At 42.9% G+C, this 959,992-nt stretch overlaps 1 protein-coding gene across 1 annotated transcript; it reads left to right on the top strand.

The window, feature by feature from the left end:
* The first annotated feature begins 167,520 nt into the window (after positions 1-167,520).
* TENM4 (teneurin transmembrane protein 4) lies at positions 167,521-939,265 on the top strand. The gene is made up of 33 exons (XM_037840847.1): positions 167,521-167,756; positions 325,740-325,795; positions 407,777-407,885; positions 537,239-537,526; positions 542,181-542,450; positions 630,489-630,698; positions 686,513-686,771; positions 707,139-707,237; positions 708,362-708,597; positions 731,737-731,907; positions 738,873-739,087; positions 740,769-740,979; positions 785,206-785,307; positions 787,201-787,395; positions 792,998-793,198; positions 810,756-810,941; positions 825,658-825,804; positions 841,727-841,943; positions 860,038-860,157; positions 866,034-866,295; positions 868,958-869,225; positions 871,562-871,705; positions 874,429-874,678; positions 876,915-876,935; positions 883,967-884,199; positions 888,024-888,178; positions 893,801-894,678; positions 909,888-910,060; positions 918,668-918,903; positions 922,590-922,886; positions 924,309-925,923; positions 931,735-931,877; positions 934,626-939,265. The coding sequence occupies exons 3-33, from the start codon at positions 407,843-407,845 to the stop codon at positions 935,382-935,384; spliced, it is 8,604 nt and encodes a 2,867-aa protein (XP_037696775.1). The 5' UTR covers positions 167,521-167,756; positions 325,740-325,795; positions 407,777-407,842; the 3' UTR covers positions 935,385-939,265.
* The last annotated feature ends 20,727 nt before the right edge of the window (positions 939,266-959,992 follow it).

Raw genomic sequence — 959,992 nt, 5'->3', positions numbered from 1 at the left:
GTGAAGGAATCTCAAGGCAATGTCAAGGAATACTTTCATTTTAAATTCCAGGTAGGAAATGGAGGGAGATCATGGCAAAACTCAGGTCACATCTTAGGATAAGGATAGACTTGCCCTCACTTAACTGATTGAGGTTAAAACAAACAAGAAAGATCCAGGATAAAAAATTGGTTCGTGGATATCAGATAATCATGTCTTACACCAACTCATTTTCATGTCCTTTGAACATGGCAGACATTATTAATGGATCATGGCTAATTTTCCTGCTGAGAGCAAATGTGACCTCAGAATCTGTCCCAATTCAGGGCTCCAGTAGTCATTGTGAATTGACCGAATTTGGTATAAGACATGAAATTGATTTGTCGCCCACAAATTCAGCCATTCACTGGAGCAAAGCAAGCATTTTGCTGAGGCTATGTCAAAATGGGAAAATCCTGTGCTACCAAATATGCAGAGAAATCCCTGCTCGCCATCCCAGAATACGTGCACACCCTTCATCACAGATTTGTTTATCAGCCCAAATGAAAATTTCCCAGTGTCAAAGCATCTATGTCAGGGTAGTTACCACCTGAACGCCTCCAGAAAGGGGCAGTCACCAAGCCCCACTGAGGCCCTGTGTCCCTGAGTCACAACCTCAGCTGATGCTGCTGTGGAGTAGATGAGTTGGGCAGCAAAACTCTGTGGTCTCTTGGTTACAAATGCAGGCTCTGGAACCAGATGCCTGGATTCGTTTGTATTCACTCTGGCATTTAATAGTTGTGCAATGGTGTTATTCAACCTTTCTGGGCCTCAGTTTTCTCATCTATAGAATAGGTATAACAATTATGCCTGACTCATAGGTCTACTAAAAGAATTGAATCAGCTAACACATGTCAAGTGTTTAAAACCATGCCCAGTCCACAGCAAGGGTTCAGTAAACATGAGAGTATGTAACCAGATTAAGACAAAGGGGAATTCAGAGGCAGCTGTGTCTCAGAAAGCTAGGCAGAAAGTTTGCCTTCAGGCAGTAGAACTTCCTGACCTGTGGCGGATCAACGAGGAAGAGCAAGTCTGGGCCCAGGCCAGGTGGGATGGAGTTACTGTGGGGCATGGAATGAAATGTACAGAATTGAACTGTGCCTTGGTTCAGCTGCTTCCCAGCTGAGTGTCCATGAGCAAGTCACCTGCCCTCCACGAGGCTTAATTTCCTCATTTGTGACATAAGAGCTGATATTAATTCCTGACTCACAGATTTGATGTGAGGCTCAAACATACGCATTGTGCCAACTTCACAGGAAACTCAGGAAATGTTAGTGCCTGGCAATGGAGTTCCTCAGGACCAGGGAGGGAGGGGTATAGCAGGAGTGGGTTGTGCTGCTTTGATGGAGACTCCAGGAGAAGGCTAAGAGTCAGGAAGGTGGACACTAGGAGTCAGTTGCTGAGGGAAGTCCCAATATCAAAGCGTGACAAAGTCAGAGCCAGACTGGAGCCAGGACACACACTGCTGAGTCCCACTCCGTCAGGTTGGCTCCTTAACCTCTCATGACCAAGGGCTGAAAGGGCCCTCAAAGTGGGGAAAAGTACCACATGCACAGGATACAGGGCCATGGAGAGAGAAGGAAGGGAGGGGCTGTGGGCTAGCAGGACCTTCCAGCACAGATCTGCTCACATGTGACAAAGCAGAAAGATAGTTTGAAGCTGTGATTTTCAACCTGTTATCTCAGGAATTGAGGGGCAGGTCAGGAGGGGAGAGCCCTGGGCATTAACAAGAGAGCTTTAAAAATGAAAGTCCTTCTGAGAGACCATCCCTATCACCTAGTAGAGAGGAAGGGCTCAGTACATTTTTCATGAGTATGAAGAAAAGAAGGCTGAATAGATAATGGATGGATGCATGAATGGATGGACAGATGGACGGATGGACAGACGGATGGATGGATGGATGGATGGATGTTTAGTCCCTTACAGAATAACAGTTTAGCTTTTTCATTTTATTAAAGAGTAATCTGAAGCCTAAATAAATTGTTATGTGAGTTGCCAAAGGATGCTTACTAGCAGGGCCAGAATTAGCATCTAGTTTTCCTATTGCCCATATGCTGTGAGCTTAGAACCTGAGAAAGGAACCTGGGGAGTATGCTTTGCTAAGGATCCTGGAAAGTGTGATTCACATGAATCAGGCCCCTGTAATATGGAGCAGGGGAAGGGTGGGGAGTGGTTCTGAAGGCACACAGGCAAATGAGCGCACAGTCACTAAAGCCAACTGTGCGTACTTCACCGTGTCCTAGTCACTCCCACAAACTCTTATTGGGTATGTACTGTGTGAACAAAGCTCTGTGCCAGGCTCTGAGGAGTCAAGATGATCAAGTCTCTTTCTTAAGGACTGTACATTCATGACTAGGTGTAATCCAAGGCAGGTTGTGCTCTGTGCTAGTCTGGAAGTATAAGCGAAGTCCTATGAGAAAGCAGAGGAGAGAGTGATTTGTGACAATGTCATGGAAAAGCAGATATGTGAGTTAAGCTTTCAGAAGTTGAAGAAATTTTGTGAGCAGAGGCAAAATGTCCTACAAAAAGGGGAGGAGTGTAGAGGTAGCAGAGTGCATGACTGCCTTCCTCCTCTCTAAAGCTGGGAATGTTTGTCACACAAAAGCTGCCGAGAAGCTCTCCCTTCTGGCTCCAAGTGTACCAGAGTGTCTAAATTCCCTAGAACCTTGTCATTCCATAGAGTGGTGATTTGGACATGAGATTTTCTAAGAGCAGACAGAGTAAAATGGTGACAAAACCAATAGTCCCAATCCCTCTGCCTCGCTACTGTGTAACCTCAGAGAAACCCCTTGGGTTATCTGAGCTTCAATCCCTCATCTTCAAAATAGGAATTATAATACCTATCTCAACAGGGTTATTATAAGGATTAAATCCAGCCCAAAGCAAGCAATCAATAAATGGGCAATCCTTTCCCTTCCCCTCCTTCAGGACAGAAACCCATTCTTGCCTGACTATTTCTCCAGTGCTTACCACTGAGTAAGGACTTAAATGTTTTGTGGATGAGTAGATAAAACTTGGCCTAGTGTCTGTGACCTTTTGTACCAATAACTCAAAGTCTCTCGACTCACCTGTCTCTCAAAGTGCACCTTTCTTTTTTCAGAACATGAGATGGGACTTTAATAACAGATCCATGATTCACAATTCAGAAAGACTAGAATACTGCATGCAGGTTGTTTTCAGTGGTGTAGCTGCAAGGAAAAATAGTCAGTACAGAGTTAAAAAGAAAGCAGTTCTATGTTTTCTCACATATAGTTAATACAGAAGTCAAAGAGCTCTGGAACCATTTGTCAGCACTGGATAAAGTAGTCTGAGAACTTTCACTGGAGCTTACACAGCCTGGGGAAAATGAGTCATAGAAGGGCTGAATTAAGAGCTACTAGGAATGTTCAAGATTGCCATCATGACAATGACTTATAAAGCAAGTTAAAAGTCACAAACCAAATATATATATAAATGAAAACGTGTAAATTTTATCCCATCATGTTCCAAAAATAAATGTTTATGATGGTATATACAAAATGCTGGCATTGATTAGAGGATAACTTTATACCAGACACTGCTAAGTGGCTTATATGTAGCATCTCATTTAATCCTCATAAACCCCTATGACATTAGCACTAATTAGATCAGTACTTATTATACATGTGCTTCTATTTGTTGGCTTGCAACACCCAAACAGAAGCTTAGAGTCATTATAGCCCTGTAATAAAAAGCTCTGGAGTCAGAAGACCTGTATTTGCACTTCGGCTCTGCTGGGTTCTAGCTCTTTGACCTTGAGCATCACCTTAGCTTCCCAGAACTCCATTCCCTTGTATGTAAAATGGAGATAATGGTATCACCCTCTTCACTAGATTATGAAGACCCATTGAGATAATCCAAATACAAATTTAGAATAGTTCATGGCATGTGGTAAGTGCACAATAATTTTTTATCATTAAGTAACTTACCCAAGACCACATAGCTAATAATGAGTAGAAATTGAATGCCTGAACCCAAAGCCTAAATTCTCACTGCTTCTTTATTGCCTCTCCTTTTCATCCTCACAGCCTCATGTTATGTTCATTCTATCAAGTTAGACGTCTGAGATGCAGAGAGATTTAAGAACAAGTTTAAGGCCACGGTCTCCTGACCCCAAGAAAAAGTGCTTGCTCTTTATGATGCCACCTGCCTCCACAAACCTTGGGCAACTCCAGTCTGTATGTTCAGGAAAACTGGGATTCAGAGAGGTTAAGCAACTTGCCCAGTGATGTCCTATTACTGACTGACAGAGCTGTGGCTGGAAGCCATATCCTAGCCTTTCTCACTCGTTCTCAAATATTCTTTCCTATATAGTGCATTTCACTGTCTCTAAGAAACACTGAGTAAAAAAAGTAAAACAGAGAGGGAAAGACAGACAGACAAAAAGAGATAGACAGAAATAGAGATGAGCAGGAATGGAGAGATAAATATTTTGAAAGAACTGGAGAGAAAAATTGAGAAAAGTCCGAGTCCCATAAACTAAGAATATCTTTTAATCTTTCTTTTTTCTTCCAAGAGAGCCTTAAAATAATGAACAGTTGGTCATTTTTAAGAAAAGGAGAGTGAAAAATAATACAGTACCAACTATTTCTACAGTTCTTTGTCAGGTCTGAATAAATCAGGAGCGGCAGTGGAATTACTGAACACCGAGAGGAAAATCATGGCTCTGACAAGCTTAAAATTGTTTCAGTCAAATGCTTACCCTCTCCACCCTGCCTCCTGCTCCTGATCTGAATAAAAAGCTAGTGCTGATATGAGGATTATCTAGGTGCCCTTCTGCAGTTGAAGATGTGAGAATCAACTAATTAAACACTCAGAGAGCGGAGACAAGCATTTTGCAAGTGCAGATTCCCATCACTTCTCAGGGTTTCCCATGATCTCACCTGTATCTCTTGAACATCAAAAGTGTCCTAAACAGGACAGAAAGGGGATTTTGATACATTTGCCTACAATTGTGCAGAGCTCACTAGAGGGGAAAGAAGAAGCGTTGATCTGGGTCATCCAGGCCACCAAAACAGCTCATGGCAAAAGGCAGCTTGAGGGCTTGAACTATTTCTCACCTGAACTTGCTTGTTGATCTTACAACCAGAGCAGTTAATAAGGCTTTTTGACATGTCTTCAACTGGTACTTAAAAATGATCTATTAAGTGGAACTGCTTTTCTGCATGCAGACATTCTTTCTCACCTCTTTGTGCTTATTCTCACTCCTCACCTGACATGCCCTTTGTGCTCATTCCCATCTCCAATATCCAAATCCCACCAGCAGGGCTCAGGTAAAATGCACTTTCGTCAGAGAGCTTCTCTATTCCAGTAGCTGGAATCAACTTCTCCCTTCTCTGAATGTGCATAACATCTGGAACTTTCTTGAGGAATTTTCTTGTAACTTTATTTTCCAAGGAACATCTTAAAGAATATAAAAACACTTTTTGGCAGTCCACAGCAAGGAAAGAAAATGATACATGGTTTATTATACACGCACTACAACAAGTGTGGGCTTGCCATGACCTGGGACCCCTTCTAGCTGAACCCATCCTGCCCACTGCCCCCAGTTCTTTGCAAGATGTGGCCTGGCTGGACCAGGGCAAGTATCTGATCCATGAATGACTTACTCATTTGCTGACTAGAGACCCGTTCATTCATTTAACAAATATTAATTGAGCAGGTATTATATATCAGACTCTGTTCTAGACACCAGAATATGACTACAAACAAAACAACATCCCTGCCTTCTTGGAGTTTACAGTCTCGGGTAGACAGCAATAAATAAAATAATAATAATAAATATATAATCTGTCAGATTATTAACAAGTACATTGGAGAAAGAGAAAGCAGGTTTAGTGCTTTCAGAGGATCAGAGGAAGGGAGAGGGATACCATTACTTGTATTTGGCCAGAGAAAGCCTCTCTTATAAAGCAACTTGAGCAGAAACCTAAAGGAGGAAAAGGAGGGAGCCATGCAGCTGACAGGAGGGAGAGGGCCAGGCAGAGGGGAGAGCTAGAGCAAAGGTCTCAAGGCAGGAGTCTGGCTGGCCTGGCTGAGGAAAAGCTAGAGCAGCATGAGTGAGGGGGAGTGCAGCAGGGGCAAGGGTCAGAGAATGTGGTGGTTTGGAGCTATGTACCCCAGAAAAACATGTTCTTAAACTTAATCCACATTCTGCGGGTGTGAACCCATTGTAAGTAGGGCTTTTGACGAGGCTACTTCAGTTAATGTGTGGTCCACCTCAGTCAGGATGAGTCTTAATCCTATTACTGGATCCTTTATGAGAGAATGAAATTCAGACAGACAGAGAAAAAGCAACAGAGGGAGCAGTCAGAAGCTGAAGGGCAATGGAACCCAGAAGAGAAGGGAAAGACCAGGAGATACCTCCATGTGCATTTGCCATGTGATAAGCTATGGATCAAGGATCACTGCCAGCCAGCCCCAGAGTGCCACAGTCTTCAGGGAGAGAGCATCACCTTGATGATGCCTTGGTGTGGACTTTTTCCCTGGCCTCAAAACCATAAGCAAATAAATTCCTATTTTTCTCCCAGCCCTCTGCATGTTATTTGTTTGAGCCACCTAGAGAAATAGAGAGGAAAGGAGGGTACAAATATATAGGACTTTGAAGCCTTAGAAAGACTGGTTTTCACTATGCTTGAGATGCAGAAGTCATTGGAAAATTTGGAGCAGAGGAGTGACATGATCTGACGAATTTTGAAAGGATCATTTTGCTGAGGTAAAAGCAAGGAGACCATTTAAGAGGCTATTAGGCTGATTAAGATGGTTGAGTGAGACATTTCAGGGCTGTATCCTCCCACAGAAGCTTTGAACAACCAGCAAGAGCTGGCAGAAACATCTTTTCAAAACTCCAGAAAACAGTTAAAGGACTGCAGTAATAGGTTGTGCACCAAATCAAGAAAAAGGCTACTTAAAAGCTGAAGGATCTCATGGTGCCATGACTGGCCCCTCCTCCACTCCTCACCGGCTCAGAAGCTGCCAGTGTGGATCCCTGGTCCTGGTTCCCGAGGGAGCAGAGTAACCTTCATACACAAACTGGGAGCATGTATGTCTGGCCCCATCTGCCTGGTGGTAGTCTGAGGGATTTGCCATACCAAAACTTGCCCTGTGTGTAAAAGGCAGTTCACAGAACTCTCCTACAGAGTGGTGTGGGAAAGCAGTCAAGTAGTGCTGCCTGGGGACAGGGATTGCTGCCTATGGGACATACAGCACAGTTCCTGGGACCAAGAGGAAACCGTTTCCTAGGGAAGAGAGACATTTGCAACCATGCAAATGGGAATTCTTAGGGCCACATGCACGTGCTCCAGACAAGAAATATGCAATAAGAGCATCAGGGAGGCCCCTAGGCTTTGGCCTGGAGCTATTCTCTAGGCTCATCATATGGTAAACTCGGAAGGAGAGCATTTGCCCAGGTCAATCTGCAAAGACTGGGAAAGTTGTTTTCTTTCTTCTCTTTTTTTTTTTTTTTAACTTCTTTTTGTTGTCGCTGTTAGCTCTTGACATTCAAGAAAGCTCTGTCACAATACTAACTGAATGCAGATGCCTCGAAGTCTAAATTCCATGATAACATGCTAAAATATCATAATTCCAGGTTTCAATGAAAGCTTACAAAACATACAAAGTAGCACAAAATGATTGCCCAGGCAAAGGAGAAGTTTAATGCATTAGAAACCATCCATGCAGAGGACCAGACCTAGGATATACAAGACAAAGACTTTAAAAACTGGTCTGACACATACCAAAGTAATTTGGGCAGAGAATAAAAATATATATGCAGGGCCCCCCCGAAGAGCTGGGGGAAAATGTGGAAGTGTTGAACTTCCTCACCTGGATTGTTGCTGATGTTCTCACAAACATTGAGGACTGGCGGTTTGGTATGCCGAGCCGTCTGTCTTGGAGCTTGTCCCTATGAAGCTCCTTACTGCAAAGGAGAGGCTAAACCTGCTTATAATTGTGCTAAGAGTCTCCCCGTGAGTGCCTCTTTGTTGCTCAGATGTGGCCCTCTCTCTCTAGCTAAGCCACCTTGTCAGGTGAAATCACTGCCCTCCCCCCTACGTGGGACCTGACTCCCAGGTGTGTAAATCTCCCTGGCAACGCAGGATATGACTCCCAAGGATGAATCTGGAGTCATGGGATTGAGAACATCTTCTTGACCAAAAGAGGGATGTGAAATGAAACACAATAAAGTTTCAGTGGCTGAGAGATTTCAAATGGAGTCGAGAGGTCACGCTGGTGGACATTCTTATGCATTATACAGATAACCTTTTTAGGTTTTAATGTACTGGAATAGCTAGAAGTAAATACCTGGAACTATCATACTGCAACCAGTAGCTTTGACTCTCGAAGATGATTGTATAACAAGGTAGCTTACAAGGGATGACAGTGTGATTGTGAAAGCCTTGTGGATCACACTCCCTTTATCCAGTATATGGATGGATGAGTAGAAAAATGGGGACAAAAACTAAATGAAAAATAGGGTGGGAGAGGGGATTATTTGGGCGTTCTTTTCTACTTTTATTTGTTATTCTTATTTTTATTGTTTCTGGTTAAAGGAAAATGTTCAAAAAATAGATTGGGATGATGAATGCACAACTATATGATGGTACTGTGAACAGTTGATTGTACGCCATGAATGATTGTATGATATGTGACTATATCTCAATAAAACTGAATTTAAAAAAACTGGTCCGAAATATGCTCAAAGAGCTAAAGGAAAACTTGGAGAAAGAACTAAGGGAAATCAGTAAAACAATAGGTGAACCCAAAGAGAATATCAATAAAATGATGGAAATTGTGAAAAGGAACCAAACAGGGCTGAAGACCATAGTAACAAAAATTAAAAATTCTATAGCAGATTGGGCTGACAGAATAAAGAATCAGTGTACCTGAAGATAACACAATTGAAATCATCCAGTCATAGGAGCAGAAAGAAGAAAGAATGAAGAAAAGTAAACAGAGCCTGAAGAACCTGTGGAACACCATCAAGCACATCAATATATACATTGTGAAAGTCCCAGGAGGAAAAGAAAGGGCAAGGGGCACAGCGAGAATATTCAAAGACATAAAAGCTGAAAACTTCCCAAATTTAATGGAAGACATGAATATACATATCCATGACACTAAGTGAACTCCAAACAGGATAAACCTAACACCTGTCAAATGCCAAAAATAAAGAGAGAATTCTGAAATCTGCAAGAGAAAAGCTGCATGTCACAGTAAAAGGGAGCCTCAATAGGATTAAGTGCCAATTTCTCATTGGAAACTGTGGAGGCAAGACAGCAGTGGAAAGACATATTTAAACTGGTGAAAGCATAAAATTGCCAACCAAGAATTCTATAACTGGCAAAATGTTCTTTCAAAAATGAGGGAAAGATTAAGACCTTCTCAGATAAACAAAAGCTGAAGTTGTTCATCACCACTAGATTGACCCTATAAGAAATGCTAAGGAGAGTTCTGCAGGTTGAAAGTAAAGGGCAATAGAAAATAGATCAAAGCCGCATGAAGAAATAAAGATCTCTGGTGAGGATAACAACATGGGTAAATATAAATGCCAGTACTATTGTATTTTGGTTTGTAACTCCCCTTTTTACTTCCCACAGGATCTAAAAGGCAAATGCATAAAATGCAATGATAAATCAGTGGTTTTCGACTCATAATGTATAAACATGTAATTTGTGACAAGTACTACATAAAAGTGGGGGGATGCAGGGATAGAGGAACATAGTATGTGTATACTATTGAAGCTAATCTGATATCAACGCAAACAAGATTATTATAGCCTTAGATTTAGGATGTTAAATTTAAGCCCCATAGTAATTACAAAGAAAATAATAGAGAATATGCAAGCTCACAGAGAGTATAGGTTCCCAGGGGCAGGCGCACAATGGATGTAGAATTTCTGTTTGGGGAGATGGGACAGTTTAGTAATGGAAGGTGATGAGAGTACCACAATAATGAGAATGTAATTAATCCCATTGAATGGTAAGCTTGGGTATAGTTGTGATGGTAAAGTTTATGTTGTATATATGTTACCACAATTTAAGAAAGAAAGGAAGAGAGAGAGGGAGAGAGGAAGGGAAGGGAAGGGAAGGGAGGAAGGAAGGAAGGAAGGAAGGAGCAACTAAAGAGACAGTGACAATTAAATGCAATATGTAATCCTGGATGGTATCTAGCAAGGGAGGAGAAAAGGCTCAAAGGGGCATTCTTTGGGATGTATGAAAAAAATGGAATATAGACTGTAAGCTTTATTTCAATGTTAAATTTCTTGAACTTAACTCCACTTAAAGCAGTTACATAAGCGAGTACAATTGTTCTTAGGAAATGTACATGGCAGTATTAAGTATTCAAGCAGCAAGATGTATAGAACCTTCACTTAAGTGTTCAGAAAATGGATTAATAGACAGATAGACGAATAGATAGGATGATGTGGAAAAAAGTAAAATTGGGGAACCTGAGGGGCATAGCGGTAGCTTGGAGTTCTCTGTATAGGTTTTGTATTACTTTTGTAACTGTCTGTAAGTTTGTAAATATTTCAAAATAAAATATTAAAAAATAAAAAGAAGCTGGAACTGTGATCCAGGAGAGAGTGGGTGGTGCTCGAACCAGAGTGGTCATGGTGGAGGGGGTGAAGAGTTGATGAATTCTAGATAGAGCCTGAAACCAAAAGTATCTGTAGATGGTTGGCTGTGGAATGGGATCAGGGCTAACTCCAAGGGTTTGGGCCTGGGCATCTGAAGAACAGGGTTGCCATTCGCTGAGGTGGTGAGGGCTGCAAGAAGAGTAGGCATGAAGAGGGGTCAGGGGTTCGGTTTGGGAGACCATTGGACTTGCAAGTAGAGATGTCGAATAGGAAGTGGGATTTATGAGTGTGAGGATGTGAGGAGAGGTCCAGGCTGGAGGTGTAAATTTAGGAATCATCAGCATATATGGCATTTAAATCATAGAGCTGGATGAGCTCACCAAGGCAATCACCAAGGTAGAGGGTGAGAGAGAGAAGAGAAGAGGGCCAAGGACTGAGTCCAGGGGCCCTGTAGCATGGAGATCAGTGTTTTTCAGCATTTTTTCTAATGCGGTAGAAAGGAATAGAAAATATCAGAATACTGTGAATGTAGTATTGGTTCCTGAAACATTTTTTCAGTTATATATGTTTCTAAAACAAATATATGTGTCTTTATATGTGTGTATATGTTGTATGCATGTGAATTCATATCTTTATCTCAAGATATGAATAATATAAAAAGATAAATCTATGTATGTGTGTTTTGTATCATCATGTAAAATGTATTTGTTTACAACGGACCATAAAACATTTTTTTTTTCAAATATGAAAGTCACTGTTTTCAAAACCCAGTGAGGTGTCCTAGCAGCTGAGCTCTGCCCAATGGGGAAATGGGGCTCACCAAGCCAACCCTACTGGCCCTCATGGTGTGCACCAAAGAAGGTGGGACAAGCTGACCAGTGAGCATAGACAAGATTAGAGCAGAGTTGCAGAGAGAGCAGAGGTCTCTAGGAAAGTGAAATAAAGACAGAGGCGGAATTCGACTTCCTGCAGCCACATTTCTTTCTGCTAGCTTGTGGCTCCATTTCAGGTCCACACACAGGTTTTTCACAAAGACCTATTTTTGATATCTGCTCCTTACAGCAAAACAGCCGACCCCAGTAGAGTTGTAACCCCAGGAACTAACTTCACTTCTTGACCTCTCTCTTTCTGTATCTGTAAAATGATGCTAACACTCTTGGGGATGTTATGAGGATTAAAAAGGTATTTGGTCTCCCCCAGGTGCTCAGTAAATACTTCCTGGAAGAGGTTCCAGCTGAATGCTTTTGCACCCTGCAGATTCCCTCTGTGTCTGGGCATGAAACCCATTGGTTGCACATTGGGGGAAGGCAAGTCCTCCTCTACCCCTTACAAAGGAGGAGCACCGAAGGGCTCATGCAGGGACACACAATCAGGTCTCTTGAAAGAAGGTGCAACTTTAAAGGAAAGGGGTAATAAAGGGCGCTGGACAGAAGTTACAACTGTCTCCCCCTGCTCTGCCTCTTCCTTCTGATTGCCTAATCACTGTTCCCTGCAGTCTGCAGGGGAAGACGTACCAAGAACGAGTACAGAAAAGAAGGGACAGGAACCACAGACTGGGTGGATTAAGTGACTGAACTAGGTCTTGGAGAAAAAGGATTGGGTCACCTTCCCCACTCACTTTCCATACCATACCATGATAGAGTTTTAGGGTCAGGAGGGACACAAATGTGACACAGGTTAGAGGAACGGAGTCTAGAAACAGCCTTCTATGCCTCCCTCTAGTCCAGACCTTAATCCAAAGGAGTATTTGAAATGTGGTTCTTGCCAGCATTACCAGGTCGGCAGAACCTGGATGCAAGCCTTCTGAGTGTCTATCTTTGATGTTTCCACTCCATGGCACTGTTTCAGCTGGCTCTAGCACTGTCATTTTAGAGAGGAAGAGCTTCCATGAATGTGTATTTTTACCAGGGTACGTCCAGAGGGCTTCTGTCCTCTCTGCATGGTGTTTTACACAGAGAGGGTTCTCAGAACCTCCTCAGGGCCCCTGGCCCCACTGACCAAGCATGGGGAGCCCATCACAGTCACAGCGGTGGATTCCTGTTGAGAGCCCTTTCCCTAATCAGAGAGCATGCTAGCCCCCGCCTGCTGTCCTCAGTGAATGCAACCAGCTCTCCCAGCATGAGGCCAGGGGCCACACCACTCTTGTTCTTGTTCCTCTCAGTGGGGCATCTGCTCCTGGAGGAGGCAAGTTGCCTTGCCTGGTTCCCGGGGGAACGAGTGCCTCACCAACTTGCAGGCACTTGCAAAATCAGGTTCCATCAGAAAAAGATTGAGTTCAGAATGAACTCTTATTTTTGTTTATTTTTGTATTCTTTGATGTCCAGGCTCTAAAACTCAGCAAAACAGGTTTCAAAAGGCAAGCCCTGATAGGATTTTCATCATGTTGCTGGATCAGCCTGGAACCATCTGGGCCAGCTCCATAGAATCTCTGACTGTCAGCTGCCCTAAGCGTTCTACACTCCTAAATCTGGATTCATTTATTTATTATGAATAAATATTGCAGATTTTAACTTTCATCATTGGCATGATCATGATCAAAGGAACTTCTACTTGTGTAAATCAAATCGTACTCAAAAACCTCAAAGGATTAGACCAAACCCTGCCTTGATTATCCCAGGTGCACTAATTTTTGCCTCCTCTAAATTGTTAGTGGATTGCGTCTAAGTATTTACTTACTGCCTCACTGTTTAGTGCCTATTGATTATGTATGTGTTTGCTATTTCCCTCCTCTGGGCTTCCGTAGCCCTCTATATACACTTCTGTGAATCCATTTATGGCACTTAGTTTTAGTTATTTATATATGTCTCTGTCATTTCACAAACTAACCATAAGCTCCTGGAGGGCAGGATCTGGACACTACTCATATCTTTCTGTCTCCCTAGCACCCCATACATAGTAGGTGCTCAAAAAATGTTTCTTAGTTGAATGAATTTATGAGTTCAGTCCAAAATGCATTTACTGAGCATGTACTACATACTTATCACACGTTAGGTGCTGAGGCTACAATTATTTCCCTGTGTTTAAGTATCTCACAGTCTAGAAAGGGAAACAAACATTTTACAAAGAAATACAGTGTTGAGTATAAAAAACTGAAGTGTGTTCTAGATAAGGATTTAGCCCAATTAGAATGATACATTTTTTAGGAATTTTAGGGAAATTTCTTGGAGGAGGGGTTTTGAGCTGGATTTTGGATGAGTAGGATTTCAACAGGCATATGACGTACAGTGGTGGGTGAAAGCATAAAACACAAATAGACAAATGAAAGATATTAACAATCAATGAATGAATTTCCCCGATTAAATCATGTGCATCATAAGGTCAGGGATGTTTCCACAATGCTGTGAGCATGGTGCTAAGCATTTGGTGCATTCTTGGTGACTGTTGGCTGATGGTGATGAAAATTACTTAAACTTTCTACTCAGAACAAGACACAGAACACACGTAAACGTATTGGAAGCTGTCAGTGATAAATTAAGGCAATAAGGTGGGATTGGGAGCTTGTTGGCACAAGAACAGTTGATATTCATTTTCTTCATTTTTTTTTTTAATTATTCTTTCTAAGGACAGTTGAATCTAATTTAACATCTTAAGCATTTTGTTCAAATGAGCCAGACTGCCTTCCTGTGCTGAGGGAAACTCCAGAGGCACATTATACAGAAATGTGAATGTAGAGCAATCCATTTGATCAAAAATGAATTAGCTGGAGAATGCCAAGAGTTATGTGATCAGAAAAGGTGCTTCACGGGAAGATGAGGTAATTAAAGATTGAGTCTCAGGAAAGGCAGGCAGAGAGAATGTAAGCTTTTCTTTAGGTCCCGTCATACAAACACGGAGGCATTCATGGAGGTTTATCTACTGTGTTCCAGGCCCTGTGGAGATTATTGAGATGAATAAGGCAAGGCCTGTTCCTTTAAAATGCTCATAAATGAAAGAAATAAATAAGATTTAAGGAAAATAAGCATTTTTGATTACCGCTATATGTTAGTGAGTATGCCCATGTCTATCATATTTTACCGACTATTCAACACTGATACATAGTTAACCGTCCCTTTGCAGATGGGAAACTGATAGATGGTTATGAAGAAATGCCGGGTGATTGTAAAGGAAGTCATTCCTAACTCCATAAGGGGCAGTCTAGAAGGGCTCACAGAAGTTCTATCTCACTCGCCCAGGAGTTATTCAGAAGATAGTTAATGAGCAACTACCAGACACCATGGTAGATGCTGGGAAAATAATGGTGAACAATGAAAGATATGACCCCTGCTATCATGGACCCATGGTAGGGGCAAGAGGTGGCTTTAATAAAATAAACATGTAACTCCAAATTAAAAGTGTTCTGAAGGAGAGGGGCATGGTTCTCAGAGAGCACAAGAAAAGGACGTGGTTGCCTGAAGGAGGAGGGAGGGCAGCAAAGGCTCCCTGAGGAAGTGATGTTGAGTGGAGAAGAATGGGGTGGAAGAGGAAATTTTAGGGGTTCTGCATGGGAGCATTAAGAGCCGTGGCATATCCAAACGAGACCTATAGAAGGAGAGGGCATGACAGTCAAGGAACCAAAAGTGGGGCCACAGAACACAAAGCCAGGGGAAAGGGGATCCTGGAACAGGGTAGGGGTGAGGGGTCAGGTGCTTCAGGACATACAAGCCATGCAGGTGGTTTTGATCTTCTTTTAAAAGAAATGGGAAGCCATTGGAGGGTAAGAAGCAGATTGGTGACATGAACACATCGGCATTTTGAAAAGATAACCCTGGCTATTGGGGTGGAATGTGCTGGAAGGGAGCACACAGAGAGGCCAGGATAGGAAGCAACTGCAGAATTCAGGCCACTTGTGATGGAAACTTGGCTTAGGGCAGTGGAGATGGATGGAAGTGGACCAACTCCGGAGATACTGAGAAGTAAAATTGACAGTGCTTGGTGACATTTTGGAGGATAATGGGGGAATGAGCAAGAAGCGGATGTCAAGACAAGGTTTCAACCCAATGCAAGCTTCTCTGTGGTGGGGAACAGGGAAAGAGTGCTATGTCCTAAAATATGGGAGGGCAATTGAAACAACAACCTTGTATTTACTAATGCCTAAGCTGAGAAGACTTCAGTGCAGGCCCCGCCTCAAGGGGTCAACATTGCCCAAGGAGAAGGACTGATATGGCAGATGTGCCCCAGCTGTAGAAGAAATACTTTCCTTTTTAATCACGTATTTTTCTTTGTGACTACTTATTTTGCCAAATGACTTTCTGGAGAGTTGCTGCTTATCCGAATGACACTTTGGAAACGGGTTCTCAGTATTCCCGAAACATCTGCCATCCCCTCTTCTCAGCACATGGCTGACCACAATTAAAAATGCACTTCTTAAAGGAAAAGAGAGGGCTACTTCCTAGAAAATAGTAAGGTCTGCAGTGTCCCTGGAACTGCCACACTTCCCTGCAAGCTGAGACAAAGCTCTGCCAGTGTTGAATGTCCACGTGTGTCATAATACAGAAAATGAGGGAATGCGAAATAAACTGCCTTCTCTTACCAGTTCCCATGGACAAAGATCTAGACCGATCATTGCCTTCAGCAGTCCAGCAATGGACACTGCACCCGTCTGGAAGTCAGGAGATCTGGGTTTCCAGCCACTAACTAATTGTGGGCGCTTAACTCAGTCTCTTGGCTTCATACTCCTCATTATACAATGACATGGAAGACTCATTCCTTCGAGAGTGAAGATTTTTCCATCAGAAGACACACATTTGTCACATGTGACAGAAATTAACTTATATTTGGGGTTACCTAAGTGTATGTTTCTCATTCCTCTGTCCACAAGACCAAGATAATAAAACATCTCCCTTGAGGAGAATGCAAGAGGAGATAGGTGTAAGGAAAGGAGATTCTGGGACAAAGAAAAGATACTGAAAAGATGGAACAAGTCTTCCAGGAGATGGTGACCTCACAAAAGGCCCCAGTGAATGCCATCACTAGTCAGCAGAATCACAAAAGCAGTCAAGCTCCATGATGAGGAGGAGTTGGGGGTGAGGGGGCAGTAAAACAAGCAGCAATTGTTTATTCTGATTATAAAAATATCTAGAGTCTCTCTGAAAATTCTGTGAAGTTCAGAGAGATATTAACATACAGGGAGAGAAAGAATCACTTATGATTCCACTACCCAAAGATGTCCACTCTTGTGATTGTGAAAACCTTGTGGATCACACTCCCTTTATCTAGTGTATGGATGGATGAGTAGAAAAATGGGGACAAAAGCTAAATGAAAAATAGGGTGGGATGGGGTGGGATGGTTTGGGTCTTCTTTTTTTACTTTTATTTTTTATTCTTATTCTGATGCTCTCTGATATAAGGAAAATGTTCAGAAATAGATTGTGGTGATGAATGCATAACTATATGATCATACTGTGAACAGTTGATTGTATACCATGGATGATTGTATGGTATGTGAATATATCGCAATAAAACTGAATTTAAAAAAAAAAGATGTCCACTCTTAATTTTCTTCAGCCCTTTTTCCTATAGATTATTTACCTTATTGAAATTATACTGTATATACTCTTTTGCATCCAGTTTTTTTTGCCACATAATATTATATCCAGAGCTTTTCTGGAGCTGATTCACAAAAGACAATTGTGCACAAATCTTTCCAACTCCACATTCAATGACATCACATTGGTAGCTTGAAATCAGCCATGGTGGGAACATTTATACTACAGAAGTTGGCAGATACTACAAACCAGGGCTTTTTTCTTTTCAGACAGCTGGTTGTTAAACATGTATCATAAACATTTCCCAGGTCTTGGAAAATCCCTTTTAATCAAAATGTTAATGGCCACATAATAATCTATTAAAAGTCCTCATTTTTCACTGTTATAAATAATGCTATAATGAACATGATAGCGTATAAATATTTTACATTGCTTGTTATTTTCTTAGCATAAATTCCTAGACAGGGACTATCAAGTCAAAGGATATGAACATGTTTCAGGCTCTTGATATCTGCTGGCACATTGGTTTTCCTGCACAGTCACACCAAATTATAATCCCATCAAAAAAGCTTGACAGTGCCCATTTAACTCAGGAGTATTAAAACTGCTCTAACACAAAAATAGCAATTCAATGGAACAGAACACCCAGCCTAGAACAAATAGAAGGAATATATAAAAATGAAATGCTTCCCTAAATGCCATAAATAAAATTGAAACAAAAAATAAACTGATTAAAAATATAATATATGTGACATGTGGCAGTTTTATCTCTGTCTTACTTTTGCTAGGCTACAATCACAAATACCACACAATCAGTTGGGTTAACAACAGGAATTAATTGGCTCAGTTTCAGAGGCTAGAAGGCTGGCTTCCTCCTGGGGTTGGTAGTGTTCTGGCTGGCCTGCAATCCTGCGGTTCCTTGATTTTCCCAAGATGGGGACATCCTTTCCTTTCTCATCCATGTTCCTCTGACTTCTGGCTTCTAGATCCAGTCTGTGCCTTTCTCTTTATATGGTCTCCAATAATAGGATGAAGACTACTCTTTAATCAGTTGGCCACTCCTTGACTAAAAATATATCTTCAAAAGGTCCTATTTATAATGAGGTCATACCCATAGGTATGGGATAAAGATTAAGAATATGTTTTCTTCTGGGCTATAAAACTCAATCTCCCATAGTCTCTAATTTAGATAGGGGTTATACAAATCAATTTCAAAAATCACACAGATCATAATACACAGCTAAGGATTTAAATGCATTGATATGTGAATCCATATTCACATCCCAATTTGAGGAACTTCCAGTGTTAAGCTCAGAGAACAGGAGCAGAGTGGGTCTTAGAATACCGGGGCTTTCTAGCCGAAACCCTGACCTAGCTAGTTACTTGAGCAACGCCCGTGAATGGGATTGGAACTTACTAGCATTTACTATATTCCAAATAAAACTAAATTCCCTCTCCCACTGAAAAAGCCATGCTTACAACAACACAGCAATCATGATATAAAAAGGTCATATATTTTGCCACCCAAAAAGAAAGAAAGAGAGCAATTAAGAGGACAAAACAACAAATAGTCTGAGAGCAATTCCAGCAGAACAGATGGCTCTTCTTTTGGTGAAATAGAAGCTCTGTTGATATTGCCCACCTCCAAGGTTCCTGAAGTGGAGTTCTCACTTCCTTGAAGATTTTAGCTGTTTTCTACAAAGTTCTGGCTCAGAGACTGCTCAGAAACTGAAGAGAAAAAAAGCACCATTGTTTGTGGATGCCAGACTGCTGTCAAGAGTCTGAGCTATGTGTAAGTTTGAGAGAATTAGTCTTCCTGAAAGTAGAAATCAGAGTCAGGGAGAAAGATATTCTGGCTTGCTGTAAATTTCATTATGTAAATTGCACAATACCGTTTATGCAAGGATGTATTCAGTCACCAAGTGTGTGCTCAGGAGCGTTCAGCGTCATTCTAGGTACATCGGTAACTACAGAAGTAAGGCCATGTGTATTGTCCTTAAAATCTCTGAATATTTGGGAGACAGTTTTGTGGAATTAGAATCAAAAGTAGAGTAACAGACTAGCTTCTACAGAGCAGGCACAAGTACAATTGGAGTTCAGAGGCAGGAAGGACAAGAGCAATGAGAGCACGTTGTAGCAATTCCAGAAGGCTTCATGGAAGGAAGGAAGCTGAACCAGGCTTTCAAGTAAGGATAAGACCAGAGGGGGCTACTGTCTGTCAGTATGATTGGCACATATCTACTTGCCGAAATAAATTATAAACAGTGTTCTGAACATGCTAAATTATTTGACAGGAGCAAAATGTTCCCAGTCAATGCATGGGCCGACCCAGCATAGTCCCTCCACTGGAATACTGAAAATGAAGAAAAGATATTATTCTAGCTTTAACCTATTAAACATTGATAAACAACCAGCTTCCATTTTCCCTGTTTTTGATTTCTAAGGTGACTTCCACTCAGGGTCCCGGCAAGAAACAGTTGGCACACTTAGATTGGATAGTTGAGGTAAGTTTAGGGAAGGGAGAATTTACAAAGATTTGGGCAGTATTCAGGAAAACTACAAAAGAGGCTGTAAACCATATGACTAGCAATGGTGGGCAGTTGTTACCATTCCTGGACCTAAAGGGACAGTTACCAGAACTCAGAAAAAGTAGCCACATGGAGAGACGCCCTGACAGGAGGTGTGGTCTTTGGTAAAGGGCTGCAGCCAACCACAGTGACCCAGTGGGAAGGAGTAAGGGGAGTAGACACTCTGCCCCCCACCCTCCTCCCACCCTTCCACCTCCTGCTAGTGCCTCCCATCCACTGGACCCAATAAGAAGCCAGAGGTCAAGGGGGCCCATTGATGCAGTCCAAAGAGGGACAGCCTCTGGGGGTACAAAGCAGGGTGGAGAAGAAAGGAGAGTGGTTCTGGAAGGCAATGGAAAATACCCAGCATAGCAGCCCCCTTTGACCTATCCTTGGCATGTGATTAATGTGATTGGGTCAGAGATTGAATGTGCAGTAAAGCGGGAAGAAGGGAGAAGCAAAGGAGGCGTTTTAGAATGTATCAGAGAATAGCAATAAGGATCTCATTATTGATCAGAAAAAAATAAATGCCCCAGGTAGGGTCAATAGATATGTCTAGTATCTATGCAATGACTACACAGCCCACATAGCAACTATGGCATTTTCATAGACTACCAAGAGCTGAAAGACGTCTAATCTCGTCTACTTTGATCATTTCGTATATAAAGACTCTGAGATGCAGAGGAGAGTGTCTCTATATCCCACACTTGTCTCAAAACTCCCACCTACTTGAAAATGTTTAGATTGGTGATTGTCCCTAACTTCCTGCCAATCCTCAGTTTACAGAAAGTGTGACTTTGAAACCCACCCATCACTTTGATCAGCATCATCCCCAAAATCTAGAAGGTCACATCCTTTCTCAGCTTTAGACTATGTATATAGCTGGGGAAGTATTTGTGAACTATGAAGCTCCATTTGAATGTAAGTGGTTGTTAAAATTATCATTCAATGTTAAGAAAAATGGGGCACTCTCGCAGACAATACAATAGATGAGGCAATAATGATAAGTCCAATTAGCTTTGGAAAGTATGAGGGAATTTTGGGAATCCTAAAAGAATCCATCAGTCTGTGTCCAGGTGCCAGGCACAGATCTAAGTATTGTAGGGTACAAGGAAGTATGGGAGGTGGCCCCTTCCTCAATGCAGGAACCTCCAGTTGGAAAAATAATCACACAGATGAACAGGAAATTCACATCAACAAGCAGGAATGTGAGTGCCCAAGGAAGGGTAGAACCTGTAGGTGCCAGAGGAAAGAGAAGAAGCCTCCAAACTTTGGGCCTTGGGAGTTCACAGAAGGTTTCCTGGAGGAGGAGGAACAGGATTTGGAGAGAAGGCATTCCAGGTTAGCAGTAAGTATGGGAACCATGCACTCATTTATTTCCTTCTTTGCAGAGCAAATATATATTATGGCACTGTTTGCTCCTCTGGGTTCTCAATGTCTCTGTTAAAGAACAGTCAGTTGCTTTTTCCTCCTCTCTATCAAGCTTCGGGTTGAAATGGAAAAGCCACAGGGTCCCTGTAGCTACCTGGCCTTTTAGACAGAGGCTGGAACCAGCCCTCAGAATTCCTGGCTTTTGTCCCACCCCTGCCATTACTCACTTGGGAAGATGACTTCCCTTCTCTGGGCCTCAGTTTCCCTTTTGGTAAAATAAAGTAGTTAGACTAAAGAATCTCTAAAGATCCTTTCATCTCCATAATTTTATAATCCATCCTTCTGAAAACTAATATACTGATGCTATTGCTTTGCCCACCACTTCTTCATAATTACCTACTCATATTTTCTTCTCTGAGTGAATGGTCAAGCTTTATGTTCCAGCGGTCCCCAGCTTCTTACAGATCTCCTAACAGGCCATGCTCTCTCTCAGACTCTTGCACATCCCATTTCCTCTGCCTGGAATGTTCCCAACCCACCTCCATCTGGCTAGAAAGCCTTCCTTGACTCCCCATAGCAGATATAGATGCTCATTCCCACTATTTCTGATCCACTTCACATTTCTCCATTTTACCTCCCACTACTGAGCTTTACACATTTGTTGCTTTTCACATGTCGCTCCCCCCATAGGACCGTGAGTTCCTTAAGATCAAGGACCTTACCCCAATCATTCATGCACCCCCAGTGTTTAGCCCAGGGCTTAGTTTCAACCTGTTTAATGAGGAAATGCATAAACAGGGCTTTCGTGTTTCAAGGAACATCCACCCCTGAAAGTTACCTGCAGTCGTGGAAATTAGAACTAGAGTGCAAATGGAAACCCAGAGCGCTCTATGGTCTCATCGTAATGCTTGCCTTCTCTGCACATCTGTTCCCTTCTTCCCTTCCCACTGACCCCACCCACATCTCTCCATACCAAGGCTTCCTCTGATTCACTGTCCTGCTCTCTCCTAACTTTAGTTTGCTTGTGGCCCATCAATACCCTTCAGGTCTCTCCTTCCCTCTGACCTTTCAGGGTCAGCTCTCACCACCTCCACTAGCCTCATTTCCTTTGGGTTTCTTAGTGCACATGCCCAAGAAAGCAAGTGCAATTGGCCACACTCATCTTTTTACACCAGATTATATTGTGAGTCACTGACAAGCCCATGGGTTGGCTACTCTTGATAGTTCAGCCAGTGGTGCCCAGAGGGCAGGATCATACGTATAACATAGAGCTATAGAGGCTCAACCTCCTAAGCTGGGGCTCTAAGAAAAGGAGGCTTGGCCTCTAGAACAGATCCATATTTACCAGTCATGACTCACATCCACCTCCAATCACAGGCTAACTTACCACAGAGTGCTGGATCATGAGCCAGCCTGTAATTCCCAACTCTGAGGAATAGGATATTGTGATTCCAAAAAAAGAGATGCTCCCAGATGTGGCTGCCAGAGACATCATTTGATATTCAGAGGCATCAGCCATGGAAACTAGCTTTCCATAAAAAAAAACACATTAACCAGAATCATTCATTGCCCAGCGCCATGTGTATCACCCAGATGTCAGGCATGGGGGTTGCAGCCTCAGGAAATGCCAGCAGTTGCATTGGTCTGTTTTGAAGGGAATCAGATGTTCTAATCTCCAATTTCCCAATATTGTTCCGAGAAATGAATATCAGGTATCTTTTTCAAGCACGGGTGAGAGTATGGCCAAATGTGGCTGGAAAGCAGAGGTGGCAGCAGTGTGGACAAGACAGAGCCTGCAAACTGCCTCTGCTCCCAGACCTCTGGAACAGATTCGAAGATTGATTTAGAGAGGGCCCTTTGTAATAAATTGTTCCTTTCCTCACTCATAGCAGGGGGCCAGCTGCTGCTGGCTCTCTCAGCATGGAGGGCACAACTGTGGATTTAGACCACGAGGAGAGCAGATGGGCAGCCTCTCAGCATCTTGAGGATGGCTGCCAATTTGGGTTTGTGCTGCCATTTGATCTATTTTTTTTCCTCTCCTGATGCTCATATTGTGCTATCCAGGGAACATGGTGTTTGGGAAAGAGCACTGGATGGCAGGGCCGGACTGGGATGCTGGTGCATTCCTAGTAGTCATCCTTTACACGCATTAGAGCTCCACTCTGTAGCATATCCCATGTTAGGCTGGTCCTTCCCTTGGAAAACTGCTCATCCATTGGAGCATTGGACCAGTAAGCAATCACTGTACCATGTTGCAAATGCTACGCTAAGTATAGGGTACCCTAAGTGCATAGAGAGAGGGAGACCTACCCCAGAGCAGGGAAGTGCTTTCCATAGAAGTCTTCCAAGAGGAGGAGATGCCTCCACAGAGTACTGAGGCATCATATGACATTTACCAGGTCAGTCAATACAGGGGTAGAGCTACATGCTGTTCCGTGTTACTAGAGAATAAACAATGAGGTGGAGAGTAGCAGGGGAATATCCTAGAGGGGTAGGCAAGGGCCAGGGCCTGCAGGGCATAGAATATCATCCTTAATTAAGAGTTTACACAGGTTGGGGATCATCAGTTAGATCCTCAGGCAAGTCTAAGCTTCATTTTTCTTTACTGGATAATGGGCAATAATAAAATATGCCATGCTTACTTTACAGGGTTGTCAATGGGATCCTTTGCCCCTTCATCAATAAACATTTATTGAGGGTGTGTGTGTGCCAGGTATTGTAGGAAAGCTGGGGACTCAGAGATGAAATAGGATATTATCACTACTCTTAATGTGTCCACTGTCTAGGGTGGAGAAAGATCTAATTAATAAATCAATGCATTAAAAGCAGAGGGAGCCAGATGAAGAAAGGGTGGGGAAAGGGGGCTAGCATTTATTGCATAGACAGGCATTGTACTAGACACTTTTGCAGATGCTACGCTATTTAGTCTTCCCAGACACCCTGTGTGGTAAAATGGAAAGCACAGCTACTAGAACGTCCCATCTCATTGGAGTCATAAATTTCATGGGAGATGGAAGCACTGGCCCAGGACTCTGGGTCAGGCTTCCCTGCTTAACCAGCCAAAGCTAGAAAAATGCGTCCTTAAAAATATCCAACCTGACTCTTCCTGTTTGTTCCAAGCAGTTGCTTTTTTCATTCTTTAAGAGAAAATAATCATTGTTTCCCCTGGCTCTGTGATGAGAACTTAATTTACAGGACTCATGAAGAACTGCTTGAATATGCTTTTGAGGCTGGGTATTTGGGGGGTAGAGGCAGTCTCATGCTGAGATACCTGTTGGCAAATAATTCATGCAATGAACAGAAATGAACTTTTTTTAAAATTAGGATTCTTTTTCATGGAATATTCATAACATTTGAGGCTATGTTTTCCATTATTTCCTTGTCTCCTGCAGACCTACTGTGAAGCAGGGCATTGGAATTCTAACGATCCACCATATTAAGCAAGATTCATTAATTAGCAGCTTCATTAATGGTGATGACAAATGAAATAGTCTTTTTCATTCATCAGTTTGATCATTCATGCAATCATTCAAACAAGTGTTTACTGAGCACCTGGCATGCATTAGCCACCATGCTCAGATTTGGGCATATTGTAGTAAGCAAATCCGACCCGGCCCCTTTCCCAGAAGGATCATAGTCTCCAGAAAGGAGACAGACAGTAAACAATAAATGAATGAAGAAAACATATAGTTATATGACTGCAACTGGGATGTGCTGTGCTATGATTGATATGATGTGATAGAGAAGTGCAATATACTTTGAGAACATACTGCTAGGAGACCTAACCAAATCAGAATACTGGGAAAAGTTTCCTTGAAGAAGCTGCCTATAGGCCAAGCTCTGAAGACTGAGTGAGTGTGAGGGAGGGATGTGAGGGATGTGAGGGATGTGAAGGGCAGTCCAGCCGGAGTTAGCAGGACTCTCTGCTTCCACTGCTGTGAAAGTCAGCCAGTATGGCTGTTGAGTAATCAAGAACATGATCTGTGCCCAGTGAGCAAGGTGGACCAGGATAAGTGAAAGAGGGGGGTGCAGAATGGAGGAGAGCAAAGTATTCTAGGCAAGCCTGTAGAGCCTATTGCCCCTTGGGCCGACAAGTCGGCAAGTAGATCTAATGTCTCATGCTCAAATTCTACCCATCCTTCAAGGCACAGTCTCAGTATTACTCTGGGAATGATAATTTCCCAATACTTTGGGAAATAGTGCATTATACTATATCTCCTCCTTGGAGACTCAGAATGCACATTAGCATATCAACATCTCTGAGAAATCCTGTCCCAAAATACCTTATTGCAGCATTTCCCAGACATATTAGACTACAGAAATATAGGAGACATTGGCATAACTGGTCTAACTGGCCAGCTAATTGTCCAGATTGAGACTGAATTCTGACTGATATTTAATAGCTGGGTATCAATGGACAAATTATTCCACTGCTCTGAGTTCCAAAGTTCTTACCTCTAAGATGGAGACACCCTTGGCTCTGTAGTGCCCAATATCCACAAAGTCATAAGGACTGAAGTGTGATATAACTATGCCAGTGGTATGGAAGGGCAGCGAAGGAAGAGAGAGCTAGTCCTCATCCACCATGCATGGAAGTTAATATCTAAAACTGATAGAACAAGAAATAGCAATGTAGACAAACATATTTAGCAATTTGGAGATCAATACCAGAAGCAACAGTTGGAAGAGATGGAACAAGCTCAGGGTATGTTTTCTAAGGTCTGTGTTTATACTATTTGACTTTTAAAAACAAGTATGTGTTACTTCGATTGAAACTAAAATTAATCTTAAAAGAATGACAAACTGTAGCCATGCTATAATTACAATTACAATTATGTAAAAATTATGTGTACGTATGGGCAAGGCCTGGAAGACAACATAGCAAATGAAAGCAGTTTGACTTGTTCGGATAACAATATGTGAAGATACTAAGAGCATAATTGTTTAAGTCGGACTAACCTAACAGAAGCCATTGACTGGCTGTGACATCATCTCTCTGAGGCTTGCTTCCCTCATCTGTAGGATGAGGATGAAAAAGAACCCGTCTCATAGGAGTGTTATGGGGATGACCTAAGAAATTGCATATAAAGGGCTTAGCACAGGTTTTAGCCCTTTGTGATCACGGAGAAGCAATGTTTTTTTAAGGGAGGGAGGGAAATTTTGTGCAACCTAAATCATGGGAGAATGTGCCATCTACCATAGCCTCCCAAGCCACATGTCTTCTGGGCAGGCTCTCCTCTTAGTGACCATCTACTTAATGGGACTTTGTCAAAGTTGACAGGCTCAATTTAATGTACATTAAAAAGAACTTAGCTTGTTTCCTCTGCCCTGAAAAGGCTGTCAGTGCCTGTGAGAGGGGCAGCCTTACTGCAAGGTTAAAAGACTTGCTCAAGGAAAACACTCCCATGGTCCAGTGCCTCCTAATCATTCCATTTTGTTTTTACAGCATCCACATTCACACGTAGAAAATGTTCTTTGCAACACATTCACATCATTGAAGGGCCAGACCCCACCAGGTGAATGTTATTCTCCGAGCATAATTAGGTTCTTCCAGGCAGTGTTGGGACTTCCTTCCCATAAAGGCCAAGCTGTCAGGCTGCCATCTGTGTTTGCAGAGTGACTAATAGGAATCAAGCATTCAATCACCAAGCCCCAGTTCTCCCTTTCTGAATTCTTTTGTAGTTACTTGCACAAAGCAGACCACAGGACAGGCCAAGGCAGTTTGGTATAGTGGAAAAGCAGAGGGAGTGGAAATACATAGCTAATAGATTGTGAAGCCAAGTTTCGGGACCAGGTCTGGCTGACTCCAAGTCCTGTGCTCATCTCCACATATTGCTCTATATAGCCTTCAAACAGGGTACCAAGCAACACGGGCAAATGGAAAGAATTTTGGGGATTGATCCCAGCTTTTCCGCTTCCTTGATCTGTAACCTTGAACAAGATCCTTGATCCTTCAAACTCTCGATTTTGTCATTTAAAAAATGGGGTAATCGTATAATTGGTATTTGTCTTGATAACTTCATGGTCGGACTCACCATAGTGGATATGAAATGTACAAAAGCTAACAGGAAGAATAGTGGTACTAGTCAAAGAGAGATAACAGGAACCTTCCTCTTTCTGGGCCTTTTAATGCCTCAGGCCTACCCATATACCCCATGCCCAGCACAGCCCAGCACATCAGAACTAGTTACTGGCAGCAAGCCCTGGCTCACCTGCAACACCCTCCTGATGACTTGCTCTGACATGCTGTCTCCCTGGCTCTTCCATTCCCTGGACCCATGCCCTGGATCCCTGTGGCTGCTCCCCTCCTTGTTTATGAAGCCAACTCAGACTCTCTTCTCTCACCATCTGATGCCAACTCTGCACAGCCACTGGACTTGGGCAACACCCACCCCTCTGAGTTAAACACACTTCTGTGGCCCCTCAGGATCCCCTTTGATGAGATGAAGCCTAGGCCAGAGCACTGGAGAATGGTTCCAGGCCCCAGGTGTGGGCCAATGGCACCTTCATTCTTTGGTTTCTCATCGCTGCCCTTCAGAATTTCATAGCTCAACCTTCGTGGCTCCTGCCAACCTTGCAGCTAACAATTGCAGTCGATCCTCACTATTTGATGATTTAAATTTATGAATTTGCCTACTGGTTAAAATTTATGTGTAACCCCAAAATCAATACTCAACAGCATTTTCGCAGTCGTTCATGGACATGCACAGAGCAGTGAAAAAATTTGAATTGCCCAACGTGCACATCATTCCCAGCTAAGGTTGAGCAAGGCAACAGTCTGCCCTCTTGTTTCAGTTCTCATGCTGTAAGCAAGGGTCCTTTTCACGGTGTATTTGGTGCCACTTTTTCTCATTTTTGTATTTTGGGTTGGTGATTTAACTGTTTAAAATGGCTCCCAAGCTGTCTGGTATTTCAAAGCACAAGAAGGCTGGGATGTGCCTTATGGAGAAAATACATGTGTTAGATTAGTTTCATTCAGGCATGAGTTATAGTGCTGTTGGCCATGAGTTTGATTTCAATGAATCAGCAATATATATTAAGTAAGGTGTCTTTAAACAGAGACACACATTAAACAAGGTTATATGTTGATTGGTTGATGAAAATATTGTGACCAGAGATTCAAAAGAAACTAACCCTATAGTTTCTCTAAGAGCAAATGTTCAGTATTCAGTAATTCTGTATTTGTTGAGACTTTATTGTGCATAACCACCAGGAATAACAAGAATCAATTGTTATGTCAGAAGAAAGTTTAATTTCCTGGGTCCCCTTTTTTGTTTTCAGAGTGGCTACCATATTATTTGTTCTTGATCAAAGATTGTGAGAATGGGGAGAGAGGGAAAAAAATGGAGAATGAGTTCAGGAGAAAGAAAGAGGACAAGAAAGAAAGAGAAAGGAAAATAAAGAAAGAGGAATATGGAAAGTGAAGGAATACTGGCAAGTGAGACAAGCGAGAAGGCAGGGAAGGGAGGAGAAGGGAAAGGGAAGATGCAAGTGTGTTTGCCTAGCCTGGAAGTCTCTGTGCCTCAGATTCTGGGGTTCTGGAGTGACAGTGAGACATAACGAAATCATTCGTGGCTTCCATTTAGGCCTGAGACCTCATGCTGTGCTGTGCTGTGCTGTCCTCATCTGTAAACAGGAATAATACCACCCCCCATGCAGGACTGTTTTGAAGAGTGAAGTTAGGAATGAAAAGCACAGGCACAGTATCCAACATAGAGAAATAGTGCTCAGTACATGAGGATTATTAGCTCTGAAGGCCGGGCTGCCCTACCGGTTAGAGGACACCCCTGTGTGTGGTCTGCACAGACCCCACGATGCTGGATTCACTGTACTAAGGAGCAGTGTGATTTCAGTTCTCTTGCTCATTGTTTCCCCTTTGATGGCAATACTCTGCCCTCCAACTTTTCTCCTTTGTTTACCTCTTCATTAGTTTTGTTGCAGGTGCTCAGGGGGAGAAACATTTTTTTTTTAAATCATGCTGGTTTCAGAATTAGCACTTTAAAGCAGTTATAGATCCATGAGCCAAACCGTCAGAGGACGTGCCACCATCTCAGAGGACTCAATCAGCAGCATCTGCATTTCATCGTTGTGCACACATAAATCTGTGTTTGGGAGGGAGTGTGGATGCCCGCCAACTCTTGTGCAAACCCACAGGTGGATTTGGCATCCATATTTCCAAGTTTCCACTTCGCTCACACCCATCCTCAGAGGCATGCTTCAAATCCCCAGCTCCTGTGTGCAATTAAGTACATTAGATCTGCTGCTGTAATTGAGTTCAGTTCAATTTCTCACTTCAGACTTGGAAAATTATGTGTAAAGAAAGATTCACATGCCTTTCTAATCAGCCAGAGTTGACAGGAGAAAAAAGGAAAAAAAAAAAAAAGAAAACTTCTGATCACTCAACCATTAAACAAATGCTGGCGACAGTGCCAATCTAATTACTACGTTACTGTGTTTCTTGTATTTTTAAAAATAAGCACCCTAAGTTGTTAGGTCTCCATACTCCAGAAATCAATGACTTCTCCCCTTTGTCGGCTGTGCTTCTTGGGAGCTAGTCTGAGAAGGGCTTGGCTCCTGCATGGGCTGTGTGCCTTGACATAAGATGCAAAGCTTCAACCAGCGATCCGTGAGCCCCCACCACAGTGCCCTTTACCATCAGCCCCTTTACTCTTGGGACCTCTCCTGGTGGTAGGCATTAACATACAGAGGAAGCAACTAAAGCTCAGTTCAAACACTGAGTCTACTGGATGCAAATGGTTAATGTAAAGGGGAAATTTACTGGCTTATGTGAACCAGGGATAGGACTGGATTCTGGACCTGTGCCAGATCTTTTCCCTTTGCCCTTCCAGATTCACTTGCTACCATTCTTCTCCCTGACCTCTACTCCAGGAGCTTATGCTGTAGGGACCCCAACAACAGGGTTCCTGCAATCTCTGACTTCCAGTTGGGTTTGGCCAATGAGAAACATCAACAGCAGTTTGGGGAGAAGGAGGGAGAAATGGGAGGCAGGGTATTTATTTCCCTGACTTTCTCCTTATGGGGTCACCTCAGGATGGCTCTGTCCCTCAATCCAAGGTCACTTCTTTCAAGGTGGCCCTCTCTCCATGACCCTCTCCTGTTAGGGTCTGGTAACTACTCCTTCCAACATCCCTTTGGATCTGGAGGTGGTAACACTCCACTGTTACTGGTTCTGGGCCACTGCAGTATTATTGTACTATGCAGTTTGATACCCTACACCTTTGGGTGTAGTTTAGTTCCAAGATCCATGGAAAAAAACTGAGATTCTCACTACTCCTAAAGTATTATCAAAATTCCCATTTCCTCTCATTGACTCTGTGTATGCCAAGTGCCCCTCCCTGAGTCCATTACTGCGGCCAGAGGAAGGCTCTGTGCTCACCGACCTGGCTCATGTTCTCCACTCTGGATGAACAGTGCAGGAGAGAGCAGTTCCCTGGGGAAACTCAAGGTACTGTTACTAAAAAGAGGATAAATGGAAGCCACTTGGCAAAACACATGGCGGCACGGCAGTCACTTCCCTAAGTTCTTATAGCTGATAGGGTATCATACCAAGTTTGTTTGACTGCAAGCCCCAACTCTTCCCAGTATTCTACTCTTTCCTTGGCCACTTTTCCCAGGTGAGCTTTCTGCCATGCTCAGGACACAGGTTCATGTCAGTATTAGAAAAGGAGTGAGAACTATATCAGAAAGGAGAGGGATAGCCCATAGTAACTGAGAAGGAGGAAGGCATGAAAGAAGCAAAAACCCCCAGGTTGTCCAAGCTTGAACAGCAAGATCATTGTTCATATCCCAGGATATGGCCTAGCATGACCCAGGCACCTGCCACAGAAGAGGGGCAAACTGGGACAAACTGGATCAAGGATCTGTCCAGAAAGGGGAAAATGTGGGAATAAGCCAGAACAACAGATGGCTTTCAGGGCACAGCATGGAGGGAACCAGGGATAAGCATGCCTCAGAATTATAGGTAACCCAGCAGGACATGAGTCAGCCCTCAGGAAAGCAATTGGCCTGGAAAGCCAAGCTTAAAAATCCTCCCAGAATAGTTGCAATGTTTACTTTATTGGCACTAACCAGGAAGTCAGAAGCATTTCAGAAAATATTACTGAGCACCTTCCTCTGGGGTAGGCATTAAGTACACAATAGCAGACAAAATAGAGTTCTGCATTAAAAGAACACCTTCTAAGGAGAGAGGCAGACAAGTTATTGACAATGCTAGCACAGTGCACCAGGTGCCACGATGCAGTGAGCACAGGGGCCTATGAGAGCACTGAGAAGGACTATTTGACCATCTGCAGTTGGGGAAAAGACAGAGGGAAGGAGTTCTCAAGGCTTCCCAGATGAGGGAATACCTAGCAGTATCCCAGACTGCTATATCATGGAAAGCTAAGAGTTCTAAGATGTTGATTCTAATCTCAGCCTTGTCAACAAAGCACTTTGAACCCTTATCAAGACATATAATGCACTGACCCCCACAGTCAAACAGGGGACCCCTTCAGCAATCATTTATTGACCACTACCACCCCTGAACTGTGTGGTGCATCACTCCTTGAGCTTGCATAACCTCCTACGTGACCCCCATCTATCTGTTAAATAAATATTCAATGGGTACCATCTGTGTGCCAGGGCTGTGAAATAAATCTTCACACACTGTTACAATTACCTGTTTCCTTCTCTGAGCTGGCCTGCCCCAGCCCTGCCTATTGGACTGTGAGAGGCTCTGGAGTAAAGACCCTGTCCTATGAATCCCAATACCTAACACAGAGCTAAAGAAACATTATTTAGAATGAATGAGTGAAAATGTGAATGAAAGAATGAGCAACTGAACTAAATGATCTCTAAGATCCCTCCCATCCCTCAAATGCCACAAAATCCTTTAAAAGGTAAAGCATCAATGGTCCATGTGAGGGACCAGGAACAGGAAGAAGGAGCCTGACTTGAGCCAGGAAAGGTTTCTTTGAGAATATGATTCTGTAGTTTTCAGAACATCACCTCCAGGCACCATCTTTACCTGGCCTTCAAGCACAGGGCACTTCTGGTTTGGTTGTTGACTGAGCTGAAAGCCTGCTGCCTTTGGGCCAACCTTATATGCCCATGGACTCCACAGAGGTCCAGGGCATTATTTATGATTTCAAGGGAGAAAATAACTCTTTAGTCCTCTTGAATTTTTACCCACCCCTTTCTTAATTATAAAAGAATTACATGCTCAATATTAAAAATTGGCAAATTCAAGCACTCTTAACATGTAAGCATATTTCTTCCCAACATATTTCTTAAGCATTTTTTAACTTTGCATAATATTACTGATTTTTTTTCCTAAAATTTGTTCTGCTTGATTTTGCTTAACGTTACATCATAAGTATTTACCCATGCCATGAAAAGCCTTCACAAATAACATTTAAAATTGCTACAGAATGGTCCATTCTATATAGATGACTCATAATTTATATCATCAATCCCAGATCAAACATTTAGATTATTTCCAATATTCACTATCATAAGCAACAGCCCTGTAATAAACATGCTTGTGCATAAAACTTTATGTGCATTTCTGATATATTGTAGAAGAGGAGTTACTGGGTCAAATGGCATGAACAGTTTCCAGGCTCTTCCTGTTCGAGGCCAAGTTATCTTCTCAGCGAGGCGAGACTCAGAGCGTGGACTCTACCAACCGAGCCTGGGGAAACTGTCTCTGCATTGATCACTTTGTCTTTATTTTCTCTCCCTACCTCTTACCTTTACCCATTTACTCTGTTATCTCTTTGTCTTCCTCTAAACCTCGAAGGGATGGAGGGAATTCCAGTGGACCTGTGGAAGGGAAGGAAGGGAGGCAGGATTGAGCTTAGACCCCTCTCCTCCTACCCAGCTGGGAAAGCAAAGCCACCTCAGGCCCTAGCATTTTAATTAACCTCCCAGCAGCAGGAATCTAATCCCTGAGCTCAGTGCCAGGCCCCCACTAGAAAAAAGAGAGAGGGAGAGACTGTACAGGTGATTTATAGTAGCTGGATTTGATTGTGCATATGAGAAATGGTTCTGGGACAATAAGGAGTGGTGATGACCTTCTGCACAGACAGGTCACGTGACTTCCCGTTGGCTCAGAAGCAGAGGATAAAAGAACCCATTGGACCTATAGAAAATTAGTTTACTGGCATTCTGGGGGCCTGTGTCAGGGACAGGTACCCCCACAACTCATGACTGAGTTCAGGTCCAGGCACAAACCAACATAGCCTATGAGAGGCCAGCTTCTATTTAGCTCAGACAAGCACCTTTGATCAAAGGGACTGGAGTCTGGAAATCACGGCTGTTAGAGCAGACATCTTGGTTGCAAATGAAGAAAAGGCTGTGGGAAGGAATGTGGCCAGCCCAAGGATACTAGTATTCAATGGTAGAAGCCAAGTTCGATGCCAGGGTCTCCGACTCCCATCTGGTGCTCTTTCTGCTTTGACCTTCTGCCTATATTTTCTTCAGAGAAAGTTAGTTGATTGGGTTTTTGCAGAAATGTAGCTGTAACAAATCCCAAGTTGTCTGGGCAGAACAGTTTCCAAGGGAAGCCATATTCCTGAATGTACTAGTCCCTCCCCTTCCCCCTCTAAGCTATTTTGTCCAGCAGCTCTTGAAAGGATTTTTGCATGTATAGGGTTATGTTTCTGAAATGCAGTGCCCCCTGAACCCTAAAATCTTCTGACCCTCTTCCTCCAGGGCCTCCATCCCCAAAGCAGGCATACCCTTCTGAAAGAAGTGCACTCCCCACCCAGGCCAGGCAAAATTACTGGTTGTGTTTATTCTGAAGAACTTTATTGCAAAGTGAAATCTGCTTAGTGAAAAATCAACACAAAGATTAGCAGATGCTTAGAGAACTTGCACAACTATCAGAGAGAGATGGACATGGGCATCTGAGCCCAGGCTCTGCTGCTTTGCAGCTATTCATAGTCTCGAGTCTCAATTTCCTCATCTCTGAACTGGAGAGGACACCATTTCTTCAGTGTATTTGTTAGGCGGCATTGTGTGGATCAGCTGAAATGATGTGTGTGAAAGCTCTTTGTAAACTGCAAACACTCCCTGAACATAAGCCAGGCTTGTAATGTGAGTTAGAAGGAGGGATGGAGGGGGTAGAAGGGGCAAGAGCAGTCAGTGTAAGCAACAGCTGCTGGCACCCACCTACTTGCTCTGAGAGCTGGGGGTCTTCCTGAGCCACCTTGTGGCAGCTGTTCTTTTAGACCACTGGTTTCCAACTTTTTTTTTTTAAGCACAGAATTCTTTTTTATTAAAAAAAAAAAATCATGAAACCCCTATATGACATTGACAATAGTAACATTGCTTTGGTTGGACCGGGGCTAGATGGTAGGGAGGGAAAACAAAGCCCTGTTTTTATTTTTCATCTCTTAGTTCCAACTCACAGAATGAAATATTTGTCCACTTATTCAGATGACATTTCCTGACACTCCTAAATATTTAAGTTCTGGCTGGTCTAAGTTTGCCTCCCACCCCTGAGGAATGTGGAAAGGGTCTCTGCCGATTCTGGGCACTTCTACTTAAAATACCGTAACACTCTCCTTTGCTAGCCTGTGAGGTCTTCTTTTATACTTTCAATGTATTAATGCTGCATCACTCATTCATTCAGTCATCTACTCAATCAAGGGCAAGAGATAAAAAGGACTCTTTAAGAGCAGCCAAGATTATCACCAATAGCACAAGGTGAGTTGGTGTAGAAGAAAGAGCTTGGTGTTGATTGAAGTTAGACTAACATGGTTCCAGACTTGTCTCTACTCCTTATTTATTGTCTGGTTCATTTTGGGATAGTGTCTTAATTGCTCTAGGCTTCTGTTTTCTCAAGTGTAAAATGTTGCTCATTATGCCGACCTCCGGGTTGCATCTTATGAAAGACAGTGTATCCCTATACAGTCCAGTCACATCTCAAGGATCATTCTCAAAAGGTGTCTCAGATAATTATATTTGCTTTGTTGCTGTCTCTCTTACCAACTAAACTGTATGAGGGCAGGGATAGACTTGGTTTCTTCATCATTGTATCCCTAGAACCCAGCATAGCCCCGGCACATAATACACTCCATAAATATTGAAGGAATGAATAAAGTGCTTAGAATGATCTGGGTACCATGCTGCTTTGCATGCATCAGTGGATTAAATCTTTTCACATCTCTATCATAGATGTTATTCTTTAAGAAAAGGAAACCAAAACTCACTGAGGTTAGATAAATTGTCCTAGTTCATAGGAGCTAGTAACAGCCTGTCTTAGTTTTCCAGGCTTCTATGACAAATACCATTCAATAAGTTGACTTAAACCACAAACATGTATTAGCTCATGGTTTCATGGACTAGAAGTCCAAAATCAAGGCATAAGCAAGACTGTACGTTCTCCCCAAAGTCTAGTGTCTGGTGCTGACTTGCCACAATCTTTGTGGTTCATGGGCTTGCATCTCTGTCCTCTCACATGGTGATCTCGATCTCTGTCTCTCTGTCTCTCTGCCTCCCTCTTCTCTCTGTCTTTCTTTGTCTCTCTCTGTCTCTCTCTCACTGTCTCTCCTCTTGCTCTTCTTTCTCTCTCTCTATCTGTCTCTCTCTCTCTCTGTCTCTCTTCTCTCTTCTCTCTCTCTCCTTCTCCTTGTGTCTGCTCTTCTGGTTTCTGCTGGTGTATGGCTTCTGGCTCCTCTGTGGCCCTCTCCAACTTCATACTGCTTTATAAGGCCTATAGTAAAATGAATTAAGACCCATACTGATTTAGTTAGCCAAATCTTAACTAAAAAGAACACCTTCAAAAGGTCCTAGTTACACATGAGTTCACATGCACAGGAACGCAGATTGAGATTAAGAACATTGGAATACATAATTCAACCTCCCACATAGTTGAACCCGAATTTAAGAACCCAGATCTATCTGACTCTTAAGGTGCTGCTTTAGCCATCACACAAACTGCCTGGATCTGGGAGACTGGAGTAGACTACTTGGATGAGGGGCAATGCTTAAACTATATTTATCCAGTACTTGCAGGAAAACGGAGAAGAACCATCAGGTATCCAGACAAAGGGAATCACTTGAAAAGAAGCAGGGGTATTCAGAGACTATCAAGTGGCCCAGGGTCTCTGTGGATAATGTGGACTGAGGGTATGGAATTTGTCTAAGGGCATTAAGGAGCCCTTGAAGGGATTTGATCAGGGTGATGACACAGCCAGACTTGGTAAGAGCCCTCTGGCGGTGGCGTGGAGGATGGATTGGAAATGGAGAGAATGGGCGTGGGGAAATACTTAGGTTAAGGGAAGGCTTTCAAGTCAAGACTCAGCTTTGCTACCTACTAGATGTGTGAGCCTGGATAAGTCATTTCTCTCCTCTGAGTCTCAGTTTTCTTGTTTGCTTAGGAAGGATAATGTAGTACCTTCCTCATGGGGCTGCTATGAGGGGTGAATGGTGTGAGGCATGTTCAATACCTGGGACTCCTTGGGTTGTTTTTATTATAGAAATAGAGATGGAGTGAGCTGGTTTATAGTGGACACATTTCAGAAGTAGAATTACAAAATTTGGTTAGAGATATAAAAGAAAGAGAAATAATCAAAAGATCCTGGGTGTTAGCAGAAACGAAGATTCTACAGCAAGGATGTAGAATTAGACACACTGCTCTTCCAGAAACCTGAGCCAAATTCCTCTAGTGTCATAAAGCATCTCCCTTACCCTGTTACCCCATGTCCTGGGTATTTTGAAAGTCTGTTTAATTCTGTCTCACTTCAGATCAGGAATTATACTTTGGATGTCTAGTATAATATTGAGGGAAATAAGGGAAACCCTTATGTTATTTCTCTATTCCTATTTGTAATGATTATAATTCATAACTAATATTTGTGCAGTACTTTCCAGTTTACATAACATCTTCATCCATATTGTTGTATCAGGATAAAAGAAAATACATCACCTATAACTGGCTTATTGAAAAGTCTGAACCCAGTGGAACACAAACATAAACTGGTTTTATATTTTCTCCACCACCTTCAACCACGTTGTCAAGTCTCCTTTCCCACCCCTTAATAAAACCTTAGGCAGATTCCATATTTTCTGGTTACTTTTGGGTCTAAAAATGCCCAGCCTGGTTTGAAACTTCAATCTCAAATCCTATGTAATCCTATGTAATGCTCACCTCACCCTCTAACAGCCTAAGGGACTTGTCATCTTGTCTTGGAGGTAGGGAGAAGGTGAGCATGCCCATAAATTAAAGCAGGGAAATGGAAGATGGGAAAAACAAGTGTCTCTTCTTTATCTGGCCGCTGCTGCTTCTGAACCTAAGCACATGTCCTCTGGGTGGCAGGTGTCCAAATGTTGGCTCTCTTGTGGTCATATGTTAGGGGACTGGTCAGTTCTCTGATGAGGAAAGGAGCTCACACTTTGGGTCAACCTCTTCCAGACCTGCTCTCCTCCCCAGCTCCCATCCGAGGTGGTCAACCCCATACCCTTCACTCTAGCAGCTGGTTTTCTGGGGTAAGGTAAATAAGATAGCTCTAGATCAGCTATTCTCCATAATGGACACTTGACTCTCAGAAAACTCACCCCTCCTTGCCTTTCCACACAATGAGAGTGCAGGCTGCCCAAACGCAAGGCCTCTCTCTTCTGCCATCTCTCTCTCCACCGTCTTCACTCACTATTCTGATAGGCATGAAGTAGATCAGAAGGAGAAACCTGTCTCTCTTCTTGCTCACCTTTCCCCCCTTCCCCCAGTCTTTATGGGTAATTCATTCACTCAGAACCCTGCTCACTGGCTAGGCTAATGACTCACACGGTGAAGGATTCCCTTTCACTCCCTAATCTGCTTAAACAGCTTGAACAGTAGATTGGGGCGAGTTCGTGGCCTCTGAGCATTTTCCTTCGAATATGGTATTCTTCACCCCCTTTGTTCCCAGCTTTGGATTCTGGAAGTCAATTCCCCACTCCCCATCAGTTAGTTAGGTTGTAAGTATTTGTGAGCTTTCCCTTATCCTCCTTTCCCCTCTCCTGTCCAAGGCAGAAAGATTCTAGTTTGCAGTATCAACTCCAGGGAAGGCCAGAAAGGAAGGAAAAGGAGACCAGAACGCTGGTTTTTATGCATGAATCTGGGAGCAGTTGGTATCCAGGAGAAGAAAGTCTTTGGGGAAACAGATGCGTGAAATATGTTGAGAAATAGAGTCGAAGGGGGAAGCAATCTTCTAATAAATTTTGATTGTGCTATGAATATAATCTATCTTAATGTTTTTGAGAGAATATATGGATTTAAATTGCTTGTCAATTTTTTTGGATGCCATTTGAGAATGTGACACTGAAATGGGGTGGGTTTCAGGCAAGTTGTATTTCCTTTCACATATCAAAACCCTGTGAAGTTGGTGTTATCATTCCCATTTCTCATATGTGAAAACTGAGGCATAAAGAGGTTAAGAGAATTTCTAAGAAACACATGTTAATAAGGAGTAGACCCCAGACTCACACCCAGCATTAGTCTAACTTTAAATACCAAAATCTTTCTGCTATATAATGCTGCTACTGTATAATATTGAAGATAACACTGCAACTGTTATAAATTCTATAGAGATCAGAATCATGTAAGGAAATCACCTCCAAAAGTGGTAAGAATTTCTATAGGCTGAGGTCAAGGTCCTCCAGAATCCACTTCTATAGCCTGAGCTCAGGAAACCTCTGAATCACATGTATGGTCTTAAGGAAGCAAGCACTCTGTACCCCTCTTAGGAAGCCATCTCTTTTCCCACCCCACAGCCAGTCATAATCAAAGAGCCTAGTTATCATCATCAGGCCCAGGCCTCTGCCTCTGGCAGGACCATCAAAATAAGCCCTATAGAGAGATAAGGAGTCATTTCTATATAAAAGTGAAATCTCAGATTTCATCACCAAATATAGACCCCTGGAGATGGGGGTACATGCTAGCCTTGAATTCCACACCAGCCACAAAGCGAACAAGCAGAGATAGTACTGTAGCTTTCCGAGAAAATAAAACAATTAAAAATTTAACAAAATGGCTTAGCCATGAGGAATCTTTGGAAGCTGAAGCCCTGACCCAAAATACATGACCCATTATTGGAGGCTGTGTTGAGTTTCCTTAGGCTACAAAGCCCACCTCTGTGCCTTTGTAGAGGTTATGACTCTGAATGCTTCTATAGCATGGTCTGAACAAGGTGGTGCTCTGTGCTGCAGAACATTCTAATGTGTCATTTGCGTCCTGTCTCAGTGTCAAGGAAACATCCAAGTTCATACAGATTCACACTGGTTCATCCAGTGCTGCTTATTTCTTTGATTTTCTTTTCTTTTTTTTTATTCAAACAAGAATTATAAAACCTGGCTTTGTAATACATGTACACATAGTTTAAATGTATATATCAATATTTAAATATGTATGACCTATCAAAAACTTACGGCTTTCTGTACTTTTCATTTGTCCATTTGTTTGTTTTGTTTTATGGTTTATTGAGCCCACTATATGCCAGGCACTTTATACATATTATTCTTATTTGATCCTTATATAACCTTGGGTGTCAAGAATTTTATCCCCAGTTTACTGATGGAGGAACTAGGACCCAAAGTACATTTGTGATCTTTCTCAAACAAAATAAGATAGGTATAGATTATCACAATTGGAAGGGAGTTTATGCACTGATTTGCCTCATTATATAATAACAGGAGATTAATGCTGTAATGCAGATGTGAGATGTGGATATGGCCCTTTACCATGTATGCAGCACAGGCATCTCCAGCTCTAGCTGCACATCAGGGTCAAGCAGAGGCCAGAACAAGCAAGGACCAGAACATTTTTGGTCCTACAAAAGGGGTTGAGGATTGCACAACTAAGTGATGATACTTTGAGATATTGATTGTATACTTTGGATGGAATATATGATACATGAATATATCTCAATAAAATCTGCAAAAAAAGGAGGGATGAGGCAGCAGGGCAATGTTATGAGTTGTTTGAGTGCAGTCAAGGCAAAAAAAAAAAAAAAACCTATGGAAGAGGAGCAGAGATTTCAATAGAAGAAATATTCTCAACCCTTTGCCACACGCTTTACTTTCATCAGGACTGGGGAATAATAGCAATAAAACAGCAGCCCTTTAACTGGGTAGGGCATCTTCAGGTTGGCACAAGAGAAAAGCAAGGTGCAATTATTAGCTCCATTTTATGTGGGTGTCTTAAGAGACTTGAAATGACTTACCCAAGATCACACAGTGAATGGGAGATCCAGGAGTGTGGGTTCTGGCTCTCCTGGTTGTCATTATTGTTCCTGTTGTGATAAGCAAATCTGATCACATGATTCTCCAGCTGAAAATTGTCCATTATTTGAGGAAAATCTCTATTTCCTCCATGATCCCTGCCTACATCTCATGTTCTGCCACTCACCTCAACCCCCGGCTAATCGAAGTTCCAGCAGTTGTGAACAGTGTGTGGCTCCCCGTGTATGTCACACTGGTTCATGCCACAGTGTCTTTGCATCTGCTATTCCTCTACCTGGAATGTCCCCTGTTGGCCCCTGTCTGTTGAGAATACCCTCTTCCTTTCAAAACCCAGCTCACTCATCTCCTCTCCTGGGCAGGCTTTTCCCTTCCCTTCAGCTGGGCTCACTGTGAGAAGTTTTTTTCCCACTTTTGAACTGCAAAGTATCTCCTTGTAGTTTTCACTCATCAGTCCCTTGAGAAACATCTATACCCTCTTCCCCCAACACTTTTCAGGGCCTGAAGACCCAATCTTGTCTCCTCCAAGTTTCTCTTATTCAGATTAGACATTTTCTGTTCCTTCAACTAGACCCAGGACATGGTTGCTCTAAACACTCAAACTATTATGGCATTTGTGCAGAAGGTAAGAGAAGATTGCAAGTGTGAGCTGACCAGCACACAATTTTGGGATAGGAATGGAGCCAATATGTACTGAACTGTGTCTAGCATTCTGCTAGCTGCTTTATCCAGCTATCGTATTTGAATCCTTATTGCAAGATTGTAATGGTATTATTACCTCCCATTTACCAATAAGGAAATTGAAGCTCCAGAAAGGTTAAGTGACTTTCCCAAGGACACACAGCTGGTAAGTAGAATTACAGAGTAGGAATCCAAACCCTGATCTTAAAAATGCCAAACCCATGCTCATTCTACTACATTATCTGGATCACCCGCTTCCCTTCCTCTAGATACTGTGCTTCAAATAATTCAGTCCAAGAATGCACAGGGAATCAAACATAAAAGCCATGGCCTATTTTTTTCCATGCTGCAAAGTGGCCCATGATCATCTTGAATATCCTAGAATCCAGATAATTATCTGCTCTGGGAAGGTCAAAACGGTGATCTCAGTTCTCCTTTTAAGAAAATTAAAATAATTGTTGCCCTCCAAGTCATCTGCTCTTCTGCATCTCTGCTATTGTGCCAGTTGCTGAACAAACATACCAGCTAAAATAGTCACATCTTCAGCAGTCTCCACCTGCTTTATTGGTTTCTTTTAATAAAATAATATTGTGGTGAATAATACCATCTAATCGTAAATGTGCACATCACAGCTCAGATACTGCTGCTTCAAGTGGCTTCCCAGTATGCCCCTAATGGGGACTCAGACCTCAGTGACACTCAAAAGTGCCAATGAAAAGTCAGTGTTACAGGGACCACAGTCCACCTCTCAGCCGTGCTAAACAATGTCCTCCACTCTATTATAGTCAACACCAACTGAGGACTCAACTAATAGTGTTTGGATGTGACTACATCCAGAGAGTTTCCACAGCCACCCAATTTAAGATGAATGGGTGGGTTAAGTAATTAATTGATATAGATATGAATGGATGAGTGGACAATTAGATGGTTAGGTAGATAAATGGATGGGAAGACAGGATGAGTGATAGTTGAAAGAAGAAAGAGAGGGAGGGAGAGAGAAAGGAAAGAAGGAGGAAGGGAAATTCAAACCAAAGCCATTGCATCAATGAGAACTTACAGCATAGAAAGTAAAAGGGCACTTGATAATAGTAACAATACCTGAAGACTTTGAGAACTTACTATGCCCCAGAGAATGTGTCAAGCACCTTACAAAATTATCTCATTTACTCTTCACAAGTAGAATTATTATCCATGTACAAATATAGAAGAAAAAAAAGCTGATAAAGTAGGCTTGAATATGTTTCCCTCCCCATACTCACTCTGATCCAGTTCTGTCATCTAAGGTCATACACATCATATGTGCCCCCTCTTCCCATGACAATAGTCCAGTCTTTAAATTAACAAACATTTATCAAGTTCCCATATTATTCCAGGAATTATGTTTGATGGTGGGGATTTAGAGGTGAATGAGATGTAGTCCCATCCCTCCGGGAATTCATGGTGAGCCAAGAGACAGATAAGTAAGCAAATTCATAGATTACAACGTGATCTTTAAACAGCAACACACCAAATATGTTTAGGGTTTCAGAGAAGAGGTGAGAGTTGACCCAAGAGGAGGCAGTAATCATACATACACTCCTAGGACTTTCTTATTTAGGAGGAACTTCCCCTCTCCTTCTTTCATACAATTTTCCACACCCCACCAACCTGCCCATCATCCTCTGGGTGGCTGCAGTTTTATCTGTTTTTTCTTTCTCAGAATGTGCTACCTGGGAGAAGCTGACTATAGTGGAGAAAGGAAGGTAGAGAGAAACATTCCCCACCCCACCCCTAACCCTACTGCTGGAACAAAATGATTAACCAAAGAAGACAGGTGAGGAGGGGCACACATGTGCTATAGACCTCAAGAACAAGCTGCCTCCACTCTGCATTGGTAGAAAACAGTAAAAGCAAATAATATCATACAGCCTATCTTTGCCCATTCATTTTATCCATTCCTATTTTAGATAAGATCTCCTTTTTTGATTTCTAACCCAAATATGACTTAATGAAGTGCATTCCAGTCAAATCAATACCAAGTGAATTCACTGTTCCCTCTAATAATGAATTTCTAACAATGATGCATTATTAGAAAATGGAAAGATTGACCATTCATTCCCAATTAGCTGATGATGACTGAAGTCTACATCTGCACTTCTCATTACTCATTACTCATTACTGAATAAAATTAAATTAAAATCACAATTTTCTCAAAGCATATGTTATCAGATGTCATATTTTTCCCAGACTTGATTTATGGGGTCATTTATTCATAAAAGGGTATAGTGAGTCATCTCTTGATATGAGATCTTTTAAAAGTGTAATGCACCACACCCCCCACCTGTCTGTGTTCCTTGCAAATCCTTCAAGGCCCTGCCCAATCCTGCTAGTCCAGTGTTCTCAAAGAGTGGTCCCTGGGCCAGCAGCATCAGCAACTTGTTAGAAATGCAAATTCTCCAGTTCTGCTGAAACTCTGCTGTTAGGAATCAATAATCTATGTTTTAACAACCCTCCATGTGGTGCTTATTTATGCTGAATGAGAGAAATACTGTCCCAGAGTGACAGGCCTCTGTGAAGTATTCATTTCAGTAACCACAAACATTTATAGAGAGCCTAAAATGAAGCAAGACCTGAATTAGGCACTAGAACATAGAGATGAATAAGACACAGGGCATGCCTTTAAAGAACTGACAGTCCAGTAGAAATTACAAATATATATAACTAAGCAAAAGAGGCAGAATGGCATAGTAGTGTGCAGCACAATCAGAATTGGGCAATAGAACTATCTCTGGAGATAGTTCTGGAGTCAAAATGGATGTCAGGAATCTTGTGCTGCTGGAGTACAACTGGGTGGTTAAAAACACAGGTCTGGAGTCAGACTGCCCTGGGTGCAAATCCAGACTCTGCCGTTTGCTGGCTAGGCAATCTTGGGCACATTGGCCACTCCTGCCCACAAGAGGGTATGATGTACTGATTACAAGCATGGACTCTGAAGTCTGACAGCCTGGGTTTGAATCCCAGCTCCACCACATACTAGTTGTGTGACGTTGGGCAAGTTATTTAAATTCTCCATGCCTCAGTCTTCCTATCTGGAAGATGGAGCTGCTTTATGAAATTCTCATAAGAATTAAGTCAACTAATGTGTATAAAGCATTTGGAGCAGTACCTAGAACATGGTACAAGTTATAGAGATAGGGTTTGTGATTAGGAGGCAAGGAAGAGGAGGATGGTGATGAGTTTAAATGGAAAATAAAATAACAGCACTTAGTTTACAGGTTTTTTGTTGGACTATTAAATGAAAAAATACAAATGTAAGGAATATTTTACCTAGAACATGCTTACTGCAGTTCCATCTTAGGGTTTACTTTGTGTTGCTTTTCCTCCTTTGAACGTATGTCTCCCCCTGTAAATTTATTATGAGGGAAAAGGGCTGGTCAATCGGGGTTCAGGTATCCCCCATCTCCTGACTTAATAGCATCACAGTAACATCTTAATATCCCCACTAATACTACTCAGCCTCCCCATGACTTTTGACTATGCTCTGTACACTGCCTCTCCTGAGCCTTGATAATTCAATTGCAAACAGCAGATTCTGCTTCAATAGGTCCAGGGTGATTATGAGAGTGCACATTTCTGATGAGCTCCTGGGTTGTTGGTGCATGGTCCACACACTGAATAGCAAAGTTGTAGATACTTCCTACCAGGTCTTAATGTTTTCTACACCAAGTTCCTTAATGTTTTCAAAACTTCCTTAGGTTGGAATCCAAATGTCATCAGACTCTTCTTTTGAGGTTAGTTTAGGTTTGGTTCCAAGGTCCCAAGACCAGAATGGAACCCTGGAAGAAGCACTGGGGACCTAGTTTAAAGTTCTGCCTCTACTTACAAGTTGTGTGACCTTGCAAAAATCACAACCTGTCTGAATGTTTCTTAGATTTCCCAATTATATCCCTGTTCTGGTTTGCTAATGCTGCCATTATGCAAAATACCAGAAATGGATTGGCATTTATAAAGGTGGTTTATTTGGTTACAAAGTTACAGTCTTAAGGCCATAAAGTGTCCAAGATAAGGCATCAACAATAGAGTACCTTTGCTGAAGGAGGGCCAATGGCATCCGGAAATCCTCTGTTAAGCTGGGAAGGCGCATGGCTGGCATCTGCTGATTCTGGGTTGTGTTCCAGCTCCTATCTCAGCTCCTGTGCATTCTTCAAAATGTTGCTCTTGGAGCATTCTGTCCTCTCTTAGCTTCTCTGGAGCAAACTCTGAGCTAGCATAAGTCTGCTTTCAATGGCTGTCTCCAAAATGTCTCTCAGGTGCTCTCCAAGATGTCACTCACAGCTGCTCTGTGTGGCTGTGTGGCTATGTTTAGTACTCCAGTGATCCAACAAAGACCCACCCTGAATAGGTGGGGCAACACCTCCATGGAAATAATTCAATGAAAGGTCTCACCCACAGTTGATTGAGTCACATCTCCATGGAAACACTGAACCAATAGGTTTCAACCTAATCAACACTGATAAGCCTGCCCCCACAAGATTGCATCAAAGATAACGGTGTTTGGGGGGACATAGTACATCCAAACTGGCACAACCCCCTTTACATCCCTCCCAGGGTGTTGTGAAAGTCAAATAGATACTGTATGTGAAAGCACTTTGTAAAATATAAAGATATATATATATATATGGAGAGAGAGAGAGAGAGATTACTGTCAAGCTTAAAACTCACTAAGGTTACTTATGTTCTACTACCTCATTAGCCCCTGAACCAAGAACCCTGGACACAAATCCCTCCCCTCATTTCTCACATTCTGTACATTCTCAGATGTGGACAACTCTGAGAATCAGGATTCATTGGGGAAAAGGAGAATTCACTCTAGCCAGTTTAAGCAGAAAGGGATGTATTATAGATATGGAATGCCTGAATAGGGTTCAGCAAACTATGGCCCATGAACCAAATCCAGCTCACTGCCTGTTTTTGTAAATAAAGTTTTATTGGAACACAGCAATGCCCATTCATTAATGTATTGCCTAAGGCCACTTTCATGCTACCAAGGCAGAGTTGAATAGTCGCAAAGTTGCAACAGAGAACGTATTGCCCACAAAGCCTAAAATATTTACTATGTGGTTCCTTACAGAAAAACATTTCTGACCCTGGCTTACAGGACTGTGAGAAAGATAAAGAAATGACTATAGCTTATTCTTCCAGGAGTAACTCCCAAAGCCACACAGCAGAACTGAGCTGCCAAGAGAGCTATTGTCCCTGCTATAATTAGGAAGCTATAAAAACAGGAAGTTACCTGACAGTTTGGGAAGCCACCGCTATAAGTGCTGACTCCAAAGCACTGCCATCTCTGTTATGATCCAAATGGATGTCCCACGAGGGGCCTCTGCTATAGCCACCACAGTAAAACCGAATGCCTTCATGACTCTCCTTCCCAGCAAAAATAGTAGAAGCCCAGCTGTGCAACGCTTCACCCTTGCATGGATGTGTCTTAATGGGGAAACCTAAATCATATGAGACCCCAGCCAAAAAGCAGTCCAGGTAGTATAGTGTTTAGCTTTCCATGCTTTACATTGTAAGAAGGCATGATGAAAAGAGATTGAAATGGATGTTGAACAAACCAGTATCTACTCAGTCCTCAATTAGAGTAGGTCTTGTTTGGGCTCCATTCCATAAGATATCTGGTTTTCTAGGTTTTTTGGTTTGCTAAAGCTGCCAACATGCAATACACCAAAAATGGATTTGCTTTCACAATGGGGGTTTATTAGTTCACAAATTTACCATTCTAAGGCCATGAAAATGTCCAAATTAAGGCATCAACAGGATGATACCTTCTCTGAGGAAAAGCTGATAGCATTCGGTGTTCCTGTGTCACAGGGGAAGGCACATGGCTGGCTCTGCTGACCCTTCTCTCTGGGTTTAGCTTCTGGTTTCCTTGACTTTCTCCAATATGTCTCTGGGCTTCTGTCTCAGCTCCTGTGGGTGCTTGCTTGCTTCTCCTGGGAGCAAGCTGTGGATTACATCTTAGCTTGTCCCAGGGGCAAACTCTGGATTGCATTTCTTAGTTTAGCATCTCCAAACTTCTTTCTGTCTGCATCTCCAAGTTTCTAGGTCTGTGTCTGCTCTGGGCTCTCTCTTCCTGAGGTCTCTTAAGGGCTCCATTATGCTAATTAAGCGGGCAGGGTCACCTCTCCATGGAAATAATCTAATCAAAAGGTCCCACCCACAATTGGGTGAGTCACATCTCCTTGGAAACAACCTAATCAAATGATCCCACCCACAATAGGTCTGCCCCCATGAGTGGAGTAAAAGAACATAGTCTTTTATGGGGTGCATAACAGATTCAAGTCAGCACACTAGGCTTCCCAATTGGGATTCTAGGATAATGATTCCAAAATTGTTTGGGTCCCTCTTCCTAATAACACCTGAAGGGTTTCTATAAATTCAAGGCTTTATGAGCTCTAGAAAGTATTTATTACTGAAACCACACTAAAGAAGGAGCTACCTAGAGCACACCAACAGATCATTTAAGCACTAATATATCAATGCAATTATAAATAGGTCAAGTATTTACAAATCCACTGTTCTGGAATCCCTTAGACCAGAAGCTATGTTAATAACCTAACATTTTATCATTATCCTATTGAGCAACTTGGGAAAGCCTCTCTTCTTCCCTTAACCTTGGCTCTGTCATCTTGATAAGGAAGAATCTGAGCTGGGTGTTTTCTGAGGTCGCTTCCCACTCTAAAACACTATGATTCTCAGAACAGGTTGGTTCCCCAAAAGTGATGGGATAGAGAACACATTGAACTGAAGCAGGTATTGTAAAAATCCAGGATTTCATTACTCAAGGCAGAGGAACAGGAGACCTGGGCTTCAGCATAATACGAGAGCCAGACTTTGTGTCCCAGATGAGTGTACAAGGACTGTCTCCTAGAGATTATCTACTTAATTCCTGTGTCTGGAGCAAATGTTTCTGAGGAAGCCCTGACCTGTCACCCTCGCCTGGGGATTTAGCCACCACTGCCCAATACCTGCCTTCCCCTCTGTCTTCCCTCAGTCTCATTCTGACAGCTGAAGAGATGGCAGTGACAAGATGGGCACAGCCCAGGAAGATAAAAACAGTGTGAAATACAGAGATTGGGAGCTTATCAGGCAAACAAGGCATGGAACATAAAAAGTAATCAACCTAAAGCTCTTATCAAAATCTCTCCCAGGGAAAGGTTTTAAAATTCTGTCATTGCTGAAGGCAAAATTATCAGATTATTATAAAGGAATTTCATTCACTTTTTAGGCATCATATTCTTTAAATTAAGGCATAATGATATACACCTACAAACTTAGCCCACTGCCATCAGAATAATTATAATATTATAATACCCCCAATAATGGTCAACATTGTACTAGATATGTTATACATGTTGTTTCACTCAAGCTCCTCAACAATTCTATGCTTACAGATGTTACCATTTCCATTTTACAGGTTAGGAGACCGAGACACAGAGCAGGTGCCCAAAGTCACACATCTCCCTCCAGTGCCTACCCTGCAGCTGTGTAAACCAGACCCTCAGTGGCTCCCCTAAGCCACCCTAGTCATAGAGGAGTACAGAATAAAAGAGACTTTTACTGACTCTTCAATTCTGCTAGAGTAAGAGGAAGCGGCCTAGGGTGAACCCCAGAACCACAGAGGAGGGAAAGGGCCAGATAGGGGATGGGAAGAGAACTGGCAGCTGTAGACTCTCCTAAAGGAGGCTGATTTCCCATATGTCACCCCTCTTACCTCCTCTGTCTTCAAAATATTGTTAAATAGGGACTTGGATTGAAATATAGTATCGAATTTATACATTCAGCTGTTTGCCCCCGTGGGGCAATCTGTCTTCTTGAATTGCTCAAGTATGCCTGATACAATCAGTGTGTTTAAAATATGCTGTGTTTAAGGAAATCTAGTTTGGAAATTTTTTAACTACCTGTCAGCAAACCTACCTGAGCATTTTAGTACAAAGAGTAGCAATAGAGCAGCATCCTGGAAATGGAAGAGAACTTGAAGGGCATTCAGACCAGCCCTCTGACGTAAAAATGAAGAAACAGTGAAACCAGATCAGCTTAACCCAGCAAGTCAACAGCAGAGGTAGACCAAACCCTGGGTTCCTGATCCTATTCCAAGGGCTCCTTCCATCATGCCATGGCTCATAAATTGCTTGCTGCCCACAGATAAGCTTTGCTCAGGTAACCTTGAGACCCAGTGAAGGGAAAGGAAGATGATAATTGAGCACTTTTAATGACATTGAAAATGGACGAAAAGTAAATCTCAAAATTGTATAAAGAAACAGAACTCAATTATGCTTAAAAAAATTAGCAAAACAACTTAAAGGAAATATGCCAATGTGTTCATAGCGATTATTTCAGAGAGATGAGATCACAGATGATTTTTTTTCCTGTTTACTAATACTTCAGTATACTTTCCAGATATTCTACAATTAATATATATTAAGGTAACAGCCAGAAAAAATATAGCTCCCTTCCCCAAAAAATAAATAGAGATGAAACCTGTCAGAAAGGATAATTTCTTGTGAGATCCAAGCCTCCCACAGGCAACACCACAAATGGTGGAGAGACCCTGCCTTCAGCGTGACAAGCAGAGTTTAATTCTGACCAGAAACAACACTGTGTGGACCTTGGGCAAGCCACCACCTTCTCTGGGCCACTTTCCTCCTAATCCACAAAATGAGTAGGCTGAACTCTCTGGGCTGAGATCCCTCTTCATGCTGGCATCCTGTGGGCCTATGGACAAGGAGTGCAATTTCAAGGAGGGATGGTTCCTAGAAAGAGGGAGCCACAGTCAGTCTCCAGGTGTTTGGCGTTGGTGATTAGGGGGGCTTCTCAAATTCATTTTCAGTGGTTTGGATGCCACCCGCCAGCCAGGAAACAGAACCATGGAGGGTGGCAGAAGGAGGGGCCCTCATCCTGAGGGTCAGGAGGTCAAGGCCGTTGTTTTAGCTCAATGGGCTATAGAGTGGGAAAGCTCAGGAAAGATTATGGAATCTCACTCTAAGAGGGCAACATTCCAGAATCCTTGCCTGGCTGAACCTGAAGTACCCTGAGATCATCCAGCACACCCGCTAATTTATGCATGGGGAGGCTCCATTCCAGTGGGCCTGTCTCAGTTTGCCAGATGCCATGACAAATACCACACAATGAGTTGTCTTAAAGAACAGGAATCTCTAGGCTCACCATTTGGAAGCTAGAAGTCCAAAATCAAGATATCGGCAAGGCCATGCTTTTTCCCAGAGTTGGTAGAGTCTAGTGATGGCAGCCCTCAATCACACTCTTCTCCTCTCTCTGGCTTCTCCTCACTTCTGGCTTCTGCTGACTGCGTTGGAATTTACTCTCTTTATAAAGTCTCCAGTCATGCAGATTAAGACCTACTCTGATTCAATTTGGCCACACCTTAACTAACAATAACATCTTCAAAAGTTACTATTTACAAATGGGTTCACAACTCCCCACAGGAATGTGGATTGAAGTTTAAACACTTTGCTTGTTAGGGACATAATTCAATCCCCAAAAGGGCTCAAGACCTCAATTTCATCTCTGAGGATAAAAGGAATTATCAAATAAATAAAATGTTTCTCATAGCTCAGGCATCAACCTCCTAGATAGAAAGCTCAGGCCTTCACCTCCCTTAAGGAAGCCTTCCCAGTCCTCACGCAGTCACCCCCAGGTTAGGCCACATGCTTTTCCTCTGTATCCCTCAATTTCTTGAGCTTCTCATTCTCAGAAAACTAACCATCCTGTGTAAAATTGTTTTATTGTGTCTCCCCCATCAGACCATGTACTCTTTCGCAGCTGGGGCTGGGCTCCATGCACCCAGCACACTGCCTTGTCAGTATAGATCAGGGGCTGGCAAACTATGGCCCATGGGCCATATCTGGTCATTGCTTCTTTTTGTGAATAAAGTGTTAATAACACACAGTTACACCAATTTTTTTTACAGGTGTCTATGGCTGTGTTGCTTTTGTACTATGCAGGAGAAGTGGATTGTTGCAATAGTGACCATATGACCTGCAAAGGCTAAAATATTTACCATCTAACCCTTGAAGAAAAAGTTTGCCAACCCTTGATTTAGATCCTCAATAAAGATGAGCTGATTGCTTTCACCCAGCACAGTGCTAGGCACATGGTTTGTGCATTTCCCTCCCCTTTGCCTCAACAGTAGTCCAAACAGCTTCTTTCAAGTTACTCATGAGGGTAATTTCCACAGAAATGGAAATTAAACATCTGTTTATTTTAGCATCTTTCCAACATTCATTCACTTGTTTCTGGAAAAGTCTTTCATACCCTCGGAGGTGTTATTTTATAGGTTGGGAGTTTCTGTGTTATACATTCCCCAATTTCAAAAAAAAAAAAAACCTCTACTAACATTTTCAATACTGACAACAGCAATTTGGAAGCTGAAAAGAAAAGGCATGAAGCCATGAGGAAAATGCTTCCACAAGGGAACCGTGCCCAGGCACCAACATCAAGAGCTCAATGTGATTTTCACGTCTTAATTGTGAGATGCCAAACTCCCCAAGGAAAGTCAACTGTCACTCTTCTACCTATACATTCCAGAGCTCAGCCACAAAATCCACATTTCCAGAGCTTGTCCCAGAAATTAGGCAAGTGGGCAAGGATGGGTTGCCTCAGTGAGCCCCCAGCAAAGGGGTGCTCAGGCAGAGATGGCAAGACCAGTACTCAGCATCAATCTTGACAGGGAGCATTTAACGCCAGCATGTCTCTGACTTGCTCGCCAAGAGGCAGCGAGGTCTGGAGGGTGCTTGACATGGATTCAGATCCTGACATCACTTCTCATTAGGAAGTGACCTCAGCCACATTATTTTACCTAACAGTGCCCACCTCGCTTGGCTCCTTGTAAGGATTGAGGGCAATGCATGTGAAGCTTTCAGCACAGTGCTAGCTTGTGGGAGACCCTCCATGGATTCGCTTCCTGTAGAGCTGCCCCTGCTGCCATCTCAGGGCTCACCCCTACACACAAACACCTTCATACTCTGAGCCACACCTAACTCTGCTATTCCCCAAACATGCCATGGACTTTCCCACCTCCACACCTTTGCATTGGCTATTTCTTTTCCTTGGAATGCCCCTCACACCATAACAAAGTGCCTTTTATCCTTCAAAGTCCAAATTGACTGTCAGCTCTGTGAAACATTTCTTGACCCTCCCCATCCCCCCAAGTAGAACCAGCCCCTCTTTACTCTGTGCTTTCATAGTCTGTGTATCCCCAAGGCTTAGAACATTATGATTAAATGTCTCTGGAATGAATGATTCCATAACACCTTGGGCATGCCTTTGTTATATCAAGAAGAATTTTTATATACCATAGATGTCAGTCCTTTGTGCTATAATGAATTCAACAAGGAAGGAAGCTAGGGTTTTTCTATCCAAAGTACTGGCTTGATAAATGGTGAAATTTTTTCCCATATCTAACCTTCTGTGATTCTATAGTAGAATCAAAGAGTAAATGTTAGAGACATGGGTGCTGATACAGGCATTTAGAATGTTTTACTTGAAAGGTAGAGCTGGGCGTGAAAATAATAATAATTTTATTAAATACCTACCATCAGGCACAGTGATTCACACTTTCGTAAATGTACTACTGTTTAATCCTCCCAATAAACCCATAGATTTGGTACCATGATCTCCTTATGGGAAGCTACAAAGCCAAGACTTTAGGAGCCTGGGTTTGGGATCAAACAATTTGGGCTCCACTGTTTAAGTAGCTGAGTTTTACGTCCCTCAGACAGTTGCCCTCTGCTTTGGTTTCTTTATCTGTAAAAAGGGTATAAAAATAGTACCTAACTTAAAGGATTGCTGAGAGGAATAATTGAGATAATATAAGCTAAAATGCATAGAAAAGGCTTAGTACAGAGTAAGAGCTCAATAAAGATAGCTGCTGTTACTGTTGTTGTTATTATTATCCACTGCTTAAGCATCCAAAATAGATTTGAGCCCAGTCTGCCTGATTCCAGTGGCTCATCTGAGTCTCTTGCAGTACGGTATATCCAACCCACCTCTTTTAGAGAAGGCAGAAAAGGAGACAAGGAGGGATACCCAACTTTCCTAAAAGAACATGAGAAGACATGACTCCTATCCACTCCATTGGAAAGCATGGATTTCTTTCCAATGATCCGTAAAGGAAATTTCCTGCAATGCCAAATTATTTCTTCAAAGTCACCATGTCTGAGAGAATTAAGATTCCAAGAGGAGACTTAGTTTGATTCTCTGCTTCAAATCAGTCTATACTCAAGAGGCAAGGAAGTAGTGTGGTTAATAATTGGAGTGACCATAAGACTAATTGGCCCAGGACAGTCTTAGTTGGTCCAGTGTATTGATTAACAGCCCTCCCTTTCAATGTCAAAAGTGTCCCAATTTAGACAATAAATTACATTGTCCCCTATTTTAATGGAATAAACAAGTGTTTTGAGTCACACAGAGCTAGGTTCAAATCCTGACTCCACCACTTACTAGCTATACGTCTAGAGTAATTCAGTCAACCTCTCTGATCTTCACAGTCTCCTGTAAAATGAGGACAATACTACATATTTTCTAGGGCATTGTGAAGACTCTGAAAATCAGCTAAATATGTAAAGCAACTGGTACAGAGTGGGTGTTCCATAAAGGCGAATCCTCTTTTCCTTATGACCCCCTTTCCATGTTCACCAACCCTATCTAAGTTAGAAGCCTGTGGATCCTTATTTTGTAGTTTCCCAAAATAATATACACATTTAATAATTCAATTCAACACACATGGATAAAGAAGAATATTCCATATCCTACAGGTGATGTAAACATTTTCAAATAGTTCAATTATAAGGCAGCTTATAAAAGCCCTAGAGAGGAAATACCAGATGCTACAGGGTTCAGAGCAGAGAGGATCACCTTTGGTTGGGTAACCAGGCTTCCTCAACAAAGTAGCATCTGGAGGAGTTTCTCAAATGGTGGGTATGACTGCAACAGGTAAAGTACATTCCAGGCCATGGAAATGGCCAGAAGATGGGAAAGTATTGGGTGCATTCAAGGAACAGTAACAGCGTGATTTCATTTAAATTTTGGGTAAATTTGGAGCAGATTGTGGAAAGCCTTGAAAGCTGAAATCAGCAGTGGAGACCCACTGAAGGTCTGTGAGGGGGAAGGGTAGTGTTACCACCGCTAACCTTCAGGAATAATTCTCTGGCTGCTGGTAAGTGGCACTGATGGCAGATAACACAAAGAGGCAGAAGGTGGGAGGCCCAGCTAAGAGGCTATTGAAAGAGCATTGTTTAGTCAGCTTGATGACAAAGAGTTCAGTTCAACATTGCCTCCTGCCCTTGCAGATCTAAAGAAATCACATCTCTATAAACAGATTATATACACCAATTTACCCCTTTCTAACCATCCATCTTAAGAGGAAATAAAATTGCTTTTGTCCAATTTCTCTTCACAAAGCCAAGTTGACTGCTAGACAACTGATCACAGAGAGAAGCTTTGAAGTGCTCACTTGTCTTTTAATTCCATGATCAGGTATTTTATATGATACATGACATTACCTCTTGTCTCTTAAAGGAATTTCCTTTGTTTTTTTCCTATCTCTTTCTGTTTTAAATCTTCTAACCTCTATAATGCCTTCATCTCTAAGGGACTGGCCCAAAATATTGACCTGCAATGCTTCAGACTTGCTCCCTGGGAGGTCTTCCATTTTATTGGGTGTCTTAGCCTGAGTCCTCCCCATAACAGAGCCCAAGACCATGGTTTGTATGCAGGTAATTTATGGTAATGTGATACCAGGGAGCAAAAATGTAAGAAAGGAAAGAAAAAAAGAAAGTCAACAGAAGGATGTAACATTGAGTTGGTCATTGCTCACACACTGGTTTTCAACCCCACTAGGATCTTCCCAGAAGCCTCGTGAAAATGTGACTCGGAACTGTCTGCCTGGGGGGCATAGAGGAAAGCATGTATCCCCCAGGTCCTCTCCCCCGTTATTCAATGGGAGCCCCACAGATGCTATCTCCCCTGAACATCCTAGCTGTGTATGTGTTAATAGAGTAGGTTCCCATAAGGTACCGCACACTTTTTGTCTGAGAAGTGCCAGGGAAGGAATGAAAGGTACATGGCATGGGTCCAAAGGTGAGGTGCCATCCAGTCATACCTACACAAAGCCATCAAAGCCTGTGTGAAACTGGTCATCAAGCAGTGACAGGAGTAAGAGGCTGGACCAAGAGGATGTTGGGATAAGGCACAAGGCTTCCAACTCTAACCAAATAGGATCTGTCTAGGAAGAAGCAACTCTACCCCATGAAGATTGCACTCTACCCATAGGTGCAGAAGAAGCTACTCTATCAGCAATGGCTCGTGTGAAACCCAGAAATCCCAAAAAGTGAAACTCTTGTTAGGTCCCTGGGAAAAATAAGGATTGTGAGTTTCTGGATGATGGCATAATAGGAAAGTGAGATATGTTGCCTCAAGTTTTAAACTTCTTTGTACATTAATACCAATCTCTTTCACGACTTAGTAAGTATATTGACAAATCATTGCATCATCCCTGTGTATTTTCAGAGTACTGCTGTTATCCTAGATACCCAGGCTCATGGCTTCTTCCTCTCTTTTCTTATCAACCTCTTGTTAATATCAACTAATTCTATCTTCCCAATTTCATTCAGGCATCATGCTTTTCACTTTCCCTGTGAGCACACAAGTGAAGGCTCTTATTAACTGCCCTAGAAATTTTTGAGAAGTCTCCTTTATTCCATTTTCTTATCCCCTCTAGTTCAGTTTCTTCAGCTGTAAAATAGGAATAATAATAACCACCACTTTATGGGACTTTTATAAGGCTAAAGTGAAAGATAGGACATAATGCATATGAAACACTTAGCTTGGTGCTTAGTGTACTGGAGTGGCATATGTAAGATTAAATTTGGCTACAAGTAATAGAAAACCTGAAAATAACAGTGGCTTAAACAAGCTACCAGTAGACTCTTTTTTCTCTTGCTTGTAAACATGAGTATAATTCCACTTCCAACTCTGATGTAATAACTGGTACTAGACTAACAACAATTGGAAAACTAAACAAACGATATGTAACCACTGGTTTCAGACATTAGACAAAAGGTAGTGCCTTAAGGAAGGGAAACAAAGAATGTGAGACTGATGGTTAACACAGCTCTCTGCCTGGAGGCTTTCTCCCTGGGTGGGGAGGTGGACCAAAGCTGAGTAAAAAGGTATTGCAAAGCTGAGGAGACAGAGATCAGAGTTCAGGGAGGCTGAGGAAGCTTAAATTGGCAGAGCGTTGTGCCAAAGAAGAAGTAGTTGTGCAAAGACCAGGGATTCCCTTAACTTTTTGTCTTAATGAGAAGCTATGTATGTGTAGGATAAGACTCCACAAGGGCATTGAAAGAACTACTACCAGAAAGAGAATAACTGTAGGAAAGCTGAAAACTGAACAACTCCCAGAGCTTGAACCTCATTGGACACTACTAGGCACTCAGTAGACATTCAGTAGAAACCCCAAAAAGATAACCTTTTAGGAACAAGGCTAAATTACCCTTAGAATGAAGGCCACTCTTGACCTGCTCTAACAAAACTTTGTAATTAACCTCAAGAGGACCAACCTGATATATAAGTAAATTAACTTCTTGCCAAAATAATACTCAATACAAAAATCCAGACACCCAACACCATAGCATTCATAATGTATACCATCCATACAGCAGAAAAATGTAACCCATAGTCAGGAGAAAAATCAATCAATAGAAAGAAACTCAGAAATTACAAATATTTTGGAATTAGCAGAGAAGGACTTTTTAAAAGCTATTATAGATATATTCAGGATTTCAAGGAAAACATGAACATAATGAAGAAAGAAATGGAAACTATTTTTAAAAGACAAAGTAGAGTTTTTAGAGCTGAAAACTATAATATCTGACATGAAAATTTACTAGATATGCTCACCTGCAGATTAGATTCAGCAGAAAAAATAAGCAACAAACTTGAATACAAGACAATAGAAACTATCCAAACTAAATCACAGAAAGAAGACTAGAGAAATAATACAGAGCCTTAGTGACCTGTATGACAATAAATAGCAATCTAACATGCACGTAATTGAAGTCTCAAAAACAGGGAGTGGGGAGGGGAAGCAGGGAAGGACAGAGGGGACAGAAAAACTATTTGAGTTCATGATGGCTGAAAACTTTCCAAATCTGACAAAAAATATAAAGACACAGACCCAAAAAGTTCAACATACCCAAGGTAGGAAATACACAAAGAAAACTATACCAATGTACATCATAACCAAATTCCTAAATATCAATGATAAAGAGAAAACCTTAAAAACAGTGAAATAAAATGATGCACTATATAGAGAGGAACAAAGATAAAAATGACTTCTAATCTGAAGACAATGGACTGATGTCCTAAAAGTGATGAAATAAAACAAGTCTGGAGGTGGTTCAGTCCAGTTCTCCATAGCATCAGTGACCCTGTCTCCTTCTGTCTTATTGATTCACCATTCTTATCATAATGCCACCATGGTACAAAATGGTTGCTCAAGCTTCAGCCATCACAACCACATTCCAACCTGCATGAAAGAGAAAGGGAGGAAGAATGATGCATTTCCTTTCTTTCAGGACACATCCTCTAGGTGGCACACAGCCATTGAGTGGAACTTGGTTACATTGCCATCCCCAAAGGCAAAGGAGGCTGGGGATATAGTATTACTTCCAGTGGCCATGTATCCAGATAAGTACCAGGGGTTCCATTACTAAGAAAGATAAGGAGAATGGACATTATGGGACAATTAGAACCTCTGCCATGGTAGATATTCAATATATGTTAGTGCTTTCTTTGCCTGATGATACTATTACCAAGCTGCACAGCCTTAGGTAAACGGGTTTCCATTTCTGCTTTGGTAAAATGAAGAAATTGGAAAAGATGCTCTATAAGAATTCTCCTAGTTTTTATCATCTCTGTTTCTACCTTGTTGCTGGCATAAGCTGACACATAGTAAGTATTCTTTCATTTGCCCAGGAGTCAACAAACTATGGTCTGTGGGCCAAATCTGGCTTACCGCCTGTATTTGGAAATAAAGTGTTTTGGAATACAGTATTGCTAGGGCTGCTTTCATGTTGCAATGGTAGTGTTGAGAAGTTGTGACAGATATTGTATGGACACAAAGCCTAAAATATTTACTATCTGGCTCTTTACAAACAAAATTTGATAACTCTTGCGTTAGACAAATAAATGAATTCATGTGACCAAGCAGTTTAAAAAACTGCTTTCAGTAACATTTGTCTTTCTTCTCTTCTATTCACTCTTTCTTTGGCTTATTTTCTGTAATTTGAAAATGAATACAGTATGGTCTTAATTTCTGAGGATCTCAGGAGAAACAAATGCAGATACTCTGCCAAAGGAGTGTTTTCTTAATTCTAAAAAAAAAAAAAAAAAACATGCTTTAATTTGTCCTTGAAGTATCAGGTTTTAAACACAGTAATTGTCTTCTCCAAGAACTATACAATGCAAACAAAAAATTTTGGGCTATATCCCCCAAAAAGTGAGCACATAGGGGATAAAATCCTGGCAAAAGTGCTGAAAATAATTCTGCATTTATAGGATTTGTTCTCACATCAAGGAAAAGGATCATAAGCCATGGGTCCTCAGCCTTAAGGACAAAGAAGAGAAAATCAGGCAAGTCTGGCTGGGACTCGCTTGTTCTCTGAAGTCAGATAGACGTGGGTTCAAATACCAGTTCACCACTCTGAAGACGTGAGGTCTAGGGCAATGTATTTGTCATCTCTGAGCCTCCGTCTCCTCATTTACAGATTAGGAATGTTAGCTGTCCTGAAAGATTGATGTAACTATAGTACAGTAAGTGTTTCATAAACAACAAGTGCTGCTATCATCATCACAACCATCGTCATCATTGTCATAATCATCATCAGCATCATCATCATTGTCATAAATATTTTGGCAGTCAAAATACTGGGTTTAAAGTTTATTTCCCCATTTGTGGATTCTTGACTAGGACTAACTTGGGAGGTAAAAATTCTGAGCTGAAAGGGTGAAGATATCAGTATCTACAGGCAAGCAGGACTGAAAAAGACAGAGCCCAAGGAATAAAAAGATCTCTGTGGATTCTGATCTCTTTAGAAAGCCATTGGCCCTGCCCTGGAAAAGCAGTGTTCATAGAAGATTGGCCAACAAATGCAAGCATCGTATATTAGGGAAAACAGTTGGCATTCCACCATGCCAAGTCAGTTTCCATTGGCAGAGGACGAAAATGCAATCACCTCCATTATTCTCATCTTTAAATGTACAGGCATGGTGTTGCAGGCTCCATAGTAACTCCCTAACCTCATCTCCTACTACCCTCTCCCTCCCTTACTCTGTTCCAGCCACCACTACCCTCGTGGCTCTTCTTGAACTCACCAAACCTGCTCCCACCTCATGGCCTTTGCTGCATCCTCAGACACGATGGCTCTTTTCTTTAAGATGTCGCCATGTCTTGCCCTCTCAATTTATTCATGTCTCTGTTCAAATCCCATTTTTCCAGAGGCCATCTGTAGCCTAAAATGGGACTCCTCCAAACTTTCATCCTCTGTCCCCTTACCCTGTTTTATTTTTTCTCCATAGCTCTCATCATTTCCCAATGAATTTACATTTACTTGTTTATTGTCTACCCCACCTTACTAGAATATAAACTCCATGAGGCCAGGGATTTTGTTTTGTTGCCTAATTTCTCAGCACCCAGATATGTACCCAAAACATACTAGACATGCAATAAGTATGTGTTAAATTAAATGTTCATTGAATGAATACTCCCCATCTGCCTCCAGAAAAAAAATGAAATTATTTTGTTTATAACAAGAAAGCCAATATACATATAGTAAAGAAACAAATATCATTAAATAAAGAATTAAAGTAGCAATAAGGAGAGAATGGAAATAATTATTCCAGAAAACGTATCCTATAGATGCTATTGCAGTTGAATATATATTATAGTTCTGATCCTCTTGGCAGCCAAGGCAAAAAGGGAAAAGGAAAACAATAAAAGTCAAGGAAGACTGCTTTTTCAGAAAAAAATTCGTGTTAAGTCACTGATTTTCTAATATTTTAGAAGTAGAAACCATTTCTCACCCCCAATGAAATCTTATCTAGAGCCTCAATAAGAAAATCACATAAAAGCCTGTTTAGTCTCAATTCATTTTTTAAGTTCAAAATGTAACATTGACTTATAAAATCAATGAGAGCAATGAGGTTGTTCAGTTACTCTTAAATCGGCCTCAGCATTCATTTTACTTTTCTAGTTGTATAGAATTGCTGGTCTCAAGAATGTCCTTATTTGCACATTTAAGTAGCTGTGAATGACACATTTTTTAATACCTTTCCTTGCAATCTCGGGACACTCCTCAAATGAATTGATCCTTCTCAAAGAGGAGCAGAAGGAAATTTTCTTTTCAAAGCTGAATTGCTAAAGACTTCCAACAACACCTGGTATTTTTTTTTTTTTTAGCACAAGTATAGAAGACAGAAAAGGATTACACCAAATTAACAATGAACTACAAACGTATTCCTAATTCAATATTACCACAAAACAGAACATTTGAAATTTGGTTGATATTTTTCATTCCACTGTCCATTTTGATGCAATAGGAAAGGGTTAAGAATAGAGGTACCTGAGCCTTGCCGGGAATTAATCACACAACTCTCTTCAAATTTACATGAGAAGCATATACAAGAGTGACTTAGAAGCTTAAAAGTGAAAAGGACAACGTATATACAAGAACTTCAAAATACACACTGAAAAACTGCATAAACTAAGGAAATTAACCCTTAATCTAACATACGTGCTGTGTGTGTATGTGCATATCCTCACACTTATCTCCTAACATTAATTTTTAAGGTATAAATCTTTGACAAATCTGGAATTTATATTCATGTAAGGAATGAGGGAGGGTTTCAGCTTTATGTTTTTGCCCTTATGGCTAGCCATTTGCCCCAACAATACTTATTGAAGAATTTATCTATTTTTTTTAGCCTCTAATTTGAAATGACACCTTTAATCATTTACTAAATTCCCATACATTTTGGTTCTATCTCCAGATTGATTTTTTTTCTGTTCCATTGGGGCAGGCGGGGCGGAGGGGACCAAGAAAACTTTTAAAACCAAAATTTGAATCCAACGTTTATAGAATCTTGGAGCACTTCTGTGGAGTCCTGAGGTTATGTTAGTCTTACATGAGTGCAATTAATTGAGAATCAGACTGAGCTATAACAGAGACCACTTACTCAACAATCAAACACACTGCAGGGTCTGAGTGTCTTCTGGTCGCTCTCCTCACCCTGAGTCCCACCAAGAGGCCCAGTCAGACTCTGCCAGCACACTTCCAAGACAGGAAAACTCACCACCTAGCACTACCGACTGTTTTGTTGTTGGGTAGAGTTGGGGGTTAGAAAGTTCTTCCTTTCATCTGCTCCCTTGAATTTCTACCAATTGATCTAATTCTTTCGTCTACAACCACAAAGAACAGACCTGATTCCTCTCCCATATGACTATCTGGCTGAAAACAGAGACCAGCTCTCCCCTTGGTCTTCTCTGATAAATGCTCTCAATCTCTAGTTTGTTCGAAGGACTCTAGGAAATCTCAGAGGACTGGGACAGAACTTGTAAAATTAAGTGTTTGTAGTGGAAAGAGTTCTAAAGTTAGGGTCAGAACAGCTGAGTTTAAGTCCCAGCTGTGTGACCTTAAATGAATCATTCCAGTTCCCTGAGCCTCAGTTTCCTTACCCATGAAGTGAGGGTGATCATCTTGGCATGAAGGAGATGCGATACCAACTACAGCAACATCGCAAGACTTTTCCTAGAGGACTCGTAAGGGGTAAGAATAGTTCTTCCCCTCACCTGCCTCATCCCTACCACCTCCACACCCTTAGGCTCTGACTTGATGCCCAAGGAACATTTTAGCTCCAGTAGCTGAGAGAAGAAAACAATGCACAATGCTCACAGTGGAAGAGAATGCATTTCTCCTTTTCACCGCTGTCAGGCTAAGCCCTTTTCCCATCTCACATCCTAGAGCTGATGCCAAAATTTAGTCACAATTATCAAGGCTATAAAGGAGGCAGTCTCATCCTGTCAGAGTTTTTGTGGTTTAACACTGGGGAAGGGAAAAGGCTGAGAGAAGAAACCGAGACAAAATGTGCATGTTTTCCTGCTAATTTCTTCAAAAGAAAGCATGATTTTGCTCACATGTGTAATGAAACAGACACAGGTTGCTTTTGTTGGGTTTACTACCTTGTTTGCAAACAAGACAATTCATAAACTTAGAGAGGATCATTAGGGTTTCCAAGGAGGAGGCTGCATCATGAAGTTTCCCTGGTTCTGACAGTGATTCCCGTGCACATCATATTTTGAGAAACTCAGTCAGGCTTGAATGGTGCAGTAGGTGTTTCCCAGTATTCCGGAGCTTATGAATATTTAAAGGTAATAAATGTCAGATTAAGTGTTTGACGATCTTGTTTACATGTAAAAGTCCTTGAGAAGGGTCTGTTAAAGATGAGGCTGATACCAATTTCAAAATGTCTTTATTCCTCTTTTTCTTTGGGGACAAGAAGATGTTCTCTAATAAAATGAGGATTATATGGATGCTGAGTCCTAAATTTTAAAAGTGGTATAAGTTGGTGTTTGAATTTGCTCTTTATAGTTTTAGGGGTTTTCAAAAAGACATTCTTTCCACTAATAAATAGAGAAAAGTTTAGAAGAATACTTCCCCCTACTTGATAACTTGACAGTTTTCTGGAAATAATCTAAGTACAGAAGAGGAATCCACTCAAATCTGCTGATTTGTGTTGAAGAAATCTTGGGCTTTAGTATTAGATAGAGCTAGGGTTTATAACCTGTCTCTGTGGCTTATTAGCTGAATAACCTTGGGCAAGTCCTTCAGCCTCTCCAAACCTCAGTCTTCTTTATCTTTGTCTGTAACCTACCTCATTGGGCAACTGTGAGGTTTCAGTTTTTTTATTTTTTTATTTTTTTAATTTCACATAGCATGTATTCTGTCCAAGGTAAACAATCAGTATCTCACATTATCTTCACTTAGTTGTATAATTATCATCACTCTCAATTTTAAACAATTTTAAACTGTGAGTTTTAAATGACACAAATTGAGTGAGATAATAGGCATACAAATACTCAGTAAATGCTTGTTACAAAATATAGTCACTGTGCAACCTTTTTTTTTGCACAAAGACTAAAACTCCAGCAAATGAGGAAGCCTTCAGACACCCAGTAAAATATGTTCTTGTAGCTACAGCAACAAGTTAACTGGTCAGTTAGCTGCCATACAACAAAGCTCACATCTACCCTGAATTAAGAAGTCACTGTTTTAGAGGGAAAAGTATTGGATTTGGAATCAGATAACCTGATTTAAATTTTCTTGAATTATCTGGGTGAACTTAAACAGGATACTGGTCCTCTCTGAGCTTCGGTTTCCCCATCTTTGCACTGAAGGGCGGAGAACACTTAGCTGTTAGGGTTGATACATGAATCAAATGGGGAGCCTATATAAGCCACAAAATATTACTGTTTCTCTGCAAGGCTCAATAAAGGGAAGGGGATTATGCAAGTGGTGAAGATCAGGAAGCAAAACTCTTTGGGAGCCATTTTGGAAGCTGCCTACCATAGTCTCCCAAATCTGAAGGGTTATGCTTCATGTTGCATTGTAAGAATATCTGTTTTCCTCCATGAAATATTTGGCCATTTCTTTTCCACCCCTGCCTGAACTCATGTTGTCCTGTTAGCCTGAATGACCCAATTCAACTCTTTTTTTATACTTCACCTTGGTCCACAAGGAGACTCTCAATAAGAATATATTTTAGACAATGAAAGAATTGTGCCTGATAAAATATTAAAAAGGAACTTGTAAAATATAAAGGCTAAAAGCTAAAAATTAGGGTTGGAAGAAGAAAAATAAAAATGCTAAATAAATCTGTAAAGATCCCTCTGATCTAGCTTTGAGCTTCTTAGCAGACAAAAACACAAGGGAGATGCAGTTCATTATATAGCCTTAACCGTCAGAGGAAAAATAGAGCCATTTCTCAAGAGTGAGAAAGTAGATAAATATTTCCTTGTAGATAATACTTTAAGAAAAACATTCCTTTTGAGGTGCACCAAGTGATGTAGTGAAGCACTTTAACAACTTCCCTACAGAAATGCAGGAAGCAGTTTCATACGGCAGCTTTTGTTTCCTTTCTCAACAAAAGCCTTAGAAAACAGCTGCAAACTGCAAAGAAAATATGGTATAAATGCAAGGTCTCTAATGGTTTGGCTTGGTCCAGGAATAGGATCTAGAAAGCCTGTAATGTCAAATAGGTATTACCTTGAATATCAAACCCCAAAATTGGTAGTGACTCCCCCAGAGCTGTAGTAATGATAGTGAGTCCTTATCTGAAAGCCCAGAAAAGAGTGCTGAGGTTAGTTAGCCACCTCTGATGGGGACACAGGTGTGAGGAGGGAAGACAGACTGTGTACCGAACCTGGGCTGGGGCCCGAGTCCCCGAACTTCTGTGTAAAGATCACTAATGTAAGTTAAAAGATGCTGTAGCCCAATTTTCTTACTTCTGTCCTCTTCTGGATGAAAAAGGACCTGGTGATAACAAAGAATTAAGAGGGCAAAAATAACAGCCAAAATAGAACAAAGCATTAAGTAGATAACAAAACAATCATTAGAAATAAAATTTAATAGTGATTCCATATCCCATATTTCATCAAGTCTAAAATTACCAATTGTAAGACTCACCACTATTCTTTGTACATTAATAAAGGAAAAAACTCCACCAATTAATCGCTGGCATAATGCTTCCTTAATATCTGTGCTTCCTAGAAATAAGATATGTTTGAATGAATAGGAGAATATCAGCTACTAAAAATTATATCCAACTCAAGATGACATGCATATGCTTTGTTAACAAAATAATACTGTGTTTTTGAAACATCACTGTATCTCCTGCTATCTGTGCGTGCACAGGCCACGTGCTCAGTGCTGCGGGGGGCAAGGACAAGGCTCCTCCCATAAGTATATCAATATCTTGCTTCATTTATTCTCCCACTTAATCATTCGATTAATACCTACTATGGGCTTGATATACTTCTAGGTAGCATATCAAGGGAATGCTAGGGAGCTAGAGAGTGAACCCAGAAAATGTTTTATTTGAAAAGCCAACTAAATCTTCTCCCAAGTTTGGTTACTTTTATAAAACTTTCTAAGTTGGTTTTTAAAGGCAAAGAACTTCTATATATATAATTGCCTCAAAAATTATTTTTTACTTAATAACAGTTAAAAGCTCACTACACCCCACCTCCATGGTTGCTAACATGACCACAGACATAGGGGACTGGTGGTTTGATGGGTTGAGCCCTCTACCATAAGTTTTACCCTTGGGAAGACGGTTGCTGCAAAGGAGAGGCTAGGCCTCCCCGTATTTGTGCCTAAGAGTCTCCTCCTGAATGCCTCTTTGTTGCTCAGATGTGGCCCTCTCTCTCTGGCTAAGCCAACTTGAAAGGTGAAATCACTGCCCTCCCCCCTACGTGGGATCAGACACCCAGGGAAGTGAATCTCCCTGGCAACGTGGAATATGACTCCCAGGGAGGAATGTAGACCTGGCACCGTGGGACGGAGAACATCTTCTTGACCAAAAGGGGGATGTGAAAGGAAATGAAATAAGCTTCAGTGGCAGAGAGATTCCAAAAGGAGCCGAGAGGTCACTCTGGTGGGCACTCTTATGCACACTTTAGACAACCCTTTTTAGGTTCTAAAGAATTGGGGTAGCTGGTGGTGGATACCTGAAACTATCAAACTACAACCCAGAACCCATGAATCTCGAAGACAGTTGTATAAAAATGTAGCTTATGAGGGGTGACAATGGGATTGGGAAAGCCATAAGGACCAAACACCACTTTGTCTAGTTTATGGATGGATGTGTAGAAAAGTAGGGGAGGGAAACAGACAGACAAAGGTACCCAGTGTTCTTTTTTACTTCAATTGCTCTTTTTCACTCTAATTATTATTCTTGTTATTTTTGTGTGTGTGCTAATGAAGGTGTCAGGGATTGATTTAGGTGATGAATGTACAACTATGTAATGGTACTGTAAACAATCGAAAGTACAATTTGTTTTGTATGACTGCGTGGTATGTGAATATATCTCAATAAAATGATGATTTAAAAAAAAAAAAAAAAAATACTATGATTAGCTTTGTCCACAGATGTAAGTTATCAAAAGTTACTCAAGGTAATTGTGATGTTGAATGCAGTTTTGAATAATAAAAAATTGTATTAAAAAAAAAAAAAAAAAAAAAAAAAAAAAAGCTCACTACAGATGCCCAATACAGAGCAGGTGCTAAATGAGTGAAGGTGTTACTTTTTCAGTCTCTGATTTCGCTGCAAGTTGTGATTAATCAAAGGGATGTCTTCCACTGAGCAATGTTAACTAGTTGGACACGGCATGGAGACCTCCCAGCATGGGAGCTGCCTGCCCTGTGCCCCATGTGCCAGACTGAGTTCACAGGTGATGAGTTCTCCCACACCGTGAAGAATCCCCACTGATCCAAATAAGGCGCCCTGATCAAGCCGTGGTGCTTCCAACAAAGGAGCCAGGACGCAGGGCCTGCAAATGCAGAGATAAGACAAGCCAGCCGTGATAATCCTAGGAGTGCTCCCTAAAATACTCCCCATTTAACACTCTCCCAAATAGATACATTCTTCTTCCTGCTACTTAAAGTCCAAACTAAGAAATTACATTCTCCGAACATGACCTCCCCAAAAAATGTCCACCTCCACCAGCTCTCTCTGTGCCCTTACACTATGCAGGCACCACGGTGGGCCCTCAAAGAGACCTAGGGATGGTGTCCCCAGATCCCTTTCCCAAGGATGCACATGGTCTACCGGAGGAGTCAGACAAGTGACCAAAAGGAGGGAAAAAATAAATCACTGCAATTTACATAAAATAACAGTAGCCACTTTTGCCTCCTAAGTGGGGAAGGGGGAATAATTTAATTTATTTCAGAATCACTCATCCCTACTCTGCCTCCTCACCCTTGTAAGAGAGACACAAACCCAAATTCCACAGGCTCTGACAGTTGTTATTTCTGCTAAATGATTGGCCTGAAGTAAATGGCCCACTGGTTAGCCCAGCATATGATTGAGTCTTTGGACAGGGAAGGGTGATCCTTTCAGAATGTAGGGAGGGAGGAAGTAGAGGAAAGCTGGAAAACCATAACAGCCTGAGGGGAAGGCAGCTAAACCACCTGGTAGTATAAACCCCTTCATTGCTTCAAATCTGCAGTGCTGGCTGCACTCACAAATGTCTTGTGAGCAATGGTTTAAGGAAAAATGAAGGGAAGGGATTCTGTTCCTCATCTGGGGTACTATAGAACAGAGACAGAACAAAGGAATGAGGAGGTGATCCATTAACTGAACTTATTAAGCTGAAACAGGAACCTGGAGTCAGAAGGGATTAAGAAAACACATATTCCCTCTCTCTCTCTCTCTCTCTCTCTCTCTCTCTCTCTCTCTCTCTCTCTCTCTCTCTCATTCTCTCACTTGCTTTCTCTTTCTCTCTAAATCATCAGAGAGATGGGGAGGGGTTTGAGGCTCCTAATACCCATGGATGGAGATCCAGCTAACTAAACTTGAATGTCAAAGGACTGAGAACGTCACCTGGGATATGGATTATGTATAAACCAGCTAGAATGCAGTCAAGGATGAGGTTGGATGCTAAAGAAGGCAGACAACATGCTTTTAACTTGGAAAAACAAGTGTTTTGAACTTGATAGAAGTTGTTCTGTCATCCTGGATAATTTATGTGTGGGTGGGGCTAATTAATCAAGACTTTAAACAAGAACCTAGTTGCCCAGTTTTTGGCAATTCTCTCTCCTCAGAAAAGTAGAGAGGATTCACCAGGTACACTATCATGGTTAAAGAGTTCAGGCTCCAAAATCAAAGACAGAGTGCCTTGGGGAAAATTGCTTGGATTTTCTGGATCACAGTCTCCTCCACTGTAAGATACAGATAATTGTGGTTCTGAGCGTTAAGTGAGATGATGTAATGTGCTTCACAGGGTATGTGGCAGAGAGTAAGTCATCCCTAAGGGTTGGTTTTTCTGCAGTACCAGCTGCCCTCCCCATGTTTATGCTGAAGAATCATTAACCACAGTTAAATAAGTACCTTCCTGCTGCTGCTCACCCTGAAGGCAGGTCCGTAGAGTTGTCCTGGTAAGGAGGTGCTCCTTCGCAAATCAGAGCCTGCAGCTACAGCATCTGCTCTTGAGGGTTTCTATTTGACCCTCATATTATAACCACTGTTTGTCTTGTCTGTCCAAGTTCTTCAGATGTATGACACCTCTTCCAAGCAGAAGTCACAGAGTTTTCCTGGAGGATGGCTAACTATCACTTTGGGGAACCCTCAAGTACACAGTCATATTTTAAGCCAGACCATCCCAAACAAACTGGTCAAAACTCTTGTAAGAATTTTACAGTAATGCAGTAACTTTCCCACAAAAAGAAAACCAATTCCATTTGCATTCATTTTAACTAGAATTATTATTATTATCATTATCAAAATCATTGTCACCACTCAAGGTAATGACTACTTTGGAAGTTCTCAATTCACAGCAAACATTGGAGATGGTAGTGATGTGGAAGCCACAAATCTTTTTGTGATTTTATGACCCATGATAATTACCTCTTTGTCTGACTCCCTGTCACTTTTAAAAATGAAGAAAACCAAGTGTTAAAGTCACACTAGGAATAAATCACATAACTAGGCCTAGGACTTAGGATCTTGATCACTAGTTGAATGCATTTTCTTATACATGTGCTGCATCTCATAGTATTAGAATATGCACTGTCATTTATGTTTCAATATGTGAATTCTCTCTTCTCAGTTAGGTTAGATACTCTTACTTATATATGGTAATAGGCTTGGCATGAGAATTAAATGAAAAACTACACATGAAGTATAGTACCTAAAACATAGTAAATGCTCAGTTAATGTTAGCCAATATAATAATTGTGCCTTTTGCATCTTCAGTTTCTACCAGAGATCATAGCTCAGGGCAGGATACACGATCAATGATCAATAAAATGATAGCATAGGATAACAGATTATATTACAAATATCACAATATTTGATGCTGGACCCCATTCAATTCATTTCTATCCACCAGCCATTTATGGATGGTTCCTATGCATCAGGCACTGGCCTAAGCATTGCAGACTGGTACAAAGTGTTACAAAGTGGGATTAGATACAGTTCATACCATCATAGAACTCACAATCTTCTTGCAGATTAATAGTGAACTGCCTTTCAAAATATGATATAACATATGCTATGGAAGGAGGCAAAATATGGTGCTTTGACAAAACAGACAAGATGATAGATACTGCCTGGGGTACAGAAAACAGTTTTTACAGAGGTGCTATTAAAATCCAGCCTTTAAGAGAAGTAGGAATTTGCAGGATGGAAATAACATCCCAGGTAGAGAAAATAGCAATGGCAAAGGCCCCGTGATAGGAAATTCCGTGGTGAATTTGAGTAGCAGTATTAGGTATTCTGATAAAAACAGACAAAATGTTATGTATTAGGAAGAGATGAGGAAAGCCGTGGGAGTTGAAAAGACTAAGCTGAGGCTCTTTGTAAAATCACCTGCATGCTGGTCCCACCTGGATGTCACTTCCAGTTCAGCTTTTACTAGTGAAGTACATCAAACAATTACCTTAACCTCTTTGAGTCTTAATATCCTCACCTATAAAATGGGGATAATAATGTCTTCCACATAGGGTTGCTGTAAAGATAGCAAAGGCAAAGCCCAGGACAAGAAACAGTAACCACTAGGATTTTTAAAAATTTGAACTGTCATTCTTTTAACAAATACTTGATTAGTTGCCCACTATATAAGTCGCTGATTTTTTTTTTCACCAGGCAGTGGGAAGTCATTGGAGGTTTCAAGAGATTGACAAGTCAGGGCTGGTGATGGAATGATTCTTCTGAAGGCAGCTGGAGGCTGAATAGAGAGGTGGATGATGCTGGGCTGAACTAGAACACTAGCCAGGAGGAGAGGGAAGCTGGATGGCTAGACTAGATAATGAACAAGTAGAACTGAGAAGACATGGTTCCTGATTGGATAAGAGCTATGGAACTAGACTGGCTTCCATATTTCTGAATGGGGAGACTGTCATTAATGAAGGCATATAATTCAAAAGGAAAAGAGGGTTCTGGAAGAGAAGATGACCCTTTAGCATCTTGATGTTAAAGGGTCTAAGGGTGCCCTGGATGAAGATGCCCAGGAGGATATTGGAATCACCACCCTATGGGAAGCAGTGCAGGCCTTAGCGGAGGAGGTGCCCGCCATCACAAGTGTGCAGAGAGAGAAACAGGCAGAGGACTCAGCCTGGGGAGTCTCAACATTTAGGAGGTGAGAAAAAAAAAGAACTAGCAGCGGAAAATACAATGGGAGAGTCTACTTGTCTCTCATCGTATTTTAGAGCAAAAAAAGAACTTTAGAAGTCTTGTCAATCTCTTCATTTGGAGATCGGTAAAAAGATAGGAAACCTGACTTACCCATGATAGCACAGCAAGACAGAGCTAGTGGCAGGGCTAGAATCCATGTCACGTGACTCCCAGTCCAGGGCTCCCTCCACCATCCTGGCTGCTGTTCTTGCCAAATATGGCCCGCGTGGAGTTCTCTCGGGCCTAGGTTGCTGCTTAGCTGGCTGATACTCTTCCCTACCTTAAAGCAACCTCATTTCTCTCAGTTTGGAGGAATGACCTAGTGACAGCTTCCAGTCAGCTAATGAAGCAGCTGCAGTTGTCTGCCGCAATTTCTTAATTTCCCCCAAATGTGAGTTCCCAACACGTGGCCACAGCTTCAGGCAAAACATATTGTGCTCCCAGTGAGATGCCCAGAAACCAGGGGGAGAATGATGAGGACTCCTGGTGTGCAATCTGTGATTCTGTACTTGAGTTGAGTCTGGGGTTTATGATTAGAAACCAGAATAAACAGGATAATCAGTAAAGTCAGGACTGTTGGAGAACCCTGCCCCTCTCGACCTCTGAGGGCTCCGGGCAGCAGTCAGGTGGCAAGGGAGAACCTGGCAGAGTTCACAGGAACCTCTCTGCTCCGGTCTCTGCATTCTCAACACTGAGGTTGGCAGGAAAACATGATTTGGGCACGTAACAGCACTCAATGCAAGCCAGTGTACTAACAAAGCAGCAAAAGATTAAAAAGTGATTAAACAAAATCTCTGCTCAAAGTGCACATAGCAGGTGTTTCATGAATGCTGGCGAATCCAGTGCCTCTAGCACTGACCTTTCTCCTGACTCATATAGCCAATGGCATAACATCTCCATTGACATGTCCAAAAAGCATTTTTAAATGAACATCTCCAGAAGTGAACTTATCATTTCTTACCCACTGTCCATAAACCTACTTTTCCCAGTGTTTCCATCATCTCACTGAATGCAGTCTCAGTCCAGGGGCTCAGGATAAAAAATGTTACATTCATCCTTGATTCCTCTTTTTCTCTCCCTAACCTCCAACAGCACATCCAGATGGTCTTCAAAATATATCCTGAATCTGACCACCTCTCACCTCCTCCATGACTACTGACCACCTACCCAGTCTGAGCCACTATCAGCTCTCTCCTGTATCAGGCCAAGAATTCCCTAGCTTCCTGGGTCCCTCCTCTCTTGACCCCTCCCACACTCTGTTTTCCATAAAGCAGCCAGATGGGCCTTCTACAACCTAAGCAGGTAATGACACCTTACCCTGCTCTCCATCCTCCAAAGGCTCTCCACTGTTGTTCCTTTGCACGGAGTGGTCTTCATATATTGAGGTGGTTTACTTTCTTGATTCATCTGGTCTCTGCTCTTGGCACCTCCTCAAAGAGGCTTTCCCTGACCACCCCATCTAAAATAGCACCCTCCAAACACTCTCTTACTCCACTTGAATTTTCCCCTGAGCATTTACCTCTACCTGATATGATATCTGTTTGTCATCCCCACCAAAATGGAAACTCCCTGAGGACTTTTTCTGTCTTGTGCACCACTGTATCTCCATCACCTGAAAGATGCATGTCACACATTGAGCACTCAGTAAATATCTGTTGGAGGAAAGGAGGCAGAGAGGGAGGCAGGGAGATGAATAGTATACTCATGAGGTCCTTTAACTCGCACAAGAGCCCCAGGAAGAAATCAGGGCAAGTTTTCTTACCACTATGCATTCCGCCACACAACCTAGCAGAGTTAGGCAAGGCATACACAGTAGGTATTTTATAACTAACTTTTGATTGATTGAGCCATATATAATCACTCATTTTTACTCTGCCAATCACCTTTCGTTTTTAGAAGGCTTTACAGAGCCAGACTAAATTCATAATTTTCTAGAGGATTAATACTGCGTACCCCTCTTTTAAGCAATATTATGATTACTGTTAATCACTATGCCTTACTTTCTTACCTATAACCGTTTACAGTTCCCAAACATACTTTCACATCATTATATTTTGACATTCACAATAACCCTAGGAGAAAAAGGTTCAGAAAGGTTGTTTGGTGAAAAGTCCCAGAGCAAGTCAACAGTGAAACCTGAATTGGAGTCCAATTCTCCCCCACCCAGCATCAGGGTTCCGTTGTGCCAGAAAGAACTGAGTTACACCAGAAAGCAGCAAGAGGTCCCCTACAAAGTTCTGTCTGCTGCCTCCAAATGCCTTCCTGGGATGGTTTACTGGGGAAGGAGACTAAGCCAAACTTGAGTTGCCATTGGTGGATTGCAGGAAACAGGTATCTCTAACAACGATATGGCCAGCTGATAGAAACCCACGTGTCAATTTACAAGGACTGATATTTTTTTTATCGGTGACAGGAGTCATTGCCTCCTATTAGTAAAATGAAACCTGAAATTATTGAAAACCCTTATTAATCATGGAATGAAGAGAACCTCCCCACCCCCCACTAGTCCGCCTTCCAGAAATGAGAGCAGTCTACTCCTCTGAATTAATAACATGCACTTCCAACTGCACCCTCGCCACAAAGACAATAAGAAGAAATTAATTAAAATAATGAAATGTCCTGTAATTAATTGGGACTGTTGTTATTTCTATGGGAGACATTCCTCTCTTCTGAATATCCGAAGATTATTTAGCAGTAGCATTCATGCTAGAATCTTGAACAATGCATTTTAGGATTTTAATTGTCAGGAAGATTATCACAGTCATGCTTGGACTTACAGAGCATTTTGTTTTTCAAAAACAGGACAATACAGAAGTGTCTTAAAATTTTAAAAAAACAGATGAATATACCATTGATTTAGAGAAAGGATAATGCTGTATAGATCTTGCCCCACACCCTCAATTTCTTTTTTTCTACCAGAGGAATTAAATTCTTGCTTTCTTAGTGTCAGAAATTTTGAGGTGAAAGGACCCTTAGAGACCATCTGTTTCAAACGCCAGGTGTGGAGTTTCCAGATGTGAAAGAAGAGCTTCAGAGTGGTTATGTTTTGCCTTGGTTTCCTCTTTTATAAAAGGTAGACTTGCTTCCTACCTGCCATTTCAACTCCCCAGCAATGTGGTGGGGCTCCCACAACACTAGAGGAAAGAAAGGATACAGAAGGAAGCATTTGGACGCTTTTGAAGCAATAGTCATAAGCTCTAATGATCCATAGCCTCATGCAGACAATAACCTTGTCTTCATCACTCTGGCATTTCAAGGCAGTTTGGCAGAGATGAGGACAAGAGGGACAAAAACACAGAGACGGACAAATCTCCCAAGAAGAGAGAATGATGAAATATTGATACGATACAAAATACAACATTAAGGCAAGAATAAGAGAAAAGACTGACAGCCAATGATTACATCACATTTACTAAAAATGCACCAGGCCGTTTTCTAAGAACTTTACATATGTTAATGAGCTAACATTCATTAAGGTGAGTATGGTTATCATCTCCATTTTATAGATGAGAAAACTGAGGTTAAGAGAGAGAGACTCCCTTGCCCAAGGACACAAAGGTAGGGAGTAACAATGCTGGGATTTGAACACACAGATTTGCACTGGAGATGGTGTTCTTAACCATTATCTTAACATCTCTTACTTGTTGGTCATACATTAGTCCCTCTCATTCCATGGGAGGAACCACTATCTCTAGGAGAAGGAGAACAACTCTGACATAGAGAAACGCCAAATGCCCCTCACCTCTTCTTGCCTTCAAATTTCCTAAGACCTGATTCCATTTACCCAGGACTTTTTCGGAACAGACCTTTGCAGTAGGCAACTTCTCCAGGAGCTCCTAGGGGCCTCAGAACTAAATGTGGAATAGGGTAAAGATATCTAGAGAAAAGGGGGACACAGCCCTATGCTTACTGAGCTTCTTGTGTGTGTTGGTGTCCCCCATATCTTCACAGCTCCCTCCTCCAACAGGTAAGGAGCATTGAGGCTCAGGGAAATGAAGTGCTTCACCAGGGTCCCATGGCTAGCAAGCAGCTAGGCATCATTTGTTCCAGCATCTGCCTGACTCCACAGAGTCTCTCTCTTAACCACTATGCTATACTGCCTCTTTTGTCTTGCTTTCATGCTGAGTTTATTTGCCAAGTAGGTGTTGAGTGTCTGTTATATCTATAGGGCACTGTGCAGGGCACAAGAGCAACTGTAGAACCAGGCTTAAAGAAGCCATACTGGGCTAGCTATAGGCCAGCTGGAATTCCAAAAAAGAGATTTGGCTCTCTTGGGCTGCCCATGACACCAGCCATCACCAGGGGTAGTTTCTGCTGCATCAAGTTTCTCCTTGTACAAGGAGGTACAAGTCAAGTCTTGTGTGAGGTCTGCACTCTGCTCAGTAGACCATTCTTCTTATGCAACTCTCCCCACCCTGTCCCCTCACCCTGATGGAGAAAATTACAATCATTAATCTCAATGAAGAGAAACATCAGACTTTGATTTCCTTACCATGGGTTTCCATTATTCATACTTTAAGTATTTGGTAGAGTTAAGATGACAGGTGTAGAAATAAGTCACCAAGGAAGGGAAGGACCAGGATTGATGGAAACTTTTTCCTGGCCAGGAGGCCCCATTTGAAATATTTACCTACCTGTTGCTTTGCTGATTCAAGATAGAATGCAGACCTGACACTGTCACTTCCCAAAAAGAGAGTTGATTCCTTGCCATGGACCTTTGTGGCACCTTGCCTTTGCCCACACATCCTTCCACCAAAACCATCCTTCCCCGCTTTCTCTTCCTAGTGAATTGTCGGAGGTCCAGCTCCAAATCCAATTTCTGCCCCTCTAGCCAGAGAGACATATCAAATGTATGTCCTGGGGAATTCTACACAGCTCTTTTGGAGGCCTGGTTTACATGACCACCTCATTCACCAGTCCAGGACCTCCTTGAGAGTAAGAACCAGCTCTTCCTGTCTATGCTGTGGGTTCTGACCCAGGTGCTCAGTCCTGGGTGGTACAGATGGTGCCCTCATGACCAGAGACATTTAAGGTACAACTCACAGGATAAGAAAACCAAGGGACAACAAAGTGAGATCAAAGAGATTCCTTTTAGGTTGAAGACCTAGTTCCACATAGATTAATCACGATATCTTACGTTTTTGGTCAAGGGACTTTTGAGAAACACAGTGCAACAGAAAGGTTTACACAGTTATTTCACCAGACTGTAGACTGTGCAAATAGAGTGAAAGTAATCCAAGTTGACTTGAAACAGGACCAACAATGGCTGTAAGTTCCTGAGTGATCCAAGGAATTCCAAAAGAGCCAAAATAACCATGCTTCTCTATTCAGAGGGCACTTATTTCAGGGGCTACCAGGTCACAATCTTTCTCTGAGCCTCAGTTTTGTCTTCTTAAAATGGAAATGACAATCACACACATACACACACACACACACACACAAAGTTGATGTAGAACTTTGACATGATAATATATAGAAAAGTCTCTTTCACGGGTGGTAAAATTGAGGCTTCAAGAAGCTAAAACTAGTATTCCACAGGCATTCTCTCTGAGGCAGGCATTGTCTAAGTGTTTCCACTTGTAACATCCCATTCAATTTCACAACAGATCTATGAAGTGGTTTTTTTCCCTTCCCATCTTCTGTACATGGAAACCAAGGCTCACTTTTAAAGTAGTAAAGCCATGTTTTTAGTTTAGATCATCTGTCTCCATGGAACTTTTTCCCATGACACTGTGATGCTTCCGATGGAAGTGTTTCCATTTCAGAGAAACGTTTCTTGGAAGGTTGGAGGGGTGAGGGTACTTTAAGCCAAGCCCCTGCCGTCCAAGAAACAACAATCCAGAGAGAGAACTAGACACACACCTTGAGAGGCAGCACAGCGTGATGGTGAAGCCTACAGCCTCAGGCATCATAGCTACCCATGACCAGCTGGGGATTGTCTGAATAAGGCATTTAGCAAGGGTAAAGTATCCTCATCTGTAAATGATGATAAGTCTCCACCTCCAAGAATTGGGGAGGATTTAAATGAGTCAGTCCATTCAGTCTATTCAGTTCAGCACTTGGCACATCATGAAAACTAATGTTAACTGTCATTTAGCATCACTTGCTCAGAATACAAACAGTCCATGAAAAAGGAATTGAGAGCTACAGTGTGAAATGGGAGACAACAGAAGAGAAAGCCACCTAAAGCCTGCCTATCTATATGATTTGAAGGAGAAAGGAGCAAAGACTGAATAAATCCCTCACATGAATTACAGTCTAGATTAGTCAGAGTCCATCCACTTCATTTGGTGTTCTGCTTGGGTTCGGTTTATGGAATTTCATTTTCAGGAGACTTCTGTTTGCCATCTGAAATTATTTATTTAAACAGAGTTGCTGATGGGAAGAACCATGATGTAGGAGTTAGAAGGAGGCACCAAAAAAGGAGCAATAATAAAAAAAAATAACCTTAGGAAATGCTTTAACATTTATTTCGCACATTTCTAGCCCGTAGCTCATTTGACCCTCGCAGCTATGCATGGAGCTAGGCAGGACACACAGTATACAGACAGGGAAACTGGGACTCTGAGGGATAAGAAAAGAAGAGAAGGAAACTGGCAATTGTTGAGTGACTACTAGGTAGCATAATTTATTTAATACATAGTGTGTTAAGTGGCAATCCAAGGTAGGCAGGAGAGATACAGAGCTACCTAAGCTACATTTCCCACCCTCAAGAAACCCAGTCTGCCAGAGAATCACAGATTAAAGACCAATCATTTCAATGCAAGGTAGTGGTATTTTTAAAGGGATACATAATACAAATCACAGCAATCAAGGGGGCTCCACAGAGAAGGCCACAGATACTCATAGTAAAACTTGAGTAAGAGTTAGCCAGGTGAAGAGCAAAGGGGAGGGTAGAGACTTTGCAGGCCTAGGGGAGAAGGGCAGTTACCAAGCAGCATGTGGACGATTAGAACTAGCACTGGGTCCCTGGAGTGTGACGTGAGAGGCAAGGCGGGAGAGTTGGGGCATGACCTGGAAAGTTGGAGGGATTCAAATTCGGGTCACAAAAGGCCCTGCAGGTCATCCTAAAGAGCTAGGACTGCTTCCTGTAGGGTTTAAGCAGAACAGTGACACATTAGATTTGTGGTTTTAAAAGATCATTCTGGCAGCTGTTTAGAGATGGGAAGGGAGCAAGGAAACATTTGAAAGGCTGGAGGCAGAGACACCAATGTGGAGGATGTAGCCTTGAACTAGGGCAGGGGCAGTAGAGATGGAAAGAAAGGAACGAGTCCAAGAAGGTGAAATCAGCAGGACTTGTTGACTGCCGAGACCTAGAGAGGGACTCCAGGACCCTCAGCCATCTCTAGCTAACACTGTGACTTCCTGAAAATGTCACCTTGAAAAGGAGCAATTAAGTGAATGGCTGAAAATATAATGGGCATAGATTTCACACAAAATCCCTGAGGATTCAGGAGAAAAGATACGAGATACCATGTGCTGCTTATTTTTCAGATTTTCGTGTTGAAAAGATTGCTGTTGTATGGCTTAAAGTTCCACGTAAAAATATAGAAAAACTCAGATACTGATGTGCAGCATCCATAAATTCCTAGTCAATTTCTTTAGACTTGGGACACATCTTTCTTAAAATATGAGGAAGAAAAAACAAGTGAGGAGAGAACGACATTTTATGCCAATCATTTTATAAACAACCTGACTTTGCTGTTCGAAAAACAGACCTTGAAAAAGTGCAATTCATCAATACAGCAGAGGTCAGACTCCAGTAAATAAAAGAAAATTGCTATAATTGCTGATAAAATGTAGCTTTTGTCAGTTCATTTATGCATTTCAATTGCAATTAGATTAACAAGGATTTCAAGGGGGAGAGATTTCCATTGCAAACTATGTTTCAGATTAAACAAGCAAGGGGTTTCAGAAATAGCTCAGAATCCAAAGCATGGGCCCAGAGGGATAACGGGGACCAGGTCTTCTACCTCCATAATCCTCAAGTCCCGTATCTCCGGTGAGGTGGCTCTATGTGCAGCCCTGATTCCAGTGGCTGGGGGACTGACGGTAGCAGTCCAATTTGGATGTAAGCTACATGGGGTGCATCACCTGTAAGAAATTTTACAGCAGTGATAAAACCAAAAGTCAGGCTACTTTTTATTATCCCATGTTCTGGAAATTCTAAACAAATCACTGATAAAATATTTGTCCTGTAGCCCTGTGCTCCCACCACATTCTGCCTCTGGTAAACCACTGTCTACATCAATGGATTTTTAGGTCAACTATGGGGCCAACCATGAGGCTCCAGCATTTGGTCGTGGACACCATTCACTCACTTATCCGCTCATCGATTCAGCAAGCATTTATGTGTCCCACTTAATCCTCCTGATTATCCCATGAAGGAGATATTATGCTTCCTGTTTTACAGTAAAATCCTAAGGCTTAGAGAAGTTAAGAAACTTGCCAAAGAAACCCAAATCATAGGTGAAAAATTGGAATTTGAATCTCTGGCTGTCTCAGCTCCGAAGCCTATGGTCTTTCCACCCAAGCATATCTCTGACAATAGTCGGCCTCAAGTCCCACCTGGCCTTTTGCTAGAGGTGGAACCCAGCCTCTCAGTGAACAGGTTTTACCGTGGCTCCCCCAGGTTTCCTTCAAGGGAAGTTAATCTTGGGGTAGGTAGAGGTAAGGCCGGGAGGGCTTTTATTTAAGGTCCCAAATATAAGTGACTTTTTAAAAAACTATTTATTTTGAAATAATTTCAAACTTATAAGGCAGTGGCAAAAATAATACAAAACCCATACAGAGAATCCTATACCCCACCCCACTCAAATACCCAGATCACCAACTTTTAACATTTTAACACATTTGTTGTATTATTCTATCTATCCATCCACCTATCTATATATCTATCTCTTTTCTAAACATTTGAGAGTGGGTTGTATGCATCATGCTCTATGAACCCATAAGACTCCCTTGTATACTTCCTAAGAACAAGGATGTTCACTTTATATTTAACTACCATAAGTACAGTTATCAAGTTCAAGAAATTCAATGTTGACATAAAGCTTTCAGTCTATATTCCAATTTTTTCATATATCCCAATAATGTCCTATTGGTCATTTCCGCCTCCATTATTAAATACAGCCCAGGATCATGTATTTCATTTAATTGTCATTTTCTCTTGAGTTGCCATTTTTTTTAAACTGTGTAAACATATACACAAATTTCCCATCTCAACTACCCCCAAGCATACAATTCAGTGGCATTAATCACATTCAGAATGTTGTGGTACCCTCACTACCATTCATCACCAGAACTTTCCCATCACCCCAAACAGAAACCGTGCACTCATTATATATCAACTTACCATTCTCCCTCCCCACCCACACCGATAGTAACCTATACTCTACTTCTGTCTCTATGAATTTGCATATTCTAGTAGAATTATACAGTATCTGTGCCTTATGTCTGACTTCTTTCACTCAAAATGATATCATCCATTTTGTAGCATGTATCAGAACCTCATTCCTTTTTATGTGTGAAAAATATCCCATTGTATGTATTTACCATATTTTGTTGACCCATTATCTGTTGTTGGATATTTGCATTGCCTCCACCCTGTGGCTATTGTGAATAATGTTGCTTTGAACATCGGTGTACAAATATCTGTATCCCTGCTTTCAATTCTCTTGGGTATGTACTAGAAGAAGGATTGCTAGGTCATAGGGTAGGTCTATGTTTAACTTTGAGGAACCACAAAACTGTTTTCCACAGCAGATACACCATTTTACGTTCCCACCCACAATATACTAAGGTTCCTATTCCTCTGCATCTCCGCCAGCACTTGCTATTTTTTCATTTTTAAAATAATTGTGATTTTGATTTTTATTTCCCTGATGACAAACCATTTTGAGAATCTTTTCATTGTTTATTGGCTATTTGTATATCTTTTTTGGAGAAATGTCTATTCAAATTATTTGCCCATTTTTAATTGGGCTGTTTGTCTTTTTGTTGTTGAGTTGTAGGAATTCTTTATATATTCTGGATCTAAAAATCCTTATCAGATACATGGTTTCCAAATATTTTCACCCATTCTTAGGTTGTCTTTTCACATTCTTGATAATGTCCTTTAATGCATAATTTTGATAAAATTAAATTTATCCATTTTTTTGTTTCTGATGTTTTTGGTGAAAAATTTTAAAATCCATTGCTTTATACAAGGTCCTGAAGATATTTCCCTATGTTTTCTTCTAAGGGTTTTATAATTTTAGCTCCTACATTAAGGTCACTGATCCATTTTAAGTTTAATTTTTGTATATGGTGTGAGGAGGTGTCCACTTTCATTCTTTTGCATGTGGCTATCCAGTTTTCCCAGCACCATGTAAGAGACTACTCTTTCCACATTGAGTGGACTTGACACCTTTGTCAAATATCACTTGACTATTATTTCTGTGCTCTGTATTCTATGCCATTGGTCTATATGCCTGTCATTGTACCAGTACCACACTGTTTTAATTACTGTAGCTTTGTTATAAGTTTTAAAATTGGGAAATGTGAATCTTCCAAGTTTGTTCTTCTTTTTCAGGATGGTTTTAGCTATTTGAGGTCCCAGCCCTTCCATATAAATTTGATGATTAGATTTTCCATTTCTGTGAACAAGGCTATTGGATTTTGATTGGGATTGCATTCAATCTGTAAATCACATTGGGTAATATGGACATCTTAATGATATCAAGTCTTCCAATCTATGAGCACGAATATCTTTCTGTTTCTTTAGGTCTTTTATTTCTCTCACAAATGATTTGTGCGTTTCCACATATAAGTTCTTTACATCCTTGGTTGAATTTATTCCTAGATATTTTATTCTTTTAGTTGCTTTGTAAATAGAATTGTTTTCCTGTTTTCCTTTTCAGTTCATTCCTAAGTGACTGTTTTGACTTTATTTTTAACCTGACCTGTAATCCCCTCGAATTAATATTTCTATGTCAACATTTATTATGGGAATGAGACATTTCTGGGCCAATGGGGATTAGACAGGTGAAGGGAGAGGGGAGGAATAGGAAAGTCATTTTCTAATGTCTTAAGATACAGAGACTTAGACTTGCTAAAAGTCTAAGACAAAGGTCAGACAGAAAAGAGCTGTTCATGGACAAGTGATTGAATTCAACTCTGCAACATTTCAGGGCATACACTCTGTGCCTAGGATGTCAGAGTGCTGGGAACACACGAAGTTGGGATCCTGCTTACAGAACTCAAGTTCCTGTGAAGGGCTTCTCATGCCTCCTCCACCATAAGAGATAATGTTCACATATGTAAAACCCTCACCTCCCCAAAAGAACCAAATTTTTGTAAGACTACCAAAAAATGATGACAAAGAAAATTCTTTTTTTTTTTAAATTAACTACAAAAATCATGCCTCAAAAGCACTACAATAATGCATAATTTTTATAGCCGTTAACAGAGCATCCGTGACTACACTTCATGGACAAGACATAGATAAGATAGCTTATGGGCAATTACTGGCTCACCAGTTATTCTGCAAAAAGAAGCCTATGGATGCAGGTGAGTGAGAATGCGTGGGAAAACACGAAGCCCTGGGCAAAGAGCAACAGGAGCCCAAAGGCTAACGGGATTGCATCTGGTTGAAGGGCTAAGACAGGCCTTCCATAGCTTGTCAACTTTTATATTTTTTTTTTAACTTTACTGTGGTAGCATATATATAACATAAAATTTCCCATTTTAGCCACTTTTTAGTGTATAATTCAGTGGCATTAATTGCATTAACAACATTGTGCTATCTTCACCACCATCCATTACCAAAACTTTTCATCACCACAAACAGGAATTCTGTAACTACTAAGTAATAACTCCCCTTCCATCTCTTCCATACCCCCAGCCTCTAGAAATCTTTAATCTACCTTCTGTCTCTGTAAAATTGCTTATGATACATACTTCATATAGGTGGAATCTTACAATATTTGTCCTTTTGATTCTGGCTGATGTTTTTAAGGTTCATCCATGTTGCAGCATGTATCATTCCATTTTATTGCTGAATAATATTCCATTGTATATTATTTAGCCATAAAATGTGTATATGCTATGTTTTATTTGTCTGTGCATCTGTTGATTGTCACTTGGGATGTTTCCACCTTTTGGCTATGGTGGATAATACTGCTATGGACATTGGTGTACAAGTATCCACTTAAGTCCCTGCTTTCAATTCTTTGGGGTATATACAGAAGAGAGGAATTGTTGGGTCATATGGTAATTTTATGTTTAATTTTTTGAGAAATAGCCTGTTTTCCACAGCAGCTGTACCATTTTACATTCTTATTAGCACTACAAAAGGGCTCCTATTTTTTCACATCTTCACCAGTACATGGTATTTTCCATTTTTTTATTAATAGCTAACATAGTGAGTGTGAAGTAGTATCTCATTATGGACTTGATTTGCATTTTCCTGATGACTAACCATGTTGAACATCTTTTCATGTGCTTATTGGCCATTTGTATATCTTTTTTTTGAGAAATGTCTATTCAAATTCGTTACCTATTTTTTAATTGGGTTGTTTGTTTTTTTGTTGTTGAGTTATAGGAATTTTTTTATGTATTCTGGATATTAAACCCTTACCAAATATATGGTTTCCAAATATTTCCTTTCATTCTTTTTGTTGTCATTTCATTTTCTTGATACTGTCCTTTGGTGCACAAAAGTTTTTAATTTTGACAAAGTTCAATTTATCATTTTTTCTATTATTGCTAGTACTTTTGGTATCATAACTAAGAATCCACTGCCAAATCCAAGGTTTTGAAAATTTATCACTATATTTTCTTCTAAGAGTTTTATGGTTTAGCTCTTATATTTAGGTCCTTGATCCATATTGAGTATTTATAGGATTTTGACCAATATAACTGGGAGAAGTAGAAAAGGGTTTCGGGTAGAAGAATAGCTTGACTAAAGACATAATAGTGAGGAAAAGAGAGACAACATTTGAGGCCAAAAAAGTAGATCCATGAAACCAGATGATATAGGATAGAGATAGGAGTGTGGTAGATAAAAGTCTGGGTCTTTGGATGCCAACACAGTGCCTGGGGTATAATAGGCACCCAAGTTATATGCTTCTTCTTAAGCCAGAGCCAACTGGCATGTCCATATCTATTAAGCCGTACCCATTGTGGGGAGATTTATCCCTGAAAGTCAGCTGTTATTAAGTCTACTTTGCAGATAGTGAAATGGGGCTTCAAAGCAGTCAAGCTACAACAACTGGGAAATGGGGACACTATAATGAACATTCAGGTTAATCATATTCAGAAACCTGTGGCTCTTGCATTGAGCTGTATTGCCTCAAGGGCTCCCCCCAACCAGTCTGCTCTCTGGTCCTCACAGCTACTTTTGTTGGCAGTGGTGGGAATCCTGGCCTCCAAGTTGGGTGCCATCCCTCTCTGCCCAGAATCTGAGGCACCAAGGCAATTGAACTCAGGCTATCCAACTGTGACTTTCTCAGGCCCTCCTCTCCCAGGCATCAATGACAGCCTGCCATACATTTTGCACTTAAAAGATTTAAATATAAAATGAAGATAGTAATGCTTAGCCTATAAGGTTGTCATTAGGTTTAAATAAGATAGTATATGAATGCACCTACCACAGCTTCTTATACATAGTATGTGCTCAATAAATAGTTGCACTTATTTATTCATTTAATAAACTCAGTAAGAATAAAAAGAATCATAAAAAGATGCTACCCTCAAGGAACAGCCAGTACATTGAAAAAGATAATGCATGCCAAAAAAATTAATGACTCCATATCAATGAGAGAAATGAAAGGAAATAAAAATACCTGACTAAAAAGTGAAAAACTTATGGGTATTTTAAAACATCAAGAACAAACTTAAAAAGCAAAGCATAAACTAAGAGAATATCAGCAACAGACAGGACAAATGGTTGTGTGAGTGGGTGTTCTGGTTTGCTAAAGCTGCCATTATGCAAAATACCAGAAATGGGTTGGCTTTTATAAAGAGGGTTTATTGGGTTACAAATTTACAGTTCTAAGGCCATAAAAGTGTCCAAACTAAGGCATTGTCAAAAGGATACATTAACTTTAAAAAGGCCAATGGTGTCTGGAACACCCCTGTCAGCTGGGAAGGCACAGGGCTGGCATCTACTTGTCCTTTGCTCCTGGGTTCTGGGTTCAAATTGCCTTTCTCCAAAATGTCTCTGGGATTCTGTCTCTCTTAGCTTCTCTGTCTCAGCTCCTGTGCATCCTCTTTTGTTCTCCCAGGATGTTTCTCTCTAAGCATCTGGGAGTCCTCTCTTAGCTTCTCCAGGGCAAACTCTGGGCTTCATCTCTTAGCTTAGCATTTCCAGACATCTTCCTGTCTGCATCTCCAAGCATCTGGGTCTGTTTTGGCTTTTAGCTCCCCCTGGGGGAAAACTCTGGATTACATTTCTTAGCTTCTCTCCAAAATATCTCTCTCAGCTTCTCTGAGCTCCTTCTCTCCATGAGCTCTCTTAAAGGACTCCAGTAAACTAATCAAGACTCACCCTGAATGGGAGGATTCACACCTCCATGGAAATAATTTAATCAAAGGTCTCACCCACGGTTGGGTGGACCACATCTCCATGGAAACATTCAATCAAAAGGTTCTACCCAACAAGATTGGATTAAAATATCGTGGCTCTTCTGGGGTCCATAGCAGTTTCAAATTGGCACAGTACGGGTAGGGGGGTGGGTGTGTGTATGTGTGTGTATGATATGTTTATAAATAAAAAATACACATGGAAAAGGTAGAAAAACATGAACAGAACCAGAAATACAAGCAGCTCGTGGATGTGTGGGAAATGGTCAACCTCTCCAGTAATTAACAAAATGCAAAATAAAATGGGATTCCCTTTTTATAATATAATTTTGCTATTTTAATAATAATAGTAGTAATAATACTCAATGCAGCCATGGTGTAATAAGACAGCCATCATAACCCACACCTGCTTGTAGGATTATAAACTTTTATAACCCAGAAAACAATTCAACCACAGGTTTCAAAAGCCTAAAAAATATTCAAATCCCTTCTCAGATTCCATGGTTTAAAAAAAAATAGATATGTGGGCATGGACTTAGAAACTAGGATTCTTCATTACAATATTATTATTTTTTAATACAGTATCAATACTCATTGAAAAACATTTCAAACAATTCAGGTAAAAAAGAGAGAACAAAACAGTCAATCAAAATCTTACCACCCAGTAATAAACAACATTAAAATAAGGTAACATCATCCTGGATACTTTTCTGTACCTGTATACAGAAAGACCAGTGAGTGAAGTTGTTTAGTAAATATTTGGATAGTTAGAAATAATTTTATAAAACAACCTCATACTATAATGCTGTTTTTCAGGGAAACAAACTATCCTACTTATTTTAATTAATTTAACAGGAAAAATTTAAATTGCAGTAAAACTGGAGGATGATTAAACGTCAGACAAACACCTCCTTACCACAAGAGATTTCATTTCTAAAACAATCCCTTTAAAATATGTAAATGAAATAAGACATCTCCTCTAAGAAAAACTACTCTAAGAAAATCTTAGGACATTTGAGTCACTGTGTTTTTTAACTACATGGTCTAATTGTAAACAGCATTGATTGACCCTTTGCTATGAAAGATGAGGAAATTAGGACTTTTATGTTCCTCCCACCTCCCCTGAGCCATTTCCCAATTTTTCAGGTGTATTTGTAATTATACTTTGTCAACATTTATAGTATTTAAATTCTGTTAGGTAACCACAATTCCTATATTTATTTAGTCTTTGTTTTATTTTTCTTGACTAAAATTGATTTAATGCTAACCTATAGTCCTTTTACCAAAGCCCATCTGCATTTTAGAATTCAGTGTGTTGGTTCATCTCACGGTAGCTTAATTTCATCATCAAGCAGTTTATTTTTGTGTTGTTGGTTGTGTGTGTGTGTGTTTGTGTGTGTGTGTGTGTGTGTGTGCGTGCATGTAGCAACAGGCTTATAGTTAATCCCTGAGTTCCTAAAAGCTTGAGAATTTAGTACTCTTCTGCTGTGTTTTTGTGTAATGGACAATTTGGCTGCTTGTAGCAACCTTGGGCCATACTCCATCCCCTCCCTCTTCTGGATCTTCAAGACACTGCTCCACCATCTTCCAGCACTGCGTGAGGCACTCGTCCTTTTGCTGTGTCTTCTCCGTTCGTGCCTTGGATATCTGGATTTCCTACTAGGCAGTTTTCTCTGGAACGGTTCATGAATGCTGAGTCCCTATATTTCATCTTTGGAAGCATCTATCTTTTGCCTTTACACTTCCATAATCATTTGGTCTAGTATCGTAATGTCTATTCCCATTATCATTTTGTCAGGACATTTTGGGTATTGCTGTCTTACCCTCTGGCATTGAACAACTTTGTGGAGAAGTTGGAGGTCAGCCTGATTTCCCTCCTTGTAGGTGATGCATTGTTCTCTTGTTTAAATGCCAGAAAACTTCTTTCTTCATTATTCAAGTTTGATAAAAACAAATTGCTATTTCTTGTTTATCATTCCGAATCTACTTTTTTCTCCCGGAATATGGTGCACTCTTTCAATCCTTAGATAATGGAATAAAATGTATTTTCTATTTCATTGTTGGCTTTTCTTCTTATTTTTTAATCAATTTTGTCCTTTCCATGTATTAAGTTCTTTCTAACTGCCTTAATCTCTGTCCTTCCTTACAGCTTTCACCATTATTCCTTACAGCTTTCACCATTATTCCAGCAAGCCTTCTCTCTATGTCAGAAATGTAATTTTCAGCTGCCTGATTTAGTTCTTTTTGTTTATAATTTATTATTTCTGTAATATTGTCGTTTGGGTCCTCAACTTCCTTAGCATTGTGAACTCTTTTAATCTCATTGTTTTGTTTTGTCCTCTCCTTTTTGTTTCATTGAATTCAGGTTCTTATTAATACCTTTTTTAGTGCAAAATTCACATGGGAAGTATTCTTTTTTCTTGGAATATGTTTGCTTTCAGGTTGGCTTTTTAATTTGTCTTTTTAAGCAACAGTCTCTCTTTTATCTATCTTTTTTTTTTCAGGAGGAGTAGAAAAGGGAGACTGTATCATGTTTGCTTGATTTGCACATGGTTTCTTTTCATTTTTCTCAAGTTTAACATGAGCAGTTAAGGCTAGACTTTCTATTTACTCTAATGCAAGATGGTAAAAATTCCCTTATTCCTTTCCCATTATATCTGATATCTGTTCTTCCTCTCCCAGTTCTAATTAATAGCTGTGGTGTTGAAGAATAGGCACTTTCTGGTGGTCTCAGGCAGTGCTTCTGAACATGTTTCACAGCATGGTATCATTTGGACTAAAAGAACGGAAAAACAGAGGAGACTCCTTGCACCCAGAGGAACCAGCCCAAGAGCTCCAACTCCCCAAGGCCCTGCCCAGCTATGCTAAGGACTGAGTTGATCAGTTTCTCCCTAAACCTGCCACCCATCCTTATGCACAAGACAAGGACTGGAAGAAAGTCTGCTAAATCAGTGTGTAGCCTGTGCAGAGACTGGGGCTCTGCTCTCCTGAGATTTTGTTAAATGTCCTATACCAAAGTTCCTGCCACCAAATTGGAGGCAAGGTATACCCTATAAGGATGCCCTTGGACTTTGGATAACTCCCTCAATTCAAAGTGAGGTCTTAGATAAAAAATGGCGAGTGAGGACTGGTTCTCTGGCTCATTTAGATCTTAAGATCCTAGTAAGTGGTACCTGTCTGAATCCTTTTTCTGCTTCTCTCCAGATTTGGGTTATTAATAAAAGCCTCAGCACTTTGCTCAGTCATCTCTTCTCCCCCAAGTGGCTTCTAAAACTGTGGATCAGGCTAAGAACCAGACCAGCAAGTTTGGAATCTTTCCTTGAAATTAGTGGCATGAGTTGTAATCTTTCCTTATTTGGTACTACTGGTAATTCTGGGGGGGCGGGGAGTAGGCAGGTTTTTTTTTTTTTTTAATTGAATGTACTGAGATATAGTTACATACCATACAGTCATCCAAAGTGTACAATCAATTGTTCATAGTACCATCATATAGTTGTGCATTCATCACCCCAATCTATTTTTTGAACATTTTCCTTGTGCCAGAAAAAGTGAAAATAAGAATAAAAAACAAAGTAAAAAAGCACACCCAAATCACCCCCCCACCCTATTTTTCATTTAGTTTTTTGTCCCCATTTTTCTACTCATCCATCCATACACTGGATAAAGGGAGTGTGAGCCACATGGTTTTCACAATCCCAGTATCACCCCTTGTAAGCTATATTGCTATACAATCGTCTTCACAAGTCAAGGCTACTGGGTTGCAGTTTCATAGTTTCAAGTATTTACTTCTAGCTATTCCAATGCATTAAAACCTAAAAATTGCTATCTATATAGTGCATAAGAATGCCCAGCAGAGTGACCTCTCGGCTCCATTTGGAATCTCTCAGCCAGTGAAACTTTATTTCATTTCATTTGGCATCAAGGTGTTCTGAATCCCATGATGTTGGATCCAGATTCATCCCCGAGAGTCATATCTCATGTTGCCAGGGAGATTTACACCCCTGGGTGTCAGATCCCATGTAGTGGGGAGGGCACCGAGTTCACCTGCCGAGTTAGATTAGCTAGAGAGAGAGAGGGCCACATCTGAGCAACAAAGAGGTACTCAGGGGAGACTCTTAGGCACAATTATAAGCAGGTTTAGCCTCTCCATTGCAGTAACGAGTTTCATAAGGGAAAGTCCCGTGATAGAGGGCTCAGCACATCAAACCGACAGTCCTGAATGTTTGTGAGAACATCAGCAACAATCTAGGTGAAGTCCAACACCTCTGCATTTTCCCCCAGCTTCTTAGGGGGGCCCTGCATATATATTTTTATTTTCTATCCAAATTACTTTGGAATGTGTCTCTATTTCACACTAACCTACGCAAACCTACCAGGTCTCACTTTCTATTAAAAGTTCCATGTAATTATGGTATTTGAACAAATTGTACAAGTTAAATTGTTTAGGAAATATAGATCTTAATGTGCAGTTTTTTTAATAATCTGTTAGAGAGAATCTAAGTATCCAATTTAAAAAAAAAAGAATATAAGTACCCAATAACAAGATTTTTTAAATAAATTAAAGTAGATCCATATAACTGCATATTAAGGTTGTTAAATATATTTTTGAAATTGAGAAAATAACATCTTATGATGTAGTAAACAGTAGATCCAACCATATGTATCATATGGCCATTTATGTTTTGATTATAGATATATATATATATATATATATATATCCATACATATATATTTATATGAATAATCCAGATAGAAAAAAATTAGTAACACAATGTTTAAACCTGGAAGAAAATAAAAGGAAGTGTTGATGGTTGTCATTCTGGGTGATTACTTAGCTTCTGCAGCTTCAGTTTCAACCAGAGAAACAGAAACTAGTTGAATATTTGAAACAGAGGGAACTGATTGTAAAGAATTGGTTATACAGGTGAGGCATTGCTGAGAAGCCAAACCTGGAAGAATAAGGCAATTCAAAAATTAACAGCAGCAAGAAGCCATCACCACCTCTGAAGTGGAAAGGCAAGGGCAGTCGGTGATGTGTCCACAGCCCAGGGGCTGGGGTCTCCCTGTGGAAGCTGGAGCCATGGAAGAACTGTCTTGTGTGAAATGGTGCTACCGAGTAAGGCAGTCCAAGGCAGGAGGGCGGCAACACCCTAGCTTCCTTCTCCCAGATTCTGCCCTCCCAGCTTCTGCCCATGCTTCCCACTGGTTGAACCTAACTGGAATTACAATAAAGAAATTATTCTTTATTGTAGCATCACCCTCTGCTAAACAGAAGACAGGAGAGAAAGTTTCAAGCAATGGATCTTAGGGCAAACAGGGCCAGGAGCACAGTTTCCTCTTCCATAACAGGATGGAAACCTGTCTCAGTCGTTGGGAAGATAGTGGTTATATAGCAAGTATCAGGACAGAGGCTCTCGCAGGTCAGCCCCCTTCCTCAGGAATGGAAGGGTGTCTGGGTGCCATGGGCACCTGGAGGGAGTGGCAAACTGAGTCAGGGCATGTGGGAGGAATGTTGACAACTCAAGAGCACTGTCAAGCAAGAGACAAGGTGAACAGGCGTCAAGAGCTGAGGCAGAAGCTGCAGGTTACGCAGACTGTGGGAGGGGTGTAGTTCTCAAAGACTTCATTGGGAGCAGGCCTGCCCAGTGCAGGGTGGACACTCCAGCTCCATCTTCACGCTTCTCACAGGCTCCCGGCCAGGAGTCCACCCCCAGGGGGTGGAACCGGCATTGGGATCTGCCTCCATTCACATCCCAGAAGCATCACGAGCGGGGCTGGGAGAACCGTCCTGTGAGTACCAAGCATCTGCTGCAGCCCCACCTCCACCCCAAATCACCACGCCCCTTGGTGTCCAACTTCTCAGTTAGTGGCCTCTTCCTTTTTTTCCCTCTATTTCTTTACAACTGTGGAACGAAGTGTGTGATCATAGCTGCCAAACAGCCTCCTTATTAGCATCAGAACTATAGTCAAAACACACTATGCTTGGCTAATACACTTATTTTTTATGTAATGGAAATGCCATCAAAGCATAGTTAATTGGAATTGAATTAAATCATAATTGGAGTTCTTGTGCCCAAGGAAGAGAAATTATTCTTTATTGTTGCAGGCTGAAAATGCACCAATTGTAATTTACTTTTTTAAGTAAATGCCTATTGTTGGCCAGAGGAGTGTGTCCTGACCTTGCTCCCCAGTGATCAGTGCCAGGATACCTTCAGTCCACAGGTCCAGTGATGGACAAAACACACTGATTCAGAGTGAGATACTGCCTAGCTGGGCAAGCTCTCTAAGGCTTTTTCCTACTTTCTGAGATGAGGATACCGATGCATGCCACACAGCGGGGCTCAAAGAAGCAAATGAGATGATACAGTCAGAGTAGCTGGTCCAGAGGCTGACAAAGCCCCGTGGTCTCCACTTTGTCCATGTTAGAGGTGAGCTCAAACCCAGGAATGATTTCTACAGCAGTCACTGTAGCAGTGATTCCAAGCCTGGCTGTCCAAGAGGAGTAATGGAAAACCTTTAAAAAATACAGATGCAGGGTCCCATCTCAAGCCCTTCTGTATCAGACTCCCTAGTAATGGAGTCTGCAGGGCTTTCTGTAAGCTGCCTAGGTGATTCTGATGCACAACCAGGTGTGCTATAATAGCCCTTAGTACACCTATGAGTTACTAAAGCCACCACACCTGTGTGTGTCTCCAACTGCTCCTGGTTAAATCATAGCAAGCCTATTGCTCACTGAGAAACCTAAAAAAATTTCATGTAAATACAACAGCTCAAACCAAGACCAAACAAACATGTGCACACATGCACACACCAAACACCCAGAATGACTTCCACCACATGTCTTTATTCACTATCTCAATGTCTACAGAACACTGTTGGCATCCACCTCTGGTAGCTCCTCCTCCCAAGCAATGGTTTGGGGATATTTTTCTTCTCCTCCTCCATAGAACAGGTAGGGCAAATGAGAATCTTTGTCAGTACCCTTTAATGAGGGTGAGAATCATGTAGCAGGTAATGGGTCTAATGAAACCAATCATTCCCACCCTTGGCAATGATTCATGGCCCAGAATGTCCCCACATAGATGCTCCCTCAGTACTACCCTCTCATGACCTCCAGGCCCAAGATTGCATGCAGCAGGAGAAGGGACAGGAGCTCACTCAGATCATCCCAGATGTTTGAGGGACTTTGAGCTCTCCCAATATTCCTCCCAAGAAAAATGACCTCCAGGAATGGGGAGGGATACAATAGCTTAGATACCACCTATTAAGCACTACTAAATTAGACATTCCATATGTTAAAATTTTACCCTCACACATGGACAGTCTTTTGCTTTAAGAGATGAGAAAAATGAGGCTCAGAGAAGCTAAGGAACTTGACTGGTACCACAATGTGTAGAGTTGCGGCAGGAATTGACCCCACATGCAAGTGCTCTCTCCATTCTGCTGTGCCGCCCTCCCCCAAAGCATGTGCACCTGATTCAGAAGAGCAGGAAGCACAGCAGAGAGGAGAGGAGGAGAAAATCTAAGAAAGGCGCAATTTGACCCATGCCCCGAGTTACAGACTCCTACCATGGGACTTAGCAAAGGCAGGACTGGTTGAATGAGAACGTCTCCTGGGAGGAAAGGATAAGGATTCAGGAAAGAACATGGGTTTACAGGTACATGTTCCGGGGTTCATTCTTATCCCAGTCCCCACATTGTCCTTATCCTTGTCCTTGCCCATCTGTAAAAATGGAAATAACGATAATTGCTTCGAGGGTTATATAAGGGTTAGACAACATGCATGTGAGTACTCAGCATAGCATCCAGTGCACAGCAGAGATTCAACAAACAATAGTATAACACCTCAAGTACAGCTGGCACGTAGTAGGTGTTCGTTAAATGTGATTGCAAGCTCCCCAGGTCTGAAGTCTGAAGACCAGAATTCCAGAACTACCTGTGCCTCTTACTGGCTCTGTGACCTTAGGGTGGTCACGTTACCTCTCTGCACTCCAGTTTTCCCCTCTCTAAACTGAATGGGTTGAGCTACGGTCTTGGATGCTGAAGTCCCCTCAGCACATGATAGATTGTCAGTCCGGGTACACCCAATCGCTTGGAGGGGGAATCCATCACCCATTTCATTGTCTCCAAAACCCAAACAGGCAGGAATTGTTCTCTGCAGATGCTAGGGTCAACAAGACTGGCAGGACTGCCCCTGTAGCAATAATGTCAGGCCCCTAATTTACCACCCGTGGTCTCTAACCACTGAGGAAGAGAGGTGACCGGAAAGTGAACCAGGTCACAATGAATTATGATTCCATTGGGCAGGGGGAGGGGCAACCTTGAGACACTAAGGTTGGGAGGGAGGCAGGGAGACATTCCATCCAAAAAAAAAGAAAAAACAACAAGCAAAAGAGGGTGAGAGCTTTTAAATGCCCCGCCCCTTTTAAACATATATATTAAAAGCATTTAAAGCCTGCAAATGGATTTTTTTAAGTCCAAAGTGATTTTTGATGTTTGGTGGTGGAGGTTTAATTCCCCAGGCTCTGTTTTCAGTGGCCTTGTTTTAAGCACAACTTTCCAGTAGTACAATTAAAAAAAAAAAAAAGAAAAAATCCAGCGCAGGCAAAAAGCCCTGTTTTCTCAACCCACTTAAAAATAGTAACACTAGCTCCTCAGTCAGCCTCAGCACTGCCGCCCCACCTGACCACTCTCTTCCCTGATTAACCCATCCCTTCCCATCCCTCAGCCCTCACCGCCACCCCGCCCCAGCAACCCCGGTGTTACCTTTGTTCTCTGAATCCCCTAGTGGGAAGCTACCATTCACAATTCCTAATCCTAATTGCTCTGTGCCGTCTCTGGTATAGCAACAAAATTGGCGCTGACATTGAAGTGGGCCTTTAAAATGCCTTTTCCCTTACTGAAACTACTAGTTTCTTTCGCTTTGTGGTTTTGCCAGGATTATTTATCAGTGGGATAAAGGATGAGGAGTCAAGGCAGAAGGTGGGAGGGTTACAGAGGGGAGTTTGAGCAAGAAGCAAGGGCTGTGCAATGGCCAGCAAGAACTGACAAACCGAAGGAGGGTCAGGGGAGGGAGACAGAGTAGCACGATGCAGAGAAGAAACAATATGGCCCACTTAGAATTTTAATCGGGCTGGCCTCAAGGGCACTATGCAATTTCTTGAATTGATTTATATGCTGCCTCACTCCAAAAAAGGATTTGAGGAAACTTAGGAAAAAAGGCATTCCCAATAAACAATAAAAATAATAAGGAAAAGCAGAGGGGAAGAGGGAAAAAAACAGTTAAAGGAAAGGGGGAAAACAAATATGTACAAATCTGGCACCAGGGTTCCCAGGCTGCCAGGGCAAAAGGAATAATTTGTTAGTTTACAGAGGTCTCCTTGTGGCCTCTGGAGAGAAAATTGACCATTCTTTGGGAAAGGCGATGCATTTCCTATATAAAAGTCTAAGAGAAAATCCTGACGTGGGGCACTGTGTACAAATTAGGGAGTGATGTACAAGTACAAGAAGATAACCCGTGAGGGTGCTCTCCTGGGAGCTCTGGTAAAAGCCAAAGCTTTGATCCTGCAGAGATACCCAGGGAAGGTGGCCCAGGGGTGCCGGGGCAGCCCGGGCAGGGAGGTTGCTTTGGGTGGTTGCTTTGATTGTACCCATGTGCCAAACCACCCTTGCACTCATGCATATAAAATGTTTCTAATTTGGGGTTTTTGTTGGGGGAGAGGGGCCTTGAGACTGGTAGCATGGAAAGAAAGCATCTCCTGTTGTTGCTTATGCATAAGCCACAAAAGCTCAAAATTCAAAAGTTTAGTTTCTCTACATTTACAAGAAAACCGTGCCACCTTTATTATGTGACTTCATTCACCTCCTGCCACACCACTGAAAATCCCCATCAGATGGAGAGGAACAGAACAAAAGGTTTGAGTGTCTATCTCTAAGCCTACTTCTGTCTTCTACATTCTGGGACTCAAGAGTTTGGAAAATTACTTGGGTCCAGAGAGTGTGGAGCAGAGTTAGATGTGCACTAAGCAGGCATGTGGAATCCTCACCACAACCCAATCAATTTAGCCCTCTATCTCCATTTTACAAATGGGACAACTGAGTTTGAGAAAAGTCATTTGCTTGGGAAGCAAGATGGTGCCAGTAGGTAGATTTGTAATCAAACAGCATGTCATGCAGCTCTGGTCACCAGGCCAGAGTGACAAAGAAATGGATTACATTTAAGAAAGTGTTTTTAAAGGGTACATAATCCCAAGCCATCAGTGTTCAATCTACAGCTTAACCATGAAGTTGAAAACAAAAATTTTCTCCAGAAATACACAACTAGTTGTGATACTGCAACCACAAAGGTTTCCCAAGGATACTCCGAATTATAATAGACATGAAAGTGATTGGAAAACTATAAATGCTATGAAATTCACTTTATTATTATTTATTAGGTAATGTTAGTAAGTGCCACCGATAAACCCCAAAATCTCAGTGGCTCACCATAATGAAAGTTCACTTTTCACATCATAGGTCAATCTGAGTTGATGAGGAACTCAGCCCCAGGAGTCATTCAGGCATCCAGGCTCCTTCCATCTTGTGGCACATCCTCCTTTATGTCCTTTAGGAGTAGGACAGCAAGAGGTAAGACAGAGGGAGGTTTCTATGGGCCAAACCTGGATGTGGTACATACACACTTTCTCCATCCACATCCCGTCAGCCAGATTCAGTCACACGGGCACACTTAACTTCAAGGAAGGCTGGGAAATGGGTATAGCTGTGACACTGGTGAACACTGGCAGTTCCTTGCAATGGGTTCCTCCTTGGCCCCAGCTCTCCCTTTTCTCTTCCACCAATCCTATGGGTCTCTGTGGCCTTTGTATTCTTTCACTCATCTACTCTGCAGCCTGCAATGCAGGGTTTTCTGAGAGGATCAGACGTGACAGTGGTGTGAAAGCCTGATGCCAAGCCCTGCACGGTCGAGGGTTCCCGTGCCCTTCAGCTCTACGTGGCCTGTAGAATTGTTCCCAAGAGTACTTGCACTTTGCATTCTCACGGATCCCGGTGCAGTGCGCTCTGATCACTTTACTATCATTAATAATACAGGCACACCCCCAGGAGGCAGGCGCATGTTAACGAGGAGGAAACGGAGGTGCAGACAGAGGTTAAGTGTCCTCCCAAGGCAGCCCTGTAAAAGCCGTAAGCCAAGGAGTGACTTTTCCAACTTTAAAGCTATTAATTCTCATTCTTGCTGGAGGAGAATGCTGGCTGGAACACTGAAGGAGGAAATAAGGCAGAAGGCTTCTTGAACAGGAATCTAATAAGTGGCAGGCACCATTCCCTTGTATGTACACAGCGCTACCTGAGTTAAAACTGAGCTCTCACATTTGCTAGCTCAGCCACCTTTGGGCAAGTTATGTAGTTTCTCTGAGCTTTCTAGTATGTTTCAGTTTTCTCATCTCTAAATTGGGGAAAATAATCCCTATGTCATAGAGATGTTTGAAATTAAATGTGTCTAGCACCTTTATGTCTGGAATGTATCAACTGTCCAAAAAATATTGAATGACGATGATGACAATGACGGTGATAATGATTGTTAGCAGTCCAAGTACCTCACCCACTTCAAATGCTTCTGTCTCAATATAGCTTTGAGGAGAAAAAAGGTACCTTTGATGTTCTTGTAAATCCACAGCACCAAACAATTTCTGGGACAATCACAGAGATCCTGTAAATACTTGGTGATCTACTAAAGTTGCACAGAAAACATGATGATGCTTTAAAGAACACACAGCAATTAGTATGAGCTGGATCATGAATCTGGCTTTAATTTATTCCTCTCTGCTTGCTCTTCAGACACACATCTCCTTTCAGCCATACCATATTTCCATATTCAGTCCTGAACAGCCTACTGTGCACTTGGCTATGGGACCTTGCAAAAATTACTTCCCTCTCTGCACTTCAGTTTTCTCATCTACAAGAGGGGGTGATAAGCATACTTGCCTATAGGGTTGTTGTGAGGATTAAACAAAACAATGCATGTCACATGCCTGGCATTGTCCATGGAATATCTAGAATGTTAGCTATTTATAGCTAACAACAACAGCAACTCTCCCTGCTATTGGCACCAATGCTTCCGAGTAACCAGACCCTGGGTGAAGCTAAGGGTGTAGGTTTGGAGTATCATGACCCTAACTGGGCGGAAAAGGCAGGGACCACACAGAGGGCAGAGTCAACAGCCAAGGCAATTCTGTATCCTCCACAACATGCAGCACAGATGCTTGCCATTCTTTCATGGATTAACTGGTTGGATGACGTGACCTAGGTGTGGTAACTGACTGATAATAACAAGACAACCAGTGTTAAATGAAAGTACGTTCCAGGCACCGGGCTCAGCACTCTGTAAACATTATCTCACTTATTTTTACCCTCATACCCTGCAACAAAGCTATTATCTCCATTTTATAGATGAGGAAACTGGAGGTCAGGGAACTTAAACCACCTACCAAGCTTGGCACATTCCTAAGTGGTGGTGCCTGGAGCCAAACCCACATCTGTGTGTCTACAAAGCTCAGACGCTTCCCCCACCATGCTGCACTGCCCACCAAGGCAAATTGGCTTCCATTCCTAGCTGCTGCCCAAGGGACATGACCCTTTGAGTCTGCAATTGTTCAAAATAACCGAGGACTGATGAATCCAATCCCTGCTCAAAACCTTGTTTTCCTTACAGCCTCGGGCCAATAGTTTAATCACCTCATGTTTCAGTTTCTTCATCTATAAGCAAAAACTTATACTTACCTAAATGCAAGGGTGTGGGAAGATTAATCGTATGCTCCAGAAGTGCTTTTAAGATGAAAAATGTGGATTATTTGCATTATGATTTTAATAGCTTTGGACTTTGATATCCCCAGTTTATACAGAGGTGGAGCTTAGAAGAGGGATATTGGTGAGATTCTTTTTCTCCAGTCTGTCCTCTCAGCCAGGCAGGAAAAACACAGACTCCTCTTGACCTGAGGTTTAGGATGGGTCATTCCAGGCCCTACCTGGATAGTCGCCCACAGCCCTGTGAGAATCTGACATCCTGAGAACCATTGAACAGTTCCTATCCTAGTAACCAGAATGTGAGCCCACCGAGGACAGGGACCTCTCTGTCTTTATCACCATGACCCCAGCACCCAGAATGGTGCCTCATACCTAGTGCTGTGTGGTAGACATATATTGAATGAGTGAATGAATGAACCAATGAACTACAAAATGAACCAGGGAATGTCAGGGTAGAGAGAACTCTTAGACAGTAAGTGAGTCAACTTCCTCAATATGTATGTTCTGGGGCCTGGAGAGAAGTAATTTGCTCAAGGCCACACCAGAAGTAAATGGCAAAATAAGAAACTAATTCTGAGATGGCAAACGAGTCTTATCCTGACCCCCATCACTGATGGAGTGGCAGTAAGTACCTGGAGCTCTGAATTGAGAAACTTTGTGAATTTTCATCTGGGCTGCAAAAGAAAGAATGCTATGATTGATTGGCAGTCTGTCTTGATTATGGAAGCAAGCAGTGGTGGTACACGTGCCCTGTCAGTATAAAATTAAATAATGATGAATGACTAGAGCCCAGAATGATGTTCTGAAACCTAAACTAGGAGGCGTTGTCCATTTGGGCAAATCACTTAGCTTCTCTAAGTATCCACTTCCTCATTTTGAAGGAGTTGAAAACTAGATACGGTGTGCTGCTTTACTTGTCTTTATAGTTCTTATTATCTGTTATCCTGAGTAGAATGTTCACTACTCTTCCCCCAGTACCTGGCACATTGTAGAATTATAAGCATTTGAATTTGAATTTGAATTTGAACACTGGAAATGAGAGTACTTTATAAATTGTAAAATGTAAGAAAGGTTCATTCTCCTACTGAGCCCAACCTCTGAGCAGGGAACCCCATCCCCATGGGGACACATGCATCTTAACCACTGCACCCCATGGCCAGAAAGATTTTCTTTGCAAGAAAGTAGACTCCAGAATCATGATGGTTTTCCAATAACCATCCAGTTCACAAGCACTCACTAGGTGCCAAGCACCATGCCAGGTACCAGGATAGAAACAAAATTCAACAGCCCCTCCATACCCCCAAGGAGCTCACAGTCTAAAAGGAAGAGCTTCAAGTTCACCGGCAGTTATGGTGCAGTGAGTGTGGGCCATGGCAGAGAGCTACAGAGAGTCACGTGAGCAGTTAATTTCATCTGGAATTTCAGGGAAGGCAGAAAAGGTAGCAGTGTTTTAGCTGAACTGCTATGGGAGAACAGCGTCTCCAAGGGGATGAAGCAAGGAAGTCTCTTGCCATAGAATAGAAGCATCATGAGGACAGGGATTTTTGTGTATTTTGTTCACCAAGGCATTCCCAGCCCTACAATCATACCAGGCACATAGTAGGGCCCTGGGAGTGTGTGCTATGTTTGTGTACAGTATGTGAATAACAGACAGGCTGGCTAGCAGAAGCAAAATTATGAACTTGCAGGGATGGTCAAGAATTACCTTGTGTTATTGGAAGACCAAAATGTGTTGTTTGCTGAGGAGAGAGAAGGTAGTAACAAGAGATGGGCTGGTAGAAATGGGGCTCATTTGGAAGGGCCTTGAATACCACACTCACATTCAGGAATTTGGAATGTTTCCTGTCATTCCTGCCCTTGCATATTTCAATTTAATCTTTCAAGCAAAATTTTTTCTCCTAAGGCTTGCCTCTGCCAGGCCTGAGGCCACACTCATAAAATATAGGATCTGTTTAAATAATTAAACCTGTGGCCAAGAGCAGTGGTCAGGGTAGAGGATGCTGGCCTGTGACACCGTAAATCACTGCCATTCCTGGCACTTGGCAAAGCCCAGAAACGTGTGGGAAAGTGTGTGAACAGCCGGCCAGGGCCTGCGGCGGGAAGTGCAGAGTCAGCGCTCCACTCCGGGCTTAAGGATGAATTATGGAGAGGAGGTGGGGACACTCTGGAGCCACTTTGCTGACAGAGCCAGGCTCTGAGGGCCCCTCTGCTCCACTCCCCCGTCTAGCACCAAGTCAGCCTCCTCTAACCCTGGCACAAGGACAGGGCGTGGGGAAGGGGGCACTGGCATATGAGGGGCCCCACTCAGAGAAATACCCCACTAGTTCTGGCTGGACCCAGGCAGGCACCATCCTGACCTTGATGAGTGCAAAGCCCCATGTCGGTGGAAACTGAGTCTGAGTCAGGGAGAACTTAGGAGAGGAAGGGAATGGCAGGGTGTCGCCTCTACTGAGAGGCTACCAGGGGTGGGGCCCTGTGCTCCCTGCTCTACCCAGGAGCCCCCATCCACACACTGATTTGGAATTGAGCACCTACTATAGGCCAGGGTCTTCATATATGTTATTTCAGAGAGGTTACAAGTAGAGACTCGGGTCTTAGACAAACAGCTTCAACAACCAACTGTATCACTCATTGTGAGCTGGGTGAACTCAGGAAAGTAATTTACCCTCTCTGTGCCTCGATTTCCTCATCTTTAAAATGGGATAAATAACAGGACTATTGTGAGGATCAAATGAGGATTAAATAAGTGTCAAGCACGTAACGTATTTAGTAATTAAAGTTAGTAATTAAATATATGTGGCACTTAGTAAATGCTACATGTGTTAGCTTTGAAGAAAATACTCACTGTAGCTGCCATGTTCCAAGCTTCAGGATACCCTCTTTATACTTTACCTCATTCATTCATTCATTCAATTAACAAAAATGAATGAGCACCTGCCACATGCCAGCCACTGTGCAAGTTACCTCCTTTTTTATCTCAGTGATTCATTTTAAAAGCATTTATTGAATGTTTACTCTGGGCCAATCTTGAGCCAGGCATTTACGGATATTATTTCAGTAATACACCTCAACAAAATTCTGCTCTTCTTAGGACTCTGCTAAGCACCCTACCTAAACTGTCTCACCCATTTAACAAACATTTTGTGAGAGCCTGCTGCTCCAGTGGTAACTACACCAGTGTAATCTCATGCATCTACTCCTCGAACAAATGTTTCTTCCTTGGATGTTTCTGACTCTGTTATAGACACCTCACAGCAACACACCCTACAAGTGCACATTTTGCAGCAAAGGAGCCCAGGTCTCAGAAATTCAAGTCTTGTCCTCCCAAGGTGCCTGCAACCTCCATATTCAGGCATCTTTGCTTCTTCCTGGTGGTCCTGGTGATCCTGGTGTCCTGGGTCAAGGCAAAACCACCCTTCCCCATCCTAGGCATCCACGAGTTGCAGTTATTATGCCACTTTTATACCAGAGCAGCTGGAACAGCCAATAAAAAAATCCACTGCCCAAGAATGCACAACAAACCTATTAGTTATTAGGAGGAACTAAAAATAGGCTCACACTGACTAGCTGAGGGGGGTGTTTGGTGGCACAGCCAGTCTCCAGCACACAAAAGAAGTGGGGAATTGCTGGCTCTGGCAGAGCCTTGGTTAGAATAAAGGCAGTTGAGGAAAGAACAGAAAAGTTCATCCTTAATGAGAAATGACCTTCATAACTCCATGGGTCTCCCTTGAGTTTCCTTGGTAGAATATTACATTTTTCCATATCTAATTCCAATCCATCTGTCTTATCATGGTGTGGAAATATTAATAAAGATAGTTTTGTTCAGGCTCCTTATTTATTTTTTAAGCTATAAAATGATTTTCTGCTTCTTTTGCTCCAATTCTATTCTTTTCTGTTCTCTCCTTTGTATGTGGTGTCTTGGTATTTATTTTAATATCTTTACTTTCCCAACAGTTAAGGCAGACAACTTTGGACCTCTGCTACCCATAGATGTCCCGTCAGGGGCTGGGCATGGCCCTCTCAGCCCGCCAAGACTTGTGGCCCAGCTAGCCCTGGGCAGTGACTTTCCACATCACCCTGTCCTGAGCTGGGCTGAAGCTTTGGTCTATACCTCTGATTCCCTAGGTGTGACCTGTGGTTTATTTCTCTCCTTCCCATTATCTTTTTTACCTTTTAGGCACACTTGTTTCTGGCAAGCAGCAACTGTAAGGGCTGGGAATTTTTGTTTAGTTCCATGTTGCCTTTGGCTCTCTCTGTAAGCTTAGGTTTGGCCTGGGCCTTGCCCCTATTTGCAGCTGTGGAATCAGCACACCTTTTACCCATTTTGGAATTTGAATATTGAGTCCTCCTCTCACCACCTCTGTGCCCTTGGGGAGGTGAATTAGCCCCCCTGAGTCACAGTTTCCTCAACCATAAAATAGAACTGGAAGAACCCAGTTGTAGCATCAGTTACAGTTAACAGGAGGATGTAATCTGAAGCTCAGACATGGCAGATTTGAACACTACCGTGTGATGATAGGATATCTATTAAAACTAGCCTTTATCTAACTTGAACTCTACATTTCACAAAGTCACATCCATTTTGTCTTTGTCTGATTTTACACAGTGACCTAAAGAAGGACTGGGGCAGGTATTGTTGGCCCCCATTTCACAGAAAAGGAGGCTCCTGAAATGGTATGGAGCCAGAACTGAAAGGGATCTGAGACATCCCCTGGCCCCTTATACAGGTGACAAAACAGCAGCCAAGATGGGAGTGGATTGCCCACGGTCAAAGGCAAAGCAGGCCCTGAACTCCCCATCCCGGGTTTTCATTGCTTCTCAGATTGCTAGATGCTGGTTAGTTATTCAGTGATCAAACATATTTTGGTTCATAATTAAAGTTCTTCTGAAAATGCTAGTGAAAATTTGGGCGATCACACCATTGGGAAAGTCTTAAACTTTCCTTTAAGCTATTGCAATTAACAATCCTTTCTCAAACATCTCCTCTCAACAACACCCTATTTAAAATACAACCCCTTCCCACCCCACTCCCGCCCTCTCTATCCCTCTTTACTGCCTAAAATTCTACATATAGTTTCTTCATTGTGTTAATTATCTCTTTTCTCCCATAGAATGTAAATTCCATTAGGGCTTACATTTATGTCTGTTTGGTTCACTGCTGTCTCTCTAGGCCCTAAAACAATGTCTGACACTTAGTTGTTGCTCAATTAATATATGTTGAGAGAGTAAATGAAAGAATGCATGAGAGAGGGAGTGAATGAATGGAAGAATCTATACCATACCAGACCATCAAGCACAATTTTTTCATAGTGTGTGTTCCAGTTTGCTAATGCTGCCCTTTTGCAAAACACCAGAAATGGATTGGCTTTATAAACAGGGTTTATTTGGTTACAAAGTTACAGTCTTATGTCCATAAAGTGTCCATGGTAAGGCATCAACAAAGGATACCTTCACTGGAGAAAGGCCAATGGCGTCCAAAAAATGTCTGCTAGCTGGGTAGGCACTGGCTGGCGTCTGCTGATCCAAGGTTGTGTTCCAGCTCCTCTCTCGGCTCCTGTGTGTTCTTCAAGGTGCCCCTCTTGGCTGTAGCTACAGTGAGCTCCTTCTGTCTGAGCTTTTATAGGGCTCCAGTGAACTAATCAAGGCCCATGCTGAATGGGCAGGGCCACACCTCCATGTAAATCATCCAATCAGAGTTATCACCTACAGTTGGGTGGGTCACATTTCCATGGAAACAGCCTAATCCAAAGGCTTCAATTTAATCAACACTAATGTATCTGCCCCCACAAGATTGCATTAAAGAATATGGCTTTTTCTGGGGGACAATATATATACAAACTGGTACAGTGTGCAATGGTAACACAGATGGGGAGCAGCTGCCTGTATGGGAAAAGTCTGGAAAAACTGAAGAGATGTGACAGCTCTACCTTAACCCCAAGAGAACTAAACAGGGAAAAGGCAGAGGGAACAGCACAAAGTCTTGGTGTCTGGAAACTGGATGATATAATTTGGTGAAAGTGAATATTTCCAGATAGCCAGACAAGCATTTCCAGTGTCCATTTTACAGAGTCCAAACCCTGTGAGATGCCCCTTGATAAAAGAATTCTTTGTTCAGAGCAACACCAGCTCAGAGACCCATGCCCTAAAAATCTGCAATTCAAGGAAAGATGTGGGTTCAAGACCCACCTCAGGAAACTCTTGGCTCAATATGTGCTCTATTCATTTATTTCCTTAACAAAGATGAAGATGACAGTTGTAAGGTTGTTGTGAGGATTAAATGAAATAATGCATATAAGGTATTTATCTTAATGTCAGCTGCATAGCAAGTTCTCAAAGGAAGGGTCTAGTAGTGTGGCTCCAAGTGCTTATTTTAGCACCAGAATGCTTGGCATAGAAGCTCACCTCTACTGCTACCTGCCTGGTTGACTGTAAGCAAGTCACTTAACTCTCTGTATCTCAGTTTTCTAGTCTGTAAAATGGGGATAATAGCACCTTGGGAATTAAATGAGTTAACATGACTAAAGCACCCAAAATGGTGTCTGGCAAGTAGTAAGTGCTATGTTGGTGTCAGCTGTTATCAAAAGTAGGAGTTAGTACAGTTTTCAAGGAAACCTTGCCTAGTGATTAACTGGAGGGCTTTTGTGTCCAAAATTAACATAATAGAGGCTCTGAAAAGTCCCACAGCAAATAAACTCACAGAAACTCACTCAGTATTTTTCCCATATTAATTTCCTCATGTAATGCTGGCCCCCTCTTTAACAATCCAAATGCCTGTTTTCTGCAGACCCATCTTTGGGAGGGGAACAAAAGATGGGGCTGAGGCAAGAGTTAGATGCTCAACATCAATCTTCCTGACCATGGAAAGCTATTGAAGGAATGTAAGGGGGGAAGTTACCCCATGAGGCCTGAGGAGGACACTCTTTCACACAGCCCCTGAGAATTGGGGTGGGGCCCAGACCTGTGCCAGAGAAACCAATTAGAAGGCCAAGACAAGGACCCCTGCAGAGGGAAGCAGGTTTAAATTGGGGTAGTGGCAGTGGACTAGTGAGGAGAGGGTGCGAACAAGGGCTGTTTAGAAGACAGAGTGATCGGAGCCAAAGCAAACAGGGTGGGGCTGCGGGAGACGTACCCCAGCACCAGGCCAGGAAGGCATCACTCCAGCAGTCTGAGTGCTGAAGGGGGAGCCCCTGGCTCCACATCCCCTCACATGCCCCCTGAGCTTCAGCATGATTGGAGAGTGATTCCACGTGGTCCAGGAGGAAGTCACCATGGATGATTCTGAGGCTCCTTCTGTCAAGATTTGTCTCAAGACACCGTGGAAGCCCCTGAGAAGAAGGGGGAGTGAGATGTTTGCTAAACTGAGTGCTAAGTCACAACTGTCTTTTCCTCTTCCTCCCCACCAACATTTCTAACATGTAACATACAAAACACACACACGCACACACACTTTGTCACCGTCTTGAGACCTGTCCTCTCTCTCAAGTTTCCAAGGAGCACTCAGCACACAGGAGGCTCCTCCCCACATGGGAGAAAGATCGTGGATCTGGGAGGGCACGGCCCTGAGTTCAAGGTCCACCCACTATCTGTCCTGGCTGTGCACACTTAAGAATTTGATTCCTCTCTCTGGTTCTCAGTTCCTCCATCTGTGAAATGGGACTTATAATGCCTTGCAGAGTGTTTGTGAGGACTATCTAGGATGCATGTGAAGTGCCAGCAGATGACCTGGCACCAGAAGTAACACCTAACATTTATTCAGGACTTGCCACCTGTCAGGCACAGATATGAGAGCTTTACATGCTTTATCGCGTATAATTCTCAACAACCCTATACAATGGGGAATGTGAAAGGCTGGGAATCAAATCCAGGGACTCTGGTTCCACTGTAACTGCTCCACCAGTCTGCTGAATAAATGCTCCTCAAAGGAAGCAGTGACAAAGACAGCTGCAATGAGAATTTGCTAAATGAATGACCTTAAGGAAATCTTTGCATGTCTCTGAGGCCAGTTTCCTTGCCTGTAAAATGGGAATGATAGAATGCTGAGGGCCCCAGTGCTAAGAATTGCCAGTGAGTTAAACACCCAGCTTAGATACCCAGCACAGGCATCAGTTACTGTTGACTCTTGCAGCCAGCTTTGGCTTCCAGCAGAGGGATGGCTGCCACCAATCTGTCAATGTCTCACCATTGAGGGAGAGGAGCCACAAAGGGTGGGGATTGAGAGTCGTGGGCAGCCCCTCAGAGCCCAGGCCTCAGGCGGCCTTCATGCTGGGCATGTTCTCCTTGCACCTCTGGCCAGACACTAAAAATAGCCTGTGATGGCTCTGCACCCAGCCCAGCTCCCCACTGAGAATTTGAGCCCTTTATGGGCAGGGATCATCTGCTTCCTTCTGACTGCTGTTGGCAATTAAAGCACTTGATTATTTAGGCAAAGGCTGCTCAACCTGCCGGTGTGTTTCAGAATTCAGACTGGGCTTTGGAGACCGAAGAGTGTTCATTCCACCTCCCAGTCGAGTGGTCTCCAAGCCAGCTAGAAAGATGGGGGTGGATCGGGATCCTGAAAGGGGTGTGTGTGCTCATGGAGGTGGGGAGGGTAGAGAAACCCAGTTCCAAGAAAGAGGGCAGCTGGAGCCAGGAGAGAGAGAATTGAGTGCGGCCTAGGTGCCTTCTTGCAAACCTCAAACAGTCTTGGGCCAGTACAATGGGTACAAGTTAGAGGCAGAAGAATACCAGTTAGCACAATCATAACAGCTGCCATCATTGGCAGGCTGCATCCTACAGAAGTACAGGTTGTGCACTGCACAAAGGCCCCCCAGGCCAGGGTGGTGAGCAAGGCTAAAACCTCAGTTCTCAAAATGTACCAAATGGATTACCCTTGGCTCTGAATATGCTCAGCAGAGTATTGGGCATGTTTCATTCTCTCATTTTACCCCCACCACAGCCCTACCAGATAGATGTTATGTCCTCATTTTACTGATAGCCAGAGAAGTTCATCACATGCCCAGATTTACAGAGCTAATAAGTAGCGGAACTTTATTTTGAATCCTGTTCCAATCAGGTATAAAGCTTATGCTGTTTGCACTATGCCATTGGAATTAAATCACAACAATTTATTGATTGATTATTATGTCAGAAATTATGCTAAACATTTTATATACATTCACTTCTCACCTTGCAAGACAGGGAAGGTCATTTTCATGTTATAGATGAAGACGGCATAGGCAGGATAATTAAATTTTTCAAGGTCACCCAATAAATGGCCAAACCAGAATTCAAACCCAAGTTTCCTTAACTTGAGAGCCCTTGCACCCAACAGCTGTAATCAGAAGCATCTGGGGCTCCCTGGTGCATTAAGAATTATGTAAAAATGGACCTGACTATTTATGAAGTTTTGAGGTATGGCAACTTGTTCTAGAACAAATCCCCAATGTGCTGTGGACTTATTGCTCCTAATTGAAATGCATATTGTGAAATTATTATTAGTGGTTGTTCAGAGCATTTTAAAATAGCATTTTTAAATGAAAAAATAAGATTAAAAATTAAAATAAATGGACCTGAATTCCTCTCAAAAACATGTGCACAAATGTTTATAGCAGCATTATTCATAACAGCCAAAGGAGGAAATAACTCAAATGTCCATCAACTGATGAATGGATGAACAAAACATGGCATATCCATACAATGAAATAGTGTTTGGACATAAAAAGGAATGAAGTACTCCCCAAATAGCCAAAACAATCTTGAAAAAGAAGAACAAAGTTGAAGGACTCACACTTCCCGATTTCAAAGCTTATGACAAAGCTACAGTAATCAAAACAGTAGCATAAGGACAGATAAATAGACCAATAGAATAGAATCGAGAGTCCAGAAATAAACCCGTATATCTCTGGCCAATTGATTTTCAACAAGAGTGCTGTTTTAATTTCCTGGCTACTAAAACAAATACCATACAATGTGTTGGCTTAACAACAGGAATTTATTGGCTCACAGTTTTGAGGCTAGAAGACGTCTAAAATTGAGGCATAAGCAAGGTGATGCTTTCTCCCCAAACACTGTGGAATTCTGGGGCTGGCTGCCAGTGATCCTTAGGGTTCCTTGGCTTTTCCTTCATTCCATCACATGGTGATGTCCTCTCCTTTCTCTTCTGAGTTCCATTGACTTCCAGCTTCTAGCTTCTCTCTCTGGCCTCCTCTATGAGCATCAGTAATAGGATTAAGACTTACCCTGATTTAACTGTCCACACCTTAAGTAAAAATAACATCTTCAAAGACTCCTTTTTACAAAGAGTTCACACACACAGAAATGGATTCAGATCAAGAACATGTTTTTTTCTGGGGTACATGATTCAACCTACTGCATGTGCTAAGTCCATTCAGTGAGGAAAGAATGGTCTCTTCAAAAAATGATGCTGGGACAACTGGATTTCCACATGCAAAAGAACAAAGTTCACACCATATACAAAAATTAACTCAAAATGGATCAATGACCTAAATGTAAAAATAAAAACTAAAACCATAAAAGTCTTAGAAGAAAACATAGGGGTAAATCTTCATTACCTTAGCTTTGGCAGTGGATTCTAAGGTATAACACCAAAAGCATGAGCAAGAAAAGAAAAACATGGTTAAATTGGATTTAATAAAAATTAAAAACTATTGTGCATCAAAGAACATTATCAAGAAAGTAAAAGACAACCTACAAAATGGGAGAAAATATTTGCAAATCATACATCTGATAAAGGTTTAATGTCCAGAACATATAAAGAACTCCCACAACTCAACAACTGAAAGATAAACAACCCAATTTAAAATGAGCAGAGGACTTGCATAATCATTTCTCCAAAGATGATATACAAATGGCCAGTAAACACATGAAAAGTTGCGCAACATCATTAGTCATTAGGGAATGCAAATCAAAACCACAATAAGATACCGTTTCACACCCACTAGGATTGATGTTATAAAAATGAAAAATAGCAAGTGTTGTTGACAACGTGGAAAATTTAGAATTCTTGCATATTACTGGTAGGAATGTAGAATGGTAGAGCTGCTGTGTCAGTTCTTCAAAAACTTCAAAAAAATTACCAAAAGACCCAGCAATTCCATTCCTAGGTACATATCCAAGGGAACTGAAAGCTGGGACTCAAATGGATACTTGTACACCAATATTCTTAATGGCATTATTCAATAGCTGCAAGGTGGAAACAATCCAAGTCTCCATCAGCAGATGAATGTATAAATAAAATGTGGTATGTATGTACAATGGGATATTATTCAGCTGTAAAAAGGTATGAGGTCCTGATACAACTTGGGTGAGCCTTGAAAACATTATGCTGAGTGAAAATAAGCCAAACACAAAAGAGCAAATATTGTTTGGTCCCACTCATATGAAATATCTGGAATAAGCAAATTTACAGAGACAGAAAGTATATTAGCAGTTACAAGGGACTGGGGGAGGAGGAATGGGGAGTTATTGCTTAATGGGTACACAGTTTCTGTTTGGCAGAACAGTGTGAATTTAATTAATGTAATGCAGTTAATGCCACTGAATTGCACACTTAAAAAACGTTAAAATGCAAATATTATGACCACAATTTTAAAAAGGGCTGAAATACTGATATATGCTATAACATGGATGAAATTTGAAAGAAGCCAGTCACAAAAGCCCACATATTATATTATTCCATGTATATAAAATGTCCAGAATAGGCAATTCCATAGACACAAAAAGTAGACTAGTGGTTGTTTAAGGTTGGGGAAGCTGTGGATATAGGGAGGTGACAGTTAACTGGTACAGAAGTTTCTTCTTGAGGTGATAAAAATGTTCTAAAATCAACGGTGGTAACAATAGTTGCACATATCTGTGAATATGCTATAAAAATCACTGAATTTTACACTGTAAATGCGTGAATTGTATGGTGTGTGAATTATATCTGAATAAAGCACATAAAAAGAAAAGAACCTAAATGCCCTTAATCTTAGACCTGAGCCCTCCCCAGATTTCTGCAAATACCCCAGAACTTAGGTCTTCACAACCACAGCTGGCTCTGATATCCTCCCCTCCCAACAATGGCTCTGGCTCCCCTCAGCTGGCTGAGCAAGGCAGCTGTGGATTGACCATCATTTGTTGGGTGCCCTGGGGGACTTTCCTACCCAGGTGTGTTCCATTCCAACCCTGTCTGGGCAGGACCCTTCAGCTGTGCCACAGACATCATGGAGGCCTGGGTGCTGGGAAAGGTTTACATCACAGCAAAGCAAACAACACAGAAGGGAGCACTAGCCTCCCTTGAGAACCTGTGTCTGTCCCACCCCCAGAAGTCAGTGGCCACCATTCCCCATGGGCACCAGGGCTCTGCCACATTGCACTCCTCTCTCTTTTTGATCCTCCTCTCCTCTGCCCCAACCCACAATTTCCTATTAAAATCATATGCAAAACAGTATAGCTTGGTCCTTTCAGATTGTCCCTCATCTTCCTCTGCACCCCTGAAGAGGCCTTTCAAAGTATTTTTTTAAACAAATGTAATTCTCTTCCTACAAGGAACTCTACTGCCAGCAACTAAAATGTATTTTTTTTTTCACATCACTTCACCCCTTTGTTATAAAGGGTGATCAAGCTGCTTCATTAGGTAGTGTGCTCCCCACCATGAGAGGTAATCAAGCAGAGGAGCAGCAGCTATTTGAGAGTGCAGGCTCTGGCGTCAGGCTGTGTGGTTGCAAGTGCTGCAAGTGCTGGCTCTACCACTTACTGCTAAGCCTCAATATCCTCATCTGCAAAAGGGGAAGAATAATAAGACCTACCTCAGCAGGTTATTGAAAAGATTGCATTAAATGATGTATTTAAATGCTGCACATTGTGCCTGGTACATGGTAAGTCTCCACTGAGGATTAGCTTTCATTATTCTCATTTTTTGTTTACATTAATAATATTATTTTCTCCCAACCATAAGCCTTCCTAAGACTCTCAACTTGTTCTCAGCTGTATCACCAGGGCCTATCACTTAGTAGGCATTTGATACATATTTTTAGAATAAATAAATTGAAGGAAGGTTGGATGGAAGGATAGATAAAAAAATGAATAAATAAATAATAAGAGATTGTCCTGTACACCAGAAGAACACCATGAATCATTCTTAGTGCTTATTGGTCTGATTTCAATTTCTTGCAAATTACTGTGTATGTTCTCTTGTTTGCCTGGTGTTGCAGACAGAAGAAAGTACAGTCAGTACTGCTATCACGCCACATATGTGTTCCTAATCACTGCACTGTGCAAAACCACACAATGAAAACAACAGGGTTTATGGAGAAGATTGAATTAGGGGCACAACATTCAAAATCTTCATCACGGACACATTTTTTTAAAGAAAGGAAACCATGCTAAATTGTTAGAGACATAAACACTACAATCAATAAGACCCTTTATCTTGAAAAAGACCTGAAGTTTGCTTGTGGAAGTGGGTGCAGAAGGGCCATGAGTTACTGTGAAGAATTGGAAGGACGGTTCTCTGAAATGGGACAGAAAGTTGAAACTGCACATGTGGATGGCTCATAACATGTGGCCAAGTGACGTAGCTGGTAGATGTCCAAGGTGTGTGCATTTTGTGCTTACTCTACACAACTCCACTCAGCTGGCTGCAGTTTTCTGAGTTCACCCAGTGTTTTCCATGTGGAAAAGTTGCATGTGCTCTCATTGTACCTCAGTATAAATAGTGTTAGACTATAGGTTGTTTTGATTTTTGTATTTTACTTCTTCTTAGTCTTCTTCATGTTGCTACTTCCTACAGAAACAGGGCTAAATTATCAGTTCCCCTTTCCTCCAATCATCCAGGCTTTCAACAAGTGCATACAGGGCAGCTACTACATGCAGGCACTGGGAACCCCGGGGATAATCGTACAGATGGCCCCTAACTTCACAGACCTTACAGTCCAAAGACAGAGGCAAATAATAAACAAAATATTTATACAATTGTGATAGTGCTTCAAGTAGTAAGTTCCACCCCTGAGCAGGGACATCCTCAAGTTCAGTAATGCTGAGTTTCCCATCACATCATAGGTCAGCTCCTACTGTAATAAATCGCAACTAAGGTTTTAGCATTATCTTCTGCCCATAGTTTACATCAGGGGCACCTGCCCCTCTATGGAATTAGGGTACAGAAAGAAAACCTCATGCTTCCCAGTGAAGGCTGGACCTGGTCTAAGAACCTGGTAGAACAGAGAAGGGCTAATTTGAAAGGTGTATTGGCCTTGACTGGGTATAAGTTTTTTCCCCCCAAAGAAGGTTCTTGGGTATGGTAGGAGTTCTGGGTTCATGGAATGGCAAATTTTCTCTTTCCCTGTTTAAAATCTTGCAAGAGCTTCTCCTTTCTTTTGGTAAAGTATCCAAACTCCTAGACAAGGCCTAAAAGGGCCTGTACAGTCTTACTCAGGCCTAAATCTCCCCTGTTTCACTGAAGCCTGGCCACATGCCCTGTCTTTGTTCCTTGCCACATTGCCTCCACTGGGCCTGTGCACTTTGGAGGACCCAAATGTTGGCAGGGAGAGGCAGAGAAGGTTTAAGATCGTTACCAAGAATCAAATCCAGATAAATCCCCAAGAGCAGCGGAGGCAGAAAAGGGAGACACTAGAGGACCCATTTGCAATGACCATCTGGCTTGTTAAAATTGATTAAAGGTAAAAAGAGAAATAGAGATCCATGTCTGCGGCATTAAATTACTTCTTAGACAAGCAGGTCTGTGAATTGCAGACTTCTCTTGCTGCAGTCTCTGAAATATCCAAAGACATTATTTCAATTTATAAAGAAAATTCATTTTAAAACTCCACTAAAAGCAGACTTCATTGAGAAATGTTCAATGTTGCTCAATTACTTTATTAAATCCTTTTCTTTATTATGTTATGGAGGGCAGTATGGTGTTCTGCAAAAGTAAAATAGGTTTTGTTTTCGTTTCCTAACTGGGGAATGGGCACAAGGGTGTGCACTGTATTCATCTTAATCCTTTTTAAATTTTTAAATATTTCATAATAAATTTAGAAGATGAAATATATAAATAGGCTTTAGAGTGAGACACCTGTGAGCACAGGTGCCGGTCCCATGCTTTTGAGCTGTGTGACCTTTAGCAAATTATTTGAAGTCCTGAGCCTCAGTTCCTCTTTTGTAAAATGGCAATGATCATAACCACCTCAAAGGGTGGTTGTGAAATAAGAAGTAACGCAGGTAAGATTCCCTGCTCATGTTACAGAACCTGCCACATAGCAAGTAGTCAAAAAATATTGGTTCTTTAATGTACAAAAGACAATAAAATCTTTCAAAGAAGCAGGTCCCAGTGGAATTTCAGGTCCTCTTGTGACATAGTATCATACAGAATTCATTCTCTTCTCTGAGTCTGTTTCCTTTTCTAGAAAACATGAGTTTTCATCTACAACTTGGGATTAACCGAATATGCCCTCTTGCCTGCCAGCCACAATCAATAGGGTATAGGATTGGCAGCACACATACTTCATATTTGCTCTCTGGAGTTTCTGACCTCTGAAAGACAGTGACAACATTGCTTCATCACACAGCTCCCTCTTCCAAAAGTTACACACATGTGCATGCCCATGCATGCACGCACACACACACACACACACACATATACACACACCCCACCAGCTCTTCAAGAAAAATCGATAGCTAGCTCTTTTGTATTTTCAGAGCTATCAGTAAATGTCTCCATTGTCCCACAGTTATCTTGATTTGTAGATAGGTGTTTATGTGACTTTCTGTTCCATTGGGCCCTGATCTCCTTGAGGGCAAGGGCCAAGCCTTAATCATTTCTATAAAACCAAAGAGGAGGCAACACGTTATAATGCAATGAGCTTTTGGTTCATATTCTGGCTCCAGCACTCCAAGAGCTCTCTGACCTTAGAACAAGTCATTTCACTTTTGGGACGTCAGTTTCCTCATCTGTAAAAGTCAAACATAGCTTTTCATGGAGTAGATGTGGGGAGCCAAAGTGGAGTTGGAATGGAGAAACGAATGGAAGGCCACCCCAGCATTTAGAAATGAGAGAAAATGGCCTAGAGAAGAGCAAGAACAGGCAGTGCACCACGTCAGGAACCAGAAGAACCAGGTCAGGTTCAGGATGAGGCTGGATGAGTTACTGCAGCCCCAGAGGCTGAGGCCAAGAGGGCAATATAAGGCAAACTGCTGTGCTGAATGCACTTCCCCCTCTTTCCTGTCCCTTTGTAAACATCTCAAGAGTCATGGGTCCGATCCGGCTTTGAGCACTGTTGAGAACTCTGGTTCAGGATGGAACAAACTTACTAACAACTGGTTTTAGTAACAAACCAGCTGGCCAGCAGGCAATGGGATGTCTGTAGCCCTAACAGAGGCAGTGGTCTCAGCAGCCTGCAAGGATGGAGAAATCTACAAGGTCTGGGAAGCCACAGTTTCCTGAGTGAATGATGCATTTCTTCCCTGCTTGCAGGACCTCCTGGAGGGTGAGCATGGCGGGCCTGGCTGTGGCCCACCACAAGGGGGAGCCCAGGCTGACTGAAGCTGAGAGGCCCCGGAGCAGAAGCCCGGTCAGGGGTGAGAGGGGCAAATGCAGGAGAAGGATCCACTCTGGGTCCTGGGTCAGGATGGGTCTCATGCTCAAAAGAAGTTGCTTTCTCTGAGGACCCAAAACTGGTGCTAGGCTTACATCTGGAGCAAATCCAAGGGAAACCCCAGTGGGCAGGTGCAGCTAAGAGAGAGGGCCCCAGAAAGCAGCTTCGCCAGGCCTATTAAAGCTAACACTGTTTTTTCTCTGTCAGCCTCATTTACAAGTGGGTCAGTCAGGCTTAAAAGAGCAGGGTGGAGCAAAAACAGGGGGATGGACAAAGGCCCCTCAAACAGTAATATTTATTTCCCACATGTAAGCCTTAAATTCAGTGCACAAGGGAGAAAAGAGATTCTGTTCCACTTAGAGCTTATTCTTCTTAATACTGATGAGTTGTAAAATGAGCATTAGTGGGACATAAAAATTATGATCATGATAACAACAATAATAAAAAGCTTTTAAATTTGTACAGCACTTTATACTTTATGAAATGCTTTCTCATTCATTATCTCATGTGAGCCTCATAATTGCCCCATAAGGAAGACAAGATGACTGTCATTTTCTCATTTCTGGAACAGGCTCAGAAAGGTAAAGTGGCTTGTCCCAGATCACACAGCTTGTGGGGCCAGAACTCATTTCTCAAGGTCCGAGGCACTTTCTGTAGCCTTCAGAGGGACCTCATCATCTTTGGATCTCTGCCTTATTCTCTGCCCCACAACTGCCCTCCAAAGGACAACATGGAAGACATCGCCACAGCTTCCAGAAGAGCCCAAGTGGGTTGTAGGCACCACAGCCTGGCTTCCACTCTCCCCTCTGCCGACAGGGAAGATTTGGCCCAGTAGATGTGAAATGCTGCCGGGCACAATCCTCACCATGACTGCTCAAAATGTAAGCAAAGCCAGCTGCAGAAGTTCCAGAATACCAGCCTCCCTCTGTAAGCACGTGAGGCCCCCACCCCGTCAGCTTCAAAGACAGCTGGCATTTCACTCTTCGGCAGCAAAGTGTGGAAAAGGGACAGATATCAAAGCTGGGAGGAGCAATGCAAAGAGAAAAAACAAGAGGCACAAATAGAGAGACAGAGAAGGGTTGGGAGGGAACAGCTAGGATAGGACTGGGAGGAGAATGGGAAAGAGAGTGAACAATAGAGAGGAGGTAAAAGAGGAAGAGAGAAGGAGGAAAGGAGAGAAAATTGAGTTTGAGAGGAAAAGGAGTAGAAGGGAGAGAGGCACAGAGAGAGCTCGAGAGAGAGCCTGACTTTGAAAGCAGCAGGATGGAAAGCATTTATTTTTAAGAGAGCAGCTTATTCTCCAGTCCCAAAATGTAAAATGTCCTTTTCCTCAGGAGTTAATCAAGCTTAACCCAATTCTAAGACCTGAAGGGCTTGGCTTAATGGCAACAAAGAATGTGTCAAATGAAGCTGACCTCTATCCAGTCAATATGTAAAAGCAACAGAGGACAGGAGATTAAAGTGCCAGCCCTCGCCCGAGCAAGGCTGGTCTGTCTTACACAAAAGCAGCTTGAGTCCCTGCTTCCTCTGTGGCAATACAGAAAGCTGCATCCAAACAAGGAGGTGGAGCCCTCTAACCGTCTGGCAGTATGTGACTCAGGAGAAAGACGGCTGCTCAGCCATGAAACACAGGCCACCCAAGCCACATCTGGCACCCCCTCCCCTCCTCTGTCCAAACCATCACTGCGAGCGTTTGGAGACGGCTGCTTCCAGGCTGAATTCTCATTGAGTGAGGGATCCAGTGGGGCAGACGCCTGCGGTGAGGAGTTCTCACAGCAGCTGAGGAGCATGGCAGGGCCACTAAGATAGACATGCCCCCATGAGTTAGCTCTAATAATAAATACTATTACTTCCCCTTATCTAGTAATTAGTATGTACAAAGGGTTCTGTAGGTCAGGAATTTGAAAGGGGCACAACAGGAGCAGATTGTCTCTGCTCCGCAATGTCTGGGGAGCCTCAGCTGGGAAGACTCAGAGGCTGGAGGTTGGAATCATCTGGAAGCATCTTCACTCCCGTATCTGTGCAGTTGTTGCTGGATGTTGGCTGGGATCTCAGCTGGGGTCATTGTCAGGCAGCCTCCTTGTGGCCTTTTCATGTGGCCTGGACTTCCTCATCCCCTGGTGAACTTAGAGAGTCAGGCTTCTTATATGGCAACTCAGGGCTTCAAAGGCAAGTGGCCACTTACAACAAGGCTGTAGCTCCATGCTCTTTTAGGGCCTGACCTTAGAAGTCACTCAGCATCTTGTCTGCTGAATTCCGTTGACTACAAGTGACTCATAAGCCCACCCAGATTCAGGGAGAGGAAATTAGACTCTAAATCTTGAAGAGATGGGGGGTGGAGGTGGGGTTCTAGAAGAAGACGTGGCTCTCTTTGGTAAATAAAATTGGCCACAATTCTTGAAATACATTTTTTTTTCTTTTTAATCTTTAAATTATTACAGCAACTCTAGGAGGTAGCATTATCCCCATTTTAGGGATGATAAATCTGATCTTAGATTCAATGATTTGCTGAAGACACCTAAGCTAGCAATTACCAGAGCAGGGATTTGAACTCAAAACCGATGCCAAAGCCCTTGCTTTTATAACTACATTTCAAGGCTTTCCTAAAACAAGAGTAAAAATAGCAGCTTGCACATACCCATAAGCCAGACATCATTAAGCTTTTTTTTATTCTTTGCCTCATTGAAAAATATAATTGCTACTATTTATTCTGAATACTGTGTGCAAAGTATTATGTTAAGTAATAAAGATGGAATATCTCCAGTCCTGGAAACACCATAAGAGGCACATATTATGCCTGTTTTATAAAAGATGAAATTGAAAAAAGAGATAATGTAACTGCTCGAGATCACAAAGAGAGGAAGTGCCATCTCCAGGAATCCACCCCACATTATCTGGCTGGCAGGCAGGAAACAGTAGGTAAGAACCATTGGTTCTGCACAAAGACTAGGAGAGTAGAGAGGGGGTCAAAGGCTTTCTTCAGGATGCAAGCTCTGCTGTCAGGAATGGCCCAGGAGCTAGAGAAGCCTGTGCAAAATTGGACATAGCCACTTACATCTGACTTCTAAGTAATTTCAGACTTGTGATAAGGTAACCACAGGACTTTCTCTGAGCTAGAAAGTATGTGGGGTTAGAAGGTAAGTCAAAAGTATCCCCTGCCCTCCAAGGTCTCCCAGTCCAGAGGGAAATATATAGAATGTAAGATGAACACACAGACCACTAAACATACAGAAGATATGAGAAGTGCTGGCTAGAACATGAAGCAGGAATAAGGGAGCAATCTCTCTAGAGAGATCAGGGCAAGCTTCTTGGAAGAAATGGCATTTGAGTAGGATCTTGATAGATAAATAGGATTTCATGGCACAGAGCATTTTCTTCCTCCACTGTCCACCTCCACCCCTTTGCAGAGTCTTAGCCTCAATCTCTTTAGACAGGCCCTAGATATAATCTACAAGTGATTGACTGATTGCTTTATGAGACACTTTCACCGGGGAACTTACAGCATGCCACCAGGAACCTTATTTGTATGAAGGGCATAAGCTCTCCTGAGAAAATTTTGAAAGAGACCTTATAACCAATAATCGAATTTCCAAAATGCTGACATTTAGACACTGCCCCACCCTTACCCCAAAGAGTAAGGTTAAATAAGGTAGGACCTTACTCTTCCAGGACAGAAAGAGCCAGGGACACATGGCTCATCTTGGGAGAGCAATTGGTGGTCTGAAAGGAAAGTGCTACTGGATTATGTCCCTCAAATATCACCTCACCCAATTCTGCAGTTTTGGCCAGCTTTTTTCAAGCCAACTTGCTGTGTAACCTCAGTTTGCCCAGCTGTAAATTAGGAAAAACCTAGAATTAAATATTACATTTTTGTGACACCTCCAGGATCCCAAGCTTTGTACTAGCAGGCATTACTTGAGAAGTCCATCAAAGACATCACATACTATTTATGGATATATAAAAAGATAAAAAGCAAACTTGTTAAGGAGCAACATATAAGCAACCACTTACCAACATCTGGTTTTATCTACCATCTCTTAAGTGAGTTCTACTGGAGCACGGGTTTATAAGAAACCCTAGGAATTCATGAAAATTTAAATACCTGAGAGATTAATATAGATTATTTTAATTTAGTTGATCAAAATTCTTCTAATTTGAATAGAAAAACAGAAACTTTCTTGGGAAATACCCAAAAAGTTGATGGAAAAAATAAAGTGTAAGAAATAAAACATAAGTAGCAAAAAAGAAAAGGAAACCTTTTCATTGATATTTTAAAAGCACATCAAGGATCCATCTTATCTGGGAATCATTATAGGGAAAATGATATAAAACAAATTGAGAAACCATAAAATCGGCTGACGTAACAATCAAACTTGGTAGTCAGGTTATGCCAATGACCTAACATTTATGAGACTTGGGACAGATGACCGAAAGTTGGTCTGAGGTATGAATATATCCTCAACCACATTCTGTTGACAGTAACCCCTATTTTCACAGAGCTACAGAAGAAGCCCAAGAATGGAGGGAGTGAGAGTGGAGCTGTTAGTGTTTCCGTTTCTGATCCTGTTATGATGCTAATGCTGTTGATTGTGCTAGTTCTGAGGAAAGGGAGATGGCCATTGTATTATCCTCCTCATTTTTCAGACAAAACATGTGATGATTCCCTAAGAGTGGAGTGCAGGGAGAAACAGTACATTGGTTTCAAAGTCAGGAGATCAGGTTTATAATTTCCAGCTCTGGCATTTTCTAACCTAAGTGACCTGGGCAAGTCACATAACCTCAGGGATCCTCAGTCTTTTCATATGTAAAATGAAGACGTTGGGAGGGTTAAACGATGTGATTTTGTGAAAGCTCTTCTGTACATAGTCCTTGCTACACAAGTTTAGATCCCTCAGATTTTTTCTGTGGAATAAGCAATGGTTTAAGTCAATCCATAAATAATACATTTACAAATTTTTGAATGACTCCAGGAGGGGACACAAGGTTAAACTGCTCAGGAGGCAGGATTGGGAAAGTGCCGGGAAACTGGGCATGGGCCAATAGATGGTCCTCCTCCAGGAGACTGTGAAATCCATTTTGCCTAAGGATTTTGGAGCAAGGGTTAGATTGTTCTCCCCCGCACGGCTTGGGCAGTGTACTAGCTGGGAGGGGGGGGATCCCCGGTGGCTGCTGGGAGCTTCATAAAACACCAGGCCTCCCAACCTCCCCTCCCTTGTATGCAACTGAAGAGCTGCTTCCCACACTCCCCCTGCAGGGAATCCTCAACCCCAGCCCTGGGATTCTCAACCAGTCACAAATAATAATTAAAGTCCCAGTGTTCAGGACCAATGTCCAAATAACTAAGGATTAGAGTAAATGCAGGGTTTTCTGGGTAATCAAGTCCGTCTCTCACTTGCTTTGCAATAATAGAGCTTGAGTGGGAGACAAAGGGGCGGAATAGCCCTCAGGAAACCAGCTTAGAAATTTCAAAATGTTGGCAGTAACATGTCAAAATCATGATATATCATATTAAAATATCCAAATTCTTGGCTTTTGTTAAAAAAAAATGAGAAGATTTGGCACCTCTGAATCTGCACCCTCCCCACCCGCCCCCACCCAGGGCAAAATTAGCTGAAGCTGACTGGCAGTCACCTGATTTGAATGGGACACAAGGTCTCCAGTTCACCACAGCCGTACCTGCCTGAGGCATCTTCTAAATTACCTGCCTAGCCCTTGTGTACAAGTAAATTCGAAATCCCTGGGACTGAGTTTATAAACTCTGAAAACAATGAATCTACGTTTCAATCCTGTCTCTACTGTGTGTTGGCTTTGGGACTTTGAAGAAATTTCTTAACTTCTTCAGTTTCCTCATCTTTAAAACAGATATAAATTAGTTCCTACCCAGTGGGTCATCATGAGGGTTAAGTAAGATAGTGCATTTAGTATGGTGTGTAGCACACAGTAGTCACTCAATAATGTTAGCTATCACCATTATTATTACAACCAACACTACTTCTATTACTCCTATCTTCATTTTCCCATGCATGTCATTGAAAAAGGCTGAGCACTGCTGGACCACTGGTTGTCCACAGTCAACCTGGGCACCAGGCGTGGTGCCTCATCTCTACGAGTGTGAGAGCACTTGGCAGGAAAATGGGAGAGGGAGCTCCTGTGTGCAGGGGAGAGGTGGACCTTCCCACATGAAGGCTGGGGTATCCAGTGGCATAACCAGCATTTTTAAAATTCAATTTTATTGAGATATATTCACATATCATACAGTCATCCAAAGTGTACAATCAATTGTTCGCAGTACCATCATATAGTTGTGCATTCATCACCCCAATCTATTTTTTAAATATTTTTCTTACACCAGAAAAAAGTGAAAATAAGAATAAAAAATAAAAGTAAAGAACACCCAAAACACCCCCCACCCAATTTTTCGTTTAGTTTTTTGTCCCCATTTTTCTACTCATCCATCCGTACAGTGGATGAAGGGAGTGTAATCCACAGGGCTTTCACAATCACACTGTCACCCCTTGTGAGCTACATTGCTATACAATCGTCTTCAAGAGTCAAGGTTGGAGTTTTAGGTATTTACTTCTAGCTCTTCCAGTGCATTAAACCTAAAAAGGGTTATCTGTATAGTGCGTAAGAATGCCCACCAGAGTGACCTCTAGACTCCATTTGGAATCTCTCAGCCACTGAAACTTTATTTTGTTTCATTTCACATCCCCCTTTGATAACTAGCATTTTTGACATGTCATTTTATCAAATCCTCACATTGATCTTATAAAATAGACTTCATTATCAGCTCCATTGCACAAATTTAAAAAAAAAAAAAAAAAAAAAATGGAGACTTAGAAAGGTCAAGTAACATGTCAGAGGTCCCAGAAGGGTGATGTTGGAACTGCAAGCCAGGACCTCTTTCTGTCTCTTCTTGAAAAAGATGTTTCTCAGTGATTGAGGAAACTTCTAAAAGTAGAGTCTCCCCAAATGACATTAAAACATGGCTATATGCAATTGAGGCCAATTGTAGGATAAGCAAACTATATGTTCCCAAACGGATAAAGTCCTGTTCCTGGGCACAAGGGCATGGACCTGAGACCCAGGCTGAGCTAGGTGGGACTGCACTGGACTGGATTATTTTCTAGATACAGAGCATTAATATTTGTATCCCTAGTGGCTATCTCAGAACCTAACACAGAACTCTGAGCCTCAGTTCCCTCATCTGTAGAAGGGAGATGGCTGTACCTGCCTCCTTCAGTTGTTAAAGGATTAAATGAGTTTCTACATGTAAAGCTCTTGTAACAGTGCCTGGCATAAAGTAACTGCTATGTATGTGTTGACTGTTGCTATTATTATTTGAGTATATTATCACTGAACATGAAGTCCTCACTCTTTCCACTGTTCTATCCTGCCTTCTGTATTGGATTACCAGTTGTTAAAAATAAAGCCTAATGCAAATGTAAAGGAAGAAAGGAAGCAGAGGAGAGAGAGAGAGAGAGAAAGAAAATAAAGAAAGCAATCTGACCACATAGTAGTTGTTGACATTATGGTTGGGGCACCCATTTAGACGTCTACTGCTAGAAGACAATCCAAACAGACTGGATCAGAGGGGCTGGAGTGGGGAAGCAGTTAGTTTTAAAATCCACTCACCGTGTGGAGCTAGAGCTACTCCCACCTCCCCTGAGGAGGGATGGGGCTTCAACCTAGCACAACGGAGTGGCAAGAGCACTGTCCTGAGAGTCAGCAGACCTGGTTCCTAGACCCTGCCAATCACTCACTGCATAATCTTGGGAAAAGCACTTGTCTCTCTGGACCTCGGTTTACTTGCTCGGTTTACTTCAGAGGATTGGTTTCATTGTTCTGGAAGTTCCCTTCCAATCCTGCAACAGGAGGGAACAGGGTATGATGGAAAGGCTGCAGACTGCAGCCAGACAGGCTTGGATTTAAATACTTACTCTGCTTTTTACTAGCCATGCAATCTTGACCTAGTCATAACCTCTCTGGACCTTGTTAATTACAAGTATTGGAATCAACACCTTCAGAGTCTTCCCTTGTTTCTCATACATTGTGATACTGCCCTGACTTCTCCAACCTAAGACGCATCTGCCACTGTGCCTCAAGAAGAGACCTTATCCCTGGAGAAGGCAGTGGGCATCACTTTATTTTTTTCAAGTGTTTAGGCCCTTTTCTCTTCTGCTTATTTGAAAAGGCGCTCAGACTGGTTCCCAGACACAGCAGTTTTGAAAGTTCATGAATGACGAATGCTTTCAAGGCATCCATCCCCAAAGTCACCAGCCAAGGAAACTTCATTCCCCTGCATGAATACGCCCCTGACACTCCTCCCAGTTAGCTGAGATGCTTGCAACTTTGGTGCCCGTTTAGATGAAGTGAAAGCAAAGACAATGAGACCAAAACCTGGAAAGAGCAGATCTTACACTGTAGACATTGCTAGGTGGAAGAGTATGAAAACCCTGAGCCACTGAGCCAGGATGGGGGTGCTGGAGAGGGGCAGTATGGAGCCTGCCATGAACTTGAAGAAGAAGACTCCTCTTTGAGACTCAAAATTCACAGCCATAACCACTGTATTGTCTGAACAAGATGCGTGGAGTATAATCCAAAAACAACTTATTCAACCTGCTCTATGGGACTAGATCTTCCCTGTCCTTTCAAGTAAAACCTAAGGCAAGCCCTGCGACTTTCCTGGTCATCATTGGGTAGCAAAAAGTCCTCTAATCATTTCCATCACCAAAAAAAGGCCCAGTTCAGTAATAATATAAGGAGGCCCCATGTAATCCTCATAATGGTCAACTTCACTTAAAGAGAAAGTTTCTTCTATCCCCTATCTTCAAGGTAGGCCCCTGCAGTGGAAAGGGGTGTTGAGGTGGGAGCAGAAGAAGTGGAGCGAGTAAAGGGGCAGAATAGTTCTTGGCTGATGTCACAGAGTCCAAAGTTGCATCCTGGCCTTGACCATCCGTCTCTTCAAGGGCCCATTCTTGGCTGCTTCTGAGACCTAAGTATGGGGGGAGAGGGGGTGGTTGGGGGCTGGAAGTCACCTGCAATCTCTTAACCCAGGTACAGGCCCCTTTTCTGGCTTATTGCTTATGACCCCTTTTCCAGTCCCCAAGTATCATCCCCAGTTTCCTTGCCCCTCACCATATGGAACCACTCTGAGCCTACTATCTCTCAGGTGGCCCACATCTGGTGCTGACAAATTCTGGGAAGGCAAGCCATCCTCAATCCAGCCCCCATCTTTGTTCCCCAGTCTGTACAGCAGTCAGCCACCATCTCTTGCCCTTTTGATTTTTCAGTTGTGAATTGGACATCAGGACAAAGTGCCCCCCATCCCCCAACAAGCACCAGAGAGACATATCACATTCTCTGAATGGTCTTATGGAAGCCCTGTCACCAGACACAAGGGAGGGAAAGCCGTCCTGGGGGGAAAGGTGGAGCTCAAAGCTCACTGAAATCCTCTCGAAATTTCCCAAGGCCACTATGATGCTTTTAAAGGCTGGGGACAGTGGACACCAGTTCTGACCATTCTCTGCTCTACTGTTCTCATACCTCACCTTGGAACTGGGAGTATTAGGTGCCTTTTCTCACAGCATTTCAGCAGAAATGAGGCAGGAAAAGCCCCTTTTTAACCCTTGTTACACAACAACCCATAACTGAGCAAAGCAGAGTCAAATGGCTCATAGGTCAGGAAGATTAGTCTACAATCACACAAGAAGTACTGAGTTTTCTAAAGAAAGAATGTGTGTATAAGTCAAAATGCTAACAATAGTCAATGTCATGGTGATGAGTAAATAGGCGCTTGCATATTATTCTCTGTAGTTTCAAGATTTCTTGAAGTAAAGAAAAGAAAGTTCCTATCAGACAAAAGAGAAGAAAAGCAGGGAAAAAAAGAGCACCAGGGAGACCATCACTGAAAGTTTACCATTCTGTTCATTTGTCCATTTATTTATGCAGTGAACATTTATTGATCACCAACTATAAACCCTGCTTTGTGAACTAGGGATCCATCGATGAAGTGTCCTGAGTTCCTGTGTTCAAGGAGCACGTGGGGTCTTTTACATGGCACATACTTTTAAGAGCATGGCATTAAGCAGAATTATGGTTCCCCACATCATAATCACTGGAAACTTTTCCTGGAAAATGTTTCCTTACGTGACAAAAGGTACTTTGCAGATATGATTCAGTTAAGGATCTTGAGATGAGGAGATTATCCTGGATTATTCAAGTAGGCCCAAGGTAATAGCAAGGGTCCCTATGAGAGGGAGGCAGGAGAGTCAGAGTCAGGCAACAGAAGCAGAGGACAGAGCAGTATGATTGCTGGAGTTGAAGACAGAAGGGGACCACAAGCCAAGGAATGTGGACAGCTTCTAGAAGCAAGAAAAGGCAAGGAAGTAGATTCTTCCCTAAAGCTTCCAGAAGGAATACAACCCTGCTGCCACCATTGATTCTAGTCCAGTGAGACCCATTTTAGACTTCTGACCTCCAAAACTGTGGGAAAATAAATTTGTGTTGTTTCAGCCATTAAGTTTGTGGTTAATTTGTTCCAGCAGCAATAGGTAACTAATATAAGCAGATTCAATTAAAGTACAGGAGGATGGAAAAAGAGGAGAAAGTAGAAAAGAAAAATAACATATAAAGATTTAAAATAGGGCATCAATTTTGCCCACCTTTCTGCCAACGAGGAATACCCCCAAAGCAGGCCTGAGGTGGGATACATGATGTTTTTTCTATATTTGGTCTCAGTTGGAGTTTAATCATCTTGCCATGCATATGGCTTTAGGGGAGTCTCAAGGGCGATAACAACTTGATACAACTTTCGACATATTCCCTGCTTTAGAGCCCTACACAAGCAACATTATTCTATTGGGGCTGAGAGGCTGTCAAGGCTGGGAGTCAAGGACTTGGACTGTGGGGTCAGACAGACATGGTTGTGTTCCTCCTCTGACCCTTAGTAGCTGTGTGACCTTAAACAAGCTACTGAAGCTCCTTGAGCCTCAGTTTCCTTATCTATGAAATGGAGAAATGATGGCACTCTCCTCCTAGCTTGTTCAGGTTTAAATGAGAAAATGCAGGTAGAGTGGCTGGCACATAGTAAGCTCCTAATAAGTGATTGTGCTTAGTACAATTATAATTTATTTGGATAATCTGTTTTGGGGAGAATTGCCCTCCAAAGGCTAATTTGCCTCCCAAATAATTTGCCTGCCTCCGGTACCTCTCGCACAGGCTCATTATTAATAAGCTTCTCTATCCTGTTTATTTAGTAGGCAAAGTCTCAAGGATCATGAGGGTCCTGTTGGAAAAATAATGAAGCAGGGGTCTTTGGTGGTAAAAAGGATGGGTAACAAGGACCTCATTATTTTACAAAGATGCTTCAACTGACATACAAAAAGGGGAACTCATATACCCAAAGGCAAGACTACAGCAGGGCAGACAAAGAACTAGAACTTGGGCCTCCCAATCCCTTCCAGTTTCCTTAAAACATGTCACATACATAAAAATCATGTCTAATTACAAGTCTTCTTCAAAATTACAAAATCAGATTATTAAGATCACAGGTGTCTCTGTTTCAAATGAGGGTAAACATGCTCCATCCTCTAGTGAGGTGAATATCTCCTCTCTCCCAAATCTGACTCCTGAAATGCATGTGTTGAAAATATCAAAAAGGATGTGTCTCTTCCATATGTCCAACCTTCCAGCATCCTTCACTGCCATTACTTTTTCCCCTGCAGAAATTATTGTAGGAACAAACAAACAAAAGAAAACAAACAAAGATTAGCTTGCTTTTCCATGGTGGAAAAAAGTTTTAAGTCAAAGGGACACACACACACACCCTTTTAGCCTTTCATAAATAGAGCTCCCCTTCTGGAAAGTTCTCCCTTCTGCCCGCTCCTCAAGTTGTGAATGAAACAACATTCCCTCTAGGCTCCTCAGTGGGGACACGTCTTTGGCCTTTTCAAGTGGCATTTGGAAATAATCATGAGTCATTTTGGACCCAGTCCGGTGATTGTAGCAAGTGGCCAAGTGGGAGACAGTGAGGTAGTGACTGAGGTACAGGAGAGGACCCAAGGTTCCTGTGAGAGGCCCAGAAATGAGACCCTGAAGCTATCGTCAAAGAGGAACGCCCCCCATCCCCAAAATTTTGAACAATTGTAAAAGTTTGGGAACTTGTTTACAGCTTGGAGAAGAGCTACAAAAATAATATCCACATTTATTGACATTTAAAGCATGATGGCATTCTGCTGATCATTTTACATAAATATATAATCTTCATAACTATCTTCTTGAGCAGATCCTATTATTATTCTCATTTTTTAGATGAAGAAACTGAAATTCAGAGATTAAAAAAAAACTTATTCAAGGTCATACAACTAGAAAAAGGGGGAGCCAGGACTTGATCCCCTGATCTTATGTGGTCCAAAGTCTAAGCTCTTAACCCCATGCTGCCCTGCATGTGAAACTTCAAATCATAGACAGCAGGACACACTGATTTGAAAAGAGAGGGAGGCAAAAATATTGAAGATTCATGGTTATTTTTTATTGTCTGTAGTTATCTGCTGCAGTCATTTATTCAAAAAATAAATTTGAATACCTACTTTGTATGAAACATGGTGATAAGCACAAAGTATTAAGGGGAGAGGAAAACAACCCAGTCCCTGCCCTCCTGGAACTAAGAGTCTAGTCAGGGAAATGAGTAGACATTTAAGCATTTTAAGAAGAGCAACATAATCTACCATTCAATCTCTGCCTACAACAGGAATTAGATGTGATTTGAATCAAGCACCAGGTTCAAATGAGTTAATAAGAAAAAAAAACAAAAAACAAAAAACTTGTGTATCTAAGAAACTCAAATTATTCTAAAACTGTCAACTCTTCTTTCTCAAGATGTCCCAAAAGTTTGTTCTTACACATTTTTTTTTATGTCAAACCAAGTTGTTTTGCTTTCACTTGGAGGTCTGTCTTCACTAGTAGAGTGTAAGCACCTTGAGGCCAGAGTTGGCCTTCTCCAATTTTGTGTCCCCAGCATCAAGCTCATTTCCTAGCATACAGTAGGTTCCCCCCAACTTGTTTTTTTAAGTAATGGTGTTTAAGGGAGAGTGTTCAGAGGCCAGCCCATCACGATGTCCAATGTCCATGAGAGAGACAAAGAATTCTGGGACTAGCCCCTCCGTCCTCACAGGTTCCCTCAGAGGATCAGCACAAAGGAGTGCCAGTCCTCTCCCTTCTCTTCTCTCTCTTTTTGGAGCACAGTAAAGATGCAAAATGCACTGACCCTGAGGGACTCTGCTTCTGGTCTCCTTCAGAGTAGACAGGGCCCTGTGCTAGAGCAGAATTTCAGGGAGAGAGAAGAAGCTCTGCTATGTCTCTCTCTCTCTCCCTTTCTCTTTATCTCACTCGGTCTGTCTTCCTCTCACTGAGTGTCTGCTGTACCAGGAAGCAATGACTTTTCTGCATGGTGGTTATCAGTGCATGTTTGTCTCAATGGCCATACTCTCTTCTGTCCTCTCCCATACCACTGCTTTAGTTTTCCATGATCCCATTTAGGGAAAAATTACCGTATATTCTCTCCCAGCATTTCTTTCTCATGTGTTCTAGTCTCTCTTGTTTTGTGGCACTGAACTAGTCTCTCTTAAATTTAATTTTCTTTTACCATTCAGGAGCCCAAAAGAATTCCATCCTTCCAAACTTTTGTTAAATGCGTGTCTCCTCAGTGCCCATAAAGTTGAATTATATTGATTACCATTTAACAGATGGAAAAATCTAGTCCAGAAAAGTTTTTACAGGGAGAAAAGAAAATACAAATGATTCTTTATTTACATTCTCTAACAAGAGTACAGAGCATGATCATTTTTAGCCTCCAAGCCTCAGTGAAATATTGCTATTTATTGTTTGCTTACATGGTCACTAATGTCAATCAGATGAAAAGGCCCATTAGTGACCAGCAGTGTAGGAGACGAGTCTGTGAAAATCCTGCTATTGGCCATTTCATGTTTAGGCATTTAATTAATGGAAGCTGGCTTTTCTTTAGCTTACTGAGTAAAAATGATATCGTTTAAGTTTGAAATGGAGAACTGTGTTTGTGTTTATTGTTTTACTTGCAAGGCTAATTCTTAGTATTTCTTTCCGTTTGAAACAAATGTATCAAGTCATAGTGAGAAAGTATAAATTAATCAAAAATATTGTAAGAACTGAAATGTCAGTACAGACATGAGCTTCTCATTCACTTATTATTGATCTTAATTTAATACACTATATGTTTATATTTTTTAATTACATAGATATTTTAATCTATTCCCTGCCCAGTTTACCATTCCAGTTTTTACACTGGGAATGTCCTATTCTTTTATTCATCACATCGGGAGGCAGCCTGGTCCCAGAACTTTGCAGTAGGCATTTCCTGCCCACCAGGCCAATCTCCTGCACCTTCCCTCATTCATTCATTCATCCATTCACTTATCCAGTGCCCACTGTCCAAGCCCTTCTTCTTTGCCAGGTGCTAATTTAGCTCTGGGGACACTGAGCTGAGTAAGTTACAGACCTGCCCTCAAGAAGCTCATGGTCTGCTGAAGAGACCAGGCGAACCCTACTCATGTTTTAGTGTCAAAATGTAGAATACTTCTCCTATGAGAAAATTCACATTGGAAAACCTTTATTCATGCCTGGTAGATTCCAAGTGCCAATGACATTCAGTTAGCACCACCATATCTCCCCCTTTATAAAGGCACTGTCAAAAAAAAAAAAAAAATTGCCAGGAAAGTTCTAATCCCATCCTACTTTCTGGGATGTGGTGAGGATGAAATTGGATAATGGATATGAAATGCTTTGAAACCTGTAAAGTGCTATTCCAAGAAGAATGATTTTAGCAGCAATATGTCTGAGGAACTTTAGAGTATAGGCAGGGTTATAAGCTCCTTTACCTCATAGAGCAGGCTGAGCTGGAAAACGTCATCTCCACTTTACAGGTGTAAAAAGGAGGGGTGACTGCAGGACAGGCCCATGATGCTCAATTTATTGCTGGCTATAATTCATAATAATAATTTCAGTTGTTACCATCTTCCTGACTTAATCAGATGGTGTATTTTAAAGCCTGCAGCTCAACATCTGGTGCATAGCAGGTATGCAGTGAATATTCGTTTTGAAACTCATTTTTACTAACAGCTTTGAATCTCATTCAACAACCGCCACCCTGTCTCCCAGTGATGGGCGTCTTTCTGGGAACACCATAGAACAGGGGAGGAGGGGTATGTGGTGCCCTTCCAATAAACTAGTGATTTTCCACCATTTACACTGGTACCTCACAACTGGTAGTGAAGTGTATATAAGTAATTTTTACCAGAAATAACACCTGATTGTACCTTGCCACCTAGTGAAAGAGTGGGTCTCTCACTGCTTTGGAATGTCTCCTCTGACCAGTGAACACTCATCCTCTCCAGAAACTAAAGCCTCTGCCAGAGGGGGATTGTAAAGGAAAGTAATGTATAGAAGAAATGCCAGAGATGTGGAGAGAAGGAGGGATTCTAGGGATCTGACCGCTCCCCTCTCTCCAGTTCCAGAAGCAACTGGAGCAGCCAATTCCTGAGTCATTTGCATGTTTGCATGTTCCACAGGAAACCAACCAGCTTTCCCACCACTAACTCAGGATCCAGCTTCTCCATCTACTGTCACCTGTTTTCCATAGTTCAAATGCTATTGTTATCCTTTCTCCCTTTACCCTGTCTTCATCAGTTTATCTAAAAAAAAAAAAAAAACAACAAAAGAAAATCCCTCTCCAAAAGTTTCATTGGGTGTTCAAGACACATGTACTCAGTCTGCCATCTTTTCCAGGCAGCCTTCCTGTCCTAATTCCTTCTCATGTGAAATCTGAATCCTCAGGGGATCCAGTGGGAGCCAAACCTCATACCTCACCCATCCATCTAGTACAAGAGTGGGTCTCTGCCTGCTTTGGAATGTCTCCTCTGACCAATAACCAGGCTTCCCCAGGTAGGACCCCTTCTCATTTATGTCACACATGGTCAAGGCTGATTCAGGGCTATGCACCAGCACAGTTGTACTGGTTGTTGAAATACTGAAGTATTATTACTCTAGTGGTTGGTGGTTGGTGGCTGTTCCTAACCCCCTCACAAGTGCCCCACAGCCACCCACAGACCCTCCCCGGCCCAGGGTTCTGACTGCCCTGGGTCCCTGCCATGCCTGTGGTCACCCATCTGGAATAGCAGCCCCAAACCTGCCACATTCTAATTCCTCCTTTCAGTCCTGGGCAACAACACCAGTCCTGCCAAAACACTGCAGACCTGGGCCCCCTACCTTGGAGCATAATGAGAAACCTCAAAGCCATTTGTGTTTGGTGTCATATTTTTACATTCCCACTGCTAAAAATATTTTAAAAGAAAAAGGAAAACACGGTATAGTGTACACATGTTTTGTATATAACTCTAAAATAAAAATTCTCATTTATTCCCTTGAAGGTTTGCCCTACTTCTTTGCACACTTCAGCTTTCAGTTAAAGATAGAGAGAAATCTTTGGACAATAGCTGTTCATACACCAATTTCATGGGACTTAAAAATTTGAGATGTCCACTGAGGATTGAAAACCTTCATGAGAGGGCATATTAAGAAGAGGTTTTGGAACTAGACAGGCCTGCATTTAAATTCTTCTTCTACCACTTCTTTGGGCAAATTGCTGAACCTCTTAGTTTCTAAATTCATAATATCTGGCTCATGAGGCCACTGTAAGAACAAGTGAGGTAGTGTGCATCCAGTGTCTATATGAGATCTAGACAATAGAGAGGGTTGCTCAAGAAATGAGCACCCCCTTTTCCTACCCCCACCCCCACCCCCTCCTTGGCACCCAGACCTAGAGAGATGCATGCATCACCCTACCTCTGAGCTCAGACTGCCACCAGATTGCTCTCTGTTCTCAATAAAATCCTTCATTCCTTTTCACCCAGTGGAGAGGGTTTGTGCAAATCCTATGTTAATAGATTTCTTTGGCCAATTCACTTGGCAGGTTTTACATTTGAAAGAGTGTTTGACAGTTTTCACCGAGCTTTTCTCAAGGGTGCTTAGGAGGGTCTAGAAAACTCAGAGATTAATTTCTAGCTCTTTCAGCCCCTTAGACCAACAACTTGTGCCCCCTAATGCTGGTTTTGAAGTTTCACCTCATCCTCCCCACCCTCCCTGCTCCCACAGAAGTTGAAGGTAAACTTGCTGACCAGAGTATGGAAAGAAATCTAGAGGGGAAGGAAGAAGAAAATAAACAGTTACTGAACAATATTTTTTGTTAAATCTGTGATACATTTGACATCAATTACCTCATTCAGTCTTAACAACTCTGTAAGGCAGATATTACTCCCCATTTTACGGATAAGGAAATAGAGTCAGAAAGTTTTATCAACTAGTGCAAAGCTACAGTAAGTGGCAGAACCAGATTCAAGGCCAAGTCTGTGAAAACGAATGCAAGTCCAGTGTTCCAAGCAGCGCCAACCCCCGCCCCCCAGGGCCCTCTCTCTCCTTGCCATTCCCCAAGCAACTTTCCTGCCCCTTTCTTATGGCACCCATTTTGTACTGTGTTATGGTGTCTTGTGGCCAAGTCTTCTGTCCTCAACTAGACTGAGACTCTTTAAGGCTAGAAGGGGTATCCAATTCATTCCTTTTTTTTTTCTTCATATCCCACACAGTACCAAGCACGTAGTAGGCACTTGGGTTGTGTGTTGAATGGATGAAGAGTTAAATTAATGAGCTCATAAATTAATGAATTCATGAATAAATATATGTATAAATAAATGAATTTGGAAAAGACTGGATGAAATGATGGATGGCTAGAGGAACAAATGCATATAAGAAAAAGTGAATGCTGCATATATGAAAAATATTATACAGTACATGGACTGCATGAGTGAATTATGGGTGAATGAATGAATATGTCAATGAATGATGGTATAAATGAATGCATGAATTAATGAGTCAGCAGTGTATACATGAGTGAATATTAAATAGACAAAATGAGTGAGCAAATTAATAAATTAATACATAAGTGAATTACTGCAAGGAAGACAGAATGAATGAATACATGAATGAACAGAGGAATGCGTGCATGCAGAAATGAATAAGTGAATGAGAATGAGACAACAAATGAGTGAATGAATGCTTTCCTTAGTCCTCCCATGACTGACCCCCCTAACTCAGAGTATGCCCAGTGATCAGAAAGCAAAAGATTAAGAGGACCAGTGGGATTCCAGGAGGCAGCATTCAATTAAGTACTAAAGGTTTGGAGTTGGGATTAAGAGTTAGGGCCCAACTGTGCATAGAAGATATATTTCCTGGGAGTCCCTTGTAGCACCTGCCACATCTCCTAAGAATGGGACTCCAAGGTGGTCATCAAGATCCCCTTCATTCCTGTAAGTAAGAATTGTGTGTGGTTCACTGCTCCAGGGAGCTTCAAGGCAAGGCCAGTCCCCTTCTGCACAGTGTTCCCTTTGCCACACCCCCATACTCCCACCCGGCACCCCACTCTACCCCTAGCCCAGAACACAAGCTGACATCCATAGACAGGAGGAAATTAATTCTTAGCATCCAAGAACAGCCTCCTATAATGAAGAGGCTGCTGCAATATCTTTGCAACAAGCAGCAACCCACATGTTCGATTACAACAGGTTGAGCCATTCCACACTCCCCAGTGCCAGGGCTCAGGGAAAGGAAGGAAGGAAAAAAATCACCTACCTAAACACTGAGGAAGAATACATACTTCCTACATAAAACAGCCTGGAGGTCCTGGCTCCATTCAGGTTTGAAGAGTTGTAGCGTTCGTTGCTGAAGAGCCCAGCATCTCAACTCCTCTGTCTGCCCATCGCTGAGTGATGCTTTTCTTTGCTTCTTTTATTTCCTGTTCAGAATGTGAGCCACAGCGGTTTTGAGTGACTGACACCTTCTCCCTGCTTGGCCCTGGGAGCTGATTTGTTCAGGATTGTGTCAAACCGGTATTTCAGGGCTCCCTGGCAACCCCCCAGTACCCCATCTCTTGAGGATTGCACTGCTAAAGGACCCTGAGGAGACCAGACTTCTGGGTGAGAATCAACACCTTCCTCTTTGTTTCTTTGCTGCGAGAGTCAGCCAGGGTCGCTGTTTCAGAGGAGAGGTTGGTTGGGTGGAAAGGCTGTCCTGGAAGTTAGGAATGGCACATAAAGAGAAACGCCATGTTCCTGGTACTGGGGGAGGAGGCACAACTTAAAGATTCCTAGGAATGACGACTTCCCACTTTCAGTTTTCATTCTTGTCGTTGCTTGTCTTATGATGCAACATCAGGGTAATACCTGCCACTGGAGGTTGGGGTGCCCGTTGTCCTCCGACATTTGCCAGTCATTGAGTTAGTCAGCTGTGTACATGCACAGGGAGGTTTCGTCCTGGCTCACAGCGTGTCTGGGGGTGGGGTGGGGGGTGGGGAGGGATCTGTGCAGAGCCTCAGAGTCGAAGAGACAGCACAGCATTTAGTGTGCCACTGTTCATCTCTGCCCCTGGTTTCCTCTTTCCATGAAGGATTGCTTGGAAATTATGCATTTTTCCACCAAGGGCTTTGAACACAGAATCAGGATGGTCTACATAGCTAGTTTCCCCCTGGCACAACTTTGTGGTTTATTTGGGGAGCAGGTGGGGGGGGGGGTGGAGGCATCAAGAGAAAAAGACCTTGGACTTTTGGTGACTAACTCCACACAGAAGCCCTTGATGAAGATAGTGATGTGCAAATTACTGATTTTATTGGACACTTTGGGGAATATAATTGTTTGTCAGGAAATGAAAGAGAATGTTTGTGCTTATAAAATTATGTGGAAAATCAATGTGGTGTTAAGTATATTTTTCAGTTATTTGAGTCAAGGACTGTTCTCCAGTCAATTCCAGCAAGCTCTAAGGGAGACAGAGCCATCTCTAAGCACAGCCAGGGGGTTGAGCAGAAAGGTCAAGCTGCCATTTGTAGCTGCACTTCTTTACTTGGGGAAATGCCCAAGTGGGCACAGAGAGTTGCGGGACTTGCAAAGTTCCAAATTGGGTTGTTAGGTCTCCATCATTAATAAGCAACACTAGGGAATTCTCTAGATAGAGCACTCAGAGGTGTGGGCCTGTTTATAAGATTCCTTTTCTTGTGTTCCAACCTTGGGATTCTGAAGGACTGAGTTCCCATCACAGATGGGGCAGGCCCTGGGAGAAATGGAAGGTCATAAACACATGTTGCGGGGAAAGAAACAAGGGTTGTCAGAAATGTGAGAGAGAGGAGGAGCTCCGCTTTTTCTCAGTGGTCCAAGACCTGTTTACCATCAGCAAAAGTAGGGTGCTCGTGCTCCTAAATGACATCTGTGTGTCTGTCCGGCTCTGGGCTGGTTGTTTGTCATGGGCAGGGCTACAAAGAAGGGCTCAGAAAAGCCAGGGCATCTGCATCTTTGCAAAGCATCTGCCATTGCAATAGCACTTAAGATCTTTAACATGAAGGAGTGAAAAAGAACAAGAAGTCAAACAAACGAGACAGAACTCTTAGAAAATAAGACATTGATAGGCAAGAAGTTCCCAACAAAACTCCCACCTGTGAGTATAAATCCTTTACTAGATGATAATATCATTATTTTTAAGATTCCTAACTGGGAACCAGAAGGCCTTCTCTGCCACTCCTTCTCTGTGTGATCCGGAGCAAGTTACTGGCCTCTCTGGGCTTCTCTTCCCTTATCTGAGGATTAAATATTTTGTTATAAGTGTCTTCTTAAGATGTCTCCCTGCTCGAAAATTCTGTGATTCTCTGACAAGGAGATCTTGAAGATGGAGCCAGGGCTGATGGGGATGCACATCTTGTTTATGTCGCTTAACTAGCTGTGTGTCTTAGGTAGGTCACTTAACCTTCCTTTGCCTCAGTTTCTTAATTTGAAAAATACGTTTGTTGGTTTTTTCATCAATAGAGTTGTAGTGGAGACTAAATGAGATAAATCATGCCAACTACTGAGGGCAGCGTTTGCCACAGCTGATACATATTAGCTATTAACATTACAAAAGTGTTAAAGAATAAAACATTTCAACAAATGTCCTATTGCTCAAGGTACTCACAGGGATGGTTGTAAAAATAAATAATAAATCTCAGCTGATTCTTATCAGCTCCACTGTTGGTGCAATTGAAGGAAATGATTGCATGAAAAAGATATCCCTTGCAAAAAAAACACAAACAAACAAAAAAACCCACTAGATTCAAATCCTGTCTTTTCCAGTGCCTCAGTTTCATCCTCTGTGAAACGGGCCTAAGAACTGCGGGCCGAAGGAGACTGAACTGTTGTAGTATCTACTAGGAGCTTTCACTCAGCGCTTGAGGCACTCAATATACGGTAACCATTATTAGCTTAGCATTTATTATTTAAAATCCATAATTAAAAAATAAAGAACAAGGAACAAACAAAACTTAATCTGTTTTGGACATTGTTTCCCTGATATTTGGGCCCTGTTTTCATCGTAAAAAAAATTCCTCAGCACCCATCCTCTTTGGGCCCAAATCATTCACTCTTTTTTTTTTTAAGTGATGCATGGAGGTAACTGAAAATATTTTCTGGGTTTTAGTCGAGTATTAGAAATTCCTCGAGGTTTTAAACTGTTGCAAACACCATCCTCAACTGCTTATTTCAGCAACAGAATCTCCTTGCCAAGAGAGCAGTGAAATTTGGGGGTGAAACGTCTTTGGCTGACATGGCATTGATGGCAGTGCTTGTGAGGTATGGGAATTATAGACCCAAGGATGTGTTACAAAGTAGTTGATGGTATGAATGAGAACACAAATCTCTTAAAAATACATTCCTTGGTTGGCCTCCCTCTCATTTTTACTGCTTTAGAAATGGATACAATATAATGCCTTCAGATCCACAAACTAGCTAGTTGGATTCCCAGTATTATTGCAGGGTCTGAGGATATAAATTCACGAAAGTACCGATTAAGCCTCAGTTGCCAGAAGGAGAGTAATAATAGTTTCCCAAAGCCTTTTCAAATACACTGACCAAAGTTAGGTGATGAAAATACCTCGACTGCGTATTTTCATACTTGTTTGCAATGCTATTTGCTTGCCAATTCTGTCCTGTGGATTTCTCTGTGAAGCCCTCATAAGGACCTCTTCTATCACAGACAGGGACATTTTGTTGCACACTCACGCACACATACACACGTATGCGGTCAATTACAATTCTCTTAAATTATGGTGTCTTTTCCTCGGATGCAAAAGAGAAGGGAGCCATAAGTTAATTTAAAAGTTCTTTCTTTAGGAAATAATATATCCTATGAACTCAGTTATGAGGGAAAAAGCAAAAGAATAAAAACAAACCAATAAAAATAAAAATACCATTTTAAGGGTAGAAATAGAACAAAATATGAATTGTAGTTGTCCCTTTGATGGTAGAACTATAACTTTCTTTCTTCTCTCTATTTTTCTGTATTTTCTAAACTTTCCATAATATAAATGTATTATTTTTAAGAGAAAAATTATATTTTTTAAAAGGATTATTATATTAAGTAGCCGTGCTTTCTTCAGAACAGCACATTTCTACTCATGGAGTCACATAGTAATTAATAGCATTTCACCTTTGTGGTTGCAAACATCTCTTACCTTTAAGCAACTTAGCAAAATGCATTTTGCGGTCTACTATGTCCATGGTGTGCTGACGACAAATAGACATGCTCTGACTGGCTTGTTTTAACCTGAGCTCTGGGCTCAGGCTTAATGCTAAGAGGTTCATACCCTTTTCCCCTAGTGTTGCAGTGACTCTCAACCTCCAGGGTCTGACTCAGCAAGTACACGACGGACTCCTGGTGTTGGGCTGTTGGGGGCTGGAGTTTATATTCAGACTCTCTTGGTAGGGCCTCCAACACAGACTGCCTACAAGTTTTCCTTTCTGTTTTTTAAATTAACATTTATTGATTTTTTTTTCTGATGATAATAGCAACACATGTTCATAGAAACTGTTCAAGTTAAATGTAAAAAAGAAAATAAAAATCACCCTCAATACCATATTTCCTCTACCCAGCAATAATCACTGTTAAACACTTGTGAATTTCTTTCATATTTGTGTGTGTAAGTGTATAGGATATATTTTAAGTAGTTGGGATTATACTGTCTGTGTGTATGTGTTTAGATATGTATGCATATGTACATCATGAGCATTTTCTGATGTCAGTACCATATCTAATGTTTTTAACTTTTTTTGTGCTAGCATAGTAATACACGCACCATAATTTATTTAACCATCTTCCATTCACAGGAATTTAAAGTTTTTATCCTCAAACTTTTGGTAATGTAAATAATTATGTGATAAACATACATAACTTTTGTTCTCATCTTTATTTCCTTAGCATAGATTGCTAGAATTGGAATTACTGAGTCAAAGAATATTGACATTTAATGTTTTTATGTTCAAAGAAATGCAAAATGAAGAACATTCAGAGATGTTTGTATGTATCAAGTTGAGAAAAGTAAAAACATTTCCCACATGCATACAATTAGGAATTATTTTTCTTTTTCACGTTTGACATATTGATATACAAAAACTAGTCCCTTAATATTGTTTTAATTTCCATTTCTTTGATTATTAGTGAGATGAGATGCTTTTTCATGTTTATTAGATGTTTATCTTTACTCTTCTGTGAATTATTTTTTCATGTCCTTTGCCTATTTTTCTATTGACTTTTTTCTCATCAATTCATAAGAGATTCATCTCCATTAAAGATGTTAAGCCTGTAGCACATCTATTAAAACTATTTCCTCAGTGTTATTTGCCTTTTATTTTTTAATGAATTTTTTGACAGTCAGAAATTTAAGTCTCATGTAGTTAATCTACTCATATCTTTCATTGTGACTTCTTCCATTTATTGTCCTTAGAAGTACTTCCTCATTTAGAGATCAGCTATCCATTTACAGCATTTTTCAGTTTCTTTGTTTTTTAATATAAAAATATTGTGTGAGCACTGGCAAAGGATGGGTCCCATGGATTTTATCAGGTAGCTAGGGTTTCAAGAAGTTCTTTCTACCTCTTGCATCATTAGAACAAATTGAGCATTTGCTTTTGAGACATGCCCAGTGTTTCTGAGGAGGTAGCACAGGGCAGAATAATAAGCCGGGATCTACTAAAAATCGGGGATCAGGAATTTTGAGTAAGTAGATGTCGTGTCTCTACTGCTATGTACCAAATGTGATTTTGTATGTTAGTAACTGGAAAGTCTTTCGGCAGCAGGCCTCCATAAATGCTGGTCCTAAAGTAAGTCTGAGGGAACTGGTGTGTGCATGTGGAGCTGCAGGAATGTGGTACGGTCTCAGGTGGTGGAAAATATGAAACTAAATGACTCTGGATTAGATCTTTGCTTTGGGTCACATCTGACCAGCTGTATTTTACTCTGTCATCTTGAGGCAATCGTTTTTTGCTTGGAGCTCCTTACAGCAGGGAATTCTGCATAGAGGAAGAGATCTGAGTTCCTGGAGTGGCAGGTTGGTGGTGATGGTGAAAGGACACAGGGTTTGGAAACTCAACAGACCAGAGTCTGAATCTTTGCTCTGCCAGTTCCCAACAGTGTGGCTTTGGGCCTTAGCGTCATCGCCTATAAAATGTGAATAACAAGTGCCGTGTTGCATGGTTATTGCAAAGCGTACAGTGCCTTCCGCATAGCAGATATTTGTTACCTGGGAGCAGTGAAAATGAATTGATTTGCAGAATGTCTTTTGGGTTCCAGATCAGAAAAGCAGAGGGCTGTGTGTGTGACATTTCACCCAACATACTTCTCATGTGCCACTGAACAGCAGATTGCATAATTTTTTCAAACCAAAATCAGGAGACATGGCATGAGAAAGGATTTGCTGTTTTCAAACTGATGAATATATGTATATGGAAAATCTAGTAATGGCATTAAGTTGGTATCACATTCTGTTGTACATTTAATGATTTGCCTTCTCTGAAGAAATTAAAATTTCAGGAAATCAGAATATCCTCATTCTGGAAATTCAGGCATGTCCTCATACAATATCCAGTGCCCAGTGCCCTACACACTGGCAATTCTTCCCAGGTGGTGGCCCTGTTTTTAATTGATCTGCATATTCTCTGAGTATAGCTTGTACATGTGATAATACTGATTTAATATGTTACTATAAAGAGTTACTTTACCTATTATGGGAGGCATTCATTACTAGTTCTTTAGATTGATGTTTAAAAAAGCCTTTGTGACTTTATGCCTTAGGGAGAAGTAAATCATTAAATCAGAAGGTAATAATAGCAGAAATCAAAACCCCAGCTCTTTCTTGGGTACCTACTAGGCTACCAGGCACCAGTCCGTATATTAGTCCCCGAGGTGGAGAAAAGAAGTTGTGGGGATGGTAGCAAGAAAAAAGGACAATTTGGCTGGATCCATCAACTTTGCCAGTAAGGAGTTTAAATTGTATTGGGGTATAAAATATAAATGTGAAAATTTTAATGGGGATGTCAGATGTAAGTAAAAATCCAATCTCTCCCTGCCTCTTGAAAGCTTTAAAAGAGGGTTATAATCCTTAAGCATTTATGAATTTGATTTAGATGATGCACTTGAAAGATAGTAAGTAAAAATTTTAAAAGCAAAATGAAAGGCCTTTTGTGCCTAGATATGTAAAGTTCTCATAAGTACAGGACCTGGAGGGTTTTGAAGAAGGGGGTGGGGAGCCCTTAAGGACGGCACCAGGTCAGCCCCCTTGCTCTGTAAATGCAGACACTGGAATTCCCAGGAGGTCTCAGACCTCCTCAGCCAGTTCTGAGCAGAGCTCTGTCCCTTGACTTTCGGTCCAGCAATTCTCCCTCCGAACCCTGGGAAGACAGCCCTCAGATATCAAGCAGCCTCCAGCGAGCCATCGAAAAGTCAACTCTCTCTTCCATCTCAGTAACCTGCTGCCTGGCCGTGCCGTGACACAAACCACCCACTGACTCTTCTTTCTCCTCCTCTCTTTTTTCAGCAGGCACAACTTTTTAAAGCTGGTTTGAAGGAAATCACTTGTGCTTTAGAGTCTGACAGAACCTAATTCAAATTACTCCCTCCTTGAGGGAATAACTTCCCTAAGAGAAGTTATCAAATCTCTCTGATCCTCTGTTTTCTCATCTGTGAAATAGGGATAATAACAACCCCTGATGGCGTATCACAAATATAGTTACTCTTAAGGCACTTTTAATATGACAGCACATAGAAAATAGAGTTCTTAGTGTATGCCAAAGTTCAATATACAGATTTAGACTCAAACCTCTGGTTTAGAATTATCCGTTAATCCTTCCAAGCAATGCAGACGTCTCTGGTTTCTTTATATTTATATAAGTTTCTAAATAGGAAATCGGGCCAAAAAGTACATGTGCCATTGAGGATTCTTTACCTGATGCAGTAGACCAGTGTCATAAAAAGTTCGAGTCCAAATGAAAGGAAAATTGTTGTATGAAGGAGAAAAATGGATATTAGTTAGAATGTTAAAAATGTGTGTCATATTGTTTGTAGTGACCTTTACAGTTCTAGAAGCCCTTTGTTAGTTGGAGACTAGAAAAATGAAGTATGTCTAGTTTACCTCATAAAATTATCACGTTGAGCACATTAAATTTAAAGGTATCTTGTATTCAGATAGCACTTACACATTTAGTAATTTAGTTTACTTAAGAGAAGTTTTTAACATGGTCACAAATGGAGCTGCTAAACTCGAACGAAGTGCTCAGCTCCTTGATTGTGCCCATTTATGAGCAGTGGGCAGTCACCTGAGCCCACCAGAAAGCATCAGCATGATTTAAAAAAAAAAAAAAAGTCTGGATTTTCTGGGGTCTGTGTCCTCACTAGCACTAAGCAGTTTCAGAAAGCACTTATTTTCACAAATGGTGAAGAGGAGGTAAAGTGGAAGGATGTGATAAATATGAACTATGGCCACGTGACCAGTTACAGAAACGAGGACTATGATGACATGAATATTTCCTCCTCATTTTATTATGATCATGTTTGTATTTGTCTGTAAAGCAAATAGCTTTGCTTCTTCTCTGTCTTATCCCCTTATCATATGGCATAAGCTGTAATGTTCATTTTGAAGGTATGGTTTTAGGTGATGTGTATAACTGCCAAGTTGACAAGGGGTGGACTGTGATGGTTAGGTTCATGTGTCAACTTGGCCAGGTGACCCAGCTGTATGGTCAAGAAAACACTGGCCTAACAATTGCTGTGAGAACGTTTGAGGCAGGTTAATAAACCAACAGGCTGGTTTATTGGATCATCAGTCAATTGACTGCACCTGTGACTGACGTCAATCAAAGGGCATGCCTTCCACAATGAGAGAATGCAATTGGCTGGATTTGATCCAATTAATCAGTTGAAGACTTATAAGCAAGGCAGATAGAGGACCTTCACTTCTTCTTTGGCTGCCCAGTGAAGCATTTCCTGAGGAGTTCCTTGAAGCTACCAGTTCGTTTCCTGAGGAGTTCATCAAGCACGTTCATCGAAGATCCCAGTTCATTGCCTGAGGAGTTCATCGAAGTTGCGGGTTCGTTTCCCTGAGGAGATCATCGGACATCTTCCTTGGAGTTGACAGTTTGTTGACGGCTCTACAGAATTTGGACTCATGCATACCCACAGTTGCGTGAGTCACTTTTATAATTTGATAAGCAGAGACACCTCTCATTGATTCTGTTTCCTAGGGAACCCTAACTAATACAACTCTTTTCTGGAGACAAGTTTTCCCATGTGAAACCTGGTCCAATCAGCCTCACTCAGAAATATGTATTTTTTCTGACATATATTTGTAAATCAAGCTTCCATCATCCCACCCCACCATCATCAGAAAATATAGCAGTGTAGAAATGCTTCCAAGTGCTAGAAACTGGTTCTTTCATTTTTGCTGAGGGGGAAAAAAGAAAACTGTAGTTGAGTAGCCAGCTTGCATATACAAATAAACATTTTGCTGCAGCACATATAGATTGAGTAATAGCAGTCCTTGGAGTTAACCATAAATAACTTTCCAGGCTTGCAGGCTTCGGCTCACTTATTGAGATTTTGCCACAAAATGGCCTATTAGCAGGAATTTAGTTATAATTTATGTAGGTTATGGAAATAATTTAAGACAGTGAAAATATGGTTTAAGGATTCTGAATTTGGAAATATTTAACTGAGAGCATGTGGTAGACAGAGATTGGCATCAGAAGTCCTGGAATCTGGTCATGACTCTGCCACTTACTAACTGGCTGGGTGATCTTGGGCAGGCTACCTCACTTCTCTAAGATAATAATAAAAATGCCTACATTACAAAACTTTTGTAGGGCAAATGAAATCAAATAAGCAAAAGTGCTTTGACCACTGTCCAGCATAAGCAGATGTCCATGTTATGTTGCTGAAACAGGAAAAGGGAGGTCACAGGTACAGTGCAAAGAGCGCTGGCTGTAAAGCCAGACTTTCTCAGTTTGACCCTTGACTCCACCTCCTTGAGTCAAACTCAGATTTTATGACTTTTGGCTTCAATTTCTTCATCTGTAGTGTGGGGCCATTAACAACACCTATTTCACATCACTGAAACAATGTATAAGAAAGAATCTGGAACACTGTTAACCTTTCCAAAGGGACCATGTGTGCATCTTCTATCCATGGTTTCCTCAGTGCTTAGCACAGTGGCTGGTACATTATAAACACACTGTAAATATTTGTGGAATGAATAAAAGGAATGATTCTCATGTTTCGTATTGTCTCAGAGCTTAGGGCAGGGCTAGGCAACGTGTTGTTTCCAACTATAAATCTCTTTCCAATTCCAGGGTTAAGCAAAGTAAAACTTGTTTTGTTTTATATCGAGGGGGACACGTGGCTGTTCCTGCCATTTCTGTTTCACTCTCAGATTTGGAAATGTATTCAGAGGAAATGCTGCTCCATGCCAAGGTCATGATTTGTGCAAGGTCACATGGCTAGGATGTAGTAGAACCACAGTGAAACTCAGGTCAGGCTAACCCAAAGCTCTCCTCATTTCTTCCTACAAGCATATCCTTATCAACTTGAAAATCGATTGTTATCAAGAGGAAACCCACTCACAGAGTAGGCACCAGAACCTTCTGTCTCCAGTTTGGAAGGTAGCACCCTCTGGAGGCAGAGACAGGCCCTGCTCTTGGATTTCAGCACTCCTCTGCTTGCACTAGATGTGTGGGAATCATGTGCTATTCTGGTTGTAGGTAGAAAGGTTCCTGTGACCTAATCTTGAGAAATTATTTCAGGGAAAAGTCAAACACCCACTCTTAAATACCTTAATCATACTTCTACAGTAATTCCCTAATTAAAAACTTTTATTGGCCGAAAAAAATCTCAAGTCATAGATTCATAGAGACTTTAGACAAACAGAATTGATGAAAAGATTTCCCCTTCAACTCACCCAACTCATGTCTTGCCCCTGTGCTTTCAGTATCTGTAATAGTTGGAGTGACCTGCCAGGCAGATGCTATTCTCATTTTGATACTTGCAAAGACATCTTAAAAGGAAATCATTAGATCTCCAAACCTCTTCTAGCCCTTGACAAACAGATCCCATCTTTCCCCTCTGACCCCTAGCCTTAGAAATTTTTGCTGATATGGCTAGCAAGTCAAAACATTTCTTTTCTTTAGATGGTCCTGTCAACTTCCTTAAGAAAGCCTGACTGTTTGGGGAGGCTTCTACATTGGTTATTGGCATGGTTTTCTTCTGTGGGAGAAAAAAAAATCATTTCTTGCCACATATGGGTTCACACTTAAAAATGTGTTGCATGCAACTGTACCATTTCATTTCACCCAATTAATGGCTGTCATGGGCAAAGCACAGCATTATTCTTAGAATTCTCTGCACAGAATAATTGCTCCAGATATTATGTACAGAATATTACTGATACATGTAGTAATGGGAGTTTTGACAATACTGTGCTTTTAAAGTCTTTTGAGAATACCATGGTCATATCTAAAAAAGAGCTGTGTGAAAGCAGAATTTTAAAATGCTAATATGAGTATAAAAATGAAGCTGAGCATTACCTTGTCCATAGTGGCTAATATCTGCTTAATACTCATCCTACTCTTCAATCTTGACTGGATTTGTTCATTCATCTCATTCGTCTCACCATATTTTTATTAAGCAAGTGCTGGGTATTAGGCATATGGTAAAGACTGGCACCTGCCCTCTTCAAGCTTCCAGAACTTCAGGAAGACCAATATTGAATGAAAAACTACTGACAATGAGGCAATGATGAGAGTTAGGAGGGGAGAACCTAAGATGGCGGCTAGGAGAGATAGGACAAAAAAACACCTCCATGAAAAATACTAGATATAGGCCAGAAAGTGACCCAGAACACCAGTTCCAGCGATGCACCAGCTGGACAAGGCCTGCTAAATCCACAGGGACTGTGCACTTGGTGAAACCGGGAGTCTGCATTCTGAAACAAGTGAGTGAGCTGGCTGAAAGTTCGGCGGCCATGCTGCAGTGTGGAGAAACTGTGGGTTGGTATGTGGAGGTGGACTAGTTCTTTTTTAAAAAAACCCAAAAGCGGCTGCAGATACAGCAGCGAAAACCACACAGTGAAGCACGGCAGGAACAGGCTGTGTGAATGCCTCGATATCTGGCATGGAAGATAGCCTTTTGTGTACCCGCTGCTAATTGTCTCAGAGCAAGGCAGGCAGAGGAGAGCCAAAAGGGGGGAAAATCCACGCCCCTTGCAGCCATCTTCCCGGCGGGCTGGGAACGCTCCTGCTTGGCGCCGGGGCCTCAGCCCAGAGCCGCGCCAAGGGACCCAGTTAGATGGGAAGTGTTTTTGGCAACACCATGCACATGCCACAATATCGGGCATGGACGGTAGCCTTTCGTGCACCCACAGCTAACTGTCCCAGAGCTGGGAAGGCAGAGCTGTGCGAGGAGGGGGAAATTAACATGCCCCTTTCAGCCATCTTTACAGCAGGCTGGGAAAGGCCCTGCACGGCCCAGTGGCCCAGGGCTTCCTTTGAGGGATGGTGTGCACTTGCAACATAGCACAGCCTTCCCCCGGCAGAGGCCCTAGGAGGGCACGGCTGGGAAGAGGAACCCACCCAGAAATCCCAGGGACCCTACTCCAATACCAAGGACTTGTGGGTCAGCAGCAGAGACAATCTGTGGTGAGACTGAAATGAAGGTTTAGACTCTTGCAACAGCCTTAAATCTCCAGGAACACCTGGGAGGTTTGATTATTAAAGCTGCCCTGCCTCCCTAACTGCTCAGACACACACCTCACATTCAGGGCGGACAGCACCAACAACACACCCAAACTTGGTGCACCAGTGGGACCTCACAAGAACCAGACCCCCACATACCACAAAGACAAAGTTGGGGAGAACTGACTTGAGGGGAATAGGTGACTCACGGATGCCATCTGCTGGTTAGTTAGAGAGAGTGTATGCCACCAAGCTGTAGATCTGACAAATCAGAGATTGGGGTCTGAATAATCCTTCACATCCTAAAAGAACCCTATCAAGTAAAGCAAATGCCAAGAGCCCAAAAACAATAGAAAATTTTAAAGCATATGAAAAAACCAGACGATATGGATAACCCAAACCCAAACACCCAAATCAAAGGATCAGAAGAGACACAGTACTTGGAGTAATTAATCAAAGAACTAAAGACAAACAATGAGAACATGGCACAGGATATAAAGGACATGAAGAAGAGCATGGTGCAGGATATAAAGGACATGAAGAAGACCCTAGAAGAGCACAAAGAAGAAATTGAAAGAGTAAATAAAAAAAATAGATGATCTTATGGAAATAAAAGAAACTGTTGACCAAATTAAAAAGATTCTGGATACTCACAGTACAAGACTAGAGGAAGCTGAACAAAGAGGCAGTGACCTTGAGAACCACAGAACGGAAAATGAAAGAACAAAAGAAAGAATGGGGAAAAAAATTGAAAAAATCAAAATGGATCTCAGGGATATGATAGATAAAATAAAACATCCAAATTTAAGATTCATTGGTTTCCCAGGAGGGGAAGAGAAGGGTAAAGGTCTAGAAAGAGTATTCAAAGAAATTGTTGGGGAAAACTTCCTGAACCTTCTACACAATATAAATATACAAAGCATAAATGCCCAGTGTACTCCAAATAGAATAAATCCAGATAAACCCACTCCAAGACATATTCTGATCAGACTCTCAAATACTGAAGAGAAGGAGCAAGTCCTGAAAGCAGCATGAGAAAAGCAATTCACCACATACAAAGGAAACAACATAAGACTAAGTAGTGACTACTCAGTGGCCACCATGGAGGCAAGAGGGCAGTGGCATGACATATTTAAAATTCTGAGCGAGAAAAATTTCCAACCAAGAATACTTTATCCAGCAAAACTCCTTCAAATTTGAGGGAGAGCTTAAATTTTTCACAGACAAACAAATGCTGAGAGATTTTGCTAATAAAAAACCTGCCCTACTTCAGATACTAAAGAGAGCCCTACTGACAGAAAAACAAAGAAAGGAGAGAGAGATAGAGAGAAATTTAACAGTCATATATAGAACATTACATCCCAAAATCACCAGGACACACATTCTTCTCTAGTGATCATGGAACTTTCTCCAGAATAGACCATAGGCTGGGACATAAAACAAGCCTCAAGAAATTTAAAAATATTGAAATTATTCAAAGCACATTCTCTGACCACAATGGAATACAAATAGAAGTCAATAATCATCAGAGACTCAGAAAACTGACAAACACCTGAAGGTTAAAAATGAGGGGGAGATGAAAACATTCTGAGATATTCAAAAGCTGAGGGACTTCATCACCAGTAGATCAGTCCTATAAGAAATGCTAAAGGGAATTGTACAGGTTGAAAGGAAGGGACACTAAACAATTATCTGAAACCACATGAAGAAATAAAGATTTCCAGTAAAGATCACATGGTAAATATAAATACCAATACTACTGTATTTTTGATTTGTAACGCCACTATTTACTTCCTACAGGATCTAAAATACATAAACTGTAATGATAAATCAGTGGTTTTGGACTCAATGTAAAATATCTAATTTTTGACAAGAACTACATAAAGGTGGGGGAATGGAGGAGTATAGAAACATAGTTTATGTGTCCTATTGAAGTTAAGTTGGTATCAAAGAAAACAAGATTGTTGCAGACTTAAGATGTTAAATTTAAGCCCCATATTAAACACAAAGAAAGTATCAGAGAATACGATCACAGATGAAAAGTAGAGAATGGGTTACGAGAAGTGGGGGAAGGGGAAATGGGGAGTTAATAAGAAATGAGTATAGGGTTTCTGTTTGGGGTGAAGGGAAATTTCTAGTAATGGATGGTGGGAAGGGGATGGCATTGCAACATTGTGAATGTGATTAATCTCACTAAATGGAATGCTTGGGAGGGGTTGGAATGGGAAGATTTATGCTGTATGTATGTTTCCACAACTAAAAAAAAAAAGACAATCTAAAGAGATAATGACAATTAAATGCCATAGATGATCCTGGATGAGATCTAAGAATAGAGGAGAAAAGGCTCAAAAGGACACAATTGGGACATAAGAAAAAAAATGAAATATAGAATGTAAGCTTTATATTAATGTTAAATTTCTTGAACTTCTTAACTACATTTAATGTGATTACATAAATGAATATTCTTGTTCATAGGAAATGTATATGTGAATTATATTATTTGTTCAAGGATGTGTGCAACTTGCTCTCATATGTTCAGAAGACAGAGCAATAGATGATGGATGATAGGGAGGGAGGGAGGGAAAGAAAGAAATAGTAAAGTGACAGAATATTAAAGTTGATAGATCAGGGTATTGGTGGAGGGGGGTTGGGGTATGCTGGAGTTCTGTGTATGGGGTTTGTATTATTTTTCCAACTGTTACTATAAGTTTGAATTTATTTCAAAATAAAAATTTAAAAAAAAAATTAAAAAAAAAGAAAGAAGGAGGGAGGGAGAGAGGGATGTGTTCTTTCTCTGCCTACTGTCCTGCCCAGCTTCCCTGTGAAGGGAATCTTTAAGACATGTGTCATGTTATCTTATGATTTCTTTCACCCCTAAAGGCAGAATTGGGGGCTTTTTTGTATTGTGCTCCCAGAACTTGGTTCAAGCCTTTTTTATTGAAAGGATATTTAGTGCATTTCAAGGGCTTTAGCCCTGAAGTGGTTCCTTGAGTTTGAATCAGCTCTACCACTTACTAGCTACATGGCCTTAAATAACTATCCTCTGTGCCTCAGTTTTCTCAGCTATAAAATGGGAATTCATAACAGCATATAATCCTTAGGATTCTTGGGAGGATTAAATGAATTAATCATATAAAAATGCACTTAAAACAATGCCTGGCATATAGTAAGTGCTCAATAAGTCTTGGCTCTTGCTGTAAGCATATTAATTCTTTATATTGGGATTATGTGTTTAACATATCTGTCTTCCTCAAATTCTTGGATTTTAGGGCCTTGATTCATTCCTCTCTTCCTAACACTTAGAACAGAGTTTAGCACACAGTAAGTGCTCGATCAGTGTTTGTTTAATAATAGTGTACATAATAGTATAAATAATAGTGTACAAAGGAGTATAAGTTCCCCAAAACAAGAAGCACAGGGCCCAGATCAAGGAAACTTAAGTCAAAGTCCTTCTAGGAACTTGGCTTATGTCCCACATATGATTTTCTTCCATTTCTTGGTTTAGAACCAATAAAAGAAAAAATGGGAATTTATCTTTTGGACAATCCCTTGATGAGTCCCTTGGCTCTTTTATTTAAACTCATGCTCTCTTTGGGTTCCTTGGGTACCGTAGAAAATAACTGACATTTCTTTAGATTCAGCCTTCACATTCTTTGAATGAGAAAAAAATTTCATGCCTTTCTTATTTTAATTATGCCAAGCTGCATGCAGGAGAGTCATACCACACAATGCAATTTTATTTTCTCAAGTGCCTTTTGTCACACGCTGCATCCCTGGCATTCAAGTTAAATAATAAATAATACAGCACAAGGTGTTTGGGGGAGTGGGGAAAGGGGGATTAAAAGACCCAAACAAAGGAGGAAAGCTATGAGAACAAAGAACCTATAATCAGGTTTTAAAGACCTCCACCTCTTCGTCCAGCTGTGATTGTTCGGTAAAGTTTCAGACAGAGTAACTGGAATGGGGATGTGGTTTAGTAAATAGCTTAAACAATGGCTTTGATTTCATGGTGATGACACAGTTGCACTGTATTTGCCGTGCCGCTTTGGAGCTCGTAATACACCATGCAGGGCTTTCTGTTTAGAAAGATGTGTCTCAACAGATAAAATGTTGTCCCTCTCTGTGTTGTCAGGAGAGAATTGAAATGGAAATGGGAGTTCTGATGGGCACTGTGAAGTCCACCCAAGTCCACCCATGTAAGAGCATGGGAGGCCTGAAATTGCAATAATGAGAATGAACATTTACTGAGTACTCATGTTGGCATTGTAATAAGTGCTTTATATTCTCTATCTCAGCAGTTGGCAAACTGTAGTCCATGGGCCAAATCCACCTGGGGCCTGTTTTAGCACAGCCCAAGAGCTGAGAACGGGTTTCACATTTTCAAAAGGTTGTTTAAAAAAAAAAAAAAAAATGAAGAAAATAAATACGAGAAGAATATGCAACATTGTTCTTATGTGGCTTGCAAAGCCTAAAATATTCTTTCTCTGGCTCTTTAAAGAAAAGTCCCCTGATCCCTATTCTCTGTCATTAATACAGTCAATGCAATAAGGTGAGCGTTTATTATCCCCATTCTATAATTGGGACATAGAGTGTTAGAAATGATAAGTACTTGCTTGAAATCATTCAGTGGTCAGTGTGACTACTACCCAGGGATCACAAACTCAGATGCTTACAGGACCTGGGCAGGGTATATAAATGAGTAATTTGGCCGTTAGAGGCTATGACAAAGCAGAAGCACATGCCCCTTTAAAGGGACAGTGGCCACACATTTCAGGCCCATGGTGGCTCTGCAGGAATGGGTGGCCCATGTTGGGAGATCTTTTTACATTTCAAGAAAAGCCAGGAAAGCAGATGTTTATGTAAAATCTCCTAATTTTTAAATATTGGCAATTGAATCAAAGTTTTTAAAATGCTATATAGATCAAAGTAAACTTGCTTGTGGGCTGAATTCAGTCCAAGAACCTACAGTTTGAAATATCTTCATTATATTACTGCAAGTTCGTTTGGAAAGTTGACTTGACTAAGATCACACAGCATTAAGGAACAAAATTCAAGTCATTTGACTTGACATTTTGAACTCTTTCTACAGAGCACTGCTCTGATTCCTAATTGGTAGAATAGATTGCTGGTGAGTAGGAATAATTTCTTATAGACTTCTCTAGACCATCAGGTGCTACTGGTGTATCACAGAACATCAGACAGAACTGGAAGGTATACCTTATAGATAGATCACCCGGAGCCTCTTGCCCTAATTTAATAGCTTTGGGAATAATCAGAGAGAGTTGCTGAAATGCCTAAGGTCATATAGCTAAGTAGGGGCAGAAGTGGGGCTCCAAATTAGACTTTAGACTCATTCCAGTGCTTTCTCTTACCCCAAGATGCACTCTGAATCTTTAAGGTGCCACTTAAAATCTCCTTTACTATGCCTTGGGTTATACATGGAGCATGGTTCTAGCAGAGCCTAAGCTGAAATTCATGCATAGCTGGGTATGTCCAGTGAATTAATGGACTATCTCCTCTTCCACTCAAGTTGGAAGTTGGTCTAAGTTTCCTTGCTTTCAGGGTGGACAATTCTAGGAGAGTTGGTAGCAGAGGCTAATGAGAGAGGAAGGGACACAGGAGGACAGAAGTTACAGTTTTTCCCAGATCAGGAAGAAGCTATGAGGTCTAGGACATGAGTGGTGCTGCTCTGGGGTTTAGGTAACCCTGAGTGGGAGACGGGATTCTCCATATTTCTGCAAGGAGCACAGCTCAGCTCTGCTGAGGGCTAGTGGGAAGGGACTCAGTGCCGTTCCACACCTTGAGGGGTTTTGCATGTTTCAGAGGATCTAGATTTAAAACTCCAAGCATGGCTTGGCAGGTGAAGTCGCTGCCCTCCCCACTACATGGGATCAGACACCCAGGGGAGTGAATCTCCCTGGCAATGTGGAATATTACTCCTGGAGAGGAATGTAGACCTGGCATCGTGGGATAGAGAACATCTTCTTGACCAAAAGGGGGAAATGAAAGGAAAGGAAATAAGCTTCAGTGGCAGAGAGATTCCAAAGGGAGCCGAGAGGTCACTCTGGTGGGCACTCTTACGCACAATATAGACAACCCTTTTTAGGTTCTGATGAATTGGGTAGCTGGCGGTAGATACCTGAAACTATCAAACTACAACCCAGAACCCATGAATCTTGAAGACGATTGTATAAAAATGTAGCTCATGAGGCATGACAATGGGATTGGCAAAGCCATAAGGACCACGCTTCCCTTTGTCTAGTTTATGGATGGTTGAGTAGAAAAATGGGGGAAGGAAACAAACAAACAAACAAAGGCACCCAGTGTTCTTTTTTACTTTAATTGCTCTTTTTCACTTTAATTGCTCTTTTTCACTTTAATTATTATTATTGTTATTTTTGTGTGTGTGGTAATGAAGGTGTCAGGGATTGATTTTGGTGATGACTACACAACTATGTAATGGTACTGTGAACAATCGAATGTATGATTTGTTTTGTATGACTGCATGGTATGTGAATATATCTCAATAAAATGAATTAAAAAAAAAAAAACTCCAAGCATGGCATGATCAAAGAAAGCACTAGAGGCAATGGTAACAGGGAAGGGCTACCATCAAGTGATTTCAAAGGTGATGGAAAGTCGTGTCTTGGAGCCAAAGCACTAACGAGAACTGTTTGTGAGCTCATATGAGAGATACCGGGAATCCTGGGGAGCAGGTGTGATAGGAGAAATGAGTTTCTGGTGGTCCTGCTCATACACTTCGGGAAGGAACACAGTGAGATTGCACCCTTACTGTTCACATGGTTTCATATGTGCCCAGGGAAAATTAGATTCCATGTGATATGGCTGTCAGAGACGCCATCCAATCTGGGGACTTGCTCCTCAGAGTGCAGTCCCTGGTCCAGCAGCGGCACATCACCTGGTATCTTGTTAAAAATGCAGAATCTCAGCCCCATGCCAGACCCCCAAAACAGAATCCACACTGTAACAAGACCCCTAGATGATTTGTGAGCATGTTAAAGTTTGAGAAGCACTGGTCTCTGTATTAAGCTCGAAGACAAACTGTGGTTTTAAGCTGGATGTGCCACATCTTTGTTCTGTGATATTGACCAGGTGATTTAACATCTCCACATCTCAACTTCCTCATTTGTAAATGAAGATAATAATCCTACCTATTTATAGGGTAGAGTAGTCACGATGCTTAATTGGGATAGCACATAAAGTACATCACACAGGGATTGACACATAATAAACACTTAAAAAATATTAGCTATCATCATCATTACTATTACTTTTTATAATCCAGGACCTGTCAGCAAAGCATTTGCAAAAGGGGTTTCTCTAATTCCCTAATGTTGCATTACCATCTCCCTCAATAATCCAATGAGCTCTTTTCCCTGCAACACAGCCTGCCAGTAATTATAATAATAAAAATTATAACTTGTATTTATTAATATTCTTCAAAGGACTAGGAACTAAAAATACAGAACAGACATCATTCAAGATATCCTCACCACAACTGGAAAGGCAGGCATTATTATCTGCATTTTAAAGACGAGGCAACTCAAGCTCCTGAATTCATCTACAGCCCTGGGGGCAGTAAGAAATAAAGCCCCAGGGCTTCTCAGAGAAGGAGCTCAAGACCATCCACTGTTACCTAGATGTGACAGAATAACTTCTTAAAGCACTGGCCTTGATGAAGGGTTTTGATTTCTGTTACACATGGAGGGTAACACTTTTACCTCTGTTCCCACCCTAATTACTAAAATGACAGCGAAATGATAAAAAGCCCCAAAAGGAAAAAGAACTGGAGAGGAGACAATAGCATTCTGGAAGCTATAAAGCAGATGGCCAAGAAATAATTGACTTAGGCAGACCTAAAAAAGTGAAACCTAAGCTAACAGTGGAAAAAGCCCAGAAGCTATCTGATTTTCACTGCAGGACCCCAGAAAAGCTTGGAAACTGGGAGTTCCAGTTACTTCTGAAAGTAAGGGTGTGGGCGGGTGGAAAATAGGAAGATTGGTTGAATGTCTGTATAAGAAATAGTCCTCAAGATTTCTTCCTCCACCTGCTCAGCTGGGTGCTTGCCCCTTCCCACACTGAGAGAAGACTTGAGATTTTCTGTCTAGAGTGAATGAATGTGAGAAACTTTGGACTCATGGAAAACAGTAAAGCTAACAGTAGAGATGGTGAACTGAAAACAGGAACAGGAGGATTGAATGAAATCTATACATGAATGACAAGACTACCTCCCGTTGCCTTCCTCAACCAGGTTTCTACAAAACATTGGCAGCCAGCCTTGTACACCCCAGGAAGGGACTGGAATATTCCTTTCTGGCAAAACTGAGTGGCCCCTGAAAAGATTTACAGATACTATTAAGAAATCACAAGTGAAATGACCCAGCCAGATCATCCCACAGAGAAGTCCACTAGTCTTGCTTGTACACGCTGGAATTTTTCAATCAGTTTTTAGTTAAATGTGCATAGACAGCCATGAGTCATCATTATCTGGGGGAAGCCCTTAATATGAAAGATAAATGAGAAAACAAAATAACAATTGAGAGAAATTAAAGAAAAAAAACTTAAAAGACATAGAGACAACGCAGGAAACAGTAGAAAATTTCACAAAACATGCCATTAATAGTCTTAAAGAAATAAAGATATTGTACACATGAAACAAGAACAGGAAGCTATTTAAAGATAAATATTCAAATAACTAAAACAGGCTTCTAGAATGAAAAATATGACAGAAAAAATTAAATGTCAACAGATGGGCTGATAGGCAAAGTTGAAAAAATCTTCCAAAAAGTAGAACAAAAAGACAAAAATATGGGATATAGGAAAGAGAAGATTAAAAAATTAGAAACACAGTCTTAGAGATCCTATATCTGAATAAGAGAAGTTTTGGAAATAGAGAACAAGGTAATCATCAATGAAATAATTCAAATAAAACTATCAGTTGTTCTAGAGCGAAAGAACCCAGCAACAACACAATGTATTGGATGAAAGAAGACCCACACCATGACATAGCATCATACAGTTCCTTAACAGGGAGGAAAAGTAGAAGTTCCTAAAAGCTGTTGGAGAGAGGGGGAGAAAAAACAGAAACAGGTAGCATAAACAAGATAAAGAGTCAAAATGGCATCAGACTTCTCACTAGTAACACTGGAAGCAAGAGGACAGTGGAGCCACCACTGTAATTAAAATTACAAGGGAATTAATTCCCAACCTGGAATTCTATATCCAGGCAAATCAAGTTACTTCTCATACACTCAATCTCAGTATGAAGAATAAATAAAGAGAGAGGAAGACATGGGATCCTGAAAGAAACGGTACAGATATAGGAGTCAGATCCAATAAAATTCCCAGGAATACAGTGGAGGAAGAGGCTAGTACAATAGCTGTGCAAGTCTGCCTAGCACATTTTGGAGCAGTTTAGACAAAAGGAAATGGCATTTCAATGAGAAAGGCAAGGAAAGTAAAGGAAGCAAAGTAAGCATGAGGAAAGCAAAGAAATTGACAAATTACTTGATAGATTTGATGTGTTGAGAGAAAATTTATAATTTGGTAGAAGTTTGGGGATGAAATAGTGATGGGTACCTAAAACACAGAGCAAATATGAAATGCAAAAACACAAATTAGTACAAGAGAGTAAATCATAATACAATACGTGGTTTATAATGATGTAAACACTAACTATAAATTTAATGAAAAATTACAATGTAAGTATACTGACAGGATGGGGAAAGGGGAATTGTCTGTGGAAAGAGAAAAAAAGACAGTTAAATTAACATTTTCCATAATAGTCTATTGCTAATATCTAAGAATTTAAAACTCAAGAAATAGCAATAGATGTAGGTTATTTAGAAAGTTGGAAATAAAAAATCAGAGGGAACAGCTAAAATTGTTGAAAGTGGTTGCCTCTAGGGATAAGGAAAATTAGGAGGAGCTGGATGGGGAATTGTGGGGCCAGGGACAGCTGTTTATCATTAAAATCCTTATAGAATACTCAATTTTAGAAATTATGTAATGAAGCACTTTGATAAAAATAAAAGTTAAATTGAAAAAAGTATTAACATTTTCATGAGTCTCCAAATCTCATGCTCAAGAAAGAGAGTTCTAAGAATAGCATTCTAAGCAGCAGGTAGGATATGTTTTTCTAAATGGTGGGGCCTTCCTGTCTTCCTGTGAAGCAATAGCATAGTAACAATCATCTAGAGATGGATATTATGCAGGGGAGAGGATATTGGCCAAGAAATCGGGAGCCCTGTTTTCTAGCCTTGATTCCATCATATGTGATCTTTTTAAACTGCAATTTTCTTATCTATAAAACAATATTCCTGTCATTTTACACAACAGTGCTATTGTGATGATCATGGAAGATAATGGATGTAAAATGCTTTGTAAATTGTAAAGCACTCCACAGATGTAATAGATTATCATTATTCTACTCACGTATAAGATTGGCAGACAGTTTACTATATTATAATTTATACCATCTGGTTTATTTTTTGTTTTTCACAAATTTTTTCTCATAGCAAAAATAAAATGGGTTCATTATGGAAATATTGTAAATAATGAAAAGCAGGGGAAAAAAAGAAACTAAAAAGTATCTTTAATTTCATCATCAAGAAATTAGCACAGCTAACCTTGCTTATCTTTGGTATATGTACACATGATTGTTTATTTTTCCACTAAAATAGATATTATGAATATTTGTCTTAAAATCATTAAACATTTTTCCATAGTATTTATTATTTGTAATGGAAGAAGTGAGATACAGATGAAAGACTGATGAGGCTAAGAAATATTGAATTAGAAATAGAGATGTAGACCCATAATGAACTTTCTTTTTAAAAAAATTACATATTTCCTGGTACTGTCATTGAAAAAAGGTAGAAACAGTACCAACCTAGTAGCGATGAGCAATTCCCAGTAACCAGATTGTGATTTCTACATACCATTTCTCACTAAAAAAGATCCAGGGTTCCTTCAAGAAATGAATGACTTCAGATCTTGCTTAGAATAAGTTCAAGATGAGTCTAGAACATCTTGTTATTCCAGGAAGCAAGAAGGCTATTAAAGACATGGGAGTCAATGTGAAGATGCTCCCACTGGCCAAAGATGGGATCATTTGAACATCATACCTGAAATGGATGAAATACTTCAAATATATTTTAATGCATGAGGTCATAATGATTCTTGAAAAGAAAATAAATAACACCTCATTGTTCACCTTGGATGATAGAAAACCAACTCATTCTTTTGAAACCTGGTAAAATAAAGGAAAGAATCAAACATTTATCCTACCGTTTCAGGTAACCAAATAGTTCATGAAAGGAAGTTTTTCTTTATATAACTATTTCATTAAAAATGAAGAAGGAAAGATAGAATTAGAATATCACCAGTGTACAACCCCTAGTGAAATACCGAATCTAGTCAATGAGTGTGAAAGGCTGATAATATCACAAAGACAGGTGGAAGTACACAATACCATCTGTAAAGAAATCTTGCCAAAAAACAAACAAAAAATCAATTCTGTATCACATAAAGCCTTTAGAACTACCAGTTTGTAGGAAATATAAGACATAGAATAATATGTTAAACCACACCAGAAGGGAACAATCAGTAAAATACAGATTGTGGAAAACACTACAAGACAAATGACTGTCTCTTTCACAATGTACAAGTGGGTGAAAAAAAAAAAAAATAGGAAGAGGTACTAGGGAAATCTGTGAATCAAAAAAGACTTAAAAGATCAACCAATTGCAATGTATGGACTTTATTTGGATCCTGATGCAATCAAACAAATTGTAAAAAAAGACTGATAAAATCATCAGGGAAATTTGAACATTGACAGGAGAGTTGATGACATGAAAGCATAGTAATATAACACGTGCTTTTAAAAATAGTCCATATCTTTTGTCTTTTAGAGATATCTATTGAAATATTCATGGACAAAATAAAATGGTGCCTAGGATTTCCTTCAAAATAATTGGGGAAGGGTAAGTGGGGAAGTACATAGATAAAACAAGATTGGCCATAAGTTGATAATTTTTGAATTAGGTGATGGGTATAGCCTATTTGCCAAACTATATTTGTTTGGAATTTTCCTTAATAGGTTAAAGAAAGATCACAAAATATTTATTGTGAATCCTTTTCAAATTTATTAAACATAATCCTACACCAGGATTTATAGTGGATGTATAATAGTCCAACATACTATGGTGTACCATAATAAATTTGATTATTAACTGATTGACTGACATTTAAATTGTTTCCAGTTTGCCTCTATTATTACTTTCATTGTGAATTTAAAAAAAAAAAAAAAAAAAAAAAACCTTATATAATTCTTTTGGTCCACTCATGATTATTTTTTAATTAAATATCTAGATATGGATTCCTGGGTTGAAGGCTATATATAATTGTAGGTTTTCAGTAAATATTACTAAATTCTCTTTCAGAAAGGCTGTACTGATATATATTCATTGGCAGTATATAGAGAGTAACTATTTTCTGGTTATTTTTTTCTCTCTCAGAGTTTTCTCATTTGATAAGCAAAAAGTCTCAATCTTATTGTAGCTTGCATTTCTTAGAGTTGCTAGTAAGTCAAATATATATTATACATTTAGCTTTGTACTTTGTACTTTTTTTTGTAAACTAGCTTTTTATGTTCTTTACTTGCTTTTCTATTGAGATGTTGTTTTCTTATACCTTTCTTACATGCTTGTTATATATTAAAGATAGTAGCGCTTTGTCATGTGTGCCTCAAATATTTCCTTAACACTTTGCTGTTCTTTTGATTTTGCCTGCTTCTTAAAAATATACAGACATTTTGAAATTTTTATGTCATCAAAACTATTGATGTTTTCCTTTATGATTTCTTCCTTTCCACATCACACTTAAAAAAAGGAATTATTCCTTCACTTCCAAAGTCATGCAAATTGTCACCTATGTTTGTTTTAATTATATTGTGGTTATATATATATTTTTTGTTCCCATTTTAACCATTTTTAAGTGTACAATTCAGTGGTTTCCATTACATTCACAATGTTGTGCTAACATCACCACTATCTATTACCAAAACTTGTCCATCATCCCAAAAAGAAACTCTGTATATTTTTAGCAATAACTCCCACATTTCTCCCACCCCTCACTCCCTAGTAACCTTCAGTACACTTTCTGTCTCTATGAATTTGCTTATCTAGATATTTCATATAAGTGGAATCATGCACTATTTGTCCTTTTGTGTCTGGCTTATTTTCACTCAACATGTCTTTAAGGTTCATCCATGTTTTTGCATGTATCAGAACGTCATTCCTATTTATGGCTGAATAACATTCCATTGTGTGTATCTGCCACATTTTGTTTATTCTTTCATCTGCTGATGGATGCTTAGGTTAGTCCCACTTCTTGGCTATTGAGAATAATGCTGCTATGAACACTGGTTTACAAATGTCTGTTTGAGTCCCTGCTTTCAGTTCTTTGGGGCATATACGTAAAAGTGGAATTGCCAGGTCATATAGTAATTCTATGTTTAACTTTTAAGGACCTGCCAAACTGTTATCCACAGTGGCTACATCATTTTCCATTTCCACCAATAACGTACAAGCATTCCATTTTTTGAGCATCCTTGTGAACATTTATTTTCTTTTTCTTTTTTAATAATAGCCATCATAGTTGGTATGAAGTGGTATTTCATTGTGGTTTTCATCTATGTTTTGTTCTAGAATTTTTATGTTTTTAGTTTTTACGTTCACTGTTGAAAATTTTAAAGGGATGCCATAAGGAACAGGGATTTTTTCCACCAAATAGTTTGTTACCTCAGCACTGTTAATTAAAATGTCCATCCTTTCACAACTGATTTGAAATTTCACCTTCCTCTGAGTTGCCTCTTTTTTAAGAATCAACAGACTTGATAGAGTTAAGAAAATTTAATTAACTTATTCAACATTTTGGGCATCTACTATGTGCCTGACCCTATGCTCATTACTTGAGATTTATTTAACTAAATATATCTAAATCCTTGTGGTTAAATTCATACGGTGCATCCATACAATCGAATAGTATGCAAGTATAAAACAGAATGAAGAGGCAGTTTATGTATTAAAAAAAGAAAGAGGCAGGATACATATATAGATATATAGAGATATGTCTATATATGGAGAGATTTATCTCAAGCCATCTCAATACGTATATATATTTATATATAACAATTTACAAGATATATTGTTAAATGAAAAAAGTAACATGCAGAACACAACAGTGTATATATATTTAGGAATTCATGAAAATGTTACTGCCTTTGTCCACAGACTGATGAGACCTAAAAATATTGTATTATAATCTGATTTCTGGTTTGGAAGGATCATTTTGCAACTTTTAATTGACTCACAGCTAAGAGAAAATTACACAGGGGCCCCAGAATCTGTCTCAGTTCAGGTTGTGACAAGAAAAGTGAGCAGGCAAGGGTTGCGAAGGTTGTTTATATAGTTACTGATTGTACTGATCGTGGACCTTTCCTGCATCTGTGACTTTAGGCTAGTTGTAATTTCCAGAGAAATCAGGGAAAATTTCAGAAACAAGTCTGATTTCTAATTTGTGCCAAGCTCTGACTATTCTGAGGTTGGAAGAGACTTGGGAAAATCTATTGTTTTTTTTGTTTGTTTGTTTGGTTGGTTTTTTTGCCCATCCCTTTTTCTCCCTTGAGTTCTTCATTCCTTTGGAGCTCGACCACAAGCCAAATGGCAGTGATGCTCACAGACAGGATAAGGTACTTTACCTGGGAGGCAGGGATGCCTCAGAATTTTTCTCAAAAGATGCTCTATAAGGGAAGTCATGTGGCAGGATCATGAGAATGTGATGTTATCCTAGACAAAGTTTCTGGATATCTGGAATATCTGCATCTGTCTTCCTAGCCACACCTGCCATCAGATTGCTACCACCTTGGTGGGTTGCGAAGTCTCTCCTATTTTCCAGGAAAACTCTTTAGAGAGAGTGAGGCATGGGAAAAAGCATGTTGAAGATGGGAGAGGAATTCAGGAACCATTCCATTCAACTTCTGATCATCAATAATCAAGGTGGGACACCTTGGGGTAAAGATGGCCTTCCAAGAAGTTTGGTCTCATTATTGGGAAAACAACCCACAGCCATGTTTTGACTGTTCAGTTAGAAATCATAACTTACTGACCATCAGAGAAACACTGGAACATATTTGTGAGAAAAATTTAGTTAAGGATTTGGCCTCCACCATCTGTGCAAAAGCAAGTCAGATGCCATTAGAGGAGTATAGCATAGTGGTTAAGTGATAGCAACTCTGGAGTCAGTGTGTCTGGGTTTGAATCCTGGTCCTATCGTTTGCTAGAGAGCTACTTAGTCTCTCTGTGCCTTGATTTTCTTATTTGTAAAATGGAAGTAATAATTGAATTGATCTTATAGGTCTGTTTTAAGGATTAAATGCTTGAATGTGTGTAAAGAATTAGGTCAATGTGTAGCAAATAGTTTACATCACCATAATTAGCATTGCCAAACAGAGGGATGGGGTCATGGTCCTGGAGGCCTTTTTTGTTGCTTTTGTTTGTTTTATTTGTTTCATTCTTGATTACATCAAGAATATAGCCCTCTGGCCCACTATGCAATTCTAGCGAAGGCTGCAGACTTCCTTACTAGGAAATGGAACTGATTTAACTTTGCAGAAGATCCGCACCTGCCACCTGACCTACCCGGTGTGAAAAAGGCAAATCCACATGAGTATCAGAGAAGTCTGTTAGGAAAATGATGAGAAAAGAGATAAGACCAAAATTGGCCGAGTTGTATCATTTTTGGAGAGTATCAGATGGCATTAAGAATGCAGAAGAGCTTTAAGAGAACTCTTTAGAGCAGACCATTGAGGCCAGCCCTTGGAAGGAAAACATTATGCAGGCAATGTCAGCTGACACAGCGCCTCTCTGCCCTGAAAGTGGGGGCTGACCTAATCAGAGAGGATGCTTTCACCATGGAACTTTTGCCAGCTCGTCACCTTCGACCACAGCAGATGCTGCTATTTTCTGATCAGTGTTTCCCCTATCATCTGGGAGCAAATGTCAGTGGAGGAACACAGTCTGACATCAGAACCATTATGTGCTTATCCGAATTTCAGGCCCACTGTATGAACCACATGCTCTCAAAGGCAGAAAGTACAGCACTGATGTGGAAATGGAGTAAATTTGTGTAAAAGACACACTCAGAGGTGCTCCACTGCTTAAGAGGGATGAGAGCCCATATAAATTCATTCACATATACTTATTTGTGCCAGGTGCTAGGGATCACAATAGTGAACAAAGCTCATCTGGTCCCTCTGCTCTTGAAACTTAAATTGCAGCTAGAGAGAAGTTTTTTTTTTTAAAGACAAATGCATAAACAAGTAATTGCAGTTCATGAAACATGATGAAAGAAACAGGTTATGGTAATGGTATGACCTACTCTAGTCAGGATTAATCATAAAATAAAGTGCACTGTAGTTTCATGCAGAACTCATTTCACTGCTAGTATCGTTAATTCCATCCATCCATCCATCCATCCATCCACCCAATACAGTATGGTAACTCAAAACAACCTAAATTGGAATTTGTTTTGTCATTTATAAGTCATGTGACCTTTGACAAATTTCTTCTCTAAGTCTCAGTTTTGTCACATACAAAGTAGGGATAATAATCATATCTACCACATGGTGTTGCTCTAAAAATTAAATGAAGCAATGCCTTAGCTCAGTCCCAGGCACAATACTCAATAAATGCTAGCTGATGTTGTCATTAGCATTCATTCTTTCACTCAGTAAATAGTTTACTGAGCACCTCTATGTGCCAGATATTCTGCTAAACATTGGACTAGGAGAGAAAAAAGAGAAAAAACAAGATCCGATCACTTCCCTAAAAGACGAAATTTATGTTGAATCCAAGAACAGGCTTTCCTTTTATTTTCTAGCAGACACATTCAAATACCACCTTCAAATTCCCTCAAAGCATAAAGACAGCTCACAGGTTAGACAAACAGCACAGAAAGACAATTCAGATTAAACTGAGTCACCAGCCCTTCAAAATGACTTGTCCTGGAAAAGGCACTGACCACGGAATTTTGGAGAGCTGAGTTCTGATTTGGATTCAGTTGCACCACAACCACACAAGCCTAAGTTTGCTCCTGAAAATAGGACTTGTGGAATCCCCACTTATCTAGTTATCGTGAGGATGAGATGAGATAATACACAGTGCAACCTCCAGGACCACATGGAAGGCTGTCCAGGAACATCTCCTTGTTCCTTCTTTAGTTCTAGCCCCTCTCTGCCTCTTTGTTTTAACCTCTCTGAGTCCCTGTTTTGTTCTCCCTTTTGCAATCTGCAAACTGAAACTAATATCCCAGCCAGGGTGAGTGTGAGGATTGAGTGAATCACCGGATATAGAGGCCCTTTGAAAAGGTGAAAGGGCTCTGTTTTTGTCAAGTGTTATTATTATTAGGTTGGGGAACCTCACCACATGGCAAACATTTCTGTGAGAGGAAAAATCCCAGATGCAGAGGGAACCTTACAGGGGAGCTAGTCACAGCAACCTTTCCAAAGAATAAGCACATCCTCTGGCGGACACTTTCCTCACCCTCTTATTGTGACAACTTTGATGGCATTTATCAGTAGGCGTCCAAATCCTATAACCAGTTTGCATATTTGATGTAGTATCAGACAACATTGCCCCTTGCCCCCTACATGTCTCCTTGCTCAAAATACCTGTTTCCTTATAACAATTTTACAGTAATTGCTGGACTCTGAAGAGAAGTATTTTTGCAAATAAATACATTTCCTAATTAAAACTTGCCCTTTAAAGACTCACATTTTCTTGGCCCCACTATAGGTTTTCTTTTCCTTCTAACACATCACAGAATCAATAAGGGCAATGCAAACATCTTTAATATATACAGTTTCAACAGCTCTAATAACATATCTGCCTGCATAAGAACGCCCTCTCCCCATCTCCAGCCCAGCTGATAATTTCCCCTGACTTGTTAAATGCCCTCTTATTTCGCTCAAAGATAAAGCTCAAAAGGCAGTTACTCTTCAGGAGAGTAGGAGAGGTGGACTGAAAAGGGATGAAGTGGAAGAGGAAGTCCCAGTTATGTATTTGTTCTTTTAATGACAGCTTTTTTTTTCCTTATAAAAGTAATGAATGTTCATTGTGAGAAAGTTAGAAAATGACAAAAAGTATAAAGAAGAAAATACATATTGCTCATAATCCCATCACCCAGCAGCAACCATTGTTAATATTTGGCATATTTTTCCCCACAAGGATTTTTATAGAGTTAACAATTGTGAATTCTGTTTTTAAGAAGTTTACATGATAACATTGATGTTTTTTCATTGCATGAAAAGCTCTGCATAAGACTTCAACAAAGGCTGTCTCCTTACATTTACTTATCCTACTTGACCTCTCAGGCTGTTTTGTTTTTTTCCCATTATAAATAATGTACTGCTACCATATGTAATGTGCTGTTTTTCTGGGTGATGCATGGGACTGGCCGTTTTGAGGATCTCAGGCAGAATTTTACAGTGAGTTTTTTCTGTGGCACAGAGCAGCCACACAGTAGAACTCAGGTTAGATAGCAACATGGTAACAACTGGACCTTACTTTCCCTCTAAAACCTCCACTTCCTCCTGAATTCTCTTGACATCACAGCAAATGGGAGTTCCTCTGGATGTTTCCTTACCCACCCCTGCCCAGTACCAAAATCTGTGCCTTTTACAACCTCAGGCTCTCAAAAATCTCTCTACCCTTCTTCGTCCTGTCCTCACTGCAACTGACTTAATTGACTGAATGACCCACCTATTCTTGTCTCTCATTCTTTCTAACCACTCCCTCTAATCCATTTAACCACACTGCTGCCAGATGGTCTTTTGAAAATAAACCCAAATCATATCCCTCCTCTACTAAAAAGCCTTCAATAACTCTCCACTGCCCCCTTCAACCTGAGTTTTCAGGATGTTTGAGATTCTTAGCTTTCTTCAAGCCCCTTTAGGATCCAACCCCACCTACTGCTCTTGACTACACCCCAGTCACTGCCCCTCTCCCCCGAACTCTGCTGCCATAAGGAGAGCCTCATCCTTTTTTCCATGTCTTTGTACCATTAACTCTATTTAGAGAGCACCTCCCCTCCTTTCATGGAAGAGCTAACTTCCTTGCTTTTAAAACTCAGCTTGAATGCCCCCTCCTACAGGAAGTCTTCCTTTACCCCTAAGGATTTTGTTGGGCATCCTTCTGTGCTCACATTTTGCCTGTTCCTTAGTAGAAGTCTCACTACACCATGCCTCTCCTTGAAGGCAGGGATTGCCTTGTTCATTTATTTTTTAACCTCTAAATACTTCAGTTGTGTATCTCCTAAAAACATGGATAGTCTCCTAAAAAAACACAGTAAGTATCAAAATCAGGAAATTAACATTGATATATGCCATACTAGTATCTAATATACAGACCTTATTTAAATTTTGCCAATTGGCCCTCTAAAGTCCTAATCCAGGATCACATGTTACATTAATTGTCATGATGACTAAACTCTTCCTTTAATCTGGTGTCCTTGAGTCTTTGCCTTTGGTAATTTTGATAGTTTTGAAGAGTACATGTCTGTCATTTTGTAGAATAGCCCTCAGTTTGGGTTGGTCTGATGTTTCCTCATGATTAGATTCAGGTTATTCATTTTTGGCAGGAATGCCATGGCGGTGACATTACGCCTTCACAGTGCCTCACATCAGGAGGCACATGTTGTTTATTTGTCACATTCCTGGTGATGTTAACTTTAATCACTTGATTGGCGTGGAGTCAGTCAGGTTTTTCCACTGCAAGGTTACTATTTTCACCCTTGGAAATTAATCAAGAAATTGTGGTGTGATACTTGGAGATGATGTAAAACTCTTGTTTCTACCATACTTTCACCAACTACTTTTGGCATCTCTGCCTCAGTTTTCTCATCTGTCAGATGAGGTGCATTGACTGACCAGTGGGTTCCAGAATTTTCACTCTTGAGAATCCGTTTATTATGTACCCTGCCATGGACCTCATGTTTAAAAGATTTTGTCCACTAAACAAATGACATTTCTCCAGGTATATGTGACTTATTTCCTATTACATCTTCATTAGACATGTCACAGCATCTAGGGCAGGGCCTGTCTGCTTCCACCATTAAATGCCCAGAGCCTGTCATAGCACCCACCACAGAGTAGGTGGTCAACAAATATTTGTTGAAGGAACTGAATCTGACTGCCCATCACAGCTCATGCCCAGTATTTGATCTCTGCAGTGAGGACAGGAAGTTGATAAATTTTATCCAAAGGAAGTTAGTTGACCTTTTGGTTAGTCTCACAGGCTTTGTCACTGGTCAGTGTTCAACTATCAAAAATAGATTGGAAAGCTGCATGAAGCCTCCCATCTCCCAACCTCATCCCTGCCTTTCTGGTAGTCTTAGATGTTGAAGGGGCACTCCAGCATCCCAAGTTTATAATCTCTTTGATGCCTCTGTAATCTGCACATGACAACTGGCTAGGCAGTCTCCTGCCCATGCAATAGTTTTCAAAATATCCTACACCTTGTTTCACTTTGATATGATATGAGCATTCCTTCATTAAGTACTTTGGATCATGCAGATACAATGTAACAGCAGATCTCAAGGAAGGAGTTTTTAAAAGGGATGGGAGGGGAGAAAACTAACATTAATTGAGTACCTCCTATATGTCCAGTGCTTTATTTCCAAAGTTCTCTCTTTTAATCCTTTCCATAACTGGTGAGGTAGGTGTAATTATTCCCAACTTATAGATAATGAAATTGAGGTTGGGTGAGCGGCAGTGGCCTAGCCTTAGTTCATACAGCTACCATGCAGCAGGGCTGGGGCAGGAATTCCTCCATCTCTCTACAAAGTCCTTGCAATTTGCCAGCCACCAATCTGCCTCTCCCATCCTGTGAAAATGCCCTTCACTTGGTAATGTGCTGGCGATCACGATCCAGACATAGGAAGGACAGAAATCTCTTGGACCACGTTCACTGCTGTTATTTTTTTAAGTGATTGTTATCACGACTCAGTAGCTGTTACCATGGTTTTGGGGAGGTTGTCCGAGGAAGGGGGCCTTCCTTTGGGCTTCTCGCGTGCCCGAAGAAGGAACTCCAGTTCTCAACTCTCAATTACTTCTGGCTGTACTGCAGCACCATCGCGAGAGAGATCGTCACTGGTAAAGGGTTGGGAGCCTGTAACAATTGTCGAAGGAACCGGCAGGGAGGGAGGCCACTCGCCCTAGAGAGACCAGGGAGACGCAAAAGGGAGAGGCGACCAGACGACACTGCGGAGAGACGGGGGAGAAAGAGGAGGGGGAGTGAGGACAAAAAGCAAGAGGAGAGGAAGTAGAGAAAAGTCCGGGACAAGAAAGGAGAAAGTTTGAGAAAGAAAGCAAGGACGGTAAAAGAAAAGAGGAGACCGAGAGAGATACTGAACTGAGAGAGCTCAGAGAATTCGAGAAATAAAGGGAGAGAAAAAGGAGAGAAGACGGAGAAAGAAGAGAGAAAGGAGGGAAGGACAGAGTGGAAGACACTGAAGAGAGCAGCGACTGGGGTGAGCTGAGAGGCAGTGGGAGGGGGAGGCGGGGAGAGACGCGCATCACCTGAGTGGCGCCCCCCGGCGCGGTGGTGCTGCCCTGCGCCTACCGCCCGTGCGTCTATAGGATTGGATCCCGCCTCCCATTCATGTAACCTGCGTGTGCGTGTGAGTGTGTGTGCGCATCTCTCTCGCTCGCCCTCTCTGTCTGTGTGTAAGAGAGCGAGGTGGGGAACGGAGGCAGGCAGGCGAGCAGACAGGGAGGGGAAGAAGAGGAGGGAAGCTATTAAACACACACACACACACGCGCGCGCGCGCACACACCCCCGCCCCAACCCCCCAGAAGCCTCGGGATTGCAGCTGTTTCATGTGGGGCAGCAGTGCTGGCAGGGACACCGGCCGGGAGCGGCCGGGAACGGGAGTCGGGCGTGCGCGCGCTGCTGAAGGCTCGCTGGGGCTCTGTTCCCCGCGGGAGCTATTGTTGGTCTCGCTGGAGCTGAGCACAGAGCCAGGACCTGCTCCTTCCTGGGCGTCCCGCTCGGGATTGCGGAGCCCAAGAGCCGCGCCGCCGAGAGCTAGAGGAGCCACCCGCGCAGCGCCTTGCCTCCCTGCAGCCCTCCTTCCCGCTTTCCCGGAGGTGGCAGCCTGCAGCCACGGTAAGGCGGCGTGATCTGCTCTTCGAAAAAGAGCCTCAGGGACCGCGGCAGCGCCTAGCTGTTTCCTTCGCCCCTCTGTGCTCGCTGGCCCGGGCAGGGTCGGGGCAGTTCGTGCGGACGCCGAGGGCTCTGGGAGACGCTCGCCGTCATGACCCCTTGGCAACGGGGAAGGAAGGAAGGACGGAAGCAAGGCTGGGCGCGGGTTGCCAGCGAATCGAACCAACCCGCAGCCCCGAGCCTCAGCCGCCGTAGCCCCCGGAGCCTAGGAGTAGGGGCTGGGGAGGGGAGGGAGGTGGGCGCCGGGCCTGGGACTCGGGACGGCTAGTGGGAGGGAGGCGGCGTGCCCTAGGTTCGTCTGTCTCGCCGAGCTTCCCTTCCCAGTCCCCGCGCCCGCAGCCCCTCTGCAGACCCACCCGCCCGCCTCAGGGCTCTGGCGGGCGCTGGAGGTGCCCACGAGGCGGCGCCGGGCTCCGGCGGCTGCAGCTTGCCCTGCCTGGGGAATTGCCGGCTCCCAAGGCCGCGCGCGTGCCAGGGCTGGAGCCTAGAACCCGGAGACACGATCCCAGCTCCGCGCGGTCCGCAGCCGACGCGGCGCTTGCCTCTCGTCGGCCTCACTGCCGCGGTGTTGATGTTTGCCTCCGAGCGAGTTGAGGCTCCAACCTCCGTGCGGACTCTCGGAGGGCTCCGAGTTGTGAGTGTGTGACTACTCGCATCCCCCAGTCTTGGGAAATGTGGTCTGGGTCGAAATATGATCACCGAGCTCCATAGTCATTTTCCTCAAAATTTAAAAATGCAGTCTTTACATTGGAGGAGCAGACGGGAGGTGGTGACGCGACACCGTGTGTGAGTGTGAGTGTGTGTGTATACGCAACCGGAGAATACACCACCAACTACTTGGGATAGATGGGTGGGGGGTAGGGAAGGCGGGATTCAACTAGTGAGTTCTCCTTGGAGGGGCAGTAAGATGGGTGGGCTTTGCTGGCTTTCTGCCGCTTCTCTTACCCTGCCCCTGCCCCTGCCTCAGCGAGGTTGGAAAGTACCGGAAATTCAACTGCGTGGTCTCTAACTTTGAAAATTGGCTCCCCTTTCAGGGCGAGACCTTAAGGAGATTGTGCATCCAAGTCCATGTGGACGAGGGTATTACTGCTCAGTTGGGTGCGGAGCCCCCATCAGAACCGCGTCTATCCCCTATTACGTTCCTAACCCCCTTCCCCCAATCCCCAGCCTAGGCTAGAAGGTTTGTAGAGATGCAGTTATCCGGGAGCCACCAGTGCAGCAAAAGGGGAGCAGACAGGCACCGGATCCTGCGCGCCCACTTGGTGTTTGACTACCCCACGAGATCGCCCTGCTGCTTTGGAGAAGGCGGCAGTGGGACACGCTCGGGATCTGGAGCGCCAGGGCGAGAGGTCCACGTGCTGAGCTGTGCGGCCCGACACCTAGCGAGATTTGCTGCACGGCATCGCGGACAATTATATAAGCTGCCTCGGTGCTTACCCGGAACGCGACGCGGGCACCCGGTTCGGGGGGAAGGAAAAAAAAAAACAAAACCCAACGTGAAAGTTTGAGTGTTTGTGGAATGTAAGTACCAGGGGCTCCCACCCCGGGGCCGGAGAGCGGGGGGATGCCTCGCACTACGGCGCCCACTTCTGCGATGGGCGTTGGATGCTGATGTTGCTGTCCCCAAAGAACCAGTTCCCTAGACAGGGACTGGGTGGGGAATCCGGGTTTTTTCCGGAAAGGAGGAGCCGGTCAGAACTCAGGGCTTACTGGGTCTTCAGAGCCCCAAGACTTCCGGGGAATGCCGTTTTAAAAAACTGACTTTGTGTCCTGGAGACACTCAAAGCCCCTCCTCTGCCTCTCCAGCGCCTTCACCCACGCCCACCCACCCATCCCACACACCATCCAGGCCTACCCTGGGTTGGGGTTAGGACGGAGAATGCTGGCCTCTGCCTAGGTGGCCACCGTTAGTCACCTATTCCTGGTTCCGAGAGCTAGCCGTGCTAATGGGGATGGAATGCGGATGGGTGCCAGGCATGGTTTCCGTTTCGTCGCCTCTTCCCTCCGCGGACAGCAGTTTGCTTCTGTTGCGTTTATTCTCCTCGTCTCGCTGTCTCCTTTAGCCGCCGCAGCCTGTAGCACGCTGATGGGCTTTGATAGAGCAACCACAGTAGTAGTGTTTTTAAATCTTATTTTTCGCCTGTAGAGGGATAAACCACCCCAGACCTGTCGGTGCCCTGCGGAAGGCTGAAATCTGGGGTACAGTGGCCCTGACCGCTCCCCACTCCCGCATTCAGTGGGCTGCGGGCATACAAGTGGGGAGTGTTTTGTTTTTGCCATATTCCAGAGTCCTGAAACCCCAAATCCCCTCCCCCCTGAACTCCCGGTTCTGTCTAAGTGTGTTCCGCGCTGTAAAATAAATCCTCCCTCGCGGAGACCTGTGGGGCCGTTCGGATTTCCTGCCGCTGCCATGATCCTTAACAATGCGATTGCAAAGCCAGTGCTCCGCTGGGAAAAATCCCCAGGTGCCGGCCGGCTCCGCCTCGACCTTGCTGAAGGCGCCTTTAACCCGGCTTACCCGGGGCTCGAGCTCCGCCGCAGGGGTCGGGGAAGGAGGCAGATGCCGGGGAGCGGGGAGGCGGGCGCCCGCTGTGGGGGAGGAGGGGCGGGTTCGAGCCCGGGGCAGGGCCGGAATCGGGTCGTGGCTGGGCTGCAGGCGCGGGGGTGGAGGGAACTGGGCGGCGCTGCAACCTGTTTCCCCGCTCAGAGGGCCGCGCATCTCCGCTTCCCTGGCCCGGCGCTGTCTTACTCCCCGCCAGCCTCTCGCCCGCTCTCGGGGTCTTCGGGCCGGCCTCGCAGTCCCGGCCACCTTCCACGTGGGCCGCGGCCCTCTCGCGCTCTTCGCCGACGCCTGCGGAACGTCTCGGCTTTAAACTCCAACTCTAGCCGCAGCCGCGGTGCGCGCGGAGCTGGGCAACCGGGCGGGCGGGGCCTCGGGCGGGAAACCGGAGCGAGACGGCCACGTTCCCGGCCCCGTTCCAGCCCCGAGAGCCGAGCGGCGAGGAGTCCCGGCCGGCGCCTTCCCTCCCCGCCGCCCCGCCGGGCTCGGCCATCCCTGGTGCCTCTGGCGCGTTCCCGACGCCCTGCCGCCTAGCTTTGACCCCAGGCGCCCTCCTGGCCAGTTTAGGGAGGTGTTTTCACAGGTGGTGGCGGTGGTGGGAGCAAGTTTCATGCCTGTGTGTGTGTGTGTTTTGGGGAGGGGAAGTTTACATTGTGGCCCGACGTCGGGCAAAAACGGGATTCCCCTCTATCTAGGAGTTATAAGGGAATGATGAGAAAGAATCCGTTTTCTCTCGTGAGGATAATGACGGAAAGATCTTCGGCGTGGAAACGGACCCATAGAAGCTGATTTCCTAGGGGTGGACGGGTGTCCCCTCCCACGGGGTGGGGGGGGCTTGCGTGCATTAGGTCCTTGTGAATGTTTGGGAAATTTGCATGTCCCAAGCTTCTTGGGTAGGACTCAGATGTTGGCCTGGTTTTAGGGAGCTAAGTCAGGAAAGGTTTTATTCCCGGCATCTGTTGTCTTCAAGGGTGGGGGGAGGAGGAGTCACCATCTTCTTAGGTGGGGAAATGTCAGGGATGGAGAGGTTCCATTTGCTAGAAAGGTTTCTGTGACTCTTTGTGCTTGCCTCACATTCCCATCGAGGCCTCTCTTTGAGGGTGAAGATACAATGGAGCAATAAGCCAGTAAAACCACTCTAATGGGCCATGGGGGCAGAAGGGTCAGACTGTTTCACTGTGGCCCAGGGGACAGGACCAGTGCTCACCATGACGAAGAACTGTAGGGAACAGTTCTACAGTGAGTGGAATCTTCTGGAATATGAGGCAGAGAATTCCTCACTGAGCACATGTTCCAGCAGAAGACTGGGTCTTGTAGTAGTGGGCAGTTGAGTTCCTGAGGATTCTTTCTCCAGTAGAATTTGATGGTATGTTGGTATAATTTCACCCTTCCCAGTTTTGTGACAGTAAATTGACAGGATTTGGCTGTAACCCTTTAATTTGTTGGGTTGGAATCATGGCCATGTGGTCTGAGGCGAATTACCTTTGGAGCCCCAGTTTCCTCACCTGTAAAATGGGGATGGCATTGCCTAGTTCACAACATCTTAAGGATTAATGTTCATAAAACCTCTGGCACATTGTGGGCTCTTTAGAGATGATTTTTCCCTTCTGCCTCCTTCATCCGGTTCCACCTGTGCATTTGTTAGGTGGGGGTTGGGCAGGGAAATCAAGAGCCCAAAATGAACCAGCAACATTGCATCCAAAGTCTATTTAAAACCAGCTGAAATGCTTGAAACAAAAATATCTCTCTTTTCTTAGAAAAGTTATTTCCAGTTTTGTTAGAATTTCTGCTTCATTGGGTCCCTCTTTCTGACAGAATTACATCCTCATGCAGATTGGCATGTTATATAACCTGGTATTTCCAGATCTGAAGTTACAAATATGGCAAGGAAGGGGATTAGGAATTTAGGATGGAGATTGATGGACAATACAAGCAAGGGGCTTAATTTAAGATGCCGGTTCACACTCTTTAACTGTGATAGGTGTTGAAGGAAAATGATTCCATAACCACAGAGCAATGCAAATCCTTACTTGGGTAATCAGCCGCCTGTCCGTTCTAACAGCTACTGTGTCCCGGTCCTAAACTTTCTGTAGTTCCTGTCCCAATACATTGTCCCACATCCATAAATCTAAAAAGTGAAACAGTGGAACAATGAGATTTAAATCACTACTTTGCGGACTTGATTCCAGGAGCCTAGCAGGGTAAATCAATGTCAATTGCAGATCTAAGGGGCTGATTTTTACCTGCCTTCTTACATGGTCTATCAGCCTGGCTTATTGTAACTGAAAGCTGATTTGCTCCATCTTTGCTTTGCCCTGACAGACTGCTCTGGAAGCCACTTTGAAAATAACTCAGGCCGCATTTCCCAGGGAACCGAGCAAACATGGATCTCTGAGCTTACAGTTTTCCATAAGGAAACTTCTAATTAAAGGTCTTATATATATATACTTATGCATATGTGTGCTCTGTGGGTTATGTATTTATATTTTTAACAGATTTTTCTAACTTATTGTCTTTATTCTCGTTAGCAAAGTAATATATGTTCACTGTGGCACATTTAGACAATAAAGAGAAAAGCAAAAAGAAAATAAGTCACATTTTGTGTTGAACCTTGTACTTTTGTTTATGAATGTACATAAATGAGATCATATAGTTATATTTTGAACGCTCTTCTTTATTTAATGATAAAGCATGTGAGTCTTGCCGTATTATTACTTGCCCCCCTCACTATGGCAACATTTTTAATGGCTACATAGAATCCTGTTTTGATATGGTAGCCTTTAACTGAGTCCCAGTTTTTTTTTTTAACTTTTTGTTTATTTTAGTCGTTGTCATCATCATCATCATCATCATCATCATCATAACAACAAAGCTGTATTGACCATCCTTAAACATAAAATGCAATTTTAATATTTCCTTAAGATAGATTCCTAGAAAGTAGGATTGCAGGAATATATCATGCTAAGACTTCTGTCACGTATTAAAAGCAATAGGTAAATTGTGATTTCTACTTCATCTTTTTAACCAGAATATGACTTGACTTTGCAATAACTTATAGGATTGGGAGCCGGGTAGTAGAGAGGTAGGGGTGACAGTCAAACTTCAAGCCTGTGATTTGCATAACTTTGAGCTGTTCTGTTGAACTGATAGGCAAATCCTTTTTCCAAGAACATTTTTCTTCCTTAGCTGTCTTGGAGTCATCACTTTCTGTAGTGCTTCAGCCAGCAGTGGAGTTGAAATATGTAAATATGTTCCTCAGTTTTGTAGGTGGGGTTGGCTTCATGGGGAATGACAAACAGTTCCTGAGAGAAGTGCCTATGTCTTCAGCTGGTTGCTGAGGTGGTGGATTTCCCCCTCTTTTTCCTTTTTCTTTTGATTCACTGGCCAAGGAAACCTCACAAAGGAAAGAGCTGACACTTTACCATGCAGAAAGCTTATCCCCACCTGCTGCATGACATTTTACTGGAAAAATCAACCCACTGAGTCTCTTCAGGGTCCCCAGGCACAGTAAGTAAATAAATCACATGCCTCCTTGCTGTTTCAAAAGTGGAAGTAGTTGACCATCTTGCTCCATCCTTGCATGGTCCAGTTCAATCAGAGAGTGTATTTGTCAGTCTCGCTCCTCCACCATTTTCGATGACCCTGAAAAGATTTGCTCCCTGTGGTTAGATGACTTGTCTAATTCTGACAAACAATTCAGTGGAAATAGTAGGAGAAATCCAGACACAAACATACACATACACACACACATCCTCTTTCCAAGGTATCCTCATACTCCGCAGGAGAAATCGGGATGTCCTTTAGATCAGATGGAGAGGTCATCTCAGGGTTGTCCAACTGTGTGGTCGTCATAGGAAGAGATTGGCTCTGCTGGTCACAGATTCTGATTTCAAACACGTGTTTTGATGCTGCTTTTGATGCTTACACAACTCCAGTTTCACTAGGGAGGGTGGGGGGATGTTTTTGTCCCTTGTCATGTTCTGAACATCAAATCAGGGCTTTTCTTTCATTTGGAAAACAAAAAGGACAACAGACATAAATGAAGCAGGATCTCAAAGGCAGTTGTGCAGGGCCCCTGCTCTCTTTCTCCTTGAATCCTGCTTTTGCTTTGTGGGGTTAGTAGTGCTGGAGCCTCAGCCTACAGTGGGAAAGGGCATTAGATACCATTGACTAATGGTTAAAATCCTCAAGAACAATAGTTTTAAGAGTATTTTTCTCTTAAATAGTCATTTTTCTTGCTGTGGAGTTACTTGTGATTTCTAAAAGATGAGTCTTAAACCCCTTGAAAGTCCAGAAAAAGGGTTGCAGCTAATATATTTATGGCTTTGGGTAAAATATTTGTTCAATCATGGAATCAGTTTCCCTCTCTGTAATAGAGGAATTGGGGAGGAGAGTGTATTTGATATTATGTAAGCTAGTACTTCTCAAACTTTAACATGCACACAGATCGCCTGAGGATCTTGCTGAAATGCAGATTCTGATTCAGCGGGTCTGGGCTAGAGCCTAAGATTCTGCCCTTCTAATCAGCTCCCAGGTATTGTCATGCTGCTGGATCATGGGGCATACTGGGAGTAGCAAGGTTTCAAGCTACCTCCTGCTGTGATGTTATTTCCGAAAGTAATAATGACGACAGGACATCAACAGGAGCTGTCTTACATTTGTAGAATGGCAGGATGAAAAGCAGAGACTTCAGGGGGTGTGTCCATTCTTTCCCTTTCGAGTCTGAGAATTGGCATCTTCATTTCTGCAGACAGACTGGGGTGGTTGAGGGGATGGAAAAATAGGCCAAGAACAGAACAGACAGTACCGAGTGCCTTCGTCAGACCCTGCATTTGTTTGGGGTAGTATTGTTGGTGTTTTTTTGGTTTTTTGTTGACTCACCCTGATCTGGATCCTGTCACTGCAGGCCTCATCAACGCAAACTCCTTTCGTTTGGAAGGTTCCACCAATCAGGCTATTGTTCTTCCTGTGCTATAGATGAGGGACCTGAGGCTCAGTAAGGCAAAGTCATTTGCCCAGTGTCACTCAGCGAGGGCTGGCATTTGACCATCGACCTCTCTAGTTCCCAAGCCTTTGCTCTTACCAGAATTAACAACTTTGTAACTTTCTAGAATGCCAGATAATTAAAACCAAGTGTTTAGCAAGGTGTTTTCCTTTAGAGGTCCTTTTACTGGGCCTACTTTGAGAGTGGATCAAGACATTTAAAAATTTGCATCATTATCATGCAAGCAATTAAAGTGCTTAAGAGCTTAAAAGCAATTTGTTCAAGTTGGTTAAATACCCGCCCTCCCCAGTCTTGTTTATATTATTAATTTACTCATCAAACTGTGACATCAAAACCATTGCGAAGGTAAATTTCAGTATCGTCTGATTGGTGGAAACTTCCAAACGAAAGGAGTTTGCGTTGATGAGGCCCACAGTGACAGGATCCAGATCAGGGTGAGTCAGAGAAACCAGCTTTTTACAAAATAAACCAGAGACTGGCTTCTGGATGAGAATTGGTCTTTTTAACGTTTTATTAACATGCAATTATTCTGAGAACCAGCCAGCAATGCAGCTCTTTGCAAACATTAATTAGGATGATCCTCATATCACCCCCACATGGCAGATAAATAGCATTAACCATGCATTTCAGAGAACAAATGGACACACCAGGATGAGGGAGGAAGAGGCAAACAAAGCATGGTAAGGTAGGTAGAATTAGGAGATTACTTGAGTTTGTCATTTAACAAACATTTATCGGGTGATGTGCTAGATATTATAAAGCTTTACTGCAATACATAGCCACTAGTCACACTGTAAATTAAATTTAATTTAAATTAAATAAAATTAATAATTCAATTCTTCAGCTGCACTCAGAGAAACATTTCAAGAGCTCAGTAGCTACATGTGGATGGTGACTACTGTACTGGACAACTCAGATATAGAACATTTCCATGAGCACATATTGTTTTATTAAGGGGATGTTCTAGAAGCTTGGGATAATCAGAGAATAATACAAAGACCCCTTCTCTCATGGAGCTCTCATGTAAAAGCCCCTAAATCAGTGACTGGCACATGGCAACCACTATATAACCCAAGCTGGGCAAAGTGCTCTGGTGCGTGATTACACAATTAGCTGGACTATTACAACTCCTAGAACTAAGCGACTTGAGTTCAAATCCCAATTCTGCCACGTTCTGGTTGCATGACTTGATGCGGGTTATTTAAACACTCTGCAGATTCATGCTGTTTTTCACTTCTCTTATTAGCCAAGATTATCTTAAAGACAATATTGGATTCTGAAGAGGCTTGTTGGGAGACAGGTATTCTCCTTAACTGTTGGTGGAAATGCAAATTAATACACCCTTCCAGGAGAGCAATTTGGCAGTGACTGTCAGTAGTCCTAAAAACACTTATTCTCTTTAGTCCAGTCTTCCAATTCTAGGAATCCAGCCAAAGAAAATAATCAGAAATGGGCAAAAAAGATTTGAGAACAAAAATGTTCATTGCAGTGTTATTTTTAATAGTGAAAAAAAGACAAACAATTGTATTGAATAAGTAAGGTAAGGCATAGCCAAACAGTGCAATATTAGATAGATATTAAATGTTTTTGAAAATGTGTTTTTGTACAATGGGAAAATGACACAATAGAAAGTATGTTTAAAAAAGCATATATTAAACGCTATACTATTAAATACCAAATATATGTTTCAAACCTTATTAAAGCAGGACAAACAGGAAATAAAGTATTAAGAGTAATGTCCTGTGAATTAACGGTATTTTTGATAATTTATGGAGGATTGTTTTGGCCTTTGCTTTATTGAGTTTTGTGTTTTATTTTGGTTTACCTTTTTTTTAAACTAAATCAACCTAAAACAGTTGGCACCTGTATGTCCCGCCAGAGCCGGTGCTCTTTCTGCTACGTTGTGTGATCAGAGATTCACAGCTGCTCTGAATCTGCCTTTCCTAGGGAGTTTGGAATTTCCGGGTTATTCATTCTCGCGTTTGCCTTCAGGGAGTACTTCCTAGTGTCAAACCTTAATTCCTCCTGCGGGCCATTTATGTGCATTTTCTACCTGTACTCTGAGCAGCGTGGGGTTTGGGGAAGAGCATCAGCTTGGGAGCCCAAAAGAATAGAGTTTGGGTCCTGCCCCATCACTTCCTTGCTATATGATTTCGGTTAACTCTTTTGTGCCTCAACGTCCTCACCTATGAAATTGGGACTACAATAGAAGCTGTTTTGTACCATCTGGCTGTGAGGATTGAGTGTTCACTTCAGTAGAACATCTGGCACATACAAGTGAATGAAGATGCAAATAACTCCAGTACCTGGTGTGCGATGCCATCTAGAATGTCCTCTCCATTTAATCCCTGTGAAACTCTCCTGAGATACCTCACCTTCCAGACAAGAAAGTGGAGGCTCCACATGGGTAAGTGCCATGACCCTGGCCCTAGGCTTGTCAGTGGCAGAGCTGGGACTAGAACTGATGTCTGCCTGACTCCACGCCTTGGGTGTTCTCTGGTTTAGGTGTGGATGCTCAATTATCCCCTGGGCCATTTTATTTTGTTTGTGGCTTCTCTGGTATACACTTCACTGTACTGCTGGGTAAATCCACTCTATAGTTCCCAGGCTTGCTGCTTGTCCCTCCCAAGGAATAAGTAAAGTGGGCATTCCTTGTTTGCAGGTTGAAATGACTGAAACAAAAGCTTCCTTAAGGAAGGCAGCAGCGGTGAGGCCCAGCCCAGAGCCGTGTTCTGGAAAGTATCCAGGACCACTTTTTGTCATCTTGAAAGGTCTTTCCCAACGTCCGCCTCTTGGCAGCTTCAAAGAGGTCCTGGATTTGAGTTGGCCAGAATTCCCAGTTCTAACATTTTCCATCTGTGGAACTTGGACAAATTATTAATGTCTCCAGGCTTAGCTTCCTTATCCATAAAATGGGGATAATAATGAGTATTTGGCAAGGTTGTTGGTAGGATTATCATGAAATAATGTTTCTGATTGTTTTGTGTGAATTTGTTGTTGTTGAATCACCATCATTATTTCCAGAACCTGAAAAGTAATTTATTGAGGTTCAGGTAAATCATGGGTTCCTTTTTCTCTTCTACTGCTGGTTCTGTTTCTCCCATAAATATACTTCAGTTAGTAAACTACTCTCTAAGGCCATGTCAAAAGCAGTGGAAAAATGCCAGCAGGTTTTGGGTTGAATTCTCTGCTTTGCCACTCAGTAGCTATATGAATTCAACAAGTTACTTCGCTTTTCTGAGCCTCCAAAATTTCCTCATTTACAAAATGGAAAATAGAAGTCTCCACCTCAAAGGATTGTGGTAGAATTCATGAAGTGGCTTGTACAGTGCCTAATGCAGTCTCCTGCATGTAAAGGGTAGCCCTTGGCATTGCTATTTTTCCTGTTACCGCCATGGCTATTGAGTTCCTGATCCTCTGATTCTTGCTTCCGTAGTCCTGTCAATGCAGTTCATTAGTGGACATGTGAGTGTGTGTGCGTATGTGTATAAAGGGGTTCTGAAGGAGTCTACTCCAGGTTTTTGCAGGTTAGACTCTGAGAAGACTCCTGGAATCCCTGCCTTCTGATCATGGAGGTGTCTGCAGAAGTGGAAAAACCAAAGGACTCTGGATTTAGACCAGCAGATCTTGTTTCAGGTTTTAGTTGCATCTCTTCTTTGCCTCCCTGCACCAGCTTGTTCATCTAACAAACAAGAATAATAATTTTCTACTAGCCTGTCTTCAGTGCTGTTGAGTACTAGATTTAAAATTTCAGCACGGTGGATCTCAATTCTGGCTATGCATTGGAATCAGCTTTTGCTAAAGACCAGAGCCCTGGCCCTACCCTAGAGTGTGCTACAACTTCTCTGGGGTAGTACCCAGGCATCAGAACCTTGTAAAGCTCCCCAGGTGATTCTAAGGTACAGCCAGGGTTGAGAAATGGTGCGTAAAGTAGAGCCTCATTTAATGTGAGTTCACTCCCTTCTTCAAAGAAGCATAAAGAGATCATATGTTGATTTATTTATGTATGAGATGAGTGACCCAATTTATTTGAGCCATGTGATTGTTTATGGTACTCAAGTCTTCTCCACCCCATCCTCCACCTTCCCATTCTGACAATATGGAGCATCTCTATCAAAAAAGTGCCTTCTCATGCATCCTGTCTTTCACTTGTTCCAACACAGCTGTACTCACAATGCTGGAAAAGGCCTGTTCCTTGCTTGGTGATGTAGTAATATGCCTTTGACCTACTTTTGCTCCTTTTCTGCTCACTTCTGGGCTGAGCACCATTAGCCATTTATGCATACCCAGCCAGTGAGGCCTCAGGATTCCCCAGGTAGAAGAGGGAATGACTGATTTTTGTCAGCATCCCATGAAATGCTCATCAGTTAGTATAGTTTTCTAGGGTCTGTGCCAGAGATTGACAGTACTCAAGGGCCTGGAGGCTCTACACATGTGGATGTGTAGAGAATCTTTAGAGAATTAATATTTGGTTGAAAAATTCTTCTACTTGGCCCTTTTTTTTTTCCTGAGATGACCTTAAACCCATCTCTGGAGCAGGCAGGGCTTTCCAAATTTAAAGTGCATAGGCACAGTCCTGGAGAGTTATTAAAATGCAGGCTCTGATTCATTCGGTGGAGGGTGGGCCTGAGATTCTGCATTTATAACAAGCTGCCAGGAGATGTCGATGATGCAGTGTTCCAAAGTCTACACTGTGCTTATTTAGCAAGGCTCTGAAGCCTTGACCCTCCCTCCAGCTTCTGCTTTCTTCTCCTCCTTTCCCCAAGTTCAGAAGTGGCAGATGCAGACTGTCATGTAGCGAATGCAATCTGTTGATTATGTGCTTCTGTTTGTCAGTATTGTGGTAGCCTCCATGGTGGCAGTAGACATGTAAATAGTGGCTATTTTCATAATGGCATAGAAAGATTCCAATTTCAGGTATTGTGTTGTACTCTCCAGGCTTCTTTCAGATCCTCAGACTCCATGGCCCCATGGCACATTATAGAATAAATTGTGATTTTTATTACAAGGAAAACTAATACTTTGAGACTTTTATAACATTTATATTTTTATTTAATGTGTTTTTTTCTGATTGCAATAAAACATGTAAACAACAGAAAATTTGGAATATATGTGATTACCCAGAGAATAAATGAAAATAACTTGTAATCCTCCATGCAGAAGTAGCCCCTCTTAACATTTTAGTTTTCTCTCCAGAATTGTTTCTAAAGCTGTATCCACACACACACACACACACACACACACACACACACACAAACACACAGAGTTTGAAGCAGACTGTAACCTTAAAATATCATGATCATTTCCCAATGCCATTAAATTTTCTCTCCAATGTGACTTTTAGTAGTTCTGTAGCATTCCATTGTAAGGATATACCATTATTTATTTAACCAGTTTCTTATTATTGTTTCCAATTTTTCACCACTGTAAATAATGCTGAGATCAACATTGTCTTTCAGCACAATTTCTTCACTTGAAATTGCCAGGTTAAAGATTATGCAGCTTTTTTGAGTTTTTGAGATGTGTTGCTAAATGGTCATCTGGAAGCATTGAACCAATTTTTTAATGCAATTTTACTGAGATATATTTGCATACCAGATAATCATCCAAAGTATACAATCAGTGGTTCACAGTATCATTATATAGTTGTGCATTCATCACCACAGTCAAATTGTTAACATTTTCATTACCCCCCAAAATAAAAATAAGAATAAAAATAAAAAATAAAAGTAAAAAAAGAACACCCAAAACATCTCATACCCCCCTATTGTTCATTTACTTTTGTCCGCATTTTTCTACTCATCTGTCCACACACTGGATAAAGGAAGTGTGAGGTACAAGGTTTTCACAATCACACAGTCACACCAAGTAAGCTACACAGTTATACAATCATCTTCAAGAATCAAGGTTACTTGATTATAGTTCAACACTTTCAGGTATTTCCTTCTAGCTATTCCAATACACTAAAAACTACAAAGGGGTATCTATATAATGCATAAGAATAACCTCCAGAATGATCTCTCAACTCTATTTGAAATCTATCAGCCATTGAAGCTTTATTTTGTTTCATTTCACTTCCCCCTTTTGGTCAAGAAGGCTTTCTCAATCCCATGATGCTGGGTCCAGGCTCATCCCCAGGAGTCATGTCCTGTGTTGCCAGGAAGATTTATACTCCTGGGAGTCATGTCCCACGTAGAGGGGAGGGCAGTGAGTTTACCTGCAGAGTTGGCTTAGAGACAGAGGCCACATCTGAGCAACAAATGAGGGATTGAACCAATTATAATGTTTCCTCTAGTCTAGTAGGAGATAGATCAGGGAAGTTATCATCATTCCCATTTTATATGGAGAGTTGTAGAGACTGACATCAGGAGTACCCAGGGTATCACTGGGGAAATCCACAGCAGATATTGCCCATCTGCACCTCAACTCCTGGCCAGTGTGTGTTGAACTGTATCATATTGGGTCAGGTGGTCATTACATCCATAGGACTGAACTTGATCCCTTTTGCTTCCTGGATCTGTGAAGTCACATGCACTTTTAATGGGGAAAAGAAGAGGGGAAAAAGGCACTAACACAGGGTTGCCAAAACTTGACTCATGTATCCAACTGTCTGCTTGATATTTCTACTTGAATAATCCAATAGTCCTCTCAAACTTAACATATCCAAACTGATCTTCCCTATAAAACCTGCTCCACCTGCAGTGCTCCCCATCTCAGCTAATGACAACTCCAACCTTCTGGTTGATAGGTCCCCAACCTTGTTTTTTATTCTCATACTTTATAGCTGTGGCCCTCAGGAAATCCTGTTGGCTCTGCCTTCAAAGTAGAACCAGAACCAGGCCACTTACCACCATCTTCACTGCCTCCTCCGTGGTGTAAGCCCCCACCTGCCCTCACTGAGATGATTAGTTGCCTCCTAATTGGGCTTTCCGCTTCTGCCCTTACCCCCTTCAGTTTATTCTCACAACTGAAGCAGAATATTCCTGTTAAGACACAAATCAGGTCTAAGAGTCCTCTGCTCAAAATGGTTCCCCATTTGCCCCAACATAGAGGCTGAAGTCCTGGCGTGGCCTTCAGGGCCCTTCTCCACCCCTGGGTCTCCCCTTTACGTCTTGGACTTCACCTCCTGCCCATCATCCGTCTCCCACTCCACTCCAGCCACACCAGCCTCGGTGCTTTCCTGGAGCATGCCAGGCACACTCCTGCTCCCTCTGCCTAGAACTGCCCATCTCTAGTGTTTGCTCCAATGTCGCTACCCTGACAATCCTATTGAAGTTGTCCACCCACCCCCTTACCCCTGGCATTCCTGACCTCCTTACCCTATTGTACATTTTCTTCTTTCCATGTTGCTAAGTACTGTGTTTTATTATTTTAATAAGATCACTCTGGCTGCTGTCTTGAGAATAAACTGATGGGGGGTTTGGGTGAAGTGTAGAACACACTATATAATTTACTTATTTACTATGCTTATTGACTAATGTGCCTAGAGCAGTGGTTGGCAGTAGGGGGCTCTCAAACCGTGATTGAATTGTGTGAGGCATTTGGCATACATTATCTCATTTAGTCCCCACAACAAGCTGAGTGAGATTAGGTCTTGTTATTCCCATTTTCCAGAGGTACAAAGAGGACTAGGAAAGGTTGGACATCTTGCCCAACATTACCAGAGTTGGGGAGCTGGGGTTCTTACACTAATCCACCTGACTATAAAGCAAATGTTCCTCCCCAGGAGCTGTTTATGGCTAGTTCATGGCAACGGAAAGGTGGGGAACTTTCCAGGTCTACTTTGTGGCAGGTGCAAGGTATGCACCATCTTTGGATGTCTCTGGATTTTCAGCCAAAACTTTTCTAAAGACATGTTTAGCCTCCCTCAACACCTGCCTGCACTGATGAATGAAGCCTTGTATCAAGAATTAGTTTGGGTTCCTAGAAGGAGAAATTCCTTTCATAACCTTTCCCTGATGGTGGGGAGTAATGTGGGAAATTCATTTTAGACCAGAGTTTGGATGATTGGTCTCCAGGCATCAGAGCATGTTTCTAAGACCCCACATTCAGCTGTATGGTATGCACACATATAATTTAACTTTTCAAGTTAAAATGTTGCCATGGTAACTCTTCTGGTTGTCATCTCTTGATTTGTTGCTGTCACCATCTCAGTTTCCCATCCCCTTGATAATCATGAAATTAAATTTTCTTGTTCAGAAGTGGACTTCAGAGACAGGTAGGCAGAGGCCAAAAGGAGTGTAATGTGGGGAAGTCACAGAGCTCCTGCCAGTGTGGTGGGAGCCAGGTCCATAACCCTGCCAGCTAGGATAGTTAGACCATTTGAGCCTCTACTGTGTGCTGAACATAGCAGCCCAGCCAGGCAGGACTTGTTATGCTCCATCACTGAGTGGACAAGTGATGAAGCCAGCATTTAATTCTGGATCAGTCTAGCTACAAGTCTGTGTTCTTCTACCACACCACCCCAGGACTCAGGAGAACATCATGAGGACTTTAGGGCTTGCCTCTGAGGAGCTAACCAGAAGTCCTTCCCCAAGGGCTCAAGAAGCCGAGGTGAGCTTATGTTCAGCTTCAGGAAGAACATACCACCAAACATTGGACTGCCTAGGGAGGGAGTGAGCTCCCCATCATGGGAAGAGTACAAGCAGGGACTGTTAGGTATTGAGGAGAAATTTCCTGCAGTGGGTAGAAAATTGGACCCAATGTCCTCCCTAAAGATTCAGTTACATAATGGCTGGATCCCTTTGCTGGGTTTCCTCATCTTGATCTTCAGCACCCTTATTAGAGGGTACTGATTAATCAGTCAACAAAAACTTGCTGAGTGAGCTGGACCCTGGACCAGCTGCCATGCAGGATGGAAGAGGAGATTCCCTTCAGACCTCTAGGTACTTATGAGATAGTTGAGATTGCTAAAAAAAAAAATAATGAGTTTTAAGAGTAACACTGAGCTCAGTTTAAATCCTAGCTCAGGGTTTCTTACACTTGTATCACTGACATTTGGACTAGATAATTCTTGATTGTGGGACGCAGTCCTGTACATTGTAGGATGTTTAGTAGCATCCCGAGCCTCAATCCACTAGACGCCAGTGCCTCTCCCTGCCTAAGTCGTGACAACCAAAAATGTTTCCAGACTTTGCCAAATGTCCCTGGAAAGAAGGGACAGAGTCATTCCCTGTTGGGACCATTGTTGTAGCTGTATGACCTTCTGCAGGTGACTTAACCTCTTTAGTCTTAGTTCTGTCTTCTTTAATATGGGGATAACAATACCTGCTTTCAGGATGAAATGTGCTAACATTACTCAAGCTTTTAGCACAGAGCCTGTCACACAGTAGACACATTTGTAAAAGAACTTCTCTTACTGGAGTTGACGAGGGGAGGCAGGGAAGGCTTCAAAAGAAAGAAGCATTTGAGGTCAGACTTGAGAGATGAGAACATGTTTTCCAAAAGGACAAGAATATTATCACCATTTTGCCTTCTCCCCACCCAGGCTTTCTCTCACTTGCTGGTCATTCCACTTCTCTCCCTGCCAAAGAGTCTCCCCCGAGATCCTCAGCTCCTGGAAGGAGTGGGTTTGATTGTGGCCTTACATTTGACCCTCCCTGTGCCTACTGCGTAGGTGTGTGCATGGACCTGCACCAACACCAGGAGCAGGCCAGGAGCAGGCCTCTTTCTCTGTCTTAAGTATGGATTGGAAATGCGTTTCCATGCAGCTCCCTTGCAAGAAGGAAAAATGCACTGAGTAAGCATTCAGCTATGGCTTGGACGAGACAGGAGCTACAAATGTGGCTGAATATTTCATGAGGACCTTTTCCTACCACATGCTCTGCTCTTACGGAACGTGGGGGTGGGGGTTGGGGGGTGGGAAGAGGACGGGCTTAGGAGTCAGACCACCTTTAGTCTGAAGCCTGACTTGTTGCTGGAAACTTAAGGGAAGTCCCTTAACTCCCCTGAGCAAGTTTGGGGTTTGTTTCGAGGGATAAAGGAAGTCATAAAAGTGAAGTACCTGGCAGAGTATCTGGCATGTAGTAGGTGCTGAGTAAATAGGTCTCCAATTGGATTCTTCCTGTTCTCTTCCCAAAATTTGTGCTTTCAGGGCAGCACAGTCCTTCTGCGTGACGTAGACCAATGGCATGGGCAGGCCACCAGCCTTCTCCTTTGAGCCTGTCGGGCCCAGCATCCTTGGAGAGCTCCCCAGTTGGCCCCTTCAGAAGGCAAGAAGGAGAGAATTTCCTCTGCTCCCATGGCCCATCTGAGCATAGTGTCAATTTAAAATAAGCCAGCCAATTGCAAGGCTGGTTTAAAATACAGAGGTGAGAAGCAAATGCCTGCCTTGCCTTTGTACAAAGATGAGTCATGAGAAGAGCCAAAATAGAATTCTGGCAAGGCTCCTGTGCCCCATTCCCCACCCCAGACCCAGGCCCAGCCTCAAGCCAGGCCCTTGTTCCTCTCCCCCACCCCCTCCCATTCCTACCAGGAAGCCAAGGTTGCTGTAATGAAAACAAGAAGAGTGTGGTGTTTTGTAACTATTTTTATACCTACATCAGACTTGATGTTAGTGCTTATGAATTATTTAACATTTTTCTTTCTCAGCTGGCCTCTCCGGCGAGTTTCTCTCTTGGGGTGGAGGAAGGGAGTTGTTATATGGAAAACAATGGAGGCAGATGAGCATTGACTGCAGGGCTCCTGCTTTCCTATGGGGTACTGATGTTACTGAGTGCCTATTATGAACCAGGGGCCTCATATTATATTTAGGTGGCAGGTATTATTGTCTGTTTTACAGATGGAAAATGGAGGCTCAGAGAGTTTAAGTGACTTGCCTAAGACCACACAGCAAGAAGGGATGGAGCCAGAATTCAAACATGGCTCTTTCTGACTCCTACACTGTCCTTTACCTCATGTGTGTGCATATAGGTACCTCCAGTTAGCTTATGGGGCGCTATATCAAATCATCCCCAAACAGTGTGGAGCTAAATGGGGCTGGGGCAAGGGACCTCAGAAGGCTGAGGAATGAGAAGCAGGGTTCAACCACTGCACATAGGTGAGGGAAAAACTGTTGCAGCTTTTAGCAAGAGGTCCACTCAGAGCACTTTGCAGGCTCCCCGAGGTATTTTAACACCAAGTCTGTCAGTACCACTGTAGGGTAAGGGCCCCTCCCTCACATCCAGCCATCCTCTTTAAAGTGGTATCTGCACCTTGGGCCTCTTTGAAGGGGGCAATGATTGGCAGCTCTTAAACACCCCGAACAATGGGAGGGAATGAACTGGGCTGTTATCTTCCGCCTCTCATAATTAAAGTCCATCATAGACTTTTAATGGTTATTTTGAAATAGACATCCAGGCTTGAAAGGAGTCTACTGTAGATTGAGATCAAGTCTCCCTGCAGAGGCACCGTCTCACTAATATCTGTTTTAATTTCAGAGCCAGGGAAGATTACACATTTTCCTTATTCTGTTCTTTTAGCTCATATTTAATTATTGGTGACCTCGAGATGACTCTCTCCAGCATTTTAAGCTCCTCATTCTACCTTGTGTGAAAACCCTGGTGGAAATATTGTATGAATTCTCTGTGGAAGATAGGCCTCTGAAAATTAGCTGGGGACACTTATTTCAAAAGTGCCCATCATTATGGTTTCAATAAAATTCACTGGGATAAAGCAATTGTTAGTAATGTTAATAACAGGTGTATTTTGATAGGAATGTACTTTATGGCTGTATCAAGTGATATCACATTCCATTAAATAAAGTAATCTTTGACACGGGCAAATTCCTCGATATTAAATTTTAGATAGCTGTTTGAAATGCTAGGTTTCCCGTCACATATATATTAATGCAGCCCTACCGTTTTTTTTTTTTTTTCCTGGATGACTTAATTTATGAAAACTTGCAGGCTAGGTAATGGAATGACATTCCAAGATGGCTTCTTATGTGAAATAATTTGATTTAAAGTTTTATGAGCATTTAAAAAAAATTGACCTGCATGTTTTCAAATATCTCCATTTGTGATTTTGCAAAGAGGAGAGAAGAGGGATAGTCACATTTTAAAATTATCTACCATGTGCCAGATGCTTTCCTGTGCCTCATTTAATGCACACACAAGCCATGTAGAAGTCAGCGTTATCATTTCTGTTTTTATTTACAACAAAGCTGAGGCTCTGGAAGGTTAGGTAACATCTGGAAGGCTCCACTGCTGGTGGAATTAGAATTGAATCTGGGTTTATCTGACTCTGGCATGCGTACTTTTACCTCTGACCCATAGTGGTTCCTGGGACTGAGTTTCAAGCATTTTTTCCATATTGTGTGAATGTGTATGTTGTGTGTGTATGAGACGGGGGTAATAGGTTTTTTTTTTCCCACAGTGGAGGAGAACCCCACAAAAAATTGGTTTGTGTCCAAATAAGTTTGAGAAGTGCCAAATTAGGTTAAACATATTATTTCTCTCCAGGAATCCTCAGAGCCTCTATCATGCCAGTGTGAAAATTTGAGATAAATAGCATGTACGAGTTTCCAAGCTTTCAACATGAGTATTTTAAAAAATGTTTGCAGAGCATCTCAGAAGAGTAGGATACCTTCAAAATGTCTTTGGGAAACTCTGACTTCAGTGGATTAATGGATATACAAGGTTGTGTGTACCGTTCCTGTCTTAGAGATGTGGTCAAAGCCGAGCCGCCCCGCGTGCAGCCTGTGGCTGTCCTCCTTGAGAGGCTGCAAGCCCGGGTTCTCTTGCAGACATGTTGGTCACTCAGGTAAATGGAGTCCTGTTCTTTTCCAATCCTTTCCAACGTACTTTGTCAGAAATGTCAAAGAATTTAAATGCAACGAATAAGGATTTAACTTTTTTTTTGTATGTTAATTCATCAGGAGTGAAAACCTTTACCTTGTATTGTAGGAAGGATTTGCATTGTTGAAAGAGCTAAAAGACAAAGATAAGCTTCTAAAATGTATGTAGAACAAAGAGAACACAGTGGGTTGGAATCAAAATATTTAAATGTCTTATTCCATTAAGGAGACCCTGAAGAAAAGGGTTCTCATTCTCTCTCTTACACACACACACACACACACACACACACACACACACGCTATATATATATCTCACATAGGAAGTCTCACACTCAAAACTGCCATTCCTGGAATCTGGAAGGGAACTGAGGGATAATGTGGGTCACCTTGCACTAGGCAGGTGGGGAAACTGAGGCCCAGAGAAGGGAAGGGAAGGGCCTTGCCTTAGCCCATGAAGCCAGTTCATGGGCTCTCAGGACAAGGGGTGGAGAGACGGATTGTGTCTAACATGTTTTGAACTCCTTTTCCTTGTAAGGACCTTTTCTTGTCTCTTCACCTCCTCACAACCAGCCCAAAAGGTGGGTGGTGTTACTTTCTATAGCTGAGGAAATGAGTCTGGGACATGTTAAGCAACTTGACTCATAGTTAGTAACTGGGGGATTCGAACCCATGGAGAAGTCTGTAACACATGGTGTTGTCAGGAATGCGAGTTTCTTTCTGCCAATCTAATTTCACCATCATGCCCACTCCCCACTCCTGGCTCATGGGGAAGAACGAGGGCTAGACCCAGTTGCCTTCTAATGAGTTGGGAGGGATAATACCCGTCTCTGTGCTGCGGTTGCTGTGGGTTCCACTGAGAACATGGAAGGCCCTCATCCTTGCCGGGAGCAGCTCAGCTTCCTAGTTCCCACCTGCTCAGGTGGTTTATAAGCAGTGGGGTGAGTCACAGAGCAGACGAAGGCCACTGACTCAGCACAGGGGGAGGTGCCCTCAGTTTTTAATTCAACTTTGCCATGGCTTGCCGGGGGTGGTTTTGGATTCTTTCCTACGTACTTTTTAAAAGTCAGGGAGCTTTTTATCTCCTTGACTACTTTAGATGTGAGTTTGTCTTGGAGTCAGGGGAATGGCTCAGCTGCTGTCAAGGGCTTCTTCTGTCTTATGCTTCAAACATTTATAAGCTAAGACTGTTACAAATATGGCCTAGAATGTGAACAATCCAGTGAGTTTGGCTTCCTTCAGAGGTGGGACCTGGCGGCCATACGTTTATTCAAGTGATGCTACCAATGCTAAACATAAGATTGAACATCTCTTTGGGAATTTGGGAGTTCAGTCATTCAGTCTTTCAACTAATATTTGTCAAGGGTGTCCAATTTGCCAGGCACTGTGGTAGGCAAAGTCAGGGAAAGGCAACCTCTACCTCAAGGAGATTACAGTCTGTTGGAAGAAACAAATGTGTAGAGAAGTGGTTGGAGAGGAGCTATGCATGTACAGGGGAACATACAAGAGGGTCAGCCAGCACTGCATAAAGGGTCTCACAGAGCAGCTAGAGCTCAAACTGCTTATTGAAGGGTGACCAGTCAGCCATGGTGACAAGAGAGGACATTCTGAGTGGAGAGAACAGCATATTCAAATATGCAGAAAGATCGGAAATGAGTTATTTCAGTTGACTCAGGATGTTTTTGTTGGGTGATGGAATGGTACAGAGATACCATGAGAGAATAGATTGTCGAAGTTCATAAGGGCCAGAATTGGCCTTCAGAGCCAGCTTCTAAGCCATAGAGTTGTCGGAAAAGCTCATCAGATAGAAGTCAGATCTTGTTACCAGTAGTATCAGTGTTCCTGCAGGCCCTGTATGTTTGCACTGTTTAGGGAAACCAATTGCACCTTAAAGAAGCAAATTGAGAACACTTCCCCAAAGAGATATTCTAGACGAGAGCTTTTCAGTAAAACTTTCTGCAGCAATTAAAATATCCCATATCTGCGTTCTCTAGTACGGTAGCCATTAGTCACATGTGGCTATTGAGCCCTTGAAATGTGTTCAAACAAAATTTTGTTTTATTGTATTATTTATATTATTTATTATGTGTATATTATTTATTACACATAATTTTTTTTATATTATATTTCTGTTGATAGTGTGGGTCTAGTGGAAGGAGGCAGACAAGCCCAGGGCTGCTGCAAACACCATGTGAAATATACCATGTATCGAGGGTCTTCCTGGATGTCAAAACCCCAGTGCCTTCAAGGGGTGACCTGATCTGCCTGGGGCCAGCAGAAGGCTTCAGAGGAGAGACTCTCTTCTTAATAAGCCCTGAGAGTTCAGGAGATCTTCAAAAATGTGGAAGGACCCTCCAGGCAGAGGAAAGAGCATGAGAAAAGGCATGCAGGCTCTGGAGAAACCCATCCATGGGGGGCACAGTGTAGGATGAGGTGACCTCAGGAAGAAGGAAGACCACTACGGAGCTTGGACTTTGCTCTGATGGTGGAAGTAAACTACAGATCATGTCACATTGTTACCATCAAGAGAGTCAAGAACATCTTCCAGGATTGCAGAAGACTTGAATACTCTTCTTCAAAGGGCCATGTAATTCTGTAGACATGGAACATAAACATCACCGCTCAAAGACAAGGTTTTAAAGCCAAAATGGAAGGTTGAAATTTCTTCTACTTATCATGCGGTCGGTATTAGTACCGCTTTTGTGTTTGGTGTTTTCTGCAAATTGTTAAATACACAAAGCCAGCATCCCAGCAATGGAAGGGTTAATAGGGAGCACTCCCAGATGAGCCTCTGATGGCCAAGAGAAAGAAACTGAAGTCCAGAAGGCTGGTTGGCCTGCTCAGAGCTGCTCAGCTTTGCCTTGTACCACACTGCCTTGCTCCTGATGCTAGAACTTAGTCTCTGGGCTGAAGAAAACTCTGGATACATTTCCAACCCTTATGTAAGAGTCAGCAACTTGAAATGCACCTGCGTTTTAAAGAGCAAAAGTAAAGTTATTTTTAAGTGATTTCTTCAGCACAACATAAATGTGGATATATTGATGTTCTTATGCCAGTCCTTAGATTTGAGGATCTCAATTAACTACTTTCCAGATATCTGTTTTGCCTTTAATGTTATACAGTATTGATATATTGATCAGGCCTCAGCCACAGTGTACCTTGGCTAAAGTGTCCTATGTTCTTAGCAAATAGGGAATGTTTGTGTGAATGGCAAGCAAGTGTAAATGTTACGTTTGTCTGTACTGTCTGTTTCTTTTGCCATTGACTGCTTATGTTCCAAAGTCCTGACTGTGCCTGACATGTAAGATGCAAATCTCTCACAAGAGCAGTGTTAGCAGCAGGCACAGCTCTTTAGGGTTTAGAGCACAGGTTTGGAATGGAACCCTGGCTCTGCCACTTACTGTGTGACATTGGGCAAATTTTCTACCTTCTCTGAGACTCAGTTTCCCCATCTATAAAACTGGATCTTAATACCATCTCATTAGGTTGTTAGGATGAAATCACGTGATGTATGTAAAACTCTTATCATAGTATCTAGCACAAGTAGGACAACAGTTCAATAAATTGTAAAAAATAATGCTATTTTGTCAGAATTTCACGATAGCTAAAGTGTTTTTTTTTTTTTTTAAAATAAGCACATTGAAGGATATTCAACATCATTAGTCATTAGGGAAATGAAAATTAAAACCACAATGAGATACCATTTCTTACCTACTAAAATGCCTAAAATCAGGAAGACTGATCATGCCAAGTACTGGAGAGAATGTGGAGCAACAGGAATACAAAATGGTACTACTACTTTAGAAAATGGTTTGGCAGCTTCTAAAAAGTTAAATATACACCTACCATAGGACCCAGCCATTCCACTCCTAGGAATTTTACCAAGAAGGAATTATTACAAAGTTGATGGTTTTGTCATGTACATTATAGAAGAGTCAGTAGGACTCATTGAGCCCATGTTGAAGGGTCATTAAGAGTTTTTAAAGCTCATTTGACTACTCCAGAACATGAGACACTTCTGCTTTTGTATTATGCTTTACATAGATATTCATTTTAACAAAACTAATAGATTCCATTTGCTTAAAGTTTTAAGCAAATGGAATCTATTATATTCTATTTTTACATTTTAACACTGTGAGAAGCAGCTATAATGTAGTAGAAAAAGCTGGCATATTTTAAGTTAGAAAATCTGGGTTCAAATCTTGCCCCTGCCAGAGACTAGCCACGAAAGTTGGATTTATCAGTTAAACCAACTTCAGCATCATAATCATTGTTGCGGTAACTTAATAATATGCTTGGTCCAGTTTCCAGAACATAATAGATGCTCAAAAAATTAGTTTCCTTATGAAAACATTTAAAATAACATGAGACTTCCAGACTATGCAATGTAATGTAACATGAGACTTCTGGACCCTAAATAATCTGACTCAGAAAAAAAAAAAAAAATCTGATTTATGGCTGACCATTGACTTAATTGAAACTTAAAAGTTTTTAAGTGGCATCATAGTCTAAGAATGTGGAACCATCTTCTTTTATCTTTTAGCCATCTTCTGATGTGAAACCATCTCCTCAACAAGGAGTAACTCTGCTTAGATTTGTTATGTCGTTACTATGAACTTAACCGTGAGGTTAATCAGTCATGGGGTCCTCTAGGTCTGATATCACCTGAGTTAGTGGCCAGATTAGCCAACACTTGAATTTACTCTCAGCAACAGAAAGTCTTGAAGCTGCAGCTGGAAAGGTAATGGGCAGGATAATTGCAACCCCAGAATACTGCGACCCTAACAGGCTCCTGGATATTCCTTCTGTCATTGTCTGTGAATATTTATAGCTAGCAACAGGCTGGCTTCAAATAGCACTCCCCATTTGCAGGCTTTTGCCTTCAGCCTGCTTGAATATGTAGTCATTTCCTCATTTTCCAAAGTGAATGTAGAAGACCTGATACTCTCCTGGAAGGGAAATGAGCAAGTGAGTGAATGGGTCATCTCTGAGAAGATGGGCAATGGCTTGTGAACTAGAGTGTGAGGAAAGAACACTCTGGAAGTTCTAAAAGAGTATCTCTGAAACTAATACAATTCCACAGACATTTTTCTGACCCTGTGCTGGGAATTCAGAAATAAGAACCCTGTACCTTCACTTACGGAGCTATATTCTGCAGAGGAGAGATGCAGGGAGAGTTGCCCCTTCCAAGCCCACTAGAGTAAGTCTCCCAGTGGGTCTCTGGGAACCCAGAGAAGGAAGGCATAATTAATTTTTTTTAGATGCTGAGCTTCACTGAGCTTTAGTTTTCTCATCTTTACAATGGGGTGATAATGACTATTGTGGCAGGATGGTTGGGGGGTGGGCAGAGACTTGTGACAGTATCAGGCAGACCTGGGTTGGAATTCCCCTGGTCCCTTTTATTGACTTTATAGGCTTAAGACAAACTATTTAACCTTTTTTAGCCTCAGTTTTGTGATCTGTTTAATGGGGTTTATCACAAACCTACCTCAGGGAGTTGTTAGAAGGATGGGGGAAATAATATACATGAAGAACCTAGTACATACAGTTCCTGATATGTTATCAGTGTTGGCATCATCTGAAAGTAGCTAGCATAGTGCTTAGTGCTTAGCATGCAGATACTTGGTAGCCCTTAGTTACAATTTTAGTTTCTTTATTAGTATTTTTGTGTTGTCATAGAACTTTCCTCATTTTCTTCTCCTGAGTTCCTAACAGTGAGTGCATAAATGCCTCCCTAGGAATTTTCTTTCGCAGTTCAATCTCCTCTGCTTTCTAAAGGACAATTCCAGTAGAGGCTCCACAGGTTTTTGTTGAATAACTGAAAGAAGGAAGAACTGATTGGAAACTCCATAGCTGCCATCTTTCTTCAGGAAGCCATCAGTAAAGGAACCAGATGGTTCTGCAAGGCCAAAATGATGTCAGGGTGCTTCTACATGTTTATCCCCTAATGTCCCTTAGTACAAATATCCAATACCTTTAAAAAAAAATTTGTCTAAAGAGTATTCAGCAGCAAATACCACTTGCTTAGATGACCTGAGAAAGGATGGAAGAGACCCATCAGAACTGATGAACATCCATTTTAACAAAGATTGTGAGGTAGTGAGAAATCACAGGGAATAGAGTTGATCCTAGTTCCCTCCACTCACTGCGTCACCTTCTACAAGTTACTTAACCTCTCTGAATGGCAGTTCTCCCATAGGAATTTGGAGATGCTAAACTTATATCACACCATTGCCATGGTCTTTGAAGGAGGTGAACTACAGAAAGCACAGATTCCAGCACATAATGGTACCCCAAATTGTTGTCTATAATGATATTATGTATTCCTTTCAGATATGTACTTAGATACCCCAAACCACATGCAAACAGATAAAAATTCCTGGGAATTAACCTGAGTGAACACTAAAGCACTTTGTATTTCACTGGGGCATAGAAATGAGTGCTTCAAAAATACTCTAAAACAATTTGTTCCCTTTGGTTGATTAAGCATGCTTTAATCCCACAGCAAACATTCTTTGGAGGTTGGGAGGGCCTCCCAAAGAAGTGACTAATCATAGAATCTTAGAATTGGATGAGACAGGAACCGCCTTTAATCCAACACTCATTTTACAGAGCTGAAAATTGAGGCTCAGGGAAGGAAGGTGCCGTGTCCAAGGTTACCAAAGAGTGGTGTCAGGCGTGAACCCAGGTCCCTGTGGCCACCCAGTTAATACACTTGCTCATGCACCACCTTGCCTCCCTCTCTAAGCCAGGCTGCTTTTCCCAGATAGAACAGTGGCAAAGTCATCTGAGGCCATGTCCAAATTATTGAATTAATGGATTCTGAATGAATGAGGTTTTCTGCACAAGTTTTAGATGCAGGGAGCTAAGGAGGCACAAAGCCAAGGTTTTGGCATTTTTTTCCTATGACCCAGGGCTGCTTGGTTGGGTTCTCTCTCTCTCCTAAGCCCTTCTGTCTCGGCCGTGTGTTTCAGATCCATATATATAAGATAGCTTTGGGAATGCCTGTTTAAAACAAGTAATTGAAAAGCAAGTTGTGTTTTTATTGCTTTAGCCAAAGCATGTAGAGCTAAAGGAGTTACATCTGTTTCCAGTAGTGAGCAGCTCAAAACAATAAATTCTTTGAGACCCAATCCCAGAAGATTGATGCAGAAGATATTTAGACAGAGGATGACTAACCCTCCGTGCGTTCGATTCTGGGGATCTCTTGTTAACACAGGCAGTAACAGCAGACCTCCAGAAGGCATCTTTACATCCATTCCTTCTTCTGGTCCTTGGACTAACCCTGTGGAATGGGGAGTTATGGATTATTAACTCCTGCTTGATGGTGAGGAAAGTCAGGCTCAGATGAGTTCAGTGGCTTCTCAAGGTTTCCAGCTACAGGACGTTAAGTCCAAGTCTTCCAGTGCTGAATCCTAAATTCTCTTTACTATTCTAGGCCAGCTATTCTGGGATATCTCTTAGGGCCTTGAGCTTAAAGGAAGTATCTTCTAGTGTGTTGGGGGGGAAGGTGGGGAAGGAGAGGGGCCACGAGTATAGTGCAGGGCAGGGCCAAGGGAATTTTTCCCTTTGAGGCAAAGCCATGTTAAATTTTGAAATAGGGAGATAAATTATTTGCATCTTGTGTTTCTGTATCTTTTTTGTTCCCCAGTTCTTTGTATGGGGTGCATGAATAAGCTTTATGCAGAGCCACAAGGAATTACTCATTCTTTTTCTTAAAATACTTACCATATATGCTTTATCTAGGTATGTGCGCATGTGTGTGTGTGTATTCTCCATTTTTTGCAGACATCATGATACTTTTTCCATACATACTTTAATATGCCTCATATAAAAATAAGGACATTCTTCTACATAACCTTTATGTGATATTTACACTCATAAATAATAATAATTCATGAATATCCTCTAATTTCTAGTCCATATGCAGGTTCCCTAATTGTCCAAAAATGTCTTCATGATGGATTTTTTTTAGTTTTGTTTTGGTGGTGGTGGTTTTTTTTTCTCTAAACTAGGATCCAGACAAGTTACATATTGCATTTTGTTGATATGCTGAACCAACATTCTTAATAAACAGTCTTCATGAGTTAGAATCATCTCCAAATTAGAAAGAAAAAGCCCTCTCCAGCTGAGACAGCTGTTAGGGGCTGCCCACAGAGGTCTCCTGGGAACATTGTGTGTCTTGCTTCTGATGCCTACCGGCCAATTGGTAGGAGGAGTTGAAATCACTGTCAGGATGGAGAGTTTCAGTGAGGTGGGGAAAAAAGTCAGAGGGATCTAGCTTCTTGCCTGGAAGGCTGTGGATTCCAAGGCAGCTGACACCTGCCTTGATATGCCCTGAAGCCCTTGGCCAGTCATTCAGGAACCTGGGGGCTGCCCGAGGAGTCGTGGGCAGCCTGGAGCGTGAGCCCACGTCAGCCTTGGAACCAGGGACAAATGCCAGGGGGTTTGGGACCCCTACATGAAAAAGGAGCAGATTTGGAACACAAGGGGTATGGGACCTGTGCTTTTACTCTGGCTTCTTTTTCTGCCTCTCATTTCTATTTTTCAGCTATAGCCCTTTGAGAATGAACTTGCCCTTGTGGACATGTAGAGATACTTTTTATTTGCTGTAGACTGATTGGATGGCTCTTAGTTGTTATGACATAACTAAGACCCAGTTTAAGTCACACATCACTGAAGTACCCACCGCTGGTGCCTCTAACACTCTGCCTTTGTCTTTGTTATGTGGTGACCCTTACCTGTGCCTTCTTTCCTTTCTGGACCAAGTATTGTTTAGAGTTGTGTCCTTAGTGTGCTAGCACAGGTCCTGGCTGTGGTGTAGAGGATGTTCATGGAATGGACCATGAAAATCCAGAGTTATAAGTCCTGTGACTGGGCAGAATGTTAAAAGACCACCAGGAGAAGACTAAATGGATAAATAGATGCATGAATACATAATAAATAGGTTATTTTCCAAGCAGTTGGTACTGGGAAGTCACTGTGAGATGTGATGTGTATTTATTTATTTGATAAACACTCATAAAGTGCTTATTATGCACCAGCACTGTTGTAAGCACTTTATAAATATTAATCCATTTTATTTTCCTACAACCCTAGGAGGTATGGACTGTTATGATTCCTACCTTACATTAAGGAAATTGAGGCATAAAAAGGTTAGGTGACTTGTCCAAGGTCACATGGGTAGTAAGTAGTGAAGCCAGGATTTGAGCCCAGATAATCTTGCTCCATAGTCCTCTCTCAGCCACCTCAGTGCATGTTGAATGATGGTTGAGGGTTGCAGGATCAGGGAGGTCACTCGGAATCCAGGACCCATAGGTCCTTGCCAGGACCTTTGGACTAAAGCTGTCCTGGGTCCTGGGTGGACAGACAGCAGAGGGCCTGCCACCCAGCTTGGCCATCCTGAGGGAGACAGCCATCTCTGCTATTCCTGAGGTCTGACCTCTCTCATCCTGTTGTCTACACTTGTGTGGCAGGGTTTTGGTGAATATGGATACCTCTTGTGATTGCTGTTGGACTTTACCAACTGCTCAGTTGCTGTTAGAGCTGGGAAAGCTGTGTTCCCTGGGGTGGCCAGGAGGGGTCCTGAGCTGTCATGGTGGCCACAACCAGTTTCCTCCTAATCCGGCCTGGTCACCAGAACCTTGTCCCCTAGCAGGAAGGCTGAGTCAATGGAGGTCTGTAGTTTCATGACTGAGTCAGTGTGTATGTTTGCTGGGCTACCCTGAGAAGTTGAGGTCCTGGGAACATTGGCCTCCACTGACATGGAAATCCCACTTGAAGGGGAACATTTGTTGTTTAGTAATTTTCAGTGGTTTGAATGTCTTTTTAAGTTGACAGAACTGAAATAGGACCATCAATGGAGTAGCCTGCTAGGGTACCGAGGGGGCTTACACATCTACCAACCCTTCTCTGGGGCTTTGATAAGTTCAATCGAAAAAAATCTTCCCTGAACTTAGAACTGTGCCTGGCTAAGTATTAGGCATGGGAGAGATGCAGAGTTGAATGAGAGAGAGAGAGAGAGAGAGAGAGAGAGAGAGAGAGAGAGAGAGAGAGAGAAAGGAAGGGGGGAGGGAGGGAGGGAGGGGGGAGGGGGATGCACTTCTTTCCAGTTATTGGTGAAAATTAAAACTCGGAGGGAGAGGGGCTGCTACAGGAAAGCACCTGGAAAACAACAAGAGACAACAAGGGTGATGAGAGGAAAACTATAAGAAGCAGATCCAGAAAATACAGGGTTATCTACAGATAGTTTAGTCTCTGGAGACAGACAAACCTAGATTTGATGATTCCACTGCTAATTCGCTCTGTGATGGAGAGCAAATAGCTTAACTTCTCTGACTCTCAGTTTTCTCAACTGTAAAGTGGGCTAATAACACATTTTTCAAAGGGTTTACCTAGGACAATGCCTGGGGCATTGCATTGATTATCATTAAATAAAAGTAAGACAAGGGCCATTTGTTACTTGGGTATATATTGCTCCATCACAGCCACAGCTGTCTCTGATTTTCAGTAGTTGCCTGATGAAGGTAGTGTGGCTGGAGGAAGATCCCAGGGCCCAGGAGCCACGCAGGCTCTGCGCCCTAGTAGCTGTGAGGTCACTTTCTGTATCTATGAAATGGCTGAATGGCTTCTATGGAAGGGTCAAGACCTGCTTACAAGTGCTGACTATGTGGAGAAGCAGGAAGTAGAAGTCAGTACAGAATATGGGTGCTGGTTTTGTATTGCAGTGACTCTGCCAACTCTTTAGCACCTCCCCATTAGTGTGCTGGATTCTGACCTGTCAAATTAGACAAGTCTCCTGCCCCTTTGTGTGTGTGTTGCATATGTGTGTGTATAAAGGGAGATAGCAGTAATTAGCAAGGGGGTGTGGTACTCTAAGACTCCTGTCTCCCTGTAAAGTATAGTACATACTATTGAGTTTGAGAAGGTAAGAGAAAAAGACTTTTTAATAAGAAGGGAACTCACATTTATTAAATGCCTACTGTGTACGAGGCACTTGACATCTCTAAACTCATAGCCTTCGCTGTAAACCTATTAAGCAAGCAATACTACTCCTAATTTTGAGATGGCTTCAGGATGCTCAAGGAAGTCAGTCTTCCTGAAGACACACAACTTTGGGAATTCCAATACTCTTTCCATTAAACCTGTCTACCTGTTCAGAAGTATGTGTTAGAGTAGGATTAAATTTTGGGAAATAGAGAGGGGATAGATAACAAGAGATGAGATTTTTCTGTTTGTATAAATGGTCCTGGGAGGAAGCCATTTCCAATTGGTATACCTTTATCCATTAAGTCAATAAAGATTTGATGAGAACTGACTAGACACAGTACTAGGTGGTGGGGATAGTGCAACGCGAGGTCGTGCCCTTGTGGAGAAGGAAGAAGAGTAAACAGATAAGTTCAGAGAGTATCAGAAAGGAAATAAAGCAGGATGGTGTGACAGAGAAGGACTGGAGGGGTGGAGTGGGGCCTTGGATAATAATGTCTTAGGTCTCTCCCAAAAGCAGACGCTGAGAAAAGGATTTAGGGGTAAGTAGTTGATTTGGGAGAGGATTCCAGCAAGTATGATGAGAGAGAAGGGAAGAGAGGGAGGGAAGCGACTATGGGGAGACCTAGTGATTGGGTCATCACTGCTGGGACCCTCTGAGAAACTCTGAAGCACTCACTTGACAATTGTTCCATCAGGGTGGAAGGACATTTGGACATTTATCCACCATCTTATGCCCCTTGGTGGTAGAGGATTTCTCCCGGGGTGCTAACTTCCAGCCTCTTCTACCCTGTCCCATGCATGGGCTTCCGCTGTCAGAGGAATGCAGGTGTCTGACTTGAGGGGGGAGGCTTTATGGTGTGGAAACTGTGCCTGGTGGCTGCAGGTGGGTTGAGGGGAACCATGGTATTTGCTCTAGATGGGGCGGTCGGGAGGGGGAGGATTTGCACTGAGACCTGAATGATGAGGGGCAGCTTTGGAGGAGCCACCACTGAAGCCAGAATGGTTTCTGGGGAGCCATTCTTCTCTCTTCTTTGGGAACCCGAAACTCCAAAAGTGAAAGCTCGTCAGCCAAGGCCCAGCAGGTGCAAATCACTAGCCACACTGTATCTCTGCCATCTTCCATCCCTTCTGGATCCCTCTTCTCTGGGTCACGCAAATACGCCTCACTCTTCTTTGTCCAAAAACCTTATAAAGAGCGTTAGAAATAGCATCCCTCATCAGCTGATTTAAGTCCTGCTCCATCACACCAGGATCCACCTTTAAATGCTTCAGATACTGTTAAACAGCTTTAAAATGTGCCCAAGTACTCCCACCACTCTACCACATGGCTATATTTAGCCCCAGTGCCAATTTCCAGCCCTTAATATATTCTGCTTTTTCTGGAAGACACACTCACAACAAGGTTTGCCTCTGTGGCTTATTTTTAAATCAACAACAATCCAAAGGAAAAAAAATTCCCCCATAGACAGCACTTTATAAATCAGGCAAAGGGAAGACAAAATGGACTATTTAAGACTTCCCATTTATTCCATTCAACAGCAAAGTGCTTTACAAAGCCCATGAAATTATATTGTTATTTTATAATTATTAATTCTGCAGTCAGCTCCAAATAAGCCCAGATCCTGTCAAGCACCTGCATTTTTGCCTACACATCCAAGGGCTCTCCTCTGTACCAGGATGCGGACCCTCAGCTGGGGAAGAGCAGCCTTTAACCTGTGGGCATTTGGCTTTGATGAGTTTCCCACAAGGCACATAACTTCCTTTTTCAGTGTCCACTATTTTCTGACATTTTCATGCATGGAAGATGATTATTTGGGATGAAAATATCACTATTCCTTTGCTATTTCCAGTAGGGTATTTAGTGAAAAAGTTAGTGTGCATTCTCTCTGGTGGATCGTTTAGCAATAATAATAGAGCTAATTCACTGAATACCTAGTATATGCCAGGTGTGTGGCAAATATTATACATAATCTCAATCCATGTAATCTTCACAGTGACCCTATCCAATAGTGATATTGTCCTCTATTACAGATGAGGGACTCGGTTCTGTGACTTGCCCAAGGTCATATAAAGCAAGTGCAAACTCTAGATTCTGACTAGTCTAATTCTAAAATTCATGAGCCCATAACCCAATGGCTTTCAAATTGTGATCTCCAGACAAGCAACATCAGCATCACCTGGTGAAGTGTAATTTCTAAGACTCCACCCCAGACTTAGTGAAGGGGAAATGCTGGGGGTGGGACCCAGCAATCTGTGTCTTAACTTCCAGCTCAGTTGCTGATGTACTCCAAAGTTTGGGAAACACTTCTGTCACCCATTTGTTAGCTAATAATAAATAGCTAAACTAGTGGTTAAACCAGTTAGGGGAGATTTGAAATGTCCCCTCCTCTTTGTGAGTATAATTAAAGGGAAAAAATTAACATACATTTCTTTTTCCCCAGTACCTATGCCATTGGGACGAAATTTTGAAAGGCTTAAAACTTTCAGTCAGCTGTTCTGGATTTATATCTAGGTTTCACTACATATTAGCTGTGTGATCTTGGAAAAGTTACTTAACCCCTATAAGCCTCGGTTTCTATACCTGTATATTGCAGATCATAATTACAGGATTCTTCTGAGGATTAAATGAGTCAGTGTCTGCAAAAGTGCTTAGCATAGTGGCAAAGTGTATCATAAGTATCCAAAAATATTAGCTAATTATTAATAATTATATGATTTGATGCTTATAAATTTTAGCCATTGTTTGTACCGGTATTTAAACTCCGTAATCTTTTAAAATTGTGTCCTTAAAAGTTCAGCATCGGTATTATAAAGCAGTTGCCTATAATTGGTCTGAGTGATATTTTTAAATCCTGGCATTCTTACATTCGGATCTTAGCAGTAGGTATAGTTACTAGAGTAACTGTCTAGAAGAGAACACTAATGCTCCATAAAGAAGCATTTATGGAAAGTTTGACCCTCTCAAGGAAAACAATAAATTACTCTCCATTTATGCTCATGTAGGAGGCAGTGCCCGATGCTTAGTAGGTGCTCAGTATGTTTGTGGAGTAATTGATTAGATGAACGCTCAGTCCACAGATGCTGCTTGTGGCCAGAGATAAGGGGGAGGGTGGGGAGCCAGAGGCCATCTCTCTTGTTCTCCAATATATGCCCAGCACTTAGCATATGGTCTGGCATGGAGGCTATTGGCCAGTAATTTCTTGCTGATTGAATGTTTTGTTTTGTTGTAAATAAATGTGTATTTCTTGGTAACATTCTCTTTTTCTAACTGTGGATGTTGTGGTCATCTCCTCTATCACAACATGCATCGAGATTGTGTAAGCAAAGATCAAAATAAAAGTGTATTTCTCTCCCTATATTGCCCAATATATTTTTTTCTAATGTTGTTTTCAGAGTGATCAAATAACGCTTGGGAGCCAGGAGACCTGGATTCTCCGTTCTGCTTTGCTGCACAGCTTGGGTGTGACAAAGGCTTGTCAGTTAATGCTGGGCCTCTTTATTCATGTGTAAATGGGAAGGCTGGACCAGGTCAGTGTTTCCCCCTGGGGGACTGGTACCAAATGGTTGCAGGTCTGTTACCTAAGCAGGGTGTTAAATAACATTGAATCACCTGGTGAGAAAGTCCTGTTTCAATTCTTTTTCATGTGATTTAATCCAGGAGAGAGTCTGACTTTGGCGCTAGTTGGTATTTGATACCTTGGTAACACTAGCTAATCTCCCTAACACAGGGAGAGCAGGCCTTGGTCTGGATGTTTTGAAGCCCAGGCATCAGTATTTATGTTGCTTTGTTTTTACTGTATTCATTTTATTTAAAACTTTTTCTTCTCTCCATGAAGAGAGATGGTGTTTTTTAATTTACCATAACAAGGTACATTTTCCTTTTTGAATAAATTGATTCCAGGAACAAAAAGTGAGTGGATTTAAAGAATACATATTAAGTTAATAATTTTGCAGCTGTGGATATGCCAGAAATCATGAAGTTGGAGCAGAAGCGTGGAAGCTAGATGATTGCAAAAGGCCTTCAGGCTCTCCCCACCCAGAGTTAGTGTAGTGAGGAGGGAAAACTCTTTTCTTTCGCTCCTCTCTGCAGCCAGGCCAGGAAAGGGCATCAGAGTCCTGGAATAGTAGGTAAGTCCAGGGCAACAAACAGTGTCATTCCCACAGGCCCTGTGCTTCTGGATTGGGATTCTAGCTCTGGGGTAGCGCCAGGTGCATTTACTTTTAGAAACTTCCCCACAGATGATGCTCTTGCCTGGTTGGAGGGTGTGGTGGGAGGTAGGGGGCTGATGATGTCCTAAGTCTAGACTCTAAAGTCTTTAGGAAATAACCAGAAATTCAGAGAAAATAGATGGAAAAAATTATTCAACCCAGCATTATTTATAAGTGCAAATGGCTGGAAAGCACCCTCCTGCTCAACATTAAGGTAAGAGCTAGTTATGGCAACCCTGTGAGGGAATATTATGTAGCTATTCAAAGTTAATATATGTGGAGAATTGTGGAGATGTGGGAAAATATTTCTACTATATAAAAGATATAAAAACAATTAGAAGTAAATATGTTAGAGGATTTAATAATAGTTATTTTTGGCTAATGTAATTATGTGGCTTTTAAAAGTATTTTTCTATATTTTAAGAGTTTTCCACAATTCAGAATTGAATATGCCCCACCCCACCCCACCCCCACTTCAAAATCACAGGCATCACCCGGATGGGTCTGATTAAAATCCTGGCTCTGTCATTTATAATGTGTGACCTTGGACAAGTACTTACTTTGTGATCCTCCGTTTGCTCATCTGGAAAATGGAGAGAGTTCCTTTCTCATGGGTTGTTGTGCGCATGAATGAGACGATACACATGAGACACTCGTGGTGTCTGGTTCAGAGCAGTCTCTCAGTAGATAGTGCCTACCACCATTTAATAATGGCCATATCATAATAATGTTGTCATTGTTCTGATAATTATTATTACTGCTAGTAAATTTGGAAGGTGTAATGATTTACAAAACCGATGACTCAAGCTGTAAAAATATAATTCGGAAGGGTCTCCCCTCTGCCCTTTGCATATACATGTGCACACAACACAAATGCTTGTATAAGTGAGCAAATACACACTTGCAGACAGCTGCTGGTGCTGAACATGCCCTGTACTAAGCAAGTTTCCGTATCCACAGGTTTGGCAAATGCCAGGACTAGCTTCAGCTCACAAACACTTACTGGCATCCTCTAGCTGCAGACTCTGCTGAGCACATGCAAATTTCCTCTTGTTTCCCCTTTCTGTTATTTTTAAATTGATATGAAAAAATTCACATAACAAAAATTAACCATTAACTATTTTAAAGTGTATGATTCAGTGGCATTTAGTATATTCACAGTGTGGTGCATCCATCACCTCCATCTAGTTCCTAGACACTTCCATCACCCCAAAAGCAAACCCCATACCCATTAAGCAGTCACTCCCCTGGCAACTGCTAATCTGCTTTCTGTCCTGCAGCTTGACTTTTAGTTCTCACTGGAACCACGTGTGAAATTTGAACCTTGTTTTCTCTTGGTGCTCCTTGGTCTTTAACCTCCACCAGTTGGCTAAAAATCCCCTGTGCAAAGAATGAACAGACCCGACCCCCACTTCCTTGGTTGGAAGTTCTCTGGAATTAAAGCCAAAGGGCCACAGTGAATTCATTTAAAATGTAGATTTCTTCTTCCTCACAAAGGATGTTGGAGTTTTTTGGGTTAATCATAATGTTAGCATCAGAAGATCCAACTTTGGTCCACAGGAGGGCTGCTTGCTGGAGGTTTTGCCCTGAGTAGGCACTTCCACCCTTCTGACCCCGGCTGGTGCTTAGCTGGAGGTGGAGCACACCTGTTTCTCTGTGCTGGTGAGGAGCTTTGGTGGTGGTGGGGGGGGGGGTCTACCCTGCTGTCCAGGACCTGAACCTCAGTTCCAACCCAACTCTATCACTCACTAGGCATGTGACCTTGGCCAAGCTAATGCTCTATTTGATTCCCAGTTTCTGCAGTTCTAAAAGGGTGATCATTGAGATTTTTTTTCTTTTTTTTTTTTTTTTTTGCAGAGCATTAAATGACATAAGGGCTGTGAGAGGCCCCTGGGGATCTATTACAATCATACCTTTGCTTTGCTTCTCAGAAGAGTATATTAGAAAGATATACTCAAACAACTCAGGCTTAAATTTTAGTCTTGCTCCTTACCAATTGTGGACCTATGGGAAACAATGGAAAAGAAACCAGGTTCTTCCCGTTAAAGTCATGTGAGCTGGGCAATTAGTTAACCTCTTATAACCTCCTCATGGGCAAGAAGGTAGTCATAGAGCCTACCTCACCAGGTTGTTGTGAGGATAAAATGAGATCATGCATGTGAAGTGCAGACTGCAGTTTCTGGTGCATGTAATACTGAACATGTATTAATTACCTTTCACCTGGGTCTGGGACCCAAAGGTACTCATGCGTCAGGCTGGTAAAGTAACTTGTGGAGTGGATGGGGGAGGAAAGTTGGAGGTAAGGGTTGGGGGCTGCAATTGCATGGCCAATAGAACAGCATTGTTTTGTTTATTTGTAACTCAGCTGGAAGCAGAATGTTTGGGGGTGGGGTGAGGTTCAAATTTAACTAGGGGGCTGCTGCTTTTTGGCCACTTCCTTAGGACAGCCTCAGTTTCTTCATCTGCAAAATGGAAATACCAGTGCCTTTTCTGACCACCTCACAGAGTTGCTGTGATGAATAAATGAAATAAAAATGTACATGAAAGCATTTTGTGAACTGTGAAGTGTTTCGCAAATGTAACTGGTTAATATTAAATTTTAAAGACATTGTTATGTTGTTATCTCATCAAAAACAGTGCTAGCCCTCCCATTTAGTCAAGGTGATAACCTTTTGCGTCATGAGAATGCAGAAAGGGAATCATTGATTGGTAGGTCTTTTGCTTTATACAAGTGGTCTATGAGCTGGAAAAGATGGAGAATTCCTTCACTAAAGGGCCATATCTTTTGAGTCTATTGACAGCATGTCATGTGGAACTCAAAATTGCCTTCGTGAATGCAGATAGATTGCACCTATTAGTTCCCTCTTGTCATCATGACCTGTCAAAAGGGAAAATTAAATGTGCCTACAAATATTTCAATATTTATGCTGTGTGCAAGGTTTAATATTCATCTAGAGCAGTGAGTGGAGGGAGAAAAAAAATCTACATATTTTACTTTGGCCTAGGAAATTGCTCAGTTCAGCAAGAATTCATTGAGCACCTACTATGAGCTAGTCAACCAAAAAAGAAACCAAATTCTGATACTAACAACTTCACTTTTGCACACTCTTTCAGCAGCCATGGAGAGTTCAAAGTCAGTATTAACTCATTCCTGTGGGGAATAATTGGTGAAAACTCTGCCCAGATGTTGGGAAGAGGCAAGTAGATAAAATGGATGGCAGAGAGGAGGAGAGGTGTTCACAGTGAAGAGGAAAACAGAGGAGAGTGGGAGGGGATCATTAGGAGTTCAGAAATGCATTTTTGCTTGATGGGAGGGAGAGATGGAGGGTGTGTGCTGCAGGTGGGAGCAAGATGCAGAAGCCAGTAGCCTGGAGTCATAAAAACCAAAAAAAAAAAAAAAAAAAAAAAAGCAAAATGCATTGACCATTTGGATGAAAAACAGATACAGAAAAAATGACTCTTAGCAAGTATATTTTTTCCAGCCATGCAAAAATGAATTTACGAGCATATTGTTAAAATTGTGACTCTCTAAAGGGGTGAATGGTAAATGAAACTTTGTTGTAAAGTACGTGTTATTAATTTCTGTTAATTGGTATTCAATTTTTTGAACATGCTGTCATCATTTTTCTTCATAGCAATGTGAAAATATGATGATTTCCTAAGTTCATTTGTGACTTCATTCCCCTAACCCTATTTTTTCCCCCAATAAGGTCCTAAGTTCCTCAAGCCTGACTTCTCCTGCCCCAGGGGCTTTCAGAAACCTAACCCCCCTGGTTGGCGAGGGACCGCTGTGTGTGAAATGGTAACTGCCCTCAAGGAGCTTACAATCTAGCTGGGGGTAAAAGGCTTGCACAGGAACTCAACTAGACTGTGAGCTTCTAGAGGGCAGGGACCTTACCCTGGTCATCTCTCTTCTCACCCTGCACACCCTCCCTGAGGGATCTCATCCATCCCACCACCTGTGTGCTGAGGAGCCTCTAGGCCCGGAAGTCTCCTGAGTGCCACGCCTGATCTCCGACGTCTCCAGGGCTCCTCCGTGGGTGGGATGCTCCCCAGGAGCAGCCGGCTCAACCTGCTTCCCAAAACCCAGCTCCCGGGCTCCTGGTCTCAGACCCCCAAATCACAGATCCAGAGGTCATTCTTCTGACTGAGTTTGATGGAAAAATGCGTATATTTCAATGTTCAGTAAAAACAGGAGCCTATCAAAATGTATAGTCATAATGAGCTCATTTATATTAAATACATGGATTAAAAGATAGAGAAATGCTCCAGAATGCATTAATGGTTGCCTCTTGTGGTGAGATAGGGGTTTTTTCTTTTGCTGACACCTTTTTGGTTTCAAAATATCCTATAATAAATTTACATTATTTTTATAACTGGTAAAAATGTCTAAAAAATGATTACAGGAGAAAGGTCTTAAGTTGAGTATCACCTTAGCCCTTGTGTCCCACACAGAGTCCAAGGCTCTAGCATCAGACATCCTCAGCCCTTGTACTCACCCTGTTGGGGGACTGTCACACTGTGTTCGTCTGCTCCCCCCGTTAGACTGTGAGCTCCTTGAGGGCAGAAACCCTGACTTATTTGTCTTGTGTTCCCAGTGCCTAGCACAAGGCTGACACAGGTAACCACTCAGTACATGTTTGTTCTTTAAAAGGAAGAAAGGGATAGAAATAAAAAGGGGAAGGACACTAAGGTTCTCAAATTATTTGCTTCCATGCATCTCTTTTATCTATTTCCCTTCCTCCAAGAACTTTTGTTTTAAGCTTTTTCAATCTACTGAACAAATGCATTTGAAAATCAGTCATTCACATTTTCTCCATTTTTGGTAATCAGACTTGTTGAAATGCCAATCAGAGCTCCTAAAGGGCAGGACCTGTCTGGCAACCTTAGCAGCGAGCTGTTTGTAGTCTGACTTGTGCAGAGCGCCCCCTGCCTGCCACCTTGGGCATGATGCTCAGGACTGTCCCAGTCCTCATCAGGAGATGAGTGAATGTTCTGGAGCATTCTTTTAAGGAGACCAATGACAAACTGTGGTGTCCACAGGAGGAGGAGGGCAAGTATACGATCGAATAAGAGGAAAAATAACAATAGCAAACTTCTATTGTGTGTTTACTCTGTGTCAGGCACTGTGTCAGTTATCTCCATGCATTATTCCTTTTAACCCTCACAACAGCCCTATGAGGTAGGCACTGTTATGATCCCTGTTCTGCAGATGAGAAAGCTGAGGCTTAAAGATGTACTACATGGGGAAACAGGAATTTGAACCGTGTTCTGTCGATTGTGGACCTTGAGTTTGGCTCTACTTTCCTTTTCCTTCCTTTTTCTCAAGTTAAAAGAGGAGTACTAGATGGAGAGGGTAAGAGGGATGCTTGGTGAAGGAGAGGAGCACTGTCTGCAGTTTCAAAGGCTTGTTTTTGAGGTTCCAGAGTAGGAATGCATGCACAAATTGTAGGCAATTTATTCCATGGATGTGCAGTTTTCTGAGAAGTTCTCGAAAGGAGTCTGTGTGGCTAAAAAAGAAAATCACTAAGCCAGTGGACCATGCATTGGAGAACATTTGTAGGGAGTAGAGTTTGGCTCCACATTTGGAAGGGTTTAACAATTAAATATCTCTAAGTGGAGAGGAGTGCAGTCTTGTTGATAAAACCTCTTCCTCACTAGGAGGACTTGGAGAAATACTTTGGAGAGGTCCCACACCTCTGTGTGTATGTTTCCCTAGGTATTTAGAATCAACTGATTACCAAACCCATCAAAAAATATTTATTCAAGACCTGATAACTCTCTAGTTCCTCAGCATTGTTTAATGAAGGGTTTCTGCCTTGGGTGGGAGTTGGGGCTAACAAGATAATAATAATTACTATTTACTGCCAGCTGTATGCCAGGTACTTCTGCTCTGAACTTTATATGCATTATTCCTCTTAATCCTCACAACAACCCCAAAAAGGAAGGTTTTGTTATCCACTCCTTAGAAAGGAGGAAACTCAGAGAGTTTGGATGTCTTGCCTAGGGTCATAGTAGCTCAGTGTAAGCAGAGGAGCCAAATTTGACTTGATTTCCCCAAATCTGTATTTTGTCTCTATGTTTTCTTCTTTTTTCTTGATCTCAGAATGTATGTGTGCAATATGCATGTTTCCACCAGATGTAAGCTTCACCAAATTATGAAATTAGTAAAAATTATTCAAGCAAAGCCTTGGTGCCAGGTAGTCGGTCAGGTGGTTTTAGAAGGGAGTCTTGCCTTGGGTGGAACATTGGACTAGATTATCTCCAAGATTCCTTCCTGCTTTATGGCCTCCTCTGTAATTTCAAAGAAGCAAAGTCTTTAATTGTTCCCACAAAACAGAAAATATCCACCACCACTCCCCAGGTCCTTCCTCTTAGGCTAGGCTATGGTGGCAGGGATCACAATTTTTCTCTGCCTTCCTAACAGATCAGTCCTTGTCCATAAGTTGCTTAAAGCGAGAAGGGAGTTACCATGCACATGTGGGAAACAACTACTCATTTCAGTTCATTCTCCTTCCCAGAGAAGAATATGGAGCCGATAGATTTCTGCTCACAAGAACAGTTGGAACTCATATTACGTGCCTGGTGGATTGGTTTAACTTCAGGAAATTGATAGCAAATCAGAGTAAGAAATGGCAAAAGAAATAAATGCTGGGAATCATTTGGGTCAGTGAGATTTGGGGCTGATTTCATGCATCTGGCTGTGGAAAGTCAGGAAGGGCAGTTGCAGTCAAGCCCCACTGATGAAGAAATCCTGCTCCTTCCTGATGAAGGCAGGGGGCCGGGCTTTCTGGGCCCATGGGGCCCCTGTGTGCTTCATACCTCCCTACTGAGCTGCCACACTGCCGTGTGCACGCCATCCTGCTCACATCTCTGCACCTTTGCCACGCTGTTCCCTCTGCTCGGAAGGCCATCTCTCTCTGTCCACTCAGTCAAATCCTGCTTACTCTTCAAGAGTCAGTTCCAGCATCCCCTTGTCAGCTGTCCTTTTCCTCTCTGTCCTTGTTGACTTTACCAGCTTCTACTGTGGACCCATCTCAATTCTAGAACCTAACATACCATGACCCTCATTTTTTTTTTCAGTGTCTGTCTTAATATTCTCCATCACAGGGCCAGGCACCCACAATATGTTTATTCAATGCACTTGAATAACTTCTGCACTCAGCCTTGAACATGTTCTAGTTAAGGTTAGGTTGTTTGGGGTCCATATTTATTGAGTGTCATAACCTGGGTAGGAATAAGAATAAGCCGTGATGTTTGTTTATGGTTTATAGGATGCATTTACATCCCTCTCCCCCCTCACTCCTCTTAATAGCCCAAGCAGTATTAATATTCCCATGATACGCATGAAAAAACGGAAGTATTTGGAGGTTAAATGATCTATCCAGGGTCATGCATGTTGTAAATAGCAGTGGCAGCTTCAAATCCAGGTCTCTCTTAGGGCCCTGAGTGGTAGAGCCTGATGAAAATTGCTGACTTTCAAAAGCATTTGAACCAACTCTCAACCCAGATATGACTGCCTGCTCTCCCCCTCCCCCCCGCCCACTGAAAATATGCAGGCAAATCGAATCTTTGCATATTGAATGCTATTTTGACCACCATGGCGGTGGGGGGATGCCCTAGGTTAAAGGACGTATGTGGTGAGCTTCTGCAAAGCATGGGAAAGACAGAGAAGCACAAACCTGGGAGCACCCTGAGGTCACATTCCAGCTTTTCTGTTTTCTCTCTGCACTGGACTCAATAATTTTTCTTGTACAAGTTGGGCTAAATGTACCTAAACATATGTAGGCAAATTCACTGATTAAAAAAATAGTCTCTCTGAGTCTTATTTTTCTTCAGTGGGAATGATAATAATAATACCTTCTGTGCAGAGTTATGTGGATTTAATGACATAATGGCATAGAGTTGGCATTTTTAAATGCTAGACTGCTTTCCTTCTAACTCTCCACCACACAACCTCCTTTTGACAGGGAACGAGCTGCCTATGAAATCTAATTACTGGGATGTCCTTCTTTGTTGGCCATGAGAGGCAGGCTACCTCTAGCCTGGAAAGGAACTATCCAGATACCAAAGGGTTGGCTCAAGATGCAGCATCTAGAGAAGCAACAGGATGGGGATATCTGTGCTTTCACAAGTAATCAAGTAGCACATGGCTGAGAGAGCAGGCTCTGGGGTCCTTCAGACCTGGGTTAGAATCCTGATTCTGCCACTTACTGGCTTTTTGACCCTGTTCAGGTTGCTTGCCTCCCTGGGCTTTGGTTTCTTCATTTGAAAAATGGAGATGTTAATAACAATAATTCCTATTTCCCGGGGCTGTTTTGAGAACTAAATAAAATCCTGTATACAAATAGTAAACACATTGCCTGGTGAATGTTAGGCTACCAGGAATTTTGTGCCCCTAGCCACAAGTAGCTGGGATGGCCTTCCCTTCTTGGCTCCTGCTTATCCTTGAATCTTACCCCTTTGAGGATTCTCTCCTAATACTTCAAGCTAAAGTCTGTGACTTCTCTCTATGTGCTCCAGAGGTCCTGCCATCTGAAATATAAAGTCCCTGCTTAAACCTCTGTGTCCTTGTGTAGGCTGTGAAGCCCCTCAACATCAGGGCAATGAACCTCCCCGGAGCCTGACACACAACAGGTGTGCTCAGGAACAACTCATTCAAAGGAGGAATGAACATCTGAGAAGGGTCCCCTTCATCAATGATAGTGGCCCAGACTTCCTCAATCATCCCCCCGACAGACCCAGAGAACAGTTTTCCTTTGTGTCTGTCTGTCTTGGCTTTGGCAACTCATACAGTTACTTAAGCTGCTCTCGCTCCTCTGCCCATCAGAGATTAAATGGCCCTATGGAGTGTGAACCAGAGAGGAGAGAGCCCTTGTGAAACTCAGCAGCCACCATGCTGAAGGTCAGAGGGACGCAACCCTGTGAGTAATGGGCTGGGAAGCAGACAAAAGGAGGGGTGGCAGATGCTTCAGCTTGGTGACCCAGGGGCTATTGTGTCCTTAGCCATTCCCCTGCCTGCCTCCCAATTAGAGCTGCAATTTGGCAGCCATTTCCATGCCCCTGGGCGGAAGGGGACCCTGCAAAAGTGCAAACAGCTGGGCTGCTTTGGGAGCCAGGACGGCAGAAGTGACAAGGCCATTCAGGTTTGAGGATCAGAGGGCGGCTATTGAGGACAGCTCTCTTGTCTCAGAACTTTTAGGGAGGGCTGGCTCCTGAGTGGCCCAGTTTTGTATGACTTTTTTTTTCTCCCTTCTTCTGGGGTTTGCAACCCATCAAGCAATCTGATCACACACTATATATAGAGCATGATACAAGAATTCTGGAAACCAAGGAACTCAGATGGAGTGAAGGTACAAACACGGGAGAAGACACTTACTTGGACCATATGATTGGGAAGAATCTTGAGACTCATACAGTTTGAGATGTTAGATTCCAAGGAGTGGTTAGGCTGGTCAAGACAGATCAGGCTTTCATTTGGGTCTTCAAAATGGGTTAGCCATGGGGAAACAGAGTTGAGAGGAAAGGACATGGTAGGCAGCGGGAGGTCTAAGTAAAGTCACAGAGTCAGAAGAAATTCATGAGGATCTGATGTTTGATGCTAGACACTTGTTGCACATGTAATTCTCATACTAACTCTAGGTAGGATTAATCTTATTGCCTCCATTTCACAGATGAGCAAACTGAAGTCCAAGGATCTCTAACTAGCCTTCTAGCTTCTTGCAAGCAGGGAGAAACATATTGTATTCCACATCATAAGAGACCTTCAGATAAATATTCACTTGATATTGAAGAGCGTACAGCATACGCAAGGGCACACAGCAGAGCCGAGATTCTAATGCAGGTTTCCCCAAAGCCTGTTTTGCCTGCCACTTTGCTTGAGTAGAGGATGCATGTTAAAGAAGAGTTGGGACTTGATGCTATAGCCGCTGGGAGTCCTAGAAAGTTTCTGAGCAGAGGAGGGATTTGATGACATTGACCTTTTAGAAGTTGTGTGAATTTGACAATATGGAGCTGCTAATAAATTTAGTGGGTCTGAATACCGCGGATGCCAATTTGCCTTCAGAAATGTTTCCCACTTGCAATTTCTTGTTCAATGAGTCTCCCCTCTAGACTGTGAACTCTGCATTCAGGAATGGAGTCTGTGTGGTTCACCTCTGTATCTTCAATGCCTGAGTGGAATATAGTAGGTGCTCAGCTATTATTTGATGTATCAATTTTAGAAAATGGTGGTCAGAACCAGTTAGGCTCATTTCAAGAGATTTCTTGCTGACAACAAGTCAGAATTGATTTAGCATGGAATTGGAAGGCAAATGGCTGATGTGAAAGAGATGGCAACAGAAGTGAGAATACAGGAAGGAATTGCTTCTTCCTCTAGGTTGTTCTACATGGTGACATGGTTGGTTATCACACACAGTGGTAAGCAGGACAATACATCTATATGGTGCTTTTTTTAAAATTTATTTTTTTTATTGAGATTGTTCACAAACCATGCAACCATCCAGAGATCCAAGTGTACAATCAACTGCCCATGGCACCACCCTACAGCTGTGCCTACATCACCACAATCAACCTTTTTTTTTTCCCCAACTTTGAGAACATTTTCATTACTCCAGAAAATAAATAAAGACAAAAAAATGAAACTCAAATCCTCCCATACCCCTAACCACCCCCCCCCATTATTGAGTCATAGTTTCGGTATAGTAAGTACATTTGTTAACTGTTGATGAAAAGGTGTTAAAATACTGCTAACTGAAGTATATAGTTTGCAATAGGCATATACTTTTTCCTATATGCCCCTATTATTAACTTCTAATATAGTGTCATAAATTTGCTCTAGTTCATGAGAGAGATTTCTAATACGTACAGTTAATCATGGACATTGTCCACCACAAAGTTCACTGTTTTATATATTCCCATCTTTTAACCTCCAACTTTCCTTCTGGTGACATATGTGACTCTGAGCTTACCCTTTCCACCACATTCACGCACCATTCAGCACTGTTAGTTATCTTCACAACATGCCACCATCACCTCTGTCCATTTCCAAACATTTAAGTTCACCTTAGTTGAACATTCTGCTCATAATAAGCAACCACTCCCCATTCTTTAGCCTCGTTCTATATCTGGTAACTTATATTTCATGTCTATGAGTTATTATAATTATTTCCTGTCAGTGAGACCCTGTAATATTTGTCCTTATGTGTCTCTCTGATTTCACTCAATGTAGTGCCCTCAAGGTTTCTTCATCAACCCATTTTTTTTAAAGATGGTTTTGTTCACACAACATGCATTCCATCCTAAGTAAACAATCACTGGTTCCCTATATAGTCACATATTTATGTATTCAGCACCATCACCACTATCTATATAAGGACATCTCCATTTCTTCCACAAAGAAGGAGGAAGAGTCATAGAAGGTAGAGGGAAAAAAGAAAAAGAAAAAAGAGAGAGAGAAAAAAACCATGACAGCTAGAAAGCAACAAAAGGAAAGATAGCATTAAACTAAAGTAGAATATAAGAGTCAGACAACATCACCTATGCCAGGAGTCCCATACTCTTCTCCTATGCCGCACCCCTCCATATGCATTTAGCTTTGGTATATTGCCTTTGTTATATTAAAGGAAGCATAATAGAATGTTTCTGTCAACTATAGTCTCTAGTTTTCATTGATTGTGTTTTCCCCCCACTCCCACCCTATTTTTAACACCTTACACTTTCATTTGTTCTACCTCATGTAAAAACATATTCATACTTTTTATTACAATCGTTGAGCATCCTAGGATTCACTGAGTTATACAGTCCCAGTCTTTATCTTTCCTCTTTCATTCTGGTGTCCCACATGGTCCTAACCTTCCTCTTTCAACCATGTTCACAGTCATCTTTGTTCAGTGTACTTACATTGCTGTGCTACTATCTACCAAAATTGTTTTCCAAACCTCTCACTCTTGTCTTTTCCTTTCTGTCTGCAGTGCTTCCTTTAGTGTTTCCTGTAGAGCAGGTATCTTGTTCACAAACTCTCTCATTGTCTGTCAGAGAGTATTTTAAACTCTCCCTCATATTTGAAGGATATTTTTGCCAGATATAGGATTCTTGGTTGGTGGTTTTTCTCTTTCAGTATCTGAAATATATCACTCACTTCCTTCTCACCTCCATGGTTTCTATTGAGAAATCTGCATATAGTCTTATCAAGTTTCCTTTGTATGTGATGGATCACTTTTCTCTTGCTGCTTTCAGGATTCTCTCTTTGTCTTTGACGTTTGATAATCTGATTATTAAGTGTCTTGGCGTAGGCTTATTCAGATCTATTCTGTTTGGGGTACGCTGCGCTTCTTAGATCCGTAATTTTATGTCTTTCATAAGAGATGGGAAATTTTCTTTGATTATTTCCTCTATTATTGCTTCTGCCCCTTTTCCCTTCTCTTCTCCTTCTGGGGCACCAATGACATGTACATTCCTGCATTTCATTTTGTCCTTAAGTTCCCGGAGACATTGCTCATATTTTTCCATTCTTTTCTCTATCTGTTCTTTTGTGTGTAGGCTTTCAGGTGCCTTGTTCTCCAGTTTCTGAATGTTTTATTCTGCCTCTTGAGATCTGCTGTTGTATGTTTCCATTGTGTCTTTCATCTCTTGTGTTGTGCCTTTCATTTCCATAGATTCTGCCAGTTGTTTTTTCTAATTTTCAATTTCTACCTTATGTACGACCAGTGTTTTCATTATACGCTTCATCTCTTTTGCCATATCTTCCCTAAACATTTTGAATTGATTTAGTATTAGTTGTTTAAACTCCTGTATCTCAGTTGAAGTGTAAGTTTGTTCCTTTGGGCCATAACTTTGTTTTTCTTAGTATAGGTTGTAGTTTTCTGTTGTCCAGGCATCTGGTTTCCTTGGTTATCCCAATCAAGTTTTCCCAGACCAGAATGGGCCCAGGTCTTGGAAGGAGGGAATAGTATCTGGTTTCCCTGAGGGTGTCTTAGAAGATTGGTACATACTGTGAGGCCTCAAGTCACTGTGCTTTTCACCCAGCAGATGGCACCTGTCAGCCTGTAGCTCCAGACTGGTGTAAGGAGGTGTGGCCCATGGCTGTTTTCCCCCAGGCTCTGGGGTCTGGTTCTGAATGGAAGGCGGGTAGTAGAGCTTGGCACCACCTTCTTCCTCTTAGGAAAGATACACCCCCTAGGGAGAGGTCATTAGCATTTGAATAGTCTCTCTGCCTGTGCTGTCTCAACCCTTGTCTGGGTCAGAGCAATGGGAACTGAAAATGGCTGAGGCTTTCTCCACTCAGCTGAAAAAGGGACAGAAAGCCCTCTTCAGGGCGAGTCTGTGGCCACCCTCCAGCTCTCCAAGGTCAGTCGTCACCAAAAGCCTCCGTCTGCTTGTTGAGGATTCATAGCTTGTTTTGAGCACTCCACATTTGTTAATTAAAACCCCATTTGGAGCTCAGCGGAGCTATATTTGCTTGCTTGGAGAGTGCTGCTCTCTAGCATAGCCAGGCTTTGCAGTTTGCTGTGGAGGAGGGGGCTCCCAGCTGGGATCCACAGTTTTTACTTAAAGATTTTATGCTGCAATTTTGGGCATTCCTCCCAATTCAGATTGGTGTATGATGAGTGGACAGTCATGTTTGTCCCCCTGCAGTTATTCCAGATTATTTGCTAGTTCTTCCTGGTTGTTTATTAGTTGTTCCAGAGGGATAAACTAGCTTCCACTCCTCTCTATGCCACCGTCTTCTTCTGTCTCTCTATATGGTTTATTATAGCTCATGAAACAATGATTATCTCATTGAATTCTCACAATGATCCTAAGAATAGGTGGCATAATCAGCCATATTACAGATGCTGAAACCAAGGTTACAAAAGCAACTTGCTTGGCAGGAAGTGGCAGAGGAGAAGGACCTGAAGCCAGGACTTCCCACCCAGACCTTCCCTTTTCCCACTGTGTGTCTGCCCTGGGGAAGCTCCTGGAATGCAGACAGCCAGGCATTCTGTACATGCCTGTGACTCAGTTTGCATTCAGGAACTCACTGTTGCTCTGGAGAGAACCTTCAAGGGTGGCCAACATTGTTCCTGAACCTGTCAGAAAGTATATGCCAAATCTGGGAACAATTAGGGTGATTTTATGGGCATTTCCTGGGTGAGGTGCTGAATTTACTCTATCTCACTCAAGGTTGGAGGAAAGAGCCAGGGTTGCAATTCCTCTCAAAGAACAAACCCGAGGCCTGTGCCAAAGTTTAGGCCTCAGCAGCTTTTTCCCCTCTAGTCTGGGTTCCCTCCCTTCAGTCTCACCCCTCTCTTCAGACTGCCCTTCCCCGGACCCAACCTCCATACTTGGCTGCCAGAGCAGGAGAGACATCTGCGCTTCAGTCCACAGCCTGTCCTAAGCCCCGTGAGGCTCCCCATGGCCCAGGGCAGAGCCTAGACTCCTCCTGCTGGCCATCCAAGTGCCCTTCCCCTGGCTCCAACCACCTTTTTGAATACCCCTCATGCCTTTTCTCTAGCAGCTAGAAGCAGCTCTTCTCCTGTTCCCAGGTACAGTTTGGAGTTCCCACCTCAGCTCCTTTGAGCAAGTTCTGCTCAAGTTCCCATGTCCTCAGCCTGTCTTTCTTGCATTTTCTACCTTGTGGCCCTCGGTAGGCACTCAGTTGGCCCTAGCTGATTTTAGAGAGGAAAGGGGGAGAACCATGAGAAAGAGTATGGCTAAGGAGAGAAGAGGTCAGGGTACTGCTGGAGGGTGTGTGAGAGGGCGGGGGGAGTTGTCAGGGTGCTGTGCAGAGAGTCCTGATTCTGCAGGACATCTGGTGTCCAAGACAGGGAATGATGGAGCCCAAAGGATTGGGCCGCCTCCCCCCCAACCTTGTATGTACCACGCTGCCCCTTCTCAGTGTTAAAGTGCTGGGAATTTCATATTTCTTTTTGCGTGGGGGAGAGGAAAGGGAGAAAGAAAGGGCAGGATCAGAGATGCAAGCAGCTCAAGAACCAAAACTTGTATGGTTAGAAAGGAGTTTAGAGGTCAGCTTCCCTGCCTCATGCTTTATCAGTATGGAAATTGATACTGAGAGGGTTCTGTGACTCGCTGCGAGTTGCCCAGCAAGTAAAGGCAGAGATCAGGGCCCTGCTCCAGGTGCCAGCTTAGTACCATTTCACTCTGTCATGCCATCATGCTGGGGGAAGGGACGGATGATGCCCGGACTTCGGGAGACAGGGACCCACAGCTGATTTTCTCCTTCATTGTTTTCTTACCCCCAAACGTTTGTGATCTGGAACACCGTTAAGGGTGTATTTCTTCCCTGAAACCCTCCTTCACCAGGGGTACATTCCCTAGCAAGCAACCCAGCCATCCCAGCTGCTGATTTGGCCTGTCACTTCAGTGTCCTGAGGCTATTAGCAGTTTTTAAAGTGGGGATCTCCTAATTAGCCTGTGAAGTGATGGTGCCATTTGCCTTACTCCTTCTGCCCCGGTGTTCACAATCCGCCTCCCTCCTGCCCAGCTTCAGCACCTGCCTTTTGTGGCTGCCCTGAATTTCGTGTGAGCAAACCTCATAAAGAAAGGGTTAGCTTGGTTTGTGAGTCAGAGGATTAAGGCTTCAGCTCTGAGAGACCCAGCTGCATTGCCACACCTGTACTGCAGTCTTCTCAGGGTTAATCCATAAGAGACATTTGCCATCCTTGACCCCAGAGCCACATCTTTCTGTCTGAGAACAGTCAGATGGAGTCTGTGTTGGTTATAAGGTGTTTGTGTTTGTGTGTGTGTGTGTGTGTAATATTGACAGTATAAATATATATATTTAATATCAACAGCCTAACAAGAGGAAAGCTGATTTTATTTCTTAGATCTTTTTTGAAAACACCCCAACCGTATATTTTGATTTTTTTCCAAAGAGAAATAAAAAGTCATCTGGTTATGGGCAAACACCAGTTTTCTGTATCTTTCGGTTGAGGGGAATGTTAAGAGTGATTATAGCTGTCCCATGGATATAATAAATGCATGTCCACACTCCATCATCCAAAGCCCTTGGGATCAGACGTGCTTTGGAATTTCATGTGTTTTTAGATTTTTGAAAGGAACTAGGATATATATAGTTTATTATGTAATACCCCTTGTGGAGTCTGGGACAGCACTCTGTAATCTAATCCATTAATTTTTTCTGTAGTGAAACGCCTGACTGTTCACATCAAGTGGGAGAAATAAAGACAATAAATAGCTTCTCATCACTTCTGGTCAAGTTTTGTCACCAAATAGTTATTAAAAAAAAAAACAACAGAATTTAGAATTTTTTGAATGTCAGGATTGATAAGGGCCTGTGGTCCTATGTGATCAATATTTACTGCTTCGCTATATAAACCTGTACAGAGATAATGATCTCCGGTGTGAGGCTATAGAAATCAATTTCCAGTAGTTCACAAAATGTGAGGACCTCAGGTACATTGGGGGAGCCTCCTTCAAGTTGGCATCCTGAAGGCTAGTGCAGCCAGGTACCAACTGGGGTCTCGGAAAATGCCGGGTAAGTAACTGCACCATCAGGCTTGCTTTTGGTACAGGGTCTGTTGGATCCCAGAAACTGGCCTGGTCTTAAAACTGTCATGGAAAATAATGTCTACAAAGCAATACCAATAGCTCATACTTAGATAGCACTTACTACTGCCAAGTGCTGTTCCAAATGCTTTACTCATTTTAACTCAGTTATTCTCATTACGCTATCAGGTAGCAATCATTTGTATGTGTCAAGTGACTCACCCAAGGCCACACAGATGTAAGGGGCAGAGCCGGGTTTGGGACCACAGCGTTTTGACTTCGGAGTTTACACTTTAACTACATTGCTTCTCTGTATGTGTCCACTCAAGCTGGGCTCAAGCAAATAGGAATAAAGACTTCCAAGAGTGAACCACCCTAGAAAAATAATATCCATCATTGAGCACATACTCTGCACCAAGTACTGTACTAAGCACTTTGGGTTATCTTATTTAAGCCTGTTAACGACCCTATAAAGTAGAGTTTCAACCCCATTTCCTAGGTGAAGGAGCTGAGACTCAGGATTGAAGGAATCCTGGAAGGGCTGAGATTCAAACCCAGGCACCTGGCATTGGAGCCCAGAAGCTCCCTGCCCTCCCTGCTTCTCAAGGAGTGAGATTCCCTGTGCTGGCCTCCTCCTTACAGGGAGGGCTGGGGACATTTGTAACTCACAGTCAAGGAGAACATTTTGAAAACCTTTAGGAGCTAGTGACAGTTAGGGTCTTGGATGCACATCAGTATATTGTGGGTAAGGAAAAGATTCCGAGTCAGCTTCTCCTTCCTGACTGCACATCCTCAGCTCCTCTCTAGGCCCAGCATCCTGTTTGGAAAATGGGAACAGTTATATCTGCCCTGCCTGTCATACTGGGTGGGATTTGAGATTCAAGGAGCCAAAGGATATTAAAGCACGGTTTGGTTCTTTGTGGGTCTTTGTACTTTTTTGTCTGTGCAGAGAGGTAGCAGGAAAGGGACTATCTCCAAGGGCTGTAAAGAGCAAATGAGATCTTTTGGAAGAAAAGAGGAAGGGAAAAGGGATTCTATTTGCCTCCCACTAAGCGTGCTGGGGCAGGCCTCTGAGTATTCCTCTCCTAAGATGGGGAAGTGATAGTTCTGGAAGCTCTATATGGTCCTTGGCAGTCCCAAGGGGGTCTTCCGGACCCCTCTCTTGTCCTCCCCTCATGCATCACTCAGCTGCCAAGCCCTGCACAGTTTGCCTCCTCCTCCAAGGCCTGGGTTTGCCTCCCTCACCTCCATTCCACTGCCCTATGCCTCATTTCCTTGGGCCAAGACCAAACAATGGCCTTGACCCTGGCCTCCTCCTTCTGAGCCTCTCTTCCTTAAATCTGTCCCCAACAGCTGCAAACCCACCATGTTGTGCTGTTCTCAAGCTCAGAACTGCCCAGTGGCTTCCCATCAACTATAGCAGAGTGAGCAAATATTTTCTGGAAAGGGCCTGATAATAAACATTTTAGGCTTTGCAGGCCAGGAGGCAAATTGAGCATATTAATGCAGGTACGTTTATAAGAGAGAACACAAGTTTTCACAAGTTTTATTCATGAAATTCAAAATATAATAATAGCTGGGTGCAATGTTTTATAATACAGGTCTAATAAAGAGAAGAATGGGATTCTTTTTTTTGGGGGGGTGATAACAGTTTGCTTAATTGAGGTTCAAAATTGGTGTTTCCTAACATCAAATTGATTGCAAATGTTCATCTGTAAAAGCCATTCTGAGCTCCCTGGCCATACAAAAACAGATTTGACCCCATAGGCCATAGTTTGCAGATCCCCGAACTATAGCTATGCTTCTCAACTCAAGCTGTGTGTTAGAATCACCTGGGGCATCTGTAAGAAACATAGATGATGGGCCCCAAGCCTAGCCCCGTTAGATAGGCATCGCTGGGCAGGAAGCCTGGGCGTCAGTATGGTTTGAGAGTTGCTCAGGGATTCTAGTGTGCAGTGAGGGTTGAGAACGGCAGGCCTACAGGACAGAGGCCACAGAAGGTCTTGCCTTGATCTGGTGCGGCCAACCTCTCTTGCCTCTTCCCCTGACACTCTGTCTCCAGCAACACCAAAGAGCTCTTTCTTACTTCTGGGCTTTGGCTCACACTGTCCCTCTGCTTGGAAATGCCCACATCTAACTCTACATCCTCTAAGCTTTAGCTCAGATTTTCCCTTCTCTAGGAAGTTATCCTCTCCTCTCTAGTTCGCAGAGCGCCTTGCATTTCTCTGTTTAGCACACAGCACCCTGCATTGTAATTGCTTGTTTCCCTCTTAGAGTCTTCTGAACTATAAGCTCCACTAGGGCAGGGTCCATGTCTTACTCTTCTCTGGATGCCTTGCACCCAGCCGACACAGGGCCTGGCACACCATTGGTGCTCAGTAAAGATTTGCGGGGTGAATGAGTGAATTACTGAATAAACTAATCTGCCCTGGTGGGGGACCCACTCACATGCATGCCAGAGCCCCTCTTCCAAAGAGCAAGGTCTGGATGAGGGTGTGGCGGTGTTTGATTTCCAATTCCTGGTAATCACAAGTTTATTTTCTGGGAAACTCATGTTTTCTGTAACTTACACTTTCTCACATTGTAACTTGGCACTTCCTTTAGGGAAACAGTGGTTTTCCCTTGATTTTTTTTATTTGTGAAGAATTTTGCTGCTGGAAAACTCATCCCACGTGTGGTTAAAGGAAAAGAAAGTGTGGCCACCATACTGGCATGCAGTGACCTGCTGCATTCTTTCTGTAATCTTAGTGCTGTCCCCACTGTCACTGTTTCTGGATTCCACCCCCATCTGGCCTCCTTTCTGAGGTTCCACTCCCCTCCCTGTTGCTGTGTCCCATGCCCAGTTCTCACCCGGGTGGAGGTGGGGAGGGCCTTCTTCCTTCCAAGTAAGGACTCTACAAACCTTTCAAGACTCTCCCTGAAGGTCCCTGTGCAGCTGTTAGCATACTCAAAACATCTTCTGTTTTTGTTTTGTTTTGCTTGTTTTGTCTTTTTGGTTGTTTATTTTTAAATTTACGAAAGGGAAAAGAAACCTTTAAGGCCCTTAAGACTTTAAGGTTCATTTAAATCCCTAGGTTATAAGAATATATTATAGAGTTAACCGGGAAGGGAGGGGACGTGGTCACTAATAGAGCGCATCTCTGTGTACATGATGCTGTGTGTGTGTGTGTGTGTGTGTGTGTGTGTGTGTATGTACTTTTCTTGTTTTATCCTTGCAACAGCCCCTCAGGATAGGTGGTATTATAATTCCAGTTTTTACAGAAGGGGAAACTTAATACCAGAGTGATTAAGTGCCTTGCACAAGATTACACAGTTAAAATATAGAGCAGCCAAGTATTTTTTGTGTGTGTGAATAAACTTTTTATTGGCATATAATACACATAAAGAAAAGTACACAACTTTTCAACTATAAGTGTATAATTCAGTGAATTTTCATAACGTGAACATAGCCATGTAAGCAGAATTTTAATCATGAATTGGAACATTATCACCTCCCCAACAGGAACCCCTTCTGTCCCCTCCCAGTCTCTGTATTTCCCCATATTTCCTGCAAGGTTAACTGCTACCCTGACTTCTAATACTATAGATAAGTTTTGCATGTTTTATAATTTAACATAAATGGAATCACAGAATATATACTCTTGTGTCTGCTTCTTTTACTCAACATCATGCTTGTGACATTTATCCCTGTTGTTCCATGTAGTTGTGGCTTATTCAGTTTCATTCCTATATGGTATGCCCTTGTGTGAGTAGAAACACCATAATTATTTATCCATTCTGTTGGTGGGCATTTGGTTGCTTTCTAGTTTGGGGCTATTACAAATAGCCTTCGGTGCTTCAGTGAATATTCTTGTACATGTCTTTTAGCACTGATTTTTGTGGATATAGTCCTAGGATTGGAATTGCTGATTCATAGGATATATGTATGTTCAGATTTACTAGATATTGCCATTAAGTTTTCCGAAGTGATTGCACCAACTTTTATTATCTCCAGCAGTATATGAGTATTCTGATTGCTCCAACAACTGCTATTGTCTTTTTCATTTTAGCCATTCTAATAGGTGTATAGTTGTATCTCATTGTGGTTTAATTTGCATTTCCTTACTCTATACTGTGCCTATTTATTTGCATAGTGGGCATTTGGATAACCTCTTTTGTGAAGTGCCTATTCAAGTCCTTTTTTTTTTTTTTAAATCAGATTGTCTGCTTTTTTTTCCTTATTTATTTGTGGGAATTCTTCATGTATTCTGGCACAGGTCTTTTGCTAGATATATGTATTGTCAATATCTTCTCCCACTCTTTGGCTTGTTATTTCACTCCCTTAGCGGTATCTTTTGACGAACAGAAGTGTTTAATTCTGATGTAGTTCAGTTTATCAAAATTTTCCCTTATGGTTAGCACATTTTATGTTTTGTTTAAGAAAACTTTGCCTACTCCAAGGACGTGAAGATGTTCTCCTGTGTTTTCTTGTAAAAGTTTTATTGTTTTGTCTTTCGTGTTTAAATCCACAGTCCATCCAGAATTGATTTTGTGTATGGTATGAAATAGAGGCCAAGGTTCATACATCTTTTTTTAATATGGATATCTTATTGACCTAGCAAGCTATTGAAAAGACCTCCTTTCCCCCACTGCACTGCAGTGTCATCTTTGCCATAGCTCGGATGACTGTATATTGTGAGTCTGCTTCCAGACATCTAGAGTCAGATTTTTAGGCCAGCACTTTGTAATTACAAAGTGTATCTTTTTTTTTTAAATACTCCTTAATGGAAAGAATTTTAGTAGTTTTGTAATAAGCCACAGAAGAAAGGACAGAATATGCTGTCTTTTGCGTGGGGTTGTTTAATGGAGACACAACAGGGACTTCAAGTCCTAAATAGTAAACAGGGGTTGGTGGAGTGTGGGTGAGAGGTAGCCTGGAGAGGGGGTGGGGCAGTAAGAGCCTGAACACAGATGAAGAGGGAGGTGTTAGGGGAAGTGCTGGCAAAAGGCTGAAACCCCTGAACCAGGACCTTTGAGAAGCTCTAGGGGATGGGAAGATAATCCCAAATGATGAGGAAAAAGATGTTTTTCTACAGCTATAAAGTAAAGCAAATGGCTAGACAAGGAGTTATTTTTTAATAAGTGGAGTTTGTAACAGATATTAATGAGAGTACATAATTTGTACTTAGGGATTATTAGCTCTTCAAACTCTTGTTCTGAGCTGTTAATTACATTTTTTTATTATAGAAGTTAATCCATATATGTTCTCTTCTTAATAAGGGATTATATTTTTGTAGATGAGGCACAAGTGAATAGTGTTTTATAACCAAGCTTCTTCCATTTATCTTTGATTGGAAAACCCCTTACACTCCAGATATAAAATACATGTTCTAAATGGACATTATTGACTGTTTGGTGGAGATTAACCAAAATTTGGACAGAGATTGGTGGGTCTCAACCTTGGCTTTAAAAAAAGACTGAATCCTGGGTCCCAGCCCCAGAGATTTTGACCTGATTAGTCTTGGAAGCAGCCTGGGCCTCAGGGTTTTAAAGACTCCCCAGATGATTGTAATGTGCAGCCAAGGTGAAAATCAGTGGTCTCATTAGAATTAATTCACACTCATGGGTCTAGCCTTGCATTCACTCCAATACCATTACTGGGCTGCAAACATTTCTTGTGTCTGTAGGCAGCTCTCATTTACTACCCGTTATTGCAGTGAGCAGTGAGCTTTACAGTGATTTTCCCCTAAGAGTTTCTTCCTGACCATCCATTCAAACTCATCGTACAGGTGGGAAATCCCAGGACCAGAAAGAAGGAGAGATTTATCTGTGTTCATATAACAGGTGAGTCAGTGATGTGCCGAGTCTGAAATCCAGGTCTCCAGAGTCATAGACTAGAAGCTCAGGCCTCTGGAGCACAGGATCGGGCAGGGTTAGCCGGGGGCGAGGATGACGAGCAGCACAGGGAGGTGGATGCCCCTCACCGGAGGTAAGGGCACCACGTGGGGAAGCTCTCCAGCCCAAAGACTAAGCTCAAGGTGGGCACAGACCGGGTGCTCCATGGCTGTCGTTGAATGAATATATGAAACATGCCTGCAAATCATTACGTCATTATTATTATTTTATTATTATTCATGTCGCCAGAGAAATACAGATCAAGTTCTACTGAGAAAAAGGAATTCTCTGGGCTTGGGCTCTTTACTCTGTGCAGATCCTAGTCATCACCATGTAGCCTGGGTCTAGAACGTGTCATTCAGATTAGCATTGCTGTGGCATAGCGTAGGAATTCCTGATCATCAGACACAGGGTGTGTGTGTCCGTCTGTGTGTCTGTGTGTCTGTGCCCTCACAGTGGGGAGGGAGAGATGAGGGGCCAGCAGATTATTTTTATTCTAGTACAGAAAGTTTTCTTGGCCATTCAATAGAAATATGAGGCTCAATGCTCTGGCAGTGTTCACGGTAGGGAACAGGCCACAGCCATTCATTTCAGTACCATAGTTTCCGGTACAGAGCTTGACACATGGAGGTTTTCAGGGCAGGTTTGGTGAGTGAAGAACTAAAAAAATCTCTTATCCCTTCTAATAATTTGTTGATCAGGGATGTGGATAATGTGATGTTTTGTTTTAGGATACAGTAAAAGATAGAAAGGGAGAGAGGGAAGGAAAGGAGGGGAGGGGAGGGGAGGGGAGGGGAGGGGAGGGGAGAGTAGATAAGCTGAGAGGAGAAGAAGAGAAAAGAAACAAGAACAGGTGCCCATTCCTTGCCCAGTATCCCAGGAGGCACAGAATGCCAGGACATGCTAGTGAGGTGGTGATTGAGGCACATTATTCCCTACTAAATTTGTGACCATGGCCCCCAAATATTACAATTCTCTTCCTGATTTGCTTATTGCCGGATTCCTGTCAGAAAATAGAATTCATCCCAGATGGTTCAAATAAAGAGGCAGTAATGATGAAACTATTTAGCAGAAGTGGCGGCAGGATTAAAGGAACAACAAGACATGGTGAGGCCACCTAGTGGGGTAGGGCCAGCTCCCCTACCCTGCCCCCCCCCCATCTTGTCTAAGAGGCTATGGGCAGGAGCTGTAGAGGGGTGCAGCACCAAAGGAATACACTGGCCTCTTCTCCTGCTCTCCTTCTAAGGTTTTCCATTGGCCAAACCCAACTAGGAACTGCCCGTGAGGAGACCCAGGTGGCACATTTGTGGGGCCAGTCTCCCTTGGACAAAATGGGGCAGAGAATGGTGGAGAAGGGACAGTGGGTTGGGGGCTGGCAAACAGAGTCAGCAGCATCTCCTGAAGGGAAGAATCTGTAGGGGCTGAGGGAGACCAAGAAGACGAAGAAGCAGATCTGCCGGCTCTATTGGAGGAGGCGTGCTCCTGCTCAGTCCCTGGGGAGTGTCAGCTTCAGGGAAGTAATTAATACCATATCCAGGAATCTCATCCCTGGACCCATTATTACATGTACAGGAATTTTTTAAAGGGTTGATAGTGGTGGTTTTAAAGTCTCATAAATGTTCTTCCAAGGATTCTTTCCACAAGAAATGGGCAGTTTTGGAGCCAGCCCCAGAGTCACAGGCAGGAGAGAAAATCTCGTGGTAGCACCCTTCACCCCCATCCCTGTCCTGGCTCCCCTAAAGTCTCAGGCCCATGGGCTCCATCCCTGCAGGATGTTCTGGGCTGTGGACCTTCTATTCTCTTGGATTCTGCCTTGTCAGAAATTTCCTTCAGGAAGTCGTCTGGGGGAGCTGGCAGTGAAGTTACAAGGGCTGATCTCCGCAGGGCATGGGGAAATGTGGGTGCTGGTAAAAGCTTTCTTGGGGACTCCATGTGTGCTCATTTTGACTAAATTCTATAGTGAAAGGGGCATGTGCATAAGTATGAGGCTTTTCTTCAACCCAAAACAAAGCCTGCACAAAGCAGAGGAAAGAAATCCAAGGCAGAAGAAACAAAAGAGCAAGTGTTTTTTGATGTTCCCTCATTAAGGAAGCACATTCGCAGAGACCATCTCCTCTAATTGTCAGAGAATTCCCTGGCCTGGCACTGCCTGTTGGGCTGAATTAGCTCAGCCTTTCTGGGAGCAAGTACTGGAGTAGCCTACTGAAGGGTGCCAAGGCATATGACTTAAATTTGATACTCATTCCTTCCCTAATGAGCTGTGTGGCTTTGAGCAACTCCCTATACCTCTCTGAGGCTTTCTTTTCTCCCTTGTACAATGGCATCATAATTGTCCCTGAGTATTGAGATAATTCATGCAAAAATCTTTTACCATGGTACCTGGCACATGCCAAATGCTCAATAAATTTGAGCTGAATTTGAAGTTACAGTTTGGAATGGACCAAAGCCTTGTCCCATTCCCATTCTCATAGTACTTTGTTCGTGGCTGTATCTCAGTGCTTACCATCTCACCTGTCTACCTTCCTTTCTAGGCTGGCAGCTCCCTTAGGCTCTTTTGCCAGCTCCAAGCTTGGTCCAGAGAAGGGGTTCCATCAAGATGTGTGGAGTGAATGAATGAGTGATAAGCAAATATTAGGGACTCTTAAAATATGGAGCTAAGTCTTGTATATTTGAGCCACTGAAGATGCCCCAGTTGCAGTGGAAAAGGAGCCTTGGAGGATTGCAGAAACCTGATGCATTTAGAAAGCTGTGTAAACTGCCTCTTTCCTTTGGAGTGGTTTTTTGTTTTTTCTTTTTTTTAGGCCATTTAAGCTATGGGGCATGATTGCATCACTGGCCACAATTACTGCATGCCCAAGGGGGACTTGTTTTGAAGTTTCGAGTTGGACTCTCTGCCCCTTACTGCCCACTTGAGAAGCCTGATAATGGCAGGGAATCCAGCCATCTGGGAAGGGCTGTTGCTAAGGAAAGGTGGGGTTGCCAGGGAGTCAGAAGGGCTGAGCCACATAGAACATGCACTGAAGAGTGAGGGTTGCAAGGAGCCTGCCAGAGGTCTGGGAGCACCTATGGAGGCCTGCTGTGTGCTGGCCTTCTGTAGTTAGCTCTTGATGTAAATTATCTCTATTAATCCTCAGAGAACTCTTCTCACCAGACAGCTGAGAAATCGAGGTTCAGGATGGTTCACGACCCTGCTCCTGTTTGGCCCTAAAGCCTTACCACCCAGCCTCTGATATTCCATACTCCCTATGGAGCTTCTGGCTTGGCTTTCTCACCAACACACTCAGGAACCCTCAACATTCAATTTTGAGTAATGGGTCTATTGCCGTTCCCTTAAGAATTTAAGAAATTAGATGAAAATATCCCAAAATCTGTTCCCTGGAACACTTGTGCCTTGAGATGCTTGGCTACAAAAGCATTCTGGGATCAAATACATTTGGGAAATTCTTCTTGGAGAATCACAGTGCACAATCCCTTGTACAAGGTTCTGAGAAGTCCTACATTAAAGGGCCTTATTAAGGCAGCTTTCCACAGGCCTATTTGACCAACAACCTTTGTTTTCTGAATGCTTATTAACATCTTACACAGCTAAGTGACTCTTTGGTAAACACTGAAACAACATCAGTCTTGTTCCCAAGACTTGATACAAGAAGTGGCTCTCAGAGGATGGGAATATGCCCTTAATACCACCCCAGTCCCTGAAATAGCTCTGGATTCCTGCATTTGGGATTCAGGAATGCAGTACAGCCATATTCTGGCCCTCTTTATCATTTTTTATCATACTGCTTTGATGTGAAAATGCCTGTGTGTGCCACTCCTAAAAACTACTGGTAACTTATGAGAAAACTTGAAGAAAAAAAAAAAACTTGTTTGGGCAATCTTGCTTTCCTTTTCTCATCAAACATTTACTGTGTTTCTCCACCTATCTGCCATCCCACCTCCTTTTACAAAAGATCACTGGGAGGCTCATGCCTGCATATAGTGGGGGATGGAGGTTCATATAGACAGAAAACAATTTTCCTGCTTCCCTCTTCCACACCAGCCCTACCCCCACACTGTCCTCCATCATGTGCTGCTTTGTGGGGGACAGAAAAGGGACAAGGAGCAGATGAAGGTGGCTCACGTCCAGAGTAGGGCTTTGGATCCCCCTGTCTGATCCCACCCCTGCCAAGCCAGTCTCTCTCTCCATTCATCCCCATCTGCAAACAGCACCCCTCCCCATCCACCAAGTTACTGAAGCCTAAACCCTAGAAGCCATCTCAGATTTCCTTTCCCTCACCACCCATAGCCCATCCACCATTAGGTCTGTTGGAGGCGGCACAGGAGAGCAGCTTGGTGTGTGGTCTCTTAAACCAGATGGCCTCACCTGTCTACCTTCCTCTATCACTTACAAACTGTATGGTCTTGGGGAAGATACCTAACCTCTCTGGTCCTCAGTTTTCTCATCTGGAGGCGATAAGAGTGCTAACCTCATAGGGCTGTTAAGAGGATTGCGTGAGATAGTGTCTATTCAGTGTTTTTTTTAAAGTGCTTGACAGCCCTCAAATATCTGATGTTATTCATACTCCTCTTGAATCCATCCATTCCTCTCCATCTTGGCTGGTGTCACCCTAGCCCAATCTATTGTCATCTCTTCCCTAAACCTTTCCAGCTGCATCCAAATAGGGTCTCTCATTGTCACTCTTTTCCCATACAGTCTGCACATATAGCTGGAGTGATCTTTTGACAACAAAGATATGATAACCTCACTTTCCTGCATCGAAGCCTTCAGATATAGGTTTATCATACAGGGACAATGAAATTTACACAACTCATGGTGTGAGCTGGCCTGTGAGGTAGCTCTTTGACCTCTGTTGTGCTGTCCAGGCACTCGGGCCTCTGCTCTGCTCCACGGACCTGCCCAGCACTTTCCCACATGGCAGCCTTCACATTTGCTGCCCACTCCTAGAATGTCTGGCTCACTGTTTTCTAATGCCCCCTGTTCAGGTGGTGCCATGTGTGCCCTCTCTTATAAAGAGCTTCCCCTTTGACTATCTTTCTCATCAAAATGCGTATTTACTCACAGCTGTAATTCTCATGTTTGTTTTCCCATTCATTGTCAGGCATCCCTAACAGCAATGTGACGTCGAATGAATGTAGAAAGGGGAATAAAGAAGAAATACGTTACGGCCTCATTGAGCCATACTTTCTTCATCTTTCTTTTGTTAGACCCATGTTATAGATGAGGATACTGAGGCATGGGAAGGTTAAGCTACTCTCCCAAGGTTACCCAGTTAATAAGTTGGGGAACTAGGATTCAAACCCAGCAGCCTAGGGCCAGAGCCCACCCTTTTAACCACTAAGCTCTTCTGCCTCCTTGGTTAGGTGGAAGCTGAATCAGAACAGAAGGTGAGGGAGGAGTAAGCGGTTCTGACCAAGGTGTGCCCCAAGTGACAGTCTGGATGGGACATCCAGAAGAAAGACTGAGCTGACTCCTTCCACACTGGACTCTTAGCTGGGCAGTTATGGAACGCCCCTTCTCAACGAGTTTGACTTGTCCATCCTCTTTTCCCTGGACTTCCCTGGTTGCCCTGGGGATCCCCCCATCCAGACTGTGAGGCCTTAGCACAGAGACGAGGAGCAGGAACCAGACAGGGGCCTCCTGGCCAGCGCTCAGCCTCAGCCTGCAGTTACTTACCCCCAAAGGCCCGGGGTGGACCTGGGGCTGTGACACGTCTTCTCCGTGTCTCTAGGAGCCAGGGCCTCGGTGAGAGTCCCCACAGGGAACAAAAGCATTAGTGCTTAGCAGGGAGACACAGTCATCCTTTTACCACCCAAATTTGCATGAGATACCAGAAGTTTTCTATTTTTACTTTTTTTTTTTTTCATTTTTAACCAGTGGGTCTAGAAAAGTCAAATCTCAAGGAAGGCATAGGGAGTAGAGATGACAAAATGAAAAGGGGTTTGGCTGTGTTTACTGTTGATTCTGACCTCTGAGCCAGGTTAAATATCCTGGGCAGGTTACAAAAAAACGGGAAAAGTGACTCTGGTATTGTAAAAGAATTCTCTATGTTTTGACTGGATTGTATTGTTGTGCCTTATGTTTCTTCCTGGGACATTGTAGCTTTTCCGTATATCATATTCAGCCTCCCTACTTGCTAGGGAATGCAAAACATCTGTCTTATAGGGGCATGTTTAACCTCCTTCAGCACGGTGCCTGGCACACAGTGAGCCCTCAGTCAGTGCTGTCTTCTGTTTCTGTGATAATGAAGGGAGACCAGAAGTGTCTTACCTGGAGTGACTGCTCTGTGCCTGGCCTTGTGCTGGGGTTGTATGTACATGTCTCACCTAATCTTCTCAGTAACTTTGCCAGGCAGGTAACTGTTCCTCTTCCCATCTTATTGTCTAGGATACTAAAGGTCAAAGAGGGAGAGGGTCTTGCCCTGGCTTAGCTGTGAATCAAGGCAAAGCCTGGATGAGAATCCCATTTCCAAAAGTGAGTTGCCGAGTGAGTTTCACAGGTGGGATGACATGCCAGATATCCTGACCCCCAGAACCACCCACTTTGGAGCTGTATTAGTTTCCTCGGGCTGCTCTAACAAATTCACACACACTTGGTGACAGTACAACAGCAATTTATTGTCTCAGAGTTCTAGAGGCCAGAAGTCTGAAATTATTATCACTGGGTAGAAATCCAGGTTTTCCAGCTGGGCTGGGCTCCCTCTGGAGGCTCTAGGAGAAAATCTGTTCCTTGCCTCTGCCAGCTTCTGGTGGCTGCCGACATTCCTGGGCTTGTGGCTACATCACTCCAATCTCTGCCTCCATCTTCACATCACCTTCTTCTCTTCTGTGCCATGCCTCATCTCCCATTTCCTCTCTCCCAAAAAGATATCGTGATGATATTTGGGGTCCACTGAAATAATCCAGGACAATTTCCCCATCTCAAGATCCTTAATTTAATAACATCTGCAAAAACTCTTTTTCAAGATAAAGTAACATATGCAGGTTCCAGGGATTAGGACCTGGTATTTTCGATGGTAACTATTCCACCTACTACACCAGTACTAGGGACTGCATAGGGAATAAGCCCAAATCATTTTTGGGGAGCAAATACCGATGGGCACGAGGCAGGGCTAAATGTGAGGGATTAGGAGGGGCACACCTATCTGGCAAAGGCAGGACAAGGAATTGGGGGTGGGAGGGCTCTGGTGTCCTGGGGGAGGGAGGTACATGTTGATCAGCTTTATGTGTTGGGACCACAGCTCATTCATTCATTCATCAAAAAGTAATTGAGCAGGTGTTCTATGCCCAGCTCACACTACAGGCAAGAAAACAGGTACCTTAAGAGACTACTATATGCACTGTGGGAAGGGCTGGGAGAGAGAAAGGAATGTGCCATTGTCAAGAGATTTCAACCTTGGCAGGGAATGCTTCCAGGAGGAGGCAATACTTAACTGCAATGGCCAGGTAAGTAGGAGTTAGCCAGGTGGACCCAAGACAGGGAAGGACGTTTTAGCAGAACAGCAATTACAAAGCGATGGTGACCAAGTCGGAACCCACCTTCTCCCTGCCAAGGTTGCCCAATGGTCATCTTAGGATTGAGACAAATCTTGGACGAGGACACCTAGAGCCAGATGTTAGATCTCATTATTTTAGGTGCCTCTGGTATCTTTCCCCTTCATGGCCCTCCCTTGAGGTGAGACCCCCTAAAGGGGAAAGGATAGCTGCTGCAAGTCTTTGCTGGGTGGTGGGCTTGTCTTCTCTTGGCTCCCTACCCTGCAAGTGGAAAGAGCAGACTGGCCAGCCGGGAAATCTGCATGCAAACGGGCTGCTAATTAGGGGCTCCTCAGGTCTAGGAATCTAGTCCCATGGTGTTCTCAGGGTTAACACACCTTTTCTTTAAAAATTTAAAAGGACACCCCATATTTTTTAGCGTGAATGGCTCTTCAATGCACTTAGTATAGGGTGGTCCACAGAGTGCTTTCCTCCCCCTCCCCCGTGCCTGAGCAAGGTCCCGAGTGTCCTCCGTCAGTCAGCTGCACCGTCCTGCCTGCCCCACCATCTTTGCACAAGCAGTTCCCTCCGCTGGGACACTCTTACTCCCATTCTGACTTCATCATCCGCTGTCCTTCAGGTTTCAGCTTAAGTGTCCATTCTTATTGCATTCACACAGTTTTAATTAAATTGCTTAATATTTTTCTTCCTGAGGGCAGGGGATCAAGGCTGTTTTGTTGACCCAGTCCATACCACACAGCTGGCATATAATAAATATATGTTGAGTGAATGAAGGAATAATAGCAAAAAACAGAAAATTTCATTAAATGGTTAAAGGTAGGACAATGATTTAGCATCCATGATACAGTCACGATAGTTTGGGAAGAATTCTTTTATTAGAAAAGTTTATAATGTTGAATGGAAAAATCGGGATAAAAATCTATGTTTGGTCTATTAATTTTATAAAATCTTTTGTATATTTGCTTGGAAAAACTATCAGAATATTGTCTCTGGATTGTGAAACTGTAAGATTATCATTGTTTTCATTTTTCTTTTCTCTTTTCTATCCCAAACTTTTCTTTAATGAGAATGTAGTACTTTCATAATAATAATAATAAAACAATTCAACAATCGGTGGGGCTTCTTTGAGCCATCTGGTATCCTGGTCTTTCCTGTCTGAAGTCCTAATCTTTTTTACACACATTAGGGGCTCACTGGGAATGAATTGGAGGCCCCCACTAGAATGATTTAGCCAATTAACTTATTCATTAACTGCCATGGTATCGTATATTTTCTGGACAAAAGATTTAGAATAATCCTTATTATGGGCTACACAAAGGGAATATTTGAAATCCCCCTTTCATTTCTTTCCAGCCTTTCCCATGGAATTCTCACCAGGACTAATGCCCAGAAAAGGGACAGAGTGGTATTAGAGACTTTGAAAGCAGAATGAGTTCAAGGCATGCCCATTGTCACAGCCAGAGCAGAATTCCCATGAAGTGGGCATGTGTTTACTAATTATCAGAGGCTTTCAACTGCATTTACCTTCATTATAAAGCATTCTTGAAGTTTGTTAAAACTTTATTATAGTGCTAACCTTTCAATATACTATGCATGTTTTAGAAATTAACCTGTCACCATTTTTCCTATTAAACTAGCAAAAGAAAATTTTAGTAATAATTTGTATCAGTGAGTCTGGGTTGTAACTAGCATCCTCATAAATAATAAATTATCCCAACCCTTTTGGAAAACATTTTGACAAAGCTTATATGTACCCTTGACTCAGCGATGCCATTTTTAAGTCTTACCTTAAGCATATGATCCAAGGTAAAGAAAAAAAAATAGATTTTATAGCTAACAGTAAGTATTACAATGTCAACTATAATAGAAAAAAGTTGGAAACATTGTGAAATAAATATCAGACAGCAAGGGAATGGGTTCTCCAATAATCATGTTCACTCAATGGGCTATATTGCAACCACTTGAAAAGATGGCTTTTAAAAAACAGGAGGCAGTGTATAAAAAGTTTATCACCTTTGCTTCAGTTTCTATATTTGTGTGTGTGTAAATTTATGTGTAAAGATTTATGTAACAAGTGACTTTGTCACATAAGGACATAGAAGTCTTCTCCACACCTTCCTCAATCCCTGCAGCAGTACACAGAGGGCTGTCTGCTTGTATCACTACTATATTAATAATACGTAATTAACCACATCTGTTGGAGATGATTTGAAATGGGGTCAGTGTTGGCACAGAGTGGAAAGATTAATCTTTGAAGATTTTAGTCCTCAAGGCATGCCCTTCATTTCCCTGAATTCCATATTGGTAAAACATCAGAGGACTCTTCACTCTGGCTTGAACTCATGGAAATGGTAATCTCTCACCTCTTGAGTTTGATGGATGGAGCCCCCGTGCTCCGGCCTTGGACAGCCCTCCACCCTGCATGTCCTGGAACACTGACTTTTCTTTGCCTGAGAAATGCGTGGAATTGAAAGTAATCACTAGTAATCAGGTCCTTGAGCTTTGGAATAAATATCTTTGCCTTTAACTTAATGTTTTCCTGGAAATTACTTTTTAATTCCATGGTGAGTCAGACTTCTATATAAAATAACTCATAGGAATCAGCCACCTCACTATTTTTCACCTCTTATATTAACAAAAAGGTTTTTATTTTTTTTAAATAGTGATTCATATTGCTGGAGAGGGTGCAGGAATTTGGTAATCTTATGAACTCTTTACCGCCTGCTTTCCTTTATTGCATCCATCTGTTGATTTCCTCCTCCCCACCCCACCCCTGTGTTTTGAATTCTCCCTGACCATCCATCCATCCAATGGATATTTATTGAGCTTCAACTGTGTTCTAAACACTGCAGATACAGAAGTGAACAAAACAGGAAAAAAAACCCTTCCCTTATATATATTTTATGTCCATTTTGGTATATGTATATTTTTCATAGTTAAACAAGGCTGCTCTAATGAGCAACAGAAGCAAACATCTTCCTGTCCTAAGCGTTCAGTTTTCTCTCCTCTATACTTTGACATCCCTCCATTAAGCTTTATTGGGTCCATGGCTGACTCTTCACCAGGCTGTGGAAGCAGGACCCTTAACAGAGCCAAGGCTCCACATCTATCTCCCTTACACGTAATTCTGTAAGTGATTCTGTCAAAAGGAAGAGAATTGTGGAACCTGGCATTTATTGAGAACCTACTGCATGCCAAGCCCCAACTTATGAGTTTGTATATCCTTTCAAACAAGCATTTTGTTTCCATTTTACAGCAGAGTAAATGAGGCTTAGAGAAGTCAAATGACTCGTCCAAGTTCTCAGAGCTGGGAGATCCGTACCCATTTCTGCTTGAGTCTATTACACTCCTTTCAGCTTGCACTGTTGGCTCTGAGAAAAGGATGGATTTCTGGTGTCACAGATTGATAATCAGCCCTGAGGAATAAGCACACTTCTCCCCACCTCCCCCATCCCCCATCCTTGCAATTTACTGTAGGAGGCTAAAGAGGGAGAGTCTTGGTTCAACCAAAGGAGCAGAGCCTCATGCGGTTTTGACCTAGCAAAGCCGTTCACTACCCCAACATACAATTTTAACCTCCCCTTCTTGCAGATTCTCTTATTACATTTTACTGCAAAAGAAAATGGCCCTGCCATCCAAATGCCATCATATGGGTCCTGAATGTATTACAAACCCTAGAATGTCGATCTAGTAAGTATTGGATTGACCTTTTGAGACTGAGATTGGAAAAAATAAAAATAAAATCACCACTCAAAACATATTTCACAAGCTGGGGGTAATGATAGAAAAGTCAATGTGTATATGCCAAACTTTCTGTGACCCTTGTAAAAAAAAAAGTCCACAAAGCCCATCTGTGCATAAGGGGACTGAGGCAGGGCGCACACCCTGTTAGTTGGGTGCAGAAAGAATTCATTGCCATTTCGTAATCCAAATTCTAGCCCTGACATCTTGGGATTCTTTCTCAGCTAATGGCAGCTGCCAGTCACAGCCCACCCCTCATCCCCTCACACTTCCCTAATGGTGTTTGGGGACATTTGCCCCAATCATCAAATCTGAGCTCTGGAGGTAAAACAAAGTCTCTTTTCTTCAGAAGGTGGGGGGAGGGTGGGGGAGGGTGGAAATGCAGGTGATCATATTTGCTCTGTGCATTCTCGGAGAGGGTGAGTTTCCTTACATTCACTAGTAATGATCAGAATCATATTAACCACAGCTCATTTTCCTTTTGTGGCTTTTCTCAAGGGACTCAGCAAATTTGGGAACCGCGGTTCCCTAGCTTGTCTCAAATCATAGTTCAGTGTGAGGTGCTGCTGAGAGAGGAGAAGCAAAGAGATCTGGGCTGTTGTGAAGGGCAACTTCTTCATGCAACTGTTTCTTCCCTTCTAGAACCTCCAGTAAAAAAACCCATGGGTGGATGTCAGTGTGTCCTAGGAGAACCAAGAGCCAACTGTGAACATGGCATTTAAGGGATCCTTATGTCTTGCCTTGGTGGTGAGGCCCCTGTGCCAACCTGGTGGCTCTCCCAGCCCTGTGACCACAAGCAAGCCTGACCCTTCTCTATGCCTCAGTTTCTTGGAATGTTCAGTTAGCATGGTGCCATAAAAGCACCAGGAAACGATAAGGTGGCCCTGCAATGTGTGATTATTTATACAAAGGGCCAGCAAACCAACCCTTATTTTATTTACCAGCAACCGAGGTGGCATGGTCTGGTAGAACAGGCCCAGGAGCAGGGATCTTGGGATTGGGGTTTAAATTCTGCCTCCGTTGCTTAGTTGCTGGGTGATCTTGCAAGTCATTTCCCTTCTCTGTGCTCTGTCTCTGCACCTTTTAAGATGGAGACCATTTCTGACTATTGTGGTTTGTGTTTAGACCAGATGATAAGATGGGAGTGGATGTACTTTGCAAATTGTAGAGCTTTGTCTGCACACTCTTGAGATGAAGGAGCAGAATGCTATTAGGGTCATTTTTACTGTCCCCTGAAAGACTTACTTAAATTATATCAACTAATGGTTGAGAAATCTAGTCATAGCCCTTCTCATCCCTGCCTTCCCTGCCCTTGTTGTCTTTACCTCATCAGGGTTCAGTCCTAACTTTTAAAATTTAAAATACTACTCATCCTTACCCTCCTTTGTCTCTCTATCCCTAATTCTATTTTATTTTCCTTCATAGCAGTTATCGCTCCCTGATATTATATTATAGTTTAATCTATTCATTGTCTTCCCCCATTAGATCATAATTTCCATGAGGCTACATCTCCAGTACCTGGAACTGCATCTAGTATACACTAGGTGCTCAATAAATAGTTGTGGAATGAAAGAATTACTACAATGTTGTTCTGCCTTCAGTCTGAAGCTCCCCTTTGAGAGGTAAAATGGTGTACTACAAACGGGGCAGTTACTTGGCTTAGAGAAGCTTACTCTGGAAAATTTACTGACCTCCAGAGCTTCCGACATGTATGGCACTGGCTAGAATATTTCATCCTGGGAAAGCTTCTTCTCATGCTCAGCCTCATTACTGAGTGAGTGAATTTACTAAAGAGATTAACTGAGTCTAAACTCTGTATAAATCTGAGTTACTTCCCTACTCTAAGCCTGTTTCCTTATCTACAGAGTGGAGATGAGAATAGCTACTTTAAAATGTCTTTATACCACTTGGTCCAGTGACTAAATGTTTGCTAGGGGTGGGGAATGGGGTGGAGAACCTGAGCCAATGGACACCTTAGAGGTGATAAAAGACAAACTACCATTTATTGAGCACCTACTATGTATCAGGTGCATCATATGTTTTCCAGTTTAAGATTCACAATTACTCAATGGGGTGGGGGATCAGTAACTCCATCTCACAAATACTCAGTGTGAGATGGAAACTGAGGCTTAGAGAAAAGTTCAGTAGTTTGGTCAAGTCACACTGCTACCAGATGGAAGACAGAGAATTTGATGCCGGGTCCATTTGACTTCAAGTCCATCCAAGCCCAGAGCTCCCCTGGGTCCCAGGGGCTTCCTTGGAATATCCTTTGGGCATGGGGCAGAGGGCGGATGTGGTGGCAATTGGCTTCCGGGAACCAGACGATACTGCTTTTTCATGATGCTCGTGACTCTGGTGAATGAAAAGGACAGAGCACCAACCACCATCGATGAGGCATGTCATTGTTATTTTTGGTTTTAGACTTCAGTTACTCATACTCCTCATATTATGGAACATTATCATCCTTGAGCCTTGCATTGGGTGATTCCCTTCCATCCCCATTCCCCACTCCCTTTCTCCTCCCCCTTAGCAACTGTTCTAATATATTTGAAGTGAGGTCTTTTGTTTATGTGTGTTCTTGTAAAACATGTATTGTTTCATGTTCAGATATTTTAAATTTCCATTGTTGATATTGTGCTATAGGCCTCATTCTGTCCCCTACTTTTTTCTTTTAGCAATTTGTTGCTAAGATCCAGCCTTGTTGCTGTGTATGTTGTTTAGCCCATTGTCTCTAATGGCCTCAAAATAGTCCCTGTGTACAGTCACCGCATTTCACATATGCACTCCCCCAGAGAGGGATGCCAGGATGCTTTCCAGTGGACGTCTTCCATTACGCCCCCTAATGGACCTGTGTAAGAATTGTTCTAGGCTGTAGACCCAGGAGGAGAGTGCTGGGATAAGGAGCACATGTGTACTGTACTTAGTAGTGCTGACTGCTTTCCGAGAAGAGGGCTCCAATCTTCACTCCCACCAGAAAGAAGCCTCCTGTCCCCCCTCATAACTTCTGACACTTTAAAGAATTTTCTATCTTTGCCAATCTGACGGGTGCAGTGATGGCATATTGGTTGTTTAGCGTTGCCTTGACTACGAATAAGTATAAACATCTCTGCATAAGCATGTTGCTCTTTTGGGTTTCTCTTCTTTGAATTACAACTTGTCCATATCCTTCATCCATTTGTCAGTTAGGCTTCCTGTCATTTTCTTGTTCACTGGAAGATTTCCTCATGTATTCTAAATATTAAACTCTTGTTACTTTTAGACAAGTATCCATATCCATCTAGTATTTTGTTAAGCAAAAATCTTTGATTTGGTGATTATCAAATTCATCACTTTTTCACCTCATAATTTGCACATTTGAGGGTTTTAAGAAGTTCTTCCTCACCTCCAAGCCACGAAGACATTCTTTTACATTTTCTTTTGATAACTTAGTGAAGCAGAAGGAACATTAAGCCCATGTTCTTCCTAGCAGAAAACCCAAGCTCTATGGATCCTGGGTTGACATGGAGGATAAAGAGTTTTGTTTTCTTTCCTTCAAAGTACCCCATAAGCAACAGTAAGGCAATTAGGCAGAGAGGCTTTAATTACATTTTCCATTAAAATTTTTTTTGAGCTTCCGGGGTGCTCATATTGCATCATGGAGGCAATAGTTAACAAGCGGCGGTGTCCCCCAGGATCTCTGCCACTGAAACATCTTGATTCTGGCAGGCATGAGGAAAGGGAGATCTCGTTCCTTAACTCTCAGTCCTTTGAGTGTTTCACTGAAAGCCTAGTGCCTGTTCTTTTGAAGTGCTCACCTCTGTCTCTCTTCACTTCCTTGAACCCTGTATCCCTGGTCCTCAGGAAGGGAAAATGCAAAAGAAGAAAAAAAAAAAAAAAAAAAAGACAAAGCAGGGTTACTCATGCAGAAATGTAACACTCCTCTCTGAACCTCGGAAGATAACAAATTATACATGCTGATTTCATCCACTACTTAACTCGGGGGTGACAGGCTGCAGTTGAAGAGGCTTCGGTGGGTTAAGTGCTACAAACCCTTGCCCAGATTCTTAAGCCTTTCTCCGAAACCTCTGAGACTGGTTGGTAATTCGGTGGTGTCGTTTTGAGTGACTTTCCGTCTCTACCAGCTGCATGGACAGTTTCTAGTTTAAAAAAAGAAAAAGAAAAAGAAAAAGATTTCATTCCCAGCCAGGATGTGTGGTCTGCTCTTTTGTTGTCTGGGGACTTGAGGATGTTAAGAGAGAAGGTGGGGAAGAGATTCTGCAAAATCATAAAAGCAAGCAAGAATGGCTTTGTTTGCATTGGAAATGCTGGAGCCCCCTCCACATGGAATAGGAAAGGGAATGGGGAAGGAAACTAACATTTATTTGGTGCTTACCATATACCAGGTACTTGTCATTCCTGAATTAATTGATATCTCATATCTGTGAGATAAATGTTCCCATTTTTCAGGTGGGGAAATTAGGATTAACTTGCCCAAAACAGTGATGATGCCAAGGATGGTGATGATGGCAACTAATATTTTGTGGCAGACATTTTAAGCTCTTTACATTTATTAACTTATTTAATCCTCACCATAACCCTGTAGGATATGTGCTGTTACTATGAACATTTTTCAGATGAAGAAGTTAAGGCTCAAAAAGGTTAAGTAACTTGCCCTTAGCTAGAAAACGGCAGAACTGGGATTCAAACACAGGCAGATTGGCTACACAGCCTGTGTTTTTTAACTGCTAGGATGGAGATAGGAAAGCAATTCTGACTGACTCTAAGAGTCCATGCCCTTCCAACCACAGCCTGCTGCCCTGCCCCTCATCAGGTTATTACTGTTATAAATAATATCAGAGACGGCCATTTATTGAGTGCTGGCCAAGAGCCGGGCTCTGTGCTGACATCGTGTCCTTATTTCTCATGGTCTCCCATCGAGGTAGACGGAAACTGAAGCTCAGACAGGTCAAGCGATTTCCCCAAGATTGCACTTTCCAAGTGAGATGTTTTCAGTTGCAGGCTTATTTCATTAAATTTATAAAATCATTCCTGGAGATTTGATCTGTCAAACGGACAGTGGTTCAATATAGAGTAATTGGCTGCTGTTCCTGTTCTGAGTTCCGACCCAGTTCTGCCTTGGAAGCTGGCCTTGTCTTGTGGAGGGGCTCTGGCCTCAGTGCCTTTCTTCTGCTCCCCTCCACAGGCCACAGCAAGATGGAAATGCCAGGATTTTGCCTCTTTCAACACCCTGCTGGCTCTCTTGACTACAGAAACAGCCGTCTCCACCTGCTTTAGTCAGATCTAGTTACAGAAAGAGACTATCTCTATTATTATTGCTACTAATCTGACACATAGGAGGGTTGAAATGCTTGATCCTGAGAAATAAAAGACCCCCCCAAGAGATCAATAACCATCCAAATTGTTGCTTTTTGAAGGCTTCAAGGGAAAAGTTTTGGGTTTTTTTTTGGTCAAAGCAGGCCATTTGAATGTCACATTTGTTCTCTCTCTTTCCTTTTTCATTTCTTCCAATAATTTGGATCAAAATGATGACAAAATTGCTCCATTTTTTGACAGTTTCAGTGGGCTGTTGACACATTGGATTAGCATGAATAAGTTATTTCCAAAAGCCCAATTCATATAGCCAAGAAAACTATAAGCAAATAAATAATTATATGTATTTTTATATATATATATAATTTCACAAGTAACTATTGACAAAATGATTCAATATGGAAAATGCAGTTCTTCCATTGTACTTAATCAATAACAGATGTACGTCAGAGAAGGTGTGATATGTTTTAACTCCTAGCAGGAGTAATAGGTGTTTAAAAGAAACCACTTTCTTAGACTTTGCCTCATATTGAGAAAGAGAGAGGAAAGAAGAGAGGGAGAAGGAGAGAAAGAACGGGGAGGGGGAGCTAGAGACACAGAAAGAAAGAGAAAGAGAGAGGGCCTAAATTATTCTTGCACTACACTGTGCACATGTCATACATATCAGTCGAGGGCATCCCCTCGATCGGGGGCATGTGCACCTACTGCCAGGGCTGGCGGGTCCCTTGCTCTGTCAGAGCCTCTCCCTGCCAGTCCCTGTGAGTTGCATAGTTGAAGATGCATAAAAAACATGCCCCTGTGATGCACCTCCCCGTTTTGGTGTGGCACATGCCATGGAGTTATGCCCCGGGGCTGTGGGAGCCCTGACCAGCCTGGATGTTCCACAGGCAGGTGTCCTGGAGAGAGCAGCTACTGAAATGGGAGGCCTTGAGGAGAGACAGGAAGCTTTGTGCTTCCATTAATGCAACCCGGAATCGCCTGTGGAGACGCTTCCTTAATGTCGGAGCTGGGGGCGGAGCAGTGGAAAGGGAGCAGTCTGTAAAATGGGCACCTGACTGCCTGTTGTGTAAGGTTACTTTTGTTGCTGCTGTTTGAATATGCATCTTTACTGATAGTATGTAACTCAAAACCTAAAACTTCAGGAACCAAAGAAGTAGTTTGAATCAGACTAGTTCTGTGTTGACAAGGTGGAGAAAAACTTAAGAACATACCAGGGAGAGCAAAAAATGTTTAGAATAAAAATATTTTATTTTTTGCAAATTAGTTCATTAATGAAAAGTTTAGGGAATTATTTTTAAATAGCAGGGTATATAAAGAGCTAAGGATGATATATTATTGCTGCATCTTGCTTCAAATTTAATTTGATAAGTTGTAGGGTATTTTCCCTACATGGAGCAATAATTTCTGGAATACTTTGTCCCTATTTTGAAGCATACAACTTTGTTCCACACTTATCCTCCAAATTCACCAGCACACAGATTTTCAGGTTGTTTTTGAGTTCTGTTTTAACACCTCTGGGATGAAAAAATTAAATACAAGGTAATTTTAGACTTTTATTTTGGATGGGTTTGTACTTAGAATTATCTCTTTTCTGTGTAGGTTGTTTAAACAAGATAAGGATATAAATGAGATAGTAATTTAGGAAGCCTAGACCAGTCCTCTCTAATACAGTAAGCACTAGCCTTCTGTGGCATTGAGCACTTAAAGTGTGGCCACCCCAAACTGAGATGTCCTGTAAGTGTAAAATACACACCAATTGCAAACACTTAAGACCAATAACAGAAGATGTATCACATCTCATTAATAATTTTTTCATATTTATTGCATACTGAAAAAATATTTTGCATAGATTGGATTAAATAAAATCTCTTATTGAAAAATTAATTCCACCCATCTCTTTTCCTTTTTTTTCTGTTTGTTTGTTTGAAATGTGGCTACTAGATAATTTACGATTACATTTGTGGCTCACACTGTATTTATATTGCACCTTGCTGGTCTAGACTAGGTGGCCAAATCCAGCCACCATCATCTGGCCCGCATTCTAAGAATGGTTTCTACATTTTAAATGGTTGGAAAAAAAAATTGAAAGAAGAATGATATTTTGTGACATGTAAAAATTATATGAAATTAAAATTTTAGTGTCCATAAATAAAGTTCCATTGGAACACAGCCATGCTCATTCGTTTACATGTTGTCTGTGGCTGTTTCCCTGCTACGGCAATAAAGTTGAGTAGTTGTGACAGTGACTATATGCTTCTGCGAAAGAGCTCTCCCTCGTGCTCTCTGGGAGCCCTGTGTTTTCCCACCTCCTTCCCCTCTGCCTGCAGTGCCTCCTCTTGCATCTCCCATGTCCCAACTCTCCCATCCTTTGAGGCTGAGCTCAATGCCACCTTCCTCTGGAAATGGTATCTTCTTCCCCTGTACTCCCAATGCCAATAGGTGCTTGAGCAAGTTAGTCTACTTTTTTCAGCCTCAATTCTTCCATCTCTACAACAGGAGTGATGATACCTACTTCACTGAGTAATAGTAAGGATTAGATAACGTATAGTGCCTCTTACAAAGTGAGCACGCAGGAGGTATTGCTGCTGCTGCCACTGCTGTTTTTACTGTTATTGCTTGAATGGAACTTGGTCCTTCCTGAAACTCAGTACATTCTTTCGTGAACTAGAATAAATTTACCACAGCTTCTTCCTCCTCAAAGACATGTGGGAGAGATAGATACACACTCACCTCCTTTTCTCCATTCCCACTGCTACCATCCTCTTCTACCTGGATTACTGTTCCTAGATGGTTCCCACCATCTTTGTTCCCTCCAACCAGTGGCTCACTGGTGAATACCTAACAACCACTCTCTGAGTGGCAAAAAAATCTTGTGTTTATTGTGTTTGCCAATGTCTGTGGCGTGAATTCTCCCACCATGGCTGATTTCCAGCCACCAACATGGCATCACTGAACGTGGAGGCAGGAAGAGATGCACACATTGGCTCTCCTAAGCTGTGCAAGCCACCAGCTCCAGCACACTACTGCCTCCAACTCAGTGCCCATGTCCCTGCTATGGAGATCTTTCACAATGGGACTCCCCTGCTAGGAGCCCATCATGACTTCCCACTGACCTCAAAATAACAGATTTTCAAACTTGATGTGACTCAGCTTCTGCTGCCTCACCAGCCTCACCCCCTCTGCAGGCATCCCCTCCACACCTGCCTCCACCCACACTGGACATCCTTATGTTCCTCAAACATGCCATGGTTCTTCAATTTCACTTCCTCCGTAGACCTTCCCAAGCCGCTCAGGACCCCCAAGATCTGGCCAGCTGCCTTTGTTTTATGCTCTCTTAGGCCCTGATACTTCCCTCTGCTCTTGTTGCTACTTTAGTGAATTACTCACCTGGTAATTGGTGGTGAGTGCCTGTCCCCCACTGGAGTAGCAGCAGCCATGGCTCTCATGTCCATCACTGTGTCCCAGCACCTGGCACAGGGTTTGGCAAAATGTTTCCAGAATGGATGTTGGAATTTAGAAAAGCCTGGTTAGAAGGCAGCAGGGGTCAGCCTCACGTGGACATTTGTCTTCTGTCTCTGGCATGGTGTAAGCCCAGGCTTGCTTTAAAAATCTCCTGATTTCGAAACCCTCCCAAATAAAAAGAATCTGCAAGTCATTCATAAGATAATTGCAGCTCGGAGCTCTGAGGCTGGTTGACTCTTTAGGGGCTGGCATGGGCCTCACCACCCCTCCTAAGAAAGAGGAGGAAGGGTCCATGGACTGGCTTGGTGCTTCATCAAAGGCCACACAACACCTTATCCCAACTCTTTGGGAAGAAAGTTGTCACAGCAGAGAGGCACTTACCTATGTCTGATGAGTATTTGGGGGCAGATATACTGCTTAACATCCCAGCCCAAAGCCTCTTGAGGCTGCAGTTATCTGTGCAAGTAGTTGAAAAACAATTTCTTATACATACTTTGCAAAATTTTTGTAATAACGTGTATTTTCCCAAAAGTCTGAGTGGCAATTTCATATTTATCCTGCAATCAAAGCCATTGTGGATTATCAGGTAAATACCTCATTAGGAAGGTGTTAAAGCATATCTCCCAATGGTTTTTGTTTTGCTCTTAAAAACAACTCAATTTTTAAAGAAAAAGCGATGTATCTTTTGTATTATCAATATCTCTAGCTGAGTAATTTTGAGTATTCATATTAAATCCACTTGAAAAAAAGAGAAAAAAGGAGATTTACTAGGCAGTAAATTACAGAGACTGATGTTTAAAGCAAATCCAACTAGAGTAGTAGATAACACACTGTCATGGGATATAGACTCACCTAGGTTGAAACGCTCTCTCTGGCATTTATAGCTATGGGACTTTGGGCCTCAGTAGGATCTGAGCCTCAGTTTCTTCATCTGTAAAATTAGAATAATAATACTTCAAGGAGTTATTGATGGATTAAATGAGATAGTGCAGGACCTGCCAAGTAACAGATACTTAATAAGTGTTCACAATTTTGGTTGTCACTGTAATTAATATTATCATGTAGTAATTCACCATGCACTTGTAAATTTTCCTCATTCACATTTTCACTGTACCTTTTCTGTACCTCTGAGGATTTCAGTTAGATATATGTGACTCTTGAAGGCTTGAGCAGGGGAAGGGATGGGTTGATGAGGAAGCAACTCCTCATCCTCTTCAGGCCCCACCAGGCAGCTAGAGGGTGCTGAGACAGAGGGGAGGCTGACAGGGGTTCTGATGTGCCTGGGCAATTATATGCCATTACCTGTTCTCTGACGGTCTGTGGGCAGGGGAACCATCTCTGTTCTGTTCACTGTTTTATCCCCAGTGCTGAGCAAGTTCAGGGTTTGTCTGGCACATAGAGGTGTGCTACATGTATTTGTTTAATGAATAGTTCCCATGGCCAGAACTAAGATATACATTTTTCTTTTTTGTGGGTGGAGTTTGAAGAACATCTCCTTGGCTGTATTACCTAAGTAAAATAAGGATCTTCCAGAGGACTTTTCAATCTCAATCCGCAAAGTAACTTTTCATCTCTGGGAAGGTGGAAGCCAACAGATCCAGGTGATAAAATCAGAAAGTCATTGAACATTAGGATGAAGGACCAGACCCAGAAAAAAAAATTTCTTTTGTTTACTTATTGCTTGCATCTAAGCAAACAAATTCCCAGATGTCTCACTGTAACAATGAGAGGGAGAACCTGAAGGGTTTCTAGCTACCAAGGCTGGTATATGAAAATGAAATGTATAGGACATATTACGTTAAAAATAAGATGTGTAAAATAGCTTTTCATTGTACATGCAATCTATTATTTTTAGGTTAGTGAAACAACATGAAGGATTTCATAAGTTTATTTAAAACCTCTGTTCCAGCTCTATGCTTTTCCAAAATAATTATCACAATAATTTTATCTTACTGAAGGTCTGCTATGTGCCAGGTACTGTGCTAAACATTTTATACCCACTGTCTAATTTAACCCTTGTGCCAAATCTGGGGGATAAATGTTTGATCCTATTTTGCAGTTGAGGAAACATGGTTTCAGAGTTAAGTTCAGAGGCAACTGAGTTTCAGAAACAAATGAACTGTACCAAGGCCACACAGCTGGTAAGTGACAGAGACAAGAAGTCAAATTCAGGTCTGTCAAATTCCAAAATCCACACTCATTACATCACAACAAGTTGTCTTCTAATATAGTGTTACATTTCCCAAATACACACTTTTCTACCTTCAGATTGAGGAAAGAAAGCCTCACATCAGGATGAGTCCCAAACTCAAATGCCTATAGGGATCAGGCAGGTAGGGCAAGTGGGCTGAGTGGGGACTGTGGCAATGGAGAATCCATGGTGGCCCCTCTGAAGGGGGCAGCTGCTACTCATGTCCTGCTCATTGTGGCCAAAAGGCATGCAGCTCCTTTGTCACTCTATCTTATGTTGTTCCAAGAGAGTTGGAAATCTGAATTTTTTACATGAAATGTTATGAGTTTTAAATATTGTCAATTAATTTGATTAAAAGAATAAAACAAACAAACCTGTGCAAGCACCAGCAAAGCATGTTGGGTGGAATGAGGTCTGCTCTCTTCCTGTTTGTGACCATGGTTCAACTTCACATGCTCTGCTCTTTATTCTTGTCAGAATAATCACTAGAGAGGCACTGCGCCCTTGCCAGCAGGGCTGCCATTGCTAGCATTTTGGGGACTCTCCCCTGGGAATGTTCTTTGGAACAAGAGGATGGGCCACACAAGGAAATCAGTGTAATAATAATAAAGTCCATTGACTGCTAAGTATGTGCAGCACTTTACCTACATTCTTTCACTTGAACCTCCAGCACTCTTAAGGAAATTATTATCTTTCTCTTACTGATGAGAAAATAAGTTCACAGAGGTTTAGAAACTTATCCAGAGTCTCAGAGTTATATAATAGCAGAGCAGGACTCCAACCCAGGTCTCCTTGGCTTCTAAATCTGGGCTCTCCACCTCTGCACTGTCCTGTCTCCCACAGACTCTATTAGTATTGAAAGAGCTACCTCAAACATGTCTTTATTTGGTGCCCATTGTTCTCCAGATTGGATGTCAAAGAGTGTGGGAACTTGTTCTAGAAATGAGCACCTTTACTCAGTCTTCCGAGTAAAGTGCTTTGAGCATGGTAAAACCTTCAATTTAGCTCCATTATATTTTGGGACCATGAGGGATAGATTGCAGTTCATGCCTTCCTTCTGATTAGAGCATCCTATTTATGTGTACACGGCACCTATTAGATGGTATGCTTTGCAGAATTAGCTTCCTGATGTACAGGTATTATTTGCCCTGCTGCTAACATGCAGCAGCTGTCTGTACTCATTGTGCTCAAGCCTCTGCACCTGGAACTGGGGTGTCAGGGGAAATGGTGCAAAACGCAGCAGTTACATGTCTTGCATTTCGAGCTCAAAGATGTGTGAGACCAGGCCCTACTGATTAGCAGGGACCAGGTCCCTTTGCTACTGATTAGGTGAATTTGGACTAACCATTTAATCAGATCAGGCCTTGGTTCCTTCATTTGTTAAATTGGAGTGGCCCTCTTTCTTAACTGGATGCAAGGATATGTTCCAGAAGAATCTCTTGAGGTATACCTGTTTTTGCTCCAACTTCTGTGTTTCTTTGAGTCTCTGTATAGGTGGTAAGTGTTGAGGAACCCAGGGCCTAGTGGTTAGACTTGACTGATAAGTCCAGTGCGTATGTACAGGTTTTGTTTTTCTGTGTGGCTAGCCAGTTGTCCTGACACCATTTATTGAATAGTCTTTTTTCTCATTGTTTGAACTTCCACTTTCAGCATATATCAAAACTCATATATGCAAAGCTTCTGTGTCCTCTTCCTTTGATATATCTGTTCATCTCTCCATCTAAACCACACTGTTTAAGTCACATAGCTTGATATCTGGAAGAACAATGGCTCCATTTTAGTCGTCTTTTTCAAAGTTCTCTATTTGTGTCAATTACAATATCAGCAGGAAATAGATGACACACTCAAAAGGGGTGACTGAAGAGAGTTAAATGAGTAGACTATTTACAGAAGTGTGGTCAGAATCAGAGGAACCAATAGGCGATAGTGAAGCAACAGTGGAGAGCAGTTATCACCACAGGCCTAAGAGGGAAGGGGAGGACACAGCACTGAACCACTGAAGCAGCTCAATGGATGGGATCTATTGGAAGGTTTGATGCTTCACATTTTGGTTCATACTTAAGAAATGTAACTCTGACATTATGATGGGGCTATGAACTAGTCCACCAGAGAACTGGGTTTGAAGCATGGTGAAAATGAGCACTCTAAACTCAAATCTGATACAAGTTGCATTTTACTGCGATAAACACAGAGGATCCATTGTCAGCTATGAACACCAGAGCCTGGGAGATGTTGAGTTCAACCTCCCAAGCTTCCCAAAGTCTTCACAGTGGTGGCACTGATAGCGTGCCTGTGGGATCCTGTTCTATCACCCACATCACTCTGAAAGTCCAGCGTAATTGCCTTAAACTTCATCTGGTTGTGACTTCTGGGTTCTGGGATCAGTGCCACCAGCACCATCTTACTACATTGCGTAAGTCACATGATCATTGCCAGGCATCCTACACACACAGTCTCTGTAATGTGACCAGGCTGTGGGAATGCACACAGTTTGTTGTACTGAGTCACAGGCCCTGGGAGGTCCTGGCAGGGCTCCTATAAGCCCCACCTTGATGAAGAGGGTCAGCCACCCAGTAGAGGAATTGAGTGTTAGCAATTTTGTTTATATGATTCCAATCATTTTCTTTTCTTTATAAACAGCTTTATTGAGATATAACTTGGGACATAATTTGAGATATAATTTAGTTCATTTGGGACATGTTGGGTTTGAGATCCCTACAACGTATTCTGGATTGTAGGCATGAGAGGGTTAAATGTAAGACTTTCCCCTTCTTGTGTTTAGATGGTATCTCAGTGGATTATGAGAAGTTCTCATTTATGCTCGTTCATAAAACTTACCCTTCAATAAAAGTATTAAGAGAATTGAGTCCTTGCATGGCTTAAGACCTGACCATCCACCCAGCCACTCAAATGCAAGCAGTCATTCAATTTGGGATCTGCTTCTGTAGTTGTGGTTTCTTGTGGCATGGATGTTAACTCGACAGTCTCATTTCCTTGATTTTAGGGAAGGTGTGTGGGTGTCGCAGCACAGTCTTAGAAACTCCTGTGTAGTGCCATTTGACTACAAACTTGGCCAAAGACAAATTCCTCCTCCAGCTGAGAAGGGAGAGACTCACCATGTGGGCAGGATCAACATGCTGATTCTATGTGGAAAGAAATGCCAATCAGTCTTTAGATTTCATTTACGTATTCATTCTGACTTGTGACATAAATTATTAGGGTTTGGGGAAAAACATTTTAAAACTTTCAAACTGCACAAGGATTTTTGCTTTCAAATCAGTTAAACAAAGCATCCCCTACATGCCCAGCCCAGTGTCACAAATTGAGATTCAGAAATGGGAAGATGAAGCTCCTGCCTCACGGAGTTAACAGAGACGCCAGATGACCCGTGATATAGAGGAATAAGTGTTATCAGATTGTACAAAGAGCTAGGGGACCCACCAGGGAAGATGCTGTAGCTCTGTACGGGGGAACTGGAATAGAGGAGGGGTGTTCTTTGTGTTTGAAGAGACTTTGGTGGTGGTGGTGGTGGTGGTGGTGGTAATTTTTATCTAAGTGAGGAAGTAGAGGGAGGTAAAAAACAACCTGATGTGCAGTCTTCCCTTCCTCTAACCAGGTACTTGCCCTACCCCCCCCCCCAGGAACCCCCATCCGCAAGACCTCAACACTTATTAGCAGACTTGTCCCATTTTTCATTTTGCGTTGTTTTGCTTTTATTATGAAAAAATTTTTAACTTAATGCAAAAATAGAACATAATATAACAAACCCCCATGTACTCATTGCAGGGCTTCAACAGTGATCATCACATGGCTATTAGATTATTTTGAGTCATATTCCCAGACATCCTATTATTTCATCTGTAAATACTTCAGCATTTATCTCTAAAAGATTAAAATTTCCCCACCTGAATAAAAACATAACCACGCAATTATGACCACGTGTAACTAATTAGCAGACTTAATGTCATCAGCTATCCTGTTTTCCTGATGGTGCCATAGATTTTTACAGCCAGTTATTTTTAATAATATACTTATTTTTTATGACAAAAAGGAAAATATGGCTTTTTAGTAATGTCAAAAAAAGAACAGCTTGCAAAAAATACACAAAAGTACAATGAAAAATTAAAGTGTTTGTGGTTTTTACTACAGAATGCTTGTTACTAGTGTAGTGTCTGGCTCATGTCGATGCTTGGTCAGTATTTATTAAATGAAGGGAGTGAAGGACAGAGAGAGAAAGTTAGGAAGGAGGGAAGCATGGGGGCAGGGGGGTTGGGGAGGAAGAATGAGCCCCTAGCCTTACCTCCCCATTCAGTTTTTGAATGTGGCGTCTTACATGTATGTAACATGGTGCTTCTGTGATCCACTGTGTGGACAGCTATGTAGCCTGCTCTGCCCACGTGGTGACACGAGCACTCTTCATCAGGCCTGTCTGATTGGCAGGGCCCCCTGCCTCTGCCGTGGGTCCTGAGAATAGGCTGGCCTGATATTGTCTCTGGCCTGTCTCGCCTCCAGGGTTCTTTGTGGGGAGACCTTCACCTCACAGGCTGCCCGGTCATCGTGGCTTTCCAGGCCTCTGAGCAACTCAGTGGAATACTGGCATTTACACAGCTGGCACTGTGCTGAAGGTCATTTTTAAAACATTTATCGTTTAATTACCTGAAATTGTCAGTCCAGAGTCAGGGTTGGGGGTAGTTTGCCAAGTGGATGAAAGCTAATAATTCTGAGGTGCTTTGGGGGAATCTTCACATAGCAGGATGGCTGCGGTTACAGCCCTGCTGGAGCCACAGCCCAGAAGCCTGTAGGATGGGAGGGCTGTACGGGAGTGATATTTCACAGGGGTAGCCCCAGATCCCCAGAAAGCAGGCTCTCCGCATGGTAATTACCGTGTTAACATTCAAAGTGGAAACTCTGCGTTCCATTTAGTCTATTTCCATCTCTCAGTTAACCTAATGCATAGTGATACCCGTGTGCTATTTTGATATTCCAGGAATGGAGTGTTCTTATTGCATGTCTTATGGTCCTTATTTATCTGTAGACACACCCCACCCTTGGAAACATTAACTCCAGCAGTTATTGGTAGAAGTGGGTAAGATAATTTAGGTTTTATCAACCTAAGGCATAAAATTGACCCCGGCGAAAGTGTCATCAGTTACATTTATTTTCTTCCTCCTTTCTGTTTTGGAGGGATGGGAGAACTTGGAGCATGGTGATTGTTTCTGGAACCATTTAGTCCCTCCTGTACCATAGGCAGCACTTTGCCATTGTGCGCTACCAATAGTGATTTGGCTGTTTGAAACCTCCCCTCCTACTTGCTTTAGGGATTGCCAAGTCAGTGCGTTTTGGTCTGGGCTAGTTGTCACCATGTTCAAGAACAAGAAAAATGGACTCACCAGAGTCTTGAGCAAGATACCTATGCATAACCCCAGGACCCTCCTGGCTTAGACAAGGTAGGATGCTGGTTGGGAGTGGAAGACATCTCTTGGTGGGATTTAGAATGGCCCCAAATAGTTCCCTGGGATCCGGCTAGGAAATATCCCCAGGATAGGTTGCTGTGCATCTTTATACACACAGACATCTCTGAAGTTAGGCAGAACAGAAGGAGAAATACCCTAACCAAATCTGCAAACATGTGCATCTTTGGGGACACGTAAACATGTGTATGGCACTTAAGAGCATGGCATTTCTTTGGAAACTTCCATTCAGTAGACTGCACTCCTCAGCCAAGGCATGTATGATTAATGCCTCATTTCAATGGAACGTTTTAAAGGAGGGCTGCTCACACTCAATAAAGTGTCTCCCACCAAGTGGAGCCAGGACCTGATCTGCTCTTTCCTGGACTGGGAACAGTGCTGGGGGGATCTCTGCCTATGGCAGCTTTTTCTTGTCCATGTAATAGGTACACCGGCTCCCTTCCCTCCAATAGCATTCTGATGTCACATGAGAGTTTCTTCTTGGCATGCAGTAGACATAAAAAGAAAAAAAAAAAAAAAGAAGAAGAAGAAGAAGAAGAAAAGATAGCTCTCATTATATTATAATATCTGTTATGGATTTATGGATAATAAGCCCTGTAATGTGTATCTAATGGGGTCATTATAAGGACTGGGTAAGATAACAGATAGGAAAGGGCCTTCTAAATGGCAAAGTGGTGCTCACAAACAAGTCAAGGTCATTACCATCATCACTATCATTAATTCTGAACAATGGAAGTGTTATTGTATGAATAAGGAAATAATCCATGGAGCCATTCCTATTCATTTTTGTATCTCATAAAATAAACTTCTTTTCTTCTTTGTTTCATCATCTGGTGCTTGCTCTCAGCAACCATTTCCCCAGTATATATCCATAAAATCACATCTATGGACATTTTTCATAGCCTACCAGTGCTCTGCACATGTTGAATAGCATTTTCTTCTTATCTGCATATCTTTTTAGTACAGAGCTAAAACTTGTGGACTTCTAATGTAGTCACTGGTATTGACTTTAGTCTTTTGTTTGTTTGTTTGTTTATATGTTTCACGTGGGGAATTAGCATGTCTCCTTGAAAGATGATTTTGTTTGTTTTCTTCAGGAGCAAGTAATCAGAAAAGGGATAGACGGATGGTCATGGCATTGACCTCTGAAGCTTAGGTAAATCAGATCCCTCTTGTACATGGAAACATTCAAGTATTTGGAGGCAGGCTAGTCCGTGACCATTAATTCTTTCTTTTTCTAAGTAAAACAACATAATCTCTTTCAACCACATTTTAAGGTAGCAAGAAATAAAATATATGGACTCACACTTTGAAGAAGACACACCTGGGCTTGCATTCCTTGGCTTTGTATACCTTTGTGTTACCTTTCTGAGCCTCAACATCCTCTGTTGTTAGGAGAATCAAAGAGATGAGATAATGCAAACCTGTCATATAGTTCAGTCACTGAATGTTCATTCCCCTCATCTTCCTTCAAGATTCCCTGAGAGTCATTTATCACACTGGGTACAGTCCTTCAACCAACTCTTATCTTCTTGGAACTTCCCTGTCTCCTGGAAACAGTATCTGCTAAAATAATGAGACTAGATATTCTCAGTGAGTGCTTACTATGTGCCAGACATATTGTAAAGTATTTTTATTGAACTTTCATTTTTTAAAGTAACTTTCACAACAGCCTGGGTGATAAACCCATTTTATAAGTGCAAAAACCAAGGTGACACAGAAAATAAACAGGCCCTGACTCAGCCTCTGTGGACAAAAAGTTGTAAGTCTATTCTGTGTTCTCAGGTTTGGCAAGTTTCTATAAAGGACCAGATAGTAAATATTTTAGGTTTTGCAGATCATACGGTTTCTGTCACAACTATTCAACAGAAAGTAGCCATGGACACTACGTAAACAAATAGGCATGGCTGTGTGCCAATAAATCTTTTTTTTGTATTTTTGTTGTGAAATATAACATATATACATAGAAGTGATAACGTTCCAGGTGAAATTTAACAAGTAGTTAGCAAATTTTAAAGAATATTATGGGTTATACTTCCACAGTTCAGTTATTTCCTTATTGTAAAATATAACATATAACAAGTAGCTATAGAACAAATTTCAAAGTATGCCATGGGTTACAGTTCCACCATTTCAGTTCTTTCCTTCTAGCTATTTTAATAACCTAGCAACTAAGAAAAAGAAAATTATATAGAGATTCAGTGTTTATAATCCTTTGATAAATTCCACCTTGTCTGTTGCCAGTCAATCTTTATTTACAAAAACAGATTGGCCATTTTTGGTCCATGGGCCAGAGTTTGCTAACCCTGCTGTAAACCACTGCACTACCTGTCCTTTCTTTTTCCCCTCTTTTTCTCTTTTTCTTCTGTTTTATTTGCACATCTCTGGCTGTTTGATCCTGAGTATTTCCTTTGTACCTTTTCTTGGCACTAGGTACATAAGCTATAAGCTATTTTTACAGCTTTTCTGATTTACCTGATTGATTATAAGTGTTTTTAATGTACCAGGCAGCACATCAGACTCATTTATAAACCATGATGCATTAGCAACCATCAGAACTCCAGGATGGCACAGTTGTGGAGTGACATATGAGACTTAGGAAGTCTAAGCAACTCACAGAGCCTGGTTTGTCAAGTTGAAGGCAAAGTCTATTTTTTTCCTGAAAACCATATTAAAAGTCAGTCCAGAATCAAGATTGCTTAGGTCAGAAAACTTTTCTGGACTCAACCATCAGAATAAAGACTTTCTCCCCCTACAAGTCATTAACCAGAAACTGGGCCTTCCTGGTAAGATCTGTTTTATCTGATAGAGTTAAAGGGAAGGAAAAATCCCCAAACAGAACAGATTGGAACAGTGAGGGCAGATGTGTGGGTTTCCTCTGTTACCCCCCTCCCTGCCTCAGCAGTCCCTGCTCAGCAGTGCCTTCGTGCCCAGCCAGGGGGTCCTCAGAGTCCTTCTCAACCCAGTGCTCAAGGCTGCTGATCAGTCAGAGCTGGCACACCTGTTGAAAACTATGTGCCATCTCCTTTTTTTAAAAATGGAGAGACTGAGGTCCAGAGAGGACAGCTGGCTTGCTCAAGGTCACTAAGAACAGAGAGATTTAAGCACAAGCACAAATCCAGATGTCTGTCTCCTAGCCCAGAGCACACACCATGCCATTGCAACAGCTGTCCGAGAACCCATGCAGCACCCATGTGCCACTCGTGCCAGCCTTGCAGGGGGTAAGGGAACAGGAGGTGAAGTTCTCATCTCTTAGGAACACACAGTCCAAAGGACAGAGAGGGAGGAACAAGGCAATGGCCACATAGGGCCAACTCAATTGCTTTAAACATGGAAGTGGCAGGGGGACGATGTCCAGTGCATGGCCCTGGCCCAGCTCTCCCCATGAGGCATCGTCGCCGCCCCTCCTCTCCACCTTCTCACCCTCCTCGGCACTGCTCACAGCAGACAACATCTCTCCGTGTCACCCACAGCTACGAGTGCTGTGGAGCTGGGGCAGCCTGCGTCCATTCCATCTCCAGTCCAGAACTCAGCACAGGCCCTAGTAGAGTAGGTATCTGGTAAATAGCTAAATCTTGTTTTCCTCTCCCATATCTTAAAAGTGTTTAGGGCTCCAAAGAGCTCCGTGTCCTTTCCCCTCACTAGCCTCTTCATTTGGAGACAGGTTTACCCCAGGATTTGGGAGCTGACCTTGTCCTTAATCACCAGTCTGCCTGGGACCCTCCGTCGTTTTCTGTCCCCACACCTTTCTCTGGTCCACTTTCTTCACCTCACATGGACTTTGTCTTTTCTACTTCTTCAGAGAATTTGGGCCTGGTTCTTAGCCTCAATAAACCTTAAGCTTTTGTGTGTCTGTCTCCACGTCTGTCTGCCTGTTTCTCTCTTGCTACCTCCCTTCTCCCTCTATTCCTCCTTCCCTTTATTCTCTCCTTTTCTTCCCCTCCGAATAAGCGCACAGAAGCCAGACTGGGAGGCTGCTGTGGGTCTCCTCCGCTGGCTGGCCGAGAGAGCAGGGGCAGCTCCCCAGCCCTGCCTGCTCAGAATGCTCCAAAACTCCTGATCTTCCGTGGGGCTGTACACATCCTTCTGTCAACAACATGTACGAATCAATTAGCTGCAGGCAGCCATGCTCTGTGACTCTCTGTTCCCACAGATGTCAGCTGGGCAGCAGATTGAGGGGCCCGTTCGGAGAGAGGAGTCCTGTTGTCGAGGGCTGGACGTGATTGGGGCAGAAGAGACAGGAGGGAGGAGGTCGTCTCTTGATTCCACAGGATCCCAGGGCTTCTGTGGCCCCAGAAAGTTGTGGTCGTACCCCTTGTGCATGCACCTGCTGATCATGCTTGAGTCAGGGCTTCCGCTAAAACCACCTGCCAGTGGCAGGCAGGGGTACTCCCACAGGCAAGCTGGCCATGGACCTCTGTTTCCTGCCCATCAGTGCTTTCCACTCCTCAAAGCACTGCTCTTTCCAGCCTCCTGATTCATCCCGGCAGCAGCAGGTAAGGGAAAGAGGGGAAGAAATAAATGCATTTTGGAGATATTCAGGAGCAGGGCTCTCAAGAATTCAGAGCCAGCTTTTATTTTTCACTAGGCATCTACTATGAGGTAGTCGCTTTTCCTGGGCCCTTTGTACATGTCATATCATTTATTATATGCTCTAGGCATCATTTTCATTTTACAGATTAGCAAACTGAGGCTTATTTGGATTTGAGGGGTGGGGGAAAAAGGGAACTAAAAGTGACTCTAAGATTTCAGTTTGTCCCCATGGCACCCAAAGACAGGGCCAGGTGCCACCTCCACTCCATCAAGGCTTGTTGAGCTACAGCACTGAGCTATGGATGATTAGATAGACGATATTTAGCAGGAAAAAAACAATACCAGAGGAGAAACAGGTTTGGAGTGGAGAAGATGATTTGCCTGGGTATTCTATTTATTCAACATATATTTATTGAGCACCTTCTATATGCCTGACATTGTCCTAGGCTGTTAGGATATACAATAAACAGATCAGGCAAAAATCCTGTCCTAATGGAGCTTGCATTCTAGTGGGGGAAGATAGGCAGTAAACAAGTGCATAAATTATGCTGTATATTAAATGACATGTGATGAATGTGTAAATTACAGTGTATTGATACATGATACAGAGAAAGAGTAAGGAATAAAGAATGCCAGGATGGTGTGGCAGCTGAAAATTAAAATAGGAAAGGACTGATTAAGAAGGTAATATTTGAGCAAAGGTTAAAGGAGATAAGGAGTGAGCCTTGTATGTACCTGCAGGAAATAGCATGTACAATAGCCATGAGGTAGTGTATGGGAAGAAGAACAAGGAGGTTGAGTGTGGCTGAGAAGCATAGGCCAGAAGGAGAGTGGAAGGAAGGAACTGAGATCCCAGAGGTAAGTGGCAGGAGGCAGATCAGGTAGAGACTTTCAGGCCAATGTAAGGATTTAGCTTTTACTCTGAGTGAGTTGGAGGCCGTAATAGCATGTTGAGCAGAAGAGAGCCATGACTCGTCAATGTTTTAATGGGATCATGTTGGCTGCTGGGTTGAGAACATACTGAAAGGACATGAGGGGTGGTGGGCAAGGGCAGAAGCAGAAGTTGGGAGGCTGTTGCAGTTTTCTGGTCAAGGGATGATGGTGGCGTAAGCTCTGGTGTCAGCAGTAGAGGAGGCTGGATGTTGGCCTTGAGGTGCCTCAGTGATGAAGACATTCACAGGTGATCCCTGCTAGTAGTCAGCTTGAAGTCAGCATCTCATTCATGTTTGATGATTAAAGAAGAAAATACAAGAGATTGGAGAGCTTTCTCTTAGTGTGTGCTAGAGAGGCAGCCCCATTCTGAAAGGCCTGTGGTAAGCATGTGCTTTGTAAGGTGAAGCACAGTTACACGTGAATGTCTTTTATATGCCTCACGAGCCCGGAAGCTCTCTGAGGGCAGGGACCCTGGCTGCTTCATCTGTATAGCCCAGCCCAGAGCCCTGCACACAGTAAGGGACAGACAGGGATGTGAATGAATTGATTCAATGCAGATGTGGGACTTGGCGTCCCCCTCATAGGCCCAGCTGGAGACAGAGTGAGTTCTACTCCTGGGTTCCACCACTTACCTGCTGTGGGAGCCGGGCTTTGTTTCCGTATCTGTAAAATGAGGGTTCAGTCATTCACTTAGCAGCGTTAATAATCCCTGCCTGGATCTCAAAGAAAACCTTCTTGACCTCTCAGAGGCTTTTCTCCAACTCTCTCTTCCCTTCTCCATTCTCTTCCTAACACCACTGTTTGAAAACGCTTATTTGTTTATTCATATATTGTCAGTCTCCCAGACTAGATCATAAACCCCATGAAAGAAGAGATTTTTGTCTAATTCACGACCGAACCCTGGGCTCCTGGAATGGTACCTGGCATGTAGCAGGTGCTAAATATTTATTTACAGATGAATGAATGAATGAATGAGTGAAGGGACTCATGTCAGCAAACTGTGTGAATGTGCTTTGCAAACCATAATGGGCAATGCAAATGAAAGGTGTTTGGCTAGTATTATAAATCTGCTTCACATGATAGCAGAGTTCTGACTCCTCCCACAGCACTTTTCAAGGCAAACATGCATGAGAAATTTCTTCTTTTTCCATTTGGGTTTTCTGCAAACAGCAGAATTCAGACAACCTAAATTAGGAGAAGTTCCAGGTGTGGAATTCAGTGATGGATCCTCATCTCCTAGCAACCTCACACAGCAGCCGTTCACCATGTGAGAGAGGTGACAATTTCAAGTGGGTGGGCTAAGTGTCAGGGATGAGCACAAAGCTGAGACGGGAGATGAGGAGGGAGAATGAGACTTCCACCAGGCGGTGGACAGGAACAGACCTGGAGCAGGAGTCAGGAAACCCAAGTTCAGATGCTCAATCACCCTGTGATCCTGGGCAAGCCATGCCTCTCTGAGCCTCATTTCCTCTATGCAAGTAGGGTGTGTTAGTTCCCTCTGGCTGCTATAACAAATGAGCACAGACTGAATGACTTACAACACCACAAATTTATTATACAGATCTGGAGGTTAGAAGTCTGAAAAGGATCTCACTGTACTAAAATCAAGGTGTTCAGTAGGGTTGCATTCCTTTCTGGAAGCTCCAGGAAGAAGTCCTTCCCTTGTCTTTTCCAGCTTCTAGGGGCTGCCTGCATTCCTTGGCTCATGGCCCCGTTCTCCATCTTTAAAGCATGTTAATGCAACCTCTGCTTCTGTTGTCATATCCCCTTTCCCTCATTCTGATCCTCTGGCTGCCCTCTTGTAAGGATACTTGTCATTATATTGGACCCACTTTGATAATCCATATTATAGTCTTCATACCTCAAGATCCTTAAGCTACTCTTCTCTGTAGAGTCCCTTTTACCATGTAAGGTAACATGTTCACACGTTCTGGGGATTAGGACACGACATCTTTGGGGGCCATTATTCAGTCTACTGCAAGGGATTGACAAGATCCTTTCCAGCTCTATCATCCTGTGATTGACATTTCTAAATGTAAATGGGAACTTGGGAGATGATAACTACCATTTACTGAGAACTTACTATATGTAAGATCTTGTGATAAGCATTTTATATATGCTATTTCATTTAATACTCACTTCAACTCTGTGAGGTGGAGATAGCAATTATAGCTGTTTTCCAGGTGAGGAGATGAAGTATATAGAAGATAACTAAAGTCACATAACTAGGAAATGATTAGTCTAGAATCCAACTTCTGATTGGTCTCCTATTAAAAACTGCATTAGCTGGTCCCCCATTCTGATTTAAAGGCTTCTTGCATGATCCCTCTGTTTTGATAGCAGATCCCAATTAAAGGGATCCTGCCCTGGCTGGATCTTCTGGAGACAGATGTTGTTTGCTGTTAGATTACAGCCTCCATGGCAATATTGCTCACTACTGTAACCTCAGCAGGTAGCTTGGTTTAGGTACATGTCAGATACCTAATAAATACTTATTACAGGAATGGCTGGCCTCTGGGAAAGACTCTACTAAAGGCTGATGACTGTGATTGGGCACAAAAGCACACAGAATGGTTTTGTCCAGGTGCTTGGGAAGATGGAGCCCCTCAAGGGAAGTGAAGGGAATAGCATTAAGCATTGAGATGTGCTGCAGTCTGGCACTGCTTTTCATATATTTTACCTCATTTAAACCTCACAACCACCCTGGGACTTCAGTGATATGTTCCATTCCTCTTTTTACAGACAGAGAAATGAGGCTGAGAGGAGCAGAGGGCCCCAGGAGCTGAGGAACAGAGATGTTAAGCAGCTTACAGAAGGTGGCACTAAGGTCTGGGAAGTGTGGCTGTCTCCAGGCCCCACTGTGAACAGTGCAGGACCAAAGTGTCATGAGAGTGAGGTCCTCCATGGGGGAGGTGTTGGGCCCAGATCCCCGCAACATGGGGACAAGAACCCTGGCCCTAAAGCCAGTCAGTTAGATCAGTCTCCTTCAATATTTTTTAGTTCACCATAGGGAAGAGATGAGTCACAGTCAGCCTTATGTCCTTGTCCTCAGGCCTTGGCATGTTAGTGCCATGCTTAAACCACATTTGAATTGTTCAGAAAATGAATAGGGAGCTATGAGGGTGTGGTATGGGGTGGCTCTAGAATCTCTGTGGAGGAGAAGCTGAGAGGCACCATTCGGGTGGGTAGGGTGGGGTGGGGTAGGACCAGCCCAGAAGCTCTATTTGCATAGCAGGCACACTTTTGACTTAGAGGTCATGTCTATTTGGGGGCCTGGGGTGGGGGCTGGACTAATGGAGTTTATGTTGAGGCTAAAGCCCCCTCCCCTTTATCCCTTGATAATGCCACCACTGATTCTGCAGGACAAGGGGCAGTTTCTAAGTAAGATTTGCTCCCAGTGATGAACGCATTGGTCTGAAAGGGGAGAGAGTGAAATGGAGAAGGAACTTGCAGGAGACCTGTGTGGCAATGGAGCAGTCAATGAAGGCAGGCAATTTGGTGGGAAAGGATAAGAAAGAAAAGAATCTGAGAAGCAATTGAAGGGAGTACCCATAAAGTTAGGGTTTGGGGCTAAGGAGGACAGAGGGATCACAAAAATCTTTTACATTTGTTCAAGCAGCAGTATATGGTTTGCAAATCACTTCCAGATGTTTTATTTTGTGATATCATCTCTGCAGCCCTGAGGCAGTCTGGGGAAGTTGTATTATGCCCATTTACAGATGAGGAAAGTGAGATTGTCAGTGGTTAAATGGCTTTCCCAACGGAGCAAGATGCAGGAAGAGAAGTAGAATCTTTGGATTTCAATTCCAATTCTCCTTCACTTCCCCTGACATATGGGAGGGGACTGACTCCAAGGATTTGGGACATGGTCGCTTCTTTGGCAGAAGTGGCAACAACAGCAGCAGCCATTCTGCACTGCCCCCTCTCCCCCTATTACTGTGGCTATTACTGCCAGAGCTATAATTGAGTGCCTACTGTGTGCCAGGCACCACGCTAAGCACTTGGCATCTGTCTGCTTTAATTCTCAAACTACCCTGGAGGTAGGTATTGTTATCCTCATTTTAAAGATGAGATAACCTAGGTGGAAAGGAGAAGAAACATACATCTTGGGGACAGCTGTCAGAAGAACATCATAAACCATGTGTTCCAGACCTTTATCCCCCTGAATCAACAAATGACATTGTTTTCATCATGCTTAATGATCATCACTATTAGGAGGAGGGGGGAGATGTTCTCTTGGAAGTTACAGCTGCTTGCATAATGGAATAAGCCAGAATGGATTTGGGGGTTTTATTTGGGTATGTCTCCTCTTGGTGTCTCATGTCCTTCAGACTAAAACCAGGTAGTCAGGAAACTTGGAGTTATGCTCAAATCCATGGAGTTAGGCTCAAATCCATGGAGTTATGCTTTGACTAGACTTTGTTGGAATAAGAGTCCACCTAAATCCTGCTGTGGTGGAAAGGGGTCCAGACTGCATTTCCAGAAAAGAGACCCCCCACCAAGTCTCTGTTAGCTTACTAAATAGCTCTGTGCCTCGGTCAAGTCACTTTAGCTTTTGTCTATCAGATGGGAGAGCAGGATGTTCTACTCAAACTTGAAAGTTTACAGCTGGTTAGGTTAGTTGTTTATCTTATTCCTTTGTTTGGTTATGGTTTGTTAATTTTCTTGGATTATAGTAGGAAGCAATGTAGTTATTTTAGCTTACTTGTTTTTTTTATTCCTTTGTTTTGGTTTTGTTTGAAATTTTTTTATTGTTTTTTTTTAATAAAGTTAAAAAAATTAAAAAAAAGAAAGTGTACAGCTGAGAATATTATTATAATGCAAATTCTCACTTGTTAGGTCTAGAGAAGGGCTGAGAGTCTGCAATTCCCACCAGTTCCCAGATGATGCTGGTGATGCTGTTCTGTAGACCACACTTTGAGTAGTAGGGGTCTCATCTCTACACTGCCTTCCAGCTCAATCAGTCCATTAGAGGTCCTAGATAGACCCCATTAAAATAATTCACCCCTGTGCTGTGATCTCAAGGGCTGGTGTATAATTGGATTTATTGATAAGGTAAAATAATAACTGATATGACTTATGAAGCACCTACTACGTGCAAGGAACTTCCCAGCATTATGAAGTAGGCATTAGTTTTGTCCTTTTACAGCTGAGGAAACTGAAGTTCAGAGAGTTAAGTTCAACTAAATTCATATAGCTAGTAAGAGGTGAAACTAGAATTTGAACCATACTCTTCCCTATTCTGAAGTGTGTGGTTTTAACATAGATCAGCATTATGAATATAAAACTACCTAGTAACTGAGAGATGTCGACCTCTTTGTACAGAGCCACTATTTCTCTTCTTATTATAAAGATAACATGGGAGAAATGTATCTAGGACTTTGTTGATGTTAAATTTTACTATTAATAAATAATAATATAAAATTTTGTGACACTAATAACATGGAAAAATCTGAGAGTATGCAGGTAAAACAGTATTCGAGCAAAACGTAACATTTGTAATAATGCCATGTAAATGCAGGAGTGGGAAAACCCAAGAACAATGAGTATCCACTGAGAAAAAAGCCCATGGCACTTGAGAAGAATGAAACAGAGAATAAACACCCGTGCTACTTGACTTTCCTCCCTCCCCTTTGGTTTTAGAAAATAAAATTGAGACAACACCAAAAGGGTGGGTAAATAGTTTGAACCATGAATACACATTACTAGCATCAGCTGGGTATCTTGTTAACGTTAACCTGATGTATTGCAAGCGAGCTGCAGTTAGAACAGTAATTACAGTAAATAGAATCCATTTGGAATCCTCAAGCAAATATGAGCAGGGAAGAAAGATGGGCCAAAAAAAATCCATTACCTTTGGAAGTTATGGAGGCTTCGGATGGCAGCGATTTCTACTGTGAATTGCATCTGACTAAGAAACAGCAACTTGAATAAATCTATCTCAGCTCTCAAGTGCGTTTAGATGGTAAATAAAATGAATTACCCAACCATTGCAGCCAAGTGCAGTTTCCCGAAATATTTGTCTTGGTAATTTAGGTAGAAAATTTAGGTAGAATTGGAAGGGTTGCCTGGCTACTCTGCTTCCTGCCTTGGGCTGTTTTTCTTAGAAAATGAAATATTGCTATTCTATGAGGGTAAAAAGAAAGGACCAGAATGACATGGGAGAAGGTAGAGAAGGATTCTCAGCCTCTCAACAAGTAGTCTGCCCTTCTGAGCGTTGGTCAAAGAGAAGTTTCATTTTCACAGACTCCGGTGCCAGCCCACTGCCACAGGTCCTTGCAGGCACTCTCTGTGGGTGTCTAACTCTGCCCTCCCATATGCCTTGTTCCTGAAAGCTCCTAGTTCCACCTAGCTCATTGCCAGGGCACAGAGCAGAGCACAGGTAGGAGACCTTCTCAAAGGACCTTTCTTATCCCCCGGCCCGCCCTAGGCCTCTCCCTTTCCATCCCTGTACCAAGTATATGTCCAGGTCAGACTCCCTTCTCTAGCTTCCTGTCCTCCCTCCCCCAGCCCCCAGGGAAGAGACATTTCTTCCTTCAGCCTCAGACTCCCTGAAGCCTCACAGGCTGAGAAGCCCCCAAAGCCACCCATGAGAATAAAGGTTGAAATACTCAGGAGTACTTAGCCTGGAAATTGGGAGACATGAAAAGTTTCCCACATATTCATTCATTCATTCAACAACTATTTATTCAGTGCCTACTACGTGCCAGGCACTCCCCTGAGTACTGGGAATATTTGAAATGCATTTCCTCATTGCGGAATCTGGGATGCTCCCGTTGATAGGAGGAAAACATTGACAACACAAAAAGTTGAATTTTAAAAGCAGCGTCTCTGCTAATGCTTCTGGAATGTGTCTGAGTGCCCGTGTGTTCTTTCTGCTGTCCAAGGGGAGGCACAGGTCTGAGGAAGCAGCCTTGGCTCACCTCTCTGCTGGAAGGGACCCCAGACAGCTGACCTGAGACAGGTTTTTGTTGACTGGGTGCCAGGACAAGAGCTAATTAGCATTGGTAACGAGCTCATTAGTCCTTCAGAGAGCAGGGAAAAGAAATAAAGTGGAGATGGGAAAAAAGAATACACTGGTCACAATCCCTATTTTTTTTTTTCTTTCAAACTTAGCTACACAATTCCTTCTTCAAACCACATAAGCATTAGTAGAAGTCCTTTTCTTGTAAAAAAAAAAAAAAAAGGTTACTTGGGCCCCATTTTTATCAAGCATCAGTTGAATTCTAAAAACCTTATTAGCTTTTTTACATCAGTTAGCTTGCTACCTTTTTTGTCCTCCCCTTTCATAGGTGAGAAATTGAGACCCCGAGAGTTAAAACTGGGGCTCTAAAATCAGCAGACCAGGGTTTGAGACCCAGTGCTAACATTTCCCATCGGTAAAACCTTAGACTGAGTCAGTTCACCTCCCCAAGTCTCAGTGTTCTCATTTTAAAAATAGGTTGATTTCAAATATTTGCTTTATCAGGTATAAGTTTAAATGAAATAGTGGGCATACAAAGCACCCTGTCCAGTGCTGTGCACAGAGCAAGTGATAAGTAAATACTATTTGCTTTCCCAGGAGCCAGTAGGAAAAGCCTCCCATTCCTATCCCCTTGTCCCCAAGCCATTCACGCCAGGCGTCTGCCACAGAGACGTGAAGCTCGTGGATTGCTGGGAGAGCTGAGGCTCCAGGAGCCCTTCTGCCCCCAGCCCCCATGAAGTGCTGGGTGCTTCAAGGCAGGGCTGCCAAAACTTTGAAACTCAGTCTGGCTGGCACAGGGAAATGAGGCAGTTGGAACCTTATCCTCAAGCAACTGAACGACCCCCACCCCCTTTCCCAAAGGCCCAGTTCAGGCGAAGGACAGGAAATGAAGTATCATGTTCAGGCAAAAGCCACAAGACTCGAGGGGCATGGGCCGGGGAAAGGAAAGTATTTGAACAACAGTGGGAACAGCCAAAGGTAATTAACAAATTGGAGTTCATATGATTCCTGTTTGGCATCCTGGCCTGTGACCCAAGGCCTAGCAGTTCCCAGCCTGGCTGGTACAGTGGAATCACCTGGGGAGCTTTGCCATCTACTAGTACCTGGGGATTTTGCTTCAATTGGTCTGTAGCCTGGGCATCACAGATTTTAAAAGCAATCAAGGAGAGAATATTTGGTAACCATGTATCTGATAAGGGTTTCATATCCAGTATATATAAAGAAATCCTACAACTCAACAATAAAAGAACAAACAATCCAATTATAAAATGGGCAAAAGATATGAATAGACATTTTTCTATTCTAAGAGGAAATACAAATGGCTATTTTCTAAGAGGAAGTACAAATGGCTAAAAAGCACAGGAAAAGATGTTCATTTTCATTAGCTATCAAGGAAATGCAAATCAAAAACCACAATAAGATATCATCTCACACCTATAAGAATGGCCACTATTAAACAGGAAACTACAAATGTTGGAGATGATGTAGAGAAATAATAACACTTATTCACTGCTGGTGGGACTGTAAAATGGTACAGCAGTTGTGGAAGACAGTTTGCCGTTTCCTCAGAAAACTAAATATTGAGTTGCCCTACAACCCGGCAATTCCACTACTTGGTATATACCCAGAAGATCTAAAAGCAGGAACACATACAGATGTTTGCACACTGATGTTCATAGTGACATTATTCACAGTTGCCAAAAGATGGAAACAATCCAAGAGTCCATCAACAGATGAGTAAACAAAATGTGACACACACACACACACACACACACATATATATAATGATGGAATATTATGCAGCAGTAAAAAGGAATGAGGTCCAGAAGCAAAATGGATGAACCATGAGGACTTAATGCTGAGTAAAATAAGCCAGATTCAAAAGGGCAGATATTGTATGATTTCATTAATATGAACTAACTAGAACATGTAAACTCAGAGTCTTAAAATGTAGAATATAGGTTACCTAGAGAAAGAAGCTAGAGAAGGGGGAACGGTTACCCAATCTATACAGAATTGTCAAAGAGGTTGATTGTAAATGTTTGGGAATGGATAGAGGTGATGGTAGCTTGTTACTGGGATTGTAGGTAATAGTGCCGTATTGTAGGTGAATTTGATTGAAAATGGCTGTTTAGAGTCATGGACGTAAATAAGTTCTTGCATGAACTACTACAAATGTAAAATAAATAGGGGTATATGGGGAAAACATAGCTACTGCAAATTATGGACTATAGTTAATAGTAATATTTTAATATTCTTTCATCAACAGTAATAAATTTACTACACCAATACTATGGTCATCAATAGGGGAGGATAAAGGGTATAGGAGAATTGAGTTTTATTTTTTATTCTTATTTCTGTTCTGGAGTAATGAAATGTGCTAAAATTGATCTTGGGGATGTATGCACAATATGATGATACTGTGAGCCAGTGATCATATACTTCAGATGGTTTGTGTGGTGTGTGAATACATCTCAATAAAATTGAAAAGAAAAAAATAAAAAGCTCCCCAGGTGATTCTACTCTGCAGCCAGGTTGAGAACCACTGGTCAGATGGCAGGCTGGGAGCCACTTAAACTTTCACTCCAACACAAGAGATTAATAGAAATAGCCCAGGCAGCTCCTTATCAGTGGCTCCATAGTTCTCCTGGGCATCCACACTGCTCCATCCTTCCTCTCCACTTCCTGCTGCCTGTGCAAATCTAGGTCCCAGCTCTTGGTGACCACCTTGTGCCCATTACCACAGAGCCCAGGCTCCTGGTTGTCAGAGCTCCCTCTGGTGGGAGGGAAACTCGCACCATGGGGCTCTGTCTCCTTGTGTCTTTGCTCAGCCCCCATTCATAGCCTTGATACCCTCCTCTTACCATGCTCCATCAAAGCACACCAGTTTTTCCAGTTTGCTAATGCTGCCTGTTATGCAAAATACCAGAAATGAATCAGCTTTTATAAAAGGGGTTTATTTGGTTACACAGTTACAGTCTTAAGGTCATAAAGTGTCCAAGGTAACACATCAGCAATCGGGTACTTTCACTGGAGGATGGCCAATGGTGTCTGGAAAACCTCTGTTAGCTGGGAAGGCACGTGGCTGGGGACTGCTCCAGAGTTCTGGTTTCAAAATGGCTTTCTCCCAGGATGTTCCTCTCTAGGCTGCAGCTTCTCTCCAAAATGTCACTCTCAGTTGCTCTTGGGGCGTTTGTCCTCTCTTAGCTTCTCTGGAGCAAAAGTCTGCTTTCAAAGGCCGTCTCCAAAATGTCTCTGTAAACTAAAGTTCCTCTCTTGGCTCCTATGCATTCTTCAAAGTGTCCCTCTTGGCTGTGGCAAGTTCGCTCCTTCTGTCTGAGCTTTTGTAGAGCTCCAATGAGCTAATCAAGGCCCATGCTGAATGGGCGGGGCCACACCTCCATGGAAATTATCTAATCAGAGTCATCACCTACAATTGGGTGTGTCTCATCTCCATGGAAACAATCAAAGAATTACCATCTAATGTGCCCACACAAGATTGCATCAAAGATAATGGCGTTTTTGGGGAGACAATACATTCAAACTGGCACACCCGTCTTTGACAGCCTTAGGCTGTCTTCTCTGGGATGCTGTCCCTTCATCCCAGCCCCAAATAACCTATCACATCTGCATTGGGTGGCATCTAGCTGGACAGTCCCCATAGTACTTGGGTTAGACAGCCATATGCTTTATAATGGGGTGGTAGTATCAGCCTGTGGGGCCTCCATTTCCTCATTTTTGATTGGGGAGTAAGACCACCTGCCCAGTGGACTGCACAGCTTTGCTGAGAGGCTCAGGGAAGATCCAGCAATGATTTGCGTGCACCCAGTGCTTGTGTATGCACATTCTCACTTATCCTCATGTGGTGCTTGTCTGGTAGTAGAATTATTGTGTCCACTTTATGAACAAAGAAATTGAGGTTTGGGGAATTATGCCTGTGGGAACTCACCTAGAGGTTTCTGGACTCTAAATCCTGGACTCTTTCCACTTTACCACACCACTCATAAGGAAGGCTCATTGAAAAGGGTACAATAAAGCACTTAGGTGTGCTAGATGTTATTGTTCCAAATAATTTAATTTGGTTTGAGATTTTAGGTTCCTCAAGGGCAGACACTCTGTTTTCTACATCCTTCACAACACAGGGTTCACTGACCAAAAATAGCTCCAGGGAAGGCTCAGGAAGGTCCCAATTCAGACGTTTCTCCTCCCACAATTGTTAGAGGCTCAGTGAAGCTGGGCGTGGACCAGGTGCTGAGGACCCAGAATCAATCCAACATCTACGCTATAATCCCACTTTCTGGTGGAAGAAACCAACACTGAAACATACAGTTACCGCACAGTGTGCCCTGGGTTCAAGTTCTAGCTTTGTCACACACTATGTGTGTGACTTTCAGCAAGTTGCCTAATCTCTCTGTGCTTTAGTTTCCTCAGCTGTAAAATGGTGGTGATAATAGTCCTGCCCAGCCAGGTTGTTGTAAGATGAAATGAATCACTACACGTGTGGCATTCAGAATGGTCCTGGCACATAGAAAGTATTCAACAAATATCAGTGAGGGAAAGTACACACCATAGTGAGGAGCTACAGAGTAGAGATACATGGAGTTCCGCGGGAAGCACAGAAGGAGGATGAAACCTGTCCAGGTGTATTCATTTCTATGGCTGCTATAACAAATTACCATTAAAACAATATACATTTATTATCTTACAGTTCTGGGGGTCAGAAGTCCAAAATCAATTTCTCTGGGCTAAAGCCAAGGTATTCAATAGGGCTGGTTCCTTTGGGAGGCTCTGAGGAGAGTATCCACCTCCTTGCCTTTTTCAGTTCCTAGAGGCCACCCACACTCCTTGGCTCATGACCCCTTCCTTGCATCCCTCCAGCCTCTTGCTTCAGCCCCTCCTACTAACTCTGACTCTCCTGCCTCCCTCTTATGAGGACCCTTGTGATGACAGTGGGCCCACCTGGGCAGTCCCATGTAACCTCCCCAACTTGAGAGCCTTAAGTTCATCACACTTGCAACATCCCTTTAACTGGGTAAAGTAGCATATTCCCAGGTTCTAGGGACTAGGATGCAGATGGCTTCAGGGACATTACTCAGCCTGCCACTCCAGGGGAGGGAGAAGGAGTCCTGTCTGGAGGAGGGAGGTCAGGGACAACTTCCAAGGAGGCACATTTCAGCCGGTCTTTGAAGGAGGAGTAGGAGTTTACCAGGATGCCATGCAGGAAAAGGCATTCCAAACAAAGGGGAGCTCTAGAACGAAGGCATCAAGGCAGGTAAGGAAAGCCTTCCAAGTTTAGGGAGAGGTGAGAAGTTCATGGCTACAGGACTGTGGGTGTGAGAGAAGGGACGATGGGCGGGGAGGCCTTTTATGCTGTGACCCCAGAAGCAGATTTGTGTGGTGTGGCAGCAGCTGCTGGTGTCCTCTCTCTGCAGTATGATGTCCTGTCTGAGAGAATCCTAACATTCCACCGTGGCCCTGTCTAGCCAGCCTCAGGGGTATCGGGTTTTAGCCAGATGGTGTATGTGTCTGGCCATCAGGAGCTGGTGGTCCCTGGGGCTGTCACATTTGTCTCCACTTTATTGCTTTCCCTTCAGCCCAAAGACCCTAACAGAAGATCCCCCAAACTTGCCCTGACCCCACCTCCCCTGCCTCCAAGCCACAGAGCAGTGATGGAGGACAAGACCCGTGCTCCTTTATCGGAAGCCATTTTCCTTCTCAAAAAATCTTCAGGGGAGGGGGACCAGCAAAATGACATTCCCACAGAAATAATTTTTCAATTTCTTATAATAGGACATAAAAGTCGGCCCAGGGAAATTGATTCCATTCAGAGCTCCCTTTGTAGCGCACTTTATCTTCCATTGCAGCCTCTGTATTTCAGCAATTTCTAAAGCCTAAAGAAGTCTCGTTTAATATTTTTTCGCCACCCTGGCAGAAGGCTTTTGTAGCTCAGCTGAATGTCTCTGCTGACCTGTCACTTCCTCATGCTGCTGACAGTGGCCCCTCCTCATGCCCAGGACCCACACCCCATACCCCCCACACCCTCCCGCACCCCATACCCACCCTCACTTCATACCCACCCCACACCTGACACCTACCCACACCCCATACCCACCCCACACCTACCCACACCCCACACCTACCCATACCCCATACCCACCCAGCAACCCCTACCCTCTCCCTTCATCTACCCTGTACCCCACACCTTCCTGTACCCCATACCCCATACCCTTCCTATACCCCACACCCTCCCTGCATCCCATCCAACCACAGGGAGGAATTTGTCAGCTTCCCTGAGGCTGTTCGCTCTGCACCCCCAACACAAAGAAAGTTGCTCTCATTCTCTTCTCTTTCTCCTCATCCCTCTTCCTGTCTTTCCCCTCTTCCTTTTCTCTTCTAGCCTTACTTCTCTTGTTATATTAGTTTCCTCTCATCCCCTGGCTGCTCTTGCTCTTTCATTTCTCTTCCTTCTTTCCCACAAAGCTAGAAGTCCCTGGGGTTATATGTATCACTGAATTACCCAGTTTTTCTGGCTCTCAGTTTCCTCATTGTAAAATGGGAGTAATATGTGTCTCAAAGGTCGTGAGGAGTATTCCATAATAAATCCCAGGAAAAGAGGAATATGCAGAAGGAAAGGCAGCATGAGTGCTGGGCCTGCAGCTCTGCCCAGGAACTCCTAAACTTGATCCAGGCTCAACTAGGGGAGGAGGCTGCAGTGCTGCTTCCAAACTATGCAAAATTATAATACTTTTCGAAGGCCATCACTTTTTCAGTATACAAAGGCTTTTCTGGCCTATTATGATTGCTCTCCATGACTATGCTTTTATGTAATAGAGCAGGTTCCTCTAGCCTGGTATATAGATGAGGAAACTGAGGTTCAGAGAACTTGAGTGATCTGTCCAGTGTTCCCCACTGGTTAAGTGGGCACTTAAATCATGTTCCCATTGAGTCCAGGGCTCTTTTCTCTGCTAGATCGTGGAATGGGATGTCGGAGGGCAGCCCTGTCCAGTTCTCCCCATGCTTGGCCTCATGCTTCTCTCCTGGCCCTGGAGATATAGTCTAGGGGAACACAAGTTATGCTGTATCTTCCCAATGCTCAGAGCCCCAGTTCTGTTACTATATTGTATGTGAGATTTGAGAAGGGGTTGCAAGCTGGGTTTCACCATCTCAGACTTCTAGCTTCAGTTTGGGGCCTGTGGTTTCAAAGTGAACTGATTCCAACACCAGAGTAAACCTGACATCCACACTGGCCTGCATTAGGCAGCCTTTTGAATGCTCTCTGCATTGTATTAGAGCTCTATGTTCTATGTATTATTCTCCTCCTGTATTTGAGGAAACTGAGGCTCAGCTAAACTTTCTTGCCCAAGGTTCAGCTGGGACTCAATCCCAGGTTCTGACAAAAACTTTCATGCCTGCTCATCTCAGGGATGTCAGGTGACTCCTAGGTCACCCAGCAAACTTGTAGCCACAGTACAGCTGGAATTCATGTCTCCCTAGACCTCATTCCAGAACATTTTCATTCTGAACTCTTAGTTTAGACTGAGGCCTAGAACCAGCACCAAGGGGGAAGACGTAACAGTTAGTTTAACGTAAGCTTACCATGGTTAGGGCTGCCCAGCAATGGAAAGGGCAGCCTCAGGAGATCGTTTGCTCCCCAACATGGGTGATTTGGGCAGGGGCAGAGGTCACCCATTGGAGATGCTGTGGAGGGGGTTCCTGCATCTGCTGTCTGGGTGGCTGTTAGGGACCATCCCATCCCGTCCTGAGGATTAGATGGTTCTCTGCTGTTTCTTACTTCCCAGAGCTGACCGGGCGTTGAACCCAAGCTGACAGCAGCTGCTTCTCACAAACAACTCCCAAGGGAGAAAGACTTGGAAGTTTGCCCCAGAAGAATCTGGAGTCCCAAATGAGACAGCACTTATTGCTGTCTGTGGGTGAGGATATGCAAATCTCCCTGGTTCTTATCATGTTTGAAATGTCTGGAACTGACTGGTTGATTGATTCGCTCATTCAACAAGTATTTTTAAGCATCTACACAAAGTAACCCTTCTTCTAGGCTCTGGAGACACAGCAGTAAACAAGATAACACTGTCCATGCCCTCTAGGCACTCATTCTGGTGGAAGACACAGATGCAAACAGATAATCACAAATATTTGTCTATCCGGTGCCATCTCTTCTTTACTCTGAGGCTCAGTAGATAGTTACACAGCTTCTCAGCCTGAAAAGAAGTGGGGTACAGTGGAAAGAGATCAGAGTTTGTGCTCCCAATATCTGGGCTTGAGTCTGGACAGACTGTGTCCTCACTGCGCGATGCCAGCACCCCTCAGTACCTTTTTGTGTCCTGGGTTCTTTGTCTGCAAAGTGAGGACAGCAGTACCTGCTTTGTTACTATCATGGTTGGGATTGTTGATTGCAAGGAACAGAGACCCAATCAAGCTAACCCAGGGAAAGGGTGCTTTGTTATAAGATAGCAGGGATATGTTGAGAGTCTGAAGGCAAGAACCCCCAAGTATTAGGGCCTCACAGAAACCCAAAGGGGGAAGCTGCCAGAGCTAAACACCTGTGTGGGCTCTCTCTTAGTGGTTCTGTTTCTCTCTGCATTTCTACCCTGTCTTCCTCTCTGCTCACCCACTTCCTTCGCCTTCTCCCAGATTGAAGTGCCACAAGGCTTTGACTTACACAAGGCCCGTATGACCACCCTGGCCTTCTCAATCATCTGGCAAATCTTAGAAATGCCTTTTGGCATCTCGCCCCCCTGCTAACTACCCCAGTCTCTGTTTCCCAATTCCAAATCCCAAGAGAGGAATCAAATTGAGACAAACCGCAGGTTACTGGCCAGCCAGTGGTTGGGACCAATCGGCTGGGACCACAGTGGACACGGTCACATGATACAAAATATGTCCGGGCTGCGGATGGAACAGTTTCTCTTAGAAGGTGATGGTGGGGGGCGTGCACCAGGAAACATCTGGTACACACCAGCTCCTCCCAGGCTGCCCTTGACCAATTAAATGAGGTTAAAAAAAAGTGCCTACCAGATGATTCTCTGTACTCTGCATGGATTTATTGGATGAATACTGTTTGCAGAAGGCCTGGGTATATTGTAAAGTGCTGTACAGATGTGAGGTGTGAGAATCGCTGGAGGGTACTGAGAAAACTTAAACTGCGAAAACGGGCTTGGCTGGCTGGAGGCCAGTTGCTTTAATCAGGGAACGATTAGCTTGGTAACCTCCTTGTTCCCTCAGCTATAGCATGTCCCTGGGGCCTGGGGAGACTGTGCCTTGAATGTGGATTTCTCAAAGTGGCTTCACGCTGTGTCCCTGAGTGGGGCTAGGGCTCAGCCTTGGAAATTACAGTTTGTCTCATCCTGCTGGGCCCGATTGAGTAAGTGCTGTCGTGCACACTGGCCAATCCCAGCAACTGGGGGCCTCCTGGGCAGCTGGCCAGCTGGAGTGACAGGCAGCTAGCAGGCTGTCTCTGCCTTCCAATGGTTCTAGAAAGAAGGTGGAAGAATGAAGAGAACTTCAAATACGTTGCATCCCTGTTGGGCCTAGATCTTTACATACCTTAACTTACTGCATCTTCATAGCAGTATTAGCAAGGAGACATTATAATCCCCATTTTACAGATGGGAGTAATGAAGCTTAGAGAGATTAAGTAATTTGCATAAAGTGGTAGAAACCAAATGGGAACTCATTCCTGGCTCTCAGGTTCCTTGTTGCATAATAACAGCTTACAAGCACTCAACCAGCCAATTCTTTCTGAGCACATACTGTGCACCAAGCATTGCATAGCGTGATTTCCTTTTTGACGCTTTTTTCCCCATTCATCGTCTAATATCCAGGGAAGTAAGTATGCTGGATGGCTCTTTATCCCCATTTAACAGATCGGAAGCTAGAAGCCCAGAGGATAGGGATTTACTCAAGGCAAAGCTTTTTAATGGCAGAGCAGATCTGGAACTAGATCCCTTGACTACAAGTGTGGGGCTCTGTGCACCCAACTATGCCTCTTTTCCAGACCTTAAGATCCTCTTCCAGATAGGAGAAAAAAAAAATCCAAAGATGAAACTTGCATTTGTTTGCTTCCTGTTTAGTTCAGGCCTAGCTGACATCATAGTGTTCATATTCTTGTGTCAGACTTAGCTTCAAATCGTGACCTGCTAATTATTCAGTGTTATCTCTCTGAGCCTCAGGTTTCTCAGCTGTAATAATCCCCACAAAAGCACTTAGCTCATTACTCTGGGAGTTTAGAGAAGGACTCAGCAAAGAGGGCTTCTTGTAGGAAGTGGTTCCCAAGATGGCCCACTTGAAAGGGACCCAGCAATCTGCTTCCATGTAAGACTACCTCTCTTAATAGTCTGGTATTTCCTTCTTACACTTCTAAACCCTAGGAAGCCCTTCCAGCTCTTCTCCTTGGTGTCTATAATTCAGAGCAGTCAGAGGAGGGGGCAGCAGACAACTAGAGCCCCCTCCCTCTCTCTGCACATTAGTCTTCATGGACTGTTTCTCCTCCAGGCTCCTCCTAGGCCACGATGCACAAAGACCCCACGTGAAGGATGGGGGAGAGGGTCAGATCTCATGGACCAAGTATGTCCCTTTGTGGCCTCAGTGCTCAGAGTAACTCCACACTTCAGAAGTGTCCTGGGCTTCAATCCTGACTTCAAACTTCACCTTTCCACCTAAGCAGAATAAGAAATTGATGCAAATGTGCTGATGGCTGGTTTGGGCAGGGTGAGAAGATACAGCCATTTCTTAGTTTGTTTCTTCTCTGCAATGCTAATCAACCTGCCTTGTATCAAACCAGCTGTTTCCTAGCAACGCCAAGTGATGTAGCAGGATGGCATCTATTTTGAATCTTCCTGAAGTGACCCACTGACTCCTTTAGCCCTGACAGCTATTGCCTTGTGATCATGTTGCCTTCCCAAAGGGAGGGGGCATGCCTCAGTCACAGCTGCAGGCTCCCTGACAGGTTTCTGCCACTGGGCCAGGCTGAACCAAATCCCCGTCGTGAATAATGGGCTCGTTCGCTTTCTCATTCATTCATGCACTCATATATCCCATCACATGATGACTGTGGACCACTGGTTCCGGGAGCTATGTCAGACACTGGTGTTTCTAGAGAAGAAATCAGGTCTTATTCCTGTACTCAGGGAGCCACTCTCTAGCAGGAAAGACAGGCTTGTGGTAAGTGATAAGTGCGATCAACAAGGCAAGAACAAAATCATGTCTGGTGTTTAGAGGAATATTTTTCATAGTTGTGAGTTGATCCAGACTTTGAAATCTGAGTGAGAGCTTTGCAAGTGGAGAAACAATAATACAGCATTTGTATTATGTGCTACATTTTGAAGTACCCTAAAGGTATAAAAGAAACAGTGGGAATTTGGTGACGACAGCAACTAATCACAAAATCTGTTCCTTGGGATGTTAATGGGTGTTTTTCAGGCAAGATTTTCTGTCACCAAATAAGAAATTCGGGCTTAAAGTTAAACATGTCTTTGTGATAGGAGCTTCTCAGCTATATGCAATATGCTAAGGTTCATTGTGATTCTTCAAGATCATAAAATAGTCTGCAGCATTTTCTAGACTTACTGACTTCCCAAGATGCTATTTTCTTAGACCATCTTTCAGGAGTAAGATTCTTTGGAGCCTACTTAGGAAAATGCTAAGCTAGCCCAACAGGGTAGGGTTGGTTGCTGGGGATGGTTGGAGATAAGGATGGATAGATAGGCAGGAGGCAGCACCTGAGGAACCTCTGACAGCGTAGAAGGAGGCTGTGTTTTACCCTGAAAGTAATGCAGTCATAGAAAGGTTTAAAGCAGGTTCTGTGTTAGAAAGTACTCAGGGCACTGAGGGAAGGAAGGTCATAGAATTGAGACTGGAGGCTAGAATTCAGGTTCGAGGCTGTTGTAATAGTTACTCTTAAGTGTGTCTCACTGTGGCTGTGTGGTTGAACCCTGGCACCTGGCATAGGTCAGGGGGCTCAGCCCCAGTCTAGGGCAATCACATTCAAAGACATTGTCACAGACCTCCAGACAGCCCACCTTGGGGTCCACCTGAGTCCTGCTGGAGTGTATGTGACTATGTAAGGCAATCAGTGCCCTGCTTAGTAGCAGTTCCTTACTTGGAAAGAGGCTGGATCTTGTTTGGTGCTTGCTTTTGTTAGGGCTGGTCTTCTGTTTATTTTCAGCCACAAGCCCAGTTAGTCAGTCAGTGACTTTGCTATGCTCAGTATTGATGTGCTCGGGGAATTACAGATGACTTAGGATGACCATTCTTTGTGCTAGGAAAAGTGGAAAGAGTTGCCAGGATATTGGATCAAAGACAGTAGTCCAAAGCAATAGTCCTTTTCAGAGGAGAGAAAATTTAACAGGTGTTAAGTGTGAGACCTATTGTGAATGGAAGGAATATAAGCTCTGGAGCCATCCAACCATAGGCTCATATCCCAGCTCTATGACTTACTGGCTGGAAGATTGCAGCCATATTGTTGACCCTCTCTGAATCTCACTTTTCTTGCTGGAAAATGAAAATAGTAATATAAAATTTCAAAATGTTTATTAAGAGTTCACATGAAAGGTCAGGTGTTTTCAACTTATTTTGAGAAAAGCTTGGAAGATATGGTGCCTGGGCCCTCCTTTTCACGTGGCACCATGGAGCTGAGATACAGTTGCCCTTTTCATTTCTCCATACTCCTGACCATGTCCTCTTGTCTCCTTGTAACTGAGGCCAGGCCTGCTTTCTAGCTGCTGAAGCTATTTGATTTGTGACCTTAGCCCCCTGTAGTAAATCTGGGATTGTGGTCTTGAAGTCTAGCCTATAATTTCTGAATAGCACACACATGCAACAGAGGAGCTGGAAAGAGAGCCTGGAGCAATGGGCAAGAACTTGGGCTTCTGGCATTGGTCTAGCTTGGATCACATCCCAGCTCTGCTATCTACTCATTGTGCTGATCCTGGTGAGTTATTTAACCTCCCTGGTGTCGTTTCCTCAGCTATAAAATGGTGATAATAATCAAACCTATTTCAAGGGTGTGTGAGCATCATATTCGTGCAAGGCGCTTGGTAAGCACTTAGCAAATGTCATATATTATTATTAAAGTGAAGCTTCCTCTTGTAAGGCTGATTTGATTTTTGCTGTGGCACACCTGAGCATCAAAACCCTGACAGGTTTTGACAACAATGATTTCAGAACAAGCGTCCTCTCCACAGGAGCAGCAGAGAGGCTGCTAGAACTGGGGCCATTATGTAGCAAAGCTGCGGCTGTGCCTGGAGCCCCCACCTGCGGCCGGTTTGTTGGTAAGAACAGGGAGGGTTGGCTTGGCCCTGCCCGTGTGCAGGGTGGGCAGGCTGAGCTCCTCAGCCCCAAGAGACTTGCTTGCCGCCTGCCCCGTGGATGCAGGAAGTGCTGTGATTTACCAGAACCATTAGGCTCCATTCAGCATCTGACAATTTATAGCCTTCCTGGGGTGAGAGGGAACTAATGTGTCACATTTGTATAATATTTAGAAGTGAATTGATGGGATTTTTTTCATACCATTCTTCCCGCCTTCCCCCCACCTTCTCAGCCCATTTACACTGTGAGGTTGATATTGGGGAACAAGGGAATGTCTCTAATATGGTGAAAAGATGCGGTCACTGTGGTATGCCAGCCCATGGTTTGCATCCCAGCTTTCCTCCTAATACATCTGGGAGCCCTCTCTGTCCTCACAATGGCCCTCTGCAGTCTGCTTCTCCCCCATTTTACAGATGAGAAAGTGGAGGTGCAGGGTGTTTACATAAGCCACTTGCTGAAGATCGTACAACTCATGAGTGGCAAAAGCCGAGTCTGTTCCCAGGAGTCTCTAGCTCCACGGCCTGGGCTCTTAAATCTCCATGAGCCTGGGAAAAAATGTTGACCATGCAAAGGGGTAAAGGAAAAAAAAAGAAAGGAAAAAAAAAAGAATTCCACTTATCAGCTGGGGCCAGGTCGGCCTGTCTCCACCAGGAGGACAACACTTGCCATTTTGCTGAGCACAATTTTGGCTTTTCCGACAAAGCAACCATTCCTTTATCCCTAAATGTCCTCTAACTCTGAATCTTTTCTCCTACATAGACAATCAAATCCTCTCTGCTTCCAGTGGGCTTCTCTTTTACTCCTTCCTGGCCAGGAGAGGGAAAGATCTGGTTCCCAAGTCTCGCGTGAGTTTCATTTTATTCGTGTTGTTTTGCCCGTAGAGCTTGGCAAGGCAGGGGTTGCTGACGCATCTCTGTGACCCCATGTGGCATCTGCTGCTCCCAGTGGCCCCAGCAGCTGAGAATGTCAGTCAAACAGCCTAGGGTTGTCTGAGTCCCGGCTCTGCCAGGTATTAGCTGAATGGGTTTGGACACGTGACTTAATCACTCTGAGAGTCATTTCTTCATCTGTCAAGTGGGTTAGTAAAACCTCACAGAGGTGATGTGAGGATTATGAGGAAATGCCTGTGGGACCCGTAGCACTCGACCCTGGCAGCTGTTATATTATTTCCCATTTGATTCTCGCAGTTACCCCTTGCCATTCCATTTTGTAGTTGAGGACATTGAGGTCATTCATTCATTCATTCTTGCTTTTGTCCTTTATTGAGTTCCTTCTGTATACCAGGCCATGTGCTGGGTGCTGAAGAAACAAGGAGGACTAAGGCCTGGGGTCAGCTCTCAGGGAGCCTAGAGCCTGGCAGGGGCACTCTTTTCTCATAGCTCCCTGCCTTACATTCCTCCGTTTTCCTCCCCATGGCCCCCATGGTCAGTCCATTAGTGGGCCCCGTCAGGTCTCGCCCTGAGCCTGGTGGTGTGCTGGAGCTGCTCGCACTGACTCAGGAAGCTGATGGTGTGCAGCTCTCCCTAGTTCTATGTTCAGTGATGTCACACTGATAGCTTGAAATCTGCCATGATGGGAGAATTTACACCTTGGAAATGGGCAAACAGGTATTTCTTCCCTCCCAAAGTGGGCATTAAACATTTAGCAGCACACCATCACCTGAACTTCTCCACTTCCCTTTATTTGCATCTCTACCATTTTAGTCCAAGCCACTTTCATCTCTTACTCAGCAGGTCCTACTCAGCTCCCCTGCTTGTCCTGCTTGTCTCTATACTATCTGTTCCCAGCAAGGCAGCTAGAGAGATCTTTAAAGCATGTAAATCAGCTGCTGCCACTCTTTTGTTTAAAATTTACCCTGGCTTCTGAGAACACTCAGAATAAAAGCCAAACTACTCATATAGGCCTATTCTACCTGGACCTGCTGACTCTGATCTCATCTCACCTTCTCCCCTGCTTAGCCTGGCCTTCAACACACCGCCTTCTTTTATGTACTTGAAAAAGCCAGCACCTTCCCACCTCAAGACTTTGCACTTTTCCTTCTGCTGGAAGTGCTGTGCCTCCAGTATTCCCATGGCTGACTTTTTTCTAGTCATTCAGATGCCACCTCCTTAGGGAGGCCTTCCTTGACCACCCTCCTGCACTATATAGATGGGCCCTCCTGTCACTAACTCTTGTCCTTGCCCAAAGTCACTTTCTATCACAGCTCCCCATGTTTTGTTTTTTTATGCAATTTTATTGAGATATATTTGCATACCATACAAACATCCAAAGTGTACAATCAGTTGTTCACAGTATCTACATATAGTTGTGAATTTATCACCACAATCAATTTTTGAACATTTTCATTACTCCAAAAAAAAAGAATAAGAATAAAAATAAAAGTGAAAAAGAACACCCAAAACATCCCATATCCCCCCATACTCTATTATTCGTTTACTCTTTGTCCCCATTTTTCTACTCATCTGTCCATACACTGGATAAAGGGAGTGTGAGCCACAAAGTTTTCACAATCACACAGTCACACTGTATAAGCTATATAGTTATACAATTGTCTTCAAGAATCAAGGCTACTGGGTTGCTGTTCAACAGTTTCAGGTATTTCCTTCCAGCTATTCTAAGACACTAAAAACTAAAAAGGGATATCTATATAATGCATAAGAATAACCTCCAGAATGACCTCTCAACTCCATTTGAAAACTCTCAGCCACTGAAACATTTTGTTTCATTTCTCTTCCCTCTTTTGGTCCAAGAAGCTTTTCTCAATCCCACGATGCAGGGTCCAGGCATATCCCCAGGAGTCATGTCCCACATTGCCAGGGAGATTTACATCCCTGGGAGTCATGCCCCACGTAGGGGGAAGGGCAGTGAGTTTACCTGCCTGGTGGGTTTAGAGAGAGAGAAGCCACATCTGAGTGACACAGAGGTTCTCTGGGGGTGACTCTTAGGCACAATTGTAAGTAGGCTTAGCCTCTCCTTTGCAGTAACAGGCTTCATAAGGACAAACCCCAAGATCGAGGGCTCAGCCTCCTAAACTGGTAGTTCCCAATGCTTGTGAGAATATCAGGAATTCCCCGGGAGGGAAAGTTTAATATTTCCACATTTTTCCCCAGTCACTCAAGGGAACTTTGCAAATACTTTTTTATTCTCTGCCCCAATTGCTCTGGGATGCATTGGGGCTTCACACTAACCTGTGCAAGCCAACAATATCTCACTCCCATTCAGGTTTCCATGTAATCATGGTGTTTGAATAAACTGACCATACAAGTTAAATTATATAGTGTGTTAGAGAAAATATAGATTTTGCACCAAATAAACATTTCTTCCTTTTGTCTCACAAAGAAGTTAAAGTTTTAAAACACAGTCAATATCATCCTTTACCCTTTAGTCTGATTTACCTTAGTTAGTCCTAACCAAGTCCGTTTCATTCATATCTCTAATTGAAGTCTGATTTCTTTTTCAGCATCTTTAACAGTTCCTGTATGGGGTAATGCTAACATTCATAGCTGCTGAACTCTGGCTCTGAGTCTTAGGTGTCACACAGATACCCCAAGTTCCAGGGACTGACCAAATTATGCACAAAGAGCTCACCACCTCAGAATTTAGAAATAACCATTACAACTCATGAATAGATGTGACTGCTGTAAGAGCTTACAATCAAGGAATCTTTATAATAAGCCTTCCCCTGATAACCTGTGCTCTCAGATTCAATTCTCAAGAGTTTGCACATTATAGTTAGTCCATATTAGTGAGGCATTATAATGTCCTCAAAGTCTATATACCTAATTGCATGCCTCACAACTTCATTCCTTCTGGCAGCCACTCACAATTCCATTGTATGCATTCACCTCAGTTCACCATTCTGTTCATCAGTCGATGTACCCTTAGGCCACCTCCATCCATTGCAAATAGTGAATACTGCTGCCATAAATACCAGTGTGCAAATGTCCATTTGTGCCCCTGCTCTCAGTTCTTCCAAGTACAGATATACCCAATAATGGGGTTGCAGGACCTTATGGCACCCACATACTTAGCTTCCTGTGGAACCACCACACTGCCCTCCAGCTGGGCTGCACCATTCTACTTCTCCACCAACAGTGAATAGGTACATCCCTTTCTTCACATTTTCTCCAGCACTTGTATCCCTCTGTTTATTTTTTTCAGCAGTTTTATTCCAATACCATATGAGCCATCCTAAATAAACAATCAGTGGTTCCCAGTATATTACATATTTATGCATTTACCACCACAATCTATATGAGGACATTTCCATTTCTTCTGCAAAGAAAGAGGAAGAGCAGAAAAAATAGATGAAGAATAAAAATATTAAAACAGAAAATAAAATAAAATAAAATAAAATAAAATGGTCAGACAACAATGACAGCACCGAGAATCCTGTACTCCTCCCTTATATCCCCCTCTTATTGACATTTAGCTTTGATATACTGCCTTTGTTACAATTAATGGAAGCATATTACAATGTTACTGTTAACTGTAGACTCTAGTTTGCACTGAGTGTATTTTTCCCTTATACCATCCCATTTTCAACACCTTGCAATGTTGACATTCATTTGTTCTCACTCATGTAAAAACATTCTTATATTTGTACATTTAATTACCATCATTAACCACTCTAGGTTTCACTAAATTATACAGTCCCAATCTTTCTCTTCTTTCCTTCTGGAGTCATACATACCCCTAGTCTTCCTCTTTCAACTGTACTCACATTCATCTTTGTTCAGTGTACTTACAATATCATGCTACCATCACATAGTATTGTGCTGTCCATTTCTATACAATCAATCCTGGTGAAAATTCTGTAGTCCTTCAGCATCAAATGCCTGATATCTACTCTCTTTCTATCTCCTGATAACCTGTGTTCTCAACTTTAACTCTCAAAGTTCGCTCATTAATGTTAGTTCTTATTAGTGAGACCATACAGTATTTGTCCTTTTGTTTCTGGCTAATTTCACTCAACATAATGTCCTCAAGTTTTATCCATGTTGACACAGGCTTCATGACTTCATTCTGTTTTACCGCTGCATAATATCCCATTGTACACTGCCGCCAAAAACACCAAAATGTCCATTTGTGCCCCTGTGATATGTATATACCACAGTTTGTTTATTCACTCATCCACAGATGAACATTTGGACTGTTTCCGTCTTTTGGCATTGTGAATAATGCCACTATAAACATTGGTGTGCAAATGTCCATTCATGTCCCAGCTTTCGTTTCCTCTGAGTATATACCTAGTAAAGGGATTGTTGGATCCTATGGCAATTCTATGCTTAACTTCCTGAGGAACTGCCAAACTGCCTTCCAGAGTGCTTGCACCATTCTACATTCCCACCAATAGTGAATAAGTATGCCTCTTTCTCTACATCCTCTCCAGCATTTGTAACTTTCTGTTGTTGTTTTTTTGTTGTTGTTGTTTTGTTTTTTAACTAATACCATTCTGATAGGTGTGAGATGATAATCTCACTGTGGTTTTGATTTGCATTTTCCTAATAGCTAGAGAAGTTGAGCATCCTTTCATATATTTTTCAGCCATGTGATTTGTATTTCCTCTTCAGAAAAGTGTCTGTCAGTGTATTTTTCCCATTTTTTAATTAGGTTGTCTTTTGTTGTTGAGTTGTAGGATGTCTTTATATGTTCTGGATATTAAACCCTTATCTGATACGTGGTTTCCAGATATTGTCTCCCATTACATAGGCTGCCTTTTTACTTTTCTGACAAAGTTTTTGATGCACGAAAGTGTTCAATTTTGAGGATATCTCATTTATCTATTTCTTCTTTCATTGCTTGCACTTTGGGTATAAGGTCTAGGAAACCACATCCTATCTTAAGATATTTCCCTACATTTTCTTCTAAAAGTTTTATGTTCTTAACTCTGATGTTTAGGTCTTTGATCCATTGTGAATTAATTTTTGTATAAGCTGTGAAATAGGAGTTCTCTTTCATTCTTTTGGTTATGGATATCCAGTTCTCCAAACACCACTTATTGAAGAGGCTCCCCATGGTTTTTGATTACTACTTCATTGGACAGCTCCTCTGCTGGAAGACATCAGAGGTGCTTAGCATATATTTGCTGAATGAATGGAAGTCTCACCTTTCCAAGACCAGGTGCTCCCGGAGAAGATCTCTGCTTTCACTGCTGGGTTGGGAGCACTGCCTCAGTCCCCTTGAATCCTTGGAGTGCCCAGCCATGTATGAGGAAATTCTCCTATTTCTACCCATGTGCCACCCATGAGGGTGGTTTCAGATCAGGGGAAAGTGGACAAGAAATCCACATGATGAGAGAGAAGAGGAGAGATCAGTTGTGGGGAAAATAAAAGTGCTTATCTGGCTAGGGCTGCCACCTACTCAGATTTCTCTGTGGCTTTTGAACAGCTCGGTAAATGTTATTTTCTTCTCTTCCTTGATTCTCCAATTGTGAATCATATACCCACCCTCTAAAAGATGATCCTCTCCTTTATTTCATTGCTGTTTGATGGACCCTTTCCCACACTCTCTCTGTGCCCTTTATCTCTGGACAGGCATTCTGAACTTGATGCTATAGCTGGTACAGGGACAGAGTCTCACCCTGGAGGGTTTGTTGTTGCAGGAATGAGAAGCTACTTGGCACCAGGAGAGAGGGGCTTCCCTGGAGTCAGCTGGGTGGTTTGCAAAACCTATGAGACAGACTCTGTCCTCAAATCTGGTGTGATTTTCTGAAAACTGTGTGGGTTTCAAAGACAAAACACTTTCTCCCCAGCCTGGGGGAGGAATGACAAGAGGCTTAGAGACCAAAAAACTTGGGCTGGAGCTCAGGACCTACCACTTTCTACTTGGTCACTGGATAAGTCACTTGAGCTTTCTGAACCTCGGTTTCCTTTTGGGTGGATGAGAATGATCGTATCTACCTTGTAGGATTTTGGAAAGATAAGGAGATCATGCATGGAAAACGCCTCGTAGAAGTGTCTATTCTCTTCCTTCCTTGGGTTACTGATTGAAGTGGAAGTTCTAACTATATGTTGAATGGGTCTGAAAGAGAAATGCTTTGGTTTCCAGAAAACAAGGGAAAGAGACATCTTGCTAAACAATCTTTTCAAATAATCTCTTGATGCTTATGTTCCCTTAGGCCCCTTGGGATGACACGGGGGCTTGGACAGGTCGCTGGGCTGTCATGAAGTGCACTGAAGCAGACAGTCACTAAATTGTGCCCTGGAAGCTTTTCCTTTCACAGTTCACGGACAGAGCCTAAAAACCTTTAGCTCCCGGCAACTTCCCCATTTTAGTGGCATTTAAAAGACAGTGGTGGTCACAATTGCATGGAACTTTGAATAGGAAGTGAGATATGGTAGGTTAGTATAGGCTGGAGTGAAATAGTGACACATCCCAAAGTAATTTGGGCAGATAATAAAAAATATATTTACAGCCTCCCCCTCCCCAGCCCCAAGGATCTGGGGGAAGGTGCAGATGTGTTGGACATCCTCACCTGGACTGGTATTGATGTTGTCACAAACATTGGGACTGGCGGTTTGATGTGCTGAGCCCTCGATCATGGGACTTGCCCTTATGAAGCTCGTTACTGCAAAGGAGAGTCTAAACTTGCATGTAATTGTGCCTAAGAGTCTCCCCCTGAGTACCTCTTTGTTGCTCAGATGTGGCCCTCTCTCTCTCTAACTGAGCCATCTCGACAGGTGAACTCGCTGCCCTCCCCCCTACATGGGACCCGACTCCCAGGGTTGCAAATCTCCCTGGCAATGTAGAATGTGACTCCCGGGGATGAATGTGGACCCGGCATCGTGGGACTGAGAGTATCTTCTTGACCAAAAGGGGGATGCAAAATGAGATGAAATAGTTTCAGTGGCTGAGAGATTTCAAATGGAGTCGAGAGGTCACTCTGGTGGACATTCTTATGCACTATATAGATAACACCTCTTAGGTTTTAATGTATTGGAATAGCTAGAAGTAAATACCTGAAACTACCCAACTCCAACCCAGCAGTCTGGACTCCTGAAGACAATTATACAATAATGTAGATTACAAGGGGTGACAGTGTGATTGTGAAGACCTTGTGGATCACACCCCCTTTATCTAGTGTACGGATGAGTAGAAAAATGGGGATAAAAACTAAAGGACAAATGCGGTGGGATGGGGGGATGATTCGGGTGTTCTTTTTTCACTTTTATTTTTTATTCTTGTTGTGGTTCTTTCTGATGTAAGGAAAATGTTCAGAGATAGATTGTGGTGATGAAAGCATAACTATGTTATCATACTGTGGACAGTGGATTGTATACCATGGATGATTGTATGGTGTGTGAATGTATTTCAATAAAACTGAATTTAATAAAAAAAAAAAAAAAAAAAAAGAAAGTGGTGGAATTGCTTCTTTGGAGATCGACACAGAGACCTCAGAGGTATCTGGATTCAGATCACTGGGCTTAGATTTCTTTCCCCAAGCTGTCTTTTGCCGCTACACCTTCTTCTATTGGTTCCTGAAGTAGGTCTGGTTTTGTGCAAAGGCCGCAGGATTTGGGGGTCAAAAAAGTATCTCCTTTCAAATTCTGCCTCTGTCCCAACCAGGTGTCTGAGTTACCTTGGGCAAGAGGTACAAGTTTGCTCATGCTCAGTTTTCTCAGCTGTAAAATGGGAATGATAATGTGACAACTCACTGGGTTGCTGGTAAACTTAAGATTGAGACTGACTTAAATTCAATGAGCTAATAAATAAGGAAATATTTTATATAGAATTTTCATGGTGGTGGTGGTAAGGTATGAGTTGATAAATTGTAAATGATCCTTCCCAGTGCGCTTTTGCTATTGGCTCCAAACTTTCATATGCTGCAAGGGAATGAAATGACAGGCAATTGACTTGTAGACCTTCCTTATTGATTCAAATTAAACTTCACTGTCATCCAGTAGTAAAATCCTTGGCCTCTATCTCAATCATAGTATTTTATTTCTGTAGAAATACTGTATCCATTAAAATTATCTATTTCTATGGCACTTGAAATCGTCAACATAGTCTTTTTGCTTCACCTTCTGGCTGACTTATGTAACCTCACTGTGCTAAGACTGGGGGGAAAATGTCTGAGGGTTTGTGAAGATTAATATTATGCTTTAAGTATCAAGACCTGAATATAGTTAGGTTCAGGTGACCCCATGTGTTTTACTGAGTATCTGGTGTAGCCAGGGCATCACGGGGAAGAGAGGAAAATAAGTAAGAAGCAATTACTGTCCTAAAGGAGCTCATGATCCAGATTTTTTTCATTTTTACTAATTTGTCTGTTTGTTTCATAATTACTTTGATGGTTAATAGATGTTTACAAAGACTTACTATATGACTGGCTCTGGATTGGGGGACAAAAATGAATAAGGCCCCATCCTTTCCCCAAAGGAGCTTTCTTCCTGACTCGGAGACAGCCACGAATAGTACAAGCTCCAGTGAACGGGAGCAAGAGACAGAGTTGAATGGGAGCTGAGCATGGAATTCCAGGCTTCCAAGTTGGAATGTTGGGGTGCTGGTGGGAAGGGGGCTGCTTATAAATCCCATCTCCAGTGCATGATTGCCATTGGAGAATCCTACCTGAATCTGGAATTGAGCAGGACAGTTAGAAGGGATGAGAATTAGACAAAAAAGTGACAATTTGTCATATAATAGAGTAAGTGCCCAGAAAGATAAATAGACCATGAGCTGTGGGACTTCAGGTGAAGGGAGGTTCCTTTGGGCTGGAGAGTCCAGACTGGCTTGGAGGAAAAGGAGGCCTTTGAGGAGGGCCTTGAGGAGTGGACAGGAACTTGATGGGCAAAGATATGGGATGGAAAGGCATCCAGGCAGTGGTGACAACAGCAAAGGTACGGATGTGGGCGAGGTCGTTGGGGTAACTTTGGATGGTCTGGTTGGCTGGGTTATGTGTAACGGGAGAAGTGGAAGCCAGGCTGGAACGGAGAGTTGGGGGAGTTGGTGATAAAGGCCTCCCCTGTCCGTCTAGGAGCTGGTACTGTACTCTGCAGGTCATGGGGAGCCAAAGGTGGTTTTTGAACCAGGTTCTACTTCAGAGAGGTGGGATTAAAAAAAAAACCACAAAACTTGTTGATTGCACTATATTAGGAAGCCTCTCCCCCCACAATATGTTTCTGGGATAAGGCTCACGTTTCCTCTTGAAGGTGGTAGTTAATAATAGTCATGCGACCCAAAGCTGGAACAGGAGAGACACGCAGAGATGCGAGCAGGCACACGTTTAATGAGTTCACACAGTGATTTTGTTTCCTAATTTTCACATTACTCCCCAGCCCCCACCCTGGTGCGAACACTCCCTGATGGAGCTGATGTCTTGTGCTCCCTCGAGGGTGGCAGGAGCTGCAGAGTGTGATGGTGCAAGTTCTAATGCCGGAGCCATTAGGGCACGTTATCATAGAGATTCAATGATGATAGCAATTCAGTGTCTTATCCTTACCTTTGACCTAGTGAATTTTAAAATAATGGCAATATCCTCTGTACCTTGAGTGCCTACCAAGTACTAGGCACCATGTTCTCAATATTTCAAACAATCCTGAGAGACACGTATTTGGCAGAGGAGCCTGCTGTTCAGAGAGGGCTTGTTAGTTGTCCATGATCACACAGCCAATAACTGGTGGAGCCAACATTATATCAATGGGGTATTCTTTTTAGGGTGCAACATGGTGAACAGAGGACTAAGCAGAGGGAAGTTTGTATAGCCTTTTAAATCAAATGGCTCTGAGTTCCAAATCCATCTTGGCCACTTCACTTTTCTGAGTTTCCTCATTTGTAAACTGGGTGTAATCATTCCTCCTTCATACTATCTTTCAGAGGATCAAATTAGCCTAGGTATGGCCCATGTCAGACATCCCATAGAGGTTCGCTGCTCATGGGGAGTCATTCAGGGTTTCGAGGCTGGGGACCCCTTCCCCCAGCAGAGGATGTGCTCACTTTTCAGGAACTGGGCAGACCCAGCTTCTCCCTGTAGCACCCTTCCCCTCTCCTTCCCTTCCCTGCCAACTTGGGGTATCTCAGCAATGTATTCGTACACTGGTAGATGGGGTGAGGGCCACCAGAACAGATCAGTGTCCAAAAGCCATTACTGGCTGTGTGACAGTTTGCATTTGCCAGGCCCTTCTTTAGAGGGAATGAAGGCACAGAGCAGCTGGGAGTGGTTTCTGCTGACTTCCATTTCACCCGACCCCTAAGGCCAAGCAGCTAATTCATCACACTCATTTTGGTTCTGGAAACTCCCTTTCTCTTCCTCTGTGCCCCCTTTAGTAGTCCCCTGAGGGAGATTGCCCCCAGAGGAGAGCAGCCTGCCCCCTACTTAGAATAATCAAGAGCCTTAGTTCCTGGGAACTAAGATAGGGCAAGGCTCCTATCTCGGGAAGCCCAAGGGCTGAATGCCCAGACCCAGCAAATTAATCCCCACATAGGCGGCTGGAGAGAGAGGTGTCTGAGCAAGAGTTCAGTCCTCAGAGTACTAGAATGGAAAGAGCACCAGATGGAGTGTTAGAAGTTCTGTTCACTTATTCATTTCCATCCATACAGCTGTCCATCCAGCGGCCGTCCACTTTTACTACACACTGGTTATATGCTGAGCACTGGGTTGGGCCCCCTGGGATCAGAGATGAGAAAGAAAAGGCCTCTGCCTTCAGGAGTTGGGCCCATACACAAATAATGCCAGATCAATAAGACTTGTGTAGAACGGTGCTTTGTAGCAGTGCCATAAGCCTGTACTGCGAGTTGTTATGAGAAGTCATCTGCTGTGAGATGCCGGTCATTCCAGCACTTTCTGTGAATCCAAATCCTCTGTGAGTCTGGGCCCATTTGAGATTCCAGCATGAGCCATGGGGCCTTCCCCACACATACAGAATGCTGTGGACTGTTTCTGGAGGTGCAGATACGAAGTTAAAGCCCCTCTGGGTTACTTGGTTGTTTTTATGAAGAGTCTCAGGAGAAACTTCATCTCTTCTCAGTGTTAAGAATAAATGTGCTTCTCCAGAGAAGTGGGTTTGTTTCTGTCTTCTAAACATGAACTTGTGTGACGAAGGATGTCTCATTTTCCCATTAGCCTACTAGGGAGTATAGGCTAAAAATCTGAGATCTGTTAGTTAAGAGAATTCTATAATCTGCATTTTTACATTAGCCTGCTGCCTGCCTTGATTTGGGGTACCTACCTTTCTTTGTCTTTTTTTCTTTCTCATCTTCTATCAGTTTATGCCAAATTCCTGTTTGTTGCTGTTGTGGTTTGCATCCTTTTTAACTGTTAAAATTCTTTTTTGTGGGGGTGGGGGTCAACAAGGCAGGGTGGAAAGTTACCCACAAACAATAAAAAACAATGCTGGGTCCTACAGGAGAACGTACAAGGTGCTGCGAGACCACAGAGGGGAAAGCAATAGATTTAGCCTCCAGGGGTGGGAACAGGTCTGGCCATATAATTTGTGGAGCACAGTACAAAATGCAAACACAGAGCCCCTTATTCGAAAGTGATTAAGAGTTTGAAGACGGGGACATCAGAACCTTAAACCAAGCGCAAGGCCCTTCTCAGCTCTGCACAGGTCTCATGCCCAAGAAACCAGCCCTGGTTGGGGAAAGGAGACTTCCTAGGTCAGGAAAGGGTGGGACTTTGCCAGCAGAGCACAGGAAGGTGGCTGTCCCAGCAGGAGCAGATGCAGGGAGGTCAGCAGGGCTTTATAAATTGCCTGGCCTGTTACCTCTTAATTTACATCAATCCCAGTCCCAGACGGTCCGCATGAAACTGATCTCATTGAATTCCAGCTCCCCTCTACTCACATTTTGCTCAAGACCCAGTACGTCCTCATCTGTCTTGTTGCAGCTGCCCTTTGTCCTTCCTACTATGCTGCCTGATACTCCCACAGTGCACTACGGCAGGTCAAACAGTCGTGGTTGATGTGGGATCATACACAGGCCCCTTATTAACCCCTCAAGCTCCAGCTGCCCCGAACTAGCTACTAAGATGGGGAAGCCCCGAGGCCCCTACCTCTGTGGGTGACTGAGACATCAACAGACCCCAGGAATTTCTGTCAGTTCCTTCAGCACCTCCCAGATTGTCCATTTTCTGCCATTCCCCGTCTGTACAGAAAGTCATCAAAGGAGACTCTATGACGAGTTGTTTGATCTCAGATAGATCGCCTACTTCCTCCCGGCGATGTCTGCATCTGTGGTTCCCAGCAAGAACTGGGTAGTGAACCCCTTTCCTCCTCCCTGCGTCTTCTTGCAGCTCTTTTACATCACCGTCTCTGATAAATCATTTGGGACACCGCATGATCAACAGCGTTGCCATCAACCCTTCCTACAGATCCATAAACAAGATCACGCTCTGAAGGGAAGCATTAGGCAGTGATTTGGGAAGCATTTGACACTGTTTATTTGCCTGAAAATGTAAAAGCCGAGTCATGAGGGCACATGTGTGTGTGGAGTCTCAGAGCAGCTCATTTCTTCCCCTTCCCTCAGCAGAGAGCTAAACATCTCACACGAGCTCATTCTGGCACCTGAGAGGCCCTGGTGTGTTCAGTCTGGAAGGGACTATAGAGGGCCCCTAGTTAAAGCCCCTCACTTTACTCATGAGTAAACTGAGGCCCAGAGAGGCCATGGAACTCGTCTAAGGTTGTACAGCGAGTAAATGGCTGAGCTAAACCCGAGACAGTCCCCTTGTCTACTCCTGAAATGTAATAATTGCTAGGATAAATTCTTCAAACTTCTTAGCTGTGTGTCTCTGAGCAAGTCTCTTAACATCTCCAAGCCTCACCTTACTCATCTATAAATGGGGGATGCTACCACCTTTTCTCAAGATTGGTAAGAGGAGGCTAAGAGAAGGATTTATAAAGAGGCACCTGGCATAGTCCATAGCCGTATGCCCTTGGGCAGGTGGTGACCTCTCTGAGCTTCAGTTTCCTCATCTATTAAATGAAGGCAGTTGGGGGGATTAAAAATCCTGAATTTAAGTGCCTGGAGTGCTGTTAGAACTTAAGCAGAATACCATACTGTAAGTACTATATAAATGTGAGCTATTTTCCTTAGTATCATTTTCCTCTTCATCATCATTATTGGCACAGAGTAAGCCATTAATAATTACTTTTTCCCCTTTTGTGTAGGCAGAGGTGTGAAGTAGCTAGAACAAGGGCTCTGGATATTGAAAAAACATAAGTTTAAAGCCAAGCTCTGCCATTTCCAGGCTGTGTGATGCTGGAGAGCTCAAGTTTTCCAAACCCTGGTTTCCTCTTCCAAGAAGCGGGATGGTAATACTTACCTTCAAGAGCTGCTTAGAAGGACTGGAAATAACTCTCCTGTCACATCCTTTATGCACAAGCATATATGGTGATCATTCTTTCTTTTTTTTTTTTTGATTGATTTCAAAGTAAAATTCCTCCAGGCTAGGAGCTAAGCTGCCCTCCCCACACCCCGTGTCTGTTGCTACGAGAGCCATTGCCTGCGATTTAGGTAGTTTGCATCATGCAGCCCTATCTCAGTAATTCCGTGCTATGGAGGCATGATGAAAAAGCAGCCAACATACACAGCCCAGGGATCTTGACTAAGTGGGCGACCACAGCCTTTGCAGTTAAAAACTGAGCGCATAGTCTTGCATTCAGTTGCAAGCCTGGGAATGTTATCAGGGGTGGCAGACTGCAGAAGAAGGAAGGAAGAGGAGCCAGTGGGCTGTGCCCTATCCCAGTGAGATCTGGGCTCTGCCTGCCTCACCCAGAGCTGCACTTTTCCTGCCCTTCTGGGACCCTCCATCGCCGTAGAGGATAGGTGGGCCCATCATTCACGAGTGGAGTCTCTCTCAGGTACGAACATCCCATCAGCCAAATGAAAGCCCAATCTGGGTAGACACCTAGTATGGCCTTGGGTTCTAGGGACGGAGCTTTAGGATGGGACAGGCTGGCTCAGCATAGGGTCTTGCACTGTTTTACTACATAGTAGAGAAACAGGGGTGGTCGGGCCAGGGCAAGACTTCTGTAATCACCTGCATCTTTGTGATGCAGAGGTTTGTCGCCTGCTTTCATTAGGTATCAGGTTTGATCGCATTGCTCACTCCTTTCCTAAATTTTTGGATAAAGGAAAAAGAGTTTGTTATCCATTAGTATGGATGCACGGGATTTCAGATCAGGCTGTATGTTGTCAGTCCCTTCAGCATGATCAAAATGGTCCATTAGGTGAAAACAAAATAAAGTTGCCTGTCTTTGTGATAATATGACTTTTTTTTTTGCTTATGAAGATGGTGATTTTATAAGCATCTGCTTACCTTAAGATTTTAGTTTTTGTTTGTTTATTTCTAAATGAAGAAAAGAACATACTGTTCTTAAACACTACCTTTAGTGCTACAGATTCAATTTAGGGATCTGGATTTAGAAGGGTAAAACAACTCTTCTGAAATCTGTAACTGAGAACAGCCATCTCTTCCTTTTCTGATACTTTAAAAATAGTTAGTTTGTCCTGAAAGATAATGGAGGTTTGTGAACCAGTAGATACAGTAAATTCCTTATAATATCAGTGTAATGTCCTGGTTGAAATAAAAGGGACTTCAAGTCAAGCATTTCAACACTGCCCCTTGCTAGGCGAGTTACTTCATCTTGCGGTGACTGTAGGTGAGTTACTTCATCTTTCTGAACCTCGGTTTCCTCATCAATAAAGTGAGGGTGACCTTAGTCCCACTCTATGCCATTGGGTTTTAATCAAGATAAATGAGATAACACAGGCCAAGCTCTCAGTCCTGTCACTGGCAGAAAAGGTGTTGTTGCCTCCGCACCTGTGTTGGACGGACTTAAAGATGTAGGTAACCAAGTCCGTGACAAATGGCCATCCAGCCTTGATGGCTCACCCCTCTCTAACGTGCTAAAGATCCAGTGGAGTTCAGGAGCTGCCTCATATTGGCTCAACAAAAAAATTTTTTTTCAGGAATTTTGTGAGCTAGTTGTTAAACATATCCATTATTAAAAATTAAATTATATAAACTTATATTTAAATAAATTATATTAAAAACAAAGGAATAAATGCATGAAACTCACCACTTCCTGATTATTTTACTACATTATACTGTGTTCTTGAGGTTATTTACATCTTTTATCTGTGTGGTGGAAAAACTATAGGGTGGTTGCTACCGTGCATTCCTTCCCAATTTCACTTTCAGCAACTTGCCTTTGGGATCTTGAAATCTGCCATGATAGGAATATTTACACCACAGAAATCAACAAGCAGTACAAATGAGCACTTTTTTTTCTTTTTCTGGAGAACCAGTTGTTAAATATTTACCAGCACACCTTTGGGTGAAGCTCACTAACTAATAAGATTGGGCAAGTCCTGATGGTCAGAAAATTCTTCATTATGTTGAGATGAAATGTGTTCCTTCTAGCTTCTACCTGTTAGAATTTTCAGTGAAATTTTTAAAAACTGGCAAGCAAATACCCTGGTCTAAGGTGATATCGGGGTACCTTTTTGTATCCCCCCTATTCCCAGCACAGTGTGTAGAGCATAGTTGGTCCCTGAGAAATTACTGTTGTATTAAATTGACCGTCTATATTCAGATCAGGATTTTTAAATGTCGTTTCTCAGATTTTTCCCTCTAAGCATTAACCAGTTTTAGAAATGCTTGAACTGTGATGTTGAGGAAATCCAGTCTCAAAGCTGATTTTTACTTAATTCTTCTGACTATGAATATACATTGTTTGACTCTTTTCTAAAATCATTGACTAAATAGAAGGGAAACATCTTGTTTTGGGTCACTGTAGAAAACCAGTCCCCTTTCAGAAACTCCTCTCTGTAAGTAACCAGCCACCCAGGTAGAACAATTCCTTCAGTGCCAGACAGAACCATGGGGAAACGTCAGCCTGCTCAGATGCCAGACCCAGAGAGATGAAAGTGGCAAATCAGGAAAATAACCATAAGCCCATGAAACACTAGGGCTTTTGACACTGAGGCAGCAAGGCACTAAAGAAGTTGGCTCCTGGCCAGCATGGTTGGGGCCTTAGGGTCAGACATGCTAGAGTTCCGATTCTGGTTGTGGAACTCTTTCAAGCTGTGTGATCTTTGGCAGATCACTTAAACTCTCTGAGCTTCCATTTCACCATCTGTGAAAGTGGGGATTGTAATGTTCACCTCATTTTTTGTCAAGAGAAGTAAATGAGATAAAGATATGAAGACCCAGGATCATGGTAGGTGCCAGTAAGTGTTAGCCACTTCACATCTAATATCAAGAGCCATGCCAACCAACTTAGGGTTTTGAAGGATTTAAAATGCCCCTAAAATTTAGGCTCCCTTTCTGCATCAAACACAATTTGTCTTCATAGGTTGCAGATATATATTACTTTGTCATTTCCTTATTTTAAAAAATGAAGTAAAACTGTCCCATTTGACTTTACCATTGCTTATTACTAAAGAGACAGTGGTTTTGTTTCTGCCATTTAGTAGGACAAACACAAGTTTGGGTACATAGGGATATATCGTCTTTGAAGTTGAGATGCTATGTGGGTGTTAACAATGTTTTTGTCCCATACCACTCGCTCCTTGCAAAGCTTCCCAAAGTGAGAATATTGAGCTCTGTGTTTTATAAACTCCACTAGCCTGGGAGGAAATTATTTGAAAAGTCATTTTTTGTCATCTTCCATTAGATGCCAATTTTCTAGGCAAAATCAAATGTAGGACACTGTTGTATAAATGAAATAACAAACGTGTGGCAAGAGGTTAATAACTCCCATTGCTCCGTTCTGAAAGGAAGAAAAATCACGTTGTCAGTTCTACTCTTGACATTTTGTGCTATGTCACCCCTTGAAGCAAACAGAGTGCCTTGTGCATTTTAAAAAGGCCTCCATTTCTTTTTTTCCAAAGGTCTCTAAAGTTGTGCCTCTAACTTTTTTAGTTGATGGTGAGCAGTGGGAAACTTTAGAAACCTGGCTGCAGCGGGGGAGGAAAACTCCCCCTATATAAGGCCCCCTTATAAGGCCTAGCACTCCCCACCCTTTGCCTCCACCAACTTCCCTGGGGCTGGTGGTAGCAAACCTGCAGAAACAGGAGGGAGTTCTTAAGTACTTGCAATTGCTGCTTATTCGGGGAAACAAAGGCACTGCAATATTTGTTCTAAGGACAGTGTAAAAATTTACAAAACTTAATCAAAATAAAAAGGAAAACTAAAAGTACATTAAAGTAATCCCACAGACAACACTCCAGTCAGGACCCCCTCCTCTGCTAGGTTCTGCCTCCTCACCCACGCAGGCTTGTTTATCCATGGGGACATTTGCACAGCTTCACGTCTTACTGCTTCTGTCATTTGATGCTTCAGCCACAGTTGGTTGTTATTTCTTTTTTGGTAACTGGTAAATGCTATCCAAACCAGCCTTGATTTTGTTTTTTCTCCCTGGTGATCTCTCAGCATACACCTTTCCAGGAGGCTCAGTCTTGCTCTCTTATTTTCTCTTTCTCTGCCGAGCTATATCCCTCTTTAATCCCACTGCCCCTTTCCTCACCTGGCTCAGAATCTTGGGAGATATTGGATAAGAATCACTAGGGTCCCAGAAGTAGGAAAAACAAGCTGTGGCTCTCAGACATTTTAAAAAGCATAACTCATAACATATACATTTAAAAAATACTTTTTAGACCCTACTCAGAAACCCATATATGTATATAACAGAATTTCTAACTATATATGATGCATTCTGACATTGTTTTGTTCTTTTCTGTTTTATTCCATTCCATTCCTTTCTTTTTAAAAATGCTGTTTTTGATACACTAAAATTTATGACTCATGAATGGGATCCAACCTACAGTTTAAAAAATACTGGCCTAGAGCAGTGCGTCTCAAGCTTTAATGTACATAAAAAACACCTGAGGACATTTTCAAATTGCAAATTCTGGTTCTGTAGGTCTGGGGTGGGGCCCAAGACGCTGCATTTTTAACAGGCTCCCAGGTGACACTAATATGGCTTGTCTATGAGCAGCCTGGTCCTCCAGCTCAGGGATGTTCAGCACCATGGACAGGAGGCAAACGTGTGCCTGCCCCCACCCCCAACCAACCAACTGACCTCTGGTGTTTGGCCCCACAGTGAGGCAAGTGGCCCCAGCTCTGCCCATTGTGCTGAGCACTCTCCCTTTTTTTGCGTTCTGAGAGTGCCAAAGCCCTCAGTGCAGAGCCCTGGGAAAGGGACTGGAGTGCAGTGGGTAGAGCTGGGATCCCCAGAGGACTCAGCTCATGGGTATCAGTGCAGCTCTTCTTGCTTCCCTCTTGATTGCCCTGGTTTGCTCCATTTCCTGCCTGTGACTCGCCGTGGCTCAGTCTTAATTTGGAGTCTTACAGAAACGATTCAGAATGCCCATCTTTCAGATTCTCTTTCTGGTGACTCTATTGGAGCCCTAAGCATGTTTTATTAAAAGCATCTATGTGTTCATGTCTTTGCAAAGAAACCCAGTCATTCTTAGCTCTGGTCACATTAGAATCACCTGGGCAACTTTGCAAAATACTGATGCCCAGGCCTCACCTCAGACCAATTAAATCAGAATCTCTAGGGTCCTGGGCATCAATATTTTTAAAATTGCCTAAGTGACTGCAAAATGCAGCCAGGGCTGAGAATGACTGTGTTAGACTGTGCGCTCCATGAAGAAAGGGATCATGCCTTATTCACACTCCCTACTTTTTATTTTTATTTTTTACTTTTTTTTTGTAACTCTTTAAACACCTACCACAATGTCCTGGACTCCCATTAAGTGTTTGATAAAGGTGTAAATAATGTTAATATCACCTAAAATTATTTATCACTTACTATATGACAAGAACTAAAGGCTAGCCTTTTATCTGCATTACCTCATTTAATACTCACAAAAGTACTGTGAGGTAGATATTATTTATCTTAGTTTGCAGAGGAAGAAACTGAGGCTTAGAAAAGTTAAAGCCACAAGATCATAGAGTCAGTGGCAGAGCCAGGATCTGAGCTGGATCCAGTGGTGTGTTGGAGCCAGTTAGGTTAGAACTGGCTCTTGAGAATTGATTGTGTGCATATTTTCCCGACTATTCTGTGTTCGAAGTCATCAGACAGCAGCTTGAAATTGATCATGATGGGAGTATTTACATAACAGAAATTTTTTAAAATGCCAAAGAATCAGGGATTTGTCCTTCTTGGAGAGCCTGTTATTAAAGATATGCTAGCACACCACTGCCCAGAACTTCTGACTTAAGCCCTCTCCTCAGGGATGTTACTCATCTCCTTGAAGAACTAAAAGAGCCTTGGTGGCTGATTCAGGGAACTGGAAATCTTCCTACAGCAGAGATAGGCAAATAAAGCAACCTGCACATGCCAACAAGCCCATCTCCTGGGCTATGGACCCTCAGAGATTATTGAGCAAGGGCAGCTTAAGGGCAAACAGACCTTCTGGCCTCAACCCAGAGTGGACAGAAAGATGATCACTCAAAATGCCCAGCATTTGCTCATTGCTGTCAAGCTTCATTAAAGTGAAAAAATGGTTTGGTTTAATAGCCAAGGAGTGCAAAAGACTCTTCTCCTTTGCAAGCATATGGATCTTACTCCCTTCTTTTTCTAAAAATCTTGTAGCTACAGAATTGAGCATGTTCAGATTCAACCACTCTTTATTGAATACCTACTGTGTGTTGGGCTTTGTGGCCTAGGAACACAATTTACATAATCTTACTTAATCTTTGCAACAATCTGTCACTTTGATGTGACTCTTCCCATTTTACAAATGAAAAGTAGACTGGGCTGGGGTGTCAGAGGCTATACTGACCCAGGGGCACATGGAGCTGGGGTTGGAATTTTGCTGTCTGATTTTCAGTCTGAGGACTTGCCCTCCCACCCCACCCCCAACAAACACACAGCCTTATTGGAAATTGTGAAAGCCCAGTTTAAATTTCTTTGGATTAAAGTAGCATGACAACTGGAATGCATACTGTGGGGACAGAACTGAGTGGACCTTACTGGCGGCGTGCATCTCTTGTGTTACTTTCTAGAGTAACTTAGAAAGTTTCCAGATCCAGGTGACTTGCCTTGGAGGCACCCACAGGCTTCCATTTGGAGCTGACCAAAAGCTGCTGAGCATTCACCATCCAGTCAGTTCCCACCTCCTGGCTTTCAAAGCTGGGCTCACTCCCCACCATAGCCCTGCTGGGCCTCAAGATCAGCAGCCCTCCCTCCTTTGTTCCAGGAGAGGGAGCTTGAAACTGCCCCTCCTTGTCCACACCTCCACCCTCAGCCACAGGCCAAACCAGGCAAGGACTTAACCACTGCTTTCACTGGAAGAGAAGAAAATCAAGCAGCTTCTAACACCTCTTATAGGTAGAACTCATATTTTATGGATTGAACTGTGTACTCCAAAAAGACATGCTCAAGTCCTAACCCCTGGTCCTGTGAAATGTGATCTTGTTAGTTTGAAGATGTCATTACTTAAGATGAGGCCAAACCAGATTAGGGTAAGCACTAATCCGATTTGACTGGTGCCCTTGTAAGAAGACATAAATTTGGACACAGGGACACACAGACATAGAGGAAAACACCATGTGGCAATGGAAGCAAAGATTGAAGTGCTACAATTGCAAGCCACACAACACCAAGCGTTGCCAGCAAACCACCAGAAGCTGGGAAGAGGCAAGGAAGGATTCTCCCCTACAGGTTTCAGAAGGAGCATGGCCCTGCCAACATCTTGATTTTGGATGTCTAGCCCCCAGAATGTGAAACAATATATTTATATTATTTTAAGCCATTTAGTTTGTGGTACTTGTCACAGCAGCCCTAGGAAACTAAGACACCATCTTAGAATCTTTAAGAAGGGGAAGACTAACTTAAGGTATATCTTGCTAATGTGGCTTTAGAGATATCCTCATGACCATTGAATTGTATTTTTCTTGGGTGTTCCAGTTTGCCAATCCTGCCATTATGCAAAATACCAGAAATGGATTGGCTTTTATAAAGGGGATTTATTTGGTTACACAGTTACAGTCTTAAGGCCATAAAGTGTCCACCAAGGTAAGTCATCAACAACAATCGGGTACCTTCAATGACATCCGGAAAACTCTGTTAGCTGGGAAGGCCTGTGGCTGGTGTCTACTCTGGAGTTCTGGTTTCAAAATGGCTTTCTCCCAGAATGTTCCTCTCTAGGCTGCAGCTGCTCTTCAAAATGTCACTCTCAGTTGCTCTTGGGGCATTTGTCCTCTCTTAGCTTCTCCAGAGCAAAAGTTTACTTTCAACGGCCATCTTCAAACTGTCTCTCATCTGCAGGTAGCAATGAGCTCCTTCTGTCTGAGCTTTTATAGGACTCCAATGAACTAATAAAGGCCCAGGCTGAATGGGCAGGGCCACACCTCCATAGAGTCATCAACTACAGTTGGGTAGGTCACATCTCCATGGAAACAACCTAATCAGAAGGTCCCAATCTAATCGACACTAATACACCTGCCCCCACAAGATTGCATCAAAGATAATGGCATTTTGGGGGACATAATACATCCAAACTGGCACATTGTGGGTGGAGGGAACACTCCCTGTTTCTCTCCATTGACTATATACTGTTGACTGCCATAGAGTCCCTTGTTAATTCATCTCAGAGAGTCAACTTTTCTGAAACATCTTCCCAGATATGTCCTGTGAGGCCTGAAGACAGGGACCTCTAGCATCTAGCATGGGTCTGGGGCTCTGCCAGACTTCTCAGACTTGAGCTCCTTTTGCCAAGGAGCTCACCAATTTGACCACCGATTTCTTTAGAATTAGGGGAAACATGGTATTCTTATTAATATTATTTTATTATTATTTTTTAAAATAAGGATACCCCTTATTAAGGGCTTTCTGTTTGCCAGGCACTGTACTTAGTAATTTATATCCATTACCTTCATTATTCATTTGAGCGTCATGGTAACACCATGAGGCAAGAATTATTATTCCAACTTTGCAGATGAGAAAATTGAGACTTAGAGGGTTTTGTGGCTTTGCCAAGGTCTCACAGTCTGAAAGTGGTCAAATCAGGTTTGAACTGAAGCCTTTCTGACTCCAAAGCCATTGCTCTTAACCACTCTGCCCACTTTACATTTGCAAAACCCTGTGAGCACGATTATCTCATTAGCTTCTCAGAGCTTAACCGCGAGATGGATGACATGATTGGAAGGAAGGCTCGGGCTGCAGAGTGCAGGATGGATTTGCTGTGGTGATTGGTCACCTGGGAGAAGAGAACATAAATGGGGTCTCCACAGACCAGAAGGGCTTCATGTCGAAAGTGGAAATAGGTCAGCCTTTACCGCCTCCCCAGAACTCTCAGCTTCTTGCTCTCCCTCCCAAGACATGGGGGAGGCAAGTCTGAGGTAGGGCCCTGGCTCTGCCTGCGTGAGAAGGGAAACACAAGAGCCTCTGTTGTTGCCACTGGAGCTCTGCGATGATAGATGGGGGGCCATTTGTCGAGACTGAAGTCATCATTCATGAAGGACAATGGCCTGCTGGGATCCAGCACATTTGGAGAAGAGCATGAAGCAGACAGAAGTGGGATTATGTGAAACAAAGTCAAAGGAAATTTGTTAGGAGTCTGATTTCCAAAGCCTTGAAATCAGCAGGAATGAAGCTTTTTTCCATGAAAGAGTTATTAGCCAGTGTCTTTAGAGCTGAGCAAGTTCCTAGCTTCCTGGTGTCCATTACCAGCAAACATTGGAAACAATTGTATAGGATTTAGCAAGGATTATCTGTTTGGAAAGCATTATGTGGGATATATTTGGGGAGGGAGGGGGTATCTGATGTATGTAATTCACTGTGCTTTGTAGTGGAAAGCTTGGGGGGAGGGGGACGAGGGTCAGCATCTTCAGAACCATTAGTCAAGGTTTTTTTTGTCTTCCTAGAGCCCCATTTCCTTTGCACAAGGTCTGGGAATAAATCAAAGGATTAATTTCACTTGGCTTTGGGATCACATACTAAAACATTAGAAAACTCCCTGACTTGTAATCTGAGGAAAAGTTAATGTTGCATTTATGAATATGGGGCTTGGGGTTATAAAAACAACTGGAGTCAGAAAAGCATGATGTAGGATCTACTTCCTTGCCTTCTGGTTTTGGGTCAGTGAGCATCACCAGTCACATAAACTGATTATTTCTGACAATGGCTAAGGATGGAGTCTTCTAGAAGATAAATCGAGTGTAAGGAAGCCTTAGTGGATATAGAAATAGGTGGGTAGCCAGTTGTGATGGTAAGAAAGCACACAGCCTGCATGTCTAGACTCACTACCATAGCATGCTTTTGCTTGCCCTGGCAGAGAAGGCTCCGTGGGGTGGGAGTTCGTGCATCTCATTAAGAGAAGGGAATCAGTGCACTTCAGAATGTGCTTGTGGCAGGCTTGGCAGGGGTTGCATCCACTCTGCCAGGTGCTCATTCCATCTTGCAACTCACCATGCCTGGTGGCGGCCGTCCAGTAAAAGGGTATTGGGAACACATGCTAATTAAGCCCTTGCTGACTGCCTGGTTCTTTGCTTGGCACTGGGGATACAAAGATGAATTCAGAGATGGCTGGTCCAATGGTTAAGAACATGGTTGCTGGAGCCACATGGTCTGGGTTCATTTAGAAACTCTGCCTCTTGCTTGATCTGCGACCTTGAACATATTACTCATCCCTTCTGTGACTCGGTTTCTTCATATGAAATACAAAAGTAATCATAGGATGGACCTCAGAGGGAAGCTGTGGGCATTAAATAAGTTAATATATATAAAACATTTACAGGAATGCCTGATACATGGTGTTTTATAGGTGTCTGCTGCTGTTGTAACAATAATTGTTGTTATTGCTAGATTAGATCTTTACTAAAACCCCACTCTATGTCAAGTGCTGTGCTGGGTGTTGGGGAAATGACAGTGAACAGGACCTGCTCCTGCCCTTATGTGCCCACAGTCACATAAATGACTTAATGGCAGTAAGCGACGCATCCTCTGAGAAGGATGCAGGTGGACTTCAGTGGAGAAGAGTAGACGGACAAGGTCATGACCGGCTTCACAGATTGAGTAAAGCTTGTAGGAGGGAGCTCTTGCTGTGGGCTTTGAAGGCTGTGAAGGAATTTCTCACGTGAAGACAGCAGGATGAGGGTCTGCACGGGCCCTGCCTTGGAGGATGCCTTGTTCTCATGAGAGTATGGGGGACCCTGAAACTCACCCAGGGCCCTGCAGCAAATGAGAAGATCCAGGAAAGAAGGGAGTAAAATGGGGACTCTTTCTCCGAGCATAATGGGTTCAGAGGAGGGAAAGGCAGTTGCTAGGAAAAGCTTCTCTCCAGGGGCAAGGGGCTGGAACTGGAAGGGTCTGAATTGTGGAGAGGTTTCCCCAGAAAAGGAACAGCAGCGAACGAGCAGAGGCAGGGATGGGCAGCACCTGCCTGGAGAAGGGTGAGCAGACCGGAAGGGAGGCTACCAAGTGCATGCTGGGAAAGAAGGCTGGCCCGTTTGATGACAGACAGCCCTGGAGGGTGAGCTCGAGTGATGGGCTTTAATCCTGAAGGCTCTGAGTAACTGCTGAATTTGATTTTACTCAGATATTTATGGGCTAGTAAAACCTATGTATTGTGGCCTTATAAATATTGGCCCAATCCACAAAGTAGGATTAAGAAGGTACAATGGAGATGAAGTCCAAGGAAATAAATAGCCTGTCCACTCTCTTTGTTGCCCTCTGTGCCTCAGCTGCCTCCATTGCTGAGACCCTAAGAGTGAAAGGGAGCAGAGGAGAAGCAGTGTTTAATGTGCCGGACCCTGGACACTGTGCTGGCTACTTGGGCTGCATCACCTCACCCAATCGTCATCAAAACCCTGTCAGAGACAGGCATGGAATCGAGAATCAGAGAGGTTATATGGGTTTGAGATTTGATTCTCCTTGACTCGAGGCCTTTGGCTCACTTGTTTATGATCTGAGGGAAGTAATTGTGCACATCATTTTCAGATACAGTGTTTTGTCCAATTAGAAGCCGGAACTGCCCACTGTATACACAGAGCTTATTGATGTGGTTTCCATTAATTTATCCATGACATTCACAAACACCCTTTTGTGTCCTTTCTGCTGCTTCAGTTATTAATATTAGGCCAACGAAGAAATGTATTAACCTGTGGACTTCTGTCTCCAAGCAAGTGCTCTCTTAAACCAAAGTTTTCTCAGGGTAGGGCATACAAAGGTAAATAATATTTTAAAAATAATGTAGAAAAAAAGTGGAACAAAACCTTCTCTCTCCTTCCTAGTCCATGCCTGCGGTGAGTGGGGGAATCTGAGCTTTCTCTCTGCCTTCCTCATTGTTACACCTCTTCCTGGAAAGTACCAGAGACCCTGCAATGCCCTTCTCTTCCCAAGCCCCCCAGCTTGTTTCAGTCTTGGTCTGGGGTGTTGGGATCTGGCTGGGGGAGGGAGTACGAGATCATTTAGTCAGAGCCACCCCCTGCCGCTCCCATGTCTGTGATAGGAGTGGTCTATGTCTGGCGGGATGAATGAAGTCCATTGTTGAATAAACTGTGATGTTGATAGAATGGAAAGAACCATGGGATTGTGTGGATTGGCTTGAGTCCTGCCTTCTCTCCTTTCTGCCAGGATGTGTTATTTCACCTTTGGGCCTCACTTTCCTCATTCCACACCTGTAAAATAGGCACATCATACCTACTTCAAAAATTTGTGTTGGCCATTAAATGAGGCAGTGTGTGAAAATACCTAGTGGGATGTCTGGTGCATATCTGATCCTTAATAGCTCCTTAGTTTGCCTGCCTCTTTTGCTCACAAGAGGGTATTAGCAAAGAGCAATGTGCTTTCCTCACCTGAGTTTTCACTGGACTTTGATGCTAGGGACCAGTGTGACTAATTATTTTACCTTAGGCTTGGGACTTTTTGGCATATTATCTTGAAATTGAGATACTATTGGTGAACTCACCTGCAACTTCCTAATGCCACTGCTAGAGGAACTCCTAGCATGCACTGTGCATTGTTGCATTCTACATAGTTTGTTGAGCACCCACCCTGTGCAGGCCCTGTGCTGGGTTCTGAGTAGACAGAGATGGATAAGGCAGGGCCCCACCTTCTAAGAGCTCCCAGCTTAGCTGGAGGGACAGACACATATCCCAACATTGACACGTCTCAGTGGCGTGTGCTGTGGTAGATGGAGGTTCAGAGGGCTGTGGGTCCTGAGCAGAGTCATGCCCACTCCTGCCTGAAGGAGTCAGGGAAGCTTTCCAAAGGCAGACTCAACTGAGTCTTAAAGGTCAAGTTGGAGACGACCAAATAAAAGAGGGCAGGACTTGGGGGGCAGCACTGGGTCAAAAAGAATATGACATATTCAGGGAACTGTGAGTGGCCTCTTAGAGTTTTCAGATGAGGACCCTGACATGATGAAGTAGTCAAATGATGACTATGATCCTGGACAAGTCTGTTTCCTTCTCTGGGCCAGTTTCCCATCTTCCCAATGAGGGTTCTTTCCAGCCCAAATGGTCCATGATTCTTCAAGACTATGGCTCAGAGTCTGCAAATCAGTGTGAAGCAGTCTTGGATCCCTATTTATCTTATTTTCCTATTTATATTTGGAAGCTGGTTCCTTCATCTGTTAGAATTGCCTGCATAACATGCCCTGGAAATGTCTCTGTTTACCTTGATGTGCTGTGAGCACGATCTGGGGTTATTAATAAAACAAGGCAGCCTTCCAGCAGCAAGGAGCTGTGAGCACAACTTTAAAACCAGCTTTCTCTGTTCAGGAGGCCTCTGTGGCCCCAGCAAGAATGCCCAGCCTGCACAGGTCTGCTGTGGGAAACACTGATGTATTTCATTCCTTTCCCAAGTTGTAGAACTCCCCTAACTATATACCCCAGAGGCTGCAAACTGACAGACTTCAGGCATGTTTTAGGGCTTATACACTATTTAAAATATCAAGAAATTTAATATAAAAACCATGACATTTTGCCAAAAATACGGATCTCCACCATCTCTTAGAAGGTAAGATTTCCTGGGTGGCATCCTCCACTGGTACTGACTGCTAACTGCCCCGTTCAGAAGGGCATGCATTCTTCAGTTCACATGGTCCTCACTCCTCCTTATTGTCTTAGCCCTATGGACAATTGTATTTGTCACCTTGGACCTACCCCTTCACTGAAACCCAAAATTCCTACCTTCTGGTTTCCCATGAGATAACATATATTAATTATGTACATGTTATTCATATCTACAGATAGAGTACAGAGCACTATCCAGGTAACAAGGCCCTTTCCTGCTCATTTTCTCATCCTGTCTTCACAGCAGCCTGCAGAGGAGGGTGCAGTTGTTCCCATTTTTACAGAAGAGAAACTGAGATTCAAGGAAGTTAGATGATTTGTCCTCTGCAGTGGGTTTGGAGAGTTTTGCACTTGGGAGGTAGCTCTAAAGAGTGGGCAAAGCATGGCCTGGGAAGCAGCAAGAGGCCTGTACTTTAGCTGGTTCTAATTCTAACTTTCTGGGCTGCCCTTGCAAGTCCTTTCCCCTTTTGGGGCTCCACTTTCCTCCTCTATAAACTGAGGTTATTGCCCTAGATCAGAGGTTCTTTTTTTTTCTCTCCTAATTTTTGTATTAGAGCAGTTGTAGGTTTACTGAAAAAACACAAAGAAAGTAGAAAGTTCCCATAAACCATCCCCCACCCTCCAAACACACACATACAGTTTTCTCCATTATTAACATCTTGCATTGTTATGGTACCCTTGTTACAATTGATGAAACAATATTATTATGATTATACTATTAACTATAGTCCATAGTTTATATTAGGGTTCCTCTTTATGTTGTACAGTTCTATGGGCTTTTTTAAACGAAATTATTCTAATAACATAAATACAACCTAAAACTTCCTATTTTATCCACTTTCAATTACAAAATTCAGTGGTGTTAATTACATTCACAATGTTGTGCACCATCAGCACCATCTATTACCAAAACTTTTCCATCATCCCAAATGGAAACACCACACTAATTAAGCATTAACTCCCCATTCCATATCCCCACCCCAACCCCTGGTTACCTACACTCTAGTTTCTGAGTTTATAAATTTGTCTTTGCTGATTATTTCATATCTGTAAGATCATAAATATCTGTCCTTTGGTGTTTGGCTTATTTCACTCAACATGATATCTTCAAAGTTTATCTGTGTTGTTGCACGTATCAGAACTTCATTCCTTTCGATGGCTGAGTAATGTTCCATTGTACACCTATACCACATTTTGTTTATCCATTCATCTGTTGATGGACACTTGAGTTGCTTCCACCCATTGGCTGTTGTGAACAATGCTGCTTTGAACACTGGTGTGCAAATATCTGTTTGAGTCTCTGCTTTCAATTCTTTGGGGGCAGATCAGAGATTCTTAATGTGAGCAACATATGGGGAAAGATAACTGAAAGTATTTTCTCATAGGCAACAAACCACAGTAGCATTAACAGTCCGTGGGACTTTGTCACCATAAGAAAGCAGGTATTTTTGTATCCCATTATAATTGTTGCCGATACCTCAAAATATCATTTGCACTCATCACTACTTCAAGGTAATGGTAGTTATTAGACCTGACACTAGATCTTGTTCTGACTTTTAAAAAAAGTGAAAGTAATAACTACAATATAAATTTCTCATTTTATTTCAATAACTGTTTCAATATAATTGGTTATCTTTATAATCCTATGGATTTTATTTTATGCATTTTGAAACGTTATTTTGAGAAGGCGTCAAAACTTTCAGGGGTCTGTCAGAGGAGTCCATGGTACATAAAAAGGCTAAGACCCTTGCCCCAGATTGCCAGCAACTCAGACACCTGGGGTTCCAGGTTCCGTGAGTTTCTGGCCCATGGGTACTCAATCCGCAGCCCACCCCGCCCCTGCCCGTCACCCAGCCCTCTGCTTCCACACTGCAGCAGCTCGAGGCAATTCCCTGAGCTCCGCGCGGGTGGTTGACATTCAGTTACATCAGACCGACATCTCCCGGTTTGTTGGTGGCTGAAGATGTTAGAGAAGCCTGGGATGAGGCAGAGGAAGAGGGGAGGGAAGCTGCTGTCCCTCCCACGGGCCTTGGCTGCCCGCTGAGGCCTCCAGTGTTGGAGGACTCTGCTGTGCTGGGATCTCTGGGATCCATGCCCTCCCCTTTCAGCCTTCCCCTGCCCAGGATCTTTGCTGCAGACCCTGTGGGGGAGTCCAGGTCTGGAGGGCCTAACCATAACCTGCTTTGCAGGGAAGGAAGGTGAGCCGCAGAGAGGACAAATGCCTGGTTTTGGGTCACACGGCTTGTCAGGGTCACAGAAGGGACTGGAACCCACCCAGGCCAGCGCAGTGCGTGTTTTCCGGAATAGTCTCACTGAGTCCTCAGCTTACAATGGGGCTGTCTTTTCCTTTGAAGATGAATCTTCAGTTAGTCTTTTCCTGAACATTCCTAGTCAGGATTTTTCTCTGAGAGTTTCTCTTCTACTTTTCCCCTTCCTTCCTCCCTCCCTCCCTCCCTCCTTCCCTCCCTCTCTTCCTCCCTCTCTTCCTTCCTTCCTTCCTTCCTTTTGTTTCTCTTTTGTTTTATTTTATATTTCAATTTCTCCCCTAAGAGCTCAGTCTGGTCCCTGAGGAAGCTGTACTGCTGCGATTTTCATATCTCTTCCACACATCAGAAGGAAGGAAGGTAAAATGATTGGCTGATTTCTGAAATCTCCATAATACCCCACTGGAATTGGCATTTCTGCTTTGACCCTAGAGATAGAAGAGAAAGGTCCAAGACTGCAACCTCATCATATGATTATTCTTTTATTCAATATTGATTGATCCTTTATTCTGGCATTGGCACTGGACTGAGCAGTGGGGGTAGGCCTAGCGATGTACAAGATGGCATAGTCCCTGCTCACATGGGGCTTCTGTTCTAGACAGACACTAAGCAGCTAGTTCAGGTTGTGCTTTGTGTAACAAAAGGAGGAGGAGCTGACCTAGCTGGGTTAGTCGGGGAAGGCCTCTCTAAGTACATGCCTTTTAAGATAAAACCCACAAGACAAATGGAAATGAACTGGAAAAGACTGTTCCAGAAAGTGGGACAGCAGTGCAAGGGACCTGAGGCAGGAAGAAGTATGTTGAGGAAATAAATAGAAGAGAGCATGGAGGAGAGAAGCATATGGTGACAAAAGATGCAGATGGTGAAAGAAGCCAGAGATAAAGGGTCTTGTAAACCATGGTGAGGCTTTTGACTGTATCTTGAGCACAGTGAGAAGCCAGTGAAGAGCTTTTAACAGAAGAAAGACAAGCTCAGATGCACTTTTTAAGACCATGCTTACTGTGGAGAATGAATCTAAGGGAGGGAGAGGTGGAGCAGGGAAATAGCAACCATGAGACAAGACTGTCTTTTGGAATAAGGTGTTAGCTGAGGGAGGAAGAGCTGAAGCTGGATTTAAGAGCTCTTTAGAAGGTGGATAAAGGGACTAGAGGGCAGAAAAATGTCAAGCCCAGAACGCCTCCTCCCTCCTACCATTTCCTGGGTGTCTGTAGGTAGCAGAGGCAGTGACCTCACCCCGGCAGGACAGGTAGCCCCTCCTCAGTGCCTTCCTTTTGTTGATGCTTGGTTGCATCAGCCCAGCTTCTTCTTTGGTCGGAAAAATTGATGCATCCAAAAAAGTGGAGGAAGTAGCATTCTCCCATCACAGAAATTAATTCATTACTTTACTCAGGTCATCTTTATGGAGGCTTGACATAGTAAGCCCAACTTTTGTGATCCCTGCCTTCCTGGAGTTCATGAGTCAAACAGTCACCCAAACAAATAAGTACACCCACATAAATAAGTGATAAGTGTAAGACCATGAGCAAGTGCAACATACGAAATATTTAACAAGTACTGCACATGCACAGGCCTATTGGGATGGACCCGTCCCGTAATGTCCGATTGGGAGCCTGGGGGCCTTCTGCTTGTTCTGCACTCTCTGGATTGTGGGGAGACCTGGAGGGTCCCTTGGAGAGTGGGAAGTGGGATGTATAAAGGTGTTTCCATTGTTTAACCACAATTTAACCATGATAGGGTTTAATCTTCTGCTAAGGGCAATGGGGAGCCGTGGAACATCATGGCACATTTCAAAAGCTCATCCCCTGCGAGGACGTGAGGGGATACAGAGAGGCCCATTGTGGAAGTTCACTTGAGAGATGATTTTGGCTTGGACTAGGTAGTGGAGGCAGAGATGGAGAGAAGTGGACAGAAGTGAGAGAGACTGAGGAGTTAGAACCGGCAGGACCTGACAATGGATTAGATATGGAGGGTAAAGTGAAGGTCCAAGGGGTGTCAAGGAGTACCTGGCTTTCTGGCTTGTGCTGCTAGTGGAAAGTGGTGGCATTCACTGAGATGGGGATCAGAAGAGGAGAGCATAAGGATTGAGTTGTGGACATGCTGAGTTTGAAGTTGATATATGGTTCCAAGTTCCAGGAATGCTGCTTCTAGTTCCAGCTCTGCTGCTCCTCATAATTTGGGCAAATCACATCACCCCTCTGAGCCTCCATGTCCTCAACTATTAAATTGGGGGTGGAGGGGTAAGGGGAGTAAAACCTATGTCATAGGGTTGTTGTGAATGTTATTAAGAACATGAAATGTAAGTACCCAGCCCATAGTTAGCAGGCAGTGACCTTAATTAAACATATACCCTCAGGAATCTTATACGATTCTGTTGTAAAGAGACACTGAGGTACATTTTCTCCCTTGTGAAATAGAATTTGGAGCTGATGGCAGTGATGATGAGGATGATGAAGACATTGGTGATGACAATAACTCTCGTTTTTTTTTTTTTTTTGGCTGTCTGAAGCATAGCAAGCATTGGCTCATTGTTTAGGGAGATAGTATTGTATAGCAGGAGGATTGCTGGGTTCTGATTCAGAAATTTGGTTTCTACTCCTCGGTAGCCTTGGGTAGGTCTGTAATTTCTCTGAGCCCTAGTTTCTTCAACTCTGAAACAGGGATTGTGAAATACCTACCTGCCAGGATGGTTTTAAAAGTCAAATTAAATGAGTTAATTTAAACTCACTGTAATGCACGTTGTCGGGTACATAGTAGGTGCTTAATGAAATTTACTCCTTTGCCATTCCTTATGTGATGATTGCTCCTATGTCTTAGAGAAGAAAATAGAAAATGACATCAGGCCCCTTCCAGCATGACATCATCCCACTTCTCTTTCCTTTACCTCATGTCTTGTCCTCTTCACTTCCTGCAATCCAGCCAGAGCAGACAACACCACTTTCTCCACACATGCCTTCCCTCAGCCTAGAATGCCTTCTTCTCTATTCTCTGCCTGTCAAATGTCTTCTTAGTCTCCAAAGTCCAGGCAAGTGCCACCTCTTCCATGAAGCTTTTCTGATTCCATCAGGGAGAATTCATGGCTCTGTCTCTCTTGTCCTCACAGTCCTGTCACTTAGCCCTCTCTTGAACACACTTCAGCATTCAGCTTTGTGCTACAACACAGATATATCTCCTTGGCCATAAAGCACTTGGGCCTGCAACCTTGTCTGTTACAATCTTTTACTACCCTCAAGACAGCATAGGGTCAACACATAAAAATATTGTTTAACTGAGTGGGATTGAATTAACATGACTAATGAAGATGGGGGCAGTGGCTTCAGTCACACATCCAGTGGCTCTAAGCAGGAGCTCTGAAAAGGCATGAGGATTGAAGGCCTGTAGCAAAGGATGTCTTGCACCAGCCAAGTCATACAGGAACAGGTGGATAGTTTTGCAGGGGATGCCTGGAAGGAACCTCTTCAGAGCAACTGTGATGCCCACAGCCTTTGATAACTGGGCAGCAACAGTCAAGCTGCTGTGAGGAGCATGGCAAGGGATGACCAGGGCCTCATGAATGAAGTTAGGGTCTTTCTCTCTGGCCTGGATAAGTCTCAGCTTTATAGCTCTCTCTGTCTCCAGCCTCACTCCCAGCCTCTAGTCCATCCTCACTGGGGCCAGAGTTACTGGTCTCAAGGACAAATCTGGCCATTATTGCTCTACTTAAAATCCCCCAATGGATGATCCCATTGCTAGAACCTGGCCAGTAAGGCCTCCCATCCTTGTCCCCACCACCCTCTCAGAGGTCCTATCTAGCCTTGTACTGCTTGCATGTCTTAGAATGGGTCCACATTTCATACCTCCATGCTGGGACCTTTTCCTTTTGCAAAGACTGTGCTTATGGGTCTTGCCCATTCCCAACCTGATAGAATTGACCCCTTCCTTCCTGGATCCCACTTCAGAGCACAGATTCCCCTCATCTTAACTACTCTTTGTGCCCCCAGTGCAAGGAACATGTCTTACTGACCATCATTAGTAGAAGAAATTATAACAGCAGTGAGCACTGTTGAACTCTGGCTTGAAGGCCCAGGCTAGGTGTTTGGGAGAAACTATCCCATATAATTCTCACAGCAGCCCTGGAAAGCTGGAATAAGGACCTTCATTTCATAGACGAGGAAGTTAAGCCTCAAAGAGTTTAGGTAACTTCCCTAGTGACACATAACCCATTAAAGTCAGAGCCAGAATTTGAGCATAGGTCAGGCCCATGCTCCTCCCGCTCCTCCCGCTGCCCCTTCAGTTGGGTCTGACAGTCAGTAATTGAAACACAAAGATGCCGACTGGAAAAATTGATCTTTGGAGAAGAGGCCTTAAAATTTAAAGTGTAAGTTTAAAAAAAATTTCATTTTAAAAATTAAAAACATTCTTTCACAAGGTTTTTGTGGGCCTGTTTGAAAAAAATGACATCATCGTGTAACAACTTGGAACATTATTGGGTGTTCCATATTTTTAGGCAAATAATAAAAACCATCATTATCTCTGCTGTACAGCACAGAAAACTATTTCACTCTGAAAATAACTTGATGTAGAGTGTCCCTGGCTGGGGAGCACTTGCAGATGTTCAGCTGTAATGAGGTTGCTAGAGGAGGGCATGGCTAGCCTTTGGAAGGCCTGTTAGCATATTGGGATTTTGCTCTTGGCCATACCCAGCCACAGGAGATTTTTGGGTTGTTGGGGCTGAGGCCTGTGGTCAGAGCACAATTTTCTCATCCTGAGTTGTTTCACACCATCCTGACCACATACAAAAAATGAAATCAAGCCAAGTAGGAATGAGAAAAGACAAAATCTTTGACTCTGAAATCCCCAGAAGAAAGCTAAAGTCAGCATGTTTTTGGTAGTAATCAGCAGCAGGAGAAGTCCAGAAAAAAAAAAAAAATTGATCACCAATAATGATGAAGCTGGAAACGACAGGCCGTGGTCCCCAGGGGAGAACTGTTTGTTACTCAGACATCTGGTGGCAATATGACTGGCTTGGCTTCGATCAACAGAGTTTCCTGAAATCTGCTTCCACATTAGAAGAGGAGATTTGCAAAGCTAAAGCAGCAGTTCTGAGCCCCAGAGTCCTTGGGACCTCATGAGCAAGGGATGCAGGGTCTCTCAGGAAGGAGGCATTAGCCCACGCCTTTTCCAGCCCTGCTTTGCTGAGTCACTGGGGCCCTTCCCTGGCAGTGGGGAACCCAGCGGAAGCCTCAACTGGAAGTTGGGGCCCAGGTGCTCTGGTGCCTCCTTTCGGGTCCACAGGATGCCCAAGGCTGACCATGGACACCCCACTCCCCACTCCCTTTATCGCTTACCCCCACCACATTGGCCCAGCATAGCGTATTGAACTTTGCCTCGGTTTCCTGTTCATCTCCTTGGTTCCCAGTGGACTGGAAGACCATCTTGAACCTCTATGAATTTGGCCAGCTCCCTGACACCCCACCAACCCAAATCCCATCCCAGCCACCCTAGCTGCCTGGAGGCTTATCTGGCCAGCCACCCATCATTAATAATAATGAATATTAATTATTAATAACCGAAAATTGTGATAAATAATTAAACATATAGTGGTTTAAAACATGTTTGTCTGGGGTTCAAATTTCTGGCTCCACCCATTTATTGTGTGACCTTGGGCAATTTTGTTAACCTTTCAGTGCCTCGGTTTCCATCTGTAATAATGATACCTACCTTATAGAAATGTTTTTGAGGATTAAATGAGCTAGTATTTGTAAAGGACACTTTTAGGACAGTGTCTGGCACACAGTAAGTACTTACTGTTCAGGTTAGCTAAAGCTGCCATTAATGCAATATACCAGAAATGGATCAGCTTTTACAATAGGGGTTTATTAGTTCACAAATTTATAGTCCTAAGGCCATGAAAATGTCCAAATTAAGGCATCAAGAGGTAGATACCTTCAATGAAGAAAGGCCAATAGCATCCAGAACACCTCCGTCAGCTGAGAAGGCATGTGGCTGGCGTCTGCTGGTCCTTCTCTCCCGGCTTTCTCCAAAATATCTCTGGGCTTCTGTATCTCTTACCTTCTCTCTCTCAGCTCCTGTGTGTCCTTGCTTATTTCTCCCAGCATTTCTCTCTAAGCATCCTCTCTTAGCTTCTCAGGGGCAAACTCTGGATTTCATCTCTTAGCTTCTCTCCTGATTCTGGTTTCAATGGCTGTCTCCAAAATGTTTATGGGTGTCTTCTCTCTAAGCATCTCTGAGCTCTCTTCAAAATGTCTCTCTCAGCTTCTCCAAGCATCTGGGTCTGTGTGGGCTCTGAGCTCTCTAAGGACTCCAGTAAACTAATTAACACCCATCCTGAATGGGCGGGGTCACACCTCCATGGAAATAATCTAATTGAAAGGTCCCACCCACAATAGGTCTGCCCCCACAAGATGGGATCAAAAGATCATGACTTTTCTGAGGTACACAATAGATTCAAACCAGCACACTTACTAAATAAAATTATAATAGCATAATAACAATGTTAGCAATTATTGAGCCTTTGCTAAGTGACTGGCACATAATCACTGCAGCAACCTGAGAAGTAGGTGCTTTTACTATCCCCACATTTCAGATGAAAACCCAAAGGTTTAGGGAGCTTAAGTATGTCTCCAAGGTCACCCAGCTAAAGGGTAACAGAGAGAAGGTTCAAACCAGGACATTTTTACTTCACAGCCCTTTCTTCTTCCTTTTTTTTTAAATGCAATTTTATTGAAATATATTCACATACCATACAATCAGCCAAAGTTACAACAGTTTTTCACAGTATCATCATAGTTGTGTATTCATCACTACAATCAATTTTTGAACATTTTCATTACTCCAAACAATAAAAATAAAAATAAAAGTGAAAAAGAACACCCAAAACATCCCATACCCCTCCTTCCCCCATTATTCATTTATTTTTGTCCCCATTTTTTTATTCATTTGTCCATAAAAATGTGGGAGTACAAGCCATAAGGTTTTCACAATCACACAGTCACACCATGTAAGATACATAGTTATGCAATCGTCTTCAAGAATCAAGGCTACTGGGTTGCAGTTCAACAATTTCAGGTGTTTCCTTGTAGCTATTCCAATACACTAAAAACTAACTATATAGCACCTAAGAATACCCTCCAGAGTGACCTCTTGACTCCATTTGAAATCTCTCAGCCACTGAAGCTTTATTTTGTTTCATTTCACTTCAATTCCGATGAATTTCTCAAGAAGGTTTTCTCAGTCCCACAATGCCGGGTCCAGGCTCCTCCTCAGGAGTCATATCCCTTGTTGCCAGGGAGATTTACACCCCTGGGAGTCAGGTCCCATGTAGGGGGGAGGGCAGTGAGTTCACCTGCTGAGTTGGCTTAGAGAGAGGCCACATCTGAAAAGCCCATGCTTCTTAACAACATTTAACGAGTTATTGAGCCCCACTAGGTATATTGGTCACTCTTCCTTGGATTTTTAGATAGGGAAGGGCATTTAGGTAGAAGGTATGCCATGTTCAAAGAAAAGGAATCTTGAAGCAGCAACTAGAGGAATGGCTGGGGATGAGGCTGCAGATGTAGGCAGGACCCAGACTGTTCACACATGTTAGTCTTATCTTCCCAACTGAAATCCAATCTCCTTCAGGGCAGGAAGAAAGCTTTTATTTTTCTCTGTGCCTTCCTTAGCATAGATAATAGGGCCCAGCAAATCCCTGAGCTGCTGATCTCCTTCCACTCCATGCCCCAGTCCTTCACCAAAGTGAGTCCATCAACACTTCACATACAACTAATCATTATGCTCCAGGCATATTGTTCAGTGAGCAAAATTAAATCAAGGAGGATTTTCGAGTAATGCCTGATCTCATCAGTCTAGCAGGAGAGATGGGATAACTTGTCCAAGACTCTAGCGCCGCTAGGACTTTGCCAAAAAATCACTAAAAGATCGCCAAAAATTACTCCCAGCACTGGACAGCTGGTGGATCTTCACTAGGGCTGGTGCAGATGGTTTTGACCTTTAGGGGAGAGCCAATTCTGGAAAACAACCTAACTTCTTTGACTGAATACATACATAATGTGCCAGGAACATAATAGGTGATAAAGGTTTAATAACAATAAAATAAAAACCATAATAAAGCAGCCCACTACTTAACCTAGCAATTCTTACCTTAATATTTAACCCCAGAGCCTGGCGGAAAACAGCCAAAACAGAAACTAAGGAGGCCACACCCCCTTACACCAGTCAGGAGCTACAGGCTGACAGGCGCCACCTACTGGGCAGGTTAGGAAAAGCACAGCAACTGGAAACCTCAAAGGAAAGTCTGTCATTCTTCTAAAATACACCCTAAATATAACCCCATTCTGGGACCTGAACCCATTCTGGTCTGGGAAAATCTGACTGGGGTAACCAAGGAAACCAGATGCCTAAACAACAGAAAACTACAATCTATACTAGGAAAAATGAAGATATGGCCCAAAGGAACAAACTTACATCTCAATCAAGATACAGTTGAGATATTGTTTCACTTTAATGAAACAATCTATTAAAAATTTTCAAAAAGATATACTATATCAAATCAAAAACCAAATCAATTAGTTCAGGGAAAATATAACGGAAGAGACGAAGGCTATAAAGAAAATACTGGGCGAACATAAGGTAGAAATTGAAAGTTTGAAAAAACAACTGGCAGAATCTATGGAAATGAAACGCACACCACAAGAGATGAAAGACACAATGGAGACATACAACAGCAGATCTCAAGAGGCAGAAGAAACACTCAGGAACTGGATAACAAGACACCTGAAATCCTATAAACAAAAGAACAGATAGGGAAAAGAATGGAAAAATATGAGCAGTGTCTCAGAGAATTGAATGACATGTGAAACGCATGAATATACATGTCGTGGGTGTTCCAGAAGGAGAAGAGAAGTGAAAAGGGACAGAAGTAATAATAGAGGAAATAATCAATGAAAATTTCCCATCTCTTATGAAAGACATAAAATTACAGATCCAAGAAGCGCAGCATACTCCAAACAGAATACACCTGAATAGACTTATGCCAAGATACTTAATAATCAGATTATCAAACATCAAAGACAAAGAATCCTGAAAGCAACAAGAGAAAAGTGATCCATCACATTCAAAGGAAGCTTGATAAAACTATGTGGGGATTTCTCAGTAGAAACCATGGAGACAAGAAGGAAGTAGTGTTATATATTTAAGATACTGAAAGAGAAAAACCATCAACCAAGAATCCTACATCTGGCAAAACTGTCCTTCTTATATGAGGGAGAGTTTAAAATATTCTCTGACAAACAGACAATGACAGAGTTTGTGAACAAGATACCTGCTCTACAGGAAAATACGAAAGGGAGTGCTACAGACAGAAAAGAAAAGACAGGAGTGAGAGGTTTAGAACACAATTTTGGGTGATGGTAGCATAGCAATGTAAGTACACTGAACAAAGATGACTATGAGCATGGTTGAAAGAGGAAGGTTAGGAGCATGTGAGACAGCAGAAGGAAAGAGAAAAGATAAAGGCTGGGACTATGTAACTCAGTGAAACCTAGAGTGCTCAACAATTGTGATAAAATGTACAAATATGTTTTACATGAGGGAGAACAAATGAATGTCAACCTTGCAAGGTGTTAAAAATAGGGTAGTATTGGGGAAAAAATGCAATCAATGCAAACTGAAAAAAAAATTACATCTTACTAGCTTAAGATTATTGAAACTGAACTCTTAACATGTCATTTCTGCTGTGGGTTTTTTTCCTTTGACATGAAATGTTATCTACTTTATGAAGATACCCTTTGAAAGATGTACTACAAGGAACAAAATGCTGTTTGTAAATTCTGCTATTTTACCAAGGTAAAGACCAAATTTTATGAATTTACTTTTTGTTTAGAAAAGGAAATAAACTTCATAAATTTAAAAAAATATTAAATTAAGGAAATGGTGGCTCCACAGATGGGCCCATCTCCAACTTCCATCCCAATGACCCTATAGACAGGGTGTCTGTGTGTGCAATTTAACCAAATTCCATGGACTAAAAACTCAATTGAAGGCAAAGTAGATTCAGGGAGCAGGGCAGAGATGTAGCCACAGAAGAGCTGAGCCTCTCTAACCTACAATTAATTTTTTTTTATAAATTCAAGAAAAGAACCTAAGAGGAAATATTCATAAATAAAGGAAAGCCATCACGTCCATAATGCTAGCTAATGCAAATTTATTTTAAAACATTAGACAGTAGGGAAGATGGTGAATCAGATAGAATCATATACTTTGACTTAAAATCAAGCCCATTTAAGAGATATTCATTGAATGTGGGCAAAACACAGGGAAGAGGGGAGAGGAGAGAGCTGCAGAGATACCTAAGACATGGGCAAACCCTTCAGACACTTCCATTCTAGTGATCTTATGGTTGCCAAGGCCAAGGCTTTGACTCTTGTGCATGGAAAGAGAGATGACATTCCTTCATGATTCTGCTTAGATCAGAGCCTCAGCATTTGAAAGCAGGCCTGGTTTTTACTTTATCTGCTTTCTATAGAAAGACCCAACATTAGTTTATTAATAAAACCTAGAGTTGATTGCTTGGTCCTTGGAATGGATAGATTTTTAAAATCTCCAAAACATTTATGAAAGAAATTTAAATATTTGTTGAGTGTCTAGTGTATGCTAGGTGCCAAGCTAAGTTTTGAATAGACATTGGTGGACAAGAGAATCCCAGTTCCTGCCCTTCTTGACCTTACAGTCTGGTACTCATTAAACTAACCACAGAAAACAGTTCTTAATTATAGTTGTGAGAGGAGCCTGAAAGGAAAACCCCAATACATGGCTAGAGGAGCTCACTTAGCTTGGGAGTTCAGGGAGGGTTTCTCTGAGGAGGCAGCATTTAGGCTGAGAGCCCTGAAGGATGTGCCTGGATTTCCCAGGAGTGTTGGTTTCCTGGGGCTGCCATATCAAATCACCACCAACTGGGTGCTTGCACCAAGAGAAGTGTATTCTTTCACAATTCTGGAGGCCAGAAGGCCAAAATCAAGTTTGTAGGGGCACCCTCTCTCTGAAAGATCTAGGGAAGGTTCTTTCCCAGCCTCTTCCTGGCTTTTGGAGGCTCCCAGCAACCCTTGGAGTTCCTCGGCTTGTAAATACATCGCCCTGATCTCTGCCTTCTTCCCTGTGTGTGTCTCTCTGTGTCCTTTTCTTATCTTATCGGGACACCAGTCATTGGATTTAGTATGACATCATCTTAACTGATTACGTCTGCAAAGACTGTTTCCAATTTTTAAGGTCACATTCTGGGGGCCTAGGTGGACATGAATTGGGTGCAGGGGAGCACTATTCAACCCACTATTGCAGGTGAAAAGAAGAGAACAACCTTCCAGGAAGAGGGAACAATTGTTCAGGGCCCCAAATTGGGAAAAAGTAGGACCCATTCAGGAACCTGAAAGGAAGCCCACGTGGCTCAAGTGTAGGGACTGAGGGGAAGGAGGATGCAACAGGAGACCCGAGCAATGCAGAAGCCAGGCCCTGGAAGCAGCCTTGTGGGGCACATGGACACATCAATACTTTGACTTTTCTCTTCAATGGAATAGAAAGTTGTAAAAGGGTTTTAGGCAGGGGAACTGCATGACCCAATTTGCATTTAAAAAAAAATCCATCTGGATTCTGGTTGGTGAGAGAGTTGGAGTAGAGGATGTGGGGAGACTAGCTAGGAGGCTACTGCAAAAGTCCAGGTGAGAGACAATGATGGCTTGGACTACGGTTGTGTCACTGGAAAGTAAGAAAAATGAACTGATTCAGGGTATCCTTAGGAGGTAGGACTAATAGGGCTTGGTGATTGATGGGCTGTTGTTCTACTTTGCTAATGCTGCTGGGATGCAAAATACCAGGAATGGATTGGTTTTTTAAAGGGGGTTTATTTGGTTACACAGTTATAGTCTTAAGGCTGTAAAGTATCCAAGGTAACGCATCAATTGGGTACCTTCACTGGAGGATGGCCAGTGGTGTCTGGAAAACCTTTGTTAGCTGGGAAGGCATGTGGCTGGCGTCTGCTCTGGAGTTCTGGTTTCAAAATGGCTTTTTCCCAGGCATTCCTCCCTAGGCTTCAGCTCCTCAAAAATGTCACTCTTAGTTGCTCTTGAGGCATTTGTCCTCTCGTAGATTCTATGGAGCAAAAGTCTGCTTTCAAAGGCCATCTCCAAAATGTCTCTGTAAGCTGAAGCTCCTCTCTCAGCTCCTGTGCATTCTTCAAAGTGTCCTTCTTGGTTATAGCAAGCTCGCTCCTTCCGTCTGAGCTTATATAGTGCTTTAGTAAACCAATCAAGGCCCACGCTGAATGGACGGGACCACACCTCCATGGAAACTATCCAATCAGAGTTATCACCTAAAGTTGGGTGGGTCGCATCTCCATGGAAACACTCAAAGAATTACAATCTAATCAACACCAATACATCTGCCCACACAAGATTGCCTCAAAGATAATGGCATTTTGGGGGACATAATACATTCAAACTGGCACCGCTGTGGACATTGATGTGCAGATATCAAGCCAGGCCCCCAGTTTCTGGTGGCACCATTTACTGTGACTGAGCATGCTGGAAGAAAGCCAGAAGAACAATCCAAGTATAAGACAAATGGCAAACTCTTACATACTTGATAAAAAAGAGACTAACACCTTACAGAGAAATGGTTAAGGCCAGTAACCATTGTGATTCCCGAAAGAAGAAATACCAAATGGCCAAGAAACATTGAAAAGATGATCAACTGTTATTCAAAAGATGCAGATGAAAATAACTAGACACTTCTCATATTGACAAAGATCAGAACACATCCTAACACACAAGGAATTGGCATGCCCATATACGGCTGGTAGAAATTAAAAGTGATACAGTCTTTTGTTGGGGAGGTGAGTTATAAATTTAAAAAAATTATGCCAATAGTCTAAGTACGTAATCAATCAACCAGACAAAGAAATATGTACAAAAGTATTGGAGTATTTACACTAGTGAAAAATCGGAAGCAACCTATGTGTCCGTAAGTAGGGAATTAATTACACATCTATGTAACTATCTAAAAGCATGCTGTTTTACTAAGTTAAAAAAATTGATCAACATTGGTGTGTATAGTATGATCCCATTTCATAAAACATCTGAATGTCAGTGTGTGAATGTGTATGTGAATGGGTGGTAATCATACAAAAAGGTTTAAAAGGACATATATCTAAAATGTTGGTGCTGTATATTGCTAATGGTAGATGATTTCTTACTGTTCCTAATTATATTTTTGTATGTTTTGATAAATAGAAAAAATATATACTAGAGACTGCAGTAAGTGTTGGTGTTACCATAAGGGGTCCTGAAAGGGAGTGGCTAATTTTGATTTGGGTTCGTTGGCCATGACTCCAGGGAAGAGGCCTCATTGGATTAGCAGTGAATAATCAGGGCTTGTAGGTTTGGTTCCCTGTTTCTGCACAGCTTTGTAACTCATTTTCAGTGCCAAAATGGGACACTTCACAGAGAAACAGCATGAGCCAGTACTGCAGGCCTTTCAGGGTGTTTGCTCTCTGGTCGAAAAATATTCATGCCAATTAATTTTAAACCAGATGACAGGAAGTGGAAGCTCAGGGCTCCCAGAAAGATGCTCCACAGCAGCTCTGATCAGTTTCCAACACAGTGTCTTTGCCACTTTCTTCCACTTCCCCTGACTCAGGTGGGAATGCAACAGCATTCCTGGATATAACTGATTCTATTTCCTTGGTTACTATCTTGGATCTTTGAATAAAGAATCACTTTCAGTTCACTTTTCCTAAACTTGGTTTTAGAAATTATGCCGCGTCTTACCAAAGTGCCCTTTGTGGAATTGAAATACGCACCGATACGATCTGGTCACTTTATGGCAAAGCTGGCCACGGAACAGAACAGACGACCCTGCCTTGATTTAGAAACAGAACCTAGTTAGCGGCCAGATGCCAAGGAATTGCAGGTTTGGTGCCTGAAGAGGGGCAGAAGGGATGGAACACACTCAGCGTGCAAAGGGTTAGAAGTGGGCAGCCTGGGACCCAAGTCCCAGTTCCCTCTGTTACCAGCTGTGTGACCTCAGGCAACTTTCTTGACATACATGTTAGATGTTTTCTGTTGTTTCAACTTTGAAATAGGACAGCCAGGTTCTGAACCCACCTCGGCCTGACTGGCTGCAGCATAGTAAGAGAACTTAGACCAGCCTTCCCAGACGATAGTATAGTCACAATTAAAAATAAAGTTAAGTATAACATGTGAATTGATTTGGAAACAGTTGTAAGTGATGTAGAGGTGAGACATGCATATGGCAAAAATGTGAAGGTGGTGCAAAAATTACTGCAGTGCACCTTAGGGATGAATTGCTGAGCCTCACAGAAGTTGCAATTTTCTCACCTATAAAATTTCCCAGGGTGGTTATGAGGAACGTGAGAAAATATCCCTAGATATTATCAACTTAATAGCTGTCACGTAATAGGGATTTAGAAATAAGCATTTCCTTCCCTTTTCTTTAACCTAGACTTTTTAGTGAATGGGATCACTGAGATTGGCTGGTCTAGTCCCCTTGTTTTCTAGATGAGGTCACTGAGCCCAAATTGGGGAAAAAACAGCCTAAAGTTTCCTGAAGTCACGTGCTCCTCACTCCACGGAGCAGCCTGCACCTCACCTCAAGTGTGTACTGTCCCCACCAAAGACCTGACCACAAGCAAGAAAAGTGCTCGGCAAGACTGGCAAAAGGGGTGGCGATGAAAATGAGCTACTAGCAAGGGAAATGGTCATGGTTCATCTGTGGGGTGGGTGGGTTAATTATCTACACAGTATTTCCAGTCGAATACATCTTTATAGGCCCTGCCCTGAGCAAAACTTACACTCTGTGTAAAGAAGGGAAAAAAATTAGTAAAATACTCCAAAATGCTGTAAGTAAATGTGTTGAGGTAGTGGTGCTTTTCTTTGCGCTATTTCTCCTGGTATTTTTAATGGCCTTTTTAATTTTGATATAAATGAAAAATAAAAATTGGTGCCAAAATGGTTGGAAGGATGAGCATTCTGTACCAAGAGTTGGGCACCACTGGCGCCCTGTTTGGCACATAATCATGGATTATCATGCTTAATTTTTGATCATCACACTTTATCTTTGAGACAGTTCCCTTCCTGCCCTGAACCATTAGCCATTTCCCTGGTTACATGGTGTTCCAGTTTGCTAATGCTGCTGTTATGCAAAACATCAGAAATGGACTGGCTTTTATAAAGGGGGGTTAATTTGGTTACACAGTTACAGTGTTAAGGTCATAAAGTTTCCAAGGTAACACATCAGCAATCAGGTACCTTCACTGGAGGATGGCCAGTGGTGTCTGGAAAACCTCTGTTAGCTGGGAAGGCACGTGGCTGGCATCTGCTCCAAGTTCTGGTTTCAAAATGGCTTTCTCCCAGGATGTTCCTCTCTAGGCTGCAGCAGCTTCCAACGGCTGTCTTCAAAATGTCTATCTCAGCTGTAGCAAACTCACTCCTTCTGTCTGAGCTTCTTATGTAGGACTCTAGTAAATTAATCAAGGCCCACGCTGAATGGAAATTATCTTATCAGAGTTATCACCTACAGTTGGGTGGGGCACATCTCCATGGAAACAGCCTAATCCAAAGGTTCCAACTTAATCAACACTAATATGTCTGCCCCCACAGATTGCATAAAAGAACATGGCTTTTTCTGGGGGACATAAAATATACAAACTGGTACACATGGTATCATGAGTGGTTGGTATTAGGTCATTCAGGAATCCACACAACACAGCGAGTCATGGTTTAAGTATAAAGTTTAAGGTTTAAGAGAGGAAGAAAGCAGGTGGGAGCCATCAGAAAAGAAAAAGGAAGAAAATGTCTCCAGCCCTCTGAGAGCAGCGTTTTTTAAAGGAAAAACCCATGTTGGGTGTTGGGGGGGAAGGGTCCTGCTGAGTGTATCCTGTGCTTTGAGTGGGTGAGGGCTTATCAATTTCTGAGCTGACTGGTTACTAGGGTTCTAACACACTACTCTTCTTTGATGTGCACTGTATTATCTATGTGGAGGAAGCAGGCCTTTTGGCTTGTTTGTGGTAGTTCATATTACGGGCTTATCTGATCTTGCCTTGTCCACCCCCTGGGGTCTAGGTGCCACTATGACTGGGATTTCTAAAACAGCCTTCAACCCTTAGTTTATGGGCACCTGGTATCTATGAGATAAGCAGCAGGGCCCCTGGATCAGACATTCCTTCTATATGTTAGACTCTTTTTCTGGGGTTCGACAGTTGGTAACCTATATTAGATATAAAACCTATAATGCATTTAGTCGAGAAAGCTCAAGGGAATCATTGTGATTATCTTCTTGTTTTACAGATGGAAAAACTGAGATTCAGAGAGGGCCAGTGAACTCTCAGACCCTTGGTCAGTAGGTAAGTGGACCTGAAACAAGATATACTTCCAGTTTCCATGAACAAATGCCTGCAGGCCCATCATCCCAGTCTTGTGACTTTTGTGATTTGTGCAATTCAGGTCAGGAATAAGAGGAGCCAGTTTGAGGCATTTGGGTATTATTTGCACTTATGGTTTATGTTTGTTCCCACCATTCAGAAGAATGTTTGACAGGTGGGTTTGTGTAGGCCCATGTTGGATCTTTCCCTGGGAACACTGCGGCTTATTAAACCCAACTCCTGCTGTGGCTGATGTGAGACTCACTGACCCTTCAGTGGACCACACTGTCGGGTGCATCTGGAACAGAAACCCTTGGACTAAGTGGCAGGAGGTCTGGGTTCAAGTCCCACACTACTCTGTGAACTTGGGTAAGCCGCTTATCTCATGGATTTGCTTATTTTTCTTTCCAACATTTTCCCCGGACTACTGTCTGCCAACCTCTGTAGCAGGCACTGGGGATAAACCAATCAATATGACATAAGGTTTGCCCTTGAGGAGCTCACAGCCCAGTTTATGAGCTCCTCCATTTCCTCATTATCATCTCATCATGAGGATTTCTAACATCTGCTTCAGAGTTTACAGTTTGTAGTGTGATTTGTGATCTTCCCCCAGACTTGTAATATGGAAAGAGGTTAACTCCATTTTGCAGAGAAGAAAGCTGGCTCAGAGAGGGGCCACATAGCCAGTAAGCATCAGAGTTGTCACTGAAACCTGGATCTGCTCACTCCAAAGCATTTTCTTAAATAACAGCACTCAGTTTTAGCATTTGAGCCTGCATTTTTGTACCCCACTCCTTAGCAGTAAGTGTAATGATGGTAAATCAGTACCAGGATAGGTAGTGGAGGGATACTTTTCAGTAAGGGTTTCTTCCCTCATGACATGATTGTTCCAGAAGTAATGCCTTCTCTGGTATGAGTGAAGTAAGCCTTGGGCTAAGGGTAAGCTGATAACAGGAAAACAAGCCAGGGGCCAGGGCTGCCTCCTCCCTGTGGCTAGGATTTAGCATATCAAACAGAATCCATGGAGGCCAGCAGGGCTCAGCCCCCTTTGGTGTGTAGTGACCCTGCTGAAGACTGTTACTTTCCACCAAATCTTAACAGTCCCAGACTATAAAGACTAGCAAGGTAGCTTCTGCTTTTGCGAGTTGCCTTTGCCTTGGGCAAGACATGGGGAACGATAAGGATTAGAGGCCTTGCTGTTTGTTTGGTGCGGATGACAACTTCTTGAGCTTGAAGCTCTTGGGCTCCCTCGAAGTGTGGAATTTCAAAGGTGCATGAATAACATCAGGAACTGACCTGGTTTTTCTGTTTTAAGGTATTTGTGTATGTTGTGAAATGTGTCATCCTTGAGACAGATGTACTTACACTTGCATGTGATATGTGGGGTTGGTGAGCAAGGATGTGTGTGGAGGGGTGCAGCGTTTGTGGGGAGTATACATGTGCATGTGTGTTTAATCCCTAGCAGGGAATTCTTAGGAAAAAAAACAAGACAACACTTAAGGGTGTAGTTTTTCAACAAGATCCAGAAATGGGCTTTTAATAAGCATCATTAAACTCTTTGATTACAAGGGGAGGCCAGCCATTCTTTCATGCTGGCTTGGATCATACAGCTCTCCCTTGCCCTCTTCTTTGGGGGCAGATAAAAACGCAAGCTCTTCATATTGATCTCTCCAAAGTCCTTTCTCCCCCTTCCTGCCCCCTCCCCCCAGTGCTTGTCTGATCTCCCCGCTTGGACCTCGAGGCAGACAGAGCTGGTGTCAGGACTGACAGATGATAGCTTCAGGTGCGCCTGGAATCTGAGCACTCTGTGTCTAGCGTTGTTCCAGCAGGAAACTTTAGGGTCTTTGTTTAGGGGGCTCCAAGCTGAGAGATCAGGGTCTCCTTCCTTTCCCTGAGGGTCACTTACTGCTAAAGACACCCAGCAGGACTCTGTGTGTGTAAACCCTTTCCTTTAGGGATCAGGTTTCTCCTTGTTTGACATGGGGATGAGGTGAAGTTCTATTGAAAGGTGGGTTTTGCTCTAGCATTCTGCCAGGTCTCCTAAGGAGGGCCGGTTCCCAGAGATTATCTTTCCCGCGCCGAGACGCTCTGTGACGGGAAGCCAGGCAGCCTTAGCAACAGACTTACCAGGCAGTGCTACAAGAATGTACATTCACATAAATGGGTCTAGGTTTGGGCATTTTTGTTCCTCTCTGTGCATCGACCCAGTTCTGGGGCTGGTGTGTTTTGATTTGCCTGGCTCTTTCTTGAAGGTATTGGGCTCCCTGAGGTTTGGGGTTTTGCCTGTATCACCCATGTTCACCCCACCATGCCCTGCACTGGGCTGAGTGTGCAAGAGGGGGCAGCCAGTCCTGTGGTCTCAGTAGAAGCCTCTGGCTCCAGGCAGCAGATTGCCCCACGGGCACTCATGCCTTATCTAATGTAACAGGCCAGCATTTGAGTCCGAGTTCTGCCTTTGCACAGACCAACTCAAGGTCTCTGAGTGAGCCGCCTCAAACTGGTATTGAGGGTGAATGCTGCAAAAGTCTGCCTAGTCAAGGGGTGAATGGGAGCTAAAAACCAGTCCACATTCTACTTGCCACGCCATGTGTTCCAGTGGGGCTGCACCTGCTTTGTGGTCAAAATCACACAAAGGCAATAAAGGAGCAAGTGGTGGCTCTGACTCTTTCAACCTCGATTTCTTCATCTTTGAGCTAGTAGGATGTGGGGAGCATTAGTGGTAGTCCTTAAGCTGTACCTGACATAGAGCAAGAGATTGAGAAGTAGTTGCTTTAGTCCTTGTCATGGTAGTAGTAGTAGTTATGATGTCAGTTATGATAAACCCTTATTTTTGTGGTACTTTATATTTTTCAAGATTCATTCACATTTGAATCTCTCAGCAACCCTGTGTTAAAGGCAGGCTAGGATTACTCTTCCAATTAGACAGATAAGGGAATTGGGACACAGAGGAGGATGACGTGAATTGCCTACTGTCAGTTCTTGAAAGCCTGGCCTTGAGCCAGGGTGAGCCATCCTGGCCCTGACATGGGGTTGGGAGTTGGGGATACAAAATCGGGGATGCATGGGAGAGCCCAGAGCCCCCAGCTGCTCCTGGAGCATGATCCTCCTTCTGCCCACCCCCACCCCCCATCCTCTTTGGTCCTGGAGGGCCTATCCTATTTGGAATATTCTGCCTGATTCTTGCCAGCAACTCCATTGGAGTGGCCAACCTCTCTTCACTGTGGCTCAAGTCATTGACTCAGACCTGGCTCAAAATCAGATAAGCCACCAGGTCTTGCACTCCTGCTGTACCTCCCAGGTGGGAGGGCTGCCTCATCCTTGAGACCTACCTAGGTAGACCCTCCAGATGTGGGGAAAGACAGCCATCCAATGTCAGTTCCCCACACACCCTTAGAAATGCTCGACCCTTCTGGCCAATAGAGATTCATTAAATGTCTACTATGTGCAAGGCACATTATGTACACTGTGGTGACAAATCATGTTCACTTTTTTCTAATTTTTATATCCATTTTCCAGATGAAATGGAAGTTAACACACCCAAGATTACATAGTTATTCAGTGATAATGCTGGGATGTAACGGGAAAACTTATGCTCTTACCTTATATAAAGCAAGTAACACACAATGGCTAGGAAAAAAAATGTTGTCACCTATTTCTGAGAGTTCTTTTTATAGTAATCATTAATAAAGCATTTAGCACACTGCATACTAATTGTTGGTTCTTCTGTGGTCTTCTCCCATTGGATTGCAAGGTTCTTAAAGGCAGAAACTGGAACCCCCAGCCCCTAGTAGGACACTGGGTTTATAGCAAGTGTTTATAAATGTTTGAATGAATAACAGTATTAAAATTTGCTGATTTTAATGATCATTGACCATGTGCCAGGAGGCAGAGTGCTAAGTGCTTTATATCCATTATTTTATTTAATCCTTAAAACAACCCTATGAGATACTATTATACCCATTTGACACTAAAGGAAACAGAGGCTTGAAGAGTTTTAAGTACCTTTTGCAGAGTAACATAGCTGGTAAGTGGCAGACCCGGAAAGCAGACCCAGGCTGACTGACAGGAGAGCTTGGTGCTTAACCATAATGTCCTGCCTCCCCAAGGTGTGCTGGCCTTCCCCAGATATCCCAGCATACCTCACAGCCTCATCTGAAGCTCATGGTGCCTTCTGTGAATTCCTGTGACACTGTAACTCAAATCCAGCTCCTGCTAATCCAAGGCTGTGGGAGGTTTCCATCTAGAAGAGATGAAGCTGGTAAAGGCTGGGAGGCATAGCATATACAAAAGACAGTACAAAGAGCCACTAATGGAAGTAACAAGAAAGCATATCCTTCTAGAAAGTAGACTCCATTTGTAGACCACAAGTGGGAGCAAAGTAGTAAAACATCATGAGGTATACTTTTTTGATCTCCATGGAGAACAGTGGTAAAGCATTTCAGTGGTATTTTCTTGGGCTTGGCAAGTGTGCTCCAGATTGGTGAGTGAGGCGGGGTAAGAGGGTGCAGTCTGGTGCATTGCTGAGAAGAGAAGGCATTCCCTTCTAGTGTCTTCCCACAAGACCTCATGGACCAATGACTTGTTTCATCATGTGGTGCATCATCGTATACAAGCCAGTGAAATGGTACCCTGGCTTCCTTGCCTCAGGATAATTGAGATCTTGTGACTTTGTCCAAAGGGTAGTGAATGCATGTGCTTTTAGTGAAAGTCAAGCAGCAGGGAGAAAGATTTGAGCTGGGAAAGACAGGGGCTTGGAGTGGCTCTGGGGACTGTCTGGGAGGGACTAGGATTTGGGCTACCATCTCCCAACAGGGTCAGTCAGGACTCACTTTGCATTGATCCAGGCTAGATTCTTAGTCCCAGGGACTGCAAATGAGGAGGGCTAATGGCCTCATCTGTAAGTGAGCACTCCTCAACAAGGCGAAAGCTAAGCAGAGTAACAACATGATGACATATCGAATTAGAGCCTTTATGGATGCATCTTCGGGAAGATTTAGGGCTTTGCTCTCTAAGAGGTTGGTGGTGTACACACCAAATGTTGAACCTTCGAGAGGGATCTCGAAGGCACTGCTCTTTTCCCCACAGCAATGATTTTTAAGCATTCCCACCAGAGCCCTGAGGGATTGCGGAATTTTCTTTGGTACTTCCTTTGGGGATAGGTAGACAATTCTCTATCGGCTCCTGGGCTCCTACCCTGCTGTTCATCTCCCTGTTTGCACATTGGACTTCCTTGTTGCCAGGGCTGATGTTTGCTTGGGATGTATCAGTTTGGCTAGGCTGTTTGTTTACAGCCAAAATCCTTTCTCATTGGTCAGTGTATCTGTTCTGATTAGTCACTGCCTGTGCCAAATCAGTTGTTAAATGTTTGGAATTTCATTCCTGCTTAAAACCCTTCCTTTGTGCAGAGCCAGAAGGCACTGCTCCAAACCAGCTGCATCCTAATGCATACACATCGTGGTGGTGACCAGCCTTTGAACTAGTGCTGCACGGTACTAAAATGGTTCTGTTGTCTTTGAGAAATTCTTGCCATGCTTTCCCATCCACCCAAGGGCTGCAGAGTCACCTGAATGTCACCAGCCCAGGTGGCCCTGTGGTGTGACAATTCGTCTACTCTCCCCTCATCCTCCAAAGCAAAAGCCCTGATTTTGTTCAAGTGGCAGACCTGGGAGCTGGAGTTTGTCTTTCTGACCCAGCCCCAGGCATGTCTCTTCAGGAGGCAGGTAGTCAGCTTTATTGCCTACCCGTGAACATGACTCCCAGATTCAGTCAGCCTTACCTTTATGAACAAACTGTTCTCTCATGTGAACAGGACTTGCCAGCATTTCTGGCAGAAATTCTTTACGATTGTTTGTTCTTCCTCCTCCCTTTTCTTTAGAAAAAAAGTAAAAAGAAACACAGAAGCATTGTTATATAAAGGTAAGAGCATGCACTTTGGACTCAGAGCAGGATTTATATCTATACTTTACTCCTCATTAGCTATTAGATCTTAGCTCAATCTTCTGGTGTCAGTTTCCTTGTCTGTAAAATGGGAATGAAGGTAAAAATAACAACTAACATTTACCATTTGCCTGGCAGAGTTCTAAGAACTTTACATGACAACCCTATAAAGTAGGTGATGTTATTCTTTCCACATCTCACAGATGAGGAAACATATACAGACCTGAAGGCACAGAGCAGTTGAGTGACTTTTCCAAGGCCAGACAGTTCAGTGACAGAACCAGGACTCAAATACAGCTCCGACACTGTCAACCTCTGTACTCTTCTGACTCTGTCTCAGGGCTCTGTAAGATTGAATGATTTCCAAGTGATGTGCCTCATTCAGTGGCTATTGCTGAGGGTACTTTCCCTACAAGTTAATGCTGTCCTCTTCTTGTTCTATCCCTAACAGAAATAGAAGAAACAGAGCAAAATTTCTACTCACTGACTACCTACTATGCACTAGATTCTTCATTATGTGCTTTGCATTCATTACATTGTTTAAATGTCATAACTCTTTTTTTTGCATGTTATTCCCATTGTACAGATGAGGGAACAAAGGAATGAGCAGCCTCATGAGGTAGTGAGCTCCTCATTAATGGAATGGTCCAAATAGGAACAAGAAGACCACTTGACAGGACTGCAGTAAGGATTCTGTACTGGACTGTTAGATCATCTCCTAGATTCCATGATGCTTTTCAGTGCTTGGTCCAAGCAGCAGCCACTGAACACTACAAAGATTCTAGGGTCCTGCAAAATTGGAAAGGAGGAGGTTGGGAGGAGATCCTCTGAGCGAATTCTAGTGTTTCTTCATTCTCTAGAAATCATGCGCTGGCTCTGAGAGGGCAACTGAGACCAACTAAGTGGTTTTGGTTTTTTTTGTTGTTGTTGGTGGTGGTGGTGGTTTTTTGTTTGTTTGTTTTTTGTTCTTATTTTTGCCTGTGGCTGGGATATATATAGAATTTGGAGTGAAGAAACCCAGATTGTAGCCCAGGTTCTGCAATTAGCGTGTGTGATATGGGAAATCATTGAACCTCTGTACCTTTTGTTCAAAATAAATAATAATAACCTTAGAGTGCTACTGTCTATAAAATGATACATACACATAAGCTGAGAGCGTCATGCCAAGGAGAGTTGTTAGCATCTTTTTCTTCCTCCTAGGTACAATTCCATCTATAAGGATTCCAAAATGTTCCAAAATGTGAGTCAGGGACAAATGTTATCTCTTCTAGGGTCAAAAGCTGGGAGGAAGAGTGACTGGGGATGAGAGGAACAGTGTTGCCCCATTGTTTTTAGATTAAAGAGCCTCCAAGCCTAAAACAGAAAATTACCTCTGATTTGTCTCTAATGATATAGGCAGAGGAGAGCAAAGAATGGAGAACTTATTTTTGAGTTTCTTTGCAACCAAGAGAAAAAGAGAAAGTTGATAGGTTTCATGTTGTTCTCATCGGCTAGCATTGAGTGTTGTTAAGGAATAAGTAAACACAAATGACCAGCTATTAGCTAAGCATAGGGAGGTGAAACTTGTGCAGGAATGGCAAATACTTGATGTACCAGGCTGGGTTTCCAGAAGTAGACTCTAGGACAGAGATTTCCATGTAGGAAGTTTACTGGAGCATGTCCCCAGGATCAATACCTGTCAGGGAGAACGGGAGGAAGGTTTGGATAGAGGGAGGAGTTGACCTGCACTGCAGTCACAACAGAGAAATTAACTGATCCCACAGGGAACTCTGGAGCTGGGATGGCCATTCAGATATCCCATCTTGAGGCTCACCGACCCCTACAGTGATAGCTCTGGGCTGCCGCGCAGTGAGGCAGCTTTCTTTGGCTGAGGGCCATTCCTGGAGAGGGACTCAACTGAGAGCCATCAGTCGCCAAGAGCAACAGTCCCCAGCAGCTGGAGCAGTGAGTGTGCCAATTCCTAAGGGGGTGCCTGGGCGGCACACCATGGCCTCCACTACACAGGGTATGCAGGCTGCCATCCTTTCCTTGCATCCCCCTGCAGACAGCACTAATTGGAACAACTCTCCTTACCACTGCATTTAGATGAGGTCTCAGAAGTTTTTCAAATACAGTGCTCTAGATAACGTTATCAATCAGTTGGAACTGGCTCATGAGAAGGAACCCATTTACTACTTTTGGCCTCTACATCTGTAGGAGATATTTGTTAATGCTGTAATAATAAGCCTCCATTGTTATGACTGCTCTTTCAAGATTGAACAGTTGCCAAACCTTAGACGATTTTCCTGCTGTGTCTACTGGAAAGTGTGAGTTTCTTATCTTTTTCTTCATTATCCCCTCTGACCACATTCCATGTGAGTTCTGACTCGTTTTTCTCTTACCCTATTGTTATGGGTTGAATGTGTCCCCCAAAAAGATATGTTCAAGTCCTAATCCCTGGTCCCATGAATGTGACTGGGGGATAGGATCTTTGAAGATGTGATTAGTTAAGATGAGGCCAAACTGTTTTAGGGGTGGGCCCTAATCCACTGAGAGAAATTCAGACAGACAACATGACAATGGAGGTAGGGATTAGAGTGCTATAGCTGCAAACCAAGGAACACCAAGGATTGCTGGCAAACCACCGTAAGCTAGGAAGAGGTAAGGAAGGATCCTCCCCTATAGCTCTCAGAGGGAACTGGCCCTGAAGACACCTTCCTTACAGACTCGTAGTCTCCCCAACTGTAAAATGATAAATTTCAATTATCCTAAGCCACCTAGTTTATGGGACTTTGTTATGGCAGCCTTAGGAACTAAGGCACCTACTAAATTCAGTTTTCCTCACAATTAATGTCCTTGTTCCTTCTTCCTTTTTCACTACATACTCTCTCGTCATCTCCTCCACTGTTTTGTGTCCACCACCACCCGACCTCAGACATCCCTTCTTTGCCCCAGTTTTGTAACACTAATCACCTGTGGAACTTGTCCATCTGATTAAACTCGTTAGTCTTCACAACAACAACTAATTACATCCATGTTTAACAAATGAAGAAACTGAAGCTTAGAGAGGTTAAGATGTTTCCTGAAGATGAGACATCTTGCAACATATGGGGCTGGATTTCTTTCAGGTCTGTTGGACCCAAAGCCTGTTTTCTTTCTTCTACACTTTTGAGATCTTTGTTGGAGTGATCTTCTGATGACTCCAGATTCTTCTTCTTGAGACTCACCTGGCAGAGAATGCTACAAACTTCAGGTCACCTTGAATCACTTCAAAGAGGGCTGGGATTCATTCCAACCCTTCTGAACAGGGTAGTTATAGAGTGCTGGGTGCAGCCCAACTCTTAAACCTACCAATTATTCATTGCTTTTAATTCCAAAGATGCTAGGATGGTGAGGAGCCTTTGGGATCACACACTCACCATCAGGCCAATGGGCTGGGCCTAACACTGAAGCCAAGTGTTCTGGTTTGCTAATGCTGCCATCACGCAAAATACCAGAAATGGATTGGGTTTTATAAAAGGGAGTTTATTTGGCTACAAATTTACAGTTCTATGGCCATAAAAGTGTCCAAATTAAGGCATCAACAAGAGAATACCTTCACTAAAGAACAGTCAATGGCATCCGGAACACCTCTGTCAGCTGGGAAGGCACATGGCTGGCATCTGCTGGCCCTTTGCTCCCAGGTTGTGTTTCAAAATGGCTCTCTCCAAAATGTCTCTGGACTCGTCTCTCTTGGCTTCTCTGGAGCGTCTCCAAAGCGTCAGCAGGCATCTGGGCCTGGAGCTCTCTTTTAAAGGACTCCAGTAAACCAATCAAGACCTATGCTGAATGGGCGGGGCCACATACATATTCAATCAAGAGGTCACACCCTAATCAGAAAGATTAATAAATCTGCCCCCACGAGATTGCATTAAGAATATGGCTTTTGGGGGGACAGAATATATCCAAAGTGGCACAACAAGTGATGGACTTATCATGGCTCCTGATAAGACTGCAGTCTATCCAGCTGTCCAGCTGCTGAAAGCCTGGCAGCATCACAGGGTCCCCACCTAGGTCTCTGTAGTGAATGCCTTCGCTCTCATCTGTCCTCCTCCTCCTTCAAAGAAGATGCATTTGGTAAAGAGAGGACTTTTGCTTTTAGGGAGGGCTGATTCTATCAAAATCAAGGATCAATAAGGCTGTTGTTAACAAGAATCTGTTGAGGCCTCTACTAACTGCCAGGTGGGGGTTAGGCCCTTGGGGATACAAAACTAAAACCAGTGCCCCCCCCCCACCTTTGAGGTTTGGGCTGGTGTATTAATGTTGTGTAAATAGCAGACATGAGCCCCACAGACACCCAACTGTGTGTAATTCCTGAGCTCTAACAGTCAGTTTGTTGATTCTGCACTCTGCCCTTGACTTCTTTGGACAGGGTGCAATTCAGAATCCTCACGGTGAGTGGAAAGAGAGGCTGGATTTGAGTCCTCCCTCCTCTTTACTACAGATTTTCTGTGTGACCCTGGCCAGATCACTTGACCTCTCCGGCCCTCTGTGTAACCTCAGTTTCAATGTCTAAAGTGGCCATTGTAGTGTCTCAAGTGCTATTCTGTTGGGGAAACATCTTGTCTAATGCCCTGGGCATTAGTAAGCATTCTATAAATGATACCATCTTTTCCCCCAACCCTCAACTCATTACCTAGTGAGACTGATGGGGAAGTAGTTATTAGACATTGATGACCTAAAGAACATGATTATTTCCTCAAGGAATGCATTTTGAGTCTTTATTAGATGATCGAGGCTGAAAGGGTTCTGGGGTCTCCATCAGGCATGCTTTCTCACTGGACACCAAAGGGGCACAGATTACGTACTCAATACCTTCTATCAGGCATGACTTGAAGAAAACTCCTGAATTCCGTTGATCTTCTGGTGCTTCACCCCCACCCCCGTCTTCTTTCCTAGTGGGATATAGCTGAGATTCCTCAGAAGCAGCAGCTATGGCAAAGTGGAAGGGGTCTTGTCCCATGTGCTGGCTTTATGAAAACAGAAAACTCTCTTAACTTCTGCAAGACCTAGTCTTCTCATTTATAAAGTAAGGTAATAATATTTTCCTTGCTGGCATTCTCAAGGATTGCCTGTGATAACATATGTGAGAGCACACTATAGAATGAACATGTGCCAATGTAAGGATTTGTGGTTATTGATTTTGTCTTTCTTCTGTGAGTTTTCACTTCTTGGTCTGGCTCCTTCATCAAAATCTCCCAACCCAAGTTTTTACCCATTTTTGTTCTATGCAGATAACTTGTCCAGCAAGCAATTTGTGGATATGTGTTATGACCCTTCCCAAAGAACTTCTATTAGTTATTTATGTGTCTTTCTTCCTCTCTAAACACCAAGATATTCAATAACAATATCCAATCTTAATTCACCCCCCTATCCCCAGCATGTAGTGGATACTCTGTAATTGTTTCAGTAAATAAATGAAAATGAAAGAAAATAAGCTCTTTGGGTAATAGGAACCTTGCTCTGGGTATATAAGGCCTCCTGTGATCTTCACAGCAGCCCTATGAAGTTATTTCCACTTCTGAGAAAAGGAAATTAAGGCCCAGAGAGGTGAAACCACCTACCCAAGAGTACATAATCCATAAGTAGCAGAGCAAAGGATGACAACCTCAGGTCCCTGGACTCCAAAGCCAGTGCTCATCTCCTACATTGGGTGCGTGCTCATACTCTTTCTCTTTCATATTTTTATTGCACAGACAATATTGGAACAATAATAACAGGAAAGAGAAATATCACTTTCCATCCCACCACTTCTATCAAGTCAGCTGTTTCCATTTTTCCACATTCCCCACAGTCTCTTTCTTGCATACGTTCTTTTTTAATAGCAGCATTATTGAGATATAATTCACATACCATAAAATTCACCCTTTTAAAGTATGCAGTTTACTGTTCTAGTTTATTCACAGAGTTATGCAATTGCACCACTGTCTAATTTTAGAACATTTCATCACCCCCCCCAAAAAAACCTGATACTCATTAGCAGTCACTCTCCATTTTTGCCCTCCCTCAGACCCTGGAAACCACTAATCTACTTTCTGGCTCGGTGAATTTGCCTATTCTGGGCATTTTGTATAAATGGAATCGCACACTGTGTGGCCTTTTTTGCCTGGCTTCTTTCATTTAGCATCTCTTCAAGATTCATTCACGCTGGAGCATGTATCCGTACTTCATTCCTTTTTCTGGTTGAATAATATTCCAGTTTATCCATGTGAATATACCACGTTTTGTTTATCTGTTCATCAGTTGATGGATGTTTGGATTGTTTCCACTATTTGACTATTATGGATAATGTTGCTTTGGGTGTTTGCGTACAAGTTTTCAGTTCTCTTGGATATATACCTAGGAATGGAATTGCTGAGTCATATGGTAATTTTGTGTAACATTTTCAGGAACTGACAAGCGGTTTTCAAAGAACCGCACGGTTCTTGCCTTTTTTTTTTTTTTTTTTTTTTTTTTTTAACCATTTTAAACACTTCGGTACAAATGCTTGGATGGATACGCCATTGAAGCGAAAACTTTCTCCTCCATAGTAGATAACAGATTGGCCTCCCAACCACATGCTGAACAAGAGCGACGCTTACACCATTATCTCCCCTGGAATCCATCCTTGTCCTCCTGGAAAATCAAAATATCCACAAGTATTAATAGCTCAGCAACCGGGTTAACAAAAGGGTTGAATATTTGTTTTTGTTGCTCTTTAACATGTACAAATGAGGAAAGAATATTCCTGACCGAAATTGCATAGAACAAAGAAACAAGAGATTAATCTCACACTTTGAGATGCAGCAATTTGACTACAATATAAAACAGATATGATGATCTTTAATCCAGAGCATTTCTGAAGGAAGGAGGCTTGGGATCGTGGTCATTTACTCCTTCATTCAGTTACTCTACTTACTCAGCACTCATACATTAAGCTTCTCCCCTGTGCTGATGGTCAGCACACAGATCGGAACTCATCTGGGTCCCTGCAGAGGAGCAAGCACCCAGCCTGGCAGGGGATTGTTGGACTTCAAACAGGTAAAACCAAATGTGATCACAGCTATCACATGAGGGAAGCAGAACTATAGAGAGAGGAGAGTTCAGGGGCGGACAGTGTCCAAGGAAATGTGGGCCAGATAGAATCTTGAAGGATGCATGAGAATTTGCCCAGTGGACCTGTGGGACAGGGTCATCCAGGCCCAAGCAGAACTAGGACGTAAGCATAGGGAGAGTCTATTTGCACATTCTGAGATGTTCACAATGGCAGGCAGGAAACACTTGGAAAGATGATATTAGAGAGAGATCAAGAGCCAGCTCATAAAGGGCCTTGCATGCTTTGGGAAAGCACATTAACTTTATCCTGGGACCTTAAACATTTCTATGACTTGGGACCTTTTTCTAAACAGGAGCCCAAGGGAACCAGAGAGGCAGAACTGAGACAAGATTTGGTAGCAAAGGCCAGATCTAGACCTTGGCGAGTTGGCCTTGGGTGGAATGCAGGCCTCCTGGTGGCCTTGTCATGGAACATGCCCCAGCCCCTTCCACTAGACCAGAGCCAATAATATTGGATCCTTGTGCTGGCTCTTATTTCCAAGCCACAGAATCTCTCGAGCTCACTTTTCTCCTTAGTAAAATAGGGACATTCCCAGGGTTGTTGTGAGGATTAAAGGAGATAAGGGTTCTACAAAAATCTCCACTGCAAGGTGGACTAAAGATGTGTCCAGCCTGTTATGGAAGAAAGACTGTTGATGTTGGAAACTACATAGACGTGGGTTAAAATCCCAACTCACCCACTGGCTTCTGGGCCCAGGACAAATCATTTAACAATCTGAGCCTCAGTTTCCTCATCTATAAAATAGACATAATCATAATACCTCCTTTTCAGGGTTGCTGTAAGAAGTAAGTGTGACAATCCCTTTGACATCCCCAGGCATACCACGGTGCTGAATAATTGCCTTTTGCATCTACATGTGGACAAGGAAGCTCTGTTCTTCCACTAGTGTGGGGGTCTCCTGGAGGGCTGCCTTGCATCTCCCTCATCTCTCTATGCTCAGAGTCTAACAAAATGTTTGACATTTAGAAGATACTCAGATATTTTTAGAGTTGAATTGTATTTCCAGTCTCAACCCTTTACTAGTTCCAGGTTTCTGTCCAGCTGAAAGAATTGACTGTGACCTTAGAAATCAAATAAATCAACAAAGAAAAAAATTTTAAATCATCTAATTTTATATGTTTTTTTTGCTGAGTGGGCCAGTCAGTTAGGAATCAATTGGGGGTTTCCCTAAGGGAGTATGCAGGGCCCACCAGCCCCTGCTTCTGCTAACCCAGCATGGCTGCTCCAGTTTCTCCAGCCAAAAGGCTGTTGTCTCTTGTGCATCAGGGAATTAGAAAGTTTAACCTGGGAGAGATGTGTCCTTAATGATGTTTTATACCCAGGGGCCACCCACAAAGAGAGCTCCAGGAAGGATAAGTGGGACGGAAAGCAGCAGATGCCACATGCCAAGGGGCCAGGATGTGGAGAGACTGGGAATTACACCCTCCAGTGTGTCCCGGGGGATGGCACACAGGCTGGTTCAGCCCTACAAGCAGGTTGAGTACCATCTGTGGCTCAAACTTGCTTCTTGACCCAGTTTGGTTCCCACACTTGGCACTCACCGTGTCTTCTGTTCTTACCCAAATGGGGGGTGGGACAAGCTAAGGAACTTACTGAGTTCAGAACCAGGCCCTGGAGTGATGCTTGGTCCTCTCGGCATTATGCACTGAATGCCAGGCTCTGGGGTGAGTGAGACCTAGCTCCCTCCCTGCCCGTTCCCCTGCCCCCTCCTGGAGCTGCTCATGGTCTAGTGGGGAGAGAGCTGCCAGAGGATGAAGAGAGCCCCAGAAGTGAAGTCTGGGGGTAGAGATAAAAGGAGGAATGAGGGGAAGAGCTGAGCAAATGATAAAAGAGGAGAAAATATATGATATGCATTTTGAAGGATGAGAAGTTTACTGGACAGAGAAGAAGCCAAAGGTATTCCTGGCAGAGGGAAAATCTGCACAAAGGCTCTGAGAACTGGAAATACCTAGAGTTCTGGAGAAATAGAGAGACGTTCAATGTAACAGGAGCAATGAGTGAGAGCACAGTCCTTGCAGAGTTGGGACTGGATGTGAGGGTGGCAAGACAAGTTCTGGGCTGGTTAGGAAGGACCCTGTAGGTCTGGCTATAAGGAGTGTGGACTTGATACTCTGGCAGTGGGGAAGCAAGATAGAGAGACAGAGTAAGCTCTATCTGACTGTTAGCTCTTAGTTCATTCATTGAGTTATCATTTATGAAGCACTAACTAGGTGCTGGCACCTCACTGGGCTCTGGGGATCCAAAAGTAAAGAAGACAAAGTCTTGACCCTCAGAAAGCTTATCCTTCATCTCTTTGCCTGCCTGCCTTTCTCTCCTTAACGCCATCCTAACTGATGTCCCTCTCATAAGATTTTAATTCCCTGAGGACTGTATTACTTGTCTTCTTTCTGGAGCACTTGGTCTAAGGGCACAAAGTGATTAGAAATGAACCCAGTTGACATTTTGGGGAGTCCTCTGAGATCATCAGATGGGAAATCCTTTGGAGCTGGTGCCTTGCAAGGGGACCCCTTACATGGTCAACTTTCAGCATGGAGATACCACCCTCCTGGCCCTAATGCCAAAGACTAATGACACTTAGAGGTCTGAGCCACAGATTCATGTCTGTTTGTCTGTGGACTCTGTGGCTATGCAAGTATCTGCACGTGTAGACCCATGCAAACACATCTGCTCTGTGGCATGTGCATCTGACCTCGTATGTACACATTGGGTATATGTCCCTGTGGCTCAGTGCATGCTTGTCTGTGGGTGCATGAGCTGGCACGCCTGTGCAGTTTCCCTTCAGGCTCTGTTTGTTTCTGTACAGATGCAGAGCCCTGGTTTCACCTCGAAAACAATCCTGTTGTTTGTGATTTCCTGATGGTGACAGTGTCACCACACTCTCCTGTCACTTGTGCACATGTACACCCATACCCAGCTCCTCTCGGTGGCTGCCGGCTCTGAGAATTCCTGAGAGACTGCCACGGGCCTCTTGAGTGGCTCACTAATGGGCTTGCTTCCTTCCTCTGAGCAATATTCTAGGAAATGTTTCTGGAAATGAAATTTCATTTTCAGTTTAACTTCAGTAAAACACAGCAGAGATGAAGTGGCAAAGATTTGGATGCTTGCTCTGACTCTGCTTTGGTGGAAAGCTTATCCAGTGTCTGGAATTTGGGAAGAGAATCTTTCCATGAGGTTCTCTGAAGCTCCCACCAGCTTCCTGGTTTCAAGCAGGCCCTGGTCTTTGGTCCTGAACTTTTAATCCAACCGCTCAGACAGTGAGGTGGTCTGTCCTGAAGGGTGCATTTTTGCAGGTTCCAGAGCAAAATGACTGGCACAGGAATCAGTCACTTTGACGGGCCAGTCTCATATTCCCAGATGGAGACCAATGTTTATAGCTTTGTTTCTAGATGTGAGCAGACTCTATTCCATGTCTTGGGGAATGCCATTGCCGTCCTCTTATGCCTCATCACCAGTTCCTAAATCCTTCTGCCTTAACTCCTTTTTGAAACAAGGCAGGAAAATAAACAGTTGAACAAAATAAATGCCTACCGCTCCCTCAGTGCATTACTGAGTGAACGCTCCACTCTCTCAAACCTGCTTTCTTCTTTTCTCTTCTCCCAGTGAATTCAAGAAACCGGGAGGACTTCATTTGCACTCTGATGCCTCAGGCAGAATTAACTTTCTTTGTTCCTTTCACTTTATATAGTAAGACAAGACAGTGAGTGAAATCCAGGCAGGAAGGCAGCTTTTGCAGGCCTCCTAGTTAGTAACATGTTCAGTTTGCTCTCCATCCCTTCATGCCCCCATGCTCCTTGCAGGCTGCATTTCTGAGCTAGAGTGGTAAGAACTGGTCATCAAAATAAAGAAGAACTGCAGAAATGCAACCCAGATCCCAAGAGCCAGGGCTAGAATTGTTTTGGTGTTCCTTTACCTGCACCTCTATTTTCCAGGTGGAAAACCAAGACTCAGAGAGGCTTAATCATTTACTCCAAGTTGGGTAAGAGGGGCAGACTAGAACTCAAGTCCCCTGACTCTGAAGTCACTGATTTGACCCCTGATTCTATAGATCATACTGAACCATTTTAAAAAGATTTTATGCTGATGTTAAAGAAAACAGAACTGAGAGCATGATAAAAAGCCAATGCTTTGGAGTTACAAAGACCTGGGTTCAAATTCCATCCTTGCGCTGACTAGCTATTTGTCTAAGGGCAAGTCACTTTTGTTTCTTTGAGCCTCAGTGAACCTCATCTGTAGAATAGGGATAACCATCCTACCCATCTCATAGGGCCATTGTACAGATTCAGTGAAATCATGCATTTAAAATCCGTAGCAGTATCCCTGGATCACAGTAAATTATCAACAAATGTCAGTGCCCCTTCCATCTGGAAGCTGACAAATTCAATTAACCAGAACCATGCCTCACCCCCCACCCCTACCCCCCCCCCATTTCCCAAGTCTCCCAGTTCACAGAATCATAAATCTTGCTTCTGAAAAGGAGCTCCATAAATCATCTGGCCCAGCCCCTGGTTAGCAGAGCTCTGCCTGTGTTTGGCTCAGTGTGTTCCCCGGTCTTTTGCTGGCTCAGCCCATCTTACTGCAAGCAGAAGAATTCCCACCAGTACCACCAAAAAAAGGGAATAATGTTGTCATTGGATTCCACAAAAGGGCTAATACTAGCTGGGCAGGAGGATAGGGGATGTACCTATATTTAGAATTTGTGTCTTCAGCCCTTTCCTGAAATAGCAGAAGTTGGAGGTGGTGGGAGGAGTGGGTAGTTGCAGCCAAAGGACCCAAGGGGCACGCAGAGCAGCTGGGCTGGTTCTCTGTTCCCCACTGTTACTTGGCTTCCTCCCTCCCCAGGAAGCAGGATAGGAGGGAGAGAAGGTGGATGGGGAGGGAGAGGGGCTGCAGAGAGTGCCCAAAGAGCAGCAAGGATGCACAGCAGCAGGGGTTCCCAGGGCTCTCATCAGGGCACTGATGTGACTAGAACAAGGCTGTGGGCATAACCTCCTCCCCTAAGCCGGCATTGCACGTGGTGTCAAGAGGGGGATTTCCCTGTGTTTAGCTTCCTGTAGAGACCTTGGAGACCAAGGTGTCACGGAGCACTGGGCCTAAGCCAAGAGAGAGACAGATGAACTGCTAACTCTGATACACACTTAACAGCAGCCCTTTGCACTTACTCCTCCCTCTCACAGAATGTCTGCCCTCCCTCTCTCTGCCTGATAAACTCATCTTGGGGACTCTCTGTAATGTTCCGCCCATCAGTCCTCCTGCTCCTGGGAACCCCTGCTAGACCTTGCAGCACCTGGGTGCAAATTAGAAAAGGATGCTCCCTCCTCCAGGTGGATGCAGCCCTGTGCCAGGGCCCAAGCCTGAATGCACAGAGTATGAACAAGGTTTCAGGACCCATTCACTCCTTGTGCAGGGCACAACCTGAACGACCACACATGGAGGCCCTGGCACTCCTCCTGCACACAGATACTGTGTACCCACCTGAGCTAGTAAGCCCTCCTGCTCTTACCACAGGCAGCTGAGACCGACTGAAGGGCACAGCATGAGACCTAGGCCTTGGGGGCTTGATGAAATGACCAGTGGCTTGTGGTCCAGTCTAGGTTCTACTTTGATAGCTGGGCGATTCCTAAGAAGGAGCTTTCCACACCAGGTCTCAATTTCCCCAGCCTTAAAATGAGACTAGTGAACTAGATGATCCCCAAGGCCTCTTTCAGCTTTCAAGTCTATTTATCTGCTCAATTTTAGCTGGCATAATGAAGATATAATCAGAAAAGCATGTGCACTCTATCCTCCCCCCAAATAAAACCCACATGATCCAAAGAGAAACAGAAATTAGTTTTGATTTATTCATGGTCTAGCTTTCCTCTTATTTTCTGCCCCCTGCTTGAGTCTTAAGCTGGACCTGAATGTTTATCTGTACAAGATGCCAAGGATTACCGTTTGCCAGGGAGAACCAGAATCAAATAAGGGCCCTCAGGCTGGGTCTAAAGCTCTGGTGCTAGGATGGGCCTGGGTTTAAAGGTTTCACCCAGTGAGAGTTGGGAAACTTCTAAGTCTGCAGCTGCTTCTATATAGATTTTCTAGCTCCACATCCCTGTCATGAAATGGTTACTGGCTGCATTTTCTATCTACGTTTCTCTATCTTGGAGAGATGGGCAAGAATCAGGAAAGGCCTGGGGGATGGAGACTTGGACCAGCAGGAGAGCTAGAGTGCTGAGGGTGTAAGCGTCTGCCTTGCTGAGCTGTTTCTCTCGGTCAGTTGACTTGTTTGCAAGCTGCAGGCCAGCAATGTCTTCCTCACCTGCAGAGTGCACTAGGCACAGAAGCATGCTTGCCCCACTTCGCCTGCAGGCACTTTATGCACATAAATAACTTGAGAGCAGCCCAGCTTTCCAGGTGAAACGTTTGCATGTGGTTTCTGTCTGACAAGCAGAAGCATCAAAAAAGATGTTGATGGATTAAACACATACTCACACAAACACCCCACTCACACATACCAAGAACCTTGGGACTTCTTTGGGTATTGTTTGTTACAGTGAATAGATAGTTACTTGGTGATTTTTAGAATCAGAGAATGTCAGAGCTGGAAGGAATGTATAAGATTATTCAGTCTGGTGGATCTCAAACATTTTTGGCCAAAAGAGCCTGCCTTCAGAAGAAATTTTACAAGGACCCATAAGGTACAAAATGGAGAAAAACAGGGCTATTCTGGATAAAGTGGGAAAGAGAGAAGAGGGGGGAGCTTAGGTCTTGAGCCCTGTGTGATGCACTGAACTCTTCCAACTCCCTTAAGGAAACTAAGGCCCAGAGAAGAGTATCCTGGTCAAGGTCACACAGCCAGTGAACGACAGGGCCTAGCCTGGAACCCAAGGTCAAACCAAAGGAAAAGTCATTCACAGCTGAACTAAGAGGAAAATACTGCTTTCCTCAGTGACCCCAAACCAGCCATTTTTCTACCACACCAGGCTGCCACTGTTACATGCTTAGGCATCCCCACTCACCCCCCAACTTATAGCCGAATCATAGAATGCCACAGCTGGAAGTGCCAGCCTAGTGGTTCTTAATCTGTCTTCTGCCCAGTGCTAGAGTTTCACCAGCAGATGAGGTGGCCTGGTGAGTCTTTCTTCTGGGAAAATATAAAGAAGGAGTTACTTTAAATAAAGAAAAAACTTGAGAAACTCCTGTTAAGTACAAACTTTCCCAAATGAAGAAATCGGGGCCCTGATTTCATTGGCTCTGTGGAAAGAGGGTGAACTTTCTAAGCAACCAGAATTAAGGTGCAAACCCACTGTGTCTTATATCACTGTAGGACCAGCATTTGTTGCTGAGGCAAATCTGAGGGAGCAAAAGGCTTGATGTCTCCTGCAAAGAGAGAATTCCCAAGGAATTCTGAGCAAATTTGGTTCCCTGTGGCTACCCAGGATACCTTTTGCCTTTGTCTTTAGCCACAGCCTCCCTTCTAGGTGTTTACATTTGTCTTTTAAGTTATAGGCACTTATCATAGAAGGTGACTTCCCCCTGCACTGCGGCCTCCCTCCTAACACTGCCCCCCCTCCCCTCGCCCTTCATGGAGGGGCCAGTGCTCCCCTCAGGCTCTTCTTGGGCATTGCCACAACTGGGTGCTCTTGAGTAATGTGGAAGTTGGCTAAGCCGAGGAGGAGGCCGGCTTGCTTTCTTCCCTTCAGTGGTTATCTGAGCAAGCAATGCTATGCAAATCAAATCCCTCACTCTGCCAGGCTGCTGCCCCTGGAGAACGAGGCTCCTCTTCTCTGTCAGATCTTTGCAGGGGTCTCCTTAACCTGTTGTCTTCAAGGTTTGTTCCTAGCATTAAATCTAATAAGCTCAAGCCTGACGGTTTGATCCTGAGCTTGTTTGAGGAGTTTAGGGCCTTTGGGGTGCATTAACAGGAGGCTGCTGACAAGGCTTCTGGTGCTTCAACCAGCCTCAGGAGTGGAGGGCTGATAGGGAATAGGGAGTTTAGGTTTGAAATGTCCAGATTCCTGTTGGGAACAATGGAAATGTTTTGGTAATGGATGGAGGTGATGGTAGCACAACATTATGAACACAATTAACAGCTCTGAAATATGTCTGAATGTGGTTAAAGGGGAAATTTTAGATTGTATATAAGGTAATAGAATAAACATTATTTTTTAAAATCCATGTAACTGCACTTCACAGTAAACCCTAAGTTAAACCATGGGCTATAGTTAATAGTACAATTATAAAAATGTGCTTTCATCAATCATAACAAATGTTCCACACCAATGCAATGTGTTAATAATAGGGTTGTATATGGGAATCCTGTATGTTACATATGATTGTTCTGTAAACCTACAAGTTCTCTAATAAAAAGGGGGTGGGGAGACAAGCAGAGGCCTTTAGAAACTGCTTGGCCTGGGGGAGACAGCCAGGGCTGTGCATTCCACAGGCCCTGGTTCCAGTCTGGCCTTAGCATACGCTAGCTGTGTAACTTAACCTCTCTGAGCAGTCATTTCTTCATTTTACAAATGAAGATTATACCCAGAAAAAAAATGAGTATACATGAGGTCATTTTGAGCAATGAGTAAAATAATGTAAGGAAAGTAGTGAACACACAGTGGGACTCAGTAAATATTTGCTCATTTCCTTCTGGTTTCCAGAGCACCTAGTGAAGCCCCCTCTCATGACTCCATGTAATTTGATAGACCAGAGCTCAGAATCCTTTACCCAAGAGTCCTGGCCAATGACTCTCCAAGGGCAATGAGGGGGTCTGTTGCCTTATGTCATCTATTCTAAGACACATAATTTAACATTTTAAATGGGATGTGTTTTATAATGGAAGGGATGTCACAATTTAACTCCTATTGTTTTTGTTGCTGTTTTTCCCTTTTTCAGTGGCACATAAAATGGTAATATATCTTATGATCGATGCAATTGTAATTGATATCATCTTAGAGTTGACAAAATTGGGTATTTAGTGCTTATTTTGTGCCATGTACTAGTTTTGATCACTTTATGTCAGTTGTTTAACCTATGCAACAACTACACAAGGTAGAGATTGATAGCCTGTTTTACAGACGAGGCCTAGAGAAATGAAGAGACCTAACCAGGACACAAATTTATTAAGTGGTAGAACCAGGATATGAATTACAGTCTGCCTAACTCCAAGACCTGTGCTCTTTTGGGTAGGTGTGTAGGCAGAGGAACCTGGTTTCTGTTTGCTTCTTAGGACCATCCCTAAGCAGCTAGGGCAGTGTCCAGAGCCAGAAGGGTGCTTTATTTTAGCAATGAAGGTGCATTCGGATTTATATACATTTACTTGGTGTTTGCTGTGTACCAGGCACATCCTAGGCAATGAAGTTTCAGGGATTAACAAAACATGTATGGATCTTAAAGTCCAAGAAATCCAAGCAAATTACAACCCGTTTAATATAGGTTTTAATAGGACCCTACAGAATGCTGAGAGAGCTTCTAACCCAGGCTAGAGGGACCAAGGGGAATGTCCAGGAGGAAGTGACTCCTGATTTGAAAGTTAGTCCAGGAAAGTACATTAGAATGGGATGGTGGATGCTCCAGGCAGAGGGAAGAGCACGTGAGAAAACCCAGAGGACAGAGAAAGTGAGGACAGTTGGAGAAATTGAAAGAAGATCTAACACTATCCAATATGCTAGCCAATAGACACATGTGGCTATAGGGTATTTGAAATGTGGCTAGTCCAAACTGATACATGCTGATATCCAGTACACACTGGATTTCAGAGACTTACTATGAAAAAAAACAATGTAAAATATCTCAATATTTTTTTTCTATATTACATGTGAAAATAATACTATTTTAGATAGTGGGTTAAGTAAAAAATTATTAAAATTAATGTCACTTTTTTCTTTTTACTTATTTTAATGTGGTTACTAGAAAATGTAAAATTTCATATGTGGCTTGCATTTGTGGCTTGCATTTGCGGCTTGCATTGTATTTCTCTTGGACAATACTGATCTAGATCTAAGTGGATGGAGGGGCAGGTAAGAAGGGGCCAGCCAGGTCACAGAAGCCTCATGAGCTCCTTTCAGGAGTCAGGACTTAATCCACCAGGAGATGGGGAGCCATTGAAGGGTTGTAACACGGGGAATGTAAAGCTCAAACTCAGAGACCATATAGGAAGTTGATACAGAGTTTCTGAATTAACTCATTTAATCCTTGAAGCAACACTGAAGTAGAGATTTTAAAATTCATGCATTGAACTAAGAAAATTGAGGCTGACTGAGGAGAATGACTTAATCAGAATCACTCCCACATGGCCCTGCTCTGTACAAGACCATCCATAAGCAGTTCAGAACCTGACTTAGTTTTCTAGCTCCTAAAACAAATACCATACAGTGGGTTGGCTTAAACAATGATAATTTATTGACTCATGGCCTTGAGATTAGGAGAAGTCCAAATTCCAGGCATCAGCAAGGTAATGCTTTTCCCCAAAGTCTGGAGCATTCTGGGGCCAGCTATTGATGAGCCTTGGCCCTTGGGTTTTCTGTCACATGGCAGGGCATTTGGTGGCATCTTCTTTCCCCTCTGGGTTCCATTGATTCCCAGCTTCTTCCTGTGGCTTTCTCCATGTCTGAATTTCATTCTGTTTATAAAGGACTCCAGTAATCCAGATTAGCACCTGATTCACTTGGACCACACCTTAACTGAAGTGACATCTTCAGGAGATCCTATTTACAGTGGGTCCACACCCACTGTATTGTGGACTGAGACCACGACCATGGCCAAATTGGGGTACACAAGTCAATCCACCACAGGGCCCACAGCCCAGCATTTACAGGGACATGACCAGACCCATGTCTTGAGTTCCCGCCTGGAACCCTTTCCTGTCTCTACCCCCGTCTCTGGCTGCTAGCCTGAGAAGACCACCCAGTTCAGGACAGAGACTCCTGTGCAATCTGGAGCTAAATTTTTTGGACCACCCTTAGGATGGAGTTTTCTTTACAGAAGCTTCCCAGGTCTCTTATTCTATGCAATTAGCAAAGATCTGATACCTGGCAATTATTCCCTCTGTAAATGAGCTACGCTGTGTGGCCATTTCCCCAACTTCATTACTGATTGTTTAGATCATAATTCTTTTCAACAAGTGTACTTGTTGAAAATGTAACACTCCTGAACATTCTCTACCACTTCTAGAAAGATTACTTCTGTCCACCACCCGCTCACCCCTGCTTTGGCATGAACAAATAAGGCACAGCCCTGTCTCCAGTAGCACCATCCTGCATCAAAAAGCCACAGGATTGAGAGGTGGCTGAACAGAAACACAGGAATTATTCCAAATTCCCTGAAAGGCAGTGCATTCCTGGGGAGCAGAAAAGCAAGAGGCCAGATTTTAACTTTCTGTTTTCAAGAATCAAGGATATCCTTGCAAATGATTGTAAAATCAAATGTTGCAAACCAGTCTGTGGCTTGTCCTTTTCATTCCCTTAATAGTGCTTTTCGCGGAGCAGAAGGTTTTAATTTTAATGAAGTTCAAATTATAAGTTTTTTCTTTCACAGAGTGTGCTTTTGGAATCAGATGTAAAAAGTCATCACCGAGCCTAATGTCACCTAGATTTTCTCCTACATTAACTTCCACAAGTTGTATAATTTTAAATTATGTGTTTTCCATGTAGGCCCGTGATCCATTTTGAATTAATTGTTGTGAAAGGTGTAAAGTCTGTATCTAGATTCATTTTTTTGCATGTGGATGTCTGGTTGTGCTGGTACCATCTGTTGAAAAGTCTATCCTTTCTTCATTCAATTGCCTTTACTCCTTTGTCAAAGATCAGTAAAACTATATTCATGTGGGTCCATTTCTGAGCTCTCTGTTCTTTTCCACTGATCTATTTGTCCAGTCTTTTACCAATATACACTTTCTTGATCACTGTAACTTTATAGTGAATCTTGAAATTGAGTAGTATCAGCCCTCCAACTTGGTTGTTATTCAGTATTGTGTTGGCTATTCTGAGCCTTTTACCTTTCCCTGTAAATTTCAGAATCGGTTAGTCAATATCCACAAAACAACTTGCAGGGAATTTGATTAGGAGCACATTGAACTTTACAGATCAGGTTGGGAAGAATAGACATCTTAATTTTAAATCTTCCAATCCATTACATATGGACTGCTTTCTATTTATCTAGATCTTCTTTAATTTCTTTTACCATAGTTTTGTCGTTTTCCTCATACTGATGTTGTAAACATTTTATTAGCTTTATATCCAAATATTTCCTTTTTTTTGGTACTTATATAAAATGGTGGTGTGTGAGGTTTTTGTTTTTCTTTCTTTTATGTTGTGGTAACATAAATATAACATAAAATTTGCCCTTTAAACCATTTTTAAGTGTACAATTAAGTGGAATTAATTACATTTACAATGATGTGCTACCAGTACCACCAACCATTACAAAAAATTTTGATACCCCCAAACAGAAACCCCTTACCCATTAAACAGTAATTCCCCATTCCCCCTTTCCCCAGCCTCTGATAACCTCTAATCTAATTTCTATCTCTATGAATTTGCTTATTCTAGATATTTCATATAAATGAAATCATACAATATCTGTCCTTTTGTGTCTGGCTTATCTCACTTAGCATAATGTTTTCAAGGTTCATCCATGTTGTAGCAGGTATAAGAACTTCACTCCTTTTAATATCTGAATAATATTCCATTGTGTGTATATACCACAGTTTGTTTATCCACTCACCTGCTGATGGACACTTAGGTTGTTTCCACCACTTGGCTATTGTGAACAATGCTACTATCAACATTGGTATACTAGTCTCTGTTTAAATCCCTGCTTTCAACTCTTTTGGGTATATACCTAGGAGAAAAATTGCTGCATTGTATGTTAATTCTGTGTTTATCTTTTTGAGGAATCACCAAACTGTTTCCCATAGCCACTGTACCATTTTACACTCCCAACAGCTATGTTCTAGGGTTCCAGTTTCTCTACATCCTCACCAACACTTGTTTTTTTCCTTTCTTTATTCATCCTAGTATGTGTGAAGTGGTTTTGATTTGCATTTCCCTAATGACTAATGATGTTGTGCATCTTTTTGTGTGCTTATGGGCCATTCAAATATCATCTTTAGAGAAATGCCTATTCAAATCATTTGCCCTTTTTAAAAAAAAAAAAAATCAGTTGTTTGTCTTTGTTTTTGAGTTGTAGGAATTCTTTATATGGCCTGGATATTAAACCTTTACCAGATATATGATTTGTAACTATTTTCTCCCATTCTGTAGGTAGTCTCTTTACTTTCTTGATAATGTTCTTTGATGCAAGAAAGTTTTTAATTTTTATGAAGTCCAGGTTATCTATTTTTTTCTTCTGTTGCTCATGCTTTTAGTGCCATATCTAAGAATCCAAGGCCCTGAAGATTTTCCCTGGTGTTTTCTTCTAAGAGTCTTATGGTTTTAACTCTTATGTTGAGGTTGCTCTTCCATTTCAAGTTAATTTTTGTAAACGGTGTGAGGTAAGGGTCTAATTTCCTTCTTTTTCATGGTGATATCCAGTTTTCTCTACCCCATTGTTGACAAGACTTTGTGGTGTGTTTTTAATTTCAATTCCAATTATTCTTTATTGGTGTATAGGAAAGCAATTGACTTTTGTATGTTAATCTTATATCCTACAGCTTTGATATAAAACTTAATTCATTTGGTTTTTAGTTCTTCTGGTGGTTGCCTCCTTATCATTAATCAGTCTATGCTTAAACTGCTCCAAAGTGATGTATCAGTTATAGGCAGTATCTTTTGACTTCCTGCTGGGCCAGGTGAAGTCTTACCCCACTGATGTGAAGGCTTACCTCACTGACATCTGCCTCTCCCGCCTCCTCCCAGAGTGCACTTTTGATTAGGAGTCAGTATATACCCCTTTCTCAGTTCTTCTTTTGGTTATCTTTGTAAATTTAAATAATACATTTAAATGACACTGGCTTTGAACAGTCTGTTCTTATACCCCTGGATTTCTCTCTCCAAAGCTTCTCTTCCAGCCACAAGACAGCCCTCTATAGAAAGGCTCCTTTATAGAAAGAATTATTATATAGCACTTACAAGGTATTTGTTCTTAGTATTTTTGGGTAAGTAGCTATCATTAATTTTTCATCATGCTTTATATTGTAGGTAGTGTCATGGAAATCAAAACTCAAATTTCTGTCTTTCAGGAGGAGACTTGTGCCTGATGCAGTTGGGATAGTGGGGCCTGCAGGACTGTTTGTTGGCACTGAAACACATCTTGCTAAATTTGTGGTTGTGGTTAAGAAAGCTTCCTCATCTCCATCATTTAAAAAATCCTTCTTTAAATATCTACTATGTACAGGGTACTTTGCTGGACACTGAAGATCCAGAAACATTTAAAATACTCATTCATCTGATAAAATTTTTGTAAGCAATTCCTAAATGCCAAGTGTAATATAGGGTTAGGGGATATAAAACCCTGTTCCTGCCTACAAGGAATGCACTATGTATCACAGCTGGACAGAAACCTGTATAAGGAGGCAGATACCATACCAGGCCTAAGAAACTAAGAACGTGGACTTGAGTGTCAGACAAATGAATGCTGGCTCTGGGTGACCTGGAGCAAGTCATGCAACTTCCGTGTGACTCATTTTCTCTTTCATGTGATGCTAATACCTGCCTTCCGAAGTATTGGTAAGTAAGGACAAGGTGAGATGCAAGGATAATCTCACCCAGTCCAACACTGAAAATATTGGACTGTTCATAAAATAAATTCCCCCTTTCTTCCCCAACCTCTAGGCCTGAGACCTGCTGAGGAGATTAGAGGGAGGGGTGATCATTTGTCCATGATGGAAAAGGGTCAAGGAAGACTCCAGGGGCAGGTGGAATGGAGCTGGGCCTTGCAGGATGGAAAAGAGAAGGGAAGAATCCCAGGCAGTGGGAAGGGGCTGCTTATGGTGCACGCAGCGGAAAGCATTAGGCTTTACATGGGACCGATATCAGGTGAGGTCTTTAAAACATCTCCAGTTAAGTACCTTCTGTTTTTGCAAAGGATTGGGGTATGCTTGGGTGCCAGAAAGCCATGTGCTCCCAAGAATCCTTTCCTGAGCCTCAGATGTGATGTAATTGTTAAGTCTAGCAAACACTTTGCATTCAGGCGGACCTGCTCAAACCTCTGCTCTCACTGCAGTGTGATCATGGACAAATGACAAGTCACTTAGCGTCCCAAATCCCTCCATCCATAAAATGGGCAGAACATGCCCAGCATATCAAAAGTGCTCAATAAATGCTGGGTCACCATGGGCTTCCTGGAGGCTGTGATGCCTGAGCTGGGCCTTGAAGGATGGGTAGGTGTTTGCCAGAGAAGATGGCTAGACGGAGGGTGTTCTAGATAAGGAGAATGGGACTCTATTTTGAACAGCAGGCAGAGCTGTAATCTAAGTGAAGAGTGTGTTGGAATGGGGGAGTGGGAGCTCTGGTCAGCAGAAAGCAGCGAGAAGAGATAAATTGGGGATATGGAAGAGCCTAGAAAGTGATGAAACCCTTATGTGCCATGCAAGGAGTTTGAACTGGTTCTGGTGTGGATGATGCCAAGTCATTTCGAAGTTTCAAGTAGAGAAATACGGTAATTAGATTTTTAAAATATATACATATATAACAGATTTATTGAGATGTAATTCACATACTTTACAATTTGGTGATTACATTTTGGTTCTAGAGATTAAATCACTGGCTACAAAGTGGCAAAAGGAATCAACTGGGTGGGGGACCTCAGGCGTTTTGGAGGATGCATTGTTTGCTCTGCACACCCCCAGGCTACAAGCCAATTATGACCCCTCCTCTTTAACAACCAAAACCTGCCCTTTATACTTCCAAAAGCCTCCAGGGGTGGGGATAATCCTCTGGGGCTGTGAACCACTGGAGGAAAAGCCAATGTTAGAGGCTCTTGCAGGTGGCTGACCAGAAGGAGGGTGGTGTAGGGAGATGAGGACATGGGATCAAATCCAGGAGCTCCTAAGGAGTCATTGCCTGGCCAGGCCTGTGTGCAGACCCTACTTTTCTAACCTGAGAAGGCTTCTCTGGGAGGCAGACAAAGGTATGGAAGGGAAACTGCTAGGGATGGGGGTGGGTAGAGTCAGGGAGGGCAGTTCACCCACAGGGCCGCAGGGAGAAGAGCAAGCCTAAAAGCAGTTAATCCTGCTGGTTGAATTGTTTTTATAAAAGACACTCTAAAATCAAACAGATGCAATAAAAACACAGTGGCCTTTTCATTAAACATGTCACAGAGGCCTCTTGTTCAGCAGCCGTTGTCAATCAGATCTGGGCCATTGTCTCTTTCCCCAAACCCCCATAATTGGCAACTGTCTGGGAGAAAACAAATAAATACTAGGCTGGCATGTTAACGAGGGCAGAGAGGGGCTCTGCCTTTCTGAGGCTGCTTGTCCGTGGGGCAAGGGGCGGCCCTGAGGAGACCTGCTCTCTCCAGGGTGGGTCCAGCCTCGAGGCACCACCAGGTGCAACTCCCACTTCTCTCCTGCAAGGTGCCTCTCTGAATTTTGCCCCAGATCGCTGCTCCATACAGCCCTTTATTTCTAATCTGTGTCTGCAGAAGCCCCTGGAGACAGTCACTAGGTAGACTTTATTTTTTTCTTTTTTCTCTTCAAGAAGTCAACGGAAAAAGAAGACATTGACACATTTTCACTCTGACTTTGGATAAACTCACTTAGTAACAGTAATAGAGGAAGCTTGTTAAATAATACAAATATTAAACTCACATGGTTAATTAGTAATAGCATGAGTGCGGCATTAAGAGATGTGTATTGCTATTAACTAGTAATAATAGCATTGCTGTAGTATTGTTATTAACTGACATTTTTATGAAAGCATTATTGTTAGCTACTATTTTAGACAGCATATCTTTATACTTTATTTCTCTTAGTCTACACTACATGCTCATAACTACCATTTTTCAGTATCGGAAACTAAGGTTCAGAGAGGTAATGTGACTTGTAAAAGTCAGGCTTCTGGAATGTGGTTCATTTTATTAGACCAGGGGTCAGCGACCTATGGCCCATGGGCTGTCTGCCTATTTTTGTAAATAAAGTTTTATTGGAACACCGCAGTACCCATCCTTCTCTATTGTCTGCGTAGCTGCTCTGCAGTACATCAGCAGAGCTGAGCAGTTAAAACAGAGACTGTATAGCCCACAAAGCCAGAAGTACTTACAATCTGGCCTTCCAGGGAAATGTTTGCTGACCCCTGTATTACCCCTAGTTCTCTCCTTGAGTTCAGAGGGGAGAAAGTTCTCTCTGGTATCAATTCTAGGATTGTTTACAGTTTTCCCAACACTTTGTTCTTCCCTCTTGAACACTGGGAATTTTATAACCGATTATGTTTCCCTCTTTGCACTGATACTGAAAGCTCAAAGCCTGTAAAAGCTGGGAAATCCTAGAAATCACACATTAAGAACAGAAAAGATCTTCTATCTTGGTTACACTAGAAGAGGGTTACATCACCTCAGCACAGGCAAAGACCTGACAAATTTATAAAAGTTTATACAGACACATGGAACTTGCAAATGAAGTATTGCATCTGAGGCAGAACGTGGGTTCTGTAGGAACTGTAATTTTTCCCTAAGGAGATAAAGACCTACTTTCTGCAAATAACCTTTCTAGCTAACTATCATTTATTGAGAATTTATTATGTGCCAGCTAGTGGGCCAAGTGCTATACATATCTTATTTATTGTCTACGGTATATAGCACATAGGTCAAGACAGTTTGTCTATACCATGGAGTTAGGTGATCATTATCCCCTTTTTAGAGATGAGGAAGTCAAGAACTAAAGATGTTAGGAAACTTGTCTTAGGCCACAAAGCAAAGAAGGGACAGATTAGAGATTTAAACTCAAGTGTGTCTGACGCCAGAACTTAATCCCTACACTGTCTTCCATCAATCTAGGTATCTCACCCAGCATCAAACTTCAGCCTTCCACCTCTGAGAGTTAGAGCTGAGCAGGGAGGAGTTTCTGACCTTCTTCTCATGTTAGCACATTCATCTTTGGATGTGAACAGGTTAGGTGGCCTTTGCAAAACAGTGGGTGGGGTAGGGTGGGAGCTGGGTCAAGAGTAGAAGCACAGAGATCAGCAGGAAGGCTTTGCAGCAGCCATGGTGCAAGGGGATGGTGGCTGAGACTCTGGTCTGGAGAGACATACATAGGTTTGAGAGATGATTTGGAAGTAGAACCAAGAAGACTTGATGAATGATTAAATGTGGATGATGAGAAATGGAGAGAAAGGTAACAAGGATGGCTCCCATTTTCTGGCCGGGGTGATTGGGTAGATGGTGGAGTTATTCATTGAGATTAGAGAGGAAGTGGCTGTGGAGAGAAGTTGGGGAGCTTGGTTCTAGATGGCCTGAGCATGGGTCCCCTGAGAGATAGCCAAAGGAAAATGACCACCTGGGAATAATAGTAACCTTTATCCCAATCTGGTTAGTATCTGAGAATTTATGAATGTGCCTGCCTCTCCCACAAAACTAGGTGGTGGAGAAAAGAGAGCCTTTTCTTTCTCCCACTTTGTTTAATGAAAGCAATGGTTTCAAAAATTTTTCACCATTACTCTTTCTAGATGATTCTGAAAGTCTTACCAGTCTCCTTGGTCACTTCTGCTGTAGCTGTAAAAAAAGGGAAAGTTGTGCTTTGGTCAATTCAGAACCTCCTTCATCTCCATCAGAAGCAATAAATACCTGCTGTCACACTGTTATTGCACCTCCTAAACTCTTTAATACACAATGTAAGCACAGAGCCGTAAAGACTCTGTTAAGGAAGTCTCTAGTGTGAGCAGTAGCAAATGTAACAGCCTGTGCCTTTCATAAGGATGGGCTCTGAGGCACAGGAACTTATCCTCCTTCCCCTCCTCCTCTTCCTTCATTCCTTTTCATCATCAGCAGCATTTGGTAATACTTATTGATCATATGAGCATCGCAATGATGCAAGGTACTTTTCAGCACTAGCATGTAAGCACCATGAGAACAGGCATTTTTGTCTTTGTGTTCATAGCTCTCTCCCCTACACCTAAACTGTGCTTATATGCTGATACATAGTAGGTGCTTAGTAAATATTTGTTGAGCAAGTGAAGGAATGAATAAAGACAGTTCCCTTTGATGAGGAAGATTCATCCATCATACAAAATTTACCGAGCATGTGTCAGATCTTGAGCCAGGTCTTGGGAACAGAGAGAAGAGTAGACCAGCCCTGAGTGTGACAAGTCTTGGGGAGGAGACCAACTCGTTGGAAGATCATAACATGCCCAACCGAGTGCTGGGAGAGGCAAACGGCAGGGGTACCATTGGGAAGTCAGGGAGGGCTTCACAGAGGAGGTAGCATTTGACCTAGGTTTTGAAGGATGACTAAGAGTTCCCTGAATAGAAAAATGCTAAGAAAGACATCTAGACAGAGGAAACAGTTTGCAGAAAAGCCAGATGTGTGAAGAACAGAATAAGTTAAAGGAGCTGCTAACTCATGTGTCCAGAAGGCATCCTCTCAGGGCACAGGGTAGAGACTGAAGGTCAAGAAACAAGTACAGGCCTCAGCCTGTCCTGTCTCTGGACCATTTCCTCTCTCCCTAGTCTATATCTATAAATCTAATCTTGAACCCCCGGATCATCCTTCTGGGATTTTTAAAATCTTTTCATATTCAGCAGCTCCTAGGAGTTTCCAAAGTCACCTCACATGCCCTGGTCGTTCTGTAAAGGACAAAAGGAGACTTTGGAGGGAGGGAGCTGAGACAACTGCCATGGTCATTTACAAGGCAACACGCCCAGGCAGAGTGGGAGATGGGAACAGATAAAGACCTAGATAAAGACCAGCTTTCCAACTGAATCCCTAATTCCTCTCAATCTCTCATAGTCTTACCCTGCCAGAAGAGGAGGAAGAAAGGAGAGGAGGGTGGAGCTTGTTGGTGAGGGGGAAATGTTTAAAGAAGTCACACACAGGGAGACACAGATACATACATGGAAAAACGTGAAACCAAAAGGGCTCACCAGCACTGTCCAATAAAAAGAGACTATTTTAAATTTTCTAAGTCATGTTAAAAATATAAAAAGAAGCAGGTGAAATGAATTTTATTAATACATTTTATTTAACACAATATATTCAAAATATTTCAATGTGTAGTCAACATGAAAATATATTAATGAAAACTTTAAAAAATTTTGTTTTCATACTTAGTCTTCAATATCTGGTGTGTATTTTACGCTTATGGCACATCTCAGTTCAGACGAATTAGATTTCAGGTGCGGGGGGTGGCTACTGTACTGGACAACACAGGTGTAGACTCATTCACATTCGAGCACGATGGAAAACTGAAGAATCATGTTTCAGTGAAGAATCAAAGAATGTAAGGGATCCATCCTTTCACCCATTCTTTCATCCACTCAGCCTTTATTGGATGCTCAGTATGTGCCAGGGACTGTGGGTGTGAAATCAAACAGGGAATGGCACGTGTCTTCAGGCAGCATGAATTTCATGCATTAGGGGCAGTGAACTAGCCACAAAAAGGGGAATGGGATCTGTCCATTTATCAGGGGTCTCAATTGGGAGCTATATGCTGTGGGAAGCTGGCAGACATGTTGCATTAGGTCATTTGATTTTTCCTGTACTGGCTTAAAAGACAATCTGTAACCAGGCAGGTGTTACACTTGCTCTCAAGACAAACACTTAAGCATCTTTTGCCCCACACCTGGCCCACTTCACTCATTTGCTTACCCGTGGGCCCTCTGCAGATATTTGTGTTTGAAACCCTGGATCACAGATCTCTAAGAAACACCAAGTGTCAGCAAAGCTAAAGATAGAAGGGACCTAGAGAGCATCCAGTTCAGTGTTTTGCAACCCTGGTTGCATATTAGAATCATCTGGAGCACTTTTTAAACATACCAGTTCCTGCGTCCCACCCTCAGAGATTCTGATTCTTTTGGTCTGGGGTGGGGATGGGGGTGTGTAATTGTTAAAGGCGCTCCAGGTGATTCTAGTTCAATTTCCAACATTTTACTCCTGGGAAACTGCAGCACAGAGAGGCTGTTAGTAGTGGCCAGGGTCACACAGTACACCAGCCTCCTAACTCCCAACCCACCACTGTTTTCACCAAGCAGCATGAGGATAAAAGGTGCCCTCTGAAGCTTCCCTGAATATTCAGGAGGCATCGCCTGCACGTCAGGAGCATAGAGCAGGGGAGGCAGGAATCTGTAACCGCTATGTTGCCTCTTCAAGAACAAAGCCCTTGTCACTTTACCACTCTGGGAAGATTGCCAGGCTCAAGTATTAATAATAATCCCTTTGTTTTTCAAATGGCTTATAATTGCATAAATAAAGCTTACTTTCTCTTCTTTAATGGTAATGAGCCTTAGTTGACTGATTGGTTGATTAATACTCTAATTCCTCCACTGACAAAATACGAAGGCCAAAGATGGATGCTGGGCTCTGGTGGCTTGGGATGTAAAGCAGCCATTCCAGCCATGTACTGTGACTGCCTGGGTGTCTCAGTGAGAAGCGTAGATGGTTTCTTGGCAGCCAGATATTGAAAAGTAAGGGCTACAGTCAACTTTAGAAAACCAGTCCCTGCCATTCCTGTCGGGATGTTACTGAGCACCCCTTGCCTCACATTAGACATTGTCCATTCTGTGAGGACTTGTGTGATATCTTTCTCCCTGGTTTCAGACCCAGTAACAGTTGTGCTTGTCACTACTGTGTTTACACTTTGAAGCATCTGGAACTGTGGAACTCATCAAAACTGATCATGTTTGCTGCTTCCCATTGCTGACTGGAAATTCAGAGCAAAACCAGTTTCCCACATGCAGCATACAGTTAGCATAATAACAACAGCTCACATTTATTGAGCATTTACCATCTACATGGGCTTTTTGGGCCTTCCTTTCTGCAAAGAGCATGTTCCTGAAAAACTAGAGTGCAGCTCTCACTTTTGTAAACGGTGCAATGTTTTAAATGCCCTTGGGAAATAAAGGAAATCATTTAAATGGGAGATTACTGTGCTGAAAATAATGACCTCCTTACTCCACCATGTTTGCAGTCTCATTTGCTGGTTTTCAGGCTCTTTTCTGACCCACAGAGGAAGTCCAGCTGGGCCCGGCTGCCTCCAAGTTGGCTGTGAAGGCAGCTTCCTTTTCCTGAGCCCACAAAGCCTCCTCTCTTGGGTACAGATCACAAGGTCGGTGTGGAGCCTTGGCCAGGCCCCGCAGTTGTGTACAGCTTTGCACTATCAAACACTGGCCCGGAGACAAAGAGAAATGGGAGGACTTTTATTGGTCACCTGCTTCCTTGCAAAGGGTTCCTGATAGATAGCAGATGGAGAGATGTGGGAGTTAATGAGGTCTGTGTTCTGGCCAAATGCTTTCCATCTTCCTCTTGCCACTGAGCCCATTGGAGAGGAATGCTGTGCTGGACAGGCGGGTCAGGAGAGCTGGGAAAGCAGAACTTCCGCTGAAGGTCTTTGTGTGTGTGCACTGATTCGGTTCAACTCAATTCAGAGAATATTTATTAAGCAGCCTCTAAGCTTCTGTTTGGGGCACGTTTTATGTTGATGTATCATTCCTTTTATTCCTCAAAATTACTCTTCCATGTAGATATCATTAGCCCCATTTTACAGCTGAGATAATTAAAAATCTCAGAGAGGTTAAGTAACATACCAAAGATCACACAGCCAGCCTAGGACTTAGCTGGGATTTGAATCTATGTCTCTCTCTTTAAACCTAATCTACTACACTGCTTCTTCAAGAGATTCCACCACTCCCTGGGTCACACATTCCTTTTAAAATTGTTTTCAGAGTTATATCTTGAAGTCTCATTTCTGAAGCATCTCTTTTTTTGCTGTAGTGAGGAAATGGGGGTGGGAAAAAGACCGATCTTCAAAGCATTGGGGAAAAGGGATGAAATGAGCAGTTTACACTTCTAAAATTTATTTTCACTTCTGGCCAGGGGTAGTAGTAATTTAATAGTCAAGGCTGGTATCCTCTTCCTTGGGGCCCCCTGCCCCGAGCCAGATGTTTTTTGTTGAATCTGGTAATTTTCAAAGAAAGGTCTATATTGGAGTGTCAGAACAACTGCACCAGTTTCCATGAATAGGTCTTGTGGAAACTGCCAGTAAACTGTTTAGCACTACACTTTATAAATCCACAGCCTTGTCATGCTATGCAGCGACCCAGGGAAGGAGGCATCGTTACTGGCCCCATATTATGGATGCAGAAACTGAGCCTCTGAGACCTTCCCGAGCCAAGTGCAGAGCTGGGCCGCCTTCTGTCTAGAAAGCAGCAGGCCTGGTGCCTGGCACATAATGGGCATGCGTATGTAACTTCAGATTCCAAGTGAGGCTTTTTGCTTCCATCATAATACCTCTGCTTAAAGAAATAATAATCTATCCCGAAGGGTATTTTTCTCAAAATATAAGGAAAACCCGTGCTGGGCTGTGATCTCATGTTCCTCCGCAGGCCCCTTTGGAGTCCCCACAGACCACTCGCATTACTTGCTTTCATCCATCCAGAGGTTATAAGAAACCAAATGTTGGCAGCATAACATCTTTCTTTGGAGGAACTGAGAGGCCTGCCCCAGAATTTGTCTCTGGGGATCAGGGAAGAAATTAGAGGGGGCTGTGGAGGAAGAAAGGAGCTGGCTTTGTTTTGTCAAGATCTGTGCTTTTTAAACATTTTCTTCCCTAAACTGTCACCCCTCTCCAAAAGAAACAACAATCGAAACAAGTTTTAATCTACAACGCCCACAGATCTTTCTGTGTGTGTATTCCCAGCCCAGCCCCCAAGCCCATCTGAGAAGGGAAGAGCTGCTCCCAGGGGTCGCTGGTGTGGGGCTCTGGTTGAGTTAAAGAGGGGATGGGGGCTTGGAACTCAAGCTAACAAGGAGGGAAAAGGCAGGTGAGGGTCTAGAGGAAACATCCGAGGGCTGAGGGTTCATAAAGTCAGACAGATAACGGGACCCATCAGAGAAAAGAGCTGGGTTCAAGGAGCTGGGTTGGGAAGGGCAATATGGAAGGGCACCCATGTTTGTTGAGTCCCCACGGTGTGCCAAGTAATTTCTACACGTTTTCTCCTTTATTTTCACAACAACCCTGTGAAACTGCAAGAAGAGGAAAGTGAGGCTCAGAGATTCTCAGCAGCTTATCCCCAGTCCAGTGATTGTCAGGAACAGAACTGAAACCAGAGCCTAGGTTTCTGATGCCAGAGCTGGGGATGGGTTTAGGAAGGAGCCAGGCTTGCTTACGTAGCTCAAGCAGGCCTGTGCCCAGCCTGGTAAATGACTCAGGGTCAGAAGTATGTGTTACTGGAGACACTGGAGCAATTCAGACACACTGTATGTATTGTAAGTCTAGACATTGGCTGCCCATTATGGCGTCCACTGGCTTCATATAGCTATTTAAATCTAAACTAATGAAAATAAAACAAAATTAAAAATTCTGTTCCTTAGTTGCATGAGCCACATTTCCAGTGTTCTCCATGCCCCATGTGACTAGTGGCTACCTTATCGGACAGCAAGATTTATTGAACATTTCCATCACTGCAGAAAGTTCAACTGGACAGTGCTAATCTAGAGAGTTTCAAGATGGCCAGACACAAACATGAAGAAGGGTTCAATTCATCTCTGTGTCTGAAGTCTCCAGCCAGGGCCTGACATAGAGGGCTGTGACCCAGAGGGTTCTGTTGGTCCCTCTGGAGCACAGCCTTCAGTGTCCCCTACTGGGGTTGTCCGTATCAGCTGTGTGGTGTCCTGCAGGTCCCTGCTGATGTGGATCCCAGATTTCCAGATGATGCCTCAAGTCATATATTCTGTTCCACTGTGCCCTTTAGAATACTTAGTCTCAATTATTTTATCCTGAAATATATCTAGAACAGTGTCTAGCACAAAGACCTTTGACATTGGTGGGATAACAGCCCCATAAAGGAAGACAAACAAATAAACAATCATGACAGACCTGTGATTAGGGTGTTTTACAGGCATTCATTCATTCATTCATTCATTCATAAACATTAATTGTCACCTACTGTGTAGCAGACACTGTGGATACAAAATTAATGATACAAGGGAAGGAGTGGCCATTTCCTGGATAGACAGGGCAGGGGTAGAGAGGGAGTCAGACCTGAACAGGGTTCCTGGGGAACATAGCCCCAATCTTTTGTGGTCAGGGGGCCTCCTTGGATGCTGAGAATCAAGAAATTGTAGGGTAGGGACAGTGTGCATCCAAGGGCCTGGCAGGAGAAGAGGCTAAAGCCTTGAAACGGTGAGTTGAGTGGGAATACAAGACCTTGGACTTAGAATCTTAGGATTTTAGAGCAAAAGAAAGCCTAAGGATCACCTAATACAAACCCATCTTTCAGAGGAGGAAACGGAGATCCAGAGAGAGAGGGGAAAAGGACACTGGGAGTTTGTGGCAGAGCTGGTCTAGAACCCAGACCACCCAGCTCCTAAGAAAGGGCCCTTCCCCTCTTCTCAGCCACTTTCTGAAAGACTGTGTTTTATTTAGTCCCATTCCTTATCACTTTGTTAGGTGGCTGCTTACCACAAAGGGACCTCCAGCCCCAGCAGCCTTACAGAATTTAGGTTTCAGGGAAGGGAGGGCTCCCCTTTCTCCCTGATGACACATAGGGAAGTCATTGGTGGGTTTGATAGGATGAAAGGGACCTTGTTAGCCACATAGTGCAGAGATTATGAGTATTAGCTCAAGCCAGAGGGTTGGAGCCCTGCTGCTTGCTAGCTGTATGACCTTGGGCAAGTTGCTTTGTTTCTCTAAACTTTATGTCTAAATAGGATAATAATAGTACCTGCAGAAAGTTCAATTTCAGCCCACAGAAAATGTGCAACCCTCCGCATAAATCATGCTCTCCACTCTCCCACAGCCTTCCAATCGGGGATCGTGGTGTGGGTTAAATAAGGCATTACATCCATAACATTTAGGAGATTATCTGGCATATGTGTGCTATATCCATGCTAGGGTTGCATTCTTATGACACCTGGATTGTTGCCTAAGCAGAATTGTCCCCTGTTCCAGAGTCGGACGTGTGATGTGACTTGTATACCAACAGGGACAGTAGTGCTGAAGGTTTGCATTCCAGGGTAAACTGAGAAAATCTAGAATCTATGAACCACAAAATCTAGCTCTAATAAACTCCCATGCTCCTGCTTAAATCTCCTGGAAACACCCTGTTCCATCTTATATTTTAACTAAGTTGAGTATTTGATTTATCTTCCCTATTAGAAAATATACTTCTCAAGAGCAGGAACTATATCTTTTTTAGTAACAGAGACAATCAGATCTTGAGTTAGAAAATGTGGGTTCAAATAATTTCCTCATGGTGATACAACTTTATTTTTTTTCTGGTAACAGCTTTATTGAGATATATTTCACCAGCCACACAATTTACCCATTTAAAGTATATAATTCAATGGCTTTCAGTATATTCACAGAGTTGTGCAACCATCACCACAATCAATTTTAGAATACTTTCATCTCCCCAAAAAGAAAGCCCACACTCCTTACAGCCCTGAGCAACCACTAATGTGATGCGTCTTTTTTCTTGTCTAAAAGGATGAAATAATAAACCACTTTATGGGATCACGATACGCATTAATTGCAAGACTGTGGTGATGGGTCTCGCACCAAGCCAGAAATAGAGTTGGTGGCTAATTAGTGCCCATTCCACAGCCCCTGGCACAGGGCTCAGTGCAGGTTTGTGGGATTGAATTCTACCAGCTTCTTCCATCCCAGCAATGTAAAGGCAGCTCTGCAGGTGACCCCATGGAAGCCGGAGGCGGTCCAGCTTCTACACAATGGTCCATCGCCATTGCATTATTCTCAGACTGGGGTGGGGGGTGGTGTGCAGAGAGGGGGTTCAGGGGCAGGGAGGTATTTCTCCGGGGACTCCCCATAGACAGAGTCCAGCCTACAGGGCTCATGTCAGAAATTACTCATGAGACGCCTCCTTCTCCACACCCAACAGGACAGGGGCAACCAGGAACACTGGTCTCTGTGTCCCATGGCAAATTGTCACTCAATTATAGCCAGTTTAGAACCCAAGTGATTACCAATTTATGTGTCTGCTCTCTCAAAGCCACCTCCTTCTCCCCCTTTTCTTTTTCTCTGATTCTAAGGAGAAGAAATACCCAGGCTGGCAAAACATCATTTTCATAACCCAGTTGTCCCTTTGATGAAGGAGCTACTGGCGAGAGTTGTGGAATGGCCCCAGGGAGGCCTGGGTATTAACTGGGTTCAGGTCCAGATCCTCAGGCCAGCCTGACTCAGGAACAGGGGTCTGTGGGGAGGAAGGGAGGGACCCTCTGGTCTCTGGTGATAATGAGGAACAGCCTTGGAGAGCCTCAAGGTGGCACCCGGAGGGGTACTATCTGGGCAAGAGAAGCGAGCTGAATTACAGCCAACAGCGATTCTCAGATTCAACAACCTGTGTCTACTGCTTGAAGCACACTTCGTGCTGGACCACAAGAGAAAATAAGGCACTTCTCCAGCCCTCGAGCTATTCTCCGGGCAGAAAATGGGCAGATCTGGATTCCAATCCCCGATTCTATTGGATAAATCCTTTATCTTCTTTTAGCCCCCATTTACTGTCTTATAAAATGGGGCTAATAATACCATTTCATTGGGTGATTGTGAGAACTAAATAAGACAAGGCACACAACAAATACATAGCACATTGCCAGGCACAGAGAATATGTTCATTAAAGAGCCCTGTTGTCATCACTGCAGACGATCTTGAGATGTAAAGAACTAGGGTGAGGCAAGTGAGGCACTTAGGAAGTAAATTTAAGAAGGCACCCACTATCAAGGTCATGCAAGTACAGGGTTAGCACTTGAGAGTGACTCTCTCCTTATGTTTTACCCTCGGTGCCTCACTCACCTCACCCTGGTCTGGGCCCTGATGTTGAATGGCGATGGAAAGTTACTACCAGTTCAGTGATACTTGTAAATGAAATTATATTTTATTTGTCCCAACAATATCTACTGTTACTTAAGAAACAGTTGTTCAACAATATGTGAGGCACAGTACTTGTTCAGCCTACAGAAAATGTGCAACCCTCCACATAAATCATGCTCTCCACTCTCCCACAGCCTTCCAATTGGTAGTGCCCAGTCTGTATCACTCCTTTGATTCTTAACTGTTTTCTGTACCACAGAGCTTTTTAGCTGGAAGGTCAAAGGAAGTGAATGAAAAGTGATGGCACAGAGCCCAGAGGTCACATCTGTGAGCAAGGTAGTGTCCACTCTTCTTGGGTAACCATAGTTTATGCCAACAGAGGGCAGCTATTGCTTGGTTTCTTTTTTAATCCCTTCCTAGTGCCTAATGCAGTGGTGAGTGCATAGTAGGTATTTGATGAATATTTGGTGATTGACTTAATGGGTATAGTGGATGGATGGATGGGTGGATGGGTGAATAGGTGGATTTCAATAGGATGTAAGTTCTAGGAGGGCAGAGGGTTTCATCTGTTCACTAATGTATGCCCAACGCCTAGCGCTTGGCACATAGTAGACACTAAACATTTATTGTTGAATCAGATGGATAGATGGATGACAGAGTGTATGACTGGATAGCTGGATGGATAATGAATGACTACTAGTTTACTTTTGAAAAGCGCTTTACAGTTAACACCTTTTTTCCTCATTTGATCCTCAGTCCTGCTGTGCAAAGTAGTCTAGGCAGGTACATAACTGACCTAACCTGCCTTTGGGCCAAGCGATACCCTCACTAGTGCATAACCACTATTGCATAGTTTCAGAACTATGAGCTCATCAAAGCCTGTGGCTAAATCTTATTCATCATCATATCCTCAGCACTCAACACATGGCTTAGCCCACCGTGGATGGTCTGTATTTGAGGACAAAATCAAGTTGATCATCGCCATTTTGAAATGGACCAGAGAAATGAAGAAACAGGCCCTGCTACCAGGCTAGTGGTTGGTGGGGCCAGGACCGAAACTCGGCTTCAGACTGCTTGTCCTGGGCTTGCTTCACTTCAGATGAGCATGAAGATGATTTGCCAGCAGAGAGAAGTGGGTGGCTCATAGGAATAAATGACAGATGCATCATTCTAGGTAGCTAGGGAACTGGCTGGGGAGTACTCTCTTCAAAAGGAACAAGCAGCTTTCTCTGAGGCTCCCTGGTTGAAATAACCATATCTGCCTAAGCCCCTGGCTCTGTTAGCAGACAAGGACTTTGTGATGTGCTCAGAAACCTAGCCATCTATTGGTATTTAATGGATTCACTGCCAGTAAAGATTCCCTGGTGCGGGAGACTGATAGGATTTAGAGATGCAGGCAGGAAACTTTTCACATTTGGAAATTGGTATTTTACAAGTCAAGGCCACTTTTGCTTACTATAAACCTGACCCTTGTGAAATAAAGCCTTGTCCTAATCTTTGCCAGTGAAGTACGAGAGGTTATGTGGAATTGTGGAAGGGGGTTAACGTTTGGGATCACAGAGACTTGGGTTTGAATGTGTAGGCTCAGCGGTCTGCTAGCTTGTGAGGCAGGAGAAGGGGAGGAAGCAGATGCTTGCTGAGCATCTGGTATGTACCAGGCCCTGAGTAGATGGAGCCACCTGCATTAATTCATTTAATAGTTATCTCCATTATACACATGAGGAAACCAAAGCTCGGAAAGATTATGTGTCTTATCCAAGATCTTGCTGTCAGAACCTGATAGAGAGGCCAGTTGTCTCCAAAAGCCTTTCTGCCTTGGCATGTGGCCAGCCACCAAACCTCTTTCCTTCTCCATATTAATGTGAGGGGCCTAATAACAAAATTCCATTCACTCAGTCCTTACCATGAATTGAGTAACCCCTCATATCCCAGGTGTTTGCAGGAAGAAGCCTGCATTCCTCCACCTAGGCAAGTCCCCATTATGCAAATTGTTTGCACCCATTATGCTAGTGGATTCTCAGATGACAAGCCTTTTGAACGTTTGCCAGTATTTCAACCCTTCTAATTAAAACCACATTATCTGTGATGATTCTTAATGATAGTGTCTGTGGAGTCAGGATAGTCTCTGGTGTCAAGTTTAGTTTGAAACTTTCCCTTCTGAACAGGAGATGCAGTGGCCTCCGTAATGAGTCAGGTAGAGAAGCTGTGTGACCTGCTCATATAGCTTGTATATTCTCTTTTACCCCAGAAGTCTCTGCTTGAGAAGGCTGAGTCTACCTGGCAGATGGTTTGGCAGGCCATGTGCCAAAGACACGAATCAGTTATTCCCAGTATTGAGTTAGCTGTGTGCCCCTCGCCCTCTACCCTTCCAGAGTACAGGTGCAGAGAAGCAAGTGTTTGTTGGCTTCCTGGATTCAAAGGCTGTTTGCCTTTGGGAAGTCTTGAGGCCAGTGTTTTTATCAGTCTTCAGGGCATGCCTCTGATTAGTGTCCAGGCCTGCTGGCCCTTGACCCCTCTTTTTATCTTCTCCCTCTAGCTAAGGACCCTCACACCTGCAGGATTGGTGGGCTCCAGGCTCCAGGACCAATCCTGACCTGAAACAGAAGGAGATCCCAAGTGATGGGTACATAGGTACTTCTGAAGAAGTTTGAAAAAATTTTAAATAAGTTCTTCAAGAAGTGACATAGCATCCTGTTGGGGCACAGCATCTACTTCTTGAGGTGGCAAGGCTGCCCAGACCTTGGCTCCAGGCTCCCAGCCAAGGCCTAGTTCCTTAGCATGCTGAACAAGGCCCGCCATTGTTGGTCCTCGTGTGCCCTCCAGCCTCATTCCCTACCAGCTAGATGCAGCCCATGGTCAGAAGTGCTGCACTGCTGGCATTCTCTGCTCATCACTATGCCTTTGCCCAGGCTGTCTCCCCTGCCTCCCTCAGTGCCCTCTTGTCCTTTAAAATGCAGCCCAGGAGTTGCTTTCTCCAGGAGGTCTATACCACACTCCTGACTGGGTGCAACACCTTCTGCTGTGCTCACACTGTATCTTGTACAGACCCCTTTCCACAGGGCATGAGAGTTACCTGTTTGTGTGTATGGATTTCCTGCCTTAGTCTTGATCGTCTTGCCAACTCCACAGGGCCTGGAACAGAGTAAGCCCTTAGTAATTGTGGAGTGGCCAGATGGATGAAGGAATGAGGCCATAAAGGACTGAGTAGTTACCTGGCTGAGCTTCCACCTCACTCCCAAGCCCCGTACCCAGCAAGCCCTGTAGCCCAGTGGAAGCCACTAAATCTGAAAGTAGCCAGTGTGAGGTTAAGAGTCCAGGAGCAAGAACTTAGACGAGATCTTTAGGAAATGAAATAAAACAGACAAAGTAAATGATGTAAGGCTAAGGCAGGATTCCCACCGGATCTGGACAAACCTGGCATGGACAGTCTTAAAAGTCAGCCTTCTACATCCTTTCAACTCAGAGATGAAACTTTCAAGTGGTTCTTTTGCAGTTGGCACCATTTTGGAAATTCTCACTGATTGCTTTCATTTCTCAGCATTGTAATCAAGTTCTCAGATCCTCAAGTTTAAGAGTTATACCAGTCTGGGCAGGTTCTAGTTCTGTCAATTCTGCTGGTATGACCTTAGGCAAATCCATTGTCCACTTCAAGGCTCTCTACTCCTGGAAAAGGAGGACACTAAATAAGACAGTAAATGTAAGGGCAGAAAATGGATGGTGCACCCAAACGGGGTGATTGAGGAGAGTTTAATGAAGGGCAGGGTTTAGGGAAACCAACAAGAGATGGTGCAGCACCTAAGGATTAACAGCTGCAGGGAGCTTTATCATTGCTAGGCCTAAAGGGAAAAGGGGGGAAGGGGTGATTGATAGAGAGAGAGCTGTAGCTAGGAGAGAGGGTGCTGGATAGGAGCCGTGGCCTTTGGGAGAGGAAGGAAGCCACTGCCAGTCCATAGTCTAGCAGGTGGGTAGTTGGGGGAATATATGTTTCAATCACTCGCTCCTCCTGCCTTCTGATGCTAGTGGCCACCATTGGCTAAACTTAACTAGAAGTGAGAGGGTAAGGGGTACCACTGATGCCATCCCAGACATTCTGCCTTTTAGGGCAGAACAGGGTTGGGATGGGTAGAAAAAGGAAGTGGGGGGGGGGGGGTCACATGGAGAATATCCAGCCAAGCCCATTGTCCTGACACATAGTAGATTCTCAGTACAGGCTAGTTCTTTCCCTGTCTCACCCTTATCTTATTAACACCACCCACTCTGTATGAAAAGGGAAGGAAGCAATCAAACAAATCTGAGCATTGCATATAGGGTCCACAGGAGAGTATGTTAGGGATGAAGTTGAAATGGAGAGAAAGAATGAAGGACTCTAAGTTTTGATTATCTCTTGATTTCTTTTATCCACATTATCTCTTTCTGCCAGTGGCTGGGATAATTGAAACCTCATTGCCTTCCCTAACCATGGCTGTTCAATGTGCTGAAAGCACATCCAAGGTGTTTTTTGTAAGGAGCCATATGCTGTAGTTTTAATTAATTTTAATTTTATTTTTACATTGTATCTAATACTTAGAGTCAAATGAATCTTTATTGCTCAGATATCTCCCAACTGGTGAAATAGGTCAGCCTTTCCTGGAGGAGTTCTTTGAACTTCTTTGCATATATAAATAACTCCTCCGATCAGACTTGCACTCTGGAAGGTAACTGACTGCAATCTTGCAGGGATCCTTCTGTGATGTGAAGATGGTGTCAGGAAAGTGAGAGGCCAGACTGAGGAGGCCCAGAAACTGCTCAGGACCATGTCAGCACCCCATTTGTTCCATAAGTGGGCCTACAGCATGCCAGGCCCTGTGCTGGGTGCTGAGTGGTAAAGGAGACAGAGGCACAGCCTGTGCTTCTCAGCTTAGAGTCCAAGGGAAAAATAGACTTGGACAGTTGAGATGGAAAAGTAGCAGGGCACCTTTATTTTTCCTCCTTAACCTGCTTAATTGCGGGAGATCTCCAGGCTTGCCCCTCCGCAGTATACCGGCTTCCAGAGCTTTCCTGTCACCTCTGGAGGCTGCTGCCTCTGTTCCTGAAATCCAGCAGGACCCTCTTCCTGGGGTCTTCCCCCAGCTCTCTCAAGGGCTCCCCCGCCCCACTCCCCATCCCGTGGAAGGCACGTGGTGTCTTTCCAGTGCTGGAACCTGTCCCCTTCACGGCTTCCAAGGCTGCGTGTAAAAGACCCACTGTCTCCCTCCCAACTCTCCAAGCCCCAGTTTCTTCTAATTATCCACAGGAGAAAACGACTCAGGCCTGCCACAGAAACCCACTTAGGTGACCCCAACAGTCTTGTCCCACCAGGTCCTTTCCCAGACACTGGGCTGCTCCCCGCTGGGGGCCGTGACTCCCACGCCTTTCCATATCTCTGTCACCTCACTTGTATGACACTTGAATATATTAAAAATAACATTTATATTATAAGTCATGACATTAGATTTTTAATGTGTGCAAGAGTATGGAAAATAAAAATGGTTTTTAATCCCCCTGCCCAGATAACTCCTGTTAACTTAAAAAATAAGGTGTGCACAGTCAGAAAATTCAAAGAGTACAAAAAGATAAAACACACAACTCACTCCTCATGCCATGTTCTACCTTTGGTTCCTAGTTGCCTCTCTCCAAAGGTTACCACTATAAAAGAGTTTCTTGTTATTTCATGAAAAAAAAGTTTTAGACTCCTGGGTTTTATTTACACTCAAGGAATCATTTATCCATTGTTCTGTACCTGGTGTTTTTCACTTGGCAACATACCTAGGAAATGTTTCAATATCAGTTCCTACAGAGCTAACACACTCTTGTTAACTGCTGCATACTCGTCCATTGTTTTGATGTACGATAGGCTGTTATCACTGTCTTGTGTCACAGACATTTGTGTGTTTCCAGATTTTTTTTGCTATTTCAGATAAGACTTTAATGAACTCCTTATTCACCCGTCTTGGCATATTTGGTGGTAGGGAGCATCTATGGATATAACTGACAAATAAATACCTAATCATAGAATTGATAGGTGGCCAAAAAGTACTTATTATTTAAATTTGGTGGATATTGTCAAATCTTCCTGCAAAAAGTTGCACCAGTGTACGCTCCCATCAACAGTGTATGAGAGTGTTTCTTTCCTATGGGCAAACACTGGAAATTATCAAGCTTTCCATTTTTGCCAAGCTGATGGGAAAAAAAAAAAAAATTGTTTTGATTTGCATTTTTAAATTATCAGTGTGACCAAACATCTTTTCATATGTTTATTAGCTATTTGTATTTGTTCTTCTCTGAATAGACCATTCATATCTTTTGTGTATTTTTCCTACAGGATTGGAAATGAATGTTAAAGTGTGTTGTGAAATAAAAGGTGGATTCAAATCTCAAGTATTTTGAAATTATCATCAATTTTATTTTAGTTTAGAGGAGCCAATCCAAAGGGAGGGATGAGGGTCAAGACATCTTTATCCTCTGCTACTTAAACAGGGCACCCTCTGGAGCCTTTTGGAATGGTCTGTCTGTTCCCACCCCAAGTAGAACAAGGCAATGAATTATTTAGGATCCCAGTCCTTCAGAGGGGCAGCTACTCCAATCAGATTGCTCCCCGGCAGCTGCTAAGTACCAGGCACTAAGACACGGATCAGCTGTGGGGCTCCGTGTCATCCATTTAGATGAGGCCTTCATTGACTGTGCATTGTGAACCTTCCGAGGTCACATCCTTGACACCATCTGCTGGACCATGGAGATCATCAGCATGCCAAGGAGTCTGACAGGCTGTGATTATTTTCCACTCTAGTGCAGGTTTTCCTGGCATGAAGAGGATTCATTTTCTGGGCAAGCTCTTTGTGCAGCCGACACCTCATAAAAGGAAAATGAGCCTCTTTGGGTACATTGATACGTTTGTCCTGGCCTTAGGGTTGTCAGGTCCTTAGTGTGAGCTTAGGTGAATGCAGTTGATGTTTTGGAATCCAGCAGATGAGTTGTCATTTATCTGTTTATTCATTCATCCGTTCATTCTACCAGCATTTGCTGAGAAGCGGTATGGTATAGAAATTAAATGTTTGGACTTGACAGACAGAATAAGCATCAGTTCTTGAGCTTAGTCTTGTGTGACATTGAATAAATTGCATTACTTCTTTGAACATTTGAGTTTCTTTAACAGAAAAATGGGGGCAACAATGCCTACCTCAGTGTTGAGAAGTCAGTTGAGACCATTTATGTATCATGCAATTCTTACCATAACAATGCTCCAGTAACAATCCACCTGAAAATTCAGTGGATTAAAACAATAATTTATTCCCATTCATATGTGTAGGGGTCAGCTTATGCAAGCTGGTCTCAGCTGCGTTTGGTTCCAATCCGTGGGTTGAATCCAGGTCTGCTCCATGAGTGTCTCATTGTCTTTGACTGGTTGGATAGCTGGGGCATATTCTTCCCATGGCAGTGGCAAAGGAATGGAGGCCAAGCACCATAGTGAAAGCACATTTCAAGCCTTTATGGACACATCTGATGACATCCTGTTGGCCAATGCAAGTCACACAGCCAAGCCCAGTATCGGTGGGGTGAAGAAGTATACTCTGCCTTTAGCGGGAGGAACTGAAAAGTCCAGCGCCAAGGACATGGATACTGGGAGGAGTGAAGAATTAGGACCAATAATGCATCTCCACCATATGTATAGTTTATGATATACAGTGGTCACCCTGGTTTTCTGGCTGGCATGTAGGAGAGCACAACAGCTTGAGAGAACACCATTTCCCCCAGTGATGACTGTTAAACCTTGTGCTTCTCTCAATCCATGGTTTCTCCTTTATTCTTAATTATCCAGCTTCCAAAGATTGATCCCCTTGAGAAAACTAAAGGAAACCAACACTTAGAGCTTTTACAATTTTCTTTGCCTTTGCTATACCATAGTTTCATGCTGTTTGTCAGTTCTGGAATATTCTAAGCTATTATCTCTTCAAATATTTCCTCTCCATCATTCTTTCCTTTTGATGTATGTTGGATCTTTTGATTTCTGACCACCTTTGTTTAAACAGGTCTGTCATATTTTCCGTCTATCTCACATGCTCCATTAAAGGAAATTTCCTCAAACCTATCTTTGAATTCACTAACTCTCTCCTCTGCTCTACTTAATCTGCTATTTAATTCAGTCATTGAATTTTAATTTTGATGACTATATTTTTCATTTCTCAAGTTCTATTTGGCTCTTTGTTTAAACGCGCCTGATACTGTTTCTTGTTCTTTTTTTGTTTTTTATTCCTTCTTTATCTTCTTAATCATTTAAAAACACTTATAATTCCCATCAGATTGTTTGAGTATTTCAAAGGTAAGCCTCCTTATTGTACTTGATGGTAGAGTGTTATCTTGGGTGATTTGTAATTTTTTGTGAATTGTCTTCAGATGACATAGTTTTTTGTTGCAATTGTTGTCTTGTTTTGTTTTTCTTGTGGGATATACCTGCACTCAAGGTTATGGAAGTGTCCCTACAGAGTCTGTAGAGCTATTTTGTGCCTGATTTGACTGAGAACGACAGCAGTTCCACTGGTTTGAGACCAGTTTTTACATTAACTTCTTGATTTAGGATTGCAGCATGGGTTGTTATACAACCCGGAGGTGGTATAAATTTGGACTTCACATCTGTATGTGGCATAGGCTTGATTTCGTTTTCTATCATGGGATACTTTTTCCCCAAAAGCCCTAGGAGAAGGAAGCTTCTTGGCCTCCTCTGTAGATCGATGGCCCAGAGATCCCATATATGGAGAGAGGTGAGCCCTAAAAGGTCATGACCTTATGCAGGGGTCGCAGGGTCTCAGTTCTAACTCCCTTCTTCACCTGGGCCTGAGTCCACGAGGATATTACAACCCAAGTGGATGTTAAAACTCCAGCTTCCAGCTGTTAAAGTCTATGGCTGTGCCTCATATACTTCTGGGCCACCACAGCTTCAGATCTCTCATTACTGCTCTAGTTAAGTGTCCAATCTTAATTCTGGCATCTGATATTTACCCTTTCTTTCTTTTGAGCTCAGTGCTATATTTAATATATTTTCCCATTTTATTCTGTACAGCATTTCTTTGTGGTTTTGGTGGGAAAGAAGATCCCATAAATTCAGTCTGCCATATTACCAGAACTAGAAGTCCAACACTTACAACCTCTCAGAAAACCACTACTGGGTCCCTTTGTTTTAAACTTCTCCAAATATAGCCTGAGGAAATGCATGTTAATTAAATAATTGAATAGCCAGGCACCTATTGGATTTAAAAAGCATTTGAGAAATTAAGCTTTTGCCTAGCAAGTTGCTTTCTAGAGTTACCTCCTATTGACACTTGTAATGATTAGAATTTCAATTATTCATTTTCAATTAGAAGCATGGCATAGTGATCACAAATGTCATTAAGAAATTGAATTGTGTCTAATGTTGGATTGATAAAAGGTAATACTTCCTAGGATCATTCCTTTCTTTGATGCTTGGAAACCAGACATCCTCACCTGGAAGAGAGAAAGTTCTGGCAGACTTTTGGGAAAAATGCAAAATGGGGGGCAGGACTGTGGAGTTGCCTTTTGTGAATTGAGACTGTGGCTCTAGTTTCCCATTTGGGACAAATGTCTCCCATCTAATTACTCCTAGGAGCAGGATTGGCAGTAACCAGGTGTGTGTTCAAATTCTAGCTTTGCCGTTTCCTCAGCCGCAACAGAAACAATGGCCGTGCAGTGAGGCAGAGACTTCACGGGCAGAGCCAACATCGTGTGTACCCCTGTCCTGGGCCTGATGCCCTGCTGGAGCTCTTGCCTTGGATTTTCTCATTTCGTCTTCACCGCAATCAACCTGCCAGGCATTTTCTTAGATAGAAATTAGTGCAGAACACAAATACACAAATACACAGTGTCCTGGGAATCACTGATGCATAGTAAGAGTTTATGTAAAGAATGAATAATGCCACGATGCCTGCTAATATGCTGAATAAGTGGTTATTCAGCTCCTACTGGATGTCACTTATTGGACTAGGCACCTCACCGACATTTCCTGATTTAATCTTCATAACAACCTCCTGAGATTACTCCTATTTTAAATATGGGGTAACCAGCTTGGAGAGGTTAAGTTAATCACCCAAGGCATTGACAGATCTGGAATTTAAATACAGATCCCTGATTTTAAATGACCAGCTTATTAACATTGCATATAGATAAAGTAAAGAAGTTGGGAGAATATTTCTCAAGTAAATAAAGTACGTGAATGTTGTGTTACATGTTGGTGGCTCAGAGGCTTTTTTGCATAACTCCTGGTTCTCAGCAGTGTTTTGGATGACTGAATTTTCTGGATAGGGTGAAATAGAACTCAGCACTGTCCCCAGCTTCTAGCAGAGGCCTCAGTAAATTCATTAATGATTTAGTTACAAGCTAAGGGGTTATATTGTTATTTCATTTAAAAGGTGGACTAGAAGCATGAGAGAAAATACATGAGCTAGGCTTGGAATTAGAGGGATCTATGTTCAAATCTTGGCTGTCATGCTACTACCTGTGTGCCCTTAGGGAAGTGAGGTAATCTCTCTGTGCCTCAGTTTCTTTATTTGTAAAGTGGAGACACTCTTAATGTCTGTCTCATAAGGTGCTTGTGAAGATTCAATAAGTTAATAGAACATTTAGAATCGTCTCTGGCATATAGTAGTATTAGATATAGGCTATTATTCTTGTAAGCACTCAGACCAATGGGAACTGTTACTAATAAATGTTAGTGTACATCGTTAGTGTTGTTAATGATGCTGAATGGGAGTTGGTGAAGACCAAACCGTCGCTGAAGAATGGGTGAGAACACCTGGATCCAACAGGTAGCATCATCAGAGAGTTTGAATTCAGAGGACATTCTCCTTCCTCTTTCCTGGCCTTCTGGAAACCTGGTAACCAGCTTCTGCTATCACAGAGACGTGGCCAGGGAGAGTAAAATATCAAAAGGAATATGGTGAGGGAGGGGAACGTTGTCTTCCCACAAAAGGAGAAAACAGCCCATTGTTCAAAGACTCTGCTGAAAAGAAAAAAAAAATTCTCTGCAGATAAAGTTGACCATATTCAGTGGAAGGTGCTGTAGTTTCCATGGCAATTAATGGTGTTAAGTGCACTTCATAACTCAAAGGTCTCTAGTGAAGATGGAGAAGGAGAAGGGAGAAAGGTGTGTGTGGTTTTTTAAAAATAGTGTTTGAATTATTTTTTTTCCCCTGAAAATCCTTTTACTGCCTCTGTCAGGAAGGAGTTTTATTTTTGAACCCTTAGGAAGATGTGCAAAATGATTTTAGTGAAAGAATTACAGATACAGTTAAGACACCCAAAATAGGCTCTCCCTGAGGTGTAGAGGACACTTTCTGAAAGAATCTCTATCCATTTACTCCATCTGGCCAGCAACATGCAGTTCTCTGGACCTGGTGGGAATCCTCATGTGGGCTCCACCCGCCAAGGGAAATGTTCACTTGTTCTAACTCCCAGAATAATGTGAGCTCCCAGGAAGGAAGGGTTTGCAGGATCCCTGCTGTAACCCCTGATTCACCTCAGCCACTCAGTGAAGACCCAGTCAGCATGTGTGCCGGTTTATATATTTACATCCTCCAGTAAAAGCTGTATTCTTTGATGCATTCTTGTGGGGGCAGACGTATGGATTGGGTTGGAACCTACTGGTTCAGTGTCCATGGAGATGTGACCCACCCAACTGTGGGTGATAACTCTGATTGGATAATTTCCATGGAGGTGTGGCCCCACCCATTCAGGGTGGACCTTGTTTTAGTTTACTGGAGCACTGTATAAGCTCAGACAGAAGGAGCTCACAGCTAGCTGGAGCTGAGACAGACATTTTGAAGATGGCCATTGGAAGGTGATGCAAATGTTTTGGAGAACACCATTTTGAAATGCAACCTAGGATAAAGCAGATGCCAGCCATGAGCCTTCCCAGCTAATAGAGGTTTAGCAGATGCCAATGGCCTGTCTCCAGTGAAGGTACCCTTTGTTGATGGACACTTTATAGCCTTAAGGCTATAACTGTGTAACCAAATAACCCCCTTCTATAAAAGCCAATCCATTTCTGGTGTTTTGCATTCTGGCAGCATTAGCAAACCAGAACAACACGTATTTACTTTTTAAAGGCCTACTGTGTGCCGGGTACCTTGGGAAGAGCTTACAGAGGTATCTCACCTAATTCTGAAGATGAGTGAGAGTATCTCCATTTTAGGGGGCCTGAGCCTCAGAGAAGCTAAAGGATATCCCACAAGGTCACACAGGGGCCTTTAACACTTTAGGGCAGACCAACACAAAGCTCCACCCAGAGCCATTTTATCTTGGGCTCTTCTGTTTGACATCATAGAAACCTTTCTAAGTGGTCAGTGTTGAAGCCATCCTGTTGAACAGAGCTCCTGTGCCCTCAGCCACAAGTAGGGGCATGCTGTGGCTCATTGCCCTTTGCCTCAGTTTCCTTTCCTGCAAAACAAGGAGGAAGGGACACGTAACCTTAAGGCTCTTCCTAATCAAATGCTCTGGGAGTCCCGGAAATTTCCTCATCTTTGATCCCACAGGCAGTTCAGCTTCTGAAGAAAAAAGTGTTCCTGAGGAATGTGAGCCTGGGGTAGAAGGAGGCTGCGTGATGGAATGGAAATGGCACCCACGGTCTCAGCTGGGGACAGACCTGAGTTAAATCCTGGCTCTACCACTTCCTCGCTGGAAACTATGGATGGGTACACCACAGTGAAAGTGTGAGGATTAGTCATAATGAACGTGGACTCCCAATCCATATTTGGACCCCTTCACCCTTAGTCCGCCGTGGCGGTGGTGACGATGCTTTCTGCTGTCAGAGAGGGAGCACGGAGTCACTGGGTCACTGCTCCAGGCTTGGAATCAGCTCCATCCTCATGTGCTGAACTCTGTTCTCTTCTGTACTTAAATGTTTCAACTGTAGACTGTAGGCAGGAGGCTCTTGGAACCCCTACCATAAGATGAGTGACGTCTTTTTGTTTGGTTTTAAATATTTTACTGTGAAATATAGTATCAATACAAAAAAACTACACTGCACATATATGTATTATTCAACAAATAATCATGAAATGAATACCTGTGGCACCACCAGCTGGGGCAAAAGTAGCATACTGATAATTCTCCCAAAGCCTCCCTGTACCCCTCCCTGGTTTCAACCTTCTCACTCCCCCTGGAAGGTAACCAGTACCTGACTTGGGTGAAAACCTTGTCTTTCCTTTCTGTTATTGTTCTGATATCTAAGTATTGTACACAAACAATATAATTTAACTTTGCCTGTTTTTCTACTTCATATAAATGGTATCAGGCCGTAAATATTCTTTATGTCTGGACTTCATTGCTCAACATCATGTTTTTAAGATTGATTCAAACTGTTGTGTGGAGTTCAAGTTTGTCCATTTTTGTTACTGTATGATATTCCATTGTATTAATATCCACAATTATCCATTCTACTGTTGCAGTGTATTTGAGTTGTTTCCAATGTTGAGCTCTTACAAACAATGCTATGTCAATTTCCCCCTTTTTTTTGGGTGGGGTAAGGGTTGCTTATCTGTTTTGTATATATCTAGGGATGAAATGCTGACTCATAGGCCTAGAAACTTCAACTTTACTAGGTGATGCCACACTCTTTTCCAAAGTGGTTGCTGACTTGTCCTTTCATTAAATTTTGTTGGAGGGGAGGCAGCTCTGCCAGTCCAGTTGAGGGAGGCCCCAGTTTCCTCATCTACAAAATTGGAGAGATGAGTCATCACACAAGGTTGTTATAAAGATGGAATGACATTTATGTACTTAGCACAGTGTCTAGAAGAGAGTGTCTAGCAGTCTTCATAACAGCTAACATTTATTGGGCACGAAATAAATGTAGTTCACCTGTCTGGTCCCCTCATTTACTCTTTCCATATATCTGTGGATTTTGACTTGAAATTATTTAGGGACTTCTTTTACCATGCTCTCTTGGACTTAGGGTCTTCTGTTCACTAACTTGATTCTTTCTCCTTCCCCTCCTCCTCCTTCTTCCCTTCCTCTTTCTCCTCCTCCTCCTCCGTCGTCTTCTCCTTCTCTTTCTCTGCTCCTTCTTTTTTACGGACTATACACTGCATGCTTTTCGTGTCATCTAGTATAACCTTCTAACAATGCTATGAAAGCAGTACAATTTTATCCCTGATTTTCAGATGGAAAAAATGAGGCACAGAGAAGTGAAGTGACTTGCCCAAGATCCTTCAGTCAGTAGGTGATGGAGCCAGGGTTCACACACTCTCCAACTGACTCCAGGGGATCCAGCCAGAACTCTGCATCAAGAGACTTATCACGGTGCCCGTTAAAGCCCTATTGATATTTGACTACTGACCCACATCTTAGTTTGGGTTTTGTTACTGCAATCTGGTTTCTTACAACGAATGCCGTTTCTTCCTCCGGTGTGTGATAATAGACGTGGAGACTGGGTAACTTAATAAAGTCGGCAGTCAGTCTATCAGTCACACATGCAGTAGTTGCAAGGCTCCTCCTCCACAGAAGGGGCTGCACCAGGCAAATGGGGGCTCCAGAGAAAAGGTGGGCCTGTATTCTGCCAGTGGGAGCATTCGTCCTAATAGGAGAGAAGCCGTGGTATATAAGGAGATGCTTTTCTGTCTTCAAGCAAAGAAAAAGGGCCAGGGGGTTGAGAGCACTTCTGCTTGGAGAGATCAAGGAAGGTTTTCTGGACAAGGCAACCTCCAGGGCTTGTTTCCTCTGGGCATTTTCTGCTGTTCTAGAGTTGGCCCATCATTAAAGAATCCTTTTTCACTAGAAAATATAATTTGTATTTTTAAAATCTGAACACAAGCCTGTGCTTGTTAATATAGGGTTCTGTTTCTAAGGAAGTAAGGGAGAATGATTATCGAGTAGGCAAATATTCTGTTCCCAAGGAAACAGAGGCTAATAATGCTTAAATGACTTGGCCAAGGTAACACAGCTAGCTAGTTCCTTAGATAGGTTCTAAGAAATCTTTATGGCTCTCTCCTGTTGCTGCACAACCCTCAGGGGCATCTTAACATTGTATTCTGTATACATTGAATCTCTCTACACCTTAAAGGGTATAGCAAACAACTTGTGCAACTATGCATGGTGAGCCTGTCTCCTCCAACTGCACTTGGTGAAATTTTGTAGGTAACTTCTCATTTCTCCATTACTGTATAGTTTACGAGAGGGGGTTAGGTAACTGTCCTTTGCTTGGGGGCCCTCTTTCTGCCCAGCAACAATATATGTGTCCCCTTTAGGTTTCTGCTTACCTAATCAGGGCCTTTTCTGACTAGGACTAGAAGTGGGAAGAGGCCCATCACCTTTTCTCATTTCATAACTGGGTGTGCCAGGTAGTTTGCACTGCAGGCCTTTTTTTTTAAATTTTTTTTTTTATTTTTCCAGTTTGGGTGAAAGAGAGTTTATATAAAGCACAGTTTAGGGGCCTTGTTTCACAGCACAAGTTAATACAAGTCATGCATTTTAGGGATTATAGGGTTTTGGCTAAGATTAACAAAGCAATGCCTTGATTTTCATTCAAGTATGATCCTTGTGTGCATGGTCCCTTATTTAGAATTCTGAAGAATGAGAGGGAACAGCTAATAATACCCCGTTGTTATAAATAAAAGGAACTAAACTTGGAGTCTGGTATTTAAAAATCAATTATTTTATTGTATGTTTATATCTCATATCAGAACTCTTTAAAATTAAATAAACATATAAATAAATTGCTAGGGAAAAAAAAGAATCCTTTTCCCCAGGCAGCCTTTCTGGGTTTTGGCTTCCTTCAGCCTGGAGGTCTCTGGTTGTTTAAGAAAGGCCCCGCGCAATGATGTCACCCCCTTGCTCTGAGTCTCCTTCCTTGTCTCCCCGTTAGCCCCTTTTCAACTGCTAGTCTGCTGTGGATACAGCCTTGTGAAAGAGATGGCTGTTTGTTTTATAACAGGAGCTTAACATGATTCATTTCAGATTCCCCAAGGACTTTTGTAAAGTTTAGACTGAGTCATAATATATTTTTTTATTAAACTCCAAGATCCAACAAGCAGGAAGCTCTGTTCGACAACATAATATAACTGATGTACTGCAAGGCGGGCTTTTTTATGGGTGAGTTCTCAAGCTGCTCCAGAAACTCTCTGGCCTCTCCTATCACTGCCTGATCCTGGAAGGAGATTAAAAGGACTTTGGGGACACCACCCCCAGCACACACCCCCACACACGGGGCCCTGTCCCTCCGAATGCCACAACTAAAAGCCAGGGGTCAAAGGACAAGAACAAGACGTTTTGTAGTCCCACCTCCAGACTCTCCCAAGAAGGGTCTATCGTGTTCTCTGGAACAGAGAAAGCCCCTCCACAGCAGCATTTGAGCAGCCTGAGAACTGCCCCCACCCCTGCTGGAGCTGGAAGTGCAGGACGGGGACTCTCTGAGGGTGGCCCCTGGACTTGCAGCGTCTGCGTCACTTGGGACCTTTATAAAAGGCAAATTCACTGGCCCCTCCCCAGGCCTACTGAGTGACGAACTCTGGGGTGTGGCCCAGCGAGTCATGGTTTATGATGCCTTCCAGGTGATTCTGATGCTTGCTAAAGTGTGAGAACCATTGGTGTGACGCCTTGCTGCTTGGAGCCTGATCCCTGGACCAGTAGCCTTGGCATCACCTGGGGGCTTGTTGGAAATACAGACTCTCAGGCCTACTGACCTTGCATTCTTACAAGATCTCCAGCTGAACCTTACCCGTTAAAATTGAGAAACACTCTTGCAGTCCACCATTGGACAGCAGCCTCAGCTGGTCCTGGCTTCAGTTCTCCAGCTGCCTCTTACTAGCTGTGTGACCTTGGGTGGGCACACAACCTCTCTGAGCCTCAGTGTCCTAGTGTCCTGATCTGTAAAAATGGAGCCTCTACCATTTACGGGCATGCCTCCCACAGCCCCAGCTCCATGGATGCACTCAAAATCTTTCTTCCTGCCTTTCCCTGTGAGCCCGTGACCTCCTGCTCCTGCCGACACTTGCCCTCCCTGGATGACAGTGACTCTGTTCTCCTTGAAGTCCTCCCTCCTCTTGCCGCTCCGTTTTTTGTGCGTGTGTGTGATTAAATATCCCCCACAGTGTTTTGTTGTAGTTCTCCGATTTTGCTTATGGAAAGGCTCAGATGGTTTCCCCTTTGAAGTGTTTTTTTTTTTTTTTAAATTCGGCATTTCCCTCTGACCAGGGCATGTGCAGTGACCTCTATAGCTCAAATCAGAAAGAATGTTTCTCTAGCACCATCCAAAATGGACCCCCATAATCACAGTGTGGGCATGTGTTTGGGTGCAGCAATGAGGCATTTGCATCAAAGCCTTCCCAGGCACACAGTGGTACTTTAAAAAAGGAGAAAACAGGATACCGTGGGTCTGATAAATTGCCGAAAAGTGCTAAAAGTGACCTTAGAATTTCAGATACCTCTCCCTTGTCCCCTGCCCCCACTGTGCTATGGATCTGTTATGGAAACAAGGAGCACTCAGATGCCCCTGTTGAAGCCAGAAAGAGGGGAGCATCAGACAATAGGGGCTGGGGACAGTGGGGGATGAAAATACCCCTTCCTGGAGACCCCAAAGAGGAAATAGAGGACTCAAAACCCTCCCCAGGCCCCAGACAAGTGTTGATTTCCCTTCCCAGGGTGGAGGGTTTGAAAAATGCATCAGATCAGCACCTGCCTATGTATGCCGAGGGGCCCCTCATGCCGAAGAGGCGGATATTGGGACTGCTTGTCAGAAAAGCAGTTTGGCAGTAAGGTTCAAGAGCTGCAAACCAAGTCTCTACCCTTTGACCCAGTAATTCTGCTTCTGGGAATCTGTCCTAAGAAAATAATCTGAAATGCAGACACAAATTTATACACATGGGTGTTCATTGCAGCTTTATTTATAAGAATAAAAAATTAGAGACCACTAAATACCCCACTTTAGGGAATTGGCTAGGTAAATTATGGTTCATTCATAGAATGGAATATTTTGCAGCCATTAAAAATGGTGTTTACAGAGCTTTTAATGACATGGGGAGAAGCTTATGGTATACCATTAAGTGCAAAAGGCAGGATGTAAAATCACACTCACAGTATGATCTCAGCCATGTGAAACAATTATAGAAAAATTACAGGAAGGAAACACACACACACACACACACACACACACACACACACACACACACACAAACCTGTCAAGAGTGGTCATCTCTAGGTAGAGGAACTGTGGATAATTTTTCTCCTTTTCTTTTCCCTTTTCAGCCTTTTCCTACATTTGGAAAGTATTTCTCATCAGCATTGGGAAATGTATTTATTTAAACCTCACAGCTGAAGAAGGGAAAATCGCCATTCATCTCAGGTCTGGTGAGGGATGTGACAGCTGTTTTTCCCTCCTGAGCATATATTGCATTTGAAACCAGAGAAAAAATTAAATAAACATTATTTACCAAATTAAAATCAAATCAAAATAAATAACTAAAGCATCTGAGCCCCTTTTGAGGAAGGCCTGTGCTCCCCAAAGAAGTGATTGCCTGTTTCCAGCTTATCGTTTTTCAGGGATCTTAAAAAAGCAGCCACTGTGAAATTGCCTTCTAACTGATCTTAATTGAGATGGGGCCCAAATGCAAGGATCAGAAATGAAATTCGGATCAGCCACCTCATGGACTGGGCTATTGATGAGGGCCTGCACAACCCCAGGTGACAAAGGAAGCAGATGGGGCAGTGAGGGGTCCCTGGGTGTTGCCTCAAGATTTCTGGTTCCAACCATTGGCTTTCAGGAACACTCCAAGGTCCCGCCACCCATTGCTGTTTTTTACTAGCTCAAGGCTAAGTGGGGATTGATTTTAGAATATCTGGGTTTGCAAGGACAGTTGAGCATTCCCTCCTCAACCCTAACAACACCCCCAACACACACACACACACACACACACACACACACACACACACACACACACGCACGCACGCATATACATCCTCTGGTGCTTGTATCCCTCTGCATAAACACATGTAACATTTAGTGATGGTCTCTAGCGAGCAGGCCCCATGCTGGCCCTCTGATATGCATCACCTTGTTTCATTTCCACAATAACCCAATGAAATAAGTATTATCAAGCCTCACTTGAGAGTGTAAGAAGCCCATCCAAACTTTCTACCTTCTGCCTGCTTGTTGTGTACTTTGTATTATTTCAGGTGTGACCCTACACTTGTCACTGGGGTCTCCACTGACTTTGGCACCACCAATTCAATGTTAAAAGCAAGCAGTATGGGCTCCATTCTACAAATGTCAGGATGCCGAGGGCCTTCCCTAGTGTCCCCAAGTTTCTTCTTGGCCAACTTTTCCCTGCTTGCCACCTTGATACCTGTTGGGTCCTTCTCGGGGACCCCTCTTCCAATAGTCTACTGCTATATTCATTCCTTGCTTTCTTAGATTGAACAACACACCCTTCTTTGTCTAAACCCAGAAGGCCTTTCTTTTCATATCCAGACAGGCTCATTATGGTGCTTTTTCCTCGCCAAAAGAGTTCTCTGTCAAAGATACTTTCTGACTTCTTTTCATGCCAGTCAGTTTAAACTCTGGCCAGCATTTTTAAATAGCTTTTTGTGTACGTGCTTTTTATTGCAATGTATGCTAGAGAATAGATATAGCCCTGGAGAACATTTAATATTAAAATGAGAACTAATAAAATGAGAAAGGAAATAAAGCAACTGATGCGATTTAAAATAGCAACAATACAATGCACTACTGTAGGCTAACAAGTTTGAAAATCTCAATAAGAAAGGTGATTTTCTGGGAAAATGTAGATTACTCAAAGTGACTGAAGAAAAAGTAGAAAAACTAGAAAAGACAAAAAAAAAAAAGAATCCTTACACAAAGGGCACATTGAGAAAGGTTATAATGAAAATACTTATTTTTAAAAGGCTCTATGTTAAGATGATTTAATGTGAAATTTTCTAAGTATTGAGGCACAAAATGATTCACTTTCTTGCATAGTGGATAAGCTGTGGGGTCAGATGGTCTAAGTTTCCAACTTCATTCCACCACTTAATAGTTATGTGACCTTGGATGAGTTACCTAACCTCTCTGAACCTCGGTTTCCATAGGAATTCAGCAAAGGATTTGGTCACAGTAAGTCAGAGTGGTCCAGGTGGGCTTTCTGAAGGAGCTGGACTGTTATGGGTTTGATTTACCAGCAGTGGTTACGAGCAGCTATTCACATTCTTGCTAAGACCCCTTATGGACCAGGGATGGACTTGTGAGTTCATGGTCAAAGTTAGGGTCGAATCCATGTCACTGAAGTGCCAAGGAACTGCAAGTTCTGTTCATACTTTTTTTGGCTATCTACAGCCATATTTCCAACACTGCTGATACTACTACTGACAACCAAGACTAAGCACTTCTGGTGAACCAGGCATGATGCTAAGTGCTCCACATGCAGTAACCCATTTAATCTTCCAGTCAATTCCAGGAAGTAGGTACTATTATCACCCTCGTTTTAAAGATGAGGAAACTAGGGCCCAGGGAGTGACCTATCCAAGGTCATACAGCTCTTAAATGACAGGTCCAGAATTGGAATTCAGGTGGTCTGACTCCAGAGCATGTAACCACCATAGTTTTCTGGTTCTCCTCTTACCTTGCATTTGTAGAACTTTTGACAGTTGATGATATGATGTCACATATCTTTGCTCATTTGATCACTGCAACAATCAGGTGTCCTTACCTTTACAAAGGAGGAAATGGGCCTGGAGTGTTCTGAAATGACTTCCTCAAAGTCATTCTGCTAAAAATGTGATAGATCCAGGGGCTAAACCCAAGGTTTCCCTGTCGTCTTTGGGGCTCCCACCAGTGTGAGGGATACAAGTGCATGATAAGACATTCCTGCCCCTAAATAATGCACAATTTACTTATGGAGCACAGCATATGAATGCAGCTAACATGGCAGTGACCCCACCACTATTTCCTCCAGAAAGATTTGTCATGCCTCCCATTTGCACCTACCAAGTCCACAATTCCTGATGCCTTTCTGACCACTTATTCCATGGGAATTTCTCTCCTCTCTGATGTCCTGTAGGCACAGACAAGAGGATTTCATGAGCATTTCTTATTCTCATGTCCTAACCTTTGGATTCACTTAGGTGTAGGTTGGAAACCCTGCTTTGCCAACTACTGGTGACAGGCTACATGCCATCTGTGCAGTGGGGTTACTTAGCAACACCTTCCTTAAGCAGAGGTCATGGTGTCTGAATATATGGCACAGTACGTTAGCTCTGGGCTTGGCCCCTCCTATCTTTACACCTGAGCCTCAGTTACCCTCATCCTTAGGATGGGAATAATGATGCCTTACCCACAGGACTGGGGTGAGGATCAAATACACAAAACCCTCAGCATAGTAACTTACATGTAGTAAGTGCTGAGTGAATGTCAATGATTAGTTCTGCTATTGTGATTATTATTGTTAAATGACCGTTAGTTCCCCTTGCCTTTCTTCAGCACAGAGATACATGTCTCATTTTCCTCTGTGATGCCCAGTCTTTATCCAAGCACCATCATATCAGAGTCAATTAATGCCAAAGGGAACTGGACAGAATGTGGACCCTAGAGTCAATGTATCCAGGTCTCTACTGCCTCCTAACTTGGTTGTACACTCTGTAATTAACCTCTGTGAGCCTCAGTTTTCACATCTGTGAAATGAGGATGATAATATCTGCCTCACAGGGTGCTTGGGAGGATTCAATGAGTTGGTGTATTTTGCAAGTATCTGACTCAGAATAAGCAGCAACAGATATGACTTCCATTCTCTTAATTGGTTGTATTTTTTATGGAACAGAGCCATATCCTTGACACAACAGACATATTGCAGGATTTCTGTTGTATAGGACATTTCAAGGCTGTTCTGATGAGAAAGTGTTAACTGAGCATGAGGATGCAAAAGAAACATAAAATGTGTCCCCTGCCCAGAGGGTCTTGTAACAGTTCACTGGTGGCCCAATGGGATCTGGTTCTGGTGCCACCAGAGAGTCTTTGCAGAAGTAACTCACCTGAAAGCACCTAATTCTTGGGGTCTCATCCCCCTGAGTCCCCAAAGCAAGGGCAGTTTTCAAGGAAATGTTTATTTTCCAGCGGCTAGAGGAACTCAGTGCAGACAGTACTCCCAAACTGTTAGCTGCATATTAATCTATGAGGACTAATATCATAACATAATTAGTATAGCAGTGTTCCCAGCTTAATTGAAATGCTGCTTATGAGGGGCAGCTAATGAGAAATGCAATGTCTGATGATTCAGAACTGAGATTTAGCGGTTTAGTGGGTGTAGCGAGGAGGTGTCGGATTTATTTCCCTTTGCTATTCTCTTTGTACATCTGGACAGGAAGAGGTCCAAAAGGAGGTACTAACAGTATGTATGGTTAGAGAACTTTGATTATCTGGAGGTCCCTCAGGTACTTGGAATGCTGCAGAGAGTCAGCTAGGCAGGAAACTAAAAAAAAAAAAACAAAAAAAAAAACCCTCAGAGCCAACAAAATACATTTCAATTTGTCCATGCACCACAGTTCTTTCACTTTTTCAGGAAATCCTCTCAACCTACACTCACACCCTATTTGTTTAGGCTTGCTTTATACAGAGCGTTAATAAGCCAGGTGATCTGATTTCCCAATCACTTGCAGAATAGTAGCAATGCATCCTAGCAGTGGAGGATCAGGCCTCCGGAGGTGGGTCTGCTCATTCCCTCATTATTTCAGTCATCCAGTCAACACAAGTCTTCAAGGCACACAGTATGCTCTGGAAACGGGATACAAAGACATAAGAATCCTTGCTTTTATAGGAGCTTACTTTTTTTGGGTGGATGGATGTTGTTTCAGCCAAGGTTTTAGTTTTAAATAATAGAATCTACTCTGGCTGGTTTAAACAGAAAAGGATTTTATTACAGGATAGTAGATGACTTGCAAAATTTCCAGAAATGGAGAGACCCAAGCTTGGGTGCTGCAGAACCAGAGCATCTAGCACAGGGTGTTTTAATGGAATCTTCTTCGTTCCTACCACTCAGCACCCAAAACTAAGAACTATGCAGTTAGAACCTACACCACCGCTGTCCAGATAAACCCTTCCCCACCATGCTCATGGGAAGATATGGTACCCATGAGCACAGCTACCACCTCAGATTGCAACATTCACCCTCTGAATTCCTGTGGGTGTGTCTTGGTGGATCACAGGTCACTTGCACGAGCCTAGCCACAAGGGAGCTTTCTAGCTTCTTGGAACAGAAAGTCAGGCTGGAAGGGAACTGAAGTGGGTCCTAAGAGAGCCAAACTGTGGTATCTGCGAGAGGTGTGGCCAGATAATCCGAGTCCAGCAAGCCCGGTGCCGTTGTAGAGTTGTGTACCGAGGGCTGACTCACCATCAGACATGACATGTCAAGGTGACCACAAAGTGACACCTGAGCGCTGACAATCAGGTAGGAGACCACAGCACTAGAAAGGGCAAGCATAAAAACTTCAAAGGCACAGAATGCTGGAGCCATTTAATATAGGAGCCAGTGACCCTACAGAAAGTAATAGTCACAAAGGGCATCAGAGTATTAGAGCTGAGTAATAAGAATAGCGCTGCATAATCCTTAGCCATCAAGGGAAGTTGAGTTTGTGTCTAGACTTTGATTAGAGGGCAGGGACAACGCTAAAAGGCTTCTGGACAATTTCCACAAACAATGATGTGAATTTTCCCCTTATGATTTTGTGCTACAGGACTGAGATTTAGAAATCTGGAGACCCATGTACCTTGCTTTATTATTTATCACAAAGTCTTTGTTCTGTAACAGTATAGGGAAATGGAGATACTGTGGCAGCCCAGGGCCCTCACACTCTCGGAGGGAGCACCATGAGAGCTAGGAGCATGGCTCTGAAGAGTACTCCTTCAAGAAGGCACCCCCAACCACCACTGCAGACTTTCAGAAGACTGGTCCCTGACGTATGGGGTGGTGGCAGCTTCCTTCTTTGTATTGTTGGAATGCAGAGAGGGGAGAGTTTGAACCTCAGGCATGAGTAGTCCAAGGAATTGGTCTAACCAGGCAAAGAAGTTCAGGTCAAAGAAGGTGTATGTTCTAATTCGTATTCAGAGAGCACAGAGAAATCTCTGGAAGCTGAAAGAAAGAAAAGGGAAGAGAGCTCTGTGGGAAAGGAGGACTTCTAATAGGAAAAGGAGCTATTTCTGCAGCACCACAAGGCCAATGATCAGTTTTTGGACCCGGCAAACCTGATCTATATTTATGCATTTATATATTCTTATTTATTTGTATTTGTATATTTATATCTAAATAGAGCCTGGCACTAAGTAAGGCTTTTCTCCCTGTCCTTTGCTTCAACCTTCTGTTCCCTCTTCTCTGCCCTCCCAAACATTACCTGTCCTGAGTCCCATTTGGCCAGTCATTAACAAGATTATTACCAATAATGCTAAATATCATTATAGTGTTAAGTCCCCAACTTCCATATCTAGAATACCTAACGTGTCAGGCCACACAAATAAGGAGGAGAACAGTTAAGAACTCAGTCCCAGGAACCCCAAATTCATTCCTCTTTATACTCTACAACAGGGCCACCCGTCTTTTGGAATTTAATTGTCAGGTGGATATTCTAGTGGAATTTTTAGTCTTCTTTCAGTATTAGGACAAGGCCCAGTGACTTCCCTGAGCTCAGTGCCAGACACTTGGTTCTGGAGATCTTAATGCTTTAGCAAGTATTTCTGTCTTGCCTTTCCAGTCCTCTTGGGCCAGGTGGCTGTTATCTAGGGAAAAAGCATACCGTAGTGCTCCATCAGCAAGGATACAAGAAAAGACGTCATGGGCACACTGCTTCTTTTCCTAAGGGAAACACAGGTATGGGAAATAAACCTGTCTCCATTCCCATGTAGCAATTATGTGCACAATTACATTTCCAGCAGGTGTCACTTAAGAGGGTGAAACCCATTAAGCATTCAAATGAGAAAGCAGAAAGGAGCCTCTGAGAATGCCCAGGAAGGCTGCTCTCTGCAGAGGTGTAGCAAGTGAACACAGGGACATTTCCTGAGCGTTTGCCATGCCCTACACACTTTCCCATATGAGAGCTCATCCCACCCAAGGACAGCCCCTGGTGCAGGCATTAATAGGCTTTATTTGAACCAACAAAGAAACTGAGCCAGGACAACTGTAGTGAATTGCCTGAGGTCACTTAGCCAGGAAGGATGAAAGGAGGTCAGGAATGAGAGGTGCTGGGGACAGGGAACAGTGCACATACAGATAGCATTGTGTCTTGTTTACATCCATATAGGACCAAAACTCCCTCTGATTTTTGTCTAGCTTTCACAATGCCCAGCTCAAAGCAAGTATCCAACTAAGTACTTGATGGGCTTCTTGATAGCAATTTTCTCCCCATTGCTCAAACGATGTATGAGGTATTCAGAGGGCAAGATTAAAGGGAAGAAAGTGCAGGGCCTATGTAAGCTTATTTAAAATAACATTTGCAATCAAAAGTGGGTATTATGCCCTCATTTTATAGATGAGGAAACAGGAGCCCAAAGAAGGGAAGAGACTTGCCCAAGGCTGCTTGGCTAATAAATAGCACACCTAGGATTTGAAGCCAGGTCTGACTCCACTACCTTCAACAACTTCTCCTAGGACCTGTCACATTGCAGAGGTGACTGCATGTTCCTCTTGGCGACGCTATGTGGGCCATGAGTTCAGGGCTGTCCAGCTCTTCAGGGTAGCCTTATTGACAGGATCTGAACCCTGCGGCAAGCCAGACCCTTCCTTCCTGCTCAGTGGAAGGCCCCAGGGCCTGTGCTGTGTCACAAGAGCCTCTCTGTCTGTGGGTCACCTTAAGCAAGGTCTCTCCACCTTGGTGACAAGGTAAGAACCTGCCTGGAGCTCTGTCAGTCCACAGGCCTCCTTGCTTCCTGATTAAACCACACTCACCAGCTGTCCTAGATGTCACACCCTGCCCTGCCCAAAATAAAGTGATGCACCTGAGGCCCTGAGTTGCCTAAATGCAGCATGCTCTACTCCCTCTGGAAACTGGGGGCCAAGCTCTCTGTAACCTCTCTCAACCTTTCCCCTCCAGGAGTTTATCAGATTCTAAGAAGTCCATCTACCAAAAACCGCTTGAATGCCCTGCAACTTTCCCATCTCCATGACTGTCATAATCTACACTTTGCGCCAGCCTCTGGACTAGCCATCTTTCCCTCTCTCTTCCCACCCACTTGTCTGCCAGTTCTGGATGAACTTGGTAAAACATTTATTTTCTCCATCCAACCAGCCATCCCATTAATATTTGTGGACTATATGGGTATTCGCTATGTGTCAGGCTTCAAGCTAGACTTGGGATACGAAGTTAGGTGAGAAATGGCCTCAGCCCATCTGTGGTTGTGGAGGGAGATAGGTAAACAAACCACAGTGCAGGTGAGGGAGAACCAAAGGAGCCATGTCTGACTCCACCTGGCAGCCTCAGGGGAGGCTTCCTAAAGGAACTGGCATCTGATCGAGCTTTTCAGGGAAGAGGGAGACAAGCCTGGCACCAGCTGGGTAACTATGCACATCCAAAGGTGTGACAGGCACATCCACATTTAGGGAACTACGCGTACCTGCTAAGATTAGAGGCAAGGCAGAGACCGAATCATGAAATACCTTGTTCTGTGAGTCTGGAATTGTACCCTGGTGGCAGTAGTATGCCATGGATGGTTTTATGCAAAGGAGTGACATGGGCAGAGAACTCTTAACCACTCTACTCTGCTGACCTCACTTGTGTTTTCTTGTCAGCTTTTATCCAGTTTCCACCTCCAGTCAGATCAGTGATTGGGTTCCTTCTCTGGCTGACCAAGTTTCCACCTGAACAACATTTTCATTCTCCCAGACATGGCTCACCCATAAGAGTTCCCAGTCACACTCACAGATACTCCTTCTTATTCTCTCTCTCTTCCTGACATGATCTGTCTTGAATGTTAGTGTAGTTCTCTGGGCCTGTGGTGGTAGAGTGTGTGGAGAGTGGATTGTTTGTAGATGCAGTCAACAACTTCTGCCTACCACTCTAGGGTGCCTGGTAAGAGCAGATAATAAACAGGCCAGCTGCCACCTCCTGCTTTTCTGATCATCTATCAAAGAAATGGAAAACCCACACAGTGTCATTGCAGAATGCAAACAGGGTCAGTACATCTTGGGTTTAGGAGGAGGGAAGGGGTCAGGGTGAGGGTGTCCCCCCACTCCACACACTGCTTGTGCCCTTGAAAAATCTGTCCCAGCTTGTGGTCTTGGCCCCTCTCCTTATGTCTTGCCAGCCTCTGCTCCCCCTGAAATGTTCTCCTCACCAGCCTCTCTTTGGGGACCCTTATACATTCCTTCCTCCACAGAGAGTATGATCTAAGACCTTGGAGAAATGGGTTGGAGCCTTTAACAGTGTGACCTTGGACTAGTAACTTCACCTCTCTAAGTTTCAGTGTGGACACTGATGTGGAAACAGAGGGCTAATGTTCCCTGCCTTGCTTCAGTTTCAGAGCTGGTTGAATCAAATGTGTTAGCATATGTGTAAAAGCTAGAGACCTTCATAGCTGCCCTGGAAAAAGGTATTATCTCTTTTTTACAGATAAGGGAATGGGAAACTCAGAGATGTTAAATAACTCATTCAAGATCACACAGCTAGAAAGTGGATGAGCAGGATTGAAATCCTGAAGCCCCTGTGGCTGGGACCCATCTTTGCTTTGTATGCCTAACATCATGGCTGGTATTTAATAGGTGCTAAATTAGTATCTTTAAACACCTACCTCCAAAACATCATGACCTTTCCCCTACATCTTCATCCTTTTAAGTAATAATGATAATGATAATAATAATAATAAGCATTTCTAATTTAGGTATAATGACATTTAAATTTTTGCTCTAATTTGTATTTCTTTGATTACTGGAGAAGCTAAACATTTTATACTTGTATAACTTGCTTATGTCTGTTTTCTATTTATTTATTATTTATTGGAGTCCTAATTTTTCCCCTTACCAATTACCACTATTTTTTTTTTATTGAATGGCTATTAACCCTCTGCTATCATTCATTCTGCAAGTATTTTTTCCATTTTGACTTCCTTTTACTTATTTTCTTCCCTTTTTGTTGTACAGAATTTTACAGTAAAATTAATTTCCATTCATGTTAAGGTCTATAATCTACATGCTGAAGACCCAGCTGAGCTTTTGAAGTGGGTAAATGGGGTGGTTTGAAACCAGCTACAAAGGCAGACTTGAAGTTAAAAGTAGTCACAAAAGTGTACCCGTCAGCCCAAGGGTCTTTTCTGGGCAGCCAGAGGAAAAATCTTTTATACTGTAAATATCTGATTGGCTATATGTGTTTTTTAATGTGCACATTTCATTTTGATCTTGGTCAAAAGGCCCAGTGAATTTTTGTTTTTAAAGTTCTGTCTGGTAGTGCCCATCTCTCCATCCGCTGCCTGTCTGAGTCATCATCAGGCAAATGACTCCTGTAGCATCACAGAAAATGTGGGGGCTGGATTTGTTGCTAGTGATGACACAAAAATTCTTTAAATTGGGCTTTACAATTTACAAGTACTTTCCCATCCATTTTTTCAATTTGTCCTTACAAGAACCCTCTAAGACATTTGGTGTAGGTGATGAAATTATTCCCACTTGCCTGATGTGAGAACTGAGGCTCCGAGAGGTTGTCCACAGTCCTCAGGCTAGTCACTGGCTGGAACCAATGTCTTTGGGTAGTAGAGCTGCTGCTGTTTCTACCGCCAAGTAAGTCCCCAGACATGGTCCTTACCATCCAGTATTGAAGAAGGGGCAGTGTTTGGGAGTCAGAGATCGAGCTATAGAAAGGAAGGGCTTAACCCCTGCTCAGAAGCTCTTGGATTCTAAGCTTGTGGAGTATATCTTGCCTAATGCACTGTGTGTCCCCTGCAGCCCTACAGAAATGCTGCTCCAGCAAGTGTGAGTAGGGAGTGGAGCCTAATGAAGTTCATCAGTGCATGGCTTAAATGCGGGCTTCTCCACCACTCCTTCCCACATTAAACAGGATCTGCTCCTACCCCCTGGAAGTCCATTGTCTACCTGAAGAAACAGGGGCATACACAAACAGCTATGAGAAGAGTGTGTGCAGTGTTCCAGCATTGTTGTTTGTCCTTGCAGCACATGTTAACTGAGCACCTTCTATGTGCCAAGTGCTGTTTGAATACAGCAGTAAACAAAACAGGCCAAAACCGTGACACTTACATTCTGGCGGCAGGGGGTGGGGGTGGGGCACAGACGATAAACAGGCTAATATACAGTATGCCAGATGCTGAAGAGTGCTATGGGGAAAAATAGAGAAGTGGGTTAGGGAGAGTTGGGTGGAGGTGTCACAATTTTAAATAGGCTGGTCAGGAATGTTCAAAGTACTGACATAGCACTGAGAAGAGGGCGACTCATTCTGTTTGGAGTGGCAGATGGCTGGAGGTTCCCAAGAGGAGGCTTTTGTGTGCTCAGCGCTGACACCTAAGTAAAAGTTTTCAGGTAGCTAAGGGGAGGGAGGGGATTTCTGACAAAGGAAACAGCCAGTGCCTAGGCATGGACATATGACAGGGTGCGTTCATGTTTGGGGAATTGCAAGGAAGTCTAGTGTGGGAAGAGAAAATGGAAAGAGTATTAGCCAGGGTTCTCTAGGGAAACAGAACCAACAGGAGATAGCCGTAAATAAGATGAGAGTTTATACAAGTGTCTCACTCAACTGTGGGATGCACAGGTCCAAATTCCATAGGGCAGGCTGCAAGCTGGCAACTCCGATGAAGGTTTTCAATGATTTCCCGAGGAGAATCTGGCCAGCTGAAGTAGAGATGAAAGTTCTCTGAGCTGACTGCTGGATTAAATCACTTCTCCTTTTAAGGCCTTCAACTGATGGGATTAAACATCTCCCATTGGTGAGTGCACTCTCCTTAGTTGATTGTAGATGTAATCAGCCATAAATGCAACTTACTGATGATTTAAGTCCGTGAAATGTCCTCGCAGTGGTAGACCAGTGCTTGCTTGACCAGACAACTGGGCACCATCACCTGGCCAAGCTGACACGTGAGCCAAACCATCACAGGGGTAAATTCAGGACTTGATGCTGGAGAGGTGGCAGGGGCCAGACTGTGAGAGCTTTGTGTTGTCTGTAAGGGAGGATGCCAGAGCACATCAAACTTCCTGTGCTGTTGTCAGGGAGCCCCAGCAGGACTATGGCACAGCTCCTGTAACTAAGAGGGGGTTAAAAGTGTATGGGACACTTCCTCCCAATAACCCATACATCCAGTCTTGTCATGAGAAAAACCTCAGGCAAATTCCAGTAGCAGGGCATCCTACAAAATGCGTGACCAGAACTCCTCAGTCATCAAAGTTTTGATGACTTTGACTGCCAAAGTCATCAAAAACAAGGAAAATCTGAAAAACTGTCACAGCCAGAGGAGCCTAAGGACACATGACAACTAAATGTAATGTGATGTCCTGGATGGGATCCGGGAAACAGGAAATGCATGTTAGGTAAAAACTAAGGAAATCTGAATAAACCATGGGCTGTAGTTAATAACAATGTATCAGGATGGGTTCATTAAGTGTAACAAATATACCATACCAATGGGAGATATTAAGAATAGGGGAAACTGGGTGTGGGGTATGTGGGAACTCTCTGTACCATCTACACAATTTCTCTGTAAATCTAAAAGAATTCTAAAAAATAAAGTCTACTAAAGCAACACGAGGAACACGTTATAACAAAAATTGGAACAAATTACTTAAAGTGGAAAAACATTTGTAAGCCCCAAATGTCTTTGAATTTCCCATCTCTGGAGAGGAATATTTTGTTTGCAACTCAGTTTCTCACCCCACAAATGTTTTCCGCTTCACCGGAGTGTATATAAACACCTGTATTTGTATGGATGGGCACATGAGGTCTGAGAACGTGGGTGGAGATGACAAGGTTAACTCCAAGTCTGTCTATGTTTAAGTCTCAACATGGGTTTCCTCTCTGGGGCCGGTAGAGGTTTCCAGTGAGGTGAGTCATGTGGCCGTTCATTAACAGCCTTGTTGTTCCACCACCTGGTGGTCTTTCCAGTTCCCGTGGGGTTTATTGATCTGGACACTTGTGTCAGTCAATAAAAGGCCACCTGTGACAAGTGCCTGCACAGAAGCAGAAAGAGAATGCGTCATGGATCCCACTGAGCCCTCTGCCCTGACTGTGGGAAACTGACCTCTGCTTTGAAACTCGCCCACCACCCAAGTGGTTTACTCATATGGAAAGCTTGCAAGACGTCGTCCCTCAATTTCTGGTGGGTTTTTTTTCCCCCTCCTTTGGCTCTTTCTCTGTTCCAGCCAGTGTCTGTCTGCTTATAGATACTTTTTCACATCCAAATTCTTCCTTCCTAACAAAGGCTGCACTGTCTGTCAGCAGTCACTAAAATGTTCTCCCATTTTATTCCTGTTTTCATCCTCTCACAATAAAGAAGGATGTTTTTTTCCCCACCCCTCTGAGTTTGGAAGGACCAATGCTAGCCTCAGAAAGACCCAAACAAGCCACACTACACTAATAATTAAGTGTTTCACTCAACCTGCTAAGAGATGTCTTTTTTGGTCGGTCTGTATTCTATTAAACTCCTGGCTTCCCTGCAATGACACAGGACACCCTAACCTTCTGAAGGATTCTGAGGTTTCACAACTGAGTTCCTTGGCATTTGCCGCATTAATTATTGGCCTGTCCCACATTAGTGTGTCAACTGACAGCAAGGAAGTCACATTCAAGCTGGCCCACAAAATAAAAAGCAGAAACTTGGCTCTATGTCTCTCCCCTCCTCCCTCCACAGCGTCCTCCCCAAACCTCTCAGGTGTCTGCGCCTATCACTTACTTCTTCTTGGGAATTCTGACCACTGGCTGCAGTGGTCAGTTCTGTCATGGACTCGCTAGCCCAGTGCAAGCACTGACAGTCTTTGTGTATTCACTGTACTGAGTGCTACAGAGGGGCACATCCAGCAGATTCTTTTTCAGTTTCTCTGTTAGTCAGAATCCAGGCAGGAAAACATAAACCACTCTAGGTCTTTCAACAGAGGGAATTTAGTATAGGGAATTGGTCACACAATTGATGAAACAGCTAAGAAGAAGATGTTAAAGCAGTCCAGAGATTAGCTACAACAGGGAATTCCCACTATCACCCCTAGACTGCAGGGACAATGGGAGAAGGCAATGTATCCAGAGCCCAGAAACCAAGACTATCAAGCAAGAACCACTGTGTACAGTGCCTGGCAGGAGCTGAAGCAATGGAGGGTATGTGGCCACAACCAGGGATGCTGCCTAAGACAGAGCAGGAGTGGGAGAAATACCCCAGCTTCTCTCTTCTCACCTCCAATTTTCTTCCAGGGTCTTCCAGCAACCAAACCTACCCAGAAGCCAGTAAGCAAGGAAGCCCAAGAACTATAGTTCCTGTAAAATAGAGCAGAGCAGGGAAATGTGGGGAATGGATCTAAGAGCAAACAGGCCAAAGGCCAGCACAGTATCCGTTCTGTCCACCACCACCCCCCTTCTTTGTAAAAGGATGAGTTGGCCAAACCCATTCACGAAACCCATATGCTTTCCTAATTTCTCTGATCAAGACAGTTGACAGTTTGATATAAGCCTCATATTCTTGTATGATCTCCTGGATAGAATAAATGAGGGACAATCAGGTTCCTCTTTCACCTTTGTTGCGGGGTGGAGGCTGGCGAGGGTGGTGAACTCTTTAACACCCTGTAGTCATCAAATCTTGTTCATTCGTATAGTTGCTTCCCCTAGTCCTTTGGAGAAGAGCAGTGTCTCTCTTCTGTTGTGCAATCTTCAAAGTATAATGGCTCTGCACATTCTTACCTCAGTGGCAACCCCAATGACCCAACTATACCTTGAACAATTATCTTCTGTGCTACAAGTTAAAACCCATTACCCACACCCCACTGTCCAGCCACATTCTGCCTGTTAGGGCTTGCATTCAGTGGTTATTCCAGAGGGCTGGTAAGTTGCTTTGGGGTGTCTTCAGCTCTGGCCTGAGACAGTCAATTTCCAGTCCTGCCTTCTATCTGTCTGCCCTTTCCCTTCTCTTCTAGCTGGGAGCTCTTGCTGCTGGGGTGGGACCTCTGGACTGAGAGGAATGCAGAAAGAAAGAGTTCGAGAGCAGAACAGAAGAAACAAAGGCCCCTCAGTTTATGCAGCCAAGAAAATAACATAAAACAAGATGAGGGATTTGGGCTGGGCTTTTTTTGTTTTCTTTTGGAACATTTCAAGGAGCCAGGCATGCAGTTGTGTTTAGAATAGAAGAAAGGTGTAACTATGCAGAAGAAAATCCTTTTCAGATTTTATTCTTGCTGTTATTGGATTAAGGAAAACACCAAGAGGATTAAAGGGTGTGAGTGTATGAAGGCTGTTGCACCCAGACAGGAGGGGACCCTGTCTTTTCCTGAGACATGTTTTGACAGTATTTTGACGCAGTGAGCTTGTTTGCTCATCAGTCACCAAATTGGTAAATTCAGCATCACTTTGAGACATTCACATTGCTTTCCTTTTCTTAACATTAGTGGTAATAGTGGGGAAAGGGCAGTGTTAGATAGGACTATTGGTTGTAAGCGACAGAAACTCCTGCACTGACTTACTCAAAACAGAGGGACTTACTGCCGTCTAGAATCCAAGGAGTTGAATACCCCAACCAGGAAAAGGCAGAGATGCAGTGGAATTGGGGTCAGGATTTTAATTCTTTTAGGACTTTTTTTAATCCCATTTTGCTGTTCTGATCTGCTCTCTTATACTTGTGAGCCTCCTTCTTCCTCACTGTGGACCAGCTTTCCCCACAGAGCCACCAGCAGACCTCAAGTATATATCTTACAATTTTCACTACTAGAAGAGGTTTCATTCTTTTTCATTTCTGTTTCAAAAAATCCCAGCGAAGAATTCTGTTTGGTCCATCTTTGATCAGGTTCTGCCCTCTCAAACTGCTCGTCTAGAGCATGGCCCCATCAGGGAGTACAGTCCCACCATGTGCTAGAAGGCAGAGAGCCAGAAATATTGGCAAACAGCCCCAATAAGTAGGATAGGGATTCTGCACAGGGAAACTAGTGGGTCAGCACTATGGGGGCATCCTGGGCCAAAGAAAGAGTAGTGGGGAGGGCAGGGAGGTGTTAAAAACACTTGGGTTTGGCTGGAGCATGGAGCGTGGGAAGCAAGAGTGGCAGGCGACAAGCTGGAGAGGTGTTCAGGCTGGTCTGTGAAGAACATTCTTACTCTAGGTAGGAATTTGGATTTCATCTCAAAGATAATGGGAGACCAATAAAGGTTTCAAGCCAAAATACAAATACAAGATTTGTACTTTAGGAAGAACACTGGCGATATGAAAATATGGAGGAAGGAATTGAAGAGTGCTAGACCAGGGCTGGAATCAGGCGACCCCCAGGGCTTTAGTGGTAGAATCCACTGGACTTGGTGACTGTTTGGTGTGGGGATGCACTCGGCCTGATCCGTACAACAGAGGCGGCTTCGTGCAAATGTTGGCACTTGCATCAAGAAGAGGGTCCGGTGGGCGTCCTAGGAGGGGGAGGGCCTGGTAGGCTCAGGACACAGCTGAAGAAAGGCCCTGAAGTCTGGGAGCAGGCCAGTAGTTGAGAACTAGAGTTTGAGTTTGTCCTCCACTTCCAAATCCAAAAATTTATGATGGCAAATTTGAAGGCTTTAAAAAGGTAGATATTGTTTAAATAAAAGCTTTTCAGCACTATTTGAGAAGAACCGTTTACTTCCCTGCCCGTGCTTACGTATATGTTGGGCTTTATCGGCAGAGTCCATGCACACCCTTAGAAACACATGATCCTTTACACATGATCCTTCTCTGGTGATTGCCAAGCATCTCTCATCTTACTCCCAGTGAATTACATGCTGATGTGCCCCACCCAATTGACGCAACTTTCTCTCTGAAGCATGGATCCTCAGTCATTTCAAAGATAAATCTACACATGGTTCAGACTCTGGCAGCAACACCTGTGAAGGATTCCTGAGGCACAGGTTGCCATGACTAACATTGAGAACTACTGGCGTGTACACAGGCGAAGGATCACAAGAGAGAATATGGAGTGGAAGCCTAGATGCCACCTCTGGGCCAGAAGATGGCTTATGAGCTCTTTCGGCTTCCCACACTGCGCAAGCACCCAGACACTGCTCAGCACGGCGTGTCCGGAGCTGGCCGGCTTGACCCATGAAGGACCTGTAAAAAAGCTCTTTCAGGCCTTCATGAGTGAGGACACCCAGTTAAAAATTCATAGGAAGATTACATAAAACCTGCTGCTGCCTTTATTTCCCCTTGTGTGTGTTAAAAATGTACAGCTGCTCAACGCAAAACATGTCATATCACTGTGGCGTGTGAGCTGATTGTGAATGTTAAGGGAAGAGAGGTGTTGAGGTGGGAGGGGAAGGAGGGTGAGTATGGCTAGGGATTTCCACCTGGATCAAAGTATCTCGAGCAGGGCGTTCCAGTTTTTTCCAACCCCATTGACATGCCCTCTGAAGGAGGTGCCATTCTGTGCATGAAGTTGAGTCTCTCAGTGAGTTTGTGTAGGGGTGTGTGTGGGTATGTGGGTGTGGTTTTTTCTTTTTAATCTGAAAATTGGTCTTTGAGTCCATAAGCAGCAGTTGCAGCTGTCATAATTGAAATGAAATAACCTGCCTCCTTCAGTCCTTAGAGAAAAAAGCTTTAAAAAAAAATCCATATTCAAAATGGACTCAGGAATGTGGTGAATCTTCTCTTTTCTCACTGTTCATTTGCAACAAGTTTTATGGCTTTGCTTTTCCCTAGGATCAGGGGAAGAGAAGGGAATTAACCTTAACTGAGCATTTTTCCTGACCCCAGGCCCTAGGCTGGCTTGTCTCAACTGCACAAGCCAGGATTTGAATCTAATTTGATGCTTCTTTTCTTTCCCCTTTGCCATGTCCCCTTCTGGCATCCCATTAAATCCCAGATCTCTCATCCTGGTCTGATTCTGTCCAGAGATCTGACATTATTAAGATGTTATTAAATATGTTGGCACATATAGTTGGCTTGAATTAGAAACCAAAGCTCTTAGCAAAGTAACAAGGTGAAATATTTTGTGCTAATGATTTGCATGTTAATGAGATGGTTTTTAGAGGATTGGATGTGCTCTTGAGGGTATGGCTTAAAGTCACTCACCAAACCAGGCTGGGGAAATAAAATCCCATAAGAACAGTATCTTTGTGGTTGGTTTGACTCCCAAAGTTAGGTGGCTATGCTAGAAAGATAACATCAAAATGTGCCAGGCCCTGTGGTAGGAATTCAAGATACAAAGGCCACTGCCTTCAAGGAGCAACCAATCTGGGGAAAAGAAAGACAAGCAAGCAAATAATTATAAGGCCCTGGTAAGAAGGGCTAGGCCAATGGCATGAACAACTTGCCGTAGATTTGGCGTTTTTCCCCTGCAAAAATCCATTTCTTGAATTAGTAACTTTATGCAGAGGAGAGCAACCTTGAAGAGAAAGCAATGCCTAGAATGTTGAACATAAAAAACAAGAAGAAATAATAATGCATCTATTAAGGGTTTGGTACTATTTATCTCTGATCCATTGTTATCGTTCTCATTGAATAGATAAGCAAACTTAGAGAAGCTAAGTGGTTTGCCCAAGGCCACCCAGCCATACCGGGGTGAGGTGCTGTTCACATCCTCTCTGTGTGCTTCCAAAGTCCCTGCCTCTGCCCTTGCCACTGCGCTGGGCTTCCTCTCCAAAATCCAGAGCCCTTACTTTCAGGTATAAGTGATCATCGTCTCCTGTGTTGAGAAGAAAGAGACCTTTTTTTTTTCAACTTCCGTAAAAGGAAAAACAAAGCTTTAACAGCAGGCGTCTTTCGGGGTGATTTGTGATGCCATCTCTAGGCTCACATGTAATTATCCAATTCCTGGGTGAACCTGGAATTCTGCGGGCAGCCTTCCCTTAGCAGTGAGGGCAGAGCCCGTGGCAGCCAGGAACAAGGGGAGGCTGCGTTCCTCATTGACATTCCACATGGCCCAAGCAGATTCCTGGGCCTCCAAAACACGTTCTCTTGGGTGTCTGTGTCCTCTGCTCCTGTTACTGCAGCTTCACAGAGAAGGGAAAGACCAGAACAGGCAATCCCTGGAAGGGAGGAAGCTAGTTTCCTGCTATCTTTGAAATTCTCTGCAAGAAAACTAGAGTCAGTGTTGTTTGGAACCCAACTAAAGGCATCATGCGAGCTCCTTGATTTGTGGCAGTTTGTGGGGAAGTTAACAAAAACAAGGGGATCTGAATGGAAACACTGCACTTACTTCCATCTGGGTCCTGCAGAAAGGCAGCCGAGGAAATGATCATGTTTCCACACCCCATGGGGTATGCCAGAAGGGGTATAGAGAGCAGGACAGTTGTGCCCGATGTGCTGGCGTTGTGCACAAGATCACTGCATGCTTTACGGCTTGCTGGAAAGGAAAAGAACGGGGCTCAGGTCTTGTCTCCACTGCTTCCTAGCTGGGGGATTAGAGACAAACAGTTTAAATTCCCAAAGCCTCCTTTTCTCCTCTGAAAATCCAGAAAGGCAAAGCTTGCCTCCTGGGGTTGTTCAGAAGGTTACATGAGACCAGATATGTGTGAGCTCCTAACCCCCCACCCAATGCCTGGCACACAATTAGGAGTGCCCTACCCCAGTCACTTCCCCTTCCCACTCATACTGTGCAGGGCTTGCCCAAGTCACCTTCCTAAAGCAAAATCTCCAGTCGTGTCACATGTCTGCTCAAAAGCTTCAATGGCTCCCTATTACTCAATGAGTAAATGTCACATCCTTTAGGCTGGCATTCAGGTGCCCTACCTGTTGAGATCCACATCACCTGTTGGATGTGACTTCCTCTGCCTCCCTCTGCACTGCTCACATTCTGAAAAACTGAGCCAGGCACTATTGTCATGCTTTCTACTTCCAGGCCTTTACTCCTTCACATGGAGTTTCCTACCCTTTCCCCATCCCATTCCACAAACGCTCTATCTGGTGCAAGGCTAAGCTTAAATGATACATTGTCCAATAAAGCCTTCCCAATTGACCAGCCAAGGTGATGTCTCCATCATCTGTCCTCTCACTGGGCTTCATCTGTATCTCTTTTACAAAACGGCCAAGCATTATAGTTATTTGAGGCCATGCCTCATTTTCCCTGCCAGCCTATAGGCTTCCTGAGGGCAGGATTTGCTTCTGATTTATCAGTGTATCCCATACAGCACCTAACACAGTATATGAATAAATGGGTGAAAATGAACAAATGTAAGCCATCATCCCTTCCTAACATGGACTTCCCCTCAATGAAATGCTAATATAGAAATAATTCTAAAACCTTTTCAGCCACCCATGAGCATTTTGGTTTCATTAGCAGTAATTGTGATGCTTCTTGGAGGTACTTTGAAAAAAGACCGAATTGAGGGATGGGAATAGAAAAGAAAGGGAAATAGAAGAAAAGGAGTTGAAGTTTTCCCTGCAGCCTTAGAAAAAATGAAGGAAGAAGGAATAGCCAGGACTAAGAACTTCTTCGGGGGTGGGGGGGGGGTGGTCTTCAAGCACAGATGAGAAGCCAAAGCACAAACTTTGTTATCATGGACAGAGTGGAGTTTCATGACATGAGGTTTGAGAAAAACCCTGAGTCTTTTTCATGTCAAACATCCAAGTCACTGGATATGGCTAGGACCCCAGCAGGACCCTTTGGGACAAAATCAACAACTCTGAGTCCTAAAAGCCAGAATGCACTGGACATTTGGGTAGAGGCCAAGACACTAGTGCCCAATGCCTTATGATTTTGTTAGGTGCACTGCATTTCTATTTACCACACCTTATTCATCTGAAGTTTATCCCCCAAAATTTCAGAGGGAGCAGAAAACTCTTTTGCTTCACTGTAAAAATGTCCTATTTAGTATACCTCTATTTTTTATTTTGGTAAATATGACATGATTTATAAGGACTTTTCTAGGTTACCTCCAAACTTTGTCTTGTTAACTCTATTTTGTCACACTAGGTCACCTACTCTGGGGGGTGAACCCCAAAAACTCAGGGGTCTGCACTTAAGCAGAGTCTTGTGAACATTCCTCCCTAATAGAGTGACTCTGTTTAAAATAAGGGGGAATTTACAATACAGAAATATAGTAACTGTAGATAAAGCTAGCAGAATTTCACACTTTGGCGAATTTTGTTTTTAATGGGAATTATCAGTAATTCCTCACCTCATGATAGATCATAATGGCTTCTGAGCTAGGTTCCTAGGTATATTTGGCAAATATGTATTCAAGGAATTTAAAAAAAAAAAAATGATTCTTTATCCCAGATGCCTAAATTTATTCTCCATGCTTTGTTCTTTAGGCTAATGGATCTTTTATATGATAAGACTCTTTGTAGTACCCTTAGCAATTAAGCATGGCAGTATGGTATAGGGGAAAGGACACCAACCTTGAGTACTTGACGGACTGTGTTCAAATCTCAGTTCTTCCTCTTGCAATGACCCAAGGCAAATGACCTAAAATCTTTTGAAGGGGACAGGATTTCTTTAATTCATTTGACGAAACTTTCCCGTGTACTATAGGTATCTCCTTAGGTGCTAGAGATTCCGTGACAAATCAAATTCACAGTCATAGAATTCAAGGGTAAAAAGGACCTCACACATCATCCTATTCAGAGTTTTCCACTTTCAGATGAGGAAACTGAGGCTCAGAGAGAGGAAGTGTTTTGCCAGTAGTTACAAAGGGCCAGAACCACAGCTCTATGTCTAAGGAAATCTGCCCAGGTATCTCCAAACAGTCCCATGTGATATATTGTAGATTGGCCCTTTTTGCAGAGCAAGAAACTAAGGTTCAAAGAAGCAAGTGACGTATTAATTTGCCTGATGAATCACAGTGCCCACTTGCCTCAGTCACATGCTTTGTCCTGCACACCCATCCCAGCACACAGTTAATCCTCCATTCATAAAACACTCCATTTCTTTTCTGCACCAAGCCCCATGCTTGGTTGTAAAGAAGACTGATATACAGTCCCAGCCCTTGAGGGGTTTGGTCCACTAGCGAAAACAGGTGTATAAGCAAGGACTGTAAGAAAAGAACATTATTCCCACAGCATAAGATGAGATGGGAGGACAGAGCAAGCTGCACTTTAACCTCCCAAAACAGCTGCCTAGAGGAAGTGCATGGTGGGGGGGGGGGGGGTGGCATGGTGTTGAGGAATCTGCTTGCTTCTCTTCATCATGATGGAACCAGGAATGGGTTCCTTTCCTCCAGTGGTGTGTTTTGTTTGTTTGTTTGTTTTAGCTTTTGTTTTTTTTTTAATTCAGTTTTATTGAGATATATTTTCATACCCTACAGTCATCTGTGGTGTACAATCAACTATTCACAATACCATCATATAGTTATGTATTCGTCACCCCAATCTATTTTTTGAACACTTTCCTTATGCCACAAAGAATAAAAATAAGAAGAAAAAATAAAAGTAAAAAAGACACCCAAATCATCCCCTCCACCCTATTTTTCATTTAGTTTTTGTCCCCATTTTTCTACTCATCCATCCATATACTAGGTAAAGGGAGTGCGATCCACAAGGTTTTCACAATCTCACTGTCACCCCTTGTAATCTACATTGCTATACAATCATCTTCAAGAGTCAAGGCTACTGGGTTGTAGTTTGGTAGTTTCAGGTATTTATTTCTAGCTATTCCAATACATTAAAACCTAAAGAGGGTTATCTATATGGTGCGTAAGAATGTCCACCAGACATTTGGAATCTCTCGACTCCATTTGGAATCTCTCAGCCGATGAAACTTTATTTCATTTCATTTCACATCCCCCTTTTGGTCAAGAAGATGTTCTCAATCCCACAATGTTGGGTTCAGATTCATCCCCGGGAGTTATATCCTGCGTTGCCACATTGGTGTGTTTTTGCAATGCCTGCTGGAGAAAGTCTGTGAGAAAGGGGTTAGGGGGCTTCCTGCCGTTTCACTCAATTGGGTATGTGTTCTCTGCTTCAACAGAAAGGGCCACACTCCACCCATCGTCCTCCAGGATCCGATGGCCCTAGAGAGAGGGCTGCAGGGCCCATGGATACTGCTGACTCTTTGGAATGTGCTAATATGGAGCCAGGTTAGTCCCCTTGTCTGGTCTGATTTTCTGTGTCATCAACTGCAAACCTGTGGCACTGATAAGAAATTCCATCTTGGAATCTGAAAATATGTATATATATTTTTGGTCAAAGGCTTTTGCCAGAAAGCATCATGGAAAGTGGAGGAGGTCAGGCTAGAATGGAGGTAGACTTCTCAGGGAGCAGACGCAGGAGGAGGACTGGTAGGTGGCAAGGGCTGCTGGAAGTTGGCAGCCAACCTGGTGGGAAGTCAGGGCAGGTAAGGTCAGGCATCCAGCATGGATTGTGATGGGGGTCCTGAGAGCAAGGAGGCAACATGCAGATCTACAGAAGCAACAAGAAGACCAGGGTCATTTTCAGGTCTAAGAGAACAGGACAGTGCTGGAGTCTGACGTTTACCTCTAAAGTTGAGCTGGGATGAGACCAGAGGCATGGTTGAGAATGGGGTGGAGACAGCTGACAGGACGGCTGTCCCTATGGCAGGTGGTCTGGAGGCCAGGCCCAGCTGGCCAGGTTGACCCTGGAGGCTATTCTTTATATGGCTGTACAAAAAAGTAATGCTACAAGCAATATGAAAAGCAGTAGGAAGTGGGTTGTTTGGAGAAAGTGGACCAACGTTTCAAGCGAGAGGAGTAACTTGGCACAGAAAAAGATGAAGTTTAAACAGAAGCTGGGTCAGCAATGAAGAAGGCTGAGGAAGCAGAGGAAAGTGCCAGGGGCACACTGTGTACCAAACACTTTTTCTGATCCTCAGTGCAATCTTGCAAGGTAGAAGTATGAGCCTACTTGGTCTCAGTTATGCTGCAGTAATAAATTAACTCCACATTCTCAATGGCGATCACAGAAAAGGTTTTTTTCTGCTCACGCTACATTTCTAACATGGGTAGATAGGGGGTTCTGCTCTACTAGTGACTCCGAAACTAGGCTGATGAAAGTGCTGCCATATTTGAGGTGTACCTCGAAAATGAGGCCTCCTTGGTCTCCCCAGCAGAAGAAAGCACTGGAGGGTTGAGCGCTGGCTCTGAAATGCTTCAGTCCAGAAGCAACATACAGCATATTGACCAGAATTGGTCACGTGGTCCTACCTGACTTCTAGGGTGCTGAGAAACATGAGGCAGACATGGATATATGTTGATCAGTAACTGCTTCTACCACAGTAGATATTTTTATTTCCATTTCATAGGTAAAGAAACTGTGGCTCAGAAAAAATAACTATCTTGTCCAAGATCTCCCAAGTAAAAAGGGCTGCAGTTTGGACCTTATAGAACTTCCAGTTCAACCATTTATTTAGTTATTCAACAAAGACATACTGAATACTCCACTAGGCTCTAGAGATACAAGGAGGAACAAAAACAAAAGTAGCTCCTGCTCTCATTCTTTATACATTAAAGAATGTATAATTACAAACTGAGGTAAATGCTCTGCCATAAAAACATATGGTTGTCTAAGGATGTCCATTAAGATTTTTAGCTTTTCATAAAGAAGGACAGCTAAAATGAGCTCACTTTTTTTGCAACATTGTGCCAAGTATTCAATTTATGCATTTCACTAAGCCCTACAACCTTGTGACGTAGTTCTTATTACCCCATTTTTCAGGTAAGAAAATTAAGGTTCAGCAAGGCAGATAATTAAGTTGAAGGCGAACTCTTCATCCCCATCCATGCTGCCTTGTAATGATGATGTGGAAGTTAAAATAAATATTTAAATCTAGTCCCATACCCCATCTAAACCCAAGAAACATGGCTTCCTAACCCTTTTCTAAATCCCTCTCCATTCTGAGCCCTCCTCTCCTCACTGGAGCCCCTAACATTCCGCCATGTGTCACGGCTATGTGCACAGCTTGCAGACAGACGGAATCTCTCAGAGCTCAGAGACTGGGTTGCTCATCCCCACGTGGGTGGCGCCCACTTAGCTGGGCCCAGAGCAAGGCTTGTTGAACTCAGCTAAACTGAGGGAGAGAAGAAATTGTAACTAGATTAGGCAGCAAATATATTATGATGAGATTGAGTCTGAGCCTTGGCACAGGGTGATTCTTCTGTCTGGAATGTTTTCCCTTCCCCCTCCAGCCTCATTGCCCTCCATCCCACCCCTTGGACTCTCTGCTATGCTTACGGTCTGTTTGCTAAGCCCTCTGTAACAAAGTACCACAGACTAGTGGCTTAAAACAACAGAAATGTATTGTCTCACAGTTCCAAAGGCTAGAGGTCTAAAACCAAGGTGCTGGAAGGGCCCTGCTCCCCCTGAAGTCTGCAGGGTGAGTCTGTTCTGTGTCCCTTTCCTGGTTTCTGCTGGTGGCCAGCAATCCTTCAATCTCTGCCTGTGTCGTCACCTGGCATTGTCTCCTTGTCTGCCTGCCTGGGTCCAATTCTCCCCTTCTTACAAGGACCCCAGTCATATTAGATTAGGGCCGCCCTAATCCAGTTTGGTCTCATCTTAACTAATAGTAACTTCAAAGACCCTATTTCCAAATAAGGTCACACTCACAGAACTAGGGTTAGGGCTTGAACATGTCTTTTGGGGGGACACAATTCAACCCATAGCACTTATACTCACCCCGCCACTCCTCCCCCCTCCTCGCCCTTGCCACTGTCCCCACTGTCCCCACACTGGACCCAGCCCCTCGCCGCTCACTGGATTGTGGCAGCAGCCCCCTCACTGCCTCAGCTGCTGAGCTTGCCCCCTCTCAGTCCACTCGCAACACAGTGATCAGAGGGAACTGGTAAAGCGCAGTCAGATCAGGTTGCCCTTCTCCTTAAAACCCTCGTGTGGCTCCCGCTCTCGCACAGAGGAAAAGTCAAAGGCCTCTCCGCAATCAGCCAGGCCTTGGGTGATCCAACCTTGTTTCTCCTTCAACTCTACCTCCCCTAGGAGCCTCTGGCTCTCTCCACTGTCCTCTTTGCTGTGCCTTGCACCATACACACACTCCTGCCCCAGGGCATGTAGTATTCATCTCTACCTGACACATTATATTTACTCTGTAAGTTTAATTGTTAATTTTGTTGGCTCCCATTAGAACAAAAGCTCCACACGGACAGGGACTTAGTTTGTGCTGTTCCCTGCACTGCAACAGTGCCTGGTACACACAGCAGACACTCAGCAGATATATACCGAATGAGTAGATGAATGAACAAATAAATGAACATTAGATTCCATATCATTACTTGCCAACTCTCTTCTGTTTCCTACTGCCCTACCTTTATATATGTTGTCTCTCTTCCTGGAATGTCTCACTGCCTCCCTCCCCCATTGACTGTCTCATCCGTCACTCACTCACTCTGCCCAGGAATCTGAAGTCCCTACCTCTGTGTTCTCATGAACCCTGTGACATATGACGTAGGTATCATCCATCACCATGAGCCTGGGAGTGTCGAGGGCGAGACTAGCTCCTCGTCTTTGAGCCTCCAGTGCGTGGCACACAGTTAGGGCTGTAGACCAGAAAACCACCTCAAATTGCAGCCAGGGGCCCCCTTCCTCCTCCTCTGTGTGTCCGCCTCACCCACAGTCAGGAGGCAGGAGCCCTTGTTGCCAACTCAGCCTCCTCCTGCTTAATGCCTGCCTGGGAGATCAGGAAGACAAGGTAAATGGGACACTAATGAAATTCAGAGAGCAAACTGAATCGGGAGGTGTTGCAAATACCGTGGAGGAGGGAGACGTGATTTAAAAGGATAGCTCCAGGTGGGAGGGGGAGTAGGGAAAAACTCAGCAGCCAGAGAGAACAGCAGTGACCAGACCTCCAGGTCGTCATTCCAAGTGAGCAGAGCATGGGTGGGCTGACAGGCCCTGCCTTGTGGGGGTGGGGGTCGGTGGTGTCAGTTGCTGGAGGAGCAGCAGGGAGGCCGGGGTGGGAGCATGGCAGAGGTGAAGGCAGACAGGCCTCCCCCGGCCCCTGTGTTGGAGTTAGCATCACACAGGCCCACCTCTGACACCTACACATTGGGTGATCTGTACTAATCACTTTAGCTCCGGGGACTTTGCTTTTCTGTCTTTAACTTAAGGACCTTTTAATTGACTGACTCAGTCATTCATTCATTCAAGCCTTTCCACCCCCATATAAAAAAAAATGTTTTGAGTGGGTTAGCGATTTAAATAAGTAAATTAATTAAATACAACAAAAGAATTTCATGCAAAACTAAGGGTAGAAAATAAGGATTAAAAGATGGAGGGGAAGAAGAAAAAGATTATCAGGACTGCTCAGAATAGGGCTCCAAACCACTGCCCTGAGGATGGCACAGGGCCCTTGTGACAAGAAAATGGGACTGTGGATGCTAAAAACCTATAAGAATCCCAAAGCTCTGGTCAAACAGGAATAATGATGGCCAGTGTGTCAGAAAGCTCGCAAATCCATTACCCTTTCCTTCAGTTCTAGGCACTGACTGACTGCTGCATGCCAGGGACCCCCTGGGGCACTTTTCTGTCTCTTTTCTCATTAAATGTTCAAGTACCTTAGAAGGTGATCTTTTTTTTTTTTTTAATCTTCATTTTATTGAGATACATTCACATACCACTCAGTCGTACAAAACAAATCGTACATTCGATTATTCACAGTACCATTACGTAGTTATGCATTCATCACCAAAATCAATCCCTGACACCTTCATTACCACACACAAAAAAATAACAAGAATAATAATTAAAGTGAAAAAGAGCAATTAAAGTAAAAAAGAACACTGGGTGACTTTGTTTGTTTGTTTGTTTGTTTGTTTCCTTCCCCCATTTTTCTACTCATCCATCCATAAACTAGACAAAGGGGAGTGTGGTCCTTATGGCTTTCCCAATCCCATTGTCACCCCTCATAAGCTACATTTTTATACAATCGTCTTCAAGTTTAATGGGTTCTGGGTTGTAGTTTGATAGTTTCAAGTATCTACCACTACCACCCAATTCATTAGAACCTGAAAAGGGTTGTCTATATTGTGTGTAAAAGTGCCCACCAGAGTGACCTCTCGGCTCATTTTGGAATCTCTCTGCCACTGAAGCTTATTTCATTTCCTTTCATTTCCCCCTTTTGGTCAAGAAGATGTTCTCCATCCCACAATGCCAGGTCTACATTCCTCCCCGGGAGTCATATTCCACGTTGCCAGGGAGATTCACTCCCCTGGGTGTCTGATCCCACGTAGGGGGGAGGGCATTGATTTCAAGAAGGTGATCTTTTAAAGCTCCTTTTAGAGATGAGGCTCTGAGGCTCAGATACACTGAATCATCTTTTCAGCAGATGATGCTGGGGCCACTGGACGTTCACATGCAAAAGCATGAAGATGGACACCTACCTCACACCATACACAAAAAATTAACTCAAAATGGATCAAAGACGTAAATGGAAGAGCCAAAACTCTTACATTTACAAGATGACAAGAGAAATCATAGGTTTAAATCTTCATGAGCTTGGATAGGCTATGGTTTGAAACAAACAATAAAAGAAAAAATGGATAAATTGGATTTCATCAAAATTAAAAACTTTGGTACTTCGAAGGACACTATCAAAAAAGTGAAAAAAATCCATGGAGTAGGAGAAAATATTTGCAAAACTTACATCTAGTAAGAGTCTTGTATCCAGAATATAAAAAGAACTCTTACAACTCAGCAATAAAAAAGACAAACAGCCTAATTAAAATATGGGCAAAGAATTTGAATAGACATTTCTCCAAGAAGATTTTTTTTAAAAAAGGCCAGGAAGTAAATGAAAAGATGTGTAACATCATTAGCCATCAGGGAAATGCAAATCAGAGACATTGAATCATTTACTTGGGTTCCATCTCTGTGGCACCAAAGCTTCCTGACTACACACCTCCTTGATCATACAGGAAAAGTTACAGCTAAGAGAGAAAGGGGGCTGGGTCTGCTGAAGGTTTTCAACAGAAGGGAGGGGCTGAGAGCATCAGGGCAAGATGGGAAGGTCAGCCAGGGGCCGTCTGCCTATAGGCTTCTCTGACAGTAATGGGCAGTAATTGTCATCTTAGAAGACGGCTCAAGGGTGACAGCTACACACTTAGTCCTCCTCCGCTTTCTTCACAGTGTGTCCTAAAGCAGCCGTTCTCAAACATTTTGATTTCAGGACCTCTTTTTATTCTTCAAAATTATTGAAGACCCCAAAGGGTTTTTGTTTTTGTGAGTTATATTTATCAAAATGTGCCATACTAGTAATTAACACTGAGAAAATATTAATTTGTATTTATTAGCTTATTTAAAATAGAAATATTAAATGCATATATTAACATAACTTATTTTTATGAAAAATAGCTATGTTTCAAAAGAAACAAGACTATATAGAGAGAATGGCATCATTTTCACAAATCTTGTGTTTGCCTTAATAGAAGACATATCTGCCTCTGCATTCAATCTGGAAAACTCCACTCCATACTCAAGAGAGTGAAAAGGAAAGGGGAAAATAGTGTCTTAGCATTAACATACAGAGCTTTCACCTCACAGACACCCTGGAAGGGACTCAGGGACCACACTTTGAGAATTACGGATGCAAGATCCTTGCTACCGAGTAGGGAAGGGAGTGGGAAAGAAGTCTACTGTGAATGTAATTAAGAGAGGAGGGGGAGTGTTGACAGGGAATTGAAAATGGTCTTAGTGGAGAAGGGACAGAAGTTCTCCTGAAATGAAGCCAGATGGCCCTAGGAAGGCTCCAGGCTTTTGCACATGTTATTCTCTTGGTCCAGAATGCTTTCTCCCATCTTGGTCTATTTGGTAAAATCATCCTGCTGCTTTTAGGTTGAGCTAATGTGTAATTGCCTGTGGAAAATCTTTCTTATCACTCTTCACATCTTCACATCTTCACATCTGTGAGTCTGAGTTAAGCCTTCCTCCACACCCAGCACGTTGGTGGGTGTTGCTAAGGTGAACATTTCCACAGGACAGTGTTTGAAGGCAGGGTTCCAGAGGGAGGTTCCCACCTTTTGGTGGAAGACTTGGGATGTCAGGCAAAGGAGCTGAGGCTTTTGGGTATTGTTTAAGAAATGAGAAGTCACTAAAAATGTTTGCATAATTTACTTGATGGTATATGATTTTATATGTATAGAAGAAGGTCAGATAAATATCATCCACTGTTAATTCTAATTTTATAGCAAATAAAGTAATCTCATTTACCTGGAAGAGAAGGGGATATGGGGAAAAGAAGAAAGAAGGAAATTAACAGCTAATTGAGCACTCACTACATGCCAGGCATTTAACATGTTATCTAATTATCACAATAGTTAGGTGGTATTTTCCCTATTTTACAGATGAATAAACTGAGGCTCTTCCGCCTAATGCAACTTTGCTAGTAAATGGCAGAGCTGGGATTCAAACCCAGGCCAGTCTGCCTCTAAAGCCTAGGATAGTTTTTTCCACTATGCCACATGGGCTTGGCACCATTTGTTTGGTCTTGAGTGTTTACTGCTACATACTGCTCTTTTTAAATGGTGTGTCTATCCTGTCTTTCCAGGTACATTTTAGCTTTTTGAAAGTTGAACATGAAGACCAATTTTGCTTCTTTATTCCAATCTTTAGGAGTCTCCCATGGGCCCTCAATAAATCTCCACTTTTGTATTGCTTATTTTTCATAGAAGACATTACACACTTGAGAGATTAATCCCAATTGCGCAGGCTCTGCTAGGATTTTCCATCCTGGTTGATGATAAGAACCAGGAAGGTCAAAGAACTTGGGGCATGTATATAGTTTTTCTTAGGGACAGTAGTAGAAATAGTCCAGGAAGAGACATCCTAGTTTTTGTATAAATATGGAGCAAAGGCAAAGAAAGCTTATGAGGCTAAGAAAATACTGTCACATAGGTGCCAATTATGCCAAATAAGCAAGTATAAATGAACATTTTTTGAACTCTGCTATGGGTAAGCACAGGTGCTAGGCACATGCATGTATTATTCCTCATCATGAAAACCTATGTAATTCCTATGAAATAAGAATTATCCCCATTTTGCCAGTGATCAAACTGAGAAACAGAGAAGTGTCTTGCTCAGGCACATATTAACTGGTACATATTGGAGCTGGGATTGGAAGCCAGGACTGTTTGTCTCGTCCTTCAGAAATACCATGCTGTCCTCTACCTAGGGAGAAAATGCTGAGCCCAGTCCCAGTGGGTGCCCTGCTGACAGCCCTCAGCAGTGCCGCAGTGGCCACTGATAGCCTTGGGTTTCTTGAAGGCTCTTTCTCTTCTGACCATTTGTCTACCCTGCTAGTCCAGATCCTAGACTCCGAGCACTGGCAATGCCCACCACCCTGCCATGCCATCATCCTCTTTCTGCAGCCGGTATTTGCTTAATCAATGGTCCTTAACCAAGTCAACTGATGGATAGTCTTAGAAAGGAGGAAGGAGCAGAAAACCTGGGGCTAAGATGAAACCCAAAAGATGCCACTCATTGAGCTTGGAACCTGACAGCTCCATGTTTGCTCAAAGAAGGAATTCCTGTGAGTGGAGCCGCTTCGGTCTCAGCCTCCTATATTTTGGGACACAATAACCCAGCAGCCCTAGAAACCAAGTGTGAAATCCTGCCTTTCCCCAAGGCCTGTGGGGATGGGGTTGGCAAAGTGAGTACTGCCACTGCCAAGGATGCTGGCGTCCCTCTGCAACCCCTTTAATGTGATCCTTATTTACCTAGCTCCCATTCTTAGAGTGGCACAGTCCTGGGTGTGCAGTCAGAATGATCGCAGAGCTATTTGCAAGCTGAATGCATAGTTTATTTCCAAATGGCAAGGTCAGTGTCATTATCCTTGGTGTACTCAATTACGAAATCCTGCATAATTGTAGCGCTCCCTTTCTGTTGTTAATTGCATCTTTGGCTGCACATCTTGGTGGCCAGTATAGCCAAAGCAAACCAAAGTAGTGACTTGAAGGCTTGTTTCCAAAGCTGTGTGTCTTCATCACTGCACCGCCTTGCCTTACCTACTGTGAAATGGATGCATTTAAACATCTTCCACCCCCCACTGCTTTTGTGAAAGTTCCCCTGGTGGGAGAGAACAATGAGTCAACATCTGTAAGCACAGAATCCTTTGCCTCTTTGGATTCTAACCATGGTGGAAAAGCCGAGTGTGCAGAAAACACTCCAGGGGTGAGAACAGACATTTGTTGAGTACCTATTATATGTCAGCCACTGCGCTAGGCATTTCACAGTCCATTTAACCCTCACAACTTCCTGAGAGGTACGCATTGTTATTTCTCTTTCACAGATGGGGCCATGGAGCCTCAGAGAGGGTCACACAGCTGGGGAGTGTGGGAGCCGGGAATTGAACCAAGGTCATCTGCTACAAGGTCCAACTTCTTTCCACTGGGTGGAAAATAATTAATAACAATAACAACAGCAGCAAGAGCTACCATTTATGGAGTGCTCACTACATGCCTGACATAGCCTGTTGTGTTTTGCTCATAGTAGCTCATTTAATCCTTACAACAACCCCACGATCGTAGGTACTGTTTTCTTCCCCATTTTGCACATGAGGAAACCAAGGCAGAGATAGGTACTTTCAGATAGAATAATTTTCCAAGCGTGGGCATTCAGAAGGTTAGCCCCAACAATCTGTCGTTGTTGGCTGCTCCATCATAAGTAGTTCTTATCTGAAAAAAGAAAAGAAAAAAAAAAAAAGCACAGACTTTGCTTATAGCACACATTTATTAAATATTTGGTGACTGATGGTTAACTTCAAGTTTCCCCTGCTGCCCCACTAGTATGGGTGTTCTGGCTGCTACTAAGAGCCTGTGCTAGCCACTCAGCTGCCCCATAGTGTAGGAGACTCTTTATAGGTCAAAGAATTCTAGAGCAGGAATCGCAGAATGTTAGCCTGTAGAATGTTAGAAGGCCATACGGTGCAGGGATAGAGAACAGGCTCTGGGATCAGACCATAGCACCCAGTCCTGGCACACATCACCCTTTCCAGCTGGGGACTCCTCAGGTTACTTAATCTTGCAGTGCTTCAGTTTCCAATTAGGTAAAATGGTGATAATAAGAGTCTCTATCTCAGTGAGCTATTGTGAGGATTAAACAACATGTAAAATGCTTATAACTGTGGGTTGCACAAAAACCAGGAACTCAATTCATAGAGTCAGAAACTAGAATACAGGTTACCAGCAGCAGGGGTTGGGGTGGGGAATGGAGAGTTAATGTTTAATTGGTGCAGAGTTCCTGTTTGGGGTGATTGAAAAGTTTTGATAATGGATGGAGGTGATGGTGCCACAACATTGTGAATGCAATTAACACCACTGAATTGTATATCTGAAAGTGGAGAAAATGGGAAAGTTTAGGTTGCATATATGTTATGAGAACAAAAATTTTTTTTAAAAAGCCTCATAGGACTGTACAACACAAAGAGTGAACCCTAATGTAAACTATGGACTATAATTAATACTATAATTATAATATCATTTCATCATTTGTAATAAGAGTACCACACTAATGGAAAATGTTAATAATAGAGAAAACTGTGGAGGGGGGCATAGAATCTACTTTCTGCATGATTTTTCTGCAAACCTACAACTGCTCTAATAAAAAAAAAAACAGGTACTCACTAGGTGTTATCTCTTGAATTATAGAATATTAATTTATGGAATTGGACTTATAAGGTGATCTAGTTTCACCCTTTAATCTGCAGATGAAGCAACTGAAGCCCAGAGACAGGAAGTGATTTGCCCAGGTCACACAGCATTGCAGCTTTCTGATTCCAGTGCCAACGCTCATTCTGATCTTACAGGCCATAACTAGAATGACGTAGTCTTAAGGAGTCCACACAGCAGTCTCATTTCTAGAAGTTTTCACTGGTTTTCTTTCATATACCATGTTAGTCTCTTGGATGCAGAGATGAATAAGCCGTAGTCCCTCTTCTCACGGACAGTGTCCATGGAGTGAGATGACTTTGACAGAAGGAAGCTGGGGGTGGAGGGGCTTAGCTCACCCTTGGTGAGGGTGGGAGAGATGCCCAAGCATACTTCCCAGAGGAAGTAGCATGAAAATACGAAGTATGAAAAACAGATAGTAACAAAATTACCACAGATCACCAGGTCCTCAAAAGAAAACATGAACTTGAGAAGAAATTGCTCAGCTGATTTTCCTTTCCTGCTCCTGCTCCATGCATTGCCTTACCACACTCTGGGAAGGGACCACACTTTGAGAACCACTTGTGAAATGTATGCGTTTTCAGCAGGGGCACTATCATCCTCAAGGGGGAAAATTGCTTCTGGGGGAGTAGGGTAAATAAACAAACAAACAGACAACTGAGCTTCCAAGATATTGTGGCCCTCAAAGGGCTGCAGTACATAAACAGATATAGAGTATGTCCATGGTATTGAAATATGATGGAGAGGAGTAATTAGGAAAAAAAAAAAAATCTAAGAAAGCTCCTTGGGAAGGGGACCATGATAATGATTTTTAAAAATAGGGTGAGAACTGGTATAATTGAATCAGCAGTAATGTTGGAGTCAGTATACCTAATTCAAATCCTGCCTCCCTCATGTCATAAACTGCGTAACCTTGGATAAATTAATTAATTAATCTGTGCCTCAGCAAAAATGGAATAATACCACTTCACCTTAGCACATTTTTCTGAGGATTAAGTGAAATAATATATGTAAAGTTCTTGGCAATTAGTAAGTGCTCAATAAATGTTACTATGAGATAGTTCCTTTCCCTGCCCAGCCCACCACCCGCCTGTTCAGGAGAGGGCCCAGGGCTGGTGAGACCTGTTGAGGGGTGTCGCGTTGCTGGCCATGGAGCATCCCCAGGAGGATTCCCATCTGGAACCACATGAATGTGCAATGCCCCGGGAGTTCTTGGAATTATCTGAGAGGGATGGAGTGATACATTTGAGTTATCCAAGATGACATTTCCTGGTTCTTCCTTCAGAGATACAAGTAATGTCAGGAAAGCTGAGAAATCCAAGTAGCGTTCAAGTTTGTTGGTGACTGTGTTTTTAGGAGGAAGAACTGACGTTTCCTCCATGGGTTGCAGGTTATTTGGAGTCCTCAACTGTAGCTCCTGATCTCTAAATCCTCTGTAACACCATTCAGAGAAGACATTGTTGGTCCAGGCCCAGGCAGGCCTGGTATGATTAGCATGGAGTCACCTGTAAAAGGTAGCAGGGAGAGTCAGGGTAGGCTCCCAGGAGGAGGAATGGAGGCTCAGGTGGTTTGCAGAGGAAGTTTGGGTGGTCTGTCTCTGTTCTCCGGGAACGTCTTCACTAGCGCTCACCATCGAGGGCATGCAGAGCTTAGAATTACCTGAATAATGCCTGACACATAGTAGGCCCTCATAATTATTTATGGGATGAATGACCAACTCTTTCCCCAAATAATTATAACTAACATTATTATTAACAATGTGTTAAGTATTTTACTGCATTTTCTCAACCCTCACAACAACCTATCATTTTCATCATCGTCATCACCATCATCCCCATTTTATAGATGAGGAAACTGAGGCTGAAGGAAGGCAGAACATTGTTCCAGATGACAAAGTTGCAGAGCCAGGGTGAGCAGCAGCCTACCTCACTCCTCTCTGCCTTTGCTGGGTCTTCCTGAGGGCAGCGCCGGAGGCTGATGTGATTCGGAGTCCCAGCGCCTGACACAGGGAACACAGGGAGGAAGTAAGGAGAGAGGGAAGAGCTTTTCTTCACAGCAGCGGGCTTGGCTATCTCCCTCCTCCCAGCCCTCGGAGCTGTCTCCTGGAGTGGCAGCTGCTGCTGACTCCTATCCGGGCCTGTTTAAACTCGGGCGTGACTGCGAGTCATCGCCCCCATATCACTGACACACAGAACACAGCAGCCAAACCTGCAAACCAGGGAGCACCTTCTGGTTCTGGAGAGCCAGGCAGAGGGGCCGGCTTTCTGGCACCAGCTCTGTTTCCCCACAAGGCCTGCCTTCTGCAGCGATGTACAGTGACTCAGCGGGTTCATTATCCCTGCTCAGAACACGTCAGGGCATGGTCCTAGTAAACCCAAATGTGGTCTAGAGAAGTGCTCTGCAGCTCCCTCACCCTCCTCTCGGCCTCAGCCTCCCACCTTCTCACTCTTCCCTATCACCAGACGGTGACAGACACATGGAACGCACACAGGAAAGACCCAGGAGTGAGGAGGCACTTGAGGGGAGCTAGGCAATAAAACGATCCCTCACTCTGTAAAGCATGTTGCCCTCAGGCAGAATTTTCCTGTATGTTCTCTGTTGACCTTCACAGCAGCCCACTGCTGGGGGTCACTGCTTTCATTCCAGCCCTGGAGGTAATGGTTTGCTGGGTCCTGGGCACTGTGGATTGTCCCAGAAAAGATGCAGGCTGGAGGGACCTTTGATGTCTTCCCTTCCATCCTCATTTTCTACATGATGAAGCCCAGGTCTAAGGAGGGAGGAAGCTTTGCCTAGCTCACACTGATGGCGAGTGGCAGAACTGGAGCCTCAGCCCAGAACACACTGACGGTAAAGGCTGTGTCCTTCCCTTCCATCATGCAGTAATGTCTAAACGATGTTAAGGGGAGTGTGTTGAGGTCTAGCCCTGGATGGGTCCGGAGTAGTGAGTAGGATCTGGGAGTCTAAAGAAATACAGCATCCAGGTTTGGGGAAATACTTGCCATGAGACGTCATTGTGTTTGTGTCTTGTCTTAGAGTCCTTGGGGGAAGCTACTTAGTGTACCAGTTTGCTAATGCTGCCGTTTCTGACTCTATGGATTCCACATAAATGGAATCATATAATATGTGCTATTTTGTGATCGGCTTCTTTAACTTAGCATAATGTTTTCAAGATTCACCTGTACTGTAGCATCTATTAGTACATCATTCTGTTTTATTGCTGAATAATATTCCATTGTATGGCTATACCACATTTTGTTAATCCATTCAACAATTGATGCACATTTTGGTTGTTCCTACTTTTTGACTATGTTGAATAACGCTACTATGAACCCTCATGTATAAGTGTTTGTGTGGACACATCTTTTCATTCCTTTTGGGTATATTCGTAGGAGTGGAATTGCTGGGTCATGTGGACTCTGTGTTTAACTGTGTGAGGAACTTTCAGACTTTTCCAAAGTGGCTGCATCATTTTCCATTACCACCAGCAGTATAATGAGAGTTCCAATTTCTCTACATCCTTGTGAACAACTTGTTATTATCTATCTTGTTGATTATAACTCAGTCATGAGCTTTTTTTTTTTTTTTTTTTTTGGCTTTGCAAATACATTTTTATTCTCTGCCCAAATTACTTTGTAATGTATTGGGGTTTCACATTAACCTGTACAAACCTACCAGATCTCACTTCCTATTCAAAGTTCCATATAATTATGGTTTTTGAATAAACTGAATGTATGAGTTAAATTATTTAGTGTGGTACAGAAAATATAGATTTTGCAACAAATAAACATCTCTTCCTTTGGTATCACACAGAAGTTGAAGTTTTAAAACACAGACAATATCTTCCTTTACCCTTTGGCCTGAGTTGCCGTAGTTATAACCAGATCTGCTTCATTGATATCCCTAACTGAAGTCTGAACTCTCTTTCAGCTTTTTTAGCAGTTTCTGTATGGGGTAATACTGACGTTCATAGCTGTTGAACTCTGGCTCTGAGTCTCAGGTATCACAAAGATTCTCGGAGTTCCAGGGACCGACCAGGTTATACACAAAGAGCTCAGCATCTCAGAGTTTAGAGATAACCGTTACAACTCAGGAATAGATGTGACTGCTGTAAGAGCTTACGATCTGGGGACCTTTACAATAAGCATTCCTCCAATAGCCTATGCTCTAAGAGTCAATCCTCAGAGTTTATACATTATGGTTACTCCATAATAGTGCAGCGTTACATTTGTCTATTCATTTCTGGCTTAAATCATGGGCTTTTGAGTCAACCTACCTGGGTTAGAATCTCAGTTTTCCTGTTTACTAGCTGTGAGATCATAATTAACTTCTCTGAGCTTCCCTCTGCTTTCTTCCTCTGTAAAACGGGATTAATAAAACCCACTTTGCTGGACAGTAGTATTAAATAAGACAATGGGCTCATTCAGTGCTTACCACAGTGTAGGACGCAGTCTGCTCTTTGGAACAGAGTAACAGTGATGGCATATTATTTTTTTTTTTTTTTGAAATAAATTCAAAGTTATAGGAACAGTTGGAAAAACAATACTAACCCCATACACAGAATTCCATCATACCCTGACCCCCCTCCCCCGATAGCTCAATCCAACAACTTTAACATGCTGTCACATCGCTATTTCTTTCCCTCCCTATCTATCATCCATCCTATTGCTCTGTCTTCTGAACATATGAGAGCTAGCTGTACACATCCTTGAACATACACTATAATTCACGTATACACTTCCCATGAACAAGAACATTCTTTTATGCAATCCCATTAAGTGCAGCTAAGAAGTACAAGAGATTCAACAATGATACGAAGCTTACATTCTGTATTTCCTTTTCCTTATGTCTCAACTGTGTCCCTTTGAGCCACCTGTCCTCTATCCTCCAATCCCATCCAAGTTCATCCTTGGCATTCAATTGTCATCTATTTAGACTTTTTTTTTTTCAGTTGTGGAAACATATATACAGCCTAAATCTTCCAATTCCACCCCCTCCCTAGCCTTCCGTTAGTGGGATTAATCACATTTAGAATGTTGTAATGCTCTTTCCCACCATCCATTACTAGAAATTTCCCTTCACCTCAAACAGCAATCCTACACTCATTTCTTAACTCCCCATTACCCCTTCCCCCACTTCTCTTAACCCAAACTCTACTTTTCATCTCTATGGTTATATTCCCTGATAATTTCTTTGTGTTTACTGTGGGGCTTAAAATTAACCTCTTAAATCCATATCAGTCTTGTTTTTCTTTGATACCACTTTCACTTCAATGGGACACATAAACTATGTTCCTATACTCCTCCATTCCCCCACCTTTATATAGTTGTCTAAAATTACATATTTTACATTGAGTTCAAAACCACTGATTTGTCATTAGAGTTTGTGTATTTTATATCATGTAGGAAGTAAATAGTGGAGTTACAGTTCAAAAATTATTGACTTCTATTTGTATTCCATTGTGGTTGGAGAATGTGCTTTGAGTATATTCAATTTTTTTTTTTTTAATTTATTGAGGCTTGTTTTGTGTCCCAGCTTATGGTCCCTTCTGGAGAAAGATCCGTGATCACTAGAGAAAAGTGAGTGTCCTGGTGATTTGGGATGTAAGGTACTATATATGTCTATTAAAATTCTCCATATCTCTTTCTCCTTTCTTTGTTTCTCTGTTGGTTGGGCTCCCTTTAGAAGCTGAAGTAGGGCAGGTCTTTTATTGGCAAAGTCTCTGAGCATTTGTTTGTCTGTGAAAAATTTAAGCTCTCCCTCAAATTTGAAGGAGAGTTTTTCTGGATAAAGTATTCTTTGTTGGAAATGTTTCTCTCTCAGAATTTTAAATATGTCATGCCACTGTCTTCTCGCCTCCATGGTGGCTGCTGAGTAGTCACAACTTAGTCTTATGTTGTTTCCTTTGTATGTGGTGAATGGCTTTTCTCTTGCTGCTTTCAGAACTTGCTCCTTCTCTTCAGTATTTGACAGTCTGATCAGAATATGTCTTGGAGTGGGTTTATTTGGATTTATTCTATTTGGAGTTCGCTGGGCATTTATGCTTTGTGTATTTATATTGTGTAGAAGGTTAGGGAAGTTTTCCCCAACAATTTCTTTGAATACTCTTTCTAGACCTTTATCCCTCTCTTCCCCTTCTGGGACATCAATGAGTCTTAAGTTTGGACGTTTTATTTTATCTATCATATCCCTGGGATCCATTTCGATTTTTTTGATTTTTTTCTCCATTCTTTCTTTTGTTCTTTCATTTTCTGTTCTGTGGACTTCTAGGACACTGAGACATTGTTCAGCTTCCTTTAGTCTTGTATTGTGAATATCCAGAGTCTTTTTAATTTGGCCAACAGTTTCTTTTATTTCCGTAAGATCTTCTATTTTTTTTATTTACTCTTGCAATGTCTTCTTTATGCTCTTCTAGGGTCTTCTTTATGTCACTTATATCCTGTGCCATGGTCTTCTTGATGTCTTTTAAATCCTTTGCCATGTTTTCATTCCTCGATTGTAGTTCTTTGATTAATCGTGCGAGGTACTGTGTCTCTTCTGATATCTTGATTTGTGTGTTTGGAGTTGGAGTCTCCGTATCGTCTGGTTTTATCACATGCATTAACATTTTCTGTTGTTTTTGGCCTCTTGGCATTTGCTTTGCTTGATAGGGTTCTTTCAATTTGTAAAAAAAAAAAAAATACCCATCTAATTTTTCAGAAACACAGTTTGGTGGCGTACACTTTCTCTAACTAACCAGCAAATGGCGTCTGTGAGTCACCTATACCCCTCAAGAGAGTTCTCCACCTTGTCCCCGCAGTGTGTGGGGAAATGATTCTTGTGGGGTTCAGTTGGAAAACTCAGTTTGGGTGTGTTGCTGGAGCCATCCGCCCTGAATGTGGGGCATGTGTATGGGTGGCCAGGGAGGAAGGACAGCTTTAATATTCAAATCCCCCAGGTTCCTGGAGATTCAAGGCCACCACAAGAGTCTAAGCCTTCATTTCATTTCAGCCCCAGACCCTCTCTCTGGCCGTCCCACAAACCACTGGACTTGGCATAGTGTCCCTGGGTTCTCCAAGTGGGTCCTCCCACCCAGCCGCGATCCTCCAGGACCTCTGCTGAGGGAATGCCGTGCTATGTCACCAGTGCGTGCTGTCCCTTAAGGGAAGCCCCGGGCCGCAGGGCCGTGCCGGGACGCTTTCAGCCTGATGCAAAGATGGCCGAACGGGGTGTCTCCACACTCCCTCCTTGCACAGTTCCACCTTCCCAGCTCCAGGACAACTGGAAGGGCTCTGGGCTGTGAGCACGGCCCTGGGCAGGAGTTTATCCAGCCCTCCGGGGAGCCAGCTGCTAGCCACGGGGTTTCTTTCTGCTTCTGGCTCTCCCCTCCATTCCCCGGCCCTGAGGGTATATGCAGCAGGCTATCTTCCAGGCCAGACACCGAGAGGCTGGCCCAGCCCCCTCTTGCTGTGTTTTACTGCGTGGATCCCACTATCGCAGCTACAGCCGCTCCTGGGTTTTTCCCTTTTTTTTTTTATTTTTTTAAAGAGCCCGTTGGTCTCCAAACGCCAAACCCTGGCTTCCCCAGACCGCCACACGGCTGCGGGTCTTCCAGCCAGCTTACTCACTCGTTTCAGAATGCAGACTCCCAGTTTCACCAAGTATACGGCCCCTGTGGAGCTAGCAGATTTCGTCCAGCTGGCGCATTGCTGTAACTGGTATTCTGGGTCACTTTCTGGTTTTTATCTAGTGTTTTTCATGGAGGTGTTTTTTTGCCCTGTCTCACCTAGCCGCCATATTAGTTTCTCGATGGCATATTATTATGGGATTCCTCTTGACCATGTCCCTTCTGCCTTGGATGCACTTAGTCACCTAGAACCTTCATGAGTACCTCCTCTCACTTGGCTGGGAGTTAAGCTGTGAGTGAAAAGCCCAGAGATCTGCCCTTCATTACTGTCTAGAACTCATACAGCTGCTAGAATGTTCTACCATCACCACGATCCTCAGAGCCTCCAGGGACCACCCTGGCAGCCTCTTACAAGGCAGCCCTTACCACGTGGAGGAGAAAGGGACAGAGAACCTTAGTAGACTCCAATTTAGGAAGCCTCAAATTGGGTCAGAGCCACTTGAGTGAATCTGAATAGGCTTTTTCTCCCTTTCCTTTGGTAGGAGCTCAGTTTTTCATACCATCATTTTTAAAACATTATCTGCACATCCAGGCATTGTGTATAAAAAAGAAAAAAATGATTGCTTGCAATTGCTACTGCTGTTCATTTTGGAGATGACTCCCTAGATAGAAAGGACACAGCTGTGAGTCAGAAAGACAGAGAAAAGCAGAGCTGAGTAATGGGGAGGGAGGATGGAAGGAAAATTCCCCAGGCATGTCCACAGAATGAGGGATGACTGGCAGTCAGAGCAGCAATGGCTTATGGGACAGGATGTCTGTTCATGGCCAGTGCATACAGGAGGCAGCTAAGAAATGTACGTCCTGACCACCTCGGTCTTACCATGTGCCAAATCAGACTCATCATCTTGACCCCAACACATTTCCCCACACACCCCTTCATCTTAAAGGGTGAACCAAAAACCTGGGTGCCATCTTGATGCTTCCTTCTTTATCCCACACATCATCAATCTCCAGGCTGTGTGAGTACTACCTTAAAAGTCTCTCACATGCATATACTAACGCCTGCCAAGTCTCTCTTGGATCACTGCAGCAGCCTCCTCACCATCTCCCTGCTTCTAGCCTTAATCACCCAAATACCACACCTCGATCCATTTTCCATCCCACAGTGATCTTCTCATAAAAAAAATCAGGTCACTTTCCATCTTAAAACCTTACAATGGTATCTCATTGTCCTTAGGATAAAGTCCAAAGCCTCAAGCACTTGCCTCACCCCTTCTCCATGCTGTGGCAGCTTACTCTGATTCCCATTCACCTGTAGGTTCTCTAAGGGCAGGTATCATGAATTATGTCAGTGTCCCCAGCATCTAACACAGCTTCTGGCTCATGGTAGGTACCCAGTAAATATTTACTCCCCCTCACATTTGAATACCTTTACAGTTTTCAGAACTCTTTTGCCCTAATTATCTCTTTTGACCCTCACCCCTCTGGGTACATACAGTAGGGGTTGTTATTCCCATTTTCCAGATAGGAATCCAGAGACTCAATTATCTAATTGGGTGATTATCTAATGCTTCTACACAGCAGGAAAATGGCAGAGTGGAGTGGCACACAAGTCCTCCCAAGGGGCCATCACTAGAATCTCATGAGGAAGGCAAAGCAAGTGTTATTATTTCCTGTGGTTCTCAAAGTGTGGTCCCTGGACCAACAACATCAACATTGCTGTTAGAGATGCAAATTCATGGGTCCCATCCACAAGATCATAGCATAGCAAGTGGCCAAACCCAAACTCCCCAGCTGACCATCTTCCAGCTAAGATTATATTCTCCATGTTTGTTTAATGACCTGCTTCTGGAGTAATTCATGTTCTTGAGTTCCACTGGTAGACTCTGCTGCACAGTTGGAACAAAATCTGCTTCTTGCCGGCCCTCTTCAGTCTGACCTTTTCCTATGAGGTCAAAAGGTTGTGTGGGGCATACTAGCACCTGTCCTTTGAGCATCCTCCCTGCCATAAATAATTAAATCAGGTCTGACAAGTGTCTCTCCTAGGTAACTCTGGGTTTGAGCTGACAGAGCACGGGTCATGTGGAATGCCCCAAGTGGAAGTATTTTCAAGGCAGTAAAATATTCTAGTGTAGACAGAAACTACTGTTGACAGGCACAAAGTTCAGAGGCTGTGCTTATGCCTAAAGCAACAGCTTTGTCCTCTTCTGCCCCTTCCTTGACTTTAAAACATTCTGTCAAGAATAATCAGTCTGGAATGGAAAGGCACCCATGTGCCAGCTGAGTCAAGGAGAAGTGGGGTGAAAATAGAAGTTGCCCCCAGTGGTTTTGCTGGATGTCCCTCAAGGGCACCAAGCATGGCCACATGATGACCAGAAGTAAGCCTGGAAGGCCTGGCCTGCATCACTCTGACTGTGACCTTGGATGACCCTTGACCTCTCGGGGCCAGATTTGCTCTGCTGGTAAATCTTCAGGGTCCTTCCAGCACTGATGTGGGATCCTACTGCATGTTTTTGGGGGACACTTGCTGCAACCCTGAAGAGTGGCTGGCTTTCTTCCAATTTCATGGGCAGGGAGTCAGTTGTTACCACAGGACCCCAGGTAACCCCCAGCAGTTTCAGCTGGTAGATGTGTGACCTCTGAAGGACAGGGTAAGAGGAAGGAGAGGTCAGTGCCAGAAGAGAATTGAGCACATCATGTTAATTTTTCCCCAAATGTCAGTGTCTCTGGCTAGGAAGTGTTGTTAACTGCCATCTGGTCTTCTCTATTCTGTCTGCCTAGTTCTCAAGTCTCCTCTAGTCCAGTGGTTCTCAAACTCCACTGTGCATTAGAGTCACTTGGGGAGCTTGTACTTGCCAAGTTTCTGATGCAGTAGGTCTAGAGTAAAGCACCAGAATGTGCATTTCTAACAAGTTTCCAGGTGATGCTGCTGTGGCTGGTCAAGGGATCACACTGAGAACCACTGCTCTACAGCATCATACCCAGTGGCCATCCCACCTCTGCTCTCATCTGTCCTGGGACAGAGGCTCACACCCTCCTGAGGTAGTCCTTCCACCCTTGGGCAGCTTTTCCTAAGAGAAGGTTTGAAAATGTGTCTCTCCGTGGCTTTCATCTATTCTTGCTCTTACCCTTAGACTCCATGGCAAGTTTGAATGCTTGAAAGTGAGACTAATAGTAGTTACCTTTTTGTTGAGCACCTACTATTACCAGGCATTGTGCTAAGCACTTCACATGTAACATCTCATTGACTCTCTCCAACCATATAAGAGTAAAAATATTCTTTCTACCTCATGAGGTCATTGTAAAAAAAAAAATTTTAATATATGAAATTACTTTATAAACTTATAAACTGTTAAGAGTTCTGTTTTTCTTTCAAAACTGCTTATTGGAGCTTGATTAGTGATTTGCTTTGTGACTGTGGAGAAGTTATGTGACTTTTCTGGGCCTTGGTTTCCTCATCAAGGCCTAGCTGGTAATACTTTCAGGCACAGTGAAAGGAGTTGGATCTGAATAGGGAAAAAGGCATTTGGCTTGGAGAGAAAAATAGGATCAGGATGGAATTGGATTGAGAATTGATACTGGCCATTGTCCAGGCATCATGAGAGGCTGGAGGCAGCAAAGGATGGGAATCTGTAGAGGGACCCAGGCATCACTGCAGTGTTACAGAGCTCCGTGAGTCCCTGTGGGGAATGTGGGAGGCAGGCCTCCTCGGGGACCTCATTGGGAGGCTGCGTCAGTTTGCACCCTGTCTTCTCCTCCTATTTACTAGTAACCTCCTACTAATCTGGTGGGTCAACAACCAGAAAGCTGCCATCACAGCCTCTCTGTGAATTCCAGAACTTCCCAGAGAGGAGACGAGTGTGTGATGGGAGAACATGGGCTTTAGAAACGAGCTAAATATTTCTCAGTAGGGGAATCATTAATCCAATTATAGTTCCATAAAATATATTATCATTATTATAGGCATTTACTGAGCAATTATTAGGAGAGTATTTATTGTACTTTATCTTCATAACAACTCAAAGATGAGTACTATTATTGACCCCATTTCATAAAGGTGAAAAGCAAGGCTTAAGAATATAAGTAACCACCCATGACCACAAAACCAGTAAGTGACAGAGCCAGGATTTTAACCCAAATCTTCCCAAAACATAGCTTATGTGCTTAACCTCCATAGTATATTCACATTAAAACCATGTTATAAAAACAGAAAATCATGCTGTAGAATATTTAGTGATGTGAGAAAATACCTTTGATGTGATGTTCAGTAAAAAAAAGTAAGGTATAAAATGTGCTGTTTATCCCAACACTGTAAGTAAACTTGTGTGTGTGTGTGTGTGTGTGTTGTAGAGAGACAGGGAGAATAGACAAAAGCAGTAGTTATTTCAGGATGAAAGGGAAAAATAGAGCAAATTATTTGGAACTGGACAAACCTGGGTGAGAATCCAGGCTCTGATTCTCACCAGCACCTGGAGCTGCTGCCAGTCTCTGGATCCTTCTGAAGGATTCTGGGACTGGAGGGAAGAGACAAGGAGTTAGAAAGCACACCTGTCTGTGGTTCTGTTATTGAAAGAAGCCTTCACTGGCATCCCCAGAGACAGAGCATGATTTATTTCCCTGAATAACCACTGCTATTTTTAGAGAACACCTACAAACCGTACACAAGGAGAGATGGGGAGAGGACCCACTGGCTGCTTCTGGAGACCCTGCAGTCCTGAGCTGAATCTCAGTCTTTGTCCTCCAAGGCACCTGCCCATGAAGCTGCTCATCAGCTTCTCTGAGCCCATGGTTGGGGCAGGAGGGCTGCTGGTGTCCCTCAGGCTGTGAGGGCAGTGGAGGCTGGGGCACCAACTGAGGCACCACGCTAAGTCCTTGCACGATGCACTCATTCCAGGACTTGTCGACTCAGAGGTCTGATTTTGGTGTCTCTTGACTGCAGCAGAAAAACAGTCAAGAGAGGACTACTGTTTGAGAGCAAGCCCTCCAGGGCATATTTGTGAATTTTTTTAGAGAAGGGCAGAAATCTTAGAAATGGGAAGAATCATACATTCTTGTACTGGAAGGACACCCCCGTCCCACCGCTCTGCTTGGATGTCTCTAGTGAAGGGCACTGCCTCTGGAAAGAGCCCCCCACCCATGTCAGGATACTGGATTGTTTGCAAATGTCCACCAAGAAGTCCCAAATCTCCTGCCCAGCATACCTAAAGATTAAAGATAAATAAAGACAATGATGAAATTTTATTGCCTGCTTGCTACATATTAGTTAGTGTTGTGTTTTACCTGTATTTTCTCATTTAATCGTCATGATGGCATTCTGAGTTAGGGACATTATTATTCCCATTGTGCAGATCAGAAGACTGAAACAGTGCCTAACACATAATAATAATAATAGCATATGTTTTTATAGTAATTACTGTGTGCCAGGCACACTTCTAAGTGCTTAACACGAACTAACTAATTTAATTTAATCCTCACAAAAAGCATTTGAGGTAAGTAGTAATATTATTATCTACATTTCAGAGATGGGGACTGTTCCAGTTTGCTAATGCTGCCATTATGCAAAATACCAGAAATGGATTTGTTTTTATAAACGGGATTTATTAGGTTACAAATTTACAGTTATAAGGCCATTAGAGTGTCCAAACTAAGGCATCAACAAGAGGATACCTTCACTGAAGAAAGGTTGATTGTGTCCAGAACACCTCTGTCAGCTGGGAATGCACGTGGCTGGCATTTGCTTGTCCTTTGCTCCCGGGTTCTGGTTTCAAAATGGCTTTCTCCAAAATATCTCTGGGCTTCTGTCTCTCTTAGCTTCTGTCTCTCAGCTGTGCATCCTTGCTTATTCTCCCAGGGCATTTCTCTATAAGCATCTGGGGGTCCTCTCTTAGCTTCTCTGGGGCAAACTCTGGGCTTCATCTCTTACTTTAGCATCTCCAAACATCTTTCTGTCTGCATCTCCAAGCATCTGTGTCAGCCCCTGAGCTCTCTTAAGGACTCCAGTAAACTAATCAAGACCCATTATGAATGGGCGGGGTCATGCCTCCATGGAAATAATCTAGTCAAAAGGTCTCACTCCCAGTTGGGTGGGTCACGTCTCCATGGAAACAACCTAATCAAAATATCCCACCCATAATAAGTCTGCACCCACAAGATTGGATTAAAAGAACATGGCTTTTGTGGGGGACATAATAGATTCAAACCAGCACAGGGACATTTAGAGATTCAGGTCACAGAGCTTGCAAGTGGCTGAGAAAGGATTTGAACCCCAAAACATGAATAATCTGACCCCTGCCTGCCTCTCTAACCTCATCTTGACCCATTCTCCCCTCTTCCCTCTTTATTCCACACACACTGGCCTTCTTTCAGTCCCTCTAACATGCCAAGCTCTACGTAACCTCAGGGATGCCTCCAAACCTGCTGTGTGGAGCAGTCTCCATCCCTCTTGTACTGGCTACCTCCTCTTCATCACCCTCAGGTTTCAGTTTAACTGTCACCTCGTCAGAGAGGGCTGCTCTGATTTCCCAAGACCAGCTCAGTCCCCTGTTTATTTTCTCTCATTATTCCTGTGCTCTTTCTTCAAGCACCATCCCTTCTCCTCCACTCATGAATGGAGGGGAGGACAGTGCCATCTTCCTGCCAGCTGTTTCCCTGGCATCCTGCTCAGTCCCTGACTCAGCAGGTACTCGATAAATATTTGTCACTTCAGTGCACGGAAACAGGGCTAGCAAATGGGACTGTCACTTGTTACCACTTCGAGGCAAAGGTAGACTGAAAAAGGGCCGGGTCTGCTCCAGGCAACTCACCACAGCTCATTGAAAGCACATTTGTATCGCCCCGAACAGTTTGGGGAGTGTTTCCTCATATAACATCATGTCCACATGAGAAGAAAGAAACTGAGACTCTGACAAGGGCAAAGGTGAAGCAAGGAAGGAACTAAGCAGAGATTCCCATGCTGGGGGCTCATTACAATCACCTGTAGAATCTTAGAAAAAAACACCCCTGCCCGGGCCCCACCTCAGGCCAATTAAATCAGAACTTCTAAGTGTGAGGCTTGGGCCTGGGAACTTTTTACATGTTCAGTTTCTTTGGCCTGTTCCTCAAATATTATGGTTTAGAAGTCAAGCCATCCCAAGACAAGAAAGTTCCTTTCTTAGAAAACTCAGCCCAGTCTTCCCTGCTCGGGGTTCCTCACACCTTGCAGGCCTAATTGAGGAGGCTGACCTTGCAGAAGCCAAAGATGAGGGCAGTGGTTGAATCACCATCACCATCATCATTGTCACCGTTTGATAATCACAGCTACTCTTTGTTGAATAAGCAGTGTGCCAGGCCTTTTGCATTTATCCTCACAACTGATCCTCTTGAATGCCTGTCGGCTAGGTGGTGGTGTTGACATTTTAAAGGAGGACTAGAGGTTAACTGACTTGCCAAGTTTGCACAGGACCTAAGTGGTGGAGCTCAGATTTGAACACAGGCCCTTTGGGCCCCGGCCTGTGTTCCTTCTGTGACCTGCAAGCCCACAGCACTGCAGTGTAAGCAGACCGTCTTCTGCCTCGATGACTAACAAGACTCCAGGGGAAAAAAATTTTGGAAGCCTGCTACATTCTGTACTAGGATTTAAGAGAAAAGAAAGACAGGTCCCCCCCTCCCCCTCCTGCCACACCGGGTCACCCAGCAAAACAATGCATTTTAAATGGCTCCAAAATTGCTAAGCTATTTCACTGCTTCAGAGGAGAAATAGCTTGGGGGAAGCTATTGGCCCTTTATGCCCTGAACATCAAAACAAAATGCCAAATGGGAAAATGAAATCATGGGAGGCTGGGGGAAGTGAGGGGGATTACGTGGAATGGCGCTCTGTTGAGGCGTGGGGAGGGTGCTGAATCTGGGTTTCCTGTTAGGCCCTTGGGGGCCTGGTTCAGGAGGACTGGTTCAAATTCCAGCCTGGAACGAGCCCTTCCCTCTTAGGCAGAGAGTCTGGTGCTCAGTAACACATAAATTCTGTGGTTCTCGACTCTGACAACATGTTAAAATCACCTTTGCTGCTTTTTCTTAAGATGCTGGTGCCCCGGCCCCACCCTCAGAAGTTCTGATTTAATTGGCCTGGGGTGGGGCCCAGACAAGTGTTTTGTTTTGTTTTTTTTAAATGCAATTTTATTGAGATATAGTCACCCATCTTACAATCCATCCAAAGTATACAATCCGTGCTTCTCAGTATCCTCACATAGTTGTGCATTCATCGCCACAATCAATTTTAGAACATTTTCTTTACTCCAAAAAAGAAGGGAGAGAAAGAGAGAAAACCCAAAACATCCCATACCCCTTATCCCCCCACCCCCCCTCCTTGGCCCCCAGCATTGGTGTGGTGTGTTACTGTTGAACATTAAAATGTTACTGTTAACTGTAGTCCTCAGCTTGCAATAGGTACATTTTTAAAGCTCCCCAGGTGGTTCTAATGGAGCAGCCATTTGCTTAATTCCTCCTTTCCCCTCCCTCCATCCCTCTTTCCCCTCTCAGAGTCTTGGTTTCTTCCCCTCTCACGTGGGCATGATGTTATACAAGGAAATATTCCCCAGACTGTTCCGGGCAACACAAAGGTGCTTTCAGGAAGCTGTGGAGAGTTGGCAGGAAACAGAACCAGCCCATTTTCAGTCACACCTTTGCCTCTGAGCGGTAACCAGTGCCAGCCCCATTTGCTAGTTGGCACAGGAAAAAAAGCACTAGGAGAGGAGCCCGTCGTTGGCATGAAGGATCGAGGACTGGGAGCCCTGTTGGCTTTTCCTGAAAACCCATTACCTGTGGGCATGACCAGATGGCATCTGTTGAACACACCCCATGCGCCCATAAACCTGGCCCAGGCAGGAGGCAGCCTGCACATTCCCCGGCAAGGCTGCTGCCTCCAGGCAAGTGGCTGAGGGCCAGGCCTGTCAGGGCGGAGAGAAAAATCCCCAGGCCCTGAGAAGAGAAAACCAGCCTCCTGGCCTCCAGAACTTCCTGTTGGATGAGCAGGGGATGGTGAGGAGCCAGAGGGCGGGTGTGACCATGCCTGTTAGAGGGAGAACACACCTCCCTGGGAATGGCCCTCAGGAAACATGGAGAACAGTGGCTGCCGCTGACTGAGGAGCAGCTGGGGATTCCCGACACCGTCACCATCCCCTACAACAAGCCTGGGAGGCAGGGCTGTGGTCCTGACGTCACCGGCAGAAAAACTGGGGCCAGAAAGTGTGACGCCAAGGCTTTTGAAAATATTAAGAAGCAGCTTTCAGATTTGTTTTCTCATTTGATCTTCTCTACAGGCCAATGAGATGGACCAAGGAGGGGTTGTTATCTATATTTGTAACTGAGGAAAATTGAGGCTTAGGGACACACAGTGATTTTTCCAGCACCTCACAGCTAAAGAGTGGCTCCCTCCCAGAGCCTGGCCTGTGAGGTATTCCCTGCTGCCCACCCCTCACGTCTCCCCCTGGACACCTCGCCATCTGAGCTGTCTCCATGCTCTAGCTGTTTCCACCTTTCATACTTCTCCTGAAACCCACACTGGGTTACATCTAGCTCTGTGCCCTTGGACAAGTTGGTTATGCCGAACCTCTGTGAGCTTTTGCTTCCTCATCTACAAAGTTGGGAGAGGAGGATGTGCCTCCCGTGGCTTCTGTGAGCATGAGTGAGGTGATTGTGTCCCTGGCACCATACCTGGCATAAAATCAATCATTGCTCAGTAAATGTCAGGGTCCCCGGCTGTTTGTTGATGGGCACTTGTTTGAGCAGATAAATTAATCTGTGGAGAGTTTCACACGAAAGTCATCCAGCCCAACTCTCCACTTATAGATGAGGAAGCCGAGGACAAACAGAGGCAGTGACTGTGACCAGGGTCACACAGCAAGTTGGTGCAGGGCTGACCAGTCCTCATATTCTGTCGCCTGATTCTCAGCCCAGTGCTCCAATGCAGCAAAGCAGATGGCACTCTAGGACCTCTGGAAAAGGAACACCAGGGACTACCACCACCTTAAACCCCTACAGTCTAAATTGTCCTGATGAGAGGCGGCATTTCATATGGAAAGGACATTAGTGTTGCCTCACAGATACCTGAATTCCATCCTGCTGCTTAACCACCTGGGAGGCCTTGAGCAGATCCCTGGCCCTCTGAGGCCCAAGTTCCAAATACATAGAAATGAGGGAGCAGGTGAGTAAAACCCTAGAGTGGGAACCAGGAGGGTGCAGTGCTGCTCATGGTTATTATGTCTCTTTCTCAATCCACAGACACCTAAAGGGAACGGACGTTGCTGTGTGTGTGGTGATGCTGGCAGGAAATCTTGCTGTCCCCAGCCTCAGGCCCTCCCACTGTTCGAGCAGGGGTCCTGGGAGCTGGGAGAGATGAGAGGAGAGGGCAGAACTGAGAAGAGCTTGTGGGTTCTTTGGGCCACTCCTCACACCTTCTGCAATGTCGCCTACCCTGACCTTGCTGAGAAAATGTTCACAAGCAAAGGACTTAGTGCTAATGGCTGAGAAAGAGCATCACCTTTCTCTCTTTGTAGGGAGAAACAACCGTCTCCCCTGGATTAGTCTTCAAAACTATTTCTTTTATGCCTGAGACACTGGTGTAGACTCTATACTGAAAAATCTTTTTTTAAACTGTAATTATAATTAAAACTGCTTTGCAACATGGGAAAAAAACACACTCCTAATTCCATCACCTATTTGTCTGGGCTTTTTACATTATTATGCGATTCTGTCTGTGTTTCCTCAACCAAAGAATTTGTTTCTGCTTGGACAGACTGTTTGTATTAGGGTCTTTAGGATGCTTGGCAGGGGGTGAGGGATAGCACTGTGTAAAGTCTAACACTCATTCATTCATTCGATTCAAAAAAAATAAATGCTGGCCTGGAGGGTTCAAAGAAAAGTGAGGCATGGCCCTGAATCCCAAAGAGGGCAAGGAAAGAGCAGGAAAGAGGGCAGTGATTCACAGGGCACTTACATGTGCCAGGCCCTGTGCTAAGAGGCCCTATACTACTTTCTCTCATGTAAGCCTCATGCCAACTCTGTGAGGCTGGCCTTCTCATGCCCATTTTACAGATGAGAAGGCTGAGTCTCCTAAGGTAATTTAACAGGTAGCTGGCAAGAGGCAGAACTGGGAACTTGGGCCTGTCTGACTCAAAAACCTGAGCATCTTTTAAAATGCCATGATGATATCTCCCATGAAGTGTCCCATAATGGAGATAAAACTGCAGGGCTTTTGTTTCGAGCTGTAGTGGAAGCACAGAAAAGGGAGAGATCAATTTTGCCTGGAGTGAAGGATCCAGAAGGCTTCCCAGAGGAGTTGCCACTTCTGTGGAGCAGAAATCATCTGTAAATCCTGCTGGGTTTGGGGAAGCCAGACTCCGTCACGGTTAGTGCCTGACGCCCCTTGGAAGCATTTTTTCTTCCAGAGTGGCCCGGAGGTTGCATGATGCTCTGTGATCCAGCACCAGGAATGGAACCAATGCCTGAGACTGCCTAGGACAAGTCTCTGACTTGGCAAGGCCAGTAGGACTGAGCAACCTCTGATTTTATGCTCTGTCCTCTCTCTTCTATTATTTATGCCCACTGTGGAGCCCAGTCAATATTAACTTTGGTTCCATTTCAAATCAAAGTAAAATCCATTTTGCAAATATTTTTCAAGGTCCTACAACTTCTTACACCAGCATTACTTACCGAGGGTATGAAAAGAAGGGTAAGACCTAACTTTAGGCTTCATTCTAGGAATGGAGGAGAGATTTCATCAACATTACAAAAGCTGTTGCAGGGCATTACAGGAGTGTTTGATAAATTTGCCACCGTTTCATAAGCACCTACTCTATGCCGGCACTGGGCTAAGGCCTGGGGATAGAAAGGAATGGAGCATGCACAGTCTTTACTCTCAGGAAGCACACACCCTCGTTGGAGAAACAGACAAATAGACATGTAATTATGATAAAATATTTGCATGATGATTAAGAAGAGAGCACTGTGGGGACACAGAGAGAGGAGGGCTAACTGCCTGTGGAAGAAAGGGAGGGGCCTAACACTTGTCAATCACCTAGTAAATGCTAGGGATTTACATCTGTTACATCACTTCTTAGTAGCTCCTGATGGATGTTATTTTATAGATGTGGGGATTGAGACTCAGGGAATTAAAGTAACTCACCCAGGATCACAAAGTATGATTATGTGAAATTTTGCATTTTTTTCCATAATATAATCCATGTTTATATTCCTATAAATCAATGTTTTAAATGACTTGCTAATAAGTAAAATTGATGTTTCAGTGAAATTCACTGTATATATCCACTGTTCATTCTTCTGTCCTCTTGCAGGTACACAATTTGAAGAAAGGCAGCAATAGGGTTCAAGGGAACAAAACCAGAAGGAAATATGTGAAAGGTCTTTAAATTCCCTAAGATTCACCAAGAAAGAAATCCAAATAAAGAGAACATGCCAGTTACATCTGTTTTAATACCTGCAGATCTCATACTAATAATTTCCATGAGCAGTGGATTTGCTGATAATTGTCATTATCTGCAAGCTAAAATTTCTGCTTCTCCAGAGAAACAGAATCAACTATATGTGTGTGTGTGTGTGTGTATATACTATACACATATATACACATACATATATATGTATATATAATATATATATAGAGAGAGAGAGTCTTATCATAGGAGTTGGCTCACACAAACCTGGAGATTGGCAAATCTGAATTCTGTGGGGTAGGCCACAAATTGAGAACTCCAATAAAGGTTTCAATGAATTCCACAGGAGAAGCTGGCTGGCTGAAATAGAGATAGAAATTCTTTCTGACTGCTGAAATCATCAGCTTTCCCTTTAAGGCCTTCAACTAATTGGACGAGACTTCTCTTATTGCTGAAGACAATCTCTTTTGTTGATTGTAGATGTTATCAGCCATCAGTGCAATCAACTGACTAATGATTTAAATCCAGCAGATACCCTCCCGGCAACCAGGCCAGAGCTTGCTTGACCAAACAACTGAATTCCAAAACCCAGCCAAGCTGATACATGAACTTAAACATCACACCCTGTGTCTGGGCCCACAAGTATTAAGAGTCTTTCTGAGGTTAGGAATTGGATTTGTCAGCTGCCACACTCCATCCTTCCTCTTTAGCCATGCCTGGGTCAGCCAGCCATATACAGACTCCAGCCCTCCATTCTCTACTATTCCACTTCTCCTTCCTCATCTCCTCCATCCTCCCTTAGTCTTTCCTCCCATCCTCACTCTCCCATCCTCCTCTCCTCCCTTATTTTCCTTACTCCCTCCCTCCCTCTAACCTCCCCTTTTCAGTCCTTTCCTCCATCATCTTCCTTCCTCTCACTTCCCCTTCTCTCTTCTCCTCTCCCCTCCATCTCTACCAGGACTTCATTGAAACCTTCTACTCTTGAGGTCCATGAATCCCTAGAGGGTTACTGGGTGAGTTTCAAAGTGTCTATTAACTCTTGAAATTGAATTCAGAATTCAGGATGTGCAGGTATAGATGCCTTTTTCTAGGGAGAAGTTCCACAACCTTTATCAGAGTCACAGATTCCTATACTTGGGCTCACCTCCTTTTCTTTTCAATTCTCCTTCTCCAGTTCATTGTTTCCTAGATTTTCATAAGTGAGAGTCACAGTTTATCTGTAATTGAGTCAACATGTTGCAGTTATTGAAAAAGTAAGTTCACAGAAGCTCTTTGTAAAGAGAACTCACTGTTGAGGAAGTTTGTGAGCCCAGCAGTTGTGTAGATTAAATGAGATCTCATGAATGAGTACATGTAGGCAGTGCTCAATAACCATTAGTTTCCAGACCCCTCCCATCTGTATGAACCATTGTTCTTTGCAGCTGAGTAAAATTGGGTGGCATCCCTCAGATAGTCTCACTAGTACCCTGACCAATTTCTAACACTTGGAAGAGGCAGATACAGGGAGGGGGAAGTGCACAAAGCCAATCAATTGAAAACTATTGCATTTAGAACTTGGTCTTAATTCAACCCGTTATTGACAAAGGGTTATTTAGAAAGCACTTTCTGGCTGAGCAAGTCCAGGATTAATTATTAAGGACCCATCCTTAGGCCAGGCAGGGGTTGTGGACACCATGTTAGCAAGTTATCAAACCTGCGTGGTTTCCTAGACTTTCTGATAGATAGGAAGAGGCTGTGTTTTATTTATATGTGGAGCTATTCTTAGTCTTGCACTCTTCCCATTATCCCCAGTGGAAAGGATTATTGTAACTACTCTATCTTGATCCCCTCTCATATTCAAAGTAATAGATGGGGTTCAGTTAATTGCCCTGGGGTTCAAGAGCCAGGGTATATTAACCCAAATACATTATCAGATCATTAGAGCTGTATGTATAAAGCTTTAACATCCAGAAAAAAATGTGTGGGAGGGAAGAATGGGGAAGAGATGGGAGCAGTTAGGCTAAGAAGCATGTTTAAAGATCTCATATTAATATGCCACTCTCCTGTGAGAGTCTGGTTAACAAAATCTGTCCTATAACATCACCGACAGTGTAAATATCTGAGGAGAACCTTTCACCAAAGCCAGTGACCAGAGAATCAGGCTCCGAGAGGCTGTTTTAGATTCAATAAATTAGACCTGTGTGCTTAATACTATACACTGGATGCAGGTAAGTCAATAATCTCAGTGCATTCAAGTATAGATTCAAAGTCATTTAGTCCAGAAACAATAACCCATGCTATTTATTTGCATAGTTCTATGATCTTAGGCAGTTTCTTCAGAACATTTGAGATGGTGATGGTCTCTTTACCCTCATCATCCCACCACACCCCTCAATATTTAATTTCCCTCATTGATAGTAACCCAGCTTGATAATTTCACCATCCTCTGCTTTTCTCGCTGTATAGACTGGCTCTGAGTTACTGTCATGAGGCACTATGACGTGAAGGGGATAATAGACCACTGAATAGCAAGGCTTTTGTTTCTGAGCCTCATCTGCAAAATGGAATTGCTATGAGGATTAGGGGTAAAGTGTGTAAAGCCTCCACTATGTGTCTGATGGAACAGTTGCTTTACAAATAGATGCAATTTTGATTATTATGGAGGTGGAAGGAATCCTCGGGGGGAAGCAGGACCCTGGATTCCTGTCTCCCTTCTCTTACCCAGGACACCCGAGCCACAGCTGTCTCGCCTAGAAACTGAGGATAGCACCAGCTTAGTCAACCACAAGCATGGGGCTTAGCGAGGTGATCTTATCCAGCCAAAAGATGGAAGTATTAGTAAATGCAAGGCAGTAAAAAGGAAAGAATATAGTTTTTGCAGTTAGAGCATCCTAGCTTTGCCACTTTATCTTGAAGGCATTACCTTATTTCTCTGAGGTTCGGTATCTTCCTCTTTAAAATTGAGATAAAAAATATTTACTTGGAAAGGTTGTTGGGACACTGAAATGAAATCTTCTACACATGTAAAGTACCATATTCAGTTCCTGGCACAGAAGAGGCTCTCAAACCCAGTAACTGCTTGTTATCATTATCATTGTTGTGAATCTTACCTTGTTGGCAGTTGTTCCTGGAGATTTTGTGAAATTATTTTGGGAAGAGTTTTGAAAAGGGACAGATTCTCTGCAGTGTTAATGTCATTTTTTCTTTTTTGCCCTAAGCTAATGTACTTGTTCCAAGGACTACTAAGGTTTCCGATTCCATCAGAATAAAAGAATCTGGGATGGGCATGGCCAATTAAACCCAAATCTTGGGCAGTTATAACAGCCTTTAATTTCACATGGTACAAATATGTGAAAACCAAATTGTATGTGTCAATACTTATGATGAATAGTGTTTCTGTGGAAAATTTTGTATCAATTGCCTCCTTCTGGAACTAAGAGTCAAATGGCACCAAGCCATTCATTAGTGATGCAGTGTGAAAGTTGGCTGGCCATCTCACTGGACTCAGTTAGCCTATTGGCTGCTGCTTCAGATATGAGGGCATAAGCTTATATTCTGTAACTTTTCAGAGGCATGGACTAAGAAGTAAAGGACTGTGTAATTGTTTTCACATATTTTATAACTAATACTTTTTATTTCAAAGAAATTTATACATGGTTTTTGGCCAGAATATAAGACATAAGCTGTATCTTTCATTTGTATCTTCACATGGGATGTTAAGGATCTTTTTTTCCTAACTACATCATTACAAAAATATTAGAAAAACACAAATTAGTAATTTTTTAAAAAAGCACAGCCACAACCACTCTTTAAATGGTCCTGCATGCCTGAAAACTGCGAAGTATTCAGTATTTTTCTCACTTGACAGATGAGAAGCCTGGTGTTTAGTGAGACTGGGTGACCAGACCAAGGCAAAGCTGCTGGTTCCTAACAAGGCAGAATCCAATCCTGCCTGATTCCTTGGCTAGGGTTCTAGATGTTGCACACTTTTTCAGTCTTCAGGGTGAATCATTTGAAGGTGCCATGAGGAACCCACATCTGGTCTCATGCTTTGATTGTCTACCTCCTGGCCACATTTCTAATATGGTAGCTACAGAAGCTCTAAACACAGACATGCATGAATAGAGTGTAGTCGTGAATATGGGGAAGGTTCTGGTGAGCCATACCCTCCACCTCCACCCCACCAAATGCACTTTTAGAACCATCCTAAAGGCAAAATCAGTGTTTTCCCTTTCCACATTGCTTTGGGTAATGGTAAGTGTGTAGCTAATCAGATTTGCACAAGACAGTTCCCTTGAATTTGCACAGCAATTCACAAGCTTGGACTTGAACCTTTGGAGTCAGAGAAACCCTGATTCAGTTTTCAAGGCCACCATTTTCTCACTGTGTGCTTGTGAGGAGACACAATCTCCCTAAGCCTTGGTTTCTTCATCTGTAAAATGGAGCACGGGTATAATATGAATCCCATTGAATGGTTGTGAATTAAATAAAGACAATGCATATAAAGACCTCAGCACTGCACTTGAAACAGGCTAGTGATTCAGTACATGTGAACTGGTATTATTCCAAACTATTTTGAGTACCTACTATATGTCAAGCCTTCTATTGGGTCAACTGTTTGGTAATCTAACTTTTTTAATCATCTGCCACCTTAGTAACTGGATTTTGACTATGCATCCCCAGTATTTGCAACTTTATTTATAAATTATATTCATGTCACTCTCAATCCATGTACTTAAACATTAGGAAAGATTAATGCTTCCTTTCTTAAGAGAAAGAGAGAGGGAGAGAGATCAAATATTTTTTTCCCCACATTGCATTCTTGAACACCGTTTTGGAGGCTTCTGGTTCATCTTATCTCAGACAGGAGTTGACAAACTTTCTGTAAAGGGTTAGATAGTAAAGGTTTTCCCTTGCACCCTCCACTGCAGCTACTCAACTCTCCTGTTGTTACATGAAAGCAGCCATAGACTGTGTTCCAAACCAAGTGTTGGATAGATTTGGCCTGGGGGCATAGTTTGCAGACCTCTGATATAAGGCAAGTTTCCCTCCTATTCAAATACAAGTTTTCCTTATGGGCCTATCTAAAACCAGCAGCACTCATGAACATTGTGAGATAATTGTTAAGAAGGAAAAGTGAAGTGATGCATAGGATAACTCCTTTTAAAATGTACACAATATATCATAATCATCATCACTGTCATTCATAAAATATTAGAACATTTTATTAGAATATTAGAATGTTCACCAAATATGGGTGAGCAAAAACACTGACTTCCTTGTAATACCCTTCCTATGCAGGAATGACATGGAGTCTTTTGTAAGAAAGGGCAACACTAGCTGACCCTTTGGAAGCAAGATATACTCTTTCATTTGATTTCCTCTCCTACCTTCCTCTATCTAACACCTCATCCATATATGCACATATATAAAAATACTGGGTCTTTTCTATGAAATTGTTGGATCAAGGGTGCAGTCCATGAATAGGGGCATATAAAAGATTAGTGGCTTCATGAGGAAGTGGCTCATCCATCAGCAGATCTTCCTTATTGTCCACAGCGTGTCAGGCATTGTGCTAGAAACAGGGGGTGGGGTTGGGTGGTGATTTGGAACTGTATGTACCCCCAAAAAACATGTTCTTAATCTTAATCCTTTCCTGTGGTTGTAAACCTATTGTAAATAGGACCTGCTGATGAGGTTAAGTCAGTTAAGGTGTGGCCCACCTCATTCAGGATGGGTCTTAATCCTATTACTGGAGTCCTTTATAAGTGAAATAAAACTCAAGCAGAGAGAGAAGAAGCTATGGAATTCAAGATGCTGAAGGTCAACAGAACTCAGAAGAGAAGTGAGGCCAGAAGAGGCTGCCATGTGCATTGCCATGTGACAGAGGATCCCAAGACGAACGATCAGCAGCTGTCAGCTTCAGAATACCAGTCTTTTGGGAGAAAGCATCACCTTGATAACACCTTGATTTGGACTTTTTTCTGGCCTAAAAACCAAGAGCTAATAAATTCCCATTGTTTAAGCCAACCCATTGCATGGTATTTGCTTGAGCATCCAAGGAAAACTAAAACGGGTGGGGAGTACAGAAATGGTTGAGAGGTGGTCTCTGCCCTTGAGGAATTCCAATAAGACTTCCCCGCCCCGCTTCCAGCATTGCTCTTGTCAAGGTCCCAACAGACTTCAATGTTGCTAAATCCAGTGGTCAATTCTCAGTCTTCATATGACTCAACCTATCAGAAGTGTTTCATAAGGTTAATTACACGCTCCTACTTGAGCACTTCCTTCACTTATGCTCAGGGACTCCATCTCTCCTGGTTCTCCCTTATCTCACCATTCAATACCTCTTCAGACTTTGTTGCTGGTATCTCCTCATCTCCAACCTCTGAACACTGGGGTGCCCCAGGGCTCAGTCCTTGGACCTCTTCTCTTTTTTTCTCTACTGGAAATCTCATCCAGTCTCATGGTTTAAATACCATCTATACATAGATCACTCTCGGATCTGTATCTCCAGCCTGGACCTCTCCCCTGAACAACTCCAAATTCATATATCCACCTAAAACAGGTAATAGCTCTTCTTAAATTCTCTTTCTCTTGCATCCTACATCCAATCCATCGGCAAATACTATTAGTTCTACCTTCAAAAGTATATGAAGGATTGGACCATTTCTCAGCATTTTCAGGGCTCTCACCCTGGTCATTTCTCACTTGTATTATTGCAGTAGCCTCCTAACTGGTCTTCCTGCTTCCTCTTTGCTCTCCTCTAATCTGTTCATGTTACTCCTCTGCTCAAAACTTTTCTAAGATTCCGTATCTCAGAAGAAAAGCCGTAATATTTGCTATATCCACAAAGCACTACACATTGCTATCCCAGCAATGTCCCACCCTCACACTCTAGTCTCATTGCCTCCCTTTCTCCCTGGCTCACTCCACTGCACTCATGCCAGCCTCCTTGCCACCCTCAGACATGCCCACTACTCTTCTGCCAAAGCACCCTTGTGCTTGCTGGAACTTTCTTTCTCTCTCTCCCCCCTGATACCTGCAGAGCTTACTGCCTCACTTCCTTCAGGTCTCAGTCCAATGTCACCTTTTCAGAGAGGCTTTCTCTGAATTAACTATATGGAGTAGACCACCCCATCACACTTTTCCCCCGTATCTTCAGTATTTTGCTTCATAACACTTGTATCACCTAACGTATCATATATTTGTTTGTTTGTCTTCCACATTAGACTGTAAAATCCCTGAGCCTGGAGCAATGCCCATGGGTGCCCAATAAAGCTTTATTATGGGGAGGAAGGAAAAGTAAAGAAAATAAAAATGGTTTGGCAGAGGAGCTTTGTAATAAAGTAATTACTTGTAGGATGAAGGATGGGATAGGTCTAAACACCGTGGAAGCCCAAGGGGGTAGCAAACTGTCATCCCTGTTTTAATTAGAAATGCTCTTCTATCTGTTTATATACTGAGTGCCAATGTAAATTTCATTTCAGGGGGAAAATCCCACTGCTAAAAAATAATATATATCTAACAAGTAATGAAAAACAACCATTTCTAGGGCATAAACAGCCATTTGAACATTCTGAGCAGCTGAGTGGCATGATTATAGCTGCATATTATGAAGATGACTCTGGCAGGGGTGTGGAGGTGAGAGGAGAAGGGGTGAGAGCTAGAGCAGAGAATCCAGTTGGGAAGCCAAAGCAGTGTCGAGAGGTGGTGACAGTGTAAACCTCTCAATCAAAGAAACCAAAGGAACCTCAGCAAATTCTGATTTCTTTCTCCATTCTGGTAGACTGATGTTAATAGCAAACTTCAGCCAACAACTTCTCTTCTTGGATTAATAAAATGAATTTGGTTATATTTTTATGTACCTTACTCTAAATATTATGCATGTAGTTACATGTGTGTAGGAACCCGACTTCACATACACATGAGTATGCCTGCAGCTTCATGTTGGCTAATTAGCTTTCCTGGATCCTTTGTAGAAGGAGGCAGAGAACAAAATGAAGGCATAAATAATTAGGTGTCAAATAATTAAACGTACTGTTGAGAAAGGATTCCTTTTAAATAGTTTTTTAATTGGGTTTTTAATATGACTGACTTTAAAAGTTTCTCTCAGAAGATGGTGTTGATTGACAGCTTATATAGTTATTAATAACATGTAGTCAATCTGCTAGGAATATATTAAGTGTTCAGGAGAGAGAACATCTGAAAATGACTACCAAGGATTCTGGCAACAGTCTCAGCTTGGGACACATCGTTCTTCTTCTTGGTGGGGAATAGGTGACCATTGTACAAAAATATTGGTGGTAGATAGAAGTAGATGACTTCCTGGCCCTGTTGGTCTGCATCTCAGTGTTTTGAAATGCCAGCCACCTCTAATGAGATAAGAAGCCATCAGTTAAATGATTGGCCCTATGAGCAGTGCATTCAGCAAACACTGTATAATCCAAACCAAAATTTCAGGAAAGTCTCTTGAATACCTCATCCCTAAAACTGGGCTAGATGACTTTTTTTTTTAATTAAATTCATTTTTATTGAGATATATTCACATATCATGCAATCATCCATGGTGTACAATCAACTGTTTATATTACCATCATGTAATTATTCATTCATCACCCCAATCTATTTTTGAACATTTTCCTTACACCAGAAAGAATAAGAATAAGAATAAAGAATAAAAGTAAAAAAGAGCATCCAAATCATCCCCCCCATCCCACCCTATTTTTTCTTTAGTTTTTGCCCCCATTTTTCTACTCATCCGTCCATACATTGGATAAAGGGAGTGCGATCCACAAGGCTTTTACAATCACACTGTCACCCCTTGTAAGCTACATTGTTATACAATCGTCTTCAAGAGTCAAGGCTACTGGGTTGGAGTTTGATAGTTTCAGGTATTTACTTCTAGCTATTCCAATGCATTAAAACCTAAAAAGTGTTACCTATATAGTGCGTAAGAATGTCCACCAGAGTGACCTCTCGGCTCCATTTGAAATCTCTCAGCCACTGAAACTCTATTTTGTTTCGTTTCGCATCCCCGTTTTGGTCAAGAAGATGTTCTCAATCCCACGATATTGGGTCCAGATTGGCCTAAATGACTTTTTTTTTTTAGTAAATGAAATTTTATTGTGATATATTCACATACAACACAACCATCCAAAGTGTACAATCAGTTGTTCACAGTATCATCATATAGTTGTGCATTCATCACAATTTTTGAACATTTTCATTACTCTGAGAAATAAAAATGAAAATAAGAATAAAAATTAAAAAGTATAAAAGAACACCCAAAACATCTCATATTCCTTTTCCCCAACTATTATTCATTTACTTTTTGTCCCCCGTTTGTCTACTCATCTATCCATACACTGGATAAAATGAGTGTGAGCCACAGTGTTTCACAATCACACAGTCACACTGTATATGCCATATAGTTATATAATCGTCTCCAAGAAGCAAGCACCCTGGATTGCAGTTCAACAGTTTCAAGGATATCTATAAAATTCATAGGAAAATCTCTAGAATGACCTCAACTGCATTTTAAACTTCTCCGCCATTGAAACTTTAGTTTCATTTTTCTTCCCACTTCTGGTAAAGAATGCTTTATCAATCCCATGATGCTGGGTCCAGGCTCATCCCTGGGAGTCATGTCCCATGTTGCTAGGGAGATTTACACCCTTGGGAGTCATGTCCAACATAGTGGGGAGGGCAGTGAGTTTACCTGCAGTGTTGGCTTAGAGGGGGAGGCCAAATCTGAGCAACAAGAGAGGTTCTCTAGGGATGACTCTTAGGCACAATTACAAGTAGGCTTAGCCTCTCCTTTGCAGTAACAAGCTTCATAAGGCCATCCCCAAGATCGAGGGCTTGGCCTACTAAAATGGTAGCTCCCAATGCTTGCGAGAATATCAGGAATTCCCCAGATGGGGAAGTTTAATATTTCCAGTTTTTCCCAGAGTCCCTCAAGGAGGCTTTGCAAATACATTTTTATTCTCTGCCCAAATTACTATGAGATATATCAGGGCTTCATGCTAACCTGTACAAACCAACCAGATCTCACACCTTATTCTGGGTTCCATGTAATTATGGTGTTTGAATAAACTGACCACACAGCTTAAATTATATAGCGTGCTACAGAAAACAGATTTTCCACCAAAGAAACACCAATTCCTTTGGTCTCACATAGAAGTTGAAGTTTAAAAACACCACCAGTATCATCCTTTTTCCTTTAGTTTGGTTTACCTTAGTCCTAACCAAGTCCATTTTGTCTGATCTCTTTTTCAGCTTTTTTAACATTTGCTGTATGGGGTAATCCTGACATTCATAGTTGCCAAACTCTGGCTCTGAGTCTCAGATGTTACACATATACCCGCAGTTCCAAGGACTGACCAGGTTATACACAAACAGCTCATCACCTCAGAATTTAGAAATAACCATTACAACTCATGAATAGATGTGACTGCTGTTTAAGAGCTTACAATCTAGGAACCTTTACCATAAGCCTTCCACTGATAACCTATGCTCTCAGATTCAATTCTCAGCACATTATAGTTAGTCCATATTAGTGACTATGTTATTATGTGCATCTTTTTGATTCTGGCTTATTTCACTCAACGTATGGTCCTCAAGTTCCATTCACCTAGTTGCATACCTTATGACTTCATTTCTTCTTGCTGCTGTTCAACATTCCATTGAATGTATATACCACCATTCACCATTCCTTTTATTCGTTGGTATACCCTTCGGTCACCTCCATACATTGCGAATTGTGAATACTGCTGCCATAAAGACCAGTGTGCCATCTCCATTCATGTCTTCCTCTCAGTTCTCCAAGTATATACCCAATAACGGGGTGGCAGAACCATATGACAACCCCATAGTTAGCTTCCTATAGAACTATCACACAGCCCTCCAGATGGGCTGCACCATTCTACTTCCCTACCAACAGCAAATAGGTATCTCCCTCTCTCCACATTTTCTCCAGCACTTGTATCCCACTGTTTAATTTTTTTAAACAGTTTTATTCACACACCATACAATCCATTCTAAGCATACAATCAATGATTCCTGGTATAGTCACATAGTTATGCATTCCCCTCCACAACTTATGTGAGGACATTTCCATTTCTTCCACAAAGAAAGACAAAAAGGAGAAAAAAATGAATAAAAATAGAGAAGATAGAAGAAAAATAAAAATAATGTAAAATACAATGAAAACAAAAGGTCAGACACCACCACCACCAAGAATCCCGTATCACTGCCTTATAACCCCCTCTTATACACATTTAGTTTTGTATATTGCCTTTGTTACAATTAATGGAAGCATCTTACAATGTTACCATTAACTATAGACTCTAGTTTGTATTGATTATATTTTTTCCCTTGTACCATCCAATTTTCAATACCTTGCAATGTTGAAATTCATTTCTTCTCCCTCTTTTAAAAACATTCTTATGTTTGTACATTTAATCACCATCATTGACCATTGTAGGTTTCCCTAAGTTACACAATCCCAGTCTTTATCTTCTATTTTTCCTTCTGATGTCATACATGCCCATAGCCTTCCTTTTTCAACCGTACTCACAGTCATCTTTGTTCAGAGTACTTAAAATACTGTGCTACCATCACACAGTATTATGCTATCCATTTCTAGATATATACAATCAATCCCATTTACCCTTATTACTCCTTTAGCATCAAATACCCAACTTCTAACCTCTTTCTATCTCCTGATAACCTGTGCTCTCAACTTTAACTCTCAAATTTCACTCATCAAAATTAGTTCATATTGGTGAGTCCATAGAGAACCTGTCCTTTTTTTCTGGCTAACTTCACTCAATGTAATGTCTACTGTCTACCATTTTGACTTTTGGAATTATCTTATAATGAGATCATTCAAAATATGAATGTCATATCTCATTTTATTTTGCCACTCCTTTTACTCTTACTGATAGTCTTCATTTCTACTCTCTTCTCCAAACCTGTCTCCTGTATTTTCCTGTCTGTAGCGCTCCCTTTACTATTTCTTATAAAGCAGGTCTCTTGTTCACAAACTCTCTCGGTGTCTGTTTCTCTGAAAAAAATTAAAACTCTTCCTCATTTATGAATGACAGTTTTGCTGGATATAGTATTCTTACTTGGCCGCTTTTCTGTATCTTAAATGTATCACTCTACTGCCTTCTCATTCCATGGTTTCTACTGAAAAATCCACATATAGTCTTATCGAGCTTCCTTTGTATGTGATGGATCACTTTTCCTTTGATGCTTAGAGAATTCTCTCTTTGTCTTTGACATTTGATAATCTGATTATTAAGTGTCTTAGAATAGGTCCCTTTGGATCTATTCTGTTTGGGGTACACTGCATTTCTTGGATCTGCAATTTTATGTCTTTCAGAAGAGATGGGAAATTTTCAGTGATTATTTCCTCCATTATTGTTTCTGCCCCTTTTCCTGTCTCTTCTCCTTCTGGGACACCCATGACACATATATTCATGTGTTTCATATTGTCATTCGGAGACCCTGCTCTTATTTTTCCTTTCTTTACCCTATCTGTTCTTTTTAATGTAGGATTTCAGATGTCCTGTCCTCTGGTTCCTGAACCTTCCTTCTGCCTCTTCAAATCTGCTGTCATATATCTCCATTGTGTTTTTCATGTCTTCTATTGTGCCTTTCATTCCCTTAAGTTCATTCTATTGCACCAACAGTTTTTTCAAACTTTCAGGTTCTTCCTTATGTTCGCCAAATGTCATCTTTATGTCTTTCATCTTTTTAGCCATATCTTCCCTCAGTTTGTTAATTTGATTTTTGAATTGATTTAGCATATTTGTTTGAAGATCTTTAATTAGTTGTTTCAACTCCTCTGTAGCTCATTTGAAGTGTAAGTTTGTTCCTTTGGGCCATATCTTTGTTTTTTCTAGTGTGATTCATGATTTTTTGTTGTCTATGTGTCTGGTTTCCTTGATTACTCCAATCAGATTTTCCCAGACCAAATGGGCCCCCATCATGGGATAATATTCAGCCATAAAAAGGAATGAAGTCCGGATGCATGCAACAACATGGATGAACCTAAAGGACATCATGAATGTTCGCTGCGATCTCAGCTTTTCCTCTGATTCCAAACTTGTATCTGATGTGTGACTGGTTACTGGAGACCCCAAAAACACTGTTTCATATAGTTCTTGGGTAATTACCTGCTGCTCTAGAGGAGAGATGCAATTCTGTGCCTCACCACTCTGCCATCTTGGCTTGAGGTTTTTATTGGTCCTGATGCTCGAGTAATACTGTGGACAACATACAAGCTGGCCCAGAGTGGATGGTGCCACCTCTGTGGGCCCTGTGGGGACAAGGATTTTATCCTCACTGTGGGGACAGAACACACCCATGGGTCCAGCGAGGACCACGTTCCCCCTAGATGACTTTTTAAAAAAATAAATTTTATTGTCATATGGCCTCCCTACAAAAATTATACTCAGTTATTCTTAAAAATATAGAAACTCAGAAAAGCAAATGGAAGAAAATAAAAATCATCTATTACTCTACCACAATGAAATAAGCATTGTTAATCTCTCCAGTCTTGCTCACTTTTTTTTAATTTCTAAAAATGGGATTGCATTCCATATTAAATTTTGTGGTCTGCTTTTTTCATTTAATTATATGTAGTATCCTTCTTTCCATGTCATTAACTGTTCATCTGCAGAATCATTTTATATGAATGCACCATCTTCCATCATATAGAACACCAGAGTTTGTTTACATTTCTTCTGCCATTGGACATTTAGGTTGTTTCTACTTTATTTCACTCTTCTTCTCATGCTGCAATGTACCCAGTGCTCATATTGAACCAGCTGGCACTGGTACAGTACTACAATCTGCACCATTTTGACTAGTGGATGCTTATGTGCTACCAGTCATTAAATATTTTTAATATCATCCCAAGAAACATCTTTGTACAAACCCATGAATTCCTTGGGATACTTTTCAGAATTATTAGAATTTCTGCACTATAGGACTTGAACATTTTTATGGCTTTTCTGTATCTTGACACATTGACTTCCAGAAAACACATACTAGCTAATACCAGGTTGGATGGTCCAGAAAACCCTTCTCAGCTCAAACCTTCTGGGACATTTGTTCAAGAAGTTTTATGAGGAAAGAAAAGAAAGAAATAGAGCTCTAAATGAAGTCAAATAAAGATAGACATGGATATAATATTGACAATAGAGATATAGTGTGTTAATTAAGGTCCTGGCAAGAAACAGTGACATCATCACATGGGGTAACTGAAGAAAGTTTAGTGAAGGGACTCTTTATAAGTCATGGGCAGGATAAAGGGCAGTCACTGAGGTTGGTGCAGCACCTGAGGCTAGCAATAGCTGGGAGCTCTCACCACCCCTAGACTTGATGGGACAAGGGGAAGGAGCAGTTGTTGGAAGCTAGAGGGAGCTGTAGCTGTGTTATAGCAGTAAGAGGGGGCTGCCCTAAAGGAGCTGTGTACTCCGACATAAGAACACAGCCACTGCCAATCCACAGCCCAGCGAGGAGGTTACCAGGAAAATAAATACTCAGACTCGTCTTCCTCCCAACCACAGACCTCCTGCCAGGGCTTCCCATTGGCTGAGCCCTACTGGGAGCCAGAGGGCATGGGAGCCTGTTGCTCCAGTCATTGAAGAGCAGCCTCCCAGGGCACAGAGCAGCTGAAGAAGGGCAGGGGGTGGATCTGGAGGGGGCGAAGGGAAGACCTCCCGCAGGCATGCCAGGCATGGTTGTGCATATACGCAGGAACATCAATGTTTTATTGTCAAATCAGAGTCTGAAGACTGAGAGGAGAATGAATTGAAGAAAAAGAAATTAAAGATAGTGAAGAAGAGAAATAAAAACTCCAACCTGATCTCTCCCTTTCTATAGGGATAGCCAAGACATAGATAAGGAGGTACAAGTCAGTAAATCTCTCCTCTGAGAGCATCACGTACCAGGTTTTACAGTTGCCACCTCTTGCAAGCTACTTCTAGTGGAATTTTGAAGGTTTTCAGCAGCAGCTGGGCAAAAAGCAGACAGAGGGGGTGGGGGTGGGGTGAGAGGAGAGAAAACAGGCAATCTTATGTAACCTGCATCCTTAGGAAAACTGGTTGTGCTTTTATTTTTAAGTAGCACTATTTATAAATTCTCCACGGGGGTTAAAAAGCAAGATGGGTTTTTGATGAAAATCAATAGAAAAATTCCTTAGCTGCTGGAATAAATGATACTTTTGTTTGGGCTTTCTGTATTTTTTTAAAAGGCCATCTGTTTTCATAAAAATAAACGAGAATCTCTAGCCATCTTTTCCCTTAAAACCCTCTGTCTCTTTGCACAAATGACAAGATTCCCTTCATGACTCATTCCTGAAAACATTCTTCTGGGCTAAATGCTGCTGCTAAATTTGTACTTCAGTTTTCACTGTGAGCCCCTCACGATCCTTGCTCAGCCGGCAACTGCACTATTACAGCTTTCATTTCTTGAGTCCCAGATTGTTATACCCCTAGGTTGCCAGCAGCTCCATACCAGGCTTTATGCAACTGGCTTCCCCTATTTCTCAACGGATGTTTGAGGTCTTTGAGGGAGCCCAGTAAATAGCTGAACAAATTGAGAAATGAATAAAAGGTGGCAGATGGAAGCCAAACTCTTTTGTTTATTACTGATAAAGAATAACTTAACTTAGTGCAAGAGCCAAATAGATTTGATAGTTGGACCCAGAATTAGGCACTAAGCCACCTGACCAGGGGTATGGAAGGATGCGGCAGAGGAGGAGCCAGCCTATGGAGGGGCAGCAAAAAATGTCGCCAGCTACCAAGAGAAGAAGGGCAGGGCAGAACAGGGCACAGCCAATTTATTCTTCCCCAATTTACCAAAGACGTAAGTCACTCCACTTCCTGTGAGAAAAGAGGCAGAGAGAGAGACCAGGAGGGCACTAATGGGACTCCCTTCACATGGAAATAAAAATCAGGGATTAGGAAGACGTTTTCCTCCCAATAGTGACACAGGTAACAGAAGCAAAAAGATGTGCTTTACATGAGACCTGGTGTGTAAGGTACATTCAGTAAATATTTGTTGAATCTGTGTTCATTTATTTTGTGGGCAAAGATATAAGGCCAAAATAAGGAGTTTGGGTTTTTATTCTAGGAACAATAGAGAGCTGCTAGAAGATTCTGAGCAAGGGAGAAGCATGATCTGATTTACATTTTTGAAAAATTCTCTAGTTGCTTTTTGGATAACGGGTTACAGAAAGACAAGTGTGGAAGTGGGGAGATGAATTAGGAAGCCCTTGCTGCTGTCCAGGTAAGAAATGATGATGTCTGAGACTGGGGTGAAATCAGAGAAGGACACAAATGGACAAGCAGGGACATAACTACTTGCAGGTAGAGTTGACAGAATTTGCTGATGAATGGGGGCAAGGGAAGAGAGATCAGATAGGGAAAGAGAGGAATTGAGACTGACCTTTATTTTTAGGTGAGCAACTGAGTGGATGGAGATAAGGAAGACAGAGAGGGCAGGTTTGGGAGCTTGGTTGAATAAATGGGCAAATGAATGAATGAATGATGGTGTCTGTGGTTACCCAATCTCTCCTGGGGACTCATAGTGGGCTGATCATACATCCTTGTTTGCCTGGGACAGGCTGGTTTATACCTGCTGACCTATAATGATTATTAAGGATGCTTCTTTTCACCATCAAGATTAACCTACTTTGGATGACAAAGTACATGGTCACTCTAACTAAGAATTTTGAGCTTTATGAGAATTGTTGGAAAAGAGCTTTGAAATGTGAAAAACTATGTAACTGTAAAGCATCAATCAGCATTAGCTATGTTAATGAAGATGTGTCCAAAAGCTGAATCTTCCTTGCTCATTAACTTAGATGATTATTTTGGATTGCATTCCTCTGCTGTCTGATTTGTCTTCTCTGCCAGGTGACACCTAAACCCAGAACTCAGGTGCAGATTCCGATTTCCTCCTCCTCCTCTCTCCAATCTTCCCCCAAGTTGTTAATGATCCCTAAGTGCCCTAGAGGACTCTATTTAAAGGAACCCAATAGTTAATCTTTTTGTAGATCAAAGGGTTTGTTTATGTATTAAACTCTACAGCTTTTCCGAGGTTAGGTTTGCCTCAAGGAAGACACAGTTTTGGAAGACAATCCTCACTCACCTTGGCTCTCAGAATACTCTGTGAAAATGAAAATATCCACTTTCCAGCCTTCCTTGGTTGTGAATTTCAAAATGTACATTTGTGGCCACAGAGGCTTTAACACTTCAAAACAAATACCGCAGCTCTGTATGTCTTCTGGGTGAGGCAGGTTGATATGTGGGAGAAGGCATGTATAGATGCATGGATTCCAGTCCCAGCCCTACCACTTTCCTGCTGTGGAACCTGCCAGGACTCCTTCCCCTCTCTGGGCCTTCATCTCCTCACCCGCAAAAGAGGGAAAATTCTCTCTGACTGTTGCAGTTGCTTCCAACTTTCTGCTTATTTTCATTGTATAATAGGGAAAGGTACTTCATGAATCATGATACTTTTGAAGCTGTAGTGGGGTTGGGGGGGTGGTTATTTCACAGTCCTTATTTCTCAAGTCAAATTTGAACTGACTTAAGCCTTCACAGACAGGTTGATGCATGTCCGGATTGCTCTCTTCCCCCACTTCCTTCACTTATCCTAGAATTAAGGAAATTTATACAGTGCCGCCTCCCAAAATAAAGGTCTGTAGACATCTCCTCCCAAGTATGGAAAAGCTCTGTTATTGTTCGATTCACTGCTGCAGTTCCACCATTTTGCGTCATGGACAACCACAGGCCCTTGGTGATCTGTTTGGCGCTGCTCTTCCAATGTAGCAAAGTCTTACTTACATGGCCCTTGGAAGGTCAGGGGTCTTCTTGGTGCTAAATTTTGCCCCTGACTTTCTCCACTGGACTCCTAAGACCATCAAGTACTCTTAGCACCATTCTCCAAAAATTCCAAGGTCTCACCATCTCCGAGCCTTAAAGAAGGGACAGAAAGAGCTCATGAGAACACAATAGAGCCAGATAAACCTCTCTGGGGGCAAGGATGCCCAGACCCTAGAAACACAGTCTTATCCCATTCTTCCTTGGCATAGGGAAAAACCTTACTTTTCTTCCAAATTAATCTGTCAAGATCCAATGCCCATCGAAGATGGCTAGAGAGACTTCTTATTCTATTGGTAAAAAAAAAAAAAAAGAAAGAAAGAGCACAGATTAAGTCCTCCATGGGGCCGCCTGCTATAATGTATCAATTAGTAAGCATTTATGGAGCAGATATTATCCAGTATTCGGTACTGGATGCAAAGTTGAATGCTACATGGTTCCTGCCTTCAAAGAATTCACATTTGACAATCCTTATAAATAATCAATTGGCTGTCTTCTAGAGAAGGGCAGTGACTTGCCTGAGGTTGCACAGCTTATATGGGTCAGAATTAGAACTAAGATCCATGCCTACCAGCTCCTTGTTCATGCTCAAACTCTGTGTGGCTTTCAGTCTTCCTATCAGGAAGTTTTGAACATACATCTTTTGCTGACTAACAAGTGTTTGCGTTTGCTCTGGACTCTGAACAAGGTGGAATTGGTAGTGGCTTGTGGTTAAAGTATTGGTCTCATCATCCTTTGGGGAAAGGGGTGTATCACATGGTCTGACACTGGATCTTGTAAAGAAAACCGTCTCAGGGAGCGCCAAGCACAACCAGAAATTTGTTAAATTAACAGCCTCTAGGGGAGCTTCAGTTACTGCAGCACAAATGTGCTGATTAAAGAGGCAGTTTAATGTAAGGGGAAGGATTTGGAGACCTGGATCTGCATTCCATTGTCAGTATGCACTGCCTTTGTGATCCTGGGCAGGTTACATAACCTCTCAGAGCTCCAGTGCCTTCCTTCTCATGATCCACACCATGTCAGTCTCAAGGAGAGGAATCTAGTTGGTTCCCAACTGCTACTGAAGCCAAAAGCCTGGGCTTAATTCCCAAATGTACCCATGTATACATCAGCTGTTTCTGTGTGACAAACTATCTGAAACTGGTGCATTAAAACGGCACCTATTTGTTATGGCACACAGGTCTAGGGTCAACATGGTGGTTCTGCTGATCTTGGTGAGACTTGGCTGGGCTCCCTCATTCATCTGAGGTCAGCTTAGGGTGACCGGCCATCCCAGTCTGCCTGGGGCTGAAAGGCTTCCCAGGATGTGGGACTTTCAGGTTAAAACTGGAAAAGTCCCAAGCACCCAGGGATGAGTGGGTCACCCTAGATCAGCAGGGGGATCAGCTGAGGGCTGATTGTCATCTAGGGCAATGCCGGAGGGGTGGGGTTTTGACTGGGCCATGTGTCTCTTGTCTTACAGTAGCCTAGCCTGGGCTTGTTTGCCTGGCAGCTGAACAAAGCTTCAACAGAACAAGCAGGCATGAGCAACGCCTCTTGAGGCCATAGCTCGTAACTTCCATATCAGCACTTTGACTTATCCTCTTGGTCATAGCAAGTCACAAGGTCAGCCCAGATTTAATACGTGGGGAAAGAAACACCACTTTTTGATTCAAGGAGCTGCAAAGTCCCTGCAAAGGGGTGTGGATACAGGGAGAGGAGGAATTGCATCAATTTTGCAATCAATCTACTGCAACCAGTAAGAGCTTCTCTTTCTGCAGCAAAGATTTTGCCTTTCTTCATGGCTTATACCATGATACCAACAGACATGAGTTGCATGATGAGAAAGAGCATGCTGGGATCCTCCCAAGGACTTCATCTAAGTGCCTTGCTTTCTTTTCCCTCACCTTAGCCCATGTGATTCCTCAAGTGAAATACCTTTCTTCCTCTTTGCCTGGCCAACTCTTACTTCTCTTTTGCAAATGCAGCTTTGGGAAGTTACTTCCTCCAGGAAGTCTACGTTGACCTCATAAAACGGTTTAGCATCTCTCTTCCCCCACACTCCCACTCCATGCCCCACAGGCCTCTGTGCTTCCCTCTATCACACACTAATCATTGGGCACTGACATTGGTTCCCCCTTGAACTAGGAGCTCCTTGTCATCAGGAGGTGGTCACATTCACCTCTGCATCCCAGCATCCCTCTGTGGACATGGTGCTCAGTAGATGCTCAGTAGATGTTTGCTGAGGGAGTAGTTTGAGGTCACAGCTAATAAAAGGACCAGCTGGAGCAGGAACCCAGGTCTGTCATGCTCCAAAACCTTTATTTTGTCCCCTGCACTCAGACCCAGAGCTGATACTCAGGCTTCTGTCAGCAGCAAATGTCACCACCATCCTGTTCCCATCTGCCAGGCACATGACAGTGATCTAACTGCGGTCCCAGCTCTGCAAACCAGTTGATGCTTTTTTTGGCCTTCACACCGTGTAGAGTGAGAGTCAGCACACAAATGACAGTGACAATGTGGGTGTCAGTGTGGAAGTAAGACCTCAGCCAGGTTCTGCCACCATGGTCATGTGACTGTGTTTTCAGAATCCTTGCATGTGCCCATCATTGGTGTTCCTGGCCAGGTCCTGCAGGCCCCGTGGATACAGAAGGAACCTGGTGTAGATAGAAGGAGAATAGACAGGCCTGCGATCCTCCTCTACTCCTCCCTCACCCTTGATCCCACACCAAGTCCCTTTCTGTGCCCTTACCACTTCCCCCTGTCCACCCATGGCCAGCACCCTCACCCTTCACCTAGAGGGTTCACACAGCCTTTGACCTGGACTCCCTGCCTCCATGCTCACACAGAGTGCACTTTCTAAAATGCAGGAGAATGGGGTGATTAAGAACAGGATTCAGGAGCCAGACCTCTCAGTTTCTGCTACTTCCTGCCTGGGCAGCCTCGGGTAATTTCCTTAACCTCTCTGTGTCTCCTCATTTTCCTCATTTGTAAATGGAAATAGTGCCTGTGTCTTAAGGTTGCTTTGAGGATTAACCAAGGTGATATGCACTTGGAACATTACCTGGTGCACAATTCGTGCTCAATAAATGTTAGCCATTATTGTTATTATCTCTGCCCTGCCTCAGACTCTTCAATGGGTCCCCAATGGCCACAAGATAAAAATTCAAGCTCCTCTGCTTGGCATCCATGAGCCTCCAAGAGCTGGTCCCTGTTCCCTCTGCAGCCTTGTTTCTGACATCATATTATACCCCCTGATCCTCAACTTTATGTTCTAGCCATATGGAACTACCAGGAATTCCCTCTGCATACCTCTCAACCATTGTTCATGATTTTCTCACTTCCCTGCAGTCTGGAACTTCCTAATCCACTCTCACCTGTTTTCTGCCTGGCAAACTCCTATTTATCCTTCAAAACCCTGCTTGGATATCAGTCCTCTCTGAAGATGTAACTGACCTCCCACTTACTCTGGGAAAATTAAGTACTGCCTATCTATAAAATTGAGCCAAACTGTCTGTTTGATTCTCACTTCTGCTACTTAATAGTCATTTCCATCTCTCTGTGCCTCAGTTTCCTAATGAACAAAATGGAGCTAATAATAGGGTTTATATGAAGATTAAATTAGATAATAAGTGTCAGTCAATTAGAACAGCTATAATAAGCAGTCAATAAGTGTTAATTATATCATGATCATATTATCATCATCACCATCGGGTTTATGCTTCCAAGTCTGTCATCTCCACTTTCCCATAAACCTCTTGAGGGCAGGGACCGTTCAATTCATCTCTGAAGTGGCATCTCCTAGCGTACTACCTGGAACACAGAGTAGGTATCAGGAAATGGTGGCTGAGTTAGCTGCTGCAAGCATTTTAAAAAGCAGAGTATTCCCTATGCACTGGGTGTTCCCAGGAATGGAGCTGATGAGTCCTCAAGTTGGAAATAGCCTCATCCCCCTGCTCTAGAACCTTTCTCAGTGAGATCAGTGATGGAGCCTGTCTCAATTTACATCACCCGTAAATCGAGATAGTAAAAGTAAAAGGCCTCTTTAGAGTGTAAAGTGCCACTCATCCTTGCTGCTGGCACTGCTGCTAATAATGAACGGCTAAGAGGTGCAAGCAGGGGAACCTGGACAACCTGCTTCAGGGCCTTGGCCTCTGCCATGTCCTGGCTATGTAGCCTGGACAAGTGATTTCAGCAGTTTGGGCCCCAGTTTCCACATCTGTTAAAATGGCTTTATAGCCTAGGAAAGCTGTAAGGATTAAATGTTACATCAGATGCAGAACATGTGGCACTGTGCTGGCCCTGTGAGTGCTCCACAAATGTCCCTTCTCCCATTCCCCCACCCCTCCTTGCTCTCCCTCACACCCATTTCCTCTCATCTATCTGCACAGTTGGGATGAAGGAATCACACCCTCCCAATGACAGGGGCTTGGTATGCGTAAGCAGGCTGGTTCTCTAGATTAAACATGCTGTTTTCACCCAGGGATCCTGTCTAGGAGCCTTTCAAGCAGAGGTCCACACTTGTGCATGCATACTCAACACATTTCCCAGGAGCACAGCCCAGGCCTGCAAATGTGGTCCCATCACAGCTGAAGAGCCAACCAGCTTTGCGTGAACATGGACATGGGGGATCCTCTCATTGGCCCAGGTGACTTGCCCAGGCTGCGTGGTTCAGTAAGCTGAATGGCAACCTGGAAATGCTGGCATGGGGAGCTCCCAGCTGGGCTCCAGCCCTCTGCCTTGGAGCCAGGATGGAGACCTTCCAGGGCCTGCCAGCCAGTGCCAGTAAGAGAAGAGCCTGGAGACTGACAATCAGGCCAGACATGTGACTGGGCAGCCAGGCCTGGGTGGAGGAGAAGAAATCGAAGGGTGACCACGGGTTCGCCACTTCATCTGTCCTAGGCTTAGTTTCCTCATCTGCAAGATGAGGCTAATGAAGATTAAATGAAGTAAGTCTTGGGGCTCTAGGGGGCCCAGAAAATAATTCCTGTCTTTCTGGCTAAAGTGAAATTCATTGAGAGAAGAGGAGTCAGACAGGTAATAATAGCAAATACATAGTGTTATCACTACTAGTTAATCACTGACACATATTTAGCACTTACGTTTATCAAACTCTATCCTAAGCACTTTACAATATTAACTAAATTAACCTTCACAACAATACTATAAGGTGGGTGCTATTATTATTATCCCCATTTTAATGATGAAGAAACTGAGGCACTGAAAATTTATTTGCTCAGAATCACACAACTAGTAAATGACTTGATGCTAGGGGGTCTGGCTTCAGAGGTCATGATCTTAACCACCGCACTGCACCAATCCTGATGAAAAACAGACCATGTAGCTTTAGATCTGCAGCCGGAGGGGCTTGCTAGCACTCCGCCCTAGAATTCTGCAGGCTTATTTATACTGTGGAGGCCTCACTGATGACCTGCTGGCCGTTTCTGCAGAGTCCTGCCCTGTAATGCTACAGCATGAGTTGAGGAGGGGAGATTGGCTTTCTGTAGGCGAGCTCATCTTTGGTAGTTGTCAGTCCTCTTGGAGAGGAGGTGAGGGAATGAGAGAACCCAAGAATGTTCCTCTAAAGGAAGTTTCTCCACAAAGAAACATGAATTAGATCAAGAAGTTTCCTCCCGGTATTGGGAGATAGTGGTTTAGATATTTCAACAGAGATGAGAACAACAGTAGCCAAAGTAATTTAGAAGATTGTTTCTCTTGCTCATAAAGTCTCAGCTGGGAGGATAGCAAAGTTCTGCTTTACAAGGTTGTTCAAGGACTGAGGCTTCTTCTGTTTTTGTTACTCTGCCATGCCTTAGGATATGCCCTCATCCCCAAAGACAAAGGTGGCTCACTAAAGGGGGCGATGCTTTTGCCAGCAGGAAGCTGAAAGAGGAAGTGGAAAGCTTCCTTCTAAGGGCACAATCAAGATGCTACACAGAACACTTCTGCTCACAGCCTATGGCCAGAACTTAGCACATCACACCTTGCTGCAAGGGGATCTGAGAAATCTGTTCAGCTGAGAGGTCACATGACCAGCTAAAACTCAGGGGATTCTGTTTCTAAAAGGAAGATGGGGAGACTGAACATCAAGGGACAACTAGCACAAAGTACAAGTACCTGGCACATGGGAGGTCATTGGTAATTTGCAATTTTGATCTTCTGCTATGACTTTACTAACAACTTCTTCTCACTGACCCTAGGCCTCTAAACCTCCAACATAAGCCTCTATATTCTTCCCTGACCCTGCCACCTCTCTCATCATAATAAGTGTCATGACCCCATATCCCTGAGGCAGTCCTCTCCTTTTCATACTCCTTAACCTGGCTCACAAAGTCAGCTGCCCTCTGGGGCCTGCCCACCTCGCCAGCTCATGCCTGGACCAAACAATGAAGCCCTCAAGTAGAAGGCTCTCCAAGTTCCCTGCAGCTCCAACTGCCAGGATTATCCCATGTCCTGGAATCTGAACCCCCAGGCACTGCACACCCTGCCCGTGCTGAGTGATTGCCTTCCTCTATGCCGGAGAAGTTTGTGGAAAGAATTTTCTGGCATTAGAGGGTGAAAGTCAAAACAGTAATTACCAGAACATCTGTTCCTGAGTAGAAAGCATAGCCTCTGCACACTAGGAGACATGCCTGCACAGTTCAGCAAACTGGATGTTAAAATGGAAGAGAATGCTCTGGGAATCAGGACCAATGGGCCCAGCCGTGATGGAGGCTCTGCTTCCTGGGGAAGAAGCTGTGCTGGGGAACAGGCAGGAATGAGTGTAGGTGGTGAGTGTAGGAATGAGTGAGGATGCACATGGATAAGGGAGTGGATAAATGAGTGAGTGAATGAATAAGTGAGTGGAGAAATGAATGAGTGAAATGGGTGAATGAATGAGTGAGTTAATGAATGAGTAAATAAGTGGGTGACTGTGTGAACGAATTATGAGTGAAAAGTGAATAACTTAAGAAATGAATGAATGAATAAGTGAATTTGAGTAAATGAGTGAGTGAAAAGTTGAGAAAATAAATGAATGTGAATGAGTGAGCGAATAATTATAAATAAGTGAATGAGTGAATCAGTAATTTAGTAAAGAGATGGATAAGGAAATAAATAATAGAATAAATGATTGAGTGAGCAAGCCAGCAGTTGAATTATTCTTCCTTTCTGGACAGATTAGATTGGCAGCAATACTGGAATTGCGGTTTAGTGCTAACAGCTAGTGCATAGGATAAGATTAAATAAGATACCATATGAAAAATATTCTTCCTTGTGTTGTTATCTCTTGTTCAGTCTATAGTTTAGACCTAGGTGCAGGGGTCAGGATAGACTAGGATATGCTGCAGTAACAAGTAACCCCAAGCCCTCAGTGTCATTAACACAACAAAGATTTGTTTCCTGCTCATATCACAGATGAGGGTTATACAGCCCTCCCACCTTAGAGCTGCACAGTCTGAAGAAACCATGGTTTCCAAAGTCACCATAGTGGGGAAAGAGGGACAGGCAGGGGGCTCATAATCACTTTAGCCCAGAAATGACATATATCTGTTCCACTCACGTCAGTCTAACTGTAAGGAAAATGGATATTCCACTCTATATCCTGGGTAAGTGTACAGAGAACATGTGGCTATTCAGTGAGCACCAGCCATCTCTACCATGTGTGGGCTTTTGGGGGGCTCATGATCATGGTCCTATTGAGGTGACTGTCTGAAGGGAAGCACTTCTCCCCTATGTGAGTACCCCATGCAAGCAAGCCTCCGCTACAGCCTGTGGCCATTGAAGCCTTCAGATCTAGAGTCAGAGAATTGGTAAGTCCAGGACAAACGCCACACTTCTGGCTGTGTGATCTTGGGCAAGTCACTCAACCTCTCTGAGCCTCAATTGTCTTCTCTTTAAGAAAAAGTATAATATAATGAATGCATTTTTTGCATGTTGTTTGGGGCTTACATGAGACAGCATGAAGTCACTTTCAAAAAGGTGAAGTCAGTGAAAAGTGCTATTCTCATTCTAATCACCTTCTCACTCCTTCCTGAGAGCACCCATGGTTACTATTTGTCAAGTGAGTACAGCGTGGCAGGCAATGTGTCAAGAACCTCACATCCTTCTTTTAATTTAATCTTTATTACAATAATATAAAGTCAGTGTTAGCAACCCTGATTTATAGAAGAGGACCTGGAGGCTCCTCAGGGAGAATAAGTAAGTGCCTGAGGCCTCGCATCTATATGGCAGAGCCAAGCCTCAAACCCAAGGCCATCTCATACCAAGGCAGAGCCTGTATCAGCAGCTTTCTGTGCTTTGGTTAGTGTGAATGCAACCCTAGAGGAGAAGATCATTCTCTCTTCCTTAAAAAACCTTACCAAAATTGTCGGTACAGTCAGAAAAGCTTAAGGTTCTATAGGCAATTTCTATTTGTGGAAATGTTACAAAGGTAGATTTTCTTACTTTGGATTATGCACATTCCCCAGCAAATCTGCAGGAAATCCTAGAAGGGATTAGACAAGGTATCCAAGTATGTAGGTACAGATGGACCAGGGTATAGGGAGCGGGGCCCCTGGGTCCCATGTGAGCCGGAAACTGCCCCTGAGAGCAGAGGAAAGCCACAGAGCAGGATGGTCTTGAGTTTGCTGGCAGGACAAATATTGGACTAGTTAGAATGTGCTGCTCGAGAAGTTATGGTCAAAATCCGTTTCAGCCAAAGTTCCCAAGCCCACTGCTGAGGATACAATAATGAAAATGAAAATATGCCATCCAAGCCCCCATAGAGTTCACAGTACTGGGGCTAACAGACAAAGCTCAACAATACAACACAGTGGAATGTTTTGCTATTATGTTGGAAAGCAGGAGACTGTGGGACTGCAGAGGGGGGAGAGTCAGGGGAGGTTTCACAGGGAAGATGGCTTATAGTTCAGGCCTTGGAAGAGGGCTAGAAGTTTGGAGGCATTGGAGAGAGTGTTCAGGCAGACACACAGAATGAACAGAAACATGGCAAGGTAGAAGTACAGTGCATGTTGAAGAAGTCGGTAGCTCTAAAATCCACATGGCCAAGTATAGGAGAGGAGTCCCACTGAGTTCCAGGAGGCAGACCCTGGGCCCTCTTCACCACTGTGGTTGCAGCACTTAGAGCACAGTCCCCAGCAAACAGTAGGTACTTAATAAGCATATACTGAATACATGAATAAATGAATGAAAAGGAAGGAAGGGAGAGGGAAGAAAGAAGGAGAGAGAGAGAGGAAGGAAAGAAGGAAAGAGGGAAAGAGGAAGGGGAAGAAAGAGAATGAGAAAGCAAGGGAGGAGGAAGGAAGGAAGGTTGATGGAAAATGCAAAGAGGTTAGAGAGTTACATCAAGTTGTAGGGAAGATTGTTGGGGGCAGCCCAGGGGTTTGGAGACCTGTAAAGGGGGATCAGGTGTCTGGGAAAAAAATGTTGGGTCTATGGGCATCCTGGCACATAGTTTATACTTGGTGCACATGTTTTGAATGAATGAATGTAGAGCTGCTGTCTGTTAGCAGCTCCCAGGGTTTGTATCAGAACAAGGCAGATAAAACTGCATCACATTTGGCTGTGTCTAAACTGAAATTGGTCACTCCTGACTCCTTTGCTGTAACCTCAGTCTCGTGGGATTTCTGAGCTGCTACAGCCTCAGCGATGGTGTACTCCAACACTCTTTGTTCGTAGGTGGGGACTGAGCCCAGAGAGGGGAAATGTCTTCTTCTACTAGCTATTCAATTGAATGGGATTTAAAATAACCACTTGAAGTGTAGCGTCCTGGGTTCTGTTTCTTGCTCTGCCACTAGCTGGTTGGCTCTTATATAGCAGTCTCCTCTCTGAGCTCAGTTTTCCTCATTGAAATAAATGATTCTGGGGTCCCTTCAGGTCTTCCCTCCCCACTAGTCGCACTCATTCAACAGATGTTCACTAAGTGTTCCCACAGGTCATGCCAGATCCTGGGGGAGACCAGGAAGAGGACCCCATCCCCCTTGGTCCCTCAACCAGATCACATTATCACAGCCCTTATATTATTTTTAAAAATGCTTATGTGTCCACTGTCCATCCTGGGGGACATTTTTAATCTTTGTGCTGCCTTAAATTCTTTCTGGTGCAAGGCAGAGAGTCAGTGAATGGATTTATTAATGTACTGATTTTTTTTCTTTGTACCTAGAGCATCTTGCACTGGTGGGTATTCGTTGTAGACATTCCATGAAGACAGATAAACAGACAGTTTCACAAAGGATGGGGATCACACCAGCAGGGAGGAAGGACAGGAAACTCAGCAGAAGGCCTCCTGATCTAGTCAGAGTATAGCAGAGGCTTTCAGGAGGTGACCTCCTAAAGAGTCTTCAAGGACAAGAAGGAATTACTCGAGGGAAGATGAGGGTGACAGAGACAAAGGAAGCATCATGTACAAATGCTTGAGGCCTGAGAGAGCCTTGCCCATTTAAGGATCTGCAAGTAATTTTTGATGGTGCCAAACTCATACCCTTGACTTTTCCCTGCTCCAGGACTCCCTGATGAGGGCATGTTTTACACACAACAGGAACAGTAGCTAGAGGAGACCAGGCTATTGATGCCAATGAGCACCTGGTACATAACCCTCCAGCACCCAGGGCTTCTGGGTGAATGGTGCACAAGTACTGGGCTTGTGCAGAAAGCCAAAGTGGTCCAGCATGCAGGGCAGACTCAAATGTCACTTCCCCAAGCAGTCAGTCGGCTGGAGTTCACACCCAGGCTGTGTCCCTCCAGAGCATCCACTCTGCATTACATCCCCGCTGCTTGTCTTCTGGGCAGTTGAGCAGAGTGAGCCCTTGTTTCTGCTGGGATAAGCAAGTCTCACCTCTTGCAGGGAAGACTTAAAACAATTTTTAAAATTTAAACATATTTGAGGTTAAATTGGTCTGTTGATGGGCAACATGTAGATAGGCCCAGTTGGCTGAGAGGAGGGGGGAGGTGGTTGATGGCAAAGAAGAATGGGAGCTGGCAAGTAAGTTCAGAAATCCAGATATGACTCAGATGTAGATGTGCTTATATCCCAGATTTCATAGATAAAACTAAGGCCTTGGAGAAGGAATGAGGAAGACAAGGAGTGTCCACCATGCACCTGGCCCTCTGGGGACTCCCTGGTGAGCAAGACATCGTGGGCCTTCCCCAGAGAGCTCACATTCCAGTCTGGGGAAGATATTAATCCAGTAATCATTTGAATAACTGCCTAATTAATTACAAGTGCTCTGAAGAATGTATAGTAGAGGAAGTGGCTCTGGTCTGAGGGGCTGAGGAAGTTTTCCCCAGGAAGTGACTCTATGTCTAAGATGAGAGATAGAGGAGGAGGAGGTGACTCCAGGAGAGGGAGTGGCGTTTGCTTCTAGAGTATAAAGACCTGGAAGATGACTGGACTGGATGGAGCTTAGGAAGCAAGTGGGCAGAGGGAAGATACATTGGCAAGGTGGATGAGGAACCAAGTAGAAATGTATCATTTATCTGAGAGCAATAGGAAGCTCTTGTGCGGTTTTAACAAGGGGTGACATAATCCTTAGTGTTTGGTATGGTTTTCATGCGCACCCTCTTTGGGTCTCTTTGGGTCTAAAGGCAGTCTGATGATGCAGGCTAGTCCAACTCAGGGGCTGGTTGGAGAGACAGAGAGGAGGGAGGAGGTTCCACAGACCCGCGCACAGTGAGCACAACGGCACATGACTCTGAGTCACAACTTGGGCGGTAACCTAGCAAGGTTCAGAGAGGAGCTAAGGTCTGTAGACTTTGCCTTCCTTCAACTAGAGGAAGCATTGCTTTGGTTTTGTACACTGCGTGTCCACCATCATTCCACCTTCTATGTCAGTGAGTGTTTTGAGCAGGTGTTTGGTTTGGGTGGGGTGCATGAGAGTGAAGGCAAGTTGTTTGGGCTCCTTCCCCAAATCACAATCCCTGTTTCCTAAACCCAGAATGCTCTGCCAAGACATGGTACAAAAAGCGAGTGAACTTGCCCCTGCCCAGGCACTGTGGAAGGAAATTCTAGTCAGGGTGGGAAGGAAAAAACAGCTTTCCAGGTTTTCTGCTAACCTGTCCCTTGCCCCCTGTTGCTATATGCTGTCCTGATTTAGTTGGAAAAAGTCATCAAAAATAATTACTTTGGAACTTTATTTACTCAAGGAAAATCACTAACGTTCATTTACAAAAACCCTTTTCATGCATTTTTCTCATTTAATCCCCATACTAGTCCTGTGAGGTAGTTACTTGTTATTGACATTTTATAAAAGGGACTTGAAGTGGTTGTTATTTGTGGCACACATAGCGAGCCAAAACCTGAATGTGGGTCCTCTCTGACCCCAGACTTGTCTTCTTTTGGCTGCATGACAGTGTTTCTTTTGCTACCACCCTTCGATATTGTCTACTCGGAGATATCACAATAATCTTCTCCCTGTGGTGAGGCAAGTGATGGAAAGCCATTCTGAAAACATGCCCAGGAATTTTAGGGAGAGAACCTTCCATGGAATATCCAGTGTATTTTGCTTGGCTTACACCTTTTTCTGTATCAAAGGCTTTCCTTTCTTCAGTGGTAAATATCTTTGGGTTTTCTTGCTCACTGGAAGGGTGATTTTGGACATCTTCCTGGTCACTGGAAGAATGATCATAGACTGTGTTGGGGGGGGGGGGCGGTTATAACCCAGAAGTCATATTCCAGGGAGCCCAGAGCTCAGAGTTGAAGTCCTGTCTCTGTGGCACATCCATTGGACATCAGTAGACGGATGTCAGTCAGCAGTAATAATTGTGGCACTGGAAGGGGTCAAAGAACGTGGCTGGCTCTCAGCCCCTTATATTCTCATTGCACTGGAAGGTTGTATTCATTTGAGCTTTTAAACCAAAAATAAATTATTGTAATCCATTTGCTTAATTATCCCATGCTGAAGTTCTAGATGCTGTAAATTGCAGCCCTGATATATCTAGATGAAGTTACTGGGAGTTTATTTTTAGCTATTTAGAGAGCATTCAGTTTCCTAGAGGCTTCATTTGCAAGTCTAGGAGGGGACAGGAAAAGTGCATCTGCACAATCTCCCTGCCCTATGACTTGGATGGAGTCATTTGAACCCTCTGGTTCTCCTCAGTAAAAGGAGGGAGTTGTGATAACTGATCTTGAAGGACCTATCTATTTTTGAAGCTCTTTCTCTCATTTCCTGCCTAGAGAAATGAGAATATATCCAAACGTGATCTTTAAGTGCTGGGAGACTGTCCAAAACCATCATACCAACATGTTTTTAACCATGGAACACATGGGCTCAATGGATACCATGTCCTCCTTTTCTGATCCTCATTTTTGGGGAGTAGAGAGAGATTGGAAGGATTTTATATTTATATAGCACCTACTATTTGCATAACACACTTCTAGGTGCTTGAATTTGAGTGATTTTTGGATGAGCACCCCTATTCAGGGCTAATATCAACCAGTTTCAGTCATTGAGTATTTACTCAGCATCTGCTATATATGCCAGGCACTGGACTTGTCTCTGAAAGCATCACAGAGGTGAAGTAGATGCAACTCCTAGCTCCAAGGAGACCATAGGGAAGGTAAAGCATGAAATGAATATTTTGAAGTGCTTTCTGAACTGTAAAATGCCATTCCAAGTGGGATTGCCGGGTCATATGGTAATTCCATACTTAACTGTCTGAGGAACTGCCAAACTGTCTTCCATGGCAGTTGCACCATTTTAAATTCCCACCAACAATGAATGAGTGTTCCTATTTCTCCACATCCTCTCCAACACTTGTAATTTTCTGGTTTTTATTTTAATAGTAGCCATTCTAGTGGGTGTGAAATGTTATGTCAGTGGGGTTTTGATTTGCATTTCTCTGATGGCTACATGATGCTGAGCATCTTTTCGTGTGTTTTTTAGCCATTTGTATGTCTTCTTCAGAGAGATGTATATTCAAGTCTTTTGCACCTTTAAAAATTGGATTGTTTGTCTTTTTGTTGTTCTGTTGAAGGATTTCTTTATTTTCTTTATATATTCTGGATATTATATTCATTGGATATGTGGTTTCCAAATGTTTTCTCCCATTGTGTAGGTTGTCATTTTACTTTCATGATAAAGTCCTTTGAAGTACAAAAGTGTTAATTTTGATAAGGTCCCATTAGTCTGTTTTTTTCTTCTGTGGCTTGTGCTTTGGGTATAAAGTCTAAGAAACTATTAGCTAACACTAGGTCCTGAAGATGCTTGCTTCCCTGTATTTTCTTCTAGGAGTTTGATAGTTCTGTCCCTTGTATTTAGGATTTGATCCATTTTGAGTTGATTTTTATATATGCTTTGAGGTAGGGGTCCACCTTCATTCTTTTGCAAATAGAGACCCTGTAAACACACAACTTCTCTAGTTCAAAAAAAAATGCCTTTCTAGTATTCGCTCTGAATGCTAAAAATACCAAGAGTCAAGCACCATCAGATTGATACAGATACAGAATGGTGGGGGTTCAGGTTCATTTGTGCCTCTTGGGAGAGGAGAGTAAGGGAAGTCTTCAAGGATGAAGAGGTATTTAAACCAGGTTTGATGTGTAAACAAATATGGGAATTGAGTAAGGACAATCAGACAGACCGGGTTTGATGACCTTGGAAACCACCCTGGCCAGATCACGTCGATGGAGAACCCTGATCAGTTAGCCATCCACAAGGGCCTACACAGAGCACATTCCTTCACCCACCATGACCCCCTAGCAAGTTTTCTTCAATTTTGACAATAGTATGATATTTTTTTTTTCAAGGAGTGAGCCTAAAAGATACTTTAGAACAGTTCCTTTGGATGCTTCTGGTATTTAGACTTCTGGAAAAACAACTTCTGTATTTGTAATTCTTGGATGGGTAGATGTATGGTTGGTACTATTATAGAGTTGCCACAGCAAGGAGATGGAAGCAACTGAACCAGCTGAGCTTGTGGATCGTTTTATGGGCAGAGAGGCTCTACAGCTAGGCCTCGAACGAGTAGTATTTTCTCAGCACACAGTGCAAATAGGAGGATGGTGAGTCACGGAGGCTCGAGTCTAGGAGGGTTGGATGAGTGAGTGTAGTGCTGAGAGGGCAGACTTTGAATTAGACTGATTGCAATTTGAATCTACCACATAGCAGCTGAATAACCCTGGGCAAATTACCTAACTTTTCTAAGCTTCCATTTTCTCATCTTTAAAATGAGATATTAATAATACCTACTTACATGGTTTTTTGTGAAGATTAAATAAAGGAAAATAATGTCTATAAGACCTTTTTAGCACAGCAATTGGCACATAGTATGTCCTTAATAAAGAGCAGCTTACGATTGTTATTTTATTGAAACAATTTTAATTAAATTATAAAAATGCCAGTTCAGTTGAAACCACAGAATTTACAGAGGGACAAAGGAGAGGGCTCTTTCTTCCACGTTTAAGGGTGAAGCAGAGAAAAAAAGGAACATGCAAGAGATAGAGAAAGTCCTTGGTGAAAAACAAGAAGAATCAGGAGAGACTGGGGTTGCAGATACTAAGGCAGGAGAGTTTCCAGAGGGGAGAGTGGTCACCTGTGGCAGGTGACCTACAGGGGCCGCCGCAGATGAGGATCAAGAAGAAGCCTCTGGAATTTGCAATGACAATATCATTATGAGCTTAAAGGGAACATTCTGGGGCTGGAAGCCAGACTGCAGAAATTTGTAGAGAGCATGGGAGTGGAGGTTGATCTAGACAACTCTTCCAAGAAATCTCTCTGAGAAAAAGAAAAAGAACTTGGAGTGGGTGGGGGACAAGGTCAGGGAAAGGAATGTTTGCTAGTTGAGGAATGTTTGAACTCAGTACAGTGTTTCTCTCCCTTTCTAAACCCATGCCCCCATTTTATAAACATAAAAACTTGTTTTGCACTCCCTTCCAAGATTCTGATATTCTTTTACCTACCACCCACCGCTAATCCCCAAACCCACTTGAGAATCACTTCTGCCAAGGAGATTTTCTCTGGATTTACTTCCTGTAGTTGTACTTTAAAAACCATCAAAAATCAATAATCTGTTGATATAAAACAGATAAGAAATGATATAGGCATTGAGGGTGATAAACAAGGATGGATTTGAGAGAAGTTGAAAGTGGCCTGGACTGAGCAGGTGTGGGAAGGAGGATTGTGGCTTTGGAAGGTCGAGGGAATAAACACACAAACCAGAGAAGCTGGTTCCTGCCCCTTCTCTAGGTGGGTTCTCACCTCCACCTGCCTGGGTGGTACCTCACCTATTTGTTTAGAGTAAGAAGACAAATGGCAGACGCAGTCATCATTTGGAATCTTCTAAGTACTGTGTAAGTTAAAATTGTTTTAAGCAAGAAATAGCACATATTGCTTTTTCACACACTTTCTGTCTCTTCTTCTGCACAGCCACTATGTAAGTATAATTCTAAATGGTGTGAAGGAATAAACATGTATTTCTCATGTACCAATTTACAGATAAGGAAATGGAGGTGCAGAGAGAGTAAAAACCAGCTCAGTGTTGCACCTAACATGTATAGAATACACATTCCTTCCAAGTATTCAATGGAACATTTACAAAAATTGAATACATACTAGGTCATAAAATGTCTTAATAAATTTCAAAGAATCAGTATCCTACAGACCACATTCTCTCACCACAGAGCGATTAAGTTAGAAATCAATAACAAAAAGATGAGCAAAAAACAAAAAACCTATATATTGAGAGGTATTTACAAAAACCTTTGGCCAACTCCTGGGCCAAAGAAGAAATTATAAGAGAAATTATAAAATACTTTTAAATGAATGATAAGAAATACTAAATATCAAAAGTTGTGGAAAAGAGCCAAGGTAGCACTTAGAGGGAAAGTTTATGGCCTTAAATATTTATATTAGAAAAGAAGAAAAGCTAGAAATTAGTGAATGAAGTAAGTATTCCATTTAAGAACAACAGTAAGCATAAGTAAATAAGTGAGCCTAGAGTCAGGCAGGTGTGAGTGGTAAAGCCAGGATTGGAACACAGATACGACTGGCTCCGAAACCCCTGCTCTCTCCACTACACCAGGCCCCTTTCTCTGTGCTATTTTCCACAATGGGGCCAGCGCTGACATCCTGTTTCTACCTGAAAGTCAAGGCAATGGGTCCCTGAATCAAAGCTTGATAATCAGTCTCACTTATTTATCCAACCATTGTTTCATTCATTCATTCAATCATTCATTCATCCAATCATTCATTATTTACCGAGCCTTTGCTATGTGCCAGAGGCTCAGCTACTTTAGTTGCCTTTCCTCTGAGCATTTGAAAACAAGCCTTTGGCCTGGGACCAAAATTGTTGCTTATGCTACTACCGTACTCCCTGCCCCATTCCCAAGCTTCCTGAATCTTCTCTGCTTGTCAGAGCAGCATTCCCATCAAAAATGACTTACTTCCCTCTTGTCTCTTTCAACAGGTAGACTGAAATTACCATGTGTCCAAATTAAAATTGCATACTTCAAGACTTATTTGAGGGACTATTCTTAGACCCTTTTAAGAAGACTTAAAGAAAAGTGAGTTGAATTTTTTCTATACTTCAGAGCATATTTATAATTTAAGTTAATACTGTGGGTGTTGTTTTTTTTCCCTCTACATTTTAAATATGCATTAATAGGTAAACTTTATGTCCTTTTATTTTATGCCAAAATTTTTCCCCTAAGAACAATGAGCAGAGAGTACAGGATTACGGCTTGCCTTCCCTGTAAGGTTTTAGTACATTTCAAAGGCTGGTGGAGTCTTAGAGATGCAAGGATCTTGGAGGTGTGGACCACTCCCTACCAGAGGCAGAGGCCCACAGCACCTCTTGGTAGATCCTGGCTTGGGCCTGAAAACCTCCAGGGATTGATGAAGAACTAGGTGTCTCCCCACATGTAGGATTTTTATAGTTTCTTTTTAAGCTGGATTTGAAATCCATTGTTCCACACATCTTGCCAAACCTCTTTCTCTTCTATTAGTCCTAAAAATGCTTGAAGGCGGAGATCACCTTCCTCTTTGAGATCTTTTCTTATTTTTTGTTTTTCCAATATCTCCTTATAATTTGGTTTCAAGAGGAGTTCCTACCCTGGTCACCCTTTTCCCAAATACAGCCTGGAACACAACCAGAGCCCTGCCAGTGTCTTTTGTCCCAGTATATACAGGAGAATCGCAGAAGCATAAACCCCAGGGAGTAGGCCTGGGTTCCAGTTCCAGCTCTGCTGTTTCTGTGCTCTCAGGAAAGTCACTTCATCTCTGTGAGCCCACAGAAAATGGGAGTGTAGAGCCAGATGGTGGGTAAGATTCTTCCCCTCCCTGTGTGGACAGTTTTGCTGACTCAGTGAGGAACTTTCTGTGTCTCGCAGTATGAAGCACTGGACTGGTCCATGACTTGTGGCTGTATTGGACCTGGGTTTCATCCAAGCCCTATATCTTGCGGACCCTGTGGCTATAGGCTGTCACTTCACATGTCTGAGCATCTATTTCCTTATTCACAAAACAGGGATACCACTACATGTTGCAAAGCATGGGTGAGAATGAACTGGGATAATTTGCATGAAGTACTTAGTACCTGATATATATGAAGTAGTCAATAAATGGTAGTCTTACTATTATTATAAGTGCTGGTAGCACTACTTGCCTTTAGCCAGAGGAGAAGGCAAGAGGTGGTAGAGACCCTACTAAGAAGAAAAGAGAAGATTGGGACATGCTCATAGGAGATTGGAGAGAAGTGTCCACATCTGCATCAACTCTCGTGCAAACAAAAGCCCAACCCTGGAAGGTTCATGAGGTTTAAATTCTACTTCTCAGAGTCAGACAAGGAAGGATTTGTTGCTAATGAGGTACATAATTACAAGAGGAACTTTTAAAGTGGGTCTTCTGCCAACCGCAAGCTGTTGCCACAGCCCCAGTCCTGGACAGTAAGGATTGGTGCCTCTAGAATGAGGTCTTTATCCACAGAGGGTCTTTACATAGAGAGGGTGTCTCTCTCTCTCTCTCTCCTCCACCCCCATCCCCTGCTCTCCTCCTCTCAGAGGAAGAGATGTTCAGAAGGCAGGTATGAAGGTCAAGTAAAAGAATGAGTGTGAAAGGGATTTGTAAACTGTAAAGTGCCCTCCACATACGTATGCGTTTGCATTATTCATGTATTTTGAGGAAAGAAGGTAAAACTCAGAGAAGGTAGGCATGTAATCAACAAGTAGAGTCCGGCCTAAATGTTTCTTAGTAAAACAATGTGTTGTGTACATGTATGTGTCTATGTGTGCCTGTGCATAGGTGTGTGGTGTGTGTGTGTGTGTGTGTACAATCCTTGGGTCTCTACACAGTGCCTGGCTGCCTCTACAGAGTATTACATAGGAATTAAAACACAGGCCGTGGTGTCAGCCAAGCCCAGCTCTGTAACTGATGAGCTGTGTGACCTTGGTCACATTATCTGACAAGAGTGACACAGTCCCTGTCTTCATGGAGTTTGAGTCTGTCTACCCCAAGGAGGTGGGAGTTATTGCACAGAAAGTACCCTTCACATTGAGAAAATGCCCAAGATATGTGAGTTCCCTCCTCTCGTGGCAAAAGGCTTTCATCAGAGTTTAGGGAAAGCTGACTTATTCTGTTGATAAAGGAGCCTCGTGAGGTGTCTGTGGCTCCACAGGCCCTTCCCTTGTGGGCTCAGATACTTCAATGACTGGAGAGCCCACTGTGGCGATCATGTCCTCTAGCCCTGCTGAAAGGGCTCATTCCAGACAAGTTCCCATCCACAGTCATCCTCCTAGAATACCCTCCTTCATTCTGGGCTGTGGGGCTGGCAATTCTTAAATGCAGGAGAATTGGGAAGTGTATCATCACTGAGGTATGGAACAAGGATTCTCTTTATTCAATTTGGGAATTATATATAGCTAACTTTAGGGCCTTTGTTCTCCAGACAGCTACTGACAGTAGATACAGGAGCTTGGCCCTAGAGTTGTGCTGCTGTGGATGCTGTAGACTGGAGATGCCCCTTTTTGGGGATATCTATTTCCAGGGAAGACTGCATAATCTTTTATTACAGTGTTTTTCACACTGTAGGTTGTGACCCATCAGTGGATCGTGAAATTAACTTGATTTCAAGATCATCGTATATTGAAGTGAAACAGAATATCCCAATAACATTTAAAATGGGAGAAGATAATTGCCTTATATTTATGCAGCACAGGACTCAAATACAAATATATATATATAGTAGGCAAGAGAGAGAGAGAGAGAGAGAGAGAGAGAGAGAGAAAGAGAGAGAGGAACCCCTGAAATCAGTAAGGAAAAACAGACAACCTAATAGATAAACAGGCAAAAAGCTTGAACAGATACTTTATAAAAGAGCTATCCAAATAGCCCATAAGTATATGAAAACATCATTAGTCATGAGGAATTGCAAATTAAAACCACAGTGAAATACCACCACATACCCACAAGGATGGCTAAAATGAAAAAGAAAGTACCAAGTGTTGACAAAGATATGAAGCACCTAGAACTGTCATACACTTTGCAGGTTGAAGTATAATTTGTTATACACTGTTTGGCAGTAGCTACTAAAGCTAAACATAGCCATACTAGCAGTTCCACTCCGTGATATTTACCCAAGAGAAATGTGCACAGATGTTCACTAAAGACCATCAACAGTGAAATGGATAAATTATAGTATATCTGCATAGTGGAATATGACACAGCAAAGGGAATGAATGATCTAAGTGCATGTAGCAACATTGATGACCTGCACAAACATAATGTTGAAAGAAAGAAGCCAGGCACAAAGAGATTTTATGGCTGCATTTATATAAGGTACAAAAACAGGCAAAACGAATCTACGCTATTAGAAGACAGGATCACGGTGACTCTGGGGAGAGGGGTTCATGAATGGAAGGGAACTTGAAGGTGCTTCCAGGGTTCTGTCTTTTGATCTGACGGCTGGTTACAATGAGTGTTTTCAATTTGTGAAAATTCATGTAGATGTTTATTCATGATATTTACACTTTGGGATGATATTATACATCAATAAAAGTGTGTAAAACGAATAGAAAAAATAGAAAATATAGCAGGTCATAAGGATAAGCATTGTTAAGCAAAACTTAAGTTACGTGTCTCTAAATGTGTGTATATACTGAGTTGAGAAACGTATTTCTTCATGAGCATTACAGTAAAAAAAAAAAAAAATGAAAGCCACTGATTTAATCTAATCCTCCCATTTTAAAATGAGGAATCTGAAACCCTGAGAAGAGGGGAACCAAGAGCAAAGCTAGAAGGAAGACTTTGGGTCACCTGCTCTTGCTGATTCTGTGTCTCTCCCATGGCGTGGGAGCTGCCCTCCTCCGGTCCTCAGCCCAACTTGCCTGAATGGCGCATCCGATTCGCAGCCTCGTCTGGCACCTCCGTCTCCACGAGGCAGCCCTGTACTTTTGGTTCAAGGGGAATGATTGTTTTCCCACCCACTTCTGCAAGGGTCTGGCTCCAGCTCCCCAAACCCCCTCGCTCCTCCTTCCTGCCTCATTGCCTTCCCTCAGAGTTCCAGAAACACCATTTCACTCCATTGTGTTTTCATCTGTGTAAGACGACTGCCATGCCAGAGCTATTTTATGGTTGTAGAAGTTGGAAAACTGTGAAGGAAATACATTGGGAGAATAAGATCTGACAAAGCATGTTTCAGCTCTGTCTTTGTGCTTTTATTTTGTTATGGAACTGTGAATCCCTGTGGCAAAGCTCTCCTGGGGGAGCAGGGGGTTGGCGGATGCTATCAGACTCTGGGAATACAAAAAGAGCAAGACTCAGTCCTGCCTCTGTCAGGCAGAGCTTCACAGAGGAAGGAAATGTGCAGATTTTAAACAGCCCAGCCTGATCCTAGCACAAGGCCTAGAGCTATCTTAATTAGGAGCGTTAGATTGAATCAGTGACCTTCTATCATTTTTGTCTGTGACCCACAGTGTGAGGTACCTGATCATCTTAACTCAGGACATGCCCCCAGCCCCACAGGTAAACAGGTAAGGTTTGGGATGTAACAGCTCAGCCCACTAGCAAGAGGTCATGTAACCCAACCTTGAGAGTGAGGAGCCAGAGGGGGCTTCAGAGAAGTTTTCACAGAACCAAGAAGTTTGAGCTAAGGAGTAAAGAAAGGGAAACCACTCAAGCAAAGGAGCTGGGGACTCACCAGCAAGTGAGAAACTCATCTGAAAGAAGCCAAGGTAGGAGGGCATGTGTTGCATTCTGGAAACTGCCTGTGGTTTCGTAGAGTTAAAGTTGAAGGACACCAGGGAGTGGTGCGGGAGGAGCCGGGAGAGGTAGGCAGGGGCCTCTGTGCCCTGACAAGGGGTGGCCAGGATGAAGAGGAAAGCATCACCTAAGATTCATATAGGCAAGAAATATCTGTAGCATTTGCAGACAGAATAAGAGATGTAGGCAGATGCTGCTGTGAACCTTTATGCAGCCCCAGAATTTTGTTTGAAGAAATCTTTCAGGGAACTATTGTGATCTAGACCTGGCTGAAGGCAGGAGTCAGAGAGAGGACTACAACAGGGTCCCCACCTCACAGGCTGGACCAGGACCAGCAGGTCAGAACAGCAGCTGTAAGGCATGGTAAGCAGTTATTATTCTAGGACGAAATGTCCCAGACCGTGATCTAGGACACATCAGTCTACAAAATGCTTTTTTAAAAAAAGGCAGGGGGAGGGTTTCCTTGTTGAGTAGTCAGAGAAGCCTGTACACCAAATCCCTCTTGGTAGCTCTCAGCACACTAAAGGCTGAGAAGTCCTGCAGTGGAGATGCTTGTTTGCCTTTTTTTTTAACTGAATGTTTCCCATACTTCTCCAGAATCCCTTTTTTGCCTGTCAGAATCCCACGAAACTTTTGTGTTTCTGAACTTATTGTGAGAAATGGCATCCTAGTGGCCTGAAGGCTGGTTTGGAGCTCAGAAAAGAAGAGATGGGCACTCCCCAGAGAAGGCAGGGCAGCTTCTCAGAGGAGGAGATTTTGTACACATATGGAAGGCCCAGCCTAAGCCTGATACAGTGTCTCGTACCCAGTAAATGCTCGTGAACAGCTAATAAATGAAGGAATAAATGCTATGTTTGCCTAGCGGGAAGAGTCCAGGGTTCTCAACAGACAATGGAGAGAGAGCAGGGACATGGAGCCATGGTACCGTACAAGTGAACCTTTGGCAGTTTGATGTAGGGTCTCTTTCCTCTTAGCTCCCCCCTCTCTTGGCTCTTTTGGAAAAGGCAGTAAGAGGCACCAAAGCGAAGTGATGAGGGGCATGCCCTCTGGGGCCAGACTGCCTGGGTTTGAGTCCCAGCTCCATCACCTCCTAGCTGATTCTGAGCAACTTTAAGAAACCTTTCTGTGTCTCAGCACCTTCATCTCTGAAATGGGCCTAAACTGGTGTCTAGGTTCTAGGTTGTTATAAGGATTAAATGTGTTTCTATAGGTATCAGACTTAGAACGGGGCTTGGCACATGGTCAGCACTGTATTATTAGCGTCAGCAACCATCATCTGTTGGCCTCTTACAGCAGCTCCCTCCCAGGGCCTTTATCTGAGTTCCCTTTTCCAGTGTTTCCCGGCAGACTCATATTCCTGAGTGAGGCAATCAGTAAATTTCTTTTCCCCCCACTGGCAGTGGGAAGGATAGGGATGACGTCTCTTCATTTTCGGTAGCCAGGGCTGTTTGAGGTAAGGCTCTGGTTCTCATTCCCGGTTGTTAGAGCGCAACCATTCTGGCTGAGTAAATATTTCTGAGGGAGTAGCAGTCCAGCACATCTATTATTAATTTACTGCAAGCAGTTTCTGTACTTTCCAGAAACGCTTCTGCCTACAGATGTTTTTGTAGGCCTGTAGAGTTCTCTTGACCTTAATGCTTTCCACAGGGAGCAGAAGGAATCAGCCACAGATCCTCCTGCCTGTCTCCCTGAGTCAGAAGCACGGACAGTTGTGTTGACTGGTGGGCACAGGTGCATGTTGGATGCTGTGTAATTCTGACAATGGAGCTAATAGAATATTGTCCTTTATATCACCTACTTTCAGCTTCACACCTGGCTTACAGGCCAGAAACCTAGATGTCGTACTTGATAGCACCCTCTCTGCCATGCCCCCATAGCCAGTCAGTCCTAGAAATGCCGCCTCTAACATCTCATGAATCCAATCCCTTCTCTCTTCCACCATCATCGCTGTGCTAGTCCATCTCATGTTCTAGGCCCTGACGTCCCTGATCACTAAACTAAATCAGAACCCTGCTTTGTACTCCCATAAAGTCCTTTTTTTTTTTTTTTTTAATCACCTTTTCATGTTTTAATTACCTGTTGGTAATTAAAAGGACTTGACTTCTCTACTGGAGTGCAAGCCCATGAGGGCAAGGACCATGCTTATCTCCGCCATGGTGTTCAAGGTGTTCAACACATGTAAATCTTCTCCCAGTTAATGATGACAAGAGTATGCCTGAATGCCTCTATCCCTCCTTCCCTTCTCCCTCCCTCCCTTCCTCCCTTCCTTCCTTCCTTTTACTTTACAGCAGTTGAAAGGGGGCTAGAGAGCATGTGGTCAAATTGTGCTCCTGAGAGTAATTTCCAGGGCCACTGTGGACAAAAACGGAGAAAAATAGACAGAACCTTGGAGTCCAAACCCTCATCAACCCAGCATCAACCCTGTTATCTCTTAGGCATTGGTATGAGATTTTCTCTGGGGGAAACAATTAGTCTACTATGATAAAAAGTTTGAAAAACACCAATATATTCTTATATTCTCATTTCTCAGGGAAAAAAAATGTGCTGAATGCTTTGCATATGTTCCCTCATAAACAAGGAAGGTATTATCCTCATGTGGTAGATTCGGATTAGGAAACTTGTCCATGTCCGTGAGTCCAATGGATCCAGAATTCCTATCCAGGATCGTCAGACTCCAAACTTTTCCCCCTGTCACCTGCTACCTCCCAATATCTGTCCTCATACGAACGGTGACTTCCTGAGCCCGCCTTTCAGTCTGGCACAGTTGCCAGTTCCAGAGTCAGGCCACGGAGATTTAATTGGGCACCTCTTGCTCGGGGGCTGGACCTTCATTCCTCGGGCTCCCTGGCTGTGCAGTTGAGAGGTGCTAATTAGGGAGGAATGAAGTCTGTGTAGCCAGGGCTGCTCTACCAAAAGGACTTTTATGCTTGAAATAAAGCTACTTCAGCTGGGGACCCTCAGTCCCCAGTACTTCCAGCACAACCTGGGTCCTTCTGCCTGTGCATCAGGAATTTCTCCCAAGGATATTCTAAGCAAGGTAACAACCCAGGAAAAGAAAACTGCTCCAGATTTCACAAAAGACAGCATTTTTCCCCATTGCGCTTTATAGTTTCCCTTCTGTTTTCTTTGTCCTTGAGCCCAGGTTATTTTGACTTGAATTTTGGGGAGCAGTTTGATTTCTTTAAACAACAGTGAAAGTAGAATGGAAGGCAGGAAAGCTGAATTCTTACCACAACTTTCTCAAGAATGCCCTGTGTGACATTGGGCATGTCTCATGACCTCTCCAAATCTTGGTCTCACCATCTTTAAAATGAGTATTTGGACACATTGCTCTTGTCCACCATTATAAGGACAGATAAAAGCACTGAGTCAGGAGCTGTACTTCCTGAGTTCAAATCCCAGCTCTGCCCTGACTGCTGTGTGACCTTGGACAAGTTCTAAAAGCTCTCTGTGCCTTGGTTTTACCCTCTGTAAAATGGGGATAATAGTAACACTTATCTTATAGATCTGTTGTGGGGATTAACAAGTAAAGCACTTAGAAAAATGGCTGACATAAGGTGCTTTATTAGTTATTGTTGTGGTTGTATCGTCTCCGTTTGAAACTATGCATATGATTCTACTTTTTGCTTGTCTAGAGCATGTCCAAAATCTCCTGGTGGTTAATATTTAGACTTGTTTTTCACTGGTTGAGAAAATATATTATGACAGAAAGCTACTATGGATTCAGTAATGTTTTAAAGCAATGTATATTCATCATAGGAACTCTTACATATATTGTGCAAAACATTGATTTGGTTATAGACAATGGTTAGTTAGCCAACATATTGATTCCAAAATTCTGCCAATAATGATATCTCCCTCAATTAGAAATCTCTGATCTAGATTATTGCTGCTTTCCCAGCATAGTTCATGGCTCATGGAAGGCACTAAGTTAATGTTTGAATAAACAAGTGACCGGTTGATTGGATAGTTGGAAGGATGAATGGATCTTTGGAAGGATAAATGGTTGCATGAATGGATGGATGGATGGATGAATAGATGGGTAAGACTGTTTTACATTTGCTTCTTGATTTAGTTTGAGCAGAATAATGAATGTGTGCATGTGTTAATGTGTGTGTGCATGAGCATTTGCCAAGAAAGCCCTCGCTATTCCTATCTCAGGGAAGTAGATGGCCACAGTTACATATTTTGCATATTCCTCCATCTGTTAATGTATCAGGTCATTTTTCACTTGGGTCCTTTCTGCTGTCCAGAGCTGACAAAAGATAAGCACTCCCTCTTATGCCTTCTCCCCCATGCCTTCTTCCTCCAACAATGAGGGCTTTATGCTGGGAAGATTGTTTATGGATGCTTCTTTCCCAAGGCCCCAAAGCCTCGTCTGGCTTCTATCAAGGGTGTTGATGGGGGAGGGGACCCAGACAAATGAATTCAGGAAGCAGTGTCTGTGGCCTGGTGCCAACTCAACCAGTCAGGCTGGGGAGATAATTCAGTGTCCGTCCACTCTGGGGTAATAGGCAACCTGGTTACCTGAGCTGGTTAACGAGCTGTCTGCAGCCACTGCCCTGGAAGTCATCAAGGTCTGGTTTTCCAGAGCCTTTTGCTCCTGGCTCAGCTGAGGATGCAAAGCTGGAGAGGATGGGTGGGAAATGGCAGAGGGGTGGGCAGCCAGTGTCAGGATGTGAAGAATTTTCCCCCATAGGGGCAAGAGGGTAGCTGTGGCTACTGCCCATTAGGGCTTCAATTCACTAATGAGATTAAAATGCCAATGGCCTCCCTCTGAACACACTTACTTAGGAACACATTGTCTTGAGCTGCTTAATGAGTGTTGGTCAGGAATCTAAGAAAGGTCTGTGCAGGCGCCTGGCTGATGCCTTGTAGATTAGAATACTAAATGTGTCACCCTTTGAAAGCCAGCAGTTACTGGAGAGCAAATTCAGTGTTCAGATTTCCTTGGTCACCCTGACATTCCTTATGTTTCCAGATGTTTATAAATCAGTAAGCAGATCTGGACATGGAATTTTTATGGGAGTTTGACAGTGACAACCATGACAATGATGATAATTATCCCAGTAATAAACAGTGGTTATGAAACCTGGCTGCCCACAAGATACACCCAGTGGCAGAGTGCTTGGTGTTTGTTTGTTTTGGTTTGTTTCATTGAAAATACAGATTCCTGGGCCTCATCCCTATTGATTCTATTTCCCTAGGCCTGGGATGGGGCCCAGGAATCTGTATGTTTAACCAGTGCCCCAGATGACTCTGATGTCCCAGACTGAGCCCAGGCTTTGGGAACTTCTGCTTTGTAAAATGAGGGCAGGTGGGACCTGGAGTGGCATCCTGGCTGCCACTGCCCAAGCTGTGTGACCTCATGTCCATGGCTTAGCCTGAGTCTCGGTTTTATCACTTTTAAAGGGGATTAGGTAATAACCTTCCTCCAGAGCCACTTTGAGAACAGCATCTATAAAGGGCCCCTAGCCCAATGCCTGACAGACAGTAAGTGCGCCAGAAATGTTTCTTTCTCTTCCCTTTATCGTTTACCAACTCATTTCATAACTTTCCTACCTGGGGGCTTATCTATGTTACATGCAGAGACATATCTGAAGGAAAGGGGAAAAGGAACCAGTGTTTATTGATGGTTAATCATGAGTTACCCAATTTTACCCTCACCTTCCCTTGGGAGGTGCATATTCTCTGCATATGAAGAAACTGAGGCTTAGAAAGGTTTAATAACTTATCTAAGGTCACAAAACTAAGATGAGGCAGAGCTAGGCTTGCCTCAAATCCCCCTGACTCCAATGCCCTTGCGAGCAGCTTTTGGCCTGCAGAGAGTTGGGGTGAGTGGCTGCTCCTCTCCCAGGAAACTGGGCAAAGAGCTGCACTTACCAGTTCACTTTAGCATCTTTTGAGGCAGTAGAATGTTTGGCCAAGCCTCTTCCCCCAGAATCTTTAGGGGAAGCAGAGCCTTCACTAAGCCAAGGCTGTGTTTGGCCCACACATTACCTGACCCTCAGAGCTAACCCCCCTGACAGCCCTTCCAGTCCAGACTGTTGTTGGGCGAGGCCCAGTCATGCTCACAGCACCAAAATGATGCTGGGGCTGGGATTGGTTGACATCAGACAGGCTGTGAATCAGCCTTGAAAATAGCCACCTGCCCACTTAGCCCAAGCAGGAAGGATCTGTGTCTCTCAGGTACAAAGGAATGCCAAGTCCCCTCACAGCCCTCCCAGTCTGTGCCTGGCTCTGGGATAAAAACAGGGCTGATGAGGGAGAAAATCGTGCAGATCCAGTGTGGTCAGGACCCCAAGGGTGTGGTTCCTGCTGCTGATGTCAGCACTGAGGTTAGAGTTTTATTACAAATGCATGAGTTGGATTGGAAAGAAAATTGAAAATGAATTATCAACATCCTCATCATCATCACAAATTGAATAGCTAAATTGGACAGCTGAATAAAAATTATAATGACCATGATGATGATAGAGGTAACCTGAATAGCTGAATTGGATAGTAAATTTGATAAGTGAAAAAAATAAAAATAAAAATTGTACTTGCCGTATGCAGGATCTATGCTAAGTACTTTACACACATTTCCTCTATTGCCCCCTAAAAAATCCTGCATGGTAGGTATTACCATGTCTGTTTTGCAGATAAGGAAAACTGAGGCCAAGTGGCTCACGTGTCCAAGGCAATGTGGTTGATGCTGATCTGGAATTGGACCCTGAGGTCTCAGTCCCCACATGTTCTAGTTTGCTAATGTTGCCAGAATGCAAAACACCAGAAATGAATTGCCTTTTATAAAGGGGGGTTTATTTGGTTACACAGTTACAGTGTTAAGGCCATAAAGTGTCCAAGGTTATGCATCAACAATTGTTTACCTTCACTGGAGAATGGCCAATGGTGTCCGGAAAAACCTCTGTTAGCTGGGAAGGTATTTGGCTGGCATCTGCTCCAGAGTTCTGGTTTCAAAATGGCTTTCTCCCAGGACGTTCCTCTCTAGGCTTTAGCTTCTCTCCAAAATGTCAACCTCAGTTGCTCTTGGGGCATTTGTCCTCTCTTAGCTTCCCCAGAGCAAAAGTCTGCTTTCAAAGGCCATCTCCAAAATGTCTCTGTAAACTGCAGTTCCTCTCCCAGCTCCTGTGCATTCTTCAAAGTGTCCCTCTTGGCTGAAGCAAGGCTTGCTCCTTCTGTCTGAGCTTATATAGTGCTCCAGTGAACTAATCAAAGCCCATGCTGAATGGGCGGGGCCACACCTCAATAGAAATTATCCAATGAAAGATCTCGCCCACAGTTCAGTGATCACATCTCCATGGAAACATCCAATCAAAAGTCTGCAGCCCAATCAACACCAATAGGTTTCCTGCCCACACAAGGCTGCATCAAAGATAATGGCATTTTGGGGAACATAATACATCCAAACCAGCACACCACACAATGCACTTTTGACTCCAGCCGGTTTACTATGTAGTGAGTAAATCAGGAGTGATTATTCATTTTCAAAACCAAAACCATTTACTTACTTTGTAGGAGGAGTCCTTTAATAGATCCTTAGAAAGGAGCAACTCTCATCTAGTACATTTAAAATAAAACCTTGGTTATAAAGATTTATTTAAGAGAGAGCATTTTCTAGAAAAGTCATTCCCATTTGGATGGCTGCAGTACATTTGCAGAGCACTGTCATGGGTAATATGTTAAACATCAACTTGACTTGTAGACAAAGCTGATCACTCTGTTCTCTATGGCCACACCTTCTATCTGGTATCTCTCAGTGATTAAACCAGGGGGCTTTGGTGCCAGGTAGCCTGAGTTTGAAGCCCAGCTCTTCCACATGCTCTCTGTGTGTACCTGAGCAAGCTACTTAGCCTCTGAGTCTCGGTTTCTTCATCTGTGAAGGGGGACAATAATTAGGGATTTGTGCCTAATGGATATTAAGCTTTAGTTCTAAAGTGTCACAGAATAAATGAGGAATGTCTTTTGTAATTTACTATACCCACCCAGTAACTTTCTGAGGATCATTTGGCTTCTGAGGTAGAAAGCTCCAGTCAGACTAATATGGACAGTTTTGAACCTCAATGTCAATTAATATATTGACATTCTGCCTTATACTTCAGGCCCATGTGAATGTTCCAAGTGTCTTCAGATCCTGTTAGCACTAGGGCACTGATGAATTTGGATTTCTGAAGAAGCCAAGCTAATGTCCTGCCTACCTCTTCTCGCCCGCACCCAGAGCCCTATCAGAGCGGTGAAACCTAGAATCTTAGGGTCAGGGCAGGCCCTGGAGCTAACATAGAGAAAGCAGAAAAAGCAACCCAAACTGAGGTGCAGGTGAGGAGTGCAACAGAAAGAACAGAGCCCTGCTCTGCTACTGGGGTGCCCTGGACAGCCCTCTCCACCCACCTGTGCCTCAATTTCTTTATTTATTAAATAGTACCTTACTCTGCTCTCAGACTTCTGGTATCCTTGGCAAGCCCCTTGAGATGCCCATGTATCAATGAAGATAGGATCTTATGATTGTTACAGAGGCCCCTGGAGGCCAAATAGAGATAGTGCCTGAGACCAGCATGGAGCATTAGAAAGCTTCACCTGCTTGTAGAGAAAAGAAGGAAAAACCAGGTGCAGAGAGTCCTAAGGAATGAAAGCTGTTGAAACTCAGGTCAGGAGTTCAAAAATGAGGTCGGGGCGCGCCAGCCCACCACGTTTCTGGCTGTGCGCTCTATCTTGCAAAATGGTAAATAAATTCTTTTCTCCTCCAGAAAAAAAAAAAAAAGAGGCAAGGGCTGGAGAGTTAGATTTAGGCTGAAGAACCAAGAATGAGTATGAATACCCAGGAGAGGGGGTAGCAGGAGAAGAGAATATCAGATCTGATTTTATTGCAGTGATTCAGGGGACGTGACCTGTGCAAGTTCATGGTGGTGGGAATGGAGGGACGATTCCTAAGGCACAGTCAATAGGATGTGGTTCCTGCTGGTTTGAGGACTGGGGAAAACAAAGGGAGAAAATTGAAAGTGGACTAAACCCCAGCCCTCTTCATAGTTTCCTCTGCCCTCCCCAGGCTGGGTAAGTTATTCCTCATTTATGCTCCCATCCAATCCCTACCATGGCAAATTCCATAGTTTATTATAATCGTCTGTGTATTTATTTACATCTTACACATTTCTGTAATCCAAAAGCTTAAAATCAAATAATGTGCCCCACAGCCCTCTCTATGCCCTTTATCCTGCTTTGTCTTCATAGCACTACCCAACATAGATACTTGTTTATTTACTATTGTTTATTTATTTATTATGACTAGAACTTAAGATCAATAGAGCAGGGATTTGATCTGCTTTGTTCACAGTTGTACTCACAGAGCCTAGAATAGTGCTCAAGGTGCCCAATAAACATTGGCTAAATGAATGAATGGGTGTTGGAAGAGAGTTTCATCCATCCCCTGCCCATTCTCACCGCCAGACTGAATATCCCTAATTCCCTCTGACTCCACCCACACAGCCTGGCTTCCTAACCCTGCGGGCTGCAGCCTGGGAGACCCTCATCCGGGCACAGTAATCCAGAGGCATGTGCACTGTTCCATTGGGAATATAATTGGACTATTTCCATTGACGAAGACACAATGGTGAGCACGCCCAGCTACAGAACTTGTGGGACACAGTGCAAAATGAAAATGTAGGACCTCTTGTTCAAAAATTATTAACAATTTCGAGACGGTGTTAGCAGAGCATTTGACCAAGTGGGGGACACTCTGCGTGCCAGGCCCTGAGTGACCGCACAGGTCACTCCCCTAGGACACCACCCTGCCAGTGAGGATCAGATCTTAGACGGTTGTGAATACCAGGCTCCAGGCTTATATTTTGTCATATATTCTGTAAAATAAGGAACTACAGAAAGATTTTGAGCATAGGTGACATTTAAAGTTTATTTTATTTTTTTCTTGACTGTAAGTCGTCCTCCTTGTGGAAAATTTGCACAGGTCCAAAAAGGAATAAATCCCTGTTAATCCCCTCTCCATCCCACCTCTGCCCTGCAGGCACCAAATCCAAAAGTGATCGGTGAACATTTTGGTTAATTTCCTTCTACCTTTCTACATTTATTTTTTCCTATTTCAGCTACAATTTTGTGTCCTGCTATGTTCCTGTGACATTGAGAGGGGAGGAGGGGGACTCTTTATTTAGGAAGATTGGGCTGGAAACGAGCCTACCCAGTGGATTGGGAATGCAGGGTGGTGGCAGCGAATTGAGATGGAAGCAGAGTTAGAGCCCTGGACTAGGGGGTTAAGGATGTGAATGGAGGAAAGGTTTGGGGACTAGAGCTACTCTGATGGGAGTGACTGCAATTCGTACCCCTCTTGAACTCCCTTGATTTGTGCCAAAGAACGTCAAGGTTGGCCCATGCCTTTCCAGCAGGTGAGAGCAAGCTTTGGGGATCATTTCTCAAACACACGCCCCTCCTCCCCTTTCAGGCTGGACCTGCCCCTCCCCCCTCCCCCTGAGGCTCAGACACTGAATGCTGAGCCCCGGGGACTGGCCTCCAGCAGGAGCAAAACGGAATCCCTGGAGCAAGCAGGCCTGGCTGGGGTCAGGGTTCCCGATGGCGGTGACAGATCCCCAAGGGTTTCGATTTGCCCCTTCCGTTGGTAATCCCCAGTGGCAAAGGGGAGAATTAACATTGTCATTGCATCTTTAATTGTGCGTTTCATGAATTTTCATGTTTCCGCTTTCAAGCTTAATGTTGCTTTCTCAGTGAGTTTTTTTGTACTTGAGCATAAGAGCCTTGTAATCACAGTGTTGTGGATTGCAGAAGGTGATTAAAATGGATTTCAGGAAATCTGAAACGCTCTTTCTCTCACTCTCTCTCTCTCTCTCTCTCTCTCTCTCTCTCTCTCAGACACACACACACACACACACACACACACACACACACACCATCCAATAGGTGGGGGAGTAACAGAACCTCACAAAGAAGTTCCACGGGTCACAATGTGAAGGATTTGAGTTTCCTTCTCAGTGCTTTTCCTCCCTGGACCGTAGATCTGCTCCATGACAGCCACCCCCTTCTCCCTCCTCCTCATTCTCCTTCCCTTTCCGGAATGAAGTCCACCTATATCCCTGACCTCCAGTCAATACTGACCCCCCAGGCAGGGCTGGTGGCTTTCTCACTTGCAGAGACTGTAAAACAAAGAATAGATTTTCATCTTTGCTTTTGTACAGCTGTTAAGGGTGTTTCATTACCGAGGCCACAGTCAGCCTCGGCTCCCAGCTGAGAGGGTCTTTCACTTTGAAATAGAGGCCTGACAGTTGCTGAAACCAATGAGGATGTAAGAATGATGAATTCCCATTTAGGTGTCTCTTTGTCCAGGGACAAGTTGGTGCTTGATGAAAGTGAGATCTGATCTTCCTTTACCTTAGTCTGAATCCAGAATGGGCTGGGGTGGTTGGAGGACAATTAAAGAAAAGGAGGGTGGAGTAGGGGATGGGGAGAGGTGGCTGGAAGGCTTCCTGGATTCTGCTTTGAAGAAAGCGGATGATCCCAGTGGGATCCCTGGAGAGGGAAAACAGAGCAGCGGGAGTCCAACTGGAGAAGCTGGCAGATAATCCCTGCAGGAATGATCTCGTTGGACCAATGAGGAAACCAAGTCAGCTTCCCCAGTGTGTGCGTGTGGGACCTTAGAGCTGGCTGGGACCTGGGAAGTCATTCCAGCCAGAGCTTCCATTTCCCAGAGGAACCTTATCTGGGCTTGTCTCCCAGATACCATGTCCCAGATTCCAGAGCCACGCCTCCCAAAGCAGGCACATCCCATACTTCCTTCCCACAGGGAGCCTATGAGCAGTCCGCCCTCTTTTTAGCTCTGAGCTTTGGACTCACCTGAAATGCACAGATGAGTCTGTGGTCACTGGGTCTATGGTCGCTGCTCCACCTTTTGGATCCAAAAGCCCCAAAGAGACAAGCCTTTCCTCTCCCAGGCCAGCACTGTCACCTGGTCCTGGTCAAACTGTTGACAGGGAGAGGTGGTGGCTGCTAAAAATCCTCACTATTCACCCTTCTTTCAGCAGCATGCATTCCCCTAGCACCTCCTGAGCGCTAGGCATGGCCTCTGGGCACCGGCTATGCTTTCCCACCAGGGTGCTGCTGCTGTTACTGGATTACAGAGGACATAGCTATGTCCCCTCCACTCGGGGTGGAAAACCAATATCACCCCTTCCTCTGTGTGCTGTGAGTTGATGGGGTTGGGCAGCTCTGTAGCCGGGATGCAGGACAGAGGGTCTCCTGTAAAATAGGGGGTGTCAGGCTGTGAAAGTGAGCATGACAGACATGTACAAAGGGTCGTGGGAACAGAGAGGGGGCTGTTATCATTCCTACTAAAGGAGATCAGGGAAGGCTTTACAGTAGAGGAGGTATTTGAACTGGGCCTCAGAGGATAAGTAGGAATTCACCAGGAGATGGGTAGAAAGGAAGGGAAGAAATAACAACAACAGCAGCTGTGTTAGGTGCTGACTGAATACCAAGTATGGATTATCACATTTAATTTTTGCTACAACTCTTTTGTATCGCCATTTTGCAGCTGCAGGAACTAAGACACAGAGAGGTTCATTAACTGCCCAAAATCTCACATAGTAAGAGTTCAAAACGAAGCTGTCTTGTTCCATAGCCCATTCTCTTATAAACATAAGCTAAAAATATCTGATTACCCTTAGTTTGGAAGGCACTGGGGTGGGCACTTTGCAAATGTCATCTTATTAAACCCTTTGGCAACCCTTAGCAACTGACATCTCATTCCCATTTTACAAATGGGGAAACTGAGGCTGAGAGGGGTTGGGTTGCTTGCCCAGCTCACTTGACTGGGCTGAGAATTGAACCTCAGCCTGGCTGCCTGTCTCCAAAGCTCTCTCCCCAGCATGGCAGAGCCAGCCTCTCAGCTTCTGTGAGTTTCCAAGCAGACCTCTCCCCCTTTCCCTGTGCACCCCTTGCTTGCTAGCAGACCTCGTTGGCTCAGTCCTGGGCACCTTACAATGAGAGCCGCTGCTTCAAAAGCACATAACACAAGGCTGCTTCATTTTCAGGCGGGAGGATGCTCACTTCATGCAGCTGTCTAGGCCTCACTGCAATTAGGCCCCGTCGCACCGTCTGCCAAGGGTGCTTCATAAATACTTGTACTTGGCCAAATTTATTGGTGAGCTATATTAATCACATTTTAAAAATAAAAAGTGAAATAAATAATAAGTGGCAATATTCTGCTTCCATAAAACCCACCTGCAGCTCAGAAAGGTAGCTGGCACCTCGCGTTCTTGAACTGTCACACATTCCTGCTACTGCTGTAAATGTTAACATCCCTCCTCAGACAGATAACCAGCTCTGACAGGAACCCACAGATGTCTGCAAAGTGACTCATCACAGCCAGAACCATAAAACCAAGGCGAGGGAATTATCCTGGCCTGCTGTAGGGATGGCAAGAGAGGAGATTTCAAACTATGGGTGTTTGTGGGGGATGGCGGGGAAGTTGAGAGGGAGGAAGGGAGAGTGGGAGAGAGGGGAGAGAAGGAGGACAGAGAACTGAGCGAGAGCCCCGCAGCACCTCACCCAGCAGGAAGCCCCTTCTGGAAGGGAACATGGCTGTTACCGGTTCCACTGGCACATGCCATTGCTGGCCTGTGAGCCCCTGAGGAAAGAGGGTACATCTTCTTTGCTTTTCAATTAATAACTTTTTTCCAGTTACAGAATTATTATTACCTATTGGGGAGTTGTTGCTTAATGAGTACATAGTTTCTATTTGGGGTGATGAAAACATTTGGGTCATGGATGGCAGTGGTGGTTTCATAGCTTTGTGAGTGAACTTAATGCCACTGAGCTGTCCACTTAAAAATGGGAAATTGTGTGTAACATATACATTTTAACAGAAAAGTTAAAATAGGACAGCAATACTACATAAAGGATGTTGAGTCCTCCTCCAAGCCCGTTAGCACCTAATTGGTCATGTTAATTTTGATCTCCTGTTTAAGATGGTTTCCAGTTTCTCCCACTGCCATTTTTCCCTTTATAATAAGTATTTTGTAGGGAGATACTACAAGACTGCATAAATAGCCTGTTCCTTAAAAACCTCCCTTTCAGTTTAGCATCTAGTGCTGATTCTTACCAGAATCAATTTTATTATGACGGTTACAAAAAGAGCTTTCCCTTATAGAAGGGCTTTAGGAACCTGTCTTCAGATCCCAGCTCCACCACTCAGCAGGCAGCATGGTGTGGAAAAGATATCTGACTTTCCAAGCAATGTCCTCCTGCTCAAACAAAGGTGACAGTATTTGTCCCAAAGTCTTGAGGAGGTTATCAAATGCAGTAACATGTGAAAATGCCAGGGACAAGGAAGGCACTCCATAAATGTTTGCGGTGTTGAGAGAATTAAATAGGCACATCCATGCCTCAGTGAAGTACAGCTGATCTCCTCCTGTGCATAACTGACTAGTGGGATGATCTGAGACCACTGGGAAAGTTCTTGGGGCAAAATCATCATCTTTATTATCATCATCATATGATGCAACATCAAACCCCATTGCTAACTCAGGGAATGTTTACCAACTGTGACTAGATGCATCGTCGGAAAGGTTTTCCCAGAACTCATAACATCTGAGCTGAGTCTCGAAAGACAAGGAGGCTTGAAGTCAGACAAGGGAGGACAGGAATTCCAGGCAGAGGGAATGGCATGGACAGCAGGAAAGGGTGGAAAAGGGGAGAAGGAAGATGGCTATTTAGGAGACTCAACTCAACTCAACTTAATGAGTAAATTTCCAAATAGAATCATGGGGAATTGCCTATCTCTATTTGGATTGATTTTTTCCCCTATTATTACTATTATGATTGTCATTATGATTATCATATTATTCTCAAGTAATGTATATGTATATAATTGTATACACAGAAAAAAGCAATTCATGTTTCAAGGCGAGAACTAACATGGCATAGTAATTATGCTATGGACTCTGGAGCCAAATGATTAGGATTCAAATCCAGCTCTGCCAACTCATAAGTTGTATAACCCTGAGCAACTTAATTAACTTCTTGATGCCTCAGTTTTCTTGTCTGTAGAATAGGGATGATAATACTACTAAGATCATAAGATGTAATGATGATTAAATGAATCCATGTTTCTAAAGGTCACAGAACAGCACCCAGCAGGTATTGAGTTAAGTGCTAATCAGAAAGCATATTTTAGACATTTAGTCTTTCGTCAGAGTTATTGTTTGCCTTTAAGCTACCCAACAAAATATTGTTAATGCTGGCATTTATCTCCAATCTACTTACATCGTGGTTTACTTTGGGTGTTACCTTGAAGAGATAACAACACCACCCTGCTACCATAGAAAGAGCCAAAGATGGAGGTTCAGGAGATGTGCCTTCTGGTCCCACCTCAGCCAGTACCCTGCGGTGTGACCTTAGACAACTCAGCATCCCTCTCTGAGTCTTGGTTTTCCCGTCTGTAAAACGAGAGAGTCAAGTCAAATGATATCAAAGAGCATTTCTGACCCTAAGCCCCAAGCACGCAGCACCTTCACTTCAGGGGCAGGCGGGGGGACTGATGCCCGCCAGACACCTACAACACACCATGCCCTAAGCAGGCTTTCTCACATATTTCATGCAGTCTTAGCAGCAACCCCATTAGGGAGATGTGCCGGTTTCGATGTATTATGTCCCCCAAAACGCCATTATCTTTGATACAGTTTTGTGGGGCAGATATATTAGTGTTGATTAGATTGGAACCTTCAAATCAGGTTGTTTCCATGGAGATGTGACCCATCCAACTGTAGGTGATAACTCTGAATAGATAATTTTCATGGAGATGTGGCCCTGCCCATTCAGTGTGGGCCTTGATTAGTTTACTAGAGCACTATATAAGAGCTTAGACAGAAGGAGCTTGCAGCAGCTGAGACAGATGTTTTGAAGATGGCTGTGAAAGCTGACAATGACATTTTTGAAGAACACCATTTTGAAACGCAACCTGGGAGCAAGCAGATGCCAGCCACATGCCTTCCCAGCTAACAGAGGTTTTCCAGACACCATTGGCCATCCTCCACTGAAGGTACCCAATTGTTGGTGCCTTACCTTGAACACTTACGGCCTTAAGACTGTAACTGTGTAACCAAATAAACCCCCTTTATAAAAGCCAGTCCATTTCTGGTATTTTGCATTCCAGCAGCATTAGCAAACTAGAACAGGAGATATTCTCTTCTCACTTCACAGTTGAGGCTCTGAGAGGTTAGGTGGCCCACTGGTCATTCAGCTGGTGAGGGTCACAGCCAGGACTCCAGCTTTGGGGACTGCCCATCTCCAAGCACATGGGAAACATTAGAACAGTGACTAGAGGCTAAGTAATTTAAAAAAAAAAAATACTAAAAATACTAGAACTTCTTGTCTGTGGTTGTATAAATCAGTGGTTCTTAGACTTTGAGATTTCATAGACAAGTAATATTTAAAAATAAAAGTTGCCTACTTTGTATTTTGCAGAGTAAGCCCATTGAACATAATTAATATCTCCTAGCACCATTAATTCATATTGGTAAGTAGAGTCTGTCCAGCACTGAACTGGTTCTTTCAACCACCCAGTTATACCATTACCTTGCTTTTACCATCTGCTACTCAGAGCCAACCCATTACTTACCTGGTTTAGATAAATACTTGCCATACTGAAGTTTAGTGGATGCATTTACATGAGCACCATGGAGCTTAAATCATCCAGGGGAAGAGGAAGAGGGATGCCTCATTAACCAGCCTGGCCCCATTGGCAGGCCCTTCCACCTTTGTCCTGACACAGTTGAAAAGGCCCTGAACAAGGAGTTGAAAGATGTCAGTTTGAGCCTCAGTTCTGCCTCTTATTGCTGTGTGATCTAGGAAACATCCCTCCTCTGCTCTGAGTCTCCCGGTTGGCTCATCTGTAAAATGAGCCCAATAAACCCGGCAGGCCAACCTCCCAAGGCTATTATGAGAACCAGGTGAGACAAAGGATGGAACATACATTACTATGTGTGACATACTGTTTACATATGAAGAACCTACACCTTCATCATCATAGTGACAACTCCAATATCTTCTGCAGTGAAGGCAGTTGACAGCAGAGCTATGTGAGGCAGGGAGAATCAGATTTTGATAGTGTGGACCCTAGACAATGGTGAAGTCAGTGTTTTTAAACATTCTTTGTCCCCAAACTAGAGGTTTTTACTCAATGTCAGGTTGCATTTGTTTGGGGACACTGGTGACATGAAATTGTTCTAAATTTCAGCTCAACCAGAATTTCAAGGAACCAATGACAGAAATGGGAGTTCCAAATGAATCTAAATTATATTAATTGGTTTTATACTGGCTATTAAATATGTTGGGAGAGAGAAAATAGTGATTTTACCCTTTGAATTGAAATTGGGGTTAGTTGGTGGCTTATAACTGTGCTTTATTAACTTGTGGGTTCAGTCAGGTATAATTACAGAATTTAATTATAAAATGCACCTTACTGGCATGTACGTGCATATATCTATATATTATAAAACCTTTAAAGATAGTTCACTTTAAAAAAAAAAATCTCACATAAGATTGCTAGAACTGAACCTGTCACTCCAGGCAGCTATTCAGAAAAATAGCTGAATATTACTACTGATCTACAAAAGAAGATTACAAAAGAATGTTCTCAGGGGCTTGACACTGAGAGGTGGGACCCTAGGGGATTTCATAACTTTCTCCAACTACACAGTATTCGCCCAAAAGATGGAGATGGGCCTGCCTCCTGTCTCTTTGTCGTCCCCCTCCAAACATTGCAAAGTCCTTTGTGCAAAGTAGAATCCCTCACCTGAGAAGTGGCCCCATTCTCACTAGTCATCCAAAATCCAGTAATCAGTACATACCCTTTGACTCAGTGTTGTTGCTTGAATGGAAATAAGCAGACAGTTGTACAAAGGTATCTGTGCAAAAATGCTCATTTGCAACTCTGCTTGTCAAAATGGAGGACTAAACTACCTAAATGTCTGCCTGCGGGGGAGGTTAAATCAATTAGGGTTATTCCATACCAGGAAATAGTATGCTCCCCCCACCCCCAACCCACCCTTAAAAACAGTGATGGCCACATAGTCGTATGAATGTAAAAAGATATTCGTAATATAAAAAGTGAGGGAAGCAGAGCAGAAGACAAAAGTAATTATGGTGGTATGAAGCTGTATGTACCCCAGAAAAACATATTCTTCAATCTATTCCATTCCTGTGGGTGTAAACCCATTGCAGGTAAGACCTTTTGATGAGACTACTTCAGTTAAGGTGTGACCTGCCTCATTCATGCTGGATCTTAGTTCTATTACTGGAGTCCTTTATAAACCAAGTGAATACAGAGAGAGTGAGAGAGAGAGAGAGAGCCATGGAAGCAAGAAGCCAAAAGCAATGAAACCCAGAAGAGAAGGGAGAGGCCAGCAGACACCACCAGGTGCCTCATGTGGTGGAGGAGTTAAGGATCATGGCAGCTGGTCTTCAGGAAGAAAGCATTGCCTTGATGATGCCTTGACTGGACATTTTTCTCAGCCTCAGAACTGCAAGCTAATAAATTCCCATTGTTCAAGCTGAACCATTTCATGGTACCTGCTTTAAGCAGCCTAGGAAACTAAAACAGCAATATAAATGGAAAGGTTGCATCCTTTAAAAAAAACTAAATTGCATGCAGGAAAGGTCTGGAAGGAAAGCTATGCATCAAGATGTTAACTGTGTCTCTGAGTAGTGGAGACACATATTGTCTTTATTATTTTCTTTATGCTTTCTGTATTTTCAATTACCCAAGAAAATTTCTTGAGTGTCTACTCAACTAAGTCCTCACTTGTAAGAAGCTTGCAGTCTTGTTGGGAAGAGACAGGGAATAAAGCAATAAATACACAATTAATTCCAAATGCTAGTAAGTGCTGGGAAGAAATGATTGATGGGAGATCCAACCAACTTAAGCTGGAATGTGAAGGAAGGCTGGTATGTAGAGGGGACATTTGATTGAAGAGATGAAATCTAGGACAAGAGTGTTCTGGAGAGAAGAAATAGCTAATGCAAAGGCCCTGAGATGAAAAATTACTGTGTAAAATACTCCAAGTATTATCTCTATAACCAGGAGAAGAAATAAAACATTGTCTGCAAATAGCCATTTAGTCAAAACACCACAGGACAAGTGTGAATCCTCCTGTTTTGGAGGCCTAACCAGAGGGCAGTTGGAAAAAGACAGAGGAGGAGGAGCTGAGAAAACTGCCCTTTGTGTGCCTGCCACTGAATGCTTCTCTAGATACAGCATCTCCCAGAAGGCCAACTCGTGGTTTATCCCCCTTCCTTGATTTTAAGCACATTTCTTCTTTACTTTTTAACATTTCTGAAAGCAGAAGGTGTCTGACAATCAATGTGTACATTTAGAGTAGTGCTTTATTTGTTTTGTTTTACCAAGAAGGCTATTATTGAATCAATGTTGCATCTTACATTTGCTGGAATCTTGGGATGGATGAAAAAACAGTCATGTATGCAAAGGAACAGGCTAAGAAGAACAGCCTTGGGAAGGGAACAGGGCTAGATCACTGTCCACCCCAGAGCCCCAGCCATAGTCAAGCCCTGTGCTGGAAATGCTTACAACATGGCCCTGGCCGGCCCTCAGGGAGCGACTAGAAAGGCAGACACACCAGTAACCAGTCAATTACAACAGTGCTGGGTAAATGCCAGGTGGAGAGAAGCTCTGGAGGCAGTGGGAGCACTGCCCCTTAATCCTGCTTGGGAGGGAAGGGGAGAATCTTAGGAAGCTTCCAGAAGCTGGTGACACATGTGCTGAGTCTCCAGGGATGGATGAAAGATTATCAGGCAGAGAGGATGTTTGAGACAGAAGGGCAGAGATATAGGCTGTGTAGCCAGTGAACTGGAGTTCCATGTGGCTGCAGGGCAGGGGAGTACAGACAGTGCCCCTCATTGGGTGACAGTGCTGGGCCTTGTATGCCTATCAGGGAGATTGGAGACTGAAAGATTTTAAGCCAAGAAGTGACATGGTTACATTTAGGCTTTTGAGTTGTGCTGCCCAATATGGTAGCCACTGGCCACTGCTGGCTATGTAAATGAATTAAAATTAAATAACATTAAAAAGCCATGGGACTTCCAGGAAGATGGTGGATTTGAGAGAGACAGAGCAAAGTTCTCCTCCATGAAAAACACTAGATAGAGAACAGAAAGCACTCCAGAACAGCAGTTCCAGTTTCCACTGGCTGGGAACAGACTTCTGTACCACATAGTATGTAGGTGGAGAAGCCAAGAGACTGCATTTAAGACCCGTGAGTGTTCAAATTGGGATGCTGCTGGGGAACGGGCGGTTGGAGCCAGCTGATGAATGCAGAGGGGAGCAACCTTCCATGCCCCATGCACCCTCCTCAGCACTTGGCTGGGGTGATACCCTTTCACAGACCCATGGCCAAGAGCCCCTGTGTCAGGGACTGGTGGTTGTAGCTGGCAGACAAGTGCAGAAGTGGGCAGCTTTCCATGCCCCATGCAGCCATCTTAGCCGTTGGCTGGGGAGATAACCTTTCACAACCGTGGCTGCCGAGCTAGGGACTGGCTGCCAAGCATGAAGTGAGCAGCTTTCTAAGCCTCATCTCTGCAGTTGGCTGGAGAGATAGCCCTTCACAGCCCTGCAACCAAGAGCCCCCTTGAGGAAATTCGGGATTTGTTGGACTTGTGAGAGCATCCACTCTTCCTCCGTGAACGCCTACAGTGTGCACAGCCTAGAGGCAAGGGCGCTGCAAGAAAGTGCCAGGAGCCCTCCCCCAACCCCAGGGATTCATGGGTGCACAGCAGACAGGGACTGTGGGGCATTTGAGCTGGAAGGTGAGATGTGCAGCTCTGCAGCCCTAGAGTACTCCATGCACAGCCCTGGAAATGGCCAGGACCACTGTGTCCTGGAGCAGACTCCCTGCCAAACTGGGCAGGGCATGCTCCCCACCCACAGGGCTGGCAGTCCCCAGTGCACATGGAAAATTGGTGCACTAATTGGATTTCCACATTGTTTGGACCCCCATAGACAAAGTGGATAGATGAAGTTGGGGGAGAACTGGCTTGAGAGTAAGAGGTGGCTCAAGAGTGCCATCTGCTGGTAGGACAGGGAAAGTGCACTCCACCAAGCTGTAGCTCTCCCAAATTATAGTTAAGCATTCAAATAATCCTGCATATCCTAAAATAATTCTACCAAGATAAGCAAATACCAAGAGGCCAAAACAACAGAAAATTGTAAAGCATATAAAGAAACCAGAAAAAAGAACAACCCAAACCTACAAATTAAAAAGCCAGAGGAGACACAGAACTTGGAGCAGTTAATCAAAGAATTATGCACAAACATCAATGTCATGGCTAAGAATATAAAGGACATCAAGAAGACTCTAGAAGAGCATAAAGGAGAATTTTCATGAATAAATTAAAAAAAATAGCAGATCTTATGGAAATGAAAGATACTGTGGATCAAATTAAAAATATTCTTGAGACACATAGCAGCAAATTTGAAGCAGCAGAAGAAAGAATTAGTGAACTTGAGGACAAGAGTGATGGAATGCAAAAGCACAAAAGAATGAATGGTGAAAAAAATAAAAAAATTTTAAATGGATCTCAGGGAAATGATGGACAACATGAAGCACACAAATGTAAGCATCATTGGTGTTCCAGAAGGTGATGAAAAGAGTAAAGGACTAGGAAGAGTATTCGAAGATATTGTTGGGGAAAACTTCCCAACCCTCCTAAACAACATAAGTATACAAATCAAAGATGCCCCATGAACTCCAAATAGAATAAATCCAAATAAACCCACTCTGAGACATATTCTGATGAGATTGTCAAATGCTGAAGAGAGGGAGAAAGATCTGAAAGCAGCAAGGGAGAAGTGATTCACCACATTCAAGGGAAACAACATAAGACTTAGTACTGACTACTCAGCAGGCACCATGGAGGCAAGAAGGCAGTACTGTGACATATATAAAATTATGAAAGAGAAAAATTGCTAACCAAGAACTCTTTAACCAGCAAAACTCTCCTTCAAAATTGAGGAAGAGCATAAAATTTTCACAGACAAACAAATGCTGAGAGAATTTGTTAACAGGAGACCTGCCCTACAAGAGATACTAAAGGGAGCTCTACTGGCTGAGAAAAAAAGACAGGAGAGAGAGGCCTGGAGAAGGGTACAGAACTGAGGAGTATTAGTAAGGATAACTTAAAAGAGATAAACAGAGAGAGGGAAAAATAGATCTGACAACTAAAAACCAAAGGATAAGATGGTTGATTCAAGAACTGCCTTTACAGTTATAACATTGAATATGAATGGATTAAATTCCCCAATTAAATGATATAGATTGGCAGAGTATGTTGTTTACAAGAAACTCATCTTAGATTCATTGACACAAAGAGACTGAAAGTGAAAGGATGGAAAAAAATATTCCATGCAAGCTACAGCCAAAAGAAAGCAGGGGTAGCAATATTAATTTCAGCTAAAATAGACTTTAAATGCAAGGTTGTCATAATAGACAAAGAAGGACACTATATACTAATAAAAGGGCAATTCACCAAGAAGAAATGATAATCATAAATGTTTATGGACCCAATTAAGGTGCTCCAAAGTACATGAGACAAATGTTGGCAAAACTGAAGGAAGAAATAGATGTTTCCACAGTAATCATGGGACACTTCCATACACCACTCTCTCCTATAGATAGAACAACCAGACAGAGGACCAATAAGGAAACTGAGAACCTAAACAATGTGATAAATGAATTAGACTTAACAGACAAATATAGAACATTACATCCCAAATCACCAGGATACACAGTCTTCTCTAGTGCTCATGGAACTTTCTCCGGGATAGATCATGTGCTGGGGCATAAAACGAGCCTCAATAAATTAAAAAAGATTGAAATTATTGAAAGCACATTCTTGGACCACAATGGAATGCAACTAGAAGTCAATAACCATCAGAGATCTAGAACATTCACAAATATCTGGAGGTTAAACAACACACTCCCAAACAATCAGTGGGTCAAAGAAGAAATTGCAAGAGAAATTGCTTAATATATAGAGACAAATGAAAACAGCATATAAAAACTTATGGGATGCAGCAAAGGTGGTGTTGAGGGGGAAATTTATAGCTCTAAATGCATACATTAAAAAGGAAAAAAGAGCTAAAAGCAAACAACTAACAGAACAACTGAAGATGCTAGAGAATGATCAGCAAACTAATCCTAAAGCAAGTAGAAGAAAAGAAATAACAAGAGTTAAAGCAGAAATAAATGATATGGAGAACAACAACAACAACAATAGAGAGAACAAATAAAACCAAAAGTTGGTTCTTGGAGAAAATCGACAAGACTGACAAACCCTTAGTTGGGCTGATAACGTCAAAAAGAGAGAAGACCCAAATAAACAAAATAATAAATGATCCCAAAGAAATTTTAAAAATCATAAGAGGATACTATGAACAACTGTATGCCAACAAGCTAGATAATTTAGAGAAAATGGATAATTTCCTGGTAAAAAAAAACCTGAACAACCTAGACTGACCAGATAAGAAATAACAGACCTCAACAAACCAATCACAAGTAAAGAAGATCCAATCAGTCATCAAAAAAGCGTCCTACAAATAAAAGCCCAGGGCCAGATGGCTTCACAGGGGAATTTTACCAAACTTTCTAAAAAGAACTAACACCATTCCTACTCAAACTCTTTCAAAAAATTGAAGAAAACGGAACACTACCTAATTCATTTTATGAAGTCAATATCACTCTAACACCAAAACCAGATAAAGATGCTACAGGAAGGGAAACTACAGGCCAATCTCCCTAATGAATATAGATGCAAAAATTCTGAACAAAATACTTGCAAATAGAATCCAAAGACACATTAGAAAAATCATACACCTTGACCAAGTGGGGTTCATACCAGGTATGCAAGGGTGGTTCAACATAAGAAAATCAGTCAATGTAATACAACACATTAACAAATAAAAAGGAAAATCAAATGATCATCTCAATAGATGCTGAAAAAGCATTCAACAAAATTCAGCATACTTTTTTTTGATAAAAACACTTCAAAAGGTAGGAATTGAAGGAAACTTCCTCCATATGATAAAGGGCATATATGAAAAACCTATAGCCAGCATAGCACTTAATGGTGAGAGACTGAAAGCCTTCCCTCTAAGAGCAGGAATGAACCAAGGAAGCCCGCTGTCACCACTATTATTCAACATTGAGCCAGAAGTTTTAGCCAGAGAAATCTGGCAAGACAAAGAAATAAAAGGCAGCCAAATTGGAAAGGAATAAGTAAAACTGTCTTGATTTGCAGTTTATATGATCTCATATTTGGAAAATTCTGAGAAACTGACGACACAGCTACTTGAGCTAATAAACAGATTAGCAAAGTGGCAGGATACAAGATTAATGCACATAAGTTGGTAATGTTCCTATATACTAGAAATGACCTAACTGAAGAGACACTCAAGGAAAAGATTGCATTCATAATAGCAACTAAAAAAATGAAGTACCTAGGAATAAACTTAACCAAGGATGTAAAAAGACCTCTACACAGAAAATTAAATAACTTTACTAAAAGAAATAAAAGGAGACCTAAAGAGATGGAAAAATATTCCATGTTCATGATAGGAAGGCTAAATGTCATTAAGATGTCAATCCTACCCAAACTGATCTACAGATTCAATGCAATTCCAATCAAAATTCCAACAAACTACTTTACAGACTTGGAAAAGCTAGTTATCAAATTTATTTGGAAGGGAAAAGGGCCTCAAACTGCTAGAAACATAAAAAAGAAAAAGAAAAATGAAATGGGAGGACTTATACTTCCTGACTTTGAAACCTACTATGAAGCCACAGTAGTCAAAACAGCATGGTATCAGCACAAAGATAGACAAAGTGATCAATGGAATTGAATTGAGAATTTGGAAATAGACCCCCCCTCCCCAGATCTATGATTGACTGATTATTGATAAGGCCCCCAAATCCACTGAACTGGGACAGAACAGTCTCTTCAACAAATGGGGCTGGGAGAACTGGATATCCATATCCAAAAGAATGAAAGAGGGCCCCTACCTCACACCCTACACAAAAATTAACTCAAAGTGGATCAAAGGCCTCAATATAACAGAGAGTATTATAAAACTCCTAGAAGATAATGTAGGGAAACATCTTCAAGACCTTGTATTAGGAGGTCACTTCTTAGACCTTATACCCAAAGCACAAGCAACCAAAGAAAAAATAGATAAATGGGAACTCCTCAGAATTAAAAGTATCTGTACCTCAAGGTATTTTGTCAAAAATGTGAGGCAACAAATGCAGTAGGAGAAAATATTTGGAAACCATGTATCTGATGAGACTGATATCTTGTATATATAAAGAAATCCTACAACTCAATGACAATAGTACAAATAGCCCAATTACAAAATGGAGAAAAGATATGAAAAGACATTTCTCCAAAGAGGAAATACAAATGGCTACAAACACATGAAAAAATGTTCATCTTCACTAGCTATCAGGGAAATACAAATCAAGACCACAATGAAATATCATCACACACCAGTAAGAATGACTGTCATTAAACAAACAGGAAACTACAAATGCTTGAGATAATGTGGCGAAATTGAAACTCTTATTCATTGCTGGTGGAAATATATAATAGTACAACCACTGTGGAAGACAGTTTGGCAGTTTCTCAGAAAACTAGATATCAAGTTACCCTATGATCCAGCAGTTTCACTTCTCAGTGTATACCTAGAAGATCTGAAAGCAGTGACACAAACAGATATTTGAACACCGATGTTCATAGCGGCATTGTTCGCAATTGCCAAGAGACGGAAACAATCCAAATGTCCTTCAGCAGATGAATGGCTAAACAAAACGTGATATATACATACGATGGAGTACTACACAGCAGTTAGAAGGAACAAAGTCATGAAACATATGACGACATGGCTTAACCTTGAAGACATAATGCTGAGCGAAATAATCCAGCCACAAAAAGAGAGACATTGTATGTTACCACTAATATGAACTCCATGGAAAATGTAAAATAAGTGTCTTATAATGTAGAATATAGGATCCTAGAGATAGACAGAAGCTAATGAAGTGAGAATGATAATCTAATATGTACAGATATGATAAAGAGGGTGAACTCAATGTTATGGGAATGGTCAGGTGTGACTATGGATCGTTAATGGGATTATAAGTATCAGTGATGCATTGAAGGCAAACGTGTTCATAAATGGTTGTTTAAAGGCATGTAACCCACAGAGTAGGACCACAAACCTAAATAAGTGTTAGCATGATACATTTATAAGGTATGACACTGGTGCAAAGAGTTGACAACAGAGTGGTGTATGGAAAAATTACCCATTACATATATAGACTATATTTAATAGGAATATCTTACCAACACTACACTAATACTAGGAATGAATAATTAGCAGCTGATAAGAGCTCTGGAATGTTTTATGTTATAATAATTGTTTAAAGTTGAGAGTGATGATGATTATACAAATAAGTGAAGATAATGTAAGAAACTGGCCATTTATCTTGGGATAGAATATATATTAAGTGAAATTAAGAACCCACTACTTAATTAATCAGGCCCTTGACCTGAGGCTTGCCCTTGTGAAACTTGGGACTGTAAATAGGAGGCTGAGCCCTCCTATAATTATGCCTAAGAGGCACCTCCGGGAGCCTCTTTTGTTGCTCAGCTGCGGTCTTTCTCTAGGACCATCCGGCAAATAAATTCATTAATCAACCCCCACACACAAACCATGACGTACATGACTCCCAGGGGAATTAATCCCCCTGGCAACATGGAACATGACTCCCAGGAATGAGCCTGGCCTTTGCATTGAGGGATTGAAAATGCCTACTTGACCAAAATTGAGAAAAAGAAACGTGACAAGCTGCAGTTATAGTGGCTGAGAGATCCCAAATAGAGTCAAGAGGCTATCCTGAAGGTTTCTCTTATGTATGCTCTAGCTAGTCATCCCAAATGGCCACAGTATGCCATGCCCTTACCAAAAATTGTCCCCAAATACCTAGGTCCCTATCTGAAATTCTATAAAAGATTCACTCACTAAGTTTTATCTCTCAGAAACTTAAACCCACCAGAGTGTTCCTATGCCAGACAAGTCCTAAAACCCAGAGGCAACAGCCTCTTTAAGAACAGCAATCAGATGCAGCCCCCTTCCCCATACTGTCGACACCCCCTTTCAATGAGAACAAGTTAAGGTGGTCACTGCTTAGACACCCCTGAAGACGGAGAAAGAGATTAAGTTTGAGGAAGCATTTAACAAAGGCATATGAACGCTGAAACTTTATAAATATGTATATATATATATTTTAGATGCTGGGGTGTTGGAATAGCTGGAAGGAGATAAATAACATGGTGTAACTGTAACCTGTAACATTCTTTGAAATTTGCTCTATAGCTACTCACTGAATTGTGCTTTGAAGGTCTTCACCTTTCTGTATGTAATCTATATTTCATAATAAGGAAAGAACTGAAACTGTGGAACTGTAACCCATAACAATTTTTGAAATTACCTATATAACTGCTTCTTAAGCTGTACATTGAAAGTTAATACCTTTCTGTATGTATGATATATTTTACAATAACGGAAATAGCAGAAGTTGTGGAACTGTGACCCATGACATTCTTTGAAATTTGCTAATTATTTGTTAAATCATACTTTGAAAGTTGTCACTGTTATGTATATATGTTGAAGTTCACAATTAAAAAATGCATTAAGAAAAACAGGGGAAAACCTGGACAAAGTTAAAGTAGAAACTCAGTTCCTAAGTCACATTAATCATATTTTAAATACTCAGCAGCCATACATGGCTAGATGGACATGTGAACAGTGCAGATAAAGCACACTTCTATCATGACAAAAATTTCTATTGGACAGTACTGCTTTAGAACAATCACTTGAGGATGGGTGGATGGATGGATGGACAGACAAATAGTAATAAAAGTAGTACTAATTGTGTGCCAAGCATCACCCTAAGTGCTTTCCATTGAACCCTCACACATCCCACAGTTGTACATACAGGTTCATTAGGTATCAGGAGCCTTGGGAAACAGGGCCAAGGCTGGGGGTTATTTTTAGCATTTTCCAAGCCTTTACCTAGTTCAACTTCTGGCCTCTCCTGGACCCATGGTTATATTACTTGCATTTTTGGAAGGGTTCTGGACAATATTGGAGCCACAGCTCTTCTTGACAAGGTCTCCATCTCTGTAGCCCAGAGTTGGCCAAGATAGAGCTCCGTCATGATTCTCCAAATTCCATTTTTTGAGCACTATGCAACTTTGCCAGGAAGTTCTCCCAAATGTCTAACTCAGCTTTCTATCTGCCTGTTTCTTCTGGATTTTTATTTTCCTCAGAAAATGGAGACTATATCATACTGATATTAATAATTGCTGTTATGTATTATATAGTACTTACTCTATACCAGGCACCATTTCAAGCACTTTATAAAACTCATTTTATCTTCACAAGAACCCCATGAGGTAGGTACTATTTTTCTGTCCATTTTGACATAAGGAAACTGAGGCAATAGAGAGGTTAAGCAACTTACCCAAGGTCACATTTTGCCCAAGCTAGTAAGTGGTGGTGCCAGGATTCAAACACATGCCATCTGGCTCTAGAGTCTAGTTCTTAGCCATCGTACTATACAGCCTCTCATAATAAATCTTCTGGAAGAAAAAGACAGCTGCTAAGTGCACTTTCCACCTATCTTGGCTGGAGTGGTATGAGAACTTGATTCTGATCCAGAAAACCTTGGCTGAAAGTTATGCCCAGTCATAACACAAATGTCTCACATTTGGGGGGCACTTTATGCTGTCATTACAGTACTTTTATGCCAGGAGTAATTACGGTAATAGTCATTCTACAGTTACACTATGTTTTCTAGTTTACAAAGCACCTTCATTTGCATGTTCTCATTTAATCCACACAGCAGCCCTGAGAGGAAGGTGAGGGAAGAGACTAGATTATCCCACAAATTCTGTTTCCACCACTCGAGGGCTTCTCAGACCTTGTCTGACAGTTTCAAAGTCAAGCCAATGTCAGACTTGTAAAGCCATGACCCTGCATGTCAGCCCCTGGAGCATGCCGAGGTCAAGACATGGTCTAATGATCAGAAATAATTTCAGAATAAGTCAAGTCTTTTACTTATATTTCTCAGATGTTATCAAGGCACAATGAATCTTTAGCAGAATTCTTCAAATTTCCTTTTTCTCTATCCCTTCTACTGCATTTACAGACATTAGCTTCTCCTATGTCTTCTTAAAAATATTTATTATGCAACTTTTTCATGCATAGCAAAGAGCATTTATAACAAATGCATATGGTTTAAAGAATTATGATAAGTTCTCATGTTCCTACCAGCTATCTTAAGAAACTGAACATGACACTACCTTCGAAGCCCTCTCAACTTCTCCCAATCCCATCCCCTCATCCCAGGTCAGGCTCTCCTGACTGTTGTGTTAATCATTCTCTTGATTTTCTTTATACCCTTGGACCACTTTTCAACCCTCATCCAGCAAAATATTCTTCTCCTCAGCTCCATCCCACATGCCTCTTGCACTTCAGCCTTTGCTCCTTGCCTTTAGAGGAAGCCTACTGATTTGGCAAGACCTTTTTTGAGAAGCAGGAAAGGGCCTGGAGAAGAGGGACGGGGAGCCAGGCAGAATCCTCTTTTCCCGACAGGGGAAGGAGAAGTTTAGGAACACTCGTGCTAAATACATTTCATCCTGTCACACGCAGGCTGGGGAGAAACGAGAAGGGGCTTCCTTTTGAATTTATTGCTGGAGCAATGTTTCCACTGTGTCTCCTGGAGCATTTGGACTTCAAATCTGCAGAGGGACTTGCATAGACTGGGGTTTCCTAAAATTGTCACTTAGTCTGCAGATATTTATAGATTATGTACCAACTAGTGTCATAGGTAGTGGGGATGTGGTGGGAAATGAGACAGACAAATTCCTTGACCTCAAGGAAATTACTATCTAGGGTAGGTCTTATCTCTGCTCCACTGTTGGCTCTGATCCTCCTTTGGACTTTATTACAACTCTACACACCTCTAAAGGTTGTAGTGGGGTTAAAATTAGATGATAAATATGGAAGTGCTTGGAAAAGCTGAGACAGATCCTGGATGTCATTGCTTGTGTGAGACAACACACTCCCTGAAATGAGGTCAGCTAGACATATAAAGTATCTGGAGCTTTGGGTATCTACCCCTGTAGTAACTCAATTTAGCCACTAGATGTCAGTGATGTGTAGGAGGGGGCTGGGAGTTAAGGGTGGTGCCCTATTTTTGCCAAGTTCTGAAAAGTGCAAAATATTTGCTTACTAGATGCTGTTTTAAGTATGTTATATTTGCCATGTCATTTGACACAGACAGAAACACTTTGACTTTATGTATCGTCATCCCCATTTTACTGATGAGGAAACTGGTGCTCAGAGAGGGGAAGGGATATGAGTGACAGAACCTGACTCCATATTCCCCTGCTCCATCTGAGAGGACCAGTCAAAGTTTGCTAAATAGGCAAAAATAACCCAGGTATGAGAGGCTGTTCAACCATATGGCCCTTTATTGCAGCTAAACTGCTACAAACTGCTTCTCCCTATATCTGTGGCAACAAATGGCTGCAAAAAATTCATGAGAACCAAAAAGCTCCACAGTCATTGAAACCTCTGTTATTTCCCTTAAGGACTTCAGTACAGGTGTGCATGAGGCAGATACAAGGACAGAGGTTAATGAAAGAGCCAAGTGGTGGCAGCAGAGCTAGCTATGTTCTCTTGTCAGTTATGTCTCCAGCTTGGGTTTGATGTGAGGATTTCAAAAAGGTCTCAGGGGACACAGCCCTAGCTCTTAAAGAGCATGTTAGATGCACAGGGTATCAGCACTGAAGGGCTCTAATCCAGGTTCTTCCTAATAAATTTCACAGGACAATAATCCCTGAGAAACTCTGCTGAAAACATTAAAGGGAAAAGTGGGGGAAGGTTCAAGGTTGAATTCATTGTGGGAAAATCTGCATGTAATAGTTTCCTCCCTGTCAGTCTCACAAAACCATTAGCATTTTTAAATATCTTCACAATCCTGCTCTCTAGACGGCTGCTTGCCTTTGTTTTGCCGAGATTTCACTCCTCCTCATTCTCATCCACTGCTCAGAACAGATTTGCCCGACCTTATTGTTTTACTCCAGGGAATTCAAATGCCCCAGGAAGGGAAATGACTGGCTCAGGGTTACCATGACAAAGAGGATGCCAAGTCCCCTCAAATTCACGCCATGGAGGATGGCAGAACAAAGTGGCATGACCTGTGGGAAGGGATGCTTGACAAATTGACAAGAGGGCTGCAAGGAGACCTTGCAAAGGAGAGAAGCATTGGAATGGGGTGAGATTCCCCCAGTGAAGAAAATCCCAGCAGCACTACCCGAAGAGGGGACCCCTGGTGGTGCCAGGAGCAAACCAGGGACCCCCAGAAATGGCTGAGGGAAGAAGGGCTGGCTCAGCCAGAAGGAGGGAGCTCACAGGGCCCTGACGGTCGGAGTATAGTGTCTCTGAGAGACCTCCCAGGCCCCTGGGGCCAAAGGGGGAGTTACCAAGGAGGCAGGTTTAGGCTCCACAGGATAAATGCTTACATTTATACCGATTAAATAGTTTATAAAGCCAGTTTTCGTGTAATACCTCATTCAATCCATTCACACTTTGAAAGTGGGGAAAGTGAAGGTTGGAGAAGTTCACTGATTTTCCTAAATGCTGGCACTGTGATTAGAAGTCAGACCTTTCTAATTACACCACCATGTTCTCATCACACTGAAATTGTCCACAGACAATGATGATGGGCATGATGTTGATGATGGCTGTGAGGTAGCACTTGTTAGCCCTGTCTTATAGATGGAGGGTATGAGGCTCAGAGAGGGCAAGTTGCTTGTTCAGCATTGCAAGCTAGTAACTGAGAGAGCTGAAATATGAATGCAGATGTCAGTCTAGAAACCTAGTCCTCTTTCTGCTCCTCTTCCTCCTGGGAAGTAGTGAGCCCCTCATTACCGGAGGGTGGGAGCAGAGGCTGGATGACCTCCCAGCCAGGTCATTTTGGGGGTGGGCCTCCCCAGGGTGCATGGTTGAAAGTAGATGGTAATTAAGGCCCCTGCCTCCTACCTGGAGGTTTTCTGACATTGCCAGGTGGAGGACAGCACACAGCCAGGTGCCTTCCTTGAAGCAAATTCCTGGGGAGTGATGAGCAAGGAATGGGGGAGGAGGCATCCAGGAGCCTGGGGCCAGGAGAAGGGTCCTGAGAGCAGAGCTAGGTGTTTGGCTTTGAGAAGGGAAGCAAACAGGGAAAGATAAGCCGAGCAGGGAGTGATGTGATCAGTGTTTGTGAAAGAAGATTCTTGCTGAGCTGGACGATGGGACGATGGGATGATGGGACAGGGGAAACACAGGAAACCCACGTGGAGGCTTTTGAAGGCAGCAAACACAGGGGCCTGGACAACCCAGAGCAGGACTGGAGGCACTGCTGGGGACAGACGATTCTGTAAGTTAATAACAATCCACGAACCTTCACAATTTTGTTCAGCTCTTTGTTGCCCTCACCAGTTACGGGATAGACTTACTTCCTCTCCTTGAGTTCATCCTTATGCTGCCAGTTTATCCTGGGCCACTGCCTTCTTTGTTTCACTAAATTATCTGTGTATTTGTGTGTTTTGTTTGCTTGCGGTCTGCCTGTTACCTCAGGATTCCAATGGGGTGGTGGTAATTTATCAGCGTTTCCATACTGTTTCAAATTCTAGCTTAAGGAACAAGAAAAATGTGAATGTAAGCCCAATGAGGAGTTTTAAATTTGCTATTTGTGGGTGAGAACTATCATCAACTGTATGCCCAAGGTTGCCGAATTGTGTTGAGACAGATGCTCACGTTCGCTTTTTTGTAACATCCTGGAAATGCCACCCCTGAGTGTTGATTTTTCTATTCTCAGCTTACCGCTGAAAATGGTGTTCACTTTTTCTAAGCAGTTTTGGAGCAAGTTCAGGGAAAAGAAAAAATTCCTTTTGGCATATTTTGAAGAGAGCAGAAATACAACCTGGCTTTTATGTGGTGATAATGTGAAATCGGTTTCCAAATGTGTGTCCTGGAGAAAGCAAGCTAAACTTTGAGGCTTGTTTCCCAGGCCTTTGGGCCAGTGGAGGGGACGCCCAGCAGGGGCTGGCCTGTCTTGGAAAGTCAGCTGATGATTCATATCAGAAAGTGCAGGAGCATCTTTGGGTTCCTTCTTGAGGGTTGGAGAGTTCTGGTGAAAAAGAACCTCTCTTTGTCAACCTCACATAACCCAAAGAAAAGAAAGCATACCCCAGGAAAGAAACCTCTTAACTCCTGCAGCACAGTTGGAGGAGGCGGCATGAGGGATGGATTAGCAGCCTGCCCTCAGCAAGCCGGCCCTCCTCTGTAACACAGGGATGGGAAGCCCCTATCTCAAGGGCAGTTGTGAGGACTCTAGGAAATGATGGAGTGTAACAGCTAATTTTTACTGAGCATATAATAAGTACTAAATAAATATTAATTGCTGCTATTATTATCATTGTCACTGAAATTTTATTTAATCAAACACAGGAGCAAATTAAAGTTTGTGTACGTGTGTGTGTTTGCACACACACATGAGAACTGATTTTCCAAGAAAAAGGGTTTACATTTGTTTGTGAGAAAGGAGCAAATTGTTCCCTTAGAGAGTGGGATATCCTGGGAAAATTTCTGTAAGTTACGGAGACTATGTCTTTCCACTGCCAGAACATTCCAAGGAACAAAGGAAAATTCAGCCAGGGACCCAGCTGTGGACTTTTTTGGGCTGCAAGTCCCTATGTTTGGCAGGGTTTGACCTCCGTCATCCCAGCCTTAGGTGGGAGTGGGAGCATGGGAGAGACACAAGTCCCAAGGAATGGCTACCCTGGGTACTTTCCAGACAGCTGCTTTGCTATCCTAAAGAAACAGGCCACAGGGGAGGTCTGAGGCACACCAGAAGAAGGGGAAAATTTGCACTTCCCTGGTTTGGGTAGGCCTCACTAAGCAAGGGATCCCCAAACCGTGGGCAGGGGGTGAGGAGGTCACCCCCTTGGGGAAGGTAGTTTATTGGACTGTGTTGTTGAGCTCCATCGGTAAATCTCCCTCCACCCACCACAACAATGGCAATAGCACTTATGCCCAACACTTTGCAATGCATCATCAGCAATTAGTATCTTCATTGATATTCATGCTCAGGAATGACTATGGTTTGTTAATTTTCTTGTGGTATTGTGGGGACATATTGGAAGCAATGAAGTTATTTCAGGATATTTGTTTTTCCTATTCCTTTGTTTTGTAATTTTTTTAAAATAAAGTTTAATTAAAAATAAAAACATTTTAATATGTGTAAAATGGGATTATACCATAATTTACTTAATAATTGCCCTATTTGGGACATTTGGATTCCTTCCAATTTTTTGCTTTCATTTAAAAAAAAAAAAAAAAAACTTCATTGATTTGAGTGTCAACACTGAGCTGGGCACTAAGGAAAGCAGAGCAGCTAAGACAGTGAAAATTTGTCGAATGCCATCACCATGAGCCGGGTGTGATAGCAGGTGCTTCTCAGGTAATATTCTCATCACAGCAGATCCCTGAGGTAGGTAGGCAGTATCCCCATCTTGTAGAAATGGAAACAGAGGCCCAGAGAGGTGACGTCGTTTGTGGAGAGTCACGCTGCTGGCAAGAAGGGGTGCAAGGATCCAGCCCCAGCTCTGACTCCAGAATCCACACTGGTAACCTCTGCTGTCTGCTTTGCTGCCCTGGAATGAAAGACCATGTGAGCAGAGTAATAGAAGGATGGCAATCATGACGTAAGGCAGGCATGCATCACTCAGCGTGGACCCTCACTGGTTAGCTCAGGCTGGCCCACCATTAGAGAGTAGATGCTGCAATAGGAATGGAGTGGGGTCAGAACCCAGTACAGCCCTGGTGAGCCCTAGCTCCGCTACTTATTAGCTGTGGGGCCTTAATTCCTCTGACATTGTGAAAATCAGATCAAATACTTGCTTTGCCAGGTTACTGAGCAAAATAGAGATGACTGAGCACCCATCTGTGGGGTGAGTACTTTACATAGTAACTAGTACTATGATGAATAATAATATCTGAGAAAATTATGGTTCCAGTGAGGAGGGGTGGGGGTAGTTTGCAGCCCTCCCAGTAGGAAGACTGGACACAGTAGGAGCCTCAAGCTGAAAGAGCCCTGGAGAGTCACCAGGTCTGTGGCTTTCTGGGTGTGCTGTGGGCCTGGAGGTCGGCCCTGGCACAGGAGCCTATCTCATTTTAAAAGCTTCCCAGGGCTGGATAGCATAGCATCCTCTCATCACTCATTCAAGCTTAGGAAAGAGCCTGGAAGAATGTGAAGGATTACATATTTCCTCTTGATGATATTGGTTGTATGTTATCTCTTTATTGGTCAAGAAGGTCTTGCTGAGTGTGCGCTACTATACACAGAGGCAGAGTGCAAGAAGCAGGGTGTTGGTGTTGGACCTGTGTTCAAATCTTACCCTGTTGCTTACCACCTGGGCAAGTCGCTTGACTTCTCTGCGCTTTCATTTCTTCATATGAAAAAGGGTGAGTCCTACCTCCCTCTGAGAGTTGCCATGGGGGGTTGAGGGCCAACTATTGGGCTGGTTCTGTCCACAGAGCTTCCTGACCCCATTCCCAGGAGTGGCCTGGCCCTGCTTCTCTCCCCACCCACCCACCCCCACCACCACCTTCCCATTCCCCCAAAAGGCAGAACTGAAAATACTGAGGCTGATCCAAAAGCTTAGAGATGGACACTGCTGCCAAGCAGCTGACTCCAAGCCATCTTTCAGGGGGGAAGGAATAGCTCCAGCCCTAAGCTGGGTCTGGTTTCAGAGCCCATGACCCATCCCTGGACTAACACAGCTTGGGGCTGGTGCAGGTGCTGATCTGGGACAGCCTGGAGCCGCTGACAAGCTCGTAAATCAGGTCCCTGCCTTTGAAGCTTCTGCAAGCTCCCTGGGAGAGCCAAAGCAGCTTGATCTTGCAGCAGGAGCTCCTCCCCCCTGCTATGGAGTCTCCAGGGTTGACTGGGTCTTGATTTACAGAGGCCCCTGATACCCCGGCCCAGCCTGAGAGAGGAGGCCCAGGAAAGAATGAGTATGCCCTATGACCTGGCCGCCCAGGCCGAGGAGACAGTCAGAGCTGCCCTGAAGGGAGGGCTGCCTTCCCCTGTGCCTGTGCAAACAACCCCCTCTCCCAGCCCCTGCTGGAATTTGGCCTTCCTTGCTGAAAAGGTTGCAAGGATGCATCTTTTCCCTTCATAGCCCCTTCAGAGAAGAATAAGGGAAGGAAATGCCTTGAAATCTAGCATGCTGTCAGAGAGAGGCATGGCAGATGATAGAGTATCTGAGTTCGGAGTCAGAACTGGGTTCAATATTCCAGTTCCACCAGGTCCTTGCACGTTCCTGAGCTTCCGTTTCTTCATCTGTCGCATGGGATTAATAACTGGTGATGGCAAAGGGTTGACTTGCAGCTAAATGAGCTAGCAGATGTAAAGCAAACAACAGAGGGCTGGCACAGCACAGGCACTCTGGGATGGTCTCTCCCCTCCATTTCCCTTCCTCAATTCAAACTCACAGGCCGTCTGGCTCCAGACCCCAAGGTCCCATCACAGTGCAGTCCTGGGCTCTCCAGACTAGGATCTTTGTATTAGTCTCTGATTATCCCAAGCTTCTGGATGAGAACTGCCCATGATGGAAATGTTTTATGTATGCACTGTCCAGTAGGGTAGTTACTATCCAATGTATCTATTGCACTTTTGAAATGTGGCTAGTGCAACTGAGGAAGTGAATTTTAAATTTTATTTAGTTTGTTTTATATAGATAGATGTAACACAAAGTTCTCCATTCTAACCATGTTTAAATGTACAATTCAGAGGTGTTAATTACATTCACAATCTTATGCCACCTTCACCATCATTCATTACCAAAACTTTTACATCACCCCAGATAGAAATTCTCTGTCTACCTATTAGGCAATAACTCCCCTCCCCTCTTCCCCTGGTAACCTCTAATCTACTTTCTTTTCCAAATTTGCTTATTCTAGGTATTTCATGTAAGTAGAATCATGCAATAATTGTTCTTTGGTGTCTGGTTTATTGCTATCCAGCATAGTAAATTTTATTTAATTTTAATTAATTGAAGTTTAAAGTTAAGTAGCTACATGAGGCTAGTGACTGCCATGTTGTACAGCACAGAGCTAGTCCCATGAAGGGGACCTGAGTTGAAGACTTGGCTCTGCAGTGTCTCAGCTCTAGGATATGGACCAATTGCTTCACCTCTCTGCACTTCCAGTATCCTCATCTGCAAAATAAGGGCTATTGGGAGAACTAAATCAGGCAGGAAGTGTGTAGACACATGTTCATTATGTTGTTTGGTGTTCATTGAACATCCACCAAATGCCCTTTACCAAGTTGAGAGCAATGGAGGCTCTGGGAGGAGAAGGCATGAGCCCTGAATACTGTCTGATTGTGCAGATGAGATTTTGCACATATGAAACAGATAGGGAAGTGCAGTCCCAACCACTTCCCCAGCTTTCTCTGAGAAATCCCCATTCTGGCTTGGGCCTCCCCCTTCTTTGCTTCCACAGTGTCTGGTAGTTTCTTTGCCCCGAGGACTTTCCACGTAGGACTGTAAGTTACCGTTTTTAGGATCAGAACCTCCCCAGCCTCTCCATCAGGGTTTATCATCAGAGAGCCTCTATTAGAGGCTGTAGCCACCACCCAGGAAAGAGATGCTGGGGCCACAGAAAGGGAGGAAGTGGAAAAGGGAAGCTGAGGTCCTCCACCATCCTGACAAGTTTGATTTTAGTCTTCATGCTGTCCCTGTGCTGTCAGTTCATGGTTCCCAGATAGTATTACTGCTACATTTAAAGCAACAATAAAAAGGAAATGAATGGTATCAGCCACAGCCCTCCCAAAAGCTCCCTCTGCCAGTGGACTTCCTTTTTCCTCTTATGGAACAGAATTGGGTCACACAGTTACCATTAGCTGCAAAGGAGGCTGAGTAATTGATTGTTTGGCAAAAGGAAAACAGACTTGTCTTAACTGTCATCACTAAATCATGATTCATTGCCTAGGGCTGAGCATGTTGTTTCCCCAGACAAAAGTGGGTTTATATTAGCCTGCAAATGGGGCAGAGCATGACCACTGGGTTGGCCACTAACAGTGCCTGCCTCAGTAATCTTCAATTACACATTCTACCAATGTGTAGGACTTTACAATTTACCCAGTACTTTTGATTTATGATCCTGTTTGAGCCTCTTGAGCTTGTGAGACAGCTCAGGGATTGTAATCCCAATGTTAAAGATGAGGAAAATGAGGTGCTGTTACTTACTTGGCCAGTACATAGCTCTGGGCTAGGACCCAGGTCTCCAAACTCCTGTGAATTGGAGGATGACCTCAGCTTAGGGCAGCAACCAGAAGTCATTTATTTTGCATCCCAAATATCTAGCTCAACAGGCTGGAGCAAGATAGGTTTCCAGTAACTGTTTGATGGATATATTAATTAATTGCTTTATTAATTTATTAACTTGACCCCTGGAGCATTGGCTGGAAGTGAAGGGAACTGGCCACTTACTGCTTGGTCTTCCTTCAAAATAAGGAAGCATCATCCGTTCCTGACTGGCTGTGAGCATTTAATTTTCAAGCACTCATGCTCACCATGCTAGCCATGTGAGAAGACAGAGGCCAAAGTCAGTGGGGTCCTTGTGACCAAATATTGGTGAGCTGAGCTGGATCCACAAGTATGTCTCCCCAAAGAACTCAGCCCAGAAGCCAGGATCCCTTCTCAGAGGGACAGTGAGAAGGTCTTTCAGAAAAGATGGAGGAGGAGGGTGAGCTGGTGACCATTTGCCCAAAGATTAAAGCCACCTGGCTCCATCAGCTTCAAGAATGGTTCTCATGAACATCCTCTCCATTGCCGCAAACCTGTGTGCAGATCGTGTACTTTCACTTATCATTTTGAAAGTCAGTCTGCCCCACCAGCCTGTAGCTCCTCCAGGTGGGCTGTGAATCCCATCTATACCCCTAGCACCAGCAGCACAGGGCTTGGGGTAGAGTTGGGAACAATGGATATGAGGAAGAAAAAGCCATCCCCATTCCTTGCCTCCAGGGCTCACCATCTTTTGAATGACACAGGCACCCACATAAGTGACAGACACAAATGTCAGCGCCCAGAGCTCTCTATCAGAAACATGGACACTGGGCTGGGGAAGTGAAGGAACATGGGGCAGTGGAGTCAGGCAGCCAGTGGCCAGGGGGAGGGTCTTAGGAAGCCTCTGGGATGATTTGAGTCAGACTTTAAAGGGAGGAAGAAATTGTAGCTGGCAGCCACAGGGAGAAGGGCATTGTAGAGATGGCAGCATCTGTGCAAAGGCTTGGAGTCAGGAGAGGACAGCACACAGGCCAGAGTGGCTGTTGAGGGTAATGTATTCTGGGAAAAGAGAGTAGAGATATAATAGGATAAGTAATAGCAGATACCAGGACATGAAGGTCCATGTCGACATCCTACAATCCTGTGCTTCTCAGACCCAAATGTAATCGGAATATAATTACAGGAGATCTAACTACAGATTCTGATTCAGTAGGTCTGAGGTGGAATCTGAGATTCTGCATTTCTAACAAGCCCCCCAGGTGATGCTGATGCTACCACACTTTGAGTAGCCAGGCTCTGGGCAATAGCGAGCCATGAAGGTTTTGAGCAGAATTTGATTATAGTCTGATTTGATTTTTAGAAAAACTGCCCTGGCCTGAAAGCTGTGCAAATGTTTTAGCAAGGTAAAAGAATGCAGCAGGGTGAGAGATTTTAGCAGTTATCTGAGTAAGATATTTTTTTCTACATCTCCATCACCTAGGATGGCATGTGGTTTATAACACATAAGCAATAGATATATGTAAAAGGAATAATACATTAGCCAATTATGATAGACTTTTAAATGAGAAATCAGGAAGAATGAATGAGTCAGATTATCCTAGGCTGATAGGCAATATTGTATAAATCACTTATTCAGATGTAATAGATAAGGCCATGCCAAATTGAAAATAGATCTCAAGGCAGTGGCTTTTAAACCTGCTTTTTACCCAAGGTTTGGATTGCTTAAATGAAATCCTAAGTGGAGGCCCAATATATAAAGCACATAAAAATAATTAAGTGCTCTGGTTGGGTCAGAGATGCGGACCCTGGAAACTGATGCCCTCCTGCTTACCCTGGCTCCCCTCTGCCAAGGATTGGCAGATTCCCACTGCATCCTCCAGACTTTCTCAAGCGTCTATTGCCCCAAGAAGCCTGCCCCAACTGCTCCTAGCCCCAGGCTGAGTGAGAGGGCTCTTCTGCAGGATCTTAGATTAGGATTATTTGTTTCTCTCTTAGTTTCTCCCATCAGACGGTTAAGTCCTCCAGGACAGGACCATGAGTGGAGCTTCTTGGGATCCTCATACCCAGAACAGGGACATGGGTCAGACAGAGCAGCCAGGAAAGGGTGGTGGACAGAGAGGTGGACAGAAGCCCTGGTAGTAAAGTAGCACGTCTTGAGGAAACGGCTTGATTCTCAGAACACCAAACACTTTGTGCCTTGCCTCCCAAGTGGGCAAGGTAGTGTGAGAAGCAGAGACATGCAGGGGATGGAGTAGGGTCTTTAGAGTGAAGCAGTTCTGGGTTCAAATCCCAGCTCAGGCACTTACTGACTGTGCAACCTTAGATAAGTCACTGAACTTCTCTGGGCCCTGAGCTTTCTTTACATCCCTAGAATGGAAATAACAAATCCTGCCTTTGGAGGGTTGCAATGCAGAATGAATGAGTTATCTGATGCCCAGCAGTGCTTTTTAAATGGTGCAGCCCTCTTCACAAGCTACTGTTGCGAGCTCACAGTCTGCCTTCTTTCTGCACGAGTGTCTGAACATTGCATTTAAGCAGGAAGTATCAGTCATGTTGACAAATCTTGGTGCCCCCAGGTGGTGTTCCTAACCATTCAGATGTTTGGCATTTATTGTCAACTGCTTGTTGTTATATTTTTCAAATAGCCAAGTATTTAAATATCATCAGCCTGATTGCTCCCGTCAATTTGCAGCTCTTGTTTTGTGCCCAGGAAATCCTCTTGCAGGCGGGTGTTCCAGACAGCAGCTGAGTCCTAGTGGACTGAATGTTGAGTATCAGAACACTGAAATCCAGTCCCAGCTCTTCTCCTTGCCAGCTGGGTAATCTTCGACAAGTCACTTCACCTCTTTGAGCCTTAATTTGAGCACTTATTTGTATAGTGCTTTGCAGTTTAAAAGCCACGTCCACTTGCTCATGTGACGCCCTCACCCTCTCTGAATATAGCTGACTTTTGTCACCTCTATCATAGAGTTGAAAATATTGAGATTCTTGTGCGGCTTTGAAGACATGCAGACATGGACTTTGAGTCCCATCTCCTTTAAAAAGCTGTGTGACTCTGGGCAAATCCTTACCCCTCTGAGCCTCAGTTTATATAAAATGGCAGCAATGTGGCAAGTATCACCAGGCACATGTCCAGTACTCAGTAAATGAGACCACCATTTATATTCATTATCAGTGTATTGTTGTTCTTTGCCAAGATCACAAAGCAAGGCCTTGAAGTCAGCTCTCTTAAGCTTGAGTTCCACACTCCTGCCTGCCACACAACCCTGTTGTAATAAGGATGATAAAACCCATCTCCCAGGGCAGCAGAGGGCTAACTGAGGTAGAATGATGAGGGGTGTTATGTAAACTGTAAAATGCCAGGTCCAGGTAAGGCCTCAGCATTATGTTTTCTCTGTAGGGTCCTGGGCCTCTCTCCCTGGTAAGGTAAATACAATTGCTTATCCTAGACTGTGAATTTTAAGCCTGGACTTTTTCCAATTACTATTTTCCAGTAAAATCATTCATCGTGCTAAAATAATTCTTCAGGCCCTGCACATTCCTTCTAACTTGAAGCTCAGACTTAAACACCCTACTTTAGCACTCTGTGATGGCAGAGAAGTAAAGCCAGCAGAGTCCTCCCTCCCCAATAAGGCTGAAGGGAGCACAAGTTGGGAAGGGTGAAGTGAAAGGGGCTGCTTTCCAGCCATCTGGCCTATCTGTGGGGCCAGGCCCTCTTGGGGACTAATCCCCATTTTGTGATGCTTGCTTGGAGTGGGCACAGAGCCTAAGCCAATTAAAAACATCTCTTTGAAGGTGATTCAGATTTCCCAGAGCCTGGGGAGCACAGGTCTGCACAGTAACCAGAGGTAATTGCTTCAGATATTGCTTGCCTCTCCTCCCTGCTGGCCAGAGCTGGAAGGGGTGGGGAGTGTGGGGGGCTCTTGTCTGAGAAGGATCCATCATGCTCTGCCTCCCCAGCCCCCTAGACAACCATGTGGATGCCAAGGAAAGGCAGGATGGTGGGGATATACATAACTACCCATCCTACAGATGATCAGAGAGAAGCTCTGAATGACCTGCCCGTGGCTCCCAGCTGGAACTGGCAAGGCTCAGATTCAAACAGGACCATGCCTGCTCCAAAACCAGTCTCCTTTCTGTCTTTTGGAACAAGAACCAAATGCTGTGACCTTGTATCCAGCCCAGATCTGGACAAATAGTACAATTTTTGTAAGTATTTGCTTGGTGATTAAATGAATGAATTACTCTGGACTAGGACATTCCATATCTTATTGCAATAATATGAGGGATGGGGGAAAACTAGAACTACATCTAAGTCAGAGTGAACCTTAGAATAATAAGACTAGCCAAGTGTTGAACCTGTTCTAAGCAATTTGTACATATTAACTTATTTAATCCTCCCCTCAGCCCTAGCAGGTAGGTACAATTTTTATCCCCACTTTAGAGCATGGAGAGGTTAAATAACTTGTACCATGGCACACGACTAGAGAGTAATAGAGCTTGGGATTTTAGCCCTAGCTGTCTAGCTGCAGAGTCGATGTTATTAGCTCCTATCTACCACTTTCTGTCTAACAGAAATGTCCTCATCTGCAAAATGGAATGTGATGATCTTCACCTTTCCGGGATCACAGGCTGTGGTGTCTCAGTGACATAGGAGATGTAAAGAGGACATTGCACTGGACAAACCTGGGTTTTTGCCAGCCAAAAAAATCCAGGCTGTGCCCTTGACACCGTACCCCTCTGAGTTCCAGTCCTGGAGAGAGCAAGCATCCCACTCCACTTCCTTTCTATGCTGTAGCAGCCTCAAAGACTGTTACAATTAACAACAGGGGTTAACAACCCAAAAAAAAGCATAAACGATCAAGTAACAGGCAGAGTTTCTTAATGAAAAAAATGTCGGGAGTTAATCAAGAGAACAAAGCGAAGGCCTGGCCTCGGGAAGCCAGACTGCAGTGACTCAGGCATAACATTAGTCAGCCGAGGGGCCAAGGGCCAGAGCTTCCCCACGGAGAAGACAAGCTCAGGGCCCTCCTGCAAGGTGCAGAGGCAGCCCCAGCCAGCCACCGAGGGAGGCTCTGCTGAGCTCTCTTGAGGTCCCTGGGGCTCTTCGGTGGCCTGGAGGTTGTAGAGGGGCATGGCGTCTGCCTGCTGCTCCTGGTGGCCTCTGGGAAGGTAAACAGAGCCCTCTTAGCTGGAGTCAGGGGTTCCCCAGCCAAGTGGTTAAGGGCATTTCTGAGAGTGTCGCCTCTGTGTACTGAGCGGTGGGGGGGGGGGAATGGGGGAAGGACCAGCTGAAACGGGGAGCACCTGGCACACAGAGAATGCAGAGCTTAGAGCTAACATCTGCTGACATCCCTTGCTAAGGAACATGAAGCCTGGCCCAGGGCCAAGGGCAGAGTTTTTTCAGTGTTCCTGTGCTTGCTGGGTGGTTTCGTGTTTGATTTGGGCACCCCATAGGGATTCGGGGCTGGATAGTACAAGTTCATGTAGGAGTTGTGCTAATAGGCATCTCTGATCCCAAGTACTGAGGTTCACGATGCAGCATGTTTCTGTTCCAGCTGGGAGCTTGGTTTGATCAGAATCCTCTTAGCAGGGGAATTGGCATTCCTTAAACACGTGGAATTCATCCAGCAACATTCCCCTTCTAACTATGGGGTAGTTATTCATTTCCTTGTCTGTCTCACCCTCTGGATGCATGGAAAATTTAAGGGCAGACCTTTGCACTTGGAGACAAAAGAACTCGGCTGCATCCTCTTGCTAGCCATGTGACTTTGGGACAAGATACTTCACCTCTCTGAACTTCAGTTCTTTATCTGGTAGAGGATCGTACCATAGCTGCTCACAAGTGTTTGTTCATTTATTCAGTTAGTCGTTGTTTATTAAGTGCCTACTATTTGCAAGCCTAGGATCTTGGAATTCAATGCTGACAAGACAGATGCCGTCTCCACCTCCATACAGCTTAGAGCAACTACTTAAATATAAATATAACTTTGATAACTTCCCCCAAAACAGAGGTGTAATGTATTAAATCACATGAAAATGTGGTAGAATTTCAAAAGCCGTGAAGCACTGTTTTAAACATTAGGCATTATCCTTATCTCATAACATTTTCTCTTATTTTTAAGGTATGTTAATGAGCTAAGCCTCAATTTCCTCATCTATGATGTGGAAATTATAATAATACCTGTATCAGGTAGCCATTGCTCTATAATATACCACCCGTAAACTTAGAGACCTAAAATGACCATTTATTAATTCCTGTTTCTGAGGGTCAGCAAATTGGGCTGGTCAGATTGCTGGTGGTTCTGCTAATCTCCTCTGGGTTCATTCATGTGGCCACAATTTACTTGGGGCCAGTTGGCTCAGCCTTGTGTCTTTAGCAAGTAGCAGCCTAGCCCTGGCCTCTTGACATGGTGACTGTTTTCCAAAAACAGCAAGAAAGGCTAAGCCCAGCGGTACAAGAGTTTTTCTTGCCCCTGCTTCATGTTTGCTAATGTTCCCTTGGCTCATTGACCAATGCAAATGACATGGCCAACCCCAGAGTAATTGTGGGAGAGGACTAGACAAGGATGTAGATACAGGGAGGTGGGGTGCATTTGGGGGTGGGGGGCAGGACTGTAGCAATCACCCAATGCCTAAATTCCAGGGTCATTGGGAGGATTTTGTAATAAACACATGATCCTAATGGCCATGGAACTGTTGGGAGGGTTTGTATTAATAGTGCCTGCATATAAAAATGTTTAAGAATGGGTAGGTGAATATGAGTCTAAGCAGCTTGCCATCTGATTGGGGGGGAAGGACATTACACAGGAAGTAAAAGGCAAGCAATTGGCCAAAACCACATATAAAATGTGGCATCATAGCTAGAAATCATACAATGCCAGAGCAGTGTTTGATAACAAAACTGCATCAGATGTTCAAACTGGTGATTTAAAGAGTGGCAGTGAACAAAAGTAACTGTCAGACGAGTAACCAGGATGATGGCAAAGTGGATAGGAAATGAACTGAGGGAGAGGGGTGGCACAGGGATGTTTATCCTGGATAATAATGTAACATTTACCCCTGTTATTTATTGAATCCTTATTATAGGCCAAGCAGAGTTAAGGGTTTCCAAGGATTGCCTCAATTTGAGTCTCAAGACAGTTCTAGGAGATGGTAGAGACTATCCCCATTTTACAGATGAGGAAGCCAAAACTCAGAGAGTTTATTTTTTTATTCATTCAAAGTCACACAGGAAGTACATAGTGGATTCAAGATTCAAATCAAGGTCTGTCTGATTCAGAAAAGCCTGATACATCAAGCCAATGTTTGTTTATTTTTCAAACCAATAGAAAAATCTTGCAAAACTATAGTACATTATCACAACCAGGATATTAACATTGACACAATCCACTCATCTTATACAGATTTCCCAGATTTCCTTATACTCATTTTAGTGTGTATGTATTTCGTTCTATGCAATTTTATCACATGTATAGGTTAGTGTATGCGGTGAAGATTGTAAACCTTTCCATCACCAGAAAGATCCCTCATTTCACCCTTTTAAAACCTCCTACATCTAACCCTGTCCCTAACCCCCTGGCAACCACTAATCAGGTCTCCATTTCTAAAATTTTGCCATTTCAAAAATGTTATATAAATGGAATCCTACCATGTGTAACCTTTTGGGATTAGTTTTTTTTCCATTCAGCATAATTCCCTGGAGATTTATCTGGATTATTGTATGTCTCAATAGTTCATTCCTTTTTATCACTGAGTAGTATTCTGTGGTATAGCTATATCACCCTTTGTTTAACCTTCCACCTGTTAAAGGGCATCTGGACTTCTTCCAGTTTTTTGGCTATTGTAAATCAAGCATCTATGAACATTCATGTACAAATTTTGGGGTGAATATAAATTTTCATTTCTCTGGGATAAATGCTCAAGATTCCAATTATTGGGTCATTCAGTAATTACAACTTTAGTTTTATAAGAAACTGTTCCAGTTTGCTAATGCTGCCATTATGCAAAATACCAGAAATGGATTGGCCTTTATAAAGGGGATTTATTGAGTTACAAATTTACAGTCCTAAGGCCATAAAAGTGTCCAAACTAAGGCATCTACAAGATGATACCTTCACTGAAGAATGGCCGGTGGCATCTGGAAAACCTCTGTCAGCTGGGAAGGCATGTGGCTGGTGTCTGCTTCTCCCGGGTTGCGTTTCAAGATGGCTTTCTCCAAAATGTCTCTGGGCTTGTCTCTCTTAGCCTCTTCAGCTCCTGTGCATCTAACCATCTAGGGTCCCTCTCTTAGCTTCTCTGGAGCAAACTCTGGGCTAGCATCTCTTAGCTTAGCATCCCCAAATGTCCTTCTGTCTACAACTCCAAGCCTCTCTCCAAAAGTCAGCAAACACCTCTCCAGAAGTTTCTCTCTTATAGGACTCCACTGATTTAATTAAGACCACCCTGAATGGGCAGGGTCCATATCTCATGGAGATAATTTAATCAAAGGTCAAGCCCACAGTTGATTGAGTCACATCTCCATGGAAACATTCAATCAAAAGATTAATGTCTGCCCTCACAAGATTGCATTAAAGAGTATGGCTTTGGGGGGAGGGGCATAATATATCCAAATTGGCACACTGCCAAACTGTTTTTCAGAATGGCTGAACCATTTTATATTCCTACTAGTAATGTATGAGAGATCCAGATTCTCCACACCTTTGTCAGCATTTAGTGTTGTCACTTTTTTATTTTAGCCATTCTAATAAGGGTGTGGTGATACCTCATTGTGGCTTTAATTTGCATTTCCCTGGTGGCTAGTGGTATTGCACATATTTTCATGTGGTTATTTGCTATCTGTATATCCTCTTCAGTGAAATGTCTATTCATATATTTTGGCCACTTTCTAATTGGATTATTTGCTTTTTACTATTGAGTTTTTAAAGTTTTTTATATATTCATGCTGAATCCTTTGTTGGATATATGGTTTGCAAATATTTTCATCTTCTTAAGCATAGAGCAAATATTTTGAATTTTGGTGAGATCCAATTTATGAAATTGTCCTTTTTTGATCATGCTTTTAATGTAAAGCCTATGTTTTTAACCACTCTGTTCTACTGCTTCCCCAGAGCGTGGAGAACAGAGGTCTTGTCATGGTGAGGGAAGATCAGGCTTGTTTGTGAGGTCTGAAGGCATAGAGTAAGGACCAGTGGGGAGGCTCTTCAAGGAAGCCAATTTCAGCTCACTGTCAGAATGAACTTTCTAAGGCCAAGCTTAGAGGACAACATGTGTTTGGAGTAAGCTCCCTGTCATCAGAGATCAAGCAAAGGCTGGGTGGTGTTCACTTGGGGGCTCATCAGATGACAGGGTTGGGGGGTAGATGTATATATCCTTTATGTTCCCTCCTAACCCTAAGAATTCAGGAGGGTGGTAGTCAAATTTCCTCTACCTGAATTAGAATGCCCAACAAATATGCTGCCCAGAGGCTATCCAGTTAGGAGAAATTTAGAGGGGCTTTGGGTGGCAAGCATGAGCCAGACTCAGCAGGAGTTGGCCAGCTGAAGCCACAGGTCTGCAGTCCCTCTGTCTGTAGGATGCACAGAGGCTAAAGGTGTGAAAAAGCCCAGTCTCACCCCTTCTCACCATTTTGAGAGCCTGTGCCTCACCCCTCTGCCTTCATCTCTGCTTGCCCCTCCTTTACCACAGCGCCTCTTCTCCATTCAGGCTGCCATGGGGAATCCCTTTCTTTAAGATACTTATGGGGCTTAATTATCGCTGGTGAAGTCCTTGGAGGCCTTGGATGAAAGGGATGGGGACAGTGCAAGGCTTGATTAGATGTGTAGAACTCTGGGCACAATTAGCTCCATGAGGGACTAGCCCTGCCTTTATCTAGATGTTCTCCAGTTCTGTGTGACTTGCAGTGGCTAATTATTGAAATTAAAAATCGTCTGGCCACCCAGCTGCTCAAAAGAGGTCTCTAATATCTACTAAGTCTGCCTTTAATTATTGAAAATGGAGGTAGTTTCAGGCAAGTTAGGGTTTTCCCATCATAATCCACCTCTTTCTCCACCCGTTGGAGGCTTGGGAGCACAGAGATGTAAGTGAAATTCTGCCAAAGCCATTTCTTTGTCCCTTGCTTCTCACTGTGACATCCCTTTCTTAGACACTTAGCTAACAAGCTTGGTATGTTATAATGCCCCTTCTTAGCACTTGCCCGGGGCGGGGGGGGTTACAATTGTTGCCCCTTAAAGAACTCCTGGCCCTCAACAGTACTTCAAGTTGCTTTTGTGCGTGTGTGTGTGTGTGTGTGTGTGTGTGTGTGTGTGTGTGTGAGTTGGAACATCAGGGTAGTCCTGGGGCATGGATGAAGTAAGTATGCCACCCCATCCCACCCCGTGTTACACAAAAGAACATGAGACCGTGGAAGGGAGCGTGATGAAATGGACAGAGTACAAATCCTGGCTCCTCACTTCCTGGGGAAGTGGCTGACAGCTACTTATGGCCTCCTGAGATTCAGCTCCCTCCTCTCTAGAAACTTCTCAGCACCCAGTTTCCAAAGTGAGGTGCTATTATTAGCACCACCATGCTACTCCTTCCCTGGCAAGCAGAGCATCAGAAGAGCAGAAAGGACATCTCTAAATACCTTCCATCCCCACTGGCCCAGAGCTGCCCTGGGATTAGGCCCAGGGCCTTGTTAAGAAGAGAGAGGAGAGGAGAGAGCATGCCCTTCCCACAGCTGCTGCGGTCACCCAGGGACCTCCTTCAGAGGACTCCTTGGTGTTAAAAACTAAGTCACCATTTTGAGAAGCCTTAAATGATGCCTGCTTTTCTGAGGTGCTGGTTTCCCCCTCTGGCTCTCTTGTCTCACCTCACTGAGCAGCATCCCAATGCAGGAGCCCCGGGTAATTACAGGCCGAGCCTCCGACTTGGTAGGGATGTAGGGGATGCGTGATTAATCAGCTGGACTTTATCCCTGCCCTCTGATTATCTCATGGGTGTGGTCCCAAAACAAGGCCATGGAAAATCAGATCTGTGAAGAGCCTTTGCAAACTTTTTACAGAGAATTGGCACTCTAATGAACTGGACTTGACCCTTAAAGGGGTTTTCTAGGGAAAATAAGGGCTGAACTGCAGAAGAGACAGGCAATTTGTCTCAAGGGGTCATTCATTAACACAAACAAACAAAAATCAGAGTCCCAGCAGACAGCCAGCTCAGTCTGAGGGCCCAGTGGGCTGGGCTTCTGAAGATGTTGAGCTGCCCCAAGGGAGAACAGTACTGGGTGTGGGGAGAGGGCTGTGTGCAGGACATTCAGACAGCACCCACAGTCTCCTGGGGGATTCTAGTCAACACAATACGAGAGGGATGAGAACAGCTGTGAACTCTTCCTCTCCCTGTGTCCTGGTTCACTCCTGTTCAGCCTTTCAGGCTCAGCTCAGGTGTGGCCGCCTTCCAGAAGCCTCTGCTGCCCACCCCTACCCATGTTGGTGACACCCCTGCCGGCCCCAGAGTGTCCTGTCACAGTTTGCTCCTGTGCGTTCATTATGCTGGAATCACCAGTGTACTGTGTCTCTCTGATGGTTCCAAGGGCTCCTCTGAGCATCAAGACTGCATCTGAGTCAACTCCATGTCCCCAAATCTAGCCCAGAAACTTAGAAAGCTTTGTTAGTTGGGAAAGAGTAAGGGAGGATGGAGGTACCCAGAGTGGGGGGAGATCACCAGGAAGGTGAGGGCCTGAAAATGATTGATGTTCAGCCTGAAGAAAAGACTCAAGGGAAACACAGGCTGGCCTCATCTTCAGTCTGGAAGGGCTATTGCTGGGGCAAAGTCATTAGTCTTATTTCCTGAGGCCCAAGGAATAAAGTTGAGACCCAAGGAAAGAAGCTAAAAGGAGGCAGGTTTTGGCTCCATAGCAGGAAGCATAGTCTAGTAGCCAGAGCCATCCCTGGAGGTGGTGAATTCCCCACCTTTGGAGTTATGCAAGCAGAGGTCATGTGACTGCTTGGTGGGGATGTGACCAAGCAGCTCAGCTTTAATGTTGCTTTGAACCCTACAATAAAATCACATTTTCTGAGTCTATGAGCCACCATTTGTAAGGGAGCTCATTGGCTTGTAAATAGCTTTGGGAAGAAGGAAAGAAACTCTCTCATTAGCCTACCCATGATTATAGGATGCATCCTGGTGTGAAAGAATGTGGATTGAGGAATCTGGAAAACACAGCTGTCTTAATTTCTCCTGTTACTCTGACACAGTAGTCACTTGAATAACAGGAATCAGGGCAGCTCTGACAGAAGCTGTCCCACTTGGGGATTGGAGGAGCCATGCCCATGCAGCAGCCGTCTGCCCTCTGATACCTGGCCTCTGACGAGCCCTCAAACAGAAGGGCGAAATGGCTCCCAGAGGCAGCAGCGCCATCTGTCACCTGCCTGCCAGCCTGCTGATTAGGGATGTCCCCACAGCCGGCCTGGGCACACAGCCACACTCCACCACGTTCCCAGGAAGGCCTTTTTCCTGGCCCAGCGGCGCAGCCTTTCCATGCTAGGCATGCTTAGAGAAGCAGCTGTAAGAGCACTTCTTCCAGAAGCCCCCATCAGGTGCTAACTCCATTCATCAAAGGAATTAATACTGTTTAAAAAACAAAATGAAAGAACAAATAGAACATTTAGGCAAATTAGAATCAGAAATGACCTCTGTGGGAAGTAGAATAGGTTATGATTAAAAGTTTGAGCCTTGGGTTCTAACAGACCCATGTTTAAATCCCGACTCTGCCACTTTCTCGCTGTGGCCCTCTGGGCAAGATACTGAATCTCTCTAAGGCCTGGTTTCCTCTTCTGTGAAATGGGTTTAGGAGTGTTGCGAGGATTAAATGAGGTAAGACATGTGCAGGCCTTGTGATTAGCTACCATTCTGTTTCACTGTTTTAAAAGGCAAGGATTCCCCAAAATGACAGGGCTAGAGGAACGTGCTTCAGGTGCTGCAACAGAAAGCACAGACTTAAGAGTCAGACCTCCCAGATCCCAGTCCTGGCTTTTTGTGTGATTTTGAGTATTACTGTGTCTCAGTTTCCAAATCTGCAAAGCAGAGATAATGCTGCCTACTTCTTCGGTTTGCACATAGCCCAAAGCTATACCTGGCACAGAATCGGTGCTCAGAGTGGGTGCCCTCCTGCTCTCCCACCCCCAGCATTCACCTTCATATGATGTTGGAGTTTAAAACAAAGAACTTGCAAGGCCAAACTTTGGAGGACAAAGGAAAATAAGAGTTATGATTTTATGCACACGCGCATACCTACACACACACACGCGCGCACACGCACACACACAGACCCAGGACTTAAATTTTGTGGAATACATTTTAGCTCTGAAATATTTATGGCTCCTTTTTGACACACAACTAAAAATATCACCCTGTGTTTATGTTAAGGGAAACGTATAAACGTTTAGTTCAAGGAGGAATTCAGTCAATTTCCTGGTTCGTTTCTGGCTGTTCCTAAGGTTGCGAGGTAACCAAGGGTGATAACGGCCCCCATTTCCCCGGGGGTTCTGGCGGGGGCAGAGGTTTCTCGTCAGCACTGCACCATCTGTGGAAGTCTCCCCGAAAATGCTCCAAGCCCCTGCCTCTTCATCAATACTGCCAGAGCACACTTGAAAGGCCCAAGTTTGCTTCTTGAGTTTTTCCTCAAACACCAAAAGCTTTGTTTCTCCAACCTCCCCTGCTCCCTCAGCATCTCACCCGCTCGCCATTCTTCCAGGTCAGCTCCAGAACCCCCGCAGCATCCCGTCTTCTCTGAAATCCAGCTGGAGGATGCACTCGCTCCCAAATCTCAGTTTCCAGGCTCTTTCTCCCACATGCATTTTGCATTTTATGATCCATTTATAAGCATTTATGGAAATTATTTCTTCTATCAGGCTGCGCACTCCTTACCTCTCAAGCTTTATCTCGAAACCCTTTGCATCCTTGAAGTCTTGACTCCAGTAGTAACCAGGCTTCTGCCTGTTTTTGGATTCTCTCATGTTCCAAATTTTTGTCTATGCCATGACCCAGAACGGTGTTTTTGAAACTGTAGGTTGCAATCCATTAACAATTCTATTCTATTTATAGGTTAAATAGAAAATATCAGATTCCATCCTTGAGGTAAGGTTAAACATGGTTTTGTGAAATTTGTAGATGTATGTGTGTACTGGGTTGTGATATAGAATGTAGTTTTACTCTAGATCAGTGAAATTTGAAAGCCACAGATTTAGACCTCTTTTGTCTCCTGACCTCAAAGCTCCCTTGCCAGGCTTTTACTTGTCCTTCTTATTGTTGATGATGCCTAAAGCTGACACCCCAGAGAGACTGAGCTGTCGGAGGTAGGCTCATGTCCTGCTCATCTTTGGGGCCCGCAGTGCCTGGTACAAGGCTGGTCTATAACAGTTTGTGGGAATGAACTAAATTCCTTCTCTGAAGGCACCTTTGCAGTCCCTCAGGTTTTACTTGCAGAAGAGTTTCATAAAGCCTTGCCTCAGGAGCAGGCTGGTATGCCAAGTCCTTGCCAGGGTCTTGCACAGCTCACATTTGTGGTCAGTGTCAAGGTTCTCACGTGGGGCCAGAGGCTCTTCGTCTTGATTTTAAATCTTGGCTGGAGCCACAGCTAGAGCCTCCACATTTAGCCAAAGGCCTTCCATGAGCAAGCTGCTAGCTGGGTCCAATAGGTGTACATTTGTTTCTTGAGCTTCCCAGAACAAACTCAGTTGTTTAATTTAGTCCATGTTTAAAGTAGTTACATAATTTTTTTGGTTAGCAATAACAACAAAGCCATGATGAGATGATGAAAATGACAATGATGAGGATGATGATGGTGGTGATGACGGTAATAATTTTCCAATCTCTTATACTGACATAGTATGTTACAGTTTACAAAGCATCTATCAAAACAAGCCTCCTAAGGTAAGGAACTTGTCCAGGGCCACACAGCTAGGAGGTGGCCAGAATAGAACTGACTCTAATCCTGGAGCTCATTCTACTACTGTGAATAATAAAGTGGTGTTGGAAGGAAGGTTCTGAGTTGGACAAATCCAGCTCTTGGTTGACTTCCTGGTTGTGTGATTTTAAACCAGTTATTTAACTTCTCTAAGCTTCAGGTTCACCATCAGCAAAATAAGACCAATACACAGCAGCAGGTATGGTGAGAGCTAAATGAGATAACCTAAAGTACTTCTCCTAGGGCCTGGCTATGGTAAATCCTCAGTAAGTGGTAGCTGTTGGTATTACTGTTTGGAGGATGATGATAATGATGATTGCTGAAGGTCAGCCAGATAATAAGGGGTGAAGGTGTACTAGTCAAGGCCCCAACAAGAAACAAAATTACCCCAGATGATTCAAAGGAACAAGGTTTAATGAAGGATGGAACACAGCACAGGTTAAGGGAACCAACCAGCATTTTGAGATACCGATGGTCTAGCAACAGCAGGAAACTTACACCCCCAGGCCTGGAGGGATGAGGGGATGGAAAGATGTTATCAGAGCCCAGTAAGAGCTGGAGACCCAGAATGGGGACCACCTGGGGGGAGATATTGTGGCAAAGATGACAGCAGGGAGAAGCAGGGAGGACACTCTGACCTCTGCCTAGTATCCTCCTACCCACCCCCCACCTCCACTCTCCTGGTGTCTCCCTTAGATGGACACAATGAACAATGCACACAGAGGCTCAATGTGAAAGAATGCAGAATGTCTGGCAAATGGCGGGCAGCTCTGTGGGACTGAAATAGAGGGAGTGTGTCTGGGAGAGATGAGTGTGAGTGGCAGGTTGTTCTGCAGGCAAAGAATACAGAAGAAGAGTTAGCCAGGTTTGGGCTGTGAGAAGCCTTGAATGTCATGCTTATGCATTTTATGGGCAATGGGGAGCCCAGAATTGGCAAGATGAGGAGGGAACGAACATGGTTAAGCATGAATATGCCCTTTGCTTCTGTTCCCAGCTTGTGAAAGGGGTTCCCGGGATCTGAGTGAGGCATCTTTCCCTGGAATTTCACCCAATCTTCCACCAGAATCTCAATGTTACTGTTCTAGAGACTTTAGCTCAAAGGAGAGTTTTCCTCTGTTGTCATTTGTCTTGTATCCCAACCTCTTCTCTCCCTCTGTATTAAAAGCCAATTTGAGTGTGAACTATGACCGACCTCCCATCTGTTCAAAAATAAATATTTACTAAATTGCTATATTAAGTCATTATTGTAAAATTTAAAAGGAAGCAAAAGCAAGGCAAATGTTCTCCCATAGCCTTTGCTTTGTGAAAGGAAAGCTATGAATTTGGGACTGTGTTCTTAATAATAATTTGTAGTTCTAAGCCTCTGCCCCGAAGCCACTGTCTTCGATCAACAGGCACACACTGATAAGAAGTAATGCTCACCCACCAATTTAACAGCCTAAAATGTGTCTTGGTCTTATTAACATATGTTTCTGAGGGGATATTTCTTCTTCAATTATAGCTTGCACCTAGCTGGGGACTTATAAATTAGGTTCTTTAAAAGTAATGTGGTGTTTCTTCCTTCATGACAATAATAGCTTACATATATCGAGCACCTATTATGTGCCAGAGAATCTATTACATGTATTAACTCATTAAATCATCAGAATAACCTTGTGAAGTTGGTACTTTTTTTACAGATGAGAAAATTGAAGCCCAGAGGAGTTAAATAACTTGCCCAAGGTCACACTATTGATAAGTGGTGGACACATGCTTCAAACCCAGGTTACCTTTGAAATTTAGAAAGAATACAGCAAAGCAGTGACTTTAATTCAATCTTAGATGTACCATTTATTTATAATACAAATGTATTATATTTGCTTAAATTAAACTGTCAATCTTTTATGTTACTTAAGATTAGTGAGAAGAAATAAAGTGGCTGCCAAGTAATTTTATTCATTCATTCACTCAGCAGATATTTTGTGAGCACAATGGATGCCAGACTCTGGGCTCATTCCTGAGGGAAGCAAGATAAGAAAACCCAGCCCTGTCTTTAAGGAGCTGTAGTCAAGGGGAGAGGCAGAAATGAGAATAGTTAGCTGGATGCCCTATGAAGGAACAGCATGCACAAAGGTGGAGATAATGGCCAGGGAAGTGCAGGTGGTTCAGTGAGGTTCAAGTGAGGTGGACCAGATGGAGGAGAATCTCTGGGTAGGACCAAGAAACTAGACTTCATCCTGAAGACTCAGAAGGGCTGTTAGGAAGACGAAAGGAGGGCAATAACAAGATCTGGACTTCGGAAGTACATCTGGCACAGCCTAGAGAGACAATACCAGCTAATGGTTATACCCACGTGCCCTAAGTTCAATTGCCTGGGTCAGTTCCAGCTCCACCACTCAGAGGCTGTGCAATCTTGGGCAGGATACTTAACATCTCAATTTCTCATCTGTAATTTTCAGATAATCATAGTACCAATGTTACAGGATTAAAATGAGCATTAATAATTGTATCATATATAATAATAGTAAAAGTAAGCATTCAATAAATATTAGCTATTGCTAATAGCAATATATTGGCTACTATTGTTAATACCATTATTAATATTATTATGAGTTCATGACTAGTATTAATAGGTAATGTTTATTGAGTGCTTATTCTGATTCTTATCATTATCACTATCATTCTCATCACTGGAGGGATGAGCTGGAAGTGGAGGGCCAGAGGGCCCAGGGGCCAGGGAAGTAGGTGCAGTCACCACAAACCCTCATCCAATTCAGACATGAACAGTGTTTGTGCATCACAAGCCAGGATTTGGTCATGGTATCAATACAGAGATTTATTGAAAGAGAATAAAATAGGCAATATCAGAGTGCACTGCTTACTGTGGGGTAACTATTGTTTTGTGACTCTTTTGTTTCCATTTTATACATATAAACACATGCTCACATACATAAATGTGTGTATCTGGTCACCATGTAAGATGTTTTCTTATAATGGGTTAAAGTCATAATGTTTTAAAGACCCTGGAGTAGAAGGTATTAACCTCGGTCCTTCTCATTGGTCTTGTTCCTCAGTCACTTGGACGACCATCAAGTGGCTTAATGGGATCCAGGAGCTCAGAGCCCTGGGTTTGGGCCCAAGTAATGTGATTTGCTTTCTTTGTATCCTAGGTCACAACTCTTGTCCCAGCATTAATTTCCAGGGACATTTTGAGAATTGGGTAACAAAAAGTATCACAGCCATCTTGACAGGCTCTAGGTATAACCCCAAGGCATTGTAGCCTCTCTGGTAATGCTGACTTTGCCACTAACTCACCATGTGGCCTTGGGCAGATGACTTTGTTGCCATAGGTCACTGTTGCCACATCTATAAAATGGGGATGAAAGTAGATGCTTCATATGCTTTGTGATGGTTTACGGGGCACCAATAAAATCACAGATGTTTGTACTTTGAAAACAATGGAGAACTACATAGAGGAAAGTTTACAGTAGACCCTTGGGATCCATGAAATATCCCCAAAACACTGAGTCCATTCCTTTCAGAGCAAAGGGATGTATTTTCTGGGTTAAAATATATGGACCCATTGCAGTGGATTTAGAGAGCCCTTTAACAAGCCCAGACTGAGTTTTGCGGTGGAGCCAAGCTAAGAACTGCTCTGGAGAGGACTTTGAAGTCTTGGGAAGGAAGAGAGCATCTGCAAGTCAAAGGGCCACTCAGATGTCCATGGCTGAAGACAGAACTTGGAAATCACTAGCCCTCAGACCAAATCTGACCCACCAGTGTGTTTTGTTTAACCTACAAAGTATTTTGAAATTTTTTTAAAAAAAGCTAACATTTTAAAATCATACTTTTTACATATTAATCCAAATTTCCAACTTGTATTGAGAATTCACAAGGCCCACCCCACTCCCCCCCCTGCAGCATTGGCGGCACTGCCCTCCTCAATAGGCCACCCTCCCCTTCTGCAGGAGGCCCCACCACATCCCAATGCCTCCCCAACAACTGAGACCCAATGCCACACTGTCCATCACAGCCCTTGCCCTGTTACTTCTGCAATAGGACAGTTCAGTGGTGGAATGTTTTGTATACTCATGTTACCATGAAAAGTGAAACAATGAAAGAACTGAGAAGGCTGTGTATTTCAGGATAAAAGGAGAGATCTCATACATCTTTGTGAAAAATAGTCTGCTTCCCCCTTTACTTACCCCCTGGCCTGTGTAGGGGATTACTAAAGGAAAGCATTTTACAGCTTCAGAATGAGGGTGCTATCACAGTTGGAAATTAAAAAAAAAAAAGAAAAAAATCCCAGGGCATCAGTCTAGGGTGAAAGAATCAAGATGGGGAAAAGAGAAGGGAGAGTAGAAGCTTCCCACACACTGGCAACACTCAGAGGCCTATGAGTGGACACTGCAGCTTCCCTGTGGCTGACAGTCCCAGATGAGTCTCGCGGTGAGGAACATTCTCTGACTGGTGTTAAGCCAAGCCTAGCTGGAAAGACCCTTTTGTTTAGTACCAGTGGGAGGGCAGGAATTCAATGAGGCACAACAGAGCAAGAAAAACAGGCTTTAGAGGCAAAGAGACTTATCCTGGCTTTGTTATATAACGTCTAAGTGACCATGAAGGAGGTTCGGAACTTAAGTGTTCTCATCCATCCGAGGGGTATCCGTTGGCTGGTTAATTAAGAAAGTTATTGGGAGCCTGCTGGGCACCAGCCGCCCTCTAGGGACTATGGATCATTAGTGAGCTACACAGGTGAGGCCCTCCTGTCATGAAGCTCACCCAACAGGGGGAGGAGGCAGACAATACACAAATAATTACATAGTTTACCTAATGGTGATAAATGTGGGTTGGCTGTTTACACCTTGGCTCATTCTAAAAAAGATTGGTGACAGCATTACATCCCCAAACCATTTAATGCGATGATATATGCAAAGTGCTTACCCCAGCGCCTGAGTATAGTCATTCATTTCAGAAATTCTTAGGGAGCCTCCCTTCCTGTCAGGCCCTGTCCTGGGGCACTTGGTACCTGCCTAGGTGGGTTACTAAATATCAGGCCCCCTAGCTTTTGTTGTCAGCTTCCTTGATACCTATCTCTTGGGGAGAGGCTGAGGCGTTTCCATGGCGGATAGGCCGAGGAGCAGAAAGAGCCAGGATTTCGTAATTAGGCGGCGCAAGTCGGCCTCTGCTCTGTAGGGCCGTGTCGTGGTGGCGCAATTCCCTCACTTCGAGCCTGAGGTCCCGCGTCCGCCGCGCAGAAGCGCTGCGAGAGTGAGTTGAGGTCCCAATGAACCCGGGTATGGCCCTTGTGTCTTGGGACCGAGGCTCACGGCCCTTTCTCTGGTCCCCCCACCGCTGCAGACCACTCGGCCCTGAGCGCGGCGAGGGCGCTGTTCGTGGATGTGGAGGAGCGCGGGCCGGCGGCCATGGACGTGAAGGAGAGGAAGCCCTACCGCTCGCTGACCCGGCGCCGCGACGCCGAGCGCCGCTACACCAGCTCGTCCGCGGACAGCGAGGAGGGCAAAGCTCCGCAGAAGTCCTACAGCTCCAGCGAGACCCTGAAGGCCTACGACCAGGACGCCCGCCTCGCCTACGGCAGCCGCGTCCAGGACTTGGTGCCCCAGGAGGCCGAGGAGTTCTGCCGCGCAGGTAAGGGCGCACCGGGAGGGCAGGGCCGCGGGCACAGGTGTGCACCACAGGTGGCGCGGGAACGCGAGTCAGCACCTGGTCTCGGCTATTTGGGCACCTCCAACCTGTGGGTCTGGTAAAAGCCTGCCCTCTGGTGCATTCTTAGCCCATTTATTTTCACGTTCACCCTCTTGCTTGGCGGCAGGAGGTGGTTACAAGCGAGGCTCCTGGGTTGAGTCCCGAGCCGCCACGCCTTCTCCTCCAGGCCTCAGGTTCCTCATCTGTTAAATGGTCATGACTAGTCCGCACTACAGTGAGGTGTTGGGAGAACCTAAAGAGAGGATGTGTTTACGAGGAGTATGGTGACACAAAGTGCTCTTCTTGTTTATTCTTTTATTTATCCATTCAACAAGCATATCTTGGGCACCTTCTTTGTGTCAAGCACTGTGCTGACCTTGAGAGAATATTCTCCTAAGATGGTTAGACCTAAAAACTTAGGAATTTGGGAGATATGGTGGCGCCTGACTCCCGCTCTTTCCCTCCAACATGCAATAGTCACCAAAGCCTACCCATCCAACCCTTCTCCATCCTTTCTGCCACTGTCTCAATTCAGGCCATTGTCAAAACTTTCAGCGCCCCTTTATCCAGTGCTGCCCACTATGGGCCATTCTCTGCACTACAGTAAGAGCGAAGCTTAGAAATGGTTCCCCATTGCCTTAAGCTGAACTCTAAGCTGCTTAACCTGAGACAGGGCTTTCCTCAAATCTCACTGTCTTCCTGGCCAATTTTATTCTCTGCCTCTCCACACCCCACTGAACTGCTCATTGTTCCCCACACCTGCCATGGTATTTACTTCACACCCTGGTGCCTTAGTGATTCCTGTTTTTCTGCCTACAGAGACTTAAGCTTTCTTTGATGCCTGGTGGGCCACTACCAATCCCTGACAAGTCGGGCCGCCCTCCTTGCTCCAGCCCTGCTCTTCCCCCACTTCACAGACAGGGTTGGCTAGGCTTGTACTGCGTAGGTTATGTACTTTTTGACACTGTTATTTAATACTTACAACAACCCTATGAGATAGATGCAGTTATGATCTCCATTTTATAAAAGAGTAAACTGGAGCTCAGGGAGGCTAAATCACTTGCCCAAGATCATAGAGGTCAACGGAGCTGGTATACCTCTCTCCCCTTTCCCATAGCCTGACTGCCCACCTGTGACCTCCTCATTTCCACTCTCTCTCTTCTGAGGGCCTGCGTCCCCATGAAAGCTGACCTGTTTGCAAGCCTGGCTCTCATGCTCTGTCCAGAGCTTTCTGTCTCAAAGTTCTGTCCTCATTTTGTAGGGTTGTCTGTTAATAATAGGGCTGTCATGAGGATTAGTGAGAACTGTGGTAAAGCTCTTGCACAGTACCTGGCACAGCACAGAAGAGGTACTTCATAAATGCCACCTCCTGTTGTCATCTCTGGACCTCAGTTTTCTGAGTTAGGAATGGGGGGAAGGAACCGATGTTCCCAAAGTTTTCTTCTAACTCCATCCACCCAATCTGTGCTCAGTATTACTCAGTGAGTCCCACCCACCCCAGCTTGGACGGGATGCTACCCCAGCATGGGAGGCTCAGGAGAAAAGCCCCCTTTTATCTTTGTAAATAAAGTAAGAAGTGTTTTCATTTTGTAGGCAGCTCTGTGCTTTGGAGTTTACAATGTCCTCTCCCCTGAATTACCTCAGTGGATCCTCAAAAATCATATGAGAATAGTAGGTTATAGATTAATCACTGCATTTTAGAGACAAGGACAATGGGGCTCAGGTGATGTCCCCAACCCAAGATTGCACAGCTAGATGTTGAATGAGGTGGCTCTCAACCCACGTCCTGCGCTCCTCAGGAAAAATGCCAGAAGGGCATAAAGCAAACAGACCATGAGGACTTCTCTTGTTTGATGAAATAAATCTTCCAAACTCCCACATCGAAGGAGCTAGCCAGGCTGGACGGGATCACTGCGCCCTCAGAGGCGGCCCTCCTCACCTTGCATTTCTCCAGCCCTGGGATGTCAGCTCACTCATATCGATGCTGAGTTGGCTGCTTAAAAGGGTATGCAGGGCAGGCCATGTGGAAATCAATGCAGTCCAGGATGTTTATTGCAAATAAATTTGATTTTTCACCTAATGTAGCAGTCACTCTTCATAACGTATGAGTTGCCTCTCTTGAGAGCTGGCGCAGTGGAAGCTGTACAAGGGGAGAGGAGAAGTGGGATTGCTCGGGATGGGGCTGGGAGGGGGATTGGAGGGAGGCAAATGGGGTTGCCGGGGAGTGTAGTATACAGAGGGGGTAGGAAGCAGTCTGAAGGGGGTTTAGACTTCATTGTGGAGTTTTCCACATTTTTTTTCCTTGGGAAGGAGAATGAAACAGGAAAGTACATTGGAATGTGGCACACAGGGGTGATATTCAAAATAGTTTACATGTGGCCTGGCCCAGGCCCTGGCCCATCAAAATGTCTGGCCTTTTTAGCAGAGAGCCCAGAGGCCCCTGCTGTGCCCGACACCAACTCTTCAGTTACTGGTTCGTGGGGAGGTGGGGGTGGATGGGTTGTAGGGAAGGTTTAAAGTAGCCAGAGCTGAGGGTGGGGAGCACTGGGGGTGGGGTGGGGTTCAGGCATCTTTTATTTATTTACCAAACAGTATGGAAGTATCTCATGGGTTTACCCTGGTTAAGGGTGTACCAGTATGTAGCACCTGAGCATAGACTTGGGATATACCTTTTCCCACAACAACCTTCATTTCAGCCTCACCCCATTGACTTCTCTTCCGTGTCTTGCCTCTCCCCTCACCCACCTTCTAAAGTGCTGTTGCTCTGCACCAGGTGTGGTGGGTGTTTACTATAGAGAGGAATAGAACACTCAGGGAGCACAGCGCTTATGGGTAAGAGGGACACATACGCTATTTCAACAGGACACCTCCTCTGCTGCTTCCCTCCTACCTCTCTGGCCTTTCCTTCTTGCTTTCTTTTGCCAGCCTGTCCTATTCAACCTTCCTGGTTGCTGGAGTCCTTCAAAGCTTGGGCGCACATCTCTTTTCCTGTCTCCTTACTCCTGTTATCCACATTCTCTCTCATCCGCAAATCCTCTTCTCGGAGCTCCCCGCCCCGACATTCTACCTGCCTTCTGCCTCTGTGCTCCCAGACCACTCTCCATGGATCTCCCCACGTTCAACTTTAACCTCTAACTGAGTTTTTGGTTGTGTCTCCTCCACTCGGCAAAGTGCCTGGCATGGAGTAGGTACTCCGTAAATGCCACCTACTATTAATTGTCATCTCTGGGCCTCAGTTTCCTAAGTTAGGAAGGATGGGAAGGGGCAAGAAGTCTCAAAGTGTTCTGGCTCTGTCCTCCCCATGCTCGACAGTTGGACAGAGCACAGGGAGCCCCGCCCTGCCAGCCTGGATGCTACCCCAGCACTTGGGCTCAGAAGAGGAGCCCTTCCTGTCTTGATAAATAATAAGTAAAAAACATGCTCATCCCCTAGGCAGGCTTGTGCACTGCAGTTTACATGTAAAGTCAGGCCCCATTGCTATATCCCCAGCAGAGGCCCAGGGCCAGCCTGAATTGGTTCATATGTGGGTGATATTGCACTACAAATCCATTCCCCAGATCATTGGTTTAATTGGGATATGACCTTAGTGCCTTAGTCCATCCCCTCTTCCTCATGTGTACAAAATACTGATGGGAATATTACAAAATAAGGGAGAAGCAGTCCCGGAGTGGACATTGAATTAACATGCAGGAGTACCATCGAGGCCGTGTTTTCCCAGGAAAGTCAGCATTCCTTTTGTCACACCAATACTAATCCCTGGGTGAACTGGCCTCACCCACATCTTCCCCAGGCCTCAGTCCTAGGCATTGCCAGGCCTTCCACAGGCCTCCAGAGATACAGTCATTGCCAGCCCAGCCTTGGCCGTGTGCCTGGCTCCCTGGGTTATTCCAAAGTCTGCTGATCGCTGTCACAGCCCCGCCTGTGGGGCTTAGCCTATTAAGCCTAAATAAGACTTAGCCTATTTCCTCTGTGCAAGGCTGACTTTCCTCTTCTGGTCACCATCTTCTTCACCTTCATGCTCTGAGCTTTTCTGACCTGGCCAGGAAGGAACTTCTGGTCCCAGCATAGCTATTTGCATCTCAGTGAGTAGGCCTGTGCCCTGCTCAGGAGTGCTCCTTTCTGACAAGTCCTCCCTGGACTGGAAGAGGAGACCTGAAGCCCTCAATTCAATTTAACAAACAATTATCGATCCTCTGCTGAGTACCAGATTTTGTTTAGGTACAGGGATTCAGGGATGAGTGAGGCACGGTCCCTGACTTTGTTGAGCTCATGCTCCTACAGAGGAGAGAGACCCCTGTTCTGTGCAGTATGATCAGGACCAAAGACTCTTGAGAGGGAGCTCAGGGAAAGAAGCAATTCATTCTGCAGAGGAAATAGGTGTTAAGGAAGACTTCACAGAGGAGGTGCTGTTTGAGTTGGACGTTAAAGGATTTGGAGAATGTGGGCTGGTGGGGAAGGAGCAGAAAGAACACTGCGGGGCATGGAGGGCCACAGCGAATTCAACGAATAATGGTGACTCCTGGGTGAGGGGTTGGGCTTCTGGGGGAGGCCTCTTCCTTCTCAGTAGACTAACCAGGCTCACTCTATTTCCTTCCAGGTGCCACCTTCACCCTGCATGAGCTGGGGTTGGGGGATGTGACACCCCCTCATGGGACCCTGTACCAGACAGACATTGGCCTCCCCCGCTGCAGCTACTCCATGGGGGCCAGCTCTGATGCTGACATGGAGGCCGACACCGTCCTGTCCCCTGAGCACCCCGTGCGGCTGTGGGGCCGGACCACACGGTCAGGGCGCAGCTCCTGCCTGTCCAGCCGGGCCAACTCCAACCTCACACTCACCGACACAGAGCATGAGAACACTGAAACCGGTGAGTGGCCTGCGTGGCCCACGGCAGGAGCCTGGGTTGCAGGGCAAGGGTTTTAATTACAATATTGATTTTCTGCTCCATTGCTTGGGGCTCTGGTAAAGTTGGTGAAAAATTGCTTTGCTCTTGGTGGTCAAAAGTCAGAGCCTTTTGCACAGTCAAGTGAAATACCCATCCATCGGTGATGTGCCTGAGATTGGGTTTAGATTCAAGAAGCACCTAAGGGTCTGGTTTATTGCTTACAAGGTACCTGTTTTGGGGGAGGCAAGGGGGCTTGAGACAGAGGTGACTGTGTCCCTGGCAGCTTGTCCCCCATCATATCAGCAGTGTCCCGATCCTGCCTGAATTCTGCTCGTACAGTCTCCGTCCTCCAGATTCTCAGCAATCCAGGGAAATGGCCATGGGTGCTGTCCCACCCATTTCCTGTGTTGATCAAAGGATGGCTTCCAAACAAAAAAATGTGTCATGTTGGGGTAATTTAAAGCTTGAGGTTTTGCTCCACCTTCCCCATGATTTCATCTGCACAGATTTGGGGGTGTGCTGGCTCTGGTCTCCTTATTCTACTCCCATCCCTGCAGCTACTTCTCCCAAGGCCGGAGAGATGCTGTGGGAGAAAAAGATGACAGCTAGTTCACATGCCTTCTTTTCCTGGTCAAAGAAAGGGAGCCTGCTTTCAGAATTTTCCTCCCTGTTCTTGGGACCTTGTTAGCAGATCTCTGAAGGGTTCTGTAGCTTAAATGCAGCCCTGCAGCCAGGCCTCGAGAATTTCCCTCTCTCTGAGGCTTTGTGTTGGACCGATCCCTGGGCAGCTTTGCTAACCCTGAGGCAGCACTGGAGAAGGTCTGCAGATTGAGGCAGAGCCCTAGGACAGCCCGGCTGCCTGGGGGAGGGCTCTTGTTTTCTTGGAAGCCCGGTGAGGCACATTGACACCAGAGAGCTGAAGAGGGAAGTGAGAAGGCCAGTCTGGAATAAGAGTCAAACCAGGTAACAGTGCCCCCTGCTGGTTTCCAGCTACAAATGCAGGATCCTAGTGATTCCCACCTCCTTCCCACAACTCCCCCAGATAAGGGCAGAGGCCAAGTCAGAGATGAGGGTGTAAGGGCTTAGTAGCTGAAAATCAGGCTCTCAATTCTGCAGGACCAAGCCCAGATTTGGGATCAGGCGGGAGACCAGGTAAAGTCAGGATCAGGTGGGCAAATTTCTTCCCCTTAAAGAGTCAGGTGCAACAGAGTTCCAAATGTGCACTCTGCCACCCTTCCAAGAGGACTCTTAGGGAGCCTGTGTACTTGTTTGTGGGGTGGGAAAGCCGCAGGTGCTGGATACTGGCTTGACAGTGTCACTGTCCCCTGACTCCCAAGCAGTCCTGTGAGGGGGTGAATGACCTCAGCACCTGAAGGAGTTTCCCCTCTCTGCAGTTGGGAACCATCCACCCTCCCTCATCCACCTCCCCATCAAGGCCCACACTGAGCCAGCCGTCCCTCCTATCCTTCCCCTCCCCACCCACCATGCTCTGAACCTAAGCACCAATTTGAAGTGCAACGCCTGGTGAAGAAAAAAAAAATGGTACCTGATTAGGACACAGGAAGCCTGAGTTCTGGCCCCACTTGTCCCACCGACCTGCAGTGTGGCATTGAGTAAGTTGCATCCTTTGGCTGGACCTCAGTTTCCTCATCTATAAAACAAGAAAGTTGAACAAAATCAGTATTTCCTGTGTTCTGAGAATGTTAATAGTTCTTAGATAGGGAAAAATGTTTTGTGGTCCAATAATGTAGGAAACAGTGGATTAAACAAATTTAAACCAGTATCTTTATTGCAGGACTTCTCAGAGCCTTTAATGTGCTAATGAGCATGCTAATGTGTGAATCCCCAAGCATTTCCCAAACTTATTTTACCCTAGAACCTTTTCTTCTCTGAGCATCTGATGGAACTAGTGTTCTAAGAAACACTTTTTGGGAATAACTAAGCTGAATGGCATATAGGCCTGTCTAGATCTAAGATTCTGTGATTCTGAGTGCATGGTTACAAGTATGGGATCTTTAAGATGAAAATGTGCAAGAGGAAAATAATAATAATTACAAGAATAATAGTTAATGACTGCTGCTACTTATCAGAATCAAGCACAGTACTAACCACATTAGTTATATGATCTCATTTAATTCCCCTACCACCCTTTGAGGTAGGTATTAATATTATTATCCCTATTGCACAGAATAAGAGGTTAAGAAACCTGCCTAGGCCACACAGCTAGCAAATGGTAGAAATGGACTTTAAACTCAGGCCTATATGACTCTAAAACTTTACTCTTATAACCCTACTTAGAGTGAATTCTTTCTGCCCCAAAATATCTGGGTTCTTTGTTCTTTTGAAAGCTTCTTACCTTGATGACAAATGATCATTTTTCCATAAAGTCATGACAGAGTGAGGTGCACACAACCTACATGATTGTATTTACCTGAAAGCTGAATTAAGCCCCTGTTGAGTGATGATGGCATATTAGATGAGCCTGAAAGCTTCAGTCTTTGTCAATGGGGATGGGGAAGGGCTACCTGTTACCCCTGGCCATGCCACTCTCTCCCTCCAAATTGTTCATTTCCACACTGACCTCTGCACTCTAAGCCTCGTTGTACTCAGAGAAGTCAGGCAGACAAAGGAGTGGGGGCAGGCAAATCTTAACGAAGTGCTCCCTGGCCTCCACCTCCCTTCCAGGCCTGGACTTCTCAAATCCAGACACCCCACAGTTGCCTGCATGCACATCAACTTGCTCCTGGTTGGGAAGTTACATTAACAGCCCCATTTCAGTCAGGTATAAATAATGACTGTGATTATAGGAACGGCTTGCTTTTATCCTCTCATTAGGGTTACAGAGCTCAACTTATAGCTGAGGAAAACAAGTCATAGAGAGGTGGCGAGGTAGGCACAAGGTTACATGTCGAATTCAGCTGGAGCCAGGCTCTATCCCAGGAGTCTTGATTCTTTCCAGAATCTCCCTCCTTTCTCCCTGCCCCTTCTACTCTCCCATCATTCTCTCCTCTCCTCCCCTCATCACCTTTCCACCCTCCTACCTCAGCTCCTTTTTCTTCAGTAGAACTCATGTCACACCATCAGAACAGGGCTCCATTCCACTGGACATGTTAGCCATCATCTCCCAGGGCAGCTAGTTTCCGAGAGCAGTGGGAAACGAGCAACCCTGGGTGGAGGTGCCAAGATTCATGTTGGATGGGTGATTGCCCTTGATCCTCATAACAACCCCATGAGAAAGAGGAAGCACTCCCATTTCCCAGATGGGAAAACTGAGGCTCCCAAAAGGTTAAGTAACTTGCTAGAGCTCATACAGCCAGTATGTCAGCAGAGCTCAGATTTGAACTCAAGTCTCTGATCCTATGGTCTGCACCCATTGTCCCCTTCCATTTGGGTCAGTGAGTGTGTTGGACTGTCAGTGGAGGCCACCAAAAATGTGTGGCCATGTTCTCAGAGACCCTTACCAGATAAATGTGGAACACAAAGCATAACCCTGGCAACCACCAGCCACAGGAACATTGACTCTGCCTCTATCCCAGCCTTACATTCATCAATAGTAATTGTCAACAGTATTGATAGCGGTGGAGGCTTTTGCTGAGGTCACGGTGATGCTGCATGCAGCTGCCATCAATAATAACTTTTATGGGGTCCATTAAAGCCAATTTCTGCCCCTGAAGGTTAATGTCAGCAGTTTTAATGTCACTGCTTAATATCCAAAATAAATACAGAATTGACTGGGAATGTAAACACAAATCTTTTTCCATGGGCCTGTCAGGCAGAGCCAGACCTCAGACTTCTCCGGCCAAGTGGGGCTGGTGAATTGGGTGATAGCAATGAGGAGGAACTGGCATTGTGCCAAGCACACAGTCGGCATTCAATAAGTGTTTTTCAGAAACCAAAGTTTGCAATTTGAGCTCCATTCCCAGTCACTGGATCTGGCTGACACTGTGTTTCTTTTGTTGATTAATTCTATAACTGTGCTGAACTCCTTCCACATGCCAAGCATTATTCTAGAATACAGAATCTGAATGAATGGGGCAGAGGAGAGAGCAGATATCACAGCTCTGTGGCCCTAAGAGATGTAGCAGGTGGTGATGCAGAGTAGAAAGGAAATTGACTTCAGTCCAATAAGGAGATCTGGCCTCAAAATCCTAACTGCTCATGTCGCAGCCATGTGACCTTTGGCAAGTCATTTCACCTGCCTGAGCCACAGTTTTCTTGATTTTAAAACAACAAGCTGTCTTCCTTCCTTGAAGCATTGCTGTGAGCCTTTACTAAAACATTTGTGAAGCATCTGGTCTGCGTGGATCCTTAATTCGTGCTAGCTATTAATATTAATTTTTTAAAGAGCTATGGGAGGAGTGTAAAATGAGCCATTTGTTTTGCCCTAAGGGTGCAAAGGCTCATTCCTTCATTCCACTCAGGTACCTGGGCTTGAAGGCAGGTAGGGTTTCACTGAGCATGAGGGATCTGAGGTAGGCATTCGCAGCACAGGAATTGCATGAGCCAAGGCTTGGGGGCATGAAGAGTCATGGTGGGCTCAGGGGAGAGTAAGCATTTACTCCATGCTTTAATCTTAGAGGCAAATTGAGAAAAAAAAATCACTTAGAGAAAAATAATGAAACAGTGTCACAGTTACCCCAAAAGTATCCAGCAGCCTGGGTGTCAAAAGGGAAATTATTGGTTAACCTAATTAGGCAGCCAAATTGCTTATTCAGAGTCAGTAGATTAGGTGAGCATCTCCAAAGCACAATGAGAAAGGAGCTCATTACCATTTTAACTCAATATATCATGTACCCTCCCCAGCTCGGTACCCATGAGATGTGCTTTTTAAAATCTATACGGGTATCTCTCATTAAGTCCCAAAGTGGCCAGAATACTGAAGCTACCCAATCCAGGATAGGAAGTAGGGCCCCGTCAGCTGGGGCCCCCATATTTGATTATTCATCTGCTTTGGGAACTGGCCCACATTCCCTCCCAGGAATGCAAAAATGCCCAATGTTTTCAGGGAACTAGAGTCTTGTATTGGACAGAGTTATCCATGTACCGAAGGCTGTAAGCCCTCGAGTTCCCTGAGCCCATCGTGCCTCTTCATGGCCCCAAGCCTTGGCTCATGCAGTTCCTGAGGTGGGAATGCCTACCTCAGATCCCTCATGCTCAGTGGATTCAGCGCATCCGAGAATCTGTGAGCCAGAAGGGAACTTATAGAAAACAAGCATGTTGATTCTTAATGTTTCCCCATTTGCTAGCCCATTGATTCTTAACATTTCCTCATTCTCTAGATTCTGAGAAGTTAGATGATTTGTCCAAGGTTGCATAGCTAGTAAGTGACAGAACCTCACTTTGAGCCCAGATCTGCCTCACTTCAGCACCCATTCTCTTTCTTGACCACTGCACCCGACAGATTGTTCTGTTTTCTGGAAACATGTTTTCATTAGCTCAATGCATAAAATTTGTGAGGTCTGTTAGATTATTCTGGCTGTACCCAGAACATAAACTTATTTGTCAGCGTTGAAAGTATCCAGAAAAGAAACTGAAGCCATGCCCTTTTGGAGTTGATCAGGACCAAGAGTCATGCCAGGCCACTCTCAAAATGTATTATAACATTCCAGAGAAAAGACATTTAAAGTAGAGATTATAGAGGTTTGAGAAAAACATCAGGAGGTATTTGAGAAGGTTTTGTGGATGAAGTGCTAGTACCCTGGACTTTCAGGGATCAAAAGGTCTTTAATATGTAAAAAGGGAGAAGAAAAAGCATTCTGTGTGTATAAAGGCATAAGGTAGAAAAACATAAGGTGTGTCCCATGAGGGTGGAGCATAAGCATGTATAGCTGGCAATATGGGGGACAGTGTGTGCAAGACATAAGGCTGGAGAGTTTCATAGATCATCTGCCATTTAAAATACATTTGTTGAATACCTACCATGTGCCAGGGTTCCAGCAATGATCAACACAGACCCAACTGCCTGCTCTCATGGAGGTTACATTCTAGTGGATAACTGATGATAGACAAGTGAAAACACTAAACCATAGAATATGTTTCAAGACGGTGGTGCTATGGAACTCCACAGAGGGAGTGCTGGGCGGGGGGGAGCTTTGCAGTTTTGAAAGGTGGTCAGAGAAGGTCATGTTTGAGCAAAGACTTGCAGTAGGTGAGGGAGCAAGTTGTGAGGATGTCTGGGAGAAAAGAAATCCAAGTAGAAAGAACAGCAGGTACAAGAGCAGGCAGTTGGGTCTGTGTTGATCATTGCTGGAACCCCAATACCTAAAACAGAACCTGGCACATGGTAGGTATTCAACAATGAGGCAGGAGCATGCCTGGCTTGATTAAAAAGCAGTAAGGAGGTCAGTGTGGCTGGAGTAGGGGAGGAGGTCAGCAAGGTGGCATGGGGTGGGTGCAGGCCAATGTGTGGGGAGCCACAGGATGGTTCTGAGCTGAGGAGTGACAAGGTCTGACTGATGCTTGAACAGGATCATTCTGGAAGCTGCATGGAATATAGATTCTAGCAAGCAAAGATTCAAATGGGAGGCTGTTGATTTAAGCCAGGAGAGAGACTCTGGGGGTGGCACCAGGGGGAATGATGGGGCTGGTGAAAGTGGCATCTGTACCTGGTGAAGGAAGTAGAGCTCTTTCTTCCTTGGCTCCACTCCACAATCATGTTAGCATTGAGGAAGGCAGCAGCTTTTACTCTTAGGTGCTGTGACCAAATTAGGTTCCCAGGAACTCGAAGGAGAGGGGACCCACATTGATCCTTCTCTGGGCCTCATGGCTACTTCAGTCCAGTTGCAGCATGCTTTAGCCACTTGCCTGCCCCATGCCACATTCCAGACTCCACAGCAGAGGAGAACCCCAGCCCTCTCTCACCAAGGCCATGAACCACATCCCTTGCCCATGCCTCATTCCACGCCCCATCCTGCTGCTGAGCATCTTGTTTTCTGACTGTGCTGCCTGACTCCCACTCCCTGCCTGCCTTACCTCCCACATGAGACTCTTGTCACCATCTTTTTTGTTACCATCTTGACTTCCCTGTGGCCATTATCCAGCCCTTCCTTCTGCTCAATCGTTTAAACTGCCTTGGTAAAGTGCCCCTCAAGTTTGACCTGCCCTGGGGCCTCTTCTCATTGCACCATCTCTGCTGAAATTGCCTGTGTTCTGGGAGCTGGTGTCTGACGGCTGCTAACATTGTTTATCTTTTAAGTTTCCTGTGAGAGGACTTTAAGAAATCCTGGCCGAGTTTAAATGCACCCCACTTCCACTTCCCGCTGGTAAGCTGTGTTACTTTCCCTGGTGGGCAGTGCACACTGCTATTGACAGCACCCTGCTTCTGAATTGGGAAAAGAGGAGAAGGGAGACAGGGAGATTCAAAGCTATGCTAAATTAAAATAGATTGCATTCTTGAAAGTAGGTTAAAACCCGCTGTGTGTGCAGAGAGGTGCAGCAAACAAGAGTTTTGCTTTTAATTTAAGCCAACATGACTTTCAATTCCAGTGGAAGCAGCAATGTGCAGAATGACATACTTCCTACCAAAAGACATTTGAGAGGCATTTTTTCCCCCCCAGTAAGCTCAGCTTTGTCCAGGGAGAGTGATTCCTGGGCCTGTTTCAACTTCATCTAACACAGGATGACTTCAAGAGAGAAAGGAAACAAATAACAGATGGTGGGAAAAGAACGTCTTATCCACAAGAACCTAGTTCTAGTGCCAAGGTGTGGGTGTCCTGGGATATATCTTGTTCAATTTTGAGCTCTGTCACTAATACCAGTGTGACCATGGGCAAGTCATTTCTCTCTAGGCAGTAATTTCCCCATCAGCCAAAAGGAGTTATTGGCATCTCAGGCAGTGAGGTAACTTGGAAGGAGAATGAGCTTTGGAGTCAAACAGAATACCAGCTCATCCACTTAGAAATTGGTTGATTTTGTACAAATTACTGAATCCCACTGAAATTCAATTTCTTCATCTGCCAAATGGGAATAAACAAATGCCTACTTCTTAAGGCAGTGACGAGGATGAAGGGTGATTATGCACATGAAAAGAGCAGGAAGATTGATAAATTCTGAAAATAACACCATCATTTCAAATAATAATAATAAAAAGAATAGAGAGGAGCAGAACAGAGTATATAGCACCTAGTAAATTAGGTATGATTTTGTGAAATTTTTCTTTCAGTTACAATTCACCCATAGCACATGTACTGAGTCATCATGGAAAATGTATTTTTTACTATGGATTACAGCCAAAAAGTTTGAAAGACAATATGAAAGACTATGTTGGAGCCTTGTGAATGGTAACTTCCTTCCTTCAATGAGGCTCAAAGAGCCCATGATTCGTGATGTCATAGTTTTGTCATAGTTGGTCCAGTATTCTAGGCCCCTCTGACTAAGAATGAGTATATATCTGGGCAGGGCTTCATGATTCAGTTGAAAGAAGATGGGCTCTGGGCTCAGACAGACTTTCCTGAAGCCATATGGCTTGTTTGATGATAAAGCTGGAATCTAGCTTGTGGAACCTGGCCATCTCTCCCTCTCTTCCTCTTATGTAAATGGCCATTGGGATGAGTTATAAGCTTAGGGTAGCTATGGGCTGAGGAGGCAGCAGGAAAAGTACCCCCAAAACAGGGAGAAGCTGACCTAGGAGGACGCAGGGGGCTGATTGAGTGGGCCAGAGTTATAAGCTGTGTTGAAGTAACCAGAAAAGCAACTGGTGAGGAACCCCAGGTAAATCTATCTGAGCACACAGACACAACCTAAAACTAGCATGTCAGGTGAAATTCGAAATTTGTGTTTCCCAAACCCATAAGTCCTTACCACAAATATCATTTCATATTAATCAACCCAGTCATGTGGGTTTGCCACATGCAGCCTGGTGCTGGGAGGGTAGGAATGATTACCCATAGGATCCCTGGAACCAAGCGCAATGCAAACCCCACAAAATACCTCTTTTGGAAAGATGTCTCAGAGAGGACCAGATCCTCCCCCAAACTCTTCCCGAAGTGGCAAGCCCTAACTTCCTCTGATGGTGAGAAGCAGCAATATACATTTTATGGATGATGAAATTGAGGCCCAGAGCTTAAGTAACTTGTCATCAGGAAATTACAAAGCTGATACCTAAATCCAAAGTCCTGGCCATATTGTCTCATGGAGACAGGAATGTAAAACTATTTGAGTGAATGATTGCCAATGCTTTTGTGGGTTAAAAAGGTCACAACACTTAATCATTCACACTTAGAAGCACAGATTCTGGAGCTAGACTGCCTGAGTTTGAATCCCAGCTCTGCCACTCAGTAGGTAACTGTGTTACCTTTTGTTACACAAGGCAAGTTTCTTAATCTTTCCATGTCTCAGTATCCTCACCTGTAAAGTGGGAGTAATTCTAGTCTCTACCTCATGGAGTGGTTATAAAGATTAAATGAGATAAGAGAGTTAAAGCACTTATGTGCCTGACACATAGCAACTGCCATACGTGTTTGCTGTTCTTGTCATTAATTGAACAGTGCTTCATGATTTAAAAAGTACTTTCACATTTTGTGTGATATGTGCAACGACCTTCGAGGTAGATATCAGTCTCATCTTCGGGAGCGCTGGAAAGAGGTGGAGGGTCGGTTTCACCCCAGATCTGTGGGCTGTATGCCCACACACTGCTGCTCATAACCGTATCTGGAGCTGGCCAGCCCAGCTCTTATCCCCTGATGATTGCCCACCTACCACAGCCAAGTGTGAAAAGTCCCCAGCAGCCTGATTTTCTGCAGGCCGGTTTCTCCCAGTCTGCTCTATGAAAAGGCTCTCAGCCTGGGCTATCTGTTCAAATAAATAGCCAAAGCCTTTATGCTCCCAACACTGAAGAGGAATTTTCTTTCCTCCACTACTCAGCAGCCCGGCTCCTAAATGAGTTTGCTGAACTTAGCTTTGTCGTACTCTAACTACAAAACAAATTGCTTTCCTGAGTGTGCCTCCAAGAAGGAAATAAGTACATGGAAGGAAGCAGGTTCAAAGCCTGGTATAAACAAAGAGAAATTGTTTGCCATCCAGCTGCTCATAAGGAGGGAAGAGGGGAGAGAAAGGAGCCCTCTTGGGTGTGAAGTTTGAAAGGAGGCTGTGAAAACGCAGAGGAAGTCTCCTCAAATAGGAACCAAATGAGCTGTCAGAAGTTCCACTGCATTTTAGAAGCAAGGCACCTCCAGTAATCTCTCTTCCCTTGGAGTCTCACCTACTAGGGAACTTGAGCCCAAAGGATTTACCCTTCTTTCTACCTGCATCCACTACCTTCAATAATTTATTACCTCAGCACTAAAGTTAGTGGTACAGAAAGATGGATTTTATTTGGAAACAATATTGTGTCACTTTTCCTAGGATCTGCTATGGTAGCCTGGCCATTATTAATCACATTTAATGAGGGCATAATAGATCCCAAAGCCCTTTCATGCCAGACATTTCATAAATTACCACGTCATTCCCCCAATCTAGGGCACCTGAGTCTACACCCTGACTCTGAGCCCCAACAGTGAATCTTTGGACTTGGAACCTGTGTTGGGGATCCCTATGACCGCCCCAGGTTCAGTGACTCACTAGAAGGATTCACAAGACTCAGCATATAGTCATACTCATGGCTAAGATTTATTACAGTGAAAGGATGCAAAGCAATCAGCAAAGGGAAAAGGCACAGAGGGCAAAATCCAGAGGAAACCAGGCGCAAGCTTCCAAGAGTCCTCTCCCAGTGGACATACTTAATTCCTCCAGCAGTGAACTGTGGCAACATGTGTGAAGTATTGTCTACCAGGGAAGATGAAGACTCAGTGCCCTCATACTGGAGGCTGGCCACATAGACACCCTCTGCCTAACGCATTCCAAAATTCTAGACTCTCAGAAGGAAAATGGGTTTTGTTTGTATAAGTGTTTTAGGCACTCTGAGCCACTCTTATCATTTATGTTTCCAGCCAGTTTCCCAGGTGCCAGTCAAAGGACCAACCTTGCAAGCAGGCCTTTCCAAGGATAGTAATCTCAGGCAGGCTGTGTTAACTCTTTTCTGCATAGAGCCTCTTTTGGACTCCCTTCCTGTTTTGCTGCTGAGTGAGCCTAACACACCATCTGGCATATACTTCTCAAGACAGCTTTGTAGATCTTTCTCTACTCATTGTCCTACATGTGGTAACTCTTATAAAATGCTTTAAACTTTATGAAAAATTGCCCGATAAAGAAAGCTCACCTGCTAGTGTTGGTAATGAGAGTGAAATGATGGATCTTAATCAGGATAAAAAAAAGGTTTAAGTGAATCTCATAGTGGGACAGTGCTACTTGATCTATGGAGGTATTGATGAATTGGGAGCACCTTACATCCATTTATCCATTCAGCAATATGGGCCAGGCAGAGTGGTAGTGCTGAAAGGTTGCAGGAATACTGAGGTGAGTAGACATGATCTCTGTCCCCGCAGCTCACAGCTTAAAGAAGTCTACAGGCACATACCTAGGCAGTTATCCTTCAGCATTATACCTAAGTGCTGTGAGTGGCCCTAGGTGACCATTGATCAGAGAGTCCGCAGGAGGAATCCTTGCCCTGCCTAGGTGACTGAATATGATGATTCCTAAGGTCTCCTGCTGTTCTGAGCCTCAGTGGGACAACAGGAAGAACAATGTCCACCAGAAAAGCCTCTTGCCCTTTGCCAATCCTAGGACACAGTTTTCCAGTGGAATAGCAGTACATATGGAAACTGAACAACATGGCTTACCAGGCTGTTTGCTGAGGCTGGTATTAGTCTGAGAAGTATGACAGTTCTGAGACAAAGCCAAAGTGGGTCCATAGACAGGGAGCTCCTAGGACCACAAAAACAGCATGGCATGCAGAGGCCCAGGTCCTGGCAGGGTGTGGGGGTTCCTGGGAGCTGCTGTCTTAGCATCAGCAAAGTGAACCCATCCTGGTATCCCCAGAGACAGAGGGGGGTGGGCTGGATCTTTTATTTATTCCTGTACAGCTGGCTAATTAACATGAAAAAGAGCTACCTGTTATTGATTAACTTTGTGTATTCCACCATGATGATGTCTTAATGAAACTCAATATGTATATATCAAAAGTGGGATGAAACCTTGTAAGAAGGAGTGATGGTCAACTTTGCCATCCCCTTCAGATTTTCAGCCCTGTTTAAGGGGTTGGGAAAAGGAGAATAACTTGAAGACCCTTTTAAGTTTATCCCTTGGTCAGAGGCATTATTTTTCTTTCAGTGGTCCATTTTGTATTTATCCAGAAACCTCTTCATAAATCTCTGTAGATCTAGACAAGAGCATGGTTTATGTGTCTATCTCAGTATAATCACTGCTTAGCATGTAAGTTTCAATAAATAGAAATAGATTAAAATGGATTCTCACTGCATCCTATGAATGATCACACCCATGTTTCAGAAAACTAGACTGAGGCCCATAAAGAGGAAACAGAAGAAAGTAGAGCTAATATTTATTGGATGCCTATTAGGCATTACCCCCAACACTTTGAACCCATCACTACTCAGCAGTTTGGCTCCTAAGTGACTTTGCAGTTTCTCGGAGTCTGAAGAACTGGAAATAAGGGAAGATATTTTAGTCTGAAATATATAGTTGAGACTCTCTCTGCATGTTGGACCACCGGGCCCTGAGGCCTGGCTGCAGCTTCCTCTTCCTCTCCCCAGCCCACACCACCTCTCTGCTGAGCAAGCCAGGTCAGGGCACCAAACCTTAGGCCTTTTCCAAGGAAGTGAAACCCCTTCGCTGCAGCTGTGCATGCCCCAGAGGAGGCTCCTGCCTGAGACTGTGTGGGCAGCAGGGTGTGTAAATGTGAGAGAATACAGGTAGGTGGCTGTGTGAGAGTATACGGCTACGTGTGTTGATTTGAGTGGGCTGGTGTAGGAATGTCTGTGCACATGTGACTGTGAGTGTAAAGTACCAATGTTTTCAGCAGTGTATGAGTGTGAGTGTGTGACAGTGTCAGTATAATGATGTTAGCATAGGAATAAGTATGTGGCAGTGTATGGAGAACATGTGAACATGAGGGTATGGGTGTGACTATACATGAGGGGGTGTTTGTGTGTGTCTGTGAATGAATGAAGGAGTACATAGGGATTTCTGCCAAATACCTCTTGTATTTTAGAATCAGGCAGCAGGCAAAGGTGAAACCTTTCTTCTCATTAAGATGGGGAAGAAGGGCTTTGGGGGCCTTTTTTGTGTTGTTTTTTGTTGTTTTTTTTTTTAAAGAGGCATCATCCAGTTAGTGGTTGTTAATTAGGAACAGTTCCCAGGGAAGCTGCTTCTGCAGCCGTGCCAATAAATCACTCATTAACTGTCCATGGCTGCCTGCCTCCAAGTCAGGCTTCCTATTCTGCAGCTGGAGCTTCACTGGCAGCCAGGCCAGCGGTCCTCCCACTGAGGACCCATAAGCATGGAGCGGTGTGGGGGTGGTGGGTTCTCCAAGTACCCTTCCCCCTAAGAGCATCCCCTGGCTACATGAGGCAGGAGAAGAAAGGGCTGAGCCCCTCATTGATTCATAAACTTGAGTCCAAGATTTTTTTGAGCAGTGTAGAGCCCCTCCGTGGCACCACCCCTTCTGACCTCAGTGGCCCCATCTCTCACCATGTTCACGTTCCAACTCGACTACACTCCTTAAAGTCTTCTCATCACAGCCTCTTCTACAGCTTGGCACTTTCCTAATGGAGCTGTTAACTGCCCATCGACCTGTGCCTCACACAGAAGTAAGCATGCAGCGGGGCTCAAACATAAAGCTCTTGCTTTACAAGCCCCTGCCAATTTTCACACCAAAGCAATACCCGCCAGCAGTGTTTCCTGCTTTTAGCATTTTTTTTGTATTGAGTGAAATTCACATAACATAAAATTAACTGTTTTAAGTGAACAATTCAGTGGCATTTATTACATTCACAATGTTATATAACCACCACCTCTCTCTAGTTCCAAAACAGTTTCATCACCCCAAAAGGATACCCTATACCCATTAAGCAGTCACACCCTATTCCCCCTTCCCACCTCCAACCCCTGGCAACCAACAGTCTGCTTTCTATCTCTATGAATTTGCCTATTATGGATATTTCATGTAGATGGAATCATACCATACGTGAATTTGTGTCTGGCTTCTTTCATTTAGCATATTTTCAAGGTTCTTCCCATGTAGTGTGTATCAGTCCTTCATTCCTTTTTATGGCTGAGTAATATTTCATTGTATGTATATAACCACATTTTGTTTATCCTTTCATCTATTGGTGGGCTATTGTGAATAATGCAGGTATGAAAATTCATGGAAAAATATTCATTTAAGTACCTGTTTTCAATTCTTTGGTATGTATACCTAGGAGTAGAATTTTTAGGTCATATGGCCCAACAGTGGTTTAAAATATTGACTAAACCTAAAAATATCACAGAGTATTTTATTCATCCATTACTTCAGCATTCATTCATTGAGTGTATTGTAGGATCAAGCCCCTGGGATACAGAAGTGTTTGGTGTTAGGAGATGCAGATTGACATGCTGCAGATACATGCCTCCTGTTTTAACACAAGCAATCTGTATAATCCTCAAAATACTTGGATGATGCTTTATTTGCTCCTATTTTATACATAAGAAAACAGAAGCCCAAAGTCACACAGCTCCTAAAGGTGGAATGGGATATGAACCTGAGTCTATCTGTTCCAAGTCTATCCTGTCCCCAGTACCAGATGCTTCCTCCTAGTGTCAGTCCAGGCCCTCACAGAACTAACAGGCTGACTTAAGAATAACACAGCCAGAGAGTGAAGAAATGGTATAGATGGCAAAACATATAGATGGTATAGGTATAGATGACATTGCCCAAGGACAGTGTCTCCATATCCTGTGGTTGAGGGCCCTACCATCTCTCCTACCCAGTCTTCCTGCCTTCCAGGCACCCTGTCCCATTCCATTCTCACCACTGCCATCCTCACCACTGCCAGCACAGTGGTCTTTCTATTCCGATTAGCTAGATGCTGTCTGCTAAATGTTTTTATTTGTGCCCACACCTTCTTGCTAAGAAGTCATTTCAGAAACCCATGACTTTGGAATGACATCCTTTCTTTGTGTTTATTTTTTTAAAATATGCAGGATCAATCCAAAACTCACAGTCTCTGTTTTTCATGCTTAACTTAAATGTATTGAAAGATTTAAGGGTAATTATTGAATGTTTTCCCCACATGTAAAAATATATTTGGTCTAATGCAGCCATTCTTTAATCCTCTATTAGAGTTAGAAGCCTTTAGTTGAGGGAGTTCAGGAATCCCCATATTTGGGACCCAACCCAAATGTAAGCCTGGAAGCATGAGGTCCAAAGTCAGCGTGATTATGGATTGGTGGAAAACCAGCAGAAAATGGATCACCAGTGCCCTTCCTGCAGACCCTGAGGAATAAAGCAGGATTTGCATGTAATTTTGATTGGCATCAGTACAGAGTCTTCAGAGAGAAAAATCAAAAGGTTAAATCCTGCTTCTGGAACCAAATGAAGGTAAGAATAGCTCTCCACTGGTGTGGGGAAAATAAGAATTTGATAGATGGTTATTACAGGTTATTTTCTTTTGACTCCAAATCCCACATTCTTTTTTCTAGATCTGTTTGTTCGTTCATTCATTAATTCGTTCATTCATCAAGTATTTATGGAGAACTTAGTATTTCCAGGCCCTATTTTAGTGATTAGGGACAGAAATAAGACTTCTGTACTTATCTGTATTAGATTATGTTGCAGTACCAAACTCCAATATCTCAGTGCCTTAGTTTATTTCTAATGTTATATACTCAACATGCTTTAGGGGTAGGATGGGGCTTGGCTCCACATAGCTTCTCAAGGATCCAGGCTGATAGTGCTTTCACCATCTTGTAGCTGCCACCATCTTTTTACTATCTGGAGCAAATGGCCTTCTTGACTTCCTCTCACAGCCCATATAGGTCATATGGCCCCACCTAACTGAAAGGGAGTGGGGAATTATGCTCCATCTATGTGCCCAGAAACAGAAGAGAACCAGATATAGGTGAGCATTAGAAATCTCTACACAACTTAGAACAGAAAAGGCTGCGGTATGCCCTTGAGCTGTTTTCCATCCAGTAAAAGAGACAGGTAAACTGACTTTATGGCTAAGGAAAGTCAAGAGTGTATTGGAGAAGAGGAGGAATTGTAATACAAGATCTGAGAAGAGACTTCCAGGGTGCAGGTGGGGATGCTGACATTCTAGCCATGAAATGTCATATGTGCATATACTGTGTGGCTGCTGGAGCTTAGTGGTGGTGGCTTGTGTGGCAGGGGTTGACTCTAGACAGGCAGGACCGTATTTGGGTATTTGAACCTTATTGTGTAGGGGACGTAAAGCCATTGAAGGGCTTTAACTAGGAAGAGATGTGATCCCATATACAGGTTTGAAAAGATCACCCCAGCTTTCCACATAAGTAGGAGAATTAGAAACAGATGGTGATATGCTAAATCAGAGTATTGGGCATAGAGACAGATTTGAAAAGTAGTTTGGAAGAATTGATAGAAATTTGTGACTAAATAGATATGGGCAGTGGGGGAGAAAACAGACACAGGTTTGTGACCCCGCTTTTTGACAAATTAGATTGAGCTACAAAGTTCTGGAGCAGGTTTGTGGAGAAAAAGAATAAGCTGAGCATTAGATATTGTTGTATCTGAAGTGCCTGTGGAACCTCCAAATCAAGAAGTCCATGAAACAGTAGGGTTTTAGGTCCTGCAGCTAAGGAGAGAATCTGCCTGTCCCTGGTGAGTGTCTAAGAAATTAAAGGTTGTGGGGGTAATCTCTGGGAAGAATAGCTCTTCCCTCCAGAAATCTCACATTGCGCATCTATTGGTAACAAAATTGCTTTTCAAACTGTGTTTAAATCTAGATGCTTTCAAATGGAGCCATTTCCTGTTGATCAGCTTCCCAGTCCCTTAGGCTGAGGAAAATCACTGCTCTCTGGGTTTCCACAGCCACCACTGTGGCCCGGACCAAGTAGCTGTAATTGTCCGGACCCTGAACCCCTGGAGGACTGATGCCTGTTCATCTAGCCGGGCACTCAGGTGCTCAGTAAATGTTTCTTGAACAAGTGAATGAATTAACTGCAAACTATTCAAAGCTATTGGGTCCCTTGTGAGAACATGAAATAGCACTTCCATTGTCCAAAAGCCTTTAATAAATTATAACTCATCCAATTAAAGTAAACGTTTGTTTTAACTTACACCAACTAAGTCTCTGGAGGATCTGACACCTTTTCATCTTCAAAGTGCTTTCAGAACAAGAGCTGGTCTTCCCTAAAAATGGATGTTGTAAATTGTAAACAGATTCAGAAATGTATTCACATTCAGGAGAGCCAATGCCTCAGGCCAGCTTTAAAGAGAACCTTCTCCCAGGAAAGAAAAACAAATCGTTTCTTCAGTTTTTTGAGTACCTTCAATGTGCCAAGAGTTGTGTTTGGGGTTTTCAGTATGTTACCTTCTTTTCTCAATGGTCCTGTGAGGCAGGTCTTACTGTTTCTATTTTGGAGATTAAAAAACTGAGACTCGGAGAGATGAAATGACTTGTCCAAGGACACAGCTGGTGAGAGGGAGACCCAAATACCAAACTCAAGTTTTTCTAACTTCAGAACCATCGATCTTTCCTTTGCGCCATTGTTTCTCGACATTCGGCCTGTGTTTGCCTGCATTAGGCACATACAGGTAGTTTCTGGGGCCCCAGCGCAGCGTTATTGAATCTATCTTTTAAATAAGATTCCGAGACGATTCTTATACACCAAGGTTTAATAACCTGTACTTTATACTGATAGTAGGTTTCCAAAAGCTGGAGATATTTTTGTTTAAAGGGATAAGGAAAAAAAACAAAACAAACAAAAAAAAAAAAAAACAAAGAAGCAATAAGCAGGCCCTGAACAACATGTGCTTTGCTTTGAACCTGGAAGACTTGGCCTTCTGTAGACTTAAGTGTGACAGCATCTTTCTCCCTCCTTCCCTCCCTAGGCTGCACTAGCCAGGATGGAAGGCTCCCTCTGTTCCCCTGCTTTTCATGGCAGGCTTGGGTTGATGTTTTCTCTCCTTTCCATATGGATTTTGCAATTAACTCACTAGAAAAGTAAATCACGGGGTGCCTGGAATTATAATTGCAGGGAACAGCAGGCCTCAGCCAAGTAGACTGGGACTGGATCCAGAGCGTGACTAAGGTTGCCGGGCTGGAGTGGGAAGGAGACAGGAGGCAGAAGCAGGCAGCCCCTGCAGGCTGGACGAAAGCAGTAGCTGGGGGAGAAGGAGACTGCTGGTTAAGATTGAGTGCCTGTTGTGTGTGTTCAACACAATGCTTGGAGTTTCACATTCTTTATCTCACCAGTTCCACACAACTTTTTTAGGTCAATATTATTGTTCTCATTTTACAGAAAAAGGCACAGATGCTGAGAGAGATGAAGTTGCTTCCCAACTTACAGCTTCTCCAGGAAGCCTTCACTACTTCCTGATGTATAGTAATCTTTCTTCTCTCTGAGCAACTGGTTTGGAGAGAACTTCTTACAAACATCTGGGGGACAATGAGAGCTGGTCTCAGGGGAATCTGGTTCTCATCTGTGAAGTAGGATGATGACTATATGAAAGTGGCAGAGCTATTGTGAATATTGACTCTGACATAGCAGGCACTTGCAACACTATTCCCCTTTTACCTCTACATTGCTCTCCTAAACTGTTTCCTGTCACAGAATGAGTGACATTTCTTTTGAGTTACAGAAGTAACAGGGATACACTCAAGCTAGCTGAAGGAAAGGAATTTATAGAATTAGTTACATGGGGAATGATAAAGTGATTCACATGGAAATCAAGAACAGGTACCAAATCAGCCTGGTCTTCTTGGAGACCCAAGCTAGCTGGAGGTTCTGGATACAAGGCTGGACATAGTAAGTGTTTACCTGACTGGCCTGCTCTCAAAGAGACCAAATGGCTCTCTGCAGATATTGGCCTCTTCTTGCCTCTTGACTCCATTTCTGCCTCTGGTTTCAGATTCTGAGAGAGGGAATCTGGTTGGCTGAGTCCACCTTTATGTGTCAAGCCATTGGTCAAAGGTAAGGGGCCAGTCTGGGTGATAAGAGGACCCCTAGTCTGATTAGCTGCATGTGGGTCAGGGAGGACAGAGTCACGTGATAGCCAGTCAAACCTCATGAGAAGGGGCCATGGGCCGGAAAGACCAGGATGATCTCTTTACCTCACACCCCATCTAGATTTTTCACTCCTCAGAAAGAAAGATTTTGTCTTTTCCATCTTTGTGTCCCCTCCCCACTGGGCCTGCACTCAGTCCTCAGGAAGGGCTTGTAGGGTTAGGAGAGAGAAAGGGAGTAATGACAACTAGTGGTTCTGTTTGTTCTAGCTGGCAGGGAACTTCCTACAGAGAGGCTTAGCTGCAAGTATAGGTGCTGCCTCTCCCATTGAGGGAGTCCTGCCTGTTCTTTTCTACGAAGAACTTTTCTAGGGACCATGAGCAGGGCCTGGCTTATCCATTCTCTGTGACATCTTCCTCAATTTACAAGTCAAAAGATTTTTGTCTTCTTGCCGCCAGAGCGAAAAATCAAGCTGAGTTCTTTCTGTTCCTCATAGCTTCCTTAGCAATCAAGGTTCTGAAATCTGAGCCAGGCTGACAGTTGTGTGATACATGCGAGTCGCAGGGCTGGGATTGTCCCTGCATTCAGTGGTATTCACTCTGTAGTCGCCACAGCTCCAGAACTCTTCCTGGGGCTGGAAGGCAGGTGGAATCACTCAGCAGAGCACCAACAACACACACTGGGAATCAGAAAACACTGTGTCTACTTACGGAATTTGATAGTCACTTCTTTGCTGTCCTGATTTGCTAATGCTGCCCTTTTGCAAAACACCAGAAATAGACTGGCTTTTATAAAGGAGGTTTATTTGGTTACAAAGTTACAGTCTTGAGGCCATAAAGTGTCCAAGGTTATGCATCAGCAATCGGGTACCTTCACTGAAGAATGGCCAGTGGTATCCGGAAAACCTCTGTTAGCTGGGAAGGCACATGGCTGACGTCTGTTCCGGAGTTGTGGTTTCAAATGGCTTTCTCCCAGGACTTTCCTCTCTAGGCTTCAGCTTCTCTCCAAAATGTCACTCTCAGTTGCTATTGGGGCATTTGTCCTCTCTTAGCTTCTCTGGAGCAAAGCTTTGCTTTCAAAGGCCGTCTCCAAAATGTCTCTGTAAGCTGCAGCTCCTCTCTCAGCTCCTGTGCGTTCTTCAAAGTGTCTCTATTGGCTGTAGCAAACTCGCTCCTTCTGTATGAACTTATATAGTGCTGTAGTAAACTAATCAAGGCCCACACTGAATGGACGGGGCCACACCTCCATGGAAATTATCTAATCAGAGTTATCACCTACATTTGGGTGGGTTGCATCTCCATGGAAACAAAGAATTACAATGTAATCAATACTAATATGTCTGCCCACACAAGATCACATCAAAGATAATGGCATTTTGGGGAAAATAACACATTCAAACTGGCACATTTGCCTAGCTAGAAAATAGGGCAGAGGGGGCAGGACTTACAAAGCAGATGATACAACTATTTAAGCTAGACGCAAGGAAGGATAGGGACCCATTTCCTCTAGAACAACACCCTCCAGTAGAAGGTTCTGCAGTGATAGACATGTTCCAGGTCTGCACTGTCCTGTCAGCTGCACGTGGTTATAAGCACTTAAAATGGAGCTAGTGCAACTGAGGAAATGAATTTTTAATTTTATTTGGTTTTGATTGATTTAAATTCTCATTTAAATAACTATATGTGGCTAGTGGCTACCACGTTGGACAGGGCAGCTTTAGACTCAAGAGCTTCTTTTCAGTTCCGAGGGCAAGGAACCGGTTTTGTACCCCATATCCCCAATGTCTAGTGGTGATTCAATAATATTCAAGTTAATGAATGGAGCAAACATTGGTGGTGTCAAAATGAAGACAGTATAATGTAGAAGGTAAGAGCATGGGATTTTGAGTTGGTCAGACCTGAATTCCAATCCTGTCTCTGGTATTTACTTCTCTGTGTGACTTTGGAAAGGTTACTAGGATCATTAAGTCTTGCTCATATTTGAAACGACTGTAATGCCTGCTTGTCATAGAGCTGTTATGAAGAATAGGTAAAATTTCATGTACAAAGTTCTTAGCACAGTGCCTGGCATATAAGTGTTTTGTGGAATGCCTACTAACATCTCACAGATATAGTGTGCTGAAAAAATAGTTTTTGAGATACTTTCTTAGGCCCCATAGAGACCTAACATTTAAAAAATTTTAAAAATAAATTAAACTTACACAATACTTTGTACATGGTGGTTTAAGATTTCTTGAGAACATATTTTTTTGTTAAAGAACTTTCTAAAGAAATTTATGTCTCAAATTTATATCCACAATGAGAGCAGTGTCTCCAGTGTGTACACTTCCAAGAACTGGAGGTTCATCCAGTCACATCTTCATGAGTGTAATCCTGTGGTTATACTATGCTGCAAATTAAAAGGCTCTCTCAGCCCTGTTGTGTAGTGGAAAAGGAAAGACATTCAATGCAAAAATTGGCATTTGTAAGTAGTTCTACTATTATACGCTAGTCAACATGGTTGTTGTTATTTTTAACTTTTTTTATATGTATAATTAAAGCGTCTTAGAAATCAAGTGCTTCACAAGCGGCCATAAAATGCCAAATGCTTTACAACAATGAGAATAACCAATGCCGCTTTGTTGCTTTGCCGTTTACAAAAACGTTTTCAAGTGCACATCCTCACTTGAGCCTCAGAACAGGCCTGAAAGCTGCCTGTTATTATCTCCATTTTATAGATAAGAAAACTGAAGATCAACTAGTTAAGTGGCAGTGTTGTCACCCTGCCATGCTCTTTCACTCTCCATCCTATACATGTTTCCATTATACTAAGTTGCCTCCAGTGGTTAATGACAATTAAGTCCTTGATTTCCTGTAATAGACCTGATTCCAGATAATTTAAAAAAACAGTCAATTTGGTAAGTGCTTAGGAGAATGTAATTTATTTGTATCTTTATAAGACATTTATTTCAAATAAATAACTTTGTAAATCATAAGTCTACAAATCAAATCAGGTTGGTTGATTGGTTGGTTGGTTGGTTGATTAGCTGGCTGGTTCGTTCATTCATTCATTCATTTATTGGCTTAGGAAATAGACTTCTAGTACTCTGATAGCAACAACGCTCCTTTTTTAAGTGCCTGTGTTTGATATGAAAACATCATGGACTGAAGCTCTAATGGGACAAATTCTTGCCTATCCAAGTAGGCAATATTGGGTTTTATTGAACCATTGAAAATACATTATTCATGTAGCAAGAGACAGCTTGGTGGATAAGGAAGGCTTGTGCTTTTATGCCACGGAAGCCAGGCTCTGCCACTTGATAGCTGTGTGGTCTCTCTGAGTTCCCATTTCCTTATCAGTGAAATGGCAACAATAATACTTCGCTTACAGGCTTGTCAAGAGGACTAAGTACCTGGAACATAGTAAGGGATCAGGGAATATTAGCGTCCTTTCTTCTTTGCTACAATCAAAACAGTATTTTAGCCCTCCGAGTCTCCAATGCACACACACGCATTCCTCCTCTTGTATGTGCCCTCTCTCCGTGGGTACCACTTTTCTCTACTTTGCTTCCAGGAACCTGGCTTCAACAAATATTTATTGAGCACCTGTTATATGCCTACCCTTGTGCCAAACCCCAGGGCAGAACTCATAATCTAGTGGAGGAGATATTCAACCAAACAAATAAGTCCATATTTGTTACAAGTCCACATATCAGGGTGCTGGGATAGTTGTACATAAGGGGCCATGGGGTCATTAAGTCATGCTAATTAGTCGTTCCTTTAGAAGAGGGTAAGGAAGGGCTGTAGAGGCTGGGTGATACAGGAACAGAGTCTTCAGAGATGAGTAAGTAGATGGAGGGTGGTGGGCAGAGGGAATTTTTCTGCTCTTTGACTTGCTAAATGACTCCATCTCTCTGGCTGTTCCAGTTTGCTAATGCTGCCGTTTTGCAAAACACCAGACATTGATTGGCTTTTATACAGGGAGTTTATTTGGTTACAAAGTTGCATTCTTAAGGCCATAAAGTGTCCAAGGTAAGGCATCAACAACAGGGTACCTTCACTGGAGAAAGGCTGTTGGCATCCGGAAAACCTCTGTTAGCTGGGAAGGTATATGGCTGATGTCTGCTTGCCCCCAGGTTGCATTTCAAAATGGCATTCTCCAAAATGTCAGCATCAGCTTTCAACAGCCATCTTCAGAGTGTCTCTCAAAGCTGCCAAAAGCATCTGAGCCTGTGTGGCTCTTTTTAAACTACTCTAGTAATTTATTTAAGGCCCACGTGAATGGGTGGGGCCACACCTGCATGGAAATAATCTAATCAGAGTTATCACCTACAGTTGGGTGGGTCACATCTCCATGGAAACAACCTAATCCAGAGATTCCAACCTAATCAACACTAATATGTCTTCCCCCACAAGGTTGCATTATAGAACATGGCATTTCAGGGGACGTAATACATCCAAACCAGCACATGCTGAGCCTGTGCTCTTTAATTTTCACTCCAAATGAGCTAGTCACTGGCTTGTTATCCCTGGACAAGTGAGGACCAGCTTTTTATCATCAAAGTAAGTCTTGGGTGTCTGGGGAGTGGAGAAGAAATAGCAATGCCTATTTTTTGGTGCTGATCTTTTTACTTTCTGGTATCGCCTTTCCTTCGGACAATAGGGAGAAAATATCCTAATTATTATAAAGTCATCTTGTCCCTTGGAGTCCCCCATGAATGCTTAAGGATATCTTCAAGCAGTTATCTTTCATCAAAGCCAGTGGCTCCCTCCAGAACCTTGTCTTGGGCTCTTGCTCCCTGAGCAGCAGTCAGCCCGTAGGGAGCCACAGCCGAGTACCTGCATGTTAGAAAGGTTTTCAAAAAGTCGCTCACCTGTATCACACACTTCTCATTGCAGGAGACACTTTTTGGAAACTGGAGTGACAAGAGGCTCTTTCTCACAGAAAGAACTCTGAGCTGGCAGCTGGATATCTGGGTTCTAGGCCTAGTATGCCACTAACTTGTCATATGACCCTGGACAAGTCACTTTCCTCTTGGGATTTTAGCTTCTTTATTTGTAAAAAGAGGCAGTTGGATCAGATGTTCTGTGGGCCCCTCTGGTTCTAAGGTCCAAGTTTGCAAATTCCAGAAGAATAAAAGTCACTGGCATCAAGCTCCTCTGTGGGACCCTGGCAGTGGTGGCCGTGGCTGAGCTGTACAATGGATTTTGATCACATTGGCTTTCTCTTAGTCCTGAACCACTGTTGTCTGTTTTAAGGGAAAAAAATTCAAGATGGCAGCTCTTGCATGTCAGAGCTTGATAAATCTTTATGAGTGGTAGTGATCTTAATGATGATGTCTAACATACTTCAAAATGAAGCCTTAGATTCAGGATGCAGGGAGAGGTAGTGGTGTGCCCAGAGGACTATAGAGCAGGGATTCTCAACCCTGACATTTGAATCAGATAATTGTTTGTTGTGGTGTCTGTCCTGTGAATGGTATAATGTTTTCCAGCATCACTGGCTCTACCTACTAGATGCCAGTAGCACATCTCCCCACCAGGGGTAACAGCTAAAAATGTCTTCAGATATTGCCAAATATCCCCTGGGGAACAAAATCACCCCTGTTTAGAACCACTGCTCTGGAATGAAAGGAGAAGCAGTATGGACGCACGTTGGCCCAGAGGCCCAGTCTTAGGGTGGGATGTCCAGCCCAGCATGGTTCCTTTCAGCCTCTCTACCTACTTCACAAGTCACCTGAGTACCTTGTAAAAGGGACACATCCCCCACTTATATTGTCCTTGCACAGGTGCAGTCCTAAATCCCTCAACTTAACCTTCTTGTCCCATAGTCTTGTACTCACTCATTCACTCAACGAACTTCTGCTGAGTGCCCATTTGCATGTCTGGACTGGTGATAGATTCTGAAAAGGCAGTGGTGAGCTCCTGACTCTACCACTGATTTCCCTACTCCTCCTCTATTCCTGAGATACATGCATGCTGCTGGCTTCCTGGTTCCAAACAGAAGCCTCCTTACCTTTCTGACTTCCATCTTGGCTTGGGAGCCCCAGGCTTAGGCCTTAACCTGGGCGCCTTCTGATTGGGCTCAGCCTTCACCATCAGGCCTCAATACTTCCTCCCCATGGTGGGTCTAGAGTGGCCCTGTCCTGGAAATTGGGCCTCCTCCCCCTCCCCCACTACTATCTACCTGTATATATTTATTTTGTCAGTCAACAAGCATTTGCTGATCTCTACTTATGTGCCAGGACTTGTGTTTTCTGTACTCTTTCATCTTGCTATCCTTTATTTTATTTGATAAATACTTAGGAGCACCTTCTCTTTGTCAGGCACTAATGCTGAGAATACAAAAGTGAGCAAAACCAGACATGGTCCCTACCATAGTGGGAGGAGCAGGCTTCCATCACATAAACACCCACATAAATGTCCCTTTTTCCACTTATGTGTCTCTGTTCCGGTTTGCTAAAGCTGCTGCTATGCAAAATACCAGAAATGGATTGACTTTTATAAAGGGCGTTTATTTGGTTACAGATCTAAAGTCCTAAGGCCATGAAAGTGTCCAAACTAAGGCATCAACAAGAGATACCTTCACTGAAGAACAGCCAGTGGCATCCAGAACACCTCTGTCAGCTGGGAAGGCCTGTGGCTGGCATCTGATTGTCCTTTGGTCCTAGGTTGCATTGCTTTCAGCTTCTGATTCCAATGGCTTTCTTTCTAAATTTCTGGGGGTCCTTTCTTAGCTTCTCCAGAACAAACTCTGGACTTCATCTCTTAGCTTAGCATCTCCAAATGTCCTTTTGTCCGCATCTCCAAGCATCTCTTAAGCTCCAGCAAGCATCTGTGTCGGCTATTAACTCTGTTAAATCCTCCAGTGAACTAATCAAGCCCCACCCTGAATGGAAATAATTTAATCAGAGGCTCCACCCTAGTCAACAGATTAATGTGTCTGCCCCCACAAGATTACATTAAAGAATATGGCTTTTCTGGGGGACATAATATATCCAAACCAGCACAGTCTCCTTTCTCTGTCTTCCTCTGACTTCCCTTCACTTTCCCTCTGCCTTTCTTCTCTTTTTATCTCTGTCTGCTGTGTCTCTGGCTCTCTCCATCTTTCACTCCATATCCGTATTCACCAGTGTTCTCTGCTGGAGCCAACCAAAGCTGCCTCTGAGGTGCTGGATCTTGTTCGGATGCCCAACACCCTGGCTTCCTTCTGGTTGGAGAATTCCTGTTGCTTGAGGGGGTCTACTGAGGCTGGTGACAGGAGTCAGCCACGGTTGGACTATAAGAAAGAAGGATCCCTCCTTCCTGGGGATAGTACAAGGATATGAGGCCCATAAATCATCCACTGAGAGCCATACTGAGGAACACGTAACTCCATTCTGCTCAATGTGCTGCTGGGAGAAATTCCTAGAAAGATGGTGGGATTGAGGGCCTGCACTCCAGTGTGGACAAACTGCCTATACCCAGTGAGGGATCCTCTCCCCTCTCAGCCACAGAGATTTATTTAATGGCATATCCAGCTAAGACAGTTCTTTAGCTTTTTGAAAGAGTCGTGACCCTCCCATAACCTCAGGCCAAAGGTGGCCCCAGACATAGCACCTCAGGCAAGGTGATGAGAAAGGTTTCTGAAACCTAAAGATTTTGGAATGCAACATGGGCTCCAACTTACCAGGTAAACTAGAGCAAATACTTTCTCTTCTTCAAGACTCAGTTTCCCCTTAGGTAAAATGGAATGATACTGGAAGCTACATCATCTGGTAGGTGTGAGGAGTTAAATAAATCACAAGCCTAAAGGGCTTAGCACAGCATCTGGCTCAAAGTGCTCAATAAATGCCAGCTAGGGCTCCAGTCTTACTCTCCCAGCTCCCCAGTTTTTTCCTCTTATTACATGCCTGCTTGCTTAAAGCAGGGTAGGCAAGAATCATGCTTTTAACCTTGGGTAGATTCTGGTTGCCTCCCTCCACAGAAGGCAGAGCTCAGCCTGTTACCTTTCCCTAAATTCTTCCAAGGCCCTAAATCTCCCTTTCCCCTGGCTAGAGTAATGCAGCTGTTAAGCAGCTATTAACTTACTGGGTTCCAGAGATCAAATTCATTGTTAGGTGATATGGTTCCTTCCCATAAAGGACTTGGGGATTTCTCAAAATGAAAAAATGAAAGTTGTTACCAAAGTAAATTGTGTTATTTACAGGGCTTCCTGGAAAAGAGCCCACCTGGATAGAGAAAGGTACTCGTCACAAATACCAGGTCACCCCTGTCCCATTTGACACCCTTTCCCTCTTTCCTTTTCTCTCCAACTTTGAAAGTACTTTCTGAATATAGATTCCAACTGCATAGGACCCTCTGGAAATGGGATGGAGAAAAGCTTAGAGCTGGTTTTGAGGAATTCTAAATCACTCAGTCTTCTTGGGCCTTTTACTACCCTAGGGCCTCTTCGGTTTCCAAGACAGCCAAACATGCAGGATGAAATAGATTGCTGTATTTGGACAAGAACAATCTAATGATCCAGAAAGTAGAGAACAAGAACAGAGTGAAAACTAAACTAGCCATACACTGCCCTCAGACAGAAAGAAATTGATTGAGGGTGAGAGGATTCAGTCCCAGGCAAAACAAGTTTGCTAACCCCGTAAGAGCATCAGTTATCAGACTCCCAGAAAACAAATTTGAAAGCACTTGAATCAAGCAGGCAGAGGGAGCTAGGGGAAAGATTGCAATTCTAGAAGATGCCTTGTGTATTAGATGCCTTGTGCTCTCTGCAAAACTTCAAGCAACTTGAGGACAATGATTGGGTCTTAATATATTTGTATCCCCAGCAGTTAGTAAGGATACAAAAAAGAGGCAGCTGATTTCTCAAACTGGGGTGTCAGTATCCTTGAGCATGTGCAAAGGTTGTCAGGAAAGATAGTGGTGACGTGTCTTTCTAAGGATATGAGGGGAAACTATTTTCATATTAAAAAAAAAACGTGAATATATTTTGAAAAAGGCAAAATTGGGGTGAATTCTTACGATGAAATATGACATTTTGATGCAATGTCAAACAAGCAACTGACCACTGTAGACTAATTTCTTAAGACTCTTTTTCATTCATTCTCAAACTGTAGAGTACACCCATACCTCCTGAGGTGCTTGCAGAATCTTGAGCCCCATGCCCAGAAATTATGATTGAAATAGTTCTAAGGTGGGACTCAGGAAGCTGCATGTTAACTAATGCCCCAGGTGATATTGATGCAACTACATGAACACAAATCCTGCTTTGGGCAGGGAGAAATACTCACTCTCTTGCCATTCAGGATTGTAGTGGATGCTGTGATGCAATGCACAGATGCCCCCCAGGACTGAAGCACTCATTGCCCCAGATGCTGGAAGTGTTAGGAGTGTTAGCAGCTCACAGATTACAGCTCCTTCTTTCTCCAGGAATTTTCTTCCACTGAAGGGAGCTGACTTGCCAAGTCCAACATTAAGACCCCTCCTTGGAAGTATCCTACAAGCAATGACTCCTTTGTGGAAGAGAGAGGATTGCACAAAGACCCAGCTTCCTTGCCCCAATTTGGGACACTCTGAAGGGCCAGCTCAGCTCCAGAGCTCTTCTCAAGATTGGCTGAGGTCTGCACCTCACCTGTGTCACTGTTCAAGTTCCCCATCTGTCCAGTCCTGCTTCCCTTGCACCCTTATAGGATGTATTCTCGAGAACAAGAAACAAACCACCAGCAAATCTCCACATCAGAGTCTGTTTTCTAAGGAACCTGACCTAAAACAGACATACTTTAGACAAGTTTGAGAAACATTAGATAGTGGAAAGCACATATACTTGAGAATTAGATAACCTGAGATATTATGATAATAGTAAGGATATTATAATAACAATGGCAACAGCTAATATTTATTGAGCTTTTCCTATATTCTAAGTGTTTTATATTTATTTTCTCCCTAAAGCTTTACAACAACCCTGTTACTATTCCCATTTCACAGATAAGGAAACTGATGCACAGAAAAGTTAAGCAATGTGCCCAAGGTCACATAACTACTAAGTAACAGGACTGAGATTCAAATCGATAAGGTCTGGCTCTAATGGACTTTTTACCACGACACCGTACCACTTCTCAAGGTCAAATCCAGGCTCTTCCATGTATTGGCAATATGATATTCTTAAAAGTGAATCCCAGTGAGCCTCAGTTTCCTAATCTGTGAAATGGTGTTATAGTACCTACATGGCAGGACTACTATAGGGCTGAACTATGTAAAGTACCTAACATAAGCCTGGGGCCCAGCAGGTGCCAGGTGAATGGTGGGCCTAGCCATCATGCACCCATGACAGGTACTCCTGCAGGAAGCCCTGACCTGGCAAAGCTTCAAAGATTGGATAGGAAATGGCCAAGGAAATGGGAGGCATGGGTTTAAGAGGATGTGGGTATGTGAAACAAGACTGAGGAAAGGGAGAAATAAGTTGCACCAAAGCACAAATCTACAACTGTGTTGGGAAGGCAAGGCCATCAATTTAGGAAGCTGAAGATGAGGCTGAAGATGAGGCTGAGAGTTCCCATTTCTGGGTCTTCATAGGGACAACGACATGGAAAATTCCATGTGATCTGGTGGGAATCAGGTGCTGTGGCCACCTAATCCCTGGCAATCCTCAACCAAAAGCTGCTAGGTTTTGTCTTAAAGTGTGTCTTACCTTTCACAAAAATAGCTGAGTGATCTGACCACTCAGTAAAGATTCTGGTGTCTTACTGTCCAAGAGTGTATGACAGTGTGAGCGTGAAAGAAAAAGGGAGAGACAGAGAGCCAGCATCCCTGATCTGGACCTCATTTCCCTCTCTTGTAAGTGGAGGTAAGAATCAGGATTCATGATGTCCAAGACCCTTCTGGTCAGATTCTTGGTGACTTCATGAATCTCTGGAGCTTACTTTAATTTGGGGAGAATCACCTGGCAGCCCTCTGTGGTTTGTGGAGGGAAACCACAGACCTACTGTTAGAAGTATTTTCTGCCCTAACCTCTTCCCCAAATTGCCACAAAGTTCCCTTTTAGACCTTTTATGTCTGGTTAATTCTAAGTTCAAGTACCCTGTTTAGCTCACACCCACCCCTTCACTGTCTTCTCAACTCATCACTTAGACACTTGTATTACTTACGAGGAGTGTGTCTTTGGGCACCTTTGAGGACAAAGGCTTAATTCCTTATCTTAATTTCTCTTCCTATTTTTGTGTCAAATTAAATTTAAAAATAGCATTAGCAAGGAGATCTCAGAATGAAGTATCAGAACACCCAGAACAGTGATTTGCAGATCTCGTCACCTGCAGCTCACCATCTCTCTCTCTCTCACTTTTTCTTTCACGCTCACACTCTCATACACTCTTGGACAGTAAGACACCAGAATCTTTACCGAGTGGTCAGAACTGGACAAGGTAAAATATACTGGTTGTTTGGATAGAAGGCTCCCAAGAAATTCCATTTACATTGTTTTTTTATCCCAGTCCAAGAAGCTCTGTCCTTTCTGCCTGCACAATAATCTTGATAAATCCATTTTGTTGAGGAAAACTACAGCCACTTTGTAGGGTTTGGGGGGTAGGTTATTCAACCAAACAAGTCACCAAATCCCTATATCTGTAAAACTGGAGTAATAATCCTCTCCTCTCTTGGTGGCTGTTAGGATTAGAGGCAGTGATTCATAGAACATGCCCAACAGTGACTAACCCAAGGTAGGCATTTATTATTTTTCTTTTTTTAAAAAAAAAGCACTGAAAATACCACTTCTAATAACAATGAATGATCAGGGCCCTGGAGGCTGGTCTTTGTTCCATTTGGGATGGTCAGGAGATGTCCTTATTCTGTAATTCCTTTTTCTACCAGTTACTTTGGCAGAAAAACTGTCCCATGCACTATGTGCATGCTGCCCTTTATAAACCTTCCTTCCACTCACTTCCTTTGCTGGTGATCATTATTTCCCAACTGCCTGATTACGGTCAGAAAGGGTTCTGCCTCGGAGTCCACCTGCAAGCATTTGCTCTTGGTCCTCCCCGAGATAATAGTGTATGATTGGGCAGTTTCTTAAAGTTGGTTTTATTGGAGTCAGAGTTACATTTTAACCATTCCTGGCCTCACATACAGCATTATACAGTTCTAGTAGAATACCTTTAATGAATAGCCAAGAAAAACAGAAATCAAACACACTACTGGCGATTACTCCCGGCACTAGGACTCATACCTCCAGTTACCATCTGGCCAGGCACTATACACAATCCTCTTACACGCAGGACACCAACATCATTTCCCTACCTGGGAGCAGAGGGGCTTGGAAGCTTACAGCATCTAGGATTATTAAGAGAAGAGACCTGAATAGGTCCTTTGTATTTTCGCCTGAGGGAAGACAAGCAGGCACAAGCACTCCCACACACCTACACTCATAAGCAGCGTGCATGTGAGGAAGCCAGCCATGCAGCACACATGTAGACTCATGTTCCATGTAATTGACAGATCAGGTTTGTTTCTGTTGTTCCTGCAAAATCCCCAATTTGCCTCCATTCTGCTGAGGGGTTTGTCAGCCTGGCAGCGCCTCATTAGGGCATCCAACTATCCTCTTCAGGAATGTTGACCAAGGCAGTTTACTGCTAAGTAAAAATTCTTGGGCTTGGAAGCCAGATCAGTTTGGCTTTAAATAAAGTTACCACCTGTGTGACCTTAGGTAGGTTACCTTCTAGGGCCTCAGTTTCCTCATCTGAAAAATGGGGATAATAATAATACCTATCACAGGGTTGTTGCCAAAGATTGAATGAGATGAAACCAACAGGGGACTTGGTTACTTATACTGTCTCTCTGACCTGGGCAAACACCCAAATTGAGATGATAATCCTTGTCCTGCAGAGGTGTTTACAAAGCTTCATAGAGCTAGAGAGAGGTTATTATTATTATCCTTCAAAAAGCAAGGAACAATACCCTTAGGGGCCATAAGACCATATCTGCTGTTTGAAAGCACCTAGATGGTCCCCTGTTGATTGATTGAGTCATTCACTCATTCATTCCAATGTTATGCCAAATCTCCCTGGGTGTTGGTGGTAAGGCAAATAAACATGAATATGACCCAGTCCCTGGCCCAGGAAGCCCTCAGGCTGGTATGGGGGACAGAGGGCAACTTAACCTAGCCCTAAGGCAAGTGGTAGGAGTTCTTTGAACCAGAGAAAGTGTAAGGAGTCTGCCCCCTTCCTTTTCTTCACCCTGATATCCTCCTGGGATGCCTAAAGGATACATGACAATTCTCTTTTCTGCCTCAGGCACGTTCTTCAGGGGATGCTGCTGACTCCAGGCCAGGCAGTTTTTAACACCATCATCCCTCTCCTTAGGGAAGAATTGGTCCCTCTAGTGAGGACAAATGCCAGCAGCCATGGCCTTGGAATTAGGAGACCGGGTGTCACCATACTCCTCTGCTTTCTGTTGTTTAGCACTAAGTAAAAATACTTGGGCTTGGAAGACAGATCGGTTCGGCTTTAAATAAAGTTACCACCCGTGTGACCTTAGGTAGGTTAAATAAACCTACCTACTTGGTGTGGCCCTTCACCAAGCTGTTCTGTTTCTCTGAGCCCAGTTTTCCATCTGTAGAAAATGGGGGTGGCATTCTTGGTATCACTCAAGGTGGTCAAGTGACCTTTGTGGTGATACATAAAGGTGCCATGCACATGAGCTGAAACATTATTTTTCATAATAATTCAAGCAGCAGTATTTATAAATCCCTTTCCGTACCGAGGGTTGTGCTGGGTTCTATGAGGGATGCAAAAGAAGTAGAAGACACAGCCCCTGTTCTCAAGCTGCTTACTCTACTATTTTTCTGTATATTGAATCTGTCTTTTCCAATGATTTGCCTGTTTACTCCAGAGTTGTGTTTTCTTGGATGGAAATAGCTTTATATTATCTTAAGTCTCCATTAAAGCTGTATAAACCACTTAACCTGTCTCTCTTCTGGAAGTTAGTCTTGTAATCAGATGAGTTGAGGAATAGCAAAGAATTTGTAAACCCAAATCTTGGAAGTCTTGGAAGTCTGGTAAAAAAACAGAAGAATTCCAGACTAAACACTTCTTTTTATAGGTAAAGATCCTGAGGCACAAAGAACAGAGATGTTGCAGGCAGGTTCATAGTCTAAGTCAATAATAGACCTGGAACTAGGACCCAGGTGCCCTGGCTGCCAGGTATGGGCTGGCCCTTCTCCAAGTCCCCCATTATTTTTGTCCTTCCTATTATGGGTGCAGAGGTTGGGTATCTCTATTTATGGCAACTCTTGAGTAACTTACAGATCTTGCCGTCAGAGTGATACAGTCAAATCTTAGTTTCCCCACTTGGTAGCTGAATGACCTTAGAAAAGTCACTTTACTTCTCTGAACTATAAAATTGTTATAATAATGCTTAATGCTTCTTTTGCAGTGCCACTGTGCAGATTAAGTATCTAGCAGTGGCACTCAGTAAATGCCAGATTCCCCCAACCCCCAAAACCACCAATAGGTATCTGTCCTGTATCTTTTAGAGTCCTGCATTTGCTTAGAATGAGACCCACCATTGCCCATTGTTCCAGTTTGCTAATGCTGCCGTTTTGCAACACACCAGAAATGGATTGGGTTTTATAAAGGGGGTTTATGTGGTTACAAAGTTAAAATCTTAAGGCCATAAAGTGTCTGAGGTAAGTCATCAGCAATAGGGCACCTTCACTGAAGAAAAACCATTGGCATCCAGAAAACCTCTGTTAGCTGGGAAGGCACATGGCTGGCATCTGCTTGCTCCCAGGTTGTGTTTCAAAATGGTGTTCTCCAAAATGTCAGCATCAGCTTTCAATGGCCGTCTTCAGAATGTCTCTCTAAGCTGCTCTCCAGAATGTCACTTACAGCTGCTCTGTGGTCCTTCGGTTTGTGAGCTCTTTTATAGAACTCCAGTGAACTAATCAAGACCCACGCTGAATGGGTGGGGCCACACCTCCCTGGAAACATTCAATCAAGAGGTCACACCCTAATCAAAGGTATCAGTCACAGTTGAGTGGGTCACATCTCCATAGAAACACTCAATCAAAAGGTTCCAACCTAATCAACACTAATACATCTGCCCCCACAAGATTACATCAAAGAACATGGCATTTTGAGGGACATAATAAATCCAAACTGGCACATCCATTGAGCCACCTCAGGAAATAGCGATGCAGGAAGTACTACCCAAGTCTCCAGCCACATTTGTCCAGGAAGTGTCTGCCTAGCACTTAGGAAACTTCAAGAGCTCTTGCTGGTAACCACTCATCCAGGTTCACTGGGCCCCCTGCCTAGAGCACAGGCTTCAGTGAAAAGCAAGACAAACCCTATCCTTATCAGCCAATTATTGAGCAGCTTTTTACTGCCACATTAATTAACAGTGAAGCAGATAATTGACATTAGCTTCTAGGGTCTGAAAAGTCATTAATAGTTCTTTTCACACTGATTGTAGGAGCATTCAGTGTGATAAATCTTGATTTGAATAATTCACCCTCATTTTCACGTATCCCTAATTTGCAGATCAAGGCATTTTCTTGGCATATGGAAATTAGAAGGGTGTAAGAGCTATGTTATGTATACTTGGGACTGAATAAATATTTATTGAATGAATGAATGACTGAATGAATGAAAAAATAAATGATCAAGTGATGCCATAAATGAACAAAGCCATTAAATTGGTGGTTAAGGGTACAGGATTTGGAGTAATAATTCAAGCAACAGTATCTATCAATCCCTTTCCGTGACTAGGGTTGTGACTGACCCCAGGAGATTACTTCACTATTCTGAGCTTCAGTTTCTTGTGTGTTAAATGGAATGCTAATCCCCATTTTGCAGAGTTATTGCAATAATGAGGGATAATGTCTATAAAACGCCCAACACACTATATGGCCTGAGCCACATAGGTGCTCAGGATATGATAATTGCTGCTTCCATCATCATCATCATCATCATCATCACCACCTTCATCATCATCACCACCTTCATCATCATCTTCATCACCATTATCACCATTATCTTCCTCCATCATTATCACCATCATCTTCATCATCATCATTACCATTAACGTCATCATCTTCGTTTCATTGTCTTCACCATTTTTCTTAAGGCTTTTTAGACTGTGATTGAAGCTGATCTTTGTCCTTATTGGGAATATCAGTTTCAAAAAAGTAAAATGCTATCTTTTTTTAGTGTGTCTTTTAGAAACCTTTCATTTTGAAATCTCTGCATTTCCAGACAGGATCCTTTATTCTGCAGTCTGCAGAGTAATTGCTGCAGCAACTGCCACACTGAAAGGTTTCCAGGACCGTGTGGATGGAGGAATGCGTGAGAGTGAGGACTGCTCTCCCCCTGGTCCTGGGACTGATTATCTTGTTTGCCTTTAATCACAAATCAGAGGAAAGATCCTTTGCTGGGGCTGTTTACTGCATAGCTGAGCCCAGTGGCACATCCTGTGAAGGTCTGTGGATGAACAGCTGTAGGGAAGGACACCATGGGGTTATCAAATGAGGAGCAGACTCACTTTCCAACCTTTTGCATTTACAATTTGCCTTCTCTGAGCCTCAGTTTCTTCACCTATAAAATGGTGTTTTATGCCGTTTTCCAGGATTGCTATGACTGTAAAATGATACAAATTAATGTGTGTAAAGAATGCAGCACAGTGCCTGACATATTAGGTGGTTGATAAATGTCAGATAATTTGGTAGAGGTCCAAGGCAATTGGACCTCCCCAAGATTTCAAGTTAGGACTCTAACCCATCCATCTTTCCATCACTGTGGAAGAGTTTCTCATCTCCAAAGGCCCTCAGTTTCTCTATAGATCTGCTTTCATATAAGAATGATTAAGCAAAATCACGTAGCTCTCCACTACAACCTCCCTCTCACACACATACCTCTCACTGAATCTTTTACTTGTTTAACCCAAAGACAAAAGTGTTTTCTTCTGAAGATAGTTTGTACTTTAAAAGGCAAAGTGACACATGGAGTCATATCTTAGAATGTTAGTACTGCAGGGAGCCTCAGATGGTGTTAGTGTCCAAATTCCACACTTCCCCATTGGATGCTCTGGTATCATATGCCATCACATGACCATAATTTCTCATTTGCAACTGCTGCACTTGGTGCCCCATTCTTTCCTCTCACCATTTCTTTGCAGCCAGCCGAACTTCCACTTTTTATCCTGAGGCTTTCTCTGACATCAGCTAGCTTCAGCTGCACATGTGGTAGATCAGAAGGTCCAGGGAATTAACACCCACTGAAAGCATCCCTCAATCAGTGATTGATGGGCATTGGTGTATAAATACCCTAGTTCCCTCACTCCTCAGGGATAACTGTGAGAATGTACCCCTTATTGGCTGCCTTCCCTTCCCTGTCTCATATCCCTACTCCCTCACTTGCATTGCTTTTAACCTCAGATACCACTTGCATCTGGATCTTTCTTTCTAGGTTTGCTCCTGGGGAAACCCAAATAATAGGATACTAGTCCTAGATGCAGGGGGAACACTCCAGGAGATGTGGTCTTTCACTCAACAAAAATTTCCTGAGGGTCCTTGAGTGAATCGTAAATGGGCCCTGCCTTCAAGATGCCTTCATTCTTGAGGAGAGAAAAAGACTTAGAAGTACTTCAGTTCATTGAGATGAGGGCTGTGTGGAAGAAAGGGCAACTTTCTGTGTTGCAGTAAGGATTGCATGAGATGATGTGTATAAAATTTCAGGCAAGTCATTAAAATTCAGCAAACATTTCTAGAGTGTCTGCTGTCTGCTAGGCTCTGGGCTGTCCCTACAGAGATGAAAAGATGAACAAGACATCTCCTGTATCTTTGAGACACTTGCCATGTTTGGAGGGGATAGAAACAGGAAAGGTTATTTCAACACTGTGTGATGTGTGCACTGGTGGAGGTGTGCAGTGCAGACACTGTCAGAGGAGCTCAGAAGGAACAAGGTGGTGCTCAGCCATAGTTGTTTTTCTTCTCCTATGGAATCATCTTTATGGTCTTAGGTCTAGCGCAGGGCTCAGCCTAGAACAGGTTCTCAGCCAATGTTGGTTGGATTGAATTGAGCATTCCCATGGAGGAGGAGGGACCCGTGATTCCTTTGCTCGATTGAGAGACATCTTTCCCTTTAGATCACTGATCTTGAAGGAGAAATAAGGCCCAAGAGGTTTGAACATTCTTAGGGACAGTAGACAGCAGGGCTCCCAAAACACAAGTTTTTTAATCTTTTTTTGTCAGGAAAAACTCATATTTATATCATGAGGTTTAAAAGCATTTCAGAGGTCGGTGGAGGAGGAGGAATCAGCTCTAAGTTATTGTTCATGTTTGGTGGATATTTAATCAGTTTGTTGGATCATAATTGAAAACACAGCTCCAATGACGCATAAATTCAAACGATCACGTTGAAGCCAACGAGTCTTCCTCATTATTTATTTTACAGTAGAGATAACCTTTTCATTATTGAAATATAATTGCCAAATGCGATAGTTAATATTAAAACAGAATTAGCAACATGAGCTCAACATTTGGAGAGAAATTTCTAATGGCGCTTTTTATGCCTACAAAATTAATGCTTGATGTCAATCTTATTGTGGCGCTAATTGATCGCTGAGGCTGTGTGAATAGACCAGTCCCAGCTGCCTTCCTTTCTAGCAAGAAGGTTCTCTTAGCATCTTCTGGATCAGTAACGTAACCTGATGTTGTTTTACCCTAAGTGAGGGCCATTGTTTATCTATTCAGTTTAACAAAGAAGTGACAGAGTTCTGGGAAAGGGCTAGGGGATGTGGAAGCATAAAAAGATGAATGAGGCTCTGCCTTCCCCACAAAGCTAAAAGGCTGCCAGGGTGATAGGGTGTTGAGATAATCGTGCAACGGAATGCTGGGTGCTCAGGTACCTCCAGGCCTTTGCACATGACTTTATCTTTCACCTTTCTTCCCCTGGCCCCTTTAGGATCCCTGTGAAGATGCTGCTCAAGTCTCACTTTTCCTAGGAATCCTTTTTGTGTCTTGAGGCTGGTTCAAGGGGTCCCCTTGCTGTTCCCTCAGCTCCCCAGGCTTCCTTCTAATTCTACCTTTTAGTTACACGTTATCTGTTTCTACCTCCGCAATCCCCCTCTCCCAGAACTGTAAACTTGAGGACCGTGCCTTTATATTTTGGGATCCCAGCACAGAACTTGTACATGTACAGAATGCAGTACATAGCAGGAGATCAACTATTCATTGAAATAATAAAGAAGTGAGAATGGGGGGGAAATGCTTTAAGAACAAAGTAAAGGGAGAACTTCCTCTTAGAGGACTTTCTGGAAGAGGTGGCCTTTGAACAGGAGCTTGAAGGATCGGGAAGGTGATTCTCCCCCTTTTCAGGAGAATCAGCTATTACAGCTCGTTGAGGGGAAATGGCTCCCTCGGTGGTTTTAGAGGTGTGAGAGTTGGATTTTGTGACCTCCACTGAAATCCTTTGTTTCTTCTAAGGAAGTGAGAGAATGAAGGTCCCCTATAATGCTTAGGTAAGCGTGGCCCAAGTCCCGAACTAACACCTTCTATCTTTGCTTCTTGCCTTGCTGCCTCCCTGTGCCAGGCTCTGTTCTGGCTCTGGGGACATAGCAATGAGTCTAGACATTGGAGGAGTTTATTGTCCTCAAACAGGCAATGGCATTTCAGGCAGAGGCCGGGCTTTCACAGAGGCATGGAGGTGTACAAGGAAAATAAGTTGTCCAGAAAATGCCTCTGCATTTTTTGGTGCAGTTTTTGCTTTGCCTCCCCATAAGTGGCCTCCAAACTACCACCATTGGTTAGGAGTCCCCCAGAAGAAATTCAGGGAGTGTGGAGGGACATGGGACTCGGGCCTCAGTTTCAGGCTATAAGGACCTGAGCAAGCCCCTTCCCCTCTCTGGAACTTAACTTTCCCCTCCATGAATTGAGGAGGTTACATTAGCTCATCTCCAAACTCCTGCCAGCCCTGTCATTCTAAGACTGCTGATTTGAGAGTTTGGCTGCGATGAATAAGATGCAGATCGGTTTGGTTAGAGTAAGTTGCCTCCATTCCTCACTCTTTGCCCTATACAAATCATATTTCACATATTAAACCCATTCTGAAAAGAAGGGGAGGGGGAAGGTCTCCAGCAAGCAACTAAACATATTCCAAGTAATCTGTCTGGCCACTGTTTTCTCCTGGGATAGAGATAAGCACATTGTTTCAATCAAGCCTGGGTTCCATTTCCTTATCTGAAAACTATCTTCTGACACATTATAAATAATCAGCTTACTGGTGAGCTATGCCAGGCACGTATGTGTGCGTGTGTGTGTATATGTGTGTAGTGTGTGACTGGAGCAGGCAGCAGCCCATCAGACCCAGATGCTGCTGTTGGCAGGAGAGCCTTAGGCACGACGGCCTTGTAATTTGATGTCCATAGTGGGACACTTCTCAGAATGAAAGGGTCACTATTAATAATTATGATGGGACAACTGCATAAACCAGAAAACTGGGACATATGGTCATCCTAGCCATAGGGCTCTGGTGTGACCAACACCTAGGTGACAAGATTTTATTTGAAGGTCATACGGTCAACCCCTTCCCTTGCTTGAAGTTATTCCACAGCATTCAGCCAAGTGGTTTTCCTCCCAGTAGGACCTGCTACATAATTTGTGGGACACAGTGCAAAATGAAAATCCAGGGCTCCATGTTCAAGGATGACTGAGAATTTCAAGACAGCAACAACAAAGCATTAAACCGAGCACGCAGGCCTTCTGTGCCTGGGGCCCTGTACAGCTACACAAGCCCCAGGCCCATGGAGCCAGTCCTGCTCCCCAGGCAGCCTGCACCATGTTTGAAGAGCTCTGACTCAGGATATGCTTTCCTTCCTGCCTACCTTCTTGCTTACTTGCTTGTTTCAATTATATTTTTAATTTAATTTTTTGAATATATAATATATTCACATGGTTCAAGAGTCAAACAACACAAAATGGTGTATGGTAAAAAGTTTCACTCCCTCCCCTGTCTCCCCACCCCTCAATTCCCAACATCACCCAACCCCTCTCCATAGATAACACTTTTTAGTTTCTTGTGTATCCTTCCAGGGTCTCTTTATGCAAATATTAGCAAATGTAAATATATGTTCTTACCTTTCTCCCTTTCTGTAAATCTAAAAGATGCATATTAACATGTCTTCTGTGCTTTGTATTAGAATATTTTTCCTACTATCCAGTATGATTAGTTCACTCTCACTGTAGCTACACACACACACACACTGCTCCCCCCTTTTGGAAATACTTAAATCAAGCCAATTCTTCTTCCCTGGCAAAGCCCTTCAGAGCTATGAAAGCAGAGACCAATTCCCCATCCACTCGACCTCCTCTAGCCTCAAATTATTTTATCCAGACTGTTCCTTCAGCTCTTCCTCACAGGGTATGGCTTCTGGACACTCTTGTCTGTGACTTTCTGAGTATGTGGGGCCCAGAGTCAGCCAATTCATCCACCAGGGATGGTCTGCACTGCTCAGAGAAGAAAGAAATATATCTCCTCCATCACTCTAGTCACCCTACCTCTATGGATTCAGTTTAATGATTATAAAGCTCCCATAGAAATTTACTCTGTACCAGGATATGTGGTTATAACATCACATTTACCCCCATGACAAATCTATGAGATAAGCCTTATTATAATTACAAATGAGGCATCTGAGACTCAGGGATGTAAAGTAACAGAGCAAGTGAATGTTGGAACAAGGATTCAATCCCAGATCTGTCCAACTCCACACCTTCTCTTGAGCGGTCCTCAATCCTACCTCCCCTCTCAGTACCTTGGGGTTTTTAGTGACTACAATATGGAGCTGAAAGCTGAATGCTTCCCTCAAAGGCTTCCTCGAATACAAAATACTCATTTGAAATTCATTCAGCTAGTTACTGTCTGCCCTGTCATTTGATGGGCCTTACCCTAACTCTCAAAATGATCTCATACATTGCCATGCTTTAAATACCAACTGAATTTATATCTTCAGTCCAGACCTCGCCTTAGAACTCCAAAGTTGTATCTCCAGCTATCTGTTGGCTTCTCTACTTGGATGTGTAGTGAACCTGAACCTTTATATAACTAACACAGAACTCATAATCAAGACCCCAAATCCTGAATCTCCCCTTGTCCTCTTCATCTCATAAGTGAAACTATCTACCCACTTGCCCAAGTTAGAAACATGAGTCATCTTTTCTTTAGCTTTTTTTTTCCCTTGTTTGCCTTTTCTTTAGCTTCCATATTCAAATCACCAAGGCCTTTTAGTTCTCCCTCCAAAAATGCATCCTAAATCCATCTTTCTGTCTCTACTCATGGCCTTATTCAAGTCCCCTTAATCTCTGACCTAACTACTGGGATACCCTGTTTTCACTCTCGTCCCCTACACAGCAGATCTTTGAAAAATGTAAATGGAAGCATTATTATGTCCTTGCTTAAAACCTTTCTATTTTAAAGGCTTCCCTTTTTTATTGAAATGAAATCCAAACCATTTACCATCGTCTACAAGACCCTCTATGATCTGCAATCCGATCCTACTCATTCCCTCTACTTACCCCACCCCAGCTGTACTTTCAGTTTCTGAAACACATCAGCCTCCCCCTTGCCTTTGGCCTTTACACATGCTGTTCCCCTTCTTGGAAAGCTCTTCCATCTGCTCCTGGCATTCTCTGCCCTTCTCATTCTTCAGGTGTCACTTTAATTATCACCTTCTCAGAGGAGCTTTTCTGACAACTTTGTCTGATTCAGTGTCTTGGGATTCTCTCTCAAGTCCTCTGTTTATTTAGGTCCACCATGCACTATGATAATTCATTGTTTATGTTTATTATCCATCTTCTCACCAAATTATAATCGCCATGAGGGCTGGAACGTTTCTGTCTCATTCACCTCGTATCTCCCACACTAAGCAGAGTGCGAGGCACGTAGCAGACACTCAAATAGTGTGGAGTGCATAAATGAATGAAGGAGTTATTTTCCTTCTCTGACCTTTTCCCCTTTTTTCAGCCCTTTCCCATAATAGACCTTAATGGGAAGCCACAGTATAAGTTTTGTTATCTGTTGTTTTAATTGAATAGGATTCTGCACCTTGGGTAAATTGAACAATAAAGATGCCTCTTAAAAATAATACATACTTCAAATGACTTTTTATTCATGGAATGAGTAGTGTATCTTTTTCCCATAGGTTGGTGATACACAATGTGGAATGGAAAGAGGCAGCTGCTGTCATTCTAAGTGCCTGAGAGGCAATAGAGTATCATTTGATTAGAATGGTTTCTTGCACCACCAAGGGCTGCAAAAGTATTTGCACCTGTATGGGCTTTGACCATAGACTCTGGAGCCAGACTGCCAGTATTCAAATCCCAGCTCTGCCTCAAATTTTCTTCTCTACAGTGACAATAAAAATAGCACCTAGCTCCTAGGGTAGTTGTGAGGATTTCATGAGCTAGTGTATGTAAAGCACTTAGTACCTGGCATGCAATTAAGTACTAAATGTCAGTGACCTTTAGCATCATTACTGTGTGCTGAGCACCTTATATGTATTTTCTGTCTACATAGTGTTGGGAGAAACAGGAATGAATGAATGAATCCTAAAGGGGCTCCTAACTTTTGGGGAGCATCACACAACTACTGTAAAGTGAAGCAATGCAATAAATGCAATGTCAGAGTGTGGTGGACCCTAGAAAAGGGATGGTTAACCACATTGAGGGCTTTCAGCAAATCCATTCTATCCTTAGCCTTCCTGGATGTAAAAGTTGGGGCACATGGCCAAGGCTGCTGGACGATCCCTTGTCTCCCAGTGCCCACTTTCTCTGTGGTTATAACTTGATTTGCAAGTGACCAGCAGCAGGTAGTTCTCCCAGCAGGGTTCTGCCCACTCCTCACCCAGAACCCTGGAAGGGCTGCCTCTCCCTCTAAGCAGAAGAGCCCTGGTGGCCATGTGCAGTCAGGCCATTTAGGGCCTAATGAAGTGAAAAGGCATTTCTCTGCCTGGCCAACAGTTACAGGCTACCTAAGGCAGACATTAAGGAGACCCATTTTAATTGATTGGAATGCACATGTGCCGCATTGGTTTAGTTTAAGGGCATTTTGGAACAAATAGTGCTGTCGTTGTGGGCCTTAATTAGATAATAAATTAATAGATGAATGGATTCCAAAGTTCCTGTGGCCTCCTCGCCCCTTGCCAACTTAGAGGTAGAGGCTTCCCCCTGCACTGCTAGTGAGCTCTGGGGAAGAAAGAATGGGGTTGCTGGAGGATGACTCCTAAATTTCTTTAGGCTTGGTCATCCTACAGAAAACATTTAAGTTAGATGCTGAGGGAAAGGATAGATTTTCACTACAGTGGAAATGGCACAGAGGGTGAGTCCTAGACGCACTCACTTCCTTGCCATCAGTTCTATCAACAAGTATTTTTGGATTGTCTGCTCTGTGCCGGAGACCATGCTAGACACTGGGGATACAAAAGAGCAAAACACTGCCCTCATGGACAGATAAATAACAAGATATATAGGCGTGTCATTAAGAATGTTAAATAGTAAAAAGATTATAGAGAAAAATAAAGGAGGCATGGGGGGAATAGGGAATACAGGGTAGAGTGGTCAGCAGGAGGGAGGTTGCAAATTTAAATAGAGTACTCGGAAAAGTATCACCAAGTAGTTGACATTGGAGCAAAGAGGCAAAGGCAGAGAGGAAGTGAGGCGTCAGGGAGGATAATTCTCCCCACAGTGGCCTGATGAGTTTGAGGAAGAGCAAGGAGGCCAGCTGAAGCTGAAGGAGCAAGGCAGGTAGGAGGCTTGAGGGGCAGCGTCACAGAGCAGCTAGACCCCCAGGACCCTGCAGGCTAGTCAGAGCTTGTGCTTGGCTGGGATTGAGATGAGGAGTTTGGGGGGGGGGGCTCCCAGCAAAGAAGCTCTGTGACCTTAGGTACCGCTGCATCTGTGGTAGACTAGGATGCATTTGTTGAGGAATGGCAGCATATAGCGACTGCCTCTTCCTGCACCTTTGGCAGATATCATTAATTGATCACAACCGTCTTTCCCAATGAGCCTGACTTGGCCTTGGAATCTTGCTCATCCAGCCTTCCAGAAGGCCCACCAAACCCTCCGAGTTGGCACTCCAGATGAAGCCTTCTCACCCCATCTGTGCTAGGTTCCAGTCACTTTGCCACACCATGACAGAGCAGCTCATCTGCACTGGCCTTCAATGAACGACTATGTGTGTGTGTGTTTATGTGTGTGTTTGTGTATATATAAAGGCATTGAACATGGTGCCCACCCCACAGAGCTCAGTGAAAGAGAAGTGGGTGGGGAAAGAGTCATCGAAAAATAACAGTACAAGTCTGATAAACACTCTGGAGAAATGGGGTGATCCATTCTGCCTGGAGGGGTGTCATGGAAAGTTACCCGGAGTGGGTGGCACTTGAGGGTATCTTGAAGGATAAAGTAGGATATTATCAATGTAGAATATTACCAATGTGAAAAGAACATAACAGACTGAGGAAACATCTTGTGCAATGCAGGGAAGTCCTAAGGGGCTGGTGGATAGTCTGATGTGACTGCTGTTGGTGAAGGATGTAAGAGAAGAAATAAGAGGAACTACTTAATCAGAGTTCCCCTGTTCTCTGAATGTTTGCTGTACTCTACTTTGAAAGTGACTCCAGAAGATAAGTCTCGTTAAGTGTATTTGTTAGGATAATGCCAGTTGCAGGAAGAAATAAACCCCCAAATTTCAGAAGCTTAGGTAAATATTTCTTGCACATGTGGGTCTGTTGTAATGTTCCTTATTGGCAGGCAACATTTGTTTGTGCTTCAGATAATTTAGAAACCCAAAATCCTTCTACCCCTTAGCTCTGCCATCCTCTAGAGCTTCAGAGTCATCTTCAAAAGAGGAAAAAGAAGGGTGGAGAAGGTGCACCTGTTTCTTAACCATCTGGCCTGAGAAGGGTCACACTCTCTTCTGTTCAATTCCATAAGTGAAATCTAGTCCCATGGTCCCACCTCAATGCAAGGGGAGCTGGGAAATGTGGTCCCTGGCTGAGCAGCCACAATTTTGTGCTCTCGATGTGAGAGCACACATCTGATAGACAGTTCACCATCTCTGTTGTATGAATCTGACATGAACTCAGTAAGCATTATCCTGCACCTCCTATGTCTCAGTTCAGTACAATAAACTAAATAGATAGTAAGAGTGACAGTTCTGAACGTTTTCAAAAAAACTTTGATAGTTCACATTGATAAGCATTTATTCAGCACTTCCTTTGTGTCAGACACTGGAAAAAGTCTGCCTCAATTCCCTGTTCCAGAAATAAGGGTAAATACTGTCCTTCTCAAGGTTATTACAAGTATTAAATGAGGACTTGCCAGGCATACAGTAAGTGCTCAGAAAGCATCAGCACCCACCCTCCCTCCTCTCGAGCTCCTCCAGGAGGGTGTCCTGAGAGTAGGTGGCATGGTCCAGCAGCCATCTCTCTCTGCTTTGGAACCCTGACTTGGAAAACCTTGTCCTACCACAGAGGAAAGAGTCTGTTCCCTGAGGTGGGACCATTAGGGGAAACTGAATATACAGGGTTAAAGACAGAGGTGCCTCTCACAGTGACTTCTCTGGGTCATTCTGAGTCAAGAATCTGAAAATTATGCTGACAGAACCCAACTTTGTGTGTCCCATGACAGAGGAGCCAATTGCGTTTTTCAGATTTTCCTTGCTATGGGCCTCTGCTGTTCTGGCTCCTCCCAAGCTGGTGGCTTGGACTGCTGTTTATCAAGAGGGCTCCAGGAGGCCATTTGGCTACTACCTGGCAAATTTTATGCAAAGCTCCATGGAAGTAGGGATGGGCTGGAGAACCCTCTGGAAGACAAACAGGTTTCATCTAAAGAAAGGAAACTGAGGGAGGAACTTTGATCAGAATTTGCTTTCTTAAATCAGAACAATCAGTCCTTGGATTTTTGAAAAGGCAGTAAAGAAAGAGATGGGCAGGGTACCCTTTGTGAGGAAATTGCCTGCTCTACTTAATGCTTAGCAACTCGGCTGCTGTGGTTTCTATTGTAATTTTCTTCTAAATTGTATTCACTTCTGGCCATAAATTTCTCCCAACAGTCAGGGCAATGAGAAAGAGTTAGCATCGGGCAATAGGCCTAGCCCTTGATGCTGGACAGGGGCTGCCAAACAGAGGGGATGCAGACAGGATCCCAACCACCAGCTGGACCCTGGGGAAGCAGAAGGGGTGCAGGGTAGAGGATCTGGCCCCAGATTCCACACTTAGGGATCTAGGCACACAGACCAAGGACCTCAGGAGGTCAGTCTTGGGAAAGGGACTCACAGAAGCAAGGCCAGATTGGCCTGGCAGGGCCTCAAGAACTACACAGATACCCAGAACAGGCTCTTGAAACAGGACCAGGGTCAAAACAGGTTTGGGAACAGGACAGAGAAACTCCCAAGTAAGTGCCTTATTAGCAGAAAGTAGGTGACTGGTAGGGCACAGTCAGTGCTATGATTGTGACTCAGAGAATAACCCAGGGGCCCAGGGGTCAACTTAATGGGGAGCTAAAGTCAGAAGGTGTCCAGGCCAAAGGGAACAGGCCCTGGGCCAAGGGGGCATCCTGTAAGAAATAGGGTGTGTCAGAACCCGTAGGTAAGCCCGTCTATGGTGGGCTTTCCCAAGCAGGGGCCAGAAGATGAGGTATTCCCAGGCATTTGTCTGTTCTGTGTTCAGAAAATTTTTTGAAAAGAGATTATTCTAACTGAGCTCAGTAGGGTGGGATAGAGAAAGAAACACACCTACTATGTGTCACACAGTCTACCACGTTTCATTTATGCCTCACAGACAGTCCTGTGGCCCACTCTAGAAGTCAGAGAACTAAGCTTCAGAGAGGTCAAGAAATTTGCCCAAGGACCCACAGCTAGCTAAGGGCAGAGCCTGACTCTACAGCCTGTATTCTTTTTCCCAAACCACTGTGGGCAAGGTGCTGAAGTGGTGTTTTCTGCTGGGATCTTAGCTCTGCCCTTCCCTTGATTTACCGTAACAAAGACACACTGATGAGAAGTTTCCCTGGGGTAACAAAAGACTTCTACCTGTTCCTCCCCAAGTCTCCTCTGAGCCCCTCTGGGCCCAAAGTACTTACCCTATCTCCCTCTGATTATTCATTCCCAATCCCACCTCCCACCTCCCACCATTGATTGTGAGCTCTTTTAGGGCAGCAACAATATTTTCAACTCACAAGCTTGGCACATAGCAGGTGCCCTGTAAAGGCAGGCAGGTCAGCGAGGAGGAAGGCAGGAAAGAATGGTAAATAATGAAATTGGGGTGCTTAAAAAGGCCTACACTGGAAAGCAGGAGATTTGGATTCCGGGCCACTCTTGCCATTAACTTGCCCCAAGATGTTGGCCAAGTCGTTACCTTCTCTGGGCCTCAGTTTCCTAATCTGCAAGATAGGGATATGCAACTAAATGATTGCTAAGATCCCCTCAACACATTGTGTGCTTCTGTGGCCTAAAGGTCAGGAGTCCTGGGTTCCAAGACTGACTCTAAAGCCCTGTGGAATTTTAGAAACTGAATCTTGGGTGTTGGGACCATATCCCTACAAATGGCATTTCTTACCTCCTGCTTTGTAGTCAAGTTGTGGACATACTTGTTTTATTTCCATGTAGGCTCCAGGCTCATTAAGAGGCTGTGTCTTACTCTTCTCCACATTCCCCACACCCGGGCACATAGAGTCAGGCTGGGGGGAACAAGTCTGATACTTGGTTGGGGGCCTGCAGCTGAATTTGGGCCCAGCCATAGTACCCCACATACATCATAAAAGCTCAGACACCAAACCCACACCACTGGAAGCTGGAGCCTGAGGTATCCTTGGGTTATCATTGTACACCTAACTATGAATAACTAGAAATCCAGCTTGGGTTTTGCTTGAAAAATTTTCCAGGACTAACAAATTGGTAGACATATTTTTGTAACAAATGTGGCAGACAATCCTTTCTATAGGTAAACAGGAAAACACTTAGATGTCAATAGAAGGAGAAATACAAGCAGATGATACCCAAATGAACAAAATGTTCAACCTTACCATTAAGCCCAAAATAAAAATTAAAACCCAACAAGATGGCCATTGTACTTAGCAAATTAGTAGACATGTTATAAACTAAAGATCTCAATGTTGGCAAGGGTATAGTGATGTAGATATTCTCATATAGGACCCGTCTGATGGAACTGTAAACTCTTCAAACTATTGCAGAAAGCAAGTTGGCAATATGTATTAGTATACTTTAAAATTTGTGTATCCTTCGACCCAGTAATTCTACTTTGAGAACTGTATTGCAAGGAACTCATTGGAAATATGAGCAAATCTTTATGTTGCCAGATGTTCATGATGTCATTATTTGTAATCACACACAAAAATCAGAAACCACCTCCATATCCAACAATATGGAAAATAGTACTACACTTTATGGTACAACTACCTAATGGAATATTAGAAAGTTGCTTAAAATCAGACCTACAAAGATGTTTTCATGAATTGAAAATGCCTGTTATAAAATGTTAACCAGAAGTTATAAAAGTATATTATAGTGTCCAAACTATGTCAAAAGTAGATATGTTTATATAACAAAATGTTAATAATAGTTTTGTTGTGGATGATGTCATTATAGTTCCTTTTTTTTTTTTTTCCCAAACTTTTCATTATTTTATTTTTAAAATATTTTTTTTTTAAAGAAAAGAAGGGAAGAAAGCTTTGCTGAAAGCCAGACAGGGTAGGACCTGTTTGTCTTTGCGATCTACCAGGGACCACCTGCTAAGGAAGCCCGTTAAACCCAGGGTGGCAGAGCCCCCGTGCTAAAATCATTCTGTCTCTGGAGCATATTTTTTCTTTACTGAGGAAATTGCTTTCCATAAAACCAACTCCCTGACACCTCCAAGTACCAGGGAACCATGCAAGCCCACTTTCCTGGGGACATTCTCTAATGGGGAACTCCATGAAGTTCCAGCTTGGCGCTTCCAATGAATCCCAGCCAGCCATAAAAATTTTTAGCACCCTGTATGCCAGACTGATTGCAGCGGCCTCATAAAAATCCCATTCACCAAACAAGAGCTGCAGGTCTAAAACTCTTGGGTCCCCTGCTGTTTTAAACCCAGTGACATGGCGCAATGCTGATGCCTGGTAGAACTCTGCACAGCAAGTCAGAACTGGGATCTCTGGTGTAACTAGTTTAAAAAAAAAAAAGAGAAACAGGCCCATGCAGAGTGTGGCATGTACCCTGACAAGAAAAAGCCACTTTCTCACTGCTCTTTCCGGCAGGGTAAGTGAATTTGGTCAAACACAAAGAGGATTTAAGGAAGATGGCCATCCTTTAAGAAGGGGAAGGGGTTGTGAGGGATGTTGGAGGACGAGCGAGTCGTGGGGGCTTCTTGCTCACACTTTAGCTCACTTGGGTTGGAGTTGCCCCTTTCCTCCTTGTTCCTGTGGAGCAAGCCCAGGTTACTCAATCCTCTCTGCCCTCGAGTAGGAGTCTCCTTACTCCGTCCCTGATAAGGTGGTTTCAGCAGCCCCTCCAGCCATGTTCAGATGACCTAAATTTGGGCCAGGAGCCCACTGCCTGCACACAGCTTGCAGTTTCTCATTTATTGTGCCCTGATGCTCAGCACAGCTATTAGGGCTTCTTGTCTCACTAGGATACCTGGGTTCTAAGCCCTGCTTTGCTCCCAGTTGGCTTCGTCACACTGGGAAAGTCACATACATGGTCTGTCTCTTAGTCTGGTTTTCTCATCTGCAGAATGAGGATAATAAAACTTCCCACTTACCTCTTACTCCCCACCCCACCACACACACACACCCTTTCCATCCATTGTATTACAACACTTCAGAGTGTCAATGCTTCAATTAAATAAAATCATTGAAATATCACTTAAGAATTTATCTTTAAGCTTTCTAAAAATAAGATTCTAATGTCCCATGTGCTCCCTTTTATTCAGCATTCTCCAGAATTCTTTCCTCTGTAACAAAATATAGTTGTTTCTCTCTAATATACACCTCAATCCCTATGCCATCTATCTAAATTTGATGAATTTTTATCCCAGGCCTAGCACATCCTGTGTGGCTTTGGGTTACTCACTTAACCTCTGAGCCTCAGTTCTCTCATCTGTAACATGCGTGAGTCAGGCCTATCTCATAGAGTTTTGGTGATGATTCCAGGGGATGATATTTAAAAATGCCTTGTATAATACCTGATCCAGATTAGGAGCTAAGTAAATGACCTGAGTGTAAACTAGACTTCCTGACTATTGCTCAGAGCACCACTCTGTGTATATTGTAGCTCCCTATAAGTGTTTAGGGAGGAAATATTCTGTTTTACAGCTTCTAACACTGACCATCAGCCAGCTTAAAATTTTCCCAGTAGGTGCGGGACCACCCATTTTCTTGGGGTTGCAACCTCTAACTGAATGTAGAAAGAGAGGTGAGGTACTTATTAGAGAGGGGAAAAGAGAAGCAGGGAGGATGGCATTCTAATTGCCTAAAAAGTAGTCTCCTCCCAGGAGAGGAACAGCTGCCCAATCTTCTGGTTACTAAGGTCATGCTTTTCTGACCCAGAAGAGGATGAAGAGGCCCCAAGATTTGGAAATTTCCCGTATTTCTTTTTCTTGTTCCAAGTATCATTCCATTGTGATCAGTGAATATACTTTCTATGATTTCAGTCCTTTGAGATTTAATAAAATTTGTTTAATGGACTGACATGTGGTCTTCACTGGAGAATGTTCCATGTTCACTTGAAAAGAATGTGTGTTCTGTAATTGTTGAGTAGTGTTCTACAGATGTCTGTTAGGTCTAGTGAGTTTGTAGGGTTCAAGTTTTCTGTATCTTTGCTGGTTTTCTGTCTAGTTTTTCTATCAATTATTGAGAGCGAGGCACTGAAATCTCCAACTGTGATTATTGAATTGTCTCTTTTTTCTTTCAGTACTCTCCATATCTGACTCATGAATTTTGAGGCTCTATTGTTACATATATATACATTTTAAAATGTCACATCTTCCTGCTGTATTGACTCTTGTATCATTATGAAACATACCTCTTTGTTTCCAGAAATTGTAGTCCTAAGTCTATTTCATCTGATAATGCAATAGCTGCTCTAGCTTTCTTATGGTTGCTGTTTGCATGGTCTGTTTTGCCCATTCTTCTACTGTCAGCCTATCTTTGTTTTACAATCTGACATGTGTCTCCTGTAGAGAGTGTTTAATTGGATCTTGTTTGATTTTTTAAATCCAGTCTGACAATATCTGCCTTTTGACCGGGTTGTTCAGACCATTCACATTTAATGTTAATTACTGATATGAATAAATTTACATTCCACATTTTGCTATTTGTTTTCTACATGTTTCCTGTCTTTTTATTCCTCTGTTCCTTCTTTATTACATTTTTGTGTGTTAAATGAAGATTTTTACTGTAACGTTTTAATTTTTGTTGATTTTTTAACCATAATTTTGAGGATTTGTTTCTCAATTTTTGCTCCAGGGATTACAATATGCATCTTAATTTATTACAATCTACTTCAAATTAATACTAACTTAATTCCAGTAAAATAGGCATTTGCTCCAATATGGTTCCATTCGTTCCTCCTTTTTTTATGTTATTACTTTCATATATATACATCTATACATGTTATAATTATTGCTATACACAATTTTGTTTTTGTAGGACATTAAGAGGATAAATGAGAAAATATATATTTATAGATTTTTATATTAACCCTCATATTTTCTATATTTCTTCCTGTGGATTTAGTACTGTTATCATTTCCTTTCAGCTTTGAGATTTCATTTACACCCATAAAGCAGGTTTCCTATCAATAAGTTTTCTTTATCTTTGTTTATTCTGGAATTCTTTATTTCATCTTCACTTTTTAAGGATAGTTTTTGCTGGATATAGAAATCTTGGTTAAGTGTTCTTTTTCTTCCAGCTCTCTGGGCTCTAAGATTTCAGATGAGAAGTCAACCTTATTGATGACACCCTGTCCATAATGAGTACTTTTCTCTTATTGTTTTCAGGATTTTCTCTTTTTTTTTTTCTTTTTTCTTTTTTCTTTTTTCATTGTTTGACTTTAAACTGTTTGACCATGATATGTCTAGGTATGGATATCTTTGAGTTTTTCCTACCAAGGACTCCAATTACAACTTTGTGGGTATGCTTAATGTTGTTCACAGGTCTCTGAGGCTCTTTCATTTTTATTCAATCTTTTATCTCTGAGTTCTGCAGCTTGGATAATTTCTATTGATGTATCTGCAAATTCACTGGTTCTTTCTTTCATCATCTTGAATCTGCTCTTGAGCCCCTTCAGTTAATTTTTGTTTTAGTTGTTAATCCTTTTCAACTCTAGAATTTTTATTCATTCTTTTTTAAAATTTCTGTCTTCTTATTGAGATTCTATTTTGTTGATTAAGTGTTGTGATACTTTCCTTTAATTCTTTAGACATGTTTTCCTTTAGTTCTTTGGATGTATTTATAACAGCTTTGAAATCTTTGTGTTCTAAACTCGTCATCTACGGACATTCTTAGTTTCTAAGGACTGCTCTTTTTCCTGAATATGGGTCATACTTTTCTGTTCCTTGTGTGTCCTGTAATTTTTCATTGTTGTTAAAAACTAGACATTTTAGTTAATATATTGTAATGACTCATGATTCTGATTTTTCTCCCCATGAAGATTATGTTATTGCTCTTTGTTACTTTGTTTAGAAATTCCCTGGACTGAATCTGTGAAATCTTCCTCTCTCACAGTCACTTCTCAGGTATTTCTGTCTGTATAGCTCAGTAATCAACAAATGGCTGACCAGAAATTGTGCTCGAACACCTCAAGCCAGGTGTTGTGCCCATGTATCTGTGTGTGTGGAGATGAGCACACTCAAAGGTTAACTCTTCTTTGGCCTTTGCTTTCCACTGGGTCTTTTTATATCTTCTCTATGCATACACATACCCTCAGTGTTGGCCAGGAGTGTGTGGATAGCCGGGGCCCTTTCTGGTCTCCACTATTCATGCATCTCAGCCAAGAATATGCTGGCCCCAACCTCATACTAGTGTAACCAATGGCTTTCCCCACTTGCCAGCTACCAAGGATCGTCAGTTCTTCTGACAGTTATGCCACTGGTCATGGGCATCACCTATTGCTCCAAAGTGAGTGAGCTCTTTCAACCACAGCACCCAAGCTTCCCATCCTTATGGCAGCCTTACCTGACAGAACCTCTGTGTCAACTAAGCTGTGGGGGATAGGAATAGCCCATGGCAATAATACCACAGAATCCCACTGTTCTTACCTAAAGTTCAGCAGTTTTTCAAGCATAAGTGCTTTGGTATTGTTATATGCCTTCAGATTGATTTTTTTTTTTTTAATCATCATTTTATTGAGATATATTCACATACCACGCAGACATACAAAACAAATTGTACTTTCGATTGTTTACAGTACCATTACATAGTTGTACATTCATCACCTAAATCAATCCCTGACACCTTCATTAGCACACACACAAAAATAACAAGAATAATAATTAGAGTGAAAAAGAGCAATTGAAGTAAAAAAGAACACTAGGTACCTTTGTCTGTTTGTTTGCTTCCCCTACTTTTCTACACATCCATCCATAAACTAGACAAAGTGGAGTTTGGTCCTTATGGCATTCCCAATCCCACTGTCACCCCTCATAAGCTACATTTTTATACAACTGTCTTCGAGATTCATGGGTTCTGGGTTGTAGTTTAATAGTTTCAGGTATCCACCACCAGCTACCCCAATTCTTTAGAACCTAAAAAAGGTTGTCTAAAGTGTGCGTAAGAGTGCCCACCAGAGTGATCTCTCGGCTCGTTTTGGAATCTCTCTGCCACTGAAGCTTATTTCATTTCCTTTCACATCCCCCTTTTGGTCAAGAAGATGTTCTCCATCCCACGATGCCGGGTCTACATTCCTCCCCGGGAGTCATATTCCACGTTGCCAGGGAGATTCACTTCCCTGGGTGTCTGATCCCACGTAGGGGGGAGGGCAATGATTTCACCTTTCAAGTTGGCTTAGCCAGAGAGAGAGGGCCACATCTGAGCAACAAAGAGGCATTCAGGAGGAGACTCTTAGGCACAAATACAGGGAGGCCTAGCCTCTCCTTTGCAGCAACCGTCTTCCCAAGGGTGAAACTTATGGTAGAGGGCTCAACCCATCAAACCACCAGTCCCCTATGTCTGTGGTCATGTTAGCAACCATGGAGGTGGGGTAGGCGAATACCCCTGCATTCTCCACAGGCTCCTCAAGGGGGCACTACATCTTTTTTTTTTTTTTTTCCTTGTTTGTCTTTTTTCTTTTTTTTTTTTTTTTTAACTTTCCCTTCTTTTTTCAAATCAACTGTATGAAAAAAAAAGTTAAAAAGAAAACAAACATACAATAAAAGAACATTTCAAAGAGACCATAGCAAGGGAGAAAGAAAAAGACAACTAACCTAAGATAACTGCTTAACTTCCAACATGTTCCTACTTTACCCCAAGAAAGTTACATAATATAGCAACATTTCAGTGAACTTGTTCCTACTACATCCATCAGAAATTAACAGACCATAGTCATTTCTGGGCATCCCCAGAACGTTAAATAGCTTATCTGTTCTTCTTGGATTATTGTTCCCCCTTCCTTAATTGCTCTCTACTGCTAGTTCCCCTACATTCTACATTATAAACCATTTGTTTTACATTTTTCAAAGTTCACATTAGTGGTAGCATATAATATTTCTCTTTTTGTGTCTGGCTTATTTCGCTCAGCATTATGTCTTCAAGATTCATCCATGTTGTCATATGTTTCACCAGATCGTTCCTTCTTACTGCCGCGTAGTATTCCATCGTGTGTATATACCACATTTTATTTATCCACTCATCTGTTGAAGGACATTTGGGTTGTTTCCATCTCTTGGCAATTGTGAATAATGCTGCTATGAACATTGGCGTGCAGATATCTGTTCGTGTCACTGCTTTCCGATCTTCCGGGTATATACCGAGAAGTGCAATCGCTGGATCGAATGGTAGCTCTATATCTAGTTTTCTAAGGAACTGCCAGACTGACTTCCAGAGTGGCTGAACCATTATACAGTCCCACCAACAATGAATAAGAGTTCCAATTTCTCCACATCCCCTCCAGCATTTGTAGTTTCCTGTTTGTTTAATGGCAGCCATTCTAACCGGTGTTAGATGGTATCTCATTGTGGTCTTAATTTGCATCTCTCTAATAGCTAGTGAAGCTGAACATTTTTTCATGTGTTTCTTGGCCATTTGTATTTCCTCTTCAGAGAACTGTCTTTTCATATCTTTTGCCCATTTTATAATTGGGCTGTCTGTACTATTGTCATTGAGTTGTAGGATTTCTTTGTATATGCAAGATATCAGTCTTTTGTCAGATACATGGTTTCCAAAAATTTTTTCCCATTGAGTTGGCTGCCTCTTTACCTTTTTGAGAAATTCCTTTGAGGTGCAGAAACTTCTAAGCTTGAGGAGTTCCCATTTATCTATTTTCTCTTTTGTTGCTTGTGCTTTGGGTGTAAAGTCTAGGAAGTGGCCTCCTAATACAAGGTCTTGAAGCAGATTGATTTTCAAAGCATTGAAATGGTCATATTTTTTTCAGTTTTATCCAATTTTATAGTTTCTTTTGCGAGGAGAGGATTTGCCATCCTCTTTACTAAACCATAGCTTGAAATTCCTCCTATAGTTTCTGAAGTCCCTTTATATCCATGCTCTCATTTGGATATATGTATATATATAATAACTATTAGGTGAACTATGCAGAATAAGTGTTAGTCTCATTTCAAAATTAAAGGCAATGAAGCTCAGAGAGGTTAAGTGACTTGCCCAGCATCATCCAGCTTGAAAGTGGCTGAAACAAAATTCCGGCTTAGTTTTCTTTCATTGCCCATTCTACCATACTGTGGAGTCTGAAAAAGTTTCCCTTGAGCATTAAGCAACAAAGTCATCTTAGCTTTCTCTTGCTGCTTTGAGGCCTATAGATTTTAACTGGGTCCTCACATTCATCAAAAGCCAAGCTCAGGAAGGGAAAAAAAGAAAACAAGGATAAACTCCAGCTATGGATGCTGAAGCTCAGGGCCTTTCCTCTTCTCCCATTTACATGAATGCTGATTTTTCCCTGCACCAATCTGCTGAAGGATGCTGTACTTTGTTTATGTGTAGGCTGAAATATAACTATGGTGCATATTTTGAGCACTCTTAAAGGGGTAGAGGTCATTTTCATTTTCCAGCTTCCTCTGTTAACTGTCCATCAGAGAAAGGCAGCCTTTGCTTTAAGATCTTGAGATTCATGACCCCCAAATCTGAGTATTATCTTCTGTGCCAAAATACGTACTCACATATGTCAATTTTGGAGCCTGACAGGATTTCCCTGAGTTTCCAGAGAGTAGTCTGACCTCTGCATTCTTGAGATGACTGCGGTTGCCTCTAAAATAACCCTGAGTAGTAAACAAGCGGCAGTTTCTTATGGGGGGAAAGTGCTGGTCTGTTCTGGTAGGTCCTTTTGATCCTGGATATTAGGGTCAGTTCCCTAATGATAAAGACTATCGTATATTGGCCACTTACCATGTGCCAAGTACTATGCTTAGGAGCTTTTCTTACAGAACCTGAATGCTCCCAGACCTCATCAGCCTGTGGTCACGCTGATGGTAATAATGCAGATTTCCTGGATTTTCCCCCCACTTTTGTACAGGACCTCCAGCTACCTCAAAGTCTCCCCCAGGTGGCCTCAAATGAGCTCAATGTAAAGTCTGCTCTGATCCCTTCATACCATGCTCCTTGCTAATACTCTGCTTACAGCTACTGAGAAGGTGGCACCATGCCTCTGCCCTCACAGCGGGAGCCTCCACTAGAACACAATTCCTCTGCCCAGATGGCTAGCCTTAAGTAGTCCCAAAGCGGCTGACCCCAAAGTGACATACTTTCTGCACTAGACAATAAACATTCTGTTCCTCAGAGGAAGAGGGAGAGGACCCTTGACCCCACTCTGTGCTACATCTTTATGCCTTCACCCCAAAGCAACACTGCTTAGGTCCAGAATCTAACAGCTCCTTCCAATCTCCGGTAAGACTCAGACCTGACCCTGGTCCTAGGCAGGAGAGCAAACCTCCCTTATATTTTATAGGTGTCCTTTGCCTTGTAACAAACCGTCCACAACAAATAACAACCATGTATTACTTTTCATAATTCTGTGCATTGACTAGGCAGTTCTGCTAGTCCTATTTGGGGTCTCTCATGAGGCTACAGTCATATGGTGGCTGGAAATGGAACATGGAAGATGGCTTTACTCAAGTGTCTGGTGCCTTCTTGGGGCTGGCTAGAAGGCTGATATTTGTCTCTTCATGTAGTATGTCCACTTGGCTATTTGGGGCTCCTTTCATGATGGCTGGATCTGAAGAGTAAACATAGCTAGAAAGCAGAAGTTAGCAATTCTCTTAAAGTCTAGGTCCAAAACTAGGATAGCATCACTTCACTTACACTGCCTTTTTTTTTTCTTCTTCTTCTTCTTTTTTTGGTTAAAATAGTTACAGAGCCAGTCAGTATTCAAGGGGAGAGAAAATAAACCCACATCTTGTTAGGGATAGTGACAAAGAATTTAAAGTCATCTTTAATCCCCAGTTTTTCAAGTTGTTCCCAAGAAAACTTTTTTCCTCGTGGTCTTTCTTTTCTCCATGTAAGTCAGTTCAGCAAATGAACATCTGAGGAGCTGATGACTCTACATAAGCAAATTCTGTTTAGTCTCTGTAGGAACCACTCCACTGTTTTATATTTGTCTTACTTCAATCCAGCAAGGTAGATTTTGATATCCTCCATTTTGTAGGTGAAGAAACTAAAATCCAGAGAGCTAGTAAATGGCTGAGATAGGATTCAAACTCAGGTCTGCCTAACTCCAAAACCCAGAAGCTCTTTTTGCCACCCTGACTCTTCCTCTCATCTTTCTGGGCTTCAGTTGCCTCCATTGTACTATATAAAACTAGGTGAAGAACATGATGATTTTCAAGGGCCTTCTAGCTCTGAAATTTTATGATTCTTTCATTCCTGAAACAGATCTTCACCTGCTGCATTTTTCTGCTTTTCTACATCTATTTTGGCAAGATTTAAACCCAAAAGTTTGTAAGTGGTGATTTTTTGTTTATTTGTTTTTGTAAGTCCAAATGGCCCTTACAAGAAACCTTTGAATTCCTGGTGAAATTAACTTCTAACAGCCCTCCCTAGTTACAAAAATCCTCCTTGGATTTTCAGGACTTTTCCTGCCATCTGGGAGATGTCAAGGATAGGCATTTGTACTGTGTCAGTCCCCTGCTTAAAGGCTTTCTATGGCCCTCTGTTCCGGTTTGCTAATGATGCCAGGATGCAAAATGCCAGAAATGGATTGGCTTTTATAAAAGGGGTTTATTTGGTTTCAAAGTTACAGTCTTAAGGTCATAAAGTGTCCAAGGTAAGGCATCAACAATCGGGTACTTTCACTGGAGGAAGGCCAATGGCATCCAGAAAACCTCTGTTAGCTTGGAAGGCACGTGGCTGGCATCTGTTCCAGAGTTCTGGTTTCAAATGGCTTTCTCCCAGGATGTTCCTCTCTAGACTGCAGCTTCTCTTCAACATGTCCCTCTCAGTTGCTCTTGGGGTGTTTGTCCTCTCTGAGCTTCTCTGGAGCAAAAGTCTGCTTTCAAGGGCCATCTCCAAAATGTCTCTGTAAGTTGCAGCTCCTCTCTCAGCTTCTGTGCGTTCTTCAAAGTGTCCCTCTTGGCTGTAGCAAGCTCATTCCTTCTGTCTAAGCTTATACAGTGCTCTAGTAAACTAATCAAGGCCCACGCTGAATGGGCAGGCCACACTTCCATGGAAATTATCTAATCAGAGTTATCACCTACAGTTGGATGGGTCACATCTCCATGGAAACACTCAGTCCAGAGACTTCCAAAATCTAATCAACACTAATAGGACTGGCCCCACAAGATTGCATCAAAGATAATGGCATTTTGGGGGACATAATACATTCAAACTGGCACACCTCCCATTGTCCTCAAGGTAAAATCTAAACTCTCTACATGGCACACAAGTCCCCTCAAGAGCTATTTTCCAGTTTCATCTCATACTGCCACATTGAGATATTTGCAGTTTCCTGTAGGTACCTTGTGTGTCTGTGTCTTTGATTATCTTGTTGCCATTGACTGCCACCCCTTCTGCTTCTACTGCACCTCTTCTACCCTTGGTTAGCACTTACTCATTGTTTGAGACACAGCATAGAGGAAACCATAGCCCCCTAGGTATAAATTTGTCATCTCACTCACTACTTTATGTTGAAAGTAACTATTTATTTATGTCTCCCACAACATAAAATGAACCCTCTGAAGACAAGAATTGTGTTTTATTCTTCTTCATAACACCAATTTCCTACATCAGCACAGTGCTTTGCACAGAGGAGGCATCCAGAGAATGGTTGAACTGATCACAGATCAGAATAAGCTGTAAACTCCATTAGGGCATGTCTCCATTTGTCTTATTCACTAACAAATTCCCAGTGCATAACACACAGAAAGGCCTAAATAAATATTTGCTACTCATTCTGTTTCTTCTGTCTGGAATGAATCTGCTCATTCATTGCCTCATGTCCCAATCCTAGCCATTCTTTAAGTAACTGTTCCAATTCTCCATTTTCTAGACTTCCATTTCTGGCAATGATGAAATATCTGGATCTAGAGTAGCCATCCCACCGTAAACAGTTGTAAGACTGGGAAAAAAATATGTGAAACTACTGTTTTTAATTATTGGACAAAAGCCAGCACAAGACTATGTGCCCCCTACAAAAAGGAAACAGACAAGATGAGCCCTGTGGTTGCCCCAGCTTTCAGCCTAGAGGCACTTTCTGAAACTTCGGGTAGGACAAGGCCAAATGGAGCATAGCCATCTTACCAAGTGTAGGACCACTGAAAAATCTGAAATTTGTGGGGCTGGGTGTTAGAAAAAAAGGGGTTCCAGAAGCCTACATAGAGGTCCCATTGAGTCTTTGGCCTAATATTAAGCTTCACATGTCCAGGGAAATACTCGATAAAGCTGGACAAAGAACATCTACTGGAGAAAGAACAACTACGGGGGAATAAAACGACTATTTTAGCAGCTACATGATGAAGTTCACACAAGGCTGAGAGATGTTTGAGTTTCAAACATCCACAGTAGAGAGATTTTGTTGAACACTCCAGGCTTTCAGTAGAGACCCCAGAAAGGCCATGCTTTAAGAATAGGGTTAATCTAGCTCTAATGTAAAGGCTACTCTAGGCCTTTTCTAACAAAACTTAAAAATAAGCCTTGAAACAAATGAGCTAATCTGCAAGTATATTAATTGCTTAGGCAAACAAAAACTAAAGCGTTTTTTTAAGGAAGACAATAAAATCAGACCCTGAACATTCTAGTATTCATAATATGCAGCATACAATAAAAATTGCTATCTATCCAAAGAAAGAGGATATGGAACCCATAGCTAAGAGAAAAATTACTCAATTGAAATAGATTCAAAAGTGACAGAGATGAAATTAACAGATAAATCCTTTAAAACAGCTATTATATATATATATATATATGTGTGTGTGTGTGTGTGTGTTCAAGGAGTGAAAGAAAAATATGAATGTAATGAGCAAGCAAATAGTGAGTCTCAATAGACAAATGGAACTAAATGGAAATGCTTGAATTAAAAAAAATAATATTTGAAATGAAAAAATTCGCTGAATGTGTTTAACAGCAGATTAGACACTAAAGAAGAAAAGAACCATGAACATGAATAGAGGACAATAAAAGCCATCCAACCTGAAGTAGAGAGAGAAAAGAAAAAAGGCCAAAAAAAAAAAAAACTGAGCAGGCCCTCAGTACCCTGTGGGACAATATCAAGTTGTCTAACAACCTTGTAATTAGAGTCATAAAAGGAGGGACAAGGGAGAGATGGGAGCAAAATAATTTGTTGAAATAGTGGCTGAAAATTTTCCAAGTTTGATGAAAATAATGAACCCACAGATTTGAAAACTTCAGGAAACCCCCAGAATCAGCACACACACAAAAACCGTAATAAAATTGCTGAAAATCTATTATAAGGAGAGAATCTTAAAAGCAACTACAGAAAGACATAAATCCCCCTTTTGCATAATCTGATTTCTCCATCTATAATGCTCCCTTTTCCTCCAGGATCCATTAGCACCTTACGTTCAGCTCCACCGTGACTCTGCCTTGACCAGAGCATTATGTTTGTACGTCATCTCCCTGCTATATTTTGAGCTTTTTGATGGCTGGGAATCCATCTTGATTCTTCAGCTTTGAGGCAGTCATAGCACATTGCAGCATCTTGCCAACAGTAGTTGATCAGTGAATGTTGCAGAATGAATTAATGAAGTGATGAATGAATGATGAAGATGAGACTAAGTCTGGTTGGTTATCAAATCCTGGGCATCTAAGCAGACAATTAGTAAGAAGCAGCAGGGCCCAGACCAACCCATGTGGAAATCACACCACCTCTTTCACCAGAATAAAATTTAAAACTACAATTTAGAGTGCTTATTTAATGCCTGGTACTGTAGTAAGCCCTTTATACACACCTAATTAAAGACTTATAATGAGGAAACAGAAAGGGGAAACAGTTAACAATAAACTTGCCTTATGTCACACAGATAGTAAGTGATGTTGCTAGGATTTCCGCTCAAGATTGATTTCAAGAGCTGTGCTTCTGACCACGCTGCTCTAACTCCCTTTCACAACCTATTTCTTTATCAGCCAGTGAGGCATGAAGCCAGGAATACAATGTTCTGGAGCTCTAGCTCTTCCTAAGTATCATACAGTAGAGTCCTCTACTGCCACAGCTTCCAGAGAGGGAGGATGATGCCTTGCCGTGCAGACCCCGAAGCTTGAAGCTAAGAGGGGGCCAAGCAGTTCTTTGGTTTTGCCCATCTTTGGGGAAGACTGCTCACATCAAACACTGACTTTGGCAGGACAAATGAGATGACACACCACCATGTATCCAGAAGTCAGAGCCCTTACTGCATGCCCACCCTGTTTTAAGCCATGGAGATCCTGAGGTGAATGATATGAGATCCTGAGATAAGTTTTCTGTTCTAAAGAAGCACACAGCCCATCAGAGACACAGTCCTGTGACAAGTTTGATAAGTACAGGACAGAGGGCAATGCTGGGGATTTGTGGGGCCCTAAACCACCCCTTGAAATGGTCAGGGAAGGCTTCCTGGAAGAGGTGATACCTGAGAGGAGTCATAAGAATATTAAGACTGGTAAAAGTATGAAATACTGAAGTAAGAAAAAATTAATTAACCTGCCTAAGAGAACACAATGGCAGAGAAGCCAGAGTCAGTGGGAAGAAATCCTTTTAGAAGTTTGCTCTTTCTCCCTAGCCTCTCTTGATGTCAGGTTTTTGCAGGTCTGAATTCCTGTTCTTTTCCTAAGAGAAGCTGGCAATAACTCTGGCTCCTGCTCACCACAAGACACAGGGAATTAAATTCCTTTGGAATAGCTCTCCCTTAAGAGTGAAAAATTAATGGCTCACAATTTTTCAAATTTAGAGAAAATCCATAGTTGTCCCAGCATTATAGCATAATATTATTGAATAATCAGACACAAGTATTTTCTCAAAATAGAACAGGGATTTCCCCTTCCCCCCATCGCCTTTCCAACTGCCTCCACAGGCAGTGTTGGAGGGAAAGGGAACCAGTGTTTTGCCTGGTCCAGGCCCATATTGCTCTTTTTACTCTAGACTGTGTAATTAGCCCTTGCAGACAGAGGTTAATTTCCACCATGAATTCCCTACCAAAGTAGCTTGAGTCCTGGGGGGAAACCAGAGGAGAAATTGCTTCCAGGTGCCACCTGGTCTCCCCACGTGGCTGTGAAGGAGGCCACATGGGGAGGTACAAAGAGCAAGGGCTTTGGAGTCATACAGAGCAGGGTTTGAACCACATCAATTAGTAGCCAAGTGCCCTGGGGCTGGTGGTCTACCCCTCAAGGCATGAAATAGGGGTGATACTACCCTATTGAATGTGTTGAGAGTTGTAAGAGGCCTGGCACAGTGCATATATGGATGAGCATTCAACAGATGCACTTGCTTCTCAGTTGTTTGGCCAGTCCTGTTACCATCTACCTCTTTCTCAAGGAATTCTCCCTTTCTGTCCATTGGGTTACCTACCTCCCAGGTCTTTCCTCCCTCTGCACAGGAGAAGAAAATGAATACTTTTTTTTTAACCTCAAAGGGGCTACGAAGTTCAAATGAGAGAATACATGAGACATTTAAAAGTTCTACATTTAAATATCCTGCCAGTGTTTCTAAGCCGGGCACCATGGTCATTTTGGGCAGGACATTTAGCGTCCCTAGTTCCAGGGTTCTAAGTGCCAATAGCAGTCTCTTTAGTCATAGTGACAGCCAAAACCCACTTCTGCACAACTACAGTTGTGCCTGGTACACACACACACACACCTTACCCCATCTCAGAAACTACTGCAGTGTCATGACCTGATCTCATTAGTGCAGAGAATATCATCTCTCTGTATCTTAAAAGCAGTGTTACAGAACCTGTGTACAGACGTGCAGCATTATTTTTAATGTGTATTTAATTTTAGTGTGTTTTTTTATAAGTACACAAGTAATACATGCTAGTTGAAAACAATCAAACAACTTAGAAGTGTGAAAAGCAAAAAATGAAAGTCTCAGCACTAAAATTTTAAACTTTTCTATGATTTTTAAAATTAAACAGGCAATAAAGTCATGTGGTTCAAAATTCAAACAGTGCTAAAGGGTATAAAATGAAAAGTAAAAGTCTTTACCATCATTAACAGTTTATATGTATCTTTCTAGAAATTTCTAATACAGACTCATATGTATATGTATATATATCTTTCCAAACACAAATTGAATCATACACTCTATTTACTGTTCTGTGACTTTTTTTCTCACTTAACAGTTTATCTTGTGGATCTCTTCCTAAGAGCACATTTAGATCTTCTTCATTCTTTTTAGCAGCTTCAGAATATTCCATGGAATATAGGGCTCCAGTTGTTTCAGTTTCTTCACTATTACGAACAGGAAATTGTTGTCTGCACCAGTCTCAAGGTCCTGTGTTGTCAGAGATGATAAGAAAATAAAGACTCAGCACAGGTGGGAGGACATACCCAAGTGACCCCAAGCCGGGCATGAAAGACTAGCAAAGCACATGACAGAAAGTCAGAATACCTGGTTCCAGGCTCAACTCAGCCTCCTGTCACTTGGTGACCTTGAGCAAGTCCTCTTTCGGCCATACTTTCCTCAGCTGAACAATTAGGGGATGGGATAAAACAACTCTTACACCTTGTCTTAGTTTGGCAGGGGTGCTATGACAGATACCACACAATGGGTTGGCTTAACAACAGGAATTTATTGGCTCACAGTTTAGCCAGCTAAAAGTACAAAATCAAGGTGTCTGCAAGGCCACATTTGCCCTCTGGGATCTGTAGTGTTCTGGTGCTGGCTGGCCACAATCCTTGGGGTTCCTTGGCTTGCGTCTCTTCCTCCCGTCGCATGTCCATCTCTCTCCCTGTGTCCGCTCTTCTGGCTTCCTCTGACTTCTCTCCTTCCTGTGGCTTTCTCTGCTGCATCCATGTTTGCTCTCTTTACAAGGCCTCCAGACTTATGGATTGAGACCCACCCTGATTCAATTTGGATACAACTTAACTAATAATAACATCATCAAAAGGTTCTATTACAAATGGGTTCACACCCACAGGAACTTGGATTAAGACTTGAATATGTCCTTTGTAGGGTAAGTGATTCAATCCCCAGCATACCTCTAACATATCCATGAGTCTAAAACTGTGAAGATAAATTCTGAAATGATTTTATGATCTAATAAAGGCAGTCGAAGAGCAAATGCCATCATTTTTGTACTCTACACTAGACCATTGCCATGTTCATTAAGCACTGCAGCTAAGAAAAGTGTTCAGGGAGGCTCCTACATGGGAAAAAGGAATGGAAAAATCCCTATGAGGTTAGTTAGTTTAAAGGAACTTCAGATTTAACCTGCAGATGAGAAGACTGAACTGTGATTTAATTACTCTCTGAATATATGAAGGGTTTCTCTGAAGAGACCTCCTAACACTTGTTTTTCATGTTCTCAAAAGATGAAGCAAAAGAAAGTGAGCTTAAATGAAAGCAATAGAAATTTGTGTGGGATGGAAAGAGACATTTAATTATTAGGATTTAAAAAAAAAAAGTGGAAAGCTTAAATTGCTACCAAAGAATATGTGAGTGGGTCTCCAACTCTGGAAATTTTTGAACACAATTAAAACCTCTGCCTAGAGACAGAAGATCTGGGCCGAAAATATTTCTAGGTGCATTCCAAAGTCCTTTGATTCCTCCATGGTCTTTAAAAGCTAAATTCTGATGAAAATTTAACCTCTGGTTTATGTTAACAGATTCAGACAAATCTTGACACTGATGAAGAGAGTTGGTATCAAACACAGCTGAACTTTTGATATGCTCTGTGTCTCCAGTACTGCTAATTTATCAGTAAACAGGTTGAAAATTTTAATTTCTTCTTTGCAAGTTTTGGCATCATTCAGACCTGCAGGATCAAAGTTAAGAAGATACAGCTAAAGTAGGCTATGGCTAAGGTCTGAGCCTTAGCTACATGAATATAGCATAAAAATAAATAGCTAAAAGGAAATCACAAAGACAAGGGAACAACCAAAAACCAGGCTATAGGGACGGGAATAGCCACCTGAATCTTGGCCTTCCAGCAGGGCTGAGATTATTGGTTTTGTAATTCCTTTAAGACATAAGCTCATTGGTGAGATGCTGTTCCCCATTTAATCCTAAATGGCCCTTCCCTTATGTATCAGTTATCAATTTCCCATGTAACAAATTACCCCCAAATTTAGCAGCTTAAAACAACAACAATAAACATTCATTATTTCACACAGATTCTGTGGGTTAGGAATTTGGGAACAGCTTAGCTGGTTGATCTGGTTTGACTTCTCAGCCAGAGTTATACTCATCTGAAGACTTGACTAGGGATGGAGGATCCACTTCCAAGATGGCTCACTTACACAGCCAGCTAATTGGCAGGAGGCCGTATTTCTCTCCATGTGGACCGCTCCACAGGGCTGCTTGAATGTCCTCACAAAATGGCAGCTGCCTTCTGCTAGAGCAAGTGATCTAAGCAAACACAAGGAAAAAGCAACAATACCTTTTATGACCTAGCCTTAGAAGTCAAACTCTGTATTTCCAAATTGGATTCATGGGTGCGTTCTACTGTGAGGGAGGGAATTACACAAGTGTATAAATTCCAGAAAGCGAGGGTCATAGGGGGCCATATTGGAGGCTGGTTCCCACACCTTACACGGGGGTCCCTTGAATTGTCAGGGAGTAACAACACAGGCCTTGAAGACCCACAGACCTGGCCCCAAGTCCTGGCTTCACAGCCTAGTAGGTAGGTGGGTGGTCTGGGGAAAAGAATGTAATCTGATTTACCTCCAATTTCCTCATCTATTAAATAAAAATAATAATAGTGCCTACTTTCCAGGTTGTTGTGAAGATTAGATCAGTTACAGAATATAAAGTGCTTTTCACAATGCCAACTGTATAGAAAGTGGTCTATAAATAGTAACTATTTTAAAATTACTTTTATTTAAATAAGTGTACTTTCATTTATCAATTTTTTTAAATTTGCATTTTTATTCCCCCTCCCCTGCAAGAATTTTTTGATGAATAACATGCGTACATTAAAGTATGTAAAGTACACTTAAGTGTACAGCTCAATAATAATTTACATATGTCTCCATCTCTGTAACCACAACCTAGATCAAGATATAGAACATTTTCAACAAACCTAAGAGGTTCCCTCATGCACCCACCCCCCTGAGATACCCACTATTCTAACTTCTATAAATATTGCTTAGTTTTGGTGGCTCTTTAATTTTAGATAAACAAATGCATACAGTATGTACTCTTGTGTCTGGCTCCCTTCACTTAAAAGGAATGAATCTGAAAATCTGTGAGATTCATTCATCTTGTCACATACACTAGAAGTTTTGGATTTTCTTTTTTAATTGCTGTGGAGCCTCCCATTGTATAAATTACTATCATTTATTTATCCATTCTACCTGTTGATGGGGATTTAGTGTGTTTCCAATTTGGGATTATTATGAATAAAGCTGTTATGAACAGTTATTATATCATCATCACTAAGGAATAGATAGACTGAGCCTCTGAAAATACCCAGCTAGAATAGGCTATATAATTGATAGAGAAATAATATGCTAGGGAGGAACAATAAGATAATAGTTCTTATTATTTCTAAAATATATTAAACCTTTTTGTGGCCCAGACATTGGACTATGTATTTTATATCCTGTATCTTATTTAACCCTTTCAGAATCTCTATGAGGGAGTATAATTGTCTTTATTTGACAGTTGAGGAAACTGAGCTCAGAGACGTTAAGTGATTTGCATAAAATCAGACTGCCAGTAATCTAAAAAGCTAATACCCAGGCTCAAGTCCTTCATCCACTTACAGTGGGACAAGTGCCCATATAATCTCCCCAAGCCACTAGTCCCTTATTTGAAAATGGGGATAATCCTACTTATAATCAAGGAGGGGATGAAACTTTTATGAGAATAAGATATAAAGTCACTTAGCTCAGTGTCTGGAATATAGTTGGTGTTTAATTAATATCAGTTTTCTTCCTTATGAAAAATTTAAAATATTTAATTGTTATAGAAGTTTTTTGTGCATTTTAATGAACTTTCAAAAATATCAGTTCATTCCTTAAAAAAAACCTGCCAAATTAGAAATTCCTAGAACACTCTAAATTTTCATATTTTTGCCATACCTAATGATTCAACTTTATTTTGAGGGAGGTTATTATGACTGAGTGCCAACCTTGATGTAACTTTGATTCAATTATTTTGTAAGCTTGTTTTTTATTGTTTGGTTCCATTGGAAAACATAAAGGTGAAGTGCCATTCTACTCTTCTTAATAAGTTGAAAAATACCAATCCTATCCCTCCCCGTTTCCCTTCCCATTCATTCTTTCTGTGAGTGCAAGAACTTGGGTTTTTGGTCAAATGAGACAGTGAGGGTGGGAATGCAAATGTATTCTGATGGGTGAATATCAGCATCCACTGCAGAAGAAATCCAGGCACCATTGGCTGTCTTATGAGACCCATGAATGACCATCTCTCTGCCACCCCTGACAAGCCTCAAATACCAAGCCAAATTCAGATGGGTCTGTGGCGTTCCAGAGTAGTTGCTGAGCCAGTCAATCAAGTTAAGTCATTATTTAATTACTTACTATTAATTAGTCTGTATTATTCAGTTCTTTCTCCAAGGTCCCAATGGGCTTTGAGATCAATTTAAGTCATGACTAGCAATTACTTTTTAATAAATAGAATACGACAGAATTGATAAGACGACGACATATGGTAAGGCTAAGTTTTGTTTCTTAAAACTTTTTCTTCAATTATTTATAATTTATTGAGTAATTGCTATATGCCAGATACTGTTCTAAATGCTTTTCATGTATAAAATGACTTAATACCAGTAAAGGTAGCTACTACTATTATTATTATTCCCATTTTACAGATGATGAAACCAAGATACATACATGTGTGTACTGTGCTGAGATGCAAAATGTGTTTCTTATTTGGGGTTGCAGAGAAAAAAAAAAAGTTTGTATCCCTTTTCTTGCCACCCCATCTCAATTTGTCCCCATTTTCTAAGACCCAACAAATATCACCTCCTTCCAGAAACCATGTATGATCCACCCAGGATGGGTTGGTACACCTCCTCAGTGATTCCAGTTTCTTGGGTTGCCCTCCCACAGGATTATACTGTTAGGAGCCTGCTTCCATTCTCCCCTACCCCTGCCCCCACTCTCCCATCACACCCAAGTCCATAAACTCATAAAAGGCAGGGAGGGACATGATCTTCCTCATCTTGGTCTGTGCCTGACACAGAGCAGGTGATCAGTAAATGTTTGTGGAAAAGGGGGAGGAAGGAAGAAAAGAAGACATCTAAGACCAGGCACACAAACTATACAATTGTGAGCAGTGGACCCAAGTTTCTAAAATCCAGGAGTTCTTTGAGGAACTTTTAAATTCTTCTCTTCTTCGGAGAGATGCTAGGCCCTACACTGGGTCTGCTGGGGTTCAGCAGTTTCAGCAGTGCATGTATGTTTTCAGGGTACCCCCATTTTTCCATTCTCTCAGGAAGGAAGGGAAAAGGTCCTGGCATACAGTTTTGAGCCTGGCATAGTCAATATGGGGATGAGAGGATGCTTTTTGCTTAGGCTGTCATGAGCACACAGAGTAAAAATTTTAAAAGACAGGTTCCCTTCTTTCTGTCACTTCCACACTGCCTCCATATCCCTCCTTCTCCAATCTAGGCGGAAGGACAGCTTCAGCAAAAGAGATGGAATTGCTCCCATTGTATCCAAAATGAAAAATCAAATTTTCGAAGGAATTGTGCTCTTCTCCTGATCTACCCTGGAAGGAGACCAGAAAGTTGAGAGGAAAAAGGTCCTGTCAAATACAGAGGGTCTCCTGAATGTCCATGGCAGGGAGTGCAGGGCTGGTGCCTCTATTTTGTCTATATGTGCTTCTTCACTGGACTTCAGACCCAGAGGAGCCTAGAGAGACCTGATGACAGGAAAGTGATTCAGGAAGCTGGCTGACCATCACTGAACCAAGAAACCATAAAGTAAAGGCCTGAAAAATTCAAGTTATGCATTTCTGCATGGCAAAAAAACAGCATAAGCAACATCAAAGGAAACTGGAAAAATATTTGCTTTATATAAAATGTATTCATTTCCTTAACATACAGAAAGACCTAGCAGTCAATAAATAGGAAAAATAACCTCATAAGAAAAAAGTGTACAAAGGACATACATATATAGGCAGTTCACAGATGAGTAATATCCAACAAACATAGGGAAAGTGCTCAAATTCACTAATAGTTAAAGGAATGAATATTAAAATGACTGTAACATATTTTACATCTATCAGATAGGCTAGGATTAAAAGTGTTAAGATATCCGGTGTTGCTCAGGTTGCTAATCTCATACATTATCAGTAAAAGTGTAAGTCCATACATTCTCTTTTGGAAGGCAATTCTACATTATCTTTTTAAAATGTTAAATATTCATGTTCTTTGACCCAGCAATTTATCTTTTAACTTGCAAAAATACTTGTTCAGTTGTGAAAAAAAAATGTGTATATAGCAAGTATACATCAAATGCCTGTTACAGGACTTGGCATGGATTAGGTGCCAAACCAGTGACAGTCTTTATTAATAAGCAAACACTTATAGAGTCAGCTCAGTTCTAAGCATGTTGCACGTATTAACTCATTTAATTCCCACCAGAAGCCAGGTGAAGCATGCAACATTTTGATCCCCATTTTACCTGTGAGGAAACTGAAGCACAGAGATGTTAAGTAACCTAAGTAAAGTTACACAGCTAGTCAGTGGCAGAGCCAAGATCTCATTCCTGACAATCTGGTCCCAGAGCTGCACTGTCAATGGGACCTTCTGTGATGATGGAAATGTTGTATAATCCATGCTGTCCGATATGGTAGCCACAAGCAGTTTGGGGCTACTAAGCGCATGAAATGCAGCTAGAATGACTGAAGAACTGAATTTTTAATTTATTTATTTCATTTTAATTTAATTTACCATGTTGGACAGCTCAGCTCCAGACTCTCTGTCCTTTATCACCATGCTGTATTGCCTATGATTAGTAGTAGTTGTTATAGTCCTCATATAGTATTTTGACTCATTAGAAGGGAGAAGCTTTTGGCAACCAGAGTTGAATCAGAAGGGAATAGGCTGCCTATAGAGTGAGTGGTGAGCTCCTGATCACGGGAGTTATGGCAGTGGAGGCCATGTTGTAGAGGAGATTCAGGCATCAGGGGAGAAGTGGGAGGGCAGGTATGGTAAGGAGTTGGACAGTTGCTGATTTTCAAGGTCCCATCCAGTTATGAGGCGCTGATTCTAAAAGGCAATGAAAAATGCTGTCCACACCACTCATCCTGCTATCATCTCAGGTGGGAAACTATATCACCAAAATTGTCTTTTTCAAGACTCTCAAGGAGATCTAATCTTTCAGAGGAGAGGAAATTAATATTTACTAGGTATTTACTTTGCCAAATACTGTCAGGCTTCATTTACAATATTCTATACTTCCTACTGATAGAAGAAGGTAGGTATGGTACATCCCTAGTTTGCATTTTTGAAAACTAAGTCTTGGAGAGATTAAATAATTTATTAACAATCACAAAGTAAAAATCAGAGATCAGATTTGAACTTAAATCCATCTGATTCCAAAGCCTGATCCCCTTATCTTCCAAATGAGAAAACTGGGGCCCAGAGGGATGTGGAAAGAGCCAGAGTCAGGAGGCTGTTTATTCTAATTCATTTCTTGGTTCAGTGAACAGCCCCTGGGTAGAGCACCTTCCCCTCTGACTGGCTTGGCACAAATGAGGCCTCTCCCTGCCTTCAGGAGGCCCCTGGTCTCTAGCATGTTTCACATTGGGCTAAATTCAGTAGTTTTCTCATCAGAATCCCCAGTTAGACTGTGCACTCCTTGAAGGTAGAGCCATGACTCATTCATCGGTGTCCCCAGTGCCGGGCACAGGATTTGGCACTCATAGGCACCCACAGCACGTTGATCAATGGATGCCACATGTGAACAAGTAAAATGAAAGTGCAGAGGGGCACTATTCAGTCAATATGAAGCATCAGCAGAGGCTTCTCTCATCTGTAAAGCAGGTATTTAGACATCTCCTAAGTTTGTGGTGAAATGATGTATTTAAAGTGCTTTACACACATGGGTGCTCCCATAGACTGTGAGTTTCTGGGGGCTGTGTCTGTGCCGGCCTTGTTCAACTGATCTATCCCCAATGCTTGACAAGGGCCTGATGTGTGACTTTCAGGGTACTTGTTTAGTTAATTAATTGGTGAATATGTAAAGGCTGTGAGATTTTGCGGACCATCCTACTAGAGGGCTCTTAAAAAATGTGAGTTCTCTCCCCTCCTCCCAAGGATGTGGCACTTGAACTGGGACTTCAAGAACAGATGGAAGAAGGGATATTGCCAGTAAAAGGAACAGCCCAAGCAAAGGCCAGAGGCTGATAAGGTGCTGAGGGCCTCAGGGAAGGTCCCAGGGAGCAAAGTCCTCAGGCACAGCCCAGTTTACTGCACGAGCTGACATTGAGACTCCTAAGAGGGACCAGCAAGGACAGTCCACAGGGCTGGATTTGTTGCTATTTTTTAATTGTGGTGACAAGAGCACAAAATTTGCCATTTTAACACATTTTTAAGTGTGCAATTCAGTGTCATTAATTACATTCAGAACATTATACCACAATCACCACCATCCATTACCAAAACTTTTTCATCTCACCAAACAGAAACTCTGTACCCATTTATCAGTAACTCCCATTCCCTCTGCCCTCAGCCCCTAGTAACCTTTTATCTACTTTCCATCTCCATGACTTTGCTTATTCTAGATATTTCAGAAAAATGCAATCATACATTTTCCTCTTTGTGTCTGGCTTATTTCCGTGTTGTTGCATGTATCAGAATGCCATTCTTTTTATGGCTAAATAATATTCCATTGTATGAGTGTACCACATTTGTTTAGCCATTTGTTAATTCATGGACGCTTGGATTGTTTCCACCTTTTGGCTGTGTGAACAATGCTGCTATAAACATTGGTGTACAAAGTGTTTGTTCGAGACCCTGTTTTAAATTCTCTTGGATGTATACCTGGAGGTAGGATTTCCAGGTCATATGGTAACTGTATGTTTAACTTTTTAAGGAACTGCCAAACTGTTTTCCACAGTGGCTGTGCAATTTTATGTTCCCTCCAATGATGTACAATTGTTCCAATTTCTCCACATCCTGGCCAACACTTATTTTCTGGTTTTTAATAGTACCCATCCTAGAGGGCATGAAGACATATCTCATTGTGGTTTTGATTTTCATTTCCCTAATGACTAATAATGTGGAGCATCTTTTCATGTGCTTATTGGCCATTTGGTTATCTTCTTTAAAAAAAATTTCTGTTGACGTCCTTTGCACATGATTGTTTTCAAAAGGGGCCCAAGCTCAAGAACTTTGCCAGAACACCTAAGAGACTAACAAGCTTCTAAAGAGCAGGAGAAACAAGGATTTAACACCAGTGGGCACTGCAGGGCCTAGGACATCTCAGCTGGGCATCAGGAAATAATTTCTGGCTTGGAGAGCCATCTGTTGCCTTTTGGATAAGCCCCTCGGAGGGAAATGCGTAAGCTGAGACCTGGCTGGCTCGTTGGACCATGCAGCTGGGTGGAAAATGGGCAGCAAGAGGAGGAACAGTTCCGAGAGAGTGCGAAAGCATCTCAAGGCTACAGGCCCCATTGCGGGTGTGGGGAAGGCTGCAGGGGCAGGGCCCAGCTTTCCCCCTTGAGGCTGATGACACCTGGTCTGGCTGCAGGGGGCCCTCTGAGAGGAAGTCAGCGCTTACAGCTGGGAGTATCATCTGCTTGTCATTCACAGAAGGGACCAGAAAACAGGAATGTAGGGGGCAGAGCCTCAGACACAGCCCCATCCCTGAGGAAGGGAGCAACTCTGGCCAGTGATTTTCAGAAGAGACCACAACCCTTAGTGGGCCTGGGTCTAACATGGGGCAAGACCTCCAAGCGTGTCTGCCTTGTTAGATGAGAAATGCTGTGAGAGCAGGGGTAGTTCTGTTTGTTCACACTGGTTCCCAGTGACTGGTGCAAGATAGTTGCCAACCAGAATATCCAGGAATGATTATATTCAGAGAAGTGTCATTTCCTTGGAGAGAGACTGAGTGTGTACCCCAGCCCACCCCCACATAATGCGTCTGCAAGGCAGGTATTATTATCCCATCCCATTCAATACTTGAGGGAGCAGCCTCAGAATCATATGGCGCCTAACCAGGCTTTTAGGGGGTGGATTTCCTTCTCACCTTCCCTCTGGCAACTCCTGGCACACGGACAGACACTGGGAATGCAAGAGGTATTCATGCTGGTTAAGCAGGAACACAGTGAAACAAGCTACTGTTCTCTGGCTACTGGAAAGGCATTTGGCATTTGAGAGAACTGTGCAAGCCTTGACTAGTTGGTTTATAAAGTGGTTAACACTTACAACTCAGGGTTATTGTAAGGATTAAGTGAAGTTATAAAGTATTTAACATGGACCTGTCTCAACAATAAGGGTGAAAAGTAAAAGTAGTAAGAGTAAATTTTTGTGAAGACTTGTCTACAGTGAGGTGCGGTACCTTGGGATGCTTTATAGAAAACCCCCACTCAAACTGGCTTCAACAATTATCAGCTTCAATGTTTATGATCTCACTTAACAAGAACTCCAGAGGTAGAGCAGCTCCAGGAGTATTTACTAGGGCTCAGATTCAGCTTCTCAACTTTGACTACAGCAGTTTCAAGCATTGTATCCAGATGGTACAAGGCCCAAGAAGAGAAAGGGAACCATTTCCGCTGGTGTCTGTCTTAAGGACAAGGAAATCTTACACAGGAGCCAGACTCTCCAGACCTCTCCTCACATCTGATTGGTCGGCCACTCACAATCTCACAAGGGGAATGGGACCATTGCGATTTGCCAATCAGGATCTGTCAACTGAGACACATACAAAAGCAAGGCTACCGGAACAAAATCAGGATTCTCTTAGCAAGGGCAACAGATGTTGTTAGGCAACCAACAATGACTACTACTACAAATGGAAAATAATACAATTTACTCCACTCCCCTCCCTCCAGGGCTGTTAAGGAGATGCAATGAGATAATGAGTGTGAAAAGAGTTTTTGAACCATAGAGGTCTCTGCACGTAGGGTGGGATGGGATGGGATGTTATTATCCTTATAGAATAATTATAATTCTATTATAGAATAATAGATGATACTTGAATGCAATCATCCGTCCTGCTTGTGGCTGTGCTCTTTTGCTTGTCAAACGCTCACACACATGCCCACATGCATGCACACACACACACACACACACAAGCACACATTGTCATGGAGATATAAGAATTATCAGCCAGACACTTCATAGTAATGAGATGATGGATGCCAGTGCTCTCTGCAAAGTGATATGCATACATTCTTGTGGGGAATACGGTACTGTGGGAAATAACCTGGACCTGGGAATCAGACACATGGATTCCAATCCAGCATCTACAGCTTCATGCTGCTTAATTTTAGGCACATTATATAACTTCTCCAAGTTTCCTTTCCCATCTGTAAAGTAGAGACAATAATATACCTCTGCACAGGTTGCCATGAGAATTAGAGGTAAAGTACATCAAGCACAGTGCCTGGCATAGAGCAGGTAGTGAATCAATGGCAGCTGTTACTAGTAGCAGCAAATACCGATACAGAGCTTACGTTGTGTCAGGCACTTTTATTACTGAACTCTTTAATCCTCACACACTGTGAGGAAGGTACTATTATTGTCCCAATTCTACAGATAAGGAACTGAGGCACAGAGAATTTTAAACCAGCCTGCCCAGGGTTGCACAGTTAGCAAATGGCAGAACCAGAATTTGGACTCGGGCAGTCTGCGCCAAAATCCATGTTCTGATTGCCCTGCTGGGCTCCCCTCATGGCACTTGCTGGGATTAATGTTAATGGCACAGAACCAACTCTGCTGCTGCCTTATTGTATGACCTTGGGCTCATTCTGTCACCTCCCCAGGCCTCCGTTTCCTCATGCATAAACCCACATGTTGGGCTAGAAGCACTTTGTTCCATTTAAGCTTTATAGAGACGTTATTAGGAGCTCATGCTGTGGAGGGAGCAAGCAAAGCTGCGTCCAACTACTGGCTCTCCCCTTCCCAGCTGTGTGACCTTAGCCAAGTTGAATGGTCACTGCAAGTTCAAGTTGCCTTGTCTCTAAAATGGGGCTGATAAAAGTTCCTACCCAAGAGATTGTTTTGAGGACAAAAAATAGATTCAAGTTCATACACAGGTTGGCACAATGTTTGGCAAATAGAAAGTGCCCAGTCTATGGTAGCTATTATTACTGTTGTTATTGTTATTAGCAAGTCATCTTTCTCTCTCCCTCATTTCATTCCTCAGTGAGCAAAAGACTCATTTACTAAGGCAGAAAGCCTGAGGGCAGTTTCTTTCAGAAAATAGTAGGCTCACAGAATATAGTCACTTAACCTTTGAACTTCTCTCTTCTCATCTGCTAAATGGGAGTAATAAAGAGTAACTCAGAGGGTTACTCTGATACGAGGATTAGATGGAATAACGTAAATCAGGCTTGCTAGCTTTTATTATTAGAATTCAAAGAGGGTTTAGAAGGCAATGGTTTAACCGTGATAATTTTCAGTTGAAGAGACCCAGAGAAGTTCAGTGACTTGATTCAGGAGGGGGATGGATGCTGGGTCCAGAGTCCAGGGAGTAGGGACAGACCCTGGATTCTCCTACCAGAGAGGCCTTTGTAAGATCTGTACCCTGCCTCTCTCCCACCCATCCCTTCACCGCTTTCCCTGCCTCTCCTCCAGACACACTTAGCTGTTAGTACCCACAGTTCCCTAGCAGCATCGTGACCTTTTCTAACTTGTGGCCTCTGCACATGCCATTGTGTCTGCCGGGGATTCTAACCAGCCCACCCCAGGCACACTCATGCATGCACACCACACATCCACCCATCCATTGTCTTCATCTGGCCAACTCCCAGTTCACCTTTATGCTTCTGCTTAAACACTTCCTCCCAGAAGGTGCTGCTGAATCCTATTTTCAGGCCTGCTTTTTGTGCTTGTGACTCTCATAGTACTATGGGGTAAATTGCCCATTCTGGATTGTCTTTAGCCACTAAAATGGGAACTTCTAAAAGGCAGGTGGGACCCAATCTGATTCCTCTCTGTAGTCCGATTGGGGCACTGGTTGGAGTCCCCAGTGGGATCACTGAGAACTGAGTGGGGCAGGATTTAGGTGGCCAGACACCCCAGAAGGATGCTTGGCTTTCTTTTCCAAGTGGCTGGCATGGCTCTCCCCTAATATGCCCAGGACCTGTGACAAATCACACAGAAACAGCCACCCCTCCCAGCCTCCCAGACTGCTGAACTCCGTGGACTTGGCATGCAGGAACATCCCAAATGTGTTTGCTAACCTCCCAGGCACCTCTCTCTTCTCTCACTTCCCAACCATGTGAAATCCGAGGCAAATGCAGTCCATCTGTGCCCAGTGCGCAAGTCATGGGAATGCTGTTTCTCAGGCTCTGCCCAGGAAATGCCAGAGTAACTTTTACACACAAGCTTTGCCCAGTGCCCTCCCCTCCAGAAATTCAGAAATCCCATTTTGCTGGTGGGGATCAGACTCTGCTGTCCAAGGAGTGGGGCAGGTTTTGAACTCCTGAGTTTGGGATTTTTATTGGCTTTAGCCCCCAAAACATAAACTCTTCCCTTTCCAGATGAGCCTTTTCAGTTAAAAGAAACAAAAATAGTCAATGCCTTTATTTCTTTTCCAATCCAGTGCCCTCAGTCGGGGTGACCAGCCTTCCTGGGCAGCCTTGGGAATCAGGGTTTTACATTAGCAAGTTGTGTTGGTTTCTGTCTCTGTTTCTGGTATCTGAGTCCCCCACCACAATGCCATTGATCTCGATGTGGCTGCAGAAAAAGCATGGGTAGAGTGTCTACCCACTTGGGTTCAATTCTGTCCCTCTTTTTTATTTTTTTAAATGCAATTTTACTTTGATATATTCACACACCATACAATCCACCCAAAGTATACAACTATTCTGCCCCTACTTTAAGGAAGTAAGTGGCCTCAGTCTTTCTGGGTCTCCTTTTCCTTTTCACTAAAATGGGAACAGTAATACTCACATCATAGAGGTATCACAAGGACCAAATATGATGATTTATGCAAAAATCCTTTTACATAAATGACCACCAGTGGAGGAAACCCCACACAGGAAGGTAGTGTTATGGTGAATGGAATATGGGCTCTGGAGTCAGATGTGGATTTGCAAGTCATTGACCTTTCTGTACCTCAGCTTACTCATCTGTAAAATGGGACTGTAAGCTTTATAAGGACAGGGACTTTGATTCTGCTTCCCATTGTATCCCCAACACCTAACAGAGAGCCTGACACATGATGACATCTCAGTTAATATTTGCTGAGTGAGCATGAATGGTACTTTCTGTGAAGGTTGTATAAAGTGCTTACACAGTACCTGGCACACGGGAGGTATTTGGTAAATGTTTATTCCTTTCCCTCCCCTTGTCATCTCAAAGGCTCCTTTCTGTACAGGATAGTTTAAGGTACAAAGCAAGTCTGTTTTTCTTCTAATTTTTGCTTCTGGCTTTTGAGAACTTCCCTTACATTCACACACACTGCTTTCTGATATTTTTCCTTCTTTTTTAAAGTACACTTTTTATTGATGTATAACTTATTCAAAAAACAACAGATGATGAATATACAGCTCTGGCTTTATTTTATGTACCCCCCCCCCAACTGTCCAGTTCATTGCTTACACTAATCCCTGACTCCCCCTCTGAGGCAGAGTGAATCCCTGGAAAATGCTAGCTGTGGGCTCAGGTGGCCTGGGTTTGAATCCCCACTCCACTTGTCACTAGCTCTGTGGCTTTGAGCAAGTTGCATTTCTTTGAATTTATTACCCTCTTCCCATGGCTGATGAGAGACATGTACATTTACGCTTACAAATGTAAATTCCTATGTTTATTACTATCATTAATTCAAATCATTTTAGTAGGAAGAGTGTGGGTTTAGGATCCAAGAGGGCCCCAAGCCCAGCCTTGCACTCACGAGCTGTGGGCAGGTGAAAGTTTCTTTGAGCCTCAAATTCTTGAGGCCTGGAAATTTGCAGCTGCGTAAATTGAGTGGGGTGAGGAGAAGGAAATATGTATATAAAATCTCAGGAAGTAATAAATGACTTTGAAAACAGCTGTTTGGAAGCACTTTCTTAATCAAATCTCAGTGCAGAAGTGCAAAGCCTGAGCCTTCCTGTTGAACAGAGCACTCTGTGACCACAGATTATTCACCGCCTGCCATAAATTTCAGTGGCTTCTTGGTCACGTTTTCCAGCAGATTTTGACAGTCAGAGATAATCCAGATTGCTTGTGCCTTCCCTCTCCCCCATATCCCATAGAAAGTGGCCTTTCCATCTAGCCCAGTTTGAGTCTCCAGAGGCCTGGATGGACCATCTCAAACCCCTTTGGAGGCAGCTCCTGGGAAAGGAGGTTAAAAGAACCTGTGAGAAACCTGGGGTTGCAGCTTGGGTCTCCTTCCTTCTCCTCCACCCCAGCACATCCCTCACCACTCTTCCCCCTCCTCCAGCATCCCTGCCTTCTTACATTCAAGTAGGAGGTGTTTCTATCTCCTTCTCCTATGAGACTAGGTTTTCCTCTAGGGAAGCCTGGTCCTAGCTCTGTGTCTCCAGTACCCAGTCAGAACCTCACTCAGGAGACAGGTTGATGTGGTGGAGTGGTGGGATTGGAAAAAAAGAAGGTGGAGGAGCTCTGCAAAATAGTTTGGTGGTAAGAAACTAAAACACAGAATTACCATATGGCCCAGCAATCCCACCTCTAGATATACACCCAAAAGAATTGAAAGCAGGGACTCAAACAGATACTTGTGCACCAATATTCATAGCAGCATCATTCACAATAGCCAAAAAGTAGTAATAACCCAAATGTTCATCACCTGGTGAATAGATAAACAATAGTGGTATATCCACACAATGGAATATTATTTGGCAATAAAAAGGAATGAAGTACGGATACATGTCACAAAATGGATGATCCTTGAAAACGTTATTCATCCAGAACAGGCAAATTCAAAGGGACAGAAAGTATATTAGTGGTTGCCCAGGGATGTGGGGGGTTGGTGGGAAATGGGAAATAATTGCTGATGAGTATGGAGTTTCATTTTGAAATGATGATGTCTGAAATTTTATTATAGTGATGATTGCACAACTCTGGATATACAAAAAAACATTGAATTGTACATTTTAAATGGTTGAATTTTATGGTATGTGAATTATATCTCAATAAAACTGTCATTAAAAAGAATCAATGAATGTCCTCATTTCATATGCCTGTGTCTAACAAGCAGACCAGCTGATAGGCCATCCTTGTGTGAAGACCACAAAGAACTAAGAAGCTCTCTTCTGTGTATTGCAGTGGAAGGTGTACCAGGAAGTGGTCTCCCCCAGTCAGGCAGGCGAAAGCAGGGCTCCTTTCCAGGTGAATGCTTAAGAAAAAAATTATTTAATTGAAAAAAGGCCCTGTGAAACCTGTAAGGAAGAGAGCTAAAGATCAAATGAGCTGAGCCTGAGAAATTTACTGCATCCTATTTTCCGGAGATCATTTTCCCAGCATAAGTCACAGAGACAGATGGCTCAGGACCTGCTCCTGGAAATAACCACTGTTAAGTAGAGTTGACTTAGTGGGAGCTGCCCAGCCTGGGGAGTAAGACACACAAGATTTAATAGGCTGGAAATGGTGAGCTCAGACCCGGGAGGTTCTACCAAGCACCTACCATTAGGGACCCAAAGCAGAAGCAGTTATCTTTGCTCCATTTCTCTCTCTCTCTCTCTCTCCCTCCCAATCTCTCTCTCTCTCTTTCTCTCTCTCTCTCTCTGTGTATTTTCTTCTCTTTGAAAGAAATTGTGTTGCTTTTTTTTCTCATCACATTTTTCTTTGGGAAAAAAACAAAATGTAGAAAAATATAAAGAAAAAATAAAATCCATCCATAATTATTCTACTCTAAGGTAACTGCTATTAACATTTTTGTGAGACACACATATTTAAACAAAAAATTACTTTTTGTACAGTTTTGCATCCTGCTTTTTTTATATCCAGTTCTTCATGTCACAAAACATTCTCTACAAGCATGACTTATAATAGCTACATGGTATTAGCCTTGTAGTGATGTGCTTTGATTTACTTAGCCACTTATTTTGTAACATTAAGGATTTTTTTCCTTTTTAAATTTTTTAAAGGTTTACTTTTTACTATTTTAAATGGTGTTTGATGATTATTCTTACAAGCGAGTATTTTGAAAAGTTATGATTCTTTTCTTAGGTAAATTCCTAGAAGTGGAATTGCTCAGTTAAAAGGTTTTCAAGTATTAAAAATCAATTTATACCAAATTACACTACCACCGTCAGTGTGTAAAATCTTGTTTGTATTTAAAACCAATATCTATTTTAGCACTTACTAGATGCCAGATGTTTTCACATCTATTATTTCATTTTCTCCCCCAATTTTAAAAAATAACTTTTAAAAGTATAAAATTACTCCATGAGCTCATTGTAGAAAAATATGAAAATATAAAAGTATATTAAATTTAATTACCCATAACGTTAAAGTTTTGTTTTGCTTTGTTTTGTTTTTTTTGGCCATTCATTTTATAAACATTTTATGAGCATCTGCTCTCCTGGAAAAGCCTGATTTCCCATTGTAACTGAGAGAGTTTTTAACCTCCATTTTTCCACAATCTCCTTTAATCCTCAGAACAACTCCTTGAGGTGTCGACTTCCATTACCCCTATCTTGTAGAACATTAGACAAAAAAGAACCTTAAAGAGTGTTAGCCCAACTCCCTCACTTTCCTGAAGGAGAAATCCAGGGCCAGAAAGGTAAGATGACTGGTCCCTGATCACACAGCCCGTTATTGACCAGACCCTTTGACCCCTACTCCATTGAAACAGACTACACCCCGATGATGTGGAATGGAATAAATTCTTGGCTGCCCCTACCACAGGGTGACCATATAATTAACTGTCTAAATCAGGACATTTTCAGAGTAAAAGGTGCACTATTATTAATTAATGCAGATGTAAATTGGGGCCATGACTGACCAGCCAAAATGTATGCTCTCCCTAGCACTCTAGTTTCAGAATTTCAGGTCTTTGAAATGCTTTGCTTTGTGTAAGTGGATTTCCATCCATTTCAAATAACTTTGAGTTCTGCCAGCCTTTAACTGAGCTGAGATTCTGAGCCAGACATGAATACAGAGATGAGTGACACACATAATTCCTGTTCTGCAGGATCATCTGTTCAAGTAGTGGATGTGAACAGACCTCACCAGAGCAACCAGGACGTGATACCTGCTGCAATGGAGTTTCTGGCCTTCCAGGGACCTCAAACCTTCTTATCAGAAGGAAACCCCAATTTTCTACCGTTCCCCCCTCCTCTGCTCAGCTTTTACTTACTCAGCTGGCTGCCCTGTTAAGAGAAAATAGATGTGAGGTTGGCTGATGAGAACCAATATATTTGGTCCTAGGTAGAAGAACTAGAGTGTTTGTAGAAAGGAAACTGAGGAGATGAAATAATAGCAAGCATTTATAGCAAGAATGAGTCAGTCATGTCACTGTTCCATTGAGAAAGGTACCTCAAGGAGGTCTAAGGAGGGGGTTGTTTGTTTTTTCAGGTACCATTTATTGAGCAATTGCTGTGTACCCAGCACTATGCTGAGCATTTTACATACAGGCTTCTAGAATGTAGAGCACCCAGGTAGGAGCTTCTGGTAATAATCCAGGTAATTGACAGGGAATTGTGTAGCATACAGCTAATGCTCTTGTTTTACAGATGGGGACTCACATGTTTCCAGTGTGTAAGCAGGCCATGGATTTCCCTAGCATAGACTAGATGGGGTTCAGTATAGATCAATAAGATTCCATTTGGGCATTTAGAGGGATTTCTCAGAACTGCTGAGCAAAGTATAAAAAAGTGCATTTTGTTAAATAGGTCTTTCTTTCTTTGACAGAGTAATAAACTTGTCCATTAGATGGTCCTTCACATGTTAGTGTCAAGGCATATTCCAAAGAGGCACTCAGAATCCGGAATGCTGGAAGGCTCTTCCTTAAGAACTAGCTTGCCCTATTTATAGGTTACATCAAATGCAAGTGTCCCTGGGAACACTGCCATCAGTTCACACAAAGATGTGAGTAACTGAAATTGTTCTTTTTGCAGATCTCAGAATTTCCTTGTCCTGTGTTCTTTTCATATATCATGGCTGCCTCCATAACACTTTTCCTTTTTGTTGACGCCATCAAGTAATATATCTTCATAAAGGTATCATTGGCAGGCTTGCAGACCTGTTATTGTTACATCCCTGTTCTCTCTAAGACAGAACTGTAACTAGAGGGATGGGGGAAGGAACAAATCCTGGTTGAGCCCTTACCATGAGCAAGCACACTGCTGGGCTCCTTTCAAGCATGAGATCATCAATCCCCTCAGCAACACTTTGCAGTAGGTATTATCACTCCATTTTACAAAGGAGAAAACTGAGACTAAGGGAAGAAAAGTTACTTTACCCAAGATCATACATCTAGTAGTGAAGCTGGGCATTGATACCTGGTTTACCCAATAGGAAGCCCATGGTTTTTTCCACTGTAGATGTGTTTCGGGTGATGGAGGATAGGCTTCTCCCTTTCTCTACTCCTAGCAGAAAAGCCAAACCCTAGATTGATCAATTTAATTCTCACCACTTGGTGGAAACAGCACTGTAGTTAGGGGTTCTCACCAGGTCCTGTGACCACCAACAAATTCATTTCTCTAAGCCTCTATTTCTTGACCTTGAATATGGGGATGAATTTACTGACCCACAGGGTTGTTGTTGAGGAAAAGATCTTGTAAAGCATCTGGCCCAGTTCCTGGACTCCAGAAGGAGTTCTGCAAATGTTTATCCCCTGCCTCCCACCCAAACCATATGGGTTGTCTGCATTCTCTCAATTTGTTTCCTTCCTTCTCCATCTTACCTATATAAGCCAGAGCGAGCACAGAGACATCCTCTCAAGAAACTTGGATAGCTCCTATCCACTCTTCACTGGCAGCCTTGATTTTTGAGGTGCAGTGTGGAAAGGTACGTTTAATCCACCCATCCCATCTCATTTTACCATGGATGCAATGAAAGATTCTACAATACTAAGTTCCTTTCAGCTGATTATCAGGACATACGGTGAGGCAAACCTAAACCCGAGTCCCATGGTATCAGGTATCCCTAACTGACTACAGAAACATGCATCTGGGCCTCATCCAAAAGACAAGCCAAGATCTTCTGGACCGTCAGCATCCTGGCTGACAGGAGCTAATTGGAAAGGAGAGCTGGGTGTTCTAGGCAGGTGCCTTAAGTTTAAAGAGCAGATCCTTTTAAACCACAGCCCTGGTCTTGTCAACTTCCTGCTTAAAATCCTGTGGCTCCCCAGTTAAGTATGATTTCCTTTTCTTAGTGTTCAAGGCCTAAACCTACTCATTTCTCACTCCTCCCTCTATGTAGACCTTTTGCTTCAGGGAACAGCATGTGTGAAAGTTCTGAAGCAAAACGTTTGTAGTTGGGCTCCAGGGGTGCCATTCGCGTAGACTCAATGCAAATGGTCCCCTGGAGATGTGCAAACTGGGGCAGAAGAGAGAGCTGTGAGTTCATGGAAATGAGAGCAGGCTAGTATGACTGAACTGTGGTAGACTTGGTGGGAATAATGAACTTGGGAGGTAAGCAGAAGCCAGGCTGCTTGAGAGCAAGTGGTGGAAAGGGGGCTTTAGGTGGGAACATTTTTCTCTCTGCCCTGGATGGTCACACTCTTCCTGTTGAAATCCTCCATGGGTCCATGAAGACTTTCTAGGTTTCCCCAGTGGAAATTTATTCCCCTTTTCCCCCATCCTGCCATTGCACTGGGCTGTCCTTCTATTCGTACATTTTCCACCTTCTGCCTTCTTAGAGCTCCCCAAGTACAGACCTCTCACCCTCCCCTCCCAGCAGTCCACTGGGGCTGTATCTCTGGTAGTTTGTATCCCCTGACCTTTTAGCCTAATCAGTGATTAGGAAATGTTTGTGGAGTCAAACAGGTTCGCCACACCTTTGTGATCCTGTGCTGCTCTCAATAAAAAAGAAAATAAAAAGAAAGTTCCCCCTCATCTATGTACACACATTTGTGTCCAGTGGCATCTAACATTTATTAGATATTCACTGGCTGCTATGCACTGTTCTCAACACTTTACATGTTTTAACTCCTTTAATCTTCACAGCAACCCCGTGAAGTAGACATTCTTCTTCATTTTAATCTCCATTGTACAGATGCAGAAATTGAGGCATAAAGGATGAAGTAATCCACCCAAAGTCACTGAACTAGCAAGCAGTGGAACTGTAGTTCAGACCCAGGTGGTCTGGCTCCAAAGCCAGTGCTCTTAATACAACCCCACCCTCTTCTATAGACGCTGGATTGGTACCGCAGTTTTGCATTTTATTGCATACATTTCAAACACTAATATGGTATGTCCATTATAAATATGTACAAAATAGAATTTTGAATAGGGTAAGGTAAAAATATAAAGAGAAGTTCTCATTCTTGCACCCCAGGGGATTGTCCTGTGCACCCTACCTTGGGGCCACTTAAAGATGCTCATGAATTAGGGCATGTTTACAATAAAATCTGTGCTTCACAGAAACCTCATGAGTTATTGTGCACCCACCTGCTAAGGGCCAAGCACGTCACTGGGGGCTTTGTATGTCAGGTTATGGATATTCATAGCAACCCGAGGGGTCTGAAGTGAAGCCTAGGGATTGCGTAGAAGGAAGAACAGACAGGCATGAGGCCAGGGAGGGGCAGTGCCATTCTCAACCTGGAGTGGCTGAAGTTTGTGATGGAGCTATTTACATAGCCCTGGAACTGTTTATTTCATAAAGCCTGTCAGACTTACTCAGGAAGAGGTTGTAACAAGCACTCTGGAACAAACTACTGTGTTTCTGAACTTTTGTCTGAAATTCTAACAACTCCACATGGCATGGTACTGATTCTCAAGCTCATCAGAAGCTCTGATTAGAGATTATAAGATGTCTTTGGTTAATGAAAGATGAGGAAATGAATATTTATTTGCTTAATAAATGCAGTCTGGTAGACAAAATCTTTCTAAAACTGGGATCGCAGGGAAAGAGGAGTCATGAATGGGATTCTCTCGAGGGGCGGGGGAGAGGGTTCACTCCATTTTAAAAACATTTGGTGAGCAGTGGCCGTGAGCTTCCTATTTGCTCATGCATGGCATGTGCTCACATATAGCATCTTTAATCCTAACAACAACTATAAAGGGAACAAGTTCCCAACTTCCAGAGGAGGAACTTGAAGCTTAGAGAGTTTAAGTCATTTTCCCAAGACCATACAGCTGATAAGAGGCTGGGCCGTGATTCAAGGTCTGTTGAACTTCAAAGCCCACCTCACGAATGCACTATACCCCAAGAATGTATTGTATGATTTTATATGGGAGAGACACACAAGTAGCTACCTGCACACAAAGCAGGGTAAACATAGTATCAGAACTAAAGACAAGGTTAGCTCAGGGAAAGGAAGAGCCAGCTACACAGTACTCATGGTAGGTGGCTTCAGGAAAGGTTCTCACAAGGCAAACTGGGAGCACTGGTCTGGATGATTTGGATATGAACTATAGCCTGAATTTTTAGTAAGGGAACCAAAGCTCAGGGGGACATGCCACCCACAGGTTGTACCTCGATCATGGTTCTCTGCTGCCTCAATTGTTCTTACCAAATTTCTAGTATTAACCAGCTAACTCTATAAAATGTTGTTACACAGGGTTAGGCTCAGGCGCTAACATTTGAGTCATGGGCCCTGCAAAATTCTGCAGGATTTGGCGACATTGTGAACTTAGTTGGCTTCTCTTGTGGGGCTAGATCACAGAAAAACCAGCAGCTCTCTATGCCCCCTCCCCCTTAGAGTCCTGCCAAATCATGTTTGGGTTGCATTATATTTCCTAAAGTTCAGTCTCTTTGAAAAGCTGATGGATCTGATTATGTTATAAACCTGCTATCAGTCAAAGTGGGAGAAAATAAGCAGCCCTTGCTGTGAAATGGATGCATTGTCTTGTACTGTATACTTTTATATGTCTGTGCTTATGTTCCCTCTCTTATAGACGATGTACTGCACATGTTGAAATGTCAGCCACAGATAAGACTGCAGATTGTCTGAGCTCAAAGTTCTTGTCCCAGACCATCACCCCCTCCTTCTAAAGAGTTGGAAAGTTGCTCATAGAACTATGGAATAACTGGCATTTTAGAATCACAGAACACTAGAGACTTACAACTGTGACATGAAACTTGGTGTCAGAATTACTGCATCATGGAACTCAGAGAATGTTAGTGTCCTAGAATTATAGAATATTTTCACCTTAGACTATTAGAACTTAAAGATCCTAGTATGTTAGATCCCTGGAATTAATTTATTCAGCAAATTTTTATTTAGTGCCTACTATCGCCAGGCACCATGCTAGATTCCAGGGATACAGAAATGAACAAAACTGCTAAGGTTTTTGCTCTCAAGGAATTTGCATAGAAGGCTAGAACTTAAGAATCTTAAAATATTAGATTCTTAGAAAAGTAAAACATTTGCATGTTGAAATCCTAGAATCCAGAGGTGGAGGGGGCTCGAGTCATTCACTCCAGCCTTCTACCTTTTAAAAGGCCGGAAGCCTTTCCAGGCATGTCTAATTAAAATCTCCCTAATAAGAACATTATTTCAGTTCGGTGACATCACAGAATGGCCAGTTTGCAGGGGCCTCAGCGACCACCCAATCCTGGCTGTTCATTTTACCAGTGGGTCAACTGAGGCTCAGAGCGGGACAGCCATTTGATAGGTCATATGGCCAGTGTGGACTAGACTCCTGTTATCTGACCTCTCTCAAAGAATAGGCAAAGCAGGGAAGGCTTCTCATGTGTTTCTGAGGTGAGCTCTTAGCAGTGCGCGCTTCTGCACCGAGGCCCCAGGTCTTTCAAAGGAGTTTGCAGGAACTTTCTTTGCAGAGGAATCAGCCCCGCCCTGGTACCACGTGTGCAGTAGATCGCCTAGTGTCGGGAGTCCCCTTCCCCTTTGATGCGTATTTTATTTTGCTTTCCCCTCCCCGTGTGCCTCAAAATCAATTTTCATTATTTTTTTTCTGTCTGTGTTTGTCTTTGTGGTTCGCAGGTGCTCCCTTGCATTGTTCATCCGCTTCATCAACCCCTATTGAGCAGTCCCCCTCCCCGCCCCCCTCCCCTCCGGCCAATGAGAGCCAGAGGCGGTTGCTAGGCAACGGTGTGGCCCAGCCAACCCCGGACTCAGACTCTGAGGAAGAGTTTGTGCCTAATTCATTCTTAGTTAAAAGTGGCTCCGCCAACCTGGGGGTCGCAGCTAACGGTAAGTCCCAATTTCTTCCTAACTTTCGCGGTTTGTTTTGTGTGTGTTTGCTTTTTTTCCCTTCGTTGGTGATGCCTATTAATCTGCCTGCTGGGACCGCTTGCAGGGGCGGAGGAGCCTGGTGCATGGTGGGCTCTGGGGTTGTGGGAGCTGGCGAGGCTCGGCCGGCTCGGGCAGCCCGGCTCCTGTCCCGCTGCGCTGCTGGGGGTTCGGGGTGGTGCTGGAGCTGCTGCCTCGGACAGCGAGCCCCCCACCCCACTCCCATGACAGACGTGGGGTAGACAGAGTTTTACTGACAGAGCACACACAGACACAAAGAGACAGAAACTTCAGGTAGAGACCGAGACAGGCAAAAGTACAGGCTAAGAGCGACACAGAAAACAAACAAACAAACAAACAAACAAAAACAAAAAACCACACTGACTTGTTACCCACTCTTCTCCAGGGACTGTGCCAAACAGTTTCACTTGTTGTTTCATTGGATCCTCCTAACAACTCTGCTTGCAAGACAGGTATTATAGCGTCCCCATTAAGGGTGAAAAAACAGAGAAGGGATACCACCTGGATCCTACCCCTGACTTTGCAGGTTCTCAACTTTCACGCTACCCAGAGACAGAGGGTCTTCTAGTCTTGGGCAGTTGCTGGGGTGCAGGTTGCCTGCAGAGAGCCACTGGCCACTGGGTTTAAATATGGATCTGCCCATGATAAACACTGCTTCAAAGCTCTGCCCTGGCACTCCTATGGGGGAGTAGGAATTGGAAGAGCTCCAGGATGGCCAAGAGCCAGCAGACCCAGGTTTTAGCCCCTGATCAGATGCTGTGTGATCTGGGGCAAGGTGCTTGCCCTCTCTGATTCTGGCAGAAGCCAGTCCGTTTCTTTGCATGGATGTCCTAGAGGAGATTCAAGCCTTTAGAAGGGAGTTCAGTGAACTTGAAGCAACCTGACCCCTCCCTAATATTCCCATGACCTTATTCTAGAAGAGGAGGAGGGTAAGTGAGACTAAATAACCACCATAAATAACCACCATAGGTTGTGTGTTGATTTGGCAAACATTTATTCAGTGTCAGTGTGGCACTAAATCCCAGGCCAAGTTCTGGAGAAGGAGGCAGGGATTCCAAAAGGTATGAGGCAGGGTCTATGGGTCTGAAGTCACACAGCTTTGGATTCAAATATTTGCTTCAGCACTGTGGGACTTTGGGCAAGTCAGGTTGCCTCTCTAAACCTGTTTCTTCAAGCACAGAGTGAGCCATATAACACCCACCTCATGATGAGTGCGCATGTTAGTGCCTGGGACCTAGGAGTTCAGTGAATGTTAGTCATGGCCCTGGTCACCACTCACCTACATCCAGAGGATTTACAGGGACCCTGTCTGTCAAAGTTCCCAGCATACCGCCTTGCACTTAGTAATGCTCAGAGCATGCCAGAACCTTTCCTTTCTCTTGAGGAATTAAGTCTGGGTATAGATCATTACAGCCCAAGGTGACAAGGGAGGCAGAAACCTAGGGTGTATGTGATCCACAAGGGAGCTTCCACTCTGTCCTCACTGAATCTGAAGGAATAGGTAGGGTTTGCCAGGTAGACATGGAACCGTGGGCATTTTAAACAAAGGGAAATGTGGACCAAGAACCCAAGGTAGGAAGACGGGGAGCCTGCCCCAGCTCTTTTCAATCTAGGAACCTGGGCAGTGAATAGACATTAACTATGGAAGGTCTGTGGAAGGCCACATGGTAAAGCTACCTGGGCCCTTGTAGGTACTGGGTTGAGGCTCTCCAGACATTGTCCTCACTACCCCCAGAGGATGACAAAGAATAGTGACTTCTTCCTGCTGCTTTGCTTGTTCCCCTTTTCCTTAGACTGGCCTTACCTCAGCCCTCCAAAAATCACAGAGGAGATCTTTGGCCCTCATGGTATTCCCTTCTTACAGAATCTTAGGCCCTGCACTTTTTGTGACCCCAAACTAAACCATCCTTCAGGGCCTTTTTTCTTTTCATTGGTTCAGTATTGCTGATCCTCTATATATTTTAGCTGTCCATGTTTCCAAACAATACACAGAAACAGAAATCCTGGATTGTGTTCCAGGCCCAGCTCTGTAGCTCACTGGCTGTTTGGCCTGGAACTGTCCCTCTCTGGTTCTGAGTCCCCATCTTGCAAATGATGGGGATTTTTGAGAGTTTCATCTGGTGCTGACAGAGTTGACCCCTAACAGTAGCCTCCTTAAGCTCCCTGGGAATATGTATGTTCTTTGTTCATTTCCAAACAAATAAGTCTTGCAGGTACAAGATAAGGTAGGAGATTAAAGTCCTTAATATCTCCCTTTGCTAATTAACTGAACAAGAGCAATCATTTTGTTGCAAGTTCTGTAGCAAATTGATGGCATTATTGCATTACTGATGTGCAGGAAAGATGGAGGGACTTTGACTGTCTGCTCAGTTATGCTCCTCTCCCAGGGAACCTGGAGACACTTCAGATTCCTTCCCTAGACTCTTGCCCTGAGTGTGCCATTCTAAAGTTTGGTAATAAATGTGTCCCAAGCTTAAAGGGAGAATCTGGGCCCTTAAAGGTTTGCTGTTCTGGAGTTGGTAGGTCATGAGAGAGCCCAGTACATATCACCCCACAGCTCGACCATGTCTTTAGCCTTCCTATCCCCTGAAACTGCAAACCAAGGAGCCATCAATGAACCTAAGGACCTGCCAGTCTTTGCATGGACCCAGCACTGACAAGTGAAATGAGAGTATTTTAATGGGTTTATCTTTATTGTTTTTGTCAATTATAAAAGTAACAATGCTTGTTAACAAACAATACAGAAGTGAAATTCCCTTGTAATCCTTCCTCACAGAGATAACCACTTCTAGCAGTTTGGTATATGGTTTTACAGATGCTTTTTAAGTAGTAAATATTGAATGAATGAATGAATGAATGAACGAACGAACGAACAAACAAATGAGCAAACAAGAAAGCAACACGACTACTTAAGGACCACAGTGTAGCAGAAAGAGCAAGGACTATAGAGTCAAACCTTCTGAAATTGGATCCCAGATGTGCAGCCCTGGGCAGGGTGTCTAACCTCTCTGATCATCAGTCACTCGGTTTGTGAAATGTGACAAACCTTCCAAGCTTATAATGGAGTTTAAAAATGCTAACAGAGATGCACGTGTCTCTCCCTCTTCCCTAACTCCCTAACCCCATCTTCTTTACCAATTTGAGATTTTAGAGACCACCCTAAATGGATTAATTGCTTTAGTTCCTTGAAAGGCCTGCTTCCCTAGAGATTTAATTCAGAATTGCTTTAAATGACAAAGGCGGCCCCTCGGGCTCCTAAGGGGTAAAGATGAAGCCATTTTCTACAGTGGGAGCTGACTCTGCTACCCACCCCCCACTTAAGAGCTGACCCTCACAGAACCAGCCTTCCCGGGAGGTGTGTCAACTCCAGCCAGAGGCTGGGATCCCAGGTCTGTGACACTTCAGGATTGCCCTGCTAAAATCCCCATGTAAAGCGCAAAGAGGACGCATAGGGTATTAAAGAACAACTCATTGTCTCTGCAGAAAAGAAAATAGGGGAAGTAGCTCTTTCTGTTATCAAAATCCTAATCTTCCTCCAAGGATGATCATCTAGAAGTCACTGATATACATAAAGAAAGATTTCAATAAAACAGCAACTTTCAATAAAACACTTTCAATAAAAAATTTCAATAAAACAGCTTCAGTAAAACAGCTGTTTCAATAAAACAGCAACTACTCACAGCTAAGGAAGAGGCTAGAATTAAGTATGTATTTATCCCCACCCCACCCCTAATTTCAGATTAAATGTTTCATGAATTGTTCTAAATAAAAGTGGCTTTAAAACTTGCCATTTAATATTTTTAGAGGGTTGGGGAATAAATAGCCCAGAGAAGGTTGTCAGTTTCTAAAAGCCTGGGTGGGGTAGGAGAATCTACATTTAATGAGTACTTTCTGGGTATAAGTCCTTTCTTTATACACATTATTTTAAATGGGCTTCACTGTTGAAGAAACTGAAGCCCAGAGAAGGCCAATGACTTGCCCACTGCTTCACTGCTTATAAGGAACATGGCAAGGATTCAAACCCAAGTTTGACTCCAGAGCTCCTGCTTTCTTTTCCTTTTCATTTTGTTTTGTTTCCAATACCAGATCCTATTATTTCTATGAGTCCTCCTTAGTAGGAGGTTGGAGAAGGTAAGAGGAACTCCACCAAAGAAAAGCCAGTTCGAAAAGAAATCCACCTTTTTTTTTACTTTTTATTACTCACCTAACAAAACCTTATGAGGCACCTATTATATGATAGGCATTTTATATACCTAATCTCATTGAATCTTCATTTCTACCCCACGACAGAGCTGTTCTTAGTCTCTTTGAGAAAATGGAGGCCCAAGAGATTAAGTAAACTTCCCCTAACTCACATGGCTTTTAAGTGGTGGAACCAGATTTGAACCCCAGGTCTGTCTGGTACCATAACATGGAATCTTTCTATTGTGTTTTTGTGAGACTATGAAAGTTTCAAGGCCAAGTCAGACGAGATGGCTTAGACACTAAATTTTGGTGCTGTTTCCAGAAAGCCAAACCCTAGATGCTTGACTGACCCACGGCTATTTTCATTTTTCAGCACTGGATCCTTCCTGCCTGGCCTTAGAAATTGCTCGGACTGGCCAGTGGGTGCACACTGGTCAGCATTACTCTGGCTTGGCAGTTTCATTGATTTTCTTGGGTCTTAAACAGCTGGGATTATTTTGTTTTGACTTCCAATCCAGTGGAGAAGTGTTTATTTTTCTTTCTAAATGGGAAACACTACTATGTATATGAGCTCCTTCAAAAAATGTTTTTTTAAAATAAAACAAAATCCAACTTAATTTAAAATCTTTGCAGATTCCGTGGGGGATTCTCCTGGGTCCCTTTTAAATCAGTTTGTAAAATCAGAAGGCAACATTTTGCCTGGTTCCTACTGTGGAGGGGAAGTTTCCAGTGAGATTTTGCATCTCCTTTCCTTTCACTGTGAATTTCACTGAACTCATTTTATTGTTTCATCCAATTGCAGGGACTTAGGGGCGTCTGTATCCACAGCTCCAGGTAAAAGACTTGGCATGTATGAAATTCTCAGACAGTTTTGTTCACCTTCCTCTCAACTTTCTTGGGTCAAAAGACCCTTGTTGACAAATGCATTCCTATTATACCACTGTGTAGAGAAGTGAAGTCTCTAACTCTTAGAAGCAAGACAAATTGACTTATTCCTTTATTCATTCATTTATGATGATAATTGAAATGTTTGTGGATGTTTTCCAGACAGATGAGGGGTGAAGTGTATTCTAAGCAGACAAGGAGAGATCCCATAAAATAAGTATTTAATTTATGAAGTCCAAATCCCTTAAATGAAATCCTTGGAGTCAGAATTCAGAATTTTTCAGATTTAAGAAAGAAAATACACTGCATGTACTGTATTCTTCCTAACTCTCCCAAAGAGTGCTGGGATGGCACATGGTAATCGAACACATCAGTATTTCTTCAGTGAAACGTATGAATATATACAGTAAGTGGGATAAAAAAACAAGACACTATGCCTCATGTCAGTTCAGGTCAGGTTTTGCTGCCAAATAAGTTTTGATACTTTTGGTCTCAGAGTTTTTTGGGGTTTCAGAATTGTGGCTAAGGGATGGTGCTCGTTAACTGTGCCTATTTTACAATACGGGAACAAGGGCTCAGAAAGTTTTAGTAACTTGCTCACAGTTGTAAAGAAAAAGTTCCTTGAAAACTAGAAGGCATGATACAGATGCAAGTCATTGACTGGATCTATATAAGTTGTATGGAAGTGCTTGTAATTAAGTTTATAATTACTGCTTGGAAAAGCCAAGTCCCCTCTGCTGCAGAAGGGAGAGATTAGGAGATCAGAACAAATACCTCCTTAGTCTGCTTCTGGCAGGCCTAGGAATTCAGTAGGAAAAAGGATGAGTGCTCAGTTTTCCAAAGTCCAGAACTCGGCAACTCTGAGTTCTTAAGGAGGATTTCCTGTCAGCCCCTCTGGTGTATGGACCCCCATTCCTTGATGCCCACTGTCTTCTCTATAGACTCCTCCCCAGTAGTCTGGGGAACCCAGTTATTCACACGTCTGCTTTCTCCTCTGTTCTAGTTTGCTAATGCTGCCAGAATGCAAAACACCAGAGATGGATTGGCTTTTATAACAGGGAGTTTATTTGGTTACACAGTTACAGTCTTAAGGCCATAAAGTGTCCAAGGTAACACATCAGCAGTCGGGTACCTTCACTGGAGGATGGCCAATGGTGTCCTGAAAACCTCTGTTAGCTGGGAAGGCACGTGGCTGGAGTCTGCTCCAAAGTTCTGGTTTCAAAATGGCTTTCTCCCAGGACGTTCCTCTCTAGGCTGTAGTTCCTCAAAGATGTCACTCTTAGTTGCTCTTGGAGTATTTGTCCTCTTGTAGCTTCTCAGGAGCAAGAGTCTGCTTTCAACGGCCATCTTCAAACTGTCTCTCATCTGCAGCTCCTGTGCTTTCTTCAAAGTGTCCCTCTTGGCTGTAGCTCCTCTTCAAAATGTCACTCACAGCTGCACTGAGTTCCTTGTGTTTGTCAGCTCATTTATATGGCTCCACTGATCAAGGCCCACCCTGAATGGGTGGGGCCACGCCTCCATGGAAACATCTCATCAGAGTTATCACCTACCGTTGGGTGGGTCACATCTCCATGGAAACACTCAAAGGATTCCAATCTAATCAGCTCTAAAACATCTGCCCCACAAGATTGCATCACAGAATATGGCTTTTTCTGGGGGACATAATACATTCAAACTGGCACATCCTCCTTCAACTGTAAACTCCTTGAGGAGGGCCTTGTCCACTGCTCTATCTTCAGCATTGAGCACAGTGCCCAGAGCCTGTAGGTGCTAAAATAAAAACTGAAAAAAAGTTGATTTCTTTTCTTCCTCCTTCTCACCAGCCCCTTTCTCCTAAACCCATATAACCGCTGACCTAGGAATAGTACAGTGAGCCTCATACAGGCAATGAGACACAGAGAGATGAAGTGATTTGCCCAAGTGCACATGGCTGGTAAGTAGCAGAGTCAAGATTAAAAGTGTGGCCCCAGACTCCAATGCCCTTTCCACTTTGCCAGGGTGCCTCCCTTTACTAGATAAGCCCTCACATGTGGCCTCCCACCAGGGCCAACAATTATGCCCCCCTAATTTGGGGCAGTGGGGACAGCCACACAGGGGTCACTTCTGTTTTTGTACGGTTTACAAAGCCCTTTTTCATACGTTACCTCGGGCATACTCTTGTGATATAATTTAATTGCCACATTGGCTTTCTAGGCAGTAAGGCTTCTTCCTGACCTTGCAAAATAAACAGGTCACACTTTGAATTAATGTAACTGAACTTCCTGGGAGACCCAGGACCCTCTAATTAGTTACTCACGAGACATGATTCTAGACTCTTTGCAGCTCCTTTGCCATGAATTGCCACAAATGCCGTTGCATTAAAAGGAACAAAAATAACATTTTTGGTGTATGGTTTGAATGGGTGTAGGACTTCCTAGACTACCCCCTGAGGAAGGCACATTAGCCACGAGTCTGTGCTTTTTCCATCTGGAAACGATGCCTGGTTTGTGTCCCCTTTGAAATGCTAGTAGTCTTCTCCACAGGGCCCCTCCTGGACACCAGACCACTTCCAGGGCCCAGACTGTTGAAGAGGCGCCTGGAAGGAGGCCAGGGAGTGTTTGGGAGATTAGTATAACTAACATTTGCGTAGCCTTCCCGTTCCCAAAGCTCGTTCACATCCGTCATCTCATTTGATCCACAGAACAGTCCTGGGAGATTGGCTGAATGTGGCGTATTGTGAGCACCATTGTATGTAGCCTTGAGGGAACCAACGCTGAGAGACGGAAGCAGCTTGGCACAGAGCTGCCTCATTGGGCTGCACCACTTTTGGTTTGTCCAGCCCGAGAGCTCCTTGCCATCCACTGTTGGCTCAGTTCTCCAGTTTAAACCTCTCCTGGAGAAACTTCATAATTCTGCCTGAGTTATCATGGAAACCTGCCTGTGAGGAGGCTCACGCCTGGGGACCTGGCTTCCGATCCCAGCTCTGTCTCTGACTGGCAAGAGCCTCTCCCTTTGGGTTCTCAGCTTTCTCTTCTGGGCAGTGAAAAAAAGGGATAGGATCGCCATTTCTCAGGCCTTACTCATTCATGTGTCCCTGTCACAGTTGATACCATAGTGGTGTGCCCACCTGCATCATTATTTACTTTTACTTTTCTTCAAACTGCCTCCTTTTTAGAACTTTTTTTTTACTTAAATTTATTTATTTGAAAAGGAAATTGTATATTACTACTAAAATTCAGTTGCCATATGGCAAGTATATCACTTGCCAAAAATAGAAGCTAACTGTAAAAATAAATACAATGAAAGCAGGTGATCACATTCTGGCAAGGTAATGCTTCCTCCTTAAGAGCACGGAGCAGAGGTTTGTTTCTTTGTTAAACAGGGACCGTGGCAAGTGTTAGGTGTTAAAAGCACACTAGTACCAAACTGAGACTTCCTCCTCCTCAAAGTCATCAAAAAGGGTTGAAAGAGAACAGAACCTCTCCCACCTGTGATTCATTGTTATTTAATGTTTGTTCTCCGCTGTGTACCACATAAAATTATGTCCATAGAATAGCACAGCTCTATGGCTTTTTCTAGCGCTCTGTAGTATTTTAACACTAAACATAGTACCCTGCTTACCTTGAGGATAAACCTCTCTCTCTGCTCACAGAACCTACCCTTCTTTCTCCCCGTTCCTAAGAATCGTCTTTTCTGAGAAATCTGTTCCCACCTTCCACCCATAGCCTCCTGCCCGCTGTCTCTGTCATCAAATCTGAGCTGGGTGCTTTGAGCTTAGCTGGACCCCCCATTATTGGTTAATGGTACTCAGTTTGGACCAGGAAACCATGTGGCTGCTGCTTCTCCTTCCCCTCCCTTTCCTCTCTCCCCTTTTCCCTCTCCCTCTGGAGCCATTATTTATATGGGTGTTTGAAATTAAACAAACTCCTGCCTTACAAGGCCTGAGAGGACAGAGTCCTGAAGAAGAACAGAAATGACACAGTGTGGAGCCATGGGAGAGAAAGATAGGTGTGGAGGCCCACAGATCCTTGCCTTGTCCGAGTTACTTAACCCCTCTGGGTCTCAGTTTTCTCCTCTGTAAAATGGAGATTGGTTTTCATACTACCTGCTTAACAAAATTCCACGAGAGAATATGAGCTAGGCTTCTAGCAAAGTGATTGCCACATAATAGGTGCTCGATAAATATTAGTTTCCTTGTTCCCCTTTGGGGACCCAAATGTTTTGGGCCAGAAATCCCTGAAAGGAAGGCAGATTCCCACACTCCCACCCCTCCAGGCTTTGAAGAGCAACAGCAATTAACAACTCTGCCTGGGAGTGCTGAGCTTTAATCCCTTTTCTCCTCCTGAGTGATTTCTAGAGATTTAGGGTGGGGGAGTGAGCCCAAGGCAGCAGCTAAACAAACATAGCGTGGGGTCTTGGAAACGGCACCGCAGACTGTTGCTTCCATTCCCCCTAGTTCTAGGAACTGAATGTTGATGTTTGGTACCAGATGAAACGCTGTGATGCCTTTTCCTTCTGGTCAGCTCACCTTCCCCACAGAGTTGAAGGGAATGGAAAATGGCTGGTAATTCATTTATGCTCCATTCCCTCTCCCCTGAATGGATTATGTTTCCATAAATAACTCTGGGAAGCTGTGGCACCGGCTAACAATAATAACACATATATTTGCACTTCCAGAAACCGCTCTTTAGATGCCACAGCAGAGACTCTGGAGTAATACACACCTGATGTTCCCCTCCCCACTAGCTTTGTGACATCGCTTGATCTCACGTCTCTCACCCAGTTGCCCATCTGTAAAATGAGGATAAGAACAGCATTCTCAAGGGCTGTTTTGAAGGTGAAACGGGTTAAGTATAAGATACTGAAATCACTGCAGGTAGTCTGTGTTCACTGGTCTACCCTTAGTCTCCCCTCAGTCTCCCCTTTGGCAAAGAATTGAGATTTTTATTTGATGAGGAGGTTATCTGATCAAAACTGAAGTTGGGATGACTGGTCTGCTGTCATCCTGAAATAAGCAAAAATGAAAGTTGAGACGACACTTTCCTATTTGCTAGATTTGCAAAGTGCTACTCCTCTTGCCAGAATTATGTGTTCTCTCCCCTGCACTACTGAAGTAGCATCCTAACTGGCCTTCCTGCCATCCCTCACAGTGTCCCAGGGTGATCTTTCCGAAGCCCAGATCCCAATCATGGAGCCCCTGCTAGTGACCCTCCACTCGCTTCCCACTGCTAACAGGGTCAGTTCCTAACTCCTTAGCCTGGTAGTTGAGGCCCTTTTCACAGAGACCCTCCTTCTCCCCCTAGCTGTTTATTTTGGTGCTCCCACTAGGCACCCAGTGCTGTGGCTGTGGCAGACTAGTACAGTTCTTGAGGGGACAGCGAAGCATTCCCAGGGCCCAGGACAGGGCCTAGGTGAATGTTGGGAAATGTTGCGAGCAAGGATTCTGAACACAGCAAAGCCTCATTAATTTAGACTGAAAATAGAAGGTCTTTCTGATTTGGAGTGACATGGGAAGAAATTGAACTTATTTACCCTTCAGAACCAATTCAATACAATGAGTTATTATTAAGGGCCTACTGTGTTGCAGAGCCTATGGAGAATAGAAAGCAGTTGACTCAGCCCTTAGCTTTTGGGGAGACAGACAGATACCTAAACAGCTCTGCCCTAAAACGGGAACAGGATAGCAAACTATGCCAGATTGTGGGAGGGCTGCATTGGTTAATGCAAACTGGGAGGTTCAGGGGATCTTTCTGGAGAAAGAAGATAATTCCAAAGAGGACAGGCAAATTCACACATTCAGACTCTGCCTGAAAGTAAGCTTTAGTTTTGGGTTTTGTTTTTTAGTTTTTAATTTTTTATTGTGGTAACATATAGATATAAGGACAAGTCTAGATGTTTGTACTTTGCATGCCAGTTACCTGTGTGCAACCAAATGCTCCCAGCCTAAATTTGGGTGTCTTGAAAAGTTTATTTCCTCATTCATTCATTCATTTGTTCCTATATTTAGTAGACATCTCCGGGGCATGCTGTGTTTGGAGTCCTGTGCTGGAGGTGTGGCTGCGGTCAGACCTGATCTGTGTCCACCATGTGCAGCAATGTGCACAGGGGACAAGTGATGGGAACACCATGGTCCCTGCAGGGGGGCAGTGGTGGAAGGCAACGTCCCGCTCTGTGAAGAAAGAGATGGCTTGGCAGGGTCCCGGCTTTGCAGCCAGCTCGACTCTCTTCCCTCCTTCCCATGCCCCTTCCTACTCTCAGGGAACAGCCTCTTCAGCAGACTTGATTTTCCTGGGATTTGATGTGGGGGGTGGAGTGATCACACCATTGGCTTGGGTAACGGAAGGGCAAATCCCATTATTGAACATGTACAGTTGCCAAATGCTGTGCTAGATGCTTTTCCTTTCTCACTCCTTTGAATCCACACAACTGATAGGACCTAAAGCAGAAGAGTTGAAAGTATGAGTTTGATTTTTGGCACCGGTCATTTATTAGCAAGTGATTTCATTTTTTTTTTCTCATCTGTAAAATGGGGATAATATAGTACCTACCTTATAGGGTTCTTGTTCGAATTCAGTGTGAGATAATATATACAAAGTACTTAGCAAAGCACCTGCTTATACATTCTTAAATCAAAACAGCTATTATTATCGTTGTTCCTGTTATTATTTTACCAAACTGAGCCTCAGAAAGGTGCAATAACTTGCCCAAGGTGACACAGAGAGTAAGTGGCATTTCCATCCCAGGTGTGCCTGTTTCTCCATCCAGCCTCTTCTTACCCCACTGGCTTCATCCCTTTTTCTTGACAGCCATATATTCAGGGAGTTTTAGGGTCTTAGGGAACCTCCAGAGCAGAGACTTCCTTTCCTCACACCCTGCCCTCCTGCATTCAGGATGTGGCTGCATGTACATTTTGGCAACCATCCCCAACCCCTGATGGAGTCCCCCTGAATGGAAACTGCTGAGTTGCACTCCAGCTCTCAGCTCTTTTAAGACGCCCTTGTTGGGCCCCTGCATGGGTGACAAGATGATGCATGAGGTCTGGCTAAGCAGCTTATTTGTTTGAGCTGGTGATGGCCTTTGTCCTGAGGTGGGTTGATGGCAAGAGGCAGTGGCCCTTTAAGGCTCTGACAATGGGCAGGCTTCTCAGGTCACAGAATCACACAGTGGAATAGCCCAGGACCCCTCAGAGCACAGGAGGCCTCTGCCCCCTCCACTCCCTGCTGACCCAGCTCTAGGAGTGATGGGTTCCCCTCCCAGCGAGGAGGAACACTTAACAATAATGGGGAGAAAGAATCAAGGAGCATTAGAATGACAAAGGACTTCAAAGAGAGAAACCAAGATGGAGAAAGAAGATGAGTGATAATCCCAGTGTTGCCCAACAAGCCCTGACTTCCCACCAAGACCCTGCACCCCATCCTTCACTGTGCCTTCCTAGCTTTGCTTCCCCCACCCCACCCCCACCCTCACACACAAACAAATCAAGCCCACAGTGAACAGACAGATTTTTCCAACTGCACCTTTCACTGATGAATCCGAATGCTGCAGATGAAAGTTCCAATTTCTATCCTGGCACTCATGGCCCATTAGATTTACCCCATTACCTCCTTTTTGAACTTATCTGATCCTTTCTTAAATCCCCACTCTAGGGAGGTACCACCTGCTTCAACCACAGAAGCTCCCTTTTATCAGTTTCCTGCATTAGCTTCTGAATGGAATCCTATTCAAAGAGCACTTCTAATATTAAAAATTTCTTCTGAAGTATGAAAACCACTGATTTAAATCGACCCTTTCATTGTATGAAGAGCACAGAGCTGGGATTTGAAGCCAGGCCTTCTGATTCCCAATCTTGACTTTCTTACCACTTATGTATTAATTTTCTTAATCTACAAAGATTTCTTGAGCACCTACTATGTGCCCAACATTGAACTAGGCCCTAGAGTACTAACATGAATAAGACAAAGTTCCTGCCCTCCAGGAAGGCACTGAGCATCAACATCCAGTGCTGCTGAGAGTCCAGGAAGACGAATGTGAAAAGTGCTCATTGATTTTGGTGTCTAGATGACAATTGTGACTTTGCTAAGGCATTTTCAGTATGTGGAGGCTAAATCCGGAGAGGGTAGATAGGAGAGGAGAAGGTGGAGGCAGTTTAGATAACTGATTCGAAGAGATCAGGCTTTGTGCCACAGATTAGTTTTTAATTGCAAAGGGAAAAGAGGTCCTTTACAGTGGGGAAATCAGGAATCACCACCTTAACCAAGTGACCAAACTTAGCCAGCCTGACACGAAGTTCCTCCTAAAATTTTTCAATAAGCTGTACATTTCATCACATGAGATAATACTTGCCAAAAATATTTAACCGGAATCTAATCATGAGACAATAATCAGACACATCCAGAATGTAGGAATGTAGGATGTTCTACCAGACAGCTGGTCTGGACTTTTCAAAAAGGTTAATATCATGAAAAAAAAGTGGAAGGCAGAGGTTGGAGTTGTGGGGCTCAGGGAGGGAGACTCCTCTAGATTAGAAGAGACAAAAAAGATACAACATCCAAATGCAATGCTGGAATCTTGACTGGATCCTAAATTTTTTTTTCAGGTCATAAAAAATATGTGTTGGGAATAGTTGGGGAAATTTTAAAATATGGTGTGTATGTCAGGTGATATCATGGAGTAATTGTTCATTTTCTTAGTTGTGATAATGACATTGTGGTTATCTAGGAGAATGTCCTTATTCTTAGAAGACACATGCTGATATAAAGTGTCCTGAATGTCTGCAATTTGTTTTCAAGTGGTTCAGGAAAGAAAAAAAAAAAACCTTTATATTTAGACAGAGAGAGAGAGGACACAATGTGGCAACGTATTAACAATCCACAGATTTAAGCAACCAGTATTTGCATATTCAGGTGTTGGCAGAACTATTCTTCCAACTTTTCTATAAGTTTGAAGTATCTCAACATAAAATTGGGGTTGGGGAAATTGTATGTGGGTTGGAGAGAGATTGGATGGTAACAACATGGTTTAGGAAGTTTCTTGTGGGCACTTTTTGTAGTGATCCCACCCTTACAACCACCCCCCTCTGGGAACCGGGAATATGGAAACCCTCAGAACCTTTACAGAGAACTGATAGTTGTGATAAAACAGGCCCTTCCGGGCATGGTGGGGGCTTCTATAAGACACTGAGCCAGTAATAGGAACCACATGGACGCAAGTGTGTGGAGCCCCACCCCAGAAATAGCCTTTCTGTGCTGAGGCAGGACAACTGGAACGAATTATGTGCATTCATACTTGTTAAACTGCGTTGGCACCAGAAGTGATCCTCGTAACCTGAGCTTTACAGCGGCACAGCCATAGTTAAAGTTGGGGCAGCCTTGCCCCTGCACCCTCTCTGTCAGAGGTTTATAGCTAAAGCATGAAACAATTCAGCATGAGCCGAAACATGAAAAACTCCTCCAGGATGTAAAGGCAGACTTTTCTTTTTAAAGTTTTCTAGGGAGGCAGAATTTGGGAATAAAATCTGTCTCCTTCTGCTTTCCCAGCTCTTGACCAGACACCAGTAACCCCCTCCCTACTCCCCTCCTGTGTCCCAGACCACAATCCAATCACTTCTGTGGTTGGGTGGGTTCTACTGTGGCTGGAGAGTCCTGGTTTCTGAGTCTGAGCCCTGAAGCCGTGTGGCCTTGGGCAAGTTGGTTCCCTTCTCTGGGCTTCAACCTCTTGGTAATGTACAGAAAAGGTTTATTGTAAGGTTGCCCAGCACATATGGGTGTGTGGCCATTGAGTGCATGAAGCCTGTACATGTAGTGGGTACTTAGTAAATATTGTCTGATTGATTACATCAGAGTGCATCACATACATAAAGATCAATAGATATCCTCTTTTGATCATGAAGAAAAGTTTATCCAAAATTACCCTTCTTTTTATCTAAAAGATAGCCAAAGTACAGCTCATAATAGAAGAGAAAACACATGGAAAATCACAGGGAGGATAGGCTTTGAAGCCAGATAGGCCTAAGGTGCAAATCCCAGCTTACTGGCAGAGTCCAGTTAGTAGTCTATTCTGAGACCTGGTTGCTTCTTCTGTATAAGAGGGTGTAATGGTAGCAGGGTTGAAGTGAGGAACCAACAGCTTTAGGGAAAGCTCATAGCTCAGCACTACACATTGTAGGCACTTAATGAACAGAGACAGAATTACTACTGAATCTGGGAAGAACAGGAAAGCTCCTGATATCCAGACCTATCTCCCAAGTGTAGTTCTTGGGCACCAAGAATGACATACCAGTGCAGCCAGCTGACATCAAAGCCCTGCCCTGAAGGCATTCAAACGGATGATGAAAATGCACTGTGATTTCTGCCCTTTTGAAACTGTTAGCCTAATCCTTGAAGCTATTAGGATTTCCATGGGCTGAAAAGACACTGAAAATAAGAAACTTCAATTTGTTATTTTGAAGCAAGGTTTTTTCCTTCAGATAGGGCAGGCGGGTTTGTTCAGAGCCGAGACACCCAGATATGTGGTCAGGAGAGGGAGACAGTCTTCATTGGCCTGTTGCTTCTGGCAAACATGGCTGGGGATAGACAGGAAAGTATGAACCAGAATCAGGTTTCTTCTTTTTTCTGCCGGTGTCAGGGTTAAGAACCCCAAACATGGTGTGGACTCAGCATTTTCACTGGAACCATGATGGTGTCAGCCAGTTCATCCTGGGCAGATTTTCACTTCCAATTCCAGCTCTGCTCCTCACTAGCCATGTGACCCTTGAAAGTCGCTCTACCTCCTTCCCCTCACTTTCCTTATCTCTAAAAGCAGAAAAAGACCACCTGCTCTGCTGGTCTCTCTAACTTGTCCTGTGGCTTCTGTGAGATAAGCCATGCAAATATAGGAAAGCTGCACAAAGGAACAAGTAAGGAAGGCAGTCCGTGGCGGCATGCTCTCTAGCCAGGCAGGTGCATTACACGCATGCATATCTTTGTGCAACGTATGTATTCCCAAAAAACTATATGTCAAGAGAGTATGTTGCTATGAAAATACTTGGTAAATAGAATATTTTTAAAATAGAAGCATTATAGGTGCAGGATAGGAAATAGAGAAAACTAATATTTATTTACCACCTGTTACTCTTAATTTATTCTGGTTTTGGCATCTAGATTCTTGATTGTGTGTTTTTGCACATTAAAGTAGCACACCTGGATTGCCAAGACTTTCAAACAGGTCATCTACAAAATCAGTAAAGATCTGGGTATATGTCTCTACTGGAAAAAAATGGTTTGCAAATGTGGCTTGATAATATCCATCTCTCTGAATGGGTGAGAATTTGACAGGCAATTAAAGGATGTGTTTTTGCTGAGTGTGTATTTCTCCCATTGAAGCAGAGGAAGTAATATATAAAGAGAGACAGATGAGGGTTGGAAGGGGCTGGACTTGTTTCCTGCTCATTTGAAGTTTGGGTTAAACATTTCCAATCTCTGTCTTCTTTGGGATAAGAGTCTGCTGCTTCTCCCCACACCCAGCCCCTCATCCCCATGCCATGGTGTCCTTTCCTCTTCTGTCTCACTCCTTTCAAGAGTTAAGATCATTCTTGGGTTTGAAGCTTCAAAACATGCCTCTTCTAGGACTGAAAAATTGCCTAAAAGTTGGGGTGTGATTGTGAAATCACTCCATTTCTTTGGGGCCTCCTGCCCAGCACAGGGGCTGCAGCCTGGGGACAGCTGAGTGTTTGTTGCCTGAAAGGTGCATACTCATTAAGGACCTTTCACTAAGGTCCCCTTCTCTGGGGCTAACGGCAGATACAGGGAATTTCTGGGCTAAGAAGTAAGAGCCTGTTCTAAAAGACCTCCACAAGACCTTGAGCCAACTCTTGGAGGGGAGAGTTTCATTGTGTTCAAATCTCTGATCAGGACTCCCACTGTACTTTGAAGGCGATGAGCACTTTCAGCTTTACAGGGATTCCTCTGGGGACACACAAACACACAGTGTTGTGGAAGGCCACAGGCTTTGGAGTCAGCCAAAACTGGCTTCAGATCACTGCTTCTCCAATGTATAGCCATGCAGCCTTGGACAATTTATCTTTCTCTCTAAGCCTTATTATTTTGCAAAATAGGGATAATAATTCTTAGTTTGGGATGAGGTTGGGGGACAGTTGGCAGGATTGAATTAGGCAATATTTGTGAAGAGATTAGCAGGGAGCCTGGCACCTAGTAGGCACTAGAATGAGGCAGTCTTTTGGCCCACTGGTCCTGGAGGACAGACTCCCCTTGTATTGCCCACAGTGTTAGCACGTATGAACAAATAAGGGATCTGAGAAGTGGGAGGTGGATCAGCGTTTGCGCTAGAGCCGTGTTAGCCCATTAGCCCTGGTTCACCACAGCAGTGCTCCAGGGCCCCCCCTCAGTGCTACACCACAGCTCTTCACGTTTGAAAGAGCGCATCACTCCGATCCCACCGCTGCAGCTCGGGGATGATAATAACTACTTCACAGAATTGTCATGAGGGTCCAGTGAGATCATGTGTATGCAAGTGTCAAGCACAGTGCCAGCACATAGTAGGTACTCAGAAAATGTTGACTCTTAAAAAAAAGAAGAAAGAAATCTGGTTAAAGACAGGCAAGAATGCAGTCTGGGTTCTGTCAGAGTCAGCTCCCTGCCCGTTTCAGGGACAGCTTTGCGAGGTGAGAGTGAGTCAGGGCAGCCTTGGGCTCTAGGGAGAGTCTGCTCTGAGTTGTGCAACATATTGGGATGGGCGCTGAGACGCAAACGTTCCATGCTCCTGTGTCTGCCCTGCCCCAGCACCTGCTTCTAGCGGGATCCCAGTTGGCACCCTGCCAAGGCTTGCCTTCTGCCTCTCAGCCCTGAGGCCAGGCTGCTTCCAAGTCACATTTGAATAGGTGCTGCCAGGAGGACCTGAACAGAACAGACTTTTTCTGTTTTGGACCCTCTCACCCCCCAGTCTCCCTTGGCAGAGCCTGACCAAGTGCACTATGCAAGTCCCTAGACCTCCACATGTACGGACCACCTGCCAGTCCCCCACAGGCCCCTTTCTCTGTTTCCCAAACACACCTGGCCCCTTTTACTCTTCTGCAGGGATACCTTTGCTAGGCATACAGTACTAAGTACTGTCTCTGTCTCGTTTAATTATGACAGCAATTCTAGGACACCAGCATTATTCCCTTTCCACTGGCCAGGCAGCAGAGGCTCAGAGAGATCAAGCAGTTTGCCTAAGGTTACACAGCTAGCAAACGGCAAGCCCAAATCTGCCTGATCCCAGAGCTCATAATCTTTGCACCCACCAGGCTGTGAGCTCCCTAGAAGTGCTCCATGGCTCAACTGGCTTGAAGGGAACATGCCTGCCCAGGCACTCAAAGTGCAGAACGTTTGTCCACTCTTTCACTTGACAACATGAGGCAATTTGTAGAGTTCTTTTGGTAACTCTTTTAGGCAGGGGGCTCAGGTGAAGACAGCTCTTGGCTTTAACAGACAATGGCTTGAGGGTGCTATTTCTCATAGGGCTAGAACCAGGGAGAAAAGAGAAAGCAGCTGAAGAGATCGGGGTAAGTGCTTGGGTTGTCAGAAAAAATAATCCCCCCACACCTGTGCACTGGAAACACAATCCAGGGCTCTGAGATTCACTTTCATCTGTCACCAGGGCGTCCCCAGGGTGACCTGCCCAAGCGTATCCAAGCTGGGGAGCTCAGGTTACAGGGCCCATTCTCAGGGCCCTTGAGTCCCAGCAATGCCTGTTTGTCCTTTGGAACTGTCATCTCCCAAGAGGAATGTTAATGGGACAGAGCACAGAGCAGGGATGGGAGGAGATGAGACTGATTTCAGTCTAAGCCTGCTCTCCCTTCTGCCTCCTGAGTGTGCTCATCTGTGCATATCTGCTGTTTCTTCAGCGAGACACTTAAACTATCCCTAGGAAAGAGGGTTCATCCTCTGCTTTTCCTAGCCCAGACCACCACAACTAAAGGAGGGGGAGGGTCTAATTAGGATTTAGTCTGCCCCTTGGCAGAGCTAACAATTCAACTTAAGAAATATTTTCAAAAGCAGAAAAATAGAAAAATGACTTGAATTCCTAACAATAGGAAGTTGGTAAAATAGCTATTATTTTCTTTCCTTATGGTGAAGTTTTAGGTAAGCATCAAATCATATTTTCAGATAATATTTGAAGACAGAGAAAACCCATAGTTTTATATTAAGTGGAAAAAATTTGGATAGAAACTGTATACAGTATGAGCCTAATTTGATAAGTATATGTTTAATTTGTATAAGACTAGAAGCAGATTTACCAGGGAGGGTTAACAGAGGTTAATTACTAGATATTGTGGCTATGATAAATTTTTGTTTTTCTTCTTTGTACTTTTCTCCTTTGTACATTTTATACTAAACACATTACTTTAGAGTCAAAAGAAAATTAATTTCTTAAAAATTAATTTATCTCACTCCTACTAGATGCCTGACATTGTGCTAGGTGCTAGGGATAAGAGATTTATAAGAACCTAGTCCCTGCCTCTGAACTCATGGCCTAGCAGGGCATAAAAATATTCAAGCAGATAACAAACGTAAGCCATTTTAACAACGGCAACGATTACTCTGATTGACATTTGCTAAGTGCTATGGAATGTTCTAAATGTTTTATGCATACCTGAATTTAAACCTTACAGCTCTGTGAGGTAGGTAGTTATTAACCCATTTTACTAATAGTTTGCATGGGCTGCTGTGGGAACACGGAGAACAGACATTAATTTTGTAGGGGTCAGGAAGGCTGCAGACAAGAATTGGCCCTTGCGCGGATTCCTACAGGATGGATGTGAGCTCTTCAAGCAGACAGAGCAAGGAAAAGTTTTTAGGGACAGCAAACACCAAGAACAAAGATACCAAGGGATCAAAGAGCAAGACAACATTATGAAATGACTAAATACCATATTCCTTCCTCCCCAGTAAGAAACTAGAAAGGTTTTAGGGGCCAGTTTGTGAATGGCATAGAAGATCATGATGAAAAGTTTGAGTGTGATTCTATTAGACAGTAGGGAGCCATTGAGGATCTCTGACATGGTCAGATCTGCATTGAAGAAAGATCATTCTGGCTTCTTAGCCCCATGAAAAGTTCAGCTGTATGTGGAGACAGAAGTGTTCCTCTGGTGACTGTGTTGCAGGAAAATTCATCTCTTGTTCCATCTGAAGTAGCCAAGAAGGAGAAAGGAAACAGCAGGAGGCCATGGAAATGTGTGATTTCTTTTAGACTTAACTCCTTGTATAAAGTCATTGCAGCTATGTGGAAGCCAGCCTTAGGAGACTTGGGAATTCCAAGTGAGCTTTTGGTTTTGAATGCAATTTCTGTGCTTAATTAGCCCAACACACTTCTGTTTTTGCCATAAGAATAAAGGAAAGCCTTGTGTGGCAATGCTTTAAGTACTTACATTCCAAGCTTGGTTGGAGCTACATTTATTACAGAAGTCCCCAAACCATAGAGCCGACACATTGCTGGAAATTGGGGTAACCCTTGTTGGTTCCCTTTGCCATGCCCTGAGCTAGCATTCTGGTTATCAGATGATGGTCTGTGGTGCTTTGGTCACAAGGGTTCTGCTTACAGCAAAGGAGCAAATTGGAATGATGTGGGAGTTGCTCATTAGGATTGTCTCTCATTGTATCTTTATCCTTTCTACCAAAATATCCCTTTTTCAAAGGAATAATGATGAGTAGAGGGTAAGTTTTCATTTGTTATTTTTATTTGGTTTTGACTTTTAAAAAAAAAATCTTTACAATGAAATGTGGAAGTCTGGGAACCCTGAACCTCAATTTTATTGAGCCTCTACTTGGTGCGAGTTCTGAGAAAGATGCAAAAATGTATCAGACATGACATGGCCCTTAAAGACAGATGGTCATGAGTGGAAATCCAAGGTAGAAAATGCTGAGTATCATTTAGAAAAGCCTGGAGGTTTTCACTAGGAGAAGCTAGGTGAAAGATACATAGGAACTCTTTGTACTATTTTTGCAACTTCTATGTTAGTCTAAAATTATTTCAAATTAAAAAGTAAAAAAAAAAAAAAAGGTTGGCACCTGGGATGAATGGTCAGGGGCCAGGTGACAGATGATAGGGAGTGAGCTGGGCCTGTCATTTAAAACTGGATTAGGGAGACTCTTGAATGTCAGACTACAGTTTGCACTTTATTCTGTACATAGCATGGAGCTGGGAAAGTTTTTGATTAAGGGTAAAACATGGTCAGATCTACTAGAAGGATCACTCTAGTCATCATGATGATGACTGATTGTAAAGACATGAGCCTGGGGGTGGTTGAAACAACCCAGGTGGCAAGGATGATCTTTAAAATATTCCAAAGAGAACTAGCTCTGCAGGATGTTAATTGGTGCTACATGAAAAAAGGGTTCCAAGGACAAATAAATTTGGGAAATGTTACGGTTAAAGAGAGTAAGAGATTCCTTACTTCAGGAGTTCTCAGAGGCATTAGCTTAATAATGTACATTGCTGTAAGAAGAGAGGATGTGCAGTGCTTCCCCAAACCTTTTTGACCATAGAGCCTTCTTAGGAGCTTCTCACAGGACTTGTGTTTAGAAGAACATACTTTGGGGAATACTGACTGGCAATGAAAATGGAGAGGAACAGATATTCATTACACAATCCATCCTTACTTCCGTATCCCCCAAACTGGAAACCATAACCTAAACTTGGCATTACTCAGATCCTTTTACACTGGGGAAGCAGGTGCCCACCACACAGCCCTTCCTTCCCCCAAAGCCCTCAGAGTCAGAGGTGCTTGGCATCATTGCCCTTCCCAATGCATGGGAGGCTATTCCGTGGGTTTGTTAACAAAACAGCAGGAGAACAATAACATCACAAGTGCCCAAGACACATTTTCCAACCCAATTTTTGAAAACTGCAATAATGAGAAATATGAGATGTTTTCCTAAGAAGGGAAGCATTCGAAGTATTCTTTAAATGTAATTTTCCGAAAGTTCCTTAATTAACCTTGTTTTTGCATTTGAATGAAAATATATGGTAGTTTTTAATTCCCCTCTTCCCTATAAATGAACTCCACCTTGGTTCTGACCTGTTCTCTTATTGGTAGAGTGGCCTCCCTCCCTTCCCTACGTTCCTCCTCACTCTAACACATTACCTTGTGGTTGGCAGTAGCACTGTGATCACTGGAATGTTCAAGTTATTCAACATTTTTATTTTAGTTTGCTATACCCTCTGATCTTGTCCTGTGTACTGGCTTTTACCGGTTGTTGACCTTCAGCAAGTTATTTAACCTCTCTGTGCATTGCTTTTCTTATCTTCAGTAAGGGAAAAGCAATACCTACCTCCCATGGTTCTGGGGAAACGTGTTGGCATATAGTATATTTAGGTACTTGATAAATATTCTTTCTGATGGTCTCTTTCCAAGGATTAGCATCATGCTCTGCACTTATTGACACTTCAAAAATGCTTCTTGCACAGATGCAAGCACATAGTTGCTGCTAGCCTAATTAGGATATTAATTAAGGAGCTAACTATAACATTTAATAACTTTATCTAGTCTCTTTCTTTTGCCTTCCTTTCAATAAAAACATTTAACTTGGAAATGATAACAACAAGCTGAAAACAACCCTATGAGGTAGGTACTGTTACTTCCATTTTATACATGAGGAAAGCACAGCTCAGAGTGACGCTATATTAAAATTCTGATCTTCCTGATTGCTAAGCCTATGTTCTTTAATACTGCACCAGGAATGATAAGATCCATCCCTTCTTTTACACTTACAGTCAACTCAGCAGTTATTGACACGTGCTGGGTGCCAGACATAAGACATATTCCAGCCTTCCAAGAACTCAACTTCTAGTTGAAGGGGATGAAACGTGTGCATGAAACTTACAAGGCAGCCCTGTAACACCTCATTTATCCCTCACTGGGGAATAAACTGTTATATTAGTGAATTTTACAGATGGACTCAGAACTTTAACTCAAAGGAGCCTCATTGTGCAACACCATTATTTTAAGTAGAAGAAATTCTGGCTCAAGAATACTGGGGGACTGACCAAGATGGCTCTGTTGAATTATCGTATTGCAGAAGCAAGACTAGAAACGAGCTCTTTTGTCTTCCAGCCTAGGATTTTAAAAAGATGTTAACTATTTTTTTCGATATACATTTTTCTGGAGTTTGTCTCAAATGGATGGTTCCCCTCTTAAATTTTCTTCATGTCTTGCGGTCATCATTATAACCAGCCTTTATTACACTGTACTGGAATTCAGCAATTCCTTTGACCCTCCAGAAGTGAGTATAGGGTAGTTTGTTCCTCACACTGTGGCTTCAGACTGCTCTTTTACCCAAGCTAATTTAGGTCATGTCCAACCCTTAGAACCAGTTTTCTTTTAATACACATACCCACAAAATTGAACAAACTGTGGAAGCCTTAGAGTTAAACAGATTTTTGTTTGGCTGCTTCGTCTTTATCAAATTATAAACCTGTTTCTTACCTGTAAAATGGGCTGAATATAATAATCAATCTCCTAGGATCGTTGTGCAAGGAGTAACTTAATAGGTGCTTAGCTCCTTTCTTTCCTTTCCTTTTTTTTCAAATGTTCAAGAAACTCTTGATAGCTATACACTTCTTCACTCATAAAGTGCACAGAAATAATGAAACAGAACCAAAATAAGTGTTGGCTATGAAACACAATCCCCTCCTGCGTAGTAAATCAAAAGTTCCCCTATTCCAAAAAGCACATATAGAATGTCTAGTTTCTTCCTCCCAGGAGGATAAAGAAGGCTTTAACCCAAAGCATAATTTATATCATCTCCAGATCTTGGGCCATAGCACCTCATGAAAACTATTAACACATCTCCCACTGCCTACTTTATGAACTCATATAAAAGCAGATCAGGTGAGCTCCGCTCTAGGTAATGGCTGAATCCCCGAAGAATGTGAAATTTGATCTTACGTGAAGCAATTGTTTTAAATTCACTCTGGGAGGAGAGAACCTCTCTGTGATACGAATACACACTCCTAATAGCACTACAGCATGGATTTCATAGATCCGGAGAGTGAGGACATTAGAATTGGTGGAGATCTTTGAGATCATGTAGTCTAACCTGTAAACGATAAGGAAACCGAGGCCCGAAGAGGGGGCAAGATTTTCCCAAAACACAGTCTGGGACAGATCCCAGGTGAATTGTCAGCTCATCACATGGCATAACAATGAGGGACATTAATTGAGGTCTGTTTGTGGATTTTGTTTGTGCCTTTGTCTTAGGGCTTGGTTTCTCCTTTTTTAAATGAGCATGTCAGGCCCCATTGTCTCTGAGATTCTGTAGGTTTGTGAGAGGTAAATAAATGAGTATATGAATGAACAGAGTCAAGATCAAAGTCCACATATCCTGACTGCAGCCCTGATTTCTCTGCCTTTATTCACCCAACTGGGCCCCTTCCAGAAAAGGCACTCCTTTTACCGTGCTGGGGCTTCCCTCCTGACCAAAAATACTGACCTGAGTACTTGCCTAAGTGATGAGGTTTTCATTCCCAATAGTAAGTCACAGAGACAAAAGTAAGGTCTATTTCCCAATGCATCCTTGCCCTAGTGGCCTAGTGAGCTAATCTGTCCCTTTTCCACTTTCCCAAGTAAGTATTTTGAATTTGTGTCTGCAAGAGGTAGACAGAAATAGCTAATGTAAAGCCCTGAGCTTTTTACAAAGCAAAGAAGGAGAGAGGGGAGCTTACCTTTACTGAGCACCTGCCAGAAGCAACATATGTTATCTCTTCTCCAAAGACAGGTATTCTTACCTTCACATTACAGAAACTGAGGCCCCAGCTTATACATGGTGTCCATGGATTCTAGCCAGGGTCTGTCTGCCCTCTATACTACCTTGCATTGTCTCCCCAGAGTGAACTTCCTTTGCCTCCTAAATGTTTCCGAGATTTAAACTCAACAAATCAGCAGCAGTGTTCTCTAGGTTTAGATGTTGCAAAATCTCATTGGCATTTCATGTGGTTGGGTGCTTGAGTGTATTTTTATGTCTTGCCTGGGGCCTGAATAAAAGTTACAAGCAGCACTGAAGACCAAACCAAGAAAGAAAATGTGAGCAGCCAACCTTGTAACCTTAGCTAATCTTTAATTATGCCTTAATTGAGGACCTGTGAAGTAGATATCGTAAGACTAATAATAATATGAGTTTATGCAGCATTTTAATTTCCCAAACTCCTTCATGTGTCTTATAATAATAATTGCTGCCATTTACTGAGCCTCAGCTGGGTGCCAAGTAGTGTGTGAAGTTCTTTATATATGCTCTCTTATTTCTCAGCCTTTTAAGGGAAATATTGCCCCCTTCTTATAAATGAAGAAAATGAGCCTCACTTGTCTGGAGGGGAGGCAAGGGGCAGCCTTTTGCACCAGACACAGACAGAAGGCCAGGCAGTAGGAGGGGGGTTGAATTCCACATTCAACCATACTTCCTAATTTATACGTGGTGCTACCTGTGGAGCTTGGTGCCAGGAGAGCAGGAGCTGAGTTTTTACCCTGCTCCTCCAGGGCACTTCATTTTCCCTCCCCCTTGAAATAGCTCAGGGGCAAAGGTATGGATCCCCAGACCTCAAACTCTGCAAATAAATATTGCCATCCCCATTTTTACAAATTAGGAAACTGAGTGGCAGAAAATTTGAACTCAGCTAGGTCCTGTTCAAGTGTCATTACTCCTTTCTTAACACCAGGCACCCACCAGCCAGGTAAATTCCGGATATCCCTATCCCCACTCCCCTACCCTAACCCATGCTCCTGGAGCCATTCTCCCATGAGAGGGCAAGTTCAAGACCATACTGAGTGAACTGACCTGTGTCTTCTGGGAAAAAACTATAGTCTGGACTAATATGACTGAAGTCTTGTCATGATGGATTGGCAATTCATCTCTTGGGACTAGAGCTCCCACACCCTTGGGTGTTTCGTTTTTTTTTTTTTTCCCCTGGCTTCCCTTGTTTAAATTTGCAAAGATCCAGGACTTTGACAGGTGCAGGAAGCTGAGTTGAGGCCTACGGTGAGATCTTCATCCAGCAGACCATCTGGTTTGCTTAAGCTTTGCAGTAATGACAACAAATGTTAACGTTTTTTGAGTACTTACTATGTGCCAGGCAGTCTAATAAGTGCTTTACCAGAATAACACTGTTAAATCTTCCTGTAACCCTACAAGGTAGGTATTATTATCACTGCCATTTTTAGATGAAGAAACTAAAGCTCAGAGGTTCTGTTAACTTGCCTAGGATCACATAGCTGGTAAAGAGGGAAGTCTAGGCTTGAGTCCTGATCTGTCTGATATTAAGAGCCACATTCTCTGCCAAACCACACTGTGTCTTTATCCCTTAGCAGCAGCATGATCCTGGGCCAGTCATTTAACCAGTGCTCCATAATGGAACACTAACCCCTACTTCACTGGATGTTTATCAAGATTAAATGACTGCCAAAAGCTGGTGAGTGCTGGCAAATGTCTCTTGCCTTCCTTCCCTATAGGAAATATTTCCTATAAATATTTACTATAAATATAAATATTTACTGATTTATTTTGATGCAAATGTCATACCCAAACAGTGCTTTAGGCTGTGTGTTTTAGAGCCAGATAACCCTTTACCCCTGCTGATTCCCTTCTTACTATGTCTCCTTTCAAAGCTGTGGATATCCTTTCTTTTTAATATATATATTGGAGCTGCTTTTAGGACTCAGGGGGACCATGTTTTTAAAAATACTGGCTTCCTGTAAGCGAGGGAGAGAGAAGAGAGAAAGAAAGAAGGAAAAAAAAAAAACCCTGAAAACCACATCAGAAAATCATGGGCAGGGCATTTTTCTGCCACCTGTTTTGTATTTTTCCTCATGATTGGTGGGCAGAGACAATCCATGTAGAGTTGGCACCTTTTTGGCTGCTCAAAAAGTGCCTTAACCTCTCTAAAAGGGAAGGTTAACAGACTGGGGGAGAATTGCTGGCGGCCATCAGAATGATGAAGTGAAATTTCAAATTACATTAGATGTTTGCTTAAGGAACAACAGATGAGGCCCTGTAGATTCTCAAATCCTCTTGGCAACACTGCAAAATGAAAGCATAACCATTTGGAACCCTTCGCCCGGACTGTATGAAGTCTGGGCCGAAAAGATGACCTTTTAACAATGGCTTCCTGCCTCTGAAGGGTTAGAGTGTGTCACATTTTTCTTTGCTAGAGGCCTGGTTTTAATCATTGCCACAGTCAGAAGAAAGGGTTCTTATCCACACTGCTCAGTTTTTAAAATACCTGAAACATTCTTAGAGTTTGCAATCAAGATTTTTTGGATAAGATTACCTGTCCTTGTCCTGGTAATTTTAGTCACATTCATCCAGCATTCATTGAGAACCTATTTTGGCCCAGGCCGCTTCATGTAGGTGGGTGAATTGTATCTTCCCAAGGAACCTGGCACTGAGGCTTGCGTTTTCTTATTCTGTAGATGAACAAACCGAGGGTTCAGGGAAGTTGAGACCTTGTCTGGAGCACACACAGCTAGTGGATGAGTAACACTTCCCAAGTAGAGAAGGGAGGAAAGGTGTTTCGGACAGAGGGGCCTGTATGCACAAAGTCTAACTCCAAGTCCATTGCTCTTATGACACTGCAGCTCGCTCTCGGATTAGGAGGAAACTTGACTCTGTATCAGTGGGCAATGGGGAGAGACAGAAGGTTTCTGAGTGAGACAATGGCATGATCAGAAATGGATTAGCTTCTTTTTCTTGTTTTCTAAGAAATTTGTGTTTAATAGTCACGTTATTATTCCATCATATTATAACCATGTCAGGTACCCAGAGTAAGTGTGCACGTTTGTACTGATGTGGTAAAGAGTCCTAGAGAGGTTATATAAGCGGTCCAAGGTTACAATGCAGTGTTTAAACAGGACATTAAATATTCACCAATGGTCCCCCTTGTAGAACAATTTTGCTTGGAGAACACCAGCTTAGCAGGCACTTCTCTTATGCTCAGGCGCCCATCCTTTTCTGTAAAGCTGTGGCGGTAAAATTAAAATTAATTCCGGACAGAGGCGCAAAGCTGTCCTGTCTGAGTTCAGTCCTTCTGTCCTCCATCCCACTCCCACTCCATGATTGCAATGGATTCTGCTCTGTTCAGGTTCTAAATTTAATTAGTCTTCAAAGAAACCTTTGCTGGTAAAATAGTCTCCCAGTAGAGAAGCCTTTGTTTTCAATGTTTGGTGGCTAAAAAAGGCACATTTCTCACCAAAATGACAGAGCCTGGGGGGTGGTAAACTTTTGACACAGAATAATTTCTTTTAGTGCAAATCTGCAGCCACCTGAAGCTTGGCTTGGCTGTATTTAGGCAAATAGGCCCCACCCCCAGCAGGACATTATGAACTATTATAACAGGGTCCCCTCTTCTTTTTCTTTTCTTTTTTTTTTTACCCCAGGGACCCTAATTCTTAGTTTAAGTCTTGCATTTCCATAATAAAGGCCACCATCTCCTGTCTCATCACTTACTGCTGAAGAACCATTTAAAGACCGAGGCAGCCCCATTGTGGGAGGATTTCCCTGGATCCCATTCCTAACCCTCTCTCCCTCTTGTCTCTTCTGAACCTGCTGTTTTTTTCCAAGAGAGAGATTAAATCAGTTGCAAGGAGTTATTTAATTAAACTTCCCCCCACCTCCTACCTCCAAAGTTGCTGGAGAGTTCTTTTGACTTGGCAATACCTAATCACTGCAATTTAGCAGATCGTATAATTACCTGCCACACATGGAAACAGTTTGATCGCTGTTTCTTTGTCCTGCCTATATCAACCTCAACGGACTCTTTGAATGTCTGGAATATTCCCGCTGGAGGCAGAGTGGCATGAATTTACAGGCAACCTTTTAGGGTTACAGATTTATGGGCAAATGGGGCCAAGGGCATGGGTAATGAGCATCCTGAAGGTGAAGTGGGCTCCCCTTCTCAGGCTGCAGGTGAGACGGGCACCTGCAAGCGCATGGATGCAGTGTGCTTTGAGCTCCCCAGGCCTCCGCCAGCCATTAGGTCTAGAGTTCACTCTGCTTTCAATCATCTTGCCTAGTGAATTTTTCATTTTGCAAGTAGCAGACACAAAAATGCAGGAAGTGCCTAATACTGCCATACTGGCTCTTTTCATCTATAAAGGTAGCCATTATCTCCATGTTGCAGATGAGGAGCATGAGACCGAGACCTTCCAACTAGTAAGTGGATTCAAATCCAGGTCTGTCTCACTCCAAAGCCCACTCCACTCAGTTAGTGGGTACCTGTCACTGTGCAGAGTATTTCTCTTGCATTATCTTACTTAATTCTTACAACCATAATGTATTACCTAATAACAGACTAAGTTTATTATTTCCATTAATTATGAGGAAAAAATGGGACTCAAAAAGTTATGCAGCATGTACAAAGTCACACAGCCAGCAAGTGGGAGAGCTGGAATTGAACCTACATGGATCTGTACCAGAGCCTGCACTTTTAACTTCCATCCTTCACACCCTCCTTTCTTACATGAGTTCTCATGTTTTCCGAGATATATTTCAAGGCTGCTGTGTCAAGCCCTTTGCAGTTTTTTGATCTATTGTCACACCGTTTTGATTGTTCTAGCTTTATAATACATTTAAATGTCTAGTGGGGTAACTCCTCATCTCCTTCTTCTTTTTTCAAAATTTATTAACACTCAACTTTTTTTAATATTCATTTTATTGAGATATATTCACATACCACACAGTCATACAAAACAAATCGTACATTTGATTGTTCACAGTACCATTACATAGTTGTACATTAATCACCAAAATCAATCCCTGACACCCTCATTACCACACACACAAAAATAACCAGAATAATAATTAAAGTGAAAAAGAGCAGCTAAAGTAAAAAAGAACACTGGGTGCCCTTGTCTGTTTGTTTATTTGTTTGTTTCCTTCCCCCACCTTTCCACTTATCCATCCACAAACTAGACAAACAGGAGTGTGATCCCTATGGCCCCCCCAGTCCCACTGTCCCCCCTCATAAGCCACATTTTTATACAAGTGTCTTCAAGATTCATGGGTTCTGGGTTGTAGTTTGATAGTTTCGGGTATCTACCACCAGCTACCCCAATTCATTAGAATCTAAAAAGGGTTGTCTATATTGTGCATAAGAGTGCCCACCAGAGTGACCTCTCAGCTCCTTTTGGAATCTCTCTGCCACTGAAGCTTATTTCATTTCCTTTCACATCCCCCTTTTGGTCAAGAAGATGTTCTCCATCCCACGATGCCAGGTCTACATTCATCCCCGGGAGTCATATTCCACATTGCCAGGGAGATTCACTCCCCTGGGTGTCTGATCCCACGTAGCAGGGAGGGCAGTGATTTCACCTTTCAAGTTGGCTTAGCTAGAGAGAGAGGGCCACATCTGAGCAACAAAGAGGGCACTCGGGAGGAGGCTCTTAGGCACAATTATAGGGAGGCCTAGCCTCTCCTTTGCAGCAACAGTCTTCCCAAGGGCAAATCCCGATTAACACTCAACTTTTAATTTTTCCAGTTGTACTTTAGAGTTGCTTTGTCAAATTCATGCACATGCATCTATCCCTGGATTTTTATTGCTGTTGTATTTAACATATACATTTATTTTAGGGAAAAATGACATTTTAATATTTATATTCTGATAGATTCCCTATCATCTAAACCGTTCTTGTATTTCTTGGATAATCAGGTGATAGACTTTTAATAGTGTCTAAATGGCATTAGCGAGAACTGGTCCAGTTACCTCCTTTTTTAGATGGGGAAACTGAAGGCCAAAGAAAGAAGGTTTCAAAGACACATTAGGCATTAGTGGCAGAGCTCATGTTTTTCTCCCAAACTTTTGTTTATACCTTTAGTGTTAAGCATATGAAAAAAATATGAAAAACTTAAGACACTTCTTAAAGTACAATGTCCTCTCTAGCTAGGTGGGTGGATCAGCTTTTGCAGCAGATCTCATTTCTTCCTTGGCCTCCCAATCTCCTTCCAGGAAACTGCTACAGGGCACAAAACTTCTGCAGAAGGGAAGGCCTCTAGACAAAGGCCCAGGGACTGCTCTTTTGGAGGGCTGCAGAGTAGGGAGATGAGGAAGGTCCTGGAGTGCCTTGCACTCTGCTTGTTGGAGGAGTCATGGAGGTAGGTGGGGGAGAGAAGAGAAGGCAGCTAGCCCACCACAGCGTTCCATGTTTTTAGGTGGTAAGAACCAGTGGGCAAGGAGATGTGGGTTTGGTGCTCAACTTGGGAGAGGCTTCAGAGATCCCAGCAAAACCTTCTTAGAGGAACACAACACACCCTTCCAGGCATCAGGAAGTTGAAAATGTAAGCTCTGACTGTTGGTGAGGATTGCTGTGATTTGAGAGTGATTAAAAGAGAGTGAACTGGAATTTTTTCTTCCCTCTGGGATGGAAGGGAGAAAACCGAACCCAGTTGAGCGGCAACTCTCTGACAGGTACTGGGATTTCACTTAGTTCCTGATGTGAAGGTCATTGTTGGCAGAAGTTGGCAGAGAACTTTAAACACATCTTTAAAGACTTAAAAATGAAGTGCTGTTTGCCTGAATACAGGCAAAAGACATGTGTGAGTGTCAGTCACATATGGCTGGGTCTATTGAACACTTTGGGATAGTGCCAGCCTGATTTTGAACAGAAGGGAAACACTGATCCCTCCTGTATTTTGGCTAAAAGCTCGAAAAACCAGGTGTGGTACGTATTAGCCACTGTTGAAATCTTATTCCTTCTCCAAGACATCTTTTATTATTTTTGATATAAATAAACTCCCCCCCATCCTCCATTTCCATCAATTACCTTACAGCCTTCCAATGTTTCTTAGCACTTGCTTAATTATCTTTAATGGAAGAAGGAGAGAGAATGGTGTAGAGGCAGCCACATTCCTTACAAATTTTGTTTCTTATGTAAAAGTAGTACATCATTAGTTCTTTTCCTTGACAATATATTGGAATAAATTCCTATATAATACATGTAGACAAAGCAAATGTATCAGTAAAACTGACATAAAGCAGCTAGCAAGCTACTTTAACATTAAATCAATTCCTATACTAGTAATCAAAAAGCACACACACAAGAATTCATCAGAAACAAGCTCCAAGCATACAACAAAATAATCCATGTAAAGGAATTCTAATATCATGCTCACAAATGGACTAAAAACAAATACTTGACTGAATATTAGTGCACAGCAAGCAAAGAAAAATTTTTGAATGGTTTATAAGAAAAACATAAATATATCAAAGCTTTGTAACAAACAGCAGAAATGTACCGTATCATAAAGAGTTAAATCTTTATCCCTCAAATCTAGACAATTATCATCTGCAAAGTCAGGTAAATGAGCATTTCCAAAGTCTTCAAAAGCACATGTCACTGATGGGATCCAGATGAGTCTCCTAATTATTGGCAGTTCACAGCATTACAAAGCAAGTTATCTTGATCTTCAAAATATCACCCTGCAGCTCTGTTTACTGTATCCTTTCCCAAAGTGTCTATAACGTTCATATCAAACTTAAAAAAAAGCTATGCCTCTACATTTTAAAAAATCTTTTTATTTGCAATTATTTTTAAATGGAAGTAATATGTGCACCAAATTTTAAGAAGTTAAATTTTAGTAAATTGTTTATAATTAAAAAAAAAAAAAGCAGCCCCTTGCCCCAGCCCCCACTCCCCAGGAGACAACTCTGCTCTCTTTAGCTGTTTCCTTTGGTATTTACTTCCGTGTTTCTAAACAATGCGTGCATACTGCTATTTCATCATTTATCACTTTTAGACATTATGTGTTTGCTTTCTACTTTGGAAAAGGACTCCCAGACTATCCCCTTTCTTGCTCCCTCCCCCACCATTAACTTAACATAATTGGTGTAACTTTTTGTTAAATAAGTATTCATTTGTTACATAATTATGCAATGTTTGGGTTTTCTTATTTGGTTTTCTCTGTTTTTGTTCTTCAGGTTTTTGTTTTGTTTTGTTTTTGCCCCCAAGCCAGATAGCACACTGTAACTGTCCCTCCTTTCTTTTTGCATGTCTCCGTTTTTCTTGGAGTTGATAATTGCCTTTCTTTTTCTGCCTTATTTAAGGAACTGCTAATGGTTCAGTGGTTCAGTGTGGCAAGGATAGAATTCTTAGTACAAGGTGTGTAGTGACAGATGAGGCTGTAAAAGGAACCTGATCTCAAAGAGCCTTGAACACCAGGCTGGGGAACTTTATCTTGAGAGTAACATGGGGCAAAGGAAGGTCTTTACACAGGAAGTGACCTTCTGGAGCATTCCTCTGATGGCCATGTGAGAGGACCACACATTTTTCAAACTAATATTGAAGGGTGTATGAAAACACGTGTAGTCTCACCTTCTTTCCAGCATAACTGGTGCCATCTTTAGGAAACTCCCATGCTTAGGCAGATGTTTGTCAAACTGCTAACAAACTCGAAAACTCTCCTGCATTTTCCTTCCCCACAAATACCCATACATTGTAAGGAAGGGTAGAAATCATCTCTCTGGGCTCACCCAAAGAGGGACTTCCCAAGATCCATTTGGAGTTATCCAGTCACAAAGTAGTCCAGGTTGTGGGCAATGGAAAAACTTCTCCTTCTCCTCCTACACACACATACTTTTTAAAAAGTAAAAATAACTAATATGTGGATGGGTAGAATTTTTGTATCACCCATCACCAGGAAAAAGAATTTATTCAACATCCAAAATGCAGCTCTTAGGCTGAAATCACACAAATCTTGTTTGATGCTTTTCTGCTGTTTTTTTGTTTGCTTGGGGGAGGAGAGGAAAGAGCTGGAAATGTTCAAGATATCAAAGTTAGAATACAGAATAAAAGTTAAGATTTGAAAGGTTACTCAAACAGGAATAGAAACTAGGATTTATGTCAGTAGCAAAGGGTATGAAAATGACTTTTAACTTTGGTTATCACACTTTTCCCATCTCATTATAGGAGAACCTTGCGATTAACATTTTTATGGAGGAAACCAAAACCTCTGCTGTGGTGGGTGATCAGACAATGTTGAGGTTTCTGAGAGGGCAACTCACCAGTTGCCTCTATAATACGCAAAGTGATTGAATTTGCTTAACAGTTTCTTTAAATTTTGTTAGTATAGTTATACATTGTTATTTATGCAAAGGAAAAGGTTGTTTTTGTTTTGTTTTGTTTTTTAAGATTTTTGGTGCTTTTTCTGACAGTTGGGAAATTCAGCTCATAACCACCTCATCACTGGAAATGCAGAGGTAGACAGCTGTTAGGTGTGAGTATTATCATCCTCATAACACCTGCCACTGACTGAGCCCCTGCTGTGTGCCAGGCAAGGTCCAAGCATCTTTGCTAGCATTATCTCCTTTGATCTTCACTTCACTCTGGTAAAAGGTGTTGACTTATTCTCATTTCCAGTGGAGGAGAGAACAAAGAGAGAACATAGGATTTGCTCCAAGATGTACTGCTGGTAAGTGACAGAATCAGGATTTAAAACAAAGTTAGTCTTGTGAGAAACAAGCACTATTCCTAAAAAGAAATAAACGCTCACCCGATTGTGGAGAAGAAATGAATTTATTCACGGTCTTGCAAGACCGGGCGCCCAACCAAACTGTGGGGGTTGGCACGCAGAACAATAGACCCAGCAGTATTTATTCCCTACACCTAACCGCAAGTCCCCCCCTGTTTCTCCATTGGCTGGATACTTCAGAGGTTACATTCTATTCTGCAAGCCTAACTAGCCCGCACAAATTTGAAACATCCAGCCCACCCAAATTGGAAACATTTGAAAGAAAAGTCTCCTGTGCAAACTTGGAACATTTGAAAGAAGTCTCCACCCCTCTTTCCTTTGTTCTTGAACTGCAGAGCCAGTCTGAGCTAGTTTGGTAACAACTTATGAAGCTGTTTAAGGAACCTTTCCTCACCCCCCAGTCTCCAGGTTGCAAGGGCAGTGGGCGTATAAACAGGAGGACTGGCCACCGATTATAGCTTGGCTTCTTGACCCTCTGCCATTCCCCTGAGCTGCCCCCACCCTGTATGAAAGCTAAACTTAATCTAATTCTCATAGTCTGACTTTATATCTGTTAGGATGCTTCTGCCTGTAATTAACAGAAAACTTAAAATCAAGTGTTAGAGCATGTATTGTATCACAGAAAGGGAAGCTCAGAGGTAGGATGAGTCTCAGGATTGGCTGCTCCAGTAACCAAGGGTATCATCAAGGACCCAGGTTCTCCCCATATTTCTGCTCTACCATCTTCAGGCTTGCCCCCTTGTACTTGTAGGGTGATTGCTAGTAGCCATGTGGAATCTATGCTTCTCATTTCCCACTTGGTGGACAAGAGAGACTGGCTTCCCTTTTCTCTGTACTAAGGGCAAAGAAGAGTTTTCCCAGTAACCACTAGCAAACCTTCCCTCGAATTTCACTGGCCCGAACTGGGTCATGTGCTCATTCCTGAACCATTCATCGGCCCAAGAGACAGTATTACCCTTAGATCACTAAGACACCTTTAGTGGAGGTCAGTTCCCCAAACCACATTGTTGCTACTCGGTGGGGGAAAGGGTTGAATGGATGTTGAGGGACAAAATTCTTTCCACTGTATCCAGGACAGGCTACATAATTTGTTGGATCTAGTGGAAAATGGAAGATAGGGAGCCCCTTGTTCAAAAATTTTTAAGAATTTCAAAATGGTGTCGGTGCATTAACTCAAACGCAGGGCCTTCTGAGCCTGGGACCCTGTGGGACTGCACAGCTCACACACCCACAGAGTTGGCCCTGACCATATCATGCCACCTGCTGCAAGCTGTTTTCAGTTGTTTACTGCTCTGTGTTCCATTTGTCCTTTGTGCTTCATGGGGCTTATGGAAAATAACTTTTGAAAGGAGTGCTTGGCTGAATTGATACTACAACTGAGGTGACTAAGTGGTGAGGATGATGGCACTGCTGAGGATGTCTTGAGCCCCAGCGAGATGCTGCACATTATTCTGTGCTCTTTACATACCACTTCCTCACCTGATTCTGACATCAACCCTGAGAGCCCTCACTCTTTCTACCTCCCTACCAGACCTCCCAAGTGTTGCCATTTGTATTTTGTGCTTGAGTAACATTTCTATTTCATTTGCTTTCTGATACTTCAGAGGTCCTAGACCTTAGGGGCTATGATACTCTGCTCAGCTACAATCACATATTGGGACACATTTGACAGGATTTCACTTTTAAGTCTTTGTGTCACCATGCAAAGGATTTTCTTTTGCTGTTACAACCTGCTTTGGATCAGATACTCAGAAATGGTGTTTGCTCTTGTCACAGTCCAATCAGTGTTCTTTTATCACATGGGAACATGGTCCTCATTTTGTCAGTGACAGTTGAGTCAGCCTTGTTGCAAGTGTGGACTCTGGGGAGAAACAGGGATTCACAGAAGTGTATAGACACCTTGGTCCCATCGGAGAAAACAAGCCTGGGCAAAAAACACAGTTTAAGTAACAAGCACCATTATCCTAAAGACATCATGAGAGCAGGTCTTTAATTGCCTTTTAAACAATATGGACATCGCTCCCTTTATGTTCTGCCTGCCTTTGTTTAAGCTGCCCTGGTGTATTTTATACATTTTCTCTATCATTTAATTTTACCCGTCCTTTAAGGCCTCCAGAGATCATCTCCTGAGACCATATGTAGAAATGCCCTGCAGGGCCTGCCGCCTGTTGGCATCTGGATAGACATTTGTTGCCTTCCCCTGGGCACTCTCTCCCAATTGCACAGATATTCTCAGTTCCTTTAAGCCTCATTGCACTCCACACACACCCTGGAAACTGGCAGTTCCCATACTCGGGTTAGGATTCTCCAAGCCTGTGTCCTTCAGGAGATTCAGTGCCTTGATTTAGTGCCTTGATGATATTCACTCCTCTCCCTCTTTCACCCCCTGTCTGTCACAAGGCCTTGGACACGGTAGGGACCCAATAAAACTTGGTTGCCTTGACTCTTTACTCTGAGCTCAGAGAAGGGAGAGGGTCTGTGGGTTTGAGGGCCCTGGGGAGTTCTTGTGATCCTCAGAGAAAGTCTGATATCACTTGTGAAATACAGATGCAAGTCTAATGATGGGCCCAGGACAAGAATTGCCTTGAACTGTCAACCCGACACCAGGCTCCCCAGAACTGCTGCCCTCCCCCACCCCCCTGCCCCTTCCATCTCCAGGCCTTCCTCCTCAGTGCTGGGGGAGCAGAATTCCCCAGGGAGCTGCCGGCAGTGCCTGACTGCATTGGTTACAGCCTCACTGGGCAGCTCTGATGGGCTCAGACAAGGCAACTTTGAGGGTCACAGAGGAAGCTGCCGCAGTGATAGCTCAGGCCTCAAGTGTGTGTGAAGGGGGCAGTCAAACTCTGTCATCCTGAAGGCCTTTTTTTAAAAATTCAGTTTTATTGAGCTATATTCACATATCATCTGTGGTGTACAATCAGCTGTTCACAGTACCATCATATAGTTGTGCATTCATCAGTCCTGGAGGCTTCTGACACTTAGTAATATTCCTAGATGCCACATGTGAGTTGTAGAGAGGGAGAAACAGAGAGAGGTGTTGATGAGGTTCCTCTGGCACAGTCTACCTGTCATTGGAGTGGGTCACTGTGATGCTGCAGTCCTCAGCTCTAGGGATATCCTGATACATGACAGACCAAGGCATCTTCTCCATTCCTCTCTGGGCCCAAGTAAAGCCAGGTTGTGGGTGGAACCCAAGCAATTGTATCAATGCCAGTGTTCCTAGGACTGGGTGCTCCCAGCTTTACTGGATGCATTTTACCTATAATCTCACTAGGGAGGCAATGGGGAGAAGTAGAAAGAGCCTGGGCTATCCAGTCAAGGATGAGTCCTGGATTTGAATCCACCACTTATTGGGTAATCTCAGATTCTTCACCTCTCTGAGCCTCGCTTTCCTCATTTGTGAAATGAGGATGATAGTGTCAAAACTTGACAGTCCCGTGACACAAATCAGAGAAAATATCCTTAAAGTATCTAGCACAGCACCTGGCACACAAGGAAAGGCTGGCCAGCACAAAAACATGCTCCTCTGTGACTGGAAACAAGGAAGGTTCATGGGTAACAGCCACAGTCTCAAACATACTTTTCCCCATTTGGAATTATTCTGCCCAATTTGCATGGGCAGTTAAGAGAATGGAGATGTAAAAAGGTTTTGTTTTTTTTTTAAATAATATCTTGTTTGATGTCTTCCTTTCTGCGGTGATGCCTAACATGCATCAGATGGTCGCTTTCGCCTAATTTCAGTCATTAGATTAGGGAAGGATGAGGTAGTTAGTCCTCAGGGAGAACAAAAAAATCAATATGAGTAAGTGTGATTAGTAACAGTGTCCATGAGGAATGCAGTGAGAGAATGAGAATGTAAACTAAGCCACAGACTGCAGTCTTGTGGTGCTATGTCCTGATGGACAGCCCTTTCCTGCCTGCAGACTCAGGAGTGCAGCTGCTCCCATTTTCACAGGGGGTGGGGTCTAACCGCCTGGAAATGGGCACTCTCTTGTTATTTAATGTCCACAGATCACTACAGGATATTTTCTTATGAGGTTGAAGATCAAGTCATCATTTTTTAACTAGAGAGGATATTTGCAATTGCTTAAATTTTGGTGCTATCTTATAAAGAGATTCCTGTTCATTCATTCACCCAGCATTTGCATCTACTATGTGGCAAGGTTGTGCTGGGTGCAAGTGATATGGAGATGAATGAGCATTATTTCAAGGGACTCACAAATCAGTGGGGGACGTGAACATGTATACAAATTAGTGTACTTGGTGTGCAGGTGTTGCAACACTTTGTGATTTCAGGTTCACATGGGCACAGAGGAGGGAGTGATGAAGTCTATCTGATGAGTGAGGAAGAGTTTTGTGAAAAATGTGGTGTTGTAGCCTCGGAATTGAGGAGGGAGCTAGGAAAATTGCTCTAGGCTGAGGGAGCAGTGGAAGAGAGTTAAGACTCCTAGCTGTAAGAGATGGAAATCCAATTCCAAATGATATATTTAAGAGAAGAAAATGATGTAACTGAAAAGTCCAGAAGGTAATTTTCCCTTCAGGACAACTAGAGTCAGTTGTTCAAAGGGTATGTTCCTGAATTCTGGCTGTCTCTTGACTCAGTTTCCCTTTGTTTTGGCCTCATTCTCAAGCTGGTCTTCTCCATGTCATGAGAAAGGGACCCCTCTGGGCTTATATATTACCAGATTTACAACCCCAGGGAAAGGGTAGTACCTCTTTCCCCATAGCTCCAGCAAGATCCTGGGATTGGCTCAGATTGGCTTGGCCAGGGTCACATGTCCCTGCCTAAGCCAGACACCGGGGCCAGGGGAATTGGAGTGCTCATCGGCTACCCAGAAGCCAGTTCCATCCACGTGCATAGAATGAGAGTAGGGCTCCTCAAAACAAAGAGAGAACTTTTAGTATTAGAAGAAATGCCAGGCAATCCAAAGCCACATACATACATTAGAGGGGCAAAGGCATGGTGGGAGAACCCAGCCTTGAGCAAGATGAACCCTGCATGTCTTCCAGAGATGGGAGGCTAAATGACAGCACTTGCCTCATTTTCCTCTAAGGTCTTTGTGGCAGCAGAGGCAGTAGAGTGAACTTTGGAGCCAAACTATCTAGATTTGGATCCTGTCTCCATCATGCAGGTGTGTCCTTGTGAAAGTTATATAATCTCTTTGTACCTTAGTTTCCCCATTGTAAAATGGGAATGATAGTATCTACCTCATAGGGTGATTATGCAGATTGGGATGTGTATAAAGCATTTAGCATAGTGCCTGGCAAATAATATGCACTATATGTGTGTTTGCTACATTATTTTTTAATCATTCTTATTATTATTATTCAGTTTGAAACAGTTCTACAAGATAGGTCTAATTGTCTTCATTTCATAGATGGAAAATTAGGCCTCAAAGAGTTTGAATTTAGACCCAGGTCTTTCTAACTCCATATTTTCCTACCATTCATTGTTCTTCTGTTTAGGATTAAGCATTCATCCATTCATTCATTCATTCACTCATTTATTTCGTATACACACTTTGGGGGCCTGCTTTGTGTCAGCCATGGGCCAGGTATTAGGGATCAATTCTCTGAGTTCTCCTGAACCTACCATAAACTCTAATTATAAGCTTTACAAGTGTTTGATTTAAAAATAAGAAAAAAATATTAATGAATATAACTTGTGTGAGAAACAAAATGTTTTAAAACATGGGGTAATTGGAGGTAGGGGTGTCAATTATTAACAGGGTCCTTAAAAGTGAAGAGTTTGGAAACAACTGACAGACTCATTTGCTTAGCAAGTGAATCAGTTCTAACATATTTCATTTACATGGGAGGGAACTGGGGTCCAGGGAGGTGGGGTGCCCAGACTGCCTGCCAGGGAGATTGCGGCAGGGCTGGGACTAGAACTCCGGCCTCCTTTTCCTCCAACCCTGGACGTGTGGGCAGAGCACAGGTAGGCTACATGGGCTCATCAGACCCATCTGGGCACCCCCTCCCCAGTCATTCATAGGAATTAGATCTCTCCCTTTGATTTCATTTAGGTAGTCCAGAAATCTAGGAAGCTGCAGCAAGGATAAAAAGTGTCTGTGCCTGGTGACCAACACAAAGCAGGCCCATATAAACGTCAACCAGTGTTGGTTGGAAATGATAATTAAGCCCCTCCAAATATCCTGAAGTGTTATCCTGACTTCTAAGTTGTCTCAAGAAATTCCAGGACAGGAAAGGCCAAGAGGAAAAAGAAAGGGGAAATCAAGTTCCTTGAGAATCTGCTATCTGCTGTGTGTGGAGGTTGAGGAACGCTGTGGAAGGAGAGGGCAGGCAGAGATGTGAAGTTTTCAGGCCTGGGTTTGAATCCTAGCTCCCTCTGTGATATTGGGACCCCAGTTGCTCTCCCTCTTAGAAGCTATATTATTTTAGACAAGTCTCCTGACTTCTCAGGGCCTCATTTATCATAAACCTGGAAAGAGGATAATAATACATGCTTTACAGGGTTGTTCTGAGGATAAAATAAGAACTTGGCACAGTCCCTGGCAACTAGTAATCACTCAGTAAACAATAGGCATTAGGCTTGAAGGTATAGTCAAGCCTGTATGGACTTACTATAAAGCAGATCCTATGCTAGGCATTGGGAATACAAAGCTCACAGTCTAGTAGGAAATTCAATGTTTTTTCATTTAATCTTCAGTCTGTGAGTAAGTATAATTATCTCCATTTTGTAGATGCCCAGAGAGGTTAAGTAACTTGTCTAGGTCACATAGCTGGTAAGCGTAGAGACAGGAGTCAACTCCACATCAACCAGACTCTGAAGCATTTGTCCTTTCCAGGACATTAAGGCAGCTTAACCATTCTACCTTATTTCTTCCAGAAAATAAGGGAAACAGCCAGGTAAATGTTTATGTCTTCAATTTCCTTATTAAAAAAAAAAAAAAAAAGGAAGAAAATGAAGTGTGACATTCAGGTGTGGATGAAATTCCTGGGAGGACATGCTTCCAAATCCAGTTTTGCTTCAGATTCATCAAGATGTCAGGCCTGGAGATCTATACCCCTTCAGCAGTGTCAATGTACCTTTGCCTGTATCCTGTATTGTCAAGAGACATTTTCTTTAAGAGGCCCAAGGCTGTATAAATTAGGCAGAGCAATGATCGCTGTGGTTATGAACGTAACTGTTTGATTAAGGTCCTGTGCCGGCTGCGTTGTTTGTTTCGCAAACCTGAGTTGGGCTGATTGGATTTCTCTTTCTTTCTTAACATAAGTAGATTCTGAAATTGGAAACATAAAATATTCCACAGCTGAGAGAAGAGAATTAACTTGGGGAATGAGCCCAGGTGGCTCATTTTTTTTGCATTGAAATAAAGTCAGTGCCATCTGTGCCCTTGCTGTGGGGCCTTACTCTTCAGGCAGCTCCTCTAGTAGGTTCATGGCAGGAGAGGGTGCAGGGGCTGAGATGGGAGTCAGTAATCTTGGAAGAGCATTGACTAGGGGTGTGGCACTCAGAAAGGCATTCTCAAATAGAAATGATGATAATAGTATCATGTATGGAAGGCCTACCAGATGCCAGGGGAAACGAACAGGAGGGTGACATGTGGAAAGTAGGCCATAGCTGTGAAGAGCATGGGAGTTGAAGTAAGACGGGCTTGGATTCCAATCCTGGCACTTAGTAGCTGTGGAACATGAACAAATTCTCTCTGAGCCTGTGTTTTCATCCGTAAAAGAGAGGTAATAATAGCTAACGTTTAGTGAGTACTTATGTACTCAGGCATGTTCTTGGTACTTTACATTAATTAACTCATTGCATCTCAAGCACCCTATGAGTATTATCTCATTATCTCCATATTCGAAGTCCACACAGCTAGGAAGTGGTAAAACCAGGATTCAAACCCAGGCCAGTTGGCTCTGGAGCCCATACTCTTAATACACAGCATTGTGTTCCTCTCACACCTGCCTCAAAAAGAGTGTTGGGTAGATGAAATGGAGAAAATGCTTTAAGATGTGAAGCAGACTTCCTAGTAGTCCAGTAAGCTTTCAATACTTTGAGGGCCTTGTTAGTACTGTTATTATATTTCTGTGGCCTGGAGATCAAGCCAGGCACATTGCAGAGGACTTTGAGAGGACAGAATTCACTTTATCTGTTTCTGGTATGACTTGGTTAATGGACATTGATGGATGGAATACCTGTCCAAGATCTCCTGAGCTTGAATCACCTCCCCGCCCCATGTGTTCATGTCATAAATGATGAAAAGCATCTCTCTGATCTGTATAATTAGTTGGACACTTTCTGCCTTTTCTCTAGGTGGGGACTTTCAGTGCCTGAGGAAGAAGGTAAAGATCACTTGAGCACAGGGTCACCAGACTGCCTGGTGACTTTCTAGGATTGGATGGGTGTTCTTAGGGCAAGGTAGAAGGGGTTTGCATGCAGCTTCTGTGGAGGCTGGGAAGAGCAGTGGGCTTGGAGTCTGAATTCCTGCCTTGGAGTCTCTCTTTATAGGCTCCACCACCCTAGGCAAGCCACTGAGACTTGCAGAGCCTCAGCTTCCTCATTTGTAAAAGGAGGATAATAACACCTACCTCCTCAGGCTGTTCTGATGGAGTGTTATCAAACATTAAAACTTCTTTTGATTCCCCAAAACACATCATCCTTTTAAGTATTGATACGATTGTGGTGTAGGTATAACAAAAATACGTGAGAGGTTTTTGCATTTAATAAGTTGCTCAATGCTTGTAGCTTAAGTTCTTCAGAATTAGTTTTCTTCTTCTTCTGCCTCTAGGAGGCATCAAGAGTAGAAAGAGCAATCAGAGAGACCTGTTTTGGAATCTTGGCTTTGCCATTTGCTAGCAGTATGACCATGAGCAGCTTTCTTGTCTTGTTTCGCTTTTTGGTGTATTTTGTTTTTAAATCACAGTGTGACATTTAATAAAGTTACCCCAAATGCTAAGGGCTGAGATGTCCCATGAAAATGGAAACATTTTCATAAACAAAGACATGAGCAGGTTTCTGAGGCTCAGTTTCCTCATCTTCAAAATGGGGAAATTAAGACAACCTTAGAGTATTGCTGTGAATATAAAATGAGGAAACCTACATAAAGGTTATGCTCATAGCCATGTGTCAATAAATATTGATATAAACAGCCTCCCTGGACAAGGGCTTAATTCAGTTTCGTCAACAAACATTTAGGCAGAGCTTAATTAAAGTAAAGGGAAGAAAGTTGAAGGTAGAGAAAAGACCAGGTATTCAGTAAAAGAGACAGATATGACCTCTACCCTTACACAACTTACAACCCAAGGGGAATGTAATTAAATGTAAGTCCTAGGATCTATGAGAGTGAATTGATAGTTAACCTCAACTGATTCCTTTCTATTTGCCAGTCACTGTGCTAAGGACTCCACATTCACCGTTTCACTAAATCCCTACAACACTAAGAAGTAGATAATGCTATTATCCTCATTTTACAGGTGAAGAAATCAAGGCTTTCAGAGGTTAAAAACTCATCCAAAGCCACAGAAATAGTAAATGGTGGAGCCTTATTTCAAATTCAGTTCCATCTGACTCAGCCCTCATACCCCTGACCACTGTGCTGTTTGGATGATGTCCATGGCATGAAAATGGGGCTCAGAAAGGTTTGTACCATGGCCAACATTTAAATATGAGAGGTGGGATTTGACCCCAACACAGCTTGAGCCGGAGTGATGACAGTCACCATGCTACTGGTTCTAGGAACCTTTTCGCCAACCTGTCACTTTCATCTAAAGATGTCAGTGTCTCTTCCAAGAGACAGCAGTGTCTTCAGAATTAATGATGGATATATTGGGAGGGAAGGAACATGATGGATGAGGATTCACCTCTCCTTGTGCTGGTATTTAGCCACCTGCAGGGCCCATACAATGAGGAGAGGGGAGGAAGGAGAAAGAGAAAAATGACCTGATAAACTGCCTTGACCTTCAGTTCTGGCATTAGTTTCAACAAAGTAGGCTGTCTCCTTCGGGAGCCTTGAGATTCATTGTCTTGATTGCCTTTTCATAGCATCTTTAACTGTTGATAAAAGTTATAAAGAATTTATGCCCATTTCTGTTATCAGCTGTTTTCCCTTTTCAGTTTGGAGAACAAGTTTAGAGAGAAAAATCAAGGCACTCAAAGTGCCCAGACCACCCCATGCCCCTCGAGAATCAGTAGCTGTATCTGGGTGAAAGAGTCCACAGACAGAAGCCTGTCATGTACCCTGGAGAGAGGGGTCATCTGCTTCTGGCCTCAGACCTTGGAATGTACAGTCTGGTGGAAGAGACAGGCAAATGGTAGAGACAAATGAAAGACTGACAAATGGTATTATCTCAGAGTGAGTCCTGGGGGCTCGAAGAATCCAAAGCAGGGCCCTCTAACCCAAACTAGAGGTGGTGCTGGTCAGAGAAGTCTTCCAAGCATAGGAGGTAACTTCTCATCTGAGTTAACCAGTTAAAAGAGTGAAGCAGCATGTGCAAAGCAGGGAGTATTTTCACAAGTGGTACACAACTAGTCTGATAGCCCTGGCACCTTTTTAAAGAGGGAAGTAGAGAGGTGTGGGTGCTGCCCTGGAGGGATGGGCTGGAGCTAGATGGTAAGGGGCTTGTCCTGTGGGTAGTGGGGAGCCACTGAAGGGCTTTAGGGCAAGAGTATAACTATGATATCCAGTTTTCTTTTAAGGAGATCATTCCCACTAATGGATGGCAAATGAATTGGAGGGGGTAGAGCTGGCAGGCTGGGACACCCAGGGTGGCTATGGTCCTGGCCTAGGTGTCCACTGATGAGGACCTGAGCTAAGGTACTGACGATGGGGGTGGTGAGAATCCCACAGATATTTGGGAGGTGAAATCTAGAAGACTTAGCAGTCATTGCTAAATTGTTGAACCTGAAAGAGAAGGAGGTGTTTCCCAGAGGTCTGGTTTGATTGATTAGGTGGGTGTTTCTGGCAATAGGACATTAAGTTCAGCTCTGAACATATTCAGTCAGCATGGTAGAGGCTTGATTCTCAGGAAAGAGGTTGAGAATATCTGTTTAGCCTCTGCTTCATTGACAGGGAGCTCACTACCGTGAGAGGTGGCCCGTTCAGTATTATAGAGTTTATCAGGAAGAAAGGCTTTCCTTCTATTGAAATGCTGCTTGCTGCAAATAACTTCCTGGCCTTGGACCTGATTCTTACCCCTAAAGACTTGTGGAGCAGATTTGCTCTTTCTTCCAACCTTAAGCTGTTTACAGGCACCAGTGGTGTTTTCCCTATATTCTTTCCAGGAAATTCCTGGGGAAGAACAAGGGAGGCCACAAGGAATCAGACTGTCAAAGTCTGGAAGGAGCTTCTAGAGATCATCCATAAAATGAAGGAACCTCATTTTTCAGAGAAAGAAATTGAGGCCCAGAGAGAGGAAGGGACTTTCCCATAGTCACAGAGTGAGTTTGTGGCAAAGCTGGGAATAGTTCTTCAGTCTAGGGCTCTTTACCACATAATGCAATTGGGTGTTTGAATTCCTAGCATATGAATTGTGTGAGTAGAAGCGACAAGACTGGAAGAGCTAATCATAAGGCATTTGGCATGTTTCAGCTGGACTTCCAGACACATTCTTCTTTAACTCCTCCCCTAACCTTTCTCCTCTCCAGGTTAACAGTATCAGTTTTTTGCCTCTTCCATCTAGGAGCAGTGTCTAATCCCTTCACCATCCAAGGAAGCCAGGGAAAAACGTCCCTAACTCTAGTGATCTTGGGGGAGGGTACACCTCTGTAGAACTGGGATGATCCACAATCCAGGTGCCCCTACTCTGGACCCACTGCAGCTAATCCCTCCCGGATTCTTAGTGCTTTACCTCTATGAATGCAATCCACCTACATTTCCATGCATGTGTCTACTCCCAGCACACCACTGACTTCTTCTGAGCTGAATCCCACTCCCACACATGCTCCTCTCTTAACTATCAACTATGGTTCCTTATTGATTTGAGACTTGACGTCACTGTTTTGAAGTTGGACCATTTTTGAAAAGGGTACAAAGACAAAAATGGAAAGAAAACTCACTTGACAACCAGAAAGCTTTCCTAAGACAAGTTCTGCCCTGAGGTAGACACAGCTTTAAACTGAGAGATAGCCAAGTATTCAGAAAAGATCCCTTTGTGACTGCAGCTGGCCTTTTCCAACCAATCTGTACAAATTTTATAGGCCAGGATTTTGACTAGTTCATCTCTATGTCTCCAGTATGAAGTACAAGGTCTATAGAGAGTGATGTTTGCAGAGGGAATGAAGGCAAGAAGGCAGGATTGGAAACCACGTTTCTTTCTTCCATTCCATCTTTTTGTCTTGTTTTGTGCCCAATTACAATCCAATATATAACTTGCTGTACATTATCTTTTGCAAGCAGATGTTCATCAACAAATAACCCAGGTCCATCTGTAAGAATGATGCAGTCTTAGATTTTAGAATTGGAGGGGACTCCCACCATCTCCTCCACCTGTTTGTCAGATGGGGAAACGGGCTCAATAGGTTAAGTGCCTTGCCCAAGGACACACAGCACATTGGCAGCCGATAGGGACAAGCACAAAATGTAGTTTGAGTGAGTGAGTGAGTATTAGAAGGTAGTTACACTTATGGGTTCAAATGGTGACCAGGCGAAGTTGTTCATACACTACAACTTGAGGCTCTGGGTTTGGTTTGTTTGTAAGTTACAATAACCCCTCCTATGGCCCAGGGAATAGAGAGCAATGTTGATTACACCTCTCCCAGACAGACTCTGAGATTCTCCTCTTCCCTCAATTGTCTAGTCAAAGACAGCACACACTCTGTGCCAGGAAAATATCTATTACTGGATGAGGATCCCTATGTATATTTTAATGAAGCCTGGGGATTCTGGCACACTCTTGTGACTACTCTGGCCTTTGGCTTCAATAGGTCAGAAGACAGTGGGAGCTCTCTGAGCACATTTAAACCTGCTTCTCTAGCTCCAGCCTCCCAGTCTCCCCTCTTTAAGAAGGGTTCCAGCCTCTTCTGCCTTTGCTGGCCTTCATTAAATCTTTGCTCCAGGAACTCAGGTCTCCACACCATTGTGCTGCCTATGGGGCCTGTTATAGTTCAGCCTGTGGGCCTGTGCTCACGCCAGCCCCTGCCTAGAATGCCCTCGCTCTCCCCTTTATACACCTCAATCCTGCCTTTACTTCAGTACCCAGTTTAAGTCCTCACTCTTCCTAGAAACTTCCCAGACCACTCTGTCAGCTGTATCAGCGTCACCTGGGAAGCTTTTTAAACTCTTGTAACCTGGCCTGCCCTCCCTTGGAAGGCTCAGTGATATTTATTGGTTGACTGTTAATACATATAACCCTAAATATTGAATCCATTCACATCTGCAATGATTTGCCAGCCTGCTTGTAATTAAAATCTTCAAGTGCAAGGAACCAGAAGGGCACTGCCATTATTGAGCTCCCAGTATCTTCCAGGCAATGATCAGGGACTCTACACAAATTATTATAATTAATTCTCACAACAACCTTGTAAAGAAGGAATTAGTTGAGGAAACTGAGGTACAAAAAGGATAAGAAACTTGCCCAAGGTCAAGCTGGAAAGTAGCAGTCAATAATTCAAGCTGAATTTCTGATTCTAGATCCAGTGCTCTTTCATTTGCAGGAGGTACCTCCTAGTTACCTCACTGGTTTTCTTCAGAATAATTGTGATGCAATTTTATCAGTCCCAGATGTAAGAGTTTACCATGTTTAAAAACCAGGGAAAAAATCAGGTTATCAGGTTTGGGGACTCCTCTGTATTAGGAAGTGGCCTTGTGTACTTTTTGGCTTTAGAAACTTCCTCTAAGAGCTCTTATCTCTGCTTGATCTTGGGAGAGACTCCAAGTCAATGAGGTTTTCATAAAGCCAGCAAGGGCTGCTGCAGCCTTCAGTTTTAGGTTAGGGCAATTCCCCAAGCTGGGAGTCAGATCCCCTCTGAGGGCAGGTGTCTCAGATGCAGAGGGGGTTCAGTGCTGACTCTGCAGAGTACATTCGGCAAGTCAGCCCATGCCCATTTCCCTGAGGTCTGATGATCACCCCCCACACCCAGTGTATGCTGTTCCTACCACCTCGAGGGCCTTGGCAGGTTTCTTCACTTCTAGGGAGCAATTAGTCATACTTCATGGCTCAGATCAGATATCACTCATCATGGGAAGCCTTCCCTGACCCTTTTAGGTCATGTAAGATGCTCCCCAATCTTAGATGGTATTGCAGTAATTGCTTAGATTATAGCACCAACATTATTGCTTTGTGTATCCTCCAGAGTCCTGTCAGGAAACAGGATCCAACTCAGATGGTTCAAAATACTTAACTGAAGGGATGATTTATAACGGGTTATAGGAACTGATAAGGGATGTTGAAGCACCCAGAAACTAAGAACATTCAAGGCCATTACCACCCCTGGGGCTGAAGGCAAGGGGAGGAGGTAGTGCTACCATATTGTGACCTCAGGGTGATATTTTTTTACTCCCGATCAAGAAAACTGTAAAGGTACCAATGGGATCCTTCACAGCCTCTGTAGGCCCTTCCTACTCTGTGAGTTCATCTGGGGTTTCAAGCCAAGTACCATTCAGAATCCCTTCGCATTGGCCATGGTATAGAATGAATGGCAAATCAGTGAAAGTGAACAGAAAACATTTTGCTCAGGGACAGAATAAAGAGGTAGAGAAAACACCACAAAAAAATTGACCCCTACCCTCCGACCAGGGGTTACCTTTTAGAGTTCACTGTTTACTCATTCTAGGTTTAGGCAATAATAATGGTGATAGTTATCTCTAACTTTTGTACAGGACTTTACAGTTTGCAAGATGCTTTCATATACATTTGACAGATTGAAGAAACTAAATCTCAGAGGGGTTAGATAAATTGTCTGAGATTATACAGCTTGAAAGAGGCAGAACTGAGACTGGAAGTCAGGCCATCAGATTCTTGCTGCCGACTGTGGTGACAAAGAGCTTTCTGGCCTCTCTAAATTGGTCGTGCAGGCCAAGGTTCATTAGCTAAGCTCTCAGCACTGCTACATCACCGTCCCGAGTCAGTGGTAGTCGATGGCATTTTAATGGAAGCCAAATAACTCTTTCTCTTGGCATTCTCAGGCAGCTGGAGTTTTTGTATTTTATGATAATTAAATACCATCATCTTTCAAATCTGACAATCTTTAGGGCCCGATTAATGACTGCAGTGCACGCTGGGGTTGTCGTTAACTCTAGCAAAGAGACCTTTGGGTGCCTCTCTGCTGTTTTGCAGGGTTGGATGTGGGCACTCAGTCTGGCACCTTTCCTTGGGGCTGGTGCTGGCCTTAGATGTCAGGGCTGTTGACATGTTCGAGTTTTTTGCCTGAGCCAGAACTCTGATAATTTATACCCTTTACTCATGAATGTGCTCTTACAAAAGAATCATGACTAACTCCACTGGAATCTTTCTAACAGCCAGACATCCTGCAGTCATTTTGGGGCACACTCATAGTCTGTCCCTGCCTGGTTCATCCTCCACATGGCAACCAGGAATCTTTCTCAAACACCAGTGTGATCATGGCACTCCTGCTCCAAGTTCTTCAGGGGCTCCCTGTCACCCTCAGGATAAAGCCCGAGTTCTTTAGCTTGGGACCTACAGGCAACTGCCCACCTCACCTCCTGCCACTTCTCCTTCACAATCATTCTATACTTATAAAACATTTCTCCAGCAGGCCTTGGTCTCTCAAGCTTCTGAACCCCCACACATGCATTTTCCTCTGCCTAGAATGCCCTTCAGACACAGGTCACATGTCACTTCTTGTGACAATGTCCCTGACCCAATAGTCAAAGGTGGCACACTGCAGCTCCAGGAGCTATAGTATAATGCTAAAAAAACAATTATAGTGGGCAACTATAATTTGAAAAGTACTCACTGTGTGATCACATCAACATGAGCACATTATCTGTATTAATTCACTCAATATATATATAAAGCAGAGTGGTTAAGAGGATAGGCTCTGGAGCCAGACTGCCTGAGTTCACCTTTTGGTTCCATCACTTAAAGATTTTCTAATCTTTGGCAAATTTTTTATCCTTTCTGTGCCTTAGTTGCCTCATCTACAAAATGAGGAGTAATAGTATAATCTTCATGGGAGTGTTGTAAGAATTAAATAAGTAAAGCACTTAGAAAGTGCCTATCACATAGTCAACACTCAATAAATGTAAATTCCTACAAATTCATCATAATCACCATCTTGTAGTATCTGTTTGTGTGCTTGTTACCATTATTAGACAGTGACCCTCTGCAAGTCAGGAACCATATTTATTTCATCTCTTCATCTCCATGCATTCATTCTGTGGTAGTCCTTCATCCTCCTCTTCCTTTTATTACCATTATTATTATATACTCATTTTATTGAGAGAAGGTAGAGGCTCAGAGAAGTCAAGTGACTTGCCCAATACCATGTAGCTTTTAAGAGGTAAGGACAAGTTTGAACCCAGATCTATGAGACACCCAGCCTCTGCCCTTGTCCATTTCTTTACCAAATATCCCACCAAACTGTGGCTATTTATCAAGGATGGAGTTCTGTCTCATCTTATAACTCAAGTGTCTGCAACACCAGAGGGTCCTTGAACTCAGGACAGAGAGGTGTCCCCCTGGTTTGTTCGAGATGCTTCTCTAATGCAGAAATGGGCCCTCACCTTTGAACACCTGGAGACCCTATGTGTCTAGTTTCGTTCTGAGCATCAGGGCTGCATCCATCCACTGTAACCTCATCTGCATTTTGAGCTACAGGTACCCTCCCGAGACCAGGGCTCCTGGGGACCAGTGCATTGTCCTGAGTGGATTCAGCTGTAATAAAAGTGTCACATTCCTGTTAGATATTTTCCTGGACTTTCTTTCCCCAGATTTTTTGCTTTAGAACCAGTGTTGAAAATGCTGTAGAGTGATCACTGTGGTGACTATTTAGTGCTTTGCAATTTATTCTTCTAACACAGCTATTGTAATTGTGGGATTAACAGCTACCATTTTATTTAGCATTACTGTATTTCGCACTGTGCTAATCACCTCACATATATGATCTCATTTAATTCTTATAACAACCCTATAAAGCAGGATTATTTCCATTCAGTGACAAGGAAACCAGCGCTCAGAGAAGTTAAGTGGTTTGATCAGGGTCACACAGCTTGTAAGCCACAGAGCCAAACTGGAACCCATGGCTATATGATGCCAAAGCCCAGTCTCTTTCTATTATCCACCCCTTGCCCAGTGCTCTAAAGGAACCTTGCTATGATTTTAACTCAGAGAGCTGCACCCAGGAGGCTTTGGTGTTCAGTATTTTTGTCCATATAAAATTAAATGCCTGAGTTTTAAAGGGATCTGGCAACTGCAAATATATCCAAGAACTTGTAGGAAGCAATATACATATATATTTATATCTTTATATTTTTATTTATATTTATATATTCCTGGAAAACCAGGCTTGCAAAACTCAAGGAAGCAAGTGGTCTTTATTGACAGAGGTAAATGCAAATAGCAGAAAAAAATGACTCACATTTGGGCTTCATTCAGAAATACAGGTGGTAGCTCTACTGTGAGAAGTGGGTGTATACTGGAATTTACAGCTCAGGTTTGCAAATATATGCCAATTCTTACTCCCAGGTTGCAGGAGAAAAGCGATTGTGCATTCAAGAAGTCCTGACTTCCTGATTTACTGTTCTCTCCCCCATATTCTGTAAACATTTCCTGAGGGCCTACTCTGTGCCAGGCCTGGCTCTGTGCTGCCACTAGAGATATGGAAATGAATGACACATAGGCCCTTCCCCTCAAGACATAATAGGAGTCCATTGTGTACTTGGCACTTGAGCAAAGGCCATCATTTTTCGTAGTCCAGAAAGTGGTGAAGTAGGAGTGTGCGTACCCTTCCACAAATGCCAGACCAAGAATCAGAGAGGTAGAACAAGTTGTTGGAGGCTGCCGAGCCAGACACTGGATGAGACTTCTCGTAGGCCATATACCTGTCATTCACTGTTGTATTCTCAGCTCCGCATTACAGGACCTGGCACAGGCCCTCATTAAATGCTGAATGAATGAATTGGTTCTGAGTTTCTCCCCTTTAGACTATATATTGGGGGGGAGGTGGGGTATGGGAGAAAAGAAGGCCCTTTATAACCTCTCACCTCTGTCTTCCTTCCTGGCCATAGGAAAAGGCCAATGAGTTTGGTGCCTAGAGGAGGCAAGATGGGGACATCAGTATGCATTTTCTGGGGGAGAAGATAAAGTGTCAGGTGAGAGGTCCCAGTTACCTGCTGTGGGCATTCAATGGAGGAAAAAAGAACTTTGCGGAGGGTAAACCAAGGAAGGTTTTTTGGAGGAGGTGGCAACTGAGATGGGACTCAAACAATAGAGAGTATTTGGACCAGGACATTGCTTGCCCTTACAGGAGTATTTCCTTTAAGAAGTTAGTTTTTAGATCTGTGACCTGTGGTCTTATTCTTAAAATCTCATCATTTCTGGATTCTAGGCAGTGCTTCTAAACAATTATCAAGCCACAGTCTGGCATCCCCACTTATTCCCTGTGGCAACAGCACAGATGTCTGTCAACTTGCAGGCTAGCCAGTCCTGGCTCAGGCCTCAAACGCTCTCTTCACTGAGGAAGTAAGTGCCCTATCCTGTTCCTGCCCTTGGCCCTGGACTGAGAAAGCAAGTCAGTGTGAGTGTTTTATGCAAAGGACAAGGGTTTGGCAGACAGAATTCAGACTCTGTCTTTATAAGGACTGCTTACTAGTTGTGCAAGCCTCAGTTGCCTCATATGTAAAATGGGGTTGATAATACTTCCTTCCAGGGGTTGTTGTGAGCATTAGAAAAGTTAAGACTGAAATGAAAGTACACATAGAGGATGCTCAAATACATGGCAGCAGCTATTAATATCAATTTAGTAAAATGCCGTGAGGAGGTTGACTCCTAGTGTGGGGACAGAGGCAAGCCCCAGGTCACCCCTGCTGGCTTCCTGATAGCCACTGGACGGTAGTGGTTCAGTCCCTGTCACTGCTCCAGTGCCCTGGGCTGAAAGGCCAACAGAGTTAGGAGGACATTCAGTCAGCACAAGAGGCTGCTTCTGCTGCTGGCTTCTTTCCTGAGTTCCATCTGTCTCCATAACAGTGCTACCTGAGGACAGTTGGACAAAACAAACGTCCCTCCACATTCTCACCTTCTCCCTGGTCCAAGGCTGTGGAGCAGAGGCCCCTGAGTGGGACCTTCTGCCTGAATGGGTTCCGTTGGCTTCGGGTCCTTTCCCCTCCCATCAAGGGCATCCCTGCTAGCTTCCTCTGGTCCAGAGCCACAGTGTTGCACACTTCAAGGATACCGTTCACGTTCTGTGGCCTTCGTCCTCATTGGCATTGAGGTTTCAACCTCAGCAGATCTCCAGGCCTCTGGGAAGAAAGTGTGGCTGAGCTGCAGGGTGCAGAGGGGAGCTGACAAAAGAGGGGGCTGGAGAGACAGGCGTGGATCAGATTCTGAATTGTTTTGTAGGCCCATGTGGGCTTTATCCTGAAGGCAGCAGTTTGTAATAAGGAAGAGATCCGTTGTGTGTGTGTGTGTGTGGTGGTGGGGGAGGTTCTTTTTCCTTTCCATCTCTACCCTGCCCCCCCACCCCCCACCACCAGATTTGCTTTATAACTCTTTGGCATAAAAGATTGGGTTACCTGAAAAGCAGAGAATGATTCATCTTCCACTAAAATTAGCCTTAATACCGATAGTGCCTCTCACTTGGATAAGTTTGATGGTTTCCAGAAACCTCTCTCCTGACTCAGGAAAGAGCTCTGGAATCACATCTGCCTTGATTTGATTCCTGGCTCTCACCATGTCTGTTTCCTCTATAAAATAAGGTCTCTACCTCACAGTGTTCTCATGAGGACCAAATGAAGTGAAGTACTTTGTGAACTTCAGAGATGTTTCCTTCATACTGATTGCCTCATTTGATTTCACTCTACTCTGGTGATCCCCTTAGTAAACTATTTTCTCCATTTTATAGATGAGAAAACTGAGGTTCAAAGAAATTAATCAACTTGTCTATAGTCATACAGTTAATAAGTGGCAAAGTTCACACTGCAGTCCAATGTCCTGACCTCTTCACTACATAATATCCTCAGCTTCCAAAGATTAGGTTTTCTGTGAGCATAGCTTAAGGGGGAGGTAGGTAATATTTACCTTCAGGACTTGCCTCATTTGGGACATCTCTGGAAACTTTTTATTTCATTTCTTTGTAAAGAACATCCCCTTAGCCATGTAACCTTGGGCACTTTACTTACCTGCTCTAAGATTTTCATCTATAAAATGGAGAAAATAATACCTCTTGCTTCGGAGTAGTTGAAAGGAGTAAATAAAATATTTATCTCAGTTCCCTCATCTGAACAATGGGATAAAAACAGTACCTGTTCTGTAGGGGTTGTGAGGATTAGCTGAATTAAGCATACATAACCTTGGAACAGGGCTTGGCACAAAGTTAAGTGCTCAATAAAGGTTAGCAGTGGTCTGTAATCCCCCCAGGCACCAGCATGGCTCCCTCCCTCTACTTAAAAGACCTTTTCCCCTGAGGCCATCGCTGGCTGCTCGGCCTCAGATTGCACCACTGCTCCCACATACACAGCAACAGGTCCCTTTATGTTTTCTCCTCAGGTTTATCACTATCCCAGTAAACTGTATATTCTACTTACTTAATAATTGTTTGCTTCATTTACTGTGTACCATTATATATAACCAGTGGTTCTCAAATTTTAGCAGTCATCAAAATCACCTGGGGACTTGTGAAATTAGATTACTGAGCCCCACCCCAAGGTTCATTAAGTCTCTGGCAGGGCCAAAGAATTTTCATTGCTAACAAATTCCCACCTGATGTTGAAGCTGCTAGTGGCTGGTCAGGGACCACTGTTCTAAAAAGTGTAAAAGAAACAGTTTGAAGTTGGTCATATTTGCAGCTACTCTTTTTTGTCTTGTTTACTGTCTCCATCCCCTGCTAGAATTTAAGCTCTATGAGGACAGGAATTTTTTTCTGTTTTGTTCATCCATGTAGCCCTAGCACCTGGAAAAGTAGGTACTTAATAAATACCTGTTGAATAACTATTGAATGAATTGATGTGTAGAATTTTTCAGTGCCTGATGAACGTTTATAATTCCCTTCCCTGGAGCCCTTGCGCAAATCTCTCGGGCTGCATTTCCGGCCCGACGGGGCAGTACCGCAGCCCGCCGCCCACCCTGACCCGTGTGTTTGTGTTCTAGATCACCCCGGCGGTCTGCAGAACCACCCGCGGCTCCGGACGCCGCCGCCGCCACTCTCGCATGCCCACACCCCCAACCAGCAGCTCCACGCGGCCTCCATTAACTCCCTGAACCGAGGCAACTTCACTCCGAGGAGCAACCCCAGCCCGGCCCCCACGGACCACTCGCTTCCCGGAGAGCCCCCCGCCGGCGGCGCCCAGGAGCCCGCCCACGCCCAGGACAACTGGCTGCTCAACAGCAACATCCCCCTGGAGACCAGGTGCGAGGAGGGGCGGGGCCGGGGCCAAGGCCGGGCAGGGCGGCAGCCGCCTGCTCTGAGATCTTTGGCAGTTCTGTGTACCCTGGCAAGAGCTGCTGGAGTCATTTGCACAGCTTAGGGATGTGGTTCTCTGACTGCCAGAGAAAAGGGCTGGGGGAGGTAGAGGAGAAGGAGCATGGGCTTTGCAATCAGAACTGAAGTCTCGTCCTGGTCTGCCGCTTACCGAAGGTATGACCTTGGTAAAGTTGCTCAACTTTTCTGCACCTGATGTTCCCTTGAGAGGGCTATTGTAAAACAGGTGAGAAATGCGTGGGAACAAGTGTCTGATCCTGGCCCTCACCTCTGCCTTTTCCAGCCCAGCTCTGATTTCATCACCCCATTCCTGTCCTGGGCCTGCCTGTCCTGGGGTGGGTACTCAGTGAATTGCAATCTCCTCTCCTGTTCTTGCCTTTTTTACTAGTGTCCCATCTCTTTCACACCCAAAGCCCTAATAATCCTTAACATTTATACATAAGCTTTGGGTTTATAAGTGCTTTCATATAGGTGATATTCTGAAACCATAATGTAATGTAAGGTAAGGTAAAGAAGTGGCATATTTATTAGGATCCATGTTTGGGAGCTTTGGAAGAGGAGCATCAGAGACCATTGTTCACAAGCTCAGAGTCATACAGGCAGTTGCACAGCTAAGTTTTGAGCCCAAGTTGCCTGACTCCATGTCCAGTACTGTTTCCTCTTACACCACCACTACCATCCCCAGTTCTCTCTGGGCCTGGGTCCCTCTGCTCTCTCCCTTCCTCCAGCCCCGTTGTCAAATGCTGCATTCAGTTCAGGCACGTCAGTCAATCTGGGTTCTGTAGCAGCCCTCTCCTGTGCTTAACCGTTATTTTTCCAAAATGTAATGATTTTTTTTTCTGATTATAAAAACCATGCAAGTTCATTGGAGAAATGCAGAAAAACATGAAGAAGAAAATTAGATTTCCCTCTAGTCCTACCACTCTGAGATAAGCACTATTTACTTTGAGGGACACACCCAGCCTTTCCCTGTTTTTCTTGAATTGAAAATGAAGTGTTGCAGGCTGGCACAAATGAAACCTCTTAATCTTCTACCCTATTTCTTAAAATGGCGGGAAACATGAATTTTGGTTTCTCAAACTTCTATTCTTTATCTGTGAGGGAGACAAGAATGATACCACATTTAAGGAAGTGAAATTAATCTATACATGGAAAATGTACCTATCTGACACTGCCTGGCATATAGCTATGATGTTTGCATATTGTGCTTGTGGGGTCCAATGAAAGGAAAACAGCATCCTTTTGCCTCATTTTGCTTCTGTAGAATCATTTTTCCAAAAGCAAGTGCCTCAAGGCTGCAGTCCAATTCTGCCTTTCCCCATCTCATAATTAATATCGTTTCTGTTAACATCCTTTAAAATCATGTGTCTTTTCCCTACATGCTTCCTTTGCTCTCATCAGTAATGGAGTCAGATAATTGTATGTCATCCCTGCCTGGGGCAGCTTAATCAGATCTCCATTATTTCCAATGTGTTTATTGAATGAATGAACATGTCTGAAAGAAGCCAGGAAATAATCAATGGTTCTGATTCTCTGCAGGGAGTACAGTAGCCACTCCTCTGCTTGGGTGGTCACCTTTCTCACTTAGAATCACTTGTGGGGGAAGGGAGGAGCAGGGGACTTCCTTCTTTGATTTCCAAGATTTTCCAAAGATAAGGAGCATAGAGGAGGATTAGCAAGGTTTTCCTAATGGTTAATTTGAGGTACAAAGGTGACCCCAGCTCACCTCTCCTGCCTCAACAGCCTGTGCTCACCTGGCTTTCTGACCCTCTGTCCTCCTACATCCATGGCTCAAACTACACGGAACTTGGTTTTCTTTTTCCTTATACTTTATTACTCAAGCAATAAACATTTGTTGTACAAAGTTAGAAAATGGAAGCAAGCGAGAAGAAAAGAAAACCGTGTATATTCACCACCAAAAGGTAGCCATTGTTAACATGTTGGTATATACTCACATATACTATTTTACATATATCCATACACATATACAACATAATTAAATATATTTAATATTAAGCATAAGTATGTGTATGCAAGTGTGCACATATGTACATTTGTCAGCATTCCCCCAAACCCCAACCCTTTCGTGCTTCTGTGCCTTCATACATGTTCTTGCACAGCTCTCTGTTAGAGTTGTCTTCCTCATTTCTTGATCTAGCAAAGATCTCCTTATTCTTGAAAACCTACTGAAATGTTCAAAGAAGCCTTCCGCTGTGACTTCTGAGTCCTGTGCATCTAAAAATAACCCCAAACTGGGAGAGATGCCTAATATAGTAGATAATGCAATCAGAATTCTGGATCTTAACACTGACCTTAATTGGTTGATGGCAAAGAGATAAGAAGGTTCAATTTAAAAGCAATCAATGTCAAATCTGGCAGATAGAATCATAAATGATTTTGACCTGCTTGGTGAGATGGAAAGAGTATGGGCTTTAGAGTCAGGTGGACTTGGATTCCTGTCCTGGCTTTAATCCTTACTAGCTGGGGAAGTTACTTCACATGTCTGAACCTTGTTTTCCCCATTAGTAAATTGAGGTAAGAATTCATATCTCTCAAAAAGGTAGGGAGGAAGTATTGAGAATGTTAGTCAGACTATCACACAGCACAGTTCCATTTTTTTCACGTACATCTGATTCCCATTTTAACCCTGTGAAGAAGAAAGTCATTCAAAAATATTTATTGAGACCCTACTCACCAGAGAAGTTGAGGAAAAATAGTAGGTTTTACCTCTTCTCTACTTTGGAAAAATTAATATGTTGTTGCTGATGTTTTGAGGACGTATCTGATGGTTCATTCACTATAGCGAGTTGATCAGAGCACAGGTTTTAGGGCCAGACACGCCCTCTGCTCAAACTCCCACCCTAGTACTCACTAGCTGTGGACCTAGACCTTAAATTCTTTCATCTCTAAATGGAGAAAATAGTAGTAGTGTCTTCCTGTTCGGATTGTCTATTGTTGCATAATAAATTTCTCCAAAACTTAGTGGCTTGAAAAACCACTTGATTGTATTTCACAATCTTGTGAGTCAGGAATTCAGGAAGGATTCAGCTGGGCCATTCTTCTCCTTGTGATACTGACTGGGTTCAATCCAGGGTTTTCCGCCAGCAGCTAGGCCAATCTGGAGGATCCAAGATGGCTCCACGCACGTGCCTGACACCTTGCTGGGGACGGCCGGAAACCTGAGCTCAGCCTCTTGAGGTGATCTTCCCAGCAGGGTCGTTTACTTCATATTGGAAGGCCCAGGGCTCCAAACACTGAGGCAGAAGCTGTTAATCCTCTTAAAGGCTTGGCCTGGAACTGGCGTGGTGTCACTTCTGCTATATTCTGTTGTTCAAAGCAGTCATAGTCCAGCTAGCTTCAAGGGGAGTTGAAATAGACCCACTTCTCAATGGAAGGAATGTCAAAGAATTTGCAGCCATCTTTAATCCACCTCATGAGGCTGGTATAACCATACATTAGATAATGTCTGAAAATATCTTAGCACAGAGTAATTGCTCAGTTACTTATCATGTAATACATGTTACTAAAAAAAAAGTCACTCAGTGCCTTCTTTGTGCCTAGCAGATAATGGTTTTTGAGAGAGCAGATTCTTATGTTGCTGTAGGTTAATTGCTCTGATAGAGGTAAACGCAGGGACTGTGCTGTGTTTTCATTGTCTCCGGATCCCCAGCACACATCTCAGGGCTTTCCATATGGTGGGTGCTTAATAAATATTAACACACAAGTGAAATGAATGAACAATAAAATGAATGAGGGAAGGTTTATAGTTAATTACAAATGACATGGAAGACTTTCCATCTCCACCGCCTGGGATGCTCAGGCATTGGCCTAGAAGCCATTCTAGGAAGCACACCGGCACTGGGCTGGATCACCAGGAGGCCTCTTCCCTGAGGGTGGGCAGGGCTGCTCTCAAATTGAGTGTGACCAAAAAAATGGGTCTCAGGCTCCCAAACCAAGCCTGAGATCAGATGAGCTAGAACCAAGGTCTGGCAGCCTTCTGCTCTGGCTTCCCCTTCATCCAACGGAAGCCGAAGTCTGATGGGTTATTAATCAGACAGTCCCTGTGAAATCAATTAAGCACTTGATGCTGCAGAGTGCAAAACAAGAGGATCAGGGTTTGGGGGATCTTGAGCACGGCTCCTGCCAGAATGGACCACAGATGCAACTGCGGGACTTACAGCAACTCCTGGCCTAGTTCTAAGGAGCATAGGTGGACCTGGTTTCCTCACTGGGACTCAGTTAACCTTGGGGAGTGCCACAGGCACAGCAGGTACGGAAGAAGAAATGGGTTGACCCCAAATCCCTTCCTCTCCTTTCCGCTTCTAGCTTTTCTTTTCCTGCCAGTGTGAAATCTAAATCCCTCCTGGTCATTCTGCCAGCTGTTATGGTATTTGCTTAGCTATTTGTTTTAGACCCTCAACACAGACACAGTTTGACAATTAGGGAAGGGACCTGTGACTATGTCTCTGGCATCAGGAGGCTCCCGATTCTGATGGGACTTGTCAAAAGCTATTTAGGACAATGATCTGGAATAGGCTCGTCCGTCTTTTGCTTCTAAGTCTCTGTCAGGCCCTCCTTTCCTCCCCTCCTCTATGTGGAGGGTTCTCTTTTTGCCCTTTAGTTCTCAGATCACATAGTACCAGGTCCAGTGGGAAGTCTTCCCTTTTCTGCACTCAAGTCTCAATTAAGTTTTGTTCACACACCATACACTCCATCCTGAGTAAACAGTCGATGGTACCCTGTATAGTCATGTATTTATGTATTCACCACCATCACCACTATCTATATAAGGACAGCTCCATTTCTTCCACAAAGAAGGAAGAAGAGTCAAAGAAGGTAGAGAGACAAAGGAAAAAAAAAGAAAGAGAAAAAAACACAAAACATGACACCTAGGAAGTGACAAAAGGCAAGATAGCATTAAACCAAAGTAGAATAAAGAGTCAGACAAACATCACCAGTGCCAAGAGTCCCATACCACTCCCCTATGCATTTAGCTTTGGTATATTGCGTTTGTTACATTAAAGGAAGGATAATGCAGTGTTCCTGTTAATTATAGTCTCTAGCTTGCATTGATTGTATTTTTCCTCCAATCCCACCCTATTTTTAACACCTTGCAGTATTGCCATTCATTTGTTCTTCCTCATATAAAAACATATTTGTACCTTTTATCACAATCGTTGCACACCATAGGTTTCACTGAGTTATACAGTCCCAGCCTTTATCTTTCCTCTTTCCTTCTGGTGTCCCGCATGCTCCTAACCTTCCTCTTTCAACCATAACCACAGTCATCCTTGTTCAGTGTACTTACACTGCTGTGCTACTGTCTCCCAAAATCGTGTTCCAAACCTCTCACTCCTGTCTTTTCCTTTCTTTCTGTAGTGCTCCCTTTAGTGTTTTCCTGTAGACCAGGTATCTTGTTCACAAACTCTGTCATTGTCTGTTTGTCAGAGAATATTTTAAGCTCTCCCTCATATTTGAAGGACAGTTTTGCCGGATATAGGATTCTTGGTTGGTGGTTTTTCTTTCAGTATCTTAAATATATCACCCCACTTCCTTCTTGCCTCCATAGTTTTTATTGAGAAACCCACAAATAGTCTTATCAAGCTTCTTTTGTATGTGATAGATCGCTTCTCTCTTGCTGCTTTCAGTATTTTCTCTTTATCTCTGATATTTGATAATTTGATTATTAAGTGTCTTGGCATAGACCTATTCAGATCTATTCTGTTTTGGGGTATGCTGCACTTCTTGGATCCGTAATTTTATGTCTTTCCTAAGAGATGGGAAATTTTCATTGATTGTTTCCTCTATTATTGCTTCTGCTCCTTTTCCCTTCTCTTCTCCTTCTGGGACATCAATGACATGTACATTCCTGCATTTCGTTTTGTCTTTAAGTTCCTGGAGACGTTGCTCATATTTTTCCATTCTTCTATCTGTTCTTTTGTGTGTAGGCTTTCAGGTGTATTGTTCTCCAGTTCCAGAGTGTTTTCTTCTGTTTCTTGAGATCTGCTGTTGTATGTTTCCATTGTGTCTTTCATCTCTTGTGTTGTGCCTTTCATTTCCATAGATTCTGCCAGTTGTTTTTTCGAACTTTCAATTTCTATCTTGTGTACGCCCAGTGTTTTCATTATACGCTTCATCTCTTTTGCCATATCTTCTCTAAACTTTTTGAATTGATTTAGCATTAGTTCTTTCAATTCTTGTATCTCAGTTCAAGTGTAAGTTTGTTCCTTTGACTGGGCCATAACTTTGTTTTTCTTAGTGTAGGTTGTAGTTTTCTGTTGTCTAGGCATCTGGTTTCCTTGCTTATCCCAATCAGGTTTTCCCAGACCAGAATGGGCTCAAGTCTAGAAGGAGGCAATAGTATCTGGTTTCCCTGAGGGTATCTTAGATTGATACACCCTGTGAGGCCTCAAGCCACTGTGATTTTCTGCCCAGCAGGTGGTGCCTGTCAGCCTATCACTCCAGACTGGTGTAAGGAGGTGTGGCCTGTGGAGTCTGGTTCTGAATGGAAGGCAAGTAGTAGAGCTCAGCATCACCTTTTTCCACTTAGGGAAGACACACTCCCTGGGGAGATATCATTTGCATTCAGATAGTGTCTCTGATTCTGCTATCTCCACTCTTGTCTGGGTCATAGAGCTGCGAACTGAAAATGGCTGAGGCTTTCTCCACTGAGCCAAAAAAGGGACAGAAAGCCCCCTTCAGGTCCAGTGTGTGGCCACCCTCAGTTTCACCTGTCAGCCAGAGATACGACCTGGTCCTTTGGGCTCCCCCTCTCTCCCAGAGAGGTCCTCTGGCTCTCCAAGGTCAGTCGTCACCAAAAGCCTTTGTCTGCTTGTTGGGGATTCATAGCTTGTATTGAGCAATCCACATTTGCTAATTAAATCCCCAGTTGGAGCTCAGCTGAACTATATTCGCTTGTTCGGAGAGTGCTGCTCTCTAGCATAGCGAGGTTTTGCAGTTTGGGCTGTGGGGGAGGGGGGCTTCTAGCTTGGATCCTCAGTTTTTACTTAAAGATTTTATGCTGCAATCTCAAGCATTCCTCCCTATTCAGGTTGGTGTATGATGAGTAGACGGTCACGTTTATTCCAGTTATTCCAGATTATTTGCTATTTGTTCCTGGTTTGTTTATTAGTTGTTCCAGAGGGACTGACTAGCTTCCACTCCTCTCTATGCCTCCATCTTTTTCCCTCCATCATGTCTCCCTCATTTTTGAAAGACATTCTTGCTGGATATAAAATTCTTGTTTGATAATATTTTCTGACAGCACCTGAAATATTTTATCCCTCTGCCTCCTTGCTTCCATGATTTCTGATGAGAAGTCGTCTTGTACCTAACATGTTTTTCTTTTGCAGATTTCAGAACTGTCTCCTTGTTCTTGGACTATAATGTGTTTATAGCTTGACTATTATGTGTTTGGTCATAGTACTCTTCTAGTTTATCTGATTTGGGATTTATTGGGCTTCTTGAATGTGCATATTCATGTCTTTCATTAAATGTGGGGAGTTTTCTGCCATTATTTCTTTGAATATGTCTTCTGCCCCTTTCTCTCTTTCTTCTCTTTCTGGTACTCCCATAATGTGTACCATGGTATGCTTGATGGTGTCCCACAGGTCTGTTCAGCTCTGTTCACTTGTATTTTCATTCTTTTTTCTTTCTGCCCCACAGCCTGAATCCTTTCAATGGTCTTGTCTTTGAGGTCACTGATTCTTTCTTCTGCCACCTCAAATCTGCTGTTGAATCCCACTAGGGAATTTTTCATTTCAGCTGTTTTGGTCTTCAAGTCCAGTATTTCTGTTTTGTTCCTTTTTAAAATTTCTGTCTGTTGAGAGTCTCATATTGTTGATTCATTGTTTTCCGGATATCCTTTAGTTCTTTCTCTGTATTTTCATTTATCTCCTTGAGCATAATAAAGATCACTTTTTAAAGTCTTTGTCTGGTGTATCCCTAGTCTGCTATTCTTTATTGATGCTTTCTCGATTTTTATCTTGTTCCTTTGGATGAGACATCATTTCCTGTTTCTTTGTCTCACAATCTTTTGTTGGACAATATACATTTTAATATATTAAAGTGTCAGCTGTACGATTTAGTCCCTGAACTGTCTGTTTCTTCAGTTTGCAGTCAGATAATGAAGTGACAGAGATTTTCTGGAGTGCCAGGGGCTAACAAAAATAAACCAGTGCTAGAACACCTTTCATCATCTTTGCAAATTGGCTCTGCCTGGGCTGGTGCCCTCCTTCAGAGTTTAGCCCTCCTATCAAGAAGATCAGCTCATGGTGAAAGTGAAGTTCAGGGTTCTCTCTGTGTTTTCTGAGCCTGATTCGTGTCTTGAACTTGTGAGCATGTAGCCTTACCAATTTCCCCACTTGCAGGTACCTAAATAGCCCCTCTGCTCCCTTTGAAATAGCCTTCCTCCCCTACCAGAGTGCTCTATTTTATGTCTTAAAGCACGGAATCTTTTGCCCCAAGCTGCTTTGACTTAATTGCTTCTTACACTGCTTAATCTATTTCAAGCAGTTTTGTCCTGCAGGGCAAGTTCTGGGAGGGTAAGTGAGAGAGCAGTCACCTGGCTCAGTCTGTCAGGCTACCACCTGATACAATGGCAGGCATCCCAGTATATGCATAGGGTATACTCTGCTTCCTTAGGAACTGGGCCAGCAAACCACATGGAAGTGCAGGTTGGCTGCACACCACACTGGGAGGTGCTGGGGGGAGAGCCAGCAAGGACACTGCAAGCTTCTCCTACCATATATATTTTTTTTTTGTAAGAGAAGTTGTAGGTTTACAAAAATAGCATGCATAAAATATATAAAATAAAGAGTTCCCATATACCACCCTATTATTAGCACCTTGCATTAGGTACATTTGTTATAATTCATGGAAGAATATTTTTATAAATGTACTATTAACTATAGCCCTATGGCTCACTGTGTTGTACAGTTCTATGCATTTTCTCTTAGTTTTTATTCCAGTAACATAAATACAACCTAAAATTTCCCCCTTTTAACTACATTCACATGTATAATTCAGTGGTGTTAATTACATTCACAATTTTGTGCTACCATCACCACCATCCATTACCAAAACTTTACAGTCTACCCCAATAGGAATTCTGTACAATTTGCTCATTAACTCCCCATTCCCCACCACCAATCCAGCCCCTGGTAACCCTATATTCTAGATTCTGACTCTATGAGTTTGCTTATCCTAATTATTTCCTATCAGTGAGATCACACATTATTTGTCCTTTTGTGTCTGCCTTATTTCACTCCACATGATAGCTTCAAGATTCATCCATGTTGTCACATGTATCAGAACTTTGTTCCTTTTTAATGCTGAATAGTAGTCCATTTTGTGTACCATATTTTGTTTATCTATTTCTCGGCCAATGGACACTTGGATTACTTCCATCTTTTGGCATTTGTCCTACCATTATTTTTTTAATTTAATAGATTTTATTTTGAAATAAATTCAGTCTTACAGTAAGAGTTGCAAAAACAGTACAAACCCCATACATAGAACTCCATCATACCCCAACCCCCCTCCCCCAATACCCCAATCCACCACCTTTAACATCCTGTCACACCACCATTTCTTTCTTTCCCTCCCGCTCTCCCTCCCTCCCTCCCTATCTATCATGCATCATCTATTGCTCTGTCCTCTGAACATATGAGAGCAAGCTGCACATATCTTTGAACAAACAATATAATTCACATATACCTTTCCCATGGACAAGAATATTCTTTTATGCAATCTCATTAAGCACACCTTAGAAGTTCAAGAAATTCAACATTGATACAGAGCTTACATTCTGTATTTCCATTTTTTTGTGTGTGTTAGTCCCATCTGTGTCCCTTTGAGCCTCCTCTCCTCCGTCCTCAGATCCAATCCAGGATCATCCTTGGCATTTAATTGTCATCTATTTAGACTTTCTTTTTTTTAATTCTGGAAACATATGTATAGCCTAAATCTTCCCATTCCACCCCCTACCTAGCATTCCATTAGTGGGATTAATCACATTTAGAATGTTGCAATGTTATCACCTTCCCACCATCCATTTCTAGAAGCTTTCCTTCACCCCAAACAGAAACCCTACTCTCATTTCTTAACTCCCCATTGCCCCTTCCCCCACTTCTCAGAACCCTTACTCTACTTTTCATCTCTATGGTCATATTCTCTGATACTTTCTTTGTGTTTACTGACATCTTAAATCTATAACAATCTTGTTTTTCTTTGATACCAACTTAACTTCAATATGACACATGAACTATGTTCCTATACTCGCTTATTCCCCCATCTTTATGTAGTTCTTGTCAAAAATTACATATTTTATATTGAGTCCGAAACCACTGATTTATCATTACAATTTATGTATCTTAGATCCTGTAGGAAGTAAATAGTGGAGTTATAAATCAACAATACAGCAGTATTGGTCTTTATATTTACCATGTGATCTTTACTGGAAATCTTTATTTCTTCATGTAGTTTCAGTCAATTGTTTAGTGTCCCTTCCTTTCAGCTTGCTCAACTCCCTTTAGCATTTCTTATAGGACTGATCTACTGGTGATGAAGTCCCTCAGCTTTTGATTATCCGGGAATGTTTTTATCTCCCCTCATTTTTATCCTCCAGGTGTTTGTGAATTCTCCAAGTCTCCCATGGTTATTGGCTTCTATTTGTATTCCATTGTGGTCAGAGAACACGCCCTGAACAAATTCATTTTTTTTTATATATATATTTATTGAGGCTTGTTTTTATGCCCCAGCATATGGTCCACTCCAGAGAAAGATCCGTGATCACCAGAGGAAAATGTGCGTCCCAGTGACCCAGGATGCAATATTCCATACATGTCTGTTAAAATTTTATTTCTCTCTCTCTCCTTTCTTTGTTTTTCTGTTGGTAGGGCTCCCTTTAGTATCTGAAGTAGGGCAGGTCTTTTATTAGCAAAATCTCTCAGCATTTGTTTGTCTGTGAAAAATTTAAGCTCTCCCTCAAATTTGAAGGAGAGTTTTGCTGGATAAAGTATTCTTGGTTGGAAATTTTTCTCTCTGAGAATTTTAAATATGTCATGCCACTGCCTTCTTGCCCCCATGGTGGCCACTGAGTAGTCACTATTTAGTCTTATGTTGTTTCCTTTGTATGCAGTGAATTGCTTTTCTCTTGCTGCTTTCAGAACTTTCTCCTTCTCTTCAGTATTTGACAGTCTGATCAGAATATGTCTTGGAGTGGATTTATTTGGATTTATTCTCTTCAGAGTTCACTGGGCATTTATGCTTTGTGTATTTATATTGTGTAGAAGGTTTGGGAAGTTTTCCCCAACAATTTCTTTGAATACTCTTTCTAGACCTTTACCCTTCTCTTCCCCTTCTGGGACACCAATGAGTCTTAAATACGGACGTTTTGTTTTATCTGTCGTATCCCTGAGATCCATTTCTATTTTTTTTTATTTTTCCCCAGTCTTTCTTTTATTCTTTCATTTTCTGTTCTGTGGTCCTCGAGGAGGCTGAGTTGTTGTTCACCTTCCTCTAATCTTGTATTATGAGTATCCAGAGTCTTTTTAATTTGGCCTACAGTTTCTTTAATTTCCATAAGATCTTCTGTTTTTTTTATTTACTCCTGCAATTTCTTCTTTATGCTCTTCTAGGGTCTTCTTTATGTCTTTTATATCCTGTGACATGCTCTTTTTCGTGTCCTTTATATCATAAGCCATGCTTTTTTCTGTCTGTAATTCTTTGATTAATTGTGCCAAATACTGTGTGTCTTCTGATCTTTTGATTTGGGTGTTTTGGTTTGGGTTCTCCATATCATCTGGTTTTATCATATGCTTTAAGATTTTCTGTTGTTTTTGGCCTCTTGGCATTTGCTTTACTTGATCCCTAATTTGACAGAACTGCAGCTTGGTGGCATACACTTTCTCTAACTAACCAGCAGATGGCGTCCATGAGTCACCTATTCCCCTCAAGTCAGTTCTCCCCCACTTTGTCTTTGTGGTGTGTGGGTGTCTGATTCTTGTGGGGTCCAATTGGTGCACCAAGTTTGGGTCTGTTGCTGGTGCTGTCCACCCTGAATGTGGGGCATGTGTCTGGGTGGTTAGACAGGCAGGGCAGCTTTAATAATCAAACCTCCCAGGTGCTCCCGGAGATTTAAGGCTGTTCTCTGTGACTGACCCACAAGTCCTTCATTTTGGCATAGGTTCCCTGGGATTTCCAGGCGGTTCTCCCTTCCCAGCTGTGCTCTTCCAGGACCTCTGCTGAGAGAGGGCTGCACCACATCACTAGTGTGCACCAGCCCTCCAGGGAAGCCCTGGGTCTCTGGGCCGTGCAGGGGCGCTCCCAGCCCACTTCAAAGATGGTTGAATGGGAAGCGTTAACTTCCCCCTTTTCTCACAGCTCCGCCCTCCCAGCTCCGGGACAATCAGCCGTGGGTGTATTAAAGGCCACTGTCCACAGCTGATTTTGTGGCTTGTGTGTAGTGCTGAGGGGAAGATTCCCCGTCACACTGGGTTTCTTGGCGCGGCTCTGGGCTGTGGGTTTGGCCCCGGGCAGGGGCATCCACCGCCCGCTGGGGAAATGGCTGCAAGGAATGCAGTTTTTTTTTTCTCCTTTTGGCTCCCCTCTTCTCCTCTGGTCTCAAGGCAATCAGCAGTGGGTGTGGGAAGGGGCATCCTCCACGCCAAACACCGAGGCATTAGCCCAGCCCTCTCCCGCCATGTTTCACTGCGCGGTTCTCCCTGTCGTATCTGCAGCCCACTCCCGGGCTTTTTGTTTTGAAGAACTAGTTCGTCTCCAAACGCCAGCCCACCATTTCCCTACACCGTGGCCATCAGACTTTCAGCCAACTCACTCACTCGTTTCAGAATGCAGGCTCCTGGTTTCACCAAATGCACATTCCCTGTGGATTTAGCAGACCTTGTCCAGCTGGTGCATCGCTGGCAGTGGTGTTCTGGGTAACTTTCTGGTTTTTATCTAGTATTTTTCACGGAGGTGTTTTTTTGCCCTGTCTCATCTAGCCGCCATCTTAGGTTCTCCTGTCCTACCATTTTTAACGGTGTATTTTCCATTTCATCTAAGTTGTCTAGTTTATTAGCATATAGTTGCTCATAGTATCTTCTCATTATCTCCTTAATTTCTGCAGGGTCGGTAGTTATATTTCCTTTCCCATTTCTGATTGCATTTATTTGCATCTGCTCTCTCTTTTTTTTTGTTAGCCTAGCCAGTGGTCCATCAATTTTATTGATTTTCTCAAAGAACCAACTTCTGGTTTTGTTGATTCTCTCTATTGTTTTCCTGTTCTCAACTGCATTTATTTCTGCTCTAATCTTTGTTATTTCTTCCCTTCTGCTTGCTTTGGGGTTAGTTTGCTGTTCTTTCTCTAATTCCTCCAGGTGAGCAGTTAACTCTTCAATTTTTGCTCTCTCTTCTCTTTTAATATAGGCATTTAGGGCAATAAATTTCCCTCTCAGCACCGCCTTTGCTGCATCCCATAAGTTTTGATAAGTTGTGTTTTCATTGTCATTTGCCTCAAGGTATTTACTAATTTCTCTTGTAATTTCTTTCTTTACCCACTGGTTTTCTAAGAGAGTGTTGTTTAGCCTCCATATGTTTGTGAATTTTATGACCTTCTGCCTTTTGTTTATTTCCAACTTCATTCCATTGTGGTCTGAGAAAGTGTTTTGTATAATATCAATATTTTTAAATTTGTTGAGACTTGCTTTGTGACCCAACATGTGGTCTATCCTAGAGAATGTTCCATGAGCACTTGAGAAAAAGGTGTATCCTGCTGTTGTTGGATGTAGTGTTCTATAAATGTCTGTCAAGTCTAGTTCATTTATCATACAATTCAACATCTCTGTTTCTTTAGTGATCCTCTGTCTAGATGTTCTATCCATTGATGAGAGTGGTGTCTTGAAGTCTCCAACTATTATTGTAGAGGTATCTATTTCTCCTTTCAGTGATCGCAGTGTTTGCCTCATGAATTTTGGGGCATTCTGGTTTGGTGCATAAATATTTATGACTGTTATGTTTTCTTGATGAATTGACCCTTTTATTAATATATACTGTCCTTCTTTGTCTCTTTTAATTGTTTTGCTTTTGAAGTCTAACTTGTCTGATATTAATATAGCTACTCCCACTTTTTTCTGGTTGTTGTTTGCATGAAATATCTTTTTCCAACCTTTCACTTTCAGTCTATGTTTGTCCTTGTGTCTAAAGTGAGTTTCTTTAGACAGCATATAGATGGGTCCTGTTTTTTAATCCATTCTGCCAGTCTGTGTCTTTTTATTGGGGAGTTTAATCCATTTACATTTAGTGTTATTACTGTAAGGGCAGTACTTTCTACTACCATTTTGTTTTTTGGAATTTATTCTGTCATATCTTATTTTTTCCTCTCCTTTTACCTTTCCTGATAATCTTCATTTCTGCACTCTTCTCCAACTCTCTCTCTCCTGTCTTTTCCTGCCAGCCTGTAGCACTCCCTTTAGTATTTCTTGTAGTGCCAGTCTCTTATTCACAAACTCTCTCAGTGTCTGTTTGTCTGAAAATGTTTTAATCTCTCCCTCATTTTTGAAGGAAAGTTTTGCTGGATATAGAATTCTTGGTTGGCAGTTTTTCTCTTTCAGTATCTTAAATATATCATGCCACTGTCTTCTTGCCTCTATGGTTGCTGCAGAGAAATCTGTACATAGTCTTATTGACCTTCCCTTGTATGTGATGGATCGCTTTTCTCTTGCTGCTTTCAGAATCCTCTCTTTGTCTTTGACATTGGACAATCTGACCAGTAAGTGTCTTGGAGTAGGTCTGTTGGGATCTATTCTATTTGGGGTACGTTGTACTTCTTGAATCTCTAATTTTCTGTCTTTTATAAGAGTTGGGAAATTTTCAGTGAATATGTCTTCTATTACTCTTTCTGCCCCTTTTCCCCTCTCTTCTCCTTCTGGGATACCCATAACACATATATTTGTGCGTTTCATGTTGTCACTCAGCTCCCTAAGACCCTGCTCATATTTTTCCATTTTTTTCACCATCTGTTCTTTTGTGTGTATGAATTCGAATGACCTGTCTTCCAGTTCACTGATCCTTTCTTCTGCCTGTTCAAATCTACTATTGTGTCCCTCCATTGTGTTTTTCATCTCCTCCACTGTGGCCTTCATTCCCATGAGTTCTGCCATTTGTTTTTTTAAGTTTATGAATTCTTCTTTATGGTCAGCCAGTGTCTTCTTTATATCCTTCAGCTCTTTTGCTATATCTTCCTTCATTTCATCAAATTTATTTAGCATTAGTTGCCTCCACTCCTGTGTCTCAGCGGAGCTATTAGTTTGTTCCTTTGGCTGGTCCATGTTTTCGTGTTTCCTGGTATGGCTTGTTATCTTAAGTTGTCTAGGCATCTGATTCTCTTGATTAGTTTATTTTGGAGCTTGTTTTCTGTCTTTTACCTAGTGGTTTTCTTGTTGGTTGGCTTTGTTCTCTGGCCTCTGTTATTCAGTTCAACTTATTCTAGACCTCTAACTTAGGTTCTATTTAGTTGATCAGAATTTTTCCCCTCTTGTTTTTTCTGTTTCTTGCTCTGCCTCTATGTAACCTTTTTGTGAGTGGGTCTCCTCAGATATGGTCGACCCTAGTCAGATTTCCCAGTCTAGTGAGGCCCAGGTCTCATTGGGAGGGTATGGAGTTTTCCTGAGAATGAGACCCTCCTATGAGGCCTTTAGAATTGGTGCTTTTCCTCTCCTGTCCAGCAGGTGGCGCTGGCCAGCCCGCAGCTCCCCCACCAGTGTAAGGAGGTATGGAGCCTTTAGTTCTCCTGGTGACTCTGATCCTGTCAGGGGCGTGGCTGACTGAAGCTGGAATCTGAATTCCAGCCCCTGCGGTCTGAGTTCCCAATAGGAGGACTGCCAGTTGAGCTGGGCCTCCCTCCACTCTCCCAATCCTCAGAACTCCAGTTATCTCTCAGGGGCACTATTCCCTTCTCCTCTCTCCTCTTTGGGGCCTCTCCAGGTAGATTCCTTGGTCAGCCTGAGTTGCCAATTAAAGACGGGGCTGGAGGCCTTCAGTAGTGAATCCGGAATTCAAAGACACTGTGGGTACTCTGTCTCCCCTCAAGCCCAGCCTAGTCCCTCAACCTGGGCTTTCCAATAGAAAATAACCACATATATTACTTTTAGATTAAAAAAAAAAAAAAAAGTAGAAAAGAAATCAAGAAAAAGAAAAAAGGAAAAAAAAAAAAAAGAGTCTCTTTTAAAAGTCTTTCCCCAGCCTGGAAGTTTTGTCAGTGTCAGAATAGAGCATTTAAAGATATGCTTTGGGCTATTGTCTAATAATTACTCTCCAACCGCTTCAGTTCCACCCCTGCCGGGGGCTATTGAAATGCAAAAAGATAAGGGATCAGTGAGAAGCCAGAAGGGACAAAATGTAAGGGAAAAAAATGGCTTTTTTGGAGTCTGGGAATGGGTGCCCGCTTTACGTGCCCCCACTTCTTGGAGCCCAGCCCTTCTTTAGCACCCCAGCTCCCAAAGTTAGTTAATTAATTTGTTATTTAATTCTGCAGTTGAGGCTGGGTTGAGCCTCCCTTCTTGCCCTCAGCAGATTGCTGTTTTTTGGTTTTTTTTTCCCCCCTTTCAGGGAGCCGGCAGCAAGATAGTCTGTGAGGTCTGGGTGGGGAGGGGCGCCAGACCCCTGGTCCGGGGAGCTTACAATGTTCGCTGCAATCCCAGCTTTTCCTCCAATTCCAAACTTGTGTCCAATGTGTGACTGGTTACTGGAGACCCCGAAAACACTGTTTCATATAGTTCTTGGGTAATTGCCAGCTGCTCTAGGGGAGAGACGAAATTCTGCTCCTCACCACTCCGCCATCTTGCCCCGCCTTAACGGTGTATTTTCTTGATTTGGCACTTGCCCATTAACTGCAACCCTTTACCTGTTTTCTGGATTTTTGAGGGAGATGGTTCTGCCAGTTTTTGCTAGTTGTTGAAAGATTCTATGAGGAGACAGCACCCTGGAGCAATCTTACACCGCCATCTTTGTTGTCAGAATTCATGAAAAGGCCATTTTGAGGCATTAGTAGCCTTCTGAATAGCCAGCCTTTTCAGCAAGTGCTCAGATCCCCCCAAATTCCTGAGTGATCTAAATTATTAATATCTGAATTATCATGAGTAGGAAGCTCTTTCAGATTTGGAACCCTATTACTCTACGAATCCTTTATTCTTCTACCTTGTCTCTTGTCCTAATAGAGATAATAGTCTTGCTCTTTTTTTGTTTGTTTGTTTAGTAACTATTTCTTTTAAAATTGTAGAGGTGAAAATAAAAATCACTCAATCCAAGCTTTGTAAGATCCTCACTGTTAACATTTTAATCTTTATCCTTTATGTCTTTTTTCTTTGAATATATTTAGTTGTTTGTTTCTCATGAGTCTTAAACTATAGACTTGAATTACTGAGAGCGTAGTACTAGCCTGGTGATGCAGGCCAAAATCCCAGGTGTGCTGGGGAAGAGTGCCCTGCAGCCAGCTTTCTGCTTTCCAGGGAGGAGACAGGAGCCCTTCCCTGAGCCCTCTGGGCAGGCACCATCAGGGGCTGCTCAGGCTGGGCCATGTGGGCTAGAGAGACCAAAATTCCCTCCTGAAATGCAGGGAATGGAGGAAATAGTAATAAAGACAGCATCTGCTGCCACCCTCAATTAAGCACTGACTGTGTGCCTGCAATTTGCCAGGCATGCTTCCCTTTGTATATGCTGTCATTCCACAGTATTCAACACAGATTTGTTTAGTACCTACTACCATGTATCTCACACTCTCCTAGGCTCTGGACAAACAGCACAGCCAAGACAGAAAGGACTCCTGCTCTCCTGAAACTTAAAATTGAGTTAGGAAAAAACACAATATACAGATCAGCCAATAAATATATGTGTATAGTATTGAGTGCTGTGAGGAAAAATAAAGCCATTGAAGGGGTCAAAGAGTGTTTGGGTGGTGAGGTGGGAGCTTATTATGGTTAGTATGAGAAAGTAATAATTGAGAAGGGAGGGAGTGATCCATGCAGATATTTGTGGGGAGGGTGATTCAGGCATATGAAAGCAAAGGCTAAGCTTGTTTGAAAGATAACAAGGAGAACAGTGCATCTGGAGCACAGAAAATGAAGTTGGAGAAGTAGCAAGAGGCCAGAACTTAAAGGATGTAGTAAGGACTATAGTTTTATTCTAAAAGGTTTGGGAAGCCATTGCAAAGTTGACAGCAGAGAAATGACATGATCTCAATTACATTTTAGGTTCTACAAAGTGAGTAATTACCCGTTTTATGGTTTGGAAGCAGTGATGCTTAAAGAGATTAACTCCCCTGCCCAAGGGCCAGTAGATGATGGGGTGGGACCTGAACCCAGATCTGTCCCACTGAACCGCAAGGCTTTTGATCACCAAAGCCACACCCCTGGAGGTAGAGATGAGGCCGCAATGAAAGACTTCTACATCCCTACAGCTCCAGCAAGCATTGTGGGAGGCCTCAGGGGCCAGAAACACCAATGGAACAGCTTGCCACACAGGCTGCAGATCCCGGACAGTGCTTCAGGACTCACCCCAAGGGGAGGTCCCCACCCCCAGTGCAGTGCTCAGTGACCCTGGCTGCAAAACTTAACTCTTGCTCTCACTGTCCGTGAGGATGTTAATAAAATGGCTTGTTGGGACGGTACTCACAGCCCCACCTCATTTTCAACTGGAAGGATGAGACAGGATTATGAAGTAGAAAGGGCCTCAGCTCTGGGGTCATCCAAACCCAGGTTCTAGTTCTGTCTCTGCTGCTTGCTTTCTATATGACCTTAAAAAAGTTACTTCATCTCTCCCAGCCTTGCTTTGCCAACCTACAAAATAGGGATGGTTGTACTTCATAGAGTTACTGTGAGGAATAAAATTAAATTAGATAATAGTTGTAAAACACAGGAACAGTGAATAATAGTTGGTAGGATTTCCATAAATAACAGCTATTAGATTTAGCATTAATACTTCTACAATATTTGTATAGCCCTTAAAAATTCTTCTTACGTCATCTCAGTTACTTGGTATTAAGGAACATTGTGAGTGTGCTACAGTTCTCCCTATTTTACGGATGAAAAAGGAAAATTCAGAGAGGTTAAGGTTCTACCTAAAGCCACACAAGAAAGTGGCATGAAAGGGACTAGAACTCAGGTATTCTGATTCCGAAGACCTAGGCAAAGTCAGAAGGGAAGATCCCTGTCAGGGTTGGGCCCAGAAGGTGGCTTTCTGCAGTCAGCCCTTCCCTGAAGGTATGCAATAGTCTGAAGCCACCACGGGCTTGTTAGAAATGATTCACTCCAGTGTCTTAAAGTGAAGTGTAGCAGTTCTGAAAATATCACAAAACAGGATCCATCGTGCTCAAGTGTGAATGACGTCACTTAGCAGGCATGGTTGGCACCAAAAAGGGCAAGTGTGTCTGTCTTCATTCTGGGTTAGAAATAGGTAAATTTACAAAATGGGCTATGCCATTCCTAGTGCACTTGGGGGAGAAAAGCATTCCCCTCTGGCTTCCATGGGTCGCCATCCTTGCTAACCATTCATCACCCAGGCACAGCTAAAGGACTGTGATCATGGGCCATGAGCCACCAGCATCAACTTTGGAACTTGTGAGAAATTCAGATTCTCGGGCGCCATCCCATCCTGCTGACACAGAATCTCTGGTGGTGGGCCCAGCAGTCCATAGCCCTCCAGGATGATTTTGGTGCTTACTCAAGTTTGAGAACCCTTGCTGTAGAAAACAATGGCAAAAAAAATGCTTGACTTTCTTTTTGGGCTAGGAAATGAGCATCTCTATCAACTGTTTAAGCAGATACAGGCAGTATCAAGCAAGGGAGAAATCAGATAAACCTGAGCTCAAATCCCTGCTTTGAACCTTGCAAGCCAGTAACTTTGAGCAAGTCTCATTATCTCTCCACAATTCAACTTCCTTATCTGTAAAATGAAGACAACATTGCTTTCCTCACATAGCCACTTTTGAGGATTTGAGATAATGGATACAACATGCCTAGTGCAGTGCCTGATATATATTCAGTCTTCATCAGGGGTAGCTGTGGTTTGATGTACTCAGCTGTCAGATTTTCAGGTTTGTATAGAGAACACTCCCTGTGGATGCCCTATGCCAAGCGCACCCCTTGCATATGTGGCTTGCACACAGACCCACCACCTGGAAACCACCTCCCACTGGTCTCACTCACAGCTGCACCAAACAGCCACTTTGTGTGTTTCTCTACTATCCCCATTCATCGATGCATGACTCATTGCTTCATTCATGTCTCCATGTGTGCATAGAAACCTAGGCAAGCAGCCATTCCTAGGGACATTGCAGGACAACCTCATTGAGATGGACATTCTCAGCGCTTCCCGCCATGATGGGGCTTACAGTGACGGGTAGGTGACATCCCCATGCTCCTCCTCTTTATGTGTGCTCTCCCCATGACTCCTGCACTTGTGTGTAAGCCCTGAGAACTTTCCCTGGGATCTCGGGGGAGGTGATGCCATGTTGCATGCCCACCCCAAATCCATTTTCACCTTGCAAGAGTTTATCCTTGGAATACCCTGTACCCCAGCATATTAACAGCAGTCTTGTTAATATGCAGTGCCTGACATCTCATTGGCTGCTTTTGCCATTCTGAAAAACATCTCATGTAGCAATTTTTATGTAGCACAGGTCCTGTGAGTATATATTCTGTGGCTTCTTCCACCCCAGGAGGAGTGGGGTCACCCTGAGACTTTGAGGGTACAAGTTCTCCCATGGCCATGGTTAAAACCAAGCTGTGGAGGATTTCCTGACCTAGTTTGGCCATGACCATGTGCTTTGATTGTGCCATGCTGCCCTCAAGACTGTATCTGCCATGCTGGATAACTTTCACCAGGGGCTTGGGTTCTGGCTTCTGAGCAGAATGTTTTGAAAGCACTTTCTGTCATTGGCTATGTAACAGTCTCTGGGGAACTCTTGGCCATGGCGAATTTAGTGGTGGTTTCTTGGCACCAGTGCCCACAAAATCCACTTTAAAAACAGGAGCATTCCATTCCTCAGCCAAGGTAAACTGGCAAAGCAGGTACTTGGGGGAGAAGAAAAATTTTAAGTTCCATCATCTCCAGGAGACAGAACAGATTTTTAGATACTTTCCAAGTTATTGAAATAATCTCAGCAAACAGGTAGCTTATTCCCCAAGAAACAGCATCCCAGCCCCATCCAGTCCCAGGAAAAGGAGCTCAGTGCCCAGCCTTCTGCCAAGTTGGTAACACCTTCTGCCTTGGCTTGAATGGGTTTTTCCCGTGGGTAGGGCTGCCCCATCCATGTTCTGTGGAAATATGTCTTCATGTGCACTGTTTTTGTGGTCTGGTATGTGATTCTCCTTTTTCCGTCCCTCTCATCTTCTCTGTGGTGAAATTCTCTCTCCAGGCTCCTCTGCATGCTTCTACTACTGCTGCCTCTATCCTCAAGGTTCGTCTAGAGTTCCTGGTGAGTGAGCAGACCCTGATGCTCTCCTGCTTCTCTCCATCCACAGGCACTTCCTCTTCAAGCCAGGAGGTACCTCCCCGCTCTTCTGCACCACGTCCCCAGGGTACCCACTAACATCCAGCACAGTGTACTCACCTCCACCTCGACCTCTGCCCCGCAGCACCTTCGCCCGGCCAGCCTTTAACCTCAAGAAGCCCTCCAAGTACTGTAACTGGAAGTGTGCAGCCTTGAGTGCCATTGTCATCTCAGCCACGCTCGTTATCCTACTGGCTTACTTTGTGGGTAAGCACCTCCCTCACCCTGGCTTCCTTTGGCTCCCCTTTGGCCCAGAGGGTGGTGACCATGACACCTGTGGGCCCTAAAGGCAACTTGCCAGCATTGGCACTCAAAGGCTACTGGGTGAGCCAAGCAGCCCTGCAGTGCTGGACCAGGCTTCACCCTTCAGAGTCCCAAGTGTCAGCCCTTCAGGCCCTTCCTGTCTTTCCCTCTTCACCTTAGTGGAGATGTCCTCATAACCAGGAGGGAGGCTTCATGTGTTGGATGCCTAGCATTGAGGCATAAGTGCTCACTAAGCCTGGCCTTTGAGGTGGTGATCTATGACATGAGTGTCAAAAATTGATGTCAGTACAAACAAAATGACAAATTGAGAAAGCTCAGCAGCAGGCATACTTCCCCATTGGTGCCACATGGCTGCAGAGAGCAGGAAGGAGGTAGAGTGCCTTTGGGAGGGAAACTGCTGACCTCAAGCCAGGAAAGCACGTCTCATGTCTCACGAGTATTGTGGGAACCAAGGTCAGAGTTAAACATGGTCAGAAAACCAGGGAAATCCCCCACTGAGGAGCAGCATGTCCCAGTGAACAACTCAGCTGGGCAGAGGTGAGCACAGACACCGAGCAGCACTGACTGGGTGCCTCTTACCTGATCTCGGGGCACTTGAGATGAATGAGAAACTCCTCCTGACCCAGTGACCAGATGGCTCCTACCAAGCATTCTTTTGATATATTTTTAACACAGTCTGGTTTCCTGCTTCTGACCCCTCACTTTGATCTTCTCTCAGGGAAAGTATTAATCTAAAGAAATGTGTGCTGTGTAGAGTCTGCTGCCTATATGTAAAACAACCTGTTAGTAAAGGCATTCAAAGGGGCATGGACTTAACCTTGAAAGTCCTTTCCAGCCTTCACATTCTATATAGGATTCTAAGATTTAAGGTAGGTCAGGGCTGGCTTGAGAAAGCCTTGAACCTATGCTGAAGAATTCTGAGATAATTCCTCAAGAAAAGGGGACTTCTTCAGTATAAGTCAATAAATAGAAATAGAACTAATTGGCAGCGTCTAATGAAAATTGGCTTAGAGAAGTTCATGGCTCTAAGGCCAGAAAGGCAAACATGTTTCATTTCTTCTTCTGATTGATTAGTGGTTGCTTCCTAAAATGCTATGTTAAGAAGAATTCTGAGGCTATATTCAGATTCATTGGTAAAGAGCCTGTGTGACTGATTAGTGATGTCTGTCATGGTCACAAGTGTGGAGAATAATGATGAATGCCAGGTATTCATCATCCTGCTCTGGGTCACTGGGTAAAAGGAACAGCCAAACTGGAAAGGGTCAGGGCCCACCCAGGCTCTGTGAGAGAGACACCATTGACATGGATTGGGTTGCAGGTGAGGATTATGGAGTCCTCAGCACCATCACCTGCATGAAAGTTTCTTCCTGGTCCATCAATACTGTGACCCCAACTGATAATTGGCATAGCTCTTGCTTTTGACTGGATTTATGGTATTTTCTAAACAAGTAGATTTTTGGACAGGCAGTGTCACTGTTCGTCAAAAGTCAAAGAGATTGCTGCATATAGACATCAACTTGTTTTGTTTTGAAATCTTAAGATTCATACTGTGTAGTCTAGTTCCTTGAGAAAGGGTTAATCTTTATATGATTTAAAAAAAAAAATCATTCCTGTTTTCCATCCCATGGTCTTCTTTCTCTCCCATTTAGTAAGAATGCATGATCAGTCTTCAGCTATCTAAAAACAGAGGTGGCTGTAGGGGGTAATGAGCTTCCTGTCAAAGGAAGGGTGCAAAGAGAACCTCTATAGCCACTTAGCAGTAAGATTCTAGCACTGACTGGAATTTTTCCCTGGATGACTTTTAATTTTTCTCCCAACATTGATAATCTCTGAATCTATGATTTTGTGTTTTATTTTTTCACTCAGCACACTCTATGGAATAGGTGCTTTGAGACTGGCTTTGAGTCAGGTGCTATGCAAAGTGCTAGAGTTAAAGTTATGAACCTACCCTTGAGCTTAGAAGAGAAAACAGATAAGAAAGCAGACAAATACAAAACTGTGATTGAGGAAGCTCAGGGGCTTAGCCTAGCCCCTGCCAAGAGGACTGGAGAAAGCTTCCTGGGAAAGATGGTGTTTTAGCTGACTCTTGAAGTAGGAGTTAGCCAGAAGAAGACATGCGGGAAAGGTATTCCAAACTGAGGGAACTTTCAAAGACTTGAAGGACAATATGGTAGCAAATACATTTCCGGTGGCTGAAACATTTGAGGAGTTGGGGTGGGGGCATGATTGGAACCAATAAAGGAGAAGTTGGTCAGATTATGGAGGACAGTGTAGAGACCAAGCTAAGGACTTTGTTTGATGGGCAATGGGGAATCATTGAAGGGTTTTACACAGTGATAGGACGTAGTCAGAATTTTGTTTTAGAAAGATCACTATGGCAGCCACAGTAGAGGAAGGACAAAAGGTGGACCTGTTAGGAAACTAACTATCCCAGTAAACTAGTCAGGAAAAGCTGAGACCCTGAACTAGCATGGTGAGGAACGGGCGATTCTGAAGTCAATTTAGGAGTTGGGAATGGTTAGTTCATTGGTAGTGTCCTTGTCAAGGAAACATCCTTCTGATAAAATTCTATCTGTATAGAAACATTAAGACTTGACTCTAGATTTAATATCCAAGATTGGGTCAGAGTGGCAAGCCAGGTTCTGCCCTTTGTTACCTGGCAAATCAGCAAGGTGTTCTAGACCCAGAATCTCACAGACCTGGATTCCATTCACAGCTCTGCTGCCTGGCAGCTTTTCTCTCTCTGAGCCCCAATGTCCCCTTTAGAAAATAGGCATAGCCCATTGCCTCAGCAGGATGACTGTGAAGTTAGAGTCATCTAATGAAGATGAGTCATTGCAGGTGAGGACCAGCCCTCCCTTTCTTCAGGGGCTGGTGGATGGCGTCCTTACTGCTTGGCTTCCTCCAGCTGCTGGGGGACGAGGGATGAGCGTCTTGTTGGCTGGCCGTAATTACAGGCTGTGATGACTAACTTGTAAGGAACTATCAATTATTAAAAATCAAATTAATCGTCTCAGCCAAGCACAAATATCCTTAACAAAGACTCTTTTCCAGCAGACCAAGCGATCTAATCAACAGGCAAAAGCACAGATACTTAATTAGATTTTTGATGAAAAGTTGTGTTTAATTTCAAGTATAATCAATTATTAATTACTGTAATGAGTGAGTCTGACTGGGTTTACTAATTAACTCATTTAAAAATTATGAATAACCTTTTCGTTTGTAATTATTTTCTACATCGTATCAAGTTCCAGATAAGAATTATATCACCTCACCACAGAGGGGTAGGCGAAAACAGAGGGCTGAAAAGGATTTTTCTTTTGCCAGTATTTGCTCAGGACTGCCATATCTGGATGGTAACAGTGACAGACCCATTTGAATTTAAGTTTCTTAGTTGGAAAGTTTCTTGAGAAATGAGCAACCAGTGCCCTTTTATTTGCAGAGGCATTTGCAGCTATTTTCATAGGAAGATTGAGAATTTGGAGTTAGCAGTTGCCACCCATAAAGGCTGCAGGGCCTCACGCATTGCCTTCAAGCCATCTTCTCCCCGGTGGTCTTTCCTGGCTGCTCTGGCTGAAGTGGAAATCTAGGAAGAGCCATCAAGCAGCTGGTGGGATCTCTGCAGAGGGGAAAGGTGTGTTGTTGTCTCCAGAGAGGCAAACTTTGAGGATGAGTTTGCATTGCTTTATTCACCTATTCTCCATATTAAGAAGCTTTTCTGGACTGTGTTAGTCTCTATTTGAATATCCTGCCTTTTCTCTTCTGTAGAAAAGAAATCTCTTGTATTCAGAACAAAATGGGGAGAGAATGATATGCAAGGAAGGCTGGGTATAGGTCAAACCATGGAGCTTGTACAGCCATGGCAATAATACCTTAGCATTTAATTGTTTTCTAAACATTTTCACCAAAAAACATGGTTTAGGGTAATAAAAGTAACAGAGGCCACTTTTTATCATTATTAATAAGGGAACGGTTAGCTTTGACTATGAGCTGCCCACATACTCCATTGTGTTCTAAGCATTCTGCAAATGTTTTTCCCACTGAGTCCTCCTGTCAACCCTATGGGTTATTCCCAGTTTACAGATGATGACACTGAGACCTATTGAACTCAGGTAACTTAGCCACACAGTAAATAGCAGAACTGTGATCACTCCACCCCAGGCACTCTGGCCCTTGAGCCTGTGCTTTTTGAAGTTTTTTCTCAAGAAAGCTCACAATCTTAACCCTTAAGCTATTGCTTTCTTATTAAGTGGCTGTTTGAATTTTTAGTGTGGCCAGAATTGGGCCCAGCCCAGGACATACATCACCCCTCTGAACCCTCACAACAATTCTACGTGTTGAGTATTATTTTCTGTGTGTCCCAGATGAGGAAACTAAAACTCTGAGAAGCTAAGAGACTATCCAGGGTCCCTCAACCAGTAAATGAGGTAGCTGGGATTCAAACTAAGTCACAGGTCTCCAAAGGCCAGGCTCTTATCCATTATGCCCTAGGTCCTGGGCTTGAACAGATGATGTAGACTCAAAACAGCCCACTTCAGACTCTGGCTCTACCATTTAATTGACTGTTTAGACACAGACAAGTTACTTAACCTCTCTGAGCCTCAGTTTCCACTTTCCTTGTAATGGACATGGCTGTCAGTTTTTAACAGACATCAGCCGCATTTTTTGAGACTCAGTTTCCCCATCTGAGGGTGGGAGTAATAGGAATGGCTACTTCACAGGGCTGTTGGGAGGTTCTGTTAAGATAATTTGCATAGAGCACCTAGGCCACTGCTTGGCACAGGGTAAGCACTTAAAAGTTAAAATACTATTACTAATGGTATTAATATTATTAGCGTCGCATGTGAAAGGCTATTAGTAACTCTCAGTTGAGACCTTGGACCAGGCCTCTCTTACTGAGGCACCTATAGGCTCCCTGGCTGTGTTGGTCACAAGGGCAACTAACAATCAGGAGAATCTATCAGAAGACATTTGTAGACACATCTCACTGTTCCAAGGAAGCAGCCTCAAGAAGAATCATGACCTAGAAAGCATCTCCCATCAATCCTTTAACTAGGACAAAGGTCAATTTTTGCTTCACTCACTGTTGCCTCTACCCAGATAAAACTGACAACTTCCCTCATGTTCTGAATCTGTATGTAAATAGCAGTCACTGAGACCTGCAGAAGAGCTATGGATTAATGTTTTGAGGACTCTTCAAGCACCTGTCTTGGTGGAAAGGCCTTTGGAATAGGAGACAAAAAAAAAGAACTTGTTAATAATACAAAAACCAGGAATGGCTTTATATTTAATGGAGACCCATAATTACCCTGCAATGGTATTTCCTCCATCTTCAGCTCCAGGTCCCTCCTCCAGGGGAGGAGTGCCACTCAGTGATTTCTCTAAGGCAGCATGATGTTTTGATTGGAAAAGATAGGATCCAGAGTCTAACTGACTTGGTGGGACTCTCGGCTCTGCCACCCACTCCCAGGTGTGTAACTTTTTGTGCCTTGATTTCCTGCAAAGTGGGAAAAATAATAATTCTTCCTTCATAAGGCTATTGTGCAGCTTAAATGAGACAATGTTGAAAAAACACAAGGCATGTGATAATGTAGGAGTCCCTTGCTGGTGATCCTAGGATATTGTCATTACCCTCCTTGGACCTCAGCAATATCAGTCCAGAAATTGGTGGGGGCAGATGATTTTGTAAGGTCCTTCCAGGTCTGTAGTTCTCTACCTAAACGAAATTGTACCAGGGCACAAAGGGTAGGGTCATAAATGTGGGCTGCAGCAGCCTCTGGGTAGCCACAGTGGAACATTCCAAATGCTCAATAGCAATAAGGAATTTTTTTTATTAGGTTGCAATTTTACTTTCACTGGAAACCAATTGTAGATTGCAAAAAAAAACATCAGAACCATTGCTTGAAGTGGTGATAGTTTAATTTACAAGTGAGAATGTTGCCAAGCTTAATTGCTTCTCTTCAAAAGGCACCTGTTAGAGAGCTGTGCTCATTGAAATATTATTGCGGTTCTTGATCTGGAAGAGCCTGGGTCATCCGGTTCTTGAGGTTATCTGGGCATGTTGTTTGAGGTGGACTTGGACATTAAGTGTGATTTGCATATAATTGTGCAGACTTTCTAAAGATCTCTAACGTTTCACTTCCCAAACTTGACTCCAGCATTGCAGCAATCCAGTTAAAAGGGAGCTTAGGCTTCCGTTTCCTTATGAGTGCTGATGCTTCCTCCCCCATCTCCTTATTCTCGTTATGTGCTCCATATTCAGTCCCTCAGTCAAGGACTGGTACAAGATAACAGTGCTCAGTAAGACTTGGCTGAATAAAAGACTGCAAGATGATTACATCTGCCAAGGGTACTCTAGGCAGAAGAACAGTATGGGCAAAAGCAGGGTGGCAGAAATGTGCATTTTATGTCCTGGTGCTCAGGTACAGGTGAAACAGACACGAGACAAGAAGGGAGAAGATTAGAAATAGAGGCCAGAGTGATCGTCCCTCCTGTCCTCCTTGCCCTCAGTTAACCCCATCTGGTTCAACTCATGCACTAGCAGGATCTCAGATGCCATTTGCTTTATAAGCACGGGCCTGATGCACTTTGGGCATGGTTGTTATTAGGGAGCAATAAGGCTTATTTTCTCTCCTTTCTCTTTGACTTCACATCAGGCCTTTTGGACAGAAGCCATAGATTTAGCTTTGTAGCCCAAGGAACAGGAAAAGGAAATGATTGAACTCAGTCTCTTAGAAGGAGGAAAAAGTGTACAGGATCCTGTATTAAAGCCTTTCTCTTCAAGACTGATTCCTTCATTCCACTCTTTGGTAACTGCTAATAGCAAGATATATATAGATTGTTCTCTTTATAAAAGACCCCAGACAAATATCTTCCATCCCCCCGCTCCCCCATCCTGGCTGTCTGTAATTGTCTGACATGCTGGCATGGGGAGACAGCAGACCAGGCCAGAGGGGTGAAAGCGATGGGGAGGCTAATTTTGGCTCTGTGGAAGAAGGCTTTTCTAACAAGAGAGCTGTCCTGTGCAGAGTGCAGCTTTCATGGGGGAAGCCCGTGTCTGGAATGAGAGGAGCTGGGGGTGAAAGGCCCAGACTCTACAGACCAGTGGGTCCTGTTTATATCATCATTCTACTACTTAATAGCTGTGCCACCTGGCCAGGGACTTAAGCTCCTTGAGCTATAGTTTCTGTCACCCTACTTTTGCCCATACTGTTCTTCTGCCTAGAGTACCCTTGGTAGATGAAATCATCTTGTTTATTTCTATAGATAGAAATAAAAACAAACAAACAAAAAGCTGACTGCAATTAAGTCAGTCAACGTGTTTCAGCTCAGTCTGAAATAAAAATTTGCAACTTTCAGTGCTGCCCAATGATGGAACGATTTGGTAGCAGTCTTCTTGGCAGTGGAATTATTCAGGCACTGAGTGTTTTGTTTGTTGTTAATTTGTGGTTGACTTAATAAAGGGACTAATTACAAAAATGAGGGCAGGGTGCCAAGGAATAGCACTACCCCAGGCTCATGATGCCAGGGCACTGTTCACCCCTCGGCATGAAGGGGCAAGGGGAGGGTGTAGTGGCCAGAACCTGAAGAAGGTAGCCATGAGAGAGGGCTACTTGACAGGAACTCTGGTCTTCCGTAGAGGGATGGTAATGTGGAGGCCAGGGGACAAATATCTCAGCCTCACTTTCTTCCCCCCCCTCCTATCTCTTCTCATTGGTGGAAGCCAACCAGAAGCCAGAGCCCAAGGGAGCCCATTGACCCAGGCCATCCAGCTCAGCCTCCCAGGGCACAGAGCAGGGTGAAGGACAGAGTGCACCTGGAGGGACATATGGATGAGCTCAGTCTCTCCTTTGCATAATTCCTTTCCCCGGGGACCCAAGACCAGGACTGAGACCCACATCACTTCTCAGTCATGTCTCTCTTACCTTTACAGCCACTCAGCCACCAGGCCCTGACTACTTGTTTTTTTGATCAGATTTGTTGAAATATAATTTACATACAGTAAAAGTAAAGCTTTTTAGGCATAGCAATCTATGAATTCTGACAAACACATAGTTGTGTGACCACCACCACAATCAAAACACAGAGCATCCCCTCAAAAAAAATGTCCCTTATTCCCCTTTATAGCCATTCCCCTCCCCTTACTCCCAGCCTCTGGCATCCACTCATCTGTCATCTGGCTTTATAGTTCCAGGTACTTCTTTTGAATGGTGTAGTAAAGAAGTGATTTATTTACTGAATTCAAAATCGGGTGTTACCCTAAGACAGCCTTCAAACTCTAAGTTATTAAAGTGTTGTTTGGAAAATTTTAAGATATTCAAGGCATTAGGACATGCAAATGAAACATTCTAGGGTATCTTTGTGTTTACCTGACCTCTCTTGGAAGGATAGCTGATACAAAAGTATCAGCATGAATCTACTATCTTTTTGATAGACCATTTTTTCATGTAAACATTTGCTAGTATTGACACAGTTCTCATTCTTGTCAATTTTAATAGCTCTACTTTATTTGTGCCATTACTATATCATCGTATTTCTGCCATTTCCAATGGTTTGCTGTGATAAATAGCCCTGTCTTGAACATCTTCATGAATCTTGCTCTGTCTTCTTCTTTTGGATTAATTTGGAGAGGGCATATTCTCCAGAGTAGTATTCCTAAGCCACAAGATGTGAACAGTTTAAAGCCCTTGTTACTCACTGCCAGGGGCTCCTCAGAAGGTTAGGACTGAATTCCAGAGGCCCAAGCCAGCTATCAGTTTCCCTACAGTTCAGCCAGCATGGGGCTTTGTGTCTAATTTGGGGTCTTTCCATTTAATCAGAAGGCAGGGGGAGAGGTGATTCCAAGTGGTCCTAAAGGATCTTCATTCTTGGTGGGAACCACCTGCCACCCTTCACCCCCCTTCCCCCAGTCATTTTGAGGAGCTTAGTTCAAATGTCACTTCCTTGGGGAGGCTCCTCTGACCCCCCCCCCAGACTATGCCAGGATCCCACTTATATGTTCTCATATCTCCTTCATAGTGCTCACTACAATTGTAACTAATTGTGTAATTGATTGTTTAATATTTGTCTCCACCATTAGATGGTAAGCTCCATGAGGGCAGAAACAATTTCTGTTTTGCTCAGTGCTTTAGCCACAGCTTCTTGTACCGGGGTCGGGCATAATGTAGCATGTGTTCAGTAAAAGTTTGTTGAAGGAGAAAAAAGCAAGGGAGGGTGTCAGGATGTGTAACATGATGTAAGGCCATGGAGTGGAGGGAAAGAGAAAGGTAAGAGTAGGGAACAAAGATCTGCAAGTCTAAAGGCAATGAGATAATGTGAGAATGAAAAATGATTACTGGAAACTAAGGGGACGGGAAAGCAGAATGGAGAATACTGAGAAGCAGTTGCTGAAATGTAGCCAGCATGAGGTACGGGCCTGGCTTTGGACCCTCATCTGTTTCTTATTACCGTGTTTCTTTAAACAAGAACCTTGCTCTCTCTGAGCCTCAGTTTCCTCATCTGTGAATGTAGATAACAGGCTGTTGAAGGGATGAAATGATTATCAGGCACCTAATTGAAAGAAATTGAGTTTGTCTTCCCCTTCCCCCAAACCAGATGTGTTCAGTTTGAGGGCCAAGCAGTTCCTGAGCTTGGAAATGTTGTCTAGAGAAAGAATTACTATATTAATTAATATTTTTATTTTCAAAAACAGCAGTGGTTGCAGAGAAAACACTCTCCAAGGGCTTTGAGGCTCTCGCCTTATGGCAGTTTCGAGACTGTACCGAAGAGGCAGTACAGTCAGAGTGGGTCAAGAAGTAGTACCAGCTGTGTCTCCTGGATGCTCATTCCACAACTTGACCCAGGAATGTGGAAAAGGAACTGATTCTACACATTTTTAGCATCCTTTGAAAGGATTTCTCCCCAAGACCTTGTTTTTATTCTGGACTAATTACTGTGAAATAACATAATTTAATTGCACTTAAGTGCAGAGAGAGAGGGAATGGTCTCCCTAATGGCTTTTCTTTCACTTTAAAAGTACCTTGTACTTGTGGAAGGGAATTTGGTACAGTCAGAGCTATAGTTGGAACTGCAGAGTTCAGCAGCTCCCTGCTCTTCATTACCTGGAGAAGGAGGAGGGAGGGGGACGGAGATGGAAGGAATGAGAGAAAAAGAAGAGAGGCAGAGAAAAAAACAATTATTTTCTTCCACTCATTGCTTCCTCCTATTAGTGAAACAACAAAACCACAGCAACTAAGCAGCATCATCCTTCTAAAGAAAAGCAATCCCATCTAGTAGCAAAAGCACAGGCACTGAGTACAGTAAGACCTGGATTCCAGCCCTGGCTCTGACAGGTTCTTTAATCTCCCTGAGTCTTGGTTTCCTCATTGGTAAAATGTCAAGTAATCTCTAAGTGTTTTGAACATTAAGTGACAGAACATCTGCAAAGTACCCAATCAAGTGGGTGGCTCCTAGTAGGTGATAAGTCAAGGCACTTCTCCCCCTTACAGTCAGCTTGATCACCTGGAGAGTGTAGACTCACTTGTTATTGTAAACCTTCTCAGAGTCAGCAGCCAAGGGCTATCCCCAGATGCAAGGTTTTCAGATAATCTGGGATTAAGGAGAGGGAGCTTCCCCGAACACATCTTTAAAATCGTAAGGAGCATCGCTGAGCCTGTCTGCCAGATTGTGTCCCAGGCTGTGAGAGACAGACAGAGATGGATAAGCTCTCAGTCGTCCATAGTTTCTTAAAGAGCCAGATGTGGTAAAGAGCTGACTGCAGTACAAGGCAGATGATAAAAGTATGTTACTGTAGTTTGAACCTTATCCCTGTAGGAATCCTAAGGAGACAGGAAGATCAGATAAAATTTCCCCATGGCGTTGAGCCTTGGAAGTCAAGTAAGATATTGAAAGAGAAGATAGGAATGGCTTTCTGGAAGTTGGAACAGCACAAACAAAGGCACAGGATGCTAGACAGAAATTTTGGCTATTTTTTGTCAGAAGACTCTGCATTAAAATGTCTAATTTGCCTTTTAGCTATCTGCCTCAGTCTCTATTTTTCTGAAAACTATTGGATGTAGAACTACAGAAAACCACAATGACTATAAATTTCTGCCTTCACTGCAAGAGGGTATGGAAAGGCGGCCATTACCATCCTTCCCCCTTAGAAGAGAAACTCACTGGGCAAATAAATATTAAACACCTTGAGCTGGTGTGAGGCCTTTCCAATCCATTGTCTCACTTGATCCTCTCCAGCAGTCTAGACACTACATAAAATTGTTTACTGCATGTCCTTGTCCTGCAAGGGCCAGATGTGGAGACTGAGGCACTCTGCAGTTAAATAACTTGTTCAACTCGAATCTCTGGTAGGTAGTAGAGCTGGGCCTAGAAACCGGATTTTCTGATTCTAAATCCTGTGTTCTTTGTAGAAACCATGCTGCCTCTAAAAGCCCACTTCTAATGTTTCCTCTACCACTACACCCCGTACCTGAGGCTCAGAGCACACGTGGGGGGGAGGTGCTTTGCCATCCTGCTTGGAGCCTTCCTCTGCCCCTGTTCACAGCTGCCCTCCCAAAACCTAACCTGATGTGACAGAGATGGCAACTCACATTTATTACCAGCTTGCAAGCTTATGGTGTGTCAGGCAGGCACTGCTCTGAGTGCTACATGTCTTTTCTCATTTAATTCTCTCAACAATCTTACTCATCCAATAAATATTTGTCAAGTGCCAACTGTGTGCTAGGCACCATTCTGTTTTTATTTCCAAGTTGAATGTAAGAAATTGAGGCCCAGGGAGGTTAAGGTATTTGTCCAAAGCCATATCCCCAGTGAGTGAAGGAGCCAGGATTTGTCCCCAGGCCTCTTGACTTGGGACCTGCCGTCTTCAATTGTGCTCTACTGTTTCCCATATCCTCTACATCCAAATGGCTGAAAGGTTGCAGGGAGCTCTTGCTAAAGAGAGACTCAGAGTGCTTCAAGATTGAATAGAAAAGGAGACCCAGATAATGTTGGGACACTTGGAAACACATTGCTCATGTTATCTAATGTTGCCATTTCCCAGACTCCAGTCTTCATCCAGCACGAGTAGATTGTCACCATCGTAACATTTCATTTGGGAGAAAGTCCTTCCTGCTGATGTATGCCAAGCAGCTAGATTTATCATGCCCTTGAGCCTGGAGTTAGATTTTGTCCACAGTCTCATTAATTGTGCTGTGGTCTCCATTTCATCATGTCATCCCAGATTTTACCATTCAGGCCATCTATAGGATATGCAGTGAGTGAAACACACTCCTTAGGCTCCTGTGTATATCTCTGTATATGTGAGCACATACATGATTCCATCCAACCAAGCATGCAGAAAGGGTATTGGAGAGGGAATGGAGTAGGGGGTTAGCAAAGCTTCAAATAAAAATTTTAGAATAAGTAGGATTTTTCTTTACCTGAGATCCAGAAGCTATCCTTTTGCAACTTGTTGTTTATGTCTCCTGACTTTTCTGTGGTGAATTAAGTCCATTAAATAGTACCCCTAATTCTGTAAGTCTGAGGCTATTTTGGTAGTTTCATATGTAAATCTTTGTATCAATCTATGTATTAAACTTTATATTTTTCTTTTGTTCATTAATTATTAAGCAATGTACTAATAATGTCTTATATTTTCAATATACTTTATAATTTATGAAGAGCTTTTGTTAAATTTAATCCTTACAAGAACATAGGAGATGGTTTTATATTATTTTCCTTTCTGTGGATGAAAACACTGAGGGTCGGAGTGGCTAAGTGACTTATCTAATGATGTCCAGCTGGTAAGGGCTAGAGCTGGGAGCCTTTCTACGGATTCCTCCCAATGGGTGCTTTGAAGAAACAAAAGTGGACCATAGAGCCAGCAAGGGACAGGAAGCACATGTATGCAAACCATCAGGACAGTATACATGGGAGAGGGGTAGGATTAAGGATGAAGACCCAGGGCTAAGAGTGGCAGAGGACACTTTGGGCTGGGGGCATGGTGGAAATCCTCACAGAAGAAGTGACATTTGAAATAGGTCCTAAAGATGGAGTAATTTTTAAAAAAAGAGAGAGAAAGTGGTGGCCATTCCAGACAGAGGGCATTGCATCAGCAAAATCTAGAGGCTGGGTCTAGCGGGTATGTTCAAGGGACAGGAGGACTCCAGAAAACCTGAGGCTTCTGAGCAGGGAGAAGTCATGTAGAATATTGTGTTCAACAAGATTTATACTTCTCTTTTAAAATCTTTTATGTTATGAAGAGATATTAACTCAAGTTTTTATTCTTAGGGAAATATTGCCAATAAAATTTGTGCAGTAAGGCAGGTGCATGTAACAATATTCGCTTTCTTTTTTTTTTTTTCTTTCAGTTTTTGTCATTTCCAGTGTTGTACCTAATCAGAAAGGCAGTGTGTATAGTGGTTAGGAACAGGTACAGGTAAATCTGGATTCAAGTCAGATCTGAATTTAGACTCTACTTCTTGTTATATGTGTACCTGGACAAGTTGTTGAAACTTTTGAGCCTCAGTTCCCTCCTCTTGCAAAAGAGGATAATAATGGTATCTAGCTCAAAGGACTCTGCGAGCATTAACTAATACTTTGGTTATAAAGCAATTAGCATGAGTGAATATCAGTGAATAACAGTGGCTGTTTGTTATCACCATTGTCATCATCCTCATTATTTTCATTATCATGATTACTATCATCATCATGGTTCCCAGAACTCTGTACTGCTCTAAACTTCCTAATTGAAGGGCTGAGCCAAACCAGGGGTGAGGGTATATTAAAGAAGGAAAAAAGGAACTCAGCATTTACCAAGTGCCTGCTCAGTGCACAGATAAGAGCAGGGAGACAAGAAAATGTGGTATGATTCAAAAGAGCTGGAAAACCCCATGGAGCAAGGAGACTGGGAAACTGTGGGAAGCATAGGAGGGACATCGAGTACTCTGTTCTGTGAGCTTTTAAAATGCTTCTTATTATAAAGAAATATTATCCCAAGTTACAAATCTGGGTGGCAAGCTCTACGTTAAGCTGTCTGCCCTCATTCCTCTCACTGAAATGAATGTTCCAGAGGGAAAGGCCCATCCTAATAATATATACACAAATTAAAACTCCATTTAGAGGTATAGTGGGATCTCCTAATTGACTTTGATCATGGAAAAAAAAAATCAGTTACATGGTTGCTGTGCCAAAGGAAATCCGGAAATGGAAGGACTGCTCTATAGAACCATGTAACAATTCATTTTTTAGCAGCTGTGAAAATGGAGCCCAGAAACAGGCATCTTCTCCTCTTATCATAAATTCCCAAGCACTAACAAAACCCTTCTTTTTCTTCTGCTCCGCTAGGTTGTTGGTACAAGTGAAGGAAAGAATGATAGGTTTTACATGAGGGCCTGGCCCTTTCACAAGTTGGTGCACCTTTACACGGAAATACTTTAGATAACATTGTGAAGAGGAATGCACTTGGAAATAGGTGCGCCAAAGAAAGGAATCTTTGCAGAGTTTGATGCCAGCTTTTCCCCTCCTCAGGGGAAATGACAGGCATTCTACCAGGCCTGGCACTCGTAGGCTGGAAGGGCAGTGCTGGCTGCCCACCCTAGCAGAGCAGTTAGAGTGGGCTGGCGTTAATCTTGGTTTTCTTTGATCCCTGGATCATTTTTCAGACCTTGCATATGAAGGGCAGACAGTGGACCTTTTACTAGGTTTAACTACTTCTTGTATGTGGAGTTACTTCCTTGATTGTTTCCTTTGTTGGCAGTGATTTGATCAGAAACTGCACTGTTCTGTGCTTCTTTGACAATAGTGTGAGAAGAGCTTGGGATTTGGAGACAGCTGGACCTGATTTCAGATGTGGGTACTGTCGAAATGAATCGTAAAATTATAGACAATCTTGGGGCTTTGGTTTTCTAGAGATACAAAATTAGATTAATAATATCTACTTGGTAGCTCTGTTTTAAGGTGCCTAATCTATAAAATGGAGCTACTAATAGTATCCACCTTAAAAAGTTGTGAGTTTAAATGGTACAATGCATGTAAATCCTCTATCACTATGGCATGCACAGGATAGTTTTAGTAAGTAGGAGCTTGTTATTGTTTTAATAATAGTTCTCATTATGTCTGTCTCCTTCCTTCCCCTTCTTATTTCTTCACTCCTCTCTGGACCAGGGGGTTAGAAATGAAGGGAAAAATCCTCAGGATTGCCTGATATATAGCCTATCTTGAGGGTTCATTTCCCTTAATCTCACCCCAAGAGGAGGACTCCTCTAATCTCTGAGTGTAGTGACTGACGGAGGAGCAAGCTCTGAGGTTGGCTTTCCTGCTCTTATAGGATTTTCTGCTATGACTTAATGGCAGGGTCATTAAGGAGTCTGGAGACTAGGCTCAGGCCAACTCTGCTACAGATGCACTTTCCAAACCTCAGGCTCCTCTTCCGTGCAGTGAGCAGGTTAACGTTTCCCTATACGTTCAGTAGTAGCAACATCTCTCCAGCACCAGAGCAAAAAACTCAGGTTTCTCGACTCCCCCAAGTCCTCAAATCTCTCAGTGAAAACTTTGATATCCAATAAAAATTATAATGATGATGATGATATCAGCAGTGAAAGTCACCATCTGGTAAATATCAAGCACTGTACTAAGCTCATATAATACATTATTTCCTCTAATCTTCACAACAACTTTCAGGGGGAGGGATTGTCACCATTTTATATATGAGGAAACTGAGGCTCAAAAAGTTAAATAAGATGAACAGAGTCACATAACTGAACATCAGAACCAAGAAAGAAAGACAGGTATGTCTGGCTGCAAAAACTGTCCAGCTGTCCTTGCAATCACCACGCTTCACTGCCTCATTTTCTTGTTTCTGGAACCAGTGGAGAGAGGTTAGATGACTAGACTGAGTTCAGTCCAAGAGTTGGTGGGAAGTGGGCAACCCCTAACTTAGTTCAATACAGAAAAGATCTTAGTAGAGCCTGCTGGGTGAAAGGTGCCCAGAAAAGACAGCTTTCGTACTCTATTACTGCAGTCATAGCAGTTTGCTCTACTCTGTACAAATTAGATTCTAGCCCCAGTTCTCCTACAACTTGCCTTGTCACCAGTTTTCAGCATCCTCCAGTTAAATTGGTATTTTCCCTACATATTGACTGCGGATATGCATGTTTTCTACTTCTGTGGCTCATTGTGCTTGATCCTCTGACTCATGCCAGTCTCTACCTTGATTTATAGGAATTTTGAGCAGCTACCAGTGAATCCTTGCTGAAAGGCCTCTCTTCCCCACAATGTTGCATGTTGCAGAAAAATGATTAACTGTGCCAGAGTCCATTCTCCAGAAAACACTTAATTTGGGAGTGAGAGACAGTAACCCTGATTGTTGCAGTCAAGTTGATCCAGAGACAGGAGGAAAAGCAATATATTTCTCTGATTTAAAATTAGCCCCACGTATTCACCAGTGGAATCCTGTCAGGCTGATTTATAGCGATTCTGCTTTTAAAAGCTGTTTATTATCTGTTGGGCAAATATCTCTAGTTCCTGTGCCCAAAGTCAGCTAATGGGAGCAGGAGAGAACCCTCAGCTTAAAGAAATTTGCAGTTGGCATGGATGGGGAACTGTGAATGTATAAAAGGATGAAAAAGATGATATAGCTGATCTGGCTTAAGCAAATCTTTCAATGGCTAGAGGAATGAGGAAAATCAGCTTAGCAAAATGACAGTGGTGATGACAGCTGCCATTTATTGAGCTCTTACTATGTGCCAGGCTCAGTTCTAAGCAAATTACAGCCATTATCTCATTTAATCCTTTGAGATAGATAATATTATCTTCATTTTACAGATGAAGAAACTAAGATGTGGAGAGGTTAAGTGATTTGTGCAAACTCACAAAACTAGTAAATGGCTGAGCTCTGAGTTCTTTGAATAGCCAGGAAAGTGAGGACTGACACTGCCATTGCACAAGCCGCTTACTTGCATTTAGATGATTTTGACTGTGCTTATAACCGCTGCACATCACTGCCTCAATACCTAAGTGCGGCAGGATGTGGGGGGAGGGGTGGGCCCATGCTTTGTCTCAGCGAAGAGAGTCTCTTAACAAACTACCTCAAAAGAAAAACATGACTGTGCTGTCAGCAGAGGCTGCGCCTTAAAAAGTTGTGTTTTTTTTTTATTTTAATTTGATTTCAGGCATTGTAACTCATCAACAGTGTGATGTACCAGGAAGAAAGCCTGGACTTGGGAACCACTCAGGGCAGGGTTCACATCTGGCTGACTTCCTCTCTGTGTGCTTTGGACAGGTGTTAGAGTTTCTCTGAGCCTCCAGTGTCTTCACCTGTAAAAAGGTCATAATAATAATAATACTTCTTTCAAGGTTAGGATCTCCCCTCCCCTGCTGTATTATCCTTCTCTTCCAACTATTGCTCCTGAGACTAAGTTGTAGAACTTCCCTTTTAATGTATAACAGCATTAAAGTAGGTTCAGAAACTCGAGAAGAAATTTTACCTATAATGCTACCATATAATTCAAAGCCTGATGGCATTTTTATGTATTTCTTTCCAGACTTCTTTTTCTTATGCATACCTGCTCTTACAGAAATGCAGTCAGGAGAAACATGCAGTTTTGTGTCTTGCGCATTAGCTTTAGTATCTTAAACATTTTTTCTTATTGCTGGTTGTCATGGTAATATCTTATAATGATTACCTGGTATTCCATTCAGTACCTGTACCATAATGTAGCCTTTTTTTAAACATCTATGTTGCTTCCAGGATTTTTGTTATTAAGTTGCAGTGTTCATCTCTATGTGTAAAAGCTTCCTGGTTTGGAACTTTTTGAATGTTGAAGATTTATAGCAAAATTAGGAATAGAACCTGGGGATGAAACTTTTTTGTTATTTTATTTTGTTCTTTTTCCCATTTCGAGAGCCATAAGTCAAAGAAGTCCAGTGACATAGATTTTATAGAAATGATGCTTAAAAAAACAAACCAACTATTAAGCACTAATATAAAGCAGAAAAGTGGGTAGCTGTGTGGCAGAGTTGGTTCCTGCTGCCTTTTAAACCAAAAATGCCACTTGAATCAACAATTTCCTGTGTTTATAACCATCTCCAGTCACTTTCTGGAGCTGCTAATTTACAATTGCAAGTGGGTTCATGCATTCGATTTTTGGAAGGGAAGCTTAAGGGAAGCTTGTATCGTGACAAGGGAAACCGTTCCGTCCTTATATTGGATACTCCTGCATAATGACTTTGTTAATTGCCTCCTGCTGGCCGGGTGCTGAGGGGGAGCCATCAATGTCTGAACATCTATTGAGCATTTTTCTTAAAAATGTCAAGATGGAGCTTGCACTTTCTGAGCGATCTCTCATGTCTTGCTGGGCGGGAAAAGGCTAAGGAAAAATGTCAACCCTGGGATCAGATTGACCATAGCTAAGGGAATCAGAACTTCCCCACCCTCACTCTTGGCTTTTAGAAGTCATTAACATTTCAATGTGGCTGATCCTGTGAACCCACTACCTTTCCATAGCCTCTTTCTGAACTCTTTAGCATCTTTTCACCTTTTCATTGAATTACAGACTAATCTAACGGGAAAACTAGCATCAAGTTTCTTATCTAGGTCACTTTCGGTATACTGGAGAAGGATTTTGCACAAATAGTTATAGATACACATCCCAGGGTGTAGTTTTAGATAATCCTGTGATGTACATAGGTAATGGGTAGTTACTGTTCATTCTTCAGTAAACAGAGCTAATACCATGATTATAATTTATGTTGTTCAGTGGTCTGGTCCATCCTTATAGAGCAGGCTAGAGAGGACTATGTATATTTCTTAGCTTTATTTGGATCCATGCATCAGTCACCTTCTTTTAGAAATGGTTGTTACTTCCAAATCCTTTGGATAACATGTGTTTACTGCTATAAGTGGCTTTAAATGTGGGTTACTGTGGGCCAGGGAATGTTTATTATTGCTGTAGGGCCTGCCAAACATTTATTTCAGCCTTTAATTGCTTGTGGCTTTAGGTTGTCTATCTTTTATCCTCTATTTAAAATAAAACATTTAAAATAAAAGTGTTGACTTGGGAACACAGGATCCTGAGATTGAAACTTGCCTCAAACTTATACCAGCTCTGTGGTCTTGGGTAACTTAGTTTACCTCTCTCAGTATTGGTTTTTCCAGTTAGAACTGTATCACTATAACTCAAATTCTATTACAATCCCATTGTATACATTCTCCAATAACATGTTTTCAACCTATGAATTGGAAAATATATAAAAAGCACTTGGTATGCAGTATGCACTCAAAGGATACCAATGTTTGTGTTGCTGTTATTCTTATTTTGATTATTATGAAGCATAAAGAATGGTTGCTTGAACTTACATATTTTTTGACCGTCTCTGGCAGATCATGTGTTGCATCCTTTGGAAACAGGAGAGGAGGCTATTTGTATCTACTTTCTCACTTCTCTTCTCTCATAACCCAGAACTATGAAATTAACCACCGGCCAAACTATATGGTAAAACAATTGAGAGTCACTAGCATGACTTAAATATAAAACCTTGAATCACAGATTAAGGATCCCTTTTATTTTGGCTTTAATACAGCATTACTGGTTGAATTTCACATCTTCTCTAAATCTCCACATTGTCCTCACTCCTGTATCTAAACTGTCCTTTCCAGTTACCATTTCTTAGCCCAATCTTGTAGACCCAGTGCTCACTTCCCTCACTTCCCAACAGCCTCCCAAATTATTTCTGAATGAATGAGCCTCCTGAGAGAGTCAGTCGAAGTTTGAGTTGGTTACAAGACTTTGTTTCCAGTTGGTTTTCAGGATATTCCCTGGGTCACCCGTGAGGGTTTCTATTTGTGATCGCCACAGGTAAAGGACAAAGAAGAGAGGAAGGGATGCCAACATCTACCTCTAATCCTTTGGTGACCTTCTTCTCTCACCAGCCATCACTTCCCCTGGGACTCCAGATCTAGTGGTCGTGTTCACCCTCAACATTTCTTTCCCTTGCTTTTTCCACCTCAGCATATTTTTTAAGCAAGGAGTTGCTTTTGCATCTTGTTAAAGATAAGAGAAAGCTTTGACAATAAAAATGTTTCTCTTCACAAAGCTGTGAGAGTTCTTTTCATTCTGAGATTAGTTAATTCTCATGACCTTTTTACAGGACAGCACTTTTGCACACTTAGATTAGATAATTGATTCTAATGGGGAAAGAAGCACTGCTCATTTAACTGAATATATCTAAGTTGGCCATAGTTCAAAGAATTTCTCTGTTACCTTTGGAGTTGCCAATACTGTATATAGATTAAAACAGTAAGAAGGGTAGCAGAAATGTGAGCCAATTCAGCCTTGGAAATAGAGTATTAATTCATTCCTTCCAGGCAAGTTAACTGTTTTGTTATTAACATCAATTACACAGAGGTGGTGGAGAGCCCTGTAAAGCACTTCATGTAGTGCTTGGAACCTAAAAAAGTGCCCAATAAATTTCAGGTATTATTGCGATTGTCTTTATTATCAAGAGTACAAATATAGTGGTTAAACAATAGAGTAATCACACATGTACAATTTGTAAAACACTTTGCCTTATCTCATTTGATACAGTCTTTGAAATACTTTAATCCCCTTTTCTCAGATGAGAATACAGAAGTTCAGAGAAGTTGTGTAATTTGCCTGTGTCCTCACGGCTAGTACAAGGCAGAGTTAGGATTCAAAAACAGTTTTCTTGTCTCTGATCCAGCACACTTTCCTTTGTACAACAGTAACCAAAAGAAAGCAAGAGTCAGGATCCATTTCTGTTACCAGAGTATGGCCTCCTGGTTAAATCAAATGTGCATGGGTTCCTTCCATGACTTATCTTTAAACTAGAAGTCAGGAGATGCTGTGCTCCAATCTCCTCAGTTTTTGCATCTTGAAAGCAGTAGGACAGTCTCTCGTAACCACCTTCTGTGACCTCTTTCACACACTTGGGCCAGTCACCCTGGCTTCCTTTCTACCTGGCAGTATCTCATGTTGGAGATTTACAAGTTTTGGAGGCTCTTTGAGGTATAAGGAGGATGTATTTATAATGCCCACCTTGCTAGATAAAGCAAGCAAGAGACAGCATGGCGTAGTGGGTTGAGCCTAGACTTGAGGCCAGAAAGACTGACTGTGTCATTTCAGGGTTTGGTCAGATTTGGATTCTACTCTAGACTCTGCCACTTGATAACCATTTAAGCTTGCACAAGTCAATTAGTGTCTTTGTGCTCCAGTTTCTTCATCTGAAAGATACTTTTAAAGATGATTGTGGGAGTTAAATGAACAATACATGGCACTTGGTAACTCAATAAATGATAGTTTTATAATTATCATACTTATTAATTAACCTTCTGGGTCTTAATGTGCATATCTGTAAATTGGGTCTGGGGGAGAGCGTTGCTGTGAGGATTAGACATAATATATACAAATTATCCAGCACATGGTTTGGCACAGAGTAGGTCTTCAGTAAATATAATTACTGTGGGCTTCCAGTTCTCTATAGATCCTTTCCTGTGCTCCTTTGACCCTCCTAGTGGATCAGTCATCCCTTCTTTGTGCCTTCTTGGTTACTTGTCTGTCTCCCACCTGACTGGGCATTCATGAAAGCAGGGACCTTGTCTGAATTAATTTTGATTCTCAAGAGACTGCCATAGGGTGGGCTTTCAGAAAATATTAATCAATTTAGCAAAGGAGTGATTGCTACATACAGGATGCCATGGGAACCAAGGGTCTCAAGTGCTTAACTCTGTATATGGAAATTGAGAAAATTCGGGGTTGGCATCCCAGAAGAGGTGCATCTAGACCCAAGTGATTGACACAGCCTGAATCTTGAATCCTAAGGTGGAATTTAAGCAGACATTTTGTAAATAATCAGAACAGTTTTGGAAATAAGCTTCCTAACCTTCTCAAGCATTGTTTATTTCAAGGGAAAATGTCTACTTTTTGGCGTCTTGGGGTCTCTTCTAGATTTTTATACAAGACTAATTTAGCAGTTGCTATCTTGGAAATATATGCACATGGTTCAAAATCAACATATACAAAAAGTATAGGGTAAAAAGCAAGTCTCTCTCCTGCCCCTGTCCCTTAGCCATCTTTTCACTTCATAGGACACACCCACTGTAACAAGCGTTTTTCATATCCTTCCAGAAATATTCTATACATATGCAGACTTTTTTTTTTAACCCAATGGTAGTATATCAGATACACTGGTCTGCATCTTACAATTTTCCTTCCAGAAAAGAACGTAAAGAGATTCTTCTCTTTTTCTGGTTGCATAGAACTTTATTTTATGATGGAACTGATTTATTTAGTCCCTGTTGGTAGACTGGTTTCTAACATTTTGCTATTAAAAGCAATGCTGTAGTGAATAAACTTGGATGGGCATCATTGAGTACATGTGTGAGTGTATCTAGAGAGAAATTTCTAGAAGTGGAACCTCTAAGTCCCAGGGTAAAGGGTATGTACATTTTAAATTTGATAGCTTTTGTCAAATTGCTCTTCACAGGGCTTGTACCAGTTAATGTTCACACCAGCAATATATGAGACTGCTTGTTTCCTATTCCCTGCCAATACAGTGTATTTTCAGCCTTTTTTATCTCTGCTAAGCCATATGTGAAAATTGGTATTTCAGAATTCTAAGTTATATTTCTCTTACTATGAGTGATGTCAAGTCTTTTCATATGAGTAAAGCCATTTGTATTTCTTATTCTGTAAATTGTTCATATCCTCTGCCTGTTTTTCTGCCTAGTTTTTGGGCTTTGCTTATTAGTTATAGGAGTTATTTAACCCTTTGTGATATGAATTATAATTTGTTTGCCTAGAATATTTGTCTTTTGAAACAAATGGCCAAGGCCTCTTAAAGCTCCCTCATCCCCACCTCACTCTCAGCTCCGCAGACTGTGAGCTCCTCAAGGGCAGGGTCCTTGCCTTCATTATCAGTGCCCTGTGCAGGGCCTGGCATGGAAAATGTTCTCCTCAGGGGGGTATTTGTTGAATTGACCTGCTTGAATGCCCGTGTTCCCCACCCAACCCACCTTTCCCTTATGGCTTGGGAGTTCCATTTCCAACTCCAGCAGAAAAAGATGACTTTTCTCATTGCTCACCACAGCCATGCACCTGTTTGGCCTAAACTGGCACCTGCAGCCGATGGAAGGGCAGATGTATGAGATCACGGAGGACACAGCCAGCAGTTGGCCTGTGCCAACGGACGTCTCCCTGTATCCCTCAGGGGGCACTGGGTTAGAGATCCCTGACAGGAAAGGCAAAGGAGCCACAGAAGGTAGGGTTGCTGTGTTGTCCATGTTGTGAGTCCTCTGTGTCTGCCTTTGAACCGAACAGACCTCCATTATGCCCATCATGTGCCTGACTCATAGCTAGCTCCATGCTCTGGCGCTTCTTCCATCCCTCTGCCAGTCCACTTGTGTCTTCACCACAGTTGCTTGTCATGTGAGCTCATAGAGGGGTTTGGGCAGGCCTCATGGTGCTTGACGGCATCCCATCTCATGCTTCAGTGGAAGCATTATATGGGCTTTCACACTGCAGGGGTTGCCATCTTTGATTGTGAGGGATCAAGTCAAGTCCTTTTGGGGAAACCTCGTGGGATGATTGGGCATCTCAGGGAGTGGTGGTTGGTGAGGTGGATAGACAGTATGTTGTAAATGAAAGACCCTAGGACCCTTGTGGTTTAATGGAAACACCAGTTCAAGCATTCTAGGTTTTACCAATCATGTGACCTTCAGAAAGTCACTTAATTTTCCTGAGCCACAGTTTCCTCATCTGTAATAGTAATAATAATCAATGCTGTTTTTATAGCATTTTTGTTTCAAAGCTTTCTTTCAAGAGCATTTCACATTTAATCCTTGCAGTGGTCCTGTGAGGTAAGTAAGTATTTATCCCAATTTTAGAGCCCAGAACTAAGGGTCACGTTAATTAAGTGAGTTGTATGGGGTCACACAGGCAGTAAATGGTAGAGTTGGGACATGAACCCCAGGTCTGTGTGACTCCAGGGCTCTTGCTTTCTCTTATAAGCTGCCCTACCTACCTCACATCATGGTTACAAGACCCTGCAGGAGACGTGGATATGAAATCCAGTTTTACAATGAGACAGATATTTCTCAGTCAGTGATGGAAGGGGTGGGCATTTGGGCTTTGGCCTTCTTGAATGGGACATCCATAGTCCCATGGCCTGAATTTCTTAGAGGTCTTCCTGATATGCCATGAACACAGATTTTTTCACTGTTAGCCAAGAGTGTAGAAGACTCATGAAAATTGGTACCAGGAAAGATGTCTGAACCCACAGACCAGTCTGGTTCTCATTCTGAGTGGTGTGGTCATCCCTTCTCCTGCATACTGCTGTGACCTGCTTTATCTTACCAGTGTCACCTCAGTCAGCAATGTGGCTGTAGTTGCCTCCAACCTTCACTGCTTACATCTTTTTTCCTCTTATCTCAGTTATCTCTGGGGTCATGGCTTCAGAGTCTCCCTCTTCCCTCCAAGGATTTGCCTTCCATGCATCCATGTGATTGGTCATGACCTCTGAAATGATGATCTTGAAGACCAACGTCAACTCTTCGCCTGTGAGCATCTTCATGGGAAGTTAAGGCTGGGGAAGGCAAACCTGAACCCTGGCCCACTATTTTGAGGGACAAAGCCAATCCTGTATTCTACAAAGATTTTAAGACTTAAGACATTGAATCATTTATAATTTCTTTGCCACTTAATAGGACATGGAGGGATGATAGAGCATGGATGGGGCCATGTAAAGAGCTCTGTACTAGGAGTTAAGAACAGTTGTGTTCAAGTCCAGCTGCTGCCACTGGCCCATGATATGACTTTGAGCAAATCCCTTGAAAGGACTTTCTGGACTTTATTTTCCTCCTCTTCAAAATGTGGTTATTGAGCTAGATTATCTCTAAGGTTCATTCTAATTCTCAAGTTCTACATATGTGATTAGTAATAAAATCATTATATGACTAACCAAGTGACGACTCAAATTTTTTTCAAGTTGGCCCTGTCCATGGTCCTGCCTGTTGGCTTGCGATGCCCATGCCAGATTGTAGTGTCAGCAGCTGTAAGTGAATGCCATGACCTGAAGACTGATTTTAGATCAGAATGTGGATATAAGATTTTGTTAACCCTCAAGGAATTGGTAAAGGGTACCATTTAGCAAAATATATTTTCTCTCCTCCATGATCTCTATCAAACATTCTTTAAACAGGAGTTGGATTCATCTGAAATCTGCCACTCTAATAAAATTAGAGGCTGTGGGTTGTTAGGTTTTGTTTTGTTTTTCCGAAGGAGCAGGAGGTGTAGATAAGAGACAGAATAAAATTGTACCAACTTATTGGTTTACTTTAATTGGAGTATTTTTGCTTAAAGGGATTATCTGTCATTACTAATGCAAATGGAAATCCTGTTTACAAACCCCTTAAATGCAGTACAGTGCTGGAAAGTGGTCACCATCAAAAGCAATTACTGTGACAAAAAAATATATCAGTCTGGGAAAAAAGAGGACAAAACTTCCTACAGTTTATGTGAGACCACATGGTTCTTAGTTTCTTTTGCCCTGGTCAAACCAATGTCAACTCAGTTCATGTTTTTAATTTTGATGTTAAAAATCTAGTTCCTAGATATATCTCAAGGGGAAAAGTCTTTAACCCTGATGTTAACACTTATTTCCTGTTCCTTCTGAGGGTATCAGAGAGGAGAGCTGATTCTAGAATTAAAATTAGAGTCCCTGCTGCCACACTGATGGGAGAAGCAGTATGGTGTTTTGTAGAGAAAGTAAGTGGACCTTGGAGCTGGACAGTCCAGGGTTCAAATCCGGTCCTCCCCTTTATTGGTTATATTATCTCATCCAGTTTTTCCATCCCCTTTGGCCTTATTTTCCTCAATAACAGAACACGAATGATAACACTTGTCTTTTCAAAGCCTTGTGGTGAAGAGGCACTCAACAAGTATTCCCTCGTTGCTGTCCACTCAAATCCCAAAACATTCTAAATCAGTTTTTAAAATCCTGGAAATCCAGGCTAATTAACCCTTTCCCCCCATATATCCTGCAGAAGTTTGATATATTTTTTAATATTTTAAAGGATATATATATATATTTAAATTATACAAATGAAATGTTTGTTAAACCCAGTATTTTAAATGTCTTTCATGCCTTTGAGAAAAGCATCAAATGACAATTCATATACTATATTTTCAAAATAGCTGTAACCATTTCTGGGTTGTTATGGGACAGAAACCAAATACAGCAGCTTTTATAAGTAAAACCACAAGAACTTGTGTTATGCATTAATGGGGAAGGGAAAAAAATCATTGAATAAACAAGCATTTCTGATGGTTGAATTGGTGGACTAAGGATAGCATTTTCTTCTTTCTGCAATGAAATAAAAATTGCCCTTCAGTTTGAACCATGCAAATTGCTGCATGCAGGCTCAGCTAGGCTCCCCAAAATGGAGCAGCTTATTTTGATAACCAAATAAATTTCAAATGGTTGCTAAGGAAACTAAAGGATTCTTTGTGTAAGTTATTGCATTGAAAAAAACAAAAAAGGTGGGGGTGGGGTGTTAGTTGATTAGGAATTTAGAACTGATAAAGATAGGTCTCAGTTTAGCAAAGACTGTGATTGGGAAGCACATGGAATTTCACTTCTTCCAAATCTCTCTTATTTGACCGAGCTATGTAATCACTGTAACAATTTCTTGAGAAAATTCTTTTATAGACGTGAATACTTATTTGCACAGCACTGCTATACGAAGCCTGACTCTGTATATCTTTAGAAAGAAAAGTACTGTTGCAGTAGAATCTGCCTTGTGAAACCTAATCCTGCAGTCGGGGGTCCCTAATCCTGAGTTCAGCTCTTGGTACTTGCTGTTATGCTTCTGAGGGCACCCAGTGATTGTTTAGTATCCTTCTCTTGAATGTCTCCAGACCTGGACTGTGGCCTGTTTGTGGCGTTCCCTAATTCATTAAAATTTTCATCTTCTTGTCCTCCAGGATGTCAATAAGTTCTTAAAGAGGCCCTGCATCTACCTGATCTAGCCTTGATATTTAGCCTCCTTGAGCTGTGAATTAAATTGGGTTCTTGATCTTTTAAAGAGTCAGCACCCCACCACTACTGAGAATATCTTCGTACAGTTTTAATTAATCATTCAACAGTTTAATTCTCTAAGTAGCCATATCCTAATAAATAAAGGACCGCAAATGGTGTCATCGTTAAATGGTTTCTTAAGAATTCTGAGCCTCAGTATATACAAATTTTCATATTGTAATGAGAATTATCTGAACTGATATATGTGAAAGTACTTGGCATGTAGTTGGAGCTCAATAAATGGTAGCTAATGGTACTAGTAATACTACTATCTCTACTTTAAATACTATGACTGCTGCAAATATTTTTATTATTGTTATCATTATTATTATACCTTGTCCAAAATGTAGGTATAGGTAGGAAGAATGTTACATGCAGGTCTTTTCTTCTCCAGTGGCCTCTGCTCTCCGTCATGATTCCATGATTCATGGGTTCTGCTATGTGTTGGGCTGTTTTTTATCCTAGTACTCTTAGCTTGGTACTCAGAATTAAAGACAAAGAATCTTAAATTGCAGGATCTGGAAAAAGAAAGGTAGTAAGTGCCTCTAAAAGGAAGGGAGTTTCAGTCTAACTACCCTCAGTCCTGCCTCTTTCCCATCAGGAAATCTGCGGTAACTGGCAGAACGTAGACTTTCCCCTCAGCAGTTCCCATTTCATCCCTATGGATGTCCAATGTGGGAGGGAGAGGAAGAATAATAAAAGGTAAACTGCCAAATGGGGATTCCCTTTTCCCTCTCAGAAATTGCCTTTAGGCTGGGCCTTGGCCCCTTCCTGAGGACAGGATGCCTTCTAGCACAAAGGCCACTATTGAGCAAAAGCTCGAGTGACCCTCACAGTCTCAGCTGTAGACAGTCAAGGTCCTGGGAGTTGGGGGGTGGGGGGCGGGACGGGCAGGCCCAAGACAAGAATTTATTATTTTTATTTCATTGTTCTATACACACCAAAGACAATTTCTCCTTTCACTTTGGCCCTTCTGGGTGAAGTACTAGAATACTGGACAAGAAAATTCCCCTTTTGCCACCTCCTCTGGGGAGAAGCCAACTTATTTATTCCTCTAGGAGCTGCAGACCTTGGAGAGAGGCTCTGGGTTTGGCCTCAGACCTAGAAGGTTACAGAACTTGGCTGATACAGTAGCTGTCTCCTAATAAGTTCACTAGAGGGGAAAAGAAACTGTGCAGGGGTCTCCAGCAGCATGCTAACATGTGGGCAAAGTTTTCCATTATTTATTCTCAGACATAGGAGTTATTTGAATGCAGACCAATTCTGAAATCCCAGCAGTGCTGACTCCCACCTACTCACAAAGGAAATGAGACCTTGAAATTAGCAGTCTTGGGCCTTTTTCTATGCAGTTTCTAGGAGTAAAAAGTTTAGAGCTTGTTCCATTTTTGTTTCATACTCCCTCATAGTTCTGCCTCCTTAGCCAAATTAAAAGCTGAAGAGTATACTGTTTTCTCCCTGGACTATAAAAAGGTTGTGGTATTACGAACCCAAAAATCAGATAAAGAAAATTTGAAAGTAATTCTTTCCCATCTTAATACTTTGTGAATTTGGCTGCTATCTTTGAACTTTCTGAACCACAGTGTGGTGGTCTGTGTGTGTGTCTGTGCTTTCAAGGTAAAATCTGCAGCATATCCCTTCCATAAAGGAATTAAATGCAAACTCTTTCCCATGCTAATGACAGAATTACCACTGGTACTTTCATTGATAGCATGCATTTTAACTTTTTTGTTGGCATATTTTTAATTAAAATAACATTTAATGGTTTGAAGTTAAAACCCTGATGTTTCTGCCTAGTTTATAAGGGAATGATAACATATGGAGAAGTTTAACATTTAAATTGAATTTTATTATTTAAAACAGTAAAATATTTTATGACTAGAACAATGCCCTGCCAAGCTTCATTTCAGCATCAAATGTGCTTTGTAAGGAATCTTACAAAGCTAGGAAAAAAGACATTTTAATTTCTTGTTCCCCAAATGCTTTTTATAAAAAGTTCCCGCAAACATGTTTGCTTTACAAATGAATTCTTGTTCTCTAAAGTGCTCTTCAGACATCTCTAACAACATAAAAAAAACTGAAACCAGGATACCCAGGGGGTACCTTTCTAATGACAAATGAGATATAGTTGTTGACTTGATTTTGGTTTTTCAGTGGCCTAAGGGTGGTCTTAATATCCTGATGGTCTCCTCCTGCTCCACCCCACTCCTCTGAAGGCTAATGGCTGGAAGGAAGTTAAGGTTTATACTTTTCACATGTGAGTGGTTTAATTACTAAATAAGAGGAAGTTTGATAAGCAGCCTTCCTTCCTAGCACTTGTGGTGTCCCCAGAAAGCTGTATGCTACTCGTCAGTGACAGAGTGACAAGAGACCTTCTTCCTAACCTCCCTGCCTGGGTGCTGGGCTCAGGGTTGAGGGTCTGTGTTGAATTTACAAGTGTGTCATAGACTTTGTGCCTAAACTTGAGAAATTCCCTAAACTTTACCCCCTTACCACAAAAATGATATTCACCTCCATCCAAAGACAAAGAAGCATTTTTAAGAAATGTTTCCTTCATTCAGAAATACTCTCTTCCTCATCCCCCCAAACTCTCACCCCTGCACCAAACACAAACCCCCATCCATGTATCTGAGTCTGAGAATTTGGCCCCCCAGTTTTACAAACTAGTGAACTTTCGAAATACCTTACTTACTCCACTCAAGCCACACTTCCCACTGCTGGGGGAATCATTTTGTGTGTTTAATAAAAACACCTTATCCCTCTTTCCTTTCTATTTTAGCCTATACTCTTTTATACAGATACACACTCGCACACACACACCAGAGTTACTCTCATGTGACCGCAAATGATTATTTTTAGGATGAAAATATATCTTAACAAGCTGTGGAGTTATGCAGTAAACAGATGGCCCTTGGGGAGAGCCCGTACTGCTTTGGAAGAATGCATATTTTTAGCAAAACAATTTGAGCATCACTAGAAAAAAAAGTTCTAGACATCCTTATTCCTCATTTGGGGAGAGGAAGCTGGCAGCAGAGTGTCATTGAGAGGCGTGCAAGGCTGAGGACAGGCCTGGTTGTTCAGATACTTTGATTCCTTGTTTCTTCTGTGGCTAACTGTGACATTTTTGTCTTCCCTTTCCTGTGTCTTGGTAGGAAAGCCCAGTAGCTTCTTTCCAGAGGACAGTTTTATAGATTCCGGAGAAATCGACGTGGGGAGACGGGCTTCCCAGAAGATTCCTCCTGGCACTTTCTGGAGAGCTCAGGTGTTCATAGATCATCCTGTGCATCTGAAATTCAATGTGTCTCTGGGAAAGGCAGCTCTGGTTGGCATTTATGGCAGAAAAGGCCTTCCTCCTTCACATACACAGGTAACCAGAACCCCACATACCCAGCTGGTCTCCAGGAGACTCCTGCCTCAAATCTTGATCAAAAATCAGAAGCCCTATGCTTAAACTTGTATACTTGAGCCTGGATGGAATCTCCTATACTGTACAACCCATCCATTCATTTGCCCCCACTGAGACCCTGTCTTACAGATTAGTTGTGTTATATCCCTGGGACTTTGGGTTAATTCCCTGGGAATCCTAGGAAATCTCTGTAGCCTTTCCACTATTACTCTATCTCCTAAGTTTAATTATTTATTCAGAAAATATGGTCTAGAGAAAAAGCATGTACTTTGGAGTCAGACAGACCTGAGTTTGAATCCTTTCATCATCAGCTATGTAACCTTGGGCCCATTATTTATCTTCTCTGTGCAAGTTTCTAATCTATAACATGGAAATAGCATTACCTGCTTTGCAGGGCTCTTGTGAACAATAAAGAATAACATTGATAAATAGCTGACTTGGCTCAGAATGGGTGGTCCTTAATAAACATTACTCACTTAGTCTTTTGCATTCCTTCCCTCTTTCAGGGCTACACATTTACTCAGACAGATGCATGCACACGCACATCAGAAACACTTCAGAAACTTGTCCAGCAAGATTGACATATTATCAGGGATGACTGGTAAAGCAGAAGGATTTGTGCAAGTTCCTCCCAGTTCTGAAATTGGAGTAATATAAACCATAGGCGTCCATCATGCATTCCCAAGTCAAATGCAGTCTTCTTAGCCCCAGTAGCTATTTAAGATTTTTAGTTAAAAGCTAGATGAATACACTTACTAGGGATGGAGTCACAGCAAAATATAGGAAGGCTGGGTCCCTGATGACTTCAAAGAATTACTGTGCTTTTTTGGACTTCTTAGTGCCACACTTTTTTACATGAGCAAAAATAAATATCTTGTTTCTAACAAAATAGATAGATAAATAGATAGATGGATGGCAGACAGATAGATAGATGGATGATAGATCATTTACTCAGTCTGCTTGCTAGTAGGTCAGTAGGACTTAACCCCCTACCTGTTATTAACGCCGCATGACTGAGTTCTCTTGAATGTCCCAATAAGAGTTTCACATCAGTCGGCAATTGTATTTGACACAGCATGTAATTATTTATATAGTTTTGAGCTAATCCAGTTCTAAAATATTAGTTTCCTTAATATTACTCCCTGAAATGGGAGCATTTAAAAACGATAATTGCCAAAAAGAAGACAGGCATAAATCAAATTTTCATTTGCACATGACTGACATTTAAGGCTCTTCTGGTGCTCCTGTCCCAATTCTAAGACATGCAGCACCTCCTGCCTTCCCATCATTATTTGCACAGAGTTCAATCAATCACTAAGTGGCATGTGCCCACCATTGAAAAAATATGGTTATCCTGGTACAAACTCAGTAAGGTGAAGACTCACAACACATAACAACAAAAATTAAAACAAAATGAGGCTAATAAATAATGCATTAATTATACTGCACTCACAAGAAAGTCAGGAGATAATCACCAGAGAGAAATAGGATCTGGGGAGGAGTTTGAGTTGGCTGATCAGCCTTCATGCAACTTTAGCCTTTTTTGCCTCTTTCAATTTCTGTTCCCTTGTATGATTCCCGAAGGAACCCAGCATTACGGTGAAGCAAATCCACTGCTAATTATGCTCTCTTTGTACTTTAGTTTGACTTTGTGGAGCTGTTGGATGGAAGGAGGCTTCTGACCCAGGAGGCACGGAGTCTGGAGGGACCCCAGCGCAAGTCTCGGGGGGTCATTCCCCCCTCTAGCCATGAAACCGGCTTTATCCAGTATTTGGATTCAGGAATCTGGCACCTGGCTTTTTACAATGACGGAAAGGAGTCTGAAGTGGTTTCTTTTCTCACCACTGCCATTGGTAAGGAAGCTCCACCCTGGGGTCTGTGGAATATTGTCTCTTTGGTTAGGATACTTGGGGATTTGGGGGGTTGAAGGACAAGGAAATGTTTCTTGCCCAGAGCTGGGGATTCCACCCAGAGTCTGGCATAAAGACATCATGACTGGGCTTGCTGGACAGGATGAGCATGAGATGCAGGGAAATGAGGGTAGAGAGTGGCAGGAAGGGTTGGCAGGCAATTCTGGGCAGGTGTCTAAGCCCAGGGCTATTGCCTATCTCTTTTCTTCTGCTGGCTGTGGTACGATGTGTGAAGTACCAGCTACATTTAAAGACCAAGGGGTGAAACTGATTATATTAGACATGGATCCTGGATGTACGACATGTGTAGGCAGTACCTCGTTGATGGACCCTTCTTTCCAGTGTCTGTTAATCTCATGTGGTTCCTCTGACTGATTTGTTGTGTTGTTTTGCTTTTGTTTTGCTTTTGGAACTACAGCCCCTGGCAAATTGGAAAAGAAAATAAAGGCTTGGAGAGACAGTGAGATTAGAGATAGTGCAAAGAGTTCAATGAACAATTTTTCTTGAGGTTTTCTTGAGAATGGAGATGTTCTGATCACTGGTAAAGAACCCTGGTGTTTTAAATAGGTGCTTGACCCCTTAGCTTTCCCACATGGTGGAAGAGGACTCTGACCCCTTGGCTGCTTTGGACGTCCATGAATCTCTGGGAAACTGGCACCCTGTTCTCATTTTTATCAATGCATTATTTAGAATGTGTCTCCTCCTTAGATCACCATATAGTACTTGTAGGACACAGTGGTCTTGGGGGTTCAAGTCAGAAACTATTTTTTCTAACTTCATATTGGTTTTTTGGTTGTTGTGGCTATTTGTTTTGTTTTCTTAACTTTTTTTAAAAATCCTTTTATTGAGATATATTCACATACCATGCAGTCATACAAAACAAAGCGTACATTCAATTGTTCACAGTACCATTACATAGTTGTGCATTCATCACCAAAATCAATCCCTGTCACCTTCATTACCACACACACAAAAATAACAAGAATAAAAATTAAAGTGAAAAAGAGCAACTAAAGTAAAAAAGAACACTGGGTGCCTTTGTTTGTTTGTTTGTTTTCCTTCCCCCATCTTTCTACTCATCCATCCATAAACTAGACAAAGGGGAGTGTGCTCCATATGGCTTTCCCAATCACGTTGTCACCCCTCATAAGCTACATTGTTATACAATCGTCTTCAAGATTCATGGGTTCTGGGTTGTGGTTTGATAGTTTCAGGTATTTACTGCTAGCTACTCCAATTCACTAGAACCTAAAAAGGGTTGTCTATATTGTGCGTAAGAGTGTCCACCAGAGTGACCTCTCAGCTCCTTTTGGAATCTCTCTGCCACTGTAGCTTATTTCATTTCCTTTCATATCCCCCTTTTGGTCAAGAAGATGTTCTCCATTCCACGATGCCCAGTCTAGATTCCTCCCTGGGAGTCATATTCCACGTTGTCAGGGAGATTCACTCCCCTGGGTGTCTGATCCCACGTAGTGGAGGGCAGTGATTTCACCTGCCAAGTTGGCTTAGCTAGAGAGAGAGGGCCATGTCTGAGCAACAAAGAGGGCACTCGGGAGGAGGCTCTTAGGCACAATTATAGGGAGGCCTAGCCTCTCCTTTGCAGCAACAGTCTTCCCAAGGGCAAGTCCTGTGGTAGAGGGCTCAACCCACCAAACCACCACTCCCCTATGTCTGTGAGCACATCAGCCACCATCGAGGTGGGGAAGCCCAATACCCCTGCATTCTCCACCAGCTCCTCAAGGGGGCGCTGCATATTTTTTTCATTGTTTTTTTTTTTTTAAGTCATCTATATCAAAAAAGAAAAAAATTTAAAAAAACATTTCAAACAAACCATAACAATGGAATAAGAAAAAGACAACTAACCTAACTACTTTACTTCCAACATATCCCTACTCTACCCCAAGAAAATAACCAAATATAGCAACATTTCTGTGAACTTGTTCTTACTATACCCATCAGAAATTAACAGACCCTAGGCATTCCCAGAATGTTCAATTTACCCTCAATAGCTTCTCTGTTCTTATTGGGTTATGATTCCCCCTTCCTTAATTGCTGTATATTGCTAGTTCCCCTACATTCTACATTATGAACCGTTTGTTTTACATTTTTCAATGTTCACATTAGTGGTAGCATATAATATTTCTCTTTTTGTGCCTGGCTTATTTTGCTCAGCATTATGTCTTCAGGGTTCATCCATGTTGTCGTATGTTTCACGACATTGTTCCTTCTTATAGCTGTGTAGTATTCCATCGTGTGTATATACCATATTTTATTTATCCCCTCATCTGTTGAAGGACATTTGGGTTGTTTCCATCTCTTGGTTAACTTTTTATTTGGAAATAATTTAAAACTTACAGTACAGTTGTGAAAATAATATAAACCCCATACAGAGAACTTCAATATTCCCCCACACTCTCCAGGTACCCAGATCCACCAATTTTAACATTTTGCCACCTTTGCCATATCATTCTATGTATGGTTATCTATCTGTCAATCTAGATGGTTATCTATCTATCAGTCCATCATCTGTCTGTCTATTTTCTACCTATCTATTTTCTGAACATTTGAGAGCAGGTTGCACACGTCATATTCCTTGAAGACATAATGCTTCCAGGTACATTCATAAAAAACAAGGATATTTGCTTATGTAAGCACCTTAAGTGCACTTATCAAGTTCCAGAAATTTAACATTGATAAAAAGTTTACATTCTATATTCCACCTCTTTTTATGTCCCAATAATGTCCATTTGAGCCTTTATTCCTCTATTCTTAGATTCCATCCAGGATCATGTATTGCATTCAATTGTCATTATCTATCTAGTTTCTCTTTATTTATTTATTTATTTTTTAAATTGTGGCCTGAGTTTATATTGGAAGCACTATGACAGAAAGAACGATTTGGAGACTCCATCTTCCTCCATGCTGTTGAAACCCATGGCATGCCTGGAGATAAAACTCCTACAGGATAATAAAACTAACAGAAAAACAAAACTACATTAGCTGGAATACTTGGGAATGGGGTTTCTGCTTAATGAAAAGTTCCATGTGTGTCCTAGTTTGCTAATGCTGCAGAATGCAAAACACCAGAGATGGATTGGCTTTTATAAAAAGGGGGTTTATTTGGCTATACAGTTACAGTCTTAAGGCCGTAAAGTGTCCAAGGTAACACATCAGTAATCAGGTACCTTCACTGGAGGATGGCAGATGCCGTCCGGAAAACCTCTGTTAGCTGGGAAGGCACGTGGCTGGCATCTGCTCCAAAGTTCTGGTTTTCAAAATGGCTTTCTCCCAGGACATTCCTCTCTAGCAAGCTTGCTCTTCTTCAAAACATCACTCACAGCTGCACTCTGTTCAGTCTCTTTGAGTCAGCATGTTTTATATGGCTCCACTGATCAAGGCCCACCCCGAATGGGTGGGGCCACACCTCCATGGGAGTATCCCACCAGAGTCACCTCCCACAGCTGGGTGGGGCACATCTCCATGCAAACAACCTAATCCAAACATTCCAACTTAATCCCCACTATTCTGTCTGCCCCACAAGATTGCACCAAAGAATATGGCTTTTTCTGGGGGACATAATACATTCAAACCGGCACAATGTGCTTAACAGTTCACCTGAAAACTTTTTGTCTCAGTCTTTGGCTGGGAGTTTGTCTAACATGCAAATGGAGTTAAGGAAAATCTCTTAATCTGAGACTTGGTTTCTAAAACTCTTGCAAGACCCTGAATCTTCCTTCTAAACAGCAGTGGTCATTGTCAGGCTACTTTCTTCATACTAGGAATTTTGCCCTTAGTGTCTAGGCAGGGGGTATCTTCCAGTGAAAATTGAGGTATAAGAAATAATGTGCTGCTGCAAATGCAGGCTCAGTATTGTAACTTGTGGACCATCAGGCAAAATAGCTGTGATATAGGAAATACAATTTTATGTTGTCCTTGTTTTGGAAATGTCTGTCCTGGCTGCTGGACTGTGAGTGCCTACAGGGCAGGGAATTTGACATATTCTTCTCTGCCTCCCTAATACACAGGGCAGTTGATAAGAGAATGAGTATTAATGTGGCCTGTTCTCTACTCAGGCTCTGTTTTAGTTTCCTAGGCTGCTCAAAGCAAATAGCGTGAAATGGTTCAGCTTGAACAATGGGAATGTATTCACTTATGGTTAAAATCCAGGAAAATGTCCAAATCAAGGCATCATCAAAGCGAGGCTTTCTTCCTGAAGACCAGTTGCCAGCAATCCTTGGCTTCTCTGCCACATGACAACGCACATGGCAGCATCTGCTGGTCTCACCCTTCTCTTCTGAGTTTTATTGATTTCAGCTTCTTGCTTCTGTGGCCTTTCTTCCCCCTCTTCCCCCCCCCCCATTCCATTTATAAAGGACTACAGTAATAGGATTAAGACCCATCCTAATGGAGGTGTGTACCTGTGTGTATATATTATGCCTCCCAGAAAAAGCCACGTTCTTTGATGTAATCTTGTGTGGGCAGATGTATCAGTGTTAATTAGATTGTAATTCTTTGAGTGTTTCCGTGGAAATGCACCCCACCCAACTGTGGATGATGACTCTGATTGGATAATTTCCATGAAGGTGTAACCCCACCCATTTAGGGTGGGTCTAAATTAAATCACTGGAGCCATATAAATGAGCTAACAAACAGAAAGAACTCAGTGCAGCTGAGAGTGACATTTTGAAGAGGAGCTACAGCCAAGAGGGATACTTTGAAGAATGCACAGGAGCTGAGAGAGTAGCTGCAGATAAGAGACAGTTTGAAGATGGCTGTTGAAAGCAGACTTTTGCTCTGGAGAAGCTGAGAGAGGACAAACGCCCCAAGAGCAACTGAAAGTGACACTTTTGAGGAACTGCGGCCTAGAGCGGAACATCCTGGGAGAAAGCCATTTTGAACCCAGAACTTTGGAGCAGACACCAGCCACGTGCCTTCCCAGCTAACAGAGGTTTTCCGGACACCATTGGCCCTCCTCCAGTGAAGGTACCCAATTGCTGGTGTGTTAACTTGGACACTTTATGGCCTTAAGACTGCAACTGTGTAACCAAATAACCCCCCTTTTACAAAAGCCAGTCCATCTCTGGTGTTTTGCATTCCAGCAGCATTAGCAAACTAGAACAAGATGGGTCACAGGTAACTGAAGTAGCCTCGTCAAAGATCCTACTTACAATGGGTTTATACCTACAGGAATGGATTAACTTTAAGAACATGCTTTTCTGGGGTACATGTAGTTTCAAACCACCTCAGGTTTCCATTGGCAGGACTGTTAGCAGCCACTGTCTGGGCAGTTGCAATATTCTTGGTTTTCCTCTCTGATTGCCTTCTCTTCAGGTGTAGGGGAAAGTATTCTCCATTCTGAATCTCTACCACTAACTTGGTTTTGACCTTGCACAAATCACTTGGTTTTTCCAGCTCTTGGTTTCTCAAGAGTCTGGAATTTGAAACCACAGCTCAGTGGTTACTGGTGACATAAAGGTTAACAGGTAGCCTCATCCCCTTCATCAGAAAACTCAGTTCTGGTCCTCACCATCAATCACTCTGTCATTTTGTGGGGTTTGCCAGGCTCTAGACCCTGTTTCTTTTCTCTTTCTGGGCACACTGGCTTCCATTTAGAGACATGATTATCAAGTTATTCATAGTGCCCAAGTTACGGCTTCCTGGTCTCACAGCCAATTTATCTTAGGCATGGTTAGCAAAGAAGCACTGAGTGTCATCCTTGCTCATAACTATTTTTAAAATCAAAATCTTTATTTTTAATAACTGAGCATAAATATGAAAGGATACAACAACCCCAAAGAAAGCAACTTTTAATTAGGTTATGCCTCTTAGAGAAATAAAATGTGTATACAGTTACATACCTTTGCCAGCTCTTGACTTCTCAGAGCTTGCTAACCTGTTTTGTCATAATTGAGAAAATGGTCTTGCTTTTCCCTCTGGTTCCTCTATTCTCACCCAAATGATGAAACCTGTTTTTTCACCTCCACTTAACACTGTAATGTCTTTTAGAACAGGTAGGCTAAATAATGCTGCTCAGATTTTAATGTACTTATTAATCACCTGGGGGTCTTGTTAAAATGCAATAAGTCTGGATAAGGCCTTAGATTCTGTATTTATAAGCAACACCTAGTTATACTGATTCTGCTGGCCTGTGGGCCACATTTTGAGTAGCATAGGGTTATAATACCGTATGGGTGGTTGTATAAAGGAATCTTCTGGGAAGCTAGTTAAAAATTTAGATTCCTGGGCCTTATGCCCAGAAATTATGATTCAGTAGGCCTGAGGTAGCATTTAGTGATAGTGATTCTGGTGGTCTGTCGACTAAGCTCGAAAGCCAGCGCTCGATATGCTTTCCATCCCTTTCTTCCCTTACATGTTAGCTCCATGTCCATGGATAGTCCCAGAATCTCAGTCTCATTTTTCTGGTCTGGAAAAATGAAATAATAACAGTACTTTGCAATTCCATTGTGAAGGTTAGTGATAGCAGATATAACACGTCTAGCACAGGCTTTGAACATCATAAATGCTCAATCAATAGAAGCAGTTAATATTCTCTCCCGCTCCCCTCCCCTCCCCTTTTCGCTGGCTGTCTTTCTGACCTGTCTCCCTTCAAGCTACAGTGATTGCTTAATGAATACCGTTTTTTCTTTAATACATAAACAAACCAACTCTGATGCTGCTATTAATCCCTCTCTCCCCAAGAGTCCCTGGCATTGAGTCTCAGCTGTCTGTGATTGTTCCCTGTGAGCTCTGAGTTGTAATTTGTCTTGGCAGGTTAATTAAAAGTTTAGGTCTTGTTTTAGTGTAGTCATTATGGTCCCAATATACAATCGTAACTCGCAGGTTTGCTTAACACACAAATTGGAATATGACCCTTCCTTCATTAGATGTTGAAATCCAGATCTGCAATTTGAAAAGATCTGAGATGTCAGAATCCAGAGTATTTAGGTCTGTTTGTAATTAAGTAACAGAAGAAATAATTGTGTTTAACAAATGGCTATACTATGTAAATTTTTCCTGCATTTAATACAGTCCAGCTGATATTTTCAATTAAATGAGTTTATCTTTTGCCTTGATAAAAAAAAAACCCAAAAATACTTTACAAACTATGCACACACACAGAGACCTGATGTTGACAGAGCTCCCTCTGAACTAGATGGATTTACCTACACACACACTTATACACACCCCCCACTGAAACCAAGCAAGTTTTTAGAATTAAAAATGCAGCTATTTTCAGAAAGAACAGTCTTTCCCCCTCATGTAGAGATCCAGAATTTGAGATGAAGAAATTGAGACTCAGAGAGCTTAATTGTGTTGTCCAGAGTTAGTTATTAAGGGCAGAGCAAGAATGGAAAGGTGGTCTCCAAAACCCACACTCTTCCCACTATACCAGTGTCTCACCATTTGCTATGTTAATATTAAATGTTTTATTCTCATTTGTGTTATATGGAATATAATTTCCTCCCTGTTAACTTGCCTCCAATTATAAGTAACCATCTTATATCAACCCAGGAAGTTTTCTTGAGAAGTCATCAAAACGACCATGAAAAAATCTCACAGCATCCAAAACTTTAAAAATAAACATGCCCTCTAATGCATTGCTTGCAATCCCAAGACCTGACAAGACAGTATTGGAATGGATTGGGTCATCAGGTAGCATCCTATCTTTTAATTTTAGTTGATGCTAGCACATTAAAGGACAGATCAACCTGACATTGTGGCAGTGTGAGCAAAGTTGGAAAATAACAGAAATCCCCGACAATAGACCTAGAAATCCAGAGAAAAGAAATGAGAATCACCATTAGAAAACGTAGAGACTGGGAAATTTTTATGAGAAATGTGCCCCAGTCTTTCTGGCCTGAAGGACTAGACACATTTATGATAATTGAAGGAAAGAGTCGTTTTGTCCATGGCCAGGCAACTGCTGTAAATTGACATGATCTATGTCTAAGGACTAGAAGCAGATTTAGTGTATTCCTTCCATCCTTCCTCGTTCGCTCCCTCACCTCCTTCATCCAACAATATTGCATCCTGCTCTTTTCCAACCTGGGGACACTGAGAAGATATGACATAGCTTCTGGCAAAAATAACTCATGGCCTTGATTAAGGAAGATGAAACATTTACAGATTAAGTGTCTGTAATCCAAGGAAAAGAGCAAAATGGGTCACTCCTGGAGTCACTGATCAAAGCGCCGTAAGGGTTGGAGGAAGAAAAGACATATCTAGCTGGTTGGATCAGTGAGGGCTCTCTGGATGAGGTGACTTTTGATCTTAAGGGATGGGGAGAATTTTCATATTTAAAGAAGGAAAATGGGAGGAGACATGTTAAGGAAATCATTCCAGGTAACATGGACAGCATGAGCAAAAGGTAGGTAAGGTGGAAATATAAGAGTTATGAGGAACTGGCAAGAGCACAGGGTGCCCGGCAGAGAAGTGAGTTACCCTGGAGAGCCTTGAATGCCATCCTGAGGAAAAAGTTTATTCTGTAGGTATTGGGTGCTTTTGAGCAAGGGAATAATATGATTAGAGCTAAAGGGTTTGTCTTATTAGGCCCAGAACAAGAGCTCATTAATTATGTAATCGGGAGGCTACTGAGATTAAGATTCATGATTTCATGAGAAAAAAAAAAGAGAGGGAAAGGAGACAGAAAGGACAGAAGGACTAGTTCCATGGCACTAATGGTGTTTTTCATTTGCTTTCACATAAATTTCTGTCTTCCAAGAGAAAGATTCAAAATTGGGTCCTTCATAACTTTCCAAAGACCACTGGATGTTGCCGTTTCTGCATTTCTCTTACATTTATTAGACAAGACTATTGTTCATTACCCTCTGAGTGCATTTGCAAGGATCTGAAGAGTAAAATCCCTGACATTATATACTGAACTTATACAAAAACCTCCGTTACTTCAAAGAAGAAACTAAGAAAATTGAGGAGTAATTTTCAGATTTTAATAATCCCCTCCTCCACCATGCCCATGTCCCCTTCCTCTGAGTTATAATATAGGATATAATACAGCAATGAAGGATCAAAGTCTCTTGATAATAAATTAAACTTCTGGTAAATGACATTGGCAACACTTTGTGAAATTTCTAATGGAACACTTCTTTGGAAAAATGCCCTGTGAATTCACCTCTCCTTGACAGCGTTGATTTATTCAGAGCAATCTGGTATAAGTGAAATGAAATCGTAGGCCAAGGGAGCACTCAAGTCAGCACACTGGAGAACAGACTGTGGCCAAAAATCTGTTCAGTGGAAGAGAGCTAGGAATATCAGAGCACTGCCTCTGCAGACTTGGAGACTAGCCCTTGCAGTGGCTCTCTGCTCACTGAAGACGTTATGGTAGGGTTCCCTCCCACCCCACACCACCTCACCCCCTCCATTGCCCCTGAGGCCTCCTAGGCAGGAAAGAAGAAAAGGTGGTACAAGCCACAGTACGTGCTAAGCAATAAAAGCTAGTCTCTTTTGGGGGGATAGTAAGAAATGTGTTTAGTGTGCAAATAACCCCAAATCCCTGCTAGAGTGGCATTTTTTTGTAAGTGAGGTTTTGATGTTCTTATGCACTCTCTCAGTCTAGGGTGTGCCCATTCAGGGCTAGCACAGCAGTTCAGTGATGGTGTCAGGGACCAGGCTCTCTCCACCTTGTGCTCTGCCATTCCTGGCTCTTGACTATTGTTGTCATACTTGCCATCTCATGATCATAAGATGGCTGCTGCATCTCCAGAATTCAAGTCTGCAGATCAAGCAGGAAGGCAAAATTTCTCCTTATACATTCAGCTTACATTTCTTTGGTCAGAGCCATGTCACTTGGACACTCAGAGCTGTAAGGAAGTCTGAGAAAGCAGATAGTTTAAGCTTGCCATATTGGCACTTTAATCAAAATTAGGGTTCTGTCAGGAAGAGGGAAAATGAATATGGGGAATGCAGCTAATAGTGTCTTGCCATTGCCTTCATTGGGTCTGTTTGGTTCAAAAGATACCCATTGAGAGACCCCTTACTGTATGCCAGACCCTGAACTAGGCATTTAGATAAAATCATAGGGTAGGCATGGTGCTTGCCCTTAAGGTTCTCATTAGGATAAGTGAGGGTAAGTAAGGCTGAGAAAGTTAGGATAAGTGAGGCCAAGAAAAAAAGAGACACTTTCCATATACTGAGAAGGAGGCAAAATGGCTTGGTTCAGTTCCTTTATAACCCCCAATGAACCAAAAACTTTATTAAGCCTTAAACCCTGAAAGCATGGCTCTTTTAGGGGGACAAACAGGAGCAGTTCTAGAGGGATAGACACCAGGTTAGAGACGGACCTAGATACTATGTCTGTTCAATCTTTCATTCATTCTACAAGTATTTACTAATTGTTTTTCATATGTTGTATGCTGAGCAGATATTCAGTGTAGAGTACAGTGAATGTAAGATTACCATGCTTCCTGGTCTCTTGGAAGACATGTTCAAGACAGTTTGAAGTAGATGCTCAAGTTGTAGTGCAATCATTAAATATATATGTAAGTATACATTGTGGTGAAGATTACAAAAGAAAGGAAATGGGTACCCTAGGGAAACAAACAGGAGACCTAATTTAGATTGCTGGTGGCAGGGACATGAATAGGAGTTGTTTTGATGGAGATTTGGAGGAAGAAGAGACCATGCAGAGGGAAGAAAATATACAAAGGCTCTGGGATAGGCAAGAGTTTGGAATGTGCAACGAATATTAAGATGGTTGCATTGTGGATTGTGGGGATCAGAGGGCAGAATAGTGTCAGGTGTGGTGGGGGAGGTGGCCAGGAACCAGACAGTATAAGGTCTCAACATGTCACATGAAGAGTTTTTTGTTTGTTTGTTTGTTTGTTTTTAAATTTCTCCTGAGGGTAACCCAAAACTACTGAGGGACTTTGTGCTAAAGAGTGGCTTAATCTGATATACTTACTTAAACATTTACTCCGGCTATAGAAGGTGGGAGACTGGTTGGGAGGCTCTCACAGTAGTCTTGGCAGAGAGCTGATGCCGGTCTGGACCAGGATGGAGGCGTTGGAAGTAAAGATAAGTGAACAAAGTTGACCTATGTACTGACACTTGGAGGTTATTGGCAAACCCAAGGTGTTAAGATGATGTTTCCTAAGAGAAGAGATTAAAGCAGGAACAGAAAAGGTTTGAGGAATGGTCCATTTAGAGGGTGGGTAAAGACTTGCAGCTGGCAAAGGAGATTGTGAAGGTCAGAGAGCTAGGGGTGAGAGGCGACTGGAAGAAGGTGCTGGTAGGAAGTTCAGTAGAAAAACTCCAGATATTTTTAGACTCCTCCATTTCAGCATTTTAGGCATCTTCCTCTATCCATAGCTGGAGCCTCCATTTCACATTTAGTTTATGTATTTGCCACTTTGGGATACATAATGCCAGGAGCCTTTGCAAACCTTTTATTTAGTCACACTTTTAAAAATGAGAAAAGGGAGGTTTAAAGAAGTCACATGACTTGTCAGTGTCATGCAGCTACTAAGTGGCAGAGCCAGGATCAAAATTATAGCAATCCATTGATTGAGCACTGGTTGTCTGGCAGATACCATGCTAAGTGCATTATCGCTTCATTCTCAAACAACCTGGGAGTTAGGTTAAGCTTATTGCCATGTTATAGATAAAGAAATTGAGAGACCTAGCATTACTTGCCAACATCACATAACTAGGAAATAGCAGAGCTAGGTTAGCAACCCAGAACCCATGCCTTTTCCTCTCATATCTTGGTGACTTAGGTGTAACTTTGATTTCTTGTGTGGTAACATCCACATGTGTCCATGTACACCCTTGTAGTCAGAGGATCATAAAGAGAGAAAGGTTTCCTCTCCTGTAGCTCATGAAACACTTACTGAGGCTCTCAATTTGCAGCAGTGTGCCTGCCATCAGCAGCTGCATGGGATTCAAAGAACGCCTCTGACCTGGCACTCACTCCTGCTGAAGGGACCACCCATTCAACGTGGGGTTTCTAAAAGAGGGTATTTTTTCACTGATGGTTTAAATTTTATAACTGTTGATTAGATTTTTATTTTCTGGTATCTGTCTTCTCTATCCATTTGTAAAGGCAGTCATCTTTCCCCATCTTGCTAGCTGGCTTTTCTACTGCCGTAACAGCAACTTTGAGAGGTACTTTTTCATTCTATTTGCAGTCCACTGATATGTGCTGCCTAATTAAAAGTATGGTCTCCTGTTCTGAACACTCTCTTAGAAACAACCCAGCCACGGTTGACATGTGAATTTTTGCTGGATTTGGCACTGGTGATGGATGATTGAGGCTGTCAGAGGCAGAAATACAGTCAGGGGCAGAGCCGTGGCCAGGGAGACAGTGCAGTCCAGAGAAAGGCAAAGGCTTTGAAGTTGAACAGACCTGGTTTTGAATTCTGGCTGCACTGTTTATGAGCTGTGGAACTTTGTATAAGCCTGAGCCTCACCTGACTCAGCTGTGAATAGGAATGAAATCTACATTAGAGAATATGACAAAGATGTGAAAGCAAATGATTCGTGTTAAGTACCTAACAAGTTTTTAAATATCTTATAATTATTCAACACTTACAAAGTGCTGGAAGGATAGCAGTGAATAAAACAGAAGTTTTGCCCTCAAAGAGCCTATAGTCAATTGGGAAAATTGACCATTTCATAAATAATTACAATATAATGTCTGCACCAACAGAGAGGTATGCACAAGCTCCAGTGGGCACAGAGAAGGTAGCCTTTCTGTGAGGGATTCAAGAGGAGGTTGTGAGGGATAAGTGACTTTTGAGCTGGAAAGTAGTATACAGATATTAGTTATTACCAAAGTTGTGGCCTGAGCAGAAATGAGGACCCAGAAAGGAAATACAGGGAAACAGCCAGAAAAAAAAAAAAAAAAAAAAAAAAAAAGGAGAAATTGAGTAGGTAATGAGACAGCAACAGTTTCTGCTATGGAATGAGCAAAAAGGGATCATTATTGGCATTTTAGAAATGACAAAACTGAGTCTTAGAACAGTGGCTCACACAAGGACATGAAGCCAGGTCTGAATCCAACCCCAGGAGCCTCTCCTGGAGCCCAGTTGCCTGGAACAGGAATGTGAATATGGCAGATCCTCCTCAGAGAGTTGGTGAACATAAAGTGAGGTCAAAGATCACTGATGCTCCCTGTAGTCTAGAACCTTCTGTGGTGGGCATGAACTTCTGTGGCAACTCTAAGGGAAGAAGGCACAGCTGCTAATTCAGGGCACAGCCAGGCACCTGACTGAGGAAACTGTTTCTGCTCTGACAGCTTTGTGCTTTCCAAAGCTGCTCAGTTCAGGAGCAGAGCAGCTGAGACTGGTTCAAGACTTGTAATCTTTCTGTGCTGGTGCTGTTGTTCAAAATTGTAACAGTGGGTTCCAGAACATTCCATAAGCACTAACTGTTCTTTGTTTTTATAAGTCTGATCTTCCTCCAGTTTCCACAGGGGACATCCCATTCTAGGTTTCACAACTTCCCAGTCTTTACAAACTCCTCCCTGCCTCTCTGGAACTGCCTTGGCAAAATTAATAATATTAATATTAACAGCTACTTTTTATTCAATACATATGATATCCAGGTATTATGCTGGATATTTTACATAAACTATTTCAGACCCTTACAACAGGCATGCAAAGTAGGTATTATTTTTCCGAAAGGAAAGTGAAATTCACAGACTTTAAATAACTAGGCAAAAGTTAAATACCCAGTCAGTGAGGGGGCTGGAATTTGAACCCAGGTCTGTCTGGCTCTAACACCCACACTTTTCTTCCTATGTTCTTTCCCATTTATGCCTTTGCAGGAGTGGGAATGTGTGGAAGGTATGGGGGAGATGGTGGCCAGAGAAGAGTCTAGAAAATTAGGTTATGGTCAGCCTGGGAAGGGGCTTGTAGGCTAGTTGTCTGGCTTGGCTTTCCAGGTAATGGAGATGGTTTTTAAGTAAAAATGTAGCATGGTTTGGATAGAGCTCTTTGACAGTGGTACATAAAATGTGTTGGTTTCTCTGACTGAAACAGACTAGTTGGAAGGCTATTTCAGTACACGTTAGCTTTAGATGAGAGAAGAGAGCCTGAGTTGGGGCAAAGACAGATGCTTTTATGTAAAGGAGATGTGTTCCAGGACACTGTCTGCTGTTTTCCTTGAGCACCTACATTTTAGCTGTAAGGCAGAAGTGGGAAGTTTTAATCTCAGAGATTGGATGAATGGTAATATTAATTAAGTTAGGTAATGAGGAGGAGAAGTGGGTTTGCTGAGAAAAGGAGGGTAGTGACATTAGGTTTGAGCTTCCAATAGAATTTCCAAATGGATGTTAGTTGTTGGGCATTGCCAGTAGGCAGTTGGATAAATAGATCTGGACTCTGGGGGACAGCTCTAAACTAGAGACAGAAATACAATGGGTGCCAACAATGTGAGTGTGAAGGGGGGCAGTGAGGGAAGTAGAGTACCTAAGGAGAGCATGTACTGTAAACCGAGAAGTGGAGAGTCAAGCATGGAAGCTCAGCGTTCAGAGGATGGACAAAGGAAGAGATACATAGGGATGAACCTTAGGGAGAAATTTAGGAAGTGATCACAAAGAAGCTGTTGGAAGTGGTCATTAGGAGATCATTAGCAATCTCGGTGGAAACAGTTTCCACTAAGTGGTGCAAGAGGAAACAAGGTCACCATGAGTTTAGGAGTGAATGAAGGGTGTCGAGTACAAACAATTCCTTCTAGACAGAGAAGGGAAGGAGACAGATGGGAGTAACCTGAGGAGGAGGCAGGTTCAAAGAAAGGTTTATGTAAGGTGGGGGAGGCTTGATCATGTTGTCAGCTGTGGGAAAGAAGCCAAAGGAGAAGACTGGAGGCCCAGGAGCGCGAGGGGAGATGACTGATGGAAGGAGGTGGGAGACAAGGGGGTGGAGAGCAGAGGCAGAAGGATGGCACTTAGGAAAGGAGGAGAGACACTTTTTCCTGTGAGATAGAGATAAGGCAGTGACGATGAGAAAAGAGAAATTTGAAGGTGAAGGGGAGTGGAACACAGGATAGGGTCCATGCTGATCTGAGGGTCAGCAGTGTTTTCTAGAAACAGGTTGCCTTCTGTGGCCTGAACTATGGGTCTTCCTTTCTTTGTGAACGATCCCTCATGATAGCACTGAATTAAACAATTGTTATAGCAGTAGAAAAGCAATGCAGCTTAGTGATTAAAGAGTATGGATCTGAAGCCAGAGTGTCTGGTTTGAATCCAGTTTCTGCCACTGATTAACAGAGTGGCTTTGGGCAAGATAGATAACCCATCAGTGCTTCAGTTTCCTTATCTGAAAAATGATGATAACAGTACCCACCTCATGGAGTGATTACCAAGATAGAACGAGAGAATATTTTTAATATAAGTACTATGTAAGTATTTGTTATTGTCATTGGTAATAATAATCACTCGCATTTTTTAGTGCTTACTGGGTCCTGGGAAAATGCTAAGTGTAATACAGGCATTATCTAACTTAAATTTCATTAACAGACCCAAGGAAATAGGCACAATTATTTGTTCCTTTTCATAGATAAAATGACAAGGTTCCAAGAAATGAACAAACTTGCCCACAGTTACACAACTAATAAGCACTGAGCCAGGATTTGAATCCAGGTCAGCCTGACTCCATTATCTGTGTTCTTTCCACCATTGGCCCTCCCAAGTCATTATCCACTTCCCTGGTACCCTTCGGTTCCCCTTTCCTACTGCAATGGGAAAACATTTCAGGCTGTGCTCTGAGGACCCTGTAGGGTTTGAGATTTGTTCAGTGCCTGGCCCTTCTGTGGGCCAACGAGTTTATACCAAAGGATTTCTATTTGGAGAAAGGACTCCATTATCTTTTCAATCAAGCAAAGGTTTAACAGAGGTTAGGATTGGTTTCTTGCTGCTTGAGCAGAGGACCTTCTGTTGAAATGACAGGACTGTGAGTGTTATATGAAGGATTATTAAAAAAAAAATTGTGAGCCAGAAACCTCTGAACATCTGGTTTTAATTTGAGTAGCTGCTTGTTCATACCTTTATCTGAGCAGCACTCATGTTCTGGGCTAATAGAAGCACAGTTTGTTTCATTCCTGGTTCGTGTTACACATTAGCTTGATTTTTGTTTTCATTTGTGTCACAGGCCGGAAGAGTCCATACAGGGGTGCAAGGGATGGTCTGTATATTTTGGAAAAGTAGGGAAAAGCCCTGTACAGAAAAGCAAGAAGACTAGGATGGTATTTTTCACAAATAGAGTTTGTGTTTTCTTGAGCCTCTAAATGCAAGATATTCCTTGGAAAGCTTGCATTTCGGGAATTGTTTCTACCATCGTTGTCTCTCTAAATGGTAGAGGAGGAAAGTGAAATCTGTTGAGTATCTCCTAAGTGCCAAGTTCTACACTAAGGACATCTATTTGCATTAACTCATTTTAATTCTCATTACCAACTTGTACAGTCAGAATTATTAGCCCTATTTTCCTGATGAGGCAACCAGGACTCAGCGAATTGTGTTCAGGGTCACACAAAGGAAGAGCTAGGACTTAAACCCAGGTGTGACTGGTTTCATAGTTATTTTGCAAACCTCCAACACTTTTTGAATACACTGTGCTCTGTGTTCAATAAATTATGAAACCACCTTTGGTGACAATACTAGGTCAGAACAATATTGAAAACAAAAGACAAAAAAGATACTTAGCATAATAGAGAATATTTTTAGTCAAAAGCCAATATTATACTTCCTTTTTAATACTAAAATATTTTTCTTTAAAATCACAAAATAAATATACATCTATTAGTTAACATTGTTTTAGAAGCTTTGGCCAATATAAAGCATGAAACAGAAACAAGAGGCTGAGACAAAATTACCGTTATTTGTGAAAGATGTGTGTTGTATTCCTAGAGAACATAGAAGCATTAATCAAAATACTGTTTTACTTAATAAGAATTCAGAACTTGTAACAGGGGCACAAGACAGCTTTTCAAAAGTCAACAGATTTCCCATATACTTGTAATAACCAGTTTGGAAATACAATGAAAAATATCCCAGTCAAAAAAAAAATCAATAAAAATTAAAATATCATCTTAAAGAAAACTGTATGTGACCTGCATGACAAAAACTGCAAGATTTTATTGAAAGCTATAAAACAGGACATGAATAATAAGAAATTATAACATGTCCCTACATGGGAAGGTGAAATACTCTAAATTTGTCAATTTATGGGTTTAATAGTATGCCAAAGAGAATTCTATAGGAAATTGAAGAGATTTGATTGAATGGTGAAAGATTTCATCTGGAATAAGAAACAGATGAAAATATAGAAGGAATTCCAAAAAGAAGAGTAGTGAAAGGGTACTTATCTTTAAAGATATTAACATATTATAAATGTATAATAATTAAAAGAGAATAGAAATATCAAGCAGATAAATAAAATAAAATTTCCTAGAAATGTTAACCACTTATATGTAAAAATTTAATATTTGATAAAGAAGTATTTGAAAATTAGTGGAGAAGAGAAGGATTAGCCAATAAATGTTGTTGGGACAACTTGAAAAAGAATCAGTTTAAACTAGAGGCTGCAGAGGGACATCCAGAGGAGTGGATGTGACTGACAGATACAAAGGTTTATTGGCCTTTGGTTTTGGCCCAATATTTTTTAAATGGATGATTTCCCATAAAACAATAGATTTATGGGTTCTCTTAAAAAATTCAGGAGACCAAAATTCCTGCAGGAACAAGCCCCTGCCTCCTTCAAGTTGAACCCACACTCTGTAATTCACCACCTCATCACTTTTTCTTATACCTAGACAGCTTCATTCCTTTAACTTACCTACTTGGCTCCTACAGGAGTTTGAATTTTCAGCCTCTGATTTGGGCATCATCTCACACCATATGCCAAAATAAATTTCAGTTGAATTAAAGATGTAAACTTATAAAAGTCAAACTAAAAGATGGTAAAACCCAATATTCGCAAGTTTCTAGCTGGGAAGACTTTTAAGCTTAACAGTCATAGAAGAAATCACAAAGAAAAAGACTGGAAAATGTTTACTAAAAAAATGTTAATCTCCTATGTGTCTCTTAAAACTTGGCAAAACAGAAAAAAATAGTCAACTAGGGAAATACTTGCAGTAAATATGAGACCAAGCATTAAAATCTGTATTATATTAAAGCTCATATTCTATGAATAAAAGCACAAGGACTCTCATAGATGAATGGTTAAGGATCATGTATAGAAAAATTTCCAGAATTATATAGTTATGCTGTTAACAGACATGAAATTTGTTCAACTTCACTAGTAATCAAAGAAATGCAAATTAAAATAAGTGTATCATTTTTTTTGCCTAGTAAGTTAAAACCATTCCCCAAACTAATACCCAATCTCAATGAGACTGTAGTGAAACGTACCCACATATATTATTAGTTGTATTGTTTGATGACATGGAGCTTTGTACCCCAGAAAAACATGTTCTTAATCTTAATCCATTCCTGTGCATGTGAAACCTTATAACTAGGACCTTTTGATGAGGTTACTTCAGTTAGGGTATGTCCCAATCGATCAGGATGGTCTTAATCCTATTACTGAAGGCCTTACAGGGAATGCCACAAAGAGAGAAAGCCAAAGGGAGCAGCCAAAAGTCATTGGAACCCAGAAGAGAAAGGAGAAGCCAGGAGAGACCGCCATGTGCATTGCCATGTGACCAAAAAGTCAAGGCCCAAGGATTGCCGGCAGCCGGCCCCAGAATGCCAGTCTTCTGGGAGAAAGCGTCACATTGATGATGCTTTTATTTTGGACTTCTCCTAGCCTCAAAACCGTGAGCAAATTAATTCCCATTGTTTAAGTCAACCCAGTGCACGGTATATGCTTTAGTAACCAGGAAACCAAACCACATTGTAAGTCGGTATAACCGTTTCAGAAAGCAGTTTACCATTCTGTATGAAACCATAAAAATGTCCATATTTTCAACCTCTGAGAGTCTTTCCTAAAGAAATAAACTAATACCTAAAAGTAAAGCTGCATGCCTATCATAGCATTGTTTATAATTATGAAAATTTGACAACAATCAGGTGTTTAATAGTAAGAAAGCATATAAGCAAATTATAGAATATCTACTTGATGAAAATTATGCAATCACTAAAAACTGTCATTAAGAAGAGTGAGAAGCCTGGGGAACTGTTTATAATATAATATTCAGTCCCAGAAGTAGAACACAAAAGATATGTTTACAATATGAACACTTCTATTAATAACAGCGTTATCTGCCTAATCCCCATAGTTGTGAGGCAGAGCTGAACTTGAATTCAAGTCTTTCAATTCTGAGACCACAGCTTTTTCCACCTGCCCACTTCCTTCCTGCTGTAGAAACCAAAGTATCATTTACAGGGTGTCTATTAGGAGCCAGTTTGTCAGGGCTAGTCAGTCAACCTGGTCAGTTTCTGTCCCAAACTGAACCTAATGCAGTGGTTCAAAGGTTCTAACCAATGGAGAGTATGAAAGAAGAGACTTTGTCAATCTTATAAACCTCTGAGAGCTGCCATTTTCTTTAGAGTTTCCTCCTCTCCCCATTTGGCACAAGTGATAAATGGAGTGATCTAGAAGACCAGAAAGGAGGACTTGAACAAAAATCTTCTGGCCAGTGTAATTTCTTAGGTGCTGCAGGTGATATGAGAAAATGTGTGTTTCTTCAGCATTCTCTTTCACACCTGCATGTATCTAAATATTTTTGTTGCCTTTTTTAAAAAAAATAGTTGCATTAAGTTAAAACCATTACCCACGAAGGCATACCATGCTTATTAAACCGGCTTTGATGAAAGAAAAGACCAGGTAGTCTCTTGATCTTGATTGCCTAGTGTTAGAGGATACCAGAGATGGCTTAATGGGGATTCACTTTAAAAATAAAGCATATTTTAAAGAACATCAAGATTTGAAAACTGAGCCTCCATTCTGTTTTCTGCATCCCCCAAGCCTAAAACAGATGAGAATTTTCTGTATGAAAGAGGTATCATGATAGTAATTATTCCTTACATTGTATATGACTTTTAGTGTACCAAGCGCAATGACATACAGATTTTCTTTTCTTTTCTTTTTTTTTAAATCCTCTCAATCCAGTGATATAGAATGGTCCTGGAATTATTGTCCCTATTTAGTAGAAGCAGCAACTGAAGTTCAGAAAAGTTAAGGCTCTTTATTTGCTCGCCCACAATCATACGTCCAGTATGGACAAGCCAGAGTTTAAATCCAATTCTCTTGCTTGTTTGATTGGTTCATAGATTCACTGATTCTTGCAAGCATGCATTCATTCAATATGTATTTCTCCCTTGCCTTCTACATGCCACACACTGTTTGAGCTGTAATTACAGTTGTGAACAAGGCAGACAGGGCCTCAGCCTGGATGGATCTCGCAGTCCAGCCAGAGAGAAAGACATTGATCAATTACTGTAGCTGTGATGAGTTATAAAGGGAAAAGTGTAGGGTCTGGGGAACATTTATAAGGGTGCCAACCTACTTAGGGTGGGGTTGGGGGGAGAAATTTTGAGTGCATTATACCCAAGTTGGAGACCTCAAAACTGAATAGGAGAGAGTGAGGTGAATGGCAAAAGGAGAGAGGGGAGAAGGGTTTAAGACAGATGCCTGAAGAGCGCCAGCATTTAATAGGGAGAGGAAGAGCCACAAAAGGAGAGTGAGGATGAATGACTTACAGCAGCAGAAATACAGGAGAGGATGCTGTTTTTAAAGCAGAGGGAAGAGTTTAAGGAAACAGGGAATAGAAAATTGTGTCAAATGCTATCGAGAGGGACTTGAACCTTGTACTTATCTCCCTTCTGGAATCCTGCTATAATGAGAGTAATGATTTTAAACAAACAAAGATGAAAACCCACAAGGACAAGAGGAATAAAAGGTAGCATCCAGCAAGAGATGTCAGCAGATTTTTGGAAAATGAACTGGAAGAAGTTTGCAGTGTGGAAAAAGCTGAACATGAAGCAGACACCGGGCAAATGGAAGCCAGCCTCTCCACACTGCAGAGCCTGGAAAATCCTGGGAACCAGTGGCACCAGGGACAGCAGAAGGCAAGGGTGAGGCATGGAGCTGAAACACGGATGGGTTCAAGGTTGTGTAAGAAGCAGCAATTAGATCCTTAGATTTCCTCCCTCATCTCACCCAGACATGTGACTCCCCTCTCCCACCTCAGCAGGAGCTTAAAGGCTCATTCTGTAAAGAAATTAAATGAAAAAGGTGCCAGATTTGCCCCAACAGTAGGGGCAGGAGAGAGTTCCATACTGAGAACAGTGGAAATAAATGATAATCTAAATTTTGAAAATGATATTTCTATCTCCCATTTTTGATAGCCAAGCTAATTGTGTCTCTATAAGGAAGGAGATTAGAAGAACAAGTTCTTTGGAGGAACTGAAAGGCCCTGTAGATAGCACCTTTTGCGGCTTCTCTACTAATTGTCTGTTTCTCCATCCTTTCACCCTACAGTAAAGCTCAGCAAATAACCGATTATACAGAGCTTTTTTGATATCTCACTCTTAAACATGAACAGACAACATAGGATCGTTAGACATGTGAGGAAACCTTCCAGCAAGCAAGAGACCAAAACAAATAGAAAAAAAGGAAGACATAGAATTTGAAAGAAATGGGGATAATGATAGCTGACTCCATGCTGGAGTTAAGAGTTAAATGAATTAATGTATGAGATTAATATGTTTATCAAAGAGAATAGCACATAGTAAGGACTCAAATGGTGGCAATAATCGTGGCGGTGATGGCTGTTATTCCCTTATTGAATGTCTGCATTTATTACTTTATTATTAAACACTTGGATCTGCACTAGGAATCAAGGGAAAAAGAAGTTTAGATGGGAAGAGTAAGAGGTCAAAGATTCTAGCACTTTTCCTTCAGAGGATATTTTTGAAAGTATTCTCTGCCCAGTTTCTTTCTCTTAATTTACTGTCCTGTAGGCTGAGTGTGAAGGTTAGGTTTTCCCCAGGGTCTGAGAGGGACGAATGGTTACACTCAGCCATCATTAATTAAAACTCCTTTCTCCAGACCTTTCAAAAGTGAGAGCTTGGCAAACTGTCGGATGCTCAGAGCAGCAGCCACCTTAGACCCGACCCTGCCTGCCAGGATGCACACCTGCATCCTCAGAACAACGGGCCAGCTGCTGGGGGAGAGGGAGTGGCAGAAAAGCTTTGCAGCCCCTGAAGGAGGTAGATACTGTCTCTAAGGCACAGGGCTCAGGATCAAGGGGTCTCTTACCTCAGAGCAGGGAGGAGGCAGATGGCTCCACAGAGGGGATCTTGTTCCCTGGTAGGGTACTAATCTGCTTCTCCTGCTTTCTGTGACATCCTTTAGAAGCCTCAAGACCGAGCAGGCCCGGCGCCAGCACTGCCCAACCCCTCAGTTTTAGTGAGCTCAGGTGTTCCTGCTCTGCCTGTGGCAGGTGACACCCACACCCTGGCTGGGGTCACTGATCAGGCCCTGTCCTCAGAACAAGCCTCCCTTGTTGTGGACGTGACCACAGTGTCCAGGGCGAGCAGGAGTTGGCCAGTATGAAGGGAGTTCATGGGGAATGCCCCTGGGAGTGTTCTAGGAGTGGGCTGCACCCTCAGAACACATCTTCACAGAAGGAGGGAGCAGTGTTTGTGAAATGTGTCTCCTTGCCATGGAGATGTGAGCTGAAGAGAAAATTAAGCGACCCTAATACCTCCATGTGGGCACATCCTGGTGTGTTTTACTGTGTCACGAGATGGGGCAAACAATCTTAAATGGATGCAGTTGTGTGCCTTAATAACATAAGCCAGTACTGTGTGGAGACCATGTTGGAGCATTAATTGCTGCTTTCTCAGGCTGAGGGCAAGGCTCCCTTGTGTCCTGTTGTCATAAAGTGCACCCAGATGCACAGCAGGCTGGGAGCGCCTGGTGAAGGGGGAGTGAACTGAGGTCAGCCGGGAGGCAGCCAGGGAAAACCAACCCACATAGAAGGGTCCAGGCCCCCTGTACACAGTCATTCAGTTCATTAACACTTAAAACACTCATTATGTGTCACTTGCTTTGTGTGCTTGTCTTATTTAAGCCTTACCACAACACTTTGAGATAGGTATCATCACTCCCTTTACACAGACAAGGAAGCTGAAGCACAGAACAATGAAGTGACTTGCTCTAGGTCATACAAGAAGTGTGGGATTAGAGCTGCCAGGGTCTCACTCTAAAGCCTGTGCTCTTTTTATTATATCACACAGCCTCTGACTTGGTGTGTCCAAAGTGGTTTTGCTTTGTTTGGTTTGTTTTGATTTGGTGTCATTTACCTACCACTAATTGGACACTTACTGCAAGCTCAGTTGAGTGTTTTCGGTATGCATTATCTCATGTAACCCTCCAAGCACTCAGTAAGATAGGTTATGAAATCAGGGTTCTGAGGCACTCAATGATTTGCCAACGGTTGCCCAGCGAGTGAGAGGCAGAGCTGGAAATCAAACCCAGGTCTGTTAGATTCCACCATCCTTGCTCAGTCATAGATAAAGGAGTTCTAGCCATGTGAGGTCGGTTTTGCCAGAGGTGGGATGCAGCATTGAGAAACTGAGGGGTCAGGAACTAAACAAGAAATTTCAGGGCCCCAGCTGACCAAGCCTGGGTCAGTGGTCACACTCCAACCCAGTGAACAAATGGACGGGAACTGAGAACCAGCAGAAGGCTGGCCAGCCCCCAGGGCTATGGTCTAGTGCTCCAGGGGCCCCCAGCTCTGTTCATCCCAGGCATACAGAGATCTGAGAGTAGGAGCCACACACCACTTCCAGACCTCTCACTGGGTGCAGGGGAAATGGCTCTGGGCTGCCTCTCGTTGGTCAGGAAACTGGGAAAACTTCTTCAGCTCAGGCATAGGCAGGGGTTAACATTTGTGTTATAACCTAGTACAAAGGAAGCTTGAAGTCCTGCTACTTTCAGGGAGTCAGAAGGGGCCAGAAGCTTCCATAAACTTCAAAACAGCAACCATTTTTAAATTCCTTGCAAGATATGTAGCTGTATCTTTTACCACTGGTTGGTTTCTGCCTAGAGGCCAAGGGATGATCTGTCTAGATGGCTGGAGCATCTATAAAATATTTAACTTGAACATATAATTGCATTGCTGTGATTTCTAATAGAATTTGGTGTCAAGCAGAAGTCCAACTTGGCCTCTGGCCCAAATATATAGACCCAAGTTATTATGTTGAGTGTTACCTAGTAGATAAATCAGGAAGAAATACTGTTCAAATCATTGTGCAACTGACCAACATGCATTATAATTATTGTAAAGAAAAATCCACTGGAGTCCGAGAGTTTATCCGTCTTGCTAATCAATTTATTGTGTTGTATCCTGATAGAAGTAATTTGAGTACATAACTCACAGAGGTCATCTTGACAGCTCTTGCTAAAGAAAAGAGTTGGGGTCCTACAAGATTTTATTACTGCATGCTCCCCAAGCATGAGGTTAGTGCTGTTTGGGGAGGAGAGAGGCCAATACAGTGTCTAGCTGGATGTAACAGGCCCAGAAGAAGAGGAATGACAGAGAAGTCACAGATCTGGAAAAAAAAATTAGAAAAATGAAATCTGAAAAAAAATGAGTTAAGAAAAAGAAATCTGTGAGGAAGGAGGCAGCAGGAGTCCAGGCCCCACCGAGGCAGCCCAGCCTTGGGATTTAAGGTTGACCACACCTGAGGACCTGAAATCAACCACAAATTGTCCTTTGTCATTTGGGATTTAACAAGTGTTGACTGAGCAGCTGCTCTCAGCAAAGCACTGTGTTAGTCACTGGGGCAACACAGATAAGAGGGGAAATTAGAAAGGGATCCCTTACTCTCTCAAGGAGTTTGCAGTCTCCTAAGGGAAAGGGCCATACTCATAAATATACCCCAAGGTAGACAACAGTAAGTGATAAGGGAAAGGTAGAAGTAAATTGCCATTAGGATTTGGATGAGAGAGAAATCGCATCTCACTAGGTGGAATCTGGGGAAGCTTCATGAAGGAGGCACTATTGACTTTGGGCATTGAAGGAAGGGTAGGACTTGGATGAATGGATGGGGAAGAAAGGGCTTTGCAGGAGAAACCACCGGCATTGGCACAGCTGGGGAGGATGAAGAGGGTGTGGAGTGGGGAACACAGAGAGGACATGAGGGAAGCCCTTGTGGCAAAGAAATGAGTTCGGAAAGGGAGGGAAGTTGGAACCTTAAACATATCTGGTTCAGAAATTTGGGCTTTCTCCTCCTCAGTGTTTCCAGAAGTGTAATTCTGGAGGTTATTTTAGATTATCCATAGACAAACTTTATTTCAAAAACTATGTATTTATTTTACTACACTGGAAAAATATATTTAGGTATATCAAGCCGTGTCTTAGTGATATCAATTTTCTTTTTAAAATAAATTTGTTTAAGAAAATATGAGCCAAAAAATACGGTTAATAACAAGACCAATGATACGTGAATATGGCAGCAGCATAAATGCAGCACCCAAATCAGTGGCATTTGGGAAACCCTGCTCTTCTCAGATGCTTCAGGGACCAGGCGGGTGACACCCATGCAGGAAGCTACAGAGTAAGCCTGAGGCCAACCAGGCTGAGCCTCCTGTAATGGGAGGAGATGGTTGCCATGCTGGCTCTTCCAGTTATTCAAGAAAAGCCAGCATTAAGATCTTTCTTTGAAATCTTTTTAAAAGATGCTGGCAACTAATTCAAAATTTTTAAAACATTGTGCAAACAAAATTGTCCACAGGGCTCCAGTTAGTGATGGTAGCTCTAGATGATAAGAAACAGAGCTCTTGGAGGCCTGAAGAGACCCAACTTGGCTACCTGAAGAGACTGGACTTAGCAGAAGGGACAGCTCTGGCCTCTGGGAATAGACAGATTGAAGGGGACAAGGCTGGAGGCAAGAGTTCAGTTAGAAAACTGAAGCAGTGGTCCAGCCAGAGGGAATAGGGTCACAGACATTTCCATTTTCTGAGGAAAGTCCAGGCCAAGGGGGTGTTAAACCTGCGGGTAGCTAGGTCATCTGCATACAGTTCTGTGCATTTTCAAACCTTAATGTGTTGACTTAAAAAGAAGAGGGTGGTCCTTGGTCTTCTATGTGGTTTATGCAGCAGTAGTGAACTTGGTGATAAGCCTGGATGAATGATGGAGAATAATTAGCAGCTCCCCCTGCCCCACCTCCTCAGAGCCTCTTTCTGTTCCTGCATTATCTGTCATCACAGACTAATTCAACACAAAGTGATGGTCATTAGATGGAACTCTAGCCAGCAGCTGAATTGAGCTTTTAAAAAACTGGTTTCTTAAATAATTTGTTCCAAAGACAAATTTGACATGAAGTTGGCATGATGATCAGCAGGTCACTGCGTGGGAGCAGCAAAGATGATTTTTCTGGATCTGGCTCGTCCTCATCTTGCCCAGAACTGCTTTGCATTTCAAAAGGCTGCCTATTCTTTAAGAGTTATTCAAAATACTACCTCCTGGAGAACCAAGCCCTGCGCTTTGGAAGTAGTCCTCATTCTTTTGCATTCTTGAGCAGTTTAGATCTGTAAGCCCTTCTGGCTTGTTTTTATAGACCTGTATGTAAAGTCTCAATCTTTTTTCCAGACCACTGTTCTCAAAGTGAAATCCAGACCAACAGCATCACTTGGGACCCTACCCCAGACCTACTAAATTGGGAACTTAGGGGATGGGGCAAAGCAGTCTGCGTATTAACAACTCATCCAGGTAACTCTGACATAGGCTAAAATTTGAAAATCACTGAGAATATAATGGGGAATGGAGCAAAGCAATGCTTCCTGAGCAACTCATATATACCAGGTGCTTTGTATATGGTGATTTTACATAATCTTCACAAGTGTTTCAGGCAAGTGGTTTTCCTATTTCATGGATGAGTAAACTGAGGCTGTGATAGGGTGACTTGCTCTAAGCCTCACCCTTTGAAGTAAGCAAGCTGGGTTTCAAACTCTTATCTGCCTGACTCCAAAGACCAAAGCCTTTGCACTGCTCCTTGAGAAAAAGTACCACACGTTGGGTCCTCATGATGATATTAAGCACACTAGAGTCAATAGAGACTTGTTTAAATAAGTCATCAATGAATAAATGGATCATTCTTATTGTACAAGTATGATACGGATGTGAGTTGCCACAGCTGCAGTTTGATTTTTGAATGCTGATGGGCAAGGTTTAAAACCAGAATTTCATTAAACCAAACCAAAATAGGTACTAATTGGAATTTACTGGCCCAGACAACACCTTCTGTGTAAGTCCCTGATTCTATAACTGATTAGAGACTGGAAGCAAAAGGAATGGAATCAGCATGTTTTTTATTGGAATAGCAGCTGTGATATTATAGAAAAATCCTTAGATTAGATAGAAGTAGAAATGTAGCTGCATGAACTTAGGCAAGTTCTCCGTGCCTTAGTTTTCTCATCTACAAAATGGAGGATAATATTAAATGACACCGTCCCTTCCTGGATACAGAGCTATTGCAAATGTCAAGTAAAACTGTATGGCGATAAGCTTTACAAAACATGAAATTCTATACTTATAATTTATCATCCAAAGCCTGCACACCATCAGGTGTAACCATGCCTAGATGAATGCATGTCTTAGGGTTCTTTCAGGTGAAAGGTGCAAACACACATTCAGGCAGCCTCAAAGAATGGCAGTTGGGGCAAAGAAGTGGTTTCAAAATGGTTTGGAACTAAAAAGAACACTGAAGAGCCTCTGGGAATCCAGACGCTCCAGGACCTCATTTGCTCTCTTCCTCTCATGGGCCCTCTGGCCTCTGTTTGTTTGTTTGTTTTTGTTTTGTTTTGTTTTGTTTTTCTTTTTATTGTGGTAAAATATACAGGACATAAAATTTTCCGTTTTAACCTTTTTAAGTATACCTTCAGTGGCATTAATTACATTGACATGTTGTAGAACCGTCAACACTATTTTCAAAACCCTTCATCATCCCATACAGAAACTGTCCCCATTAAGCAATAGCTGCCCATTACCTCCACCCTTGGTCCCTGGTAACCTCCAATCTACTTTCTGTCTCTATGAAATTGCCATGTGGCCTCTTGATTGTGGTGTCTCTGCCTCTCTCCAAGCTTTAGCTCCATTCACCTCTCTCAGCTGACAGGTTGGCTTTCTCTGCTCACTCAGAACTCCTTCCTCTTAACTTGGCTCACACAGGGCCCTGATGACCTCCCCAGCCCCTCTTTTCCATCATGTCTTTTGGCTTTCTTCCCACCACTGCCAAATTCCTTGGGTATTATTTAATTAAGATAGTAGAGAGCAGGAATCTGATTGGCCCAGATCCTCTTTGTACTGAACTGTGTGACAGAGCCCTGGTCAGCCTGTAAATGGACTCGCCTTAGGCCAGGTGCTCATTCTGGTCCAATGAGAAGGTAGAGTCACCTGGTCCACCTCTGCCTGCTGTTAGCATTGCTCCTCAGAAGGAACTGTGGGTCAAGGATTGATAACTCTATAAGGGAATAAAAAAGTCTCCAAACCTGTGAACACTCATCTCTCCTTTGAAGACCCTTATGCTCTTGAACAGCATAGCACTTGTCAGTCTTGTCACCACTCTGTAGTTCTCAGTGGCCTCCCTGGCATACACTCACAGGGCATGGCAGGAAACCATGCATGTGTGACATTCTCCGTGAAAGGCAGCAGAACCAGAGCCAACAGAGGGAACTCTCTGACATCTGTGAAAGTTGCTGCCAACAGCCCTGGGAAAAGAGGTTGAAGCTGTTAGCCGGAGGCAGACGTGAGCCTGTTTGCTAGTCCTGTCTCTGTGCTATCTGCCTCAATGCCTCTCTTGAGGCTCCTTTCACAAGGTAGGTGATATGTGACTCTGGTTATCTGAAGAACAGAAGAGAGATTTGAAAAGTTAGAGGGAGCCTTAAGTGAGCACCCACCCCCCTCAGGCAACAAACATGATGACTGTTTCTCAGCTTCTCATCCATGTGTATAGTTTTCTGGGTACTCGCAATTTGGTTTGATTTAGCCAATCACAGGATGTTAGATCTGCTAGATCATCTAAGCCATCCACTTCACTAGAACAGTTTCTGGCCCAGAGTACATGCTCAGTAAATAGTTGTTGAATAAAGTTAATGAAGAAAAGAAAGACCCAGAGAAAGAGCAGGAATTGGCCAAGGTCGCCTAACAAGTTAACAGCAGGAGTTGGGACTAACACCCAAGTTTCTAACACCATCCAGGCATATTCCCTATTCCATGATTCGTGGAGTCATAGGATTTCAGGCTTGGAAGAGCCTTTCAAGCTTGTGTTTAATTCCCCTTGCAGTAACCCTGCCAGTCATTAATTTGCCCTCTCCTTCAATACATCCAGTGACTGAAAATGTACAACTTCATAGATTAGCTTATTCATTCATTTAGTCATTAAACTAGCAAATACTAATTAAACACTTCCTTTGAGCCAAGATTCAGAGATGGATAACACTTTTTCTGCCCTCAAAAAATATAAAATATTTGGGGGAATACAAACATAAATGTAATATAACCCAGTGTGTAGTAAGTAGTATTCTACTCGCACTCTTTGGAAGTTCTTTCTTCTTTTGAACCAAGTCTATTTCTTAAGACTCATTAGACCTAGGGCATCCTATTAGGACCACAAAACACAGTCTAATCCTTCTTCTACACAACAAGCCTTCAGATATTTTAAATTAGAGGTCATACTCCTTTAGTAAACCAAAGTCCTAGTTCCTTCTAGGATTCTTTATTTGAAATGTGATTTCAGGTTTTCTTATCTTTTTTGTTGCATTTCACTAAACATGCTCCAATTAACTTAACAGTCTCTTAAATGTAGCTCATAGATGTGAACTACTGAACTCCAAATTTGGTCTGATAGCGCAGTGCAAAGTTGAGCCTCCTATCATTCTCTTCATCCTAGACATTGTACATCTGAAAATATACAACAAGAAAACAATCTTTTTGTTGGCTACTACAGTGTTTTCTTGAGTCTGATTTTTGTGGCATCCCTACTTACCTAACCTCTTTCCTCCATTTCCCCTGTATCCTTGTTCGCTTTCTCAATACAACAACAATTATTGAGTACTTGCTTTGTGTTTAGCACTTGCCCAGACACTTTGAAGAACCAAGCATGAAGGCTGTCTTCAAGGAGCTCATTTCCCCCCAAAGAAACAGTTAACAGAGAACCAAGACCAAATATAATCAAGGGAATAACCATTCCTGGATCCCTCTTTAGAGCTACTCTTAATAGTGGTTGGTAGACTTCTGGATATGATTGAAAACAGATCTCCCAGTTTAAATGCCAGTGCAGAACTGGCTTCAAGCCTAGGCTGTCAGGGGCTTTGTCAAATTTTTGTCATTACATTGACGTAGACTATTACAGATTGAAGACCTTTGAATTCCATCATCTGCAAAGGAAAGCTGGAGCGCCTACAGGGACTGACACCTCACAGGCCACGAAACAGCTTTCCAGCACCTGGCACCTGCCCAGTGCCAATCTAGAGTACACAGGGAGAAAAGTTCTTTCAGATGTTGGCATGAGTCTGCCTTTGTTTGGGCTTCTGGGAGACAACAGGTTTAATTTGCTTTGACAGTGCTTTCCCCCAGGAGAAAATTTACCCAAACACCTCGCCTTCTTCACATTCAGGAACATTGCTTATTTGCGTTCTCATTTTTACCAGGGGGAGTTTCTGTGTGTTTTACATGTGTATGTGTTTACCCCCAAAACCCACATTTCCTTGTTTGGATTCGTTAGACCAAGTTAGTGTCATTTCAGTTCACAAATGGAAGGCACGCATGACCTTTCCATAAAACCAAAATATCAACTGTGCCAGATCCTGGGCAAAACTCTTTACATGCACAGCATTACCATATTTGATCTTCAGAACAACTCCTGAGGTGGGTGCTATCGTTAGCCCCATTTTACAGTTGAGGAAACTGAAGCATAGGCACATAACCTAGATTTTGTACTGGGCTATATACCATAAACTTTGGCTTCAGAAACAAGTTGGTTCACTTACCAGATTTGCCCTTATCAGCTATGTGACCTCGAAAAAGTTACTTTAGCTCTCAAACTCCATCTGATACTGGAAAATGTGGCAAAGATACCTATTTTTCATGATTGTTACAAGGATTAGAATAATGTATACGCTATACCTTTCACAGTTCCATTTGTGGGAATGAGAGGTCTTTGACTCTTCCTTCAGCCTTCACTGCTGTAGAATTAAATTCTAATGAAGCTATTTAGTTTGTTTCTATCTCTTCTTTTAGTTGCCAATAATCAACTCAGTCCTCCTGTTTCAGGAACAAAAAGGATGTAATAGTAGATGTAACTTAAAATGTAAATTACACTGGCTACAGTTAAGGTGATGTATCTAGTTATCCATTTGGCTGTCCTGGAATCAGTTTCCTTCCTTCTCACCCGAGTCACTAGCATCCATCCTCCTACAGAGCAGCCAAGAGGAGCCATCAGAAGGTGCATCTCTATTGAGCAATAGGTGGAGCTTGGTTCTTCCACTGGGCACTCTCAATGAGTTTCTGACCTCCAATTTTACAATTTAGGGAGATACAACAGAAGCAGAGAGAGGAGTTGTAGGAAGAAGACGCAGGCCTCTATTAGCTGGGACACATCACAGGGGAACAAGACATAGAAGAGGTGCTTGGAGGAGGGGATAAGTGTGGGCTGAGCAGCAAGGAGACTGTAGATGGCTAGTGGGCTCAACCTCATTCACACAGCTGGTTGCTTCTGTTTTTGGTGCTGGGATCCAACATCAAGCTCCCTCACCTCAGACCAGGGCAAGAGGGTGGTGTATCATGTTGCGTTGAGTTGACAGAGGAGAAAAGCCACTTTTTCTTGTCCACTGAAACTGCTCCTGTGAAACTTAAGTCCAGTAGGCAGTTGGGTTGCCCTGGTAGTCCTCCTCTAGGCAGGCTTTTTCTTTTCCCTATGGTCTCTCCTGTTTTCCTACCAAATGAGCCTCTGAGATTTTAGCAAAGAAAAGCAGATGGTAAATGAAGGCAGTCTTTATCAGACAGTTCCCCCTAGACTCAGGAGGACATATTTATCATCTATGATCATCTTTTACCTGGACACAGCAATCTTAATGATTTGTTTCTGGTAAAGGGTAGAGAGCAGACAAAATGGCACACTGCAGTGGGATTTCCTGAGGCCCTGTTTCCCATGTCTCCTCTGGGAAGGAGCATTGTTTTCTTTTCTTTCTTCTGCAGATGCCCTTTTGTGTTTCAAGCAACATTTTGTTCAGCATCCAGACAATACACCCACTCACAACACATGTCCAGGGAATGAGCTAAAGAAACATGTAAACTCTGGATTCCAGTATTTATGGGAGGAAAAACAAGTTCTTGAAAAATCTCATTTCCTACCAGGACCCACTGCTGTGATAGAAAAACAAAAGCTGGGGGGAAAATCCTTTGTTTTCCAACATACCATATACCTAATTATGAAAATCAGTTATTCATAGGAAGCTGAATTTTATTTAGATCTGAGCAGAGCTAAGTTACACCTTCTGCTAAATGAAGGCAGTTGCAGTTTGAACCTGAGCAAAGCAGGAGGGACTGTCACCAAGCACTAATTGGGAACATACAACATATTTATACAATAAAGTTCACACTTCTCCCACGGCAATGAGTATCACTTCCGCGCTAGAGTTTAGTGTAGAGCTTTCTGGTCGGTGGAGACTCATTATTTATGGGATCCCTAATGGACCCCTTGTTGTTGAAATCATTCCAAGTGAAAGGAAAACTAAATACATAAACATTTCATCAAAAGAAAATATTCTCCAAATGTCTCCCTTCTTCCATGTTGCCATCTTAAACTTAACACGTCTCTGAGAACTTCTGCCTTCTCTGACACCAACAGCCTGCGACAATTTTAAAGCAAACAGGTTTTTATTCTGTCAGATTTAGCAACCAATGGAATGCTCAGTCAGAGAAAATATACTTTCCTCACTTTTTCAATATGAAGGCTTTTTGGCAGATGACAAACATGCTTGTATCTTGCAGATTTTATAAATCAGAACCTCAAAAGAATGTAACATTTATCTGCAGTTGGTCTTGTTAAAAAATGCAACTGATTGTTATGGAAATTGTAGAAATTATGTTAGAAGACATGTTTTATATCCTTGGGTTTGAGAAAGACTGAACCATAGAATTTTAGATCTGGGAGGGATCTTGAGATCAGCTAGTTGAATTCTTTCAGTGATAGTAATAAACATTTGTTGAGACTCTTCTGTGGGCTAAATACCAGGGCAGATACATAAATGAATAAACTCAATTTCTGCTCCAGGGAATTCACAGTCAGCTAAGTACTTCAGATGGTTCTTTAATAGGGGTGAAAGTCCTGGGAGTGACTTAACCCGTTTAAAACATCAGAAAGGCTATTCAGAGGAGGTGATATTTGAGCTGGATTTGAAAGAAGGAGTAGGAGTTGCCAAGTAGGGAGGTATGAGGGGAGCAAGTATAAGGATGAGGAAATGGGTAGAAAGATGAAGTGACATGGCCAAGGTCCCACACCATGTAGTAGCCGAACAAGGCCTTGAATCCAGGTCTTCTGAGTTACTGTCCTGTTTTCCTTCTGCAAAACTGCAAAACTAAACATCTGGTTGTAAAATTAGCCAGTAGCTTAAGGTGAAAATAATCTTACCTTAAACTTTACTCAAAATCCTTTTGTTTTTAAAAGATATTCAAAATGAAACTTTCTAAAATGTTTCTTTATGAAAACAGTGTTTAGGAAGTCTCTGCTGCTTTTTAAAAGGTTAGGAGATAGGCGGGGCAAGATGGCAGACTGGTGAGCTGTATGTTTTAGTTACTCCTCCAGGAAAGTAGGTAAAAAGCCAGGAACTGCGTGGACTGGACACCACAGAGCAATCTGTCTTTGGGCATACTTCATACAACACTCATGAAAACGTGGAACTGCTGAGATCAGCGAAATCTGTAAGTTTTTGCGGCCAGGGGACCCGCGCCCCTCCCTGCCAGGCTCAGTCCCGGGGGAGGAGGGGCTGTCAGCTCCAGGAAGGAGAAGGGAGAATTGCAGTGGCTGCTCTTACCGGAAACTCATTCTACTGATTCAAACTCCAACCATAGATAGACTGAGGCCAGACACCAGAGACTCTGAGAGCAGCCAGCCCAGCAGAGAGGAGACAGGCATAGAAAAAAAACAACACGAAAAACTCCAAAATAAAAGCAGAGGATTTTTGGAGTTCTGGTGAACACAGAAAGGGGAAGGGTGGAGATCAGGCCTTGAGGCGCATATGCAAATCCCGAAGCAAGGCTGATCTCTCTGCCCTGGGCACCTTTCCTTAATGGCCCTGGTTGCTTTGTCTATTAGCATTTCAATAACCCATTAGATCTCTGAGGAGGGCCGTTTTTTTTTTTTTTTTTTTTTTTTTAAATCCTTTTTGCTTTTTCTAAAACAATTACTCTAAGAAGCTCAATACAGAAAGCTTCAAAGAATTGAAATTTGGGCACGTCAAGTCAAGAGCAGAACTAAGAGAGCTCTGAGACAAAAGGCAATAATCCAGTGGCTGAGAAAATTCACTAAACAACACAACTTCCCAAGAAAAGGGGGGTGTCCGCTCACAGCCACCATCCTGGTGGACAGGAAACACTCCTGCCCATCGCCAGCCCCATAGCCCAGAGCTGCCCCAGACAACCCAGTGTGACGGAAGTGCTTCAAATAACAGGCACACACCACAAAACTGGGCGTGGACATTAGCCTTCCCTGCAACCTCAGCTGAATGTCCCAGAGCTGGGAAGGGGGAGCAGTGTGAATTAACAGAGCCCCATTCAGCCATCATTTGAGCAGACTGGGAGCCTCCCAACACAGCCCAGCAGCCCAGAACTGCCCTGGGGGGACGGCACTCACCTGCGACATAGCACAGTCATCCCTCAACAGAGGACCCGGGGTGCACAGCCTGGAAGAGGGGCCCACTTGCAAGTCTCAGGAGCCATACGCCAATACCAAAGACTTGTGGGTCAGTGGCAGAGACAAACTGTGGCAGGACTGAACTGAAGGATTAGACTATTGCAGTAGCTTTAAAACTCTAGGATCATCAGGGAGAATTGATTGTTAGGGCCACCCCCCCTCCCCGACTGCCCAGAAACACGCCCCACATACAGGGCAGGCAACACCAACTACACACGCAAGCTTGGGACACCAATTGGGCCCCACAAGACTCACTCCCCCACTCACCAAAAAGGCTAAGCAGGGGAGATCTGGCTTGTGGAGAACAGGTGGCTCGTGGACGCCACCTGCTGGTTAGTTAGAGAAAGTGTACTCCACGAAGCTGTAGATCTGATAAATTAGAGATAAGGACTTCAACTGGTCTACAAACCCTAAAAGAACCCTATCAAGGTCAGCAAATGCCACGAGGCCAAAAACAACAGAAAATTATAAAGCATATGAAAAAACCAGACGATATGGATAACCCAAGCCCAAGCACCCAAATCAAAAGACCAGAAGAGACACACCTAGAGCAGCTACTCAAAGAACTAAAGATGAACAATGAGACCCTAGTACGGGATATGAAGGAAATCAAGAAGACCCTAGAAGAGCATAAAGAAGACATTGCAAGACTAAATAAAAAATGGATGATCTTATGGAAATTAAAGAAAACTGTTGACCAAATTAAAAAGATTCTGGACACTCATAGTACAAGACTAGAGGAAGTTGAACAACGAATCAGTGACCTGGAAGATGACAGAATGGAAAATGAAAACATAAAAGAAAGAATGGGGAAAAAAATTGAAAAACTCGAAATGGACCTCAGGGATATGATAGATAATATGAAACGTCCGAATATAAGACTCATTGGTGTCCCAGAAGGGGAAGAAAAGGGTAAAGGTCTAGGAAGAGTATTCAAAGAAATTGTTGGGGAAAACTTCCCAAATCTTCTAAACAACATAAATACACAAATCATAAATGCTCAGCGAACTCCAAATAGAATAAATCCAAAAAAACCCACTCCGAGACATATACTGATCACACTGTCAAACATAGAAGAGAAGGAGCAAGTTCTGAAAGCAGCAAGAGAAAAGCAATTCACCACATACAAAGGAAACAGCATAAGACTAAGTAGTGACTACTCAGCAGCCACCATGGAGGCGAGAAGGCAGTGGCACGATATATTTAAAATTCTGAGTGAGAGGAATTTCCAGCCAAGAATACTTTATCCAGCAAAGCTCTCCTTCAAATTTGAGGGAGAGCTTAAATTTTTCACAGACAAAGAAATGCTGAGAGAATTTGCTAACAAGAGACCTGCCCTACTGGAGATACTAAAGGGAGCCCTACAGACAGAGAAACAAAGACAGGACAGAGAGACTTGGAGAAAGGTTCAGTACTAAAGAGATTCGGTATGGGTACAATAAAGGATATTAATAGAGAGAGGGAAAAATATGGCAAACATAATCCAAAGGATAAGATGGCCGATTCAAGAAATGCCTTCACGGTTTTAACGTTGAATGTAAATGGATTAAACTCCCCAATTAAAAGATATAGATTCGCAGAATGGATCAAAAAAAATGAACCATCAATATGTTGCATACAAGAGACTCATCTTAGACACAGGGACACAAAGAAACTGAAAGTGAAAGGATGGAAAAAAATATTTCATGCAAGCTACAGCCAAAAGAAAGCAGGTGTAGCAATATTAATCTCAGATAAAATAGACTTCAAATGCAGGGATGTTTTGAGAGACAAAGAAGGCCACTACATACTAATAAAAGGGGCAATTCAGCAAGAAGAAATAACAATCGTAAATGTCTATGCACCCAATCAAGGTGCCACAAAATACATGAGAGAAACATTGGCAAAACTAAAGGAAGCAATTGATGTTTCCACAATAAGGAGACTTCAACACATCACTCTCTCCTATAGATAGATCAACCAGACAGAAGACCAATAAGGAAATTGAAAACCTAAACAATCTGATAAATGAATTAGATTTAACAGACATCTACAGGACATTACATCCCAAATCACCAGGATACACATACTTTTCTAGTGCTCACGGAACTTTCTCCAGAATAGATCATATGCTGGGACATAAAACAAGCCTCAATAAATTTAAAAAGATTGAAATTATTCAAAGCACATTCTCTGACCACAATGGAATACAATTAGAAGTCAATAACCATCAGAGACTTAGAAAATTCACAAATACCTGGAGGTTAAACAACACACTCCTAAACAATCAGTGGGTTAAAGAAGAAATAGCAAGAGAAATTGCTAAATATATAGAGACGAATGAAAATGAGAACACAACATACCAAAACCTATGGGATGCAGCAAAAGCAGTGCTAAGGGGGAAATTTATAGCACTAAACGCATATATTAAAAAGGAAGAAAGAGCCAAAATCAAAGAACTAATGGATCAACTGAAGAAGCTAGAAAATGAACAGCAAACCAATCCTAAACCAAGTACAAGAAAAGAAATAACAAGGATTAAAGCAGAAATAAATGACATAGAGAACAAAAAAACAATAGAAAGGATGAATATCACCAAAAGTTGGTTCTTTGAGAAGATCAACAAGATTGACAAGCCCCTAGCTAGACTGACAAAATCAAAAAGAGAGAAGACCCATATAAACAAAATAATGAATGAAAAAGGTGACATAACTGCAGATCCTGAAGAAATTAAAAAAATTATAAGAGGATATTATGAACAACTGTATGGCAACAAACTGGATAATGTAGAAGAAATGGACAATTTCCTGGAAACATATGAACAACCTAGACTGACCAGAGAAGAAATAGAAGACCTCAACCAACCCATCACAAGCAAAGAGATCCAATCAGTCATCAAAAATCTTCCCACAAATAAATGCCCAGGGCCAGATGGCTTCACAGGGGAATTCTACCAAACTTTCCAGAAAGAACTGACACCAATCTTACTCAAACTCTTTCAAAACATTGAAAAAAATGGAACACTACCTAACTCATTTTATGAAGCTAACATCAATCTAATACCAAAACCAGGCAAAGATGCTACAAAAAAGGAAAACTACCGGCCAATCTCCCTAATGAATATAGATGCAAAAATCCTCAACAAAATACTTGCAAATCGAATCCAAAGACACATTAAAAACATCATACACCATGACCAAGTGGGGTTCATTCCAGGCATGCAAGGATGGTTCAACATAAGAAAAACAATCAATGTATTACAACACATTAAAAACTCAAAAGGGAAAAATCAATTGATCATCTCAATAGATGCTGAAAAAGCATTTGACAAAATCCAACATCCGTTTTTGATAAAAACACTTCAGAAGGTAGGAATTGAAGGAAACTTCCTCAACATGATAAAGAGCATATATGAAAAACCCACAGCCAGCATAGTACTCAATGGTGAGAGACTGAAAGCCTTCCCTCTAAGATCAGGAACAAGACAAGGATGCCCGCTGTCACCACTGTTATTCAACATTGTGCTGGAAGTGCTAGCCAGGGCAATCCGGCAAGACAAAGAAATAAAAGGCATCCAAATTGGAAAAGAAGAAGTAAAACTGTCATTGTTTGCAGATGATATGATCTTATATCTAGAAAACCCTGAGAAATCAACGATACACCTACTAGAGCTAATAAACAAATTTAGCAAAGTAGCGGGATACAAGATTAATGCACATAAGTCAGTAATGTTTCTATATGCTAGAAATGAACAAACTGAAGAGACACTCAAGAAAAAGATACCATTTTCAATAGAAACTAAAAAAATCAAGTACCTAGGAATAAACTTAACCAAAGATGTAAAAGACCTATACAAAGAAAACTACATAACTCTACTAAAAGAAATAGAAGGGGACCTTAAAAGATGGAAAAATATTCCATGTTCATGGATAGGAAGGCTAAATGTCATTAAGATGTCAATTCTACCCAAACTCATCTACAGATTCAATGCAATCCCAATCAAAATTCCAACAACCTACTTTGCAGACTTGGAAAAGCTAGTTATCAAATTTATTTGGAAAGGGAAGATGCCTCGAATTGCTAAAGACACTTTAAAAAAGAAAAACGAAGTGGGAGGACTCACACTCCCTGACTTTGAAGCTTATTATAAAGCCACAGTTGCCAAAACAGCATGGTACTGGCACAAAGATAGACATATAGATCAATGGAATCGAATTGAGAATTCAGAGATAGACCCTCAGATCTATGGCCGACTGATCTTTGATAAGGCCCCCAAAGTCACCGAACTGAGCCATAATGGTCTTTTCAACAAATGGGGCTGGGAGAGTTGGATATCCATATCCAAAAGAATGAAAGAGGACCCCTACCTCACCCCCTACACAAAAATTAACTCAAAATGGACCAAAGATCTCAATATAAAAGAAAGTACCATTAAACTCCTAGAAGATAATGTAGGAAAACATCTTCAAGACCTTGTATTAGGAGGCCACTTCCTAGACTTTACACCCAAAGCACAAGCAACAAAAGAGAAAATAGATAAATGGGAACTCCTCAAGCTTAGAAGTTTCTGCACCTCAAAGGAATTTCTCAAAAAGGTAAAGAGGCAGCCAACTCAATGGGAAAAAATTTTTGGAAACCATGTATCTGACAAAAGACTGATATCTTGCATATACAAAGAAATCCTACAACTCAACGACAATAGTACAGACAGCCCAATTATAAAATGGGCAAAAGATATGAAAAGACAGTTCTCTGAAGAGGAAATACAAATGGCCAAGAAACACATGAAAAAATGTTCAGCTTCACTAGCTATTAGAGAGATGCAAATTAAGACCACAATGAGATACCATCTAACACCGGTTAGAATGGCTGCCATTAAACAAACAGGAAACTACAAATGCTGGAGGGGATGTGGAGAAATTGGAACTCTTATTCATTGTTGGTGGGACTGTATAATGGTTCAGCCACTCTGGAAGTCAGTCTGGCAGTTCCTTAGAAAACTAGAGATAGAGCTACCATTCGATCCAGCGATTGCACTTCTCGGGATATACCCGGAAGATCGGAAAGCAGTGACACGAACAGATATCTGCACGCCAATGTTCATAGCAGCATTATTCACAATTGCCAAGAGATGGAAACAACCCAAATGTCCATCAACAGATGAGTGGATAAATAAAATGTGGTATATACACACGATGGAATTCTACGCGGCAGTAAGAAGGAACGATCTGGTGAAACATATGACAACATGGATGAACCTTGAAGACATAATGCTGAGCGAAATAAGCCAGGCACAAAAAGAGAAATATTATATGCTACCACTAATGTGAACTTTGAAAAATGTAAAACAAATGGTTTATAATGTAGAATGTAGGGGAACTAGCAGTAGAGAGCAATTAAGGAAGGGGGAACAATAATCCAAGAAGAACAGATAAGCTATTTAACGTTCTGGGGATGCCCAGAAATGACTATGGTCTGTTAATTTCTGATGGATGTAGTAGGAACAAGTTCACTGAAATGTTGCTATAGTATGTAACTTTCTTGGGGTAAAGTAGGAACATGTTGGAAGTTAAGCAGTTATCTTAGGTTAGTTGTCTTTTTCTTACTCCCTTGCTATGGTCTCTTTGAAATGTTCTTTTATTGTATGTTTGTTTTCTTTTTAACTTTTTTTTTTCATACAGTTGATTTGAAAAAAGAAGGGAAAGTTAAAAAAAAAAAAAAAAAAGAAAAAAAGACAAACAAGGAAAAAAACAAAACAAAAAAAAAAAAAAAACGATGTAGTGCCCCCTTGAGGAGCCTGTGGAGAATGCAGGGGTATTCGCCTACCCCACCTCCATGGTTGCTAACATGACCACAGACATAGGGGACTGGTGGTTTGATGGGTTGAGCCCTCTACCATAAGTTTTACCCTTGGGAAGACGGTTGCTGCAAAGGAGAGGCTAGGCCTCCCTGTATTTGTGCCTAAGAGTCTCCTCCTGAATGCCTCTTTGTTGCTCAGATGTGGCCCTCTCTCTCTGGCTAAGCCAACTTGAAAGGTGAAATCACTGCCCTCCCCCCTACGTGGGATCAGACACCCAGGGGAGTGAATCTCCCTGGCAACGTGGAATATGACTCCCGGGGAGGAATGTAGACCCGGCACCGTGGGATGGAGAACATCTTCTTGACCAAAAGGGGGATGTGAAAGGAAATGAAATAAGCTTCAGTGGCAGAGAGATTCCAAAACGAGCCGAGAGATCACTCTGGTGGGCACTCTTACGCACACTTTAGACAACCTTTTTTAGGTTCTAAAGAATTGGGGTAGCTGGTGGTGGATACCTGAAACTATTAAACTACAACCCAGAACCCATGAATCTCGAAGACAGTTGTATAAAAATGTAGCTTATGAGGGGTGACAGTGGGATTGGGAATGCCATAAGGACCAAACTCCACTTTGTCTAGTTTATGGATCGATGTGTAGAAAAGTAGGGGAAGCAAACAAACAGACAAAGGTACCTAGTGTTCTTTTTTACTTCAATTGCTCTTTTTCACTCTAATTATTATTCTTGTTATTTTTGTGTGTGTGCTAATGAAGGTGTCAGGGATTGATTTAGGTGATGAATGTACAACTATGTAATGGTACTGTAAACAATCGAAAGTACAATTTGTTTTGTATGACTGCATGGTATGTGAATATATCTCAATAAAATGATGATTAAAAAAAAAAAAAAAAAGAGATCAGCATAATGTCTAGCACATAAGAACTGAATAAGTAGCTGTTTTTATTGTAATGACAGACACAGTTTTCATAACTTATCAACCCAAATGACACAAACTGGCAAAAGATATTCGACAGTAATTAATGTCACTGAATTGTACATGTGAAAGCTGATGAAAATGGGAAATTTTGTATTGTATATATGTTACCAAATAGAATAAAAAAAAAAAAGTACTCACAAAAAAAAAAAAAAAAAGGTTAGGAACACGGATTCTGCCAGGGAAAGCATTGAAAAGCAGAGATACATGGAGCCCTGGCTTGTGAGTCTCTCTCCGCTGAGGCTCAGACCACTGAGCCCTGAGTGAGGCCACATGTTGGATTAGACCCTCTTGTTCTTAACTCTGTGTCAGTGTAAAATATTGCTCGTGTTAGCAGAGGGGCAACATTAAATGAGAGGATTTGCCCATTCAGAAGATAAACCAGACATCTGAACCTTTCTCCAAACTTGCTAAGTTGTTTCCAAGTTGATACTGGGAGACATTGGGGAAAGATTTTTCTGGAAAGGGCCCCTTGATGAATGCCTCCCCTCTCCTTCCTGCCCATACATATCCAGGCCATTCTTTAAGCCCATGTCCTCCAAGAAGCCTTCCCTCTGCTGATTTTTCTCCGTTCCGGCTGCTATTGCATTGGTCTTAAGGGCTTTACTGCCTTTAAAGCTTGAAGCCCCAGTCTTTGGTGCCTTTTCTTCACGATTGTTCTTTTAATCAATTATAAAGTCATAGAATTTTGGAACAGAAAAGAGATTTTAGGGATTATGTCTGCCAACCTTCATTTCACATAAGAGGAAGATGAAGTCTAGAGAGGGGAAGAGAGTTGCTTCTAGTCACACAGTGTGATATTGGAAAAGTGGACCCAGAACCAGGGTGATATTGGAAAAGTGGATCTCTTACCTCCAGGGAGAACTTCTTCCATGCCCAATGCTGTTGCCCAGGTGACAATTCACTTATTGCCTTGTTCTCCCAGTTCTTCCAGTTAGTTTGCAGGTTTCTTTTAGGCAAGGCTTATGTCTTGGTAACCTCTCATTCAACAGAGACCTTAATCTTGGCTTCATGACTTATACTTCTGAATTATGGCAACAGGCTGAATCCTTAACTCTGCCCTGTGAATCTAACTTTATCCTCTACTCTCAACTCTTCTACTGATTTGCTGTGTGACCTTGGACAACATGGCCCTTTCTCTGGGTGTCAACTTCCTTCTTGTTAAATGAAGGCATTCAGCTAGATGGGTCTTTGTTTCCTTCAAGCTCTGAAAATTCTAAAATTTTCTACTCTCCAACTGGATCTTTTGCTGCCTGCAGGATTGCCCCCCTCTGTCCCCCAGATGTGACTCATTTGTGCACCCAGCTTCGGCTGTACAGTAAGTTCCTTGAAGGTCTAGGTAGCATGGCGTCATGGAGGAAGCCCAGTCTTGGAATCCAAAGACCTGGGTTCAAATCCTGACTCCATGACGGTATCTGAGGGCCTTCGGCAAGTCACTTCATTTCTCTCAGCCTTTTTTTTTTTTTTTTCTGGGTAAAATAGGAATAATAATATGTGCTTGATAGATGTGTTGTGAGAATGAATGAGATAAATTTGTGGAAATGTATGGTACAAAGGAGGTGTTCAATGGATAGTTGCTTCTTTCCTTTATTCCATATCCAGCATTGAGAAATGAGCTTTTCCAAATAAATGAATTTTGTAGATTGATGTTTACTAACTTGTGCTATAAAACACTAATTTTGGGTGAAAATCTTTCTTAAGTGGAGTCGACATTTCCTTAACATGTCACATGGAGTATACCAAAGGTATTAGGAAGAGTGAGAGATAACATTCCCTGTAAAAGATGGGCATGACACCAGATGCTGAGGATGCAGGTAGGACAACAGAAATAGGAAAGGAAACGTCTATGCCTTTTGAATGAGCTTGGATTTTTTCATCGGGGCAAATGGGGAGCTATTAAAGGGGTTGAGGAAGAGACTGACAAGATCAAATTTGTTTTGGAGCCATCCCACAAGCTGCGGGTTGGTGAATGATTTGGGGTGGGGAGCAAGTCAGGAAGCTGAGAAATCAACCACAAGGCTGTTATGGTAGCCCTGGGAGAGATGGTGGAGACCTGGACTGGTACATGAAAAATCAGAAGTGGGAAAAGAGATCTGCAAATTTCTAGTAGCTTTATGAAAAGAAATTAATGGGAGTAATATCAGTCTTTGTGAGAAAAACGTAAAATACAGAGAAGTTTAAGGAAGACCACAAGAATCACCCAGTAATCTGCCACCCAAAGAAGGCCACTGTTAGCTTAAATTGTTTTCTCCCAGTGTTCTAGATGAAGGGTTTCTAATGCATTTTAGATACAAATTTGATTTATAAATATTTGGTTCAGGCAGACATTTTCCAGAACATATCTTAATGTCAATTAAGATACGTTTCAGTAAGAGTAAAAACAACATGTCATTATTAACTCTCTTGGCTCCTTTCAGTGACCAGGCTGGAAGAGTTCAAAGCATGGGTCTTGGTTAACCTGAGGCTTGATTAGTAAAGTAGTTTCTGTTTTCAACTCTCCTTCTCTTTCCTTCCCCCAGAATCAGTGGATAACTGCCCCAGCAACTGCTATGGCAATGGTGACTGCATCTCTGGGACCTGCCACTGCTTCCTGGGTTTCCTGGGCCCTGACTGTGGCAGAGGTGAGAACTCCTTCCACATGTTCACTGGAAATTTCTACTCCCCAGGGTATCAGGGTCATTTCAGGTTCCACTTCTCAGAGCACTGCAGAACCCCAGGCCACCGCCTGACTTCTACGAAAAGGGGTCCCAAGGGCCATTCCTCAGATGCCCTTTAAGGGAAGTGTGCCAGCAGAGTCAGGGCCTCATCAGCCACCCCTATCCATAGGTGGATAGTTCGGAAGATCGGAGAAGAACTAGGGGGCAGTCACTGTGAATGTAGCCTCCGTCTCTAGAGATGGCAGTGGGAGTCCTTTAAAAAGCTGGTCTCGCCTCAGAGGAGTGATCAGCACTTGCCAAGCAGCTTTGAAGTTTATCTTCATGCCAGTGTGATTTCCATCTGGCCTTGTCGAGGGGGGTCTTCTAACAATGCAAGCAGAAATCTTAGCTTAGACACCAAGGAAGGGCTTGGGAATCTAGGCTGCTCTTCTGCACACAGGACCCTAAGTTGCCTTGTATTTTGACACACACAGTGCTAATGATTACCACTATTGAGGTAGTGTTTTTGGCGTTCATATCTGTTCTGGAAGAATTAGTAGAGAAAATGCCAAAGGAGATCTGTCATCCTAAGAACTTGGCATTTCTTTTGGTTTGTCACTTCTCTCATTCATCAGATATTTGCTTCATGTCCATTTCAGGATCGGTCCTATGTTGGCATAGGGATTGCAACACTGAACGAGACATGAGCCAGGAGCTCCCTGTCTGGTCTGAAACATGGACAAGTAAATAGACTATTACAAAGCAGTGTATGAAATGCACTGTAACAAGGCTAAATTCAGGGAGATTCTCTCCGAATAGATGAGGGATGCTTTCTCAGGTTGGAAGGGATAAAGATCAGAAAAGACTTCCCAGATGAGGTGACATTTGAGCTGAGTGTTGATGCTTGAGTAGGGGTCCCTCAGTGGAAGATGGTTATTCCAGGCTAAGGGAACAGTGCTCTGCAAATACTATGCTGTGAATCCGCTTTGAGGGTGCTGCTTATTCTTCATAATATGAAATAGGCTCAGTTTGAGGCAGCAGAACTAGCAGTTCTAAGGAGGCACAGGAATTACTTGCTGAGATTTAGAAAGGAAAGCAGCCAGATGGGGGCCAGGAGAAGGTGGTGCAGTGAGAAGAGATGAGTCATTTCTTATAACAAAAATTACTGTCTCATCCCATATGCACTTAAAGTTAAGAGTCATGTATAAAACAGCCTTATTACAGCTCGGTCAGACTGGTAGGTACTTAAAACACAATGCAATATAATTTATTTTTATATAGTATCCTTCATAGAGATGAACACGCAATCCTTTAAGCTAAGAGGCAGAATGGAAAGATAATACTTTAAAGAACCAAGTTGGGCTCAGCAGTTCTCTTTGGGGGTCAGTGATGCATGGGGCTTGAGTGGAGGCCTGAAAGGCAAGAAAAGCCAAGATTTGCTGGGTTATAGATGACAATAAGTGGCACTGTGGATGAGGTGTGGGAAAATGAAAGTGGAGTGCTATTAGGAGAGAGCTGGAGGAAGGATTGTGGTAGGCAGGAGGCCCAGCCTTGTCTTTTCCACTAAGACCAAGGAACAGATCAAGGCTTCCTGTCTAAGGTTCCTAGCAAACGCCATATCACATCAGCAAAACAAATGGGACAGGAGAAAGCAATGCTCAGTGAACACCCGCTCTGCCAGGCCCTGCACTGCACTTTCACCTATGATTCCAGATGAAACCCAGCAACACAAGCAGGCGGATGGGCAGACGTGGGTGTCTGGGCAGAGTTGAGGCCAGGCAAATGAGATCAAGCCAGGCAGGCAATGTGGAGGAACAAAGGCAATTGACGTACTCTGGGCATTGATTCATGCCAGGTTTCCTGTCTGGTCTCCCCCAGCCTCCTGCCCTGTGCTCTGTAGCGGGAACGGCCAATATATGAAGGGCAGGTGCCTGTGCCACAGTGGCTGGAAGGGTGCTGAGTGCGACGTGCCCACCAACCAGTGTATCGATGTGGCCTGCAGTAACCATGGCACCTGCATCATGGGCACCTGCATCTGCAACCCCGGCTACAAAGGCGAGAGCTGCGAGGAAGGTAAGACTTGCGCCAGAAGTTTCATCTGAGATAAAGGCCAGCACACATCTGCCAAGGGGCATCCAAGGAGCACAGGGAGCCTCCTGTGCTGTTCTGAAACCTCTATCCCTTGATCCAGGAACTCTACCAGCAACAGAAATGTACAGGAAGAGGACAGACAAATCAGGGTCCTGGACAGAGAAGGGGAAGGGAACTGTTGTTTATTGAGCACTTACCATATATAAGCCTCTGTGCTTGAAGCTTCCTATCATTTAACCTTCAAACCCCATTAGGGAAGGTAATCATCTCCATTTTGCAGCTGAGGAAACTGAGACCCTAAGAGTCAAATGACTTGCCTAGGGTCACATGGCTAGTAGACAGTAGAGCTGAGTTTGAATCCACTCTTTCTGGCTCCATAGCCCAAGTCGTTTCCACTCCCCTGTAAGCTCATGTGCTCACTTTCTTCCTCCATTCTGAAGTCAGATTCTACTGTAGACCTCCAAATTCTGCCTTCCTTTATCACACTCCTGTATGTGTGTTCATATGGGCACTCAGGTGCCACAAGCCTGTCTCCTTCCATCATAAAGTGAATGTCCACCTGGTAGATCAAGGCTAGATGATGAGCTGCCAGTTTAGCAGTGACACTGGGCATCGGTTTCTCTCCTAGAAAATGTAACCAGGTGAGATAAGTAGATAGTCCCATTTCACAGATGAAGAAACTGAAGCCAGGGAAGGACAGTGACATGCCCATAGTCACAGAGCTAACTGATGGCAGGGCTGGGATTTAACCCAGGTCTTCTCCCTTCAAATCAGGTACTCTTTCTTCTTGACTGCATGCGATTTCCAGGTGAGAGGAGGAGCCTTACTCAGAAGCATCACAGACTCACTGTTATGAGGAACACTCTGTAATCGGTTGTAGGTTTGAGTCCTCACTCTGCCACTAACTGGACTCAGTTCCCTCATCTATAAAATGGGAACACCTGTCTCAGAGGGCTGTTGTGAGGGTTAAATTAAATGACCTGGGTAAAGCACTTACTGTCTGACAGTAAACGCTCTGTAAATGTTAGCTCTTATGTTGTTCTGGTTCTTGCTGTTGTCATTGTAATGGGGACAATCGCACATTTCCTGCTTCGCCCCCCCGCACTTTATCAGAGGTCTTTTGAAACGGAAGGGCTTTGCTTCAAGTGAAATTTGAAACGGACTGATGGATGATGCTGTGCACAGGTTGGTGTCTCCCAGTCAGGGGCCCTGGCACCTTCTCTGGTGGGTGGAACCGGCTCCAGGGAGAAGTAGTTTCTCTGTTGGTGTTTAATAGATAGCCCTCTGTCAAGACATCATCTTCTCTTTAAAAAAGAGAGCCCATGACAGACCCATTTCCAAAGAGTAGGGAAGAGGAAGGGATTAATGTCTGAAAAGCATCGCCTCTCCATGACAGGCTGTATAGATTCCCAGTGTGACTGGGAGCTTCTGATTCAGACCCGTGAGCCTCGATGGGGTTTACTATGGGCTGTGTGAGAGAGGAGCACCAGCCCCTCAAACAAAGGAACTTGGCTTTCTCATCCTGAGGACCATGACCTTCATCTGCTTTCCCCTTTCATTTCAGTTACTTGAGGTGAACACCTGAGAAGGAAAGGGAAACAAAGACAAGGGGATCCCACTTGCAACATGTTGAGGGGGCAGTTATCCTCCCAGCAGGGCCGCAGAGCTGCAGGATTCTTTACAAGAGAGAAAAAAAGTTGTTTAGATCTTCGATTTACATTATCTGTTTGAGAAGAAATTGTTTTTATTCTGCTTTCTTTTCCAAGGAGGGCCATCTGGTATTGATTCCTTGTATTATTTCAGTTGCTGTGGTGAAGTGCCATTGCATGTTCCCTGTGTTTATAATGGGATTTGGGGGAACCTCTTTCCTCCTCCTTCCCATCCCCCTCCTCCCTCAGCCCTGCTCTAAGGGGTTTCACTATGTTTATAAAACATCAGCTAATAAGCTTACTCTTTCTTCCCCTTTCTGTTCCTTCTTCTGAAGTTTATGGCCCCATATTTTTTAAAGCTTGAACTGAGCCAGCAAGACCTTTGGATGGAGTCAGGGGAGGGGCAGAGGAAAACAAACTTAGGCCTTTTGCAGTGAAAAGTGGGACACTATTTTCTTGGTCCCGAAGAGCATCTAAGAACTTGTCACTGAAGCATGGAACATTTTGGGGAAAGGGTTGTGTTTGCAGCCTGGCCATTGCAGGCCACGTCATTTTGTTAAGGCTGTTTCTGCCAGAAATTTTGGCTTGAATGGCGAGCTCTGCAGAGGAAAAAAAATGTGACTATTTGGCACCTCTTCTAAGAAGAAACTAAATTAGACTGTCTTCCAAACAAAATTCAGCCCCCTCCCCTGACAACTTCTATTCCTTCACCACAGGGCTCCCACCCCAGGCCAGCCTGATCTTCCCATGTTACACACACCTCCCTGGAAAACTCCCCCAGTGTGATAGAAAGAAGACAACTTTAATCCCATCCAAGGGTCCTGTCACCCCAGAGGCTCCAGAAAGGGAGGGCAGATTCAGAGTGCATGCACAACCTTTTTGGCAGAGCCTCACTGTAGCATAAACATGGCCCTGGGTTTAGGCTCAGAAGAGCACAGGGACAACATTCTCCCTGGCAGGAATTTCAGCCAGTTCAGCCTAAGTTTCCTCAAGTGACCTTCCCTCTGAGATGAAGTCCTCTTTAAACCACCCCCTATCCTCCCTCCACCCCACCCATCCCTACCACACTCCCTTTGCCAAGTCCCCTTTCAGAAGCCATGACTTATCGCCTGGAGGCTGTCTCTCGCCAGTTCCTTCTGATCTTTGTTTTCTGCTTGGACCATCTGCTGAAGGTATGGGATTCACTTTGCTAGTTCCTGGGTCCCTATAAGGGACCCTGATGCCAAGGGCCTTCTGCTAAAATTGTTACCCTTTCTGCCTGCTTGCTAACAGTGGAGATTTATAGGCTCATCCTCCAGGGTGCCCTGGGAGTCTCAGAGACAGTTTCAGCCCAAAGTAGGGGACCAGGAACTCACAGAATGGGAAATACCCTTACAGGCCTTGGGATAGGAACTGCCAAGTTGTTTCCTGTCAAATTGGAAAGCTCTCCGGATCTAGGGAATTCCCATAGTAATAATTCCCTACTAATGGGCCCGAATAATCCTTCTGAGGTTTTGAGATCTGAGGCAGGTCATAAAAATTTATCACTATTATTATTTTTATTATTTTTAATTATCAGGAAATCTAACAGATAACCACTTAACCATTATTAAATGGTGTCCAGAGACTGCAGTAGAAGAGATTCTTTGCTTTTTTTTTAATTCTCCACTTTGCTATATTTCTTATTTTGCTTTGTTTTTATTTCTATTTTTTAACTACTTTGTGTTTATGTATATATGTATGTTTACAAAATACATCCATATATATGTATTTTTTAACCAGTAAGATTATGGAGGAAATAGCATGTGGTCTATACTGGGAAAGAATGATTCAAATTAAATTTCTTCACTTACTAGCAATAGAATCTTGGGCAAGTTATTTAACTTCTCTGTGCTTCTGTTTCCTCATCTTTAAAATGAGAATAATAATAGCATCTACATCATAGGGTTGTTGTGAGGATTAAATGAGATAATGTATACAAAGTGTATAATAGCAAAATATCTGGAGGGACTAAGATCATGCTAATTGTTGTCGTTTTTATCTTTAGGTGTTTAACAAATGGTCATTCCTGACCCCTGATCTTCTTATTTATCATTTAAGTCAAGTTGAACCCCTTTAAAAACCTAAATAATAAAGGAGGTTTCTTTAAAAGCTGGCTCTCAAAATAAATGTTCTCAGAAGGTTACCCTTTGTAACGTCTCTGCCTGTCTGTGCCTGTGATTCTTATAGACCGAAGCTGGGTTTCCCAGTCTCTTTTAAAGTCCAAAAGTCAAATATATTGGGTTATAAAATATAATTAATAAAGTAATAGGATGTCTGAATTATAAATGAGCTCTGACCAAGTCATGCTACTGAATGTCCTGGTAGAACAGGAGAATAAGTAACTTCTTTGCAATGATTTATGGTTTATAGAGTCCTTTCAAATCCTCAATGTCATTTGATCCTAATAGTACCCTGAGAGACAGGTATTTTTATCATACCTCCTTTATAGATGGGAAACTCCATGGTCATAGAGCCAGTAAGTTTTATCCCTTGACCCTAGAGCCTAGGTCCTCAGAGGTCAAATGTGAAGCTGTTTATCTGCAGCATAGGGCTTCCTTGTGAGCTACAATAAGGAGGAACCTGGCTACACTCCTTCCAGCTCCGACAACACTCTTTCTCCAACAGCTACATGTTGGATCCCCCACTGGGACACCACTGTCCCCTTATAGTTGCAAAAGGAATAGAATTCCCTACCTCCCTGAGATGAAAGACACCCCCTAACAACTTTTTGATAGAGAACATGGACCAGCCTCTTTTGTCAACTCTGTCTACTCTCTGCTCTCTTTTGCACTTTCCACTTGAACTGGAACCACTTAAGTTAGCCCACTATAATCTTCTATTTTTTTTCTGAGTCATGCTTTGTGGATGATTAGCAATCTCTCTTAATTTTGTACAGCCCCCATAACTAAACCTTTTTCTGGGAGAATTACCCCCTAGTAACAGAAACTGCATAGGCTTCAAAATCAGACAGTCCTGCCTTCAAATCCCCCAGCTGTGTGATCTGACATAAAGTATTTTCCTCTGTGAGCCTTCATTCTCACTGATTGGGTTATTGAGAAAACTGAATCTGGTAACATACGTAAGGGACCTAATACAGTGCAAGGACAAGGCAGGTGTCCTACAACTGTTATTCTCCTTTCCCACATTCTGGATTGATCTCTTGAGACTAGGAGCCCTGCAGGCTCGTTGACTGTGAGCCACAGCTATGTAGTTCACTCAGCTCACGAGAAGTCGTACAAAGTCGGCACCTGTCATTTTTAAGATATTCATTGAAATTTTGCCCTCTGAAAAGTGAGCTTTGAAAGTTCCTATCAATCACAAAAATTTGGGGAAGATGATGAGATCTAATGGAATTGAAATGAGAAATAAATTCTCATTTAAATTAAGGAATAGTTTTATATTTCTTCCCATGCTCACATAAATAAACTCTACTAGGAAGTGATAAACAATAGCTTGTTCTACACATATTTATTGAGTATCTACTACGTGCTAGACACTGTTCTGGAGGTAAAGATACAGAAGTGAACAAAACAATATCTCATTTTCTGTTATTACAGACATTCTGGGCACTAGGTGCTGTGCTGATGCTGATATACGTTTCTTAATTTGTCTATTCCACAATGCTATGAGGTAGGAATTTTTATCTGTATTTTACAGACAAGAGAACTGAGACTCAGAGATTAAAATGACTTGATCAACGTTTAACAGTCACCGGCTAGAGATGTGAACCCAGGTCTATCATTTGCCAAAGTTATTGTTCTTCACCATACCACACTGCCTCTTGGTAGGCAACCTGGGCCCCTCTACCAGAATGTCTGAAGCCACTTCACTACAAAGTTTATTAGTATGCTTTAAAGGAGTGTCTCCTTTGCTGATCAAATATTCACCTCTGTTTTCTTTCCTCTGTGACACAGTGGACTGCATGGACCCCACGTGTTCAGGCCGCGGTGTCTGTGTACGAGGAGAGTGCCACTGCTCTGTCGGATGGGGAGGCACCAACTGCGAGACTCCCAGGGCCACGTGCTTGGACCAGTGTTCAGGCCATGGGACCTTCCTCCCAGACACCGGACTTTGCAGCTGTGACCCAAGTTGGACTGGACACGACTGTTCAATCGGTAAATGTGGGGAGAAGGGTACAATATGGAAGGAAGAAGGCATTTCCATTTGTAACTTGTTAACCATTCGGTCCTGACCAGTGACATGACCCTGTTCTGTCATGTCGGAGTGGAAAACTCATGCCTCTGAATGCTTTTCTTTGTTCCCTAAACACTTGAGGCCTTCGCACCTCTACTCTTAGAAGGACAGAGGATTCAAAAATTACAGCCTCACATCATTCCTTCCATTGTGGTGGCCTTAAATTCAAAACATTGCTGCTTCACAATGTTAACTATAATTATAGATCTGCTCACCAAGAGCTCATGTCTTGTATTAAGATAGTTATCCCTAGAGGCAAAGCCATACAGAACATCCTGCCCGGGGAAATTTTGCACGGGATGAGACCTGAACGGACGCATGCCCCAGCTATCTAGCCCCATGGTTAGTTCAAACTCAGTCTAGTATTAGGAGTCTGAGTGAACTGGTCCCACCTGCCTTTCTGGCCAGATCCCCTGCTAGACTCTAAGCTCTGTGAGGGTAACTGTCACGTCTTATTCATCTCTACATCCCCAGGCATAGGCCTGACCCACAGCAGCTGCTCAGTAAAATAGTGATAAGTGAAGGAGTGGACACAGGATTGACTGTGTTTCTGCTTTTAGCATTTGGTTCACCATAGGGTTTCAACATCTAAAATTCAAAGGACAGTTATGTTGGCTTCTCTCTGCTGGCAGGCAATTTAGGATTTCTAGACACTCTCAGGGTGAGGATTAAATGAGAAGATATATAAAGCACCTAACACAGTATTGACATATAACAGGTGATGTTCATGTCTAATATCTCATTTAATACTCACAACCCTATGAGGAAGGTATCATCATCCCTATTTCACAAGTTTATTTAATTCTTTAATCATTGAATACTTATTGAGCACCTAACAGGTACCAGACACTCTTATAATCACCAGGATAAAGTGGTAAACAAAGAAGTCTCTACCTTTGTAGAGCTCTCATTCTAGGAGGGGAGGGACAGAAACAAACAAATGAAGACATAAACTGATAAAGTTCAGGCTCAAAATATTATTAAGTAATCCTGCCAAAGGACACACAGGTAAAAAGTGTTGGCATTTCCAGCTATGTTTTTTGACTCCAAATCCTTTTCCTAACAACTCCATACTGTTTGAATGAAGTGAACCTCAAATTATCACATTATGTTGTACGGTAACAGTTCGGGTTATGATCAAGAAAATGGTTGAGACCTTTGGCAAAAATGAGAACCATGCAGCATTTGTGCCTTTGGAATACTTTGAATTATCTTTCCCTGTTGAACACAGAATTGATGTTCAAATGGACTTTTATCCTTGTTTGCAAAGCTCATGATTGCGAACACAGATGTGCAGGTCTCAGAAATAATTCTTTTTATATAGCTCTGTTTATAGCAGTATAATAAATGGTCCTCTTAAAGCTATGCTGGCCTGTATTGTTCATTATGTGGCTGCAGAGCTAATTTATGATAGGTATATAACTGTCCCTTGCATTGTTAATCTCTGACGAAACTCCACAGCCTCTGATGGAGGCAGATGTAACTTTGGGTGAGATTACTTAAGTATTCTCCAACTGGCCCTATAAAAGGAGACAATAGAACTACCTTATGGTAAACTGTGAGATTAGATCCTCCTCAGTTCTGTGTATGCTGCTCTCTGTAACTGGTATCAAACATGTATGTGGCTTGTGGGCAAGGCAGAAGCAGCACTATGTGGGAAAAAGAACTGAGTCAGAGAGATCTGGGTTCAAATCTTAGCCCTGCTACTTATTAGTTATAACTTTGGGCAAGTTACTTCACCTCTCTAAGCCTCTATTTTCTCAGCTGAAAAATAGGGATAATAATTGTACCTACTCTGAAGGGGAGGGGTGGTTATTATAAGAATTATTTAAGGAAATGCAAGAAAGTACTTAGCATGCTATGTGGCCCATGATAAGGGCCCAGTGAATGTTAGCTATCATTATAATGATTAAAATACACATTTGTGAGAACACCTGATACCAGCAAAGACGTTTGATAGTAAGAGGCAAGATGAATGTGCCCTTTCAGAAATGTAGTTAATGGTTGAATCTCTAACCTGTAGCTAAGACAATGTTATAAATTGTCACGAAGTTGGGAATTAAAAAGACAGCTTCAAAGTCGTCACCTCCCAATATAATGGTAATAACAGTTTGTGTTTGTCAAGTGCCTCACAACATAAAAAGGTATCTTGCAGAGAGAGACAGAAAAGCTCGCGAACACCACAACCACAGCATACCTGTGAGCTATGATATTCGGCCTGTTCTCTCCATGAGGCTTGGGGAGTTTCAGGGACTTGCCAGAGGCCCCCTGATGAGCGAGGAAGCTGGGAGTCAAACCCCAGCCCAGGACTCCAGGTCCAGCCTGCTGCCCATCACTCCTGCTGCCTCCTCCCAGGCTGCTGTTTCTCCCCAGCTGCCACTTCCCCTCTGGAAGCCATTTTGCAGGATAAGGAAAGCACTTCAGCTGCTCTCTCTGCTCATCTGCTACTGTGTAGGCGGTTCCTGCCCAGGTTCAGTCCTGGTTCTGTCACGTGCCAACCGTGTGACCTCAACTAGGTATTGAACTTTTCTTGACTTCAGTTTCCTAGTCTGAAAAATGGATATAATAATAGTACCTACCTCAGAGGGTTATGTGATCATTAAGTTACAGAATTTATGTACTCACTTAGAAAAGTGCCTGTCATAGAGTAAGCACTTTATGTGTTTCTACCACCTCCCTTCCCAGGGCGCTTCTCTGACTGGAAGCTGGTTTAAACCTATTGAGTTTCTGCAGTGAAGCTAAGCCAGAGATGCCTCATCGACCAGATGCCACTGTAGCTGAGATACTGTCTTTATGTTCAGGGACTTAGCTCCAGGATAGTGGAGCAAGCACTGGGTTTTATTTCAAAAAGGCCTGCCCTGCCCCCAACTAGTTGAATGACTTACACAGGTTACTTAACCTCTGTAAACCTCGCTTTCCTCTTGCGTAAAATTTCCTTACAGGATTGTTGTGAGGAGGAACTGCAAAAACAGGTCAAGTGGTTAGCACAGTCTCTGGCACAGTAGCTCTGTTACCATTTTTATGTTATCTGCTGCCGGGCATGGCAGGGCTGGCACAAACACTGCCCAGAGCCTCACTATCGGGAGCTGCAGCCCAGTGATCCTTGCTCCATCAGCACTGACTGCGGGTTGTTGGGTTGGCAGAGATGCGCCCCTGCCGTCTGCCTCCTCCTAGGAGAGAGGACTGTTTCTTCACTGACACAAGTGTCTTGCTGTTTGGCACTGAGAACAGGATTTAATGAAAGCAGCTTGAAACAACATGCCCTGCACTCAACAACCAACCCTGTAATGAAAAGGGAGCTGACAAGTTCCCCAGCACTTTGGTTAGGCTTGTGGAAACAGTGAAGTCAGATTTTACACAAGTGTTTACTCACGTCCCTGGGTTCCCAGCATCTTGGCTTCCCATCTCTTCTCAGAAATTCCTCCTTATTCCAGCCTCTTTCTTGCAGTCTTCCTTCCTGATAAGCCACACAAGAGAACTGTCTGAACAGATTCCTGTGGCCGAGAAGAGCACAGGTTACCTGCCCCTCCTTCTCTACCCAACATACCTCTGTCCTTGACCCTGGGCCCAGTGGGATTCACTTCCCGAGTCGTTTGGAATGAGGATGAGGATGATGACAATGATGGTGTGGTGGTGATGTTTAACTGCTGCTGTTTTACAGTTGGGAAAGAGTTGGAAAGGGGAGATGACTTGTCCAGAGTAATTTAGCTAATCAGTGGCAAAGTTTGAATTAAATCCAGGCTCTCTGTGTCTGCATCCTCAGTTCTTGCCTCAAGTCCCATTTTCATCCAAAGAGGGATGCTTTACAACCAGAATCTTAGTTAATGCTCATAACAACCCTATGAAGGAAGTATTACTAGTTTCATTTCCCTGAAGCTCAGAAGGCTTAAATAATTTACCATAATCCACCCTTTAATAAGTGGCAGAGTCAAGAGTCAAACCAGATCCCTGGTCGCTTTAAGCACTATGGCAATACTATAAAGGGCATTATAATTGTGTCTCTCTAACCAAGCTATGAACTCCATGGGTCAGGGTCTGTCTTTGCATCTCTAGCCTAGGGTCAGACATGCTTTAGGTCGTCAGTGATTATTGAGTGAATGACTTGACCAGTGAATGGTCAAAGGGACAAAAACAGAGTCTACTAGGAACCCAGGAGAAGGAGGTGCTACAGCTGAGCACTCTGCCCAGGAACATCCTAGCACACGATGAGACAGATAATCGGATCCCTTCCCTCATAAGCCCACCCCCACCCCCCAGCACACACACATTCACACTGCAGAACTAAAACCAAATTCCCTGGACTCCTTTTCTGCCCCTTTCCAGACCTAGCTCATGTCGGTTTCATATGCAGTGCCAACCAGCTGGAACCCCTCTGGACAAGACCTGGTCTCATTTCACTTCCTTCAAGCCTTCGTCCCCAGGGAGCAGCCCCTGCTGGGCTGGATGCCTCATCAGGGTTTGCGTGAAGTGGGTCCACTCAGCACCACTGAGCAGAGGGTCTCCCCCCACCGTCCCCCAAGGGCTTTAGTTGATTTTCATCTTCCTGGCTCAGTTCTACCTTAGAAAAAGGAAGGACTTTAACCTCTTTGAGATGGTCCTTAGAATTGTAATAGCATACCTTTCTTTCAGAAGCTAATGATTTCTAAAGATTTCAGGTTCTGTGGCATTTTTCCGGGTCACCGTTTCAAATGCACTCCCTCCTTTGGCTCCCCATCGAGGCTTCCCTCCCCCACTCCACCCCTGCAGCCTTCTGTCCTCTAGCCCAATAAATTCATTCCTCATTTCCACTGCTCTTTGAATTCTCTCCAATCTTGTCTTCCATAAATGACTTTTATTTGAGAGGGCTCTCTCACTACATTTTTTTTTTTTTTTTTTTTTTTGGTTTAAATATTTGCATTTTATTAACTGAAATAGTTCATTATTAGCTTGTTTGATTTTTTTTATCAAGTCATGGAAGTATTAGCAAGAAATGCACTAACATCATCTGCAATGCCAAAGATTTTAGAAGTAAATACTGAGTACAACAGTTCCAAATAACCAAAACATCCCTGGATAACCTACAAAAAAAAAAAAAAAAAATGAAAAAAAACAAAAATAACTTGACATTTCCTATAACCATTCCATAGACATAGCCTAGAAAGAAAAAAATAAATGCTTTAAAGAAAAAACTTTTATAACCAGAGAAAATGTAAAAATGCAACTTAAATTAATACAAAGAGTACTGCTCCAAAATTGAGGCAGTAACTAAAAATAAAAATATACACATCTGATATTAATGTCAAATTAACAGATTTTATAGGAGATTTATACAGCCATTGTAGCTAAATTCCCCTTTCACTGATAGTTTCTTACCCATGTATGCACAGCCCCCAAAACATGGATAAAAATAAACAAACCTGAATTCTTTAACTATCTACCCAATATTAATCTTCCCTGGCTTCATGCAAAGGGCAATTTGGCACATTAAAATTGAGCCTTAATATGTTAGAAAGCTGTTCAACCCACTGCATTACATAGATCATTTCTTTAAAAGTAAAGCATAAAATCACTAGTATATTTTAAAGAAAAACTTATGCATGTCTCACTACATTTTATTCCTTTAGGTTACTGGCTCACAGAAGCAGTACGTGGCAGAGATTTTGCCTGTAAAATGCCCGTGCTGGTGGTTTATGATTCTTATCATTTCATTGCAATTGAGTTTCCCGGAATAACAGGTGGAGATGTTTTAGTGATTCAGTGGTGTGGGTTTGGAGGTAGCATGTGCAGTCAGTAGGAATTGCATGAGATTTGGAGTGAGACCAAGCCAAATTTTCAAGACTCAGCTTATCCATAAAATGTGGCTAATATGATACCTACATTACAGGGTTATTTTACAAATTAGTGTGTGTGCACACATGCATATATGGTGCCTAGCATGGTGGCTGGCATTCAGTAATAAATAAATGAAATATTACTATATACTTTTTTAGGATGCATGATTAGATCTAAATTAGTCAAATGGTCCTTAGACTCCAACAAATTTTAATTTGAGGGCAGTGTATATAGTAAAGATGTGGAGCTAGAAGTCAGCGTGACCTTGAACAACTTGCTTTTTCTTTCAGGAATTCCTTTTCCTTGCAGTTTCTGAGTCTCTCTACCATCTCCTTTCTGCATCCCATGCTGGTCATTTATTCTAAGTGAAGTCTTCAGTGTGCTGATACATTTATCCCCAGACAACTTGGTCAGTGGCCCACAGTGCAAGGGCTATATGGCTTTAGCATCCACCTCATCTCAGGACAATGACTTCCTGAGCTCATTCCAGAGAGAAGCACAACCTCCGTAGAGAGACTCCCAGGACGACTCCAGACCTTCACCCACCCCAACGAGCACACACATTTATTTCCTTCATTCATAGAACTTTTCTGGTTTTTCCTGTGTGCAAGGAACTGCTTGAGGCACCAAGGATCAGAGAGCCCATAATCCATTCAGGAAGATAGACACTGAGTTATGCAGCCTGATAAGAGCTCTGGCTAATGTGTGTATACTGGGGTTTGGGAGCACAGGGGAGGAGCAGCAAACTCTGCCAGGAAAGGGGTATGAAAGAAAGCTGGAATAGTCTTCACCAAAGAAGAGACTTGTGAGCTAGGCTATGAAAGGTGACTAAAAGGTGGGTCCTGTGTGTCAGAAGGAGGTAGGCATTCCGAGCAGAGGAACAGCATGTAGAGAAGTTCAGAGATGTGACATGGCATGATCTGTTTGCAAAGCCAGTCTTCAGTTTGGCTAGAAAGTAGGAGCCATGAGGGTGGGTGGCAGGAAGTAAGTCCAGAAAGGTAGGTAGGGTCCAAATTATGAAGTTCACAGAATGCCTTGCTCAAAATCTTGTGTTAAAATATTCTTCAGTACATATTGACGATTTCCCTTTCAGATTCCATGTAAGGGCTCCTTCTTTATCTATCTCAGCTAACCTGGCCTAGGGTCTACCTTAACTTATGAAGACCTTCCCAAATTCAAACTCAGATCTTCTGAATTTTCAATTTCAGAAAAGAAAATCACAAAAACAATAACAATAGTGACAGGGTAGATAGGGAGCTTCTTACCAGAAAAAGCTCTCTTATCAAATTAAGTCACAGTTGATGGCAAAATAATGCCCAATGCTTAAAATAAGAAATAACTGAAAGTAGCAACAGGGTTAAAAAAAAAAAAAAAAATAAAGCTCTAAACATAGCAGTTGTATTAGTGCTAAATTTTGAAAATGGTAATTCAATTTTATTTACGAGGCAAAATATAATTACATTTAAGTTTGAGGGAACAGAATTTAATTCTTATTAATGACAGAAAGTCTGAGATGCTTTAATGCCAGAGAAATTGTCTTATGTTCATGGATGGGAGAGAAAATTAGATTCAGCATTGAGCATTCTCCCCTGTTACAAGTCTCATTTGTGTAGCCGGAATTGTTCCCTCTCTGAAAAGCATTAGCTTCTCAGCCCAGGAAGCACAGCACTGACATCCAATTAAACATCAAAAGGAAACGATCGGGTTGGACTATTTCTGTATAGGTATGCTGTATGAGGAGAGACTCAAGGTTAGAATTTCACCTAAGGAATAATATCCATTGTGACATGACATTTTCTGAGCCCCTTCCCAACAGTAAGTGACAGCTTAAAATCAAAGTTCAGAATAATAAGTATCTGAGAGATTGACACTGCTGCAGAGAAGGAGAGGAGGGGCTGGAGAGAGGCAGAAAAGAGCCCACCAGTCGTCTGGGAAGTGCTGTAGGGGTTTAGACACAGTGAGATGGTCAATTCGTAACATTTAATCAAAGGCTGGGAAATTGGGCCCGGGCTGACTGGCTGCTAAATACTGTCAGAGTTAAAGGTTGATAAACTGGGAGCTGGCAGTTTTGTAATTTAGTAGAATTTCCCCCCATCAGCCCTGAAACATTTTCTATCAGGATTGGTGCTCTTGCGTATGCAAACATAAGCCCTGCTGAAGCAAATTTCTGTTTGGTACCTAAGCTGATATCTTGCACAAAATCTCATTGTCCTCCTGAATCATACTGCTGATATATCTTGTAATCTTAAAAAATAACTATTCTTTGAGCAGAAATTTTACATTTTACAGAGCTCCTTCATGTATATGCTTCATGATTTATTCAAACAGCAAGTGTATATGCCTCTGATAATGCAGATGGCATTATTTCCAGGAAACCAGGGTTCAGCAAGTTTGGGTGACTTGCCCAAAGGCCCCTGCCAGGCTAGTTTTGGGCTTCTCTAATCAGGAAGCCAGATACCTTTCAATTAAGATGAATAGCAGTAGCTTGCTACTTCCTGGAATAGGTGTTTTGTAAAAGCTTGAAATTCATGTCCTGGAGGAATAGGAGTGGAACCTGGTATGCACCAACATACTGGAATCCACTTTTCTGCTTGATTTGAAAGCTCTCTGAGCTTCTTGAGTAAGGTGAAAGGCCATGTGGTTTCCAAGGCTCATTAGCTTTCTGCCATCTAGATCTGTGTAACAGAGCCATACCTCGGAGCAGCTCTGACTCTCGGGTCATAGGGAAGGAAGTTGAAAAATGCTGCAGAGTAGCTTGGTTTGGCCTTAATGTCTAAAGGAGACTGATTACTGTAAGGAGGTTGGAGGCTTCTTTCCTATACCTTCTTCCCCATCTGGCCTCCTCCTGAATCCTGTACTGAAAGTAAAAAGTCATCTTCCCAGTTTAGTGAGGGAGAGAGAGAAAGTGGGTGCCACCTTTGGGGAACACTAATTTGTTCAAAATACAGGGAGCTCTGGGCTATAGGAGAGAACAAATGTTAACATGTAGTTAGCCTGTGTCCCAAGCCTGGTGGCTGGCTCTGCTCATTTACTAGCGGAGGTAGGCTCAAGTTCCTTGACCACAAGAATAATTTCATGTTAATCTCTGTATCTCCATCCTCTGGGGGTATTTGGTACATACCAAGTTAGCAATACATTTTCTGATCCATTAAAAAATTCTAGTAGATAGGTATCGCCATTTTATAAATGACAAAAGTAGGACTCAAAGATATGCAATAATTTGCTTCATGTAGCTAGGAAGTAGCAGAGCAGTCTCTTGAACCCAGCTTACCTGACTCTGAGCCTCTGCTCTATACAAAATCATAGAATCTTGAATAGTCACACAGAGCCCTCTGCCTCATACCACTGGAATAGAAGGTACGTTTCCAGTGTATGGCTCACTGGGGAATGCAGAGATGAATCTGGTTATGGCAGGTTCTGGAAGCAACACAAGCAAGCTAATAACCCCAATAAAGAAAGATCCACCCAAAGTGCTTTGGGAAGCAGGTGAAGAAAAAAGCACTTCCAGCAGGGGCACTAGGAGGCGGTGACATTGGAGCCAGAACTCGAAGCACCTTTAGATTTGAACATGTTAGCATCAGGGTAGAGGATAGCCTAGATCGTGCAAGAAGCATGTGCAGAAGCACGGAGGAGAGGCCAAGTGGATTGAGGTCCCTCTTTAGCCATTTGTCTGGCTGTCCCCTTACATAACTGTTTTCTAAAGGCAGCCATCAAGTTCTTGCTCAAGTACTGATATTTATCACTGTATGGCTTGGGCCAAATCTCTTCCTCTCTCTAGGCTCTTCTTTTCCTTTCTGTAGAATCACCAAAGAATCTCTAAGGTGGTTTTTCATGTTCTCACCATAAAAACTGCTCCTCTAAGTTTTCTTCCTTTTTTCCTCTCTCACCTGTGTCCATCTAAAGGAGACCTACTGGCCAGAACCAGGCCACTTCTTGCCCAGCATCAGCTCTCTTCTGGCTTCCCTCCTTCTTCTTCCTCCCCTGTTCCCATGGGCCTTCACCTCCATCTGTCTTCTTTCATCACTCAGAGCTCCCTAGTCTCTGCGCCTTGCTTCCACACCCGACTTGCAAAACCCAGGATCATTCTAACCATTCCCCATCTTTGGTCTTACAGCTGGGCTTCTGGGTTCCACTAAGCCAAATCACACCTGGTGTATTGGGCCGTCACAGACTCATGATCTTCAGCCTCTTCTGGGCCCTCCCAGCAGCAGTTATTTTACTTGTACTTTGTGAGTTCTCACTCTCCTTCCCCACGGTGGCTCTTTCAAATGTCCACATCTCTCCACCAGCACCATGCTCAGTAGAGATTCCTGCCTCTGACCTTACTGAAAATACTGAGGCCCTTGGATAAGCACTTTACTATGATCCTGACCTGTGCCCTATACACCCTGCACTCCACACATCTCTCTGCACACTTCTCCCCAGAGGATGAGATACCCACTAAGCCTGTCCTTCTGATTATACCTCAGTTCCAGTCATCATCCCTTTACTCTCTCCAGTATCTTCAAACTCTCCCTTCCCCTGGCTTTTTTCAGTACATAAACATATATTTGCCACGTAGTGGCTGTTTTCTCTGTAACAGATGTGCGAGATACTAGGCACATTACATAGTGTTCATTTAACCCTTTCTTAAACCTGAGATCTTGGTATCTGTACCCTGTTTTACAGATGAGAAAGTCAAGGCACAGAGAGATTAATTTGCCCAGGTCACATGGTTGAATAGATGGATGCAGAGTTGGATGGGCTGGTGACTGGTTAGATGATTAGATTGTTGAGTAGATGGACAAGATGGCCAGACTGATGAATAGGTATATGGATGGAGGATGAAAAGGTAAACACATAAAAGTTCAAGTACTTAATATGATGGACATTGGTTCAGGGTGAGGAAGGAGACTAAGTCTCTGATCTCAGGGATCCTATAGTCTAGTTATGGAAATGATCTAATATGTAATTAACAATCAGGGAACATTGTCACATTACATCTGAGGTTTTGCTTCAGCCTGATCCTACAATTCACAGACCAAAAAGTTCTGTTCATCTTGGTCACCTGTCATTCTATCTAAGTAACTTTGAGAAAGTCACATAATCTCTGCAGGCTGTTTCCTCAACTCTGATATGGGGGTGATAAAATCATTGCTATGTTGTTGGGAGGATTTAGTGAGGTAATGTTTGTGTTCCACCAAGAACAATACATCGTAGGCACTCCATTGTCCCCTGATTTTTGCCTCAAATACTTAGTAGTGTGGCTTTTAGAGAAATTCTCCCAAGCTATACATAACTCAGATGAGCTAGTAATGAATGGAAAATGCCTGCAGGAGTCATTTTACATTATTTAACTCTCTATTAAAATCTCTTCAGGCCCCTCTTAAGAACCTCAGGTCCTGGGCAATACAGAACAGTTTTACCTATTATCTGTCCTTTTTTTTAGCTAAATACAGACATTTACTAAAGGACTTCCCAGGAGGTCAAATGAGGCCAAGTCTCTGTTTCCCCATCCATGGAATTTAAAAATAGGCTCACCTGCATCTGTTCCTTGTTCAGCAAGAAAGCATGCAGATCCTTGGGTAGAGTGCCCTTGACCCCCCATTCATGTCAATTTTAAGTATCTTGCCAAGTAGAAGAAATTTTATGGGAGAATTATGCTTAAGTCTCTCCCTTTAGGGGAAAGACACAGCTTCCCCTACCAGCTATTTTTATGAACAAGATAGTAAAATGAATTGAGGCAAATTAAAACAAAACTGTGATAGGTCCCAGACTTCATCCTGGCTCGTATGGGGATTAACACTTAATGAGAAGAGCCTGGGGTGATTTTTCCTCTTATATTAACACTTTGGGGCAGAATTAACCAATTGCTAAACGTTGTATCTTTTCCCTACCCCTTTTGCCTTTTACTCATATGTCTACTACTTCCCCATGATAGAAAGAGAAGGGTTGTGGCTTGGATATTGGCATGAAGGAAGTTGTGTTTAAGGATGTAAGGAACAATGAAACACTCTAAAAGAACAGAGTTCTCAGAGTTGGAGATGATGAGTTTCTAAGAAGTTTAGGCACAAAGGACATAATAATCTATAAGAATATATTTAACAAAATAAATGTTGCATAATGTAGCACTGAGATAGAGATGAGCCAACTGACATGACATTTCCTCCATGAAGTTTTCTTTTAGTCATTCATTCTTTCAGCAAGTATTTGTGAAAGCTCATGCTGTGCCATGCCTGGTGCAGTTGCCATTGGAACTGAGATGAATAAAAGTTAGGCCCTGCCATCCAGTGAGCTTCCGGTTTGAGAGAAGATAAACCTGTACACAGATGAGGCGAGGGAAGGAACGGGGTGGGGAGGAGAAAGCGCTGTGGGTCTGACTGTCCATAGTGGAAGAGCTACCATGTCCTGGGGCCTGGCCTCATTCATTTCCAAGGTCCAGTACAGTCATTCGAGAACTTTACAAGCTTAGAGTGAGAATTTTAGAATAGTTGGAGATTTTTGCCTGATTTCAAGAGGAAGCCCAAAGCTACAAACAGAAATGGCTTCTAATAGGTTTTGATACAGTCTTGGCTAATGATCCCAGGCTAGTTGACCAGAGGAAAAGCTTCATACCTGAGTTTTGAAGCTGCTACTGGCAAAGCAGTTATTTTGCTCTTCAGTAAGATGCGCCTCTGCTAGGTGGCCTGTGAGGTGTGTGTGATACAGTACATCTTAGATCCCCATAAATCAGTTGTATGTGCAACATAGTTTACATAGAGCTTTTCACATATAGTTTCCTTCAGTCATCACCACCATCTACCCACCCCCATAGGGGGAGCATTATTACTCTCCCCATTGTGGGGGTGAAGAATTAAGGCTCAGAGAGATTAAGTCATTCTGCCAAGGACCCACAGCTAGGGATTCAGGGAGTAAGAATCTTAACCAAGTCAACCCCATGGTCTGTGTCCTCCGTAAGTACTTCAAAAGATTCCTTCCACACCCCAACCCTCCAGCATCCAGTCAGGAGAGCTCTGATGTTGACTATGTGAAAGTCAACTAGCATTTATCAAAGCTTTCCTTGTATTGAGTGTGTTGCACGAGTCAGAATTCACATCTAATCTTCTGACTTCAGTCTAGCTCACTTGCTACTACATCTCATTTCCTTTCTTATAAAAATATGTGTGTGTATAATTTATTATAACCTGACTCTGTACTAGGTGTGATGCAAAAAGCTTTCATTCATGTTAACTTGTTTAATTTAATTAATTTAGGTTTATGTCTGTCTACCATGTTGTAATGTTAACTTCTTGAGTTCAGAAAAGAACTGTGTTTATCAGAATCACCATCGGATCCCCAGTGCCCAATACAGGATTTGCACATAATAAGCACTCAAGAAATTAAATGAATGAGTATAATTCTACAAAAGTATGATTCCTACAAAACCCTTTACAGTAGTTGGTGTTATCCCCAGTTTACAATTGAGGAAATGAGATTTATAGAAGTGCTGTGACCCCAATTTCACAGAGGACCACTTTCATTATGTAAAAGGCATACAGATTGTTAAAGCAGATTCTTCAGCATCATCCTATTTGGTTTTCACCAGTCGCTCTAGATAGTTACATCACTGTTTTAATGTCAAAGCAGAATTGGAGAAGGAAAAATAAAGCAGTTCATTTTATTTCAAGGATAAAAAAAAAGAAAGATTCAAAGTATATATTAAAAAATAACAATCCGGTCTACAACTTGAGGCATCTCAGGTTTCTGCTCCCTTTGAGAGTTGGTGGATGTCTTCCACTCAGTCACAGAGGCCCATCTGCAGGGGAGAGAACCTGAGCGCTAACAGGTTTTGTTACCATCAATTAGCACCCCATAAACATCAAGGTCACCCCTGTTCGGGCCCCTTCCATTAAAGTGTGTGAGAGCTCACGACCCAGCTCTTAGAGGCTGCTGGAGGGTTTCCCAGCCCCAGGAGATCATGTCTAGTGTAAACTGGCAAGGAAATGGAATGCTTGGATGGACAGCTCCCCAGCCTCCGAATGAAAAGGGTGAGACAAAGTGTCTGGGAAACTCTGCAGAGGATTTAATAGCATTTCACAAAATTGCAGGGTCTGACTAGGATATAACAAAGGATATGCAGCAGGGCTAGAAATGGAAGGGATCTGCTGACAAAACCAGGCGGTTCCTTCACAGGACACTCTCCATGCTATGCAATTGTTCCTTGCTTATCTGTGAAGTGCAATTGTTCCTTCCTTATCTGTGAAGTGCCTGCCTTACAGTATTGTTCAGAGGATTGTCAAAATAAGGAAAAAGCACCAGATAGCCACATGACTTTGTACATTTGCCTTCTACTATCTGGGTCTCACTACCCTCACCTATAAGAAGAAGAAGAATAGCCAGATGGTCTCACAACTTTGTGATAGATGAGAAATTGTATGTGAAGAGGGCTTTGACACTTTAAAGCCTGACACAAGCATTAGTTGTTAAGCCAAAAAAGGCTTTCCCATACCTTACCTTGTTTGATCAAGCAACAATCCTGCGAGATTGGTGAAGTGGTCATTATTATCCCCATTTTACAGAAAAGGAAAGTGAGGCTCAATGAGTTACATAACTTGCCTAAGAGTACCTAGCCAATAAGCATCAAAGCCTTGGTTCAATTCCAGATGTGTCTGCTCTGAAGATTCATGTTTGTTTGTTTGTCTTAACCCATTGCACATAAGCAAAAAAGTGCAGAAGTAACAGCTGTGGATTATATGGAAAATATACGGAACTCCAGTATCAGTTTTTGCTTTGTCTGGAGGATAGAAATTGTATCTTATTGACCTCTGCATTGCTAGCCCCAGGCACAGTCTCTGGCCTGTACAGAATATTTATTGGAAGAATAAATGAGTCACTATAAATTTATTGATGTCTACTATATATCAGGCACTAAGAACCTTGTGAAATGGGTGCTATCATCATCTGTACTTCACAGAGGAGGAAAATGAAGTTTAGAGTAATTGAATAGATTGCGTAAAGTCACAGAGCTGGCAAAACTGGGATTTGGACTCACATCTGATTCCAAGTCGTACACTCTTTCAACAATAATGCCTCCAGATTCATAAATAAATTAATGAACTGTTAGCTAAGTCCTGGAGTCAGATAGTTGAATGAGAGGAAAGGCCTGCCTCTCCTGCTCTTGGCCCCTTAGGAACTCCACATGCCCTTCTGCCTGGGAACACCAGGGTGTTGGTCCCAGCTGCCTGTCTCTCCTGACTCACACCTTGCTAAACAGAAGTGCTGTTTGCTGTTTACTTTCTCACCATAAACTACCACCTGGAAAAAAGTGCTTAGTAAACCCAAATAAACAGTAAGTTTGCCTTCTCTCCTGGGGCTCTCAGGGGACAGTTCTAGCCCTGAGCCAATGCCCAGCCTCCACAGCAACAAAAGAGATGGAAATTTCAGAGACAGGACCTAGGGAGGCCTGGGGCCTGGAGATTCTCGTTCTTTGCCTTGAGGAAAGCCAAGATGTTTTCTGTGTGAGCAGTAATGTCCTGAGAAAACCCCACTCCTGGAGGGCTGCTGGATGTAGTAACTCTTTGCTCCACATCTCACCCTCACTTGGGGAGTTTTCATAAGGGCAAGTCTCAGAGTTAAGCAGACAAATAGGCCTTGACTGACTTTCAACCATGCTGAGCTGAGCATGCATGAATCGTTTTCAATTCTCAGGCACCTAAATTCCTGGTAACACACTGATTCATCCATTATCCAACAAACCTTAAGTAAGGGTCTTTTCTGTGCCAAGACCTGTGCTGGGTACCAAGGATAGAGATGATCAGAGGAATTGGACTCAGGTTGTTCCTAGACTGATACTGAGACAGACACAAACAGAAAATCACTCTACCATGTAGCTTGGGAAGGAAATGAATTACAGAATAGTCACAGGGTGAATAACAGACTTTCAGAGGAGCAACAGTATTGGAGCCAAGCCCAGGGGTAGATTATACTGTGTGATATGAAGGTTGCTTATATCCTCACTATAATATTAGAGTCAGAAGAGACCTTAGATACCATCAGGTTCTCCCTGCAGAAGATGAAGAAACTGACACTCAGAGAGGAAGTGGCTTTCCCAAGGTCATGCAGATTAGTGGCTGAGCAGGCATTGACCTCAAAAAACTGGTCCTTGGACTCCTGGTCCAAAGCTGACTGTCCCATTTCAATTTCAGGAAAGCTTTCTTGAATTAGTGATCTTTGCCATGCCCGTATCATTACTGCCCACACTCTCCATCCCACACCCTTCACTGTGGTTCAGTGAAGTCAAGGAACCTGCCCAAGGTCACACAGCTCAAAAGGTCCTATGCCTGGCATAGAACCAAGGCCCCCTGGGTCCAGGTCAGGGCTCTTTTCACCCATTTTATAGCTTCCTTCCTCTCCTTTGGGCAGCCAAGAAATTCCATGTATCACAGCAGGTAGTGCTTTCCTTTAGAGGTAGTGAGTGTGTAGGGTTTCTGGCATAGGAACACACCATAACTGTTACCCCTTACTATTTTTCTTTTTTTAATTCTCAAACATTTTAACCTTTACCACTTAAGTTGGTATAGAAGATCTGTGTCTCTGAGCTCTAATTTGTTTTCTTTTCTTTTTCAAAAGTAGCTGGAATATTAGTAGCTTTAAACCAAGAATGCAGCTTGGGCGAGGGGAAAGGGCAGATGCAACTTAACGCAAGTGCCAGTTTCACTAAAGGAGAAAAGAAATTATTTAGTTTGAAAGAAATTTAAGGTGTTGGAATTTTCACATGAGTTTGAAAGATGCTGGGGCCATGAGGAATAAGAATCAAGTCACAATCTTCATCACAGCCCTGGCAGAAAGCATCAGTAGACACGGTTGCTCAACCTGTTTCCTAAGCATCAGTTGCATTTTGAAAACTGTCACAACTTCTGCCTGCAGGAACCATGAAGCTCTTGCTGGCCCAGAGCCCGAGAGGCTGGTGAATCAGGTCTTGTGTGTGTTTTGTGCTGTGTCACAGATGGGCCCTTGTGAAGGGCTGGGCAACTCCAGCCCTCCCCCCACTGTTTGCTTTGGATCTGAAAGCCCATTTGGATGGTGCTTGAAGTTGGGGTAAGGCAGGAATGGCAGGAGGACAGAGAATAAACCCAGCTAAAGCCTAGAACATCTGCAGATTTGGGACAGCAACTCCGAGTATACCCATGGGCTGAGAGGCCAGTCTCCCTTTGACCCCCACTTCAATTAGAGCCCAGGCTGAAATGAAGTGCCGGCCCCAAAATTCTTCACATGCCCCAGCCAGCCTCTCAAGCACTTCACTTGGTGATCAGGGACACATCCTCACGTTGTTTTCACACACAGCCGGTTTTTAATTAAATTTGACTTTTCCTCACATCTGTTCAGAAGCCTGGTCCCCTTTGGACGTGGCAAGCACAAAAGCGGGGGTAGGCTGGCAATAGGGAAAAGCAAATAGCACAGAGCCCTTCAATCCATCCTACAGCAGTGGGGTAATGGGCTCGGGGCATGCTTCCGCCCAGAGGGTTGTTCTTGCCCGAGGGTCATTGTCCATGGAGATTAGTCTCCCAAGCTTCTGGAATCCCCGTTGCTCATGGAAGCCTAGGGTAGGTAGCCAAGTGTGACACTTGTTCCAACAATAATTTTCTCAGTGCTTATTTTTTTCTCTCGTCCCTTCCCCGCCCTTCTGGCCCCTTCCTCCCCTCCCCACAGAGATCTGTGCTGCCGACTGTGGCGGCCACGGCGTCTGCGTGGGGGGCACCTGCCGCTGCGAGGATGGTTGGATGGGCCCGGCCTGCGACCAGCGCGCCTGCCACCCGCGCTGCACCGAGCACGGGACCTGCCGTGACGGCAAGTGCGAGTGTAGCCCCGGCTGGAACGGCGAGCACTGCACCATCGGTAGGGCGGGCCAAGGCCCCAATAGGCGCTCTCTGGGCTGCATGGCTCCTTGTCTGTCGGGGACATCAGGGCCAAGCCTGGCCCGCATCACATGTGGAAACTGGGCAAAAAGTCCTTTCATCTGGTGACATTAGGGCTGGCTTTTTCTAGACATCAATCATTTTAAGCCCACCACTGAGCATTTTCAACCTTTCCCTTCCCAGTTTGCATTTCCCACATCCCAGCTAGATGGTTAGCATGCCTTGCTTTTTAGCCCTTTCTGGGCTAAATGCATTGTAACTTTGTGTTAAAGAGCTGGGATTCAGGAATGAGGCAGACAATTTAGCAGTTGTGGGCAAGTCTCTAAGCCTCAGTTTCCTCAGCTATAAAATGGGAACAATGATGCACATGAAGAGCTTAATACAGGCTGAGCTATAGTACAGTGCAGATAAATGTAGCCATTATCATCTAATTCATTATCTGGTTGGGATGGCTCTGGCTCAGCTCAGGGCTCTCCACCAACACTGGCCTCCTAGGCCAGAGCTCCCAAGGCAGTCTGGAATCCTGGGGAAAGCTTCCCACAGGCCCAGGGGCCACATCTGCATCTCATTAGGCCTGGGACTCCTCCCTCCCGTCCTCAGCCTCCATCCTGTCTGCATTTGTCTCCTTTCTTCTCTCTTGGGAGCACCTCAGCACCAGCCCCCATTGAAGCAGCACTGTTGGCAGCTTTAAAAACAAGCTGATCACCCCGTTCCCGTCTTTCTGCCTTTCCTGCTGGTTTTGTTGATTTTAAACACTGCCAGACGTTTTGCTTGGTTTATTATCCTGGAATGAGCACTCACCAAAAGCTCTTTATTGAATCAACTGGTTTGTGTGTCTGTCTTTTTAACTTCTTCCCCCTCCATTTGTTTTTTAAAGGAAGGGTCTGTGATCAGATGGTGAGCATATGGCTTCAGAAGACAGGATTCTAGGTGCCTTTCCAGCTCTGAAAGTGACCTCTTGAGTCTTATAGAGACTGGGAGACAAGCTCCAAAGCTTTTGAGTGACAAAGGAATTTTGAGCAAACAGCTACCACTTATCCCTTGCATTTTTTTAGGCTTCATTCCCTTTGTTTTACAGCCTGAATTTAGATTATATCCTCCATCCCACCCCTGTGATATCACTGGTTTATAAATGGTTATAGAGCACCTTACATTTATTAATATCAATAACAGGAACTTTTTTTTTTAAGTATTTACAGTATGCTAAGCACTGTGCTAAGGACTTGAACCACATTATTTCATCCTTCTAACAAACACCCTCTGAAGGAAAAAGATAGTATTCCCTCTTTTTCAGGGGCCTGAGGCTTATGGTCACATAACCTGGAAGTGATAGAACCAGATTTGAACCTAGATTTTCTGATCCTTATGCCCAGCTGCTGCTCACCAGCTGCTTTTCTGCAGTGCGTGCACCACAGAGGCCAGCTGTCCACTGAGGCTTGTGGCCGCTGTCCTTCCTGGGTCCTGTGCCTTGTTGCAGTTGCACTCAGAGTTCCTCACCAAATTTGCCTCAGACCACACTTACAGAGCCCCTCCAGAGCTGATTGCTGTCCTCCCCGCCTCCATGGTGGAATGTGCTCTGTCATCTTCCTGAGCACTACTCAGTGGAGTCTATGTCAGTGTCATCCGACCTTATAATTGTCCTGGAAAGTTCTTAAAGAAAAATGGCCCTCCTCCTCTGAGGGGCTCTCTGCTTTTCCCCTCACCTTTGGTTTCCCACATGTTTGAAAGCAGACTGACCCTTTAGTCACCCCTGCCCAGAAGGGACCACTCTTATTTAAAAAAAAAAAAAAAAGCCACCCTTTAGCAGAGCCCAGAGAGAGTGCATTATGTTTCTGTCACCTGCTTACAGCGTCCTCAGCTCAGCTAACCAAGTTCCAAAAAGTTATAAATGTCAGACTTTTTATAAGATAACAGGGTCTTATCTCTGAGTCAAATGACTAGGGGCTTTTGGAAATTACCCCCCAAGTCATCACACATGATCCTAAGTCATCACATGTGATCCATGATGGTTTATAGGCAGGCCCTGCTGCATCTAGCGTTTTGTGGATGTTCATCAATCTGGCTCTAAGGAGAAGCCTTTTATTGTGATGCCAAGAAGTCAAGCCATCCTTCTGCTATGTCCCTTGACTACTCTGTTATCACACTTTAAGAACAAATACCTCCTTGAAATTGCAGATGCTTTTCCCCCTCCAGATAAGAAATACATCGAGGTAAATGTGCACAATTCAAGAGAAAGGTTGACAGTCACAAAACAAAAAAAAATGTCATAGAATTTTTTTGGACTAGTCATAGTGGCTCAGATGAAAGGACTTTGGTGTGGAATTCTGTTACCTTTCATGGTGTGGTGAGCATTTTCTTTGTCCTTGTCTAATTTCCCAGCATGGCAACTTGCTCTTTGTGGGTCTCTGCCTGTGGCCAGCTGCATCCCCACTGAGAAACCCAACACCCTGTTGCTGAAGAAAACTTCAATAGCCTTGTCAGATTTACTGAAAGGAATAAGGGATGCAAACTAGGGAAGCAATGCTGGGTATCTTCCTTTATTGTTGGAATAGGAAAGAGAAGGAGAAATCTCTGTTTAATCTGTGATGGAAACCAGAAGCACTTTCTTATGTTTCCCAAGAACTCCACTCCCTGTGAAGGTCATTTAGAATAAGAAAAAACTGCTGATGTGTAGAGGTAGAAATTCAAAGTGTTAAATTTTCTTGTTATCAGATTTATTACATAATAGGTCGTTATAGTGCAGATAGTTCATATACCACAGAACAGTTACTTCTCATACCTGAGAAAGGGCTGGTATTCATGAAACCAATTCAGAGATCTCCAAACAGTGGAAGAGAGAGGCAGGTCTGTTTATTTACACACCTCAGTCCTCCATAAACAGGAAAGAGTGACTTGTTTACCTTACTGCTTGCATAAAGATCTTAAAGCATCAGAACCTTTTTACCCAGTGACATTTCCTAGAGAACATTATTATAGTAGGCGTTAACAATCTTCTTGTGGAGGTCCACCCTTTATTTCACTTGATTGTTCTCAAACAAAAGGTTTATTTTCAGAATAAAAAGGAATTTGACAAGTAGGATCCTTTATAATTCTAATATTTTTTCAAACAGCAAAAATATTTCACAGTGACTCCTTAATTCTTACGTTAGAAATTACCTATCTCTTTGCATCTCCAAGAAAGATCTTTGGTAAAAGTACCTCGGGCAGACCCTATAGTTTCTTGGCTTCAGTTTCTCCCTCTATGAATGACAGAGTGGCGTGGCTGGAAGAGGCCTCCAGGGGTGACAGAACACCAGCTCTCTCCTCCACCACTCACAGAACTGCGCGCCCGTAAGTCCAAAACTGAGTCGCCTGCTCCTAAAAATATGCCAGGAGAAAGGGATTCTTCATTTTTACACTTACTTATTCGACACTAATATTCCCACTTGTGTTCATAGAACCCAGTTTTCTGAGTCCAGAAGGTAAGATAAGATGGGTTGACTTGGATCAATTTCTAAAGTTTATAGACAACAGTCAACCAAAAGCATATTTTTGGATGTGTTTTCTGGGAATTTTATGGGTCTTTTTGAGTCTTGGCTTAACATCAGATTTCTTTAGAGAAAGTTGAGTATCATAGTTAAATTTAAGAAGGTGATTAATTCTCTCCTTTTTCTTTGAAAACAATAGTATCAGTTCTCTGATGGTTATTTTATTCACTTCACTGCCCTTTCTCAATAAAGTCTCAAAACGTGTGGAAAATGCCAGCTTCTGATTGCATTCATAAAATTCCAACCTTGACCCCAAAGCTGTGATTGTTCAAGATGACAGATATACAAAATTGTTTACTAGACTTCAGGAGAGCTGTCCAATCATACAAATCCTGATTTTTAAACAAAAGCATCCTCTGTGAGTAAAGATCAAAATAATACTCTGATAATGCAATTACGTGACTGAGCAAAAGCAGACTTCACAATGAAGAGAAATTATAAAGAAAGGCCACAAAATCTTCAGGAGTGTTTTGTCCACTTTTGAGCAGTAACCTTTCAGGTTTCTTTTTTCTAATCAAACAATCCTTAGAACTCACAAATCACTCAATGAGGTATGAGTGCCTGTGTGATAAGCTTCCTGCTTATCCGGTCTCAAAAGTCTTTTCTCATAACAGGACCTGTGACCTGACAAGGAGAAAGAGAAAATATATAGGGATCTACCCCAAATTATCCAGAGCCATAGAGTTAGATTTGCTGATGGCTCTGGGAGATTTCAGCCCACAGGTTGTAGGGATGGAAACTGAAGGAAAGTTCCTGAGCTTCATGAATTCCTCTCAGGATGGGTGCCATTGACAACTTGCACACTGCATCACCTTCCAAAGAGAGAATAACATTAACATAGCCAAGATATTAACAGGAACACCTCTTTGATGCTTTGTCATCCACCTGAAAGAAGTTCAGATGATTATAACCACCGCAAGCATTACCTTCACTAGATCTGGCCCAAAAGTACCAGTGTACCAACTATTAAAGTCTGAGGCTCTAGTGATATGAATTAATAGGAGCATAAGAAATATTTGTTCAATGTTGAAAGAATAAACATTTCCCAAGAGTAAATAAAGATGACTCCACTGCCATCACCTTCATCCCAAAGTCCTGAGGAGAAAGATGCAGGAAGTTTGTGAAGTACCGAGTCCACCTTCCATAATGCAAACTTACAGACTTTGTATCATCTGCAAAGTTGTGATGAATTTTTAAACAACTGTACTCAAGGGCATATATGTCAAGATTTTGAAACAACAAAAAGAACAACAGTATGGATTTTTGCATATGCCTTTTATAAATAAATGGTGTTGGATCTCAAAGACCTAGTTATCACTTCCATTTTCAATCACCAGAGAAAAGGAAGCTCTATTCCATTCCCAGAAAACTCTTGGACTTGGTATTGACTGGATGTTACCAGCTTTTAGATTCACAGTGTGGCTTGAGGTTGTTGTGTAGAGTCAGAATTTGAAGTTTTGAGTGTCCACTGTTGTCTCCTGGAAGCCCACCATGTTGATTGCAACCAGAGCCTCCTTCAGTCTCTTCCACTGGTTGCTACTCCTGCTTGTGGTCTGGAGAAATTAGTAGACATTTTTTAAAGATATTAAAAAAGCAATTGAATTTAACAGATAGTTTTGTTATTTTATAGTTCTTGAAAGTGAAATGCCATTTGAAAAGAGAGTGGTCTCTGAAATCAGACACTGGACTTGAGAAGATTATTCTTGATAATGGGTATAATCTATACCCATCACCAGAGCCATGATACCACCATTAGGTTTGGAAAGAATCAAGAAAGTTTTCCTTGCTAGCAAACCCCCTCAAAAGTGGATGCCCAGTAGTGTGACCATTTGGATCCCAGTGATGATGTGTGATCCAGCCTAGTTGTCTTTGTCAACCGTGTGAGAGAAATCTAGGTTCTCTTCTGTTCAGAGCTGGGTTCAGAGTTATTACAAGAACTTATCAATATGATCCTCCAAAACACTCTGCTGATCTGAAAGCTGAGAACACCATGCAGCCCAACTAAGCCAGGAGGTCCAGGAGATCCTGCGGGCTACTGCTCTTCAGTGGCATATCCCGAGAGATGATGTCTAAGGAATTTTAGACCACTTTACAGGACTAGTGAATATGTTTGACTAAAACTAAAGGCCCAGAGGAACCAAGCATCAAGAAAGTCTGCCCCTTAGCCAGAGATGTTCACTAGGCTATTTTCATATGGGAACTGTCCCTGTTTTTCATTGCTTGGCATTCCACAGCTTTATTTCTTTGCTCCTGCTTACTAAGCCACACTCCTTCAAGTTACCCTTCTCTCCTGCTATCTTAAGGACTCCACCACATCTATAAGAATGAAGGCCCAGTTAAAATCCCCTCTTCCTAATTTTCCACTTGGCTCTGCAGCCTCTGGAAGCATATTTCATCTTGAAACAGAGACCATATGGATGCCAGAACTAAGAACATGGCCTCTCCTCCACCCGTCTTTTGAGGCAAATATATATTGATGAACAGCAACAGTGTCTGTCCTATCCAGAGGATTGAAAAAAATAAACTTTATTTTTTTTATGAAAAGAATATAACTGTTCCTATAGTTTGTAGAACACTAGGGCTTCCGGACAAGCCCACACCATTGCAGTCCAACCCTATTTTATGGACTTTTGATTCATGTATGAAGTCAAGCTGAAAACAAGGTCGATTGTAGCCAGAAGGCATCAGGCCCTTCAAAAAACTGCAGCCTGTCTAGTCTTTGTTGGAGTGCACATGTGGGTGAAGTGTAGGGAGAGGAATGAACGGGAAACTCATCAATTGGCCGTGTCCACAGTCACAATACGGAAGGAGAAAGGTTATTACTTATTTTTACTGGGAACAAAGGACAGGTCTGCCCTCCTTTAAACACATAGCCAGACACCCACACGTATGCATAGTGGGGTTTATTTCAGAGTAACCTTTGATGCACATCCTCACAACTAAGCAAAACCTTCAGGGGCCAAATAATTCAATGCTTGGATGCAACCCCTCCATTGGAAAACAAAGCGTACATCATTCTATCTTTTGCATTAATAAGTATTGAGAAGTAGTTAGGTTTTCTTTTCTTTTTTTTTGTTTTTTTTTACAGTAACACCCATTTGCCTGCACCTCACATTTTGTGTAAGATGCACAGAGGAGGAATGTATCTTACTTAGAACACCAAGCATTTCTGCATTGTATTTGTGGGCCCATGTGTATATAGAAAATTCAGGAATGGCAAACAGATAATCTGGCAGTGTATTTGTCCAAAGGCTCACTCCAGGACAACTCACTTCCCTTGTGTACATCAGAGATAATTCAGATTTTACATATTTCCGTATTCCAACTTCTTGGGAACACCTCTGTTAGCAGGGTGCACTGTTCTTGGTACAGCTGCTTCTCATGAAGGGAGGCTGGATGCTGGCTCAGAGTAGCGCAAAGGGACAAGTTCTAGCTTTCCATAAAGTTGAACCAAACCTGACGGAGCAGGAGTGTGGCCACTTTTGCAGCTTCCCATCCTCCTCCTTCTCTTGTTTTCCTTTCCATATGTCTTCTTGTTTATATGATCACCTTTCCAAACCCTGGGCCACTGAATGAGTTGAAATTTCCCTTGGTTCTTCCAGGAGAATGTGCTTGCTCTCCCTCCTCTCCCATGTTGTCTTGTCTTTGGTTGTATTTTTCCCACCATGACAGATGTCTGTCCAACCATGGGGCACATCCCCCTTTGTCTCCTTATCACCTGGCATGGTTATGTGGCAGGCAGTACTGCACTTACTTGATCCTACCTTAAATGTCCTGTCTTTTATCTCCCAAGCTCACTATCTGGATAGGGTAGTTAAAGGTATGGTCTTCCTTCCTCTATTTTCCTGTTGTCTCTGTATGTGTTTGTGTGTGAGCATAAAAAAGAAATCTGTGTATAAAAATGTATATACACCCCATAAGCATGGTGTCTAGACTCTGCCACATCCCCAGCTTTGTCACAGTATCCACTGCCCAAAGGGGCCAGGTTTTTGGTCACAAAATGGTTGATATACCTGGAGTATCATTCACCCCCCAAGATGCTCAGATCTGTCTGTGACATTACCATTGTGCCATTGTCCTTCCCTCCCCCCCCCACACACACATACACCCTTCGCCCTTTCCACCCTACCTCATGTCATCCTGCCTATCCTTTATGGCCCCTGGTCCATCAGAATTAAAGTGCTAGGAGTCAGGGTGGGTGGCCTGAGAGAGGGAGAGACCCCAGAGCAAACTAAGAAATCTTAAGAACTACATTCTGTTACTATTGTGTTCGTCCATTCAACAACCTATATGGTTCACCTTCCATATACTAGATACTATGCCAGGTTCTGGAGACATGGAAAAAAAGCAGACCCCCTGACCTCAGGGAGTGGATGGTCTGGTTTTTTATTTTTTCTTTCAGAGGTGTCTTGGCTTTGGTAAGTTTTATCTTCAAAGACAAAGTAATTTCTTCCATTTTAAATATTTACATTAATTAAATTAGATGGTACCCAGTTTTTCCAAGTAGACCTCATTGCTCTAAGAATCATTCTCAGAATGATCAAATATGTGTGATCCAAAAAGGCTCTAAGCAACTGAGGAAAAACACCATGTCATATTCATCTTTTTATCCCCAGGCCCTGACACAATGCCTGGCACAAAATACATGCTCAGTGGTTAGGGGTACATACTCTGTAGTCAGACTGCCTGGGTTTGAATTCCAACTCCAACAATTACCAAATTGGGTGAACTTGGGCAAGTTACTTAGCCTCTTCACCGCAGAGTCTTTATAAAATGAGGATAATAACAGGGCCTACCTTGTAGGGCTGATGTGAGGATTAAGTGAAATAATGAATGCAAAGTGCTTAGCACATTGACAGGAACGATGCTCAATGAGTGTTAGCTATGCTATTTTATTATCATCATATTTTTATTATTTTTTTACCCTTAATTTGGAGGGCTTCATTAGCCAGATTAATTTGTGAAAGTGTAAAGAAAACAGCTAAATTGACTTTTAATAAGAGATAGCAAATGTTTAAAAACTTATGGAAAGGGTTTTGGGGAAACATAAATGAATAAATGCTTTTCAGCAGGGACATCCTTGCCAGATACAACCAAAGTATTGGTAGGGCCCATCAGACGGGTGCCTGGTGTTGAAAAGCCAGGGTCTTCTTTGGGAAGCAGTGTCCCTCACGTTTTATATGTGGGCCCTCAACTGAGAATAAAATCATTCCAGCCAGAAAGAGTAGGACCTCTGAGCCTCTTTAAAACAGACATTTCATGCACAATCATCATTAGGAATCTTGAGGATGGACTAAATTTAATAATGTTACCATCTATTTAATGAATTTTTTCCTATTTTGTGTCGCTTTTTTACATCCATAAGTCTTAAATGAGTCCTGTGGATTTTTTTAAGGGAGTAGATAAAACTATTTGATTGAAAGAGAAAACTCAGGTTGAGGAAGTTGAGCAGCTCATGCTGGAACACACTTCTAGAAAGTGGCAGACCCAGGATTTTGAATTTCCTGGTCTAATACATATCTCAAACATTCTACATTCTGTCCCCACAAAGCACCAAGAATGTCACATAATTTCCAATATTCTTTCTTCCAAACCACTTCCAGACTGGCACCCTTACCAGAGAGTGACTCACATTCTGTCTCAAACCATTCATTCTGATCTTTAGTTCTGAAAATATTGTCATCAGATCTTTAGTTGGATTGAATGAATTCCATAACTTGCTTTAAAAGACAAATGTTTCCTGGCAAAATCTAGATCTGAACCAAGCCCCCACCTGGCTGACTTTCTGATATAATGGGAACTAATTCTAAAAAGAAATTCATGCAAGCTCAATATTTGTCACAGTGAGTATTTTGCAATTCAAAGACAAGCCAACTTTCTTCCTTTGCTTTCCAGTTGCATTGATAGAAGCTAAATAAATAATAAGTTGAACTCCTCCTAAATGTCAGGAAATGTGGATACTGCACAAAAGAAATGGCTCCTGCTCTCTGGAGCCAGCAGTCCAGCAGAGAAGACATTAAAACAAATAATTATAACCAAGTGTGATGAAGATTATGATAGGGGATATCCAGTGACCACTTAGCAAGGAGACCCACCCAACTTAAGTAGGGCCTTGTAGACCAGGATTTCAGACTTTAACCTAAGGGTGTGAGAAAGCTACTGAAGATTTCTAAAAGCAGGATAATAATATAGAAGGATCAATTTGACTGCATTGTGCAGGAAGGTTTGAGGGGGGCCATTTGGAGGCGAGGAGACCAGTTAGGAGACTATTGCTGTCATCTGTGTAGGAGATGCTAGTGGCCTTGTGTAGGGAAGTAACTGTAGGAATGAACAAGTACAAGAGGACCAGAAAGAGAAATATATAGAAACAAGGCATGTTGATATATGATGGGCATATTTCACAGCCCCCTTGCCATTTAAATAAAAAATACATTCAAGGATTCTGAAAATCTTCTAGTCACACCTGATGCTAGCTACAAGGGGGGCTTCTTCACAGGCTTAAGCAGAAGATTGAAGATAAAGCAGTCCCTTGCCATTTAAAGGGCATCGTTTCTTTTGAAAAGCATAGCCCTTCTCTAAACCTTAAAATTACATTATTTTGGCTCTAGCAAATGCCTGGTGTGCGTCCTTCCAGAGAGGATTATTAATGTCACTTGGGCTCTCTGAATTACTGATGAGTTTCAGAGTTTTGGGAATTAATGAACTTCACTGATGAATAAGGATGAGCATATGGCTTTAAGAAAGTCGGCAAGTCACCCCAGAGGAGGCTTCCTCCTGCTGTCTAATGGGAGTGTGATTATCCCAAAAGCAGATTGCTGGACGAGAGCAAACCTTATTCAACCCTTAGGTCCTCAAAGTCCCTCTGAAACCAATCAGACAGTGCAGGCCCTCAGGGTATAACTCAGTCCATTTGCAGAAATTAACTGTGGACAAAGTATTCCTGTGATTTCACTTCCAGAGCTTCCCTCCCTGAGAACACCAGCTCCTTAAGGCTGTCTCAGAGCAGCACAGAATGTGTGCACTTGGCACCATGTGCTATGAGGAGATCACCAGATCAGGGGTCCCAAAGTGGGATTCCTGAAATAGAATATTATAATAAGGGTTTTGGGGGAAAAGAGTTCTAAGGTCAAATTGGAAAATGTTCAGATAATCAAATAAGTGCATTTCTTTATTGCAAGACAGAATTCCCATAACTTTTAGTACACTAATATTCATTGTGACTTTCTAGGGTAAGAATATAGGATACAATGTTTTCCAAATGTAATTGACCACCGAAGCTTGTTTTTGAGGATCCTATAGAATTAGTATTCCACAGAGCTCACTTTGAGGAGTATTGTTTGCTATTATAAGACCCATTAAATCCTTCCTGGAGCAAAGTAGGATATAAATAAATAGAATATAAAATTGTTGAAGACAGGGAAAATGTCTCATCTCTACATACCCAGAATTGGCACAGGGCCTGGTTTCCAATAGGTTCTGAGTAAAGTTGAAATTAAGAACAAAATATTCTCATCTGAAGTTGTTTTCACCTTCTCTGTTGGGTCAGTTCTTCTGGAAGGATGTAACAGAACATCTTAGCCAAACTCTCATTTTATAGATGAAGAATTGAGGCCCAAAGAGCAGAAGTAGCTTTCCGAAGATCCCATAAGGAAGTCAGGAAGTACCAGAAGCTAGGTCTCCTGTCTCATTCGTTGATTCATTTTGACAAACATAAATTTTGATTCATTTTAACAAATATAGATTTATTGCCTGACATGTGCAAGGCGCTATATTAGGCCCAAAGTTGCCTTTATGGAGCTTACACTCTAATGGAAAACTAATTGCAAAATTAGTAAATGAAGTATGCTTGTGATAATTGCTATTAAGGAGAAGAGCAGTGTGCTAGGAAAGCATGAATTGGTGGGCCTGGGCCCAGGCTCATTGCCATGAACCCATCGTACTGCCCCCCACTGCACTGCACGTTGACCTCCATTACCACCCACCATTGAGCTCTTCTCAGCTTTCTTTACCAAGGTTTGTATTTATGAAGACCATATCTTTCAACCCAAACACTGACACAATCTGGACTTGCAAAGGGATATTTTCTGGCTATTTTGTGAATTTCTTAGTGACGTTATACAAAGTTAAAACAAACTCGGCCATCATCATTTTAACAATAATAACCGCTACTGTTTATTGAATGCCAACTGTATGCTACACACTCTGCTAAATGATTGGCATACATCATCTCATTTAAGCTTCTCAACAATTCTTCAAATTAGGTATTGTCTTCATTTTACAGATAAGAAAAATTGCAGTGTACAGAGTTAAGTAATTTGCCAGTCACCACACAGGTAGTAAGTAAATGGTGGTGCTGGGAAATATACTAAGATTTATTCAGCTTCCAAGCCCATGCTCTCCTACAATACATAGTATTTATTAAAAATGATTCAATGATGAGAAATTGGAACTACTGTAGAATATTAGGATCTTTTTTTTAAAGTTACTTAGTTTAGAAATAATATATATGAAGTGCTTTTCATAGCTGCCAGCCATGATGGGCCTCAGTATATGATAGGCGTCGTCATCATAACTGTCCCTGAAACATTTAGGCCAGGGATTGGCAAACAGACTAAATCTGACCCACTGCCTATTTTCTTTAAATAAAGTTTTATTGTAACACAGCCATACATTGATTTATAAATTGTCTGTGGCTTCTTTCATGCTACAATGGCAGCATTGGGTAATTGCAAGAATAATTGTGAGAGACTATATGGCCCACAGCCGAAAATATTTATCAGGAAATCTTGACAGGAAAAGTTTGCCAAGCCCTGATCTAGATAACCTGCCTCAATTTCCTATTTTGCCTTTCTGTGGGCCCTCCCTGAGGTTATGAGTACAACTTCTGATATTATATGCACAAAATAGAGAGAAGGTAAGGTAAGTAGAAGATTCAGGTACTGTGTTCCCGCTGTATGCCAGTCTCTGTGCATCATGCATACATTATCTTATTTAATCCTCCAACACCCCTATTTTATAGGTAAGAAGCTTGAGACTCATAGAAATTAGATAATTTGCCCAGGTCAGAGCCACTAAATGGCAGATCTAGTCTTTGATATGGCCCCCCAAGCCTGTGCTCTTACATAAGAGATGTTCTTAGCATCTTACAAGATGCTGCATCTTAGAAGAAAAATAAAGAAGTCTGCTACCATTCTCAAGGATCAGACCCTATTTCCTCCAAGATTAATTCCAAATACAAGTGAGGCTTAATTGAAAGTAAGTTGCAGCTGTGTGGACAAAAACTTAAATCAGGACTAGTTGGGGAAAGGGGAAGGCTGTAATTGCTTAGACCACTAGGTGTGGCTGGTGTTGGCTACTGAGTCAGAAAGTGCTGCTCCCATGTTCTCATTCTCTTTTGGGGGTGGCCGTGCTGGTTGGGTCCCATCTTCCCCAAAAGGCTTCTACTGTACAAAGGCCACATAGTCTCCATTTGCCTCTAAACTTTTGGAGGAACCCTTCCTAGTCTGAAAGTACACACTCAATAAATGTTTCTTCCTTTAAATAGAAAACACAGTGGCCAGATTGATCAGTTGCCGCATTGATTATTTCAAGTGGAAAAGAACTTGTCCTTTACTTTCACTTTGGAGTAATAGCCAACTATTGAAAGTCCTGGGAACACTCGAGTTTTAAATTCTGTTCCATCAGCCATTGATGGAACAGAATTTGTACTGTTCACTCAATTTGTACTGGATAGCCACTTCGGCATTTGTTGTCCCATTTAAGAATAATGGGGCAATTTTCAGTTCCTTCAGGCAGAAGATTCAGCTTATAGCCATATTTGTAGCAGTTTGTTGTTCATAATAGTAATACAAATTAAGCTTTATAAATGACAGTACTTTCACATCCATACGTTTCCCTGAGACTGAACAGGGGCAGAGAGAAGAGATAAAGCCTTGAAAGTTGTTTTTTGATAGCCCTTCTGAGAAAAGGGCTGACAGGTTTGTTAAAATAAGGACTTGGATGAAAACCAAGTGGCAAAATAGAAGCTGAGGTACACCATGTAACTTTACAGATTCTCAGACATTGATTTCTGAGCCACAAACTCAGAGAGAAGGATTTGGAAAGGTGATAATCAAAAACCTGTAAATCTATTTGAATAGGAATAAAAACTCCCCACCTTATAATATGGCTAACACAGAGCCAAGGCAAGGCCAAGAGACTGAAACCTTCCCTGACCCATCTCAATTCAATCATTCCCAGTCCTGCCAGACAAATGGTCACTCCTGAATTAGGTCCCCACCAAATTTTTTATAACTCCCTCAGGGCACTTAGCAGGGAAATTTTTTGCCTTTAAAAATCTGTCTTCTTTGATAGGCTGCATGCTCCTCAAGAATATGAACTGGGCCTTATTCATTTATGTACCTCCAGTGCTAGCCCAGGGAAGGTGGTTATTAAAAGACAGATAGGCAGATGTACAGATGAACAAAATTAGGCCATGACAGCCTGCCTGTACCTGTACCTGTGATCATAGACACCCCCAGTTAGTCTCTCTCACCTCGGGGAGCAGAGCCCTCTTCTCAGTGGGGCTGTAGACAAGATGGTAAGAAAAAGACCCAAGCCCTCTTCCTCAAAGCAGAAAATAAGACAAAATTAATGAAAGGCCAAAGGTTCAATATAATTGATCAAATAACAAGAGTCAGACAAAGTAACAGCCTTTTAGAATGATCCCCAGAAGTGCTAAGGAGACCCGAGAAGTAAATGGGGGAGATGATTCTTTGTTCCAAACAGCCACCAGAGACAGAGAAGACATACCAGAGTGAAGAAGGAGCAAGGAGCAGGCATCAAGGTCTATTAGCCAGATTTTGACAGGCCTACAACCACTGACTCCAGCTCTGAAATCCCACTCAGTTTTAAAGAGGGGGTTTTAGATGCAGAAGATCTGGGCTTTATAACCCTCTCTGCCTCTTCCTGATGGTATGAACTCAGCAAGTCCTTTGACCTCTCAGAGTCTTAGTTGCCACCTCTGTAAAGTGGAAATTCCTAATGATGTCTGCCTTCCTGGGCTGCTGTGAGCATCACTGTGCTGATGGATGTGGAAGCTTGTGGAAGTTGATGGGTAGAGTCTGAGTGTGTGTGACTGTGGTTGGCTATGGACGATCAGACCTCGACTCTGTGTACTTTGCCTTGCAGAGGGCTGTCCTGGCTTGTGCAATGGGAATGGCAGATGTACCTTGGACCTGAATGGTTGGCACTGCGTCTGCCAGCTAGGCTGGAGAGGGGCTGGCTGTGACACATCCATGGAAACTGCCTGTGGTGACAGCAAAGACAACGATGGAGGTAGGACTCTGGCATCCATGGGCCCCATGCAGCTCTGGAGATGGGAGCACAGGATGGGGGGTGGCCATTGCTGAGCTAGCAGACCACCAACCCCAGCTGTCCACTCAAGGAGGACTTCACGGCAGGCAAAAAACTGCTCAAGTGGTCTGAGGAATAAGTGCCTATCATAGTTGTTCCATTTGAATTAATTAAAATTAACTAATGTAAATGAAATTATTTGCTGTCTGCCAACCAGTGCAGAGGAAAAGGCATATGGGAGAAAGAGCTTCCTAACAAGTCAGCAGTAAAATGTGTAGCCTGGCAAAGTTAGGAATTTGCCTGGCTAAAAGTGGACGAGAAGAAGCTGTCCAGTTCTGTATAACAGATGCTGCAGAAGGGATGCTTCTCCAAAGAAGGGAGATTGGGTTTCCTTTTGTTAGGGTCTCTTCTCTCATTCTGGTGGTAACTCTCACCAGGCACACTGAGGGGCTCCTTTACCCCTATGCCCTTTTGGCCTATGGGTTTGTGATAGAAGTTGCCTTTACCACTGGCTTTTCTCAAGTGCCCGATAGTCAGAGCTCCAAGGAGGAGGTACCTAGTCTTGTGGAATATTTGTACAGTTGAGTGAAATGACCCAGGTTCTAATTCCAATTCTGACTTTGGCTCCCTGTGCATCCAAAGGCAAGCGAATTGACAGTAGTCTCCGGGACTTGCTCTCCCTATTTAGCAAATAGCAGTTGGACCATGACAACCATTCTAGTCCTTAAATTATAGCCTTCATTATTCTGTTGCGAAGTACAATCATAGGAAAGAGATGTTGGCCAGAAAAGAGACATTTCCCTTCAGTTTGTCTGTGTAGGCACAATCCCAATAACTAAAAATAATATTCATGTAATAGAAGAAAAGGGAAGAGAAGCTTCATGATGAAGTCATTCCCTTCTTAATAGTCTGGCATCCTGGCCATTGTGTTCAAACAGCTGTTGAACATCTGGGGCTTGGGCACACAGTAGTCCAAAGCCCAACAGCTTTGGATGGAGAAAGAACTTCTTATAATAGGAAATGGGCCTGATCTAGACCCCAAGGGAATGGAGCCTCCTTGAGTTGCTCCAAAAGGTGAATCAGCAGAAACTGGAAAAGAACAATCCCCAGTGTAGAGTGATATTAATTATATTCACATTGTGCTACCATTGGTACCATTACCACCATCCATTACCACGACTTTTTCATGTCCCCACACAGAAACTCTGTACCAATTAAGCAAAAATGCCCCATTTCTCCCACACTCCTCCCAATACCACTGGTAACTTCTAATCTACATGCTCTCTATATAAATTTGCTTATCCTATATACTTCATATAAGTAGAATCATATAATATTTATCCTTTTGTTTCTGGATTACTTCACTCAACATCATGTCTTCAAGGTTAAACCATGTTGTCATGTCTCAGAACTTCATTCCTTTTTACAGCTGAATTATGTTCCGTTGTATGTACATGCCACGTTTTATTTATCCATTCATTGGTTTATCGACACGAGTTATTTCCACCTTTTGGCTATTGTGAGTAATACTGCTGTGAAAATCAGTGTACAAGTATCTGCTCAAGTTCCTATTTTCAACTCTTTGGGGTATATACCTAGAAATGGAATTGCCAGGTCATATGGTAATTGTATGTTTAACTTTTTGAGGAACTGCCAGACTTCCTGCTAACAGTATACTAGGGTTCCAGTTTCTCCACATCCTCACCAGCACTCGTTATTTTCCATTTTTAAATAATAGCCATCCTTATTAATAACAGCCACTAAGAGGTATCTCATTGTGGGTTTGATTTGCATTTCCCTGATGGCTAATGTTCTTGAGCATCTTTTCATGTGCTTAGTGGCCATTTCTATATCTTCTTTAGAGAAATGTCTATTCAAGTCCTTTGCCCATTTTTTAATTTGGTTTTTGTCTTTTTGTTGTTGAGTTGTAGCAGTTCTTTATAAATTCTGGATATTAAATATTTATCAGATATATGGGAATAATTTCTCCCAATTCTGTAGATCATCTTTTCACTTTCTCAGTAATATCCTTTGATGCACAAAATTTTTCATTTTGATGAAGTTCTGTTTGTCTTTTTTTTTTCTTTTGTTGCTCTTGCTTTTGGGGTTTTATCTAAGAAACCATAGACAAACTCAAGGTCATGAAGGTTTTCCCCTAAACTTAAGAATTATTTGCTGTCTGCCAAATTCTTCTAAGAATTTTATGGTTTTTGCTCTTATGTTTGGATCCTTGATTCATTTTGAGTTATTTTTTGTGTGTGAGGTAGGGGTCCACTTTCATTCCTTTGCGTATAGATAGGCAATTTTCCGAGCACCATTTTTAGAGAGACTATTCTTTCCTTATTTAATGTACTTGGCATCCTTGTCAAAAAACAGTTGACCATAGGTGTGTGGGTTCACTTCTGGATTCTTGATTCTTTTCCATTGGTGTGTATGTCTGTCCTTAACCAGTACCACACTGTTTTGATTACTGTGGCTCTGAAGTAAGTTTTGAAATTGGGACTGGGAGACCTCTAAATTCCTCTTTTTCACTATTGCTTTGACTGTTTGGGGTCCTTGCGATTCCAGATGAATTAGAGGATCAGCTTTTCCATTTCTGCAAAAAAGACTGCTGGAATTTTTTATGGGTATTGCATTGAATCTATATACTGCTTTGGGTAGTATCTTCATAATGTTAAGTCTTGCAATCCATTAACAAGGATGGCTTGCCAATTATTTAGGTCTTCTGTAATTTCTTTCAACAGTGTCTTACAGTTTTCAGTGTACAAGTCTTTCACCTCCTTGGTTAAATTTATTCCTAGATATTTTATCCTTTTAGATGCTGCTGTAAATGCAGTTGTTTCCTTAATTTCTTTTTCAGATTTTTCATTGCTGCTGTATAGAAACACAACTGATTTTTTCATGTTATTCTTGTACCCTACAACTTTGCTGAATTTGTTTATTACCTCTGATAGTTTTCTTATAGATTCTTTTGGATATTCTCTGTAAAGGATCATGTTATCCGTGAATAGAGATAGTTTTACTTCTTCCTTGAAATGAGCTTTTACATACGTTTTTTTACAAAAGCCTCCCAATAGCCCTCCAACATAAGTTCATTCACTAACAGATGTTAACTGAGTATCTACTCTGCACTGGCCCTTGCCTTTTAGAGACAGACAAAACACACTCCCTGCCATTGTGAAGTTCACAATCTAGAGGGACATATTTGCAAACACAGTGCAATAATTGCTTTTCATGGTGTTCAGACGTCAGAAGCCTGGCTCCATCCTAAAAGACCAGTGGCCCTTCAAGTTACCTGAGAACACATTGTCTCCTCTTCCCGAGTTTTCTAGGTATAAAGCAACTGTTTTCAGATTACACTGTCGGGGCTGCCCAGTCAATGCTGCATGCCTCCAGATTTCATCCAGGGTACTGGTTGGTGAGAGGGGCCCATGGGGAACAGGGCCCTGACTCACCCATTTAATGTGAAATACTTCTGTGTGCTCCACTTGATGAAGAAGCATGGCCTATTCATAATGAATCCTTTATGAAACCCTTTATGAAGTGCTGACCCATGCATTTTCTCAGTTGATATACATCGACCCTCTGATGGGGATGTTCATGTCATCCCCACTTCAAAGATGATGAAACTGTGGCCCAAAGAGGTTAAGTGACTGTAAAATGAGAATAACGCATACCTTGCAGGTGACATTACAGGCCATGTATTTAAAGTGCCTGAAAGGCCACATAACCCAGTGATTAAAAGTACAGAGTCTATGCCTAGATTGTCTGGGTTAAAATCCTGGCTTCTCCACTTGCTGGCTGCATGATCTTGAGTGAGTTACTCAACTTCTCTAAACCTTAGTTCATCACCTGCACATGACAGTTCTCATTCTCCCACTTCTTTCCACCTGCAATCATAGAAGCATGATGTTTGCCATAAACTACATATTCATATACAAATAGTTACTTTTAAATATTGTAATTATGCTTTCTTTATAATTTCATATTCTTCTTTTCCCACTTAAAGTTCAATGTATTTCTCCATGTAATAAAGTGTTTAGACCTTTTTAGTTTTCTTTATTAAAATTTGTATTCAAAACTGTTACTCATTGCTACAAAGATAAAATTCAAGCATAAGTAAAGGAAAATAATAGCTATCTTTTACAGAGTATTCCTAAGTGCCAAGCACTGTGCTAGACACTCTGTGAACATGATCTCCAACCCTCAGAGCAGTCTTGCAAGGCAGATGTTTACGTGAAGGTAAACTGAGGCTCAGTGAGCTGAAGTGGCATGCCCAAAGTCACACAGTGGACTAGGATTATAGCTAGGATTAGAAAGGAACCAGTGTTTAAAAAGAAGCTGGAATTAAAAATTCACTGGAATTTGAACCAACCCTTTTTGAGAAAAAGGAGCTTTAAGCAGCTTCAAGGGATGATTCTTTATGTGTTCTTGGCCCCATGGAAAACAATCATGGGTTGCATTACAGGTAATTGATAGATGCAACTTGGAAGGAGAAATTTCAGGAAAACTGAGAACAAAGCTCTCTGTCCTCCCTTCTCCTCCCCATTTCCCATTGTGGACAAAGAGAGTTCACGTAAATCCGTAGAATTTAGTCACCCTTTCAGATTATCTCTAAACCAAGTTTCACGTGATAAGGGACAAGAGAGAAATTGACCTTTAAAAAGCCTGTGTTCCAAGGGGCAGATAAAGATTTTGCAAGCCTTTTAAAAGAAGGCACAGAATTTATTATAGCAGATGACAAAAACTTCTTCCAGATGTGTACCAAAGGGAGGCACTTTCTACCCTCCCTACCCAGGAACACCCCCACCCCCCACCCCCATCACAGCCTTTTGTAAACCAGGTCTGCGGCCAGACTACATGTGACAGTGAGATGAAGCTGGCTGATGGGCTGTTGAGCTGGGAAAAGAGTTAAGTCTGCAGAGCCTCTGTTGGGCTTGTTATACACTGTCCATGGAACCATCAATTTAAGGAACCTTGTAAACAACTACAATACCAAAAGTTTACTAGTCCATGAATTTCCCTAACCTGCCCCCACTCCAAATTCCTGTTATCCTTTTGGTTTATTTTTGTCTGTCCCTCTAGTCTCAATTTAAGCATTTTCTCCTCCAGGAAGTATCCTGGTCCACAGCCTGAGTTGTGCTCCTACCTTTGAGCTTCCCTTTGATTCCTTCTTTCCCAGGTCTTTCTTGTCTGACCCAGTACCCTGAATCCTTTGGAGGCAGTGACTTTGTCTTACTCCTGGATTCCCAGTGCCTAGCACAGGGCCTGCCTGCCTCCTAAGAGGCATTGCATGAAGGTAACCGGCTTTGTCCCCCGGGCATCCTTCCTAAGGAGAGGAATGAGCTCTTCCTGCAGAGAATCGTTTCCATCACATCCTTTGGACCCTCAAATGGGCCCTGCCAAACTGATTGAGCTGTTTGTTTTGGGCTCTTCATAAAGTCATTCATTCATTTGTTCAACAAATATGATGCATACTATGTGCTAGGCACTGTACTTTGCATTTGTGACACAGCATTAAACAAGTTAATTTCTGCCCTCTGTGGAGAGAGGATAGGGCTGGGGGAAGTAGAGTATCCAAAGCGTCGACATGCAAAGAGATGTAGACCATGGAATAATCCCTAGCTGCTGGATTTGGAGAGATATAAGGAATCAAATTCCCACCTCTGCCACTTCAGTATGGCACTATAACCTTACATAAATCCCTTAACCTGAGCCCCAGTTTCCTCATATGAAAGATGAGAAAGGTAACTGAACCACTACCTCTAATAAAACTCTACTACACACCTTTGAGCTTTACTCTTTTTCTTTTTAATGGAGAATTTTAAATATGCCCAAAAGCAGATCAGATAGTAAAATAAACCCCTGTGTATCCATCAGCCAACACTTACTTCCATCAATCCATGGTCATCCCCACTCACTTATGCCTCTTCCCTTATTATTTTGAAGCTAATCACAGGTATATCATTTCATCCATAAATATTTGAGTATGTGACTTGAAAAAGACAAGAACTCTTTTTATCACCTAACAGCAATGTCATTATCAAACCTAAAAAAAAAATTAACAATAATTTCTTAATATCATCAATTAACTAGTCAGTGTTTAAATTTCCAATTTCTTTCATAAATGGCATAATTATTTTTGCAGTTTTTTTGTCAAGGACCCAAACATAGGCACATTACATTTGGTAGATGTGTCCTTTAAGTCTCTTTTGTTTCAACAATATGCTCCCTTCTGTCACTTGTTTCCCCTACAATTTATCTACTGAAGATACAAGGATATTTTGTCCTGTGGAGTTTCCACAGTCTGAATCTTGCTGATTGCATTTTCACAGTACTGTTTATCATGTTCCTCTGCCCTTTATGTTTCCTTAAATTGATGGTTGGATTTAGAGACATGATCAGATTCAGGTTCTGGTTTATTTTGGCAAGACTGCTTCAGAGATGGTTCTTCCACCAGGATACAGTTTGGTTGTTTCTTTCCTTTACTCTTACCTTGGAAAAAGCATGGGCTTTCAGATGTTCCACTTCTCAACTTGAGGACTTTAGTGAGTCCCTTAAGCACTTTCATACTCAGTTTCTTCAGTTGTTAAATGGGAATTATATATGTGTACCCTTAAAAGATTGTGGGAAGGTGCTTTGTAAACTCTTAGGGACCTGTGTGTGTACATTTTTAGAAAACAATGAAATATTCAATGTCTGCCTTTCTCTTGTTCTATTGCTCCCCGGAAATTTAGTAAAACTAAGATTACGGTAAAGAGGTATTTTCTATGCCACAGAAGGTAACTTTGGTATTTTTGTAGCCATAAAAACCAGTCCATACTGTACCAGCTAAATGCATGAGACTGATCTGACCACTTCATTTTACAAATTGGATCAGAGGCCAGCACTAGAGGATAGCAGCAGTATGGGAATCCCCAATATACATGCTCCCACATTCATTCGTTCATTTCTGAGCACCCTCTGTATGTATCAGGCACTGATCTAGCAACTGGGAGATATAGCAATGTAGATAATTGCCCTGCTCTAATAGAGTCTCAATTCTAATGAGGGGAGAAAGACTACCACAAATCAGAATGTATTGTATAATTACAAATGTTATGCATAGAGATAAGTTCAAGGGTGACCAGGACTACTTTAGATCACATGGTCAAGGAAGACCTCTATAAAGAGGTGATTTTTGAGCCAAGACCCAAATGTTGAGAAGGAGCTACATATTGATCAGGGAGAGAAGAACATTCCAAGCAGAGGGAACAACTAACACTGAGCCCCGAAGATGGCAAGGAAAAGAAGGAAGGCCTTTGTGATTAAGGAACAGAAGGAAGACCAGGATAACTAGAACAGAGGGAGGGAGGTCTTCTTGGAAACCTCCACCCCACTCACATGCCCCTGGAGCATCTCACCAGAAAACTGAGGAACTCAGACAAAACTCAGTAGGGGGAGTTGGGGGGTGGGGAGTGTCCGGGCACAATCTCTTTCTTCAGATATCTGAACAGATAAACCTTTTTATATGTACTTCTGAAGGTAGACTTGGAATCAATCATGAGATTTTAAAACTATTCTTTCTTGGCCAGGCATGCATTGTACTAGGGATACAACAGTGAACAGAGCAGACATGATTCCTACCCTGAAGTGTCTAACAATGAATGGAGAAGACAGAAAAGAAACAAGTCATTGTCACAATGTGTGACAAGTGAAAACAGGGAGCACTGGGAGTCCATGGTGTGGCTCATCATACCTAAGCAGAGACCTGAGAATGTGTAGCATTAGCTAGACAAAGAATGGAGAAAGCCTGCCATAGCATGTGTGAGGGCCCCTGAGGCAGGAGTGAGCGTTGAGCATTTAAGGAACTGAGGGAAGTTAGCAATGGAAAGCAATATAGTGTGGCAGGAAAGTGCTCTGGTACTCTGGAATCAGACCTGGGTGCTGTGTGATGTTGGGCAAGCCACTTAACCTCTCTGAGCATCCATTTCCTCAGCTGAATATCAGGTATAGTAATATTACTTCTCTCAGAGGGTATTTAGTGGATTGGATGAGATCATGTATGCATTAACCCTTAACACTGCACAAATATTAGCAATGAAGATAACGGTGGTGGTGGTTGAGGGGACAGACAGGGAAGTTCAGGTGGGAGAATGGTGAGAGGTCATGATGCAGAGGTGTTCAGGGGCTTTGCAAGCCACACTAATGAGCAATGGGGAGCTATTGCAGGGATTAAGTAGATGTTGGCCTGATATGATTCGGGTTTTTGAAAGATTGCTGTGACCTCAGTGTGGAGAATGGATGGAGGGAGCAAGACTGGAGACAGGGAGACCATTTGGTGGCTGCTGCAGTCTTCTGGGTGAGAGCTGGGTTGAAGGACATGGATTTTGGCTAGAAGAAGGAAGAATTTTATGGCAGAGCCATCCAAGATGTAAATGGTCACCTAGAGAAGTAGTAAGCTCCCTGTCAATCAAGGATCACTCTCCTGAGACTGCGTTTAGCAAAGGGCCTATGGGACCCCGGAGGAGCGCTGGACATTCTGCCTGGGATCTAAAGTTGCCTCTCAATGGATGGGTACCTCAGAACAGTGGGGTATGCCCTGAGCAATCAATCTCAGGTTGTGAGGGACATTGTGGTCTTGAAGCCTATAGAGAATTCCTGGTTGGAGGAATTCATTTCTGATTCACAATTTTGAACTTACTCTTTTCCTATGGAAGAATAATTAGGACCCTGATGGCTATGACAAATGATATCCTAGGAAGAAGATCTATCCTTTTATGTGACCAAAGAGATCATACTCGAAAGGGAGGAAGGTAGTTTCTATAAAGTCTCAGCAGGCCAGCCTCCGGGGTAGTTAGCCCTGTGGCATATAAAGGCCAGGAGGTGGCTTTCAGGCAGGTCAGCCCCTAGAGACCGCCTCATCTACCCTCCACCTTACTGAGGAGGACCCTGAGATCAGAGAGAGAGATGAGTTGTCTAAGGTCCCACCACTCACTTTCTATAACAAATGGAAAGCCATTCTACTCAGGACTGTGGCTGCTTTCTCAAAAAAGAAGGGATCAAGTAGCTGGCCAAGGACTTCACCCATTTTTGTGCCCCAGCACCTGTCTGCAGAGGGGGCTTCAGGGAACAGCCCCAGGCATAGGATGGACACCAGCATTTCTTTCAGTGAACTACTCATTTAGTCTTTAAATCCAGGAACCCTTCAGCAATCCTGAGAAGTTGGCAGAGCTTACTATTCTGGTGTCATGTGAGTGAATGGTGTCTCAGACTTATGACGGTCTGACAGCTACGGAATGACAGATCCAGAGGAGAAACTAGGTCTTCAGGTTTCCAGCCTTGATTTTTTTCTCCTACATACCACTTTCCCGTGTTCTCAAGGGCATCTGCCTTGAGGTGGGCACTGAGGAGGAATGCAAGGGGAAGTGACAGAGCCTTCATCCTCAAGTCCGTAGCACATAGGTAGAAATGTTAGTAGAAGCCAGTGCTCCATATACCATTTGAGCCCTGGAGGGCTTCAAGTTCAAGGGTCAGGAGTCAAGTTCGAGGCTCAGGGGTACATGAGCCATTTGAAATGTTTCATTTAGTGCCCTAGAGATCAGGGCCATTCTTTTTTTTTTAAATCTCTACTCTGTCTTTTATTTTTTTCTGGCCATTCCCTTTTCTTACCTCTTTCCCCTCATTTTTCTTTTCTTTGCCCTCCAGTTCCCATGAGAAACCTTTGCTAGGAATAGCATTGCTGTGCCCCTGTCAGCCTCCAGAAGCCTGAATGGCCTTCTCAACATTTTTTTCTGCTCCTTTTCACTTTCACCATGTGAGGGGGGAGAGGGGGGACAGAACTGGGAGGCAGAAAGAAAATTTTGGGGGGAAGTGTTCTTTCCCAAAAGTTGAGATTTAGGGTCTAGGAGGTTTTGTTGAATATTCAAAGGGAATTGAGGAAAATCTTCAATTTCCTAGTGTATTTTCTGCCTCTCAATGGGAATAACAAAATATATGCAATAAGGACATTTCATGAGCCAAACAACTTGTGTGTAACATGCAACTAAGTGAGATAAGAAATGCTTTTAAAAAGTACATATGCTTCCAAACTAGCACAAAACAGAGAATCCTAGAAAATATTTATTGATGTATTTCTATTCCAACCCACAATTTACTTTTCTGTCCCCAAAGCATACTTTTTCCTTTTAATATTTATCTTCTGAAAGCCATCATCTGGGCCTAAGAAAATTAAGTTGTGAAAGATTTTCCTCTCCTACAGGGTAGCCATATTCACTGTTTCAGGCCTTTTTAATGCTACATTTGGACATATGAAAGGTGTGTTGCATGAAAGCTGCTCTTGTAAAATGTATCCTTTGATAGGAATTTTGTGGGCTCTAGTTATTTAAAAAGCTATTTAAGTGTGATTGTCTCTGTTGATGGAAGTTTCGCCCACTTTACTACTCAGCAAACATTTGCTGCATGAATGTTTAGGAACCATCAATATAGAAAGGTGTAGGTGGACAGAATTCTTAGCCTGGCACTAATTATTCTAACCTGCAAAATACACTGTGAACAATTTCACAGGCCTAGTGTCTCCATTTCAGAATCTACAAGTTCCCTGAGGTCTCTCCTTCCCTTACTTATATGTGTGTTGCTACAACAATGTTTATCTAAGTCAGTCCTCTAAGCCAAACTGCATCCAGAAAGGACTATCCTGGAATGTGTGCATAGGTTGAGGGGCCTAGTACAGGGCCAATGGTAGGTGTGTTCCCAGGATACCTGTTCAAGGAAAGCACCTGACCTGGAGCTAACAGTAACTGTGATTTATCAAGCACGTGCTTAGGTGATAGTGGTCAGCCTGAGTGCTTCACAGCCACTATCTCATATAATCCTCACAGCCTCTTTATGAGGTAGACTTGATAATTCATGTTACAGATGGAGAAACTGAAGCTCAGAGCCCTTGCCAGGACTCCTCTTCCAAGAAAAATGACCAATTAGATCATCACAAGATACAACAATTTGTTTTTAAACTTCATGCTTCATTTGTTTTAAAAAATGAAAGGAAGGAAGGAAAGAAGGGAGGAGGGAGGAAGGAAGGAAGAATAAAAGACCTTCCCAATTTTCCTGATGTTTTTTTCTGTTGCAGTAGTTAAGGCCTCTCGACAGGAATAGCAAAATATACAAAATATGGACATTTTATAAGCACGCCAACTTATATGTACTATAAAATTAATTGAGATATGAAGTGCTTGGAAAATGTAAATGTTCCCAGACTAGTCAAAAACAAATACACTGGAAAAATATATATTGATATATTTGTACTCTATATCAAGGAGAACGGGAGTGGGGAGCCCCAGATTCCAGAAGCAAGAATAAAGCTGAAAGCCAGAGCAGTGGGTGGCAGAGCTGAAGCTGCAGCAGCCCTGGTGGAGTTGGAGGTTGTAAGCCTCAAATTAAGATAGATCCTTGAAATATACACTCGAGAGTCAGGAGACAAGGCATGCTAAAAGTGGGAGATTGGAACTGAGGCCCTACATAAAGCTGGGACCCTTAAAGACTGCAACTCATGTGAGGATGGAACTAAAAAACTGCATTAAGGTATTTCTTTGCCCTGATTCTGGGTGGGGGGCAGGGAGTAGGGAGAGAGTCTGCTAGGAGCTTGAGCCTGTACCTTAAAAAATTCTCATGATGCAAATTTAGACTACCAAAGTGGTCCTAGAACTCCAAGCAAAGAAAACAACCTGAAAGTGGTCCCAGATTGGTGGTACCCCTAGAATGACAAGCAGAGGGAAATGGAAAACCACTCTGGAGGGTTAATTCAACACCTAGGCCACACAGGATCCCCCTAGAGCTAACAATTAGAATTATAAAACACAGAGAAAAGCAACCATAAGCTGGAGGATTATACCAGAGGATTACCACTCCCCAGAATTTAACAAGCTGAAAGAGACTGTAAAATAAATGTTTTTAAATTACTAAAGAGCTAAAATAATGTTTAGAAACCATAAGAAAAGAGCAAGATAGTATCATAAAAGAAACAGGCAGATTTTAAGAAGTTCCAAATAGACTATGCTGAAATATGTTAATTTAGATTAATGACCTGAAGAAGTTAAACAGCAGATCGGATGTAGCTGAAGAGAAAATAAGTGGAATAGAATATTAAATGAGAGTGGAATACAGATAAATGATGGAGATTAAGAAAGATGTTGAGAGACATAAAAGATAAAAGGAGGATAAGGATATGCATTTAATAGTATGCCCAAAGAAAAAACTAGAGAGAATTGTAGAGACAAATATCTAAAGAGTTATTTTCTGTAACTTATGAAAGCCATGAATCCTAGTGGAAGGATCCATGTTGTGGCATACTATTTACGATGGAACATGCATGCATGCTAGGGTCCCTGTTTGGAGACAGATACTGGGTCTCCAAGTTCTTCCTGGGAAAATCATTGTCTTATTGTCACAACGTGCCCAAGAGAAGGCTTTGAACCTCACATCTGGCTATAGAGGCAGATTGGTGAGTCAAAGGAATTAACCATCTTTCTTTTTCTCCTCTAATCTGCATATGAAGAAATTGAAGATTAGAGAAGTTAAGAACTTTTATCAGGTTGCACAGCTTATACAGATGTGCTCTTAAGCCTTGTGCATACTGCCACCTGATCATAAAATGAAAGGCTCCTTCAGACCCCAGCATCCTATGATTCTGATCCTGGATCAGTAGAGCTGCCCCAGCCTGGATCAGTCATTTATCCAGTCATCAAACCTCTATGTAGTACAGTCTCTGTTTGGGTCCAGTTCTGGGTCCTTGGATAATGAAATGAACCAGACAGCCCCTGAACTCCAGGATCTCATTGTTTGGGCCAGGGGGGGATGGGAATCAACAATTAGGATAAGGGGAGAGAAATGCTCTGGATGGAGGTTGCCCAGGATCCTAGAAGAGCACAGAAGAGTAGTGTTACAGCAGGTCTCTTAACTTCATGTTCTTCACTTAAAAAATAGTTCTTAAAAGTCTCTCCAGGACGCAAAAAGTCCTTCAGAACTCAGAACACACTAAGTTCGAAATCTGACTCCTTTGCTGAGTAACTGTGTGGCCTTGACCAAGTTACTGTATCACTTTCAACCTCTGGTTCCTTCTCTCTAAAATGGGGTTGAGAGGATTAAATAAGACATTCCTTGTAGAGCACTTAGCACAATTCCAGGCACTCTATAAATAGTAGCTGTGATTTATCATCATCATCATCACCAATTTAATAGAAATTTTAATAGCAGTAATTCCTGGATAACCTTCCCCCAGGACTTCTAGAGAGCAGATATCCCTCGTGAACAGGAAGTAGTTTTACCCAGGTGCCACAGAGCAGAGTGTTTATAAAGAGGTAAAAAAACTGGTTTCCAGAGACTGCTTCGGTGGTAAACAAGAGCAGGCAAGAGCTAATAAAATTTCAAATTAGCCATGACTTTTCACGGCCCTTCAATTGTGCTAGCTGATTTAATGGTCAACGTCCCTACTTGCTGGGATTGAATAATGGAGCATTTCTGCAGAGTTATGGATGCAGCAGCTGAATCTGTCATGCTAGCATCAATAGCAGAATGCAAATAACCTTCAGCACAGGCTGTAATTATGTGTTTAAGCAATGCCTGATGGGGCAGCGTGAGACTATGTGATGGAGCCCACCGACTGCGGAAGACAGGTGCTTTGATAGGCAATTGGTGTGTCAAGGAGCTGGAACAGAAGCCACAAGTTAGGACCCAGAACAGTGCTGGGGTAAGGGGTGACCTTTCCTCCACATCTCAGAATGAATTTGGCAGGTGATCAGACGAGGGACAAATGACTCTTCATTTTGGTGAACTGCATGTTAGGTCCAGGATGCAGAAAGGGAGCTATAGCTTATTAAGCACTTACTATTTGCCAGGTACTATTGCTAGATTTGGGGACACAATATTATACTTTCTATTTATTATTTAAAGTCATATATGCATGCCCTCTTATTATCCTCTTTTTAGAGATGTGGGAAACTGAGTCCAGAGAGTTTAAGTAATTTGCCCAAATTCACACAGTATTAAATCTCAGAGCCAGGATTGGACCCCAGACATTCTAGCTCTGGAGTTCACACTCTTTATCACTGTGCTGTACTCAAGAGGTTACACGTTCTTGGCCACTGAGCAGGAGTGGGAGAGACAGATGAAGGATTTTTGTTCCTAATTTATTGAGGAAAAATCTGGGTTTCAAGGACGTTAAGTAGCTTGCCTCAGGCCACACAGCTAGTGTGGAAGATCAGGGGTTTGGCCCTAGATCTGCTTTAGTCCTGGCCATTACTCTGTGCTGCCTCTGTGGATAGAGCTCTGGATTTAGCCAAGACATGTGCAATTTTCTGGTGGGTGCCATCTATACTGTAAGCTCCGTGGCACAGAATCGAAGTGGTATATTAGTGTTATTCTCATATTGATGAAGAAACTGGGCATCAGAGAAATTAAATACAAGCACTTGTCCAGAGTCACTCAGTGGTAGTACTGGGACTAGAACTTCAGTCTCAGAGCCTCCTGATCCACCTACCATACCATACAGTGTAATTAAACTGAATGAGGATATGGTGTTTTGGCTTTTATGAACTAGCAGTTGGTGTTATCCCTCTTTTATCTGTTAAATCATTCATTCAATTTTCATTCATTTATTAATTCAATGATCATGTTTTAAACAGTTAATACATGCCAGGCTCTATACTAAGGGCTGGGGATACAATAGACGTAAGCAGAACAGGATCTGTACCCCCCAGGATGGGGGGGAAGTTTGACCAAAGTCACACAGGGAGTACATGGTGGAGCCAGAATCTGAGCCCATGCGTAGGTCGACTCTTCTCTGCCTATAAAGTAACCTTGGGCTTTTTGTCCTTTCAGATTCTCCCCAGACTTCCTTTGGGCAGTATCCTGTGATCTCTGGGTTTGTTATCCATTTTAAGCAATTCCATTGGGTGTTTGCAAGAGCACTTGGGGATAATGATCCCAAATATCTGTGGTCTTGTGGAATTTCGAATTCCCTGATAATGATAACACAGTCAGAGATCTGAAACCATCCAGCAAATACAGAAAGCACCAATATCCCTAAAGCCCCACTTCCAGAAGGCAGAGCCTAATCAACAAAGGCTGAGGGCTGTGCCACCAGCCACACAGTTATACTGCAGGTGGAAACGATGCTGAGGATTACAGGGCCCTCACCCTGAAAGCCAATCAACCGCCAAGTCTTACAGATTTTCTCTCTTCAGTGCTCCTCAAAACCATCTACATCTCCCTATCTCTACTATTACTGCTCTAGTCTAAGCAACCATTATTTTTCACCTTTGCAACCTCAGCAACACTCCTAGCGAGCCCCCAGCTTCCACTTGGGGCTCCCTTCAGCCATTCTCCACATTGCGAGAGATGTTCTTTCAACAGTGCAAATCAGATTCTGTAACTCGCTGCTTAAAACCTTTCAGTGGCTCCCCATTGTCCTGAGAGTAAAATGCAGACTCCTCAACCTGGCCTACATGACCCAGCATGGACCTCCCTACAGCCTCCTCTTGTGCTATTCCCCTCACCTTCCAAGCCAGTATTTGAATTTAGTGACACAGGTGTTCATATGTTCTCTCACCTCTGGGCCTTCAACATATTATTTCTTCTATCTCTTTGAATATATGTAGGTACACATATGTAAGCATGTATGTGTGTATGTGTCTGTGTGTATTATGTATTGTGCAGTATACGTACATGCTGGTCTCTCCTACTACAGTGGTGGGCTGGGACCAGGCCTGAATCCCCTGGATCTCCTCTGGGCCCATCAGAGGCCCTGGCATATATCAGGCACTTAGCAAAGTTTTGCAGTGAGTGGATAAAGAAATGAATGAAGGAATTCTGGACAAACATGGCTGGTTAAAGATAGCAATATAAACCACATGTTCTGTTGCCCCTGCAGATGGCTTGGTGGACTGCATGGACCCCGACTGCTGCCTCCAGCCCCTCTGCCATGTCAACCCGCTATGCCTGGGCTCCCCTGACCCTCTGGACATCATCCAGGAGACACAGGCCCCTGTGTCCCAGCAGAACCTACACTCCTTCTATGACCGCATCAAGTTCCTTGTGGGCAGGGACAGCACACACATCATCCCTGGGGAGAACCCCTTTGACAGAGGGTGAGTCCATCAAGCCCCAGCTCCAGCCATGGCTCTCCGAGGGACAGCTGAATCACCTCAAGGGCCAGGTTTGGGCAGGTGGTGGTGGGAAGAGGCCGTAAGGGTTCCTGATGGAATGTCAGGGGAGTCAGAGAAGCAGCCTCAAGTACCCACATTTAACTAGCTGCTATCCAAGACATTTGGAGTTTTTATGAGCAACATTTTGCCACTCCTGCTGGGTGATAGATGGAGAGAGTGAGAAATCAAAGGTCCAAGGGGAATCTTGGATCAATATCCACTTTGCAGTCAGCTCTTACTGATCCTGCAGTCTCCAGATGAGCTGAAAGGCTTTGACAGTGTTCACCCTCAGCACTCATGTCCAGAAGATTTTGATAGGCTGAGGGGAGGGGGGGGGGTATATCTGCTGGCATCCAAGGCCATATGCCCACATGTTCGTTCTTTTTCATTTGTATCATCCTTTGGACAATTTTTTACTCATGTCTACTCTGTGCCAGGCCCTGCACTGGGATCACAGAGATGAGTAGAACACAGTCCTTGACCACTAATCTCCTGCAGTCCACCGTGTTTGGGGAAGCAAAAAAAGGGGGGCAGTTACAGTGCAGTGTGATAGGCCAGAAATATGCATCCAGGGTTTTCTGGGAACACAGAGGTACTTCTGGATAAGGAAAATCCAGGGTGGTTTATGAACTGTGTCCTAAAGATGAGAAATAATTAGCTGGGCAAAGAAGGGAGAAGTGTGTTCCAGGCAGAGGGAATAGCTTGTGCAAAGACCCAAAGGCATGAAAGTACACAGAAGCCAGCAAAGGATAGCTCTCTATTCTCTGCTCCCAGGATCAGGAGCTGTGAAGTAGGAAGAGGAATCCAAGAAGGAGGAATTTATAATAATTCCTTTTGAATGTCTTCCAATATAGTGGTGTCTCATCTGTGCAGAGCTTTCTCTAAAATTCTGCACAGTTAGATTCAGCAGTCACAGCTTGTGTACCTTCTAGGTACATGACTTCTGTGCCAGAGAGTATGGTGAAACAAAGATGATCAAGTCCTGGATCTGCCCTAAGAGAACAGCAGAGGTAGTGATGAGGCTTGTTGGCTGCCTGCTCAAGGGGTACCCTTATGGTGCCAACCATCCATTCCAGCAGGAACCATGCCCCGCTATGTCCTCCTGGTCCCTCATTGACCTTTCTACTCAAGTGCCACAGATAACTGTGGGATCTGCACAGGCTGCTCAGGATTGTGGCTCTAGCTGGTCTGACTTGCCTCAAAGTATCTGTCAAGTGGGAAACTTGAGAATCCTGCACTGGGGGAAATGGACCTCTCAGGGTGTTAGTGAGGAGAGGTTTCAGATCCTGGCTCTGCCACTTATAGCATACATGGCTCTGGATAAGTGATTTGATGTAACATGTTATATAAATGTCTTTCTACCCCTCTAAACTGAGTTCTTGAAGGAAGGACTGCATAGTACTCACTATAGCACTTAGTAGTTAGTTGCTCAAGACATATATGCATGTGTTGCCCTGAAGAATAAAGAAATGGAAGGAAGGAAAGGAAAGGAGATGAAAGTAAAGAAAGGGGAGGGGAAAAGGGAGGGAGGGAGGAAGGAAGGAAGGAAGGAAGGAAGGAAACATTATCTATTTTTACTTGATTTTATACTGAGGGTTCAGAGTCCATGGAAGTTAAATCACTTGCTTAAAATACAGTAGAACAAGAGTAGAAATCAGCTCTCAGATCATTATGTATCTGTCTCCTTCAGTTAAATTACATATGCTTTGAAAGCAGTGACCATTCATCCCTCCAAACCCATAATACTTAGAGCAGAGCCTGGAACATAGTATTTGCTCTACAGATGACAGGATAACAGAAGTTTTCAAAATATTACTGTAGAAATTCCTTTTACTTAGTATTTGCCTGATTCATCATGTGCCTGCTCCTTGCCAATCTAGAATCAAAACAAGCAAACAAAAAACAGCTATCTAGCACTTAAAATCACTATGAAAAGCAAGCGAAAGTGACTTAGAAACAGAAACATGAGGCAGCAAAAATTTTTCTTGTTAGACTACCTACTTGGAATTCCGTTATCTTGATCTGGGCCAGTAGTAGTACAGTGCTTATTTACATCGTTGGGGTAATGTGAAATCAGTTACCAAGTTTGGATTTTTGCTTTCTTTCCTTTCGTATGAGGAAGTGTAGTATAGTAGAAAGTGTCTCAAGTTTGAATCCTGGCTTTACCTCTTACTAGCAATATGCATCTTTGGGAAAATGATTTAACCTTTGTGCACCTGCCTTCAATTATATATGATCAATAATAGTAACTATTTCACGAAAGCCATTGAAAGGATTAATTAAAATAAGGCACCACGCACAGTGACTACAGAGTGACAGTAAATGGTGACTATTATAAAAGGACAGAGTGGCATAGTAAAAATAGCACAAACTTTGGCATCAGACAGTCCTGGATTTAAAGCCTGGGCATTGCACCCACTTTCTAGCTATGTGATCTTTGGAAAAATAACTTACCTGAGCTCCAATTTCCTCATCTGTAAGGTTGGAGTAATACTATTTTGCAGGGTTGTCATGAGAAATAATTTTTAACTTTATAGTACTTTTTCTCTCTTTTAATTTGAAATGTGTTTATTGCATAGTCTGGCTCTATCCCTGGGCTGGTTTGAAATTAATTTTAATGATCCTGGGAGCATCTAATAGAATGCGGTGTGAATGTGGAATGGTATGGACAGACACAGTGGAGTTTGCCGAAGCTGCACTGGGACTGGTTCTGTACATATGGATCATCATCCTGGAAGAAATCGAGTTTTAGTTTGATGGATTTGATCTGGGCCATCTCCAGCACATTTCAGTGTACCCTCATGTACTGTTCCTCAGACACTGTGGTAATACAAATACTACCTTCAGCCATCAGTCCAAAGAACTACATTTTTAAAAAGTATATAAAGTCTCAACCTAGAACCTGCCACACACAAAAAAATGCTTGTTAATTTGATGGTGGTGGTGGTGGTAATGGTGATGATGGTGATGTTAGAAAGACCTTCCAATCCATTTCCTTAATTGGAAATGAAACTTGAGAGTAACTTGCCCTGCAGGGAAGGCCACCAACCACCCAGAGAGGAACCATATTTAGGTTGTTGAATCAGCATTTAAGGAAGGGAAAAGGCAGCATTCTGGCCAGCTGGCTTTCAGCCAGGATCCTTTTTAGAAAGGAATCCAGTGGCACTTCTCCAGAGAGTGGAATTTCTGATGGGCCATCAGACCTGACTTGATGCTTGGGTATAACAGTAAGAAAGCCTGTGCAAGGCAGACAGAGCCCCATACCCATCTATCCCACATTGCCTGTGCACAATTTGTATAGTTTCTCTGAGATTCCATTTAACCATAGAAGCTGACTGTCACACAGATACCCAGCAAGTTTTCTGAGATGAGCAAGGAAATGAGGCCCCAGACATGTAGTTCCTTTCACTATGCAGATTCTCAGCTATGCGTTGGACTCTGGGGCATTCAAGTATGAGGCATACTGGGACCTCAGCTGCTTGGACTCATGGGCAGGAGAGGAGTTCAAGGCCAGGACTTGAAACTGACTGGACCACCCCTCAGTGGGGGAAGCAAGCAAGCCAATGGTCAGTGCCCAGGGCTTCCCCCAGGAATTCATATTCTCAGAGGCCCAGCCCCATGCCTGGGATGAGGATATTGCTTTGGGAGTTATACAGGTGGTGCTTTATGATTCCATGCAGCACCCTGGCTGGTGCCAGAGCTACTCAGCAGGGGCAGTCCTGATGGAAGGATCGTCAGCAGCTACCCAGAATGTGAGACTCCAAGCCAATCAGAGTAGGCTCTGGTCTTAGCTGGGCTCCATGAAGGAAACCACAGAGCATGAGTCAAAGCTGAGACAGAAATTCTACCAGATGGACTTAGAGTGAGGAAGGCCTCCCTTGGGACGCTCTCTGGGTCGACTGTGTCCCCAGAGCCTGGCACAATGTCTGGCACAGAACAGGAGTTTAATAAAGGTTTAATAGATATGGAAGCTCTATCTGACATTCTGCCTCTGCCATCCTCAACTCCACATAAAGTGGTAGACTCGTGTATGACCTCAGCTAATCTAAAGTAAGAGGGGACATAACAGACATGGGAACTACCATCACTGGATTAGGTGACTAGAACACCGTCTTTCTTTCCTGGCCTGGATACCTGGACTCATCTGCCAGTCAAACACCCAGCCCTCACCTGGAGTCATGGGTAGAATACAATGAAAGGTGCTTGCTGCTGAGACTGAATGAGAATGGGAACCACTGAGGTCTGTAGGTAGAAGAAGGATCTCCAATCAAATTGCCTATGTAAGACGGACAGATATCAGGACCTGAACTGTGGAGCTCAGGTTAGATACTGGGAAAGGGAGGGCAACAGGAAGGTGTCTCCTGGAAGGACACCCAAGGCAGAGCTCTTTCCCACTGTTGGTTGTATCTCTTCTCTTGGGAATAACTAATCGAGTTTAAAGGACTAGAGTGGGCAGATAGAGCACTTCAGTGAATTGTTGCTGGTTGCCAGTGCTGGACAGGTTAGCAGATTATAGAAATAGGCTCTGAAAAAGGATCACTGCCAAGTTATTTGAATATCAATTGAGCGTATATTTGAGGGCACTGTATTGGTCAGAGAAATAATGTGACATTGTCAAGTTCTCCCGGACTCCACCAAGTCTAGTAGGTTATCAGTGCACTTAAGAAAGTGGGTAGATGTGGACAAGGAGTTATGAGAGTCAGCTGACAGGAGACATTGAGCTCCAAGAGAAAAGACTTGTGGAGTCAGGGGGACTTCAGAAAAGTAAGGATGAGTGACCAGAGCATTCATCCTGAAGGAAGCAAGGGATAAGAGATCCTGTGGAGAGGAGAGATCGGGCAGACTCAGAGAGGGACACAGCTGCCTGAGAAACACAAACACGATCTGAAATATTGACCCTGTACCTCCTCTGCACCAGGCATGGAAGAAGATATGCATCTGTACCCATCATTTTGTGGGCTCTTTGAGGGCCCTGTGCCTTGTTCTTCATTGAACCCCTAGTGCCTAGAAGGGTTGGCACAGAGTAAACCACAATGAATAAATGAATGAATCAGTCACTTGGCCAGTCATTGCTGACCTTAGACTGAGAACCTAAAAGGAAGTAGAGGCAAAGTGCCCTGAGAGTCCAGAGCTGGTATTATCACTCCAATGACAAGTTTGTCTCTCCGAAGCACCACAACACAGGAGCCGTGTCTGATGCATCTTTGTTTCTCTACCACCCTGCACAGAGCCTGCCTTAGAGCAGGCCACAGTGAATGTTTACCGCTATGAATGAATGAGTGAATGAATGAATGAATGAAGACTTCTTGCAGGAGATGACCTTTGGCCTGAGACAAAGATTTCAGTAAGGAGGGTTGGCAATTAGAACATCATTTATCAAACTGTAGGTCACAACCCATTAGTGGGTCCTGAAATCAATTTAGTTAGTCACAGCTATCCCTTTTGTTTCAACAAGTAGACTCACATGGAATGGGGTAGAATGGAATGGAAAATATCACTGTAACATTGTAAAAAAGGATAAGTATTTATTTCATGAAACTTGTTTCAATTAGATGTGTGTGTGTACTCCTGGATAAGCTGTATTGCTTATTGCTTCCTGTCGGTTTCAGTTGGAGAGGATTGTAAAAAGGTATTCTAGTCTGAGGGACCAGCATGGGCAATGGCATTCCTTTCCAGGATAATCAGAGAACAGAGAGAATTTTAATGTGGCTTGAGTATAATTGTGATTTTTTTTCCAAATAAGAGGTCTGGAAATATGCTCTAACATTTCAAATCAAGGTTGTCTTAGGGAATCTGAAGTTTATGATCTGAGGTGTGTGCAAGCAGAGGGGGCATGAAGGAGAAGGAAAAATACAGGGAAATATGAGTCCAGGAGTATGCTTTAGGGAAAAGAATTCGGGAAGATCTGACCCTCCCCTGGTCACAAACAAGGTTAAAACTTAAACCCAGCACTAAACTGGAATGAAATAACCTCAATGCCACAAAACTCTACAGAATTTCTTTCATACCCTTTATAAAGACACAAAGTTTCTAGGAATTTTGGAAGCAAGAGCTTGCAAGAGGGAAAAAGTGGAAAGGAGGGAGAAATTATCATGTATGCAGTTTAATTTTTTATCAGCCCACTGCAGTTCTAAAGCCATATACTGGTCTCAGTGGCAGAGCAGTTATGGAAGAATATTTGCTCACCCCACCCCCGTCCCGGTCCTTAGATAGCTCTCAGACAGCCCTCAGAGAGGCTGAGCAGCAGTAGAGATCATCTAATGGAGTTCAAATAAACACCAGCTTCCTGACAGGTGGCCTCTGAGTGAATTTATTATTGAATTATACTCCTGCGTTTTAAGAACACGCTGAGCTGACAGGCTACCCCATCAGTTAAAAAAAAAGGACAGACAATGATAAATTACCCCGATGGAAGATGGAAGAAGGTAAAGATCCTGCTTCCTCCAAAAAATGTCAGCCATTATATATTATTCATGTTGGTTTTTTAAAAAGCCCTCCCCACTTTGAAATGAATGTTTATGATGATAAAGCAACTAGGTGAATTCAATTCAGGATGCAGGCAGCGACTTCTCCCATCATCTTGATGATCAGCTAACAACTCCTCCTCTTCCACTTGATCATCCCTTTACTGATTTCAAAAACGAATTACGATCTCTGTTTGCTTTGTAGCTTAAGCTTGTTCCTAGCTGTCCATCACAGAAAGCATTAGCAGACGTTGCTGTGCTAGAGCAGAAAGAACTCGGGGTTTATGCTAGAGAGGGCCTAGATTCAAATTCTGAGAGCCAAGTGTCCTTGGGCAAGTGAGCCTCAGTTTCCTCATCCTCTGTTTCCCATCCTGCTGGGGTGTTTGGAAGATGAAATGAGATAAAATACCCAGAAGCCCAATGGCCGGCACATACTGCGCATTTGGTAATAATAACCTTACATATACCAAGGAGTTTCTATATGATGTTTAAAATGCGTTATAAGTATTAGCATGTTTAAATCTCCTCCAGGCCATAGGACGTAGGAACTTTATCATCCTTGTTTTAAAGAAGTTGAGTAACCTGTCCAAGGTCATAGGGCTTGCAAGTGGCCTAGCAAAATTTAAAGCCACACGCCTCTGGTCCTAGAACCCATGCGCTGAGCCTGTGTTCTTCTCTGCTTGGGCCTTTGTGTTCCTGTCTCGGCATCTTCAGTTTGGAAATCTGTACAGTGTGGTGCTGCTAAATCCCCAGGTGGCTCTGACTTTCTCTCTAATAATCTATAGCTTATTTAAAAACCAACGTGCAGTAAAGTTTAGTGCCTAAGAGCACTGGCTCCTGAGTCAGGCAACTTAGGTTTGAATCCCAGCCTGACCTTTTGCTAGCTGTGTGAACGTGGGCAAGTCTCTTAACCTCTCTATGCCTCACTTTCCTCATCTGTATGAACTATGAGGACAATAGTACATATATCATAAGAAGTCCTGAGGATTAAGTGAAATGTCAAGCACTTAGGTATCACGGCAGTAAGCACTCAATAAGTGTTAGCAGCCATTAGTACTAAAAGTAGTAGTGTTAATGTTAGTAATAGCCTTAGCAGCAGCATTAGTATTCATGTAGGTTTTGGTAGTACTATGAGTACTGGGAGGAAACTGCTTATCTTAGCCTGAAGCATTAGTATAGTTATGTAATCGATGCAAGAGTCCTAGGAGCATAGCATGGCAGGGGTGAATGGACCTTTGGGACCCCAGCCCTTTGCAATGGAAAAAGAAACGTCCAGGCCAGGGAGAGCCCTTGGCTCAGCAAGTTAGTAGAACCTGAGTGTCAGAGAACCTGGGGTCCTAAGTAAGGACACTTTCGAGCAATAATTCTGGTGTTTGTAAATCAGGGACTTTTTGTATTTCCATCCAATGCTGAAACATTTCAAGTAATAAGAAGTTAAAATATTTGGAGAGCCGTGCTTCACATTATGAATATAGTCCTCAGTAGAGATTAGAGGGTTAGCACTTATCAAACACTTCTGCGGTGAGTCTGATTGTCCCTCTAGTCACATCCTGGAGGCATCAAGACTTGTCTCTAAGTGAGTTCTACTGTGAGTGCCTGTGATGCGGAGAGTTGCTACCTCTGGGCAATCTTTTGGCAGAGGAAAGAAATCAGCCTTGCCTGCTTCTGCCTCCTCCTCCCACCACAGCCAGGGCCATGCAGCTCCATCGAGGAGGTGTCATTCCACAGGCCAGAGGACAAAATCCCAACTGAGGAGAAGAGGTTAGAGCAGCCCTAGCTGCTCAGCCTCGAGTCCCTCCTATTGTCACACTTGTCAGCTGTGCCAAATGTGTGTGTGCTGTGTCCCTGAATCCTCGTTTTCTGTGCGTGGGTTTTCTACGTATGAGTTCCTGCTGTAAGCACCTAGTACCCTACCACGTAAGGACTCAAGACTTGCCTTTTCTTGCCAGGTTTTCTACCCCTGCCACATCCTAGTCTAGAACTCCATCCCTGCTCTGCCTAGGGGCTGGGCTTAGTTATCTGGTGACCACTGGGCATCCACAGCCGGTGCACCTGTCCCCGGGAGGCCCCTCACCATGCCTGACCTCCTGCCAGACCCTCCTCCCTCATCCCTTGAGTGACTGCTTCCCTTTACTGCCACCTGTGTATTACCATGTGCCTAAGATCCAGGCTGCTGCGCTGGACTTTCTCCAGGCTCTGTCTTGTGTTCTGACAGAAAGACAGACAGGACACACAATCATGGAATGAATTTGTCCACTCAGAAGCTGTATCTGGATTCATGTTTTTAGCAGAGCTGCCTCATGTTTTTCTAACAACACAAACCATCTCCTGAGAAATCTTAGAAGCAGGCCTCTGGCTACACAGCACAGAACTATTTAGACGTGTACTACAAGTCCCATATCCCCAAGCACATGGACACTGCTTCTGAGCCATGTCCCTCAGATTTGGCCAATCCTATTACCCAGGAACAGGAATCTTGCTCCTCCAAGATCTCTGGTACCCAGTCTCTCTCAATCCTGCTTCTCCTTTGCTATGACCTGTGGACTAACTTCCCTGGAAATGTAGTTTTGTGAATAGTCAGGGGTTCATTTTTTGCGTGAACCTTCAATCCCAAAGGATTCCTTTGAGAAAAGCCTCTGCCCTAAGCATGCAGCGTTCAGCAGCAGGTTTGCCCACAAGCTTGGGCTTTTGGACTTGTAGCCTGGGGTCTGATGCTCCTTCATGTCTGAAGAAGCTCAACAGCTACATAAAGCGAGGCGGTCACTGAATGGTGGCTTCTGGTGGCTGAGTTCCGCAGGAGGCACAGCCTAAGGCAGCCTCTGAAGACACTGACAGTTGCTGGGTCACCTCGTCAGGTGACCCCAGGTGTTATTCAAGGCACACCTGTTGGTGCCCGGTCTCAGTGTGTTATGGAGGAGAAGCACCACCCCGTCTCTAGAGATCATTTATGAGGACCTCAGACTCAGTCACCATGAAGACCCTTCAGTTTAAAAATTAAACTTTCCCTATCATTCTGAAGGATTCTGTGGATTTCTTCTTCCCTCTCCCCAAACATACACAAAATGTACTGAAGAAAACACTTTTTTCTGTGTAGTGAACGGTAGCACTTCCATGTGATGTTTATTCCATGTTCCCAGCAAGACTCTGGTGGAGTCTAAACTGAGCCCAACTGCAAATGGAAAAATAGGAGAGGACGTTGGGACAGAGACTGGTGCTTTATTCCAACTGTGGGAATGTTTTGGTTTCATACTATAATGGCTTAGTATGTATCTCCCATTTTTATTCCATACTAGGTTTATTTCCAGATTCAAGGACTTTTAAAAAGTCAAATTATATTTATATGAGAATGTGAGTTCTTCAGAGGTAGGGACTCTGTCTAAATTTTTCTTAATTATTTAACAAATGTTTATTGAGTACTTTCTGAGAACAGTGGAAAGTAAGCCTGAGCCCTGTCCTCCTATAGTTTCCACATGCAAATAAGTAAGAAAATGAATGAATACCCTCCTTACCATCCAGCTTTGTGTATAGCAACTAGTAGGTGCTCAAATAACCAAACTCTCTTCTCATTTGCGAGCTCTTTGAGCATCAGTTGTCTCGGATGGATGGATGGATGGATGGATGGACAGACGGATAGATAGACAGATTGATCTTTTTTTTAACTTTGGGCCATCTGAAATATATACAGTCATAATTTCTTCTCCCATCATCTTCTTTCATTAGTTTATCCATTTATTTATTTACACATTTATTGCATGTGTACAATATATCTACTTCTGTGCTAAGCACTGGAATTACAGAGATGAAAAACACATTACCTTCAAAGAACTCACTGTCTATTAAAGGAAATAAGGCATGTGAACTAATAAATACACTTTACTGGGATAAGTGCATTGTGCTTTGGGAGTATACAAAGGAGGGAGTGGCTCCTTTATACTGAGGAAATCAAGAAGATCTTTGCTGCCAAGACAAGCCCTAAAAGAAAAATTAGTAGGAATGGGGAGAAAAGACATTCTAGGCAGATAAAACAGCATGGACAAAGGCAGGGAGGCAGGGAAACTCATGGCAAGACAAGGCAAGGATATGAGAGGTAATGCAATATCGTCAGAGCACAGGGTCAGAGAATGGAGAAATGGGACATGAGCCCAAAGCGACAGGGGCCAGGTCCTGAAGGGCTTTATATGCCAAGCTAAAGAGTTGGGACCTTATCTAGAGACAGAAAATACAGAAAATAACCTGCAGACATGGGAAAAGAAGAGTGATAAGGATAAAGTTTGGAGAGCTCAGGATCTTAGATTTGCGAGATGCCTCATGAGAAGATCTGGTCTAACCCCCTGCCTTCCAATAAGTCAGAAATTATTTAAAGTTAAGTAATTAGATCAAGGTTTATTGATTTTGGCCTACAGCCATTGAAAGACATATATAGTAAACATATAAGAGCTCCAAAATAAGTTAGAAAGAAAAAAGCACAAGAAGGAGTTGGCTTTTGAATGCAACACTATATAGCATATTGGCATTTATTTCATAAAAAGAAATCATCAGACACACACCACCGTCACTCTGGTGCAGTGCAGCCATCCTAAGATGGGTGCCCAACGTGGCCAATGAGGTACAGGAAAAGAATATTAGAACTTCTCTCTATATTTAATTTTTATCTTAAAAAATAAGAAAAAATATACTCTTGTGGAATATTGGATTTTCACTGATTTTCTCCCTTGCTCACGACATTAGCTGGTCGCATCTGGACCAACACATGGGTATTCTGAGGGAGCTTGGGATCCAGTCCTTAGGGAGATGAACAGTGAACACTCGCTGATTTATTCTAGTGTATTACACATAATTCCTGTGTGTGTGTGTGTGTGTGTCTATACATACATATAAAATCTAGTTTTAACTAAACTTATTCATAAAGTGGTCAAGTGACTTCAAAAGATTCCTGCAAAGAAACTACAGATTGAAGGTAATACTAACAATGCAAGAACATACAAAGAAGAAAATGGTAGAGCTGACACTTCTCCTACCCCTCCTACAAAGTCTTCCTCAAACACACAATGAGGTTAAAAATAATAATGACCTCTCTCATCAGATCTAAAAAAAAAAAAGTTAGCTGAAAAATTCATAGCTCTCAAGAATCGAAAGAAATTCAAAATTATCAAGAAGACCATTTGAAATATGAATTTTTATCCATTAAACCTTACAGCAAATGTGTATTGTGCCTTCCATTACTAGATAATGATGGCAGCACATGTGTCTGCTTTAAAAATCAGTATAAATACATCAAAGGAGCCTGCTCAAAAATGTTTACAGAAGAGGTGTGCAATCAAAAAAGTGTTTGGAGAGCCCTGCTATAATGATGTTAACTCTGATTTTTGAGGCAACTATTTAAATTGAAATCCTTGGTTAGGTACGTATCTGTGTCAGACGGTAAGTTACCTGAGGGGTTAAGTGACTTTCCCAGGATCACGTGGATAATAAGAAGTGGCAAGCCGTGGATTGGCATCCTGACCCTCTGTGAGAATGGGAAGTCCCTCCCCCTGCCTGGCCTGTTTTCTCACCTGTTCAGTGAGGGGTTTAGAAGAGATAATTGGGAAGGTCTCATCTGACTCTAACGTTTCATGATTAGGGGGTTACCAAGAATATGTGCCTCGGTGGAAAACATCATATCAGAAAAGCTGGTTAAGGAAACTGAGGTGGAATATTTAGATGGAAATCTAGGAAGAAAGGCCTGCAGATCAGCCTGTGCCCCGCCTGCCTAGAAAGATGGTCTTGGAAGCCGCAGGGTTGACAGTGTCAGCATTTGACTGCAGAATCCCCTCAATGGTGGTAATTTGACAGGCTGTGAAGTAGGGCTTCTCATCTGGGCCCAGGTAAGGATCTTAAAAGACTGGATAAATTGTAACAGATGCTGTAAAAATCAGCATGAGTTTAGCAGAAAACAGTTTTAAAAGGGTTTGTACAAGTCAGGCATGTAAATCTATTTAAAGTATGCAATGCAAAGGGGTGATTTACATAACCAATGGTTGCATTGAGTAGCAAATACTTTAAAGCAGAGAAAAGCTAGCATTATTATTTACCACCTAGATCCCGAAATAACTATTCTGATCCCTTGAATGCCATCTTAATTAGCTGCTTTCATTTAATATCCAAAAAAAGTTAAAAATTGCCATCTTTCTGTCTTCCCTTTTCTTTATTTTCATGTATAATATACATTAAATAAAAAAAACCTAACAATTTCTACCATTCTTTTTTTAAAGTCTTCAAAACAGAAAGTAGTAGTGATTAAGAGGACAGAATCAAAGCAGTTGGTCTGCAAGCTCAGTCCTCCATGGGAAGGCGACTGAAGGTACTCAAGACTTGTATGCAGTTTCTGTTGGCCAACTGGAAAAGCTCAGCCCTTCTAGCCCTAGATCCTCCCACATATCACTGTCCTGATAAAGTAGCTCAAAGTTCTCTGACATCACCCCCACATCAGTTCTTTATTCATTCAGTATTATGTATCGATAATTTGCATTGCAAATTATTATTATTATTATTATTGCATTGATAATTTATCTCAGGAAGAAGTGGTAGGGATATGGTGGAAAGAGCACTGAATAGGGAGTCACAGTTCCTAGTTCTTACTCTGCCACTTGGATAGTTACCTCATCCCTTTGGACCTCTAATCTCTTGTATGTCAAATGCAAATAATAAAAATATTTACTATTGGTAAATAATTTTTCAGTGCATTCAAGTTCCAGAGCAAACACCTGTTTGGAGGAGTCTTTCTTTTGCCCACCCAGAAATGGGTGTGCATCACCCCTGCTCAGATCTGAGAAAACAGTACTGAGGGAGAGGTGGTCTCTCTATTCAAGGAGCTCGTGGTGTGCTGGGGGAAAAGATTGTCCTTATTGTATGACCACACTCAGAATAGCCTAGAGGGATGGGAGAGGCGGATGCACCCAGCTGGGCTCTAAAGGCTGAATAGGCAATTTTCAGGTGGACAGAATAGGTCCAGACAGAGGGGACAACTCAGAGATGAATTTGAGCTCAAACTTTATATAAGCTTCATAATGATCCTGAAGCCACTGTGTTGTAGGGCTACTTCAGCTGCAGTGGATAGCACTAGATAAAACAATTACAAATTCTTAAACATGTATTAGATTCCATTTTATATCAGATTGGGAAAAACTTCAGCCTGCATTTGCCATATGAGAGATTCGATTCCAAAGGGATGAGGTAACTATCCAAGTGGCAGAGTCAGAAATAGGAACTGTGACTCCCTGTTCAGTGCTCTTTGCACCACACCCCTACCACTTCTCCCTGAGTGACTGTTGGGTTGCTTTTTGTTTCCTTTTGGGGATGGTTGTGTCTCCTAAAGTTTCTTCTTTTGCTCTCAAATCTGGCTGCTGTCTTCAGGAAGCAGTCAGGCAGATTGACTCCCACCCCCCACACTGGTATCAGCAAGGTCTTGAGTGTAGAGTTGGATTAATACCAGTATGTTTGGAGCCCGCCCCCCTTGGCCTGGCATGAGTGCTCCTTCCTGGCAGAGTTAACCCAGCCTAATTGCTTGTTTTGTATCCCAGCTGCCTGACATATGCCAGACCCATGTGTTGACTCACTAGTGTCAGAGACAACTCTACCAGGGCATTTCTAGTTGGCTTTCGTGAACACCAGAAAGCAATCGGGAACCATAATTGATGCATATCTGTAACCCCAACACTTAACACAGGGCCTGGCTCATAGTAGGTGCCCAGTTTCTTGATTAAAGTAAAGTGAATTTTAATGACTTCTGGTATAGATAACACAGTAGAAAGAGTAAGAACTTGGAAGAAGACCTGGCTTTGAGTATGAGCTCAGTCAATTGACCTCCTTACTATGTGACCTTGAGCAAGTCACTGCTCTCAGAGTTTCAGTTACTTGATCATTTTTTCCCTTCACAAACAGGGTAAAAATCCCAAGCTTACCCTAGCCACTGGAGATGTGGTCCCAGCCCTCATCTAGCTTCTATGTAAGCATGTAAGGTTGCTTTTTAAATGAGAATGATGTAATCAGATGGCAACCACAGTAATGACGAGATACATGTAAGGCATAGAAAAACCAAAGGAAGAGTGATTAATTGTGTCAGGAAAAGTTGGTGACAGCTTCACTGAGGCAGTGACAGCTTAGACGGCACTCTTAGGATGAGTAGAAAATAACACCCTAGCACTCCATTATGCCAGTACAGTGACCAAGGGAAGGGAAAACATCAAATATAGAACTGGTGATACGAGGATCGTAAGAACTAGGTGGAAGCCACATTGGTGAAAATGATCTGCTCCCCATGTCAGTGATTTCTCACCAAGGTGGTCTTCAGTTACAGAATTTGACAAAGCGTCCACCATAACTTAGCCACTTCTCCAACACTGAGCAAGTGCCTGACCCTTCGTGTGGGGTCAGTGGTCCAGCGGTGTGCAGAAGCCTGCTCATACCAGGTCACCAGAGCCAATTATTAAATGTTCAGGAATCTTGCAAGCCAAAATTAAACAGCTATTATCAAAAATTAGATTGTACAAAATTAAAATATAAAATAAGTTTTAAAGGGATATGAAAAGCAAAGGTAATAAATACTCAAAAGTTACCACTTCTAATTATTTTACTCTACTTTATTATTATCTTTGCTCTTGAGGTGATTTAGGGTTATTGTGGCTGTAAAATGGAAATAGTATTCAACAGTGAGCTACTACGCAGCTCTTGACAGCTCTGCATTTAGCGACATCACATTGGTACCTCGAAATTGGCCCTGGTAGGAGTATTTACACCATGGACATGAGCACACATTACATATTAAGGCTGTTTTTCTTTTTGTTTCTTTTATTTTCTTTTTGAAAGCCTTTGTTAAACATTTACCTGCCTACCACCTGGTGGTATCAGCTAAATACTTGGATGAAGAAAGAAAGCATCAGATAGTCCAGCACTCAGATTTTTCCAAACTTCCCTGGACAAAAGCACATGTCAGGAGAGCAATTTCAGAGGCCTCCGCAGAGCAGGCTTCATCGTCTCCTTTGTCCCAGGGAAGTCTGTATGTTAAGCTGGGCTTTCTTGACAACTGAAAATCATGGTCAAACAGAAGGAGGATGGACGTGTTTTTCTCCAGAACTTGATTCCTGAGCCAAATGCCTGTTTTGGCAAGAGACCTCTATGGCCTGCAGGGGCACAGGGAGTCAACTTAATCTTCTCCAGAATCCTAAGCAATCCACAGACGCATGGGCTAAAATTACATCTGCTCTGACTTGCCGAAGCAGAAGCTACATGATAGCCAAATAGCCCTGATTTAGTATTTCCCAATTATCAGGAAATCCTAAAAGGGAGATAAATCAGCAGAGGCTGGCCTGCATGTGTCTGAGGGGCAGCAGCCAGGACAGCCCCAAAAAGGAAGCCGTCCCCAGAGGGCTGGTTATTGTCCAGGCAGAATCTGAAGGCACATGTTTCAGGAGAAACCTGGAGAGTAGCCAACAGTGGGAGATGAGATCTGTTAGTAATTCTCTGGAAGGACAAAGTTCCAGCAATAAGAAATTCAATTTTCCTCCATTAAAGAAAGCATCTCTCAGTACCAGCAGAATACAATTGATGGAATAAATCTTCCCCATTAGCAGAGAGATAATTTCACATAAATTTATTGGGAGACCTTCAGAGCAGGACTGAGAGTCTTTGCTGGGCCTTGCCCGCTTAACTTGTTTGCCACATAATTGCATTTAGACAAGGGCCTCGGAAGGAAACCACTTGGAAGGAAACTGCTGACTGAATTAGCATTAACCAGATTGTGTGGAGTGAGGTGCAGGGGGTGCAGTGGGAGTGGGGAGCTTGATGCATTGTGGGTAGTTGTTCTTGCCTTCAGAAAGGACAGGCTGACACTAGTGAGACCAGCTGCTTACAAGCGTGGTGTTAATTGCTTTTCTCATCAAACAGAGAAAAGTTTATCACTCTAGGAAGGTAGAGATGTGGGCACCTAATAAAGCAGGTGCTGAGTTGGAAATCTTTCTCTTTGAAAGCCCATAGGCTTCATCGGTAGCTCTAATCTGGGCCAGAAATAAAAAGCCTTCAGAACCAAGGTGAACAGAGAAAGTTGTTTAGAAGCAGTACCTGTGTTTTGCCACAGATTTGTCTGTCATTGAGGGCTCTTTCTGCCCTGCCCCGATGCATTAAGACGTTGATACCAGCCAGGCCTTCATTTCCACCCTCTGTCTGTGGTAAACAGACATGGCCTCAGCACTTGACCCAGAGCCTTGAGGCCTGTGTTCAAGGCCTGGCTCTGTCACCACTTCCTGTATGACTTTGGGCAAATAATATAGAATAAGAGTATTCCACTAACTCAGTGATTTTATAACTGACTTCTACAGAGACTAAGATTCCACAGAGTTGCCCTCAGAAGCACCCTGAGGAGAGAGGGAGCCCCACATCTACATCATCTAGAGCAGATCTCAGTTTCTGTTTTCCACTTTGGGGTCCTTATAAAAATGTCATCTGCTGAAATGTTGGGGAAAAACATCATTCTAGATGTTCTCTAATTGTCCTCACTTATTTGCTCAGTCCACCAATTTTTAACAATGAACTAGGACTTGTTAGACATAGTCTAGGCACTGTGGAGAGAAAGACACTAATAAACTTTTTCCCTGCCCTCAAAAAGCCCTCCATTTAGTAGAGAAGAAACGCATGTATGGTGTGGTGGGTAACAAGGTGTTGTGTCAAGTTGGAGGCGGGGGACAGAGTGCTCAGTTCTGATTAGGGGCTTTGAGAAAGACTTCAGGGAAGAGGCATCATTGGAAGCTGGGTCTTAAAGGATGAGAATCTTGGGTGAGGGGTGCAAGAGTGACATTTTTAGGCAGATGGAAGGACATTGCACAGGCCCAGAGGCTTTACACAACAACATTAGCCTGGCAAGTTTGGGGAAATCAGATGGTTCGTTGTGTAGACTACAGAAGGAGAGCAAGAGGTGAGGGGATATTGGGAGAGGTAACAGGTTACAGAACCCACTCCAAGGGGATGCTAGTATCTGCCCTTCTCCTATTCCCATGCAAGACAAGAAGAAATACCTTCTATCCTGTTCACTTTATTGTATGTTCACTTTCTGTGAAACTATTAGTGATAATAATGATGACAGTCACTCATGGAACTTAACTCTGTAACAGGATGAAGAAAATGAGGCTCAATGAGCTGTCACATACTACTACAAGTTCAGAGACCTAGGAAGTAGCAGAGCTGGGATTTGAACCCAGGTCACCTGACTCCAAAATCCACACACTTAACTGTACTGTTCTGCCTTCTGGAATCAGCTTTATCTCCTTACATCATTATATAGTATCCTCAGAAAACTACGCCTAAGAGAGATAATTGAAAACCTCTCCTAATAGTAATTCTTTTGAGGACACTCTGATGCCTTAAATTGAGACTATCTGAAAAAAAGAAAGTTATTATTTTTCATCTTGAGTGAAAACCATGAGCCCCTGGATGCAAGATGTGTCTGGGTGACATGCGTTCTGTCTTCTGACTTCAAGGGGTTCCCTCCCAGTCAGACTCTGAGCATGAAAGGTAGATCACATTATTCTTTTCTCTTCCCACAGGCATGCATGTGTCATTCGTGGTCAAGTGATGACATCAGATGGGACCCCACTGGTTGGTGTGAACATCAGTTTCGTCAATAATCCTCTCTATGGATACACTATCAGCAGGCAAGATGGCAGGTAGGATATGGACCAGAAAGAGCAAAGGCTCTGCCCTTCTGGCCTCCCTGCTCTCACAGCCTTGCCAGATAGCTGCTGCAGGAATGGCAACCTGGAAAGAGCATGGGCTTGGATTCCAAGGACCTGAATTCAAGTGCCCAGCTCTGCAACTCACTGGCTTTATGAGCTTGTATGTAACTGTGGCTGTAGATTAAGCAGTTTCTTTCATTTGGTTCTCAGAGTAAGCATGGGGTACCTTATACATATTATCCTGCTCCATGGCTTATGATATAAAATCCTGTAATGTGGACCACTTTCTGTAGACCCATCATCTCCAGGAATCATAGCCATTCCTATTGTGTAATTTCCACCTTGCAATCACTCAAGTCCTTGGAATTGACTGTCAATCTGCCATTGGGTGAGGACACAATTCTGACCTTCAAATTCCTCTTAGAACTATCAGTAGAATGAAGCAAAGAGTTTCCTTAAATAGCTCTGCTCTCCTCCTTGCTAGCTGTGTGTCCTTGGACAAACATCCTCACCTCTCTAGGCCTCAATTTCTTCATCTGTCATATGCTCCTAAAATTATCTGCCTCACAAATTGGTTGTGAAGATTAGATGATATGATGGATAGGGAAGCACCTTGTACATAAATAGTTATTTAAGAAATCATAGTTCCCTGCCCCATGCTGATTTATTGCTACATTTTCAGTGTCTGACACATAGTAAGTATACGATAAATATTAGCTGTGTCTTAAAATTATAAAGTGCCTAGAAGGTAATGGTTACAGTACAGGCAAGAGAGTATTTTGGAGAAAAAGGGAGAGGAAAGGGAAATGTGGAATAGACTGTCAGTGGTGACAAGTCCTCTATTTTTAGTAAAGTCAGGTGGTGGTGGTCCATCTGGCTAAGTGTGGACCCATAAGGTTGGTGTTTACTCTGTGTTGGAAATTAAACTCCAGCCTGATTGATTTTAGCACCTCTTTAATCCAATATCAGATGTGAACATGTCCTGGCCGAGGTGATAATGAAGTAGAGGCTCATCTGTTTGTAGACATGTGTGCCTTGTAGATGGGGTTGGCAAGCTTGGCATGAGGGGCTTCTCCCCTCCCCTCACTCCTTGTGAATGGGAAGGGCCCAGCTAGATGAGTTGGTGGCCATTCCTTAGGGATAATCTAGCCAAACCAGTCCCTACTGCTCCCTGCCCTGCATCCATTCCATCCCAGGAAGCACCCTGGTGCAGACTTCCACCTCAGCATAAACGAGTCTCCTTCATTATGCTCTGTCTTTACTAAGAGTGCCTGCTTTATGGAAACGGCAGATGTGAGCATTGTAGGTGTTCCAGTTTCCTAATGCTGCTGGAATGCAAAATACCAGAAATGGATAGGCTTTTATAAAGGGGGTTTATCTGGTTACATAGTTACAGTCTTAAGACCATGAAGTGTCCAAGATAAGGCATTAACAATGGGGTACCGTCGCTGGAGGATGGCCAGTGGCATCCGGAAAACCTCTGTTAGCTGGGAAGGCACGTGGCTGGCACCTGCTCCAGAGTTCTGGTTTCAAAATGACTTATCACCTAGGCCTGGACATGTTCACATCCTCTCTAGGCTGCAACTTCTTGGGGCAAACTCTGGGCTAGTACCACCAAAGTGTCAGCAAAACTCTGCTTTTAACAGCCATCTTCAAAATGTCTCTGTAAGTTACAGCTCCTCTCTCAGCTCCTGTGCATTCTTCAAACTGTCCCTCTTGGCTGTAGCAAGTCATTCCTTCTGTCTGAGCTTATATAGTGCTCTAGTAAACTAATCAAGGCCCACACTGAATGGGCGGGGCCACACCTCCATGGAAATTATCTAATCAGAGTTATCACCTACAGTTGGGTGGGTCGCATCTCCGTGGAAACACTCAAAGAATTACAATCTAATCACTAATACATCTGCCCCCACAAGATTGCATTTAAGAATATGGCTTTTCCTAGGGGATCTAATATATACAAATTGTCACAGTAGGCAGCAGGTATTCTGATGACATTATTACTTACTATGAAACAATCATCAAAAAGGAGTCTTTGGGGACTGCTTTTTACTCCCCAGTTACTCATGAGATGGCAAATCATCAGTCCTTAAAGCTCTGATGGGCTTGGTTAGTGTGGGTCCTTTAAACACACTAGAGACTGGCATAAATTCGATGGTCCTAAGGAAAAGCTCAGTAGAACATCCAGCTTTGATTTCTCCTGTTTGTGCTATCCCTGCCCTCTCTACTGCCCTTGAGAGGATAGAGGCCCTGAGAGGTAAATATTGACCATGTTTCCTGCATCAACCTCCTGTATTATGTCTTAGTAGCCAGAACTGCTACAGCCTGGAGCTTGAGGTTCTTAAAAATGCTTACCAGTTCATTATGAGGCTTCAATTATCTTCCCAACTTCGACACTGCATAATGTATGGGGAAGTCATTATGTGAATGAGTAACATCGCGCCCATTTCCCTCCCTGTCTTCCCTGAGTCACTTTCTTTCTTACCTCTCCTGCCCCAGGAGAAACTGCAAGGCTGGAGATAAAGTCTGGGAATAATAGTCCATGCAATTGGACTGAAAGTTCAGGGACTGTGACTAACTCTTCTTTGTATTCCTCACTTTCCATGCAGGTGCCGTGATACCCTCATCCAGCACCCACTGCCCGCTCCCTCACTCCCTACCCCAAGCCCCACCCCCACACACATATGTGCTGAAATCCCAGGCCTCAATTCTTAACAGGGGCTCATAAACAGAAAGTAGCAGCAGAGAAGTGAGCCAAAGAGATTATTAGAAAGATGGAAAATAGAAGTCATGGAGAAAAATTAAAAGAATAGCAGACAAAAGAAGCAGTTCAGGCTTGTCTAACTCAAAAATGATTATACACTGCATTTTGTCCAGGGAGTGTATGGGGTACTGTGCTGGTCCAATCCATTATCCCATCTATCTCATTAATAACTCTGACAAGTGATTATGATCATCAACTTCGTTTACAGATTTAGGCTTAGAGATGTGAAGGAACTCACCTAAGGAATAAGTGGCAGTGCTCAGACTGGCCCTAAGCTGAGAACTAGGCCTTCCCTTTGTGGTCAGATTCCATATCTACAACAAGACTTCCTCTCCAGATGAGCAGGCCTGGTCCCAGCTGATTAGCCCCCAGCTCTTGGCAAGACCAGCTGCCCCCAACTTGCTCACAGCCTTGACAATGTGTTTCTTCATGTTTGCCTTCCCTCCCTCCCCACACTCAGCATCTCGTGAAGAGAGCTTGTAAGTCTGGCCAAAATTCAGTTTGACGGCTCTGTCAAATGTTCTGTCAAAGAAAATGTTCTGTCAAAGCACAGATGCTGTTCAGTTCTGTGGCAGAAAAACTTGTTCTCTGAGTCTTTCCCCCAAACCATGGATATTCTCCTGGAAGGCCAAAATATGAACTCTTGATTCAAAATAAACACCCTCCTTCCCTGGTGTTTTCTATCATTACTTATTCAAGAATGGGAAAGTCCATGCTTTGTTATTTATTATGGGCCCAGAATGAGCTGAGTGAAGAGCGGGCAAGAGGGGGTGAAAGGTTCCTGCAAAAGGTAGAATACAAGAATCAGGGTTTGGAACATGGGGTCCCTGAATCTGGGGACACCACCTTGTAGGAGTGAGATTTGGCACCAAGACAGGAAAGCTCAGTGCAAAATCCTTGTCACTTCTAGAGGAGGGAGGAGCAAACTGGAGCAGTGAATCCAATTCCAGATGTTGCATTTATCAGGGATAAAGGTGGGGGCCTGAATTGGGGTCTCTAAAACCAACTACACAGGTGAAAAGTGTGGTCACTCGTAATAACAGCTAGAGTAAAAAGGTACTTAGGGAACTTAGTGGACAGTCAGTCCAAAAGAAGTTGACAGTGTCACACATGCATTAATTCAATAATCTTGTAACTATCAAGCACTGGGCTAGGTTCTGGAAAGACTGAGAAGAATCCAACAATGTCCTCATGCCAGAGAGCTAAATGAGTAATTACAGTGCAATGTGAAGTGAGCTATAAAAAGGAGTATGTGTGGTACAGTGGGAGCCCAAGAGAGGGAGCTGGAATTCTGACTCAGTGAGGTTTATTGAGGAGGTGACATTTGAGCTGTCAAGTTTGACAGTTAAGAGGAGCTCTCCAGTCACACCTTGAAAATGCATCCTAAAAGTAATAAACTAAAAACACTTTTCCCAAAAAATAACTGAGCCATGGGGTAGGGGTGACAGTTGTGGCAGAACCAGGTCCAGTGAATAAGCTTTCTAGCCTCCAAAGCTAACCAGAGGTGGGGAGACAGTCCTCCTCTGGCTGTAGCAAGCTCCTCGTCACTGGAGGTGTGCAAGTAGGAACTGAATGGCTCTTTGGCAATTAGTCCCCTTTTGAAGAGACTAAAACATCAAATTGGGGGAAAGGATTGGATCAGATGACCATTAAATTTTCCTTCTAGTGGTTCAGCAGTTTTTCTGGATTTAAAATTTTCTGTTTTTAAAAAGGGGGAAAGGATGCAAAATTCTAGTCTGGAATCATATAGCACGGTGAACATAAGGTCTTAAGTAGCAGCCATTCGCTTTACCTAGCTAAGCAAACCTGGCCTGCAGGATTAGTAACATACCTGGGTTTACACCTGGGCTTCCTTTCTGCTTGTGTATAACTTCAGTTCCCCTGGCCTCTGATCCTATGACTGCAGCACACTCAGATCAGGCTCTCTGTGGGCTGGGGCAGTGTCAGAAACATTGGGGTGTAGAAAGTCTCAGATCATTTCCTCAGATTCTCAAAAAAAGGTCCATGCCAAGGCTTGGACAGGCAAGCACCTTGCTAAGTTTGTACAGGTGACAGAAGTTAAGATATCAGAACCAAAAACAGAGCTGCTGGCAATTTCCTGACTGGGTCATGTTTGAGCATAAGATATTTGAGGGTGAGGCAAGGCAGCCTTTGCCTATAGAATTCCTGCAAGCCTGAAACACACTTTAAAGAGAAGCCCAGCAGAGAGTCATCTAGGGTGGGAAAGGCCTGGAGACCCTATCACAGAGCAGACCTATGAGGTATGGTTTCAGAGACAGAACTAGGACTAGGGAGGCAGGCTGCTGCTCAGAACACCTTCCTCCCCTTCTAAGGGTCCAGTGAGCTGAGGGTGGACAGCCAGCTCTCCGGACACTATCACTGATCTCATTTCAAATGGGAGGTTGGAACTCAAGAGTCTTCTAGTTCCTCTTCTACATCAAAGATGCTATGATTTGAATTGAGCCCATCTCTAAATTGCATAACTGTTTTATATTCCCAAAGACCTTTGTTGCATTATCTTTCATAATCAGAGTTAAGATTGCTGTGGAGTTTTAGAATCTTAGTGACTTAAGAATAATTAGTTTGAACCTTTGCATTTTACAGATGGGAAACTTGAGGATCAGAGAGATTAAGTGACATCCACGATCACGCAGTAGTTCATGGCAGAACCAGGACTAGGCTAGGGCTTTAACACCCAGGTCAGGTCTTGTTCTGCTTTAATTCTTCTGTCTTGTTACTGGACATCAGCTCTAACACAGTTAAGAGATCTTAAGTACCAGGAGCACCAGAGTAGAGGATTCATCAGCTGTCCTGTGTCCTGGCAAATGGCTCTCCATAGCAGTGTTTATTAATTTGGTTTCAGCAAATTCTCTATGGTGAATCATTTTACAACATGGTTTCTGGAAGTTTTTTCACTGTTTGTGGCTGCAGTCAAGTCCTTTAGCTTTTAAAATCTCCGTCAACAAGTCCTCAGACCCTTTGGTGTAATCGTCTCTTCTTTCTCCGTCCCTCTTACTCCTACTTCTAATCCTCTTTCTCCTTTGTTTCCTGTTTTCCCTGCTCCCTACTCTCCTCTCCCTCTCTACCCTCCCCTCCCAAACAGCTTTGACTTGGTCACCAATGGCGGTATCTCCATCATCCTGCGATTTGAGCGGGCGCCTTTCATCACACAGGAGCACACCCTCTGGCTGCCATGGGATCGGTTCTTTGTCATGGAAACCATCATCATGCGACATGAGGAAAATGAGATTCCCAGCTGTGACCTGAGTAACTTTGCCCGCCCCAACCCTATTGTCTCTCCATCCCCGCTGACATCTTTTGCCAGTTCTTGTGCAGAGAAAGGCCCCATCGTTCCAGAAATTCAGGTACTCTGCTTTCTTAACTGCACTTCTCCATGCTTTTATTCCATTTGGCTGTGGAGGATGATCTCAGAGACAGGGGAGAGAGAAAACGCACTTTTGTGGGGCCTGGGTCAGACCCCAACACCCTGTCACGCAGAACCCAGCTGCTAAACCCCACATGAGCCATGTCGTCAGGACACGAAGGCCACCTTCTTACCAACTTAAAACACTTGAGCATCCTTAACCTGCCTGGCACACATCAACATATAATAAATTCCCTCTCCCTTTCTACTCTGGCATCCAATTCATTTTCACTTTCCCCAACCTCCAATGTCCCCTCTCGTTATTTTTGCTAAAAACATTTATAATGATAAGTTCTCCCAAGATGAATGAACAAGAAGGTTCCAGATAGTGAGCATCTAGTAAAGATTAAATGTCTGGCACATAGTAAGTGCTCAATAAATTTTAGCTATTATTATTATTATTGAGATTATTTTACACATGCTGCTTTCATGCCAATTAAGGATTGCTTTGGTTCTTATCTATACACACAGCAATTTACTTACTATCATTAACGGGAAGTAATTGGAAAAGATGCATTTTAATCTCATGGAAATCGAGATTGATTCTTTGCCTGATAAAGCTCAGCTGAGCTAAATTTCCTCTTCTAGTCCCCAGCTCTATTTCTAATGGCAGAAACCAAGGCTTGGGGAAGAGGAGAGATGTCAGTGCAGAAGCCAAGGAAAAGCCCCAGTCATCTGACCTCCCTAATGAGAACTCTGGCGATGTGCATGTTAATGGATCACAGAGCTGGTGAAGCAGGGAGTGTGGGCATCTGTATGTGTCTATTTCATGCCTGGCTAAGCAAACACATTTCTCGTGTTTGCCCTGATGAGTTGCTTCAGATGACAGCCCACAAGAACGAAATACAACCATTTTGAAATTGTCATTGGACCTACAGGTTGAAACCTCACTGCTTTTCAGAGATTCAGCACTTGTCTCCTGTCTAAACTACCAGGCTGACCTTTCTTATGAAATGGTTGTCAGTGGAGACAGAGCTAGCTGGAGAGAAGTAATTTGTTACTCAACCCTGGCTCAGCTCCAGCTAGACACTTTTTCCAGGCTCAGGGACTTTGGAACAAATGAGGTTAAAGGTCCCACCCTCTTGATAGTGCTCCCTGGGCTGGGAGTCTACAAGCCCATTTGGGTCACAAGCCGTGCTTATTACCAGATTCAACAAATTCAGGGTTTCCCAGTCCTGTCATTGGTTGGCCTTTGCAAGTACTAGGAGATGTAAATTTAAAGGGGTACATTGAAGAGGGTAAATATTTATGAGAACATCAGGATGCCACTTCAACTGTGCCTGTGATTCACCAGGGTAGAGTCATGCTTTGCTTGGAACTTGTAAGCTGTAACTTAGAAAGATTGCTTTGGTTTAAGCCCAATCCTTGAAATTTTTTGTGTTCAGGAAAATGGGTGGGGGTGGGATCTTACACCCATCTGTGAGATGGACAAAGTGAAAAAGACTTCCTTTATACAGGCCTGGTTTTTCTGTGAACATGAGGGTAGAATCACTATCCTTTTAATGGATATGTTAGCTTCCAAACATTGATTTAATGTCTCTTCTTGAAGCAGAGCCCAGAGCATCAAGTTGATAAAAGTTCTCTGCTTTTGGTTTGTGCCTGAACATCCTAGCATTAATTTAAAATGTCCTGCTTAGAAATGAGCCCATTGCACCTGGTAGAAAAAGTGCTCCCTTTCCCACCACTCTGTTCACTGAACATGGTACTCAAGCTGGGGACCCAGTGTGCAAGGCAACTCCAAAGAGCCAATTCAGCTTCTTTTCTATGGATGAGCTGGGGTATTAGCCACAGATCTTTGGCAGGCTGTGCTCTCAACTCTACATAAATATTTGTTTTGTCAACATCTCGTCATCATCTGTGTTTACTTTCCTCAAAAGGAAAGCCATTTGAAACAAATCTGACTTTAGGGAAGTTTTGAGAGGGGAAAAATAATTCTTGCTTAGGCACATATCCACATTAGTCTGAAAGAAAGGTCTTTCTTCACAGTACCTTCTACTTCTAGCACCATCAGCACCACCTAAAAATAGTGACTATCTGTTATGTGCTGGGATTTTCTGTGTGACAATCCTCACAGTAATGCAGTGAGGAACCTGAGACTCAGTGGTTATGCTACCATGTTTTCTAGAATGACACAGCTAGTATATGAAAAACCACATTTTGCTAAGTAATTTACATGCATTATTGTATATACTCCTCTCAACAATGCAATGAAGTCAGTATTATCATTCCTGTTGTACAGGGGAAGAACCTGAGGTTCATCAAGGTGAGGTGACATCTGGGTTTAGACCACATAAGAAGTGACTTGGAAACCAAATCTTCTGACTCATGTTTTCCTCCCCCTTCCCACTCACTTTTCATGCTTTTCTTCCTTTTCCTTTCTCCTCCTCTTCCTCTTCCCCCTCTGTTTCCCCTTCTTCTTTCTTCATTTCTTCCTCTTCCTCCTCCTTCTCCTCTCCCACTCCCCCCCACCCCCATACCACCCTTCACCCTCTAATTACTCCTTTTGCCTCTTGAACACCCAGAGTCCTTGGGGCTGTGACCATCTTCCCTCCGTCTGTTGATTGCATGACTGTCACTGACTGTGATCTGTCTTTGCCCTCTAGGCTTTGCAAGAGGAGATCGCTATCTCTGGCTGCAAGATGAGGCTGAGCTACTTGAGCAGCCGCACCCCTGGCTACAAATCTGTCCTAAGAATTAGCCTCACCCACCCCACCATCCCCTTCAACCTCATGAAGGTCCATCTCATGGTGGCAGTTGAGGGTCGCCTCTTCAGGAAGTGGTTTGCTGCAGCCCCAGACCTGTCCTATTATTTCATCTGGGACAAGACAGATGTCTACAACCAGAAGGTGTTTGGGCTGTCAGAAGCCTTCGGTAAGCCTCCCCACCACAGGACTCAGTGCCACCCTCGGAAAGAGAATAGCACTTGGCAGCAGGGAGCTCCTTTTCCACCTCCCTGGTTCCCTCCTTCTCCTTTCCTCTTCTCAAATCAAATATATCTGAGGCTTAGTTGGCCTTCTGGAACTCTCACAGATATTCATGACCTAAAAGAATTTATTCAAAGACTTGAATGTGGAAAACCCAAACACTAAAAAAAGTTAAAAAAAAAAAAACAGAATGGCCCCTGGAAAGCACAGTAATGATACATGATGGGCCAAAAGCGACAGTGTGCCACGATGTTGGACTGCATTGACATTGCCCTGCCCACCTCACTGCCTTTCAGCCTAAACCTACCCATTAGCATGTGGACACCTGGAGGTCCTGGGTTTCTTCAGTTTATTGAGGTGTAGGAAATAAGATTCATCATCAGAAATGCTTTTTGGCCTCTTTACTTCATTCCCAATCAGAGAGGTTGTCTGTTTTGTTGTTTCTGCTGCCTTTTTTAAAAGCTGAGGCAGGTGTCATATCTTTACCTGTAGTCCCAGTCTCACCCAGACCTTGGACTTCCAGGGGATAGGTGTGCTCAGTTCAGCTTCAGGATTAGAGCAGGGTCCCAGGAAAGACTGAGAGCTGGACTGTTAGCCGTCCTAACCCCTGCAGGGCTAATCCTCCAAGCACTTGAGAGTAACACCCCAGAAAATCCCTTCCAATCTTGAACCCTACTCCACTTTAATTCCCTTTCTAGATTCAGCAAAAGGCAGAATGAGGAAGCAAAGAAGTAACATGATGTTCAAAAAAGAAAGAAAAGGAAGTAAAGGGGAAAATGTCCATTGTGCACCTGTTCCCCTGTACATTAGTATCTCAGTTAATCCTCACAAGTCAGGAATTGTTATCCCCAAACTCTGCATGAGGAAGGTGAGGCCCAGAGAGGTGAGGGGGCTTCCCAGGGACACCTAGCTAGAAGGAACAGAGCTGGATTTATCCCAGATCTTCCCTGTTGGTTACATCCCCAGTCTACCCTTCAAGTGCATGTCGGGGGCAAAGATGCCATCTCCTCACTGTTCATGATTTCTCCTGTAGATCAAGTCACTTCCATCACCTTTTCAAAACAAAACAAAACAAAAAAAGGCTTGTAACTTCTTCAGATTAAATGAGCCCATTAGTGCCCACCAATGAGTTAAAAACACAAATATCTCCTCCAATATGAGACTTCAAGCTCTGAGGTCACAGATGACAAGGGGAGGCATGGTAGCTGCTAAGGGTTTCCTACTCCTAGGGAAGAGGTGACAGGGACATTTTCCAGCCACATTCTCCTCTTCCCATAGATGGTCCGCAGTCTTTTATGGCACCTAAAAGAAGCTTCAAGGCACCACCCAAAAGTTAAGTCTTGCCTTGAGCCTGTGGTTGCATATTGCACACAGGAGAATAGTGCCTGTACAGAAAGAGACATTGAAGAAATGGCCTTCCTGTCTCTGCTGGTTCCTTTCCATAGGTCAGTTACAGGTCTCTTTACAAAACCCGTCTCAGGCAGCCTACTGTGTTTGCCTTCATCCCAGTGACCTTCTGAGGAGGTCTTGATTTATGAAACACAAGTGAAACCAGAGGATTTTCAAGCTTTGAGTCTTCAAAGCTTTCAAAGTACCCCAACTGAACTCCTTTTCCATGTATTCATTATAAATAATTTTCGATGTTTTTTCTTTATAAAAGTAATACCATGCTCATTAGTAAAAATTTGAGAAATGGCCAGAAAATAGTAAAAAAAAGTCATGTATGTTCCGATGAACAAATAATGAACATTTTATTTTGTTTCTTTGTACATAGTCTTTTTAACATAGATACACTGTTCATACCAGTCTTTTCAACTTAGCATTATTCCATAAGCACATGCTCTTTGTAACCATAATTTCCAGCGGTCACATAACATTCCTGGAGGGCATACACCCTGGGTTTGCTCAACCTCTCGCCCCTTTTTAACCTTTAGATTATTTCCACTTTTCCACTATAATAAATAAGGCTGCAGTGAAGACTTTTGTGCATAAAGAGTCTTCTATACTAAAGATGATTTCCCTGGAATAGATACACCTGTGTCCTTTTTAAGTGTTTAGTACTTTTGCTTAGCTTTTCTTAATAACATACAATTGCTTCTAAAATAGGATATTAAAGCTCTGCATCCATGGTTTAGTATTTCACACAACCCTGGTTCCCAATTAGAAACACAATCCCCTTTTTCCTCTTCCACAAAAAACGAGCAAGGGGCCTTGCATACAGGTCTAAAGGCCAAAGAAGAGGCTTTGCTCACCCGTGCATCTTGTGCCTTTTGTTACCTACAGTTTCCGTGGGTTATGAGTATGAATCCTGCCCAGATCTCATCTTGTGGGAAAAAAGAACAGCAGTGCTGCAGGGATATGAAATTGATGCTTCCAAGCTTGGAGGATGGAGCTTGGACAAACATCATGCCCTCAATATCCAAAGTGGTAAGTGGTTTAATAGAATTCCTTGAGCCTGGCCAGTAGTATGACCCGTTGTCTCATAGCCCTCATGCCCTGCTGAAGAAAAAGCTCACGCTTCAAATTACGCAGGCTCATATGTGATCAGTCAGTCAGAAGCACCAGTCAGCAAACATTCCTTGGGTACCTGCTCTGTGCCTTTCACTGTGCTCAGCACTGGGAATGTGGAAATGAAAGGCCCCAAGAGTTCATTCACACTCTGGACAGAGACGAACACATAGCAGGCATTTTCAGTGCTGGGAAACACAGGACACTTTGGGGGCAGAGAAGAGGCCCACTTCACTCAGCATCTTGATTCAGGCATGTTGTCCCTTGGAGATAACTGCTGAACTGATACTCAAAGGGTCCACAGGGTTAACCCCATATATTTAGTGGGGAGAGAATTCTAGGCAGAGGACACAGCATGCACCAAAACTCTGACACCTGAAAAAAAGAGTGATTTTTTTCATTGCTCACTGTGGCTTGAGCAAAGGATAAAATGAAGGAAATAGCAAAAGCCAAAGCTGGGAGCTTGGGGAGCTGTATCCCAGGTAAGATGAAGACTTTGACTTCATCCATGGGCAAACATTGAGCCTCTGAGAAATTTAGTGCATGTGAGTGACAAGATCAGATTTGCATTCTAGGTAGCTAGCTCTGACCATGATCTGAGATGAGGACTGCTAAATATGGTAACAGTGTCAAATATCTCTGCATAATCTGTAATTGCAATCAAACGGAACATGTTTTCAGGGGAAATGGACAAGCTAATTCTAAAATTTATAATTTAGAATAAATTATATTTAGAATAAAGATTTGTAAATAACTAAGAGAGTCTTTAAAATACGAACAAAGAAGAGGGACTTGCCAGATATTAAGGTGTCTTAAACAAACCATAATATATAAAATTGTGTGGTGCTGGCACAAGAATAAATAAATAGAATCCATGGGACAGTTCATGGAGTCCAGAAACTGACTTGTGACTGTTAATTAGAATGTTAGAAAAGCCAAAATAACAGAGTTGCAAACAAGTTAAAAGTATGTGTCTCACTCACCTAAAATCTGGTGGTAGATAATCCAGGGCTGGTTTAGCATGCTGCAGGGTCAGAGACCCAGAATCCTCCTCTTTCATTGCTCCACTCCCAAGATAATGGTCTAAGGTAGCTGCTTAAGCTCCAGCCTTCACACCCACTTTCCAGTCAACAACAAGAAGGAAAAGCAAGCTCCTTCCATTTTAAGCACATCTCCCAGCAGTTGGACTGCTTACCTTGCACTTACCTGCCATTGGCCAAAACTTAGTCATGTTCCTGGTTGTAGCTGCACATGGGACTGGGAATATAGTCTATTCCAGGTAATCATATCCCCAGCTAAACATCAGGAGTTATGTTACTACAGAAGAAGAAAACAATGGATGGGAGGTATAGCCATGGATAACTACAAGTTTCTTCCACAGACTATATATATGTAGGATTTTGGTATATGATAGATGTAGTATCACATACTGGAGAATGGAAAGATTTTATGGACTTGGAATTGTAATAATTGGTTCTGTGTGGAGAAAAACAAAATTAAATCCCCACTTCAAAATAAATAAGTATGTAATAAATAAATACAAAATAAATAAAACATTTGATTAAAGATATAAATGTGAATGATAACAATTCTAAATTAATAGGATAAAATATGAGAAACTGTTTATGATCTCATGGAAAGATTTCCTAAAAGCAGAACAAACTTTAAAGTAGAAAAATGATTGATTGGACTACTAAAAAATTAAAGATACTTGTCCAGTAAAGTACAGCTTCGACAAAGCTAATATTTGACAGCTGGGAGAAATTTCTTGTGACATTTAAAAACCGAAAGCTCACTCAGCCTTCAGTACGGAGAAGGGATTGGAAGGGGAAAGGTGGGAAGTTAGGGGTCCAGTTTTGAGACTGTGACGATAATGCAGGAGAAAAAGGATCATCAGGCCCTGAAAAGAAACAGTATAAATATGGAAGGAAACTTACCAGTCACTGAAGTCAAGCCCCTCATTTTGTTGGTGAGGAATCTGAAGCCCAAAGGTAGTTAAAGCAGTGGAGAGACCTATGCAAAAATCCAGGATCAGCCCTTTAGTAACAAAACCAGGTAAAAACCCAGGTCTCTTGACTCTACCTTAGTGAGAAGAGATAGTGAATTTCATGCATTCATTTCTATAAACGTTTATTGATATCTATCTGTCTCAGGATCTGTGCTAGGCACTGGAGATACAGAAATGAAAAAGACATGGTCTCCATACTTGAAATTTTATCAATCTAAAGAGAGAAAAATAAGTAAATAAAGAATTAATGCTGTAATAGAGATATGGACTAGGTACATGAGAAGTGTACACCCTATTTGAGAGGCCTTGTAGCTTAACAGTTAAGAGCATCAACTCATAGCTCTCCCACTTATCATCTGTGTGACCTTGGGTAAGATGCCTTCCCTATTCCCCTTTGGTAGAATAGGGCTAATAATAGTACCATTCTTACCGAGTTGTTGTGAGAATTAAATATGACCTGTTCAGCTCACTAGATTTCGGTATGTAGATGAGGTGCAGCCTTGGGAGATGAGCCTGGAAATGGTAGGCAGAGACCTTGCATGCTTTGTAAAATCAAAGTGACTGTGGTCAACTACAGGAGGAGAGACCCATTTCCCGCCTCATAGGTGATTCTGTTCTTCTGTCCTTGTCCCAGGCATCCTGCACAAAGGCAATGGAGAGAACCAGTTTGTGTCCCAGCAACCACCTGTCATTGGGAGCATCATGGGCAATGGGCGCCGGAGAAGCATCTCCTGCCCCAGCTGCAATGGCCTTGCTGACGGCAACAAACTCCTGGCCCCTGTGGCCCTCACGTGTGGCTCTGATGGGAGCCTCTACGTGGGTGATTTCAACTACATCCGAAGGATCTTCCCCTCTGGGAATGTCACCAACATCTTGGAATTGAGGTACATAAGGTGATGCCTTCCTCATAGTTCCTAGTAATGTCCCTTTGCCATCTTATGTACCCGACTAGCATTACCCACTAGGCCCACAGAAGTAGAACAGGACAGAGCCTCACCTGTAGGCTCTGGGACTTTTCACTTTCCATTTCACAGGCTACAGCAAAAGCATGGTGCTCTGGGAGAGCAGGTGCTGCTTCGCACAGTGCACTGCAATGAAGACAAGTCACTCTTGGGACAGGGAGATGTCCTTGGCGCCCAGAAGATGTGGATGGCTGCTGGCAGCCAAGAATTAGACTCCTTAGAAGCCACTAAATCTTCTTTTTGTTTCCTAGCACCAACTGATTGGAATTAGTCATATAAGCCCTTTTATAAGACAAAGGATAGCATATCTAACAAGGCCCATGTGCAGTGTTAACCAAGTTTGGCCTTTTTACTTTAGCATTTGTCAAAGTTAGGAGCAGTTCCCTTCAGCTGACTAGTACTGAGATAAGGTCCAGGAGCTAAAATCAGGCAGTACCTCTCTTCTCCTAGGTGCTACAGAGCCAGCTGAAGTCAGATTTTCCCCCTTCCTAATTATGAGTGACTGGAGCACAGCTACACTTAGAGCTCAGGGGAGGATCTGACCTGTTGGATTTTCTCTGTGCCTCTAGGTCTTTCTAGAACTGGAGCAGTGTCATGAGCTGGAATCTGGGATTATGGAGAAGCTATGTTTTTGAGATAGGGGACCCCCTCACTGTCCCTTTCAGGAGAAATTATACCAAGTTCCCTCACTACTAATTTAGGGAATGAAATACCCCATCTCCTTGGCTGGGAGCCATGTGAGCAGGACAGGCCCTTGTGCTGGAAAGCCTTCCTCCGACATAGGCAGGGGGAAAGAGGCTCCCCCTTGTTGGGCTCCTACTATTTGCCAGGAATAATAGTTCTGCAATATATTCATTATTATCCCCTTTGATAAATAAGAAAAAGGAGGCTCAAGGAGTTTAAAGAATGTGCCCAAGATCCAGCTTCTAAAAATGTGAACCCAAATCCGAAACACCATTAGACAATTCTGCTTCACTAAAGAATTGCAACATGGCCCTGTGAGGACCACTTTGACCTGATGCTTTATTAAGTTGTTCCATGGAGGAAAGTGCATGCTGAAGGAATCTCACTCTGCAGTGCATGCACATGCAAAAGGAGGATAAGGCTTCTGGCTGGCCAACAGCCATCAGGGCCCTAAAGAGAAGGGTGTTAGTATTCCCCACACACGCAGGACAAAGGAGGAAGAGGTCTTTGGCCATGAGAAGAATCAGAAGCTCACATGCTGTGGGCCCATAGAAATTCAGATTTCAGGCTAAATGATACTCCAGCCACTGATGGGGTATTTTCTGCCTTTCTTCCCTCTCTCATGAGTTCAACTAGCATAGACATCTGTGAAGGAGGAAGAAGCCCTTGAGTGTATTAGCTTCAGTCGGTTCCTCACACAGTATTTCTGCCTTCTGTTCTATGATGGAAAGAGCCATGGGCTACCAAGTCAGCTCACCCTAGCAGGGAAGCTGTATATTCAACAAGTCACTTAACCTCTCTGGACTCCTAATTTCACATCTTTCAAATAAGAGATCCCATTTTCCCTGTATCTTCCCCACAGCTGTTGGAGGGATCATGTGAGTCAGTGGTTAGGAAAGGGAGGATTGAATGAAATTTGGAAAGAAAAAGGAATATATCAATATATTATCATTTTGATGTATTTCCTTCCAGTCATCTTTTTTTCTAGGCCTGTGCCACCCTTCTCTTCTAATTACAGTATGTCTCCAATATTGTATCATATTGTGAGTAGGCTCTTGGTGGGCCACTCAAGTTTCGGTAAGTCTTTTTAGGGCAGTTTGTATGCAGACAGAGGCACAGAGCATTGTGCGTGTATACCTCAAGGTATGTGTCTTAGTACAGTAGGGAGAATCGACTGTTCCAATCTCTGTCTTAGTCCTCGTTAAAGCAGCAGAATGTGTCAACTGAAGTCAGCAGTAGTGGTACAGGTGATACCATGCCTCTTCTGTGATATGTAGCTGCTTGTAAGTGAGCTCACTGACAAGTAATATCCAATATAAAATATATCAGTGTCATAGCTGCTAAGTCTTTATTTATTATTATAGTATTGCACAATACCATTGCTGTCAAGTTTTCAGGCTGCTAATAATGCTTCTAACCCCACTGCTAACACCTCATTCTTTCTTCTATTCCCTGCTCTCCTGTCTTCTGTCAGAAATAAAGATTTCAGACATAGGTAAGCCAACCAGTGGAGAATTTCCTTTCTCTCCCCTGCCTTGCTGCATGTTGTATGGTAAGCTGCACGTGTCAATTTCATCTGGCTCAATGGCAAATGAGTCCTGTGTGATTGGAACTGATTGGGAGTAATCAGTTGCAATGAGAGGAAGTCATTAATAATGGTGGGGGTGGATGGGGAAAGCTTGAACTCCCTTTAATCTTTAGCAGAGTGAGACAATTATGGTAGCAGTCTGTGGACATGACAGACTGAAGTAACAGGGAAATTTTTTTTTAAACCAGAAACCTTACCATAGTAATTTGAATACCACAGTCTGTTTATCGCCAGAATAAATGAGGACATCATCCTAACTGTGTTGAGTGAGTTTGATGTCATGATGGGAAGTCTGGAGAAATTCCAGTCAAGCTACGTATCTGGAAGAAGACAGGTTTCAGATTTGCACTTCTACAAACATCCCAGGGGCCTCAGCTGGGATGCCAGTGACTGCACCAGAAGGTTTGCCCACAAGGACAGAGTGGGAGAGGATGTTCAGACCATAAGGACTACTGGAAGAGAACAATCCCCAAATAGGAGCCTTGTCACAGGGTAGCTTTGTCATGTAGGTACACAGTGAAACTAGAGTAGGCAGGAGTAGGGCTGGTCAGACACATGGAGAGAAATGTCAGTCTGTCAGCATCCCCCGTCACTGTGGCACTCAACTGACTCCTGGGTAGCAGTCATCTCAGAGGCCCCCAGCCCCATATACATCTGAGTGATCTGAAAGCAGCCATGGGCTGTTAGAACTGTGGCCTGCATTGCCACAGAAGTGGCTCTAAGTTATGATTCAAATCCAAGTGGCATATGGGGCAGATGCCAAGTTGGGATAAAAGGAAGTCTTGGGGTGGTGGAAAGACTCAGACCCCAAATCCAATAATGGTTATATCTATGTCTATATCTATATAATAAGATATATTATTAAGGTAATAATAATATATATTATTATAAGATAATAATAATTAAGCTATATAAAGCATTTACCCTGTAGCAGAGAGGGGTTAAGTGATTTGCAAGGATCGTAGCATTTTATCCCAAACCACCCTATGAGGTTGATACCCATGGTTGCATCCAATTTACAGATGAAAAACTAAGACTTCCCAACTGTATGGCATTGAAAAAAATTACTTCACTTCTCTGAGCTTTAGTCTCCAACTTGGGGTTAATAAAATCTCCCTTGGAGAGTTATTGTAAGGATAACAGAGGATGTTTGTCAAATGTCTAGACTTTTCAGCCTCCAACCAGGGTAGCAGCCATTCATTTATTCATTCATTCATTCATATATGTAGCATACCTTTCTGGAGTGTTTCCCCTACACCAGACCCAGTTCTGGGCACTGTAGACTCAAAGTTGGTCCCTGCCTGTTCTGGTTGCTAATGATGCCATTATGCAAAATACCAGAAATGGATTGGATTTTATAAAGGGGGTTTATTTAGTTATAAATTTACAGTCTGAAGGCCATGAAAATGTCCAAATTAAGGCATCAACACTTAAGAACACCGATGGCATCTGGTAAACCTCTGTCAGCTGGGAAGGCATGTGGCTGGCATCTGCTTGCTCCTAGGTTGTGTTTCAAAATGGTGTTCTCCAAAGTGTCAGTGTCAGCTTTCAATGGCAGTCTTCAAAATGTTTATCTAAGCTGCAACACTGAGTTCCTTCTGTTTGTCGGTGCTTTTATGTGGCTCCAGTAGTTTAATTAAGACCCACCCTGAATGGGTGGGGTAACACCTCCATGGAAATTATCCAGTCAAAGGTGTTGCCCATAGATGATTGAGTCACATCTCCATGGAAACACTCAATCAATAGGGTCCAACTTAATCAACACTAATATACCTGCCCCCTCAAGATTACATCAAAGAATATGGCATTTTGGAGGACACTGTACATCCAAACCAGCACACTGCCCTTGAGGAGTTCAAGGTTTCCTTGAAGAGACAGACCGCACACAGAAAAGTGTCTTTCAGTGCTATGAGTACTAAAAGTGTAATCTGTTTAGAGATCAGTGGAAACACAAGGAAGGGAGTGGCCAATTCACCAGTAGGGAGAAGTGGGGGCCAGGAGTGGTATTACAGATGAGGAGAGGCTCAAGCTGAGTCTCAGGAGGTGAGCAGATGCTCCCAGGTAAATAAGTGTGGTGGAACTTTCTAAGCCCTGAGAAGCAGTGTAGGGAATAGAAAGAGCACAGAATATGGAGTCAGGTAGATGTAGAGTGAAATTCCATCCTGCCACTTAACAGTGTGTGGCCCTGCTCATGTCACTTCATCTTTCTCAGTTTCCATTTTCTAAAATATAAAAGAAAGTACCCACTTTCTATGGTAGTCACTAGGAAAGTAAGGTCATACATATAAAGTGCTAGCATAGGCTAGTGGTAGTCGTCGCTACAGCTCCATTCAGCGGACTGTGCTGCTGCAGCCCTGTGGGGTCTGGGAGGGCTTCCCCGGTGCAGGTGCTGCTCCCAAGGCTGGGCGGCACAAGAAAGACATGAGCTGAAGAGTGTCCAAGATCTCAGCAAACTGGAAATGGCTGTTGAGATGTATAATTTCATTTGATCCATAGGACAAGCCCGTGAGCAAAGCAGAGTGGGAGTTAATCATTTGACACATGAAGGACCTATGATTTGAGAGACTTCAGTGACTTGTCAAAAATTAGAACTCACACCTTCTAAGTTCCACTGCTCTTTCCCCTACACTTACCTGACCACCAGACCTCACATTTGCCCTCAGGCACCAAAGATATGCCACAGCTCTTGTGTGCTCTCCAGAATGTCACCCTTGTCTGGAATTCGTCAATCTGAGAAACTCCACCTGAGTGGCACATCTCTGGGGCAGTGCAGGAAGACATGAGCCGGAAACTCAGGGGGTTAATCACAGTGGACAGGGGCCTCCAGCCCACCATACTCCCTCAGGGACCCACTTTCCTCCAAGGTGGATAGCACTAGTTTATCATAAGTGATGGGCAGAGACATGAAATAACCACCCATGCGTCAGCTGTCACCAGGAAAGCAGAAAGATCAAGGCTGCCTCAGCATTTCCGAGCAGAATCTGAGGGTGCTGCATTTAGCCAGAATCAGTGTCATCTGGGAAGATTAAATCAGCACTGCATTATAGGGTAAGTCACCAGGGACATTTCAAGATAAACAGGGCATCTTTTCTTTTACCACCCTGCAAAAGAGAAATTAAGGAAAAAACTATGTCATTTGAATGAAAATCCTATTTAAAACTTTTTTAAATGGAGATGCCATCTGTTTAAAACAAGTACCTACTATGGGCTAGAAGATACCAAGTGAACATTGAAAATTCAAGGATGAATAAAATCCAGTCTCTTCCCTTCAAGTATTGGCAGTCTGGTTTGGAAGACAGACACATAAATAAATAGCCACAGCATTATGTTAAATATTGTGTAATCCAGATGTGAATAAGCAGCTCTCAGAGCACAGAGAAGAAAAATCAGAGAAGCTGTGCCAGAAAAGGTACCATCTGAGCTGAGACCTAAAGAATGAGTAGAAATTTGGCAGGCCAAAAAGAGGAAGAGGTAGAACATCCCGTGGAGCAGGAACAACTTGTACAAAGAGGCATGGAGGCACGTTTGGGGAACAAGTTGTTCAGTTTTTTTAAGATAGAGCAGCATCAGCGCATGAAGGACCTTGTGTGCTGCTAGGCTGAGGAGTCAGCTTACTCTGTAAGACATGGGAGGGGGGCAGCTTGCAAGGGAGAACATTTAAATGACACATTGTATTTAGGTTAGATCAGTGGAATGAATGGCTTGGAGAAGACTCAGGGTGCAGACAGAGACCTGACTTTCATTTGAGCAGGGGTATTAGGGCTAATACGTTAGTATTAGGGCTAAAGAGGAAGGGTATTTGGGCAATTGGAGATAATAATGGTATTTAGTTGAATTCAGGGAGAGAAAACAGGAAGGAAAGCTTTGGCTCTGTAGTCCTGGCCCTGATAGAAGCAGTCAGTCCCCAAGGATACCATCCAAAGCAAGAGACGGTTATGATGGCGATTCAGGACACCCAGATCAAGACCTTCAGACACCTAGACCCTGTACCCAGCCTTCATATGTAATGCAAAATGAAAACAAGCACAAATTGGTAAAATAAAATTTTCTTGTTCTAAAGGACCCGAGAGTTACATGCCTGATCAAATGTAAAATAGCTTCTTTCTAGACTTTTCTGATTCTCTTACTTGCATTTTAAAGAGGCATGTGATGCCCCTGCATGTGGTGCTTTGCTTAGTCTGCCCCCTGGAATCCTCAAGCACGGCCTCTGCCCCACTGCCCGGCCAGCCAATCTGAACTGAGAGATTCTTTTGAATCAGAAGACTCCAGAAGTTTGGAAGGAGCTACCAATATTGAGACAACAGTTCATGGCCTGGCGAGGCCATGCCTAGGAACTAAAAATTAGCTTCTGAGGAGAGATGAGTCCAACCCCATTGTGACCTAGACTTGGAAGAAGAAATTGTAAATCTGTACCATGTGATGGCAAAAGTTAGGCTTAAAAACAGAGACATACTCTGTAGTCACCTCCAAATGCAAAAACAGATGCAATGACTGGTAATTAAACAGCAATTATGATTATTGAGCACTCTAGTGTCATACTTTGCAGAAATGATTTTATGTAATATCCCCAGTTGACTTGCAAAGTAAGTGTTAATATCCCCATTTGGCAGATGAGGAAAACTTGAGGCTCAGGAGATCAGGTAACTTGCCTAAGTTTTAGAATCAGGAAATGACATAGCTACACTTGGAACTCAGAGCAATCCAGTTCCAAAGCCCCTGCATTTTCCCTGCTCTGTGGCTAAAGACAGGGCCTGTCTCCTTAATGCCTCTGTACAGTCATGGTCTAACTTATGTTTCCTGTTACCATAATCTAGTCTTCATGGCTGTTTGCCAGAAATAAGAACCACCATCAACAATGCTTCTCTGTTTTGTTTATTTTTCCTTGGGTTTTGCTGCAAATTAAGAACTAATCCTGCAATTCATTTATATCTGACTGCAGGAGGGAGACTACTGGGCTCCTGATAAATATAACATGAGCACCAACAGGAGATTGTGCTGACACTGACTGGTAGTCAGATCCAACAAGGATCTTATCAGTCAGTCCCAAGATGGAATTGTGGCAGGGAGGGGTGCATTGTAAAATCCCTGTGGGGGAAGAGTTTGTGTTCTGAACTCTTGAAGTTTTTTTAAAGTTTAAATGCTTTGTGTTATATATACATTATGGGAGTCCTAGAAGAAGAAAGAAAGGATCAGAGAGGACATTCAGTGAAGTAATGGCTGAAAACGTCCCATGTTTAACAAAATACATGAATATGCACATTCAAGACTCTCAGTGAACTCCAAACAGGATGAAGGCAAATAGACCCATGCCATTGCATATTATATTCGGACTGTTAAATGCCAGAGATAAAGAGAGAATTCTGAAAGCCACAAGAGAGAAGCAACATGTCTCATCGGAGGGAGCCTCAAGAAGATTAAGTGCCAATTTCTCATTAGAAATAGGGAGGCAAGAAGGCAGTGGAATGACATATTTTAAATGCTGAGGGCAAAAAATTACCACTCAAGAATTCTATATGCAGTAAAACTATCTTTCAAAAATGAGGGAATCATTAAGACATCCCCAGATAAACAAAAGCTGGGGGAGTTTGTCGCCCCTAAACCAGCCCTACAAGAGATGCTAGAGAGAGTTCTGGAGGTTGAAAGGAAAGGACAGTAGATAATAGATCGAAGTCATGTGAAGAAATAAAGATTTCCAGTAAGGGTAATTACTGGGGTAAATGTAAATGCCAGTACTATTGTATTTTTTATTTTAACTCCACTTTTTACTTCTTATAATATCTAAAAGGCAAAGGCATAAAATGTAATGAGAAATTAGTGGTTCCGGACTCATAATGTATAAACATGTAATTTGTGACAAGAACTACATAAAGGTGGGGGTATAGAAGGGTTTAGGAACACAGTTTGTGTATACTATTGAAGTTAAGTTGGCATCAAAGCAAACAAGATTGTTAAGATTCAGAATGTTAAATTTAAGCTCCATGGTAACTACCAAGCAAATGTTGGGGAATATGCAAGCTCATACAGACAAAGATTAGAGTACAGATTGCCAGGGATAAGGGGCAGGGGAAAGGGAAGTTAATGCATAATGGTAGAGGGTTTCTTTTTGGGGAGATGGGAAAGTTTTATTAATGGTAGGTGATGCAATGTTAAAAAAGAAAGAAAAGGCGACTAAAGAGACAATGACAATTAAATGTAATACATGATCCTGGATGGGATTTAACAAGGGAGGAGAAAAGGCTCAAAGGGACATTATTGGGACATATGAAAAAAATGTAATATACACTGTAAACTTTATATCAATGTTAAATTTCTTAAACTTGATAATTGTACTTGTGGTTATCTAAGTGAATACCCTTGTTCATAGGAAATCTATATGGCAGTATTAATTGTTCAGGGAGCATGATGTGTAACAACTACACTCAGGTGTTCAGAAAATAGATTGATGTAGAATAGAATGATACAGTAAATGTGACAAAATGTTAAAATTGGTACATCTGAGTATCTGAGGGAATAGGGGTGTGTTGAAGTTCTCTATATGGGGTTTGTACTATTTTTGAAGTGACCTGTAAGTTTGAATGAATTTCAAAATAAAAAGGTTAAAAAAAAGTGTTTCTGGTTTGAATATACAGGCCATCTGTGGTTACCCTTACTGAAAATCTTTTGGGAAAACATGTATTGAGCACCTGATGTGGGTCTGGTGCTGTGCTAGGCCTCTCGATCACTGACAAGTTTTTGCAGTAATAGTTGGGTGGGAAGGAGAGTTAAGCCATTCATTGGGGACATAAAAATTGGGGAACCATCACCCCAAATAGAGACATCTTGCCCATAGGACATTTTTGCTCAGATTCTGAAGAGCCAGGGATTCAAGCTGTACATCTCTAGCCACCTGTTAGGAAAGAAGAAATTTCTCACCAAATGGCCATGTCTCTGTTTTCCAGTCACAGTCCAGCACATAAATACTACCTGACCACAGACCCCATGAGTGGGGCCGTCTTCCTTTCTGACACCAACAGCCGGCGGGTCTTTAAGATCAAGTCCACTGTTGTAGTGAAGGACCTTGTCAAGAACTCCGAGGTTGTCGCAGGGACAGGTGACCAGTGCCTCCCCTTTGATGACACTCGCTGTGGGGATGGTGGAAAGGCCACAGAAGCCACACTTACCAATCCCAGGGGTAAGATCTTGCTTTTTAAAGACTATCATTACCATCTACTGGGCATTTTTCATTTCCAAAAGAAACACATGTTCGTTATAAAAAAAAGAATTGGAAGATACCACGATATATGCAGGTAAGTTATAATTGTCACAATTCCACCCTCAGAAAAAGAAATATTCCCAGTTAGTATTTCTTGCCTTTCCCCTTACTGTTTTTATCTGTTTGTATGTCATGCATCACCCCCCTAAAAAAAATCACATTAAGCAAACTGTTTTAGTAACCTGATTTTTTTCCTAAACAATATAACATGAATATTTCTCCATGTCATTAAATAGTCTTTTAATGTATTTATTTTTAATGACTATATAGTATTCCATCAGGTGGATAGCCCATTATTTATTTACCAAACCCCTACTATTGGAAATTTGCATTATCTCTCATATTATTGTTATCAAAACATTGTAGTATATCATCCATAGTTGTGAATTAACTGTAGGTTTCAATCTTGTGTCCTCCAAAAAGTTAGAACCACAGTAAAAAAGTTTCATTCATTTATTCAGCAAATATTTACTGAGTACACAGAGCATTGTGGTTGAGTAGACAATTCAATGTAGCAGAATAAATAAGACTTGGACATAAATCACTCTCATATGATAGAGAGGGAGAAGTGCTCCCTGAGATGCAAGGAGAAAGAATTGTACCTGGAAGTTCAGAGGTAAGAACTCCTTGTGGCCAAGGAGAGCTGGGAAGGCCTTTCAGAGCAGGAGCCATCATCAACAGACATCCAACATTGGCCCATTAGCTGTGTTGCAGCCTCTAATAAAACAAAAATATCAAACTTAGGCAGGCAGGTTTTGTACTTAAAATGCAAAGGATGGTGAGTGGCACTTCAGGAAACCATGGGAAAGAGCCTTGGACAGGCAAGCGGGAGATCTGGGCTACAGCATACTAGCCCTGGGATTGGAGCCAGTCATTTATAGTATCTCAGTCTGCGGGTCCTCACTGATAAAATGGGGATGATAATACCTTTTGGGTCTACCTTCTAGGATTTTTTAAGAGTTAAAATTAAATATTTCATATGATAGTCTATAAAAATGTAATGAGCAATTGTATTATTATTAAATAGTGCCAGACTTCAGGGCCTGGTCTCAAATCAAAGCAACAGACTCTAGTGAAATCAGGCAGCTCTGCATTCAAATTCAGGCTTTGCCATCTAATAGCTGTGTGACTTTGGGCAATTTGTGTAACCTCTCTGAACCTCATTTTCCTCATCCATGAAATAAGGATATACTGCACTGTTATGGTACAGATTAAATATTATCATGAATACAAATACTCAGTACGGTGGTACAGACACTTGGTAAACACCCAGTAAAGGGTGGTTCCTCTTATTATTGTTATATTGTATTATATTGTATCATGCCATATGGTATCATATTATGTTACCTCTAACACATACCTGGAGTGGTGAGGAAGTAACTCTGGGGTAAATATTGTGACATCCATGGTTAATCTCCGCCCCCTAATTATGATGTCCTAATACTGAGAACATAGCCTAGAGTGGGAAGAATGTTGGGCTCATCCTAAGGACTCTGCATTGTGGTTCCACTCTGCCACTTACTGGCTCTGTGACCCCCTCCGCTGGGCCTGAGTTTCCCCATTGGTAAGTGAACATGTTCGGCTAGATGATGCCTGAGATCCCTTTCAGTTGCACCATTCTACTCTCTTTGGATTAAAATAGTTTTTTCCAAGAATTTTTATTCCCTCCAAGACATTTTCAGTTGCTCTACACATGTGTTCTCAGTGTTCTCAAATATCTCTCCCCACCCTGCGCGCACACACATGGGTGTTTTAGGAGTGAAATTGTCCAAAAACCTGTAATTAACCCAAATTAGAAGTGAAGAGAGTACCACAAAATGCAGACACTTTGCTGCACAAAGGAGAAAAAAGATGTCCATCTATTTAGCACAATGAAAGGGGGTAAATGAAATAATCAAGGGACAGATCACTTCTATTGGCCTGTGCAGCCAACTTTGTAAACAAAAAACCTGATTGTTCATGGAGCACTCATCAGTCCTAGCAGATGGAAGAGAAAGACAGGGCAGAGCTGGGCTGACAAGAAAACTCCCATCTTGGAACTGAAGAGTAATTAACTTACATTTTGGGCCTGGATGGAAGAAAGGCTTCCCCAGCCTTGAGGCCACCTGGTCCCCTGAAGTCACTCTCCAGCCCTGAACAATCTAAGCAGAGAGGTGGGAGGAATAGCTCCTGCTCCCGCGGCTTTTCATGCAGAGGCCCTTGGGTGTCTTCAGTTTCACCATCTGGCCAATCAAAGACATGTGGGCTTCAGGAGCAAGTGCTTTGGAACCCACAAAGTGCCAGCACTGTCTCATGATTAAAATAATTATTGATAATCATTGACGGCAGACTGTGCCAAGTCAAATGTATTATCCCCTTTTCATTGATGACAAAACTGAGACCTTGAAGTGAAGTGACTTGCCCAAGGTTATATATACAACTGGAAAGCTTTCTAATTCCTTTTGAGCCTTCATCTCTGTGAAGCCTTTTCTAACCCCTTCTTCCAGTTCCTTCTACAGAGAAAATTGAATAGAACAAACCTGACTAGAACCTCCTTTATGTCACCCCGAACCCTCTCAGGTTTCTGTCATCCTGAGGTACCAACTCACTCCCCTGCCTCCCATCCAGCCTGTGTGCTCCTCTGGGGCATGTCTCCTTTGTCTCTCAGCCCCAGAACCCCTGGGAAGCTCATCATTTGGCAAGGGTACATCTGTTGTGATTCTAAACGGGATGGAAATCAGTATCACCCATGAGCATTTTTGAAACACAACTTGGTCCCAGTACCAGCCACCCCCTGAATTAGTATTTCCAGGAGTGAGGCCAAGTAGCTGTATTTTGGGGAAAAAATCCCAAGTGGCTCTGCTACACATCACTGGTTCAGAGGCACTGGTTCAGTAGCATGGTTCTCAAACACTGGTGTGTATCATTGTCACCTGAGGTGCTTGTCAAAATATGGGCTCCACGTGGGATATTCTGAAGCAGCTATCTAGAGGGTGCATTTTAGCAAGCTCCCAAGATGATTCTCACACACATCCCAGTGGGAGAACTACAGATTTAGAACAACCCCTTCACTTGACAGCTGAGAAAACAAATGCAGAGATGTCCAGCAACTCGCCCAAGGTCACACAAACTAATAAGGGAGAATGTGAATGGCTGGGACGGAGCAGATGACATTCAGTAATAATTCTGACTCCTCTTTAATGTGACATTTTTAAAACTTAAATTCAACACCATTCTCTATAGAAATCATTGGATCCTTTTCAGGCACTATACTCTGTAATAGCCAATGAAATTAAGATAAGAATAGAAAAATCTGGAGGATGATTATCTTGGAAAAAAAGAAAAATTGTACCTAAAAAAGGATCTGTTATTAGAATTACAGGTTAAGATTTAAATAATTCACCCATTGAAATTGAAGAGCCCCCCTACCACTACCTCTAATGTTTAACAAATCCCCAGAAGTTCTGAATGCAGTTTTATCGAATGGCTAGGGTGATAGACAAAACTCTCCAGAGAGAACAAGGTAGAAGGACCAAAGCCCTGGAGAACCTGAAAACCTGGGTTCTAATCCCTGCTTTGAATAAGTCACTCACAACCTCTGAGTTTCCATCTCCTCATCTTTAAAAGGGGAATTAATCTAATCAGTCCTTCCTCCACCCCAAGGTTCTGATTAGGATCTACTCAAATCATGGAGAGGGAGATGCGGCAACTTGTGGTTATTGTGATTGACGCTGAATTCCATGTTTGGGCTTCTCCTCCCCCAGGCATTACTGTGGACAAGTTTGGGCTGATTTACTTTGTGGATGGCACCATGATCAGACGCATTGATCAGAATGGGATCATCTCCACTCTGCTGGGCTCCAGTGATCTTACATCAGCCCGGCCCCTCAGCTGTGATTCTGTCATGGATATTTCTCAGGTAAAGAAAAACTTCATCTGCTAGAGCCGTCAGTTGTGCATTCTCATCCTCTCACCTGTCACCCAACCAGGCTGCTGGTTGTTCATTTATACCCTCAACAAGCCTTTGAAGATCGCCCACTTGGCGCTAGGCCCTGGGGTGAGCACTAAGGACACAAAGATGAATAAGACACCACCCCTGTCTCTGGGAATTCGCTGTCAAGGGTAAAAAGTTCTGTGACAGAGGGAGGCATAGACATACTGGAGACCCAGGGAAGCAACAAAGAAATCTGCCCAAGGAAGCCTCAAAAACAGCACAGCAGAATGGAAGGACCATTAAACAGTATGGATTTAAATCCATAGCCAGCTGGATTTCCTTTTTGGTAACACTTACAAGTATGGGTACATTGTCTATTGTCTTTCTAGGCTGTAAGCTACGTGAAGACAGGTCTTTCTTTCGTGACCATGGCACCTGGCACATAGTAGGAATGCAACCAATTTGTGTTGATTGATTGATCAAATCCTAGCTTTGCCCTCACTAGCTGAGTAACTTTGGACAAGTTTCTGAAATATGCTGAGCCTCTTTTTCATATCTGTAAAATGGAAATAATTCACTTTGGTATGCAGGATTGCTTTGCAAATACATGAAACAATACACTTAAGGTGCCTAGCACCACTTGGCACTTAGGATGTGATTGTTGAACAGATGTTCCTGTGCTCATCTTCACAAAAGAGGTGACGTTTCAGTTAGGTTTTGAAGGTTGACTAAGAGTTTTCTGGGTGGCAAGGAACAAAAGGAGATATTTCAGACAAAGTTGACAGCATGTGCAAAAGCACAAAAATATTAACGGACCTGGCATATTCAAGCAACATTGGAAAATTCAGTGCAGGAACATAGGATTCTTGGAAGGAAATGGCAGGAGTGGAAATTGGAAGCATGGTTTGGAGCCAGTTAGAAAAGGGCCTTCCTATATGATGCCAAAGAATTTGGACCCTTGGTGCATGGACCCTGGCAATCCAGTGTAGATGTGGGAGATGTGACTGACTGGCTGTTCAGCATGTTCTTCTTACATTCCACAATGACTTGGCAAAGGAGGTGTCCTTTATTGCTGGGTCCTTTGGCAGGGCCTGGCCTGAGTTGAATCAGTTAACATCTATCTTGCCAATGTTAGAAACCAGGGAAATAAGGAGTCTTGAATTACATCAAATTGTGAATTGGTTTCAGCTCCAGCCACACTTAACTTTTTCAAGCCCCCCAGTTCAAAGGGGAGCCTGCACAGACAGGCCCTTTTCTACTGACTATGGCACCTACTCCCTGTTGCTCAATGGACAGCAGAAGCTGGGAGGCCTCGCTGGGCACGCCTGCCTCTCTTCTTAACATGTTATCATGGAGCCCCTTCCCCAGAGCCCGGTGGCTGCTGCTGCTGGTGGTCCCAGCACCCACGTCACATCCCTGTCAGAGGCTGGTGCAGTTCCCGTCTGTGCCAACTAATGCTCCAGCATGGGATCTGTTCTCTGCCACTTGTCTCTCCAATTTGGCAGGCTTCCCTTCACTGGCTTGTGAGTTTCCTTCTGTCTGTGAGCAAGCTCAAATTACTCATCAGAAAGCTGCCACGGCCTGAGGATGTGCATACAAGTTTTTTCAATTCTCAGAATGGGCCCTCAACCAGCCAGCATGGTGTGCAGAAAAGTTTTAATCCACATACTTGAAAATTGTTTAACTTCAGGTAGAGGTACTGCCAAGCAGTCAGATCAACGGCTTGAAAGACAACTGGCATATAGTGGGGTGAGGAGAGAAACCACACTTAGATTCAGAAATCCTGGCCTGAAATCTCTATGCCCCTGGTCCTCACTACCCTGTTCTAAATATAAGCATGGAATTCTTTTTACCAAATACTCTGACAAAGACATACTCTTTTCATACACATATGTGCAGTGGCTACTGGCTTTCCTTCTCAGAGCTTCCTGTGTTACAAACACCTACATACTTACTATCGCGCTGTCCTGTACGGAACAGGGAGATGAGCCAGAGAGATAAGAGAGGGCCTTTTACCTGAACACAGCTCAGAGGCACGATTGCAAAGGGGAGGACCAGGGAACTTGGTTCCCAACCAGGGAACTTGGACCAGCTCCTCCGGGAGGAGACAAAGACCAGGCCAGAGAAGAAACTAGAGGGAGGAATAGAGAAAGAAAAGGAAGATGTTGCAACCAGTTAAAAACAGGAGATTTGTTCTCAGTTCATCAGGATGTGGCCACCCAGACACCCAGAGTACAACTGTGTACTTAGAGTCCAAAATGATTTCCTGAGGACTTATTATGTGCCAGCCACTCCGTTAGAAAAGGGTATACAAAGATGAATAAGACTTCTATTGTCTTATTTAACTCTCACAATAATCCATGAAGTAGATGTTATTACTAGCCCCATTTTATAGGTAAAGAAACCAAGGCTAAGGGAATGAAATTCCATTTATAAATGCAGAGCTCTGCATTCAGCTCCATCAGGATGTGGAAATGAACATTTTAAATGAAACTGTGTATATAAATTGCCTACCACGCTGCCTGGCAGCTAGTAATAGACTGTAAATATTAGTTCTCTTTATAATTGGCTAAGAACTTCCTTATACATTGTCTTGTTTGATTCTCACAAGTACCCTGTATAATAGTTATTACTCCCTTTTTCATATGGGGAAAGAAGTTCAAAGTATTTAAGAACTTTGAGTAGAACCACCATCTAGTAATTGTTGAACTGGGATAGGAAGTAAGCATCCTGACTCCAAATCCCTTACTTTCCCTACACCATTCACTATTCACTCATTCATTCATTCATGTGACCATTCATTCCTGAAAACAAGTAACTGCAACAAGGCAGTCAGCTATCAAGTGCTTTAATAAAGGTAGAAAATGCCCTGAAAAGACAGGAGAGAGGTAGATCCACATTAGGATCATAAAATGTGATAGCTGGAGGAACCTAAGAAAGTATAAAGTCTAGTCACATCATTTGGTGATGGGAAAATGAGGCCTCAGTGCTATGAGCACTGATACAGTGGCTAAATCTGTGATACTTAAGTTACTGGTCTGGACCAGCATCATCAGGCAGGCAGCTGTGACAGAGGATGGACTCCACAAGCAGTGCTCCTGCTTGCCCGGAGTGCCTTTGTGCATGTGGGCATAAAGCGAAGGAGTAGGGCATCACTTGCTCTTGATTTCTTCGTCTTTCCTCTCCCTTCCTGCACCTGCTTCCTCCCCTCCTCTTCTTTCCACATCTACCATCTTTTCATCAATGACAGGCAGAGAAGTCTCAGCAATCAAGTCCCCAAGATGCCACCAGACCATAGGGCATAAAATATTTAGCAGCCAGTATTGACAAAAAATAGGTTTTAGGAAATTGAAACTTTCCCTGTCACTTCAGAGTAAACTGCGTTCTTGGTGGAGCCACAGGTTGCCATGATTCAGTGCCCTCGAGAGCACTGGGAAGAGTGAAGGCAGCAGCCCTGGCTGGTGGCTCTTGAGTGTCTGCAGGCACTCTGTTCTGTAGGAAGAGAGGGACCTGGGCTGGGAGGGACAGAACATAAGTCTTTAAGAAGTAGGGCCTGAGGACCTGCCATGAAGAAACAAGAAAGGGCCCATCCCATCGTGGGAATGGCCCAGAGCTCTAGGGGACAGGTGGAGGTGGCCACATCATATCTATCTATATCGAAATCTGTACTTATCTCTATATCCACATTATTTATTTAGCTTTATTTTCACATTAAGAAACTATACATACAGAAAATGTAAAAAATAATAACAATCACAAAGAAGAAAAAATCGCCTCTAATCCCAGTATTGTTAATATTTTAGTGTATATCACTCAAGCCTTTTAATCTCCCCATCCATAATCTATCTAATTTTTTGTGGTTTTCCCCCAATTGGGTTCACTCTGTGCTTACAGTTCTATAACCTGCTTTTTCCACTTAATATATAGGAAACATTTTCCCATGTCATAAATATCCAACTGTAGCATCACTTTCAATGGCTACATGCAGTATTCTAATTTATGGGTGAACTAAATGTCCTTTGATTTATTTAGCCAACTCTCCATCATTGGGCATTTGAGTTGGTCCCAGTTTTTCACCAGGATTGAAAATTGCTGGGCAAACCCCATTGTAAACAACTGTGTACAAGAGTAAATTCCTAAAAGAGGAATTTCTTATCCAAAGATTTACTCATGTTTAAGTAAGCCCCAAAGTTGACCAAATGTCAAGGGTTTGTAGGAGGCTTGGCCCTCTAAAGTGATGAGTCTTTAGGGTGGGGTAGCAAATAAGCTGGAGGCTGTGCCTGTCAGCACAAGCACTGGTTTCTTCCCTGCTTCCAGCCCTGTGGGGTGTGGCTGGGCCTCTTGGGGACACAACTGGCAAAGCGTTCCCCTTAGTGCCAGCACCTCCTAGAGTGAAATATCCAGCAGTTCAGCCTCCACATCCACTGAACAAAGCATTCCTCACCTCAGAGACTTCAGCTGCCATCTCCTGCACACCACCTGAAGACACACCGTCAGTCCCAGACAGTTTTGCCAGCCTTGCTCAGAGGTGGTTTCCAGAGTGGTCCCAGAATCCTTGAACACCCAGTTCCCTTTGCCAACTTCATTAACCCTATCCTGCAGGAACTGTTCTCAGTGGTAGTATAAACCATTATCAAGAGCCAAGTTTCTCAAACTTTAGTGTGCATAGGAATCACCTGGGGATCTTGTCGAAATGCAGATTCTGATTGAGCAGGTCTGGAGTGAGGCCTGCCATTCTGCATTGCTAACCAGCTCCCAGGTAATGCCGAGGCTGCCGGTCTGATGTCACACTTTAAGCAACAACGATCTGGCTGAGATTCCCAAACCCGTGTTAGAATCACCCTGGAAGCTTTTAAAAACATGCCAGTGTCTGAGACCCACACCCAGAAATAAGATTTAATTGATCTAAGGTGAGATTTGAGCATCAGTATTTTCTAAAATCTCCACAAGCAATTTGTATGTGTTCCCAGATTTGAGAATTACTGACCTGGAACTGTGTCATGCTGGGGCCATGGTTATTTTGTCTTTACATCCCCAGGTACTAGCCACATGTTGATCCATAAACTCAAAGAATTCAGAAATCATTTTTCATAAATGTATCATCAGAAATTCATGAATAGTCTTTCTTAAACCTCTAAACAACAACTACTTCAGCCTCCAGAGTCCATCTGTCTTCCCCTCTCACTTCCATAACACTAGCTGCTGTTAGTTGAATACTTAATGTGGGCCAGGCACTCTGTACTATTATCATTCCAGTTTTATCAATATTGAGGCTCAGAGAGGTAAAGAAACTTGCCCAAGACCATTAGTAGTGGAGCCTGGGATTTGAACCCAGGCCTATCTGACTCCAAAGTTTATACTCTTGCCTACAATTTTTTTTTTTTTTTTTTTTGCTGTCCTCTTCGTGTTTTGTTAATCTAATGAAGAACAGAAGATGTCTCGGGGCAGCTATTGCATGGTTTCACTCTTGGATCAGGGGCTCACACTCCATTGTTGATGATAGGCTGCTGTGTGCGAAGGCACTTCGGACACTGTTTGGGACTGTTTGGGGATGATTAGTGGTGGGCATCTTACCAGTCATTTGAGTGTCAGTGTCTCCATTGTCAGGTTCGTTTGGAGTGGCCTACAGACTTAGCCATCAACCCAATGGACAACTCTCTTTATGTCCTCGACAACAACGTCGTCCTGCAAATCTCTGAAAACCACCAGGTACGCATTGTCGCCGGGAGGCCCATGCATTGCCAGGTTCCCGGCATCGACCACTTCCTGCTGAGCAAGGTAGCCATACACGCAACCCTGGAGTCTGCCACTGCCTTGGCCGTGTCACACAATGGGGTTCTCTATATCGCTGAGACTGATGAAAAGAAGATCAACCGCATCAGGCAGGTCACCACTAGTGGAGAGATCTCACTTGTCGCTGGGGCCCCTAGTGGCTGTGACTGTAAAAATGATGCCAATTGTGATTGTTTTTCTGGAGATGATGGTTATGCCAAGGATGCAAAGCTGAATACCCCATCTTCCTTGGCTGTGTGTGCTGATGGGGAGCTCTACGTGGCCGACCTTGGGAATATCCGGATTCGGTTTATCAGGAAGAACAAGCCTTTTCTCAACACCCAGAACATGTATGAGCTGTCCTCACCAATCGACCAGGAGCTCTACCTGTTTGATACCAGCGGCAAGCATCTGTACACCCAAAGCCTGTCCACCGGAGATTACCTGTACAACTTTACCTACACGGGGGACGGCGATGTCACGCTCATCACAGACAACAATGGCAACATGGTGAATGTCCGCCGAGACTCTACTGGGATGCCCCTCTGGCTGGTAGTCCCAGACGGCCAAGTATACTGGGTGACCATGGGCACCAACAGTGCACTCAAGAGTGTGACTACACAAGGACACGAGTTGGCCATGATGACATACCATGGCAACTCTGGACTTCTGGCAACCAAAAGCAATGAAAATGGATGGACAACATTTTACGAGTAAGTATCAAGCTAAGGCCATTTTTTTTTTTCATTAGATGCACACATTGCAAGTTTAGAGGTGAATTAACGGAGTGTTAATTTTTACATGTATTTCATTTTAATACAGGATTTGGGATGTAAACCATTACTCCTAATACATTGGTTCTTCATGCTCATATGCCAGATGATTTTTCCTAGGAAGGAGCATGGTGTAGTGGAAAAGGGATAAGCTTTGGAGTCAGAGGAGTTGAACTTGAATCATAGCTCTTCCATGGACTTAATCTCTCCAGGCCTCAGTTTCCACATCTGTAAAATGAAAACAGTGGGTGTTTGCCCAGCATACCACAGGTAGATAATGTAGATGAAAAGTACTCAATAAAGTGCTTTCTTCAAATGACCACTGTCCAGAAATATAGCAATGAAAGAAGGAAGAATTCCATGTAAATGAATGTTCCAAATAATCAGAGCTCACGTCTTCAAGTTGGATGGAACTTCTTATGAAGTGCATTACACGCCTCCCTTCTCAAGGACATATCATAACCTTTCTTTTTATAAGTCAGGGCCCTTAATAAGGAAACAACTCCAATTACATATTATACTGAAATAAGAAGATTGCTTTCAGGAAGTGAAGAAATTAGGTGCAAGGCCCATTGCCACTGACCACAGTGATTCTATACTGCTCTTTTATTAGCGCCTATATCTAATTGGCATGGTTTTACTTCCCTCTTCCTCAGTATGCTGCTGCATTTCAGTTTCAAACATGGTGCTCACTTCTAGCAGCTCACTTAACTATTCATCCAGAGTAGGGCTTCTTAAGAGGTGTGGCCAGGGAACCAGAGGTTCAGCTTGTTTCAGTCCTGGTCAAAATTGAATATAAATATACAGTCAATCCTCCTTATTCACAGATTCTGTATTTGTGAATTTGCCTATTTGGTAAAATTTGTTTTTAACTCCCAAATCCATTCTCAGGGGGTCATTTGCTGACATGCGCAGAGCAGTGAAAATTTGAGTCCCTGGATACACGTGTTCCCAGCTGAGGTTGGACAAAGTGGCCCTCTGCCTTCTTGTTTCAGCTCTTATACTATAAGCACATGTCCTTTTTGCAGCATATTTAGTGCTGCATTTTTCACATCTTTGTGATTTTCTTGGTGATTTTGCTGTTTAAAATGTCCCACAAGCATAGTGCTAAAGTACTGTCTAGTGCTCCTAAGCATAAGAAGGCTTGATGTGTCTTACAGAGAAAATATATGTGTCAGGGAAGCTTCATTTACGCACGAGCTATAGTGCTGTTGGCCGTGAGTTCAAAGTTAATGAATCAACAGTATACATTAAATAAGGTGTCTTAAAACAGAAACATGTGTAAAACAAGTTATGTTCTGATCAGGTGACAAACATGTTGTGACCAGAGGCTGGCAGGAACCTAACTCTGTATTTCCCCTAGGAGCAATGGTTACTATTCACTAAGCCAGCATTTGTGACAACATTATAGAGCATAACAAATGTGAATAATAAGAGCCAATTGTGTGTATATATATATAAAATAAAAAGAGAGAAAGAAAGAGACTCCGAGGTCCTCCTCTAGGAGGGATTTTAATAAATAGACTTTGTAACATCTCTTTTTTATCTACTTATATTTTTTAAGACTTCTTTTTGAGGTCTTGGCTGTGTTCCTGAACACTGAGACTGCCGGCTATGTGACTATTCATTAAGAATGTGGAGATGGGGAAGGAACTAGCCTTGTTATCAGCTATAGGCTAGGAACTGTGCAAGGCACATGCAGGCATTGCTGTATTAGCTCCTCACAACTGCTCTTGAAGGTGGCTGATAATTTCCATTTTATATAAATAGAAACTGAGGCTCAGAGAGGCTCATTTGCCCCCTGCTATATAGTGAGAATGTAGCAGAACAGGGATTGCATCCCAAGTCTGTCTGATGCCAGAGCTCATGCCCTTTCCACTTCACCCTACTGCCCCTAGCCCCACCCTGCCAAGTTTGTTAATCCCAAATGAACTTGAATCCTTGAACCGTAAATGTTTTTCAAGCTTGGTCAACCTTCATTTTCTCACCATCCTAGAATTTAAAGGAAAAGGATCTGTAATAGGTTTTTAAATATAATTTGCCCAAAAAATGTCACAGCAGTTGGTACAAAGTTCACTGGCTAAATTCCTTTCCCCAAACAAGGGCCTTAGTAATTATAAAGAAAAGACAAAGATCCAGGAAAACAGCAATTATCTTGATTAACTCATTGAAATGTAAACACACTAAATAATTCAATTTTCCCCCATTGCCCTACAGAAATCTCTTATACATTATTTAGCCAATACAGGGGTTTCTTTGTAAGAGCATGTCTGTGCACTCAATTAGTTCTCAAGGTCACTCCCTCAGATCCCAAACTGAGTGCTTACACATCACTGCAACCATTATTCATAACCAGCCCTGAAATCTAAAACCATTTCCTACACCTCTACCTGAAAGGACCCTCTTCCCCCTCCTCTTTCCTTGATGAAAAATACAGCCATATGTTGATGTTTTATGATGAAGGCAAAGTTAGTACAATCACTTATAAAATGGCATTTGGAATTCCAAAGTATCCACTTCATGGCAGTACCCAGGAAAAGGAGTGTTAAACCTTGTTGGTGCAAACCAGAAGTGGAAGATAAATCCCTAAAATACAAAGGAAAACTCACTTTTTTTGAGAACCTACTGTATGCCGGGCTCTTTTCCATTTAATTTTCATAGCAACCTGAGATGATAGGAATTATTATCCACATTTTCAGATGGAGAAACTGAGGCACAGATAGATTATGTAGCTAACATAAAATCACATAGTGACTATATAGCAGAACTTGTTCTTTCTGCTACACTGGCTGGTTTATCCAGGTGCTTTGCAACTTATCTATAAGTATAAAAGGGATTCAGGTAGTATCTATTTCATAGGGATATACTGAGGTTCGAAATTTTAAAGAGCTAAAATGTGGAAAGCTCCACGTTTGACTCATCGTAAGTTCTCAAATGATAGTTCCTGTTGTTTTTATTAATTATTACAAGCCATAGTAGTAGCAGTAGTAGTAATTGCAGAAATGTTGATTGGGTGTGAAAGGTATTACCATTGAGCACCTGCAGGTAAACTAGTCAGCAGGGCAGACAGAAGTTGTAATTGAGGTAGGAATTACAGGTCAAGGCCAGAAGAGCAGAATCAAGTGTCAAGTCGGATCAAGGATAAAAGGATGAACTAGGAAAGGGGCCAGGTCTCTAAGGATATCCAAAAAAGGTTGGAAAATGGCATGTAAAATGGGCCAAGGCAAAAAGGTTCAGCTCAGACTGTAAACAAAGTGCACGGGTGCCAGATCCCCATTTTCACTGGATGTTAGCCACATGACTCGGGCAGGCTGGCTGGCTTCCAGACCCAAGTCTCAACAGAAATCATCCCAACCCTACTCCATTTCAGTGCTGTTGTGAGGATCAAAAAATAATTAAAATATTGAAAGTGATAATAGTTGCAAACTATGAAGCTTCCCAAAAGTGAGAATGTGGGACTATTACTATGGTTGTTCTTAGCAAGAATTTAGACAGATTTTGCCGATGCACCTTTGCTCTAGTGACTTTTCTACCTTTAACTCTATGAGGAAGTTTAGTGAATTCCGACCCAACAACTCTAAAATTGCAGGGAGCGGCGGAGGGGGAGGAGGGCGGGAGCATGACCAGCCCATGCTTGCCTGTGACATGGGGTATTACTAAAATAAGGTTTGTGTTGGCTTGATTGATCCTCGCATCAGATTAAAATGATACCTCTGACATAAACGTCATACACTACAGAGTAACATGATTTAAAGAGTTCACAATTCCTGGGGAATCCCTCAGCCTATATGTCTGCTGGTAGGAAGCCTCAAAGGAATCTGTAATACAGTCCTCGTCTCCAGCACATGGCATTGTCATTTCAGGTTTGGACTCTTGAGCAGATGGAATTTGTTGGCTAAGAAAATAGCCTGATGAGGGTGAGGCAAGTTCCAAAACTGGCTTGATACGTGGGAATGAGCAACCAGCTTCCGTAGAGTTTCACGGGGGAAAGTAGCTGTGGCCTCCCATACTGCCCTGTAACTGACCCTGTCATAGTTATGCTCACACTAGCATGGTCCCCTACAGACCCTATTTTTTCTCTGTATCAAGCATAGGGCTTGCCACCTAGTAGGTTTTCAGTAAATATTTTATGAATGAAATGTAAATTCAGAAGGTAAGGGAAATAAAGAAGAAAAATCATAATGAAGTAGGAAAAATGCTAAATTCAAATCCCAGCTCCGTCAATATCAGTATGCATCCCAGCAGGAAATTTAGTTAAGTTCAAATGGTTCAAATGAAGAGACTTGGCTTCCAGTTTTTGTTCAGGGATATGGAGAGCTGGAAAGAGCACTGCTCCCAACCTTACAGTGAAAAAGACAGACACATGGTGAATTTGTTTTCTTTAACTCCTTCTCTGAGGTCACAGGGCAACCAACTGGCTCAAATCTAAGGAGACACAGGCTCCTGCAAAGAGAAACAGTAAGGAAGCACTAGCTTACCTGGGGTAGAAGCAACCATACGCTGGTGAGAAGAATTCAGCTAGGGTATTTGGCAAATTGGTAACGGCTGGGTGTACACTGGCAAGAGAGTATAAAGACCCTGGAAGTGGCAGAAACTGAGGGAATCCACACTCTCTTCAGGGCTTTTCTCCACAAACCCTCTGAGGTACTCACAGAATAGAGTGGTGAAAGATTTAGGAATGTATCTCTTGTAATAGACCTGGGGGAGAGGTGCAGCAGCCACTGAGACAGGAACACCAAAATCTGTCTGCTCCACCCAGATCCTTCTCACCTTATCTCTTATACGTAATAAAGCCTTAATCTGTGAAGAGCAGGGCAACAGACACTATCCTTTTGGTGAAAACCCATTGCAGCTGAGAGAAGGAAACCAAAAACAAAAGCAAAAACCTCTACTACTGGGAGAGGAGCATGAATATGTAGTGGGCCCAGAACTATAGCCTCAGAAGGTGCAGGAGCACTGAGGAGGCCACGCTCCCAACTCTGGAACCGTGGCTACCTAAAAATGAGGCTTAATCAGAACACTAGAGAATGCTCCCATCACAACCCATTGCCAGGCGAAAAAGCCAAAAGTAACAAGGAACTTCAGAATGCTGCTGGAGGAGGGAAGAGAGCACAGAAAGAGACCCTCTCTGAAGTGCAGCACAAACAGAAAACTTAAAGCTGAAGTTGTAGTAGATGTTGAAAAAAAATCCTCTGGCAAACCAGCTCCTGCCTTGAACACAAGGTATTGCTAGAGGAAGTTAAAGCCTTGGTGCACTGAGGGTAACTATAGCAACAACAAACCTCAAACCCAGCCCAACTCCTAAGAAGATTAACTCAAACCCCCTCACTAAAGTCCTAGCAGAAGAAAAGTCATACCCATTTTCAGGCATAAAATCTGTTACCTCAGTCTCTAGTGTGCTACACAAGATGTCCCACCTTCAACTGGATATATGAAAAGGCAAGAAAAAAACACACTCCGAAGAGACAAAACAGGCAGCAGACCCACACTCAGATATAGCACAGATGTTGAAACTGTCAGAGAATTAAAAATAACTATTATTATGTTAAGGACACTAATGGGAAAAGTAGATAACATGCAAGATCAGATGGGTAATTTCAGCAGAAAAATGGAAACAATAAGAATCAAATGGCCATGCTAGAAATGAAAAACATAGTTACAGAGATGAAGAATGCCTTTAATGGACTCACTAGTAGACTTGACACAGCTAAGGAAGGTAGAGAGCTCAATAGAAATTACCCAAACTGAAACACAAAGAGAAAAAGAATGGGGAAAAAATGCAGAGCAGAGCATCCACGAGTTGAAGGACAATATCAAAACAGTCTAAGATATACACAACTGGAATTCCAGGTGTGCCAGTTTGTATATATTATGTTCCCCAGAAAAAAACATTTTCTTTAATGCAGTCTTGTGATGAATCTTTTTGATTAGGGTGTGACCTGTTGATTGAATGTTTCCATGGAGATTGACCCCACCCATTCAGGGTCGGTCTTAATTAGTTTACTGGAGTCCTTTAAAGGGAGTTGTCATGGAGAGCAGAGGGTTGAAAATGCCCTGGGATATGCTAAGTCAAGACACACAGACGTTAGATGCTTGGAAGCTGACAGAGTTGCTTGCTAATGCTTTAAGATGCTAGCCCAGAGTTTGCTCAGGAGAAGCTAAGAGAGGAAAAAACAACCCAAGAGATTGCTTGCTGATGCTTAGAGATTCTTGGAGATGCAGACGGAAGAACGTTTGGAGATGCTGAGCTAAGAGAAACCCAGAGACATGTAGGAGAAAGCCATTTTGAAACCAGAACCCCAGAGCAAAAGAATCAGCGGACACCAGCCACCTGTCTTCCCTGCCATCAGAGGTTCTCCAGACACCATTGGCTATTCTTCAGAGATGGTATACTCATTTTAATGCCTTAATTTGGACATTTTCATGGCCTTCAGATTGTAAATTTGTAACCAAATAAATTCCCTTTATAAAAGCCAATCCATTTCTGATATTTTGCATCATGGCAGCATTATCAAACTGGAACACCAGGAGAAGAAAGAGAACAGGGCAGAAGAAATACGTGAGAAAACAATGGCCAGAAAGAATCCCAGAATAATGACAGACATCAAACTACACATATCCAAAAGCTTGCAAAACAGCAATCGGAATAACACGCACACACACACCCTTAGGCATATCCTATTCAAACTGCTGATTACAAAAGACAAAGAGAAAATCTTGAAGGCATCCAGAAAAAAAAAGACATTACGTAGAGAGGAACAAAGATGAGAATTACTGCAGACTTATAAACAGAAACCATGCAAGCTAGACAACAGTAGAGTAACATTTTCAAAGTACTGAAAGAAAAAAAGAAAAAAAAAAAAAACCCTGTCAACCCAGAATTCTATAACTCAGCAAAAATATATTGAAGGGACCTCTTTTAGAGGTATGGGCAGGAATGAGAGGAATGAGGGAACCAAGAAAAGATGGTGAGGCACACAGGCACTAAAATCAGTGACTAGTCATTCCAAACCTGTGCCAGTTTGAATGTATTATGTCCCCCAAAATGCCATTATCTTTGATGTCATCTTCTGTGGGCAGAGTATCAGTGTTGATTAGATTGTAATTCTTTGAGTGTTTCCATGGAAATGTGCCCCACCCAACTGTGGGTGATGATTCTGATTGGATAGTTTCTGTGGACATGTGGCCCCACCCATTCAGCATGGGCCTTGATTAGTTTACTAGAGCACTACATAAGCTCAGACAGAAGGAGCGAGCTTGCCACAGCTAAGAGGGACACTTTGAACAATGCACAGACGCTGAGAGAGTAGCTGCAGATGAGAGACAGTTTGAAGATGGCCATTGAAAGCAGACTCTTGCTCTGGAGAAGTTAAGACAGGACAAACCCCAAGAGCAACTAAGAGTGACATTTTTGAGGAACTACAGACTAGAGAGAAACATCCTGGGAGAAAGCCATTTTGAACCCAGAACTTTGGAGCAGACGACAGTGGCATGCCTTCCCAGCTAACAGAGATTTTCCGGACACCATTGGCCATCCTCCAGTGAAGGAACCAGATTGCTGATGTGTTACCTTGGACACTTTATGGCCTTAAGACTGTAACTGTAACCAAATAAACCCCCCTTTTATAAAAGCCAATCCATCTCTGGTGTTTTGCATTCCAGCAGCATTAGCAAACTAGAACACACCCCTTGGGCTAAAGGGCAAGGCAGGGAAGGAGAGAAGGAGATATTATTACTGAAACCAACCAGCAAGGGTGCACTGTGATGCTGTCTGCCAGGATCAGCATCTCTAGGCATAGGGAAGGGCAGAGAATGGATCTGAGGGGGAAAACAGAATAACCAGCATGGACACTTACTGGCTTTGTGATACACACAGCATACAGATCCAGTATTCAATCCCATATCTACCTGAGTCCTAAGTACTTTCTACCAGATGCATGGCCTCAAGTATCACATCAGTGAGAGATAAGGCTACAGCAGTAGGATGGGCCAGATCTTGGAAATCCTGAAGGCTAGAACTCATTGTTGGAGCTTAATTATATAGACAATGGGCAAAAAATACAAGTTTTGTTGTAGGAGCCAAGAAGTGCCCTGGCTCTGAAATAGTTTTGGAGTAGCTAATGATGTAGTGATGCCACCTGCTACCATGACCTGAGGCCAAGTTAACTATCGGTGTCCATGAGCTGTGAACTTTAATTCCTCACAAGTGAGGCAGCATTCAATGCCCCTTGTGGATGATGGTGGTTATTGAAACAATCATAAATGAAAGTCATAAAAATCAAATCTTTATTTTCCAAACAAAAAGTTTAGTATCAGAGAGGCAATCTGGCATTTTCCTCACCAGCTTCTCATAGTAAGGGACTTGAGAAGTATTGAGTTTAAGGAAGAAAGCCTTGCAGTGTGTGTGTATATACCCTTTGGCAGTCCTCTTCTGAGAGTCACATTCACAGCAACCGTATGAATCTTTTATGGTTTCTTTCACTGTGCTCCAAAAATGCTTTGGAAAAACAGAGTGAAGAAAAGTTAGTGGAAGGAAATAATAAAAAGCCGTCTCTATCATACCCCTCAAATGGGGACCTGGCATTGCCGCCAAGTTGATTGCAGTGGTATTAACGCAAAGCACCTTGAAGAGAGAACTGTCAGTCTGCTTGACCCACTTGAGATTTCCAAGCACACTTTTTTCTTTAACCCAGTGATGAACTCAAACATTTTGATTTGAAATAGCATCATTTTTATGGGAAGCTTTATGAAAGAACACAGACTTTAAGGTCAGACAGACCTGGATTTGAATCTACATTTCTCTACTGGCTGTGTGATCTTAAGACAAGTTACTCATCCTTTCTGAGCCTGTTTTTCACTGTTTGTGAAATGACAATTATAATGCCCACCTCAAAAGGCTAGTTATGAGCATGGTGGTTGGCACCTGAAAGGTACTCTATGAATATGAATGAGCTGAATGAGCTTTTCCTTCCTCATATGGAGAGGGTGGTAAAAAGAGTGGAGTTCTTAGTTATTTTCAGTCCATGTCTTGATAAAATAACAGTAAGAACCACTATTTACTTATTTATTCATCCATTCAATAAATATGTGTTGAGTTCCTGCTACCTCCTGAGTACTCCTCCAGGCACTGAGAATGCAGACAAAATCCCTATCCTTTTGGAGCTTTTAGACAAGACAGAAAATAGACAAGTAAACCAATAAGCAAGATAAGTTAATGAAGGCAATAAAATAAGATAATGTGATAGAGATGGTGGCACCCATCTATTTTGGAAAGGGTAGGAATGGAAGGCCTTGCTGTAGTGAGCCCAAACTTGAATAATGAAAGGGGCCCGCAATACGACAATCAGAGGGAAGAGCATCCCCTGCAAAGGGAATAGTAGTACAGCATACCCAGCATGGAGCGTGCTTGACGTGTTTGGGGAACAGAAGCAGATGTCATAGAATATAGAAAATACAGAGGAATAGGGTTCAAGGTGAAGTTGGAAAGAGCTAGGAAGGAGTCCAGTCATTTAATCATTGTTCACTCACATGACTGATCATCTGCTATAAGCCAGGCACTCTTCTAACTCTGGGGATAGAGCAGTGACCAAAACAAAGTCCCTCTCCTCAGGGAATTGACATTTTAGTGAGGGCAGTCTCATGGGACTTTGCAGGCCCTGATTAAAAGATGAGGTTTCATTTTAAATATGTTGCCTCCTTTGATCATCACAGTGGCTCTAGGAGCTAGGTATCATCGTCCCTGTTTTATTAAGAAGAAAACAGAGGCTCACAGAGGTTATATTATGTAATCTACCTGAAATAAAATCCTTTGTTGTGGGAGCTCGATGAAAAAGGAGTTAGGAGGAAAACAGAACTGAGTGCTCATCACACTGCTGAGGCTTGCATTGCTGGCAAGTGGGAGAGCCTGGATTCAAAGCCTAGACTATCTGGCCCCAAAGACCTCCCCACGCCAACATGTTCTTTCCATTCCTCTTGGTTAGAAAGAAAAACAATGTTCTGGTGCTTTGTGGGTTCCCATAAATAAGTAAAGCCCTAATAGACATAAGTAAGCCATTGTCCAGAATTCACCCATTAATGGAGCAGGGATTTGAAGTAGCCACTTGGAGTCCAGACAGTGCAGAGAACTCTCCCTGTGGGCCCACACCTTGTTGGGTCAGCACTGGCTTCCTTGCTCTTATCAGTTCTGTAGCAGGGAGAGAAAGGGCTCCACAGAGTGGACCCACAGGGCAAAGGGTCCAAGGTCCAGAGGATGGGCAGCTCCAACTCTTCTCATGCAAAGTCAGAAGGAACAGTGTTTCTGGTGGGATAATCACAGGTATTGATCAGGCGGCAGATGGACCCAGTAGTATTTCTCAAGCTCTGGAAGGCAGTGAAAGGAATTAACAGAAGACAAGAAAATTTCGTAAATTGGCTTTCCATTTGATGTTCATTTAATTAAGACATTCAGTCCTTCTAATGGAAAATGTGAGGAGTAGAAATTACTAGTTTTTGGCCGTCTCCTGCAAAATGAAAACCAGATCTTGAAGACATGGGGCCTTTTCATTTTATCTTCTCTGGGCTCAATTTAATTATGTATTATGGGCTACCTTCAAAAATAATTAAAATTGTCTGCATTTATACAAAGCCTCTTTCTGTCGAGGAGAAACGAAAACTCTGGGGAGATGCCTACGGAGATTGCTAAAGTATCATTTAGTGAAAGTGACTGTTTCCGTATATTTGTGCATTCAGCAGATGTTGACCAGGCACCTACTGTGTGTCAAGTCCTGAAGGAGATAGCGTGTTAATAATGGTGGTCTGTGTTCTCCTGTGGAGCAAGAAAGAGGCCTCGCATGTCCAGTCACACATTTGTTCATTTTTTCAGCCAAGATTTCCTCCCTGTCTTCTCTCTGCCAGTCCCAGTGCTGGGGAAGCAGAGGTGAACTGAATGACAGTCCTCCAGGTCACATTGCTGGAATCTAGGTGGTGTGGATCCAGATTCAGATCCAGGCTGTCTGACTGCAAAGACCTGTCCCTGACTTCAAGCACTCACAGCCTGAAGAGGAAGACAACTAGTACATCAGCTATTAAAATGCATTGTGAAAGAGCATTGTGTGATAAGGCTGTGCAGAGAATATCACTGGGAGAAGAGCCCCAAGAAACCCAGGAGGGCTTTAAAAGTGGCATTTGAGCAAGGCCTTGTTAGGGATGCTATCAAAGTGACATCTGACCCCTAACCAACAATCTATCAACGCTTATCTTTAATAAGACTCCAAAACTGCTTTTTAAGTATCTTGCATTCTATAACAAAGCCTCTTTTATCTGGCTAGGTCGGGAAATTAGATAGTCTGAGTAAGTAAGCTCATTAATAACGAGTATGTATATGGATAACAGGTGTTCAAAGAATCAGACTGAAACAGCATACGAGTCACATGAAACTGCTGGACAGAAATAGAACTTCCTGTTGCTTCAAAAGGTGGCTCAGGATCTGACAGGACTCAGGATAATCATGAACCGCAGTTACTTTTAAATGACCAGGGCACAGCCAGTTTCTGGGGTATGGATTTTTGTCTCAGAAATTAGGGTTCCCAAGTAATATTTTACTGAAAAGACCTGAAAATTGCTGTTGGTAGCTTGTCCTATAAATGAGACTCTCTCTTAAATGATAGTAATTTGAAAGGTTTCTTCCCCAAGGATGGCCGTGCACATGAGCTCCCTGTGTGTGACATTATAATATTACCTGGGTTTTCATAGCACTTTTCTGATTATGAAAATAATCCATTTTAATTATGGAAAATCTTGAAAGTACAAAATAGATGTTTTAGTTTCCTAGCTGCTAAAAAAAATACCATACAATGGGTTGGACTAACCACTGGGAATTTGTTGGCTCATGGTTTTGAAACTAGGAAAAGTCCAAAATTGAGGCATCAGCAAGGTAACGCTTTCTCCCAGAAGACTTAGCATTCTAGGGCTGGCTCAGCAATCATTGGTCCTTGGCTTTTCTTCTCCTTTCTCTTCCTGGGTCCATTGACTTTCCAGCCTCTGACTGCTCTTCATGGCTTCTCTCTGTCCGACTTTTCTGCTTATAAAGGACTCTGGTAATCCAGATTAAGGCCCAACCTGATTCAGTTGGGCCACACCTTAACTGAAGTAACATTCTGAAGAGATCTTATTTACAGTGGGTTTGCATCCACCAGAATGCAGACCAAGAACATATCCAAACTGGGGTACACAATTAATTCAATCCACCACCACATAAATATAAATAAGGAATTAGAACCATCTGTAATTCTACCTCCCAGAGATAACCACTGTAAACATTTTTGTGAATTTCCTTCCTATTTAAATTCCCAGCAGCCATAAACGATTAAAAAGAATGTCCACTTCTCTTACAATTACAGAGAGCAGGTCTCTGAGAGGTAGTCCCCAGGTGAGAGAGTCCTCACAACAAGGTCCTAGATCTTCACCCTAAGACTCACCCTCCTTCCTAGGAGCAACCTCAGAATTATACCCTCACCCAGTTCCAAGGGGCACTGCTGACCCTTTAACCTTCCAGTCCAGGTTTGAGCCCACATCCTCACCCTCCACTAGGCCAGAGTAACTCAGTATAAAGGAAAAAAGCGAGAAGTCATGAAGGAAATAGGTTTCCAAAGTTCCTGTAGCAGTGCCTGTAAGAGACCCCAAAGGGCTGATCCAGCCCCACAACCCTGTCCTGCCAAGCTCAGGCCTGAGGTAGTGTGGTAGAGACCACTGCGTTGCCTCCCATCCCAGAAAGGGTTTCTTTTTTCTCTTCCTCAGACTTGAGCGATAGAGATTCAACTTTCCCAAAGCCCTTGGCCCTTCCCCCAGAACTGGTCTTAGGCCAAGGACTCAGCTGATTCTTTTAAAAGACCTATACCAGTACTCCTCTGTGGCAGGCAGCAGTGGGGACTCTTACCATCCAGTGTAGAGTGCCATGACCAGCACAGGAACAGGAAGAGTTGACAAACAGCAGTGTCTGCACCAGCACCCAAGTCTGACCCTGAGCAAGAAAATTGCTCAGTGAAGGCCTGCCTAGACTCACCTACCAGGTCTCACCTGAAACCACAAAAGCTGTAGGACCCAGGAGTCCCAGCAGAAACCTAGGGCCCAGCCAAAGGAATCACAGGAAGAGCCAGGATGGGATGAACTGTAAACAATCTGACGTTTCATTTTATCATTTCTTAAAACCCTCAGGTGCCCAGAGGCCACCTTCACCCCCAAGAGTAGTATAAAAAGTCCAAGAGGGAAACCCAGAGTACATGAGGGAGACGTATACAGCTGGACCCAGGCTGCAATCTTGAGCATGAGCAGAAAGCAGAAATATTGGACACCTGGATGAAGAGCACTTTCCCATTCACATACAAGTGCAAAAAAAGAGGCTGACTTTTTCCACGTCAGCTGCCCCTAATTAGAAATAATAATGAAAATGTTAATAGTCCACTCCTTGCCATCTACCAACCATGTACATTTGCAGCGGAGAGGAACAGGAATGAGCATGCAGTGGATACTTGCAATTGGTTAGCACAGAAATGTTCACTAAACACAGAGAGGCAGATGGCGGCTTGGAAGCATAGAGATCTGAATTTGAATTGAGTCTTGAACACACTTCTTAGCTGTGTGACCTTGAGCAAGTGACACTTTTCTGAGCCTTGATTTCCTCTTGGGTAAAATGGAAATAATGCATGCCTTTTAGGCTGGTTGAGAGGATAAAAGGAGAAAATGTATGAAAAGCAACTTGTACCTTAAAAGTACACTATAGGTGTCCAATAAAGGTCAGTATTACTTTTATTATTATCACAAAATAAAAGAAGAGAATTAAGATACAATAATGATGCTTCAAACAGACCACACCATAGCAAAGCTGTGGATTCTGAGAGTTACAGATACATAGCTGTGCAGTAGAAGATGTGAAATCATAGATGGAAAGAGGTTGCAAAAGCCTTTCTGTCTCCCCTGCTTATGGGGCAGCAGAGTTCTGGTTGGAATTCAGAGTTCCTTTCTCCTGTGATCTGTAGCATCCTAGGAAGCTATAATGTACTTTTATGGTGCAAGTTGCCTTTCATACATTTTCTCCTTTAATCCTCTCAACTAGCCTTAAAGGTATGCATTATTTCCATTTTACCCAGGAGGAAATCAAGGCTCAGAAAAGTGTCACTTGTTCATCTTTATTGTTATTCAGGAAAAACCTATATAGCCAGTGCTTGAGTGTTTTGCAGAGGATATTTAGGCATCAATTTTGACTACATCATCTCTGAGGAGTTCCCCAGATTTAAGATTTGAGCTAGCAATCTTGTCATAGCCACCATCGTCTCACCCTTTTGTGGATAAATATTTGTTTATAGTTACTAGGTCCCTTCACATGCTCCCCACATGTACAGAAAGAGTTGGAGTCAGGCAGGGCAGGGATTGTCATCTCCATTTTATGATTAGGAAAGGAAGACTCAGCGAAGTAAATCATTTGCCTACAATTGGACATCTGCAGGTGGTTTCTTATCCTAAAAACTATGTGCTAAGCCCTGGGCAAGGAAGTATGGGAGACATGGATGTACTGATCTGGAAAGAAAAGCGGTACACACAAACCTATGGCATAAGGTAGTGTTTCAGTTTGCTGACGCTGCTGAAATGCAATATGCCAGAAATGGACTGGCTTTTAATAATATGGATTAGTTACAAGTTAGTTTACAAGTTACAATTCTAAGGCCATGAAAAGTGTCCAAATTAAGACATCAGTAAGAGGGTACCTTCTCTGAGGAAAGGCTGCTGGTATGTGGGGTTCCTCTGTCACGTGGGAAGGCACATGGCCAGAGTCGGCTGGTCTCTCTCTTCCAGGTATGGCTTGTTTTCAGTGGCTTTCTCTCTGAGCATCTGTGGGTCCTTTCTTAGCGTCTCCAGGCATTTCCCTCTCTTATACTCATAAAGGACCCCAGTAAAGGGATTAAGACCCACCTTGAATTGGGTGGGTCACATCTCCATGGAAACAACCTAATTAAAAGATCCCACCCACAATAAATCTGCACCCATAAGAAGGGATTAAAAGAGCATGGCCTTTTGAGAGATACATAACAGCTCCAAACCAGCACAGGTAGAATGTGCCAGCTTGCAGCTATAGCACTAATATATTTCTGTTACTCAGTACACCCTTTGGTTTTCAGATACGACAGCTTTGGCCGCCTGACAAATGTGACCTTTCCTACTGGCCAGGTGAGCAGTTTCCGAAGTGATACAGACAGCTCAGTGCATGTCCAGGTAGAGACCTCCAGAAAGGATGATGTCACCATAACCACCAACCTATCCGCCTCAGGTGCCTTCTATACTTTGCTGCAAGGTAAGTCAGGTGGGGGCCTAGGAATGATAGGAAGGGGTGCAGGGAGACCCCTATGAAGGAGGAAGATGCAAGAAACAAACTGCTTCTGGAGCTGCCCAAGAACAGGAAAGTGTTATAAGTGGTTTCTCTCTGTATTGCCACCTGATTTGCAAAACACACACCAGCCTGAGTCCTGTAAATTCTCTCCCAGAAGCTTCTAATACCTCATTGTCCCATCCTATTATCATCAGAACAAGGGGTTCTACCTTTTTCAATCAGCTGCTAATTCAGATGACCTCGCTATTCTGCCATTCTATGGCTCTCAGATTATACTGAAGATGAAGACAAAGGACAAAAATAATTACACCTTATAATGAAAGGGATTTGGGCATGGAGAAGTCCTTCCTAACACACAGGTGAGAACAGTTTGTGCCTCTACTGGGATTCCACAGAAGAGGCCTTTTTTCTCTGCATACATCATATAAACCCTGATATGGGTTGATCGTCTAGCCTCAGTAAATTACAGTGATGAAATCTTGCTGTGAATCTTCTGCCTCCATTGTTCTCATGGGATGTGATGACCCAGTGTGAGCCCTGTCATTTTGTTGAATGTAATAAGAATATATATATATATATATATATATGAATGTGCCCTCACTAGGAAAAACCTTGCCTGATTTTTCTCCTGCCGTCCTGATGGCCATTCGTTCTCCCAAAGGCTGTGGCATAGAGTAATAAAAAGCCTTGGGCTACAAGTCAGAGGGCCTGAGTTCTAGTCTTGTCTCTGTCAGCACATCAGATTGTGACTCTGGGCAAGTTGCCTTCCCACTCTGGCCCTCAGTTTTCTTCTCTGGGTTAAAAAGAAAAAAAAGCAAGTTGCAGCCATGTTGATCAGTGTGGGATACTGCAAAGAGCACTGGTTCTAGAGTAGACAGACCTGGGCCCCTATACCTGCTGTGCCAATTCTGACCTCTGTGAATAGAGTTCAGTCACCCTTCTTCTCTGAGCCTCAGTTTCTGGATCTGAGAAATGGGGCCAAATTATAATACCTGCCTCATGGGGTTGCTCAGATGATTTATGTAGCATGTATATATGTTTATATATGTAAAGTGGCTAGCATGTACCTGGCACATAGTACTGCTCAGTAAGTACAAGGATTAATTAATTAATTAACAGAGAGCTTGATTAACCATAGAAAATAAATGTTCGGGTATTTTTACAACTTTACTTTCCTTCCCAAATGTAGTCCTATGCCTTTAAAAGAGCTCAAAGAAAATAACAATTCTCAGTTAGAGAAAGAGAAACCAAGCCTTGGAATCCCTTCCCTCCCAAGCACCTTTAGCACTGGGCTGGGATATACCCCAGATATTTATTCTTTATCTGGGTTATTTCCAGATACCTTTTCAGAGCCAGCCAGGATTCTGCCTGACCAAGGGCAGCAGGACCTCTGATTACTCTAACAAACTGTCCCTCAGGCCTATTTTCTTCCCTTTGGTTAAGAATTGTCTCATCCACCCACTCCATACTGCTAAGATGGCTTTGAGTATTTTTCTCAAAGGCTGATGCAGGCTTTCCTACATTTGGGAAGCTGTTTTTTAGTTCAAAAGTGTTGTATTTCCTCAGTTTTAAAGTGCACCATCAATTTAATAACAGCTTTTCAAGTGAAGGGATAAAGCCATTGTAGGGTAATTCGATATCTAGTTTTCTGAAAAATTGCCAAACTGTCTTCCACAGTGGGTGTACCATTATACATTCCCACCAGCAGCAAGTAAGAGTTCCAATTTCTCCACATCCTTTCCAGCATTTATTGTTTCCTGTGTGTTTAATGGCAGCCATTCTTATTGGTGTGAGATGGTATCTCATTATGGTTTTGATTTGCATTTCCCTAATAGCTAGTGAAGATGAACATTTTTTCATGTGTTTTTTAGCCACTTGTATTTCCTCTTCAGGAAAATGCCTTTTCATATGTTTTGCCCATTTTATAATTGGGCTGTTTATACTATTGTTGTTGAGTTGTAGGATTTCTTTCTATATGCTGGTTATCAGTCTCTTATCAGATACGTGGTTTTCAAACTTTTTCTTCCATTGAGTTGGCTGCCTCTTCACCTTTTTGACCAAGTTTTTTGAGGCACAGAAGCTTTTGATTTTGTGGAGTTCTCATTTATCTATTTTTTCTTTTGTTGCTTCTTCTTTGGGTATAAGGTCTAAGAAGCTACCTCCTATTACTAGGTCCTAAAGATGTTTCTCTGTATTATTTTCTAAGAGTTTTAGTGTGCTGTCTCTTATATTGAGGTCTTTGATCCACATTGAGTTAACTTTTGTACATGATGTGAGGTAGGGGTCCTCTTTCATTCTTTTGGATATGGATATCCAATTCTCCCAGCCCCATTTGTTGAAGAGACTGTTCTGTCCCATCTCAGTGGATTTATGGGCCTTATCAAAAAATCAGTCAACCATAGATCTGGGAGTCTATTTCCAAACTCTCAATTCGATTCCATTGATCAATAGGTCTATCTTTGTGCCAATACCATGCTGTTTTGACCACTGTGGCTTTACAGTAGGCTTCAAACTCTAGAAATGTAAGTCCTCCACTTCATTCTTCTTTTTTAGGATGTTTTTGGCAATTTGAGGCCCCTTTCCCTTCAAATAAATTTGGTAACTAGCTTTTCCAAGTCTGCAAAGTAGATTGTTGGAATTTATTGGGAATTGCATTGAATCTGTAGATCAGCTTGGGTAGAATGACATCTTAATGACATTTAGTCTTCCTGTCTATGGGCACGGAATATTTTTCCACCTATTTAGGTCCTTTTTTATTTCTTTTAGTAAAGTTTTATAATTTTCTGTGTAGAGGTCTTTTACATCCTTGGTTAAGTTTATTCCTAGGTACTTGATTTTTTTAGTTGCTATTGTGAATGGAATTATTTTTTGATTGCCTCTTCAGTTGTGTCATTACTAGTGTATGGGAACATTACTGACTTACGTGCATTAATCTTACATCCCACCACTCTACTGAATTTTTTTATTTGCTCGAGTATGTCCTCAAATTTTCAGGATTTTCAAATAAAAGATCGTATCATCTGCAAATAGTAACAGTTTTACTTCTTCCTTTTCAGTTTAGATACCTTTTAGTTCTTTGTCTTGGCGAATTACTCTGGCTAGAACTTCTAGCACAATGTTGAATAATCGAGGTGACAGCAGGCGTCCCCGTCTCATTCCTGATCTTAGAGAAAAAGCTTTCAGCCTCTCACTGTTGAGTGCTTTGCTGGCTCTGGATTTTTCTTATATGCCCTTTATCATATTGAGGAAGATTACCTCAGTTCATACCTTTTGAAGTGTTTTTCTCAAAAAGGGTTGTTGAATTTTGTCAAACGCTTTTTCAGCATCTATCAAGATGATCATTTGATTTTTCCCTTTTGATGTGTTAATGTGTTGTGTTACATTAATTGAATTTCTTTTGTTGAACCACCAGTGCATGCCAGGAATGAACCCCACTTGGTTGTGCTGTATAATTCTTAGTGTGCCTTTGGATTTGATTTGCAAGTATTTTGTTTAGGATTATTGCATCTATATTCTTTAGGGAGATTGGCCTATAGTTTTCCTTTTTTGTAGTATCTTTACTGGTTTTGGTATCAGAGTGATGTTGGCTTCATAAGATGAATTCGGTAGTATTCCTTTTTCAATTTTTTGAAAGAGTTTGAGCAGGAATGGTGTCAGTTCTTTTTGTAAAGTTTGGTAAAATTCCCCTGTGAAGCCATATGGCCCTGGGCTGTTATTTGTAGGTAGATTTTTGATGACTGATTGGATCTATTTGCTTGTGATTGGTTGGTTGAGGTCTTCTATATCTTCTTGGGTCGGTCTAGGTTGTTCACATGTTTCCAGGAAATTGTCCATTTCCTCTAAATTGTCTACCTTGTTGGCATATAGTTGTTCATAGTATCCTCTTATGGTTTTTTTGTTTGTTTGTTTCTTTGGAATCAGTAGTATTGTCCCCTTCTCATTTCCGATTCTGTTTATTTGGGTCTTCTCTATTTTTTTTCTTTGTCAGTCTAACTAAGGGTCTATCAATCTTGTTGATATTCTCAAAGAACCAACTTCTGGTTTTATTTATTTTCTCTATTGTTTTTTTTGTTCTCCAGCTCATTTATTTCTGCTTTAATCTTTGTTATTTTTCTTCTATTTGCTTTAGGGTTAGTTTGCTGATCATTCTCTAGCATCTTCAATTGTTCAGTTAGATCTTTGGTTTTAGCTCTTGCTCTTTGATATATGCATTTAGAGCTATAAATTTCCCCCTCAGCACCTATTTATCTCTTTCTCTTGCTATTTCTTCTTTGATCCACTGGTTGTTTAGGAGTATGTTGTTTAACCTCCATATATTTGTGAAAGATCTGGATCTTTGGTGGTTATCGATTTTCTAGTTACATTCCATTGTGGTCAGAGAATTCCACTTCTCAGTATATACCCAGAAGATCTGAAAGCAGTGACACAAACAGACATTTGTACACCGATGTTCATAGCAGCGTTGTTCATAATTGCCAAGAGATGGAAACAATCCAAAGGTCCTTCCACAGAAGAGTGGATAAACAAAATGTGGTATATACATACAATGGAATGCTGTGCAGCATAAGAAGGAACAAGGTCCTGAAACATAGGGCAACATGGAAAAACCTTGAAGATATAATGCTGAATGAAATAAGTCAGACACAAAAGGAGAGATACTGTATGTTACCACTTCTATGAACTCCATGAACAATGTAAAACCAATGTCTTATGTAGAATATTGGGGGCCTAGTGTTAGACAGAAGGGGGAATGATAATATAGTATGTTCAGATATGTTAATGAGGGTGAATTCAAAGGTATAGGAATGGATAGGGGTGATGGATGGGGTAATGATTGCTTGTTAAAGGGATTATAAGTATCAGAGCTGTACTGAAGGCAAATAGGTTTGAAAGGAGTCATTTAAAGGTATGTATCCCACAGATCAGCACTACAAATATAGATAGGTGCTTACATGATATACTTCTAAGGTATGACATTAGTACAGAGAGTTGACAACAGAACGGTATATGGGTAAAATCTACCTATTGCATACTAGGGACAAATAATTAAGGGCTGAAAAGAGCTACAAGGTGTTTTGGGTCATGAGAATTGTTTAAAATGGAGAATGATGAGGATTATACAACTAAGTGATGATAATGTTAGATATGGATGGATTATTGTGGATATAACATATGCTATGTGAACTTAGGAAGCCCCTACTTTATAAGTCAAGCACTAGTTCTTGAGGCTTGCTCTTGTGAAACTTATGGTTGTAAAGGGCAGGCTAAGCCCACCTATAATTATACCAAAGAGTCACCTCCAGAGAGCCTCTTTTGTTGCTCAAATGTGGACTTTCTCTAAGCCCAACTCTGCAAATAAATTCATCACCCTCCCTCCAACGTGGGATCAGACCCCCCCAGATGAATAAGTCTCCCTGGAGACTTGGGACATGGATTCTGGGAATGAGCCTAACCCTGACATCGAGGGGTTAAGAATACCTTTTTGACCAAACAGGGGGGGAAAAGGCAACAAAATAAGGTTTCAGTGTCTAAGAGATTTCAAATGGTCAAGAGGCTGTCCTGGAGGTTACTCCCATGCAAGCTTCAGCTAGATATGCTAAATGACCACAGTATGATAAGCCCAAGTCAACAGTAGTCCCCAAAACCCTAAAGAATAACCGGATCCCTATCTGAGACACTGTAAAAGTTTCACTCACTAAGTTTATTCTTCAGAAACTTAAATTATCCAAAGAACTCCTATGCCAGCTAAGTCCCAAAACCCAGAGGCAATAAACAAAAGAAACAAAACAAAACAAAACATACCGCTCTAAATGTATGCATGGGTTGTAAGACATTCCAATTTCAGAAACGTTGACATGTGAAAAGAAAAAGTATATCTTAGAATCCAGGAAACATGGTACCTGTTTTTCCTGTTTTGTACCTCTGCCACGCTCCTCTTCCTTCTAATGTACCAGGCTCAAATACTCAGTTTCACAGAAAATGATCCCCCAACATTAAATGGGGATCAGTAGAGCTGGGCCCTACAGAAGCTGTTCCATCCAGACATCATTAGTGGACATATATGAGTTCAGTAAGTGGCATCTTTAAAAGATAAATTCACACAGCCTTTTTCACTGTTCAAAGGAAGTAAAATACAGATTTGTCAGTGAATAAGGCAGAGCAGGTTGGAGGCAAATTTTGTAATCATGCATGTTGGGCAGTGGGAGAAAGGGAGAAATGGAGGGGGAAGGGCATGGGAGAGAAAAGCAGATTTGATGCCATTCTAGCCTGGAAGATTGAGTACAAAAAGTGCATCCTTATTGCTTGAAATAGCCTGGAACATACTTAGTTCAATCCAGCAAATACAATAATAACAGTAATGATAGATAACAGTTAGAGCTCTTAAATACAAAGCATATTTTTAGTGTTTTATATTCACAGTCCCATTTTTAATCCTCACAACCACCCTCTGAGGTAGATACTATTAATATCTCCATTTTCCAAATGAGAGCAGTGAGGCGCAGAGAGGTTAAGCAGCTTCTCCAAAATCACACACCTAGTAATGACCCGGAAAAATGGGCTCTAGAATCCACTCTCTCAACCACTAATCTAAAGGCAATGGGGAGCTATTGTAGGGCCGTGACCAATACTAGAAAAGCACTGTGACATTGGGGGATGGGGTGGTGGAGCTAGAGGAGACAAGAGACCTATGTGACAGTGGCCAGCACAGGGCCAGGCACATAAAACCAGCAATAGCTCACATTCACATAACAATTACTCTGTGACAAGTACTCTTCTCAGCTCTTCATGTGCACTATCTCGCTTAATCCTCATAACATTTATGTGAGGTAAGGCTACAGTTATTATCCCCAATTTACAGAAGAAGAGACAGAGGCATGAGAGGCTAAGGAACTTGCCCAGGTCCTGCAGCAGCAGAGTGTCAGAGCTGGCATTTGAATTCAGGCAACCTGGCTGCAAAGTCCATGCTTTTAATCTCTGTGCAATATGCCTCTCACAGGAAACACTTAAGATATTTGAGAATTCTTTTGTTAATAGAGTGGTGAACCCTACACCCTTCAGCTGCAGGATCACTGATGAGGCCCAAATAGAGGCTGAGAGGTGTATAAGAGGGGAATGAATTTGCAATCATTCTGACCAAGGAACGGGAAACTTCTGGGAAGAGATGACATTTGAGCAAAGCCTTGAGGGAGGACTTGAGTAAGCATTTATAGAAGATAAGGGCAGTGCAGCAGGGGGAACAGCTGAGAAAAGGCAAGAGGCAGGAAAATGCAGAACCCAGAGATAAAGTTTCCGTTTTTAGAAAAAAGTTAATGTGCATTTTCAACTGAGATTTACTGTTTTTCCTCCAGAAGTTTCTTTTAGCCAAAGATCTAAATTAAAATGATTTAATCAAATTTAAAATGTAAAAATCAGATCTATTTTTAAATTATTGCCATATATATGCATTCTGTCAGTGATTTTCTCTTTGGTAGATATTACTTATTTTCCACCGTGTTGTAAAGAACATTGTTACTCTAGTGTTTATCAAGGACCTTAAAAATGTTCAACAGGTGTTGGTGACTATGTGGAGAAATTGAAACTCTCATATGTTGCTGGTGGGAATGTAAAATAGTATAACCACTCTGGAAAACAGTCTGGCAGTTTCTCAAAAAGTTAAAAATGGAATTTCTACTTAACAGCAATTCTACTCCTAGGTATATACCCAAGAGAACTGAAAACATGTGTCTATACAAAAACTTACACACAAATCCTCATAGCAGCATTATTCACAATAGCCCAAGTGTAGAAGCAACCCAAATGTCTATCAAGTGATGAATGGATATACAAAATGTGGTATATCCATATAATAATGGAATATTATTTAGCCATAAAAAGGAATCAAGTACTGCTACATGCTGCAACATGGGTGAACTCGAAAACATTATGCTAAGTGAAAAAAGCCAGACACAAAGAATCATATATTTATGATTCCATTTTTATGATACGTCCAGAATAGGCAAATCCGTAGACACAGAAGGTAGACTCGTGGTTGGCAGGGGCTGGGGGAGTAGAAAATGGGAAAGGACAACTAATGGTTATGGAGTTTCTTCTTGAGGTGATGAAAATGTCCTGGAATTAGTAAGTGGTGGTGGTTGTACAACCTTATGAATATACTAAAATCCACTGAACTGTACATTTTAGCATGGTGAATTTTATTATCTGTGGATTATACCTCAATTTTTTAAATGAACTGTATTTTTAAAAAAGAATGTTTATGAAAAATATTTAATGATGTGTTATAATACAATGATCAGTGAAATTTCTATAAACAACTATTTTGAACTATTTATAAATGTATTAAGGAATGTCCTAAAATACAGGAATATACTAAAATATTTACATTGATTTTCTCTGGGTATTGGGATTATGGAAGATCTTGACTTCATATATTTTCCTAGATTTCTTCAGGGATCATGTATCCTTTCTATAGTCCAAGAAAAATAACCACTTAAATACCATCCCATGCCTCAGTTATACATGACCTCCCTCCTTCCTCACCCCTTCTGAGTCTGTCCCTCTCCACTTCCTCAGACCAAGTCCGGAACAGCTACTACATCGGGGCCGACGGCTCCCTGCGGCTGCTGCTGGCCAACGGCATGGAGGTGGCGCTGCAGACGGAGCCCCACCTGCTGGCCGGCACCGTCAACCCCACCGTGGGCAAGAGGAACGTCACACTGCCCATCGACAACGGCCTCAACCTGGTGGAGTGGCGGCAGCGCAAGGAGCAGGCTCGGGGCCAGGTCACCGTCTTCGGGCGCCGCCTGCGGGTGAGCAAGGGCTCGCCAAGGAGGTCTTTGCCTCTGGAGGCGGCTGGATCCCTTGGGAAAAAAACAAAGAACTGGATTCTGTTCTTGAAACTCTCTCTGACTGATCTGGGGGAGTATCCTTTCCTGGGACCTCAGTTTCTTTATCTGGGAAAGAGGGAAAGTAGAGCAGGGAACCACAGGTAAAAAGTTTCTCTTGTATATCTTTTCAATGTTTACTTATGGGAAGATCACTGGTGTTATCAGGACCGAGTTAGATTTCCAGCTTTGGGTTATTCCCTGGGTGGATGTGGGCAAGTCACTAGTCTCTTAGAAACTCAGTTTCATTATCCATAAAATGGGGGAAGGTAAAACCAGTTTTACAAGTTGCTACAAGGATTCAAAATAATATATAAAGAGCCTCATACAGAGTCTGGCAGGTAATATGTGGTCAGTGACAACTGTTCTTATTATTATTGCTATGATGATGATGGTGATGATGGTGGTGATGATTATTACTACCTCTACTCTGTCCCACAGTTTAGTTTAGCTATTTGGAACTTAAGACACATTCTCCACTCTGTCCTTCCTAAAGTAACAGAACTGCCACCACCATAGCTGTTGCTTCCAGTGGTCTGGCATTTCAGAGTGCTTTTCAGTATGTGGATACCATGAACCAGCCCTCTCTCTGCCTCACTTTCTGTGTTTCTGTAGAGCGCAGCCTCTGCCCCAGGGCCTGATTGCCCGGCTTATTTTTCCTCCAGTTTCAGAAAGGAAGAGGATGGGGAAGGTGAAAGCTAACTAGCCCTGGCATCCAGCACAGCACCTTGCAGATAGCAGGCAACAGGTGCTCAGTAGATATTTGTTAAAATGAAATGAACCACAGATCTGAGCCAGATGTTCCTAACATTCTAAAAACCACAGAAGCATCATTGCAACACATCTAAGACTCTCGACTCCCGACTCCCCTGCCCTTCCAGCAAAGAACATTCATTTAAATCCTCCTGTTCTATACGTGAGGTAAACAAGGGCCAGAGAGGGTAAGTGATTTTTCCAGAGTCACACAGCTAGGTGTTGGTAAAGACTAGATATTAGGCACCCTGCCTCTGAGTTCATTACCCACAGCAGATACCAAAATGTTAAGTGACATATCCAATATCACAGCTAGAACCCGAAAACCAGACCTTCTTTGTTCCCACAATAGAATTCAGCCAAGAATTTTTGTACCTATTTAATGTGGGAAACAGCCTCCCTCTAGCACCCTGAGGAAGGCCTCATTGCTGTTGTTCTCTGTAGCCTGCCACTATCTATGGCCTCACTGAGCCCCCGTTTGAATTCTCAACCAGCCCTTCCTGCATATCGGGTCAGTGTGCTAAATGGAAAGCTTGACCTGGGTTCAATTCCTGCCTGGACTGTGTGGAGTTGAGCAACTCAATTTCTCTGAGCCTTGCATTCCTCTGCAGAAACAAGATAATATATTCAAAGCACCTAGCCCAGTGCTGGTAGAGCCCAGGTGCTCAATAAACGGCAGTGATTAGTGCTATTAGGATTTCCTCTCTGCCGTGTGACCTGGACCAAACGTTCCCCAGGCTTTAATTGGTCCCTCTCCCAGTCTCAGATTAATGGTGCTGCAGTCGGGTGGCTGCATCTCTACATCCTCCGGAAATAAATGGCCACCCACAGTGCCAGCATGTGGAATTAGAATATTAGCTGGGTGTGCCTCCTCATAATGGAGCTCATTTTTTACAACTGGGAACTTTTTTAATAAAGGTATAAAATATTCCAGTTGCCACCACTGCCAAGCACAGAAAGCATTAGGTGGTTCCCTGGTGATCTGCTTAATTCAATTTTATTAATTTTGCCACTGAGGTATAGTTCGCCTTCACTCTGGGTCCTTGAGGGAATGAAAGGGGCTGCTAGCTGGGTGGCACCACCCTTGGGGATGGGTGGCACCATGTTTGGGCATGGGGCAGTTATAGAGGGACCTTCCAAAGAGATTCTTTGAGAAGGTTCCCATCATTGAAAGTGTAGCTTCAGTCTCCAACGCCTCTGATTTTTCATGGGAATTGCCTGCCACACTGTTTTTGCTTCTGCAATTGTGTTTGATTACCCTAGGGAAGGCAACCTTATTATAACCAGGCCATTCACAGCTAAAGTCATCTCAGCATTGTCATTATAAATCTTTATTTTCAGGGCTTTATAATTTGTATGGGGAGAAGGGGGAGACACACATGTCTCTACTTCCACTGAGAATGGCCGTGATCATTCGCTGTCATTTAATGGAAATAACTGCAACCATTTATTTAGATCCTTCTATATGCACAGCACTACACTAGGTAATTCACACTTTCTTCAATCCTTACAACAACCCTGGGATAGGTATAATTGTTGTTTGTTAGAGGAAGAAATTGAGACTCAGAGAGAGGAAGAGACTTGCCAAAGGTCAAACAGAAAGTTGGTCATCAAGAGAGGCTAGAATCCTGGCCTTAATTCCTAGACCTGGGCTATTTTTTACCACACAGAGTCCTAGAGGAGTTTTTAATTACCTTAATCCACATATGGGATTTTGCATCACGTGATCTAAATTATCTGCTTTCCTCTTGGACCTGCCTTACTACTTGTCAAACTTAACCAGTGACTAAAGGAAGGGGCAGAAAATATACCCATGTATCCTATAAGGTCAGGGACTAATTAGAAGGAACCAGCATTTTGGCTTCAGAGTACCTGGAAGTGTTGCAGGAGCAGCCAGTGCCTAAGAAGTGGATTCAAATGCAAAAACAGACCCTAGAAGTATATTTCTTTGTTAAAATATGAAAAACCCTGATTTATTGCTACTCCTATGAGACCCCTTTATTTCTGACTCTGAAAGGAAACGGCATCAGCTACTGACCTAGCAACTCAAGTGGAGCTCAGACAAGGGGCTTCTTATCCTGGAGGCAGGAGCAAAATGTTCAAAAGCTAAGACTGTGTCCCCAGTCAGCCCTCAGCCAGAGAAGTTGTCACACTCTCAAATAACACTGCCCAGGGCCACCACTTTAAAGGGCTCAGAATATGCCTTAGGGCTGAATGAGAGGACCAAGAAACCCTTATTGTGGCAAGGAGTAGAAAACACCCCAGAGGTAATGGGAAGTCCAGATCCCCAAAAAGGGCAGGACTCGCTCAGAGGACCACTGAGCATTTGCTGGCATGTTGCAGTGGTGAGGGTCAAATCCAGGCTCAGTTGCTCACCAGTCATGGCATCTAGTCCCTTCACCTCCCTGAGCTCTGATCTCCTCAAACCTAGATGAGATCATCTATGTCAAACACCAGCAGTGTGGCACCTAATAGAGTGGCATCAGAAGTTTATTTTCTGGACCTACTTGGGGTCTCCCTCTTTAGGAGAAAGCCAAGTAGGGCCTGCCTTTTTCTATATGTCCTCATTAGATGACTCACATTAGAAAATGAGATGGATCATTTTCTGTAATACCTACTGTTTGCTCAGTATCTTCATTGTCTTTGTCCTTATGGCAGCCCTATGCAGTTGGTGTTACTATCCCATTTTACAGATTGTAAAATGTCACAAAGCTGACAAGTGACAGAACCAGGACTCAAACCCATGTGTTCCTGTACCCAGGAGACTCTCAGCACAGTTGAGACCCAGGTTGGCCATCACACCAAAGTTCTCAAGGCCCGCAGATCACTTTTCTCTTTTCTTCATATCTCTTCTCTAGGTTCACAACCGAAACCTCTTGTCGCTGGACTTTGACCGCGTGACACGCACAGAGAAGATCTATGATGACCACCGCAAGTTCACCCTACGGATCCTATATGATCAGGCAGGACGGCCCAGCCTCTGGTCACCCAGCAGCAGGCTGAATGGAGTCAATGTGACGTATTCCTCGGGGGGCCACATTGCCGGCATCCAAAGGGGCATCATGTCTGAAAGAATGGAATACGACCAGGCGGGTCACATAACATCCAGGATCTTTGCTGATGGGAAGACATGGAGCTACACATACTTAGAGAAGGCAGGTGTCTGTCTCCCTCTGTCACTGGCCTTGCCATATAGAAGGCCAGTCACTGGTGCTCAATCCATGGTCAGGCCCAGCCTGCTTACCTTGACAGGATAGATTTGACCCATGTGGTCTCCAAAAGGAAATGTTCAGGAAAATCTGTCACATAGGGGCAAGGAACCCCAAGAGGCATCTGGATGGATCATGGTGATGGTGTGGTGGGTAGGGGTCCTGGAGCAGGACAATGTGAAAATCCTGCCTGATAGACTGGAGCTGGAACTAGGCTCAAACTCTAATTGGATTTACAGAGCAGGACCCAGGATCAGACCCAGGGCAGGGGTCTGCTTCAGGTCTAAGACACATGGTGAGAGCTGGTTGTGGAGAATGAAGCAGAAGCCTAGGGATCAGGATTTACGCAGGAGATGCTTTATCTTGAGCTTTGAGTGCTTGGGGTGGAATGCATGAAAAATCCCTTTGGATTCATCCAATTGGCTAGGAAGCAGAGGACCTGAAATCAAAAGTTGGCCCTAAATATGAGAAAATGGTGGCTTTGAGTCAACAAGGCCAGAGGCCTGATGCCTCTACCTTTTCCCTGAGATGGGATCCACACCTCATGCCCCTGGTACCTGGATCCTGCTTTGTTTCCTGCTTCTGGTCACCTGTCCAGGACTCAGGCTTTGCTTTCCCTGTGGTTAGTCTCCCCAACCCTGTGCTGGGTGAGCATCTCAAAGAGCAATGTTCTCTGGTAGTTCTAAGAGAGAGAACCTAGAGGTCATCCAACATTCTTAAAAACCAAACCCAGAAGAAGGAAGAACTTTCCCAATGCCATACTATGAGTCCATTGTAGAACCCAGGCTTTCCCATTATTATCGCAACCCACCCCACCTCAAAATGGACCTATAACCTGTTATTACATAAACAACTGTACAAAGCCTGAAATGTCCTTCTCAGAGATGCTCTATATCCTGTAGGCCACAGGGAGTCAACAGAAGTTTTTTAGCAGGCAGTAGACATTGTCAGACTGTGTTTTAGGGAAATCATTCTTGCTTCATTGGCAAGATGGATTTGAGAAGGAGTCTGGAACAAGGAAACCAGTAGGGAGGCTGTTGCAGATATTTGATGCCAGTGCATCAAACCTTTCTCACACCTGTCACACATAGAATATGATAATTTTGTATTACACAATGGAGTTAGCAGACAAGGCTGCTTGCCATAGAAAGAAATTTGCCTAAAGACTGAGAGAAATCCTTATCTTAACCCTTTTGTAACCCATTTCCAGTATCCCATGGTACACCAGTTGGAAAGCTCTGGATTGGGCATAATTTAGGAGAACCACCAGTTTCCTTGGACTTTCATTTCTTTCGTTTAAGCCTTAGGTATATAGGCCTACTCTTCTTCCTCACCATTCTCCTCTCATCTGTTTCCCTTTCCCTCCAGTCCATGGTGCTGCTCCTACACAGCCAGAGGCAGTACATCTTTGAGTTCGACAAAAACGACCGCCTCTCTTCTGTGACAATGCCCAATGTGGCCCGGCAGACACTAGAGACCATTCGCTCAGTGGGCTACTACAGGAACATCTACCAGCCCCCCGAGGGCAATGCCTCAGTCATCCAGGATTTCACTGAGGATGGGCACCTCCTCCACACCTTCTACTTGGGCACTGGCCGCAGGGTGATATACAAGTATGGCAAGTTGTCAAAACTGGCAGAGTTGCTGTATGACACCACCAAGGTGAGCTTCACCTATGATGAAACAGCAGGCATGCTAAAGACCATCAACCTGCAGAATGAGGGCTTCACCTGCACCATCCGCTACCGCCAAATTGGGCCCCTGATTGACCGGCAGATCTTCCGCTTCACCGAAGAAGGCATGGTCAATGCTCGTTTTGACTACAACTATGACAACAGTTTCCGGGTGACCAGCATGCAGGCCGTGATCAATGAGACCCCACTGCCCATTGATCTCTATCGCTACGATGATGTGTCAGGCAAGACAGAGCAGTTTGGGAAGTTTGGTGTCATTTACTATGACATTAACCAGATCATTACTACAGCAGTCATGACCCACACCAAGCATTTTGATGCCTATGGCCGGATGAAGGAAGTGCAATATGAGATTTTCCGTTCGCTCATGTATTGGATGACTGTCCAGTATGATAACATGGGGCGAGTAGTAAAGAAGGAGCTAAAGGTGGGACCCTACGCCAATACCACCCGCTACTCCTATGAGTATGATGCTGATGGCCAGCTGCAGACAGTCTCCATCAATGACAAGCCACTCTGGCGCTATAGCTATGACCTCAATGGGAATTTGCACTTACTGAGCCCTGGAAACAGTGCACGCCTCACCCCACTACGGTATGACCTCCGTGACCGTATCACTAGGCTGGGTGATGTACAATACAAGATGGATGAGGATGGCTTCCTGAGGCAGCGAGGCAGTGACGTCTTTGAGTACAACTCAGCTGGTCTACTCATCAAGGCCTACAACAGGGCAAGTGGCTGGAGTGTCAGGTACTGCTACGATGGCCTAGGACGGCGGGTGTCCAGCAAGAGTAGCCACAGCCACCATCTGCAGTTCTTCTACGCAGATCTAACCAACCCCACCAAGGTCACCCATCTCTACAACCACTCAAGCTCTGAGATCACTTCCCTCTACTATGACCTGCAAGGACACCTCTTTGCCATGGAACTGAGCAGTGGTGATGAGTTTTACATAGCTTGTGACAACATTGGGACACCCCTTGCTGTCTTCAGTGGAACGGGCTTGATGATCAAGCAGATCCTATACACGGCCTATGGGGAGATCTACATGGACACCAACCCCAACTTCCAGATCGTCATTGGCTACCATGGTGGCCTCTATGATCCACTCACCAAGCTTGTCCACATGGGCCGAAGGGATTATGATGTGTTGGCTGGACGCTGGACTAGTCCAGACCATGAGTTGTGGAAGCACCTTAGTAGCAGCAACATCATGCCTTTTAATCTCTATATGTTTAAAAACAACAATCCTATCAGCAACTCTCAGGACATCAAGTGCTTCATGACAGGTGAGCATCGGGCTCATTCAGAGGGCAGGACCCACTAGATTGTTCTGAGAATCTGAAAAGACTTAGTCTTCCTTGAGAAAGCTGATATGAGGTAACAGGAAACATTGACTTTCTCTTAAAGTAGCATTTGTCAAAGAATATTTGAAGAAACAGTAGTTCAGAGAAATGCCCTGGAAAAACTGGGTAACCACTATTCTTAAATTTTCATAATGCCCTGGAAAAACAGGATAACCACTATTCTTAAATTTTCATAATATATTTTAGCTTATGAAAGGCTATGAAATGTCCTATAGTAAAGAGAAAACTTGTAATATATTTACCCAATATTTCTCAAACTTATTTGCCCATGAAATCCTTTCTTTGCCATAAAACCCTTATATCTCACTGAATGCATCCCTTGGAATGCACTTTGGGAATTTCTGACTCAGGGATTCAGCTGACTATGAGTTCCAGGTAACTGAGGATAAGGTATGGCTAAGAAAGATTCAATTCGTTAATTTGGGTTGATGTAGTGGAAAATTCACAGACTTTGGAGATAGGCAGAACTGGGTGGAATAATGGATCCACCATTTCTAAGCTATGTGATGTTACAAAAATTACCTAACTGCCATGAGTTCCAGTTTCCTGATCTGTAAATAGAAGTTAGAAGACTGTGATAAGTTAAATATGCATATTGTAAACTCTAAAGCAACCACCAAAAAAGACAAAAACAAGGGCATAGCTAATAGGAAAATAAAATAGTGGAAATAAAAATGAAATGCTTAAAAAGACTCAATCCAAAGATGGCAGGAAAAGAAGGGGAAAAGGAATAAAGAAGAGATGGGACAAATAGAAAACAAATGACATTAGATTTAAATGCAGCCATATAGATAATTACATTAACAGTAAATGTTCTAAATATAACAATTAAAAGGCAGAGATCATCATACTACATGCCAAAGCCAGACCCAACTGTCTATAAGAAACCCACTTTAAGTATAAAAATGCAGATAGGTCAAATCTCAAAGGATAGAGAAATATATACCCTACAAACACTAATGAAGAGAAAGCTGGAATGACTATATTATTATCAAAGTGGGTATCAGCAATAGGGTGCCTTCACTGGAGAAAGGCCATTGGCATCTGGAAAACCTCTGTTAGCTGGGAAGGCACATGGCTGGTGTCTGCTTGCTCCCAGGTTGCGTTTCAAAATGGCATTCTCCAAAAGGTCATTGTTAGCTTTCAACAGCCATCTTCAAAATGTCTCTGTAAGCAGCAGTAGCAAGCTCCTTCTGTCTGAGTTCTTATATAGAGCTCTAGTAAACTAAGCAAGGCCCAAAATGAAGGGGTGGGGCCACACCTCCAGCAAATTAACTTATCAGTTATCACCTACACTTGGGTGGGTCACATCTCCATGGAAACAGCCTAATCCAATGGTTCAAACCTTATCAACACTAATACACCCACCCCCACAAGATTACATCAAAGAACATAGCTTTTTCTGGGGGATATAATATATCCAAACTGGCACACACCGCCCGCCCCCCCCCCCCAAGATCAGGAACTGGGCAAAGCTCTCCACTCTCACCACTTCTATTTGTTATTGTAATGGAGGTCCTCATCAGTGCAGTAAGGTTAGCAAAAGAAATCAAAAGCATCTAGATTGGAAAGGAAGAAGTAAAAACTTTTTAATTCACAGACAACATAATTATACACATAGAAAATCCTTTAGGATTTAAAAATAGCTATTAGAACTAATAACATTCCAAGGAGAACGAGGGCAACATGTATACCTTACATGAATGCCCCTTAGGGACATGGCTTCTTAGTCCCCAAATTTGGTGGCCCTGTGGATTCCTCTTTCAGGGAAAGATTCCTCTTCAGGGAAGAATTCTACATGGACATTTTGAGATTAGGCATCGCAGGAATGGAGGGAGAAGGTAGAACAAGGTACAAGGCAAGTGTGATGATTCTATTGGGAAACATGACTATTCCAGAAATCTTTCACAGCATTCACCGTGCTCAACTTGGCTGCTAGCTCTAGAGAAACTTGACAGACTGAGATGATATTCCATTACATCTATCTGCATTAAGCACAACTCCTGCCTCCAATGAGTTTACTTTGAGAATTCTTGGCAGGTTACTGTAGCTGGAAAAAAAAAGTGCAATAGAAAATATACTTTCCTATCAAAAAAAAAAAAGGTGTTGTGGCCTGCCAGGAAAATTACTGCTCCCTCCCCCACCTTTTCTCTTTACACCACTATATATGTATGGCCTCCTTCCAGAATGGCACCAACAAGGTTGAGTAACTGCTCTGTGCTGGCAGCATGCTAGACACGTAGTAGGTATATCTCCTTTAAACTTTGCAACAATGCTGTGAGGACACTATCGTTATCCCCATTCTACATATGAGAAAATTAAGGTTCTGAACAGTGAAGTGATTTGCCCAGAGTTAGAGCTGTAGTCCCAGAAGCTGGGACTCTAACCCAGGGTCTGTCTGACTCCAGAACACTTTAGCTACATTCATACAGTCATGCATCCAAATCCAGTTTTTAGCAAAGCAACCACATAAGAGGCCCCTGACATGTTCTGTTTGGGTTCCATTTTCCAATTCCTACCTACTCTGTGCCAGACCTATGCTAAGGATCCAGAAGTGAGTTGGGCATAGCGCCACCTTCACAGAGCTCACAATCCAAGACGGCTTTTCTCAAATTTATTTGACTGAGACCAACCATAAGAAAAAATTTTACATTGCTGTAAAACAATAAAACAAAAATTTTGCAAAATGGTGCTTAAGTGTAAAGCACTTTTATATTATCTAGTCTATTATAGCCTATTCCATTTCAGTAAAAATGGTGGTCATAATCTCCCAAATAGATTTGAGTACATGGTGGGTCATATCCCAGGGTTTGCAAAACCCTGGTAGACAAGGGGAGATTTCATATAAACAGTCAACTTTTTAGCAGATTGGAAAAGATTGGCAATCTCTGAATTAAGAAACCAAGATACAACTGAATCATACTAAATCTTCCCCCACTTGACAAACCCTGAACAAATAACTGTGGCTGGGAAAATAAAATGCACAGATTGATTTACTCTAGCTCACATGATTCATTTCTGAGAACTTTAATGGAGTCAACTTCCCTAAAATTATATGGATACTCCAGCTGGGACAGCAGAATGGGGTGCTGAGAAGGCAGCCAAAAAATATATCCCCTATGGATGTATCGTGCACATTATTGCATTTAATCTTCACTTGAAGCCTGTAAGATAGGAATTGTTGACCCCCATTGACAGAGGAGGAAATGCGGTTCAGAGAGTAAAGTAACATGTCCACCAAGAAGTGGCAGAATTGGGATTAGAACCCTGCTCTAACTCCAAAATCCTCATTCTTGGATTTAAATACCCTTGTTAAGTGCAGAGCTGTGCATGTGTGAAAGTGATTATTATTGCTTGGGTTTCATTACTGTCCCAGGCAACAGCACTGAAGTCTGGGAAGGATGAATAAAGAAGAGCTTTTTAATTTAAGGGAAAAGTCTACTTCTGATGTCATAAGAAGGCGGAGTAAAATTCCCAACTCTTCAGAAAAACACTGTAGAAAAACCAATGAATAAAAAATTTTAGCGTTTTTCCTAAAGGCATAATTGGGAAGTTTCCCACCTTCCATCACTTGTAATTAAGGCCCAGTCCTCTTTTCAGAGCCGTGGTTTCCTGGGAGTTTGCAGTGTTCCTAAGGGAAGCTTTCCTTTGTAACCATAAATTCAGATGCAAGTTCTCAGCCTCAAGTAAAATGATTTTGTAGGTTTTGTTTTTTATTTTTTTCTTTCTGTTCTGTTTGTTTTAATTTCCCAAAGAACTAAATGCCAAGACTCATGGAATCGAGACTTAAAAACTCGATGAGGAAAGGGACTTTGGAAAAAAATTGGTTCAGGCCCCTCATGTTACAAACGGAGCTCCAGGGACACAGAGGCATGGGTTGGAGGAGGTAGAGAAAACCTTCCAAGAGCCAGGAACTGAGTTGGACACTAAAATATTATCAAGTCCAATAATTTATGTAACACACCTAGAATAGCTCTTGCTATACAATAACTGCCCAATAAATGGCTATTCTTCATGACTTGGTGATAATAGCCATTTCTATCCTCAATTTGCAGATAAGGAAACTGAACCTCGGGGGTTAAGTAAATTGTCCACATTCACACAGTAAGTTAGGGAGTCAGAGTTTGGACCTGGGTGTGTCTTGCCTCATCTACCATGTTCTTGCCCTGACATGATCTTGCCTCGTAAGGCTGAAGGTAGTAGTAGAACCTAGGTGTCCAAGCTTTCATTTTTACCACCACTGCATCTTAGGGCCTCCAGGTTGCACACCCAGGAGAGAGGCCCCAGGACTTCCAAAACAAAACAAAAACACACATTAGAAGGCAGGCATGAGGTTTTTGAATGTGAGGGCAACATGGGACTTGCTGACAACTGCTACTGACCCCACAACCACACCAGCCACTGGTATGGGCTCAGGGCCTGAGTGGGGTAGAGGAAACTGAAAAGGCATTCAGCCTCTGCCTGGAACCTAAACAGGGTTTCTCTGACCAGGGGTCTGTCTCCTTTGGAAAGAACTCAGAGGCAGGCCTGGATGCCTGGTTGGCTCTGAGGCCAGGCTCTGATCCTGCCTGCCCCAGACTTTGGATTCTGAGTCTTTGGTCCACAATTGCTTTGGCATCTTCACCTGCCCCTTCCCAAGGAAAGGTGAGCCATGCTGGATACAGACTGTCTGTCTCCTATAGGCCCCAAATCAACTCATACCTGCCATTCCAGGCTCTTCCTGCTTCACCACAACTTTCCTTTCTCATTCTCTCTCAGCCATGCTAGCTGCTTCCTATATACCTGAACATTCCCTGCACTCCCCTCCCCTCCCCTCCCCAGGCCTGAGTGCTCAAGGTGAGGGTCCACGTGTTACCCCGGTTTTTACTTCCCTATGAACGCAGTACTGGGCACATCAAAAACACTCAGCCAAGGAACTGCTGGTACACGTGTGACCCTCTTTCTTTCTCTTATGTCTTGGCTTCCTGATTCCATTCTTTATTGAGAAAAATGCTGCTCCTTGAAATTGCAAAATCCTACCAAATCCCTATACCTAATAGTTTATAATAATTAATAACCCCCAAGAAATGTTGTGGAGATACCTTTGGGGCTAGATTCTCAAGCCCAATTTACAGACTGGAAAATGAAGGCACAGAGAGGTTAACTGACTTGCTTAGAATGTCAGTAAATGAAAGGTAGGATGGGGGGAACCCGCTTAGATCTCTAGTATAGACCATTTCCATACCCAGTGGCACTTTGACCCTGAGGCTCTAAGCTGTGCAAAGGAAGTAGAGAGAGGAGAGGGAAGTTTTGTTTCTTAAGTGAACATTTTCTCCAAAACCCGATCATTAAAAGCTTTCCTTTAGGTTTGGCTGCTTTATCCCTCTGTGTTTCCTATTGTTTTTGGGGGTCATGGTGGGAAAATCTTCATCTGTCAACAGCTGGCCCTGAGTACGAAACTGTAGGTCCTGGGGGTGGATGAGGGTAGAAAGGGAAGTTTGCAAACCCAGGTTTTACTTAAGCTTCATCTCTCTCGCATATTTCCCTAGGAGGGGGATTGCTGGGTCCCAGGAGTAAGGTCGGCTTTAATATCACAAAACAGGTTTCCAAAGTGGTTGTGTCACTTGACACTCCTCCCAGCAGGGCTCCACGCTTGCTCTCCCACCTGCAGCTGAACTCTAGGCTGCTGCATTGGGATCAGTCACTCCTGACGTCTGCCTACTTCACAGGGATGTTTCTGCTCTCTCCACCCAGATGTCAACAGCTGGCTGCTCACCTTTGGATTCCAGCTGCACAATGTGATCCCTGGCTATCCCAAGCCAGACACAGATGCCATGGAACCATCCTACGAGCTCATCCACACGCAGATGAAAACTCAGGAGTGGGACAACAGCAAGGTAATTCCTGCACATGGCTGCCCACCCATGGGCTATTCAGACATTACAGGAGTGGGTCCAACCAGCTTTTCAAGAAAGCTTGGGGCAGTAATGGACAGAAACCAATGCAGGGCCTCCACTGTGCCTGCCAGAGACTGTTCAACAGATACTTAGTAACCCCAGCACTGCACAAGCCACTGGGGACCCAGCTGTAACAGCACAGAGACCCTCACAAACTGCATTAAAGATTTGTGTATATTACGCTGAGTTTGCAGTTCCACAAAAATAATGAGCCTTTGTCACCACCCAGAACAAAAGTGCAAAGAGAGAAGTTGTGTTCTAAAATACAAATGTGACATTTTCTGAGCACTTTCAATATACCTGGCCTTTGTGAGTTATTCTACATAAGTTAACTCACAAGTGTTCTGTGGCATTGTTATCCTTATTTTACAGATTTAATGTCTGAGGCTTTCCCAATGCCACATAGCAAGGAAGGGGTAGAGCTGGGATTCAGGCCCAGATCTGTCTGTCGTTTATCATCCTTCTGATGTGCAGTGCCTGGCACATTGTAGGTGCTCAATAAACATTAATTTCTCTTCCCTTCCTTTTATGACCCGATTTCAAAGACTCAGACTTTTATAGCTTGAAAGGTCCTTAAAAACAATCCGTTCCTACCCTCTGACCTTATGAATTCATTTGCTCATTTGTTCCCTTCCACATTCATGAATTCTGTACTAGGAGCTGACTCTATGCCAGGCCCTGTGCTGTGGCCAGTGGATGCAGGAAAGAATCAGGCAAAACAGACCTTTAAGGGGATCCCAGTACAGGACACAGCAGACTGAAGAGGAAAGCAGGGTGGTCAGATGTCTTACTGCTGGTGTTGGGAACTTTTTTGCATCCAGATTTCTTATTCAGTCCTCTAATCAATTTGGTTCCTTTTGGCCTCAGCTTAGCCGACTCCTTCCTCCAGGCTCCAGAGGATGTGATTCTGACTTCTGTGCTCTGGTGGCACCCTATATTTTCTCTTGCAAAGCATTTATCTTACTATATTTTGATTCCTGTTTCCTATATCTCCACTAGACTATAAGCCCCATGAGGACAAGTACTGGGTTTTTTTTGTTTGTTTTGTTTTTTAGTATCCAGCATACAGCCTAGCACATAGTAGGGGCATGGAAAACTTTTGTTGAAAAAACAAATGGCTGAAAGGAGCAAATAAGCATCCCTGTGAGATAGGTATCTTTTCCCATTTTACAGATGAGGAAAACAGTATTCAGAAAGAAACTTGCCCAAGGTCGCTCAGCTGGAAAGTAGCAAAAGAAAAGGCAATGAGAACCTGAGTGTGTCTGGCTGCAAAGCCCATCCTCTTTCTGCCATCCTCTGCTGCCCCAGCCCTTCCCATTAGGCCCCCCTGCAATTCCCACTATCCCTCCAGGCTGTGCCCAGATGCCCACAGTGTTTGCTGTCCCCAGGGCCACTTCCAGCAGCCTCAGCTCGTCCTCCTCCCCTCCCCACCAGGTTCTCTTCTGCACTCCTCAGAGCCCCAGTCTCTGACTGCCTGTTTGCCAACCTTGCCTGTCAATGAATTATTGATTTCTGCCCTTGGCAAGCATCGGAGATCTTTGCTGTTGAGCACTCCAGCTTTTGCGAAACTCTAGGAAATAATTGTTCACAGACAGGGTTCTATTAATTATAAAGAAGACTTAATTTCCATGAGAAGCCGATGTGTCTGTTTCTAAAGCCCTTTCTCTGAGTTGCTGATAAGGCCCTGGGGGCCTTTCTGACCATGAGTTCCCAAGCTCCCTCAGCCATGGGAGGGACATGCATATATTATACAAAGCTGGGAGGGCCCAGTTTGTCCTTCAAAACAACCAAGAGCAGGGGTGCCTGAATAGCCCCAAGGAAGCACTGTGAGCAAGAGACTCTCCTCGAGAACCATTTCTAACCACCATGAAGAGTAATAAAGCAAGGTAAAAGGGCTTATATAGATCATTACTTTTTGTCTTACTATACCTTTTTTGCCAAGAGTGCATTTTTTGCCAACCCTTCATCTAACATCGCCCCCTTCATCCTTCAGGTCCCAGCTTAACCATGAGCCTGTCCTTGTACCCCACCTTCTCCACCTCTCTCCTCCACCTTCAGACTGAGATTCTTCTGAGCCTTATTTGATCCTTACTTTAGTAATCCTTGAAGCTGAGCACTCCAGCTTTCACAAAACTCTAGGAAATAATTGGGTTCGAGTTGAACACTTACTAGCTGTATGACCATGGGCCAGTTACAATCTCTCTGAGCTTTAGTTGCCTTAAAGGTAAAATCAGAATAGTAATAGTACTTGCTATATAAAGTTATTGTGAAGATCAAATAAGATAATGAATGCCAATTGTTTAGCTCAGAGAGCAAGAACTGTTAGCCATAGTCATTATTACCTCTCTTAGACTACTAGTTACCACATTTGATTGTTATTTGTTCTCATATCTGTCCTTCCCCACCAGACTATAAGTTTCTCAAGAGCAGGGATGATGTCAAATTCATATTTGTGTCTCCACATCCCAGAACAGAACCTGGTACAGAACAGATGCTTCCTTAACAGTTTCTGAATAGAAGCATGGGTGAATGGATGGATGAAGGAAGTCTGGATGTTATGGTAATTGGCAGGAGGGTAGTGCTACAGGTTAATAAATACATGTTCTGTTAGTTAAGCTGATTCTCCAGGCTTCTGCATTTTTTTTTCTTCGTCTTACTTTCTCTCTCTCACTCTCCTCCCCCCATCAGTCTATCCTCGGGGTGCAGTGTGAAGTACAGAAGCAGCTCAAGGCCTTCGTCACCCTAGAACGCTTTGACCAGCTCTATGGCTCCACTATCACCAGCTGTCAACAGGCCCTAGAGATGAAGAAGTTTGGATCCAGTGGCTCAGTCTTCGGCAAGGGGGTCAAGTTTGCCTTGAAGGATGGCCACGTGACCACAGACATCATCAGCGTGGCCAGCGAGGATGGGCGGAGGGTTGCTGCCATCTTGAACAATGCCCAATACCTAGAGAACCTGCACTTCACCATCGACGGAGTGGACACCCACTACTTTGTGAAGCCAGGGCCTTCAGAAGGCGACCTGGCCATCCTAGGCCTCAGTGGGGGGCGGCGGACCCTGGAGAATGGGGTCAACGTCACCGTGTCCCAGATCAACACAATGCTTAATGGCAGGACTAGACGCTACACAGACATCCAGCTCCAGTATGGGGCACTGTGCTTGAACACCCGCTACGGGACGACATTGGACGAGGAGAAGGCACGGGTGCTAGAGCTGGCCCGGCAGCGAGCCGTACGCCAGGCTTGGGCCCGTGAGCAGCAGAGACTGCGGGAAGGGGAGGAAGGCCTGCGGTCCTGGACAGAGGGGGAGAAGCAGCAGGTGCTGAATACAGGGCGGGTGCAAGGCTACGATGGCTTCTTTGTGATCTCCGTCGAGCAGTACCCAGAACTGTCAGACAGCGCCAACAACATCCACTTCATGAGACAGAGCGAGATGGGCCGAAGGTGACAGAGAGGGCCAAGGCCTGGACTTCTTGCCAAAGACAGCTACTCTTTTGTGGCCGCGTAACTGACTGTGTTGTACTAAAAAAAAAAAAAAAGATAACAAAAAATAACAAAAACAGAAAAACAAAAAAAAAAAATCCTTTTTTTAACAAGTGCAGAAAACAAAAAAATACTGGTTGCATTGTAACTCATGCAACATCCTTTTTTAAAGAAACGAAGAACACAAATTTGGCCTTCACACATTTTTTGCAAAGAACAGAAGGTATTTTTTTTCTTAGTGTGATCACAATGAAAACTTAATTGTCTTTTGTTCCCTTTTATCTTGAGGATTTTTCCTTGTTGTTTGGGGTACGTTTCTCCTCGCAGAGACACATCTCCAGGAGTGTGTCCTTGTCTGTCCCTAGGTACTTGGTGTGATGTGAGACACGAGTGTCTGTGCTAACTTGTCTCATGTGCAACAATTTCTTCTCCAATGGGGGTTGGGCAGGAGTGATGGGTGCAGAGGGTAGTAGGCCAGTGAAAAAACCCTTCCCAGGGGGCCTGGGCAGAGGGTCTGTAGAACCTGAGGATCTTTGGCTAGCTCCTGCAGAAGGAATGTGACTTTTTATTCACTGTGTTCTGTGCCTCCAGAGAACCACAGATGGCTTCATCTTGCTCCATAGAATTTCATGATGTCATTCAGCACCTTTTTCAGGATGTTTCAAACTCCTGTCCCAGCTTTATATTTTGATGCTAAATGAAGCCCCCTACCCCTTTTGCACATCCCATGTAGTTGTCAGTGCCGTCCCCATGCTGGGATGAAGAAAGTGTCTCCCAGGTCCTTTCCCCCAATCTGCTGACATAACATCCTGGTGCTGAGAGCCCCACCCTCTACAGGATGGCTGTTGTCGGTTGCTCTTACCATGGTGTTCCTTATTGATGATCTCCTCCTATCTCCCATAGTCAGATGTGAGAACCAGCACTGCACAGCAAGCCCTCAATGTGGGCACCATGACCAGTGAGGGAAGGCCACCCACAGCAAAGGGATGGCAGTGGTGGCAAGGGTGCCAGCCTGTCTTCCTAGGTGACACCCTCTCCCCATGACCTTGGGTGTCTTCCCTCTACAGCTCAGCTGCCACCAGTGAGAAGTAGGAGTGTAAAGAGAAGTGCTTGGTGGACTTTGATTCTAGAAAGATGCTTAGAAAAAGCCAAATAGAGGAAAGTATGAGCCAAGCATCCTTCTAACTAGCTCCTGAAGTCTCCTCTGCTGCCCATATACATGAGCTAAATGCAGGGCTAGAACTCGGCAGGACAGGCTTTCAGGAAATTCATTCTGTGGAATTCTAAGACAGCTTCCCCTCTAGAGCAGCCCTACCAGGTTTTTAAAGAAAGATAAGGAGAAAGGAGGAAAGAGCTAATTTTGGAGTGCCTGTCTCGGTCGTGCAACCCTACCAGGATTGGTGGTGGTTCCTGTGGTGCCCATGAATCCAGCTGCCAAGCTCGGATTATTCCTGGGAAGACCTGAGCCTGAGGTTATCAGGAAGAGGGTTGAGCCCTCCCCTCACAAGGAGAGTATGTCCAGGGAGAGACAACAGCCAACAGGCCAAGGAAAGCGTGGACGGGAGGGGAGAGCAGCAGCAAGAGCTAGGAGCTCCTTGCTCAAGATTCCATTCCTGGTTCATCTGTCTAATAACCATTGTCATTACCACTCACAGGAGGCTCTGGGAGATAGGAGGGGAAGCCAAATGCTTCATTTTGAGCTAGGCTTCTTAGAAACTGGGACTTTTATGGGTTACATTTACATTAAGTGTGGAAAATGAATTCTTAGTCTGAACTATTCCCCATGGAAACCTTGTTGGACTGATAAGCTCATGGCACCTTTATAGCCTTACTTACAGAGTCTTCAGAATATTACACAAGTTAATGAAACCAAGAAGGTCTCCTACTGCATAAGAATCAGAGCAGCATGTAGTCTGGGTTCTGCGTGGCAGAAGGAGGTGTCAAAGCTGCTCAGGGAGAGGTTTCGCCTTACCTATCCCATTGGGATTAGAGGATGTGTTTCGCTAAGTGCTCTTCCTGTTTCCAAAAAAGTCATACTGCCGCGACAGTGTGTCTCAGCCTGTTTGTCCGCTGGTTGCCCATTGCCTCTGGATCCAGAGCTCCGCTGAGTCAAATACGGTGCTTCCCAGGCACACTATGCGTGGCATGGGCTGGCCAGGGGGGCTCCCATCTGGCAGGATCATTCTTGGATGGGATGGAAAAAAGTGTGGTCTGAAGAACACAAGTTCTTTATCCAAAAGAGACTATGCCTCTCAAAATGTACTCGCGATTATCAGGGGTCCATGAGCAAAGCTTTCCTGCCCATCGCCTGGTTGCCTGACACCAGTCAAGACCCACTGAGGACATCTAACTGGATGTCAGAGACAGCGATGAGGGCCAGAGGAACCATTTCCCTGCAGCTCCCCATCCTCTCTGTCCCTCCTCCAAAGCCAAACCCACCCCAGTCCCCACCAAAGAAAGGATCTCAGGTGGCAAAGGCAGCATTAGGGGCCTCAGTTTCATACCTAGGTTCTTCGCTACTAGAGACACAGCTTCCAGCCTTGGCTCTTTTGAGTCAGTCTCCATTCAGACTGGAAGGCCAGTTTGTGCCTCTCCTCTCAGTCTTTACCCCTGATGAGATCAGCAGCCCCAGTCCCACAGCAAGGGTGATTCTGAAGGCATGAACCAGAGTTCCAGGACCTGGCTTAGTGGCCTCTGGGCACCAAATCCCATCCTGCTGGCACCTACCCTTTTGGACACAAACTAACCCAAATTTGTCCATTTGTTGGAGCTACAAGCACTCCCTCCCAGGCCCAAGTTTATGACATTCTGCAGAGGGTTAGCTCCTGACCCCAGAGAAAGGTTACTTTAGAAGAGATCCTGCCTTCTCCCTCATCCTCCACAGGTACCAGTCAGGCCCTCATCCCCAGACCCTCTGCCATCACCTTAAATAGGACTTCAGTGATTCCCCAACTTTATTTTTGGTAGGATGTGATTTCCTTTTTACCCACACTCCAGCCAGATCTCATTGGAGGGTGGAGCTGTGACAAGAGGAAGCGGGGACGAGGAGGAGAGCCATGGTAAGTTACGGCTCTGTCAGCCCTGATGCTTCTCTCTCCAAATTGTTTGGCTGAGAATTAACCCAAGGACCAGACCAGTGCCTGATTACTACTTAGGGATGGAGGATTTGAAACAACCCCTAGAAAACTGAATGGAGGTTGAGAGTGGCCAGAGGGTGTACTTGTAGATAATTAGAGTAGGGTAGGGTTGGGAGCAGAAGGTCACAGCAAGGCAAAGGAGGTGAGTAAAACCTGGCAGTGTTTATATGGACACATAACAAGGAATCAGAATTGTTTAAAAAAAAGGACCTTTACAGCTGTGACTTTTAAGTGTCACCTTTATAGATGGCAGGGAGTTCCATTAGGCAAGACAAGACTTCTAACGTGAAACCTTAGAATGTGGTTCTACAATTCCCGGCATTGTATTTGTGGTAACTCCTGGTGAAGGCAGTGACACTGAGCTTTGTGCCCAGGAGAAATGAGTGTGCTAGGCCTCCGCAGGGTCTGGAGGGCTTTGGGGTCTGAACACCTGAAGGCTAAAGTTGAGTTTGTTCCCCGTTCCTCACAGCAGCCACTAAGCCCAGGAGGTGGTCTCTGCTCCAGAGCTGGGGACACCCCTGCCTGAGGGATTGCAGAAAGAACCCTGTCTCTCCTTTTCTTTGGAGCCCTCCATTTGAGGCTCGTAATTCCCAGCTAGGTTTATACACTTCTCCATATTTTATTGGAGGGGAGAGAATTAAAGGAAAAAGGAAAAAAAAAAAAAAAGAACTTTGTAGTTCAAGGCCTTTTCATTTAACCTTCCAAAAAACAGCAAAATCATTTTACAGACTCATTGCTCAGGTGATAGAGAGAAACTTTATCCTCTCCAACCTTTACATTCTCAAAACCAGCCTCGTTTACCTGACTGCCCCAGATAGTGGTTAAACTCTTCGGTTTCATTACGAGTGTGCATGTGATTGGACGGGGAGAGTGGGGGAGGCCTGGGTGACGGCCAGCGTTGTGTTTCATACCCCCTTTGGAATGCCAAAGGCATAATCCTGGGTGACCTCCTGGTCCCCAAGAAAATGTGATTTACTCTGAGGGCAAACCGCCAAGGAAGAACTAACCCTCGGGCAGGCTCAGCTGCCCACGCAGACGCGGAGCCCAGGGGCCCAGCAGTGCCCCAGCAGCCCTGGATTCACCCAGCACCAGAATCCCACCCTTCCAAAGCTGCCTCTTGTTCTTGAGGACTTCTGAACCCGCAGCTTCGGCACCATGACTCTGGGCCAAGCTGCCTCTGGACGACCGACACTGGAGACTCTGGCCTTACCATGCGGAAATAGTTTTCCTGACGTCTGGAACTAATTTTGAGAAGTTTTTTTTCTCAGCACTTGTGTTTCTAACACTGTATTCTTGACTGTGTAAATACTGACAAGGCTGTAAATAAATGCAGATGTAGATACCTTCTAGAAAAAAAGGGGGGGAGGCATAAAAACAAAACCAGAAGTGATCCCGTGTAGCCTTCGTTGACAAATAAAAGAATATTTTGTGTTTAAAGGTGTTGGGTGGCCTTTGTTTGGAGAGTAAGCCAAGGGGCTTCCTATCGCCTGTGGCAGCCCCGAGCCCTTCCATGGAGGTGGCGCGTCTGGGTGGTGTCTCTTATCAGGATGCCCTGCAAGGAGACTCAGTCCTGGGTCCCAAAGTCCCTCCTCAGTCGGCCAATGCACGGTGTCATGAAGAGGGATTTTTTAGGGGCCACGAAAGCCCTGGGACTTCACCTCACAACTGATTGAGATGAACATCAAGGCTGCCTGACATCCGCTCCGCCAGGCAGTGTCCGGTTTCTTCCCTTGATGGCCCAGGAACTGACTCCAAGGGGCAGGCAAGCCCGACACTGCCCTGAACAGAGAGGCTGTGCTCGTCACTAGGCACACACAGCTGCCCACGGCGCCACTGCGTTCTACTGGGTGCACCTTTAAAAATAAGCAACTACATATTCATCACAGAAATCATTGTAATCACCTAACAAAACATAAAAAAACAAAGGAAGAAAATCAGATAGTACCGCCGCCCCAACTCAACCATTTAGCACTGCTTTTTTCCCCTTTTGCGTATTCTCAATGGGTCTTTTTTTTTTTTTTCTTTTAACCTAAGGTAGTTGTAATCACAACATACAGGTAATTTTTCACCCTGCTTTTTACACTTAACTTCAAATTTAACCTTTTAGCTCTAGGAGTCAGGGATGACAGCTGGTGGCTTAGGAAAGCACATTTGCCAAGCCCAGCTCCCTGATGTGAATGGCAAGCCTTATGAAAATTCAAATAACTGTCCTTAGGGGACAGGAATAAGAGCAGGAGGCCTCATCTCCCTCCAGGTAGCCTCAGGGCTGGCCCACCACCCAACCCTTGGGAAGGAGCGTCAGGCTCCGGCCCCTTCTGTGCAGCAGGGCAGGGCTCCTTGGGCACTGCTGCCCACGCCATCGGGCTGCTGTGGCACTCAGGTAGCAGCTGCAGTGGTTAAAAAAAAAAAAAAAAACAGCTTTTGGAGTCAGGTCAAATTGGGTGCATAGTCTGGTTCTAGCACTTACTGTCTTACCTAAGGCAAGTCATTTAACCCCTTCCATCCGTAGCAAGGATGTGATGATTCCGACCTCTCCCGGTTCCTACTGAGGGTACCTTAAATGAGAGGGTATGTCATGAAGCCCATAGCTCAAAACCACACAGGCCTTCACCCAATGTACATTTTCCGCCTTTAACTTCTCTTTCCTCGCCCCACCTGCCTTCCTTCCAAAGTCTAGTGCTCTTCCACTACACCAGTGGGTCTCAGATTTTGGCTTGCATCAGAATCACCTGGAGAATTTGTTAAAACACAGATTGCTGGGACCCACCCCCAGAATTTCTGGGTGGGGGGAGGGCTCAGAATTTGCAGTTCTAGAAGGTTCCCAGGTGATGCTGATGCCCCATCACACACTTTGAGAACTACTGTCAACTACATTGGCCTTTATGCTATGCACAGACTAAACTACCCAGCACAGCATCTAAGATGCCCTTCGTCGTACCTAATCTAGAATTTCCAGCGAGTAGAGTAGGTGTCCCAGGACCTTTTCTGCTACTGTCCCTCCTTTCTTTCTCCCACAGACACTGCCATAGGCTGCATGAGAGCAGGCATCAGCCCCCAAAGATATCCACAGACCTTCACGCTTGGAAAATCCCACTCGCTCTTCACGCCCCAAACCCTCTCACTGTTCATTCCTCTCTCAGAAGGCATTCACTGAGCATCTACCATGTGCCAGGCCCTTTTCAAGATGGGACTATTCATGAGTGTGAGCTCCTCAAGGCCAACAGAGACTGTATCTAATCTCCCCATATCTCCAGAGCCCAAAGCAGTGCTTGGCCATGGAGCATCCTCAAGTCAGCTTTCCCTTGGCCTCAAGGTGTATCTGAGAAAGAAAGGGGTTGTCTCCTGTCCCCTTCTGAGTGGATGCCACCCCTCCTCTGAACTGAGTGTTCCACCTCCCTCAGCTGCTCTCCTGGCAAAGCTGCTATAGCTGCCACAAAGCCTCTGGAAAGGAAGAAGGGATGGGGACTAGGTTTGTCTGCCTCCCAGTGTGCCCCAGCTCCTCACCTCCCTCTGTAATCACAACCGTCAAAGTTGTTTGGGTGATGCAGACTTTCCTGAGCCATCAGAGGCCATGGAGATAATTATAACATATGAGAGAAAGGATTTTAACACTGTGGGATAATATGCCTTTTCCCATATCCAAGGGAAATGTGTCTAAGAAGTTAAACCTCTTACAGGGACATTCCACTTCATCACGCCTCACTCTGAACTTGTTCCAGTCCTCAAACTGAAAGTCTGTGGGAGTTTCTCCTTCCAACCTCCAAGGTGGAAGTCACTCTCCAGCCCTTTGGAAGTTCCACCCCCACTGAGGTCCATCCCTGTTCTCCATCAGACAATCTATCAGAACAAAAATCCCAAGCATTTATTTCCTCAATTCTGAATAAATACGTCTGGAATAACCCCAGGGTGGGCAGCCTCCACTCCCATGCCAGGCCCCTTTCAAGGTCTCCTGGGAAGCAGGAATTGCAAATACATTCTTTATGCTTTCAGAAGTCCAAAGTATATTCGTTAGCACACGTTGGCACGTGTCGGGACATCTTGCAAAGACAAATATCAATATTCAGAGGCAGCTTTGAAATTCCTTCTGATGTCTATCAACATTCTTAGAGTAACAACCTCTTTCCTAGTCTGTGAGACAAGAAAAGAGCAAATGGAGTCACTCTTTCAGATACAGATATTTATTATATGACTGAGTGGATGGATGAATGGATGGATGGAGGGTGGGAGGGAGGATGGATGGAAAAATAATGGATGGTCAAATGAATGACTGTCATAGCTAAGCTCTTGAGTAAGCCTGGAGGAGGAATCACAATTAATCAGCAAACATTTAATGTTAAGCTATCCCAAGCAGCCTTAGGAAACCTAAAGATGTAAGACAGGACCCTTTGTTCATAAATATCACCACCCAATCAGGGACTCTAGGAAGATTCAGGAAACAGACTCTGTCACACCAAGGAGCATGTGCTATGAATCATTACTCTGTATGTCCCAGTGCCCAAGCTTGCCAGAGCTCAAAGTCTAGTGAAGGAGGGCAGAAATCTTCCAGGTTTGGCCCTGCAGAGAGGTGGCCAGAGGCCAAGTCTCTGGATCCAAGAGGCACCATAAACTCAAGCTCAATCTCAGTCTAGGGAATGGGGAATTTCCAGAATGATAGCAGTAGCAGGGCAGCACAGCCAGGGGCTCCAGGCAGGACAGTGTGTAAGAATGCAAATGAAATAGTGTAGGGACTCTTACTGTTAGGGCCATTGGAAACAGAACCCCATCAATGCCCAAGGGTCTGAATCAAACCCTGAGGGGAAGTAGGCAGAAGGGCTAGAGGGGCATACAGCAAGGCAAGGCTCCAGGCACGACAGGTAAGCTGGGCAGATGCCCCATGTCCACACTCTACTGATCAAGGTTTGGTTGTGGGAGGAGCCAAGCTCTGGGGACTTAAACTCACCTCCTGCCCAAGGCCATGATTCTCTGACAGCAGGACCAGCTCCAGCCCACACATCCTGCCGTGGCAAGGCTCCAAATGTGCAACTTGCCTCATCAGCCTGTGATCTGGGCCAGAAACTCAGAGACTCCAGCTAGCTTGGGGGAAGAGAGGGTTGTATAACCAAGTGCTAAGAAAGTGGCTCAAACAATAAGCACTTTCCACGGTGCCAAGGAAGGAGAGCTCAGTGTGGGCTGGGTAGGGAGAAGGAAGGAATCTGAGAAAATTTCCTGGATGAGCTGGGTTTGGGGAAATGGGATTAGACGAGAGGGGAAGACATTTCTAATGGGATGAATGCACACTGTTCACATGGATTTGGGGGAGCCGAGTCCCCCAAGCCCTATTCCTTTGGCATGAAGCCAAAATTCCCAGGCCTCCAACCCATTATGTCTCACTCCTTTTCACACAATAAAACACACAGTGTTTGATATTTACATGTAGGACCCATTCCCACGGTATACCAAGATTTCGTATAATACAGGGGTAAGTTATATACAAATCCCAGCCAGCAGAAATGCCTCCTTCTTCTTCATCACTCACAAAACCTATCAGAATGCAAGTGAGGAAGACTGATAATTTTACAGAGCTATTTTTGAGTGCACTCTAACTTATAACAAAAGTTATTAATTTGCAAAATCAGTGCTTTAGTATTCATAATGACTTACTTCTTACACACTGCATGTAGAATGCATGAAGAATGGGAACAATTGCTACCTCCCTTTCCTTTCTCTTTCTGGGTGGGGAAAGGAGTTTCCTATAAGATGATCCTAAGAAAAGAATTTGTATGAAAGTAATTGATTAGGAAGTATCCCAGGCAAAACAGGTAGATAAAGGAAAGGGAGAAGAAAAGGAAAGGAAAGAGGGCCAGTCCTAGGAGAGAAACTTTGGCTCAATGCTCTGGAGAGCTGTGGAAACAATCTAAGTCACACCGTAGAGTGTCCCCGCCAGGGCCAGGGGACTGGAGTATTTACACCTCTGCACCTGTCAGTCACTGGTTAAGGGCCGACCCTGGGGATGTCCTTTCCCAGGCGCTTCTGGCTCTCTGTGCACCCAGATAAAGGGACCCTCCGCAGCCTGGGCACAGCCCACCTGCAAAGAGTTCCAGGTGTTGGCTGTTGGGACTGAGTGACTGCAGCTGTGGTGCACAGGAACATGGGAAAGGAATCTGAGGAGGTTGGTAGAGCCTGACAGCATTTTCACAGTCTCATTTCCTGGCTCATAGTGGAAACCTGGAAAAGCTGATTGACCATTGCCTAATGAAGGAAAGATGCATCCAAGAGAACAGAACGCAAGAATCTCCTTATGAAGCTAACAGAGGGCAGGACTCCACCTGTTTTCCTTCCACTGTATCCCTGGCACCTAGCACAGTAAGCCTTCATAAGTATGCGTTGAATGAATGATGAATGAATACATTCTGGTGGTTCTGTGATCTGGGAGCTTTCCAGGGTCTCCCTGGTTCTCCCCTTCATTTCTTGCTTAGGTTAATGCTGCCAGAGACCATGGATCACTCAGGAGGAGCTCACTTGTGTCTCACAACATGGGGACCCTCCCCACTGGGTGAGTGCCCCAATTGTGAGGCCCAGCATCTGCCCCTGATCTCTTCTTATCAGATGCTTCTGAGAACAAGCAGTGTGGATCAGTGGGGAGAGTTCAGCAAAAAAGCAATAGACATAGGCTCTGGATCCAGCCTTCTGCATGAAATGGTAGGTGTTACTACCTCCTATTTTGCAAATGAGATGTATGAAGCTTGGAGATGTTTGTGGTTTGTGCTTTTAAGTGATAGAATCAGAATTTAAATCCAGATTTATCTAACTCCAAATTCTAGGCTATTTCTCTTCTATCCTAAAGTTGAGGCACAAGGGAACTTCTGATGTGAAGGGCTTCAGACACAGAAGCCAACCAGCTGTTAAGCAACCAGCTTGAGACAAAGAGTCCCAGATGTTGGCTGTTGAGAATGAATGCACCCAGCTGTGGTGTGTGCAAACACGGGAAAGGAACCTGAGGGGGTTGGTGGAGCCTGACAGCATCTGCAGCTGTGGTCTCATTTCCGAGTTCATAGTGGACACCTAGTAAATAAAGCCTGGTTGACCCTTGGCCAGCGAGGAATGCATCCAACAGAACAGAACACAATAATCTCATGTAGTAAGCCAATGAAAGGCAGGTCCCCACCTGTTTTCCTTACCACTTTATCTCTGACATCTGGGACAGTAGCATTCATAAATAAGCATTCAGATGCAGGACAGGGGATTCTTACTGTCTTATGTGATCACATCCATATTTTTCTGCACGGCAGACTGGAGGGTTGGGGAAGTGTGGCAGGTGACCACTGGGTGGTGCCATCAATGTGAAGAAACCATTAGCATGTAAGCCTCCATTTTCCCCCCAGTCACCTGATGGCTGTTCAACACCTGACAGCCGGGTGCTTGGTTAGTGCTCTGCTGTCACCATCTTGAAATTCTTAATAATTTTTAAATACGAGGTCATGCATTTTCATTTTGTGCTGCTTACCCAGTGCAGATGAACTTTCAGCATTCCAGAACATTCTTAGGGCCCTGAGGCAGAGGGTGGGCCAAGAACGCCGTACAAGTGCACCTGGTGGAACAGAATGGAACAGAAACCAGCCTGAGGTCCCCCCACTCCCACCCCCACCAAACCTGGAAATTTCAACTCAGTGGTAAACATCGAAGTCCCCTAAAGGGTCAAAGATGTACTAAAGAAGGAAGGGTAGAGACAATGGGGCACAAAGGAACCATGAGCCAATTCTGCCCAGGGGAGAAGAGATCTGGGGAGGCTTTCAAGGGGAGGCCAAACCTTGACTGAGTCTTGAGAAGGAGAAAGGCTTGAAGGGCAGCATTCCAGGCAGAGGGTGCACTGAGGTAAAGGCACCAAGGTGACCTGCAGGTAGCTTGGCAGACCTGGGCAGGACAGAAGACAGTCCTTGGGAAACAGAACTGTTCAAGTAGGCAAGGGGCCAGATCGCCAGGTCTCCATTTTCCCAGAATTTTACCAGATGGCTGGAATTTATTGAGGTGACGGGTTTGATTTTCTCCAGACAGATGTTTATCTGGTTGCCAGATATACTGGTTGCCAGTATAGATGCGCTTACTTGCTAATGATTTCTTGACATTGATAGCACCACCTAGTGGCCATCTGCCACACTGTCCCATCCCTCCAGACTGACAGGCAGAAAAGTATGGGTGAGAGCTTATAAAACCATAAGAATCCCCTGTCCTACTCCTGCATTTTGTAGAGTTCAGAGGACCTTCATATACAAACCGTCTGACCTGCACAACAGCCCCAAGATTGAGAAATGACTCCCAGAAGATCTTTCCAAAAACGACACATGCACACACACACAGCCAGAGGGGGACAGGAGGAAACTTAGTTCTGGAGATCCCTTGTCCCCTGCTTCAGTGGCTCCTGATCCTTGGTCCACTGGGAGGAGGGTACCTTAATCCTGAATGTGAGACAGCACCATTAGGACAGATGCCAAGGCCACTGCTGAGCCTGAGCTGGAGGAGGTGGGCAAAGCATCACTCATGACTCCTGGGGCTTGGAGACTTAACTTAGGCATCTTCAGTCAGTAATGATAACATCAGTAACAGTAACAAAAAGGAGGAGGAGGGAGAAGGAGAAAAGGAGGAGGAGCTGCTCTCTCTTGAGGACCACCCCTCAGTGCCAGACAACCACACTAGGCCCTTTACTTATCTTCCTTGATTGCATTTTTTGTAAAACACAGTAAATCTTAAAGCAAGGCAAGCTTCAGATGACAGTTAACAGTTACTGGGTACGTACTATGTGCCAGACTCTTTTGCAAGCACTTTAAATGCATTTGCTCGTTTAGTCCTCACCACAGTACAATAATAGAGATACCACTATTATCCCCCATTTTGCAAGTGGAAAAGCAAAGGAACTTGTCCAAGAACATGCAGCTAATAAATGGAGGAACTGAGATTTGAACTTAAGCAATCCAGTTTCAGAGCCTATGCTATTAATCACTGCACCAGCTATCTCCCAGGCTGAGAGACAAAAACAAAATTCACAGACTCTGTGCTGGGGAAGAAGGAATGCAATTAAATTTCCATAATGCATTCTCTTATTTACTCATTCAACAAACTTTTCCTGAAGCACACTTTATGCCAGGTGTGGGTGGGTGCCTAGGGGGAAGGGAAGCTGTACCAGACTGGACCTGCACGCAGGTGACTCGGTGGGGGGTAGGAGGCACTGGAACTCGAATGAAAAGCAGGGTCCAGGCACACCTAGTGCCAGGCGGTGCTCAAACCCTGGCCTTCTGACGGGGCCTGTGGAATAGCTTTCTGCGCAGCTGATGATAAATCCTCAGCCAACAAATAACTAGAACCCTAATTCTATCTAAAAACCCCACCGACTCTCTCGTTTCAGCTTTGTCATACTTAGGAAGGGAGGGGAACACTGGTGGAAGGCCATCAGGCAAGACCTCACCAGCTTCTTTATAGCAAAAACCAGGCTAGCTCCCCTCAGGAGTCCCAGGCTCCAGATAGCCTGGTGTGAGCTGCCATCTACTGGCCTGCTGTGCACACTGCACACAATATTGCCGAGATCCAGCCTCCGGGTCCTAGTGCAGAGAGAGAAAGGGGCCTTGGAAGATTTTTCAATGTGCTAGTGTAGAAACAGTAGCTGAACCTTTTGATCCATAAGCAGCCCTGGAAGGGAAACTGTCATCTCCTGTGTTTTTAAATGAGTAGGAGACAGAGACTCTGAGAGATGCCATGAGGTAGCAATAGCTTTCATTTACCACTTGCCATTAACATTCGTTGTCTCGTTGAATCTGCTCAAGAATCCCATGAGTACTCCTATTTATCCCCCTCCTATTTGTTATGTCACTGAATTATGTCACTGAAGTCTCTTTAATTCTGTAATAGTTTCCCCTTCTTTTTAATGCCATTTATTTGTTGGAGAAATCAGGTTATTTGTGCTATGAAATGTCCCACAATCTGATGGTTGTGCATAGTGTCATTTAACTTGTTTCTGGCCTGCAGCTCTCCTATATACTGGTATGTAGCTCTAAAGGCTTAATTAAATTCAGGGTTCAATTGTTTTAAGTGAGACTAATTCATAAGTACTTTCTATTAAATCTCATCAGGAGGCACAGTGTCTGGTTGTCCTACTTTTAGTGATGTTAAGATCTGGGGATATTAAAACAATGCAAAACTGCTGATTTTCTAAGTCTATCATTCCTTCTGCATTTATTAATTAGAACACTTTTAAGAAGAAATCTTAGGTTCTGATTCCACATGCAACTATAAAACCTGGTCAGAATGCATAGATTAGCAATGTGAGAACACTTTTTTTAAAATTCAGTTTTATTGAGATATATTCACATACCATACAATCATCCACAGTGTACAAACAACTGTTCACAGTACCATTATATAGTTGTGCATTCATCACCAGTATCAACCTTTGAACATTTTCCTTACTCCAAAATAAATAAATAAATAAGTAAGTAAGTAAAAAAGAACACCCAAGACACTCCACCCTTCCCCATCCCACCCTATTTTTCATTTAATTTTTGTCCCCATTTTTCTACTCATCTGTCCATACACTGGATAAAGGGAGTGTGAGCCACAAAATTTTCCCAATCACACAGTCACACCATGTAAGCTACATAGTTACACAATCATCTTCAAGAATCAAGGCTACTGGGTTGCAGTTTGACAGTTTCAGGTATTTCCCTCTAGCTATTCCAATACACTAAAAGCTAAAAAGGTATATCTATATAGTGCTTAAGAATGCCCTCCAGAGTGATCTCCTAGACTCCATTTGAAATCTCTCAGCCACTGAAACGCTACCTTGTTTCATTTCGCTTCCCCTTTTGGTGGAGAAGATTGTCTCAATCCCACAATGCCTCCAGGCTCATCCCCAGGAGTCATGTCCTGCATTACCAGGGAGATTTACTTCCCTGGGAGTATGTCCCACATAGTGGGGAGGGCAGTGAGTTCACCCTCCCAGCGGGCTTAGAGAAAAACTGCACACCTGAGCAACAAAGGGGTTATATGGGGAAGACTTTTAGGCACAATTATAGGTAGGATTAGCCTCTCCTTTGCAGTAAGAGCAAGCGTCATAAGGGCAAGCTCCAAGATTGAGGGCTTGGCATACTAAATTGGTAGTCCTCAAAGTTTGTGAGAATATCAGTAATAATCCCAATGGGGAAGTTTAATATTTCTACATTTTCTCACAGTCCCCAGATCCTCGGCAGGGGTGGGGGGAGCGCTGCAAATATATTTTTATTCTCTGCCCAGATTACTTTGGGATGTAACAGGATTTCACACTAACCTGTACAAACCTACCAGATCTCATTTCCTATTCAAAGTTCCATGTATTTATGGTATTTGAATAAACTGACCATACAAATTAAATTATTTAGTGTGCTACATAAAATATAGATCCTGCCCCAAAAAGCAGGATCCTGCCCCGTGGTCTCACACAGAAGTTAAAGTTTTAAAACACAGTCAATATTGTCCTTCACCCTTTGGCCTGATTTGCCTTGGTCCAAACCAGATCCACTTCATTCATATCTCTAATTGAAGTCCGTACTCTTTTTCAGTTTTTTAAACAGCTGCTATATGAGGTAATACTGACATTCATAGCTGCCGAGCTCTAGCTCTGAGTTTCAGGTTTCACACAGAAACCCAAAGTCCCAGAGACCAACCAGGTTATACACAAAAAGCTCAGCATCTCAGAATTTAGAGATAACCATTACAACTCAGGAATAGTTGTGACTGCTGTAAGAGTTTACAATACAGGGACCATTACAGGAAGTGTTCCCCAGTAACCTGTGCTCTAATATTCAATTCTCAGAGTTTTCACATTATAGTTAGTCCGTATTAGTGAGGTATTATAATGTTTGTCTTTTCATTTCTGGTGTACTTCACTCAAAAACCCTGTCCTGAAGATCCATTCATCTAGTTGCATCCACCTAGTTGCGTCTCACAACTTCCTTCCTTCTTGCAGCTGCTCAATATTCTATTGTATGTATACACCACTAAGTGAGAACTCTTTAAAAAGTAAATAGTAGCAGATAAATGGGGGAAGATCAGAATTTGGAGTGCCACTGAACCAGCAGTGAGGTTACCCATTTTTGTCCCTCTGGTATCCCCCTGCCTGGACTCAAGGCAGCTGAAAACACAGAAGTGGACATCAGCACAGACAGAGCTCCAGAAGAAGCCCTCTATTTCAGGTTCAAGAGGTAGAAAAGGGGTCTCCTGAGAGTGGCAGCCATGGCAGGAGAGGCCCACAGACACCTAAACTCTGAGAGGGGTCTCTTCCTCTATGATTGGAGGAACTATGGTCCCAAGAGTATGGGCAAACAGCCATTACTTTTGTTCTCTCTCTGTCCCACCAGTTGGCCTCTGATGCAGGCACAGTTGCAGGAAGTGCATGTCAGAATGGTTAAGAGAAAGCCCCAGATTTCTTGCTGGAAAACTCCAAAAGGGAGACTCAGGGAACCAGTAAGTACCAGGGAAAGTGTGGAGAGGCAGAAGCTCAGGGTAGTGGACACATGAAGTTATCTATGAACTCCTGGGCTACCCCTGAACTGCACATGTAGAGATCTGACTCTAAGCATCATACCTTCTGAAGCATAGACTTCAAGAATTGAACCGGCAATTAGGTGACATATATGCAGGACAGATGTAAGGAGCATAGCAAAGTCTTTGAAAACTAAAAACACTGTACCCAATGGGGTCGAAGGTCTGCTTTTAAAGAAACTCTCCGTAGGATTTAAATAAGATCCACAGTCTCATCAACAAAAAATTCAAAATACCTGGCATACAATCTACAATTACTTGACATATGAAGAACCAGGAGAATCTCAATTTGGCCAGTGCTGCGATAACACAAATTTGAAATTATCTGACAAAGACTTTAAAGCAGCTATTATAAAAGAAGGGTGAACACCCTTGAAGATAGAAAGTCGCAGAAAAGAAATAGAAGATACAAAGAAGAACCAAATGAAAATTTTACAACTGAAAAATACAGTCAAAATTTGTAAAAAATCCATTGGGTTGACTCAATAAGGTAGGATGGAGATGACAGGAAAAAAGAGTGAAATTGAAGATGGATCAATAAAAACTATCCAATTTCAAAAGAAGAAAGAAAAAAGATGAGAAGACAATCCAGATCAGCATTTACCACGATTTGTTTAGCCATTCCCCTGTTGATGGACATTTGGATTATTTCCAGTTTGGGGCTACTGTGAGTAAAGCTATCATGACTGTTCTCATACAAGTCTTTGTGGACATATGCACCCATTTTTCTTGAGTAAATTCCAGAGACTGAAATTGCTGAGTTAAAAGTCCACATCCTCAACCACAGTGTTTTACTACCTCCCTGTACTGGAAGCTTCTGTCTGTGGGCATCATCCTGCCAGGTGACCCCTGGGGACCTCTGAGCGGCTGTGGATGGATGGCCTTTATCTGCTCTGAAGAGCTTCCTAAGTACTCCATGTGTGGCTGAACTATTAAGGTTTTATATTGTTTCCAAAATTTTGCTATTACCAGTGATGCTTCAATGAATAATCTTTAGCATATGCTTTTAAAAAATATTTGTGGATCTTCATCTGCAGAATAAATTCCTAAAAGTGGGATTGGTGGATGTGATGCTTTGAAGCTATATTTACCCCAGGAAAACATGTTCTTAAATCTAATCCATTCCTGTGGATGTAAACCCTTTATAAATACGATCTTATGATGAGGCTACTTCAGTTAAGGTGTGACTCACCTCATTCAGGATGGGACTTAATCCTATTACTGGAGTCCTTTATAAATGGAATGAACACACATATAGAGAAAAAAGCCACAGAAGCAAGAAGGTGAAAGCAACAAAACCCAGAAGAGAACGGACAGACCAGCATGTGGCAAAGGAGCCAAGGATCGCTGGCAGCTGGTCTTTGGGAAGAAAGCATTGCCTTGATGATGTCTTGATTTGGACATTTTCTCAGCCTTAAAACTGTAAGCCAATAAATTCTCATTGTTCAAGCAAAACCATTTCCTGCTATTTGCTTTAAGCAGCCTAAGAAACTAAAATGGTGGATCAAAGAGTGAATGTATATGTGATTTTTTTGGGTGCTGCTGAATTTCCCTCCCTAAGGGTCATACGATTTTGCACTCCTACTAGCAATCTGTGGGTACCTATTTCCCCACAGCCTTGCCAGTAGAGTTTGATGTTAAGTTTTTGAATTTGTCCATCTGAAAGGGAGAAATGATGTCTCTGTAGTTCTAATTTGCATTTCTCTTATTATGAATAAAATTGAGCATCTTCCCTAAAAAAAAAAGATTAGAAGAAAAATCCACTGTCCTTTCCACCTGAAAATTCCCTTTAGCATCGTTTGTAAGGAAGTTCTAACTTTTGTTTATACAGAAATGTCTCAATCTCTCTCTCATTTTTGAAAGACAGTCTCACCAGAGGTAAAATTCTTGTTTGGCAATTATTTTCTTTCAGCAATTTAAATATTTCACATCACTGCTTTCATGCCTCCATGGTTTCTGATAAGAAGTCGGAATTTAATCTTACTGAGACTCCCTTATACATAACACATTACTTTTCTCTTGCAGCTTTCAGAACTCTCCCCTTGTCTTTGGCATGCAACTTTGACCACGATGTGTCTGGGTTTGATTCCCTTCAAGTTTATCCTGTTTGGAGTTCATTGGTCTAGTTGTACATATTCATGTCTTTTGTTAATTTGGGAAGTTTTCTGCCATTATTTCTTTGAGTAATCCTTCTGCCCCTTCTTCTCTTTCTTCTCCTTCTGGGACTCCCATAATGTGTATTTGTGTTACACTTGATGGTATCCCTCAGGTCTCTTAGGCTCTCTTCACTATTCTTCAATCTTTTTCTTTCCACTTCTGAGCCTGAATTTCGATTATCTAGTCTTCAGGTTCACTGATACTTTCTTTTGTCAGCTCCAGTCTGCTGTTGAAACCCTCAAGGGATTTTTCATTTCAGTTATTGTGCTTGCCAATTCCAGTATTTCTGAGTTGTTCCTTCTTTAAATTTCTATCTCTAAATTGAAATTAATATATTGTCCTTTTATTGATTCCTGATATCCTTTAGTTCTTTCTCTGTGTTTTCCTTTCTCTCCTTGAACATATTGAGGATCATTTTTTTTTAAGTCTCTGTCTTGTATATTCAAAGTCTGGTATTCTTCATTGATGTTTTTGGATTTTTATCTTGTTCCTCTGGATAGGCCATAGCTTCATGTTTCTTTTTTATCTTATAATCATTTGTTGCATACTGAACATTTTAATATTTTAAAGTGTTAACTCTGGGGTTTAGTCCCTGAGCTGTCTGTTCCTTAATTTTGCATCCAGCTAGTGATATGACAGAGATTTCCTTGATTGCCAGGAGCTAACAAAAACAAACCCCAGAAAATGCCTTTGAGAGCTCTTTTAGTTTCCTTGTCTGCTTAAAGCAAATTCCAAGGAATGGGTTGGTTTAAACAATGGGAATTTATTAACTTACAGTTCTGAGGCTGTGAAAATGTCCAAATCAAGGTGATGCTTTCTTCCCAAAGACCAGCTGCTGGTGATCCTTTGCTGCTCTGTCACCTGGCAAGGCACATGGTGGCATCTGCTGGTCTCTCCCTTCTCTTTCTTGATTTCAGCTTCTTGCTTCTGTGGCACTCCCCTTCCCCCAACCTGTAGTCATTCCATTTATAAAGGACTTCAGTGATAGGTCCTACTTACAATGGTTTTGCACCCACAGGAATTGATTAGATTTAAGAATCTTTCCTGGGGTACATACAGCTTCAAACCACCACAAAGGTCTTTGCAAATTGGCTTGGCATTTGTTGGTACTCTCCTTCAGAGTTTATCCCTTCTAGCTAGAAGATCAGCTTGAGGTGAATGTGAAGTTCCAAGTTGTCTCCCTCTTTTCTGAGCCCAGGTTTGTGCTTTTCTTGGGTTTGTGCTTGCTCGTGGTCTTAGAAGTTCCCTGTTTTCAGGAATTCAGGAGCCCCCCATTCCCTATGAAATGTATTTAATTCCCCTTCAGGTGCTCATTGTATGACAAAACAGGTAATCTTTTGCCCCAGGCCACTTTGACTTAATTGTTTCTACCCTTGCTTCAGTTCTGCAAATTCCTTTTGCAGATCTGGGAGGGCAAGCCAGAGATGAGTTTTAAGGTGGAGTCTTTCAGACCGCCACCCAATAGACTGGCACTGACATATAGGCATCTTAGTATGTACATAGGGGTTACTCTGCTCCTTCCTGAACAGGGCCAGGGACCCACAGTGGGAGTGCGGGCTGGTTCAACAGTGTGTGCGGGGTGGGTATAGCAAGGGCAACACAAGCTTCTACCATTTCTTAAAGCCACAATTTCTTGATTCAGCACTTTCCCAGATACTGTAACCCTTTAACTGCTTTCTGGAGTTCTGAATAAGATGGCTCTGCCAGTTTTTGCTAGTTGCTTAAAGATTCTGTGGAGGAGCGCCATCTGGGGATCATTTTATGCTGCCACCTTGAGACTGGAAGAGCCCCATTAGCTCATTCATAGTACTAAGATCGGGGAGTAAATTGGGGAGATGAGTCAAGTAATCCCACCACAGATGGGGAAGAATACGGCTGCTTGTTGAGGTAGAAGCATGGGCTCTGGGATTGCCACTTAGGCCACCTACTAGAATGGAGCCATTTACCTTCATGATCCTCTGTTTCCCTATTATATAAATTAGGAGCAATGTTCTTCTCAGAATTGTTGTGAGTTTTCAATGAGATAAAATATGTGGAATATCTGGCACAGGACTTGGCACATATCAAATGCACAATAAATAGTGGTCACTGTTACCATTGCATCACCATCACATGGAAGGGCATTTCTCATGGCAAGCTGAGAGACACTGGACTAGATTCCACAGTGAATTTGTTGTTTCCTTAGGAGAACCCATTGTTTGGATTGAATGTGGAGTGGTCCTGCGTAAAAGCAGGGGAACTGGGAAAATGATCTCAGTGGTTCGCTCTGATGCTGATAATCAGTGGTCTCTTATCTTGAAACTTTCATGGATGAACTGAGAAAGTAGAGAGTAAGCAGATTCACAGCCAGCAGTCATAATAGTGGGATCTCTTGTCAACGAGCTCCTTGAAGGTAGAGACAAAGCTGTCTTATTCATTCGTGTCCCTGGTACCTAACTCAAGTTCTGGTTCATAACAGCTATTCAGTAAGCATTATTAAATTAGTCAATAAAGCTAGATCAGGGCCTCGGGTTGCTGGTGGCCCCTGTTTAGGAAAGCTCAGGCTGAGAGAAGTAAGAATGCATCCTATGAGCTACCAACATTCTTGTTTTTAAAATAACATAATTTCTGTGTGGTATAGCCTTATCATTCACTCTCGGCTTAATCCAATTCAACATTACGTGAGCACCTACTATTGCAAGGCAAGTTACTTAAAAGAACTTAACATGACAGCTAAATATTAAAAGGAAACCTATCTACTAAATACACATACTCTCACTGATAGCAGATATTATCAATAAATGTTTATCTAGTTCTTCCTCTCCACAGGCTGCCCGAGGTCCCTCTGGGGACCCCCAGCAGATTCCCAGCCACCTGATCAAGCAAATCCTTCCCTGTTACTCTGGGACGACTCTTAACTGTCCCAGACCTCAGCTCCCTGGATACCATCTCAGCTCCTGACCTTTGCCTGTTTTCTCTTTGTCACGAGGTTCTTAATTGAAGCCACAAAACGGGAGATGCCATTTGCTCTAATTTTGTAGCTCTGGTTTTCCCCCTTCCTGATGCTTACTTTTCATTTGACTTTTTACAAAAAGGGAAAGGAAAAGGCTCTAAATTTTTTGAAAGAATCAGACTCTTTTACCCTCAAAATTCCTTTGATAATGTCAATATTTAAAAACTATCAAACTAAACAGAGCAGATTTTAAGCAATCTTAAAAGATTAGGATCTTTGCAATATGTTACAGCTAAATGTCAGAACTGGATAATGTCAACATTAATCAAAATCCCCAGCTTAAGAATTGGAATGATGGGGGAACTAGTTGAGTCCCTAACACTGGGGAGGTAATGTTGCATTAGCAGATGTCAAAGTTAACAATGTTAGCCAACTAAACATAGAACTTCCTGAGCATGTTTGATGTTAGCTGGTCTGCATTGATATTAATCATGCTTTGGATAGTGGACAGACTATCTATACACACTCAGATGGCATCAAGGAAGAGAACAGATTTTTTTTCCTCCATGCTGTTGAAGCCCTGATCATATTTCTTGTTACACTTGAAGTAAGTTCCTTGACTATGTTCCATGTACATGTTGTACATACTTCCATGTTTGGGATTTACTGTAATCTAATTATTTGTTTATGTGGCTCTCTTCCCCACTGTAAGATTCTTGAGTGCAAGGACTGTGGTTTATTAATATCTGCCAGGCCTGCAATGGAATAAGCAGAAGCTTTGGAGAAAAAAAGACTTGTATTTAAATCCTGGCTCTAGAACTTACTGTGTCATCATAAGCAAATTTCTTAACTTCCCTGAGCCTCAGTGTACTGATTGGTAAAACAGGGATTTTAATACCTACCTTGAAGAGTTGATTAGGATTAAATGAGATAAATTAATATCATTAAGTTTCTTTGGTTATAAACAACAGGAAGAAACTGTATCACGAAGATTCTTTGGGTATAGGCAACAGAAGTAAATCCTGGCTAATTTAAGCAAAAAGACTTGAAACTAAATACAAAGTAAAATCTGGGATTGGATCCTGAATCAAAGGAAGAAATTTCTTAGAGAAAATTATTGGGAGAATGGTGAAATCTGAAAAATGGACTGTATATTATAAAATACTATTTCTTAATCTTAAGTTTTCTGAATTTGTTAATTGTATTGTGGTTATAGAAGAGAATCCTTTACTCTTAGCAAATATACATGTAGGATTTGGGGGCAAAAAAGCATGATGTGGGAAACTCTCAAATGGCTTAGGAAAAAATTTTCCTGAAGGAGAAAGCAAACCAGAAAGAAAGTAATAAAGGAAATATGGCAAAACATTAACAATTCATAGATCTGAGTAAAGGATATGGGAGTTCTTTGAAATGTACTTGTAACCTTCTATTACTTTGAAATAATTTCAAAGTTAAAAAGTTAAAGAAGAAAAGGGGGCATTTATTGGAAGAATCATGGAGCCCACACAACCAACAGAAGACTGGGAACTAGACTTGGAAACTGGACAGAAACCAGGAAAGGAATTACTCAACTCTCAGAGTGCACCCCTGGAAAAAATTACGCTCTACCTTCTTTTCATCACTTTGCACATGACTCACAGTTCCAGGAGAGCGAGACCTGTTCACTGAGCCAGTGCAGAGGTGAAAGATAGGATCTGGCAGGAGTTTCCAGAAGGATTTGCTCTCGTATCATCCAAACCCAGAACAGCACCTGGTCCAGCACAATAGGTAATCTAATAGTTTTCAATGCATTTATTGTTTATTGTCCAGCATGTGGTAAGCACACAAGAAAGCTACACCAAAAGCATTAGCTCCCTTCCTTCCCTTTGTCCCTCCAGTCTCTAGTATTTCACCCAGGACACAGCAGGTGATCTGAAATTGGATTTTGTGGATCTTAGCATTGGCATGGCAGCAGTAAGTGGCTACGGCTTAGCTGTGTGAGTGCACTCGTTCAGGAATCATACCTTCTTCTTTACTGATGAATAGATTTCCCTGGACACACACCTGCTTCCCAGACAGGCAACAGCTTCAAGTATCCATGCCAAAAATATAGGAAGAGCTGACAAGAAAGTATAGTGATCTGATTGTAGAGTCACCACCAGTTAACCGTTGTGAGATCTGGGGAGTAGGTCTCTTAATCTCTCTAAGTCTTGGTATCCTTGTGTATAAAAATAGGATATTAAATAGTGACTTCCCATTTATCTTATGACCAGTAACCTCAAAAGAACAACCTAATGTCACCATCATATTTCTCCAGATAAATTATTCCTCAATAAATTCTTCATTCTCCTAGATAAATTATTTCATAACTTCTCTCTTTAAACCTCTAATCCTTCCTCATTCTCACTCTTATCTGATGACTTCCTTTAATGATTCTTTCCAGAAATTGCACACACCACTTCTATCATATTTTATAAACCAGAATTTAGTTATTTATCCCATCTACTGCAAGAGAAACTGAGAAATGTCTTTATTATGGGGGAGGGGAGCTGGGGGGCCTGAGGACCATGTACCCAGCTACAACTCAGCCTTCTAATATGAATGGGAGGAAATGGACATTGAGAGATTCTAGCAGTTTTTACCATAATGGATTTATCATATTGTTTACTGAGCCTAGGGGCATCACCTCAAAATAATGACCAGTAACCTCAAGCAGGCCTAATACTGTGTCTGGCAATCAAACTACTTTCTCTAGTCCATTCATTCTTCAACTCTCCAAGATGATTATTTCTTAACTTTTCCTTCTCCCCTCAAAACTCCAATACGTTCTCCACATTCTCTTTCTCTCCCTCTTCGTCTCCCACTCTCTCTTTCTCTACCTTGCTTCCTATTTCACTGCCAAAATAAAAGCAAATGGAAGAGACCTTACACACACACACACACACACACACTCACACACTCATGTTCCTATTACCATTTAGCTCATTGCTTCCTCGTGATATTAATTGTTCCTATAATTCCCATATTTCCCATAAACTGGCATTTGATCTGGAGCAGAGGTTAGCTAACTATGACTGGATCCAGCCCACAACCTGTTTCTGTAAGGTCTGAAAGCTAAGAATGATCATTTATATTTTTTTAAAGTTGTAAAAACAAACAAGCAAGCAAAAAAAGAGACACAATATGTGACAAAGATTATACAAGGTCTGCAAAGCCTAAAATATTTAATATTTGGCCCTTTACAGAAAAGTTTGCCTAGCCCTAATCTAAAGGATTTATTTGTTTGGTTGGTTATATTAACAAGAACACATCACATAGGCAACACTGAGTATTTCCTAAAGCATCACATTAGGAGGCATAAAATGTCTCATTGTCACACTTTTATGATGTTAAGATGAATCAGTGATTTCAGAGGTGTTGGTCTGATTCATTCCTTAGGAAGTTCCCTTTCAACATTTCTCCTAATTCTTGGTGATTGTTATCCAGATCTGTTATTTCATTAGAGTCTAAAAATGATGATGGTTTACTTCCATTATTCCCTTTGTGTTCATTAGCCAGAATTCTTCAGTAAAGAATAACGTTTCCCTCACTAACTATTTGGTCACCCTGAAACACAGTTCTATAGGAAAGCCAAGACAAATGCTTGTTTCTTTCTTATTATTTATCATATTTCAGAATAACGAATTTGTGTCCTAACAATCTGTAGAGAAGACCAATAAGGGTTTTTTCATTTTTTAAATTTGTTTTTTAGGATATAGTATTTATGATTTCTTGGGGATTTATATATTTGATATGGTTCAAAAAATTGTAGGTATTGTTTTTGAT

Source organism: Choloepus didactylus, chromosome 6, assembly GCF_015220235.1.
Source record: "Choloepus didactylus isolate mChoDid1 chromosome 6, mChoDid1.pri, whole genome shotgun sequence".
In the NCBI taxonomy this organism is placed as follows: Eukaryota; Metazoa; Chordata; class Mammalia; order Pilosa; family Megalonychidae; genus Choloepus; species Choloepus didactylus.
The sequence above is the reverse complement of the archived record's forward strand: the minus strand, read 5'-3'. Positions and strand labels throughout refer to the sequence as shown.

Coding starts and splice junctions, on each gene's coding strand:
- TENM4 (XM_037840847.1), top strand. CDS start 407,843: ATGGATACTGCTGACTCTTTGGAATGTGCTAATATGGAGCCAG. Junction 739,088..740,768: donor TTCCTCCTTCACATACACAG/GTAACCAGAACC, acceptor TTTGTACTTTAG/TTTGACTTTGTGGAGCTGTT. Junction 894,679..909,887: donor GGATGGACAACATTTTACGA/GTAAGTATCAAG, acceptor TTTGGTTTTCAG/ATACGACAGCTTTGGCCGCC.